Source organism: Phyllostomus hastatus, unplaced genomic scaffold, assembly GCF_019186645.2.
Source record: "Phyllostomus hastatus isolate PE091 unplaced genomic scaffold, TTU_PhHast_1.1 phas_scaffold_78, whole genome shotgun sequence".
Taxonomy (NCBI): domain Eukaryota; kingdom Metazoa; phylum Chordata; class Mammalia; order Chiroptera; family Phyllostomidae; genus Phyllostomus; species Phyllostomus hastatus.
The window spans coordinates 86425716-87579148 of record NW_025334041.1 but is presented as its reverse complement, the minus strand read 5'-3'; the positions used below and the strand labels follow the sequence as shown (position 1 = coordinate 87579148).

Below are 1153433 nucleotides of genomic sequence, written 5' to 3'. Positions count from 1 at the left end.
GTTTATCCACTACATTTTACTTACCCAATTTCCCAGAGATCAACACTTACATTGCCCCCGAATCCCTGCAAAGAGTATTGAAATCTCCAGATATGCCCCCTGTATGGCTCTGTGAGAGAATTTCTTTGCAATATAGATGCAGGGTGGGATTAATAAACCACAAATTATACTATTACACTCTTAAATGTCCATATTAATCTATATTAGAGTCCATGTTTCAAATTTGTTCAGCCACAATTTCTTGTAAATAAAGTTACTGGACTGTTTCTATTCACTTATGTATTGTCTATGACTGCTTTTGTGCTACAACTGTAGATGGAATAGTTAAGACAGACACCATCTGGCTTGCAAAGCCAAAAATATTTAGTATCTGGTTCTTTACAGGAAATAGTCTATATGATATTGATACTACAGAATTTTTTAAGGCTTACTTTGTTATCTAGTATATTATAAGCTTTTATAAATATTACATTATATTAAAAAAGGAGAATATACTCTCCATTTACTGTGGAGTTCAATATATATTTAGCAGCTGGATATTATTTAATGTATTCAGATTTTCTATAACTAGGCTTATTTTTTGTTTGCTAATCTATCAATGGTAGTTAAAGTCTCCAATGATGATTGACAATCTTTTTCAGTGTTCTGTCAATTGTCATTTTATATATTTTGAGGCTATGTTGCTACATATATATGCATGATGGCTATACGTCCTTGTTCTGTGGTTCCTTTCCCAGCATATATCTATCCTCTTTGTCTATTATTTTTGTTTAGGAAGCTATTTCATCAGATAGAAAGATTGCTACCCAATTTTGTTTTTGTTCATATCTTTCTCAAGTATTTCATTTTCAACCTATTATTTTACTTTGCTTTCAGATTGTCACATATGCACAGTATACCGTTGGATCTTGTTTTATCTCTTATCTTATTTGAGAGTTTCTGGATTTTAATTGATATATTATACTTGGTTATGTTTATTGAACCATCTGGAATGTATTTTATATTTTCTATGTACTGTGCTTCATTTTGTTTTACTTTTCTCCTCTCCTGTTTTCCACTGGACAGATAAAATTTAATGCTTTTATTTTTGTTATGTTATTTTGTTTGACACTTATGTTGTTTACTTCTATTTAATGCATTTAATTCATCAACATATTACCCTCAAAAAGCAATACATTTAATATACTTTTATGATCCTTAAAACCATGTCAGATTTGATATTGTCTAAAAAAACTGTTCCAGGTTATTATAGATATACTTTCTCTCTTTTTCCCTTTGGTTATTAAGGTTTGAGACAATGATAACATTTGCTAAGTTATTTAATCACCCTCACAGGTTCCATATATCTGGCAGCAACCTCTTGGTTTATTTCTCTTCTTATTTGAATACTTCATCTAAGAGCATTTCCAATGTGTTCTTTTTTAAAAATATATTTTATTGATTATGCTATTACAGTTGTCCCATTCCCCCCCTTCACTCCCCTCCACCCTGCATACCCTCTCCCACCCACATTCCCCCTCTTTAGTTCATGTCCATGTGTCATAAGTTCTTTAGCTTCTACATTTCCCATACTATTCTCGCCCTCCCCCTGTCTATTTTCTACCTACCATCTATGCTACTTATTCTCTGTAGCTTTTCCCCCTCTCTCCTCCTCCCACTCCCCTGTTGCTATCCCTCCATGTGATCTCCATTTCTGTGGTTCTGTTCCTGTTCTAGTTGTTTGCTTAGTTTGTTTTTGTTTTTGTTTTTGTTTTAGGTGTGGTTGTTAATAATTGTGAGTTTGCTGTCATTTTACTATACATGTTTTTTATCTTCTTTTCCTTAGGTAAGTCCATTGAACATTTCACAAAATAAGGGCTTGGTGATGATGAACTCCTTTAACTTGACCTTATCTGAGAAGCACTTTAGCTGCCCTTCCATTCTAAATGAAAGCTTTGCTGGATAGAGCAATCTCGGATGTAGGTCCTTGCCTTTCATGACTTCAAATACTTCTTTCCAGCCCATTCTTGCCTGCAAGATCTCTGTTGAGAAATCAGCTGACAGTCTCACGGGAACTCCTTTGTAGGTTACTGTCCCCTTATCTCTTGCTGCTTCTAGGATTCTCTCCTTCATTTTAATCTTGGGTAATGTAATTATGATGTGCCTTGGTGTGTTCCTCCTTGGGTCCAACTTCTTTGGGACTCTCTGAACTTCCTGGACTTCCTGGAAGTCTATTTCCTTTGCCAGATTGGGGAAGTTCTCCTTTATTATTTGTTCAAATAAGTTTTCCACTTGCTGCTCTTCCTCTTCCCCTTCTGGTACCCCTATAATTTGGATGTTGGAACGTTTAAAGATGTCCTGGAGGTTCCTAAGCTTCTCTTCATTTTTTTGAATTCTTATTTCTTCATTCTTTTCTGTTTGGCTGTTTCTTTCTTCCTTCTGGTCCACTCCATTGATTTGAGTCCCAGTTTTTCTTCCCATCACTATTGGTTCCCTGTGCATTTTCCTTCATTTCTATTATTGTAGCCTTCATTTTTTCATCTAATTTGTGACCAAATTCAACCAATTCTGTGAGCATCCTGATCACCAGTGCATCTAATGGGTTGGCTCTCTCTTGGTTGCTTAAAGGTATTGGCTCTGGTGAAATTAGAATATTTACATTTCCTTCCCCTTCCTTCTACTCCATTTCTTCCCCCACCCAATTTTAATTTATAATCTTATTTTGTTAAACTGTGTAGTATAAAATATACTTCTCTCACTTGTTTTTGTAGCTTTGTAGCCCAAGCTATTAGAGATGAAAAAAACATTTATACCACAATGTTTTTATAGCCTATCCTACTCTTATGCCCCCTTTCCATCTGAATTTTTGTCAGTTATGTAATTTCTGGATCAGTTATAATCTATTCTTTAATCATAGTCGCTGCATGTGTTTCATCTTGGTCTATGGTAATATACATCCTATGATTTCTGCCAGTCCTTTGGTTGCAGCTTTTCCAGTCATCTCTTGGTAGGCCCAAGTCTGTTCTCTGATAGAATCCTCCATTTTGAACTCATAAGAATTTTTGGATTTTAAAAAAAATGTTAGAAGCTGTTTATCTGTTGCCTATGTACTTCAGTGACAGTTTAGCTTGGGATAAAAGATTGCACTTATTTTCCTTGAGGCTTTTGTAATTCTTTCTTCACTGTTTAACAGCATTTAAAAAGTTGCAGTGAAGTCATTACTTTTAATGACAATAAAATTATTATTTTCAAGGAAAGGGGGAGAAAAGATGAGGGAAGAAAGACTGAGAAAAACAAGAGAGGTTGCTGAATGATATGAATAAAATGTTATTAAAAAGAATAAGATGAAAATATTAGGTATGAAAAACATAACAGGTGACATAGTAGATGGGATAAATAGCAGGATGGATTCATAAAAAAATTAGTGAGCAGAAGATCACATTAAGAAATTCTTTCAGAACATATCAGAAAATGTAACATGTACAATACAAGCTAAAGAGTATAAAGAATAGAAGTGGAAATGGTAATATCCAGACAGCAGGAATCTCAAGAACTAGAGGACAATAAAATTAATGGAAAGTTATGTTTCAAATAATAATGATTATAATATTCTCAGAACTGAAAAGTCTAATTACATGTCAAACTGGGTAGCTAAGGAAAAAACTCACATTTATATGCTTTATAGGGACATTTAAGAACATCAAAGAGGAAGATAAAATTCTAAAATCTCCCAGAAACATGAAAGACAAAGTCTCTGGAGTCACTAACCTGCAAAAGTACAAGAACAATATTGCATTCTTTTTTATAGAAAAAATTGATCCAAAAAGTCAGTGAAGTAATAATTTTAGAGTATTAAAGAAAAATAACTTCATTTCCAGAATTTTTAAAAAATATTTTATTTATTTATTTTTAGAGAGGGAAGGGAAGAAGATAGAGAGAGAGAGAAACATCAATGTGCAGTTGCTGGGGGTCATGGCCTGCAACCCAGGCATGTACCCAGACTGGGAATCGAACCTGCGACACTTTGGTTCGCAGCCCGAGCTCAATCCACTGAGCTATGCCAGCCAGGGCCATTTTCAGAATTTTTAAATGCTTCTGTTATACTCTAAATATGAGACTATAATAAAGATATTCACAGGCACAAAAGGCCTTAGAAGGTTACCACATAAAGAACATGTTGGAGACTTTTGGCCAAGATGGAGGCATAGGTAGACACACTGTGCCTCCTCACACAACCAAAATAAGGACAACGACAATTTAGAAACAAAAAAACAACCAGAACTGACAAAAATTGAACTGTATGGAAGTCCAACAACCAAGGAGTTAAAGTAGACTTGTTCATCCAGACTGGTAGGAGGGGCGGAGTCGGGCAGCTGGGTGAGAGGGGTGGAGGCCAAAAAAATGGTGTCACTGGGTGCACAAGGCAGCAGCTGACAAACCCCAGGCGCGCAAGACGGCAGGGGGTGGACCCTGGGCATGCAGGTGGTAGCTGGCAGACCCTGGAAACAGGGTGGCAATGGGCAGACCAGTGAGGTGGCGATTGTGAAACCGGGCACAGCACACAAAATGGCTGGCTGACCTGGCGGTCCCACATTCACGTGCAGATAAACCAGGTGAAACTGGGGAATGAGACAGAATGTGCAACCCAGGGCCCCAGCATGGGGAAATAAAGCCTCAAAACATTGATTGAAAACACCTGTGGGGGTTGAGGTGCCAGGAGAAACTCCCAGCCTCTCAGGAGAGTTTGTTGGAGAGACCCACAGGGTTCTAGAATGTACACAAGCCCACCCACCCAGGAATCAGCAACAGAAGGGCCCAGTTTGCTTGGGGGAAGAGGCAGAAGGGACTGAAATCTGACAGAGAGCAGAGCAAGCACCATTGTTCCCTCTCTGACCCCACCCCCCGGAACTTACAGCATCACAACCCAGCCACTGGGTTGCCCCTCCCTGGTGAGTACCTAAGGCTCCACCCCTCATACGTAACAGGTGTGACAAGACAAAAAAAATGGCCCAAACAGAAGAACAGATCAAGGGTCCAGAGCAAATACAACTAAGCAACAAAAAGATAGCCAACCTATCAGATGCACAGTTCAAAGCACTGGTGATCAGGATGCTCACAGAATTGGTTGAATTTGGTCACAAATTAGATGAAAAAATGAAGGCTACAATAATAGAAATGAAGGAAAATGCACAGGGAACCAATAGTGATGGGAAGAAAAACTGGGACTCAAATCAATGGAGTGGACCAGAAGGAAGAAAGAAACAGCCAAACAGAAAAGAATGAAGAAATAAGAATTCAAAAAAATGAAGAGAAGCTTAGGAACCTCCAGGACATCTTTAAACGTTCCAACATCCAAATTATAGGGGTACCAGAAGGGGAAGAGGAAGAGCAGCAAGTGGAAAACTTATTTGAACAAATAATAAAGGAGAACTTCCCCAATCTGGCAAAGGAAATAGACTTCCAGGAAGTCCAGGAAGTTCAGAGAGTCCCAAAGAAGTTGGACCCAAGGAGGAACACACCAAGGCACATCATAATTACATCACCCAAGATTAAAATGAAGGAGAGAATCCTAGAAGCAGCAAGAGATAAGGGGGACAGTAACCTACAAAGGAGTTCCCGTGAGACTGTCAGCTGATTTCTCAACAGAGATCTTGCAGGCAAGAATGGGCTGGAAAGAAGTATTTGAAGTCATGAAAGGCAAGGACCTACATCCGAGATTGCTCTATCCAGCAAAGCTTTCATTTAGAATGGAAGGGCAGCTAAAGTGCTTCTCAGATAAGGTCAAGTTAAAGGAGTTCATCATCACCAAGCCCTTATTTTGTGAAATGTTCAATGGACTTACCTAAGGAAAAGAAGATAAAAAACATGTATAGTAAAATGACAGCAAACTCACAATTATTAACAACCACACCTAAAACAAAAACAAAAACAAAAACAAACTAAGCAAACAACTAGAACAGGAACAGAACCACAGAAATGGAGATCACATGGAGGGATAGCAACAGGGGAGTGGGAGGAGGAGAGAGGGGGAAAAGCTACAGAGAATAAGTAGCATAGATGGTAGGTAGAAAATAGACAGGGGGAGGGCGAGAATAGTATGGGAAATGTAGAAGCTAAAGAACTTATGACACATGGACATGAACTAAAGAGGGGGAATGTGGGTGGGAGAGGGTATGCAGGGTGGAGGGGAGTGAAGGGGGGGAATGGGACAACTGTAATAGCATAATCAATAAAATATATTTTAAAAAGAAAAATTATAACTGTGGCAATGGATGTTAATTAAACTTATTCTGGTAATTATTGAAAATTTTGCACTCTCTCTCTCTCTCTCTCTTTATATATATATATATAGATATAGATATAGATATAGATATATATAGATATAGATATCTCTCTCTCTCTCTCTCTCTCTCTCTCTCTATATATATATATATATATATATATAATCATTATGTTATACACCTAAAACTAATACAATGTTATGTCAATATATCTCAATTGTAAATAAGATAGTTACATAAAATTACAAAGCTAAAAATTAGAATAAAATATAAAATTTCTGAATTATTAAAATAACACAACTCAAAACAAATCAAACAACTGGGAAAATTTGAATAATATTCATGGTTGTGCCAATGACAATATACTGGTTGTGATAACATACTAGAGTTTACAAAATGTTACCATCAGGGGAAACTGAGCAAAAGGTACACAAGATGTCTTCTGCTTTTTTTTTTGACAAGTGCATGTGAATCTGTAATTATCTCAATGAAATTGAAATGAAAAACAAAAACAAAGCAAACCCATTTTTAAGGTTAAATAGAGGCAAATAGAAAAAAGGCAAAATATTTTTAAGGTTAAAAAAGAGAAAGTATAAAACAAAATATTACAGAAACAAAGCCAAACACCTAATATTAATTAATGAGCAAAATTTAGATACTAAGTCAAAAAGACTTTCAGATTGGTTCACAAAGCCAACTGTATGCTATATTCTAGAGACAAACCTAAAACAAATTAGCATACAATCTTCTTCCCATTCCCTGACTTTTACTCCATGTTATTTTATTTTTCATTTTCCAAGCTCATAACACGTACCTTTTGTTCTATAACCTTAGTTTCTTCAGTGTTCATTCCTAGCTCTATGTTTAAATTGCTATTACAAGTAGCACTTCCAAACATCATTTGTAGTCCTTTATTTTGATTCTCTTCTTAATTCTATTTCTATCATTAGCACATTCTTTCAAGAAAGGCTTATGTAACAGGAATAACAAAATGATAGCAGCATAAAACGTTTTAACATCGGTTCAGCACTCACTGCGTGCTGAGAGCTGTGCCCCAATGCTTCAAATTATCTCGTTCAGCCCTCAATACAATCTTACTTCTTAAAGCTTTATTATCTCTATTTTATAGTTCCTAATTCCTTAAACAGTAATTTTGCTTTCTTCTAGCTTATGTATCCAAAATTACATACCTACAGCATCCTCCCTTCAGCATTTAAATTCTATCCTCAAGAATGTAGAAGGTTATTATCCCAGAGACAATGACATCATTTGAATTCAGCAAACAAAAGACCCCACCATCCTTAGAGGGCAGTGTGAGATTAAAAATAATAGCAAAATTTGTTCTGCTACATTTGGGAGTTCCCCAAAGTAAACTCTGAAATGGGGACCCTCCCTTTACTGAGCAGTGAAAGGAGAGGTTAGGGAGGTGGCTCAGGACTTGGAAAGAGGTGTTTCCTTACATGAGTAGGATGTAAGTGTAGCCAAGGGAAGAACTGGGCCAGAACTCAAGGTTGTGTGAGAAATGAATGAGAAAGGTTGCTTTATCTGAAGTTATAATTCTGAAAGTTCTGGAAAAAAATATTGTTTTAAAAATTGTTCATTATTGAAATAATCCCCAGGTACCAGAAGTTATATACATCCCAATTTGTGATAGTAAAGAAAAGGGACAAAATTAATATGTGTGAATTACCATATTCTTAATTAATTGTATATTTCTCTACTGCTTTCAGAGTATTTGAAGATTGAATAATTACCTTCTCTTTTTCTTTAAAATAATAAGTGTGGTGAATTTCTGCCTCTTACTCATCCCCACCTGTCACTATTGTAAGTGGGTGGGTAGGCAGTATTTAAGTTTATCATTCATTCCATAGGTTGAAGAATACTGGAATTATGATAGACGAGATGAGGAATGGGCATCACTGGAAACTGCAGTCTCCAGGATTAACTGACAGCTCTGAAAATGAAAGCAGTAAAGCATGGTGATGGAGAGCAATGGGCTTGGGAGCCACATGTCATGTTTAAGTTCAAATGCTAGTTCTATATAAAACCTGTGTGCTGTTATGAGGATCAACCGAGTTAATATATATCAAGGATTTAAAAAAATGGCTGACATGCAATACGCGCCAGCCCCCAGATTTCATGATCTCATCCTTTCTTCTCAAGAAGCTGAACATGGCTTTGTACTGGTTCCCAAGGAACATTTAATGTTATCCAATTGTAGTGTGGAACAGACACTTAAATAGGTAACCATGCTGCCTCCAACATTCAAGGGTGTCCTTGAAACACTGGTCTTCTTCTCAGTGCTGAGGCATAAGGTGAAGCAACTTGCCTTTCATTTTGGATGAAATATCCCAACATATGCCAGATCTCTGCATACTCCATCCATGCAAAAATTTCTCTAGAGTGGAAGATTTACGTATTTTCACAGGATTATCCCTTTGCTTTATTCCAGTTACACAAGTCTTAAAATACCCAGTGTACTTGTGGCTTTTAGTTTTCCAGAGCCTTTGGTACGACACCACCACTCTTGTAAGGCAACATGCTGTCCTTTGGGATGAAGATGGAGTCAGGGACACCACAGAGTTCCAGTGCATCATTTGGTTTGGGGGGCTTCCAGGCCCCATTCCTGACCTTTCCTCCTCTATTTTACTTCCTCTATTTGTGAAATTGAGCATGGTTGGTAAGTGGAAGGAAGACAAGAAAAAGGATGGCAGAAGACCTGAAATGGATGAAAAACCATAACCATATGGATATCCAGTGGTTGCAAAGAATGACAACAGTCTTGGATGACAGCTGCGGCACTTAAGGGTCCATGCTGTACTTAAAAACCTGTTCCCAGCAGCCCGAATCTGTTTTCATTCCATTTTTGAAAGTGGCAGTGGGGGAGGCAGTGATAAGGAACAACCAAACAGACTAAAAAAGAAATCATCTTATTCCCTTTTGTATGCAGCTTCTAGAACTCACTCAAGTGGTAAGTCATCCTGTTTCAAGGAAGAGAAGTGCTTTTCATTACTTGGCAATAAGCTGGATTGGCAATTTATTAGCATCTATTTTTAACATCCCAGGCACCTCATGTAATGACAGGAGAGGCTGATCAACATTTATGGAGAAACATTTAAGAACTTCCATAAATGTGTGTTTCCTGTACAGAGTGCTGACAATCCAGAGACGTAGTGACGATTTTGAAATCCGGGTTTAGGAATTCCTTTGAAATAGGTCCAGGCTTGTCAGTGCCTCTGAAAAGCATATGGCTAAAGGCAGCAAAGATGATAAAAACCCAAGGAGGCACAGCTCAATCACTCCGTTGCGTTTTCTCCCCCTTGCTGCCTCTGCTATCAGTCCATTATGTGCTCTCCGGGTCATCGGCAAGAAATCTGTAAATGTCAATGTAAGGAGTTTCTGATGCATTATTATAGCAGGCAATGTTATTGTTTTTTCCTCCTTAAAAAAATATTTTGGCAAGATACCTGAGACTCTCGAACGGGCTGCCAAATTTCAGCAGGATCCCAGATGGTTGAGATTCCGGCTCCTGATGCCCTGATGTCTCTCCCTCTCTCCTCTCTTAGATATTTTCATTCGTGTCCTCCTCAGAAATAAATATTTTTATGTCAACCAGCCTCAGTCGTGGTCAGTCTTAAACACTTCCAAATTAACATTGGGGTGAGTGAGCTCAACCACACATACTTAGGAAATTCAGCCTTCACATCGCCCCTTTCCATACTCCCCTTGCCCCTTTCAGCATCCTCTTCCTCCCTCCCACTGAGGCATCCTGTGCAGACCTGACCTACTAATGCTCCATCTTTTGTCCTCCATTTAACTGGTGGGTGCCTAATAGGATGATGTGTGAGCTTCTCTGTGAAACTCTCCTGACCTCCACAATTGGGGTGACTGCTCTTCTCGGGGCTCTTGCAGCACCCTGTGTCCTCTACTGTAGGCATATAATCCCATGGTTACACATGATGACTTTTATCAGAACTCGGTGCAACTCCTGTCTTGCCTCTTGCTCTGTGTGACTTTGGGCAAGCTACTTAACCTCTCTAAGCCTCAACTCGCTCATCTGAAGACTGAGAATGCTATATGTTTGTGGGATTGTTGTGAGGACTAAACAAGATAAAGTATGTAACATGGTCGACATAATACCTGCACATGGTAATTGTTTCATGGGCATTTAGCTATTGTCAGTGTTATTATTATGTGGGTGTCTGTCTCCCATTCTGGTTTGTAAGCTCCTCTAAAGCAGGGTCTACATCTTTATCATCTCTGGTTCTCAATTCCTAAACAGTAGGTATCAACTTATTCTGCTCAAAGGGTATTTGTTTAAGTGGGGCTGTTGGAAGGATTGTGCATTAAATAAAATGTGTTGCTTTAATAGGGGAAACTTCAGTTATGCATAAGGCAAGGATAGTTCTACTGCTTCACTAACTTTACTAATAGGTCCGTTTTTGCTCCTAAGGAAAGGAATACCAAATTATTAGTCCTTTCTGAGGGAAGAGGAGTTGCTCAAAGCTGAGGACATTCCTGAGCCATATTTTACTGGTGGGTACAGTGACTGTATTTTATAACAGGTGAGACTTTGAGCTTCATTCTTTCTTTCACTCCCAGCCTCCATGCAGCACAAGTTTGGCTATCCTTCTGGTCAACTCCTCTGTTTTATCTTCTCTGCTGGACCTGTGGGAGGGAGGCAAGTATGTGGGATCTGCAGGCTCAATTATCCTCAGTTCAGAAGAAAGGACATAGGAAGCCCCTCTTAGACTTTCAGAACTAAGCCTTGTGCTCCAGCCCAGAGAAGCCCTGCTTCTGGCAGGTGACATCTACTGTGCGCTATTAATAATTCAATGATGTGTTTCCCACTTCTGTGGATAGCTGAAGGAAGCCTAAAATGGATAAAGGACACGTGCTATGATCTAGGCACCAAAATCCCACATCAAATCAAAATAGGGAATATGTGGGATAGACCCGGTCATCCTCACAAGCATTTAAAGAGGACGACATAACTCATGCCAGGACCACAGAAAGGATGACAACACTAATCCAGACACTTGTAAGACATTCCCAGAGGGGTCTTGAGATGGGCCAAAGCAGAGGAGTTTTTTATGTTACTTTCTACTGTTTTGTTCTTATCAAATCATTTATGCTGAGCCCATCTGGCTTCTACAGAAAGCCAACATGGCTTTCTTTCAATCAAAAAGGCAGTGATTGAAAGAAAACAGAGGAATTAGCCTGGCTTGGCAACAGTGAAGAGGAGCCTGCCCGGGAAACCTCCTTGTTCTTCCTTCTCCTTTAAGTCTTACTGCAAGTCTTATTCCTTCCACACTCTGCTTCCCCCCATGGGGCCACAATAACCTCTCCCCATCAACCTCCCCATTTGTGAGTAAATAACCCTTGGCTTCTTGCCTAGCTCTGCCCTCAACTCACTAGCCTTGGAATCTTTTATCCTTAACTTCTCCAAGAGTCTATTTCCATGAGAAAAGTAGATATAAATACTTAGCTCTTAAAAGACTGTCAGGTTCTGGCCAGTAATATACATAAAAGCTCCTTCCAAAGTACAAAGTGCCTACAGCTAACATCATACTCAGCAGGGAAAAACTGTAAGTGTTTTTCTTCAGATCAAGAACAAGACAGGGATATCCACTTTCACCACTCTTATTCAATACAGTACTGGAATTTTTAGCCACATGATTCAGATAAGAAAAAGAAATAAAAGGCATACAAACTTGGAAGGAAGAAGTAAAACTGTCATTATTTGCATATGACATGATTCCATATAGAAAGAACCCTAAAGACTCCACAAAAAACCTACTAGAACTAATAATAATTCAATAAAGTACTAGGATACAAAATAAAAATTCAGAAATCAGTTGCATTTTTACACAACAATAAACTATCAGAAAGAAAAACAAAAAAATCACATTTACAATTGCATCAAAAAATAAATAAAATACCTATTGAACATAAGCAAGTTTAACCAAGAAGGTACAAGATCTATACTCAGAAAATTATAAGATCCTAACAAAAGAAATTAAAGAAGATACAAGTGAATGAAAGCATGTAGCATGCTTATGGATAGGAAGAATTAGCATCATTAAAATGTCCATACTATCCAAAGCAATCTATAGATCAATGCAATTCCTTTCAAAATACCAATGGTGTTTTTCAAAGAACTACAATAGTCCAAAATAATCCAAAAATTTATGTGGAACCACAAAAGACCCTGAATACCCACAGCAATCTTGAGAAAGAAGGACAAAATTAGAGATGTCAAAGTACACTACAGAGACTTGTGGTCAAGTTGGCAGCATAGGTAAACAAGGCTCCCCTCCTCACACAACCACATCAAAATTACATCTAAACTATAGAGCAACCATCACTCATAACTTCAGAAACTGAGCTGAATGGAGGTCCTACAGCTATAGAATTAAAAAGAAACCACACTGAGACTAGTAGGAGGGACAGAGACATGGAATGGGCTGGTCCCACACTCACATGTGTCTGATAAAAACTAGGAAGGATATCTAGTAGTGAGAGGTCTCAGACCCCCACCAGACCCCCAGCTCAGAGTTACAGTGCCAGGAAGAGAAGTCTCCATTACCTTTGTCTGTAAAACACAGCAGGAATTGAGGCTGTGGAAGATGGAAACTTCTGGAATCCCAAGCAGTTCCTCTTAAAGGGCTCATGCACAGACTTAGTTGGACTCACTCCCTCTGAGTTCCAGTGCAAGGGCAGCAGATTAAAAGGCATCAGAGACATATGGGGAGGAGCTGAATTGTCCAGCATCATGGTGAGAGCTAAGGGACAGCTTTCTCCCAGACAGAAGTGCTGGCAGAGGCCATTGTTCCTTTTCTGAGCCCTCCTACCACAAAGCCGTAGAACCAGCAGGTGGGTGCCATATCTGAGACTCCATCAATATGGTTCACACTGTTTGCCTCACTCTGGTGATTCCCTGAGGCCCTGCCTCACAACTTTCAGGCCCACCCAAGCTTTCTACAGTGGCTTTTCCATATGAATGATTTGTCTTGGCCAATCCTTCATATTTTCCTAAATTCTCTCAAACAAGAAGCATCTGGCTTCAGCGAGCCTTGTACCCCTTGATAGGCTGCCCCAGGCCTGGCACTAGCAGCAGCCAGCTTTGGTTCACAGCTTGGCCTCTCCTGGGTACCTCCAAGCCCAGCATAAGTAGCATCAACCTGCAGATCACTTTGTTGCTTATGCTGTGTGACCCTGGACAAAACACTGGTGGTGGCTGACCTTGGACATGCCAACAACAATCAAGTCTCAATTATAAGAGGAAGATGTAAACAGTCCACATGGTGGGTGCATCTTCAGTACCCAGCTCAGGTAATAGGGGAGGCTGTGCCACTGGACCCTCTAGGACACCTACTAGATTAGGTTATTCTATAAAGCCTGGATGATGCAGCAGCTCTACCTAATACATAGAAAAAAGCACAGAGAGGCTGCCAAAATCAGGAGGCAAAGAAACATGGCCCAAATGAAAGAAAGTAAAACCCCAGAAAAAGAACTAAACAAAATGGAGACAAGCAATCTACTAGATGCAGAGTTCAAAACATTGTTTATGAGGATGCTCAAGGAAATTAGTGAGGACCTCAGCAGATAAAAAAAGATCCAGTCAGAAACAAAGGATACACTAATTGAAATAAGAACAACTTACAGGGAATCAACAGTAGAGAGAATTAAGCTGAGAATAAAATCAGTGATGTGGAACATAACAAAGCAAAAATGATCAGAACAGCAAGAAGAAAAAAGAGACCAAAAAAAGGAGGATAGTGTTAGGAGCTTCTGGGACAGCTTCAAGTGTACCAACATTTGCATCATGGGAATGCCAGAAGGAGAAGAGAATAAGAAATTAAACACCTACTTGAAAAACTAATCAAAGAAAAATTCCCTAACTTGGTGAAGGAAATAGACCTATAAGACCAGGAAGCGCAAAGAGTCCCAAACAAGATGAACCCAAAGAGGCCCACACCAAGACACATCACAATTACAAGGCAACAGGTTAAATACAAAAAGGGAATATTAAAAGCAGGAAGATAAAAGCAGTTAGTTACCTGCAAGGGAGCTCCCATTAGACTGTCAGCTAATTTTTCAAAAGAAACTTTGCAGGTTAGAAAGGACTGGCAAGAAATATTCAAAGTGATGAAAAGCAAGGACCTACAACTAAGATTACTCTACCCACCAAAACTATCATTTAGAATCAAAGGACAGATGAAGAGCCCTCCAGACAAGAAAAAGCTAAAGGAGTTCATGACCACCAAGCCAGTATTATATGAAACGTTAAAGGGTCTACTTTAGGAAGAAGATAAAAAATATGAACAATAAAATGGCAATTAATACACATCTATCATCAATTGAATCTAAAAAACAAAACAGACACAGAGAATGTTTTGATGGTTGTCAGATGGGGGTAGCCAGAAGATGGGTAAAAAAGGTGAAGGGATTCAGAAGTACAAATTGGTAGTTACAGAATAGTCATGGGGATATAAAGTACAGCATAGGGAATAGAGTACCTCAAGAACATATATGCATGACCCATGGACATGGACAACAGTGTGGGTATTGCCTGAGGGAGTGTGGTGGGGGTACTGGATGGAGGAAAACAAAGGGGGGAAATTGGGACAACTGTAATAGCATAAACAATAAAATACAATAAGAAAAAACAAAGTATGCTATAAGTCCATGGTAGTCAAAACAGCATGGTAGTGGCATAAAAACAGACATAGAATATAAAGGAACAGAATATAAAGCCCAGAAATAAACCCACACTTTTATTGTCAATTAATATTTGACAAAGGAGGGCAGAATAGACAAGGGGGTAAAGAAAATCTATTCAATAAATGGTGTTAAGAAATTGGACAGATATATGCAAAAAAATGAAACTAGACAATCTTCTTATACCATATACAAGAAATGTAAGACTCAAAACCATAAGATTCTTAGAAGTAAACAGAGGCAGTAAAATCTCTGACATTTCTCTTAGCAATACTTTTTCTGGTATATCTCCTCAAGCAAAGGAAACAAAAGACAAAATAAACAAATCAAACTACATCAAACTAAAAATTTTGCACAGCAAAAGAAACCATCAACAAAACAAAAAGACAATGTACTGACTGAAAGAAGATATTTGCCAATGATACATCCAATGAGGGGTTAATATCCAGAATTAATAAAGAACTCATAAAACTCAACACAAAAATACAAACAACCCAATTTAAAAAATGGACAGAGGACCTAAATAGACACTTCTCCAAAAAGGACATACAGATGGCCATTAAACAGATGAAAAGATGCTCAATGTCCCTAATTGTCAGAGAAATGCAAATTAAAACCACAACGAGATATCACCTCACACCTGTCAGAATGGCTATCATCAATAAATCAACAAATATCAAGTACTGATGAGGATGTAGAGAAAAGGCAACCCTTGTGCACTGTAGGTGAAAATGCAGATTGGTGCAGCCACTGTGGAAAACAGTATAAGGGTCCTCAAAAATCTTTAAATGGAACTGTCTTATGACCTGGCAATTCCACTTCTGAGTATATATCCAGTAATTTAAAAAGGTATGCACCCCTATGTTCACTGCAGCATTATTTACAATTGCCAAGATATGAAAGCAACCCAAGTGCCCATCAATAGACAAGAGGATAAAAAAAGTGATGGTACATGTATATAATGGAATGTTACTCAGTTATAAACAAAAATTAGATCTTACTTTTGTAACAGCATGGATAGACCTAGATGGTATTACGCTAGGTGAAGTAAGTCAGCCAAAGACAAATGCCATATGATTTCATTTATATGTGGAATCTAAAGAACAAAATTGAAACAGACTGATAGACACAGAGAACAGACTAATGGTTGCCAGAGGGGAGGGGGTTGGTGCACTGGGTGGAAAAAGTGAGGGGATTAAAAAGTACAACTTGGTAGTTACAAAATAGTCACAGGGGATGTAAAGTACAGCATAGGGAATATAGTCAATAACATTATAATAACTGTATGGTGCCAGGTGGGTACTGGAAAGATCAGTACCCACCTGGCACCATAAAATATATGTATTTACACCCTATGTAAAGTATGTGATTGCCTAACCAATATCTAACACAAAATAATATTGAGTGTAAACAGTAAATGAAAAATAAAATTTAAAAAACAAACAAACAAAACAAAGTACACAGTCTATAAACAATGTCCCCACAGGCATGGAAACGTTTTGAAATGTTTAGCCAACCCCAAACCCCATGTAATCAGAAACCTATAGAGCCCAACCTTGAAGCATCAAGAGCAGAACAGAGCTTGAGTCAAAGACAACAAGCACGTTCAAGTCTCAAGCAGTAAGACCAGAATCTCGGACTGAGGACAGGCAAAAGGCAGGGTTAGTCCCCAACCACTTTATATTGTGACCCCAAGTAAGTCTCAAAATCTAACAATCCATGATTTAGAGTGAGAAGTCCTGAAGTTTATTTATTCTTACCCCCTCGTTCTATAAAGGCAGAAATTAAGGCTCAGAGGGTCTAGTGACCTCTCCTGGTTCTAAGTACAGTGCTCTTCAAGCTACACATGCCTCGCTGTAAAATGACCTTTAGTTGTCTATCAACTTCTGTGATTTGATAGAATTATGACTTACAAAAACTAAGTGAATTTCTTAAGGTTAGAGATTCAGGTGGCTGTAGACCCAGAGGAGGAGCATGATCTCCTGCACCTGGTCCGCAGGCATGTTCCTGGCTCACAGTGGGACACGGATGGGAAATCCAAATTGCAGTCCCCACATCCCTAGCTGAGCCCATGCCAACAAGGTGTTCAGATAGGGGCTCTTTTGCTAAAAGCCCTAACTTTTGAGTAAGTTATTTCTGTGGGGAGAACCTACCTATATATTACCCCTTAATTTTCATTTCCCTATTTGCCCTTTCTTAGCCCAGGGTCTCTGGCAAAAAGAACCAAAGGCAAAGCTTATGTGCTAGTGCTTTATTGAGAAGCACAAGCCCCGGGCAGCAAGAGCAAGGGAAGACGGGAAGTGAGGTAGGGACAGAGACGAATCCAATCTAAATCAGTGCACTACCAAGCTGGCCACTGCTTCACAAAACATTGCTGGTTGCTCAGCCACACAGAATATCTTCCAGGAAGGCCATGTGGTAGAACAATCCTGCTCACAGTAGTCCCTTGCGGGGAAGATAAGAAAAAGATAGGGACCCAGAAATTTGTGTTTTAACAAGTCCTTCAGGTGATTCCATCCACAATTGAGGTTGAGAACCACTGCTCTATAGAAACCATCACTCACAAGCTACAGTCACATAAAGAGCTAAATTCCATAGAATTAAAAATCAATGCAGAGAAAGAGCTTCCTCCTTAACAAAGCACCATAATGAGAGTATAAGACAACAAGCCACACACACAACCTGGCCCACTGGAAGCTTTTCCACGTGAATATTTTGTTCCTTCACATCCTATCAGGTTGTTTCTTAATGTTTTTGGCCAATGTCCCAGATGCTTAAGTTTCTGAAATTGCACATTCCCAAACTGAAGGCCCATCTAGGGGCTAAGGTCCCTTCCCATACAAAACTTACATTATGAGGAGAGAAGAGCACATGATCTCTCTGCTGGCAGCTGAGTCCTGAGAGGAAAATACCTAAGACGCACACATTCAGGTTATTCTACATGGCTTTACTGATCAGAGAAGTCACTTCATTTTCCTTGGAGAAAGGATGTGAATTACACCAATGGATACCTCTGCTCAGAGAAGGAAAAACAGAAATGGAGAAACAGCATCCCCCAAAAGCTAAGGTTGGTGAAGAAAGGTCAAAGGAATCTATGTCTTTGATGGCATCATATAGGTCACTGGATCTATATAGGTCACATCAACCCTGAGGCCTCCTCCCTCCAGAGTCCTTAATATGAAAGCATTTGTTTAGATTAAATTATGGACTCCAGAAAAAGACCTATGGGAATGCTAATCCCCACTACCTTACATTGTAACCTTCTTTGGGTTTCTGCAGGGGTAATCAAGTTAAAATGAGGTCATCAAGGGGAGCCCTAATCCAATATGACTGTTGTCCTTATAAAAAAGGGGAACTTTGGGCACAGAAACGGACACATGAGCAGAAGGAAGACAAGACAATGTGAACAGACACAAGGAGAAGACAGCCACCTACAAGCCAAGGAATGCCTGAGGCTACCGGGAGCTAGGAAAGAAGGCAGAATGATCTTTACCTGCTACCTTCAGAGGGAGAATGTCCCTGCCGACACCACAAGTTCAGACTTCTGACCACCAGAACGGTGCGACAATCCATTTCTGTTGTTCTGAGCCAACCAACTTGGTGCTTGACTATAGCAGCCCTTGGAAACTAATATGGTATTAGATGACCCCAATATTTAAGATTGTAGCCAAGTATTCTCTTACTTGCTGCCAAAAACATTCCTCATTGATACACCATAGATGTATATACATTTTTTGTTATTTATTGCAATGTAAGATATTGCCCCCAAACTCGGCAGCTTAAAACAACAAAAAGCATTTATTATTTCATACAATTTCTATGGGTCATGAATCCAGGAGCAGCTTAGATAGGTGATTCTGACTCTGGGAAATTCTCATAAAATTAAAGTCACAATGCTGGCCTGAAAGGCTAACTAAGGCTGGAAGATCCACTTTCCTCCAGAACACCATTGACATGTCTCCACTGTAGGAGCTCCCAGTCCAAGTGTCTTTCCATTCCATAGTCTGATCCTCACTGAAGATAAGACACAATTGGAGCAACCTGGATCAGCTCTCCTCCTTTGGACCAATTACTTGCCTTGGGGAAAATATAAAGAACACAGGTCTGGTAACTGGGCCACACTGCTATGATGTGGGGGCAGCTCCTAGGCAAAGAGTGATTGTGGGCTAAGTACCGCCTAGGAGCTCCCTACCACAGGGCCCATCATGAGCTGTAGTGCACCATCTCATTACAGCTCTGGCCTGCAGAAAGCCAAGCCAAGCATTCCTTCATGCTGACAATCTTCCTAATGTTACCCTATTCCTATGTCCTGCAACACCTTGACCAGAGAGAAAACAATCTTTCCAGTGACCAGCCATGAGGATACCCAGAGCGCAGAGGGTAATGCTAAACCTGTCCTTACTTTTCACTTAATGTAGCCCTGCAGTGCAGATGGAGTCAGCCTTAAGTCGGAAGTCCCAAATCCCTTCTTCTCCCTCCCTTTTAACTTTCTGCTCCACTGCTCCCAGCTACCCCACCCCAGCCCCACTCTTAACCGGCCCCCAGGCTTTAGACTGTGGGTTCCATTCTAACGAGCCCCTTGTGGTCAATGTCTTAGAGACTACATTCTTTTGGTGACAGATGGAGCCTCCTTATAATACTTTCAGTCTGCATAACTTTAGGTCTTACATATTCTTCAGAGTAAAACACCTGTAAGACAAACAGGCCTTTATCCTGTTAATTCAAATCATCACCCAGAATTCATTTTTATTCTAAGAGACCCTCTCCCAACAGGGAGATGGGTAAAAGTGAACTAAGGGGGCTCCACAAAACCTATCATTATTTTCTTCCCCTCTTCAAGTCTGAGTGTGTGTCTTATGACTCCTACTTGTGTCTGTAACTGCGAAACACACACACACTCAGTGCGGCAGCATGTGTCACTCCATAGAGCAGCCTCGAAATCATGAGCCTGGAAGGAGAATGTCACTCAGTGGCCATCCCACCCCATGACAGAGACTGAGGGAAAAACACTAAACAGTATCGGAGAGGAGGTGGGCAGGGAATGTGGGGTGGGGATCTCTTAGTCAGCTGCCCTGGTCCTATCCTAAAGAAAGAATTTCTAGAATGTGACAAAGGAAGTTACATCCAAATTGACGGGTGATGGCTTCAAGATGAATAAGATCTCAGCTATATTTGAGCTTCTCTTAAACATAGAAAATTATGCTACAAGAAGCAGAATTTAATCTGAGCTTTGCGCTCTGCCAAGTGAAGCCATTTAAGGATATTTCAAATGCTAAGCCTGCAAAACAGATTTGCCCTATTAGTGGCAACAGGGACAGATGAGAAGGTGATAAAACAGGCCAGGCCCCAGACTCCAAATCTGATTGGATTACAGCATTGAAAGTCTGATTGGAAGTCACCTGGGGTGAGGGAAGGTGAAGGCTGGAATGAGGGAACCACATAGTTAGATGTGGGTTGCAGCCAAGGGCCTAGTTTTGTTCGGAAATTTTGTAGGTTCTTATTGCATTATTAAAATGAATTAATTGAAGTTATAAATGGGGATGAGGGTGAACAGAAGAAGAGTCAGTAAGCCCTCAGCAAATCCGTGTTCTTATCTATTAAATGGAATTTTTTTTAAATGTCTAGAAAATACAAAAGTCACAAAAGAGTAAAATCTCTACAATCCTATCATGTTTTGCATGTGGAAATTATAAACGTCTCTTCCACCACACTCCAAATCCTAGAGGTCTCAATAGGTCTGAGGCAGGAACTTCCTAACTTACAAATCGGAGATTCAATAGGGAGATCTTCAGCTTTCTCAGCTCCCTCCATCCACTTGGCAAAAACTTCCCTTTAAAATCTTCAAAAGTGTTTACACACATATATCATATTTTGCTGTGTATAATGTGCAGTTTTTGCCCAAATTTTTAGGGAGGATGCACATTATACATGGGTGGTACTAATTCCATATCCACATAAATGTTTTTAATTCTTTCATTTATGCTCATACATTAAAAGTGTAACTCTAGAAAGCAATAACGATATCCATATGCAAAATCATACCCTGGAATACGATAATCAGTTTTGTTTCTAAATATAAATAAATGAATAATTGAATTTAAAAAATTTAAATGAAAGACTTTTTTCCTGAAATTTTGGGCCAAAAACGTGGGTGCACATTATACATGGGAGCACATTATACGTGGCAGAATACGATGGTTGCCATGCTATGAGTCTGAGTGGCATGAATAGACCCAGAATCTGGGACTCCCATGAGATTGCAATGACAGAATGATTAGAAATGACTGGGTCAGCTGTTATTAAATGAATGTGTGGTGAGTGAACTGTGGGGCCAGGAATAACCTGTACCCCTCTGGCAATTCATCTGGCCAAATGTGCATGGGGTCTAATGTGAGCTAAGTCCTCGGCTGGCTGCTGAAAGGGCTGCAAAGATGAACAAGAGTGGTGCCTGCCCTCCAGAAGTGTGGAGTCTCATAGGGGAGATAGGTGTCCACACAAATAACTAACTTATATAAAAATGCAGAATTTTGCCAAAACTTAAAAAGGAGTGGGGACAACAAACATACAGTGAGAAGGGGAAGGACTAGTCTGTTAGGGAATTTGGGTGACCTTGTGCTGGGTCCTGGAGGGAAAGCCGGGGAGAGCCTCATTGGAGAAGTCTATGAGTGAGGGGCTTGGGGAAGAGAGAAGGACACCACATGCCTGAAGGGTTAGAAAGGGTGGGTGAGAAGCAACAAGGACAAAGCGCATGGGGAAGGGTAGCCTATGAATTTCACCCACACTCCTGGGCTTTCCAGAAGGCCCGAGAGTCCCTTAGGATAAAGCCACTGTGGCCAAAGTGATAGGAGGGCTGGGCACAGATGCCGGGGAAGATGAGGGGCTGCATCAGCCCTGGGACCTGCCACCCCGGGAGGCTGACTCGGGAGGGGCAGGTCCGGGGTTACATACCGGGCTCCCAGGGTTGGAGAGCCAAAGCAGGGGCTGGGTCAGGACACTGGTGGGAAGGTGCTGTGCAGGGCCTGGGGAAGCATGGAGCGTAGAGTGCAGTGGTTAGGAACATGAGTCCAGAGCCCAACTTCTGCATTTGAGTCCCAGATCTCCCACTTTCCAGCTCCTCAATCTTGAATTAAAACACAAACTCTCTGTTCCTCAGATTCCTCGTCTATAAAATGTGGACAGTGAAGCTACCTATACCTCTTAGAAATGTGATAAGCAGGAAGTGAGCTGGCACAGATGAAGTGCTAGCACACAGTTAGCAGTCTGTATTAGCTAGGATTATTCTCTAGTCATTTGACCTGAGTGCCCACTCTATCCCCAATGAGTTTTCCAAAAATCCATTCATTTTAATCCAGAGCCATTCACTTGGTCAAAACATGGACTACTGAAGCTAGTGGACTTTGGGCTCAGTCTCTCTATGAATCCATTAACACTTCTTCTACATCAAAGACGGGGCAGATTCTAGCATCGACCCCACCCTGGTGGTGGGGCAGCCTTTGGAAAGCAGGTGACCCACAGGAAGGCAGGGATCTCATTCATCCCCCCGTTGAACAATCAGTTTGGACCCCACTGTGCCATTGTTCTTTAATTTTCTAAAACAGATAGAGAGACTGAATATTTTCAATCATGAGTTTCAGTCCGTCTTCTTTCCACACACCGTTCCTTCTCTTCCAGCCACTCCCACAAAGCTAACACTCCAAAGAAGGGAGTGTGGACACTCCTGCTGCTCTGGAAAAAGGCTCAGCCTCTAATAACACAAGAGATGGGAAGCTCTTGAAGGCAGCTGAACCACAGGCAGCAGGGAGCTCGGAGGCATAGGTGCTGGCAGCCCGCAGCCTGTATGAGGAGCTTCCAGGAAAGTGACTGTTTCCAAGGTGAGCCAACACAGCCATCCAGGAAAGGAGCAAATCAGAACTTAGCAACGATGTAGCTGAAGACTGCCAGGCTCACCTCTCCCACCTCCACCCCCTGCCCGGCCCCTGCTCCACTGGAATGCCGCTTGAGGGGATTCACTGCTGGTGCCCAACAGCTGATTAATTCTGCTTACACGTGTTTCCCAAACGGTCCTGGGAGACTCTGGATCTTCCACGGTGGTGGGGGTGTGGAGCTCAACAACAGGGCTCCAGTAGTGGAAATAATAACAACCCAGTGAAGAGAGAGACTGCCCAAAAGCACTGTCCAGGGAAGTAAATCAGCCGACTCTCTCATTTGCAAATAGACAGTTTGTGCTTGGGATGATGACTGATTCTTCTCTTAATCACCGTCATTGAAACAAAACAACTATAAGGGCAATGGCGTGTTAAACAAGGGAAATTAAGGAACCCACGTACTGATAGGATGCATTTGTGAAAATAGAGTGAGTTGTGGGGTCCTCACAACTTGCCCACCAAGTTTGCAGACCACTTCCTACCTTAACCTGGATGGTGACAAAGTAGCTTCCACGAGAAGCGGCTCAGGGGCCTCTGTTCTTTCCTCACCAGGATGATGACCCAGTTGTGATGGCCAAAGGACCAGGAAAGACATGGATACAGCAGGCAGAGTCCAAGGAGATTTGCTTTGGCAGAAGGCTGAACTTAGCCTGGGGAGGAAAAATGAGAGAGAGAAAGGGAGAGAGAGATTAGCCAAAGAGATGGGCCCTCCAAAGGCAGGATGTGCAGGGATACCAGCTGCAGCCCCGGAAGGCCATGAGAGCTCATCCTGGCCACAGCCAGCCTTGGAAGAGGGATCCCTTGCCCCTGGGACCACAGCCCACCTCGAACTGACCTCCCGTCACTCTGTTCCCCTTATTTTGAGAAAGATCTATTTGATGCAATAGACATCTGTCTCAGTGCTATTTGAACATATTTTGTGGTCTTTTGTTGTTGTTGTCTTGATGTGGACTATTTTCATTGTTCTTCTATCCTCATCTTTATATTTTACTGCTTTTCTTTCTAATTTTCAGCCTTCTAGTTCTATCTTCTCACTATTTTTCCCTTTTAACCTTCACATCTTATGTATTAAGCTTTATTCTTAAATGCATTCTTATTGTTTAAAAATTTGAAACAGAGTTTTATGTAAAGTGAAACGCAAAGAGCCCTCCACACACATTTCCCCAGAGTTAACTGTCTTAACGGTTTAATGGGAAGGCCTTCACAGCCTTTCTCTAAGCGCGTACAGACACAGACACACCAGAAACACACACACGTGAATTCAGTTGTTTGTTTTTCAAAAATAAGATCTTTCCATGTGTATTGTCCTGTGTTGCTTTTAAACTTAAAAAAATATATAATAAAATAAAATGTAATCATAAGAATTATCATAATTATATTGAGGTACACTTCATTCTTTTTTAACACCAATGTGGAATGTTATAAACCTTCTAAACGTTTGCCCGTCTGAAGGGTAAAAATCTTTGTCTCTTTTATCTCGTTGTTTGATTTGCATTTATTGTATTAGCAATGAGGTTGAACATTTTTTGTCATTTATCATTTGTATTATTCCTTTTTTTAAGCTGCCTGTCAGATCCTCTGGTTATTTTTCTATTAAGTTGTCTCTTTAAATTTCTTTGTAATCACTTTTTCAATATTAAACCATGTCTATTACATAAATAGAAACATTTTTTTCTCCAGGACTGTCCTTTGTTTTAAATTTTGTTTATGATGCCTTTTGTCAAACAACATTTAAATGTTTCACATCGAAAAATGTGCCAGTCTTTTCTAATATGGCCTCTGAGTTTTATTTCATGCTAATACCAAGATTAGGAAAATACTCTTCTGTACATTTTTTGTTATCTTACAGTTTTAGGTTTGTTATTATATTTTTGTGCTACAACTGGGATTTACTTTTGAATATCTTATAAAATATGTATGCTACTTTTTACCACAGGTCTACCCAGTTCTCTCAATGCCATTTATTCAATGATCAAATTTTTGTCATTACTATGCAATTCTATTTTTACCATATTCTAAATTCCTTATAGATTTAGTTTGTTTTTTTTTTCTGTTTCATTATCCCACTGATCCACGTGGGTATCCTTGCTCTAGCATTATGTTATTTTAATAGGTTTTGATGTCTAATAGAGCATTAGTCATAATTTTAAGAATTCCCTTGATTATTTCATATTATTCCAAACATGTTTTAGAATTTGCCAAATTGCACCCTGATTCCTAAAAAAACTACATATTACTGGCATTTTTTAAATTCCTGGGTATGTTTCTAGACCCTCTAGTCCATCACATTTCTCTACTCCGCAGGATAAACCTCACTCTCTGCCACAGATCCACAGCTGGTCCTAATGTTAAGCAGCATGATTCCCCCCACCTGTCCTTATTGCTTTCAAAAAGCATCTTAACTGCTCTTCATCCTTTGCATTTTCATAAATATTTTATAATCAACTGGTCAAGAACCATCACAAAAATATTATATTGTGTTTGTTTACATTATCAGTGAATTTGGGGAGGTCCACTATCTTAAAATTTCTTAATTTTCAATATGTGAAAATGATGTGTCTCTCCACTTAATTAAATCTTTGTGTAATATCTTTCAATAAAATATCCATTTCTTTTTAAAGATTTTACTGTTTGTTCTATTTATACTTCAATACTTCATATTTTTGTTGTTTTTGGAAAATAATAGAATTTTTAAGATTCTGTTTTCTTTTCCTTTTACATTCCATTTTAAGGCCATGCGCTTTCCAGGAAGGCCCCCACCAAGAACTGAGTGCAGAGAGGGTACTAGGGAACTGGCCATTTCTTCCCAGTGCAAGAGTCTTCTCATGGCCATTTTTGCCTAGAACTCGTCCCTGGGTTTACTGAAACCGTCAGATGTGCCTCGCAGGCCGGGGCTCTTCTGCCCAGTCTTGCTCTTATACCCAACACGTGTTACCCCCAAATAGACCCCTGGCACTCCTCACTCCATCTTAATGTCTGCTTCACAGGGAGCCTACTGCCACTGACACAGCGACATATTTATAATACAGATTGAGTCTTTTCATCCCCAAAACGATTCCCCCACTTATTCTATTTTTAATGCTCTTCAGGAAAATCTTATAGTTTTCTTCATATTCATCTGGCACATTCTTGAGTTTATTACTAGATTTTTTGAAGGCTTTTTTTTTGGCCTAAGTAAATTTGATCTTTTGTTCATACTTTTAAAAATATTTTTTAGAGCTTATGCCACAAGAATTTATAACTGTTATATCTTTTCACTATCATTTATTTATAAATGATTAATTTATTTCTAAATTATTTTCCTTTTGACATCCTCAAAACAAGCAAACATAAAAGCAAACAACAATAACAAAAACCTACTTTCCTCAGTAACAGAGTGGATACACAAACTGTGGTATATTCAAACAATGGAAATTAGTCTGTGATTTAAAAAAAAGAATACTGACACATGCAAAACATGAGTGGATGAATCTACTGACACTGTGTCAAGCAAAAAAAAACAGACACAAAACAGTGCACATTGAATTACTCCATGTCTATTATGTTCAAGACAGGCAAAACTAATCCTAAGGGATAGAATTAAGAAAGGTGGTTATCTCAGAAGAGACCGTATCAAACCACCCTGTCCTTCCCCCACTGTCACATGTGTCACACCTTTCTGTGATAATTTGTTGAAGTGGCTGATATGCAAAGTCCTCAATAAATATTTAGATAAATGGATAAATGAACCAATGAGAGCAAGGATTGGAAGGAAAAAAAACATTCATAACATTCAGGTCATGGTGACCAATCCCACCCCCATGTGAGGAGGTGGACAGAAAACACAGGGAGCACTATGGGCAGTGTGATCCACTATTTCTTAACTCGAGAGATTGCTTCTCACGTCCTCTCCTTGCTGCAGTTAATACTTGTGCTTCAACTACCTAATGTGTTCCTTCTAGCTCTTAATCCTCAGACTGTGAGCAGAGCAAATAACATGCCCCCATTTCCCAGGTGAGAAAATGCAAGCACAGAAGGGACTGATAATTTGTACAAGGTCACAAAACAAGCTAATAACAGAGGTCAGGTAGAATCAGTTTCCCTGACTCCTGGGCTGGAGATCAGTCCTCCACAATGGGTTCTCTAGGAGCCTGACAGCCACATGTCCCTGGTTTGGCCTCTGTGGGAACTGGTGTTTAGAAGTCCCACTGAAGTTCCTTTCATTCCCTATCTACCCTGTAACAGACACCCGCTGCACAGCATTGATAAAGCCAGGCCTGTTCTGGGCCCCTGCTTGCGGCTGCCTAAGCAGGGGACGCCCGGAGCCCTCCCCCTCATACCCTGACTTAGTAAAGATCCCTGCTGGAGTCTTCACATGGCACACTGCATGAATGTGTGGGACACACTGGTTGCCAAGCTGAATATGGCTCCAGATTATTCTAGGAAACAAATACATTGTTTTGCTTTGGATTGCAGGAATTGCTAATTAGGGATTTTTATTTTGGGCTGTGTTCCTTGGAGCTAGCAGACAGATGGAGTAGGTGACTTGCTCCAGGGGCATTGTTTAGCGGAGGGAACTCTCTGTTTCTGCCCCTGGTATGCAACGGGCCAGAGCCCATTGCTACCTGACTCCTGCCCTCAGTGTTCCAGGTTGAGGCCTCTTAGAAGGCTTCCTGGCTCCCAGCGGTTTCCTCTTCTCCAGCAGTGGCTCTCAAAACACAATCAAAAGCCCCTAGCAGCCCTGGCCAGTGTGGCTCAATGGGCTTGAATGTCCTCTGTACCTGGAAAGCCCCTAGTGGTTTTATCAGCTATATATTAGCCTGCCCCCTAGCCAGATTATTGTCCTAGGAAGGACAGCAGAGGTCTTTCCTACCTGGAATTTGAGGACAATGATCTGTTTTTCACAGCAGGTTGACACAAAGTACAGGGAATCCTCTAGTGGCCAGATTTCCAGGCATCACTGAGAGAAAAGATGAATTAAGAGCATTTGGAAAACTCTTAGCCCCTGGTCCCACTGGCTCCTGAGAGGGTCCCAAACCCCTTGCAGGCTGATTGTTTGATGCCCCTTTGGATTCTGGGAGCTGATAAATTCCATTTCTTTTCTTTTCTTTTCTTTTTTTTTGGTCTAAACTAATTCAGGTTGCAACCATTTCAAGTAATTTCTGTCACTTGCAACCATAAGTCTAGCCTAATGCTTCAGGGACATGCAGGCTATGGCTCAATGGCCCCACTGCAGATAAACTGCCAGGTATGGTCGAGTTATGTAGTCAGATTCCAGTACACCAACCAATCCACTTTGAAGGACTTTACGGAACACTATTGCAAGATGGGGAAGGGAAAAGATAGAAGACAGGGAAATGAGCCCTGGCTGGTGTGGCTCAGTAGATTGAGCACCAGTCTACAAACTGGAAGGTCACTAGTTCAAGTCCCAGCCAGTCACATGCCTAGGTTGTGGGGCAGGTCCCCAGTTGGGGGTGTGCAAGAAGCAACTGATAGGTGTTTTTCTCACACATAGATGTTTCTCTTCCTCTCCTTCTCCTTCCCTTCCCTTCCCTTTCCCTTCCCTTTATTATTAAAAATAAATAATTTTTTAAAGACAGTAAGATAAGCTCAGGTGAGAGAAAGCAGGAGGAAGCCGGGGAGAAGAGAAACATGCCAGGTAGGTTTAGCAGGCTTGTTCCTTTCCCCAGTTCTGTTCTACAGCTATAGGCTTCTCAGTCTACTTCCTCAGCCCCTTTTTCACCTTCTCAACTCATGAATTGAAAATCAGCACTCTGAACACCATGACCTAAACAAATAGAATGATCAAGATTCAAGTCCATTATTGCTCAAAAAGGGAAAACCAGGCTTAGATAACAAAGGGGTGATGGGAGGCTCCTGACAAATGCCAGGGTGGGTAGTGCTGTGGAGAAGTCACATGTCCATGGCCCTGCCTCTTACCCTCCTAAAATCCATCCTAGTCACAACTCTGCTGTGATCATCTACCTCTCAGCTCCGTCCAATGTGCACTTTGTCCAAGGTGGAATGTAGACTGAAAGATAAGAGAGAGAATGACCTCCCTCTCTCCTGTGGGAAAAGAGCTCAGGAGTTGTCTTTGAGGAATCTAAGAAGCTTTTCCTAAATAGTTTGTAGCCATCTTATTCTCCTTTCCACCTCCCCAATGACCCAAACTAGAAGGAATGAAAGTAATGAGGGTACAGAAGCTTTCACCTCCACACCCCCACCCCAGTCCATGCTGGAGCAGCCTCATCTCCAGTGCCCACTGCGGGGTCGAGGAGCATGAGGAAGCCTCTCACTCAGAGGTCTTTGGGTGAAGCACTAGGCCCCTATGTCACAGAAAAGGAAAAACAAAGGCACTTTGGGAAGATTCTTGTCCTTACTGAGAATTTTTACAATGTTAATTAAAATACCACTGGAATATCTCTTTCAGTTGGTTCTCATATGCACTCTCTGGCCCCAAAATTGGAATGATCTTGTTAGAAGTTTTGACAATATAGATTATAATTTTAAATGTTTTACCTTTGACTAGAAATTTCACTTTTTGGAATCTATCCTACAGTTATACTGTAAATTCAAATCCTGGCACCATCATTTACTAACCTTGTATGGTTGGACAAGTTTCCTAACTTCCTGTCTATGGAATAGAGATAATAATAGCACTCATCAAGTTGTTGTGAGGAACAAATGGTGAGTGTATGCAAAGCTCTCAAGACCAGAACAGAGTCTGGCAGACTCAGAAATAAGTGGAAACGTGGGTCTTGGAATATCTTGTGTCTTAATCACCTAAGAACTGAACCATTAAAATTGTACGATCACAGAAGAAGATTCTCCTTACTTTCTTAAGCAGATTTTTATTAACCATCATGGGAAAAATGGTGTGTGCCAGACCAAGTCATAAGCACTGAGGCTGTGAACATGGCCTGCCCTCAAAGGGTTCATGGACAAATACTGGAGAAACGCATCCAGTCACATGTCAAATAGATTGCATTCCAACACCATGACAAGAGCCGGCAGCAAGAAATGGAGCCGCAGCTGCAGGAACACCGCAGGCCTTCTCTGCGTCAGCCAGAACACGCACTGCATTGCACATGCACACTTTATCCCAAAGGGAGCAAACACTTCACAGCTGTGTCTTCAAACTTACCAGTGTAATAAGCATATTAGAGAAACTTGCTCCTCTTGTTTGAAGAATTCAAACAGTGTATATACTCAAAATAAAATAGAGAATTTAAAATCTCTTGTATTGGGAGGAAAACAGCTCTCAATACCTGAAAAACAGTGCTCATAGTAAGTGGTATATAAATGTTAGCTAGCATACTGTATTATTACTACCCCCATCGGTGCACCAAGTATACGTAAAAGGCTATGCACAACCAGATTCTTTATAACAGTGAAAAACAAGACACTATCAAGTTAAAAAATTATGTAAGTCTACATAATGAAATACCCTGGGGCAGGTGTTAACAGTCCTATAGACTAGTCTGTACCGTGACTAGGGGAAAAGAAAAACCATTCAAGGTATAACATTAACTACAAGAGTGCGTATAGTATGCTACCATTGGTATAAATAGTGATGATGACAACGGTGCTGCGACTGAATAGATGAATGCTGAATGAATGTGCAAGGACTATAAGAATCAACCTGAAAGTATTTAAATGTATATATATTTGGGTACAGAATTAGGAAAGATATTTTCATTTTTTGCATTAAAAATTTTAACATGTTTGCCTTTTCCCAATGAGCCTATATTATTTTTGTGAGCATTAAAAAAATAGCAACCATAAGGACTCAAACCATAAACCAATGTCTGGCTGTGGTCAGGGAAGAGGGAGGGGACAGGGAAGGACCCTGATATGGGTCCCCTCCCTCAGGGACAGATGATCAGGCTCGTTCCGCCCTCATGGCCAGTGAAGCCTAGGGGTACTGCAGGGGCCTTGAACTGGGTAGTCATGTACTGCAGAGGTTGCAGTTGGAGGCAAATTTCGTCTCTGCTGCAGCCTTGTCCTTGTTCCTTGTTCCTTATTCCTTGTTCCTTTGGCAGCTAGAGCCTGCTTCTGCCCCTGCTCTTAAATAAATCCTTTAGGAAGAGAAAAAAAGGGGCGTGGAGGGGGAGAGTGGGAGAGAAGAACTGACAGGAAAGAGGGGAGAGGAGAGGCAGAGAGAAGAGAAGATGGAGAGGTGCATTCCTGCATCTCCATGGCCCCGGGAAGAGGGATGTGGAACTGCTCCCCTGCTCTGTCAGGAGTCGCCATGGAGACTGAGTGCTGGCCTCTTCATGATTAATACGCCAAGGCAGCTGTCTTCTTGGAGTCTTTTAAAATACATACACTATTATTTGAACACAATGATATTTAGAGCAGAAAGATCAAGGTGGGTGGGGGAGGGGCAATAGCCTTACCAGAACCATGACGAGGGCTGGGCTTACTCCCCCTGATCTCCCTCTTCTCCCTCCCTGGATCCAGACCGTCCAGCGCAGCATCAGCATCTGAAGGGCCCTCTGAGTGCCTGGCACAGAGCTGTGCTCAGTGAATATTTGATGAATGAATTTGTTCATTCATTAATTCATTCACTCATTGTTTGTCCAGTGTTTGTCTGGAAAGTAAATTTTCCTGCCCCTACCTTTTGCTGTGGAATTGGAACTTTCCTCTCACTCTGCCCAAAGGCCAAGCACACACACACACACACCACCACCACCACCACCAACAACAACAACAACAACAACAACAACAACTTCCACACTGGCTTCCAAGGACCTTGTAGGCACTCCTCCTCAGTACATGCCTAATATGACCCATGGTGTTGTTATCCACGGCATCACTCCAGGGAATTCTTGCAGGGATGGACACCAGCCAGATCGAGTTTACACATTATACCCTACCTGAAAACCTAGCTGGAGATCCTGCATATAAAGTCATCCTAGAGCGAATCCTTTTGTAAAATGAATGGCTTTTTCCTAAATTATCTTGTGGAGTAGGCTAGCATGGGCTTGACTCTCACTCCCACCAATGAATAGAAGTGTGGCCACGGACAAGTTATTTAACCTTTTCAAGTCTATTTCCTTATCTGTGAAATGGGTCTACAATTCCTTTCTCCATAGAGCTTGTGTGATGATTAAATGATATGTTTGTTAAGTGCTCAATGCATGTGATTTCTCTTTTTACCATTGTGTCAAGTTATGTCTTTATATCTGAAATGTGAATTGAAGTGGAGCTCACAGGTCTAAGTTCTTCTCTCTTCCATCCTCTCCTAATGCGCTTTATTCTATCTGGGTCCAGAACCTCTTTTTAAGCTGTTAAAATTGCGGGGGAGGTATAATAAAAGGGGCTGTTTTGTGAAGGACTACAAAATGTCCATTCCACCTTTACATTTCCTCTTCCTCCTCAAGGCACCAAATGCAGATGCAACTGCCCTCCACAGGTAACCATCTGTGTGTGAGAATGTGTGCGTTTGTGTGTTCACTGAAAGTGAGTGGTGCCCATATGGGCGTGTGTGCCAGCCCACACCTAGAGCACAGGCTGTGTTCCCCATCTCCTCTCCTACTCACTCCTCCCTTCCCAGATCTGCCCTCAGGCCTGGCCTTAACAAGAGAAAGTTGCAGGGGGAGTTGGACCCTTGTCTTAATGCAGACCTAACCCAAGGGCTCTTGGCAGAGAGCAGCAATGGCCTGGGAATCTACCAAAGATTAGGGGACTTAACCATGACTAAGATGGAGAAGGAATGCTGTGGCAGAGGGCAGAACAACAGAAGGGACAGGGAACCTGGGGATGGCCAATCTGGCCCGACGGGGAAACCTGGGGAGCCCTGGACACCTGCCTAGCCAAACCCCTCCGCTCCCCCTCCCTCCCAGGCAGCAAAATGCCAGAATGGATTTGAGACATGTGTGCCCTGCATGTCTCGTGTGGACTCACCTGGTCTTGGCAATACATTTGGATTAGAATCAAACTTGGGTCTGAAATAGAGTTTAAAATAATAGTGTTCTGTGTGTCTAATCCTTACAGACATGTGCTGGGTTTCTGTGTTTCCTACATACACACAAACATGTGCTGCTAACATAAAACTCTATCTGTGGCATTTGTTAAAACATGCTGTCCGTGCATGACTCTGAGAAGACCTTTGTATGATTTCCAGACACCAGATGAACGTGTGTCTGCATGTGTTTTGCAAGTGATCATGTGATGACATATTCCAAGAGCACACGTGGAGGGTCCTTGTGGGTTAGAGAATGGGCAGCAAGGAATGGCGATGGGTCTCAGGGTCCTGATAGAATAAGAAACAAAATCTATTTTTTAGTCCACAGTAGCCACTTAAGGAATGAAAATTGAGAAGCTGAATGAATGAATGTTTGGATAATGGACATTGGGTGAAAGGCCTGAGAATTTGGTGGGGCTTGGGCATTCTTGACACTCTTTTGAAAAAGAAAGTATCGGTCAGCAAGGGAGGCTGGGAGATAACACCGCAGATCATGCTGTAGCCCATCCCCCTGAATGGCTTTGGTCTCATTCTCAGGAAGGAGGAAACCCAGGCCTGCCTTCCCCACCATCCAGCACCCAGAATCCAAAGAATTGATGCTGTTTGTAAAGAAAAATATGCTATCCCATATGCTTATTTAATCCCCTAAATTGGTTCCAGAAAGAAGTTAAGTGAGCTATACCACAAAATAAAATTAAATTTAAAAAAAGATGAGGAAATAAGACAGAGGGAAAAGCACAGCAGGATAAGCTCAGGAGGGTAGGCACACTTCTCTGTGAAAGTTGGCTGACATGCCGCCAAGATTAACAGCCCCCTTAAGGTTTGCGTTTTTTGTGTTTTTTGTTTTTTGGTTTTTGTATTTTGAAGCTTTTCAGGAGCCCAGTGATTCCCTGATTCCAGGGGAACTTATCCTGTGTTTTGCTGGAGTCAACATCGTTGCATTTATATGAAGGCAGAAAAAAGTTCTAAAGAATTCTCTCATACCTTGTAGGTGAAGGAAGAGAGAATAGGAATTGGCTGTACTTCAACAGTGGAAAATTTGCCAGTGGTCCTTCAAAATTTTACATAGCATTTGACCCCAATTACACTTTTTGCAATTTATCCCACAGATATGATCAGATATGTTCAGATATAGTCGAGAATGTTAAGTACAACAATGTGAATAAAAGCCAAAGATTGGGGACTTGCTATAGGATCATGGACAGTGGATACATTGCACTCCTTTTACAAAGGAGCATTATACAGCCTTAAAAAAGAGTGGCTGAGCTCTGTATCTTTGGACATGGAGCAATCTCTCAGCTATTATAAACGGGGAAAATTATATTGTAGGGCAGTGTGTATTCTCATACAGCACAATGTTTTCCTGAAAGAATAAACAGGAAGCTTAGCTGTGGCTTCCTCAGGAGGTAGGTGGGTACAATGAAGAGAGACTTTCACTTCTCAATTGAGGATATAACCTTTGGTACTAAATGACTTTTTCCTCTCACCATTATTAGCAAGTAGTATAATCCTTTATAATTTAAATGTTAGTTTTCCTAGAATAAACTTTAAAAAACTATTTATAAACTTAAAAACACATGTGTAAGCAAATGACGAAGAACGGCAACAATCTCTCTGGTTTACTGAGTGCCTCCGCGCCTAGAGCTTAATATGCTCTAACGCAGTTGCTCTTTATAACAAATTTATGTACACACATACACATATCTCCATTTAACAGGTGAGAAAAGTGACATTTAGGGAGATTAAATGACACAACTAGTAAGTGGCAAAGAGTGGATTCCCTCCCCAAACCGTGAAATCCCCAAACCCACGCTGTCTTTTTTCGCCATCCTTCGTCCTCCGCCTCCAGGCGAAAAGCGCACTTATTGGACGGCCGTTCGCACGCGGCGCAGCGACCCAGCCGGGGGCACCCGCGGCCCCTGCGCGCACGGGTCTCCGCGCTTGGGGAGCGCGCGCGCACGCTGCGGCGCGGCCCGGCGGCGGCGGCGACGACGTCACAGCCAGAGTTTTCCTTTTCGGGAGTCCCCGGCACACATCCTGTGTCCATGTTTGGGCATTTACGTCACGGCGGCAGGGCCGGGGCCTCCCGAAATGGCAGTGGCCCCGGGAGTCGGAAGCCCTGAGCCAGCGCTGCCGCTGCTATATAAGTGGGGGGGGCCGAGGTTTTGGGGGAGCCCGGCTGCGCTTTGGAGAAGCGACTAGCAGCCGCTTGAGGCCGGCCCCAACGAGTAAGAACACCACGGCCCCCTGACCCCTTTTGAGGAGGTGAGCACTGGGAGCCAGGAGCCCAAGCGCCTGGGTCTGCGAGGCGCAGGGCGCCCCGACAGCCGGCCTTCCCCGCCGTCCGTGCGCGCCCAAGCCCAGCGGGCGAGGCCCCCGGCCCCCCGCAGCCGCTGCCGCGCCATGCTCCACCTTAACGAGTTTTCCGGCCCCGACTCTCTTCTGGTCAAGTCCTCCGAGGGCTGTTGCTCGGAACCCAGCACCGAACTGCCCCAGCTGCCCGCCAGGGACGCGGCCGCTGGCTACACCGGAGGTAAGGAGCTTGGCCGGGGTTGCTCAGACGGCCGCGCAATGCGGGGGCACACAGTGCCTGAGAACAGACAGGGTCTGGGACGCAGGAGGTGTGGGGGTAGGGATCGTAGGGAGCTCGGGGGAGTCTTGGGGTGCGCACCGCCATTGGCACCCCCACCGGGCCGCCAGCGCCTCCACAGGAAATTGTGCGTGTATCAAGGTGTCCTTTTTGCCTGTGCACGTGTGTTTTGCGTATGCATGTTTTTGTGTGCGTCCTGTGGTGTGTGCCGGCTCCAACTGGATTAAAATGTGCAAAACGGCATTTTATGTGTCAATGCGCACCAAGGGATCCTTGTGTAAGGGCTGCAGACTCTGAGGCGCGCCCTTTCATGTGCCTGGGGTTGATTCCTGCTCCTTCCTCAGCAGGCGACTTCTTGAGCTGGGCTTTGAGCAGCTGTGGCACCGGAGGAGACTTAGCCGACTCCTGCTTCCTGGAGGGGCCTGCGCCCACACCCCCTCCCAGCCTCAGCTACAGCGGTAGCTTCTTTATCCAGGCAGTGCCCGAACACCCGCACGACCCGGAGTCACTCTTCAACCTCATGTCGGGCATCTTGGGCCTGGCACCTTTCCCTGGCCCTGACGTGCCAGCATCCCGGTCTCCACTGGACGCCTCTTTTCCCTCAGGCCCCGACGCCTTGCTGCCGGGTCCCCCGGACCTTTACTCCCCAGATCTGGGAGCTGCAGCCTTCCCAGAAGCGTTCTGGGAGGCCTTGCCCTCGGCTGGCGCCCCGTCGCAGTGCCTGTATGAACCTCAGCTCTCCCCACCCGACGTCAAGCCAGGCCGCCGGGCTCCTCCGGCCTCCCCAGCGCTGGACACTGCCTCGGCCTTCAAAGGTCTCTACGCTCCCTGGGAGCTGCTCTCTGCCGGGGGCCCAGGGAGCGGTAGCTCACAGGGAGGCTACCAGGCCTCCTCCGAGGCCCGTTTCCCCGCCATGGGAGCCAAGATTGAAGATCTGCTGTCTATCAGCTGCCCCGCGGAGCTGCCGGCCGACTCGGCCAACAGATTCTACCCTACGGGGGCTTACGAAGCTTTCCCGCTGGCTTCGGGTAACTTAGGTGAGGGGGTCGAGGGCCTCTCCGGGCTTTTGACCCCTCCTAGTGGGGAAGGAGGGAGTAGCGGCGACAGTGAAGAGTTTCTGGCGGGTGCGCAGCCTCAGCTCTCCCCCCTGAGCCTCTGCAGCGCCGCGGCGGACTTCCCGAAACCTGTGGCGGCGGACATCCCTGGGAACAGTGGCGTGCCTGAGCCTCCTGGGCCGGCGGCCCCATTCCCCTCGGTAAAGGCGCGGCGCAAGGGGCGCCGCGGGGGCAAGTGCAGCGCACGCTGCTTCTGTCCGCGGCCGCACGCCAAGGCTTTCGCTTGCCCGGTGGAGAGCTGTGTGCGCAGCTTTGCGCGTTCCGACGAGCTCAACCGCCACCTGCGCATCCACACGGGCCACAAGCCCTTCCAGTGCCGCATCTGCCTCCGCAACTTCAGCCGCAGCGACCACCTTACCACACACGTGCGCACCCACACGGGCGAGAAGCCCTTTGCCTGCGACGTGTGCGGCCGCCGCTTCGCGCGCAGTGATGAGAAGAAGCGGCACAGCAAGGTGCACCTCAAGCAGAAGGCGCGCGCAGAGGAGCGGCTCAAGGGCCTTGGCTTTTACTCGTTGGGCTTCTCCTTCGCCGCCCTGTGAGGAAGAAATAGGTTTGTAGATTGGGGCACCGCTGCCCGGCGCGCAGGAGAACACAAGACCCGTCCCCCTTCTTCGCTCCTCTTCCCGGCCCAGCCCGAGGCCAGCCTCCGGTCGGCTTCAAAGTTCCCTTGAAGCTCCTGCCGCACACTTTCCGTTCAGCACCAGCTCCGTGGACAGCTCCCGCCGTCCAGGCTCGGTTTCCGCGTGAGCTGCGCTTGAGGGAAGTCCTGTCAGGCCACCCACTGAGCAGGTATTTCTTCGGGATTCAAGACCACGTTTTGTACCTGGCGCACCCCCAACACCGTCCGCTAGTTCCCTGCCCCGCCCCCAGACAGGCCGGGGCAGCGCCGAGCCGGTCTCGAGCGGTATTTTGTACAGCAGTGTCGTTTCCAGCAGCCATTGGATGTAACGTTTTGCTTTGGGGTTATTTCCTTTTGTTGTTAATTTTTGTAAAGCAGACGCTACTCTCAAGCAGTTGGCAAAACTGTTTATTTTTGCAATTAAAATTATTGTGCTAAAAGCTTACTGAATCTGCCATCCAAGCTCTTGACCCTTCCCCCCAAACTCCTCTCCCCTCCCAGAAAATATGTGCCAGAAAAGCAAGGAGTTCCTCACATTCATAGAGTCATTACCCATCTCCTGTCAGGCATTGTGGCACGTAGTAGGTATTCAATAAATATGTAATGAATTAACAAATGAATTTAATCACAGCTAGCCTAAGGGCTCACGGTGTTTCTGGAAGTTTTGCATATATTATCCTCCTTAATTCTCACAGTCCTGAGTGCAGCGTTCATATACTCCATTTCAAAGATCCAGGAAACAAAGTAGTTAACTTTCTGGGTAACCCAGCTAGGGACAGACCCAGTCAAACTCACATCTGTCTGGCTTCAAAGCCAGTGCTTTTCTTTCCAACCCCAGAATGGCGGAACCTCTGCCTAATAGCACTGTTTGGGAAGGCTTCCCATCAAGAGATTAAACAGGTTCCACAACTAGAGGGAGCCCCAGGCAGTGAGGACGGCAGCAGAAGCCAGTGTGTTGGGTGTCACAGAGCCTCCAGCAAGTGCCTGTGCATCTGTGTGGGACTCAAGTGCTGTCAGTGCCAAAAGGGATACAGCGTTCATCTACCAGGGGTGTTCAACCTTTCCGCCTCTCTGGGCCACACTGGGAGAAGAAGAGCTGTCCTGGGCCACACATTAAATACATTGGGACACATAATCACACACACACACACACACACACACACACACACACACACAAATCATAATGTTTTAATTAAATTTGCAGTTTTGTGTTGGGCCACATTCATAGCCATCCTGGGACAGGTGCAGCCCACAGGCCGCAGGTTGGACACCCCTGTTTCTAGACTACTGATGGCAGAGCCAAACCTAGAGAAGAGAGGGTGCATGCCAGAGGCTCACAGCCACCTTAGCTGCTCTTTCCACAAAGCATCTTCCCCAGGAGGCAGCAGCCCCCTTACTGTCCATTTCTGCACCTGGCATAGCCCTCTTTCTCTGACTCTTCTCCTGGTAAATTCTATCTTGGCTTTTTAAGGGGACAGAGCAGCTAAGAGGGTGGTGAGGAAAACATGGCCCTATAATGGGGAAGGTGGCATTTCACTTGGTCACCCTTCCCTCCATGAACTTCTTACCCAAAAGCTTTTACACTCTTTCTGGTCACCTTGGGCAGACTTTGGGACATAAAATGTCTGTCATGCATCCCATCTCTCTTCCCCAACAGCTTCTGTCTGCTAAGGAAAGAATAGGGCCTGTCTGGGAGGCTTCATACTATTCTTGAACTTACAGCCCTGAACAGTGTAGCTCAGTTGATGGGCATCATCCCACAAAGCAAAAGGTCATCAGTTTGATTCCCAGTCAGGGCACATGCTCAGGTTGTGGGTTCATCTCCAGATGGGGTGCATATGAGAGGCAACCAAATGTTCCTCTTTCACATCAATGTTTGTCTGCTTCTCTTCCTTTCTCCCTCCCCCCTCTCTAAAAAATAAATAAAATCTTTTTTAAAAAATAATAATAAAAGAGGGAGCCTTACAATGCTGTGGTGCCAGATCAACTCAGCTTCTGGTCCTTTGGCTTCTTCATCCCTTTGCCCTCGGATGTGTGCACCCTCCACCCCCACAGTCCAGTGGGCCAGAGACAAGATTATCAAGTCAGAGAATTCTACCCACTTTTCTCCCCAGGTGTTAAGTGCTTTCACAGTGGTTGACTATTTTGTATCCAGTAAACAACTTTGTGATAAAAGATTCGGTATTACCTCTTCCAGGAGAGTTAACATTTTTTAAAAAGTAGCCTGCAGAGGGCAATGTTTAACCCTAGAGAGAGGCTCAAATGATGCCAGGTATCGTGATGGGTAACTGCAGTAGATGCATGGAGACAAGCTAATGATGATTCCCACTGTCTTACTGCTTAAGTGACTACACCTTTCATTTATAAGCACAGACCACCTGACTTCATCTTCCATGCTAAGAAAAGAGCACAAAGATTCAGATTTCAAGCAACTGGTCCCAAAACACACAACCTGAACAAAGGAAGAAGGGCAGACAGGCTGCGGGTGGGTGGTGTCTCCCCACCTCGCCCTTACCTCCTTCAGCAGCATGCCGTTGAGTACTGTCCGCTCTATTGTGCATGCTCCATCTTGTATTCCCACCTGTCTAGGCCTAATATCGCTGGTGAGAAAACTGACCTGGTAGTGGTGCTAGTACCACAGCCCAGCTTAGTTCTAGAACCCCAGCCGAGAAGTCCCTCTTGTTACTTCTAAGAGAAACTGCTGCATTTTCTGGAGTGTCCCCTCAGGATTCTGAGAGGAAAGAATGTTAAGCAGGAGGTGGAAAGAATTAAAATCAAGCAATCAGAATATCAATCCAAACCCAGGGCCCAAGCAGAATTAGGGACTAACAGAGCTTATTTTCTTCACTTGATTCTCTTTTTCATTTGGTCCTCACAATGTGGGTGTTTCCCAGACTTGGTTCTGAGCTCGCACCTTTCCTATTTCAACATCCTCCTTGGAGAGCACACTCACCCCCAGGCCTTCATCTGTCACTGCTACACTGATGACTTCTAAGTCAGCCAGCGCTGGCCCCCACCCCAGCTGCAGCCCCTTGGTTCTGACTAATGAACATCTCCATATGGGTATCCCACCACCATTTCAAATACAATCTGTCCAAAATCAAGCCATCCTTCCATATATTCAATTTTTGCTAATGGTAACCATCATGTGTTTGATTTCCTAGACTCACTGAAATAACTACAGTTCTGTAGGATTCACCTTTGACCCCCTCCCCCCCACATCCAGGCTCTAGCTCAGACCTGTTGGATCTCATCGAAATTCTTCAGGGTCTTATCTACTTTCATTCACAGCACATTGTTTCCTTTTATGTGTTGTAGGTTTTATCTCACTGAAGACTAGTTTTGTAAACTAGTTTTGTAAACTAGTCTTCGGTGAGAATTTATCTGGGCAGTAATACTCTGTGGCCTGGGTTGAGGGTATGTTTCTCCTGAGCAATTTTGTTATTTGTTTGTGCCAGGCACTCCCAGAGTGTCAACTAATGGAGACCAATCTTTATGTTAATTTCTTGGCTGGAGGTTCCTGTTCCATGCAGGTGTGGCGTTCACACTCTAATTCACACAGTTATGAATTATCAGAGGCACCTCCTCCTCCTCCAAGCAGAGATCGGGTCAGGACACCTGAGCACTACGTGTATGCCTCCCTCCCCACACTTCCTGGGGCTGATCACAGCACACTTCATGCTTACTTTTCCTGACCTCAGGTCCTTTGCTTTGGTCCATGTAGATTTCCTCTCCTATCTTGCAAGCTCAACTAAGCATTTCAGGTGCCTGCTATATTTTGTGAATCAGTCTGCATATTGTGTAGCAGGAGGGTCTTGAGGTTATCTATTCAACAGTATTGCTGAAAACTGAAGCCAGAAGATGTTGGTTTCTCTGTTAAAATATTTCCCACATTTATCCTCTCTGCGCCTATTACCAGCACCTCAGTCCATGCCAGCCTCCACATTCACAAACACCTTGGTCATGACAATCACAAAGAATCTCATAATAACCTGTAGTTCAAAGGAGCTTATAAGAACATCCAATCTGACTTCTCGTTGTATAGAGGAGGAAACTGAGGCCCAATGAGTTTGGGGGTTTTCTTAAGGGCACCACACAAATGATAACAGATTGAAGTGGGCCTTGAATCTAGGCCTTCCAGCTCCAAGACCAGTGCATACCCACCTATCCAGCCATTCCACAAGTATTATTGAGCACCTACCCTATCCTGGACCAGTTGTTCCCAACTTTTTCTCCTTTCCACTGCATCTGAGAAATTTGATACACACACATCAGTAACAAAGGCTGAATTCAAAGTCCTGATTCTCACTCTGGAGAGACAGGGAAGAGTAATAAGAATCATGATGAAGTGGGGTATGGGGAAAAGTTTGTAAAACAACCCAGAATGTCCTCTTTCCTCCCTTCGCCCCAACCCCTGTGCCCTGTTTGAAATGAGCCTGCACTCTATCACACTTCTTCCTGTGGTCCCACAGCCTCTGTTCTCCCCCTCCATTCCACATTGCACATCATTACTGTTGTAGTTTCCTGAAAACTTTATTCATGGCGTTTTATCCCAAACTGACCACAGCTTCCATCTTCCTATAAAAAAAATACACTTCATTTAAAGCCTTCCATATCTGACCCAAATTCATCTTCCATTCTCCTTTGTCATCTCTCCCTTTGCTCTGTCCTCTCCCCTCCCCTTGTGTATTATTCAAATCTTCCCACCCTTAAGCTCCTTGAAGGGCAGAGACCTTGGTTGTTCACATTGTGGCTGCCATGTCACAAAGCCTACTGCCCAGCAGACTTAAATGCTTCATTATTGTGTGAACCACTGGCAAAAAAAAAAAAAAAAGGTGGGAGCTAAACACCGAAAAGGTGAATGGGAAAGAGGAAGGAAGAAAGGTGGTTAGAGAGCATGAAACAGGGAAAGAATCAGGGGGGAGTGACGGGAAGAAGCAGGACTGAGGCCCTGCACCAAGCCACTGGGTCCCATGAGTGGGACCTCACTTCTGACTAGTCTGTGCCTGTTCAATTCCTGCTGAGTCTATGATTCTCTCCCTTAGCTTTGGGCCCCCAGATGCGTTTGTCATTCAGTTCTCTCTCTCTTTCGGTTTCTCTGGCCCACATGGAGTGGGATTCAGTTTAACGTTTTTAGAACTGTGGTTCCCATAACAACCAAGCAGGAACTGTTGTCTGAAATGTAGCATAGTTACACACTCACATGCACACATGTGCGCACACGCACACACCCACCTGCGTACACACATACATACATACACCCCATACACGTGTGCACTCACTATACATACACACGTCCACATGTACCCACATGTATGCATTCAGATATGCACATACTCACAAAGGTATATCCCTGCATGCACATGCATGTATATACCTATACACAAAAGCATGTATATACATACACAAGCATGCCCCGAATTCTTTTTGCATACAGGAAGCACAGAGTGAGAACAGACAGACATCACTAAGACAAAGGTAAAACCAAGACAATGTGTGGATAATTTTGGCTTTCTGCAAAGGCAGGTGGATTTAGGGAATCTGCATTTTGGCAGAGGAAAGCTCAGTGGGCTTAACACAGCAAAGAGGTGGCAGGAAGCCACTGTATTGAAGCATAGATTTTTGAATTCAGTAATTTGAGTTCAAGTCCTGACTATGCCATTTTTTGAGCTCCGAACTTTAAGTTCCCCATCTGTAAAGTGGACATAATAATAATACCTACTTGGGCTGCTATGGCTCAGTGGATTGAGTGTCCACCTGTGCACCCAAGGGCCGCCAGTTCAATTCCCAATTCAGGCACATGGTTTGCGGGCCAGGTGCCCAGTTAGGGGCATGCAAGAGGCAACCAATGAATGTATCTCTCACACATCAATGTTTCTCTCTCTCTCTTTTTCTCTCCCCCTCTTTCTAAAAACAAATAAATAAAGTACATTTTTAAATAATACCTACTTGATAGATCTATTAGGACAATTAAATAATATGCAAAAAATGATTAATATGATGCTTAACACTTGGTTAATAGGAGCTGTAATCATTTAGGTCTTAGGAGAAGTGATTTCTCATTTGTTCAATCTAAGAATACTTTCTGGAGGAGAAAAGAAATTCAGGAGGCAGGGGAAGGAAGAGATGTGGGGCAGGGGGAGTTTGACCTATCTGGCCATTATTTAATCTCAGTCCTTATTAAATTTGCCTCTTCCCAAGAGCCACCTGGCAAGTCTAAAAGTTATCCTTTCTGATAGTAAATCCCCAATGCCTCTGCCTTAGTGGAGTAAGATGGGGTCAAGGACAGTCTCAATCAGCCTTATCTATTACAGAATCCTGGGGCTATGCTGGATTTCTGCTCTGCCACAGCTGGATTGCCCCTCACAGCCTCTGTGTTCAACCCTGCTCAAGCTGATTTCTGTGCCTTTGCCCATTTAGCTTGAAATGCCATCTCTCCTTTTCCTCTTCCAAAGTTCAGCTCATGCCTGGGCTTGGTAGTCTCAACACCCTGTCTGATTTCTCAGGCCCCACCCAGCTCTGTGGTCTTCTTCCTAACCTAGAACAGCCAGATTGTTCATGCTTCAACAGCTATGCAGGCAAGCCAAGGGCCAGGACTTCTCCTCTGCTAAGTTCGAGGTGGAGTTGGTGGGAAGGAACCTGGGCTGGAGGCCTCTGCCCCTTTCCTCCTCCTTTAAGTCCGGGATAGAATTTATGATGAGGACATGTGCTCCTAGATGGCACCCTCCTAGACAAGATTCCAAGCCACTCCCAGATCCCCTGGTTCCCTAGGGATGGCCAGAGAGAACTGACCCAAACAGTCTCCGCGAGACCAGGACCGCGCGTTTGACTCGAAGTCACCAAGTGCACAACCTAGGCGTGCAGCTGATGAGGCCGCTTAGGGACCGTGGCACACACCCCAGTAGCAGTGCAGCGCGCCTTTCCTCTTCCGAATCTACAGAACCACCGACCACAGGATTTGTCCCGAGTGGGGAGGCCCAAGCGAGACTGGTAGGGTTAGGGTGGAGAGCTTCGGATCAAAGGTGGGGAGCAGGGACTACAACCCGAGGTGCCCAGGGCAGGGAGAGTGCACTGGGCGGTTTGGGGAGCTGGGAAGGCAGGGACGCAGTACTAGCGCCGCCGAAGCGGCCCCTGAACCCCCAGGGCGGCGCCTCGGACTCTTCCCCCATCTAAGCCACCTTCACAGGAAAACGTGGGGTCCCGGCGCAGCCGCTTCTGGCTGCATCTGCCGCTCCCCAGCTCGCAGGAGAGCCCGCCCCGGAGGAGGGGCCGGCTCCGCCCCACCTCCTTGCTGCCTCCCTCCCCCTTCCCTTCTTTTCCTCCGGCCGCGCGCCCCCTCCTTCCTCCTCCATCCTTCCCCCACCCGGTTTGTGGGCCCCTCCCGCTGCGACTGGCTGGGAGGCTCGGCCGCCCCCGCCCCGAGAGGGAGGCGGGGGCGCAAGCCACGGCTGCCACCCGAGGCTGCGGAGGGGAACGAGATCCGAGGCCCCGAGGCGGCCCTGCATCTGGACCAGGCACGCGGGGCTGCCTGTGCACCCCCATCCGAGGGCCGCGGGGCCTGGCCTCGCGGCGGGGTGGAGGAGGTAAGGGCGAGTCGCGGGCGCGCTGCGGGACCACTCCTGGAAAGAAGGAGGCAGGGAGGACCCCTGCCGTTGCCTCCTCCTCCTCTTCCTTCTCCCCTACAGCCCTCTGGAGGCCCGGAGACAGCCAGACCATACCGGGAGGGATTCTGGGCAGGCCTAGCCAGAGCCAAAGAAGGGGTTAATTTAAGGAATTAAAATCAGAACAATTTGAGACCAGGCTTCCCATCCCCCGCTTCTCGCCAGTCCCTCCCAGAGCCAGGTTGGGGGGCGGGGCGGGCTTCAGACCCCACTGGGACTCTGGACCTTGGAGACTGGGGGGCCAGAGGGAAGGAGGAGGGGTAGCACCCTCAAACCTCAGTCCTCCCCACCTGCTTCTGAAAGGGGGTGGGGGAGGGGCTTGGTGTTAAGGCCTGGCTGGGCACCTGTGCGTGTGTCTGAGGTTGGGAGGGTTTAGGTGTCTGTGTGCGTGCTGGTGTGCACGTGTGGTGGTCTGGAGGTGTGCATGTGTGTGTCTCCGTGTTTCTGTGTCCTCGTAGCCCAGTGCCTTTGCTGGTGACTGTGCCCACCGCGATCCGGATGCCTGTGCCCCACTGCATTGCTTTGCATGCGTGTGTGACACGGACCTGCATGCACTTCCCACTTTCTACCTGTGATAGGAGTGGACCCTGCCCTCTCTGTAGGCTGAGTATGCAGCGAGGGACCCACATGGTTTTCTGGGTGTGGGATCCAGGTGCTGGAGCCATGTGCGTGTGACCTTGGGAGGTGTGTGCATGTTTGCAGGCGCTGGAGAGTGAGGGGGAGCTTAGCACAGAAAAGGCAGTGTAAGGACTGCGGGGAGCAGAGGCTGGATGCACCGACCTGTGGGTCCTCACCAGGCTGCAGTGGCTTCACTGGGAGGTACACAGGGTGGGGCCACAGCCTCAGGTGAGGAAGGCCAAAGCCCTGCCTTCTTGGGGGACTCAGAGGGATTTAGAGTCAGGGGTAGGTGTCCCCATCCACAGGGTCACCTCCAGCTGCTTCACCCTCCTTAGAATACCTCTTTCGTGTGCTAGCAGATAAAAATAAAACTGACCTTAGAGCTTCATTTCTTTGGCCTTTGAAGCCATGTGTTAACATCCAAATCTTCCTCCCCCATTTCTGTCATTTCTACCTTCTCTGCTCCTTTCCTGCATGTGGGTTTATATGAAAAAGAAGGAGGAAGAGCTGTTGGGCCCAGAAGGCCAACCTGGAAGGAGAGGAGATGCCAGTGTCATGGCGGGGAGTTGGGGGCAGGAGAAATGACCATCCAACACCAAGCTCTGCCAACTTCTCAATTTTGCCTGATCTTCATTTAACAGAGAAAGGGGCAGAGAGAGGGAGTTTGGTGATACCCACATACTTGTTTCTAGATTTAGGGATGCCTAGCTTGTTTTTGTTTTTGGAATGTTTGTAGCAAAAAGGGGGGTCATGGTTGTTGAAAGGTTATTGCCATTCTGCCTTTGAATTCCCTGGACTTGCGTGCCTCTCTGGCAGCATACCACACCCTTTACTTATTCATTCAACAAATATTTATTGAGTGCTACTACGGGCCAGCCTGTGACTACAATAGTGTTGGTGTGACATTCCACTCCCAACCAGAAGGCATGTAGTACTGGGGCACTGAGAGCATGGATTTCGAAGTCAGTCAGGTAGTACTGGGTTCAAATCCTGGCTTGTCACTGTTTCAGTTTTTCACTGGTATATAACAAACCTTCCCAGAATATAAGGCTTAAAACAACAGTAATTTATTATTTCTCATGGTCTGTGGGTTTGCTGTGATTGTGGGCTTAAGTGGTACCCCTCAGCTACATTCAGTTAAGAGATGGACTGCAAAGAAATATCAAGATGGCCGTTCACCCATTGGGGTCTCTCTACACATGGCATCTAATCACACAGTAGTCTGGCCCAAGTTCTCTACAGGGCAGCTGTACCCCAAGAGGAAATATTCTAAGAGGATAAGCCCTAAGGTACAACTACTTATCAAATCTCTGCCTGCTTCAGGCTTGTTAATGTCCTGTTGGCCAAAGTAGGTCATGTGGCCAAGCTCTGAGTCAGTGTGGGAGGGGATCACATCAGGGCAAGAGTACTAGGAGGCAGGACTCATTGGGAGCCACCAAAGCAACAGTTCTTACAGTCACTTACTGGCCTTGGGCAAGTGACTTGGCCACTCTGAGTCTGGATATCATCAACCTAAAGTGGAGATGTTACCACCTCTTTGGCAGCCCTGTCTTGAGGACTAAATGAGAAGTGTGATGTCTGACCAGAATAATTAGTAAGTAAATGTTCACTGTTTGTTGTTTTTAAATCCTTACCTGAGGATATGTTTATTGACTTTAAAGAGAAAGAAAGGCGGGGTAAAAGAGAGACGGAGAGGAAAGAGAGAGAGAAACATCGATCAGTTGCCTCCAGTACCTGCCCTGACTAGGGATCAAACCCACAACCTAGATACAACACGAGTATGTGCCCTGATCGAGGGATGGAACATGCAACCTTTCGGTGCATGGGATGGTGCTTCAATCACCTGAGCCACTTGGCCAGGGCAGCGTCCACTGCTTTGATGATTGGACTGCAAGCAGTGCGAAGGCATGACTGACTTATTCGTCTTTGTGTCCCCAGTGCCTGGTACGGGCCTTGTGTTTGACATCTTTTTGCTGGGTGGATAAAATAGAATGAAGCAGACAAGTCCTAAGCCTTGGAGCTCTGCTAGAGCAACAATGTCGTGAAGACAGCAAGTTCTTACCTCCCAGTGGGCGAGGAGCAGAGCCAGGAAAGCACTTGTTACTTGAGGTAATTCTTGGATTGATTTAATTGTAACCAAATTCATCCAGCTCCTTGAGAATAAACAGTAGAAATCACTTTGGTTACATAGATCAATCAATTCATCCATTATTTAGTGTGATTCCTCTGAGAATATACTAATTTCTACTGTGTGTGAGGCAGTAGCATTGTCCCTGCCCTCCAATGTATGTGTAGGGTGGGATCCCATGTGCAGACAGGTTCATGAGCATCCAGCATGTGATACCTGCTACAATATGTGAAGAGCTGTGGGAAGGCGTGATCCATGCTGCGTGGTGGTTTGAGCTGGAGGAGGTGGTCAAGGAAGGGTTCGTGAAGAGAGTAGCACTGGAGTTGGGCCTGCAGAATTCACCAGTTGAAAAAGGGAGTCCTAGGGAAAGGGACCAGCACGAGCCAGGACTTGAGGATGTGACAGCACGTGGCACTTCTCCGTGAAACTAAGACGTGTGAGGCTCACTAAGGATGCACGTGGGAAGCAGAGGCATAGGCTAGGGCTGGCGAGGCTGAGTGGTGGGCAGATTCCAGCCAGCCTTGAGGACAGGCAAAGCAGGGTGGGCTTTACCTTTCAGAAGATGACCTGCCTTCAGAGATTTTTTTTTTCCCTTAAGAAAAGTGACATGACTGGATCTCTATTTGCAGAAACAGTGAGATTTCAAAGCTGGAGTCAGGGACTTCAATTAGAAATAGTATCAGTGGTCCAGATAGAAGGATAGTAGATCTGGAGCAGTGGCCATAGAAAAAGCAAGATGTAGAGTCAAATGTTTATAAGATAGTACTTATTTATTTATTTATTTATTTTAGATTTTATTTATTTATTTTTAGAGAAAGGGGAAGGGAGGGAGAAAGAGTAGGAGAGAAACATCGATCTGTTGCCTTTTGTAGGCACCCCCGTTGGAGGGCCCTAACCCTCAACTCAGGCGTGTGCCCTGACTGGGAATCCAATCAGTGACCTTTCGATTTGCAGGATGCCGCCCAACCAACCGAACCACACCGGTCTGGGCTTTCTAAGATAGTATTGACAAAAATCAGCATTTGATGAGATCTGAGGGGGACTTTAAGAATTCAGAGATGCCTTGGGAGTTTCCTCCAGAGTGCTGAGTAGATAATGAAGATGTTGGTCAAGATGGGAAACATGAGAAAGAAGTAGGTTCGATGGTGAGTATTGCGGTATTGTGAATTCCCTGTTAGTGTATTAGTCTGAGCCACCTAACACTGAAATATCCTTTTTATCCTCTCCCTCTCTGCTTGCTGTTTCTAAGAAGCACTTAAAAAAAAGAATTGCTATAAATTTCAGGTCTAAGGCTGTGAATTATTGGTGCCTCAGGCTAGTGGAAGTTATGATATAGGTAGAATTAGGTTATCTCTAAGAAGCCTTTAAATATGTTCAGGTGTCTCTCATCTTAACTACTGCTTCTGGGTTCTCCCGTGCTGCCTACTCCCCTCACACCTGAGCTTCCTGTGTCCACTCGCTGTCGCTGCTCACCTCCTAACCTCACCGTCTCCTCGGCCCCCAGCAGCTGGGCTCGTGGAAGCGGCCCTCCATAAGGTCCTAGCGGACCTTTCCCACCTCCACTCCAACTTGACTTGTCAACTCCTGTTGTTTACACTGTTTGCACACGATTGCCTACTCCTTCCTTCCTCGACCTCCTCTCCTCTCTAAGATTTCCCACCAGAATTCCCATTTCTGCTGCAGCTTCTTAGGAACTTCTGTCTTCTTCTCCCTTTGTTGCTTCTCTTAGGGTCTACATTTCCCACCTTGCTCTCCTCTCTCTGCACCTTCTCCCTGGTCCTGCTCACCCACCTTGGTTTGTATGCTCGAGTTGCCAAAACTGTATTTTTGGCTCCATATTGCAGATTACTGAATATCACTACTTTCAAGACTTACTGGAACTCCAAACTCATGGAATCTGCAATCAAACTCAGTATAATTCCCCAAAACCCTCTGAGCCACAACCCCATCTATCTAGATGCTCAAAACCCAAGCCCGAGCCTGATCCTTTGACTCTTCTCTTCCCTACGGGCCACAGTCATTCTGTCACTAAGCCTTCTTGACTGTCCTTCCTCAATTGCTTCTATATCCATCCTTCTCCCCACTCGCACTTTTGCTATGTTGGCTAACAATGTCCACTCCCAGTGTTTCAACAGCCTTCTTCCTGACCTTGGCCCTCTGTAGTCCATCCTCTGAAATGTACCTCTGATTAAGACCTTGTTATCCCATCGTTCCACAAACACTTACTGAGTGCCTTCCCTATGCCAGGCACTGTAGTGAGACCTGGGGAAGTAGCAGTAATTGAGACAATGGTTCTACCCTCTGGAGCTTACATTTTCCTACCCTGAAGGAGGGAGACATACTCTTTCTCACCTCCTTGTCTTTGTTGATGCTGTTTCTTTGCTTAGGATGCCTTTCTCCCCCTCCCCAAACTCATAACTGCCATTCTTTGCCCAGCTACCTTCCTCTGCAAGAGTCTGTCTAGGTCCTCAGGCTCAGTTAAGTGTAGATTCCTGTGCCAGCCATTTATCTCATGGCTGTCAGCCTGTCCCTGGAGATCACAAGCTGCTTGAAGGCAAGGATCGGATCTCATCAGTCTGTGTCCGCGACATACCTAGCATACCACCAGGCATAGTGCATGGCACAGACACAGGGCAGGCACTCAGTAAGTGTATGTTAAATGAATCCATGTTTGAATAGGGCTTAAAAGAGCATTCTAAGTTAGAAATACAGATTTGTGAGAGTTATCGATTAAGACTTTTAATAGCAAATGACAGAAATTCAACTCAGACTCTAAAGCAAAGGTAGGTGCCAATTCATAGAACTGGAAAGAAGGGGTGTGAGTGGGTCTTGGGCATCACGGTACCCAGCCTCTCAAAAATGAAGTGAAGACTCTCTCTCCAGCTCTTGGCTCAGCTTCACTCTGAGTGTTGCCACATTTCTCCCTGCCACGCATGAGTTTTCTCCTTGTGGTGGGCGGAGGTTTCATAAGGCCATAGACAGCTTTATCATCCTAGCATGTGATCCTGAGGGACAAGGGAACTCTTTAATCTTTCATGTAAATTCCCAGTGAAGGACTCTATTGGCTCAGCCCGAGGAATGTGCCCATTCCTGGGTCAGTCATCATGGCCAAAGGATGGGGTAGTGTACTATGACTGGCCAAGCCTGGGTCATGTGTCCACCCTGTTAGGATTGCCAGCCCTGTCAGAACCACGTGGTGTGGGGAACTGGAGCTCTCCAAAAAAAGGACAAGGTGTTGCTGAGCAAATAAAAATAATAATGTTCCCTGCAGGAATTCTCAGTGACCATGTGGTGGTGGAAGCCATGAAAATGCAAGATTATCTGTGTATCCGGCAGAATCACCATGTGAGAACGAGACAGTAGACAGGAAGAGAAAACACACTCCTTGAGATGGTCTTATTTGAGGAGATGAGGCTCACATACCTGAAAGCCTTAAAAAAAAGGAGTCTACAGCCATACCACCATGAACATGCCTGATCTGGTCTGTTCTCTGGAATAAAAAAGATAATGCCTCTGATTGGTTCCTCTGCCCAAAGAAAACCTTGAACTGGACTTAGAGGAAAGTAGACTTAAGATAGGCTTCTCAGATGGGGAAGGGCATAACAGGTCCTGGGGATGCTGAGGGGGCAGAGCTCGGCTGAAAAGGGAGGCAGGCTCTCAGGGCTGCAGGGGTTGCTGATCTGGGGAGACTAGAAGACAAAGGAAAATCTGTCTCCAGCTGTTCTGTCATGGTGCTCATAGTACAGGATTGTGATGGAGTTCAAATAAACAACACTTCTATTTTTCTTCTACTTCCTCCCCCTCCTCCCCCTGCCTCCATCACCTTCTTGCCTGAATTCAGGCAAAGCTTCACACTCATGCAAGGAGGTAGTACCTCTAGGCAAAAATATTCCTAGGAATCATTCATAGTCATTCCTCAGCTCTGGCAGAAGGAGGGAAACTCTGGGGCAAGGCCAGCCTCAGGTGAAGAGCCACATGGATCCTAGAAGCCCCTTCCTTCCCCTTCATCGCACAGCCACACACATGCCTGCACCCCCAGACTTTCCCTTCCCCTACTCTAGCAGGGTGCTGTGCAGGCAGCACATGGGGAAGGGAGGAAGGCTGGCTTCTTCAGAGGCCCCGGAAGATGCCTCCACCAGAGGGACCAGCACTCAGCTGGGATCGGCAGGCACACACAGGTGACCAACACCTGCTGACCATGTATTACAGTGTAACCCTGTCCCTGAACGTGAGTTATATGTATGTGAACTGAATTCTGTTTATAACATCCCTGGTCACTTTGTCAACTTCTTCTGTTTTATCCGTAGTTATTCAGGTTTTCTATTTCTTCTTGAGTCAATTTTGATCATTTATATTTCCCTAGAAAACCTTTCAGTTCATCACATTTTCAAAACTCTAGGCCAAGAGTTGTACCTGGTAGCAGTTCAGTAATTTGAACAAATCTTTGTCAGTTACATCCCTTTTCTCATTATAGTGTTACATATTTTCTTTCTTTCTTTTTTCTCTTTGAATAGATTTACCAGGGCTATTTTTTTGTTGGTCTTTTCAGGGAAATATCTTTTATATTTACCTCTCAAGGCTACTTTTGGGGTTTTAATATAGCTAAAGGAAAGTATGAGAACAATTGCTAAATACTAGGGTCTTTTTAAAATTAAGTCCTGTGTTATACAGGGTGAGATATTTGGGTGTGAAGTAATGTGATATCTAGGATTCTCCCAAAATTATCCTGTGGTGGGTGGGGCAGGTGTCACGCAGGACAGCACTTACACAGGAGACAAACTTGACCATGAGATGATAATAGTTGAAACTGGAAGACGGGTACATAGGAATCCATCATCATATCTGCTTTATTTTTGAATATGTGTGAAAATGCCCATAACAAAAAGTTCGGTATTTTAGATCCTTGTCTCACTACACATACCAAAAAATGTTAGATGGACTAAAACTCCAGTGTCTGAAAGGAAACCACACAGCCTGAAGTATTTGCATGCTAGCAAGTCACTGTAAGTTTATTGTTTTAAGATTATTTGTTTAAAGCCCTTAATTAAGAATTTTTTCTATACTTTTACAAAAAGGAATCACAAAAACTAAAAGAAGACATATGTAAATTTTTTTAGATTTTATTTATTTACTTTCTAGAGAGAGTGTAAGGGGGGAAAAGAGGGAGAGGAACATCGATGTGGGAGATACACATCGATTGGTTGCCTCTCACACACCCCTAACCAGGGACCTCCCCGCAACCCAGGCATGTGCCCTGGCCGGGAATTGAACTGGCAACCTTTCAGTTTGCAGGCCATCACTCAATCCAGTGAGCCACACAAGCCAGGGCCATATATAACTTCATATATAAACTTTGGGTAGGGACAGACCTTCTAAGCATGGTAACAAAATCAGAAATCATAAAGATTTTACTGAAGCGAACTTGAAACATTAGTATATCCATAAAGACCATAAATAAAAATAAAAGCCAATCAACACACTTGAGAAAAATGTTGGTAGTATATAAATGACAAAGGATCAATATTATAAAAAGCCTTGGTAAATCAATATGAAAATATGAATGTTCAGTATAAAAATGAGCAAAGTAATGCACAGGCAAGTCACCAAATGATGCAGATGACTAATAAATGTGTGAAAAAAATGCCCAGCCATAGTAATCAAAGAAATGCAAGTGGAACAACCAGGCCATTTTTCATGTTCAAATTGGCAGGAGCACAGTGAGGCCAACGAGTGAGGCTGAGGAGTTTGGCTGCAGTTAATAGATGATGGGCAGCCACTGAAAGAGCATGAGCAGGAATCATTTGTAGACAGAGGGGGCTGCTGCCTAGTACAGGATGGAACAGAGCTGTGAGACCGAAGGCTGGGCCCACAGTCCAGGTGTGAGGAGGCGGTGGCCCAGAGAAGCACAAAGTGCGAAAAAACAATTGGATTGAAAAATCAGCAGGTCTCGATGAGAGAGCAAAATCATGACGGCCAATGGGTGTGGTGTGACTGGGAAGACAGTGGCACCATTGGAGGAAACAGGGATGCTGGGGAGTGGGTGAAAGGAAGTCCAAGGTTGTGTGGGGTTTGGGGTTTCTTCTTTTTGACACTGTGAGTCTTTGTGTTAGTCTATAGTCTCTATACTAGTGACTGGCAACCAATTCAAACGCTTTAAGCTAAAAAAGAATTCGCTGTCTCTCACAATTGACAAGTTTTGGGTTAGTTTCAGGCACATCTGGATCTACATGCTCAAGGGATGTCATCAGAAGTCTTTTTTGTTCTTCTCCAAAGAGAGGACAGAAATGGCTACAAGCAGATGCGGGCTTACGTTCTACCAGCTGAGCACAGGTCCTTGAGTGGCTGAATTGGCCCGTTACCCAACGTTCGCTGTGACTGAGGAACAGGCTGAGGTCACAGGTGCTCCCTGGAACTAGGAGGTGGGATCAGTCATACCTAAACAGCTATTCAGAGTTGGGGGAGTGGCTCTCAAAGGGAAAACTGAGGTCTGTCTACAAAGAGGAACTGGAGCTGAGCAGCACGAACAGTGCATGCCCCTACATTCCACCTTTTGGCTGTCTGAGATCTACACAGACCCTGCCCCCATAAAATCTTTAAAAACTTATTTATCATAATGCAACTATCCCTCCCAAAACTTAAAACACACTGTCCTATCTCTGAAAGGAGATGTTCCAAGTTCTCACCCAGTGACCACATCCAGCCCCACTTCAAGATCTTGGTGGGCTGTCTGGCAAGGTACTGAGCTGGCCTAACATGGTCTTTCAATGCACTACCAGACTACAGTGATGGAGGAAACATCAGACAGCTGAAAGAACAAACACCCTCCCAGGTGAAGAGGGAAAATGAGGGAAAGTGCTCAGTGGGCACAAGTCTGCAGCCAGCTGCACACACTCCACCAGTTGGCAAGGACACGGTCCCCTGGCCCTCTGTTGGTTGTTCTGGTTCTGCTCTTTCAGACAGCCACCCTTGTCCTTTGTGCTCTGTGGCCACTGAGGCACCCTGAGGAGTCCCCTCCCATTGGTGCAGGTTTGGTGGCTGGGCAACTATAGGAGCTAATATCCCCTGGCTTTTGTTTTCCAAGTTTGTGGGTTTGTTTGTTTTTTTCTGGCAATACAATTCCCTTAATCATTAGGAAGCTTTCAGTCAATTTGCATTCAGTCATCCCCAGAGCTATTAACCAAACTAGAGACCTCACTGGAAGTTATAATTCCTGAATCGAGTCCCTGGTGATGGTGTTGGGAAAGGAGGAGGGGTTGTCTCTTAGCAACAGGCCTTGGTGCTCCGCACATCCCAGGAGCCCATGGTTCTGTGGCCTCTAGCTAGGCCTCTGCTACAGGGCAATTCAAATCCCTACTCCAGGGTGGGAGGCACAGTTCAGTCACCCCTTCCCACTCAAGCTGCATCCCAGTGGGAGGCTGCTTATAATGAAAGCAATGGTTGCCTCTGTTGAGCTGGGAGGGCCCAGCAGGAGGGGTTCAGGAGGGTCTGAGGAGTTAAGAGCCCATCAGGCCCCAGGTTTGTCTCCCTCTGTGTTCCCAGCCTCCCCGTCTTTGCTTCAGCTGACTTTAGCTAGAAGCAGAGAACCGGCTCTTAATTATCTGACTCTCAGCCATATTGGATTACCGGCCTCAGGCAAAAAGAGCCTCTCTGGGCACAGCAGCATTTTCTCCCTATCTGCTTTCAGATGGTCTCCTTGCAGCCAGAGTGTGCCTCTTTCTTATTGGACCTTACTGAGGTCACACCCCAACACCGTGATATTTTGTACAAGTCTCTTCAAGTTCCGGCCTTGGTGGGAACATCGGCTGAGCTCCAGAGGCAGTGGGAGAGCTTGGTCAGATGCTCTGCTGCTGTGCAGCAGGGTTCGCCAGCTTCTGAGTGGGTGGAGTGGTGCTATCTTACTCCTCTCCTGAGTTCAGCTAGTTCCTTCACAGGGTCTATTACTTTTAAAAATTCTGTTCCTGGTTCTAATTTCTGGGTTAGGACTTTTTCCTGGTTCAAGTAACACAGACCCATGTCCGACTGGCTTAAGCAAAAAAGGGAATTGATTTGTTCACAGAATTGAACAGACCAGGGTCTCCAACAGTGTCTGTGAGAAATCCCTCTTTCTCCATCTCCGTTCTGCTTCTTTGTGTTGGCTTCATTCTCAGGTGGTTCCTCCCAAAGATGGCCCTCGAAGCTCTGGTCCTTCCCATCAGCTTAGAGGCCTGAGCCCAAAGAGGATGCTTTCCCCCAGTAGTTCCAGAGATGTTCTGGAGAAGTAACTCAGTAACTCAATGAGAAAAGGCTCACTATTTCAACTTGGGCAATAAGTGCCCATCCCAAGCCTCTGATCGACCAGGTCTATATCACATTCCTACCCCTGAAGCCAGGGATGGACCGTCAACCCCCACCCAGACCATATGGGCTGAGAAAATGGGAAAGGGAGAATGGTTTCCAAGGGTCAAAACAGGGTGCTGTTCTCAGGAGGAGGACTGGGTGCTGGGCTGCAAGGGGAACAGACATCACACACCCATACTTCCATGTGGAAATGCCAAAGCAAATGGAACTCAGGAGCAGGTCAGGTTGGAGAGCTGAGCCTTACTAGATTCGAGGTTTGAGTTAACCTGTGGGGGTGAGTCAGAATGCCTGGGGAGGAGATAGAAGCAAAGGGCACATGAAGCCCTCCCATCAGGAGACAGGACAATTCAGAAGGCAGCAAGAAGAGGAGGTCAGAGAACTCCAACTGGGCACCTTAATGGCAGCCTATGAAGATGGAGGGGTCAGGAGTATCAGCCAAGGGACGGAGTGGGTGAAGACTCCCAATGACAGCTGAATTGCCTGACTGGCAGGTGGTCTGCCATCTGGCAGAGCACATTGACAGCAGAGGGTGGCTGAAACCCGATGGCAGGTAGTTAGGAGAGGATGGCAGGGAGGAATGGGGTAGAGACCCCACGAGGCAGGGGAGGGGTGGCCAGAAGCCAGAAATGATGGAGGATGGACAGTGGGAGTTGAGGGTGACCAGGGGTGGGATTCCAGGAAGGGCAGTGGCTTGTACCAGAAGGGACCTGGGGAGGACAAATATTGTGGTCCTTGGAGCAAAGGGCAGGGCAGGGCCACATACTGGAGACCAGCCTAGCAAAGAAATCTGAGAAAAGCACCTAGGTGCTGGGAGGGTCAGGGATGGGAGAGTGGCACAGAAGCAGGGGCAGGAACAAACAGTGACACACGCAGAGGTATTACCAAGTGAGGTGAACATCGTGGTCACTGCAATGTGGTACCAATAGTCCAGCCTGTTTTATGGGTGTGGTTTGTATGACATGGAAATAAGCACCTTCTTTTAAAGATTTTTTGAGATGTAGTGTGTACAGTCAAGTACATATAAGTGCACTAATCTTAAGTGTACAGCTTCAGTAGTTATATATGCATATACCTGTGTCACATGAGTTTCCCTCTGCCCCTTTCAGTTCATAGATCCAGCCAGGGGAACCTCTATTCTGACTTTGTATCTTCAATTCATCTGTTCTGCATAGAATCCTACAGTTTGCACTCTGGTCTGGCTTCTTTTCCATAACAACTTTGAATGGATTCATCCATGTTGTCATATGTACCAACGGTTCATTTTTTATTTGCTGGGTAATATTCCATTATGAATATACCATAGTTTATTGCTGTGATGGGCACTGCTGGTGATGGGCACTTGGGTTATGTCCAGGTTAGAACTATTTTATAAATAAAGCAGATGCCTTTTTTCTTTTCCTTAGAGAATTCTCACTTTCTCACTCTCATACATGTGTGGGCCTTCACACAGGTTCCAGAGCAGGCAGGCTAACGCCCTCTGGGAGGTTAGGCCCTGGTCTCCCACCCTCAGCCCTCTCTTCTGGGCACCTCTTTTCCAGGGAAGTCATTTTCTCAGGGGTGGGGGAGGGTACAAGATATGCAGAGGGGAACAGGGGCACCGCCTCCTAAGATTTACTCCCTTTCTTCTAGCTTCCTGGCCCCTGGCTGCGGGTCCCTGAGCCTTCCTGACCCCACAGGGGGGCTCGTCCGCGGCCCCCCATGAGTTCACCCGGTTGACCGGCGGGGCGGCCGCGGTGGAGCCCGGACGCCCCGGGGACGGCGGGGCCATGGCCTCGCTGGACCTGCCGTACCGCTGCCCCCGCTGCGGGGAGCACAAGCGCTTTCGGAGCCTGTCGTCGCTGCGCGCGCACCTGGAGTACAGCCACACGTACGAGACACTCTACATCCTCTCCAAGACCAACAGTATCTGCGACGGGGCGGCCGCTGCAGCCGCGGCAGCCGCAGCTTCTGGCTTCCCGCTGGCGCCCGAGCCTGCCGCCCTGCTGGCGGTGCCCGGCGCCCGGCGCGAGGTCTTCGAGAGCACGTCCTTCCAAGGCAAGGAGCAGGCGGCCGGGCCGTCGGCCGCCACGCCCCACCTGCTGCACCATCACCACCACCACGCGCCCCTCGCCCATTTCCCCGGGGACCTGGTGCCCGCCAGCCTGCCCTGCGAGGAGCTGACGGAGCCTGGCCTCGTGCCCGCCGCCGCCGCGCGCTATGCCCTGCGTGAGATTGAGATCCCTCTGGGGGAGCTGTTCGCCCGCAAGTCGGTGGCCTCCTCTGCGTGCTCCACACCGCCACCCGGCCCGGGACCCAGCCCTTGCACCGGGCCCACCTCTGCCTCGCCCGCTTCCCCCTCGCCTGCCGATGTGGCTTATGAGGAAGGCCTGGCTCGCCTCAAGATCCGTGCGCTGGAGAAGCTGGAGGTGGACCGGCGACTGGAGAGACTGAGCGAGGAAGTGGAGCAGAAGATCGCAGGCCAGGTGGGCCGGCTGCAGGCCGAGCTGGAGCGCAAGGCTGCGGAGCTGGAGACTGCAAGGCAGGAGAGCGCCCGGCTGGGACGCGAGAAGGAGGAACTGGAGGAGCGTGCTTCTGAGCTCTCGCGCCAGGTGGACGTGAGTGTGGAACTGCTGGCCTCTCTCAAGCAGGACCTGGTGCACAAGGAACAGGAGCTGAGCCGCAAGCAGCAGTGAGTGGTCCGCAGGGTCATGTGCCTGCAAATGTTCCTGAGTGGGTGACCCTGTGTGTCACTGTGCCATTGCCACCATCTTGAGTGTGGCAATGAGTGTGTATGTGGCCGTGGCTTATGGGATCTGTGGCCATGAGCATGCAATGGTGGTACGTGTGGGGCCGTATGTAGGACAGCGTCACAACGATGTGTGTTTAGGACTGTGAGTCCATGGCAGCGTGACCAAATGCCTGTCTGCGAGGACTGTTTCTCCTCCTCTGTTCTAGCCAAAGCTAACTCCTACATTATGGCACCAGGTCCTCTACCCTTTTGCCCACTCAATTCTCCACCCCCCCCCCCCCCGCCCTCATCAGATTTTCCCTATCTACCCTCTCCCATCTGAAAGCACAGAAACACAACCTCCCATCTGCCACAGCCCTGTCTCCCCCTGGAGCTGCCTCTTTTCTCTCCTTGTAAAACAACTCTTTAAAATATTGTTTATCCTCTTCTCCAATTTCTTCCCCCACGTTCTCTCTTGAACCCATTCTGATCAGGTACCCACCTCCACCACCGTCCTGCATGTCAGCAGCGACCTTCTCGTTGCCAAGGCCAAGCCATCGTCATACATGGCCCAGCAGCAGCATTTGACACAGCTGATCTGGAAACACCTTCTTCCCTCGGCTTCCAGGACACTCACCTGGGATCTCCTTCTGTCTCTTTGCTCCTTTCCACCTTTGGGGCTCCTCCTTATTTCTCTGGCCTTTAAATGTAGAATTATGAAATATGTAGGTGTTATTTATCTGCCCCCATAATGAGATAAGCTCCATGGGGGCAGAGATTTTCCTCTGCTTTGTTCACTGCTGTGTCTCCAATGCCTAGAACAGTGCCTGGCACCGGGAAGGTGCTCAGTCAGTGTTAAGTGGATGCACGAACAACTCTGAATGCATTTGGGAGTAAACACTCTTATGACTCTCAAGTGTGCTGTGGGTCCGTGCAACCTCTGAAGGGTGTCAGTGCAGCTGGAAGTGTGCTTCTGCATCTGGAACTGTTCCTGAAAATGTGTGTGGTGTGCATGTGGGGGAGTGTTTAAAGGTGTTGGTGGGGCTGCCTGTCTTAGACTGTGTGTGCCCTTGAGTGAACATGCCATGAGTACACATTTCAGTGTGGGGCTATGTACTGGACTTGGCATACTTCACTGTGTGCTTGTGTGTGCCTGTGAGAGTGTCTGGAAGCAGAAGGTGGCTGGGTGTGACTGAGTATGCCTGTGAGTGTGTCCACAGGGAGCAGGTGTGTCCAGTTGTGTGTGTGCGGCTGGATGGGTGGGGTGTGAGTCTGTGACTCAGAGTATATGCTGGCATTTCTGTGTGTGCCTTTGTGTGGGACATTGTGCCTGGGCCTGTTCTGTGTGTACCCATGTGACCGTGAGCAGACACCGTGGGCAGCTGTGCCCATGTCACTCCCCCCTAGCCAGGGCGTCCTCCAGGGGGTGGGTGAGCAGCCAGGCCGAGGCCCTGGGGTAAGAGACTGCTCCGGGCCCAGGGAGGTGGTGCAGATTGACCAGTTTCTGAAGGAGACGGCGGCACGGGAGGCCAGCGCCAAGCTGCGGCTGCAGCAGTTCATCGAGGAGCTCCTGGAGCGGGCGGACCGCGCCGAGCGGCAGCTGCAGGTCATCAGCAGCAGCTGCGGCAGCACACCAAGTGCCAGCCTGGGCCGTGGAGCTGGGGGAAGCAACGCTGGGCCTGCGCCCCGGGGCCCAGGCCGAATGGTGAGTGCCCACCTGCCTTCTTTCCTCCACCCACACCCCAGCTTCCACAAACTCCCCTTACGTGCAGCCTGACATCCCCTGCAATGCTCCCTTCTTTGGCTCTTCCCTGTGCGCATATTCTAGGCTTGAAGTAGGAGGTCCAGGAACAGGGGAGCTCCTCTGGAAAGGCAGAAGGGCAGGCCCCTGAGGCTGTAGGAAGGTGTGATTCAGAGGCCCATCTCTGCAAATGAGAGCCCAGGAGCCACAGGCCAGGGCTGGGGTGCTGGGTGGGTATGTGCAGGGGGCTGGGGAGCCCACCTCTCTGGGCTGTCTATTTGTCCATCTTTCCCAACTTTTTTTCCTTCTTCTCTCTCCTCTTCTGTCAATCTTGCACCTTGTTTCACCTGCTCCTTCTCATTCTCTTGCTTCCTCCTGCCCCCTTGCCTTCCCTCCCGCTCTGGGGGCCCACAGCGAGAGCACCACGTGGGCCTGGCCATGCCTAGCACATACGCAGTGTCCCGGCATGGCTCCTCTCCCAGCACAGGGTAAGCCTCGGGCCTGGCCCGCCCCACACAGCCCACCCTCACCCGGGAAAGATCCATCAGCCCGCTGGATGGCTGACCTGTCTGGAGGCTTGGCTCCTCCTCTCCCCATCCTCCTTGGGTCACCTCTGTCTGTCTGCCTTTCCACATTCAGAGGGGACTCTTGGAAAGTAGGGCGGGTGGGTTGCCCTTGGTTGGTGGTGGGGGTGGGATGGGGAGTTTGGGCAGGGTTGATTGCCCTCTCTTCTCACTCCTTACCATCTGGTCCACCCCAGGGCCTCCAGCCGTGTTCCAGCTGCATCCCAGAGCTCAGGATGCTATGACAGTGACAGTCTGGAGTTGCCCCGACCAGAAGAGGGGGCACCTGAAGACAGTGGGCCTGGGGGCTTGGGCACAAGGACGCAGAATGCCAACGGTGGCTCAGAGCGGGCTCAGGCCCCTCGAAGCTCAGGCCTGCGGCGCCAGGCCATTCAAAACTGGCAGCGCAGACCCCGCCGACACAGCACAGAGGGGGAGGAGGGGGACGTTTCGGATGTGGGCTCCCGAACCACCGAGTCAGAGGCTGAGGGCCCCTCAGACGCCCCCCACCCTGGGCCTGCTATGGCTGGGCCATTGAGCAGCTGCCGGCTCTCAGGTGAGTCCTAGGAGGGTGGGCAGAGAGGCCGGGCTTTCCCAGGCGCAGGCCCTCCCAGAGGACAGACTGCCGAGGTAGTACACCTCTCGGGCTCCTGCACCGCCTTCCCCTTGCCCCAGACTTCCCACAATAAGAATGACAAGTTCCCACATAGTTCCCTGCATGCCCAGGGCAGGAAGTTGTGTGACAGGTCAGTGCTGGCATCCCCAAGGATGCCACATCCAAGGGGGCCTGTTTATGTGGTTGGCTCGCTGACATTTACAGGAGAGTAGCTGAGTGTTGACTCCAGACTCTGAGGTCCTGGAGCATCTGGGGAGGGTGCCTTCCAGCATACAGACAGGACCACACATGTATGTGGAGGTGAGAGGGCTCTGGTCAGGGCGTGTGGCTGCACCTCTGTGACCGCTTCGGGCAGCCTCTCACCTGCCTCTGTTCACAGAGGCTTCGTTTCTATCCTTCTGTGCTGTGGCCCTCCAAACTCTTTCTTTCTCTAAACTTGACTCAGGTTGCCTCATCTAGGGGGTGAGTTTAGACTATGTGATGATATTGTATCTTAAAAAGGATTTACCTGAGGAAAGACTACCCCTTCCTTTTTTAATTTGCAAAATTAGGGATGGGGATGATGCAGAGGAGGGGCAGCAGAGGCCTCTTGTCCTCCCCCCCAAGGCGCTGGTCCCCCAGCATGGGTCTCTCATGCCTATTCCTCCTATAGCTCCTAACCTACCCTAGCTCCCCACTCACATCCCTGTGCTGGCCTTTGACCCTCCACACTCACCTTTGACCCTTTGGTATTGTGCAGCCCGCTCTGAGGGAGGCAGTGGGCGGGGTCGGCGAGCAGAGAGGGGCAGCCCCTCACGCTCCAACGAGGTCATCAGTCCGGAGATCCTCAAGATGCGAGCCGCTCTGTTCTGCATCTTCACCTACTTGGACACACGCACGCTCCTGCATGCTGCCGAGGTCTGCCGGGACTGGCGCTTTGTGGCCCGCCACCCCGCCGTCTGGACGCGGGTGCTGCTCGAGAATGCCCGAGTCTGTTCCAAGGTGCCTGTCTCTGCCCCCTGCCCCTGCCCACTCACTCATCCCTGCTGTGAACTCACCTCCACCCCCCACCCTCTCCAGCAGATGGCCCCTCCAGGTCTGGTCTTTGCAGCCCTTACAAGACCCCAGCTCTTGCCTGGCTTTCCCAAATGTTCTCATGGGGCTGCCTACCCTGGAGCTGGTCCACCTCCAACCAGCCAGGCTCAGACCCCTCAACCCCAGGTGACCCCTCTCTCTTTGCAGTTCCTGGCAATGCTGGCTCAGTGGTGCACGCAGGCCCACTCCCTGACACTGCAGAACCTGAAGCCTCGGCAGCGCGGGAAGAAGGAGAGCAAGGAGGAATATGCCCGGAACACCCGGTGAGGCCGTGGTGGGTGGGTGGGTGCTCCTGGGCTGCAGACCCAGAAGTACGTGAGGATGCTTTCCAGAGCAGGAGGTGGGTACGAGCCACCCCCTGAACTTTTGTCCACAGCGGCTGCCTGGAGGCAGGGCTGGAGTCCCTGCTGAAGGCTGCAGGGGGCAACCTGCTGATCCTGCGCATCTCCCACTGTCCCAACATCCTCACCGACCGTTCACTCTGGCTGGCCAGCTGCTACTGCCGTGCCCTGCAGGCTGTCACCTACAGGTAGGTCTACCACACCAGATGCAACCCCAGAGGGCTGGGCTTTGGGCCCAAGGGACCCTGGGGCTCTGCATACCCTTTCCCTGGGCTCTCAGGCAGGGGAACCCAAGGGCTCTGTGGTCCCAGAGAAGGGAGCAGAGGCCACCAGGGTGGGTGGCCCCAGCTTTGTCTTTTCAACAGGAGCGCCACAGATCCCGTTGGCCATGAGGTCATTTGGGCCCTGGGCGCGGGCTGCAGAGAGATTGTCTCCCTCCAGGTGGCGCCACTTCACCCCTGGTGAGCCCGGCAGGGGTGAGGAGGGGATCTAGTTGGGTGGGGCCTGGGGCGGAGGATTGAGCAAATCTGGGCCCACTCCATCAGTTGGTTTAGGAGACAGATTCACATTAATTAACCTGTGCACTTAAGCATTAGGTACAAGGCTTAAAATCAGACCCAGGGGCATGTCCTGGCTTACCAGCTGTGCGACTTCAGGCAACCCAATAGTACTTCAGTTTCTCAGCCTGCAAAGTGAAGGTGATATTAGGGATCTGTTACCTTATTAGGACTGTTGGTGGCTCAAAGGAGGTGTGTCCCCAAAGCGGGCAGGGCCCACAGTGAGTGGTGAGTAAACACTAGCTAGAAAAGCAGACAGTTCGATTTGGCATGTGAAAGGCAGTTCAGGGCCATCAGTGTGTAGCGTACAAAAAAGCTGGCCGGTGGAGAGTCCAGGGCGTGAGGTCACTCATGGCTGTCCTTGGAGCTCCTCAAACGTGTCAGGCTTGTCTGCTCCCTGCGCCTTGCCCTGCAAGCCCTGTCTTCACGTGGCATCTCCTCCCAGGTCCTCCAGCGTTCCTTCAGTAATACCAGTATCTTAGTTGAGTTTGTTATTCCTCTCCCTCCTCCATTCCTACCACACCGTGTCCCAGCCCCTGCTGTAATCTGTTTTGCAACAGTTTCTCAATATTTCGGTCTCCACAAGACTCACAGTTCTCAGGGCAGAGGCTGTAAATGTCTGTTTCCGCGTCCTGGGGGCCAAGCGATGCCTGCAGCCTGGACAAGTGCTGAGGGAGTTAGTGTTCAGGGAAACAGCAAGTTTGGTGTGAGTGGCGAGCAGTGGCAGGCAGAGCTGAGCAGTGCATGGGGAAAGGCAGGTTGGGGCCAGGTCAGGAAGGCCTCGCCTATGGGGTTTAGATTTTGTATTTTATCTTGAAAGTGCTGGGAAACAATTGGGTTTTAGACTTTAATTACATCAGGCAGGCAACATTCTTTGTCCCCCCTCCCCTTTCACCTCACTATCCACTCCCTCAGTATAGGGACCATATTTGTGTTGTCACCACCATATCCCCGGGGCTTAGCTCAGTTGGTCTTGGCTGTAGTAGACACTTGGAACCATTAGTTGAATGACTGACTGAGAGAAGGTAGGAATGACTGGCTCACTGTCAGCAGAGTGGAGGATGAATTGGCAAGGAGTCTAGTTATAATCCAGATGAGTATTGACAGTGGTCTGAACTGTAGGTTGAAGACTTATTTGGGAATCAGAATCCACGGGTTGGGAGGAGATGAGGGAGGAGGAGTCAGGGATGACCCCAGGTTTCTGATTTAAGCAGCTGGGGTGGTTGGTGCGGCCCTTGCCCAAGGGGGAGCCTGAAGGAGGAGCAGGCTTGGGGTGTCATGCAACCAGATGCTTTCCTGATGACCTTCCCTGCCCCCATTGTCCAGCCAGCAGCCCACGCGCTTCAGTAACCGCTGCCTGCAGATGATCGGTCGCTGTTGGCCCCACCTCAGGGCCCTGGGGGTTGGGGGCGCCGGCTGTGGGGTGCAGGGCCTGGCATCACTTGGTGAGTTTTCCCTTGGGACCGTGGCGGGGGTTAGAGGGAAGCAGGCATGGGTACGACACAGAAATCTCAGAGGAGCTCTGGGCTGCAGCTTCGTGGTGGCAGGAGCATTATTAGGGCACTGGGCAGGAGGTGCCCTGGGGAGTTCATCAGCAGGACCTCCTCCTTCCTCCCTCTTCCTAGCAAGAAACTGCATGCGGCTGCAGGTCCTGGAGCTGGACCACGTGTCGGAGATCACCCAAGAGGTGGCGGCTGAGGTCTGCCGGGAAGGCCTGAAAGGACTGGAGATGCTGGTGCTCACGGCCACCCCCGTCACCCCCAAGGCCCTGCTGCATTTCAACAGTGAGTGGAGGGGGTGGAACATGGGGTGGGGTACAAGGCTCACCTCTTACCATGCCTGGTCAGTGAGAAGCATAACTAGCTGCTTGTCACTCCTAGTCAGCAAACACCAGTGCCATAGTTAGACTGACCAGGGTTCTAGTCTTGGCTTTGCCACCAGTGCCTTCTGAGGCCAGCATGGCATTCAAGGCCTTCCAGCATCTGGTCCAAATAGTTCAGTTCAACAGACGTCTGTTGCCCTGTGCCCTACTCATGTTGGAGACAGGAGCGAGGCAGTACCATCCATCGTCCCCTATGTGAGCCAAGGGCAGAGGCGAAAGAACAGGCAGGTTAAGAGCACAGGTTTTTGGAGCTTTACTGACCTGGGTCTCAATTCTGACCCTACTTCTTATTAGCTGTGTGACTTTGGGCAAGTTACTATACTTCTCTGAGTTTTGTACCCCGTCTTCTAAGCTGATTTTCTAAGATGAATGGAAGGGTTGAATGAGATGGTGTGTGAGTCCCCAAGGACAGCTCTCAGAGGGAAGACTCCTCCCCCTGGTACAGACTCCAGACCAGGCCTCCTGTGGCCCGCCTCCCTCCGGCACGCGCTCCACCCTTAGTCAGGCCTCCACCTTTGGAGAGGACACGGGTGCCCAGCTTGGGCTTCTCACACCCATAAAGTGAGTCCATCATCCAAGACCACTGGACCCTGGGCAGGGCTCCATTATCAACCTTATTATTTCCAGGATCCTCTTCTTCCCTCCCCTTTAGCCTCATGGCCTTGCCTTGGACTGACCACCAGAATTAACTGCTCAGTGGAGTGACCTTCCAAATCATGACCTTCAGGGCCCTCTCTGCCTCCTGACCTTCTCCCTCCTCCTCTCCTGACTTCACGGCAACATCCAGTCTCTTAAGTGTTCTGCTCCCATTCGTTTGCTCTCTGTCTCCCTTCTTCCATTCTGCCGCTGAGACCCACCAGCCTCGCCTCAGCTGCTCAGCCTTTGCTATTCATGTCCAAATGCCCAGGCCCTAGTGCAACTGTCCCTTCTGCTGGGGGAGTTAGCCCAGCTGTTGCCCACTCATCCTCCCGTAGCTCACTGCAGCCTCCGCTCTTCAATGTTACCTTCTGCCTTCTCCTGTTGTCCGGTTGAGCCCCTAAGCAGCGTGGGTCTGCCCTCCTCCCTGTGTTCCCAGGGCTGGGCATTTGACTGTCCCTCAGTAGGGTTCTGATTTCATTAGTGAGAGGAAATGTGGCAGCCCCATTGCCCAGGCCAAACACAGGCATGCACCTTCTCCACCTTTTCCCAGGCATTTGCCGGAACCTCAAATCCATTGTAGTCCAGATTGGGATTGCTGATTATTTCAAAGAGCCCAGCAGTCCTGAGGCCCAGAAACTGTTTGAAGACATGGTGACCAAACTTCAGGTGAGTGAGTGGCTTTGAGGCCACCCAAGACCCTGTGACCCTAGGCTGGGGCCGGTGATGGGTGCGTGATGGGAAGGCCTCCCCTGTGTGCCCCTGAGGACTCAGCCCTGAGGAAAACTAACCCCAGTCTGGTCTGCAGGCCCTGCGACGGAGACCCGGCTTCTCTAAGATCCTGCACATCAAGGTGGAAGGCAGCTGCTAACCCGGGTGAGGGGCGGCAGGGCCCCTGCCAGCCCCACACCAGGGCACTCTCTTTGGACCTCCAGAGGGACCCTGCTTTGAACTAGACCTTCGGAGGCCTGGTGTTATCTCTGGCCTCCAGGGAAGGGTTGACAGTTTCCTATCCTCCTCCTGGGACAGCAAAGCGACAGGCCTGACCCTGGGCACTGCCTCCCCAGGATAGGGGCTTGGGCAGAAGCTGCCCCCAGACCCTCACCCAGTCCCCGGCTGGAGCAGCCTTCAGGGCACAGCCAGCAAGAAGCTGAGTGCCACCAGCACCTGGTGTCTTTGCCCCAAGGATCTGCAATAACCACGCAGTGGCTCCTCGGCTGCTCAGGCTGCTCCAGCAGACCTGTTGTTGAGGCCCAGCCTCTGGTCCAAGTTCTCTGCTGGGCCCCAGGCCAGAGGGGTCTCCTCCAGGCAGCTCAGACTTGGCAAGGAGGGCTCTTCTCCCCACCCTGGTCCGTCTCAGCCCTCTGTGGGGCGCCCCCTCAGACAGCCCACCTAGGCTTTGAGTCTATGTTCTCTAGGGACAACACACAGGCCTAGGGGTCTGGGCAAGTGGTCAGCCGAAGGTAGGGGGTGGGAGTACACTGAGGGAGTGTGCTTGGAAAGGCAAAACATTCACCCAGACCTTCTCCCCAGGACCTGAGACTGTCCCTCCCAAAGGGGGAAATTGCCAGGAAGAAAAAATAACGTTTTTACTGATACAGACAAGACCCCTCCCCCCAACAACCACGTACCCCACAACACACCCAAGCAGAAGTCTGAGCTAAAAGGTGCATGTTTCCATACCTGCCAGCAATCCCAAGCCTCTAGAGGGGCCCTGGGAAACCCTGTCACCCGTGAGAAGCAGTTCCTGTCCTCAAGGAATGTCCTTCTAATCCAGGTGCTTGGACAGGACTCTGATGGCCTGTGGGTCCCCAAGGCTGTGCGGGAGGGAGTCACTGGGCTGACCCTCTGTGCTGGGGCCTGGGGAAGGCCAGGGGGTGGTCCAGTTAAATTCCATGTCTGGCATGCTGAAAGGTGTGGCCCTGGCAGGCAGCTAGACCTGTGGGGCCAGGGATGAGTGAGAACGCCCTCGTTGAACCTGGCCACCTCCTCGGTCTCAGCTGGTCCTATGGGTTGAGGGCTCTGTTGGGAGTTTTCTGCCTGGGGACAGTCCTGGGGCCCAAGCCAGAGCCACTTGGCTTCAAAGCCACAATGCACTGGGGGTTTTCACCGACCCGACCCAACATTGTCCCTACAGTAGGACCGGGTCCCAGCACTAAGGCTCTAGACTCAGGTCTCCCAGTTCCTCCTCAGAACTCCCACAGTGGCTCCAAGGCTGTGGGTCTTGCCAGCCTTCATTTTGAAAGTTCTTTCAGACACTCAGCTAGATTGATCTAAGGGTTTCCCTCTCTCCTGCGCAGGACTGGCTTTCAGCCCTAACTGTTAGGCAGCTGGTCCTGGCTGGGACTGGGTTCTTCCAGTTTCTCAGCTTCCAAGGGACCCCACTTTCTGCCACAACCTGGCTTGGACATAAAGACCCAGCCCTGGGTTACCCGGCAGTGAGGCCACCAGAGGGGGCCCCAGACTCAGCCATGCACCCAGCTTCCAGGGCTCCCCACCCAGCTCTTCCGCGCTGCTTCCTGTCGATGACTTTCTCCCATGGGTTGTTCTGGCCCTGCCCTTTGAAGACCCCAAACATGTTGGCAACTCCTCGTCCTGTCCTGCACGAAGCCTTGGCTTTGCAGCATCCCCACCCCAGAGGTGCTGGCTCTACTGACTCCTAGCTCCCCAGCCCTGTCCACAGGAATCATGGGAAGAAGCACAACTTCGCTGGCCTACAAGGGAGGTGGAGGTCCACTTAGGGCCTGGCTGCCCTGGCTATATCAGCCCTGCCTTCCAGCTGCAACCTCTATAGCCCCTGCTCCCCATAACCCCAGGACCAGAGGTACTGCCCTTGTCTCTCGGACAAAGCACAAAGGGATGCCCTGCTTGGCCGGAGTCTGCCCTAGGAAGCCTCCACCCCAGAATACAGACTCTTGGCAATTTCTCCATGGGTGGGTACCCACCAGGATGGCCAGCATCAGCCCTGGGAAAGGAAGTCAGGGTGCGTGGGCAGTGAGCTGAAGTGGGAGAAAGGGGGTGCCGGGAGGGCTGGTGCCAGCAGTAGGCTCGTTCGTGGTGTTTGTGACAGCGCTGCACGCCGCCAGCACTGCGGGCAGCAGAGGGAACAAGGCCCCATCTCCTCTCTTGCAGGGGGGAGTTTGCTTCTCATGGGTTTGGGTGTTTCCAGAAAACCCACCGAGTCCCCTGCCCTGTATTGCCTGGCCAAGTGGAGGATGCGTGGGAGTCTAAGTTGCACACGCCTGGGCCCCTGCCAACAGAAACATGGGGTACAGCATGTCCCACCGCACACCTGCCCCTGGGGCTGGCAGACTCATGCGGCCCAGACTTCTCACCTGCCCAAGACCTGGCAGGTTTGCAGACCCCTACCCCTGCCAAGTCCATTCGTCCACCTGGGCAACCATATAGCCAGTGCTGATGATGGGGAATGGGGATGGAGGGTCCAGCCCTCCTTTACTCACCTATATTCTCCACAACTAACAGAGATGCAAAGAACAGGTGTAGAGGCCAAGGCAGGACCTGTTTCAGGGGGCTCAGGCATGTACAGAAGGCGCACAAGTGTTGGCCACTTGGTGTCCCTACCACTTCCCTGCCACATTGCTTGACCCCAGCCCCTGGGGGGGGGGTTAGCATACTTGGCTTGAGAGTTTCATCATGCTTTGTCCAGCTGGCTCAGCAGTGGCAGAGAACAAAGGAGATGCTGTCAGTGTCTGAATGCCAGAGGGAGTGGGCTGCCCAGGACCAGTGCTTTTCACTGGTCAGAAGAGACCACCGAAGGACCAAGGCAGCTCTTGTTTTCCTAGTTCCACAAGTGGAGTTTGAGCCAGCCCCTTGGGAACTGCTCCAAAGAAAAAAAAAATCCATCTCCTTGCTAAGGCCTGCTGCTCCAAGGTTTGGCTCTGTCCTTTGCTTTTGGGTCCTGCCTGCCCACCTGGTCCCATCTCTAGTCCTTTGGGCCATAAGAAGGGAGCTACCCAGGTTCCAGTCCTTCTAAGGCGCTAAACTGAAGACCTTAACAGATGACTATTGGTGCCAAAGACCCAGTTCCTGCTCCAGTTGGGCTAACAGGAGAGAGGGTGGGTGCAGGGCCCAAGCGCCCAGAGTTGTCAAAGTGATGGGATGTGCCCAGCCTGTCAGGCCCTTCGGGTGGAACACCCCTCCCCCAGGGGCCTGGCACATCTCTTCCGCCCTGGTGGCCATGCTTCCTCACCCAGCCTTGTCCCAGGCCTGCATTTCTGTATATATTGCTGTGTATCGTGTGTATGTATTTATTCCTGGACAAGTGTGTTCTGCAGCTCTTGCCTGAGAATAAGGTACAGAATTGGGTGAAGATGAGAATACCAGGGCCAACTAAGGCAGCCACCTCCTATTCCCTCCCCAAACCCTTGGGAACCTGGCCAGTCCCAAGACTGCCCCGACAATCAGGCAGGCTTCCCCACCGTGAGTCCTAGGCTTGCCTCGTGGCTGGCACGAGGAGGCTTGGCTCTAGTGGGCGCTGCTGGTGGGACTTCCACAGCTGACCCCCAGGCCCTGCCTTCCCTGCACAGCCAGGCTGCAAGGGGCCTGAGCCGTTGGAGGGTAGCTTCCCCCACCCCAAGCACATCAGGCAGAGGGGTGGAGAGAATTTTTTGGTTTTGTTTCTGAAGTGGTGCCTGTACCTCCAGCCTCCAGGGGGCCTCCGCCGGCCCCACTTCTCTGCCCCACCCAGGCATCACCATCCCAGCACTTTGCTCCACGTGACCCATAGATGCCCTTTGCTGAATGTACCTGAGTGTATGTATTTAAATGGATCACACAGGCAACGGAGAATTTACGGCTTTGTATCCAATAAAAGATGGTGAAATGGGATTATCCGCCTCAGGGAACTAAATGGTAGGTGGCCCTATGTGTGGGTCTGTGTCACCAAGCCTTTCCACAGCTGAAGTGTGCTGAAGCAGGAAGGAGGATGACCTGACTGGCATCAGCGGGGTGGACGAAGACCCGTCCCCAGACCACAGAAGTGGCTGGGGGAGGCCATGCAGAGTACTGCCCCAGCCAGTCCACCGCCTTTCTGTGCCTGTGCGTGGACAGAAAGCCTCGGGGCCATTCCTGGCACTCAGCCATCTGAGGGCAGCCCCAGCGCAGGCGCAGCAGGCACTGCCCAGTCCCTCACGGCCCCAACCAGCTCCTCGGGAGGCTCAGGCCAGCCGACCAGGCTTTGGCCTGGGAGAGACCAAGTTGCCCAACACAGTCTGGCTTCAACGTCCCTATTTTGCCAAATGGGGTTCTCCCATCTATTTGATTACTCGGGTCTTGAAATACTAAAAATCAGAAAAACAGGTGTTTAGGCTTAAACTGCGTATGGCTCCAGCATCAGACAAGCAGATGAGCATTTATCCCCACAGCTCTGAACCACCTGTTCTTGTGTCCATTACACATTCAGGACAACTGAGACTCAGGAAAAACTAGTTTACCCAAAGACCATCAAGTGAGGAGGGATTCCAAGGTAACCTGTCTGCTACCCCATTCCACTTGCATCCATCTAACCAGGAATGGTTGGACTCAGAAATTAAAAAAAAAAAATTCCTCCCCAGTATCAAGCAGCACAATCTCCAGCAGCTCAGTATGACCTGAGTGCTTTCCCCTAGCTCTCAGTTATCCAGTACAGCCTGACCCTGACCCTGAGTTGGTCTGTGCCGGCCCATCCAAACCTGCACGGGTCAGAAGAGAGCAAAATGGGACCAGGTGGGCGCTCCTTCAGCCACACCCACAATGGGCTTCTGAGTCACTTCAGCTTAAAGAGGATATGGCCTCTCTAAGACATTCCTCTGAGAGTCCTCACGTCAGGATCCCGACAAACAGACCAAAAGAACACAGAGGTAGAAGGGGCACACAGGTCATGAAACACATTTACTCAAACCCAGGGGAACCCTGGGAGCAGTGCCTGGTGGGGCCAGGGCTAAGACACATTCAGAGGAAAAGGAAGGAACTCCACATCTCCCAGCTGCTTCTGGGACTCGGATATCACAGTGACACTTCAGGACAGGGGCTGCTCAGCTGGAGCTTCCTGCAGGCAGTGTGACCTGCACTCTGCTGGAACCACCATCGAGGCTACTGAAGACAGTCTGAAGGATGGAGGTAATCTTTCCACCTTTTGGGTGAGTACTTATAAAACTAAAATCCTGAGCTGCAGTCAAACACATTTGTAAGTAACATTCCTGTCCCCAAGTAATCGCAAAGTGAATTCGAAGCCTTAAGGTTTATTTAAATAACCCGCAATTACAGTTAGAACAGAATGGGCCAATCACTACGCCTTCCTTGTAATACCAATTAACTAAGACAAGACAGAGAGCGTAAGGGCACCCTGCAGCCAGCCCGCCAACCACTTGTGTGGGAGGTGGGGTGCCTCTCAGTGGAGGCGGCCACGACCTCGGCCCCGGCCAGCAGCTGGGGGTGCATCCACCGTTGAGCGAGGGTTCTTGATGGTCTCATCCACGGACACGATGAGGCACGCAGCTTCAGAGGCTGCAGTCAGGGCATTGATCCGAACCATAGCTGGCTCCCACACGAAGGCCTCGAAGTTGTCAGCAATGTCCTCGTTGTTGATGTCTACTCCGTACCACATGCCCCCCTGAAAGATCAGAAGGTGGGAGGCATCACGGAACTGCTTTCAAATTTTTCCCTGCACATTCTCCCTCCAAAAGACGGGGAACACTAGGAACCCTGACTCCCTGAATTTGCCGGTACTCCCCTGAGGAAGATGGCATCAGCCTCCAGCATCAAAACAGGAACCTGGAAGTCTACCTCTCCCACCCCTGCCCCTGCCCACCACCCTCTTGGAACCTCGGACACGCCGATCATACAGAGCTATGGCCTGCTCCCAGGCCAGCTGCTGTTTCAGGGAGGCCTCATCTCAGTCCCACCTGAGGACTGCATATATCAAACCATGCTTCTTAAGAGCAGCAACCCTTTTCTTACTGTATCATCTACCGTTTCCACCGGTCTCCACTAGATGAGGAACGGAGACACAGAGGTAATGAGATTTGCGCAAAGTTCTAATACAAGTCAGACGCACAGTCACTCGCTGGGCACTACTGCTGTCAGAGTGCCCAGCACTTAAATATTTGCTAAATAACAAATGAGGAAATGAAGTCCTCAGAGGTAACACTCGGAGGTGGTGCAGCCACAGCAGGACTGGGGACAGCAGGACTCTGGAGTGCTTCACCAGCATGCGCGTCGGGGCCGGGCCTCGGGGCTGCTCCGCTTCCTCCCACCGCACTGGGAGGAGACCACACCCCTGGGAGGGGGGCTGAAGAAGCCCAGGGGCCTCCAGTCCTGGCACCATGGCTCTGCCTCCACCCTCACAGGCAGCAGTTAGTTGGTACTGAGTTTAGTTCCAGCACTGTTACCTGGGCTGAGCACACACCCAGAATCTAGCTCCATCCACCCACATCCCTGGAGCCCCCCCCAAAGCAAGCACCCACCTGGGCATGCCGAGCCCGCAGCTTGTTGAGGATGTTTGTAGCATCAAAGCCCGCGTTGTCACACAGCTGGCGGGGGATAATTTCCAAGGCCTTGGCGTATGCTCCAATCAACAACTGCTGTTTCCCAGGAATGGTCCTTGAGTAATCCCGCAAGTACTTGGAGAGCTCCATCTCAATGGCCCCACCGCCAGCCACCACGGAATCGTTCTGTAGAGACCAGACCTGTTTCTCAACCCAAGTGGTCCCCATGGGCCAAGCTCCAGCCATGGAGAAACTGGGCCACTCAGCCAACAGGACCCCCAGCCCAGGGAGTGGTTCCTCATGACCTCCCCTACCCCAAGCCCCAGGAAGTCTACACGTGACCCTTGTTTAGCATGTCCCAACTTCAGTGAACTTGATGGCTTCTGACCATCTTCAAGGTGGCCTGCAGCCTGCGGACACTGGCACAGTTCCTGGGGTGGCTGGCTACCTCAGCTCCAGTTTGCTCATAAGAACGAGTCTTGGCCTTAAGGCAGCATGACTTATTTTGAGAGACTGAGGCTTTTCCTCTATGATGTGTGAGGCAAATCAGGGTCTGGATGCCGCCCAGGGAAGGACTCATCATGCTAACCCAGGGTCTCACTAGCTTGGGAGGGAGAATGGGCTGTCAGGCAGGAAGCCACCAGCCCAGTACCTTGATGGCCCTCCTGACAATCATGATGGCGTCATGCAGGGACCGCTCTGTCTCCTCCATAAACTGCTCGGCACCGCCACGGAGGATGATGGTGCATGTCTTGGCCTTGGGGCAGCCGGTGAAGAAATTGTACCTATGTGCAGGGTCAAATCATACAGTTCAAGTCCTGTCCACTGCCAGCCTGCTGGGCACTGACCTCATCAAACCTCCCAACACACAGCAGCTGCTCCTTTCTGTCCCACTGAGGTTCCCCAAGCCCACCCTTCAAGACAACTTGGCAATGTCTGGAGCTGTACCACTGGGACACAAAAGACTGTGGAGTCACACTTTGGACCCAATGTGATCATCCCCCCAAAATACACTACACCTGAGCTCTTTATGCCCCAAGAGGTAAGACATCAAAAAAAGAGTAGCACATGCTGTATTCCACACCCACGGGATGGCAGGAGGCCACACGCAGGCAAGCCTCGTGAGCTCAGCTACAATGCAGCCCAGGTCTGCGGCTCACCTCTCGCCTCCAATCTGGGCTTCTTCAAAGACCTGGCAGTGGCCCAGCACGTCTGCTGACAGAGCATTCACACTGGTCTGGATGGAGCCGCCGCAAGCCTGCGGAGCATAAGAGGGCAAGATCCCCAACAGTGAAGGCTCACACAGCCCAGTAAGCTTCCTGTCACCTAGGGTCAGAGCCAACTCCCATGCTGGACTCTGCCACGGTGCCCCAGAGCCCTGAGCACTGCATGACCCACTCCCGCCCCTGATCTCCAGATGACCCTTACCCTTTCTGAAACAAAACAGAACTAAGGCATGTGAAGGACAAGCAGACCTAGTTAAAAGGAAATGGGGACCCAGTGGTTTCCCCAACACTCTTCCACCAAACTAGGGTGCTTTGGGCCCAACAAATGAAGTCAGGATCAGTGCTTTAGACTTAGGTGTCTTTGGTGAGACACTGCAGAAGAAAGAAAACCTGGCTGGAAGCATCAACACGTGAGTGCATTCAGCTGATCACAGCGTTACTGCTAGGTTCCCTCACACATCAGATTCCCTGACCTGTTTTGGTTAGACTAACACTTGTATCCGAGCGCATGCACACTGGGACTGCAATGCTTTACGGCAACAAGATGACAGGCCTGGACTCACATGCCACCCTGACAGCATACTCCTGCCTACCAGAGGTAAATAACCGACCCCCTAGGGCCACGAAGGTGCACTCCTGCCCACCACAGGTAAATAACCGTCCCCACCCAGGGCCATGAAAGCCAAGCAGCAGCCTGCGAAAGTTGGGTTACCATCATCGTCCTCTTCAGATCCTCCTCCGGCACTCGGCCAGCACAGAACATGTCCCTGTCAGCAAAGTACTGGGTGGCCACATCCCCAATGGGGAGCTTGGACAAGACAACTTTGGCTCCAGAATGATGGATCTTCTCTAACTTGTCATACAGAATGTTCCACTCAGCATCAACAATGGCCTGATAATCCTGAAGAGACAAGGATGAGGATGCTCTGGAGTGGAGGTTAGCATATATGGTGGGTGAAAATACATCTCCCGTGCTAATTTACTTGGGAATTAATAGGGATAAAGAGAATAGCCTCTCCTCAGTCCAAATAAAAAAGGACCCTGTCAGGAACCACCTAAAACTTTCAACCACAAAAGCAGAAAGTAGCCCCAGGACTAGAGGCTACTCCAGAGCTGGCATTGCCGACATGTAAGAAATGGTTCAGTCTGGACTGGTTCTGGCCTCCTCTGAGGCCTTCATCCATGCAGTTCCCAATGGCAAGACCCCTTTCCCCAAAGGTCACGCTGTGCTGGGGATACACTTCCCAGGAGTACCTGCTTTTAGCTGGGTGACACTGCTGCCTGGAGTGAGCACTGCTTCTATCATCGATGGGTGCACACTTCTCCCCGCAGCAGGGGACCCAGGCTAAACAGGAAGGAGCCCCGTCTGCTCAAACCAGAGGGATCAAATACTGGGCTCTCCATGTAGCTAGAGAGCCCCGTCTCTGCGGCTAGAGGGTAATATTTCAGCAGGTCTGCCCTTCCCAAATCTCCTCAAGTCCAGGTCACTCTCAAAGAGCACAGAAAAGAAGTGGCCTCAGTATTTAGATATTGGTATTTACTGTGACAGAAGGATAAAGGGGCCCACAGAAGCTTGAAGCCAAGACAATCACGAGACCCAAGGCCCTGGCCCAGAAAGCTGTCCATTTCCACGCCACTGCCAGCTGCTGGGGCCTACCTCAACCGTGTGGACTCTGATTTCCGCATTATCTTTTTCCGCTTTCAGCTCGAGCTCAACATTTAAAAGAGCAATCTTTGGGTTACGGTACTTTTTGGGTTGCATTTCAAACCCTGCGTAAGAGAAAGTCTTCTTGAATGCAACACCAGCTACCAGCTGGGAGTCCTGTTCAAAAAAAGAGAAAAAATTAAGCGGTTCGGCCCCGGAATGAAAGGAAAGCAAATTGGTGGTGTGCTGGACCAGTGCACACCCACTCCTGTGACCCTGCAAAGGTTAACTGTCTTTATTTCACTGTTGTGATGAAATCTTCCCGTAATTGTAAAAGCTGGGGAAAATGCAAAATATAGCACAGGCTGTCTCGTGCCTTCCCCTTCAATCCCAAACCCCCCATCTTGTGTTGCTCACACCTACACATACCCCCTCCTCCCTGCACTACCACTGTACACACAGGTGCACACACAGGTGCGTGTGCTGCAGCGTTGATGTTTCCTCTTCCCAGGAGACAAGGTGAAAGATCCCAAGTGTCAGAAATTTCCTGAACAGTTCCCAACATGTTACTGTGGCTTCCTACAATTCGATCCCTCAGAACATTAATTTCTACCTCTTGTCCCACAACAGAGCTTCCCGTGGGTTGGATTTAATAGTAGGCTATAACAGAAAGCATGCTGCACCAGGGACTGACTTCAGCGCTGTAAAGAAACCTAGATAACATCTCAGATCTCTTTCTTACGACATGACCAAGTCACTTCCCACTCCTGAATGTCCTCTGCCAGGGCTAATCTACAATCCTGACCTATAATACTGCAGCCTATCAGCAAACAGATTCTTGCATCATTTAAATCCATAGCTTCCTTTAATAGGATGAGGCCTGAGCTGAATTCAGATGACTGACCAGAAATTAGACAGAAAAATGGAAGACAGACATGTGGCCAAGAGGTGGAGACAGTGCAGTGGGATCAGGGAATAAAAAAGCATTTGCAGTTGCTGGAATGTAAAGCAGAAATTAGAGACCGGTTTAGGAGAATGTTATAGGCTCTAGTAAGGCCTGGCTCTTATCCTATAGGCGGTGCTGAGCCCCAAAAGGCTTTACACGCAGGGCAGTAAATAGGGGAACTTCACCCTGCAACAAGACTAGAGGAAGGGTGGCCTCTGCCAGGGCAACAGCGTTGGGAGTGAGAGAGACAGCTTAAATAGTAAAATGGTGGCCAAAAACAAGACTGAAAGGCTGTGAGGAGATGGAAAGGTTTTCAAGGAGGACCCTAGACTTCTGCTCACACGGCTGAATAAATGGTACAACACCGACTCCATCAAGGAATACAGAAAACACTGTGGCTTTGGGGGATAAGCTAAGGGGTTCAGCAGCAGTTAGATACAAAAGCATGAGGCCTGGGGGACAGGTGAAAGCTGAAGATATAGATCATGCAGTTCAGTTAAATCCTGAGAATAAGTAAATAATTACTACCATCATTCACTGAATCCTATTTTTTTAATGATTTTATTTGTTTTTAGAGAGGGGGAGAGAGAGGGAGAGAAACATCGATGTGAGACAGAAACTCTGGTTGCCTCTCACACGCGCCCTGACCAGAGACCTGTAACCCAGGCGTGTGCCCTGACCGGGACGCAGACCAGCAACCCTTTGCTTTGCAGGATGATGTCCAACCAACGGAGCCTCCCCGGTCAAGGCTCTCATTCACTGAATTATGTTAGGTTTTGTTAGTGTTTACATGCATTTAAGAAATGTGGGAATGTCTGAGGAAAACACAAGTATGGCTTAAAGCTCCTGGCTTTCTCATAAGGTGAGATTATTAGTTCTGATGTCTAGTTTAGTGAATGCCAATCTAATCTCAAGCATTTACGGAAGCAGGAAGGCCAAGGGGGAAGACAAAACACTGCTAGCAATACAGTGGGTAAAGAAAAGGTCAGCAAGCCACAATGTAGAGAATGGGCTGCAAAATGAGTGTGGTACTGGGGGCCACAGACGGGAATGGCTCAGCCAGCTTGCAGACTCCTCATGGCTTTATTCCACAGAAAGGCCCTCAGCTCACTGGCAGTGCCGTGACAGTTAGGAGGAAGAGGAGAGAGAAGGACAGAGAGCAAGCATGACTTGCAAGGGGAAATGTCAAAGAACAAAAAGAGAAGGGCTAGGCTATAACATGTCCAGCAGGCCTTGCCCTGTCCAAATCACTTCAAGTGGGCGGGCCAGAGACTGGAAAGGGTCCAAAGCAGCATGGAGACACCAACACCAAAGAAGGTTTCCAGACAGACACTACTGTGTTGAAAAAGCATGAGCTACAGTTATGCCATGCACTACAGCAGACACTGGCCACATGTTGCTTATTTTGCTTATTTCAAGTTAAGTAAGTGCAAATTAAATTAAAAATTTCAGATCCTCAGTTGCACTAACTGCATTTCAAGTGTTTAGTAGTCACACCTGGCCAGTGGCTACCATACTGGACAGTGCAGGTGTTTGACAGCCTCACCGTCACACAAAGCTCTACAGGGCAGCACTGAGTTAGGAGCTACACGTGCTGATATGGATCAGATTCTGAAAATGTTGTTAAATGGACAAAAGCAAGTTAACAGAAAACTATGTATGATAAGCAAACATTGTATTTAAGAAAGCTGTATTTACATGTGTTTACAGAAGCAGAGATTATTCTGGAAGGACACACAACAGTGGTTGAATCTGGGGCAGAAGTAGTATAGGGGACGTATATTTTTTCCTTTAGGTCCTTCAATACAGTTTGAACTATGTACCTTCTATTCAAACTAACCGAATAAAAGGGACAGTGTGGCTATCTCTACTGGAGAAGAACGGATTAAAAAGTACTGCTCAGAATCATTCACTGAGAGGGTCACAGATAATTTATCAGATCTAGCCGTACTCCCGCCCACATTAACACTGGGATTCTGGAACTCGGCCACTTCAGTCTTCATTCTAAGAAGGAAATATAGGTTCACAGAGGTTACATACTGTATCTGCAGTCACAGCCAATCATGGAACCATGCAGAACCCAGCCCAGCCTGCCTTCCAGCCCTGCAAGTGTTCCTGCACCCTGGTAAAGTTACCCTCCTCCAGTACCATGCTGTCTGAAGGGTGAAAGTGAAAGCAGGAGCCTCCTAGGGAGGCCGTAGCAGGATTACCTCTAGGGCTCCACCTTGCACCTTCTTGATGCCAATCATTTTAAGCTGCAGCAAATCATCGAGCATCACCACCGCATCCACCACCATCTTAGCGAAGAAGGCTTTCTGCTGGGAGATCAGCTTCGAGCTCAGAGCAGTCATGGCACATTTTTCCAGCAGCTTCCTCTGCTCCCTGGGACACAAGAGTGAGACCTGCATCAGGCCTTGAAACCCCTGCTTCTACTGCACTGTGGAGGTAGCTTCCATTCTAGCCCCTACACTTGGCCCTCACCAACTTCTTCTGCCTCTTCAGGGCATGTTACCAGTGACAGACAGTGAGTGCAGTCAGGCCACTTTTAACCTAGAGTCCTCCGGCCTCTTCTGTGCAGTGTGGGCTGGGGCACAGCCAAGGGTCTAGCAAGAGCCAAAAGTCCAGGCCCATATAGAAATTACAACATGCTCCTGCATCCAATTTGCCCAAAGAAAGCCCAGCTTCTGACAAAGCCCACCACAGACTTACACTTTATCTTCCCTCTTCACAGTCACAGCGATCTCTTTGATCTTGTTAACTGCCTGCCAAGAACAGAAGTTGAGTAAGTCCATCATGCCACCAACTGGAGAAGTGGATCCCAACCTCCTCCTAGTCCCTAATTTGTTTACTCCCACATCTTAAGCATTTCTATTCTACAGCTGAAACAACATCTTTAAGTCTTGGAGCTGCCCAGAAAAATGTAGATCTCTATAGTTCAGAAAACTACCATAATCTGAAATGTAGACTAGGTATATAGTTCTGAAGAATCATAAGCATACTTCCAGGATTTAGCCCTGGATATGCAGGTAACACACTAAAACAAATCAGTGAAAACGAGCTGACACTAGGTTAAGATAAACCTTCTGGCTTATGAAAAACATCCATAATAACTTCTAGCACTTTAGGTATTAATTAGATGTTATATAACATGATACACACATATCTTACTTCTTACATATCTCATTGAATGTCACCACGCTGAAACAGATAGTAAAGGAAGAAAGGAAGGCCTAGAGGAACTAACTTGCTCCAGGTGACAGAATGAAGGTCAAGGTCAATAAAATCCACGTCTCAAATTGTATTGTGAAGTACTTGAAAAAAACAAAAATAGCTCTTACTTACGAACAGCCCATGATTTATCTACATGATAGACCATCAAATAGCTACTGAACTATAGAACTGAGGCTCCCAGGGAATGGAATTCAGAAAATGTCCAAGGCACTCTCTTCCCAGTCTCTCTACACCCCAAAGAATTACCCTAAGAGAAATATAAAGGTGCCTAGGCACAAGGCCAAGTTAGGTGGTTCTCACATACCAACTGGGTGGCAGTGCGGAAAGCTCGGATGATGATTTGGGGGTGCAAACCCTCCTCCACATAGGGTTTCACTTGCTTCAAAAACTCTGCAGCCAACAGGGTCACTGAGGTGGTGCCATCACCGACCTGGAAGAGGAAGACAGGACGTTCATGTTTTTTCACGTTTAGGGATAAATCCTCCAAACCCCATTTTCAGGCAATCTACCCGTTTAAGCTGGGCACTACTGAAATGGGTGTGAAGCTTTAATATGGAAGCACAGGTGCCGTAACAAGCAGAAGGAGGGTGATGGTAGTTAGGTGTCCATCCCATCGAATGGTCCTGAGCTGCAAAATTAATTCCCCAGCCAGGCCCATTCCCCAAAGGGGATTGACTTGGATGGTTAAATTTCCTTGGGATATGAAATCACATGTGCAAATTATCTGAGAACGTACTTAGTACATACAAGGCACTGTAATGAATAAGACAGCTGCAGTCATGCTTATAATATAATAGTTACATGTCGCAAATAACCACGGCAGCAAAGGCATAATATATTCTTTTTCTTTTTTTTAAGGGATTTTATTTATTTATTTTTAGAGAGAAGGGAAGGGAGAAAATAAGAGAGGGAGAAAAAAAGAGAGGGAGAAAAACATTGATGTGCAAGAGATACATCAATTGATTGCCTCTCACATGTCCCAAGCCGAGTACCTGGCTGGCAACCCAGGCATGTGCCCTGACTAGGAATTGAAATAGCAACTTTTTGGTTCACAGGCCGGCACTCAAACCACTGAGCCACACCAGCCAGGGCAATAAAAATATTCTTTAAGGAGTACAAAGTGCTATGGGAATTTTTAAAAATCTTCTTTTTTTAAAGACTTTATTTTTAGAGAGAGGAGAAGGGGGGGAGAAAGGGAGAGAAACATCAATGTGATGCCCCCAACTAGGGACCTGGCCTGCAACCCAGGCATGTGCCCTGACAGGGAATCAAACTGGTGACCTTTCGGTTCACAGGCTAGTAGTGCTCAATCAACTGAGCCACACCAGCCGAGGTCAAAAAAAAATATTTTCTAGCCAAGTTCCTCTAAAACTAATCTTCTAGGACCAACCAAAGTTCTTTATATATTAAACACTGTTCAGAATAAGCGGATTACTAGTCTGCTAATCTTCCTTACATGTTAATTTTCTACAATGACATCTAAACTCTATTTTTAATGAGGGAGAAAAAGAATAAGAGCTCATAAGAAAACTGACTAACATCAGATTTGGAAAAATTTAGTTGCAATTTACTTACAAGGTCTGTCCAAAAGTCTCCAGCCATGTAATATGAAAGAGAGAGACATTTATTGAAGTAGATATAAGAAAAACTGTACATAGGACAATGACCCCTCAATCCCCTTCAAAGTAGGCACTTTGGGAACTCAGTTTTCTCAGCATCTCTTCTACTGTTCAAAACAGTGCAAAATTCTTTGTTGGAATCACCATCAGCTGCCCTGTCATATTTTCCTGAATCTCACTGATGGTCTGAAATCTCTCCCTTTCAAAGGTGATACTCATAGTTTTGGAAAAAGCCAGAAGTTGCAGGATGCTAAATCTGGGCTGTAGGCAAACTGAGTCACCTGGGTGATTTGATGTTTCACCAAAAACTCTGCATGAGACGTGATGCACGAGTGGGCACATTGTCGTGATAAAGCTGCCGATCACAAGCTGCCCATAGCTGCAGACGTTTTCATTTTATCGCATCTCTCAACCAACGAAGAACACTGCAGCATCACTCTTTATTGTTTGGCCTGGAGGGGCATACTCGTGATGGACAACACCTTCCCAATCAAAAACCACAGTTAACGTGGTCTAGAGGCCACTGCAACTTTGTGGTGCCTTCTTCGGGCATGGAGCACAGGGTGACTGACTTCTGTTGGGACACCTGGGCATTTGTTTTCGGATCACAGCTGTAGACGCACAGTTCATCTCTGGTTATGACCTTCTCAAGTAAATCTGGTTTATTGGTAGTGGTTTGAATCAAGTCATTAGCAACTGCAGCACGATGTTCCTTCTGCTCTTGTAGCAGAGCTGTGGAATGAATTTTTCTACAAAATGTTTCATGCCAAGATCCTCTGTCAAAATCTCAGACACAGTAGTTTTGGGAATCCCCAGGCCAGCTTCTAGTTCTCTCATTGTCTGGCATTAATCTTTGTTGACTGCAGCCCGTACACATTCAACACTCTCAAGTGTTCTGCTTGTTGCAGGCCTTCCAGACCATGGGTAACTTTCAACAGATTCTCCATCATTTTTTAAGCATTGGTGACACACTCTTATTTGTGCTGCACTCACTGCATCATCCCTGAAAGCCTTCTGAAACGTCCAAATAGTTTCTGCAGAGGAATGTTCAAGCTTAACGCAAAATCTGATGCAGATTTGTTGCTCTACTTGCTCATTTTGAATGTGACAGCCACACAGTACACACGCTCACTCAAGGCATATACGGCCCCCACTGACTAGTACAGTGAAGTCATCACTGTTCACACACGTGCATTCCAGTACACTCTCCTTGGGGGCCAGATTACATCGATGTTATGCAAACCATTCTTGTTATATTAACAATGACTGGACATTTTCTGGACAGATCTCATATATCCATTGTGTAAAGTAGAGAATTCTCAATGGAGAAAAAGGGTTACTGTGACCAAGGGTTTCAGCAGCCAAACTCCTGTCCAGAAGCTATTATTCACTTGTTGAAAACATTACCAGGTCAAATCCAGACTCTTTTCACTTTAATTTTAGAAAAGTCACACTGTTTTATAGGCTACTGGGTCGTAATAAGCCTTTTCACATAACTTTAGGACATATCTGCAATACTCTAAAACATAAACATGTTTCTCTCAACACTTATTATCAAGACTCCAATATTAGAAATGGTTTCTGTTAAAATGGTGAATTTTATTACGTTTATTTTACTACCATTAAAAAAAGGGAAACCAGAAAACTTAGGGTTTCCAGACCTTTTATTGTTTTTGATGTTTAACAGTTTATTTTGAAGATCATTTTAAAAACAAAGTTAAAGAAAGCCTTGAGTGGTGTGGCTCAGTGGGTTGGGCATCATCCTGTAAACCAAAAGGTCATTGGTTCAATTCTGGCCAGGGCACATGCCTAGGTTGGGGACCCCAGTGGGGGTGTGTTTTTCTTGCACATGAATGTTTCTCTCCCTCTCTCTGTCCCTCACTCCCCCTAAAAATAAGTAAGGCTGGTGTGGCTCAGTAGATTGAGTGCCAGCCTGCAAACCAAAGGGTCACTGGTTCAGTTCCCAGTCAGGGCACATGCCTGGGTCATGCAACCACACAGTGATGTTTCTCTCCTTCCTTTCCCCTCTCTAAAAAATAAATATTTTAAAAAACAAAAATAAATAAAACCTTTAAGAAAATTTCAAAACAAAGTTAAAGATAATCTGAGAAAAAAAACTGCCTCTAATACACTCATTAAATAAGTATGGTACCTAAACCAAAAGAAGGAAAATGTTTTCTTCTGCACCTGCAGGAACAAACTGTTGCCCTGAAGGCTATTACACTGGCAAAAAGGGGAGAAAATCATGCCAATGAAAGCTGCCTCTTAATTACGTAAATCTAGAGTAGAAACCAAAATTTTCTGTTCTTCCCATTAAGTCTGTTTTGATCTTCAAACAGTGCCCTGTTTTGTAAAAAATATGCTAGAAATTCACTGGGATTTGATGGTCTTCCCTTTGCAAGCACAGCAAGTCCCTCTAATAAGACAAGCACAACTGTCTGATCCAGGTAGGCATGAAGTGGCAAAGACTGGAGACCCACTTTCTGTTTTGATTACTTTTATGCATTATTCTCCTTTCTACTATCCTCTCAACATTATCTGTGAGACCATACTCAGAGTGAGGATTTGCAGCAACCTGCATCCTTCCCTCCAGCATCTCTGGCTGCATGGCAGACCCTGCAAGTCACAGTGCCTGGACACCAGTCCGCACCTGAGCCATGCATTCCTAAGTGCCCTGCAGCGTGCGGCCAACTCCCAGCAAAAACCAGTTCCACCATCAGTGATCCCAGATCTTGTAAGGTTAAATTTATTTCCTTAGAAACGCGTATGAATGACACCAACTGGTCCTAAGATCTCAGCTATAAGCAGTGGAATGGTACAAATTTTTAAAAATTAATTGCTTCTACATATTTTTACAAGCACATATTACTTTTGAAATTATAATTTTAGATATTAAAATCAACAACTTTTGGAAAGCAGCATGAAGAAGCAAGCAGGCATGTGTTTCCACCTCCATTGAAACACGTCTGCTTGATTTCCTCACCTCGGCATCTTGGGATTTGGCGATGTCCACTAAAGTCTTTGCGGCAGGGTGGACAACATCAAGGAGTTTCAGAATTGTGGCCCCATCATTAGAAATTGTGGCTTTTCCTTAAAAGGAATGAACACAAAGTGAAAATTTAAAGACCCTTTCTTAAATTCTGTCTTCTAGTTGGACTGGGAGTCCATGCACCCTTTACTGGGATGGGGCAGAGGTCATCACAGCGGGAATAAACTGATCTTTTCATAGAGTTCTGTTTATAAAGGGTCCAAAGATTATGAGCCCCTACTTTTCCTTGAGCAGCATTTGGCATGCCTCAAGTGGATATAGATAGTATTTTTTAAAATGAGAATGAGTAATCATTTAAGTATTAACATAATTAATACTCTAGTCTCTCCCATGTTAATTAATATGCTAAAAAATAAAAGGGAACTTATTCTTTGTCTTGACAACATTATACAATGGCAGTGACCACAGGCAAAGCCAGATGGTTCTACGTACGTCCTGTTTCTAGGCTGTATCTCTACGAATCAACTGCCTCCTGAGCCCAGCTTCCCCTATGTATTCCCACAGGGCTCAGCATTCAAGACCAAGCATGCAATGGAGCCATTTCATAGTGAGAAATCTCTCAAAGCTCAGAAAAACAGTGAGTTTTCTGATGCAAACTTCTGCTGGCCCAGTATTCCCCAGAAGCCTCCTGTCCTGCAACACTGGCCTGGGGAATCCTGCAGACTTACCTCGGCCATCCACAATGAGCTTGTCCATGCCACGGGGGCCCAGGGTGGTTCTCACAGCCTCTGCAATCACCTGGCAGGCACTGATGTTACTTACAAGCTGGGGAATGCCTTGGGAACTATCAGTCCCTTCTTTCAACAAGATAACTGGTGTGGGCTAGAAAAGAAAAACCACCTATTACAATGAGCCTCAAGTAGGAAGGGTGAGGAAAAATGCTCCATCTCCCCTCTAACAGGAATATCTGGAAGTCTTTTTAAATTGCATTCCCCCACTGTCCACCAGATCCATTCCTTAAACAACTTCTATCTCCAGAGACAGTGCCAAGACCACAGCAAACTTAGTATATGTGCTAGAAAATGGTTTGAAAAACAATGATTTTGTTTAAAAGAACAAATCAAATAGTAATGTGTTCTCTAGTGCCCAAGTGAATGAACATAGCCTTTTCAACTTCTGACCCCATTCTGTGTTGAAGAATTAGGTCAAGGAAAAGGAGTAAGCAGCAGGCCATGCTCAGTGTTCACCCTCTAGCAAAACATCCACTTATCTGCATTACAGCTTAATCCTAGAGAAGAAGATGGGGCACTGATGCAAAACCCCAGGTGCCAATAGCTTCAGGGGCTGTCCTGGAGATTCCTAGGCAGACAGCTTTGTCAATGTTCAGCTGGAGTGTAGGGAAGTAGTCAGGCAGAGAAGCAAACAGCACCTTTGTTCTGCCTCACAAAATGACAACACATTTAATTCACACAGCACATTTCCATTTCTCACGCTGGCTCCATAAAGATTCCTGTGACTCATCTCCAATCAGATACCTGGAGAAGTTTTTCTCTTCCTACTTTGCAATGGCCTCCAAAACAAGTCATTATCCCTACAGAAGTTTAATTTGCAGACTCGCTTTAGAAACTTTGGAAAACAAGGATAGTTGCTTAAAAGAGCCTGCTTTAATACCTTTGCCCCAGTGACCATTAGCATAGACAGCAATTCCCCAGCAGAGCAAGCCAGAGTTTTTCATACTGCATGGAAGCTTCTGCCTTCAGGAATGAGCTCGTGAACCAGACCCAGTCTCCAGTCCCAGCCCCCAGTCCCAGCGACTGTGACTAACTGTGTGTTTGTATGAAACAATATATTTAAGGTAAATATTGTTTCAAAACTTTTGTTATATGTGTGCTATTAGGCTATGATTTAAATTTTATAGCTACTGCCCATGTCCACCCCTAGGGGTACTTTGGGTGTCTGAGCAGGAATGGCACAGGAAAGCACAGGGCTGTCCCACTCTAAAAGGAGTCAAGAATTCACACACCACGAAGTCTAGAGACCTATGAGGATGACACCATCATACTAACTGGACAATTCCTTTGGCCAATGAAGCTGGAGGATAGTGACTAAGCAGAAGGTTGGAATAAGGCTGAGGCATGCAGAACACAAACCACATGCTCACTTGTAGACTGTGTTAACGAGTTTGTATTTTACTCTATAAAGGGAAGCCCTGGAAAGACTTGCAGTGGAGGAATGGCACAGTCTGACTTACGTTTAAAAAAAAAAAATCAACTAGAGCCCTGGCTGGTGTGGCTCAGTTGGTTGGACCATCGTCCCATAATGGAAAGGCTGAGGGTCTGTCTGATTCCTGGTCAGGGCACATGCCTAGGTTTCAGGTTTGATATGGGTCCAGAAACATGCAATCCCTGGACCAGGTACATACGGGAGACAGCCAGTAAATGCTTCTCTTTCGCATCAGTGTTTCTCTCTCTCCCTTTCTGTATGTCCTCAAGTGAGGAAAAAATAAACAAAAATTTAAAAAAAATCACTAGAAACTAGTTAAAAAGAGGTAAGATATAATGTGTAAATGCATAAAAAAAGAGGCTAAAAAGACACCCAACAAACTCTAGTGAGGGTGTCAGTAAGGATGGCCTAACATTGAGTTGTATCTTTGCTGTTTTGTTTCAACTTTTTCCTAATGAGCCTATCATACATTACTTTTTCTTTCTTTTTTTTAAAGAATGCCTATTAGATAACCCCCTAAATCTAGTACCAGGCATGGACTGGAGAGGGGGAAATTCCTTCTCTTTTCATGATAGTGTTCCAAGTCCTTTTTTTTTTAAGATTTTATTTATTTATCTTTAAAGGGGAAAGGGAGGAGAGAGGGAGAGAAATATCAATGTATGGTTGCCTCTCATGCATCCCCTGCTGGGAACTGGCCTGCAACCCAGGCATGTGCCCTGACTGGGAATCAAACTACAATCCTCTGGTTCGCAGGCTCACACTCAATCTACTGAGCTACACCAGCCAGGCCGTGTTCCAAGTCTTGAGGTAAAAAATGGCTTCTTTATAGTCTCAGCACTCTGTTGGGACCCTTGCAACTTCCAAGAGAGACATATTACCTGAAAGGACCCACCTTCTCCCAGTCCCAACTAAATCGTTCCTCATGGCTGCCTCAAGTCTTCTCCGGTTTAACTCTGCCCCAGGTGAAAACTTGGTTTAAATCAAAAACCAACTTGAGTCTCGAATCCCTTCCTCTTGCCTTGAACAGGTTCTTCTCTCTCTCCAACAGGCTTAGCCAACACTTTTGTGGACCTTTCCTCACCTCCAAACTGTGCCCCGATCTACAGGAGCCACCTGCCACTTCTACCCATACTACTTTCTTACCACCAGGCCAGCAGTTCTTCACAGCCCCAGTTCTTCCAGGTTTCCTCGACTGCAGCCACCAGGGGCATAACGAACAGGGGAGCCTGTAACTCTACACTTCCTCTTGTGCACAGCTTTTATACTACCATCCATCCATCCGTCCTTCTCTCTCCTTCCCTTCTTCCTTCCGAGTTGGCCAAGTAAGCAACTTTATCCTTATCACCACTGATAAAATTCAAATTCAATTACACAATCAAGCAATTCTATAAAATAATGTATTTTATTAAAATTTCCTGTTGAGGGAAGATCCCTTCCTGACTTTTCTTCACAAACTTTCCCCACCCATAACATACTTCTTGTCCAATGCAGTGGTGTTTCACTTGGCCCTATACGTTAGGAGAAACTTATCAGGAAGAAGTTACAATTCACCTCATTGTGGTTTTGTGCAGTTTTCATTCTTCCACAGCTGGTAATCTTCAGTGGAGACCACACTCTCGGGAAAGCCTCTATTTCTTCCCGTGTGTACTCATCTAGGTATTCGGATATTTTCTGTGGTTGTGGAAGCTCTTACACTAAATTCTTGAGAAAATCTTTTGGTATATCCTCATTGTGGAAAAATGCAACCTCTGATCACAGTTTTTCTGTGAAGGTTTCTGTTAGCATGCCATAAACAACTACTTTTACAATTCCCCCTGGACCCTGCTGGTGAAGTGAGCAGCAGTTACTTCTTTCAATCCACCTGGGTAACCAGGATGTGTCAGCTGTACTTTCTGTTCTTATTTGTTTCCAGAAAATGCAATGCGCCTTGTGTTCCTCACAACAACATGATCACTGCAGTTGCTCCATTGATGACACACAAGTTTACGTGATCTTTGAAGTTTAATTAATGCCACAGCAGCAATTTTACCACAATGCTGCATCTTCCCATCTATAAGATATCAAACTCAAGCAAAAGTGGCCCACTGCTGGGGCTCTCTGGAGAAACTTTCTCCTAGAGAAACTGGGACTCCCTAGAGAAACTTGCCAGTTTCCTCACTAAGAGCTCGATCCTCCTTTCTCCAGTGACCAAGGCCAGTCTGCAGCATCACTGGTCCCCTACCATCCTTTCTTAAAGTATGAGCTTCCCAAAAGTAAGGAAATAGTAATAATCTCAGCCCTGGCTGGCGTAGCTCAGTGGATTGAGCGCCGGCTGTGAACCAAAGTGTCGTAGGTTTGATTCCCAGTCAGGGTACATGCCTGGGTTGCAGGCCACGGCCCCCTGCAACCGCACATTGATGTTTCTCTCTCTCTCTATCTCCCTCCCTTCCCTCTCTAAAGATAAATAAATAATTTAAAAAAAAAAGAAAAAAGAAATAGTAATAATCTCAATTCGTGGAGTGCCTAGATTTGGCCACACACAAAGCAATATTCAGCAGCTTTTGGTGCCGAAAATTCAACTGTTCAAAATATACATACCAGAAAGTGCTTGATATTAGCAATGAAGTAAGATAGCACTGGCTTCTTGACTTATTTCTGGAAAAGCACTGGCAGTATCATGACAGCAGATTCACTGAGAATTCTTAAGGATAAAGCAGGAAGGGGTGGGAAGCAGCTGACCATACCGTCCCCCAGTTCCCTACGCTTTGTAGGCCCTAGAGAAATGGCAGGCTGGGCCAGGCCATTTCCTGCGAGGAGGGAAAGGTAGCAGGCACAGCTAGAGTGAGCCAAGCCGGGTCAAGCAGGATGAGTTCTCTTCTATCAGCTCCCCAGGGGCAGGCACTGCTTTGGAAAGCCCAGCTTCTGCCTCCGAGTTACTTTGTAATCTCATTCATTTTATTCAAGTAGAAAAACAACTGCAGAACCCAAAGAAAGCTTGGGAATTTCAGCTTAATGATCTTCCTGTTCATCCTCCTTAAAAACAAGATGTTCTACAAAACCACAACAGGTAGTTGTATTCCAAGGCTTACAGTGCTCAATACCAAAGGCAAGGACAAACATTCCGTACAAGCTGTACCAAAGTCACAGGGCTGAGGTTTCGGGGCACCCTTTTACCTCTCTTCAAATCACAGAAGGCTTCTAGAATATCCAAGACTAATTCGATAACAGCAATGAGGATCCTTGGTGATAGAAGTTTCACACTCACATAAACAGCCAATACAGCAAAGAAACAGAGCAAAGTCAGTTCAGGAAAAAAAACAAGTGTGCTGGTCTATAGCCCTGGTGAAGGGTTTTATCACCAAACTGAACCTCGGTGTGATTCCTAGTTCTGTGAATGCCAACCAAAAATTTCATGGTTGCCTTGGCAGGAGGATGGATTACAGGGAGGAAAGGAAGCAAGCAACAACCTAGCAGAACTGCTAACGTTTGCTGAGAGCTTACTACACACTGGATACTTCATACGTATTAGTTGATCTAATCCCCTCTAACAGATCGAGGGCCAGAAATTTAGTAACATGCTCAAAGTTGCCATGGCCAGTGTGGCTCAGTTGGTTGGAGCACTGTACCATACACCAAAACGTTGTGGGTTCAGTTCCCAGTCACGGCACATGCCTGGGTTGTGGGTTTGATCCCCAGCTGGAGAGCCTACAAAAGGCAAGCAGATGACGATTCTCTCTTGTTCCCTGTTCCTCCCTCTCTAAAGGCAATGGGGGAAAAAAAAGTCCTTGGGTGAGGACTAAAAACAAGATTAATAATTAAAAAAAAAAAAAACACGCTCAAAGTCACACACCTTGTAGGTGGCAGAGCTGAGTTACAAACTAGGCAGCATTCAGCATTCTCTCAACTGTCCTACTACGCTGCCTCTGCACTGAAGATAAAGATGACTTCAGAACAGGCAATGCTAAAGACAGACTGAAACGGCAGTATTGGAGGTACAAGGGGGGAGGGTGTACAGATTAACGCCAGGTTCCTTCTATCTTGGGTCAACTGGATTCATAGGGCATTTGGTAGCAGAATAAACATCTCATAGATGTCAGTTTGACATCTACCAGAACAGGGAGTAGCTGCAGGAAGCAGGGAAACAAATAAACAAACAAACAAAAACAGCAGAGAACTGATTCAGACTGATAGGCCAAAATGAATGAGTGAACTGCGAATGCACAGAAAGCAGTATCTCAGTAGGAGTTTGGCCTCAAACACCTCCTTTGTGCCAGGTGGGTAACGGAAATACCAGGAGGAACACTTTGCGGAGTGTATGGTTGTCTAACCTCTATGCTGTACACTAATGCAAAATACTGAATGTAAACTGTAATTGAAAAATACAATGGAAGAAAACCCACAAACAAACAAACAAACAAACAAACAATGCCTTGAAAGCTGGCCCCGTTCGACAGCAATTCACTGGCGAGGCTTAAGACCCATGTATGGCCCTGGCTGGCGTAGCTCAGTGGATAGAGCACGGGCTGCAAACCAAAGCATCACAGGTTTGATTCCCAGCCAGGGAACATTCCTGGGTTGCAGGCCATGGCCCCCAGTAACCGCACACTTATGTTTCTCTCTCTCTCTCTTTCTCCTCCCTTCCCTCTCTAAAAATAAATAAATAAAATCTTAAAAAAAAAAAAAAGACCCATGTAAGGCACCTGCAGCTATGAGATGAAGGAAAAATATGCCTTGTGTGGAAGGCAGGAGGGCTACAGGAAGCCTCCAGGATTCACCAACGCCCCTAATGAGACCCAGAGGTAGGTGGCTAACTAGAAAAGTCTGATCTAATGTCAAATCCGGAGGGGCAGACAGGGTCGGGGTTAGAGCCCGGGTCTTCACAGCTCTGATGCATCCGCCCTGCACATTCTCCTGGCTAGGGAGTGTACCCCACCAACCAGCCAGACGTGGTACATTCAGTTGGCACTAAGCATGCGTTTACTTAATGAATGAACAAGTGAATGAATGAATGAAAGTATGAGCACAGAGGTCTGTTTTCCTTCATGCAGCAACAGGAGAGTGCGGTACACCAAGGGACCGTAGGTGAGACCTTGCGCTCTAGTCATTCTAAAACACACTTCTTTACATCCGCATCTCCCAAGGCAGCCAGGGTTTCCAAGTCTGGCCACTAATTGCTTACACATGCTAAATCGGCACTAGTTTTAATACAGGTCACGATTGTGGGGGACTAAAAAACTGGGTCCCTGTCCCGGGTCCGCTGCCAGAAGCACCCTGGGACTTGTAGTCCTCAGCCGGTCCGACTAGAGCCTCCCCAAAACTCCAACATAGCCCTCGCCAAGGGCCCCTGCTCCATGCCTGGGCCGAGTGAGGCCATGGCGGGCCGTGGCCACCGATGGATAAGGAATAGGAGCAAGGGCAGAATTAGTAAACAGAGAAGGGTCCTATGAGACATGTTGCGGCCAGTCGGAGCCAGCCACAAGCCAAAGAGCACCGGATGACGGCGGATGGTGAAGGATGCAAGAGACGCCACTCACCATCATCTTGGAAGCTTATTCTGTGGCCCGCCACTCCTCTTCTTAGCTCGGCGTCCGGGCCGCCCAGCAACCCCACAACACCCTGCGCCAGAGAAGTCCCCAGAAGGTTCGAACAGCGTTGGGCGGGGAGAGGAAGAGGGAGAGCCACTTCCGCCACTCTATGGTTCGCTACCAGAGAGTTGGAGTTGCTAGAAGGGCCAGAGGCGGAGCCTCGGAAGATTCGGTAGCGAGAAGTGTTGGTTATCGAACGTTTGCCAAGTTTTGGTCGGGCCTTTTTCTCACCGAGTATGAAGGGTCCTTGCTCGGCCTGCGACACATCCCCTCCAGCCCCCGGACGCCAGACCAAGATATGAGATAAATATTTATCGAACAGTGATTGTGGGCCAAGCTTATCCTAAATGTGCTCTTAACATGAGTGATTTCATTTAATGCTTACAACCCTATCCCGTTGGTACTGTCATGTCCATTTTACAGATGAGGAAACAGGCTGAGAGCTTCGGAAAGGAGGCCAATGTCTTAGCTGCACTGTAAGTGGTAGAGAAGCTGGCGTGGGTACCTGGGCCCAATGCCCGCTTTCTGGCTCTGTACTGGCCAGAGCTTCTCGAGGGTGGGGTGCATCTAACCACGTCTGCAGCTCCTACCACTGGGACCACGAAAGCACTGGTGGGACTGGGCAGAGGAAGAAGAGCAGCGCGGGATCGCCGGAGATCACCTGTGCGTTAGACGAATGCTTTTCCAAGAAGGGGTCGGGGAGGAGAAAAGCATAGCTAGGAGAAAGCAAATTCATTGTCGTGCGAGGCAGCCCCAGGGAGAATCCTGCCGAGACCACAAGAGTTGAAAACCGAGACTTGCATCGACTGAAGTGAGTGCTCCCAAGAGCCCACCTCCAGTTTTCTGTTGTCCCTGCCAGCCCACTCATTAGCCGCAAGGTCCTAGGAGTCCAATCCAAACTGAGAAATGCAGGGGCGGGGCTGGAGTGGGGGCCGGCTTTTGCTGTTAAGAGTTTAGACCAATCAGCCCTTGGCCCCACTTCTATTGATCAATAGGGAGTGGACTACGGCGCAGAGGCAAAAAGTGTGGCTACAAGAACAGGCGTCATAGCCAATCAGCCGTGGGCCTAGTTCCCATCCACTAACCAGCGGAGGGAGCGGGTCTGGGGGCGGGAGGCAGGAGCAGCTGTCAGGCTGAAGTCCCGCGAGCAACGAGCGGCGACGGGGTGGCTGTAGGAAGCGCAGCGCCCGACCGGGCCCCGGAGATGGTCCTCGGCGCTGTGGGCTGGTGTTGTCTCGTGCTCTGGCTCCCCGCGTGCGTCGCGGCCCACGGTGAGCGGCAACGGGCGGGGCTGTGCTGCGGGGCGGGCTGTCCAGTTTGTGCGTGGCTTGGGCTGGGGGCCACAGGTCACCTTGGGGACCCTGCGAGTTCGGGTGGTTAGAATGGGTGGGTGCTGGTCCTCAGGAACTTGAGCTGGCTGCGACCTGAGGCTGGGCTCTGAGCCTCATCTCCCCACGTGAAAGCAAGACTCTCCCCTACCCCGACTAATGCTGACCCCTGTGGCTGAGGGAGCGACCAAGAGGAGGAACATGGGACAGGTAGAGATCCCATATGCTGGTTCCCACATATGTTCCCGTATATGTATGTGTGTTCCCGTAAATATATGTGAATGCTAACATACATATTCAGGAACACACTTCTACATGTGTACTCACATGCAAGCACAGATGTACACAAACAACCTGTTTGCATCTACAAGAGCACAAAAATATATATGGCCATACACATATGTATACTACACCTAATTTCCACAGATCAGCAGACGCTGAGGCCAGGCAAACATGTGGGGGAGTGGGGAGGTGGGGGGTGAGTTTAGTGCTAATCCAGGAAGGCTCCTGGGAATGTATTTGTATCTGATGGCAAGTCCTCATTCCCAGGGTAAAAGGATGCATAGCCCCGTGCCAAGGCAGAGGCGCTCTACCTGGTGACTATGATTTGGGCAGTAGGAAAGGACAACTAAAACCATAATCAGTCCCAACCCTGGCACACAGTAGTGGCTTGGTGGTTTATTGATTGACTAATTGACCCGTGGCAGTGGCTCTCACCCTTCCACATTCCACGGTCTCTTTGGGCTAAGGAAACCAGACACTAGAGTCTAGGTGAAACATTACACTTGGGTGCTGAAAAGAAGTTCCCATACCCCAGAAAAAATCTGGTTCTGGCCATTCTTTTCCTCTGTGCAGTGGAGCTGGAAATATTCATTCATTCAACAGCCCTTATTGTGCACCCACTATATCCTACTCACTGTTAGGTAATGTGGATACAGCATTGGATGAAGCTACAAATTTATGGCCCTTGTCCCAGTGGAGGAGACAGACATTAAACAACAAAACAACTATGAGTATTCTATAATTACAAGTTATGTTGAAAGTGTCAATAGAGGAAAAGTACATTTGAATGGACATAAAGGGAGGGCAGTCATAAAACAGGTTTATCTGAGAAAGTGACATTTAAGCTATGACCCTACAGATGAGTAGGAGTGAGCCAGGTAAATAGGTTGAGGTGTGATGAAGTGAGGGTAGGGAGCCTCCCAGAGAGAGAGAACAGCTTGTAAGAAGATTCAGAGAAGTAAAGAAACTGAAGAGTCCATTGTAGGCTGAACAGAGTAAGGAGATAAGGTTGGAGTAGCCAAAGGCCCAATGGAGCAGGGCCCTGCAGGCCATAGTTAAGAGTTTAGATTTTAAGTGCAAAGGGAAGCTGTAGATGGGCACTGAAGCCATGGATGTAGTGACATGGTCATATTTGCTAAATTGCTTTCAGAAGGTCATGGCTCATGTGACTCAGTGGATTGAGTGCTGGCCTGCAAACCAAAGGATCATGGGTTCAATTCCCAGTCAGAGCACATGCCTGGGTTGTGGGCTAGGTCCCCAGTGGGAAGTGTGTGAGAGGCAACCACACATTGATGTTTCTCTCCATCTTTCTCCCTCCCTTCCCCTCTCTCTAAAAATATATTTTTTAAGAAAGTCCTTGGCTGTTGTTTGGTGAATGGACCTTAGGGAGCAAGAATGGAGGAAGGGAGACCAGTCAGGACAAGAAATGGTAGTGGTGGACTAGAAGGATGGCAGTGGGACCAGAAACTCAATTGTTTTTATTAAAGATTTATTTTATTCTCATTTGAGAGGGGGGAAGGGAGAGAAACATGGATGTGAGAAACACTGATTGGTTGTCTCCTGCAGGCACCCCAACCAGAGATTGAGCCCATAACCTGGGCATGTGCCCTGACTGGGAATCGAACCGGTGAACATTTGGTTACAGGACGACACTTCAACCAACCATACCGGCCAGGGCTAGAGTCAGCTTTTAAGTTTTAGTGAGAATTGTTTTGTACCTAGACTACCACATCCTCCACCTTGAAACTTTTGGGTGCACTTGAGAGCAAAGATAGATTAATCCTCAGAGAGGTAACACCAGGGCTAAAATGGATTAACACTCAGATAAGACTAGAGATTTCAGTTTTCCTGGCTCACCTTTGTAAGCAGGGGCAGCTATAAATCTCCAGAATTACTAACAGTCCTTCGGCTCCATCCTTCCCAGGGCAGGGGCCATCTATCCTACCCACCTAGAGGACCCACTTGGCTGAAGCTGGTCCCTGGTCCCAGACTACAGGTTGCTTAGCTGAAGACTATAGGGTCTATGGAGGCTTCTCACCTCTATTCTTTATTTTTCAGGCTTACGAATCCATGATTATTTGTACTTCCAAGTGCTGAGTCCTGGAGACATTCGATACATTTTCACAGCTACACCTGCCAAGGACTTTGGTGGTATCTTTGTAAGTTCAGGGCGGGCCCCTCCTCTCCGGTCCTGTTGCCATCGTCTCCCCACTAAGCTGAGACAACCCTTCTCATCCCTTCAACCAATACCTGAGTGCTGGGACAGGGAAGGGAGCAGAATCCAGCTCTGCCCTCCGGGGCTGCAGGACAGGAAGGAAGGGCTTCCAGCTATTTCCCTGGGCATAATACAGACCTGGGCACCGTGTTGGGACCAGCTATCTTTGGGAACATGAAATGGTGGAAAACCAAGGACCCTGATAGTCCTGCCTCTGAATGAGATGACTTAAGACAAGGTACTGCCTCTCTCTGGGTCCACAGCAACTCTCCTGCCTATCTCGTGGGAAAGGGTAGGACGACTAGATATGCCTTTGTGAGAATGAAGTGCCCAGCACACAGAAACCACTCCACACCTTCCCTTCACATCTTGTGAGGAGGGGATAGAATGGGATGTCAGCCTGGTCTCAAAGCAGGTGCATCTCGTCACACTCAGACCTGTCTCCATGTCTTCCAGCACACAAGGTATGAGCAGATCCACCTTGTCCCCGCAGAACCTGCAGAGGCCTGTGGAGAACTCAGCAACGGTTTCTTCATCCAGGACCAGATTGCTCTGGTGGAAAGGGGGTGAGAAGCGGACAGGCACAGCAGGGGAGGGCATGAATATGGTAGATTCTAAGATCAATGGCACTGGTGGTCCTTTGAGAGTTTTTAAATAATCATTTTATGATTATCTATGCCTTTTGGCCATTTATTTATGAGCCTTTATTAAAAATTACCCATGGTCCTCCATTCATCCTTGTAGGGCAACAGCTTGGGGGAGGGGTGGCTAAACCCTTGCCTTTCCTTTGATCTCATCATCACCTCTTCCAGGGGCTGCTCCTTCCTCTCCAAGACCCGGGTGGTGCAGGAGCACGGTGGGCGGGCGGTGATCATCTCTGACAACGCAGTTGACAATGACAGCTTCTACGTGGAGATGATCCAGGACAGTACCCAGCGCACGGCTGACATACCCGCCCTCTTCCTGCTCGGCCGAGATGGGTGAGGGCTCCTTGTCTCTGGCTGTCAGCACTAGGCTGGGTGCCATGACTTGGGGAGGTCAAGGGCAATCACTAGTCCCTTCCCACAAGCCTCATCTTGGGGGGGTGGGGTGCCCAGTTGGAGGGCCAAAAGTCCTTGGGCTCTGGAACTCCCAGAGTGACAGTGGGGCATGACGGGATGCTGAGAAAGTGACTGTCACCACCTCTCTTCATGCCCTACCAGCTACATGATCCGCCGCTCCCTGGAACAGCACGGGCTGCCGTGGGCAATCATTTCCATCCCAGTTAATGTCACCAGCATCCCCACCTTTGAGCTGCTGCAACCGCCCTGGACCTTCTGGTAGAAGAGTCGGTCCCACCTTCCCCCCATAAAGCAACTCTAGGCTGGGAAGGGGAAACCCAGGAATTCTGCTGTGTGGGACTTGGAGACAGCATTTGAGGACAGGTGGAGCCAGGCAGAGGAAGAAGTGGGCCTGGTCTAGGCTAAGGGAAGCCACACCACTGTTTCCCTTCCCCGGGGCCCCCAAGGTTGTCTCAGGCTATGGGAAGATGCAAGACCCATGTCCCAGGGCTTCTTGGCTAGAATCTGGAACAGGGGCAAAAGGCAGGTGGCCCGAGAGCTCCACGACCTGTCACATCCCACCTGACTCCAGCCTACCCACCCAGCATCTCCTCAGTCTCCTTCACTGCAGTTGCTGGAGTGGTTTAAGAGCTGGTTTTCGACGACTCAATAAACCCTCACTGACTTTTTAGCAATAAAGCCTCTCATCAGGGTTGCAACTGTGTCCTAGAGTAACAGCACACGAGTGGGGGGAGCCTTTGATCTCTACTGGCCAGAAGCCCTTGCATTGAGGGGAGGAAACTGAGGCCCAGGGAGGACAAAAGACTTGTCCAAGTTCCTTCAGACTGCCGTCCTGGGTCCCAACACACCCTTCTGCTTAAGATCTTAGGAGCCATAGTCCTCTGGGGCTTTAGAACATCAGCACAGCAGAGTGGAGGCAAGACCAGGGATGAGCCCCAACTGGGGAGCTAGAGCTCCCACCTCCTACCATTACCTGGTCTACCCCATGTACCCTTCTGCCGCATGCTCTGGCATTCTGGCAAGTCCTGCTCCACCAAGCATTCCTTCAGAGGCCTGTCACCACTCACACTTTATTGAGAACAGTGGGCAGGCAGGAGTGGGAGGGGATGCCAGCTGCTGTGAAGGAGGAAGAACCCCAAAGGCCAGAGAGGCAGGCTCCACCTGGCTCATAATCCAGGGAAGGGCCTGTGGGCAGCCATCTGCCTTCCTGGGATCCCTTAGCAGGGGGATGTGAAGACCCCTTAGGGAAGGTAGGCAGAACTCTGATAACTGCAAGTGAAGGGTTATAATTCTCATAGCACCCAACCCAAGAATGAGGGGTACTACTAATCTGGGGATGGGGGACACAGTCCGGGCTAATCTCTGAGTATCTAACCCAGTTCCTCTAGGTTTCTGGAAGACTTCAGTGTTCCTCTGTGGAGACCCTAAAGATGGAGGACAGGAGAGCCCCTCACTGATTCATGTTCAATGGGTCCCAGGGATAACTAGAGCATCGTAACTTAAGGAGCAGAGGCCTGCCATCCCCAGGTCTCAGCCTGCTGCTGGAGTCCTCAGTAGGAAGAGGGTGTGAGGACTGGCTAATGATCCTCCACATACCCCTCCTGAGGGACGCAGAGGCCTTTTCCATTCCATGGGGCCCGCCACTGTGCCAGGGCTGAGAGGCAAGGCACAAGATACAGAGATTCTGGAGCTTGGGGAAGGGGTTCATCTCCACTCCCTGAGCTGTCCAAGTGGCGGGAGTGGGGACGTGGGGAGAGGGAATTCTCCCTGCCCAGCATTCCCAGCAGAGAGCCTTAGGGAAAGTGCTCTGGAGGCCCAGCCCCTCCTTCCTGCCTCCCCCAGCTGTGCTAGTAGTAGCCAGGCAGTTGCCTTATCAACTGCAATGGTGGGAGGCAGGGAAGAAGGTGAAGGCAACTCACTGCCCGCCCTACCGTTCTTCAATAAAGTAAGGCTGTTCTGACTGCCACTTTGCTGCCCCCTCCACAGCAAGTAGAGAGAGGTGAAGCCTCAGAGGGACGGGCAGGCATAGCCATGGGACCAAGGGTGAAGAAACACTGTTAGGCTCTGACCTTGGTTCCAGCTGCTCACACTCTGGAGTGGAGAACTGCAGGGGGAGGACAATTCTGAAAGGCTCAGTGACAGTGCAGAACCTGAGCCATTCAGCAGCAGTGTCCAGCACATGAGGTCTGGTGGGAAATGGAGGGCTGAGGGTTCAGCCTCTGTCCTACACCCTGTGGCAGAAACAGAGCTGGACTGGGGGAAGCAGGCAACAGGAGTGGGGAGTTCCTTCCGAGCCTCTTCTCTGGGGTAAGACCCCCTGTTCTCGCGGAGTCTGGGGTGGGGCCCCTGCCAGGCAGGGTGACATCACACATCAGTCATCTCATCCCCCAGCTCTGCATCTTCTGGCTCTCCCTCGTCTTCTTCGTCCTCCTCCTCTGAGGTCACGTTGGGTTCATCAGCTTCTGCCAGGCATTTGGGGCAGGAACAGACAAACAGATAGTTCTCCCTGCAGGGGGTAGGGGGATGGTGGAGGGTGAAGTCAGGCAGCTGCTGGGATGGAGGACCCGAGCCCAGCTGCCCACCTCGTCCCCAGCTGGCACCTGAGGATCTTGTGGCGGCTGTGGCGGCTGCGCTCCCGCTGACAGCAATCTAAGTAGCTGATACAGATTTCCTGGAGGGCAGAGGAGAAGTGGGTCCTCCCAGTCTGTGCTCTCTATTAGATGGGATTAGGGCCTCCCCAACCACTACCCTGTCCCCACCTTCTGCCTTATCCCAAGGGCCCAAGCTGCCCTGCATGAATGGGTGCACTGCCCTGATCCATTCCCTGTGCCCTCAGCAAACAGATCTCTATGAGGCTCTAACTTGTGAGGCAGCAAGAGGACTGCAGTTAGCCTCAGGCCATGGCTAAAGGCATTAAGGGGCAAGGTCAGTGGCTGGGTTCAGAAGTTATCTTGGTGCAATGCTACTTGCCCTGGTAGAAGATTCAGCCAGGCTATGTATTGTATTCACAGCCAGTACCCCAGACCCACACTAGTTCCTCACAGCCCAAGCCACAAAGAGCCACCTCTGACTTTCTTAGAAGCTACAGGTTTGTTCATCTAAAGGTAGCTGGGTCCCTGGCCAGGTAGCTCAGTTGGTTGGAGCATTGTCCTGTACACCAAAAGGTTTCAGGTTCAATTCCGGGTCAGGGCACATACCTAGGTTACAGGTTCGATCCCCAGTCCGGGTACATACAAGAGGCAACCAATCAGTGTTTCTCTCTCTCTCTCTCCCCCTTCCTCTCTCTATAAAATCAGCAAAAACATATCCTCAGGTGAGGATTTAAAAAAAGAGAAAAGAAGTAGCTAGAGACAAGAACCTGGCATACAGCTGTCTTTCAAACACTGCTCTGAGGTGTTCTGGAGTTATTTTTTCAAGAAATGGGGTGGGGTCAGAACATATCCATGGACAGAAAGTCTCTTTCCCTGGGGCATGGGGGATTCAACTCAACAGCCTGAACTTGGGCCCGAGCCACTGCTGCTTCCAGTCTGTGGAGAGAGCCTGCAAAGCCCACTGCTGCTACCCATGCTCCCCACAGCTCCCAGCCCCTCACCTCTCCTGGCTTAATGTCCTCCAGGGCAGTGACATGCAAGAGGAAGTTGTTTTCTGGGAAGGAGGTCTCTGCATTGGGGACACAGCTGTGGTTGCCTGGGTCATGAGAGGCAGGTCATTAGGACTGCTGACTAATAAACATAACAGCCTCAACTCTGGAGAGTACTAGGTCCCATCCTTTCTTGTTTTCTGATCCCAGCTAGGGCTGTGCAGGTCCTAGAACTCGAGTTTCCTAACTCCTCGTCCAGTGCTCTTTCCTCAAGAGCACAGACACAAATGCATGCCCACATCACTCCCTCTGCCACAGTCCATGTCTACCACTGCTTTCCTCCTCACTGGTCACCGTGATTCTCAGTTGTATCCCCAGTGTCTCGCAAAGGGTGGCACAGGGCCACAAAAGGGCTGCCCAGGTCAAACCACTAACTCAGTCCTGTCTGCTGCTGAACATCTAGTAGCAGCTGAGCCAGGCCCTCTGAGAGCTTAGTTCGGGAGGGTCTAGTGGCCCTGCAACATGCATAGAGGGGTTTGCAGTGAGGAAACCAGAGGGCGGGAGGCTGGATCTAGCACAGACAATAGTCTGAGCTGACTCTACCCCTCCTCGGCAGGTGGGGACTGCCTGCTAGCCTGAGCTCCCTCCTCCCAGGATCCCGAGGGCCTCTCAGGCTGTAGCAACACTGCCAAATTTCACAGGGCACTGGTGGTACACAGCCACGGTTCCTCTGAGGGTCACAGCTCAGTGCCCTGCCAGAGCACAGGGTCTGACCCACTGGAAGGTCTTCTGTATAAACATACAAGGTCCAGCACAAATAATGCCCCTTCTTTATTATAAAATCTTATCACAAAATCATAAGCATGTAATTCTATAACATAACAGTATCACAAGCACCCCATATGATATCTTAGGTGAAATGTTCAAATTAAAACTATAAATTATTATGCACACATTACCCTAGCAACCATACTCAAGCAGGCGCTATTTCCGCCGGACCCTGTATATTAAGGGGCCAGCAATCCAATGAATGAATGGATGAACAACTGATGGACCAAAAAGGACCAGAGGACTCTCCAAGAAGCTCAGATCTAACCCCACTCCCAGACTCAACCCTTCCGCCTAGAAGAGGCGAACAGAAAGAGATGCACCATGACTATGAGGCCACCCCTCCTCAATGCCAAGACTCACAGCAGCTCTGAAGCACAAAGAGGCCTGATCCTTCACAGTTAAGAAACTCGCCAGTTGCTGTAAGAAGTAATATGTAGATGTTATTCTACCCACGTTATAGGGAAAAGAAAACTAGCTTTTCAAGGAAAGGGACTGCCTCACTGTCTTGCCCCGTACCACAATGATGCACCTGATCCCTACCATTTCACCTGAACTTACTACACCTCTGAGGCACAAGCCTTGCCTTTCTATAAATGATAGCACTCTTATTTGTCCAGCACTCCCCCACCCACAGAGATTGCGCCTCTGCATGGATCTCAGGACCATTTCTCATCTGTCCCTTGGACAGATCTGAAGCTTCCACAGGCATGCAGGCTCATGTCCCCCACCACTAACTCAGAGGTCCTTGGGGAAAGACTGTGTCCACATCTGACTGGGGTGGGGGGTGTCGCCATCTCACCAACCTGCCTCGATGTCCTTGTACAGCTGGTCAATGAAGGCATCCAGCTGCTCGCGGTCCTGAGACTTCAGCTCCAGAGCATCACAGGCATGGACCCACTGGCTTAGGGAGCTGGGGATGCCAGGCAGTCATGGTTGGAGAACAGGAGGCCAGGTTCACAGGGCTCTCCTCCTCCACACAAGTTAAACCCATTTCTTTCTCCAGGGCAGGGCCCCATCTTCCCCAACAGACCAAAGCTCCCAAGAGGCACAAACTCCATCAGCTCAGTGATCGCTATCACTGTGTATAGTCCAGTACTCTGGCCACAAAGTCGCACCCTGCCCCAGCCTGCTCTTAAAAGGAGCTGTCAATTTCCCACCAGAGCCCAAGGGACAAGTCCAATATATCCAGAACACTGACTCCTAACCTGGTCCCAATTCCTTGACCATTTGTCCCAACAAGAGCAAAGAGAGACCGGAATCCATCTGGGGTGAACCACTGCGGGGGTGGAAGAGAGATGAGCACTCAGGTTACAGCGACTGGCTTTTGTTCCCGAAACAACTCTATTCAGGAATTCTTCGGTGAGTCAGTCCCATCCCTACTCCGGGAGACCAAGTCAGCCCTGGCTGAGCTGTCCCAGTAGAAAATGCTGACCCAGTCACTCCTAAAGGGCTGGAGTAACTGGGGAGGACACTGGTCCCACCCTCCTCACTCACCTGGCTGAGTACTTCCTCATAAAGGGCCTCCGTGAAGAGTCTCCGCAGAAGTTCCAGCTGCCCCTGGTTTAGGAAAAACAGGGAGACCTGCATCTCTGAGGATTTCCAGTTAGCACCCAAGCAGGGCCCCGAAGACCTTGTGAGGGAAGGAAAAGGGCCATCTCTGTAGACTGAGTATTCCCTGGGGGCAAAGGAAGGCCAGAGCCCGTATCTCCAAAGAGCCACAGCAGCCCACTGGCCTGCTTCAGCTCCAGAGTGGCAAACCCCAAACCCCCACTTCCCAGCACCTGTACCAGCAGGACTGAGGACACCTAGCTTCGAACATCTGTCCTCACCACCAACCTCCAGGCTCCCTAACCAACCTGCAGACCAGCCCGACTTTGCCCAGCCCCCCCCAGAGTTCGAGGTAGGAAGGCCCACCCCAGATGCCCTTTTACACATCTGCCTTCACTTGTAGGCAGCTCCTGAGTGGAAACCTGCTGTCCTCAATGAGAATCTGTAATTCTTTGATTGGGAATGGGTACTCAGTACATTAGCAGCGAAAATTCTGTTTCATTCTGCTCCCTGATCCTGCAGACCCCCAGCCTTCCATTTTCTGTAATACCTGATTTGCCCACTGCTGTCCTATCACTAGGTCCTGCTTTTCCATATCAGGGCACCTCTCCTTCCTCTGTCATCACCCCACTTCCCAGTTTTAGGTCCCCATTAGGTCACAAAGTTAAACAGCGGCAGGAATGTAAGTCCTCCGAATAGACTTCTGGCTGGAAGGGACCAAATGTGGAGCTCCCCTCAGGAAACCACAGACTATCCCAGGCTATTGGCGTGGAGGGGTCATGGGAGAAGACCAACCTTGAATTTGTCCCCCAAGAGTTTGTGGACAATCTCCTCCTCCTCATTGGCCGTTTTATTACAGAACTGAGAGAAGAGCCTGACCCAACGATCTTTATCCTTAGCCTGCAGTGAACAAATGTTTCAGTTGCATTCATACATGCACATGCACACCTGGACCCACGGACATCTGCGTCCTTACTGCCACTGTCGCCCATGTGGGAGGGGTAGCCTATGTTTCTAAAGCCCCTGCCACCAGAGAAACACCACCACACCTGGGCTTTCAGTTAGAGCCTTCCCCTCACTAGGGACTTCCTCCAGAGCCTGCAGAGCCCCAACCATCTCCCCAACTGAGGCCCGCCTAGCCAATTCAACCACACTTGGAAAAACAGGAGAATCAGGCTGAGCAGCAACAATATTAATAGAAAGGGTTACTATGGCTTCTCTTGCTTTATTTAAGAGACACAATCCTAAAAAAGTGTTTACAAATTGAATGCGTGAACTGCTGCTACACAGGAAGTCCTCTCAGCAGTCAAAGACTACAGGCAAGATGAGCCCCAATCCCCCTGACAGACTCATATGGTGAGCAACTCCTAAGATCCGTGGTAAGCAGCTGTTCTTCGGAGAGCCCAGGTGGAATCCTGCCTCCAAGCCAAGGTCCTGAGGCGAGGAGGAGAGACTAAGGCCCAGGGCTGCTGAACGAGGCCAGAGTCAGCCTCCCTGCAAGCATCAGGCGGGCTTACCTGCTTCACTGTGGCCACCATCCGGGCCATAAGCATGATGCTGGCGGTTTCAGGGGGGTAGTGAACACTCCTGAGAAAGGAAAAGGTCTGGCCTAGAAATTCCCTTCCTCAGTAGCTGATTTCAAGGAAATCCCATCTGACAGCTACAAAGAATCCTTCCTGCCCACCTCCTTTGTAACCAAAGAAAGAAAGTCATTGGCAAGGACTTGGACAGGACCTCACATTCTTATGGGCTTAATGAGGCTTTTGGGGGGAGTGTGTGAAATGGCAAGGATGGTAGGACTGGCAGCTTAGACCAAAGGCAGTGGGCTGGGTGATGTGACATCTGTTTAATCCTATCAGTGAGGGGTGGGAGAAATCTGGGGGACGGTAACTTAAGAAAAATGGTTTAGCTGTTGAGCCCAGGCAGACAGGCAGGCAATGAGGGAGAGGTGAAGAAAAGAAGAAATGAAAAGCCACCTACCTCCATGCCTCCTGAAGCTTATTGAGAGGATGCAGGGGGTCATCCTGGGAGGGGCCTGTGCACAGGACCCGATGGTACTGCTCAGCAGCTGCCAGGCGACATTCTGCACTGCAGTACATCACCTGTTGGAGGGGGTGGAGGTCAGCACCCCAGGATCTGGCCATGGGGTGAGGCACAGATGTCCCACGTGGTACTCACCTTCTCTAACTACATCCCTTCCACAAACAGCCCCTGAGCAGTAGCTCAGCAGTACTGTGCCCTGAGAAAGCATACAGTGTTCTGGGGATACCTGCTAACCCAGGCTTGTAAAACCATGGAAAAGAAAGAGAAGAGCAGGTAAAAGGGAGAGCCCCAGCCAGGCTCTTAGGAAGAGGGCAAACTCCCGCCCAGCCCATCTCATAGACAATGGGCCTGGAACAGGAAGGGTGAAGCTGAACAGTAGCCGAGCCTTGCCAATGTCTTATCCTACTGTGGCTCTCAAGGGCCATGACCAGGTCCATCCTTGCTTTTGTCTCCCCAGAGAGGACTTCAGCTAAGGTCTCTCCCATCAGTCCTTTTCAGGTACTCTTCCCCAGGACACTCACCTGGCAGTGGGGACAGTTCTGGTGGAGGTCCTTGCGCACAGCACATAGCTCAGGGTGCGGCAGCACCTGGCCAGGTTTCCCAGTCAGCCTCCGGGCGTTCTCCTCCGCCTTCTCCAGTGCCCGCAGGCAGTGGTCACAGGCTAAGGGAGAGAACCAGACATGGCGGTGTGTCTCAAAGTGTAGGGGCCACACTTGTCCTTTTCACAGCAGTATCCCCAGGGCTAGAATAGTGTGGGGCACGTGGGAGGTGCTCGCAATGTTTGGGAAGTGAGCAAATGAACACATTAAAGAATGAAATGAATGAATAAATTTCACATGCATTCAAAGGTAGACGATTCCCTCCTCCTTCACCCTGCTTCTCAATGGAACGTAGTCTGTGGGGCTCCCTCCCTTCACTCAGACTGGCCTTTTCCCACATTCTGGAAAAGTGACCTCCCTTCTACAGTTTGTCTCTGGCCTAAGAGAAGTGTAGGGGAAAAAGCATGTGGCCAGTTTCTAACCCCCAATGCAGCCTTTTTTAGCCAATAGGAATGTGGCCTCTTCTGGGCACAGGGCTCCACTTTGGCACAGAACCCTTCAGCATGATGTCCAGTCCCTTATATGATGGGACTAGACTCTGAGTTGCACCTGAGTGACATTCCTCCCCAGGGAGCACCTTGAAAGAGCCTCTCTCCTACAGGCTCACAGCCCTGAACAGCTGAGATCAGATGGCGGGTAGCTCTCCAAAGGAGGACAGCCATTCCTCCTGACATCCCAGAGACTCCCACCAGCAGGGGTATGCGCAGCTCTTTCCCCTGCACAGAGGCCGCTGGGCCCAGCAGCCATGCAGAATGAGAAACGTGCTCACCTCGGTAGTGATAAAGTGCATTCCAGAGAAACTGTGCGGCCACCAGGGGCTGTTCTACAAAGATGGTCTCCCCCTTCCGGATCAGCTGTGTGGCAAAGAGCCCCTTTCCCTAAGAGGGCAGAGAAGGAACAGGATGGCCATTAGAGGAGACAAAGTACATGGTTCCAAGGCTCCCAGAGGGCCACCCAGCCTCACCCTCACATGCTGCGTCTCAGCAGAGGCCTCTGCCCCTGGAGGGTTCATGAAGCATGGTCAGCACCCACATCACTGCCTCCTCTGAAAACGCAGCGCTGACCTACCTGCAGTCACACTTCTTTCAGCCTGTTCAGGGAGAGGGCCTGGGATGCCAGCCATCTCGGACTACCCAGAGGAGAATTTTTAGAATGGCCAGAGCAGGGCCAAGGCTCAGAGCAGGCTGGAGCTTCCTGTGCCGGGAGCTGATAACAGCAGGGCAGCCTTCTCTGAGTCACCCACATGCCCCACCAGGATCCTGGCAGTGATGCTGCTGCTAACGGTTGCAAAGAAATCCTACACCATGGGAAGGGGAGGCCTAGTTTGGGGAAGAATGTACCTTACATTCCTGGTCGAGCAGGTACTCGCAGCACCTATCATAGTACCTGGCACCCAACCACTGCTCAGGGGTTTCTCTGAAAGGAATAACTATTCCTGGCACTAATCCCAATGCTTACTTTGCTGTGAACCGTTGAGCCAACTGCTTCACTTCTTTGCATCCATTGCCCACATGAAAAGTGAGTAATTTAATAATATCAGCCAGGTAGTTTTCAGCATGCAATGATACAGCACAGGGGACTGTGCCTCATGAGCTGTAGCTCCTTACTGGTCAAAGTGAGGGGATAGACTGGCAGCCTGGGTATCCACTGGGAGACTGTTAGAAATGCAGAATCCCAGGCCCTACTCCAGACCTGCTGAATCCAAACCTGCATTTTAATAAGATGCCCGATGGATCATATGCATGTTAAAGTTTGAAAAGTACTGGTCTAGAGCACCACACACATCACAAAAGGGATGAAGGATGAGAAAACAATCGCTGAATTGCCATCACACAGAAGTGCAAAGGGACTCAGGAGGCAGCTTTAGAACTAAGGCAAGTTATGGCCCCACCAGGCACTAACTCCCACTGCTCACTTAGAGAAGGACGTGGTGCCCCTGCAAACACTAACTGTCACAAAAAGGGAGAGAGAAAAATGATTAGCACAGCAGTGAAATGTCCTATCGAATGGCCTCATGAGTAGCTCCCTGTTTTCTTCTAGCACTGAAGCTCTGGCTAGACAGGGGCACCACCCAAAGTCAGAGCAACAGGGAAGTACAGACCAGGACAGGCCCTCAGCAACCTTTGAGCCACAAATCTCCGCCCTCAGAACAGCTCTGGGAGTGGGGCTGCTGGAACCCAACCATTGGGCAAAGCCGTGGGCACAAGCTGGTTGTCCCCTGGAAACCCTACCTCCTGCCCTCGTAGCCCCGACATCCAATCTAGCAAAATGAAAACTTGGCCTTCCACTCTGGGACAAAAAGATACGAGCACAGATCTACAACACTCTTAAATCTCAATATTAAATAAATATCTATCTCTTTCTTGAGTACCAAATGCAGAAAATATTTAGTAATCAAAACAAAGTGAAAAGAAGCAGAGCTATTCCTCTATAAAACCACTCATCCCTAAAACATATGAAAATGTTTAAAAAAAAATCAGCTCTAATTCATTCAAGAATCTTGGAGAGAACTAAACCTGAATAGAAAGGACACAAACCATAAAAAATATATTTCCAATTTGAAAAATAATTTTTATAAAAAGATTGTACAAAACCTTAAGACTATGTAGTAAATTTAAAAACCTTAAATGTATGATTTCACTAAAAATATAAATTACCAAAAATGAATTCAAAAATAAGAAAGCCCAGACAGACTAGTAACAGTGCTGTTTTATGGCTGACGCACCAGTATGGCCTTCTGGTTGGCACCACTGTATTTGGTTAGGTTTCTGTTGTGATAGGTCATGTCCCTGCGATAGTAGTTGGTAAATGTTTAAAAAGCATTCTTGACAACATCCACAGAAGCAACAAAGTGGTCGAAACTACCCCATGTGAAGCCCCTAGTCACTGTGGTTTTATGAGCCAGCTCTGTTAAACCAAAGAATAATTCTCATGCTATTTAAAATATTCAATAACAGAGAGAAGTATAAAGCTTCTCCGTGTTACTAAAACACAAGCATAACTGATATGGTAATCTGGGGAAATTACACAAAATAAAAATCACAAACCAATCTTATCTGATGAAGACAGATGCAAAGAGCCCATGGTAATCTATCTTGTCACTAAGTCTAGGTGGGTATGCGGTTTTCTCCAGCAGATCAGTGTAGTCATGGAGAGTTCCAGAGCTGGGGTTTTGATAGAAGGCTAGGACAGGACAACTAGGCCAGCAGAGTGGCTGACGTAATGAAGTGAGAGGGAAAAAGTGAAGAGTGAAGGGGGCTGTGAGACACAGGATTAGGTAATGGTAAAGGGGAAAATTTGGCATGCCAGGAGTAATGCACCTGAGACAATATCAAACTGTACGCCAATCAAGAGTGCTAGAGGCCCTGGGGTGGAGATGGAGATGTGGGCAGCTAAGGAAGCCAGGAATACAGGGCACTGACTTTCCATGGAAGGAGAGGAATGCCCCACGTGTCCCTTGTGTGGAAAGAGGGCAATGGAAGTTGGGCAGGGCATTTGGATCAGTATAAAAACGCTGACAGCAGAAGACATATGACTAGAAGGCTGGTATCTTGGGCAAGGACTAAGGATACACAAAGTCCCTACACAGGATATATTATTCAACCTCCCCAGTAAACAAAGAAATGTAAACGAGAACAAAGCAATACCATTTTGCACATATCAATTGGCACAGATAACTGAGAAAGGAAATAGTGCAGGAGAGAAGAAAAGGATATGTGCACAGAAAATGAGCTTCCAGACCTTTGACCTTAGGGTTAAAAATAAGATACAACATAACGACCCATAATTAAGTGTTTGGTTGAAAGAACTGCGGCTCTCCCATGAAACAAACTGATACTATTACTTAGCTCTTAAAAAGAAATATATAGTAACAGGCTTACCGATACAGAAAGATTCACTGCTACATCAAAAAATTTCTAAAAATGCTACTTTAATATACACATATTAGCACAAAAATAGGGTTGTGATTTTACCTTCTTCCTTTACATGCACTTTCCATTTTTTTCTACAACGAACTTTAAAAAAAAAAACAATAAAACGACAAAATCATCACTCTTCTGCTCGAACCCTTCAAATGCTCCCATGGGCTTCAGGCTCCGATCCAAATTCCTTAGGACTCCCCGGCCCCTCCTTACCCCCACCCAAATCTCACTCAGAAAGTTCCCTGAGGGTCCACGCTTTTTAACACCTCAGCTCCCTCTGCTCAACACATCCCCGCCGACCGCTCCCGGAACCCAGGAGCTAGACCTCCCCCATGCAGGTCGGGTAGGCCGGGCCCCCCGCAGCCCCGCAGCCCCGCAGCCCCGCAGCCCCGCAGCCCCGCCTAACGCAGCCGCATTAGGGCTGCCGGCGGGCGGGACCGGTTCCGTGGGAAGGGGGCACGCACAGAGACTCTGAAGGCCCCGGTACACGGCGTGACCGCCCCGGAAGCCTGTGCGCAGGGACAGACAGAATCCCCTGGCCACGAGCAGGGCCCGGGCCGCAGCGTCGCAGCCTCTAGGTTCCGGGCATGGGGTCCCACAGGACTGTCTCCAAGACTGGATGGGGTGGTGAATCTTCTCCGGCCTCACCTTGCAGCTGCTCACAAAGCGGACTTCTACCGGGACCCGAGCCCGGCCTGCCACGCCCACGCAGAAAGAGAACACGTCGCACATGGAGGCCGCCATCTTGGGCGCGCCTCGCCTTCTGACCCTTGACCCTGAGCCGACCCGGAGACCCCGCCCCTCTGGTCCCGCCCCTTTGGTCCCGCCCCCTGCATGAGTGTCCTGTTGGCTGCTGGAGTTTACCCCCTCTGGAACAGGAGTTTGGGTCCCTTTGGTCTACGTTTAGGTATATTGGGCCTGCCTTTGTGTTTTTACATCTGTGCAGTTTTGCATCTGTCTCTGTTTTCATGGCCACTGTATACCTGTATCAGAGCTGGTGTGCCTGTATAATTTTGATGTGTGCATTTGTGTCTGAGTTCATGGTTGTGTGTCTGTTGTTTACTCTGTCCATTCACTGGCCTGTCTTGAGTAAAGCAGTTTTTGGACCCAGCCAAGGGTTAGGACACCCCCAGGCAGTTACTCCTATCCTCTCTGACCCTCCTGAAGGGACGGACTAGTTTATGCCCCAAAATCTGGCAAAAGACAGTCCTACGAATGATCAAGTTGAACTTGTGCCTGTCTCGGACTCTTCAGGAGCTTTGGGACTTTGCAGCCGGAGTGAGGAGTAGGGGTGGAGAGGGATCCGTAGTGGACCTCAAGTCTGGGGTTCTCTAAAGTTGTATGTGAGTGTACATATGCACACTAACCTGACAACAAAAGAGGGCCTGTTTTCTCATGCTGGACCCCCCAAAAGCCGCAAACCACTGATCTATAGCATGTGTCCCCACAGCCAGGCCTGAGCCCACAGCCATGCCTTGTCTCCTTGTCTCCAGTTGATTCTGTGGTCTTGGAAAGGGAACCGTGTCTGCTTCTGCTATGGTCTCATGGTGACCTTTGAGGATTGGGTAGAGTCCAGTAACTTCTGAATAGGTAAGTGATTGTTGACTTTTAAAAAATGGGACAACTATAATATCATAATCAATTAAATATATACTTTTTTAAAAAGTGAGGCAATTGTTCCTGAAGGAGGCAGATGAGATTTAGCTGGGTTCTTAGATTAATAGAGTTGACCTTGGGTCCAGCATTAGGGAGGATTTCCCTGAAGATAGGGGCAGAGAAGGATTCCGGCCTCCTTCAGCCCTGCAGTCTAGTGTCCAGGAGAGGATGTTCACTGCCCTGGGAGGCAGGTCGTTCTCCAAGGCTCACTCTACTCCTTACCTTTCTTCTCTCAGAAAACTCTAGCACGGGTGTCCAACCTGAGGCCCAGGATGGCTATGAATGTGGCCCAACACAAAGACATAAATTTACTTAACACCTTTTTTTCTGCTCATTAGTTTTTGTTAGTGTTTGTGTATTTAATGTGTGGCCCAAGACAACTTTTCGTTCAGTGTGGGCCAGAGAAGCCAAAAGGTTGGACAACCCTGCTAGTAAGCAGTGGGGACAGTGCCCTCTTTCACCACCAGGTGGCAGGGCAGGCCTCCTTCCACCAGTTCACCTCAGTAACCTGAAGCCCTTCTAGAGTGTAAAGAAGTATCCTCAACAGAGGACCACCCAGGAATGTGAAGCACTAGAGAAATCAGCTCTGGAAATGCTGGTGGCTGTCCTCACTAAAGTAGGCTATCAGTTAGGCTTCTTAGAAATAAAGCAGATTCCTGGGAAGGGAATGGAACCATGAGTCTGAGTCGTGAAGAGGGGTAAATAATAACTGCCCCGTGAAAATACACCAGAGTTTATAATAAAATGCCAGCCTTGGCAAAGGCAGAGTCAAATCTTCCCTATTCTATATAAAGACAGGGGTGGGGAGTCAAGGCGGGTAGCTAGAGAGAAAGACGGTGGTCAGGGTAGCATGTCTGCTTTAAGGAGGCAGCTGGGCCTGAGCTCCTTTTGAGAGTGGCAACAGTTCAGACAAAACAAGATATCTTTGTGGAACCCTGTGAGAAAATGTTCTACCTTTCCCTCCTTTTTGCTGTCAACTCTATCATCTGTTTGGGAAGAGTCTTCTATGTCCAGACATTGATTTCAAGAGGACCCTTTGCCCTTGCCAGGGGCTCAGTTAATTGGAGCATCGTCCCATACACCAAAGGGTTGCAGGTCTGATCCCCAGTCAGGGCACTTACTTAGGTTTCGGGTTTGATCCCAAGTCGGAGTGCATACAGGAGGCAGCTGATTGATGTTTCTCTTTCACATCTGTGTTTCTTTCTCTCTCTCTCTTTCCCCCCTCCTTTCTCTCTAAAATCAATAAACATATCCTCAGGTGAGGATTAAAAAATAAAAATAGAAAAAATTAAAACAAAGCTAACAGCCCTCTCTCCTCCACAGCCAAGCCAGGAAAAGATTCACCCCTGGAGAACTCAGGGCCGGCACAGGCACCACTTCCCCTGGCGAAGAGGGCCTGAGCCTTAGCAGTTGACTCGCACTTAGCACTGAGCCTGGCACACTGCAAGTGCTTTACAGACATTATCTTAATCCTGGGAGATCTAACTTATTGACACACCCATCATACAGGTGAAGGAAAAAGGCTCAGAAGTTCAGTAATGTGGCCAAGATCATAGCTGAAAGCCAAAGTGTGTGCTCCTGACTGTTACATTATCGCAGCTCCAAAGAGTCAATATTGAAAAGTTCTCAACAGTTCACACTCCTCTGGTGCCCTTTGACCTCGATGAGATTCTGTGTTAGGATGTGGGGCAGGGAGGTTCAGTGGGTATCTTCAGGAAGAGCTAGCCAGACCGCCTAGGTTGAGCCTGCATCCCAGTCCTCAGCTGCCCACTCCTGACTCGGCGTCTTCTCTCTGAGTGATGGCATCAGAGGTGCTGGAGGGCTCGTCTGGGGAGGCAGCTATGGCAGACGTGGCTGGTGGTTTTAGCCTTTGCTGCTTCTGATACTTGACCCGGCGGTTTTGGAACCAGACCCTCACCTGTAAGTGGAGGCAGTGGGCAGATATCAGAATGTAGCCAGCAGTTCCCAGTGCTTCTCCCATTCCCACAATATCCTCTCCACTCTGGTCAATATTTGCTCTTCCTTCTAAGAGAAGCATTGCCTCCAAAACATCCTTCCCCATAATTCCAGTTGCCATTCATTCACCCATTCATCCAATAAGTATTTATAGAGCTCCTCTTATGTGCTAGGCGCCACCCTAGATACTGGTGATATGGCAGCAAGCAACAGAGACGTGGCCCCTGCCCTCCGGAAGCTCACAGTCTAGTGGAGCGAGACTAATAACAAGCGTGAAAACAAACAAATATATAAACACAAGTGGGGGCACAAACGGGTTTGAGCCTCCCTGAGAAGCCAGCCCTTAAGTCAAGGTTCAGAGGATGAGAGGCCAGCCTGGAAGGGACAGAGGAAAGTGGGCCAGGGCAGGGTAGGACCTATGAGAAGGCTCTGAGGTAGAACCGAGCTTGGAGTATTTGAGGACCAGAGAGGAGGAGAGCACCGCTGGCACAACTGAGAGTGAGAAGGGAAAGTGGAGGAAGAGAAAGTGGACGTGGCCAGCAGGGGCCAGATTACCTAGGACCACGAAGGCCCGGGGCAAGGAGTGTCAACCCCAAGGCTTTTGAGTGGGATATGGCACAGTTCTATTTACATGTTAAGTTAGCAATTTTCAACCTTTTTCATCTCATGGCGCACATACACTAATTACTAAAATTCTGAGTTACACCAAATATATATATATAATTTTTTTTGCCACTCTAACCAAAACATGGATATAATTTTGATTCATTCACATCAGTTGCTATTGTTGTATTGGCTGTTGTCAACTTCTAGTTTGACAATCTAAGGAAAAAGAGACCAGTGCCCCAACCAAATAGTCAGATATTGCATGTATGAACATTGGTGTGGCACGCCAGTTGAAAGTTGCTGTGTTGAGTGAATGGCACACCTGGCTGCTGTGTGGACACTGGATGAAAGGAGAGGTGTGGCGACAGCTGGGAAGTTTATGCAGTGATCCAGCAAGAGCTGGGGCTGATACGGACTGGGGCAGTGGAGAGAAATGAAGCCATTCCAGCTGCATTTTCAAGGCAGAGTTGACAGGCTTGCTGATGGGTTGGAGGTGGGGGGAGGGGGAAATGTAGGATGACTAGGTGCTGTGAGCAGCTGGTGGGATGGTGGGACCATATGTGGGGGAAGGGACAGATTTGGGGAGGAAAAATATTCAAGAATAGAGGTTTAGACTTGTTAAGTTTGAAATGCCTACCCATAAGACATGCAAGTGGAGACCTCAAGAAGGTAGTTAGATGTATGAATCAGGAAAGGGGGGCCAAGATAAAAATTTAGGAGTCACTGGCTTATAGATGGTATTTAAAACCATGGGGGTAAATGGAGTCAGCTGGGGAGAAAAATCTGAAGTCACAAAGAGAATAGTAGCTGACAAAGGCAACAGAGACGAAGTGGGCAGAGAGCTGAGAGGAAAACCAAGAGAGTGGTGTCTGGAAACCAAGAGAAGAGTGTGTTTCAGCAAGAACGGGAGCAGTCAACTGTACTTAGTGGAGGAGTGAGGTCAGAAAGGAAAGCATCTACTGACTTTGGCAACCCAGAGGTCATGAGAGACCTTGATGAGAAGGTTTGAAGGAATGGTAGGGAAAGAATTCACATTGGAATGAGTTAAGGAATAGATGGGAAGTGAGAACGTGGAGATAATGTATATAGCTAGTTCTTAAGAAGTTTGTATTATTTTAAGTATTTGGTTCTTTGAATGCCTGCTTAATTTCACTGTCAGCTCCTTATTTGGCATGGAGGTATAAAGTTCTAGATTAGTATCTAGATTAATATCATGTGTTGTTCCCATAATGTCATTTCACATGGGACTCTTTTTCTCATTCGTGCAGGGAGTATGCCAGTAATCACTCTCCCCCAGCTTCCTGGCACAGAGGAAGAAAGGCCATGCGTTCCTCCCAACCGCCACCCAGGGCCTTGTGGAGAGTAGTGCCTGTCCTCAGGGGCAGCCCAGCCCCCACAGAACTCCCTTCTCCTACCTGGTTCTCTGTGAGGTTGAGCCGGGCTGCCAGCTGGGCTCTGTTCTTCCCTATTAGATTGTGCTGTTTGGCAAACACTCTCTCCAACTCTTCCAGCTGCTCCAAGTTAAACATAGTTCGAACCCTCTTTTGGGGTCTCTCAGTGTCCTGAAGGTCCTTGGCTGGGGCCCCACCTGGGGGACTCCAGTGGCCTGGGCAGTGACCCAGCTCCAAACCTAAAGAGCAACCAGCAGGAGGGGAGGTTAGCCAGCACCCACCTACCCGCCCATCTTGGGGGAGACAGAACAAGCTGGCAGCTCCACTGCCCTGCCTTGCCATTGGCCAGTTAACACATCAAGAGGCACAGCAGGAAGAGACTGCACAGAAATGAGAGAACATGCACTAGTGAGGCAGAAGGGACAATGTCATGAGACTTCCTTCGTCCCCGCTGTTTTCCAGCTGAGTGGCTCAAGTTCTGGCCCTATGAGGAATCGCCAAACCTCTGTCTCTGCTTGCCCACCACTCCTTTCCTTGGCTACTTCAGGAAACCCCATGGGATGGGTAGAGAAGGGATCCTCAAGGGTCCCCCTTTTCATTCATTAAACATACAACTTTTGAATGGCTAGTATGTGCAAGGCATGGTCAAAACAGAAAATCCGTATAGAGCAGTAGAAAAGGTAAATAAAATATTGAGTGTGTCAGACAGTGATTAGTGCTAATGAGAAGAATAAATCAGGAAAGGAGAAGGCTAGTGTGTATGTATATTGGCAGGGGAAGAGGGTAGTTTGCAGCATCTTTACAAAGAGGAGCCACCTCCATGAGGGGACATTTGAACAGGGCCACTATGTACAGCGTGCGTCCTGCACACGGGTGCCCAGCTGAGAGGGTAAATGGAGTCTGAAATTCTGCCCACTCTCCACAGGTCAAGTGTTGCCCCCTGACAAGGTTTTGTGTCTGCCTGGAGGAAGGGGTGCCTTTTTCTCCTGCATGCAAAGGTGCTGTTAAGCTCACGGAGATGTGGGCTTGTGCAGATGAAGATTCATCCACCAGGGGGCAGTACCTAAATTATAACTAGAAAGGAATGAGAAAGTGAGCCTTAGGACCGACAGACCGAGAGTGTTCCAGACAAAGGAGCGGAAGTGCAGCGCTGAGACCCCCTCAGTTCCCTTTAGCCTTGGGGAGGCTCCAGGGTTGGCAGACAAACTGCTCCAGTGAAGAGAGTGAGGCGTGGGCCATGGCTGCCCAGGACACCAGCCACGGGTCCCACCAGGCTTGCCATAAGCATTAGCATAATAGCAAGAGATGAGAAAACATCAGTGGGGCCTGATTAAATAAATCATGGTAAATCCTTACAACGGACCACTCTGAGATGTAAAGAAGCTCTATATGGGTTGCTTTGGAAAAATCACCAAGCTATATGGTCAAGTAAAAAAAGTAAGGTGCAGAGCAGTGTGTCTAGTATGGGGGGAATGTGTGTTCGGGTATTAAATATGCATAAAATATTTCTGGAAGAATAAAGAAACTTCTGTGCCCTGACTGGGTGGCTCAGTTGGTTGGAGCATCATCCCTCACACCAAATGGTTGTGGGTTCAATTCTCAGTCAGGACACATACCTAGGTTTCAGGTTTGATCCCAGTTTGAGGCAGCTATGGGAGGCAGACAATCAAATGTTCCTCTCTCACATCGATGGCATCTCTATCTCTCCCCTTTTCTCTCTTTCTAAAAAAAATCAATAAAAATATCCTTGGGTGATGATGAAAGAGAGAGAGAGATCGAGGAAGAGAGGAAGGAAGGAAGGAAGGGAGAAACTGGTCTTGTTGGTTGCTTGTAGGGTGCGGGGAGCTAGGTGACTGGAGTTCAGCCACTCCATCTATCTTAGTAAACATTTTGACATTTGAACTGTGTGAATGTAATACCTCAACAAAAACTAACTTGAAAAACTAGACTAATGTAAAGTAGTTAACTGCAACTCAGACCTCAGGCATGTGGGGAGGTTGAGAAAATGTGGCTTGGGGTCGGTGTGGCCGGGGCTGGGGAACCAGGCTTCCTCTCCAGCACAGGTGGGAAGGATGCCCAGCTAGCTGCAAGGGGTTGAGGAAACACAAGATGGGGGAAGTGCGAGGAGCAGAAGTCAGGTAAGATTGTGTTAAAATGACTTTGGTGTGGGTTGATACGGCTTGCACTAACTTTGCTGGTTTTCCTCAGGGAGACATGGGGAAGCATGAACCAGAGAACCAAAAACAGCAAAAACTCTTATAGGTGTTAATGTTAGAGGAGAAATTTACCTCAACAGTGAAATTCTCGTGGGGATTTAAGCATCCGAGCTCTAGAGCCGTAAGGTGCCATTCTAAGAGCACTGTAAGCAAGCAGGCTCAGAGCGGTTCAGTGTGGAGATAAGCTCACACAGACCTGAGCAGTGGAGGCGGTCTTGGGGTCCGGGATTGGCCGGCCCGTAGCAGCTCCCCCGCTCAACAGCACCACCTGTAGCATCTGCTCCTCCTGGCTAAGCCATGGCCACGGGTTCCCTTTCAGAGCAGCTTTGGGGAATAGTCTGCGTCACAGAGCTTTATCTAAAGGGGGGATGTGGGAGGGAGCAAAGGACTGTACAAGTCCCTCCTCAAGGACAAAGAGCCCCAGCCCTAGCCCCTGTAGGCGTCGGAGCCCTGCTCCGGAAAACCCGCATTTCTCCCTCTGCACCTGCCCGCTCACACACCTTCTCCCACCTCCACAGCCTGCGTGGGGGGGGGGGGCGGGGTCTGGCACCAGGGGCTGTTCTCAGCGAGTACTACTCTCCAGCCTCAGTTTCAGCTGCAAGGTCAAGGGTCATAGGGCCACTTCCCACTCCAACCGTGTGTGGTTCTCAAACTCAGGGACTTCTCTATGCTGTGCCCACTGTCGTGGTCTCCACTCTTCAGCTACCCTGCCTGCTTCCCTGGAGGCTGTGGCCGGGCCACTGCATACCTGTGACGACGCTGAGGCCCTGGAGGCTGCAGAGGTGAGCCACGCGCAGCCCCGGCGCCGGGGGCTGGGGGAGCGGCTGGTAGAGCCCCACGCTCAGGTAGGCGGGCAGCAATGTTGCGGTGCACGCCCATGGCAGAACCGGGGCCAGAGACCTGGAGGGAGCCGTCCAGATGCCCGAGACCGTGCAGGCGGAGATGGACAGAGGGGAGGCAGCGGGCGCGCGGGGCTTGGGCCTCGCCAGGATGGCCTCGATGGAAAAGGAGGACTCAAGGGATCCAGGGGTGCGGGACCTGCCAAGGTCCGCGGAGCGGCTATGAAGCGCGGGGGACCCGGGGGCGGGAGAGCAGCCTGAGCGAGGAGGCTGGATCCGATCTTTCTCGGGACCGGGCATGGCGCCGCCCTGGCGGGGACCGACGCTGGGAGGGGAGGGCGGGAGGCGAGTGAGAACACCCTGCAAAAGGGGACAGATTGCTGGCCAGGACCGGCCCAGCCGTCGGCTGGGGCTCTTAAATTTGGCGGGGCGGGACAGGGCGGGGCAGACGGCCTATTCTGTCACGGCCCAGGCGGGGCCTCCCGGCAACTGCGGAGCCCCTCTCTCCAAAGCCTGGGCGGTCAGGACGCGGGTCCTGGGAAAGGCGAGGGGAGCACAGCGCCGAGGAGCACACTCCCTCAGCTGTTCCTCATTTGAAAATGCCCACCCTGGGAGGGGGACACATTGTAGCTCCGTGGTGATCTTGGGCGAACCACCCCGCCACTGGGCGCCTTTGAAGCAGAAGCCCCAGCCAGATTGACTTGTGACTGCACAGACGTTTAAAATTTTTAATTAAATTTAAATATCTCGTTTATAAGCACAATGAAAAGTGTATTTCCCATTCTGTCCCCCCAGCCATTTTCCCTGTGTGCCGACACCGTTGTTTACCAACTTCTTTCGGATCCTTCCAGGAACCATCCGTACCCACATTCCTAGGCTCCACAGGGAAGGGCTTTTCTAGATCCAAACGGGTGGTAAGGGGAAGAACTATAATAGCTCCAGACTGTAATGCTAACTTACTGTCCATGCATGGGCATTGACGGCCTGCAAAACTCCTTGCCTTATGTTGGTTGATGGGCAGGCATTCTGCCCCTGTGTTACAGATGGATATAACCAGTACTCACTAGCTGTTGTTCCTGGTAAGTCGCAAGTTACTGTTTGTACTGTCTCACCTGTAAGATAGTGCTAAGAGTAGCTACTTCATGGAGTTGCTGGGCAGATTACAAGTAACACATGCAAAGCATTCACACTTGGCCTGTGCGGGGGCCAGTGCTATGCTGTGGCTGTGGGGCTCAGAGGGAGTTCTGGCTGCTGACATGACCATTGCACTCTGTCTCCCCGAATCAATTCCTAACACTGAAACTACTCAGTCAGGTGCAGGGCACTTCCCGGTCCTGTCGATAGGCGTCAACTGGGACACAAACATTCCCCTTCTGCTCTGCCAAGTCGGGGCCAGAGGAACCTTGCCAGGTGGGCGACTACCTGCCCCACCCCGCTTCCGTCTTCAACAAATACTGGCTGTGCCTTCTGAGGGGTCCCTCCCCCATCTCCCCACCAGCCACAGGCAGACTGGACCGTGAGACTGTGGGTGAAATGATGCGCTAGTGGCCCAGTGGGTCCTGGGTCTAGCCTTATTGTGGTCCGGGCAGGGGCTGCTGGGTCAGAGATGACTGAACAGCCACAGGAGAGCCCTGGGGAAATGGCGTGGGTGGGATGCACACTGGAAAGAGGGGCCCTTGCTTACCTAAGATCAGATGCAGTGGGAGCTGGGGGACTGGGTGAAAGTTCTAGACACCCTCCCCCAACCCCCATCCCCAGAACTCCTAAATCCTGCACACACCACTCCGTTTCTCAACATGTTTCTTTTTGAGGAACTTTTCCCCCCAGTAGGAGGGGCTGCAAAGCCCCCAGGAGCAAACTAGCCAACAGCATTCCTTGTGAAGAGGGGATGGGGCCCACCTTTTGGGGCCCACGAAGACAACAGTTCACACTGTTGGTGGACAGTGGGACCCAGTGACAAATGGTGACTTGGGAGTTGGGCAAACGTGGCTCACATCCCAGCTTTGCCCCTGAACATTTCAGTGACTTTGAGTGAGTGGTTTATTCACTCCAAGCCTCCATTTTTTGTAAAATGGAAATGATGTCTTAGGTGAGAATACAATACTTAGCTGATGGGATTGTTAATCCCATCAGACTTAAATGACATTGTGTCTTTAGCTAAGTGGCACCTAATATGGGGAGGAGAGTCTACATTCAATGGTGATGTGCTTGACTAAGCTTCTTAATAGGGTGAGGGGGGACAGGATGGGGCCAGATTTATGAAGTCTCTGGTCTCTGTCCTTTATGCAATGAGACTCGCAATGGGCGTGCACCCCGCAATCAGAGGGAGTTGACAAAGAATAAGACAACAAAACTTATACATTGAAAGGCTTATGAACATTTTGTTAAGTCTAGTTGTGCTGATTTTTAGGTAAAATATATGGTCAGTGTATATCTGCTTTGGATTTTCAGTACACAATTAACTATGTTTCAGTAGATACTTACCTGTTTTCTGTTATTTCACTTATTCTTCCTCGGACTGTAAGTTCCTGAGGATAAACATTACTATTCCCAAGTTATATAGGAGTAAATAGAGGGAGAGAAATCAGTAGGCTGCTTAGCTATGTGACTTTTAGCAAAATGTGGTTTTCATCTACATTCATGTGCCTGAAGACTGTTCAGGTTGAGCATCTTGGATGTCCAGGCAGATACCCAGCGAAGTGCCTGTTAAAGTGCTCATATTTACTAACCTCAGACAAAAAAATTTTAGAAGTCCAATGTGCCATCCACTGTGTCACAGAGGTGCCTGCAGACTAGATTTTGAATCAAAAGGTTACAAGAGACCTACAGGACATTATATATTAATATGTTTCAATACAGCAACAAGTATAATAATTATAAACCTAGTGACAGGCCATCAAAATACATGAAGTAAAAACTGACAGAATTGATGGGAGAAATTGACAGTTCCACAATAATAGTTGGAGATTCCAAAACCTCTAGAACAACCAGGAAAAAAAAATAAATAAGGAAATAGAGGACCTAAATAACACAAGAAACTGGCAGACACACATAGAAGACTCTTCCCAAGAACAACAGAATCCACAGTCTTCTAAAGTGCACATGGGACAATTTCCAGGATAGACTCTAATTAGGCCACAGATTAAGTCTCAGTAGATTTTAAGATGTAAATATACAAAGTATGTTCTCTAACCTCAACAGGATGAAATTAGAAATCAGTTTTAAAAAGGAAAACTGGGAAATTCAGAAAATTGTGGAAATCAAACATCATGTTTTTAAACAACAAATAAATTGAAGAAGAAATCACAAGAAAAAAACAGAGAATACTTAGAGATGAATGAAAATGAAAACACAACTTACCAAAACTTAAGGGACTAGTGAAAGCAGTGGTAAGGAGGAAGTTTATAGCTGTGAGTGCTTACATTTAAAAACAAGAAGGATGTCAAGTCAACAACTTAACTTTACAACTTAAGGAACTAGAAGAAGAAAGGATAAACTAAACCCAAAGCTAGCAGAAGGAAGGAAAAATAAAGATTAAAGCAGAGATAAATGAAAGGCAGAACTGAAAAACATAGAAAAAAATCAGTGAAACCAAAAGTTGGTTCTCTGAAGAGATCAACAAAATCAACAAACCTTTACCTAGATGAACTAAGAAAAAAAGAGAGAAGATACTTTACTAAAATTAGAAATGAAAGTGGGAATATTACTACTAATTCTACAGAAACAAAAAAGATTATGACCAAGTACTATGAACAGTTGTACCCCAATAAACTAGGTAACATAGATAAAATAGACAAATTAATAGACACCACAAAAACTGCCAAGACTAAATCATGAAAAAATAGAAAATGTGAGTAGACCTATAACTAGTATGGAGACTGAATCGGTTATTAAAAAAAAAAATCTGTCAACAAAGAAAAGCCCTGGAGCCCATGGCTTCACTTGTGAAGTCTACAAAACATTTAAAGATTTAAATGTTTACTTATCCTTCTCAAACTCAAAAAATTGAAGAAGAGGAAATGCTCTCTAACTCATTTTATGATGCCAACATTACCCTGATACCAAACTTAGGAAAGGACAATGCAAAAAAAAAAATTATAGGCCAATATCTCTAATGAACATAAGAGGTAAACATCTTCAGCAAAATATTAGCAAACTGCACACAACAATACATTAGGATCACACACTGCAGTCATTCCAGGGATGCAAGGATGGTTCAGTATCCTCAGTCAGTGTGATACTCCACCCCAACTAAATGAATGGTTAAAATAATGCAATCTCAACAGATACAGAAAAAGCATCTGACAAGGTACAACATACATTTACGGTTTTAAAAAACTCAATAAAATGGGTGTAGAAAGAAAGTACTTCAACATAATAAAGGCCACATATGACACACTCACAGGAAACATACTCAATGGTGATAAAGAATACCCAGTCTCACCACTGCTATTCAATGTAGTACTGGAAGTTTCAGTCAGAGCAATGAGGTAAAAAATAATAAGCAATAATAGCAATAATAAGATGGAGCATATTAAATGATTGGCATGTTAAGGTCATTGTCATGTCAGGAGAATAATTTAAAATATTGATCAATTTTATTAGTAGGTAAAAATATTGGTTAAGCTTAGGTAAATAAAACCAGTAGATCAGCCCTGGTTGGTGTGGCTCATTTCGTTGGGCATTATTTTGCAAAGCAAACGATCACCAGTTTGATTCCCAATCAGGGCATATACCTGGGTTGCAGGCCAGGTCCCCAATAGGAGACGTGCAAGAAGCAACCTCACACTGATATTTCTCTCCCTGTCTTTCTCCTTCCCTTCCCCTCTCTCTAAAAAATAAATAAATAAAACCTTAAAAAATAAAGCTGACATCCCATCTTTAATTAAAAAATATTTAATTTAATCAAACTAATAGATAGACTTAGAAACTTATGCAATTAATGTAAAAATAGTTAATGTTTACAATATGTCTTTCTTTGGTTTATAATCAATTTTAAAGCTACAGCTATATAAAATTTCTGTGTAAACGTGTATTTCTTTTTTTGAGTTTATGGCTATGAAAACACCAACTATTTTGTTACAGCTGGCTGTTTTTATAAGTGTATCACAACTTTCTTCATGCAGAAATATCCTGATTAGGAGAGGTTATTGACTGTAACTTCACAATTAAAATTGTTTTTGTGGTAAAAAGGGCAAAGACTAAGAATCTAAATACAATCCATAGTTTCCAAGCCAGCAAAGGATTTTTAGATGGGAGGTAGGGTGTATGTGGAAAATTTTAATAGTTCTCTAGAAGATAGAAAAGGAGACATTAAAAAAGACTGATAAACAGGAAATGTGGAAAAGCAGGGGGGAAAGTTCAAATAGAGAAACATTCACACTACGACATAAAAGACAGAGAACTTTAACTTATGTTTAAGTGAGATGAGTGTTTCTATTCCAGAGGAGGGTCAGCCAGGATAGTTTCCTAATTTCATGGTTCTTCAGTTTGCTTTTAAAATGTTTTTGTGAATGGCTAACAAGAAAATGGGAATATTGTTCCCACAATTTCTGCTGAAAGAATCCACTAGAGAGAAAACTTCAGGCAACCAAAGTGACAGGAAAGAAAGCAGCAAAATCTGTAATGGCAATGGTCATCAATGACTCCTAACATCACACACAGAAAGAGCCAGAAATGATGTGCCTGCTGATGTAAGTACACAACTTTACCTATGAAGTTAGTTGTCAAGAAAAAAAGAATCAAACCCAAATCTGATCAAGTCTTTAGATCTAACTGCCAATTCATAGGAATATACTGGCCAGAGCTACATCTTAAACACCACAGGGAGGTAGGTAGTCAGCAAAATCCAGAATATGGGACACTCTATAGGACATACTATCCACCTTCATCAAGAAACAAATTATAAGGGAAGAAAAGATGAAGAGAGAACCAATGGGCTAACAGAGTCATAAGAGTCATAATCACCAATTACAATAATTAGACCTTACTAGAAACCAAAGAAATTGCATAAGTATTTATGAGGTAACTGAGGAAATTGTAGTACTAGATATTGAGTGACTTGAAAGATTATTGGTGGGGTTTTTTGTTAGGTATGATAATGATATTTTTAAGGTATGATAATAGTATTTTTAAGATGTTATTTATTTTTAGACAGAGGGGTAGGGAGAGAGACAGAGGGAGAGAAACATCAATGCGTGGTCATCTTTTGCACACACCCCCCATTGGGGATCTGGCCCAAAACCCAGGCATGTTTCCTGACTGGGAATTGAACCAGTGATACTTTGGTTCACAGGCTGGAGCTCAGTCCACTGAGTCACACCAGCCAGGGCTGATAATAGTATTTTTTAGTGTAATGAGTCTTTACATTTTAGAAAAATCTACTGAATTATTTATACATGAAAATATATGATGTTAGAATTTGCTTCAGAATAGTCTCAGATTGGTGATTGGCCAACATGGAATTGGCCATGAGTTGAAAATTGTTGAAGTTAGCCCTGGCTGGTGTGGCTCAGTGGAATGAGTACTGGCCTGCGAACCAAAGGGTTGCTGGCTCAATTAGCAGTCAGGGCACATGCCTGGGTTGTGGGCCAGGTCCCCAGTAGGGGGCATGTGAGAGGCAACCACACATTGATGTTTCTCTCCCTCTCTTTCTCCCTCCCTTCCCCTCTCTAAAAATAAATAAATAAAATCTTAAAAAAAAAAGAAAATTATTGAAGTTGGCAGCTGAGTGCATGGGGTTTCATTATAGTATTCTTTCTGATTTTGTTTACATTTAAAATTTTCTTAACAAAAATAACAATAAAAATAAAGACTGGCAATGAAGGAATTGTGTTCAACCTAAGTAAGAAAGGAAAAAAGCAACAGGGATAAAGAAAATAGGAGAAAATAAAAAGTATGGATGAGAACATAAAGTAGTGAAATAGAAAAAATGATACAGTCAATATAAATAGATGACATGCTTACAACGATCAATAAAATCCAAAATGGTTCTTTTAAAACAATAATAGGATAAACAAACTACTATCAAGATTTATCAAGAGTGAAAAGAGAAAAGGCATAATAAACATTAGGAATGATAGGGCAAAGCTAGGGATAAAATAGATTATTCTACTGTAAAGAATTATTATGAATAACTTATTAATACATTTGAAAACTTATATGAAATAATTTTTAAGAAAAATATGAATTGTTAAAATAGACTTTAGAAAAAATAGAAAATAATATACCATTAATTATTCATTGGAAATCAAAATTTTATTAACCACTTAAACTTTCTCCCCAAAAATACACCCAGTTCCAATAGATTTATTGAATAAGTAATCCTGACTTCATACTGTTTCAGAGATGAAAACAGGGAAAGTTACCCTCATCATTTCTGAGGGTAGAGTAACTGTGATCTCCAAACCAGAAAAGGATAGTTTAAGAGAGAATCATAAACTAATTATCCTTATGATGCTAGGGAGTTAAAATGTTAAATAAGATATTAGTAAATCTAATGTGGCAGTTTATATAATCTTTTGACTTTAATTTTCAAATGCTTGGCTGATGTGGCTCAGTGGATTGAGCACCGACCTGTGAACTGAAAGGTCACTGGTTTGATTCCCAGTCAGGGCACATGCCTGGGCTGTGGCCCAGGCCTCTGTTTGGGGGTGTGCCAGAGGCAACCAACTGATGTTTCTCTTGCACATCAATGTTTCTCTCCCTCTCTTTCTCCCTCCCTTCCCCTCTCTCTGAAAATAAATAAATAAAATATTTTTTTACAAATAAAAACATAATTAATCACTATCAAATAGGGTTTGTCCTGAGAATGTAAGAAAGTTCAACATAAAATATATTAAGGATTATAAATATTAAAAGATTAAAGGGAAATATAATATTTTAATACATGTAGAAGAAAACATTTGATAATGTTCTACAATCATTTAAAAATAAAAACTTTTAGCAAACTTTAGGGTAAAAAGTAGTCCTCAAAGTAGTACTCCATATAAATAAATTGAAGAAAAAATATAATGATCTTAGTAGATACAGAAAAATTATAAAATTTCACACTTGTTTATTTAAAAACTATACCTTTTACCAAAGGGTGAAAAGTAGTCATCAAAGACCTACAACAAGAATTATATTTAAACATGATACTTTTCAAATCAGAAATAAGATATGTATATCCATTATTGTAATGTCCTTCCATTACTGATCTGCATAAATGAATGGGAACAATTAAAGTCAAAAGATGACAAAAAAAATTGAGGTAGATCCAGGGGAACGGAATGGTGACCTCAGAAACAGACCCAGGTTCCTACGGAAACCCATTACGTGCCTGTGGAGTGGCAGCACTGTAGAAAAGGCATTCCATAGCGCCATCGATGGCGATTTTGGCAGAAGCATTGCAGGCAGGGAGAGCAACTCCATGTCATAGTAACTGGATATTCCAGTGAGAACAAAACCACTGGCCCTTCTTGTACAACCAAATTGCCACAAGCTGGCTGATTGATTTCCAAACTGAGTGCTCAGTGGTGGTGTCAGTTGTTGGCAGGTTGGGCGCTCGGCAATGGCCGTAGCCAGACTGGCCCTGGTGAGTGGGAATCCACGTTCCTCAGCCCCATATAACCTCCATTCCTCCCACGGTGGCTGCATTTTCATGAGCCCATCGCAGTGACCATCCTTAGTTGTCTTTGGTGATTAAGTACCATTATTACTTGGTCCCTGCTAACCTGGGATCCCATCATCCCCACTGAATTTAGGGAGCCAGCTTCAGCGGCATAAATTCCTGCCATCATTTCTGGCCCATAGAGAAGAGCCACAATGGAGCTCTCCAAGTAAGAAGTATACCAGGGCTTCCCTCATGAGTGCACTTCTCGCAGGCTTGGTGAAAGAAGTGTCCTCTGGACCTCCTTGGGCACATATTTAGGGAACAGGTAAACAGGTTGTATATGTTAAATCTAGCATTCCAGTCTTCCTCAGCCCTTGGATATTTTCTTCTATAGTATACAAAGAAGTTCGCCATTTCAGCTTCCACATTTCAGTCAACCAACTGAGCAAACTGTTAGAACCACTCAAGTCAATACACTGAATCAGGAACCTCTGCTTAGTGAACCCTCATAAATAAATTCAGCCTGATATGACTTTGTGTTCCTTCCACTCTGACCCCACGCCTTTAGGATCCACGTCTGTACATTTCCCCAGGTCTCTGTTGACATAAACTGGCAAAATCAAGCAATTATCTTGATGAATATCATATACTTTCATGGATCATGCTTTCGACTTCACCCTTTGGACCTGAGTCTTTAAGGAATGAGAGGTGATACAGGTAGATCCTGAGAAAAATGAAGACCACCCCCTTCAGAGAAAGCCATCATGGGTCCTTCGGGCAAGGGGAGACCAAGTCATCCTATAGGGCTGGAAGGGCTGTTTCTACCTAGAGAGGAGGTTCAGCAGAACTTAGGAACTCAAGGGCCACAGATGCACTGGGATCTGCCCACAGGGACATATGTCTCTATCCTAACCGTCATGGTCCTTTTCAAACAACTACCTAATTTTAATGAAAGAGACCTGCGAGGTAGGGAACATAATGTGTCCCATTAGGGGGCCAAGGAAACATTCAGGTCCCTTACATAGACCTTGAGCTGGAAATGTAAAGCTGTAACTCGTATTCTCTCCCCAAGTTCTCTAGGGCCCTTAAAAACAACCCCCCAATCTCATTCTGTTTGTTTTGTTCAAGCCAATGCTTGGTCAGCTAAAGCTTTTACTTCGCTGGCTCTGACTTACAACCAAGGGGAGAAGCATGGCTAGAGACATGAGCGTTCTGAGCCCTATTCAGGATCCCTAGGTAAGGGGACCTAGCAAGTTGGGGAAGGTGTATTGGGAGGCCCCTGTGCTGCCCTATCTCCCAACACCCTTGTGAATCCTGCTCCCTTTTTTCCTTTTTCACTCTATTACAGGGTGTCTCTCCATCTCTTTTTCCTCTATCTTTGCACAGGGAGGTTTTGCCATCCAGAAGAAATATGCTAACTAGGAAAGATGCAGGTCTTTAGAACAGACATGGAGGCCCCCACACATAAGGCCTGGAGTTAAGCCCAGCCTGCGCAGGAGAGGGCCTGGGGCCCCCTTGTGGGGAGCCCCACACCTCCTCCCTCTGCCTGGCAGTCTCAGCTCCAACACACACCTGCTGCTCCGCTCCTCGGGCCCCCCCACCACAGCCCCTGCACCTGACAGGCCAAGAGCAAACAAGGTTGTTTGTTCCTCCCTCCCTGGAATGCACAGTGACACAGAGGTGGCACTGTGTATGCTAACAAATATCGCACTTTGCAGTTATCTACTGTTTCTGATCTTTTTCTTATGTGTGTTGCTTTTAAGACTTTCTCTGAAATTCTATGCTCTTCAATTAGACTGAAGTCTGCAAACATCTATTTGTTTGAGGCTTACTTTATGTGCTGGGTTTATGAGAGGTACAAAGGAATGAAGAACAGTTTCTCCCGCATTGGGAACTCACAGTCTCATGGCGGGGGAGGGAGGGGCAGAGAGACTCGCCCACAGTGAAGTAACACAACTGTCAAACTAAAGGGGCCATTTCTATGGGAATACGAAGGACAGAGATTAGTTATAACTTCAAAGTCCAGGAAGGCTTCTTGGGGGAGGCTTTTTCTCTGCAGATACCTCCAAAGAGAGGAAAATCTAGGAAGACAAGGAGTGGGCAAGATTATGGAGAAAGAAATGCTGCAAGAGGGCTCTGCTACAGACCCACTGGGCCTCCTGATTGGTTAAGGGCGGCAACGGCAGAGGAGGAAAGGAGGAAGGGAGGGAGGATCGCAGATGAAGGACGAGGGCCAGGGCAAACAACCCTTGTGCAGGGAGATGAGTCTGTTTTCTCCCCACTTAGGGTACTCAACTCTAGAGCTCCCCAACTTTAGAGTTGGCTGGGACCTTAGGAGCAAATAGTCAAAGCCCTTTGCTGTTCAGAAAAGGAAGGGCACTGAGGTCCAGCTAAGTGGGGAGCGATTTGCCGAAAACCCAGTCAAGGGCCCTGAGCCTCCAGCTCGCTCTATACCCTGCCCCTGTGATGACCCAAAACTCAGGTCTGCACCTTGTTTGCTGTTTTATTCACTAGCTATGAAGACCACAGGGCCCAGCACATAGTAGGAACATGCATTATTTCCCAAATTAAATTGTGTTTCTCCCTTATTCCTCCTGTCTGAAGAAAGGGACAAGAAAGAGGAATGGTCCTCTACCAAACCCCCACTATACTCTAGGCACTGTGCATGGTATTTCTGCATCTTGCTGATTCCCACAATCATGCTGTCATTCCCATTTTGCATCTTGGAAAACTAAGTGATTTGTTTTACAGCTAGTGAACTGCCAGAATTCAAACCCAGTCCTGACTGACTCTAAATTCCATGTGAGTATCCACTTAAATGGTTGAAATTGCATTTATTTGAATTGCTTTCTCCTCTGTGTTCATAGCTCTTAGAGGAAGAAGGGGTATTTTTTTTTTCCTTTGAGGGTGAATGGGGGGATGGAGTTATAAGAGAATAAATCTTTTCAAGAACTAACTAGTCTTAATTCCTCATAACTGGCTGAGCTTCCAACACCAGTTCGAGGCAAACAAAGGTGTTGGTTCTTTTGAAAAAGTCACTGCCTATCTCGCTTCAGCCCCTGTCTGCATCATCAATATTTGGACGTGCTCTGGGGGGTCCAAAAACTCTGGGGAGTTGTTGAAACAGAAAGCCACAAAAAGAGTTGGGTTGTGATGTATGTGACCTTTCCAAGAGTCTTGTAAGCAGATGGAGTTGAAGAGGGGAGAACCCTAGAAAGAGGATTCTGTGCTCCGAAGAGAGAGTAATAGAGATGATGCTGGAGAAGTGATGATGCTGGTGGTGGTGGTGATGGTGGGTGTGGGCGTGTGTCTTGCAGGTAGATGACAGGTAGTGTTGCTCAGGGGGAAGAGGACAGACTTGTCACTGGCCCTGCATACCAGGCCAGACCTTCTCTCAGCCTTGTAACCTTTTCAAGGCTCTTCCACAAGCAGGTTTCTGGGGTTGTCACCAAGCCTTTGCCACCACCTACTCAGTCCAAGGAGGTTGAGTTCAGGGGCTGGGGGGCAGGTTGAGAGAGAAGAACTGGTGTGGGGCAGGGTGCTAGAAGTCACAGGAACCCTCACTGTCCAGGCCAGGTGCAGAGGCTGGGCCTTGCTGCCAGCTGGGCGTCTAGGAGCAGGATGGGGGCTCAGGCTGCCTGTTTGTTCAGCACCAAAGTGAAGATTCCTGTTAGGAAGGGCCCTTGTTTGTGTCCAGGCTGATTTGTTTGCTGTTCACACTTACACAGAGAGCTGTCCCTGGGGGTCACAGCTTCAAACGTAGGGGTGGGCGTGGGAAGGGGGATTATGGGCCCAACTCAGGGCTTCCAGGCTCCAGAGAATAACCTGGGAAAACCAATGTCTACCAGCTCCTAATGAGGAGAGGGAGGGTTGGACCCCGCTGGAAGCTGAGCCCTGGCTTCCTGCTTTCCAGAGAGAGCCTAGTGGGGCTTGTCCAACAAGAAGTCCTCACTCACCAAGGGAGCTGCCTAGGGAGGGCCAAAGTATCGTAGTGTTGGGGTCCCCCCTCTGAGATGCTAATTTAGTTGGTCTGGGGCGTGGCTCTGGGAGTTGTAAAACCTTCCCAGGTGATTCCACTGTGCAACCAAGGTAAGAACCACTGTTCTAGATCTACCAGTTTCTTAAACCTTAACACGCAGACGGATCATCCTTGGATTGGGTTCAACTGTAGATCCTGACTCAGTAGTTCTGGGTTGGATACCTAGAGTCTGCATTTCTAGCACACTCCTAGGTAATGCTAGTGCTGGTCTGGGGAAACGTACTTTGAGTAGCCAAATTCTATACCTGCTGTAGAGTCCTCATTCCAACTGTCCTCACTGCTCACTGGGGAGGGGGTGTAGAGCCATGGCCCCCAGATTCCTGTGTCCATTTACCTAGCCTACCCTTTTCCCACCACTTTCCTGGTTAAAGTGATCAGCAGGCCTCACAGCCTCTCTGGCCAGGGCGAGTCCTCCAGTCGTTCTCAGGGTCTGTGTAGACAAGGCAGATCCCTGCCCCGACCTGTGACAAACTAATTCAACTAGTTTTAGCGGGGGGTATGACAGAGGCAGGGGGAGGGCAGAAGCAAAAGTAGCAGGCACATCCTTCTTTTGTCCTCTTGAAAACTTGGGCCTGTCGGGCAGATAGGACATAAATACTGTGTGGCAGGTTATGTTTCCAATGATGGCTGTAATAATACCGTTCTCCCCATATGCTCTGTTGCAAAGAGGTCTTGCCATTTTCCCATCCCCTTTTCTTGGATCTGGGCTAGCCCTGAACAGAATATGGAAAAAGATTAACCTCTGAGACTGGGTCTTATGATCTGAAGTTTCCCCTTTGTCGTATGGGATGTTTACTCTTGTGAAGAAACCCTAGCCATGCGGGGAGGATGAGAGAGGTCCCAGCCTCCCAGCCAACCCTGCCAGGACCCTGTATTTGTGAATAAAACCATCCTGATAGTTCCAGTCCCAGCCACCATCTGACTGCAACCCAGACCAGCTACATAATTTGTGGAGCCCAGTGTAAAATGAAAACATAGGTTCCATTGTTCAAAAATTATCCAAAATTTCAAGACAGCAAGAGGAGAGCCTTTGACTAACTGCAGGTCTCTCTGAACATGGGGACTGTGCAGCTGCACAGGTCTCGTGCCGGTTAAACCAGCCCCGATTGCAACCTCATGAGAGATCCTAGCTGACACGATGTGAAGCAGAGCATCCTAGCTGAGCCCTGCCCAGGTTCCTGACCCTCGGAGATGTGAGCAGCTGAAACAGTTGTTGTTTTAAACCACAAAGTTTTAGAGTACTTTGCTACAAGACGGTAGATGGCCAAAACCCATTGCTTGGTCTAAGTCTTTCATAGAATTGGGGGGGGGGGCTCTGAGAGGAGGCCCTGCAGGTCAATAACTTGGGAAATCTCATGGGCTAAGACCGATGACAAGTGATAATGCTTGTTTGTTAAATGGACGGATCTTTGAAGATGCAGTCAGCTCACAAGATGCAACAGGTTAAAATCTAGCAACAATCCAAAGTCTGAAGGTGTAATTTCCCAAGAATATGCTGGCCAGGGTAAAGGCAGAGGAGGGCAGGGATAGGACCCCTCTTGCTTTGCCTTTCTCTGGGGCCGGCAGGAGTGGAAGAGCAACGGGCTTTGGAGTCGCAGACCTGGGCTTGCATTAGACTTCTGCTCATTCACCTGGTGAGTGCTGGCGGAGCCTCACTCCTCCATTGTCCCCAACCTGCTGCCCCTATGGGCCTTCTCATTCCAGAGAATGGCAACTTCATCCTTCTAGATGCTAAGACAACAATTTGGAGTCATCCTTGGATCCATTCTTTCTCTCATCCTCACATCCAATTCATCAGCATAATTCTCAAAAGGCTCTACCTTCAAAATATATTCCCAATCTGACTTCATTCAATCACCTCTACTGATACTACTGTAGGCTGAACTTCCTGTCTTGCTAGAATCACTGCCAAGGCTGCCTATCTGTTCCCTTGCTTCCATCCTTGCCCCTACTAGTCTTTAGCAGCCCAGTGGTTCCAGTAAACAGGATCAGATCAAGTCACTGGAGATCCTTCCAGGATCTAAGGGCTTTGGGGACCACCATTTATGGAGCATCTGCCATGTACGGAACACACAAAGTCAAAGCAGTGGGTCCTCCCCACGCCTGTGAAAAATCACCAGTGCTACTTTACAAATAAGGAACACAAGGCTCAGAAGGGAGGGAGAGTCACTTATGCAGGTGACACAGCTAGTACATGGCAGAAGGGAGGGGCATCCGCTCCTCCCTCCAGGCTCCTTCTGCAGAGAACTCATAGCCTGAGCCCTGGGGGAGGGGGTGCTACTGGGGCTTTCCTGGACGGGCGTCCCAGTAGGCTGGGAACACGCCTGGGCTTGGTGCTGAGGAGGACCTGTCAGTGCTCACTGCCGGGGTAGGCTATGTTCACCGATAGAACTGGGCCTCACAAAGCTGGCCTGTGAGGGCAAGCAACGGGACACAGGATCAGGACCCCACCTGCTCTGGAGCTCTAGGTTCCGGGGAGGCAGGACCCAGTTTTCTCAGTCTCTACAGAGCTCCTCGTACAGTGCCCTGGAGAATGTTAGTCTCTCCGTTCCATCGGTGGTTTGTAGAGGTCTGGACTTGATGTCAGGTACCTGGGCTCTGGTCTGGTTCTACATCTAACTTTCTGCATGGTGTGGTACAGGAAAGTCACTTAGGCCCTCTGTGAAGTGGGATATAGCCTCAAAGGGTGCTGAGCCCAATTACGGAGGCATCATTACGTTTTTTTCTCTCTTTTTAGAGGGTGAGAAACATCAGTATGTGGCTGCCTCTCGTGCACCCCCAACTGGGGACCTGGCCTGCAACCCAGGCATGTACCCTGACTGGGAATCGAACCTGAGATGCTTTGGTTCGCAGCCCGCGCTCAATCCACTGAGCTACACCAGCCAGGGCTTCATTATGTTTTTTAAGTGCCTGCCCCGCCTGTGCGTTGTACAAGCGAGGCCACGAGAATGCACTGTCCTAGCAAGCGGAGACTTGGGAATGGGCAGGCAGGTGGCCTGGAAGCCTGGAAGCGGTTTCTGAAGGGCAGGCCAACAGTGTCGTTTCTCGCAGCAGGCAGTAGGGGGCGCGCGCAGACCGTGTGATGGTATGCGGGCCTCCTAGGCTGCGGGCAGCAGCCGGACCTCTAGGGTCTCGGCAGCCCCCGCAAGAGCGCCAGTGGAGGAAGGGTCGACTGTAAAGGGAGGGAGAGACCCTTGACACTAGAGCCTAGGGGTTAGGATCAACTTGTTATAGACTACTCTGAAGCCCCGGGAAATGAAGCCCGAGTCGGAGAGGTGTGGAGCAAAGCTGTGGGGAAGAGGAAGGAGGGAGGCTGTGTCAGGCGCGCACGATCGCTGTTCTGGAGCTGAGGGAGTCCTTGCTCCCTAACTGCGCGGGGGGAAATAAACATCCCTCTCCTCCCGGGAGAAAAAGGGGGCGGGGAAAGTGACCATCCTCCTATGCAGTCACACCTGGGATGTAGCAGTGTGTGTGTGCATGTGTGTTGTGGGGGTGCCCATCTTCCTGCTTCCAGATCACACTGCTTGCCAGCCCCAAATCTGCTAGCAGTCAAGGTCCTTCTGACCTGACATGGATTCATAGGCTTATTTTTCTTTTCTGATTCCAAAACTGGTATATACCTGTTGCATGAAAATAAAACAATACTGAAATTACTATTAAGAAAATAAATTCCTCTCCACAGTCCTCTCACAAAATAACTTCTGTAACAGTGTTGTTCAGGTTTATTTCTATTCCATATATACACTAACACATTTACTTACTGTGGCTCTGGCAAAAAAAAATCAATGCATCAAACTATAAAACTGTTCTTTTAACTTGCTTTATTTCTCAATATACAGTGTCCGGCAGGAGTAACACCTGCTTGAGTATGGTTGGTAGGGTAACAGTATGGGTGTAATAATTTACAGTTTTAATTTGAACTCTTCACCTAAAATGTCATATGGTGTGTTTGAGTGTGATATTGTTATGTTACAGAATAACGTGCTTATGATTTTGTAATCAAACAGGGGTGTTATCTGTGCCAGACCCTGTAAATTTCACACTTCACTGAGTCAGTATATACAGCACCGCCTCATTTGGAATAAATGGTTGTACAGCATGCAATGGTTGAGCCAGCCTGCTACTAATGGGCCTTAAGATATTGTTCCCCTTCCACCCATGACAAGCATCCTTAAGGGTCCTGTGTATTCTTTAAGGAGAGATTGTTAAATGTGCCATTCCTGGGAAGAGAGAGAAGCTCATTAGAAATGTTGGCTGATGTTGCTGTATTGCCCTTCACAAAAGTTGCCTGGACAGCATGCCCAGCCACAGTAAGCAGAAGGTCCTGGTGGGTTTAGCCACAACCTCTCTCAAGGTGAGGGCTGAACCCAGATAACTCTTGGAACTGGTAGTTGCCTGACCTGGTCACTCTGGAAGTCGCAGCTGTTCAATAAGGAACTTAGGGGATGGTAAAGAGGAAGGGGGGAGTTGCTGGTTCAGTTCAGAAGTGTCAACAGCAAGATAAAGGACTTCACAACTGCCCTCAGAAAGGGGAGATTACAAAGTGCCCTTATCTCCCAAAAGACTGTGGTGGGGTGAAGCTGGCTGGGGACAGTGGTGGGGGCAGTGCATAGTGAGGGCCCTGGAGGCGTCCCTGGGAGGGAAACTAGGTCACTCCCGAGGGAGAGGGGCCCCTGTGGGCACCAGTGCCCCAGGGACCAGTACACTGCCCTTTCAAGCGTCAGCATCTGTCTGGATGTGGGAGAAAGATCCTACCGATGGCCAAACCTCCCAGCTGCCACAGAACATACAGTCTGTCTTTGGTGGAGAAGAGAGAAGGCTAAACTCCGCACAGGACTCCTGGGACGGAATCAGATGCTAAATTGCACCCTCCAAGACACCCAAGCAAAGGCATGTTTGGAGGAATTCCAGTCTGGTTAGAACAGGAAGGAACATGATTGAGGGTTAGGTGGAGGACAGGAGCGGGGAGGAGCTCTAGCTGGGGGATGTGGTAGAGGCCCGAGTGCTAGTGTCCTAGAGCGCTACGGAGAAGAGTTTGTTCGTTTGTTCCGGAGTCCTAAACTGTCCTTCCGACCTCTGGTCCTTCGGGGCTGGAAGATCTGGACTTTCAGACCCTGGACACGTATCCTGGGGCTGCTGCACTGTCAGAGGCTCGCTTCCCAGAGCAGCGGAGGACTCAGACCTGGGCGGGCTTTCACCACGGAGCCGAGGTCCCTGGACACCAGGGGGCGCCGTCCCTGCGGCGCTGGTCCGGGGCTCTGGGACCGCGGGCACTGTGGCAAGGCTGCCAGCCCAGGTGCGCGCCGGGGCGAAGGGCTGCCACTCCGGCCTTCACATTTCCACCTTGGGCTCTTTTTTCTTCCCCACCCCCAATCAGGAGCTCTTTACTCTCGCCCCACCACGCGGACGCAAGACTAGAGGTGCGGGCAGACGGCCGGGTTAGAGCCCGGCGGGATAGGGGTGGGGTGCGAGTTTCGGAGAGTGGATTGAAGGAGACTGTGCCTGACTTCTCTCTGCTCGTCCTCGCTCTTCCCTCATTTTACAGGCATTGGTGGCCCTCTACGTGTCTGCTCAGTAAGGAAAGGTGCAAATTCAGAACACTGGAAGGAAGGGAAAAAATCCTTTTCTTCTTTGCTCCCCCGTCCGGTGCCTGCCTCCTCGGAGTCGCTCCATCAGGAGCCCAGCGGGACCCCCTGAACCCCCGCCTTCCCGCGGGCTCAGGCGGCCGAGCCTCCCCTGGGGCGGGCTCCGAGGACGCCCGGGAAGGGTAGGGGCCGGACCTCCCCCCATCCCCTCCACACACACACGCACGCGGCCGAGCCGAGGCGCGACCCGCGCTGCCGCAGGCGGAATCCAGGAGCCGGGATTGAGGCCCCGGCAGCCTGTTTGCCCAGCACCCGCCCCGGCCGCCGCGGCTCCTAATCTCCGATACACTTGCAAGTTGGCTTCCTGCCCCCGGGCCGCGCTCTCCGAGCAAACAGGCGGAGTGCGGCACTGCATCCGAAATGCGGCATTAGAGCCGCCGGGAGGAAAGCCGCGCCGCCGGAAAGCCGAGTGGTGGGTAGGCTGTAATTGCCCTTCTCCATCCTAATCCTCCGGCCAGCCCCTCCCGCCGTCTGCAGCTCATTGATTAGGGCGGGAGCCGCAGGCTCAGGCGGACTCAGGCCGGCTCCGGAAAGGGCGCCCCTACCCCACCCTGGGCATAGGGGGCTGTCAGAACCCTCCCCCCACCCCAGTTTCCTTGGGCCCCGCCCCCATCCAGCTAATGACCTTCTGGACTTGGGGGAGGGGAATGTCTCTGGAAAGGGCTTCAGGGGAAAGATGGGGGTGAGAAGGAGAAGGGGAACACTCCTCAACCTTTCCCAGGCACACCCCAGGCTGAGGGACAGGAGCCCCCACACCTTGTCCTTTGGGTGATGAGGGAGAGGATGCAGAGCTTCTGCAGGGACCTGCCTGGGCTTGACACCCTGAAGCTGGGGATTGGGAAGTCCCTGTGTGCCCCAAACCGCTCTCAAGGCCCCATTGCTTCTGCAGTGGCCTTCACCACGAGTGGTTAATGAGAGAGGTCAGTGCAGGGGAAAAGAAGTGGGGTGATAGGGAAGCCATTGGGGGCAAACTCACTGAGGCCTGGGTGATGGCTTCAAATGGACAAGACCTGCTTCCAGGTGGAGTAAGTTTTGTTTCTTCCCTCCCTCTGCCCAGCCTTCCGCTCAGGCACCCAGCATGCACACCGTCCTCCCAGGATGGCCGCCCCAGTCTCTGGGTTTAGGCCCACTGTTGAAGGCTTAGCTTCTCTGCACGTGGGTCCCCCTGAAGGGCCCACAGAAACAAAGCTGGAGCAGGCACAGAGGCTGGGCCAACGTAAGCGGAGGTCTGCAGAAATGGAACACAAAGGCAAATGTAAAAGAGAAACCAGACAAGGGGACTGGATAGCAAACTAGAACCTTGTGTCTCAGTGCCTCTGCTTAACGCCCCTGAACACATCTGGGACTAGGGTGAGGCAAATGAGGAGCCACCAAGGGCACACATTTAGGAAGGCATGCTTTGTCAAGGTCATACAAGTTCAGGGTCAACACCTGAGAGCAGTGCCTCCTTACCTCACCCTAGTCCCAGGCCTGCCCTTGGAGCCTTCCACTGGCCTTAGGTAGTCCCAGGCACTGCCCATTACCTGTGGATTTGCCTCCTTGCCTGACATCACCTTGACATCATCCTCACTCTTCACCTGGTTGGTATTGACTATCTCTCAGCTGGGACAAAAGCAGCATGAGGCAGGGACCTCATACCTCAAAGTCACTGCCAATGGCAGAACCTAAGTAGGCAGTGAGTACTAAATAAATATATAGCTGATGAATGAGTAAATGACCTTGCATCTCCCATCCTCCTCATCCTAAGTCCCCAGGGTTGCTGGCTTTACCTCTAAGCCCATTTAATCCTTTGCCTGAGTGTGAATTTCTGCTGTTGATGTGTTTTTACTCTCATGTCCTCTGATACCAAGTCCCACTTCTCCCTCCAGCCAGATGCCCAACTCCCTGAGGGTAAAGACCAAGCCTGGCCTGGAATTTCTTCCCTGACAGCAACAAGCCCAGGGAGGCCCTCAGTATATGCTGTATGGTGACTGTGTGGGGCCTCACAGCCACCTGGGGACTTTGGACAAGTCCTCCTAATGCTTTATTTCTGGTTAGGGAAAGAGTGATCCAGGTCACATGCCTTTGCAGTGACAGCGTTGGCCATAGCCAGGGGCTTGCGTCCCGAAAGCTGTAGGGTCTCCTTTTCATTTTTAGTAACTGCATCATGTTACTCCTACATGGGGGGGGGCTGGCGGGGGCTTCTCGGCTTTCTCATGCCATACCAGGTGCGTGGACACCAGCTCCAGTGAATGTGATAGTGCACGTGCGAACAGGTGGGAGTGCGTGTGATGTCTGTTGGAGCTGTGTCTGAATGTGTCTGTGTGCCTGGGGAGTGTGCATGTGTGTGTGGTGTCAGCTGAGGGTGTGTGTGGATTCTGTTGGATATGAGTGTAGGCTGGGGTGTTGACTGGGTGTGTGTCTGCTGCATGTGGATATATAATATGGTATCTCCTGGGTTGTGTCTGTGAGATTTTAGTGTTTGCTAACAATGAGGGTAAGTGGTATCTGTCTGGTGTGTTTGCAGAGTGTGTGCAGTGCTGGCCAGAATGCAGGTGGGTCCTGTCTGCTGTGTGTGTGGGTCCCTGCCTGCAGGCTGTATTGCGATGCTGCCTCCCAGAAGCCTCTGTGTAAAATGCCCGATGATATCCCCAGCCAAGGACCTAATGCTTGGCCAGAGGCTGTTTTCCCTAGGCCTGGGCTGGCTAGGGAGGCATGAACAGAGTCTGGGAAGTCCATTGCTCTAGGAGGTCAGGAAGCAGAGAGATAACAATAACTGCTGTGACCAGGGGCATGAAGACCCTGCCAGGGACAGATGTTGGCTTCCATAAGTATACAGAGGCCAGTGCTTGGAGGCCTCAAGTCCTGTTCAATACAAATGGTGAGGCCCCATGCACCACAGAGATTCAGCACAGGGGAGGGGCTGAGGACATCAATGCAGGCAATGCACGTGTTCCAGCTCTGGACAATTCAGACAGAGAGGAGCCCTGAGAGAAGGCTGAGCTCAGATGGTGGGGCACGTGGGCTGGAGAAGGGAGCCAGCTCTGGAGGCCAGGGCCAGCCCACACAACACCTGTCGGGGCAGCAGCAGCTTCACGCCAGGGCACGGGACTCTGTGAAGAAAGCAGGAGCAGGACCTCAGCCCCGCTGCCCACCTTGTACAGGAGCCCTTGTATAGTGTATGACCTGCCCAGCTATAAACAGTGCCCTTGGACCTTGGCCTTACAGCCTGTGACTTCCGTTTCCTCTAGGGCAAAGAAGAAGAGGACATCCTCCCCAGAATTTGGAGGAGAGAGAAGGCCTGGCTGGCTGGAGAGGGGCTGGCTTTGGAGCAGGAGAGCTGGAGGCCTGTTGGCTGGGCATTCTGTCTCCTGCATCCGGGGCTGGCCTCACAGCAAAGGCATGACGGAAAGAAGGCACCAGAACCTGTTCACCTCAACAGAGTGCTAGAATGGCCACTTGTCACCCATGGGAGAGCTATGATGGGTAAGACACAACACCAACAACAACAAAAGGGAGGAGACTTGACTAAAGAGGACATTCAGAAAGGAGCCTGACAGAGAAGAGGAGACGAGAGGAGAGGAGAGGAGAGGAGAGGAGAGGAGAGGACCCTCCCAAATGGTCACAGGATTCACAGAGATGACCCACTGACTAGATGTGTAACCCTCAACAGCTAACTTCTTTGTGGCCTGCGTTTTGCCATCTGATCAAGGGGGTTGGAATAAAACAGCTTGAGGGTTCTTTTCCCTGAGACTCTAACCACCGGCAGAGCCAGCGGGGCAGAGGGCTGGCCCAGATGATGGTCCTCATTCACAGGGAGACTGGGCAGGGCGCAGAGAGAGTGGGCGCCTTGGTGCAGCCCCTGCTGGCTGAAAACCAGCCCAGGGCCCACGTCTTGCCACCAGGAACACTGTGCTCCCATGGGAACAAAGACTTGAAAGGACTGTTAGGGACTTTCAGTTCCAAGGAGGGCAGTATCTTTCTAACTCACATCTAGAATAGAATTTGGAGCTCACATCCCTAGACTTCCAGGGCTGAGGTTCAGGGAAACCCCAGCAACCCCCTGGAGCTGATGTGAGTGGCCCCAGATCATTGTTTTGGCCCCTGGGGCCTGGAAGGTGGAGAAGGGCATGAGGCAGAGAATTTGGGCTGTTGGAGGTCACACAAAAAGTGCAGGAGGAGGAGGGAGTGGTTGCCTCTGCACCCAGGAGGGAGGGGGAAGTGATGAGCAAGATTTTTGACACCTTCAGTAAAAGAGAAAAAAATGATTTCTCCTATTTTCTTCTCTGAGATTAATGATAAACGGTCTATCCCCTAAAAGAAAAATGATAAAGACTCTAATTTTACTTGGAGGCTTAGAAATGCCATTTCTACGCAAAACAGGGAACCCATAATCAGACTGGAGCGGGGCAGAGCTTTGATAGAAAATGTTTTCCTCTCTCCCTCTATTTCTTCCCCTCCCAAACCAAGATGCCCGACAGCTAAGAACAATGCTCAATAAAGTGAAATAATATTTTAGTCAAAATAGGCCGAGACTGCTCCCAGCCAACTGTAAATTAGCATTTTGAGGGCAAATATGCAGACAATTTGAGATAATGAAGCCTGATTATTCAATCCAATGAATGTTAACTAGGGAGCAGAGGCTCCACTGCCTTATCTCACTGCCTTCGATTTATTTTTTTAATCGTTTCACATTTGAACTCTTTATTTGTTTCTGTTTTATGCACCCCTCCCTCCTACCCTCTGTCTCTCTCTTTCTCTCTCTCTCTCACACGCGTGCACACACACACACACATGTTCCCTCTCCCTTCACCCCCCTCTTCCACTCCTGTCCAGCCTGCAGAAAAGGACCAGCCTGGCCCTTGAGGTGGGCTCAGCACGCCCCTCGGAGCTCCCACTGTGTGCATGGCCCTCTGTGGAGTCAGGGGGCTGGTGGCCAAAGTTCACTAAAAGGACAACACAGGCCCTGCTCCTCCATGTTTAGAGCAGGATCTGGGAACATCAGCACAATTTTGAAGGAATTTGGCAGGCGTGTGTGAGTGCAGGACCAGGGATGCACGTGGAATCAAACATGAGGGGAGGAGTGCCTTCAAGGCCTTCAAGCTCCCCTTCTTGAAAGGTCCCTGTGGAGCACCCCCAACGTCCTCAGGAGTCACAGAAACCTTTCTTAAATTATCCTCCATCCCAGGCAGGACTAACTTCGTAATTTGCAGGGCCCCAGTGCAAAATGAAAATACAGAGCCCCTTGTTTTGTTTTTTTAAGATTTTATTTATTTACTTTTAGAGAGAGGAGAAGGGAGTGAGAAAGAGAGAGGGAGAAACATATGATAGATACATTGATTTGTTGCCTCTCACATGACCCCAACTGGCTCATGACCCAGGCATGTGCCCTGACTGGGAATTGAACCAGCAACCCTTCGATCCTCAGGCGGGTGCTCAAGCCATTGAGCCACACCAGCCAGGGCCCCTTGTTAAAAAAAAAATGTATTGAGAATTTCAGGATGGTGATGGCAGAGCTTCTGAGCACGGGACCTGAGCCATTGTACAGACAACACACTATGCAGCTGGCCCTGACTCCAGGAGGGAATCCAAGAAGGCTTTCTGGAGGAGGAATGAGGCAGGGACCCCCAGCTGCTGAAGAGCTGTCAGCCTGGCCTTGTTTCCCCTTGGCAGTACCTGTTCCCCAGCCCCAAATGACATTACTTGGTGCTGGAGACAGCTCCCTCCTGGGACCCCTCATGGACCCCTCATGCTCTGGTGGCCCCCTGAGCCTTAGCTTCCTCCATTGACACTGGCCCTGCTCTTCCCCTCACCAGTGCCTGCTTCCCGGTCCCTGCCCTTTCCCCCAGGCTCTCGCCCTGATGCCAGGCCCTGCAGCCCCCTCCCCTCCGTGCACTTTGCATGCCCTCCTGCTGTGCACACCCGGAAATCTCCCCCCACCCATGGCCTCACTCCTTCTCTGCCCTCCCCCTTAGCATGCCCACTCCCCACCAAACCTCCTGCCTCCTGAGGCTGCTGTTCACCATCCTAGTCAGACCCCGTGGGGCTCCCGCTTACACTGGGCTCCTCACCTGGGGGGTCTTCCTTCAGCCCTATCCCCCTCCTCTCAACTACCCTCATTTTCGTCCATCTCTTTACACCCCCCAGAGCCCTGGTGTCACACAGCTCTGCCCTGTAGTGGGCTGTGCTATCAGGAAGGATATCTCACCTCTGTGAGCCTCAGTCTCCCTGAGAGGAAATGGCGGTGTACTGTAGGCCTTATCTCGTGAGGTAAGCAGGAGGACAGACTGAGCCAGTACAGGGGCTGGCCCTGGTGAGTGTGCTTAGATGTGAGCTCACCACTCGGAGGCCATAGGGCCAGCTGTCCTCCCAGAACTTCTGCACCGTTTGGAGGCCCAGTGTGCTCCATGAGGCCACACTGTTTCCTCTACCTGGCTGGGTCTCCCGTGGGCCGGCTGGTGGACACTGAGGATGGGCTTCCTCGAGCTCCCCAGCCATCCTCCTTTTGGCTGGAAAGATGGGAAAACGAAAAACTTCATTTCCCTGACTCCCTTGCAGCTGGGGTTCTGGAACTGAATAGGATTGTACCAATCCATTACACCCATGACATTGGAAGGTGGACGTGAGGCCAAGGCTGTTCTCTGCCTCTGGTGGACTCTAATGACTAGCAAGATTGTAGAAACACGATGTTTTCTGCAACAGCTTCCATAGTTCACTCTCTAGCTTCTGAGAGTCAGGCATCAAGGGCAGTGGTGACAATGTCAGTAGTGACTTGATTCTGGTGTCTGTGTTGCAGCTACAGTAGGTTCAAACCTATGGTTCAAAGAATGGTCACAGAGGTCAGAGTGCCACTGGAGTCGGTTCAGAATTCTTCTGGAAACCGTTCCTAGATAGTCAGGTCAGAACCCACCGTGTTGGCCCTTCCAATAATTTTTGAAAGCACCTAATTCTCTATATTAAATTTCTTGCTGGTTAAAATGTCCAGAGGGCTTTTCTAAACAGAGCCCTGACAGGCACAGATGTAACCCACACCTGCTCTTCCTCTTTCTCCTGCACACCCACCACCCAGCACCTCACACAAAGAAAGCCTCACCCTTTACTCCAGCAGAGCCAGTGCCAGCCTGGCCTCTGAGCTGCTCTGCTCATGTGCTGGTCCTTGGCTGTTTGCACATCCACTGGTTTCCCACCCTTCCCCTGATATCCTCCGGATTCAGGGAACTGACCCCTCCAAATTGTGTTTTCCAGGCCGCTCTGTCTGTGCTGTATTCAATCAGCTCAAGGCCCTGGTGGGAAGCTGGAGAGCAGGAGAAGGGAAAAGGCCAGAGTATTTCTCATCCTTTCCTTCTCTTTCTCTTGTTGCCAATGGCATCTATTCTGTGCAGCTAGTTTCTGCCAGGCATTTCTTGCCCCCCCGCCACCGCCCGTGACTCCAGCTCCCAGCCATTGATTGGCCCCTCCAGGTCGCAGCTCTGACCTGGCAGGCCCAGCTCCAGGCTCTGGAAAACACCGTCTCCTTCCTCCGGCTGCCCGGCTGCAGGGGTTGTAGCAACTTGCTGCAATCGTTAATCTTGGAGTTGCCTTACCATCTCGTTTTCTGCTCTTCCAACACTTCAGCACCTGGGTTCTCAAATTAACCCCGCTCTGCTGCCCTGGCTCAGTGGATTGAGTGCCAGCCTTTTAACCAAAGGGTCAGCAGTTCCATTTCCAGTCAGGTCACATGCCTGGGTTTGGGCCAGGTCTCCAAGTAGGGGGTGTGCAACTGGCAACCACACGTTGATGTCACTCTCCCTCTCTTTTCCCCTCCCTTCCCCTCTAAAAATATCTTTTAAAAAATACCCCCCCAAAAAAAAAATCCCTCTCCATAGAGAGCTATCCGGTGTGAGTGGGGTTTGCAGACCACAGCATCACCCCTCATACACATGCTACTGGAGTGCCCTGAGCCACATTTTCCCTCCTCGTGGACCCACCAGCCTTGCCAGCCCATCCTGGCCCAGCCTGCAGAAACATCTGGGCAGAGTCCTTCGGGGTCCCCTTCCCCAGCTGGGGGGCGGGGTGGGGGAGGAGCCAGGGTGAATGGCAGCTTTCACCAACACCTCACTCTTCTCGACATGTTTACTCACAGGCTGTCTGGAAAGTGAGAATCCTCCCTAATGGATGTTTCACCCAATTAAATAATTAAATCAGAGTGTTGCTAAGCATCCTGGGTGAGTGCCTTCCAGTCCTGGGGGCTCCCTCATGCCAGGCGGTGGTTGCTGCCACCAGGGTCTGGCCAATGCTGAGAGGACAGAGGCTGGTGGGAGGAGCCAGGAAGCTGGGTGTGTGCAGGGGGTGCCCCCATATTTCCAGGCCAGGATGAAGGAGATGAGTGTGCTAGAGAGAGAAGGGGAGGAGGGGTCTTTAGAAAAGGGAGTCTGGGGCTCATAGGCCTGGGGGTGAGGGGCGCCTAGGCGAGAGGAGACAGTCTGGTAAGGAGCCTACAGGGGAGAGGCTAAGGATGTATGGTTCATTCATACTGTGGAATATCACTCAGCCCTTAAAAGAAATAAGATAAATTTACATGTACAGACAGAGAAAGATCTCTAAGATACTCTAAGTGAAAAAAATGCAGACATAGTATATATAGCTTAATTTACTGAGTAAAAATAACACACACATGCACGCACGTACCTGGCCACCTATGGAAAAGGACCAGAACAAACACCCAGAGTGTCCCCGGGGCGACCTCTGGGCCTGGGCGTGGAAGGAGGGGGCGAGCACATTCTCACTTTACTCTCTGCACTCCTGAAATGCTTGACTCTTACAACCAGAATGTGTTCTCATATCACTTCTATAATTAAAACCAAAAAAATGTAGTGAGGAATGCTGTTAGAAAAAAAAAGAAATAGCTGTGTTTTTAAAAATGGCACAGAGGGGGATGTAGGAGTTATGATAAATTGGAGAAAATAGATTCTTAACTCCAGGGAGTCTAGATTCTTGAATCAGTATTTTTCAATCATGTTGGCCCCGTGTCATAGTCAGAAATAGGTTTTTAGTAGATCCCAGTACACGTATGTGTATATATTCAAACAGAAATTTCGTACAATGATGTTTGCATTTAGTACATATCGAGTACTCTAGTATTTTCCATTCTTCTCTAATTTTCCCTTTAAAAATCCTGGTTGGCACCCTCTCAATGGGCTTCATGAGCAGTCATGGGGAATGCTGCCAAAACCGACGGGACTCAGGAGCCCGCTCAGGGCAGGCTTGCCCCGTCAGTCCCTCAGGGACAACCCAACCCCAGTCTGCAGAGGAACCCGGAGTCGTTTCCATTCCAAGCCCCAGGGGGACAGGGAGACACGCTCTTCACTGGCATGACCACAGAGTGGCAGCGCTGGCTGCGTTTGCTACCAGTCCAAGCACCAGATAGGGGTCTATCTTTAGATCATTACCTACCAAAATTGATTATTGACTACTGCCACCCCTCCTCCAGGTCCTACCTCAAGGAAGTGTGTGTGTGTGTGTGTGTGTGTGTGTGTGTGTGAGAGAGAGAGAGAGAGAGAGAGAGAGAGAGAGAGAGAGAACCCAAAATACTTCACAGGAGGGGCCCAGACCTCCTCCCTGGCTGGGGTAGCCCAGTCTTAAAGATGGAACGAAATCCCACCCCAGGTTTACAACCCAAGTTCTCACTATTAGCTGTGTGGCCTTGGGCAAGTTTCTTAGCCTCTCTGTGTCTTAGTTTCTTTGGTTAAATGGGCATAGAAGATAATGCCTTCTTCCCTTAAGGAGTTGTAAAGATAAAATGAGTCAATACATGCAGAGCCCTAAGAACAGCGCTGGAGGTCAGCAAGAGTAAGCTGTTGTTAGTGTACTGCCCTCGCTCCTGACTGTGTCTGCTCTGGAGGTGCTGTTCGAGGTGGGGGTGGGACATGCTTTAGAGGTCAATTAACTGCAGAAATGAGTGAAACCCAGGAGAGCCCATTTCCACCCTCTCCCCAGGCTGGGCAGTGGGCTGGAGCCATGGGGGTGAAGGGAGGCAGAGTGTGGCAGCTCAGATGAAGCTGATAAGCCACGACTCCCGCTCCCTTGTGATTGTGCCCTGGGGCCTGGCCACCACCTCCTGACTGCCCCCCCCACACACACACCGCCATACCCACCCTCAGAGCAGGCCTATTTTGGCCATCACGGTCCCTGAGCCAGGCCTATACTCCCTCTGACCCCTTCGGTCAGGTGGGAGACAGACACACCGTGTAGACCCGAGAATAGCTCGCTCTACCTACCGTGCCAACCGAAGCTCCCTCTTCTGCGCCTGGGCACATCATCCCCTCCCCTCCACCAGGCACTGGCTCCAGTCCTAGGTCACCTCCTGCCCGGGGGCTCCCGTCCTCTGCGCAGCCTCCCTCCTCTCTTCTCTGCTCCTGCTCCTGCAGAAAACACACTCGCTGCACCCTGCTCCCAAAGCCCTTTGCCTGGGCTGGTGTCCTTCTCCGTTCCCAGACCCAGGCCCATCTCCGTCATCACTGGGCCCTGAGGGCAGCGCCTTCAATCTCATCATCTCCTGCATATCAGGGTGTGACGTTATCTGTTTAGAAACCTGAAAACAGCTCCAAAAGTATTCAAAGTAACCCAAAATGGCCACTTTTTTTTTCTTTTGGAACTGTTTCCACTGGGACAAATAACACAAGAGTAGAACAAAGAAGCTCCAGAGAAGTAGCCCCAGCTTTAAATTTGAATACAGTAAAATTCATTCTTTTTGGCACATAGTGTTATGAGTTTTAACTCATGTGGAGAGGCCTGTAATCACCCAAATCAAGATACAGAACAGTTCTAGCACCGCCCGCCCCCCCAATATCTTCCTCCTGTCTTATTTCACTCATATTTGCTTCTCTCCTCCACCCGATCCCTTGCAACCCCACCTGTGGTCTCTTTCCTGTAGTTTTACATTTTCCAGAAATGTCATATAAGTGAAGTGCTTGAGTATGTAGCCTTTTAAGGCTGACTTCTTTCACTTAGCATAATGCACATGAGATTCATTTTTGTATTAAGAGTTTGTTCCTTTTTATTGCCAAATAGTATTCCATCATGTGTGTGTACTGTAGTTTGGTTATTCATTATGGGTGAGTGGGCATTTGAGTAGTTTCCAGTTCGGGGCTATAATAAAGAAAGCTGCTACATGTACACTGGTGTACAGGTTTTTGTAAGAACATAAGTGTTCATTTCTCTTGGGTGAACGCCTAAGAGTGGAATTGCCGGGTCACGTGCAACTTTATTAAATATAAAGATTGAGAACAAATCTTTTTCCTAGACTGATGGCTCCCCAGGCAATCTCTGTTACCTTTCCCTTTGTATTTTTCCAAAGATGTGTGTGTGTGTGTGTGTGTGTGTGTGTGTGAGAGAGAGAGAGAGAGAAAGAGAGAGAGAGAGGCAGAGAGAGAACCTATAATCTCTTTTAAAAGATAACAGGTGATCATATCATACATGTTTTGCTTTTGTTGCCTTTTTCACTGAAAGGTTATTGAAGATCATACCTTCTTAATTCTGTCCCATTCTTCTCGACAGTTGTCTGGTCTTCCATGTAGAGATGTACCATACTTTAACTCCTTATTGAGGATTTTAAAGTTTTTTGGAATTGCATGTTATAACAAACATCCTTGCATGTGCTCGTGTGCTGCTGTTTCAGTGCAGCTACAAGACAGCCTGTAGGTGGAACTCTGAAAAGAATGACATGCATCCCAGCCGCCACTTCCTGCCCTCTTCCTTGGCCCGTAGCAATTTGACCCAGGCCCCTCCCAACCCGGAGACTGCCCTTCATCCCCCATCCTCCTCCAGCTCTCTGAGGCAGGCAATGTCGCTGGCCCTACCCTTTTGTTTGACGTGCTCCTTTTGGGAGCTCCTGGTCTCTCCTGGTTCCCCCACCTCTCTGACCGTCTTGTCCCCATTTCTACAACCTTCCACCAACCCTACTGTGAACATCTAGCAAGATCCATTCCGCCCTCCCCTTGCCCCCCAGCTTCAGCCACACTTGTTCAGGCAGCTTCCACTTTACATCCACAGTTCTGACCTGTGCTCTCAGCTCCAGTCAACTTCCCGCCCATCTTGTGAGCCCAACATCCCAAACCCAACCCAGCATCTTGCTTCCCTTAAAAGCTGCTCCTTATCTGCCTGCCCTGGTGCTATTTACGGAGCTGCTATGCCACCAGGAGACTGGGAGACTCTGCATGCCCCTCCCTTACACACACATACACTGCCATCCTCTCACTCTCTCCTTCCATTAATTAGTCACCAAATGTTGCCCTCCCCTCTTAATCCCACACCCAGCCATCTGGGGCTGGGTTTCCCTTAACAATAAGGGCTGGCACTTATTGAGCCTTTTGCTATGTGCCAAGCACTGTGCAAGAATTAGCAATCAAGTGTAACCCTCACACAGTCTTAAAGAAAGATTCTATTAGCCGTTTAAAGCTCAGATTTAGTAACACATCTAGGAAGTGGTGGACACGGGACTTGGTCCCAAGCAACGCAGAGCCTGCTTGCTGCATGTGACTGTACCATTGTATCTCATTACTCATTGAGATTGTCTTGTAACAGACCATCTGGCCTCCAGACCTTACTAAATCCAACCAACACTCAGCTCACAGATTGATCTTCCTAAAACATTGCTCTAATTACATCACAATTCTGATCCAAAGGCTTCGCAGCCTCCAAATAAAGCCCCAGTGCCAGGCTTGCTCTTCAAGACCCTCCATGCCATCCAAAAAGAAATACATATTCCGGAGTCATTTAAAATTCTATTTATTTATTTTTGGAAAATGAATAGATTTACATTGTTAAAAATTCTAAATATAAAAAGGATGCAAAGTAAAAGCCTCTCTCCCTCCCATCTCTCAGCTGCCCATTTCTTCTCCTTGCAGGAAACAATTATTAGTATCTCATGAATTTTTTTCTGAGATATTTGGTTGTGGGAGTTGGAAAAGTCCAAAAATTCTTTGGTACGCCCCCCCTTGAGTGTGGACTGGACACGTGGACTCCCTTGTGGTGGTGGGTAGACTTCTGAGATGAGGGCAGAAGAGGCCTTATGGCCTCCTCCCAGCTGCGGCCTCCAGGTCACAAGGAAGCTGAAGCAGCCCCCGCCCCTACCACCACCCCAAAGGCCTGCATAACAAGCTCCTGAGGCCTCCTGCCCACGCCCTGTGAGGTAGCCGCCTTGGAAGCAGAACCCCAGCCTCAGCCCAGCCTTCAGACGGCTACAGCCCCAGCCTGCATCTTACCTGCCACCTACGAGACACCCTGGGCCAACTCACCTGGCTAAGCTACTCCTGATTGCCAGCCTACAGAAACTGTGTGATATTACAGCTGATTCTTGTTCATCACTGCAGTTACATTCTATATAAAGTCCCCGAGAACACTGGGTTGTCAAATACTGAACTGTCGCATCTAGGGGGAACACAGTTAGGTTCCCACAAAAGTCTGGTCACATTTTCCTCCACTGATGGATACATAACCTGTGTTATGTCTGTTTCTGTTTACGGGCACTTGGTTTTTGGTACACTGTTAATTCATAAACACTGAACTCATGGCCTACAGCCTCATTACTCACTATAAACTGAACAAAATTTATCCAGCACACGTGTTTTCTCCACAAGGCATGTCCAGCCTTCTTGTGTTTAAGGGGGCCTTTTTAAACAGCGAAATCACCAACAAAACGCACAAAAATGGGGAAAACCGTGGCACTACATAGAGAAAAGGATACGTGTTTACAATATGAGAGCTGAAATAAGAAGGCGGGGGCGGGGGCACCTGGTTCGGCCTCGGCTGGGAGTGTGGCCGTGGGGTGCTTCCAGTTTGGGGCTGCTCTGCAAGTGCCTGCAAGTGACTGTGAAAGCATTTTAGGTACTGATTTGTGGGGGGGTTAAGTTAATTTTCGCAAGTAGGTGAGGTAACAAAAAACAGACTACGTGAATAATGAAACTAACTGTAAATATCTGTTGTTTTAGTCCTCTAAAAATTGTGGTGACTCACTCCGCGGCAGGCCCAAAACATGCAGACCACGCGACCCCAGCTTTGGCAGAATAATGGTATATGCCTAGAAACGGGTCTGGGGCCAGAGATGCCAGGATAAGTAGCTTTAGGTGAGTGGAATTGTGGATATTTGGTAGTATTTTCTGATTTTTCCTGAAATAAGTATGCATTGCTTTGCGATAAAAACATAATGAAAGAAAACATTTAAAATGATGTTGTTAGATGTTGTTTGTTCCAATTAGTTACCTGATGTTAGACAAATATTTTGCAATCACTTCCATGTTGTTAAATGTTTATTCGACCTACCAAATCCTTTTTTGGACATTTAAGTAATGCCATCCCACCAGATTGCCTTTGGCCAAATTGGCGTGAGCCGCCTGTCCTCCTTCCTACTGGATCATTCCTTCTTTTCCTCTATCCCCAACCTCCCCTCCCTGACTTCTCCCCAGACCCTGCTCAGGTCTCTCCCGTGAAAACAAACGACACATTGTTCTCCTGAGAACGCCTCCATTCCCTGCTTCCCGTCTCTCACTCCCAAATGTCACTGCTGTAGTCTGCCTTCTGACTCCACCCATTCAGCAGAGAGAGTCCCCAGCCTCTGGGTGGCTAAGTCCTATCCACAGCTTTCAAGTCCTTCATTGCCCTAGGACTTGACTTGTCTGGGCTTCCTTGTCCACACACTTCCTCCCCCGGCCTGTCTGCCTGCTCCTCTGCGACCTCTTTTTGCAGCCTCTTCAGGACAGGTGATCTTGGGGCTCCTGTCTCCTGGGTCCTCTTCTCTCCTTACTCTTCGTCCTCTCTATGGGGAGCTCAGTCCCCCATGGCTTCAGTTACCTCTCTGTGTTGGGGGCTGTCACCAGGTCCTGTCAGCTCCCTGCTGTCAAGCCTGAGCTTGTACCTGTATGTCAAGTGTGTCCGTGTGCCGGGACTCTCACTTGGGTGTCTCCACCGCACCACACCCACAGATTGTCGGCACAGAACCCATCACCCCCTGCCCCTGGCCCCTCCAATTTGTTCTTCCCTTTTTCCCATTTCAGAGTCCCATGCTAGAAACTCAGGAATTACTCCTTCTTCTTCCTCAGATTCCACACAGTGCTGGGCACTCAGGAGCATTCAATTAATATTAATTTAATGATTTCAATTAACCACCAAGTCCAGTTGGTTCCTCCTCTGAATGACCTGTCCCCCTCACTCCCCCGGTCTTTTATTGCCTATTATCTGCCTGTTTCTCCATTAGATGACGGAACTGATCTCAGAGGCTGCAGAGCTGTGAGCCCAGGGCACCTTAATAAGATGCCATGCTAATGAAATCCTGCCTGCTCTCAGCATGCCAAGCTGCTGCTGATGACGAGGGGGCACTGAGCTTCCCCTTATGTGCATCCCCTACTCTCCACCATCCATCCGGGAGAAGGGGGTGCCTTTGAAGCCGCCATGTCCTCAGGGCTGCATCAGAAGGGGCACATCTTTCTAAATACTGAAAGGTGAGATGAGATCCACCCACACCCAGTGTCCGGTCTGGCAGGCTGCCGGTCCATATTCATGTTGGCTTGGCCTCGTATAGTCAAGGGAAGGGGGGCTCCTGCCTCCTGGAAGCCCTAACCAGGCTGCAAACCAGCAGGGGAGAAAGGAACAGCGAGGGGAAGGCCCCAAAGGTTGCGTGCCTTCTGGAGCAGTGGGGGCAAAGAGGATAGCCAAGAGCTGGGAGAGGAGGAGATGATCGATTTCCTCACTGCTCACAGACTACCCTGGGGCCAGCCCTGCTGTTGCAGGCAAAGCAACCTTATTTTTCGGAGAGACTCTAATTTCCGCCAGCCGCTCTGATAGCGCAGCCCCTCGAAGGAATTGTAGTTTTTAAAATGACCAGCAGAGGGCGCGCCAAGCTAACATCTGCGGTGGCAGGGAAGGCTCAGTGAGCTCCACTTGAATGGGAAGGTTCTGATACCTGAACTGAGAGGAACAAGTGTGAAAGAGAGGTGGTGAGCTGACTTGCACGTTTCTCGCATGTATGTCACCCAATACTCGGGCATACAGCAGAGGAGCAGTGTGGTGATAGCCAGGGAAAGTGAGTAGGGTTTGAACTTGTGGAATCTGAGGTCCTGTGGGACATCCTGTGGGAGATGTGTGTTGTGACATTGATGTACAATTCTGGGGCTCTGGGGGCAGATTGGGGTTAGACATTGCAAATTTGGGGTTATTGTGTGAGCAGTGATGCAGGACCGGAAGTGGCTGAGATTGCCTAGGTATTTAAGGGGCTGGAAAGAGAGAGTGAGGACTATCAGAGAGATAGCAGAATAGTTAACTACAAGAGACTGCGGTGGGCACAAGGATTGAGAGAGTTTAAAAGTGGATGAGGGTCCCTATCGACAGCCCTCTAGAGAAGAAACTGCTAGCTGGTCCCAGGATATTGTGTAATGTATGGAACAGAGAATGTGGGAAAGGAGTGACACCACTGAGAGGCTGGAGGGAAGGGGGCCCTTATCTAGCAAGGCAAAGTACAATTAATATGTTTCCAGGCAGGAAACATATATTAGAAAAGGAAAATCCAAGGCAGAGGGGGAGGTCACTGCACTGGAGCTTTAAAAAGCTCCAAGGTTCTGGAGTGTGTGAGGGTCTCCAGTGTAGCTCCAGAGTGAAAGGAGATTGGGGAGGGGGAGAATAGGAGGCTCTTGGAAAGTGAGTTGTAGTAAAGTATAAATAGAAATTTCCTCTTGATTTCTGTTTGGAGGCCAGATTTGAGTGAGACACACCTTTGAACCACGTAGGACCTCAGAGGATCTCAGTTTTATTAGAATCCATTAAACCTTAGCAAGCTATAAATAGAAAAAACTCCCTCAACATGACAAGGGGACATGACCAGAAATTTACAGCATACTTAATAATGACATGTTGAAAGCATTCCCATAGAATGTAAGACAGAGACAAAAATTTCCATTATTGTTGCTATTATTCAACATTGTACTAAAGGTCCTACTTTGACAAGGAGACAAAAAGAAAGAATACTTTTTGGAAAAGAAGGAACCAAATGATCATTGTTGCAGATGTTGTTATTATGTACTTAGAAAAGACAGTTAACTGAAAAACTATTAAAACTAACACGGGAATTAAGAGGCCAACACAAGAGCAACATAGAAAAATCAACAGTTTTCCTACATGCCAGTAATAAGTGATTTAAAAACATGAAGATCAAAAGATATCAACTCCCATAGCAACCAAAAACTACAAAATACTGTGCATATACATTTACAATGGTTAAAATGGCAAATTTTATGTTATTTGTATTTTATGTTATTTATATTTTATGTAGTAAAAAGATTAAAAATACTGTAGCTAGAATATAAATTAATAAAAAGGCAACACCTATATGAAGAAACCTCTAAAGCATTATTTAAGAGAAAAGGAGAAAAGCTAAACAAATGGAGAGATATGTCATATTTCTAAGATGCTAGTTTTAAAAATTTTTATGTTTATTCTATTACAGTTGTTCCCATTTCTTTTTTCCCCTTTTTGTCCCCCTCCACCCAGCCCACCCCTCTCAACCACAGTCAGTCCACTCTCCCTTGTCCATGTCCATGGGTCATTCTTACCTGTTCTTTGACTAGTCCTTCCACCATTCACCCCTTCCTTCTTCCCTCCTACACATGTCAGTCTGTTCCACATTTCCATGTCTCTGGTTCCATTTTTCTTGTTAGTTTATTTTGTTCATTAGATTCCAGTTATAAGTGAGGTCACATGGTATTTGTCTTTTATTGAGTGGCTTATTTCACTTAGCATAATATTCTCCAGTTCCATCCATGCTGTCATAAAAGGTAGGACTTCTTTCTTTCTGCTGCATAGTACTCCATTGTGTAAATGGACCACAGTTTTTTAATCCATTCATTTACTGATGGGCACCTAGGTTGCTTCCAGCACTTGACTATTGCAAATTGTGCTGCTATGAACATAGGGGTGCATAAGTTATTTTGAATTGGTGTTTCAGGATTCTTAGGGTATAAACCCAGCAGTAAGATTACTGGGGCATAAGGCAGATCCATTTTTCATTTTTTGAGGTAATTCCCCACTGTTTCCCACAGCAGCTGCACCGGTCTTCATCCCCACCAGCCATGCACTAGGGTTCCCTTCTCCACAGCCTCGCCAGCACTTGTTGTTTGTTTCTAAGATGCTATTGTTGTGCAGTGTTTCAATTGGTTTAAAGCTCCATGAATTAGACATTAGCATAATTATTTTATATCGGCAACATTTGTTTGTCTACACGTTCACCAATCTCTTTGCTCTTTCTTGAACCTCTGACCTTCCTTCCGGGATCATTTTCCTTCTTCCTGCGGGAACATCCTTTACTGCAGGTTTATTGGTGCTGAACCCAGTTTCTGTTTATCCAACTATGTCCCCAGTTCACCTCGTTCTTCAGAATAGTCTTGCTGACTCTCTAATTCTAGCATGGCAGCTATTTTTCTCTTCATTTTCTGAGCATATTATTCCGCTAGCTTCTGTTTTCCCCTGTTGCTGTCAAGAAATCTTTGTCAGCTTAATTTTGTTTCTTTGTAGGTGACATGATTTTCTTTTTGACTGTCTTTCAAAAAAACCTTTGTATCATGGAAAATTTCAAATGCACCTCAAAGCAGAGAGAGGGATTGAATGAACTCCCACGTTCCCGACACCTGGCTTTCACAGAGAGCATTGTGTTTCCTTTATTCTTACTCTCTTTTCCTGGGGCACTTTTTTTGCTATAATATTTAAAGCAAGTTCCAGATATAGATATACATATATATATGTGTATATGTGTGTGTGTGTGTGTGTGTGTGTGTATATGGATCAGATTGTGTCTTTGATAGGTAGAAACTTTCGCTTTGTTGCTATGTTAATCTCTTACTATTGTCTAATTGTTCATGCGTGTTCAAGTTCCGCTGACTGCGCTCCAATGGTCTTTTTGCAGTTGGTTGGTTTGACTCAGCATCCAGACCGCATCCACACTGGGCACTGGGTCGTAGGGCTTTTACGTCGCCCTTCATCTATCACAGCCAGCCCCACCACACTTCCGTTTTTATGAGATTTATTTGTTAATAAAAACAGGCTATTTGTTCTGTAGAATTTCCCACAATCAGGATTACTTCTTCATGGTGTCAGCTCGCTTGTTCCTCTAGTCCCTGTACTTCCCACAAATTAGCAGTCATAACAGAGTCTTGACTAGATTTAGTTTAAATTATTTTGGCGAACGCGGTCACAGGCGGCACCATGTGTCTGCCATCGCACCACACTGGCGGCACACTGGACTTCGTTGTTGTTCTTTGGTGCTGAATTCATCCACAACTAAATTTGGGGGTGCAACATGATGATTTCCTTCTAATTCTAGCATTCATTCTCCATTTATTTACTGTAATTCAGATATTAGAAACCTTTTTTAACCAGCTACTTGATTGAAATGCAGTTGATGTCCCATGAAGGTACCTAACTGATAAGGGATGTGTGTGTGTGTGTGTGTGTGTGTGTGTGTGTGTGTGTGAGAAAGAGAGCTTATGAAATTATGGAAGTTGCTATGTTTCACGTGCCTTAGAAAAATGTAGCCATTATTTATTATTATTTTTGATGCTGGAATTATTCATCTTTAGTTAATGTCTCAAGTTGGCTTCTATGACCTTTTAACATTATTCTAGTGCTTGTTGACAATTTCCTTACTTCATGGCTCAGTGAGATCCCCCAGGTTCACCTGATACCTTTCCTGCCTGGTTCATGTTCATGGGAGATGGGAGCAAAATTTGGTCACTAAGGGTGTTCATTACTACCTGGTTTTCATTTCTTCAGACAATAGAGCTGAAAAACACATGTTCTTTTCAAAGAAAAGTAAGCCATGAGTTCATTTTGATATTTCCAGTTCAACATTAATATAAGGTTTTTCACTGGACTTAAAAAATTTGAATCTCTGGCTGTTTTGACAACTCTCTGTCTCTAGCTTTCTTCAGTTTCCTTAGAAGCATCTGGGGTGGATTTCTTTTTATCTATCCTGCTTGCTATTACATTGTGCAACCTGTATCTGTGGGTTTATGTATTTCATCAGTTCTGGAATGCTCCTCCTTTATCTCGTCATATATTGCTTTTCCTACATTATTTTCATAATGCCCTGTAAAGTCATTTAGACATATGACAAGACTTTTATTCTATACTCCATGGATCTTAACCTTCTTTCACATTTTGCATTTCCTGTTTCTCTTTATTACATTATAAGTGATTTCTTCGGCTCTTCACTATTTCACTTTTCAGCTGTGTCTAATGCTTTTTTTTGTGTGTGGTAATGTTTGTTGATAAAAAACTGGAGGAAGAGTAAACTGCATTGTCAGGTAAATGTTTACATAAATTATTATATGTATAGAAAATGAATATTATGAAATCATTTACATGGTATTTGAAGTTTTAAAAATAACATACAAAATTATCCTAATTTTAGGTAAAAAATTAAAATATGTACACTTTTATCTCAATTATATATAAATTATACACAGAAATCAAAGTATGATCCATTGAAAGTAGAATAGATAAGAAAAATAGACAAGACTGTGGCCCATGCAACAAAACAGAGCGGCGACAGATAAATACAACACAGCAAAACAAGTCAGCATGGACAATGGGCAGGTCACGTGGCTGTGAAAGAGCACATGGGAGAAAGACACCGGCAACATCATTTATAGAGACATCAAAACAAAATGAGGCAATGTATCGCTTAAGAATGGGTACCAGCAGGACCACACGAAACTGCTTAAAACATACGTGGCGAAACAATAAAGAAGCGGAAACACAAAATTCAAAACACCAGATTGTGTCACTGGGGATGAGAGGGGCCGGGAGCTGGGGAGGGAGGGCACAGGGATTTAAAAAGTCTGGGTTTGCTAACTGGGTGGCGAGCCCACGGGTGTTCGCTTTGTGTTTATTCCTTGTATTTTTAACATAAGGAACATGTATTCTTTTATTTATTCGTGAGATCATATGTTTAAAAGAGCAAAAGAAAATATATTCCAATTCAAACACATTACCATACCTGGGCACTTTGATTGTGATTTTGTCTCTCTTCTATATTTCTATATGTCATTAAAATTTTGTACAGTGGCATATATTACATTTATGGTCAGAAAAAAATCTTCTAGCCAAGTTGGAAAGTTGGCAGCAAAAAATTCACATTTTCAGAGATGAGCCTCGTATTGGAATTCTGAAAAAAAAACCCCCACAAAAAAACAAAAAAACAAAAACAAGAAAATATGGGTGAGCTGTTTAGCTAGCCTTCACGTAGAAGAAGGAAACCCTGATGTTTGGAGACCACAGTTCCCGGTAGGTGGGACTGAGGTCAGCGTGGCCCGCAGTCTGTGCAGGAAAGTTTTCCAGGGTGGGGAGGGGCCTCTGAGAGGAGGGAAGGCTCAGCTGCAACCCGCCCTTCCTCAGCGCCTGCCTGCCTGCAGCACTCCTGGACAGACAAGAGTGTGGGGACTTCTTTATCTCTGTTCACAGGTGGCTGGGCCCCACCCCAAGTGACTTACTGTTTTAAACCATGCAGACATAAACATTCTTATGCAAAGTTCTTTGAACACTTGTACTAGGATTTCCACAGAGTGAATTCCTAGAAACAGAATGTCCAGATTAAAGGAATGACCCATTTTAAATTGTTGCATTTTTGGCCCTCACACTGGATATCATTGTTGTTTTCATTTGTGATTTTAAACTTGTATTGAGGGGAAGCCCTTTGCAGTGCCCTGTGAACTGTTTATTCAAATTCTTTGAGCAGTTGAGATAGAACCCCAAGTGTAAAAAAAAAAAAAAAGAAAAAACTCCTATATTTTATTCCATTACATTAGTGAGATTCTATATTTAGAACTTTCATCTATCGGACTTTTTTTTATGAGTTGGATTGGAACTCTAATTTGTATTTAGTATTAATTAATATTATTTTTATAAATGAGAGGTAAACTTGTCCTTTTTATTTGAATGCCATCTTTATCATAGGTAAAATACTTAGGCACGTGCAGGACTATTTCCAGACTTTTTATTTTGCTTCTGCTGACCCTTCTCATCTACTTCTGGCCCTGCCCCAGATTGTTCCGGCGATCCCAGCTGTACAACACCTGCCGGTACTGAGGAGGCTGATTGAGTATTTGTCACTCCCTAAAGCTGTCTTTTCGAACATGCTTTAGAATCAGTGCATCAAGTTAATTTGAAACCCACTGAGTCTCATTTCTGGTACTTTCAAACTCCTTGAGCAATTTGATCTTAGCAGATATTTTATTGGTAGCTTATGTTGGCTTTTAGTTTTTTTAACCATACCTAAACGTCTTCTATTGGCATGTTTTATCATCTCTTATGGTTTCAGATGGTTTTTTAAAACTGTGTTGTTTTCTATCATTTGCTTTCTGCTCTGTGTTGTCTCTGTTGTTTCTTTCCACCCCAACAATTTTTTTAAATGTATAATTTTAAAAAATGTATCTTTTTACTTTTAAAAACAGTGTTTAAGCCTCTGAAATTCCAAATTCATTCCTTTTAGAAGCCAAGAGAGCAAGCAGACAAAAAATAGAGATAGTAAAGGTACAAACAGTACAATTAATACATTTGCTCTGTGGACTAATAAATTTGATCTCTCTGCACACAGGAATAGCATTTAAATTGGCTGTAAAAGGAGGAATAATGAATTTCACAGAATCACATCGTACAGACCATGTCATCTGGCCAGAGAGCACTATAATTAGGAATTTTAATTAATAACAACAGTTAGGTGTAAAAGTACATGCCCCTTGCAGTTTTGTGGCTTTGCAGTCCCCCTGACCTCTGCGACCTGCCCCTCCCTCATGGGCTGCTCAGGGGAACTTGAAACTCTTCCCCTCCACAGCCATTCGGTTCTGGTTCCGAGCCTCTCCTCGCAAATGCAGCCCCAGACCGGCTCTCTTCCAGAGCCCCTCCAGGTGCCCAGCAGACACAACAGTGTCATCTTCTGATTTGCCAGGGCTGCCCTCCTAAGACGTTTTTAATGGCAACTCCACACACAATCAGTGCTTACTTGCTCTCTGTCTTCATCTAACATCCTATGTTAAAATAAAAAAGTGTTTAAGTTTGGAAGCTCTGAATATTGGAGACAGAACCATCACTGGTGGTTATGATGACCTTCAACAGTTTTGAAGGGTCCTGCTCAGGGATTTTGAAGGATGTCCCTCAAAGTAGATTTGTCTGGTGTTTCTCTCTTGATTCGAAAGTGGTTATGAGTTTGTAGAAAGGCACGGAAGGGAAGTGCCTTTCATGTCAGGGGTCCATGGCACTCACTATGATGCATCACGAGGGATGTTCCTCCAGATCGCCCGATGAAAGTGGTGTCTGCCAGTTTTGTCATTGTAACGTCACTATTTTTCATACTCTGCTGTTTTGAAGGTGAGTCTCTGAGTCCAGCCACACTCAAAGAGAGCGGAATTAAGCTCCACTTCTTGGAGGGGCAGTAATTACATACAAGATTTAGAATATTTCTATAAGGAAGATTTTTCTTTTCTCCTCATTTACCTTATTCACTCACTCAATCATTTATTGATATCACTGTAACCTCCTGAATGTTTATCTTATTTTATGGGTTATAACCCAATACTATTGTGATTTATTTTGTGGCTCAGATTGTTCCAGCTCTGGCCATTGGGAGCTCTTTCAGATGAGTACCTGTGTTCTTCGGATGTTACCCCTGCCCCCGTGTTCCCGCGAGGGGTTTCCTGCTCTCCAGCAGTGCAGCAGGATCCAGGGCCGCCTTCCACCTCCCCGGCTCTGGGCCCAGATTCGGCCGTTTCTCCAAGGAGCCTGGTTCTTTCCACTGGAGGATATTCTCAGAAGCCGTGACTTGGGTGGTGGGTGTACTCACTGCTATTGGAATAATATACTCATTTTTTAAATGTGCCTTTCAAGTTTCTAAATTCCTCTTGTAGTTCTTTTTCCTCGTAATTCATATTTTGGAAAGAACTGGATTGTTTGCCCAATAGTCTGTGTTTTGCTGGTTATATCCCTGCATTGCTTAACATTTTTCTCTGTCTCATGTAGTTTCTAAAAACTTGTAGTTGGATCTAGAGACTTGATCAGATTCTGGTTATATTTTTTTTTTTTTTGATGGGGCAAGACTATTTCATAGGTGGTGGTGTGTTCTTCCATTAGGAGGCACACGATTCCCAGATATCTCTTTTTTTGGTGTGATGTCAGCAGTCACTCACAATCATTGCCTAGATTTTTTCATTTATTAGAGGCTGTAGTGATATTCCAATTAAATCATTCCCTTTTCTTTCAGTTGCTGGAACACTTCTATACACACTTCCTCTCATCTACTATTTTGTTACCTAATGTTACAATTCATATAAAAAGGGCAAAATTCTTTCCCTGTTTTTAGATGTTGGTTCCTTAGTATCTTCTAATGATCACAAATTTAATTTTCAAAACTTGTGAAATTGTGGATTTAAATATACTTAATGTGTTTTAACCAATTGATTTTTTATCCTTGTTGTCGCACCTTTGGCCAGAGGAAGCCTCTCACGCTGGCTCCTGGGCCCTTTCGGGCTTCCAGTCTGGCATCTGAGAAGCAGACAAGAAGTGGATGCCCTGTGCCGCCTCTAGGTCTGGTGCAAGCACCTCTCTGCCTAGTCTTACCCTCAAAGAGCACAGTACTATAGCTTCTGGGACTCTGGTTAGGGCTTGGACAGATTTACTGTGAGAGGGAATGCAGGAAAGACAGCCTGTCATGGTGGGGAAGATGATGATTTCAACTTTCAACATCGTTACAGGCTGAATTGTGTGCCCCATCTGTATATGTTCAAGTCCAAACCCCCATCCCTCATTGTATATGTTCAAGTCCAAACCCCCAGTACCTTAGACTGTGACAGTCTTTGGAGACAGGGCCATTAAGGTCATCCAGTGTGACTGGTGTCCTTTAGAAGAGGAGAAGACTAGGACACAGACAGCACGTAGCCTGAGGGGCACTCACGTGAAGGTGCAGCCAGAAATTGGCCAATCGCAAGCTGAAGGAATCCTCAGAGGAAACCAAATTTGCCAACACCTTGACCTGAAACTTCAGCCTCCAGAACTGTGAGAAATTAAATTCCTGTTGTTAAGCAAGCAGCCCAGTCTGTGGTATTTTGTTATGGTAGTCCTAGCAAACTCATCCAAGCTTACTGAGTTTGAGGTGCCTGTGGGTGTTGCAAGGCATTTGTAAGTATGGATCTGAGGTTCACGGAAGAGGACCAGGCTGGAGGTGATGTGTGGTAGTTGGGGTCATGTACAGGGTGGATAAAACCACGTGTATAAAAGTGAATCTCGCAGAGAGTCTGAGGAATGAAAAGAGGGCTGAGAAATAAACCAATGTTAAGAAATGGGGAGGAAGAGAAGCCCCCAAAGGAGACCTAGAAGGAGAGGGTTGAGGAAAAGGCAGGACCGAAAGCATAGATAGAAGGGTGGAATCCCAGAGGCAGAAAGTTGGTTGAGGTAGCTGGGAGACAGGAGTGGTTAACTAACTGCTGGATGCCACAGAGAGGTCAAGTGAGACTGGGACTGAAGAAGGGCCTTAGGACTTTGCAATTATGAATGGGCAGGAGTGTGCAAAGCCAGACTGCAGTGGTTTGGGCGTGAATGGGGAAGTAAGGGAATAAAGACCCGGAGGACAGGCTGACAGTGACCACAGGGGAGAGTAGAGGGAATTTCAGGGGACATTGGGAAGGGTTCACGGGAACAAACTTAAAGGACACATGGTCAAATCTAGGAGGTAATGGGAGGGAAGTGGGGAGGGGTGGGAGGGGGGGCTGGACTGGGAGTAAAAAGGAGAAAACTGTATTTGAACAATGATTAAAATAAAAAAAAAAAAAAAGACCCGGAGGGCAAATCATCTTCAGGAAACCTGGTGGAAAGGAGGACATGGTGTAGACCAATGGAGAGAGGGAGTTTGTTGTTTTCTCTCTCTCTTTTTTTATGGGGAGTAAGTTGAGCATATTTATGTGGTGCAGTATGGAGCCAGCAGATGAGAACTACAGAACTGAAGGAGAAGATAGAACCCTGGACTGCTCCAAGGCGAAGAGAGGGAAATGAAGCACACAGAACAGCTGTACCTCTCAGATGGCAAAAACGCAATGGATATAGGTTTATAGGTTTAAGGTAGGAATCTGGGGATGAAGATTCATGCACAACTTTCTGTGTGGATGCACATTTTCATTTCTCTTGAGTATATACCTAGGAGTGGAATTGATGGGTCATACAGTAACTCCCAAGTTTAGTGATCTGAGAAACTGCCGAACTGTTTTCCAAAGCAGCTACATACCATTTTACATTCCCACCAGCAGTGTGGGAGGATTTTAATGTCTCCATGTCCTGACAACATTATTATCTGTCTTTTAAAAATTAGAACCATTCTTTTGGGTGTGAAGTGGTGTTTCACTGTGGTTTTGATTTACATTTCCCTAACATGACCAATGTTTTTGGTGTCTTTTCACATGCATGCATGCTGCTTGTATGTCTTCTTTAGGGGAAATAGCCATTCAAGTCATTTGCCAAAATGGGATTTTTTTCCATTGAATTGTAAAAGTTCTTTATATATACTAGATAAAAGTCCCTTATAAAATATATGATTTGCAAATATTTTCTTTCATCCTGCAGGTTGTCTTTCCGCTTACTTGGCAGTATCCTTGGAAGCACACAAGTTTTTAATTGAGTTTACCTATTTTTTATTTGTTTGCTTGTGCTTTTGTTGTTGTATCTAAGAAGGCTTTGCCTAACCTAGAGGTTTTGAAGATTTATTCCTGTATTTTCTTAATAGTTTTAGTGCTTACATGTATGTATAAATCTATTTTGAGTTAATTTTTGTTTACTAAGTGTATAATATGTGTAACGGTGTAAAGAAGGAGTCAAATTTAATTGTTTTTCATATGTATATCCAGCTTTCCCAACACCATTTGCTGAAAAAACTGTTGAATAGTCTTGGCACCTTTGTTGAAAATCAGTTGGTTCTAATGTTAGGGCATATTTCTGGATTCTCAATTCTATTCTACTGACCTTTTAATTTATTTTTTAGAAAGACGTGAAGGGAAGGAGAAGAAGAGGGAGAGAAAACATTGATGTGTGAGAGATACATCAACTGGTTGCTTCTCACACAACCCTAACTGGGGATCTGGCCTGGGGCCCAGGCATGTGCCCTGACTGGGAATTTGCACCCGTGACCCTTTAGTTTTCAGGCTGGCACTCAACCCACTGAGCTACACCAGCCAGGGCTCTATTGTATTGATCTTTAGGTCTATTCTTATGCCAGTACCACACTCTCTTGATTTGTAGTTAAGTTTTGAAATTGGGAAGTATGAGTCCCACAACTTTGCTTTTCTTTTTCAAGATTTATTTGGCTATTTTGAGTCCTTTGCATTTCAATAAGAATCAACTTGTCACTTCTTGCAAAAACACAAGCTGGGATTTTGACAAGGGATATGTTGATTCTGTAGATCAATTTTGGGCATATTGCCATCTTAACAATATTAAGTCTTTTCATCCATGAACATGGGATGTCTTACCATTTATTCAGGTCTGTTAATTTCTTTCAATGATGTTTTGTAGTTTTCAGTGTACAAGTCTTACACTTCTTTTGTTAAATTCATTTCTAAGTGTTTTATCCTTTTTGTTACTCTTATAAATGGAATCGTTTCCTTATTTTGTTTCCAATTCTTTCTCTCTAGTGTGTAGAAATAGAATTGATTTAAGTATATTGATCTTGTATCCTGTAACCTTGCTGAGCCCATTCATTAGTTCTCATAGTTTCTTTGTGGATTCTTTAGGATTTTCCATTTACAGTATCATGTAATTTACAAATAGAGATAGTTTTACTCCTCCTTTCTTTCCAATCTGGATGGCTTTCATTTCTTTTTCTTGCCTAATTGCATTATCTAGAACCTCCAGCATAAATGCTGAATAGATATGGAGAGAAAAGTCCTTGTCTTATTCCTAAGTTTAGGGATTATATCATGATTTTTAATGGCCATTATTTGTAAAGATGTCAATTTTTCTCACAACAATTTATCTCACAATTCTGAAAGAATTAGAGCTCATGTGGACAAATATATGGGTGAAAGTAGCTACAAAATCTTTGAAGAAAAGAAATGAGTAAAGATTTGCTCTTCCATTGTAATAATGCACTTAAAAGGCAAACATAATCGAAACAGATGGCACTGGCATAATGATACAAATGTCAGTGGAACAGAAAATACAAAGTTCAGGCTCTGTCTATAGTATTTATAAGAACATATATGAAAACCCAATGGCAAAGGGATAGGGTTTTGCAATATGTATTGGGAAACTTGGATAGCTGTTGGGGAAAGAGAGTTAGATTTTCACCTCATATCATTTAGCAAAATAGTTTCTAGAAGAATTTTAAGACAATGAAAGAATGAAGAAACGCCACAATGTAAAAACTATTGGACCCGTAAAAAAACCTTTTTAAAAAAAGATTTTGTTTATTTATTTTTAGAGAGAGGGGAAGGGGGAGAAACAGAGGGAGAGAAACGTTAGCATGTGGTTGCCTCTCACAAGCCCTTACTGGGGACCTGGCCCACAACCTAGGCATGTGCCCTGACTGGAAATCAACTAGTGACCTTTTGGTTCGCAGGCCAGCACTCCATCCACTGAGCCATACCAGCCAGGGCTGCATTATAATCTTTGACAACATTTTCTTATGTAATCTTCTCAGCAACTGTTTGAAGTAGGAATAATTATCCCCCTTTTCTAGATGAGGAAATGAGGTTGCAAGAGTCCAGAGAGCCTGCTTAAACTTCAGGTATCATTGCTGCTAAGTGGCAGACAGCACAGATCCATGAGCAGATCTGGCTGTCTCCAAAGCTAGGTGCTGTCCACAGGCTCGTTGGACCACAACACTCAATGCCAAGCATTCCTCCACCCCAGTCATATGTTCACAGAGTTAGGTGGGAGGGTTGTCAGGATTGGGCCCGTGGCAGATGTGCCCCCATGGGCCTCCTGCACTGGTTTCCTACTTCCATTTCCCTGGTGGAGGACGTGGCCTGGAAAGTGGGGATTTTGGCATCCTCCTCTCACAGCACAGGAAGTCAAGGAGTACTGGCGGGGAGTCTCCCCAAGGAGAAGTAAAGATTTCCAGTAAAAAGGTAGCCAGTAGAGGAACTAAAAATAGCAGCGTCACTACACAAGACTGAGGGAGGGAAGCGGGTGTGAGTGAGCCAACTCATCCTCTATCACAGCAGGAAGACAATAGATAACACCAGTCCTGATAAATCTAAATGTAACTCTACAAGCATTTTATACAGAGATATGGAGGGAACCACCAGGCCTGCAAATAGGAATGGCTGTGAGTGGTTATCTTTGATTCCAGGGGTGGAGAGGGAGTTTTTGTTTTCCTTCATAAGCACTATTGTCCTATTGGATTTTTTTTTTTTTTTAAGAGAGCGGGAAAGGCAGGGAGAAAAAGAGAAATATCCCTCTGAGGGAGAAACATCGATGGGTTGCCTCTCATATCCCGGCCCCGCCCCTACACCTAACCAGCAACCTAGGCCTGTATGGGGACTGGGAATTGAATGGTGACCTTTTGCTTTTTGGGGACTCTGCTCAACCAGCTGAGTCACACTGGTCAACGCTGTCCTATTTGTTCTTTAAAAAGCTGCATATGTGTATTGCATTACATTTGTTTTTAAAGTGCAGGCTCTGAAAGTAAATAAAATTAAATTAAAAAACGACAGGCTTTGGGGTGATTTGTGTGAATTCAAATCCTACCTCTGGTTAAGGATCTTGGGCAGGATAACCTTTCTAAATTGCAATGTTATCTTCTGGAAAATAAGGATAAAAACCATGCTGACCCACAAGGTTACTCCCAGAATAAAATGAGGTAATGCATATAAAGTGCACAAACTAGTGCCGGCAGAAATTCAGCATCTATAATTAACCATCGTTATAATAATAATAAGCCAAGCATGCAAGTAACACCCAGAGCTTTACACATAGTAGGCACTTAATGAGTGGAAGTAATAGTTTAAAACCCCCACCAGAGCCTATGATTTCTCCCAACTCGTGACGCATGAACTCCAGCGCTGAGTGAACACTTAAAATATTGATGTGGTTACTCATTTATTCATCACTCTGCCCCGCGCCACGGAGTCCGCTGAGGGCGAGCCCAGCTCTCTCCGTACTCCCGCTCCGCGGTCTTGCCGCATCCGTAGTCCCCTCTCCCTCGGAGGTTGGATGCAGCCTCAGCTCACCCGCTTCCAGGTCGCTGATGCGGGGCCGTCACGGGGCGAAGCGGGAATCGCTTCTGGTTTCACCGGGACATCTTCGCTGGCAAGGGGCGGGCTGGTGGAGGGGAAGCGCATCTCGAGATGAGGAGGGCAGCTGGTTCTTTCATCACCTCCACATACCCCAACCCAGGAGATGGCCATCCCCAGAGGGGCGGGCGGGGTCAGATTTAGGGCGAGAGCAGGGACGTCTGGAAGGAAGATTAGGGATTGGCCGAGAGGCTCGAAGCGGGCATTTAAGAACCGGTCAAGGGTGCCGCGCTGGCCCTTTGGCAGGCGGGGTTTCGCGGGTCCCCCCAGTCCCGGGCGGGGCCAACGTGGAAACCCCGCCCACCCCTCTGCAGAGGCCGCGCGCCCGGCAGTTTTCCTTCAGCTCGGGGAGGGTCTGCGGTGGCCTGAGCTAGGGCGCGGGGCCGGAGCCACCGCAGCACTGCCGCACCGCCGCGCGGGGCTGGGTCACCGGCCGCGGGGCGGGGCGAGGGGCGGAGCATTGACGTCGCCGCGCGGCAGGCGGCGGGGAAGGTGGGGCCGCGGGAGGTGGTGGTCGTCTCCGCCCAGCCCAGCCCGCAGCTGCAGCGGCTGCTGTGCAGGCTGTGGCGGCGGCGGTTCTCCTAGCCGGCTCTTAACAGCCCTCCGCCGCTGCCCATTTTATCACTTGGTCCGGGTGGCTGAGCCAGGTTGAGCCAACCCTCGCCTGCCGCCGCTTCTCCTGCCATGGCCCTGGTGCGGGGCGCCGAGCCGGCGGCGGGGCCCTCCCGCTGGTTACCCACGCACGTCCAGGTGACCGTACTGCGGGCCCGCGGGCTGCGGGGCAAGAGCTCGGGCGCGGGCAGCACCAGCGACGCGTACACCGTGATCCAGGTTGGCCGCGAGAAGTACAGCACGTCGGTGGTGGAGAAGACCCCGGGCTGCCCGGAGTGGCGCGAGGAATGCTCCTTCGAGCTTCCGCCCGGCGCCCTGGACGGCCTGCTGCGGGCGCAGGAGCCCGATGCCGGCCCGTCGCCCTGGGCCGCAGGCTCCGCAGCCGCCTGCGAGCTCGTGCTCACCACCATGCACCGCTCGCTCATCGGCGTCGACAAGTTCCTGGGCCAGGCCACGGTAGCTCTGGACGAGGTCTTCGGCGCAGGCCGCGCCCAGCATACACAGTGAGTGAGGGGCGCGGGGTCCATAAACGGTTAAAGGTCTCTCCGGGAGGGGCGAGTGGGAGAACAGGACCCCGAACCTCGGCCTGAGCGGTGTGCCCTTTGCCTGGGGGCTCAAGGACGTAAACCAATCCGTTGGTTCTGAGCATTTCGGGGTCCCCTTCCTGTTCCCAAACGTGCACTGTGCTGTGCTTGGCCGCTGGTGGGCCTTAGGAGGCCCAGGGAGGTGTGAATGGTGGCCCAGCGTTAGGAGTAAATTGACAAGTAAAGTTAGGAGTGGGATCCAGAGGCTCTTGGTCTGTGGGAACCTACAGAAGAAAAATCTTGAGGCATTCTTAGGCCCTCCAGGCCTCTCCCCCTCTCTTGAAAGGGGAGGAGAACTGCAGGCACCTGACCCAAGCTAGGCCCAAACGGGAGTGGAGAGGCGCCGCCTCACCCTGTGGGGGAAGGAAGGTGCAGTGTTGTCCTCCAGGGCGGGACTGAACCCAGGGCCCAGCCAGACCTAGAGACTGCCAGAGTATCAGCTTTTTGTCTGGAACTGGGATGCCCTCTGCCTCCTAGAGAAACCCCCTGTATCATGTCCCTCTGTGTTCCCTGTTCTGAGAATTAAAGTACCTCTAAGTAAAAAACGAAATATTTAAATGTTTTCAAGCTCCTGCCTTTCCTGCCTGAAGTGGAAACAGCAGCAGGGTTAAGGCACAGCAGGAACTAATCTTCCGGTCACTTCAACCTGAAAGGGCCAGTGGGGTTTTTTGTATTCATTTATTTTGGCAGCATTTAACCTTCCCCCCATGTGAAGATCAAGGCTTTAGGCTTGGAGCCTCATATCCTGTTTTGGGCTTGGGCAGGATTGGAAGGCCAGTCCCCAGGGCTGACAGCCTGCTGTGGATCACTCAAGTGATGCTCTGGGGTGACACCTCCCCTGGGCTTCATGAGCCCTGGATGGGGAGGATCAGGGCACGAGGGCAGGGGTGTGCCATAGGTAAGGACAGGTCTGAGTGGAATGGCATACAACCGAGTAAATCCAGGAAGGCTTGCTGGAGGAGAATGATGAACCTGGTGCAGACCCCAATGAAAGCAGGAATTGGATAGAAAAAGACCTGACCTTGAACATTTTTCAAAAGATGAACAGGAAAGAGCCTTCATAGCTCTTTGTGGCCTGGAGTGGGAAGCAGAGGCCAGGCTCCCTGCAGGGCTGTGACCTGGCCGCATGGCCCCCTCCCCTCGCCTCCTGTCCTTCTCTCATGACTGACTGACTGGTGGCTGGAGGTGGGCTCATGTGGTACAGCTTGGTTCTTGTTTTGTTCTTTTCCTCCCCTTTTTTGTCCTCTCCCTCCTTTCTGGCTCAGGGAGCCCAAGGAGGTGGGTGTGGGGTGGAAAAGTCTTCCCCTGGATCTTTTAACCCATCCTTTTTCCAAAGAGGTTCCCATTCACAAATTCATTGTATCGCTTTCTTGCTTAGCCCTCCAACCTCCACCTCTCAGCCAGTCTGAGCAGACTGGTACCTGACACATCTGGGAGACACAGAAAAGTCTCTGGGCTTATAGGGAGGGGCTTCTACGAGGTCAGTGACTTGGGGAGGAGCCTTTGATTTTTATTTTTTTAGGTCCTGCCCTTGCTTTCTTGGGCCGTGGATATTCCTCAGCTGAGCTGTTTATGCCTGCAGACCCAGGTGGGCCTATTTTCAGCCAAGGACAGTTCCCCTTGGAGAATTTGACTTGGCACCTCTTGATCTGAATGGAAGACATAACTAACTTGATAGAACTGTATTTCTACCAGGATCTTTCTACATCTAACTCGCTGCCTTTCTTTTGATGCATTGACCTGGATTATTTATAGAACCCTGAGGGGGCAGGGGGAGCGGGACACTTGCGGTGGACAGAGGAAAAGTCTGTGAAATCGGCCTGCTTTTCTAGTTAGTACACTGGCCCTCACGGCATGTCCACTACTAGGCGGTGAGGGCTGCTGCCCCCACTGTGATCCCCACCTCCCACCTTTGGCTCTCATGGCCACTCCTGGTGGCCTTTCCTGGAGCACGCAGCTGTGAGTCTGCGCATTGTCCAGTGGGGAGAGAGCAAGATGGAGAGGACCAGGGTGAACCCGCCTCAGTTTTGGATAATGGTGGAAAAGAGCAGTATCACACCTGAACTCTGGGAACCAGATGTGGTGGTCTCAAGGAGGGCAGACAGTAGTCCTGTGTCACCAAGACAGAACCTGGCTGGGGAACGGCAGCCTCATGGTTAAGCAGAGGAGCCTGTGGAATTGCAGAGCCCAGATTCCAGTCCCAAACCTGCCAACTTCTGGCAAGGCAAGTAAACCCTTGGTGCCTCTGTTTTCTTATCTGTAAAATGGTGCTAACTTACTCATTTAGAAATTGATGTAAGGGATGAAATGAGAATGCAATTAAAGTATTTGGTGGAGTTCCTGGAGGTGGGTGGTGGACAGCAGGGAGGTTTTGGTAACAATGTCAGGTAGCTCTGATCCGGGAGCCATCCCCTGCCCTAGAAGAGCCTCTCGTGTGATGGGGGAATACAACCCAGAACTTAGAGCCTGGGAAAGCCCCAGGATTGTGGCTGGCAGGGGGTATGCAGAAATATGAGAGCCCCCGGTGAAATGGGCTGGCCCTTCACAGCCCTCTGCCACTGTCTTTACTGCTAGACGTTCAAGACCTATGGGTGGCTTGGAGGGCCTGCCGTCCTGAAGCCAGGCTTGGGTCGGCCCACAGCTGCTGGAGACTGGGCTTTCACTCCCAGTTCTGTGACTTAATAGCAGGCGAGTTACTTAACCTGTTTCCTCATTTCTACAAAGAAGGTGATAATAATCATAGAATTGTACAGATAACATAAGGCGACATCTATAAAAGCCTCAGCATGGTCCCAGCACCATAGCTGGCCTTGAAAGTGTTAGTGTTGGTGTTGCTGTCAGGCCTGGCTTTGTGTGATGACAGTGATGGTGGTGGCTGGGGTGCGAGGCGCCTCCGGAAGCCCCCAAGGACCCTTTGACAGTGGGGTGCTCTTTGGGGTGAGGGATTTTGCTGGAGACTTTCCAAATAGTTAAAGAAGAAATTCTCAAAGTGAAGTTTAACATAATACACAGGAAATTGGTTCCAACCTTTTTCCTTCAGTAAAGCTGTGTGGGACCATCAAGGGTCTGAAAATCCTGAGAGCTTCTCCACTGTTTCCCTTCTGGCTTTTGCCTTCAGCTCCTTCCTAGGACACCAGTGGGTGCTCTGCGTGGAGTGAAATTGCCCTGCCTTAAAGAACCCATCAGGGCTGGTTGGATCAGTGGTTAGAGCCTGGCCCCTTGGGAAGGCCGAGGCTGTGGGCTCGGTGTGGGTTGGGACCAGTTTTCCTTTTTTCATCCCAAAAAGCAGACCTGTTGTGACCATGGACAGCCTGCTCACCGTGGCCCCTGAGAGGCTGTCAGCCCTGGTCAGACAGAGCCATTGGTTTATGGGGTGGCTTTGGGAGGCCTGCGGCCGAGGAGGACTTGGGTTTGAGACCAGTCTTCTGGCCTGAGAACTCTGGAGGAGGGTGGGTTTGGGGCCACGGGAGAGGCACCCTATGGAAATTGCAGCCTGTGGGCCTGAGGGCGGGGTGGTGTTTGAGGGCACCCACCTCTCCCTCAACCTTCAGATGCACTGTTGTGGGCAGACACGGCACAGGACTCCGAAGCCTTCTCCCCACAAGGGCCCTTGGCTTCTTCAGCTCCTGTTCCAGCCCCAGCCCCGGAGTTGGAGGCCTGCGCAAACTGCCTGGGAAGTGTGCTCTGGCTGCCGGCAAAGGGTGTGGCTGTACTTAGAAGCCAATCATTAGGACACAGGAGGCTCCGTCTCCCTTCCCTGTGGGGCAGTTTTTATTTGGGGTTGTTTGAGCTGCAGCGTCTGGGGGAGTGGGGAGGGTGAGGAAGTGAGTGCCCTGTCAGACTGGATGGCTCCTCCCGGCTGGCACAGCAGCTTCTGCTTCCCTCTGCAGCTGGCACTGGGCGGGAGCCCTACCTCTGCCCTGTTCTCCCCTCCCTAGGGCAGTCAGAGGCAGGCACAACTCAGCAGAGCCTCCATCTCCGGTAACCTCAGGGGCTGTCCCTTTCTTCTGATGCAGGCTGCCCACCTCATTTATTACGGCCACCAGGTGCTGTGATTCTTTTGCCTTGTCCAGATGTTTCCCCTGCCGTCCCCACCCTGCTCAGGGACAGATAATGAACACAATGACATGAGGTGTGTGTTCTCTGGGAAGCAGGACTCCTTTCCTTCCAGTCCTTTGCCACACGATGTGGTCGTGAAGAATCTTTGCCCTTCCCCACAGCCAATTAATAAAAAGGAGTCCTCAGTGTGGACCTGCAGCCCCACCCGGGACCAGTCTGCTTTGCTTTTCACTGAGCTGCCTGAGGACCCTTAAGTTCTTTCCTCCCCAGGGTGTAGGGCTGGCCCAGGCCTCACATCAGTGGGCAGGAAGCAAGCAGGAACCCCATAAGTTCAGCTCCCAGGAGGTGGCATTTCAGAGGAGCTACAGGAGGAGGAGCTTTGTATCTGGCCAACTCTGCCTTCAGCTGACCAGGGTGCAAAGGGGAAGCACGGCCTTTCATCCTGGAACTCTGATGTCGGAGCTAGGAGAGTGTTAGACACGTGGAAATTGAGGCTGGTGGGGGAGGGACAAGCTGTCAGCTACTCAGCAGTTAGGGAGGCGGGGCTCTGTGTGGCCTGTGTTATGCCCTGGCACCAGAAGACATGGCACTGGTGCCCCATGTGCAGCCCAAGGCGCTTTCTGTGGGTGTGCCTGTGGGGTTCTACTGAGAGACCGACATTTCAGCTGGGATGGGACAGGGGGCCTTAAGACTGATCTGCAGAGCCTGTGGACAGTCTAGTCCAAAGGCCTTTCTGGAGTGCCTGGGCAGAGGCTGAGAGGGGCCATAGGGGGATATGGACACCCTAGCCTCCATGCCGGCAGGGCGTGGCCTTGTTGGGAGGATAGACCCCCACATTTGGAGGAAGGGCCATAGCCTGGGGCTGTATTTTGTCGCCTAGCCAGGGAGTGCTGGAGCAGACAGAGCCATGAGGGTTAGCTGCAGTCAGGGAAGGCCTCCTTGAGGAGGGGACCTACACCGAAGACCTGTCAGGCCGGCCGTCAGAGAGCCCGTCCACCACTCCGCCTTCTCCGAGTCCCCACACTGAGCAAGTGGCACTCTGTTCTGGAGGTTTATTATTGCCTCCCCCGCCTGGTGTATCATCCAATAGGCCCTTTCTAGGTGCTGCCACTGTTCTGAGGGCTTGACTTAATTTAGTTCATGGCAGCCTCTAGAGACACAGGTACTGTTTCTGTGTTTAACAGACGGGGAAACACAGAGGAGCAAAGTGACTTTTCTAAGGCACGCAGTACACGACAGAGCCGGAAGTGGGACCCCGGTGCCTGGCTGCGCATTCTGTGTGCTTCGCCACCACGCCCTGCTGCCCATCTCTGTTCTTCCACAGCTCCCCTGGTTCAGCTCAGCGGGGCCAGTGTGCTGGGCCGCTCCTTTCTCCTCCCCAAAGCAGACCTCGGGGTTAGGCTGGGGGGCTCTGCAAGCATAGCCTGTTTGTCCTGTGTGAGGCCTTGGCTGACTGAGATGAGCGTGTTTGGTCTGTGGCTCCGTGTCTGTTGAGTTCGTGTGTCTGTCTGGGGTTGGGGGTGTTGCCTGGCACTTTGGAAAGAAAGGCATCGCCGCCAGCAGGGTGTGTCTTAGGAGTCAGGGAGGCCTGGGAAGCTGCCTTGGTGAGGGTACTATCCCCGTGCCCCTGACAGGGAGATTGGCCCCCGCTGGCTTGCACAGTAGAGCAGGGCCTAGGAGCATCAGCAGATACAAGGCTTCTGACCTTTCTTAAGACGTCACATTCTTGTTTTGCTGTGACTGGACACTCAGGAGCCACCCAGGTCCTCCCCCTATAGCAGTGCAGATGAGTTTGCTTTTTTTCTTTTGTTCCACTTTTAGGAAGCAGTGACTGGGCCACAACTGGGCCTGGGCCAGGGCTTTGGAGAAAACAAGAGAGAGAAATTGTATAGCCCTTTCCCTAAAAGGGTGAAAATATGTTTGAGACAAGACTTACCCAGGAAGGATATTTAACCTAGAAAGCAGCATATAAAAAAGTGTGAGAGAAGGAAATGGTCAGAAAAAGGGCAAACTCACCAGGACTGGAGTGGTCAGGGTGGGCTTCCTGGAGGTGTAAAGGAGGGCTGAGCAAATTTTTGGGAGGAAGGCTGCCCCTCTGGAAGGGGAGGTGAGTGCGGTAGGGAGTGGAAGGGAGCCAAGCTTGGCTTCCTATGTGCTTCTCCCAGCAAAACAGCCTTTACTTCTTACTTATTTTTGAGTAGTTCACCCTGTTCAAATTCCAGAGGGACAGAGGATACACAATGAAAAATCTCCCTTGTCCCGACCTTCAACCAACATTACCAGTTACTGTGTAACCTTCCAAAGCTATCCCACGCATTTAAAAGCTAATGAATTATGTATTTTCTCCTCTTCCTCCTTTTTTTTTTTTTGTTTGCACAAATGCAACATTCTCAATATAGATAGGGTCTCTACCTGTGGTCAGCCTGACCTGCCCACAAAGGGTGTTTATTGTTTGTCTCTACCTGTAGTGAGTTTGCACTCAGGCCCAGGCAGAGGGGAGGCACTACTTATGTTTGACCTCTGTGACCGCAGACTCTTAGGTGGGGTGAACATGGGGTTAGAAGCAAACTGGGGAGGGGGCGTGGCTAAGTAGAACTCCTTCCTTATCCCCCTGTCTGCCAAAGAGCCCCCGGGAAAGGTCATCTTGCTGGTTCTTTCCTTCCTCCCGGGCAGAGGTCTCTGGTTGGTCCTGGGCCACCGCTCACCCATAGGGCTGATGGCAGCCTGTAAAAGGCCCTCGATAGACATTAAATCCAAACCTTTATGTGTGATTTGCCCTACTTTTCAGAGTGCTTTTCCAGCATCACCTCATTTTGTTCTTCCCTGAAGGCAGGCAGGGTGACCCCCATTTTTACAGCTGTGGAGACTGGGGTCTCAGGGGGATAGAACAACCTGTTCAAGGTCACATGACTCATTCATGGCAGCCAGATTTCTGACCTGCAAGCCCAGGGCTTTCCCCCTACCTCGTGCTTTTGGTCACACGTGCTTTCTGTTGCTGTCTGGGGTGGTTAGACTGGTCTCTGGGCATTTTTACAGCTTATTTTCCTGTGAGGTGACTGAGATCATGGCCACGTCTGAGGCAGCTGACGGTGACAGACCTTTGGAGCCTCCAGCTGTAGGAGGGATGAGAAGTGTACTAGCCAAGATGCTTGTGCCCAGGAGGGAGGGAGGCAGACGTGGCTGGGTCTGCAGGGAGCTGAGTGAGCCATGCCCAGGGAGACGGGCCACTGATGAAGTGATGGTTCTGGGCTACGGGGACTGTCTCTGGGGACCATCCGTGCCGGGCAGGATGTCAGAGTAGGCGACAAGAATCATCTCCTGGCCTGATGAGAGGTGATACCCTGTCCTACTGTGGTGTCAGGCTTGCAGTGCTACTGTAGATACCAAATCAAAGGCTGGGTTAGGCTGTGGGTGTGGGGAGCAGAGAGGCTGGCCTGCTGCCCGCACATCTCCTGTCTGATGGCGTATGAGACGGCTGCCCCGGGGGGTTTTGGAGAACAGGGAAGGTATTTGGGTGGGGAGACTCTGGGGAAAGGTTTTCCAGGGTCTCTCCAAATCCTGCATAATAACAGTTTTGGTTGGCATTTCTCCCCGCCTCTAACCGGCTATTTTATCGCCCCCTGTGACCGAGGTAAAATGGCTGGGTTCAAGCCACTTAGTGAGTCAGATTCGGGGCTAGAACCCAGGTCTCCTGTCTTCCAACCCACTGGGGCATTCCCATTATGCCCTTAAAAAATCTTTTTCTTCAACCTATTCTTGGGCTGAGCCGAGCCCTGTGGATTCCATCGCATTTACCCAGCAGGTGTGAGAAGGTGTTCCGTGGGTCGCACCCTTGGTGGTGGGGGGTGAAGGGTGGGTAACAGCCCCTGCCATCAGTAAGTCCTGAGAGCGCAGGGTGCAGTGACTGCCAGGGTGGCGCTGCAGGGGGACTCATCCTGGCCCCGCCCACTTTCCCCATTGCTCCTGTCCTAGTTTTTTCCTTCCTTTGCTCTGGACTGTTATTACAGCCTCTGCTGCCTTTTTATAAACCAACATGCCAATCTATTAATTGAAGGTGAGAAATCACTGCTAAGGCCTAAGGATTGGCTCGGGTCAGACCAGCCATGGCACCCACCCTGGGTTGTGGGGGCCTCCAGCCGGGGCCTCCCCTGCCCTCCTCCGTCCCTGTCCCTGCCATCTCGCTCTTCCTACAGCACAGCTTCCATGAGGCCCTGTCCTCGTTCTGGACCCTGCAGGGCTCTTCATGGCCAGAATAAAGCTACAGCTCCTCAGCATGATGTTAGAGGCAGCCTCCTGTCTCCTCCAAAGCACCTCCCGGCCTGACTTTGCCTGTCCTTGCCTCTTTCCTACCCATTGTTCGAGGTCTAGTATAGATGCCATGTCATTCCCCGGTGCTCCTGAAATCACCCCACTGCTCCCCTTTAACCTTCCTGGGCACCTTGGGTGTGTGTTTTTGTGGTGCTGATCACCTTCTTCCTTTATTTCTGTGGTTACCTTGTTTCTCCAAGAAGACATGAGCTTCTGGAGGACACCCCTTTGGTTGTTCCTGTGTTCCTGGCAAATTCTTGGGAAATGATTTGAGCAGAGGCCTGGCTGAGGCCTGCTCTGGTGAGTTCCCCATGCCTCCCAGACGTGGTGGGTGCCAGGACAGGGTCAGGAGGCTGTGCGCCAGGCCCTGGGCTGGGGCTGCGGTGTGAGCAGGTGTTAGCACCAGCACAAGGCTCTGGACAAGACTGGGAGCTGGGCTCAGTCCCAGCACAAGGGGGAAAAGCCTGCATCCTGTCCCTCCCCAGGGGTCTCATGTAAACCCACTGTCAGTCGCAGGTGGAGCCGGAGAGAGTATAAATATGTCACTGTTCCCAAATGTTTCAAAATGTTTTCGGGTCCCTCCAACAGATTCAGGGGCTTTTTAAAAACAACCATAATGCAGCCCTGGCTGGTGTAGCTCAGTGGATTGAGCGTGGGTTGCGAACCAAAGTGTTGCAGGTTCGATTCCCAGTCAGGGCACATGCCTGGGTTGCAGGCCATGGCTCCCAGCAACTGCACATTGATGTTTCTCTCTCTCTCTCTCTTTCTCCCTCCCTTCCCTCTCTAAAAATAAATAAATAAAATCTTAAAAAAAAACAAAAACAAAAAAAACCAACCATAATGCCATTATCGCATACAATCAACAACTCCTTAGTAACCCTCCAATATCCAGTCCGTATCCAAATTTCCCTGATATCAGAACTCTCTCTTCATAGGTGGTTTTTTGAACCAGGATCCAAACAGAGCTCTGCTACTGTGCCTGGTGTTAGGTCTCCTGGTATAACAGTCCCCTCTTCCTGTTTCAACCCTCTCCTGGTGGGGGAACTGGGTCCCTTGTCCTTGAGACTGTCCCATGCTGTGACCCTAGCTGAGGGCTTCCTAATGCTGCACTCCGCCCTGGTTCTCCAGCCCCTGGGCACTGGGGCCCACCTCCCAGCAGGGGTCCTTTCGTGTAGGGTGGCCAACTGCTGCGTGGCCTCCACCGAATTCCCCCTTCACTGAGGCCCAGGTTAAGCAGCAGGCTCTGGGCTGTTAGCCTGACCCATCCACGATGAAGTTCTCTGTCACCCTCTCCCCCCACGGTTTCAGGTTTTGGCATGCATTGATGGGGGGTTGCCCTAGGTCTCCAGGCTTGCCTTCTCCTCTGCACCTATCAGGAATCTGCCCTAAGGAAGAGCTTTCCCTTTCAACCATTTGGTCACTCCACATCGAAGTGGCAGGCCGGAATAGCAGGAATGACCATTTTTTGCCATTATTTTTCAGTTAGTGACAACTTTCAAATTAAAGCACACCCTGCTGCAGGGTGGTGTGCAGGGTGCTCATCATTTACGTGGTAGGAGCTCCCTGCCACAGGAGAGACTGCAGGGTTCAGGAGCCCGGGGAGGCACGGACGGGGCGGCATGTCTCCGAAGGCTACAGGTCTTTTGAGGGCAAATGATTTAATCTATAAAACGTCACTTGAATTGGCCAGTGGCTGTTCTGGACTGGAAATCTGAGACAGACAGCGCTGTGGACAGTTAGGTCATTTGGTGTTTCCCCCTATAGTTTTCCCCATTATCCACTTTGTGAGTCCCTGTCGTCCCCCTCTGGAACCCTGAAGCCCCCCATTTGTACTAACTTTCTAGGGAAGCTGGATGTGCAGAGTGAGGCCAGGAAAGGAAAACTGGATCGGGATTTCTTCCTCTCCTCCTGGGCTCCTCCTCATTTTCCCTTCCAGAAGGTTCTTCAGTCAGTACATCAGGTGGTACAGTTGTTTCCTAAGGGCCTCTTGGCTTCATTGGCCTCAGGGGGTGGAGTTCAAGTCTACAGTTGTTGGTTTTGCTGGCCCCTCCTCCCAGCATGCTGGCAGCCATTCACTAGCAAGAGGCCAGGCTTCGGCCACGGCTGGGCAAGAGAAGCTGCACACCTGGTGGGTTGCCGCTGCAGCAGGTGCGGCTCAGGTGGGAGCCAAGTTGGAGGTTGTGGTACTGGGGTCATGGTCAAAACAAGCTCTGGGAACAGCCTGTGCCCCACTTAGCAGGTATGCTCGGCTGTTTTTGTTTCTTTGGAGTGACCTTCATTGGCATGCAGGGTGTGTAAGGGTCAGGCTGAGCATTGCAGCGTGACTCTGGGGAGTCTCGGAGCCACTGGCCAGCTTCTCGCCAGTCGTCAGGCCCTCCCAGGCCCCTGAGTGGAGCCTGGGGAGCAGTGGCTGTCCTCTGCCCTGAGACCTCAGCCTGGCTGCCACCCATGGAGGCTGCGTCTGTGCCCTCCCTACTCTAGAGCAGGGTTCTTAGCCCTTTTGTGCTGTGGACCTCTTCTCAGAACGAGATCTTCCACTGTGTAGGGTTACAGAGTACACCAATGATACTGAAGCACAGCCACCAACATATTAAAACATTTATTTCATGAAGTAACAGGGACTTTATTACTGTATTAAATAATATGATCCAGTGGTGGCCTAATGAGTTTAAAGTTCAAAGTGGTGATGAGTATAGACAGTGTTCTGTGACATCTGTAACATCTGTAATGTGATGTGACAATGTCTGGTTTCTCCTGGTGACATACTCGTAAGTGCTGCTTACTCTATTGCTACTGCTGCAAAATTCATAACGGGAGGAAATGCTACATTTCAGTTAGAGATTAGGGAAAATAAAGATGGAATTTTTCTCTCTTCTAACACACACCCCTTGCTCTGGAGAAATAAAGAGTGACTTCAGATTCCTTGGTTGGGCAGGGACACAGGGGTTTCTGGGCCTGCCGTGTGTGTGTGTGTGTGTGTGTGTGTGTGTGTGTGTGTGGTACTTGCAGAGGGAGGCCATCTGATGCAGTTGTCAAGGTCAGGGGCTCCGGAGACAGGGAGCCTGAGTTCAAACCCTGGCTGTCCCACTTACTGAAAGTCGCTGTGTGAGTTAACCCAGCAGACTTCTCTGTTCCCCTGTGTCTGCATCTGCAGAGACATGTGAGCTGACACCTGTGTGGCATTGCCCATGTGCCAGGCCCTGCTCTCTGAGTGCTCCACACATAATCCCCTTAATCCTTACAGAGTTTTGTGAAGGGAACGGACTTCCATTACCCCCACAGGTGTGGAAACTGAGGCGCAGAGAGACGAGGTGACCTGCCCAAGATCATGAAGCCATAAGTGGTGGGGCTGGGGCTTAACCCAGACAGCCTGGCTCCCAAGCCTGTGCCAATAGCCTCTCTCAGAGTCAGCCTCCCACCCCCACCTCCCAGCGCTGTTAAAGTCATTGGTAGGATATAATTTGGTGTGGTGAGTGCTTAGTCTAGTGCCCGGCACACAGCAGGTGCTCAGTGAGAGGTGAAGCTGCCACTGGTGGTAAGACTAGTGGCCTGGGGATGGGCTGGGTGGGGTCAACAGCCCCCTTCACTCAGGAGTCAGGGCACTTCCCACACCTGGTTGGTGCCTTCTCCCTCAGGAAAATCAAGGAGATTCTTAGCTCAGAGATGGGGGATGAGGGTCTCAGGGCTAAAGAGGGCCTCCTTGGAAAACTGTCCCCTTGAAGCCAGGCTCTTGTGGCCCCTTCCCTCTTGGGGCTCCTGTTGCGGGATGGTGGGCAGGGAGCATGCCCCCCCACCTTGCACTTTGGGAACTCCCGCTGTCGTGGGTAAGACCCTCGGATTTGTGATGACAGAAATGTTACACAGCTGTTCAGTTGTGAACAGGGACAAACCGGTTCCTAAGTCCATTCATGGGCTACTTGGTAGTTCATCAAACAGATATTGGAGTGCCCACTACTTTCAGTGCTGGGGGAGCAGAGATGCGCAGACTACAGCTGCTGCCTGGAGAGCAGGGGAGGCAGACGTTCGGCGGCTGGGAGGACCTGCATCATTCTGTGTGGGGGCCAGGCGTGCGCACGGGCACGCACACAGCGCCGCTCCTCTACTGCTCTGCTGCACGCCAGACAGTGTTAAGTGTGCCTAAGAGTAGTGTGCGACAGTAGGGTAGGGACCCCTGTAGTTGGGGTACTCGGGGAAGACGGAGGGGGTTCCAATGACCTGGCACGAGTGAGAGAGTGCCCCATGGCCTGAGGTCTAGGCCTGTGTCGCAGCAAAGGGTACAGCTGGTGCAGTGGTCTTGAGGAGGGAGCATGCCTGTTGGGCTCAGGGACACCAGGAAGGCTGGTGGGGAGGAGAGACACAGAGAGTCAAGGGAGCCGGGAGCCAAGAGGCAGGTCCTTTCAGTCCTTCTGAGGAGTAGGGGCGATGTGCTCTGGCCTCGCTTGCTCACTGCATGGGGCCTGGATGGCAGGGGGCAGGGGTCAGGGACCTGTGATGTCCAGCAGGGATGGTGGGGGCGGCGCGGTAAGGTGACCAGGTGCAGGGCTTGGATTCTAGATACAGTGTGCAGGTAGAGCTGAAAGAGTTCCAGGGTGCGATGTGGGCTACCAGGGGACAGAGACAAAGATGGTTCTGGGGTTTGGGGTCTGAAATAAATGATGCGTCAGGGCTCAGGGAGGGACGTGATCATTTGGGTCATAAGCTGAATCTGGACTCAGAAGAACGGGAAAGGAGTTGGGTGTGCCTGGGCCTGGGGCTGTCACGGCCCCCACCGCCCTGGCACTGGCCTGTGCTGGCGTCTGCCCCAGGCTGGTCCTCCAGAGTGTTGGGCTCTTCCAGTTACGCTGTGTGGCGACCCTTAGCCCAGCTGCACACCCAGAGAGGTGGGTGGAGAACCGGGTGTGGTGGGCCGAGGAGTCACTGGCAGGAGTAAGGAGGGCTATGGTCTTGCCAACAGGTGAGGCAGCAATCCCCCACTCCTCGAGTCCCACCTTTGTCCTCTGCCCCTGTGGTGTGTGGGGAGGGGTCCAGCCAGGGAGGGGACTGAGGGCTGAGTCCTAAGTTCACACGGGGCCTGCTAAACTTCATCAGGCCATGGAAGCGTGGAAGAGATAATGTGGCGGAGCAGGGGCCCTTTAAGAGCTTTCTCATGGTCGGTCCTCAGGAATTCTGGACTCTGATGGCTGATGGGAATGCTGCTGTCAGACAGAGTTTTAAAGGCCCGGGGACAGGACAAAATCCCGAGGTTTCCTCAGTGACCTCTCAGGGATGGTGCCAGCCCTTCAAATGGGTTTCTGGTCTTCGTACCCCATCTCTGTGCCTTTTTGGGTGTCTTTGATGTACATCCAGCCCTTTTCTGGCCCACGTGTTTGCATTCAGCTTGATGAGAAATGCTTCACCATAAAGGTTAAGGACATGGCCTAGAGTCAGGCGTCTTTATGCTCAAGTTTGGATTCCATCACTTACTAGCTGTGTGACCTTGGGCATTTCGCAAACCTTCTCTGTTAGTCCGTTTCCTCCTCCACAGAGTCGGGAGAATGGCCCCTGTCTCCTGGGCTGTGTGGGTGGTGACAGAGGCATAGAGCCCAGCATGCCTCGAGTGCACAATGAGGCTAGCTCTGCTGCTTCTCTAGCCCCAACGTGTGCATCCCTCCGGTCGGGAGTGGTCCTTTCAGGCCCATCTGCACCCACAGGGTCAGGGCAGTTTGGGAAGGAGGGGGACTCTGAGACCAGAGGCCAGGGCAGGAGGCCCTGCTGCCTCTTGCATGGGGCCGTCTCTTCTGTGGCCAGTCCTGAGAAACGGAGGGAGGATATTTGTTCAAAGCGCTGGCAGATTCCCTTGAAGGCCAGGAACAGTGCTCAGGGTTACAGATCCGAGAACAAAACCAAAGCCCCAGTAGCTCACGGCTGTGGGAGAGAATAGGCAGCATCAGCTGCATGCTGACCAGGCTTTGTGTGTGTCATCCTCTCAGCGGCTGCAGTAGGGTGGTATCCCCACTGGGTGGCCAGGGAAACAGAGGCTTAGGGAAGTGGAGGTCACACACCACTAAGTGGTGGGGCCAGCTGTGCACTCAGGGTGCAGAGCCAGCTCTGAGCCCCCATGCTGTGCTGCCACATGCATCCAGATGAGAGTTCGGAGCAAGGGGTGGGCAGAGCAAGGGCAAACGAGAGGGCGGATGGGCAGGGAGTGACTAAGGGGTTTGTAGCATCTCAAGGCTTTACTGCCAGCTTTGTTTCTTTACCTCGGAGCCGTGTGCCTGGGGAGATACTCCTTAAGTATCCACAGGGCACATACTTGAGGTAGGGAGACCCAGGTACCTGGGAAAGACAGTATACCAGGTGGTCAGAGCGAGTGTGGCCAGATCTGGTTGTAGAGTGAGTTTGGTTCGGGGTATGGTGCCTGGTCAGAAAGAGGAGGGTTGGACTGGGCCAGGATGGTAGCTGCTGAGAGAGCTTCCTAGAGGAGGTGAACTTGAACTGGGACACAGGACCTTGTTGTCTCATTCCCCTGGGAGCCTCAGTCTGCAGAGGTGAGATGCTCAGAGCCTTTTGCTCTGGGATCTGCTGTGAGCAGTGCTCTGTAAGGAGAAAGTCTCCATCCTTTCCCCGAGGGATCATCAGCCCACACTGGCAACGTTCAGGGCTTCCTCCCCTCGGTTGGCCTGCGTGCTGCAGTGCCTGGCAGGCCCGGCGTCTGTTGGGGGGGCCCTGTGGACAGGCAGGAGGCAGGGGTGGGAGTGAGGGATGCAGTCTTCGTCGGGGAGCTATTGGTTGTGGTACCTGCCATCTCAGCTTGTGAGGGTCACATGCTTGGGAGGACACCTGCTGTGGTCTAGGCATTGGGGCACCCGAGGTGCCGGCAGGGTCCCATTCAGGCCTGGCCTGGCGGGCAGAGGGAAGTGGGGTAAGTTGGTAGGGAGATAGCTGGGTTTCTAGAGGCAGGTCCTGGCCATCCTCAGCCTTGCTCTGCTCTGGATGGGAGAGTCTCAGAAAATGGTGAGGAAGGTCTTTCCTTTCCCTCCTGGCCTCCCTGAACAGCGGAGAGGAGAGGGTTGGGACAGGCAAGAGACAAGGATCCTTGGGCAGAGGACCTGGGTTTCACCCTGGCTTAGTGAGACCCCCTCCTGTTATCGGAGGGGGTAGAGGGACCCATTCTGTGGGAACAGGCGTTTTCTTGTATCTTTTTCCTATTATGACAGTAAAGTAATATACACTCCTTATAAAAATTTCAAACAGGACACAAATAGACAATATCAGAAGTGACAGTCCCCTGCAGCCTCACTTCCCTGAGACAGCCGTGCCGATGCTGTGTTGTGTGGAATGCGACCCATGCGGCTGAGGGCCCTGACCTTGTGCCCCAGCAAAGGATGTCTGTGCCTGCTGATCCTAGCTCCTCGGGGCTTGGAAGGTTCGGGCTGGAGGCCATACACTTCTCTTTCACCCCACCTCCCAGGATCTGCCTGCCCCAGCTGGGGCCTAGGCCAGGTCTGGGGAGTGACTAAGGCTGGTTGGCCTTTGCAGACACCACATGGTGCCCAGTGTTGCTAGTGAGGATCCAATGCGATTCCAGTTCCTGAGTGTATGGACCTGTCTCCCTGCTTCGGAAGCCTTCACGGTCTGCTTCTATGCCTGGTGCTCTGAGACCACGCGGTGGTAACCCGTTGGCTGGGCCTGTCTTTTTTCGTTGTGCTGCACACTTTCAGGAGTTTCTGTGCTGGTGTTCCTGCCCTTCACTTATGGGAAACTTTCTTGTATTTTTTTCCTTCATATTTTCATCCTATTTGTGTTCTTTGCACATACTCTGTCTTTTTGTTTGTTTGTTTGTTTTAGAGAAGTCATTTTTAAAGATTTTCATTTTTTTTTTTTTACTTTTAGAGACAGAAGAAGGGTGGGGAGAAAAAGAGGTAGAGAAACATCAATATGTGAGAGATACATTGATCAGTTGCCTCTCGCACGCCCCGACTGGGGACCTGGCCCGCAACCCAGGCATGTGCCCGAGACTGGAAATCAAACTGTTAACCTTTCAGTTTGCAGGCTGGCACTCAGTCCACTGAGCCACACCAGCCAGGGCTTTAGAGAAGATTTATGTGTACAGAAAAATGAGTGGAAAGTGCAGAGAGCTCCCCCCATGGACTCCTTAAATCCCCCGTTTCCTCTGTTATTAACATCCTGTGTGAGTGTGGTACATTTGTTACAACTGATGAGCCAGTATCGATACATTATCACTAACTGGAGCTTATAGTTCACAATAGAGTTCACTCGTCCCGTTTTATTGTCTATGGGTTACAACAAATATATAGTGATATGTAACTATTGTGATAGTATCATACAGAACAGTTTCATTGCCCTAAAATACCCTGGGAGTTGTTGGTTTTCAGGTTGCTCGGCTTTTGTCTTATTCTGTGGGTGGGAGGTGAGCCTCCCAAGCCCCTTGCACATGGGCAGACTCTGCTCTCCTGTTGGGCTGTCCAGTTATTTGGCTCTGGACTTCCTTGGGTTGACCCCTGATAATCACCTCATCTTTGTCCTTCTACATTCTGGAGATTAAAAGGAGGCCTTTTGACAAGTTCCCCAGTTTACCCTGGGACACATCCTCTGAAATCTTTATTTCGGCTCTCACGTGCCCGGGAGGCTACACGTCGTGCTGGTGGGCGAGCGGGGCCTGACTCTCCCTTGCCCCTCTTTCCAGCTGTCCCTGGCCCCTCCTTTAGGCCTGGTGCCACTACGTTCAGAACCTTTCTTGTCTAGTCTCCACAGACTCTCTCCAGTCACATCTGTGGAGGCGGGCATCGTGTGCCCTGGGTGAGGGGCTGGGAAGGGAAGGGCCGGAGGTGTTCAGGTGCCCCACACAGACGCTGTACAGTGCGGCCAGCCCCTCCTTCCTGGGCCTTCCCCTGGAGTCTGAGTGGTTGGGGAGGACGATTTGGGAAGCAGAGGAAGGAAGAGCCCCTTGCACGCTCCTCCCCTGTAGGGCAGGCTCCACCCACCCTGGCCATGTGTATTAGGGGTCTTTTGGGGAGTGTGTATCGGGAAGAACAAGGGCTTTGGGGTGATACCGACCTGGCCCCTCCCCGCCCCTCTCCGCCCCTCTCCTCGCTGGCAGCTTGTTCTCGGAGGAGTGACTGCCTCTGAGCCTCGGCCTCCTGACCTGTGAAATCGGGCTAGGGTCTCGGACCTCCTGGGCCTGATGCCAGCTGTGGGTGAGAGGGAGGTGAGGAGCCCTGAGCTCCGTTGTAATGCACAGCAGATGCTCCTAAGACTCAAGCGCTCCTTTCCTTCCCTGAGTCTCCTGCTTGAGGCCCCTTTATGCCCTCTCGTCGGCTCCTCCATCTTGCTGGGCTGTTGCTGGTCAGGGCTGGGGTGAGTCAGCGCCTGGGTGAGGTGTGTGTACGTGCACTAGTGTTCCTGTGTTCCTGGCCCCGGGCCTCTGGGTGAGCTGTTCTTTCCTGGGCTCACTGGTGGCTCGGAGCAGAGCTTTGGCTGGGACTGGCCAGGGGAGATGATGTGAACAGGGAAAAATGTGGGCAGGTCTGTCTGTGTGAGGGGACTAGAGATGTAAGAGCCCTTCCCAGACCCAGCCTCACCCCTCTGAGCCTCAGAGTTTCAGTTTAGGGATGAGGTTGTGGGGGCGGGGCGAGGGGGCGGGGATCCAGGGAAGGTGCTGGGGTGGGAGGGGGCTATGGTATGGTAACTCTTGCCCTGCCTTGTAGCACCACGGAGCTTCCCCTACTCAGGATGTGGTTTTCTCCACCAGGGAAAACTTGGATAGTTTCTCAGCTATGCTGTGGCCTGGAAGGCAGGGCCTGTGTGCTGGAGCAGGAGCCTGTGGGCAGAGGCCGTCATGGCCCCCGAAGCGAGGAGGGGCCCTCTGAGGTGGTGGGCACTGGTGGGGGCCCTGTGTCTGTGCCCAGAGCTCCGCCCCATCCCCTCTCTCGCCCCGGTCTCCTCACAGGTGGTACACGCTTCACTCCAAGCCCGGCAAGAAGGAGAAGGAACGCGGGGAGATCCAAGTCACCATCCAGTTCACTCGTAACAACTTGAGCGCCAGCATGTTTGACCTGTCCATGAAGGACAAGCCACGGTCCCCCTTTAGCAAGATCAAGGACAAGATGAAGGGCAAGAAGAAGTATGACCTGGAATCCGCTTCTGCCATCCTCCCAAGCAGTGCCCTGGAGGATCCCGAGCTGGGCAACCTGGGCAGGATGGGCAAAGCCAAAGGCTTCTTCCTCCGCAACAAGCTGCGCAAGTCATCCCTGACCCAGTCCAACACGTCGCTTGGCTCCGACAGCACGCTGTCCTCGGCCAGCGGGAGCCTGGCCTACCAGGGCCCCGGAGCCGAACTGCTCACCCGTTCCCCGAGCCGCAGCAGCTGGCTGTCCACCGAAGGGGGTGAGCGACAGGGGCTGCACCTGCTGCGGAGGGTGGGCTCTCCCCTCAAGGGAGCAGGGGAGGCCCTAGGCAAGGGAACGGGGCTGATCTTCCTCCTGCTAACCCTGCATGTGCTTCCTTTTCAGGCAGGGACTCGGCACAGTCCCCCAAGTTGTTCACCCACAAAAGGACCTACAGCGACGAGGCTGGCCAGATGCGGGCAGCTCCTCCCCGTGCCGTCCTCGACCTTCAGGGCCACCTCGACGCTTCCACCCGCTCTTCTCTCTGCGTCAATGGGAGCCACATCTACAATGAGGAGCCCCAAGGCCCCTTGCGGCACCGCAGCTCCATCTCGGGCCCATTCCTACCCTCTGGCTCCCGGCCCTCTGAGGAGGGACCTCGGCCTGCAGATGACTCTTGGGGCAGAGGCAGCCGCAGCGCCAGCAGCTCCGAGGCACTGCCTGGACAGGAGGAGCTGAGCACTCAGGCCAAGGGGCTGGCCCCTGGAGCCGGCCACTCTGCAGAGGAGGAGGGGGCCCGGCTCCCAGAAGGGAAGCCGGTGCAGGTCGCCACACCCATGGTGGCCTCCTCTGAGGCTGTGGCAGAGAAGGAGGGAGCCCGGAAGGAGGAGCGGAAGCCCCGGATGGGCCTCTTCCACCATCACCATCAGGGGCTGAGTCGGAGCGAGTTGGGGCGTCGAGGTTCTCTGGGGGAAAAAGGAGGTCCCACCCTGGGCGCCTCCCCCCATCATTCCTCCAGTGGGGAGGAAAAGGTCAAGAGTGGTTGGTTTGGCTTGAGGGAAGCCAAGGAATCAACTCAGAAACCCAGGTATGTCCTTGGCAAGACAAGCTTTCCCCCTCAGGGAGGATGCTGGGGTGTTTGCAGCCTGGATCCCAGGGCCCGGAGGACGGAGCCCATGACGTGGCCCTCGGGCAGTGTGCTGGGGCCCTGGCTCTGTATGGCTGAGTGGTGCGCTCCCTAAGCCAAGGCTCTTTGTCTGCACTTGGGGGTAGGCGAGTCTCAAGGGCACAGTGCTGTGAGAGCCCAGTGGATTGAGGAGTACAGCTCTCCAACGGTGGGCCTTGCTTCATAAGTTGGCATGCTCATACCCTGAGGGAGGGGGAGGAGCAGGAGAAAAGCAGGAAGACCATTTGTATGAATTCTTTGTTTCTTATCCTCTACCTCTTGTCCTCTGGCATCAAAGTAAGGATAAGCCCTGGCAGGTAAAGAGGTGGGGACTGGAGGCTACACCTCAGACTTCCCCGAGCTGGCCCGGCTGGTTCTTGATCTCTTCCCTCTGACAGGGAAGTCCAGTAACTGATTGCCCCCACCTCTTTCCCCATACACCCCACCTCTAGTTGTTCCCCTGTTCTGGCAAGAGGCTGGGGGCAGCTCCCCTGAAATCTGTAACCTACCCTCTGTCCTGGGAGGCCCTTGGCTTCTGGCCCTCTCTGGGTCCCTTGGTCTTGAGGCCTGGCAAGTGCTGAGTATTGCGCTCTGTTTTGAATGTGCTTAGTCCCACCCAAAGGAGGGATGCAGGAGTCCTTTAGCTCAGAGCCCTGGACAGAGCTTGGAAGAAGGTTCTGGTACCAATCAGGATCATGCAACCAGTTCCAAAATGGGGATGTCCTACAATGCAACTCAGTTCTGACACTGTGTTCTCAGAGACAGCATCAGATTCCACAGGTACAGGGCTCAGCCCTACAGGACAGCCCTCCCCCTCCTCACCACTTCAGCTGCCAGTCGGAAGTCAGTGCTTCTGGCCGGCCAGCTGTGCGTAGGAGCCTTCAACAGCTCCCTCCTTAGGTTTGATTAATTTGCTAGAGTGGCTCACAGAACTCAGAGGAATAGTTCACAATACTTACTAGATCACAGGTTCGATACAAAAGGCTATAGCTCAGGAACAGCCCGACTGAAGAGCTGTGTAGGGCGTGGTACGGGGTGGCGCACAGAGCTCCTGTGCCCTCTCCGGGCGCAGCCACTTTCCCCAGGTCTCCAAGTGCTCCCCAACCGGATGCTCTCCCAGGCCTTCCAGGCTTTTTGGAGGCTTTGTTACTTGGGTGTGCGTGATCACATCATTGGCCATTGGTGATTGATTCAACCTCCAACTTCTCCCCAGCCAGAAATTTTGGGGTGGGACTGAAAGTTCTAACCCTCTGTTCCCCATTGGTTCCCTTGGCAACCAGCCTCTATCCCATTAGATGCTTTCCCAAAGACATTTCCCAAAGTCACCAACATAAACCCAGTTGTGCTGAAAGGGGTTTGTTGCTATTATCACTCAGGAGATTTCAAGAGTTTTGGAAGCTGTGACCCAGAGGCTGTGGGTGAAGAACACGTATATGTGAGGAATATACACTCGGGCATCTGAATGACCAGATATGTACTTAATTCAAACCACAGTATCACAGCCCCTCACCACCACTCTGGCCCCTTTGCCTTTTTCTAATTCTGAGCCTTGGAAGGCTATTGAATAATTGTCCAGCAGGGCCCAGGGTGGGGCTTCGGGCCCAGGCCAAAGATGTGTGTGTTCCCCATTCTCCGAGGCTAGAGGCCAGCCCTGGATGGGAGTATCCATGGCAACCCTAGTCAGTGTGGCCAGGGCAACCATTTCTGTTCTCTTAGCAGGCCTGCCCCCCGCCTTCACGGATTTAGGGGAGCAGGTGGGGTGGGGAGCCTGAGCATGGCATGGTGCGTGAAGGGTCAAATGATAAGGGTAGAAGGAAGGTCCCTAAAACCTCTTCCCAGCAAAGGAGAAGACCCCCGAACTCCTTGTCCTTCCCTTTCCCCGTGAAATTCTGAGTCTACTGAGAGGAATGGGGAGAGAGATGCAAGGCCTTTCCCTGTGTGGGCCCTGGCCAGCTGGTGGCCTCATAGACAGGCGTGTGGGGGTAGATCAGCCTCTGGGTGATGCCACTCTTTGCTTCCCCTTGGTCCCTGCTGCCCAGCCCCTACCCACCAGCGTCCAGGGGACAGCTGGTGACCTATGGCCTAGAGGAAGATCAGGAAGGAAGGGATGGGCCCAGGTAAGCTCAGGAAGAGAGGGAGGTGGCAGAGACCTGGATAGGGCAGTTGCTGGGAGCAGCAGGGGACCTGGGTCAGAAAGGCCCAGACCATGGGGTTAGTGTTGTCATCTGTGGGACGTCTCAGGACCGTTGCTGGGGCAGGACAGATGCTGGGGGACAGCTCTCTGTGAAGTCATTCCTAGGCGCTTGCCCAAGCTTTGGGCTTAGACCCCTGCAGGCCATGGCTCTGGTGATGCTGGGGCTGTCCCTGCTCCTGTGCACAGCCTCCGTTTTCCTGCTCCTGTTTCTTCGTGTCTCCTAATGGCCTTTTAGGGTCCAGAGAAGTTGGGTTACTGAAGGACGTAAGGAAGCTGAGGTGTTTGTTCTTCTTGTATTTGAATTCTGAGTGTGCTTTCAGCTGGTTGGAGGGCACGTGGGCATCCCTGCCCTCCTGAGGGCCCATCTGTGGGGCCAGACTCTGTGGCCTTGCATCCAGGCAGGGTGGGAAGGGCTTTTGTTTGGGTAAAGTGGCTTGTCCTGGAGAGGCGTGACACCTGGCCATTGAGCTCCATCAGCATCACCCTGGGCCTGTGTGCCTGGAGGAGATAGGAAGCCAGGCCTGGAAAAAATGACTGTTGGTGCTTACCCAGAAGGCTTGCCTAGGGCATGTGAGGAGAATATGAGAGGTGTGCTGACTCACTCACTGCAGGAAGCTGCAGGTTAGACACCTGGAACCGGACTGACTGAATGTAGTTGCAGCATCCCCAGCTGGGGCTGGGGAGCCTGTCCATAGGCCCAGAGGTTTGGGGTGCCTCTGCCCTGGGGCTGCAATTGCAGGTTGCTGGGTGCTTTTTGCTGGGAAGGGCAGCGGCGCCCTCTAGTGCTCCCAGGTGACACTAGTGCCCCACAGAGAGGCCAGAAGCAGTGCATGCTGGCCCCATAGTATCCAGAAAAAAGCTGCTGCTGTGCTGTTGGAGAAGGCGTGGCTGGAAGAGAGGGCACAAAGGTATGAAGGGCCGAAAAGATTGTCCTCCTGTTCCTCCTGACCTAGCCCTTGTCTGCCAGGTCCTGGGTCCTGTGGCTGCTACACTAGGCCCTGATCAGTGTGTGTATGTGTGTTGTGTGTGGAGGGGAGCGTGTTGGTAGTGGACACCACGACCCCCCTGGGCCAGTGGACACATCCCTACTCACCAGTCCTGCTGTGAGCCGTCTATTTTGAGCTGCAGGGCTGGCTACTTAGTGTGGGTTTAGGACTGATAAGACCATGGGTGTTAGCTCTGCCAGTGCCACAGTGGATTGTTTTGTGTCTGTCCCTCCCTTTCTAATTCTTTTAGAGCAGCAGCTCCCCAAGGGCAAGCCACTCTGTCTCCTCCCCCTCCGCCATCACACTGGCCATAGAACTCTGTGCACAGCTGGGGAACAAGTGGTGAGCACGAACGCAGTTTTAACTGGGGGAGTGTAGTGTGACACAGGCAAGTGTACTGTGGCCTTTCACGGTCTCTGCCTCTGCCCCAGCCCCAGCCCCACACGAGGGGTGGTGAACAAAGTCCCCACGAGCCCAGCGTGTGCATTGGCCACCGAAAGAGCCTACATTCTCAGCAGAGTGAATGAATAAGCGCTGTGTGCCCAGGGACTTAGTGTGTGGCCGCACATCCTGTTTGTACCTGTTTTTCTGGTATAGTTAATAGTGTCCCTTTACCATATACAGAATGTTCTGGTTTGGAAGGTAAATTATATGGTTTCCCTACTTAGAGCTCACAAGGCCCCACTATGTTACCTCATTGTGGCCAGACAATGGGAGAGGATGTGTCCAGTCTCCTGGACACGTTTCCTGGCCATCCGGGCACATCTCAGAGCGACGGCAGCAGATCATGCCTTGGGAGAGGTGGTTGAAGGGCACATTGGCTGACTTTGGCCTTTCGGGGACTGCCCCGTGGAGAGCCTTTGCAAATCCACATGCTGTCTCTGGGACCCATGCGTGGAAATAGCAAGGACACGGAGCTCATCTCAGCCTAAGGAAGGGCTGTCCACCAGTGGGTTCTGGCCTCCAGTAGCCCAGCAGTGGGGCGAGTTGCCCAGTGACAAGCAGTGTTCTGGGAGATGGGGCTGTTGGAGTGAACAGGTGACTCCTGCATTAAAGGGCGGGTTCAACCCACTGTCACAGGTTCCTGCAGGCCCTGAAGTTTTATTTCTATACCTTGAAGGGGGAGAGCCATTTGGATTCCTGCTTTCTTTCCCCAGCTTTCGGTCCTAAAAGAGAAGATGAACCAGCCTATGTTGAAGCCCCCACTGCTTGGGGTCGGGGGGTGACAGGATGCTAGGCTGGTGAGGCGGGTTCTGGGACGCAGGTGTCTCTGTCTGTCTTCAGAGCGTGACCTGCAAAGCTAAGGACACATGGGAACGTGTCTCTGATCTGTGCCAGGCGGAATGGTAGAGAGGGGGTGTTTTAAAGTGAGAACCTTCAGAATGTGCATCTCATGGAGCAAGGGTGAGAGAGGCATGGGGGAGCAGTTTGTTGCTGGGTAGGAGGGATGGACAGGATGCTCTTAGAGGGAGCTCATCCAGCCTTGGGGAGCCTGCTGGCTCGGCGGCGCCTGGAGCTCCTTACCCTAGGGAGAGCCGTTCCCTGGTTCCATACCAACCGGTTTGTGTGTACCTCTGGGGAGCCAGTGAGGCTGGCCAGCCTAGCCTGGGGCCCCAGCCTACTTCCCTGCCGCTCTGCTGCCCTGTGGTGCTGACTGCCAACCAGGTTGCTGCAAAACCGCGAGGGTGAGTGGGGCCGGGCCAGGGCTGAACTTGGTGCTAGTTAATGTTGATGGTGCTCTCTTCCCCCAGGCCCCTTCAGCCACAAAGGAAGCAGGAAAGAGGTGGCTCAGAGTACCCACCCTTGTGCCTAGGAGCTGAGGCCTGCGGGCAGGGTTGGCTGTATCTGGCGTGGGAGCTGCAGTGGCTCAGGGGGCACCTCTGGGCAGGGTCCTGACCCATATAGTGGTGGTACACTGCTCTCCTTGGTGCCCAAGGTAGGCATTTGTGCCTTGGCCCTGGGGTCTGCCTGAAATGAAGGGAAGGGATGTTTGAAGGTGTTGGACTCTGGGCCCAGTATTCTCCTTTTTTTGCTGTCATCACCATGTCGTGACCCTAGAGGTGGAGTGACGCTGGAAAGCCCAGATAGGGTGGGAATTGGCAGGGGCTTTTTTACCTCCTCTCCCTCCATCTCTGTTATTATAGGGCAAAAATAGGGTCAGGAGAGTCTCTGGAAGCTGGATTCTTAAGAGAAACCCAGGGAATAGGGACCTGGGCATGTCTTGCCTATGAGGCTGGGCTCCCAGACTTGCAGACTCTTGGGAAGCCCACCTTTGGTGCTGGTTGAACCTACTCCTTCCCATCTCCTGCCCCTGCTGTTTGCAGGCACACTGGCCCTGCCTCTGCCCAGCTCTGTGTGGGGCCCGCTCTGTCCGGGGCCCCGGTTCTTGGAAGAATCCTGGTAAGCTGCAGACTTCTTGGCCTCTTTCTCCAAATGCTCTTCTGTCCCCACCTGCAGCCCTAGAGGGCTGAGTGGTGAGGCCTGACTTCTGCCACCTCGTGGGCCACCCTCCAGATTTCCCTGTGAGAAGCAGCAGCTTGAGTGGAGAGGGTGGATGCCTGGGAGTTCCCCACAGTGCTTCCACGTGGGCAGGGGTCTTAGGGCTTAGAGCGGGGCTGGGGGCTGCGGCTCAGACGGTAGGCGAGGGCACAGAAATCTGGGTCTGACGTGTGGGGTCAGTTGCAAGGCAGCCGCAGGCCATAGGCAGGTTGCTGCGGATCGGGGCACCGAGCCCTGTCTGTCCTTCTGGACTTGTGCCCATGTGCTGACAGTACCCCGTGGAAGCTCAGAGCTCCAGTGTATGAGTCTGCCCCTGCCCACACCCCTACAGTCAGCTAGCTGCACGCTGTAGACAAGGTGCAAGGGCAGGGGATGTGCTCTCCCAGAGAGGACCCCGAAGGGGGCAGCTGCAGGCCAGCAAATGTTCTCCGGTGCTTTGGGAGTGCAGGTTCACTGCCGTGGCATGGATTTCCCAGGGGAGCCAGGGATCTGTTTGGGGGACTCTGGGGGCATGCCTGCTGACTTCCAGTTGCTGCTGCTGCCTCTGGTCCTAGCCTTTTGTCCTAGCCTTTGTCTCCCCAGCAGGGCTGCTTTCAAGGCTGACCTGTGGGTGTCACTGGTGAGGGGCACTGTCTGCCTGGTGCCAGTCCCTGGGGATGCCTGACAGTAGATGTCCTCGGCAGTGTCTTGCTGTCCTCCTTGGACAGTTATGTACTGACACCTTGTCATGACTGACGGCAGCCCGTCATCACCTCCTTTTTCGGCGAGGGGTCAGGAGAAGCCAGTCACGTCTCTGTTGGTGCTGGCTCTTCCAGCTAGACAGCTAGGCTGGCCTTTCTCTGGTGTCTGTCCCCTTCAAGCCACTGGTATTTTCTTTCCTCTCTCAGTCCTTGAGACAATGTAAGGCACTTTCTGATTGGTTCATCAGGCGTAGTTCAGGTGTCGAGTGGTATTTTCAGGTTGGGATCTTACCTATAAAATGGGATTACCACTTCCCAGGGATGGTGTGAAGATCAAATGAACTCTATGCAGCAACTTCCTCCTTGGGTGGGGCCCAGTGTATGCTACGTGCTGGGTCTTCCCTCTGTCCCCTGGCCCACACGTGTGCCTGAAGCCTGAACCCAGCTGTGCGGCACGTGGCACCTCCTCCAGAGGCAGGTGGGGGGCAGGGGGCGTGGTGTTCACCAGGGGCGTTTCCAGTCTTGGCATTAACCAGGAGGCTCACGATTTTGTCTCCCTCCACAGCCTGGACGTGTCTCCTCAGGTAGAACCTGACCCAGCTGCTCTTCCTCACCACCTCCCCTGCTCCCCCCGTGCTACGGCCCCCCCCACTCCTGCTCCCACCGCTGCTCCCATGCTAAGCACTAACCTTTTTGCAGCCGCCTCCCCTGCTGCTGCCACTGCTGCCGCCACCGCCACCACTGCTGCCACCACCGCAGCCCCTGAAGCCACCCCGTCTGGATTCTCGGGTCTCACCAACCCGTTCCTCACCTCCTTGCAGAGCAACCCTTTCTTCGAGGAACTCATAGCCGACATAGCACTAAATTCTCCTTCACCTGCTCCCTCTCTCCCCAGTGCCTCGAGGGCCAGCCCCATCCCCCCGGCCTCCTCTGGGAAAGCCCTGCCTGAGTGGGACGACACCTTCAACGTCTTTGCTGCCAGCAGGCTGCGTCCAGAGGCCAGGAGCGAGATCCTGGCCCCTGCAGGAGTGGGGCTGGAGGCGACTGGGCTGCAAGACCCAGACCCCGGGGCCATGACAATGGAGGCAGCTGAGCCCCGGGAGGACCCTGGGGGAGGAGGAAGAGGTGGGAGCAGCGTGTGGCTAGAGCCCAGGGTTCCTCTGGACTTGGGACTGGACCACCAGAACTTGAGTGCCACCGACCTGGGCCCTCTTGGGTCTGTAGGGACTGGCCTGCCCTCCACCACATCAGCCTTGATGCACCCACGAGCCTCAGACTCCGGAGCAGACAGGGAACCGACGGCCCCAGGAGGGGAAGCAGGGCAGAGTCCAGCAGGCAGTGCAACACCTGTGTTTAGCTCCCCAGAAGTGATTGGTGTGTGGGAGAGGCTGCCCGGCCCAGACGATGCCCCCGAGGGCCAGGACGAGGAAGCCTCCAGAGGCAAGAGCCAGCTTTTGCAGGAGCTCGATACAGTTGACAGTTCCTGGCCTTGGGACGTGGTCACCCTTTCTCCTGCAGCTGAGATGTCCTCACCAATCGCACGGGGAGAGTCTGATGAACTGCCTCCTCTTCAGGTGAAGCCAGAGTCACCAGAACCTGTGAGCTCCATGGGGCACCGGGGGCTTCCCCAACTGGAGCTGGAGCCAGAGCCCAGATCTGAGTGGATGTTGGATGAGGCGCAGCAGCCTGGCACACCGCCTCCCAAGCCACCCCACCTCTTCATACCCTCAGATTACCAGGACGACGAGGAGGAGGGGGCCACAGTGGGGCTAGGTGGCAGGGAGGCAGAGACAGGAGAAGAAGGCGCCTTCCCAGAAGCACTGGGTGCTGGTCCCCGGGAGGCCAGTGAGGACGGCAAGAAGCCGGGCTCAGAGTCTGACAGCTGTTCTTCCGGAACCCTGCTGGATGAGCCCAGCCTGGAAGAGCCAGTGGAGGGTGGCAGCCCTCCTGTGTCTGGGCCCAGCTTACCTCTGCCCACCAGCTGCCCTGAGGGTCCTGCCCCCACACCCTCTTACTCAGAGAGCATAGCTTTTCGGAGCCAGCAGATCTGGGGGGCTCTGGAGAGAGGGGAAGGCCCTGAGGCTTCTGAGGCCCAGAGCCGGGAACCAGCAGGAGAGGAGCTTGGGCCCCTGCCGGGCAGCTCCCAACAGCCTGACCCGTGGGCCTTGGAGGAGGACGCCTTGAACTCCTTTTTGTGTCAGGGGAGCAGAGATCCCCCCAGCCTCCCTTCCACATCCCCTCCAGAGTCCAGGGAATCTTCCATTCACTCTGGACCAGAAGAGCTGCCCACGCCCCCAGAACCTGCCTTCCCACCGCCCCTCCTCCCTCCCCGGGCCGGCCACTGCCATGGGGGGCCCAGTTCTCCGAGCTCTCCTTTGCCTGGAGCCTGGCCCCTGGCCTCTTTCTCCCCGCTCCCTGGGGAGCCAGCCTCCCCCCTTGGGGGCTCCCCAACCCCACTTGGGGAGGACCACGCTGCAGCCACCCCAGCCTCCCCGCTTGTGCTTCTGCCCTTGGAGACACGACCAGCTGAGGAGCCACAGCCCAGTGCCAGGTGAGCGGCCACCCCAAGAGCACTCTCCAGGAGGTGGGTGGGGGGTGGGGTGGGTGGAAGTGGCAGGCAGTGCAGCTCCAGGGCTGAGGCGTTCACCATCCAGCCTCAGCACCCCTGGGGGTGGAGGAGGGGCTTGTTCACCCAGGCAGGACAAGGGAGGCTTTGAAGACAGGAGCTTTCTGTGGTACCAGCTCTGAAACCTCCTCCTTTTTGCGACCAGCAGGTGCCCCCATACACCAGGACTTTGGGGGTGACAACACTGATGAAATGGGAGGGGGATGAGGAATGGGGTGGGGAGAGGTAATATAGATCAGCAGGAGAAGGGGATGAGAGTGAGGCCACTCAGCTGCTAGGGCCTGGGGGCAGTGAAGCTTGTCAGATGCCCCTGATCCCTCAGATGTCCCCCTTCCCTCCCGTCCTCAGTGACAGTCCTCTGCCACAGGCCCCAGGGTGAGAGGCCCAGCAGGGCCGCAGGCCGAGGCAGCAGGCCGAGAGCCGAAGGACAGGGAGGACTGGTACTGAGGTCAGAGAGGAAAGCAGAGACACCACTGAAGGAGGAAAAATAGAGTGCTTCCCACATCTGTGGCCCCCGGAAGAAAGGGTCCCTGGCCTCGCAGGTGGTTCCCTGGTTTGTGTTTGTGCTTTCAGGGTGCTCCCCATGCACTCAGGATGGTGTCGAGTCAACAGTGGCTGCTTGTGTAGCCATGGTCACTGCGGCATTAATCTGTTTTGAAGGAATTAGGAGGCTGTGACCTCACCGGGTGGCTGATGAGGGGTGACCAAGTCACCAGGGAGTGATAGGGGGTGATTTAGCAGGGGCAGCAAAGTCCAGAGGGGTGCAGCCCTCCAAGAGGCTGAGTGAAGAACTGAGGGGAGCAGAGGTGGCTGCTGCCTCTGATGAGCGGAGCACCTGGAGTGAGGGGGCGGGGGGGGCAGGAGAGGCTCCTGCCCTGGCTCCGTGAGCCCCAGCCCCTTGCTCCTGCGTCCAGCCCTCCACACTCACCGAGCACCTGCTGTGTGTCAGACACTTGGCAGGGCGAAAGAGGCCGCCCCCCTGTATTTCCAAGGGGTTCCAGTCCAGTGGGGAAGACAGCAGTGAACCCTGAAAGGAAGGCCCGGGGGTCAGGTGGGTGGATGAGAGGGGCTGGGAGGCGGTCTGGGTTGCCCCGTCTGCTGATGCAGGCGAGGTGGTGAGGCCACCCCCAGGGGTGTGGGAGAGGAGGCGGTCACAGCTCCCCAGAGTCCTCAGCTGGCCCTGCTGTAGTCCAGCAGCACTTCTAATTACACTCACCACTGCTAAGAAGTTTTATTCTCTCAGAGTTGACTTCATGTCTGTACTTGGCATGTTCCTTACATCATGAAGTGGATGGGGCATATGAAGCTGTCCTTCCTTCTCAGATGGGGTCATGGAGTCCATGAGAGCTCCACAGTCCAGGGTCATTCAGAAGCAGGGGGCCATCAGAAGGGGACCCCAGAACTTCTGGCCCTCCTTCAGGTGTCTGTATGCCTCCCTGGTGCCCCCCTCCAGGCCCCCACCCCCAGCCCAGCACAGGCTTCAGGTGGTAGCAGAGCTGCTGTCACACCCCCTTCCTGAGCAGGGACTCCCAGGGCGGAAGGACAGACTGAGATACGTTCTTTTCCCTACTGCCTGCCCCCGCCTGGGCTCTCTGCCCCCCTTTCCCGCCTGTGAGCCTGAGTCCATGGCCCTCTCCTGAGGAACCTTTGGGTTGCCGGCGGATCCCAGAGGAGGGTCACCCCTAGTCAGCCTGGGAGCATCAGGAAGGTTTCCTGGAGGAAGTAGCCTTGCATAACTGAAACTTGAGTGGAAGTTAGCAGGCCCACAGGCAAAGGGGCAGCATTCCAGATGGAAGAACAGTTTTTGTAAGAGCCCAAAGGTGAGAGAGAGCCAGTTTCCCTGCTGAAGTGTAGGGGGACGCAGGGAAGAGCAGGCGTGGAGGGTGACATGCCTGGGATGGACCCCAAGTGGAGTAAGCCAGCCTGAACTATCTGCATGGGTCTGGAGCTCAGGTCAAGGGTCTGGGCTAGAGATCGCTGTGAGGAGGTGAAGGGGAGAGAACCCCACGCAGACTCTCAGTTAAGGCTGAGAGAGGCCATTAGAAGTTGGGAAACCAGAGGAAGGCTTGGGGGAAAACCGGCAGGGGGAGCAGCCTGAAGGAAGGAGTGGTCCAAGAGTCAGTCCCACAGAGAGGTCAGGAAGGCAAGGAATGGCCTCAGCGGGGGCCCTTGGGATGGGCTGGAGGGGGCTGACATCCTGTCCTGTGGGTGCAGCAGTCAGTGAAGGTGAGAACTCACAGGGACAGAATGGGGTCCTTGTGCTCTGGAGAGGCTGCGTGGGAAGGGGGACGCTGTGGGGATGACTGAGGGCAGTGGCCAGGCAGACACAAGGTTACAGGAGTGTTTTTCTCGGGTCAGTGTAAATGCTGAGGGGAAGCAACCAGTGGGGAGGGGTGGGCAACCAAGTGTCCCAGTTTGCCCAGCTCTTTCCTGGGTTTAGCACTGAAAGTCCCATGTCCTGGGAATCCCCACAGTTCTGGGGAAATTGGGAAACTGGGAGGGTTGGTCACCCACCTCAACCAGAGAGAGGTTGAGAAGGGGAGGGAAGGAAGATGGGTGACAGGAGTGGCTCTGGCAAAGACGGGGTATAGGTGCAGAGGAGTCTGTGGGAGGCATCTGCTGTCCCTGTGAAGGGGTGAGGTCCTCTGAGGGAGTGACGGAGGAGGGGTTGGTGGTGGGGTGCTGAGGAATGCTGGCAACAGCTGCCCTGAGGCTTGGCTACATGGGGCCAGCCACCTTCTCTGTCCAGCAGACCTGTGGCCCCACCTTTTTCTATGCTTCCCACCTCACCCCATAACGCATCTCCCATCTGTCTCCACAGTCCCCACCCTGTGAAGCCCCTCAGTGCTGCCCCTGCGGAGGGCAGCCCCGACAGGAAGCAGCCCCGCTCCAGTCTGAGCACAGCCCTGAGCAGTGGGCTGGAGAAGCTCAAGACAGTGACATCTGGCAGCATTCAGCCTGTGGCTCTGGCCTCCCAGATTAGCCAGACTGTGGACACCAAGAGGCTGAAGGTGAGGCCTAGCAGGATGCCACGGGAGATCAGACCAGATGTGTGGTGCTGTGGAGAGAGATCAGGTGTCCTGAGGTCAGAAACAGGGTGCTGGGCAGGGTGGAGCAAGGAGCAGACCTGGTCTCACACCCAGGGCCCTGAAGCCATTAGGTTGCCTCTGGCATTGGACACAGAGGCAGCTCCAGGAGACTGGGGTGTTGGAGGGCAGGCGGGCAGGCAGGCCTGCGGGTGTCCTGCTCACTTTTGTTCCATCTGACCTCAGGATTCCAGTGTGCTGGACCAGTCGGCCAAGTACTACCATCTGACCCACGACGAGCTCATCAGCCTGCTCCTGCAGCGGGAGCGGGAGCTGAGCCAGCGGGACGAGCATGTGCAGGAGCTGGAGAGCTACATTGACCGGCTGCTGGTGCGGATCATGGAGACCTCGCCCACACTGCTGCAGATCCCCCCTGACCCCCCCAAGTAGCCCTCTTCAACCGCCCCCCGCCGCTCTGGGAGAGTTGGCATGGACCCACTGCTCAAACAGGGCTCACACCCTCCCTACTCCTGCTGAGCTCACCCTCACCGGGGTGCAGGGTGCAGTCTGTCCTCTGCTGTCGCCCCTTGCTCCCCCTCCCTCCTGCCTCAGCTGGGGCTGCTGGAAGGAGGGCCTTTGGACTCCCACTGGAGGTGGATCTTACCCACCTATTTTCATATCCTTTAGCTTTAGGGAGCTCCAGAAATTGGAAAGAATTTAGAGAAGGAGCGGGGGTGAGCTGCAATTTGATGAGGTATCTGGGACATACTTTATTACCCCACAGGGATGGTCAGCCATTTCTTCCCCAGCTAAAGCCTTGTCCTCTAAATCTCTCTCCAGCTCCTGGAGGGCTCCTAGTATTATAGGGCTGTGGCAGGGACGAAGCTGCCCATGTCTGTGAGTTATGGGTAACCAGGCACCTACTCTTCAGCCTCACATCCCGGAGAGCAAGGAGACTGTCTGGTCTAGCGTCATGTCTGCGGTGTCCTGAGTCTCTCTGTCTCCAGCTATTTGTGGAGCAAATGCAGTGTGGATGGAGGGAGATGATGTGCATTCTCTAGACCACTCCATGCGCTCCTCTTCTGACCTTTCTGTGAGTGTCATGTGTGCATGTGTGGAGAGCTGGGGCAGGTGTGGGGAGACTACCTCCTCACCTACCTGTGTGGGCCCCTCCAGGCTTTGGGGCTTTGGGTTTATGTTTGAGGATCAAGCCTCCATCCTGGTTCTTGTTGCCTGTTCAGATGTCAAAACTCTGCTGCTACAGGGTTTGAACTTTGGGAAACTGATTAAAATGTGCCTTTTGCGGGTGGGGTCATGAGCCTCTGATTGTAGACCCAGCCCCCTGTTTAGTGCCCGCCTCCTTCCCTGTTGAGTGCAGGTGGCTCCCTCTGGCAGGACCCTAGAAACAGAAATGGAGGATGGGGCAGCCCTGCTGTGTGCTCTGCCCTCCCCTAGAGTTAATCTCAGCTAAGGGTCTGGCCAAGCTGCTGCTCCCTAAACCTACCTGCTGTCTTCTCTTACTCCCTCAGTACCAATTGAGGGGAAGGCTTGAGGGAGGGGAAAAAAACAACATTCTAGAAGTGGGAGGTCCCACTCTGCCTATACTTAGGGAAAAGCCTTTGTTGTCCTCCCATCCATCCACCACCTGCTGTCCCAGCCTGCCCCTTCTGCCCCATGGCCCTGATTGGCTTGGCTGCAGTGCACTTTGAAACGGAGTATCTGTCCTTTGACCCAGCCCTGGGTTGCTTGCAGAAAAACAGCAGGTTTCTCCACGGCATCTGTTGGGGACTTTTGGTGGTTTGGGGCACCCTGCCGTGGCAAAGTTGTGGGGTGAGGTGAGACCTCCTCTGGGATCGTCTCTTTTTCATGAGCTTGTGGGGTCACTCTCTGGGATCACTCAGAAAGCCTGGGAAGGAGATTGGCTCTGGGAGGGATGTCTTCTGCCAGGATGAAGCACCGGAGCCCCACATATGGGGGAAAGCCCCCGTAACATTATCTACCTTAAGAAATACTCATCAAAGCTGAGGAAATTGTCCACAGGTATCTAGGACTTTGGTCATGTGTTTTGGACATCATTGGGGGTTGGATGGGTATCTCATCTGGGGGAATGGGGTCACTCCTCTATTAGGTGTCCCTCTGTCCTCTATTCAGTCCCAGCCCTGACACTGACCTTCCACTCATCCTTGATTATGGGCCTCCAGAACACCCAGGTCAGGGATGTCTTTAGAAGAGTTTGGAGTTGAAGCCCAAGGTTCTGGCTGGGTGTTTTTGCTCCTGGCCACGAGTTGGAAGAGTGCTGCAGGTGGGATGGGCAGGGAGCGGGCACAGTTCTGCTTTGCTGTTTGTCTTCCTAGTTGTAACTCCTGTTTATAAAGAGCTTGTTCTTCATGTTTCAAGCACTTTACAAAGAATAAAAAGTTCACAGACTGCAGGTGGCTTTGCTGTGTTTCTGGTTTGATCAGTATGTGCAGCATGCTTCCTGGTGGAAAAGGCAGGTGATGGACTCTTGGATGACACTGTCCCTGTCCTAACATCAGGGCAGGGGCACACTACTGCCCAGTGGTGGCCAGGACTCAGTCTTTTCTCACTCCCAGGACACCACATAATACTGAGTACTGTGGGGAGTATAGAGGATAGAAGACTTGATTCCTACTCTCAAGCCACTTAGTCTAGTAGGAAAAGGTAAGATACAAACAGAAGGTACAAATGGTTCATGGCTAGCTAGAGTCTCTCTCTAGCTTTAGAGAAAGTCTGTTTTCTTGTGTTTCAGCCATTGGAGGATGAGGAAGAACTTACTGCTACAGACCATGCATTGTTCAGAAAATGCCAGGCAGGCAAGAGACAACTGTGCACCTCACCACAAGACTAAGGAGACCCAAAGTAGTATTCCCTAGGGTCAAAACCAAATATTTCTACTGCCCTCTTGTATGAAACAGGTAGCTCCCCCCTTCTTCCCCCAGCGTGTCCATTATCCCTGCTGGTGTGTTGCCCTACATTCTGCAGTACTCTCCCTAAAGCCTGTGTAGTGCTTGATAAACCCCACTGAACTCCACTCCCAGTTTTCTGTCTGCCTAGGAATCCTTGGCAAAAGAAAGTGGAGGCTGCTAAAGTTCCTAAACAGCGCTCCCGCCCCGCCCCCCCCCCACCCACTGCGGGCTTAGCAGTGAATCAAGAAGTTACAACTCCTGCCCTATGGACCTTACAGTAGGAAAGACATACTCAAAACCATAACTATAAACACAAGGGCTGCAAAACTTCTGGGTGCTATAGGAGCATGTAGTGGGTTTTTGTGAAAGTAGGGCGATGGATTGGGAAACAAAATGTTTAGGCTGAGGCTATAAAGGGAGCTAGCATCGGGTGAAGATAAAAAGTTTTCTGAGTACAAAATGTTTGCAGGTCAGGGGCCGGGAAAGCACAGCATATTTCAGGAACTGTCAGTATGGCTGTAGAGCACAAGGAGAGGCAGAGTGGAAAAGAAGAAACTGCATGAATATTCTGCAGTGCAACTTCCTGTAGAAAGCCTTTGGAGATTAACCCTCCTCTGCCTGGAATTGGCCATCTGATCCTGGGCTGTACCCGCTTGGGCTCTTCCGGGCTGCACCTCTGGGAGCGAAGTTCACCGCAGCAACTCAAACTCCTAGGGGCAGGTAACCATAACCAGCGAGGGGGGTACTCTATGACTCTCTTAGTCCAGATCTTAAAAGTCGTACATAACACAGTTTTTCTGGACTGCAAAACTGGCAGCCTGGGAACCAAATCCAGGTCTGCGTCGGTGCAACTCTGCAGTCTAGAGGTGTGGAGCATCGTGACAAGGAAAACTACACTCCCCACAACGCCTTGCGCCTCCTGTTCGCTGCGGTTGCTTGTGGCCAATCGGAAGAGGTAGCTGTGGCGGGGGCCGAGGAGGGACATTTTAAAAGGGCCGGAGATTGCGGGCGTCAGTGGCCATGGCGGATACCGCGACTACAGCATCGGCAGCAGCGGCAAGTGCCGCTAGCACCTCGAGCGATGCACCTCCTTTCCAGTTGGGCAAACCCCGCTTCCAGCAGGTGAGGACCGGGTTGTGGTCTGAGGGTCAGCGGGTGACACATGGAGGACGAGCGAACTCCTCTTCAAAAATCCTCTCTAGCCCTAGGGTCTCCGACCCTCGGCCACCCAGAAGCCTGCAGCCGCGGCATCGGGACCTCGGCCACAGCTGCTCCTTTTTCATTGGTCAGCAGGGTAGGCGAGGACTCCCACTTTGGCTCCCTATTGGCCTTCGGCGCCGTCGCTCCGCGGCTGCCCGCGCCCTCCAGCCTTTCCCTCCGGAGGTGCTCTGTGATTGGCCGTTACCGCCGCGGCCCGGGGTTGCGGCCACGGGTCCCAGCGGTTTCTGCAGGGGCGCTTTGGTCTGTGCAGCTGCCCACTCAGGGCGGAAAGTTCGAGTATGCCCTGGATGAGAAGTTGCTGCGGCCGAGATGCCTTCTGACTTTTTCCCCGGCTGGAGACTGATAGTCTTTCCGAGTTTCTGGAGGAGCCTCTGGGCAGCACCTGTGCCCCGCAGTCACGCTCCCAGCCTTCCACACTAACTGGGTCCGCTGTACGCGACGGGTCAGGGCCATGAGCCGAGGTGTGCTTGCGGCCTATTGACTCCGGTCCCCTTTAGTGGGTGATTCGCTGACGCAGCGAGTCAGCCGGCTGGTTCTCTGCCTGGGATGGAGCGAGGACTTGCAGGGAGAGCTGGGTGGATGCGGGGAAACGCTGTGTCATCTGCTGGGCAGGCGGCCGCTGGGAGGGTCTATGTCCCCGGGAGCGTGCACCAGCCTCCTTCCCTGTGACCTCGGCAGAGTCTCCGTACCCGAGCCCAGGCTCTGCCAAACGCTTGGCTCTGTCCGACCTTCTCAGGCTCTTTGGGGCACCGTGACGGTGGTCCTTTTCTTCCGGGACCCCCGGCAGGGCGTCACTAACTCATTCTTGGTCTCGGAGATAGGGATGGAACCTGCAGCCAGGCTAAAGGTTGTGAGGGGCTGTTCCCACCGCTCGGGCAGCCGCATTTGCTCGGGCCCTGGTTCCCTCGAACCTCGGTTGCACCGAGGAAATGGGCTTTATTAGGAAAAGGGCAGAGAGACTTTGCTGAGTGAAACTGGGGTGGGGGCTGCGGAGGTGGACAGAAAAATCTGTGGGGAGAAAGGAAATGTACAAAGGTCCGTGCGGTGGGGTTTTTGTTTTTGTTGTTTTTGGTGGTGGTACAGAAACTGGTTCCAGCAAGGTGGTACACGGAGCTTCGCTGATAATTAAGGACCTGTGTTCCTGAGCCTTCTGAGAAAATGTCACTACTGTTTTAAAATAGAATTTTAATTCCTTTAAAAAAAATAAACCATCTCAGCATGTAGGTGTCTAAGGTAACACGGGTGTCTTCCTGCCAGTGTAGGGTGCCACCAAGGGCGAGACTCCCAGGAGTGCTGCTGCCTGCACTTGAGTGACCCCTCCTTTGGCTGTCCCCCTTTCCTGGCCCTCTGCAGTGGTCAGGTCTTAGGTCCACCTCTTCCCTTCTTCCTCTGTGACATTACCCAGTAGTGGGACCAGGGTACTGACTCCCTCCTGCCCACCTCTTTGGCCACTCCCAGTGGGATGATTATCTCAGCCTGCCCTATGGTCCTCTGATATGTCTCTGTTTGGCCACTTGGTCTCCTTAACCCCTGTGTGCACCTTTTGAGTGAAAGGGCTGATTTTTGCCCTTCTGTTGTCTCCATTTAACCCTGACATGGGGCTAGACACATAGTAATGTGTTGAATAAAGATCTGTGGGATGTATTTTCTCTGGTACCTGTCCTGGGGCATTCAGTCACAAAACAGACATTTATCAGGAACTTCCAAGTGGACTGAGCCCTTTGCTGTGAACACTGCTGGAGCCATAAATAAACATTTGAGAGTACTCTGTTCCGGCAGCCATTGCTGGTATCTCTTTTTGGCACTGCTCTGGAACGCAGTAACAGTATTTGCTTTTGAAGTGCCCTTCCTCCAGCATAGTGACCTGCATGAAGTACAGCCCACGTGACTTATCCCTGTTAAGGAACTCCTCTTTACCCCCCAAACCTGTTCCGTACCAATTGCTTCTAGCTGTGCAAGCAAGAACCTACCACCCAGTTGACTCCTAAAAAACCTGGAGTCCCATGTATATTTCCCTTCCTCTCTCTCACTTTCTAAATACAACCAGAGGTCCAGTGTTCTCATCTCTTAAACAACAATCAAATACACCCGTCTCCACTGCTAGAATCCTAGATCAGGCCCCCATTGTCTATCTCCTGAATCCCCATGGAAGCCTCCTAACAGGTCTTGCCACTACCATTTTCAACCTTCTCTCTTCTTCGTGGCAGAATCCCAATGCAGGTCTGATTAAGTGCCGCCGCCCCCCCGCCTCCCCCAAACTTAAACACCCTCCAATGGCTTCCTCTACTTCTGAAATAAAGAACTCACTTTTTAAGGGGCCCCCAAAGCCTATAAGACCCACCCCTGCTGAGCTCTTCTTCCTTGACTGGAACCCCCACCCACCCTTCAAACCCTCTCTTCACCACATTGGCTGCTTTCAGCCCCCTGAACCCTGATTGATTCATAGTCCAGGGTCCATTCCCAGAGACATCCTCTCAGTCCCCAGCGAGTCTCACCACTTTTTGCAAGAGTGGGTGCCGGGGTCTTTCCTTATTCCCTGGAGTTGCCCCAGACCCTTTCTCCTTTCATCCTTCCAGGATCTCCCAGCACAGGAAGGCAGGGAAGCAGGGCACTGAGCAGTGTCTGAGGGTGGAGACAGATAGCTTGCCTCTGTGGTTTTGGTCTGTGATCATCTTTCTCCCATAAGATGATGATGATGATGATGATGGTAGCCAAGCATTGTTCCAGCGTTTTTGTGTCTTGACTTATGTAATTTTCACAACAACCCTTTGTGACAGGTAGTTATCCCTTATATGGTCAGTGAGAAAACTGCAGCACACAAACAGATTAACTTACGCCCTAGGCATTCTGGCTCTAGAGTCAATGTTTGTTTGTTTGTTTGTTTGTTTGCTTATTGTCAACTCTCTTGAACAATTTCAAGAAAGCCTTTGGGCCACAGGTTCAGTGAGTATTTTGTTCCTAAGCGCAGTGATTTAGAGGTCTGGGTACAGGCGGGCTGTAGGTTCTTTCCCAGACTATTGCCCTCATCTGCTGCTTGCAAGGCCCATGGGGTGCTGGCGGTGTGGAAGGCTGTGTGTGCTGCAGGCCCCAGTCTCTGCTGAGAATTAGCTGACTCACCTTTCTTGTGAAAGGAGCTGGAAGGAATCACTTGGCTGACTCATTCTTCAGGTAAAGGGAAAGGAAAGGAAAAACATCCACGGACTGTCTGATTGGGTAAAGAGCGGGGCTGAATTGGGTAAAGAGCAGAGGGGAGAAAAAGGCCATATATTTTAAACTATTGAGAAAGTAAAAATTAATTAGACTGAGAAAGTAGAAATCTTTCCTGCCATTCATCAGGCTGAGAGGACAGGCATTAAAGCAGCTACAAAAAAACCCAAAACAAAACACAAACAGGGCTTCTCACAAGGATCTGCCTCGTCTAGAAGTTGTCCTAGAAGCCTTCATATTCACTGAGAAATCACATTCTCCAACATCTCCGGGCTCTCTTCTGTAAGGGCACTAACACCACTCCTGAGAGCTGTGCCCTCCTGTCCGACCGCCTCCCAACGCCCCCACCCCCCTCAGGTACCATGGCCTCAGGCATTAGGATTTAATCTCTGAATGTTGGTGGGAGTGTGGGGAGGTGCCACAAAAATTTAGTCTATAGAAATAACCACAGTAGAGTTACTAGATTAAGGACATTTAATGTGGATGCAGTACTTTTATTAATGTATGACCCACATTGTTGTCAATTGTCTCAATAATATCCTTGAGATGATCATTTCCCCATCCCCTTCCCGTCCAGATTCAATCCAGAGTCGCTCAATGCATTTAGTTGTCTCTTTAGTTTCCTAAAATGTGGGCCAGTTCCTCAGTCTTCCTTTGTCTTTATGACACAGACCTATTTGATGAATACGGCCAATTATTTAATGGGACGTTCCTCGATTGGGGGTTGTCTGATGTTCATGATTAAGTTCCTTCCAGAATGCTGTATCTCAGAATGCTGAGATATTGTGAACTTCTTGAGGTGTCACAGCCGAAGGCATACAATGTCCATCTGCCCCTCATTGGTCCTTGTAATATGTCCCCATCTTTGGGCGGGGGGGGGGGTGGTACTTCATTACTTTTTGGTGCAACAAAATGCATCAGTCTCGTCCTGTACCTTCTCTGCCCCAGCCCTGGAATTGGCTATTTTCAATTTTTCTATTTTCTATTTTCAATGGCTAAGTGAACCCTGATTTACTTAGTGGACCAGAATCTAGATGTCATTCTGACTCTTTACTGTCCATTTGCTCTCCATCTTGGCTCTACTTATTTCCTTGTCTATTAATTGGAATCATCCTCCTTACATGCACTTCATGCCATCATAACCATTTTTTCCATGTCATAAATGTGCGAAACATGATTTTAAACGGCTACATAGTGTTCAGTCACCATCCACCTTTACAAGTAATGCAGCATCGAGCTCCCTCAGTGTACGGTATACCTCTGGCCAAACCTCTGAATGTCTCTGATTCTTTTCTTAGACTAAATTATTAGAGGTGAAATTATGCCAGGACAACGGTGTGAGCACCATGGTTTAGGTCATTTGAGTTATTCAAGTTTAGAGGAGCAAATTTTTGTTAGGCATGGTGCTGAGGCTTGATCTGTTCTGTGGAAGGCAGCAGCACCTCAGTAGGGCTGGAAGTAGCAGGTGGAGAGGCTACCCCCAGAAGGTGTGCCATGGTAAGCAGAGGTGGAGGCAGCACGGGGCCTGGTGTGTGCAGGGGGGCTTTGAGGTGATGCGGGGCCTCCTACAGGGTCTTTATCGGGAAGGAGAAGCAGCAGAAGTGGGCTGTGGGGTCTGGTTTTCTAGTGAGCAAGGGGAGGGAGTGTGGAGGCTTCTGTTTCCTCCACTATGTGAAAGCCAGTGCTTGGGGAGCTGTGAGGGCCCAGGGAGTATCTGGGGCAGAGTCCCTTAGGCATGAACCCCCAGCACTTGCAGCTTTTCCCTTTGTCCCCTAGCTTGGCACCCTCTCTCCTCCCCTTGAGCTTGGCTTTGCCAAGCTGGCTCTGTCCCTAGGGCAGAGGGCCCAGCAGCAGGGTTGCCCGGTTTCCTTTCATTGTGTTCTAATGCCTGTGGCCTGCTTTGCACAAAGCTCTTCTTTTCCAGTGACCCTTTTCTGGGGAGTTGGCTCCTCATCCCGGGCCTCACAGCAGCTCCAGAGCTATGGGGGAAGGAGGGCCTGAGGGCAGTGAGCAGAGTTCTGTGGTGCTTGAGCCCTGCCTATGGGGAGCTGGACCTTGGGGAGGCACCGACCTTCACTCGAGAGGCCCTCAGCAAGGCAGGGTGGCTGTGGTGGTGAGGGAAGGCTGGGGCAGGGCAGGGGACCAGGCCTCCCTGCAGCCTGTGTGCTTAGTGGTGGTGGGTGGGGAGCTATGGGAAAGCTTGGAGTGGATCTCGGCATTCAGAGGAAAGGGAAAAATGGGAGGCACCTTGAAGAGAAGTTGGGATAGTTGCTGATTGCCTTAATGGCCTTTCTGGATTGATGTTAGAAAGTCCTCAGACTGGGAAAGCTGCCCTCGGGTCACCGGGCAGTGAGGCCTCATTGGTATTCACCAGCCGTGCGGGTTGTCCTGGGGACTGGGGAACAGGGCCCAACAATTGGGGTGAGGTATGGGGTGGAGCTCCCCAGTGCCTGGAGGATGGTCTACAGTGGCTGATCTCCTGTCCTCTCCCACCCCCTCCTCCAGACCTCCTTCTATGGCCGCTTCAGGCACTTCTTGGATATAATCGACCCTCGCACCCTCTTTGTCACTGAGGTAAGTCCTGGCTGTCACTGTCGTGGAGGCCCCTTGGCCTTTATACCTTGTCACTTTAGAAGACCTGGGTGCATACTTTGTGTACATTATCTCACTTCATTCGGATGTCACCACGTCCCTTCAAGGTAGATATATCTCATCATCATTTCCAACTTTAATAAAATTATTCCCAACTTCCCAAATTACATGCTCCTTACAAAAGTTTAAATAGTATGGATGTGTTTAAGTAGATCAAAAAAGTATCCTTCATACATTCTTCCTACCCAGTTCCTTTCATAGATAATTAAGGTATAATTTTCCTTTTATATAAGAACCATTCTATGAATTTTTGACAAACACATTCAGACATGAAGTCACCTACGCAAAACAATGTGGAACATTTCTGTCACCCTAAAATGTTCTCTGATGCCCGCTGGTAGTCGAGTGGGTGCCCAGCCCCTGGCAACCGCTCGCCTGCTTTCTGTCCCTACTGTCTTGCTGTTTCCAGAATGTCACATAAATGGAGCACAACATTTCCTTCGCATAATGCTTCTGAGAGTCGTCCGTGTCGTTGCGTGTGTCAGTGCTGCAGCCCGTCTGGTGGCTGAGCAGTGTCCCTTCGAGAGGATATTCCAGATCTGTGCGCCCACCCACTTGCTGATGAACACCTGGGCTGTCTCCAGTTTTTGGCCATTGTAAATAAAACCACTATGAGCAGTCTTTGTGTGGATGTATGCTTTCATTTCTATGAGTAAATGTTTAGGAATGGGGTCGCTGGCTCACATGTAAGTGTGGTAAGTGTATGTCGAGCTCCGCAGGAAACCGACGAGCTGTTGTCCGGCGTGGCTCCACAGTTTACACTCCTATCCTTGATATTCCAGTCGCTCTCCATCCTCACCAACATTTGGTATTGTCAAATCTAAACGAATTAAGTTTACTTTAGCTACCCCCAGAGGTGTGTCCTTGTAGCTTTTGTGTGTGTGTTTACAAATGTGTGTAGGAATGCATTCAAAATAGCAAAGATTTATTAAGCACTTACTGTGAGCAAGGCAGTGTTGTAAGCATTTAAATGCATCAGCTCGTCAGATGAACTCCAAGGAACCCGTGAGGGAGATACTACTACAAGCTGCATTTTACAGATGAGGGAACAGACAAGTTGAGTCTCATGTGCACGGTGCTGGCCAGTGATGGAGCGAGGGTATGAACCCAGGTAAGCTTGTCTTCAGAACCCTTATTCTTAGCTGATTTGCTTTCTTGCTCAGGTAGCTGAGTTCAGAGAACTCTCTCAAGATTACCTGGTGGGCAGAGGGCCTGAGTTCCTGCCCTGGGCTGCAAACCCCGAGGCAAGTCACTGGGCCTGTTAGTGGGCTCTCTGAGTGAACAGCTCTTCCCTGCACGTCTCCCCTGTGCTGAGCACTGCTTTGGCCCAGAGTTGATCAGCTCTGGGAGGGAAAGGCCTTGGTGGAAAGAAGCAAAAGGCCTGCTGGGCACCTGGGCAGACCGCACTCCCCACTGTGCCTGAGGGAGCAGCCCAGTAATGTGAAATGTGGGAATTAATCTGACAAGGGGAAAAATTCCCCAGGGGGGATTCCCCAGTGGTAATTGGATAAGCAGCCGAGGGAGGGCTCAGGCATTTTACTGGCTGGCCCTACCTGGCCCTCTGGGCCGCTGCCTCCTGAGGGCAAGGCCGCCTACATCCCTGCTCTGACTGGATTCTCCTAAGGGGCTGCCAATGTGATCACATAAAAATTTGGAAGAACATTAAACTAGAGAAACTACTTGCCTAGCCTTTATTATGTGTCTTTCTAGAAAGTTTCAAAATGAGCAAAACTAGATACAGTTGTCACATAAGTCCCCACATAAATGCCACCTGCTTGATGGAAAGGTCAGCAGAGGCCAGTGCTGCACTCAGAGGGTAGAGGTGCTAATGGTGGACTTTGAGGTGCTGAGAGATGACAGAGGGAGACTAGGGAGGTGGGAGGTGTTCGGTGCTGCCCGGATTACCACCAGCTGGCAGGGGCTTTGGGGATGGATGGGCAGCTAGGGGTGACCTGCTGCCTGTGCCAGGGCCTCCCACCCCCCCTCCAGCCCACCCCTTTCTCACTCCCAGACCACTTCATTTTACTGCCCTGCCCCTGCACCATGTCCTCTTCAACTCTTGTATTTTGAAAGGCCCCAATATTCCCATACCTCACTCAGCCATTTGGATCTAAATACCATTAAAGTACAAAAGCCTCATACTTTGCTATTAATTGAAGTGTCAAAGCAACTGAACTATTTACTAACTTGAAAATAAAACCAATGCAACAGTAGTTTTAGAATATTTTTCAGGCTTCACATGTTCCCTCCCTTCATCTAAGACTATGATAAATTTCCCAGAAAAATCTTCACCTTTCCCCTGGCACTACCCTCTCTGCCAACACACACCCCAGGTGGGGCTGTTTCCAGCATTGCCTGCTGGCTTTTTGGGAAGCATCTGCCCACAGATCTGCCAGTCCCTGAAAACTCTGGAAGGGCCCTGAGAGGGGCCTTCAGGCCCTCACTGGTTCTCACTCAGGCAGGGGGCTTAGCAAGGCCATCTACATGAACAGAAGGAGAAAATCAGAGGCACCGAGAGGAAAAGGGTTCTCAGCTGAGTCCCTCCCCCATGGGCTGAGGCCCTGCCAGGAGGATCAGCCTCCTGCTTCTGCTGGGCTCACAGACCACAGTTCCTATCCACACAACACAGTTTCTCTCCCAGGGCCCTTGGCCGGTGTCCTGGTAGTGAGTGTGGGACTGGTCTGTTTGCCTGTGAGGGTGGGAGCTGAGTGGAGGGTGTGACGGGGTGGCTCTGGAAACCAGAGTTTCCCGAGGTGAACAGGTCCTGGGCAGCTTCAGCCATCTGGTGACCTGGTTCTGAGGGGCCAGGAGCTGAATTAACAGAGAGACTCATGTTGAGAGAGTTTTGCAGCTACTTGTTTGCAATTTATAACTGACCAAGCTTTAAAAAGATTCCAACTCTTGTATGTGTAATGAGGTGGAGGAAATTCAATTCGCTGTGATTTCTCTTAGGAAGAAGGCTGCCTTTGTTTTGTGAGCGTCTTGAGAAAGGCTTTGGAGGGGAGGCTGGTCCACTTGACAGAGGGAGGAATTGTGCTTTGACCCTAAGAGAAAGGGAAGGGAGAAGGAAGAAAAAGGAAGAGGAGTGGGAAGGAGAGCAGGTAGCTGGGTGAGCGGACAGGCCAGTGCCGGGGCCATTCTGAGTTGGGCCGTGCCTGTGTGCTTTGGTGGTTGCTGACATAGCATAGTGCTGCCCCCACCGCATTATTCCTGGGAAGTTGTCAGCGAGGTCTTCTTGGCTCATGAAATGCCTGCCAGAGCAGACTCTTTGAGGGGATCTTGGGGGGGGGGTCTCCATGAGGGAGCAGAATGTGTGGGGTCAGGCCTGAGGAAGGAAACCACCCGGAACTGGCAGGAGCCCAGCTTTGACCTTCCGCTTAGTCCTGGAATTCCATCTAGAGCTCTGAGGCCAGCTGACGTCTAAGCTACTCTTCTTTATGGACTGAGAATGAAAGGGATTTGCTCTTCTGAACTCAGTAATTATGTAAGGGAATGACTGGTTGATAGACTGTCATCCTGAAGGGCACAGGAAACTAACTGAAATAGTGTCAATAACACCATCTCAATGGTAGTATTGGTGTAGTAATTTGAAACCATTTGAGGTATGCTGTAGGATGGAACAAATAACACTGATGCTGGGAATCGGGATTCTAACCATGGGAATGGAGAAGACACAAATAGGAAGTAGGGAAAAGGCAAAGAACTATGTGATGTTGTATTTGAATTGGGGGTATCAATATGAACTCGATTTACACACACACACACACATTTCCCAGTTTCCTAGCTCTGTTACACCTAGTAACAATGTATCACTATCCACATGTGGGGCAAAGAGAATTGTCACATATAGTGAGAAAGTGCTCAGAGACATAGGAAATGGCTTGAAGGGCAACCAACTGGTCACATTTGGGACAATTTGAACATTATGAAGATTAAGAACAATAGATAATAAGACATTGAGTAATAATGCAACTGAAACACAGATTCAGCTGCCTGCTACATCGAAAGCCAAAAGGTGCAGGTGCAAAAGGAAAGGTTTATTTAGGTGCCACAACCCGGGAGACTGGTGGACTTCTATCTCAAAGACCTTCCCCACTTCGTGCTCAAGCAGTTCTTACAGGAATAGGGATGGGAAAAGAGGGCTTTTTTTTCCTATTGAATTATCTTACTAGCTTTTGGTGTGCTGGGGTCCTATCCATTCATCTTTCTAGCTTTTGGCTCTTAGGGCCCTGTCTGATCTTTCTAGCTTTTGGTGCGCTCCTCTTGGCCAATGGGGGACACTCCCCAGCTCTCTCTGGCTGCCCAATAATAATAATAATAATAATAATTCCATGAGTCCATAGCAATACTAAAAATGTGAGAGAAGGAAGCTCTTCTTTGCAGAAGAGTGTCAGCTAATAAACGTAGAAGGAAATAACCATTGTGTAATCCTCAGTGAAACAACTGATTCCAACCAGGATCACTGATGGATGCCAATTCCATAGTGCAAAGGATTATTGGGGAACAGGGTGTTCGTAAGTTCTCGGATCAGGTCTCACCCCGAAGATTATTTAGTGATTACAAAGGGGAAAGGTTACCATTACTATGGGTTGGAGAACACCCCTTTAACCAGGGGACCAAGCTTAGCATCAGTAACAATGAAAGAAACTGATGTTATATGCCTCCTGATGTGATGTGATTCTGGCACTGTCCCTAAATAAAGGGAAATATGTGAAAGTCTAAAGAAGAAAATAAAAACTGCTGGTTATCCTACTTGCCATTAACATTTTGATATATATTTATGTACAAATTAGGATGTTTACATAATATGCATATATGTAGTTCTATAGATGTATAATCATATGTGATGTATGGTATACATACATAAATGTATACATGATACATACTCTTTTTTCCATATAGCATATCATGAGCATTAAATGTGGTTTCAAAGTGTGTTTAATAACTGCATAGTAGTCCACCATGTAGTTATTCTAATTTGTTTAATCCTTTTCTCTATTGTTAACCATTTGGGTGGTTTCAAGTCTTTTGCCATCATAAATAATACTGCAGTAAATATCTTTGTACATAGGTCTTCCCCGTCTTCTCCTTTGTTTCCTTTGGATACACTCCCAGAAGTGGGATTTCTTCATGAAAGGCATCTTAAGGCCGCTGAGCAGGTCACCCTGCACATCGTGCCGGCCTGCACCAGGGCTGTGTCAGCATCCGTCTCTCAACAGCAGTGAGCGAGGGTGTCCGTTTAAATGCATTCTGGGCAAAAGTGACATTCTAATTTTAAAAATCTTTAATGGAATTTTTAATAAAAAATACCTAAATGTCAGCACCTTTGTACACTTAAAGTCTTTCCCATCTGCATACATTTCTGGCATACTTATTACCTTGAACATAGACTTTTTGTTTGCTTCTTTTCATTCATTTCCTAGTCTTTATAACTTTTTAAAGTCAAGTCTTATAAATACCATTACTATGAGACTTTTGCATGTAACAGATAGGTTGTTTCCTATCTCTCATGATCCTGCAAAAAACAAAACAAAATAGTCTCAGGTGTGTCACTTTTCATCTGTGCTAATTTTTTTTTTTTTAAGAATAAATTCCTAAGAGTAGGATATCCTGGCTGGAGGTCATGATTGTTTTTCTAGTTCTTGGGATGGCCGGACAGATTTGTTTCCTAAAGGGTTGTACTACCCACCACGCTGCCAGAATCACACTGGTTCCCTCACATAGGCCCCCTGATGGTGACCAGAGGTCAGACACGAGGGAAGCCGAGCCTCTGCCATGTGTCCCCGCTTTCCTCGTCTGTTGGGCCTCCCAGAGCGAGGCTGGTGGCTGATGGGAGCCGAGCCAGACAGCCCTGCAGGTCCCAGGGCTGCTGGGAGGGAGCAAGAGGGGCTTAGGAAGGCCCAGGGAAGACGAGAGCAGGGCTTGGCACTCTGCATGCACGTAAATCGTTAGCTGTGGCCCACAGGTCCCACCAGCAGGGGCCACGATGGGAATGGATTGAGCCAGGATTGCAGACAAGGTGAGGACGCATGGCCTGTACGTGGCAGGGGCAAGGCTGGCCCAGGTGAGGACGCTCAGATAGCTGCTGAGCAGTTAACGTGATGTGGCATAACCTGCTGTCCCCCCTGCCAGCCAGCCATCCTGCACCCCCCGCCCCGCTGTCAGCTCATTCTCTCCGACACGTGACACTGCCCTTTCTTTTCTGCAAGCTTGGGGATTCTGGATGCTTTGCCTTAAATGCTCATGTTTCCATTGTACTCTTTCCCTAAACACGCTCTCCCGTTTCTCTGTGTCAGGCTCGCCTCAGCTTTGAATAAGAGTGAATCTCGAAGGACCTTCTGTTTCTTACCTGGGGCACCCACCCCAATAGGCATCAGCTTTGGGTGCAGGCCTTGCTGCAGTTTCTTTGTGAGACTGCCCTCCTCTCAATTATTGTCATGAGGGCACAAGGTTCTTCCATGCTGACGTCTCATGGAAATGGCCCAGGACTGGGATGGAATGGGCTTCCAGGGGCCAACCACCCACTCTGTGACTCTGGGCATAGAAATGCCCTTTGTGTCTGGCCCCTATTGTCTCAGAAAGGGGGATGGCTTAGATGGTTCTGTGATAGATACACACACACACACACACACACACACACACACACAGCATTTGTATTCGTGTCCTGTGTATATGAACAAGGCATAGTCACTTGGAATCTGAGTCTGTAAAACCAGCATCATCATCAACGGAATTGGGAACCTGCTCCCTAACCCTGACCTTACCCTTGGCCTCTCACCCCAGAATCCTCAGTCATTCATTTTGGTTAAATGTGCATTCTGTGTGGCTCCATGTTGGTGATGGTTGGGGTGGGCACGCCCTGTGGTCCTGCAGAGATACCTAAAACCAGCCCCCTGCTCCCTGCACTTTTCAATCTCTGACATAACGAAAGCACAAAACAGGTCAGGAGGTGGGAACATGCAGGTACCACTCAGAGAATGGGTGGGCTCCTTTACCAGAAGGAGGGTGAAATATTTCTGGGTGCTACTCACATCCTGGCCAGTCCTATGTTTAATATATTAAATATTATTATGATAAGTGAAATATTTACGAGTATATCAGTTTGTCATCCTCTCTTAACCAAGCAGGCATTATACTGTCTGCATTTAGTTTGGGTGTGTGTTATGATGCCCCGCCTTCCCCCACAAAAAGATTAGTTTTGCTTCTGATGACTCTCCCCAGCTTTCCTTTTCTGTGCCCTTCCCTTCCTGTGTCCCTCTGTCCCCATTCCTGTCTAGCCTGGTCTCCTGCCCTCTCTGTCCATCCCCCGAACATGCCACACCTGCCCCCTTGCTTCCTTCTTCTTCCCCTCAGGGACTTGGGGCCCAGATTCTGCTCTCTTCTAATTCTCTGCCCCTGGAGCAGACCTCCCAGGTGCCAGCATTTCCAGAGGGACCTTCTGAAGGCCATGCCCCTGTCAAATGCAAGGAGACACCTCTCAGTGGCACTTTTTGGCAGGTGAGCTAGGGGCAGGCAGGCTGGTGATGGAGTCTGGGAAGCAGCAACCCAGCCAGCCGTCCATGCCCCTGGCTCCCGGGAGCTCCAGAGAAGAGTGCCCACCCCGCCCCCGTCTTGTCTCCAGCCAGCTGGGCCCCGCATCATCTTCGCATTCAGGGCCTGGCTGCCTAGTCCTGGTTGAACAGACTTTCTGCAAAGTTCACCCTCCCACTGACTTCCAGTTTTCCCCACCTCTCACATGTCCAGGGCTTTTCTGCCAAGCCTTACAATGCATCAGGGTGAGAGGGGGTTGACCCCCCTCTTATCCCTCTTCTCTGTGGGGAGACCAGTCCCCAGAACAGCCAGCCCTCAGGGGCCACTCCAGACAAGTGGCCTAGGCACTTCCCCGCCCCAGAGGGTAGCCTGGAGCCCCAGCCCTTCAGCCTCTGACGGAGGTGGACCAGCTGAGGGTTAGTAAGGCCCAGAGGCAGAAAAACCTGTGTTGGCTTTTTTCAGTCCTGGATACTCAGCTTTGTCTTCCGGAACTTTGGATTTAATTTTCCCTCAACCCATGCCAAGATCAGGACTCTTGGGAACTTGTTCTTGTGGCAGGAGGCCCCCCTTTGATGACCGAGTCAAACTAGATGGAAACTGGCCAGGTTGTTACAGGAACTCGGAAGAATCAATCCCTGGGGTGGGGAAACGATGAGAACACGGGCATTTGCCATGCAGCGTGGAGAGTAGAGCGTGCACCATCCCACGGCAGGTGCTGCCCTTGAGAGAGGAAGCAGGCAGCCTGGGGGTGGGGAGCTTGCCGTGCCACTGGGCAGCTTTAGGGGTGTTGGGGGTACAGAGAAAGCGTTTGACTAAATTCTTGACTCAAATGCCAAACTGCTCGCTTTCTGTGTGACTTTAAGGCATTAAAACAACAGTCAACGTGAAAAACAAATGTATTAAGTCTAGAAGAAAAATCACCCTCACTTTTGCAATGGTTATTTCAATGTTATGTTTAGAGGTGATTTAAAATTGTATTTTGTGCTTCTCTGTTTTTTTTTCTGTTTGTTTTGTTTTTCTTCTGACATTCTCTCTCACCAGCATGGATTTATTGGAGGGGGAAACCCTAAAAACACAAAACTACCTCCAGTTTGGAAACCAACTCCGGGAAGGCACTCTGGAATTTTGGAATTGATGTGCGTACATTTGAAGGCAGGACAGTACTTTCCAGCAGTCAGGTTCTCCCAAGCAAGTTTCTCTGGCCCCTAATGCCCTGGGGTAGGCCAGCTGTGGCCACAGGTAGTTCACACACAAGCCTGATGGGTGGGTGGCAGCCTGGCTGGCTTGTCCGGGCTGGCAGTGATCCCTGCTGTTACAGCACAGGACATGGCTGTTCGTTTTTCATCCTATGAGAACACCCTGCCAGCTGGCTCAGCGAATGCGCTGCCTACCCCACTGGGGACCCTTCCTGGTGCTGCCCCCTGCCTTTAGAGCCAGGCATTTAGACCAAGGTTTCTGCACTCTCGTCCTTGTCAAAAGGGGACCGGCAGCTTCAGTGGGTTTTTTTGCCCATGCTGGGCATCCCTGATGTCTGGGTCTGTCACCTGACCTTGGCATAGGCTGCCTTCTATCACTGTTGTCTGTTTATTGCTAATTTTTTGAAGTACCACAACATACATACAGTAAATTGTACATGTCCTAAATTTATTGCTTGTGGACTTTGACATAATGTTTATACTCATGTAACCACCACTAGTAATGGACATTCCCATTTGCATTACTTGGGAGGGTTCCCTCAGGCCCTTTTTAGTCAGTACCCCACGAGGTTGACACCATAATGACCTCTACCACTATAGGTGAGTTTTGAGTTTTTTAAAACTTTATATACTATACTCTTTTGCATCTGACTTCTTTTGCTTATCATTATGCATATTAGCTGTCTACTGCTATGTAAGAAATCACCCCAAAATACAGTGGCTTAGAGGAACAACAGCCAATTCTTTTGCTCACTGATCTTCAGTTTGGGCAGGGCATAGAGGGTATGGTTCGTCCGTACTCCATTCAGCATCAGCCAGGGTGGCTTGACTAAGGGCTGGAAGGTCCGTTTCAAGACAGCTCACCTGCATGGTGGGCAAGGTGGTGCTGACCGTCAGTTGGTGGCTCAGCTGGGGCTGTAGGCTAGGCCCTCAGTGGCTGTCCCTGTGGGTGCCTACCTAGGGCTCTTGGGATGCCTTATAGTGTGACGACTGCATTCTGAAAAAGGGGAATTCTCTTTGTCCCAAGAGAACCAAGCAGCGCAGCAAGGCATTTTTATGACCTAACCTCAGAGGGCACATATCCTCACCTTGGCCAAACTCTGTTCATGTAGACAGTTATGAAAGCCTCCCCTGGATCAAGAGGAAGGGACATAGACTCTACCTCTGGATGCGGATGGAGAAGGTTCTAGAAGAGCATGGAGAATGGGAGACATAGGGGTCACTATCTTTGGAAAACACACTCTGCCACATTATGTTTGCAAGTTCATCCACTTTGTAACACGTATTTGTAATTTGCTTTTCAAAATTGCTGTATAATAAATCATCGTGGCCATAAACTAATTTATTCAGTCTATTATTGACATTTGAATTGCTTGTAGTTTTGGGCTATCTGAATAGTGCTGCTGTGAATATTATACAGATGTGTTGGTGGACAGAGATGCTTTCTACCACTGTTGCCATCTCTTCAGCTTCTGAGACTTAAACAACCATACAGTTCTGTCCCCTTTTATTTTCTCTCTTTCCCCATCAGTTATTGTAGCCACGTGTACTTTAGTATGGAATTCTCTGCTAGTGTTTTTAAAATGTTGCTAAGAAATTATATCAGTGCTGTATGAATATGTTCTCGTTAGAAAAATCGTCAGTATCACAGTTGCGGTGAACATTCCTTATGAAACCCCCGAGCCCGCCCCTGCTCCCCCCCCCCCCCCACGCCTGCCACATCAGGCCCTTCCCTCCTCCCCCAAGCAACCCTCACCTGTGCACTGGGTCTCCTTCTAGAGCTCCTTCTGATGCATTCACACACATACACACTCTCATAGAAAATACTGTTTTCTCTGTGTGCGTGGGTATAACAGGGAATAAACACTTTATACTACGCTGACTTACCATGAAACGGAATTAGAATAAAATGTGCTAACACACCCATAGAAGATTCATGTATGGAAAGTTTCCTTAGAAGTATTCTGTAGACGTCTGCAGTTGCAGCTCCTGCTTAACAAAGGAATGACCCCAAGAAACAGCAGTGACTCGCATCAGAGCCAGCAGAAGCATGGCCTGCGCGTCCTGTTCCCCGACATCGGCAGTGAAGCTGCAGACAGAGCACGTGAGAGAGAACACTGAAACCCCCAAGAGCGGATCGGAGAACGTGCACGTCTCGGAAATCCCTTCGTTCCCCTCTTCCCTGAGTTCTCCCACATGAACCACCCAGGACACCCGAGATGCTGAGATGGACTTTGAGAAGAGAGTCCCCCACCTTCCAGGTTGCTGTCACCTAAATAAAACAGCTTTCCTTAACATCAACACCAGTCTCCTGAGTACCGGCTTTTGAAGCGGAGGGCAGAGGGCAGCCAGACCGGTGTTCAGTTACACGGGTTTGGGTTGGTAGGACAAGTAACGTCATACAGCTCTGCCATTTGCTTTCTCACTCAAAAAATACCTTGGAGGTAATGCCATGGAGTTCCATATAGATCTATCTCAGTTTTTAAACTGCTGAATAATGTTTCATAGTGTAATCATACCCCTGCCATTTAGCTGTTTCCCTATGAAAGGATTTTAGGTTGCATCCTTCTTTGTTGTGTGGCCTGGGTCCCAGGAACTGGAGGGCAGGCTTGCGCACTGTGATGATGTCAGCACTTGATGAGTAGAGATGCACTCCTGCAAGGGAAGGAGTTGCCGGAGCCCTGGATCTGTGTCCCTCAACGTCCCTTTTCTCTTCCCTGCAGAGACGTCTCAGAGAGGCTGTACAGCTGCTGGAGGACTATAAGCACGGGACCCTGCACCCAGGGGTCACCAATGAACAGGTAACTCACTGCAGGTGGAGAAGGAAGGGGGGTAACGCTTTCCCTGCAGCCAAGACCATGTCTTTTTCCTTCATTAACCACTTCTCTGGCTACATACCCCTGTGGACTAACAGCTTTTGTACAAGGTACTCAGGTCTCCCGGTACCCCGGGTCTGGTGGGAAGCATGAGGCTGATGAGGTCGGAGAGACCCAAAGGCAGTAGTTTGCTAGAGGCGATGTGCGTATACCTCTTCCCAATTCCGCATTTAGTGACATCACAACAATAGCTTGAACTCAGCCACGGTGGCAGTATTTACACCATGGAAATTGGCAAATGGTACAAATTAGGATTCTTTTCCCCTAAAGAATTTATTATTAATTATTTACCACCATACTACTCCCCAAAAGTTCAAGTTGAGTGTGGGAAGGAGGACGGCAGGTGGTGGGGATTAGACTAGGACACTGTTATTCCATGCTTTTAATCCTTTTCTGAGGATATGTTTATTGATTTTATAGAGGGGGGGGGGAGAGAGAAACATTGATGTGAGAGAGAAACATTGATCAGTTGCCTCCTGCCCATGCCCTAACTGGGAATCGAACCTGCAACCCTTTGGTGTATGGGACAATGCTCCAACCAACTGAGCCACCTAGCCAGGGCTGTACTTTCATTTTTTAAAATACTATGTAGAAACTTGAACTAGAGCTCACTGAAATATTGATGACTATGTGTGGCTTTGGGGAGGGATAGGGGAATGTAGTGTAGGGCAACTTTAATGATTACAGAGACCGATGGTTAATGTGCCAATGTTGTTTTCTTTGTTCATAAACTTTATTTCAAAAACTTAAAAATTAATTTCACATTTTTAAGTAGTGTATGTGCATATTTCAGAAAGTCAAACAGCACTAAAACACTTGTAAGGAAAAATAGTATGCTGCCCTTTATCCCCTTCCAATTCCCATTCCTATTCCCCAGAAGCAAATACTTTTAGCTGTTTCTTCAGATAGAAATCTACATTTGAAACTGACATGTTGATCAGTACTGCTATTTCTTAAATAATTCTTTTGTATGGTAGTTGAGAATTCAGGTCTGTTATTATCCACCCCCCAAAACATGCTTCTCTTCCCCACCCTCTTCGCCCTCCCAAGATAGTTACAATGGTTTGGGGTCTCTGGTTGTTCAATGTTCACATTAAAATCATATAAGTAACATTTAGTGTAGAGTCAAGTTGGTTGTTTCATGGCTGTTTCCTCTGTTTTTAAACTTTATGTTTTATCTGCAGTTGATAGTTGCCTCTCTTTTCCTCATTAGCATAGTGTTCTTTGTACTATCTCTAATTCTTACTACACCCTCTAGGGATATTTTCAGTGCCCCCTTTCAATCCTGAAGACTCCAGTGGAGGGGGGATCTACCCACAGCGACACCCCCACCCTGTCAACCACAGATGAGAATAAGTCTACCAAGACATGATCTGCTTGGGGAGGAAAGGTGGCTGATCTCTCCAAGAAGGGCCAGGAGCCTGTTCCTCAGTGGGCTTTTATTAGGTTCAATTTGCATAGGAATACAGGTAAAACTCATCAGTCATTGTCAGGCAGTAAGGATCAAACAATAGATAACATACAAAGAACTATAAGGGCTTATTCTGAGTCAGGGTCAGATTGCTAAAGGGTCATGAAACTTTGGGGAAACAAACTCATTTTGTGCTTGGACCCTTATCACAAAATTGAGGACATTCTTAGCAAAGCAGGTTTCACAGGATTTTATGCATTCCTTCTTCGGCTTGATTACCCTGGGGAACAAACTGCTGGTTCCTGTCTAGGACTGTACTACTCTCCACCGTTGTTTCAGGCTTAAGTCAGGCAGGGGAAGTAAGGCAGCCAAGAGATTAGGAGACTTCTTGCAGACAGAATGAGGACTCAGGCTGTGTCAAAGCTGAGGGGCAAAGGTCCATCACCCCTTTTTCTATAGCCCCCAAGTACTTCCCTGAGGGCCCCTGCATGACTGTACTTGTCTTAGGGCATCCCTCCCTTGAGGAATCTTACCTGTCATTGGCTAACCAGTCATCTGCCCTGGGCCAAGCAGGGTGAAGTAAAAGGGGCAGAGGCAGGGCCCCTGACAGGGAGATAAGCTTTGTCTCCTTAGTGGTTCACCGTCCCAAGGTCTCTTTACTCAGCCTTAGCCATCGGGGGTTAAAGCTTCTGAAACCAGGCAGGGTGGTTCCCAACACTCCAGTTCTTCAGTTCCACTTTTTTCCCTGAAAATTTCCTTCCTGGGGCCCACATCCTCCAGCTCTGGGCCTTTCCCTTGGTGTATTTAGACTTTTATTTTGGTGGAATATCCCTTCTAGTAGCTTCCTGAAGAAAAGAGTAAATGGGAAGAAAATTTTGAGTACTTTTTTGTCTGAAAAGTTACAAGCCTGCACTAAGCTTTAATTGACAGTTTGGCTGAGGAGAAAATTCTAGTATGACAATCATTCTTCTTCAGAATTTTGAAGACGTTGCTCTATTGTCTTCTGGCCTCCAGTACAGCAGTTGGAAAATCCAATGTTGTTTTATTCCCAATGCTTTGCAAGTGACCTGTTTTCATTCTTTGGAAAGTTTAGGACCTTCTCTTTACCTATAGAATTTATTTCTGAAATTCCACAATGCCATCTCCTTTAAAATTCATTATTCTAGGCTCCTTGTGATTCTTTTCAGTCTGAATACTCCTGTCTTTCAATTCTGGCAAATTTTCTCAGACTGTTTATTTGATAATTTCTTCTCATTCCAAAATTCCTTTTAGTTAAATATTTGACATCTTAGATTAACACTCATATTTTCTTTCTTTTTTTTTTTTTTCTCTCTCTTCTAATCCTTGACTTTGACCTGCTGGTTGAGTTTGCAGGAACTTTCCTAAAGTTTATTTTCAACACATCTATTGTGTTTTAAACTTCAGCTGGCATAATTTTAATTTCTGTGAGCTCTTTGATTGCTTCTTTTATTTATTTATTTTTAAAATAGAATCCTCTTCCTGTTTTGTGAATACAGGATCATCTCATCCCTCTGCATCCCGGAAGGCAAGGAGGTGAAGGAGGCTGGGGTCCCAAAATTCTCTGCCGACTTTCACTAAGTTCCCTGCTTTTGGCCTCACCTGCTCCCACTTCCCACTGTTCGTTAGCTAGCGTTCCCTGTTTTGGAGTCACTGTAACTCAGTTTCCCTGTTTTGCGTTCCCTGTTTTGGAATCACTGTAACTCAGTTTCTCCACAAGGTTGATTAACTATCTGTATCTGGTGGGGACACAGGTGAGGGCAGGAAGGGTCCCCTCAAAGTGCGGGGAAGGCCTGGGGGTTCACAGCTTTGAGGACAGACTGTCCGTCAACCCCTGTGTCTAGCCCTATGGTTAGCCCTTTTTTTCTGTGGTACCTGGTCCCTCCAAGTCCCAAGCTTTGCTGGTGTCCCTGGAGTGACGGCCTGGCTCCTTAAACACACTTTCTTCAAGCATCAAAGGGATGGCTTCCTCCTCTCTGCTGGGTCAGTTACTAAAACTACTTATTTCCCATCCAGAAACATGCTGCTGTTCTCCCTCTGGCACTGTCCTCTCTGTGCTTTTGGTAACAACGCGAGGCACCACCCCTGCCTGCCCTGTGCTGCTGACCTGACACAGCTGTGGCTGCCGGGGTGTTCCTGGGGCAAGCGGCTTAACCGTCAGCCCTCCCCAGTCCAGCTCATTTCAGTATGTGTTTAGGGAGCACCTACAGGCCAGGCTCGGTGCCAGGGCCTGGGGGAGAGGGCAGGGAAGAAGCCAGAGGAGGGTCTTGCTTCGTGGACTCCCCAGAATCTAGGCAAGAACTGTGAAAACACATGATACCGAAGGAGAGTGGAGGAGGGAGGAACCCACCCAGATGAGGGGTTTCTGGAAGAGATTTCTCTCTGGAGACTGACGGTTGAGAAGAGGCTGGTGAGGAGGAGGCAGTGATAGGAACAGCCTACAAGGAAGCACAGAGAGCTCGAGGTCCCAGAGGAAGTGACCAGGATGTGCTCCACTGCAGCCCAGCGACATGAAGGGCAAGTACATGAGCAGATGCAGCACCTTGGCCAGATGTCCTTGTGCAGGGCTCTGGCGAGTGACGTGAAATGGTGCAGTTCTTGGCTAGGCAGGGTCCGACCTCAGGCATCTGTGCTGCCTGCTGAGTTGGGGGCAGCCGTGAGTAGGGAGGGCAGGCCGTGATCTCCTCATTCCTAGCTCCGTACTTCTCTCTGGCCCTGGGTCCCGAGGAGCCTTGGTGGCCTGACCTGACAGCCTCTCTTTAGGCCACATAAGTCCTCAGACCCTTGCAGTTCCTCTTAGACACATCAGGGCTGGGTCCAGCCTCCAAGCCCTTCCTGATCCTGTGTCCCCATCCTGTGTCTGCTCCTAGCCGGGTTCCTCTCTGGCCCATCCTGGCTGAAGGTGGCCTCTGGGACTCCTTCTAGCTTCCAGAGTTTGGGGAATAAGACCACGTTTCCCCTCTTTGCTTCCTTCAGTTGCCCATCCTGTTTCCTGGGCCTGCCCTATTTTCTGTCCTGAAAACCTCCATGTTCCTCAAGGGAGCTGGGAGGAGGCAAGGTAGGGGAGCTTCCCCTTCTGGCTTATGTCGGTGAGGCCTGCAGTGTCCGTCTGGTGGCTCAGTGGCCCAGAACTGTGAGTGTGAACCTGCCCTGTAGTAAACAGATCCTCCATCTCCCTCCCTCCCCATCCTCCTGGCTCCTCAGAGCCTTGGGGATTGGGCTGTGTGGCAGCTCTCACGCTGTTTCCTCCCTCCTGGGGCCTCAGTGTACAAAGCCACACCTGCCTCTGGCCTTTGTAGACACCAGAGCTGAGGAGACAGGTGATAGCGGTCCAGCTCAGGATTTGGGGAAGCCTAGGCAATCGAGAATTAAGGACAGTCCTTGTTCCTGGTCCAGACTGGTCCTGCTCAAAGGTCATTTCCATGTTCTTGATGAGCCCCAGGGCAGTTCCTCATCTTCTCCTGGACAGCAGCCCTGTCTGCTCCCAGGCTCTGGTCCTGCCCAGATGTCCTTTTGCTGGTGTGGGGGTCAGAAGCCCATACCTGTGCCTAATGCCCATGGACCTGTCCTGTTGTCAGTGATAGCACTGGGCACCTGTGTGCCGGTTTGTCCTGTGACCCACCCTCCCATCACAACATGTCACCAGTGGCGCACGCAAGTGGGTTGACAGTTTGTTCGCCCCGATGGCCTCGGTTTGGTCTTCTACGAGCTGGGCCTGGTATCTCCTCCCGAGACTGCAAATGTGTTAAAAGGTTGCTACACCAATGAATAGCTAGATCGAAGGATAAAATAAAAATAAGTATAATTTTCCCTTCAGGCTGAATAGGTAAAAATTCGATGTGCTAGGAACCATGGTAAGGACTGAAGCCATCAATTGAACAACAAAGCCATAGATGAGGGCAAACACCTGAGTGTAGGCCGTGAAGTTTCTGGGTGCTGATTCTGCCTGTGCACTTCTCGTGCGGGAGTGGTTTGGCACGGGCAGAGACAGTCGGGGTTAAATACGGAAGGCCCCTCCCCCATGGCAATGAGCCCCGCCACTGCGTGCTTGCCCAGTGCTAGGCTCTAGCACTTTACATGTGTTACCTTAGTCTTCACAGAAACTCTATTTGGTAGGTATCTACCTATGTTAACACAGTTTTACAGGTAAGAAAACCAAGGCTCAGAGAGGTTAAATTACTTACCTAAGGTCGCAGAGCTCGTATGTGGTGGGACCGGGGCCTGACACTGGACCTGTAAGATCCAACACCTGCCTGTCTCCCACTGTCTGAAGGTGGCTTTGGAAGGGAGGGGGACACTCTGTGGAGCAGAATGACATACACAGGCACGAAGCGGGTTCTGGTCAGAGGAGCTTGCAAAGGTCTTGCAGCCCCAGTTAAACCTGTGTGGTTAACATGGTCAATCCAGGCCACGGGCACCTGCTGATGGCTCAGTATGTAAGAGGCAGGTGGGCACCGAGGGGGAGGTTGACACATGCCACGATTCCTGCCCTCGCACAGCCAGCTCTCAGCGCAGGGGAGGCCACCATGCAAGTGCATGGTTAGGGGCCAGGCTGGTGGCTGGGCTGCATGGAGCTAATGCTAAGGTAGGTAGGAGTTCATCGGTGAGAGAATCCTGAGAACACAGGCGATGAAGAAAGGCTTCGTGGAGGGCAGTACAAGTGGACCCTGAAGGGTAGATCAAATGGAGAATGGAGAGAGGGACCCAAGGCAGTGGGACGACATTCCCTGCAAGTCACAGACGAAATCCTAGAAGTAGAGGAGAGATAGAGAGAGAGACAGAGAAAGAGAGATTGGAGAGGGAGGACTAGGGAGAGGGGATGAGATTAGGGAGAGATAATTGGAGAAAGTTGGGAAGTTACAGCACAGATTGTGAAAGTGTGTTGTGTGGGGCAAGAGGAAGCCGCTGGAAACTCTTGAGCAAGGGAGAGGCATGAAAGTGCTGTGGTGGAATCGTTCTGGTGGGGTGCCTGGTGAATGGGGGAGGGGGAGGTGCTGTTAAGGAAGCCAGCTTGGAAGCTACTGGAGTGGTCAGCGGTGAGGTGAGCTGGTCTCTGGGAGCCACTGCAGGCTTCTTCCTGGTGGTTCTTATACATCATTCCACGTTCCTCAGAGTCTGGGAACTAGCCCGCCTTTATTAAAGTGCTTACTCTGCACCCAGCAAAACACATCAACTGCTCAGAGGCCCTGTGTGGGGTGGACTTCTGCCTGCAGCCTACCAAGGAAAAGGACAGCTGGGTGTAAGAGATCCTGCAAGGCTCCTCTGGCAGAGAGGAAATGGGGTCAGCTGCATTTGGGCTTTGCTGAAAATAGCAGAGAAAATAACTGAGTTAGAAATATTGCACCCCAAATTTTCTCTGGTTGTTAGTAGGTTTGTCAGAAGCTGATTAAAAGGAAGGTTTGGCTGACCCCTAGCCTCAAGCTTCTGGGATCCTGATCAGCCCTGCCCTCCTGGGCTGGCCCGGGTTGGCCCATGTAGTTAGCACAGAGCAGGCAAGTGGTCAGTATTAGTTGAAGCATTTGTATGGTGTGCTAGATGTTGTGCTGGATGCAGTAGCCGCATCTCTGGGCTGGGTCACTTCAGCAGCCTCCTGAGTGCTCTCCCCATTCTCCCTGGCCCCTCTCACCGGGCCCAGTATGGCAGTCAGAGCGGACTGTGGCAACATCCATTATGTTGTTTGTTCCTCTGCTCCAGGGTTTCTCAGCCTCGGCATGACTGGCATTTGGGGCTGGATGACTCTTGTTATGGGGCTGTCCAGTGTGCTGCAGGATGTTTAGAAGCATCTCTGGTCTCTACCCACTAGATGCCAGTAGCATGCCCTCCTGATTCATGACAACCAAACCTTGCTAGATGTTCCCTGGTTGCAAAACCGCCCCCCTGTTAAGAACCACTGCTCTAGCAGAAACTCTGTAGTGCCCCTCTTTCTACTCCCAGTGAAAGGTACGGTCTTTGACACGGCCTGCAAAGCCCCCATTTCTCTCTTATCTCCCACCTGCTACTACTTAGTCTGCAGCAGTCACACTGGCCTCCCTGCTGTCTCTCACATGCGCCAGGCAGGCCCACTTCTGTCTCAGGGCCTTTGTACTAGCTGTCCCATCTGCCAGAACAATCTCCTACCAGATACCTGCTTGGCTCACTCACTACTTCAAGTATTTCCTCCAGTGTCACCACAGTGAAAACTGCCCTAACCTCCTTACTGCTGTCAGACACTAGACATCATCCTGTGTCTGACTCTGTTGGGGGAAAAAGTCAAGGGGACCAAAAGAAGTCACCACGAGGGCCAGAGGCAGGACAAGACATGGAATCTGAGGGGGCAGGGTGAGTGGGGGATACAGGTGCTAGAGGTGTTTTGCCAGGGGCATGCAGGGAAGGCAGCCCCAGTGTCCCCCCAGCCCTCCTCCACCCCGGCACCAGCCTGGCCTTTCTTTTCATCCCTCCTCCCCGTGTCAGAAGCTGTGGCCCAGGCCATGGCATCACCTGCCTGTGTCCCCTTCGTGTCCCCATCCTTCACCTTCTCATTCTGCGTGCACCCCATTACGATATATTCTCGAAAAAACCTTTCCCCACCGCCAGCACACACACTCCCTGTCTACTTCCCCACCCGTCCCGAACACTCACCCTTCTCACCTACCAGAGAATTCACTTAGTTATTTTTATTGCTGCTGTGTGTTGGCACTTGCATGTCAGCCCTACGAAAGCAGTTTTGCTCTTTTTTGTTTCCCGGTGTAGCCTTCATGCCTAGATCACTGCCTGGCACATAATAGGTGCTCAGTAAGTACTTGTTAAACAAATGAGTTTTCTTTACTATTTATAATAACCTTAAAAATAAGTATTCGTATCCCCATATTACAAATGAGGAAGTGGAGGCCCCAAAAGATTAAGTTGACCCAAATTGCATGGCCAGCAAGCGGGAGAGCTGGAATTCAAGTCCTGGTTCGACTCCAGGTCCATGTCTCCATTAGAGAGAAGCTGCCCATGCAGAGCACGCATGACTGCCGTGTGCGCTCCGTTGCAGGGCCAGGGGACCGTGCCTTCTCCTTCCATGTGTCTGTACAGTTGGGGGGGAACTTCACCCCACGTACACTTGCCTGTGTACACATTACCTGGGAGTAACCATGACAACAACATTAATGGTAAGGAATAATGGGATTGGCCCAAATGATAAATTAGGAAGATTTTTAAAATTTTATTTTATGGAAGCATCCTTTGCTTTACAGAAGGATCCCCTTCAGGCTCTGCTTAATTACCTTCTGGAGGCTGTTTTAAATAGGCTCTGTCTTTGCTGCCTTCAGAGGTTTGGAGAAGCAGCTTGGAAGGAGGCAGAGGGGAAGGGGAGCAAGCCAAACTGGGGGTGGAGCCTGGGAAGTTAACTCCTCCGCCTGGGGTCTGGGGCCTGGGCTCTGGGGGTATGCCCTGCTCTGCCCCTAGAAGGCAGGGCTTGTGTGGCGCCCACCCTCTGCCCCTCCCTTGGTCTCTACTCTGGGGTTCTTCTAATAGGTTCAGATGGCAGCTCAGCTGAGACTCAGGCTGTTACTGGAATCAGCAAACTCCTGCATTGTTCCAGCAACCTTTCACCAACACCGCTTCCCCCACACCCTGTCTGCCCTCATTCTCCAAGTTAAAAATCACACAAAGTCCAAGGTCTCATACCCACACTGGCTTGTTGCTGCAGTCCTTCAGTTCCAAGAGGTCAGGGCTGTACATTTTTATGTTCAGCCAGGGACACACAGGGAAATGGGCTGAGCCCAAAGGAGACTGGTCATGCTGAGGAATTAAAGTGGAGCTGCTTCAGCCGGCTGCCAAGAAGACGCCGGGGGCTCACTGTCCTAGATTCTCAGTGTGGATGGACCGTCTACTGCATCTCTTTTGGACTCCCATAGAATGCTTTACATCCCATCTGTAACCTGTTTGCAGGACTGGCTCATGAAACTCTAAACTAGCAACTAGCCCTGGGCTTGTGGGCAATATCTGCTGCCATTTCTGCATCCAGTGTCCGACTTAGGAGTCCCGAGGGTCCCAGGGAAAAGCCCAGGCCTGGGAGTCAGACCCAAGTCCTTGTCGACCCTCTCCATACACTGGGCCTGGCGTCACCAGACAGGGAGGGGCCCTGGAGAGACTTGTTTCCACTCCCCCCCACCCTTTCCCTGCCTGATTAATTTAAAAATCAGTGTAAGTCTGAGGTGTGTGGTGGCTTGCACAGGAAGACCATGTAAGTTAGTGGCTGAATCAAGGCCAAAATTTGGGACCCTGGCTATTGTTGCTACAGTCTGGAGATGGGGTGAGCCTGCACAAGATCAGGTCATGGCCAGGAATTTTAGTTTAAAGTGGAGATGCCCCTCCTACCTCACCGCAAAACGTCCTGGGGGGAGCATTGCCAAATGTCATGAGAAGAGCCTCAAACACTACCTGAGCTTTCATTCTTTCTTCTGCCTCTGGAAAGGCTTCCCTGATACCATGGGAAGCAGTTTCCTATGTGTTATCTTAGTTAGGGTTGTACCAACTGCTGTAACAAAAAGATCCCAGGGTGCACCAGCTCAGATAACATAGAAGTTTATTTCTCACCCATGTCACAGTTCAAGTTTCAGGTGGGCAGGTGGTTCTGCTCCACAGGACCATTCAGGGACTCAGGATCCTTCCATCATGTTTCTCTACCATCTCCTTGTGTTGTCCTCTGCAGGATGAAGGCTGAGCTGCAGTACCTGCCCACTACTGTTCTATTACCTGGCTCTGGCTCTGGCTCATGGGAAGGGAACAGAAAGCACGAAATGGGAGGCCCTCGCCAGAGAAAGGCACATCTCACTTCCCATCCCCCTGCCACTGGGGTCTCAGTCACATGGTTAAGCCTAACTGCAAAGGAAGCTGGGAGTTGTAGTACAGCAGGTCAGCCACCTGCTCTGCAGAGGAGGCTGGGAAATGTAGTGCAGCAGGTTGGCTACCTGCCCACTACTGTTCTATTCCTATGGAAGAAGGGGACATAGGTTTTGTTGGACATTTGACAGTTTGTGCCATAGAGGTGAAAAAAGAATGTAGAAGCTGTGCAGCCTATATCTATTTTTTTCATGGTTACTCTTGATTTTTTAGGCAATTCTTTTTGAATAGGGAACATATGAACGATCTACAGAATTTAAAAGATATAAAAAAAAGGTAGAGAATAAAAAACAAGTTTCTCTTTCCCTGTTCCCCAATTGTCCACTGCTTCCCTCTGGAGTAAGCATTAATTTTTCCTTTGTCCTGCCAGATTTATCTGAACATGTTTATCCTTTTCCTTTAAGTACTTGTGCTAAAATAATGATAACTCCACATTAATTCCCTGGAGCATGGTTGTAACAGGAAAAGATGGGACAGTCACAAAGGACAAATATTGTGTGATTCCACTTACATGAAATATCCTGAGTGGTCAAGTTCACAGAGACGGAAAGAGCGGTGGTTGGCAGGAGCCGCGAGGGAGGGGGAGGGAGTTCTCACTGAGTACGGACTTCAGTTGGGCAAGATGGAAAGGTTCTGGGCTGGAGCTGGTGATGGCTGTACAACGATGTGAATGTACTTGATGCCATAGAACTGCCGCTTAAAAATGGTTAAAATGGTACACTTTATGTCATGTATAAAAAAGATGGGAAATAGCCTAGAAGTCCACTAATAGGGCATAGTTTACAATATACAATATATCCATTTGAGGTTTCTATTAGGAAGAACAAGGTGCTCTCTGTGTGATGATGCGGAAAGGCCGCCAAAATATTTTAGATGCCCAAAGGGACAGAATGGTGTGCTAGCCTTAGAGACGGGGCATGTGGTGGTTAAGAGGTGGGGGTTCTGTACCAGACTGCTTGAGTTCAAATCCCAGTGCTTTTGTGGGAAAGTACTCAGCAAAATAGAAAAGCATGGAGTTATCTATCATGTGAGGCTGTACTATTGCTTCTTATCTGTGACACTAGCCTGCCGGGGCCGTTCGCGGTATCACTGACAAGGTGTCACCCCGTGGTATCTGTTCCTCAGACATGTGACGGGAATGTGTCTGTGAGCCCTGGGTTCCTGACCTTGCCTGCTGAGAGCCCTGCTAAACTCCTGCCTTTGCTGATAAGCCAGCATCTGTCTGACTCTCTGTTGCTGCCCCCTGGCTGGGGGCAGAGGAGGCAGTCTTTGAACCCGAGGGACACAGATGCACATGGGTCACGAGGGCTGCTCAGCCAGACTTCGGCGGGAGAGCAGGAACAGGTGCCAGCGGGGAGCGTCTGCGTCCTCAGGGTGCTGCCAGCCAGTTCTCTCCTTCCTCTCCTGCCCGGGGCCTGGCAGGCACCCAGCCGGAACAGACATCCATCTCCTCCCCCTGGGTGCCCCGGGAGAGCAGGGAGGACATGAGCCCAGAGGGCAGGAAACCTGCGTGCCATGTCCATCCTGCCACCAGGCCCCTGACACCCTGGCTGAGTCACTTGGTCTCTCTGACATGAGTTACCTTGTGGGGAAATATCTACCCACCTCACATGCATGTTGTAGGAATAAGATAATGACATGAAGTGACTTTAAAAAATAATTAAGTCCATTAAAAATATTGGTTATTTGAATGATTGTCCCTCTGTTTTAGGCATTTATGGAGCACATCCTATGGGCCAAGTAGTTTAGATATGCATGTGTCATTTAAACCTCTGGACCAGTCGGGGTAAACTAAGTGCTGTCACAAACAATCCCCAGAGTCCAGGGGCTTATGCAGTGAGGTCTGTCTCTCACTCACGTCGGAGCCCAGTGAGACATCTCAGAGTCCCGGAGTCGCAGCTCAGGGGCTTGGCACATGCCATTGTCCGGGGACCCAGCTCCCTCCAGTTGGTGGCTTTACCGACGTCTAGGGCCTCCTCCTCCTCCTCCCCTGGATTCTCCATGGGAGGCCAACATCACTGTCTCCCACAGTGCATTAGCCAGCACTTGGTCATGTGGGTGGCCCCCCGGCTGTGGGGGAAGCTGGGAGGTGTAGGCTTGGCTGTGTGCCCAAAGGGAAATGCAAACTGCCATGGAGCACCGAGCACCTGCCCTACCCTTGCACAGCCCATTTCACTGATGGAGAAACTGAGGCACTGTGGCCATGTAATTCACCCAGGGCCATACCTCCTATGAGTGATTTGAACACAGGCCTGCCTGGTTCTAACACCCCCTCTTTACACTGCCCTTTGGGGTCTTAGGCCACTGTTTTCCACCCAGGCTATTCATCAGAATCATGGGAAATTTTTTTAAAGAACTGTAAGAAGGAATCCTGATTGTTTTTAAAATTTTAATTTTAGAGTAGCTTTAGGTTTTCTGTGTGGCCAGCGCAGTGGGAAACGCTGGGGCACAGTACCGAAAGGCTCGCCCTTGAGATGGCACTCAGCCAGGGAGTGTGCTTCAGGGAGGCACTCTCTCAGCAAAGAAGGGTCAGCCTTTTATCTTTGTTTTTTAAACTTTATTTATTTATGTTTACAGAGAGGGGGAGGGAGGGAGAAAGAGAGGGAGAAAAACATCAATGTGTGGTTGCCTCTCATGTGCCCCCTAGTGGGGACCTGGCCCGCAACCCCGGCATGTGCCCTGACTGGGAATCGAACCAGCAACCCTTTGATTCGCAGGCTGGCTTTCAATCCACTGAGCCACACCAGCCAGGGCTTTTATCTTTTTTTTTTTTTTTTGACATCTTTGCTGTATGCTCTCACTTACCTCCTTTGGCTAACAGTGATCCTTCATTTGGTTTTTCTCATTTCAGTCCCTTCTGTTCCCCAATTATTATTTTTTTTAAATCTACTGCTTCCAATCTTCCTGGAATAGCAGACAATCAAATATGTTTGAAATGTATCTAAAATAAGAGTAATTAGGCTGTGAATTAAGGCTTGAGGGACTGTGCTGTGAGTAAAATGCATAAACTTTAATATATCAATTTTATAACTTCTATTTTTGCTACCCCGTAGCCTTCTGTAACTTAATTTATATTCCAGACAACAACAGTGCCATATAAATGAAGCATAACTGAACTCTTCTGTTATAAAACTAAGTGTCACCTGCTGGCCACATCTTCTCTCGCCTCACACCCTTCTCACTTCGTTAAAATGCACTGGCCCTTGGTTTGCCCACACTGGAAATTTTTCACTTAGCATATTTTCTTGATTCTAAAAGGTCTGTCACATTTTTAACATCTCTTAAATGGGATGAGTCTTTTTATTGATGTTGGTCTTGGCATTATATCATTGTTTTCTTACTTAGTGGCACATAAAAGTGTCTTAGGATTCATGATGTCTTAAGTTCCATGAAATACAGTATTTATATCATTTGAAGGAACTGACAGATTGTTCTGTCTCTCCAGCCTGTGCCACACACGCTTGTGCTGACGAGCGACGACTTTGCCACTCATTTGAAAGCAACTTTCTTCTCCCTGCAGCCTTCCTGGAAGAACAATAGGAATAATAACGCTCTCTACAGCAGTAGGCAGTTATAAAGCCCCTTCTGTGTACCCAGTGCTGCTCCAGGCACTTTTCATATATATTTTTTTTCCACAGTGTTAGCGGCACAGCTATTATCCCCATTTTATAGACGAGGAAATTGGGCCTCGGAGGCAGGAGTGGCGAAGCTGGGAATCCAGGCAGCCTGCCTTGCTCTGAAACGATCATGTTACACTGCCTCTAGTGATTCTGGCAGAAAGTTGAAGGATCTTCATTTAAATCAGGCTTCTTCTGCATAGTGGGGGGCGGGTTGGGTGGAGGGGGGCAAAGGGGAAAAAATTGGAGCAACCGTAACAGCAGAAACAATAAAAAAAAATCAGGCTTCTTACCTAATCCTGCATTAGATCAGCTAGGAAGCTTTAGAAAAATGCTGGAAGAATTCTATAAGTGATGTTATGGCAACCAGAGTTGAGAATCCTTTGTTTAAATAATCTGCATGTGATCCCCTAGCCCTGCAGTTCTGGGGTCCCTGATGCCACACCCTCAGGGTAGCTGCCAGACCTGGGGCAGCCAGACAGCCCGAGCCTCTGATGCCCTTGGGAGCTAGATCTCTTGGGTAGAAAAATGTGGCTTTGAGACCTTACATTGACACTACACTCGATCTTAGCCAAAGGCCGAGAAGCAATGAGAACTTACATTGATATGTACTTTAACTTATTTACTTTTTCTTTTCTTTTTTCTCTCTCCCTTCCTTCCAGCTGTGGAGCGCACAGAAAATCAAGCAGGTAATCTAGCTTTGGCTTATTTTCCTTCCCTTTCCCATGCTCTCCTGGACCTCGCTCCGGGAGCAGGGGGGATCCTCGGCTGCTGTGTGTCCAGTCTCTCCCTGCCCTCCGGTCCTGGCTGCCCCTCCCTTTCCTGCTCCCCCAGCACCCAGGGCCTGAGTTTCTGAAGACTGGAGCTCAGACCAGCTCACCTTTCCCTGGGTCCCTGACTCCTTCCCTGTGGCTCCTTCCACACAACCCTTGTTACATGCCTACTGTGTGCCAGGCACAGGGGTTCAGAGGGCCTGCAAGGTAAGCCCAGTCCCGTCCTCCCTGCACTCAGCTTTGAGCGTTAAAGGGTAAGTACTGTTGGGGTCCCAGTTTTGGTTTTCTCCTGCCTTGAATGGTAGGGAAGGACGGACCAGCCAGAAGGCAAGACACAGCCGCGTTCATCTCAGTCATCCTAGGGGAGCTCTCCTTTCCCGCCTCCATCCTTCCCCCCTCCGTGTCCCCGTCCCTGTCCCACCGTCACCTTGTGCTCTGTTCCTTGCTCTTGCCAGGCTATTCTACACCCGGATACCAATGAGAAGATCTTCATGCCCTTTAGAATGTCAGGTAAGCCCCTGGGACCTTCTGGTTCTGCCCAGCCAAGCCAGTCACTATGGTCACAGTTCCAGGAACATCTGGATGTGCCGGCCTGAGCGGGAGATGGAGACTGTTCACCCATGGCCACACTTGCATCTGCATTTTAACCTTGGCTCAATTGTACAACACTGGCCAGGCCTTGGAATCACCTATGGAGCTTTTTAAAAATGTGCCTTCTCTGCCTGAGCAGCTGGGGTGGAATGTTGTATACCACTCACCTCAAGAGTAACACCTGCTATGGGCAAACCCTACCTTCTGGGAGTCACTCCGCCCTACCTGTGCAGGCTGCACTCTCTCCTTCCACATCCGGCTCCCTGCTCAGCCCTTTTACGTGGTTAACCCCCAGACTAACTCCTTCATGTCTGATCCTGCTGTTAACCACTCCCTCCTCGTTGTCTACACTGTATTTCTCTTGCTGCACACACAGGGTTGGTGAATTCCCATTCTCCGAAGACCAGTGGGTGGGAGGTGGGGAATGGGAGAGTACGTATAAAAGCCCTGTCCCCGGGGAAGTCCCTGCCCTGTGGACACTAGGACAGTTTTGTGTGTATGAACCTAATAGCCTAGAAAGCACTTCTGCACACACACTGCCTGGGGCTGCTGTGGTTATCCTGCCTGCAGTTTTGAGGGGCCACAGGTCTTGCCTGGAGTCAGACTCACACCTGTGCTGATGCCTCCTCCCTGGGGTACCACCCCCGAGTTCCAGGGTGGGTGGGACGGCTGCTGGATACTGCCTTGGGAAGTCCTCAGGGAGCTGGAGAAAGGGTCTCTACCAGTGGGTGTTCTCAGTTGGGGAGGTCAGCCAGCATCCTCACCCCAGACAGCCCAACCTCATGGAGGTGAAAGAATGAGCAACCATGTGACTTCCTTGTGCAAACAGGGGCCATTGGTACCCAGTGATAACCTCACCTTGCTGTAAGTTTATGAGCATCTTACAGTGATGGCTGTGGGTGCTCCCCAGTCCCTGGACAAGGCCATAGCAGGCTCTCTTCTGAGCCTGGTTTCTCTTGTAGTTCTCCAGTCAAACTTTGGACCTGTCTCCAGAGGGCCATGGGTGGGAGAGTGGTGGCTCACGTGCATGCACAATTGTGCACCCTCAGTATGCAAACCTTTGCTTTACACATAACTCAGATAGCTAAGCGTGATTTGCTGCTATCCAGCTACCAGCTGCTATAAGTTAGAGGTTGGGGACAGGGGACTGCCCATGGACAGCAGTGAGGGTGGTGGAGGGAGCCTTGCCTTGGACTAGGGTCCATGAGCAGTGATGAAACAGTGCCCAGGGCCAGGCTGTGCTTTTCGCCAGCCAGCTTTGCTGAGGATGTCTAGTCAGGGCACTAGACATGGAAAGAGCTCCGGCACTTCGAGGTACACATCTCAGGTAGGTAGGGAATTCCCTTTCTAGAAATGGTCCTGATGCCAGGGAAGTAAGGGTGCACGCTCAGAAGACAAGCTGAGGGAAGAAGGAGGACATTCCGGGGCCTTCAGAGATGTTGCAGCGTGTGCAGTGAGTGTGGGCAGGGGCATCGTGCCTCGTGAAGGAAACGTGGAGTGGTGGTGCCCAGGCCGTGGGCAGCCCTGCCTTAAGGAATGCGCCTCGGGGTTTCGGAGCGAGTGAAAACTAGCTAAAGGGGAACAGAGAGGGAGGCTGGGGGACACAGGGGAGCCCTCTCTGCTGGGAAGGGGAGGGCTGAGCTGGGAAAATGTCTGGGGACAGAGGTGGGCCTCTCCCCTAACTGACCCGCCCCCCTCACTGGGGCCACTGCCAGACCACGCCCAGCAGCCCCCTGCGGGCTCTCAGTTGAGACATCCTCGGGGGCCAGTGCTTGGTGTCACAAGGCCTGACCCTTTCCTCTCTCCTCTCGCAGGTTACATTCCTTTTGGGACGCCAATTGTAAGTATTACCTTCAAAGGGTTTTTTATCCAAGAAACGTTTTAATGTATAACTTTACATCACTGCTCATAAGTATGTGACTGAGTTATTGATTTAGGATACAATCCTGGAAAGCAGTTACTGGATAAAATAGCATTCCTTTCTTTGTAATTTTCTTGATTTGTCCCGTCCAACTTCTTCTGTAGAAGGTGTGTCAGGCACACCCAGCACAACCTCCATGAGCCTTCATCCCTGCACATCCCAAGTATTGTCTCTGAGACGTGTTGGTTTGGTTCCAGGGGAGCCTTTGCCTCAGTCTGGGGAAGTCGGGAAGTAAGGGTGGTTTCTGAAAACTGAGGTTGGAAATTAACTCAAAGGATTCAGTCTTCTTTTTGTTTGGTTTTAAAATCAGGGTTCAGTGTGCTCTTGAATTTTTTAATATTGGAGTAAAACATGTACAGAGAGGTGCTTTCATCATAAATATAGGTGCAGCTTGTTGGGTTTTCACAGAGTGAGCTAGACCGAGAGCTTTCTCGGCAGCATCTCAGAAACCTCTCCGTCACTGCGCCCACTCCACAGGAAACCGCTTTCTGGACTTCCTCCATGGTATTATCATTGCACCTGCTTTGAACTTTATATAAATGGGATTGTCAGTATGTGCTTCTTCTGGCCTTTGGCTTCTTATACTCAAATCATTTGTGAGACTTGTCCATATTGTTATATGTGGTATTACCTTGTTTTTCATTGCTGCACATTATCCCATTGTTCTAACAATATTGACCTTTCTTTATCTATCCTACTCTTCGTGAAAATTTGGGTTGTTTAAAGTTTGGAGTTCACAGCAAACAGTGTTGCTTTGACATGATTGTGCAAGTCTTTTAGAGGATCCATATGTTCTCAGTTCTCTTGAATTGTATCTGTAAGGCTAACGAGATCAGAACTAAGTGCAGCATGCGATCCTAGAAGCAGGATCAGAGCAAGGTGTGTGTAGAATGGTACTGCGGTCTCTTATAAAGCTTAACATACACATACAGTGTGAGCCAGCACACCTACTTTTAGGTATTTGGTTCAAGAGAAATGAGTACACATGCCCACACAAAGATTGATACGTGGATGTTTATAGCAGCTCTCTTCACACTAGCCGACAGCCTGAGACAGACGAGGATGACCAACAAGTGTTAAGGCCACTGGTGAGAAACTGACTGGGAACGGAGTACATACCTAGTCTCAAAGTTTCCTGTGTATTTTATGTTTATCATTCTATCTCTGTTTAATCGTTGACATCCTCCTGTAACTAAGAGATTTCCCTTCTGCCTTTTCCTTTAATGTTTTTTAAAACTACCAGTATGGTCTTGTATATTGTTTGTATTCAGTGAGTAATAATTTACTTGTTGTTATTTGGTTTTATATACAAATTGTGCCAAGTTTGACCAATAGGAACCCTTCAAAGTGGTTTCTGTGTCTGTCACATGTCCTCCTTAACTTGGAGTACTTCAACACTTTTTAGCATAAGATACAGCTAATCCAGACTCATCTTGTAGTCTCTCAGCCCTAGTCCTGGGATTATCCCTTTCTTCAGAAAGCCCTGGTTCCTTCAGTGGGACTTAGAAACCAAAGTCTGGATTCTGGGTGTGCTCCTTGTTACCAGAGTGTCATTGCTGCAAGGCTATCTTAGCAGACAGAGCTAAAAGGTACAACTTTTTTAAAAATCATGAGTTTATACTAATACCTCTAAGTCCAATCCAACATCTCTGAGTTCCTTTCCTCCTTCATTCCATATTTATGTGTCCCTTCTCCCTGAGTGAGAATCCAACAGCAAGATATTTGTGCAGTCACTAAATCCAATATGTATAAATAAAAGACTTTCAGGATTGCTATGTTGCTACCACTCCCCCTGAAATGTATTAAGTAATGCCTAAGATTTCTTTGAAATTCTTTTTGTCTATTGAACATATCCTACCAAGAGTATACAATCAGAGAACCATGTTTAAAAATTGTTTGAATTTTTTTTTCTGTTGTGTTTATGTTATTTATTTGATAAATGGTTAAGTTTACTCGTTTCTGCTGTCATTCAATTTCAGTTGTTTCCCATTCTTATTGATTTACTTTTGGAAAAATGTAAAATATCAACATAGTTCAAAAGTCATAATAAAAGTTTCATTCCTCTCTCTGTCCCTTCTATCTCCTTTCCACCCATCCTCTGTAAGTAAATAATTTTATTCTTCCCATTTCTTTTGTAAAAATAAGCAAACTATATAATTCTTGAATCAAGGTACCTGCTGAGCTAAAGCTAGCCCCAACTATATAATTCTTTTGCAGTGTTTTGTTTTTTACTTAGGGATATATTCTAGAAATCATGGTATATCAGTTTATAGAGATCTTCTTCATTCTTTTATTTTTAATAGCTGCATAGTAGTCTACTATGTAAAAGCACTGTAATTTAATCAACTATTTCTTATGTATGGGCATTTAGGTAATTTCCAATATTTTGGCAGTATGAATAATACAAGAATGGATAATCCTGTGCATAGATAGATAGATAGATAGATATTGACACTAAATTCTTAGTTTCTATGGAGGACTAATTAAATCGATATTTCTGGCAACAGTGAGCAAGAAAAGAGAGAAGGTGCAAAGAAACAATATTAGCAAGAAAAAGTACAATAACTATGGACACAATAGAAATTTAAAAGATCAGAATGCATTGAAAAATCTGGGGCAATAAACTTGAAGACATAGAAGAAATGGACACATTTCTGGGAAAGTTTAGCTTAGCAAAAACTACCCAGCAGATGTAGTAAACGTCACAATCATTTAGGCACGTCGTGTGTGCATGTGTGTGTTTTTCCTTTGGCTAGAGTCCCTCTTTGAATAATATTCAGAGTGTGTGGGTAATGCACTTAGTGAGTCTTCGCATACCTGGAAGTGTCTTTTCCCCTCTCACACGTGAACAGTGGTTGGCCCGATTCCTTTTTCCTTTGTAGGTAACCTATCCCCCTCCCCTTAGGATCCTTTGGTGTTTTTTCTCTTTATCTTTGGAGTTCAGAAATACCCTCAGGATTAAAATTTTTTCTCTGTATATTTTATAAAATTATACAAGTAATACATGAATATGTTCTTGGAACTCAAAATTACCACCAAGAATTTTTTAAAGACTATTTTAAAAGATATGCAAGTAATATATGAATATGTTCTCTCAGCTCAAAATTGAAACAATACAAAAAAAAACCCCAACCAAAAGTTCCCCTGACAACAACCCTCACCCCCAAATCTTCTCGCCTCCATCTTCTTTATTGAAATAACTAGATTTGTGGGACTTGTGTCTAGGAATTACTTCTTGAATTTTATCAGTTCTTCTGTTTTTGTTTGATTCTGTTCTTTTGTTCTCTGTTTTCTAATTTATTCATTTTTGTTTTTATAATAGCATTTTGGCCTCTTTTATTTGTTTGTAGTAGGGTTTTTTTTTTCATCTACTGCTTAATTTATTTATTGTCATTCTTTCCTTCTAATAAAAAGTGCTTAAGGCTGTGAGTTTTCTCCTGAGTATATCTAATATCTGGCCATATCTAATATGTTATCACATACAGTGATCTATGTTTTTGTTTCTAAATAAGTTTAAAATTATGGTTTTAAATCCTCATTAATCAGAGGATTCAATCTTCTAGCTTTAATTAGATAGAACATATTTCAAATCTCAAGTGGATTTAAAAAAATATTCTTTTACTATTATTTTCTAGTTTGCCCTGTTTTCAGAGAGAGTGGCCTCTACAATTCTGGCTTTCTTTGATTATATCAGGGCCAGGACCATCTACATATGAAAAAGTTCAAAGTAACAGTGGCTTAAACAAATTGATTTATTTCTCTCTCATGCCAAAGAAGTTTGGAGATAGGCAGATCCCCACAGTTCTCTCAGGAACCCAGACTTCCGGTTTCTATACCATTCTAGTTCCGTTTTCTATCATCAAAATTACCTCATAGTCCAACATGGCTGTTGGCGTTCCAGCCGTCACGTCCACATTACAGGGAGGAGAAAGGTGGAATAAAAGGATATACCTTCTAGGTCAGCTCCCTTTAAGGAATCTTCTTCAAGGACTCACACCACAGTTCTGTTTATATTTCATATAGAATTTGGCTGGATGTATAGTCAATTCCCAATTGTAGGGATTCTATTAGTGAGAAAGAAGGGGAAATGGTTAATAGGTAGACAAACAGTAACCTGCCTTAATAATTTTTATAAATATTTCATTCACACTTGAAAAAAATACATCATTTAACAATAGCATCTCTTTGCCGAACCATAGGAGTTGAATTTGAGGTTCATTTCCTCATGAGAGGCCAGCTGGACCCTTACCGAGTCAGTGGCTGCCACCCTCTGGGATGAACTCGTGAGCCCAAGGGATGCCAGCACTGTCTCTGGTTCACAAGGTGTTACTGAGGCCACCCCATACTTTTTCACTCTCTCCTCTTTCTACCCGAGGCAGGTCCATCGTTTGGGGGTCTTTACAGCCTTGCAGGCATCCTGGGAACTTGGGTGCTGATCCACTCCCATGCTGCCAGGGGTTCACCGCTGAAGCAGATGCTGTGACCGTCCGGTCAGTGCCAGGGCCCTCCCAGTGCGGGACAGATGTCCCTCAGTGAGTGCACGGGCAGGCTCTGGTGCCTGGCCTCAGGCATCCTGCGTGGACACTCGGTTGAGGCGAACTGAGGGCATGGTCTGGGATGTCTCTCAGTGGGCTCTAGTGGCAGCCAAAAACAAAACGACAGTGCTCACCTGGCCCGCTCCCTAGCCCTATGTATTCATATTCAGGACTGGAACAGCTGGCCCAGAGGCCAGGTCCCGAGAGGAGCCATTGGACCAGGAGAACCTGTAGGCTTCCATCTTGGTACTGTGACTTAGACAGGACACGTGAGGTCTTATTGGTCCCACTCCCTCCCAGGTCACTGCCTTGCCTCATGCGGAAGGAGCACTGTGGCTTTCCTGGTGCTTCTCCCTGAGGCTTGGCTTGCACCAGCCACGTCAGCTCCTCGGAGGCCCCACTGCTGCCTGGTGGCACTGAGCCCCTCAGCAAATGCCTGGTCTGGTCAGGAGTCAAGGTCTTAGTCCCACCTTAGGGAAGCCCCTGGTGAGGTGGAATGGGTAAAAAATACAGACATGCAGAAGCCACTAAATGCTTACTGAAATAGAAATAGGGTGCCGATGAATATACTAGGAACTGGGTCCCTAAGTGATGAAGGAAAGGGGTAAATAAGGTTGGCAGGTATCTTGATTGAGATGCTTCTGCAGGCAACATCCACGCTGCCTCCTGCCTAGGTGAGCATGCCTGGCTGGACCCTGCACTGTTCCCACCTTGCCCAAGAGGAACCCCGCCCCTACCCTGCTCACTCCCCAGAGCTCAGGAGAAAAGAGCTGGTTTTCTCCCAGAGGCTGGTGCCAGTTTAGTCAGCAGATTTCACAGATCCACTGGCACCCATGTAGTGTCTTATTTTAAGCTTAACATTTGAAGATGGAACTTTTCCCCCTTCGGTGTGTGGCAAAGAGATCCCAATTTATACATAAGCACGGCGACTAAGCCAGTGCAGCAAGGCTGGTCCCGAGGCGAGAGCAGAGCATGGCTGCCCTCCTCCAGCTTCTTTGCAGAAGAACCTCACCAACCATCGCCACTTCTTACTATTGGCAGCTCCATTCCCAGGTTTCCACTAAGAGGAGTGCAGCACTGTCGTTTCTAGGCACATGTGGCTGGGGAAAGGCAGGGCCAGTATTCTGCCCCGTCCCATCCCGTTGTCTCTGCGTTTCCCCATCTGCCAGACTGTGCCCTGCAGCTTCGGCTACCACAGCGTCTCAGACACCAGGGGTGGGGTTTCTCCCAGGACCTGAGTGTCTTCCAGGTCTTCTATGTCTCCCTCCTAGCCCTGAGCTCGCCATGACACTGCTGCCCCCCTCCATGCACCCCCATCCCCTCCCACCTTATTCTGAGACTCTCAAAACTCAAGGTCCCAATCCCCCATATCCAGCTAGGGGACTGGGGAGGACAGACTGTATGCTTCTGGACTGTGAGTCCAGTGGCCTTGGGTTACATCCAAACCAGATTTCTGCCTGGAGACATTCAGCTTGGACGCTGAACTCTGAGTACTCTCGTTTTACACCACAAATGACCAGGCGGACTTTGAAGCCCCAGTTTCTCGGAGGTGCTGGTTCAGGCCACTTCCTCTCTGGGGAGGACAGGTGGGCCCCAAAGGGTTCACTTTACATGAGGATTTGACCACATCCCAGAGCCTTTCTGACATCCTCCAAACCTTCCTCATCCCAGACTCTGCATTTTCATACCCTTAAATCCCCATTCCAATTTTTTCCCATTGTAAATGGCACCAGTCATTTTAGCCCAGTTTGTATCATACGGAAAGTGTCTCTGAGTTAAGCTGGATTTGACCAGTCAGGGACAAACATTCATTTGACAAAAGATATTTCCTTTAACTAGTCAGGATCCTTTAAATAGCAGCACCCCTAATGCACTAAAGTGTTACTTTTCAGATCATTAGCCAAAGAAATCAGAAGATGGAGACAAAGTAGAAGGAAAAAGCAGGCAAATTGTTGAGTCCCGGGGCTCCTGGCAGGTCTTTGAAAAATGAAGAGTGTTTGAAACTGAGAGTGTCCGTGTAGAGGAAAGGGGTGGGATGCTGCAGGAAGGGGGCATGCAGCTTTACCAGGGAGGGTCCCAGGTGTGTGGGCGGTGAGCAGCCCCTGGTCTCACCCCTCGGAAGCTTCTGCAAGCTCCCGAGAGTGACACGCTTCAAACAGATACCACTGAGGTCAGAGCTGCAAAGAAGGCAGGCAGGGGGCTGGGGGAGCAAATGACCGGACCTAACCTCGTCTTCAGAGTCAGGGAAGGCTCCCTGGGGTGAGTGACAACTCAGCTGACCATGGCTGGAGGCTCAGGAGGCACTGGAGGCTGAAGTGCAATCAGCCACACAGAGGCCAGGTGGGGGTGCGAAGGACAGCCGATGCTGCTGTTACTGTGCTTGGCCGGAGGATTCTGTGCCGTGCAGCCTTCCCACAGCTTCATTTTCACCACCCGGTTGTTCTGACACGCCCCCCGTTTTCTCTCTGGGTTTTCTACACTTTAATCCTGTTTTAAAAATCTTCTCTTTTCCTGTCATTAGAATTAGTTTTGTATGGACAGTGGCCGAGGGGGTGCAGGGTGGCTCACGTCCCTCTTTCCCCGTCCGGATATCATAGGACACAGAAATGTGTCCGGCGGCGTAGGTCCTGTCCTTGGGTTCAGCTGTTCATGCCCCGCCCCCTTGTGGCTGAGCAGACTGGGATATTTGGTGGTGCCTTTCTCCAGAGGGAGACCTCATGTCTCTGCAGAGGTCGGAACACTTGGAAGGGGTAGGCCTGCAGGGAAGAGGTGATTTTTGTTGCGAGCCAGTTTCCAGGTGGGTCCCATTGATTGGCCCCATCCCAATTCTGTCCTGAGACAAGGCTCAAGCACAAACTGCTTTCCATCCCTTCCAGGGTAGACTCAGGCTGATTGGGGGGGCGGGGGGGGGGCGGTGTGAATGGACAAGATAGGCTGTTCAGAAACAAACATCACTATTAAAGACATGATTCAAAATGCAGTAATGGTATAGAACATTTAACCAGAAGGACAACACATTCATTCCTCCTGTGTGATAATCTCGGTATTAATGAGATTTTGCTACTATTGTGCCATATAACAAACATCCACAGAATTTTAGTGGTAGCCATACACATGCATTTTAGGGAGCTGGGGTTTGGCTGGTCTTGGCTGAAGCAGCTCTGCTTCTGACCACAGGTCTGGGATCAACTGAGGATCAGCTCACCCGGGCTGGACTCTGGCCCTCATGCCTCTGATCCTCCTTGGACTGTGCCACCAGTCAGGGCCTGTCCCCTCACAGTGATGTTAGAAGCACCAGAGGGCGACTGAAGCACATGAGGCTTCTGAGGTCTGGGCTCAGAACTGGCACACTGCCACTTCCTCCCACATGCCATTGGCCAAAGCAAGTCATATGACTAAGCAACACCAAGAGCAGGGAAATACATCCCTCCCTTGGCAAGGGTACTGATGCAGAGAAGAGTGAAGAATCAGGACCAAACTCAATCTGCATCCCCTCTCCAAAGGCCAACAACCCCGTGCAATTCAGACTTTAATACAAGGAGCAAGGAAGAGATGGCTGATGATTGTCATTGTCACAATCCATCATAGATCTTTTTCTGGCCAATAATTGCTTAATGTTCCTAATGAGTTGGCAATGTTTCCAGCATGTCATTTGGGCCCATCTTTGTGCTGAGTGCTTTTGGGGGACATCAGAGGAAAACCCCTTATTCTACCTTTAGGAGCTCATGATCCTTTGAGGAGAAAGGCTCATGTACAAAGACAAGATGGGGGCAAGATGTGCTCAGTTACGTCATACAGACTGTGGAGTGCAGAGGAAGGAGAGACCAGCAGAGACTAGAAAAGAACGAGACAGGAGAAGAGGAATCATACTAATAACTAGTAAGCATTTGCTGAATGCCAGACACTGTGCTGAATCCTTCCCATGCCTACTCTCGTGACCGCCCAGAGAGGCACCATGATCACCACCATTTAACCGATGAAAAAACAGAGGCACAGAGAACTCAAGTCACTGGCACTTGGTCACCACTCTGATAAATCTTGGGACCAGGATTTGAGTCCAGCTCTTCCGGCAGCCAAAGCCTGAGAGTTCATCACCAGGACCCATGGCCAGCCATCCAGGGGGTAGGGAAACGGCAAGAATGGGCAGATGTGCATAAAGGACAGCTTCTGGGGGTGGGAGCCTGGAGGGGACCCCAGCCATGTTATGGACTATAAATGGGAGCAAAGATAGGATGTGCGATTTGGCCAAGGTCCTGCAGAAAGACAGGGTGGAAGCTGGGCTGGAAATTCTGACTGTTGGCTCTCCTTCCACTTTCCCTGGTTCCAGCCGCTTTCTGGGCTCTCTCCACCCATCTGCGCGGCCACGCCTGAAGCGTTTCCCTCTTGGAAGAGGTGCAATCCACTGGCATTGGAGCCGGGTGGACTGGCTCCCTCTCTCTATCCATCTTTTTCCTCCTTTCCCCTGCCGTGTTCTGGAAAGGGCAGTGTGAGGGAATGTGGGCAGGTTGCACCAGAGATATACATCTGAGAACTGAAGGAACATTTATTTTTAATTTAGACTTAAAAAGAAAAAAGGAAGTTATAAAATATCTGCTCTTGCTCCTGAGATTGTGCAGATGGCGCTGCGTGTTGCCTAATAGGGAATGGGGCTGGCACCGCGGGCTCCTGGCCCCACCAGCCTCATGTAGGACCTGGAAGGCGGGATCCCTGTTCCCTTCGCCTCAGCTCCAGCACGGTGTTGTGCTGCCTTCTCACCCACCCTTCCTGGCCTCTAGTCTACTGGTTTCCCAAACCTCCTCCTTCAGGGAGGTCAGTCTCTCAGCTGTTCTTGCTCCCGTGAGCTGACACACACCTGTGCACACCTCAGCAGATACCCAGAGCACACCTCCCTCTCCCAGCCCGAACTCCACTTTGGATGTTAGAATTTATCAACCTCGCAGATACCCAAGTATCTGATTAAACCATCTTGTCGCGTTCATGCCCAGGTGTTAGAAGGGACTTTCTCATACGTTTCCTGTTTGTGTGTTTGTTGTGGTTAGGTACGCTGTGTTCCTTTCCTCTGGTATTCCCCATGGGGAGCAGCATGAGACTAGGTGCACAGAAGATGCTCAGGAATGGGTATGGAGTCTGGTTCTTCTCTGTGCTCACACGGGGGGATGAGCTGGAGAAGGAGCCCTACAGTCAGAGAGACAGGGCTCCCAAGCCAGGAATCAGGAGACGTGACTCTATTTCTAGCTCGTCATGAAGCCTTGGGCAGACCACTGAATGTCTCTAAACCTCAGTCATGCCATTTGCAAAATATAGAAGGTAATCTCTATTTTTTCTGAGCCCTAGAGTTATAATAAGGGTGACAGTAAGTGACATAAGTGGACATGCTTAGCGAAATCAATCAACCAATCACTCACTCAGTCTCTTTAAGGAGTCAGAGCTGAGTGAGTGTGAGGCTTGTGTTAGGGCAGGATGTTGGGTCAAGAGGCTGCTCAGAGCTGGCCAGCCAGGCGAAAGCTCACTGGTTACGAGCCATGAGTGTGTGTGTATAGTCCATAGCCCAGGTGCCGTTTTCGTTTAGTTAAGGGCTGTGGTTTGTTCTGAAAAGACTTGATATCACATCTTTTCAATGCATGGCACACGATAAATCAATGAAGATGAAAACGAGACAAAAGCAAATGTAGGGAAGGGAAGACAAGATGAAGTCAGGAGGGAAGTTTGGACACAGAATATATGCCGGGAGGATGCATGTGCTGGGCAGACGTGGGCCGCAGAGAGCTGGCCTGACGGCAGCAGTCAGTGCGGAGAGGACCACGGGTACGTGCCTGTGCCTGCAGGACGGATGCCCACCCGACGCTCAGAAGGGGCCTGCGAGGGAATGAGCCGGGAGGGTCCTGGACAGCAGCTGTCTAGTAAACACAGTGAGTTCTATGGGGCTGCCTCTTATCGTGCTGCTGGTGGCTCAAACACAGTTCAGGGGGTGCAGTGGGGATTGGAGGGGAGAAAACAGCGTTGCTCATAACACACCCATGTTCTATAAGCCAACAGATTCAGGGGGTGATATGTTCTCAACAGTGAAGAACTGCTTTCATTTCCCCAAGCTTTGGGAAGCAGTCAGGCATGCACATGTGTACTGATACATGCACAGGCCCTCTTACGCGTGCGCACGCACACACACACACACACACACAGACTTGTTGGTTCACACCGTTCCCAGCTTCAGGCCTCTCTAGACTCAGCTTCTTCTCTATGGTCTGGCTCCTGACTGGCAGGAGGGGCCCTGTGTTCCCCACCATACTTCTCAGCTGGACTGGGCTGGGAGGATTCCTTTTACAATGGGGTGGTCTCTCTTGACTTCACACGTATTACTTGGAACCTGAGAATAGAATTTAAACTGAGTTAGGACCTCTAAGGTCAACTCCTTCACTTCATAGGTAAGAAAGCTAGAACTCTAAGGGTCTGTCTTCTGCTGGAGATCACTCAAGGACGGAGCTGAGGCTAAGAATCAAGTTTGCCTGATTGCCACTCCAGTACCCTGAGCTGTCATTGCAAGAAAAAAATGAAGCTGGGATCTCATTTCTGGAGAAAAATCTCATAATTTCTCACTGGAGCTATGGAATGGCTTTACATGATATAATTTTATTCAAACTGATATGGGCCAATAAATATAAATGTGTGTACATATTCACTGTTTTAGAAACATTTTAATCTTTAAAACATGATTTACTAATATTGCTGAGGATGTCTAGAATTTGATTTACTGCATAGAATTGAATGCTTATACTTGTTCCTTACAGAAATTCTTGCCAAAGAGCCATTTTATCTACAGGAATGATAAATAAGTCAGTATGCGGATGGTTGTGCACATTTCTTTCCATATGCAGCAGTACTTGGTAGATGTTATTTTGCATACAAGCATTCAAAAGGTAAACTTGAGAGACATGTGGATCCCTGAAATCCAAGGTTTGGCCAATGTTAAAATCAGGCAGTTAATCTTGGCTTAAAAAAAAAACAAAAAACAAAGTCGGTGAGCCTAGGTCTTGGGAGCAGTGGACCCACATGCACACATAGTCTTGCTTAGCTACGCGGTGCAGTGGCTCCTGTGTTCATTCACCCTTTCCACAAATGTTTACCGGACAGTCATTTGATGGCTCAAACATGGCGGACGTTTTGCCTCATGAGGGCTCAGTGATAACAGATAAATTCCCCCAAACCGTATTTGTAAAGCACTTAAGGCCCCTGAAATGATTTGTATTTATTTCTCACAAAATCCTGTTGGATGGTTGGAGTGTGAAGGAGCCGGGTAAGCTGAGTAGAAGTGGAGGTGTTCCCTTTGCTTGCTTGTCTGTTTTACTGTCCCCCTGCCCGCCAGTTGTGGAAATAATGCGTGTCAGCTGTTACAAAGAGTACAGAAGTATCCTAGAGGAAATTCTGTGTAACCCATTCTATATGCTGTGCTCGGGACTTTTTTCATGCTTGGCGATATGTACGTGCATGTGTTTGTGTATATGGTTTTATATATATAAGATGCTTTTCTTTGAGAAATGAGATGCTGTAATACAATTCTGAAACTTGTTTTCTTTTTAAACCTTATACAGTCTTTTCTTTTTAAAGATTTTATTTACTTTTAGACACAGGGGAAGGGAGGGAGAAAGAGAGAAACATCAGTGTGTGGTTGTCTCTTGTGTGCCCCCAACTGGGGGCCTGTCCTGCAACCCAGGCAGGGGCCCTGACTGGGAATCCAACCAGCAACCCTTTGGTTTGCAGGCCGTCACTCAATCCACTGAGCCACACCAGCCAGGGATAAATCATATACAGTATTACTATGGGCAGCAGTTTGTACATATACGTCATCCATATCCGTTTGTACAGATTCAGCTTGCTTTTCTTCATGGCTATTTGATTTTTCTTTGCAAAAGTGTAGTGTGTTTCTTTTTGCCTTTTTCAGCTCTCTTCTCCCTCTCTCTCTCTTTCTCCCTCCCTCATTCTCAGGTGGTCGGTCTTCTTTTGCCCAACCAGACACTGGCATCCACTGTCTTCTGGCAGGTAACAGTCTCCCAGCAAACAGGCTCCTGAGGGAGGGCCCAACAGGTACTGGTTAGAACTCCTTGCCTCAGTATTTCCTCCCCCATTCATGCCCCTCAGGGACAATCACGCCACTTCTTACCTCCCCCCAACCCAGAAGCTACTGGGAGAAGCCCCAGGCCTTCAGGCCCTGCCGAGCAGGTCCTCAGCAGCCTGCATTTCTGGCCATTCTGTGCCACTTCAACTTTTGCATGGGGGTGATGAGGGCCGGGCTGGTGCCCTCAGCTGGGTAGCTTATTGGTGGCCACCCAACATGTCCCTTGGCTGCTCGTCCATGGCCAATGACCTCAAGGCCCACAGCCTCTTTGACATCAGTCTCACCCAAATCTGGGGAGAAGGTAAATCCACCCCAAGGGTAAGGCAGCTGAGGCTGTGACTCTCCGACAGTAGCTGAGGCTCTGTGTGTGTGTGTGTGTGTGTGTGTGTGTGTGTGTGTGTGTCATACACACCCAGAAGGAGGAAAAGGAAGGAGAACCTGTCTGTCTTCAGGAGAAAGTGTCAGTCTTCCCTGAGCAAAACTCCAGCAGTGCCCGTGTCCGGGCTGGGGACATTCCAGGGCCCAGCTGTCCACCTCTGTCCAGGAAGTAGTGTAATAAGGACGATGTGGCAAAGGCAGGGGGGCCTGTTTGGGGCATTGAGAGCCATGATTTTGGAGGAGGTACCACCTCTGGATCAGGATGGGCCACTGGCGAGGGCAGAACCAGTGCCTGGTCTGCCAGGAGCTGAGGGCTTTCCCAGGACTGGGGACATTCAGTGCTGAAACTGGCCCAGTTCCAGGCAAACTGGGCCGTTGGCCATGCTAATAGCAGGATGGATGCACCCACCGTGAGCCAGCGACTCACGTCTGTCTGAAGACATGAGGCCTCCTGGGGCCCGGGCCTGGCTTCCAGGGAGGTGAGCACGCCTTCCCTGACTTCTCCTCTCCCCGCTTGCCTTTCAGTGGCTGAACCAGAGCCACAACGCTTGTGTCAACTATGCAAACCGCAACGCTACCAAGGTGAGCACCACGGACCACCACCCAGTGGCGGCTTTTGGGCTGGGGTGCCCTTCATCCTCCCTGCAGTGTGTCATGCCACTCACCTGGGTCGAGCATCGCCCTCCTGGAGGCACCTTATTTAAACTGCCAGCCCCTCAGGAGGGGCCTTGATGGCAGGGAGTGTTCACATGAGGTGAAGAAGGCCCGTGACATGGGAGTGTGGCGGGGCGGGGAGAGGGGTGAGCTCCACCGGCTTCAGGATGCCCTGTGGGCCGCTCTCATACCTGAGGTTGGATCAGGACAGCAGCAGCCCCCCTGGGCCTGACTTTCCCTAAAGCCTCCTCCAAGCTTTCCTGGAAGGGGCCTCGGTGCCCCCGGACTGCAGGCTGCAAGCTGAAAGGCTGCTCTTGAGGGGCCATGGGCCTGAGAGGATGGGATAGACACGTCCCCTCCTGCCCTCCTGGGATGAACTTGCTGTGGAGGCCCAGTCACCCTTTGTCATCCAGGAAGGGCTCCTGTGTCTCTGGCCAGGCTGCCTCATGCCCTGGTCAGTTCTCACTCTTCTGTCCAAAGGCAGGGAGAATGGGGAAGAAGTCTAGGTTCCCGTGGCAGGGTGGGGGGCAGTTGGTTTGGGTGGGAGAGCGTCTGGGCATTTTCCAACCTTGAGGGGTAGTACTTCAGGGCCTCACAGTTTGAGGACAGCCCCTCCTCATTCTAAACCTTCACTCCACGTCTCCCCTTCGCATGCTCACACAGGTGCACCGCTGCTGGTTCGGCTCTCGTTTACCTTAAACCCAGCATCTCCAAATTGCCATTGTGGTATATCAAGGCAAATTCTGCAGCTCCTGTCTTAATTTTCTACATTGCAAGTCGGGATACATTTTTCCCTAGAAATACCGAGCAACTGTCATCTATTGGCATGGAAGTGCAGTTGCTACCAGGGTTGACGAGGCCTGTGGGAGCCAGCCAGGCTGGAGCCAGCCTTGACACTGCCGTGTCTAGCAAGGAAGTGCTCCAGGTGCCAGACAGCCCACTTGCAGCACGTAGCCTCCCTAAACCGAGTCTGCTTGCCCAGCCATGAGTGACCTGTTCAGCCCTTGCTGTTCTCTACCTGCAGGCAGCAGTGTCTGCCAGAGGCCTTTACCGAGCCGGCGGAGTGCAGTGGGCCTTTCGACATCTCCCTGGATGTCGCTGCCTCAGATTTCTGTGTTTAGAACTGCACTAACAGTGGCCAGGATCCCTTTGGCTTCCAGAGGGACCTCTTTCTTCCCACCCGACCCTCCCCTTGCTGGATGGGGCTGTTGGCAAGGGCGAGTATGGGAGCTGTGGGCACCCAGTGGGCCTGAAATTCTGTCTCTGTCTTCCAGCCTTCACCTGTATCCAAGTTCATCCAGGGCTACCTAGGAGCTGTCATCAGTGCTGTCTCCATCGCTGTGAGTAAGCCCCCATCCCTCAAGCCCCCCACCCCAGTCCTGCTGCTGTGGCTGCCCTCCCCAGCATCTTGGGCCAGACCTTGTCTGACGGTCAGGCCCGGGCAAGGAGTGCAGGAGACAGGCTTCTGTGTGTGGGTCGTCAGGGCAGGCTTTCTGAGCAGAGAAGAGAATAGGTCCTGCTGACACTTTGAGAGAGAGCATAAAGTGGTGATTCTGGTTTCTGAGCAGCGGGGAGGGGAGGTGGTGCCTGTGGGTGGTGTGGAGGGCTGCCCACTGCAGCTGAGGGCAGCACGTCAGTCCCCAGAGGGCCCCGAGCTTGCCTGGTGCTCTCCTCAGGGCAGCGGGTCATCACACACAGTCATGTGGCTAATGCAGGAGACTAGGGGCTGTGGAGTGGTTCTCAAGGTTGGCCCCAGTGCCAGCTCCCCCTGCTCTTTGCCTGGGCTCCTGGGGCACTCCTGTCCCCTCTCTGTAGTCTTGGCCCTGTGGTCACATGCATAGTCCCTTCTGGGGGCCTGCAAGCTCCTCAAGACCAGGGGCAATAGGCTCGTTTTGAATCCCACAGGACCGAGAATAGAGCAGCTGTTATGTAGGGGAGGTTTGTAGACTGTATTAGCCTCAGGATGGATCCCAGGGCAGGTGACACAGCAAGGGGCCTAGGCCAGAGCCTGAACTTCCGCTCAGGCTCCCAGGACCTTGGTCACATGCATCCTACCCTTGCGCCCACCCTCGTCCCTCTGGCCGGCACTCTCTCAACCCCGGCTGGGTGGTCTCCTTTCGCTGACTGCAGGGGCAAGTCACCACACAGCTTCGTATTTTATTCATCATGCAATTAGTAAGAAAAAATTAGGAAATTCGAATCGAAAAACATTTCCATATAATAATCTTTTTGTGAAACCCACTTCCCTTATTTTCTTGTGTCACTGAGTAAATATAATGATGCGTCGTGAAAAGGCGCTAACCCAGCACACCAAATGCCATCGTTTACTCCACCGTTCCTCTGAAGTTGGGATGAGGCTGTCCTGAAATGGCCTCATTTACTCCGCTGCTATGTAGACCAGATCGCCTCCAAATAGCTGTTGGGGGGGTGTCCCCATTTCATGACCAAGATTGTTCTCCTTCCCTGAATGCTCACGTCTCATCACGAGCAAGAAGCAGGCATTGCCAAATCTGTTTAGATGGCCGGCCGAGAGACTGCTAACCCCACCCAGGTGTCCCTGCAGCCTAGCACAAGACTTCACCGGATTGGGATTGGACTAACTGAGGGTCCTGGTTCTGTGGAAATTGCTGGCCAAGGTCAGGGGCTCTTGTGAGAGACAGGAAAGGGCTCTGTCACCTTTTCTTGCTCATGTTACCGCCTCTCCCCTTATGATAGGAGGAGCGGATGCCTCAGCCTAGTTTAGCAGCTTGAACGTCCCACTTTTCCTTCTTTGGGATTTAAGGGTGAGGTGGGGTGGGGGAGTTGGAAGAGGGAGCCGCGTGGGGAGAATGTTGAGCGGCTCAGACTAGGAAGGCCTTGAGTGAAGGGGGTGACCGTCCTAGTGGGACTTCCTCCTCAGGCCAGGGCCCCAGGCTCGGCTGTCTCACCCGAGGGGTCCTCAGTCAGGCCGTCCCATCCACTCCCTAGGGACAAAGCCAGCCCCGTTGTGGGGAGGAGATTCTGAGGCACAAAGCTGAGCAGCGTTACTGGGGATTTGGGGTCCTTCGGGGCTCTCAGAGCCAGGATCTCACCCGCAGGGACTGGGGGCCTCATGCAGGGCTGTCATGGGCCCCAGGGGCTGTGCCGGTGCGGGGTGCCCTCCTTCCTCCGCCCTGCTGTCTGCAGAGCCCTCGGAGGGGCTTTCCCTGACCACACCAGCCCACACTGTTCTGCCCGTCTCACAAGTTCTAGAAACTTCTGTCCTTCACACTCTCGGTTATACCCCATGTCCTGTCCTCTCCTTGTTGCACTGGATTACGAGTTAACCAGGGACAGGCTCTGTGTCTTCTCCCCCACCGAGGGGGGCATGGAGCACTGCTCCATAAGTACTTGTTAATTAGGCTGCTGATTGATTGCTGGCCCGGGGGCCCCGCTCCGCTCTGATCTGTGAGTCTCCTCAGTGGCGGCGTCCCTCCGCCTGCCGTCTTCACACAGTGAGGGTCTAACTCCGGCAGATGGAGTGGAGTTTCTGACTTGGAAAATCTGCAGCTCGCTTGCTTTTCTTTTGTGTGTGTAAATCACAAAACCTCCAAAGAAAAGAGGCTTTATTTTATTTTCCTTTCCCTTGTTCTCTGGAACCCCAGGCCCCGCGGCCTCATTAACTGATCTCTGCTTCAATTAGTGACAGATCCACTCCCAGGGCGAGCCCGTTAGGAGGAGATGACCTGCAAACAAGTGTCAGGGCCCCAGTGGTTGGCCCAGCACTGGCATTAATTAAAACGAGTCCCTACAAGCAGGCGGCGTGGACGGGGCTGCTGACAGGCTGTGGGCAGATCCCGGGGCCTGGGGATGAGCTGGAGTGGAGGTTGGACCCTGAGGGTCCAGCCTCCCCTCTGGACAGTGCAGTGCCCTGCTCTCCTCTCACTAGAGCACTTGATGTTGGTCAGCACCCCCCAGAAGCAGGGATCCCCAGTTTGCACACCCTGGAAGTAAAGTCTCGTGCTGGTTGTGGTGCGGGTGAGCAGCCTTTTGGTGAACCCTCTAAATAGATTTGGCAGTGTCTGGCTTTTTGCTTGAAAATAAAAAAGATTTCGTCTTCAGTTATTTTTGAGATCTAACAGTTTGCTGTCTTTTAACAAAGGAAGCCTCTGTCAGTCCTTGCCGTGTGCTCGTTCGGGAGCCGGTGTCGAGGACTCCTGTGGTCAGCCCCACGGGGCCCTGGCGACCCGTTTACTCCCTGAAGGGTGCCTACGTGCTGAGCACTTTGCAGTCCGACTGGTGTGTGCTTCAAGGTGCTGGGTGGGGAAGCTGGGATACTCTGTGCTATACCCGGAATTATGACAAAGGCGACCCTTGGGTGTGGTCGGACCCAGGGATGGGGCCCCTGATTTACACAGGGATGACTATTACGGGACAGACCAGAGAGAGGTGAAGGCAGGGCTGTGTCCACATAGGGGGCACGGCACACGACGATGTGCACAGGAGGAGAGCGTGACGGATGCCACCAGGTGTCAGAAAATGAGTGTGGCTGCTACGTTTGGAGTGATGGCGATGAGGGGATGATGGAGCGGGGGAGCAGCAGGGCCGGCTGTGCGGTACTACTGCAGAGCCACGCCAGGAACTCGTGCCTGGGCTCAGGGAGCCATGGCGTCGCAAGGGGTACAGGCGGAAGGGGGCTGGAGAAGGCATGGGGGTCGGCGGCCCAGCAGTGGACCACCTTCATGGATGCAGGGACTCGGGGGAGTAGGCCTGGGGCTGGAGAGGAAGGCTAGGGGCTAAAGTCCAGTCAGAGTTTAGTTGATGGAGCCAGAGTGTGAGAGTTGCTTCATGCCTGATCCCCAAACCCTTCACTTTCTGCCAGGTCTTAGCTGGCGAGGACTTTCCCTTATGGGGCAACAATGATCTCCATTCCTAAAGGGCCTGGGACCTGGGGGGGTCCTCCTTGTATAGGTTGTAGTGATGTCTATTAACCTTTACTACCAGACACTGGAGGTTAAGGAAGCACCCCTGGGGATCCCTGGGCTGAGCCCTTCCCCTTCCCAGTTCCCACTGCTCACTCCATGTCCCCATGATAGTTCGACAGGCAAACAATCATAGGAAGGCCAGGTACTATTTAGGTGTTCGTCTCCATTTTACAGATGAGGAAACTGAGACACAGAGGTGAAGTCAGTGGCAGAGCTGGGATTCAAACCCAGGCTTAATCACACACTATTCTCCTACCACAGGACCTCTTTTTCTTCTGGCTCCCCCGCCCCGTAGCCTAAGGGGCCAGAAAAGTCAAGCAGTATTTTCGGCTTCCAGGTTGAAGGCCCCCAGGTAGACAAGTCCCTCCCCAGGTACCCTAAGAGCAGTGAGGACTGAAAGAAAATGTTTGAGAGGTTATTTAGCTGTAACAGGGTTAGAACCTCTGCTCACCCTTGTGCTTGGTTCCTGGGCCTGTCTTTTCTGGCCAAAGTCAGGTCAACTACATGTATTTGTCCCTGGTTCACAGCATGCTCTGCCCCCTGCCTGATGCACCCAGCTGGCCTTGTGGTTCTGGGCGTACCTCAGGGTGTTCTCTGTGGTCAGGGGTATACCTCGGGGTGTTCTCTGTGGTTGAGGGTGTACCTCAGGGCTTTCTCTGGGGTCCAGGGTGTAATTCAGGGCTTTTTCTCTGTGACTAAGGGTATACCCCAGTTATTCTCTGTGGTCTGGAGTATACCTCAGGGTGTTCTCTGTGGTCAGGGATGTACCTCAGGGTGTTTTCTGTGGTTGAGGGGTATACTGCAAGGTGTTCCCTGTGGTCCAGGGTATACCTTAGGCCCTGCTGTTCTTCTCTGGGTGTGATGGAGGCAGTGGGCCGACAGCCTGAGCATCCTGGACCAGGCTATTGTCTTACTGCTGTCGCTAGGATTGGCTTCTGAGCCGGAGGGCCCATCACATGGACCTGGTAGCATCATGTGAAATGTTCCAGAAGCCTGCAGATGGTGATGCTGGCAGTGGGGAGGCTGACATGAATGTCAGCTCTGTATACATTCTAGGGAGGACAAGTTGTCCCCTCCTACATTGAAGGGGTCTCATGTAATTGGTGTACCAGCAGGTGACCAGCTGGTCTCTGTGGGTGACGGTTCAGGGGTCAGGTCTGGCCGTCGTAGCTGGCAAACCAACCGTGCAGTCACAGCCAGAGCTGACTGGTGTTTTAACCTGTGCATGACTCTCTCCCAGCCACTTGGGCCCTTTGCTCCTGAGCTTTTTGCCAAGCAACAGGCTGGCTGGGGTTGCCAAAAAATTAGACGGTAATGGGCCATTTTGTTACCAAGTTTCTTCTACAAGATGTGCCCTCTGGTGGTCAGTCTTGGTACCTCAAAGATTCCTTGACCTACCTGGGCCCCTGCCCTCCAGGACCTACACAAACTCCTGACCATTTGGTTACATTATCGTCCACCACCTGAGAGTGGACCTAGATTCTTCCCTCGTGCCTTCTTGGACCCCCTTATGGCAGGCACCAGTGGAGTCCACAGAGCCGGTTCTGAAGCCTGCTGAACCCTTCCTTCTAGCCTGGCTGCCTCCAACTGGCCCTTCAGGGCTCCGTCAGGCATCTCCTTTCTCAGAAGCCTTCAGGGCCCCAGGGGCACCACTTCCGGGACCCTCCCCCTGGCAGAGGGGGCGCGCTGCCCCCCTCAGGGGCATGTAGACTGAGTATGCAGCATGTAGCACTGGTAGAGCTCTCGGCCAAGGTGGGCCGCAGTGACTGCACAAGGGCAGCCTCCTTGTGGCTCTTTGTTTTTTCCCTCCTGTTTCAGAAATCGGTGATTTACTCTAGGAACACGTATGCGGCACCTGCTCAGTTCTCCGGGCACCAGGAATTCAGTGAGGAATGGCAGAAGAGGCTCTGAGGCCAGGGCTGGGGCCTGTTGGGAGACATGGACATTTAGTAATGAGTCCACAATTTTAAATTATATACATGTATTACTTTTATTTACAACATTTTAAGAAGGTAAATAAATATGTACTTAGAAGCCGGGATAGGTACAGAGAAGGAAGAGGTCCAGGTTCTGTGAGAGGCTATAAGAGGGGAGCCTGAGTGAAGAGGGGCTTCTCAGAGGGCCTGCCTGGCTTTCAAGCCGAAAAGTGAGGGGGCCAAGGGAGGGGCAGTGCTTGGAAGCCCTGAGGAGAGAGAGAGACGGGGAGGGACAAGGAGGGGGAGAAAGCCAGAGAATTGGCTCATCAGAGGGGCAAGGGTGATGGTGAGGTGCCTAGGGCCTTGCAAGGAAGGCCAGGCGGCCACACAAGGCTGTGCAGGTCTCTAAGTACAGTGAGAAGCCACCGAAAGGCTAAAGCGAATTCACATCCATTTTCAGGAGATCACTCTGGCTGCTGTGTAGAGAGTGGATTTGGCAGGGGGGAGCAAGGGTGGAAGCAGGGAGCTGAGCTAGAAGGTGAGCAGTCATCTGGGGAGAAGAGACTGGGGCTTAAGCTAAGTGGTGGCAGCAAAGAGAGAAGCCACGTGCAAGGTGTTCAGGAAATGGCTCGGGTAGTTGTGCAGGAGGGCTGGATGTGGGGTGGGAGAGGCCTCCTTGGGGAAGACTCCTGGGTCTCCAGCATGAGGAGTGAGCCGGGAATGGGCAAGGAACCAGGTGTGGGTGAGGAAGAGCAAGATAGCCTTCATCTGGGTTGTAGGAAGGTTGAGTGCCTGAAGCCCCTTGAAACAGAGGCATCTGCACGGCATTGGATGTATGGGCTGGGGAGAGGATACAGCCCAGGTCCGAGAGGTCTGCCTGCATTGCCCAAGCCCCGCCTGGTGTCTCTTTGCTGGCCTTGCGAAAATTAGGCTGCTGTTGGCCTGGGCAAGACCTTGATACTTAAGGAGACAGCTATCAGTCACATGGCTCATGGCAGTGGTCTTGTGTCATGGAGTCCCCGCCCCACCCCCACCGATTCTTGGTGCCAGTCAACACTTATCCCCACAGTGGGGATCGTCAGGAAGCCATTCTTCCCTCCTCTTCCTCTGCTCCTGTCAGCTGCCCGTGGCAAATTCACCAGCCTGGGAGCCGGAGCTTGGAGAGAAGTGGCCAAAGAAGGTCCTTAGGCCTTTGCTGATGTCCTAGGCTCTGGCTTCTCCCAGGACCCCCATCTGCTGACCACATGGGAATTCTTTTGCAAAATCCACACCCTGTTTGTTTTCCCCTCCACCCAAATGGAGCCCCTGTTTGGTTAATTTTTATTTTGTGGCTTATTTGGAGGCTGTTAAAACAGACCCTAGGGGACCCTCAGCAGTGATTGTTCCATATCTCATTATCTTTCCCAAACCTGATTATTAGCTCAGATTTTTCTGATCGCTAGCTGCTGTTCATGATGAGTTGTGTGCCATTAATGCCAGCTGGTTCCCTTAAACAGGACCCACCATGCCAGGGAAAATGAGCTGGCATTCAGAGCCACCAGCCACTTGGCTTTTTAATTTTAATGGGCTCCACCAAATGTTCCAGGCCAAAGGGCCCCTGAGGAACCAGAACAGACGGGCTCCCAACCCCTGGTCTGCAGCCCACCCTGGTTCTTTCCCGGGACGCCGCCAGCCATCCTAGCTGCTGGGACAGTCGGGCCTGGGATGGGGGCTTTGGGAGGAGAGGCGGGGAGCAGCCACGTGCCTTCCCTGCATTCATGCCTTTCTGCCACCGCCCATTATTGGTGGGTGGGCCACCCTGGAGCCCAGGCCTTCTCCCCACTTTGCTGGTCCCTGTCCCTTCCCTGGGCTTGGGCATGTTGGCCAGGTTCTCAGAAACGTGTGTGTGCCATAGTAAATAAATCTCACCCTGGCTGTGTTGGGGATACTCCTGTGGGCTTTAGAGAAGGGGAGGCTGGGAGAGACCTGGGACCCCAGCACTGTTTTCTCTCCTTTCTTCCTCCCTACCCTGGGCTCCCATGTGGGGTGTGGGAGATGGGCTGGATTAGTCACTCTGTGCCATGCTAGCCAGGGAGGGGAAGGCTTGAGGGTAGGGGGAAGTCTGAGTGTTTACTGCAACCAAAGGCCTCTATCTTCCTTGTACTGTGGCCACACTCCAGCCCTGCCTGCCTTCAAGAGACTGCCGAGGGAAGGGTCTGAGCTCCCTGCTGGCTCCTCAGAGGGCTCCTGCCCCCCACTCTTCCACACTCTGCATCTTTCCAGCTGAATGTGGGGGCTGGGGTTTGAACCCAGACCTTCCGATTTCTAGGTCCAAGGGCTCTATCTTCCTAACTGGAGCTGCCTTCCCCTTTCCTCTCCCTGGGCCCCAGCCCCAAGCTGGTCTTTTCAGGGAGGCTTTTGCTATGCAAACAGCCAGTTTCAAATGGCATGTCAGACATTAAAGCACTCCTCTTTGAGATGAAAGACAATTGGAAAGTAAATAGCACAGTGGTTCAGAACAAAGCTTGCAGTGCCTGGTTTCAATCCTAGCTTCACCTGCCTCATAATAGCTGTCTGTCCTTGGACAAAGTTACTTAACCTCTCTGAACCTGTCTGAATTTATCTGCATCTGTAAGAAGGGGTAAGGCCCTATCTGTTGTAAAAGCCTCGTGTTGGGGGGTCAATTAAGGCATTTCATGAGCTGTGCGTGGCCTGGCATCTCCCTATGCCCCTCCACACTTTCCCTCTCTGCACTCTGCAGGGACATGTCCACTGGTGTTTTGGGGGAGTGGGAGGAGCACTTCTGAGTCACAGAATAGACAGTCACCGCTGCTGAGAGCTGGGAGACCTGCACTTGAGTTCTGTTTGTGTGGCAGGGGCAGCCCTGGAGCAGGGTTTGAGCAGGGCCCAGTGCAGGCTGGCAGCTCCATAGCCTGTGCTGCATCACCACTGAGATGTGTCCGAGCTGTGGTGCATAGCCCTGCCCCACAGCTTTTCCTGGAACTCGCAGAAAGGACAGGGATTGGACTCTGAACATTAGCTTTAAGGCTCCAGAGGGAGGCCAGGCACCCAAGAGCCCAGGCTGGGTTTTTGCCTGGCAGCTCCATGGTCCTGTGGGGCCCTGGGCTATGCAAGGGCTGGCTGGCTGGCACTTCCTGTCTTCCTGGGTCACAGGGCCACTTCTGCTGCTCCCCGCTTAGACCGCTGCAGGCACCCGGCAGCCCTGGAGGCCTTCCCAATGCTCTGCCTCTTCCCCAACAATGCAGGAGATTTGCAGCCAGAGCCAGGGCTGTGGGTACAGGTGGTCTGCTGAGCCAACAGATGTGCCAGACCAGAGCAGGCTGCACCGGACCCCCTCTACCCAGGAAAGATCCACAGGGCAGGGGCTGGCTCTGGTCTCACCTGGGGGAGCAGAGGCCTCTGCGCACCTGTCTTCTGGTCTGGCCTCAGGCGTCTTGCTTCTCCCTCTCCGTGTTGTACTTGTGCTGTTTTCCCTACCCAAAGGTCCTTTTCTTCTGCCTAAACTCATCCCACTTCTCCTCCAATGAGCCCACCCCCCTTCCAGCCTTTGCTGATCTCTCCATCCATTCGTCTGTTTGTTGGTTCGTGTATTTATTCCTCAGTCACAGTGTATTCAGCCTACGTTCTATCCACTGCCCTAAATGCTGGGCATACACAGATGAGGAAGACATGGGTTCCTCCCTCCCTCCCAGTCTTGGGGGCACGTCACACACATAAGTGGTGTACTGAGAGCTGGGAACGAGGGACTCATGATGCACAGGGGAGGGACTTTCCGCCAGGGAGAGGCGACATCGTTCTTATATAGCCTAATTTATTGAGGCCTCTTGTCTAAACGCTTATATACACTCTTACAGCAGCCCTGGGGTGCTGTAGATGCTGCACATTTTTACAGACAAGGAAACTGAGGCAAAGGTGAAAAGACTTCATGACTGGAAGGTTAAACGAGTCCCACTGTTGGTAAGCGACACTGGAGGTGGAGCTCAGAGGTGGGCGCCACATGAACCGGTGAGGACTGAGTAGAGGAAGGAAGGCCTCCCTGCCTTAGGGACCAGCATGGGTAATGGCTCCAAGGCCGGAAAGCTAGTGTAGCACCTGATGAGCGGTGAACTGGGCTCACAGTAGGAGAACGTGGGCTTGTGGAGTGGGGCACTGTGGTGATAGAGGCCCAGACCGCTGCACGCAGGAGATTGTACCTCTCCCACGGATCACGGGGAGGAGCTGGCGGTGGCGGACGTGACTGGACCCGTGTTGTAGAGACAGAGGACAGCACGGAGATGAACTGCAGTGGGGAGAGCCCAAGGCAATGGCGGGGGGAGGGGAGCTGGGGCCTGAGTGCCCAGCACCAGTGAGCCTAGGATGGCCCCACCCCTGCTTCCTCACCCCTGTCCTGCTCTGGGCTGCTCTCCTTAGCTCTGCAGGCACCTGTGGGCAGGTGCGTGGATCTCACTCTCCTGAGTCCTCATGGTTTGTCCAGGCCCAGGCCTGGGCTCACAGTAGAGCCTCCGAAAGGCGGTGCTTAGAGACTAGGATGGGAATGAGGGTCCTACACTACATTTATTTGCGACAGCAACCACCCCGGCCATCGCCTTCCTCTCCCAGAGGCTACGTGTGTGTTTGTGCACACATAGTCGACACCTTGCTTCTCTCTGTCTTTCATAGGAGCTGGTTAACTGGAAGGAGTGGGTAGTGGTGCGTTAAATGGCCATGCTGGAGCTCTGCAGGCTAGGGCTGGGGGTGCAACTGCAGGGGAAGACAGCACCGCTGCCTTGCTGCTCTTCCTTTCCCCGCCCCACCTGTCCCTTCCTCCCACAGGTGGCTGTAGCGCCATGTAGTTTCCTGTTTTCTCTTTCCAAGGTGGGCCTTAATGTCCTGGTTCAGAAAGCCAACAAGTTCACCCCGGCCACCCGCCTTCTCGTCCAGAGATTTGTGCCGTTCCCTGCCGTAGGTAAGACCCGCAGAGTGTTGAGTATCTGTGTGTATGTGTGCACGTGCATGGGTGTGTTGGGCTTTGGGGCTCTCAGGGAGCTGGACAGCTCCTCTGCACTCTCCTGACATGGGGGTGGAGGTCGTATGTTGTCAGGGAAAATGGGAACAAAACACATGGAGAAAGAAAAAAAGGCAACAGGGGCCCCAATAACTAGCTCTGTGCCCAAAATTCTACACAGGGATTCTTAACCAGGAGCCCCGAAGTGTCAGCAGATAGAATGCTGGATCTTGTGGATTTGGTTGGGGAAAAATTTACATTGACCTGTGACCAGTGTGTGACACCTCCTTCCATTACACACGTGGACAGCAAACCACGGGAACAAGCAGGCCCTGGGGCTGCCGCCAGTGGGAATGACAGACCTTTCTGTGTTCCACTCAGTTGTTACAGAGATCCTAAAATGTTATTCAAAGCTCTGTCTGGTGTGGCTCCATTGGTTGGGCATCATCCTGCAAACTGAAAGGTTGCTGGTTCAATCCTTGGTCAAGGCGCACATGCCAGAGTTGCTGGTTCGGTCCCCAGTTGGGGCACATGCAAGAGGCAACCAATCAATGTTTCTCTCCCTTTCTCCCTCCCTTCTCCTCTTTCTAGAATCAATAAAAGAAAAACAAACTTAATATTGTTTAAAATGAGTACTAAATCAAATTTACTTTTAACAGATCCACTGGTAGAGCTTGTTTTTTAATTCGTTAGTTAAAAAGCAAATCTATTACTTTATCACAATTTAAAAAGTATTTTGATAACCCATTTCAATATAATTCCTTGCAATCCTATGTATTTTGTTTCGTGCATTTAGGGACATTATTTGGAGAGGGGTGCATAGTTCTTGCCAGACTGCCCTGCCCTGGGGTTGCCGACACAAAAGAATGTCCACAGCTCCCACCAGTCTAGTGCTCCAAGCCCTTCGGTATTGTGGGCCCTTTAGGCTTTGGATGCTCCACGCACATTCGGGTAATTGTGGGTGCACGAGTGTGTGTAGAGGGGATCTCGCCTGCCTTCAGGCAAGTCCTTGCTGGTCCCAGAGTCTCTGAGCTCAAACTGATGCCCCAGCTCTGGACCCGGGGATCCCACAAGATCCAGCCTTGTCCTGGCTGGGTGGCTCAGTTGGTTGGAGTGTTGTCCGATACACCAAAACATTGCGGGTTTGATCCCTAATTAGGGCATGTACCTAGGTTACGGGTTTGATCCTTGTTTGGGGCATGTACTGGAGGCAACCAGTCAATGTTTCTTTCTTACATTGATGTCTCTCTCTCCCCCTTTCTCTCTTTCTAAAATAAATAAACATATCCTCAGGTAAGGATAAATAAATAGAAAGAAACCCATGCCTTGCTTGGGAAGAGGGCACCAGAGTGGAAAGTTTTTTCAACATTAAAAAGAAATAAACAAGCCCTGGCTGGCGTAGCTCAGTGGATTGAGCTCGAGCTGCGAACCAAAGCATTGCAGGTTCAATTCCCAGTCAGGGCACATGCCTGGGTTGCAAGCCATGGCCCCCAGCAACCGCACATTGATGTTTCTCTCTCTCGCTCTCTCTCTCTCTCTCTTTCTCTCTCTCTTTCTCCTTCCCTTCCCTCTCTAAAAATAAATAAATAAAATCTTAAAGAAAAAAGAAATAAACAACATTGAAAGAAATATGAGGTAGTCCATGATTAGTAACCCAAAGAATATAAGTCAGTGTTTGAACCACGACATTGAGCTGCTCAGCCGAGGCCAGAGGACAAAGATGGGGGCCAGCCCAGGCGGGGAATGGGGTCCCGTGGCCTCCTTGGTGCAAAGGCTCAGTCTGAAGAGCTGGGAGTCAGACCCAAGTTCATGGTTCGGACCCTGTTCTTCCCCTCCAGGGCTCAGCTTTCCCATCTGTAAAATGGGGCACCAATATCTACCTTCCTACAGCCTGGAGCTGTGGGAGGACCAAATGAGACCACAGACCAGATTTCATTCATAGGAAAATGCTTCGAAGCACCTGAAAAGCTCCCCACAGATCAATCCTGGGCAGCCCCGCCCCCTCGATTGTCCAGAGGCTAATGAACTCCCGGGACTAACTTGCCCTGTGAGCCTCAGCCGACCCAGATAATTGCTATAGCAACTCCACACTTTTAATGAACTCTCAGCTATTTCTGCTGTGGGCCATTAATGGAATAACTCTTTAGATCTGACTTTGTTAAGGGGCCTAATTAAGTGAACACGGCTGCCATTCTTGTGGTCCTTGCCATCCTGGGCTGGAGGCTCAGGTGCAGCCTGAGAAGGGGGCAGCTTTCGGCTGCACTGGACCGGATCTGGGCTCAGCTGAGATGTAATCTGTCCTTGAGCCAAGCTTCAGACAAGGACTTCGCCAGGGCTCATGCCAGCCCTGCTCTACTGGCCATCTTGCTGTGTGACCTTGGGGGTGGTCATAACCTTTGTGAGCCTCCTTCAGCAGGAGTGTCCCTGCTTTCGGGTTTACCCTTTCTGCATCACCCCTGAGACTTTCTGACCTGTCTTTGGGCTCCAGCTTGATTCCTCTCCTGCCTTCTTACCAAAGAGGAGCCTGCAGCCCCCTCCCACAAGTCCAGCCACCACGGAGGGGCCTTGAGTTCCCATGTTGCCCTAGCCAGTTGTACAGGTTGCACTCAGTGTGGTTTGCAGCCCTGACAGAAAATCAGGCCCTTTCTGGCTGCTTCCTCAGGCTCGCTGCCCAACCTACCTTTGCCCTCTTCCCCAGTTTTTTTTCCCCCACATTCAAGCTTCCATACCTCTGGCCCCCAGTGTTCCTCCCAGACCCACCCAGGCAGATGGGCACTTGCTGGCTCCCCCAGTCATTGCTCACACAGTGGTGTACAAGATAAACAGGCATGCCCCCACTCTCCAGGGGCTCAGAAGTCCCTTGGTCCTCTCAGGCCAACCATCTCACACTTGGCTTTTCTCCACCTTATCTCCAGGGGCCTCTGACCAGAACAGAGCATCTTGAAGCCCCGCTGCATGCTGGTCTCACCAGACTTTCCATGTCAGGCTGGGCCAGACTGGGCCAGGCCACCGTTAAGAACACTGAGAAGCTTGCTCAGGATGTGCTTTACCTTGCAGAGCATGCTTTGCCCCTCTGGAACCCTGTCCCAACAGGCAGACGGGACACCCTGAGCTGTGGGTACACATGGGAAGCAATCACATTAAGCCCTAGTTATTGGGATGTGCGTGCAGGAGGATGGAGCAAAAGGGGGTCTGTGTAGGGTCAGGGAGGGTCCTGAAGGGCTGTGCGCAGGTGCTCAGAAGCCACACCCCCACTCTGTCCCTCCTGGGCAGGCTGGACAACTCAGGCTCTGGGAAACCAGGAAGCTCCCTGGAGTCATTTGCTTCTTTCCACTGCTCCACCCAGCTTCTCCCCGGGCTCCTGCTCCCGCCTGAGGTCTGGGAGGCCAGAGGACACTTCCCTGCACTGGGCCCCATGTGCACATCTGGTTCTTGCACCTGATTCTGCCACTCCTACCCCTTTCAGGCCTTGGACCAGGCTTCATTTCATCCCTTTTCTGCTGGGACCTCTGGGGTAGTCACCACAGGCCTCCCTTGGGTTTGCAGGGCCCAGTGTTTCAGGGCTGCACAGCTCTCCTCAGTCCCCCAGCAGGCCTCTGTCCCCTCAGCTCTCCTTTATTGTCTCTCTGGGAAGACCCTAAGGCAGAGGGAGCCATCCCCTCTTACAGAAGGAAAAACAAACTCAGACTCACTGAAAGCTATCCTGAGCTGGTCAAAGCCTGGGCCTCGAACGTGGAGCCCAGGGCTACTTCAAGGCCCTGGAATAACCCTTCACTTCCGGAGCTGGAACCTGAGGGATGTGGTCCAGAGGCAGCTGGGGCTGCCCGGTGCCAGGCCGGGAGCCCCTCCAGGTTTGCCCCCGGTTTGTCAGCCGAGGTCGTGTGCGGGCAGAGTGTGTGGGGAGCCCCAAGGACACTCACTGCAGCCCCGCTCCCTGGGGCAGTTTCAGAGCCTCGCTGTGCCCTGGTCTGGAACAGCAATCATGTGGGAAATCTCGGTTTCTATTTATACGTGGACATGTTAGGAAAGACGGTGTGCGCTGGCATCAGAATCGATTGGGGACTGGTAATTAATTTGTTTAGACCTTAATTAATTCTCCAGTTCTTTCTTATTTGTGGACTGTCACGCTTAATTGCGTTCAGGAGCTCGAGCTTGGAGCAGGCCCTCCATTAATTGACGTGCGGTTGCTGTGAGGTGGAAGTTAATGGTTTGGGGAGCTGGGCAAACAGTGTAATTAAAGGTCAATTGAGGAGGCATTGGAAAAATACAAACCTCCTGGTCTGGCCACCAGCCTCCCTGAACAGAGTCCATTCCTGCGGACAAACAGCCTTCACATGAGGCCTTGGCATGGGGGCTGGGAGGAGTGGCCGGCGGGTGGCAGTTCCAGGTCCCAGGTGCCATGATGGGGTGGGCCTGGCAAGAGGAGTAGACACCTTTTCAGGAATGGGCGGGGCCAGGAGCTAAGAGCTGGGGACCCCAGGTGTCACCTGGCAAGAGTGGCTGTGTCCCCAGGCTCTGAATGTGTGCTTAGGGGGCAGGGCAGGAAGCTCTGAAGGTCACCCGCAGGCCACCTGGTTGAATCCACCCCAAGCAAGGGACAAGCAGCATCGTGTGCTCCTAAACACCCCATTGTGGGCTCTAAGCTTCCAGTTGAGGAGGCCTGAGCCTCAGCACCAAACAGCCGACTCCTTGCACAGGGAATAACCTTCCTGTGGGGACCGGAAATGCCAGCCTCATCATCCCTTTGCTGGGAAATGACTTTTTCCTGTGCTGTCTATGGCAGTCCCTTATGTTAAATGTCACAGCTTATTTCATCGCCATGAAAAAAGCTTTGGATTTACCAGTGAGTCGATAACTCAGGATGTCTGGGCAGCCTTTGGGAGAAGGTCTTCTGTTCATTCACGCCAGGGTGCCTCACATCTGTCACCATTTCCATGCTGCCCTTGCTTGACCTCCGGGCCACAGAGGTCTTGGTGTCATTGATTCCCCCATCCTCTTTGCTGTTCCTGCCTTGGTGCTCAGTCCACCCCGCTCACCTCATGGGGAAGGTGGCCATGGCAGTGTGCCTGAGCCCCAAGGGTCAGTCCCAGTCCTGCTCCCCTCCCAACCCTCCTCCCCTGTGATTAGAAGACAGCAGGGTGCACCCCCAGGTCAGCTGTGTCCTGGGCCTCATGACCAACACTCCCCCAACCCATGGCAAGGTTCCTCTGGAGGCCTATGAGTCCTTTCCTTGACCTGACCACTGGGCTTGTCCCTGCTCATACTGCATCCTAGCCAGTGTGAACCTTGTAAATTCCCCTCCTGCCTCTCTCCCTAGGCCCCAGGTCTTTGCACATGGCCCTCCTTCCCTGGAGTCCCCATACTTACCCACTACCTCAGCCCCACCTTCTGCCTTCCCTTGGCTGCAGGCCTTTCTCAGCTCATTACCTCCTCCAGGAAGCCCCACCCCTGCCCCGGTAGCCCCAGTCAAGGTTAGACCAGAACACCCTGTGCGTGCATGCCAGTGTCTGTCTTGGAACTGCCTGTCTTTGTTTCGAAGTTTGCCTCCTCATGGGTCTGTGAGCTCCCTGAGGATCTCATTCATCACCAACTCCCAGGCCTGCTGAATGCCTGGCACACAGTTGGTGCTCGATGTTTGTTCAGCGAGTAAATGGGTGCTTTGGTAGAAAAGGTTTGAAATTGGGCACCCATAATGGAACTCTACCCTGGTGACATTAGTGATGAGATCCTGGGATGACTGCTTGGACATTTATTCTGTTTTGTTTCTGTTTTTTGTTTTCATTTTTTAAATTGTTTTTGAATGTTCTGTTCTCTCATGTAAGTTTTCATCATCACTGTAATCCACCTTTCTGTAGGCAGGCTAGGGTGGATGACCCGTGACCTCCCCACTTTCCAGGTCAGCCTGGGCATGTTGGATTTGGAGGGATGGCTGGGCTGGGCTGGGCTGGGTGCCGGGATTGGGTAGCCCCAGACCGGCACTGACCCTTGGTATGTGTCAGGTCCCAAGAGGACCTGGGCAGTGGGCCAGGTTGGCTACAGGGAAGTCTCCAGCGGTGTGCCCCAGGGCTCTGCCTGCCATCGCCCCCTTCAGTTATGTGTACAGCTGCCTTGGTCAGAGGAAGCCTGTGGGCCACACACAAGAAACGGGGGCAGCAGCTTGGCCGTGGTTATGAATTCACGCGCAAGAGTCCCGGGATCCAAGAAGACCTCACGAGGTTCGACGTAAGGCTTGCTGTCAAACAAGTGCTGTTGCACAAGGACAGACTGCCGAGACCTGAGGTGGTCGGAGTGCTTAGGATAGAGACCCGGGGATTCCATGGGCCGTGCGCCCAGAATAGGTCCACCGTGTGGCCGTGGTGAGGTCCAGTCAGACTTTAGCTGTGTTCCTAGAGATAGAGTGCCCAGAACACAGGAGTCTGCTTAGTTCTGGACTTGACACATCCAGAGTAGTACTGAAAAGTGGGAGCCCAACAAGAGTAGCAGGATCTTCTGAAAACCCGACAGTCTGTTATTGGAAGGAGCTGCCTGACTCCTCTGTCAGGCAAGTGTCCAAGCATCAGCCTGGCCCAGAAAGCTGTGAGGGGCACTCACGTGTGACCAAGTCACCTGTTTCTGGTTGCCCAGGACCAGGCATACAGTAGTGCTCAGTGAATGCTTATAAACGGCCTTCCAATTCTGAGATTTCATAATTCCTGAAATCAGAGGGATGAGGAGTCCAGAGACAGAGAAGGTGGGGAGGCACAAGGCAGGGGAGGCATAAGGCAGGGGAGGGAGTTGGGATTTCAGGGGAGAGGAGAGGAGAGGGCTCAATGGGGCCTTGGGTATGAGCTTAGAGTTCGAGCTTGATCTTATGGTAAGTGGAGAACCACTGAAGAATCTCAAGCTTGGGAGCAGCTGTGATAAAAAGGGAGCTTTCCAGAAGATGAACGTGTTAGCAGGAAATCTTTTATTAAGGTATTGAACTTCAGAGTCAGCCTACACCTGAAATTATAGGCTGATTTTTCAATCCAGAAACTCCCAACCCTGAGTTTGTGACACTTCAGTATGGGATGTGAAACTCTTCAAATTCTCCAGCTATTAAAAAAAAAAAATCTGTGCCATATAGCACTGCATCTGGGGCAGAATAATGGAGAATACCATGTCATTAAGCAAACATTAGGATGTGTATCCTCATTGATAATTATCATCCTCTGCAGGCACAGGGATGCATTCATGTGTGATTCAGGAATGTGAGCGCATGCGTGTGTTTCAGGTGGTCATGTACATATGTGTCTCCTTGTAAATCTGCAGACCTTGTCTGGCAGGGACCTGGGAAATGATTGTCTGTGGGGAGGGGAGCAGAGCTGAGGGGCAGGGGTTGGACAGAGACTCACTTTGTGTTATTTGCACTTGCCCACGGTTGGCATTGTTTACTGTGCTCCTGTGTTACCTAGAAAACAGGAGAGCGAATGAGGTGTAGAGAGAAAGAGAGAGAAGGGAGTGGAATCAGGAGAACTTGGTCCCATGTCGGTCTGGAGCCAAGAGAGGAGCTCAACTCTCCTGGTTGCCTTTAGTGTTTTCTTTTTTTAAATAAAAATGGTTCTACTTTTTTCTGATAATACACAGTGTTGCTATATAAAGTTAAATAATCCTATTTCTCTCCCCAGAAGTAAGTTTGTTATATATCCCTCAAAATTCTAGTAGACATCTAACAGTGTAGGATCTCTGCCTATATTATATCCATATAATATACATGTTTAATACAAATGAGGCCCTACTGTGTGTACTGTCCTGCAGACCTCTCTTTAACCTCACAGTAAGTTTTGGATGTCTTTCCATGGCAGCCATAAAAATCCATTTTAACAGCCACAGTAATTTGTTCTGTGGCTTTTTAAAAAGTTATGAAATATTATTTCAGACACATGGAATATTATAAGTAAGAGAGAAGTAAAATGTTAGATGCACCCAAAGCCTTCTTTGCCCTTTATCTTTTTAATTCTGGTTTCTTCTTTCTGTCCCCAGGGCAGGCTGCTGGCTTGCATTCTCCCCATTTTTTATATTATATCGTATGTGTATGTATGATAAACCAGAAATTGTATCATTTATGTGTTTATAAGTTTACATCAACTCTCGTACTATACATATCCTTTTAAAACCTGCTTTCCCTTGTGGTTTAGAGATTTATCCATGTTAATACCTATCCATTCATGTCAGCTGCCCTGCGCATTCTACTGTGTGACCATTGCACAGTTGATCAATCGGGCATATCTAGGTTGTTTCCAGTTTCTCATGACTGTACATGGTACTGCACTAAATAACCTCACACACGTGTCCGTGGGCACACCTGGAGGAGCATCTTCTCCAGGGTGGAGAGTTTTGAATGACCACCTCAGTGTTTTCAAAATGCTGAGATCTGGGTGGTAGAATTGGTTTCAGTTGTGCAGCCAGTGTTGAGAATCACGCTTCTAACGTCTGTGCCCAGAAATGGAGTGACCGCATCGGGGGCTTGCGCATCTTGTGCTTTGTTGGTATTGCCAAATGAGCCCGGCTTTTACTGTACCTGCAAGGTTCAGATTGTTGTTTCTCTACATCTTATCTAACATTTGGTAGTATCAATCTTTTAGAAATTTTGTGCATATGAAATGGTTCTTTTCTCATTTTAATGTGCATTTTTCCAATTTCCAATATGGTTGAGAACCTTAAATGTTTTGGGCATTTGGGTTTCCAAATAGGAGGGAGGGAGGGAGACAGAGAGAGAAAAGAGAGAAAAAAGAGGAAGAGAGAAAAAGAGAGATGAAGAGATTCCTCTTTCATTCCACATGCAAAAATAAATTCCAGATAAAGACGAAATGTGAAAAGTAAAGTGTTACAGCTTCTAGAAGAAAATCCAGGTGAATACTGGAGTAGGGGTGGAGTTTCTTGAAGACACCTTAGAAAGTACACACATCAGAGAAGAACGGAGTGCCTGTCTGACTGCATGGTAAACTGTGCGAGAGACCGCAGTGTCAGCAAAGCAAGGAAACACACCGAGCTCTGTTCATACACCATCTAGCCAATGAGGAACACCTCCAAAACACAGGGAGAACTCCTGTAGGTTGACTTTTTCCCTTAAATTAAAAAATCTACTCTGACTACTAGTAAGATTGAATTTACGTTCATTGATTTTTTAAACATTTTTACGAATTCCTACTCAAATATTTTTCAGTAATTTTTATCACTATTTCTTCTTAATAATTGTTAAAGCTCTTTATACATTTTTATGGATTTTTGGCTGAAAGTAACAGAAACCCTCACTCAAACCGGCTTAACTAATATGTAAAGGAATTGATTGATTGATTGATTGATTGATTGATTTTTGCTTGATCCCCTCACCTGTTTCACCCAGTCCCTAACCCCATCCCCTCTGACAGCTGTCAGTCTGTCTCTGTATCTATGAGTCTGTTTCTTTTGTGTGTTAGTTTACTTGGTTCACGTATAAGTAAAATCATATGGTACTTGTCTTTCTCTGATTGGCTTATTTCACCTATCATAATGCTCTCTAGGTCCATGCATGCTGTCACAAAGGGTAAGATTTCCTTCTTTTTTTAGGGCTGAGTAGAATGTCATTGTGTAAATGTACCACAGCTTTTTTTTGTCCACTCATCTACTGATGGACAAGTGGGCTGTAAATCTTGGCTAATGTAAATAACACTGCAGTGAACATATGGGTGCTCAGGTTCTTTCAAATTAGTATTTTGTGTTTCTTCAGGTATATTTCCAAAAGTGGAATTGCTGGTCAAAAGGTGGTTCCATTTTTAATTTTTGGAGGAAATTCCATACTGCTTTCCTCAGAGGTTGCACCAGTCTGCATTCCCACCAACAGTACACAAAGGTTCCCTTTTCTCCACATCCACACTCGTTGTTTGTTGATTTATTGGTGATAGCCATTCTGACTGTCTCATTGTGATTTTAATTTGCACTTCTCTGGTGATTAGTGACACTGAGCATCTGTAGAAAGGAAATTATTACTTTACAAAGGGCGAAGCATCCAGGGCCCTTCCTTCCACATCTCTGCCAGGGGCTTCATCTGCAGGGTCGCTGCTCCCTCCGCAGTCATATGTTGGCATCAGTAATTCAAAGGTCACATCCAGACCCACTGCTGCCCAGAAGCCAGGAGGCACTATCTGCTACCTCTGCTTAAATAAGAGGAGACCTTTCCCCAAGTCCCCTGCAGACATCCCTCACTGGCTAGGATCAATCACATGTTCCTTTCTTAACCAATCACTGGCAAGGAAAGGATTATTGCAATTAGTTTAGACTAATCTTTTGAGTGTAGAATACCGTATTTTGCCATGTATAACACTTACTGTTTTGCCCAATTCTTGAGGGAAAAATAAGGATGCACGTCGTACATGGGTAGTACTAATTCCATGTCTATATATGTCTTTAATTCTTTAATTTATGCTTATGCACTGAAAGTGTAACTCTAGAAAGCAATTACAATATCCGTATGCTAGAAATAAATGCTAAAATGTATAATACAAAAAACAAGTACCTAATATAAATAAAGAAAAAATTGAATTAAAATATTAAAACAAACAGTTTCTTTCCTGAAAGTTTGGACCGAAAACATGGGTGTGCATTATACATGGCAGAATGCAGTAGCTGTTGAGTCAGCCACCACGGCGCTCCATAAATCTTAGTGGTTGTTGCATGTAATAAGTATATTTTCCCACTCCTTATGATATAGTTAATGAATAGAGATATCAAATGACACATTTCTCTATTCTGAGATGCCTCTGTTATAAGAGGCATTACTATAATCACCATTCAGAAGAAAAGAGAACGGTATTTCATGGCCATTTGAAGGAGTAGATAAGCATTCACTACACACTCAATCCAAGTCGCTTTCTTCAGCACCACAGAGTGTTGAAGACTCACCTCAGCCTTCTTCATATTTTCCTTCATATTGTCTCTGGGATGTTTGTTGGTGAACAGCATCACGACCACCACTGCTCTTTGTAATCCCCACCTCTAATCTTGACCCTTTTAGCCCCTTTAAAATCGACAGTATAATTTCAAAGCATACAAAAGAGTATTGGGAATATTTTTTGTCTGCAGTTCCTATTTGGTTATATTGGCGGTTTTTCTTTACTTGCAGGAAAAAATACTCCTGAAGTTAATCAGCTGCTTTAGGTAGTTTTTGACACATAGATGCTTAAGTGTAGGACCCTCCAGCCCCTGCTGGCTTTCAATGTTTTATGATCTACTTCAAGAAGTTTGGCTATTTCTTTTCAAATTTTAAACAAGTAAAGCATGATTATATTCTCATTGTGAAAATGCAGATAGTATAGAAAAATTTAGGGTAAAAATGGAACTCCTTCAACCCCCACTCCTAATTCATAAATTTAGTTTTCTTCCCCAAGGAGATCGCTCTGTGCGGTGGGTAGCTTCCGAAACTTTACTCGTGGATTTATGTGCACACAGATGTGTGTATACCAATTATGAGGTTTTTACATTCAGTAAACCATTCTGTACATGCTCAGTAGCCCTCTTCATATAAGTTTGTTTTGGAGAGCTTCCCGTGTAAATTCTGTAAATGGTGGACATTTAGGTTGTTTCTAATTATTTGCTCTTACAAACAGTGCTATAATTAACATCCTTGTAAATGTCTCTTTGTACATATGGGCAAGCATTTCTTTAGGGTAGCTATCTATGGTTTGGCAATTTCTGCCGCCTTTAATTGCAGTGCCTGGTATCTGGCAGACGATCTTCCGCATGTACAATAACTTTTCATGCCTGTGCTCCATTATAGTGTAAGTTTTAAAAAGAAGTTCTAGGCGACAATTAGGAATCTAAGTTTAAGTTCAAATTCTGCGTGGATTGCTGTGAGCAACTGAAGTGGCACTTGAATAAACATCCAGACACGTGGCTGAGTTCACCCGTGCACGAGCAGCTATGGGGAGCAGGTGAGGCCCCCTCCCCCCACACCCACTGTAAGGCACATCATGATTTGAAAACATTAAAATATGAGAAAATGCATCTTAGAATAGAGGAGCCATGGCGTTTTATTTTCCCTAAATGAATAGCCTATTGCTTTACCCTGGTACTTGAAGCGCCCTTTCCCGGCAAGTTGATGCGGTCTCTTTATTCATTTCCCCCCTGGGTGGGTGTGCCTCTGAGCTGTAATCTCTGTGCGTTCCTGGTCAGTACTACTTCAGGGAGCAGGCTGTCCTGTGGTCTGTCTTTTGAGAACTTTCTTACACATTTGTTTTCTGTCTTCTGCAGAGCACTTTTCTACACAGGACACTTCACTGGCTGTTCACAACTGGCATGATTTTACGTCACGTTGGGTCTGATGTGAGAATATCAGCAGCAGTCAAGACCGTATTTTCCTCAGGACTTGACTGAGCTCGCCGTCAGCACAAAGCGATCTCTCCCACCCTGTGATACGTCCCGGCATCCCTACTCCAGCGTCAGTGATGCCTGAGTCTTGAGTGGTGTCAGTATGAGTTGAAAACATGCCAGCTTTCTTAACATTATCCCTAACAGACTGCTTAATTAACCTGCTGATACTGTCAATAGGAGATCTTGCTGGTGTGCTGGAAAGGAGGCTTGTGTGGCCCGTGGTTGGACACCCACCCTCCTAGTGTCCGAGACTCGGGAACTGGACTTGTGAGGAATGGGCTGGGAGGGACCAGGGAGGGCTTGAAAGGAATACGGCAGAAGTGAGTGTTCTGGATGAGCTCATGGAAAGGAAATGGCTGAAACAGGCCAGCAGTCTCACTGCTCAAAGGCAGGGATGGTAAGGAACCTGTGCATACAGCAGGTGCCCCATAAATGGGCAACCAGTACACGCAGTCACCAGAAGAGGTCACAGGGCACCTGCCATTTAAGTAGGCAGTAAGAATGGGGGGTGTTCCAAGGGGTGAGCCTGGGGGCTGCCATCATTTTGGGGTGGCTTTTAGGGTTTTCTCTGTCTTTTTTCCATCCCGGCACCTTAGGTGAGAGGGCAGCTTGGTCAGTGTCATTCTTGGAGGGGCTGTCTGAAGGGAGGGAGGCTGGATTTTCACTTCCTTTCACACTTGATCTTTTGTATCAAGTCCTAGGACTGGTGGACTATCACCTCCAAATCCACACTGTCTCTTCTCTTCGTCTCTTATGTACACACACACACACACACACACAACTGGGGCTACAGATGTCTCAGCCCTTCCTGGCTTCCCTCAACCTGGCGTGAGCACAGGTTCAGAGGCTGGGAGCCCAGAGATCCCATGGAGACGCGTCATGCAGCCCCTCCTTTTACACCCAGGGAAGTGGGGAAGGGAGTTGAGTTTGCAGAGTGAGCTGGCAGCTCCTGGCTTGAAGCAGATGCTCATCCCCTGGCCCGCGTTCCTGTAGCCTTTCTTTCCTAGAATAGTGGTGTTGGGATCGTGGTGGTGGAAACTGTTCTCAGAGGGCAAAAACTGATGCCTTTGAGAGCAGAAACCCCCGATGCCCTCTCCAGTGGTTTTGTTGGGTCTCCTGGGAGCTGCTGGCCTGGCAGCCCAGGGGGTGCAGGGTGTAGAGCATTCCAGTGGCCACGAAAGGGCAGGTCACTGACACATAGGCCAGGTGCCCTCCTTCCCAAGGCCACCATGGGGGACCTTTCTGGTCCTGAGCCCTGGGTGACGGGAGAGGGTGCTGAGGCAGGAGCTCACCTCTGAGGGTGAGGAGCGGGAGCTTCTGTGCCAGGATCAGAACACAAGCCCAGCCAGCCCGAAACTGGGGCTCCCAATAACCTCTCTTCCTTGACCTCAGATTCATTTTCCTAATTCTGTGGCTCTAGATGTGTATGATACAGCGTTTTTCAACATCAGCACTGCTGACATTTTGAGCTGGACCATTCTTTGCTATGGGGGCTGTCTTGTGCATTGTAGGATGTTTAGCAGCATCTCTGGTCTCTCTGCACTAGATGTCTATGCAGCCCCCACACCGGATCATGATAATCAAAAACATCTCCATACGTTGCCAGATGTCTCACAAAATCACCCCTGGTTGAAAGTCACTGTGTAAGACAGGTGTGCGTGCCTGCTGTGTGGACGGGAGTGGCCTGATGCAGGGGAGGCCTGCCCACAGTTACCGCTGCGGCTGTGTCTTGTGGAAACACGAGAACTGCTCAAAGATGGCATATGTGCCGTAAATACATTTAAAAACTGTATGTGGTCTGCTGCTTTTCTCTCTAGAGACTGCAGAGCCTCTCAGTCTCCCCCTCTGTTTATTCCACCTCCCCACTTTATTGAAAAAGGAGGCTGAGACTCAGAGACCCCCAGGGTCTCAAGCCACCCCTTATCTGCAGAACCCTGTCTCCCAGCTGCGAGCACCCCGGACCCCTGTGCTCCCAAGCGTTGACTCAGGCACCAGGAGCATCTGTGGTCCTCCTCCCGCTCCACCTGCCCACTAGGCCCCACCGCCCTCCGGCTCCCCAAACCCTGGCGCCCCCCCCCCCACTGGAGGGAGTGGGGAAGCAGCAGGTGTTGATGCTAATCAGCGTTCACAGCCCAGAACTGCAGTCGCTCCCAGGCTCACACACTCCCCAAAATTAAACACTCATTATACAAAATTAATTGACATTAATTAGCAAAAATTAAAACTTTAAACACAGCAAGGCGCTTGGTGGGGAGGAGTGAAGCAGGCGGGCTCCACATTTGTCACCCCCTACTCCCCACCCACCCACCACCCCCAAGTTCCCCCACTTCCATCCTGGGTGGGGTTGCAGGAGTTCAGGCGAGGTCAGTGCCCCCACCCAGCCTAGAGCCCAGGCCCAGCCAGGTGAGTCCCAGGTGAGAGGAGCTGGAAGAGGCTCCTGTGCTAGTCACCAGCTGATGGGTAGCCCCCAAACTGGCATCCAGTGCTTCACTAAGGAGATAGGAACTGTGACCCCTCAGGCCAGGTCCCCATGATCTCTGCTGAGATGGGTGGGCATGGCCAAAGGAAGAAACCAACCACGTGGAGCAAGAATGTAGAAGCTACTCCTGTGGCTTTGCCTGCCCCCCACCTGCTCTTCCCTGTCTCCTGGGTATCCAAAGGACCAGGCTCCGTGGCCTTTCAGCTGTGCCCAACTTTGCTTCATGACCTCAGATAAGTGCCCCCCACACACACACTCTGAGCCTCAATTTTCCATCCATATGATGAGGGGGCGGTGCTGGGTGAGCACTGAGGTTCCTGCCTGCTCTGGCACCTGCTGTCAGGGAAGCAGATCTCTGGGAATTCGATTCGCTCTGAGGAGCAAGGGGGTGAATGTGGCGGGCCGGGGGAGGCGCGGGGGTGGGGGGAGAGGCTGGCGTTTCAAGAGGATGCCCAGAAAGGTGGCCCAAGGGACTGAATTGCTGATGGTGGAGCATCAGGCACCAGTGGGGGCTGTGTCCTCAGGCGGGAGAGCCTCCTAAGATGGGCATCCATTTGGTCTGCCCACAGGGTCCAGCCTCCTTGATAAGTGATCACTCTCCAAGCCCTGAACCGTTTCCTGTTCCTCCCTAACACTGGTTATTTTCCACCCTTGCTCACCAGGTTCCCACAGGCTCCCAAATCCCTCACCAGGCCGACAGGCACCATGTCCACACTTCTGCTCACTGCGTTTGAACGCAAACTTGGCATCTATTCAGTACGTTGTTGCTTGGGCTACAGAGGCTCTGACGAGGGTGGAGCCCGGTGGTCTCCACCAGGTAGAATGTCATCCCCGCCCCCTGACTCCTGCTCCCTGTTCCCCTCTCTCTCTCCAGCCAGCGCCAATATCTGTAACGTGGTCCTGATGCGGTACGGGGAGCTGGAAGAAGGGATCGATGTCCTGGATGGTGATGGCAACCTCGTGGGCTCCTCCAAGATCGCAGCCAGACACGTGGGTCCTCCCAGGGCTCTTGGACTGGAGGGGGGCAGCAACAGGGAGGCTGGTGGTTTCTCCTAAACGTTTTCATTTCTCAAGGGCTGTTGTGCACAGCACCCTTGCTTTGTCCTCTTAAACCGTCCTCATCCCGCCCCTACCTGCCATGTCCGTGAGCCCCAGCCACGCCTGTCCCCCGAATACCCCTGTCTCTCTGGAAATGCCCTTTCCCTACCACTGTGAAATGTCCCCATCGCTTGTCCTAGCCCTCAGGACCCAGCTTCTCTGATCTGTTGATTGGCGAGGGCAGAATAAACCCCCAGAACTTTCTCTTCCCTCGTAGGACCTAGGACCCAGGACCCTGGCCCTGGGCCATCACAGCCTCTTGGGTAGGAAGAGGAAGTGTCTGAATGGGCGGTCTGTGGCTCTGTGCTAAGAAGCACTTCTGCAGTTGACACCTGACTAGGGTGTGAGTGTAGCTAAGGTGTGGGGATTTCAGGCCCTGAGAGTGCTTGGGAAGAATATTCTCTTACAAGAAGGCCCCTTTTCACCTCTGGTTTCAGCCGCTGCACCCACTTTAGCAATTGCAATTTTGTTTTTTTAATTCTAGTGTTTTTGTACGTCTCCCTATGCTTTTCAGCCCTCTTCCTAATGGTGATCAGTGGCTCTTCCTGCTCTGGCTTCCAAGTGCTGGGACGGGAGTTCAGCCGTGAGGCAGCGGAGCGTTTCCCTCCGCTCCAGGCACTGTCCCCCTCAGCCCCCACCTGCCCGAGCCTCTGTCAGTGAGGCCTTCTCCATAAGCCTCCCATGTGGGAAGGCCCCTCCCTCATCCCAGCCCTCCCCTCCCCACTGTCTCAGGGAAAGTGAGTGCCCAGCCAAGGCTCTCAAGGGGTGGGGGCTCGGGTTGCCAATGCCGACACTGAGTCCTCTGCTTCCTGCACAGTGGCTCGGGGTCCTGTCATTCCTACACCTGTTGGGGAGACTGGAGGGACCCTCTCCCAGGCTGTCCTGAGACTGATTATGAAAGACCCAAGTTCCTGGGAGAAATTTTCGGTCCTGAGCTCATCCTCAGAAGGGATTTGGCCTCAGTTTCCTACCTGATACCAACCTCCTGTCCAACTCTATGCTCTTTCTCGACTTGCTGTGAGGAAGGTGGATGGTGTTAGCTCCTCCTTGTGGTCCAAATGGCAGGGCGGCTGAAGCTCTTCAGCAGCCTTGGATATTCCTCAGTCTGGCTCCGGCTGCCCCTGGCTGTCTAAGGGAAGACCCAGGGATCTGGGGCTACGCCGGGAGCCAGTGGGGTTAAAGAAACTCCCCGCAACAACCATCAGAGTGCAGACCTGTCACTGAGCTGTGCCGTGACCGTGCTTCCCTGCGCAGGAATCCCAAGAGTCCCCAGAGCAAGGCCCCAGGCACACCCCCTTCGGAGCCTGAGCCAGACCCTCTGCAGAAACATCTCCCCCTTACAAAGCCAACCTCTGGTCTCTAAGAAAGACTCATCCAGAGCCAGGAGATGCAAGGTCTTTAGAATCTTTGTCTTTAAGGAATGTCAAAAAAAAAAGTGAACCCTGGCATCTCTGTCCTCCCTCAGCACCAGAGGCTCCCTGAGCTCAACAGGCCCAGCTGTTTGTCTGGTCCTTCCAGTGCCTGCTTTGTTTACGGAGATCCTCAGGTCCTCCACACCCACCCACTGGGGGCGCCTCCCTGGATGCAGGCCCCTTCCTGGGGCCGATTCTGTTGCCACCCCTTCCCTACCCGTGGCAGGCGACGGGGCTCTGCTCTTCCAATGTGTGTGGTGAGAAGAAGGGGGTGACTTTTCTCTGTTGTTGGGAATGTGACTCTGTGAGCAGTTCCATGAATGATTCCCCTCGGTCAGATGTGCGTAGCAGTGGTAGGCTCACCTAGGGGCTCTGGGGTGGGATTTGCTGCCAGGCGGCTGTCCCCCAACCTGGGAGCCCCCGCTCACCACAGCCCTGCTTGCCCCTCAGGCCCTGCTGGAGACGGCGCTGACGCGAGTGGTCCTCCCCATGCCCATCCTGGTGCTCCCTCCGATCGTCATGTCCATGCTGGAGAAGTGAGTCGGGGCATGCAGGACTGTGGGGCCACCGCTGGGGAGGAGGGCAGAGGGAAGGGGACTGGCTGGCCCAGGGCAAGGGATGGGGGGCAGCTGTCAGTCTGCCAGGTGGTTCAGCCTCTCCCAGGCAGTGCTGCTGGAATCTGTGAGAACTGATGACTTTTGCTGGGCAGAACCCTGTGCTGGGTGCTGGGAAGGCTGGCCCTGCTCTGAGGAACTGGAGATTCAGGGTGGGTGGGGGTGGCACTGTGTGCTTGTATGTGTACACAAGTGTGTGTGTGTGCATACGTGCTCTGTTGGTGCGCAGTGCGGGACCAGTTGTGAAGAGAGACTAGGGCTGCAGTGGGAAGACTGAGTTTGCAGCCAGCACCACCCCTTTCAGGCACCCGCCATGAGGCAACTCACTGCCTCACAGAGCCTCAGTTTCTCCATTTGCAAGCCACAAGGAGCACCAACCTCCCTACCTCCCTCAGAGAACATTCTGAGAACACATACTTGTCATGACGGTGAAGAAATAAGGGAACACAATAATGAAAACAAAGAGTGATTCTATTAATTAATGAGTGTGAAGCTGAGTCGTGAAGACTGAAGCTGCTAGAAGGAGAAGCTCAGCAGGGAGGGAGGGAGGATCAGGGCCCCAGAATTAGGGCGATCCTGGTAGAGGGGAGTGGGAGGGCCTGGGTGGGGCAACAAGAGGAAGAGAAGCCTGAAGGTGCGGGTAAAAATGCAGAAGTGATTGCCATCTCCCTCCTGGGGGCCCGGCCTGGGAGGGGGTCCCTCCCTTGAGCCATGTTTGGGCTTGGGAGCACCTGGGATAAGGACAGAGTTGGGGGCACTCCATCTGGGGTTCTGGAGCAGGGTGTCCTCCTCAGTTTGGAGACCTTATTCCCACAATACGAATTATGGTAACAGCTAACATTAATTAAGCACCTGACTACATCCCAGTCCTCTCTCAGCCAGGCCTCTGCCCAAATTCCACCTGGGAGAGGCCCTCCCTGACCACCCCATGGAGATAACAGACACCCCTCTCCCCTCACACCGTCTTAGTTTTGTTCACAGTACTTAGCGGTATCCGAGATTCCTTATCTAGTTGTTTATTGTCTGTCTGCTCCACCATAATGTAAGTAATCTCCATGGAGGCCAGTAAATTCCTTTCACTTACTGCCCTGCAAAGCATTTAGCACAGTTCCTAGCACATAGTAATGCTTAGTGTTTATTGAATGAATGAACAACATGAATCAATTACCCTTCACAACAGTGCAATGAGGTAAACATGATATGTGATTTTACAGATGAGGAAAGAAAGGCAAAGGCTTTATCATCTGCTTACAGTCATTTGCTAGGTAAGGCCAGAGCTGGGAGTGGCCCAGGAATATGGCTGCAAAGCTGTGCTCTTCCTCTCACACTAGCTGCCTCTTGGGTCTTCAGATCACATCGCCTAGTCAGCATGCCTTTGGGTCCTGCCCTGCTTGAGACTGGGGAAGGGCAGTGTTTGGAGCCTGACCTCAGAAAGCCTGTATTATGATGAGGGAGATGGGTGTGATGCAAACAGGTCAGCTGCAGGTGGGGTGAGGTGGAGTGTGCACTGCACCAAGGTGACCTTGAGGGGAGGGAGCATTATGGGCCCGCAGCAAGGAGGGCTGGTCCAGGACAGAGGGGATGTCGGTGACTACGAGAGCAAGATGGGATTTTGGCAGAAGGGGGGGGGATTTCTGTGCCGTTATACAGATATCAAGGAGTCCAGTCTGACAGAAGCTGAGTGTGCTCATTGGGGCCGGCTAACGAGGGCCTTCTGTCCAGCAGAGGAGATGATCCCTCCCTCAGCCTAAAAGAGGCAAGAGGTTTGGGGGGGGTGGGGGTACCTGAGCGGGGGCATGGAGTGGTGAACACTGGGATATAAGAAAGTTAGTCTCATATGGAAGTTGCAAAACTAAACAGATCCTGGGAGAGCAATTGCTTTTGTTCCCCGGACGCTTGAATGCGTAGCTGCCTTGTGATTTGTGGCTGTCCCCAAATAAAAGCCACTGCAAGTACACACAAAGGACACCACGGGACAGGTGAGAAAGGTGGGGCTTCAGTCTCCCAGGCTACTGAATCCAGAGCCTGGAGTTTGCTGGGGGCAAACGTGGTCTGTGGTTGCTTTCCTGGTTGGCGTCTGAGTGCGGTTTGCAGAAAGTGGAGCTCCTGTTCTTTAAACTCGGCTTTGAGAGGCATGGAGGTGGGGTGGGATGGTTCTGCTTCTGAACCCCCTGGCCTGGGATCTTCCCAGAGTCTGGGTGCTATGAGTCTGGCTCAGCTCAAGTCCAAAGAAGGCCCTTGGGCATGTAGAGACAGGTTGGCTTTGTATTTGCTTGGTCCTTCCCTGCAGCCTCTTGAGGATCCCTGGGAAGGAGAAAGAGTCCAGCTCAGGACATCAAAATGAAAAAGACCCAGTATGTGCCCTCAAAGACTTAATCATTCACAGACATATGAGGGGGAGCAGCAGGACTGGGTGGTAGGTGGTCCAGTGTAGCAGCACTAGCTAAGACTCCTGGTAGGAAAACGAAATCCGGTTCTTGCTCCACCACTTTTGGGCCAGGCCGGTCAGGGGACTCCCTCAGCCTCAGTTTCCCGTGTGGAGAGGGATGATTCTGCCTGCTTCTCCACGTTGTTCCCTGGGCTTTGCATCCAGCAGGCCCTTGGGTCCTCACAGGGGCCCCACACTATAGAGAGACCCGAGCACTCCATAGCCTTTCCACGCAGGGCTGCCAGTGGCATGGCCTCTGCTGAGAAGCCTGGTGGAGGAGGCAGCCCCACCCTCAAGAGCTCGGGTTGGGTGAGAGCGACAGGACAGCCAGGGAAAAAGACAAAAGAACACTTACAAAGCAGCCTACTTGCAAATTAATGGAGTGCAAACTCAGACTGCTCCAAGTGCTGAGAGAATGCACAGCGGTGGGGAGACAAGCTGTTGTGTGTGGGGCTGGGACCAGCTTGCTGCACCCCTGGCCTCAGTTTACCTCTAGGTAAACTTAGGACCAGGTAAACTTTACCTCTAGGTAAGCTAGGACCCTTGGAGGTGATGACCCTGGGTTTCCTGTGGGATAAGAGCAGTGGGCCCTGGCATGTTCAGGTGTCTCTGGGACAGAAAGGAAAAGTGTCTGAAGTCAGAAGCAGAGGAGCCTGGGCTCCCAGCCTCCCTCTGAGCCCCAACACACATCCTCTCACCCTGCACCGCTTCACTGTGCTGAGGAGGAAGCTAGTTTCAGACTCCAGGCTGGGAGATCAGCCCCTTCCCCATAATCTGCCCAACTCAGAGGCAAGTGCAACAGCTCTCTCCCCCAGGCCCTGGAGCTCACTGCCCCGCCCCTCAGCCTGAGTTTCAGCTGGGTCTGAGGTCCAGACCACACCCTCCATGGTGGCTCTGGAGGCCACTCCTGCCTCCCTCATTCCTTGGGATCCGGGTCTTTCCTTTCTCCCAGTCATTTGCACATCTCTCCATCTGCATATTTTAACTCTCCCAGCTGCCTTTCCAATCCCTCTGCCATCTCCCTCTCCTCCCCTCCCCCTGTCCTGCTGTGTTGGCTCTCCTACCGCTCTGGGCTGGGGCTGGGAGGCCCCTGTTTGCCTGCAGTCTCAAGCCTGCCTCCTCCCTGAATCAGAACCACAGGTCTGGGACCTTCTGGACCCCCTTCCCAGTGGGGACTTCCACTAGCCACCCTGAGAGAGGAGCCAAGGTTACAGCCCCACATGGCAGGGGTCTGCCTGGTGTCAGTGCCAGGAGTTCCCCAAAACTGAGTTCATAGCCTGCCCCTCACCTACCAGCCACTTTCTCCCTGTCACCTTCCTTGCCCTTGGGGCTATGCTTCCAGAGACTTCACCTTCCTGTTTTGTTCCCCCTGCTCTAATCCCCCTCAGGGACTGAGGTCCTGCTCACTGCCACTGGGACAGGAGGGCTGCCGCCTTCCAAAGCCTTTTGAGGGCTCGGGCTCCAGCCCTGCGTGCAAGTCTGGAGAGTGAGCCCTGCTTCCTGTCTCTTTGTCCTGCTAGAGAAGTTGATCCTTGTTATATAGGTCTCAGGGTCCATCTCAGCCTTTTTCCTGGCCCCTCCACGACTCCCATGGAGGCCCAGGAGGCCTTGGGCTGAGTCCATGGCTGGTGTGAGGCTTGCCTGGAGGAGAGGGAGAGGATGGGGCCACTGGACCAAGGCCAAGGGATGTCAGAGGGGCTTGAGCTTGTTAGGCACCCTTGCCCTGCAGCTCTTGGTGGGGGGGACAACTCCCTCTTCAACAACTCAGTTCAGTCTTAATTCAACAGCTGGACAGACGTTAGGGTCTGGGCCAGTGGGAAGGGCTGGAGGACAGCCCAGCCACCAGGATCCTCCCTCTTTCTGCATGTAATAAGAGCAATAACAGCGCACAATTACTGGGCACTTACTATGTCCAGGCCTTTTACTTGCATAGAATTTACAAGTAATTGGATCATATTGGTGCCTTAGCAGGAACACCTGGGCCAGGGTTTCTCAGAAGTGTGGTTTTAGACTCATGAAGGGCTGTTTGAAGTTCAGGTTCCCAGGTGCTGTCCCCACTGAATCAGGATCTCTTGAGGAAGGGGCCTTTGGGAGTCTGCATTTTTAACTAGCTACCTAAACAATGAGCTTGAGAACTGCTGCTCCCTATTGGCTACCTGCTCAAGGCCAGGTGCCCCGGGAATCCTTGTCCTAGGACGTGAGGATAGTGTGGGGTTTGCCTGCCCCCGCACCCCGCACTGAGGCCCTGCCCTGGGAAGGCCTCTCACCTGCCTGCGGCCACAGGCAGCCCTGTTCCAGTGGGGCCCGGGCAAGAGCCCTGGCTCTCCCTGAGCCATACCAGAAGCCAGCCACAGACAGTCCCGTGGAAGCTGACACAGTGACGGAGGTCGGATTTAATGCCCGCCCAGCATCCCCTGGTGAGTCGTCCAGTCATCCATCCCGCAGGTGCAGCCCACCCTAGACCTTCCCAAGTGCAGTGCTTGGTGGTCTTCGCTAAAGGGCCTGCTGGATTGTACAAAAGTATACGGCTTTGATGGGCAGCACAGTGAAGGCGCGTCTGCCAGCCGGCATGGCCCCACTCTGGCTGGCGAGCCCTCTTTGTCTCGGATGGAGCTGGGGTACCCAGGGCCTGGAGGGAGGTTCTCAGTTCCCCTTTCCTGCCCAGGAACCCTGTCTCTGAAGCTTGTCATGGAGAGTGGGTGCCTGCTGTGACATGCTGGTGATGGAGGTGGCAAAGGGTCCTGCAGGCTGTTGGAGCCAGGAGCAGCACAGGTGACAGCACTCACAGGGAATCAGGAGTCCAGGCAGCAGCCCTGCTGGCCACCCACAGACTCAGCCTTGGCCTTGGGCAAGTCACTGCCACTCTGTGAGGCTCTAGGATTGAAGTTGATGAATTAGTCACTGGGAGATGTTCTGTTTCCGCACTCAGAAGAGGGTTATCCCCTCCTGGCTGTGTGTGTGTGTGTGTGTGTGTGTGTTTTTATGTTTGTGTATGTGTGTATACATGTGGGTATGCATATGTGTATGTGTGTGCACATGTATTCACCCGTGTGTATGTGTGTGTTTTCTCCTTGGACTTGGCACCTACTGTGGTTCGTTTGCTATTTCATCATGCGCTACCTTCAAAGGTGAACCTACTGTCCTGTGCATCCCCAGGAGCAGGGGCTGACAGCCTCCTCTAACGTCCTTCCAACATGTGGCCTTTTATGCATAGGGCTGGACACACGGTGGGGTATGGGAGGGGCCCCCACAAGTGCTCGTTATGATTTATGGCTGAGAGTTCAACCAGCAGTGTCCTTCAGGGCAGGGCCTGGGGGACAGGGTGCCACCTGCAGAAGACCCAAAGGCAGAATTCCACCACAACTGTTTAGCTGTGGGCTGGCACTGGCCCGGAACCATGCTGTCCTGGGACCCAGTGTGGTGACTGGTAGCCTGCTCATGCTGTCTCCGGGGCTCATGGGGCTGCTTCCTTCTCTCTCGCCCACAGGACGGCTCTCCTGCAGGCGCGCCCCCGGCTGCTCCTCCCTGTGCAAAGTCTCGTGTGCCTGGCAGCCTTCGGCCTGGCCCTGCCTCTGGCCATCAGCCTCTTCCCACAGATGTCAGAGGTCAGTGAGGGGAGGTGCTAAAATGGCAGGACAGGGAGGATGTCCTTAGGCTGTTAATTAGCACATACTTATTCAGTGCTGACTCCTGAGCACTAGGCACTGGGGTTAGAACCATGAATGAGTCTGACCTCTCAGAGCTGAGGGAGAGGCGGTGAACCCAACAATGAAACAGGCAATAGAAAATGGAGGATGGGGAGTATTAGGATGGGACCAACTCAGCTGAATGTGGGAGGTGAGCCTAGAGGGAAGTGGCATTTCCTGAGGCCTGGAGGACAGGCTGGAGTTGGTCAGGTGCATGGTGGGTGAAGGGACACATAGGCTGAGGTCACCTGGGGCGAAGGTACAGAGGTAAGGCAGCACACAGCATCTCCCAGAGCTGAGGATGGTCTGCCTCTCAGTCGAGAATGGGGCAAGATGAAGTGGGCCAGGTAAAGGGGGCCTGAGCTCAGCTGACACTGGGAACTTAGGAGCCAAAGCAGAGAGGTCATTGTCATCAGAAGGGCTGTACAAAGCAGAACCCCAGATTCCTGGTTTTGAATGGCCCCCATGGCTGCATTGTGAGGCTGGGTTGGAGCTCCGGAGGAGAAGCAGCCATCAGGAGGCTGTGGCGGGCGTCCAGCGAGAGACGATGGCGGCTTGGACCAGGCTGTTGGCAGTGAGCATCAAGAGAAGTGGGTCCTTTCGAGCACAGTTAGGAGGAAGCTTCACGAGAACGGATGTACTACATGTGGCAGGAGGGAAAGGGGGCTGTAGGATATCTGCCTGGCTCTCTGGATTTTAACAATGAGGCAGATGTAGGTTCTACATGATGGGATGGAGGCATGAGGAGGGGCCAGACTGAGGGAGGACGGTGTGGTGAGTTGGACAGACGCGTGGGATTTGAAGAGCCTGGGGGGAGTTGGCTCTGGGTCTGGGAGACAGAAGTAGGGTCACCGCCATAAAAATCAGTAATGGGATCAGGGCAGTGGGTGGGGTCAGCCAGCAAGCCTGGGGAGAACAGAGGTCCCGGAGAGCAGGCAGGGTCTAAGGACAGTGACCAGGGAGATAAGGACAAAGCCAGGTGGGTTCAGGGGTGGTGAGCCGATCACATAGTCAGACACTCCTGAGAGGTGAAGCTCCCTGAGGTGGGAGAGTGTCTGCTGGTGCCTCGGACGAGTGCAGGCAAACCCTGTCCCAAGGGCCAGGCCAGCGGGTGGGCGAGGGAGCGGGTGGGAGGGCACAGCACAACACCTGTGCTGAGGGGAGGAGGAGAAGCAAACCTGCAGCTGGAGCAAGGTGAGGGTCGAGAGAGGCTTTTATTTTTTCATTATTTATTTTTTAACTTTTTAATTGAATTTATTGGGGTAATATTGAATAGTATGAGTTTATATGAGTTTCAGGTGTACAATCCTATTATACATCTGTATATTGTATTGTGTGTTCACCACCTCAAGTGAAGTCTCCTTCCGTCACCATTTATAGCCCCCACACCCCCTCCTGCCCCCTTTCCCTTGGGTAATCGCCACACGGCTCTCTGTGTGCATGAGCACCCTTATGCTCATTGCAGCGTTATTTGCAACAGCCAAGATTTGGCAGCATCCCAAGTGCCCATCAGTAGATGACAGGATGAAAAAGCTGTGGTACATTTACACAATGGAATACTACTCAGCTGTAAAAAAAAAAAACAAAAAACAAAAAACAAACTTTCCTTTTGCATTATAGCATGGGTGGACCTGAAGAGTATTATGCTCAGTAAAATAAGCCAGTCAGAGAAAGACAACTACCATACGATTTCACTTATATGTGAACTCCAATGAACAAAATAAACTAACAAGCAAAATAGGAACAGACTCATAGATATATCCCCCCTTTTTAAACGGGAAGAAGTGGCACTTGTATAATGGAAGAGGAAGGCACCAAGAGAGGAGTGGAGGACAGGGGACTAGGAGGTGGGACAGCAGAGTCCGTAAAGTAGGGGCGGAGCTCCAGGGACCCTTCTTGGCAGAGAGAGAGCCCTCCCTGCTCCAGAAGGCGGAGCCAGATGCAGTTGAGGATGGGCTCAGGTGGAGAGGTTAAGGAAGTTGTTCTGGTAGCTTCTGGTCTCTGTTCTCTCAACTGAGCTAGACGGTGGGGAAAGGGAAGGTGAGAGATCTGAGGGCTGTGGAGACGGTTCTGGACATTCAGAGGAGCGAGTGGGAGAGAGACAGCTGACCAAGAAAGTCAGAGCCTGACGGTCTGTGCGGGGGGCCAGCAGACGGGAAGGCTGAGGGAGGGCACAGGCCTACCGCTGTGTGCAGGGCCTGTCCGCCCAGAGGTACTGGGGGCCAGCTCCAGGCAGGGCCACTGGGCTCACTCAGAGGGTTTCGTCTTGCTGGGTGGGGCCTTTGAGAGGTTGGTAAGAGATCAGGAGAAGCAGTGGGCCCTGGAATCTCAGCTGGTGGAGATACAGATGGGCAAGCAAGCTGATGGGAAAACAAGTTGTGATGGAGAGACAGACCCAGGGGTCAGAGTGTGAACTTGGTATTTGGAGTCACCAACTTTGTGGGCAGATGGAGGCTGGAGGTGGGCACTTTGAATTTGTGATGGCAGGCCTGACCCTGCTCTACCCTCAGGAAATGGTGGGACGTGTACTGGTTCCCAGAGGGAAGTTGACGAAGGTAAAAAATAGGGTCTGGGGTCTTGGACCTGGACTGTGAGGACTGGAGACTCAGGGTCTTACAGCAGGAATTGGTGACCCAGCCTCTAGGCCCTGCAGTCCTAGGAGGGTGAGGACTACAGTTGCTTCCCTTCACTGAGCCCCTGAGTTTTAAGAGGGAGCTATGATGCGATGGGGCTCCTGTCTTGGGGGTCAAGCCACACCAAGATGGGAAGCTTGGTGTGTGACCTGTGCCAGCAGTGCCCTCATGCCCACAGGGCCCAGCCTTGTCATGAAGCCAGGAACACCACTCCTGCCCTCTTTCCCACACCCAATGAGAGCTACAGAGCTATACGCCCTGAGGTCAGGGCCTCCAAGTGGAGCCCGAGTTCCAGGTTTCTTGGGAGCTCTGAAGATGGCGGGGGCACTTCTCTGTGGTCCTGGCATTTGCCTCCTGGAAGCGCTAGACCTGGCGCCCCCCAAAGCCGCTGCATCTCTGCCTATGCGTGCGTAGGCTGCGGTTCTAGATGAAGGCCGAGTGCCCTGAGTGCTTGGAGGCACCACTGTATTCAGAAGCTTCAAGCAGCTCTGTGGCTCTACCTGTCTGCATAGGTGAGGGACCCACAGCTGAGGAGCCCCAGGTACAGAATCCTAGACCATCCCTGTTGAAAGGAAGAACTTTAAAGGTCATCCAGTTTACTATCCCCTGGCTCTTCTGGGGAAATGGAGGCCCAGAGCAGCCAAGGGACCAGCTCAAAGTCACAGAAGCCTGGCACCAATATGGGAGGAAACCCCAGAGGCCACTCCCAGCCCAGCACTCCCAGAAAATGCTGCGCCTGCTTGTTCTGTGGGATTTTCTCTCCTAGCTCAACCACCTGACCTACCAAGGTGCGGGGAATGGAGAAACATGAAGCTGGGGGTGCCCTGCGGTGGGGAAGCGTCGAGGAGTGCTGTGGGTCTTTGGCAGCTGTTCCTCTGGGTCAAATGATGGAGAGATGGCAGGAAGTGGTCTAAGTGAGCAGCCCTGGCCTCACGAAGGTTCCGTGTCCAACCAGGTGCAGGCTCCACTCTTCCCCAAGCCTGCCTCAGACAGGCACAGTTCTCCTGGGTGTCTGACCAAAGTCCTTCTCACTACAACCCAGGCTTCTTTCTTTAGATTGGGGAGAAGATAGTCATTGCATTATAAGGCTGTTCCCTGGGAAAGGCGGGTAGGAAGTGATTTCAGAGCCGCCTCCTCACCTGTATCAACCCCAAGAGGATGCAGGTAGGCCTGGGCATTATGGGATGTTTTGATAGCACCAAGACCATCAGCCATTTGGCTGAGAGGACCTTGTTTCCCCCCATTCATCCTCCCAATTAATTCTCTAACGAGATGCTGCTTCTGCCGTATGGGGATCATGTCTCACATCCCAGAAGCAAGTGGGATTTGCCACAATACGTCTGGACTTGCTGGAGCTGACCCAGCCTTGCCAAGAGCCACCAAGGTTGTGAACAGGAGTAATTGCTGAAACACTAATTAATTAATTAGAGAACTTAGAAATTGCTCTTAGGAACTGGTTCCTAGCCTGACTGGCCTTGTGTTTGGCATAAGGTTTTCAACCCACTCACCTCAGAGGCTGAGGAAAGAACTTCAATCCCTGGGTGAGAGTTTCATCTGGTCTTTTCAAATCAGTATTTCTGCCTATTGATGTGGTGCTCATTTTAAAGTTAAAATGGCAAATAATAATAATAGCTACCATTTACTAAGCATCTACTAGGCCAGGCAGCATGCTGGAAAACATCGCATGCCTTGTATCAAATCTTCCTGATGTCCTTCAAGTCCCAGGCGTTGCTGACCATCAGGGATGTTACCTAGACAGGCGTGTGCCTCTCAGGCTTTGGGGAGAGATTTGGGCTGGAGACAGAGAACTTTAGGTGCCTGGAGGGAACTGAAGTCGAGGAAGGGGTGAGGTCGCTGTGGAGGGGGGAGAAAAAGTGTCAAGAGCAGCCGGGGCAGAGGGAGGATCCCCATGGAGTGACTTCATGGATGCTGAGGACAAGGGCACCTCAAGAAAGCGGTACTTGCAAGGAGCTGCTGCAGAAGGAGCCAGAAGTTGAGAGACTTGGAAACTGGGTGATGTAGCTAGACAAGGCAGTGTGGGTGGCAAGATGGTAGTCAGGTTTCTCTCTGTTTAGAGAAGTTGACTCAGAAATGGGAAACCATTGGAGAACAGGAAAAATTATTTTACTCACTGGGTGTTTACTCACTGAGTTGGGGGTTGGGAGCCTGGAGAGAGGGCAGTGATGGGTGCCTGGGTCCAGTAAGTAGAGGGGTCCAGTTGGCTGTGATGGGGAGATACGGGCCTAGAACATGACAGTCCTATGAGATGGGTACCAATATTATTCCCTGTTTACAAATGAAGAAACTGAGGCATATCAAGGTTAAGTGCCTTGCCCAAAGTCCAGAGTTGGAAATGATGGAGTGGGCTCTGTACCCATAGAAGGATCCCGTAAACCTCCCCTGTCCACCCCCCACCTCACTATGAAATGAGAAGGTCCAAGTCTGAGCCCCAGATGACTCCCCTCCTGCCCTTCACAGGGGCCTTTCGGAGTAGGTGTTAGTACCTTTCTTTCTAACCCAGAGCTGCAGGGTTGTCTGGCCAGCCAGCAGTGGTGCGGAGAACCTCCACGGGAATTAGAGTGCAAGGACGGGGGGCACAGGGTTCCTTCTGGGCCCCAGTCTTGCCACCGTGCAGGGAGCATGGAGTCTGCCCTGGTAGGCCCTGTGCCCTGCAGGATGAGGCCATGGGCGTTGGCCACGGCCGGCTCAGCCAGGCAGTGCCCAGGCACGGAGGGCCCATCGCACCCAGAATCTGCTCCCCACATCACAGACCCTGAGTGCTCTCCCCTTCTTCCTGTAGCTGGGGGGGCCATGCCAGAGGCCCCAGTCCAGGGAGCCTCTGTTCTGGTGGGGTGGACAGCATCCCAATAAAGAAGAATGTCAGGTCAGGCAGGTTGTGGAGGCCTCCGTGACATGCCAGGCCCTGATTTGTGATGGCCTTTCTGGCCTTGCCCTCAGTGGGGATTGAGCTTTGGGTCTAGGCAAATGTGGTCATTTGATAAAGAGTGCCAGTTCTCAGGCCTAGGGGCACCCTTATGTATTCGGGGAGGGAGATGGGACACAGGAAGCATACAGCACCAAAGTCTACATGTGTGAGGTGAAACAGACCCCAGTGGGCTCATCAGGGAGGACTTCCTGGAGGAGGGATCATTTCTAGAATAGCCTAATACACATACACACACACTGGTGACTTGGGTCCCTCCAGGGACATAACCAGGTTCCAGTCTCTGGGTCCATGGGCTTGGCTGTCAGAAATGTTGGACCAGGGGATATGAATGTCCCTCCAACTCTGATAGGTAGTGTTCCCCACCTGGGAACGCATCTAATTCCGTTTAATGAACCTCATGTCTCTCCAGAGCAAGAAGCAGTACCTTGGCCAAGACCCCTCCCCATATCCCTGCTTATTTCTGTTTCTGTCTGTCTTTGTGTCTCTTTCTCCCTTGCTCTGTTCCTCTTGGGCTCCTCCCCAACCCCATTACCCTCTCTTTTACCCCACTCTTCCCCTGGGAGCTCAGGGGCTCGGGAACAGGGCTGCACATACAAGCCGCAGCCATTGTTCTACAATCTGTTTTTGTCTTCATCTTGTTGGCAGGCGGCAGGAGAGGAGCAAAAGGTTAATGAGGCACTGTGCAGCGGGCTTACCGCGTGAACGGCAAGCGGCGGGCGGCCGAGCCAGCCTGGTGACAGGGAACTAATTAGGAGCAGTTTAACAGGAGGAAAAAGTGAAATCTCCTCTTCACCAACTGTCAATAATTAGCTGATTTGGTGAGGTTGAAATGTGTCCACAGGAAAAGGTGGGGCTCTTCTGTGGATGAGTGAGGTGCAGGGGAGTGGGGGCCGCTGGTGGCACTGCCCTGTCCCTAGGTGAGGTTGGGGTTGCCCCATGTCCCCCAGTCCTGCCCTCCTAGGGCTGGCATCCCTTAGCCTTAACTATCCATATGACTTTGGTCTTGACCTCAAAGACTTCAGTTTCCCCAGCCATAAGATAAGGTGCTGGGACTCAGTTTCTTCCTGGCTTTGCCCATTAGGATTCTGAAAGTGAAACCAGAAATCCAGGCCCTAGTTCCAGAGTTTTGCTGACAGCGGACTGTGTGACCCTAAGTCCAATGCTGGTCCTCGGTGTCTCCTCTGCAGCATGAGTGTGCTCTCTGAGAGCCACCCCCTGGGGCCAGGCATGGCTCGAGAGTGGTGCCAGTTTGTGAATGGTCGGTTTGTGAACGGTCTGTGCCTAGCTTCCTCCGGAACGTGGAACATCGCTCATCGCTCGCTCGACTTCTTCAGGCCTCCCAGCAGCAACAGGGGCTGGGGTGGGGGCTCAAGCAAGTGGGATCGTATCCTGTTGGGCCTGTTTGCCCTGTGTTTGTGAGTTTGCTGGCTTTGTTGGCTCTTACCCTTTGGCCTTCCCTGACATCTCAGCAGGCACCCCTCCCCCCTCTTTTTTTGCCCCTCCAGCTTCTGCCAAACACCTTGACTAGAAGAAAAGACATCATCAGAGCCCCCAGGGCTTCCTGCTCTGAGTCTGCACGGCAGCCCTGTTAACTTCCAGCCCTCCCTCTCAGCGTAACCCCTCCTCACCTCAGCCCTTGAGGGTCCAGGGAACTAGAAACAGGTTCTGAAGAGGCTAAGGCCCTCTTCCTGTCCTTCCAACCATTCGCATCCTGCCCTGCCCCCCAAAAGTGGCTCGTAGAGGCCAGGCCCATGCTGTACCTGAGGTACCCCTCAGCCACCCCTTTTCAGTCCCTACCCCTATCCCTCCCTTCTCCACCTCCAGCTTTCAGAGTTAAGGAACAAAGAGGCACAGCCTCCCTTCGAGGAAAAGAATATGGGTACCCTTAGTGGGTACCAGAACCTCCACCATCTCTCCACCAGTCCTGAGGAAAAGGGTGGTTTTGATGAATCAGCTTAGCTGGGAGCTGTGACCCACCAGAAGCAAATGTCTCCCCTGACTTGCCTCTCTTTCTCTAAGAAAGCATTTGAAGTCCCAATCAAGAATTGGAAGAGTTGGGAAAGATCTCTGGTCTTCATTCAAGCTGTTCTAGAAATGACCCCTCCTCTAGGAAGTCCTCCCTGATGAGCTCCACCAGGATGTGTCTCACCTCACACTGTAGACTCTAGTGCTATTTCCCATGTGTCATCTCCCTCCTCTGGACAACAGTTCCTTTCTCCCTCCCTTGGTACATAGGGTGAGAACTGACACTCTTTTTCAACACCTAATACGGAGCGTGGATCAACTGGGCTCACCTTGACTTCACTGCATCCTGCTTCTCCTGCTCTTCAGGGCGGACGTGAGGCCAGAGGCGGGGCCTAGGCAGCACGTGTTTCCCCTATGTCCACAGGTGTTCACCGTCTCCCAGAGCAGGGGTCTCCTCCCTGCCAATCTCAAATCCATCTCCTACTTTGCTTAGAGATGTTTGTTTGGGGTTTTTCTCATTTACTGGTTTAATCAGTCCCTACTGAACTCCAAAGTGGGCTATTTTTGCCATCAGAAATCTGCTGCCTCCCCGCCCGCTGCTTTCTTGGAGTTTGCCCACAGGACCCCCCAGGGGGATGGATGGGAATGGCGAGGATGCTTGGAGCCCAGGAACGCCAACGCCACCTGTCATGTTGCCTGTTCCCCGCATCCCCACCCCACACCTGCACGTGCATGCAGGCCCACACACAAGCACATGCTCGAACATGCACACACATGCCCCAGTGACAGGCATCAGTGGGGCCACCTCTCTGGTTCTTCCTAGGACCTTCTAGAACACTTAGATGATTTCAGCACAGGGAAGGAGGAGGCTTAGTTGTGCAAAGCTTCTGTTGAGAGGATTAAAAGTATCACTATGTGTGAAGTATTTAAAACATGCCTAGCCCTCAGCAAGGGCTCACACTTGTGAGCCGTGAGAAGATGCCAGTGAGCAAGACTGGGCCTGGGCACGGGAATAAATACCCACAGGGTCCTGCCTTCCTTACTTAGCATCACATAAGTCTCTAAAGGGCTCCTCCATCCGTTTCTTGACTTATCCTCATCCCAACCCCAGGAGGTAAGAAATCTTCCCACTGAACATATGGGCAAACTGAGGCCCCTGAGTTGAGAAGATGGAGGACAGAGAATGATTCTGAAATTGGTCCACCAGAGGGCACTCAGGAACAGTGCAAAGCTCCAAAATGGGGAGGGGGTCTGAGCTTCCACGGTGGAGGAGGGAAGGTATGAGACAGGATTCCGACACTTGAGGAGCTTGGTTCAATGTAATTTGACTTTTATTGAGGGCCTGCAGTGCACAGGGCACACGGATACTGAGTTGTCTCGAGCAGTTCACACTGGGATGAGGTGGGGGACCGCTGTAGTCACAGATGGGGATGTGATTGGATGGAAATAAGTGCTAGGGGCACCAGAGGTGGCAGCATGGATTTAGTCTGAGGAGATCAGGGGAGGCTTCCTGGAGGAGGCAGCCTTAGAAGATTAGGATATAGCTGTCCTCAGGCCTTAAATCCTAAACATACAATGCACTAGATATAGAAAGCAGCCAGTGGGTGAGGAACACAGAGAAGGTTGCAGAAGGCCTCGAGTGTCCAGCCAAGAAGTCTGACATTACTGAGGCAATGAGAGCCCGGAGCCAGCCCCAGAGGCCTGACCTAGGGGTCCAGGCTTAGGCCTCAGCTGCTTCTGAGCCCTAGCCTAACATCCCTGCCCACCACTCAGGATAGCATTCCCAAAGGCAGGGCCTTGGATGTGTGTGTCTGAGCAGGACCTGAAGCCTGCCCAGCTCTGGTGAGAAAGGGTGAGATGTGGCTACTCAGGAGCAAGCTGGTTCCAGGTCTGGCAGAGGCCTCAGGCACACAGGGTCAGCCAGGTGCCAGCCTGGACGTTGAACCCCATGTCAATGTCGTCACCACCTGTGGACCTTCAGAGGCCCAAACCCTTGGCCAGGAGCAGGAGGTGGCTTTAAGCAGTGTCACAGGGTCACACTGAACACCCCAACCCCCAGCCCCATGCCTTTGAAAAGGAGGCAGAAAAGCCACCAGAAAAAAGGCAAGGAGGAAGTTCTTTGTAGTAGGTAAAAGCCCCTGAGAATGGGGCACAGGCTGGGGATCCAGTTTCCTGTTTATGTCTACGGCACCTTAGCTCCAGGTTCAAATATGTAAACTATCTGCTGGCCGCTGGCTGCTGGCTGCAGGTGTGTGTGCTTGGGGGCTGCAGAGACAGAGAGATGGCCCCAAATGCATTCCTGACTTTGGCCCCCCACCCAAGACGAGCCAGGGGACAGAGGCAAATAGCTCAGAGTTAACCCTTCCTCTGCCACAAAGGAAGGCTGTCAGGCTGCTCTAGGGGATGCTGGGGCCAGCTAGACCTTGGGGTGCTCAAGGGAGGTGGGGGGATCCTGGACATAGGGCTTCATGTTTGTAGCCCCTGACCTTAGATGCAACCAGAAGTCTGGAAGTAGCTGCTGCAGGGAGCAGCAGGGCCTGGCTGGGTCTGGAGGATGGGGTTAGGGCTTGACGTGGGGGCAGGGGCCATCCAGAGTGAGGGTGCAGGTTCTCTCTCAGAGCCACGGAACGTTAGCAGGGCAACAAGGGTTAGGTCATGGCAGGGGGCCATGTTCCCAGCAGGCCCATGTCTCATGGCCCCCCTCATACCATTGGCCATTGCTGCCCAATAATCAGCTTTCTCACTGGGGCCTGTATCCTCCACCTTCCAGGGCTCCGGCTCCCCGTCCCAGACAGCCCTTTCCCTCAGGGGCCCTGCTGACTGGCCATCCAGTGCCTGGGGAAGGGCCTACCAGACGAACAGAGGGGCCCCCAGGTTGCTGCCTGCCCTCAAGTGGGGCTAGGTCAGCCCTTCTCCCTGTGGCCACTTCTTGCCCAGCTGCATTTCCCCTTGTCACCTCCTTCCCGGAGGTGATCCTTCCTCCTACCATAGCCTGCCCGTGAGTCACTGTAGCTACTGTAGCTACCACGCCCCTCATTTTGCTTCCAATGTGGCACATACAGCCAGCTTCTGCTTCTTACCAATCAGTCCCCAAACAGCAGGGGGACCCCAAGAGAACAATACAACCCTTTGTCCTATCTTGGGGATCCCGGAGTGGGTTAGGCCTGGAGCAGGGCCCTGGATGTGATTTCCATAGAGGACATAGACCCTTACCTTACGCAGGTGGCCTTCAAGGTGGGGTGCAGCCCAGGTGCCCCTGCCCCAGCCTCCCTTGCTAGCCCAGTGGTGAGGAACCCTAGGGTCCTGACACCCATGAGACCTCAAGATGGTGAGCCACGGATCCAACCTCCAGCTCAGCCAGAGCGCAGGAGGGGTCTTTGCCAGCAGCTGGTTGAATTGGCTCAGGACAGAAGTGAGAGGCTGGGACTGGGGTCAGCACTGAGCGAAGATTAGGAAATCTGGACTCCAGAGGTCACCACATCCCTGTCCCAAGACCAAAGCCTCTCAGCCCTCACTGGGACCAACTAGAATACTCTGCCCGGTGTCCATGCTGCCTGGGGTCTGTGGCACCCTCTGCCATTGCTTCCACTCCTTGGGCTGATCCGCCAAGGCCACCATCATGGGCTCGTTCCTTACCCCCGCCCCTCAAATGTGCCTGTTCCCCAGGCCTGGCACCCTCCCCTTCCATCTGCTCTCCCAGGCAAGCGCCTGCACTCCAGGGCTCTGGCTGTGCGCGCACACCCCGGGCTCGTTCTCCTGCCCAGACCCCTGCCCAGAGCCCCAGAGCCCGGGGCCTGAATGCTTCTCAGTCCTTTCCACCTGGTGGACTCAACGTGGCCAAACCCGAGCCTATCGCCCGCCCCCCCCTCCGCCCTGCCGACTCGTCCACCTCCCATATTCCCTGCCTCTGAGAATGGCGTCATCAGCCACCCCTGCTCCTGAGCTAGAATTAGGAATCATCCAACGCACAGTCATCCTCGACACCTCCTTCTTACCCCACGGGGATTGGTCATCAACTCCTATGGATTTCATCTTCAGAGAGGATCCCCAGTGGCAGCACCATCGGGCTGGCCCTGGCACCTCTCTCTGATTTCCACAGCTGCCCCCCGCCCCCAACTCCTCCAGTCCATCCTCCATACACACCACCAGCAGAGAGCCCCTTCCAGAGTGGAGCCCACCCCTGCTCACAGTTCTTCCACGGTTCTGCCCTGACACCTCTGCACGGGCTGCGAGGGCCTGCCTGTGCTGGCCAACCTCCACTTCTTGTCACACACCCCACATGGCCGACATTGCCCACACCAGCCAGGCCGTGCGGGCCAGCCAGTGATTCTGCCTTTGCCCAACAAGCTTTTCTTGCCCTCATACCAAAGTCCTCCCTGTTCTTCCGGGCCCGCCTCCTCGGAGAAGCCTTCCTTCCTTGCTCTTTCATCAATACACGGCAACTCCACCTCCTCCCCAGTTTCCATGGCACTTTGTCTCCCTGGGGTACCTCTGCTTTCATATCTGACTCCTCCCCTAGACTGGGAGCTCCTCAAGGGCATGGGCTGATCTTCTCCATCTTGTGTGCTGAGCCTCAGCGTATGGAGTTGGCAGCCGTAAACATCTGTGGGTTTGAAGACTGATTGAATTGAAATGAGAGAAAAAGCCTTCAATGCCAGCTCTTGTCCCCAAGCCCCTGCTCCTGAGTGCCTCAGTCACTTCCCCCTCAGAACCTTCCCACTGCCTGCGTCTCCCCAGGCCTCCCTCCTACCTGCTGCCCTCAGCACAGCGTGCAGCCTGGGGGTCCTGGGTCTGTGACAGCCTCCACGGCAGGGGGTGGTGGGGTCACCTGGGCCAGCCCTCTCCAGGGAGTGAGCCGAGCGGGCCGTGGCCCTGGCCCGTGGTCCTCCACCATGGTGGTGAGCAGCAGCCTCCCCGATTTTCATGCGGGCCTCAGTGCTTCAGTGAAAGCCGGCATGGGAAGTTGCTAATAATGGCACTAAAATAAAATATGCTACATCTGTTATGGGTAGCAGAACAAAATTAGCTGCTCACACCTCTGACATCCAAGATGTCTTAACTTAAAATACTCCTTGGCTTACTTTACATCATTTACTGATTATATTTAAAAGAAATACAATTTTGCAATTACTGTTCTTTCCAGCGTGGTATCTATGCATCATTTTCCTTTTATGTTTATATATTTCTCCTTCATTAGTGCAGTCTGAAGGGTGATTAGGATTCTTCAAACATTTTACAGAGGTTAAACGTTGATTAAGATTTAATTATTACTGTAAATAGCTTGGAATGACATATGGTGCAAAAGCCTGACATATGTGCATTTGAATAAATGAAGTGCTATTTCCCAGGATGCCTCAGTAGCTGTTTAACAGCTTTCCCGAAGGGTTATGTTACACCTCATGGCAAGATTGCTGGGATGTTATATTTTGTTGGTTTTTGCAGCTGAAAGCTAAGAACAGTTTTCCAGTTTTTTAAAAACATTGAATATTTTAAATACCTAAATTGTTTTGCACAAATTTTTGCTAATTTGTCTAACTAGGTTAAACATTTTCAAAAGCATTTAGATTTTTAAGCGTGGGCGCTGTGCATTGTGTCAGTGGCAGCGTGGGGACGAGGGGAGCGGGTGGAGTGGAGGGGACTCAGAGGCCGGTTGGGGTGGGGATGGAGGAGGTGGTTTGAGGAGAGGGGGTGGGGAAGAGGCCCCGGCCTTGAGCCCGGCTCTTGTCTGTTTGGCCCTCTCAAATGGCCAGAGTCTGGGTCCTAGGGTCCCAGGGACTACAGGGCAAGGGTCCCCCTTCTTTAGAATCTCTGTTTTGCCCACCAGCTCTAGTCCACATCGAATTCCCTCCTGTCTGGCCTCTGACATGCCCAACCTAGGTATGACCTAGTGCTTTGCAGGCAGGGCTGGGCTGGGGCACCTTTCTCTTTGCCTCCGGGTCTCTGGCCAGGGTGGCATTGGGCGGCGGCATGGGCAGTGGGTTGGGGCAGGGGTGACTCAGTTACGTTTTAGATGGGTCGGATTAAAGTGCCTAAGAGACAGCCACGGAAAGGGTTAGTCAGCAGTCGGTTGTGTGTGTGCCGAGACTCAGGGGAAACCCCTCAAATCCAGGAGTCACCCAGGGGTGTGTGTGTACAGGGAAGAGGTCATACCAGAGATGTGACCCTGAGAAGCATCTAGTGGATGTCACAAAAAGGGGGTTGGCAGTGACCTGGAAGAAAGAGTTTTTGTGGCATGTGGGGGGAATAGAAGCCAGATTTCCTGTGGGTTGAAAAGTCAGTGGGAGGTGAGGGGGCGGAGAGGCTGCTACTGGAGATAATGCCTTCAAGAAACTTGGTTGTTGGGGAGGAGAGACACCAGGTGGTTGTTACAGTGTGGCATGGTGCGAAGGGGAGGTTTTCTTAGAAGGTTCTTACCTGTGTTGAAGTGCTGGCGGGCAGGAGTCAACAAACTGAAAAGATGGGAAAGAGGGAGGATGATTCAGGATTGGACTCTCTGGGCGGGGGAGGGGGGGGAGCTCAGAGGGCATCTGCCCTTCTGCCAGGGGGCTCACAGCACTTCTGAGGGGAGGGGTAGTTGCTGTGGGGTAGCAGGAGGGCAGGTGTGGGGCAGAGTGTGGACACTAGCAGGCCGTGGGTTGGATGGTGGAACACTGGCCGGTCCCTTCTGTTACCTTCTGTTTTTTCCATGAGGAAGTAGGAAGGCTCATCTGCTCAGGACGAGTGGGGAGCTGAGGGTAGGTGACCAGCAGTGTGGCCAGGGGCGGGGTGGTTGCTGGCCACTGTGAGGATCCAGACAAAGTCACAGACAGTGAGTGTTGAATGGTCTCCGTTAGGTGGAGGTTCAGGCAGAGACCAGGTGGCTGCATGATTGGTGTCCTCCAAAGCAGGGCTTCTGCCAGTCAGGGCCCGAACAACCTTGGGGCTAGGGAATGGCCGAAGTGATGGCCCCTCATGGCCAAGTTGGAGGGTGAGAATGTGAAACCGAGCTGTAGGGAGTCAGGGCCTGAGGTCCCAGTAGTCTAAAAACAGGGAGAGTGAGTGGGATGCTGAAATGATAGGTGCCTGTGGGGTCTGAGAGAGTGGGGTTTGGATTTAAGGAGCCTGGGCAGAGACACCCTGGTTGGTGACCAGGTCCAGGGTGTGGCCCTGGGAGGGGACAGTGCAGCACAGGGCACAAGGTCATTGGAGACAAGAGAAATGCAGAGCTCAGAGGCCAGGGTAAAGTATGTTCACCTGCATGGACACCCTGTCAGGAAGAGGCAAGGCCTAGGTGGAAGGGGCACTGCGAGCACCTTGGCAGAAGGGCAGAAAAAAATAATGAGGACGTGTTGGGTGGCACACATGGGCCCTGGCTGGGGTGCCGGGGCCACATGGGAGAATCATGGGCCCCAGAGTGGTCCCATCTGCTCCTCCCAGCCTCCCTCTCACCCCCTCACCTTTCCTCCCTCTGTTCTCACTCTCTCCTCAGATCGAAACATCCCAGTTAGAGCCTGAGATTGCCCGGGCCACCAGCAGCCGGACAGTGGTGTACAACAAGGGGCTGTGAGTGGCGGCCAGCTGGCCTGGGGATGCGGCGCTGTCCGGCCAGGGGAGCTGGGGCGGGGAAGGAGTCTCGTGAGCGGCACCTGCGGGGGGTGGGCAACTGACCCCCCCGTCCTGGGCCACCTGGGAGGGTCTCCGTCCACAGTGGTAGGGAGACTAATCTATTCACATGTTAACATAAGGGAGAGGAATTCTGACACATTTCCTATAAAAATAATCAAGTGCATTTCTGGGCCTTACGTGGGGTTGTCGAAACTCTACTCAGCACAATTGTGTATGAAGCTGAAAAATTGTAGAGTGCCCACAGGGTAGAATTAGGATCCTTTTATACTTTTTTTTTTAATTTTTTATCGGAATCAAGTCTTGGTCGCAGCTGCCCAGGTGCTGCTAGCACATGGTCTGGCAGTGGGAGTAACAGAGCCTTTCGCGCTGCTGGTTTGGTGGCCGGGCTAGTAGATTTCAGATATTACTGTGGCCAAAACCAATGCCTCCCTGGGTTGGGCAGGGGTGGGGGGAAAAGGGGAGGTCGTCTACACCTAGAAGGATGAACCAGCCATGGCCAAGGTCCTCAGGAGGTGGCCCAGGAAATGAAGGGGCACTGGAGGCCTCTGGAAGATTCCATGGGCAGCTGGTCTGAGTGTGGCCGGCCTTCAAGCTCCCTCTGTGCCACACCTGCAGAGCCAATCCCTCTGCACGAAGCCCAGTGACCCACTGGGCCTGGTGTCACTCTTTGTGGAGCCCTGATGTGCTTGAGGCCCCTGTGACGGCCCCAGCTCCAGGCAGAAAGCCCCAAGAAGGAATGACGTTTGGCAGGAACCATGGGCATGCAGTCTGGCCTTTGCAGGAAGCCCCTCCTTCCCCGTACCAGGCTGGAAGCTGGGCGTTAGGGCTGAGCGTGGGGCTGGAGCCAAGCTGACTGCTGTTAGGGAAACCTCTCCAGCCACTGAGGCTGCCTGCCCCATCCACTACTTCCTGAGCAGGAGGGTCTCATGCCTGAGAGAACAAAGGCCAGATCGCTAAGCACCTATCTGAGAAGAAGCACCAACCCAGCAACAGCAGGCCCTGGCTCTGGCTGGTCATGTGACCTTGGACAAGCCCACTCCCTTCTCTGAGCCTCCACTCCCAGTCTGGAACCAGAGGACTGGATCGAGGGGTTCCTACCTGCTCTTGCAGCTAGATCTCGTCTTTGCCTGTCCTGCTCAGATGCCAGTCATCCCAGGCACATCCCAACAAGGACACTGGACTGGGAAAGGGACAGGCCCCTTGGGGCACGGCCAGCAGTTGGCTTAAGAACCTGGACTTTGCTCTTCTGTATGGGACCCCATATCCTGGGAGCACTTGACCTTTGCCAAACACATTGCAGTTCTGAAGGCGGAGGTAGTGTGGATGCCTGGGCTTGAGTGGGGCGCCTCTCACCCTGCGCTGCCTCTGAGGCCCCTTGCTGCTGGCTGCCGGCCCCTTTCCATTGAGCCAGGAAAGAGGACTGCTCTGCAGAGGACCTCAGGGCCTGAGGTGGGGGTGAACAGGGTAAAAGCAAGGGTCTCAATGTACCCCTTACCTGACCCCTACTAGAATGAGCCCTGAACACGCAGCCACAGGGCCACCCTTCCCCTGGTGACTCCACCTGGGGTGAAAAGTGGCTGGAGGGGAACGTGTATGTGCAGGAAAAGGCTGGTGCAGGGCAGCAAGGGCATGGCCTCAGGTAGCTCTGCCTTAGGGCAGCCTTAGGGTGGTGGAAGTTGTGTTGAGGTAGTGAGGCGTTGGCACCCTACACCCCGCCCTGGCCGCCCTCACCTCCCAACCAGGCCTTGGTGCCTCCGAGCTAGCTCTGCAGGGTGCTGCCATGAAGCCCCCCCCATCCCAAGGAGCAGCCCACCCAGTGCCCGTCGGGAAGGGGAGAGGACAGAGACAAGCATGGAAGACAAAGCAGCAGAGGGAAGGGGTGCCGCAGTGCTGGGGGGGGCAGGTGTGTTGGAGGCGAGTGTGCCGGGGACGGGGGCTCTCTTGCAAAGCTCACCTCAGGCCCACCCTGCCCCACTTCTCATCAGGTCTTATTCTCGGGCACTTTACCTTGGGACCAAAACTGCCCACCCCGGCTGCACTCCCACCCCCTGCAGAGGCCCGGCAGAGACGGGTTCTCTCCAGCTCCTGCTCTGCGCTGGCTGCCCTGGCGCAGCCCCACCCCAGGGCCGCCGCAGCCCCAGCCCTGTGGCCTCTGCCTCTCATAACCTACTTATTTTGTTCCCGGATAGTTTCCAGTCATGCTCCCAAATTCAATTTCAGGTGATTTAGTGGGGCTTCTCCCGGCAGGGGTGGTGATGGCAAAGGCTGCGTATAGTTCACGAGTGACAGAGATCACGAGTGACAGAGATCACGATGGTGACAGAGATCCAGCCAGCAAACCATGCAGCCGGGCCCTGGCCTGGCTGTGGAAAACACCACGAGGGGAAGCTACTGGCTGGCCTCCATCCTCTGCTCTGCTGAGGCCAGAAGAAAGGGAGTCCCATGGGAAAACTGGTCCATGACTGGGGAGGAGGCCAAGGTGGGGCAGGGCTGGCCCAGCGGTGTCAGAACTTGGGGCACACCTGCCTCTGCTTCTCCAGCTCCGGTGTGTCTGTCCGGCCCTCTTCTGGTCACATCAAACATTCCTGAAGGCTCGGGGCTGCCCTTCTCCCATCTCCAGAGAACAGCCCGAGGGTGCAGGGACCAAGAGCCCGAGATGTCAAGATGGCTGCTGAGGGAAAATGGCCCACAGACCCCTTTCCATGTCCTGGGGTACGGTGGGGGGGAGGTGGTTGTGCCCTGCGCTGAGCCTTGAGCCTGCCAGAAGGGTGGGGTCCTGAGAGGAGAGGGGCCAGAGGACAGAGGCATGGTGGCCCTCCAGCCCTGGGCTGTGGGGAGGGAGGCACCGGTGCACACGCCTCAGTCATACCCAGGTTGCTTTGCAGTGTCTTCTTAACCTTCTCAGAAAGTTTCTCCATCTCTGTGATTTATGTAATACTAATGAACTGTGGGCAATAAATGATGGATTTAAAGCATCAGGGCTTGGCTCTGTGACTTATAGGTGGGGGAGGTGGGGACAGGGAAACAGTGGGAACAAGCCCAGGGCCAGCTGAGGATTGTATGGGAAGGCTCCTGAGGAGGTGCAGACCCAGGCTGGGTGATGGGGCGGGGGGAGGTCAGGAGCCACCTGGGAGGGGGCCCAGAGGGAAGGGGAGAGGAAAGGACCAAGACATGTGAAGGCAGGAAACTGGAAAACAAGGATGAGTTGAAACTGCAGAAGGAACTCCTTTTACAGAGTGGTTGCTGAGCGCTTACTAAGGGCCGCAGTGCAAGGAGCTGGAGGTAAGGGATTTTGGTTGATTCTCATACTGTTTATATCAAGGGGACTAGAAGAAAGGTGCTGGGGGGTGGTCATTCTGGCCTGCCTGGGGGCCAAGAGTGGCTACATAAGAAGGAAAGGTTTGTGCCCAGTGGAAAGGTGCCTGGCATCCACACTGTGCCCAGCACCAGCCCTGGGACTCTGCTCCTTCCTAAAGCCCCCACAGTCCCTCAGGCCAGGCTTGGCTGCCTCGTGATAGCTCTGGCTCCTCCTTTTAAGGCAGCTGCAGAGTTCCTGAAAAAGTGAAGCCTGGCCTCTTCTCTGGGGCCTCTAAGCATCTTCCACCCATGCAGGGAGAAGCTGATGGCCTCCCAGGGCAGGGTGACCATGCAGTTGGGTGGGGTCTGTGGTTGTGGGCAGCCCAGCCCAAGTTCCAGCCCCAACTTGGCCCCAGCATAATCCTGTGACTTCTAGACAGTCACTTCCTTTATCCACCCCGTCGCTGGGTCAGTTGGACGTTTGTGGAGCGTATTCTCCGGCAGAGCCTTGGTGTCCTTAGCTGTAAAATGTCAAGAACAGCATTGCTCGCCGGACTGGGGTAAGGAGACTGGAGAGACCAGGTGAGAAGCTCACCCAGACTCTTCTCTCACCCTCCCCAGTGTCAGAGGTGCTGGGCCTCCCCAGGAGGGTGGAGGAGGGAAAGGGGTGGGGGAAGGGTCTGTTCCCTGCGCAATACTTCTGGGTCGGGGGGGCTTCTGGTCTCCGGGGAATTTCTTTGCTGAGAGCCCCACTAGCCACAGCCCCCATCCGGGTGGGCGGAAATCCTTGATTCTCAGGACATACACAAATCCCTCCTGGGAGCTGTTTGTTGTTTTTAGCTGGTCTGGGGTCTCAGCTCCTGCCCAGCCCAGAGATCATTAACACTCCAGGAATGTGGCTTCCACCGCTGGCCCCCAGGGCCTCCCTCCTCCCACTCAAGCCACTGTTAGAAGGAGAGTCAGGATGCGAGGGGATGAGGGCGGTGATGAGTGACCCCTTCCCAAGGCTCTGGGGAGCCCAGCCTCAGTTTCAGGATGCAGCTTCCCTTGGTCTCCCAGAGCTGCTGCGGCTCCTGCCATCTCACCCATCCCCGCTTCACTCGTGAGCCCACAAAACAGGTACCCATCAGCCATGCCCCACAGGGCCTAACCCCCTGCATGCCCATGCTTCCCTGCCGTACCAGGTGTCTCTCAGGGCAGTGGCCAGGGAACGTTCCTTCTCCATGCCCCACGCCCAGGTGAGGCAGCTGCTGGCAGCCTTGTCTAAGATCAGAGTCTAGCTCTTCCCCCACAAGGACACCCCCGCAGCCTGAGCAAGAATCTGGGCCTCCGCACCCCCCACCAACCCCGGTTCCCTAGGCCATGTGGAGGGACAGAGAAAAGGAGAGAACAAAAAGAGGAAAGAGAAGGTGGACAAAAGGGCAAACAGGCCGACGACCCCCTTGAAGACCCCATGCAAATCCAGTGAGGAAGTGGGGGAAGGGGGCTGTCCACCCGCACCCACTTGAGCTGGTTCTCCTCTTCACAGGTAAGCCTGGCAGCAGGGCCCTCGCTGGAGTTGAGCTGCCAGAAGCTCAGTTGTTAGAGAATGGGGCAAGATGCTGAAGGCGAAAGTGGGCCAGCTGCTGCAGGGCCATGGACAGCTGGGAGCCATCAGAGGCTTTTCCTGGGAAGAGGTTCATCTGCTTACAGAGTAGAGTGTAGCGTGGACTCTAGTAAGACTCTGGGAGACCAGGGAGGAGGCCACTGTGGCAGTCAAGGTGAGGAACTTGGGGTCTGGACCAGGCGGTGGGGTGGGCATGGAGAGGAGTGAAGATGTCAGGGCTGCTCGGTTCTTGGTGACTGATTGTGGGGAAGGTGACAGAAAGGAGTCAAAGATGGCCCCAAGTCCCTGGCTTGGGCAGCTGAGCACATAGAGAGTGGTGCCATTTCTTGGTGCTAAGGAACAGAGGAGGAAGAATAAATTTGCAGAGAAGGCAATGCGTTCTATTTTACAATAGAGGTTCCTGTAAGAAAACCAAGTTGAGCCCTGGAGGTGTGGCTCAGTGGGTTGAGTGCCAACCTGCAAACTAAAGGGCCACTGGTTCAATTCCCAGTCAGGGCACATGCCTGGGTTGCAGGCCAGGTCCCCAGCTGGGGGTGTACAAAAGGCAACCAACATACATGTTTTTCTTCCTCTCTTTCTCCCTCTTTCCCTCTCTCTAAAAATAAATAAATAAATAAATAAAATCTTTTAAAAAGAGAAAGAAAAAATAAGTTGAGAGGTCAGGAGACAATGAGTGTGCTTATCTGGAACTCAGGAGGCAGGTCCAGGTTGGATATGCAGAGTGGCGTGTTATCCATGTATTGCGAGCACCTGGAGCTAAAGGACCAGCGACAACCACCAGGGTAGCATGTGGGGTGAAAAGAGGAACTGATGCCATCTCGAGGAGTCCCCATCTCCAGGGCCTGGGCAGAGAGACGGGAGGCTACTAAGAAGCATTATGGGCTGAACCGTGTCCCCTCAAATTCAGATGTTGAAGTCTCAATCCCCTGCACCTCAGAAGATGACTGTATTCGGAGGTCGGGTCTTGAAAGAGGTGATTAGGGTAGAATGAAGTCATCAGGGCGGGTCCTGACCCAGTGTGGCTGGTGTCCTCATGAGAAGAAGAAATTTGGACCCAAACGTGCATGGAGGAAGAATACCACGTAAACATCAAGACAGATATCTGCAGGCTAAGGGGAGAGGCCTCAGAGAAAACCAGCCATCTGGCACTTTGATCTTGGACTTCTAGCCTCCAGAACCATGAGAAAATGTCTATTGTTTAAGACAGTCCTCAGTGCTTGTCAGGGCAAACTGATACAAGAGGCAAGAGGAGGATGAAGAGTGTGGTATCTCAGAGGATAAGAGGTGAGCATCCTTTAAGTAAGAGAGGTTGTCCACATATTTAGTAGGTGCTGAGAGGTGAAGACAGGGTGTGCCCCTCGGAAGGACCTGCAGAGAATGGTCTCAGTGGAGTGGAGTGAGGGCAAAAGCCAGATCTGTGTGGATCAAGAAGTTAGCAGGACTCCCATTGACTGCCAGGGTAGCTAATCTTTAAAGAAATTAAAGGGTTGGGCAGAAAGACATGACAATGGCTGCAGTGTGACAGAGGACTCAGGGAGGGCTTTAGGCGGGAGATTCTTGGGCCTACTAAAACTCCAATGGGTCAGAGTGGAAGAGACTGCAAAGACAGAAAAGAAAAAGGGACAACCACCCAAGAGTGAGGTTCCCAGGGGTGCAAGGAGAATCCTCTTTGGGTAGTAGCAGGAGGCAGGTGGACAGGAGGAGTTGGATGCCAGCAGTGTGGGTTGGAGGGTGGGAAGCTGAGTGGTGCAAGGCTAGCTTTCCTGGGCCCTCCAGATCAGCTCTGCACCTTTTTCCACCAGCTGTCCATCCCAGGAGGCTGACTCGAATGGACTTGATGTCCACCCCCCACCCTTGGGAGTCACCGGGAGGAAACCAGAGGTTTGGAGGAGAGTGAGACTGGGGCCTTTATTCCCACTGGTCCCCCCTGTGGTCTGTGGGTCTGCTGTTCCTGAAGGCCACCACTCTCTCTGGGACCCTCTCTGTCCAGCTGTCCTCTCAGGTTCTGGTAACCGCTGCTGCCCCTTGCCTCTTCAGTTCTAAGGGCTGTATGGGCTCCCCATTGTTGCTAACCTCAGGGTGCTGCAACATCTCTCGTTGGCTTCTCGAAATTGTCCATTGTTCCTTCATTCAACCCCCTTCAAAGTGCCCCATCCGAAGGGACCATCTCTTCCTGCCAACCCCCTGACTGCTGTACTGGTGTTCTCTTCCAGTGCCCTTATTTTCTCTCTAAAGAAGGAAGGTGCTGAGGGGAAGGGAGAGAAGAGGCATGGGGAGAAGGATGGCCGTTTGAGACATCCCCCAAGGAGAACAGGAGTGGACCCTTGAACAGCGCTGAGGCCTCGGCTGAGGCTGGGACCTCGGCCCTCCAGGGCTGCCATCCAGAAAGCTCTCCCAATGTCCTCACAGACTCAGTTGCCAGGGCAGGCAGGGAAACAGGTTCAGACAAGTCCCGGATTTTGCCAGGTTGGTACAACTAAGGGACAGTGGGACAAGAGGATGTTGGCAAGGTAACAGAGGAGCCTGTGGCCAGGAGGGGTCAGGGAGGCCAAAGCACAGATGCAGAGGAAAACTGAGCAACTGAGCAAGAACACGGGGGCTGATAAGAAAGGACGTCTGATGTATGATTTGGGAGCAGCCGCAATTCTGGGGTCTAGTGAGGCCTGTGGGCATTGACGAGGAGAGTAGGGAATGAGAGGCTGAGGTGCTGATTGGATTGTCCATGGAGACCCCCAGGTTAGGGGACAGGAAGGCCATAAGTGGGTAGCCACAGTCTGTGATAAATGAGGGGGTATGACTGCAACACGCAGCTAGCCGCTGCCCACATATACAGCCGCATGCCCACACACACCCACAGCCACACTCATGCACACACGCCCACAGCCCTCCCAGACCAGACACTCCCAGACACCCTCACATGCACTCACCCTCACACACACCCCAGACAGCAGATGGGGCGCTCGGATAATTGGTTAAACCTGTTCTGACGTCTGGCTCCACATTGGCAGTGCCTGTCTGACAGGAAAGCTGGCTGGGTCCGCTCCACTCAGCCTGCTGGCCTCCCTCCCCTCCCCCTGCACGGCTGCCCTGGAGCAGGGGCTCTGGGAGAGGCCTGTGGGTCCAGCCTGCCTCCCTTTTGGCCAGAACCCAGTTCACGAGGCCGTGGTTGCACAGAGCCCCACGGGAAGGAATCATAGCACTCATGAGGAGGACTTGGTGTAAACTGAGTGCAGAGATGCTCCGAGCATGAGCCGTGCTGCTGTGGAGGCCGGAGGGACTAGTCTCGGGAAGTTCTGAGGACAAGAGGATGTGTAAAGATCATTCCCTGAACATGAGACACAGGGTTAGTCCATGCGAGTTAAGAACAGTTCCCCGTATTCCTTCCTCTTCAGCCACATGCAACTTGGGTTCCCACAGGTACTTATCACACCACAGTCCATTGGACTCGCAGGGCCCCGGGCGCCAGTGTTGGGGCTGTGACCCAGCAGACTGCTTCAGGAAAGGCCTGACCCAGCCCCTCCTGTCCACCTGTGCTCAGCCCTGCAGACCCTAATCTCCTGGGGGAGGAGTGGTCGGGGGAAGGAGAGGAGCATCATTCCTAGGCTTCTTCTCCCCTTCCCGGCTGCATCTGTGTCTCTTTTAGAGAGACTTTGGTTTGTTCCCTGGAGAGGGCCCAAAAACTCCCAAATTAGCAAACCTGGCAAGCCCGCAGCTCAGAAAATAGTTCATCCTGATTCCATGTTTTTCAGGCTCACAGAAGCCTTTATTAATGAAGTCACAACACCAATATTTACCGTCTGTGGGGAGAGGCACAACATGGGGGATGGATGGGAGTGCTTGGGGACTCCCGCCCCACCCCCAGCAGGCCTGGCCTAGGAAGATTGGCAGGTTTCCTTGGATCCTTTCCAGCTCTTTATCTGGATGACAGGGGGTGCTCTGCTGTGATCTCCCTGCACCCTCCCCCCACCCAGTGAGAGAAAATCCTGAGAGGAATGGCTCACCCATTCCTCTGGCCCTACTTGAGCCAAAAGGATACCCCCCCTTTCTCAGCCTCTCCAACCTGTGCACATATGCTCCCCCGAGGTCACCCCCCTGCCTGACAGTGAAGGAGTCCACCTGAGGTTTAACCTGGGCTTAGGATGTGAGGGACGCATTTTCCTGGTCGATGGGGAGAGTGGCTTTGGGATAGGACAAAGCCCTTTGCTTCCTCTGGGGAGGACTCAGAGAGGCACAGGAATAAGCTATCAGAGGTACCCAGATGAAGGCAGAGAGGGCTGGGGCAGTCAGAGGGCAATGACCAGAAGATCGAGGTGCAGACAAAGCCAGATGAGAGGCATTTGAGTTTGGCCACAAGGGGGTAGCAGTAACTGACTGTCATCAGCATCAGGAGAGAGTGGGGGGCCATGTGGGAAGTGAACAAGCAGAAACAGGTCTGGATTTCATAAGGGAAAGGTTGTTAGGAATACAGGTTTTACTTTATTAGGATGAAGGAAACCTTGGTGTGTGACACGCAGGTAAGACACGTGGGGGAAGTGAAGGGCAGGTGAACTAAAGAGCGTGCTGCGGCCTGCTTTGGAGCCCTTTCCGGGCTGGAGGCCCTGAGTCCTCGGGCACTGGTCGCAGGCTCACACTCACGCCCTGTCTCTGCAGCTTTAGTTTGCACAGGGGGCTCTCTGGGGACTGGTGAGCATCCTGGCGGGGGCCTGGGACTGTCAGCCTCTGTGAAGGGTGTCCCCTCCACCAGCACCCAGTACTCCCCTTTTCCTCTGGCTCCTCCTCAACTGGAGAAGCCACCAGAGTCTCTCAGCACAGGGAAGTGCACACACTCTCTCTCCCCTGGCCCACCCAGGCCTGATTCTCATGGCTCAACATGTTTGCAAAGACCTGGTCATAGCCTTCCTCATATACAGGGTGGCTCTTCCCTGTCTAGCCTCGGCCTCTCTTGTGGAGGTGGGTCAGAGGCCAGGTCGATGAACAACAAAGGAAAGGAGTGAGTAAACTGAATCTCCAAGGCTACACCCCAGGTCCCAGGTCCTGAACAAGTTTGCTCTGCCAGTCCCCACTGGCCCCCAGAACACGAACCCACCACCCCAGGCTCACGGGCTCTGGGGTGGAGCTGGATGCCCATGTCATTAAGAGACTTTTATTGTTCCCACTGGGAAGGGAAACACAAGGAATCACTAAAAACTACAGTGGGTGCCTGGAAAATAAATTAAAACAGAAATGCATCAAAACAAAAAGAAAAGAGAAATGGAGAATGGCTGGGAGGCAGCAATGGCTGTCGGCCTGCCCAGGCAGGCAGGCAGTTCTCCAAGGAGAAGGTCGAGCAGTCCTAGGCCTCAGCCAGGCCATTTCTTGTCCCTCTGTCGGTGGTAGCCCCAGGCTCCATGCCCTATGGGGCTGTGGCGGGAGGCCTCCCGCAGCCCGGCCGGAGAGTGGCCAGAGTCCAGCTGGGCCCATCCGGGGGCCTGGCCAGCAGCGAGCAGCACTCTGCCCTCACGGGTTGGTGGCTGCCCACCCTAGTCATTGGAGGTGACATCGATGTCCTCCCCATTGGCCTGTTTGGTGGCGATGCGCCACCGGTTGATGTGGTGGGAGCCCTTCTTCTTCTGCTCGGATTCGGGCCCCTCTTCCTCCAGCTTCTGCCGCTTGTACTTTGTCCTCCGGTTCTGGAACCACACCTTCACCTGGGCCAGGGAGGGAGGGGCACAGGTGAGAAATACCCACAGCAGCCATGGGGGTAGGGGCGGGGCCTCAGCACTCAGGCTGGGCTGGGAGCCAGTTGGAGAAACTAAGGCCGGGGTCCTTTCCTCTGGCCCGCTGCCACTTTGAGTTTGGAGGTCTTTGGGTCTGGAGAGGACACAGCGGGCTAGAAAGGGGCAGTTTTCCTGTCCCTCAACAGAGGAAAAGGAGGGGGCATGGAGCTGCTGAGCATCGTGTAGCCCCCGCACAGCAGAGGGGCAGACCCAGGCTCTGCAGCCTGGCTGACCTGGGCCTCCACCGGTTTCTAGAGAAAAGATAATCACTCCTCCACAGGGTTGATGGGAACATAAATGAGAGAACATATGAAGCCGTCACATGCTCCCTCTGTCTGTTCCTCCTGACCATGCAGTTTACTTGGCCTTGCAGAGTCAGGCCAGACCGGACCACCCTGTGTCAGAGCAGGGGCCTGGGTGCTGATCCTCTGCTACATTCCTTCCACTCTCTGTGCTTAAATCCCTCACGATGGGAGAAACGCTTCCTGGGGGTCTGGCGGCTCCAGGACACCTCCTGAGCTTTCGCCCCCGAGGGTCTCTGGGGAAGGGGATGCAGAATGGGCAGGGTTACAAAACAGGGACGGTGTCCTGGAGATGACAGTGCATTTAAAAGCAAGCAGTGTCAAAGGCAGCAGGGCGGTCCACGGTGCCCATGCAGATGGTGAACGGTAAGTTGCATGTGTGGACTGATGGCAAGCACCTTGGTTTTGGCAGCAGCAGTGACCGCTGGAAGGAGATTTTTGATTCCTGGTCAGGGCCAGGGGCAGTCCTCAGAGAGCCTACCCAGTCCAGCCCCTACTCCCTGAGAAAGAGAAGGCAAAGGCCTTTGCCGTGATGCTAGGCAACGGCAGCCAAAAGCAGGCCTGGCAGCCAGGCCCAGGGAGACGTTTCCTGCCCAGGAGGCCCCACCTTCACGATTCCCAGACACTCCCCTCTATCCCTTCCGTGGAAGCCACCCGACCCAGCGCTCCCCTTAACCACTGTCCCCCACCAGGGTTTCCACAGCACTGTCTGTCCTGCCCCTCGATTTTATAGCACCGGGACGAGGGTGGGGACAACTGGCGATCTGTGCTGCGCTATAAGCAGCCAGCCAGGGACAGGAAGAGATGAGGGGCCTGGCCTCAGGCAAAATGATGAGGGGAGGGTCTTCTTCCCTCATTTCCAGGGCAGGGTTCAAACCCCTTGCTGTGTGTGTCTCACCTCGGGCAGATGAGGAGGATGGCAGAAGCTCTAGGCAAAGGGCTTCTGGAGTCCATGCTCACCTTTCCTTGGACACAGGACTAGTCAGACCCTTGGGTGGTTCTCAGTAGAACCACTGGCAGCCAGCCTGGCCCCTGCCCCACCCCCACCCTGGAGCCTGCTGTGACTGTGCCATCCAGTAGGTGAGTGAGCTTGCCCTGCCTCTTGTGCAAGGCGTATACACGAGTCACGCCTGGATACTGGTCTGGGGTGGCATTCCTAAGAGCCCCAGGGGCTGGCTGAGGGTTACATATGGCCAACCTGATAACGGGGTGATCTGGGGCAGCCCTGGGCAGTACCAAGGACAGAGGGCCCCTTTCTGCACCTTCTCCCTCCCACACACTCCCATGTCTTTTTCCAGGAAGGAGACGTCTATAGAGGGATGGACCAAGTCTGCTACCCTTGCCTAGAGTCACTGACCCAGAGAAGGAAAGTTTCATTGGTGGAACTTCAGGCACAGGGGCACCTTCCTGGCACACCCAAATCAAAGGTGATTCTGAATATTTCCTCTATGAAAACGACTTGTGTCAAGGAGGCAGCTGTCTAGAAACAGGGCCTTAAGCCCCCTCCCCAGGCAGCCTGGCTATCTTCTGGAGAACAGCCTTGGGCTGAGTGTCCAGATGCTGTTTACAAAGACTGTACCAACAGGGAGATGCTTATGACTTAGTAACAGTAGTGAAAATGGCAGGATGCACAGTTTGGGCACAGTGCGATCACAGTCATGGAAAAACAAAAGTTCGGCATGGGAAAAAAGACTAGAAGGAAATGTACCCAAAGCACGGGTGACTTTTCTTTCTTTTTTCCACTTTTCTGAATTTTCTGTAATGCATTTCTAATAAGAATTGACAGTTATTTTTTCCTTGGAAGTGAAAAAAAACTGGGATCTGAGGGTAGTCAGAAATAAGAGTGACACCCATGGCCTCACCAACCCAGCTGGGCAACTCTGGGGTACCCAGAGCTCCTTCCCTAGGGACAGAGAACCTAGAAAGGAACCAGGCCACATAGTGTGGCTTCCAGCTCTGTGGGAGCCAGCCGTAGGAGGCTGTGCCTCTTCCATGCCTTTCCCGCCCCAACACCCACACACCTCTCTCTAAGCCTCGAAGGCACAGCTTGGTTGTTGGCTGGGCAGCCCTCACCCATCTCTGACCCTTGGGGTTTGGGGAAAGGTTCCTTATGGTCTCCCATGTTTGTACCTCATTGAACGTCCCTCAGTTTTTCAGACAAGCCAGACCCCTTCCAAGAGTCTCTGCTTTTGCCGGAGTTACCCCACCTAAAATACTCCTACTCAGTCTTCAGAACCCTGCTCCCATTGCCCGTCTGTACTTCCTTAGTACTTTTCTTTCTCAGTAACAGTGACCCCAGCAGCACACTCATTTATTTGCTGAACTTGTCTCCTCACTGGTCTGTGGGAACCTGGAGAACCAAAGCAGTGAGCTAGTATGCTTTGGAGTCCTAGTGGACATGTTCCAGGTCTGTTCAGCCAGCTGGACAGAGAGATGAGGTGACCCAGCCCTATGCTCTGTGCCAGACCTGGAAAAAAGGAGGAAAGCAATGGCAGAGGGATTGAGATCTAATTAAAAAAAGGGGTCTGGAAAGTGCTAATGGCTGAAGAGAGGGTCTTTTGGAGTGTTCAGTGGACACTTCTACAAGATGGTCAATTAAAAAAAAATTTTATTGTGTTTTTTTCCATTACCATTTAATCTCCAAGGTGGTCAATTCTTAATTCTCCATGTTGTGGACTGTATTAACCACTTGTAGGGGGAAGCTAAGGGAAGGAGACTCATTGTTGAGGGGCACAAAGGTCAGCTTGAGTCAGGCGGGATGAAGAAGGTGAAACTGCTGTGGATGGATGGATGGATGGATGGATGGATGGATGAATTGATCACTTAGTGCATTAGTGTATTGATCAATTTATGCATTAATGAATAAAGGCATGCATGTATTACTGCATGAGTGAATGGGCAAAGAAACTTACAAACAAGCGAACTACAGCTCTAGCCAATATTTCAGATTTAACTTTTCAATAATCTGCTGTTTGAATGAACCAGGTCTGAATCCCTTCTTTTCCACCACTACCCAACCTTAGCTCACTCCAGATGGAAGGGTCTGTGGCTCCTGGCCCCTGCATGCTTTCAGGTGAGTACATGTCCTCTGTTCAAGGAGTTCAAATACCCCTGTTAAAGGGTATTTGAGTTTTGTAATTCTGATACAAAAAGTTCCTCCAATGCCCCATGTCTCTCTTCTGTTTCAGTTTAACCCTGTGTTCTAGTCTGTCATCATTAGACACGGAGAAAGTCCTCTATCTGACAGAGGCTTGGAGACAACAATCCCGTCACCCCTCAGCCTGCTCTCCTCCCTGCCCTCTCACCCTGTGGGACATCCACAGCATGAGGGATCCACTTCCTATCATTTGACTCAGTGAACTGCTCCCACTCTCCAGGCCAAGCCCAATGCCGTTCTAAGCTCAACAGCTCAACTCTCACCCCACCAAACTGAGGTCACCTCTGACCCGAGGTCAACCATGGCCCTATCTCTTCCTAAGCCTTCTCGTCTCCTCTCTTAGCCCATCAGGGAGGCTTGCCCTCGCTCTCAAGTGAATTGCCCATGCCCATCACCCTGACCTCCCTTAGCCTACACCTCTGACTTCAAAGGGACTCCAGTAGCTCATCCTGTGCATGTCCCACAAGTGTGCACACTTTGTTCTTAGGTTCCTCCACTAAGTAAGGAATCTCCAAGGCCAAAGACCCCATTTCTGCACCTTTTCCCCTCTCAGCTCAGCACAGCTTAGAGCCAGGGGAGGTCAAGAAACACCTTCAGAACTGTTCAGAGCAGGAAGGGCAGCTGGAAACATGGATTGATCGATCCGCCTGGAGCAACTGAATGCTTTTTCTCACTCCCCCTGAAACGAAAGTGCTCCCCCTGAAACACACATGCACAGAACCATACAAGCTGCACTCCATGCTATCTGATGGCTTGCCGGCATCTGATGTGTACATGTGATATCACTTGACCTTTGGGCATCAATAACACTAAGCCTATATGTGCCCCACATTGTGGGCACACATACCCATTACACACACACCCACGCACACACACTCACTTGCCCACGTGGCTCTGATCTGACCTAGCCACCAGGACTGAATTTAGCTGGGCATCATCCAGACCAGACTCCAGGGCTGTACCACGGAAGTCAAGAGCAAGTGATCAGAGCCAGTAGGGAGCAGAGCCTGGGGGCCCCTCCCTGCACCCCCTGGATAAAGCCACTGTCCTACCAGTACAAACACCATACTCCCAACCACACGTACAGCCCTGCCCCAACAAAGAAGCTCAGGGTGCCCACCTCCCGACACTCCATGTTAAAGCTTTGGGTGTACAGAGACCCCTGAACTCAGGATTAAGATCCACACTGATCTGCCTAATCTTCCCAGAAGCTTTATCCATGGATAAAACTAGATCATCTAGATCAACAATCTAGAAAACAGAGGGATAGGGAGAAGTGACAGCAGATAGTAAGGGAAATAACTGATAAAATGAACATACAGGTATGTGTACAAATCAAGAGAAGTTTGGCCATTCACTCATTACATATTTATGGAGCATCGACTCCTTGCTGGTCACTGCACTGTGCCCGGGGTACAGCAAGACACAGGAAATCTGGGTTCCTGCCTCCCATAGAGGAGCTGCTCAGGCCGGCTGTTCATCAGAATCACCCAGAGAGTGGTTTTAAAAACTTTTCCTGGATCGCATCCTGAAACCTCTAAGAATCTCCTGAGTGAAGTCTCGGAATCCGTATTTTAAGATTTCTTTGTGAGACGGATACAGCCTGTCTACAGAGTGACATTTGGACATGGCAGTAAAGTCCTGTGCATATTTGGATACGTGAGCTCTGAGAACTTAGGGGACAGATTACACAGAAACACGGAGAAGTAGAATATAGATGAGCCAGCAACTCAGGGCTGAAAAGAACCCTGGAGTTAACTTCATTCTAACCTATAGGTAAAGCAAATGAGGCTCAGAAAGAAGACAAAGCAGGAACTGATGAGATGACAGATAACCATTAGCAGAGGCAGAAATATATTGTACTATCTGTCGGTTGCTAGACAGATCTATAGAGATGGAAGTTTAACATGGATAGTGGATACACAGAAGACAAAACAAAATAGATGATAAACAGATAACCAACAGTTGGGTAAATAGGAATTATTGTTAGGAAGATTGTAATTAAGAGGAAGTATAAGTTAACCAGCTTTGGGAGGTAGTTTAATGAGAACAGACATAAGTACATGGCTAGATATACAACAGGCTATCTGTGAGGGACAGATTCGAGAGCTCCAAGAGACAAATATAGATATTGACAGTAGAAATAAATGGGAGGGGGCTGATGGGAATGACTGACGCTTGACAAGTAGCTGGTAGCTGGAAATGACAGGTAGGCTCGCCTGGTAAATCCTGAAGGATGGATAGGGAATTAATGATATCACCTGGGTCCAAATGCTAAGTCAGGAGAGGGACAGAAAGACAGCTCTGGTGATAAAGGAGTGGGCATAGCAGAAGAACACTGGATAAGTAAGACTTGGATTTGAAGCCCAGATTTGGATTTTGTGAAAATACTAAACTGATATATTACCTCAAATAAAGGGAAGAGAAGGACTGGGGATTAGAATTAATATTACTTGGGTTAATATTAAAAGTGCTTTTAATCTTTAAACAACTTATTTTCTGGAAGAGGAAACCAGAGTGCAGAGAGGTTGAGAATCTCACCCAAGGGTCGTGCAGCCAGCAGGGAGGCAGGTGGCCAAACCACGTCTGCCTGCCTGGGGCGCTCTGCCCAGCCTCTGCAGCTCAGGGTCCTCACCGGGAAAGACAGCCTCTAGAAGGAGGTTTCTCAGGCTCAAAACCTCCTGTCATTCTATTACTATTAGTTTGTTACCTGTGCTAAAACCAGCTCACCTATGTAGATGAAACAAGATGAGACATGAGTTTTGATAGTGAAACTGTTCTAATATGTTTGTTTTAAAACTATAAGTTTGAAACATTTTACAATAAAAATGAAAGAAATAATTATGTTTACTAACTGGCATTGTTAGGAACAAATATTGACAGGCATCTAGGTTCAATTATAGAAAGCTAATTTAGTCTCACTGTGCTAAAAAAATGGAAAGTTTAAAACGATATTATTTCAACGAGTGTTAATCTGTGGGTGGTGGGATTATAAACCCTTTTGTTTTTTTACACTTATGCAATTAAAATTTAATAACTACCACTTTTAAAATGAAGTTAACTGTAAACACCATTCCTAACTCGACACCTTGTTTTAGACAAGTTTAAAATGCTGTTCACCAGGAGGGAAAGGGGGATTTTGTTTATTAACATGTTTTTTAAACATCTTTCTTAAAATATTTTTATATTTAACTCTTTTGTTTTGCAAGCCTTATCTCTATGGTTAGAAGAACCCAGCTAGCAAATCTACAAAAACACAGGTCCTTTAGTGGAGACGGGAACAACGCACTGATTAAATGGGGCATCAGACAGATAGTAGATAATAGATACCAAAATGCAACTCGAGAACCAGCCCTTGAGGGTCCGCTGCCCCAGGGAGCTGGGGACACGGTTAGGGTTTGGACTGCCCCACTAAGCCTCCTTTCTACCCTCATGGCTTCCTGGGAGATCCCGGGCTTCCCCTCTACACGTTCCCACCACCACCCGGCCCGGCCCAGCGCCTTCCCTCCGTCCGTGAATAAGGTGGAGGGTGAGGGAGGGTAGGAGAGACGAGGAGTATACAGGAAAGGGGAGCCGTGGTGAAACGCTAGGCCAGCTTGAAGACCTCTCTCATTTGCAAATCTGGGAGCGGACAAGAACCGAAGAGAGCAAGGTCTTCCGAAGCCCATCCAGACGCTGAAACCCGCCGCTAGGGCAGCAGCGGGCCCCTCCAGCAAGTCATACTGGGGTGGGCCAAAAGCTTAGGCGGTGATTCCAGGCAGCATTTACTTATGGGAAAGTCTTTTCTTACAATAAGCCCAAATCTGCTTCCTTATAACGCCTATCTACTTCTTGAATTTTTAAAAAGTTATCAATTACGACAATACGTGGTAATTGTAATTTCACCCACTTCAAACCCCTCCATCCCCGGAGTTCATTCTCTCCCAACTCGACAGCCCTCTGGTGAGTGAGGCAGCCCTGAATACCCCGAACGGACTTGCCCGCGTTCCTAGGCGCCGTAGACGCCCTCGCGTTTCCAGAGCCGTCTCCACGGCTCCCTGCCAGCCGGCCGGCGCGGAGATCAGGGCGTTCCTCCATCCTCCGACCCCAAGCAAGGCCGGCCGCTCCCTAGCTTTCCCCCTCCGTTTTCCAATGTTTCCAACGTGAGGACACGTGGGCTTTGTCCCCCTACCGCACCCGTTGGTGGAGAGTCGAGGCCTCTGCCAGCTCTGCCCACGAACGGCAACAAAGCCATGCAGGGAAGCCTGAGCACCCCACGAACCCCCGAGCGCCCCGGGAGAGTGGCGGGTGAAGGGCGTCAGTGAGCAGCGCTGAGATGGCTTCAGTGTCCACTGGCGCGGCCCCGGAGGGGCAGAGGTCCCGCCGCCTCCTGATAACCTGGCACCTCCTGTGGGCTTTGGGAGCGGACTCCGGGCAAGGTTTGATCCCACCTCCCGGTGCGTCCTCAGGGCTTGCTTAAGTCCCGCGGCCTCTGCGAGGCTAACCTCCGTTGGAGGCCCGGGGCTCTAAAGACAGGCTCTGCCGGGGCGCCGCCGGGGTGGCTTTCGGAGCTGGGCCGGAGAGGGCTCCGGGGAAGGCCGGCGCGGGAGGACTCGGGCGCTCCAGTCCCCGCCCGCCCCCACGCTGGCGGGGTGATTGTTACCTGCGTCTCCGAGAGGCTGAGGCTGCCGGCCAGCTGCTTCCGCTCGGCGCCCACCACGTAGTGGTTCTTCTCAAAGGCGCGCTCCAGTCGCAGCAGCTGCGAGGGAGAGAAGGCCGTGCGGATCCTCTTGGGCTTGCGCGCGAAGGGGCCGTGCAGAAGCAGCCCGTCCTGGGGCACGTCGCTCGCTGCCGCCGCGCCGCCGACGGCAACACCGCAAGTACAGACAGAGAGAAGTGGCGCGGTGAGCCGCAGCCCCGGGCGTCTCGCGTCTGCACGCGATACTGACTTGAGAGCTCCGCTACCCTCTCCAGACCTTGACCCCCGCCCCCGTCTTTCTCCCCTCTCCCTTTTGCCTCCCCTTCCTTAAGTCCACTCTTCTCCCCAACACCTGCCCACACTCCCACAGCTACCGGGTTGGGAGCCTCCCCGAGCTGCTATTGGGCCAGGGGGCGGCCCGGGGGCGCCAGTCAGCCCAAATCCACAGTGCCTGGAGCAACCCAAGGGGCCAAGGCACGAGCAAAGTCCCTTAGCCCTTTTTTTCTGCTTGTCCAATCCTATCTCCCTCCAGGTGGGCCGAGAGTAGGGAAAGGGCTGGGTGTCAGAAAGGTGACACGGGGGAACAGTAAAACTGCTAGACATCCCCAGCCAAACACAGATTCAGGAACTAGAAGATACTCGAGGAACTCCCCGCTCACCCCTGCTTAACCCAGCTTTGCTCAGGCTGCTAGCCCTTTGAAAATGCCTACCGACAGGCCCAGGCTCTGCCTTGCAAGTCGTAAAAAGAGGCCAGCGGCTGGCTCAATGGCCAGGCAGCACCTGCAGGTCTAAGGTCAGGTTCTTCTTCTGCCCTGCCCCACCCCCTCCTCTTTCCCCTCGGGTAAAAGCCTCTCCCCACAGGAGACTCTCACTGCTCTCTGGTGGGAAAAGATCTTGCTTTATCCCTGAGTAGTCCCATGCTAAAGAAACATTTTTATAAATATCTTGATAGCTTTCTCTCTAACATATTAGTATGTAAATATAGATATATTGGTTTCTGCATGGGTGTGTGTAAATATACGCTTCAGCCTCCCTACTGCCCTTTTCTCCCATCTACCAGGTAGGATTTTCAAAGAGTGTGACTATCCCCTGGTACACACTGCCCACCATGGAGACTCAGCTCCTCATGCAGGAGAAGGGGTTGACATTGGCCTGGGTGAGACTGGGGTGGTGGGGTCAGAAACTACAAAAGCCAAACAACCTTCCACCCATAGCCCCGGTTTCCATGAATCCCGCCCTGCCCCCTGGCCCTCTCTGGCTTGAGTGCATATGCTAACAGGCTCTAAGAGGCCCTGAAATCACCCACAAATGCTCATGCGGTGGAACAGAGCAGTCTCCCAACCCAACAATAATGCAGAGCCCTAGAAGGAATGTTTGACAAAGTTAGAGACTGTCAAGACTGACTGATCCAATGAATTTCTTCAGAAATGGCCATTGGTTTGACTTGATTTGACTCGTTGTTTTGTTCTTAAGAAAAATGTTTGGGTCATTCAGTTGAGATCTCCCATCTCTGGAAATATGTCTAAATGCAGCAGGGCACATTCTTGAGATGCTGTTGCTCAGACTCTCCAGGTTCATGTCCCTCTGCTGGTGGAAACTGCCTGACAATACTTTCTCCAAGTCCCAGGGCTGCAGACGCCAACAGAGGCAAACTTTATTGCTGAGATTCTCTGTAGAGCAGGGTTGCCTAGGAATGAGGGGCTAGTGCCTGGGCGGGGAGACAAAGTCCCCTGACTGGGAGAAGTTACAGTTTCCAGTCACCTTATCCATTTCAAGTGGCTGGATCTGTGTTGCCACAAAAGGGAGGGGATCACATCACAGGAAGGTGGAGGGGAGACACTCTGCCCATTGGGCCCTCCAGGATGGGGCAGGCCATGAACCCTCAGGCTCCACTGAAGAAACAGAAGTTTAACTTGTGGTAGGGGAGGGGACAGATAATCAGAGAGGTGGTCTGACAGAAAGGGATGCAAGGGAAAGAAAAGAGGAGCCTGACCCAAGTATAAATAAAAAGTATAAAATCTGAAGTGTGGGCGAGAGAAAGGTGAGAGAGGTGAATGGGAAGCAGATACTTCTTGGTGATATTAAAATAAATTGCTTCAAAAACCAACAATGCCCTGAGCCCAGGTGAAGTCCAACAGTGGTTTCTGCTGGAAGAGGGAGAGCCTAGCGCAGCCCAGCCCTCGGACGGTTTGGCTCCAGCAACTGGACTGGCAGAAGGGAGGTGGCAGCAGCGAGAACCTGTGGGTGTGAGTGGGTTGCAGAGGTGAAGGGCAGTAAGGAGCCGAGGAAGCAGGGCTGCAGTCTGCCTCAGTGTGTGTGACTCGATGGCTGTTTTACAATTTTGTGGTTTGTGTCCATCTCTTGTGTGGTGGAGTTTGCTGTGTTTGTCTCTACAAACCCACAGTGAAGGACGGAAGCGACAGGTGATTCTGTCATTCTGACATACACATGTCCGTCTGCCTCCAGTCTGGGTATTTTAGGGGCAAGCTAGGTTGTCCTGGGCCTGCCTCACTAAAAGAATGCCCTCAGTTCACTGTCATGCCCTGTCGGGTAGGATAGCAGTCTGTGTTCGTACACACACACACAGACATAGAGGGCCTTCTGGTCCAGCCACAAAGAAGCAGGGGTCAGGAAAATTATTCAAGATACAGACAAGTGATAACAAAAGAACCAGGTCTCTTCCCTGTCAGATAGAGGATATTTAGTGCAAAACTAACCATCCTGAGAAACTGATCAATATCTATATGTTTCTGTAAGGACCCATGTACCCCTCTTCACTCTGACCTGTAGCGTGGGGGCCTCAACCACCCCAACCGTGGCTTCAGTTTCTCTTAACTGGATCACGAGGGCAGAACAAGCCCGGGGCTGGGGTGCGGCCTGGCCTGTTTGGATCCAGTAATTCTGGGCTGTGAGGAGTGAGCTGTCAGTTTCAGACAAGCACAGGTGGGAAAGTAGAAAGGGACCTGGCTGAGCCTTCCCTGGAGCTAAAAATTGAACCAACCCCACCAAACCCCATTTTTCTCCAGCCTCTCTCTGCGGGCAACTTCAAGGCACTAGCTAGCAACTAGCAATAGAGACTCCCAAGAACAAGGCTCCTGGAGGTGGGAACTAGGGACTTGAAGGGCCCAGGGCTAGAGCTGCAGTCCCTTGGGCAGAGGCCATGGCAAGCTGGCGGGGCGGATGGGCCTGGGGCTACCAAAGCGAGAGGCTGGCCAGGCAGCGGAGATAGCCTCATTTCCCCCTCCTCCTGCAGGAACAAAGGCTCCCTTTGAAGCACCGGCCCATTACCAATGCCCGTCCCAGAAGACTGGGTCTTCCGAGGCCCCTTTCCGAGTGCTCCCTGGCTTGGAAAGTTCCTGATGTCCGGGAAATGGCACCGAGTCCAGCCAACACCTGGTCTCCACCGACACCTCCCCTTCAGGCCTCAAAAGCAGACCCCTGCTTCAGGATCCCCCCACCCAGTTCTGACCATCCAGCTCTGGCTTTTCCTCTTCCACCGCCTTGCCCAGCGAAGAATCCTCTTCCCTGCTCACAGGGACTGTGCTGCCAGAGAGCTCAGGGTATGGAGCGCAGACATGTTCCTTTTCGTTCACGTAGGGTTTCATTTCTAGTATTAAAACAGGGCTGAAATGAGCATCGCAAGAGACCCGGTTCTCTAGAAAACGCGGCGCGGGAAGAAGTGGGCTGGCTCAGCTCGCAGTCCCGAGCCGCGTGGGGACCTCAGGGCGCGCGCCGCCGGGGTGTGCAGCGGTCTGCCACTGCGCTGACCCGCCAGAAACCGAAATGTCTCAGGGTTCTAATGTCCTTCAGTGCCCAATGCATTTCCAAGTTCAAAAATGCGGCCACACTTGGCTCCATCTCCGCATCCAGACACGGTTCTTGAGAGAGAAATCCAACCGTTTTGCAACTCCACAACGTGCCCGCCGGGACTGCGAGCTCAGGAAGCGGCGGCAATTTCTGAAAGCGTGTTGCTGAGGATTTGTCGGGCCTCGTCTGGCTGGGGATGCTTAGAACCGTAGCTGGACCTCTCCCGGCCCTCGGAGCCCCAGTCCGGGAGCGCGAGAAGGCCCGGGTCGAGAAAGGCGGCTGGGAGGGAATGGGGCGCGGGTCGGAAGCCGGGGCTCCGCAGGAGAGGCCTTCTCGGGCTCAGCGGAGACCTCGGGGCCGGGGACTGCCGCTGCCCTCTTGTCCACGCCGCGTCCCTCCGCAAGTCCTTCCACCGGCCTGGTGCGGAGGTTCACAAACAGCTGCGACTCCCACATCGGTCCGCGGGCACTGGGTTTCAAGACTCAGGCCGGAAACCGAGTCCATGGAGGACCCAGGCGGTTTGCACAATTCTGAACAAAATTTAATTTTATGAGTAAACATTGTTTTTAATTTACAGGTTCCTCGCCCCAATCGCCTGACATCGCAGGCTTCCTTCCACCCCGGATGATGTGGACACATCTTTGAAATCCCCGAGGGAGACGTGTGGCCACAAAAATTCTTGCTCAAGTAATTATATTCTCTCGTTTTGTGGGATCCAATGGGCCCGTGTCTGCCAGCCGGACGTGGCTGAGAAAACCGTGCGACACTTCGGGACCTGCGGCAGCGGCTGCCTCTGAAACAAACAGCTGGAGCCAATGTTTCCAGAGATCGTTTTTTTTTAAGAGATTATCTGTTATCTAGACAATTGTAGCAAACATCCAGTTTACTTTGATGCGTAGATGGGTTTACCTTCAGCTTAGTTCCAGGAGCCGAAGCTCAAGCCACGTCCTTTTCGTTTGTTCCTCTAAAGGTCGGGCTACCTAGCTCTGATTCCCGGACCCTCTCAAGGCTGAGGTCCGGTCTACACTAACAAAACAGAGCCGGAAACTAAAAAAGCGATTCCTGCACAAATTATGGCTAGTTAAGAAAGAAAGAAAGGAAGAAAGAAAGAAAGAAAGAAAGAAAGAAAGAAAGAAACTCCAACAAATTCAAGGAAGAAAGCGAACTCCAACAAATGCAACTCTCCTTCGGGAAAGTCAGATAATTTAAACAAGTCCGTGTGTGTGTGCCTGCGTGTGTGCGTGTGAGGCCAGTGAGCAAAACCATTGTCGGTAGCGGACAAGGGGGCTCGAACCACCTACGACCTTAAAAGCTTTTTGCCCCCGCCCCCTACCTAGGAGGACCGCAGTGGGTCCCGCAGCAGCCGGGTGGGCTTCCACAGTAGGCAAACGGCGGAGGAAGCTGGTTTGCTCTTGCAAACCTCCTCACCCTGGGTCCGAGAGCCGCGTGTGACTTGGAGAAGTCAGGCCAACGTTGCTGAGAAACATCTCAAGACAACGCAGAACGCCACACTGAACATTAACTGTCCAGTTTTCCCTGCCCGCTGCCCCTTCTTCCCTCTGACTCGAGGCACCAGGTGGACTTTGCCCTGCTCGGACGCTCCAGCTAGTGGGGGGATCCCTAAGAGTCGGTGATGGACATGCAAGCGAGTGAAGTCTGGCCCCAGGTCCAGACAGGGCGGCGGGCACTGCGCTCTTCGGGCTGAGACTGGCTCGACCGGGAGAGATTAAGGCAGGCCGCCGGGAAGACCGGGAGAGGCTCCAAGGATGCTCCCGGGTTGGCATCGTAACTGGGAAAGCCTGGAGGTCCCAACCTGACTCTCTGGGAGGGAGCCCAACGCAGCTGAAGCGCAGTGGATCCGGTGCTGCTCTTCCGGGCTTGGGAATCGGCCTCTGAGGACCCGCAGCCTTCTCACAACTTCCGAACAGCCCCTCGCGCCCCAGAGCCTCCCTCGGGCCACCGCAGCAAGGGCGCCGGCCGACTGCCTAGGCAGGCACAGCGTGGGCACTCACCCTGGAAGCGGTGGCCGAAGAAGCGGTTCCGCAGGACCCAGGGGTAGAAGTGCAGAGGGTCCCGGTGCTGGGCGCCGAAGAAGGAGTGCGGGGGTTGCAGCGGGGAGGCACCCAGCTGGTGCGCAGGATGCACGGTCAGCGCGGGATGGTTCATGGCCTCTGGGAACACGAGCTCGGGCCCGCCGTAGAGCGAGCGGCCGGCGCCCGCGGCGGCAGCGGGGAAACCGCTCACGAATGCCGCCTCAGCCGCGCCGGGGTGAGGGTAATTGAGTGCGGTGGGCCGGAGAGGCTCCTCCGAGGCGGCCGCAGCCAAGGGATGGGAGCCCGCACCCCCGCCGCCAGTGCCCCCGCTGCTGCCGCCGTCCTTGGCCACCAAGGACTCGATGGTAAAGCCGCGCTTGGCTGTAGGCTGGAACATGGTCGCGGGCGCCAGAGCCGAGAGAGGCAGCCGGGTTCTGGGGAGCGCTCCGCGTCTTGGCGCCGCCGCCGCCGTGCGGGGTGTACACCCAGCCAGGCACATGCACGCACACCAGTACCCCTCACCTCCCCCGCCCGCCCGCGCTCAGCCCCTGCGGGTGAGCCAGGCGAGGAACGGCGAGGGGTGTGCTAGCCAGCGAACCCGGAGTCCGGCCACAGCGCACAGCTAGGCGCGCGGGCCTCTGTGGCTGAGCGGGCAGCTCCCGGAGCGTGCACTGGAGCGGGCTCCGAGCACTGCTTCGAGCTGCCTCTACGGCCTGTGGGCTAAGCTCGGCCTCCTCCCTCCGGAGTCCAGCCGGGATGGACCCCCACCCCGGGTCCTCCAGCAGTGCCCAGCCTAGCCTGGGCAGCAGCACGGTGAGACGCAAGTTAGCCGGCACCTGCCCCAAGCTCACCCATTGGCCGCTGCTCACCTGCTCCAAGGTGGGGGGCGGGGTGGGGCGGGGCGAGGGACCCCAGTTTGGGGGGCGGGTAAAGAAGCCAGCAGTCAGAGGCAAAAACCGGACTGGAGCCTAAACGGGGCGTAGGCCTCCCCCCGCCTCCCCATCCCCTCGCTACTGGCTTCTCCAGTCTCCGCCCTTTAGCTAAGTCTAGCGGCCGCCTCAACTGTCTTAATCCACACGAGATCCGAAGAAGGTGCTCCGGGGCCAGGGGCTTGGGAGAAGCTTCAACCCCACTCCTCAGCGCATAACTCACTGGAGCCATCTCTAATTTGTCCCAGGATGTTGTTTCAGTTCTTAGGCAACTTGGAAATGAGAGGAGAGTGGGTGTTCAAGGTCCCACAGATAGGTTCTCCCAAGAACCAGCTCCCTACTCCTCCGGTGTCCGGGACCCTCCTGCTCACCCACTGTCCGTCTCCTGGGCCGTGAAGTTTAGCGTTTTCTGGATGTCATGGGGGAGCAGCTCCAGAAAGGGGACGCTTAATTCCTTTCACGAGGAGTCAGGCCCGGGAGGTGGGAGAGGAGCCGCCAGAGCGGTCGCCCTGCAGCCCTCCAGCCTCAGTGCCTGGGACTCGGAAGCACCTTTGCCTGCTAGTCACAGCCACCGCGGCAGACGGGCTGCGGGCCGCAGAGCAGGGCTCAGAGCCGGGCGATCCTCTTCCCTCGCCTCCTCTGCTGGGCCTTTTCTGGTCGTGTGGGTCAAGTGCAGGCGGCCCGAATCAGGCCGGGGCCTCAAGGACATTCTTAGATTAGAGCTGGCCTAGCAGTCGACTCCGTCTGCAAACAGACGCACCGGCAGTCCCAGGCACGCAGCGAACGTCTGGCCTCCCCTGACCATCATCTTCCCCCGCGACCGCAGAGCAGGCGACGACCCTGCTCTGGTCAGTTCCCATTTTGTGCAATAATTCCCCAGAGGAGAGAGGGCAGTTGGCAAGGAGAACCAGTACTCTGCAAACTTCTCCACCCGAGGCTTCTGGGCTACAGGACAACACTGCACTGAGGCCTAGGAGGGCGCTAGGCCATGGTGGGGAAACTGAGACCCGGACCCTGCCAGCACAGCGAGAGATGCGGATCACAGCGCGTTCCACTCGGAGCCGCTCGGCTGCAGCCCGAGTGCGCAGATTCCGGCTGGGCCTCCAGGCGCCCCGAGGCCAGGAGGTCCGCGTTCGTCTGCAGGGACTCCAGGCCGGGTCTTGGGAGTGGCCCAGAGGAGCGCGGGGAGCCTCGTCCGGGAGAGCGCTCCGGGCGCCCTGTCGCCACAAAGCGGGTTAAAGTCTATTTTCCACTCCACTGCCCCGAAAAGCCCCCGCGCGCCGACGCCGTCCGGGCCCCGTCCGGCGAGGTGGGGAGGGAGCAGCGGCAGAGGGGGAGGTGAGGCCACCGCACCCCGCAACCCTTCGCTCCCTGGGAAGCCCCGCGTGGCGCACCGCGGAGGTGCCCAGAAACGCCTGCGGAAGGAATCGTCGCGGAATCCGCGGCAAGCGCACTGTGACTCTTTTGCTGGTTTCTCGGGGTCGTTCTTGCCCTTTGTGCTGGCCTTTCCCTCCCTCACAGTTCTGTCTCCGGCTCCGGCTCTCTGTCTCTCTGTCTCTCTGTCTCTGTCTCTGTCTCTGTCTCTCTGTCTCTGTCTCTCTGTCTCTCTGTCTCTCTCTCTCTCTCTGTCTCTCTCTCTGTCTCTCTCTGTCTCTCTCTCTGTCTCTCTCTGTCTCTCTCTGTCTCTCTCTGTCTCTCTCTCTCTCTCTCTCTCTCTCTCGCCTCCCTGCTGCTCCAGGCCGACTTTCCCTCTATTTCTTCCCCCTTCTCCTTTGCCGCATCCTCAGTCCTGGAAAAGGGGCAGCTGCGCCGAGTGGGGACGGGGACCTCACATTCAGAAGGCAGGGTGCGGAGCTGAGCGGAGGCACAGACGAGGAGAGTTTCCTTACACATGGAAAGAAATAACAGGAGAGCGGGGTCCCGGAAGGGACGCGGGTTCCGCTGGATAGGCACTGCCTGGGCCTGTGCTCTGTGGAGACAGAGCAGGTGCTGCGGGCCGCGAAGGAGAAGGTCCAAGTTGAATCCGCCCCCAGGGCCTTGCGCCCCTAGCGGGAGATGAACCCCACCTGTCCAGCTGCAGACCCTCACCTCTGGGTATTGACCTCGCGCTCGCTAAATTAGTCAGGTAGAGGAGCTGGGAACCTACCAGGCCATGACTAGACTCGCAGCTACAGACTGCCACATCTACGTTCTTTCCTATGGCTCTGGATAGACATTTTTTTTTTTTCAATTCAATAGACCTTCAAAATAACGCTTTCCACATGTTGCGGCGCTTTCCAGATACTCTTACACCCAACCACCTGTCGTTATTCCCACTTCACAGGTGAAGAAACAGGCTGCACAGGACCGGGGACTTGAGTCTGGTTTCAGCAGGGATGGCTGGCTCAGGTTCCACCCCAGTTCCCTCCCCACCCCTGCCGCTGCAGCCTGCTCTCCCAAGATGTGCCGCTCAGAGGGTTAGGGACAGGGGCTGGGGTGTGCTGGACGTTGGGGACTCTATCTTCTTCCTCCCTCTGCTTTTCCTCTCCTGACACCCCCTTCTTGCGCTTTTCTCTCCTGTAGTTCCCTACGTTCCCTCCTTTCCCCTCCCTTGGCAGATGTTTATCTCTAACCTGATTTCCTCTGTTGCCACTTTTCTTAGGGCCTCTTCATCTGTTGTTACTTCCCTTGAAGTTGGTTAAGAGAACTTGTCGCCCTCGTGGGGGTGGGTGGGTCTCTAGCCTGCCACTGTGTTCTGGGTCCAGCATCAATGCCCCCACCTGGCCCCAGTCTCTTCCTGTGCCATCTCCCCTGCTCGGTTTCTGACAAAATCATACCTGTGCCTCTCCCCATCCGCTCCCCACCTCCCCCGCTGATTGTGTACACAAATGCCTGCTCTCCTCACAAGGGCACCGCTGCCACTTTTACCAAACTCACCTCTGTTCCCCAACCCTTCCTCTCCACCTTTCCTGTCCTCCTTTCCAGGCTACTGAGTTCTGACCTGACCAGAAGCTGGCCACGCCTTCCTCCTGCTGGAGTGCCTCACCCTTACCACACATCTAGGGGCAGCTTGCCTTTCACAGCTCACCTGCTCACCCCCCTGGACCTCCTATCCTGGCTCTGGCCCCATCAGCTTTTCTCTTCCCTTCCTTTATCTGTGGAAAATCCCAGGCTCAGATCCTGACTCTTCCATTTACTACTGATGACACCTGGGGCCAATAATCTCGCTTCAATGTACGCACCTGTGAAATGGCAAGCATTATATGGGAGCTCTGGAAGAATTAGATGACAGGATATGTGGTGCATAGGACCAATGCCTGACTCCAGAGAGGCACTTGGTAAATGTTACTGTCTCGGCCTCTGCCTTTTGCCCATGCGGGAAACTTGGGAGTCATCCTCAAATCCTCACTCTCTCATCCTCCATCCACATCCAGCTGGTCACCAGGTCTTGTTGTTAAGTACTTCTGAAGTCTAATCCTCTCCCTTTTTGCTTCTTTGGGCTAACTTAATTCCTCACAACTCAGTTCGACAACTCCCCAGGAAGCTCCTTCCACCACCATCATGCCACTCTGTTTAGCATTCACCTGCAGGGTGGAGCTGTCTGTGCCTGCAGTCTGTCTCCCTCACTAGCCTGCATGCCCTCCTCCCCCCACCCCCGCCGGGAAGCTGTGGTGCACATCACGACCCCCAGCAGAGTCCTGGCAGGCAATGAGAGCTTGGTCCGACAACACCTCCAGCCATCTCCCTTTTCCTTTCCGTCTCCGGCTTTCCTCTTCAGCCTACATTCACCTTCATGTCTCCCTGCCCTACAAAAACTCTTTTGTCCTCATGTTTCCCTCACTCTGTTACCTTCTCTTCTTCTCTGTCAACCTTCTTGAATGTTTTATCCTCTCTCCAACTCCCTCACTTTCCCTGAGTCAATAGGCCTTTGCAACCTGGCTTCCACACCATTAGAAAAATGGCTGTAAAAGCTTCAAAACGTTTAGTGTGGAGTTAGTGCAACAGCAGCCTTTGCTTATAGAGACAATAAGCACAACTTTATGGAGCTATTGTGAGCCTGAATGAGTTATAATCCCCACTCACTGGGCTTAGAACATTGTCTAGCACATAGTAGGTTCTTGATAAATGTTAGCTATTATTTTATAGAATCGTGCTGTCCACTATGGAAGTGGCTATTTGTGTGCTTGAAATGTGGATGGCCCAAATTTAGATATTCTATAAATGTGAAATACACACCAGATGTGGAAGGCTGGGTGTTAAAAACATGTAAAATATCATCAATATTTTCTATGTTGATTACATGTCACAATGATAATACAGGGGTGGGCAAAAGTAGGTTAATAAAAAATTAAAAATATATACATACACACATACATACATAAATAAGACAAGAATAAACTGTATTTTGCATACTCACAACCAAAATCTACTTTTGCCAACCCCTGTATTTGGGATATATTGATGTTATTAAGATTATTTTTATCTATTTCTTTTCCTTTTAAATGTGGCTACTAGAATATTTAAAATTACATATGTGTCTCCTATTGTATTTTTATTGGACAGAGTTGTTATAGAAAATACAGGTAATCCAGGACAGTGAGGGTGTGTGAATGAATGTGGAGAGGGGAAAACAGATTTTATAGTTTTCAAATCCTACCACCCTGAAACAACCATCATAAAATTCTTGTAGTATATCCTTCTATTTTTTTTCTCTCTATGCCTTCCTTAAAAGGGGGAAGGGGGATCATGGTTTTGTAACCTGTTTCTTTATCTATATAGCCAATTGCAAGCATCTTTGTATCTTGTTAAATATTCTGTCATTTATATTTATTAAATATTTATGCTGTTTACAGATTTTCACTATTTTCAACAAAATTTTGACCAACAGCCTCATAGCCATATTACTTTTCTATATAATGTGTTGCAGTGTAATTTCTAGAACTATAATTTCTGGATTTGAAATATTTTTATTATTTTGATGCATATCACCAATTTGACCTCTAGAAATGTTGTACACACTTTTCTCTCACAGGTAGAGTTTAAGACTTCTCTTCATTCTCTAAAACATTTATCAGGACTCCTTATTTCCAAGTTCCAGGGGTTTTTTAAAGTCACAATTGTCTGTGGGCTCTTCAGCATCTGACCACCTCCCACTCCCTTTCCTTACAGAAATTCTCTTCCCTTCATTTTCCTAACAGGGTGCGTGCCTGGATCTGCTGCCTCTGGGAACTTCTTCATCTTGAGCTTCCCTTTCTTTTGATTGTGGGCTTCCACTAGCTGTCCTGGCCTATTTTTCCTCTCTCTATCATCGTTTACTCCCAGGCTTCAACCAATACCTGGATGCAGACCCATAAGGGTATGAGTTTGTAATGCTAACTGTATTTTTCCCCAGATTAAGTCACTAATTTTCAAGTGCTTGTAAGATGCCTTCACGGGGGTCTCACAGGTTCCTCGGACACTCACTATACCCCCAAACTGAGCTCAGCATTTTCCCCACCAAAGCTGTGCCTCTCCTTGGCTCAGTCTCTTCTGATAAGGGACTCACCTTCTGCTCCCAGACTCCCAGTCTCAGCAGCTAAGAGGTGTCTGTGACATCTCCCTCTCGGTCACTGTCCTGCATATCCAGTCCGTCTTTGCGTCTGTTTCTTTCTGTCTGCCTTGCACTTCGGGCTGTTACTTTTCCCGGTGATTCTGATATGATCACTATTTGTGGTTTCTCCTTGTTACAATTCATCTTACACCTGGCTGCCAGCTTTCTACAATGCTACTCTACCCTGTTAAAATATTTTGACACAACTGTGGAACCCGGGGCAGTTTCTTGATCTCTCTGTGACTCAGTTTTTCACCTGACATCTGGAGATAATAATAGTACCAGACAGTTGTTGAGAGAATTAAAATGAAGTAGTTCAAGTATAGCTTTTAGCACATAGTAAGCATTCAATAAGCATTAACTATTAGTGTCACTACTTCAGTTAAAGTTCAAAGACCTTAGCTTGGCATTTGAGACACTCCATGAGCAAGTCCCTACCTTTCCAGACTCCTGTCCTCTGCTTACCTGTGGGTGGGCTGCACTGCAGCCACTGGCATTCATCCGGGGACTCCCGGCTCTCTGTGGGTGTGCCCTACACTTCCCTCTCCAACTCTGCTCAAAAACATTAGTCCAGGTGATGTGTCAGTCCAACTTCTGACAGGAAGGGAGTTGTCCAAAGGACATGAAATCAACATACAGAATGCCAACTTCATGAGAATTTCCTTATTTTGTTCATTGCTCTGTTCCTAACACTTGGAACAATTTTCCGGCATATAATAGATACTCATTAAAGATTTGTGGACTGAACATATGAATTGGAGAAACATATTTTAAGACTGTTTGTTCTGAGGCAGTGTAGGAATGTACATTTTCATCACAACAGAATGTAAAGAAGAGGCTGTCCGTGCCGTGAGATTTGCCATGAACAGCAAGCTGAATATAGGCCTCATCATGGGAGATTTCTCCTGCAGAGCCTCTACTGATGGAAAAAGAAGCCCAGACATATTGAACGTGGACCTGACCAGTAACTGGCTAAAATTTTGGGTGGGGAGGACTAAAATTTCCAGTGTGTCTCTCTATTGTAAGATGTGTGAACTTGGAGCAAATATCTCTTGCTTCTGGGAAGACCACTTCAATGGATGCTTTGTTTTAACAAAGATAAAGCAAAGACTGAATTGGTTTTTTTTTTTCAGCTCTAAATTTTTTATTTGATTTTTTAAATTTTATTTTTAAATTACAGTTTATTTTCAATATTATCTTGGATTAGCTTCAGGTGCACAGTACAGTGGTTAGACAATCATGTACTTAACAAAATGATCCCCCCTCCCCCGGACTTCCAGCACTTACCTGGCATCAAATGTAGCTATTGCAACATCATTGCCTGTATTCCCAATGCTGTACTTAACATCCCTGTTTTGTAACTACAAAGTTACAAAGTTACAAATTGTACTTCTTAATCTCTTCACCTTTTTCACCCAGACCCCCCACCTATCCGTCTGTTCTCTGTATCTATGAGTCTGTTTCTATTTTGTTTGTTCATTTATTTTGTTCTTTATATTTTATATGTTAGTGAAATCTTATGGTATTTGTCTTTCTCTGTCTGAGTGATTTCACTCAGCATAATACCCACTAGTTCCATCCATACTGTTGCAAATGATGAGATTTCATTTTTATGGCCAAGTAATATTCCATTGTGTATATGTACAATCTCACCACTTTTTAAACCACTCATATATTGATGAGTATTGGGGTTGCTTCCATACTGTGGCTGTAGTAAATAATGCTGCAGTGAACATAGGGGTGCATATATTCTTTTAAGTTTGTGTTTCGGGTTTCTTTGGCTATATACCCAGAAGCGGAATTGCTGGGTCATAGGCCATTCCATTTTTTAATTTTTGACGACCCTCCATACTGTTTTCCACCGTGGCTGCACCATTCCCACCAACAGTGCACTAGGGTTCCCTTTTCTCCACATCCTCAAAACACTTGTTATTTAATAATTTATTGAAGATAAACATTCTGACAGGTATGAGGTGATAACTCATCGTGGTTTTATTTTGCATTTTTCTGATGATTAGTGATGCTGAGCATCTTTTCATATGTCTCTGGGCCATCTGTGTGTGCTCTTTGGCAAAGTGTCTATTAATTGGAGTATTCATTTTTTTGTTGTTTTGGGGGTTTTCTTTTAAGTGGTATAAGTTCTTTATAAGTTTTGGATAGTAATCTCTTATTGAATGTGTCACTGGCAAATATCTTCAACCATTCAATAGGTTATGTTTTCATTTTGTTGATGGTTTTCTTTGCTGTACAAAATCTTTTTAGTTTGATGTAGTCCCATTTGCGTATTTATTTACTTTTCCTGACATATTTCCTGCCTGATAAGATATGTCAGAAAAAATATTGCTAAGAGAAATGTCAGAGATTTTAGTGCCTGTGTTTCTTGTAGGAGTTTGATGGTTTCGAGTCTTACATTTAAGTCTTTAATCTATTTTGAGTTTATTCTTATGTATGGTAGAAGAGGGTGGTCTAGTTTCATTTTTTGCATATATCTGTCCAATTTTCCCATCACCACATATTGAATAGACTGTCTTTGCCCCATTTATGTTCTTACCTCCTTGCCGTATGTTAATTGACCATATAGGCCTGGGCTTATTTCCGGGATTGTTATTCTGCCCCGCTGATCTGTGTGTCTGTTTTTATGCCAGTACCGTGCTGTTCTGGTTACTATGGACTGGTTCTTCAACGGGCAATTACAGATCCCGTGACTCCCTCTCCTGCATAGCCACATAAATGCCTTCTCTATAATAGATGTTATCTTTGCTTCAGAGAAATGTTTTTCCAGAGAAAAACACTTCAGAGAAATGTTTTTTGAACTTATGGATCTAAGGTGCTCTGTCCCTGATAAGCAGGGCTCTTTCTTGGGAGTCGTGGATATGTTCTCATTCAAATGGCAAACATAGAACTAGAAAAGGAAGGGCAGGCAGACCTCCCTCCTTCGCCCTCACTGGTAGAGGGGTCTTTGCCAGAATTGCCCAAGCCCATCTTGAGCTATTGAAACTTGGAGTTTCAGTCCAGAAGGAATCTCAGGCTTTGGGAAATGTGCTCCTGTCGGATGATTGTGTAGTGGACTGGCCCAGTAGGACTCCAGGCAGGGTCAGCCCCTGGGAGTTTTGGAGTGAACATGAGAACTTACAGGCATCCTGTGAGGCAAGAGAAGGGGCTAGCTAAAAGGGTGTACTTAGAGAGTAGGTGAGATTTGGGCCAGAGCCGGGAGATAACTTCTGCTCCCTCAAACTAGAGAGGCTGGTCCTGTGAAAGGGAGAAGCCAGATCCTGCTGTCACATGGATCATGGGTCAGGCTGTGAAAAACGAATCCCTTTGGGGTAGCTCAATGTCAAGATACTCAGTAGACTCTCCTCTACCTGACTGGGTGTTCTGCCAACCTGCTCACCTGCCCACCTTCCCAACCACCCACTCACACAAATTTGTTTATTTCTATCTGGATCTGAACAGCTTTGCATCACCGAATACCCACATTTCTCACTCTCCTTCAGTTGTCCAAAAGTTTGGCTGGGATCGTTTGTAGATTCTTTCTTTGTAAGTGCAACAATCGGACACAATATTGCATTTGTTTCTAATAATACTGTAGACTAGGCGTCCAGGGAGCCTTCCCAGCATAGCACCCAAGAATCCTTTTTATTACATTCCAACTTTGTAATTATAAAAATTTCCAAACATACATAAAAGTAGACAAAGTTGTATAATGAACACCCATATACCCTGTTACCTAGGTTTTACAATTAACATTTTAAAAAATTTTTGCTTCATTCCTTTTTCTCTGAAGTATTTTAAAGTAAGTTGTAGTCATCATGGTGTTTCCCCCTTAAATATCACACTAAGAATCTCTGTGGGAAATAACTTTTTTTAAAACTAAGACTTTTTATTATGTGAAATTTCAAACATACTTTGTAGGGAGAATGGTATAATTAATCTCCGCATGTGTATCACTCAACTTCAATGACCAATCCTTTGCCAGCCCTAAAAACAACTCTGTGAAGGATGGCTGAGCTGGCAGAAGAATAAGGAAAAATTCTCAATTGCTCAGAAATAATAGAAAGCTTGAATTGGGATAAGGACTTGAGCTCTGAAGCTAAAGTTTGTGTTGGAACAAATCCTAATTCCCTGGTGGCCCAGGGCCTGGATTTTAAGGGGCACAGTGAGAGGGGCGGGGAAAGCCTGGGACAGGAAGTCAGGTCAGAGATCCCTGGTCGGTGACATCTTCACTGAGCAAATGAGTAAAATACCCACCAAAGCAGGCAGCGGACATAGGTGTCTGCCTCAGTTCTAACCCTCTGTGGAAGGAGAGAATCGATGACTTTTCTTGAGTGTTCCTAACTACAGCCACACTTCACTGGGATCTGGGGCCAGAATTTTTAGGAGGCCCTAAAAGATTTCAAGCCGAAAATTTAGTATCCCCTGGAAGAAGCAAACAAGCATATTTATTCCTCTTCTTTTGGGCAATATACCTGAAAGCCAAACTTCAAATAACCCCCAGACAAAGTTTCAAGAAATATAAGCTCACAATCAAAAATCACAAAATGCACAGAGAAACAAACAAAAGAATCAGCAGAGACCACAAACTGCAGAATCAGACCTGCAGAGACAGCATATATTAGGATTATCAGATTTAGAATATGAAATAATTACATTTAATATGTTTATAGAAAGAAAAGAAAAGACAGCATTAAAGAGAAACTTAAAATACCTAGCATGGAAGCAAAAAACAGTACAATTTTGGAAACTTATTTGACAGTTTTAAATAAAATTGATATATACTACCCTTTCTACCCCTGGATATATACCCAAGAGAAATGAGTGCATATATGCACAAAAAGGCTTTATTCCTAATCACCAAAACCTGGGAACAGTTCACATGCCCATCAACAGTGGGATGAATCCATAAGTTGTTTGAGTCACACATTGGAATGCAACAAAAAATAAAGAAATGGGTACAAGCAACACCATGGGTAGATCTCAGATGCACTGCCGGTGAGAGCAGACAGACACAAAAGAGTATCTGATGTACGATTCCCCTCATACAGTACTGTAGAAACAGGCAGAATTCACCTATGCTGATAGAAGTCAGAATAATGGTTACTTTTGAGGGGTTATTGACTAAAAAGTGAAACATTTTGAATTCCTGTAACTGTTTTACATCTTAATTTGGGTGGTGTTTGCATGGAGGTACCTGTATGTAAATATTCATCATGACAGACACTTCATATTTAAACATTTTACAGTATATAAATTATACCTCTATATAAACAAAAGGGATTCAGCCAAGTTGGAAAAGTACTGAAGAGAAATATAAACTATCATTACTGATATTAGAAACTCAATTTTTAAAAAGATTTTATTTATTTATTTTTAGAAAGAAGGGGAGGGAGGGAGAAAGAGAGGGACAGAAACATCAATGAGGGAGAGAAACATCAATCTGTTGCCTCTCACCAACCACCCCCTCCGCCCCCACCGCCACAGGGGACTGACACGCAACCCAAGCTTGTGCCCTGACTAGAAATCTAACTGGTAACACGTCTGTTTGTGGGACAACACCCAGTCTACTGAGTCACAGCTGTCAGGGCTAGAAACTTAATTTATAAGAAATTAGCAGATTAGACGTAGAAAAAAAAAAGCATTCATTGACTGGAAGATCTGAATAGTTGCAGAAATGCAGCAGAGAGAGAGGCAACAATGTAAAAGTTATCAAAAGATTAAGAGATGGAGGTTTGTGTTTGAGGCAGCGTATCTAACCAGACTTCTCAATGGAGAGAATAGAGACTGTACGGGAGAGGCTACATCTGAAGAGCTAAGGGCTAAGAATTTTTCAAAATAGATGAATGACACCAATTCACCAATAGATGAATGACACCAAGAGCTAAGGGCTAAGAATTTTTCAAAATAGATGAATGACACCAATTCTTGGATTAGGAAAGTCCATCAAATTCCAACACAATAAAAAATAGAAACCCATATATATACAATATAATTGCAGAATGCCTAAGAAAAAGAGACCTTAAAAGTAGCCAGAGGGGGGGAAAGATAATAATCTGTAATAGCAAACTGATGACAATTAAGCTGACAAGAGACTCAATACTGGATGCCAGAAGAAAGTGGGATATATCTTTAAAGCAATGAGAGAAACTGGCTTATAACCCATAATTGTATTTCTAGCAAAATGATGTTTCAAGAACAAGAGTGAAATTTATACATATTCAGAAATTTTTTTAAAAGAACAATTCTACCAACCAACCCTCACTAAAGCAATTGCAAGTAGAGGGAAAATTATTGCAGAAAGAAAGTCTGAGATGAAAGGATTAATGGTGAGTAAAGTTAATATAAATAAATATTGGCTGATTCAGAAATGGGCAAAGGACTTGAATAGACACTTCGCAAAATATATATACAAATGGGCAATGAGCACATGAAAAAATGCTTAACATCACTACTTGTTAGGGAAATGCAAATCAAAACTTCAAAGAGACAATTCCATGCACCTGTTAGGATGGCTACCACCAGGAAACAGAAAATAACTAGCGCTGGCAAGGATGTGAAGAAACTGGAACCCTCGGAGAGTGCCCAAGAGACCACACAATGGTGTAACCACTGTGGAACACAACACAGCAGTTTCTCAAAATATTAAAAGTAGAAGTACCATATGATCCAGAAATTCCACTTCTGGATATATACCCAAAAGGACTGAAAGCAGAATTTTGAAGAGATATTTCTACATCTATACTCATTGCAGCATTATTCATAATAGCTAAAACATGGAAGCAATCCAGGTAGCCATGGATGGGCGAATAGATAACCGAAGTGTGGTATGTACATAAAGTGGAAGATTACTCCGCCTTAAAAGGAAACCCTGACATATGCCACAACATGGATGGACCTTGAGGACATTGTGCTAAATAAAATGAACCAATCACAAAAAGATAAATATTGTTTGATTCCAGTGCTCAGAACAGTTGAAATGACAGAGACAGAAAGTAGAATCGTGGTTGCCAAGGAAAGGGGGTGTAGTTATTGGAATGTGGAATACTAATGGGCATAGAGTTTTAGTTCTGCAAGATGGAAATAGTTCAGAAGATGGATGGTGATGATAGTGGCACAAAAATATGAATGTACTTAATGCCACTGAACTGCACACTTAGAAATAGTTAAGATGGCATCCTGGCTGGCATGGCTCAGTGGGTTGGAGTGTCATCCCACAAGTGAAAGGTTGCAAGTTTGCTTCTGGTCAGGGCACACGCCCAGTTTGCGAGTTTGGTCTGGCACATACAGGAGGCAACTGATTGATGCTTTTCTTCCACACCAAGGTTTCTCTCTCTCTCTAAAAGCAATGGAAAAAAAGTGTCCTTGAATGAAGGGTTAAATAAATAAATGAATGAATGAAGAGTTCAGATGGCAAATTTTATGTTATGTGTATTTTATCACAATAAAAATAAATTAAAAATAAATACATAAATACAAAATAAATAAAATGATGATAATAGAAAGTAATGTGTGTCTTTTAAAATAGATCTTTTTGACAAAACTAAAACTTAGAAACTCCATCCAAATAAAAATATTGATTGTATAAAACCTCACTGTTGCTGTAAATTTGTGGGACTAAAAAAGTAATATTGAACAACAATAGTACATAAGTTGGACCATATATTTTTTTGAAGGAAGGTAAAGATAGAGTTTAGTTTTTTAGAAGTTAAATATACCCAATAAAATGTCTGGGGTAACCAAAAGGAATAGAAACAGGGTATTACTTACAAATTAGTAAAAGAAAAAAAAAGTAGAATCTTAAAAAGCTAGACCCCAGGCCCCCGGCAGGTAGCTCGGCTGGTTAGAGCATGGCCTTGGTGTGCCAAGGTCGAGGGCTCTATCCGCCATCTGGGCACACACTAGAATCCAGGATGGGTAGAGGGATCTAAAAGGACAACAAGTCAATGTTTCTCTCCCTCTCTCCCTCTCCCTCTCCCTCTCCCCCCCCTCAAATCAATAAATACAATTTTTAAAAAATCTAGGCTGAATGATAACTAAATAATAATGAAACATTTTCTAAAAACTATAGTCAGTGGAAAAACCTCACAATCCGCTGTTTCTAGGCTACAACAGCAGTATGCCATTAGGCTGAAAGAGCCCTGCTTTGGGACATTAATCTGGTTAGAAAATAACTGAGAAAACATGGAAAGTGTCATAACAAGAAGTGTTAGAGAATCTGTCATTGGCATTCTCTTCTTGGAGATGGAACGCAATCGCTGAGCAATTCTAAATAAATACTTAAATCACAGGAATTTTAAAAAATGATGTCAAAACAAAAGTTTGAGGCCCTATTTTTCACAAAAATTTCCAAGAGTTTGCCATCAAATGGTGATGCCAATAGTATTGTGAGGAGTAATCAAGTATGTCACCATCAAGAGTTAATCAGAATTGACATGAGGGTTGGTGTGGAGTCACACATTTCAAGCCAAGATTCTGCACATGCTTTGAAACTGATGAAAGAAAGTAATAGGCCTTATCAGTCCAAACCTACTTTCAAAATATAAAAACTTCAAGGTGAATTACAATATTCCCTTAAAACCTTTGTAACCAGATTGCTGAGGGATGGAAGAGAACATTACTAAAGATACACTGTTCTGTTACTCATTCTAGTTGTTTTGCTAACAGAAATTCAGAAAGAAAGAGCAATTAAAATGAAAAAAAATCCCTGGGAAATTTCAGAAAACCAGAAAAAATGTGCAATGCATTTTGGAGTCAACATCTACTTTTTGGTGATATTGCTTTTTATAAGCTACACTGAGTAACTGAAACCTTGCAAGGAAAGTAGAATGTATCTAAAGTTAAAAATATTTTATTTCTGAGAAAACTGTGTCTATTAAGGATATAGGGAATCTAATTTGTGAACAAAGGCAAGTATTTTTTTCTAAATGGTGTAACTACTTTTATTAACCAATAAACCAGTTTATCTATTAGCAACACATCTATTAAAAATTTTCTATTAAATTATTCTATTATTTTATTCTATTAAATTATTCTAAATTTTCTATTAAATTATCTATTAAAAATTCGTAAGCAGAGGAAAGGCACAACGTACGGGAAGCTCCAAGGCTGCTGGAGACATGTTGGATTGCTGGTTGTGACTGAGGGACTTCTGTACGTGACTCGAACGTGGAAACTCGTCGCAAGCTACTCTGACCCATTCAGTTTACTTCATGCTGTTTATCCTTAAAAAAAATTTAAAAATTGAGATGTATAATGTATTCATGATTTTTTTCACTTTGGTAATTAGAAATTAAAGTTTTCCTCGCAATGCACCTTTTCTTCCCAAACACATTCAGTGACATTTTGTTGTTGACTTTAAATGAAAGAGCAAATGCTAAGGCAAGTATCTTGGGCTGGAAATAAAAGAGAAATATAAAGAGAACTTACAACTAATTTCAGTGCATTTCTACAAACTGTGCAAATGACTTAACCTTTGAGTGCCAGTTTCCTTTTCTGAAGAAAGGAACTAAATCCTAAATCACAGAACCTGCCTTATAGTCAGTTGGAAGGATTTAGTGAATGTGTGTGTGTGTATGTGTATATATATAGAGAGAGAGAATATATGTAAAGCACTTAAGCACTTAGAATAGTGTGGCACACAGCAAGCATTTAGAATTATTAATGGAAAAATTTAAATGAACATTGTCTTCATAAATTACTCAGGAGATAATGATAAGACAACTAATAGTGTAATGATGCCAAACTCTCAGCCTGTGCGGGGTTCCTGCAGAAAGTGCCCAAGAAGGTCTTAACTAAGCAGATGTTCACGGAGGCCACGGGTATGGATAAGATCACTGGGAGACTCTCACACCAGATCATTCTGGAAGCTGAATTTAATAAAATGCATGGCTATGTCTACATGGGAGCTGCTGACACAAGTGCAAGATTTAATGTTGTTGCTGCAACGTTTATGGAGGCTGAGCCAAGAGCTTCATACACACGTTGTCACGCACGTCTTGGAGATTTAATGGTGTTGAGGTTTGTCGGATATGAAAGAACTCTGCAGTAATTTCAGCACTGTCAATTCATTGTACGATACTATTCATGCCTCTCTGAAAAGCTGGCCAATTTTCAAAACATTCGTAAGCGGAGGAAAGGCACAACGTACGGGAAGCTCCAAGGCTGCTGGAGACATGTTGGATTGCTGGTTGTGACTGAGGGACTTCTATACGTGACTCAAACATGGAAACTCGTCGCAAGCTACTCTTGAAATGCGCAGGTGGCTGGTGCAGCAAGGTCTTGGCTGACTTTGGTCCCCATATTTGAAATTACCTTTTGTTTACAAATTTTAAACAATAGGATAAGCATTGCAAGCAATTTTTTTTTTCCTTAAGAGCTTCTAATTGCTGCCCTGACTGGTATGTTTCTGTTGGGCTTCATCCTGCAAAGCCAAAGGCTACTGGTTTGATTCCCAGTCAGGGCACAAGCCAGGGTTGCAGCTTTGGTTCCTAGTGAAGCACATGTGAGAGGCAATGGCTGATGTTTCTTTCCCTGTCCTTCTCCTGCGCCCCCCTCCCCTAGAAACCAACCAACCAACCAACCAACAAATAATGAGCTTCTCATTGAAACTTAGACATTTTTTCTCTTTGCCATCAAAGTTTAAAAGCAGAGTTTTATGGTTTGTCAGTTGAGAGCAGTGGTAAATATTTCAAAATCATTTGGGACATCATAGAGAAATTATGCCAAAGAGTTATACCCAATAGTTTCAAAGTTGAACAAATTATTTTAAGGAAAAAAAAATTCATGGTAATTCAGGTAGTGCATTTCCCTAATTACATCAGAAAAACAATTTATATTTTTTCCAATAAATGGTAGTCATATTACTAAGTTTGTCTTTTCAGAAAGCAATGACAACAAAATGAAAGAAATTTTAGAAGTACTGTTTCATGGAACAGTGTATTAAATGAAGAAACAGGTAATCACGTACAAGAATATTCGGAGTACCCGCCCACCACGGCCCGCCTACCGCACCCACTTGTCCACATACCCCTGAGGTCCTGGGTGAGCCACACAGCCCTTCTACCGGCTGCAGCTGATGGGATCCAGGGAGTCACTGTGTGGCCTTGGTGTGGAGCTGGGCTCAAACAATGAGATTCTCAGGCATTTGAGCTAAGTGACTCAGAGGAAAGTGACACCCAGTAGTGGACAGGGGAGCAGGCAGCGCAGCAAACCAGGGAGGCAGGGGCAGTTCCTGGAGACCCTGATAAGTGAGCTTCCAAGGGAGCACAGGGCAGCCACCCCTGCAGAGAGGCCATCCTGGCTTCAATCTGAAGCCTACTGAACGTAAGGTAAGGTCAGGAGCGCAGCTTTACCATGGCATTGCCCTGCCTGCGTTTGTCTCCCCTGAGCGGCTTTGGAGTCCTCGAGACTCATGGTTCTTAGGTGTTGTTATCACATGTCCCCCTGCAGATGTTCACCAGGCTCCTTAGGAAGTGGATGAATTAGCACAAGAGGACAGCTGGGAAATCCATCCAGGTAAAGGTTGTGATGAGTGTGGAATGGACTTCAGGAGAGGACTCTTACTGGGGCCCCAGAGTATTGTGACATCAGTGTCTGGAAGTCTCAGCAGCCTGGTGTTGAGGACAGGCGCCTGAGCATGTAGACACTCATCCCCAGGACACTAGCTCATGATCCCAAAGCCTCAGTCCTGGCGCCTCAGACATCTGTCTTCTGGCCTCACCCACTCCTCTCTAACAGACCATGAGCCACTTGGCTACCTGGTGTGCTGTCTCCCCACACCATGCCCATTCTCCCCTCAGTGATCTCGCTCACAAGGTTTCTGCCACCTAGCTTGATGTCCTCCTCTCCACCAATGCCATCTCTCAACCTTCAAGGCCTGGTCTAATCTCACTTGCTCTGGGCAGCCCTTGCCACCCTCCCCCGCTGAAGTTTGCCTTTTGGAGTCTTCAGGCCACTTACATTGTGTAATTCAGAAAAAGGATGTGGCAGGGACCTGGGACTCCCTGAGACCATGATGTAAAAGGAACAACACAGCAGCTCCTGTCCTTGGTTCCCACACCAGAAATTCAGGCTCTCCTCACTCTCTTTTTGCTTCTTTCTATGGCCCACCACTCCAAAAAGAAAGGAGGGTCAGAAGAGGTTTGTTCCTCCCACACCCATGTCTGGATTTCTAGTAATCCTGATCCCTGTCCAGGGTGCCTCTGGTTTCAGCTCTTCTCTCTCCTGCTTCTCCCAGGCTCTAAGCCACCACTCACAACACCCAGCCCTGGGGATTCCCCTGCCTCTGCCCCAGGCTGCAGTATCAGCTCAGGGGCCCCGCCCCGGCAGCCAACCACCCTTTACTAAGCACGTTAGTGCTCAGGTGTGACGAGCCCAGGATTCATCATAAGTTGGGGCGAACTTCCTGTTATCTTAAGGAGCTGGCTGGCTGGCTGCTCTTCTGGTGACCCTCCTTTCTCCAGGAACTACCCACTTTGTCCTCTTGGCTGTACCACTGGGTCGGCCCTGCTCTTCCCAATCTGCTGCCGAGCCGCCACGCACAGCTCAGCCCTCAGGCTTGCGGACCCCGTGCACCATCCTCAGCACTGATGCCATGGTTGGTGGACTTTTTCTGATTTCTCAGATGTGAGCCACAAAAAAGGCCAGGGCATGCTAAACCGAGAAGTGGAAGGCCCATCTTGTATCCTGCAGCTCTGTCTGCCCTTCCTCCAGGAAGCCTGGCCACTCTCACTCACTTGCATCTTCTGTTGTCTCCCAGATAATGCTACTGAAGGTAAGAATGCTTGTCATGGTGTGAGTGAGACCTGCAGAGGACACAGGCAGTGCCAGAGCACTCGCCAGAGCATGAGTAAAACAGTGGAGATTTAGTAGAAACTTAAAACAGCAGAACTACATTTTCTTTGAACATCGGCCCTCCTTCCCTTCCTCCCTCCCTCCTCCCTTCCTTCTATTACACTTTCTTCTTATTACCAAGAAAATGCACAGCTACTATTGAATTTTTTTCAAAATACAGGAAAGTGAAAAGAGCAGCATAAAAATTCTTCAAAATCCTGCCACTCAGATATCATTATTTTAAAGTCTTACTGTTATTTCCAGAGGCCTTTCCCCTTACAGCAAGACTGTAATAAAACTTTAACTAACAAAATAGTCCTAACTGAAAAAAGTCTTACAGTTATTAATATTAATAATAGCTAATGTTTAATGAGCTCTTTCTAGGTACAAGGCAATATTCTAAGACTTTTCATGCATTATTTTGCTTAATCCTCTCGACCCTAGAGATGGATGCTCTTTTTAACTCCACGTAACTGATGTGGAAATGGAGACACAGTTTCAGTAGGTGGCAAAGCTTCAACTTGAATCCAGGCTCGGAGAGAACCGAGCACTTGGTTAGTGCTCTTTTAAAAAGAGCATAGACTAACATGGACTCTTTTTGTTTCTTTGTACAAATACATTCTGAAAAAAATTTGAGTAATACAGTCATACTTTATATTGTTCAAGTAGTATATTTGTGCTAGAGAAAGTAAAAAAAAATACAGATGATTTTAAAGAGGAAAACAAAAATCGTTTGTAATCCTCCTACCCCCCAAGACCACTGTTTCCATTTGGGAGTTTGTCCTCCATTTCTGGAATGAATTTAGGGTTAGGATGTAGACAGCTACTGTTCTTAGAGAGGGCAACCTCATCCAGAGAGTCTTTTGATGAGCTGGGAACCCCGTGAACATTCGGCAGTTGGGTGCACACTGGAGGGTGTGACTTATGTTTGAAAGCTTGAAGACCGCTTCTGTCTGATGCAGGTGAGGTACGTTGCAGGGACGCACGCCAAATGCTGCAGGGTCTTTGCAGAGTCTCCCGCCCCACCCGGGGTTGCAGTGGGAAGGGAACTGGGCCAGAGGTCGACGACACTGGACTCTCCGCCTGAGATGCTTGAGCTGGGGAAGTCATTTGCTGCCCAAACCTCAGTTTCTTCATCTGTACAATGAGTTACTACATTTCTGTGGAGCTTCATTTCTGGGTTATCTGCTGCGTTTTAGACGATTCCTGACACAGTGCCCGCCCAGCTCTGGCAGGAAAACACAGAGGGCTGGCATTGTGAAAGGAGCCGGGGTCAGGGAACACCAAAGGCTTACTGACGCCCAAAAGAGGGTGCGAGCTTTATTTTCCCGAGGGCTGGGCCAGCCCAGCCGATTAGGGGGCCCGAGCAGCTGTGGGCCCAGGGAGGCCACTGGGCGTGAAGATTCAAATGGTTCTTTCCCACCCTCTCCCCCACCAGCCTGCTCTGTGTAAAAATTCCAAACTCCCAATCAAACCCCCTTCTCTTTTCTCCTTTCATTCACCTGCCCATCTTCCTCTCCTCTTCTCTCCTTTTTCTATCCAAACTCATAATTAATCGCTCAAGGCAAAAGTAATGAATGTTAATTGGCCATCTGTAGGAAGACTAATTAAAATCTACCACGCTGGGGTTTCAAACATACCTATAGCAACGGAGTGAATCGGGAATGAGGCGAGGAGGGACTGAGGTAACAGCTGAAAGACTGCAAAACACCATTGGGCTTAGGTGTGAGGGAACAATGCCAGAGTGGGCCGAGATGCTGGAGACAGGGAGGGTGGGAGAGCGTGCGGGAGGCTTCCTCGGTTTGCTCTTACCGGGACCAGGGCTGCGTTCTGTCGCTCTTCTATGTTATGTTTAACAAACACGCTTGCACACTTCCTTTTCACTGGACGTGGCGTAAGGGGTGGCTGGAGTTTGTCAACGCACTTGTTGTCCCACAGTCACACACCCAAACACACCCACTTACCCAGGAACACCTGCACCACGTCAAAATCACACCCAGACACCCAGACAGACAGACAGACACACGCTGGTTAAAGCACACACACAGCTTTGTTTGGGTTCACCTTGCAGGGCAGGACCCTGTTTCAGGTATACATGTGCACCCCCAGCTGTAAATTGAGAGCAACCAAGGGACACGGGGTGTGACTGCAGACAACTATGTGTGATCATACGTGTGCACACTGTTGCATGCATTCATGGTTTAAACACACAAACCCACTGCTATTCAAACGTTAATGCAGATGTGCACTCGCAGCAGTTTGCCCCTGCACTCACGTTCACACAGTGGTCTCACAGGTGTGCACCTACAACTGTACACCCAAACCCGAGTTTGTGTGCACATGCTGTTATCAGGCAGTTTCGCATAAAAATGCTTACATATAGGTACACACTCAATTACTCACGCCCCCATCCAGGCACAAACACAGTTAAAGCACCTGTGTGGTTAATGTTAATGCTAAGGTGGTGGGGAATCTCTGACACACACACACACACACACACACACACACACACACACACACGGCTGGGGCCTAGGACTAGCCCTAGGACTAGCCACACATATATACACCCATATGTGTGTACACAGAGACCCCAGCCCCAGGAGGGAGCACACCCCAATGATAGCCTTTCACCTTCCCCAAAGGACAGGGAGCAAGCCCTGGATCTGTGGGTACAGGCCTCCTCTTCTCTCCTAGAACACCCTGCTTTAAGCAACGTGAGAACCCACAGCCTGCCTAGAATGTCCCGCCCAGCCTCAGGGCAGAAACGATGGTGGATCTGAGGGGAGCGAGAGAGAAGTCCTGGGGGTTGGAACGGGCTTTGAGGAGGCCGGGCAGGGTGAGACAGCCAGCCCATGGGGTGGGTGGCAGGGCCTCTGCACCCTCTGCCTCTGGAGAGGGCCAGTTCTGTGGGTTGGAGGAGGCTCGGCCTAGGTGGGCATGACATTGTGGAAAGGGCCCTGGCAGAGGGGTTGGGTCCCTTTGATCAGGGCCCATTTTCTCCTACTTAGAGTGAAAAGCGAAGGGACTTTCTGGACAGTTCTGGGACCTCATCTTCATTGCTGTAAACTCTCATTATGACCAGCTTAGATGAAAGCAGGTGGGAGTACAAATGCACAAAAGAACTTCCTGAGACATGGGAGATGAAAACCTGGAAAGGGTCACCAGAGAGAAAGAGCTCAGGGTCCTACCCAAGGATCCTTACAAGAAAGGGTTAATTAAACATTCGCTGTCCCTGGGCTTTGTGCCGAACCCCTCTGTGCTTGGAGGCTCAGGGTCTGAGGTTGTCAGACCTTTACAACCCAGAGTCAGTGCCCAAGGCTCATCCTCAGGTTCGCTGGGAAAACAGCTGGGAGAAGAGCAGGCCAGAGGAGAGCATGTCCTCAGTGCCACCAGAGGGACCTGTGTGCAGGGTGCCTCACTAGGAGTCAGGAGGCAGACATGGAAGGAATTCTCAGCTATAACAGGCAGGATGCTAAGAATCCCTGATGCCCCAGGAGTGACCAACACACACCAGGCCAGGTGCTCCTCCCCTCCCCTCTGGGATCCAGGTGGCCTGGCTACTTTATACCCCCACCTGACAAATGAGAAGGCCCACTGCTCTGATTAGCCAGGGCCATGTGGCTGTAAGTGGCCAGGCCAGCCCGCAGAAGCTGAGTCCAGTGGGCTGGCTCCTAATGCTGAGCAGCCCTTGGGATTTCCTGGTGGAGGACAGGAAAGAGCAGCACCTGCTTCCCAGGGTGTGGACTTCCTGGAGAGCCTCCAAGCCCTCAGGGATCTCCCTCTGCCCCCACCAAGGCCTCAGAATTCTCTGGGAGGAACAGACACGCACGCACACACTCTCACACTCTCACACACACACAATCCTATGACAGCTTCTACATTTGGAGCTGACAGATGTGCAAGGTAACAGCTCGGCACCGCCTGTGCAGCTGAGGCCCTGCATCAAGAGCGGGATTATTTCCAGCGAGACTCAGAAAGGCTGCGTGAGCACGCACCCGGTTGTGTGTGAGTGTGTGTGTGAGGAAAAAGTGTATGAGTGTGTAAGTGTGTGTGGCTCCTCCTGCGATCTTTCTCCTTCCATTGAAATCTGTCTCCCTTACTATATTTTCTTTTTTAAGATTTATTTATTGAATGTATCGGGGTGACATCAGTTAATAAAATTATATAGGTTTCAGGCATATGGTTCTATAACACATCATCGGTATGTTGTATTGTGTGTTCACCTCCCCAGACCGTGGCATTTTGGCAGTGTTGGAGAGGGGTCAGCTGCTGCCCTCTTACTGTATTTTCCTATCTTTCTGTTGCTGTCTGTTTTCTTGCCTGTGTTGTCTGTTTCTCTATCTGCTCTCACTGTCCTGCTCCCCTGTGTGAGTCTCACTCTCATGATAGGCCTGGAAAGTGGAGTCCCCGAGGTTCAAAAGTAACTTTCTTCTCCCTCACTTCCTCCTTTCCCCCAACCCCTCCCTGAAAATAGAAGTCCGGGGGTTCTCCTTTTTCACACTAAGGGCAGATAGGGCTGAGGGTGAATACATGAAGATGGGTGAAATGGGAGACAAAGAGCAAAGTAGGGGAGTCCTGCTGGGAAGTAACAATAATTTTGGGGTTGCGGGGGGAGCTGGGCTCTACTTCAGAAGTCAGGGACAATATCTGGGCTTGGCCCCGCCTCCCAGCACTGTAGGTGGGCAGAAGGACCTTGAGATTGGGGTAGGGGAGCAAGGATGGCCACTCCATCCTCTCCCCAGCAGCCCTTTCACCCTTCTCCAGCTGGCCCGAGGCCCAGAGTGATTCCTTAGTGAACTTCCCTGCAAACTACCCAGTGGCCTGGTCCATTCCCCACCTCCCCCACACCCTGGATCCCTGAGAGATTCAGTGGGGACTGGTGAGGTGTCACTCCATGTGGTCCCCACTGTAGCAACCTCCCTGTCACCACATGGACCCCACTGGTGAGGGACCACAGCTGAGCAGTCTTGGGCATGTTACACAGAAGCATGCATGTGCTACATGACTGAGGCTTATTAGACACATGTTAGTGCAGGAGGCCATGTCCTGTGGGGAGAGGCTGTGGTTCCATGAAGGAGGCTGAGGGAAGTTCCCTAGAGCCCAGCTCCCTGAGGTGAGTCATGGGGAGATGGAGCATGACCTGGAGGTGTGGTTCCGAGTGGGGAAGAAGGAGCAGCTGGGCACCTTCAGGCTTGGCTAACAATGGGCCCAAGCACCAGCCTGCGTTGTATTCGAGGGACAAAGGACAGGAATTGGGGAGGGGCATCTGACCAGCCTAGTCCCAGCTGGTCATGCTCAAGGACAGAGGTGCTGGAGGTCCCTGGGGTGGGCCTGGAATATTCTCTGTACTTCCCTGCCCCTCACAGGCCAGCTGCTGGCCCCCAGCTCAGGGGCTTTAAACACAAAACCAAAACATCACCCAGCTCATCCATGCCAAAGACAAAGAAAAACCTTGTTTGTCTTTTGGCTAATCTGAGGCCCTGCTCGACCTGGCAGCTGGGCTCTGGGCATGTGCAGGCATGTATTGCGTGTGCTTGCATGTGCCCCTGTGTGTAGTGGCCAAGGCGAGGCCATGCATTCTGGGAACACAGACTGTTAACCCTCTGGTGGGTGCCTGCTCATGGCCTTGAGCCTGACAAGAACGTCTTCCTGGCCCAGTAGTGTAGGACCTGGAGAGGCTGAGCCCAGGCCAAGGATGGAAGCCTGGGAAATCCCTGTGGCCAGTGCTCATGGGTCACTAAAGAGGCCTGGGAGCCTGCCAGGGAAAGTGATCCTGGCCCCTTCTGTTTCCTCTGCTCCATGAGGGCCCAGAATCCTAGAGGACAAGAAGAAAGAGAGACAGGTCTAGGGTCATTTCCAAGGCTCTTAAATCCCTGGGCTCAGAGAGGACTAGTGTCAGGCATGGGAGGTTCTCGCCACCTTGTGGGGACTTGTGGTACTGCTCCCTAAGTCCTGGATAACCAGCCTGGTGGGGAGAGAAAACCTTGTGGGAGGATCACTGAGCTAGGGGTTGGGCTGGTGCTCACTTCCCACACACTTCCATGGGACAAAGGGGCCAGGTGGAGCAAGGCACCCGACACTCACCAGACAGAAGGGGCCACTGAGGCTGGCCCAGCCCCACCCACAGAGGCAAACCTGATATCCTCAGATGCAGCCTGACCATGTTTGAAACAACTTGGAGAAAGGTTTATGGGGGGGAGGGGGGATTTTAGAGCTCATCTGTTCTGAGGAAAGCTCAGAAAGGGAGAGGACCCTCTCTGAGAACCCACAGCATCTCCATCACAGAAAGAAGTTAGACAGAGGGCTGTTGATCCCACAGTTCATGCATTTTCCCATGGGTCTAGTGAATCCAGGGCAACCTGTCCAGACTGAACCCCTGACCTACCAAGGCCCAGAAAAGAATAGCACAGTGAGAGTTCTGGCCTCAGGTTAGCAAGGAGGGCATCTGGGCCATGTGGAAGTGGTGGAGCTGCAAGTGGGGCTTCAGGATGATCTGAATATTGATAGTAAAAAGCAATGAATCACTAATATTAGCATCTATGGGGCAAATACTGTGCTTAACATTACATAGACAGGGTTACTTAATACAATGATCCCCTGAGGAAGTCACCCTTATAATTCACATTTTTATTTGAAAAATGTTATGTATATTTTTAAAAGACTTTTATTTATTTTTATAGAAGGTGAGGGAGAGAGGGACAGAAACATCAATGTGTGGTTGCCTCTCACACACCCCCTACTGGGGACCTGGCCTGCAACCCAGGCATGTGCCCTGACTGGGAATTTGGTTCATAGGCTGGTGCTCAATCCACTAAGCCACACCAGCCAGCACTATTTATTTACTTTTAGAGAGGGGGAGGGAGGGAGGAAGAGAGAGAGAGAAACAGATGTGAGAGACAGAGATAGGTTGCCTCTCGTATGCACCCTAACCTGGGACCCAACCTGAAACCCAGGCAAGTGTCCTGACCTGGAATTGAACCAGTGACCTTTTACTTTGTGGGGCAATGCCCAACCAAGCCACACCAGGGCTAATCTACATTTTTCAGATGGGAAATCGAGGCACAGAAAGGCCAGTTGCCCTGGTTTGCAGTTGGTAAATGGCAGAACAGGGATCTGTGTAGTGATTTTGACTCCAGTGAGTAAAAAGGCTCTACTGAGTGAAAAAAAAGTGTGGATTGCTTGCTCCCTTCTAGGAAACCCAGCAGGGCATTGCCTACCTCAGGCCCAGGACCTCCCTCCAGCCAAAGGAACTGCTTGGATTTCTCCAGGAAGCACAACCTCAGTGCGCCCTCTGCTGTGCACAAGGAGGAGCAAAGAGAGTTCCCTCCTGTGCAATCAGACCCAGGGCTGAGTCTTGGAGCTGGCTGGCAGGGACCACACTCTCTCCTCCCAAATAATGGGCAGGAAGGGGCTGGTGGGCTGTAGACCACCACTGCAGAGCCCCCAGCTTGCCCACATCTACCCACCTGAAAGATGGGTTTTGTCCTACTCCTGGTTTCTCAGGGCTTTACCCACCCCACTGAGGACCAGGACCATGGGAAAAAGAGGTACTACCAGTAAGGCCGCTGAGGAGGTAAGATCCATTCAGAGAATTGCCATGTGGGCAAGGGGCAGAAATGGGAATCTGAGAGAGCCAGAGGAATGACCCCTCCCCCTGAAGGCTGGACACTATTTGAGTAAGTCAAGGGTGGAGAGGCTTAGCAAAGATTGGGAGCACTGTAGGCAAAAGCATGAAGGAACAGGTGTCTGGGTATGCCTGTCTTGGCCAACTTTGTTTGAACTTGGGCTGCCACTGAGTGGGACTCAGTGAGAAGAGGCACACAGCCCCCAGACAACTCCCCTGGAAATAAGGGCAGCATCCCGAGTTCGGGTTAATTGCCTCAGGAACAACTCCCAGCCCCAGCAAACCAGGGAGTCTGGCATGGGCCCTGTATCAGAGGCATTACTGTACTCCAGGCACTAATAAAGGACAATTCACATTTTATTTTTATCTGCCTTTGCCATGTACAAAAACTCTCAGCCCCAACCCCATCTGCAGAACAAAGGGCAGGTTCTGGAGGGAGAAGGCATTGGAATGAGGCCATGAAGTTCAACAGAAAGTCCTGCTACCCTGAGTAAAAGGCATCCCTGTGGGCTGAAACTTGCACTGTCCTCCCTCCCTACCAGGCTACCCATGAATCTACTGGTCCCTCCTATTTGAAGTAGTTTACCCAACCTTCCCCACGGACTGGCCATGAAGAGACCCAACCCCCTCTCTTCAGCTTCTGAAGTATTTCAGCTTCTTGTCCCACTTTTCCATTCTTAAAATTATATTCCTAGAGAACACCAACACCCATAAGTTCTCTCTCACAAACCTCTTCCTAACTCAGAGTGCTCAACACAGACTCCTGAGAACCGGGCGCCCCAGTGACCTCGCAGCTGGCTGGGTCTGGGCGTAGGGCAGTAGGCACAAGTGCTTATCTGTGTAAAGCAGGGCTGGTGGTGCCACTGTGACAGTATGTGAGGAGGCACAGGGCCTCTGGGTCTGCCTGAAAGAGGGAGAAGAGAGCCCCAGGAAGCCAAGGATCTGGGCTTATTGATCGTAGAAGTCAATATGAGCTCCAGACTTGAACGTATCCTTTTGCAGCAAACTTAGCAGTTTATGGGCTGACACCCTACAATCCACCAGCTTCCCCTCTGTCTTCAGCACCTGCAGCCTTTTCCGCAAGTCTTCGTCTATGCAGGTCTCTCGGGCCAGCTGCTGCATGTCTGTGTCCAGAGGCCCTAAGGAGTAAAGAGCAGAAGATGAAGGGAGTAGCTGAGGCAAGGGCCCTGCCATCTGTGTGAAGTGGGATGGACTCGAGTCTGGTCAGAGGCAACACCTATTGGCTAACATGCATGGTCAAAGACTCCACTGTGTCACCACTAAGCTCCAGACTCACCCGAATTCCAGTGCCCACTGAACATGGTCCCTCCAGACCACCATGTGTACAACCGAGTTTATCTCCTGTCCAACCAGCGCCTCCTCCTGAGGTGATGTCAGTGAACTCGTACAAGTACTTCTGTTTTTCATACAGGAACTACAGCACCCCAGAATTTGGAGTTAATGGGCTTCAAGGGCAGAAAATAAAGGAACTCAGGATTGGAAAAATTAGCCTCCTGAGCCTCAAATGTCTTTCAACCACCTGTGCATCCCTGCTACATGGGGACCTGCTACCTTTCCAAACAGCCTATCCCCCTTTGGACACCTGGTGGAACATTCTCTCAGAGACTGATATAAAACTGGGACTAATCTCAGCCTTCATGCAGGCCCAGGTGGCCTTGCATGGAGTTCAGGTTCCTCCTACTCCCCTGAGATCTAGAGCAGTCACATAGCATTCTGGAGTCTGAGCCACTCCTGGCTGTGGTTTCCATTTGCTCAGTGTTGATCAAACACATCCTAGGCTGAGCTCAGACTGAGTGCTGAGCTGGAAGCACAACTGTGTGTGTGTGCATTAGGGAGGATGACCTGGGCACTGGAGAGTGTGAGGAAGTAGAAATGGCACTGATTGTGAATTTGGAGATAAGGTTTGATCCTGGCTCAGCCAAACACCTGGGCTTTGGTCAGGTCGTTCTACCTCTTTGACCCCAGGGTGCCAAGAAGAATCGACTATTGGGTCTTACCTGAGTTGCCCAGACATTATACAACAGCTGTCACCACCTTCTAATTGCAGCAACCTCACACCTAGAATAGAAGCCTCACTTCTAAGAAAGAGACACAGTGGCCTCACGGTAGGGTGGTGGGAGACCAGACCAAGCCTTAGAAAGTCCACTACCCTTTGACTTCTGTGAGGGCTCCATCTCATTTACCCAGCAACCTCTCTGCCACCCCACCCCCGCACCAGCATTCCAGCACAGCTGAGCCCGAGTTGAATGTCAGCTTTCAACAATGTCTGTGTGCTCTTCATGCAACTAATATTTTCTGCAGACTGCCTCAGTGGCATGCTTCATTAGATGCTGGGGACAGTCAGGCACGGTCCCTGCCTTCAAGGCTTTCCTATCCAGGGAGACAAGTACACACTTGAAGTTAATCCAGCGTGGTGAGTCCCACTTAACAATCAGAAGTGCTAACAATTAGACAGCACTTCACAATTAGGGATTATTTTCACATATATTACCACATTCAGTCCTCCAAACTGCCCAGTAAGACAGGCAGAATCTTCCATTTTACATGAGGAAATGGGGCACAGGCCTGAAATTGAAACCCTAATTGTCTCTCAAACTCGAATAGCTCAGACTTTCCGGCCTCACCCCCAGTTCAGGCAGCTCCTTGCTCTCTCGGTACCCTCTAACTACGGCTCCCTGCCCCTGCCAGCCCTAGCCTCCTTGGATCCTGTGTTTTCCTTAAGGCCAAGGTTCAGGAACAAAATATTTGGAGAGGAGAGACTAGGTATCTTGTCCAGCCCCCAGAGGGGAACCAGATGATTCTGGGAGACCAGGATGGCAGTAATACCCCACTCACCTGGGGCATAGTTCAGCACCCTCACACTAGGCTCCTCTTCCGCCAGGACCTGGAACATCATGTCACGGGCAGCCTTCCCTGCACAGTACAGTGTCCAGCCCTTGAAGGGTTGCAGGGCACAGAGGGACGAGATGTTAACCACAGTCCTGCTGAGGCCAGGACTGTCTGGGAAGGCCTTCAGGATGCTGGAAGTCAGGCAGAGCATAGATGTTAAGTTCAGAGCCCAGTAGCTGTTCACTTCAGCTGCGTCGGCTATGTTAACGAAGCCTTTGGACACATCCCCAAGACTGCCTGGAAAACAAAACCTTAAGAATCACCCAGTGCAAGGTGGGCTTTTTCTTTCCCCAGCTCTGTCCAAATTCCTCGACACCCCCTTCCCATCCGGACATATAGGACGAATCTCCCTAGTGCTTTTGAAGGCGCCTCTCTCTTCCCAGCTCTGCAGACGCACACACCGGAGCCACCCACTCACTCCAAGTTGCAGACTGAGAAGGCCCTGCTCTGGGGTTGGGGGAGAACTCCCGGAGCCTTTTGCGGAAGCGCAGATGTTTAGTTCTGCGGGGAGACCTCATGCCCGGACTCAGGCTTCCGCCAGAGGGCGCTGAGCAAGGCGATCGGGAAAGTTCCACAGACGTTTCATAAAACCTGGCCTTCTTAAGGAAAGGGCAAAGGGCGGATAGCGAGTGGAGGTGGGTGGGGATGGACTGAGCACCAGGTCTTCCTCTACACCTCGCCGAAACTAGGGCTTTTCAGGCGTCTTCTCTGACTCCTAGTAATCACCTTTAAAGTTCCAAGCGGTGGGGGCAGTGAGAAGAAGAATGGAAAGGGACGCTAAGTGAGAGTTCCAAGCGCTCACTTGGGGAGTCCGTCTCCCGCCGACGGGCGTCTTACCTGCGTTGTTGATCAGTAGCACTCGCTGCAGCCCTTCGGGCCTGGGGAGCTGGCGCAGAGCGTCACGAAGCTGCTGCAAGCCGGCCTCGGCGCCCAGGTCGCCGGGCACTAGCACCACGAGCAGGCCGGCGCATCCAGCGCCCAGCTCGGCCTCCAGCTGCCGCAGCGCCTCGTCGTTACGGGCGTTTAGGACCAGCACGGAGCCAGGAGATAGCCGCGGGGCCAGGAGCAGGGCCAGCACCCGGCCGAAGCCGCGGGAGGCCCCGGTCAGCACGCACACGGCTCGACCTAGGCAGTCCTCTCGGCCACTGTCGTCCTCCATCCTCGGACCTCCCCCTGCTAACCGCAGGAACCACAAAGCTAGCGGCGCCTAGGGCCGCGAGGGGAGCAGGCGAAGGCCCCGCCCCACGGGGGCGGGGACCTAGGGCTTTGGGCGGTGTTCGACAGAACCATTGGGCACTTGATTGGGCACTTGATTGGGCACTGGTTTCCTCCGGCGCTAGAGGCAGAAGTGGTGGCTCCTGCTCCCTTAGGACTCCGCGCGAAAGAAGTAAACCAGAAGCGCAGGGGAGGCGCGCCCTCCACGGGAAATCCTAGAATCCTATCCCATCTCGGAGCTGCGCACTGCAGGACGTTCAGTTCCCCACTGGGACGCGTTCTCCTCCAAGTCCAGACCCAACCTTGCACAGGTGACTTTCTCCTGGTCAGGCTACCTTGCTCTGTGGCTAGCATACTTTTTTTTCAACAACAACAACAAAAAAATCCTCACCCGGGGATATGTTTATTGATGTTGAGATAGAGAAGAAGGGAGGGAGGGAGGAAGAGAGAGAGAGAAATATTGATGTGAGAAACTTCCATTAGTTGACTCCTACACGTCCCCTACCAGGATGGAACCCGCAACCTAGGTCTGTGTTCTGACCGGGATGAACCAGCCGCCTTTTCTGAAATACCAGACGAGGCTCCGACCAACTGGGCCACCCTGCCAGGGCAAGCATCCTTTTTCAGCAAAAGCCCTGAATGAAGCCCATGCCAGGTTAGGGCTTGGGGTCCCCAGTGGCCTTGGGGAATTCACCCCCTGCGGGTTACAGGAGCTCCTCCGGGAGAACCACAGTGGCTTTGTTAAATGATGTAAAAACCTCTTCTTCTTTACCAGGCTCTAAGCAACCTGGTGCTGGCGCCAGATTTCTGACCCCTCCATTCCCTAAGAGTTTGTGTACCCCGGGACTCTGCACCCTCTCATACTACACTCTTCCTAGTGGGCAGTTGCGTCTGCTCCTGGCTTCCAGTTTACAAAGATGATCACCTAAGTCAGGCCCACATCTGTGCCTCAGAAAACGCTCGTTTACGACTTTTTTTCAAGGGGAAGGAGAAATAGGTAAGTTGGCTACAAATCTTCTTAAAGGGAGCCTCTTCAGAGTTTAGAAAGGGTGGTAAGACTGTACATCTCCGTGGAACATATTCTAAGGACAAATGAGCCCTGACTGTTGTGGCTTAGTTGGTTGGGGCATCTTCCAGGAAACCGAAAGGTCACGGGTTCAAGTCTGGCCAGGGCACAGGCCTGGGTCGTGGTGTCGGTCCTGATGGAGGTGTGTAGGAGAGGCCACCCATGTCAGTTGTTCCTCTGTCACATCAACGCTTCTCTCCCTCCCTTCCCCTCTCTCTTAAAAAAAGTTAATAAGCATGTCCTCAGGGGAGGATAAAAAAAGGAACAACTGAAACTGCAAAGAAATCTTAAACTTCATCGAGTAGATTAATTGTTAATATGTATAGAGCTATTTTGAAATTATGTAAAGACAAAGAAAACAAGTATGCTGATGTTAGAGAAAAAAAGATCAAGTATGAATTCAAGGAAGTTAAGGGGAAAACTTGTAAAATTGAATTTGAATGGAAAGCCAGAGCATTGTAGAATTTATTTCAGTCAGTTTTACTGTTATGTGATAACACCCCAAACACTGTTGTCTCTTCCTGATAACCTGGCACTTGGTATCTACGACCACACCCACCCTTTAAAGAGTTCTCCCTGCATCCAGGGCAGAGATTACAGTGGTGCTCAGACAAAGTATACAGTTGTGTTCACTTGGGCCAGACAGGGCTTTTTCTTTTCTTTTCAAATTCAAGGTGACATTTCTAACATGGGAGATTTTACACAGTATCAGAATTTCTAGCTTCTTTGAATAATGGGTGGGTCTGGCAGATTGGGTGCTGGTTGAGATGAGCCGCAGCTGTGTCTTGGGAAGGAGATAATGTGCTCAGTTTGCCATGACCCTCATCACAGGTGTAGATACTTTCCTACTCTTGGTGCAAAGCTGAATTCTTACACAGCGATGGGAGTGCGAACAGTTAACAGGACTGGCATTGAGTTGGATTGTGGAGATATGGGCTCCTCTAGGGAGAGGTGAGGAGGCTTTCGATACTTTAACAAGGTAAGACTGTGTGTATGTGTATACCATTGGAAGTTACCCTGATCTTCACTTACCTGATAAGAATCAAAGATAAAGATCTTACCGCAAATCTGATTGCTCCAAAGCCAACTTCTGTACTAGCCTAACAGCCTGCTCCTTAAACAATTTTAGTAGCTTCTCCCTGCTCTCCAGGCCTGAGAAAACAGGTTGGGGAAAACACAACCCCATTCATTCATTCTTTTGACATTTATCAAACTTCTACCATATGCCAGGCATTGAAAAAAGGAGGGAACAGTGAAGTGATGGCTGAAAAATCAGACCTGGCCTCTTCTAAACTTAGCTGCTTCTCGATGGAACGGTCTGGAAACAGTCCCCAAGGAGAGTGTGGTTTGCCTGGACTGGCAGAGAGCCTGGAAAATCCTTTTCTGAGGATGGTGATGATCTGCCGCTCCCCTCTCTGCACTGGCAGCCTTTGTTCAAGTAATATTTCAGTAAATCGTGAGTAATATCTCAGGGGCAACATATTCTGTAGAATTCCTTTAATAATAACACAGCGGTTTCCAAATTTGTCTGCACAGTGGAGTCACTGGAGAACTTTAAGACCACTGATGCCAGAGTCCCACAGACCTGGACTTAGGAATATTTTTAAATTACTGAAACAAACAAACAAAAAGTTTGCCCATTTCTCCCAGCTCTCCTTTCCTGCCCCTTGAAACCACTGATCTGTTCTCTTAGTCTATGAGCTTGGGATTTTGTCTATTTATTTGTTTTCAGATTTCACATGTAAGTGAGATGACACAGCATTTGTCTTTCTTTGTCTGACTTATTTCACTTAGCATAATTCCTTTTAAGTCCATCCATGTGGGTCCGTGTTTTTGCAAACTGCAAGACATTATTTTCTTATGGCTGAATTATCTACTTACACACACATGTATATCTTGCAATTTCTTTATTCATCCATCTATCAGTGGACACTTAGGCTGTTTTGATAGCTGGGTATTTTAAATAATGCTGCAATAAGCATGCAGGTTCATATATCTTTTCAAATTAGTGTTTTTGTTTTCCTTGGATAAATACTAAGAAGTGGAATTGCTGGACCACAGGGTAGTTCTGAATTTTGGGAGGAACCTCTATATTGTTTTCCATAGTGACTGCACTAGTTTACATTCCCCCCAGCATGCACGAGGGTTCCCCTTTCTGCACATCCTTGCCAGTACTGGTTGTTTTTTGTTTTTTTTTTTATAATAGCCATTCCAACAGGTGAGTTGATATTGTGGTTTTTGACCTGCATTTTCCTGATGATTAGTGATGTTAAGCATCTTTTCATGTACCTGTTGTCCATCTGTATGTCTTCTTTAGAAAAATATGTATTCATGTCTTCTGCCCATTTTTTAATCAAAGTGTTTGTCTTTATGATGTTGAGTTGTATGAGTTCTTTATATATTTTGGATATTAACCTTTTATCAGCTGTTTGATTCACAGATATTTTTTTCCCATTCAATAGGCTGCCTTTTCATTCCATTGATGGCTTCCTTTACTGTACAGAAAATTTTAGTTTGATGTAGCCCACTTGTTTATTGTTGCTTCTGGTGTCAGATTCAAAAAAGGAGTTTTATGGTTTTGGGTCTTGAGTTTAAGTCTTTAATCAATTTTAAGTTAATTTTTGTAGATAGTGTCGCATAAAATCCAGTTTCATTCTTTAGCATGTGGCCATCCAATTTTCTCAGCACCATTGATTGAAGAGACCGTCCTTTCTCCATTGTTTATTTTTGGCTCCTTTGTCATAAATGAAGTGAACACATATGTGGGGGTTTATTTTGGGCTTTCTATTCTGTTGCATTGATCTATGTGTCTGTTTTTATGTCAATTCCATACTGTTTTAAATACTGAATTACTACAGCTTTGTAATATAGTTTGAATTAAGGACACATGATGCTTTCAAATTTTTTTTTTTTTAAGAATTTTCTCTAGCCCTGACCGGGTGGCTCAGTTGGTTGCTCATTGTCCCCCAAAGTGAAGGGCTGCCGCTTTGGTTCCCAGGCACCAAGTCCTGGCTCGTGCTTGGGCTGCAGGCCCAGCCCCCAGCTGGGGCACGTGGGAGAGGCAGCCGATCCTCGATCCTCATTGCCCTTGCATATCGATGTTTCTCTCCTTCTCTTTCTCCCTCCCTTCCCCTCTCTCTAAAAACAAATAAACTAAGTCTTTTTTTAAAAAAGTATTTTCTCTAGGAATTTTTAGAAGATTTCCAAGTGATTCTAATGTGTAAGCTAGTTTGGGAACTGCTGTCGCAGCATTCGGCAATAACAGTTTTTTAAAAGTACAAATGCCTGAAAGGTAAGAACTGTATTAAAATAGAATTAAAAGTCTAAATCTGATCAAGGATATTCAAAGAAAAATTGATGAAATTTGAATAAAATCTGTAGATTAGTTACTGGCCTTGTATCATTTCCTGATTTTGACCATTGAACTGCTGTTATATAAGAGAATATCCTTTTTTTTTTTTGGAAATACATTGAGGGTATTTAGAGCCAAAGGGCATCTTATTTGCAACTTACTGTCAAATGTTTCAGAACAAAACAAATAGAATGAATAAAACAAGTGTGATAAAATATTAACATTGAGGAAATCTAGATTAATGGTGTGCAGAAGTTCTTAATACTATTTTTGCATCTTTTAAAAGTCTGAAATGATTTCTGAATAGAAAGGAAATTTTTAAACTAACCGTACCTTCCCAGCTGGTATGGCTCGGTTGGTTGGAGTGTTATTTTCTGGACTGAAAGGTCTTGGGTTTGATTCCTGTTCAGGGCACATGCTAGGGTTGTGGGTTCAATCCCCAGTCAGCAGGGAGGAGAAGGCAGCTGATCGATGTTGCTCTCTGTCTCTCTCTCTCTCTCCCTCCTCTCTCTCTCCCTCCCACCTTTCTCTAAAAACAATGAAAAAATGTTCTTGGGTGAGGATGAAAAAAATTAGGCAAATTTACAACCCAATAATAAAAAGAGAAATTAAATGGAACAATAAATAAGAGAACACGACTTCTACAGAACAGCGATCAGCTCTTTGAGTCAGTGCGTGAGAAGAGGTGGGCGGAGCTGCTTCACATTAAACAGACATGCCAGCTCATTATGTTTGTGTTCTGACTCAGACACACCAGTGTACAAAACACTTTTTAGGTGATTGAGGATGTTTCAATATGGACTGCTTATTAGATGATGTCGATGATTTATTATTAGTATTTTAGGCTTACCAATGGGATATGGTTATGTAAGGAAATGATTAATATGTTTAGACAAAGTAAAGTGATGTGAAGTCGGAGATATGCTGTAGAATATGTAAGTAACAAAAAAGAGGAAGGAAAAGAAGAAGGGAGGAGGGGAGGAATACATGGATAGATAAAGCAATGGTGATAAACTCTTGATAAGATTGAATTATTGGATCTAGAGAATAGGTACAGCCATGTAGGAAACCTGGCAGGCTCAATGGACACAGAAGTAACCACATAGGATGCTGTGATCATAGATTCCTGACCGGGCAGGTCTCAGTGGTCGTACACCCAGGCCTATGGCTTTCTTAGTAAAAGGTGAATCTTTATCTTAAAGGAGCCCTGTACATTGTTCTTATCAATCTGATGACTTTGGGACAACACACCTTTGAACTGCGGAAGCAATCTGTCCCAGATCCCTCGGTGCTTAACCACCCTCATGAGAGCGCATGCACCAGCACTCCTCGTCATCACTGTGCTGCCCATGTCATCTCTGTGCACTGTGAATGTTAAATGTCACCTACCCTGTACCCACCGATGCAGCCGTATGCGTCTCTCCGTCGTGCTCTTTGTTCAGCCCTAGAAATTTGCCCTTTGCTTTCGCCCCCTCCTTAGTCTACCATCAGTGGATTTCATGTACGCTCCTTACACTTCCCTACAAAACAATCTACAAAACCTACAAAATAAATTGCAAAACTGCCTTTCTCCAGAGCATGTATTTCAATCTGTTGAGATCTTGCTTCTGGGAATGGACTCAGTTTGGCTCAACTAATAAACTCTAATAAACTCTTACGAAAACTTTCTATAATTTTGAACTTTCTTTTGTTGATAGGTATACTGTGGTTTATTATATTATTCCCTTTCTTTTGTGTATATGTGAATATTCCTATAATAAAAAACTTTAAGCCCTAGAAACTGGCAAAAGTACTGGAACATTCTACTATTTAATAGATATTGCCCAAAAGACCTCTGAAAAGGTTAGAATAATTCTATACTCCAACTAATAGTGTATAAGCATGTCCATTTTCACAGTGGTACCTTGATATACTCATCATTAATTGGTTCCAGAACTGGTGATGAGTGCTGAAACCAATGAGTATGCAAAGACGAAGCATTTTCTCTTGCGGGTGGTGGAGCGATGCGTTAGGTCCCAGCAAGTGTGATGAGCCCTGAGCAAGCACCAAGTGCTGAAACTTACAGGGTTTGACAAGTTCTGAAGCTGACAAGTACTGAGGTGTGATTTTCTTTCAGTTCTTTAGGTTTTAGCCAGATTATGTACGTTCATTTCTGTTGTGAGTTCTTTACTCTTGCTCTTTGCCCATTTCTTTTAGGCCTCCTATTTCTAGGCTTTGTGTGTGTGTGCTTTGTTTATTTGTCTTTTTTACATTCCTCTCTGTCTTTTTTTCAAATCTTCACCCAAGGACATTTTTGTTTTCATTGCTTTTAGAGAGAAAGGAAGGGAGAGACATCTATGTGACAGAGAAGAATCGATTGGTCGCCTCCCACATGTTCCCGCACCAGGGATTGTGCGCTTCTGGACCAGGGGTCTCACGTGCTCACACTTGGCCCAGGGATTGAACCTGCAACCTAAATATGTGCCCTGACGTGGAACGAAACCTGCAGCCTGAACGACACTCCAACCAACTGAGCTACACCAGCCAGGGTGGTTTCTTTCTTTCTTTTTTCAACCCAAGTTTTTTTGTTCCACTTATGTTCTCCGCCTATTGATTTGGCAGTTACCCATCTTAATTTTAGTCTACTAATAAAATTATAAATATGTGAACTTTATTTCTCTATTGATATTAAAAATAAAATGTTATATTTGGGGGAAACAATATGACTCTGGATCTTGAAGGCAAACAGGCCTGGTTGGAGCCCTGGCTCTGCCTTCTATTGGTGCAGCCTTGGCCATGTCACACAACATGTTTTACCTTGGTTACTTTGTGGGCTTGCTTATTTAGCATTGCACAAGTATTTGTTGAGTGCCTGACAAGAACCAGGAAATAGGCTGGGCTGTGGAGAGCAACTCAGATAATCCCTGTCTTCATGGAGGGTGGAATAAAGCAGCTAAATATAATGCAAAGGCCCTGGCTGGTGTGGCTTAGTGGATTGAGCCCTGGCCCACAAACTGAAAGGTCACTGGTTCGATTCCCGGTCAGGGCACATGCCTGGGTTGCAGGCCAGGTCCCCAGTTGGGGGTGTGGGAGAGGCAACTGATTGATGTATCTCCTGTACATTGATGTTTCTCTCCCTCTCTTTCTCCCTCCCTTTCCCTCTCTCTAAAAATAAATAAATAAAATCTTTAAAAAATAAATAAAAGGTAAAGGACTTAGTACATTGCCTTATAATTTAATAAATTGTTATGATGATGATGATGATGATGACGATGATGTCTCCATATTATGAGAAGTATAGTATATTTTAATTCCTTCCTCCACACTTCCCAAGCACTGGTTTTAAAAGTTTATGTGGCATCTAGGTTCAACTTATTCATATTTGACTTTATACATTGTGTCTTCTGCAGGAATTACTTTTGACATCCTACTGTTTCATCAGCATGGAAACAAAGTATTTAAACATTCTTTTCCAGTCTTAATGGTTATCTATATTTTTATCATATCATTCATGTACTTCACTTTATTTTGATTCATTTCTCAGTCAACTGGAGTACGTCTTTGAGTTTGTCTCTCTGTTTCAGAGAATTTGTACGAGTGGCTAGTTTTTGAGCCCTTGGATGTATAAAAGTGTGTTTCTGTAGTCCTCTTTAGTGAACGCGACTCCAATAGAGCATAGAATTGTTGACTCATAACACTTTAAATTTGATTTCCTGAAATGACACTCTGTCGCCTTTCTAATACTTAGTGTTATCCCAAAAGCAGTCTGATGTTGCTGTTTTTGACTTTGTAGATTGTAACTCGTTTTGTTCCTGATTAGGTAACTTGATATGTTTAGGGGTAGGTCTTATTTTTTATCATTCATTAATTTGTTACATAAAGATTTACTGAGAATCTACCATGTTTTATGGTAATTTAGTGGCCTTTTTGTTACAGACTCAAACATTTCTTCAGTTTAGGGATATCTTTCTGTCATTTTACTCATTTTTGTTTCAAGTAGAATTCCCACAATTAGCTCATTTGATCTCCTGGATCTACTTCCAAGTCCTTTATATTTTCACTTACTATCATATTAATCTCTTTATCTTTTTCGTATGAAGTGCATAAGATTTCTGAGTAGTCTTCTAAATCACTGCAGCACTAATCTGTAGTCATCGGCTCCACAGGTTCACTTGTTGAGTAAAGGGTTCCCAGTGGCTCTCAAGTGTAGGGACAGAACATCTGGTTGTGGTCACAAGTTATGAGAGGAAAAACCTCGACATTCTTTTCATGCGGAGACAATGTTGACCCCGATATAACAAAGACTGTGCATAAAGGGAGAACGTGTCAGAGAAAAATCAGATGTCCCAAATCCATTCTGTTCTTACTAACCAAATTTGAAAACAAACTTTATAAAAAATATTTCAAGAAGATAGCTGTTTCTATTTTTGAGACAATGCAAAAGTTTAAACAGAAAGCTTGACAAAATATTGCTCTAGATGGCCAACTAGTTTTAGCGGTAGAAGACAAGGGATTTTTGACATTTTGATGAAGAAACAAAATTTCTTCCATAGACCATGTTACTAAAAATAGTTTTAAGGTCTGCTGTGTGTAAAAAGGTTAGTGATATCATTAAATGTGCTACTTCTGTATTCTGTGTACTTGCACATGCAGAAACAACCAGAGCCTCTTTAAAAAATAAGGTGGACCCACAGTCTCTGACAATAAACAATGAGTGGACCTTTTCTGTGCTCTCCGCCAGCCAAGGCGAACTGCGTAATGTACAAGGTACTTTGGAACTGCTCTGTTATGTAATCACACAAAACATTCAAACAAGATAAAATAGCAGTTATTACACATAAGGGACATGTAACCAAAAAAAGAAAAAGAAAAAGAAAAGTCTCGACATCTTTTTAATAGCAACAGGGCAGGATTTTCTAACAACTCATGGTAGCTTGAAGATAAATTATTTTCTTTGCTGGAAACTTCTGATGAAGTAATCAGCTCGGTGGTCTTATGATGGCAATATTTCTCCCATTGTGTGAAACCTGCTATTGGAGTGGGAATTTACAAATAAACAAGAGCAGAGGGAAGGCTAGAATGAATCATGTGATAACCAATTACATTGGAGACATCAGTATGAACCCATATTTAGCTTAAAATAGACACAGAAGCATAAATAGACAAATAATTATAGATATGTCTATCTACTCAGATGCATTTCCAAGCTCTGCCCTCCAAGAGGGTCAGGAAGCACAGACACCTTAGTAGCCACAAGCACACCCAGTGCCCAAATCTTGGTTTCTGCTACCATTCTCCAATACAAAGAACCGGGGCTCTGTGGAGAAATGGCTGATTCTAGAACTGGCACAAGAAGTAGCCTGAAGCATCTTGTAGTGCCAGAAAGTTAAAAAAAAATTATTAAAAGCACCCACAATGATAGGGGTATGGCAAAGAGAGACACGGGAGGCAACTGGACGTGCTCCCAGTGGCCAAAGCAGAAGACACTGAGCAACAAAATCAGGTGGTATTGGATTATAACCCAGAGTGTAAAATAATGATCCATGGTCACACATGCTGTAAGCATATTATAAATAAATACATAAATGGAGGAGAATGGACAAATAGAATAATTCCAAATAACATATGTAGGTACCACCTTCTAAAGAAGGTGCAGCACAACTTCCCACTTGTTAAGTGTGGGCTGTACATGGTGAATTCCTTCCAAATTATACAGTATGTAACAAGGGGAAAAAGGGTAACGTCACAGTGGAGAAACCTAACAAAAACTGCCTCATTCTGGACATCAAGGTCAACATCAGTAGTGATAAGTCACGTTGACAGCATCCGAGCGTAAAGCCTTCATGTAGTATCGCAAGACTACCGCTCTATCACTGTGGTCTTCTTCCCCAAGCCTGAAGTCCTAGTATACAAACTCAAACTGAGGGACATTTTGCAAAACATGTGGCCAGTGCTCAAAAGTGTCAAGATGATCAAAAACAAAGCCTGAGTAACTGTCATTGTCCAAAGAACACTAAGGAGACGTGGTGACTAAATGTAATATGGCATCCTGAAACAGAAAAAAATTAAGTGAATAAAGAAATCTGAATAAAGTGTTGACTTCACCTAACAATATCAATATTCATTCATTAGTTGTGAACAAATGTACTATAGTAATATAATAGTAGGGAAAGATGGATGTGGGTGTATCTTCATAACTTTTCTATAAATCTAAACTATTCTAAGAAGCAATGATCTACTCATTAATCTTTTTTCTTTTTTCCTTTTTTAAAATCTTCCTTAAAAAATTTTTTTTTGAATTTAGGTAGATATGTTTTTACACATATATCTCTAATTTACTTTAAAATGCATCCAAAAAAATTAAATGGATTAATGGAAGAATAGGAGGATGACTAGGTAGAAAGATACATGGTAAAGTGACTATAGTAAATTGTTAACAGTAAAATTTAGGTGGCTGACTGGCAATTCCACTTCTAGGTATCTACCCAGGAGAAATGAAAACATGACTTGCATGCAGATGCTCACAATAGCATTATTCACAACAGCCCATAACTGGAAGCCATTTGAGTGACCATTAACTGGTGAATGGATAACCAAAATGTGGTATGTACATACAATGGAATACTACTAAGCAGTAAAAAGAAACAAAATCCTGATACAAGCTACAAGATAGGTAAACCTCATGAAAGAAGGCAGACACAAATAACTATATACTCAATGATTCCACTTTCATAAAATGTCTAGAAAAAAAGCAGAACAATGGAGACAGAAAGCAAATCAATGGTTATCCAAGACTGAGGGTGGAAGCAAGAATTAGCTGCAAGTCAGCATGAGGGAACTTTTGGGCATGATAGAACCGTTCTAAAACTGGATTGTGGTGATGTCGCACAACTGTAGGAGTTTATAGTTTTAGCTCTTAAGTGTAAGCTTTTGATCCACTTTGAGTTATTTTCTGTATAGGTGTGAGATAAAGGTCCAACTTCGTTTTTTTTGTTGTTGTTGTTGTTTTGCCTGTGGATATCCTGTTTTCCCAAAATACTTTGTTGAAGAGACTAACTTTTTCTCTATTGAAGGGTCTTGGCACCCTTGTCAAAAGTCAATTGACCATGGATGTGAGGACTTATTCCTGGGCTCTAAATTTTATTACCTTACATTATATGTCTATCCTTAGCCCATCACCACACTGTTTTGTTGACTGTAGCTTTGTAATAACTTTTGTGAGTCCTTCATTATTATCATTTTTTTCAAATTATTTTGGCAATTCAGGGTCCTTTGAATATGTTTTTTTAGGATGTACTTGTCCATTCTGAAAAAAAAAAGACCATAAAATGCAGGAGGGAATTTCAGGGGAAAAGGGGAAGGGTTTACAGGAACAAGTATAAAGGACACATGGACAAAAACAAGGGGTGGGATGGAAATGGGAGAAAGGTGGGGAGGGCTGGGAGGGTGGGCTGGGATGGGGATAAAAGGCAGAAAACTGTATTTGAACAACAATTAAAAAAAAAAAGACCATAAAATGACATTGAAATTTTAATAGGGATTACACTGAATCTGTATATCAGTTTTCCAACCCATGAATGTGGGATATTTTTCCATTTATTTAGGTCTTTAATTTCTTTTGTCAATGTTTTGTAGTTTTCACTGTATAAATCTTGTGTTTCCTTAGTTAACTTTATTCCTAAATATTTTTGTGTAATTTTTTTCCTTTTTAAAATCACTACCCAAGAATACATTTTAAAAAAATTGATTTTAAGCACAGGCTGGGAACCAAAGCATCACAGGTTTGATTCCCAGTCAGGGCACATGCCTGGGTTACAGGCCACGGCCCCCAGCAACCGCATGTTGATGTTTCTCTCTCTCTCTCTTTCTCCCTCCCTTCCCTCCCTAAAAATAAATAAATAAAATATTTAAAAATGCAGGTGAAAATGACCAATTATGTAATATTTTAAAAAATTGATTTTACAGAGAGAAGAAGCAGTGGAAAGAGAGAAACATGGATGTGTGAGGGCGATATCAATCAGTCGCCTCCTGTGTACACCGGGGATAGAACTTGCAACATTGTGGTGTACAGGATGACACCTCAACTGAGCCATCCAGCCAGGGTTTAATATTTTCCTTTTCATGCTATTTTATTTTATTTTATTTTATTTTATTTTATTTTATTTATCTTTTTTATGCTTAAGGGCACATGTATTCAGTTCCTTTCCATGCAGCAAGTAATAAGGTATCTATGTGCTTCTTATGCCTTTTCCAGATCGTTTGGAACAACCTTTGAGGATCCACTCATCCTCTATGATGAGCCATTTTCTAACATGTTCTAGTAAGTGGAGTATGTAGCAAGGGAGCCACATTCCTGCTGACCTACAGATCCGTCAAATGGGGAGTGTTCTGGAGGAGAGTTAATGTCTAATGTCTCTTCTGCTGTTGTCAGGAGGCTCACAGCAGGGCCCAATCAGTTTGTACCAACAGATGCCTATAGAAGCCATTCAGATATGCAACAGCAGGGAGGAAGGCACAGGAGAAAAGGAGGAGGAAGAGGAGACTCGATGTCCTATGATGGAGCGAAGGGGCTGCTAGATGGAAAAACCAAGAACAATGAGTCGCCATCCTTAGGATGCTGTGCCAAGCAGAAATCCTCTGAAAAATCCACCGGTCACTAGAATGTTCTTTTTCACAAATGACACCATTTCCTCAGCTTTGCTTTTCACCTCTGTAGGTCAGTAAGTGGTTGCTCTTATGGATCTTGAGCAGTTCTTGGCTTTCTCCATGTCCTTCTCTACTCATTGCCAGTCAACTCTGATGTGCCCACCATGGTTTGCAAGCTGAAGGAGAAAAAATTCTCCTCCCAAAGCTGTTGCAGCCAACTTCCCAGCCTTCTGGAAGATGAGACCCATGTGCCATCCAGTGACACCTCCAATTACCAGCTGAGTTGCCACGCTACACTTTCAGCTGAGGGCCCAGACTCCTGACCAAACAGCTCAAATCACCATGGCTGCTTTTTAGCAAGTTCTACAAGGTTCAGTGAGTCAAAATTTCCTTGCTTCCATTTCAGCATTCTGGTGCGATGACACCTGTGGAGGCTCATAGCTTGCTTGGGACACAGAGTGACATGCTGTATTTGCAGCAACCTTTTGATGCTATGTTTTTTTAGATTTTATTTATTTTTATAGAGAGGGGAAGGGAGGGAGAAAGAGAGGGAGAAAAATGATGATGTGCAAGAGAGTCATCGGATCTGTTGCCTCTCACACACCCTCAACTGGGGACCTGGCCTGCACCCCAGGCCTGCACACTGACTGGGAATCGAACTGGCGACCTTTCTGTTCAAAGACTTGCACTCAATCCACTGAGCCACCCCAGCCAGGGCTTTTGATGCTACTTTAAATGAAATTGTTTTCTTAATTTCCTTTCTGGACTATTCATTGTTGGTATGTAGATATGTAACTTCCGGTCTTTTACCATCATTCAGTAAGATGTTAGCTGTGGGGTTTTGTATGTGTCCTTTATCATGTTCAAGTATCTCACTCCTATTTTGTTGCATGTTTTTATCATGAAAGAATGTTGGATTTTGTCAAATAATTTTTCAGCATTAATTGAAATGATCATGTGGATTTCCCCCTTCATTCTATCAATGTTGTGTATACATTGATTAACTTTTGTATGTTGAACCAACCTTTCATTCCTGGGATAAATCTCATTTGGTGATGTTTATAATCCTTTCAATGTGCTGCTGAATTCAGATTGCTGGAATGTTGTTGTAGTTGAGGATTTCTGCATCTATATTCATAAGGGATGTGAACCTGTAGTTCTCTTGTAATGTCTTTGTCTGGCTATGCTATAAGGGTAATAGTAAAGGAGAGTTGAACAACACAGTTACAAGCTTGAAAAAATATATATATATACAGAGAAAATTTTTCTATTCACAAATAGAGAATATCTGTTCTTTAATTATTCAAAGAACATTTATAGAAATTCATCATGTACCTAAATTCTCTTAATACAATGTAACCAGATGAAAAATAGCAATAAAATTCACTTGACATTCTAAAGCTATTTTCCAAAGAACTTACTTTAGAGAAGAAATAGAAATCTATTCAGAAAACAGTAACAGTGAGAACACTACTTTGTACACCAACAAAATTCTTCTCAAAGGGAGAGGTATTAGTAAATATATTTTGTTAGAAAGCAAAAGAAGGAAAAAACCCCGAAAGAAATGAATCAAGTATTTGTTGGGAACCACCCTGCCTGGTTTCAGAAGCTGTAACCCCGCCCTCCCCCACCCATGGCTAAGGTTGAGGGCGCGACCTTTGGACCAGAAGCCACTAAGGAGACAAAGCTTATCTCCCTGGCAGGAGCACTACTTCTGCTCCTTTTACTTCATCCATAACTGGCCCCCAATGCTTGGCCGGTTACCCAATGATGGGTAAGATTCCCCAAGGGGGGAACAACCTAAGCCAGGCACAATCACATGGGAGGCCCCCAAGGAAGGACTTGGGGGGCTATGGAGAAAGGGGGTGATGGACCCTCATCCCTCGGCTTTGACAAAGCCTGAGTCCTCATTCTGTCTGCAAGAAGTCTCCTAATCTCTTGGTTGCCTTACTACCCCTGCTTGTCTTAAGCCTGAGACAATGCCTTAAGCCTGAAACAATGACAGAGGACGGTATAGCCCTGTGCTGGAAAGGGCGGGTTTCCCGGGCAATCAGGCCTAAGAAAGAATATGTAAAATCCTGTGAAACCTGCTTTGTTTAGAATGCTCTCAGTTAAATAAGGGTCCAAGCAAGAAGTGAGTTTGTTCCTCAAACGTTTTATTGCTCTTTAGCTATCTGACCCTAACTCAAAATAGGCCCTTCCTCTTTGAGATATTGGCTACTTTTCCTCCCCAAGCAGATCCTGTCTTGGTAGACTTATTCTCATCTGTGGTGGCCATGGGGGCCCTGCGGTTGGAGCTCCCCCCGAAAAGTATTTGCCTTGTGTGAGTCAACTCAGACAAAACAAAATGACAAAAAGTAAATTTTTGGTTCAGGTCATAGCACAGAAAGGGAGAGATGAAAAGCCAGGTCCAAAAAGGGCAGGAACCCAGGCGGCTCTGAGGCTGGCTACTTGCTGAAGCAGGTAACAGAAAGCAGTGAATCAGATACAGGATGAATCAGCTTCTAGATGAATCAGTTACAGCTCTTTTCAGTCTTATAATTTTGCTTAAAATCTAGTTGCCATGGAGCAAGCATAAAATTAGCCTAGGTCAGGTTTCATGCCTATTTTTTAATCTAGAAAAGTTCAGTGCATCTTTATTGATGGTTTCACCAAGCAGTATCTGACAAGGAAAGGTTAGTTTCCCCAAGAATTCTTGGGCTAGTGTTATCAAAAGAAAGGGCAAGGGGTATAGAGTGACCAAAACAACAAAATGTCCATCACACACCTTTAGGAGCTAGATTTTTGCTAGGATGTTAACCATAGCATTTATTACAGTACCAAAAAGTTATGTGTGTGAGTGCTTTCTCCCTCTCCCTCTCTTTCTCTTTCTCCCCTCCCTACTTCCCCCCCTCTCTGTGTGTATGTGTGTGTGTGTGTATGTGTGTGTGTGTGTTCACATTCTATCACCTTGTGAGTATGACCTTATTTGGAAAAAGGGGCTTTGTAGATGTAAATGTAATTAAGTTAATGACCTTGAGATCATCCTGGATTATCCTTCTGTGCCCTAAATCCAATAACCTTACAAGAGACAGAAGAGGAGAAGACACAGACAACACAGACACAGAGAAGGCCATGGCCAGGTGAAGTCAGAGATTAGACTGATGTAGCCACAAGCCGAGGAATGCCTGGAGCTACCAGAAGCCGCCAGAGGCGAGGAAGGATTCTCTCCTGGAGCCTGTGAAGGGAGTGTAGCCCTGCTGACACCCTGATCTCAGGCTTTTGCCCACCATTACTGTGAGAGAATAAATATCTGTTGTTTTAAGTCACCCAGTTGTGGTAATTGGTTACAGCAGCCCTAGGAAACTAATGTATATACACAAGTAACAGTAATCTCTGTACAGAAGATAGATGAATAGAGAAAAATACATAAAATGTGTTTCTAAAATTTTCATATTTTCCCTCAATATAGTATATTGTAAAATTTGGGCATAAAGAAGGCTAATTTTAATGCCAGACACAATAAAATTTAAGCAAAAAAAATAAAATGTGCCTATATTTTCTGGGCAATTCTGAATGCGAATACTAGCACCTGTGACTCAGGGCGCTCCTCCAGCCACGTTTCCTCTTCTCTGCTTTGAACCCCAGGCTCCTGTCTGGTCTTCCAACCTTCAGGATCTGTTTCTCTCTCCCTCCCACCTCCTCCATTCACTTTCCTTCCATGACCGGGCTGGCTGAGTGGACTGGCTGGGGGCTGGATCTCGCTCCTGCCAGCACTCTTCACCCTGGATCCCCACTTGCCCAGGAGAGGGAAGTCAGACATCATCTACCAAGAGCTGCTATTGCTGCCATAGCACACATGGAAAAATAACGAGCAAAAACCAATAGTAACACGCCCATACCAGCTGTTGAATTCTAATGTGGCGACCATTTCTATTATCTAAGGGCTGAGGATTAAAGTTATCATCCTTGTTGGTAAGGTACGGGTGGGGGTGGGTGTGAGGAGAAGGCCCCCCGTGATAAAAACGCAAGTCAACTGATTTTTGGAACCTGGAAGTGAGAGAGGGTGTTTTCAGTGTTCTTGCCGGCCAGTATCCCCAGGTCACCCAACAAAGCATCGCCATCTAGCCAGGTGGATCCTGGGAAGACTGGTTCTTCTGGAAGTCCCAGCTCGGTGGCGGGAACACTCGTCCAGACAGCACCGTCATCCCAAACTAGGTTTACCCTCCGGGCTGTCAAATCACCACCAGGTGACGCCAAAGAGCAGCAGCCCAGCCCCCTGGTGGATTCAAATCCCTAAGCTTCAGCCTAGAGATGTCGGGAAAGCAAGGGAATCAGGTGCTGCGTAGGTCTCTTGAGAAGGAGCCTTGCTTTCTGCCTTCCACCCCTATAATGAAACTCCCACAAAGCGGGCATGGGCCTCCGCACGTTCCCACCCCTCAGTCCTCCTGTGAAATCACTAAGTGGAGGCTGTCTGCGAAGAACAGGGAGATAGCAAGCCTTGCAGAAGGAAGCCCACAGCAGCCTGGGGAGTATCAAGATTGTCAAAGGACTAGAGGACCAGAGTATGAGAAGGTTTCACAAAGGTGGCTGGGAGGGGGCTAGCAGAGTGGAAGTGGCCTTGAAGTGTGGGCCAGTTGTGCATCAAAAATGGCAAGTGTGGGGAAAAGACCACTAAGCTAATGTCAGCATAGTCTGTGGCATGTGACAGGCCTGGGAGGGGAAGATGATGTACATCTTAAGGGAACCCAAATGGACGGGTGATGGCCATTTGCATGACCCTCCCACAAGCTACAGAAGTTCTCCCTAACTTAGATGCAACCTCCTGCGAGAAGGTGGGAATGGGGAACCATAATTGTCTGGGAAAATCCTGAAAAAAACAGAAAGCTGAGTTTACCCAGAAGTGGCTAATATTTGTGTGTGGTGGATGGGTTTTATTTTTTAATAGACATTAGGAGTGATTGATAATTAAAGTAGAGGAAAAATTGCAACAGAAAGTTACATTTTTTTATCAAACATGGATCTATTTGCCTGTGAAATGCTTCTCAGCTACAAATATTCATACAAATTGATTGCATATGAGAAACCTTACCAAAATCCAAAAAAGCATAAGTTATATAGGATACATTCTATAGCCACACTGTAACCAGTAAATGTATGAAAACAAATGAGTACACAGCTACATGGAAATCGTGAAAAGAAGGGAAATGATCCTAAAAAGCAGTAGAGTCATAGAGAAATCAAGATTACGATATCAGGTTATTTAAAGAATAAATAAGAAAACATAACATATTGAGTTTAAGATATATGGACCAAGCTGTGTTTTCACAGAAAAAAAATCATACCTTTTAAATTCTTTTGCTAGTACTGGCTGGTGTGGCTCAGTGGATGGAGCTCCAGCCTGTGAACCAAAAGACCACCGATTTGATCCCCAGTCAGGGCATTTGCCGGGGTTGCGGGTTGGATCCCTGGTCTGGGCGTGAACGGTTCCCGCCTGTGTGCATGTGGGAGGTGGCCGATTGGTGTTTCTATCTCACTTTGATTTTTCTCTTTCTCTCCCATCCTCTCTCCCTTCCTGCCTCTCTAAAAGCAATGGAAAAATGTCCTCAGGTGAGGATAAAAAATAAAAATAAAAGTTTTTGTTAGCTGAGAGGATTGATCAATTGAATAGTTTAGAATTTTAGGAAAACAAAAAGTTCTTATAAAGGAATAAAGAAATAACTGTGGAAATAAATTAACTAGAAAAAGAACAGAGTTCATCATTTTTTAAAAACTAACATGGAAATTACACTGAGAGACAATACAAAATGCATACTTATCTTGTCCTTCAGGAAGCACTCAGCCGTCTGCCTCAGCAGAGGGCTTTTTGCTCCCATCCATTTGCCCATTGTGCCCTGCTAAGGAAAGTCACACGACACCCTTCCTTGTAGACCAGAGCTTACTCCTGCAAAATCCAAAGTGGCCTTTAAAATCCTGAAGTTTCCACACATACACAGCCCAGATGAGGTAAGGAATAGTTGTCCTTAGAGATGACAGCAGGGTATCAGTTACTATGACCAGCTGGAAAGAACTTAAATGTTTGCGTGTATAAGTGCAGGAGTGTGTTTTCTTTCAATCCCAGAATTATTCTAAACTGTTGAATCTAGCTAGTCTCTAAGCATCCAATTCCAACACACAAGTACATTTTTATGTTACACAATCAGCGATGAGCATGCATTATAAACCAAGGACTTTGGTCAACTCAAATTGTGCACTCAAACATTTTTAAAAAGAAAAAATCCCCCAGAAAAGAACCACACCTTGTCCACCTTCATCAGTCATTTGTAATAACTGAGCACTATATACCAGGGACTCAGTACCAAACAATCATGACCTCTGTTAACGTCTCAGTGTGTGGACGTAATGTCATTACCCCATTTGAGAGAGAAGGCTCCCAGAGGGCCAAAAGGGACTCGCCCTGCATCACAGGACTGGCCCAATGCTGAGCCACATGAGGCTTGTATGGCTCCCAAGATACCGGCCTTTTCATTATGTTGTCAAAAGTATTATAACTATTTTATAATAAAAGTACTTTTTTCCCATTATTGTACTCATATAAAATTAATACATATGTCTGCCTCATTCTTTTTGGCCCTAGATTTGACTTGAATCAGGAGCCCCAGCTTAGCCAGAGCGTGGGACCCTGGGTTGTGGTATGAGGTGGCAGAAGGTGGCCAGAAGGTGGCAGCAGAATCTGAAGCTTTTTCCACTGTCCTGCCATCCAGACCCCTTGCTGCTTCACACCGATGTGCCCAGGTAGACGAGCCCTCCCTGTTCTCATGATCCTTCAGTCTCTTGTCTGGCTTGAGTTTACTTTCCATGTAAACTGTCACCTGCTTCTCACAGCTGAGCAGCCACGGCACCGACTTGCACTTAAACCCACTGTTGCTAGCACACAGTTACTTTTCTGTACTTGAGTCCTACATAGCTTGCGTAAAACAACTACCCTTATATTGAGTGTCACAGAAATTTAGTTATTTGGTTTCACAGAGTGTTTATTTTGATTTGCTGATACTGTAAGATATTCCTAATTTGCCACTTCATCACTTTCCCCCATGTGTGGCATCCAATCTTAAGGAAAATCCACAGACTCCCTAGAACAGGCCAAGCCTGGGAGTCAGGGGAGCCTCTCAAAGGCGGGCAGACTAAACTTCCTCAGGCTGCTGTGGCGTCACTGCCATTTGGTAGGCATGGCTCTCTGTACCCTGGCTATCCCCAGTCCTCTGAGATGCAGCCTGAGGTGGCAGCTGTTTGTGCCTCTTCTGTTTGTCCTGTGTTTCACGGGCACTTTACGGGGAAGGTAAAAGAAGCTGCATTGAGGGCTGCTAGATGGAACACTCTTCCAAGACATAGTTGGGCTGAAACTTTTATTTTTTAAATATATTATTTATTTATCTATTTTAGAGAGGGAAGGAGGTATGAAGGGAGAGACAGAAAGAAACATTGATTTGTTGTACTACTTATTTATGCATTCATTGGTTGCTTATTTTATGTGTCATCACTGGGGGTTGTACCTGCAACCTTGACTTACTGGGACAATGCTCCAACCAACCGGCCTACCCGACCAGGGCCTGGGCTGAACCTTTGACAGTCCTGTGCAATGGCCAGATACTGAATTTGAAGGTTCCTGGAGTTGGCACCAAGGGCAGTGGGATTCTCCCCAGTCCCTCTGCCTTCACCCCCATCCCCAACCATACTCACTTGCCACCATCTTCAGGAAGGCAGGTGAAGTCTGGTTGGAGACAAGTATCTGGGGGTCCGGAAAAAGGCTCTTGGAAGTGTTGTCCCAGGAGGAAAAATAGCCAGAAGGGTTAAGTAGACTGGTTCAAAAAATTCTGCTGCTTCTATGTTCAGTCACGGCAGAGGGTGGGTCTCCTTGTGCCTCCTTCTCACCCACGATGCTGCTGCTGACCAAGGGCCCTATATTCCTGACCACAGTGCTCTTCCACAACTTGGTGAAGTCTTCATCTCATAAAGGTCCTTGCTGTCCATCAACTGCCCACTCAAACACTCAAGAGGACTCAGACTGTGTGTGGGGGGTGGGCATGTATAAGGGGACTAAATGGTAATGGAAAAAATACAAGAAAGAAAAAGAGAGTCTCAGACAAACATTTGGGTACTTCTGCTCTTGCAGTGTAGGCTAGGCAGAGAGGGATGACCTGCCCCAGCACCTGGAGACCCCATTCTGAAGGTTGGGGGCCACCACTGTGGCACCCCCACCCTACTACTGTCATCTTGAAAACAGAAAAGTTGGCATTCATGCTGCCTGCCACTGCCAGACCTGAATCTGGAAAAGACCAGCATTCGTGCTGTCTGTCACCTACCGAACCCAAAAAGCAGACACAGGGATTGAATCTTTATGGGGCTTTATTCAGATGGCCTGCAATCCAAGAAGACAGTGGGTTTGTACCCTAAGGGACCATCTTAAATTCCATTTGAAAATGGCCCTTTTTACATGGAGAACAAAGTGTAGGTAAGGGGTTTGGAATTCAGGGGAAGGTTAATTGGACCAAAAACCTGCAGCATTCTCCCTGTGGGTGGTGGTCTTTAGCTGTGTCCCGGGTGGTGGTCCTCTCACCTGGAGCACAATGACTCAGATACCATATTGAATTGCTTGCAGTCCTCCTGAGGCACAAAGGTGGAACTGCTTATGGTCTCCTGGAGTCAGGGTGGGTCACACCTTCAGTTCCTGGAACAGAAGCTTTTACATGCATTGATTACTAAGCTTATTAGTTATTACTTAAACTAAAGTTTTCCAACTCTTGAGTCCCCTATCAGAACCAGTAAGTAGTGACAAGGATTGAATCTTTATGGACACTTTATTCGGATGCCAGAGATCTGAGAAGACAGAGGGTTATCTACCCTTAAAAACATCTGATTTTAAGCTGACTTGTTTATGAGAAGAAAGTGTAGGTAAGGGGTTTGGAAAAAAGGTTAATTAGGTAAGAATTGCAGTCCAAGCAGTTTTTCTAGTACTTCTTTATCTTTGGATCAATAATTCTTTATTTGCATCACAGGGGTTCCCTCCCTGGAACACAATAGCTCAGAAACCACTCCCATCACTTACAGACCCCCAGGCACAAAGGTTGAATTGAGTCATGGTTAGGTCATTCATTCCAGTTCCTGGAATAACAGCTTTCCAGTGCATTAATCACTGAAGCCTATCAACTGAGGCTAAAATGTTTCTGGAGTTCCTCTCTCAGTCTCCCCATAGCCAGTCTGCACAGTTCCTCACAAGCCTCTAGGGTGTTTATCCCCTCTGTATTTGGCAGCTGAGGGAACTGACTCCAAAGTCTTACGTTCATCTAACAGACCACTGAACGATGAGGGAGAATGGGAGTCAAGAAGTGGGGTTGCAGTGGAGGGATGAGCACCCCCGGGTAAGGGGACAGTGAGAGGGACAGCTGAGGTGGCTGGAACTTGGGCAGTGAGGAGGGAGTGGTGCGAGGTAAGGTAAAAGATCTATAGGGTTAAACTTCTTGGTCTTTATCGTCATGGCAATGGAGAGCAATTCAAGAGTTTAAAATAGATTAGTGATATAAACTGGTTTGTGTTTTAAAAGATAATCTGGCCAGGAATGGTGTGGCTAAGTGGGTTGGGTGTCATCCTACAAAGTGAAAGGTCGCTGGTTTGATTCCTGGTCAGGGCACATGCCTGAGTTATGCGTCAGGTCCCAGGTTGGAGATGCGCAAGGGGTAACCGATCAATGTTTCTCTGATGGATCAAAGTTTCTCTCCCTTACTTTCTCCCTCCTTTTCCCTCTCTCTAAAAAAGAAATAAATGGAATCTTAAAAAGAATAAATGTAATCTGTCTGTAAAATGATCTGGAGTGGGGTAAGCGAGTTAGGAGGACATCACTATGGTGTAAGTGAGAGATGATGATGGCGTGAGGGTGGTGGCAGTGGAGGTGGAGAGGAGGCCTGTTTCTAATCTGGGGAAGAAGAATGCGAGATGCATTTATAATACAAGGATAAGGTCATTTTCCTGTGAACTCACTCACCCTTCTGCACACACTCACACCAACATTTACGCTTTCACTCCACCTCCCCGTTCTCTTGGTGCTTTGCTACTTGCATAAAGGCATGGATACCAAAAGATACCCATAGCCATGCTGTTTTTCCTCTGCCAAATGTTGGAGGAAAAGTTTTTTCTGTCACAGCTCAGAGGGAGGCCCATTCAGGGACGGGGGGCTTTGGGGAAGGAGATGAATGTGCAGCATTCCCCCTGTATTTGCCATTTTACTTTCTGTGGTTTCAGTAACCCATGGCCAACTGTAGTAAAACAAAATTCAATGGAAAATTCCAGAAATAATTCATAAGTTTTAAATTGTGTATTTTTCTGAGTTGTATGATGAAATCTCTTGCTGTCCTGCTCCATCCTTCCTGGGATGTGAATCATCTGTTTGTCCAGCATATCCACACTGTCCGTACTGTACCGAAGGGGTTCAGAGCAGACCTCCCCAAGATGTGCCACTTTGGCATGTGAATTAGTTTGAGCTGAATGCAGTTGAGACCCTGCAGGCTCACGAGAAACTTTTACCTTCCCTTAAAGAATTTAAAGTAGGGGCCTTGCTGGTAATAAGAATTATCACCAGAAATAACTTTCTATGACCTATTTATTGGTCAGGGCAAACTTCTGATTACTGGACATCTGCCCTTCTTACCATCCTGTGAATGACCTTCCTCCCCTGTGAAGCCCCAGGGGCTGCACCTGATCCTTGGCTCATAGAATATCACATATACCCCATTTTACTTTTCTGCCTCTGATTCTCTCATATATGTGGGATTTCCTTATGTACATATGTAACTAACTGTTATCGTATTCTCTTGCATTAATCTGTCTCATGTGTATTTGAGCATTAGACCAGCCAAAGAACCCAGAAGGACAGAGGACGGTTTCTTCCTCCCTCCCTCACAGTACAATAAGATATTTTGAAAGAGAGACAGAGAGGCCACATTCACATAACTTTTATTACAATATATTGTTGTCATTTTTCAAGTCTATTATTAGTTACTATTGTTACTCTCTTAATGTGCCTAATTTATAAATCAAACCTTATCATATGTGATATGTATGTATGCATAGGAAAAACATAGTACATATATAGAGTTTGGTACTATCCCAAGTTTTGGGTATCCACTGGGGAGCTTGGAACACATCCCCCATGGAAAAAGGGGGACTAGTGTACAATAGGTGATATAAGAAGTGTGAGATCCCCAGGTGTGGGCCTAGCTTAATAAATCTATGACTTCATCTAGGCAGGCTTTCTCTGAGAACCCTGGAGTGAAGCTAGCCAGCTGTTCTGCTGTAGCCAGCTCCCTGGGTCCTGGTCCCTGGAGAAGCTGCACCAGGCGCCATGGCTACAGTTGTCACATGACAGATGGAGGCCCCCACCTGCAAGTCCCAAGGACCCAGTGTACCATAGGTGGAAGGAGACTTGGGAGCAAGACCCCTGGGCTTTCCTGCAGGGCCTCTTAATTATCTTGGGGACAGACACAGCTGAGGCGCAATGTTTTCTGACTTTAGCCCTCCACAAAGGACCAGTCTAGCCCAGCCCAAGGGAAGGGGTAGAGGAACCAACAGATTAAAGGGACAAAATTCCAGAGACAGCTGAAGAAAGAGAGGGAGACTAGTGGCTGGCCTTCAGGCAACAGAATAAAAAAGAAAAAACAAGATGGAAATATATCAAAAGGACACAGGGAAGAACCTGAAGGAGATCCCACTGGTCAGAGCTAGGAAAATCTGAGCAACAAAATAAATAATGTAGCATTAAATTATTACCAAAAACCATAAAATAAATGTACATGTGTCCACAGTGACAATATGTGTTTGAATAAATACGTAAATGTGGGGTGGGGGTGGATCTTCCTTTCCCAAGGATTTCATTGAACATATGTGAATATTTCCTCCTTTAGAAGTCAGAACTGTTCCATGGATTTGTATGTCTGTTGTGTGCCAGTACCATGCTGTTTTGATTACTATGGACTTACAGTATAGTTTGATATTAGGTAGTATGATTCCTCCAACTTTGTTTTTCTTTCTCAGGATTTCTGTTACTATGAGTGGCTTTTTGTGGTTCCATACAAATGTTTGAAATATTTGCTCTAGTTCTGAGAAATATGTCATTGGAATCTTGATAGAAATTGTGTTGAATCTATAGATTGCTCTGAGTGATATGGACATTTCAATGATGTTAATTTTTCCTATCTATGAAAATGATATGTGCTTCCACTTATTTATATCTTCTTCAATTTCTTTCTTTAGTATCTCATAATTTCCCAAGTACAGGTCTTTTACATCCTTGGTTAGGTTTATTCCTAGGTATTCTTTTTTGAGCAATTGTGAATGGGATTGTTTTCTTAATTTCTCTTTCTGTTAGTTCATTATTGGCATATAAAAATGCAACTGATTTCTGGATATTAATTTTGTATCCTATTTCACTGAATTCACTTATTAGTTCTAGTAGTTTCTTGGTAGAGTCTTTGGGGTTCTCTGTGTTCAGCATCATGTCATCTGCAAATGACAGTTTTAGTTCTCCCTTTTAGTTCTCCAATTCAGATCCTTTTATTTCTTCTTCTTGTCTAATTGCTGTGGCCAGGACTTCTCATACTATTTTGAATAAAAGTGGTGAAAGCAGATATCCCTCTCTTGTTCCCAGTCTTAAGGAGAATGCTTGAAGTTTTTGTCCATTGAGTGTATGATGCTGTCAGTGGGTTTCTCATATATGGCCTTTATTATGTTTAAGTATGTTCCCTCTATTCCTACTTTGCTGAGAGTTTTGATCATAAATGGGTGCTGGATTTTACCAAATGCTTTTTCTGCATCTATTGATAGAATTATGTGGTTTTTATCCCTCATTTTGTTTGTGTGATGAATCACATTTGTTGATTTGCAAATGTTGTACCGACCTTGCATTCCCAGAATAAAACCCACTGGATCATGGTGTATGATCTTTTTGATGCACTGCTCTATTCAGTTTGCTAATATTTTGTTGAGGATTTTAGCATCTATGTTCAGCAGGGATATTGGCCTATAATTTTCCTTCTTTGTAGTGTCTTTATCTGGTTTTGGAATTAGGATAATGCTGGCCTGGTAAAATGAGTTTGGGAGCCTTCCTTCCTCTTGAATTTTATGAAATAGTTTGAGGAGAGGCATTAATTCTTCTTGGAATGTTTGATAAAATTCAACTTTGAAACTATCCAGTCCAGGGCTTTTGTTTGTTGGGAGTTTTTTGATTACTGCTTCAATTTCACTGGGTGTCCCTAGAAGAATTTAAATTAAAGGCCTTGCCCATAAGACGTTATAGAGATAACTTCTTTTTACCTATCCATAGGGCAGGGAAAACTATTCATTACTGAGGCTTGCTCTTCTTACTCTTGGGCAATGAACTTTTGAAGCCCCGGAGGCACTTTACCTCATCCCTAGCTCAGGTTGTGTTACACTCCTCAATCCCCCTTTCTACCTGTGAACCTTCTGGTATGTGGTTTGCTGACTCTCATGTATGTGGGTGCCTGTCTGCATGAGATTAAATTTGATTTTCTTTGATCAATCTGCCTCCTATTGATTTGAGGAGAGAAAGGGGAATTTCCCCTTCCCCACAGTTTTGGGGCTTTGAGCAGGATAAGCTCACTGGCTGGAACCCCCCCACCATACCCCCTGAGGCTGCTGTAGATGAGGAGCCCCTGGGCTGCCTGACAGGCAGGCAGAAGGTGAGGGTTCTTACCAGATCAGCACACATCCAGATTTCTGTCTGCAAAAGCGGTGGGAATTATTTTCTCTCTTCTAGATTTAGATTGTCAAGAGGAAATATTTGTGAAACAATTTTCTTAGGCTATCAAAATAAGGTTATTTTCTCTTGCTAATCTGATTGATGTCTAATCTGATTGATTATTAGATCAGCCAAAAAGACTTTGAGGGTAGTTTGTTCCTCCCCCTCACTAGCTGAAATTTTACACACACACACACACACACACCCACATTTTCTCTCCCCCAACTACATTGTAAGCTCCATAAAAACAGGGATCCCATCTCTCTCATTTACCACTGTGTCTCCAGCACCAAAGAGTGCCTGGCAAGTACAATAATATCAACAAAAACAATAATGACAAATTCAATAGCCAGAATTGATCCAGCACTTATTATGTGCCAGGTGCTGTTTATAACAACAAAAAATTCTATACAAAAAGTATTATTATTACTATTATTACCATTATTATTATTATTATATTACCATCATCTTGATTTTACAGATAGCAAAACTGAGGCACAGGGAATTGAGCAACTTGCTCAAGGTCACACAAGTAGTGTCACTGCAGTTGCTCAAAATACAGCTTTTTTTTAAAGTGTTAGGGTTTTTTAAAAGATTTTATTTATTTATTTTTAGAGAGGGAGTGGAGGGGGAGAGAGAGAGAGAGAGAGAAACATCAATGTGCAGTTGCTGGGGGTCATAGCCTTCAACCCAGGCATGTACCCTGACTGGGAATCGAACCTGTGACACTTTGGTTCGCAGCCCACGCTCAATCCACTGAGCTATGCCAGCCAGGGCTAAATACAGCTTTTTTTTTTTTTTTAAATAGAAGAGCAAAGGATGAGTGATGGGGAAGAAGGATTTTAGGAAAATGAATTGGTAGACTACTGTAAAAGTCCTGGATCAAGATGTTAAACCTTGACTTCTGCAGTGGCATTGGTGCTAGACAGAAGGTGGGGGATCCCAGCCACTGCAGAAGTAGAATCACGGTCAAGATTTCATGGTGTAAATGTGTGTTCAGGAATGTCTCTTTAATTTACAAGGCATTAGGCTGCCCAGAATGGGCATATGGGCTGTAGAGAGAGCTCAGAGACAGACTTGAGGAGGTGAAGGAAAACTATCCCAAACACTCCTGTCCTGATCATGCCATACAGTTTGGTACTTTGTTATTTTCAACTCAGCACACATTGTATTGTCTTTGTGAAGTTTTCTGTTTGGTGTAGAGCAGTACAGTGAACTGAACTTCTGCTTTGTCTTTCATTCTCTGATGTCCTCCTGCTATTCTAAGAAGGCAGTCTGGCTTTAGTTACCACTGCCTCAGAGCCATTTGAACAGCAAGACAGAAATGCAAACAGTCAGAGGGAGGTCTGAGTTGTGTGATGGGCTGATACTAGGCTGTGAAGAGAGGGAACATGCTTGTGTTGGAAGGGATAAAGCTGAAGTGAAGAGGGCAAAATGGAGGGAAGAGTTCTACAAAATTTGGGGGCTAACTTTGGGGTTCCCAAGCATGTTCGAACCCTGGCCTGTCCCCTTGAGGCATCCTGCATTAGTGGTGAGAGAGTAAAGAGGAATGGGCCCCCCATTGCACCCCAGATACCAGGGTTACCAAACCTTCAGTGCTTCCTAAGAGGAAGGGTGGTCTGAGGGCTGCAGAGGTCCCCCACAGGACCCCCAGGACTGGGACAATGGGCATCTCAGAGGAGGGGCCCCCCGAATGTTCTGTTCCAGGATATCCCTTGGGCCTTTGCTGAAGCCTAGATTTCTTCTAACCAGAAGGTTAAGAGTTTGGAGGGAGATTTAACTTGATTAAAGGGAATTAAAGTAATGTATCATTTCTTGCATACCCACTTTGGAGAGAAAAGTTTATACCTGCTTTGTGTGTGCTAGTGTGCTTCCCCAAATAGATGAGGCACTCTCTAAACAAAGGGATCACTTTTTATCATTCATTTGGTCTACAAAGATTTATTATGTGCTGGGCACTGATCTAGGCACTAGATATACATTAAACAAATTGAACTTGGCCCCTGCCCCTTTGGATTTACAGCTTAATGAAGGAGAAGGAAAATAAACAAAAATACCCAAACTGGTATATGATTATAAATTGGGACAAGTGCTATGAAGGAAAAGAACAGGGTCTTCATCTTAGCAGCCAAGTATTGAACTCAGGAGCTGGCCCCCTAACTCAGACTCATCCCTCAGGTCTCAATATAAACATAAATTTCAAGCCAGCAGATTTGGCGTGTTTGAGTGACTGAAAGACGGCTCATGCAGCTGGAGGGGGTGAACGGAGGAACAGCTGTGCAGGATGAAGCTGGGGGCAGCCGGGGGAGGGTACACAGGGCTATGGTTTAAGTTGGGGTTTAGGTTTCGTTCCAAGTGCAACGGGAGCCACATGATGACTGTCAGCTGAGGAGCACCTGTCTAATTTTTGTTTTAAACCATATTCTGTGGTGCCAGATATTCAGGTAAATGACTGTCGATTCAACTGTTTGATAATTATTTGCCAAATTTTGACAAATTGAATTAAATGAGAGGTTGGTGGATTGAGGGAGAGAATCCCTCTGTGGAGATGGCTTTCTTATGGTGAGCAAAGCCTGGGAAGTTTAAAATCCAACACTTCAAGGTTGAAGCCACTTCAAGTTTTCAGCTATTTTAAAGTAGAACAGCCCCGTGACAGTCAGATCCTGGAAAGGTTGACAGATCACTGGGGGGCTTTGTTTTTAATCTCCTGTGTTTCCCAATTTACTGGGAGTATATTGGTGTGACAAAGATTATAGGCAGTTTATGTATAGAGCAAAATACTGAATATAACTCACAATCTTAGGGGACAGGTATGTTTTAGGTGAAAGCAGAAAGGACAAATACCCATACATTGAAAAGAGACTTCTGGGCACAGGGAAGGATCCCCAAAATCATGATTATAGAATTTGCCTCAGGCAGGGGCATGGGGAGGAGGTCTGAGTTCCTTCCTGAGCCCCATGGAAACATGGGTGATGTCAGTGTGATTGTGGTCTCAGGGGCCTGGCAGAGCTGGAGGCTGATGTCACCGCCCAGGGGACTCAGTGAGCTCAGCCTCTTGGGAGGCCTCCTCCCAGCCCCCAAAGATGCAAGAGCAACAAACATGACCAACGAAGTCCTGAGACTCAGCTGCTTTCATCTGCTGTTCAATTATCGTTCCTTGCTTTCACCCTTCCACCAGCACGGAATCCTACCTCAGCACGATGGAGAGGGACAAGAAAGGAGCACAAAAGCTCTGCACTCAGGAAACGTTAGGCCTTCTGGGGAGACTGTTCTTTCCCAAGAAAGCCACAGGCTCCTGCTTCCAAGGACCTCATGACATAAGTGAAGAGATAGACTTCCAAAGTAATAAAAGCAATACAAGAAAATGTATGAGTTTTGAGGTTAGGCCTAGCTATGAACCTCAGTCTGTCAATTAACTATTAGCCATCTGACCTCAGGCAAGTTATTTAACCACACTGGGCCCAGTTTTTCCATCAGTGAAATAGAGACAACAAGTTTTGTTTCCCAGCAGGATGATTGTGAAGATTAAATGAGAGAAATCACGTTAGGTTCCTGGAACCCAGCAGGTATATAATAAATTGTAGTTGTTATTACTGCTCCTACTCAAGGTCACATAGTGTGACAGGGGCAATGTAGAGTCATGGATTAATACAAGAAAGAGATGTTGACCAACGATCCATTGGTCAACTGCCTGTGTTTTGTTTTCACAAGGGAGGGTTACAAAAGCTGGATCTTGAAGAATGATTTCACAAAGTAAGCAAGGAAGAGGAAGGAGGAAGAGTACATACATAGAAGGAAGAGAATAGCATAACTAAAGACTAGAAAAAGGGACAAGCAGTTAAGTTCAGTTTATTTTAGCTCAAAATACATGAACTAAAAGCTTTCTATTCTAAGTCCTTTGCTGAACTGCTGAGGACCCAGTATGTTAATATTAACATGTTTTAAGTACTTTGTATCTGCCAATTTAATTGAACCCTATGATATACTACTATTATTATTTCCATATTATAGATAAAGAAATTGAGGCATAAAGAAATAAATAATTTGCCAATCACTCAGCTAGAAACTGGTGGAGACAAGATTTTAATCTATATTGTCTGAATCTAGAGTGTCCTAATTACTCTAAGAGACAGCTATCCTGAGGGGAAGACAGTGGTAAAATTGTATGGTAACTCTTGGGACAGACATATACACAGGAGGCTGAGAGCTGAGGTGGAAGAATGAGATAATACAGCAAAGACTCTCCATAGGAGAGGGTGACTCTGGAGTTAAGTCATAAAGAGTGTGTTGTTCTAGGTGGAATGAACATTAGCAATAATGGAAACAAGTAGATTGGTTATAATAGTCCTGGTATGAGGTACAAAGACCTGAATTAGGTAGGGCAGGGATAGATGGGATAAAGAGGAATGAACAGGTGAGTAAAATTAGCAGAGCTCCAAGATCTATTAGATATAGGATATGAGGGAAAATAAGGAATCTAGAATGATTCCTGAGTTTCTGGTGTAAGCACCAAGTGCCATTACTTGAGGTAGATTTGAGAAGGGAGAGAACATAAAATAAATTTTTATCGTAGTGTGTTTAAAGCACCTGGGAGATATTTAAGAGCAGATATCCAATCAACAATAACATTTGGAGACTTCATTATCTTAGTTTCAATAATGGATAGAACAACTAGGAATGAGGGAATAGAAGACTTGAACAAGAGCAGAATACACATTCTTCTCAAATATACATCGAACACTTTCTATGATAGACCATATCAATAAATGCAAAAGGATTGAAATAAAATAAAGTACATTTTCTATACCACAATGGAATTCAATTAGAAATCAATAGGGAAAGAAATCTGGGGATTTACAAATATGTGAAAATTAAACAACATTAATAATCAGTAGCTCATGATGAATAGAAACAAAAATACAACTTGCCAAAACTTATGGGTTGCAGCTAAAATAGTACTAACAGGGAAATTTCTATGTATAAATGCCTCTATTAAAAAATAAAGACAGTTCTTAAATCATAGCCTAAACTTCCATCATAAGAAACTAGAAAAAGAAGAGCAAATTAAACCTAACACAAGCAGAAGGGAAGAAATAATAAAGATTAGAGAAGTAAATACAAAATATAACAGAAAAACAACTAAGACAACCACCAAACCAAAGTTGGTTCTTTGAAAAGGTTAACAAAATTGAAAAGCTTTTAGCTAGACTGACCAAAAAGCAATGAGAAGACCTAAACAAAAAAGAATCACATACTTGAGAATAAATTTAATAACAGAAGTGCAAGACTTGTCACTGAAAACAACAAAATGTTGTTGGAAGAAATTTAGAGAAATCTAAATAAATAGAAAGATATCCCATGTTTGTGGAAAAAAATTAATATTGTTAAGGAAGCAATACTCCCCAAATTAAACTATAACCCCATCAAAAGCATAGCTGGCTTCTTTTACTGCAGAAGTTGACAAGGTTATCCTAAAATTCAATTGGATATATATAAACAACCCTGAAAAAGAACAAAATTGGAGGACTCAAGCTCCATTATATCAAAACTTACTACAAAGATACAGTAATCAAGACAGTGCTGAAGGGTCATAAGGCTGGATATACAAATGAATGGAATATACTTGAGTGTCAAAATACATTCTTACTTTTATGGTCAACTGATTTTTAGGAAGAGTCCCAATACTTTAATAAATGGTGTTGGGAAAATTGGAGAGATATGTGCAGAAAAATGAAATTAGATCACCTTCTTATATCACACACAAGAATAAATTAAAAATGCATCAAAGACTTAAATGTTAGACCTGAAACCATAAAAATCCTAGAAGAAAACATAGGCAGCCAAATCTCAGACATTGCTCATAGCAATTTTTTATTGGATATATCTCCCCAGGCAAGGGGAGAAAAAGAAAAAAAATAAACATATGGGACTACATCAAACTAAAATGTTTTTGCACAGCCTATACCATAGGAAATCATCAACAAAATAAAAAGACAACCCACAGAATGGGAGAACAGTTTTTTCTATAAATGGTCTGGGATAACTGGACACCCACTGGCAAAAATATGAAGTTGGACCTCTACTCCACACCATGTATAAAATAAACTTAAAGTGGATCCAGACCTAAATATAAGAGCTAATACTATAAAAATCTTAGATGAAAACATAGGGTAAATATTCATTACCTTGGGTTAGGAAATGGTTTGCTAGATATGATACAAAAGCATAAACAACAAGGGAAGAAATAGATAAATTGGACCTCATTTAAATTAAAAACTTTTGTTCTTCAAAGAACACTTCAATGAAAGTGAAAAGGAACCCACAGAATTAGAAAAAAATGTTTGCAAACATCTATCTGATAAGAAAATTGTATTTAGAATGTCTAAAGAACTGTTACAACTCAATAATCTCAAAAAGGATGTGAATAGGCATTTCTCCAAAGAAGATAATACCAAATAAATAAACACGAGAAAAGATGTTCAATGTGAATTACCACTAGGGAAATGCTAATCAAATCATAATGAGAAGCTACTTCATATCCACCTGGGTAGCTAAAATGAGGAAGACATACAAAAGCAAATGTTGACAAGGATGTGGAAAAGCAGGAACTCATGCATTATTGGTATAGACACTTTGGAAAATATAAGTGTATTCTGGCAGTTACTAAAATGTTAACCATCAAGTTATCACATGACCCAATAATCCCATTCCTAAGTATATATTCAAGAGAATTGAAAACATATGTCCACATAAACACTTGTACATGAATGTTCATCGCAACATTACTCATAATAGTTAAAAAATAGAAAACAACCAAATGCCTATCAATGAATGAATAAACAAAAGTGGCATACCTATACAATGGAATGTTATTTGACCATAAAGGGGAAAGAGTGCTGACCTATGCTACAGTACAGATGAACCTAGAAAACATTATGCGAAGTGAAAGAAGAGCCACACGGACCACATATTGTATGATTCCATTTATATGAAATGTCCCAAATAGACAAATCTGTAGAGACAGGAAGTAGATTAGTGGTTGCCCAGGGCTGGGGAGGTTTGGGTGAAGTGAGGTTATTGCTACGAGGTATAAGGTTGCTCTTTGAAGTGATAAAAATGTTCTAAACATTAATTGTGGTGATTGTTGCACAATTTTTTGAATATACCAAAAACCAGTAAATCATGGAATCTGCGAGAATAATTAGATGATTTCACTTTTAAAAAATGCTAGTAAGTTTGGGATGATTTGTAACATAGTAGTGACCAGAACAAGGGCGTTCTCATTGAATGATGTCTTTTATTTTTGTTTAAGGAAAGGAATTGAAGCAATTTTTGGGTGTGTGTGTGTGCACAGTTCAATGGGTTGAGCAGATTTGTTGAGGTATCAAGGAAAATGTGAATGAGAATTGATTGAAGAGAGGCACAGGCAGGTGCAGGGTGGGGGCAGGCAGAGCAGAGACCTTTGCAGGCTGGTACTTTGGGTTGGAGTCAGTTTGCCTGTTGGTGCTCTTTTTCCCCAGTGGCCCTTGGCATCTTCAGGGTAGAGTGGAGACGGGTGATGATTCACAGCTGGGGTTTGTAAGATCGTGCAGTGGGAGGATGGGTCCTGGCATTGAAGTGATTATGGAAGAACAGAACTGGCAGCCTTGCTTCAGGAAGGTTCATTAATGGCAGGAGATGGCCAGAATGTTCTGGGAAAGTGTTAAGGGAGCCTAGCTTAAAGTCGAGGTCAATGGGAGGAGGAATTTCAATGGGTGGAGGAATTACACAGCAGTAAGGGAGCATTCTGAGGGGTTTGCAATTTGTATAATAATCAGGAGCGATTAAGATTGAAAGCAAAGAAGACACTTTCCTGTTGTACCTTCTGAATGAAGCTCAGAGGGCAAATGCCCAGAGGCTGACCTCTGCCCCAATCACACTGGCAGAAGGCAGCCAATCCGTGGGTCAGTCCGGGTGCAGTCACTCACCCCAGGTGTTCTTGGCTTTGTGTGGGACTGGGACAGACCTATACACATTTATGGCTGTTGAATAAATAATAGGTGGTGGTGAAATCTGTCAGAGAAGGAATGGGAAGGAGGGAGGGCTGATTTTGTCTAGAAATTTAGAGATTTGTTTCAAATATTGAGTTTGAAGTGGTAACAGGATATTAAACAGTAATGTCCAGAAGGCAACCAGAGTATCTGAAGTTTAGAGGAGAGCATTAGGAGTCAACAGTAGAGACCACGTCTGACCCTCTGGAGTTAAATGAGATCACTCAAGGAGAGATTGTGGAGTGACTAGAAAAGGAGGTTGAGAAGAGAGCCAACTAGGTGGACAGAGTGAAAAATGGTGAAGAAAGTTACAAAGATGGAAGCACAGGGGGAGTGAGCCAGGATTGTTACATGCCCCAGGAGCTAAGGGAAGAGAAGCTTTTATGAAGGAAGATAGCTGTATTAGATGGTTATTGTTGTGATAAAGCCATGCAACCAACCAACCTAAAAGGCAACGGCTTACAACAGAAAAGATTTATTTCTCAGGTAGGAGTTTGTGGTTAGTTGGGTCTGCTTTGCTTCAGGCTGCAGCTGGGAGATCGGCTGGGTGGCTCTGCTCCACGTCATTCCTTTTACTGCACCAGTAGGCTTTGTTGGGCATCTTTTTCTCACAGTGACACCAGAAAGTCAAAGAATAAGGCCAACCATGTATGTATTTCAGACCTCTGCTTGTTGCTTGTCTCTCCCATTAGTTAAATCAAGTCATACGGCTGAGCCCAAAGTCAAGGGACAGGGAAGCACACTCTACCTGTAGTGGGAGGGAGCGCAAAGTCACGTGGAAGGGTGAAGTGTTGGGAAAAATAATGTGATGAACCACATATGGGTAGTCAACTCCCTGATATTTTGTGAAGACTTGGGATGCGGGGATGATAAAAGGCTCCATTCGGCACCTGGGAGCAAACTGTGGCAAGTCATAGAAAGAGGTCAGGTAAATGATGGCTGGAAAGTGCCTCTAGGCTTGGCAATAAGAAAGTTTAAGATCACCTGTGAAAAGCTGTTTCCCAGGAGTGGTCTGCATTAAGAAGACACTAGGAACAAGGTGTAGGTTAAGAGAAAGAGTGAGTACAAAATGGAGAGATTTTAAAAAAATTTTAATATTTTCCCCAGCTTTATTGAGATATAATTGCTATGTAACATTGCATAAGTTTAAGATATACAAACTGAAGATCTGGTTCTGCTACAGAACAAAAAAGGGGGGCCTGGGACGATATATATTATTGAAAAAAAAAAAGCCCCCAGGTCCATTATGTCCGCCGCCGGAGGAAAGACGTCTCTCAATGCCAGAGATTTGTGAAAAGGAAAGGAAATGCTTATTTAATGCTATACAGACTTAAAGTAGTGACCTAATGTCTTCACCAAAATCCCAAAGTCCCTTAAAACACCCACAAACAGACACAGTCCTTCCTTCCTTCCCCCTTTGCCCAGTCCAGAGTACCGTATCTCAGGAAAGGAAATAGAAGTCCATGGCTCAGGCAGTCCTCTGGTTATTCCCAGTTAGTACTTGATCTCGACTGGGAGACCTCCCTGGGTTCCCGGCACCTCAGCTGAGTTGCCGGGATCTCTGCTAAAACCAGGCGGTGGTTCTCCCTTCTAAAGCCGCGGGGGTCCCCACTCTGCCAGAGCCACGTGGTTCTCCCTCTCAGGGCTGCGGGAGTCTTCACTCTGCTAAAGCTGTGTGGTTCTCTCCAATGGCTGCCACATCCAGGTTTAAATCCCCGCACCAATCTTCTTCTGCAGCCCCATTTCGGACTCCTCCCACACTCAGCTTCACATGCCAGAACTCATACCCTTCCAGCTTTACTGGACTGCCATCATGAGTCTGGGCAGGTGTGGCCCCATGTCATGGAGCTAATCATCTCCAAGCTCCCACGTGGGTGCTGTAACTCAAGGGAACTGCCCCCCAGTTACACCTTGGTGGGGTAGTTACTTCCATTCCCCTGGCTCAGAGCACGGCCACAGCTATTTAACATATCTAAGCCACCAGCCAAAGGCTATAGATATGTTAAATGACCTCGCCAGAGGTTAGCTGCAAGGCTATTGCTATGCGAAACAGCTCTCAAAGGCCCTGCCTCATTTGTCCCTTCCCCCAACCCACACCTTGGGCGGGGGGTGAAGACATCCTAAAATCTCCTAGACACCTTGAGTTCTGGACCCCATTTTAAATGCTCACTTGGGGTTCCCCCTGTTGGCTGCACCCTGTAACAGTTCATTTATATATTACAAAACAATTACATTACATCATGTTTTTACCATTTCTTTGTGGAGAGAACACCTGAGATCCACTCTCTCAGCAACTTCCAAGTATATAGTACAGTATGATTAGTTAAAACTACCATGCTGTACATCCCCAGAACTTACTCACGACTGGGAGTTTGTACCCTTTGACCCACATCTCCCCATTTCTCCTGTCCCACAATCTCCTGGTAACTACTGTTTTTGTGAGTTTGGCCATTTTAGATTCCACGAGAAGTGATATCATATGTTATGTCGTTCTCTATCTGACTTATTTCACTTAGCATAGTGCCCTCAAGTTTAATCATGTTGTTGCAAATGCCAGGATTTCCTTCTTTTTCCTGGCTGAATAGGATCTATTTATCTATCTATTATCTATCTATCTAAGTACCTACCTACCTACTTGTCTCGCATCTTCTCTATCCATCTGTATTTGGGCATTTAGGTTGCTTCCATGTCTGGGCTACTGTGAGCAATGAATGCTGCAGTGAATGTGGGGGTGCAGATCGTCTCTTTGAGATCCTGTCTTCAATTTTCTTTGGATAAACACCCAGAGGTGAGATTGCTACGGTATATGGTAGTTCCATTATATGGTAGTTTTTAATTTTCTGAGGAATCTCTACACTATTTTCCATAGTGGCTGCACCAATTTATTATCCCACAAACCATGCACTAGGGTTCCCTTTTCTCCACATCCTTGTCAATTCTTTTATCTTTGACAAGACTCATGATTTGTCTTTTTACTGATAGACATTTTCACAGGTGTGAAGTCATATCTCACTGTGGTTTTGATTTGCATTTTCTTGATGAATAGTTATATTTAATATCTTTTTTGTGTGCCTGTTGGCCATTTTTACTGACCAAGATAAAGTAAAGAAGGAAAGACTAGAACTGTAAGAGGGAAGAAAGCTAACTGTGGGAAATGTTCCCAGAGGAGAGGTTGACTTTAGAAAGTGACAGGGATCCCCATCCATCTTACAGAGGAGATGAAGAAGAGTTGGATGAAAAGATGGTGAAGGGGAGGGGAGGTAGGCTTTTAATAACAGATGGTGGTCCTTCCAATGCAAAAGTATCTTCCAGGAGTGAGAAGGATGGCAGCAGGGCAGGGGTCTTCAGTAGGGAGCAAAGGACTTTAAGTGGGTGCTGTGAGCAGGAACAGCAGTCAGGGAATGAATGGGTAAGCCACCCTTGGGGCCCAAAGGATAGAGAGCAACACTAATGTGCTGTGATGCCAGTTGTCAGGTCACAGTTTTCTTTCTCCATTACAGTAGAAGGGAGAGAAATTGGCAAGGTAGGCATGGCAATGATCAAGATATAAAAGGAAGCTAAAGAGTTAGAGAAAGTTTAGCCAAATTAATGACTCATGGGAGTACACGCAGTGCACAGGAGCTAGCATTTCTTCCGCCTGTGCTGGGCCCCTTACATTAATGACTTCCAATTCTTACAACTGCCTAAGGTATATACTATGAACACTATTTTATATATAAGAACACTGCACTAGAAGGAAGCCACATAACTTCCAAATTCATCTGCTGATTAATGGAAAAGCCAGGAATAAAACTCAGATCTCTCTGATTGGAAGCTTGGGTATAAAAATAATCCAGGATAAAAGAGAAAAGGTGCCAATAGATTACATAGAAATCAGAGGTGAAGATTGGAATTAGAATAATGTGTGGGACCCAGAGAAATTAGGCAGAGGAGAGGTGTATGAAAAAAAAGCAGAGAGAGGAGTTTCAGAGTTTTTAGTCTTTGGGGGTAAAGCAGGGTTCACAGAACGGCAGGGGAGAAGTGTGGCCAGGAATGCACGCAGTGCCTGTGTGGGGTGAGGAACGTGGCTGGGTAGTGGGGACATGTGAGGTCAGAGTGTTGGGTGTGGTATCCAAGTGGATGTTGAAGTGCCTCAGGATGATGGCAGAGAATGAGGTGGAGAGGAAAACTGTGAGCCCAGTGGTGAGATTTCTGAGGAGCATGGTGAGCATTAGCAGATGACCACAGCACAACCTGATGCTCTAGATTTCAGGGAGGGGTTGAGGAATCAGGGTGCTGGAGTAACAGTGTAGAAGTGGCAACGCGGAGTAGTGAGAGCGTTGACACTATAAATCTATGGATGCAGGAGAAGAAAACAATCAGTGCATTTAGATTAAGTGGAAAGATTGTTCTGAGAAGCGGTCTTCAAAGTGATTTAGAAGGAGTCTGAGAAGTGATATAATCAATTACACTCATGTAGAAGCAGATGTTTAATGGTAGAATGATTAGCTTAACTAACACAATAAATTGGCAATGGAGGGTATGGGTGGGACAATGTAGCCCAATGAGCAGGAAATGGGCCTTTGGATCAGATGGACCTGGATTTGAATATCAGCTTCATCATTTTCTAGATGTGAGACTTGAGGTATTACCAATTGTCTCAATGGCCTCATTTGAAAAATGAGATACATATTATCTACTGTGAAGGATTGTTGTAAGGATTTAATGATACATGTAAAGTGCTTTCTTTGTGTCTGTGCCTGGCGCACAGAAAGTGCCCAACGTTTTAATCACTCATGCTGGAAATGTATCAAAGGCCCCTGACTCTTAGGCTAGTGCTTTTTTTTGACCATCCCACACTGACCTTACATCCTCTGTATTTAGAGGGCAGGCCATCTTCCCTGGAACTTCCCTACTGGAGTCATTCCAGACTCACACACATTTGGTGGTAAGCTGTGAGATCTCTGGCCTCTGGGGGCTAAAACAAAAACAAAAACAAAAAACTGCTGAAAGTAGCAGAAGCTAGTTTAACCACTTCTATACATATCTGGTCTCTACACTAGTCTGCTTCCTGAGATGGACTAAAAGTTTTTTGTTGAGTAAGATGCTAAAATGGGCACCTGAAGGGACTCTGCCATGTATTTAAAAAGGTCTTCAGAAAAAGGAAAGGCTCCATGCTCTCTGTACCCCTCCTACATCCATGTGGAATTGTTTAAACCTGAGTGATGAAGTAAAATGAGGATGGCCGGAGATGGTCCAGATGCAAACATATCGAGCAACTTGCTAACTTCCTGGCAAACCAGGACTTGCAGCCCATTCATTCTCTTCACTATTGGTTTGTTTATTTTTAAAATTAATTTTATTTAATACTGACTGTTTTTATTGAGAAAGCAATACATGCACAAGGGAAAGAATTCCAAAAGTACACACACGATTTAAAATTACCTTCCTCCTACTTCAGGCCCCTTGCTTCCAATCCCTCTCCTGGCTGCCACTACGGTGAACAGTCTCTGGAGGATCCTTTAATAAACATTCTATGTATGTAATTTTTATGTGTATGTAAATATATAAATGTTATTTTAATAAAACAAATGATGGGGGAAAAGGCAGAAGACTGTACTTGAACGACAATAAAAAATGTTAAAAAAATAAATGAAAACCTACTATACATACTGTTTCATGTCTTGCTTTTTCACTTAATACTACAATTTGAAGAGAGTTTCCTATCTGATTATAGAGTCTTTTCTCGTTCTCTTCAACAGTTGCATAGTGACCCATGGTGTGACTGTAGTACAAATTATTTAGCCTCAACTTCTAGTTTAGTTCTTACATGACTTTTAGTTTTCGTTGTTGATGGCAACACAATTCTCTTACTTACTCTGCTCCAAACCTTGGAGTAATCCCCAAAGTCCTCCTTCCCCATATGTAATAAATCATGCCAATTTGGCTTTTAAATGTATTTCCTGTTGGTCCATTCCTTTTTATTTTTATTGCCACTTCCCTGGTTTAGGTCTTAAAATTTTCTATAGCATTTCCCTGTCTGCAAATTGTCTATTTCTGCCCACCTTGCACACTGCTTTTGATCAAATTTCTTAATGCCAAGGTTCTGATTGTGTCACTCTTCTTAAAAATCTTTAGTGGATTGCCATTTATTTTGTAAAAATTCAAGCACTGATCAATAAATATGATTTTTAAATTCTAATCTGGGGAGTTTATGAAATGCCGATGTGCGGACCAGCATGTCCAGATGTAGCACCTGTAGTCTGTATTAAAAACAAGTTTCTAGGTGCTTCTGATATCGTTGGTCATTGGTTCAGGGGGGCATTAGAATAAAGTACAATTTCTCAGCCCAGCATTTCTCTCCAAGTACCACCTCTTACTGCTACTTCTCTACATAGTGCAAATAAATTTCTTGCTGGTTTTGTGAGATCTCCTCATACCTTCCAGGCACACCCTTTAAATCTCGTGACCCAGTCTATGAATTCTTTGCAACCACAAGTGATCCCTGGGCTTGATTCTCTGAACTGGCTTACAGCCACATTCTGCCGTATCTCTTCGTTTGGGTTTCTTTAGCTTTTTCTCTCCGCACTCCCAACCACAGAAACCTACTTAGTCCTTCCTTATTATTCGAACCTGAAAAGCATTTTGAGCTTTGTGGCAAGGGTCTTAAACAACAATTTGTAGGATTAGGGCCATTGTTTGACTAGATTACTGTAGCATAGGCAGTCGTTACTTGTTCCTGGCTTAAAGTGCAGTTTTCCACACTTTGTGGAAATTCCACAATTTGTGGATTTGATGAATACACGAGCGGAATCCTTCCCAACACTTCCTAGAGAACTACGAATCCCAGAGGCTGTTGCGCGGAATGCCGGCGGACGCGGTGACGCTAGGGGGCGTGCCAGGGCCGAGGGAGGGGTCGTCCTGCGGGTGGCTGGAGGCTGGGGAGGCTCTGGAACCTGGGGTGGGAGTGGGAGTGTGAGGTGAGCGGAGCCGCCGAGGGAGGCGACGGGCTGCCGGGCGCCCCAGTCTATGGAGCGGGGTAAGATGGCGGAGGCGGAGAGTCTGGAGACAGCGGCGGAGCACGAGCGGATCCTGCGGGAGATCGAGAGCACCGACACGGCCTGCATCGGGCCCACGCTCAGGTACCCCGGGGGCCGGGGTTACCCACGGGCCGGCACGAGCGGGACAGGGGGGCCAGTCCCTCGGGCCGTGCGTCTGGCCAGCTGCCCGCAGGGCCAGGGCGGGGGGCCCCTCCCTTGGAGAGCGGGGCGAGCGACCTCCACCCTCGGCGAGGCGGGTCCCCCTCCGCAGCCCCGACGTGGGGTCCTTTCCCGATCGCCGTCCTCCACAGCCCGGTCCCCCTGAAGGCAGCTCCTGCCGCCCTCCGGGCTGGGGCGGCTTTCGTTCTCCCTGCGAGCGCGCCGGGCGGACGGTGGTTTTTATCAGGTCTTTCCCAGAGGACAGCACCCTTCTTCTCTCCCTCCGACTCCAGCCGTGTCCTGCCCTGAACAGAAGCCCTGCTCTTCAGACAGCACAGAATTCCCCGCCGTGATCTGTTGCTCGGCAATTAAACTCTTGCCTCCTTAAAGTCACAACCACTTCTCAGAAATGAGTTCCTGGAAATCCTAGGCCTGGAAGGAAGTTTCCCTCAACCCGTGTCCCTCTCCCGGGAGCGAGTGCTGCCGTAACTCAATCCGTAGGGCGACCTCTCCCAAAGCTGCAGCTCTGCGGTGGTGTCAGTGCCCAGAGCAAGTTACCGCCTCTCAGCCCCGCCTCCGTTGCTTTGCCCCGACACCTCCATTTATTTGGAGATGTCAAGAGAAACCCCCCACCTACTTCAATTTACTTAACAAAACTTAGGTATCATTTACTATACAGTGAAAGACATTGTATCAAGCAGTTTACAAATGTAACTTACTCAAACCGCAAAACAATCCTGTCAGGTACTATTGTTACCATCGTTTTATAGATGAGGCACAAAGAGGTTAAGTGACTTGCCCGAGGTTACTGAGAAAGTAAAGTTGGGGAGTTGAGGTTCCTACCCCGGCAGTCTGAATCCAGGGTCTGTGTTCTGCACCACTGCTGTTCTGCCTCAATTGGAATTACCACCCACCTGTACTGGTTTTGTTAATTACTCACAGAGCCCAATTCCCAGCTACCTTCCCCCTTTTCCTCAGTTTACTAGAGCCCTAGAACTAACGCATCTTCCTCCTTCTTCTGGTATCCTCTGATCTCCATGTAGCCAACAGATAGATAATTGTCTTACCCGCCGTACACAGTCTTGGGTTACTGCTTCTCCCTTCAAAGAAGAGTACAGTACTACTGCCTTTTTTTTTTTTTTTTTAATGGGGAGAGTTGCCTCATGAAAGAGTGTTTGAAGGAGGGACAAGCTGGAGACTTTACTCCACATCTCCACCTGCACAGCTTCCTTCTCCAGAGCACATTGTTAGCACAATGAGCTATGTATCCTTGAACATGACAATACGTAGTAGTTTGCTAGTGAATTATGATCGTGACCATAATGGTCCTCTCTTTATCCCCTGACTTGAGCTCTTTAGGGTAAATGATCCTCTATCATTATCTTTTAGAAAAAAACCAAAGGCTACTTACTAGTATTATGAGTGCATTATTAATGGTTATTAATATTTTGTTCTCATAAAACAAGATGTTACTAGGGCTACTGAGCATGCTGTTTCAGTATTCTACTAAGAAATTTGGCTGCTGAGCTCCAATTGGCAGGCAAGCAAAGTTCAAACTGGAGCAGTTAGGATTACCAGAGTTTTTAGGAGGAATTCTTTCTCAGACACCATCAGTGTTGGCTTGAGTTGGTTGTGGTTTTCCACTGCTGTAGTTCTTGGCTGATAGAATAAATGGTTTTAATTCGGTGCTATCAGTTTAGTTTGTTGTGATTTATTATGTTAACCCTCCACCAAACAGTAGTGCATATTTTTATCAACTGAATTTTGGCCTATAATTTTCAAGTGTCTTAATATAAGAATATGTGCATTATGGTTCGAATACAAGTTACTTATTCTTCCTAAAATTTGCTTCATTGTTATCACTGAGTTCTACTGAGTTCTTTTCTCACTGGGAAGTGGGGGTTTATAGGGGTAGTTTAATTGAGGGATCTTTTGCCCTAAATGGACATAGTAAAAAAAAGGTGGAGGGGGAGGTTTGAGAACCTCTGCGAACATCCTATCAGTTCTAGTTGCTTTTCCTGACTCCCTGCGTCTTTGGCAGAGAACCCTAAACCTACTATCAGACCCAAGATGCAATCACTTGAACATTCTAAAATGCAAGTAGCATCCACTGTCTTTGTCTTTAGTGTAGCATGTCCCTGCCCATTCCATCGCTGATGATCTCATCTTTTTAAAAATCTCATTCAGACAGCAGCATGCACAGACTTGATGTTTCAGATCCCATGCTTTGCCCTGGATGCATTTCCATCATCATAATGTCCCGTTTTTCCATCACAACCATTGAACAGGCTTGATTAAAGCAGTAGGCTCTCTTCCCTAACTTGACCCTTCACTGTAAATCTCAAACTCCTCTACCCCCCTTCATAGTCTTCCCTCTTTATTTCATCTTTTGAGGTAGCATATTTTTAAGGCACCCAATTCTTAGCTGTTCCTGAGTTAGGTTTTGTAACCGAAGAGGAATGAAAGAACAGAGAGTAACAGTAAATCGATAGCAGATATAACATTAGTATGTCCATCCCCCAAATTTTTGCTCTTCAGAAAAATCCGCCTGGCTACTTTTGCCTCACAAGACTCTTTCCTTTGCCAACTACTACTTGTGAATCATCACTTACTTTCTTTTCCTGGTGTACCAAATTATTCTTCTAGTCTTATTCTTTTTTGCTGAGGAGCCACAGTGGCTTGACTTTTCCATTATATAACTGTCCTTATTTTAATCTCAAACAATCATGTAATGTTAGTCAGCTCCCATATATCACAAGGGAGTACCTCTCCTTTTTCATTGTAATCCTAAAAGGCCCAGGTGTATCATGCATATAGAGGCTGTTGCCTAGCAAAATCTTTCGGGAAAGCAGCCATTTCTTTCTTCTCTGTCTTAAAAATTATTTTGTTAGTTGCAAGTCTCGATTTTTGCAGATGAGGAAAGAGGCCTGTAAGATGGTAGAGGCTGTCTTTTTTTAAAGTATTAATATTGATTCCAATTTGTAGCACTAATGCTAAAATATTGATTGCAAATCACTGATGCACAATAGCTCCATATTTCAGTTTTCAAATTCCATGTCTGTATTTTTAGTTTTCTCTCATATTGCTTATCCAGTAGGTCATTTCTTCAATTTCTCTCTAGATGATAGCAGTTAACATTCATTTTTAATTGCTGTTTCAGATTTTCTTTTTAAACTTAAAAAATAAATTTATTGAAGTAACATTGGTTAATAACATTCTATAAATTTCAGATGTACATTATAATTTGTTATCTGTACCATATTGTGTGCTTATCACCCAAAGTCTCATTTCCTTTCATTATCATACAAACTGTTTAACATTGAAATACCATACTTTTAAAAATAGCTTTATTCAGATACAATTCATATACCATATAGTTCACCCATTTAAAGTGTACAATTCAGTGGTTTTTATTATACTCACTGTTGTGCAAAAATCGCCATAATTTAATTCTGGAAAAGTTCCATCACTCCAAAAAGAAACCCTATCCCCAGTAGCAGTCACTTTTCATTCTGTCTCCGCTTCCTCCCTAGGCAATCACCGTACTTGCTGTATTTTTGGGTTTGCCTATTCTGGACTTTTGTGTAAATGGAATCATACAGTTTGTGTTTCTTTGTGACCAAGCATAATGTTTTCAGGGTTCATCTTTGTGGTAGATTGTATCAATACTTCATTTCTTTTCGTTGCTGAATAAGTGTTCCATTGTATGGATTTATTCATCAAGTGATGGACATTTGGGTCGTTTCCATGTTGGGACTGTTACGAACAATGCTATGAATAATTTGTGTACTAGTTTTTTGGTGGGCAAATGTTTTCATTTCTCTGGCGTGTATACTTAGGAGTGGAATTTCTAGGTCATAGGGTAACTCTGTGTTTAACATTTCGGGAAACTGTCAAACTGTTTTTCAGAATGTCTGTACCATTTTACCTTCCAATCAGCAATATATGAAGGTTCCAGTTTCTTCATATCCTTGTCAGCAGCTACTATTGTCTTTTTTATTTTAGCCATTCTAGATGTGATGTTGCATATCACTATAGCTTTGATTTGCATTTCCCTAATGGCTAAACTTTTCATGCGATTATTGGTTATTTATCTTTGGAGAAATGTCTGTTCAGATCCTTGGCTCAGTTTTTGACTGGGTTATTTGACTTTTTATTGTTGAGTTGTAAGTGTTCTTTATATGGTCAGTCTCTTACCAGATATCTAATTTGCAAATAGTTTTTTCTATTGTGTGTGTTGTCTTTATTTTTCTCTTTTATTTTTTCTTTTATTTTTAAATAATATTTTATTGATTGTGCTATTACAGTTGTCCCAATTTTTCCCCCTTAGCCCCTCTCCACCCAGTACCCCTGACTCCCTCAGACAATCCCTTCACCTTTGTTCCTGTCCATGGGTCATGCATATAAGTTCTTTGGCTACTCTGTCCTATACTGTGTTTTACATCCCCATAGCTATTCTGTACCTACCTATTTATACTACTTAATCCCCTCACCTCTTCACCCATTCCCCCAAACCGCCCTCCTATCTGGCAACCAACAAAATGCTCTCTGTATCCATGATTCTGTCTCTGTTCTTATGCATTTAGTTTTTTTTAAAAAGTATATCATTTATTTATTTTTGGAGGGAGAGGAAGGGAAGGGAGGAAGAGAGGGAGGAACCATCGATGAGTGAGAGACACATCAATCGGCTGCCTCTTGCATGCCTCCAACCTGGGACCTGGGCTGCAACCCAGGCATGAACCCTGACAGGGAATTCAGCCAGTGATCTTTTGGTTTGCAGGCTGATGCTCAATCCACTGAGCCACACCTGCCAGGGAACTTAGTTTGTTTTTTAGATTTAATTGTTGATAGTATATATTTATGGCCATTTTATTGTTCATAGTTTTGATCTTCCTTTTCCTAAATAAGATCCTTGAACATTTCATATAATAATGGTTTGGTGATGATGAATTCCTTTATTTTTTTCTTGTCTGGGAAGCTCTTTATCTGCCCTTCAATTCTAAATGATAGCTTTGTTGGGTAGAGCAATCTTGTATGTCCTGCTTTTTATGACTTTCGATATTTCTTGTCAATCCCTTCTAGCCTGCAAAGTTTCTTTTGAATAATCAGCTGACAGTCTTATGGGAACTACTCTCTAGGTAACTGACTGCTTTTCTTTTGCTGTTTTTAAGATTCTCTCTTTATCTTTAACCTTTGACATATTAATTGTGATGTGTCTTGGAGTGGGCCTCTTTGCATCCATCTTGTTTGGGCCTCTCTGCTTCCCAGACTTGCATGTCTAGTTACTTCACCAACTTAAGGATGTTTTCTTTTATTCTTTTTTCAAATAGATTTCCAATTTCTTGCTCTTTGTCTTCTCCTTCTGGTACCCCTATAATACAACTGTTGGAACACTTGAAATTGTTCTACGGGCTCATTACACTACCCTCATTTTTTTTTTTTTAAAGATTCTTTCTTCTTCTCCTTCTTTTCTTCTTCTTCATTGTATTTTGTTTCCTTATGTTCCAAATCATTGATTTGATTCTCAGCTTTATTCACTCTACTGTTGTTTCCCTGTACATTGTTCTTTATTTCAATTAGTGTGTCCTTCATTTCTGACTGGATCTTTTTTATGCTGTTGAGGTCCTCACTAAGTTCCTTGAGCATCCTTATAACCAGTGTTTTGAACTCTGTATCTGACAGACTTCTTATCTCCATTTCATTTAGCCCTTTTTCTAGAGTTTTGACCTGTTCTTTAATTTGGGCCATGTTTATTTGTCTCCTCATTTGGGCAGCCTCCCTGTGTTTGTTTCTATGTGTTAGGTAGAGCTGCTATAACTCCTTATCTTGATAACATGGCCTAATGTAGTAGGTGTCCTATAGGGTCCAGTGGCACAGCCTCTTCTGTCACCCAAGCTGGGTACATGAGGTATGCCCACTGTGTGGGCTGAGTACACCCTCTTCTTATAGTTGAGTCTTAATTGTTGGCAGGTCAATGGAAGGGATTTACCCAGGCCAGTCAGCTGCAAGGACTGTCTGACCACTGACCACCAACCTACGCCCTCCATGGAGGATCAGCTGTGCAGGGGCAGGGTGGTGGTGTTCTGACGTGGTCTGTAGCTGTCCACTGGATGCACATGCTCTGGGGCTTCCTGAGTGGTGCAGGCCACGTGCAGTCCCTACCTGTGTTTGCCTGGGACTACTCTGCATGAACTACCAAGCAATCTGCAGATGGCTGTTACTTGTTCTGGGCTTGGAGATCCCCAGGTGAGGCCGAGCTGCGAATCTAGGCTGTTTGCTGCTAGTGCCGGGCCTGGGGCCACTTATCAAGAGGTATGGGGGCTGGGGTTTACTGAGGCCTGTGTTGCTTATTTGGGGGAATTGAGGAAGTTGTGAAACATGAACCAAGACCAGCATTTCATATGGAAAAGCCATTGTTAACAGCTTGTGTGGGCACATAAGTTGGGTGGGGCAGGGCCTCAGGGGATGTCCAGGGCAGGACAGACAGTTTTAACCAGGTCGATGCAGTCTCAGATATAGCACCTGCCTGTTGGCTCTGTGGCTCTGGGGGGTGGGACATTCAGAAAAGGAAAAATGGCCTCTGCCCACCTTTCTGTCTGGGAGAAGGCTGTTCCCCAGCTCTTGCCTTGCTGCCAGACACTTCAGTTTCTCTCTGTATGCCACTGGTGCCTTTCAAGCTGCTACCCTGGTGCTAGAGTTCAGAGGGAGCGAGTCTGGGTAAATCCATGTGTGGGTTCTTTAAGAGGAACTGCTCAGACTCCAGAAGTTTCTTCCACTGTTTCAATCCCTGCTGTTTTTTGCAGCCAGAAGTTATGGGGACTTATCTTCCTGGTACTGGAACCCTGGGCTGGGGGGCCTGGTGTGGGGCTGGGACTCCTCACTCCTGAGATATCCCTCCCAAAGTTTTATCTACCACATGTGGGTGTGGGACCAGCCCCTTGCTCCCGGGTTTTTATCCACCACACATGGGTGTGAGACCAGCCCGTTTCATGTCTACACCCCTCCCACAGTCTGGATGGATGTGGTTTCTTTAATTTCATAGTTGTTGGACTTCCATTCAACTGGTTTCTGATGGTTCTTAGTGATGATTATTTTGTAGATTCATTGTAATTTTAATGTGGTTGTGAGAGGAGGTGAGCCGTATTTACCTGTGCTGCCATCTGACTGGAGCTCCTCTTCTTTCTGCTTTCTTGATGGTATCACTTGTTGCACAAAATTTTTAAATTTTGATGTGATTCAGTTTATCTATTTTTAATTTTTTTGCTTGTGCTTTTGGTTTATCTTGGAAGCCTTTGCTTAGCCCAAGACCATGAAGATTTACTCATTTGTTTTTTCTAAGAGTTTAGAATTCTGTCTCTTACATTAAGGTCTGTGACCCATTTTGAGTTAATTTTTTGTATCTAGTAGAAGGAAGAGTGTCCAGTTTCATTCTTTTACTGTCCTGTTGCCATTCTGTTGCTATCCACTTGTTCTAGCACCATTTGCTGAGTGCCCTCTTTTATTTTTAGAAGATTTTAGTTATTTATTTTTAGAGAGAGAGGAAGGGAGGGAGAAAGAGAGGAAGAGGAACATTGATGTGTGAGAGAAACACCATTGGTTGCCTGTCACAAGGCCCCCAACTGGGGATCGGCGTGCAGTCCGGGCATGTTCTCTGACCGGGGATTGAATCGGGAGACCTTTGGTTTGCAGGACGATGCCCAACCCACTGTGCCACCACACTAGTCAGGGCGAGTGCCCTCTTTCCCACTCAGATATACTCCTGGTGGATTTATCTTGACCCTTTTACCCTGTAATTTTTATTTCTTATTTGTGGTAGAAGTCTAATAGTCAAGACCCAGTCATTATGTTGATTTTGCTATTCAGCCTGACTGTCCATCTTGAGTGTTCTCATCCAGGAAGAATTTTGCTCTAATGTTTTCAGCTAATGGTTTTCTCTAGTGCAATTGCTACCTTCCATTCTGAGGTCCTGTGTTATAACGAGAGTGATGTGATTGCTATATTTGATCTTAGGAAAGCATTTACTTTAGGGACTGATTGTTCACTTTAGGGACCTCATGGAATTGGTTTGTGTCATACTACCCAGTCTTAACATTAACATAAAGTATATTAACAATACAATCTTATCTGTTTAATTATTTGCGCTGTGAAAACATTATGTCAACCTTATACAATTTTGGAAACTGTTAAAAAATTTCTTGTCATCTTATAACACAGCTGCTCTTGTTTTGGTGCATTTCCTTCTAGACCTTTGCCTTATATATTTTGTTTTTACAAAGCTGTACTTTCTCACTATTTGGTCCATGCTTGGACTTCTTTAATCAATTAATTATTTTTATAAGTAACTTACCACCTCAGTGGGCAATTTTTTCTCATTTATAAAATGGGGATGATGCCATTTACATTGTAGGAACAGTCATTTAAAAAAAAAGGAGTCTTGCATTCTTCACACTGCCTGCTAGGTAGCAGTCACTCGGGTATTATGAGTCCTCTTTGGCCTTTTGTTTGCTGTGTGGCCTTAATGTATTTCTGTTTTTGGAGTTATGTTAGTTTAGTGGTCCTTGCCGCCCCCCCCTTTTTTTTTGCCTGCACTCACATATATGAGGGATGTAATAATTAACAGTAATGAGACCTTATTGAGACAGAGTGGAGAATGGAGGAGGATATCAGAAGCAAATTTGTAAAGCTCTTCAGGTGAGTCTGGTATTCCTCATGCAGTCATTGAGGGGAAAGAAATGATCTCTCATTGCCGATTGCTAGTTTTTTTTAGTAGTAGTACCTTTCAAAAATTAGTTTTATTCTTTAATTATAAATGCAAGATATAATGACTTTGAAAAAGGTTGAGACAGACAACAATAAACTTAATCCTACCGTCCTTTCACAAATCATAGATTTGTATATTTCTTTTTAACTTTTTTCATATGCATTTTTATTATATTAGGTAGTTGTAGGGTATTATGTTATGTCTTACTTTTTTAGTTAGCATGTTATATACAGTTTCATAGTTTGTTATATATTTTATAGCTATATCATTAAAAACTTCTTACTTAGTGACTTGAAAGATAAACAAGCATCTTTTTGTTGTCCCACTTATTATTGCATTAATTGGTTACTTCTTGTATGTGCCCTGACCATGGATTGAACCTGCAACATTGGCGTATCAGTGATGATGCTCTAACTCACTGAACTACCTAGCCAGGGCTGTAGCTATATCATTTAGTGGCTTCATTCATTCATTATTTTTTTTTTCATTTGTGAGTTAATTTAGTTATTCATTCAGGAAATACTTACTGAACAACTTCTATGTATTAGATACTCTTCCAGGTTCTGGGATACAGCAAGAAACAAAACAGACAAATGTCGCCCTTATGGACCTTGTGTTCGAGTGGCACACTCACAGAATAAACAAACAGATGTGGAGTAATGCTATTTAGTGATTAGTGTTATGTATGATGGGGTATTGTTTTGATTAGGCGGTTAGACAAAGTTCTGGCAGAGGTTTGAAGACAGTGAAAGAACAAACCATGTGGTTCTAGGAGCAGTCTCTTCCAGATGGAGGGCACAGTGTCAAGGTCCTCAGGAGAAGCATGAAGGTGGGAGGCGATGGAAGGAGAGTAGTCAGTGTCCAGGTCGCGTTGACTAAGAAGAGGCTGATTTTCCTCCAGCTGTTATGGGAATGTACAGGAGAGTTCTGAGCACAAAAGGGCTGCGCTCTAAGTTATATGAAACAAGAAACATTCTGGCTGTTGTGTGGGAACATTAAGAGAAGAAATGGGGAAATTGTCCAAGGGATATTTGCAAGTAATACGATGCAAGAAGATGGTTGTGACAATAAGGTGTGGAGGAGAAGATGATGAGAAATAGACTTAGAACATATTTTGAAAGTAGAGCCAAACGATGGATTATTTATGGGGATTAAAGAATGAAGGAAGTTAAGGATGATTCTAAGGGCCTTAGCCTAAGTAACTGAGTAAATGGTGGTACCATTTATTGGAATAGGAAATAAAGAAGAACTTTATTTGTCTTCATAGCAAGATATAAGTGATACTTATATCTTGCTATGCCTGATATAAGTGATTTTCGATTATATCCTCCACTGGAATGTGTAGTCCAGGAGAGGAGGGATTTTGTTTCTTTTGTTTGCTGCTCTATTTTGAGAGCCTAAAGAATGCCTGGCATATAGTTGGTGCTCAATTAATATTTGTTGAATGTATTATGAACTGTTAATTATCTGGGTTCTTTAAATGACTTGTGAATTAACTGTCTTAAAAAATATGACTAGGCTTAAAAAATAACACTGCTGAAAATCTTAAGAATGTCAACATATTAGAAATGTTTGTTTTTTGGAATTACATGTAATTTTATAGTTCTTTCTTTTTGTCAACCCAAAGTATAATGTGTGACCTCGAAACCCTGTTATCCTTTTGTATATTGTGTAGTATTATCAAAGGTTTGCAAATTTAAGTATGATCACTCTAGTGATTAGAATGTATAATCTAAGTGTATGTTCTATAACTAAAGCTTAGAATTGACAAAAAGTTACAATTGTACATTTGGGAAAAGGGGGTGGGTAGTGTTAAATGTTTCATTACTATAAGGAATGGGAGAATGAGATTTTTTTGTGGTTTGATAAAGAGAAGTTAGGTTTTATTTTAATAACCTTATTGAGTTGTCAAGCAAATTGAAAAAAATGAAAAACTGCAAAAAGCCCTCTGTGGCTGATAAGACAATGCTGATTAGGTTCAATCAGCAGTGGGTTCTGTGTCTAATTTTACTTGAGCTAAATAAAAAGTTTTCTTTGAAGCTCTTTCGAAGGTTATTCTGATGTGTTATGTGATTAATTAGATTCAAACTACAGAAAAATTAGTAGTTACAGAGAGAAATTAAATGGAAGTGTAGCATTTGGCAATTGTGCTGATGCTGAATTTCAAGAGTTTGTTATCTTCAGATCAAATATATAGTGTTTGTGAAACTGATCTGGAAATCTTATGTAATACAACTTTGAAAATAAAAAATGAATAGATAGGGGGAGGTTGAGGGTAGAGGGGTTGATCAAAAAAGAAAAAGAACTTATGGACACAGACAACAGTATGGTGATTGTCGGGAGGACGGATGTGGGTGGAGGTAGAAGAGGGTATAAAGGGGATAAATGGTAATGGAAAAAAAATACAATAAAAAACAAACCAACCAACCCTATTTGCCCTGGCTGTTTGTGGCTCAGTTGGTTGGAGCATTGTCCCATAACCAAAATGTTGTGGATTTGATCTCCAGTCAGGGCACATACCTAGGCTGCAGGTTCAATCTGGGTGCATATGATCCGGTTCTAGTGCGTACCGAAGGCAACCAATTGATGTTTTTCTCTTATATCGATGTTTCTCTCCCTTCCTCTCTCTCTAAAAGCAAGGGAAAAAATGTCCTTGGGTGAGGATTAAAAAAAAACTATTAAAAAATGAATAGGTAAATTATCTTTATTTGTGTGGGTTTGATATGTTTCATTTAAAAAAATGAAAAGAGCCCTGGCTGGCGTAGCTCAGTGGATTGAGCGCGGGCTGCGAACCAAAGCATCGCAGGTTCGATTCCCAATTAGGGCACATGCCTGGGTTGCAGGCCATAGCCCCCAGCAACGGCACATTGATGTTTCTCTCTCTCTCTTTCTCCCTCCCTTCCCTCTCTAAAAATAAATAAATAAAATCTTTAAAAAAATGAAAAGAAAAGGATATAAACCATAGATCTAATAAATACTGTTTTCTTCCATTCCCTCTGTTTCCTCATTTTACTAGTTTGTTGTTTATTCTTCTATTGTGGTTTTTATGCAAATATATGCATATATAATTTTATATTCTCCCCTTTTTACAAAATAAATAGTATACTGTATATATAGTTATGTAGCTTAGTTTTTAACTCAGTATATTTTGGAAATTAGTATGCAGAGATTTTCCTTATTCTTTTTTACAGCTGCAGAGTATTCTATTATGTAAATATACCATGGTTTACTCAACCAATCCCCTGTTTCTGTGAACTTGGGTTATTTTCAGTTTTTTTCCTGGACAAAATAACACAGCACTTATAACCTTGAATATTTGTCATTTCTTATTTTATATTTCATACTGTATCTGTAGGATAGATTCCCAGAAGTGAGATTGCTGGTAAATGATTCATGTATCTGTAATTTGGTAGGTATTAATCTCTGTAGAGGTTGTGACGTTTTGCTCTTTCCGAACAGTCTGTGAAATTGCTCATTTCTCTATAGCTTTCTTGATAGCATATGTATTAGTCTTTTGAGTTTTTGCCAATATTGTAAATGATAAATGGGATTTTGATATAGTTTTCATTTGTCCTTTTCATATTATGAGTGCAGCTTAATATCTCTTTATGTAGAAAGGATTTTTGTGTATCTTTGGGGGGTGTGTGTGTGTACTGTTGTTCATGTTCTTTGCTGATTTTTCTATAAAGTTTGTTTTTTGATTTGGGAGTACCAGTACAGAACCTTTGATAGTTATGCTTTGTTTAACTAAACATGGCAGGAATATACAAATTGAAATGAGCTGTTATGACTAAAACAAAGAAAACATTGTTTTTAAGGAATGAAAGCTTCAAACCTGCTTTTCCATTGTTTTAGTCATAAAAGGACATGAGTAAACACACATTTAAAAGAATTTTTAAGAATCGTGTACCAGGAGGCTGTAATAATTTGAAATCAGAAGTGTTTTGGGGGAATGCAGTAATATTAGATAATTGTGCTTCCCATACAAATAAAAGTTTTAACAAATCAGAGGATTTCAATATTTAAATAATTTTTTACTTTACAGTTGTATGGCATGGCCCTGGCCAGGTATCTCAGTTTGGTTAGAGCATTGTCTCAGTACCCCAAGGTTGCAGGATCCATCCCTTATCAGGGCACATAAAGAACCAACCAATGAGTGCATAAAATAAGTGTAACAACAAATCAACATTTCCTTTTCTCCCTCTCCCTAAAATCAATAAATAAAATATTATGGTATGTATTCTTATGTTTACATCACTTCTAGCATCAACACAATTAGCATATGCATTAGTTGCAAAAAGTTAAAAGGACATTTAGTATGGTTTGGGAAACAGTTTAGAATTTAGATGACATTTATGACATAGTTTTAGTTTCTAATATATATGAATATTAATTAGGTCACTGGGGATAATAAAGATATTTTGGTCCTTTATATCATCGAAGTTGTTGATTGTTTGTAGTATTTGCTAATGATGTAATAATTGATTTAATCACACACCAAAATCAAGCTTTCAACTGAAAGCAACTGAAGAGATAAAATTAGTAAGTGGCTTATCTATGAAATGTGTGAATCTGAGTTGAGAACTTGAGCAGTGATGACATTTTAAATTTGCTTGGGGTGGGGAAGCAAAAATAGTGAGGGGGAGGAGTTAGTAGAAACTGAGTTACACCCCCCCCCCCCCCCCAGCTTAAACACTTTGAGATGTAAGGTGACTAATAGGTCATTTGTTAGATATGTCTGCTGTGGCTGTGGTGACATAGAGTAAAGTCATTTTTGCCACATACTAGTATTTGCTGGAGTATTTAGAAAACAAGGAAGATAGTTACTCAAAGATGAATCAATGTTGTATGGACTTTGTTCCAATATTTGAATTAGAGGGAGTTCAGCTAAGAAATAAACAACAGTAATAGAATATTTTAATATTTTGGCTCTTTAAAAAAGCAATTTGTGACATTGCATATCTTTAAATTATATGTATATTTAACATTTGTAAATGTAGAATGGTAAATGTTTTCCTTTAAATTGCGTGTAACTTAACATTTATATTTTACACCATACTTTGATTTCTTTTTAAAAGATTTATTTATTTTTAGAGAGAGAGGAAGGGAGGGAGAGAGAGAGAGAGAAACATCAATGTGTGGTTGCTTCTCGAGTGCTCTCTACTGGGGACCTGGCCTGCAACCCAGGCATGTGCCCTGACTGGGAATCAAACTGGTGACCCTTTGGTTCTCAGGCTGGCACTCAATCCACAGAGCCACACCAGCAGGGCACACATTTTGACTGTTTTTGAGAGGAGATTAATTTTGTCTTAATTCTGTTTTGGGGTAACAGAATTTCTTTTCCCTTATTCTGGTTAATCGACAATTGACTAATATTTCTCTTCTCTAATTTTCCCCTTTGCCTTGTTCTAGAAAGGAGTTAGATAGTTTCCAAAAATATATATTATTTAAAAAATACATATAATAGATGTATCAGAGGTGGTGAGGAAATTGGGGCAAAGGGAAAACAAAGGCAGGAAGGAGTATATGAAATCAAGTTTGCGAGCAGTTAGAAGATTTGTAAACAGATCTTTTAGAACCTTTAATATGTCCCAGAAGAATGCCTTTTTGCTCATTTTAAAGAACCAGAATTTTTTCATTAACTTTTCTGTATTGTTTTTCTGTTTTTAATTTTATTGATTTCTGCCTTTATCTTTATCATTTCTTTCCTGCTCCTTGTTTTTATTTTGTCTTTGCTCTTCAGGTTCTTGAGGTGCAGGAGCTTAGATGATCGATTTGAGGATTTTCCTCTTTCCTTTTTTTTTAAAGCATGAAAGTACAGATTACACTTCATTTTAAAAACTGAAATGAACTTTAATACATAAAATGAAGGCAGCATTTTGTGAATTTATCACTCAGAGGGATATTGCTAAGAAAATCAGTGTGTTACACTTTGAGGGATGAAATGTTACTGTTTGCACACCAAAATTTAAAAAAAAATAAGAAATTTAATTAAAAAATGAAATGGTCACCAAGGTCATGCAGGTCTGGGGATCAAAGGTGAAGGGTCACACATTACTACAAAGAAATCCAAAAGGACTGCTACATCATGATCTCTTATTAGTGTTCCATTGGTGCCTCTCCTGGGATGAACATGAACATTTTTTGGCATACGCTCAGACAGCTTTTTCTGTGAAAAACTTTTTACATGGCTGTTATTGTGTTCCATGATCATCGTCTAGAGGCGGCACGGTGTTGAGAACACATTAGGCGCTAATTCTGGAGAATACTCTTTGGGAAATGCTCTTCTGGCTTCTTTTTAACATCCATTTCTGTTCCGTGTGCCACATCCTCTTCCTTGTGACTGGGACCCTCAAGTGCACACATCGTATCACCACTGCTGACCTCCTTCCATTTTTTAAAAGTTGAATTCATTGGTTAGTAAAATTATATAGGTTTCAGGTGTATAATTCTATGATACATCATCTGGATATTATTGTATTGTGTGTTCACCTCCCCAAGTGAAGTCTCCTTCCATCACCAATTATCCCCCCTTTTTCCAATGTATGCATTTAGTGCTATAAATTTCTCTTGTATCACTGCTTTACCTGTGTCCCATAAGCTTTGATATGTTGTATTTTAATTTTAGTTTAGTGTGGTCTTTTGTTTGCCTTTAGACTTCCTGTTTGATCCATCAATTATTTAGAAGTATGTTGTTGAGTTTCCAAGGGTTTGGACATTTCCTATTATCCTGTTACTGATTTCTAGTTTAATATCCCTAAAATGGTGGTTGGAGAACAGACTGTATATGATTTCAGTTCTTTTGAGTTTGTTGAAGTTTGTTTTATGGCTCACAGCATGTTCTTTCTTGGGATATATTTTGTGGACACTTGAAAAGAATGTGTATCCTGCTGCCATGGATAAAGTGTTTTACAAATGTTGACGAGATCCCGTTGGTTGGTGGTGGTGTGCTCTTCTGTGTGCTCTCGGATTTTCTGTCTGTCAATTTTGTTGGGAGAGGGCTGTTGAAGTCTCTGAGTGTAATCATGGAATTGTCTGTTTCTTTTTTGAGATCTCGTTTTTGCTTCAGATATTCAGCAGCTCTGTTGTCAGGTACATACATAGTTAAGATCGCTATTATCTTCTTAGTGAGTTGAGCATTTCCTTCTCTGTCTCATAATTTTCTTTGCTCTGAGGTCTACTTTATCTGATGATAATACAGTTACTCCTGCTTTCCTTCAGTTAATGTTTGAATGATTTATCACTTTCTATCTAGCCTTTTGTTTTTAGCTTGCCTTATCGATTGGATATGGTTATGTTGTGGTTTTAATCTGCTCTGTCAGTCTCTGGTATATTTATAACACATTTTAATGCAATTATTCATATGCTAAGGCTCAACTCTGCTCTTTATTTGTTGTTTTATGTTTATTATCTCCTTTTTTGTTTCTTTATTTTTTTTTGTGCCTTTTGAGTTAGTTGAAATTAAAAAATTCCATTTTGATTTATCTCTAGTATTTTTGAGTATACCTTTTTGTATATCTTTTTGGTGGTTTCTCTGGTTGTTAACATTATTTAATACAGAACATCATAGTTTACTGGTGTTATCATTTCACCAGTTTGAGTGAAGTGTAGAAACTTCACCTCCCTTTATGTTCCTTTATCCTCCCCTGGTTACAGCTGTCTTAAATAGTTTCTCTACAGATACTAGAGCCATATTAAACTGTTTTAATTTTTGCTTAAGCAGAAAACCTAATTTAGAAAACTCAAAAGAAGTAAAACCTATTGTATTCACCCATATTTTTGCTTACTGTGTACTTTTTTCATTTCTTATGTTCCAAATTCCTGTTAAAAAAATCATTTCCTTTCTGTTGAAAGAAGTTCCTGTAGCCATTGTTTTTAAACAGTAAGCAGCAAATTCTCTTTACATGAGACTGGCTTAGTTTTCCTACTTATAAGAAAGAATGAATGAATATTTCTGCTCGGTGTAGGATTCTAGTTTGGCGGTTTTCTTCCAGCATTGAAAAGCATTGTGCCACTCCTTTCTGGCCTCCATGGTTTCTGATGAGGAATTTGCTGTCACTCAAGTTATTTTTCCCCTGTCATTTTTCTCTGGCTATTTTCAAGACTTATTTTCTTTGTCTTTAGTTTTCAGGAGTGTAATTACATTGTGTCCTGACATGGATTACTTTAGGTTTATCCTGTTAGGGGTTAGTGAACTTCTTCAAGAGTCTGTAGGTTTATGACCATTGCCAAATTTGGGAAGTTTTAATTTATTATTTCTTCAACCACTTTCCCATTGCCCCCTTTTCCATGACATGAATGATAGGTGTTTTTTTTTTTGGTACTGTTTAGCTCCTGAGGTTCTGTTTATTTCTTTCAGTTTATTTTCTCATACTCAGATAATATAATATCTATTGTTATATCTTTTAGTTCATTGATTTTTTTCCCATTTATTTCATTTCTTCCGTTATGCTCTTGAGCCCATTACTGAGTTCTTAAAATTTCAGGTATTGTATTTGTCAGCTCTATACTTCCCATTTGGTAATCGTTTGCTGTATTTTTTTTTTCTGAGACTCTCAATCTTTTTGTTTCAAGTGTGTTCATAGTTGTTTATTGAACCGTTTTTGTTATGACCACTTTCAATTCTTCATCAGATAACTCTAACATCGCTGTCATTTCAGTTGGCATCTAGTGACTGTCTTTTTTTCATTACTTTGACAAGTAATGTCATTACTTCCTGGTTCTTGGAATGATGGATGATTTAAAAAAATTATTGATTGATTTTGAGAGAGTGAGAGGGAGACAGAGACAGAGAAAGAGAGAGAGATTTTGTTGTTCCACCCATTTATGCATTATTGGTTGCTTCCTGTATGTGCCCTGACCGGAGATTGAACCAGCAACCTTGGTGTATCCAGGTGATACTCTAACCATCTGAGCTACCTGGCCAAGGCAAGGATGATTTTTAACTGCAACTCGTACAGTTTCATATTATGTTATGAGATTTCAGCTCTCATTTAAACCTACCCTTTTAGCTAGCTTTCTTTGACACTGGTGTGGCATGAGAAGGTGTGGGTTACTTCTTCATTACTGCTAGGTGGAGATAGATGCCCATGTCCCCCACTTGAAATCTGTTGACACCTGAGAGGGGCTCCTCATTACTGCTACAGACCTGGCTCTGTACATGGTCTCTATTAATGCCATGGTTGGGAGAGGGGGTTGTAACCACCTGGTGGGGTGAAAAAGTCCCAGCTCCCTTCTTGGCCTTTTCTAGCTCCCTGAGGGGGGTGTTGGGCTTTGTTATTATCTCATGAGGGTGGAAATCTTGGCTCTCTCTCTGCCTGTGCTTATGTGAATATTTTTCTGTAGTGTTTGTCTGGAATACAACAGTGATTGTGTAAATGTTTTCTGTCTTGTTAGGCTATGCCTTTTGTGATCTTTGGCTAGAGAGAGCAGGCTTTTGTTGGGGCTTTTTTGTTTGTTTGCACCTGTTTGTGTCTCTTCAGTTCCCAGTTGGGATATGAAGCAAAAAGAAAATCCAGAAAATGCACCCCAGTGTTGTTCCTTTGGTGCTGAGGTCCCAAGCCTGTCCACCTTCTTCCTTCCACCTGTCAGATCACTTTATGTTTGTTTTATGTGAGGTGTCTAGAGTTTTTAGTTATACTTTGTGGGAAGGATAGGAAACACTATGTCTGCTTCACCTTCTCAGAATTGGAGTCTTATTGTATGTGTTTTAATTTTTAAATTATTTGTCTTTTTATAAGTATGATGTATGCTCATTAGTAAAAATAAAATCAAGCAGATGGAAAACTATAAAGATGACACAAATACATATCAGGCAAAAATTCTGTTTTTGAGAAATGACCATTATTTATTTTTTAACTTTAAAAAATTAATTTATTTTTACAGAGATGGGAAGAGAGGGAGAAAAACAGGGAGAGAAACATTGACGTGAGTGAGAAACATCAGTGTGAGAGAGAAATATCGATCTGCATCTTATTCTTTCCTGACTGGGAACTGAACCCACAACCTGGGCACGTGCCCTGACCAGGAATCAAACCAGTGACCTTTCACTATGCGGGGTGACACCCAACTAACTGAGCCACATCAGTCAGGGTCCATTATTTGCTTTAGGTGATCATTGTTCCAGATCAACATCACTTCACACAAATATACAAATAGGAGGGTGAGTAGAAGAAAATAATTTTCATAGAAACTGGTTATTGGGTATAAAAAATACTGTTTCTATGAAAAAGTATTACATTTTGCCCTGTCTGGCGTAGCTCAGTGGATTGAGTGCAGCCTGCGAACCAAAGCATCGCAGGTTCGATTCCCAGTCAGGGCACATGCCTGGGTTGCAGGCCACGACCCCCAGCAACTGCACATTGATGTTTCTCTCTCTATCTCCCTCCCTTCCCTCTCTAAAAAATAAATAAATAAATAAAATATTTTAAAAAAAGCTTTAAAAAAAAAGGATTACATTTAGTTTTACTTGAGGAAAACTGAAATGACACATGGAATTACTGAATTTCAATAAATGTTTTTTCATCACAAAGGATTTTTATTTTTAAAAGATCTCTTAAGAAGGTAAAAAGTCAATTTCTATATTTGTAATTAAAAAACTCACATTCAGTTTTAGGCAGTATTAATTTCTTAATATGGAAGAAGAGGAAAACGTGCTTTTTCTTTTTTCAACATAGCTTTATTGAGATATAATTCACATACTATACAATTCACCCATTTAAAGTGTACAATTTAATGGTTTTTAGTATATCCTCAGGCTACATTATTTTGCCAGAGAAAAAGCCCCTGATGTTTTGCTGGAGTCCCCATGTATGGGCTACGTATGTAGGGGTTTGGCTGTTTTGTATCCAGTCTTTCAGTTAATCCGTTTGTGTCAGTGCTTTCCTTGTTCTTGGCATTCTGAATCCTGACCTCCGTGCCTATGGCTGGTACTCAGAGTGACTCCCTTTTGGATTTCGTTTTCTTGGCACACGCTCTTTTTGGTACTCTCTGCTTCATTCTACTGCTGTTTATTGCTGTTTGTCTTCCAGAAATTTGTTGCTGTTTCTTGGCTATAGGTTCTTCTTTTGGAGTAATGAGTTTATACCTTTTTCTGTAAGGGGGTTTCAGGAGAAAGGGAGGTAAATGCATGTGGTTGTCTCATCACATTGAAATGGAGGTCTGGTAGCAAGTGATACTGCTTAAATAGTAGATATTCACTAGATTTTTAGAAATGAAGGAAAACTCTAAAGAAGATTTTCCATAGCCACTAACTACCCTGTCCCTCTCCCCATCCCCGTTTTCATTACTGTTTTCATACAATGGGATGACCCTCTCCTATTTATGTAACTCTTTCTTTTTCTAACTTTCCTTCCACATTATTGTCTCCTGTCTTTTCCTCCTCTTCTTCAGTTTTACACTGCCAGTCATCTGTCCACCAGTCCACCGTGGTCCTGTCTCCATGACTGTCCTATGGAAATTTGTGTGTCCATTTTTTGTCCTTATTTTTCCTTTTTTGTTCATATTTTTTAAAAAGTGTATTAATTTACATGATTTTCCTTTAAACTTTATTATTTTCTATTTTGTGTGAAATTATTATATGTCATATCATGAATGTGTAACATTTCTAGTTGATTCATTTAAAATTTTCTTTTGTTAATTGAGTAACCTTTTTGTACCAGGTACTTTATTTTTAAACAGTAATGGATTTTTAAATATTTTAAAAAGTTTTTAAGGTTGTTGTAAAAAAGGAAACAATTTAGAAGTACATAAGTTACATTTCTCATCTTCCCTACTATATAGTCACCCCTTCAAAGCATTATTGGTAGTTTGATGTGTAGTTTTCTAGATTTTTTTCTTAGCTTGTAGAAGCAGGTGTATATATACATTTGTACGTACATACAATTGTAATTTTTCTATTTAAGTGGGTATCACCATATGTTTGATATACATTTTTTACTGAACAATATATATATGTTAGATATCTTTGTAAGTCAAAAGTTCTAGCTCTTAATAATTCTTTTTAATGACTAAAGAATATTTTGTTGTATGGAATTATATACTCCTCTGTTGATGGAGAAACAATTACATACTCCTCTTTTGATGGACAGTCGTGTAGTCTTATAAATATCTGTTTACATATTAATACTGATATTTAAATAAGAGAGATTCTTAAATGTGGGATTGCTGAGTTTAAGCTTTGTAAGTTAAAAAACACTTTTTTTTTATCCTCGCCCAAGGACATTTTTTTCATCGCTCTTAGTGAGAGGTTGGGGGAGAGAGAGAAAGAGAGAAACATTGATGTGAGAGAGAAACATTGATCGGTTGCCTTCTCATATGTTCCTGACTGTGGATCAAACCCACAACCTAGGTATGTGCCCTGACTGGGGACTGAACCTGCAGCCTTTTGGTTTATGGATGATTCTCTAACCAACTAAGCCACCCCAGCCAGGGCAAGCTTTGTAAATTTAAATCTTTGATAGATATAACCTATTCTTTTCTTACTCTTTTTTGTTTCCAAATTAAGTTTACTGTAGAAAATCTAAAACCTACAAAACTCAAGAAAATAGTAGAGCAAATCTCTGTGTACCTTTCTTACAGTTTTAACAGTTGAATACACAAAAAATCTTGTTGCATCTGATTCTCTTACTACCTACCCCATCCCCCAATGCCTACCTTGGCTAATTTTGAAGTATATTCTATATATATCATATCATTTCATCTTTAAACACTTTAGAATCAGTGTATCACTTTTGGGAAATTTTGCATTGATTAACTAATATTTGCTTTAATATATAGGCTCCCAGGAACTTATTTATTGAGTAAATCAAGGACTGCCCAAGGTTTGTCTGAAATTATTTTTCTTTGACAATAGTTAGGCATCAAGGTTAGTTTTCTAAGGTCATACCTAAACCATATAATCAGCATATAGGATATAGCTTTTCTCTTCATTCTCTATGGGGTAGTGGTAGGAAGGGAAAGAGGAGAAGAAAGGCATGCATTCAGCTCAACTAAGAGAGTAATCAAATCCTTAGAGTATAAGTCTAAACAACAACAAAAATTCTTGTTTAGCTCTCTGAAAATTATCATCTGATTTTTCAGAAGACTTCCCCTGCAGTTCTCAACGCCTGTGACACATTTAAAGAACAGGCTCTAAATAAGAGAAAAGGATTTATTTTTTTGTTTGGGCTCATAAAAGTTTTACCTAGTCTTAAGCTGAGTAAGGGTCAAAAAAGCCTCATGCAATCAATATCCTTTATTTTCACTTTATGTGATTAGTATTAGAACAGCTGTGCATCACGTTGCCCACTCCTTGCATCACGTTGACTGGAGACGTTCAAGACGACATTCATTGAGGATGCTGGCATGTAATTGTAATGGATTATATACATTTTTTTACTGAGGATGAACAAAATCTTGTCCTTTAAAATAATGACTCACTCAGGCTCTTCTCCATTGAGAAAAGACCATTCATGTGGAGTAGGTAAAGGGGTAAAGTGGTTCTTGAATAATTCTGAAGGAAGAAAATCTTTCTAAAGGATTTATTTAGCTTGAATTTTTAAATCATTGTACAGGATAGGGGCCTGTGACCAGTAAACAGTGGGCTCTTTTCAATAAGCAGTGTCTGGCAGTTCATGGAGCTGGGAAAATAGCCTCCTGAAGCTGTACCAGGTTTAAACTCACATTGGTCTCAATGACCAAATTTGGACAGCATGACCCAGAATTTGCCCTTGTTACCCAGACTTATTAAAGAAAAGTCAGAAGATTGTAATAAATTCTAAAAAAAATTCAGGTGTCCTTTTTGCAGTTTTATTTCCCATGTTACTACAGAAACTTGGTCAGAACTTTTATTTTTTGCCACAGGGCAATCTTTAACAAACTAGGAGGACAAGTCCCATGTCGCTTAGAATCAGTTTTAAATTACAACAGATTGTTGATAGGAGAAGCAGAGAGAAATTTCTTAAGGCCAAGATGTAAAGGTTTTATTTCATTACAGGAAGTCACTAGAAAGACTTTGAAATTGCCTTGATTCTCCTGGTTTTATTGTTTGCTAGTCCTCTAAAGCCAGTCATGTATGGGGATGGCCTCTGCAATAGCTCTCTCTGTCTCTCTTTTTAAAAAAAGATTTTATTTATTTATTTATTTATTTTTAGAGAGGGGGAAGGGAGGGAGAAAAAGCGGGAGATAGAAACAGTGATGTGCAAGAGAAACATCGATTTGTTGCTTTTCATATGCTCCCCAACCGGGAACCAATCCACAATCCAGGCATGTGCTCTGACTGGGAATTGAACTTGGCAACCTTTCACTTTGTGGAATGATGCCAACCAACTGAGCCATGCCAGTCAGGGCTGTAATAGCTCTCTAACTAGTTATGAGGGAGAAATGATCATCTACCTCATTCACAAGTGAAGAGGGGCTACAAAATTCAGGTTGCTATAGAGTTAATATTTCTGGCACTGACATTTTGCACTGTTAGGTTCTGTTCATGAAATAAAAAATTTAAATACTATTTCATTCAAGTCAGTATGTTTTCACTAAGTTTGCTGGTAACCAGACCACTCATTTCTCCATGGCTGTAGGATGGGCTGCATCAGACCATTGTCTATTGTGGTGTTCTTGCTCTCAGAGATATAACAGACAAAATAGGGAAAGAGACCTATAAAAACAAATGAATAAATGTAAATTGACTTAGAAGTAAATAAAGAGAGTGAGTCTGTAGCAAAATTCTCTAACTAGTTTTGCTTTCCTATGTAAATCCATAGTTTAACCAGCAGCATCCTGTTTGATGGGAAGCCAGGAGTCTGAGATGACTTGATATGCTTTATCTACCTGAAGCTAGGGCCCCAGAGCTGTATAGCCTAATCATTAGTGGCTTGGAAAGATCCTGTTATAGGTTATGTATACAGCTGGGGAGCTCCTGCTAGCCTAACCTCTGTGAACTTTATAGTCTGATGTCTTAAGATTTCTAATTCACTTGGAGGTACAGGTATAGTCTTTAAGTTAATTCTTAAGTGTGGTTGCTTTGTACAGTTGTGCAGGTTATATACTGGATAGCTGGGCCATTTATAGTGTAGATTAATGTAGATTTTTATATTCATTGGGTCAGATTTCTAGCAGATGGCAGGCTAGTATCCTGAAGAGGGGGAAGATACCATATGGGTAAATGTAAGACCCTATTTTTAAGTATTAACAATTTCTTACAAAACTGTAAGTGAGCTCTTTTTTATGTTGTATTTGTAGATGCAATAATTTTAAGGTGCCATCCATGTATTTACTCTTTCTTTCCTGTGTTTATTGTTTCTCCCACATTTTCCTTATTTTAATACAGACAGTGTTATTTTTTTCTTTTCCTGAAGAAAAGAGCTCTTAAGTGAATTTTCTGTGAGGATGTTTTGTACTTTTGTGTTTGATGTGCTTAGTTTGTTCACAATCTAGCAACTCTGGGGCCATAGTGTGGATGTTTTTGCCATGTTGAGATGACTTAATGCTTGGATTCTGTTAATAGAGTCATTGTATGTTGAATAAACCTCACATCTTTGCCAGAGATTTGGGTATTACTCAGTTGTGATTCTCTCAGTACATAGTCAGCTGGGATTCCAAGTTCATTTGTCATTGCTCAGAGTTTCCAGAAGGTTGCCCTGTGGAGCAACAGGCTTTTGATAGTATTCCCCATCTAGAACTGTTGTTTCTAAAGTTGGGTTTGGAAGTTTCGTTATTTGTTCTTTTTGCATCAAGATTATTCTGCCCTGACTGGTGTGGCTCAGTGGATTGGGCATCCTCTGCAAACCGAAAGGTCGAGGGTTGGAATCCCAGTCAGGGCACATGCCTGGGTTGCTGGCTGGGTCCCCAGTAGGGGGCATGTGAGAGTTAACTGATCAATGTTTTTCTCCTCTTTCTCCTTCTCTTCTCCTCTCTCTAAAAATAAATAAAATCTTAAAGAAAAAAATTGGTCAGTTCTGGTGGGGCAACTGTTTTATTTCTGATATTTTGAGTATTGTTGAGGCTTTTATTCCCAAAGTTTACCAGTAGCAGGCTCTCCTGGCAGGGATATAATCTACATTTGTTTCAGTTTATGTGGCACTAACAATACCAGGTCACCAGGTTTTGAGTTCATCTGAAATAGTCATTCTTGGATTTGAGCGTGGATCAGAATTACCTGGATGGCTTGTAAATACAAACTGTGGGTTCCACTCCCAGAGTTTCTAGTTTAGTAGGTTTGGAGTGGGACCTGAGAATGTGCATTTCTAGGTAGTTTTAGGTGATGCTGATTTGCTGGCTTAGGTCACACTGAGAATCATTGCTCTAAGGTAAAAACTATCTTATTCTTCCCTAAATTTATAGTACTTAAATCCAGCATGAAAGAAAGTAGGTTTAGGTCTTTGAGAAAACGATCCGAATCTTAGAGTTCTTTTTTTTCCAAGATGAAAAATGATATTTTTTTCTTTCTGATTTTGAAAAGAATATGTATATGTAGTAAAAAAGTCAAACCATAAAGAAAAGTTTAAAGATAAAAATAACTTAAAATCCCATTATCAATATAATAAACTAATTTTGGTAACTTTATTGAGATGTCTTGCTGTGCATTTATATGAATTTATAATCCCATTTGAAATGTTTCCATTTATACCTGATATTTTGTAACCTACTTCTAAAATTCAATAATATAGAATAGACACAGATGTATATCAAATTAGTCTTTCATTATATAGATTGCATAATTTATTTAATGCCAGCAATAAACATTTAGACTGTTTCCAATTTTATAGCAATTACAGGTTCTTATACTGTATCTTTATACATGTGTTTAGTCATCTGATTATGAATTCTAAGAAATGGCATTGCAGGTCAAAGAAGACGTACATTTAAAATTTTGGTTTGTATTGCCAAACTGCTCTTCAACAAGGAAGATGGTATGAATTCACACTTCCACTAAGTGCCTCAGCTTTGTTTGAAAACTGAAATGGTTTAAAATGGAAAAAAATATAATAAAGATAAAAGAATAGTAACTCTCTTTACTCCAGTCTTATGGTAGAAAATGTTTTCTCTAGAAAGGAACAGTGACTCTCCTTGGAGCACATAAAAATTTAATAGTGCTGCAATCGATAGAGAGCCCTTAGCTCTGCCCCTCAGATCTCATCAGAGCTCTGATGAGGTTATTTAAACTGGGTGAGCCTCCGAGCACAGCCCCAGACAAATGCTTATATTCATGACACAGAAAGGAGCTTCTCAGAGGACAAATACATTATTTGTCCTTCATTCAAGTTTTGTTAAAAGTTTCTGGAAATGGTCTTGATTGCAGGTCACAGACAGTCAATAAAATGCCTTAAGAATCACCTGGTAACCAGCGCAGTTACCAAAGTACCTGAAACTTCAGGGTGTAAGAGGAAACCTTTAAAATAGAAGTCAAATAGTCTTTTCAGTGATGTTATTTTTTTTGTCTGTTTTCTATTTTTTGACCATATGTTCTTACCAGGAAACAATGAGCACACTCACACTCCTTAGGTGTATTTATTTATATATTATATGCAAGTACTGAAAATACATATAGTAAACCATATGCAGAAAAATAGAAATTTAAAAGGATGAGATTAAGAGGTTGATAATAGAGATGCTAATGTCTTTCTGTGCCTCAGCAGAGACTGTTGTTCTTTGTAGGGTTTTTGTCTGAGGCGTTATTTTCTGCAGAGAACAAGGGGCGCCCCGATTCCAGGCATATACCTGAACCGAACTTATGTACCTGTCACAGCCCTACCGAGTCCAAGTACCTATTTTGGTATTTGTTTCTGAACTATGTAATGCACTTTATGTCTCTTTAGCTACTCTGAGAAACTGGCTACTTGTAATCACCACAGGAAAGAGGGTATCATTTGTTTCTTTTTGTAGATGAAGAGATTTTACTATTTAATATATTTCTTAGAGTGTATATTACTTTGATTTTAGATCCTTTCAGAACCAGAGTTTACAAAAGGTATTATAGAGAAATCACCTGTGTCATGCTCTTTCTTACCTAAAGTTTAGTGTAGTGTAGTGGTTAAGAACCTTGTTTCCAGCACTCGACTACAGCAAATGAGTCATCGTGGGTACTCGTTTATTCTGATCATTTATGAAATAACAGTCACTGAACTCATTCAGATGCTTATGCCTAGGTTGTACTCTATCAGCACCTTCTCTAGGAATTAAACAAAGGAAATAGAAATTTATAAAGTTGTAGGAGGTGATTAAAGTGTTTTTAATTATTAGCAGACTTTACATGAGTACTTTTTTTCTTCTGTTGCCCCACATTTCACCAAAATGTCTGGGTGACACTCACCAGATTTCAGGATTACATTTAGGGTTGGTTCTTTGACATTCACTTGGGGAGCTCTGGAGGGAGGGTTGCCTCAAAGCTAGGCAGTTACTGTCCCAGAGCAGGTGATACTGGGCTAGTTAAGAGGCTCAGAGGACTGCCAGTTTGGAGAGACATGCCTCATATACTTCAGAAACCACGGAGAAACAGTGGTTTCCATCTGAGCTTCAAATCAAAAGTCAAATGGCAGGTTATCCATTTGCTCAAAATTGATCTGCTTCTACCAAGAGTAGCTCTGTATTGCGAATGATAGGATTTCTCTATTTATATGACAGTGAATGAGTTTGCTGAGCAACATGGCAGTGGTTAGTGGGAGCGCAACTCATTGTTCCTAAATTGGAATCCAACTCTCATCCCTAATACCAAGGAAGAGTCTTTCACCAGTGGGCACCGCCCTTCAGGAATGAGATTTGGAGCAGCTCCTGCTGGCGCTTCGACTCTAGCAGAGGGATCGAGGCCGACTCCTAGTTTCCTCAGGGTGCCCTTCTCTTCCATTTTATTAATATGTTTTATGTGCTACCTACCGACTTTCTGCCCACACCCCAGTTGTTACTATAGGTACAAATTATTCTGGCATCTTCCTTTCTTATATACCCTCTTCTTTCTAGTTCAAGTCTTTACCTTCCCAGTGGCAAAAGGGGCTCATCTCCCAGCTAAATTGTTGCCTTTAGTAGTTTTTCCTGGAGCTCCCTACCTAGTGATGTCCACTTATGTCCCACTGGCTGTTTGCAGGGATTGTCCTTTCAGTCATTTCTGTCTGACAACCATACCTACTCTGCAAAGCCCACTTTAAATGTCTGTTATTTCTAGCTTTTCCTAATTCTTTCAGGTAGTTAAGTAGTTAATTTTCTTTGCTTCTAAAGAACACTGTTTATAACTGTTATAGAATTTATCACATTATTATAGAATTGACTTGTTAATTTTTCCTTTCCCTCAAAGCTAAGCATTTTACCCTTCTAGGGGTTTTATATTCAGAACCAATATATTACAGTAATATTTGGGATTTGGGATGGGCAGGGACTAGGGAAATAGAAGAACTAACCAACATTATTTTCTATAGTTACTGTATTATATATAGCCTGTTCTTAGGAAGATTGGATTTAGGAAAGTGTATATAGGAGATATAGGTCTGAAATTGGAGTCTTGAGAAGCTATATGCCCACTTACCATTTGGAAAGTCTCTTTGTGTATGCTCTATGTAGATTTGTGTCTCTTTGAAGATTAGGACTATAAAGAAATTCCTATGCATTGGTATCTGGTTACCTGTAAAGGAAATGGTCACAGCACCAATGTATATAATATGTAAAATATGGCAACAATGCAGGTGTCCAGAAACAACAGGGTTGATAAATAATAACTGTATGTTTATATGGTAGAACATTATACAATAATGAAAGTGGATGAACCATAGGTAAGGTGGAACAACTTGGAGTCACCTCATTGCTTATATAATATTGGAAGAAAAGGGGCACAAAACAATACAGTCTTATATTCCCTTCATATAATAATATTAATATTCAGTAATATTCAGTCTTATATTCCCTTTGTATAATATTCCCTTTGTACAATATTCAAGAATAGGTAAAACTAGCCAGTACTGTTTAGAGATGCATACAAACATGCTCAGATATAAACAGGAGCAAGGAAATGGCTATGACAAACTCATGGTAACAGTTACCAGTGGAAGGAGTGTGACTGGGGAGGGATACCTGGCGGGGCAATAGCAGCTGTGCTTCTGGTAACCAGCTGACTTTGGGCAAATTATCCAACCTCTTAGCCTCAGTGTCTTTGACTGTAAAGTGGAATTATATAACCATTTTATGAAAGTTGAGAGGATTAAGTGAGGTAAATCATATAATACAGTTAGCTTAGTGTCTGAGTAATAGTAAATACTAAATAGATGGTAATATTTTCCCTATTACAGATATTGTGTTTTCTCACCAGATACTGTAGGCTTTTGGTAGGGAGGAAAAAGTTCAAAATAAGTGGATGAAATTAAAATAAGAAAACCTAGAAACAATGACAGGGACAAGCAAACTACATTTGGGTACTATCACTAATTTGTCTCATATGCTTTGATATTTGGGCATATTTTTTTAAATTAATCTTCAAAATCAGATCAGATTCAAATCACTATACCAGCCAGATTTAACCATGTCTTATGGCTTAGATGTCATTGTCACCGTTTTACATTGTATCAGTTAGGTAACTTTTCCAGGGTTGTACAGCTAAGAAGTGATAGAGTGGGGATTTCAATCAAGATTTTTTTCACTGTGTTGTTGCTTATGATTACATTCAACTTGAAAGTTGTCAGAATACAGCTGTTAGTCTGTCTTCAGTGTACTTGTAAATGCTCCTAGGACTTTTTAACCGAGATATTCCCTGAGAAAGTTCTAGTGAAGAGCATTGGATTATATCCACTTCCAAGGAGGACTTTGTTTTCCATGGTTGTGCAGCAGAATCTGGTTAAACTCATTTGGTTTATTCCAGGCGTCCGGGAGTAGTTCTAATTTAACAGGGCCCAGTCTGAAATGCTGAAGGTGGCATTTTAGAAAAATTGTTTTGAATCTAAATTTTAGTGAATTCAAAACTATAGGCAAAAGTTTACAGGGGTTGTTGCTGAGGTTCATCTCATGTTGATTTACTGCCTTTGGTGTTTACTGTGGCGAAGCTAGATTTGATAACTAGTTTGCAGTCAGATTTATTGTGTACTCTAAGGGCTAAAGAGATGACTTCATGAAGGATTGCTTACCTACTTGGAATTGAAGATATATATCTTTTGGGTATTGACTCTTTCCCAGCTGTATTTGTTTTTTCATTATTATTTGTTAATTACCACTTATATAACCCTGTGTTTTAAAAATTTAAAATATTTTTTTTAGACTTTATTTATTTATTTTTGGAGAGAAGGGAAGGGAGGGAGAAAGAGAGAGAGAAACATTGATGTGCAAGAGATATGTGGCTTGGTTGCCTCTCGCACGCCCCAAACTGGGGTCTTGGCCCGCAACCCAGGCATGTGCCCTGGCTGGGAGTCAAACCAGTGACCTTTCAGTTTGCAGGCTAGCACTCAGTCCACTGAGCCACACCAGCCAGGGCTAATTTTTTTTTCCAGTTTATTGCTGTTCAGTTACAGTTGTTCTGCCTTTTTCTCTATTGCTTAAATTTATTTTTAATAGGCATATTTTCAGTTCAGAAAGTATAGTTGATATTGCTTTCAATTTAAGCATATAGGTAAAGTTAAGTGGTTTTTAAAATCTACCCAGAGGGGTTATAGTGATTTTAAGACATATCCCAGCTCCAGGTTGCTTGTTAGTGCTAATAGTAATCCTCTGGTCTAACGTCCTAGACACTTAAGTTTGTTTTCCACTGAGCAGTTTTGGATTAAAAGGGACTACTTACTTTGTCTTACCTTCTACATTACTTAAGGAAGGAGATATGAATAGCTTGTTCACTATCTTTAGACTTAAATTTTAGGAGGCCAGAATAGGCTAAAAGCATGGCTTTTCGAGGGGCTGCTTTTGGTCCCACAAAGTACTTGAGAGACCTTTTAATAAGGTAATTATTGAGCTTTTTAATAAAAAGTCCTGATTTTTACATTATTTTAAGTTTGTTCACTATTAAAGAGCTTATTGTGGATGAAGTAATTTCTGCATTTGAAGTATTGATAGGATATTAAATACAGATTTATTTTCTCATTTTTATTTAGGTGAAAAACTCTCTTTTGCTACTTAGGTTGTAGAAACTTGCTACTTCCTGCTCCTACCTTACTGTTTTCTTTTTTCTTAGGAGAGTTCTTTGATTGTACTTAATATTTTCTTCTTGAATTAAAAAAAATGTAAAAAATTATCTCCGTGAAGGTGACTGATGTTCCCTTGAAGTGGAGGTGTTATTTGTGGCGGGTGCTGGGCATATACTCAGTGGACCAATCCATTTTCAACCACGATGGAGAGGAAGTGGATTTCTGGCTGCCGGATGGAAACTCCTTTTCCTAATAGGTCCTGTGCCATTCCTCTGAGTGTGTCAACCTTAAAGGGGGTGGGGGGGGGTGTCTGTGATTATTGAGGTAGATTGGTAAAAGACTTGTTAAAGTTTCTGAGGAAAGAACAACTCAGAGAGAACTTGCTGTCTATTACTTAGGTGGTGTAAACAGTAATTTGTTGCCCTTGAACTCTGGGAGAGTTAGTGTATGAGTGTGTCAAGTTCTGCCTTCCTGTTCTTTGCTGCCCCAACTTTTTATTAAGAAAAATTACTAATTTACAAAAAAATGGGAAGAACAACCATCTAGATTCAGTAAATAATGATTAACATTTGCCATGTTTACTGTAGCTATACATATTTTCCTGTTTGGGAATTTCATTGGCTTTTCCCCCCTTTCTTTTTGGTTGTCAAATGATCTTTAATTGAAATATTTTCCTGCCCTGGCCAGGTGGCTGAGTTTGGAACATTGCCCCATGAACCAAAAGTTGTGGGTTCGATTCCCAGTTAGAGCACATACCTAGATTGTGGGTTTGATCTTTGGTTGGGATGCTTATGGAAAGAACTGATCGATGTCTGTTTTTCTCTCCCTTCCCTCTCTCTCTTAAAATCATTGAACATATCCTTGGGTGAGAATTAAAAACAATATTTTCCTTTGTAGTTCTTAACTAGCTGGGCACCCCTCTGTGCCACTCTTGATGTCACCTGTGACGTCACGAAGGCGGTGGCCATCAGCACTGCAGCCCACAGACTGGGCAGTCCCCAGGATCTCGTCAATGGTTCCAGAGTGTTGTCTAGTTAAAGATTGGTGCTGCATCTGTTGGGCAATGGTGACAATGTCATCAAAGGTGATATTTCCACTGTACTTAATGTTTTTTGCTTTTTTCTGGTCCTTGGTGGTTCTTCAAGGGCTTTAATGAGCAGGGCAGAAGTTGAAGGCACTGCCTCAGTCAGGGCCTGTCTGTTCTGAATGGTCAGTTTCACTGCAATCCTCAGACCCTTCCATTCACAGTTGCTTTGGTGATATCACCACTAACCTTTTTTGGAGAGAGACCCAGGGAGCCAATCTTGGGGATCAGAAAAGATTTGGCACCAACTTCCCCACGAGTGTACCTCAGATCTATGACTTCCATCTCGTTGGGGCTGAATTTCCACAGCATGGTTGAGGTGGCTGGTTCTGGGTGAATCAGGATTTGGGATGACCCAAGAAAGTTGCACCTAGGTCTCCTCCGAGCTGAAAACTGACAACGGTCAGGTTGGCTTTTTCTTACATAGTTGGGAGAAGATTAAGTGTGGTGTCATCAGTCACTAGTTCTGATCTTTACATTCTGCTGCAAAGGTAGAACATTTTGACTTCAGAGTCATGAAGCAGTTTTCTTTCCGATAATGTTAGTCATAGTACAAACATTAAATGTGTAATCACACCCACCTTTTAGGAACTTGAGAGGCACAGCTAAGTAAGAAGTAGGAGACTGATATTCACATTCACCTCAGATGCTGTTGAGGTGTTTTTAAGAACCTTGATGTCTGCAAGCTGTGCCCCAACAAGCTGCCCACACCCACCTATCCTAGTCTCTCTCCCAGACTTTGTCGTTCTGTGTTCCTGAGAAGTGGAGAAAAGGCAGGGAGAGGAAGGGTGGAAATAAAGCAGCATCCATGGACTGGATGGAGCGTGATATATTTTGCATGTCAGCTCATTCAGTAATGGTGACAGTGCTGTTACAGACATTTAGTCCTCATTTCATAACCAAGGAGACTGAGGGGCAGGTAAGTTAAATAACTTGCCCAAATTCCCATACTGGTAGTAAGTAGAGGAGAGGGATACCTTTGAGTTAAAAAAACCTATGTTATTTTCAGTTCACTGTGATGACAGTATGTTGGGTACATTTGAATTAGGGATCTCAGGTGAAAAATGGTGCTTTTATCATTTTTATAGTTGGACAAATTATTCAAGTCTCACATGATTGGCAGTCTGGGTAGGACTTGTCAATAATGCCTCTTAGAAGATAGTTGACAGAGGTCTGTTTTTTAGTTCCTTTGGGGTTTTAGGGAGCTTGATAGTGCTAAGTACAGAATTTGTAGTCATGTTTTGTGTTTATGTTCATCCTATGGAGAAACAGTGGAAAATTACAAAGTAAGCCGGCCTAAATACAGCTGGATTCCACCACATCAGCATTCTCAGAAGAGATAGTGCCAGACATGGCACCGCACCCAGAATCAGCCAGGCACAGCCCATGAGAGAGGCTAAGTCAGGAAGCCAGTGGGGAGGTTGTGACTCATACCAGGATCCTGTGGAAAAACGCTGAGGTGAGGATCTGAAGAGTGAACTCAGGCAAAGAATGGGATCCTAACCGGCTCAGCTGGCACCAGGAATATGGGCAATTCTTGATGTTGCTGAAGGACATATGCTTTTAAGAATGTCCAGTTCCAGATGTTGCTAATTGAAAGGTTGATACTAGGTAGTTTGCTTGGCTCATGCACAGGATAAATGACTAGCCTTCACATTCAACTTAATAACCTATATTTGTACTGGGTATTTGTAATAATAACAGCAGTTAACATTTATTGAGTATTTACTTTGTGCTAGGTCCCATTCATTACAGTTTTACACATATTAACTCATTTAATACAGCAATCCTGTGAGGCAGATGAGGAAACAAGCTTAGAGAGGCTGAGTAATGCAGAGATCATTGCCAGGCAGAGGAGGAACTGGACTTTGACTCGAAGGACTCTGCATTTAGTGTCTTTGCTTTTGACTGCTGTGCTATATTAGAAAAACACTATAAGGTAGGTGTTATCTTATCCTTTCATAAATTACTTTTTAAGGTCATGCTTGAGCGGGAAAACTATGAATATCAAGTATTAAAAACTCTTTTAGTCACGTGTCTCTTATCTAGCTTAGATAGCTTGATGGGCCTTTGAGTCTCTTGAATTTATAATACTGCCTCAGAAATGTCTTTCTGATCTTAACTAGAACCTTTTTGAAGTTTGTGTTATAATTAAAACTAAATTATAATCTTAAATTTTCCTTAAAGCCACTTCTTAAGGAAAAAAAGAAAGAAAACCCTGGAGATTGAGGCATATGCAGTATATGGGCTTTTTAAAGATCTTCTGAGAATTACTTTCTAACAACATGTGATAGAGTAAAGGTTGTTGGTAGTTGTTCTGACTTAGAGTCTTTGAGATTTCTTTGTGATCAGATGGCTTCTCTAGTCTCTATAGTTCACAAGCCCTCAGACTTAGCATTTAAATGAAAACCTAACTCGGTGTTGATGTCACCCCCACTTCTCCCTGTTGATGGCTGAACTCAGGCCTTTAGGTTTTACTTGGATAACAGTTTCCTTGCTAGTGTCTCTACTTCATTCTTCTTAGTTTTTTGAAGAAAGATATGCCAATTTAAGGTCTCCTATGTGTGAGATGCTGTGCTCAGCATGGAGCGTGTCAGCAGTGAACAAGACAAGTGTGTGCTTGCCCTGGCTGAGCGTATAGTCTGCTGGTCAGTCCATTTTCCACACCATTGCCGTGAGCTTTTTCTAAAACCCAGATCATATCTTTATTGGTTCTTTTTTGCTTACCGTAGTCTCTTCATAGTCAAGTCCTAGCGTCCCTTACCTGGTCACATGACTTTGCTGGCAAAGTCATCATTATTCTCTCCGTAGAAGCAGAAACAGTTATTTCCTTACCCTAGGCCCCATTTCTATGGCATTTTATACAAATTTTTTTTATCAGTAGTCATTATGTGGTATTATGGCTATTTGTATCAGTTTCCTCTGATAGTTTGACTTCTTGAAAGCAGGATAATTTTCATTATTGTTTTATCATCAGAGTTAATATAGTGCCTGGAATGTAAGTGCTGCATGCATGTGTCAGTTACGGCATAATCTGTGTACTTCCTATCATTGCATATATGTTTGCTGTGTTTCTCCGACTACTCGCCTAAAGACTGACTTATAACTTCTTTGTGTTTCTCCGGACATCCAGGCTGGTGCAGAGGATGTGATATATCCTCAAATAAATATTTTCTGGTTATTATTCTTTCAGCATCTTCTGCATGCTAAGAGAAAACCATTTACTGGTCTCTTGTTTTACAGAATGTCTTATTTTATTTTTAAAAAGATTTTTATTTACTTATTTTTATTTTTAGAGAGAGGGGAGGGGAGGGAGAAGGAGAAGAAGGGAAACATCAATGTGCAAGAGGAACATCAATCTGTTGCTTCTTGCACACGCCCAACTGGGGATTTGGCCCGCAACCCAGGCTTGTGCCCTGATTGGAAATCAAACCAGTGACCTTTTGGTTTGTGGGAGGAAGCCCAGCCCACTGAGCCACACCAGTCAGGGCTTACTTTATTTTAAAAAAAAAATCCAAATATTTCATTTAAAGGGTTCTTATTTAATTTTATGCCTGTCCTGAGCAGCTGTTTATCTCTTTGATACTGTGACTGATACTCTCTCTCCTTTTTGGCTACTACGATACTTACTGCTAAATTTGTGTCTCACCTTCAGAAAAGATGTATTATTTCTTAATATGCACCTTGTGTATGTATCATCTTAACTTCTGGTCTTAGGTTGCTGCCTTTTGTACTAACTGCTCTCCTATTTTTAATTGAATTTAACATTATATTGTTTGTATCTTTACTGCTACTTTAAATCCTTTTTTTAAAAAAAGATTTTATTTATTTATTTTTAGAGAGGGAAGGGAGGGAGATAGAGATAGAGAGAGAAACATCAATGTGCAGTTGCTGGGGGTTATGGCCTGCAACCCAGGCATGTACCCTGGCTGGGAATCGAACCTGTGACACTTTGGTTCGCAGCCCGTGCTCAATCCACTGAGCTACGCCAGCCAGGGCCTACTTTAAATCCTTAAACAAACAAACAAACAAAAAAACCCCAGAGAAACCAACAATACTTTCATTTATCCTACAAGTATTTATTGAACTCTTAAGGCATAGTACAAAGTCCTATGGAATATACAAAGGTTAATAAGACATAACATATGTTCTAAGATGATTGACTTTATTAATGTAGAAAACACTTGGTATGAGAAAGGTTGGACAAGAGGGCTTTGGGAGATGATGCAGGCCATCGTCTTTGGAGACTCTGGGAGTTTCTGGAGGAGGTGACATTTGAACTGAACCTTGAGCAATGGCTAGGAGTTGAATCTGTAGAGAAAGGAGAGATGGGCCTCCAGTAAGTGGGAACAACCAGTGACCGAGAAAATATACTTGTGTTATTCATTAGGATTATCCACCCAATATTTTGTTTTTGCTCCCAGGCTCATTTTATGTCCTTGCCCCTTGGAAGTTAGGTGTGGCCATGTGAGTTGTTTGTGCTGAAGTGACGTGAGTCACTTTCAAATGGAAATGAGTCCTTGTATCCACTGTGCTTTCTTTCACTCTGCCACAACGACCTGCAGCGCTCTGATAGGCACTGGGCCAAGTAAGGTCTGCTGCCTGTATTTGTGTCACCGATAAGTAAAGTTTTATTGAAACATAGCCATACTTGTTTGTTTATTTATTGTCTGTGGCTCCTTTTGCACCACAGCAGCACAGTTGAATAGTCGTGACAAAGACCATATGTCCCACAAAGCCAAAAATATTTACTCTTTGGCCATTTATAGAAAAATCTTGCTGGCAGCTGTGTTATGTGGTTGGCTGTTTCTTAGAGTGAGGATATTGTAGAGCAGAGTTCTGACCCACAATGAGCATATACCATCAGCAAGAAATAAATCTTTGTTGTTTTAAGCCAACGATGTTTTAGTGTTGTTTGTTATAGTAGCATAATCTAGCTTATCCTGATAGGCTGTTTATGGGATAAAAAAGTTCAATGTACCTGGCTGGCATAGCTCAGTGGATTGAGGGCGGGCTGGGAACTAAAGTGTCCCAGGTTCGATTCCCAGCCAGGGTACATTCCTGGGTTGCGGGCCATGGCCCCCAGCAGCCGCACGTTGATGTCTCTCTCTCTCTCTCTCTCTCTCTCTCTCTCTCTCTCTCTCTCCCCCCTCCCTCCCTTCCCTCTCTTAAAAAAAAAAAAAAGTTCAATGTTCTTGAACAAGGGGAAGCCTTAATGGAGAGCAGTACTGTGAAGGAAAGGTGGATAAGAATGTTAGGGTAATAAACTTATTTAGGCAGTACTAGGCTGTTAAGCTCAGGCATTTATATTTTATTTAGAATCCTAAATGTGGTATCAGGATTTGGGATTTTTTTCAAGGGACAGAAGAATATTATGTCGGTAGCTATAGTTATTGACAATAAAAAATTTAATCTGCCAATAGTTATAGAAGGACTGGGAGAACTAATTGAGTCAGGAATTTGATCTCTGTAAAACAAAGCAAAAAATCACCCAAAACCTGACTGGCAGTGATTCAAATGGAGTATTTTTAAATATTTTCCATATAGTAATGACTTAGTTCCTTGTCCTGTTTAATGCTTATTAGCAACTTCAGATGTTCTGTAATTGGAGCTGTTACACAGGTGAGGGAACATCATTGTAAAGGAATGTTAAGGGCCAGCTTTTACTTCCTTTAAATTCTGTTTTCTTCCCTCCGCCCCCAGATACAGCAAACATCAAATACTGCCATCAACTCAACACAATTTAGTATTTCAAAGTGAAAACCAGTTACTTTAGAATTAGGTTTTATTCTGTCTCCTGTTACTTCATCTATTGTAGGTTATATCTGCTGAAGGACACTTTTGTTAGCTTGTCAAATTACATGAATGCAAATAAGTGTATAGCAACTCCCCAAGGTTACGATATTTTTAAAAAGGATTTTATTTATTTATTTTTTACAGAGAGAGGAATGGAACGGGAAGGGAGAGAAACATCGATGTGTGAGAGAAACATTGATTGGTTACTTCTCACATGCTTCCCATTGGGGACCTGGCCTGCAACCCAGGCATGTACCTTGACTAGGAATTGAACCAGTAACCTTTCTGTTTGCAAGCCAGTGCTCAATCCACTGAGCTATACCAGCCAGGGCAAGGTTAAGATTATATATATAGATATAAAATTGTCTGTGTCTATGAGGTTCCCCCCTCCCTTTTCTTTTTTTTGGCTTAATCCCTCACCTCTTTTATCCAGCCCCCAATTCGCTTCCCTCTAACAGCTGTCAGTCTGTTCTCTGTATCTATGAGTCTGTTTCTATTTTGTTTGTTAGTTTATTTTGTTCTTTAGATTCCATATATAAGGGAAATCATATATTATTTGTCTTCCTTTGGCTGGCTTATTTCACTTAGCATAATTCTCTCCAGGTCCATCCATGCTGTCGCAAAAGGTAAGATTTTTTCTTTTTTTTACAACTGAGTAGTAGTCCATTGTGTAAATGTACTACAGGTTTTTTATTTACTCATATACTGATGGATGCTTGGGCTGTTTCCAAATCTTGGCTGTTGTCACCCTAGCTGGTGTGGCCCAGTGCATTGAGTGCTGGCCTGCTATCTAAAGGGTTGCCAGTTTGATTCCCAGCCTAGGGCACGTGGCTGGGTTGCAGGCCAGGTTCCCAGTAGGGGGCGCGTGAGAGGCTATCACACATTGATATTATCTTCTTCCTCTCTCCTTTCCCCTCTCTAAAAATGAAGAAATAAAATCTTTAAAAATTATAGTTAAAAAATCTTGGTTATTGTAAACCATGCTGCATATATATCTTTTGAATATATGCCCCCCCTTATTTGTATCTTTTTCAGTTTTTTTCTTCTGTGTCTTATAATTTTCTAAGTACAGGTATTTTACATTCTTGGTTAATTTTATTCCTAGGTATTTTATTTATTTTTTGATAGAGTTGTAAATGGGATTTTTTTTTTTTAGTTTCCCTTTCTGATAGTTCATTATTGGTATACAGGAATGCAACTGATTTGTGGATATTTATTCTGTATCCTTCTACTTTACTGAATTCATTGATCAGTTCTAGTAGTTTTGGGTGGAATCCTTAGGGTTTTCTACATACAGTATCTTGCCATCTGCAAATAATGACAGCTTTACTTCTTCCTTTCCCATGTCGATGCCTTTTACTTCTTCTTCTTGTCTGATTGCTGGCTAGGACTTTCTGTACCATGTTAAATAAGAGAGGTGAAAGCAGACACCCCTGTCTTGTTCCTTATCTTAAGAGAAATGCTTTTAGTTTTTGCCCATTGAGTATGATGTGGGTTGTAGGTTTGTCATATATGGCCTTTATTACATTGAGGTATGTTCCCTCTGTTCCCACTTTGCAGAGAGTTTGATCACAAATGGGTGCTGGATATTATCAAGTGTTTTTTTCTGCATTTATTCATATGATCATGTGGTTTTTATCCTTCGTTTTATTTACATGGTGTATCACATTTATTGATTTGTGGATATTGTACCAAGCTTACATCAGTGGAATAAATCCCATTTGATCACGATATATGATCCTTTTAATGTATTGCTGGATCTGGTTTGCTGGTATTTTGTTGAGGGTTTTAGCATCAGTGTTCATCAGGGAATTGAACCAGTAACCTTCCCTTTGTGCAATGATGCTCAACCAACTTAGCTCCACAGGTGAAGGCAATTTTTTTTTAAATCCTCACTTGAGAACATTTTTTCATTGCTTTGCAGGGAAAGAGAGAGAAAGACGGAGAGAGACAGACAGACAGACAGACAGAGACAGAAAACTTGATGTGAGGTAGAAACATTGATAGGAGAGAAAACATTGATTGGTTGCCTTTTTGTATGCATCCCTCTCAACTGGGGCTTGAACCTGCACCTGGGTATGCATTCTGATTGGGAATCGAACCTGTGACCTTTTGGTCTATGGGTTGATGCTCCAACCAACTGAGCCATACCAGCCAGGGCAAGTTAGATTGTTTATTCGTGACTTTTTTTCTTGAGGTAGACCTGTAATGCTATGAATTTCCCTCTTAGGACTGCCTTCAATGAGTCCCATGGATTTTGGGTTGTTGTGTTCTCATTTTCATTTGTTTCAAGGTTGATTTTGATTTCTTCTTTGATTTCATTGTTAACCCATTCATTATTTAGTAACATGTTATTTAGTCTTTATGTCTGTGTGTTTCTCTGACTTTTTTCTTATTATTGATTTCTGTTTTTATATCATTATGGTCAGAGAAGATACTTGATGTGATTTCAGTCTTAAGTTTTTTGAGTCTTGTTTTGTGTTCTAACAGGTGGTCTATCCTAGAAGATATTCCATGTGAACTTGAAAAGAATGTATATTCTGCTGCTTTTGGGGTGAAATGCTCTGAAGATATTAATTAAATCAATCTGATCCAGTGTATCACTTAAGACTGCTGTTTCCTTGTTGATTTTCTGTCTGGAAGATCGATTTGTTGTCAATGGGGTGTTAAAATTCCCTATTATGACTGTATTACTGTTGATCTTTTTTGTCCATCAAGATTTGCTTTACATATTTAGGTGCTCCTATGTTGGGTGCATGCATATTTACAAAGGTTGTATCCTCTTGTTGGATTGTTCTCTGTATCATTATGTAGTGTCCTTCTTTGTATCTTACTATACCTTTGTTTTAAAGTCTGTTTTGTCAGATATAAGTATTGCTACCCCAGCTTTTTTTTCATTTCTATTTGCATAAAATATCTTTTTCCATCCTGTTACTTTTAGTCTGTGTGTTATCTTTCTGAGGTGAGTCTCTTATAGACAACATATATATGGGTCTTGTTTCTTATGCATTCAGCTTCTCTATGTCTTTTGATTGGAGCATATAAGCCATTCCATTTAAAGTGATAATTAATAGGTACATACTTATTGCCATTTTACCATTTTATTCTTTTAACTATGTTCCTCTGTTTTTCTTCTTATTTAAGGAGTCCAAAAGGTCGCCTGTTCAATTCCCAATTGGGGCACATTCCTGGGTTGGGGGCTGGGCCCCTGGTTGAGGACGTGTGAGAGGCAACCAGTTGATGTATCCTTTACATATCAGTGTTTCTCTCCCTCTCTTCTCCCTCCCTTCCCATCTCTCTAAAAATAAATAAATACAATCTTAAAAAAATGAGTCCCTTTACCATTTCTTGTAATACTGGTTTGGTGGTAATGAATTCCTTTAGCTTTCTCTTGTCTGGGAAACTCTTTTGTTTTTTAATTTTTAAAAAAAGTTTATTTATTTTTAGAGAGAGGAGAGGGAAGGAAGAAAGAGAGGTAGAAACATATCAATGTCTGAGACATACATTGATCCATTGCCTCTCAGACACCCCCAACTGTGGACCCAGCCAGCAACCCAGGCATGTGCCCTGACCAGGAATTGAACTGATGACCTTTCAGTTTGCAGGCCCCACTCAATCCACTGAGCCACACCAGCCAGGGCTATTTCTTCTTTAATTTTAAGTGACAGCTTTGCTGAGTAAAGTAGTTTTGGTTGGAGGGCCCTGCTTTTCATCACTTTGAATATTTCATGCCAGTCCTCTCTGGCCTGACATATTTCTGTTGAGAAATCAGCTGATAGTCATATGGAGCTTGGTTGTAGGCAACTAACTTTCTCCTGCTGCTTTTAAGATTCTTTCTTTGTCTTTAACCCTTGCCATTCAATTATATGTCTTGGTGTGGATCTCTTTGGGTTCATCTTGTCTAGGACTTGCTCAGCTTCCTGGACTTGTGTGTTGTTTTCCTTCACCAGATCAGGAAGTTTTCAATCATTATTCCTTCAAATAGGTTCTCGATCCCTTGCTCTTTTTCCTCTCCTTCTGGTACCCCTATAATGCAGATGTTGCCATGCCGCATGTTGTTCCAAATGTTCCTTAAACTATCCTCAGTTTTAAAACTGAACCAACGACCTTTTGGTTTGAGGAAGGATGTCCAGTCCACTGAGCCACACCAGCCAGGGCTATTATTGTTCATTTTAGCCATTCTGATGTATAGTGATATTGTAATATTATGTATTATGATTATGTTTTAAATCCATCTCTATTATTCTACAGAATGACCAATTTATTGCTAGCACTACTTATGTGGGAGTTACTCTTCCCACCTGATTATATTTTTGCAGGTGTGGCTTGTTGTCCTCCTAAAGGTTCCCAATATTTATAAACTCTTCTTATGAGACTGGTTGGTGATATTAATGAATGTAATTTTTTTATATTGTATAAGATTATATGTCAACATTTGGAACACTTGTCTAACCCAGTGAATTAGTATTTTTCAAGTGACCGATGACCGACGTTACAAAATCGTACAGGGGTAAAAAATTCATTTGAGGTATAAGATAGACCAATAGATTTTTGCCAAAAAACTTGTGGAGTTTTGAGGTTGTATAAAAAATTTATATCTCTATCTATCTATCTATCTATTTTTTCAGATATATATATCTGAAAAGTCTTTAAAACACTGTATTTTTTTTAGCTACATATGTGTTACATATGTATTAGGCTGGGTTTTCTTCATATACTACAAGCACAATCACACATTGCAATAGAATGAATACAGAAGCAATTACAGAATCCAGATGTCTTCTGTTAAGCCAGACATTAAAGAGATTTGCACAAATGTAAAACAAACTCTTCTATTTTTTTTATTTTGGAATATATAGTTATTTTTCATAAAGTATATTCATTTACCTATAATGGGGTTTATTGTTCATTTTAAATGTATCAATATCTTCTAATTTCTTAGTTTTAATATTTAGTACAGAACTATTGACATACATAATCCACACAAACAAAAATTATTGAGGGTTTGCCAATAATTTTTAATAATGTAAAGGGGTTCTGTATCTAAAAAGTTTGAGAACTGCTAATTTTTTTTGCTAGTGTAGACTCTATTTTCTATCTTTAATCAGAACTGGTAGTGCTGATGAAAGGAAACTGAAGAGACTGAAAACTGAATGTGATATGTGATCCTGGACTGGATCTTCTCCAGGAGGTGAAAGTGCTTTAAAGAACATTATTGGAACTGTCGACAACATTGGAATAAGGACTGTGGGTTAGATTATAATTGTATCAATGTAAATTTCTTGATAAGTGAAGTAAAGTTAGGCAAGAAAGGAAATATACTTCAGTTTTCAGATATAATGTATACAAGAAATTCTTGTATACATTAGAATGGTTTAGAAAAGTAAACATACATGTATGTATATATAGAGAGAATGATAACACAAATGTGGCAAAAATGTTACAAATCTGTGAATTCTGCATGAAGGCTATACAGGAGTTCTCTGTATTATTTGTGCAATGTAAAATTCAAAATAAAAATTAAAAAATTATGAAGTAATATAGTAAATCTCTTAGAAGCTTATTTTACATATTAATTGGTGTTTAATTGTGCTCTACTCTTTGTGCTCTGCTGCCCCCTAGTGACGTTTATACTTATCAGCTATTTATTGTTCAAATAAAATAACCTGGGAATTCAGAGCAGGGTAGTCATCATTTAAAAATAACTTATATCAGGTAAAATATTTTTTTTTGAGGGAGAGGGAGGTTGCTATTAGGATGCTATGCCTCATTGTCTCTTTTATTCTTTGAACTTAAAAAAATTGTATTTTTGTTCCTGTGGTTCCTTTGTATTTTATCCATAGTCCCCTCTTAATCTTCTCCCTTTTTTTAAAAGATAGTATTCATTGGTTCTTCATCTGACAACAACGATAAAACTTATTTACATTTTTCCTGTCTTTTTTTATTTACCCCTAAATATTAGTCAATAATATTATCTAAGTGTTTTACTTTATAGTCTTAATATGCTTAGAATCTTGCTAGCCCATTATCTCTGACTTGCAATTTGAAAATTCCAAACACCCTGAAAAACATTCATTTGCCAACAAAACCTGATGTGAGATGACATGAGATAGTAATATTTTTTATATTTATTATTTGTGTGAATATTCCTACATTTTGCTGCAGAAACGCTAATGTGATTGATTATGGAATGTTTCTTAAGACCTTATATATAATATATGATATATGCACTATATTTGTTTTTTTCAAATCTGGAAAATTCTGAATTATGAAACATTTCTGTTCCAGGGATTTTTAGATTAGGAATCGTGGACTTGTACTTGATTTGCCTAGCTTTGACTCCCAGGTATGAGGCATTCCACCAGCTTATTCCACTCGCTATCTTTTCTCTCCTATTTTTGTTAGTTGTATAAGTTTTTCAAATCTTCACCTGAGGATATGTTTATTGATTTGAGAGAGAGAGAAAGAGAGAAAGAAACACTGATATGAGAGAAACATTGATGTGAGAGAAACATTGGTTGGCTGCTGTATGACATGACTGGGGATTGAACCTACAGCCTGGATGTATGCTCTGAGCAGGGATTGAACCTGCATCTTTTTGGTGTATGGGACAATGCTCCAACCAACTGAGCCTCCTGGTCAGGGCTATTAGTTGTATAATTTTATACATGATTTTTGTATTCCATATTGTGTCACTCTTAATTGAATCTTGTTTTTATGTTAGAATTGCAGTTAAGAATGTTCACTTGTTTCTGCTGATCTATATTGTAGAAGTTTCTCTTGTTATTTACTTTGGTTGAAGTTCCTTCTCTAGCAGTTGCCTTAGGAAGGAATTATATGAACAGTAATTTTTGAGTTTTATGTGCAGAATGGCTACTCTGTAGACTTTCAACTCAGACAGTTTTTTGAACTTCAAATGCTTGGCTTATATTTCCTTGAGTATCTTGTCTTCTGGTGTTCATTGATATTGTAGATATGCGATGCCTGCTGGATTTTCTTTTAAAAAAATTGGGCTGTAAACAATTGAGGCATAATTGACTAATAACATGATATCAGTTTCAGGTGTACAACACAATGGTTTGATAATTGTATACATTGTGAAACGATCACCACAACAAGTCTAGTTAACTTCCATCATCTCACATAGTTATAATTTATTTTTCTCTGATGACGCTTTTAACATGAACTCTCAACAATTTTCAAATATACTGTGCAATATATTAGCTGTAGTTACGGTGCTATGCATTAGATTCCTTTGACATTTATTTTGTAACTGGAACTTGGTACCTTTTGATACCCTTCACTCATTTTGCTGCTGCCCTGCCACCCTCCACCTTCTGTCTCTAGCAACAATGCATTTTTTTGTTATCTATAAGCTTGTTAATTTTTAATTTTAAAGATTTTACATATGAGTGAGATCATACGATATTGGTTGTTCTCGGTCACTTAATAGAATGTCCTCCTTAAGGTCAAGCCACGCTGTTACAAGTGGCAAGGTTTTCTTCTTTGCGATGGCAGACTGGCATTTCAGAGTGTGTGTGCTCATGCTTGTGTGTGCCATGTTTTCTGTTCCCATTCTTCCGTCAGTGGGCGCTTGGGCTGTTTTTGTATCTTGGCTGTTGAAAATAATGCTGCAGTGAACACATATATCTTTTGGAGTTACTGTTTCATTTTCTTCAGATAAATGCCTTCAAGTGGAATTGCTGGATCTTCTGGTAGCTCTATTTTATTTTTTTTTGAGGAAGTTCCATACTGTTTTCCATAGTGTCTGCACCAATGTCCATTTCTGTAAATACTATACAAAGGTTCCCTTTTCTTCACATCCTTGAAAATACTTGTTATTTCTTGGCTTCTGTCTTTTGGATAATAGCTCTTCTAACAGGTGTGAGGTGATATTTCCTTGTGGTTTGGATTTATATCTCCCTGATGATTAGTGATGTTGAGCACCTTTTCTTGTACCTGTTGGACATATGTATATCTTCTTTGGAAAAATATCTATTCAAGTTACTCTGCCCATTTTTAAAATCAAATTATTATTATTTTTTTTGTTATTGAGTTGTATGAATTCTTTATGTTTTGGATTTAACTCCTTATCAAAGATATGATTTGCAAATTATTTCTCCCATTTCAGAGTTTACCATTTCCTTTTGTTGATGGTTTTCTTTGCTGCACAGAGGTTTTAGTTCCACTTATTTATTTTTGCTTTTGCTGCCTTTGTTTTTGGTGTCAAATCCAAAAAAGTTATTGCAAAAACTAATGTCAAAGAGCTCACCACCTACGTTTTCTTCAAGGAGTTGTAACATTCAACTCTTTAATTTATTTTCAGTTTATTTTTGTGCATGGATAACATAGTAGTTCAGTTTTATTCTTTCATATGTGGTTGTCCAGTTTTCTCAACACCATATATTGAAAAGACTGTTCTTTTCCCATTGTATATTCTTGGTTGTTTGGTTGTAAATCAATTGATCATATATGTATGGGTTTATTTCTGGGTTTTCTATTTTGTTCCATTGATTTTGAGGCCAGTTTTATACTAATACCATACTGTTTTTGGCTACAGTAGCTTTGTAATGTAGTTTGAAATCAAAGAGTATGATTCCTGTAGCTTTGTTTTTCTTTCTCAAGATTGCTTTGGCTATTGTGGTCTTTTGTGGTTCCACACAAATTTTAGGAGTTTGTCTTATTCCTGCTGGGTCTTCTTTTCCTGATACATATTTTTGGATGTCCATTGGTTCTTTGTTTTCTAATCTCTAGGAGTTACCCAAAGGGTTATAACATGCATCCTTGACTCACTTGTGTGTAATATAAATTAATATTTTTATCACTGGCAGGACCGTATATTGTCTTATTTTTACTTATCATTTTCCACCTTTTAAGATATTGCTGTCAGGAATTTTAATTTTACATGGCATTTAGTGCTCACGATACATTATCCTTATTATTTTGTAGTCAGTATTCACTTATGGTGACTTTTTTTGGTTGATTTTCATTTCCTCCTACATTTCTGTGCTTTATTCTGAGATTATTTTCTTTTTGCATGTGGACCTTTCTTTAGCATTACGTTCAGTGCAAGTCTACTACTGACGCATCTTTTATTTTTTATTTTTTGTTATGGAAATGCTCTATTTTACCTTAATTCTTTTGGAATTGTGTTAAAACAAATTTTATATACCAAAATTTACCTTATTAAGCATTTTAAGTGTATATTTCTGTGGTATTAAGATAAAATTCAGCATTTTTAAGTCTATAGTTCAGTGCCATTAAGTACTTTCACATTGTTGTGCAACTTCACCAGCATCCATCTCCACAATGTTCCTCATGTTCACAAGCCAGAAACTCTGCACTCATTGAACGAGGAGTCCTTGTTCTCTTCATGCTGCTTTTGGCAGTTGCCCTTCTACACGATGTCTCTATGACTCTGGCTGCTCTAGTCATTTCACGAAAGTGGAATCATACAAGATTTGTCCTTTTGCGACTGGTTTACTTCATTTCGCATGATGTTTTCAAGGTTCATCAAGGTTGTAGCATGTGTCAGAATTTCTTCCCTTTCAAAGGATGAACAGCGTTCCTTTGTATGTGTACCACATTTTGTTTGTCCACCTGTTGATGGCCACTTGAATTTCTTCTTTCTTTTGGCTCTTATAAATAATGCTGCTATTAACACAAGTGTATAAGTACCTCTTTGAGTCCCTGATTTCATTTCTTTGTGGGTGTGTACCCAGAAGTGGAATTGTTGGACCATATGGTACTTTTATTTTTAATTTTTGAAGGAACTGGCAAACTTTTTCATAGTGATGCACCATTTTACATTGCTTGTCTTAATTTTTAAAGGTCTTTTTTTAAACTAGTTTTAGGATTCTAGGCTAGCAGTTTCTTTTTCTTTTTTAGCACTTTAAGGTATCATTCAATTGTTAACTTACATTTTCTGTTAAAAAGTCAGTTGTTAATCCTAGTGTTGTTCCTTTAATATTTTATCCTTTGATTTTGCTTTCCTGCAGTTTTACTGTGATGCACTTAGGTGTAGTTTTCTTTGTATTTATCGTGCTTAGAGTTTGTAGGGCTTGGAACTGTAAACCAGTGTCTTCTTTTTGTTAGTTTCTTTCTTTTAGTTAAGTAGAGTTGGTATACAATTTTATATTGGTTATACTAGTTTCAGGTGTACAGTATAGTGATTTGATATTTTTATACCTTGTAATGTGATCACCTCCACTAATTCTAGTAATCATATGTTACTGTATAAACTTATCAAAATACTGTTGGCTAAATTCCCCTTCACCTTTCACCCATGGTGCCATTCCCTCCCTTCTGGTAACCATCCCTCTGGTCTCTGTTGCTTTGAGCCTGTTTTGTTTTGTTTTTAGATCCTAGATATTAGTGAAGCTGTATGGAGTTGTCTTTCTCTGCTTGACTTACTTACTTGGTATAATACCTTCTAGGTTCATCCATGTTGTCACAGGTGGCAAGGTTTCATTCTTCTTTATTGCTGCATAATACTTCACTGGGTATATATACCACATCTTCTTGATCCATTCATTTATCTATGAACACCTAGGTTGCTTCCATATCTTAGCTCTTGTAACTAAAGCTGCAGTGAACATAGGAGTGTGTATATCTTTTTGAAATAGTGTTCTTGTTTTCTATGGATAAATATCTAGATGTGGAATTGCTAGATTCCCATGTGTACCCATATTGTGCACCCATTTTTAGTTTTTTGAGGCATCTCCATACTGTTTTCCATAGAGGCTGCACCAGTCTGCTTTCCCACTAACAGTGCACAAGTGTCCCCTTTTCTTTACATCCTCTCCAACACATGTTGTTTGTTGACATTTTGATAGACATTCTGACTGGTGTGAGGTGGTATCTCTTTTCGGTTTTTTAGAAGTATATTTTATTGATTTATAGTTGTCCCTTTTTTTCCCTCCCCTTTATACCCCTTCTCGCTGCACTGTCCCTCCCTCTAGCATTTGCCACCACCTTAGTTCATGTCCATGGGTCATACATATAATTTCTTTGGCTTCTCTTTTTCCTATATTATTCCTAACTGCCCCCATGCATTTTGTGCCTACCAATTATGCTTATTCCTTGTATCTTTCCCCTATTCCCCCTCTCCCTCCCCAATTAATATAACCCTCCATGTGATCTCCATTTCTGTGATTCTGTTCCTGTTCTAGTTGTTTGCTTAGTTTGTTTTTGTTTTAATTTTGGGCAATGCCCAACCAACTGAGCCAACAGGTCAGGGTGGCAATGATCTTCTTAATCCAGTCAAGACATAGCTGGCTAAATTTGGGTTTAGCTTTGGCAGGTCCCTGGTTGCCTGTGGTTCAGTACTTAACTGCTTTATGGTGTATCTCCACATATTCCAGAGATCCTGGAGTGATGATTAGGGTCCCTTCTCTCAGGTAGATACTGAGTTCTAATCTTTATTTCCTTCATACCCCAAGACTACCTGAAAATATGCACTAGATCTCTAACAAATTTTAATCATACAGTCATTTCTGAAAGGAAGGCTGTTTACTTTCCTCACTGTTAGCCATGGTAATTCCTTAATTCTGTATATTGAAACAGTCATGCAGTTTTAGTAACTTTTCAGAAAGCTCTCTTAAGATGTTCAGCTAGTTTTTTCCAAATTTTAATTTTATGCTTTGAGCATTGATGTCACTTATTTTATTAACTTTTTTTTATTGTTTTAGGACCATTTTTTCAAAAAAATCCATACAGGTCAAGGTTGTGTCAGATTTTAGTTTTATCTTCCAGAGTATTAACAATGAAATCATTTTAGCATCAGTTATGTAGTTGAACAGATGTTTGATTTCTTGGTCTAGGTGTAAAGTAAAATTATTGCCTGGAGTGGACACTAAGATGACTTCATGTAGAGTCAAAGACAGCAGTGAGGGCTTAATTTAATCCAAGGCCATGACCATCACTAACATATTCCTATTTTGGAACACAAAGGACTATATCCAAGCCTGTTTGTGACGTGCCATCGTTTGGGGCATATGATCCAGATTGTCAGTTCTGGATGCTAACATTTGAACATGATTTCTCGATGGAGCCTGTGTGAGCTTAGAATTATGAATTTTCTTAGAATTTCTTTTCAAGGGAAAGACCGTATGAGAGGGAGGGTAGACATAAACTTTTGTTTATAATTTGCTGTAAAGATGAGTTATTACAGTTTAATATTAAACAGCTCAGGAGGCCTAAAATGTATCTTACTTGGCACTAACTGGTGTTTCTCTCTGACACATGGTGTGAATCAGCTGTCCTTCCAACTTGAAAGAGCGGAGAGCTTGCTGACGTAACTTCTTTGTTCTGGGGAATTGTTTCCACTGGGCCTTCAGAAAGGAGGGACATTAAAAGCTTTGGCTCATGGCAAGTGCTCTCCAAGTTGGACACAGTTGGGGGCAGAATATTGGCTGGAGGAGGAAGAGCTAGTGACTTCTTCTATATCCTGGATGTAAAAAAAAAAAAGGCTAAACATGAACTCTTTCAAGCTCTCTACTAGACTTTATGTGATTAACAGTCCCTTATTTTCCCTTAAAATGGAACCGGGAAATCTCCGTTTTATATGTTGGTGTTTTCCAGGATTCTCCTTTCTTAGATCATAGAGAGTTACTTGGGTTTCTGTCCTTCGCTGTAGTGAGTTTTCTTTTGTGAAAATATTCTTGCACCTACGAAAGGGAAACATGGAGATATGGAAGGTTGACTGACAAAATCATTGTCTCAAAAGATCTCAGGAGCCTGGAAAACTGGAATATACTTATAATAGGTAATAAACTGTAGATTCAGAATATCAACTGAATACTTATATATAGCGACATATAAAATCAAATGAAAAGATTTTATGACTTTAAGCTCAATATACAGCTTGATACGATTGCCAAAACTACCAAAGCATTATTGTTAGGCTTTTTTATTAGAAGATGAGTAACAAAGTTGAAGGAGATGAGTCTTATTTTCCTAGTTTGACCATGCTTGGTTTCAAAAGTGCTAATACTTGTAGCGTACTCTTTGTGTGCCAAGCACTGTTTTGAATACTTACTTATATTGTGCCATTTAATCCTCACACAACGATTGTATAAAGTGATTGCTATTATTATCTACATTTTACAAATGTGGAAACTGAAGTATAGAGAAGTTTAATAAATTCCCCAAGGTCATACAATTGATTAATAAGTAGCAGAACCAAGACTTGAATCTGGGAAGTCTGGCTTTGAAGCCTGTGCTCTTGACCACTGTGTCCCACTGTTTGTTTTATTGTGCTTTAAGAAGAACATTGACTACTGGAACATGTACAGAGGGTAAAAATCTGAATTGAAAGGCTGTTTATATATGGAGTAGTTGAATAATTTGAAATTGTTTAGTATGGAGAAGGGAAAGAAGGGATTAAGGTCTTGTTCTCAGTGATCCTCTGAGGGCACAAATAAGATAAATGGTGAAATTGTAGGAAGGCAAATTTCATTTTTGTGTGAGAACTTTGTAACAGGTGTTGAAATGGGATTGGTTGCCTAGTAATGAACTTCCTTTTACTACATCTGTTTTAACAGAAGCTGGATAAGAATGTGATGGAGATATCTAGAAAAAATGGGACTTGTATCTGTGAGTTTGGGCTGGGTCATCTCTGAAGTGTCTTTTTTTCTGTACATTTTTATATTAAAGAGAGATCTTTAAATTAGTTTAGTCTATAATTTGCAGTTATACTATCTGTAAAACAAGTGTTTCTATGAAAGAAAATGACACGATATTGATTCCTAATGGAAACTTGGAATCATAATGTGAGAGAGGAGGAGTGTGTCCTGATTAATTTTTGTCAAAAATATAAACTCTTGTTTTTGTATCTAGCTTTCTATTACTGGTAGGGAATTCTTTGGATATCATGTTAGTGAACTAGGAGACAACGGCAAATGGGCACCTTTTCTAGTTCACAGATCAAGTTTGGTCATGGATCTGAGGTTTCATTGTAATGACCATTGAGACTCCCGTCCTCCCCTCCTGTTTGAAGGATGCTGAAAGAACGTTACTTGGTGGGCTTCATAGTTGCAATGGAATAGCTGTAGGAAGCTGCTACATCAGTTTTCACATGAAAAATTTCAGGGTATCAAATACATGTTTGGTTTAAATTCATTTTGAGATTATCATTAATAACAAGAGAAGATTAGATTATAAAAAAGATACTGAAGTTAAAACATTTTGACCAGTGGTGACTGCTTCTTGGGTGTGTAGGTGATAGATCGTGAGAAGAACTTCTCATCTAGTTTTTTACATTTATTGGATTTTTGATAATTATTAAAAATGACACCTCAAGTCACCCTGAAGTGTTTGTTCTTGTTTGGTTTTTATTTCAATTAATATTTTATTGCATATTTACTACAAACCATGTACTATTGTAGACTCTTTGTACACTTTTTTCAATTATGAAAGCAATCCATGTTTATTTAAACAAAATACAAACTTATAGAAAGTAGAAGGAAAAAAGTCACAACTACATTATCTAAACATGGTCATTTACATTATTTTGATGTTTTCTCTTTTCTCCCCTGTCCTCATGTTCCTTTTTCTCCTTCTCACCCCTGGTCTTTCATCTTACCCTCGGTAGGACTGCCGCAGCCTGTGGGAGGTAAAGGTGCCTGTGGACTGGCAATGTTGGAAAAGTTGCTCATGTGTGAAACGATTATAATGATATTATTTTAATAGGATTATTTTTTAGCAATAAGTGAGTTAGTGTATGTAAATTGTTCAAAAGAGGACTTGGTACATATTTTAAAAATGTTTATTTTAATACTATTTTATAATGTTGAGCTGGACTTATCTAATTTGATATTAGTACAGTAAGATTTCCTAGATTAAATTGCTGGGTAGTCAAATGATTGGCCTCTAGTTTTCTATGCTTTTCTTACAGGCTGGTTCTGTAAGTACCTTTCCCTCCTCATGCTCCTGAGCCATTGCTGCAAACGCTGACATGCACCCCCAGCTTTTTTCAGAACAATGATCAGTTACATACCGACTTAGATGCCCCGCATGGTGTGTGGTGGGATTTCTCTGCATACTCCAGGATAAATGTTTAATCCAACACTTAATCCAGGTCAAAACAGTGAAAAAATTGGTAAATAACAGGACATTTAGCACCGCTCAGCTCTCTGTGACTGTATATTACAGCCACAGTGTCTAGTCCTAGTTTGAGACTGGTGTTTATCATTGAGTTCTTGACTACTTTTATGTTCTGCCAAATATGCATTTTTCACATATGATCTCGCTGTCCCCCTTAAACAAAAAAAAAGGACTTTGACAACATGTTTTTTTCTCCTTTGTGAGTTAGGTTGGCAATTTGGAGCACATCACTGTGATGTTTGGGAGCTGTCTCCCTTGTTGCAGCCTGATCTTCGGTAGTTAAGAAAGGAAGCAAAAAAAATGGCTCCAGGCTATGCAGTACCATCCAAAAATTTCCACCTGGAAGCTATTTTTTTCTAAAAGCCCTTAGGGACTGCTGTCACCCTCTGTCTTCTATTGGCAGCTAGGGCCCGAAACACCCGTTCCTTTCAGAGCCAGGTGTTGTTGCAGTTTAATAGTCTTCTTCGAGCTTCCAAAGGAGGGTGGAGGAGTGCTAGGGAAGTAAATTATTCCCAGGCACTTCTATAACAGATTTCCTTGAACCTTTTAAGTGCTACCTTTTCTTTTTTTGATTACGTTTATATTTAGCATTTCAGCTAAAGTACCAATTTTTTGCACTTCTAGAACTCGAATTTACTTTTTAAGTAGAATGTTTGTTAACTCTAGTGCTTATCTTTGGAGAAAATTTTGATGTTGAAACATTTTGGGCACTGCTTTAGGCTCTCTGTCACTTTATAATGCCTTCTATTTGGGATCTAGGCATTGTTTCAGGTATAAACGCTAAAGGAACTCATAGTCCTGTAGGGGAGATAGACATGTAAATAAATGTTTACAGTGTAGAGTGCTCTGGCTAGTATCCTTTCAAAAATATGAACAAATAAACATTTCAAAACAGAACAATATCAACTCAACTTTGCATCAGTGAAAGCCATTAGTGGTGGTGCCCATTCATTTCTAGGATGATATTAAGCATTTGTTCATGAACTTTATAGCAAAACAGGATAATACTATTTCTGGTGAAATTTATTTTTCACCACATATAGTTTCACAGGTTGAAGGCCAGTTCAAATTTGTGCAGTGTCAAAGTGAGGGCCAGTGGTAAATGAGAATACCATGGGTGTCAGCTTGTACCATTTCCTATCAAGAATAGGGCTAGGAGTTTTAACACATTTTGGTTCTTCATTTTTTAAAGCAGATTTAAAAATATGTTCCTTAAAAAACCAAACTATTGCATGTTGGAAAAGATTTTTATCATAGATGAAATTGGCCTCTTTTGGGAAAAGATGCCGAATATCAGCATATCAGTAAGAAGGATAAAAGTAATGTTCAATATGAAAATTCAAAGAATTAGACTCCAGATCCTGTTTGCTGTAAATGCCTGCAGAGAGTGTAAACTTCAACTCTCTGCTTTTGTCATTGAACAAAAATGGGGATTCAGCTGCCTGTTGCCACAAAAGCCAAATTCGTGAGGCAGGTGATGTTGTAAAAGGAAAGAGGTTTTATTCAGGTGCTGCATGATCTGGAAGAATAGTGGATTCCCCATCTCAAAGCTCATTTCTTCCACAAGACCAAGATAAAAAGCCAGTATCCAGAGGTCCTGCTCCATTTTAAAGCACAGTCTTCTGGAACTTGCAGGCAGCTGCTAAGCAGTAATCTAGGTAGTTTAGCTTGTTCCTGGGCTGCTGTCTGTTTCAGGCTCCCTCCTAGAGCCTGAGTGCATAGCCTGTGGCCACAGGCCATGTGGCTAGGGCCACAAGGTCGAGTGAACATGCCTGTGAATACATCACCAGGTAGGGCAAGATGGGGGAGACACACACACACACACACACACACACACACACACACACACACACAGAGTCCCTCATGGAGAGAACAGGCAAGTCTACTCTCCAAGTGCAGGTCATAGGTGAGCCAGCCAAAGAGCAAGAAAGAGAGAGGGCCTTCTTTGTTCCCCTGGATTTATATTATATATTAGCTTTGGTGTGGGGAGGACCAGATGCTTTCTTGAAATGACCAGGTCCCCAAACTTTTGTGTGCTTTGGATGGGTTCACTCCCAACCACTGCCTTCTTTCCCCAGGCTAGACTGACAGGGAGGTCCATCACCTCCCTCTGTGGCCATTTCAACTTCTGTGGCTTACGTGCCAGCCTTCTCTGGGCCCCATGCCCCGATCTAATACTGGAAGGGGAAGGAGAGCTTTTTCCTCTATCCAGTTATCTTGCTGGCTTTGTAGTGCTTCAGTGTAAGAACCTTCCCCTGCTACCACCATAGCAGCAGGGAGACTCGCTGGGCTCCAACCAGCCGTCTACCAGTAACAGTTTTATGAATAATTTCTTAGGTTCTGTCTTATTGGTAAGGAGAGGGAGTTTCTCTAGCAGTTTATAGTAGTTGTAGTAAGGAGGGAGCTTTTGTAGAAGGGGTGTGTTTTGAGTTGAATGTTGAGGGATGAGTAGGAGTTTGCCAGATAAAGTGACAGTAAGGAGATTCTGGGCAGAGGGACTATATAGTACCTTTAAGGAATTTGAAGTAGAGTTGTAGAGTGAACATGGGGAGTATTCAGAGGTAAATCTGTACATGGAAGTGTCTTCTATACAATGCTATGGACTTTGGACTTGATCCTGAGGCAGGATGTAATTTTAAAGTGGTATGTGCATGTGTGTGTATGTTTCATGATCATGTTTCCATTTAAAGAAGATTACTGTAAATGAAAGTATCAATGATGGATTGTTAGGGAATCAAGAAGAAAGAGGTGAAAATAAGAAGAAAGAGAAGAATAAGGAGAAAGATGGATTGTTAGGGAAATAAGAAGAGAGATTGTACGGAAGAACGATAATGAGGACACAAGCCAGGGCAGGGGAGGACAGGGAGAAAGAAAACCACAGAAGAGACATTGTGGAATTAGAATTGGTGGGTCTTAGAGATTAGTTGGAGGGTGGTGTGAGGTGGGGAATGAGGAATGAAGGTTAACTTTCATAGTTCTGGTTTGAGTAACGGTGGCTGGAGGTGCCTTTATTTGAGATGGTGAATATAGGAGGGAAGTGTAAGTTTGGGTAGACAGCCGATGATTTCAACTTTTGACACATGCAGTTTGAGATGTTTTTGAGATGAGTTGTGGTTAGATATTGAGGTTTATAGGGTTTGACAGACATACACCCTAGTGTTATTGTTTTGGGAACCAAACATGTCTAATTAATAGAGAAAGTTAAAGTATTGATGATATCTCTGAGGGAGTATGTGTGAACAGTGAAAGGATATGAATGCCAAGTTTGTATTGAGGGCAAGAAGGAAGAGTTATTTGAGACTGAAAAGGAATGTAATAGAAGTGCTGAGAGTAGATTTAAGAAAGAGGGAATGGTTAGCAGTGGCACATAGAAAAGAGGAATCAAGTAAATGATGAACAAATGAAGAATGAATATTTGATTTGACAATCAGTGAGCTTTTATTAACCTTGCAAAAATGGGTTCATTGGGGTAATGTGGGTAAGAAACAGTTGACACTGGGTTGAGGAGCAAGTCCAGTTTGAGGAAATGGAGGCAGTGAGTATAGACTGCTCTTTTAAGAGCATTACCAGTGAAAGGAGAAAAGAGAGAGAAGGAAATGACACCAGAAGGAAAATTATCAGAAGAGAGAATTTAATTTAATAGTAACTTTTTAAGAAAAGAAAAAAAGGGCTGTTTTTTTAAGGAAGTTAATAGAGATGAAACTTATGAAAGTACAGAAAGTAAAAAAGTATTGATGGAGTAACAACAATCTTAGAGGAGAAATGAGTTGTTTAGAACATAGGATTAGTCTTGAGGCAGGATATATATTTCATTGAAATAGCAAGGCACATGTGTCAGAGTAGACAGAATTACAGACAGATTTGTATATTGGAATACAGGAACTTGTATGTCTATTTCCTTCACCAGATTGGGGGAGTTTTCTTTCATTATTTTTTCAAGTAAGTTTTCTTTTTCTTTTCTTTTTTTTTAAAGATTTTATTTATTTATTTTTAGAGAGGGAAGGGAGGGAGATAGAGAGAGAGAGAGAAACACCAATGTGTGGTTGCTGGGGGTCATGGTCTGCAACCCAGGCATGTACCCTGACTGGGAATCGAACCTGTGACACTTTGGTTCACAGCCCGCGCTCAATCCACTGAGCTACGCCAGCCAGGGCTTCAAGTAAGTTTTCAATTTGTTGCTCTTCCTCTTCTCCTCCTGGTACCCCTATGATTCAGATGTTGGTACATTTAAAGTTGTCCCAGAGGTTCCTAAGCCTCTCCTTGTATTTTTTTCTTTTCTTTTTTAATATATTTTATTGCTTATGCTATTACAGTTGTCCCATTACCCCCGTTCATTCCCCTCCACCCTGCACACCCTCTCCCATCAACATTCCCCCCCTTTAGTTCATGTCCATGTGTCATAAAGTCTTTAGCTTCTACATTTCCCATACTATTCTTGCCCCCCCCCCGCGTCTATTTTCTACCTACCATCTATGCTACTTATTCTCTGTACCTTTTCCCCCTTTCTCCTCCTCCCACTCCCTTGTTGCTAACCCTCCATGTGATCTCCATTTCTGTGGGTCTGTTCCTGTTCTAGTTGTTTGCTTAGTTTGTTTTTGTTTTTGTTTTAGATATGGTTGTTAATAATTGTGAGTTTGCTGTCATTTTACTATACATGTTTTTTTATCTTCTTTTTCTTAGATAAGTCCCTTTAACATTTCATAAAATAAGGGCTTGGTGATGATGAACTCCTTGAACTTGACCTTATCTGAGAACCACTTTATCTGCCCTTCCATTCTAAATGAGAGCTTTGCTGGATAGAGCAATCTGGGATGTAGGTCCTTGTCTTTCATGACTTGGAATATTTCTTTCCAGCCCCTTCTTGCCTGTAAGGTCTCTTTGGAGAAATCAGCTGACAGTCTGATGGGAACTCCTTTGTAGGTTACTGTCTCCTTATCTCTTGCTGCTTCTAGGATTCTCTCCTTCATTTTAATCTTGGGTAATGTAATTATGATGTGCCTTGGTGTATTCCTCCTTGGGTCCAACTTCTTTGGGACTCTCTGAGTTTCCTGGACTTCTTGGAAGTCTATTTCTTTTGCCAGAATGGGGAAGTTCTCCTTTATTATTTGTTCAAATAAGTTTTCCACTTGTTGCTCTTCCTCTTCTTCTGGTACCCCTATAATTCAGATCTTGGAATGTTTAAAGATGTCCTGGAGTTTCCTAAGCCTCTCTTCATTTTTTTGAGTTCTTATTTCTTCATTCTTTTCTGTTTGGTTGTTTCTTCCTTCTGATCCACTCTATTGTATTGAGTTCCAATTTCCTTCACATCAGTATTGGTTCCCTGTGCATTTTCCTTCATTTCTCTTATTGTAGGCTGCATTTGTTCATCTAATTTGCAACCAAAATCAACCAATTCTGTAGGCATCTTGATCACCAGTGCTTTGAATAGTGCATCTGATAGGTTGGCTATCTCTTGGTCGCTTAAAAGTACTGATTCTGAGGCTTTCAATTCTGTTTGAGCTATCTTCCCCCCCCCCTTTGGTCTCGTCCCACCTGTTACGTATGAGGGGTGGAGCCTTAGGTGTTCACCAGGGCGGGACACCCCAGTCCCTGGGTTGTGATGTTGTATGTGTGGGTGGGGTCCCAGGGGGAACAATGGTGCTTGCTCCGCTCTCTGTCAGACCTCAGTCCCTTCCGCGGCTTCCCCCGAGCAAACTGGGCCCCTCTAGTGCCAATTCCTGTGTGGGTGGGTTTATGCACTCTGTGGGACTTTCCAAGGAGCTCTCCTGTGAGGCTGGGAGTCTCTCCCTATGCCTCAACCCCCACAGGTGTTTTCAATCAACGTCCCGAGGCTCTATTTCCCAGCACTGTGATCCTGGGTTGCTCGCAGTGCCTTGCTTCACAATCTCTGCCTCACTGGGTCTGCCGTTTGCCACCCCTTGGCTGGGGTCTGCCAGCTGCTGCTTGCACGCTCAGGGTCCACCTGCTGCGGTCTTGCACACCCCAGATTCCTTATGCGCCTGGTCCCAACACTGTCTGCTCTCTGCGCCGTGACCGGTGCTTGGCTGCCCGACTCTGCCCCTCCTACCGGTCTGGATGAACAGGTCTATTTTAACTTCTTGGTTGTCCCACTTCCATACAGTTCAATTTTCTATCAATTCTGTTTGTTATTCTGTTTCTAAATTGTTGTCCCTATCTTGGTTGTGTGAGGAGGCACAGTGTGTCTACCTATGCCTCCATCTTGGCCGGAAGTCTTTCCTTGTTGTTTTTTTTTTTTTTTGAATTCTTGTGTCTTCTTTCCATTCTAGTTGAATGTTTATTTTTTTCTTTTGTTTCAAATCTTTGATTTGAATCCCAGTTTCCTTCCTTTCACTGTTGGTTCACTGTATATTTTTCTTTATTTTACTTTGTAGAGACTCCACTTCTTTCTTTATTTTATTGCCATACTCAATCATTTCTCTGAGCATCTTGGTCACCAGTGTTTTGAACTCTACACCTGAAAGATTGGCTGTCTCTGTGTTGTACGCTATCTCTGTGTTCTTTTTCTGGAGTTTTAGTCTGTTCTTTCATTTGGGCCATATTTCTTTGTCTCCCCAATTTGGTAGCCTCCCTGTGTTTCTGTGTATTAGGAAGAGCTGTTTTGACTCCCTGTGTTGGCACACCTGTTATGTTGTAAGGGGCAGAGCCTTAGGTATTCACCAGGTTGGTTCAGTCTGCTTTACCACTTTGTGCTGTATACAGGGGAAGGATCGGAGAGGGAACAATGCTGCCTGCTCGGCTCTCTTGCCCTGTTTCTTCTAGTCACTTCCTCTACTTCCAATACGAGATTGGTGCTCTTCTACCTGCTGCCCTGGTGCTGATTCCCAGAGTGGGTGGGTTTGTATATGATCTAGGACACTGTTGGCCCTTTAGATGGACTCTCCTGAGAGACCAGCAGTTTCTTCTGCTACTCCAACACTCACTGATTTTACAGCCAGAAGTTATGAGTCTTTATTGCCCTGATGTGCTGACTGGGCTGTGCTGACTGGCCTGGGACTAGGACCACTTGCTCCCTGGTTGCTCCTCCTGGTTTTTATCTGCCATATGTGAATGTGGGACTGCTCCTCCTGCCATCCACCACCACCACCGCCTCACTGCCACTGCCTCACTGCCACCACCTCTCCCTCGCTGCACCACAGCATGTCCTCTTTACCTCCCCTACCGGTCTGGATGAATGTTTCTTCTTTAAATCCTTGGCTGTCTTGACTTCCATACAGTTCGATTTTCTTGCAGTTCTGGTTGTTTTTTGTTTTTAGTTTGGTTGTTAGCCTTTTTATGATTGTGCGAGGAGGTGAGAAGTATACCTATGCCTCCATTTTGGCTGGAAGTCTCTGAAATTTTCTTTATGAAATATATGGTCAAGTCTTTTGTTGTGAAAGAAAGTTGCATGATCAAGGTTGGACAATGACAGCAGCTTGGAATAGACACTGTAGTTAGTGGGAGAATGAGCTGGTAAAAGATACATTAAATGTTTTGATGGTGCTAAGTGTCCATGTTTTTATATAAGTAGCTTCATCAGAGTGAGGATCTGTATGCCACTGAAGTTGAGCCATGAAGAGAATGGATAACTAGGCAGCCACTTCTAAATATTGATAAATATGGGGTGGGTCAAAAGTAGGTTTACAGTTGTGAGTATGGGAAATGGTTTATTCTTGTATTATTATTTAATTATTGTATTGTTTTCCCTATGAACAACTGTGAACCTACTTGGCCCCACCCTGTATAGTTATATACATAATGCCCTTCCTGTGTTGGGGGCCTGCTTCTGGTAAGGCTTTGGGTCTCTTTTAAGAACAACTTCCTTGTATCTTATCAATTCTGAGAAATTCCTACTATTTCTTTGAATATTACCTGTTTATTATTTCTTATTAAAACTCCCATTAAACTCACCCTGCTCTTCATGTTCTTAACCTTTCTTTAATGTTTTCTGCTGTAGATAGAATATTTGTGCCCCTTCAGAATTCATATGTTGAAATGCTAACCTGCAAGGTTTTGGTATTAGGAGGTGGGGTTTTTTTGACATGGTTAGGTCACAAGGGCAGAGCTTTCCCGTGCAGCATTAATGCCCTTAGGAAGAAGCCCCAGAAAGCTTTCCTGCTGCTCTGCCATTTAAGGGTACGAGTCTGCTACACAGAACAGGGCCTTCACCTGGTTGCGCTGGCACCTTGATCTCAGACTTGGCTTCCAGGACTGTGAGAAATACATTTTTTTTTGTTTATAAACCATCCAGTTTTTGGTGTTTTGTTAAGAGCAACCAGAACAGACTAAGACATTCTCCATTCTTTTTGCCTCTTTGTGCTGCATTTTGTAAAAGTTTTATATATGGGGTGGGACAAAAGTAGGTTTACAGTTGTGAGTACATGGAACAGAGTTAATAAAGCTTTTATAATAATCATGACCTGCATGTCTTTTTAAAAAATATAAACAACTGTAAAATTGCTTTTGCTTCACCCTTTATACCTCCCAATTAAATATTGTGTCTTCTAATTTATTAAATTAAAAAATAGACTATTATAGTTTTATTCTAAAAGTTCTGTATATCTTCTCTAGTTTGTCTATTTTTTGTATTTCCTTGATATTTCTGTAACATATCATACATTTATTTTTAATTTACATCTATTTCTTTGTAAGCCTTTGCACATCTTGATTTTGTTATTTGTGTTTCTGTTGATTCTTGTTTAATATGTTTTATTTCCTTGTGTGTTTTGTGGTTCTTGATCCTTGAGTCCAGCTCAAAGGAAAGTTATTTGTGAGAATTTTTGGAAGTATGGGTTAAGATATATTCCTCTAGAGAAGATTTGCCTTTGCTTCCGTCAGTTTTCTGGGGGCACTAAAAACCAGACTGGGACTACTTGTAAAATAAGTTCTCAATTTGAGATACCTCAGACTACGCAGGTAGCGTTAATGCTGTGCACATGGGCCTCCCTTCTGTGAGGCCAGCTTGTGGTTTCAGATGATCATGGGAGCCCCTCCTCTCAGCCCACACCCCAGAACTATACAGGTAAGTTTTCTTTCAGTCTCGCTTAAGGGGAATAGTTTTTCCACCTCCTTTTTTGCTAAGGGGGTAGTCCTTGGATATCTTGGCTTTCTTCATTTGGAGGCCTTTGATTGAACTCCCGACTTCTTGTGGGCCCTGCGCTTTGTCTCTTGCTCTCCATGTGGCTATAAAATAGAAGCCTTAGGTTACAGGGGACTGGTAGAATGTGCACTGCCTTTGCAGTTTTGTATTAGCCTCTGGAGATTTTCCTTATTTTCTTCTTTGCTTAGCCATGCACTAACAGATTTAGAAGCGTTTTCCAGCAGTTTTAGTTTAGTAGTAGAAAGGTTTTTTATGTTATATCTTCCATATTTTTCATGGAGCTTCATCCTATTTTGCCTACTATCTTCTTCATCATTCTTTCGGGTAAAAACTATTATGATACCTTTTATCCATCATCCTTTCAGGGTCTTCATTGCTTATAGACTTGAAGACTGTGGTTACTTTTGGCTATGAAGTGTCAGTGACAATCACTTGTGGATGAAATTGGACCAGGAATTGAATGTGATGTTTGCAAGCCTGGTTTGTTCTCAGAAAATCAGAAATGTGTGTGTGCATATTTTGTGTGCATGTGTGTATGATACATGCATTGTGTGACACACACATACACATGTACATATACACATACATAGTATATACAAACATATGCACATATATGATATATACAACATACACATCTATAAATGACTTCACTTGTATTTATTATAGTTTGATTTAGTGATTCTGGGAAACTTAGTTTGTCTAATTTTGTTAAGCATGCATTAAATGTATATACATAAGGAAAGCAGGATTGTTCAGTTTAAGTGTTCCTAATACTGCTCACACTGGTTTGTTTTCCTGTATTAATAGCTTTATGATCTCTGTCATTAGAATCATAATAACAATTTTAAGTGTGGGGACTCTGAAGCATTTCTGCAATTAGTATGCAATCTTTTAAAATATTTACATAGCTCTTCAGAGTATTTATTTAATTAAATACTTAATATCTCTTGTAATGGATCTTGAAATTTTACCAACATACCCTTGTTCAGACTCATTGTGATGGTGGTAGATATTAAGTGAATCAGTAGTTTCATTTTGCCCCAATTTTGCATGTTTCCATGTTAAACTTGACACTTTGAAGTCCATGCTGTAAAACTGGAGCTTATCTACTAAGGTCAGTCATCACCCTGTGTATTCCAACTGCATTACTATTCCGCTGTCAGCAGTTTCTCACTCAGTGAGAATCTCAGGCTGTAAGATGGATTATTTTTATTTGGCAGCAACATCCATAATCCAGTGTTTAGTTGCCAGATTTAATGACCACAACTGAAAATGGAATAAATCTTATTTCACTCACTGCAAATCGATGGAGAGGCCAGAATGAAGCCACTAACATATCCTGTAGAGCCTTTGTGTCCACAGTTACCTATGGTGATTCATTGCTCTAACCACATGACATTATGGTGGCTGTAGTTTCGGCAGTCTCTATATGCTTACTTTGGAGTTTCCTTGCTTTCATTAGTTTATTTCCTAATAGTTTGTTATTGATTTGAGTGATATTTTGTCACAAGTTCCTCTTCTCTACTTTCCTGTGATATTGAACCATTTCCAGGCTTTTAGGAGGCTCTTTGGCTAGGTGCAGTTGAAATTTCTGCACTCTACTTTTGCCTCTCTGAAAATAGCCATCTCGGAAATGTGGGGTTCCCTTTCTGCCTTGAGGGAGACCTCCATCACAGCATTATTTGGTTGCAAGGGCTATCTTTGTGAAGTCAGTTGGATATTTTGGTGTCTGCAAGGGCAAAAGAAGGATTTGAATGTGTTTGATCACCTGTAGCAATACAAAAACATTTGGCTACAGTTGACAGCTTAGATTTCATTAACTAGCATATGCTTCCTTTATCATTGATGATGGTGTACATTGATCTACTTTCACTTTTATGCACTTAGAGCACTCACATCAGCATGGTAAGGTCTGAATTACATTGATAGACAAACTGTAGTAAGGAAGGGAAGGGGCTTTAAACTTTTATTGACCTCCTGAAGTTTTTCTTTCAACATCATACTCAAGCCTGTTTTTCCACTTTATTTTTAACTTTTGGAATAAACAAAAATACTGATGTTGGTTTTATGGAGCTTAATGAGAAGAAAATGTTTCAGGATGAAAACCATGACCAAAGTTAAAAACCATGTATATGAAAAAGAAAATACCTCAGTAAACTCTGGGATTTTTTCTTCAATTAATCAAAAACAAAAAGCAAGTTGCATTCTTGTATCTTGAAGTTCTTGGTTCTGAAAACATCTCTACAGATAAACTTTGATGTGATTCTCTTGCATCATCTTTTAGGATGCAATCAGAAACCCACATTAGTTAGTCTCCTGCCCTTTCTTCTCTTTCTCCATCTTTATATACATGGAGGATCTCCTTCGAGTCAGACTCTGTGCTAGATGCTGGTTATAAAATGAGCAAGGCACAGTGTCTTCCCTTATAGAGATTAAAGTTCTAGTATGGGGAAATAGACAAGTGCATGGGCAGTCAGAATATAGTTTAATAAATTCTGTGATGGTGTTAATAACAAAGGAAGAGAACATAACAGGTTAGAGGTTTCTCACACAAAATGAGGTGGAAGCTGAGAGTTAAGAGCGAATGGCAGTTAACTAAACCAGAAGAAAAGGATGAAGAGCAGGCCAGGTCTTAGAAATAGGATTCCTTAGCTTTGTGTAGATTTCAACTTACTAGTGGTTATTTCCTTGATTTGCCTGCTGCTATCTTTGAAGAATGAACAATGTGCATTTAGGATACTTTCCTTTGCAAGTAGCAGACTATTGAGGGAAAGTGGAAATAGGAAATTTCCCTTAAAATGGGAAATTTATTAACTCATAACATGAAGTCTGGAAATAGAACTGAGTCTTCATCCAGAGCCCAGGTGCTTTCCATCTTTTCCTTTTGCCTTTAGATGATTGACAATCGCTCCTCTCATCTTGGCTCTCATCTATGGCTGCCGCATCCCCAAGCATCGTACAGAACAGTGTCCAAAGTAGGAAAAGCAGTTTCTTTTCTTGTATCCTCCAGGAAAGAAAACTGTTTCTTGGATCCTCCCTGCCAGCCATTACTTCTCATCAGTGAGAGTCGTGTCACCTGTTTACTGGTCACTGTGAAAGAGAATGGAATTACCATGTTTGGTTGACAGATTAATTAGTGTTTACCTTTGTGGTAGGATGGGGAGGTGAAATACCAGAGCAAATTGGGACTCTTCCAAGGGGAAGAAGAATGGGGTAACTGTTGTGTAGACAGATATAACTAATAGGCAACTGACTCACCTCAAAGTAGAAATCTCTCTCTCAACTACTTAGCTTTGTGTCAGGCTCCATACTGCATTAGCTTTTCCTAGTTGTGTTTTCTTTGGGTGTCAGGTCCAGATGTATCAGTAAACAAGAAATGTAAGTTTGATTAAGGCACTTAACTTTTCGTGCCCTCAGTTTCCTCCATTGTACAATGAGAATCTTCAATTCCTCTTTCAATTCTAATGTAGAGGTTCATCCGACTTTTTCTGCTTTCCTCGTTCTGGAAGGAAACAGACTGATGTACTGCAGAGGACACTTTCTAGCTGTGCAGATTTGGCAGGCTACTTCATCTTCGTGGGTTTCAGGTCTCTTATTTATAATATGGAATAAGATGTTTAATATTTAAATGAGATTCTATATGCCCATAATATAACTTATTTACTCTTATGACAAACAGATTTGAACTGATGTAGGCTCTAGCAAGTGACACAATCCTGTAATGGCTTAGTATAAGGGAATGATAAGTATTTGTTGAATACAATACCTAAAGTGCATTTTATAAGTTAAAAATCTCTCTCTATGCACATGAAATCTAGATGAGATATTCAGAGGTATGTGTCAGATATAGACACAAGGACAAAACATTTTACATTTGCAAAAACCTGTAGTTTATTTGATGGATTTTAGAATTAGACTTTATAAGGCAGTATTTATATCATTGTATCAAGATGTTGCCTGTAAAAAGTTGTTGATTTCCAAGCATTTCTTCTTGTTGACCTTTTACTAGTATTAGGATATTCTTTGGATTATCACCAATAATTGAACCCAGTGTGCAGTTTATTGCGTAGTCTCGTTTACCTCTGGCACACCTGGATGTGCCAAAGTTCACGCTGGACCTTGTTCTCAAAATTCTGCTTTCTATTAGAAGTGTAAAGGGAAACATTAGAGAACTTTATTAAAACATAATTTAATAACTAGAAGTCTTTAGCCAGCAGGTGGTATAGAATATAGTTTTTCTCAAGAAAAAAAGATTATTATTTTTTTTTATTTTTAGAGAGAGGGGAAGGGAGGGGGAAAGAGAAACATCGATTGGTTACCTTTTGTACCCTGATCGGGGTCCAAAACTGCAACCTAGGCATGTGCCCTGACCAAGAATCGAACCCATGACCTTTTGCTTTGCAGGACAATGTCCAACCAACAACTGAGCCATTGTAGTCAGAGCTAGTGTTTCAGTTTTTGAGCAGTCCCTCTGATTTGGTCACATCAAGTTTAAATTTCAAGGAATGTTAGAAATAGGCCATCACTAGATGGCAGTCTTTCTCTAGTTTAAGTCATTTGTTGGGGGTGGAGTTGAGGGGTGGTGAAGAAGCTACTCTGTTCAAGTCCAGTGTTGACTACCAAATTAGGTTAAATAAACTTCAGTAGGTCTATGACCTTTCCAGCATTTAAGGCTTGTTTGTTTGTTTGCTTTTTTGTTTATTTATTTATTTCTGATAGAAGTGTTGGTTTGCATGGAGTAAAGCTGAGTATGTACTTGAAGTGCTGATTCAAGGCGAACTGTTAGGTAGTGATCAATAATTGCCTTTTCTTATGGTAGGACACTAGAAGCAAAACCCTTAAATCAGTGGTTTTTGACATCTTTGATAACCAGATAGAAACTCTGGGTCAGTTTTTTCTTAAAAATTATATATATGTACTTCTGTATATGCACACAAAATTTACATAAAATATGAAAATCATGTATTTCCTGATGCATACTCACAGAATATAAGTTTATTAAACATAGTCCCATATTCCTGTCTTAAATATGTGTGCATTATATTTTATTCTAACTTTTAAAAATTCTCAAGGTGCTCAGAGATTGTAAACTTTTCATGTTGTTCAATATTATTATAATTAAAGACACTATTAGAATCACGAAGCCCCTAAGCTAGGAGAAAGCGGCAGAGGCTAGTGATAAGGGTATAGAGAATTTATTAGCTTGTTTTAAACTACCTGCTTAGTCTATTCTGAAAATGTATGATCTTTACATTATTATTGACTGAACTTGAAAGTGGAAGTGAATTGTAGAAATTTAGTGCTAGGCTGATACTTCAGAGAATATGTAATTGATTGCTTCCTATTTTCTAAATGAGAAAGCTGAGGGTCAGAGAGATTAACTGAGTTGGCTGAAGACTCAATTATATTGCTAAAACCAGGGCACACCACCAGATAGCTAAAATCCATGTTTTCTTTCGTTGATATATATATATTTATAGGAAGTTCAGGGAGCTGGGGAGTCATTATTAACATATTATACATTTCTTTTTAAAAATATTTTATTTATTTATTTTAGAGAGGAAGGAAGGGAGAAAGAAAGGGAGAGAAACGTCAACGTATGGTTGCCTCTCATGAGCCCTGTACTGGGGACCTGGCTCACAACCCAGGCATGTGCCCTGTCTGGGAATCAAATTGGCGACCCTTTGGTTCTCAGGCCAATGCTCAATCCACTGAGCCACACCAGCCAGGGACATATTATAAATCCCTTAACTTTAGGACTTTCTTCCTGATGTTGTCTTTTGTGATATTAATATATACCTTTGGAAGGAAAAAAATGATAAGTTTTACATAGTAAAAGGAAGTAGACTTGTTACTTAGAAGTATTACTGGTTTAAGATATAACTGAATTTGAAACCAAGAGTTATCTTATATTGAATAATGTGTGCGTATGCCATTTAGATTGATAAGTTTTCAGTGGTTATTCCTCATCTTCACATGGCAAAGAATATTGGTGTCTTTTCTTGGAAAGCTTTCTGTGCCTTTTTTTTTTTTTAAGGGGAGATGTTGTGCTTATTTGAGGTTAGCTGAAGTCAGTGGTAGTGTATTGGCTTGTGTATTCCAAATAGTTCCTTCAGGCAAGTGGTTATTCTGTAGTGTGTCTTAATTGTCAAAGCAGGGATGATTCATGATTTATTTGAAGGTCTCTTCCCTTTGTTTCAAAGGAAGGAGGATGAATCTAGATTGCTTTGGCTTTTCTAAAGTGTTTGGAATTTTTACTGGAAACTAAATTAGTATGCAAGGTCTGTGTAGAAGATATCCAACCATGTAATATGAAAAATAGAGACAGTTATTGAAGAAGATACATTGTATACAGGACAATGACACCTCAGTCCCCTTCAGAGTAGGTACCTTGGGACCTCACACAATTCTCCGTCACCATCAGCTGCCCTGTCATGGATGGTCTGAAATCTTTTCCCTTTCAAACGTGATTTTAGTTCTGGGAAATGCCAGAAGTCACAGGGTGCCAAATCTGGGCTGTAGGGGCGGGGGGCTGAGTCACCGGGTGATTTGATGTTTTGCCAAGAAATTGCACAAGATGTGATGCATGAGTGGGCACGTTGTGATGAAGCTGCCAATCACCATTTGCCCATAGCTAAAGCCTTCTGTATCATCTGAATAGTTTCCTCAAGGGAATATTTAAGCTTAACTCAAAATTTGGTGCAGATTCATTGGTTGACTCAGTCATTTTGAATGCCACAGCCACACAGTACACATGCTCACACACGGAGTCTACTGCCCACCCCCCCCCCCCGGACTAGTATAGTGAAGTCATCATCATTCATGCATGCACATTCAAGTCCACTTTCCTTGGCTGCCAGGTTATGTTGATGTTATGCAAACCATTCTTGTTATATTAACAATGATTGGACTTTTTCTGGATAGACCTTGGATGTATTGTTTGTGGTTACTGCTGAGTTTTGGACAGTGGAACTGACCTGCTCAGGAGAGTGTGCTTTCTGGGCCACAGGATCAGAGCAGTGCTTCAGTACTCACAGATGATTACAGCCAGAAAATATTGGTAATGAGCAAATGTGTATTTGTTGAGCAAATGTCAGAGATTAAAGAGTCTTAGTGATAATGTTAGTGAATCATTTAGTCAACAGATGTTTACCCACTGCCTGCTACCTGTCTGGCACTCTTTTAGAGGTATAGGGGTGATTATGGCAGACAAAGTTCTTGCCCTGGGTGTTTTAGTCTAACAGGGTTGGGTTGGGGGAAGACAGACCATAAACCTTGGGTGATGAGAAGGAGAATGTTGTTTGAAGATACAAGGGACAAGCATTACTAGCATAAAACAGCAAAAACAAAATGTTTGAGGCAGGAAAAGGCTTAAAAAAATCCATTGTAGCTGGAGCATAGCAGGTGGAGGGAGGCTAGGGTTGGGAACTAAGGAGAAGAGAGACTGTGTAGATTCTTGTAGGCCACGGTAAGGATTTAAGACACACACACACTTATTCATTCATTCATTCATTCAATCATTCATTTTAAAGAGAAGTCACAGGAGAGATTTAAGCAGGGGAAGAACATCTGAATGTTTGTTGCTTTAAAAAGATAATTTTAACTGCTGTGTGTAGAGTGTGTGCACTGGGGTAGGGATGGGGGAAATGAGGAGTGGAGAAAGGAGACTTTAGGAGGCTGTTGCATGGGTCCAGTGTGGTAACGATGCAGACATGCACTAGGGTTTTAGTGGACATGGTGGGGTGTGGTCAGTTTTAAGATATGTTTTGGATTTTGAGTTGTCAGGACTTTACTGGGATTGGAATGGGGTGTAGGATGCATTATGGAAAGAGGTGGATTAGGTGTGATTCCTAGACTTTTACTTTTGACTTGGGCAACAGAATAGTGCCATTAGCTGTGATGGGTTAGTGCGGGTGTTGGAGGGGGGTTTTGGGGAGGGAACAGTTTTGGGAGTGGAGATAATTTGGTGATCGATGATTGGCTTTTTCTGTGTTAAATTTGAAGTGACTTTCAAAAATCCAATTGGAGTTTTTAAATAGACTCAAATAGGCTAAATATTTGAGTCTAATACTCAGGGAGGTACTCTGAGTTGTAGATGTATAGGAGGAAGTCATTACTTTATGGGGGTACTTTAAAGTCATGGGATTAGATGGCATTGTTTGGTGATAGAGCATAGATAGAGAGGAGAAGAGGTTTTAAGAATATTTAGAAAAATAATAGAAGATAAGGCACTTGTAAAGGATATTGAGAAGGCATGTCAGTGAAAGGGTAAAAACTGCATTAGTGTGCATCATTGAAGTCTAGAGGAAAAAGACAAGAAGGAAAGTGTGTTAAATACTAGCAAGTGCTGCTATTAGGTGAAGTAAGATGAATGCTAAGTATCAAGAGGGGAGGAAGTGGAAAGGAGTTTTGCTGGAAAGTGGCAGCAGAGAAATAAGATGGTACCTGGAGGGAAGTGCATATATAAGGACTGGTGTCTTAAAGTCATGTTTATGTATGCATAAGAATGATGGCAGAAATATATGATGCAGGGGAGGGATAAAAAGGATTAATAAGTGCAGGAATAAAGTTCTTGAGACAAGGATTGACTGTAGTTAAGAGCTTGAAATATTTTTCCATTAGAGGAAGGTGGACAGAGTAGGAGTAATAAATGCAGGTAGGTTGGTGGATTATAGTGAGAGAAGAGGAAATGCTTTTTTCTGTGATCTGCAGCTGAGAGTGAGGGGGTGAACATTTGAGGAGAGGAGAAAGTGAGGTTTTTACACATAGTTATTTTGGAGAATACAAAGTAATTTTTTTGGTAGTGGTGGTGGTGGTGGGGAGGTAGATTTAGTAGTATTACCTAGTGGTATTTACTGAGTGCCCAATTTACATTTGTAGGTACATAGCCTACCTGAGACTAGCTGCCACTAAAAATCCCACTAGCGATTTTTTCCCAGCAGTGTCAGCTTCTTGGGTATAGTCATGGAGTATTTCAAGTTGTGTTTATCCAAAATTGAGTTTTTCTAGATTAATTTAATTGAGAAAGAAAAATACAAAAGGCCTATAAATTCAGTTCATTTTATGATGAAAATTCTTTATAAATACTGTCAAACACTTCTTGAATATATTTTTGAATGAATAGGAATCAAAATTTTGGGTTTTCCTAAAACATAACTCATCTGTCATTGGGGCAATATGATGCAGTTGGATTATTCTGTGGTTTATGTACATTAATATCTAATTTCTACATAAATTTGCTTCTGAGTTTACAGCTTTTTAAAAATTTCTTTGAAGTAAATTTGGTGTAATCTCTATGCCATTTTTTTAAAGGTCTGTCTATGATGGTGAGGAACACGGACGATTCATGGAGAAACTTGAAACTCGCATCCGCAATCATGATCGAGAAATTGAGAAAATGTGCAACTTTCACTACCAGGGCTTTGTGGACTCTATAACTGAACTGCTGAAAGTGAGAGGAGAAGCTCAGAAACTCAAAGTAAGGACACTCTTAGAAGAGAGGCTTGTTTCTCTGTCCTGTGCTGGGCTTTTTTTTGACTAGCATTAAAGGACTAGGGAGTATATTGCAGGTTACATATGTACTACAAATAAGATTTTTGTATAGTAGAGAAAGGAATTTGAACTGAAATATATATAATTGGGATTATGGCTTTTAGCTAAAGAGAAAACTCTTAAATGAAATGTATTTGGGATAACTACACGTGGATGAGAACCAGTAACAGAATGGACAATAGTTTCTTTCAAACAGAAACTCGTTGAGTCTTCACGACATCCATGTACTTCCTTGCTCGATAAAGGTCATCTCTGTAGAGCGGTGTTATTGCGGGGCCTGGCTCTGAGGTCTGCAGCATGGCAACCAAAGGAGGAAAAATCACTGACAGTTGTGGCATGTCTTCTACCAAATTGTGAAGGATTCTCTTGATATGACAGATTCAAGTTCAGGAAGGAGGCGAGCCATATTAGTCTGGCCCCTGGCTTAGCAAATTCACTTATCGCGGATAACTGACTTTGCTTATTGATTTTAAATCTAATCACTTCATTACATTCTTCTATTATTTCTAAAAATTTGTATGTAGATTTTTTTTAAATTTTCTATGTAAACTTACTTCTATAATCTGCAAATAATAATAGCTTTAATTCATTCCTTCCAGTTCTTATACTTCTAATTTCTTTCTTTCCTCTCTTTGTTTTTTTATTTGAATTTGAATTAAAGTCCCCAAAGGATATTCCTTGACAGTGAGTGTAAAATTCACATAAAAGAACACATTGGTAGGAAAAGCAAAGAAACAATTTTATCAAGGGAAGAATCGGGCTATTAGATGTTAAATTATATTTTAAAGCTACAATAGTTTAAAAGCTGATTCGACTAAAAAAATCTGACCTGAATGGATATGAAGATATCAAACTTCTTAATATATTTTATTTAATATAAATTTTTGTACTTTGCTGTAGAAATAGTAATGTGATTATGGGATTCTATCGTAGTACCCACTGATTGTATGATATAAAACATGTACCATATTATCTTTATAAAATCTGTAAAATTCTGAAGTCCAGAACACAGTGGGTCCCAAGGTTTCAAGTAAGACTTTAGGGACCTGTATAACAACCCTCCAACTATCTTAAGAAATGCAATATTACCACATTGCCAATTAAATTCACTCATAGCTCTCTTGTGTACTCTTCTCAGTTGCTTCCTCCATCCCCCCCTCCACAAATAAGAACTCTTCTGATTTGTTGTTCATATTCTTTAATGCCTAACTAATTGAAATTAAATTAAATACCTTTCTCATTCAATGTATCGGAATTAATTTCAGATGAACTAAAGAGTTAAATGTAAAAAATAAAATGAAGTAACTAGTAGAAAATATAGATGGATACTTTGTGATTTTGGGAGTGCAGAAGACTTTTCTAAAACACAGTTCTTACGGCAGAAAGAAAAAATTGATAGGTATGAGAACATTAAAATGAGTGAAACTTCTACATACAACTTACAAATTAAAAGGTAACAAAAATATTTATAAATATATATGACAATTGATATTCTTACCATATAAAAAGTCTTTACAAATTAATAGAACACTCATAGAAAACTGAGAAATACACATTATATGCAGTGTACAAAGGAAATACAAGGGAGCTCTGCAAGTTAGAAATAATTAAGGAATGCTTATTGGAAATATAAGGTGTCACCTATTAAAATGACAAAGATGAAAAAATAATATTGAAGATTGGAGATGTACCAACCAACCAGGAATGCCTGAGTGGAGTGTACACTATTACAACCTTTGAGAAGAGCAATTTTATTTTCCAATACTTAACACTGCACATAATTTTAAGATTTATTCTAAGGCAATACAGGAACATGTACAAGGGTGTTCATATAATGTTTTTTAATACGTAAAACATTAAAATGTCCCTAAAAGTCATTTGGTAGAGGAATAGTAAAATAAGTCATGGTACATTCATTTAAAAGAAAAACAAACTCCTGTATTTTGTATAACAGTGTCTGATAGGGGAAAGTGTTAGACATCTTTACTTATGTATAAAGCAGACAAAAAACATGAACAGTTTGATCCTATTTCAAACAAAAAGTTATCTGAAGTTTTGGAGGCTGAGCAGCCTCAGATAGACAACAGAATTTCGAATGTTTGGAAAAAGGATGTGGAGTCCTGCCTAGAGCTGCGTGTGCTGTTTGTTCTTACTCAGCCATCCCAGCTTCCCACCTTCACGTTGGGCTGCTCTTTTCTATGCCCTTGAACACCTTTATTTGAAACTTCTCCCTCTGCTCCCTGTGCCCCTCATCCACGATGGGCACCAGGATGTTCTGTCTCCAGTTGCTGATATAGTCGTGTGTGGGCAGGTAGCACTGCATATGGCCTGTAATGCTCACCAATTACAGATATCACCTGCTGCTTGGTACTCCGTCTTATCTTATCTTCGTCAAGTTGCAAATTCCTTTAAATTACTCAGGATGCAAGGGATGCAAAGGGGGCTAGCACTTCAAGGGTTTTGGCTGCTTAGGCTCCACTCACTCTGAGAATCGAGGGGATTGAAATCTAGCAGCAGACTGTGGAGGCCCTGCTCTACGGGGATCCGTTCAACCAGGGTTAATAATCTGTGAAATTTAGGGGTTCTTGAACACTAGAGTTTAGAAAATGGAAAAGGTTAAGCATTAACTGTTCAGTACTATTTTAACATAACCATGAAAGTAAACTCTCTAGGATGCCTACTCTTTCTTTAGATTCACAGCATGTGTGTGTTTGTGTGTATGTTATGTGATTCTGAGTCAAGAGAAGTAGCATCCTAGAAGGGCAGTGTAGTTGTTTCTCCTTCTTCTCCTCCTCTTCTTTTTCTTTTTTTTTTTTGTATTGGCTGATGTCATTTTTTAAAATTTGATAATCTAAAGGAAAATACCTGACTAAGTAGTCAGGTATTGTTTGTTTAAAATTTTTTTTAGATTATATTTTTTTGATTATGCTATTACAGTTCTTCCAATTTCCCTCCCTTTGCTCCCTCCACCCAGTTTTCCCCAAGTTTCTTTTAATTGTTATATTAAAATAGTATTGAAATAGTAATTTCTTACCAGATGCATTATTAGGGTCCTGTGGTTATGTTTGAGAATCTGGTTTGCATGAAATCAATTAGTGAACCACAGTCAATATTCTTAATGAGAATTGAAATGAAATAGAATAAGTAGAGTAGAAAATAATAAAATATATCACATGTAGCAGAGGTAAACATTATTTCTTGAAATTTCTTTTTCAGTTTTTAGTGCAGTATAAAATGTTTCTCATTTCTTACAATGAGTTTGAGATAAAAAATGTTTCAGAGATGTTGTCTTTACATGCTAAACAAGATATTCTAGCAAAGACAATGATGCTAAATTTAATAATATTTATGGAAGGATGAATTTTAGGAGATGTCCAGTTTAGGATAAAAAATAATCACATTATTCTTGAAGAACTTCTCTGAAGGGGAAATACTACTACTCAAGGCAACTTACCCCGTTTTTATTCTCATTGCTTGGAAGCTTTTTCTTATACTGAATTGTTGATTCTGTTTTCTGGTAACATCATTTATTGGTTTGAGTACTTAGTACTAGTTTTAGGGCACCACCTTTCCTCTGATAGCTGTTCAAATGTTTGCAGGACAGCTGCTGTTCCCGGAGGGTGCAGGGGGTCCAACCTGCGGCCCGCAGGCTGCCGGCGGGTCAGGATGGCTGTGAATGTGCCCAACACAAAATCATAAATTTACTTAAAACATGATGAGATTTTGGGCAATATATTTAATGTGTGGCCAAAGAAAACTCTCCTTCCAGTGTGGCCCAAAGACACCAAAAGGTTGGACGCCCTTGTTAGTGTGTAGTGCTCAGGATTAGTGTATAGCGCCTTCACAAGAATATTTTCCCTCTTTGTGAGATAGGCTGAGTCTCTCCTAGATAAGATTGGAATTTCCATCAGTTGCCCCTCAAACCCTGTACCTAATAGTGCCAGGTACTGCTTTCTCCTGCAGAGGTTTTCTTGACCCTAACACATGTGCAGTTAAGCTCCAGAACAATTGATTGCTGTGAGACCTTACTCTCAGTATAATAGTTAAACAAACAAACAAACAAAACTGGGTGGAGATGTAATGTGTTAATGAGACATGTGATGCATGAAGGATCATGTATTCAATAGGTATACTGTGAAAGTGCCAAAGGGTCTCTGGCTCTGCATTCTCAGATGTCCTCTTTCTCACCTAAGCTTCTTTAAAACTATTCTGCTTTTGGAGCAGAATTTCTCTTTTTGGAGCAACATTTCTCTTTTTCCCTTTAAATATTGTCTCCCTGGGTGCTCAAGCTATATATAATGAGCCCTCTTTTTGTGGTGAACCCTCTTGATTTCTATCTTAGGAGTTTCCAAGACCCCAGGTTGGTTCAGTGGTGGAATTATTCCCTGACATGTGGTAGATTTGGGTTTGATTCCAGCCAATCCATTCCAGCCCATGACCAGGCGCTGTATTGGTCTCTGGTGATCTCTTTTCATGTCTGTTCTGGAGATTGCAAGAACCCTGGGTGCTGGTAACATTCCTGCTGAAAATTCATTTCTCTGTTTTTCATGTGGTTAGATTTGACCCCCTCTTCATACATATTCACTCTAATCATTCTTTAGTGTGCCAGTGGGTTTCCTAAGCATGGTATCTGAATGTAATTCTCATAGTAGGATGTTTTTCAGCCAAAAATTTGTTAATCCTCACTTGAGGACATGCTTATTGATTTTATTTTTTTTATTTATTTTTATTGTTCAAGTACAGTTGTCTCCACTCCCCCAACACCCCCTCATGCTTATTGATTTTAGAGAGAGGGAATGGGAGGGAGATACAGAGGAAGAGGAACAATGATGTAAGAGAGAAACATTGATTGGTTGCCTCTCCTGCTTGTCCTGACTGGGGACTAAACCTGAATCTAGTATGTGCTTTAACTGGGAATCGAACCCATGACTTTTTGGTTTATGGGACGAGACTCCAACCAACTGAGCCACACTGGTCAGGGCTCTTAAAGCCTTACCATCTCTCTTACTCTAGACCAAAGATCAGCAAACTATGTCTTGCAGTCCAAATCCGGCTTGCCTCCTATTTTTGTAATTAAAGTTATTGGAATACAGCAATGTCCATTCATGTATGTTACATTTTTGGCTGCATTCTTGCTATAATCCTGGAGTTGAGTAGTTGCAACAGACTATCTACTTGGCCCTTTACAAAAACAATTTGTTGAGCCCTGTTTTAGACAACACCGTTAATGTAGTCTTGGAACATTTGGATGGCTACATCACATGTTGAGCTCACAGTCCCATAAAACTAAGTGTTTCACATATGGTGCTATTAAATAAATAATTAAGAGGGAATTTGGGGGTTTCTTAGCTTCTGTTTTTGATACTTTTAAAGACTTTCTGAGGAGGTTGGATTTCATTTTGTCTTTGAAAGGGGGTACATGTGGTAGTCTGCTCTGAAAGTCCAGGTATAGGTAGGGCAAGGTTTTCAAAAGTGTGTCCCTGAAAAACTACTTTCCTTCTTTCTTTCTTTTTTTAAATCCTTGCCTAAGGATATGTTTTTATTGATTTTTAGAGAGAGAGAGGGAGATAGAGAATGCCCTGACTGGGGATCAAACCTGCAACCTTTTGGTGTATGAGATGGCACTCCAACTCACTGAGCCATGTGGGCAGGGCAGAAAACCCCCTAGTTTCTTGATATGACCCTCAGTAAAAGGATCTTATGTTAAATGACTTTGGAGAAGACCCTATGGGACCACCTTTTTGGACATTCACAGTGCACGTGGAATATGAAAGATGTAAAGAAGTCCTTAGTAAGCTCATCCGTTCGGTAGTGTTTCCCATGCATACCGGGTGTGCTTGTGCACGTGTCCACCTCTGTGTGCATGCAGAGACTGCCTGTTAACTGACGCTTCCTGGTGTCCTAAGGGACGTAGTAGGAGATTCCCAGGTTAAGGGAATGCCTTAAAAGTGTAAGGAGTGGCAGCTACTGGTAGAAGGGTAGAAAGTCTTTAGAAGTTAATATTGGTCATCTTTTGATAATGTCTAACTGGTCAACATTTTGATAATGGTGAGGAAATAACTTTTCTATATACTTTTTCTTGTGTATCACTTGAGTCTTCAAAAGTAAATACCCCAAAAAGTGGTACCAGTTCCTTTAAATTATGAACTCCAGATAATTTTAAGACTATTTACATAGTTTTGACTATCTGATGTAGAGATTAACTTAGAAAAACACTTAGCCCTGGCTGGTGTGGCTCAGTGGATTGAGGGCTGGCCTGTGAACCAAAGGGTTGCCAGATCAATTTGGCACATGCCTGGGTTGTGGGCCAGGTCTCTAGTTGGGGACATGTGAGATGCAATCACACATTGATGTTTCTCTCCCTTTCTTTCTCTCTCCCTTCCTCTCTAAAGATAAATAAATAAAATTCTTAAGGAAAAAAGAAAAAAATTAGAAAAATGGGAATATGGAAGCAGTAGGGGCTGTTAAGAATTAATGATCCAAAAAGAATTAAGATAAAATATTTTCCAAAATTGGAATAATAAATAGGGTAAATTTGACTTGGGTTAGAAAGTTCTATTTATGCCCAGGTTTTCCAGGAATACATTAGTGAAGTGAGGAATATCTATGATAAAATTTGTTCTTTCTGAACATAGTAGAGATGGTAAGATTCTTTGTGGGTTATTTTTTCTTTTTCTTTTTTAAAAAATGAAGTATGATCTTTAGTTGTTACAGTATCATTTGGAATATTCTAAACAGAGCATACCTCTTAGTAAATTTTTCTTTTCATTGTTGAAAGCCCATGCAGCATTTAGTGGAAAAGTTCATATAATTTAAATGCAAGAGTGACTAAACCAAAATGTGGTGGAATACTGAAACTATCTGAAAGCATATACTCATTGTTTTTGTTGTAAATTTTTATTGTATGCAAAGTTGTCTAAATGTTTGTTTTTATGAGTTTAAATTGTCTTCTCTCCACAGAATCAAGTGACGGATACTAATAGAAAACTACAGCATGAGGGAAAGGAAGTAAGGCCAGTTTACCTTTTGAAAAAACCTTTTCTGTTTTCTGTCATTCTCTTTTGATGGCTGTGTTTTTGACTTAGTGACTCGTAAGACGATAAGCAGTGTATTGGAGGAATTTGGATATTATTGTTGCTTCTCCTACCATGTATCTGAATTAAATTAATATAGCCACTAGAAAGCATAATGAGAGAGGATGTAGCCTTCCCTACCTGTATTTTTAAGACACGTGGGTAGTCATCATAAGGACTTGCTGCTCCCTGTTCCTGGAATGCCCTTTTCCTAGTGTTTACCCACTTCAGATCTTTCTGTTTTGATTGTTAGCTCCTTACTGAGGCATTTTCTAACTACTTTAATTGAAATTACAGTTTCACTCTCAACCTCCTGGGTTCTTTTTTGTTTGTTTGTTTTACTTTTCTGGCTTTATTTTTTTCCATTGCATCTATCATACTCTGATAGTATATTTTTTTACTTATATATTTGTTTATTGTCTGTCTCCTTCCATTAGCAATTAAGTTCCATGAGGTTGGGAATTTTTGTTTGTTGTGTTTATTGCTGTATCCCCTCTACCTTTCTGAACAGTGACTGGAACGAAGTGGGTGCTCTGTAAACACTTGTTAAAAAATGAATCACTGATGCTATCAATTGATATACTCATCATTTAAATTATCAAGTTTACAAATTTATTTTATATCCATTTTCTCACTCGATCCTCATGGCAGACTTATGACAAAGTCAGAACATGTATTATCACTATTTCATTGATGCGAAAACTAAAACAGAGGATTTGCTGAAGTTTACATAGTAAATGGGAAGGCTGAGACTAAAACTGAAGTTTCCTGACTTGTACTAGTCTATTTCTCCTCTGTGAATCACGTGCCTTTCTTATTGCCTAGTACTTATTGTTCAACTTGAATAATCTTTAAGATTAGCTCCTGGTTGTTTTATCAGTGACTTAATCTGGGTCATTATCTTTTGTTTTTTTTCAAATGGTATCTAAGCGGATAATATTTTTAGATATGGATGTGGGAATGCTACAAGAGGCTATGTATATACAGTATTGCTTTTTGAAAGTTTGTCACATATTTTAAATTATGCAGAGAGTGCGGTTTCTTCTAGTTTTATTGTGGTATGACATCAGACCAAAGCCTTTAAAACAGATATGGGAAGAAAAGTGATTTATTCTTCACTCAAATGGAATTTTTGGAAAATCACAATTCTAAGTGTGGTTTACTTATAGAAATAGAGATTTATTTGTAATTATTTTCAAGACTCACTTGAAACTGTATGAGAAGGATTATTTTCCTCTAGTACTCAGCACTGATAAAAGAAAAACAGGATCTTCTCAGAAGAGTGACAAAACCACAGATCATGAAGAATCTGAATAGGGTTTGGAGGAAATCTGAAAATTTTGTTTTCCCCTGGATAGCCTCTGAATTTTAGGGTTTTGTTTTACCTAGCCTTTCCTCATATAGAGCACATATGTTGAGGAGAAAGTAGGAAGCCATGCAGTGGTGTTTCACTGATTGAGAAAGGCAGTTCCTTAGCCCACTTGGCAGGTCTTACTGTGAAACTGGGATTGTCTGATGAACTGAACACAGGGTTGAAAAATGTGACTGAAAGCTTTTTATTTACAGCTATTGGCATAATTCAGTTTTTTCCCCTCTTGCCAAGCTGGTAATAGCAATGGAAGAGCTGAAGCAGTGTCGACTACAACAGAGAAATATTTCTGCCACTGTTGATAAATTAATGCTGTGTCTTCCAGGTGAGAAACTGGAAATGGATTAGGATTCTTGATGCAATTCCTTTAGCTTTAATTAGTCTTTCACTTCTCTAAATAATGCTTGTGTGCTTTTTCCCCCCATGTCTTTCAAGTCCTGGAGATGTATAGCAAACTAAGGGACCAGATGAAAACTAAAAGGTAAGTTTTTTTTTAAATGAATAATTGTTGTTATTTAAAATTTGTGTGATTTAAAATACCTTTAAGGTATATATTTATCATAACCTTTTGAAAATAGTTAAGTTCATGTGACATCTTTTCTAGCCTTTTGTATATCTATCGATTTATCCTGATACTTACATATACTAGTGGTATGCTGATGTATTTTGTCGAGGGAAAAGCATATAACTGTTTTAGTGGTAATTGGTTTGAGAAACAGGCTTTGGCTTAGTACTATAGCAGAACAAATAGTTACTGGTTCTGGTGCAGGGATTCTCCATTGAATGGAACCAATAAAGTGTGTGTGTGTGTGTGTGTGTGTGTGTAAGTAGGGGGGGGTGCCACTTTAAGGAGTTGGTTTACATGACTGTGGAGGTTGGAAGGTCTAAGTCTAGAATCTGCGGGGCGGGCTGATAGGCTAGAGTATCAGGGAAGAGTAAATATTGATTGTAGCCTGAGTCTGAAGGCAGTCTGCTGGCAAAATTCCCCCTTCCTCGGGGAAAGGCAGTCTTTTTTCTATTAAGGTCTTCAAATGAATGAAGCCCACCTATATTATGGAGAAGAATCTTCTTTACTAACAGTCTGTCGATTTAAATGTTAGTCATCTCATCTATAAACACCTTCATGGAAGTATATGGAATAATATTTGACCAAAAATATTCAATACTGTGGTCTAGTCACTTTGACACATAAAATTAACCATCACAAGGGGCAAGGTCAAGGTTAAGTTTAGAGGATATCTCTCTTGTGTGTTGTTGTATTTTCTTATTTATTCCAGAGAAAACTCTATAGTGACTTTTCAGTTTTTCTTTTCAAACTAGAGTAAGCATCCCCGCCCTCTCTGCCTTGGGCCTTGGGGTACCATGTAGTGCGATGCGGGAGGATGTGAAGCTGCAGGATAAATAGGATACATCTTCTAGAAATGTTAATTTTACCTAGGTTTTGAAGGGAAAATATGCAATTAAAATGCATTTAATATTGAAATAAGAATAGAAATGTTATGAATAAAAATTCTACATTCTCAAGAATGTTAAAGGTAGAGCATGAGGCATTAAAAGTTTTTAATTTCTTAGGATTGTTTCTCAGGCTTCCTTCTCTCCAAGAGGACGTGTTCACATAAAGTAACATAGGTAGAAAAATATGAGATGTGAGATTAGTATGATTTTCCTGACAATCTTTTTGTAAAGTTCTAAAATTATAGAAAATTAAAGAACACTTGTGTGATTTCTCTAAATTAACAAATAATAACTTTTCCTGTTTTGTTTCTCATATATGTATATGGGTATGTATATATGTATGTGTGTGTATATATATACATGTATATATGTGTGTGAGGTAGTCCAGAAGAAGTCCAACCATTGTTCATATAATGAGAATGGTTTGTATGTTGATGTAACCTGGCAGCCAAGGAAAGTGGACTGGAATGTACAGGCGTGAACAACAACCACTTCACTGTCCTAGTCCGTGGGGGCAGTAGATGCTGTTGCATGAGCATGTGTGTGTGCTGTCACATTCAAAATGACTGAATGGATGAAACAACAAATCTGTATAGATATTTGGTGATTTCAGAAGGCTGCAGTTGTGGACAACTGGTGCTTTATCACGACTACCCTCTTGCTTAGGCATCACATCTTGTGCAGTTTTTCAGGGAAACATCAAATCACCCAGGTGACTCAGCCCCCTGACAGCCCAGATTTGGTGCCCTATGACTTCTGCCTTTTTCCAAAAACTAAAGTCACCTTTGAAAGGGAAGAGATTTCAGACCATCAATGAGATTCAGAAAAATATGATGGGGCAGCTGATGGCGGCTGGGAGAACTGTGTGAGGTCCCAAGGTGCCTGCTTTGAAGGGGACTGAGGCATCATTGTCCTATGTGCCAATTCTGCTGGTCTAGAATTTACTGGTATACCTAGAAGGTCAGTTGGATCAAAGAAAGGGTATAAATGCCTTTGATTTTAACTAGATATTGCTCTCCAAAGTGATTTACTGGTTTTAGACTTCCACCAGCATTTGTGGGACATCCTATTACTCCACCTCTTAGTAACATTGTTAGTATCTGTTATCAAAGTTTTTAGTTTTTGCAGATCTGATGATTGTGACATGATAACTGTTCCAGAATTGCATTTCTTTGGTTACTAGTGAAATTGTTTTTTTGACATTTGGAGTTTCTTTCATATACAAGGTGGAACAAAAGTAGGTTACCAGTGTGAGTACATGAGACATAGAATTTATTCTTATATTATTATTAATAATTACTGTATTATTTTTCATATATAAACCTACTATAACAACTATAAACCTACTTTTATGCCACCCTGTATTTTTCCCTTTTTTCTCTTAGGTCATCTTTTTTTTTTTACCCCCATTTATAAGAAGTCATATATTTTGGATACGTTTTCCTATTATATCCTCCAAATATTTTCTTTAATGCATGGCTTATACATTAACTTTGTGCAGTTAGTGTATAGTAACTGTAAATTTTGTTGCATTCAAATTTAGTTTATGGTCTTTAAAATTTTATTTGTAAATATTCTGAAGCTCAGTATTAATAACTTTTGTCTTTTTCTTGAGCCAGTGGAAAGTAAGTTGCTAACCTGATGCTCTATCATCCCCAAATACTTTAGTATGATTTTCTACCAATAAAGATACTCTCCTATTCAGCCACATACAACAGAGGATAGAAATTGATACTGATAGATTAGTAGCATCTAATCCTTCTACCTGAATCAAATTTTGCCAGTTGTCTCAATCATGTTCTTTATGGCAAAAGAATCCAGTTTGAATTGTGAATTGCGTTTGGTGCTCTTATCTCTTGAGTCTTCTTCAATCTGGAACTACCCTCAGTCTTTCCTTGCCTTTAATGACCCAGTCACTTTTGAAAATTACAGGCCATTTATTATGTAGAATGCATCTCAATTTGGGGTTGTCAGTATTTCCTCATGATTAGATTCATGTTATATGTTTTTGGCTGGGATATAACAACAGTGGTCCTGTGTTCTTACAGCATTCTATGAGGTGGCAGATAAATTTGATTTGTCCTATCATTGATAATGTCCACTTTGATTACTTTATTAAGATGGTGTCTGCCAAGTCTGTAAAGTCTTCCATTGTAAAGTTACTCTTTTTTTCCCCTTTGTAATGGAAAATTTTGTAGGGAGGTATTGTTACGTAAATTCCTAAATTTTCATCAGACTTTCAGTTTATTTTTATGTCAGTATGGACTCATGTTTTTTTAACTTTACTTGATGGGTCATAATTTCTTAGTTTTATTTATTTTGTTGCTCAAATTATCCTGAATGACACCAGTGGAGTCCTTTAATCTAGTTTTTGTGTCCTTTTAAAGTGTCCCTTTAATTCTTTGAGTACTTTCTTACTAGCAGAAGGAGATATTTTTCAGGTTCGTCTTATACTTTGTCTGCTGCAGCCCTGGAATCAGCTATTTTTCTAAGAAACCATGCTTTTTGGAGGGTAAAGAATATTATTTAGAAGCCAAGGTCTATGTGCTTGGTGTGCTCATTACTATTGAGTAAGCTGGCTCTCACTATTTTTAGTATATTTATTTATTTGATCAGTTCCCCTTGTGAAACTAATTACCTTATTGCTGTCACTGCAACTGTTCACCCTGCTGGAACGCCAAAACCACACACCAAGTGCTGCCCCAGATGGTATCATCCATACTCCCCTGTGGCTTTAATGCCCTGTGGCATGCTTCTGTCCTGCCTGAATGCCCTCCTCATCCCTGTTGGGCTCTGATACTCCACAGCAGGTTGCTTTTATACAGGCATCCTCCTTACCTCACTAGGTCACTTGTGCTAGGTACATCATGCTGGTCCATCTTCCTCCCCACCAACCAATATGGATGCACTCATTTATTTAGGTATTCTTTAATTTTTTTCAAGTGTTTTCATTTTTCAGTGAACAAGTGTTACATATCTTTTATTATTTTATCTCTAAATATTTCATATTTTCTGATGCTTATTTTAAGTGGTATTGATTTAAAAATTTCAATTTTCAGTCACTTATTACTAGTAGACTGTTATTTGTTTTAGATTTATCTTATATTCTGAAGCCTTACTCAAGTCACCGATTAATTTTAGAAGGTTTTTTTTTTTGGTATATTCCATTGGATTTTCTATGTAAATGCTCATCTTGTTTTGTAAATAAAAACAGCTGTTATTTCTTTCATTTGAACTGCCTAGCACCTGTAGTACTATGTTGAATAGAAGCAATGAGAGTGGCTATCTTTGTCCTGTTCCTGATCTTAGAGGGGAAAGCTTGTCACTGTTAAGTAAGATGGTTGGTATAGTGGTTTTTTTTTTTTTTTGTACATGCCATTTATATGATTGAGGAAGTTCCCTTCTGTTTTTGGTTGTTGAAAGTTTCTATTAGGAATGAAAATTGTTTTTGTCAAATACTTTTTCTATGTCAGTTGACATGGTCATATATATGTTTTAGTTTGTTTGTATGATGAGTTATATTGATTAATTACTGAATGTTAAACCAAATTTGCATTTGTGAAATAAATCTGGCCTGCTCATGGTTTATGATGTGGTATTTGATTTGCTAAAATTTTATTGAGGATTTTTGCATTTATATTCATGAGGACTATTTATCAAATTTTTTTTGTATTGTCTTTGTCTGATTTTAGTATCAGATTAATGCTGGCCTTATAGAATGAGTTGGGAAGTACTCCTTTGATTTCCTGGAAGAATTCACATAGTGTTGGCATTGCCTTCCTCACATATTTGGTAGAATCCACCAGTGAGGGCACTTGGACAATGAGATTTGTTTGTTTTTGGTGAGAAGGTTTTCAATTGCAAATTTAATTTAGAAATCAGTACCAGCCTTTTTCACTTTTGTTTCTTGAGTAAATTATGTTTACTTGTATATTTCAGGAGTTTATCCATGTCATCCAAGATGTTGAATTTATCAGGAAAGATTGTCCATGATAGTCCCTTATTTTGACATGTATAAGATTTATGGTAATACTTTCTCTTTCATTGCTTATGTTGATAGTTCTCTGTCTTTTTTTTTTTAATTACATTTTTGGTTACAGTTGACATGCAATATTATATTAATTTCAGGGGTCTATCAAAGTGATTAGACATTTATATAACTTATGAAGTGATCATCCCAATGAATCTAGTACCTATCTGTTTTTAGTCTTCATTTCTGTCTCTGCTTCTCTCTTTCTGATTATTCAAACTAGAGGTTTATCACTTTTATTATTTTTTTCAAAAAGCACCTTAGGTTTTATTGAGTTTTTTCTTGGTGTCTATTTTATTTAACTGAGCTATTATCTTTACTATTTCCCTTCTCCTGTCTACTTGGGGATTAATTTGCTTTTTTTCCCAGCTTTAGAAGGTGGAGGCCTAGACTATTGATTTTGGTTCTTTCTTTTCTATTGTTGCCATTTAAAACTACGTTTTTCTCTAAGTAGTGTTTTAGCTGAATATTGCATGTTTTATGATTTTTTTCAAATGTTTTCTAATTTCTCTTATGATTTTTAAAGTTCAATTTGCTAATTATTTATAAATGAAATGGTTAATTTCTCAATATTGGGGGATTTTTAAAATTTTTCCAAATTTATTTGTAATTATAAATAGTTCATTGTGTTCACAGATGTAAAATGTAAGATTTCAGTGTCTTGTGTTTGTTGAGACTTACTTGTTTTATGCCCATAATGTGGTCTATTTTGGTGACAATTCCATGTACACTTCAAAATAATGTATATTCTGTTGTTGAGTAGAGCCTTTTTTAACTGCCACTTAGGTTCATTTGATTGATAGTGTTGTTCAGGTTTTCTGCCTCCTTTTGTATTTGTCAGTTGTTGACAGGAGTATTGAAATTGCCTATTATGATTGTGGATTTGCATGTGTGTTTCTGTTCTTTCAGTTCTTTCTATGTGCGTATTGAAGCTCTCTTGTTGGGTGTATCCACATTTAACATTGTTATGTCTTCCTGATGAAATAACCCATTTATTATTATGGAAGGTCCCCCTTTATCCCTGGCAATATTCCTTTCTCTGAAATAGATGTTGTTTGGTATTAATATAGCCATTGCTGCTTTCTTTTTGTTTAATTTTATATTGTCTCTTAAAAAATTTTTTGCCTACAATATTTTTAACAGCTTTATTGAGATGTAATTTACATACTATTTAATTCATCTATTTAAAGTGTACAGTTCAGTGGCTTTTAGTATATTCACTGAATCGTGCAGCCATTACCACTGTCGGATTGTTTTTTTTTTTTTAAAGATTTATTTATTTATTTTTAGAGAGGGAAGGCGGGGGTGGGGGGAGAGAAAGAGAAAGAAAAAGAAACATCAATGTGTGGTTGTGGGAGGCCGTGGCCTGCAACCCTGGCATGCGCCCTTGCTGGGAATCGAACCTGTGATACTTTGGTTTGCAGCCCACGCTCAATCCACTGCGCTACGCCAGCCAGGGCCACTGTCGGTTTTAAAACACTTTTACTCTTTCCAAAAGAAACTTTGAGCTTCTTAGCTGTCACTATGCAATTCTCTTCTGGACCCCACACTCCCTTAGCAGCTACTGGGAACTACTAATTTACTTTCTGTATAGATTTGCCTATTCTGGAATTTCATATACATGGAATAATACAATATGTGGTTCTTTGTGATTGGCTTCTTCATTTAACATAATGTTGTCAAGGTTCATTTATACTGTATACCAGTTCTTCATTTCTTTTTATTTCTGAACAGTATTCTATTATAGGGATATATCACTTTTATTTATCTATTTATCAGTTGATGAATATTTGGGTTCTTTTCATTTTTTTGGCTTTTATGAATAATGCTGCTACGAATTTTTGTTTATCAGTTTTTTGTGTAGAGGTGTTTTTATTTTTCTTGGATATATAGCTAGGAATAGAATTGCTACATCATGTTTTTTGTTTCTTTTAACTTTTTTATTGTATTTTTTCCATTGCCAGTTAGCTCCATTGTACCCTCCTCCCCTGGCAATGGCCACACTGTTGTCCATGTCCTTGAGTCCTTTTATCTTTTTGCTTGACCCATCTGCCCCTTAAACTCCCCCATCCCCTGTAGCTGTCATCCTTCTCTCTGTTTATGAGTCTGTCTCTATTTTGCTTGTTAGTTCAGTTTGTTCATTAGATTCCACATATGAATGAAATTATGTGGTATTTGTCTTTCTGGATCAGGTTTTAACCCTATGTTTAACCATTTGAGGAAGTTCCAGATTGTTTTCCTAAGCAGCTGTACTTTTACCTTCTCGCCAGCAGCAATGAAAATTTTAATTTCTGCATATCCTCGTCAATATTTATTATTGTCTGTCTTTTGATTATGGCCATCTTGGTGGAATGAAATAGCATTTTATTGTTCATCTTCATCTTTGAAACTAGGGTTTTAGATTAATTGGTTTTTCAAATATTGTTTCTTTGTCTTTTGGCTTATGTAGTTTCTGAGGAGAGGCATGTTAACAGTCTTACCTTGGCCCGTCTGTATTTAATGTGTCATTTCTCCAGCTCTTTTAAAACTTTTGTCTTTTTCATATGTTCTCAGCAATTTGATTTTTGATGCTCTTTGGTGTAAATACATATGTGTGCATGTGTATGTTTATTCCACTTGTGGTTTGTTTAAATTCTTGGATTTGTGAATATAATTTTCATAAAACCTGGAAAATGTTCAGAGGATACTTTTCCAAACATCAAATGTTTGGAAACATTCCAAATGTTTTCCAAACATTTTTTTCTCTCCTTTTGCCATCTTCATACTGGGACTTAAGTTACATCTATGTTGGAATAGGGGATCTATTCTCTTTTTTTCCCAGTCTTTTTTTTCTCTGTGCTTTACATGGTATGGATTTTATTGCTCTGTTAAAGTATTTTGATCTCTCTCTTTTGCATTGTCTAATCTTCTTTGAATCCCATCCAGTGAAATTTTCATTTGAGAAAATATATTATTCACATTTGTTTTTTTATGTTTAATTTCTCTTATTTTTTTTTGTTTTTAAATACATGTGTAGAGCTTTACTATCTGTTTTCATGTTCTTTGCTAGTTTTGTCACTTTTGACATTTTGTATTTCTTCACAGACTGCTTTGTGTTTTTCTAGTTATAGGTCAGTTTTTTTTTCTTATGTCTAGTAATTTTTGATTTAATAATGGACATTATGTTGATGAGTGTCTGGATTTTGGGGGCTTTTATTTTTCTTAGAGAGTTTTGGTCTTTGTTTTGGCAAATAGGTTGGTTGTTTGCAGGTTTGTTTAAACCCCATTTTAAAGCTTTGTTAGGCCCTCCTTCATTCTGGGTATTTCAGAGTAGTATTTGTCTTTGCTGAATTACCCAGGAATACCCCATGGACTCTTCACTTTGGCCCTTTGAATATGTCTCTGCCTTTTCTGGGCTCCTGGAAGTGTTTATCATACATTCCCTGGTATCCATCCATCTGTCTTTTCCTCATTTTTCTACCTTCCTTCTCCTCTTTTTCTTCTTTCTTTTTGCCTGTCCATATGGAACTTCATTTGTCCTTTGCCTGGCCTAGTATTCAGCAAAGACTCAAGGAACCCCCGTGTAGATTTCTGCAGCTCTTTTCTGCATTGGTCCTTTTTTCTTTCTTTGTATCTTTTTTTTTTTAATTCTGTTGTACAACCTCAAGGTGTATCAGCTTTCCTGAACTCCTGTCTCTGACTCTACTGCTGCTAAGCTGCTGGGTTCTGTTTGGTTTTTCCCTGAGTCTGTCCATGATCTAGAAATCACTTTCAGGTAGATAACTCAGATAATTATGAAACTCACTTTATTTGTTTTTTTTTTTTTCAGATTTTACAGTTCTGTGTTACCTGATGTCTACTATCTGAAAACAATTGTTTTATATATTTTAGCCTATATTCTACTTTTTAAAAGTGGGAGTTCATGTCTGTTCCTTGTTACTCTTTCATGGCTGGAGCCTAGTTATTTTTTAAAGCTGTAGTTACTGCCTGGCTGGCGTAGCTCAGTGGATTGAGTGTGGGCTGTGAACCAAAGTGTCGCAGGTTCGATTCCCAGTCAGGGAACATGCCTGGGTTGCAGGCCATGACCCCCAGCAATCCCACATTGATGTTTCTCTCTCTCTCTCCCTCCATTGCCTCTCTAAAAATAAATAAATAAAATCTTAAAAAAAATAAAGCTGTAGTTACCGATTATGCTACTAGGTTTTATGTTCCTTAAGGAAAGATATCTGACCATCTTTCTATCTTTAGCTCATAGAAGAGGTTAAATATTTGTTAATGATGCTCTTTGATTGGGAAAGGCACTAATATTTTCTGTGATGAAAGTTTTTATTTCATATTCTTACCATACTTTGAATTAAAAAATGTTTCTCATGGAGAGTTGTGATCTGCTTTAAAAAAAAAACCACTTATTAGAATTTTAAAAACCATTTTTGTGAAAGAGTTCCATACCATGGGAAGAAAGTACCAACATTTAATTTGCCTGGAATCAACATTTCCTCTTCTCAGGCAGCATCCAGCCATGTCTAAATTATTTTGACCTTAGTTATCCAGTTTGTAGGATTTTTTAGACCTTTTCCCGCCACCTCTTTATTTTTTAGTTCCTACTTTTCCTTTATTTTTTTTCTTTCTGCCACATCACTGTTTCGGGGGTGGGGCTGCATTATGAGAAGAGGGGACAGCTTGCATGCATTTAAATAAAACTTAGAATTTGGTGGGTGATTCAGTTTTAATAATGTTTAGGGGTTGTCAAAAATAATGTCAAAATCTTGTTTTACATTTCCATGACTGTTAGCAATATAATTTTTTTTTTTTTGGTGTCTGCTGTACAGGTGTTTAATTGCCTGTCATTCTTTAACAGGTCATGGATATTTGAAATATACCAGAAATTTGAATAATCTTTTTGATCTGATACAGTGGGAATATGAATATAGTAGAGAAAAGACAATAGGGAAATAAGGTGACATTCTTTGTTTCCCAGAATCACTGGGTTTTATACTAATTAGCCATGAAAAATGTGGACTTACTTGACAGACCAGATGTTTTCGGCAGGCAGCCATGTGTCTCATCAGCAAATGTGCCTCGTGTCTGCAGGCAGGATTGTTAGATTTTTCTCATTCTATAAACAATGTTCCAAAATATAACTAAACCCCAGAGTGTGTTTATCTTTTTGGCTTAATTTCTGGCTTTCTATCCATTCTAAAGTTTCTCTTCAGATGAATTTTTATTTATTGCACATAACTCTTCATACCTAATTGTACTATAAACACCATTCTGTTTACACTAAACCACATGAATTGCACTGTTTTTGAGTCTGTAAAATTTTAATAAAAGCAATCATTTTAGATTAAATTATATTTGTATTTTTATTTCTAAATTTAGAAGAAAAAATCTTTTCTTCTCTCTGTGTATTTGGACTAACTTTTTGATTTTTGGAACACATGAGGGAAAAACAACAACAAAAAAGTAAAGGAAAACCAATCTCAAGTCTTCAGTGTTTGTGGTAGTATGTGCATTTGAGCAAGAAGAGATTTAGTATCTACTGGGTAATTCACTCTTAAAATCTAAAAAAGGGCTATAATGCTTTATTTATAGATTTTAAACTGAGTTTTTCCTATGCTAAATATATCATGGAAATTAGGAAATTAAAAACATGAAGAAAATTATCAACCATATGTTGCTATCCAAAGGAAAAAAAATCATGGTGAACATTTTTGTACATATTTTTCTAGTCATTTTTTCTATGTACTTATATGTGAGTATTTTTAGTAATATATAGGTCATGAATGCGTGTATATTTATAATCTATACATGTATACATATTTTTTACAGAAATCAATTTTTATTATTTACAAGTAATTTTTAAAAAATTTGTTTTACTTTGTTAACAAAGAAAGCTACTGTAATGGGAGATCAACCTGAATTCCTGAACTAGCCACTAAGATTACATGTATGGAATAGTTAACATTCTTAAAGTAGACTTAGTTATTTTTTAAAAAAAAATTTTATTGTTTTTTCACATTACTATTTAGTTCCCTTACACTCCACTCCCCCTGCAATCACCACACTGTTGTCCATGTTACATATTTATAATTATGAAAAATGTTACGATTATACTTGTAAGTTCTATTTTTGAAATAATTTTCATGTAACAATATTGTAAAGATTTTGCCAGTGTTTTTAGCTTTTTACTACATGGATATATCATAATGTGTTTAATTGCTTGTTATTAGACATCTAGATTAGATTTTTTATACACATAACTGTAATTCAAGAAGTTTATGCATGTTTTCATAAATCTAGTTCCTTTTTGGAAATACAACTGTTTAGAATATTTGTTTTGGTAAAATTCTTCATTGAAAACTTGTTATCACTAATACAAATTTGTTTACTAGCAGGTTGTGAATTATCATTTATTGAAACTCTTGAAAATAATACCTATAATCTTTTAAGAAATCTTTGCCAGTTTGAGTGATAAAATTATGTTTATGTCACTTAAATTCCTTTAAGGGTTTTCTTTGTTTATTGTTTTTTTTTTTCACCCTTAAGTGTATATGTTGCAAATAATCTTTACCAGGTTGTTGTTTCCTCTTTTTTCTTATTATGTTCTTTTTATGCACAACTCATTCGTTTGTACCTAGTTATTTTTATCATTCAGTATGCTAAATATTATCATTAGGTAACACTTAGCATACAATTTTCAAATACCTCTGTTAAATTTTTTAATGTTATATTTTGAATTATTTTCTTGGAGGCTGCTCTGTGGATTATAATTTCTAAATTTATTACAGTTTACTTTAGGTCATTGTTGATATAATTTGGTATAATATAGTAGTAGTTTTTCTTCAGTTTAGCTCTATTTCTTCCTCTTTTGTACTATTTTGTCATATATAATATCTGTATATGAGCTCTGTCCAAAAGGTTCTCAGCCATGTAACATGAAAACATAGAGACATTTATTGAAGAAGATACAAGATATAAGAAACATTGTACATAGGACAGTGATGCCCTTCAAAGTAGGCACCTTGGGACTTCACACAGTTCTCCCATTTGCTGTCAGCTGCCCCATCATATTTTTCTGAATCTCATTGATGGTCTGAAATCTCTTCCCTTTCAAAGATGATTTTAGCTTTGGGAAAAGCCAGAAGTCATAGGGTACAAAATCTGGACTGCCAGGGGGCTGAGTCTCCTGGGTGATTTGGTGTTTCACCGAAAAAAACTCTGCATGGGATGTGATGTATGAGCAGGCACATTGTCATGATGCAGCTGTCAATCACCAGTTGTCCACAACTGCAGCCTTCTGAATCATCCAAACAGTTTCCACAGAGGAATATTCAAGTTTAATACAACATTTGATGCAGATTCGTTGCTCTACTTGATCAGTCATTTTGAATGTGACAGCCCCAGAGTATACATGCTCACTCAGTGTTGTCTACCACCCCCACTGAGTAGTACAGTGGAGTTGTCATTGTTCACACATGCACATTCCAGTCCACTCTCCTTGGCTGCCACGTCACATCAGTGTCTCTCAAACTGTTCTTATTATATTAACTGTGGTTGGATTTTTCCCAGGCAGTGGTTGATTTTGGAGAGAATCAATAAGTGTTGTAATCACTACTTTAAAAAATTTCACCTTTAATGAAATTAAAAGAGGAAAAAAATTTTGATTATAATTTACTTGTCTTTTAATGCATACATTAATTGTTAATAATTTGAGGTTTTCCATTGATATTTTTATTAATACTTAATACTGGATTTGTCTTAATGTGCAGTGAAAACTAATTCAGGCTAGAAATTTTTCCTGAGTAATGTATCTGTGATCCTAAAGCAGACTGAACTGAGCTAAAGGTGATACAATTCTCTTTATAGGCATTATCCTGCACTGAAAACTCTGGAACATCTAGAGCATACCTATCTGCCTCAAGTAAGCCACTATCGATTCTGCAAGGTGATGGTGGATAACATCCCCAAGCTTCGAGAAGAAATTAAGGATGTCTCTATGTCTGATCTCAAAGACTTTCTGGAAAGTATCCGCAAACATTCAGACAAAATTGGAGAGACTGCCATGAAGCAAGTAGGTCTTGGGTTTATGATAGCTTGGCCAATGACTATGAAAGTATTTTGTTAAATTCTTTTGCTAAGTGTCTTAATATTCTTGTCATTTTAGGGAAGTCCTTCGTTGTTATGGTAACATGTGATTTAAAAATATGTTTTATTAAGAGAAATGAATTACTTACTAGTGTGTGTGTGTATATATATGTATATATATTTTGCTGTGTGCATTTTCAGTAAATAATGATCATACCAACAAATTCAATTGTGGTAGTTGACATTGGGGCTTTGAAGAGTGTTTTTTTTTTTAATACTTTAATACTTTCCTTGGCTTTGGATATGATTTGAAGTCCCTGATTTTTAAGAGTTCTCTTCCTAGTTAATGAGCTCAATTGTGTTGTAGGTACCTTTGGTTGATCATTTACGATGTAGACAAGCTATCAGGTTACAGATTTGAATGTTTCTGTAATTGTTATTTCTGATATGATTGGGTGTCAGTGAGAAAGACCTGCTGGGAAATGCTGTGAATTATGATCATAGAGAGGGATTTGTTTACAGCCTACAAATTAATAAATGTGTTAGAGATATTTAGATTTTTTCTTTAATTTCTTTATCTTTAAGTTACCAAAGCCAAAAGGGATGTCTGGATTTCTTTTGTCATTATGAATTAAAGGGCAGGGATGATTTGCAGAGTTACTTGTACTTTTGAAATTGAGTCACATTGATTTTATTAAAATTTCTGAGTATACCTTATGATGTAACCTGCAACAATAAGTAGAGGGTTCATTTATTATGGAAAGCATTTTTTTTATTATACAACTGTGTTCTTGAATAAGTCATTTGTAGTTTTATTCTGTGAGGAAGGAGGAAATAGGTCATATTTGGATCATGTATTCAGTCTCAGCTGGTCTTGGTAATTCTCTTTCAGATGTCTGATTCTGCCAACGAGAATTGCCTACTGAGAATCCCTTCCCTAAGGGAAGGCAGATACTCTTTTCCTCTTTTTAATTTTGTCAGTGTTATAGTTTACAAAGTGGAAAGTTTAAAACTAGTTGATGATAAACCTGGTAGAAACTATGATACCATGTCTGTTTCTGTGTGGGAAAGAAACAAAATTGATCATTGAAAATATACCTTTGCTCTGATGGGTATTGTTTTAAGTATGATAATGAAGGTATCTTATAAGTTATTATTGTGGTTGACTAATGTTTCCTAACCTTTCAAAATACAGGAGAGTATACTACCAAGCCTCTGTGGAAGCTTCCTTTTTAAAAGTTCCTTTTCATCTGCTTGAGAAATTAACTTCATTTCCTTTTTCATAAAAGGGAGGATTCAGCAAAGACTATTATTTCATTTAATGTGAGATTATTTGGTATCTTATTTATTTGTAGAAATTAAGCTTCAGGGTAGAAAAGTGACTTGCTCAAGTTCAGACAACTTGTAAAGGTCAGATTCTGTAGTAGAATTCAGGTTAGTTTGAGGTGACTTTGTCTACTGTGGCATTCTATCTGTCTAAACTATTAGCTATTAGTTATATTTTTGTCATGTACACAAATGATGAAGAGCCCTGGCTGGTGTGGCTCAGTGGATTGAGTGCCGGTCTGTGAACCAAGGGATTGCCGGTTCCGTTCCCAGTCAGGGCACATGCCTGAATTGTGGGCCAGGTTCCCAGTGGGCGGCATGCAACAGAAAACCACACATTGATATTTCTTTCCCTCTCTTTCTCCCTCCCTTCCTCTCTCTCTAAAGATAAATAAACAAATAAAATCTTTAAAAAATAAATAAATAAAATAAAACAAAATTTTAAAAAATGGTGGAGACCTTTTGTGGATTCAGGACTTTTAATTAACTGATAGCCCTTCAAAAATTTCATTTCACTATAGCTTTTTTTGCATATATATTATTATCTTATGCTATAGTATATGTAAGATCCTTGAATAAAGATAATTTACACATTTTAAAATCTATAGTACTTAAAAGGTAAGGAAAGTAGGTGGGAGAGAAACTACCATGTACTTGTAGGTAGTGTTCAATACATTTTTTGTTTGAATTCATGGATGTTGGCAAAGAAGGAGAGGAAATTGTTTATTTCTCACCTATGTCAACTTCAAAATGGTGTTTCTGATGGTTTTCTTCACAGTGGTGATTTAGGGGGGCTCCTTCCATTGTGTTTCCTGTGCCATTTTTAATATGGCTTTGAAGATTACTACAGAAGGGGAAAGATCAAGGAGTATTGCATTTGAGAGGGATTTTAAGGGCTAGGCATAGTTGTAGCACATTAGTGCTTCTATTCATATTTCATTGACCAAAACTTAATTTCATGGCCATACTGACTTGCAAGGTAGGCTGGGAAAAGTTATCTCACTATGTCTACGAGGAGAAGGACACAGGATTGGTGGATAATAGCTAGTCTGTGGCACAGCCTACCCTTCTGGTTATCAACTGTCTCTTCTCTTTTCTCGTCCATAGAACACACTTGCCCTTTCCCTAAGAGAGGCAACCCAATATCCCCTGCAGTCACTAACATCCATCTCAAAGTCTAGTGTCTTCCAGAGAAGCTCAACATTCTATGTCAGATCCATGTATGTCTATGCAAGGGGTGGTGACCAGGAACTAGGATGTCAAGTTATCTGGACTTGTGTCCCCTCCACCCCCAATATACAAGGAAGAAGCAAGAACAGAATATAACAAAAACTCTCATGTGGAAAAGGGCATAATGGGAAACACAGTATTTCTTGCCTCATAGCAAATCATTTAGTATTTTTCAGACTATAAGACTCACTCCCCCACAACCCCAAATTTGGGAGGAATAATGGTTGTTAATGCTGCTGTTGAGTTCTATCTCTATTTACATTGGTGAAATATTATTAAATATTAAATATTTAATAATTTAACATTAAATATTTTAATGTTATTAAAATTAATACATGTTTTAATGTTATTAAATTTATAGTTATTAAATATTTTACCACATTTTTTGCTTCAAATTTGTTTTTCCTATTTTCTTCTTCTAAAACCTAGGTGTGTCTTGTCCGAAAAAAAGAAACAATAATCTTTTTGGGCTGCACTGGGAAATCCTTCTGCCTTGGTAGTGGGGAACTTCTTGCTTAGACAGTGACTCCTTGTCCATTGTTCTCTTGGGTACCTGACTGCACCCAGGTTTTTCTTTATCTCTGTTCCTACATACACTTCTGAAGTTGATGCTGGGGAATATACCTTTCTTAGACAATTTCTCTCTTTCTCTCTCTCTATACATTTACATTTATATTCCTTCTCTCCCTTTTTTCCCCCTCCCTCCCTCCCTTCCTTCCTTCTTTCCTCTACCTGCTTTCTGCTCTTGCAAGTTTTGGGACCTAAAAGTTTTTTTAAGGCTGTGAATAGTCAAAGATTTATTTAGTCCAAGTATATGGGGTTTTGGCATCATAGTTTCCTCAAAACTTAGTAGGCTTTTGATCTGTTTCTTTTCATCAGGTTCTATGTGGACATCATATTCAGTATTCTTTTCTAAATACAATTTTTTTCTTTTCCCTTGTTTGGGTAGGTAGTGGACCTAGGATAGCATAGCGCTTACCTCACATCCCCTTCTTTAATGGCTCTCTTTTGAGGCTATATGAAATAATGTGTGGGAACACCATACCTGAATATGATCTTTGTTTCAGGACTGAGCCACTTGTTTCCATTAAAAATCTTCTTGGGACTTTCTTCCTCAAACCTTTATCTCTCTTTTGTCTTACTGTTTAGGATCTGTATGTGTTTGGCTTTATTTTTAACCCTCTGGGGCCTGAGTTTCTGGACTTTTATTTCTTATAAGCTCAGTTTGCAAATCACCAAATTCTTTTCTATGCTTATCTCTTTTATGTAATACCTTGCTAAAAGCAGAAAGTAAATGCCCGTATACACTGTGACTGTCCATGTACTTGTAGAGCTATAGTAAGCATGTGCTGTGCCTTTTCATTTATCATGGGTGTCAGTTTCCCACTTGTTTTGTCACACTGTCACTGGGCTCTCCAGGTTTTCAGCTTGTGAAATACATGCTCTTGCTGCTGACTGCCTGATCTCTAAACTAATGCTGTTTAAGTGTGTTTATTTTTATTTTTAATTTTGTTATGGCAACACTGTTCTTCCAATACCAGTTTCTGTTTTCCTTAATAATGCTGCCTGCTGTTATAACTAAGCTCCAAAATCTCAAGTAGTTTTATTTCTAGCTCATGTAAAGTTCAAAGTGGATGTTCTGGTAGGGAGGCTCTTCTCCAAGTGATGGTCACCAAAAATCCAGGGCTCTTCCATCTTGTGGCTTTACCATTTCAACCTGTGGTTTCCAAGGTTATAGCAGTAGGGAAAAAAGAATAATAAATAATGCTGGTAGGTTTATTATAGACCAGGCTTGTAAGTGATACATATCACTTCTGCCCACATTACACTGGCCATAGCTTACACACTGCAAATGAGGCTTGGAAATAGAGTCTATCTGTCTGACCAGGAGGAGGAGAAAATAGGTTTGGGAATAGCTAGCTAGTCTCTTCTACAAGATGCTCTTATATAGCCTAGAAAAAAACATGTCTACCATGTCTCTTGCCTCTTTTCTTAAAAAATTGATCTCTGATATTTCTCCCCAATGTTTGCCTTCAAATTCACTAATTTAGTTTTTAGCATTGTCAGTGCTATTCTTGAGGATTTTATTCTTATTTAGTTCAGCAACCAAAGTTTTGGCCTTAAAGCATTTGTTCTTGTCCCTTACAAAGAAAAAGCCTTCTTTAGAATCATATGAGAAAACATATGAAAGTTTTATTTATATTGATGGTCTGGGCAGTTCTAGAAATTATATAGGTGAATATGCTTATTTCTAGGTGGACATCTCCCTTGTCTTTCTTCCATTCGCTGTATCCTGGGTTGCTACAGTGACCCATGGTATAGGCTTTGTCCTTGGTACAGTGAAATGATAGAGGCAGTTAATAAATTGGCTTTTCTTTGTAATATATCAGCTGAAATGAACTAGAACAGCTCCACAATAATTGAGCCTTAATGAGCAAATTAGTCTTCTTTTATCTGAGATTATAATTTCAAACTGTTGTCCAATTTTATGAAAAAGAACAATGCAGAAAATACTTTTTGTGGACCATCTGAAGGACATGTAGTTTATTCACTCATCTGTATTTAAAGTGTTATCTTGTCTCTGGATAAAACTTTTTCAGTAGGAAGCTCTTCGGTTGCGTGTGGTAGGCAGAGTTCTAGGATGTTGCCTGGGATCCCTGGTGTATACATCCCATAAAACCCCCTCCCCTTGAGTGTGTGGCCTGATGTAATTGTGTGAGCTTCTTTAAAAGAGTGCTTGCAGGTCAGATATGGAAGTTAGATACAAAGTGGATGCAGATGCTCCACTGTTGGTCTTGAAGAAACAGACTGCCAACTTTGGGGAGGGCCATGTGGCAGGGAAATGTAGGCAGTGTTTAGTTGCTGGGAGCTGTCCCTGGCTGATAACCAGCAAGAAAGTGGTGACCTGAGTTCTGTATCCACAAGGAAATGAATTCTGCCAACAACATGATTAATTTGGAAAGGACCCTGAGCTCCAGATGAGACCACAGCCCTGGCTGACACCATGATTTCACCTTTGGATCTAGGAAACAGTGGTATAGTCTGCTTTAAAATGGTGTCTAGAGAGAAGTCTCTGAGTCTTCCATCTGCCTTTCACTATACCTGGAAAGCTGCAGAAAAGTAAGAAAATGTGCAGTTACAATAAATAGGTTAGAAGTTCAATCAGGGTCAAGATGGTGGTGTAGGTAGACAGACTATGCGTCCTCGCATAACCAAAAGAAGGACAACAACACATTTAAAAACCAAAAACAACCAGAACTCACAGAAAATTGAACTGTATGGAGGTCCAACAACCAAGGAGTTAAAGAAGAAATATTCATCCAGACCGGTAGGAGGGGTGTAGATGGGCAAGTGGGTAGAGAGGACTTGTGGCAAGGCAGTGGCTGGAGGGCTGGGTGGCCCAAAATTCATGTGCAGATAAACCGGGAGGAATAACTGGGGAGTGAGACAGATCATGCAACTCAGGACCTGAGCGTGGGGCAATAAAGCCACAAAGCCTCTGACTGAAAACACCTGTGGGGGTTGAGGCAGCAGCAGGAGAAACACCCAGCCTCACAGGAGAGTTCATTGGAGAGACCCACAGGGTCCTAGAACGTACACAAGCCCACCCATTGGGAATCAGCACCAGAAAAGCCCAATTTGCTTGCGGGTAGTGGGGAAAGTGACTGAAAGCTGGCAAAGACCGTAGCAAGCAGCACTGTTCCCTCTCGGACCCCTCCCCCACATACAGCATCACAGAGCTGTGACGTGGGTTGCCCCGCCCTGGTGAACACCTAAGGCTCCACCCCTTACTATGTAACAAACGTGCCGAGTCCACAATGATGACAACAACAACAACAACAACAGCAACAACAACAACAACAACAAAATGGCCCAAATGAAAGAACAGATCAAAGCTCTAGAAAAAATACAAGTAAGTGACGAAGAGATAGCCAGCCTATGAGATGCACAGTTCAAAACATTGGTTATTGGGATTCTCCAGGAACTCACTGGGTACTTCAATAGCATAAAAAAGGCCCAGGCAGCAATGAAGGTTGCATTATGTGAAATAACGAAAAATCTACAGGGAACCAACAGTGATGGGAAGGAAACCAGGACTCAAATCAGGGATTTGGAACAGAAGGAAGAAAGAAACATTTAATCAGAACAGAATGAAGAAACAAGAATTCAGAAAAATGAGGAGATGCTTAGGAACCTCCAGGACATCTTTAAACATTCCAACATCCAAATCGTAGGGGTACCAGAAGGGGAAGAGGAAGAGCAAGAAATTGAAAACTTACTTGAAAAAATAATGAAGGAGAACTTCCCCAATCTGGCAAAGGAAATAGACTTTCAGGGAGTCCAGGAAGCTCAAAGACTCCCAGAGAAGTTGCACCCACACAAGGAGGAACACATCAATAGCATAATAGCATAATCAATAAAGTATATTAAAAATAATAAAAAAAGAAAAAAGTTCACTCATTTAGCAAAATCTGAGAATTTTTTTTAAAAAATATATTTTATTGATTATGCGATTATAGTTGTCCCATTTCCCACCTTCACTCCCCTGGACCCTGCACATCCCCTCCCACCCACATTTCCCCTCTTAAGTTCATGTCCATGTGTCATAAGGTCTTTAGCTTCTACATTTCCCATACTGTTCTTGCCCTCCCTCTGTCTATTTTCTACCTACCATCTATGCTACTTATTCTCTGTACCTTTTCCCCCTCTCTCCTCCTCCAACTCCCCTGTTCCTAACCCTCCATGTGTTCTCCATTTCTGTGGGTCCGTTCCTGTTCTAGTTGTTTGCTTAGTTTGTTTTTGTTTTTGTTTTAGATGTGGTTGTTAATAATTGTGAGTTTTCTGTCATTTTACTGTACATGTTTTTTTATCTTCTTTTTCTTTGATAAGTCCCTTTAGCATTTCATATAATAAGGGCTTGGTGATGATGAACTCCTTGAACTTGACCTTATCTGGGAAGCACTTTATCTGCCCTTCCATTCCAAATGAAAGCTTTGCTGGACAGAGCAATCTGGGATGTAGGTCCTTGCCTTTCATGACTTGGAATACTTCTTTCCAGCTCCTTCTTGCCTGCAAGGTTTCTTTTGAGAAATCTGCTGACAGTCTGATGGGACCTCCTTTGTAGGTAACTGTCTCCTTATCTCTTGCTGCTTCTAGGATTCTCTCCTTCATTTTAATCTTGGGTAATGTAATTATGATGTGCCTTGGTGTGTTCCTCCTTGGGTCCAACTTCTTTGGGACTCTTTGAGCTTTCTGGACTTCCTAGAAGTCTATTTTCTTTGCCAGATTGGGGAAGTTCTCCTTTATTATTTGTTCAAATAACTTTTCCATCGTTGCTCTTCCTCTTCCCCTTCTGGTACCCCTATGATTTGGATGTTGGAATGTTTAAAGATGTCCTGGAGGTTCCTAACCCTCTCCTCATTTTTTTCAATTCTTATTTCTTCATTCTTTTCTGTTTGGTTGTTTCTTTCTTCCTTCTGGTCCACACCATTGATTTGAGTCCCAGTTTCCTCTCCATCACTATTGGTTCCCTGTGCATTTTCCTTCATTTCACTTAGCATAGCCTTCATTTGTTCATCTAATTTGAGACCAAATTCATCCAATTCTGTGAGCATCCTGATCACCAGTGCTTTGAACTGTGCATCTGATAGGCTGGCTATCTCTTCGTCACTTACTTGCATTTTTTCTGCAGCTTTGATCTGTTCTTCTGTTTGGGCCATTTTTTTTTTGTCGTGACGTGCCTGTTATGTAGTGAGGGGTGGAGCCTTAAGTGTTCACCAGGGCGGAGCAACCCAGTTGTTGGGTTGTGACGCTATATGTGGGGGAGGGTGAGGAGAAATTTTAAAACTGTCCATTCCATTTGTTATTACCAATTGAATTTTAAGTTAAGCACTTACATTTTTATTTTTATTTTTTAATTTTCATGTTCTGAGATGTGTGTGTGTATGTGTGTGTGTGTGTATAAAAGTAAACATGGTATTGGATTGGAAGCATTTCATGGACCACCTGTGGGTTCTGCCATGGAAACAGAGCCATGTTTAAAGCAGGTAGAGCAACCCTTTCTTTTTATTCTATCTTGTTTTCAATGTTGATCTTCTTCCAGGGTGCTTCCAAAATAATGTGCATATTCAATTTTGGAGTTATAATTTTACCTTGAAGTGAGTTCATAAAAATTTGTCTAAAGAAGTTTTTTTTTTGTTAATTATCTACTGTTTTCCAGTTTCTTTTGAAATTGATTTTTGTAATTCACTTATGGAATTGATTTGTACAGGAGGGAAATTTTGTATTTCTTATTTTGATGAGCTTGCCTTAGGCTCTGTGGGGCTAAAAACATTTATAATGTAAACATTCTTGGCTAGGTTGATTTCTGTGTGAGGCCCTTTAATGAAGAGAAGGATTTCTTTACTTTTAAAATTCTAACCTGGGTTTGCCAAATTATATGGGTTATATAACTGATGCTTAGGAAGAAACTGGTTGCCCATAAAAGAAATTGAAGGCTTCCAGGAGTTCTTCCTTTAGTAACCGATTTTAAAGAGACATACCCTTGGGTGAAATTAGTTGTTACCACGGTTCTTTCCACCTTACACTTTATTTGGCTGAGTGTTGACCACAGCAAAATATGCTCTTTTATTTATTGTGTGGACTATCTTTTGACTTAGATCTGGCACGGCATTACCAGCTGAGTTCACACAGATGCGATGACTGTCAAGTAAAAGCAGTATTGTTGTTGCTGTGACCTTTTCTGTGCTGCGTGTTAGGCCTTTCCACAGATATGGCCTTTAGAGTGAAAGGAGCTTGTGGTCAGTTGGTCTGGTTCTTGGATTAGCTTTATATTCTGTTTTCTTCTTGATTTTGATTTTGATTTCTTGTTCCTTGCTCTTTGCTGATATGGTGGTCAGGGGGACTGTGAAGGAGCTGTTTTATAATAGGGGTTCTCAAAGTAGGTGGGAAGTAGAATACCTTATAGTATACAGTACAATTTTAGTTTACTGTTAAGTCATATGATAGTTAACAAAGTAGACTTTGAAGTTGGGGTTAGACTCTAAGATTTGCCATTTGCTAGCTGTATGACAATTAGCAAGTTATTAAACACTGCAGCGAGTCTTAAAACATTTATTTTTTTAATTATAGTTGACTAATATTTAGTCTTTACAACAACTCTGTAAAGTTGGAATTTTTAATTTTTTTAAAGACGTGGAAACATTTAGGTAAATCAAGTGCTTACCTAAGTCTCAGGCGTATTATAAAGGTTCAATTTTAAAAAAAGGACTATCCTGAGACTGTAGAGAAGGAGAAAATAATTAAAGAGGTTAAAGTCGATGTATTGAATGTATATATAAATTTTCATTCTGAGAATTCAGTCTCCTGTGGCATTATCAGCCTTGAGTTAGATCTCATTTTTAAGCAATTTTTTCCCTTGCTTTAAAAAATTATTTTTTATATATATTTCCAAAATATTTTAAACATGATTTCAGTTAAAAAGTGCACACACACACACATATGTATATATATAACATAACCATTAAATTTAAAAATCAATAGCCCTTTACTGGTATTTAGTTGGGTAAGAGAAGAAGGATAATTTATTCCCTTGATCTGTTTTGAGGATGGTATTACAGTTTGGGTTTTGAGGTTTTCTGTTCTTGGTAAAAAGGAAACTATCTGATGTGTGTATATGTGTATATAGGAAACAGTATTATATTGACTTAGTTTTTCTTTTATCAGATTTGCAGATAAAATTGTCATATGACTTTCAGTATAGTTTGCAAACATGGCTTTGTGTTGGGCTCATCTAAAATAGACCATTTCTTAGAAAATCTAGAGGAAGAGCAGTTAGTACAATATTTATACCACCTTTAACAAATACCTATAGACAAATATATGTTTCCTTTATTTTAAGGTTAAATTCTTCTGAGAATATTCCTTTTACTGGTCCTTGGCTTATACTAAAGAGTAATAATAATTTAAAACAATATAGTATCGTGAGACTAAACTGATGAGTAGAACAGAGTACAAGTACAAATATTGACATTTATATGTATGAATTTAATAAGTGATAAAGGGGGTGTTATGCAAGAGGCACAGACACACAGAAATTAACACCACACCAAATAGGTGTAAAGTAAGCTCTCCCTCAAGTAAAGCTTATTGGCAGAAAGGTCAGCACAGTGCCTGGGAACACCATCTTCCTCTCATTCTGTGGAGGGATGTGATGGGTTCAACTATGTTGTACAACTAGTGGGACATGCCTCAGGGGAGGTACCCTGCCCGCTCTTGTATTGTTCATAGGGAAATAAGGATAAGGGTGAGAACATCTAGTCAATATGTGATAACTGGATCCTTGATGGTCCTAGAAATGACTTGGATAGGGGAATTCCATATATATATATATATATATATATATATATATATATATATATATATATATACACACACACACACACACACACACACACACATACATACGTGTGTGTGTGTGTGTGTATTCCCTGTTGTATCAGCTGAAGGGACCTAGAATTCTTCCCATGAGCTAACTCAGTTTTATCGAACCAGCTCATTGCTGAGCTGAGACTGGGGAAGGCAGAGAGCCTCTAGGAGACATCTCTGGCAGTGGGAGAACACCATAAACATGATTGCTGCTTTACGTATCTGTCTTCCCAACCAGTCTGTGGTCTCCGTAAGGAGGTAGGGCCTTATCTTTTACTTTTCAACACTCTATTTGGTGATCATAGATAGCTAATAAATCAAGTACTGTTTACATTCTGTGTGTATTTAATTAAATTTAATGCATTTATACTTTAATATTTTTTAGGAAAAAACATCTTTTTTTAATGTTCTAAAGTATATGCTCTTAGTTACCAATTACATTCTTTAAAGTATATGACAATATCTAAAACTGCTTTTTGAAAGGATTTTGACCCTACCTGAGTGTGCTGTGGAGGGGCTAATAAGTTATCAAATTGCCTTCTTGTTAAAGATGTTTGATCGAATGCATACATTTATATCTTCTACCTCTCCAAACTTATAGAAACAACATCTTAGGGAATTTTTTAAAGTAGCATGTGCTCCCAAACATAAAGAATGCAGGAGAGTAGATGATAGCAACATTTTTTAGAAGCTGCAAAGTAGAAAGAAGTGTGGTAATTGTTTTAGCAGAGCCAACAAAACTCGGCCATAAACCAGTAGGAAAAGTGGATGATAACCCAGTTTCAGTGTTTGCAAAACCCCTGTCTCTTAGAAATGGGCAGCATTGGGTTCCTCTGAAGAAGGAGGGGTAAGATCAGTGCCCAGACAGAAGGACTGGTTGAATCTCTGTTTCAAAAGCAGTTAGACAACTGATGTCTTGTCCAGCTATTCCCCACCCATCCACTGTCCTATCCCAGCTCTAGCAGAAGACTAGAGGAGAATAGATGCAAGTTGAGGGTTGGGTTTCTAAACTGAAAACAGTGAAATTTTTTATACTAAATATTGAGATTTATCCTGAATCTCAAAGCTCTCTTTTCTGATTTGGTTCCCTGAACTCTAATAGCCAGGCTTAAATGCTTCAGGTGTGAGACTGGAAGATACTCTGAATAATATGATCAGCCAAAGAGAAAAGTTCTAACAATATGTCCACTGGGTAGTCCCCAACAAAATGAACAAGTTCGATATCTTTGAAGTCCACCTTTTTAGTTTTCCAGTTCAGAATATGACCAGATAGCTAAGGGTTGCCAGACATTTAAGAAAAGCCTCTAACGTGATAGTTAAAGGTCAGAACAAACACATAGAGACTTTACACGAAGAGGCAAACTGAAAAGGCAAACCGAAACAAACTGTCACTAGTAATAGCATTGGGAAGATAAAATGAATTACATGCAAAAAAGATCAGAATGCTACAGAAAAGGAGAAAATCAGAGAACAAAAACAATGTTGAGAAATTAAAAATGGTAGTAGAAACCACTTAAAGGAGGGCTTGGAAAATATAATTGAAAAAATCTTCCAGAGAGAAGAGTAAAAAGTAAACAGAAAAAGGAATATAGAAAATAGAAAATCTATAAGAATATTAAGGAGTCATCTAGGAAATCCAGCATTTGATACTAGGTATTCTAGAAAAAGAAAGCAAAGAAAGTGAACAGAAGGAATTCAGTCATGGAAATAATGTGGGAGAATGTCCCCAAATTCTAAGACATGAACTAACACATTGAAATGTAAGTCTATTTCCATCTCTTTTCTTGGTCACTGGATGGAAATAGACTTACATTAAGGAATATTCTGTAATTGTAGAAGCCAGAGGACAAAGATAAAATTCTGAATGCCTCTAGAGAGAAAAAACAGGTCACATACAAATGATTTGGTGTCAAAATTATTTTAGACAAAACTGTGAGCTATACTGTAAGCTATACTGAAATGGAGCAGTGTTTTTAAAGTTCTAAGGGAGAATGATTATTGCACACCCATATTTCCATATTAATGACAATACCAGGTAAGTATGAGGATAGAATAAATGAAGATTTTTTCAGTAAAGAAAGGCCTGAAAAATTTACTTCTCATGAGTAACAACAAAAAGGGATTTAATATACTTAGGTAATCTAATAGAGGAGACAGGCAAATAGAGTTTCTAAGATGATGGTTAAGGGAGGTGGTTGACAGTGAAGTAGCAGGGCAGAAAGTATAAGCAGCGTAGCCTGGAGCAATTTAGAAATTGTAAAGATGTTTCTAAGAAGATGACAGTGATAGAATACTGGATATATTTATGCATATTGAGAGGAAATTCAGATAGTTGGGGAGAACTTGGGAACAAAATACAATACATAGAAAACGAAGCAAACATATAAATAAGAAAATCATTAACTCAAACAAAAGTTGTATAAGAAAGGAAAAAATGATCATACTATCTTACATGGCTTGACTGACTATGAATTGCAATTAAATAGTTATAATACTTAAATGCTAAAACAATTGTCAAATTAATCCATTGATTTTTCTTTTTCTTTTTTTAAATTTTGAGAGTACATTTATTAAAGCTTGGGACAGTGAAACAAGGAAGAAGGGCTGGGGTTAGAAGAAGAAACAGGAGAGAGCCTGGTGGGGCTGCTTTGGCTCTCTGGAAACATTATAGGAAAGTGAGACACGCGGGGGGCTGTGTGGACTCACTGAGAAGAAAAAGTCACAGTCACAAAAGTGAGCCAAGGCGGAGTTGCTTTTAACTCACTGAAAAGTCAGAGAAAAGGGGGCCTTGGAGACAGGTTCAGGGGGTCATCTCAGGATGAGCTGCCACTGTGCAATGCTCCCCCGGTTGCAAGTCTCATAGGGATCCTTAGAGTTTAGGAGATGGTGCCTGAGAGTGAAGAAAGGCATGGTTAAGGGAGGTGGTTAAAGGCATGGTAAAGGAATGCCTGAAGGGAGTGGACATGGGGGTGGAGGAGCGTGGTTGTGGGGTGGGAAGAGTGCCTGCCTTCCTGTTTGAGAGATAGGTTAATGGACACTGGGCGGATGTGTGGTACTGGCGTACTATGTATGTGAAAGAGACCTAAATCCTCATCTTCCATGCTGCCAGTAGATCAAGCTTAAAACTAAAAAAACAACAAAACACAGTTGCTAAAAGACAGAAGTAACCCAAGTGTTCATTGGCAGATGAATGGATAAGCAAAATCTGGTATACAAATTCAACAGAATAATTATTCAGCCTTAAAACAGAAGGGAATTTTGACACGTGCTACAACATGGATGTGGACATTGTGCTAAGTGAAGGAAGCCATGTACAAAAGGATAAATATTGTGTGATTCTACTTATGTGACATTCCTGAAATAGTCAAATTCATAAAGACAGGAAGTGGAATCACGCTTTCCAGGGGCTGGGGATAGATGGGATGATAAGTCAGTGTTTAATGAGTACAGGGTTTCAGTTGGGGAAGATGAAGAGTTTCTTTTTTGTTGTTTTCATTTCCTTTTTTAATTATTTTTTTTATTATTGTTAAAGTACAGTTATCTATATTTTCCCCCCACCCCAGCCATCCCCACCTCCCACGCTCGATCCTACCCCCCTTTGGTTTTGTCCATGTGTCCTTTATGCATGTTCCTTGACAACCCTTCCCCCTTTCTCCCCCATTATCCCCTCCCGCCTCCCCTCTTATTACTGTCAGTTTGTTCTGAATTACAATGTCTCTGGTTAAGATTGATGGTGGTAACGGTTGTGCAACAATGTGAATATGTCTGATGCCACAGAACTGTACACTTAAAAATGATTAAAATGGAAAATTTTATGTTATGTATATTTACCACAATCAAAAACCTAAAAAAAAAACAGGCAGTAACACGCATAAATATACTATATAGAGATAAAGAGGTAAGCTTCCATAGGGTGGTTGCCTTTGGGGAGCAGGATTTGGGGGGAAAGAGGAGAGGAAGAAACTGTTGTTTCCCATAATAAGTTCTGTAGAACTATTTGACTATTACAGCTTAACTATACATAGCTTTGCATGAGTAACTTGGATAAAATCTACTATTTGACTATTATAGCTTAACTATGCATAGCTTTGCATGAATAATTTGGATAAAATCTACTGAACAAAAATAGAAAAGAAATATAAGTCATCAGATTTGGAATGTATTTATATGTATGTATGGTGGACTGGATATGAATTGGGGAAAATTCAGTGTACAAAGGAAGAGTTGCCCTTGTTTAAAGGATTATTGATATTTATCTGTGACATTATTATTTTCTTTTCTGTTTTATGAAAACTAGAAAAGGGGTAGTAATTGAGCTGTCTTCAATCTTCAGATTCATAGATGTAGCAAGATGGGATTGGAATTACGTGCTGGATATAAATTAAATTAAGGCCCATTCGATTCTCTGTTATATTGAGTGCCTTATTAAAGAAGCAAACAGATCAATTTGGTGGAATGAGCAACAAAACAAATGTTTTACACTGTAAAAATCTTGAAGGTGTTGATAAAGGTTGAAAAACTGTGATGGTTAGAATGATCTCTTTCCTTTACCTTGAATTCTTAAGATAAATTTTTCCCTGTGTTCAGAAGAGAGTGGCAGTTCTTTAACACCCTCTTTTGGTTGCAAAATAAATGTCATACTACCCCACGCCTGCCACTACTGCAGGCCCACATGCTGAGTTCATACTTGGGCATGTGCTCTGATGTGTGAGTGAGTGGTCGCGGCTCTGCTGCAGGGGAAGATGGGGAGAGAGGGAACTGGAACAGTGAAGGAAAATAGTGCTGATAGGCCAGCCTTCACAAAATTGGCTTCGTCTCAGAGTCTTGTGGGAGAGAGCCTGTGGCCTCATTATTATTTCATTGGGAAACAACTATTTGTTAAATTTAAAATAAAGGAACATGACCCACACTGTGAAGTTTTTCTTGGGTGGTTTGTACAGTAACAGACCTTCATTCCAATACAGAACTCCTTGAATTTCCTATTGCCCCCACATCCCATAAATGTACCACACTAATGTGGAAATGAGGTTCAGTATACTGAATTCACTTTTGACTTGAATTTGAGACCAGTACTTCAGATATAAGTTACGAGGTGGAAATGAATTGATTGTATTAACATGAGTAAGATACTCTCTGGTTATGTTTTTGTTATGTAATTTAACCTCTGCAATATGGGAGGATGTGTAAGAGGTTATGTAAAATGATGCCTTAAATATAACTGGTAAATATATAGCTTAAGTGCTGTTTAAAACATTAATACACAGGGGGCCAAGAACAACTACTTTATTATTTTAATTATCAGATAAGCTTTAGATTGGTCAGGCGCAGCCTCTGTCTGCCTTTCTAAAAGATGACTGGAAGCAAGATGTCTTTTTCATCTCATCCCTGGAATGCACTGTTAAAGCTTATGTTTAATAGGTAGTGATCTCTCATTACAGATCAGAATGAGCCAGTATTCTTGTGTTGTGTTTATAAAGTTACTATCTTACTTTGCTTGTATATCAAGTCAAGATATAATAACTGCATAATTGAAATACAGAAAAATATTTTAAAACAAACACTTGCTTCTCTTTTACTTTCCTTCTCTTTACATGCTAAGTTTTCTTTTCCCTTTCTTTTTTTACTTCTCTTCTTTTCCCCCCTCTTTACTTCCCTTCTCTATTTCTCTTCCTCTCTTCCCTTTCTCTTAGTTGTAGAAATTTTGCTTTCAGGCCCTGAGGATTCAGCTTCTTTCTGAGCAGAATTGCATGCTGACCACCTCAACTGGGAGTCTTTAAAAAAAAAAAAATCAACCATGCCCTGTATGGGTGGCTCAGTTGATTGGAGCATCAACCCCTACACTGAAAGGCTGTGGATTTGATTCCTGGTCAGGGAACATACCTAGGTTGTGGGTTTAGTTCCCATTCAGGGCACATACCTAGGTTGTGGGTTTGATCCCCAGTACGGAAGGCAGCTGATCAATGTTTCTCTCTCATATCGATGTCTCTGTCCTTCCCTTTCTCTCTCTCTCAAATCGATAAAAAACATATCCTTGGTTAAGGATTAAAAAAATCAACCATGATATAAGATCTAAAACCATAATAAAATTTCAATCAAGTTTTTGATTTAAATTAAAATTTAAAAGAAAGCTATGGTATTTGCTATTTATTATAAAATGTTTAGGTGTGGGGATCATGATTCTTTGGCTAAAGAACAATTTCAAGTATGATATTTTTAGAGGGTTTAAGTTCAAGGATAAAGACTAATCAGTCTGGTTCTTCCCAGATCCTAGATTTCCTTGATATTCTGATATAACCTCACTATTAATTCTAGTTGGATAAGATAGATTCTAATACCTCATTTAATATCAGCACAGTGAAAAATGTACAAAGCAAACAAGGATACCAAGGACATGTTTTTAAGTGGTTGTAAATTTTAGATCATTTTAAATTAAATGTGGCTAACCCTTGGATCCCGCCTGCAGATAATCATTTATTCTACTGTTTGAATTCCATCTTAAATTTTCATATTTCATTCTTCTTTATTCTAAGTTTAGATCTGTTTAATATGGTTCTATAAAGTAGATCTTGTAGGGCATGACTCATTTGCTTGGCCATTTCAATGGTCTTTTTTAAAAAATGCTTTTCTTGGGCTAGTAAGCATCATTAATAACCAAGAAAATAGGTCTCATGTACTTGATTATAGAAGTTACTGTAACATTTTATAAATAGAAGAATTATGAATTACCAAATATTACAAAAAGGAATTAGCATCAACCAAATTTACTTGTTTGATAATCATCAAACTCAATCTTTTTTTAAAAAACAAGTAAAGTCTTTGAGATAGCAGTCTAAGGTTGTAGACCCTTTAACATACTTAGGATTGGGAGAAAGGAGACTATTTTCATTGTTGACACTCTCAAGGACCACCGTCATTTATTACTGTGAACTTGCCTTGCTTATGCTGTTATAGTGATACTACATAATACTAAGCATCAATCAGCCCTCTTTCTAATAATTTTTAGGAAGTGTAAACTCATATCCATTCCTAGTCAAGTCTTTTTGTAGAAAAACTTTTGTATTATCTCCAAAATCAAAGAATGTAGGCTTGGAATCAAGAAAGCTAGGTTAAGGCATGGCTCTCTCACTTATAATGTGACTGGACAAAACATTTACTCTAAGTGTTGGTTTCCTCTTTTATTAATAAAAGTCAAATAAGATCATGTACGTACTTAATACTGCATCCAACACACAGCACACACAATAAATATGGCATATTTGGATGATTTTTGTTTTGAGATCTATGTGATTTTATCAGGCAATCAAAGTCCTCCCTTGGGGGGGTAGCTTAGGTATTAAAAACCTAATACCAATCATCTCTCCTTCTTGCCATCTTTGTATTAAATGATTGCAACTATATTTTTTTTATGAATATTTTAAAACAAACTGGTTTGGAAAAACCTGAGTCACATTTAGGAAGGAACATTTTTTTTAACCTTAAGAGGTTTTCCATATTATTTTCAGGCTTTGGTGTTAGGAAATGCAGAGATTTTTTTGTTTGTTTGTTTATTTTTGTTTTTTACTATATTTGTAACGATGCCTTTAACAACAATGAGAAAGTAAACCCTAGATCTGTTTAAATAAGCAATTCAGAACATAGAAATTAATGAGACTTAAATGGATTTCACAGAGTGCAGTGGAGCCAAGTTTGAGGTTTGGACCTGGAGCCTGCCCGGTCCCCATGGTACTCCCTGTGACCTGCGGCATGGCGCGTACGGTTCCTGGAGACACCAGTGGAGAATTCCTAGGATTGTTGTGCTCTCAGCAAGTGGTCTATTCTTACCCTCTGTCAGATGTTTTCTTTACTGAGCACAAAACCTCCATCAAAATAATGCTAAGGGAATTGATATGTGAGGAAATAAAAAGAAAGGGAGAAAAAGAAATATTCAAACGTGTTCAGGAGAGCCAGAGAAGCAGATTAAGGATGGTCTAGAAGAGAGGACTCTCGCTTAGTTGTATTGTCTCATATCCTTCTAGGTCTTCCTGACAAAGTATTTTAGCAGGTAACCCTAAAGCAGTTAAATTTTTTAAAAAATTTACACACAATAAAATTCATTATTTTGGCGTGCGCATGAATTGTTAAAAAATGCAGAGATTCATGTAACCAGCACTGCAGACAGGATACAGAACAATTTCATCAGCTCCCAAAACTCCCTTGTGCTGTCCCTTTGTAGTCAAAGCTTCTCTCCACCTACAACCCTTGGCCACTGACCGTGAAGTGAATCAAAACTATTGGATGCGAAGCACATTCAGCAAATACTGAGGACTGCCAGAAATGCAGTTGAATATTGCTACACTACTCATGGATTGGGAATGTGGCATTTCTCTTACTCTCTTGGTCAGGATCTCAACAGAAGTATGAATCCCAAACCCAAACCCAAACCATGAAGTTAAATGTTTGCAATTGAATACTGACAGATGAACATCTAAATTGTTTCTTTTTCTGGGTCTGTGGGATTCCAAGGTTAAGAGGGTTTATCACCTTTGATCCTGACTGTCTTGGGATGGATTCTCTCTTTCCATTAGAAGGCGAATGGCTGCATGACTGCTCTGAGGTGGCTAGGGGATTTAACACTTTGGACCAGGAAGTATGGGAGATGGTCAGATCATTGGAGTTGAACTTTTCAATCACAGACTTCTGTGTTCTTTGTGGGAGGCTAACGAACAGTGCAGTGGCGAGGGTTTATATTGTGAGCTAAAATTTTTCAACCGATTATGTTTTGTTTTAAAAGCTTGCAAAAAACATTTTGTTGACAAGTTCAGGCTACTTTACCTTCCTGACATGCTTTTCTAATTGCACATTTATAGCAAATTTAGAACAGCTTTCAGTTATTACTTGTGGCTGTGCATGTGGAGGAGAAAATTCTCTGCAGATTCGAGCTGTTGTTTGGGGGCACAGAAAGGCTTTGTCTGGTTGTGGCGTGTGCGTGCGGTGTTTGTGTTTGCTTAAACTCAGGAGTCAGCCAAGTGTGGAGGGCTCAGAGTGTGGTGAGACGTTCATACAGAGCACTGATAATAGATCTTTATGTCAATTTTTAAGTACTTGAGAATTTTTAAAAGTTGAGAGAATATTGTTTTAGAAATGAGAGTGGCCTCTTAGGGGAGATGATCACACTCTGTACCAGTGAGATGGTATGAGACTGGGAGGGAAGCAGTGAATTGGAGAGCCCTTATTTTTAAAAGCAGTCTTACAGTGCCAGTGCCTAACATGAGTTCTGTCCTATGGCAACCACCCACGAGAAAGTGGACTTTGAAAACCGAGGGGGCCCACTTGCAGAACACTAGGTAATAAAAGGGACCTGGGCAGGTGTTTGGAAGAGGGAAACCTGTAGCTAGTGTAGTGGTACTAAGGTGATAATCATTTACTGGCATTTATTTCAAGGGCATGAGTCTGAATTGGTTTCATCTTTCTGTTTCCCCAGAACCTAGCACACTGCTTTGTATTAACTAGGCATTCACGAAATTTTTGTTATAGTATATATGCATGTACTTCTTTTCTCTTTGGGAGAGCACTCAATGCATTTCGTAACAAGGAATCTCCGTGGATATTGTAAAAGTTTTAATATTTTCTTGCCCTTCTTAGGCTATTAATTTGCTGATGAAACCCATGACTGTTGTATACAACTTTGATATCTTGAGATGTGCTTTTTCTCTGAAAGCCCAGATGAGATTTTTTCACTTAGGTATAACTTTGTCTCAACTCTCCTCCACTGAACTTTTCTCACTTCTATATACTGGTGAAGTGTTTTTTTTTTTTTTTATTGTGGTAAGATGTATATACCATAGAAGGTACCTTTTTTTAAAAAATTACCTTTTTAATAATTTTTAAATGTACAGTTTTATGGCATTCAGTATATTCACATTTTTGTGCAACTCATCACTATCATCCAACTTTAGAACTTTTTCATCTCCCCAAACTGAAATCTGTAAACCAGTGAATTTTAAGTGTGTAATTTGTGCTCCGGTACTAACTGAACAAAGAGTCTTTCTTTATATATGTGTTGAGGAATTCGTGATCTCTTTGCAGGGAAGAAAAAGAGGCAAAGAGCAAAACTGAAATCTTTTCAATTTAATAAGTAGATTATAATTATTGAATTTATTAATGGGTTTTTCTATACTTCATTTTCCTTAAGAAATTTGTTCAGAAGCAACAACTGGGAGTAGCCCTTACTTTCTCAAAGTCATGAGAGAGAGGTGAGGGGTGAAAAAGAGAGAGAGGGGGAGAGAGAGAGTGGGAGAGAGAGAGAGAAATAGAGAGAGAAAGATTGATTTTTCCATCTTTGTGTATAACAAGATACATAGTTCCATTACATGATGGTCTTAATCTGCTTTTGAGGGCTACATCATGGTAATACCGTGTATCTGGTGATTTTACTGTGATGTCAGAGAATTTGAGGATAAGGAGTATCTCTTTTTTTGGTCAGTAGTATAACCCTATTTTTTTATATAGGCTGAAGTCTGTTGTTAATTTATGTCTTTCTCTTACTACTTATAAGTAGACCATATAAGAAAACAAACAAATGCCACAGAGCAGTGCAGACTGCTTTCCCACACAATGACATCAGATTTCCTCAGCGTGCTGCACAGGGGTCTCCTCGCTGTCAGATGAGCAGGCTGTGGCCTTCCTGGCCTGTGTTTCATTCGTGCTTCTTGGTAAGTCTTCAGTCAGAGTCGGTCTTGTAACATGGGAGAATAGAGATACCTACAGCGGTAGTTTGTAAACATTTTAGAGCCATAAACCTTTTGACAATCTAATGAAAGCCATGAACCCTCTCTTTAGAAAAATTATCATGTGAATAGAAATCTTTAATAAAATGCCAGGACATTTAGGCCCTCTGGGTAATACAATCAATTATATCTCCCTGGTGGGAGCCATCTGGATATTCAGGCCCACAATGAGTATCAGAGTCAGTAGCATAGTCTGGGATTCTCCTATTCTAATTTTATCATGATTTGTGAAGAGTTCATAGAAAAAGGTTGAATAAAGTTGTGACTGTCTCAGTTTCACTTTATACTGTTAGTGAAAATGGATGCTATTTTTTTATGATTAGTAGGTTCAAGATATTGATAACTCTTTCTGAGTAGCTGAGTTTCAATAGCAGATAGGTATCAGAGAATAAGTTGACCTATATTTCATTTTGCTGTGAAAGTTGGTTAAGGTTATATTTACAAACTTTGCTCTGGCTCTGACTTCTCATGTGTGATTTTTAAAAATGATTTTATTATTTTTTAGAGAGAAGGAAAGGAAGGGAGAAAGAAAGGGAGAGAAACATCCATGTGTGAGAGAAACATCGATTGGTTATTTCTTGTGCGCCCCCAACTGGCGACCTGGCCCGCAACCCAGGCATGTGCCCTGACCGCAAATCCAGTGACCTTTCGGTTTGCGGGATAGTGCCCAGCCCACTGAGCCACACCAGTCAGGGCTCATGTGTTTTGGTCAGTTATTTTCCTCTCTCCTTATTCTATTGTACAGGTATTACAGAAGAAATAGAGTAGGGAAAATAATATCAAAATTCTAATTTTGACTTGAAATAGGTAGAGAAAGCCTAGTATGAACAAGCTTAAAATTGGTATCCACTTAAATATTAAGAATGATATAAAAAGACATTTTACTTTGGGGAAGACTTGACCTCTTTCTGCACAAGAAAAATCTCAATTTTCTTTATGGGTGACCTTACCTCTTAACCAATGTCATAGAGGAACTGAGGAACGTTATGCAGAAACTCTCTTGGCTTTCAGCACCCCTATTCCTTTGCTATTTAAGTCTCTACTATCCTTTATTGCTTTAATGCCACTCTCAGAGGACAAGGCTGTTTCTCTTGTTTAAGCTATTTCTTCTACTTGTGCTCAGTCTCATTTTTTTGTTCTGTTTTTCCCTTACTCTTCTCCATTTTTCTTCATCCTTTGCTTTTCAGTAACTCTATGTCAGTTGACATGCTCAGGTCTCCCTTTTGTTGGCCATGTTGCTTTAATCCCTCTTCTTTTCACCACACCTTCTCCCATGCTTTTCTTCCATAGTCCCTGTGTCATTGAATGATATCATCGTTTATCCAAGATGGAAATCCACTAAGAAACTTGATAGTTGTGGGGTGATTTAGGTGTAGTAAGTAGTGTAGTAAGTAGAATATTGTATAATTGGGAGGAGTATACATAATGTAAAATGAAAATGCACTGTATTAGTCAAAGCAGAATATAAGAATTGTGGAGATTCTTACTTCCTGGGATAGTTTGAAACTTTAAATGTTTGGAAGTAGAGGTGGGCTAAACAGCCTGGTGAGTTTTAACTTTACAACATTTACTACAGTCGTTAGGAATTTTTTAAAAATTTGGCACTCTTATAGTCAAAAGGATTTGAACATTTGTGCCTAATATGCGTACATTTGTATTTATAAATTGTATAGTGTATTCTCATTAACTCATTGGTTCTAAACTTTTTGATTATGGACTTTTTTCAGTAAACATTTTTGTGTATATGTACCCCATATATGTATATTTCATTTATTTATAAATTATATACATATGTTACTCTCATTAGCTATTATCTTAGAGCAGGATATATATTTAGGGGAGGGATCCATTGTTAATAATGCATTTAAGTCCCTTTTTCAAGTAGCCCTGATAATTTCAAATTTGGGGGTTATTTTCTGTTAGATCTGCTTTGATCATTTTTATGTTTACCACATGATATGTTTGGCAAGGGGTTCTTCCCAGGTGTATCAGTTTTCCATTGCTGTTTAACAAACCACCCCATAACTTAATGGCTTAAAATAATACTGATTTGTTATTTCTTATGAGTCTGTGGATCAGCACTTCAGGCTGTGCATAGCTGGAGTGTTTGTCCCCTGACCTCACATGGAATCACTCATGTGGCTGGCCGGCAGCTGGTGCCAGCTGTTGTCCTCTACCTGGCCTCTCTCCCCAGGGGCCTAAACTGTGCTTCCTCATACCATGGTCGTCTGAAAGTTTAGACAGAACTAGAGCTGAAGCTCTAGGCTTCTTAGGGTTTAGACTCTAGAATTTGAAAATGTCCATCACATTCTGTTAGCCGAAGCAGGTCACAAAGCCAGTGCAGATTCCGGAGAGTGGAGAAACGATTCTCACCCTGTGATAGGAAAAGCAGCAGTGTCACATTGCCTAGGGGAGTGCCCAGGGAGGCGTGATTCACTGGGGCTCGATGTTATGATGGCTTTGAAGCACTGGGACAGAGACAATATCCACCCTGCTATTATTGTCTCATTTGCATGTGCTAGCATTATTACTATTACAGTTTTTGTTTAGGAATATGTTAAAGTCATTTGTCCACTTTCTATAAGTTTAACTGAAACTAGATAATATGATCTAATTTTATTTATGAGCACATGTAATCTATAATACATCACAATAAGCTGAAAGAAAAGAAATAAATTAGGGTAGTATATCAACTACTTTGCATTCTTTCCACAATATAGTAATCTTGAATTCCATATGTGGTACTTGACTCTCTGACAAGCAGAGAGTGAGGATGTCTGTGTCATTTCTTAAATCAAATGTTAGTAAAACTTAGCTTTTTTCTTTCTTTTTTTTTTGAACATGAATATAAGTGTAAGTACTAATGGTTTGTTTTTACTTGACCTTGGGGGTAGACACACCTACTTTGAAATCACGGGTCAAACTGGTATGGAGTGGTTTGTGTACCACAAGTCCGTGGTGGCACTGGTATGCCCGTTAGTGTCAGCCTGACAGAATCAGTGACTCAGCATGGCACCCTTTCTCCTGCACTAGACTAAGCCTTAGAGGCCTCCTCAGTGTCATGATATAGGCTGGCCTTTAAAAATAGGTTATAGATAGCATGTGAGGAGAAATGTGTTTGTTATTCTGGTTATAAGAAATTAATTTTACTTGTGGAAGAGGTAGAGTGTCATATATTTTGTAATTGGCACGTAGGAAAGAGGTCGTATGTGTGTGTGTATGTGTGTGTGTGTGTGTGTGTGTGTGTGTTTGGGGGCTTGTATGAGGGATTGGGGTATATGGCCTTCCATCTCTCCTTTATATCGTTTTTTTCATCAAAGATAACTTTCTTTTGGTTTTCATATGCTAAGAAAAACTTTAAGAATATTTTCATATATTTTAAACTTGTATTTGGATGGGAGATAAAAAGAAGTGTTTATTTACAATGCATGAGGTTTGTTTTAATCTTCTCTACAAAACTCAGTTCATAGTTGCAGTTTCTTGGTGTGTTTGAGTTTGCTGATATCAGTTCTTTAGCTTTTGATACGTGGTAGTCCTGTTGTGCTGCTGGAGCTTCACCAACTTGGGAAACCTTCAAATTCCAGTGTAGTCATAGCTACTTCTCTTACAGCTGTGCTTTCTTTGTCCTGGTGACTACAGAGAATGCTTCTTCCATGCAGCCAGCAGGATTAACAAATAGGCAAGCTGAACCCCAAAGTATTCAGCCTTCTTTCTTGCTTTGATCCCATAACCTCTCCTCTGGTCGGCAGTGTGTTGCTGTTGACAGTTCTCCTGGTTCAGCCAAAGGTGAAAGATAATTGCTTATGGAGTAGCGGCTGGGATGGTATGTGTTTTCGCAGCAAGTACCCCCTATCCCCGTCCCCAGGCAAAGCTTTGGATCTGGTGCACATTTCAAAGCATGTGTTAAACTTTATGTGATGCTGATTAAAATGGAGGGCTTCAGGGTGAATTGGCAGCGCCCTGCAAATGCATCTGCCAAATGACATACAGAGAAATGTCTTGCTGCAAGTGGAAGGGCTGAATTCTGTCTGTCTGAGCAGTGTGCAAGCGTGCAAAAGGAAAGGTGCCTCTGGGAGTGTGTACATACGCAGCCTGTGGGGCATCCAGGGTTCTTTAGCAACTCCTTTGCTCCTGTGACAGAAAACCTCATTTTCCTTCTCCTTTAAACAACAACAACAAAACACAGTATGGAAATAATAATTGCATCACCATGTCCTTCAGTTTGCCATTCCTAGTGAACACTTACGGAAAACCTGCCATGGAGGTAGAAGAATTGTCTATCTTCTGAAGCTTAATTTATGGACCACTGGGATGAGATCTACGATGTTCATTCCTGAAGGAAGTTACATTTCATTCCTGAAATTCATTACAAAGCAGGTGAATTTGTATGCAAGCTTTTTAGGATCGCAGTCTCCTCAGGATTTCTTTTTAAAAAGAAGTATGTGTTTATATCATATGTGTAGATTATCCCTTCCTCAAAGGCAACAAAGACAACATTAGTATCCCAGGTCCCATTTCCTTAGGCATCTTGCCCTACTTTTATGACAGGGTTAAGATAGAGAGAACAGCAGTACTTTACAGGGGATTTAGACAATTTTTTTTTTTAGGAAAAGGTAAGGAATTTTGAGGGGTAACAAGGGTTAGTGGCACACATGTGCAAAAAAAATGAAGAGAAACAGGTTGAAGACATTGGTGGAAAGAGCGGGGTGAGTAATCAGCCAGGCTTCTCATTCACGGGTAGACCCAAGGGAGCAGATGTAAGAACAGGGATTACAGAATATGGAGTGGGCGTGAAATATCAATAAAAAGCAGCCGCAATTCCATTGATTTATGGATTTAAATGGCCCCACCAAACATTGATGTACTTCATCCCATTTATTTCCTGCTCCAGAGACTAAAGAATTGTTTCTTTTTTTTTTTGCACTATCCTTTTGTTTTTCAAAATAGCTCAAAAGATGGCTTTGGGGACTCACTATGGTACTTTTGTTATCATATCTGTTATACTGGAGGTGGGGTAGATCCCTGATTACAATTTTATTCTTAGGAACTTGCTTTTATAAATCCTATGCTAAAAAAGCAAGCCTTATACATCTAGATATATTCCAGTTTTCCAGGTGAGACCATCAGATCTGTTTTGCTTTTAAGTGTTTTCTCTGATGTTTCTTATTTCTTTGTTAAATTAGATTTCTTCCTTTTCTCCTTCTCCTCCTACTCCTTCATCTTTACCCTTTTGAAACAGGATTGGAAAATGTGCAGGGAATGGAAAGAAAAAATGCTGGCTGTTTGCCTACGATTTTGGAGCTTTTATTGAATTTCATGCAATTTCTTCTTTTTCCTCTGGTATTAAAGCTCAGTTTTCAGTCATGAAGATACTTATTTCTAAAGAGTATTTTTGACTGAACTTTTGTTGAGAGTGTTTTGGGGGGTGGGAGGTTGATAATCTGTTTTTTCTCTCTCTCAGAGTCTTGGTTAGGTCAAATAGAATTTGCCCCAAGGATATTAGTATTGATTTCATGTAAAAGAAGTTTGAAACCTAAGATTCCACTTAATTTCCTCTTTTGGGTTTTTGTAGACTATTTTGCACAGATAGGAAAACACAACTGGAATGTAGTGAGCCACAAAATCTCGGTGAATGCCACTTCTTTGTAAGAAGCATCCTATAGTTTTGAATGGGCAGTTACTAAATGGAAGCTTCACCTTAGGTAAAATAATTTTGTTTGATAAAGAATACTATTCAAAGAAAAGAGGAAGGTTCTACATGCTTTTTTTGTGTGTAGTGAAAGTTCTAAAGCAGAAGGAGGAATGTAGAAAAGGAATTTGGGACTTGTCAGTAATCACATAGTATTTTCCTTACCATAACCCTTTCATCTCATGAATTTATGTCTGAAAGACTATCCTTGTTTAGTAATATCTCATAATTTAAATACAGTTTTTTAAAAAGTCAAGATTACTATCTTGATGTTTTACACTGTGTTCATTGTTTCAAATCAACAAATACCTATTGAGTGTGGGTTAAAAACAAGTCAGTATATAATATGTCAGATGGTCATATTTGCTGTGGAGAGAAATTAAGCAGGGAAAGGGAAAAGACTAGCTGTTTATTTGAGGTTGGATAAAGTGTCCAGTTCTTTGGTGTTCTATAGTTAGACATTTGAAAATTCATCTTGATATTTTCAAGATTTATTGTCTTTTCATGTCAGCTGAAAGTCATCATTTTGTTAGACTTGGGGCTGTCTTTGCGTGGCAGCACTTCCGCTTCCCCTGTAGCCCAGGTTCTGACTGTGGACAACTATTTATTAAGTAAATGGGCATAAAAGTTTGTATTTTTCCTTGTTTTTTTTTTTTTTTATAGTATCTTTGGCCAGTGCAAAGCCAAATACAATATCAGGTCAGCAAATAATAGTATTCAACTAAAAAAAAAGCACTTGAAACTTCAAGATTAAAGAATTTTTATTCCATTATACTTTATTATATTTATTTATTTTAAAAAGATTTTTAAATTTATATTTAGACAGAGGGGAAAGGAGGGAGAAGTGAGGGAGAGAAACATCAATGTGTGGTTGCTTCTCGCACCAGAGACCTGGCCTGCAACCCAGGCATGTGCCTTGACTAGGAACCGAACCAGTGACCCTTTGGTTTGCAGGCTGGCACTCAATCCACCGAGCCACACCAGCCAGGGCTAAATTTATTATATTTAGACAAAAGAGAATTTGGATGCTTTTCCTATTTTTGTTGCAGTTGACATCTTTGATAAGCTAACTCATTGTTAGCCAGATTGGTAGACACATTTGTATTCTACTATTTTATTTCAAAGCAGGAGAGTTTCAAACCATTTCGTTTTTTCATTGGTACTTGCAATTTTTACTTATTTTACCCTCTAATAAGGTTTTTGAGATGATTTTATTGACCACTTTGATGTGTTTTCAGATTTTGTCTTCTATGTGTATGTTCATTATCTTGGCTCATAACTTTCACGGATCCTCAGAGCAGTCTGTGTATATTGGTCCAGGTTTAGTCAGAGGAGCAGAACCACTAGGAGTGTGTGCCCAGTTTCCACAGTTGCAAAAGATCAATACTGATCATGGCTGTTATCTTTGTGCCTGACCTGGAGTTTGAAGTCTATAGGGAAGGTAGCCAGGAATGAAGGCAGATATAAAATAGGGGGAGCAAGGACAAGCTGGAACCTACAAGCATGAGCAGGAGCTCAGGAGAGTGGACTGAAACTCATATTAGTTCTTGCTGTCTCTGATCTTGATAATGTGGGTGTACTGCAGGAGAACCTGGTGTCCTTCATCCTGGAGCTGAACACACACCTGGCCCAGGAGATGCTGAAGGAGGGAGGATCCAGGGGAAATGGAGTTAATTAATTGCTGGTCTGGCTGCTGCCTTGTACCAATATGCTTAGCCTCGCAGTTAAGTGCAATGTGAACTACAAGATAGCTGCTGCTTAATTTCTACTCTCTAAATCTTGCAGTCATATTTCTTGTGCCTCACCTTAACTAGAAATATCTAGGGCTGGGAATTATGGGAAATATAGTTCAGCCTATCCAAGTTGGCTGAACTGTATGTTTATGATCCCAGGACAATTAGGAAGCATTACTCTATACCAGGGGTTGTAACTACAACCTGTGAGTGGACCATCTGATTTTGTAAATAAAGTTTAAATAGAACACAGCCATGATAATTTGTTTACATATTGTCTACTTTTATGTTGCCAAGGAAAGTTGAGTAGTTTGCAGTTACCACTGTATCTCCTGCAAAGCCTAAAATATTTACTATTTGGCTCTTTAAGGACAAGTTTACTGACCCTTATTCTGCAGGGACTAAGAGATTCTTTGGATTCCAGAGGACTCACATCTAGAAACACTTCTCAGAAGTTCTAGACCATTATATCTATCCCTAGGAAGTCTTTCTAGTTTACATTTTCTTTTTGCAAGTGTTCCTGTTAAAATTGTGTTTTTCTTTACCCATATATTTTTAGCTTTTCTGAAATATTAACTGGTATAAAATTAAACTTAAACTTATTTATAAAATATTATTGATCTTTTTTGAAAAGCTCTATAAATTCAACTGCATATTCATCATGATTTTTCCTATAAGTTCTATGGCTAAACTATATTGTGTGTTAATTTTTTTCTTTTGAATTTGATCCTTGAGTTTATAGTTATGTTTCTTAAGGTCGATGTATTAGATTCGTAGGGCTGCTGTAACAAAGTGCCACAAATTGAGTGGTCTAAAACAAAAACAACAGAAATCATTCTCTTACAGTTTTAGAGGCTAGAAGTCTGAACTGAAGCTGTAGGTAGGGGTGATTCCTTCTTGGGGGTCTCAGAGAGAATCTGCGCTGTGCTTGTGGTAGTCCTTGGTGTTTTCGGTTTGTGGCAGCATCACTCCAGTTTCTGCCTCCTTTATCACATGGTGTTTTCCCTGTGTGTCTGTGTCCTTTCTCCTTTTCTTATGAGGATGCCAGTTGTATTGGATTAAGGGCTCTCCCAATGATCTCATCTTAACTTGATTGCATCTGCAAAGAATTTCCAAATAAGGTCACCTTTTCAGGTTTTGGGAATTAAAGCTTCAGTGTATCTTTTTTGAGTGCTGTGAGAAAAAGCAACTTCTTCAGGCAGGTGGGCTACAGAAAACTGATGATAAAACTGGTTTGAACTGAAGGTGTAATTCCTGGGCTGTAATAAACTATCTCTGTCCTCCTGTTGTGAAGACTTCAAACTTGTATAACAGGTTGTCTTAGTAGAGAAAGAGCTAGAATGAGAAGTTAATATTCCACTGGGTATCCTGTGTATGTTTGGGGCAGACAGCAGTCTCTTTAAACTGTCTCAGAAATCTCAGGGACACTTAAGAATGTACCTAGCTCTATCCTCTGTCTGGTATATTATGGACTACATGGGAAAGAAGGTAAATGGTGGGCACAATCGTGCATATTTAAACCGAGATAGGTGATTTGATTACAAGGAGAGGCAGTGGCATCCCTAGTAGAGAGAAGCATGTAGGTGAGAGTGCTGGCGCCGTAAGCTGGGTTTCACCACAGAACTCAGATTTGGAAAGGAGCACTGAGCTGACCATTCTGGCCTAGTTTTCTCTTCTAACTTCACTCTCAAGCCAAGCTATTGTCTGCTTAGGATATTAAGCTTTAAGATTATATTATTAAAACTCCCAGTTCTTCTACTGTGGGGTACCCATCTTAAAACACACTAGATATTGAAAGGGAAGGCATTTCTATAAAAAAGAGGGAGACTCCGACAAAGTGGGCTGTGAGTGAGAATGAGTGGAAATGAGGCCCAGCCACTTCGATAAATGAAGTTTTTGAGCCAATGGGCTTCTAGACATAAAATTGTTGGAGTCGTGTAATAGGATATTCAGGTTGACAGGCCCAGGGGACATTCAGGTTGCATTTACCTTTTGGAGATTGAATGTTGTAGCCAGGTATAATTTTTAGTTTTGGTTACCTAATTGTGAAGTAGAGCTACATACCTTTCTGGCCAGCTGCTGTGGGATGAAATTCTTAAATCTGGGAAATGGCGTGATTAATGTGAATGTAAAAGTTAGCAGGCAGCACGTTTTAAAAGTTTTAAATGGGAGCCATGAGTTTATTGATTATTGATGATATGAAACATCTTTTTAGAGGTTTGTAGTTATTGACTTTTTTTGAAGTAGGTATTTAATTTTACCTCAACTTAATGTATGGACTTAATGCATCACTTATTGCTTTGGACTCATTTTTCTCATTGGTAAAAAAGGGATGGTTAAGAGTGTAGAGCACAGATGGCAGACACAAGGCCTGCGGGCCTTGTTTTATCTGGACTGGCACCTTGTTTCTACTCTGTGGCAGCACTGAGCTCCTTGCCTTTAGTTAAGGAGTAGTTAATTGATAGAGTCCTAAAATGATATTCGGCCCTTTGAAGGTGACCGAGAGGCTGATATGGCCCCCAGTGAAAATGAGTTTGACACCCCTGATATGGAGTGATTAGGTTAGTACCATTGACCAAAATGATATACAGCTTTGGCTAGATAATTTTGTAAATGTGCTTGATGATACTGGAACTGCTATCATTTACTACTATATTATTAGCTTTCTAAAAGACAGGAAAGAAAAGGATTTCCTGACAAGAGACATTTTGTTTTTTTACATAGGATGTGGTAGTGACACAAATTGGCTCGGTTATGACAGACGTAGCAGACACTGTTGGCGCCCTGTTTATATCCCGTTAGCTCTTACGCTTCAGGTGCATGCCGGCTGAATCTCCAGTTGCCAGCACCTGCATCTCTTTGCCTAAGGGCTTTCTTTGGATGGCAAGAGTGGGTAGTTTATGCCATTCTCCCTTACCCCTGTCCAGTAGTCCTCTGCCAGTAACTGATGGAAGCTGGTATGTAAATACTTTACCTCCCTTGTCCATCAGATGGGAGGGTGATACAGAATACCTTTAAGGCAAGTATTCTATACATTACTTCCGAGTTCCCCTGGAATTAAATTGCAGTTGGCCTAACTTGCTGGGGAATGTATCCTTTACTGACTTCTTTCTTTCTGTTGTTGCACTTCCTCATATCCCTACTAGTCCTTCCTGGGGTCCTCTCCCAAGTAAATTTTTGGACTCAAATTCTTGTCTCAGGTTCTCCTTCTGGAGGAACTTAAGAAAGTCAATAGCAATGAAAGGTCTGGACCCTGATTCTGTACACACTTAGAATAAATGCAGGTTTCTAATAAATCTAAGACAAAGTGTACTTACTTAGCCACTTTACCTTCAGCTCTCATTGGAGTTATTCACCCATCCCCTGCCTCCACCTGTATGGCAGCTGTGTAATGGGCAGTTTTCAGAAACTTCCTTTGTCAGCAGGTGACTTTTAGTTGGTGGGTGGGGTGGCTGGTCAAATTACCCCAAGTTGAAGATGATAGAATCCTTCCCTGCCAACACTTTAAGGAGTCTACATGGGAGAAAATGATTGGGGATCTCAACATTCAATAAGTAAACTCTAATGCTTAATCTTTCTGCTTTCAGGAGGATAACTTATCTCCTCAATGGTGGCAGCTGTCCCCTAGTCCAGAAACATTCTATTTTTTTCTTCTCTAGAAACTAAATCCTTAGCTGTTTGCTGTGTTGAGGGAAGGACAGGATAGGTCTTGGTCAGATGAAGTTAGAAAGGGGAATCTGAGGGTCTAATTGCTAGCTTCTTTTCTATTGTACTTTCCCTTCCCTGGGGGGCCCAGGGCTACCCGTGTGATGTAAGTCACGCTGCCACTCGCTCACTTTGTCTGGTTACCAACTGGGCCCTCAGTGTTCCCACTTCCAACATTCTGTTGCTGTTGCTTCTTAAGTACTGCTTGATTTTTGTGGGGTTATGCCTTATTTTTTAAAGGGCTGTTTAGTTTTGTTTCAGTGGAGTCTTGAGGAAGGAGTTCAGCTCAGCACACATACTCAATTTGCCATCGTTGATTTGAGGTCATCAAGTTAGTTTTCACCAAAGAAAACAATAAAAGAGACTGTACAGCCAGCAGTACTGAAGAAAGTGGTGGGTTGCATATAGTGCCCAGTAGTTAACAATTTATATATTTTTGAGAATCTGAGCAAAAACATTTCAAGCAATTATTTTTTCAGACTTTTCATAAAATACTATTTAGTAATAAAAACATAGAAGAGAAAGTTGGGGAAGAAACTAAGATCTTAGGATTTTAGTGTGCATGGGCGGTGTATTCTCTGAAGTGCATTTGTTTTGATTGTCATCATTTGGGGTGTAAGTACTAATGTACTGGGAAGAAAGGAGACTGTAGTAACACTGCTTACTTACTATTGCTTATGTGAGAAGTTCAAAGTCTTTGGATATAAGTAATTTAGAAAGGTGGTTAATTTTATTGATGTGGCAAATAAAGAATTCAGAATCTTGCTGACAGTTGCAGAGAAATCTCAAAACAAAACACTAGTCCTTTATTTCTGAAAGCTGAAGTTTTCCAGATACTATTTGGCAAAAAAATTTTTTTGCCTTATTTATCAATTGTTTTGCTGTGGTAGGATTATCAGATCAAAATTGTATATTCTGTGATACCTGTTGAAAATAGTATTTTCAAGGGTACTGTCTTTTTTAGTCTAAAAGTTTATTAACTCACTGAAATTTGTATGTGGTATACTTGTTATATTTGTTAAATTTCAGAATTCTGGGGATGGTTTCTCTATCATGCCTTTTTTTTTGTCTCTTAAACTTAAAAGACTGAGCCTTCCTAAGGAAATCCACTTTTCAAAACTCCAGGCTTCATGTGTGATGGAACTTAAAAGAAAAACTCTTGGCTGAGCTTGAATGCTGAGAACCAGCTAAGTGGTTTTCTCCGTCTGGGGAAAATTGGAAAAAGGGAATTATTAAGCCCAGCAAATGTAGCTGTTGATGGAAATGCTGACAGACTGGTCTTGCTTGGTGCCACTGTTGTGAGAAGTCAGTCAGTATTAGATGTATTGTATGAGCTGCTGCTTATGTACAAGTTGTGTCCTGTAGAGCTTGTCACGTATAAATAAACCCCTTCAAAAATGTTAAGTGATTTCCATAAAAAACATTTATTCTGTTCTCCTTCTTAAGCCAAATTCTTGTTGTTTATGGCTTCCTGTACCCAACAGTTCCTGATTGTCTCCAAAAGCAAAACATGTCCTGCATGGATTAAGCTGCTGAAATGCCTTTCAGGCATTGTTTATGAGTCTGCACTCTTTATTTTCAGAGAGAAAGTGAATACTTTAATGTCTTCCATATTCCATAAATCTGTCCCATGCTACAATTCAAAGCTGTGTGTGTTTTTGTTAGAAGGTACTTCTGGTTGTACTTAGGGAAGAAAAGCTGCCTAAGAATGTCAGTGCATATTTGGGCGGTGGTGGCAGACTCCCCTAAAGGGGATTTGTACTGGTTGAAAGTGCTGTTGGTTTTTAGCTCAAAAAAGTAGTCACCAAAGGTGCTGTTCCAGTTAGTAGCAGTGTAATTGCTCTTTGATTGCTTTGCACCAGTAAGTTTCCTGTTTGGTTCATCCTTTGGGACCAGTCTTCCCTCCAGGCAAGCTTGCTGATTTACTGCTTCTAACTCCACTGCTAAGTAGCATACTGAGTCTGTCTGCCTAGTGGTTTCTGTAGAGGAAAAGTTAGACATCGCTTTCCACCAAATGAGGCTGTCTCTATGGACTGAGCAAAAAGTAATTTGAGTTGCAGATCAAAGTTTACTTTTTCTTCTTAACATTTGATTTCAAAAACTTTTAATTATACCGAAAAGTTACAAGACTTGTACAGTGAACACTCATATTTACCCACCACCTAGATTTTATAACTTTCTACAATATTTGCTTTATCATTAATCTATCCATCTATTATCCATCAATCCATCACATCCTTTTTATGCATTTCCAAGTAAGTTTGAGACATCAGTACATTTCAATTCTAAATACTTCGGCAGAATAACATTAGCTAGAGTTCAGTATTTGTTTTATTATTTTATTGTTTTGAAGGAAAATTTAAATTCCATGATCTGGGCAAATATGAAGTGAGTTTTTGACTAATGTGTACACCTGTTGAACCTAAACCCCTGTCCAGGTAAATAGACATTACCGTCACCCCAGAAAGTTCTCTCATGCTCCTTTCTGCTCAGCGCTTTACTCACACCTCCCAGAAGCCACCATTCCACAGGTTGGTCGGAACTTCATAGAAATGGAACCATGCATTATGCACTCTTATATACAGGGTGGGGCCAAAGTAGGTGTACAGTTGTGAACTTGTACAAAGGAACACAGCTTCTTTCACTTAACATAATGATTGTGAGAGGCATCTGTATTGTTACATGTTTCAGTAGTTCATTCCTTTTCATTGCTGGATTTTGTATGAATTTAACACGTCTATTCATTCTCCTATTGGTTGACACTTGAGAAGTTTCAGTATTTGGCTTTTAAGAATAAAGTTATTATGAACTATTTTGTATGATATACTTATCATTTCTCTTGGATAAATGTACCTGGAAGTGGAATTCTGTGTTCAGAATTTTACGAGATACTTGCAAACCGTTTGGCAAAGTGATTGTATCATTGTATATTCCCTGTTAATATATGAAAGTTTCAATTACTTGGCCTCTTTGCTAACATTTTTAGCAGTCTTTTTAATTTAGTTATTCTGTTGGGTGTGTAGTATTATCTCATATGGTCAACATTGATTTTTGGTTCGGTGTGGAAAATGAGGACTAAGAGATGAAAGGGACATAAAAACGAGTTGTAATAGGCCAGATGGTGAGTTTTCTGTCCACTGTGGGATGTGGACGAAGCACAGGTGAAGCCAACACTGGGAAGTAAGACAGGTGGAATGATGAGGCAGGTGACAAAAGGAGTGAGGACCGGAGGGAGTCCAGGACTGGAGTTGCTTTCGGGCTTTGTGAAGAAGAAGAGCAGTAGTTGGCTTAGAGAGTGAAATTTAGTTGACCTTTTTTCCAACATAAAAACTTTTTTATTGTTTTGATAGCTAGAGGGGGGACAAGTTAGTATTCATTATTATAAATTTCATACACTATACAGGGTGGTGTAAAACTAGGTTTATAGCTGTTCATATGGAAAATAATATAATTATTAAATAATAATACAGGAATAAAGTGTTTCGTGTACTTACCACTGTAAACCTGCTTTTGCCTTGCCCTGTAGAAAGGTGTATTTAAACAGGAAGGTGAGAATCATTTCAAAATCCCACTGCCCACAGATCACCTTTTGATGAAAAGATTTTAGGTTTTTATTCATGGATAAATGTCATTTATGGATAAATGTCATTTACAGGCATTGTGTGTATATACATGTCAGTGTGTGTATATTTGCAGACATGGGCTTGAACTGTACATACAAAATCATAGCCCTTTATTCATATCTTAGACATATTAATATCCACAAGTGGTGGATATTAATCTACCAAATTATTTTTTAATAGTTTATTATATAAATACCATACTTTAACTATTCCTATATTTCTGGATATTGGATTGGCTCTAATATTTTTAAAGCAGACTGTTTTTTTAATGTAAAAAGTACTATGCTTAGTGGGCAAGGTTGAGGAAAATAGAGAATCAAAAATGAAAAGGCAGAGTTCTGTCTTCTAGGAACTCATAATCCAATGAAACTGAATCAGATGCTAAAAGCTTTCAAAGTAAGTATTTTTCTTTGCTGAGTGTGCTCAGAGTGTGTGGTGGTTTGTGGAAAAGCTTAAGTTAGACCTACTATGACTCTTGCTGGCCAGTTTTTTGTTGGTGTACCTGTGTAGTAAGTTGGCACATTTTGATAGAATTTGGTATTCTAAGAGGTATAATAAATTAGTTCCATTTGGGAATGTGGATTTCAAAGGTTGTTTGAGAGAACCCTAGAATTTCACGAGAACTTGATGGGAGTTCATTGAAAGAAAGAGTAATTAGGGAGGCTATGTCTGTCTCAGTGTTTACATATACTCCTGAAATAGGATTTGAAGATCCAGGTTATAAACCAGTATCCTAGAATAGCTCCCTGATCTTTTATTTTGACTATATACAGAATCAAGATATGGTTCATCTTAGTTATGTTTATAAAGTCAGAACCAAATCAATTCAAATATTAATACTTGGTAACTTTGTCACTGCAAATCTTTTAAATTTATTGAATGAGTGAATAGTTGGTTTTCTCCTGTGCTTTCTCCTTACCTCTTATGGTCACCTGTGGTTTGTATGCGAGCCCACCATCTCTCCTTTTAAAGTCACTCTAAAATATGCTTTCTTCCAGAAAGCTTCTTACTAATTTTTCTTATAGAATGGATAGCAATTACAAAGGCAAAAAGAGGAAAAGAAGGTGTAGAATATAATATAAAAAAACATGTCTAGGAGTTTGTGCACTTTTTGTCTGACTACTGTCTGAATTTTGTCTGTTTTAAATTGTGATCTTCAACTCTGGAGATCTTATTTCTTGAATGGAATAAATAATAAGTCAGTTTATCCATTTGTGAAAAAGGAATCTTAGGAAGAAAGAGCAGATGGTTGGAGCCATTATGTTTCTGACCCAGCTGGGAAGGGTACTGATTTCAAATGCTGTTTCCACTGTGTTTAATACTGCTCAAGGGCCTGTTTCTAGCACCTTTTTAATTTGGCCATGTGTTTTGCCCAGCTCATGGTGCAAAAGGGAACTCTGGTCAAGACTTTGATTATAGGAATTAACCAGGCATTGTGACTAGCAAGACTAAAAGCCCTCTCAGACAGATTTTATTAGTTTTCTTTTTTTTTAAATTCAGATACTCTGGTTAGAAATAACTTTATGAACTGAAATTAGGCTGTCCTATTTCAAGGCTAGTGGAGAGAAGGGAATTAGAAGAGTTGTTATTTTATATGGTGTATTCCCCTGACAGCAAAAGCATTTCAGATATTAGTATTGTTTTTAACAAATTAAGACCACAATATTGTTGTGATTAGTGTCTTCTAGGAAATTTATGAACTGGTGTTCAGGGGAATCCTCTTTCTTACCAAACTACATTGTCATCTATTTTTTCTGAGCACTTGAGGTACAGAGCTAGTTTTTAATGATCAAAACTTATGTGGCTGACATTTTATATACTTGGTTAAAAGTATAGATGTGACTATACTTAGCTACACTATAGCCCTTTGTGTTTGACAAATACTTTCATTTGCTACTCAATAGATTGTCTTATGTGCACACAAATATTAGAATTTCTTGTCAAGATTCATTCAACACCAATTAAAAGCTTATTATATCAGGTTTTATGTTTTCAATTCAAAGACATATAAGATAAGCTCTTGCCTTTAAGAACCTTAGAACCTGGTGAGCATAACAGACTAATTGGTGATTATGGTATGACACTGTGGTGGAGGTGAGCATGTGGGGTTTTGTGTGCTCAAAGAGGCATCTGCGTTGTACTGAGGTACGTGTTGAGGGTGGATGTTAGTTGAGTAAATGAGTAAGGGTGAAACCCTATTCTAGGCAGAGGAAATATTGTTTCAGGGATTGAAGGCTTGTATTGAAAGAAGAAGTATAAGTAGTTCATTGAAGCCTCAGTGAAGGGTATATTTGTGGAAATATGTTGAGATATGAGAACAGAGAGGTATGCTATAATTAAATCATGATGGAGTTTATAGAATAAATTAAAAGAATTGGAAGTTTATTCTTAAAGCTAACACTGAAAGTTTTAAGAAAGTCTTCAACTTATCAGAGTTGTGTGTATAGAGTCATGTGTATAACCTCTCCCTGATAGCAGTCGGACAAAGGGTTAATGGATGGGCCAGCCTGGATACAGGGAGCCCACACTGAGGATCAATAAAGCTTGAAGCTAAAAATGAAAAAACCCTGACTTTTTCCATTGTGTGCCCCCCCACCCCACCCCAATAATTGGCAAGGTCTAGGAGAGTGGTGGGCTAAAAGGGGGAGGGAATACAGATGATATTTGGAAAGGAATAATAACAGTAATTTGAGTGCTTCTTATTTGTTAGACAGTGTTCTAATAAGTGCTTGACGTGATGATCTCATTATCATTCTGTTCTTCACAATAACTTGAGGTGGTACTGTATTGTCCTTGTTTTACAAACCTGGAAATGGAGGCAAAGAGAAGTCAAAAAAATTAACTTTCCCAAAGTCACATAGCCAATGAGTTGCAGAGCCAGGATCTGGACCTAGGCAGCCATGTTTCAGAGCACATGATTTTAACTTTTTTTGAAATAATTCCAGACCTAAGGAAAACTTGCAAAAATAGTGTGAATAAGTCCATATGCACTCTATCCAGATTGCCCAAATATTAACATTTTATCATATTTGCTTTATCTCTCTCTCTGTATGTATAATTATACATATTATTATTATTTTTCCAAATGGCTTTATAGTTGCAGACACAAATAAATGCCCCCTTAAAAAATGCACTCTCTTACATAATCACATTATCAAAATTAGGTAATTAATATTTGTATTATCCAATTCATCTTATTCAGCTTTTATAAAAGAAGGTAATCTGTTTTGCTCCAGGGTCTAAACTTTTTCAGAGTTTGTGGTCTTAATTTTTATACTGCACAGCCTTCCATTGGACTGGTGACCATTGCTAGTATTACTAGGACCACTGTCTCCAGTTATATTGATTATATTCCAGTTTTCCTTTGAAATCTACTATCTTCATTTCTATCAGCTTGAAAGATTTAATAATTTCAAGGTTCATCTTTTAATTTTTTTCAGATTTTTTCTCCAATTATAAATGTACCTTTACTTTTGCTATCACTTCCTCCCAATTCATTTACAACTTTTATGTCATTAGTGAAGTCCCATGGAATTACCACTTTTTAATGTCTGAAATGTTATTCTTTCTCCCAAACTTTCTTCTGGCATTGAAAATGCATTCCCCAAAACATAATCTTGACAGATTACAAATAAGAGATCTATATATCCTTTATTTACTTATTTTGTTTTTTAGAAGTAGAGTTCTTAATCTGGGGCTCATGGACTATATAGGTCCAGGAGATTCAGTAACTGTATGAAATTATATGCAATATTATATATATTTGCATGTACTTTTGGATACAGGGTTCATACCTTTCATGAAGGTTTAAAATATTTGAAAGCCTAGAATAAATTTGAGAATTGCCCCATTACTTTGTTAACTTCTAGAGAAAAGAGGTGACATCTTGAGGTATTTTGTTGTGTGTCTTATGAAATCCTAGAAGGCAGTTAATCAAGTACAGTTATCGAATACTCACATTGCACACCAATTTGATGTGTGCACTGGCACATGTTAGTTGATCTCTATGTTCCTAATTTAAGTAAACTGCTATAGTGTGTGTTTTAGCTTTTAGTTTGCTCCAGTTTCTTAATAAGCAACACTGCCCCCTTCCCTTTGCCAACTCTTCCAGGGAGCCAGTGCCAATCTAGCCACACCGTTTCACTACTGAGCAGTGAAATCAGATTGTTCACTAATAGCAGCAACATTTATAGGCATTGAAACAGAAATTGGTAATCATGTTATAAATGTTCAGCAAGCCACATTTCATGACTAGCTTTGCAAAAAAAATGAAAGTGTGAACAGCTGTTGGTGCATTACATTTGCATTTTTGAAATTTCAAGTGAAGATAAAACATTAGCAGCTGTGGTAGATTCTTGCAGTTGACCTAGTGCCCCAGGGTATGCAATACCTTGGTGTCTTCAGGCTGTCAGATCTAAGATGGAAATAGATTTGCTATTCTTTTAAGGTTGGGGTTTTTTTTTTTCTTCTTAAATCTAGATAGTCTTACTGGAATCGAGCAATTTTTAGAGTCACCGAAGGAGCTTTTGATATAGGAATTCTAGGGTTTGATTGTCCTTAGACCATGTATGCTTTAAAAATATTAAGCTAGTTTTCTCATGGATGCCCATCTTTTTTATTTTTTTTATTTTATTTTGTTCTGAATTGTATGTCTTTATGAGATTTTAATTCTGCCTTTGAATGTTTTTGGGTTTCCTTCTCCATCTTTACTTAAGGCACTGTTGAGGAACTCTTTTATGAGATCCAAATGTTTGAGGGCAGAATTAAACTTTGTTGATGAAATTACTTTAAGCCCACTTCTCGTAACATGTATTAATAAATTATATATTTTCCTCTCCTTTGGGAGTTACGTATCAAGTTAAGTGTCAAGGAATAGACTACTGTTTGTCTTGCTGGCCCACTGGAGCTCCGATGTATATTATTTTGGAGAGGGTCCAAATAACGTATTAAACAGGATTAAAAGTGTGAAGAGTCGACTTGAAAGTGTTGAGTGCCTGAAGCTATAGAAGGAAGAGTGAGGAGGAGCTGGATAAGATCAATCCTTATTGTTTTGAGCAACTATTTTTTTTATAAGTCTGAAGGTACTTAGTTACCTTTCACTGTCCTGCACTCATTCCCACAACATGTTGAACTAAAGGAAGGAAGGCCTAGGGCTTATGTTCTGCAGCTAGTTGAAAATCAAGTTAGCAAATAGGGCCAAAACACAATATTCTAAGAGTAAACAGGTTTTTGGTCCACTAATCTTAATACAAAAGGTAAATTCATATTTTATCTGGAATGACTTTTTTTTTTTTAAGATTTTATTTATTTATTTATTTTTAGAGAGAGGGGAAGGGAGGGAGAAACAGAGGGAGAGAAACACTGATTGGCTGCCTCTTGCAGGCTCCCAGCCAGGGACCTGGCCTGCACTCCAGGCATGTGCCCTGACCTGGAGTCAAATTGGTGACCTTTCAGCTCACAGGCTGGTGCTCAATCCACTGAACCACAGCAGCCAGGGCTGGAATGGGTTTATTTTGGAAGACCTTGAAGACCTTTTCGTTCAAGATTCTATGTATTCAGACACTCTGGTACTAAGACTGAGTGGAACGTATGATAAGATGATGTCATTTGAGATTTTCTTATTTCTGGCACATTTGGTTTCCAGGGCATCACTCTGATGTGTCATGAGCTGGTTTAACCCAAAACTTCTTGTCCTCTCCTTCTCTCTCTCCTCATCAGTTCCTTCTTGTTCAGGAACAAAAACAGTTATGCTGTCACTGGCAGAGTGGTAGTATCTTCTTCAGCTGATGAGCTGCTGAGGAGTCAGGAAAATCTTATAATCTGAGTCATTTCTCAAGAATACAGTTGACATCTAATTAGGTAGGGATGGTTTTTCTTGCCTTCTTTTAGTTAGGGCTATTGCCTTTGTTTTGGAAATAGTATTTGGTGGCTCCCCCTCCACTTTCAACCACTAGACCTGTTAATCCTATTGAAGACTTCAGATTTTATGTGCAGTCTGAGCAGGTAGCCAGATGCCATATGCTGTTAATTTCTGGTTCCATGGAGGCCAGATCACACAGCTGGAAATGATTGAAAGAAAAAGCATGTTCTTTTGTTTAACAAGACAAAGCCTATTGTGTACTCTGCTTCTGATGCTTAAAAGATGTATTTTTTTTCTTATTGCATAGTATGTAGGGCTAAAAATTTTGAACTCTTCACTTCAGAAATTACTTTTCCAGACAAAAGAGCAAAACAATGTTTGTTTAAATTGTTCTTTGGAACATGACTGATAGTGTTTACAACATTTCTATGACATTTTGATCCAGTGGGGAGTACTTGGAGAGGTATTTAAAGTGCTTTTCACTAAATCAGATGCTTTGTAGTATTTGAACCTTAAAAACAATCATTTGAGAGACTGAATTGAGAGAAAGAAAATGGCTAGGGCATTCTCTAAAGACTCAGAATGACTTATAAGCAAAACTGATTTTTTCCTCTTAAAAATTAAAAACTTAGGGTTTTTTAAACTAGCATGAGTTGCATACATATTGGTTCAGAACTCTGCATGTTCATGCCAGCCTTCTTATAAGGGCTGTTTTCCAGAGTCTACCTTTTATCCAGTGAGAATTTCTTTGGAAAAGGCCACTGAAGGGAGGTATATGTGTGTTGTGCGTGTGTGTGTGTGTGTGTGTGTGTGTGTGTGTGTGTGTGTTTCTGTGTATTTAAATTCTACTACTGGGAGGAAGCAGTAGTTTGATTCAGGTACCAGGGACATACTAGTAGAACAGAGGAAAACACCACACAAGTGTTTGTATTGAGCCAAAGATAGAGTATACGTAGAAAAATCTTTGTTTTGTACTTTGCTTTTCTAGTCCCAATGTTTGACATTGCATTTCAAGGAATTTAAATGCTTGAAACTATCTCAGGGGATCTGATGAACCATGAGTAATTGACTCAGTGTACAGCCAGTTACTTAGAGTGAATCCCAGGTTTATTTGTAGACTTTTAAAAGGAGCTCCTTTTTTAATTTTAATATATTTTATTGATTATGCTATTACAGTTGTCCCATTCCCCCCTTTATTCCCCCCACCTTGCACACCCTCTCCCACCCACATTCCCCCCTTTAGTTCATGTCCATGTGTCATAAGTTCTTTAGCTTCTACATTTCCCATACTATTCTCGCCCTCCCCCTGTCTATTTTCTACCTACCATCTATGCTTCTTATTCTCTGTACCTTTCCCCCCTCTCTCCTCCTCCCACTCCCCTGTTGCTAACCCTCCATGTGATCTCCATTTCTGTGGTTCTGTTCCTGTTCTAGTTGTTTGCTTAGTTTGTTTTTGTTTTTGTTTTAGATGTGGTTGTTAATAATTGTGAGTTTTCTGTCATTTTACTATACATGTTTTTTAATCTTCTTTTTCTTAGATAAGTCCCTTTAACATTTCATATAATAAGGGCTTGGTGATGATGAACTCCTTGAACTTGACCTTATCTGGGAAGCATTTTATCTGCCCTTCCATTCCAAATGAAATCTTTGCTGGACAGAGCAATCTGGGATGTAGGTCCTTGCCTTTCATGACTTGGAATACTTCTTCCCAGCTCCTTCTTGCCTGTAAGGTTTCTTTTGAGAAATCAGCTGACAGTCTGATGGGACCTCCTTTGTAGGTGTCTGTCCCCTTATGTCTTGCTGCTTCTAGGATTCTCTCCTTCATTTTAATCTTGGGTAATGTAATTATGATGTGCCTTGGTGTGTTCCTCCTTGGGTCCAACTTCTTTGGGACTCTCTGAGTTTCCTGGACTTCCTGGATGTCTATTTTCTTTGCCAGATTGGGGAAGTTCTCCTTTATTATTTGTTCAAATAACTTTTCCCACTCGTTGCTCTTCCTCTTCCCCTTCTGGTACCCCTATAATTTGGACGTTGGAATGTTTAAAGATGTCCTGGAGATTCCTAAGCCTCTCCTCAGTTTTTTGAATTCTTGTTTCTTCATTCTTTTCTGATTATATGTTTCTTTCTTCCTTCTGCTCCACTCCATTGATTTGAAACCCAGTTTTCTTTCCATCACTATTAGTGCCCTGTACATTTTCCTTCATTTCACTTAGTGTAGCCTTCATTTTTTCATCTAATTTGAGACCAAAATCAACCAATTCTGTGAGCATCCTGATCACCAGTGCTTTGAACTGTGCATCTGATAGGTTGGCTATTTCTTGGTTGCTTAAAAGTATTGGCTCTGAGGCTTTTATTTGTTCTTCCATTTGGGGCATTTTGGGAGGGTCTGGTCATGCCTGTTACATATGAGGGGTGGAGCCTTAGATGTTCACCAGGGCAGGGCAACACAGTTTCTGGGTTGTGAGGCTGTATGTGGGAGTGGGGTCAGAGAAGGAACAATGGTGCTTGCTCTGCTCTCTGTCGTACAGTCCCCTCTGCTGCTTCCCACAAGCAAATTGGGTCCTTCTCGTGCTGGTTCCCTGGGTGGGTGGGCTTGTGTATGCTCTAGGAGCCTGTGGGTCTCTCCAACGAACTCTCCTGTGAGGCTGGGAGTCTCTTTCGGCACCTCAACCCCCACAGGTGTTTTCAATCAGTGCTTTTAGGCTTTATTTCCTGGCGCTGGGGCCCTGGGTTGCTTGGTTTGTCTCGCTGCCTGTTTTCACCAGGTTTATCTTCAGGCAAACCAGGTGAAACTGCAGCCAGCCAGCTGCCTTGAGCCCCTCGCTGGATCTGCTTGTTGCTTCCCCGCGCCTGTGCCTGGGGTCTGCCATCAGGGTCTGCCAGCCACCGTTTTTTCCTGCCTCGACCCCTCTCTGCTGGCCGCCAACTCTGCCCCTCTTACTGGTTTGGCTGAATGGTTGTTGGGACTTCATACAGTTCAATTTTCTGTCTGTTCTGGTTGTTTTTTTGTTTCTGAATTTTTGTTGTCCTTAATTTTGGTTGTGCGAGGAGGCACAGTATGTCCACCTATGCCTCCATCTTGGCTGGAAGTTCTTAAAAGGAGCTTCTGTTTAAAATATCAGAGTAGTAGATGCTTCAATGCTATTTTTGAACAGGGAGAGATCCTGTTTTGTTTTTTATATATTGTTAACCATCTCTGCCTTTCCCATTAGGCTTTCTTAATATTCAACATTAGCTGTATACCTCTCCAGATAACTTCAACAGAGCCCAGGAAATGACCCAGCTTGAGTCATGTGCTCAATCTGAAACTAGGACTGGAAGAATGGAGTACTCTGGCTAGCCTGGGTTGCATGGACGGCAGAGATGTTATGATGGGGAAGGCAGAGATGTTATTGATATTGACAATCACATTCATTTATTCAATAAATGTCAATACCCTGCTCTCCAGATCAGTTGAATCTGAATTACTGAGGGATGGGTCTGGGCATTGATGCATTTCAAAAGCTTCCCAACTGATTCCAGAATGTATTCAAGTTTGTTCAATACTGGTGCAGGCTTTGAACGTTAGTGTAAAGACTTGAGTGAGAAGGAAGCCACTGGAGAGTTTTAGATCCTTTCAGGGATCTAAGGATAGATCACTTTTTTTTTCGTTTTTAAATTCTTTGGATACATTGCTCTCACTGTTATGTGGAATATGAAAAAAGAGGGTGAAAGTGGAGTAAGAAGACCAGACAATAGGCGATTTTAACAATATAGGCACCAGAGGACTGCAGTTTAGACCAGGCTATCGTGGTGGAGATGTTGAGAAGGATTATACTCTGGATTTAGTGTACTTTGAGTATGGAACTAATGAGTGGATTAAGTAGGTTGTAAGATAAAGTGAGATCAAGAATGACTGTAAGGCTTTGGTTTGAACGTGTGAAAGAATGGAGTTGCTCTTTACCAAGATGAAGAATGTATGTAGAGTAGGTTTTGGTGGGGGAGGAGAGGTTGGGAGAGGGAATCAGGGTTTGATTTTGGATGTGTTAAGTTTGAGATGCCTATGAGACATCCAAATAGAGGCATTGAGTGGAATGATTGCATTTATGAGGCTGGGATTCAGGGAGAGGCCTAAGCTGGTCATCTAATTTTGACACTCATCATGGAGTTGGATGGAATCATCTAGGGAGTGAGTACAGATAAAGAAGAGGTCCCAGGACTAAGCACAAAAATGTTCCCAACATTTAGAGGATGAAAAAAGAAGGTGTAGCCAGCAAAACAGATGAAGAATAACATTCAATAAAGAAATAGGAAAGCCAAAAGAGAGAGGTGTTCCAGGTTCTTCCATAATGAAGAAGGTTTTCAGTAGGAGAGGGAGAACAGGTTCCTGAAAGGATTGTTAGGCAAATAGTATCATGTTACAAAGCTTCTTAAATGCCATTTTGAGGAATTTGGGTTGTTTTTTTTTTCTGTTAGCCCTATGAGATACTTAGGAACAGAAGAAGGGCATGACAGGTCTGTACTTTAGGTGGGCTAAATGATGAGCAGCAGTATGATGGTGGCCAGGTTAGACAAAAGGGGTCTAACTAAGAAACTGTTGCAGAATTTCATGGGAGAGATGATGTACTTAATGTATTGTATCATTACCTACTGTACAAAGTAGGTATTATCATATGTAATGCTGCTTTTTTGTGAGGAATATTTTGTAATGTTCCCTTTATAAAATTTGTAGGTAATGTAATCTATCTATACACATAATTCAAAAAGTAATATAATATCCTACAGTGTAGTATAAGGAGAAATGGAAAGTTACTTATAAGAAAATGTTATAAAATTTCTATTATGGTACAACTTATTGGGAAATAGTTGTTATTCCTATCCATTCTGATGTGAATGAATAAATCTGAAGCAGGCTATAGCTTTTTTCTTTTTAAAATTTATTTGTTGATTTTAGAGAGAGAGAGGACAGGAGAGAAAAACATGGATTTGCTGTTCCACTTATTTATGCATTCATTGGTTGACTCTTGTATGTGCCCTGACTGAGGATCAAACCTGTGCCATGGCATATCGGGACAACACTCCAACCAACTGAGCCACCTGCAGGGTATAGCTTGTTTTTAAGATTTTTTTTAGTAATGTCTTTTACACAACAAAAGTTTTTAATATTGTGAGGTTCATTTTATCAGATTTAAGAAGTGGATTATGATTTTATTCTCATGTTTAAGAACTCTCTGCCTACTTCCAGGCCATAAAGGTTTTCTTTTATAAAACAGTTTATAGTTTCAGGTTTTATAATTAGGACTGAGCCATTTTCAGTTAATTTTTGTATAAGGCATAAGATTGAGTTCAAAGTCTGTTGTTGTTTGCATATGGATATCTAGTTGTTCCAACACTGTCTGAGGAAAAGACTATTTTTTTCTCCTTTGAATTGTTTTTGCACTTTTAAAGAAATGAAACGGCTATACTTCTGTCATTTCTGTCCCACTGATGTATCTGTCTGTCCCTTTACTAATAATACACTGTTTTGGTTCCTGTAACTTTACAGTAAGTCTTAAAATCTGGTGTTATAATTCCTCCCACTTGATTCTTCTTTTTCCAAAATTAAAAAACAATTCTAGTTCTTTTGCCTTTCCATATAAATTTTACGATCAGCCTGTCTATATCTAAAAAAAATATTGCTGGGATTTTAATGATAATTCATTGAATCTATGGCTCAGTTTGGGGAGAATTGAATCCTTACTGTGTTGGACCGTCTAATCCATGAATATGGTGTGTCTCTCCATTTATTTGATTTCTTTCATTAGCATTTTGTAGTTTTCACCCTGTAGATTCTGTGTATGTCCTGTCAGATTCATAGCAATTATTTCATATTTCTTTTAAGCTATTATAAGTGATATCCATTTTCTGGTTTCCATTATTTTTTGATAGTTTGTAGAAGTACAGTTGATGTTTGTGTATTGACTTTATATCCTGCAAGCTTGCCAAACTCACTTATTTCTCGTAGAGGTTTTAAAAAGAAATTCCTGGTATGGTCTAGGTAGATAATCATGTCATCAATGAATAGTGGCAGTTTTAATTTTTTATTTCTGATTTGTATGCTTTTAATTTCTATTGTCTAATTGTATGGACTAGGTACTTTTTAGTTCTCTGAGCTTAAAAAAAATCCCTTGGCTGGAAAGCTGAGGCTTTTGTAACTCTTCTCTGCTGTGGAATTCTCCATCTACCTCTCAGCCTGGGCCAAACATGGGAGGGTGGAGAGAGACAAAAAGCACTGTGGCTTGGCCCCACTTCCTTAGAACCACGGCTCCGCTGTCTGGAAGGAAAGGTTCCTATCAAAGTTTTAGTTCTCACAGGCTCCTGTCAATGAACAGTGCCATTGTTGCTTGAGATTGTTTTATAGGCTGCTGTGGGATGGAGAAGAGAAAAAGAAAAAGGATGGGGGGTATTTCCATACTCTCTGAGCACTAGTTTTTCCCTTTCCTGTCCCTGGAACTTAAACTAGAGAGCTGGTCTTGGAGCTTAATTGCCACTTCCAGGTTTCTGGTATATTGAGTGCAGGTTAGGAGATACCAGAAGCCAGAAAAAAGAAAAAAAAAGTTACTGTCAGTTTGGTGGTACTTCAAATTCTGGTCTTCTTTCCCAGTCCACTTACTACTATTTACTTTTTAAAGTCCTCAAATAAAACACTGCATGCCTTCTGTCCAGGTTTCATAGCTATATTCAGTGGGAGGAATAGGATTGAATATGCTTGCTCCATTTTATTTGGAACTGGACTCCATTAATGGGATTTTACGGAGATTGAGTTAAACCATCTCTTTTCTATGTAGACTCATCAAGAAAGAATGAGCTCATGATGTCACCATAGTTGTAATTGAAAATATTCTGTCATAGAGCAATTAATAGGCCAATGCATTGATGGAGACAAAGTGGTTAGGAGGCATTGAATCAGGATAGCATTTGTACATTGTCCTGAAGGGAATTCCAAGTGTGTCATAGATAATTTTTTTATCTATGACATTAGAAAGATCTACATTTCTATCATTTTTTTTTAAACAGAGACTAGAAAAAGTCTAGTTTTCCTAAGGCTAAGAAAGGAAAATGTTTTCTGAACACCAGTATACACATGTCACTGGAAATAAATAAATATTTATTTATTGCTACCTATATTCAAGGTACCGTATTTTTCAGACCATAAGATGCACATAGGTTTTAGAGGAGGAAAATAGGGAAAAAAATTGAAGCAAAAAATGTGGTAAAATATTTAATAACATAAATAATATAAAATTTCACCAATGTAAATGTAAACAGAACTCAACAGCAGCATTAACAACCGTTGTTCCTCCCAAATTTGTGGAGTGGGGGAGTGTGTCTTATAGTCCAAAAATATGGTAATTAAATAATTACAGACTTTATTTCTCTCAGCTTTTTTATTAGGTAAATGAGAGTTTTTAAGAATTAGGATTATATGTACTGCCTATCTGCAGACTGAATTTTAATAGTGAACTTCATTCTTACTCTAAAAAAAGTTTACAGAAAGGAGAGAGTGGGATAGAGTAGTAGAGGAGACTCTTATACCAGTTTATGCTCCGGGCCCTTTTTTAGATTGTATCCAGACTGATAGATCTTTTACTGTTTTCAGGTTGCCTGACCCTTTTGTAAGCTAAGGCTTTTAAGAATTTAATGTTACAAATACCTTAGATTCATTGGCATATGCAGAACAAATGTGAATCAAACACAAAAATGATTCTTTCAAGAAATTTATTTATTGATGTGGTAGTGATATCTCCACTGTTTACAATATCGAGCTAAGTGGGATTTGGGGTATGCTGAGAAGCTGACAGCTTGTGGGTCCTGAACAAAATAATGTCTTTTGTGGGATAAAAGAAGAAAAGATGTGTTCTTGAAATGATTATTTATAAATTATTTGAAATCTTGTTCTGCTTCCAGCTCAGGAGGCGTTTGCCAGCACTGTGGTCACTGCAATAGTAAAATTATGGATGCAAGGAAAACCTCACAGAAGTCTGTTTGCATTTGAATAACAAGATAAACAACCCTGTGTAGGCTTGAGGAAAAGAAAATATAGTGTTGCACAATTCTTTCACTTTCTTATGGTAAAATAATTAGGAATTAAAGTAAAAAATTGGGGGAATTCAGTAAAGTGGGGAAAGGGTCTTGCTTGTTGTTATGTGGTGGATAAGAGGTTAGCAGCTCACTTGACTGAAGGATAGAGATCCCTATGGAGCAATACTTGCTTTTGTGTGATTTTATTTTCTTCAGATTGTAGGATACAATCCCATTTTTGGTTGTTTTGGAACTTAGAATATAGTCAAAAGGCTGCATGATTTTCATATTGTATATATTCCAGTTTGTTAATTTATTGAAGGTTTCTGCCTACTTCCAAAAATAATTTGAAATACTTCTGGGAAGAGATGTAGAACTACCAATACTGAGGTTAAAAGAACAATAATATAGTAATGAAAATGGTGATGAATAGGAGGCATAACTACATAAAAAGGAGAGTACATAATTGTACCAGGAAACTGATCTGCAGAAAATTACTATATTTCTGTTACTATATTTCTGAATTTTCTATCAGCCAAGGTTTAAAAAGACAAACATGGGTTGCATAATTTTCATCATTGTCTGATAAAAAGAAATGTGAGTTTTCCTTCTGGCAATTAAAAAAAAACCCAAGATATTCTTAATTATTGGGGAGGGGAGTTATATAATAACTATGGTTAAAAATAATCAAAACTCATAGCTGGTGAAGTTTATCAGAGGCACAATTATTGCTAATTAAAAAATAATCAAACTACTTGTGAAAAAATGAAAATTAATAACTCAATAGAAATAAATACATGTACTGTATTAGAAAGTGTTTTTACATTTCTTGATCTCTCCCTTTCTTGCCAAGTAGCACACTGTGGTAGTCATGTAGGAAACGCAGGCAGAAGCTCCTGGTTGGCTCCAGTGCGTAGCTCTGAAGGTAGAGGAATCAGGTGACAGGGGAAGTTGCAGCTGGAGCGCTTTTCCCGCCTCCATTGTAATATTTGAAAAGAGGGCTGCTCAGTCATGAAATTAACAACAGCTACAAATTATTTTAATAGAAATGTTTGAGACACTTAGCTATCAACAAATATTATTTTTGTCCTCCTTAATTATTGAACTTTTATTAGTGTGAAATTTTAAATTGAGTTTGTACTTTTTAAAAAACTAGTTTTGCTTTTACTATGATATATAATTATCTTTTATTTCTTCCCTCTCCTGTTCCTTCCCTCCAATTATCTTAGAATATATTGATTCATTGAAAGTCAAAGACTTATCTCTATTGGTTCCTTGAAGATGTGTTTTGTGTGACCTTCAGTATAGTTTTAAAGAGAAAGTTACAACCAAGGTCTGGAGTAGATAGTTAACCAGGTTTTTGGACTTTATTTTTCACTATCTGTTTCCTTATATAAATAAGATACAATTTTTCAAATTACAAAAGTAATACTTGCTTATGTAGGACTGTGAGGAAATAAATGAAACAAGAATTGCATGTAATTAATACTTAGAGATGAGTACTGATAATATTAAGCGTTCTTAAGATTTTTTATGTCTAGCTTTTAAAATGTAGTACTATATTGTGAACGTTTTTTTATGTAAGAAAATATTCTTTAATACTAATTATAGTTAGTATTTGCTGAGTGTTTTATTTTTCTCTTATGTAAAATTCTTTGCTGGGCTCTCTGGGACTAGTACAATGATGTTTATTCCACAAAATATCAGAGACCCAGGTGTTTTCTGACTTGCTGCTTTGTCATGTTTCAGCGCTACCTCAAGGTCCAACATGACAGTGTGGGTTACACCTTTTCTGGCCCTATTCCAGGCTGGAGGAGAATTGTTCAACAAGAAAAGACCTAACATTTAATAAGCATGATGATATGGTTAAGTAGTTAATAAAATGGATAATATATTGTTCATTAAAAATGAATAATAGGTTATAAAATAATATAAATATATTTGTGTGTATATATATGCAGATATGCTTGTGCACACATACTAAAAGTGTCATTTTAAAAATGACATACTAAAAAGTTACATTGTACATACATACTAAAGTTACATTTTTCAAAAGCAGTTCTATGATGAATATCTTTGAATGAAGATTTTTTAATATTCACTAATAGTGGAGTGTGTCTTTTTTCCCACACTGTTGACAGCCTTTTTTTTAAAAAATAAACTTTTTCTAGTATAAAAAGGAAAAATTGATAATCTCACTACTTGTTTTGATTTGCATTTTTTGACCATTTTATTTCTTTTTTGTGTGAATTACTTTTGCATTGATGCATTTAATGTAATCATATCCGTTGAGCCTTTTCTCTGTATTTTTTTGTTATGAAATCTCCATTCTAAGATTAAATAGTTATTGTCTTACACTATGGTTCTTTTAGTATGAGGTAGGAAACTGATGTTGTTTATTTTTATCAAAGTTTATCCATTTATCTCCTTTACTAAATAATTACTTTTTTTCTTATTGAAGCACTACCTTTTAAGTCTTAGCTGTTTTTAGACTTTTTTTTGAGTTCTTTATTTTTTTAATATATTTTATTGATTATGCTATTACAGTTGTCCCATTTCCCCCCTTCTCTCCTCTCCACCCTGTACCTCCCTCCCACCCACGTTTCCCCCTTTAGTTCATGTCCATGTGTCATACTTATGAGTTCTTTAGCTTCTACATTTCCCGTACTATTCTTGCCCTCCCCCTATCTATTTTCAATGCTACTTATTCTCTATACCTTTTTCCCCTCTCTCCTCCTCCCACCTCCCTGCTGCTAACCCTCCATGTGCCCTCCATTTCTGTGGTTCTGTTCCTGTTCTAATTGTTTACTTAGTTTCTTTTGGTTTTGCTTTAGGTATGGTTGTTAATATTTGTGAGTTTGCTGTCCTTTTACTATACATGTCTTTTCTTTATCTTCTTTTCTTAGATAAGTCCCCTTAGCATTTCATAAAATAAGGGCTTGGTGATGATGAACTCCTTGAACTTGACCTTATCTGAGAACCACTTTATCTGCCCTTCCATTCTAAATGAGAGCTTTGCTGGATAGAGCAATCTGGGATGTAGGTCCTTGTCTTTCATGATTTGGAATATTTCTTTCCAGCCCCTTCTTGCCTGTAAGGTCTCTTTGGAGAAATCAGCTGACAGTCTGATGGGAACTCCTTTGTAGGTTACTGTCCCCTTATCTCTTGCTGCTTCTAGGATTCTCTCCTTCGTTTTTACCTTGGCTAATGTAATTATGATGTGCCTTGGTGTGTTTCTTCTTGGGTCCAACTTCTTTGGGGCTCTCTGAGCTTCTTGGATTTCTTGGAAGACTGTTCCCTTTGCCAGATTGGGGAAGTTCTCCTTTATTATTTGTTCAAATACATGCTCAATCTGTTGCCTTTTTCCTTCTCATTCTGGTACCCCTATAATTCGGATGTTGGAACATTTAAAGGTGTCCTGGATGCTCTTAAGCTTTTCCTCGATTTTTTGAATTCTTATTTCATCATGCTTTCCTGCTTGGTTGATTCTATCTTCCTTCTGGTCCACTGTATTGTTTTGAGACTCAGATTCCTTCCTTTCACTATTGGCTCTCCTCCGTGTATCTTCCTGCATCTCTTTTATGGTAACCTGCATCCTTTCATCTAAATTGCGCCCAAAATCAACCAATTCTGTGAGCTTTCTGATCACCAGTGTTTTGAACTGCACATCTGATAGATTGGCTATTTCTTAGTCGCTTAAAAGGATGAGTCCTGGGGGACTGATCTGCTCTGTTGGAAACATGTCTGTCCCTGTCTCTCCTTTTTTTTTTTTTTCCGGTCTGGTCGTTCTTGTTACGGTGGGGGGCGGAGCCTTAGGTGTTCACCAGGGCTGGGCACCCCAGTCACTAGATTGTGACGTTGTATGTGGGGGCGGGGGCGGGAGCCGGGATGGGAGGGAACAATGGCGGCAGTTCCATTCTCCTGGGCCCAGACCCTTCTTTGGGATCCTGGGCCGCGAGTTCTGCCCTGGTCCACAATCACTGCCCCACGGGGTCCGCCAGCCGCAGCTTGCATACTCAGGGATCACTGCTGCGTTCTTGCACCCCGCATGGCTGTTGCGCCGATTTCGCGCCAAATTTTCCCCGACCTCTGCGTGCCGCCGACCTGCCAGCCCCGTGCCCGCCCGGCTCCGTGCTGGCCGGGCTTGTCTTCTCCTACCTTCCGGATGAACAGGTCTACTTCAACTTCTTGGCTGTCCGACTTCTATTCAGATAAGTCCCCTGTCGGTTCTGGGTGTTATTCTGTCTGTAAATTATTGTTGTAAATTATTGTTGATCTAATCTTGGTTGTGCGAGGAGGTACAGTGCGTCCACCCATTCCTCCATCTTGCTGGAAGTCCTAAATAAATAAAATCTGACACGACATCGCGAATTATGATTGGGCTTGAGAACACGTGCTTCCTTCTAGACTTTCTATCCTATTCATTTTTTCTTCTGTCTTTTGTACACAGTTTTAACTACTATTGCTTTATAGTATATTTTAATATCTGATATTTTAGTTTCTCTCATTACTCTTCAGTTGAAATGTTTTTGGAATTTTCATCTATTTATTACTTTATTTCCAACATTTCCTTAGAAAATTTTGTCATACTCCGTAAGAACTGTTAACATTTTGAAAGTAATTACATTACATTTTTAATTTAATTTCTGGAGGAATTGACATCTTTACAATAGAGGCATCACATGCAGGAACATGATATGTATTTTCATTTATTCTGGCCTTTTTATGTCCATTAAATTTTACAGACCAAGATATCAGAAAATAGGTAAGTTAAAACTGGGAGCCTTTGCAAAAATATTTCATCTCAGAAATGGTTAACTAGTTCGGTATTACTAAATTAGAAAAGCACTTTCTACATAAAAATGACATTTGCAATTTTGGCCATCATGCTTCTAACAGTTATTTGAATCTGTTATATATTTCAGTGCTTGTTTCCAGGTTTTGGATACTGGAATTTCTCCATGTTTGGGCTCTTATTTTGATTAGTTTTGTGTTTGAGTGGAATGCATCTTTGAATCTTTTTCAGTAAGTTCACATGTGTTGGAATTTACATGGATGAAAATATTATGGAACTATTGTGTATCTGGAGACTTTTTTCCTCCTTTAACAAATAACTTTGTTGAATAGAGAATTCCTGTGTCACATGCTTCCCCCCCCCCCAGAATATATTTATTTTCCTTTATTATCTTCTTGCATTTGTGGAGGAAGTCTGATTATCTGCTTGATTTTCCTTTTTAACTTGTCTTTTTAAAGATATGTATAAATTTAAAAAAAATTAAAAAAATCTTGATAGTTTTGAATAAATTAGCATGCAGTCCCTCCCCCCAGCAGTCACCACACTGTTGTCCATGTCCATGAGTTCTTTTTCCTTTTTGCTCAATCTGTCCATCCCTTGTAATTTTTTAAATTGACCTTCATATTTTTAAGCTAATGAACTAAGTGATTATAGTTAGTTATTTCTGCATAAATGTCACTGATCCTAGCAGTGCTTTGTGTAGAGTGGTTACTAAAATTTGTTCACTTAATAATTTGAATCATTGATCTAATAATTCTGAACCCTGAATATGTGTTGCATGTCAATAAGAAAGCTGGGCGTATCCTATTAAGTAAAATTATTAGCTGAAGTATGGCTAATTTGTGAAACTTGTAGAGGGTAGGATTTATATTTAGACTTAGGTCTACATTGCCTACCAATGTTCAAAAGATAAATTATTAGTAAGCAAGAAGAATGAATTAATTTATTACTCTATTTATATTGTTTGTTTTTAATCAATATCCCTGTCTTTTTTGGGAAAGTATTTATGATAGTTTATATAGAGTAAAACCCAAGAAAACAAGTTCAGTCTGTTTTGTGATTAATTAACCTATAAAATCATATAGGCTGCTAACTTGCTGAGAGAATTTTGTGGCTGGAGCATTTGTGGCAATCTTGATGTGTGGGTGGTAACAGCTGTTGGGCATTAGATTCGGGGGCTTTGAATTTAAAATAATCCTGGCATAAAGTTGTGTGGTTAAGAAAGGCAAAAAAAAGAGAAAGCGAAAAAGAAATTAGCCGCCCTCTGTGTTCAGCATGTAAACATTTACTGTACTTAGGAAGGATAAAACAATACTTAGTTGTTTAGCTTCCCTCTCTGGAAGAGCCAAACAACAAGACAAAATCAGAGTTAACTTTCTATGTCAATATTAAAATCTAGTCTCTCCCTCTTTCCAAGCTATGTAAATTTCCTTTGGGTTTTTCTTGGTTAACCCAGTGAAATCATAAATGTGAGAGAAATTAGGAAACTCCCCTCAGGATTTGATACATATACACCTTTTGTGAATAAAATAAGACTTGCTGGAAGACAGTTGTTAAAGATTTCTATCTTTAGAAAGCTGGAAGAAAATATGTCTGAAAGTGTGTTTTTTAAAAAATTAAATGCAGGTTGTTGTGCAATGGTATGTTAGCAAAGAAATAGATTTTTTTTCAAAATTATAAGCCACTTTCACTAGTCCTGTATCCCTTTTGATGTTATTAATACTTAAGTTTAACTTAGATCCATTTCTAGTAATGCTATAATCATTGCTTGTGGAAGCTTGGTATATACCACCGAACATGTATATGGGAAGGTGTGTACTTGACAAAATCGATGTTAAATGTTTGGCTCAAGTGTTAGGTATCAAATCATTAACTTTGCTCAGCCAAATAATAGTATTTCTTTTTTTAAGTATTCAGGATTAGGGAGTGAAAATAGATGATTTTTAAAGTTTCTTTCAACCCAGTGTCGATTGAAAGACATTGTTCTAATGTATTGTTTTCTAGGAAAATGAAGAATGATTATAAAAGTAATTTTTCTTTTCTGTGTAGAATTATATATATAAAATATTTTATAATTGTATATAATATACACAATATAAATATGTGTAAACACACATACACATGTATATGCATATGTATGACCTAAGCCATATGTATGTATGTATGTGTGTCTATATATGCATATGTGTACATATGGCTTATTTTTATGGAATTTTTTCTTAGCTAAGTATTGAGATAGTAATTATGGTCATTTGTAGCAACAGGAAGAAAATTTCTATCATTAGATCATTGTTGATATTTGTAAAGTTTTACTTGATTAATCAGGAAAAATGGTAAGAATATTTTTTCTTTAGAAACTGTTCTTCTATGTTATTGGCTAGAAAAAACAACATCATTTTGGTGAATGAAGCCACTATTACAGATTTTTGGATGTAGTTTGCACTGTGGTAATAAAATCTGTTAAAAAGTTAGAATTTGTGAGTCTTCTTAGTATAAAAGTTAATCAGCTTTCGCTGTCCATAAAGTGGTTAACATTTCTCTTAGTTTTCTAACTTTAATATTATGCAGAATAAAGATACCAAGGAGGTGGCAATAATTTTGTAGTTGTTGGGTAGTTTTGTTACTGACCTGAATAAATGTAAATATGATACCACATTTAAGAGGCTGAGGGCTCTATCACTGGATTGATAAGGCTTTGATATAATACAATGTTGATCAAACCAGAAAGACATGTAGATGCAAATGTGGTACTGAGTAGAGAGAGAAGAATTTATATAGGTTAGGAATAAGCCATAAAGAAGATATAAATTCAGTGGTTTATTAAAAGATGATTTCATTATAACTAAGTAGGGTTTATTATGGAATATAAATCCTTAATATGACAACACGACATACCCTTTATTATTACCACTGTTCGATATTTAGTAGAAATTCAATCAGTGCAATAAAAGAATGAGTTGACAAAAAATACAGTAGCAGAATTACTTTAACTTGCAGTGTAATGCTGTTTATTGAGAAAATCAATTGGAAAATGGTTTTAACTAATAAGATTTAGTGAATAGCTACAAACATATAAAACTCAATTATTTACTATATGCAAGAAAGATAAAGTGGTAAAAAAAGACCCTAAATACAAGAGCACTGACAACAACCTACACATAACTCTAACACATAGACATATATGTATATCTCCTAGGAATAAATAAGATACAATCAAATGATTAAGTTAAATTAACAAACTCACAAAGATGATGCAGGATCTATGTGGAGAAGAGGACAAAACATTGTTAAGGGACACCAAATAACACTAATAAATGAAGGTAACGTGTTGATGGATGGAAAATCATACATTTAACATAGTTATAATGAATGTCACAGTGAAATGAGATTCTTTTGGATAAAATTGGAAAAGTGATTCTAGAATTCACTTGATGGAGTAACGGCAACCATATAATCATGAATAATGGTACGTAGCTTTTGTGGTATACATTTGTGATTTGTTGCAAACATATGAAAATATATGAAGCCATAATGTAATGGTAATGACAGACAGAGCAATAGACTAGAATAGAAAGTACCTAAAGAAACCATATATGATAAAGGTGGAATTTTAAATAACTCTTTGAAGACTAAAGGGTTTGGTGTGGCATACAAACACTACAGTCTGGTTAAAGAGGTCAATGTAGAAAGACCCATCAAAGTACTAGACAGTATAATGAACTGTTTATTAATCTTGGACTTCTAAACGTGATACTAGAAGTTTACAAATGTCTGGGAAAAGTTTGGTATATTTCATTATAAAGTTAAAAATCTGTCTTATTAAAATCAAAAGTGAAAGGCATATCACAGACTGATATAGGACTTGTATCCAAAATATACAAAGAACTCTTAAAACTCAGCAATAAAACAGTGAGATTGAAAAGTGGGTAAAAGATCTGAACAAGCACTTAAACAAAGGAAGATATTAACATGGAAATCAGCATATGAAAAGATGTTCCATCTTGTATGTCATTAGGGAATTACAAATTAAGGCAAAAATTAGGTACTACTATACATCCATTATAATGGTTAAAACTCCAAACACTGGCAAACACCAAAACTGGTGAAGTTTGTGAAGCAGCAGGAACTTTCAGATGATCCATCAATCATGTTTTTATGTATTTTGCCCATCTGAGTCAAAAACTTGTCTTTACACGCCAAATTCTGCACGCAAATGTTTAGAGCAGCCTCATTCAATGACATTGCCAAAATTTGGAAGCAACCAAAATGTCATTTTGCAGGTGAATGCATACATACACTGTGGCACATCCAAGTAAATGGAGTACTGTTTATTACTAAGAAGAAATGCAACTGCCAAGCATAAAAAGACATGGAAAAACCTTAAATGCATATTGCTGTGTGAATGAAGCCCATCTGGAAAGGCTACATTATAGTATGATTCCAACTGTATAAAATTCTTGAAAAGGCAAAACAGGTTAGGAGATGGGGGAGAGAATGAATAGGTGGAGCACAGGAGATTTTTAGGATAATGAAATTATTCTGTGTGATAACTATAATGGTGGATACATGACACTGTACATGTTAGTATGTCTGAATCTTTTTATCTGAAGAAACCCAAAACACTAATTTGAAAGAATATAAGCACCTCTATGTTAATTGCAGTGTTATTTACAATCACTAAGCTTCAGAAGTAGCCCAAGTGTCCATCAGTAGATGAGTGGATAAAACAACTATGGGCATTTACACAATCAAATACTACTAGGCCAAAAAAAAAAAAAAGAAAATTTTATCCTTCACCACAGCATGCATGGACCTGGAGAACACTATGATAAGTGTAATAAGCCAGTCAGAGAAAGACAAATATGATTTCACTCATATGTGGAATCTAATGAATAAACTGAGCTAACAAGCAAAATACAGACAGACTTAGAGAGCAGGCTCACAGCTCTGGGGCAGGGGCGGAGTTAAGGCATGGAGGGATTGAGCAAAAAGGCAGAAGGACTCATGGGCCTGGAAACAGTGTGGTGACTGTGGAGGTGGGAAGTGGGTAGAAGGGGGATAAGTGGTGATGGAAAAAATATAATAAACATAAATTAACCGCCCCCCTGAACCGTACACTACAGAGTGAACCTTAATGTAATCTGTGGACTTTAGTTAGTAATAATTTATTGTGGCTCATCAATTGTAACAAAGGTGCCATACCAATGTAAAAGGTTAATTTAGAAAACTTATTCCTTAAAAAAGGCAGGCAAATAACAACTGGGAAAGTAAATAGTTAATATCTTCATTTTTAGAGAACTCTGATGACAGCCTTATAAAAATGGACAGAAAATATGAACGGATTGTTTACAAAATAAGAAAGGTTCAGTAGAAATAATAAAAATGTAGTTTAAGCTCTAATATGATACCATTTACCACCCATGAAATTGGCAGAGACTTTTAAAAAGTGATAATATACTGTGACCAAGAATGTAAAGAAACAGCCATTTTTACATACCGGTACTTCTGCTTGGAAGAAGTATTGGTTAATGAAAAGAAAATTTGAGAACATACATCAAAGCTTTTAAAGCGTTGACCTAGAATTTCAAGGTTGAAGGATTATCCCAGTTGAAATGATCAAGGATGTGTGCAAAGATCCAGGTATAAGGATATATACTGCATGATGTCAGTCATAATTGGAAACCAACTAAATGTATACCAGTAAGGAATGGTTAAGTAAATTACTGTATGTACATACAGTGGGAAATGTGCTGAAATGGTGTTCTAGAACAGGGGTTTTCAAACTTGAATGTACTTCATAATGACTAGGCCCTCATTTTCAGAAATTAGGATTTGGCAGTTCTGGGGGCAAGACAGATGAATTTGTACTAGTGATGTGGATATTGCTGGTATGGGGACCATGCTTTGAGATTCACGTTTTAACAGAAATAGTTAGGGAAAGAATGCAGATTATAAATCGGTGTTTATAATTTGTATAATAATATGCACTAGCGTGTTTGCAATGATTATTTTGTATAATGGAAATATGGGTGATTTAAATTTTTTTCTTGTTGTTAGTGAAGAAATACCATTTTTAAACGAAGGAAAAAATTGAAACAACTTTAAAAACAAAAAGATAAGGTAGAAGAAGTGTTGGGCCCTTTTCAGGTTCTCCATGAGAAGTAAATATCTCAGGCTGTACATGATTCCTTTCTCCTCCATGATCTCCCCCACACAAACAGTTAAAAACGTTTATCAGTTTGACTTTCTAAATGTTTCTCTAATCTTTCCTTACTTTGCCAATCCTTCTGCTATTGCTTCAGTGTAGTGTGTTATAATCTCATCATTGAGTAGTATCTGGAATAGGCTCCAAATCTGGTTCCTTTGTCTCCACTTTTATTCTCTTCCAATCCAGTTTTTACACAATAGCCAGAAGCACCGAGTACTTAACACATTCTTATCTGCCAGGATAAAATCTAGACTCTTACCTCTCTGCTTGTCTTTCATAATTCTCTTCTTTCCAGACATTCTAAACTTCTTTTATTTTAGTTTAGTATAAGATATATTTTAATTCCCCCATTCACATCTGGACCCCACCCATCCTCACTAATTTCAGGGCTTATCCTCCTACTTCACCCTGACCTGGCTAACTTCTGATGACTTCAACATAAATTTAATTTCCTTTGGGGAGCTTCTTCCAAGGTACTTCTTTCTTATACTACTTCCTAATTCTTTGTTAAGAACCCTTTCTGTGTACTTCCATGGTACTCTTTAGTTTTCTTATCATAGGACCTTCCACATTCCATTTTAGTTGCCTCTTATCTGTATTATCCATTTCACTCTAAAAAAACCATCAGGAGATAGGGGTCAGTGCCTGGTATGGAGTGGGAGCTTCAGATAATTGATGACTGAGTAACTGAATGAATGAATGAAACAGGAAGACGAAATATAGTAGTGTACTGATGTAGGGACCCTGAATATAATTCTTGTAGTCTGCTCAAGTTAGACTGGAATTCTCTGTGTTTCTTTGTTCTGCCAGAAGGCAGAAACTTGGAAAGGATTTGGAGGACAATTATTCTGATGATGATTAAAGAACTAGAGAGCAGAACCAAAGAGGCTAACAATGTTCAGGGAATTGAGATTATGAGTGTCCTGAAAGAGAATGGGATGAACTAGTAACTATCTTTAAATATATGCACGCACAGTTCATTTTCTAAAAATACTGATGAGGTATTCTCCACCATTTCATGAGGAAAAAGGATTTGGTTGGTTCTATAGCAGAATTTAAATTCAGTGCATGGGGAAAAATTTAACGACTGACAATAAATCCTGGAATTATTTACTCAGGTGATGGAAATTGCCAATTTTTGTTTTGTTTTAATTTGTAAGTAGAGAAGTATTGTAAAGAAAATAGGTAAAGGTGATTTCTGATGTTTGCTTTGTCAGTAAAGCGCAGATAATTTTAGTGCCTCAGATACTATGAGAATTTAAAAGTAAAATTTCTCACCCAGCAATCCCACTTCTGGGTATTTATCTGAAGAAATCTAAAACAATAATTTACAATAGCTAAGATATGGAAGCAACCTAAGTGTCCACTCACACATGATTGGATAAAGATGTGGTACATATTTACAATGGAATATTACTTGACCATAAAAAGAACGAAAATTTATTTGCAACAGCAAGGATAGACCTAGAGTGTTTTATGCTAAGTGAAACAAGTCAGAGAAAGACAAATACCATATGATTTCACTTATATGTGGAATCTAAAAAACAAAATAAACAACCCAAACAGAAGCAAATTTATAGATATAGAGAACAAACTGATGGTTGCCAGATGAGCAGGTATTGGGGGACTGGGGGAAAAAAAGGAAGGGATTAAGAAGTACAAATTGGTAGTTACAGAATAGTCATGGGGATGTAAAGTACAGCATAGGGAAGGTAGTCAGTAATGATGTAATAACTATGCATGTTGTCAGATGGGTACTAGACCTGGGGGGAACACTTTGTAAGCTGTATAAAGATCTAACCACTCTGCAATACACCTGGAAGCAATATAGCATTGGATATCAACTGTCATTGAAAAATAAAAAAATAAAATGAATAAAACTAAAATTTCTCCTCCAAAAGAACTATTGAGTTTGAATATTGTTGATGGTGAATAGTTTTTCTGACATTATTAGGTAGCCTCACCAATTTCCTCTCAACATTTAAGATATTTTAGCTTTCATCAGTAGAGAAAATACTAATGTCAGAATCTGAGATGTTAATGATCAATATACAAAGAGCTATTTTGGGGTAACATGAACTTAACAAGCAATGTTGACTTAAATGAGTGATGTGCATCCTGTATAATGAGTAGAATGTAAGGTTTAGCTTTCTCTGCATCTGTAGTAGACATTTAATTAATACTGAAGCAATTATCTTGACAAGTAAATCAAACTCAATTACATCTCAATTAGAACACTAACATTTTCTCAAATTTTGCATGGTGGCCAGATGGTTACACTTTTTTTTACCCCCTCCCTTTTTTCTTTTAGAGATTGCCTTTCCCAATGCTGTGTTCATTAGGTATAATCGCTCAGTTTTGTTTTCTTATATTTGGGGGAGGAAAACTGAAATTTAACATATACCAAAATTCTCATATATGGCAATGTGTGAGTTTGTTTTATAGAAGTTTGGAAAAGTGATAAATGTTCTCACTTATAAAATTAATAAATTTCAAACTAGAGATTGTGGATCACTTAGGAAGAGACTTTCAGAAGGCATTTAATTTATACCTCTGCTGCAGGCAGCTCAAACCACAACTTGATTTATATATCATTGTCATAATTTTATTTTGTCTTCCAGTAGAACGGAAACATAGATCTTTTTAGTATTAATAAGTCAGGCATTCCAGTTAAGAACTGCTCTATAATGCTCACTAAATAAGATGCTACTGTATTATCTTCCACTAACCAGTTAGTTATACTTAGAACAAGTGTGTCTTCAGAGGTTCTCCCTTCAGGTGCCTTTTCAAAGTTCAGCTAAATTTATATCAATTCAGGTGCAGGTCTTAAATTTAATTTTCTGCAGCTTATTTGGTTGATCACTCATAGATAAAGGTGGAGGATAATGCAGTGCAGGCAATATTGAATCATGGATTAGAACTGTGGGCTTTGTGGTCAAACTACCCAAATGTTAAATCCTGGCTGTATTTATTCCTAACTGTGAGGCTTTGGGCAAGGAATTTAGCTTCTGTGATACACAGTTTAAGGTAATACACCTAACTGAAAGTTAGTTGAAGGTTTAAAGTGGATAAAGCATAGATAGTGCTTAATCAATAATTTCTGGTACATAGTAACAGTAAAAGTTGACTGTAGTTTTTGTTATTCTTAATTTACTTTATCATCGCTTTTATTCAATCACTTGTTCAGTGAATACTTGGGTGATACTAGTCTTTAGATAAACTTAATTCTGAAGCTTACGTATTCAGAATTTTACTGCTTAGCATATGTATAAAATTTTCAGGAGAGATTAGATAATTTTCTAAATTATTCTTGTTTCTATTTTTTTTAAATCTTCTAACCATTCTCCAAATATTCTACACGAGACATTGGTGGATATTTTGTGTAAAGGATCAGAGAGTAAATACAGATAAATATTTTAGGTTTTGGGGTGACATACGGTATCTGTTACTTTTCCCCCTTTTTACTTTGAAATAATTACAGACTCACAGGAAGTTGCAAAGATAATACAGAGAGGTCTCATACAACCTTCATGAACTTTCCCAAATGTTTATTTCTGAAATAATTGTAGTACAGTGTTAAAATCAGGAAATTGACATTGATAAAATATATGTGCATAGTTCTATCATCACACATGTGTATTCCTATAACTACCACCTCAATCCGCATTCAAGATACAGAACTGTTCCACCAACCACAAAGAACCCTCTCATGCTTCCCCTTTATAATCACACCTGCTTCTCAACGCAACATCTCTAACCGCTGGAAAGCACTGATCTGCTCCCACTTTTGTCACCTTGAGACTGCTATATTAATAGAATCATACAGTATGTGACTTTTTGTGATTGGCTTTTCCACTTGTTCTTGAGATAGATTGTCTCATGTGATGGATGTATGAGTCAAAATAAAACTATTAGTGCTATAGTGTTTTAGCGTGTGAACTTTTTGAGGAATTGGTCCATTTCATCTAAGTTGACAAATTTATGTGTGTAGAGTTGTTTGTAGTTTTCGCTTATTCTCTTCATGTCTGTAGAGTCCGTGGTGCTGTCCTTTGGTTTATTCCTGATTTATGTCTTTTCTCTTTTTTCATTGCCAGTCTTGTGAGAAATTTGTCAATTTTATTGATATTCTTAAATAACTACTTTTTTGTTATATTGATTTTTTTTTGTATTATTTTCCTGTTTTCAGTTTAATGGATTTGTGTTTTTATCCTTACTGTTTCCTTCCTTCTGCTTGTTTTGGGTTTATTTTGCTTTTCTTTTTCTAGTTTCTTGAGGTGGCAGCTTGAGTATTGATTTGAGATATTTCTTCTTTTCTAATATATACAATTAGTATTATAAATTTCCACACTGCTTTAGCTGTGTCCTACAAATTTTGATGTGATTCATTTACATTTTCACTTGGTTCAGTCCATTTTAAAATTTCCTTTGAGACTTTCTCTTGACCCATATATTGTTTAGAAGTGTTTTCTTAGTTTCCAAGTGTGTGGAAGAGCCATTAGTTTCAGAGATCATACCCTCTAATTTCAATTCTTTTAAATTTGTTGGCTTGTTTTCTGTGGCCCAGAGGATAGTCTATCTGGGTCTGTGTTTGTGGATACTTGAAAAAATGGGTATTCAGTTGTTATTGTGAGGAGTGTTCCATAAATGTCAATTGGGTCTTGTGGGTTGATGGCATTGTTGAGTTCTTCTGTACCTTTATTGATTTGCCGTCTACTTGTCCTATCAGTTGTTGAGATTGGGGTGTTGAATGTCCAGATATAACTGAATTCGGCTATTCCTCCTTTCCATTCTATTACATGGTTCTTCACTGACACCTTTCAGGAGTTCCCTGTTACCCAATTGCCAGCATTAAAGTTCTGGCTCCCTATTCTGCCTTTTCTGACAGTGTCTCTAAAACGAAGGGAGGAGGGTTAGAACACCTCATTAGAGTCTGGAGTGAATGGAAGTCTCAGCCTCTCACTATGCCTTTGTTGAGGCAGTGGTGGGTGAGGTGGCAGTTTTTTCTTTGGTGTTTGGCTGGAGTGGAGCAGTCAACTGTATAAAAAATTTCTGTCTTGATACACAGTCCCTTTCCTGGTCCTTTGGCTAGAGATGGAATTTTGTATATCTTTTTTTTGGGGGGGGGCGTCCTGCTTTCATTGTCTTTTCCAGGTTGCTGGCTTCCTTATTAGGCAGTGTGATATGTGTGAGTCAAAATAAAACCCAGGGAAGTCACCGTGATTTCATTTGCTGGATACTGAGGTCCCTATGATCTTCTCACCTCCTCTCAGAATATTTATGTAATATTTAGAGTTTTTAGCTATACATACTTAGCAGAAAGTGTAGGAAAAAAGTACATCTATTCTCTTTCTGGAGGTGGAAATTTGTGTTTTGTTTTTCATTATTTTTTTCTAAGACTTTATTTTTATTTGTTTAGAGCAATTTTAGGTTCACAGAAAGACCAAAAGGAAGGTAAAGAAATTTCCCTGTATACCCTCCCACCATACATGTATAGCTATTCCGTTATCAGCACTCCCCTACCAAAGCAGTACATTTGTTGCAATTGATGAACATACATTAACATGCCATAATCACCCAAAGTCCGTAGCTTACATTATGGTTCACTCTTGGTATTTTGCATTCTGTGGCTTTGGACAAATGTATAATGTCATGTGTCTACCATTCTGATACCATACAGAGTATTTTCACTGCCCTGGAACTCCTCTTTGCTTGTTTACTACCTGTGCCCAGCCCTTGGCAATCACTGATCTTTTCACTCTCTTCAGAATTTTGCTTTTTCCAGAACGCCATATTGTTGTAATCATAAAGTATGTAGTCTTTTCAGATTGATTTTTACCACTTAGAATATGCATGTAAGGTTCCTCCATGTTTTTCCACAGCTTGATAGATCTTTTTTAAAATGCTGAATAATATTTCTTTGTCCAGATGTAGCACAGTTTATTTATCCATTAACCCACTGAAGGACATCTTAGTTGTTTTTAAGTTTTGGAAATGGTGAATAAGGCTACTATAAACATTTGTGTGTGGAGTGCAGGTTTTCGTGTGGATATAAGTTTTCAACTCTTGGGTAGATACCAAGGAGAACAATTGCTGAATTGTTCAGTAAGTGTATGTTCAGTTTTGTAAGAAACAACCAAACTGCCATACCATTCTTATATTCCCACTGGTAATGAATGAAAATCTCTTTTGTTCAAGATTCTCATCATTATTTGGTGTTGTCAGTGTTCAGGATTTTGGCCATTCTCTTAGGTGTGTAGTGATATCTGATTGTTTAGTAGTGTCTTTTTTGCACAAAATGTAAAAATAAAGCAGGCCGTGGAGCAGATATGGCTCGTGGCTGTGGTTTGCCGGCATGACAGCTGTCTTTGTGTTACTGCTGTCCTCTGGAGTCTTTCTCTGGTTCTGAGTGTACTGCGCTTTTTTTTTTTTAAAACCTGCCAACTCTTTTCTGCCTTTGGACCTTCACACATGTCCTTTCATCTGGGTCATACCTACCTCCATTGCCTCCCTATATATCTTTTATTTATCCTTCAGATTTCAGCTTAAATATCACTTCAAGTGGGCCTTTCTTGACCCTTAGCGATTTAAGTTAGATCCCATACACTACTTCATAACATGTTCAAGTTTTCTTTCATAGTACTTGTGCCAGTATCTTATTAGAAATTTGTAAGCACGACTGTTTGTTTTAATGTTTGTTTTTATTCTTACACAATTGTAAGTTCTCTAATAGAACAGGCTGTTTTATTAAACACACTGCACTAGAATAATATTTCAATATTTAACACACTACTTGATGCTTCACTTTTATTAAGGAGAAGTTGAAACTTTTATGGAGTCAGCCCCAAGATATTGTTCAAAGTGTTTTACCTATGTTTGCTAGTTTAATATTCATAGAAGTCTGTAAGGAAAAATGTTATTCCTTTTTATAGGGGAGGATGCTGCAGCTGTAAGAGCTAAAGACATTTGTTTAGGTTGGAGAGATGGAAAGGACCAGAGTCAGCAGGTAGCCTGAATCCAAACTCATTCTGTTTTAATGACACTAGTAGTTCTCGCTGAAGCTTCAGAATCTTGATGGTGATAGGAGATGGGGGTGGTGGTGGTGTTAAAACAACAACAACAACAACAACAACAACAATAACAACAACGACAAAAACGAACATTGTCTGATCCTTCCAGCTCCTTTCCCAGTGCAGGGGCTGGAAAGTAGGCTGCCTGGATGTGCTCCTGTGTTTGGAATTCCTGTGCCTCCACCTGCTGGCAGAAGAGTGCATTTCGTTGACAGGACTTATTTGGTCAGAGGGACAAATTTCGTGTTTTGTAATTTGCAGTTGAATGAAAGAAGTGCTATAATATGAAATTAAGAAAAGATATATCAGTGGGTATACTGAGGAGGGCACATTTTTTTTCCAGCTGGTTAGTTTAACGAATTTTGTTCACCTCTCATTCCCTTCACTGGGATGGCAAGGTGGAAATTCAGAAGCTGGCGTCTAAGACTTCCTTCCTGGGGGGCAGTTAGTGTAGCCTCTCCCCCGCTGAAGCATTAGGTGCTGAGGAGTAGATGGTAAACTAAGTAGAACATAAGAGAATACCGTTGTTAAATTTCTGCGTATTTTATCTAGAATTTTTGTCTACATGGTTGTGCTTTTTAAGATGCTGTTTTAATTTTACTGTATGTGCAGCTGTGTGTCTTATTTTGCTCATTTATTTATAAGTATTTCTCATGTTCTATATTCCTTGTGAACATCACTTTTAACAAAAGTTGTGTAGAGAGTCATATGTTAATCAATATTCTTACTAATTCATGGATATTTAGATTATTTCCAGTTTTTAAAATTATTCAAATATATGCTCATAGCCTTTTCCATTAAGATCATTTAAAATTGATTCTGAGAAATGGAATCATTGAGTTGAAGAATATAAATATCTTTAAGGCTCTTGTTACCCATTATAAAATTGTCAAATTGAATTTTCACATTTTACTGATACTTTCAGAGACATTTTGTTTCATTGTACTTTTGCCAGTTCATGTATTATTACTTTCTTCAGTCTTTTAAAATTTAATAAGCATTGCTTTACTTTGCCTTTCTTTAATCAGTAGTAAGACTAAACATTCTAACGTGTGTTTATCCACTAGATATATTTCTCTTTCATGAATTGTGTGTTCAGTTCCCTTGTTTATTCTTCTGTACTATTGGGAAACTAGTTAAATTTTTTTAAATTATCAATTTATATCTACTTCCATATTTTTTTTGTGTGTGAGATTTCTTGTTGTTTTTATATTTGGATATTTATATTTGGTTATATCATATAATATAGATTGAGTGTTTTACTCCTTCTTAATTTAACTCTTTATCTGAAATTCTGGGGGGCAGAGTATTGTGTGCTATAAAATCTAAATTGCTTTTTAAGTTGACATTGCCATTTATTGGATAATCCTTGATTCTATTATGAATTTGACTCCTGCACATGCCTATGTGTTTATGCATTAATTTTTACAGGTTTTATGATTGGATGGAATGATAGGGTAGAGCAAGCAGTAGGGGTCCTATATAATAATAATATGGGCTTATAGATAATTTATCTTTGACTCATTTAAATTGACAGTGTTTTACACACAGATATACACATAAGTACATCTATGAATATGCACACAAGCTTTGGAATTATCAAGGTGTGTTAGCTATGCCACATTACCTGTTCATGTGGCGAAATATTTTTCTTTGTAAATAAAGGTTGGTTTTTATGGAATGTTTTCATTAGTGGTGGTAATGCAAAGTCATGATGAATGTGCTGTTATGTAGTGTGCTATGTTAGGACACCACTTTGGGATTATTTAGTTTAGTTTGGTGATTTGGCATGGTGCCAGTGTTCCTCCTTTAGGGCTGCCTGCTGTAGCACGGTTACTGAGGTTGCTGCTTCCTCCTGAGATTTACATCTGAGCATTAGAAATTTTTTCCAGTGCAAAAAGACAGTTGATAGACGTTAGGACTGCCGTTTCTCTTAACTGTAATTGTTTAATTAGGTAGCTTGGGAGTGCTTTTCTCTCTTTTTTAGCTTGAGAAGCAATCCTTTATTTCCTAACTTCTGGCAGCTCTACTGCTTTTAAAATGTAAATGGTTTTATTTTGGTTTCTATTAGAAAATATATACACATTTATTGTACAATACAGAAGAATATATAGGAGTTTGATCATCTCAGAATGAAATCCAGAGGTCACAGCAGAAGGGCTGGGACAAGAGGTCATGGACATACATAGGACTAGGTTGTATTGGGACATCATTTGCATATTCATTTAACTCCAGAAACTAAGCAGCATATAAATGCACCTAGTGAGGGCTGTGCAGGTCTGAGGGGTCAGCTACTTGTCAGCTCTAGCTGACCCTTTCCATGGGACTCAACATTACCAGAACTTAACCCCCCCCAACCCCCCCCACAGATATTGGAAACCTGAATTTTTGTGTTAATTCTCCTTATTTCTAAATATTGGTCGGTCACACATTTGTGATTTGTCACTAAGGAGATCTAGAAGCATATGGGGATGATAGTCTGGAAGATGGTGGATGATTAAAGAGAGTTGTACTTCAACCACTAAGGTAAATGAACGTGAGGCAGGATAGAATTAGACCTATGAAATGATGGTGGTTAGCCAGATCTCTTGCCCTGGTCCCGAATATTTCTTTCTGCATTTGTTGTCTCTTTGAGGCTTGGCCTGATGTAATGCTACCCATAGTTAATGTTGCTTCTAGAGGCTTGCAATCTGGTGAGCATTAAAGGCAAGTAGAAAAGGAATTATAATAAAGTGCAGTAAGTGTTGTAATAGAGGAAGTATGGCGAATTTCTGAATCTCAGAAGACGGGTATCTAACCCAGATTTGGGTGATCAAGAAAGGTTTCCCATAATAAGTGGCATGTTTGCTGAGACAAAGGAGTTTGATGAAGCTAGGGTGGTGGGTGGGCATGTTGTGGGTAGAAAACAAAATTTACAAACACCTGAAGGCTAGAGAAGGTGCTGCATTTAGGAATTGTAGAGTAATTCACTTCTTGTAACTTTTTGTCATTTTTAACATTGTCTTACATATGTTTTTCCAAGGTAAAGAAATAAGAATTGAGTAAAAAGACCAATAAATAGATAACTGTTGAATGTAAAGTACAATGATAAATCAATATTTGAGAACAGAGGTTTGTTACTCCTGCTGCTATTGCAGAGGGTCCTTTGTGTTGCGTATTGGCTCTCTTATCAGAATAAAGATATTAAGAGTGTGCTTATTATGTTACTGATTAGTACCTGTTATTGATTAGTAGGGTGAATGTTAGATTCAAGATTCTAAAAGCTGTTTACAAGGTGATGGATTGAGCTTCATCTTGAGTTAAAATTTTATCTTGAATACATGGCATTGCTCTTGAATCTAAAATAACTAATGTAGGTACAGGATAGGAGAAACCTGTTGGCAATACATGTGAGTGTGGAGGCAGTGTAGTATGGTTATTCAAAAAAGTAAAGGCTAGAACCTGTCTGGGTAGCTAAGTTGGTTAGAGTGTCTTCCCCATATGCCAAGATTCCTGGTTCCATCCCCAGTTAGGGCACATGCAAGAATCAACCAAGGAATGCATAAATTAAGTGGAACAACAAATCAATGTTTCTCTCCCCTCTCCCTCTGTGTCTCTCTCTCACCCCTCCCTCCCTCCCTTCTCTCCCTCCCTCTGTCTCTCCCTCCCTTCATCTAAAATCAATAAATAAAAAAAAAAAGCACAGGCTACATGAACAGTTTAATATGGGAGGAGGGAGATGGCAGTTCATCCTGCTGTTTGGAATACACCTGGAATGTTATATGTTGCTTTTGGAGATACACTTTAGTAGGTTGTAAGTGAAGCAGAACACCTTCAGGGGAAAGGAAGTCGAATAGCTATCCAACAGAACACCATTGCATATGATGAATAGTTGAAGAACTAAAAAATATTTTTAATCTAAAAACCAGAATTTGGGGGGGGGCTAAGATATAACTTTACATTTAAAAATTGTTAAATATGGAAAATTGATTTGAACTGTAATTTTTTGGCACCAGTAGACGAACATTATAGTAGGTGGATAGAAGCACTGGGGTTAAAGATTGGGCACCAGAAGGAAAAAGCAAAGGGATGGGAAGTACCATTCCATACTATATGTGTAACTTTGTATGGATTACATCATATAATCCTTATTATACCCAGTGCATAAAGTATTAGTTTAAAAATAATGTTCTATGAAAACATTAATTTTTTAACAAATCTTTTTTTAAGTTAGCTAACTCCATGTTTGCCTGAAACTGCTTTTAAAAGCCAACCCTCCCCTTCAGATGGCTTCTCCATCCTGCTCGTTCACAACTAGCTCAGAAAAGTAATTGCATCTGCAGGAGTTCGTATATAACAAAGATGCAGCAAAAAAGAGAAACAGAGGAACCTCCACCTACATATGTGTTTCTTGTGAGTGGGTTTTCCAACCTTGGCATTTTCTGAATACAAGAAACTAAAGCACTGGGTACATACTGTATCAGGGGTGTCAGACTCATTTTCACTGGGGGCCACATCAGTCTCGTGGTTACCTTCAAAAGGCTGAATGTCATTTTAGGACTGTATAAATGTAACTACTCCTTAATTAGGGGCAAGGAGCTCGGCGCTGCCACCAGTGAGAAACAAGGTGCCTGGCTAGATAAAACAAGGCGGAGAGGGCTAGATTTGGCCTGCGGGCCTTGTGTTTGCCACCTGTGCACTACATCATCTTTTCTCTTAAAAAAAAAAAAAAAAAGATTGCAAGGACTTTGCAAGTGCCCATGCTTCCAAGGTGGCCAGATCATGCAAGGTAATTAACAACCAGCACTTTTCATTAGTAAGTCACGTGAGGGCTTTTGTTAGTAATTTTATTGATTTTTAAAAATAATATAGTATTTTCTACTACATCCAAAAAAAGCTTTTCTGTCTCAGGAGTGATTTCTATGGATGGCATGCTGCTTACACGAGAGTACATAGCATAGTTTGTGGAATTACAGAGGTTCTGCTCTGTGAGTGGCAAGTTACTACACAATTGGGCAGGAGTCTCTGATGTGGCATCAGGAAAGGGGACACTGCTGAGATGGAGAGTGTTTTTAATATGTACATTTGCAGGGTCTTAGACTCAATTAGAGAAGGAATTTGGTTTGTAGTTTGTCCTGACTTCAGTAACTTGAGAAGCAGAGATGAAGAAAGGAACAGTTTTGGACACAGAACAGCATTCAGAACAGCTAAAGAAAAAGAGTACGACACTGATTTCCCATTTTTTTTTTCCAAGTGAGAGAAACTAGTCATTTATTATTTACAAACTTTGTAAATACCATGCTGCTCCTGGCTGATTTCCCATTTTGCTTACTAAGAGCCTGTGCGTGAATTTTGCCCTGCTCCCTATCTTCGTAACAGCTGCGGGTGGGGGCAGTCTCTCTTTTCCCACCTACAACACAGGGCATTCCTGTGATGCTGCCCTCTTCCTTAAATTGTCAGCCCTCTGCACTAGGATGCTCAATCCACCTCATTAAATAGCAATTAAAATTGCTTCAGAATACTATCTATCCAGTAAGGCACAGACCAGTATCATCTTAATTAAGATCATTGCCCAGCAGGAATAAAACTTTAGACACAGCATAGGATTAGTACATCTTAGATGGCTAATAAACATGTTTAAAAACTACGTGAAAGCAAAAAGGAGTTTTTCTTCCATTTAAGTAGATTATGGGGTCCTAGGGAGGGAAGAAGCACCTCCTTCTCATATTAGCAATGTTCAACAGTATGTGGAAAGTATTGTGCCAGTTAAATGTCAAAAAATTGTTAAAATGTCATGATACTGTCTTTAATGTCATAACAGTCTACGTGAGCAGACAAAACTGCACAACAGCAAGAAAGTAAATGGTAGTATATAACTGTGGTAAAGGCTATCAAAACAGGACGCAATCACTGTTGACCTAATGGTCAAGGAAAGCTTAAAAATAAAGAGAATCCACAGAATCTCACAGTTTAAAGGGACCCCCAAGTCATCTTTTAAAAAAAAACCTATTTAAATATTGACTAGGCTGCAGATACCTCTAAAAACTGGAACCTTACATCTTTGGAAGAGGATAAATCATAAATGATTCCTTAGTTTAGATTTGGGGGCTATTATGCCAGCTATTTATTATCTGTAGGTGAACTCTAAATATTATTAGGAGTCCTTGGTATTTTCTGCTTGACAACCATTTAGTGTGTATTGTCTTCTTGATAAATCCAGTCAGATGAATTCTGAAGTAGCCATTATTGTAGAATGAGAATTCATCCACAGGAGTGATTTTAGGATAGTTTTACATTTTATCATTTCTTATCTTTTACGTGAAAAAAAAACATGTGTTTTGAAACTCTTATTATTTTTTTCTAGAAAATTTGTCACAGTGTTCTGGGAGAGAGGGCTAAGCATAGCTTTAAGTTACTTGATTTGTACAGTAGTCCTGATGTTGAAAAGGAAGGGCTACTGTGAAATTCTGAATGAGGATGAGCTCAGAAGGGAGGGATTGATCAGCAGAAACTTTGAAGGATAGCCAGAACATGTTAAGTTTTGTTTTTTTGAAATCTTGAAAAAGTTCTAATTTTATAAAAAGCACAGTAAATTCAACTGAAAACCATTGCTCAATGTAAATGATGACCAAATGTGAATTGGAGGTGAGGGTGCTCCTGAAGCTAGTTTAGTAATGGAGCAGCTGAGGTGGTCTTGTAGCGATGGAAGGAGAATAGGAATATCCTCTGATGTTTATGCAGCTCAGTAAAAGACCAGCAATCACAAAGAGAATGCATGACATTTGGGATCTTGTTAAATGCGTAGGAATTTGGAGATAATTGGTATGGCCTGGAGCCGTTCTTGGTAAATGCTAGCAAAATTTTGGGGAAAAAATTCTCTTTCCAGATGTGTCACATGGGAGAATTTCTCAGGAGCTTCTGGAATGAGGACAGTAGGGGCAGCCTGTGTTTCCTTGCCCTGCTTATGGACAGGAGAGGGGGTCAGTCCCTGGAAAGAGTCTGGCACAAACATCTTGAGTGATAGATAACTGAAAGCAGTGAACCTAGTGGAGCTGTCTTTAGGGTATTGGGTGTGTATTTGTGTAGTCACAGACAAATATGAAAGGACTGTTTCAGTCTTGTTTGTAATTTTTTAAGTGAACAAATGTTAGACAGTATTGAAAGTCTTTTGTATGTCTCTTAATGGAAAAAAAAAAACGTCTGTACGTTATTGAGCATGGAAAAAGATATGGAAAGACAGGCCGCCTGGCTGTTACTATTCATTAGGAGATGGGAGAGTGTGGTGGTTAATACTGTGTCAACTCTGCAGTCAGAGAGTCTGTTTCAGATTCCAGTTCTGTCCCTACCATGTGTGTGACCTTATGGGGAAGGTACTTAATGTCTTTGTGTTTGTTTCTTCTTTCACAGAGTTCATATAAAAATTAAATAAGGTAAGATGTGTAAAATATTTAGGATAGTTCCTGGTAGGTACTATATAAATGCCTTTTAAAATAAAATACAGTTAAATAAGACTTTTTCAAATTTTGATCTAAAGAGAAAAATACAGAACTACACTTTATATCTTCATTTTCCATTTCCACTGAAGATTAAAAAGAATATATAGATTAACCTTTCATATTAGCATTTAGTTTTGGTTATGTACTATAGGAGTATAACTTGAAAGGAGTTTCTTGTGTATTTAGAAATATAATATTAAAACATGAGCAACATTTCAATCAAAGACTATAGTCATTCAGTATTTCATTAATTCCTTTGTAATTAATTCAGGTTCACTTCATCCTGGGTTATCATATCCGTGAACTCATTTGTAATCATTGATCAATGTCACTTCCTTCATATAAGTTTCTTGGTATCGTCACTTAATTTCTTTAAAAGCTTGTTATTTTGAAATAGGATTACAAAAGCTACTAAGATAGTTTGAAGAAGTCCTGTGTACCCTTCACCTGGTTTCCTTCAGTGGCCATATCTTGCATGATTATAGTATAACATTAAAACCAAGAAGTTGACATTGTTACAATATATGTGCATATATGTATATATTCCATTTAATTATTTGTGTTGATTCCTGTAACCAGCGTCACAATCAAGATAGAGAACTATGGGCCCCAAGTGCTGTGGCTCAGGAGGTTGGGTGCCACCCTGCAAAGATAGAGAACTATTTCATCACCACAAAGATCTGATATAAATATTTTTACCAATTATTGTAAATTTCAGAAATCTTAACTTCTTATGTCTCTTTACTCTTGTTGTCTTAGAAAATTCTTGTATATATATATTAAAATCTCTACCAGGCAATATCATATTTTTGCTTTGATCATCAAATTGGACCTAGAAAACTCAAAAGCAGTAAGAAACTCTATTGTATTTACTCATATTTTTTCTCTTTCTGTTCCTTTTCCTTCCTTCTCAATGTTCCAAGATTCATTAATCATTGCCTTTCCATTTAAAGAACATCCTTTAGCCTTTCTTTAGGTAAGGTCTGTGGGTGACAAGTTCTCTTAGTTTTCCTTCATTTCAAATGTCTTAAGACATTGTGATAAAGACATCTAAGACAAGTCTTGATTTCTCTTTTACTCCTAAAGGAATATTTGACAAGACATGAAATATGGGGTTGACTCTTCTTTTAGCACGTTGAAGATGCTGTATCATTCATTGCCTTTGTCCTCCATAGTTTCTGATGAGTTACCTACTAATGTTTAAATTATGTTTTCACTATAGGTAAGGTATTGTTTTACTCTGGCTGCTTTGAAGACTTTTTTTGTCTTTAGTTTTCAGAAGTTTAATTATGATGTTTCTTGGCATGGATTTCTTTGTCTTTGTCCTGTTTGAAGTGGACTTAGCTTCTTGAATCTGTAAATTTGTGTCCTGCCAAATTTGGGAAATTAGTAGTCATTATTTCTTAGAATACTTATTTGGCCACACCTTCCAGCCTTCTGCAATTCCAATGATTAGAATATTAGATCTTTTGTTATAGTTCCACAGGCCTCTGAGGCTCTGGTTTTGTTTTGTTTTTAAGTCTGTTTTCTCCCTTTTATCTAGGTTAATTTCTGTTGTTCTCTTCTCAAGTTAACTGATTTTTTCCCCTCTGTCCCTTCCATCCTGCTATTGAGCCCATCTATGGAGCCTTTAAAATTTTTTTTGGTTATCGTATTTTTTAGTTCTAAAAATATTCTTAGCTCTCCTTAGTGGGAATGCACTTCATATTAAGAATATGAAGAAGTGCATCCTCTTCATTACAAGTGCTTTTGTGTAGTACTTTACAGTTGACAGTCTCTTTGTTTCAAGAATGGTTATAATTGTTGGTTAAAGCATTTTTATAATAGCTGCTTTAGAATCCTTGTCAGATAATTCTAATATCTGTGTCATTTTGCTTTTGGTGTCAATTGCCTTTTTTTTTTTTTTAAGTTCAAGTCAAAATTTTCCTGGCTTTCCATATTAATTGTGATTTTTGGTTTATCATGTGCATTTTATGTATTATGAGACTGGATATTAGTTAAATTTTCAATTTTAGCAGACATTTTGGATACTGTTTTGGGGGAAACAGGCTACTCTTTACTGTCGGTGGTAGTGGAAATCCAGGTCCCCTACTTGGTCTTCTCTGAGAGCCCAGAGGAGGAGTGCCTTATGATTCCTGAGTAGAGGTGGGATTTCAGGTTTCACACCAGCCTTCACTGAAACCTCCTTGGCTGGGAGGGCATGAACACCTTCTTAGTGTTCCTCAAGTAGCCTGTGCTGACATGGCAGTGGGGAGAAGGCTCTGTCACCAATGGTGAAAGTTCTGACTTCCCATGGGGCCTCCTCTGACACCCCCATGTTGGGGAGGACAGGGGTGCCTCACTACTCCTTTATGGGGGTTGAAGTCCAAAGATCCCCATTTGACCTCCACTGACCTTGCAGAGGAGCCTTGTTATGGCCTGATGAGGGTAGATGTCTAGGTTTCCCACTTGGCCTTTTCTGGTGGACTAAGGGTGGGGTTTTCATTTTCTTCCCAGTGGTGTTTGGTCAAAGAGGGATAGTCACTATCAGAAAGTTGGCTGTCTTGCTAGATTGCTCCTTTCTTAGTCCTATATTAGAAAGAAGTTTTTCTTTGATTGTGTCTGCCTTTGTTGGCTTTTCCTGGTTAGTTTCTTTTATATCTATGCTGGGCTACATGAGGCGTCCCCGTGTCCTCCTTGACACCCCCCCCCCGCAAATAACGCAATACTTCAACAGCAGAGACCTACGGAACTCACCAGCATGATCCTTAGTTTCTGAGGCAGTCTTTCTCCTTCTCTCTACTTTTCAGAATCCTCTTACTCAGAATCCTCTTATGTTTGTTTTATACACAATGGCCAGGATTTTTAGCTCTACTTAGTTGGAGGAATAGGAGATGTGGTCTACTTCATCTTTCATTGGTTAACTTTTGTGCATCACTTAGAGTTGGCAAAATACTTTTTTGTACATTAGCTCACTTGATTCTCCCAAGAAATTTATGTAGTGTATTTGTTGATATTATTATCTACATTTAATAGATTTAGATTTGAGCTCAGAGGATTAAAAAAAATTCAAGAGCTGAGCCAGGATCAGAAACTCAGCAACTCTGATCCTACATTTCTTCCTTTTCCTACTCTGCTGGTTTTGCTTTCTAGTCACTCCAGCCTATAAGAACCCACCTTTATTGAATGAGTGCAGCAGTTACTTTCTGATCATTCATTTGGTAATCCTCATGTGATTTTTTTTATTGAACCACATTTTAGAAATATATTTGTTGACTCTGCAATGAGGATTTATTTATTTGTTTATTATTTGTAGTTTAAAGTGAGAATTTATTAGTGAAGCAGTGAAATGGAGAGTGGCTACTCTGCAGACAGAGCAGCCCCTTTCTAGTGGGATTTAATTCTTTGGTTCAGGCTCCTTTAATCAAGGTGTAGGGCATTCAATAAGGGGGAGGAGTATTCAGGATCTTTCTGGGTAAGGGGTGGAGACTTCATGGAAGAAACCTGGCTGTTTTAAGTTGTTTAAATGAATGATTAGATTAGCCTTCTGTACTTTATTTTATCTTTGGTTTTTATTTTGTTTTGTTTTGTTTTTGCACAATGTCTCGATCATAATTATTTTTAAAAATTTTTCCATTTGATATCTCCTTATGTTACTGCTTCAGATTGGCTCTATCTGTCTCTGTGTTTGGAACATTTTGACTTATATGGGAAGTATCAGTAGGAAAGGTGGAAGGTCTGAAAAGATATTTTTGGTAAGGGATTGGGCAGTTGAGTGAAACAAAGAGTTATGGGCAGAAGTGAACTTTCTTCTTTCTCCTCTCTGCCTCCACCTTCTTCATCTCTGTCTTTTCCCCTGGTCTGCCCAACAAGCTTAGTTTGGCATGCTATGTTGTTCTTAATATGCTTGCGCTAAGTACTGCTTAGGGTTTTGTATTCAGTCTCTCTCTCTCTCTCTCTCTCTCTCTCTCTCTCTCTCCCTCTCCCTCTCCCTCTCCCTCTCCCTCTCCCTCTCCCTCTCCCTCTCCCTCTCCCTCTCCCTCTCTCCCCCTCTCCCTCTCCCTCTCCCTCTCCCTCTCCCTCTCCCTCTCCCTCTCCCTCTCCCTCTCTCCGTGCCTTTCCCAGCTTTCCCTTGTCTTCTCCATGATTTCCTAGTGGCTCAATATTGTTTAACAACTTAATATATATATATATATATATGACACCTTTATCCCTTCTACCCCAAAAGACCTACAGCCTGCTTTGATCTACTTCTAATAATGTCCAAGTTTTGTCCTTGGCCATTTTTTGTTTCTACTGTAAGCTTTTTGCCTAAGGAAACATGAAAATTCTGAGGACTTCAACTATTGTGCATGTATCATTGATTCCAGAATATCTTTGCTCTGAACCCTCACCTGAATTCCATTCCTGTTTTCAGACTATTTGTAGGACAGCTTCACCTGGATGAAACTCCTATTGACACCTGACACTCAAAATGTCTAAGATGAACTCATTCATTCACTGTGTAAACCTGAACAAAACTTTCCCTTTCTCAGTTGGTAGCTTGATTGACTACTCTTTCAAATTAAGGACCTACACATGCTCCTCTCCACCCCCCTTCCTCCCTCCCTCCCTCCCTCCGTCCCTCTCTACACATCTTCTCATTATTACAGCCCTTACCACCATCGCTACTGCCACTCCTGTGTGACACGCACTGTTCTGAGCTCTTTACCTGTGTTAACTCATTTAATTCTTACAGCCCACCTTTGAGGTAGGCACTGTTATTATCCCTACTTTATAAATGAAGAATTCGAGACACTCAGAAGTCAAATTACCCAACATCATATAGCTAGGAAATAGGAGCTTGGCAGGTTTTGGCAGTCTGGTTCTAGAACATCTGCTCTTACCAAGTCTTTGTAATTGTATTTGAAGATAGTTTTTGAATCTTTCACCTCATATCCATCTCTGCTAATGATTCAGTTTAGACTCTCATCATATGGGTGAAGGTTAACCACCCTGCCAGCCTTCCATAGTCCCCCCCGGGTCCATTTGCTGCATAGTCACAAGGGTGCCAGCGCTAAAGGGCGACTCTCCTTCTTAAAATATCAGTAGCTCCCTAACACCTGGAAGTAATGTCTAGGCTTGTCCCTGCATCCAAGGTTATCCATTATCTGGTTCCTGTGTACTTTCTGTTCTTCTTGTGCTACCTCTTATGTCTCTTTTCATTCCAGCAACTATAAATTTGATGGTTTGTGAAGTCATTTGGACCAGAAACCTGTTTGTGCAAGCATTCTTTTTCTGATTCCTTCATGGGTTCCTCTGCTCTGTCTTCCACTTCTGGTGTCCCACTTTAGCCCAAGAATCTTCTCTATTTTCTTGCCACTGTGCCTTTTCTCATATTTTCTCTTATGCTTGGTATATATTTCTCTTTTTGTTGAGCAAACTTACAAGATTCAATTCCTGGTCACCTTGGAAGACTTCCCCGAATTCTTCCCCATCCCCTTCCCCCCATCCTCTCTTGGTGGGCAGAGATCCATTCTTTTTGTATTCCCCTGAACTGTTTTTTTCTTCTGATGTCTGGCTCATATCACTGGATTTGTTTAAGGTTTCCTAGGAATCATTTAGCTTATATTTTCTATTTTTAAATAGGCTAATTCATGCGCTTGCTTTCCTTTACTGGGAGGGTCAGTTTCTCCCACTGCCATCAGTGATGCCAGGGCTTCTCATCCCTGCAGTTGAACAGCACCCCCCACACCCTGCCACACTGTGTCGGTGTCAACTCTTCAGATGTAGGCAAAGCACATACATTTTGTTGTTTCAACCCTGTGTTTTTGGACACTTGGCTAGAAAAACTCTGAAAAAAATCCTACACATTTGTTACAGAGCTGTAATCTACTAGTGTTCCAAGTGCTTTGCATTGACTGTTTAATCCTTGTCACATATTTGTAATTTATTTTGGATAAGGTGAAAAAATGAGAAAATTAGCATTGTAGTCACCAAATTTGTTAGTGAGAAGAAAAAAATGTGCATAGATGTCCATTCTGTACTTGCTCTGCCTTCTTTGAGAGTGACATTACCTAAGAGTAAAATTTTTATCATATTAATTTATACTGGGTTTGTTTACTATTCATAGTAGAAGCCATGTGAGCCAGTGTGTAACAGAGATTACAGGCAAATCCTGATCAGCTTGTTCTACCACATGTGAAAAAGAATGTAGTGGGTGTATTAGGTTCTAGTTTTGCCCCAGACTTGTCTTGTGACTTTAGCAAAGTCATTTCAACTTCTCGAATTTATTTTCCCAAACATTACCTGATGTTGTTACCTCTTCCAGCAGAACCAGGAATTATGGGAATATCTGCTAAATTTTTTTAGAGTATAGGGAATTAACCGACCTTTTAGATATTTTAACAATAGATTCTAGTATAACTATCTTGGCTTTGTCTTCATCCACTGTTAACTTTGTATTGTTTGCATTTTTAGCTTCTTCTTCTGTACATTTACTTGCTTTTCTTTCTTTCTTTTTAAATCCTTACCCAAAGACATGTCCGTTGATTTTAGAGAAAGGGGAAGGGAGGGAGAGCAGGGGAGAGAAACATCGATGTGAGAGAGAAACATCGATCAGTTGCTTTTCATATGCACCCCAACCAGGGACCAAACCGGCACCCTAGGCATATACCCTGACCTGGGATCAAGCCTGCAACCTTTTGAAGGGGACCGTGCTCCAACCAGCTGAGCCACCCAGTCAGTGTTTAACTCAGTTTCTTTGGAACTTTGTTTATGGATGCTATTGTCCTTCTGAGAAACGTTTGTATGAGCTTGAGTAAGGTGTTTGTAAGGTGGGGGACGCTGATTATGAGTCCAATTTAAATTACATTCTCAGTTGGGTTTTTAAAAACATTGTAGTTGAAGTACAATATTATATTAGTTTCAGGTGTACAACTTAGAGATTCAACATTTATGTACCTTCCAAAGTGATTCCCATTAAGCCTAGTGACATTTGTCACCATACAAAGTTATTGTGATATTGACTGTATTTCCTGTGCTGTGTATTACATCCTCATGACTTAATTTGTAACTGGAAGTTTGTACTTCCTAATCCCTTCTTTCCCACCCATACCTCCAATCTCCTCTCCTCTGGCTGCCACCAGTTTTCAACTGGGTATTTTGAGCCTCAGACCCATATACAGGCTGTTTAGTGGCCACAAATGCTCAGGGAAACTCTTCTTCTTATCCCTGGGTTCTCTATCCTCCTTCCAGTTCCATGAAGAGTCATTATGGAAGCAGGTATGTGTCCGTGCAGTATGATTTTGTGGGATATATATGGCGAGGTCTGTCTGGAAGAAGTCCAGCCATTGTTAATATAATGAGAGTGGTTTGCCTGACATCAGTGTAACCTGGCAGCCAAGGACAATGAACTGGAACATGCATGTGTCAACAACAATGACTTTACCCTACTAGTCAGTGGGGGTAGTAGATGTCATTGAGTGAGTATATGTACTGTGTGGCTTTTGCATTCAAAATGACTGAGCGAGTAGAACAATGAATCTGCATTGAATTTTGCATTAAGCTTGAACATCCTTCAGTGGAAACTATTTCGATGATTCAGAAGGCTGCAGCTATGGGCAATTGGTGATTGGCAGCTTCACCATGACAACACAGCTGCTCATGTATCATGTCTCATGTAGAGTTTTTTGGTGAAACATCAAATCACTCAGGTGACTCAGCCCTGCTACCGCCCAGATTTGGAACCCTGTGACTTTTGGCTTTTCCCAAAACTAAAGTCACCTTTGAAAGGGAAGAGATTTCAGACCATTTATGGGAATTAAGAGAAATACAAAGGGGCAGCTGATAACAATTGGGAGAACTGTGTGAGGTCCCAAGGTGCTTACTTTGAAGGGGACTGATGTGTCATTGTCCTATGTACAATGTTCCTTGTATCTTCTTTTTTAAAATGTTTTTTAAAATTATTTTTTATTGTTATTCTATTACAGTCGTCTCAATTTTTCCTGCTTTGCCCTCCTCTTTGCCTCCCTCCCCTTCTTAGAGTCAGTCTTCACACTCTTGTCCACATCCATGGGTCATTCACACATGTTCTTTGTCTAGTCCCTTCTTCTTTTCACCATTATCCCCCACCCGCCTCCCCTCTGGTCACTGTCAGTCTGTTCCATGTTTCCATGCCTGTGGTTTCTTTTTGTTCATTAGTTTATTTTGTTCACTAGATTCCTCTTATAGGTGAGATCATATGGTATTTGTCTTTCACTGACTGGCTTATCTTCTGCAATAAATGCCTCTATTTTTCATATTCCATGGCTGACAGACCTTGCATTTCTTTAGTTCACTTGTGATGAAGTTTCTAGCCATTCGGTGTTACTGTTGCCTTTTTACCCCATCTCCATTTTGATTCCTTACCCTGCATAGACCAGAGGCTTTACTTTCTGTCCCCCATGTGTATTTATTAAAAATGAAGCTCTGGGCCAAGGGTTGGCAAACTTTTTCAGTACAGGGCCAGATAAAAAACATTTCAGACTCTGCAGATCCTGCACTGCTGCAGTCCCCCAGTCTGCTGTCGTGATATGAAAGCAGCTATAGACAATGTGTAAATGAATGGATGCGGCTGTGTTATAAAAAACTTTATTTACGGACACTGAAGTTTGAGTTTCATATAATTTTCATTTGCTGAGATGTTTTCTTTTTTCTTTTTAACCTTTTATAAATTTAAAAGCTATTCTTAGTCTATGGCTATAGGCTGGATTTGGCATGTAGACCAGTTTTCCAATCCTTGCTCTCGGCCGTTGAGGTGTCGTTCCTCCCTGCTCTCTCATTCCTGGCCACTTTAGGATTTTCTTACTGTGGTGCAAGCTTAGGAAGGCTTCATATTCATTTAAATATGAAATTAAGTATATTGTTCTGTTTTATCCAGCATTTTAGGTGTTTTGCAGTGGGAAGATTTTAGGATGTACTTGTATTGCCAGAATTGTATTTATATCATGATTTCACTGAGTAATATATGTAGTGAGATGAAAAAATGATCAAACATTTTCTATATTACATTTCATGACTCTCTCCGATCCTTATTTTATATTCTTTGTTTTTATATAAATGTATGAATGTATGCACATTGTTTTTGTTGTGTGTTTTTATTTAACATCTGGGGGGCTTTTCTATACATACTCACAATCCATATTTATTATTTAATGAACATATATTTTTTGTCTTAGTATACTAACACTTATTCAGTTACCTTTCTTAGTTGGGCTTTGGGTTTTTCCCCACCAGGTATTTGTTTTGTTTTTGGTTGTAACTGACTAGTAAAGCAATTAAAACAAGTGGCAGTCATTTTTGTCTCATTTTGTTAAGGTAGCTTAAACTATTTAGAGGGAAGATTATGAGTTCCTTGAAGGCAGGGTGTTATTTTATTCCTTTTTCACTTGAAATGACTTCTGCATTGCAAATGCCTGAATAATAAAATGTTTTGTTATATGAACACTAATCATGAAGTCAGAAAATAATAAATCAAGAGGTTTCACTTGGATTTTATTATGTTGTTTTTGTGATGATAAAACTACTCTTGAGTTACTTGTCCTTACCCCACCCCCAAATGAGGGGGACCATTCTTTCACCTGTCTCAGGGAGTTTAAGCTGGTGTTTGTTGTGGATTGGAAAACACCACATACAACTACTGAATGACTTTCTTAAAAATATATTTTGTTCTGTTTTCAAGACATCCAAATAAAAACCTTTGGGTACAGGCATCAGCTTTTTGATATTTGGATTGTATACACATGCCAGAAGAAAAAACTCAGAACAATGTTGTTTAAACAAATATGAGGTTTAAAATGTTTTTTTTTGTACCACAACTTGTAAAGGTACGCAGTCCAGGGCTAATTCAGCAGGAGTATGAAACTAAGGGGCACAGGCTGCTTCTGTCTTTGTGCTCAGAGAACCAGAGTGGGTAGGTTTTACCCTCATGCTTTTTCTACTTGAAATTTCAAGGTGGCTGTTACACCCCCAGCGTTGTGTTGAGGAGAAAAGAAAAAACAAGAGGCAAAGGGGAATGCAAACCGAGTAGCGTCTTTCCCCTTGTAAAGAGTATTCCTAGAAGCCTTACCTAATGACTCTTGTGTACATCTCAAAACGTAGTTTTTTTTTTTTACCTAAGCATACTGCACTTCTAATAAAATTGGAGTTCTGTTAGTATGGAAGGCGAGAATTGATAGTGGATAGGCAAATATCAGCATTGGCCTCATTTAGGATTAACTTCTTTGTACAAACCTCAAGGGAAAGGTAATAGTGTTGAAATTTTTTCCTCCGAGGCACATTGGTGCTCATCATACTTGCTGCACCAATTTGAGAATTAAAAAAAATTTATATGAAACAATGTAAAGTTTACTCTTTATTTTATGTTCCTATTTCTATGTATTATTACCAGTGTTGCTGTGTATGCAGTTCACAGTTTAAATCACATTTATTTATATAGTTTTTAATCTTGGCTTTCACACTTAAAATGTTATTTAATAAGTTTTTACCATATCATTAAAGTTTCTTTTAAATATTTTTGAAGGCTTTAAATAGTATTCCAAGATATAAGTGTACCATAATTTACTTATCACTTTTACTGTTAAACATTTATTTAGTTAGTTGATTATTTATGTAATTATAATCTTGAGGAAACATCACCATTTTAGGTTTGTAGAAGAGTTGCAAAGACAACACAGACAGTTCATGTGTCCCCCTACTACTGCCCCTGTTCACACTTGACCTTTGCGTTTGTTGAGACTGAGAAGCCAGCATTGACACCCACTCCAGACTTTGCTCCTAGTTCACCTGCTTTTCTACTCATGTTCTCCTCTGTTCCAGGGTCCAGTTCCCGGTAGCACGTTGTTTAGTTACCATGTCTCCCCATTTTCCTTTGATCTTTCTCGCCTTTCATGACCTTGATAGTCTTGAAAGGTACTGACTAGATATTCTTTAGGATGTTTCTCAATTTGGGTTCATCTGATATTTTTCCTATAACTAGACAGGGCTGTGGGTTTGTGGAAAGAATTAGCACAGAGGTAAACTGCCCTTTTAAGCTCACCATGTCAGGGAGTATGTGGTATCTACGTGATGTTACTGAGGATGTGAACCTTCATCACTTGGGTAACACGGTGTTTGCCAGGTTTCTTTGCGAAAAAATGATTCTTTTTCTCTGGTTTTTGGAAGTGGCTCATTAAGTGCAGCTCACACTTAAGATGCTGGTGTGGGTGTGGTGGGGAGGAGTGTGGATTAAGCTTCACATACTGGAAGGAGTATCTACCTAAGTTGTTTGGAATTCTTCTGTTAGGAAGATTTTTTCTCTTCTTTCCTCAGTTAATTTATTGATTCAATCCTTTATGTCAGTATAGACTCTTGTATGTTTTATAGTTAGGGTTTTAATCTATTATTTGTTGTTCAAATTGTTCCAGTTTAGGCCCCTGGCAGTTCTTTCAGGCTGCTTCGATAGGCCCCCATCTTTTTATTTTTTGAGCAGTTCACTTTTTCTTACTACAAGATGCTTCGATGTCATCTTTTCATCAATTTCTCCAGGAAGCCCTGGCTCCTTTTCACTGGAGAAGGTATTTAAAAACCAAGTTCTGGTTGCTGAGAGTGTTCATTGCTACTTGGGTATCACTGCTTGCAGTCCCTCAGTAGAAAGAAGTAGGTAATATGTGCGTGTATACTAACCCATGCACACACACAGATATGTGGAGTTTTATTAAGTCTTTTTAATGGTTTGACCATTTTATTATTTATTATGGAATATGCACTTTATCTCTGATAACATGGTTTGTTCTGAGATCCATTTGCCTGATACACTCAAGTTACTTTTTATGATTACTGTTTATATTGTGTACTTTATCATTTTTACCTTAGCCACTGTGTGTTTGTTTGTTTATATTTTTACTCCTCAATTGAGGATATGTTCATTGATTATAGAGAGAGGAAGGGAGAGAGAGACACTTCAATGTGGGAGAAACACTGATGGGTTGCCTCCTGTATTCACCCCAACTGACAAGGCGCAACCTAGGTATGTGCCTTGTCTGGGAATTGTACCCGTAATCTTTCAGTGTACAGGATAACCACTGAGCCACCTGGCCTGGGCTCTGTGTCCTCTTATATAAAGGGTGTTTCTGGTAAATAGCATAGTTTTAGTTTTTTTTCTTTTGTAAGTTCATTTTTACAATATCTGTCTTCTAAATAGTGTTTTTAGTTTATTTGTATTTATCCTTTGAATTTATCATTTGCTTGTGTTTATATCTTTCACTATGTTTCTTGTTATTTGGCATATCTGTTCTTCAGTGATTCCCCCACCGCCCTTTCCTGCTCTTTTGAATTCATTGAACATTTTCTAGAAATCTATTTCATCTTCTCAGTGAACTTTTTAATCTATATCTTAATTTTTGGCTATACACCAATTTTTGTTGGTAACTCCAGAAGTTTGAATATGTATACTTCACTTATCACACAGTTCATCCTTAATAAAGATCAGTTAGCAAACTGTGTACTTTACAGCAGTATACTTTTATTTAACTTAATATCCATTCTTTGTGCTATTGTTACTCCGACGTATTTTATGTTATACTATATTTTAAATAGTAATCTTTTAAACAAGTTTTAAAGAAAATTTGTTATATTTATCTACATGTATACACTGCTTAGTACTCTTTCTATTCTTTCTGTAAATTGGGCTTCCATCTGGGATCACATCCCTTCAGCCTGAAGAAGCCCCTGTAATACGTGCTGTAGAGGGGCCTGCAGGCAGTGGTTCCCCTCAGCTTCCACTCGTCTGGGCACGCGTTTATCCATCCTTGTTTTTAAAGGGTATTTACAGTAGGTGTGACATCTAGGTTAATTTGTATTTTTTATCACCACTTTAAACTGTCATTTTGCCTTCTGTCTCCACTGTTTCTGATGGGAAATATGTTGTATTATCATTGTTCTTTCCTTGACTGTAATGTGTTTCATTTTTTTTTTTTTTGCCATTCCTAATATTTTTCCTTTATTGTTGAGTTTGGACCGTGTGATTAGGTGAGGATTGTGTATGTGTGTGTGTGAGTTTTTATCCTTGGGACTTACTGAGCTTCTTGGATTTCTGGTTTGAAACCTTTTATTAATTTTGGGGAATTTGTTTGGTGTGTTTTTAAGAATATCAAATAAATTCCTCATTTTAGATATTGTATTTTTCAGTACTAGAATTTCTATTTGAGTCTTTTTTAGAGTTTTGTTTTTTTGCTGAAATTGTCTACTTTCCCCCCAGTTCTTTCAGTCTTTAATTTTTACTTATTTGTAGTACTTATTTTAAAGATTTTGCCTGCTAATTTGAGCGCCTCAATCAGCTGCAGGTCTGTTTTCCTGGCTGTTTTCTTGATTGTGGATCGAATTTCCCTTGTCTCCTAATTTTTGATTCTTTGCTTTTCTCTCAGCACTTGGGGGTGTAAGCACGAGGAGGCTCCAGGTCTCCCGTGCTCTCCAGTACCCTTCCTGTTTCCCCACATGGTGCTTACTCAGTTATGTGTCTGTTAGGTGAGGTGGGTGGTGAGGTAGGTGGTAATTGGGAGGTGGAGATTACTAAATTTGTTTTGGGACATGTCAAGATTTTATTTCCCCATGCCAGCCAAAGTGTCAGCATTAAAAATGTGATGGGCTTCTCCTTGTTCCAATAATGCTCCTCCATCTATGGTAGACTCCCTCCTCTTTTTGCCTGTTACACAGACTTGACAATTGTCCTTAGTGAGAATAGCGAATGCCATTCTCCGCTAACCTTGAAAAGGGCTTGTCTCTTTCTGGCACTTTGTTTATTTAGATTTTTTCCCATTCACATCTCTTGTGTGGTTTTAAAGAAAATATATTTAGTTTTTGATATGTATTTCCATTGTTACTGGCATGGTGAGAACCATGCTCTTTTGTGGCCTTCTACAGCATAATTAGAATTGAAACTCCTTTTTCTTGTTTGAATTTAGCTTTTAAAAATTTCTTTCAGCATTGCCATTTACTTCAGAAACATTAATGTGGAGGGAAGGTAGCCCCAAGTCTCGTGTCTGCTGTGTGTGTGCACAATAAAAGACATTATAAGGAATCTCTGGTTCAGTAATACTAGTGTGCACATATGACCATTTCAGGGAGGAGGGAGGGGTTGGGCCTGGTAGGAAGCATTAGGCTACTGATGACGATTAAAACTAAAAAATACAGAGGTCGTTTTGTTTATAAACTACTTAATGATTTCCAAGATCAATGAGTTTTTACCCCTTACAAGAAGGACTTTCTGGAATTTAATTATCTTCAGTATATGGAAATCTTGCTAAACTTTACTGTTTGTCCCCTTTCTCTGCTTTTTACACCGGCATCCCTTTGGTTCCTTCTTTGTGATGTGCCTTATTAAATTCTGAGTGCTTTTAAAGTTTCTTAAAGCTTTGGGCCTTTATGTTGTAAGTATTGATGCTCCATTCTGAGATCACTAAAAGCTCAAGTTCAGGAAGAGGATTATTAGAATCTTCTGTATTGTGTTCTGTTTTCATTTATTTACCACTGTGGACTCAGGTCTAAATAAAATTGTTTAGTTCATTTAAATTCATTTTTGATGATGGCCTTCTTTCACATTTTCTGAATTTATATAAAATTCTCTTTCCTTCAAAATAATATCCCATTTGTTTCGGCTCATTTCTGATAATTTCTTAATGTCTTTTGTTCACTTTGATTTGGAACCTTTTTTTTTCCAAGTTAGCAACACTTTCATATTTACTCTTTTCATTCCATCATGCAAATAGTCATTGAAAATTTCAGTGCTAGGCCTCTGACCACCCACTAGAAAATCTTACTGAAGTTTAATCTGGTGTCCTTGACACTTGGTGTTGGCTGTGACCTGCCGGCTCCTAGGCCAGCTATCCAACAAACAGCATGGTGCCCGTGTTTTCTTAGGTTGGCACATTGAGGACAACCAGATATTTGGGTTGTATTGTGGTGACTCCTTTTTAAGAAACAAAAATAAAAACAAAAACATATATCCCTGTCTTCCTGACACATGGACTTTTTTCAGCTATACTGAGGTGTGATTGACAAATAAAATTGTGAGGTATTTTATATGTGCAACATGTTTTGATAGACATATATAACAGAGTCCCCCATCAAGTTAATGAACACATCCACCACCACACACACGTACCTTTTCTCAGGGAATGGGGATGGTTGGAATTTGTAGGTTTTACTCTCTTAGCAAATATCAATTACACAATGTGGTGTTATCAAATATATCACCATATTATACATTATCGTCTCAGGCTATATTCATTTTATAACTGAAAATCTGTATCCTTTTAACAGCCTCTCCATATTTCCCCCATTCCCCATGTTCCAGCGCCTGGCAACCGCTTTTCTACTTCTGTTTCTATGAGTTCAACTTTTAATTTTAGGTTTCACTTTCAAGTGATACCAACACATGGGCATTTAATTGACTCAGTATGTTTCACAGGAGCTTAGACAAGTTATTTATATTAAATGTTTCTTAACTTAGAAGAATTCATCATGTTACTAATTGTCCATTTACCGAGTAAACCTTACCAAAAAGGAGGCCTGATTTTTCTTGTCTGTGGACTACAGTATGACCAGATGTCTGGACTTGGGTATAACACATATTTTTCACACGTTCACCTAAGACTTGGATTGAGCATTGTACAGCACTTGTAAAAATGTCATTTCTTGAGAGTTTCTCAAACTTAGAGGATTTTTAAAAATTGGGAGGATATAGTTATATCTTTAATAATGTATGAGACACAAGACTGTTCTAATTATTTGGAGTAAAAACTTGAGATTTAGAGCTAGATTTGGGAGATAGGGTTTTTAATATTGTAATCTATGTTCACTGTCTTTCCTTAATGCTGTTTTGAGAATGGCAATATTTTTAAAATGCCATGAGAAAATAATTTTACTGAGATAAATTTTTTTGTTTTGTTGTGTTATATACATTAACCCTGAAGGTGATATTGTTAAGTTTAACACTTGGAATATTTGTTAGATTAAATCTTGACAACATTAGGTTAAAAGAATGTGAATGTACTATATTTATATTTCTGGGAAGTGATTATCTTTTAAACTTTATAGAATCATCACTAATATCTATTGTATTTTTTAATGGAAAGGGGATGGGTGGAAGATTTTCTTTTTTACCTAATATGCAGTAGATTTTTAAATTGAATTTATTGGGGTGACATTGGTTAATAAAATCATATAGGTTTCAGGGGTATAGTTCTATCTGATACATCATCTGTATATTGCATTGTGTGCCCAGCACCCCAAGTCCAGTCTCCCTTCATCAACATTTATCCACCCTTATGCTCTTCTCCCTCCCCCAGCCCCTTTCCCCCTGGGAATCACCATGCTGTTGTCTGTGTTTATGAGTGGTTTATTTTCATTTTTTTTAATTAATGGAATAGATTTTTAATGTTTGCTCTATAGGCTTTTACAATATTTTGTGTGTGTGTTTACTTAGGGAGTGTGTTTGTGTGTGTTGTGTATATGTTTAGTGGTAGTATATATAGATCTTTTCATCATAATAGGTACTTGAATTTAAATAACTTGATAAATGACCTAATTGGACTCTTTAAATACTTCATTTAAAAAGTTGAAATATTTCAGCATTGTAGAAGCATGTAGAATATTTTGTTTGAAATTTAAATAGGTTAAAAATGAGAACAATTACTATTGGTCCATCTAGAAAATTGTATTAATGCATAGTAACTGAATCTGAGGAATCTTTATTTAGTTTTCTCTTTCCTATTTATTCCACTGGTGGCCTGTAGAGGGCATTACCTGCACAGTAACTATAGCTTTCTATTATGTTTCATCTAAACTATTAGGTGATGTTTTCTAACTTATATTCATATATTCTATGACATATCATAAATATCAAGATAATTAATTTAATTACAATTAATTATTTGTTACTCTGATTTTTTAAACTGTGGTTTTGTCTTTTCTGTGGACAAATTAAGAAAGTAGGCTGAAAGGGATTTTGAGAACATATAAAAAAAACTTCCCAAGATTTGTTTGCCTGGAATGGATTAGTTAATGAATCAAGCTTTACCATATGTGTGTTAATCTAATCATCCCTGAAATTCCACAGGTGTGATCCTTCCCACTGAATAACAAGAGTAAAGGTTTCTTTTTATTGCAGGTGTTTTGTGAACTTAAAATGCAAAGAAAACAGTTCTTTTTATCTTTGAGATAAGTTGATGTGATGGAGTGAGCATTAGTAAAACTTATAAAATGCTTTTCCTTTGGGCTAAGAGGACAGTTATATGATCAGGACAAGAATGGGGAGAGACTACTAGATGAAACCAGAAGCTGTGAAGCCCTCTGGTTTCTCTTCCCAGGGTAAGCTGATGGGCTGACGTGCCCTCCCATCCTCGGGTGTTGGTGTTCTTCTCCATAAATTGGAGGTTCTTAATTGCAACCTTCATAGGTGGTATTTAGCTTTCAGATTTTATGAGGTTCTAAGTACATAAGGCATACTGGTATTTTTGTACACACATCATTCAATAATTCAATAAATAGTGCTACCACTATTTTTTTATGGTGTTTAGTTGTGAGTAATGGGGAAACTGAGTAAATGAATAAGTGATTCTGAAGAAATAATTTAAGTACATATAGGCCAGATTCAGGATTAAGTAATTTTAATATAAAGTAATCTGATGTGATCAGTAAGAGAAGTGCAGTTATTATGCTTATGACAATATAATTGTAATGATTAAAGCCACTGTTGTTAGTTTTACCTTCATATCTTGGTTCTGCCAGTCTCTGGGGTTTGTTAGCTGTGGTCATAGAAAGAACCTCTCCAAACTTTAGATTCCTCATCTCTACAGTGGGAGTGGAAAAAAAATATACTGTACAGAGTTGTTATATAAATGAAATAATCCATATTATATTTAGTATAGTACCTGATATGGAAAAAGCACTCACAAACATTTTTATTATAATTATAAGATTTGTTTTACATAAATCTTGAGTCTTTTAAGATTCAAAAGATTATCCTTATTTTAAGGGTAAATTGAAAATTTAAAAAGTACTTTTGACGGATCTGAAACCAGAGTTTATTCACAGATTTTTTTTTCTTGTGGGTTTAAGACAATGAGTAATAACAACTCTCAGGGGAAATCTCCAGGCATCTATGAACTTTATTTCAATAACACTGACTTCAGGGTTTGTATTATACTTCTTCCTAAGGTTGTTAGAGTCGCTAAATCATTTGGGGACTCTAGAAGATCAGTGTGACAGAAACTACCTTCAGTATCAAATGATCAGGGACTAATAAATCTAACATGATTGCTTTTTCTGGTACAGTTAATAATTGTTCAGAAACTATCTTGATGGAACATATAAATGAAAAAAAATTCTTTATGGGTCAAGATTTCAGTGTCGATATTAAGAAAAAAAAAAGGTCAGGACCATAATGGAAAAATGTGGTGGATGGGGAAAGTCCTTGTAAAGTTGTTAACTTGGGTAAGGGAACTAGCAGTATCTCTGTGGTCTTTCAGGAACAAAAAACATCTTTTGCAGAGGACCTAGTGTTTGAGCCAAGATATAAAGTGACCTTCCTGGCTGGCTGGCTCAACCTCAAGTTTTCCTAGGGAGAATCAGCATTACTTCAGTGCTTGACAGTGGGCAGCAGATCACTAACCAGTGGGAAGCAAGGAAATGATGGTTGAAGCAAGGAATGACTGTTATTTCTCACCAGCAGATAGGTACACATCACTTGCCGAAATGATTCAGCAGTTTGAAGTTGAGAGCTGTGAGACTTTGTGAGTTCCACATGGGGAGCACAGAACCCAGGAGGGTCAGCTCTGTTTAGAATACTTCTGGGATTGCTCTGTTCCCTTTTGCTTTGAATCACAGGCTGATGTGCGGTTGTAGTCTCTCTTTTTTATTTTTTTCCTCCTCAATCCTAACACTGCTCCCAAGGTTCCATGTCTGTTTGTAACAGAGTATTCTAGAGAGCAGCAGGTAAAAATTTTCAGGTGCTGAGGGGCCAGGGGAGGAGTGGGAGGGGAAAGAAGGTGTTTCATCTATCCCATTAGTTTAAGGTACTTCCATCTTCTAAAACTGACATTATTCTGTTCCACCCTATTCCCTGGAAAAAAACAGGCCTCGTGTCTGGATCTTTTCGTTTTAATGATTTCCATGAAAAGGCTTTTACCCAGGCTCTGACATGACTGTCAGAACACACATTTAAATGTGAGACTGCTTAAAAGGCTATTGATATTCCCTGGTGGGAACGAAAGTGCTTTAAAAAAATCCATCTGTCCATACACAAGTTAACCCTGACTATTTTCTTCCTTTCTTTCCTTCTCTTCTCCTCTTTCTTCTCCTTTCCCTCTTCCTCCTCCTCCTGCTGTCTCACAAAATTTGTGTGCCACCATACCTTAGAAGCTGTCATTGTTTATATGTTGATGACTCTGATTAATTTAATTGAGATCTAAAGACACTGAGTGGGGAGGAAGAATGCTTAAGTTTGATCTATGGTTGCATTTCAGTCTCGGCAGACTGCTCCTTTTGAATTTGGGGCTCATTTCTGTTTGTATGTCCTGAAAGTTAGCAGAAGTCAATCTGTATGGTAAAATGATGCTGTATATTTATAATAGGAACTGTGTGCAGTATTTATAATCCAAACCAAATTTGGCATGAATTTACTAAGTGTTAGTGGGAATTAAAGTTGCTACCAGATTGCTGTGCTACATAAACATTCTGTTATAGCAAATGGGTTCTTAAGTAACAACCAGGTATTTGATACGATTTTAATTAATTGATAAGCACGTGGATATGGAGGTCAAACAAACACAGTTGGCTTATTCTCATGTCTGTGAGAGAATGTTCTCTTACCTGTTTACCACTACGTTCATTGATTGAAGATCTCTATTCCTCTCATGAAATAAGATGGCTTGATTGAACAAGCACGACACATGGGCAGTAAAGTCTGTAACAAAAAACTTATCGCTGCCGACAACTCATCCATGGGAAAAGTAATGTAATTATCCACATTTTATCCTCTATAATCATACTCCCGATACACACCGAGGCCATGGCTACTTACAAAAACTTATAATTAAATTATGAGTCCCGATTACTTTCTCTGGGGCGACTATTCTAAATTTTCTCATGTCACTCAGTCCCACAACTTGACCTATGCCCTGCATTTCAGTAGATAATCTTTTACCTAGAAAAGGGAGATCATTGGGTAGAGGTTTAAAAGACATCTAGGTTATTAAGAATAACTTTCTGAAATTTCTTTTTTTTCTATTTCAGATTCTTTTGGGCCATCACCTTTTTTCTTATGACTGGCTTCCTTAAGAGGCTAATAGCTACCAGCTTTTTTTTGATTCTGTTTCTTCCTAATTTTTCTGAAGTGTTGGAATAGTAATTTCTTTTCCGTACATTTTCTTAGCGCTTTTAGCCTCTTAGCGCTTTTCCTTCTGCCCACAAACTTGGTCTTGTAATAGACCAAACTTTATTATAATAGTTAAAGAATAAAAAAGAAGAAAATTCTTCTACCCATACTTCCCTCTTGAATGAACCTTTGGCTTTACTGTTCTTTTTAATGTTTTGGCATGATGCTTTTGATGTTTTTCAGATGAGCTCAGTATTTACTGAGGCCTACTATGCACCCAGCACAAAGATAAACCCGTTATGGTCTTCTAAGAGTTTGTATATATTTCAGTCTGATAAAGAAAATTAGGTCTAGTTGTAATATTGAGTAGTAGATGCTTTAATAGAGACATGCATCTGGTGCTGTTGGAGGTTACCTGGGCATTCACAGTGCACCCTCATCCTGCCTTTTTACTGTCAGTGCTCATTTTTGAGTGTGTGATGCCTCTCTCTGAGGTAAAAGAAAGTAATGCACTTATACTGTATCTTTGTTCATCTCTTTTATTCTTATCTTTTCTCTGTGAGGGCATGAGTTCTGCTTATACTGTGTTTTTTGGACTATAAGATGCAACCCTCCCCCCAGCATTTGGGAGGAAAAGGTGGGTGCATCTTATAGTCTGAATGTAGCTTATGTGGCTCATTGTGGGGGAGCAGCGGTGGACTGGGGTCACAGGTTATTAAATATTTTACTACATTTTTTGCTTCAAAATTTTTTCCCCTATTTTCTTCCTCTAAAACCTAGGTGCGTCTTATGGTCTGGTGCGTCTTATAGCCCTAAAAATATGGTAATTATAATTAAATGTCCTTTGTACACAATCTCAAGTTTTTTATGTATTATAATTTTTGTGTAGTAAAGCTTCTACTAATTATAGCAGTTTCATGTTGTCTTATCAATGTGTGATGTTATCTAGAAAGAATTGGATTTGAGGAGAATTGGTGTCCACTTCCCCAGTGACAAGTACTTTATTTTGAATCATGATTAGCTGCACTGGTACCTTCAAGTAGAGTTTTAAGGAAGGGTTCATGAAATGTGCTTTTTATCCAGGGTTTTAAATATATGTATAGATAGGTAGATAATAGAGAATATATAATGTTTATATCTATATATGATTTATATATAACTTATACAGTACTATATAATACATGTAATTTATCTATAATTTACATATGTGATATTATATATAAGATATAATTCATATATACAAGCAATATAATTTATATATTTATATAATATCATATATAAAATTATATATATATTATAAATATATCTCTCCCTGATATGTTCTTTTAAAATGCCTTCTTGGTTTTTTTTAAAGGCCTTTTTTAATAGACTGTGTTTTAAAGGAAAGTTTTAGGTTTACAGAAAAATTGAGTAGATAGAGAGTTCCCATGTACCTCTTCTCTCCCTATCACAGTTTCCTCTATTATTAATATCTTGCATTAAGGGGTATATTTGTTAAAATTGATGAACCAATATATTTTTGATTGAGATATAGTTGATGCATTTTGTTAGTTTAAGGTGTACAAGTAGTTGATTTGATACATTTATGTATTATAATATTGATTACCTATGTAACTCTAACCTCTGCTCTGTGTGTGTGTGTATGTGTGTGTGTGTGTGTGTGTGTGGTGAGGATATTTAAGATCAAATCTCTCAGTAACTTTAAAGTTTATAATACAATACAGTGTTGCTTACTATGATCTCTATGCTATGCTACAGGACTTACTTATCTAATAATTGCAAGTCTATCCTTTTAACCAACATCTCCCTAAATCTCCTACCCCTGCAGGCCCTGGTAACCACCACTGTGCTCCCTATTTTTATGAAATTGGCTTCTATAGATCCCACACTTAAGTGATATCATACAGTGTTTGTCCTTCTCTGCCTGACTTATCTTGCTGAACATAAGCCCTCAAAATCTATTCATGTTGTTGCAAATGGCAGGATTTATTTGAAGAAAATAAAAATGGGATATCAAAAAGATATCTGTATTCCTATGTTTATTGCAGCATTATTCACAATAGCCAAGATGTGGGAACAACCTAAGTGTCTGTCAGTGGATGAGTGGATAAAGAAGATGTGAGATACACTCTCACACACATATACATGCATATATGCACAATATTATTCAGCCATGAGTAAGAAGGAAATCCTGCCATTTTAGACAACATGATATATCTATTATCATTAGCCCAAGTTCATAACTTATGGTAGGGTTTATTGTTTGTGTTGTAAAGTTATTTAAGTTTTGAGAAATGCATAGTGTCATATATCTGTTATTGTAGTATTATACAGAATAGTTTCACAGTGCTAACAATCTCCTGTGCTTTACTACTTTATACCCCAAACCTCAGGCAACCAATGATCTTTTTTATTACCTCTATAGTCTTGCTTTTTTCCAGAATATCTTGTAGTTGGAATTTATAGTATGTAGCCTTTCAGACTGGAATTTTTCACTTAGCAGAATGCATTTGAGCTTCCTTTGTATCTTTTTATGGCAGGATAGGTCATTTCTTTTGATTTTTGAATAATATTCCATTGTATGAATGTATCACAGTTTGTTTTTCCTTTCATCTACTGAGGGATGTCTTAGTTTGCATCCAAGTTTTGGCCATTATGAGTATAGCTGCAACCAATATTTGTGTGCACATACATTTTTTAATTGAATTTTTTGGGTAGCACTAGTTAACAAAGTTATATAGGTTTCTGGTTCATAATTCTGCAACACATCATCTGTATACTGTATTGTGTGTTCACCATCCCAAGTCAAGCCTCCCTCCATCACCATTATCCCTTCTGCAGCCTCCTCTACCTCCCAGACCCCCTCATGTGTGCACATAAATGTCATACTTACTTGGGTAAATACCTAGGATAAGACTTTATTTAGATTTGTAAGAAACTACCAGACTATCTTCCATAGGGGCTGTGCCATTTTGTGTTCCCACCAGTAAAAATGAGCATTCCTGTTGCTCCACATCCTTATCAGCATTTTGTATTATTCAGGGTTTTTAAAAAAATTAAATTTAATTTTTTAGCCATAACAGATCTGTAGTGCTCTCTTGTTGTTTTAATTAGTAGTTCTCTAATAACAGATAATGTTGAGCATTTTTTTATATGCTCATTTGCCATCTGTATGCTTTCTTTGGCAAGGTGCTTATTTAGAACTTTTGCTCATTTTTTATTTGGGTTGTTTGTTGAGTTATAAGAGTTCATTATATATTTTGTATACCAGTCCTTTTATCAGATGTGAGCTCAGCAAAGATTTTCTCCCACTATACTATAGGTTGTCTTTTTATTGTTTTAACAGTGTCTTACACTGAGAAAGTGTTTTTGACTTTATTGAATTCAAACTTACCAATTTTTCTTTTATAGAGCATATAGTTGGTGTTATTACCACCAAACTCAAGGTCACCTAGATTTTCTCTAATGTTATTTTCTAGTAGTTTTACATTTTCGCATTTTAATTTAGGTCAATTTAATTTTGAATTAAATTGTTTTTTTTTGCATAAATGATAGGTTTATTTTATTACATGTGGATATTCAGTTATTCTTCAACCATTTGTTGATATGGCTATCTCTGTTTCATTGAATTGCCTTTGTTTTTATTGTCAAAGGTCAATTGACTGAATTTGTATGCACTTATTTCTGTACTCTGTTCTATTCATTTATTTGTCTATTATTTTTGCCAATACCACAGTGTCTTGATTACTGTAGCATTATACTAAGTTTTGAAGTTGAGCTTCATCCGTCCTCTGATGTTCTTTGTCTTCAGTTTTATGTTGATGATCCTGTGTCTTTTGCCTTCCCATATAAATTTTAGAATCATTTTGTCGATAACCACAAGATAACTTGCTCAAATTTTTATTGGTACTGCTTTGAATCTGTAGATCAAATTGGGAAGAATCGATACCTTAACAACATTGTGTCAATGTTCCTACCAATGAACATGGAATATTTAGGTATTTTTTGATTTCTTTCATCAGAATTTTGTAGTTTTCCTCCTATAGGTTTTGTACATATTTTTAAAATACTTAAGTATTTCTTGTTTTTTAAAAGATTTTATTTATTTTTAGAGAGAGAGGAAGGTAGGGAGAAAGAAGAGGAGTGAAACATCAATGTGTGGTTGCCTCTATTGGCACCCCTTACTGGGGACATGGCCTGCAAACCAAGTCAGGGTACTGGTTTGGTACCCTGACTGGGAACCAAACCAGTGATGCTTTGGTTTGCAGGCCCACACTCAAACCACTGAGCTACACCAGCCAGGGCAATACCTAAGTATTTCTTTTGGGTGCTGATATAAGTAATGTTATGCTTTAAATTTCTAATTTAGGAAAGCAATTGACTTTTGTATATTCACCTCTATCCTGCAGTTGTGTTGTGTAATCAGTTACTAGTTAGAGGAGTTTCTTGTTCTTTTTGTTATTGAAACTTTGGAAATTTCTACATAGACAATCATGTCATCTTCAAACAGAGTTTTATTTCTTCATTCTCAATTTGTATACATTTTATTTCATTTTCTTAACATATTGCATTAGCTAGGATTTCCAATATAATATTGGATAGGAATGATGGGAGAGAACATTCTTGCCTTATTCCTGATCTTAGGAGGAAAGTGTCTAGTTTCTCACCATTAAATATGATATGCTATAGATTTTTTTATAGACCTTCATCAAGTTTAGGAAGTACACACTTATGTAATACCCTCCTTATTCCTGATAATTTTCCTTGTTCTGAAGTATGCTTTGTCTGAAAATCATATAATTACTCCATCTTTTTTTGAATTAGTGTTAGCATGGTATATCTTTCTCCAGCCATTTACTATTTTAATCTCTCCATGACTTCATATTTAAAATGTGCTTCTTTTATGCAACATATAGTTGGGTCCTGTTTTTAATTTACTTTATTGGTCTCTTTTAATTGATATATTTAGGCCATTTACATTTAAAGTGATTATTGGAATGAATATCTACCATATTTGTAACTTTTCTATTTATCACATTTGTAGTTTTATACCTTCTTTGGTTTTAATTATTTTATAATTTCATTTTCTCTCTTCTCTCAGGAAATAATGTACTTTATTTAAAAAACTTTATGTACTTTAATGTACTAATGTACAAAAACTAATGTACTTTATTTTTCACTGCTGCTTTAGCAGTTGGAATATATATTTATAATTAATCTATTTGTGCTTTCAAATAACACTATAACAGTTTACTGGTAGGGCAGATATCTTATAATAGAGAAATCTAGTTCTTCTCTCTGGTCCCTTAGATCACTGATGTTATACATTTCCCTTTTCCATTAGTTGTAATAACCTAGTATGTTAATTATTATTATAAAATTTTTTCGATCTTATTTTTATTGAGGTAAAATTCAGATAACTTAAAACTAACCATTTTAAAGTGAACAATTTCAGTGGCAATTACAGCATTCACTGTGTCGTGCAACCATCATGCCTGTCTTTTCCCAAAATACTTCATTATCCCAAAGGGAAACCTTATACCTATTTATTCCATCCTTTCTGTAGCAGATGTGACATAAGATAATAGGATCTTAGCTAAATAGGATTTTAATGTGAGTGTGTATGTGTATCTGGGTAGGAGTTAGGCTCTGTTTAATGTGTTCTGTAACTGTGGTTTGTCAAGAGGCTTCAGTTTGCTCAAGTGTGAGTGTTTGTTTAACCCGTTGTCTTTGTGTTGTCCTCCTAGTCTTCCCTAGTTACTGCTTTTTATTCACTTATTCATTCATTCATTTTATTTATTTATATATTTTAAAGTATATTTTATTGATTATGCTATTATAGTTTTCCCAATTTTTTTCTCCCCTTTATCCCACCTCTGCCCTGCACCCCTGTCCTCCAGCATTCCCCACCTTAGTTCATGTCCATGGGTTGTACATATAAGTTCTTTGACTTCTGTGTTTTCTATCCTATTCTTAAACTACCCCCATCTGTTCTATGCCTACCAAGTGTGCATATTCCCTGCATCATCCCGTCCCCAATTCTTCCCCTCCCCTCCCCACTGAAAACCCTCTGTGTGATCTCCATTTCTTGGGTTCTCTTCTTGTTCTAGTTGCTTAGTTTTAGTTTTTGTTTTTTAGGTTCAGTTTTTGATAGTTATGAGTTTGTCGTCACTTTACTGTTCATAGTTTTTGATCTTTTTCTATTTCTTAGATAAGTCCCTTTAACATTTCATATAATAAGGGCTTGGTGATGATGAACTCCTTGAACTTGACCTTATCTGGGAAGCACTTTATCTGCCCTTCCATTCTAAAAGATAGCTTTGCTGAATAGAATAATCTTGGATTTAAGTCCTTGCCTTTCATGACTTGGAATACTTCTTTCCAGCCCCTTCTTGCCTGTAAGGTTTCTTTTGAGAAATCAGTGGACAGTCTTATGGGAACTCCTTTGTAGTTAACTATCTCCTTTTCACTTGCTGCTTTTAAGAATCTGTCCTTATCTTTAATCTTTGGGTAACTTAATAATGATGTGCCTTGGTGTTTCCCTCCTTGGCTGCAATTTCTCTGGGACTCTCTGAGCTTCCTAGACTTTCTGGAAGTCTATTTCGTTCACCAGATTGGGGAAGTTTTCCATCACTATTTGTTCAAATAAGTTCTCAATTTCTTGGTCTTCTTCCTCTCCTTCTGGCACTCCTATGATTTGGATGTTGGAATATTTAAAGTTGTCCCATAGGCTCCTAAGCCTCTCCTCATTTTTTTGAATTCTTGTTTTCTTCATTCTGTTCTAGTTGGATGCTTATTTCTTCCTTTTGTTCCAAATTGTTGATTTGAGTCCTGGTTTCCTTCCCTTCACTGTTGATTCCCCATATATTTTGCTTTATTTCACTTTGTGTAGCCTTCATTTCTTCCTTCATTTTGAGACTGAACTCAATCAATTCTGTGAGCATCCTGATTACCGGTGTTTTGAACTCTGCATCAGATAGGTTGTCTATCTCCTTGTCGCTTAGCTCTTTTTCTGGATTTTTGATCTGTTCTTTCATTTGGGCCATATTTCTTTGTCTCCATGCACCTGTTAAGTTGTAAGGGGGCGGAGCCTTAGGTATTCACTCGAATGGGGCAACCCTCTTTACTGTGGCTCTGTCTCTGGGGGAGGGGTTAGAGAGGGAACAGTGCTGATCATTTGCTCCGCTCTAGCCCTACATTCCAATGAACTCTCCTGTGAGACTGGGAGTTTTCTTGCTGTTGCAAACCCCTCCCCCTCTGTATTTATAGTTAGTTTTGAATCTTTAGTTTCCCTTTCAGCCAGCCCTGCCTTGCCCAATGGTCCTCCACCTTGCTGTGCATCCCCTCTGATCTGCTGCTCGTCTCCTGTCTCTGCCTCTTCTACCCGTCTGAGTGAATGTTTATTTAACTCCTTGGTTATCAGAATTCCATGCAATTTGATTTTCTGGCATTTCTGGTTGTTTATTGTTTTTGAATTGGTTGATATCCTTCAGGAAGGCTAGAGGGAGCGTATTTCAAAATGGCTACATTTCCATTTCCCCTGCTGAAAACATGAGGGGATTTTTCCTGGCTTTTCTCTATGAGAACCTTGGAAGGCTCCAAGAGGTAAAACTTATGGAAATGTAGGGGCTCCCTGACACTGGACACCCAGGAGTTACAACTCTCAGGCTAGTCCAAACTTAGCCTCCAGCAATTCACTTCTCATTTAAGTTTTCCCACCAGTACTGGACAGGCTCCCGGGACCTCTTTGTCTGGTAAGTTGTGATTCTTTGTGATCATGTATCTCTCTCATTTTGGGGGTGGTAATTTGCATGATAACTTCAGTGTTCTATGGATCTAAGAAAATTTAATTGGTTTTCTAGTTTTTTTAAGGTTATTTTCTTGTGAGGACAGGAGTGACAACTTCTAAGCTCTTTACACTTCTTTACACAAGAACTGAAACCATCTTGACTTTTTATATTATCTTCATAACAGGTCCTTCCTAAACTTTCTTTCCCACCCTGTTGTCTTTTGCCATCTATTATTATTGAGAAGCCTGATATCTGCAGGCTTTTTAAAAATGTATTCTTCAAATGTTTGATTGAATTTATAAACAAACCATCTTTGCCTACAGATTTATTTGTTTTCAGATTTTTTTATCTATATGTTTCATTTCTCTAGTATATATAGGACTATTCCAGTTATCTATTTCTCCTTGAGTGAGCTTTAGTAGTTTATGTATTTCAAGGAATTCATCTATTCTATCTAAGTTGTTGCATATGTACACATAAAATTATTCATAATATTCCCTAATTTTTTAAAATGTCTTTTGGGTTTGTAGTGATGCCCTGCTTTGACTCTTTTAAATCTGTATCTAATTACAAATTTTAGAACTTGGATGTAATTTTTTCATCTCCCTCCATTGTTTTTTATTTCCATTATCTTTTATTGTATTTGATTACTTTTAATTGTGCGCTGGTCATTATACTTCCACAATTGTTTGTGGAAACAATTTAAAGTTTAGGATGATAGTATCCTTTCTCAAAAGGAGTTAAGTTTTCTTTTACCAGATACCAGTAAACAGTATTATTCTAGGGTGGTTGGGGGAACAATAGTACTTTGGGAATCACTTTAATCCAGTTTGATGCTTAGTAGGAGTTTCTGTAAGGGGCCTGTCTAACCCTGGTTTAACCTTTTCATAGGGTACAGCTAGTCAAGGTTCTAACTCATACTGAAGGGCATACCACGGCCATTCCTCCCTGACTGAGCTTAACATATTTTTCTTTTCTAATCACTTGGCATTATAAAAAGTGCCATTTAGCCAGCATGGTGTCCTAAATGCCCTCAAAGGAGGAATGGCTAAAAATATTGTTATTTCTTCCGCAGGCCACTTCCCTTTCCTGGATCCTGGCTTAACATGTTTTCACCATTTTGTTAGTTCTCTGAATCTTAAAGTTGATGGTTTTTACATTTTGTCCAGGTTTTCTTTTCTAAATTGTCTAGTTCACCATTGCCTGAAGTGGGTATCCCTTTATAGTCACTTGTATCTACATCTATTTTATAAAATTTTGATCATATATAAATATATTTTATTTTTTAATGGTTTGAATTGTTGGAGTGAGGGGAAGGGTGGGGAAAAGGGAGGGAGAAACATTGATGTATGAGAGAAACATCTATCTAAGTGGGTTGCTTCTTGCATGCCACCAACTGGGGGCCTGGCCTGCAGTCCAGGCATGTGCCCTGACCAAGAGTTGAATGGGTGACCTTTTGGTTTGCAGTTCAACCCACTGAGCCACACCAGTCAGGGCTATCTTGATTTTTTAAAGCATGATGTACTGAGTATTTCTCCATGTAATGAAATGTTCCTTAAAGATATGTTTCTTAAAAAAAATTTCAACAATATTTCTTCACATTTATGTTGTATAATTTCTTATTTTTTGATCTCATTAACTATTAGTATACATTCACATTCTCTCTTACTTGCTATATAATGATTTTTCTAGATTCAAAATTATTTACAGATTGTCTACCTTACACATTTTATGAATTTAAACTTGGTCACCCTTACTGGACTAGATACCTACTGTGATAACAAAATTGAATTTTATTAGCAGGATGCATAGGAACCTTTAATATCTTGAAAAACACCTGGCTTTTAAGTTAAAACTGGAAGCAGAAGCTTGTGTGAGTGTGTAGTTTCACACCTCACAATAAGAGAACACATGTCCATCTGATCTGGGGGAGATTTTATAAGTTTCAAATGGGCCTTTGGCCCTGAGCCATGCTTACTGTCATTTTTTATTAACTTTGTTCTCTTTTACCTCTTACAAAAGCCTGCTTTTTGTAATATTGTTTCAAAAAATATGATTCCATTCAAAAGGATATTGTAAAATGGTGTCTTAAAATTGTGTCTCAGTCCATTAAAAAGACTCATAAAACATCATAACACAAAATATGCAGTAACTAGTGAGACCACAGAGTTAACCATAACTCTCTTTTAACTCTGTTTCATAGGAAATCAGCTTGCAGTGATCATCACAAAACAGCATTAAACTAAAAAGCATCACCAGTTTCTTTGTGGATAAGACTGAGGTATTTAAAATCGCATTTGTAGGTAGACAGTCTAAATGGAAATTTTAATAATATCATTGAGATTATATCTTACAGTTTACTACTCAGTTTTTATGTAACATTTGTATCAGCCTTTTTGTTTAATTTCATAGACTAGATCATATGTATAATGTTTGGTCTTGCATAGTTTAGCTAAATTGTAATTATTGCTATCCTCTTTTCTGTGGCACTTTTTTAATAGGAGTAGGTAGTAGAGATATGTTCTCTTTTTTCATAACACTTTTCCTGTCTACTGTGGTTCATCAACACTTAATTTTGTGGGAAATTGGGTTTAGCCTTTTAATTTATTTTTATGAGCTAGATAATGGTTGTTATGTTTAGTCTTTCATATGCTGCCTAAATTGCTACTGTGCTGTTACTTTTCCTATGGTACTTCTTTTTCTAAAAATTCTATTATTTTTAAATTATATTTTATTGATTATGCCATTACAGTTATCCTGATTTTCCCTACTTTGTCCCCCTCTACTCAGCACCCTTCATCCCTCAGCCAATCCCCCCACCATTGTTCATGTCCATGGGTCATGTGTGTAAGTTCTTTGGCTGCTCCATTTCCTATCCTGTACTTTATATCCCCATGGCTATTCTGTAACTACCTATTTGTACTTCTTAATCTCCTCACCTCTTCACCCATTCCCCCACACCATACTCCCTTCTGGAAACAATCAGAACCACCTCTGTATCCATGATTCTGTCTCTGTTCTTCTTGTTTCCTTAGTTTGTTTTTTAGATTCAGTTGTTGATAGTTACGTATTTACTGTCATTTTAAATTTCATAGTTTTGATTTTCTTTTTCCTAAATAATTCCCTTTAACATTTCATATAATAATGATTTGGTGATGATGAACTCCTGTACTTTTTTCTTGTCTGGGAAGCTCTTTATCTGCCCTTTGATTCTAAATGATGTCTCTGCTGGTTAGAGTAATCTTGGCTATAGGTCCGTGCTTTTCATGACTTTGAATATTTCTTGCCAATCCCTTCTTGCCTGTGAAGTTTCTTTTGAAAAATCAGCTGACGGTCTTAAGAGAACTCTCCTGTAGGTAACTAACTTCTTTTCTCTTGCTGATTTTAAGATTTTCTCTTTATATCTTTAACCTTAATGCATTTTCATTATGATGTGTCTTGCAATGGGCCTCTTTGCCTTCATCTTATTTTTGGACTCTTTGTGCTTCCTGGATTTGCATGTGTTTTTCCTCACCAAATTAGATAATTTTTATTCATTACTTTTTCAAGTAGATTTCCAATTTCTTGCCTGTTCTCTTTGCCTCCTGGCACCCCTCTGGGTGCCAGGCCATGTGGGACCAGCTTCCCTCATTAAAACCAGACTGCATCCGCACCCTCCCCATCAGTCTAGATGGATGTGGTTTCTTTAATTGCATAGTTGTCAGACTTCTATTCAACTTGATTTCTGACAGTTTTGAGTGATGGTTGTTGTATATTTTAGTTCTGATTTTGATGTGGTTGTGCAAAGAGGTGAGCCATGTCTGCCTACACTGCCATCTTGACTGGAAGTCTCCTATGGTACTTCTTAAGAGAGATATATTCTCCTTGTTCTGATGTTCTTCTTACCCAACTAATGTGGTTCATGAAAAACATATCTTCTATGTTGGTAGGAAACCATTGATAAAATAAAGAAGTATTAGAGTATAGAAGGAAGAAAGTGTCGTTTTTCAAATGTGTACTCTGTGCCAGTTACAGTGCTTGGTGTGTTCACATAAAATGAAGAGAATGGTTTGTTTAAAACTTTTGACACTTTCATGAAAACTTCTCAAAGTAGCTGAAGCTAAGTTTTGTAATCCTCAATTTTTGCACTTTTTTCTTTGTTATTTTTGTGACTTCTAGAGGGTGTGAATCAAGCACAGTATAATAACTTAAGTAATTTTCTAATAAATATTCCTGTTCTGTATTGGTTGGCTCTTTTGGTAGCTTTTCTTTAGATACTCTTTGTGTTAGAATGACCTAAGTGTTTGTATAACTTTTTAATGTAGGTTTATAAATGACAATGTTATCTATATTATTTTTCTAGATTTGCTTTGTTTCCAGTGGTTTATACAATGTATGAATTTTAGTAGGACCATAATCAAGTTTTTCCTTGCATGGAGCTTTTCTCTATGAGGTGCTGTTTACATGCATTTGGATTCCTGTTCCTTGCTTGGTCTCATTAGCATTCTACATAGCCAGTGACTTATATCCAGTAACTTTAGTGCAGTCCTAAGATCATGCCCTGAAGTCAAGGTAATTTACAGGGTTGGAGAAGCATACCCTGGCTTTCCTAGTAAACCACACTAAAGGTATGGGTTTCCTCTGCTGAAAATTGACTTCCTTCATCATTCTCCTCTCTTTAGAGGGCAGTTTGGAGTATTGCCCCTCTTTTGATGTGGTTTTTAAATTTCTTCTCTTCATTGGACTTCTTATAGAAGCCTTTATTTGAAACAGAATGTTTAAATCCAGTATGGCTTTCTCACACATCATTTTTTTCATTCAATACATTTTCAGTCAAGCAAATTATGTTGGATCTGTTTTATCATTTTCATGGTGCAAAAACATGAGAACGAGGAAGTAGTTCTAGTGACTTAGTGCGAGCACTTACAGGAACTTGTTTTCAGACTGCTCCCATTTTGGCTAGGGGGAGACTAACTTTTAGGCAGACAGTATTTCTCAGTGGATCACTTGGACAGAAAGAAAATACAGGATATACCTTAATATCCCCCTCCCTTCCAAAATTTAAAACTTACTTGTTTAACAGAAGAATAGTTCTGATTTTTTTCCTGGGTCATTGCCTAAGTGCTGTTGAATATTTTCCATTTTGATAGCATTTAAAACCCAAGGTACTTTGTAAACTTTGTGGAAGTAGATGGAAGGGAGAAAAGAAATTTGCTGTTTACTTGGAACCATAGTTACTATTTTAATTCCGATGGGGTAGATATTAATTATCACAGTTACTGGTTTTGTGTCATGTATCTTGTCAGGAAAAGTTATAGTACTGAAAAAAGTGATCAATTTATTTCTTCTTTATTCATAAAGTCTGATAATGGTTTATTCTCTTTCTATCTCTATTTTCTTTCCGGAATTAATGTTGTTTCAGAGGTTGGAATAATATACCTGTACAATTTTAAAGTTGGAATTTCCCTTAACAAACTAGAATCATACAAGCACACGTACCTCATTAGTAGCAGTTAGAACCACAAGTCACATCTCATGGCTCTCCGTCCAGGACTTTTTCTAATAGCACTGTTTCATTGTTTTGTCATAACAGTTCCTTTTCATTTTAGCTTCCTTGTGAGGAAATCCATAAGAAAAGAAATTTTTCCTGACAGGCAGGACCAAACTGGGGCCTAATTGGATTCCTTTTCTTATGGTCAGTTACTGCACAGAGAAAACCTGATGGTGCATTGGAAAGAAAGCATTGTAGATAGGCATCATCAATAGAATGTTGTTAGAATAGGAAGCATTTGCCCTTTGGAGTCCATTATTAGTGGTACCTGATTTTTAAAAAACTTACCTACCATTATTTTTCTCCTCCTATTTCCTACCTCTCAACTCCTCTCCTTCACTCACCTGCATTCAAACAAATATAATTGTCAGAGTTTGAAGATACATAGTAACAATATTTGTCCTAGGTGAACTGATTTGTACCTGAGACATTTTGGACAGATGGATATATCCTCTGCTGCTTTTTTGAAAAAATATATTTTATTTATTTTTACAGAGGGTGGAGGGGAGGGAGAAAGGGGGAGATACACTGATGCGTAAGAGATATAACAATTGGTTGCTTCTTGCTTACACCTCATCTGGGGACCTGACCTGCAACCCAGGCATGTGCCCTGACTGGGAATCAATCCAGTGAACCTTTGGTTCGTTGGTTGACACTCAGTCCACTGAACCACACCAGCCAGGGCTGCATTTTAGAATTTAAAGTTACGGGTAAAGGCAAGATATCTAGTTTCCTAGAAGGAAGACAATGGATATTTATTGATTTATTAAAATTTTAATTTTGCCAAAAGTCAAGTCAATATAATTATTATGGAATAATTTGTGCTGTTCAGGAACAGGTCTGAAGATGCTATTGATTTTACTGTCTACCACTACTGTTCTTCATCGTGTTCTTTCTTATGTGTTTGTTTTTCTCACTGGGTTTTGATTATAAGTTTTGTAAGTGGAATATTAAAAGAAGATATTTTTCCTTAAGCTTGTTTTATCTAGCATACATGAAAGGAGCATGGAGAATAATAGCTTATTATCTAGTTTGGTGATATGCTATGACTATACTATGACTATGCTACATGTACTAGACATACATTATTAGGTATTCATTTTTTACATCTCATTTAGGTTAAGTTGAATGAGAAGAGTGATTTAAAAGTTATGTGAATTGTTAAGCCTGACCACAGAATATATGTAGTAGGTGAATATATGCCTAATCTTTTTTGCCTCATTTTTAGTGGTTGTTTTCTAAAAATAAGGGGATTACATAAAAGTCTTGTTTTTTGTATAATATTATCCTTTGTTATAATGAAAGGATTGAAGTCAGATGTTAAATTAGAGTCTTTGTTGATAATCATATTTCTCGTTGAAACTATTGGTTTGGCTGAAATATTGACATGAACCAATAGATAAAATCATAACTATTTCTGTACGATGGATGAACCTTGGAGAAAGCATTGCTTGTATAGGTTTATCTCTTCTGGGAGACTAGGTTAAAACATGAAATATTAAGCACCTATAGGAGTCCACTCTGAAGTTACTACCTATCCTTGGTTATTTTTCCTCTCAACTTTGCCTATATTTCTGGGTCATTTTCATCACCACATAGAGATTGACAATGGTAAAGAATATAAAACTCAACATGAAATGTGGTACAAATTTGTGGAGAAGAGTTAAGCTATTGTCAGAAATAGTGTTAAGGATTATCTTGAATTTTATTTTTTTCATGAGCCATCCTATCTTAGAATCATGCATAAATGATTTTTTGTGACCTATTAATGTGCTAGTCTTTCAGCAAAACCTACCACAATCCTCCTATCTTTAGGTAGCTTGTGTTTAAAAAAAAATATATTTGAAAATGACTAAGAAATTTTTGAAATATGGTTAACATGGTGGACATTGGCCTTTCAGGTATTTTAGAGTATGTAATAATGTTTATAATAGTTTAAAATCTGTGTGACAACTCAAGGTTAAAAAAGGATGGACCACATGCATTTGTCTCTCTTTTCTTAAGCATCTACCTATTAAATAAATAGGCAGTAAGGTCTGAATGCCACTTTATGAGACTTGATTACTCTGTAGTAAAAAAACAACCTTTCTTTCCTTCTTTTTTGTTTGTTCAACTATTTTTTATTTCTGATACCGTTCATTCATTCATTTATTCATACAGACTAATAAGGAGATTGAGACAGTAATTAAAAACCTCCCAACCAAAAAAAAGCCCAAGATCAGATGATTTTACTAGTGAATTCTTCCATCATTTTGAGAAAAATTAAATTAATCCTTCTTCAACTCTTAAAAAATTGAAGAGGAATGAACACTCCTAAACTCTTTTTAAGAGGCCAGCATTACTGTGGAAAATAGCTTGGAATTTTCTCAGAAAATGAAAAATGGAACTGCCTTTTGACCTGGCATTTCCACCACTGGGATTATACCCTAAGAACCCTGAAACACCAATCCAAAGAAACTATGCACCCCAATATTAATAGCAGCACAATTTACAATAGCCAAGTTCTGGAAGCAACCTACATGACCAACAGTAAATGAGTGGATCAAAAAACTGTGGTACATTTACACAATGGAATACTACACAGCAGAAAGAAAGAAGGAACTCCTACCCTTCATGACAGCATGGATGGAACTAGAGAGTATTATGCTAAGTGAAATAAGCCAGGTGGTGAAAGACAAATACCATATGATCTCACCTATAAGTGGAACCTAATCAACAAAACAAACAAGCAAGCAGAATATATCCAGAGTTATTGAAATTAAGAACAAACTGACAATAATCAGAGGAGAGGTGGGAGGGGATACTGGGGGGAAAAGGCAGAAGGGTCATCAGGAACATCTATAAAGGACATGTGGACAAAGCCAAAGTGGGGTAGGATCAAGGGTGGGAGGTGGGGATGGCTGGGGGGAAAATGGAGACAACTGTACTTGAACAACAATAAAAAATAAAATAAAAAATTATTAGAGGAAACCAAGAGGATTAAATATATTAGTAATTGTGAAAGCACATTTTGATACATCAAGATACAATAAAAAAGAGGACACAATAGTCATCAATTTTTGTAGACTTACTAACTTTGAAATATGTAAATCAAATCTAATAGAACTAAAAATTATTAATATGCAATCATAGTAGGAGACTTTCTAAAAAAGTATCTTGGGAAGATAGTTGAAGAAACACTAGCATAAGGGGTGTAGATTTTTAAGTGAGCAATGTTTTTACCATAAAGTAGGGGTATTATTTAGAAGTGTGGATGTAAAAATAGTAACTCTACAGAGCAGAATTGGGGGTGGGTAAAGGCCTAAGAAGGGGTCTACTGTCTTTCTCATTAAAATAATTTCAGTATTATTAGATTTATAAAACTATGAGCTTATATTCATTTGGCAGACATTTAAAAGAAACAATTGGGAAAGACAAATTATTCTAAAAGGTTGAGTTGGGATAAGGAACTGTTTGAGGAAGTGATTTTCAGGCTCAAACCATTCCAGGTAATTTGTAGAAGGGTTAATAAATTTAATGTGGAATAAAGGACACTATAGAAGTACTAGATGAAAATAAATAATATCAACATAGTTGTAGAGTGGGATATTTTTAGTTTTTTATATAGCTAGATCTCATTATATGTTATATTATTGTTTCTTGCCTTTCTGCCATGTTTAGAAACCTTTACATTCAATGGTAAAGAGAAATAGTGCCTAGTGATACTTAGGGGCTGAGAAATAAGCATTCATACACTTTTATGTGCCACTGTGAAGTGACACAGCTTTTCTGCAGGGCAGTTTGTCAGTGTTTTATTGATTTTGCAACTTTTACCATTTTATCTAAATTTTCTATTGTAGGAATTCCTCTAGTAAAACAAAGACATGCGCAAAATTTTACCTCTGGAGATTATCTTTGCCTTATTATTAAATAGCAAAATATTGGGAGTAATATAGATGTTCCATGTTAGACTGTATAAATAAACATTTGTTGTTGGAAATACAATGTTATAAATGTTTTATTTGTCAGGAAAGATATGTGTATAATATTTCTGTGCAAAAATATCACAAATTTTTATTCAGTGTCATTCTTCCTGGCATACCAATAATAAATGCCAATTGCAGATAAACAGAAAATACAGAGAAGCTAAAAGAGAAATCTGTATACACACAGAAAATAGACTGGGTTGTCATTCGCCAAAATAACTGATTATTACTGAGTGAAGACTTCGATAAGTTCTTTTTCTTCATGTTATTTTCTAATTCACTTTCCAACTAACTACAACTGCAATATACTTGTGTATTTGTGGTGTGTCTGTATTTTGACAAAGGAATAAGATAGTATTTTTAAAGAGACTGGGATTATCCTAATTCATGAGAATTTTATAGAATTTTACTCTTGCTTCCTACAAATTATAATAACCTACATCTAGTTCATCTTACTGTAGTGAATTTTGTTAGTGCAAAGACTTTTCACCCAATGAAATACAGGTTTAAAAATGAACTGAAGACTTCCAGAGGACTCAAGATCTCAGTTATAATTTTAATAGATATATAGGGCAACCTTCCTGAATTATTAAAAAAAAGTTCTAGCAGTATCACAATCTTAGATTTCTCATCTGACTGATGGAAATTCTTTGGAACCTGATTAGGTGTATGATAGACTGTTTGTGTCTGTTTATTCTTCTTTTAAAATATCTTACAAAGTACACCTAGGTACACATCCTGTGTATACTAATATGCAAACATTGTTTTATATGATCTTGATGTTTTCCTTTGTCTTGAATCACTCTCCTTGTTTTGTTTTCATTTTGTTTGAGTCTAATATTGGAGCAAAGAATGTTAGCTGCCAGAGATAGTGCTGGTAAAGTGTGAGGGACCCTTGTTTTGAAATTGCAGCTCCTTTGTAGTTCTTACAGTTGGTGAGATTTGGAGAGGCAACTGTGGAGTCATCATCTGTTGGTTTTGCCAGTTATTTTCAGTTATCCTTGGGGGATTCCGACGCAAAACAGTGGGCATAGTCCTGCTTCACTGTTTTGTTGCCCAGGATGTGTTTTTAGCTTTCATTTCCCTGAGGGAACCCGAGGGGTTGAGAGGTGAAGTGGTCTGTTCAAGCATATAATCTATGGAACAGGGGTTTAAGGGTCAGGAAAAGAGAGGTTTGTGGAGTCAGTACATTGCTAGGATAGTTGGTTCCTTAATTCCTGGTACCTGCCGAGAAGCCAGATGGAATTGACTAGGGGAGGGACACAGGGCATTTTATCTGTCACTTCTTTGGTCGATGGTTGCCTCACTTCTGTGTTGAGGATCATGAGTGCTAAGTGGTTCTTTGGGATTCTACATTGTGGTATTAACAGCAAAGCCCCAGGGAAGGGAGCTTGAGGCTTGGAGCGTTAGAGCTGGTTTCAGGTTACATTACGGACACTTCCAAGGCTGCGCAGAGTGGGTTACCTATGCTCTAGCTGGAATAACAGCTGAGGCTGAGAGGATCTGAAGTGGAGCACAAAAGGAGTCTAGTATAGATATCGAATGCTTGGGATGTAGTACAAATGCAAAATTGAATGGCAATGTGTAGTGGTATTAGATGCCAGTAATGTTTATGCATCTAAGTATTTCCTTTATCTCAGATGCTTCCATTGTAGAAAGTAAACAGATTTCTATCCCAATTTCAAAGGAAAGCAGGTGGAGCTTAACATTTTTAGTATTTTTTTGTTTTACTTTTCTTTTCAAGTCGCTTTACTTATATTATCTCATTTAACCCATGTTGCAGTGCTAAGGTACATTTTATTAACTTTAATGTTTTTTTTTTTTAATAGATGGGAATGTTAGAGAAGTGAAGAAACTGCCCAAGCTTAGACTTGGAGACTTGTCTTACTCCAAGAAGTTTTTGTTTGTTTGTTTGTTTTGCTAGAGCACCCTGTTATTAAAGTCTGTGTAATTATGTCAGGCCTCCAACCCTTCTCAATTAGTTTCTGATTCTAAAGGTCATTTGTATATATTCCTTTAGCCCACTAGAGGTCAGTATTGGGTTGATAAAAACAGGAGCCTTCAGTTTTTGATTCACAGAATTTAAACTCTGAATCTTATTGTTAGGCACCTTTGGAAGTTGTATTTCACAATTAAATATATATATATATATTCTGGCACAAATAATGCCCCTTTTATTACGAAATCTTTTATTACAAAATCATAAGCATGTAATTCTGTAACAACAATATCACACCCAATATCACACCATATGATATTTTAGGCAAAATGTTCAAATTAAAACTATAAATTATTACACCCATATTATTACTTTACCAACTACACTCAGCAGCATTACTTTTGCCGGACCCTGTATGTATGTGTACTGTATGTGTATGTGTGTATATATATATATATATATATATATATATATATATATATATATATATATAGTCTCAGACATTCTTCGACAGTTGTGAAGTGTTAATAGCAATATTTTTAGGTTAATAATCCAGATTAGGTAATTCTTATGGATTTTGTGGGTTTTATTCCTCTTCTAATAGGTAGGAGAACATCCAAATCCTGTCTTTTGCAGATCCCCTCTCTTTTACTGGGCTAGATCTCATTCTCATATAGATTTATTTTGTTATCTATTGCTTTTATATAGTAACCATTTATCTAAATTGAGTGTATATGTGTCAGTGTAGCAAGGCTTTGGGGATTCTAAGAATGGTGAAGTGCTTTTCTGTTCTCAGAGAGAAGAGTTACATACTGAAGTGTGGTACCGTCATTTGTCTACGTTAGTACGTGACAGATTTACTGAGCTCTTCTCCATCTCCTCTGTTCTGCTCTCAACTTATTGTTTCTATGATTCCCACTCTTTGGAATAATCCCACCATCTAGTCATCAAGGGCAGAATACTTAGAGTTCTTATTTCCTTCCTGTCTTCTATGTACTATATTCAAATTAGTAAATTCTGGTGCCTTTTCCTCTTATATATCAGCTGTATCTTAATTGAAGTCCTCATCGTTGATATTGCACTGTTATAGTGATCGATATTGTTTTTTTGTTTCTAGTCTCTGTCTTCTCCCAGCTGACCACTCCTGTGATCCTAGAAAATGTGCCCAAATGGTAAAGCTGATCCTGTCATTCCCTTGCTTATATTCCTTCATTGTTTCTCCTCTGCCTACTGGCTAACATTGAAACTGCCTTGTATGACATCTTTATCTGTTGTTCATGCTTTGTAAACTATGTTCCTATACAGAATTACCTGTTCCTTGGGTGGATAGTGTTATTTCACACATGGTCTTTCTCATGCTGTTTCTATCTTCTGGAATGGTTAGTTACCCTTTTTCTTATTTCCCTTTGGAAAAATTATATTTATCTTTTAAAAGCATGCTACCTGTTTCTCTGTGAAACCTTTCCTGGTTTAAACACCTCCCAGCAAATCTGATCACTTTCTCCTTTGTTCAACTATTGCCCTCTGTATTATTTCTATTATTATATTTATGGCATGGAATTTCAGCCACTTATTTTCTGATCTGCTTTCCCCAATAGTTTGATGTGAGGTTCATGACTCAGAGACTCCATGCTTTTCTTCGCATTCCCTGTGTGCAGCACGGTGCCCGGTACCAAGCAGACATTCAGTGTATGTTTGACTGAAATAGGGATACAGAGAGAAAACATCATGGATTAGGGCAGCGAGAGGTGGCTTTCGCAAGACAGAAGAATTTTGGTTGGCTTTTGAATGAAAGGTTTAGATTCAAGCAGGAAGAGGTCATTTAGAAGAGCTACAGATGTGGAAATGTACCTGGTCTATTAGGAGGCAGAGTCTGATTCAAGTGGGAAGTTCATGTTAGAGACCGCTGGTTAAGTATACTGGAAAACTCGGTTCAGCCTTTGTTATGGTAGAGTCCCGGTGACAGATTATGGAGTTTGGATTTGTACTTGTTTAAAAAATGTTCCCAGTTTCCTTGTGCCTAATTGGTGAGATGAATGATGTAGTTTAAGAAGACTCTGGCCGCAGTATGCAGGGGATTTATGATGAGAAGGTGGTGAGTTCTGTTTTAGGTACTTTGGAACTGAGGCGATGGTAGAGCACACAGTAGTAACAGGAAGCTGGAGATGTGCTACTTGATCCTGGGAGAGTGATAAGAGAAGAGGGAGTGAGGAGTAAAGCTTGCTTAATTTCTGTATACTAGGAAAGCAGAGAGGAATATATATGAGGGAACCTTGAGGAAGAAGTGGTTAATTGTAAAACTTAGGCACAAAGATAATGAACAACTAAGAAAAAGAAAATGCCTAAATGCTTTCTAAGATCTAACTGGTATGTGTATGCTTCATATCCCCTGCCTCCACTTCGACCCAGGTGGCAGAAATCGGGCAGCTGCTTCTGTGGCCCATGATTATAAAGGTTGTCTCTGGAGGGACAGAATAAACAGTCCTGGCGATATAGCTTAGTCTGTTGGAAGAGAGCTCTGAAGGGTGTTTACTGTTTTATTTTTTTCCTCTTTTGGGCTTTTTATTTTAATATACAAGGTCTGTCCAAAAGGTATCCAGCCATGTACTATGAAAAATAGAAACATTTATTGAAGAAGATACAAGATACAAAAACACTATACATAGGACAATGATATCTCAGTCCCCTTCCAAGTAGGCACCTTGGGACCTCACACAGATCTCCTAGTCACTATCAGCCTCCTCTTCATATTTTCCTGAATCTCATGGATGATCTGAAATCTCTTCCCTTTTAAAGGTGATTGCAGTTTTCAGAAAAGCCAGATGTTGCAGGGTGCCAAATCTGGGCTCTAGTGGGGCTGAGTCACCTAGGTGATTTGATGTTTTGCCAAAAATCTCTGCACAAGATGTGATACATGAGTGGGTATGTTGTCATGATGAAGCTGCCAATCACCAGTTGCCCATAGCTGTGGCCTTCTGAATCATCCAGATAGCTTCAGTGGATGAATGTTCAAGGTTAACGCGAAATTTGATTCTGATTGGTTGCTTCACTCACTCAGTCATTTTGAATGCAAAGGCCACACAGTACACATGCTCAGTCATGGTGTCTGCCACTCCCACTGACTAGTACAGTGAAGTCATCATTGTTCACATATGTGCATTTCAGTCTGCTCTCTTTGGCTGCAAGGTTACATCGATGTTATGGAAGCCGTTCTCATATTAACAATGGCTAGACTTTTTCCAGACAGACCCCATATATTATATATATTTATATGTTTATATCCATATTTACTCTTCTCCGCTTCTTGCCAGTCCCATAACATTCTCAATAGGTGGTAATTTTCATTTGCAGCCATAACGGATAACATCTGAGTATTTTATTGTTCTACCTGAGATTCAGTGTTTCTAACTTGGCCAGTTCTTGCTTGGCAGAGTTGCCCTGACTGCTTCTTACGCACTGGAAAAGCCTTGATAATTCTAACAGAGACCCCAGGTTTCTGATGGAGCTTTGGAATACTACTTGAAATGCTTTAACTTCTTACATAGGGTTTGCTATCTTAATTTGCATTCCTCCAAATTGATGGGAAAACCAGACAATATATCGCTTAAAAAGAGCAAGTCATAGGAGAGCTAAAATTACTTCCATAGGACACTTTTAGATTTGTATCATTTCAAATTTAAATGGAAGTGTTTTAAATGTGGCTTCTGTTGATTGCTTTTGATATGCTGGCACTATTTTATTGACTGTGAAAGAAAATTCATTACCTTGGGATTCAATAGAATATGACCAACTCATGAAAGCTTTTGGTAATGTTGTAGAGAGAGAGAGAATGGAGTTAAGGGTCAGATTTTTTAAATATGGAAGCTTTAGGAAGTTCTCTGTTTGTGCCTCCCCAGAGTTTGATCCCTTTTTGTTTTGCTTTAGAAGTAATAGGGAAGAACTTGTTACTTGTGAGAGGAAAAGAAAGAACATTGCATCTAATTTGGGGTTTCTAATGCTTGAAGGATATATGTGTCTAATGTGCAAACCTAAATTAAATGTTTTTTGAATGCCTTTTCTACCTCAGTTTGTTCCCAAAGCCACGTATTTTATGTAAGTCAAAGAAAAGTCTCAATGAGTACTATGTAGAGAAACAAGTTTGTCCATTGATTAAAATCTCTGGAATGTAGATTCTTTTCATTTTCTTGGCAGAAACTAGCTCACATAGTTTAAGTTTTTCTCTGTCTTATTATAATTGTCTCATTTAACCAGTGTCTGGACTAACATCTTATACTTAATATTTGTCTTGAATTCCTTAATCTCATTCAGAATATTTGGAAACTGATTTTCTCCTGTCACTGAGAGAAATATCATATACTTATTAAGAAATATATATTCTGAGAAGTCACATTTCTCAAGCTTTGTATTTTAGGATAATACTAAGTATTTTTTTTTAAGGGAAAGTTCCATTGTGAAATACTTTTGGAACTTTCTGAGTTAAATCAAATTAAAGAATTTTCTTAAAATGGACTTATCCCAGTGTTGAATTTGTTAATAAGCTCTATGTATCTACAAGAAGGCTATGTGATATGCAGTGTTTCCCATTTATTTGATCACAAAACCCATCACCCCTTTTTGGGAAACAGGTTGCCATGCTTTGAGGGACTCTTGGCATTGCGGAGAGATCATGGATGTGGAATTTAGAAGGTCACACTTCCAGATTTTGATTTACTACTAACTTGACCCCACCTGAATTCTTTTGTCTTCTTGCCTCAGTTTCCTGAGTAGTGACTAAGATCACCTCCAGCTCTAATACTGTCTGGTTTAGTATTTCTGTTGTTGACCCTGGAAAATGACACTTTGTATCTATTGAAATCACACCATCATTTAAATCTATTTTTTAAGCTGAGGGGATTATACTTCCTTTTCTCTAAAAGTTCAGAAGAAGAGAGCCTTTACAACTCTGTTTCCTACAGTTAAGGTCATGAAACCTTGTTGGATTAATTAGTTCAAATCACTCTCTAAGGTATGTTATTTTCTTAACCAGGAGAATTGCGTTGGTCTTGTACTTAGATTCACACAACTGTAAATGAGTCCCTAAAGCGGAAAGGCTCTGTCTGCCTCCCCCACCACATGGTTCCAGCATGCATTTATCTTGTGAGATGTAAATATCTGGTCATTTGTACCAATCTTTTGGCTACTTAGAGGAAAATAGGTAGATTTCATTTTTGTGGTGATTATATTTGAAAAGTCTTATGATAATATTGACTGATTATCTTTTTTTTCTGTGGAAACTGGAAAAATGAATCACGAGGGGTAACTTCAGGGTTAAAAATGTATACATTGATATGTTTGGGTTTATTTCTAGAACTGAAACTGTGTATTAATTTTTTTTTGTATTTTCTTTAAGATATCAATTTATTGAAAATCAGAAATTTTTTTAAAAAATTTATTGATATTAAAGAAAGAGGAAGAGAGAGAATAAAGAGAAAGTGAAAAAGAGAGACATTGATTTGTTGTTCCATTTATGCATTCATTAGTTGTTTCTTGTATGCGCCCTGACCAGAGTTTGAACCCGCAACTTTGATGTATTGGGATAATTCTCTAACCAACTGAGCTACCTGGCCAGGGCTTGAAAAGCAGAAGTGTTTTGAATGCTTAATTATTTTCTTTCCTTTTTCTTTAATCTCTGTGTGTATGTCTTTATCCTAGGCCCAACAGCAAAGAAACCTGGATAACATCGTCTTGCAACACCCTAGAATAGGTAGCAAGAGAAAATTGAAGAAAGATGCATATACAATTTTTGATACAGAGCTAGAAAGCACTAGCCCCAAGTCTGAACAGGATTCAGGAATTCTGGATGTTGAAGATGACGATGATGATGAAGAGGTAACTAAAATTCGAACGGAGGATGTGAGATTGTTGTTAGGTTTAAACACAGTATGCTTGAGATGTGGTAAAGTATTTATCCATTTAATACAGTTTTTATGATATTCTGGAATTAGTTGTCATTTTAAATACAAATAGTTCCCATTTAAGGAATCTGAAGATACACTAAGATATTTTAGATTCTAATTCTTTTTCTAAAAACAAGTTTCAGGGATTTTTTTTTTTTTTTTAAAGACTGACTGAGTAGGTACTACATTAAGGGAAGAGTAGAGTTTACCTGACCTGGAGAAAGGATCTAGGTGACCTCCATTGAGCTAGACAAAGTTTTTTGAGGAAAATAAAAGATGTTACTTTAAACAGTGGGGAATGAACAAAGGAATTTCTTAGCCTTGGTTCAGATTGAAAATATAGAACAGTTCCAGAAAGTTGAGAATACATTTCTGAAGGAAATAAATGTATGAATGATGACAGAGAATCTGGGAATTTTGTGACTTGTCCATAACCTCTTAGATTAGATCTGTGTCATATTCATAAAGAAAAAGATTAAGTGGCTTAACTATTATATATTTTTATATCCCTCTTTGTTGTTGGAAGTGTAATGTGGTTTTAAAAATAAAACTACTGTGACATGAAATTTCCTGTTACAATGTTTTTGTAAATACTTATTTGTATAATAGGATTAATTTCTCTGTGAGTCTAGTGGTTGAAAAGTGACCTACTGACCATGGTAACTGACCATTACTTTTTAAAAATTAGCATTTATGATCACGTCATTTACTTTAAAAATGTTTAGGGACATGTGCAAGGAACCCTTTACTCCTGTATTCTGTCAGCCACTTTGCCTTTAAGTGCTGTCTCCTTTTTACTGTTTCTTCAGATAAAATTGGCTTCACTGTCTCATCCACTTCCTTGTCCTTCGCTGTTTACCCTTGCTATTCTCCTTACTCCCCTCTCCCCCAAAACTTGTCACCATCTAACTTCATAATCTTAGGTAATTGTTTAATCTGTTGGAACATTAGTGTCCTTATCTGTCAAGTGAAGACAGTATTCTCTGCCCCCATAGGTTTGCACAAGTGCCTGTACTATAAAAGGTGGTTTATGCAGATATTAGTTCTTGCCCTATTTTCATTACCCTTCCTTCCTCACTTCTTAAGTATCACTACCATCAGTATCCCTGTCTTTATTATTATTCCTCTTTCATGTCAAAAATCTAATTGCCACTGTTTAAATTGTTTGGGCAGAAGAGCAAATAATGGGAACATTAGCATTTACATTTGATTGAGGTGTCTGAGAGACTATTATACTTGTAAAGTTCTATATTTTTTGTATAGTTATCATTTTTGAGAGGACACAGTTCTACAATATAAGTGAATAATTGCATTTATTATTTATCCGTGTTGTGTAACTGAGGTACATTAATAGTTAACAATGTGAGAAAGTTTTATCATAATCCCTATTGTACTTGAATAACAAAAACTTTTTTTAAATCCTCACCTGAGGACTTTTTTATTGCCTTTTTAGAGAGAGAGGAAGGGAGAAATATCGACGCAAGAGGGAAGCATCAATTGATTGCCTGTCACATGTGCCCTGACCTGGAATTGAACCCGCAACCTTTTGGTTATGGGATGATGCTCCAACCAACTGAGCCACACTGGCCAAGGTGCAAGAACTTTTAATAGCCCTAAGGAACAGAACTAAGAAAAGAATCAGATACCCATGAAAAGGGGACAGAAAGGGGCAAAGAAGACTTGACCCCTCTGATATTTTCTAGTGTTCTCTCTTCTTGCCTGGAATGACTGGGATGGCAGGATGTAGCTTCATCCTGGAGAGCAGACTCTCAGGTAGTAGACTCATCACTAATGACATGTTACAGTAGTAATACAATAAAGAATCAGGCTCAAGCCAGACCAGTTAATGCTGCTTATTTGCATTGGGTACCTGTCAAGGGAATGAAATTCCAGCAGGCACTATGGTTTAGGGAAACAGAAGTTAGACATAGTCCATGCTCCTGGGTAATACACAGCCTGAAGAGATGGTTAGATGATAAGATAAAAGAATGAAATATATACATGGTTCTCATATATCACTGAGAACCTTCTGCATAGGAGCCATTTTTTATCATTAGCTCACTGACTACTCTGAGCACATCCCTTTTAATTTTTGTGTCATATTTCTTTTTTGTTTTATCTTCTGAGGTCCAGAGGAGATGAAGAAAGTAGGATTAGTAAAGTGTGTTGGGGGCTCCTCATAAAGGAAGTATTAGAGGAATGTAGTTGGAAGTTAACTTTTTAAAATACTCTCCATCCCAGATCAAACAATTCACATTAGAGATTTGCTGATTGAGCTCTTAAAACAAGAATTCAACACTTCACTGTCATCTAATGGCATCCTATCTTAAAAAATGTCTATTTTATATTTATTTACTTCTCAGTTTGAGTCTTCTTCAAGTGCACATTCTTAATCTCAAACCTCATGTAGAGAATTATTTATTTAGATGTCTTCAAACTGGTTTCTTGGCATAGTTCTTGCATGGTGTGAATAAATTCTTCAGATAAGGTCTTTCGTGACCCAGTGTGACGTTCTGACCTTCATTCTTGTCATTCTTCAGCAGACCTCATCGAGAGCAGCGTAAATAGTTTTTGAAATATTTTGACTTTTAAACTGTGTCAAAGAATCCTGTAGGACAGTGGTTCTTAATCTATTTGGGGTAATGTATTACTTTGAGAGTTTGAAAATAAATATATATGGAATCTTCCCCAGTAAAATGTGCTTATCATTCACTCACAAAAAGTTCTGTGTGAAATTTCAGGGGATTCATGAAACTCGTGATTCTGATTCTGCAGGTTGAGGGTGAGTCTCAGATTCTGCATTTTTAACACACACCCAGGTAGAAATGGTGCTTCTGCTCTCAGAGTGCACTTTGAGTGACAGGCGAAGAGAGGACCACAAGGAAGAATTTTTAGTACATAAAGAAAACAAACCCATGGTTTGGGTCTCCTATTGATTTTTCATTAATATGTCTTAAAATTTCTCTAACAATGAATGTAGCACTTGAAAAGAAAGTTTTATTTTGCTTTCTAAAATCTGTTGCTTGTAACAGGTTACCAGCATTATTGTTCATGAAATTTTGATTCTGATTTAACCTATTTAAGGTTAGGTATTTTTATTCTCTGAAGTAAGAGCTTTTTACCATTTTTTTGGTGCTTTTAATGGAAGTACACTTAATATATTCTTTGAGTCAAATGATATTTTTAGACTATGTTCTATATCTTTAGCTTGATGATACTTAATAGAAGACCACAGAATGAGATGGTAGGAAATACCTAGAACACAACTTTGTACATGGTAGGCATATAGTTCATATATTGTTCATCTGAAATCAAATTGTGACAGATATGGGAGAAACTGAGAACTTAGGATGAAGTTATAGTGGTAAATTGTCGTGTTAGATGAAAAACTGTCTCACATGGTGACCCGATTGAGTCAGTCTCTTGATTGCTGATAAGTGTTGCAGGATAAGTATTCCCCCGTGAAGCTCTGTGTTTCATTTTTGTCTAAGCTAAGATGGTTACCTTAACTAAAGTAAACTTTTTTTTTTACAACTTATATATTAAAGTTGAACTATAAACTGATGATATTTAACAATTTCTGATTCATGACTTAATTCAATTGATCATTAATGGAAATACATATGATTTCAGGAATTTGGTTTGAATCTCTTTATCATCCTGTGCTACATAATTGCTCTTCTGTAAATGTCTAGATAGGACTTAAATACTTTTAGAAGTAGTGAAAATTTTAGATTGAGAGTGTATTTATGGGTCTGGAAACATCAACACTATCATTTTTTAGATATTTGAAGATTAAATACAAAGAACTCTGTAAGGTGATATGTTACGTGTAAGAAGGAGGATAGTAATACTTCCTGAGGGTAGAGTTATTGTGAGGATTGACTGAAATAGTGTCTAAAATACTCTTATCACAGTGCTTGGGACACAAAATGTTGTTATTATGTAATAGTTACCAATTAGGCATAATGGTTGTGTGTTTTTTGGGGGGAGTAAAAATTTAAAAAGTTGATGTAGTTTTTGATAATGTATATTTGTATGGACTGATAAACACCATCTAGTGTAAACAAAAAATATGCTGAAATAGAGCGGTATTGAGTAAGAAATAGTTCCAGAAAGCAGAACCTGTGATTTCTTCTTTGTTTTCAGGTTACTTCAGAACTTCTGCATTCTTAGAACATGTCATTGGAACACACTTATGGCACATCTCATACTCTAGTTTGTCTCTCTCGTTGTTTACACACTAGTAGAGAGCAATGGCCTCCATGTTATTCATGCAGCTCTTCATAGATATGGGTCAGAAAAATGAATGTGATCAAGTGATCCACCTCAGGATTGGCCCTCAAGATTTTGGTGGAGTTAACAGATGAAATTGCTAATTTAACTACTAATGGCACATAATATAAATCCTTTTGGGAAGTCTTAATAATTGTTGTACATACTAATTTTGAAGTAACAGTGTGTATTTGCTAGTGCTGCCATAACAAAATACCACAGACCATGTGGCTTAAACAACAGAAATTTGTTTTCTGTAAGCCCCAAGATCTAAGTGGCAGCAGGGTTGGTTTCTGCTCAGGCCTCTCTCCTTGCCTTGCGAATGGCTCCCTTCTTGCTATGTTCTCACTTGTCTAGTTCCCTGTGCTTCCCTCTGGTGTGTCTTCCTCTTCTTACAAGGACACCAGTCCTATTGTATTAGGGCCCCACTCTTATGATTTCATTGAACCTAATTACCTCCTTAAAGGCCCTGTCTCCAGATACAGTCACATTGGGTATTAGGGCTTCAATATAAGAATTTTGGGGCTGACACAATTCAGTCTATAACACAGGGTGATTGGAAACAGCTCAAGATTTGTATTTAAAAGGTACAAGTTCTCTCAGCTTTGTGCTGTTGGGAACAAATTATGTCATTTCTCTAAGCATCTCTTTTCTAACCTATAAAAATGCCAATTTATGTCAACTTGTTTGGGAAAAATTCTAGTTATCAGGATATTTAACCCAAATTTCAAATTGTTTTTTATAAAACTTTCTATTGAGAGGAAAGTAACAGAAAATGAGCATCACTTCTCAGTAAACTAATGAAATAAAGGATACTATTAGAACTTTAGAATTTAAACCAGAGGTTGCTGATTGGCATTGCCCATGGACCAGAAACAGCTTGCAAAATGGTTTTTGGCTTGTATAGTGCTTAACATTTTAAAACGTAGTTGCCAACCTTTAAAAGTCAATTGAATTCACATAAAAATCTGTATTTCCAACTTAGACCCTTTCTAAGCATGGTAGTCAGAGACTCGCCCTGATAGCAATGTTGTCACAGGGATCCGGTTTCTCCACTAAGCCACAACTCTCGCCATCTCTGTACATTGGCAATTGCCATTTATTATCACATTTATGCTGTTGTTGAGGGAAATGTATTATTATTTATACTGAGTCTTGATTAAAAGGTGAATGAAAGATAGACTGAGGACCACATGTTTGAAAGAAATGATGAGAACATAGTCTTTTGTAAAAATAAATTATAGTATGTCTTTCAGGGAATGCAGTTTAAAATGCTGGCCTACTTCGCTTATTCCCAATGCCCACTGGCCCCTTGTAGGCTTTGAGTTTTTCAATTCTATTCGTAATGAAAGCTGATCTATTAAAGCTAATATATACAATCAGATGAAAAGTATTAATAGATACCCACATGTATAGTCAAATGGCAATAAAGACAATTTAGAAAGTTGAATGAAAACATTATGACATGCTTGAGACATTCTGTTTTGGGTTTCTATTCCCATTCTTTGATTTTTAGGCCTAGTCAAAAATATATTATGGCTCATATTGATTTAAAATCTTATTAATTTTTTATTACAGTGATATTAAAAAGATCTTGTCATTTTAAAATTATTTGCCTCAGTTATAGACATCTACCTGCCTTTTCAGATCTTACAGAATTTCTCCTTTATACACTCATTGCTTATTAAGCCACCACCTTAACTCTGTGCTAGGTTGCTAATAACACCAAGTAAGGAATGTGTTCCTTTCTTCTTCTTGTCTAAAATATCTAATTCTACTTTTCACAAGAGTAGTTTATTCTCACCTCTTCTGTGTTACCTTCTTTTAAAAAATTATTGTTTGAAGTTTTAGATGTTCAAAAAAGTAGAGACATCTGGCCAAGATGGAGGTGTAGTTAAATACACTTTGTCTCCCTGTACAACTGAAAGAGGGACAATAACAAATTAAAAAAAAATGAACATAACTGCCTGAAAATCGAACTGTATGGAAGTCTGAAAACCAAAGGGTTAAAGAAGAAACATTCATTTAGACTGAGCCACAAGGCAGTGACATGGGTTACCTTGCCCTACCAAGTACCTAAGGCTCTGCCCCTTAGTATGTAACAGGTGTGCGCAGACCAAAAAAAAAAAAAATCAGGTGCAAATGAAAGAACAGATCAAAGCTCTAAAAATAGAATTAACTGTTGAAGAGAGAACCAACTTACCAGATGCAGAGTTCAAAACACTGGTAATCAGGATGCTCACAGAAATGATTGAGTATGTTTGAAAAATAAAGGAAAAAGTGAAGGCTACACAAAGTGAAATAAAGGAAAATGTACAGGGAACCAACTGTGAAGAAAAGGGAACCAGGACTCAAATCAAAGATTTGGAGCAAAAGGAAGAAATAAACATTGAACCCGAACAGAATGAAGAGACAAGAATTCAAAAAAAATGAGGAGAGGCATAGGAACCTCCAGACAACTTTAAACATTCCAACATCTGAATCATAGGGGTGCCATAAGGAGAAGAGGAAGAGCAAGGAATTGGAAACTTACTTGAAAAAATAATGGAGAACTTTCTCAATCTGGCAAAGGAAATAGACTTCCAGGAAGTCTAGGAAGCTCAGAGAGTCCCAAAGAAGTTGGACCCAAGAAACACATACTAAGGCACATCATAATAAATTACCCAAGATTAAAGATGAGGAGAGAATCTTAAAAGCAGTAAGAGAAAACCAGACAGTTACCTACAAAGGAGTGCCCATAACACTATCAGCTGAAAGAAATCTTACAGGCAAGAAGGGGCTGGCAAGAAGTATTCAAAGTCATGAAAGGCAAGGACCTACATCCAAGAATACTCTATCCAGCAAAGCTACCATTTAGAATGGAAGGGCAGATAAAGTGCTTCCCAGATAAGGTCAAGTTAAAGGAGTTCATCATCATCAAGCCTTTATTATATCAAATGTTAAAAAGACTTATCTAAGAAAAAGAAAATGACCAAAATATGAACAGTAAAATAAAAACAAACTCACAACTATCAACAATGGAATCTAAAAAAACAAAAACAAACTAAGCAAACAACTAGAATAGGAACAGAGTCCCATGGAGGGTTATCATTGGGAGGGGAAGGAAGAGAATGGGGGGAAAGGTACAGGGAATAAGAAGCATAACAGGTAGTAGGCATAACATAGACAGGGGGAAGTTAAGAATAGTATAGGAAATGGAGAAGCCAAAGAACTTACATGTACAACCCATGGGTATGAACTAAGGGTGGGGGGATGCTGGTGGGAGGAGGGGTGAAGGGCAGAGGGGAATAAAGGGGGGAGAATGGGACAACTGTAATAGCATAATCAATAAAATATATTTTAAAAAATAGTAAAATGAACCTCATATACCCTTTACTTACAGGCTTCACTTAAAATTTAACATACTTAAATATTTGATGTTGAAAGAATCAAAATATACATATATCCACTTACCCTACACAAAGCTAAGACATTTGACATTGTCATATTTCATTCATCATATTTGAACTCTCAGTACAGCAATCTGTAGTTCCCTAAGAATGACATTGTCTTTTATAACAACAAGACAATTATCACACTTATGAAATTTACCATTGATACAATAACTGCCACTTAATATATAACCCATATACTAATTTCTTCAGTTTTCTCAATTATGTCTCTGATAGCAGACTTTTTTCTTTCATTTTTCCTGCAGCCATATCCAGACAAATATCACACATTGTGTTTAATTTTTATGTCTGTTTATTCTCCTTTAATGTCTCTCATTAGATACATTTGGTACATCCTCATGATTAGGTTAAGTTTAATTAGTGTTGGCAGGATATTACAAAAATAATATTTTCTTTTAATTGCATCATATGAGGAGGTACACAATTGGTTGAAGTGGTGTCTATGGGAAAGGTACCTTTCCCTCTTTGTAATTAATAAGTGATTGGTGGAGTGATTCTTTTAGACTAAGTGACTACCGTGTTCCTTACCAGTTTTTTACCCATTGGTTTTAGAATTCACTGAAGATTCTTTGCTGAACCATGTGTTAGTGTGGTGATTATGAAATAGTGATTTTTTTATATTTTTTATCATTTCTTTGACAATGATTATTTGCATTCTGCTATAAAAAAGAACTTTTCTCCCTTTTCTTTTTTTAGGGAGGCATTAGTCTTGGCATGTGGATTCTTATTTTATATACAATGGGTTATATTACACTCTTGTCTTTCATTTTGATTCTCTAATTGTTCCCAATGTGGCCTGCATAAGTCTCAACCATTATCCATTGACATGTCTTTATCAGTTTTTTAAATTACATTTATTGAGGTGACATTAGTTAATAAAATTATATAGGTTTCAAGTGTACAGTTCTGTAATGCATCATCTGTATATTGTGTTATGTGTTCACCACCCAAAGTGAAATCTCCTTTTGCCTCCATACGTTTGGTCTCCTTTACCCTTTTCTATTGCCCCATCCCCCTTCTCTTGGGGAACCACTGCACTGTTTGTTGTCTGTGTCTGAGTTTCCATTCATTTGTTTTCTTTGTTCATTTGTATCTTTCATTCTTATGTCCCACATATGAATGAAATAATTTGATTCTTGACTTTTTTCTGACTTATTTTGCTTAGCATGATATTCTCAAGATCCATCTATTTGTTGCAAATGGCAATATTTCTTCTTTTCTTATGGCTGACCAGTATTCCATTGTGTATATGTACCACAGCTGCTTTATCCAATCATCTATGGAGGGACACAGTGATTGTTTTCATGTCTTGGCCACTGTGAATAATGCTTCAGTGAACATATGGGTGCATATATCTTTGCGAATAAATGTTTTCAAATTTTTCAGGCAGATATCCAAGAAGAGGGGTGTCTGGGTCATATAGTAACTCTATTCTTAATTGTTTGAGAAATCTCCATACTGTTTTCCATAGTGTCTGTACCAGTGTACATTCCCATAAGCAATGAATGAGGGTTCTTTTTCCTCCACAATTCATCCAATACTTGATATTACCTGTCTTGTTGATAATAGCCATTCTTACAGGTGTGAGGTGGTATCTCATTGTAGTTTTTATTTGCATTTCCCTTATTGCTTCCATCAATTTTGATTAATTCCTTTTCCTTTCCTGGTACAAGGTGCTCTTGATTTACTCTAGGTTCTGGCCCAGCCCCAGCCCCAGCCCCAGCCCCAGCTGTTTCTTCAAAGAGCTCTTTTCCCATTACTGGAGAACGATATTTAGAAACTGAGATATGGGCAGTAGGTATGTTCCTTTGTGGACAGAGCAAAGAAATACACATGCCACACCAACACATAGACTGTTTTAAAAATCGTGAGTTAAAACTAATGCTTGTAATTTCAACCTGATATTACAGGAAATATTTCCTCCTATTCTAGATTTGTATCCCTTAGAATTCAGGTTTCTAGAGTAACTATATATTTATTCATTTGTCTAATCATACATCACAAACAAAGTACTGGTAGTTCCATCCATAATTGCTTTACAAATGTTACTAAAGCAGTATATTTATTAAGTTCAAGATTTTTTGCCTGTTCTTTTTATCCTACAATATATCCCACTGAGGCTATGTAGTTCAGAATATTTTGTTCAAATGTTTCTTGGCTATTTTTTTTCCTTCTATGTGATTGTTACCAAATTGATATATAATTAGGTTCTCTTGTGTGTTTTTTTGCATTATTTTTTCACAGTTGCCTTCTTTTATTGTTATGTAAAATATGAACAGGGTTTAAAAGGCAAAATTATATAAGCTACATCCAGTAAAACCCCATTCTCCTCTTGACCCCTTCCACTTTGTTCCTACCCACCCTCTGTGTATGTGTCTGTACCCTTCCTGATTGACATCTTACACAACGTGACTGTTAATTAGCATAATACACGTATATTTTTTGTAGTTACTTTTTTTGCAGTCGTACTTATTTTTTTACTTTATTAAATCTGCTTTATTTATTTGTTTATTTATTTATTTATTTATTTTTGCTTTTAATAGTATCAGTGTATTTTTTTAAATCAAGCTGTTTTTATTTTAATTGTTGTTGCAGTACAATTTTCTATCTTTTACTCCCATCCCAGCCCACCTACCCAGCCCTCCCCTTCTCCCTCCCATTTTCACCTGCCCCTAGTTTTTATCCGTGTGTCCTTTATACTTGTTCCTGTAAACCCTTCCCCTTTCCTCCTGAAATCCCCCTGAAATTCCCTTTCTTCTCCCCTCCCCTCTGAACACTGTCAGTCTGTTCTCTAGTTCAGAGTCTTTGGTTATATTTTGCTTGTTTCTTTGTTTTGTTGTTTAGGTTCCTGTTAAGGGTGAGATCATATGGTATTTGTCTTTCACTGCTTGGCTTATTTTGCTTAGCATAATGCTTTCCAGTTGCATCCATGCTGTTGCAAAGGGTAGGAGCTCCTTCTTTCTTTCTGATGCATAGAATTCCATTGTGTAAATGTACCATAGTTTTTTGATCCATTCATTTACTGATGGACATCTAGGTTGCTTCCAGCACTTGGCTATTGTAAATTGTGCTGCTATGAACATTGGGGTGCATAGGTTCTTTTGGATTGGTGTTTCAGGGTTCTTAGGATATAATCCTAGCAGTGGAATTGCTGGGTCAAAAGGCAGATCCATTTTTAGTTTTCTGAGAAAATTCCATACTGTTTTCCATAGTGGTTGTACCAGTCTGCAATCCCACCAACAGTACACTAGGGTCCCCTTTTCTCCACAGCCTCTCCAACACTTGTTGTTTGTTGCTTTGTTTATGATGGCCATTCTGACTCGTGTAAAGTGGTATCTCATTGTGGTTTTAATTTGCATCTCTCTGATAGCTAGCGATATTGAGCATCTTTTCATGTACTCTGGATCCTCTGTATGTCCTTCTTGGAGAAGTGTCTGTTTAAGTCCTTTGCCCATTTTTTGATTGGGTTGCTTGTCTTCTTAGAGTGGAGTCGTGTAAGTTCTTTATATATTTTGGAGATTAAACCCTTGTCTGAGGTATCATTGGCAAATATGTTTTCCCATATAGTTGGTTCTCTTTTTATTTTATTACTGTTTTCTTTAGCTGTGCAGAAGCTTTTTATTTTGATGAGATCCCATTTGTTTATTCTTTCCTTTATGTCCCTTGCTCTGGGGGAACGTATCAGTAAAAATGTTGCTGCATGAAATATCTGAGATTTTCCTGCCTATGTTCTCCTTTTTGTAGTGACTTTTATCCTGAAAATATATCTGCATTAGTTTGTAGAAATCTTTGTCATTTTACTTTTACTACCAGATAGTACATCATTAACTGAATGTACTTGTAGTTCATTCAGCCAATCTTCTACATGTGGGTGTTTAATAATTTTTAATGTTTTCAAATTAAAGTATAGTGTTTCAACTATTCAATTGCTAGACTTAGTTAAAAATAATGCTGACAATACCAGGTAAAGGGCAGATTGCAAAGCAACTGGAATTCTTACACATTGCATTGAAAATGCAAAACAGTATGGACAATTTGGAAAATAGTTTTGTAGTGTTTATTCATATACACTTACCATATATGATCCAGCAATCTCACTTTTAGGTATTCACCCATTATATTTACACAAAGCCCATACCTGAATGTTCATAGCAACTTTATTCATACGTTATTAGAAAGTAGAAACAACCCAACTGTCCCTCTGTGGGAGAGAGGGTCAATTAACTGTGGTATATCCATAACTGGAGTATCACTCTGAAACGGAAAGACATGAGCTATAGCTTTCTGTACATGAAAGCGCAGGTCTATCTGTGTTGAACCTCACATGCAGTGTGTTAAATGAGAGAAGCCAGATCCAAAGGCTGCAATGCATCTGAATCTATTTCTATGGCACTTCTGAAAAGGGAAAACTTCAGGGACATAAAATGGGTCAGTGTTTGCTAAGTGATGGGTGTCAGGGATCAAATTGACTACATTGGGGTACAAGGGAATTTTGGGAGTGGTGGGTCTTTTACAATCTAGTTTGTGCTGATGATTACAAGACTATGGATTTGTCAGAACTCATTGAATTGTTCATTAGAAAGGGTATATTTTACTGTACATAAAACATCTTAAAACATAAAAAAGTTTCAAAATAAACCCTAAAACCTGAGGTATATATTCAGGGTAGGTTCCTAGAAGCAGGACTATTGATTCATGAGGTAAGGGCATGTGTAGTTTTGTTCGATGTCAGGTTTTGCTCCTTAGAGGTTATACCATTTCCTGTATCTCTCCCCGACAGCAATGTGTGAGACGCCTGTTTCCTGACAACTTCTTCAGTACTTTGTTAAGCTTTGAATTTGGGCCAGTTGCATAGATGAAAAATGGTATCACTGTATAGCTTTAATTTGCATTTCCATTACTATGAGTGAAATGTAGTATCTTACAAGTTTGAGGCCTATTTTTATTTTCTCTTTTCTTCAGTAAATTTTCTGCTCATGTATTTTGCCCCATTTTTCTTATAATTTTTTCCCTTTGATTTTAATGAGTTCTTTATATATTCTTTACATATAATATTATAACATTATTTTCTATTATTTTTATTAATTTTTCCTCCTCTCAGAACTTCTATACTTAATACCATATTTAGTTCTCATTGCCTTTTTTGCCTAACAGTTTACAATTGCTTAGCATAGAGTAGGACCATTGTTAAATAAAGACCAGCTGAACTTTTATTTCCCCAGCATTTAGCTTTAGGCACAGAATTCTTGAGGGACTCTCTTTTGTTTTTGGCCACAAAGGTTTTTGCAGCGTCTGAGTAAAGAGAAATGGTGATTTTTTCTTATTTTCTTCTGCTTAGTGCAAACACTTGGTAATAATCTCTTTGGGTATTTCTCAAGAAGAATCCTAATGATTGGTGAGACACTCCACAGCAAAATCTGGAACTTTGAGGCTAGGGCTCTGGTCAGGGTACTCTTATATGTTCAAAGACTCAGAAAATTCCTTATAGTTTTGCTAATTCTAGTCACTCAGAATCCTAGGCTTTCTGATTTGCTGATGTGTTGGTGTTCAGTCCAGCTCTGTGAAGGGTTGTTTCCGAATGAATTCTACCCTTCTTTTCTCTGAAGTTTTGGAAGCAAAGTAGGACAGAAAAGTGAAGTGGTGGAAAAGTTTGCCAGGTATTTCCTGGCTTCCACACATAATATGAGCATCGACATTAATCCTCTGAATGCAAAGGCAGTGCCCCTTCAGCTAATCATTTGTTGTTTTCTCCTTTCAGAAACATGCATGGTACATTTTAATGATCTGAGATCCAACTAATGTTCAGAAATGGTACCAAGTTCTTGAATTCATTTACTAATACCGAGAAGCTGTTTTGTGTAGAGTGGTAGTCAAACATATTTTCAAGGAGAATGACTCAAATGATTAGTGAGAAACATTTAAATTCCTTGCAAACTTCTGCCATACTCTTTCTGAATGATCCACCTACTTTGAAGGTTTCATAAGAGAAAAATAAATGGCCTGTGTTTGTGTGTATCTCCTGGGACAGCTGTGCTAACGACAGGGCCAGAGTGCGCTAATGCATTTCTGTTTTCGTACACCATCTTTATCAGCAGCATAGTTAAATTTCTCAGTACATTTGCTTCTACTCTCAAGTGGAGGGAGGCAAGTAATCTTTTCTTGTACTCTATTCTTCTTTCCTAATGGTATACTTACCCAGTAATAAAGCAGGTAGGTTTATCAGGTTGTTACCTGTAATTACCATATTTTTAGGACCATAAGATACACCTAGGTTTTAGAGGAGGAAAATAGGGAAAAAATTTTGAAGCAAAAAATGTGGCAAAATATTTAATAACATAAATAACAAAGACTTCCTCGCACTCCCCCACCCCTCCCCCACACAGTGAGCCCGGTAAGCTACATTTGGAGTATAAGATGCACCTGCCTTTTCCTCTGAAATTTGGGAGGGGTGCATCTTATAGTCTGAAAAAATTTACAGTACTTTTTTCCCTACCTCCATTCCTTAGTGAGTCATTCAAATAGTTACCAACTCCCAACTTTTTTTAGGGTGCAGGGAGTAGTACAGAAATATTAAATGAATATATCTGTTAACATCTGAATGCCATTATTTATTTTAAAATTAAAATCTTTTTCTTCTTTAATAAATTAAATCATTTTCTTTATTCTGAATGAGAGGAACTTACCCATTAACCTTTTTATTTTCAGAGACTTTGACCTGAACTAAGACATATTAGAGAAGAAGAAAAGCATCATAAAAGTCAGGTCCTGAATTTTTGCAAGAATTTTCATAATTAAAAATGTTCATGTTCCTTTTCTTTCTGACCATCTAATATTCTCATTTCTACTTGGAATTTTTATATCTTCTTCAAAATATATTGTCTGCAGAGGCTTATAAGACTGGTTTTCCACATGCCTTTCATTAATCCTATTTATAAATTTACTTTCTTACTTTGTCTTCAGATTCTTTTTAGTCATCTGCATAGTGGCGTCCTTTGGTAGCTGGTATATTAATAGTATACAGGGTCTATACTATTTGTTAAAATAGTATAGTATAGTATTTGTTAAAAACTTAACAAATGTTTTGCAGACATTAATTAAGAATTGCTTTGATGTAAGTTGTTAATATTTCTCATATAAATGTAAAAGTCATGTTGAAGCAGACAGATTAGCCATGTACATTGGTACCTAGTGATATATGATCTCTAAAGGATATGTGGTTGTATAATTGTAGAATGTAGTAGTTACCTTCCTTGTATCCATCTCTGAATGTTATAATCCAGACACTCCTAATTCTTTTACTAGATATTATTTTAACATCCTAACTTATATATTATACCACGTTTTCAGAGATAGGTTTCTTAGTTACAGAATCTAAAATCTTACTACTTGTTTTCCTGAAAATAAAGAGGTTTGAGCTGACAGAAGACACTAATGTTCTCCATGCAGAAACTGTATAGGGAATTAGGTGGCTGCTGTCCTTGGTGATGAAAGTATTTCATGTGAATTCATAAGGAAAAGAACTAGTTAAAAAAAGCAGAATAATCTCGAATATACTATTTGTGGCTATGGTTGATATCTTCATGGATCTATTAGAACTAGAAAAATGCAGACTCCAGTATCTTAATGTCTTGAGTTCCTGACTGCCAGGCAGAGGAAATGTTTAACTATTTTAATCATGTTTCTGTATCTCAGAAAGAAAGCCCTTATGAGAGGAAATGACAACGTCCTACCACAAAGTTATCTCTTATCAGTTATAGTCTCAGTCAATAATGATTTGTCAAACTTGGACATGTGTAAAATGCAAGAGCTGTGTTATTTACTTTGGAAAGGAAAAATTAGATGAAGCTGATAACAACAGAGTCATGGCATTTGTTAGGAGACAGAAACCATTAGAGATAGTCATTGTTAGCTTAGGAAAGTGTCCTTGGACCCCTCCCTCTGCCCCAGCTGAAACCTAAACCTGCTTGAATCATTCTTGCAACTTGAGGGAAGGGAGGGGCAAAGGAGGGGAAGAAGAATGAAGACAGTTTTGATAGAGATTTAGCATTTTAAACGGAGAGCAAAAGGTGGACCTTAAAACAGACCTGTATGAGTCAGAAAAACTGCCTTTTGTTCTCTTCCCCACCCCATTTATTTAGATTTTTGAAAGTTCATTTCTTATCCTTCCAAATGTGTAGCATTCCTTCACGTACAGTGTAGGTTGCTCTCTTGCTTTTGCCTTTCCCTAGATGTGATTTTTTTTCATTAGTGAAAATAGAGAAAACACATCTAGCTCAAAGCAACATGAGTCAGTGCATGCTTTACGTGCCTTTCTCCTCACAGCACTGTTCCTGGTTCCTCACAGTTTTCCTGGTGCTCCTCACAGAAGGGAGCACAGAGGAAAAATGATTTCTAAATAGCAGACTATTTTGAAGAGGGAGGTAAAGTTTGTAAGCTGAAGCCCCATTTTGTTCCATCTCGTCAAGATTTTTGTGTACTGCTTTCAAAGCAGGCAGTCATGGGCTTAGGAGGACTTAACTGGACTATGATTTCAGAGCTAAGAAACAGCAAAGCTAGTATTTCCAGGTCAGGGCACTTTAAACAGTTTGTAGCTGAGTATGATGATGTCAAGACAGCCTCACAGAGAATAGTTTGGTTGTAAAATTTGGTGGAGATGATAGGAAAGACCTTTGTCTCCCGCGCACGCGCGTGTGTGTTTTAGTTGGCCCAGATAAATTGGTCTTATTAGTCCATTAGTAAGAGGCCCTATTAGCTTATTCAGCACAGATTTATAGGGAGGCTGCCCCCTAATATGGATGTTTATTCTGTAAGGGTGGGTCCACATGTGAAAGGGCCAGTGCTCTGTCTGGAGAATGGCTTGAGGCACTTAGTTTCCTTTTGAATGAAACTACAGCTCTGAGTCAAAGCAAAACAAAATAAATTGCATGAAGAACATAAATGGAAAGTTGTGATTAAATTTTTATTCAAAATTAAGTAAGGCACTTTCTTTAACTTTTTGCAAGTATTCTTATAATAATCATTATAATTATTAATCTTTATAATTATTAATTCTAAATAAAAGAAAAAAGTTTCATTTCTTATACAGATCAGGTTTTTAAAATGTTTCTTGTCTTTTTTCATCTGCCTGTTTAATTTTTGTGTAGTTTAAATACAATTATAAATGAAATTTTACTATTTTTCTTCTTTTGAGATTGTGTTTCACTTAGCTGTAGTTTTTACTGGTAGGCTCTGGTTTTCTGGAAAGACAAAATGAATTTCCTTCTTTAAATCTCCACTTTGCAGTCAAAGAGGTGAGACTGTAAAGATGGCTTTAATGTTGCAGTTATTTCAAATAAGTGTGCCTAAATTATCACATGTTGCTTCATTTTGAACCACTTAAAAATGTTAAGATAAAGATGAGTGTCCACTTGTACTCTTTTTTATTAAAGATTTTAATTATTTATTTTTAGAGAGAGTGGAAGGGAAGGAGAAAGAGAAGGAGAGAAACATCAATTTGTGGTTGCCTCTTACATGCTCCTTACTGGGGACCTGGCCTGCAACCCAGGCACATGCCCTAACTGGGAATCTAAGTTGCGACCCTTTGGTGTGCAGGCCAGCACTCAGTCCACTGAGCCACACCAGCCAGAGCCATTTGTACTCTTAAAGTTACAATTTTTATGTGCCTTTTAATGTTATTTTTTTAACTACATGTGCCCATCTGTGTATAAACTGTTGTCTCAGTAATTTTGCTTGGGATGTTGTATAGAATTTGAGCACCTTACTATCAGTCTTTGGATTCACATAAAAGTTTGTTTGAGGGCTTACTTAGTATATAGCGCTATGAGATTCTTAAATATAGAGATTTAATCTCTGCCTTTATGGATGCAAGCAAATGAACAAAATTGTCAGTAAATTTGAACCAATAGAGATGGTTATATTCTGATTAATCATACAGTTACCAGCATTACAGTAAAAACTTCAGCTAGGTTTTTTTAAAAAATTACTTTTAATGTAATTTTGTCTTTTTTGCTTTTTGTTTTTTCAGTGTTTACTTTCAGTATCTTTTTTTATTCTTACTAAATTCCTATAGGTCAACTGATAGTTTCTTTTTTTAGTTGAAGAAATTGAGGCCAAAGTAAATTGTGATTTACTGTCAGGTCACATAACAAATTGATTTTTAGCACTGACTATACTCCAGTTCTTACCTGATATTTTTTTGTTTTACTTTCTCTTTTGATGTCTAGGTTTAATCTGTAGGCATTGCTCATATAATAATTTGTTAGTATTACTTGTAGGATTGGCTTTCCCATTTTTAAGTATATTTTATTGATTATGCTACTACAGTTGTCCCAATTTTCTTCTCCCCTTTCTCTCCCAACTCCCTGCATCCCCCACCCTCTAGCATCCCCCTCCTTAGTTCATGTCCATGAATTGTACAAATTAAGTTTTTCAGCTTCTTCATTTCCTGTAGTATTCTTAACCTCCTCCTGTCTATTTTGTGCCTACCTATTATGCTTCTTATTCCCTGTACCTTTTCCCCCATCCTTTCCTTCTTTCTCCCCACTGATAACCCTCCATGTGAGCCCCATTTCTGTGATTCAGTTCCTATTCTAGTTGTTTGCTTAGTTTTTTTTTTTAGGTTCAGTTGTTGATAGTTGTGAGTTTGTTGTCATTTTACTGTTCAAAGTTTTTGATTTTCTTTTTCTTAGATAAGTCCTTTTTAACATTTCATATAATAAGGGCTTGGTGATGATGAACTCCTTTAATTGACCTTATCTGGGAAGCACTTTATCTTTTCTTCCATTCTAAATGATATCTTTGTTGGACAGAGTAATCTTAGATGTAGGTCCTTGCCTTTCATGGCTTGGAATACTTCTTGCCAGCCCCTTCTAGTCTGTAAGGTTTCTGGTAAGAAATCAGCTGATAGCCTTATGGCAATGCCTTTGTAAGTAACTGTCTCCTATTCTGTTTCTGCTTTTAAGATTCTCTCCTTATCTTTAATGTTGGGTAATGTAATTATGGTGTGCCTTGGTGAGTGCTTCCTTGGGTCCAATTTCTTTGGGGCTCTCTGAGCTTCTTGGACTTCCTGGAAGTGTCTTTCCTTTGCCAGATTGGGGAAGTTTTCCTTCATTACATTTTCCAATAAGTCTTCAATTTCTTGCTCTTGCTCTTCTTCTTCTCCTTCTGGCACCCCTAAGATTTGGATGTTGGAACATTTAAAGTTTTCCTGGAGGTTTCTAATCCTCTCCTCATTTTTTTGAATTCTTATTTCTTCATTCTGTTTCAGTTGAATGTTTATTTCTTCCTTCTGTTCCATATCTTTGATTTGACTCCTGGTTTCCTTTCCTTCACTATTGGTTCCCTGAATATTTTGCTTTATTTCACTTTGGGTATCCTTCATTCTGTGACCCAGCTCAATCAAATCTGTGAGCCAGTGTTTTGAACTCTGCATCTGATAGATTGGCTATCTCTTCATCGCTTACATCCTAATTTTGAAGTTTTGATCTGTTCTTTCATTTGAACCATAATTCCTTGTCTCTGCGCACCTGTTACATTTTAAGAGGCAGTGTCTTAGGTATTTGCCTGGTTGGGGCATCCCTGCCTGTGGGAGAGAGCTCAGAGGGGGAACTATGTGGCTTGCTGGGCTCTTGTTCCACTGTCACTTCCATCTCTTCCCACAAGAGGATCGTGCACTTTCTGGTGCTGATTTGCAGGTGGGTGTGTTTGTGTATGTTTTAGGATCCTGTGGGCCTCTCCATCAGACTCTCCTATGAGACGGGGAGTTTCCCCCATGGCCGCAACCCCGCCCCCCACATTTTGACAGACAGGGGTTTTTAGTCTTTAGTTTTCCGCACTGAAACTCTGGATTTTGCCTTCTGTCTTGCACTCCCTTTGTTCCTCCCAGGTTATCTGTGAACAAATTTGGGATAGCCTGTGCAATCCACTGCCTTGCCGTGGTCCTCTCCACCCTGGCTGCCTTGCTGCCCATCTGTGCCCCTCCCACCGGTCTGGATGAGTATTTCTGTAACTCCTTGGTTGTTGGATTTCTATGCAGTTTGATTTTCTGGCAGTTCTGGTGGTTCTTTGTTTTTAAATTGGTTGTTATCCTTCTTTTGCTTGTGTGAGGCAGCAAAGTGTTTCTGCCTACACCTCCACTGTGGCTGGAACTCTCTGGCTTTCCCATTCTTTATCTTAGTTTTCACACCGTCTCCCTTCTTCTTTTCCTAGCATATTTCTGCATTTTGATTGTGTTCTGACTTAAATGGTCATGAATTTTTCTGCCTTTCAGAAGTTGGCTACAGGCCATTTAATTCATCCTCTGTGGCAAGTTTTGTTTTGACCACTAAAATGTAGTTTTTTTTATGCAGACTATCATGAATCTAAGAATGCAAAGTCAGATTTTCAAAGATACATCCTCACCCTCTTTTCCCTCTGCAGGAGCAGTGACACCTGTTACTCTTCTCTGTTATATGTCCTTCTGTTCTGTGTTCCCATCCTCGATGATATCTTCACAGTTTATTAACCACCTGGCCAAAATGCCAAAACTAGGCTTCTGGGAGCATGGTTTGTTTGCTTGATTTGTGTTTCTCTCTCAGAAGCTAGACCTGGTCTTTTTTTTTTTTTTTTAAACAGTTGAGCAGTAAAAATGAATGCAGTTGCTTTTAATAGCTTTGTTTGAATATTTTGTGACAATCTTGATTGTTTTACAGGTACCTGGAGCCCAAGATTTGGTGGATTTCTCTCCTGTTTATCGATGTCTACACATATATTCTGTCCTGGTGAGTTTTTTAGCTGGCTCTGCCTACTAGAGATATATATTGAATTCAAACTCTGCTTTCTCATTTTTGATAATTTTTCTGTTTATTATTAAGAGTAAGGAAAGAGCAACTTATTTAAGGAGTATTATTAAAACATCTTTTTTTTAAAAAAATTTTATTTATTTATTTTTAGAGAGGGGGAAGGGAGGAAGAAAGAGAGAGAGAAACATCAATGTGTGGTTGCCCATCATGTGGCCCCCACTGGGGACCTGGTCTGCAACCCAGGCATGTGCCCTGACTAGGAATTAAACTGGCAACCCTTTGGTTTGCAGCCCATGCTCAATCCACTGAGCTACACCAGCCAGGGCTATTAAAACATCTTTTATTCTTGAATCTTTTATGTTTCCTATGTAATATGTTATAACTAGTAACATTAATTTCTGTCAGTCAACATGTTATTAGATTATACCTAAAAATACTTGCATGTTCAGATTTCAGTTCTGAATTTAATAATGCATTTATGTAAATAACAGTAGCCAAACTTTATATATTAAAATGATATTTGTAAAAGTGGTGTTTTATTCCTGATTACAGTTATTCTTTTTGTCATACAAAGCATATGAAAAGAGGAACCGCTTTGGGGGAAATATTATGGGTGTTATTGGTATTCTAATAAACAAACTAGAACTCATCTGCATCTTGGTAGTACACCTACATGCAGACACACAGATACATACAAAGTCAGTCAAAAAAAAATAAACATTGAAATTAAAGACAAATTGATGAGAGAAGCTCACTATGGTTATTTTTAATAGCAAAGTTCAGTGAAACTTCTATCAAGTTGTTATTAATATAATGCTAAGCAAAGTAAGTCTGTCTTATTATCCAGTCTGTTATCCATTTGCCTCCTTCATATATGTAATGTGGTGTCACTTGGTGATGACTCCAGACAGTTTGGGATGGGTCTGTGGACGCCATGACCTGCAGTGTTATGTGGTGCTCTCCATTAATTTGAGAAAAGACCTGGCAGTCCTGTGCTCCCTTCTCTTTCCTCCTCTGGTTCCCTCCTCGCCTGTCCTGTTCTCCCTCCCACTCTTTTTTCCATCTCTCATTCCTTGTTACATGTATAACGATGAAGTAGAATATAACTGAGTTGTATCAAGACATTTAAAGTAAGTAGACAATTTTTTTCAACTTAATGTACAGAGAATTAAAGAAATTATATATATCTTATTTTTGTGGCACACTACTATTATTTCACACAAAGCTGTCATTTATATTTTATCATTTTTTCCTATTCATCTCCTACCTACAAGCCCACTCGTCTCCTATCCCCAACTAACTCTAATATGTTTAATTTATGGTCATGGTTGTGCTTGTGTCCTTGAAAAAGTGATTTTTGTATATGAAGGTATTTTCAGTTTACTCAGATAGTGTTGTCTTATGGATCTAGTTGTATTTATTGTATTTTTTAAATTCAGCACTATTTCTAATGTCCTTGTTATCATCTCTATATCTAACTGATTGCCTTGCACTTCTGCATGATAATTAGCTGATGGTTTGTATTTGCTGTGCTTTAATTATCGGTTACACTGATGATTAACACTTAAATTGCCTCTAATATTTCTTCTGTAACAAATATGATCCCCTTATGGACTTCTGTGTAAGTTTCCATGCCTAGGAGTAGAATTTCTGGGTGTAAGGTATATGTATATGTATAATATAATTACACTAATTCTTAATTTTTGTTAATTTGATGAATATTGAATGATAGCTTTTTGTTATAACTTACATTTCTTTGATTACTAGTAACATAGTGCTTCTTTTTATAGACTTATTAATCATTTAAGATTAGTCTTCTCTAAACTACCCAATCTTTATTTAACCTTTTTCAATTTTGTATTGGATTCCTTTTTTTTTTTCTTCAGTAAAACACCTAGATAATTACAGATTTTTCCCTTTGAAATGGCTAGTCTGTTATATGTAGAAAAGGTGAAAAGATACTTTTTTGTTTAGTTTGTTTTACAGTTATACCTTTTTAACAAATTAATTAGGGTGGCATTGGTTAATAAGATTATATAGGGTTCAAGTGTACAATTGTATGGTATATCACCTGTATATTACATTGTGTGCCCACTACTCAAAGTCAGATCTTCTTCAGTCACCAAATATTTGGCCCCCTTTAACCTTTACTGTCTTCCTCCCCCCTTCCCTTTGGTAGTTACCATATGGTTATGTGACTATGAGCTTTCATTTTTCTTGTTTGTTCATTTGTTGCTTTCAGTTTTATATCCCACATATGAGTGAGATCATATGGTTCTTAACTTTTTCTGTTTGACCTAATTTGCTTAGCATGATGCTCTCAAGATTTCTTGTTTTAGTTTTAATTTTTTCTTTTTTTGTTGAAAACAGAAATTTCAGAAATTTCCTGTATATGGTAGATATTGACAGTTTAGGATGTTGTAAATGTTTTTTTATTACAGCTTGTCACCATACACTAAACTATGTCTGTTATTTGAAACAGAAAGTATTGATTTTGATATAAATGAGTCCATTAATTTTAACCTTATATGTAGTTTGTATTTTTGCCTTTATAAAAAAAATCCTTCTTTATTCTGATGTCATAGGTATTCCCTTACATTATCTTTTACATTTTACTATTTACATTTTGATCTATCTTGGGTTCTCCATTGTTTATAGTATGAATATAGTTCCAATAATTTTTTTCTATATGATGAATTCAGTTTTACCAACCCCCTCTACTATATAATTTGTACATCACCAGTGATTCCTGGTAGTACCTTTGGCATACACTAAATGTCCATATTGACATGAATTTGTTTCCCAGATCTATATTTGGTTTTGTAATACATCTACATAAGTGATAAAAGAAGTGCCTTCTCACTTCTCCTCTTTTATTTTTATTTTTTACTTTTTAAAGATTTTATTTATTTTTAGAGAGGAAAGAAGGGAGGGAGAAAGAGAGAGAGAGAAACATCAATGTGTGGTTGTGTCTCGTATGCACATGCCAGGGACCCGTCCCGCAACCCAGGCATGTGCCCTGACTAGGAATCAAACCGATGACCCCTTGGTTCCCAGGCCAGTGCTCAATCTACTGAGCCACACCAGCCAGGGCTCACTTCTCTTTTAAATTGTTTTCACTATTGTAGACCTTTATTTTTCAATATATATTTTAGAATCAGTCCAAGTTCATAAAAAATTCCTTCTAGAATTTTGATTTGAATTGATTGAGATTATAGATAAATTTTGGGAAGAATTGATACTTTTATAATGCTGAGTTATCTCATTCATGAAAGAATTAAGATCTACTTTTAAATTATTTAATGTATCTTTTTTCTACATTAATAGTTTTGGGCATTCTTCATTAGGTTAGTAGCCAAAAGACAGTTTTTGTTGCTATTTTGTACTTTATTTTCTAATTGGTTATTGCTGATATTGAGGAACACTATTGATTTTTGTACATTCACATTATACCTGGCAACTTGGCTCAACTCTTATGACAGTTTGTTTTCTGGTTTATGATAGATTTCTGTGCAGTTGATCATATCTATACATCAATTTTGTTTCTTTTTTTTCTATCCATGTACCTCATTGTTCTTTTTATTGCCTTATTATGTTCACCAGGATCATTATTACTTGGTTGTTTAGTAAGGTGATAGTGGGCATTTTTGTGTGGTTTCTAATCTCAAAGAGAATATCTCTAGTTTCTCCTGTAACTGATGTTTACAGTAGGCTTTTGGTAAATATTCATCCAGTTATTCTTAAACTCCTGAATTTTAAAAAATAAAAACATAAATAAGTGTTGAATTTTATGGAATGTTTTCCAAAGATATGATATAATTCTGTGTTTTTTTATCCCTTAATTTGTGAATATGAATTTCATTGATAGGAGTTTCTGATGTTAAACACCTTGCATTCTTTTGATAAATCAAACTTGATGGGGACATATTACAGCTTTTTAAAAAATATCCTATAGAATTTAAGTCTTATTTGTTAATTCATTCACTTATCTATTTTTATACTTTTTTGTATTTGTATCTATGGTCATAAGTAACACAGGCCTATAATTTTCTTTTTTATTTTTTGGTATTGTCCTTATATGGTTTATAGGTCAGTGTTATGTTAGCCTCCTTAAAATGGTTAAACATTCTTCCCTTTTCTTTATTTTATGAAATTATTTATATAAGATAGAAGTTATTTGTTCCTTGACAGTTGAATAGAAATGCCATGTACAGTAATATGCATTTTTTCTTTGCCACACAGCTTTCTCCCTCCTCCCTGTCATCCTGCTTCCATGATACATGATTTTGTTTAGTCTCTTCATTAGTATGTGTGGTCATAGGAGTCCACAGTTGTTGTATTTAAGTCAAGTGTCTATAGAAAAAAACATATTTACTCATATCAAATTTCACATTCATTTTCAGCCTCCTAATTGCAAAATCAAGTGAATTTTTCCTATCAAATAGTGTCAAGTCTATGAAAAAGAATAGTTTATTTAGTTTAATGTTATATCCTTGGTACAGATAACAGTCTTTGACATATAGTAGGTACTCAGTAAATATTAGTTGAATGAATAAATAAGTGGTAACTAAAGAATGAAGTCCATTTGTTTGAATATATATTAGCTCTAACCTAATTATTTATTTGCATATTCAATAAACACTGATTTTTCCTTCTGCATGAAATGGATTTGGAGAAGCAAGGATGTGTAAATAAGTCAAAAACTTAATGCTTTAAAAAAGTTATAATCTACCAGGTCAGAGGTGTAATTTTTGAATGACGATAATATGACAGTGCTATATCTCATCACTGTGTGCATGCTAGTTTTTGTAAGATTTAATGAGGTAGCAATTATAACAAGTTTTCCTCAAGTGAGAACTCTAGTAATTTGTAAGTGTACTGAAGTAATTAATTTGCACACTTCTTAGCTGTGTGGTGTTGGGCAAGTCACTTAAAACTTAGCCTTTTCATATTGAGATGTGATAATAATTACCTGCTTAGTACAGTTATAGATAGTGTATGAATGGTGCCTAGCGCAGACTGTGGCACATGATTAGCATGTAATGGATGGTAGTTAACCTAGTAAAAGTATGTATCTCTGATGCTGACTATTAGACACATTATTAGTACTTTAAAAATTATTTGACAAAGTGTAGACATGTAGATAGAGGTTCTAATCTTTGCCACCCACATAAAATATTCATCAATTATTTAAAATTTATACATTCTTGCTCTGGCCAGGTGGCTTAGTTGGTTGAACATCATCCTACAAACCGAAAGGTCACAGGTTTGATTCTTGGTCAGGGCACATGCCTAGTTTGCAGTTTCATCCTCAGGGGGACAGGTATGCAAGGCAACCAGTTGATGTTTTCTCTCATATTGATGTTTTTTCCTTTCTCTCTCCCTCCCTTCCCCCTCTCGACACCCATTCTCTTTTCCTTTCTCCCTTCCTCTCTTTCTGAAAGCAATGGAAAAATGCCTTTGGGTGAGGATTAAATCAATCAATCAATCAATCAATCAATATTTATACATTCTTAAGTATTCAAAGACTATATACTTCCTAAACTATTAAGACTAAACAGGAGGACTTTAAATTACTCCTTTAAAGAAATTGTACACAGTGGTATTTTGTAATGTTGAAATGTTTGGTATCTAAGTTTTTTGTGACAATTTGATAAGCATTGTTTGTATGGCAGAAGCAGGCCTCCTCCCCCATTCGTGCTTTCTAGAGAATTTAGCTCTAATTTTTTTTTTCTGGAATACATAGTTATCTTTTAGACATTGCTGTTCCAGACCTACAGGGACTTGAATAACTCAAGTGTCTTCTTTAGTAAAGTAAGGGCCAGAGCATGTGTAACTTCTAGGGCTGACTCTTCTCAAAGCTTTCTGCGGGCTGTAATTTGTCACTTTCCTGTATTTGTTTCCTCATTCTCAATCATTAATTTGTATTATGTATGGTGAAGGATAGGTCTTCATAATATTAGTGGCAAAGATATTTAAAGTAGATTACTTAATATAAAGCTTTGTAACACAAATATTTTATTTCCTGATCTGATTAGTGTTAACATTAATATATGAGAAAATATTTGGGAGTAGAGAAATGAGGACTGAGAGGTAAATACACCTTATTTCCCTCATTGTTTCCTATTCCAATACTTGCCTCTACTTCACTCTTCATTCTCTCGTCAACCCAGTGTCATGATAGTTACCTCAGTCTGTGTCTTACCAGACCTTTCAGCTGCTTTTCTTTCCCAATATGTTCCCTTCTCTTCCAGCTTTTCTAAGAGTTGTTACCTGTTCTGGTCCCTGTGGGCTTTACTTCTTTGCACCCCTCAGGGTTTCCACTTCTTTCTCTCCTGCCTTTCTTAGATGATATTACCTACTTCATGCTTTAATGTGCTAAAGACTTCACACCTCTGTCTCTACTTCTCAGATACTTTTCCTTGAGCCTTACACTTAAAAATAGTCTACTGAATCTTACCTTTTGTATATTCCATAGGTAGCAAAAATGCTTTGTGTTTCAAAATGAACTCATTATCTCCCACCACCCCCTGAATTTACAGTGATCTCAGATAATAACAGTGTCATCTGTCTAGTTACCATGCAAAATCTATACTCTTCCTTTTTTCTCAATACCATATTCAGATTACCCAAGCTTGCAAATGGTACCTCGATCTCAAAATGTTTTACTTTATTTCTCTCATTTCCCTACCTTAAAATGATTGCTCTAGTTCAGACTCTTATCAGGATTATTGAAACAGTTTCCCAACCATTGTCTCTATTTTGTATTATAAATTGTGAACTCACTTCTGCCTATTGTGATAGTAACCTGTCATACAAATCTGACATATGAGGTCTGTCCAGAAAAAGTCCAGCCAGTGTTAATATAATGAGAATGATTTGTGCGATATCAATGTAACCTGGCAGCCAAAGAGAGTGGACTGGAATGCACATGCGTGAACAATGACAACTTCACTGTCCTAGTCAGTGGGGGCAGTAGACGCCCTTGAATGAGCATGTGAACTTTGTGGCCATTGCATTCAAAATGACTGAGCAAGTAAAGCAATGAATCTGCACAAAATTTTGTATTAAGCTTGAACATTCCTCCATGGAAACTATTCAGATGATTCAGAAAGCTGCAGCTATGGGCAACTAGTTATTGGCAGGTTTATCACAACAATGCAAATGCTTACATATCATGTGTCATGCAGAGTTTTTTTGTGAAACGTCAAATCACCCAGGTGACTCAGCCTAGCTACAGCCCAGATTTGGCACCCTGCAACTTCTGGCTTTTCCCAAAACTAAAATCACTTTTGAAAGGGAAGAGATTTCAGACCATCCATGAAATTCAGGAAAATATGACGGGGCAGCTGATATGATGGTGTTTGGGGAAGCTGTGTGAGGTCCCAAGGTACCTACTTTGAAGGGGACTGAGGCATCATTGTCCTATGTACAATGTTTCTTATATTTTGTATCTTTTTCTTTTCTTTTTTTTTAAAGATTTTGTTTATTTATTTTTAGAGAGGGAAGGGGGGGAGAGAGAGAGAGAGAGAGAGAGAGAGAGAGAGAGAAACATCAATGTGCGGTTGCTGGGGGTTCTGGCCTGCAACCCAGGAATGTACCCTGGCTGGGAATCGAACCTGGGACACTTTGGTTCCCAGCCCACGCTCAATCCATGGAGCTACGCCAGCCAGGGCTATATTTTGTATCTTTTTCAGTAAGTGTCTCTATTTTTCATATTACATGGCTGGATACCTTCTGGACAGACCTCATGTTATTCTGTAAGTGGCCATCTATGGAGTAAAATACAGAAGTATAGAAGATAATATAACATTTAGTAGTTTAGAAAGTCTTCCATGTCCTGTCTGCCATATTTCCTGCTGCTTTACTACTTTGCTTTAAAAATACTGAAATGCTTCTAGTTTTTTTAATATACTGTGTACTATGCTATTTCATGCTTCTCATCCATTCTTCATGCTAGTCCTACTGCCTGAATTACTATTCTCATTTCTTGTTGTTTTACTGATTCATGTTTATTTCATACTTGTGTCCTCCAGCAAAATTTCTGATATTTCAGGTTGACCTCAGTGGACCCCCAGCCCCTTTGCATTATTATAGGACTCAGTACATGTTTTTACTAGTGTTTACTATATCACAGTATTTTAAATAGGTATTCTGTTCCCTCAACAGACTATAAGCTTTTTTAGGGCAGGTACCATGTTTTATTTCTCTTTTTTAGCTCTTGCATTTAGCACTCAGTATTGGTAGTATATAATACTCAATAAATGTTTGTTTTTGATTTTGAAAGATAAGTACCTTCCTTTGACCTGTAAATGAATCCAGTGTTCTAGTCTCAGGCAGTGTTATACAATATCAGGGCTGGACCGAGACGAGGGAAAACAGTTCTATTAGTGTCCAACGGAAGGATCATAACAGAAGTAACAAAAAGTTCTAATATTTTGTCATTTACAATAGTGTTTATCTGAACTTTTGGCCTGGAGGATAACAAGGCACACTTTGAATAAACATGGCAATATTTATTATTTTTAGTGAAACCGACCTTCCATTCACCCCCCTTTTATGGCTGTGCTGCTTATAAATTCCCAAAGGATTATTTGAAAAATCCTACTTATATCTGCCAGCCTTATCAGTAGGGCAGGAGTTCACGTATTGTAACAGGAGGTCAGATTTCGGTCATGGTCTTATAGATGGGGCCAAGCACCTGTAAATTCTTCCTTTGGTGACTAAAGTGAAGTACAATATCAAACAGGCAGGGAGACTTTTCTAGGAAGTGCTGAACTTTGACAGGAAGGGCAAACTTTGTCAGGAGGAGGGGAGGGAAGAAAGTGAACAAGGGTCAGATAGTGGTTAATTGAGACTTGGTCCTTGATGTAGTAATGTAATGGGAGTGTTCAGGGCAAAGGTAGATATATTTTATAGAATTATTTAAACAACTTATGCTGTTTAAATCTTCATATACAGTTTAGAGATGGGCAGGTAAGGTATAGGATATAAAGCATTTTACAGTCACTAAAGATAGTATTTTTTAAAAAGAGAAAATGACAAAGCTAAAATGTTTTCTGGAAAGGCAGTGATGAATAATCTGGGATTCTTGTATATAATGTAGTAGTAATTTAAAAGATGGGTGGACTCTCTGTCTGATGAAGGCAAGAAACCAGTCTTTCTGGCAGATTTTCTGACAATTCTGTATATTCAGTGATTTCTGTCATGTTTATGGGCCCCAAGCCTTGAACCCAGCTCATTTTGGACAAAATTTGTATGTACTTTTAAGCTCCTCTATATACTGAGTCTTCTTCAGATTTGCTGCTCACTCACCCTACGGTCACCAAAAGGGTACCCATACTCCATAGAAGGAGCTTGGGTTTCATTAGCAGACTGCAGGAGCAAACCTGTAAATACAACCACACCCCTAGTGTGTGGGTGTCCTTCATGATCTTATCTTCCCTGGCATCTACATCATTTGTGTATTAAAAATTTTGAAAAATTCTGGATTAAAAGTGTTGATAAATGAACACCTTTGATTTCTATATTTTTCCACATGTGTGTTATACTATAATAAAAAGTCTAAAGATTTCTGGTGTCCTGGGTTTAGGTGTAGAAATTATAGCAATGTATGATTTTTTTTTAGTAAGCAGCAATCCTGCAGTATTACATGAATTGTAATATAAGAACCTCAGTTGTATCTAATTGTCCTTTGATAAGTAAAGAATGCTGTAAACCAGCCAAAGATATAAGGGAATGCAGAATGTAATAGTGCAGTGAATTCATTATTACAAAGACTCTGGCAAGTACAGTATTATTTTAAGTTCCTTGGGCAAAGAGCCTCCGAGAATTTGATGAGAGCTGTGAGCCATTTCCTTAGATAAAATGCACAGAGATACATGCATGTATAATTTTGCTTAGAATTTCAGAGGCTTTTCTAACTTCTGAATCTTACCCATCATAGATCTAGAAAGAATCCTTCATCTAACAGGTACTATAAGGTGAGTTAGGTTTCAGGTATCTACTGACTGGAGACCTGTGCCTCGGAGTAGCTTACCCCAGTTCCATTTGACTGCCTCCTTTCATGTCTTCTAAGGACTGCCTACAATCTTGTCTTTTTCTTAAGTTTAGAAGCTTTGCCAAAATCTAAATTTAAAAGCATATTTCAAAGTGACCTTATTTCTGTGTCATAAATCCTTATTCCCTGAGCAGCCATTATGCATGGCAAGCTGGTAACCTGTTTTTGCCAGGAATAAGTTAGCCTTGGCACCTAAACTAATAGTTTTGTCTCCTGAAATATTCTTTAGAAGGATTAGAGCAGAGAGAGGTTTAGGAATGATTATGAGAACTGTAGTTAGTAATTTATTCCCCTAAATTAAGTAATAGTATTAAATTTCAGAATATGTTACCTCTTACTTTTAATAATATCTCTTTTTACTGGCTGTAATGAGGAGAGGTGAATCAGCAGCTGAGCTAGAACCCCCCCACAGCCTCATTACAGTCCTTCGTGACTGTTGCTGGAGCAGGGATGGGGGCGAGGTGGCAAGGGCAGAAAAGCTCCTGGAACACATCTCTCCCTTCTGATCTGAGAGTTTCTGCTCACATGGTCTGCACTGACAGCAGGGAACTACAAACGTCTTGGTCATGTAACTACAGCCAATCTCAAGGAAAGGGTTTGGAGAGTAGAAAAAGGAACAGATGTAAGCAGTTCTAAGTGAATGTTTTCTGAGGTGTTCAGGGAATTATTTAATGAGGTTACTTAAAGGACTTTGGTAGCAATTGGCTATTATAGCAAAGCACTTGGAAAATAAATACTTGAAGAGTGTAAGACACTACTGGAGTTTTGATTTAAAGAAAACTGGATAGCATCGACATTCTTAAGGTTACGCTTAAAGATCTTATTGTATAGTGGTGGTTGATGGGTTTGTTGTGTACACATTGATTTTTATATAACACGTGGTTTGGCAGTCTCATAGTGCTTCACTTATTTGACTACATTAAGTAAGTGACTTAATGTTGCATATGAAGAAAACATCTCATTTGGTAGAGTCTGGCCTCACTCTGAATCATGCTATGAGATTGTAGTTTTGTTGACACCAGAGGTAAGACTTTTAAGATTCTTATTCCTGAACTTTTATCAGAAGGCACTGTTGCTATTTATTTATTTATTTGTATTGTCATGCTATTTACAGTTGTCCCCCCTTTGTCTCCCTCTTATCAGCACACCACCCATTCCCATAGTCAATCCTCACACCCTTGTTCATGTCCATGGTCATACACATATGTACTTTTTCTAATCCTTTCACCTTCTCTCAAATAGTCCCCACCTCAGAAGGCACTGTTGCTATTTGATAACCGAGTAAATTTAGCAGCAAGAATTAGAGCATAGTCTTAAAGCAAATCTGAAGGACTTGGTGTACTTTTGATGGTCACATTTAAAAATTATTTTTAATTTTAAAAAATGAGACCCTTTAAAAAATAGTAAGACATTTCTGCTACATCTTGATTGGCAAGTGAAAAAAATTCATACATCAACTTCACATAGGTTTTGCCAGTGCTTCTCACCGACCATTTCTCTGGCAGTGAATGTTAATGAGCAGCTAGAGCTCTGACTAGTTTTTTAGTTTTCATTAAAATTGATTGTATTTTACCACAGCTAGTTTTTTTAAAAAAGATTTTATTTATTTACTTTTAGACAGAGGGGAAAGGAGGGAGAAAAGGAGAGAAACATCAATGTGTGGTTGCCTTTCATGCACCCCCTACTGGGGACCTGGCCCACAACCCAGGCATGTGCTCTGACTGGGAATAGAACCAGAGACCCTTGGGTTCACAGACTGGCGCTCAATCCAATGGCCACACCAGCCAGAGGTAGTTTTGGTATTTTTTAGCTACTCTGATTCTATTATAAATGTTGAGCCTGTTGACTTGTATTTATTTCATATAATTATAATAAAAATCTATTATTTAAACTCTTTCAATATTTTACAAATACACTTGAGTGAACACTTAAATATTTGATTTGGGCGTAAATACAAGCAGAGTCATTTACAACTCCTACGGTAGAAATTAAGACAAGTGAGAGTGAGGCCTACGTGCAAAATTCTAGGTGCCTAGAGTTTGTGAATAAGGGATTTTTTTTTTTCTGCTTCAACATCTTAGAAGATGGTGTTACAGAGAGAGGGGAGACATCACTTCATTTTGCCCGTCACATGAGATTGCAAACTGTGGTATAGAACTCCAGCATCACCAGAGGCACATAGCCTAAAGATCTAGATTTCCTTCAAGTTGTTTCTGGGGAACACCAGTCTCACCAGTTGATCTGTTTACAAAAAGGCGGGAAGGGGCTCCTGTTTCATATGTCATTGACACTCTGTACTCTATTGCTGTGTTGGGATTTTTTAAAGTTCACATTGGTATATTCAAGCATATTCTGAGAAGATATGCCAAAAATAACCATGTTAAATTACAACCACACTCAATTTCATTTAAGCCAGCATTTCCTAATATGTACATACAATGAAAGATGCAGAGATGATCAGGACACTCTCTGCTTTCAAATAGTTTATAATTTAATGGATCTAGAGAAAAGCCGCTTTGTAAGGGACTCTGAAGAAGCCTGGCTTTTGAAAAAAATCCATCATGCTCATTTGAAATATGTACATTTTCTTTGGGAAATATGCCTTTCTGAGAACAGCAATTTGAAATGAGTAGGTGGCATTTTTAAATCCTTTGGAATAGCATGTTATGAAGGAATTCTTATATTTATATACTTGGAATTTATTTTTCAAGATCTTTATGTGACTGATAGTTCAGTCACTGATATTTAGACACTATTTCACTTAATCCTTTTTAGAACTGTTTAAAAATTTTCATTTTAAATGAACTTCATTTTCCTTTTCAGACTGGTCATCTGTTTCCCCCACTATCTAAGACAAGTACAAGTCGCACTGTGGAGAACCCAGCTCATACTGTAAGGGCAGAGCTGGAATCTTTCTGGCTTATTTCCACAGTGATCTTGAATACTGCTGAGCAGTAGAACGTATGCTAAGTATTTTCTTTAGAGAGAGAGATATATATTTTTAATGTGGAAAGTTTTGCCCTGAGATATTTGGTGACTCCTAGTCCATCTCTGACAATTAACAGATTGTTCCATTGCCTTACTGCCATATCTCACTGCCTCCAGATTCACTCGCCCACCAGAGCCTGGTGAGGTGAGATAGGGGTAAACACTGCATAGATCACAGAGAAAAGCTGAGGGTGAGATACTTTGTGCACTACATTGATAAGGACACAGGAAAAGCCATATGTAGTGATAACTTTCCTGTAGTATGGACTAATGGGCCCTGGTTTATAGTAGCTGTAATCTTACTTTTTATGATTGTCATATTGCTCTTTTAACCCAGTGACCTTATTACCCATGGGCATGCATATCAACTACCTTTGAACCAAACAAGAGACAGAAAAAAGAGTGATTAAATTTTTTTCCCTAGACATGTTTGCATTTGTTTTTCAAAATGCTTATTACTCAGGGAATATTGAACTTGTCAAGTGTGTTTGCTTGTTGTTTTTTTTTAAACAATAATATCTCACTTAAACAGCTTTAGACACCCCAATAATATAACTACTTATTATTAAGCTCTGATAAAATGAACAAGAAATAATTCATTTTCCATATAACACCCAGTAATCCTCCTAAACACAATTTAAATTATATCAAAACTGTGCTTTAAACATTTTTGTTTCTTATGGTTTTCAGGACAAAGTAAACTTTTTTTTCCAAAGTAAACTTTTTAACCTGGTTTATACAGTCTTCCATGTTCTCTCCTTGGTTTACTCTCCCTCCTCCTGCCCGCTCACAGTCTATACTCCAGATGTGCAGACCCCACGTTCTCTCATGACGATGCCTGGCAGGCAGTTTTCTTTCCTGAAACGGGCTCCATGTTTTGTTTCCCCCTTTTAATCTTTCTCTCTGTTAATTATGCTACATTTCTTCCATTACTGAGATCTCTGGATTTGGCATTTATAATCTCTTTTTCTCATCCTCTCATCTCAAATAGCAAACCATATTGTTTACATCTTTTTCTTCCTTTCCTTTCTATTTTGATTATGACTGCCAGGTTTTTGTTTGTTTTCAGTTTTTAAATTTAAAGATTTTAGGTTTTTTTTTTAATTCCTTAAAATGCCTTCTATATTGAGTACTTAGTTCAATACATTGTCTCAGTAGTTTTGGACATTATGGGGGGGTGGCAGGGGAGTCATAAATAACTACAAGCAAGGCCTCATGGTCTAAACTAGAGGACAGGTAGGGAAGGAGTTTCCTTTGTTTTACAGAGGAAATGTGGTCATTCATGCGGTTACGTAAGTCACATCTACCAAAATGATCTTCTAACCGGAAGCAAATGCCATAACTGGAGCTCGTGTTTATCTGTGGTTGTAGCAGGTGTAATGAATAGTTTGTTTTTAACCCATGACTAGAACTGATTTATTTTCAATTGTAGGGGACTGGAAAAGCTGAGCTTGGGACTGTAGTGGATTCCCTCCTTTTCCAGAGTCCTATAACTGAAACCACAGTGTAGAAGTAGGCAGTTTAGCACCTTACCACCGGAGTAGAAGCTCTGACTTTTTGCCTGTCCACACCCCAGATTTTCTCAAGGAGCATATGTAGAATCCATCTTATTTTCTTACCTCAATGTTTTTAACTAGAACTTCTGGAAATGTCAGAACACTATGTTATTCCCACCACAAAGAAGGAGCTCAAAAACAATTGTGGAATGCATGAATGAATTAATGAAAACACAAAATACCTCAAGAAAATACTATAAAAAAGTAATGGAGACCTAGAAAAGGACTATCAAGTAGTCCACTATGGCGATTTATTTGTTTTGGTTGAGTTTAACATAGTTCACCAGTCTATTATGTAGAATGTTAATTAATTAAGGTTTGGAATTTCTTTTTGCCCAAAGTATATGTTAATTTTTTTTTAGATATGAGAAATACAGTCATTTATGGTGTTTAATGGTGTTGCTTGTGGCAGTTCAGACTGTGCTTGACTACAGGTACTGAAGCCCAACTATTATGGTTAAGACCAGCAGAGTTGCGTTTTTCTGTAATGTGACAAGAAGTCCAGCTGAGGGTGGTTTGTTTTTGGTGTGGTGCTGCTGCACTGTGAGGACCACTTGGTTCTTCCAGTTGTTCCAGGCCTCCACGCAGGTCTTCACTGTATTCTTGCAAGATGTGTGCTGTATCTTTAGGCTGCATTGCAGAAAGAAAGAGGGTGGGGATCCCAAGTGTAAAAGCTGCATTCCATGTAAGCCTGTCTTGGTCAGGAAACAATAGCTTCTGTCAATGAATGAAAGATTTTGAAAAAATTCTTTTGTATTTTTAGAAACAATTAAAACTAGGAGCTAATCGATTTCTAGTCAATATGGTGTTTTTTAAAAATTAGGGACACAGCAGATGAGCTTGAATCTAAATTTTGAACTAAATATGTTATGTAACTTCTCAAAGCCTTAATTTTTCCATTTTTAAAAATGTAAATAATAGTGTTTATCGCACAGTGTTTCTGTGAGAATGAAATTAAAGAATATATGCAAAAACACCTGGCATATTAAATCTTAAAGGAATATTTCTCCTTTCAACTTGTGTGTATTTTGTTTTCCTGTTCTAGCCATCAAAGTTTCATATTATAAAAAGGACTTTTTAAGAATGCAATAGGGGAAGAATAAGGAGCTAGGAACTAGACTAATGCATAATACATAACTCCACAGATATAAGAAATAGTATAAGAAAACCTGTGCACATCCTCCTACAACCCATGCCCATTTACTGTTACCTTTATAGCAACTCTAATCTAGAGATTAAGAATCAAAATATTAGGGAGAACAGGGCTTTTTATGCCCTTTCTTTTAGCCACATCTTTTCACAGAAAACCGTCCTTGGTCTAGGACAGTTAAATTACTCATCTAAAGTCACATAAATGGCAAGTAGCAGAATTAGAATAAAAACTAGTTATAAATTCTCTATCTTGTGTTTTTCCTCCATCAGTTGTCATCATCATTAAAGTGGCTAAATTTATTGTGTTATGTATGGTGTAAGGTCCTATTCTAAGCAATTACCAGTATTGTAACTCAGTATATTGTATTGCATCCTACTATAATATATAATAGATAACATGAACTTTATAAAAAAATTTATAATTTGTTTTTTTCTGCTACCAGTAAGTGGCTAGACCTAGGGTTTTCTGTTGATAATGATTGGAACTAGGAATGGAGGTGGGAAGGCCTTCTATGTTTTTTTAGTTTACCTTTTCAAAAACTCTTTGCTCCTTCAGAGCTGACTTTTGCTATATACTTTAACAACTCTTTTCTCTGTTTTTATGCAACTATGCTTGTCAAAAAGTTTGCTCTAGCTGTCCAGAACTGTCTTATGGGGAGGTCCGATGACCATAGCTGTAGAAGAACAGTGCTGTCAGCTGCTTTCATTCTATGAAGATGGTCTGTCTGCCTATTAGTGTGTTTTTTTTTCTTGTAACATAAAAAGAGGCCATTGACACTAGTATGTATAAGAGAGTGAAAAATCCATACCACACCACACTTGGCTGCAACTGGTTTTGGGCTAAAGCCGTCAACAGGGCTACATGTGAGTTTTTTAAAGGTATTGCTCAGGTTTTTAGGAGGGGCTTGAGGACACTTTCCTTAAGTTATTAGTTATGTTTGCCCTATTGTCTTTCTCGGTTTTCCTATGTTATTCAGAAGTTCAGAAGCATAATTTCTTCCATCAAATAATAAAAATCTTAATGAAAAATATGAAAGTGGAGTTTTTGGATATGGGTGTTTTCATTGGGAAAAATAGAAAACTGTGAGTCTATACTCACAATAAATAGATATATAAATGAGGGAATGAATACATATATACATGCATACATAAATAGAGGAGAAGACTGTGGTGTTACCTGTAGTAGTATACTGAATGTCGACTGTTGGGAGACAGTTATGGGTCTCTTGCATCTCTGTATAATGTGTGTGTAAAGTCCCTGACTGTGTTTGTTCTAGACCATCTTTTCAAGGTGTTTGTGTAGCCAACAGCTTTGTAAGGTAGGGTTAATGTCTCCTACCTGAGAAAAAAGCAAGCATGCTTCTAGCTTTGGAAGATCAAGATCGTGTTTTTCTGGGGAATAAAGGTATTTGGATTCGTTGTGCTTAGGGTTTCTCTCCGATAAAGGAAACCTCTGCATTTAGGTGTCACCCAGACTTCTTCACTGCCCTGTGGGAACTGGAACTCTGGGAATTGATACAAGTATACATGCTGGTGCTCTGGCTACTGCTATTGATCAATGCTAGTCATGGAGTCCTTTGTCTCTGAACCAGGACTTCTGTGTCTCCTGCTCACGTCCATCAGACTGTGCGTGGTAATTTGTTGTCTTGCATGTGGTTAAAATCTCAGGCTCTTTTTGGTTCTTCATTTTAGGGTCATTACAATAAAGATTTATTTAGGCAGGAACCATCATCATATACTAAATCAGGTATGAAATTTTGGTAAAGAGTAGTATATTTGTGTGGTATTAAAGTTTCTCCCCAAGGTAGCTTATTAATAACAAAGCAGAAATTGTAATTGGATGCTGTCTTTACCAGGTGATCAAAAGTAACATCACAGTTGAGGATCTGGTAGACATTGTGTGCCTTTGAATGGGATGCCCTGAGGGAGACAGCATTACTTCTGTAGTATTCTGGCCCTGAGTACATAACCTGAATCTAATTTATGAAGAGCATGGTGTTGGAAGGAAGGAAGGGAGGGAGGGAGGGAGGGAGGAAAAGGAAAGGGAAAGAAAAGGAAAGGAAGAAAGGAAGGGAGCGGGAGGGAGGGCAATTTTTTAAAAATGTCAGTCATAAAAGATAAAGAAAAGCTCCAAAATATTTCAGATTAAAGGAAGGTAAAGAGTATGACAACTCAATGTAATGCATTGTCCAAGACCAGGCAGGGTTTGGCAAACATTTTCTGTAAAGGGCCTGACAGTAAATATTTTGGGCTTTGTGGCCATAGGGTTTCTGTCCACCACTCAAGTTTACTGTTATAGCTTAAAAACAGCCAGACACGAAATATAAATGAGTGGGTATAGTTGTATTACAGTAAAACTTGATTTACATAGTAAGTAATGGGATGGTTTGCTGACCCCTGTGTTAGACTAAATCTTTTAATTGAGGGGAAATACGCCATAAAGGACATTCTTAATTCTATTGACACAATTGAAATATGGACAGTGGATTAGGAAAATGTTTTATTTTCTAAAATTGATAACTGTTCTACTGTTCTAAAAATTGATTTTATTCTCAGGAAGTACGCAATGAATTATTTAGGAGTAAAAGGATCTGATATGTATAATATACTTTCAAATGGCTAAGGAAAAACATATGTAGAAAGAGAGCAATTGATAAAGGATATGGGACAAAATATTAAGGGTACATAAATCTGGGTAAAGAGTACATGGGTGTTTTTTTCATACTATTTGTACAGTTTTTCTATAAATTGAAATTATTTCCAAGTGAAAAGTTAAAAGAATATGTGTGTTTATGTATGTAAATTTATATGTATGCATATAGCCCATAGGGAGAGAGAAAAATGTTTAAAAATTGGTAGCTCTTTTACACAAGACAGTAAAAAAAGAGAAATTAACCAAAACATGAATTGAAAATGATTATCTGTGATTGAAGTAACCAGGGAAGCCAGACATCATCCTTGGCCTAATCTGAATGCACTTAGTTACCAAACGGCTGTAGTCTGTGGGGCCAGAGGTTTTAGTGCGGTCTACAGGCGATGGTGGGAGCCACATTTTCCAGACTGTGAAACACAGGGTGCCTTGTTTAGTCAGCACAGTTTAGGTCAAATGTGGTTATGAAAAACAGATGAATTCTGGTGATCAAGTTGTACTTTGACAAATATTCCATTGTTTGAACATGCAGTAATTTCTGAAAAATGTGAAACAGCCTGGACTGCAGAGATTGAGTTTTCTCTTCTCAACTCCCTTGCCTGCTCACAAAGGTCTTGTCATCGTGGGGAGTAGAAATAACAGGGCAGAAGAAGTATGTTAGGTGCTCTCCTCCTCTTCCCCACCCCCCCTTGCTTTACTGGCAAAGCAAGCAGTTCTGGGCAGGCTGTTTAGTCAGCTGGAGGTCTTGCTCTACTCTGGGCTTTGGGGACAGCTTTTGTATTTCAGTTTTGTGAATAGTGGTATGTTGTGAATAGGATACTTTGAGTTTATCCCATTAATAGAAAAATGCCACTTGAGGTTTAGTGAGGCATTGATATATTTCACTGGCTCTTCTTTGTATAATCTGAGAGTTTTTATTTCATCCAGTGTCTGCTCTTAACTCAATAGGCTCATCCACAGAGCTGTATCTATAATTTAAGAACCATAAAAAGCACATAGAGGCAGTAGATACTTGATGCAGAGAACATTGCCTAGAGGCAAGTCTTCTTCGATGGCTTATCTTTCCTTTTACAAGACTGGGTTGTACTTTTTATGTTGCTTCAGGATTTTGCCTCACTTACTTTGTTCATTCATCCATTCAATAAATATTTATTGCATACTTATTGTACACAGGGCACATGGCCCATCCTTTTGTGCTTGGGTAAAGTTTCTGTTCTGGATGATTTAGACTTGTGTTTTCCAACATGGTAGCCACTAGTCACATGTGGCTGAGCACTTGAAACATGGATAGTTTAAATCAAGATGTACTGTAACTATAAGGTACATACCATGTTTCAAAGTCTTGATACAAATGAGGAAAGTAAATATTTCACTAATAATTTTTATATTGATTGGATATCGAAATTATAATACTTTGGATTCATTGAGTTGTATAAAATACATTATTAAATTTTATACCATCTGCATTTTACTTTTTTACTATGGCTTTTAGAAAAATTTAAAATCATACATGCAGCCACAATTTAGAGCTTGCATTATATTTCTGTCAAACACTGCTGCTCAACAAATATGAATTAATGTGTATGAATATAAGTATTTTCCCCCTCTTATCATGAAGAGATCCTGGTCATTTCTAGTATCAGCACACTTAACATCTTCTATAAAAGAATATTAGTCACAATTATTACACTCTCTTTTTTTCCTTCACTTTTAATGATGGTCAGTCAGTATCTCTCAAAAATACCAGCAATTCTTGACAAATTGGTATACCATTTCTGAATAAATTTAGAACCATGGCGAATGTCTCTGGGCAATCATTCATTAATAACAAGATATACTTATGAAAATGATGAGTATTACTCAGGAATCTTGATGTTAGTTCTCATGAATTCACTAAAACTTTTATATAAGGTACTAAAACCTTAAGGAAAGTCATTGTTTTTTTGTTGTTTAATATGTGTGTTTTTAAACCAGTTTAGCTATGGAGAAGTGAGGTCATGGTAGTTGTATAATATAGTGTATTGTAAAATATGAAAGGAAGAACTCATTTATAATCTTGAATATTTAGTCATTTATAAAATTATAAATAATTACAGAAGGATGCAGTTCATGTTTCATGTGTATTTGTAAAGATTGCCTTTTGTTGCTGAAATCTACAGTGCATTCTGCTCTGAGGAGTATAGACCAGGAAAAAAGTTTTGATGGCTGCCTGGTTGTGTCTTTTGGAAATGTTGGTCTTTTGTGCCATGAGAAGGCTGCCAAGATATAAGTATTTCAGTGCCCTACAGATGGTTTATGTTTTAGAAGCTCGAAACTAAATCTTCATTGTATACATTGTGATGTATATATACTAGTGTTGGACCTCTGCAATGATTGTTGCAATTTTAACATCTTTTGTTATCATAGTCCCATGATTTATATTTAGTCTGTCTTTAATTAGGTAAGTCATATTTGGTATTAGTGGCATGTGTGAGTTTGGAGGTGCTTTTAATCTCACTAAGTCTCAACCATGATATAGATCATTTTTAGGGCTTTCTGTGACTTGAGACCCTAGTAGAGAGCTGTCCCGATGAGGAGTAAGGTTGTGGGCAACTTTAAGGGAGAGGAGAATCAGACTCCTGCTATAGAGTTGTTTAAGCAGGAGGGAGAAGCATGGTGTGTAGCCAAGAGCAATCATATACCTGTGAATAAGTCTGGCTCTGTAATAGAAAGCCAGAATGGGAAATATTGTCCTTCTCTCTCTCTCTATCTCTCCCCCCCCCGTCCCCCGCCCTCCTCAGTGTTGACACTTTTTATTGCAATGGGTTTGTTGGGAAAAAGCCAGTCTGAGAGTACTGCTTTTACTGTGCCTTATACAGTGAGCAAGACAAAGAAATATGAGACATGTTCTTACATTAAAAGTTTGTATAGATAAGATGAGATGACTACCAGCATATATGGAAATTTCCTAATTTGGGAAAGGGCATCTTTGAAATATCCACATCAAAGATCATACTTAGTGACTAAACTTTTGAAGGATTTTGAATAAAGTGAGGACAAAGACAAATACTAGGACAGATGCCCACCTCCACCCATCGTGTTCATTATTCCCAGGGTTCTTGGCCCAGAAAAAAATAAAAAAGAAAAAGAAGATAGAGTAAAAAACGTGTGCAACATACACAATAGCATTTCTCTAAAGCAGCCATTTTCATCAAGAAAGTACAATGAAAAATAAATAAACCTTCAACAGGTTATATAGAAGTTAACCTAAAAAATGTACAAGGCTTTTATGGTGAAAATTTCAAAATTGTATTAAAAGACATATAGGAAGTGCTGAATAAATGGAGAGAGATACTCTTTTAATAGCCAGGATACCTGGATATTGTAAAACATTCTGTTTTTCCCCAATTTAATTTATAAAATCAATGAAATTCAAATTATAATTTCAGTAGGAAGTTTGTGGTAACTTGGCAGCTGTTTTTATAATCCATTCAAAGTTGCTGTGCTGTGTAGACGAGGGGCTTGCTGTCAAGACTTGAGGCTACATTGTGATGGCCTGTGTGCCGCAAGAAGCTCTCCTTTATTTCCACAAGGCTGCATTAAGGAGGCCCTTTATTTTGGCGTTGTTTCTGGTAGCAAATAGTGGAGGCAATCTAGGATTTTGCCATGGAGGGCCTGGATGAGTAAAATTGGTGTTTACCTATGATTGAAAGTAGTGCTATGCTATGTATGCCAAGCAATTACAAATTATAAACAACATTCATATATAACAATATATAAAGATGCCAGAAAGATGGTGCTGAAGGATCAGAGTAAGAAACAATACAACTAATAGCCTGATATCATATATATAAATTAAAACAACCCCATAAAAACACTATACATACTTTTTTCAAGGATACACTTTATATAAATAAATATAAAAGGTTCGTTTGAATAATGTTTTATTTATACTAGCGTGAGTACCTGTGTTGATTATGGAAATGGGGTATAAAAAATGTATGCCTCTATATACTTAACAGTATGTCTTGAACTGGGATAGTGTTATAAAGTCAATTCTTTGCAAGTGATAATAAAATGCTCTAAACTGTTCCCACTTGAATGTCATGTTATTGGACAAATGCCATTAGCATTTGAGAAACGGCTCCTGGGAATTTCCTGTGTCACTACCTCTTCCCTGAAAATCCTAACATAATTGCCACAAAGCATAAGCGGAAGATTTTATATATTTCTTCTTTTCCATGCAAATTGAAAACCAGTAGTTCTTTTTAAGGCCATTGACGTACATATCAGGCTACATAAGGTTGTTTTCCTTGTCTGTTTCGGAGATTCAAAATCAGAAAGACTTTGATGTTTATCGTCACGATTATGTACACATCCAGTATAACTACAGTAAATTTTAGTCATCATACATTCTTCAATAGTCATTCTTTCAAAGGAAAACAACTACCCCATAAAAACAAAGTAACCAATTTTTTAATACAACTTTCAGCTGAGAAACTCTCTGCTGAAATACAAACTCTTGTTGTTATGTAAATAACACATGTGACTTCAGAGATAATAAAACATGTTGTTTTAAAAGATAAAAAATATACTTTATTAATTTCATATTTATATGGGTGGATTTCAAACCAGTTAGCCCTCTAGACTTTGGAGAGGTGCATCAGAGGTTCCTTGCTTGAAAAAGTAAAAAAGTCCTTGCTGTAAGTTTCAGCACCTTTGTAAACATGAATGACATTGAGAAGGTCCTTGTTCTTCAATAGTGAAAGAGATGTAAATTATATGATTAGCAAGTTTTCCCTTTTCATTTTAAGCTTTTCATCTGTAATCAGTGTGAAACATATTCCTTCGTTAAAACAGTTCTGATGGAAGTCTCCTGAAATCACACAAGGCCTTTCTACCTCCAAAGTTTAAAGTTTAGTGTGATTTAGTCCTAAAAATTTTGATTTGAGGGGATAGAGACTTTCAGAAGAAAACTTCATACATTATTGGAGGAAAGAAAAGCTAGTGATGTCAGGTTGGTGGACACAGAGTCTATGGAACTAGACGGAAAAGCCTGCGTGGGAAAGGGTGGTGTAGTGGAAAGAAAAAACCTGAGCTGGTATCAGACAAATCCATCTTACTATCAGTGAACTTCGTAACTTCGGCTTTCAGTTTTCCTACAGGGATAGCAAAGTGTATTTTAAAGAGCTGTGGAAAAGATTAATTGATACAGATTGTTTTTACAAAACACAAAGCAGGTGTAGTGGTTGCTCAATATATATATTAATTCTCTGTAATATTTCTTAAGGCCTGTGCAAGCTTGCCTCTTCTACTTCTATCAAATCTTAAATCCATCCCCACCTCATCAAGACTCTTAGGTAAAGTTTATTTTTATAACTTGCATACAGTCACCCTTGTTGGACACCATGGTTTTGAATTGTGTAAGTCCACGAATACTGATACTTCTTAATAAATATGTACAGTATTGTAAATGTATTTTCTCTGCCTTGTAATTTTTAATAACATTTCTATAGCTTTATAAGACTATAACATATAATACATATAACATATGAAATATGTGTTAATAAACTGTTTATATTATTGACAATGCTTCTGGTCAACTGGAGGCTATTAGTAAACTGGGGGAGTCAAACATTACGTGTGGGTTTTCAACTGCATGTAGGGGTTGGCGCCCCTAACCCTCATGTTGTCCAAGGGTCCAGTGTATCTAAAATATGTCATCTTTAGGAGCAATTTTTACTATATGATTTTTAAAACATAAAGCATAGATGTTTTGTTTTACATTCTTTGTTTCCAATGTAATTAAAAATATTTGTTTCCTGTAGCTTCTATGAAATATCCTTTGTGAAACTGGCAAGCACATAGGGTCCAGTTCAATTATTAGTGCTGTAACTGTTGCTTCCTCAAACAGTTTTTGAACATATGTAAACAGAAAAGTATCGAGCTGATTTTCATTAGAAGGGAGGGTAGTTTTTGTTTTTTTTCTCCATTTGACAGCGTTAGCTATAGCCCCGAATCATTCTATAGTCAACATTCCAAACTGCTGAGTTTTTTTAAGTAAGTTTAGGAGCTTCATGTCTTTTTCCACTGCACTTCACACACACTCTATCTCATTTGAGCCTCGCAGTACTAGTCTGACATAAAGCAGGTTTTATCGTGAGCATCTTATATTGACTTGGTGGTTGAGGGAATTGAGGCGTAGTAAGATTAATTGATCTGTCCAATGTCTCACAGAACTAGTGGCTGGCAAAACTAGGAGCCAAGCCAAGCCTGGTCTTATGAGTTGTGTTCGATGCCTCTTTTTATTGTTCTGTGCCAGTGCTTCTGTTTCAGCGGCAAATGCTGTACAATAAGTAAAAGGACTTTTAAAAATAATGATAGACTCTGAAGGTATTGCTAGAAAATAAATCAATTGGCACTATTTGCATTAATATCTGGTCTATTAAGTTTGAGGAGAAGGAATTGTTTATAAATTTTTAATGAAGAAAGCAATGCTCTTGGTAGTTTCTGGAAGACTATGTTGAGAATAACAGACATGCCCTACCTTCTAGTATTGGCAAAGACCTGGAAATCACATATAAGGACCTGGAGAAAATCATATAAACCACACTGGTTTTGGCTTAGAAAAATGACTGGCATAGAGAGAGAAGACAGACAAAATATGTTTAATAGTTTGCTCCTTAGATTGGGAATGTTGCCTTATGAGGAGCTCTAATAATGTGTTAGTGTCGTCATACAAGGTCTCTTTGGGCCTGTCAGGGTTCTGCAAACCTATGTAAAATGTCAACCTAGCTGGGATAGTTCTCTATGGTTCATCCTAGGGGGTTATTTTTAATTAGAAATAACCCTGTGCTCGCTCACTGCCCTTCTCTTTAGACCTGGCTTGGGAGAATCAGGAGGGGAGGGGTAGGTGCTAATACAGCTGTTTTAAAAGGATCACTGCCAGCCCCAACTCAGGCAGAGCCAAACTCATTTTGGATTAGTCTTAGGGTAGATCATCCTTCCTTGAGTTGCCAAATAGCCTTTCATAATGCCAGGTTATTATGCAGTTTGTTCCAGGACCAGCTTCGTTTGGCCCCTCCCATTCAGAAAGGAGCAAAGATTTCCCCTCTTTCCAGGCATAGCTTTATTGCTTTGTTAAGGGAGACTTTCAGATATTTGACTATTTCAGAAAACCTTTTGTTAAAGTTATTATGGCGCAGGGTTTCTTCTGTTGTCTGAAACCATCTAATATCGTTATTTTAGAGTTGCATACTTGGTATTTAACAGAGGACTCATCAGATAGCCAGCCACCTTGTCTGTGATCCCAAGGGATAGACAACAGGGTCAACAAAGTACCAGTTTTATGGTCATGTTACTGCTACAAGAACGGTGAGTTCCTTTCCAGGGGCCAGCACTGCTAACTCTAACCCTGTCTAAGTCTGGATGTACTACAGGAACCACTTTTATTCTTACCTATCAGCGTCATAGAAAGCCCTTATTTTCTCTTCTGTGTTCTTTATCTTGGCATCTGGCATTTTCTGCACTAATCATTCTACCATTGTCTGCTCTAGGCTGTCTGCCCTGACCTCATGAGATCAGTCAGTGGACTAGTGACATCAGTTAGTTTAGTGATGCCTTTGATAAAAGGGAACTAAGGAAATACCTTTATTTTTTCTGAAGTGTCATTGTTCATTGTTTAAAAAACTGAAAAATTTGAAGAAACCAAATTACTCACATTTCCACCACAATTTTGGTCTGCTTCCTTACAGACATTATTCCCTGGACACATTTGATAATTTTTTTGTAAAAATTTATACTGTGTGCTTGCTTTATAGTTTGCTTTTCCCCTTTAACATATATCACAAGTATCTGTTCATGTCCAGAGATGTAGACCAACATTAATGTTTATGTTTTCATGGTACAGGTTTACTTAATCCAGTGTTGTTGGAATTGATGATGATGATGATGATGATGATGATGATGATGGCTACCATTTATTGAGTTCTTACTACTACATACTAGGCATCATATTATATGATTTGGATGCTAGGCATCATATATGACTTGTATGCTAGGCATTATATTATGACTTGTATACATTTTCTTTGTATCATAGCAACCATGACAAATATACATATTAATACTCTTATTTTGCATGTGGGACAATTGAGACTTAGAGAGATTAAGTAAATTGCTTTAGATCACAAACTTAGGGGTAAACCACTGTTCTAACCCCATACTATTAGAATTGAATTCAAATACTTTCAACTGTACACATTTTAAACATTTATAATCACTGATCTGATTATCACTTTAGGTAAAATTAATAAAGTGAATTAAAGATCATACACTGTATTAAGCTTCCTGATACCTAATCTTTCAGAAAAGTCTTATTAATTTGTGTTCTTTAGCAAAAGAATTTAAGAGTGCAGTTTTACCATATATTCAGCAATATTGGGTGTTGTCTTTCTTCTTTTGCTAATTTAGTAGGCAAAAAGGGGTACATTGTAAATTTCATTTGCATTTTTAAAGTCAGTATTGATTGTGGCCTTTTAATAATATTTAGTGGCCACTCATTTTTTGTGTGTGCATGAAATGTTTATATTTTATTTATTCAGATAAATACTTTTTTTGTCTGATATGTATAGTAGTTTGTTATTTGCTTTTTAATTTTGTTTTATTTTGATTTGTAATATTAAAAAATCTTTGTGAATCTGTCACTTTACTATGTTCTTTTTAAGTGTACTTTGCCACTATTAAAATGTGGAAATTTTAAAATATATTTTATTGATTATGCTATTACAGTTGTCCCATTTTCCCCCCTTCACTCCCCTCCGCCCTACACACCCCTACCCACCCACATTCCCCCCTTAAGTTCATGTCCATGGGTTGTACATACAAGTTCTTTGGCTTCTACATTTCCTATACTATTCTTACCCTCCCTCTTCCTATTTTCTACCTACCATCTATGCTACTTATTCTCTGTACCTTTTCCCCCTTCTCTCCCCCTCCCATTCCCCTGTTGATAATCCTCCATGTGATCTCCATTTGTGTGGTTCTGTTCCTGTTCTATTTGTTTGCTTAGTTTGCTTTTGTTTTTGTTTTAGGTGTGGTTGCTAATGATTGTGAGTTTGCTGTTATTTTACTGTTCATATTTTTTATCTTCTTTTTCTTAGATAAATTCCTTTAACATTTCATATAATAAGGGCTTGGTGATGATGAACTCCTTTAACTTGTCCTTATCTGAGAAGCACTTTATCTGCCCTTCCATTCTAAATGAAAACTTTGCTGGATAGAGCAATTTTGGATGTAGGTCCTTGCCTTTCATGACTTGGAATACTTCTTTCCAGCCCCTTCTTGCCTGTAAGGTCTCTTTTGAGAAATCAGCTGACAGTCTGATGGGACCTCCTTTGTAGGTTACTGTCTCCTTATCTCTTGCTGCTTCTAGGATTCTCTTCTTCATTTTAATCTTGGGTAATGTAACTATGATGTGCCTTGGTGTGTTCCTCCTTGGGTCCAACTTCTTTGGGACTCTCTGAACTTCCTGGACTTCCTGGATGTCTATTTTCTTTGCCAGATTGGGGAAGTTCTCCTTTATTATTTGTTCAAATAACTTTTCCACTTGTTGTTGTTCTTCCCCTTTTGGTACCCCTATAATTTTGATATTGGAACGTTTAATGATGTCCAGGAGGTTCCTAAACCTCTCCTCATTTTTTTGAATTCTTTTTTCTTCATTCTTTTCTCATTGGATGTTTCTTTCTTCCTTCTGGTCCACACCATTGATTTGAGTCCCAGTTTCCTTCCCATCACTATTGCTTCCCTGTATACTTTCCTTTATTTCACTTAGCGTATCCTTCATTTTTTTCATCTAATTTGTGACCAAATTCAACCAATTCTGTGAGCATCCTGATTACCAGTGTTTTGAACTGTGCATCTGATAGGTTGGCTATCTCTTCATCACTTAGTTGTATTTTTTCTGGAGCTTTGATCTGTTCTTTCATTTGCATAATTTATTTTGTCTTGATGCGCCTGTGACATAGTGAGGGGCAGATTCTTAGGTGTTCACCAGGGCGGGGCAACCCACATTGCTGGGTTGTGATGCTGTATGTGGGGAAGAGATCTAAGAGGCAACAATGGTGCTTGCTCCACTCTCTGCCAGATTTCAGTCACTTCCCCGGCTTCCCACAAGCAAATTGGGTCCTTCTGATGCTGATTCCCAGTGGGTGGGCCTGTGCACACTCTAGGACCCTATGGGTGTCTCCAACAAACTCTCCTGTGAGGCTGGGAGTTTCTCCCGCTGTCTCAAGCCCCACAGATGTTTTCAATGGGTGTTTTGAGGCTTTATTTCCCTGCGCTGGGGTCTTGGGTTGTGCAGTCTGTCCCACTCTCCTGTTGTTCCTCTCAGTTTATCTGCACAAGAATGTGGGACGGCTTGGCCTGCAATCCATTGCCTTGCTGGGTCCTCCCACTGTTGCCTTGCTGGCCAGGTGTAGCCTTGTGTGCCCTGCTCCACAATCTGCTGCCTCACTGGGTCTGCCAGCCACATGCAGCCTTGTCTGCCCCAGCCCTCCAGCTGCTGCCTTGCTTCTGAGCCCTCTCCACCCCGGCTGCCTGCCTCCTCCCCCTCTACTGGTCTGGATGAATGTGTCTTCTTTAACTCCTTGGTTGTCAGACTTCCATACAGTTTGGTTTTCTGTCAGTTCTGGTTGTTTTTTGTTTTTAAATTGTTGTTGTCCTTCTTTTGGTTGTGCGAGGAGGTACAGTGTGTCTACCTGCACCTCCATCTTGGCCGTAAGTCAAAAGGTGCAAATTTTAAATGTATAGCTTCCTGGGTTTTAACACATGTGTACACTTGTATAAGTACCACCCAGATCAGGATCTGAAACATTTTCATTTCCCAAGGAAGTTTCCTCTTGCCCCTTCCAGTCATTATTATCCTTCTTATTGATGACAATATAAACTTTTCTGATTTCTATCACCATAGATTAGTTTTGTCTGTTTTTGAGTTTTATATGCTTATAATCATATAGTACATACTCTTTTCTGTCTAGCTTCTCTCCCTCAACATACTGTTTTTGAGATCTGTGTTGTTACACCTGTTGGTAGTTGGATCCTTTTAATTGTGGGATAGTTTTTCATTTTATGAATATTGATGGGCATTTGGGTTGTTTCTAATCTGGAGGTAATGATGAATCAAGCTTCTGTGATATTCTTATACAAGTATTTTTAATGGACCTAGATGCTCTTTTCTCTTGAGAAACTATCTGGGACCAGAATATTCTAGTTATCTTTTTGTTAGTGATTTCCAGATTCCCATTGGGGTCATTTAATGTACCCTGCAGATTTTTACACTTTGAAATTTATGCAGATTTTCTTTATGATTCAACATATAGTATAATTTGATAAATGTTCAATGTGCACTTGAAAAGAACGTATATTCCTCAGTTGTTCATTAGAATATCTACGTATGACAGTTTGATTTGCCAATATATTTTTATTTGGTTTTAACAGTATGTAGTGAAAATATGTAAGATAATTATATTATAAATGGAGAAAGGTAAAGATGTAAAGGAAAGTAAGGTTTCTATGCTTCCCTGGAACTAGGAAAATGACAACACCAATGATAAGTTGTGTCCTGTATATGTAGTATGTGTGTACATGCATGAAGTCTGTCTAGAAGTTATCCAGTCATATAGTATGAAAATTAGAGACATTTATTGAAGAAAATACAAGAAACATGGTACCTAGGACAATGACGCCTTAGTCCCCTTCAAAGTAAGCACCTTGGGACCTCACATGGTTCTCTCAATTGCCATCAGCTGCCCTGTTGTATTTTCCATAATCTAATGGGTGGTCTGAAATCTCTTCCCTTCCTTCTAAAGGTGATTTTAGTTTGGGGAAAGGGCAGAAGTCACAGGGTGCCAAATCTAGGCTGTAGGGGGACTGAGTCACCTGGGTGATTTCATGTTTTGCCAAAAACCTCTGCTCAAGACGTAATGTATGAGCAAACACATTGTTGTGATAAAGCTGCCAATCGCCAGTCACCCATAGCTGTGGCCTTCTGAATCACCTGAATAGTGTCTGTGGAGGAATGTTCAAGCTTAACACAAAATTTGATGCAGATTTGTTGCTTTACTTGCTCAGTCATTTTGAATGCAATGATCACACAGTATGCATGCTCACTCAGCACCGTCTACCACCCCCACTGACTAGTATGGTAAAGTCGTCATTATTCACGCATGTGCATTCCATTCCACTCTTCTTAGCTGCCAGGTTACATCGATGTTGTGCAAACCATTCTTGTTATATTAATAATGGCTGGACTTTTGTGTATATCATGTAATACCTAGAGTAAGCACTAAAAGTATTGTACAAATACTTGGAGATGCACTCCAAAACTCTAAAGTTAAGTAAAAATAGAATTCTAAATAATATTAAAGTAACCCATAGAAGGAAGGAAAAAGAAAACAAGAAACTAAAAACAAGGAGAACAAATATAAAACAAAAAACAAAATGACAGACATAAGCCTAACATATAAAAATTGTATTTAATATAAGTTATTTAAATACACCAATAAAAGACAGATATTGGCAAAGTGGATTAAGAAACATGTCCCAACTCCATGCTGTTTATAAGACAATCAGTTCAAATAAATGATATAGGCACAATGAAAGTAAAAAGGATGAGCAAAAAGGATATTCTGCAAACATTGATCAAAGAAAAATAGAATTGGCAATATTAACATCAGTGAAGTGGACATTAGGACAGCAAAAGTTAATAGAGACACATGTACATTATATAATGATCAAAGAATCAATCCATCAAGAGGACATATAATCCCAGATGAGTATACCCCAAACAATAGAGTTGCTAAACTGAGAAGCAAAAACTGTTAGAACTGAAAGGAGAAATAGACAAATCAACAATTAAAGTTGGAGACTTTAAAACCTCTTTCTCAACAATTCATAGAACAACTAGAAGTCATCTAGGGTGTAGAAGAACTTAACAACACCATCAACCAACAAGATAATGAGTAGACAGCCACAGAACATTGCACATAGCAGTGGCAGTATACACATTCTTTTCAAATAGCCCCAAAACATATACTTAGTTACACCATTTTCTGAAACATCAAATAAGCCTCAATAAAATTTGAAATCACACACAAACCTCAATGAAGTCAGACTAGAAATATGAGGAAAATCTTCAAATACTTTGAAACTACGTAACATACTTCTATATGTTACCTAAGTCAAAGACAAGTATCAAAGAAAATAAAACTATCAAAATGAATGAAAATGAAGATACATGGGACACAGCTAAAGCAATGCTGTTAAAGCAGTGTTGAGAGAGGAAGTTATAGCATAAATTTGCATACATTAGAAAAGAGGAAAAATCTCAAACCAATAATGTAAGCACTTAGCTTAAAAACCTAGGAAATGAAACAGAAAATAAACCCAAAGAAAGCAAAATGAAGGAATTAATAATAGTGGAAATCAATGAAATTGAAAACAGGAAAACAACAGAGAAAAGAAGGAGTCCATCTATAAAAAAGATCAACAAAATGGACAACCCTCTAGCAAGACTAGTAAAGAAAAAAGAGAGAAGAAACAAGCTATCGATATCAGAAATACAGCAAGAGCTGTCTGGGATATCATTACAGACACTACAGGTGTCAAAAGGGTAAGAAGGGACCTGGCCAGTTTGGTTCAGCTCATTGGAGCACTGTCCTGTAAACTGAAAGGTCACAGGTTTGATTCCCAGTCAAGGCATAGGAGTAGGCTGCCCGTTTGGTCCCTGCTTGGGGCATGTATGAAAGGCAATCAATCGATGTTTCTCTTTCACATTGATGTTTCTTTCCCTCTCTCTCACTTCTTTCCCCTCTCTCTAAAATCAGTAAGCATGTGCTTGGGTGAGGACTTTAAAAAAAAAAAAGGATGGAAGGGAATACTATAAATAGCTCTATACCCATAAATTTAACATCAATGAGTTACTTGAAAAATGCTAACTACCACAGATTACTTCATATGAAATTGATATTTTAAATAGACCTATGACAATGAAGGTAATTGAATTTGTAATCTAAAAACTTTTCCCCTTAACCTCTATCTAGACCTGGGTGATGTTATCGGAGAATTCTACCAAAGATTTATGGAAGAACTACCACAATTCTACACAATCTCTCCCATAATATTGAAGTAGATGGAGCACTTTCCAATTCATTTTGTGGAGCTGTAATAAATACCATGATACTAAAACCAGACAAAGATGGTACAAAATGAAAACCACAGACCAATATCTCTCATGAATATAGATGTAAAATTTCTTAACAAAATATTGTTAAGCAGATTTTAATAATATACAAAGTGAATATATGGCCAAGAAAAATTTATTTCAGGGATGTAAAGCTGGTTCAGTATTTAACAATTAATCATTGTAATCTACCACATTATCAGGCTACAAAAGAAAAAATCACATGATCATATCAATTAATGCAGAACAAGCACTTAACAAAATTCAAACCCATTCTAGATTAAAATAAGAAACTCTAAGCTTCCCCAGATGGATAAGGAGTATATGCAAAAGCCCACAGCTGACTTTATACTTAAGGGCGAAAGACCAAATGTTTCTCTCCCGAAGATCAGGAACAATGCACACTGTCTGCTCTCACCACTCTTGTTCAGCAGAGTGCTCAGAGTGTGGGCCAGTGTAGTGAGGTAAGGAAAGGAGATAAAAAGCACACAGATTGGAAAGGAAGAAATGTAAGCACCCCATTTGCAAATAATATTATTGTTTATGTTGAAAATCCCAAAGAACAAATTAAAACCACCTGATAAAAGTAAATTGAATATAGCAAGGTGGCAGGATACAAGAAATATAAAAATCATTTGTAGCAATGAAAATATAGATACCAAAATTTAAAATACAGTAGTACTCTTTATGATCACTTAAAAGAGATATGCTTATATAAATCTAAAAAACATGTACAGGATTTGTGGCTAAAAAGTACAAAATGCTGATGGATGAAACCAACAAAGACGTAAATACATGGAGAAACATACTGTGTTCATGGATTAGAAGACTCAACACAGTAAAAATACCAATTTTTCCCAAGTTGATACACAAATTTAATGAAATTCCTATCAAAATCCCAGCAAATTTTTGCATATATGGACAAGATTATTCTAAAATTTGTATGGAAAGATGAAGGAATTAGAATAACAAACAATTTTGATAAATATGAATAAAGCAGAAGAATCAATGTGCCCAATTTCAAGACTTAGAAAATAGTTACAGTAAGAAGACTTGTGTTGAGGGGTAGTTGGGGCAGAATAAGCAGCCCAGAAATAGACTCCCAGGAATGTTTGAGGAAATCACAAAAGCAGTCCAACAACTGGCCCTGTAATGACTGGACATCCACAGACTAAAATCAACTAAAAATGGAGCATGAGTGAAATGTAAGATGCAACAGTATAAAACTTTTCAGAAAAAATAGGCAAAATCCTCACAACCTAGGGATAGGCAAAGAGTTCTTAGACTTTTATTCCAAAATCACTCACCATAAAAGAAAAAAATCAGTAAATTGGAACTTATCAAAATTAAATGCTTTTGTTCTGTAAAAGACCCTGTTAAGAGGACAAAAAGACAAGCTGCATAGTGGTAGAAAATATTTGCCGACTGCCTGTGTAATGGAGGAGTAGTGTCTAGAGTATATAAAGGCTTTTCAGAAGTAAAACGGTCAAACAGTCCAGGTAAGACATAGGCAAAAGACAAGAAGAAACAATTCACCAAGGCAGATGTGTAGATGGCAAATAAGCACAGGACAACATCTTTTTTTTGCATCATTAGTCATTAGAGAAATTCAAATTAAAGCCACAATGAGCAACCCCCACACTCCTAATAGAATAGTGATAACACCAAGGGGCAGTGAGGATGCTACTGGGTATGGAAAATGCTGAGGTCACTTTGGAAAACAGTTATGGAGTGTCTTATAAAACTAACCATGCGTCTGCCATATGACCCACCAAAGCACTCCTGGGCATTTATCCCTGGGAAATGAAAACTCAGTTCAGGTATTTTCTATACACAAATGTTGATAACAGTTTTATTTATAATAGCCCCAAACTAGAAACAACTGTGATGTCTTTTAGTAGGTGAATGATTAAACTGTGGTAAATTTATACTATACCATGGAATATTACTCAGAAATATAAAGGGAAGAGCTATTGATGTATGCAACAACCTGTATGAATCTGCAGGGATTCATGCTGAGTGAAATTAGTCAACCTCAAAAGGTTATATACTATAAAGTTCCATTTATACAACAGGCTTAAAATGACAAAATTATAGTAATGGAGAACATATTAGTGCTTGCCAAAGATTAAGTGGAGGGTTGGAACTGAGGGAAGCTAGGTATGGCTATAAAAAGGGAACTTGAGGGACCCTTACATTCTTGGCCATGTGCACCGTGACTGTGTCCATGTTGACAGCCTGGTTGTGATGCTGTCCTGTACTTTTCAAAGATATTCACCACTGAGAAACTGGGTTAAGGCACATGGCAGCTGTCTCTATTATTTCTTACAACTACATGTGAATCTATAGTTCTCTCATAATAAAAAGTGTAATTTTAAAAATAGGTGTTTTATTCAACTTTTAGTTTCCTTTTATTGTCTTAACCTGTATTCTTACACTTTTGTTTAAACCAAGCATTGATCTAATGTTTGTTGTCCACTTTATCTGTTATTAGATATTCTACCTATTTTTCTGAACATCTGAAAGTCAGTATGACAGACTTTTTTTCTTAGATTTTAAATTTGTCTGTTTCTGTAATGCATCTGCTAACTGAGGGTAGGGGTAGGGGGCAGGGCGAGCATTGATTTATTTATACAAAATTTCCCCAATCCTCATTTAACTATATAAAGGGCTGTTTTTGGGGGGCGTGTGTGGCAAATTTGATTTTGAAATGCAAGGAGCAGCCATGTGTCTTTAATAAAACATCCATTACACGCATTTATATATCATAAAAATAACATGTATAGCTCTTTCAGTTTATAAAAGTACTTCAACTGAGCCTCAGATTTTGTGCTTTTCCTGGCACTGGCTTCCTTTATATACATGGGAAGTCACTTAAAAGCTATATGCCCACTTCTTTTTGTATAAAATCTTATACTGTACCTTCTGTTAAGCCAGTACTTTTCATTGTGAGGACTGTTAATAACGTCACTGCCTTCATCTCCATGAAGTGATTGTGGGTAACAACTGTGACCTGATGGTTTTATTTTTATTTACATTTTTAGATGCCACATTTTCCTATTAGCGCTTTTGTAATTGTTCAGAGACCCTATTCATTTTGGTAACATGAAACAAATCAAGAGATCCGTCTGGGAAATTTTAAACTTTCAAATTGTGAAGTGCTGTAGCAGTTTAAAAGATTGACAGGTGTGTGTTAGAAGAGATTTTTCTTAAAAATTGGCAAGTATGAAATTGGGCACTTGAATAGTAACTTTGAAAAACTATCAACTTTGGGAATCGTTCTTTGGAGAAAATGCAAAAAACCTCATTATTTTACTCTAATTAAAAGAATGATTCTCCTTGCTTGCCCACACATGGACAGTTTCCTAAGAACTTTTGGTGTCCCAGTGTTGGACACTTCAGTGCACTTCTTTGCTCACATATTCTTGAGATTCCCTGGTATCATAAGGGACCATTCAATGAAATGGTGAATTGAGGAGGGGGAGTCTCATTTAAATCATAGTGCCTTTTTCCTTAATAGTAAAATAACATGCATTTCAATTATTTTATATTAAAAGCTAGGTCACATATTAAAATTCTCTTGTGAAGAAGGATGTTTGCTGAACCTGTTGTAGTTGTCCTGTCAACATTGGCAAATGAAAACATTGTGTTGTACTCCTTAAATACATATATCTTTTATACAGAGATATATGCCAATTAATTTTCAATAAATTTGTTAAAAACATGAAAGAAAAATTCTCTCACTATTAACCACAAATTGATTAAATTATATGTTTTATATATAATATATAATTGGCACATTAATGCACATAGTTATTTGCAGATTATTCAAGTTAGGGTTTCCTTAACAAAAGGGACATTTATCTTAAAAGTGAAATCCAAATTTTTCTCTGATCAATTACCTTAATCACAGAGGAAGTCTGAGTGTTTGTTCTAGTCAGGTATGTAGGTTGTAATTTTAAGCAGTTTGGTTTGCTAAGCATGATTAAGACACTGTTCCCTTTGAGGTTTACCCTTTCGCTTCTAACTGTTTATCATCTTGGGTCAAAGGTTATAAAAAGTAGTCATCAATTAAAGCTTTATTGGTTGTAATTGGTAATGCTATGAAAGGAGCCAGCCAAACTGAATCTGATAATAAAAGAGTCTTTGTTAAAATATTTAATAAATTAACACCCTCTTTTGGAAGGGGGAAGCTAATTACAAAGCCCAAGATTGTTAATCATAATGTTTACTTTCTTCAAAAGCACAGACTCAACTACTCCATAGTCATTAGACATCAGATTTCTTTTTCTTTTTTTAATTCCTTCAGACTCTGCCATTCCCGGAGGGGGTGTTCTTTTCTATGGCTCAGGCTTGGGCTATGGCAGAAGGAGGAAATGCCAAGACAAACGCAAGTTATAAGGACCATCTAAAAACAAACAGGACTCTGTTAGAACATCAGATTACTTTTGCTGTCTTCAAAAAGGGCAAGATATTTATCTAGATTTGTTTTGTAGGCTAATTGAATGATATCGAGAATTGGGCATACATAGTTTTTTTAGTGTTTTGACAGTGTTGTAGCTCTTAATTTTAGATATTTTTCACAGCCCTAATGTAGGTGAATGGAGCTGCGACACAGACCACCATCACAACTGCTGAGTGACCTTGCATGGGAGCTCCGTGAATGGGCTTTCACATCTGGGAATCGAATGCTTCTAGGTTTAAGCAGTAGGGGGCATCTTGGGTTTGTTCTATACACATGTTTCTGTAGTCTGATCTTTAGGGCAGTTCTAATGAAAGAAAATGCTGCTTTGGACCTGCTGTGCAAATTAGCCATGTGGTGAAGTGTAATATCCCGCTGAATGTCATTATGGGGCCCTATGAAAAGTGGTCCCCTTTTCACATGGAAGCAAATTAAAATGGCCTTTTCAGGCTCTCCGCCTGCTCCGCCCTGCCCCCCCCGCCCCAAAACAAAAAAAAACAAAAAAAAAACAAACCAACTCTGAATAAACCTGTCTTCACTTGGAAGCCGGGACAGTTAAAAGGGAGTTCTCCAGCTGCAGTCAGGGTAGTGAAATTACAGGCTTTGCCCAAGACCAAATGGAAATATTGCTTCCTGTAGGCATAGCTGGAAGAACAATGGTGTGTGCTTCTCTTCTTCCATTTCCTGCTCTTCTTCTTTGTGTACTTGTCTTTAGCTGCTTCTCAATCCAAGGGTTAAATTTCTGTTATTGTGATTGATTAGACAGACCCGGCCCACTTTCCAGTAGATCCCATATCAATTTCTACCAGGAAAGACTTACTAGATGAAGAGCTGTTTGGTTAAATAATTGCACAGTAAATATTTAATGAAGAGGATAGAAGGTCTGTCCTTCTTTGCCTATTGTATAGACACATTGCCCATATGAAGTAGCATTGTCCCAGCATAAGTTTTTCTTACTTCTACAAAACTAGCATGTAGATCAAACTGATATTTGGTGGCATATGGGGCTCGGTAATTGTATGGAATGTTTAGGGTGTTTGTGTGCATGCTGTACGTGATTACCTTTTATGAAGACAAATCCATGGAAAGGTCTTTCATCTGTCCTCCCCCACCACCCTCAAGAGCAAGGATCACATGATCCTGACTTATTTGATTACTGGTGCACATTTGTAATTTGTAGTAGCTAAAATTTGACTTTTGAGCTTTGTTAGCAATAATTTTTTTACCACTTTTATAGATAAAAACAAAAAGCCTCATTCATTTGCCAACATTGAGTGGCAATACTGTGTTTCCCATGTTTATATCCAGACAATTGTCTAGACACATGAGGAATTAGAGATATCACTTTTTTTAAATTTTTATTTTTAAACATTTATTCAAAACCCATGTTCATTCCAGCATTCATATGAGAGTTTATTGTGTGCTTTTGAAGAAAGGGATTTGGAACAGTGTTGTGTAATAAAAGTGGATTGTGCTAAATTACGTTGCTTGAGAACAGATTCTTGCATGCAGAGGTCAGTGAAAAGAGTATTACAATATGATCCTACTTATATGTGTGCCTAAATACTGTACATATGTGTGTATGTGAGATATCTATTTATTTAGAATAGGAAACCATCCCTAAGGGAGCATGCTAAAAAGTAAACATTAATTATATCTAGGTGATGGGATTATGAATGACTAATATTTTCTCTCTTTGCTTTACTGTCTGTTTTTTCTAAGTCACATATTTTAATTTTGTATTAATAATATAAAAAAGAGCTGGGTAATACAGGAAACACAGCTAAAAGCAAAAGATTTTTTTAAACCCCCAAACAATTTCTGGTATAGCCTTAAAAGAACTGGGTCATTCCCTGGTAAAATCTAGTGCTAGGACTAATGATTAGATTTAGGGATTTGGAAATGGCTCTTGGAGCATTTGACCATTAGCACCCTTCTCCAAGTTTACCACAAAACATGATATAACATTTACCCTATTTTACTGTGTATTATGCACACTTTTTTGCCCAAATTTTTTAGGGAAAAATAAGGATATGTATTATACATGGGTAGTACTAATTTGTTACTGGTACATAAAATTTCTTGTACCCTGTGTCTGTTCTTGTGTTTTGTAATTATTTGTTACATAAATTTTCTTGTGTTATTATATATGCTAAAATTTATAATAAAAAACAAGTATCTAAATAGAAGCAAATAAAAAATTGAATTAAAAAAATTAAAACAGATTTTTTTCCCCTGAAAGTTTGGGCCAACAACATGGATGTCCATTATATACAGGAGAGAATTATGCAAGGCAAAATGCAGGTAAATTAAGTATGGATTTAGAAGATAAAGTACCCAGTAAATTGAAGAAGAGGTTAACACTTCCTGGAGGATATTTCTTTCTCCTGTTTTAGCATTAAGTGAAAATAGAATATATTTTGTGATCATTTAGCTCTTCTTATAGTTGTTCTATAAGTGAATGCCAGAATTTTATTGTAGAGATTTCTTTATAATATAAATTGCAGTATTTAAGTTAAATTTCAGATGGGATGTATACATTTAATATAAAAAATACCAAAGTCTTGCTTGATGTCTAAGTTTTTCTTGACTTTTACTAAAATACTTCAGATGCATAAAAGTCTGAAAACTTACAACAGCATTGATAAATGATGGTGGTAATTAACATTGCATTGTCTTATTTGAATAAAATTTTCTTTAACTTTAGAGCTGAATGGATGGAGAAGTCCAGTTGTCCAATTATGTGTGTTTTGCTGCCCTAAACAAAGCAAACCTTAAAAAATCAGAAGACATTTTATCCTTTTTCCATTGTATGCCTTCTGGCATGAACATCCAATCCTGAGTTGATGAGTATGTTGGTTGTCCACTCTTCCACTGCATGGATTCTCCTTCTTAAGTTTTAACGAGTGTGGTTTGAGGGGGAAAGAGGAACTTTGGTGGCAGCCCAGTTCATTCTGGGCTAGAGAATACTTAATAGTACTATATAAGAGCACAGGTAGGACTTCCCTATATTATTGTGGATTTTATTCACTTAAAGAAGTTCATAGAGTTAAAATAAGAACTGTGTGGTAGGAGAATGTTAAGCCATATTTCATGTGAACTTGGTAGGACAATTGCTTTCTAGACACTAGAATCAGTTTGTGGATTGTCTTTGAAGTGGCTTTGGACCTGTGTGCATCAACTGCTATAAATTGCTACTTGCATAAGAATTTGAGATTATAGCCAGAGGAATGGTGAATAGGCCAAAGACAAATGACAAACCAAACCTGGAAGAAAGTATTGGTTCAGAAAACGCCCCTGTTCAAGATAGAGTGATTGGGGAGATGAAATAACACAAAACAAAATACGAGATATGGACAATCGTACAGAATAAAATGGGACAAGGAACATCATCCTAAAAGTTCAGAGGAAACATTCTAAAGATCATTTTCTATAAGAACCAAAAGAAAATTTTAAAAAATTATTTGGTGTGAAGAAGTCATAATCTCTATGAAACAGAACAAAACTTTTTTAAAAGAATAATTGGAGATAGAAAAACAACAGGATAAGTTGAATAAGTACAAAGTATTGATCATTGTAATAGCTGAAAAGTGTAAATATGAAAATGAAGTCTTAAAATACTGATTAATATTTTATTCATACTTTTAATCATTTATTCAAAGAGATGTGTATTGAATGCCATTTATATGCCAGGCATTGTCATAGGGGCTGGGAACACAACACTAAATAAGACAGACAAGAAACTTGTTCTCATGGAGCTTGCATCCAAATGAAATGGGACAGACAAAAAAACATATAATGCCAGATGGAGATATGTGCTAAGCAAATAATTAAAAGAGGGTTATGTATTAGGCACGACTTTCCATTTTAAATTGTGTAGTTGAAAAATCTCTAAGTCAGCATTTACAATTATATTTTAATTACAAGAAAGGGCTAGACATTTCTTAATTGTTGGTGGCAGTTGGGTTTTTGTGTTCGGCCCTTTTGTGCTTTGATTCTACAGATATTCCTTAGATTATCTCATTTTCTCCTAGTCTTCACTTACCATCTCTGTGCTAATGATTCTGTACTCCACTATCATTAGCCTCACTCTTTCCCCTGAGCTATAGACCCAACTCTTCCTGCTCCCAAACACTTGATATTTGGAACTCACAAACAAAACCTGTCCAATACACAGCAGGTCATTATCATCAATATCCCCAGGCACAGTCAATTTTTACTATTCATGGTAGCTATGTTCTATAAAGTCACTATAAAAACCGAGTTAATGAATATTGAGTCATTGCTCTGAGGGGAAATACAGAGTGTTGTTTTTGTGAGCTTCTGATTACAACATTTTCACCAGCCAGCCAATTTTTAATCTTTCTCTTTAGAGATACATTATTTACTATATTTTGTCGATTCATTAATATTGAATTCATGGCCAACAACATTATAACTCATGCCTGAATGAAGCTTACCTAAAGCATGTGTTTTTTCCTTAAAGCACACCTTGCCTTATTGGGCTTAGAAACACTACACAACAATTCGGAAGCACAAAATTTTAAGAAGCATAAAAATACAAGATCTGCAGATGGCCAACAGGTACATGAAAAGGTACTCAGCATCACCAATCAGGGAAATGCAAACCAAAGCCACAATGAGGTTTCTCCTGACACCTGTTAGATGGCTATCATCCAAAAGACAGGAATTATCAAGTATTGGCAAGGATGTGCAGAAAAGGTAACACTGTGCACTGTTGGTGGGAATGAAAATTGGTTCAGCCACTGTGGGAAGCAGTGTGTCACTTCCTCAAACAATTAAAAACAATATGATCCAGCAATTCCACTTTTGGATATTTATCTGGAGAAATTGAAAAGACTTACTTGCATCTCTATGTTTATTGCAGCATTATTCATAATAGCTAAGATATGGAACAACCTTAGTGTCCATCTGTAGAAGACTGGGTAAAGAAAATGTGGTAAATATACACAATGGAGTATTATGCAATCCTAAAAAGAAGGGAATCTTATCATATGTAACAACATGGATGGACTTTGAGGGTGTTATGCTAAATTAAATCAGTAAACAGAGAAGGACAAAGACTGTATGATCTCACTTATATGTGGAATCTAAAAAAGCAAACAGAAAGACCAGCTGAACTCACAGATACAAAGAACAGATACATGGTTACCAGAAGCACAGATTATGGGGTGGGAAAATTGGAAGAAGGTGGTCAAAAGTACAAACTTTCAGTTATGAAATGAACACTCCCTGGGGCTATAATGTATAGCATGGTGACTGTGTCAGTACTGTATGTATATTTGAAAGTTGCTAAGAAAATGATCTGAAAACTTCTTACCACAGAAGAAAATACTTGTAACTGTGGTGATGGATGTTAACGAGGCTCTTTGTGGTGATCATTTCAGAACATATGCAAATATCAAATCATTATATTACATACAAATATTGTATCATTATGTTGTTCACCTGAAACAATATAATGTTATGTGGCAGTTATATCTCAATTAAAAAAAAGAAGAAATGCAAAAAAATGTGGCACTAGGTAAGGCTGTGAAAAGGGTAATTCTTTATATTGGGTTGGCCAAAAGTTTGTTTTTTTTTCCTGTATGGTGGCTCTAGTAGCACTTAGTTGTCTTTAATGTCATTCGAAACAATTTTGTTAGATTGTATTGTGACAGCTGTCATATCAATGTGCATTTTAAAAAAATGTATCAAAATTGGTGAATTTTTGTGTAGCCATTTTAATTTTGAAGATGGAAGAAAATACACAACACTTTTGGCATATTATGCTTTGTTACTTCAAGAAAGATGAAAATGCAACTACTAAAAGGCAAAAAAATGGTTTGTGCAGTGTATGGAGAAGGTGCTGTGACTAATCGGACGTGTCAAAAGTGGTTTGTGAAGTTTTGTGCTGGAAATCTCTTGCTAGATGATGCTCCACAGTCAGGTAGACCAGTTGAAGTTGATAGCGATCAAATCCAGACATTAATTGAGAACAGTCAATGATATACCACACAGCAGAGAGCTGACATACTCAAAATATCTAAATTAATAAAGTTATTGGTGAAAATGAAAAACATTTCTTTTATTTTATGGAAAAGAATACATACTTTTTGGCCAAACCAATAGTACACTGCAGAAACTGAAATAAGAAGGCAGAGCATTACCTCATTTGACTTCAGTCAGGAACATGTGCATCAGGCAGCTTGAATATTTGGCCACTCTGCACACATCTGTAAGTGCCTATCAAAGAGCCATGAGAATTGGTTTTCAGATTACAAATAAATTTTTAGCAAGTAGGCAGATTTACAAATGTGGAAATCATGAATAGCATTTAACTGTATATTCCTTCTCTTATGTTTCCTTTCTCATTAAATGACACCACCATCAAACTAGTTACCCAGGTTGGAAGCCTCACATCAGCCTTCTTCCTGTGGTTTACCAGCTATATCCAATCTATCATCAGCTTGTACCTCCTAATATGTCAGATTATGGCTTTTTTTTTTAAAGATTTTATTTATTTATTTTTAGAGACGGGGGACGGGAAGCAGAAAGAGAGGGAGAGAAATATTGATGTAAGAGAGAAACATTGATTGGTTGCCTCCTGTATGTGCCCTGACTGGGGACCAAACCTGCAACCCAGGCAAGTGACCTGACTGGTAATCGGACTAGTGACTGTCAGTTTGCTGGATGATGGGATGATACCCCACCAACTGAGCCACACTGGTCAAGGCTCTGACCGATCTTTTTGTATCTAAATTTCCTTTTCTTCATTCTATTCATTACATTACAATTTTGGGTTTCTACAACTGTAACCGTCTTTAGAGTTGAAGTCTAAGTGTTTTAACACAGTTCACAAAGCCCTCCAGCCTTATCTCTTGTGGTCTTGCTCCCTCAACCCTGAAGTTCCAGCCATGAATAGCTTCTTCCCACTCATGGGATGCGTGATGCCTTCCTTCTTTGAACCCCTGTGTGTCTACAAGGAACATTTTTTCTCCCTTTTTCTTTACCTTGCTTATTCTTCTGACTTGTTCTTTAATTTTGTGTATAAATGTCATTTTTCTTTTTTGAGAAGTCTTCTCTGACATTCCTTCCACTCAGCGTGCGCTCACACACACCACCCTAATCTGTAGGTTTCTGTAGTTCATTTTAATATAGCTGCCTGTTTGTTAGTCTCCCACCATAGACTATAAATTCAGTGAGGGCAGGGACCATTCTCAGTGTCCATCACATGGTAACAAAGCACTTTATCTATGTTAAATGGTGTGTTTTTCTGTGATATTGTGTGTATTAATCATTATGAGGTCTTTGGAGTACTGTGATACTAGTGACATAATGACATGAAATGAAAAAATGATACCAACACATCTTTTCACTTCCTTGCTTATTATTTTATTTCTATTAGCTTATTCCATCAGCATGTGAGTTTTAAAATATATTGGTGATTAAAGGAATTTGAAGCTGAAGTGGCAAACCTCTATAGTTCTTCTATTGACGTTTTAGCCAATGGGCAAGCACTTCATCTGCTACTCAGCTGGGCAGGTCAGACCCCTACTTTTCAAATCTCATCTGTAAGCACCGAGTTGACAAAATTGGCAGAGGATGTAGAATAATCAGAGGTGGATTTAGTTAACAGCCTCTAGGGAAAATCTAACTCATTTTTGTAAATTAAGTAAGTTGTTTTTTTCTTATGTTTTTTTTCTATTGAATTATTATTTGAAAGGCAAGACTGTATCTAGTTTAAAATTAAGTAGAGGTTCATGCTTTTGTTTTTGTATAGAATTTCATCTTGTGGATTTTCCATCATTTATAACAAATAATGAAATTTGTATACTATGGTCTAATTAGAGAAAAGGCTTTCTCTAAATTCTCAGCCAGTGTATCTTGGCTCCAAAGCATGTTGAATATGTAACGTCACACCAGAATAATAAAGGGCCTTTAGGGCTGTTAACCTTAAAATGGAAAGCCCTTCAATGTGTACGGAATGTGATTGACATTTAATTATACCACCATGCCGTGCAATGGTGACAAGTGGCGAATGACTTTAACAAACCCACAGGCAGTTTCCACTTCTTATTTTTAACACAGAATCATTTGCTACCTCATTAACTTATGGACTAAGGAAGCCTTGAAATAGCTGTCTTAATGTTTGATTTTATTTTATAGGCAGAAAAACTCAGGTGTGTACAGTTATAATCACTTCAGCATTTTAAAACCTGTGTTTTCAAGTTACACCAGGGGTCAACAAATCACGACCCATGGGCCACATCCTGCCTGTTGCCTGTTTCTGTATGACCTGTGAACTAAAATGGTTTGTATTTTTAAATGGTTGGTAAAAATTCAAAAGAAGAATAATATTATATGACAGGTGGAAATTATATGAGATTCTAATTTCAGTGGCCACAAGTAAGGTCTGATTGGAACCCAGCCACACTGACGTCTACATTGTCTATGGCTGTATGTGCCTGCAACAGAGGGGGCAAGTAGTTGCAACAAAGGCTCTATGGCCAACGAAGCCTGAAAGTATTTGCTGCCCTACCCTTCACAGGAAACGTTTGGTCATTCCAAAGCCATGCTGTTAAGTTTACATGGTTTAGCACCTTAAGTCAACTTTCCCTATTCAAAGAAGTTATGCTAAATAAGATTCTTCAGACCTTTGGGAAGGTGAAGGACACTGAACTGAGTATTGCAGGAAGTTTATACTTTCTCACAGGGGCAGGGCTTTTACTTTCTTCATTCATTTTTTACTTAATTTTTGAACAAGCCCTTGCATTATGGGTATTATGTATCAGGTACTGTTCTAAAAGCTTTGTAACTCTTCTAAATCTTCCTAATCCCTATGTGTGGTTGGCATCTCTACAAATGAGAAAACCACAGCACATCTATTGGTGAAAGTTAAATAGTTAAGTAGTGGAAGTTAAAGTAATGAAAGGGAAGTTATATAACTAGTCATATGAGCTGTAGAGCTAGGAAGGGGTGGAGCCACGATTTGAATGAAATTGGCTGTTTCAAAATCAGTGCTCTTATCTACGTGTAATACTGTCTTTTCCACTCCTGTGTATTTAGAGAAGTCTTAAATTAAAACTAGACTTCAGTAATAGGGGAGCATCCTGTTTTAAAAGCATTGAAATTATATTTGTATTCTTGGGCTGCTGTAACAAACTGCCACAAACTGGGTGGCTTAAAATAAAACAATAGAAATCTGTTCTGTTATAGTTTTAGAGGCTAGAAGTCAAGAACCAGGTGTCAGAAGGCCATCTTTCCTTTCAGACTCTGGATAGAATTCTGCCTTGCATCTTCTCAGCTTCTGGTGGTGGCCATCCCTCCTCAGCATTCCCTGGTTTGCAGTGGCACCACTCCAGTCTCTGTCTGTGTCACCACATGATATTCGGTCTCTATCTCTGTGTCTTTTCTCCTGTCTTTTGAGAACACCAGTTTTATTGGATTAAAGGGTACCCTACTTTAGTATGATTGTATTTTTTTAAAGTATGGTTGTACATTAATTTAGCTAATTACATCTTCAATGACCTATTTCTAAATAAGGTTACATGGAGAGATCCTGGGAAGGATGTGAATTTTGAGAGGACACTGTTCCATTCAAACCAGTTACAGAGATCTTGAGGCAGCTCTTGTTCTCTAGCACCTCAAGTTTAAGCTCAGAAACCCCAGAAAAGTGGAAACTATGCACTAAGAATTTCCATGGCCTTCCAACCAACCCCCCTTTCCTCCCTCCCTCCCTCCCTCCCTCCCTCCCTTCCTTTCTGTGATAGAATATATTCTGTCTGGGAAGACTAATTACTGTTCTCAGTTCCTACCTTTCTCCTGCCTTCTTTGGCTCTTTGCTCATGATTCATTTTTTTCTGGACATTTTTCTTCTGGAATGTTCTGTAAGTTTTTTTAAAGAACATTTTCTCAACTCCTGCCTTTGAGAATGTTGGTTTGTCTCTATTCTTGTGAATTTGTGATAGTCAATTCAGAAACCAGCTTTGGTGTTTTGGAGGCTGAGTTCTAGTAGTTTCCTCTTAAGAGTCTTTTGTATCCATCACTATGGGATTTGTAAGTAAGGTTCAACAAATAGTAATACTTATTTTTTATTTTTTTTCTGTGATTATTATCATTGTTAAAATAGAAGATCTTGAGAAATGTGGGGAGGCCTCACTTCCTGACCTGAGAGCTTCTGTTTTCCTATGAAATACTAGAGTAATTGGTCCAATTGTGTCAACTCATTTCCTTTCATTTGTTCACAGGGTGCCCGGGAAACATTTGAGAACTATTACCGAAAACAGAGGCGAAAACAGGCCCGCTTGGTGCTCCAGCCTCCGTCTAACATGGTAGTATCACCACCTTTACTTTTCTCATGTTCTCACTTTTCTTTTCTTGTATCTTTTAATTATTTTGCACATATGCTTAAAATGTTTTTTAGTTGTTAGTCTGAGACCACTTTTTTTATTCTTGTTTATTCTATTATAGTTGTTCCAATTTTCCCCTTTGTCATCCTCTGGCCAGCCCACCCCCACCCCGCTCCCACAGTCAGTTCCCACACTGTTGTCCATGTCCATGGGTCATTCATACATGCTCTTTCATTAATCCCTTCCCCCTCTTTCCACTCTTCCCCCTCCCCTCTTTTCTCTGGCAGCTGTTAGTCTGTTTTATGTTTCCATGTCTCTGGTTCTCTTTTGCTCCTGAGTTTATTTTGTTCATTAGATTCCTCTTATAAGTGAGATCACATGGTATTTGTCTTTCACTGACTGACTTATTTCACTTAGCATGAGTCTCCAGTTGCATCCATGCTGTCTCAGAGTATGAATTCCTTCTTTCTTTCTGCTATGTAGTATTCCATTGTGTAAATATACCACAGTTTTTTAAATCCATTCATCTACTGATGAACACTTAGGCTGTTTCCAACACTTGGCTATTGTAAATAGCACTGCTATGAATATAGGGGAGCATACGTTCTTTAGAATTGGTGTTTCAGGATTCTTAGGGTATATTCCCAGCAGTGGAGTCACTGAGTCAAAAGGCAGTTCCATTTTTAGTTTTCTGAGGAAATTCCATACTGTTTCCCATAGTGACTGCACCAGTCTACATTCCCACCAACCGTGTACTAGGGTTCCCCTTTCTCCGTAGTCTTGTCAGCACTTGTTGTTTGTTGATTTGTTAATGATGGCCATTCTGACCTGTGTGAAGTGGTATCTCATTGTGGTTTTAATTTGCATCTCTCTCTGATGGCTAGTGATGCTGAGCATCTTTCATATGTCTCTGGGCCCTCTGTATGTCCTCCTTGGAGAAGTGTGTATTCAGGTCCTTTGCCCACTTTTTAATTGGATTGTTTGTCTTCCTGGTGAGACCACGTTGATGAATGTAAAAAAATACCAATTCCAACATCTATGTGTCAGGCATTGTTCTAAGTATCAGGCGTTGTTCTAAGTCTCATTTTGCCCTTACTTATGTGTCAGTCATTGATTTCTATGTGTCAGGCATTGTTGCAAGTCTTATTTTGCCCTCACTTATAACCCTAGGAGGTAGGTACTATTATTATGTTTACCTAATAGTCTTTGGAACTGAATCTTAAGAAATTCAAAAGCTGATATTAACTTTGTCTTAATGTAGCAAAACAGAAATAGTAACTTTTTTCTTCTTTGCTTCATTGCAGCATGAAACTTTAGATGGCTACAGGAAATACTTTAATCAAATTGTAGGGTAGGTATATGTGTGTGTGTATGTAAATTTCTATACTTTCAATACATAGATTTGTGAGACTTGGAAAAAATAAATCAAATTTTCATTGGGAAATTCTTTTTTTTAAATTCTTAAGGTAAGATTTAGTTTTTAATTTCTGATGATTTCAAAGAAATGGTTTCAATGTTATATTGCTGCAAAGGACTTTTTGTGGATAAAGGGCGAGAAACACTGAATTGTAGCCCCATTATATTTGATGTTTTGTTTCTCCATTCTTGGCAAGAGGGAACCAAATAATCAGTAAAAGTTGCCAGACTTTTTCTAAAAAGGCCAAATAATAAAGTATTTGGGGCTGACCATGCCATAAGTATTTTTTTTTTTTTGTCACAACTATTTAGTTCTATTGCAACGCAAGATCAACTATTAACAATATGTATACGAGTGGGCAAGTGGGCATGGCTGTGCTCCAATGAAACAATGTTCACAAGCACACACAGTGGGCTAGGTTCATCCTGGGGGTGCAGGGTTTGCCCCTCATCTGCAGTATCTGTGCTAGTGTGGGGTTGCAGTTCCCAGCTGAACATCCCAAATATAGGCATTTTATTCTAATTGCAAAATAATGCCTTTGCAGCTTAAAGAAAGGGAAATTGGATTGATCCATGAAATTTCTTTCATTTAAAGAAATTTCAATAAATTTGATTAGATTAAGATGGTTTCCATTTAATTGATAGTTTTGATTAAATATATCATGAATATTCCATATTTAAAGAATTGTTTTAATTAGTATGAATATTTAGGCAAGGTAGCTTAAAATATACTATAAATGCATAAAAATATAAAAGCCTCTGCAGAATGTTGTTTGCAGTTTTTTACCTTTGTAAGATACCTTTTTAATAGTTTGTTAGGAAAGTTCATATAAGGACAAGGATAATTACTTTCATATTTTCTGTGTTGGGTTCTTAAAATATATGTATTTCATATTTTATTGTCTCTTAAAGCCTATTGGTTTTTAAAAAATGTACTAATGGCCTGATGTTTTTAATATGATAAAATTAGCCTTCTTTTCCTATGAATATTTTCTTCCCTTTTAAATTGCTGGATAACACCGTTAACATTTAACAGAAATGTATCTCCAGTTTCTGTAAAAGTGGTTAAGAGGGTATCAGGATCAGGGGCATATTGCTAAGTCGAAGAAATCTTGATTTTATTTAGGATACCAAACAGCTTTCTATAAGAAAAAATGACTATTAACTTAGACTTTAATGGCAGCTCTTAATGTTTGTCAAACCTTGGAGATAGTATGTAAACTGTAATTTCTGACAGCTGTACTTTCTTTTTTCCTCAATCCTAGCTTTTTTGTGGTTGAAGATCATATTTTACATACAACCCAGGGCTTAGTAAACAGAGCCTACATTGATGAACTATGGGAAATGGCACTGTCAAAAACCATCGCAGCACTCCGTACCCACTCGGTATGTAAGGAGCCCAGAGAAGTTCTTACTTCGAGTTTACTGTCTGTGGTATTCAGTGTTTTACTGTTGTAAAGAATCACATGTGTGTCATTTGAAATCTGAGATCAGGGTGCCAGCATGGTGGGTTTTCCGTGAAGACTTTCTTTTTGGTTTGCAAATGGTCGCATCTTTATTATGTCCTCACGTGGTCTTCCCTCAGGTGTATTCTAGTGTCTCCTCATCCTTTTGTAAGGACCCAATCCCATCAAATTAGGGTCCTACCCTATTACCTCATATGATCTTAATTATCTAAAGCCCTGTCTCCAAATGTAGCCGCACTAGGGGTTGAGGCTTCAGCATATGAATTTCAGGGAACACAACATTCAGCTTGTAACATCTGATCTTTTCCAAGGTATTTTGAAGACTGCCATTGTCATATAATGATATGTATGCTAAGGTCTGTTTCTAAGCTCTGTAACACCCCCTTTCCCTTTCCTTCTCCTTGTGTGACTTGAATCAACATAACATTGTTTTGATCATTACACCTGAAATAGTATGGTTTAATTTTCTGTAGGACATGTATTCTCCAAAATTCTCTTTTTAAAAGATGCTGTCTTATTATTTTTCAAGAATAATTTGAGAATTACTTTGCCATATTTCTTCCACCTCTTCCCTCTCCCCCCATCTGTAAATTTAATTGGAAATAATAGATATATTTCAAAAATCTGGGGTTTTTCACCAGGAATATGTGTACTTTTCTCTTACTTACTTTCATGTCTTTTGGTAAAATATTTTATGTTCTCCATCTAAGTCCTATTTTTGGTGCTTTATAGTTTTTTTCAGGTGGTATTTTAAGGAAGGTTTTTTTCCCAATTATATTTATTAACTAGTATTACTGTTATTCTATGGAAATCTTTGATTTTGTTTGTTTTATATTTGTTCATTTCAGTGACTTTTACCAATTTTTTTTCCTGGGGAAAGCTGTTTGTTTGTTTGTTTGTTTTTAGAAAACTTAGATTTCTTCCAAACAATTTCTTTTACTTGAAACAGTGGTCTTAACTTTTTGTGTGTGACTGATAACGTTGGATGAATCCATGTGATGAATCTGTAGGGCTCTGTCAGCAGAACCGCATACTCTCTTCATCATGCAGTTGCTTTCCATGTCATTAGAAACAGGGCACTCTCCAAATGTGCTAATTAAAGTATACATGTATATGGAAAATTAATCTTAATGGAGTTTCTCCTTTTAGATCTACCATATGTTCTTTTGAATTAAAGAGTAAATAATAAAATGCCCTCCCCTGCCCCCACTGAGCATCAATCTACAGAGGGGGAGAAAGTGGGTTGGTTAGGTCTAGAAGTGGGTAGCAGGAGTAAGGATATAATGGCTCCAAGGGCACAGGTTTCTTTCTGAGGTGAAGAAAATGTTCTAACATTGACTGTATTTGTGTTTGCACATTTCTGCAACTATACAAAAAAACTACAAACCAATGAATTATATATTTTACATGGGTGACGTGTGGTATGAGAATTGTATCTCAAGGGAGCTACTCAAACATGAGTTAACATCACCTGCATTTACTCACTGAGCCATTCTATCTGTTATGAGACAAAATAGTTGATACCACAGATGTGAATTCTATTTCAAGACACTGTTTATTGCATTACATTACCCAGCAAGCAGAGCAAAATAAGAATGACCCAACCATCAAAACAAACTATATCGGAGTGCTTGTTATTTGTTTATGAAAAGTCTGTATTTTAAACTCTATTTAAAATTACTTTTTTTACTTTTTCCACTGAATTATTACTCATTACACAAGTTGGAAACATTTCAGAAGACATAATATTTCAGGTATTAATGTGTGTAATAGTCTCATGCTGATTTCAAAACAGTAAAGATCTTATACAGTATCTCACCTAGAATTCAAATTTAATAATATATTATAAGGATAATATGCTAATACAAAGAAGAGTTCATATCAGAAATGATTCAATATTAGATCTACTGATATAATTGCTAATATGATAATACTGAAAAGGTATTGTTAAGATTAAAAATTAGGGAATAGTATGACTCAAAAAACTTACATTTTACAGATATAAAATATTGCAGTTTTTATTAGGTGAAAAGTGTGTACTGTGATAGTGGTTTTGTACACACCCACATGCACATTCAAATCTGTTCCCTGTCACACACATAGTTTAAGTGTTTTTGAGTCAAAGGGTGTACTAAGCATATGTACTTCCAGGTCTCCTAGCCAAACTGTCATTGAAATAACATGGGGGGAAAGCAACTAAAGGGGGAAACTTGTCCAAGTACCATCTATAGGCTAGAAGTTTCAAAAAATTTCCTTCAACTTAGAAAGCAGATGGAATTAGAATAATGACTGAGCCTGAGAATAAAAATTACATCATGTATGGTAGGGTGTGGTTATTGTCAGAGTTGGAGACATTCTTCCGGAGGGAATATAGGAATACTCAAAGTTCAAAGTCAACAGATACAAGGAGCAGGAGTGGGCCTAGGATGAATCATAAGGGAAATTATTTAGAGGGTTGCTTTCTAGAACCCTTGGTCAGCCAGCTGCTTACCCAAATCATTTGACCAACCTTACTACATAAATAAGGAGGCAACAGAATGATTAGTGAAGTTCTCTGGTACTGCTTTGTGAACAAAGTGATTCATTTGCCCCACCGACTTACAAAGAACCTATATTCAGTTTCTTGGGAAATAGACTTAAAACTGTAGAGGATGAAACCCATGCCAGTCATTCATAGTAATCAACCTACTCCTTCATTCCGCAACATGAACAGCCAAGAGTCATAAAATATTCAGGAAAATCAATTACAGCAAATAGAATACAACAATAAACAAATAGAATAGCTATTCTTTAGCCAATATAAATAACTTATGTGTTTGGAGAAGAATTTACAAAGTAATAATCATTTTTCATTTTAGGAATATAGAAGGCTAGGTTATTCATACCAACGGTTCAGCTGAAAATATCTAACAGAGCTGCGTTATGGATGTATATCATATGAGATGTTCTTTAAGTCTTGGTAAGGATAGTAAGGACTTACCAGGTCAAACCCATGGGAAACAGGCCATCTGAGGAGACAGGCTCAACACTTCAGTTGCCTTTGCCTTGAGGTCACTTGTTAGTCCAGACAATTTGAACTTAAATTTTGACTGCCTTTTCAGCCCACCCAGGATAGAGATGGAAAATATGAAAGGGAAGTTAAGAAACATAGATAATTGATGTAGAGTTTTGGCTTTATCTAATAGAGAGAAAGGACAGTCACAAAGGAGGGGACTTTATTAATCGAAGAAATAAAAGAAAATTTCCCTGCAGTGAAGAAGGACTATGTAGTTAAATTTGAAAGGATGCATCCATCTTGGGTCGAGCAGGGTAAATGACAGCAGACAGTTTTTTCACATCTGAAAATATGTATTTTTTAGTTTGAAGGCAAAAGGAAGGCATTTTCTAACATATTAGGATTCAAAGTTTACATTTTACCTATCTTATTGGTGTTCTACAATGAGGAGTGAAAAATGAAAAAGAAATCCAATATGTAAGATGAGATAGGATGAAATACAATATGTTAAAAAGAGGTAAAAACTCATGGGTAAAGCTAAATAATTGATTGTTTATTTACAAAGTTTAATGCTGCTAAGAATACCTACCAAAGGAGGGGCTTAGTATTTAAAAAATTTACATGAAAACTCCAGATTATTTCAAGTAAACTAGTGAGCAGATAGTATATGATCACTTATTAATAACCACTATATAACATAATTTAAAAGACTCGACTGAATACAAAATATGAGAGGAAAACAAAAAAGGAAATAATTATAAATAGAAAACTTAAAATGGCTGGAATAGGTCCAAATATGTCAGTAATCATGGGAAATGTCAGAGTTAGAAAGTTTTTAGTTTGGTTACTAAGGGATATTCTTACATAATTAAGATTACCTTTAAAGATCAAACATAAAGAAAGTGGAGCAGGAATGGCAGTGTTCTGCAAGGCACATAGAACTGAAGTTGAAGATCATTAAATGGGAGAGGAGAGGTACATTGTGTATTAATATTAGTTTTAACCCACCAAAATGATAATAGCTTATTTATAGGAGACAAGCAAGCATAAATATGTATGAAAACAAAATTGTTAATAATAAGTATAGAAATTGATGAACCACAACATTGTGGGAAAATTTAACACACCTTTTTCAGGAACTAAGATATCAAGTAGAGAGTAAGTAATCAAACTATAATTAAGAGAATTTGAATAACAAAATCACCGAACTTTTAAAATAGTGACATATACATCTTTGTATCCTGCCCACAGAAACTATCTTCTATGTCATTTCAATTTTCAAATTTGTTGCTAAGAGATTATATATGGATCTTATTTGTAATCTGTATTTTCCTCTGTATTTATGTTTATTTTCTCTTTTGTAGTCCTTGTAGTTTTGCTTACTCTTTGTTGTTTAATCAGACTTGCCTAAGATTTGTCTATTTTATTGATTATATATATTTTTTTAGAAAATGAAGAAACATTTTTATTGAATTTGTCGGAGTCACATTGGTTAATAAAATGTTAGAGTTTACAAGTGTATGGTTTTTTAGTACATCATCTGTATATTGTGTGTTCACAACCCAAAGTCAAGCCTCCTTCTGTGACTGTCCCCGTTTACCCTCTTCCATCTGCCCTCACCCTCCTCGGGGATCACCATGGTGTTGTCTGTGTCTGCGCTTTTTATTGATTATATTTTTAAACTGAGCTTTTGGTTTCTTTGATCAAATCTTGTATGTGTTCTCTAAGTCATTAATTTCTGCTTTTAATTTTATCTTTTTTTTCTCTCATTTATATATGGTTTATTTTGGCCTTTTTTTGGCCTAGCTTCATGAGTTGAGAGCTTAGTTTCTTTACTTTTCATCTTTTGTGATTTTTAATATTTGAATATGAAGAAATATACTTATTTTGAAAAGGGCTTTAACCACCTTTCATAGGTTTTGATATAAGTATTCATTGTTCATTTTAAAATAATCTGCAGTATTAATTTAATTCTTCTATAACTGAAGAATTATTTAGAAGTATGTTTTTAAATTTCCAAGTGTTAAAAATGTAGGTCATGGCTTACTGGGGTTTTACCTTAAATCTGGTGTTGGACTCTTTCTTGAGAGCCTTCACCTGGTGAAGCAATAAATAAATCAAAATTTAGTTTTATTTTTAATAATTAAGATGTTTTCCTAATTTTATCTTATTTGCTTTAGTCTTACTGCTCTGATCCAAACCTCGTGCTAGATTTGAAGAACCTCATTGTGCTTTTTGCTGATACACTTCAGGTTTGTGACTTCTCTTTACATGTATTATCTAGATTAGAATTTCATCAACTCTAAATCTTTTCACTGTCTGCCTAAGCTTGGATAGTACCTTTCAGTTTTTAGTTGTTTTTCTTCTTTATCTAGAGCTAGATCTTTTTAGTGTTTCCTGATCATCACTGTGGCCATTTATATTCTCATGAATAGTTCCTATCCCCTCTTTTTCCTTAGAACAAATCAAGTAATTGAAGCAGCCACTACCTTAGTTTTCCAAATGTTCCTAATTCACATATAGTGCCTGTGGAACTGTAGAGTTTCTTAACTGCCATCTTAAATAATGATTATTGATTTGAACTACATACTATATTAATAAAATAGCATTAGAAATGTGAGTGGTAGCATTTTCAGTTTCTCTCCCTTCTCCTGATGGGTCTATGCATTACAGGCAGAGTTGTAGGGAGAGGTTAGCTGATGTTTTACCCTGCATATGTTGATTTTAATTTTCATCTTTTGTTTTTTTCTGACTGGATTAAATATTTTGGTATGTATTTTTTTTATTTCTTGAGAGATAAATACTAGATATTAGGTGGTAATGAAGGGCTCTTTATCATGGTTTCATGTAAATTGTTGGTGAAAGAACAAAGATATCTTTCAATGCTTAATCTTTCTCTTGTTACTAAAAAATAATCACCTTATAAAATGAAGCTAATTCCTTATTTTGTTTCAGGTTTATGGTTTTCCCGTAAATCAGCTTTTTGACATGCTCTTAGAAATCAGAGATCAATACAGTGAAACTTTGCTGAAGAAGTGGGCAGGTATTTTCAGGTGAGAAATTATTTATGTTATTGTGTGTGTGTACAATGCATAAGGTATGTTTATGCATAAGGTATGCATAATGCACAATGCATAAGGTATGTTTATGCATAAGGTATTTCAGATGCAATGGGCAGCAAGCAGGCTTTTGGATTCTAGCTATGATCCAGGTTATGAATGACAATAAAAGTAAATTGCAATGATGTCCTAATAAAGTTCCCAAGATATCCAGTGTCAGTGTGTTAGTGTCTGCCTTATGGGAGTCCCCAGATCCCATTGTGGCTTTTTTTTTATTCCCTTGAATAAAGAAGCATCTTGGTTCATGCCATGTATTTCATCTCTTGTCTTCTTATTCAATTTTTTGTTTTCTTTTTGGGGATCATGTCTAGTCTGTGGCTCATTTATAAGGGGGTGGTTTTTGAGCTCTTTTGAATAGTTTCGCTTCTTTGGAGTCATTTTTTTTAATCTCTTTTGAAACCTCACTCATGTGATTCCTCATCTTTTTCCTTCATGCATAGAGAAGAGGCTTATTACAGCACAATATTTGAAGCATATTATTTAAATAGTTGTTGTAACATGAATACAGCAGTAAGAAAGTTATTTTGTTACACTTCCCACTTAACAAATGTCTCCTTGGACTGGCATATGCCCCATGTTGTTAACTTGAGTTTCTTCTCCTTTTGCGTCTTTACTCCATTAGCCAGTGAAGTGATCTTCCTGCTTACTGCATGATCCCTTCCCCAGATCAGCTCACCTTGTTTTCAGCTTCCTACAGCTTTAATGGCTTACATTGCCCCTTCAGTCTTAACTCTGTATAGTGTATGAACATAGCTCTAATAATCACATAGCAAAACTCATTTGTATATCAATATAAACATTTGTATTTCTAAAGAACAAGGTTATCTAATGGTACAATTGTATTTAATGAAAAATATCTCTACAGGAACCTTGAAAATTAATTACATGTTATAGTCATGTCTTAAGAGCATCTAATCTGATGTCTTCATAAATTTCTGTTTTGATTTTGATGGCATGATTTTGCTTTTATAGAACCCCCAGTCTAGTTAAGGAGTCAGTACCTAAGGAGTAAAAATAATCGTGCTTACTATGGAGCAGTAGATGAAGTAAATGAACATAATTTGGACTTATTATGGAAGTTACTTTTTCTTATCTGCCAATTTTGAAAGAAGAGCTAGTATAGGCTTAAAGAACATAATCAAATTTATCTTTAAAAAAATTTCATTTATTTATTTTTTTGGAAAGAGGAGAATGGGGGGAGAAAGAGAGGGAGAGAAGCATCAGTGTGTGAGAGAAGCATCTATTGGTTGCCTCTTGCATGCCCGCAACTGGGGACCTGGCCTGAAATCCAGGCATGTGCCCTGACCAGGAATCAAACTGGTGACCTTTAACCTACTGAACCACACCAGTAAAGGCTCAAATATATCTTATTTAAAAATAAAAACAAATGAAACTCCATTACCTTTTCCAGAGCACATTATTCTTTTATTGTTAATTTACTTGCCTTAAGGCTTCATTATATTGCCTTAATTTTCTGTCTCATTTGTAAATCTCAAATACTGTGAGATCGTATTTATAGTTGTGTTCTTTTTGTTTCAGAATGTAGTTTTTTTTTTTCTTTTTAAGTATGTCCTACCTGAAGCCAAATAGCTATGTGGTAGAAGGAATACACTAGGAACTGGGAAATGTTTATTTTGGGTTGTGGAATATACATACATAACCATTGGAATTCATCTGAAAATTACTTGTGTTTACTATAGTCATTAACCCATTCTCCCCCTCCCTCTCTTTCCCTCCCTCCTTTCCATTCTTTCTTTATTTTCTTTTCCTTTTTTAAAAAATTGTTGTTCAAGTACGGTTATCTCCATTTTCCCCTCACCACTCCCCCCCCGCCCCCCCATCCATCCCCACATCCCACTCTCAATCCTATCCCCTTTCGGCTTTGTCCATGTGTCCTTTATACATTTTCCTTGATGACCCTTTCCCTTTCCCTCTCCCCGTTATCCCCTCCCCCCTCTCCTTCTGGTTATTGTATGTTCTTTATTTCAGTGTCTCTGGTTATGTTTTGTTTGCTTGTTTGTTTTGTTGATTATGTTCCACTTACAGGTGAGATCATATGATATTTTTCTTTTATTTTCTTTATAGAAACATACTTGATTCCGACAACTATAGTCCCATACCAGTAACAAGTGAAGACATGTATAAAAAGGTGGTAGGACAATTCCCATTCCAAGATATTGAGCTGGAAAAGGTAAGGAATACTTTAAAATAGACTTCTCTGTTTGGTTTGGCATCCTTTACAAGCTTTCATTGTATCAGTCTCATTAAAAGCATTACCTCTAACGCAGTGGGTTAGAACTAGAACACCTTCAAAGGAGGCTTTGGGCTTAGAATGGATTTCTCTTTGGGGAGTCAGTAGATAGCTTTGGGGTCGTTTAAACACCTGTGAGGTATTTGTGGGATTGAAGTATTTGGTTTACACTTCAAAATACTTGCTTTTATTATACCCTTTGGATATTTTCTCCCTACAACACAGTAAAATTTACCTTTTGTGCTGTATGATTCTGTTGGTTTTGACAATGCACTGAGTCACATTATGTACCACCGCAGTAACGACACAGACCGGCTCCATCGATCCCCCAAACTCCCTCCTGCTGCCCTGTTTCAGTCAGTCCCTCCTCCCACTCCCAGCAACCACCAGTCTGGTGGATGTCCATGTACTTTTGCTTTTTCTTGAATGCCAACATTATTGGAATCATACAGTATGCAATCTTTTGAGACTGTTTTTTTTTTCACTCAGCATAATGCTTTCATAATTCATCCAAATTGTTGTATGTTACTAATAGTTCATTCTGTTTTGCTGCTGAGTATATATCACAGTTTATTTGTAACTTTGTGTTTTGGAGGACATTTGAATTATTGTTTATTTAAATTTATATCTTTTTAGTATTAGGAAACTTGCAAAAATACTTTCTTTTTTTAATCTTTTTTTTAAGATTTTTTAAAAAAATTATCTTTAGAGAGGGAAGGGAGGAAGATAGACAGATAGATAGATAGATAGATAGATAGAGAGAGAGAGAGAGAGAGAGAGAGAGAGAGAAACATCAATGTGCGGTTGCTGGGGGTCATGGCCTGCAACCCAGGCATGTACACTGACTGGGAATTGAACCTGTGACACTTTGGTCCACAGCCCATGCATGCTCAATCCACTGAGCTATGCCAGCCAGGGCCCAGAAATACTTTCTTAAATTGTGGTTGTTAAGCAGGTAGCTCACAATGTAGAAGAAAATTCTTTTTGCATTTTAATTAATTTGCAATTATCTTTAATGTGTGTTCATTTATGATTTGTTTTCATTCTTGCATTTACAGCAACCATTTCCAAAAAAGTTTCCTTTCTCTGAATTTGTGCCAAAAGTTTACAACCAAATTAAAGAATTTATCTACGCCTGTCTAAAATTTTCAGAAGATCTTCATCTAAGGTATAGTATGATACAGTGGAAATGCAAGAGATACTGAGATTGTGACTATATACATAAATATCTCAAAAAAGTCTTGATATCCTATCAGCTCTGATTTGGAAAATCTTAAATATTAGCCCTTCACAGCATGGCACTACTATATTTATATAGTCACGGTGAAAGTGAATGTTGGAAACTACTGAATATCTTGTTTTTGTTTATATTACTTAGCTTATTCTCTACTATTCATTTTGTATCTTAACACTTTCTATTAGTGATAATTCATTAGAATAGAATAATATAACATACTACTTTTGACCTTCCATTTGATGAAATTTTAAGGTCAGTAGGAGTGTAGCAGATAAAACCCTTTGGACATACCCCTCTTTCCAAATGTTCTCTGGACTTGTTAAAGTCTCCCTATCTCCTTTACTTTATAATTAATTATTTAACTAACATATATGGAGCCTATTACTATTCCAGATACATCCTGCTTTTTGGGAATGCAGAAGTAAAAGGTGCAGTTTTTTGCCCTTAGATATTGTCAGCATCTACTGAGGATAATAGACATGAAGATAGACATGTAAAATATACCAGGGTGAGTGTTGTAATTCATACAGTGTACTTGAAACACCTAGAAGAGCACTTCACTCATCTTAAAGAATTTGAGGGAGAATAGTCATGATGACCAGCTCACTAAAGGGACCTACTTCTCTCGGGAAATGATACTTCCTTTCACCCAAATCAGGAACCTGAGAGTCATTTTCAACTCCAATTGTCTATTAACAACTCTTTAAAAATAGTTTTTTATTTTTAAATTACAGTTTACATACGATATTATATTAGCTTCAGATGTATAATCCAGTAGTTAGACATTTATATAGTTATTAAGTGATCACCCCAATACATCTAGTCCCCATCTGATACCATGCGTATTTATTATCATATGGACTGTACATCCCTGTGGCTGTTTTGTAACTATCAATTAGTACTTCTCAATCCCTTCACCTTTTTCAATGCCCCACCCCCAAAATGGAAACCATCAAAATTTTCTCTGTATCTATGAGTCTGTTCCTAATAACTTTCATTCTTAAAAACAAAGTTTCAGGCATTGATCTAAATTCCTGTAAACACTTCACAAATATGTTACTAAATCTGTAAAATGCAAAACAGCACTTACCTATGGGACCCTAGGAAGCATACTTCAGTTTTGCAGAAGAGGAGAGTGGGGCAGAGAGTAGATAGTTTCATCATGGTCATGCAGGGAGTAAGTGCTGGGGCCTGATGAAGATCTCATTAGCATCAGTATTAACAGAGCAATCACTGCCATGTTTAGGATTCTTACTCTTTGGTAGTCATTCTGTTAGTATTTTACATGCTTCATCTCGGCTAGTTGTCATAATATTTCTCTGAGTTAAACCCTAATTATTCCTATTTAACAAATGAGGGCAGTGCTCATTTGTAAATGAGCTTCCTTAAATCTAATTGGTGACTGATAGTATGAATTTTTTCTTTCTAGCTCTTCCTTTTTAAGTTCTCTCTTCACAATGTGGCTGTTTTAATTTACACTGTAGTCATATTTGACCTGGACTATTTAAACAGTCTCCTAATCGTTTTCCTATCTCTAAGTTTATTTTTCCAGCCATCTATCTTTTCTTTGCTGATTGTATTCTGTATGCCCCCTAGAGTCGCTTTGGTCATTTTTCAAAAATCAAATCTCATTTAACTTTTGTTCTTTTCACCTTCTCAGGGATTCCTTGTGGCCTGTAGGATAAAGTGTGCTCTAGCCTGTCACATTTCTCCATCTGCCTCCCCCCATACCCCCGACCTACTCCCCCCACACCCTTTGCAGGTTCATACCCCAGGGTGATTTCCATCACACCATGCTTCAGTCATACCGGCCTTCCCGCTGTTTTCTGATCAAAACATGCTATTTCATACCCCTCTGACTTTGCTCATGGCTCTTCCTCTACTTCAAACCATGTTTCCTTGTCAGTGCTCTTGACTGGCTTCTAACTGTCCTTCAAAATGCAGTTAAACATGTGCTGAATGAAGCCTTTTTGACCACTTCTATTCCTAATGGAGTTAATTTAATGACTCCTTTGTGCTACTTCTGTACCCTATGAATACTCATCTTAGGTTCTATTGCTCTACTTATATTTACGTGTTTCTGTATGAGTCAGACTGTAGGTTTCTTTCTTTATCAGTTAATTCACCATACATTATGAGTAATTATTATTTATCAGATGGTGGTTGGTAGGAAGGTCATTAAGACGATGAAAAAAATGGTCCCTGTGGTTAAGGAGTAACTGCTCTGATTGAGGAACTGAACAATTGGTGCTAAGTGCTGTGAGGGAGATACATAGGGCCAATTTAGTAACCAACTCTGAGACAAATTGAGGATGTCAGAAAATGCTGTTTGAAGGTAGAAACATTGTATATTTTGTTTAACATGTTTTCCTGTACCCAGTTCAGTAAATTAAAAAAATAAATGAGTGACTAGAATGTATAGTATGCTAGGCAACTCTGAAAATAAGCCTAACTGGAAAATAGGTTGAGTAACATGTTTGATAGCCATTCTTACTAAGTCAAAAATGAAACATGGGGTTTGTACAGTTAATTTGTTCTTTTCTCTGAGAATGAGATTAATTTCATAGACGTGTTCTCTTGGAATGAGATTATCTTTGGGATTTGTAAACTAAAACTTCTTTTTTACTCCCTTTGTCCTGGACTGTTCCCTTCCACAGTCGTCTCCAGGGTAGAGTTAGGTATGTTACATACAGTATGTACATTATTACAAGTATATTGCATAGTGATTTTTTCTATCCTCTTTTGGAGGAAAGGTGCTATGGTAAAGGGATAATGTGAGTAAATTGTTCAGAAGTCTTTTTCTTACTTGAATATATTGTGTTTGTCTGAAAATTTCCTTTGATATGTTTAACATTGACAATTGACAATTTAAAATATACATTCAATTTGAGATTTTTCTGCCTTTTACTCTTTGGTTGCCATGTACCTTATTTGCTGGACTACATTTACCTGTAACCTATAGTGACAGAGATCATTTCGACAAATGTAGCCGTCATGGGGGGAGATTATAATATGGGTGTGAGCCATAGTATATAAGAAAACAATTAGTTCTCTTAAACACAAGGCTTTCAAAACAAAAGAACTGTTGTATTGATATTTTTATGAAGCTTCAAGGACACTTATGTTCAAATCAAGCTCTCATTCTTTTTCTGCAAGCATTTTCACTTTCACATTAGATAAAAATCTGAAAGAATTATAAATATTGAAAAATATGTAATTATGAATTCTGAAGACACAGAATTCTCTTGGAAGGAAAGTTCTTTTTTAAAACAGTAAATAAGTGCCATTTCTATAGTAAAATAATGCTCTAGCATTTGCACTTAACTTAAAAAAGGAAGAATACACACATATGTATATACAGATATTTTTAAGTTATTAGAATTCAATCTCTGTAAAGAATTTGGGAGATATAGAATAGCACAAAAAAGAAAAACTTACAAGACCCCAAACTACTACCTAGTGATAACCACTATACATGGGAATTTTTTCTCTTAGTCTTTTTTCTGTGTGAATACATACACACAGCACTTGTCTTTTTTTAAAACAAGTTACTAGGAGATACTTCCACTTCTGTTTGTAATGCTGAAAACTAAAAAGTATTGCTTTCCCCCTGACAGTGAAAAAACAAAAACAAAGCAAACTACAAAACGAAAACATTTCTGGAACCCATCAGGGAGCTGAAGTTACAGGATGACCAAACACCCTGCAATCCCAAACTAGACTGCCCCACCACCCCTAGCCCCAGGAGAGAGTGGCAGGGTACACTACAGACTCCTGTGCGGAGCAGGGAAGAAGGGCATAGCAATGATATGGTTGAGAAAGTAGAAAGTAATTACATCTTAATGGATCACTCATACCTTAGTCGGAGCTGGCATGTTAGTACACAGCCCCTACTTGTGTGTCCCAGATCCAGAAGGAATTTATACTTACTCGTAGTTCTTTGCAATGGACCTCCAGCACATGCTCATGAGAAAGATTGGGAGCTGGCTAAGAGATCAGAGAGAATGACCCATGATTTTGCAGGCATAGAGAAGGGGATCAGCCACTGCTGTGAAAAGGGCACAGAGCCCCACCCCTCTGGCTTGGACCCCTCACTCATACTGAGTAAAACCTTTACAGCACTGGGGGAAGGGAAGCAAACTCTGTCTCTCTGCAGGGCACAGGAAAAGACCCACTATTGCTACAGCAAGGACAGAAGAAAAAAAAGTCTTTTTACCCAAGGGATAATGGTGGAAAACAGTCCTGGGCCCAGGATCTTATACCAAATACCATTAGTGGTCTTCTAACAATTGGAGAAGGCACAAAACTGCACTTAATTCCGCACAGAGACAAAGCAGAGTTTGGTTGTCACTGGAAGGAAGGGCAGGGAAGTTGAATAAGCTCCACCCCTTAGCACCAGGCACACAGGACCTACCTAAGACTGATCCTGGGCAGGACAACAGAGGAAGTCCTTCAGTCTTTACTAATAGTATAACCAGAACTAAATAATCTGCCACTGGGCGATGGGCAAGAATGCAGATTTATATAGATATAGATATATCAATTCTGTATGGTAGGCATACAGGTATAGCCAAAAGCTGTGGATGATGCAGAAACTTTATAAAGAACCTTCTGGGACCCGAGCACCCACGCGAGGCACATGGTAGCATTAGAAAAATTTGAAATCTATGAGGCACTGAAGATAAACATAGCAACAACAAAAGCCAAAACCAGTTGAACTCCTGCATGAACTAATGGCCCAATGAGAGAAGAGACATAGTCATGTCCAAGTGTAAATGCTGTTACCTCAGCCTCTACTGTTTTAGTTACGATATCCAACATTCAATTAAAAAAATGGGATGCATACAAAAATGCAATTAACAACTCATTGTCAAGGTACCATAAAATCAACAGAACCAGACTCAGAGATGACCCAAATGACAGAAGTATTGGTTAGGGACTTTATAAAATACCACATACAGGAACAGACCAATGGAAGTTATTGGAAAGAGTTAAATTGAAATACTTGACATATGAAACAGTTTTAGAGATGAAGAATTCCTTTGAGGGTCTCGTTAGATTTGACATAGCTGAGGTAAGAGTTCAGTGAATTTGAAAATAGGTCAATAGCAGTTACCCAAACTGACACACAAAGAGAAAAAAACAATGAAAGAAATGAAGTATCCAAGATCTGTGGGGCAATTTCAAACAGTGTAATTGGGGATCTCAGAAGTAGAAGATAAAACTGGGAAGAAGAAATATTTTATAAGAAAATGGCTAAGAGTATTCTAAAAATAAATCAAACCAAACCAGAGATAGACTCCCATCAATGTAAACAAGAATGTAATAGTAACAACAGCAAGCAAAGAAAAATATTTAAACACATCATATGCAGATTGATAAAAATGAAAGGTAAAGAGAATGTTTAAAAGGCATTTGGGGGGGAGTTATTATAGGCAGATGTAATGATAAGAATTATAGCAGACTTCACTTCAGAAAGTATGCAAGCCAGTGACAATGTAGTGATACCTTTAAAGTACTCAGAGAAAAAAATGAACTAAGCCTGAATTCTATCGGTAGCAAATTAACTTTAAAAAAAATTAATCTTGTATTTTTTTACATTACCTATTAGTCCCTTATACTTCCCTTCCTTCAGCAATCACCACACTGTTGTCCATGTCCATGAGTCCATTTCCTTTTTACTCAGTCCCTCTACCCTCTCACCTCCCCTTCTACTAGCTGTCATCCTGCTCTCCATCTATGAGTCTGTCCCCATTTTCCTTGTTAGTTCAGTTTTTTCATTAGATTCCATGTATGAGTGAAATCACATGGTATTTGTCTTTCTTTGACTGGCTTATTTCACTTAGCCTAATGTTCTCCAGGTCCATCTATACTGTCACAAGGGGTACAATTTTTTTTTTATGGCTAAGTACTATTTCATTGTGCAAATGTTCCATAGTTTTATCCACTCATCTAGTGATGGACACTTGGGCTGCTTCCATATCTTGGTGATTATAAATCACGTTGCAGTGAACATAGGGGTGCTCATGTTCTTTTGAATTAGTGTTTTAGGTTCCTTTGTATATATCCCCAGAAGTGGGATCACTGGGTCAAAAGGCAGATCCATTTTTAATTTGTTAAGGTATCTCCATACTGTTTCCATAGTGGGCGTACCAGTCTGCATTCCCACCAACAGTGCACTAGAATTCCCTTTTTTCCACATCCTCACTAGTACTTGTTGTTTGTTGATTTATTAAAGGTAGCCATTCTGACAGGTGTGAGGTGATATCTCATTGTGGTTTTAATTTGCATCTCTCTGATGGCTAATGATGCTGAACATCCTTTTATATATCTATTGGCCGTCTATATATCCTCCTTGGAGAAGTGTCTATTCAGGTCCTTTGCCCATTTTTTAATTGGGTTGTTTGGTTTTTTGGTGTTGATTTTTGTAAGTACTGTATAAATTTTGGATATTAATGCCTTTTCAGATGTATTGGTGAATATGTTCACCCATTCTGTGGGTTGTCTTTTTATTTTGTTGATGATTTGTAGTGATATCTTTAAAGTACTCAGAGGAAAGTGAATCAAGCCCAAATTCTGTCAGCAGCAAATTATCTTTCAAAAATGAAAGCAAAGTAATTTTTTTTTTAGCCAAACAAAAGCTGACATAATCCATTGCCCTCACACCTATGTATGGAAAATAAAAGGAAATTTTTTCTACAGAAGGAATATCATAGGAGATAGACTCTTACATGCATGAAGAAACTATGAGCTTGGGAACAGAAAAATTAAAATAATTATAAAACTACTTTTTCCCTTTATTTTTAAATCCTCATTTTTTTTAGATTGTACTTGACTTTTTAAAGGCATACAGTGTGATAATGTAACATACATATATATGCTGAAACTATCATATCTATCACTTCACATAGTTACCATTTTGCACACGCATGTGTGTGTGGTAAGAACACTCAGGCTTGCTCTTTTAGCAAATTTCAAGTATACATACAATACAGTATTATTAACTGAAGTTGCCATATTGTATGTTAGCTTCCTGAACTTGTTCATCTTATAACTGCAAGTTTGTTCCTTTTGACCAACATGTCCCATTTCCCCTGTGTTCTAGCCCCTTGAAACTATATTAATGTATTTAGTGATATGCTTTGATTTAAACTTCTCTGTTGCTGTTGTTTTCTACTTGTCTCATTAATTTTTGACCCTCTTTCCTGATTTTCTTCCTTCTTCTTGGTTAGGTATTTTTGGTATTATGATTTATTTTCCCTCTTCATTTACTTGAATCTAACATTTTTATTTATTTATTTTTTTATTTAGTCATTGTGTGTGTTATTTCTGGGGTTTACAATATACATCCTTAACTTATCATGATTTACTTTGAATAATACATCATCTTACATATAATTTAAAAATCTTATGACAGTATAATACAGTTTATCTCCTCTTTTTTGATATTGTTGGCATATGCTCCACTTAATACACCTGTTTTTAAATCCTAAAATATGCTATTGTTTGTGCTTTGACCATTTAATGGTATTTTAAAATTCAAGGAAAAATGCAGGTCTTTATACTCACTCATATATTAGCCCCTTTTAGGCCTTCTCATTCCTTCCTAGGTTACCACTGGTCCCTTTTTCCTTCATTGTGGAGAATTTGTTTTAGCATTTCTTCTAGTGTATATCTGCCGGTATCATATTTTCTTAGGTTTTCTTTGTCTAAATATTTTTTATCTTTGTTTTCAAAAATATATTTTTCAAGGTGTAGAATTCTATGTTGACAGTCCTCCCTCTCCCTCCACTTTAAAGATGTCAGCCCACCGTCCGCTTGCACTGTGTCCGGAGAGAAATGTGTCGTTGCCCTCATTGTTATTTCTCTGAATGTGTTGTCTTTTCTCTGGTTACCTTGAGACTTTCTCTTTATCTCTATAATTTAGGGTTCAACTGTGATGGTCCTGTGTGTTGTTTTATTTGCATGAATACTGTTTGGGGTGTGCTGAACTTCTTGCATCTGTCGTTTGAATTGTACCAGGTTTGGAGATGATTTTGCTGATGTGTTTCCTGTCTCACTTTTTTCTCCTTCTTCTTCTGTGACTCCTAGATGCTTGATAAGTCATTCTAATTTCATCATTACTTAAATGAACTGAATGTCTCAGTTTTAATTAGTTTTAAATTACTTGTGATTTCAAATGCCATTGCAGAAGTCTCTTTGTTCTTAAGTCCGACACTGAAATTCCAAAGCTTCTGTCCTGGGGCTTATCTGTGATCTTAACAGTATTTGAGCGAGGCTTGGTTTCAGCTTTAGTTTTTGCTGCTTTGGATTGAATTTCAGTATAGCCCTGGAACCTAAATCCCTTGCAAAATCTGCAAGATTTCTGATTTCTAGCACTGCCTCCACCGTTTCTTATGTAACAGAACTTTTTAAGGAAAGAATTGTTGGGTCAGTATGTTTATTTTTGCTTGGGGGCTCTTCCAAGTTTCCAATCTGCAATATTAGCCCACACTGCTAAAGACTTAGCTGATTTCTCTTCATCCCACCGAAGCCTCTCAGCCGATGACTCTTACTCCCTCATATATACCTACCCAGAGCAGGTATGGGCCTGAGATGTGAAAGTGGCTGGTACTCTTTGCTCACCTTTGAAGGCCTTGTTCTCGTGTGCACTTTAGTTCATTTACACAGTACACTTCATTGACATTTAAGGAAAATACAGCTTTTAGCTTAGACCTAGCTTTCTTGTTGTTACAAAGGTGGTGATAGACTTTCTTGACCTTCTACATCACATCTAAAAGGGGAACTTCTGTTCTTCTTAAAGCATAATAGATATATGTAATAAGCACAGGATGCCATGAGGGTGATTAACATCACAGTCACCAGATTTTCGGGGCAACTGTGTTAATCATTATTACAGCAACCTGTGTTCGTTCGTGGCCCATATCACAACTGATATGACATAATCAGGACTTTCCTACATGGAAGCTGAGCCATGACTGTTTTGTGCACGTTGCGATCTGAGTATTCTGCTGACACAGTGCCTAGCGTCTTTTGTGTATGGAGTATTTCAATTCAGTAATGACTTTGGAAAGGGTGGCAGTGGGCTGCAAAGTACTGGTCAGTTAAATATGGCTCTACATGGGCTCCATAAAAATATTTTTGTGTATCTTTTTTCCTAACTGATAATGGCCTTGCATTTTATAGTTTTATTTATTTCTAATATTTTTCTTTTCCACATAGCATGACAATGCAGCTTGCCTATTATGTATTTAGAATTTAAGATTTTTAATTCAACTGTACTAAGCTTGTGATTTCCATCTGCAGAAAGAGAAATTAGATAAAATTTGTGACCATTGTCCACAAGCAATAAATTATTGACAAAGAACTGTTTACACATCCTTGTTTAGTTAGTTCTTCATATGTTTAAACAAGTATCGTTATAATAGTAACCTTATTATTGAAGAACTTTTTGTCTCAAAAGGATACCTTTTGTAGAAAGCCATCCTGGGTGATGTTTTCATGGGCTCATAAAGGATGTACAGGTCTTGAATTTAGTCAGTTGGTTGCAAGACTGTTTTCTTTTTAAACTGCACATAAAAATAGCTTTGGCATAATGTTCTTTATATTTAGGTTTCTTTACTGAATAGAAAATGTCTTTATGATTACTCTTGGGATAGTAAGTGGGATTTTAAAACACATAAGTGGGATTTTAAAACATGCATGCAACATTAAACTACTGGCTTGAAACACTTATTTTGGAATGAGATAAAAATAGACATTATATGGAAATGGATAATCTATAGACAGAGGTATCCTTTTTTAGGGACTGTTACCAGCTAATTATGTAGGAAGTCTACAGAGAGATACCAGGTTGGAAAATTATCAATATTAGTCTATGAAGGAACTTAGAAGTATGGAAGAAATAATGGTTTTAGGATGAGGAATCATGCTGGGGAATTCTTGAAGGAAGAGTGCAGCACAGCATGGAAATATTGTGGGCTTTTGAGCTAGACTGCCTGTGTGAAAAGCCTTTTTTTTGGCTCTGCACTCACTGTGTGACCTTGAGCAAGTTACTTAATTTTTCTGTGCCTCCATTTTTTCATCTGTATGGACAATAATAACTATTTCATATGTTTATTGTGAAGGTTAAATAAATTTTATTTTGATTTACTTTGATTTATTAAAGTACTTAGAATAATTCCTGGTGCACAAATGTTATTTGTGGCTGCCATTATTTATTATTATTATTTTGTTGTTATTACTATTATTAGAAGTCTCACCTTATTTGTTTGCAAAATAATTCTGCTACCTGGTATAAGTAACTATTGACACTTTTTTTCAGCTCAACTGAAGTTGATGACATGATACGAAAATCTACAAACCTGTTGCTAACCAGGACTCTGAGCAACTCTCTACAGAATGTTATTAAAAGGAAGAACATTGGACTTACTGAGGTAATGCTGCTTTTAATGGAGGCAGCCATGGCAACATGTCAACAGATGTCCTAGGCTCTGTGGTTTATTTATGAATTTATTATGACTTTCTGTATAGTTCACCATGCTCTTCCAGGTGGACCCCTAATGGTGAAAGAGCAAAATAACTGTCTTGTGTTTTTCTTTGGTCACCTTGAGGAAATCCATTATTAGTTTTTGAAAGGCACTTTCTCTCTCTCTCTCTCACGTTGTTTTCACTCGCTGAACGGGTTTTCCTTTCTGAACTAGTTGGATTAAATTTGTTTTATTTGCCATTGATTATATGAACAAAATTGTTGCAGAATACAGTCAACATCAGGTTTCTATCCAAATGAATGCAGTGAGATATAGCATATAATGTGAGATCATATTTTGCCTGCAGAGATCATTGATACCACAGATATTGGCACTCGTAGGCCTTGATTGATGTTAGCCTTAGCTTTTGTTTTTGAGATTCCTCATGTACATGTGTGGTGAATTACTCTTTACCAGCTGTAAGTCTGGGGCTTTGGGACTGAGGAGACCTGAGGGAAAGGCAGTCATCACCCGTCAGTGAAAGCTTATGCAGTCTCACAAAGAGAGGAGGGACATTGTGCATATGTCGGGAACAGTATCCTGACAAAATGAAGATTTGGAGCACTGGCACGAAGTCCTAAAATTAACAAAGATGTGAAGTTTCCTTTCTCTTGGAACCTAGGATTACATGGGAGCCTCAACCGGCCACTTTATGGTAATTATAGTGCCAAAAGTGAGTGCTTGGAGGGACTTTTTTTTCCACAGGGGAAGAGAAAGGCTGTTGGCCATCTGTTTAACCTGTAGAGGTGGTGTAGTTTGAAAGGCACTTGCTCTAGGAAAACCTGACATTTTCAGATATATACTGTCAAGGATTATAGTGAAAGTCAGTGAAGAGTTAATGACACTGACCCGCAGGTAAAGACAGCTGGAAGCCAGGTGAGCCTCTACTTCTGTTTTGAAATTATTCTTTTTTCCCTATGTTAAGATACAAAAAAATTATAATGTGGGGCATTGGCAGTGATTGAATTCTACTTATAACAAACTTTTTTTTTCCCATTGATTATCACATTTGACATTAGTTAGAACAGTTTGTTGATTTTGCAGAACTTCCTTTTTATTGTTGGGTATAGAAATAATTAGTTATTTATTTTGTGTGTCTGATAATAGGCTAACCTTGTGATCAGGAAGGCTATAGAAAAAACAAAGTTGGAGCGAACATTGGTCCTGCTTTTGTCAGATTGTGCTGTTCCCCTTTTCTGAATCCCAAGTAGGGCAGGCAGTATATTATTTATTTTGTGTACTGTCTCTACATTATAACCCTTGATATAATTCTTCTTACACCATTCCATTTAGTAGTCTCTTAAAACGTCATTTTAAACAAGCATAGAAGGAACATGGTGTGAAAGACACAGCTTTGGCCTCAGAAGACTCTTGAGTTTAGTTGTGGTTGTGCTGTTGATTTATTGTGGCATCTTAAGAGATAGACCTGAATTCTTACTTCTTTGGTTCTTCTGATTCCATTGTGATAGGAAGAAGCAGTAGGAGCTTATCAAAGAAGTATATCATAGTTCTTGGCACTGTTTAAATGAAAGCTAAATGCTCTTCCTAAATCATTGGATTTCTTTATTATCAGTATCTTTGCATGTAAATGAAGGACTATCCACAGGCATTTCTTTTGGTGGTTATGGTGGTGTGTGCATGTGTAGACACACACCCAGTGATTTTTTTCATCACCAACTGATAAATATTTGAATAATTGTATTACTTACTTTTGGAAAGAGAAGATGTTATAGCCTCCTTTACAGTTAGCTGAAGTCAGTGCACACCTGAATCATCATTACAATAGGCAGCATTGGTAGGACAGTTTGTGTTCTGTATTCTTCAAAGTCCAGTCACAAACGCCATCTCATTTAGCACAGTAACATCTGAAGCAGTCTGGGCACATGTTATTATTCCCATTTTTGTAGAAGACATGTGATTAAAGTTTAATGAGATGGCCCAAGGTCATATAGCTAGCAAAATGATAGAAGTGGGACCTAAGTGTAGGTTGTCGTTTTCCCCAAACTTACTCACTTTTACTAATGTACTGCCTTTCACATTGACTTACTATTTCATCGTAACATGATAGAGACTTTTCTAGGAGGTCCACAAAAACATGGAAATTGTTCTTATTAGAGACGGTTTTGTGACAGGGAAGGACTTCCACTAAAACAACAGAAGTATTTATAAGTACACAAAGGTCAGAATTCTGTTTCAGGTTGTCAGACAATTCCTTTAGGATTTACAAATTCATATAAGCTGATGTCTGTCTGTTCGTCTTTTCTTAAGGTGACCTGGTATAGAATCTCTTCTTTTTTTCTGTCCATATGCTCTAACCTTTTATCTGCACACTGTATTTCTTGCTTTTTTTTATGGCTTCTTTGCTTCCCTATGTTGAGTCAGCTCAACATTACCGTTTAGTAACTTGAATGTCTTCCTTTCTGAGGTCTCAAGTGACTATCCTTAGTTCATTCAGCAGGTACTGCTGTTTTCCTCAGGCTGTTTTTTCCAGGTCTTTGGGAAGAAGGGAAGTTGAGCAGTGTTTGAGAGTACACATTCTAAAGCAGCCTGCCTGGGTTCCAGTTCTAGTTCTGACATTAACAGATGTGTTCTTTGGCATATTACTTGGTTGTATGTAAAAAAGAGGGACAATGATAGCATGTATTTCATAGAATTGTTGTCAGGATTAACATGTAAAGTGCTTAGAACAGTTCCTGGTACATAGTAAATACTCAATGCATATTGTCAGTTATTAAGATAGAGGTCTGACTCTGGCCAGGTACTCAGTTGATTAGAGTGTTGTCCTGATATGCCAAGGTTGCAGGTTCAATCCTGGTCAGGGCACGTAGAAGAATCAACCAATGAATACATAAATAAGTAGAACAACAAATTGATGTTTCTCTCTCTATCTCAAATCAATTAAAAAGAAAGAAATAGGTCTAGGCAAGTAATGATTGTCAGGTCTGGTACCAAGATGTAATTTTTCAATTAAGAGAAGTCAGATTAGAACAAGATGCCCTGTTAAGACAAATAATTTGTTTATTAACTTTACAATATTTATTGAGTTCTTATTATGTGAAAGGCACTGATGTAAATCCTAAGGATAAACAAGTGAACAACAAGAACAACAACAAAAGGGATCCTTGCTTTTACTCGAATGGCATAAAACAAATAATAAAAAGTAAACCATCTAGTGTGTTAAAAGATGGTGAATGTGATATAGGAAGAGAAAGAACCTAGGTTAAGGAAATCAGGTGTCTGGTGGAGGTTCAAGGGTGATTTTATTAAAAACAGCAACATCTTGATGACAAGTTGTAATTTAGGGGAAAGAACATTCTTGACAGAGGTTAGAACTGGTGGAAAGGTCTGAAGGAAGTTATTACCAATTTAAGGGGATAATATGGAAGGGTAGCTGGAATGGAGTGAGCAAGGGGAAGAAAAGCAGGAGATTAGATTAGCAAGGTACCAGGCGTTCATGGTAGGCCATTGTAAAGTGTTTGACTTTTATTTTGAGGGAATTGGAATGATGGCAGCATTTTCACTAGTGACATGATCTGACATATTTCAAAAGGATTGCTTTGACTGTAGGGAGACTTCCAGTCAAGATGGTGGCATAAGTAAACATAGCTCACCTCCTCACAAAACCACATCAAAATGACAACTAAAATATAGAACAACCATTACCCAGAACTGTCAGAAATTGAGTTGAATGGAAGTCTGGAAAGGATGGAATTAGAGAAACCACATCCATGCAGACTGCTAGGAGGGGAGGACACTCGGAACAGGCTAGTCCCACACCCATGTGTGATGGATAGAAAATCAGGAGGGATATCTCAGGAGCAAGGAGTCCCAGCCTCACCCTAGCCCCCTCAGCCCAGGGTGCCAGTACCTGGAAGATAAGTCCCCATAAATTCTGGCTGCAAAACCCCGTAGGAATTTAGTGGGTGGAAGAAACTTCTAGAGTCCCAAGCAGGTCCCCTTAAAGAACCCACACATGGACTTACTCAGACTCACTCTGTCTGAGCAACAGCATGGGATAGCAGCTTGAAAGACACCAGTGGCATGCAGGGAGGAACTGAAGTGTCTGACATTAAGGTGGGACCTGGGGGTATCTTTCTCTCTGACAGGAAGGTAGGCAGAGGCTGTTGTGCCTTTTGTGAGCCCTCCCCCTACAAAGCCACAGAGCTGGCAGGTGTGTGCCATATCTGAGACTCCACCAAACTGGCTAACACTGTTTGTCCCAACCTGGAGATCCCCTGAGACTCCCTCCCACCAGACTTACCAGCCCACTCAAGCTGTTAACAGAGACTTTTCCATGTGCATGGCTGGTCTTGGCTCATGCTTCACAACTTCCTAAATCCTGTCAATTAAGCAACAGGCAGCCTCAGTATGCCCCACCTGCAACCCCCCACCTCTTGCTAATTGGCCCCAGGCCTGGCACTAGTAGCAGCTGCCTAGATTCACACCTAGTCTTTGTTCAGGTGATCAAGGTTACTATTATCAGTGTTAAGTTGTGTTGCTAGCAAGTACCTTTGATGCCATGTGATGAGAAGGCACTTCATCTCTGTGGTCTTCCTTCTAAAACCCATGACCTCAGTCTAACCATGAGGAAAACACTAAACAAACCCAAATTTAAGTACATTCTACAAAATACCCGACTAGTATTCATCAAAACTGTCAGGGTCATCAAACACAAAGTCTGAGAAACTGTCACAGAGCACAGGAGGTAAGGGGGAGATGTTTCAACTAAATGTAATGCAAGATCTTAGATGGAATCCTGAAAAAGGTAAAGAATATTAGGGAAAAACAAATGAAATGGGAATATAGTGTCTTGTTCAGTTAATAGTAATGTACCAATGTTGGTTCCTAGTTCTGGCAAATGTATTCTAGTAACATAAGGTGTTAACAGTAGGGAGAACTGAGTGTGGGGTATTTGGGAACTGTTTGCAACTATTTCATAAATATTAAAGTATCCTAAAATGAAGCATTTATTTAATTAAAAAATTAAAGAATGAAAGAGAGGAATTAAGAGATAACAAGAATAAGACAACTTGATAGGGGAATTTTGTTACAAATGTAAGGAAGGACATAAGGTAGCAGCCCTTAAAGGAAATGGGTTAAGCAAAGGTTTATATTTTTAAGTAGAAGTAATAGTGTATTATTTTGGATGAGAATGTACAATAGAAGGTAAAAGTTGATTATGTAGGAGGATGGGGAAAGTCTCTGGAGTAATGTAAGTAGGAAAGAGATTTTAATCTGGATACAATTAAAGGGATTGGCTTCAGGAGGTATAAAGTTCATGTCTCCTAACAGATGAGACTGAGTATGTGGATGCAGAGGTGATGGTTCACTTCAATATATATTTTGGTGGTAGGCTCCAAATGCTCAGATTTTCCAGTAAAAGTAAGGTCTCTAGTTGAAATTAGAGCTTAAAAGCAAATGTTGGAGTTGGAGGAGAGAGAAAGAATCTCTGGATAAATGGAATAGAAAATTAATTTGTTCTTGATTATGTGATTATTTTGTAGCATTCAGTGATGGGATTGGCTAGCATGGCTGTGTATTTTCTTAAGCCATATTTAGTTGGAGATCTAATGAGTAAGCCCATATCAGTAATTGACTTCAGCAATTTGATGTATATTATACTCAATACTATATTTTTATATTAGTATCTATATTTAATTAAAATGTATTTATTATTTCTTAGGTATCACATTTATGTTATTACCTCAATTTTTAAAATTTAATCTTTATTGTATTTTTCTTACATTATCTTTTAGTCCACTTATAACCCCCTTCCCCTGGCAATCACCACACTGTTGTCCATGTCCATGCGTCCTTTTCCCTTTTTGTTCAATCCCTCCACCCCCAACCCCTCTCCCCCACTGGCTGTCATCCTGATCTCCATCTATGGGTCTGTATCCATTTTCCTGGTTTGTTCAGTTTGTCCATTAGATTAGATTCTGAAATCATATTTACCTCAATTTGAAGATGAAGAAAGAGAATAACTTTGCTCATGGCCAGCCAAGCAGTAATCCATTTGGAACTAAGATTTGAGATAAGTTTTGAAATACTCTTTCTTTAAAAAATTTCTTTGAAATGAGTTTGAAAATCATACTTTTTTCTGAACTTTTATTCTTTCACTACACTAATTTAAAAACATCAGTATCATAGAGAGAAAGGAAATAAATGACTAGTTTATTAATTCAGAATATCAAAGAATTAGTTAAGTTTAAAAGAATTAGTTAAGATGAGTCCAAGGACACCCTACTTATTTGCAAAGAATATATCGATAGAAAGGTTTAAGATGTAAATTGGACTTAAAATAACTTATTTATTATAGATGATAGACATATTTTACCTTCACTTTAAGTCCCCATTCAAATATCATTTCCTTAAGGCAGCCTTCCATTACCACCCATCTCAGAGGAACTCAGACCTACCATTGCCGTGCACTCCTTATTCTCACTTCTATTCCCAGAGCTTATTTCCACCTGGCAGTACACGATGTGTTTATATGTGTATATGTTTACTATAGTGTCTTTGAGGTCAGGGACTTTGTCTCTTTTGTGTTTGAATTTGTACAGCTGTATCCTGAATCCTTGGCACATCGTTGTTTTTTTTTTTTAAGATTTTTTATTTATTTATTTTTAGGGAGGGAAGGGGGGGAGAGAGAGAGAGAGAGAGAGAGAGAGAGAGAGAGAGAGAGAGGGAGGGAGGGAGAGGGAGAGGGAGAGAGAGAGAGGGAGGGAGAGAGAGAGAGAGAAACATCAATGTGCGGTTGCTGGGGGTTATGGCCTGCAACCCAGGAATGTACCCTGGCTGGGAATCAAACCTGGGACACTTTGGTTCCCAGCCCGCGCTCAATCCACTGAGCTACGCCAGCCAGGGCGGCATATCGTTTTTAACTCATGAAAGAGAGAAGAAAAAAAAAAAAAGAAAGTAGGTAGGTAGGTTCTTAGGGTAAAATTAGAGAAATTCATAGTTCCTATCAGTGATGCCATATTGAATATTTATATTTTTATGATTATAATAGTGTCCCAGGAAACCTGAATAAGTGACGGTGCTTTGCATTCACCCTGTGTTTTTAATATACTTTAGGTTGATGACCACAGGGCTTTAGCCTGCATTATTTGTCACCCACACACCATGTGTCCCCATCCCCTGTTGTTAAATAGCAAAGATATCCAGCCAGTATTACATTAAACCATTTTATACTTAAATTTTGTCAGATATAAGCGTTTACCAACCTTTGAATTTGGAGCCAGTAGTTTCAAGTATTTTAGTACTTTAGATGTTTTCCTTGGAGACGCCATAAAATCAGCAGTTAATGCGCCTTTTTGTACCTTTGCAGGGATGATATGGAAGTAAAAATTTCATGAAGTCTTAGGGATCTTGTTTTTGTGAGTGAGAACCATGGCAGTGATTTAGTTCTTTATCTTCTTGTAAATTTAACAGTTGAGAAGCACTGTGGAGAGGAGTGTGACTTCTTACTTACTGGCTTTGGGTTAGTCCATTTGGGGAGATTCAGTGTACTAAATTAAATCTCTGCTTCGGGAAATAGCATACTATCAATTCTGATATAAGTAAGATATAAATACCCCAGAAGTAGTTTATAGCTGGGGATGGAAATTTGTTCTTAGAATTTAGGGCTTAGTTTTGAACTGTTGAAGATGATGAAGACATTTTCTTTCCTGGAGTTTGTCAAGAATCTGAACATCACTCCATCATCATTGCTCCGGCCCCGCTGGGGTGTTTCACTGGGGTTGGAGAAGTGACTCCCCTGGTTGGCTCTGTGCCCTTGCTCATTAGATTCTCTGTGTTACTGGGAGAGACAGAAAAATGTTCTGTTCCTTAATGATTTGTAACCAAAGTGACTTTGGTTATTAGTTGTGAGAGGTGACTGGTGCTCTCGTTGTGAGAGGTGCTCTATAGTGTTTTCTCTTTTTTTGATAATTCTCATAGAACTTTATTTTATGTAAGACATAGTTAATATCTGATCTGTTGTTAGTTCCATGTTCTTGAAACAATGTTAAGGACAGTTTAGATTGCCGCAGTGATTTATTTTTGTAATAGAGTGGGAAGTAGGGGTTAAAAATATCAAAGGAGCTCAAACTCTGATGGAAGTTGATATCTGAAATTGCTTTGTTTCATCCTTACTTTTAAAATTACCCCCAAAGCATCTGGCTTCACATTTGTAAATGCCCTTGTAAGGATTTTGGTTAGCTGTCATTCAGGAGAAGAGATCACTTAGACCTCATTAACAGACAATATTCCCTTTGAAAATGACATGGTATCTACTGTAATCCTAGAGTGTTTTAATAGTCTTTATGCTCAGCAATGAAACATTTCAGAAGTGACTGACAGCCAACTGATGTAATTCATGGTGATCTTTTGTGTTGACAGATCTTTAAAAAGTCATGGGAAATTACTACTGTACCCAGTGAAGCCGCCTCCTTTTTTTTTTAACTGCCAATATCCTGCAAAACAGGACAATTTTCTCTTTGACTGCCACTGTTTTTTATTTCGATAACATGACACGATTTCTCCGTATTATTAGGATTTTTATGATAGATAGAATGTGTTCCCAATAAGTAATGCTAATTTTAAAATAGAAATTCTTCAGTTTTCCAAATTAACTCTCTTACTTTTCTGACTTCTGCATCAAGACAACCTTGCCAGTAGCCCCTTTCCCACTCAGGAGGAAGAGTGATTTAATTTAGACAATCAAACCTTTTTAAATGATTTTAGTCTTCCTCTGATGGAGAAACACATTGAAAGGAAAGGATGACAAATTGCTTATTTTGGTGTATGTTTTTTTCTAGAGCACTCTAAAGCTAAAAGGCTGATATTTTACTTATTTTTGTAGGAGATAGTATCTATGTCCAAAACTCAGTCTCCAAATGCAAGCTGTAGAATGAGCGGAAAGGGCCTTGTGATGAATGTGAACTTGTCTGATGAGTTGTTGGGAATAATACAGAGATCTAGTCCCAGTGTTGCCCTAACTTTTCATCTTTGTTGGACCTGCACCTCTGGGTCTTTGCTCCGTCATCATGTTGAAAAGAGCTGTTTTTCTCAGATCTTCTGGCTGGTCCTTAGGGGAGTAGAAGGTATCTTTTCCCTTGTCCATTCTATTACCAAAGCATTGTCATTATGAGTTGACATATAATTTTGAGAAAGAACTGTGTGCTAAGTGCTATTGAGGAAGAAATAATCGACTTTCTGATTACAGTCTTATTAATATTTTTGTTTTATATTCCACAGAAATACCATTTGACTGTAAAAATGTGTTATACCTCCCTTCATCATTTTAGTTCGTTTCCCCTTGCGTCATCTACCCACTCTTACCCCGACTCACTCTCTCACTAGACTAAAAGAAGGACCTGAGTTTATCCATCTTCTGGTAGACAATACTCCCCTTACCTTCCAGAGCCCTACCACCAGAAAATAGTCTTATAAAAATGAAACATTAAAGAAGTAGAAGAGAGAGGGAGAGAGAGAAACAAAGGTTCCATTCCATTTTCTCTTTGTGCTTCTTTTAGACTCTGGGGAATGTGAAGAGTTTCCATAGTTGAAATAAGTAGTAGGTACTGCTCCTTTGTATTTTGTTTTTCATGTAGAGTAGAATCAAAGCATGAAGGTTCCAGTTTATGGGAGACCCAGGATCTGCTCCAGCCTACTGTGCCTACTGTGCAGCGTGCCAGGGCTGCCTCTTACACTAGGCCAAAAGGCTCTCTTGGGAGTCATTTACATGAGTTCATAACTGAAGGTAGATACTTGGTTTGAGTCCTAGTTCCATTTAGGTGTGTGATCTAAATAAAATAATTTTATTTTTGTTTTTGTTTTAGAAAAATGGAAGTAATAATTATTCCCACTTAATATTTTTCTTCAGGTTGTTGGGAAGACAATGTAAGAAAATGAGTTGTGAAGTACTTTACAAACTTCAGTTCTATATAGATAATAATAGTTATTCTTCCTCATTCACTTCTCAAAGTAATTTATAAATGACTTTGTTCTTATAAGTACTGCCTTCTTTAAGGATCTTTTCTGTAAGAAAAGAGAAATAGTATTAACTGAAGATATTTAATTTTTACAATAACTCTGTGAGTTAGAAGTTATTATTGCCATTTTACAGATAAAGCCATAAGCTTAGAGAAGTTAAGAAATGTTTTCAAGATCAACACTTTGTGAATAGTTAATTCCCTGGTTTCTCTGACTTCAGTGCCCATGTGTTTTCTTCCATAGACTAATGTAGTTTAATTTACTGCAGTCCATTCCAACACCTCTCTGTTCTTTAGGCCTAATTTTGAAACTTTTTCTTTCCATTTCAATTATTTTTGTTCTTTTAGTGGGAGTTTATTTTATTTATTTGGCAGTTATTTAAGGCTAGGCATTATGCTAAACACTATTAGTGTCCCCCCCCCCCCCCCAGTCTAGTCCTTTTTAAACAGAAGAAAACATGTCTAAAATAGAGTGGCAAGAACTTCTATAAGGTGTGTCCAGAAAGTATCCAGCCACACACTATGAAAAATAGAGACATTTATTGAAGAAGATACAGGATACAAGAAATACTGTACATAGGACAGTGATGCCTTAGTCCCTTTCAAAGTAGGCACCTTGGGACCTCACACAGTTCTCTCAGCATCTCTTCCACTGTTCAAAACACTCTGCAAAATCCTTTGTTGGAATCGCCACCAGCTGCTCTGATGTATTTTCCTGAATCTCATTGACATTCTGAATTTTCTCACTTTCAAAGGTGATTATAGTTTTGGGAAAAGCCAATGGTAGCAGAGTGCCAAATCTGGGCTGTAGGAGGGGCTGAGTCACCTGCATGATTTGATGTTTCACCAAAAAACTCTGCATGAAATGTGAGGCATGAGCAGGCACGTTGGTTGTGATGAAACTGCCAATCACCAAGTTGCCTATAGCTGCAGCAGTTTTCATTATATTGCCTCTCTCAACTGACAAAGGACATTATAGTAGTATTCCTTATTAATTATTTGGTGTGGAGGGGTGTACTTGTGATGGACAACACCTTCCCAATCAAAAAACACAGTTAATGGTTAATGGTCTTGATCTTGCACCTTCTTCAGGTGTGGAGAACCAGACAATTTGCATTGGGATGACTGGGACTTCATTTCTGGATCATAGACCCATGAGCCATAGACCCATGATTCATCTCCAGTTATGGCCTTTTTGAGGAAATCTGTTCATTGGTAGGGGTTTGAATCAAGTTATTAACAACTGCAGTTCCTTACAGCCTGGATATGTTCAACATTCTCAGATGTTCTGCTTATTGCAGGCTTTCCAGAATGTGGATCACTTTCAACAGATTCTCAACCATCTTAGAAGTGTTTGTGCCACACTTTATTTGTGTAGCACTCATTGCATTGTCCCTGAAACCCTTCTGAATCATCCAAATAGTTTCTATAGAGGAATGTTCAAGCTTAACACAAAATTTGATGCAGATTCTTTGCTCAATTCACTCAGTCATTTTGAATGCAATGGCCACGTAGTACATGTGCTACGGTGTCTACTGCCCCCACAACAAGAACAGTGAAGTCATCATTGTTCATGCATGTGCATTCCAGCCCACTCTCCTTGGTTGCCAGGTTACACTGATGTTGTGCAAACTGTTCTTGTCATATTAACAATGGCTGGACTTTTCCCAGAGAGACCTTGTATATAGTAGGGGAAATACAGGATGCTTTGGGTAGTCAGAGAGGGCTTCATAAATGAAGTAATAATACCCATGCTTTAAAATACCCTTTGTAGAATACAGATGCCTTCTGCCATCATACCTTTTGTTTTTCTCTCACCAGAAGATTCGTATCAAGCCATTTGTCCTGGGGCGAAGAGTCAAATGATTCTTACATGTGCTTGTTATTTTCCAGCTTGTCCAGATTATTATTAATACAACACACTTGGAGAAATCCTGTAAATACTTGGAAGAATTCATCACCAATATCACTAATGTGCTTCCAGAGACAGTCCATACCACTAAGCTCTATGGCACCACGACTTTTAAGGTAAGAAGGCCCTACAGTACTATAGAACTGCTTTGGATAATGCATAGTCTGGGGTACTCAGCCTAACATGGTTTGTTTCATCCAGGTTGCATAACAGTGTGATTGATAACTTGCTCTTCTGAGTAGATGCTTATGAATCCCTTAGAAAAACAAATACTAATGATAATTTTGGGGTATTTATACTTAAAAAAGTCAATCTTTTGTGTCTACTAAATCTTTTTTTATAGAATTGTGTTCTTAGTTTTCTTTAAAAAAAAAAAAAGATTTATTTATTTATTTATTTTTAGAGAGGGGAAGGGAAGGAGAAAGAGAGAGCGAGAGAAACATTAGTGTGTGGTTGCCTCTCACATGGCCTGCAACTCAGGCATGTGCCCTGACTGGGAATTGAACCTGCGATGCTTTGGTTCACAGCCCGAGCTCAATCCACTGAGCTATGCCAGACAGGGCTTTACTAAATCTTCTTTATATTTTCTACATGAAAATGGCTATTTTCTCAGTTGCCCTCATCACAATTGAGATGTTCTTAAGTATGATCTAGAGAATAGTTGAAATCAATATTAATTAAAAATTAATATGTCCTATGTCCATTTTTTAAATTTACTTTTAAGCAAGAAATTTCTGTCCCTTGCTATTGAAGTTAGTAATTTTATAATTATTTCGCAAGGCCACAGCATTGGTTTTGACTCAGAGCTAATCAAATGGGAAAAATGACACCCTTGTGGGGTAAAAGAAAGATTGATGGTAGATGCATTTCTGAAGAATAAATACCTTAATTTCAAAGAGCCTTAAGGAACTCCTTTGTATTGCCATGTGAGCTCTAAATAGATATTAAGCAGAAAAAGTAACAAGGCAACATCTTAAATACTAAAATGGTTGATTCTGACATAAAAGCCAACATGTATGCTTTGGGTTTTTGGTACTGTGTTATTTGGTCATTTTAGTTTTGAAACAAATCTATGTCACTCTTTTGACATCCAGAAGTTGATGTTTATTAGATATAAAGTTGTTGAGTTAAAATCATGATTTTATGTCCACTGGTATCTACCTTTTCCTATCCTTTTACCCTTTTTCTTTATTTACTGTTACTTTGCTTTGAGAGAAGATTTAAGAGAAGAAATCAAATTTGATTCATATTACTTATTACATTTTATGAGAGATAAAAATTATTAGAATGTTCTACTCTTTTTCTGGGACAAAAGAAAAAATGGGAAAGATCCTGAATAGCCAAAGCAATCTTGAGATACAGGAACAAAGCTGGAGGTATCATGCTTCCTGGTTTCAAATTATATTACAAAGCTACACTAACCAAAACAGTATGGTATTGCATACAAATAGACACAAAAATCAATGGAACAGAATGGAAAGCTGAGAAATAAACCCATGCATATAAGATCAATTATTGTACAACAAAGCAGCCAAGACTGTGCAGTGGGGAAAGATAGTTTCTTCAATAAATGGTGTTGGCAAAATGAGACAGTCACATGCCAAAGACTGAAACTGTACTCCTATCTTATATCACAGACAAACATCAACTCAAAATGGATTAGAGACTTGAATGTAAGACAGAAACCATGAAACTCTGAGAAGAAACCCCAGGTTGTAAGCTCCTTGACATTGGCTTTAGCAGTTATTTTTGCATTTGACACCAGAAGCAAAAGCAAAGCCACAAAAGCAAAAATAAAGTAGTGGGACTTCATTAAGCTAAAAAGTTTCTGCACAGTAAAGGAAACCAACAACAATATGAAAAAGCAACTGATGGAATGGGAGAGAATATTTACAAATGATATATGTATCTAATAAAGGGTTAATATTGAAAGTATTTAAAGAACTCCTACAACTCAATAGCAAAAAAATCAAACAACCCAATTAAAAAATAGGCAGAGTTATTAAATAGACATTTTTGTAAAGAAGAAATAAGAAATGAATTTAGGAAAGTAGCAGGTTACTAAGTTAATATCCAGAAATTTATTGCACTGTTATATCCAATAACAAATTAACAGAAAGGGAAATTAGGAAAATAATCCCATTCACAATTGCTACAAAAAGGATAAAATCCCTAGGAATTAACCTAACCAAGGATGTAAAAGACCTGTATTCAGAAAACTATAAGACTCTGAAGAAAGAAGTTAAAGAAGATACAAATAAATGGAAGCACATACTGTGTTCATGGATAGGAAGAATTAACATCATTAAGATGTCCATACTACCCAAAGCAAGCTATAGATTCAAAACAATTCCTAACAAGTTTCCAATGATGTAGTTCACAGAACTAGAACAAATATTTCAAAAATTTATATAGAACCACAAATGACCCCACATAGCAACTTCATTTCTTTTTGGCCCTGAGAAGAAGAACTAAGTTGGAGGAATCACCCTACCTAATATCAAACTGTACTATAGGGCCATAGTAATGAAAACAGCATGGAACTGGCATAAAAACAGATGAACAGGTTCATGGAATGGAGTAGAGAGCCCAGAAATAAACCCACACCTTTATAGTCAACTAATATTCAACAGAGGAAGGAAGCACATACAATGGGCTAACGATAGTTTATTCAATAAATGGAGTTGGGAAAATTGGACAGATATGTGCTGAAAAATGAAACTAGACCACTTTCTTACGCCACAAACAAGAATAAATTCAAAATGGATAAAAGACTTAAATGGTAGATCCAAAACCATAAAAATCCTGGAAGAAAACATAGGCAGCAAAATCTTGGACATTGCTTGTAGCAATTTTTTTTAATCAGAAATATCCCCTCCCCAGGCAAGGTAAACAAAAGAAAATAAATAAACAAATGGGACTACATCAAACTAAAAAGTTTTTGTACAGCAAAAGAAATCATCAACAAAGTAAAAAGACAACTCACAGAATGGGAGAACATATTCACCAATATCTGGTAAGTGATTAATATTAAAAATTTATAAAGAACTTATAAAACTCAACTCCAAACAAACAACCCAATTAAAAAATGGACAAAGGACCTGAGTAGACACTTCTCCAAAGAGGACATAACAGAGGAGCAGTAGACATAGGAAAAGATGTTCAATGTTACTAATCACCAGAAAAATGCAAATTAAAACCACAATGAGATATCACCTTACACCTGTCAGAATGGCTATTGTTTATAAATCAACAAATAACAGTGCTGGCGAAGGTATGGAGTAAAAGGAACCCTACTGCATTGTTGGTGGGAATGCAGACTAGTGCAGCCACTGTGGAAAGGAGTATGGAGATACCTCAACAAATTAAAAATGGATCTGCCTTTTGACCCAGCGATCCTACTTCTGGGGATATATCCAAAGGAACCCAAAACACTAATTCGAAAGAATGTAAGCACCCCTATGTTCTTCGCAGCATTATTTGCAATCACCAAGATATGGGAGCAGGCCAGGTGTCTGTCAGTAGATGAGTGGATAAAAAGACTATGGAACATTTATACAATGGAATAGTACTCAGCCATAAAAAAAAGAAAATTTTACCCTTTGTGACAGCATGGATGGACCTGGAGAACATTATGCTAAGTGAAATAAGCCAGTCAGAGAAAGACAAATACCATGTGATTTCACTCATATGGAATCTAATGAGAAAACTGAACTAAAAGGCAAAACAGAGACAGACTCATAGATAGAGAACAGATGACAGTTTGGGGGGTGGTAGTTAGAGGTAGAGGGATTGAGCAAAAAGGAAAAAGGACTCATGGACATGGACAGTAGTGTGGTGATTGTTTGTCGGAGGATGTATAAGGGGACTAAATAGTAATGGAAAAAGTACAATAAAGATTAAATAAAACAATGGCCAGCAGGTAAATGAAAAACATGTTCAACATCACTAATCATCAAGGAAATGAAAATGAGAATCACAATGAGATATTACCTGACACCTGTTAGAATGTCCAGCATCAAAAAGAAAGAGATGACAAATGCTAACAAGCATGTGTAGAAAACTCTTGCACATTGTTCCTGGGAATGTTAACTGGCATAGTTGATATGGAAACTTCTCATGCAATTAAAAATACAATTATCATTTGATTCACATTCTCACTTCTGGCTGTATATTCAAAGGAATCAAAAGCATTATCCTGGAGAGGTAGCAATACTTCCATGTTCATTGCAGTATTATTTACAATAGCCAAGATATGGAAACAACCTAAGTGTCTATGAACAGGTGATCAGATAAAAAAAAGTGGTGTATGTATACAGTGGAATATTATTTAGCCATGAAAAAGGAGGAAACCATGCCATTGTGACAGCATAGATGAACCTTAAGGGCATTATGCTAAGTAAAATAAGCCAGACAGAGAATGTCAAATATTACATGGTTTCACTTACATGTGGAATCCTTTTTAAAAAGTCAAACTCATAGAAAAGTATAGAAAAGTTGTTGCCTGGTGCTGGGAGGTGAGAGAAATACAAGTTGGTGTAAGGTAGAAACTTTTAGCTAGAAGGTGAGTAAGGTCTAATAGTTGATAATACTGTATCATATAAACTGAAATTTAAGAGAGTGGGAAATAGATGTTCTCACTAAAAAGAAACTATATGAGGTGATGAATGTATTACATAACTAGATGGGGGAATTCTTTCACAATATATACATATATCGACTCACCACAATGTACATTTTAAAGAACTTAAATTTTATTTTCAGTAGTACCTCAGTACAGCTAAAAAAATTAAGCAAAAAAATGACATGGTGAACTACAAAATATTCTTTAGGTCAGCTGCTGGGTGAGTTATACATTCAAGAGTGACCATGAATCATTTCAAATTACCTATAGAACTACTTAAAACAAAGTTTGTTATTCATCATGTGTATATCATTACTTTCAAAAATTTCAGTAGTTTTATTTTATTAATATTGATATAAGTAACATTGACTTATTTAATAAAAAGGCTCCAACAATGACTATGAAAATATGACAAGAGCTTTAAGAACTTTAGGGTGACCTTAGGCATTTTAATCAGAATTATAATTACTCTTAAATATTAACATTATTATGGAGCACAGGTAATAATTATATCAAAAATATTTCCTTTTGATTTACTATGGGAGGCAGAATTTTTCTAGGAAAGAAAATGTGGGAGACCTATAGTCAAGTGTTCAGCAGAGAATAAGGAGCTGGAGCGTTAGAAGTTGAGGATAATGTATAGTTGTGTATCATATAGGGAATACATAATATGTTCTGCTGGCCTTTCACTCACCTACTTCAATTTTCTTATTTCAAGGGCTTTTCAAATTATCGTCAGATATCCTCCCAGAGGATGGCTTGTGTATTTCTGTTGTTGCTTTAGCATTAAAATTGCTATGGGAAAATTAAAGGCAGACGGGAAGCCGTAGGGGTTGAGCAGCCAGTTAAACACTTAGTAAAAGAGAAGTTCTGGAGACCGCTAATGGTCATGTCAACAGTGCTTATTGGAAACACTGGTTGCATAAAACACATTGAAAGTTTATTTTTACCAGGATTGTTTCAGAACAGCTAGCCCAGAACCCAGTGTAAACATGGCAATTATAACAGCTACATGTTGTGTATTTTCCTAAGCTACTGTTTCCAGAAAACTTCCCCTTGCAAATGGAAATCTTTATGCTGAAAGGGGCAAAAAGAATCAGAAGGTCTCCAAGGTGTGTTCTCGCAGTGGCCGCCTTGTTGCCCTGTGTGTCATAATGAAGCTGGCATTCTTTGCTTTCCTTGTTCATAAGAATTTCTTTGCTCTCTTACAAATTAGAATGAAGGTATTTATTAATTTGCTCCATTGCAGATATTGTCTTTGTATTTACTATGCAACAGTCTGGTAGATTCTTAGAGAAAAAATTAGACTTAGAGTTTATAATCTACATGAAAGACAGAGACTGTGAGTTCTATAAAGAGCTATGGAGGAGGTGGAGGAGGGGTGGGGAGAAAATACGGACAACTGTAATTGAACAACAATAAAATAATTTAAATAAAGAATATAAATAAAAAATAAAATACAAAGAACTGTGTGAAAAGTTGCAGAATAATACAATATATATTATGTCCCTCATTGATTCTACATGAATCTATAAAGCATCTCCTACATACCATGCAATTTATAGGTGTGAACTAAATATACAGGTCTCCTGACCTTACAGAGCAAATATTCTAGTTGATAAATGGGGATGATAGTTGATAAACATACAGACAAAAAGTCCACTTTATAATGCCAGAGAGTGGTAAGAACTAGGAAGAAAAATAAATGCCCTGAATGAAATGAGAGTGGAATCATTTGGATTTCTCATAGATAAGCATTTTGGTCAGAGGGAACAGTACAATAGTAGGTATTGCTGTGTTCAAGGAATAGCAAGGGGATCAAGTCTGGCAGTGATGTGTCTATCATTGGTGGTAGGGGTGGTAAGAGATAAGATAGGAGTCAGATAACTTCTGGCCTTGTAGGTCACAGTAAATACTTTGGATTTTATTCTGAAATGAAATTTGAAGTCATTAGAAGAGGGGAGTGACAGTGATAAACTGATTTATATTAATGGGTAACACTGATTACTGTGTGGAAAATGAATGCATTATAGGTCAGTAAATGTGGAAGAAGAGAGTCCATTTGGAGGTTATTGAAGCAGTCTCGGCAAGAGAAAATGGTCACTTGAATTACAGTGGTGGGGGTGGAAGTGTTAAGAAATATTGTTAAAGAAGAGATGGCAAGTTTTATTGCTGGATTGAGCATGGGGTTGTAAGACAAAGAACAGAGGCCAAGATTTTTGAACTAAACAAACTTAGTTCAATGATTCAAAAACCAGTAGCCACAAAAAATTATCTGTACAAGGTAAATATTGACATAAAAATCATAAATAATAAAATATCAAACAAAAGCCATAGAGGTACATAGAAAGTAGGGATAAAATAAAGATAAGGAAGCAAGGATGAATATTGTCCAAAATTATTCACAAATAGATCAAATGAGAAAAAATATATGAATATTTGAAAAGATACTAGAAAGGCAGTTATAAGTCAATATCTCCTCCTGCTAACATCTCTCAGTAAGCCCCTCAGTGAGTAATTGACAGATCCGGGACGCAGAACATCAGGAAGGATATAGCTGAACTGAATGGTACCATCATCAACTGGATCAAACTGATATTTATAGAATACTTTATCCAGCAACAGCTAATGCACATTCTTTTCAAGATCATAAGAACATTCACTACTACAGATCATGTTCTGGGTAATAATACACATTTTAACAAATTTTAAAAGAGTAGAAATCATACAAAACTTGCTCTCAGACCACATAGAATTACACCATAGAAATAATTAACAGAAGATAGCAGGACATTCCCAAAATATTTGGAGATAGCCAGCATACTTCAAAATAACACATGGGTAAAAGAAAAAGTCTCAAGAGAAATTTAAAAGTATTTTGAATTAAATAAAAATAAAAAACTTTTCAAAATGTGTGGCTTAGTGAAAGCAGTGCTTAGAGGGAAATGTATAGCATTAATTGCATATATTTAAAACATGCAAGTTTCTTATAATAGTAATCTAAGCTTCTACCTTAGGAAACTAGAAAGTGGAGCAAATTAAATCCACAGTAGTCATTACAAAGAAATAAAATTTAGAGCAAAATAAGTGAAAACAGAAAATCAAAAGAGAAAATTGGTGAAATCAAACACTGGTCCTTAGAAGATCAATAAAACTAAACCTTCGGCCAATTTAAGAATGAAAGAGAGAAGACACAATTACTAATATTATAAATGAAAGAGGAGCAATCTCTACTGATTCCATGGACATTAAAAGAGTAATAAAGGAATATTGTGAACAACTCTATACCTGTAGTTTGATAGTGAATATACATGGGGTGATAAGTGTTTCAATTAATTTGATGTGGGAAGTCCTGTTACAAAGTATACCTATAGCTAGTCACTCCATTGTACATTTTAAATACTGTACAATTTTATCAATAATACCTTAATCAGCTGAAAAAATTCTACCAAATATTTAAGGAAGAAATTACACTGCTTCTGGACAATGTTTTCCAGAAAGGAGAAGAGGGAAACTTTCTAACTCATTGTGTGAGACCAGGATCCCAACATTTCAAGAAAGGGTATCTGTAAACCAATATTTCTTAGGAACATAGATGCAAAAATACTCAACAAAATATTAACAAATCCAAACATGTAATCAGAAGAATATATAGTTGGCCCTTGAACAATTATAAGGGTTATGGGTGCCAACCCCCTGGATAGTTAAAAATCTGTGTTATAACTTTTAACTCACCAAAATCTTAACTAATAGCCTATTATTGATCAGAAACCTTACTGATGAAATATTCAGTCACTTAACACATATTTTATATGTTAAATGTATTATAAACTGTATTCTTACAATGAAGTAAGCTAGAGAAAAGAAAATGTTATTACAATTATAAGAAAATATATTTCTAGTATTTATTGAAAAAATCCATATATAAGTGGACTTGAACAGTTCAAGGGTCAGCTGTACACTACCACAAATCCCACAACCAAGTGGGATTTGTTTCAGGTCTTTAAGCCTCATTCAACATTCAGAAATTAATGTAATCCATTACATCAACAGGCTAAAGAAGAAAATATCATACAATCCTTTCAGTAGATGCAGAAAAAGCATTTGACAATATCCAACACCTATTCATGATAAAACCTTTTAGCAAGTCAAAATAGAGGGGGAATTTCCTAAATGTGATAAAGAACATCTTCAGAAGTTTCACAGCTAACTTCATTTCAATGGTGAGAAACTAGAAGCTTTCCTGCTAAAATGAGGAAAAAAGAAAGGATCCCCTCTGCCAGTTTTGTTCAACATCCAATGAGACAGGAAATAAAAGATTTACAGATTGAGAAGGAGAAAATAAAACTGACTTTGTTTGCAGATGACATGATTGTCTACATTAAAAATATGAATGAATTAAAAATAACAACAAAGAAAAACAAAATAACATACCAGAACTTAATAAGTGGATATAGCAAGGTTGAGGATACAAGGTTAAAATACAAAAGCCATTTGCTATCTTATTAAACTAGTAATGAACAACTGGAATTTGTTACTGAAAACATGGTATCATTTGCATTAGCAAAAAAAAAAGAGAGAAATAGGCCCAACTATAACAAAATAAACAAGGCCTATGTGATAAAACCTATAAAATTCTGATGAAGAGAAAGAAGAACAATCTAAATAAATTATGGATAGGAGCACTCAATATTTTATCAAGGTATCAGTTCTTCCCGACTTGAGCTATAGATTTAACACAGTCACAGTCTAAGTCCCAGCAAGTCAATAGGTATATATTGAAAAATTGAGTCTGAAGTTTATACGGAGAGGGAAAACATGCGGAGGAGCCAACCCAATGTTGAAGGGAAAAAAGAACACTGGAGGACTGACTCGAGCTGACTTCAAGACTGACTATGAAGTTACAGTAACCAGGAGAATGTAGAATTGGCCAAAGAGCAGGTAAATGATCACAGGAGCAGAATCGGGAACCCAGAAATGGAGCCGCACAAATAGAGTAAACTGATTGAGAATGAATCAAGTCAATTTAATGGAGAAAGGAGTCTTTTTAATAAGTGGTGTTGGAACATCTGTGCACATGCAAAAAAGAAAAAATGAATCTAGACACAGATCTTACACTTTTTACAAAAATTAATTAAAAATGAGGCCCTGGCTGGTGTAGCTCAGTGGATTGAACACTGTGAACCAAAGTGTTGCAGGTTCGATTCCCAGTCAGGGCACATGCCTGGGTTGCAGGCCATGACCCCCAGCAACCATACATTGATGTTTCTCTCTCTTTTTCCCTCTCTTCTCTCTCTAAAAACAAATAAATACAATCTTAAAAAAATTAATTAATTAAAAATGGATCACAGCCTTACATATACAGTAAACACAAAACTATAAACTGCCTAGAAAATAACCTAAGGGAAAATCTTGGTGACCTTCTATTTGGCTATGACTTTTTTAGCTAAGACCCCAAAAGCATGATCCATCAAAGATAGTATTAAGTTGGATTTAATTAAAATGAAAACTTTTGCCCTGGGAGAGGCACTGTTAAGAGAGTGAGAAGACAAGCTACAGACGGGGAAAAATATTTGTAAAATGCATGTCTAATAAAGTACTTATATCCAAAATATACAGAGAACTGCTCAAACTCAACAACAAGTAAACAAATAATCCAGTTTAAGAATGGGCAAAAGATCTGAGCACACATTTCACCAAAGAATGGAGAGGGCCCTGGCTGGTGTGGCTCAGTGGATTGAGCACTGGACTGTGAAGCAAAGGGTCACCAGTTCAATTCCCAGTCAGGGCACATGCCTGGGTTGCAAGCCAGGTCCCCAGTAGGGGTCATGCAAGAGGTAACCACACATTGATGTTTCTCTCCCTCTCTTTCTCCCTCCCTTCCCCTCTCTTTAAAAATAAATAAGTAAAATCTTAAAAGAAAAAAGAATGGAGAGGGAATTTTACATTGAAACAACAATGAGATACCACTACACAACTATTACAATGACCAACAGTATCAAATGCTAGAGCAATAGCAGCTCTCATTCATTGGTGGTGCTAATGCAAAATGTTAATGCCATTTTGGAAGATAGTTGTTCAGTTTCTTACGAGGTTAAACATAGTCTTGTCCTGCAGTGCACCAGTCAGGCTCCTTGGTATAACCCAAGTGAGACGAAAACTTAAGCCACACACAACTTACATATGAATGCCTAGAGAAGTTTTATTCATAATTGCTAAAACCTTGGAAGCTACCATGATGTGCTTTGATAGATCAATGGATAAACATACTGTGATACATTTCTGAATGTTATTCCTGGAATATTATTGTTCTGGAAAGGAATGAACTATCAAGCCATGAAAAGACATGGAAGAAGCTTAAATGCACTTTGCTAAATAAAAGAAGCCAATCTGAAAAGTTACTTGTATTCAACATTCTATTCAGTCATAAATGTACTGCATGAATCCGAGCATATGACACTGTGGAAAAGGCACAGTTATAGAGAGAATAGAAAGATCAGTCGTTGCCAGGGTCCAGGGAATGAGGGAGGGAGGGATGAATAAATAGAGCTGAGTGAGTGGGTATTTAGGGCAAGGAAACTATTCTTTATGATGCTGTATGGTGAATACATGACACTTTGCATTTTTTAGTATCCATAGAACTGCTCAATTCAGAATAAGCCCTAGTTCACACTGTGGACTTTAGTTACTAATAAATTATCAATATTGGTTCCTCAATTTGTAACAACTAATTGATTAAAACTCACTACTGCATGTTTTAATAGGGAAAACAGTGGAAGGAGGATGGGAGGGCAGTAAATGTGAGTGCTCTGTAACTTTCTGTTCAATATTTCTTTAATCCTAAGTTTCTAAAATATAAGATTTATTAATGGAAATAAAACACTTAGTGAAATGGAAATTCCAGGGCAGTCGATTATTACACAGGTAGATAATCATGTTTATAGATTATCGTATACATATGTAAAGGTCTAAGCACAGAAGTGTCCATGGAAACATTGTTCATATTAATAAACACAGTAAATGCCTGCATTATGATATGTAAGTACGTTGTAAAATCTGTGGCCATTAGAAAGGTGAAAATGGAGAGGAGTATAGGAATTAGAAATTTAGGACACAGTGACTGACTGAGGAATGAATGGAATCCAATATGTTGCTTAGATCTCTGCCTTGGGCTGAACTGAATAGGTAAAGAGTGAGAATTATGATCAGTCTTATCCTGGACTTACTGTACCCAAAGTTTCTGTGGATCACAACACCCAGGAAGCAATCAGGTATGTGGGTTTTGAATATCAGTGGGTTTGGACAAAGATAGTGGGAGCCATAAGGGTTGATAAAATCACCCAGCAAAAATGAAAGGATTAGAGGTTAGAAAGGTAAAAGTAAAATCAGGAGACCATGTCATGAAAGCCAAAGAAAAACACAGTTCCAGCAGAGAATGTTTAACAGAGATCAGGTAAAATCAGACTGAAAAATGAGTACTGGATGTGGTAGCATGGAGGTCCTGGGCTATCCTGGACCACTCCATGGTGATAGCACTGTTACTGTCCGGGTGCCATGTAGACCCTTTTGTCTTGAAAACAGTTTTATTGGGTCATTAGCCCCACAACATTTCTTAGAGTCTTTTATATACCAGTGTACATCAAGAGTCTTTCCAACAGGGTTCCTCAAACTTATTTGACCTAGGAAGCCTTTTGCTGTTGTTTTAGCATTTTTCAGGACTAGTGTTATGTAGAACACAACTTAGGAAACATTGGAGTATACCAACTTTTGAAGAAGCTTGACGGCAAAGAAATTAGAGAGGTAGAGGAGTAACTTGTGGGAATATGTAGCATTCAGTCAAAACTTCAGGATACTTATAATAAACAAAGTGACGAGAGTAAGGGATATAGAGAGAGTAGTATTATAGGCAGGAGTTTCTTGGAGTCCCAGATGAGATGAAGGGGACTGGAATCCTGAGAGTGAGTGTAATTTTGAGCAGAGAGAAGAAAGTATAAAAGGATGCAGATAGCTGAGGAGAGTGCCAGTTTCACTATTCGGTGAAGCAAAATAATAGCTTGTCTTGTAGACAGAAAATTGAAAATACTCCATTGTGCTTTTGAAAAGAGAAAAATTCGTGGAAACTGTGATATCACTTAATAGTCCCAGTTATGTTATTTAGTGGATGTGTGTGAGATGTTTCCAAGCAGAAATTTCTGCTATGCTTATGCTAGAAGTCTCAGTGATTTTTAAAATTTTGTATTTCTCAGGATGCCAGACATGCAGCTGAAGAAGAGATCTATACCAATTTAAATCAGAAGATCGACCAGTTTCTACAGCTGGCTGACTATGACTGGATGACGGGAGATTTGGGCAACAGGGCTAGTGACTACCTGGTGGACCTCATTGCCTTTCTGCGTAGCACCTTTGCTGTGTTCACACACCTTCCTGTGAGTACCGTCGCTTTTACTTTGTCCATCATATGGAAAAGGCTCTCTTAAAGATTTAGTTTGGTGAAGGATGTTTGTTTGTTTCTAGAAGTTCTCCAGCGTACAAAAGCTCACACTATTATAATCATCTCTTAACAAGATTTAGAGACCTCTTGTATTATTTTTTCATTTCCTTTTGCATTTTGTTTATTCTGAAAATGGTCCCTAATATTATATCTACTTATATTCCTTGTGACTTGAGGGTAATTAGTACAGACACATAATGAATGCCTTGGTAGAAATAAAAGAGAAACTTAGGAGTTAGAATTTCAGGTATGTATTTTCTAATTCTAGAATGTGCATTTAATTTTTTTATAACCTCAAATTTTCTAGTAAAATTCTCCATCTTTTTATTTAATTTATCTATCCTTTCTCTGTTTTCTTGAGCATATAGTCACAGTCATCTTAAAGTCTTTGTTTACTGTTACTAATGTGTTTGTCATCTACATATTGGTGGATTTGTTTCTGATTCCTTTTTTCCTTGGTTTTGAGTAATATGGTCCCATCTATGTACAGGTTCCTGGTAGTATCATCTCCCACTAGCTTTGGTTTATTTTTTCCCTTGCTAAGTAGGTAGAACCTGTGGGTGAGTTGTGGGTTGAGCCTCATCACTCTAATCCAATCATGGGCTGATTCAGGTCAGGCTTGGAATGCGGCTGTGCATATCTTTGTTTCGCCCCTGTCGGTAGAACGAGGTTCTTTGGGGCTTTTCAGAAGAGCCTGGCAGGTCGTTGACTCTTCAGCACTAAGGGGGTTATGGAAATTTCCACTTTCCTGAGAAACCTTATCACTTCAGCCGCCTCCTGTCTTACTCAGATTAACAGTTGCCAGCAGGAAAAGAAGTGGTTTGAGACTGTAGTCAGTTTACCCACTCCCTCAGAAGCTTTTGGCGCCCACCTGAGGTTCTCATGAATTCTCCCTCTACTGAGTCTTTTTCTCTGAAACACTGTGAGGCTGGGAAATCTTTGGTTTTCAGAGGTTTTGGCTTAAACACTTTTTTTTTTTTTTTTAGTTGTGTAGCTTTAGATTTCAGAAAATGTCTTGGGTATAAAACTGGCCCTCAGATCTCCAGTTTTGGCATTTCAGCTTCACAAGAGAAGCAGCAGCAATTCAGTGATATATTTGCACCTCAGCAGCTGTCCGCTACCTGGGCCTAACCAGGTCCACAGTCTGTTCCAATGCCCAGCTTTGGTGGATGCTTCCAGGGAGAGCCACAGGTCCTCGGCTTACCTATGAAAGGTTTGCCCTCTTTGCAGTTTTATTCCCTTCAGTCCTTACTGCTTCACAGTCTTCTGGTGTGTTAAAATATATGTTTTTCTAAGATTTTAAAAATCTGCCTCTATTAGTACTTAATGGGAGCATTGGCCTGCAGAAAACTAGATGATTTCATCTAGCTTCATCTTGATACCAAAGCCAGAAAAAAATAGCACAAAAGAGCAAACTACAAACTAATCTCACAATTATGGATAAAAAAAGTAAAATGGAGAAAGATTTTAGCAAGTGAATTCTAAAGTGTTTTAAGAAAGTAATTTGGTACTACCATGTTGGCGTTATTCTAAAATGCAAGAATGGTTTGCTATATTAAAATCAATTAATAAAATTTATCCCATTAATAGGTAGAGATAAAGTATATAATCGTCTTTATATTTTCTAAAGAGACATTGTATTAACATTCAGCTTGCATTCCTGATTTTTTTGAAAAACAACTTACTAAAATACGAGCAATGTAGTATCTCAGTACCACTGTGAGGAACATCTGCGTCACACTCAGCAGCCCCCGTGCACTCACCAGCGTGACACTAACAACGCATGTCTGCATCAGCGTCAGGAGTGTGGTGAGGTATTTTTAACAGCTGCTTTAGAAATTTTATCAAATAAACAAGGTAACAAAAAATAAATGATAAATAATGTAATAAGCCATAATATTGTCATTCTTCATAGATTATTACTGAATAGTTGAAAAACCCAAGAAAATGAAGTTAAAAATAATTAGGATCAATAAGACTTTAGTTAGTTAGATGGTCCACTTATAAAACAAATAAGTTTTGTTTGTTTCTCTTCTATTAGTAATATCCTCATAGAAAATATATTGCAAAAAATGCCCTATTTGCTACTGGGGCATAAGCTGTAAGATTTCCATGAGCACACTTAACAAGTTCTATGTAGAATCAATGTGAAGAACAGGTCAGAGAGTCATTTAAAAGAGACTTCATTATGTGCAAATACAGAGTTCCAGGATGGGAATATTTCTTATTGTAGAGTATTTAAAAAATTATTCTAATTGCAATGAATGTCAAGTAAATTCAGTGGTGGGTATCTTAAGATAATTCTGAAATTTATTTGGATACAAAATGGACAGTATTTGCCAAAGAAATATGAAAAAATTAATGACTGTAGTCGTTTTCTATCAAAATATGGAAGTTTATATTCTTTATTCTGTTTATTATAAAGTTTGTAATAAATGTATTAGCTAAATTATTAGATGTTCACATAGTATAATATTAATCATCCATTAAATTAATGTAGAGGGATATTTATTTTAAAACATTTTAATGATCTCTTAATTGAAAAGCAGATTGTAAAATCATATATATAATATCTCATTTTTATTAATATAGCTATAGACACATTATCATCTATATTATACATAGTAGAAGATCTAGACTTAGATACTCCTTGGTTTAACTATATTTATTTCTGTGTAGCTCTTAATTTTTCCATTTTGTTTATCTTTGTTTAAATTTTTTCCCCATCATGACACATTTGCTGCTTTTATAATCCTACCAGTGGGAGAAGGTGCTACTTAGAATCATTAATTTCTATCTTAAAGATTATTCTGTCTTTGGTAATTAACTTATATGATAAAACAATTTTACTGAAGAAAGATTGTTTTAAAATCTGTTTCATTTTTTGGAAGAAAAATGACCAATTGTATTTTGGCTATATGTCTCCTCACGTATTGTATGGTTACTTTAAGATTTTGAAGTATTATTTAAAAAAATACCTTTTTTTCAAAGTCAAAGCCATCTGGAAAAGTTTTCCATATATTCATTTTCTTTGTTTATTTTTTTTTCTGTTCTTACAAAATAAAAACAACACCCTAATAAGTGTCACTGTTTATACATGTCATATGATACAATGGTTCCTTCCTTTCACCTGTAGGCCGTTTAGAAGTGGTACTTTGAATTAAACACATGTTTATCTAACTCAAAGTGCATGCTTTTTCCACCTGTAAAGTTGTGACCTTCTTTATGGGTCTATAGTTTAAATAATTATTTGAGAATTTTTTTCTAGTTTTGTTTATTTTGAGTTACCTAAATACTATAACTTCTCTGTGTAGATTGAGTTGATTGTACCATTCAGAATCACCTTACCACCTACTACTCAGAATCAAAGCCAGAGGTAATTCACAGCCCTAAATCCTCAGTATTGCTTCCACAAATGCCCCTTTTCTCTCTTGCCTCTTACAGAGGTCTGTTTGTGAAGCCACCCTTTCAAAAAGTAGTTGTATTCATCAACTATTGTATTTTTTCTCTAGAATCAAATTAGTGTGGCTTCTAAACCCTTCTTCTGGTTTTCCACAGACAGCAAATAGATGCACAGAATTTGTGTTTATTCTCCCCAGCATGCTGAATAACTTCTTCCTGGAACCTCATTTAATAAAATATATTAGAGAAACAGAGCTGTGTCTAAGATTTGCTATTAGGCATTATTAGTGAAAAATTATAAAGGAAGGAGCTCTTTTTGAGAAAGAACCCAAATCGTTTATCTTTTAATTAAGGTAACTTTCTTTTCTTATTTGAAATTCCTTGGCAAGAGGGGCTCCCTGTCCAAGAGGAATATTGAACAATAGCAAATGTGCACATGATATGGACAGAACTGTAAAGGAAAAGGCAAAGACTACTATCTTACATTTTGAAATCCCCAATTTTTTATAGTTGCCAAGGATGTTTTGTCACCACGATTGCAACATAGTCAAAGAGATAGTCAGTGTCTAGGTACGTGTGTGTTTGGGTAGTAGAAATGTCAGGTACGTGTGTGTTTGGGTAGTAGAAATGTCCTCAATTGTGCTCCATTAGATAGCGAATGTAAGGGAGAAATTACTGAAATTTGCAACTGTTTTTCTCTTGAGGTTTGGTAACTAAGGTGACCTACCTATTTTCATGAGAAATCAGAAGTAATTTCAGTAATAAGGTTTTCCACAGTTAAGAGTTCTAAAATGTTTCTGTGTACTTTGAATTAACAGATGAGGTGTGTTCACAAACATTTTTTTTAGGTTTCTTTGTATAATTTACAATTGCACACACAGCTACCCATTTTGCATGCTCAGCATAAGTGCATACTTTTGAGAATTTATACTGTTATCCTGATAATTATCTTTTTCAGAAATGCTTGAGAGAGAGGAAATACTTTCTCAAGTAACAGACTCCAAGGAGGGAATCCTGAATTTGTTTTCTCTGTCTGCTGTTAATGTTAATTTATATAACCTGGGGCAAGATATCTCTTAACCCATGTTGGTTTGCCTTAACTTCCTTTGTCTAAAAATACAGCGATGCCTGTCCTTGGCCATCGTTCCTGGCCAGTTAGTTGATGGGTCATTTTTCAGGGAAAGTTATTTTCTACACAGAAGTTCCTGAAATTCTTCCTGTCTAAAACCCTCCTAAAATGGGCATTTCTATTAGCACTCCAGTTAATTTTATGAACTGCTGCCGTCTCAGCACTAACCAAATGATCCTGCTGTTTGGAAACTGTCAGTGCCTCTCATTAAGGAGAAAATCTTCTCTGGAACCATGAAGACTTTCCATAATGTGACTCCCAAACTACCTTTTTGACTTTATCTCTCTATCTCAATTTTCTATTTGCCCAAGACGTTCCTCCCAAAAACTGAAGTAATGCTCTTTGTCACGTACACCCAACTCTCTCTACCCTTGTTTTTTCCACGCCTCTTTGAATATTTTAACTGCTTTTGTCCTTTAACTACATATATTGAAATCTTACCAATATTTCAAGTCTCATTTCAAGTCCTACAGGTTCCGTAAAACCTTCTCCAGTTCTTTCAGCCAGGTCTGACTGAACCTGGCTGAAAGAACCTGGTAAGGAAGAACCAGCTTTCTTCTTGATGGCACTAGTCTAATTCTGCCTTGGGTTGAATGTGTCATCCATTTGTGTGCTTACTTCACAGAAGGGGAGGGTGGTAATCAGGGAAACCTCTTGTGTTCCAAATATTTTACATGTGCATCACCCCAATTAATGAAGATTAAAAATGCCTCAATCAGATGAGTGCTATAATTGCATTTTAGTAAAGAGAACATGAACTTGGGAAGTTATGTATTTTGCAAGACATACAGCAGATATGTGGCAGGGTCCATATTTAAACAAATTTATTTGACATTAAAACTTTTCTATTTTCCCATCATGCCCACCAAATTGATTGCCAGCTATAGGACAGTGAGCTCTGTGGAGAGAGATCTTGTTCTATTCATCTCTATATTTGCATGTAGTGCAGCATCTTGCATGAAAAGATGAACAAAATTTTTTTGTGAAATTTACTTGTTTTGAATAATAAAATAAGGGAATCGAAAACCACTTGTGGATCATCTTTATCATTAAAAACAACCACTTAATTATTAACAAGAATGAAGCCATAAACTGTTATTCTGAGACAAGGTCCTAAAATTTGTTTGGGTTAACATTCTATATTTGTCTTTCTCCTTTCATATTCTCTCAAGTTTACCCCCAATTTTAAAACAACCATTGTTTTGCAAGTCATGGAATTTTAATTTATAAAACTTCTGTGCATATGTGTATCACCTTGAATGTGAAACTTCTGTTGTGTACTCTCATTATCTCATTTGGTTTATAGAATAACCTCTCTGATGTATGGATAGTTACTGTCTTTTTTATTTGGCAAATGTGGACAGCGCAGCCTAGAATGGTGCTGCCCAAGGTCAGAAGATGAATCAATAGTGTGGGTAGGTCCTAGGTCCTTTTACTCTGGGTCATGCTTACTCCATTATATAAAATTGTCTTTTATTATTTAATAGTAGCTACTATCTTTTGAGTATCTAACATGTCTAAGGTACTATGTTCAAACATAGTAAACATAAGGCATATGCTGTATGTTTACTATATACACACACATGTAAAAATATGTATAGATATAAATTTGTGTGGAATAAAAACATGTGTCTATCTGTACACATACACATATACATACATGTGTATATATGTCCATACATGCATATATGAGAATATATGCAAATACATAATGTATGTGTATAGATATACACATATTCTCATTTATTCCTTGTAACAAATTTGCAAACACATTTTACAGATTAGAAGAGTAAAGCATAAAGAGGTTTACTATTGTGTTAAAAATTAATCATCTACAGCACAGGTGACAAACACAAGACCTGTGGACTGAATCCGGCCTTCCACCTTGTTTTATCCAGCTCGGCACCTTGTTTCTACCCCACGGCAGCGCTGAGCTCCTTGCCCCTAGTTAAGGAGTAGTTACATTGATACAGTCCTAAAATTGCATTCAGCCCTTGAAGGCAACCATGAGGCTGATGTGCCCCCTGGTGAAAGTGAGTTTGACATCCCTGACAGGTAGTGGATCAGGGGTGTGAACTGCCTGCCTCCAAAGCCCATGTTCCCTTGCTGCTGGGTTATGTTACCTCTAACTATGTTTCATGGAGCCGTCATTAAATGCTATTTTCTCTGTGAGATTTTTGTCTTTTCCTTTCTTTCTTTTTTTTGTTAGTGTATAAAATTTTTGTCATTATGACTGGTACAGTTCTCAGAGACATTAATTATGATAATGTGCCAAAAAGTGGAAACTCTGGTAATGGGAAAGGTACCAGTAAGTGAGCTGCCTGTTTCTAACCTAACCTAGTTCTCTTAGCTACACCTCCTGTGGAAATTCTCTGCTCCACCTGTGATAATGATTCTTTAAATCAACCCAGTCCCTATGGTTCTCTCTGGAGCAAATTAAGGAAGTTTCAGGTATCCTCAAGGGAGCAGACAAGTCATAGCCTTCAGGATATCCACCAAATTTTTCTTCATATTAATTATGTAGGTAAAGCTAGTGTCCAAGGAATTTTTTTCTTTTTTCCTCCTCTGAAGGGACAGAAATTACAGATTTGCTAATGATTTACCTGCCTAGTGAGAAATTGATTGTTTCCTGTTTACATGCTGTTACGATTTTGGTAATCTGAGCCACATAGAGTGGTTTGAAACCTTTGTGTTAGCGTGGTATGGGGGCTGTGCATTTAGTCAGTTGTTTTAGTGACTAAGTTCTTTAGTTTTGTATTTCTTCACAGATATCTTGGTTTATTGAGTTGTTACTTAGCACTCCTTCCCCGACATAAAACTACTGATCCCAATAGCAGCAGCCATTATTTCTGGTTATGTTCAGCCAGTAGTCTTTTGCCTCTTAAGTGATCCTGATCTTTGGATTGTCTGCTACTCTTATAATTATTAAATAGAAGATTAAGAATGTTTGATTCCAAATACTATGAGCCATTTACTTCTAACCTTGTTTTTGGCGATAAGAGGTAAGCAGAACTTAGCTTAAAGAACTACAAAATCTTTCAGTTCCATCTCTCCAAATCTGATGTGCTGGTTGTGAGTGAGAGATACCAGTGAGAGGATCTTAGGTGCTGCTGTGTCTGGTTACCCTAACATCTCAGATCCCTGTAAAAATGGAAGGGAGGCTGCTTTGAACCTTTCTCAGTGGTTCTGGGATAGTGGGAAGCTGAAGTGTTTTCTGAGGACAAAGTAATTATTGCTTATAAGAGCAAGTAGTTTAAAGTAATTTTAACTGCGTAATAACAGGTAAATGGTTATATAAACTATAATACTGTTCAGTGAACTATCATGCATTTATTAAAACTAACTTTGTGAATATTAAATAACATTGCAGAGGATTTCTAATATAATGTTAAAGAAGCAGAATGAACATTTTATAAACAAAATGATTATAAGTATGTAGAAACTCTAAAATCACATTCGTAGTAGAGAAAACGTTCAGCAGGAAATATGTTAACTAAGTAGTTGTTTTGGTGGTGTAACTGTATTCTTTTTCAAAATTGTCAGTATTTTGTAATTTCTTGTTAGTCATTTTAAATATGTTTAAGGACTTGCTTCATTTAAAATGTTTAGATCTTTATAGCTGAAACGGTATTTATCCAAGTTCCCATGGAAGAAAATACTGCTGCTTCACAATGTTGCAGTTGGGTCATTCTAAACTGCATTTTTGCTTCTTTGACAAGATGGTAACTTTGAGCCTGCCGTGTAGTGCCAAGACCCTCCAGCACACCCAGTGCATGTGTTGTGGGGTGAGGAGTGCACAGTTAAATAAGGGAATCTGGTCCGTGCTGCTGCTCTGAGATGCTCATGGTGGTGTGTAGCCACAGTTCACTGTAGTTTTAGTAAGTGCTAGCACCTCTCCAAACAAATAACACACATGATTAGAAATCAGACACAAAGCATACTTGCCTGGGGACTCCTACTTTGAGTTAGCAGCCAGCCGCAGGCTTTTTGCTCTCTAGCTCCCTGGCTATGGATGAGGCTCAGGTTCTTCTTAAGGAAAAACTGGCTTCTTAAAAAGTTATTAGAGTAACACGCATGCTCACAGCCAAAAAATTGATTTTCTACCCTCAAATGCATTATATTTTTGAAAGGGTTTCTGTTAAGAATATCTATTTGTTATTCTTATTTAATGCAGGTTAATTTGATTGCCTTTACAGCATTCCTGCAAATGAATGATTTGCTCTCTTTAAGTGTTCTGAGGTGGAGACTTTGGTCAACACTTAACAGTGACTGCCAAGCTAATGCAGGGGGAGTTTTATGTTGTGTGTGTTTTGTCCTGTTTGGGCAGATTGATTTTTTGGTAATAGTTTATTTTTATTGCAATTTTTTTTGCGTTTTCATTATCCCCCTTGTACCCTTCTCCACCTCCACCCACGCCCCTCCCAATCACCACACTGTTAACTGTGTCCATGAGTCCTTTTGTTTGCTCAATGTTTTTGTGTTCATTTTAAATTTCCTTTGATCTTTGTGTCTCTTGATAACTCCTTTGCAAGATAGTCTTAGGAGGAACAGGTGACAGTGACCTGAAAATGGGAATCTGTCTTTCAGTACACAGACAGGTCCTAACCCTGAAGTCTCAAGAAGTCTAACATGAACCTTAGTGAAGGTAGTTTTCTTCTGTGTCTGTTTTTCCTACATGTGAACATGGATTCCAACTAGAGCTTTATAAAATCTAAGGATGGTTCTCTAGAATGATATTTTTGGTGCTATGCTGACCGTAGCTACACTTCTGTTGTTGTGAAACAGGCACAGTGACCCCTGTAGCTCATTGTTTTAGTTAAGGAGACCTTGAAAATATGTTTTTGTAAATAGTCCATTCTTTAGAAAACAAAAAAACTTCGTGTGTTTTCTTTTTTTTTTTTTAAAGATGTTATTTATTTTTTAGAGAGGGGAAGGGAGGGAGAAAACCATCAATGTGTGATGGCCTCTCAAGTGCCCCCTACTGGGGACCTGGCCGGTAACCCAGGCATGTGCCCTAGACTGGGAATTGAACCAGCGACCCTTTGGTTTGCAGGCCGGCACTCACACTGAGCCGTACCAGTTGTGGCACTGTTTTCTTTTTAAAGTAAAGAATAATAAACAGGTGAACAAATTATAAATACTAAATAGTTTGATGAATTTTCACAGAGTAGATATACCTATGAGATCAGCGCCAAGATCAAGAAACCAGACATTACCAGTTTCCAGAACCATCAAGACTTTCTCCCATCAAGTCCATACCTGTCTCCCTGAGGGTGATCATCATCTGCGTTTCTAATACTATAGCTTGGTTTTGCCTCTTTGTGGAATGACACAATATGTACTCTTTTTTTGGTGTTGTTTCTTAGACTCAACATTACATCTATGAGATTCATCAGTGTATGTAGAAATACTTTCGTTCCTTTGTGTGTGTTTTGTCCTGTTTGGGCAGATTGTTTTTTTGGTAATAGTTTATTTTTATTGCAATTTTTTTTTGCATTTTCATTATCCCCCTTGTACCCTCCTCCACCTCCACCCACTCAATCACCACAATCACCACACTGTTGACTGTGTCCATGAGTCCTTTTGTTTGCTCAATGTTTTTGTGTTCATTTTAAATTTCCTTTGATCTTTGTGTCTCTTGATAACTCCTTTGCAAGATAGTCTTAGGAGGAACAGGTGACAGAATATTATATTCTATATAATATTCCACCATATGGATATATCACAATTTGTTATCTGTTCTAAAGTTGTTGGACATTTGAGTTGTTTCTAGCTTTTGGTTATTAGAAATAGTGTTTTTTGGAAACTTCTGTGTGTATTTTAGTGAATGAACATATTTCTTTTAAGTACGTTCTTAGTGGTGGAATTGCTGTGCCACAGGGCATGAAAGTGTTCACACTCTGCCACATAATTTTCCAAAGGATTATATCAATTTATATTTTTTACCAGTAACATATATAGGAGTTGCAGTTAATTTGCATACTTGCCAAAATTTGAGTTTATCTGTCTTTATTATTTTAATTCCTTTACTAGATGTATCTACATCTAATCTATATATCTACCTATATCTGTATATCTATAAAACATTGATGTTTTTAATTGCCATTTTTTGAAGACTAATGCAATAGAGTGGCATTTCATACTCTAATGGACCATTTGCATACTCTCTTGTTGTGAAGTATCTGTTCAAGTCTCTTGCCCATTTTTAAATTTAGGTTGTCTGTATTTTAATTAATGATTTTTAAGGAGTTCAATATATATTTAGTTCAGTGTTCGTGGTGAACAGAAAAATGATCTTCAAAAGATGTCCACATCCTCATCCCCAGAACCTGTGAGTATGTTAATAGCAAAAGGAACTCCACATGTATGATTAAGTTAAGGGTCTTGAGACAGGGAGGTCATCTTGTATTACCTGGACGCACTTCTTATAACTCAAGGGTCCTCCTAAGAGGGAGGTAAGAGTGTTGGAGTCAGAAAGGGAGATGTACTGACAGAAGCAAAGGTTGGCGTGAGATAGGCAGGAGCCAAGGAATATGGGTAGTTTCTAGAAGCTGGAAAAAAAACAAGGAAGAGACTCCCCCCTATAGCTTCTAGAAGAAAAGATGCCTTTAATTTTAGTTCCAAAGACCTATTCTGTTCTTCTGATCCCCCCAAACTGTAAGACAATAACTTCGTATTGTTTTACGCCACTACATTTCTAGTTTGCTTCAGAAGCAATAGGAGGCTAATAAAGCTGTTCTCAGACTTTTTTATCTTCAGATGCCTTTACACTTTTCTCATTTAAGGACTCCAAAGAGCTTTTGTTTAGGCTGTTTATATCTACCAATATTTATCATTTAAAGTTAATGCTGAGAGATTTATGAAGTATTTGTATATATTTTAAAATAGCAATGTTCACCTTTATTTATTAACAAGAATAACATATATCCCAAGAAAAATAACTATATTTTCCAAAAAAAAATAGTAACACATGATGTTGTTTTATATAACTTTACTGCCTGGATTAATATAAGAAAGTTTGATATCTCAAATCTGCTTCTGCATCAGTCTGTTGTAATATGTTTTTTCTGTTGAAGTACATGGGAAAACATGGCACAGATACATGTTTGTAAAGGAGGAGGAATTTAGCCTTTTCAGATAATTGTTGACATTCTTTGGGTACTCTAAACAAAATTTGACATTATGCATATTTTTTTAAGTTTTTAAAATTGATCTGAGAGAGAGAAAGAGAGATGTTGATTTGTTGTTGCAGTCACTTATGCATTCATTGGTTGACTCTTGTATGTGCTGTGACCGGGGTCAAACCTGTAGCCTTGGTGTATGGGCATGATGCTATAACCACCTGAGCTACCTACCTGGCCAGTGCTGACACATGATAGTTTCTTATAGGTTGGTCTCAATGTGGAAACCTTATCAATGAATTTTTTGTACTTTGAATAGATCTTTACCTTTGCATGGTTTTGTAGCATTACACATGGATCATTTAGAAAATATTGCTTCACTGAGTCAGATCTGCCAAATGTTGATACATTGTATGATACAATATTTTTAAAAAACATCTTTAGTTAACATTACCAGCAGTCATTTTAAAAAGTTTTTAAGTATTGTGAAGCCATATCATGATGGCAGATACTACTTTTCTAAAACTAAAAATTTTTCTTGTAAGCTTTACTTGTGTCATTGGCAACTAATACTGTCATTTGTTTTCTTTAAAGAGGCATTCAGCTGCATTTCTATAATTTTCAAGAACATACCCATCAAAAACCCAAGTTTGAATAACATAATTTGTCTGTCAGCTATTCTTTCAAGTAAAAAGCGTATTCCGTGAAAAAAGGCTAGTTCAGTTTGTAACTCAGTCGCACAAACGCTTTGCCTGAGACATTTATCACACTCCAGCATGCAACATAAATGCTTTAGTCATACTATCCTGTGTGTCATGCAGAATATAAAAAAGACGTACTCAGCGATATACTCAAGATACATTAGTTATTTGAGGTTATTAACAAAACAGTGTTTATGTGCTGCCTTGGCGGTGGTAAAGGAAATATGAGATATTAGTTCCTGAGGGGACATTTAATAAAAGGAATAATTTTTCCTGCTTTATCAAGGACATTCCTACATGCAACTACAATTTGTTTTATTGAGAGCACCTGGCAGTGATGTATGCAAGGGTTACCAGTACAGTTTAGTGCCACAATCTTAATTCAAGCTATGGCACTAGTGGTTTTGCCCATCATTGCTTTTGCAAATGCCAATGCAAGTGAAACCTCATTAGTGCAAATGTCAACACCATGAAAAAGGCAAATAACATCCAGTGTTGTTATGGAGATTGTTTGTCCTTGTTGGACCCCTGAGAGGGTCCTCAGACATCTGTAGACTACACTTTTGAGAGTTGCTGTTGTAGCAATGAGTTCTTTATAGGATATATGTAGTTCGTGGCTTGCCTTTTCACTCTCTTAATGGTGTCTTATTATCCTTTGAGGAGTATAAATTTATTTTCTAATATAATTTTAAAAATTAAACTTGTTTTCTCCCTAAGGAATTTAAATATTTGTCACTGTAAGTCACATCCTCATCTTCCTATTCTACTTCTCTATGCCACACCTTTGAGTTCCAGTTCCTCAATTTTCTTCCCTAGTGCATGATGCCCATTCTACAGTGTTAGTGTGTACAATCTCTGCTTCTTCTGGGTCTGCATTCTTCAGTTATATATATTTAATATGCTTTGGTTCAAAGATTTCAAGTAACTTGAAGCATTTGTGATATTAACTGGTAGGTAGGAGATCAGGAAAGAGTATAAAAGTAAATTTGAAATATTTACATGAAATGAGATTCCTCTATATAACAGATTTTTTTTATTAACAATTATATGCCTAGAGTAGTTTTATTTCAGGAAATGAGCATTTGAAAACATGAAATGAGTTATCCTAAAACACTGAAAACTTGATATGTAGCAAATAATCCTGCCTAATAAGTATAGCAAGCATTTAATAAATATTAGTTATAATATTTGTAATAGATATCAAATCACATATATTATAGATGTTATTGTTAAAATATTATTAAATTATTATTAAAAGCAGCTTTCTATAGTGCATGTGAGAAACATTAGTTATTTTGAGATTATTAAAGGAATAGTGTTGATACACTGCCTTATAGGTGGTAAAGGGAATATGTGAGTTCCCAAGGGGACATTTAATTGTGATATTTCTTTAGGGTTTCCCTTTCCTTTAACAGTGCTCTGTGGGGATCCTTCCAGTGTTTTTTGTTTATCTCTTTGCCTTCTTGTTGGAACCTGGCTCCCAAGTGTAGGGAGGGGACTGAGTCTAATGAGCATAAGCTTTATAGCATGTCAAGTTTCAACATTAATGCTTAAAACTCCAGTCCTGGTTCAGCTCTAATGTTAGTTCATGGCCCTGGTCGACTGCAAACAATATGGCTATGATTAGCCTTAATCATCCCTATTCTGTGCTGTTGAGGAAAGATTGCTAGACCTGGCACAAATGTACTACTAATGCTAACTATAGAAAGTCACAAGGAATGTCTAGTGACCTTCTGTCTGATGCAATGAGTATGTTTAATTAGGTTATATAGCATTTGATCTGCTTTTGATTAAAAACCACCACTACCCCAAACTATCAAACCACAATGTCTTTCTGGGATAACTTACAATATTTACTTGTATTATGACTCACCTGGATTCTGTTTTGCCCCGAGTTGACAAGTAACCTCTCTCACTAATTCCTTATTTTTTAAATTTTGTAAAAATCATGTCATTAATTTTTAATATGTTTATACCTTCACTATGTGATTGCTACCTTTCTGGTCCTCTGGTAAACTTGCCAGGCTGTTTATGATTTCATAGAGGCTGAGCAGATATTTGACTCACCTGCTACTAGTCAAAAGCCTAGGAAGCACTCTGAGAAAGTGATCCTGTCTAAATACCAGTGTTTAGTTGCTTTTTTCCTTTCCATTAAGTATCTTTGTACTCCATTTTACTCTCTCTGCATTCACAGAAGTTGTGAGTACTGAGGAGCCTGCCATAATTTTCTGGTGTGCTGACTTTGTCTATTATTTTTTCCAAAGGATAGGCTTTCAGATTCTTATGGAAAGAAAACAATTTATATCTGGCTGCTATGCATATTGTTCCTAACTCTTACCATTAATTCGCTGCCTTTTATTTGGAGTAAAATTTCAATACCAAATGGCCCTCTGTTTCCTCTTCTAGAAATGAAAAAGCCAAATGCTGGAAAATGTGATTGTATGGAATGTGGATTAGATATATTTTGAATAGACCTAACAAGTAGAAGTTAGGGGTAAATTAAATAGAGCATGAACTGGTTAATTCACGGTTGGCATTAGAACAGAGGATGGATGATTTTTATGGGACGTTATGAAGGCAATCCTTGCGTATGACACAGTGTTTCAGTAGGACTCTGAGTCTTCCAACCCTAAGATTTGCGTGCTTCCTCCTCTGTGTACTGGAAAGGAAGATGACGAATAACTTCACGTGTAATTTGACACCGTGTCTGTATACTGTTTAAAGGTCATCCAACCTGTAACTGTATAAGCATATTAGAAATTAAACTAATAGTGAAGATAATTTTAGATCAAGGCTTGAATTTGGAGTAATTTTTACATTATGTTTTTTGTATTACTCTTGCTCAGTTATTAAATACTTATGTTTGATATACTTATAGAACCTCATTGTGAGGATCTATTCTAAAACTTCATTATAACTATCTTCAATAGCTGCAATAAAAAATAAAAAGATAATTCTTAAGGCAAATTGGAAAGTGGAATGAGGAACATAAACACCAAAGGTGAGGGATTTAGCACAAAAGTTATGTGAGTAGTAATTAATAATTATCTTTATTATAAATAATGGAAAAATCTTTATAGCATAAGCTGAGGTATATTTTCCTTATGGGCTTAAGTATAAGCGAAGCAATAGACATGCAATTATGTGCTTTTCTTGTTTTACTGTCTGGCACTATAGAATCTCATAGGACTCTTTTCAACTTAGGAATATATAAAAGAATGCTGATCACACTCCATCTCTCCTTAAAGCCCTTAGCCATCTTCCCAGATGCAACTGTGCCAATTACTACCGTGAAGTGAGCCAGTCCATGGTTAGGTTTCTGTCCAGATGTCCTAAGACACCACTGCACTCAGTCTTTATAAAGAATTTATGTCAGTGCTTCAGGTTTGAACATATTACTGATTTAACCAGATCCTCCAAAGCAAGGGAATTGTTTTTACAACATATAGTAACTTTTGCTAAATTTTATATTCTACTTTTATGTTAAATATAGCCCATTATTTTAGTTGTCTAGGTGGTATATTTGGTTTAAGATTTAGTTCATTTTTTCCTTGTTCCCACAATAATTTTATTGTTGTTGATTACAAGGCAATGGTGAATGATATCTAGACTTTTCTTCCTCAGGTTATTGTTTAAGTATACCTCAACTGAGAATGCATGAAATAAACCATTATTTAAAATATATTACTTGCCTCATTGTAAGCTGTTAACCTGTATCATCATAAGTTGATTTTGCAAACAATTGCCTAATCATATAATTTGAAACCAGTTCCTTAAATTAATAGAAAATGGGGTATATTCTGTTACAGGTAAAAATAGATAAACATAAACTATGTTTTTTTTTTTCAAAAAGATGAGGAAGATTCAAGAAATTATATAACAGTTTCATTTACTTGTAACCTAGTAGAAGAGAAAGGAAAAGACAACCTTAACTATGTGCTGGGCATTGAGAATACATCAAAACAGGAATAGTCCTGCCAAGATAGCAGCTTCTGTCTTTTTATACTAATGTAGTATCTAGCCTGATGCATAACATATTTCATTCCACAGAGATTAGGAAAATGAATTTCAAAGGCCTTAAGTGACTTACTTATTCAGGCTTATTACAATTACTTAATGGCAAAACAGAAAAATAAAATAAAACCCAGATCTCCTGATTCCTAGTCCAGCACTCTTTTTATATACCACATTGCTTCTCAGGTTCATGTGTATATATCACACATATGTGTGTATATATATGTGTGCACATAATGTGCATTTAATTACTGTACATATGTGCATTGTGTATATGTGTATATATGCATGTAGACAGGCGTATAGATACGTACTAAGTGAAAGAATAATAACTGATATGGTGATTTCCCTGCCGGTAAAACTCAGTGTGATTTTGCAGGGGTGACATAAAAACCTTTTACCTCCATTTCCTGGTATAAAAAAAGATGTTAGGTTCAGCAGTCATTCAAATAAGTTCATTGAACTCCTACTGTGTGGAAGGTAGTAGACTGGTATTTGAATAACAACAGGCTGATATAAGATATAATTGGTGCTTTATATATATATAAAGTAGAGTAGAAGTCTAAGAAGAATGCTGAGAGAGAGGAAGTTTGGGAATATTTTGTAAAGAAAATACCAGCTATATTATAATGGGTTTTGAAGAATGTATTGGAAAGTTCTTTTAAGACAAAGATAACCCATAAAGAAAGCAGTGAAGGCTGAAATCTGGGGGTATGTATGAGAAATATTAAGTAGTTTGATATATCATGAGCTGAGAATATATAAAGAAAAATAGCGGGGAAAAATAAATCAGAAGAGGCAACATTTAGGGCCAATGGAAGATCCCAACTAGTCAATGAAAGGAAAAGGGAGAATCACTGATTGGCTTTGCATAAGTAAGTGTTAAAATCATAATTTTGTTTCTGGAAAATTAATTTGACAGCAGGAAATTGGACTGAAGATGGGACAAACTATGGATGGGAAAACTAATTAGGAGTTAGTTGCAGAAATTCCTACTAGTACATCTAGTTCAGATTAAAGAATGTTTGAATTGATAAAGATGAAGAGAGAATTAGTAGAAGCGACACTGTGGAAGTAGAATCAACATAAGTAGGTAATGAGTGGATGTGTAGAGTAAGGAGGCACTTCTAGATGACTTAACATTCTGAGCCAGGAGTTTGGAGGGTGATGGGATAGTATCAGTAAAGTAGGTAACATAAAAAAGAGCACTTCTAGGAAGAGATGATGAGTTTAGATGTGGACATGACTGTGAGGTCATTTGTTGTATACTTATTCTTAGGATTGCAATGTTATGCCTATGACACTATGTACATTATTTGGAACAGATGGACCTAAATAGTTCCTTTTATCAATATGATTATATATTTTTCAACTTTGGCCTTTTACAGAAAGGTTAATGAAGAGGTTATTGCCCTGTGCTTAATGAAAGCATATTTCTGATTTTGAAGTATCTTGAATTTGTTAATTCTGTGGGATGTGGACAGTGTCATTGGAACCAAGCAAGGAATAAAGTTAACTATTTTTTTTTTGGTTTACTCGTTTCTTAAAAGGATAAATTAATGAAATTATCTGTGAACACTCTAAGCTCAGAATAAAATACAAATATAATTACTAAGGTCCATTATTTGATATCTTTAAATTTGGTTTCATCAACTTTGATCTGAAATCATCTGAAATTTATGTGAAAGTTGAAATTTGAGAGTTCTAAGAAAGATGGCTGAAAGATGAGCTGGTTGCCCCATTTGAAACACTGATTGGACATTTAAAAAAATAGAGATGTAAGCTTCCGCCATAAATGAAAATGTGAGATTGACCTCAGTTCTATTCCATTTGTTGCAAAGACTATTTTCTAGATGTTAATAAAATTTGAACCAAATAAAATTTGGATGTCAAAGACATCCCTAATTTCAAGCAGGTTCTAGGTTTTTCAGAGTAAGTGAGAAAGTTCAGAAAGTTCTTGTCAGTAACTTGGAGATAGGAGCATTAGGGATATGAGTGGCAAATAAAAAAATTGAGGCTAATTTTCATACCTTAGAACACAGAATGACAGAGGAGTTAGGGCTGATATGGGATCATGTTATACTATCTTTGTTCTTCTCAACCTGACTTTCTATTGTGGAAAAATTCTTCATTTGTGCTGCTGGCCCCAAAGTGAACAAAGGCTAAAACCTTAGAGGACTCCCCTCACGGAACTTGACGTTGACTTAGGACCAAGGAGTCATTTGAAGTGTTTGATGACAATATTGTTGGGTTTAGTTCATCTCAGCTAGATTCCCTGTTCTCTAGTCAATCAGTTTCTAGATTGCAAGTTCAGATTCTAAAGAATGTTTTTAAAACTGACTGAAAGGAGAAGAATCCAACCACACTAAACATAGTAAATAGAGTTAAAACCAAATTGCTCCTCTTTGTAGCTAAATGACAAGTACAACTGAGAACCTATATAATGAGTGCTACCAAAAATAAATAAATGGAAACATAAAAGCCAAATGAAGACTATATATTGAAGGGAAAATTACTACAGGAAACTGGATATAGCAGTTAAGAAAAAGTAATTCTCAACACTCTCAGGGAGATAAAAGTGACCAGGGACTTGATGATAAGAGATCAGAGAAGAGATTCTGGAGATTAAGGTATTGATAAAAGGACACCAAAATAAGGTCTGGCAGAGGGGGATGAGTAAAACTATCAAAATAGTTAAGACCACATTAGATACAGGAAGATAGAGTGAATGATGGACAAAGCAGATGGACTTCATAACTTAGAGAAAATGCTTGAGAAAAATCATGCAAAATGTGGTGAGAAAGAGAGATTAAAAACAATTAGTGGAAATTTACTGATACGGGGGAAAAATCACCCCTGAAACAATTAAGCTCAGTCTACCTCAGTCTATAGACTGAGAGAGTTTACTAAATAGCAGGATAAAGTAGTAAAGACTTAGAGCACTCCTGGTGACTTTGAAGATTTTAGAAATTCCTTAAGTATTATTAGACTCAAGAAAAAAGGCACCTACAAAGTTTTAAAAAATTAAGTTGGCCTCATATTTTTTTCTCAGGCCCCAAATGATACTGTAATAATGGCTATAGAATGTTGAATAAAAAAAAAGATGACTTAATTGAAAAGGTAAGAAATTATAGTTTTATGAATTCTTCCTAAAAATATACTTGGAAGATGAATCAACAGAAGAAATCCATAAATGGTAAACTTATATAGAAAGATTGGTGATGAACATGTTAAACATAGAATTAAACAGAATAAAAATAAAGGGATATTGTGTTCAAATTTTTAAATACAAGATATATGAGGCCTGTCCAGAAGGTATCCATCCATCTATGTACTGTGAAAAATAGAGACATTTATTGAAGAAGATACAAGATACAACAAACATTGTACCAAATGACATTCATTCTAGTTCAATAAAATTCTCAGGTTATACTGTAAAAAAAAGGTTAAATTATTGGATACCTAAGAAACATTTAATATACCTGAATATTCATTTAAATATAAAATCCTTAGATAACCATGAGTGGATATACAATTCTTTAAGATAAGCCTGTGTATATAAAACAAGACAACGGTAATTTCCTAGCACTGTAATTTAATGCTTTTTCTCTAGAGGTGCTAGCTAAGGCAATTATATAAGGGCAACAAATTATGAATGTTGGGAAAAGGAGAGATAAAATGATTATTACTTTTTGATTTTATGGTCCAATATCTGGCATACCTTGAGACTTAACTAAAGAACAGCTGGTTTTTAAAAAATAATAATTTAATAAATGCATTAATTTGTAGTTTTCCTATACATAAACCAAACCCCACAAAATTTAATGGATGTAAAAGTCCCATTTATAATAGCAACTAAAAGATTGGGACATTTAGGAATAAACAGGAAATATGTGAATGCTCTATTAGGGAATTTTAAAAACTATTAGGTGTCAAAATAATCTTTCCATATGTGATTAAAAAAACTGTAAACATGTCAGTTACCCCTTAATCCAGTAAAGGCTCAATAAAAATTCCAGTGGGATTTGCATTGGAACTTACTATGTAAAATTTATCTATAAGAAAAAAGTATGAGAAAAGAAATGACCAATAAAATTCTAAGAAAGAAAATTTGAGAGAACACACTTTTCTTACTTAATTTGGAAAGTTAGACTCAAGCAAACATTTAGCACTTGCTAGGGTATGAATATGTAGTTCCATAGAGTAGAGTAGGTAATCCAGAAGATACAGCAAAGTCTGTTTGGGAATTTAATGTATGATAAAGATATTTCTGATCACTGAAAACAAGGGTGGATTATGGAGTAAGTGCTGTAACAACAGAGTTAAGTTGGTGAAGACTGGATTCCCTCACTGCCATTATAATGATTTAAATATGTTTTTTATAAATATGGTTTTTAAAAGTTATAGTAATACTAGAAGAAAATGGAGTGGAATTTTTTCAGCATGGTACAAAACTCATTGGCTGTAAAGGAAAAGTCTGTTAAGTTTGAATATGAAAACTCAGTGCTTCTCTGTCAAAATCACTACAAACAGAAGTCCAATGGGGATGGACAGGGCTAATTTCTTAATAAACAAAATGCTCATATATTAAATTATTACCAATAAAAATGTATAAGATCAAAACAGGCTAGGCACATGTCTAAATATTCTTCAACCCTCCAATTCCATAAAATAATAGAGCAGATATATTTTTTAAACAAAAATAAATTAGTAGCAGTGCAAGGGAACAGGAAAGAATGTCATTGGCATTCTAGATATTAAGGGATTTTTTCGAAATAAAAAAAGAAAATTTATGAGATTATTTGGAGGAAGAATACTGGAGTAAACCACCTTCTAAAGGTCAAGCAGGCAATTGCTGTGGTTTCAGTGTACCAATTACAGTGGGTGCCCAGCAAGACCTTTCGTCTGGATGAAATGGCTCAAGAGGAAAAATAAAAAAAGATTTGAGAATGTGGCTTGCCCAGAAAAACTTACTCACCTCAAGGAACTTGTAATTAAGTCTAGTGCAAGAGGCATATCTCAGAAAGATTTGTGGGTATCACTATTGGCATAACAAAATGCAGTTAACTAAAAAGTCAGTTGAAGTTTTGAGAGAGTTATAATGCAAATGTGCTGGTAGGTTCAACTAAAAGAGACTGATTTTTCATGACTTGTGTACCTCCTGCCTTTTATGAATAGGAAGCGGCCTGATAAAGCTTCTCAGCCCCAAGGTGGTGGTGGTGGGGGGGCATTTTCTTCAATATCTTATTTGTCAGTCCAAGGAGGATCAAGGAAAATGAATGACCTCCTGGAAGGCAGAGCCAACAGACTCAGAGAACAGAAAGGTACCCCAAGAGAGGAAAACCAGGACCCAATTAAAGGTGTGTTCCCCATCCATTCCCAGGGTAAGCACCCCTCACAACTTCTGCCCAGCCAAGCTTCAAAATTTACATGGGTGAGCAACTGCTCTTTGCTTCTCATTCTTCCCCTTTTCAAATTGAAGTTTATTCCTGTTATATTATCCCCATTCTAAAATATGCTGGATATTTGAGGGGCAGCTAACTTGTCTTTTTAATTTATTGGTCTCCAGAGTAAAAGGTGCTACATCTGGATATTATTTTACTTTTTATAATTTTTAAAACGCTCAATTATGGTTTACATACATTATTATATTAGTTTCAGGTGTACACCCCAGTGATTAGACATTACACAACATACTAACTGATCATCCTGATAAATCTTCCACCTATCTGACACCATACAGAGTTATTAAAATATTATTGACTATATTTCCTATGCTGTACTTTACATCCCCATGACTATTCTGTAATTGAGAATTTGTACTTTGTAATCCCCTCACCTCTTCACCCATTCCCCTATCCCCCCACCCCCTGCTCTGCCAATCTGGCAACCATCAAAATGTTCTCTGTATCTATGAGTCTATTTCTGTTTTGCATGTTCATTTTGTTCTTTAGATTCAATTGTTGATAGATATGTATTTATTGCCATTTTGTTCATATTTTTTATCTCCTTTTCCTTCTTCTTAAAGAAGACCCTTTAACATTTCATATAATACTGGTTTGGTGGTGATGAACTCCTTTAGCTTTTTCTTTTCTGGGAACATCTAATAGATTGCTTGTCTCCATCTTGTTTAGTTTTTTTCTGGAGTTTTGCTCTGTTCTTTCATTTGGGACACATTTCTTTGTCTTCTCATTTTGGCAGCCTCTCTGTGTTTGTTTCTGTGTATTAGGTAGAGCTGCTAAATCTCATGGGCTTGGTAGAGTGGCCCTATGTAGTAGGTGTTCTGTAGGGTTTAGTGACATAGCCTCTCCCATCATCTAAGCTGGGCACTCAAGGTTTGTGCGCATGTGGGCTGTGTACACCCACCTCTTGTAGTTGAGCTTTGATTACTGTTAGTGTGTCAATGGCAGGGATTTACCTCCAGGCTGATCACCTGCAGTGACTGGCTGCCACCACCGACTTCTAACCACCAGGGAGGATCAGCTATGCAGCGGCCATGCCACAGAGCAGGACTTTATTTGCACAGGAAAATCTGAAGCATGAACCAAGACAGGCCATTTGTATGGAAAAGCCACTGGAAACAGCTTGGGTGCTAAAAGTTGGGTGGAGTGGGGCTTTAGGGAATCACTAGGGTGAAGCAAACAGTGAGCCAGGTTGATGGGAGTATGAGATATAGCACCCTCTGCAGCATGCCCACTTTCTGCGGGGAGGGCTTATCAAAGGAACAGTAGCCTCTTGCAGTACTTCTGTTTGTCAGAAGGCAGTACCCCCAGCTCTTGCCCTGACACTGGACTCCCTGTTTGTCTCTAGTGCCTTTCAAGCTGCTGCCCCATTGTTGGAACTGAGAGAGAGTGAGTCCAAGTAAGTCTGTGCATGGGCCCTTTAAGAGGATCTGTCTGGGACTCCTGATGCCGCCTTTCACTGAGTCTCAATCCCCTCTGGCTTTTACAGCCAGAAGTTATGGAGACTTTTCTTCCTGGCACTGGAACCCTGGGCTGGGGCACCTGGTTTGGGACTGGGACCCCTTGCTTCTCAGGGGGAACCTCTGCAGCTGAGATAGCCTTCCCAATCTTATCTGCCATACGTGGGTTTAAGACTAGCTGGTTCCACATATTCTCCCCTCCTATCAGTCTCCATATGCCATCTTTTTAAATTTTCTAGTTGCAGGACTTCCATTCAGCCAGATTTCAGGTGCTTTTGAATGATAGCTGTTTGTAGTTTATTTATAATTCTGACGTGGTTGTGAGAGGAAGTGAGTAGCGCATTTACTCATGCCACTGTCTTGACCAGAAGCCCCTGGATTTCAAATAGCATCCATTAAAGATCCTGGACTTCGTAAGTCTGTTGTCATGATTGGATGGGAGCCAGATTGTATATTTTGGGTACAGAAGGAAAAAGCAACTGTCACCAGCTGGCAGATTGTGATATAATTATTTACCCCAATTATTTCCTCTCTGCATGGGAGAATTATCATTTTCTTCCCGCTGACATCAAGCTTGTTCATGTAACTTCCTATGTCCAGTAAAATGTGAACAGAAGGGATGGATGTCACCTCCCAGTAGAATCTTTAAGGAACATTACATTGTTCTGCCATGCCTGTCTTTTCTCCTTCATGAAAGTAACATGTCCCAGAAAAGGCTGCTTCTTCAGCATGACCCCCGCCTGACATGTAACATAAGTAAAAATAAATCCTTGTAGTTGTAAACCACAGAGATTTAGGAATTATGTGTTACAGTAGCCTAACCTAGTATAGGTTGTTTGAAAAACCAAAGTTGGTCAAAGTTTTTGTGGTCATCTCTAGAATCCTGAAGGTGATAATATGCCTCCAAAAATCTCCTAGAAATCATTGTTTCTCTGAACTTTACTGATGAATGATAGATAGTAAAAGCTACTATTGCTATTTGGCATTATTCTAGACCTACCTATATATGATTATTTCTCACAGTTCTAAGATCTTCATAACTTTTCCGTAAGGTAAGAGCCAGTAGTCAGAAATGTCACTGTGTGCTCCCTATTCCTCATTACTGGAGTGAATCATTCAATTAGGTTTTTCATTGGCATGGTGATTCTAGAGTCTGTGGCTTAAGTTTATTTGTCACACTTTGGACACTTAGAGACAAAAGCTGTAGCGTCTGTGGGTGATACAGTAAAACACACACACACACATAGAAAGGCTTTCATACATTTCCAACTACAGCGTTAGTGCATTTGTAAGAGTTTTCAGGATGCTTTTCAAATGTAGGTTTTTGTTTTTTGTTTTAATGTGAGAAGACCTTGCTTCTTTTGCCACAACCACAATGATCAGTGAATTCTTTGGAGAGCCCTACATTCAGCATCTTTACCTTTGTGTAATTTGTTTTTTGATTTGTGAAGTTCCAGAACTCCATAGCTACACTTTGGTGACTGGGGCAAAAACTTCCATTAGAAGGTTTAGTTTCTTTAATGTGGCTCATTATCTTTCCTGAGTTGCAAATTCTAGTGAATACCTGAGTCTTAAGGATCTCTCAGTGTTGCCATAGTAATTTGTTATGTTTCTTTAAAAAAAAAAGACATAAAAACTCAGCGTGTTCATATCTCTTACAAAAACATCTTTACCATTTCATGACAGCAACAGTACTTATTATCAGGTTAATTCAACCAAGGCATTGGGCATAGAGTCTTAACTAAGCATGGGAAATAAGAATTATTGTAAAAGTTATATTGTAATCCAGTAATTGTCTATTGATCCTTTGCTAACCAGAGCATCTTGAATTGAGGTATGTATGAGCACAGTTGGGCAGTTTCTTTGAGCTGGTAAATTTTTATAAGACTTCAAGATTGTACTCTTGGGATTTAAGCCTGTCAAACTGACTTGAATTGAACTTTAGTACCCAAGAAGTTGGCACAAATAGTAACTAAGCAAGGCTAGTGAAGGTCATTAATTTCTAAAGTTTAACCAATCGACACTGAACGCATCTGTTCCTTGAAAGGCTGTTCTCCTGGCATATTAATATCCCTGCACAGAGGGCCTCTGTCCATGTTACGTGGAAATGGCAGGGCTCTTTGTCTTCTTGTCACATTAGCTAACTGGAGTCAGGGGCTAAAACTTAAAAGTAACTGGTTTTTTTTTTTCAGTGTTGGGTAAGTACTTATAAAACTGTTTTTTCTGGACAACTAATAATTGGACACTTAGATAAACCATTCATATAGTTGAGAAGGAGCCAAGAGTTTTTTTTTCAAGGGTTTTTGGAAAGCATTTTGTAGTTTATTCATTGTTTTTTGACATTCTTGGCAATTGTTGTTATGGGATTTTAGAAAAATGATTTGTAGAATACTCGGTGCAGAGCCTTTGAATTAATTCTCTTAATGTCAGGGAAAGGACAGCAAAAGGTCTCTGAACGGGCTCACTTCTACATTAGAGATGGCAGAGGTCTAGGACTCCTTTCACCTGATGAACTAAAGCTAAAATGTAAGAATAATATACTCTCTTTCATACATGAATATGTCATTAAGGATCTACCATCTGTAACGTTTTTTGTTGATTTTCTCAATTGAGATAGAAAACAAGGAATGGGAATGTTACGTAAGTTATTCAGATCAATTATATCTGTAAGACAGATCTGAGATAACAGAATTTGTTATCTTCAAGTTCTAGTTAAGTACGCAGAATGATAGGTCTACTCAAAAGCAGACTTGATCTAAGTTGTGCTGTAGAAGAATATTACCTAACGGTGTTCAAAGTGTGGCTCCTGTGACAGCAGTTATCAGTGTTGCAACAGAACGTGTTAATGATGCAAAGCTCAGGCCCCGTGCCAGGTGCACCGAATCAGAAATTCAGCTTTTGGCTTAGCACACTGGGTTCCAGTAAGTTCTCTAGGGAATTTATCTCTGATAGATGCTAAATTTTAAGAACTACTGATCTAGAACAAAGTTCTTTTCTACTTGATGCTTATCAGTGTATGCCTAGATCAATTATTTGCTCTTTTTTCTTTTTTGTAATCTAAAAATTATGCTGACCAGTTGAAGTGCTTCTAACAGAAAAGTCTATGGTATAAAAAGGACTAGAAACTAAATTCTATAGGGATATTTAAAAAAAAAATTGGTTTATTCAGCCTGGGGGAAAAGATATCTTAGAGATTTGATTTCTTTAGCAAGAGGGCTATCTTAGTTTCAAAAATAGGACTAAGCAGACAAAATCTTCTGGAAAAAGTGTTGAATGCTGACTCTGTGATTTAGCCAGTTTCACCTCCTTGGAGACATTTGTGTGTGTTCTAGACATCTCAGTGGCAGTGAGGCAGTGGCCATTCATGCAGTGAGCTGAGTCAGATGCTCACTAAGGTCTGTTCCAGACTTAGAAGTACATGCCTATGACCTGCACTGTCATCACTCTCACTGAGCCTTGGTTGTCACCTAGAGCATCTTCTCAGGTTTAAGTGATGTATGAACCCCTCTTCCTTGAAAATGTTCTTATTTTACCCCCATTCAATCTTTAGCTAGGGTGAGAATTTGAATTAAACCTTATTTTCTTTCTCCCTGTTGAAGATAATATTTTACTGTCTTCTGACTTTTCGTTGCTGTCACTCTTATTTATTGTTCCTTTCTAGACACTTTGTCTTGTCTTTCTTATTCCTGCTAAGATTTTAAACATTTTACTTCTCTGATTTATATTCTGGGTAATTCCTCAGATCTGTCTTCTAATCCAATCTATTGTTTATATAATCTATTGAATTTTAAATTTCAGTGACAGTATTTTACTAGAAGTCCTATTTGGTTATTTTTCATATTTGTCTGTTTCATACTGCTCCGTTATTTTGGAATGATTTAAATTAATTTTATCTTGTTTATCATATTAAACATGTATTTTATTTTAACTTTCAGAAAGTTCTTTTTATCTCAGATCTCTGTCTATGCTTTTTGTTCTTTTTGTTCATCTTTAGACTCTACCTCATGAAAAATCAGTTTTTATGCAGCTTAAAATTTTTAATTGAGTTTACTTTTAATAAGAATTATTTTTTCCATGGAAAATCATATTTCTTAGATTATAAAAGTGATTTTATTGAGCTCTTTGGCATTTGTTTTTCCTGGTTGTCTCCGAGGTTTTGCTGATTCATGACCAGCTTTTTGTTAACGCTTTAGCTGAGGGATTCCTGTACTACATGGGTAAATTCTGATAGCATACCAGCACTGGGATTTTGATTTCTTATGGGAGACAGTTTTTTCTCCACTACTAAGTGCACAGCTAAAACAAATCTTCCATGTCACTTTAATCTGATTTCTTTTCACTGGACCTTTTAAAGTCTTAGAAGTATGCAGATGTTATGAATATTTGTGCCCCCCTAAAATTCCTCCATTGAAATCTAATCTCCAATGTGATGGTTTTTGGTGACTGGATCTATGGGAGGTATTTAGGTCATGTGGGTGGAGCTCTCATGAGTGGGATTGGTGCCCTTATAAGAAGAGGCCAAAGAGCTAGCTTCCTTTCTTCCCACCATGTAAGGATATAGCAAGAAGTTCAGAGTCTGCAGTCTGACAGAGAGCTCTCGCCAGAAGCCAGTCATGCTGGCATAAATATCTGATGTTTATAAGCCACCCATTCTATGGCACTTTGATATAAGAGCCCAAGATGACTAGGACAGCAGGAGTCTACCTTATAGCCCCATTCCTTTTGCAAAACCTGAGACCTACCTCTCTGTTGATATTAATTCAATATGTGGCTCTTTAGTTATTCTGGCCTCATGTCCTTCTGACATCTGAGCAAAATCAGTTCAGAAGCCTACTACTTTGGATGTAAGCTTTCTTTTCATTTCTAGCACCTAGCCATTTCCCTTTCCTTGAAGTTCAGTTTTGCAACTAAAAAAATACTATGATATTTAGTCCATAATTTCTGTGACCATGTCAGCTCAGTCTGCCGTATCACCAGAGCTAAGTAAAATTCCTTGGTCTCTTAAATTTCCCTTATTTTTTTTTGTAGTGTTATCTATAAATTTGTAAATATAAATGAGATGTAAGTACCTTCCTTATATGTATATTTCTTATACCACTAAAATTCTAAAACAAGTTTATAACTTAATATAAAAATGTACAATGAAAAAAATTGAAATGAATAACAATGAGATGAATGTTATTTTGCTAAATTGCTACACCCAACATGAGCAGTACTAATTACCAATGCAGAATTTTCAAAATTCACATGTAGCATATGATCTTTCAAAGTTTCTATAGTTTTTTCGAGTTAACCTGTTGTGAAACTGTGTTCTGTTCTTCTGTGTGGTAAATTATTTTGACTTTCACTTAGTATAGATGCATAAAGGTTTACATGTAGCCTTTTGCTCATGGCAGGTATGTTCTTTTACTTGACACCAGCCTAATTGTGAACACAAGTGCAATTTCAAACACTGAAATCACATAGTGTTTTTCAGTTATAAAAAATAAGCATTTGGATAAAACAGACCACACTTGATTGATATTTTTTAATTAATCTCCAAAATGAGACTCCAGTTTCAAAAAATTTCTTATAAAAAACTATGGAACCTGTCTCTGAAATGAGTTAGGGAGATCCCGATCTGTGACATATGTTTGTGAAGTGGGTGCTTGAATTAAGAAGAGTATTCTCTGAGAGTAATGCCAGTAAAATAGGGGAGCAGACAGCTCCAGACTCTGATTCCTCCCTAAAAACCTTGATCAAAGGAGTCCTGAATCAAGGAAAAGGAAATCTAAAAATAGTAGGGAACCTGTGTGCCTGTTGTTTTCACATGCCCCTGCTCTACTCTACCACTGGCACATGGCAGTCCTAAGCTAGCAGTAGCTCATGTTTCCAATGTGGGATCCTGTTCACTGCCAGAAGTTTTCATTGTTTTGGTTTGATTTGGGTTTTGCCTCAACATTCAAGGAAATCTCTGTCAAAAGTTTACCTCAACACAAGGTAAAGAAACAGTGAGTTTATGACCCTACTTGACAAGGGATACAGTCTTTGCAAAGTAGTTCCAAAAAGTCTCTCTCTCTCTCTCTCTCTCTCTCTCTCTCACACACACACACACACATACACAATTACTACAATCAAAAATTGCAAACCCTGTGAATGGGGAAGAATCTTATTTCTAGAGTTGTGGCTTTATAATATTTAAATATGTTTTTTTCAATAACAAAATATTATAAGGCATACAAAAACACAGGAAAGTATGGCCTATTCAAAGTAACAAAAATACATTGACAGAAACCATCTCTAAGAATGTCCACACAAATTTTAACACAACTGTCATAAATATGTTTATAGATCTAAAGGAAAATATGGTCAAACAACTAAATGAAATCAGGAAAAGGATATATGAACAAAATGAGAATATCAGTAATGATAAAGAAATTACAAAAAAGGACCAAACACATTCTGAAGGCTGAAAGTAACAATATTTGAAATAAAAAAAATACACTAAAGGGTTCAACTATAGATTTGAGTGGCAGATAAAAGAATTATATACTTGAAGTTAAGACAAATGAAATTACTGCCTTTTAAAAGTATTTTATTCTTATGCTGCTACAGTTGTTCCCACTTTTTCCCCATTTTGCCTACCTCCACCCAGTCCCCTCCTCAGGAAATCCCCATACCATTGTTTGTGGAAAATGATTGAGCCTTAAGAGCAGAAAAAAGTGAATAAAGTACAAAGAGCCTGAAGGACTTGTGAGTCATCATCATCAAGTAAACCAGCATATGTGTTATGGGGTTTCAGAAGCAGAAGAAGTGGAAAAAGAATATTTGAAGATATTATGGCTGAAATTTTGCCAAGTTTAATGAAAGACATGTATCTACAAGTCCAAAATTTCAATGAACTCCAAATAGGATAAACCCAGTGATCCATGTTGAGATACATTACAATGTAACTATACAAAAGAAAGAGAGGAACTTGAAAGCCACAAGTGAAGAGCAAATTGTCACATACAAGGGATCCTCAATAAAATCACCCCAGTTTTCTTATCTGAAACCTTTGAAGTTCTGAAAGAAAGAGAAACTGTCAACTAAGAATTCTTGGTTTGACAAAACTGTCTTTCAAAGTGAGGTAGAAATTAAGACATATGTAGATAAAAGTGAAGGAGTTTGTTACTACTAGACCAATTCTACAAGAAATATGAAACAGATTCCTTTCAGTCGAAATGGATGGACACTAGACAGTAACTTGAAGCTGCATGAAAAAATAAGGATTTCTGGTGAAGGTAAATAAATGAGCAATTATGAAAACCAGAATTATTGTATCTTTTGTTTGTACTCCTACTTGTATTCCTACTTGATTTAAAAGACACATGCATAAAAAATTACAGATTGGTTATTGTACACACAATGCACAAAAATATAATTTATGACAACAACATAAAGGTAACCTAGATGAACTGGGCAGAAGTCTAGAAACACATATTATCTAAGCTTACTCAAGAAAAAAATTAGAAAATTTTAATAAACATCTAAATAAAGAGATTAAATCAGTAATCAAAAACCTCCCAGTAAAAGTCCAGGACCACATGGCTTTACTAGTAAATTCTACTTAATATTTAAAAATAATTCATGCCAATTCTTCTTAACCCTTTAAAAAAACAGAAGAGCAGGGAATACTTCCTAACTCGCTCTATTAGGCCAGCATTATCCTGATACTAAAGCCAGATAAAGATATTACCCCTCTCTCCAAAAAAAGAAGAAAATTATAGGCCAATATTCCACATAAATATGAAAGCATGAATCTTCAACAAAATACTAGCAAAGTGAATCAGACAGGCTATCACTAGTGTTCTGCACCCTGAACAACTGGGACCTCACCTAGGGATGCAATAGTGCTGAAACATATGGGAATATTTTTTGTCTTTTATGTTTGGTTTATTTTTCTGTTCTTGAGTCTGAATGTTGTCCTTGGACCTATTTTCTAGTATGCTAATTCTCTCTTCTGTTATATCTAATATATCATTAAAAACATCTTTTGGTTCTTAATTTTAGATACTATGTTTTTCAGTTTTGAAAATTTTATTGATTTTCTATTTATAGATCTCAGGTACTAGTAAAATCCTCTACTTTGTTACCTATTATTTTATTGTTTTTTTAAGATTTTATTTATTTATTTTTAGAGAGGGAAGGGAGGGAGGGAGGGAGGGAGAGAGAGAGAGAGACAGACAGACAGACAGACATCAATGTGCAGTTGCTGGGGGTTATGGCCTGCAACCCAGGAATGTACCCTGGCTGGGAATCGAACCTGGGACACTTTAGTTCCCAGCCCACACTCAATCCACTGAGCTATGCCAGCCAGGTGTTACCTATTATTTTAAACACCTGAAATTATTTTGTATGATATTGCAGTATCTGTACCTGCCAAAGGTTTTTGTAGTTTTGTTTTCTCTTTTCTACTTTTTATCTCGTGTTGCCTCACCCTGCTATCCCATGATCTGTTTCCATCTTTTGTCACTTTAGATAATTTTTCTGTTGACTGTGAACATTATCTGTGAATTTTTAATAACTTCTGGATGATGAAATCTCCCTGAAAAGTAGGCTATTTTTAAGGCTTTGTAAGGATTGATTTACTTCTGGTTTACACTTAATCAAGGGTATATTTCTGCTGGTATCTCAAAGTGAATTGTGGACTGTTTACTAGGACCATTCCTCATTGGGGAATTTTTTCTCTAATTTTCTGCCCACTCTGTGAGATTGCTTAAATTCTGCTTAGCTTTCTCACTTCTTAGCAGGTACTTCCTGATTGTTCTTTCTGTTCCATGCCCCCTCTACAGCTAAGGATTCAGTAAAGGCAAACAATATAAAGAATGCCAGTCTAATTTCTCTGCAATATACTTTACCCCCAAATCATCTTATGTCCTAATTTGACTGCTTTTTTAGGGGTGGGGGGTGTAGGGGAAATGACCTGGAGATGAGAGTGCTGAACTTCATTATGCTTTGTCTTTACATTATTGAGAGGCTCCTGTTTTCTTCTCAGCCTCCATGCCCTGTGTGGGGAATGAGCAAATTGTTCAATGGGAAGAAATGTTGGAGGTATTCCAGGTCACCTCACTGTTTAACTTCTCTCATTTGTTTCTTTAAATCCTTGTGTCCTTGATTGCTCTTTAATGCCTTCAAACAGCTGTTTTTGTTTTGTTTTGTTTCTGTTATTTTATCAAGTTTTATAGTGGGTCTTGGTGGGAAGATTTGTTTTATATAAGCTATGTTGCCCTTGGCAGAAGTGGAAGGCTCTTTAAGCCCTTTTTTTTGTAAGTTCTCTACCTTTTTTTTTTTTAATGCTTTGCCAGCTCTTTGTTAAGGAAACTCAGTTATTTGTTTTATAGGATTTCCTATGGTACCTCCTTGTGATGTTACTCAATATGTTCCTCTGTGCTCTGTATTTCCTTTAAACAGGTGGTTTGTTAATGGACGTAATTTGACAAAAATACTTTATAGATATTTGAGTGTATTTCTAATTGCAGTGAATTGAGAGCCTCTTAATGTCTGGTTTTCCCTATATTTGTGATGTTAAAATTAAATCATGGATTCTATTTTATTTTAATTGCTTTTTTGTTAAACAAAAACTGTATATTTTTAACTTTTTAAAGAACTCACAAGAGGTTTTTGAAAATAGCCATATCATTTGGTATTCCTAAAACCAATGTATTAGAGTTTCAGTTGTCCAAAATTCTTGTCAACATTTGGTATTGTCCTCTTCTTTGTTAATTTTAGTCACTCTAATGAGTTAGTACTGGCATTGCCTTTTGCTTTTTGTTCATAGTGTCTTCGATATGTAATGCTGCTGAGCACTTTTCACGTGCTTTTTGGCTGTTCAAATATCTTCTTTTGTCAGGTGTTTGTTCAAGTCTTTTTCCCATGTTTTCACTTGGGTTATTTTACTTATTATTAAGTTTTATATTATTTAATGTATTCTGGGTACCAGTTTTATTTCTCTCCCTCCCTCCCTCCCTCTCCCTCTCTCTCTCTCACTCTCTCTCTCTCTCTCACACACACACACACACACACACACACACAAACACACTCCTCACCTTTTCACTGTGTCCTATCTAAACAATCATCTACTCCAAGTTCTAGAAATTTTTTCCTATATTTTTCTAGATTTATAAAACTTATTTTTTTGTTTAGCTGTATGATCCATTAAAATATTCTTTTGTATAACAGTGACAAAACAATTAAGATTTATGTTTAGCTACATGGATACCCACTTGTTCAAGCACTAATGTTGACAAGTCTTCTAAGGTTTCACTGGTTATTACCCTATTTACAGACAAGAAGACGTATTTCCTGACCATAATATACAAAGTTCAATATATATCCTTTAAATTCATATTACTGTATTATTATTTAGACCTCACTTATCATAATTTTTGCTACTTGATCTGTCAATGTCTCAGTGTTTTCTATTAAGATCTCTTACTATTATTATGTTTTCTGTGTCTTTTAGGCATTTTCCCTTTTCTGCAGTTTTTACTTTTTTAAGAAATATTATCATTTTCTAAAAAAGATTTTACTTACTTGTTTTTAGAAAGAGGGGAATGGGGGAGAAAAAGGGAGAGAAACTTCAGTGTGTGGTTGCCTCTTGCGTGCCCTCTACAGGGGAAACTGGCCCACAACCCAGACATGTGCCCTGACTGGGAATCGAACTGGTGACCCTTTGGTTCACAGGCCAGCACCTGATCCACTGAGCCATACCAGCCAGGGCTCTGCAACTTTTTCTTTATGTATTTCGATACAATATTATATGTTATATAATACAGCGTATAGCAGTCGGATCTTTATTTTAGAATGTTAGTAAGAAATGATACTTGTTTAATAACTTTTTTCTTAAATTTAAACTTATTCGTTAAGTAATATGTTATTATCTCTTTCTTTACATGTGTTTTTCCTTATATGGGTTTACCTATTATTTTAGTTGTCAGTTTCATGAATTTTTCATCTTGCCTTTTAATGGGGTAATTTAGACAATATACATTATTATTGTGATGTTGAATTAGCTATGTTGTTTTGTTTCCTTATATCTCTTTTCAAAGTTACTTTTGTTTCCTTTGTATTTTTATAATTTCTTTTTTGATTTATTGATTTTAGGGCAGGAGGGGGTGAAGGCAGGCAGGCAGACAGACGACGTCAACCTGCTGCGCCCCCGGCCCGTGCCCCCGTTGCTTGATGCCTGCACGCGCCCCAAGCAGGGATCAAACCCCTGCGCATGTCACATGTTTTAGCTTTGCACATCCTTAGAGTTTTGAACATTAGTCTTTTCATTTTTTTTAAAACTGATTTTCAACTTTCAATTTTCTAAGCTTTGGAATTAAACACAAAATATTTGTTTGTGATATATTTAAAATAAATGGTTTATCATGTTTTTATTCTCCCTCTTCCTTTGCTATATTTTAAAAAATTGATCAAGAGTATTATTTTCCCTGTTATGTATCTTTTTCCAATTGTAAATAGTGATATTTACATTTAGTTTAAGATAATAAGCTTATCTCACTTTTAATTATTTTTTTTGCTTTAGATCATGACTTCAAGTAAAGATACTTGTTTCATATTTTATGATATATTCCTTATGTATCTTATGTTTTCTTCTTACCTTTCAGCTTTACTCCTTTTTTAAATTTTGTGACATTTTTTTCCTTTAATACTCTGTACATGTTGATCCACTGTCATCTACCGTTAAGTGTTGCCATAGACCCAATTTTTCTGCTTGAATGCTTATACTTTTTTATAATTTTTTTCTGACATATTGATTATTCTTGGGTCTTAATTTTTTCTCCCCCTCTTTTGTAAATATCAGTTGACCTGATATTACTGTATCTTCTGTATTAAACTGATCATTTTTTTCTATCACAATTTTCAGCTTCATGCTATTTTTCTAAGTTCTGGGAGATGTGTCATGTTTGTTTGCCACACCACTTGGGTAATTTTCCATAGCTTAAGTCCTGCACCTACTCCCTCTCATATAGATTTTAATTTAGTTAATCTGTGTTTAATTTTCTTACAAGTCTTTCATCTTTTTCATCTTGCTTTACATTTACTATTGAGTTTTTGATTTACTATGCTCTCATTTTACCACACACTAATTTCTCCTTATTATGTCTCTCTTTTATTGAGAATTTTATTTTATATTCTAGATGGTGATACCAAAGAGTTTATTTAGGATTTCTTTTTGATCCATTAATATACAATTTTCTGAGGCTTAAAAATATTTTAACTCTTTTGGATACTGTATTAGCCAGGATTCTCTAGGGAAACAACCAATTAGATATGTTTCTGTATATGTGTGTGTGTATATTGTGTGTGTATAGTGTGTGTGTGTGTGTGTGTGTGTGTGTATGGAATTGATTCATGTAATTACAGAGTCTGAGAAGTCTCAGGATTTGTAGTCAGCAAGCTGGAGACCAAGGAAGTTGGTGTAAGTTCCTGTCTGAAAGCTCAAGATTCAGTTAAGAGCCATATTTCAGCTCAAGTCTGAAGGCTGCAAAAGCCTGGCTCAAGGCAGTTACGCAATGAAGAATTCCTTCTTACTTACAGCAGGGCCAACCTTTCTGTTCTAGTAAGGCCTTCCAGTGATCACATGGGGCCCACCTACATTAGGGAAGGGACTCTGCCTTACCCAGTTTACCAATTTAAGTATGAATTGTATCCAAAAATACTCACAGATATGCCCAGTGTAATGTTTGAGTAAGTACCTGGGCATCCAGTGCCTCAGTCGAGCTGACACATAATCATCACAGATGCTGTATTCTTTCCTTTGTCTCACAGTATTTTTATTGTGTCATGTGCTAGTAATATACTTCTCTGCCTACTTGATCTCAGACATAGAGGATCTATACATGCTGTGTGCTTGTCAGAAAACAAGGTGGGTAGACAGGCATTTATCCTTTTCTCTGCCACATTTTATGGTAGTCTTATTTTTTCTCCAGATTATTTATGTGTGTAAGGATGTACATATCATCTGATTTTCTGATTCTACTGGCTTTGATGCATTTACCTGTTATCAATAATAATAGCTAATCCACTTCAGTAGCTTGAAATACCTAAGAGTACATTTTCTCACATAAAACCATTCCAGAAATGGTATTAACTCAGACACTCAGGAATGTCAGGGCTGAGGTCTATCATTCTCTTGACCTTTTCTTCAACATTTCACAGTAGCTGCTAGAATTCCAGCCATCACATACTTACTTTGACAGCAACAAGAAGGAAGGACCAGGCAAAAGGGCCTCTCCAGACTTTTCTACTTTCAAATCATTTGGCTTCCACATATGACAAGATGTAAATATTCTAACATTTTATATGGCCAAGGATAATTTTGTTAAGGTAGAAGGGATCATGGATAATGAGTAAGCAGCTAACATTCTGCAAATATATCAATATTCTTAAGTGGAAGTGGCATCTGCTTCCTATCACCAGTGTCTGGTTTTCTGAAAATATTCTGAGCTTGTGTAGTACAATGTAAATGGTCAGTTTCTAGCATGACCAGTTACAGAGATCCTTCGGTTCTTTTTCTGACTTTGCTCAAGAGACAATACCACTGAAGTTTTGTTATATTTCACCAATTTCCTTTCAACTAATTTTATGCCATCTTTCTAAGACTTGCAGGTTCAGCTTAGATAAGAAAGAAGCTAGACAGCAGAAATCAGGTGAGGGAGTCACTGGGAAAAAGGGAGATCCAATTCTAACTCAGTAGTTAGGAGTAGCAAAGCAATAGAGAGGAACAGCTGTCTTTCTCTCTGTTATGCGGTATTCAGAGTCTGAGAGGACTTTCTTGTTTGATGTTCCAGATTATAAACTCTTTCTTAATTCAGCTTCTGTCTGCTACTTGGGATATTTTCATCTTCGGTTTCATCAATATTTGTTTTAGCATTAGTGCAGCTTTTCATCTTTTTTTGGGTCTTTGTTATTGGGAATGTTTATAAAAAGCTATATTGAGGGGCTGTTAGCCAGGCAACCTTTATTCAGTGGGTATTTATTTTAATAGCCATTTGGTTTCATTACCTTTTAATGAGTTCTTTGATAGCAAGTTCCTTAATTAACAAGGCAGTCTTTCAGGTTTCCTCTTCTCTAATTGTTAACATATTTTGGTGCTTTCACACAAATACATTGTGATGAAAAGTTTCCTCTTTACAGCTCCTCTAGGACATTCAGAAGGGAAAAAGACGGGCTGGAGAGAATATGCAACGTGTTTCCTTGAGATCTAAATGGTTTAAGAGCATTTGTCCTTACAGATTGAGACTGACTGAAATACTCCTATTTCGTGCTCAATTGTCTGTAACATGATTAACTCAGAGTAGATTTCTGGGTGTATGAAAGTTGATTCAGTTCAGCTCACATTAAAATTTGCATGTTGAATTTTTCTATAACCACTTTTTAAGAAATGTGGAATATTTAATTCTGCCTGGGATCCAAATAAATAGTAAAAATTATTTTATTAAAATAATTTTTGAGCTCTAGGCAGCACTCCTCAAAAAGACAGGAACATTTCATAATAAAGTACCTACCATTCATGGAGCCCCGATATGTGCCAGATATGTATAGGGTTCTTTATTATTTCATTAACTGCACACAATTTCTGCCATGTTGCTGATATCTTCATTTTACTGGTCAGGAAGGTGACTCTGATCAAGATTCAACAACTTTTTGAGACGTCACATAGTGATCGGGGCAGGATTTGAACCTAAATTAATCTGAACCAAATCCTTGCTCTTTCTTTGAGCATCACTTGCACTTGAGTCTTACCTTGTTTTCACTACTACTTCCCATAAAATGGACATTATGGTACATGCACTGCTCTCCCATCATGTGATTAATTAGAGAGCTAATTAAATACATATAAAGAAGATCTTAAATGATTTCTCTCAGAGAAACCTAAGGTTTTAAATGTTCTGAAATGAAGCATTTGTTATTGGCAGAAAATAACAAACCAAAGCACCTACAGGATACGTTTAGCTCAAAAAGCAAAAGAGAAACTCAGGCTAATGAGGTGTTTGGGAGGAGAAATGCTTTTATTTAGGGTATTGACCAGTTAGGAACTGAGTAATATGTTGTATGTGGAAGTTAAAAGCGACTGGCTGGCAGACAGTCAGGCGTCTGTACCATTGTGTTTTGTAAACTCTCTCCTATGGCTATGGTGTTTTTTTCCAAGCCCACTTAATTTTTTATGAGGTTTGTAAAGGTCTTGAATAAACAGTTGAGATTATAGAGGTTTTCCTGGAAGCTTTGGTTAATATTTTAATATGTTCTGCTTTGTCACATTATTAAATAACTTATTGGAAAGTTTGAGAGAGTAAGAGAGGGTTTCTTTTTCATTTTTCCTATTTTTCCTTTTGTTTTCTTTTGTTGTTGTAGTAGTTAAATATCAGAATTGGATATAGTTATTAGCTGATTCTCTCTCTTCTTTTTATTTTAACTTTATACCTCCACAGGTCACCCTTGGATTGGGATCCAGCATCTGGGAGGCCTCCACTTAAAATGTACTTCAATTGGAATTACAGTTTAGAGGGTATATCTGAAACTAAGCCAGTGACTGTAATTTATGTAGTAAGGGAGGACTGGGGAAGGGGAAAGGGAATTGGATAAGGTCAAAAACAGGAACTAATAGTACTTTGGAAATTACCTCATCATGACCTTTTGCTCATTAATATTTGAATCTGATTCTTTGGCATCTTGGTTGTAGTCTGGTGAAATGTTCAGCATGGCAAAGACTGAATACCTTCAAAGACATTTCTGTGTTAATGAGATGACTTGATGAAGTTGACCTTTAACCTGAACAGGAGCTGAGGGAAAAGAAGGGAAGAGTTTTTATTTCTCATTATGAGGGCTCACTCTATGGCAGTGTGTGTAGTAGTACTTGTTTACTTTACCTCATACTTTATGTTACCTCATTTCAAATTATAAGCCACTTGAAAATATTTTCATGACGTTGTTACATAATGAAGGCCGCCCATCAAGTCCTGCCATTTTTGTGAAGCCTTCCCTGACAATTTTGGCCTCATAACCTTTTCTTCTAAAATCACATAGTGTTTAGAGTTTATTCTGCTCAGTTTAGCACTTAATTGTATGTTCTCCTTGATTTCCTTTAGAATAGGAAGTACACTTTCTACTTTTTGCACGAAAAATTTTTTTAGTGTAAAAGAAGAAAATCATATGACCCTGTAAAAGGAATAAATGGTTAGTAAATTATTATGCACTCATAAAATACTTACATTTTAAGCAAATATATGCAATGTTTTTAAATGGTTTTCCATATCCCAGATCATAGGAATAAAAATTATACTAATAAGACTTTTACAGAGTACTTTTACAGAGACTTTTACAGAGTAATATAAGCCAGGTAGTATTGAATTATTAGATAGCATATGCTCCATAGGAATTGTTTTTATTTAATCATTTTACCAGTCTATTTTGTAGGTGAGGAAACCAAGACTAAAGTTCAAGTCAGTGGTCTAGAGAATTACATTTAATATGTTTGTTGGGTTTTATTAAACCACATACCTGTAATTTCTCTCTTTACCTTTACATTTTTTCTTTGTTTTTCTGACACTGTTTCAATCTATGGAAATAGAATATACGAGTTAAGGTATTTGCTGTGGTGTTGTTGTTTTGTAATGTACTGATTAGTTGGCTGTACTCTTTATCCTTTATTGTAAATTTTAGTTTGAAAGACTCATATATGTATGCATTTTCTTTATAATGCAAAAATGTTGGCCAAGCTGATAATGGAAACCAAGTCCAGGGCATATAAAATTATTGACCAGGGAGAAATTATTTAAGTGGTTATTATGGTTTTTTTCTAGTTTGATATAAATTTCTCAGTTAAAAAGTTTCTTTTAATTGTGATGCCATAAGCATCAGACTTATCCTCTAGTGTAAACAACTAAGAAAAGTGGACAAAATACAAAATGAGAGTATTATCAAAGGAAGGGATCAGTACTTAGGATGTTGATAAGAATAGGATGTCAAGAGGAATAGGATACCAAAAATATAGAAAGTGAGAGAAAGAACCCTCAAAAATATCTTCATAAATTTCCCCTTTAGTCCTTGGCTAATTTCCACACTGCATGTGAACAGGGCATACACTAGGGCTTTAAACCACACCAGCTGCTGGAATATGGGCAAGTATTCTATAAGTTGCTCAGCCAGAGATGTTGAGAATTGAACCCATGGAGAGACTTTTCCATTCAAATATCAGTAAAGCCCTTTGCAGGGATTATAGACAAGGTCCTCAGTGTAAGGCAAAACTAAAATGGACCAACTGTAACTTTATAAACAAGCCTGACAAAATAAAGTTGATCCACTAATAATTTGTCTGCCTGAACAAAACTCCAAACTCTGTTGAGGAAGATAATCTAAAGCCTCTATAACCTCTTACTGACAATGTATACATGTAAAACAGAGTTTCTGAACATGCTCATCAGCAGGAAAATTGACACACATAATCAAAAGTTAAAAGAGTCATAGAAGTAGACCATTAGATTATCTAGATATTTATACTAGCAAAGATTTCAACATAACTATGATTGATATGCTAAAGAACACAGGAAAGAATGTACAAAATATAAAAAATATGAATTACTTGAATAGGTATTAAGAATCAAATGTGTATTTCAGAATAACAAAATTTACAGTGTAATAAAGATCTCATTAGGTGTAATTTTAAGCAGAAGTCAAGGTTAGTGAACTCAAAGAGAGGTCTACAGAAAATACCTAAACTTAAACACACATTGAAAAAAAAAAAGAATAAAATTTTCTTTCAATTTTATAAGTGGGATGGAGCATGAAAGAGATGGCACACAGTTGAAAGCTATAACATAGATGTACTTGAAGTCCCGGAAGAAGAAGAGAGAATGAGAATGGTACAAAAGTACTTCTTAAAAAAGTAATGCTTGATAATGTTTTATGTCTGAGGAAATGCATCAGTTTACAGTTCCTGGAACTCAGCAAGCCTATGCAGGAAAAGTACAAAGAAAGCTATACCTAGGCATATGAATATCAAATATAAAGAAAAATCTTAAATATAGCTACAGAACAAAAACATATCCAAGGGAAAAACAGTAAGAATGATGGCTGACTCCTCATAGAAACAATGGAGGCCTGAGGACAATAGAATGAAACTTATAAAATTCCAAAAGTAAAAGAAAACTGTCAACATAGAACTCACTACCCAGCAAAATATATCTTTCACAAATAAAGGTGAAATGCTTTCTGTTGACCATGTTGCAATAATTGGTACCAGATTTACTCTCAACCATAAACACTTGAAATACCAAACCAATTAAATGAAACAACTGTTTGCAGATAGCAGATAGCAGGCTGCGCAGAACTGGGATCTCTGAGAGGAGGGAACCAAATGAAACATTGCCACGGCAATCTGCCCACAGGTACTTTGTAAAGTGTGGTGCAGGGAGGGCACCCAAGGCAACCCCAGCACAACACGGGAGTGTTGTTTAGTTTAGAAGACAGAGATTGGAGTTTGGAGAAGAAGTTGTTGATATTTGTAAGGAAACAGTTTTGAGATGAGGAAGGTATTTTGAGGAATAGCACCAGATATCCACATTGGGATCCCTTTGAGGCTTGGGCTAAATACTAAGCCTCATGTGTAGGAAAAATCCATGAGGTCAGGAAAAAAACAACTGCCAGGGAACAGAAGCTGAGTCCAATTGCCAGAACTCACACAAGGAAGGGAGATGATAAGATTTTTAACCTGAAAGAAGGGAAAGACCCCACTGAATTTTGAGGTGTGTATAGAGCCAACAGAAGAATGGCCAAGTAGCTGGTCTAAGCTATATTAGTAGCGAGCCTAATGTAACCATAGAGGAAAGACGATTCTGATCCCTACATAAAAGAGTAGACCAATAAACCTCAAAATTTCAAAAGAAACTGAGCTGTTTGTCATAAAAAAGTCAACACTCTTTAAATAAATTCAACAAAATAGAGACACTTGACAACCTAACATTCACAGTATCTAGTGTTAATAGAACTGTACTAGATGTGAGAAGAGACCGGACAGTGTGGTATATAACAAAGAAAATAATCAGTCCATAAAATAGTTGAAGTGACATAGGTGACAGAATTAGCAGGTAAACGCTTTTAAAACTGCTCACATACACACACATGTTCAGTAGGTTCAAGATTTAAAGATAAATATAAATATAAGGAAAGAAATCAAAGTCATAAAAAATGAATCAAATGAAACTTCTAAAACCAAAAGTGTCCAAAATGAAAAATGTGCTGAATTGGATTAGCAGCAAAAGTTAGCAACTTCAGAAGATAAGATTGGGAAATTTAAAAGATTGAGCAGTTGAAACTATACAAACTAAAGTGCAGGAAGAGAAACAAAAGGGAGAGAGTTTTACAGTGCATTAGTTATATGTGGGACAATATCACAAGGAGTGTCCTGCCCTTGGTACTCCTGGTTCTCAGGCTTTCAGACTCAGACTGAAATCCACACTTCCAGCGCTCTGGCTCTTATGCCTTTGAACTACACCACCAGACAAAGGTAAATTCAGCTCACCAAAATGTGAACAGAGGAGCGTTACTCAGGAAGCAGAAGCAGAAGAAAAAGTTGGTGTGGGAGGATAGTTCTCTTTCACAGAATAGTTCCTGGCCCCCTTTCCATGTTTCTTGAGACTTGCTGGATTATCCAGAGAAAGAAAAATTTGGCTTTGGGCCTTTGAAGTCATTTAGGTAAAATCCTTGATGATCTAAGACTCAGGATCTGATCCCAGTAGGTTGAGGAGAGCTGGGGTGGGAGGGGAGTCCATTTTAAATACCTACAGTGAACTCAGCATTCTTTTGATGCTTCTTTAGATGAGGGAAGAAGAAAAAACTTCTCAGTATCCGGGTCTTTCAGATTTGTGTGATTTTTATCTCCTTGTCCTCACCATTCCCTTACCTGAGTCTCAGAGCAGCAGAGAGATGTAGAAACTACCACGAAACCCTTTACTTGGGAGTAAATGATTAAATGATTGTGAAGTGTCTTTAGGGAAAGTCTGACAGGGCTGAATTCACATCTTAGGTCCACCACTTAGGAGGTGTTTAAGTAGCTTAACCTTTCTTTCTCTGTCCTAACTGCAAATCAAGGATTAAATACCTCATGGGATTCTTGTGAGGATTATATGAGAAAATATTTTCAAAACATTCGGCACATACTCAGTGCTTAGTAAACGGAAGCAGCCCCTCCGATGACGCTGGTAGAGAGAGTCACGGTGTTGACGGTGATGATGCTTTCTGTAAGCCCTTCACGTCTGCTCACTAGCATTTGGTATATGAATAGCAGTTGGTTCTGTAATTGAAGTACACGGTAATTGAAAGTAATAAATATTGTGCTTTTTATATTTCTTTGAAGGAGTTTGTAAAATTTCTGCACATTTGTCTGAATTGTGGTTTTGTCTTTGTTTAAGAAACAATGGATGATACCTCCCTTTTAGTAGCAGAGAATCAGAAACTCCCTGACCCAGTGAAATATATGGGAAAAAAGACATATAAAAAGACACTGTAGTGAGAATCTGGAATTTTCATGAATTTTTACTAGACCTATATTACATCATGACCTATTGAGTTTTTAACAGCAAAAATAAATAAATAAATTAGAAATAGAAATAACCTACCATGTTTGCCATGTATAATGCTCACATTTTTGCCCAAAATTTGAGGGAAAAATAAGGGTGCACATTATGCATGGGTATAATGATTACATGCCATGGGTATAATAATCCCGTGTATAATGTGCAAAAAAATGTAGGTGCACATTATACACAACAAAATATTGGGTAAATTTTCAACAGAAGAATGGACAAATACATTGTGGTATACTGTGGAATAATTAAAGGAATAAACTTCAGTCACATGCATTGCATTACTTTGTAAAATTTTCACATTATGATATTGAACCAAAAAAGCAAGTTGCAAAAGGAAATGCCTTTTGAAATTATGGAAAGTTTCAAAACATAATACAGTATATTTTTTCTTACTATATGCATACCTATCATAATAGTATTTTAAAAATACAAATAGTATACCTAACACCAATAATGATCACCTGTGGGGAGAAGGAGGAAAATGATTAAAGAGGCCACACAATAAATTATATTTGCAGTGTTTAGTGGATACATGAGTGTTCATCATATAATTTTTTCATACGGCTGAAGTATTTCATAGTTTCAGAAAAGAAGGATCCACTGACTAATGTGAGAACTCAGACTCTTTAAGACACATGTCACCCTGTTTTTCAGAATAGATAGTGATCATAAATAACAGAAATACATGGGATATACACATATATCTGAAGAAAGTGGACATATAGGGTCTGTCCTGAAAAAGTCCAGCCATTGTTAAAATAATGAGAACAGTTTGTGCAACATCAACGTCAACTGGCAGCCAAGGAGAGTGGACTGGAATGCACATGCATGAACAATGATGACTTCACTGTAGTAGTCAGTGGGGGTGGTAGATGCAGCCGACTGAGCATGTGTACCATGTGGCCATCACATTCAAAATAACTCAGTGGAGCAAAAAAATCTGCATTAAACTTGGTATTAAGTTTGAACATTCCTCCATGGAAACTGTTCAGATGATTCAGAAGGCTGCAGCTATGGGCAGCTGGTGACTGGCAGCTTCATCATGACAAGGTGCCCACTCGTATATTATGTCTTGCGCAGAGTTTTTTTGATGAAACATCAAATCAGCCAGGTGACTCTGTCCCCCTACAGCCCAGATTTGGTGCCCCATGACTTCTGGCTTTTCCTAAAACTAAAATCACCTTTGAAAAGGAAGAGATTTCAGACCGTCAGTGAGATTCAGGAAAATATGATAGGCCAGCGGAGGGTGATTGGGAGAATTGTGTGAGGTCCCAACGTGACTACTTTGAAGGGGACTGAGGACTCATTGTTCTATGTACAATATTTCTTGTATCTTCTTCAATACATGTCTCCATTTCTCATAGTATGTGGCTAGATGATTTCTGGACAGTCTATGATGTGTGACTTAGACCTGGGTCTAAGATGTAATTTAGTAATTATAAAGTGTTCAAATACTTTAAAGAAGATAGTAAGCTTTCAATATAATATTTTAAAAATTAGCATAGAATTTGTGTTCATAAACCTCAGTGTTTATTAAAAAAAACAAAATTTACCCTTTTAATAAGTTTTTTCAGGAAAGCCTTTTCGTTCTTTTCACTTTATATGTGATAAATCATTAAGCAGTGAAGACTTTGGTTTCTTAGATAAGTTAGGGAATATTGCTTACATTTTTTTTAAGAATTATGATTGTTTTGAAAGGACTGTTTGAAATTTATTCTCTGTAGAAAAATTTCTTCTTGGTTTAAGATTTTGAATATTACTTATCTGTTGATTTAGGAAAAAAGTGCTTGAATAAGTAGCTGGACTTTATGAATTTTAGCTTAGTGTTACAGCTACATGACTGATGACGATGAGGCTAGTATTTAAGGTGATTGCCATCAGGCACTATGAATTCCCACCTGATTTGAATGTAAGGGTCTTATGATGAAACCTTAAAGATATTCCTAATTAGAAAAATAATTTTGTTGGAATTTCAACTTACTAACATGGTGGTTTACATTCTTGTGTTTCAGGGAAAGGTGGCTCAGACAGCATGCATGTCAGCGTGCAAGCATTTAGCCACATCCCTGATGCATCTTCTGCTGGAGGCCGAAGTAAGGCAGCTTACCTTGGGCGCATTACAGCAGTTCAACTTGGATGTCAGAGAATGTGAACGTAAGGCAGTGAACCATCCCTCTGCTTGCTTGTTTTGCCTGCATACCCACTTCTGTGGAAAAAAATGTTCTAAATCTATGAGGTCTTTGTTCCTGATGAAGTCAAAAAATACCTAGATGACAGAAATAACTTAAAGGTTGCCTAGAAATTGTCTATCAGCAAGCTTATTTAAGCACTCAGAACTGCTTAGGCCCGTATGTCGAACACAGAAGATCCTGGGCCACGAGGCATTTTTCAATCTAGAGGGACACCGAAGAAAACCTGATTAGTTCAAAGACTTCAAAAGAGTGTAGTTGCCAACCATTTTCTTTTTATATTTTATTTTAAAGCTATTTTTATAGGTTATTTGCAAACCCTTCTTAGTCTAAAGGACAAATGTTGTTTTATTTATCAGTCAGAAATGCTTTCTAGTACAGGTAGAAACAGAAAACCTTAGACAGTGGGGTTTAAACAAATAAGTTTTATTTTTTTTTCTCAGAGACTGTGAGTTTCTGCATTGATTTAGTTGCTCATTGATGTCACCAAGGACTGGGCTCTGTGGTTCCCTCTCCTCTCCCATACTTAGTATGTGGGCTTTCCTTCCTTGTCTGTATTAGAGTGAGAAGAGGCCGGAAAAAGAGGCCAGTCTCAGCTATTCCTTTTACTAAGAAAATACACACCTTTTCAGGAGACCGCTAACAAACTTACCTGCATGTCTCATCGGTCGGAATACAGTTGCAGGGTTGCCTCTCACACGGAGGGTGACGGGAGATTGAGTGTTTGTCCGGGGGAAAGGGAGGCATCCTTGTTGGCTCTGTTGACTCATGCTGAATCATTCACTTGTTGGGTACCAAGTCCGGCCGCGGGCAGGAGGAGGCGGGAAGGACGGGTGCCGTGGTGGTCACACTGTTGTCAGCAAAAATGAAAATGAACCCAAATGATGTGACTCTAAATGGTTTTCCTGATTCTAAGAAAATTAAAATAATGGAAAATTCAATGAGTCTGCTAATACTTTTGCCCCGTCTTTTTATTTTTACTGCGTATTGGTTTTCCTTGGTTGATTTTGATGACTGGAAATTAAGAATTTATTTATTGGCTATGCTATTTTTAATTAATTAGTTAATTAATTAATGAAGACTTCCACTTCCACCCACCACAGAACAGTTATCAAAGTCACCCTTATTCCATAAACAACTGTAAAACTGAATAAAATGTATGAAGCAACTCTCTTCATGCATTGGACAGCAACTGCACAAAGTCGTGATCCTTTAGAGAGGGGACATGTACAAGGTAAGCTTGTCATTCACTCCTTTTCTGTCCGGGCGCACTATCCAAGTTGCCGCACAGGAAAGTAGGTCCCAAATAAAAAGCAGTGTTTTACACAGATAAACAGAGATTGGCAGATAGGGTTGATGAGGCAGCTGAGATTTGGGCAAGAAACTAGGGAACAGGGAGTGTTTAGAGAACTAGCTCCAGAAATCTGTATTAGAGAGCCCGTGAGTCAATGGTCAGAAACTAAGTTGCTATGTGCTGGGTGAAACTTGGTGAGGTTTGGCACAGAACGGCCACTGAGGATCTGTGAGCTGAATAGGAATGCCAGAGGTTAGAGAGTGCCCAGAGACCCTGGATTCTGACCCATCAGAGTGGAGAGACCAGCTAAAGATCTTATGCATTCAGTGAGACCTCAGAATGTTAGGTTTTAAGAGGACTACTTGAGCTCTAGAATAAGAGCTACCTGTGATTCACCATAACAAAGCCTAATTACATGACTCAACAAGATAGAAGTGATCTGCCAATAAAATAACTGCTTCCAAAACAAAACTCAATAGTCCTCGAAGATGAACAAACACACAAAAATTCAGACTCTCAACCACATAGCAGCCACAATTTCACAATAAAAAGCTACAATTTGACATGTAAAGAAGCAGGAAAATCTGATCCATAACAGGATAAAAAACAGGCAATAGAAACAGACTCACTGAGAACATAAATGTTGAAAATAGCTCCTTTTAGGAATACATTCCTTCAAGAATCTGAATAAAAATATATGTAACAATTTAAAAGAAAAGATGGGCATAATGCATGGCTGTAGCTGAATTTTTTTAGGTTTGGTAAAAAATATTAATCTACTGACTCAAAAAGCTCAACAAATCTTTAGCAGAAAAAACAAAGTCACACCCAGGTACGCTGTGGTCATATTTCTAACAAAAAAGAAAGAGAAAATCTTAAGAACAGCCAAAAAAGAAAAGACACATTACGTAATGGAGAAGCAGTGATAAGAGTTATGGCTTACTGCTTATCAGAAACAGTGCAAACTACAGGGCACTAGAGCATCTATAAAGTACTGAAAGAAAGAAAAAGCCTAGCAATCTGAAACTTGTTGGAAAAATAGCCTTCAAAAATGAAGATAAAATAAAGACATTTGCAACTAAATTTGTCACCACAAGGTCCACACCACAGATATACAGTGTGATTACATTGTTCAAAGACATGAACAACAGCATGTCCATTCCCACATGTTTTTCTCTACCCTTGCCATTGCCTCATTAAGAAATGACATCTTAGTGTTGCGGGGCGGTGTGGAGAGACAGAGTTAGGGGACAGCGGAATTGAGCAAAAAGGAAAAAGGACTTATGGATATGGACAACAGTGTGGTGATTGCTGGGAGTGGGAGGTAAAAGGTAATGGAAAAAATACAATAAAAATTTAATTAAAATAAAAAGAAATGACATCTAATTCCCCTTCCTTTGAATCTGGGAAAGCTTGTGACTTGATTGTGTCCAACAGAATGTGGCAGAAGTGGCCTTGTGACTTTTGTCGTTAGATCATAAAAGGCAACTTGTCCTGCATCCTCTTAGCTGCTGTAGGGGAAGTCTGACTGCTCCAGGTCCTTTGTGCTGGGAGGGGCTCAAATCAGCTCCTGTGGAGAGGCCACAGGGAGAAGCCCTGATGCCTGGCACTTTAAATTTTATGTTGTCGGTGCTGTATTCTGTTGTATTAGTTTAAATAGTATTAAGTTTTATTCTGAGCTGCATTTACATTACTTCAAATTGGTTGGATCCTTTCAAAACTTGCTTTTAAGTTTCTAGTAGATTCAGAGCAGCCTTTTGTCTAGGTCTTATAAAAACCCAAATCTAAAGCAATGCCCTTTGAAGAACTGTGCACCATGCCCAGGTGTTTTGAGATTTTTCAACTCTGCCTTGGTGGTAACACAAAGTATTCCCAGCTCTGTGAGAGCTCCACAGATTGTTCTGCCTGTTCATTTCTGGTGGTTCTTTCCCCAGCCGTGGGTAGTATCTTCCCATGCTCACACAGATTAGTACTCTGCCAAATATTCAGCGGTACACTTCTCTAGTTTTCCTGAGTCCTCTCTGGTAGTTGGCCTTGCAAATCCTAGTTGCCTTGGCATGCCAGACTGCAGTCTCTGACTTTCAACTCAGACTACCAGGAGTTAGGAAGTCTCAGTTGAAAGTAGGAGGTTATTTTGTTTGGGTTCCCTCCCTTTGCCACCTCTGCATCTTAGCCTGGAAACTGCTGTGCTTGCCTCGCCTCGTTTGTTTTCCCTCTTTCCAGGATCCCAGTCCTGCATTGACTGTTGTCTAATATCTACAGCCTTTCTTCCAGATGCTGCCTCCAGTTTTCTAGTTGTTTTTTCGGTGGGGAAAATGAGTCCTATGTTACTCTATTATGACCTGTAACAGAATAAATGAACATCTTTTCAAGTTTCTTTTTAAATTTAATTTTTTATAGAAATCATACCTGTTCTTTGTGGAAAATTTTGGGTGGAAAAATAAAAATCACCATAATTTCATCATTCAGAAATAAGTACAATTCCAGGCATTACATCCAGACATAATAATATCCAGCAGCCACAGAATTGTTTCAAGAATCCATTTACCAGATTCTATGCATCTAGCTGGCCAAAATTGTTTTACATCCCTCTGTCTTAACCAATTATTTACCGGGAGAATAAAAACCTAATGATTAGCTAGACCAATCAAGATTGATTTTTGATGTTGAGTTTGAAATCATTCTTCTAGTTTGGATGAAAGCATAGAACTTTATTCTGGTATGATGAAAAGGAAGAAAAGAACTTTAGGCAACCAACAAATGCCCTTGGTTAAACAACAAAGTCTAGTGAATGATTGGGAATGACTGCAGGACTGCATTTTTGATAGAGCAAAAAGAAGGAGACAGAGGGTGATAAAGCTGAATATATGGGCCTTGAGGAGGGGGAGTGATGGTCTGAGAGAAGCACTGATGAGACAGGAAAATGCCCATCGTATGGCCCAATTCTGAATTACATTTTGTATGGAAGAATGAGCAGCTTCTACTTGAGAGAATGATAGTTGAATTGGCATCCTTAGCAGAGAGACAGCTTTCAGTTAAGACTAAGAGGAGGAAAGATCATTTAATGAAAAGGTGGAAGTATAATTGAGTTTGTTAACCTTGCAAATGGGGTTGCAGAGAGCCAGTATCTTATCTGAAAAGCTGTTCAATATTTGTCATAGCCTTTCAGGCAGGATTAGCTTGAAGCTAACATGTGTAAGGCATGGCAGTGCCTCCCATAACGGTATTACCACTGCAGTTTTTTTCTAATATATTGTGGAGCCACTAAGTTTCATTGATTTAGAATTTAATGTTTCATTTCTAATTGGCAGTAATTTGTCTGTCAAGAAACTTTCCATGGACATTTATTTTACTTTAAAAGAAGAATTCTATTCTGTCTTTTGCTATACCACCCCCCTCATTTTTTTCTTTTAGATGCTCAGTGGTCTATAAAAAAATCTTAAAGAAATGATACATAAGACTCAAGTAACTATACAGAGGCGTATAAAAGCAGCCCCAAATGACAAGATAATTAACACTTACATCTTTCTACCCAGTGGTGTGTGCATGAGGTATTTTCCCTATTGTCTGTGAGTCCTTGGAAGAACTGCATAGGTCCCAAAAGAAATCAAACTCCGGACAAGATAGAATGTGAATGTTCCTTGAAGCCTGGGCTGCCACTTTCTTAAATCCCAAATATATAGAAAAATGATATGCATTACCATGAGCCTGAGAGATTCAGCTAGTATAGTGTGTCATCCAGAACATGGACTTTAGAGACAGCTAGACAAGACAGATTCAAGTTACTACTTACTTTGAGTATGACCGTGTGTCACAGCCAAGCCCCATTTATGAAGTAGGAATAATAGTAGTACCTAATATCACAGAGATGGGGTCAGAATTAAACAAGATAATGCATTAAAGGGTTTATTTCATGTTTTTGTCAAGCCATGAAATAAATGCAGTAAGGATTTGCAGTAAGGAGTAGTTTCTCTTATTATTATTTTTATTATCATCAGAAGCAGCAGCAGTTAATAAATATTTAACAGCTCTCAGAAGGTCTTTTGCAGACTACTCAAACCTTTGTCTATAGTTTGTGAATCAGTTAGATTTGGAGATGCCCTTTATTTGGTATAAAAAATTGAGTTTTTCTTCATTTTAATGGTTATTTTAAAAGGTATGATCCAGAACTGATGATTTTCTAATTCTCAGCTTTGTGCTTTTGCAAGAAATCAATCAGTTAGCTCTGCTGTTTACCAGAGATGGTAACTACTGCTGAGGACACCATTACCTAACAGCGTTGCTGTTGGGTAATTCTTCCTGGTGGGCTACCGAACCCTTAATGTGGATGTTATTAGAAATTTAGATATGACGAAAATATTTTATTCACTTCAGAGTTGACAGTGACCTCTGATAATTTCTTCTTTGTATGAATTTCATCTTACATCTTCATTTGTTTGTGTCTTATATTTGGTTTTGGATATCAGAGCACTGGATCTTGGATTTTAAAAACTAGCAAGTCTTGATAGCTTAATGCTAAGCTCCTTAATCAAACTTGGATTACTCCATCATTCATGCAGTAGACTTTTCAGTCTGTGTCTGGAACTGTAATTTCCTAAACTTTCTCCTTTGTATAATCTAAATAAGGAGGTCTAGGTTCATATTCTAGCTCAGCTGCTTGTTAATAGCATCAATTCAGTAATCTGTTTGGTTATTCAACAAATATATGTAGAGTCCCTACTCAGTACAGAGTACCATGCTGGAGGCTGGAGACAAAATAGGACACTGTAGATTTTAAGTAGGAGAATGATTTTATTACGTTTGCGTGTTTAGAAGGTACTCTGCAATTTATCAGGAGCGTCAGACACCAGTTATAAGGCTGTTGCAGTAATCATTCATAGAGATGATTTGGGACTTTTGGCACATTTCTGTGTGGTGATTTAAGCCATGGGAGTGAATGACTTAACTCACTTAACCTCCCTGAATCCATCAATAAGCTAGAAATACTACTCACTGCTATATTTTTCTCACAGTATTGTTACAAAGCCAAGTAAGTAAGACATATAAAATCATTTGTGAACAGCCATGGAAATTTTATTTATTATAATTCTCATTTATTTATCCATATGTTTTTATGTGTTTTCTTATTTTCTTCACACTTGACTTTTTCGTGGTTAATGTTAAATATTTTCAGTTTTTAGTTATGTTCTCAGATATTTTAGTTATGTTCTCAGAATTTATAAATTATTTACAAGATTGGTATATTAAAAATATAACATCATTAGGCCAAACCCAGAGCACATTTGGGTACAAGGAAGTGAAGCAGCAATTGCATCTATTTAAATTTAGTGTAATCCACCATTTCCCAGGATTCATTAGTCTTTTGCATGAAATAAACTGGATCCTTGAACAGAAAAGCAATAGGGTACATCTTGCCAAATTCTCTCAGTTCTTTGATGATCTAGTTGATCTGGCCTAAGTTTACTACTTTGGAAAGATATAAGGTGTCCAAAGCCTTGTGTTCTACCATTCTTACCATAAGAACCTCACTTTACAGGACAGGAAAGCAGTGTGAGAATCTGCCTAAACTCAGGATGCAGGGAGACAACTTGGGAGTAGAGTCATGATCTCACTGAGCCTACTGTGATATAAGATAGTGACAGAACACCATTATTGCTGAACTGCCATAAGCCCCCACTCCAACTGAAAGGTCAGAAAGCTTTTTGCATCCCTAAAGAATTAGTTTTGGTTCAAATTCAGGACCCAGGAGTTCCTGAAAAGTTTGAGGATTTCCATTTCTCTGTATACACAAAAATCAATGGCTGTAAGTCCCTTCGTGGTACAGCAGGCTTCCCTTGCCTCAGGTGTGAGACGTTTTAGCCAATGCTAATCAGGCAAATCTTAATCAGCTTGCTTATGATTTTGCTGCTGGGACTTATGAACTGATGAATCTTTATAAAGCAGTCTCTCTGAACTGTAAGTACTATGGCCCAAACAACTGCCAATTGGGATAACTGTACTCTTACTTTGATTTTCTGCATTGCTTGAGCTCAGCGATCCTAGACTCTCCAATTCCATATAGTTAATAATCCACCTTTGGTCACTCCCCATGAGAGTCTCTCTTAGGGCTTCAGGCATTCCTTTACCAATCTGTTCCTGATGTGAGAGAGAGAAGAGAGTCCTCAGGACCCTGGTGAGCAACATACGGAAAGCATATGTGACAGATCCATACTATCATTCTTCTCTTGCAGCCTTTGAAGTTTATATTATGCAAAAGGAGTTCTGGCCTTAAATAACAGCTAAGCCAGTGCTAAACTCAAATCTGCACCAGTCAACCGAGCAAACTATTAAAGTAACTACTAGCTAGTACATCAAATCAAGCTTCTATAGTGAAGTGCCCTCCAGTAATTAATTTGTCAGTCAAGATTATGTTTAGTCGTCCTTGAATGAGTAGTGCAGTATGCATATCCCCATGTCTTCTCTGTTTTTGTTGAGATTCCCTAAAAAACTCTTACATTCCCTTCTAGATATAATTCAGTTCTTTTCTTCTCTCCTCTTATTTTGCATGTCACCCTCAAGCCCATGTTGTTTAGGTCCTAGTCACAGGACATGATTCAATAAAAGGCAGAACATAGCAGAGCCGAGTGCTCTTCTTATGGCAAGGAGGATGCAGCGGAGAGCATTTGTGGAAAGGCTAGGGAATCAGGGTTCCACAACTTCCCTTGGTACCCTTGCCTTTATCAAGGAAACAAGGTGAGATGATGAAGTCAGCTGGTGTGCAGATTCATAACCTGAAAGATTGATCTACACACTAGATTTTTACTTCACTCAGTTATCCAGCTATAGACAGAGGGAGCCTCATGATGATTCTATGTTTTCTTAGATTCTGGAGCTGCACGCTCTAGCAAGGACCAGAGAGAGTTTGCCTCATTTTCATTTTAAGTCGCCCAGTGTTGTTAAAAGCTTTCACATGACTCGTATCCTTTATTTTTAAAAGTATCAATGGTAGCATGACATAGTCCCCCAAAACTTCATCTCAGTGAGAACGTGTTCCCAGGTGACTTAAGATAATGCCTAAATTATGGGCTTGGCTGCCACAGCCCACAGACTGCCAACTTCCCGTCCTGGGAGGTGCCAGTGCCCTTCTCCCTGCTGTCGCCTGCCCACCAACTCCAAGTGTTTGACTTTGACCCTAAAGACTTTAGTTTGCCAGCTTGATCCTTAATAACCCATCTTAATTAAAGTATGTTTACTTGCAAGAAACGAAAATCTGTTCAAACTTGTGCAAGAATAAAGGAGGGCTTATTTTAAATATCTAGGTTTCATAGACTCCAAGTGAAAGGTAAATAGTAGATCAGTTAAGTCTGGCATCGTGTCTCTCCTGCTCATTCCTGTCTCCTTAGCACCTAGAACAGTGCCTGACATATTAAAAATATTTATTAAATGAGTAAAAATGGCATAATTAGCAACTACCTCAATGTCTCGATCTCTTTGGTCAGTTCCTTGAAAGAGGAGCTACAAGTACAAAGTAGCTGGGATGATGTCATGTAATATGAGTAGCAAGACAACCTGGGATGTAGTTGGAATCCTAAGTATTATCCTCTTAGGAAGATGTACAAATGACCAATAAATGATTGGTAACTTTAGTACACGTATCTATACCACCAACTTCTGTGGATGAGAAAGCCATCTTTGCCACCAACAGTCAATTCTCAATGCATCAGCTGTATAATACATAATTAATATAGTTGGTGATAGAACCCAACAGATTGGCATTTGAAACCTGGATCTTCATTTTAGTAATTTGTGCATCCTTAACTCCTCTAAACCTCAGTTTCTTCATTTGTAAAATGAAGTTGCAGTTGCACCTCTCTGATAAACTTGTGGTGAGTGAGTAATTACACATAGTAAAACTCCGTAACTGTTGGCTGCATCCTCATTTCCCTCACTGTTGGCAGCAGGAGCAGCAGCAGCAGCAGCAGCAGCAGCAGGAGTACTGGGCTGGAAGTTCATGACAGTTGTCTCTTTTAGCTCCCTGACTATTTTAAATGAGGTTACTGTTTATTAATTTTCACTAAGATCAATAATTTTCTTCTCAAGTTAACTTTCTATATAATCCTTAAGGTAGTTGTCACAGAGTCTGCTTTATACCATTTGCTCTTGTATAATATTGGTTTAGGAAGAAAGTCGAGCTAATCAAGACCTGAAGTGCTGCAGTGCCCTGCAGAGATGTCAGTGCTGCTGTGGGTTAAATCACAGTTGCCACGATGAAACACTCTAGGTAGGCAGCCCCAGATTTCAAAAGAGACTAAAGAAAATGAATACATTTCTTTGGAAACTTGGTTATCAGGACATGAGTACTGGTAGGAAGAGAATTAAAGAGGAGAAATTGACTCTATAAAATTAATTTTGTAAACCTTAAATCATTGTAGCAAATGGCACCATTTCCTACCAAGGCAGCAGAAGTCCCCAACATTTTTGGCACCAGGGACCAGTTTCATGGAAGACAATTTTCCCATGGACCAAGGGGTGGGGAGATGTGGTTTCAGGATGGTTCAAGTACGTTACATTCAAGGTCACCTCCTGCTGTGTAGCCCTGTTCCTAACCATCCCAGACTGGTATCTGCCCATGGCCCAGAGCTTGGGGATCCCTGTACTGAGGGATTCTTGTGAAAAGTTTGGTAGTTACTGCCTTTCCAATTAAAGTGTATGTTTTTATGCTTTATCCAGAGGTCACGTTTCACACTGTAGCTTAAGCATTTTCTGCCTCTTCAAGTCTTAAAAAGAGAGCTATCTTAAGAATGTAAGGTTTGATGAGAGACAAATGGAGGAAATTTAAGCTTAGTCAGATTTTAAACCTGATCTCCCAAGGTTATATAAAAATAACAGAGGCCTCTTTTGTTAGACTCTGTATACTGCTCAAAGATGCAAATTTTCTGTGGGTAGACTCCTGAGGACATCTAGTGTGTTCCAGCATCTCGAATTCCAGATCCCTTAGCATCTATTCTCTGCCTCATCTTTCTGAATTATAATTTTAAAGTAAGCTTTCTCTTTATGCTCCCTTCCATCTAAGAAACATTAAGGTAAGAAGATTGATGACCGACTTCAAGCTTGTCTATGCAGAAAAACAAACTTGCATCCTATAATTTGCAGTGCTCTGTACATGTAAAAATCTACGGATAATTAGTTGTTGCTTTAATATGATGAAGACAACTTCTGTGAGATAGGCTCCATGGCTAATGAATTTTGTCTTTTGGTTGATTGACTGGTTAATGGAATTGGAAAAACTATTTTCTGTCTCTTCTTTACAATAATGTTTTCATTCTCTCCTGTAAATGTATAGAAATTTAGCTAGTGGTCTTTGTCAGACCACATCTGTCTTTATTTTATCATTTGTTTCCCCCTTTCTCTGTTTTTTCTGTATTCTTGTTTTCAGTTCTCATTTTGTTTGAATATTTGCAGTGAAACTTACAGATTTGCAAGAGATTCATTAAGTTGGTAATTTGTGGGGACCCCCCCAAAACTGGAATTTATTTACAGAAAATTGTGTATTTATTCTTACATATTTAAACTTTAGTCACCTTCAAAGTACTCTCCATTTGATGCAATACAACTATTGAGACCTTTTTTCCCACTGCTCAAAACAGTTTTTGAACTCATCAGTTTTGATGCCTTTTTGTGCTTCTGCTGCTTTTTTTTGTTTCACCTCTTCCACATCGGCAAAACAGTTCCTCTTGAGGAAGTTTTTCATCCAGGGAAACAAAAAAAAGTCACCCAGGGGAAGATTGGGTGAATAGGGCATGGGGGTCATGCCATTTTTGGTCAAAAACTGCTGAACACGCAGCACGGTGTGGGCAGGTGCGCTTGTAAATCACCCATCATGAAATGGGCAAATGCATTGAAAAGAGTCTTCAAAAACATTTACTGAAGCCAAACATAACCTCTCACAACAACATCAGGAGGTACACTGATACAGATGGGTTTCTAGAACGCTCACCTAGCAGGGGAAGCCTGTACTTCTCTTCATCTATTTTGTGTGTGTGTGTGTGTGTGTGTGTGTGTGTGTGAGAGAGAGAGAGAGAGAGAGAGAGAGAGAGAGAGAGAGAGAGAAACAAGAGGCCTGCCCTCCAGAAGATAATTCCATTTTTGGCAGGTCCCTCCCTATATCTGTCTATCTATATACATGCATGCACACACACCCACACACACACAGTAATCAACAGTCATTCTCTGCATCCTTGTTTTCTCTGTAAGACCTGGAACACTGTAGGTATTCTGTACAAGAAATAAGATTTTAAAACTCGAGCGCACTGGGGATTTGTAGGGTGAAATTTAGCCTGGTGTTATTTGGTCAGGCATATAGCTCTGAATCAACTTATATAAAAGCTTCTTCAGAAATGTATGGATTATATGGCTTCTTTCTCTCCCACTTCCCAGGCCCTTACCATTTCTTTTTAAAAGCATGACTGAGCTTGGATTCTCAGATCTAAATTTATTTGGGAAGAGCACAAACTATAAATATCTTCCATCAAAAATAGACAGTACAAAAGCCCCTACTTTGTTTGCTGTTGCCTTCCCATGTCTAGTAGGCTTCTCGTGCTAGGTGCCATGCTGTTATGATGTGTCTTTATTTGCTATGGAGAACCCAAACAGAAGGCTCCCCTGCCATTAAAATGGCCATGTCACTTCTCTGTGGATGAAGGGCCCTGTACCCTCTGGAAAGGCTTTGCTCAGACATGGGTCAGTGAGTGGTGCCCATTCAGCAATTATTACGGTTTATGGGCTGGAGTTCCTTGAATTCCAGAAGATAAGGCATCATTGTCTCTCTGAGGCCATTGTCAGACTCCTGGTCATTTGATAGTAGATGCTGCCAACTGGAGCGGTGAGAGCAGGCAACCTGTGCTTCTGCACCATGGCCCGAGATGCCATCCTTGTCAAGCAAATGGAGATGGATAGTGCTCCTCTAACCTTGTTAGACATCACTGTCAGGCTCTCCTCTTGGCTTCCAGAGGCTGGCCAATGCAAAGTCCTTTTTCTGGTGGCAAATGTGACCTTGATTGTTCGTGGGGTACATTAGTGATGGAGGAGTGAGTATGAAGGACCTGCTACACAAAAGGTCATGATTCCCAATTAAGCTTCTTTTTCTGTGACAAACTCTCTCACTAACCTAAATTCTGTCAGGCTATTTGGTAAATGTGGTCCTCTTCCATCCCTAAATAAGGACAACAACTGATTTCTCCTTGAAATTGTTCAGATTTTCCTTCCCCGTTTTATTTCAAGGGATATTTGGGGGAGTGAGGATGGCAACAGGAGACTGAACTTAAACAGTGGGTGGTTTTCGAAAGGCCATTCTTCTGTTGCATGGTTTTGAAAAGGAGAGAACCCCTTTTTTAAAAGTGATATTCCAAACTAGGTACTCCTTCCCATATTTTATTTTGGGTGTTTCAGGTTTTATTCCTTGTTTTTTCTTAACTTTATATACTTTGAAAGTTTCAGGGACCAGAAAGATTAAGAAGTGCCATTTCAAAGAAGAAAAAAATATATATATACATATACATACTCACGTATTTATATAGTCTATCCAGAATGTGTCCAGCCATGTAATGTGAAAAATACAAACATTTATTGAAGAGGATACAAGATATAAGAAACATTGTACATAGGACAATGACACCTCAGTCCACTTCAAAGTAGCATTTTGGGACCTCACACAGTTCTCTCAGTTGCCATCAGCTGCCCCATCATATTTTCCTGAATCTCACTGATGGTCTGAAATCTCTTCCCTTTCAAAGGTGATTTTAGTTTTGGGGAAAGCCAGAGGTTACAGGGCACCAAATCTGGGCTTTAAGGGGGCTGAGTTACCTGGGTGATTTGATGTTTCCCCACCAACCTCTGCATGAGACGTGATACATGAGCAGGCACGTTGTTGTGATGAAGCTGGCAATCACAACAGTTGCCCATAGCTGTGGCCTTCTGAATCATCAGAATAGTTTCCACAAAAGAATGTTCAAGCTCAATGCAAAATTTGATGCAGATTCATTGCTCTACTCAGTCATTTTGAATGCAATGGCCATACAGTACACATGCTCAGTCGGCTGCATCTACCACCCCACTGACTAGTACAGTGAAGTCGTTATTCACACATGCATACTCCAGTCCACTTTACTTGGCTGCCGGGTTACATTGATATTGCACAAACTGTTCTCATTATATTAATGATGGTGGAGCTTTTTCCAGACAGACCTCATGTGTGTGTGCATACGTGCATCTGTCTCAATACCTGTCACTAGACCCCAGTTCCAGACTTGGTACATCAGATTTGCTTGTATATCAGCAATTTCTTAATCTCTAAAGTCTTTTTATTATTTACTTATATGAAATTTTAAAAAACAATTATTTGAAATTTTTTTTTAATCTTTATGATTTACTTGAAGACACCCAGAGAAGCATTTTCATGGAGAAATGAGTTCATCTTAATTATTTTCAACGAGAGACCTCACCATTAGCCCCAAAACAATCTATGGCCATCTGTTTCTGCTGTATCAACTAGCTACAAACACCATCTCAGCTGAAAATTATCTTATTTCCTTAGCACTGCTACCTCATTGCATCGGCCATTTGTACTATACCTCCCCTCACTCACACAGGCCAGATCCCTTCTGTCTGTCCTGAGCCTGAGCCTCGCAGCAGTATCTGGTGCATTCACTGCTCCGCTCACGTGTCTCCACGTGTGTACGCCGGGGCATTCTATACATGTCATGTATTCTTTCGTCCTCATTTCATGTCTTAGGGGCTGAGGCCAGTAAACTATCTGTTTTAATTGGGACATTTTATAGAGTGTAAACTAGGAAATCATATTAAATACCATGTCTATTTAAGAATTATTTTAATTGTTGAAAGTTGGCCGACATCTACTCAGGTGGAACAGCACTTTATACATCTCAAAAAATTGATTGAAGTCCTAATTTTTATAAAATAATTTTTAAAAAGTTTTATAACTTTCCATCATTATCTGCTCTAGCATTCCGGCATTTAACAGATTTTGATCTGAGTTCTGTTTTAATTAAATCATCTTTCTAGTTTACTTTCATATTTTAAAAATGTATTCTCTTTTCATCTGTTTTATCTGTTGTGTGTGTGTGCGAGAAAGAGAGAGTGTGCGAGGGAGGGAGAGAGAAACCCCCAAATCATCGTAACAGTCACAATTTCATATTTCTAAGATTGGAATTTGAAAATGTAGCAAAAATATCATTGCTGACACTTCCATTAAGAAAAGCTGTTTCCAGACACTAGTGAATCAATGTACAAAGTCTTGCCTATGAAATTCTCTAATGGCGGGTGATCTCTATTTTAATTCTATTATCCACTGCTTTCCTGGGAGAAGATGGTATGGTAGGTTTACTGGTGAGATAATGTATTACCTGCACGGGTGAATCGATGCCTGTGTCTTTGTTTTTGTTTGATCACTAAGTAACTGTGAGTTTGGGCAACACATTTAATCTCTTTCAAATCTTTTTACTCGTTTTTAATATGTGAGTGCATCGAACTAGGATATCCAGTTGGACCACGTGGCTAGGACTTAGCCATTCAAGTGGAATGAGGTAGCTCACAAAGGGTGCTCTAAAAAAGCAGGTGTTTGTATGAATTCTAGAAGGAAATAAAGCACATGGCATGTTAGGAATCTGAAACTAGTTCATTGTGACTGGAGAACAGGGTGAAATGAAATGGGGGTAGTGAAAAGGAAATGATGCCAGACTTATTAAGGAGTATATACAGTTGACCCTTGAGAAACCCAGGTTTGAACTGTGCTGGTTCACTTACATGCAGCCTTTTTTCAGTTGGTACCTGTTTCTGTCCATGGTTGGGGGTTCATGGATGTGGAGGGCTGAATGTATGCATTGATCTACATACCCTATTTTATGTAGAGGACTGGAGCATCCTCAGATTTTGGGATCTGTAGAGATCCTGAAACCAAACCCCTATGGATACTGGGGGACAACTGAGTTTTGGGGGAGTCAAAAGTTTATATGAAGATTTTTGACTGTGTGAGGTCAGCACCCCAACCCCCACTTAGTTCAAGGATCAACTGTACTTTATTCGGAGTACCCAGGAAGCTGCCTGTACCTTTTAAGCATGAGAATGACATGATCATAGTTTCATGAGAGTGAAAAATCACTGTGGCAGAAGTGTGGAAAATGCAGAGAAGGGGGAGGCGAGATACAGGAACTAGTTAGGAGTAGGCTTGCCAGATAAAAAGCAGGACGCCTGGTTAAATTTGAATTTCAGGGAATAAATCGAATTTCAGATAAACCAAAAAATTTTTTTTTAGTATAAACACACCTCATGTACTATACAGTACATGCAAATGTCAGGTAAGATAAGGACTGAAAAAGTGTTGCTTTAATAAAAAGGAAGCCAGGCAAATTTTGAAGAATACTTTTAGTGGAAATAGAATGATGGAAATCAAACTGCAGAGAAATGAGGAATGAATGGAGGATAATGAACTTGAATCAGTGCTTGTAAACAACTCTTTCAGAAACTGACTTTGCAAGAGAAGATAGTGGGTTATTTATTTCATTGCTTCTGAGAATATCAGTGGTTATTTTTCTTTAAGTTGCCATTGTTAAGCCTCATGATTTGGGACTGTTTAATTGCAAATAACACCAAATACTTTATATAACGTAACTAAAAATAAATGAAAGATATGTCTTACTTTGTTTTTTGTAGGTATCAGTAAAGTTCACTGAGTATTCTTTCTCTTTGTGTCTCTCTCTGCCTTCTTTTTGGAATGCTGTGCCTTTCTGGAGAAATTCAGATCTCCTAGGTTTTTCACCAAATCTCAGCAGTCAGACTCCTTGAGGCCTGCCTGCCCTTTTTCTCTGGCTCCCTGGAATGCCTGGCAGCTGCCTGCCTGTCCTTGGTGGAAACTAGGTGTAGCTTAAGCTTCTGCCCCAGCAATTGACCAGGGAAAAGAGTGAGATTCTCTACTCTCCTTTAGAGAATCATTTCTGAGTGCTTTTCAACAAAGACTATTTTGTAGACAGGAGTGCTTTTTATACTTGAGATGCTCATTTATCTCCTATACCTCTTAGCACTTAAGATGTTCCTTTAGAAGTACCAGTTTATCATGGAAAGGAGTTGCTTATGTACCTTAAGAAACAATTCTTTTAATTTCCTTTTCCTCCAGCTAACCTAAATTCTCTTTAAACACTCATCTCCTCCTCTCTTAGTAGTGCCAAAGAGTTAAAATGCCTAGTGCTTCCTCTAAGCTACTGTGTGTCTACAGTCAATTCCTCGACTTTCTTACTTTGTAATTACTAATGTAACATCTCAGGTTTCGCTGACAGAAGTTCTCTTCCTCTTCTGTTGTTGTTTGTTTGTTTCAGGGAGGAAAAAGGGAAAGGGAAAACACACCCTAAACTGAGCTCTTAGTGGCAAGTTTGTGTTCTCTATTGAGATGAATCCTAAAGTTTAGATGTTGAGCTCTGCAGATAAATTCTTTAGCCTGTGTAACTAGAATGGCAGGCAGGTATTTATGGTGATATTGATCTAATGCAGCAATTTTCAATTCATCTCATGGCCCACATAAACTGATTACTAAAATTTTGCAGCATACCAAAAAATGTATTTTTTGTGGATCTGACAAAAAAAAAGCAAACCAGGTATAATTTTGATTAATTCATACTGGACTGCTGCTGTTGTGTTGGCTTGTCATTTTTTTATTTCACAACCTAAGGGAGAAGTCAGTGTCCCTGAGTAAATAGTCAGTTATTGCATGTTTTAAAAATAAATTCCTATTTTATTAGTAGCACATAAAAAAATTCTTGCGACATACTGGTTGAAAATGACCGATCTAATGCAGTCATTTGACATGGATGTTGTGTTACAGAACAGAAAGAGTTCTTCCACCCAGTGCTGGCAGAACCAAACACTAGACACTGAGAACTGCTGGACACTGGAGAAGTATTAGCTATCTTATTATAAATGGCACCACCCAGAAGAATGGGAAGCTAATGCTCAAAAGCCCAAACTCCCCAGTGGCATTTTGGTTACAGATTGGGGAAAACTCAAAAGACACCTTGGGTTAGGAGTTTGGGTGCATGCTGGGAGCTGATTGATTGGATGCCAGAAAAATTGGTCAGGTAGCTCAGTTGGTTGTCTGGTTATCAAGTATTGTCTTGATACGCCAGTGTTGCAGGTTCAATCCCCAGTCAGATACAAGAATCGACCAATGAACACATAGTAAGTGGAACAACAAATCAATGTTTCTTTTTCTCTCCTCTCCCTCTCCCCTCTCCTTCCCTCCCTCTTTCTCCCTTTCCATTCCTCTCTCTAAAATCAATAAAAATTTTAAAAATTTCTTTAGTTCCTGATTACTGTGAGTACTTTATCCTACTGTAATGTTTGCTTTTTCCCCTGGGATCCCTGCTTTTAGTTCTAAAGATCAGATACTGAGCAAAAAATAACAATATAGCCTCTAACAGTTAGAAAACAAAATATGATAAAGGTTATCAATAGTATGCATCCCTGTAATAACCCATGAAAGAGGCCTCCCATTCCAGGAGGTAGCCAGAAAAAGAGATAGTCTAACAGGTCTGTCTTTCTCACATCTTGCAGCTAAGTAGCCTTCTGTATAATTCTATTTTTATGAGCCTCAGCTCCCCCAGAGGTGTTAGTACAGCTGTAGCATGTTGTATTAGCCCCTGCAGAGATACATCCTTGTATCGCCAGGTAGTGATCTAAAGAAATTTCATTGTCTGCGGACCCACATGCCAAGGATTCTCAAGTGGTTTGTTAGAATCTTAGAGCTTGAGTAGTAAAACAGGCCAAACAGCTGAAGGTACAGGTTAAATTCCCTAGTATCAGGTATTTAATGAAAGCTATATCTATGAAAACAAAATAAAGACAAAGATTAGTAATCAAAGCAAATTATAAACCAGCTTCTGAGTTTGTAAGTCTCAGTTGAGATTTCTAGATGTGAGGCTGGGAGCCTTTGTAGTTTGAAATGTCTCTGATGAGGTCGTCAGGTGCTCAGGTAAACTGCCCGGCTTGCAGAGAGCATCAGTCACTGAGATTATTGAAACATGAGCTGTTGTGACAGTTTCCTGAATTTTAAGTCAAGTTGTCCATCTTTGGCCTGCACGGCTTTGGAAAGGAGCTGCATTTTAGTTCTCAATGATTTTGAGTCCAAGGATGGCAGAAAAATTGGAAACACGTTTGAAGAGTCATAAACAGATATTGGAGGCAACTGGAAGAATCTAGGATCCAGTCCAGTTTATAAGTAGAAAATAAAACTCAAAAGACAATGAACTGCACTACAATCTAATATCCACAAAGGTATAGTATAATTTCTATTGAAATAGTATTTTTCTCTCTCAAATCACCCCTATTTTTACCAAAGAAATCAAAATTAAGACTAACATTTTCAAAATAAGTCTAGTTTTAATAAACTTGGCCCGATTATTTGTATAAGTTCATCAAGAATATTAATTAACCATATTAGCATTTTTAAGTCTGCTTTGCTGGAACCTTTCATAAGGAATCTTCTTCAGACTGAATTAAAAGACCTCTTAAGGTCAGAAAAGCCGAGGCAAGGGCTTGCTGCCCATAGTACCTATAAGTTTGGGGAGCTCATCTCTCTTCTCCTTTTTCCCCCTCCCCTCCCCTCCCCTCCCCTCCCTTTTCTTGAGAGAACCCCTGCCTCTTCTTGAGAGAAAACAACATGGAAAGGACCTGCAGCCCATCTGCAGTGCCCATGTTGTGTGAGCACATAGATATTTGCCATAAGCCCTTGGGGATGGCTCGTTACTGCTGCACAAACTACCTGCTCCTGCCTGACCTAATGCATAACAAATCACCCTCTGGAAAGAGTGAACCTACTTACGTGCACTAGCAACATGTTAGAGTGTTTTTCCTCTCTTTTGTGATCCCCCAAATATCTCAAGGTTCCTGCATCTGCCAAGAAGTGATATTCTTTGCTCACATGGTAAGGCTGCTGGGAACCATGTAAGCAAGGCACCAGGCCAATCTTTCCAGGGGTTTTTGTTGGCTTCCTAAGTCAATCTTAACTCCTTAAAGCTGTCTGGTCATATCTGAGTCTAAGCATTTCTCTCTCAAACATCACATTGCAGTCAAACTATTGGTAGTAAACGCCATTTTCCAATTGTGTCCTGTTATAAAGAGAACAAACAGTTTTTTACTGAACTTACACAAATAATCACATTGCCATGAAAGTAAAAGTGCTCATTAAGAGTTTCTGAGTTCTGGAGGGGTCAAGTAGAGAGAAGAGAAATAAATGTTTCAGTTCTGTTTACAAAGATGTAATTTACCAAATTACTAAGTCATAGGTAGTTTCAGAGAAACAAGTTTACTTTTATCTGGAAAACAAAAGATTTTAAAAATCAGCAATATTTTAAACAAATTTCAGAGAAGTTATAATCATCCTCGGTTCACTCAGTTGCCATATAATCAATTCTTGTTTAACTTGTTCACTAGCCAGCATTTCATGAATACAATTATTCCTTAGAGTTCTATAAATCTTTATCCATTTTAGATGTATGGTCCAAAAGTTTATTCTCAGAGACCTGTATTATGGAAAAAGTTGGTGTTTTCTCTTTCTGAAGATGAAACATATTTTCAAAAGGATCAGAGTAAAATAATGACTGTCTTGTAAATGACAAAACATTAAAATGATGTGGTTATTTATAGATCTGATTATAATGCAGTCGACAAAGAAATTTGTTTTTCTTTGCAACATAACATTTTATGAAACCAACTAGAATTGTAAATGAAAATATTGTATCAGGATATTGCAGATTCTTAGAGATTAAAATCTCCTGATAATTCATTCTTAGTAAGTAGAATATATTCATACAAATACAACATAATTATTATTTCTTTACTTGACAAACATTTCCATGTAATTCAGTAGATCAAATAGGCCCAATTAGTTTAAAAAATAATTGAAGAGAGAAGAAATCATTGAGGCATTCCAGGGGCCCACTGGAATAAACCAAAGCCATTTCTAGGTTTTAAGATTTTTCTTTTATATCCTGAACCCTGGGAAGTTTGTCAAACATGTTTGAACAAAAGGGTTATATATCATTATGAAACAGTATTAAATTATCCATTTACTCAAAGTGAAAGTAGAAGATGTCAAACATAAATACAGCTTACCTATTTTTATCAAAACCTTAGTTTTAGGATTAAAAAGATTGTTTTCTTGAGTAATCTAGTACCTGATTAAGAAAATAAAATGCAGCCCTGGCTGGTGTGGCTCAGTGGATTGAGTGCCAGACTGAGAAGCAGAGGGTTACTGGTTAGATTCCCAGTCAGGGCATGTGCCTGGCTTGCGGGCCAGGACCCCAGTAGAGGACATGCAAGAGGCAACCACACATTGATGTTTCTCTCCCTCTTTTTCTCCCACCCTTCCCTTCTGTCTAAAAATAAATAAATAAAATCTTTAAAAAGAAAAAAGAACATAAAAACCAGAAAACTATTTAAATGAAACATAGAATCTTTGCTTTTTGGGTAAAAAAAACTCATAATATCTTATCTGGATCAGAACAAGATAGGAAAATTTTGTCCTTTTGACAGAGTGAAAGAGAACCAAACTCTAATTCTATATTAGCTTACTTTTGGTACTTAATTTATTCAATTAAATTTATTTAAATTTTATTTATCTTGATCATGCATAAAATTTCCTTTTTCAGGATTTATTTTCACAAACCTTATACAACTTTTATAGTCTCTCTTAGTTTTTCTCTTCTTACTCATTCAAAAATAAACAACCTTATTTAAGGACAAACTAGTTTATTTTAATTTCTTCAAAAATGTATTTTCGTACCTTATACCTTCCTTCACTGAAAACACCCACCATTGTCTTCCATATTAATTAGAATTTATATACCTTAGAACCTTATTTTTATTGATGAATCAAATGTAAGTAATCAGCATTTTTTAGATTGACAAATTTATGAATCTATTTTATAAGCTTTAGAAACAAGTTTTTTACTGGTAAAATACAAAAATTTTTATTAACAGATCTAAATTTATCTTTTAGTTTTATTGTGATAAGAGATCAAAAGTAGGTAATTTAGACTATCTAGTAGTTAATATTTCACTGTTTCATTTTATTTGGGACTAATCTAGATGCATAATAATTTTTATCCTTTAACTTTGTAAATACTAAAGTTTTAAGCTACCAAAGAGATTCAGAAAACCATTTAAGTACATGTACATTATAATTATTGTTAAGGAGTTAACCTAAAAGACACCTTTTTTATCCTATTTACATTTATTTAATTGACTTGCTCAAAACAATTAAGTTTAGATTACTTATGAAAATTTTGCCATACCAAGTTATTTTCCTTGCTGACAAATTTTGCAGCAGAGATAATATGAACTTATATAAACCCAGGTAGAATAAAAGTATTACTTAATGCTGATGATTTTAAAGATAGGACTATTTAACCAAACCAAACATAGAACCATCTTTAATATCAAGTATTTCCCCAAATCATTGGATTCTGAAAAGCATTTGCCTTAGTCTGTTATATTTTGAGAATTCTCATGTAAATGCTTGTTTGTTTAAGCCAATTTAATATTACACATGAGCATTACCACTCAGTGGTAGGAATGTGCTATATCTAGAACGTACATACACCTACTAGTAAACATTAACAGCGATCTCATAGCTTTCATTTTAAACTGCTAGTTTTTGTGTCCCAGGCACAATTCAAAATCCAGAGGAAAAACTGCATCCAAATTGTTTCTGACAGATAGACTAATTTAAGATTTTGCTCAGATGACCAAAAGTTTGCATGCTGTAAGAAAATAAAATCAGTAAACAACATATCTCACTCACTCACACTGTCGCCCTACAACATGCAATACTGTCAGATTTAACTTGCCAACTCTAGACCAATTTCAAAACCAGTTTCAAATTAAAAACAAAGTTCCATGACTGAGTCAAACTTCACTGTTCACTCCTCCAAGGTCTACTGAAATACGATCAGAATCGCCTCCACTTCCTATAAGATGAGACAGATTCAACAAATAGCAGATACAATTTCAATAATTCTAGTGGCCAACTGTAACTTCTTAGGGTCCCTTCCCTAATACAACCAATAGTGGGAGCCCCAAACCAAGCCAAATGAGTCCCTCAGGGGCCCAACCAGAAATAGTGGAGGGCCCTGGGATTGTCACCCATGTCTCTTCTAAACCACATGCTCAGTTTCCCTCACTGCAAAGTGAAAGAACTATAGGTCAACCATGCCCAATCAGCAGTGAGCACTGCATCTTCGTCCGTGGAGCCATCAGTTTGGGTAGCTGCTGAGTAGAATCTGGCGAGACCGCCACCGGTCAGGGGTTGCTGAACTGCAGGCAGAAAGCCCACTTAGGGCTGAATTCCATCTGAGTTGCTGTTTGTTACAAAACAAAAAGAATTCATCCATTTGGCACTAGCAGAGCCAAACACTAGGCATGGAGGATTGCAATAGAGAAATACTGGCATTTTATTGTGAGTGGCACCAACCAGGAGAATGGGAAGCTAATGCTCAAAAGCCTGAAGTCCCTGATGGCAAGTAGGATATGAACTATATAGGGCAAAACCACATGACACTGTGCATTAGGGGGTTGGGGTTGTGCTGGGAACTAATTGGTCGGAGATCAGGTAAGGGTGATAAATCATTTCTTCAGGTCTTGAGGACAGCTCTGAGGTTTTTTTCAACATCTCTCTGTCTAGTCTCATAGGAAAGTAACCAAGGGGGGTTCACCTTAGGGCTCAGACACTGAAACATATGAGTAATTCAGGTCAAGATGTTAGCTTTAGTTTGACAGAGGTCTGCGAGTCTGACCATTATCAGCTCTGGACTACTGTCTTCTACTGCCTGAGGGTTTGCTGATTATGAGGAGTATAGACATATTTCTAGAGCTGGGATTTAAAACTGAACATAATCAAAGTCATAAGAACCCCTGGTTTCAGTTGGATTGTTTTACCACTTTTCATTAAAATTTCATTTTTGGGGGGGAGATTTCTGACTAATACTAAAACAATTCTGTGAAGCAAAGAAACAAAGCTAGAAAATACTAGTTTTCTTCAGGCAAGCTATGCAGAACTTTGTACTTTGCCATATGGAATATTATCACTAATAAATGAAGACTTGTTAATATTTTTTCTTTTTAAATATTTTATTGTATATACTATTACAGGTTGTCCCACTTGAATATTTTTAAAATTTTAATTCATTGAAGAAGGTGGTCATATAGGGGGAAATGCATATTAATGTATCCAGTTCTTGTTTTCACATTAATCATGCTGGGATATGTGTGACTATAACCTAAATATGAAGGTGGACCCAGTATTAAGTTACATTACATTTCCATAATTCACTAGAAGAACGCATAGAACTCAGTAAAAGTGCTGTACTTGTGATGCGTTTTATTTTGAAGGCTGTAACTCAGGAACAGCCAAGTGGAAGAGATGCGTAGGGCAGGGTCCTGGGGAGGAGGTGGGCAGCAGGGTTTCCACCTCCTCTTCTCACGGAATTCGGGCCTGTCACCCTCCTGGCATCTCCACGTGTTCACCAACCCGGAAGAGCCATTGAGCTTCGGTGTGCAGTGTTTCTGTGGGATTTCATTTCATAACTATGATTGAGTACATAATTGGCTATATGATTAAAATCAATCTTCAATTCCTCTCCCTCCCTGGAGAAGGGGGATAGGCTGAAAGTTTCAACATTCTAATGAAGGGCTTGGTCTTTCTGGTTTGTGCTGCCCCTCCTTTAAGACTATCTGAGGATCTACCTGCAGTTACCTTGTTAGCACAATTTTAGGTGTGGTCCAAAGGAGCTCATTATGAATAACAAAAGATACTCCTGTTGCTCAGGAACTTCCAAGAGTATTGGAAATGCTATGCCAGGAGCTGAGGAAAAGACTCTATATCTACACTTATATCTATATCTATATCTATATCTATATCTATATCTATATCTATATCTATATATCACCTATATCTATATTCTTTATTATATCACGGACTTCAAGGGTATATCTGATTCAGTTACATAGCATTAAGCAAGTGAAATGCTACCTGAGTTTCCCAGCTGAGACATCTGGCTCTAATGTGATGGGCCCAAAATCACATAAGTAAATTCTAGAAAGGACTGCAATCCTAGTTATCTCAGCTAATGATATGTCCACTTTCTGGGGACATCAGGTTAGACTATGAGACTAAGTGTTCCTAGCAAATTATGACATCATCCATGAAATGTGTACCAAAGAAGCATTATCTACTCTCAGTTTGGAAAGAGTTGTATTGACTTAACCCAAAAAAAAAATCTAGCTCTTTTAACTTGGGAAACATCCCATGTAGAACCCACCGTACTCATTTCTCTGACTTTGGGCTTTTTTCATAGTGTAGAATGACATACCTCCATAGTGTAGAATGACATACCTCCACCTTGTTCAAGAGTCCTGACAATGAGAATTGATACTTCTTCTTTCAATGGTTCAGCGTTTATTTTATATTGCACACTTATAAAATATTTTGCACTTAAAGACCAAGATTGTTAACTGTCATTGGCTGGGGAACTGAGTCAAAGAATTTTGTCCAGAAACTTATATGCTGATCAGCTATCATCATTTAAAAAAATTGTACTCTACCATTTTCTAAAAGTGATCTATGACCACTTTCAACAGGATAAGTTGAAAAATAAATAAACTACTATGAGAAAGAAGAGAAGAAAGGTAATACTAGCATAAAGATTCATAGAGACATGGTATAAAAATTTACTGACTGGCATGCTGAAGGATATACAAAGTATACAGCTCTCTCAGAAGGCAACATATTTTTAAATATGAGCTGAATAAGTATATTGCATAGAATCAGGGACATGTGCTTTAATTTTTATTTCATAGCCAGTGTAAAAATAGAATTCAGATTGTTAGGAATTTTGGGAGTACTCTTTTTGTCATTTCAAAATCTGAATCATTTTCTGCACATTTCATTTTGGTTTACATTCATCACAGTCAACATCATCTAGAGCCGCTCTGTCCAGTGTTGTAGCTGCCAGCCACAAGTGCTGTGAACATTGAAACGCAGCTAGTCAGAAATGAGACATGTTATAAATGTGAAATACATATGGGATTTTGAAAAAAATCACAAATAATTTGAAAATATTCATGCTGAAATTAAAATATTTTAGATATATCAGGTCAAATAAGGTATTATTAACTTTTAATTCTTTTGTTTTTTTAATGTATCCACAAGAAATTCTAAATTTACACATGGCTCCCCTTTCTATTTGGACAGTGCCCTACAGAATTCTTTTGTGACGTAAAATTTCAGATAGCCATAGCTTTAGCTTTCTGTATTGCATATATGCATATACAGAAAAATCACTGCTGAACAAACACATGGATAAAATTAAGTCCTTGAAAGCATAGCAAAAATATCAAGGATATAAAATTACTTCTTCAGAACACTAATCTTTCTCATCTCGGAGAAAGCCCACCCCTTTTACAGCAGAGCCTCAGCTGCCCTGGAGATTATGCACAGAAGCACTGCTGATTGCTAATTGGGAGTGGCTTCTGTTCACCATAATTTTAAAGATCTATTGTGAAATTGGGCCTTATCTTGCAAAATCGGAAAGCATTTAGAATGTCAGAGGAAAATTATGACTTTACACAAGTCTATATATTTCTATGATTTTATTGTTCCCTAAGTGGAGGAGAATATGTAATCTGTTTATAAAGGAACATGTAAAGTAAATATTTGTTTTGAGACATTCCAGGTGGGGGTGCATATTGAAATAGACTTAGAAGGATTAGATTCTAACTGGTTCACTGACTTACCCAGTTTGGCCTTAATTTTTTCACCTGTAAAAAGTCTTAGTAATTATTAATTCTCCTTTCAGTTTTAGAATTTCAGGTTGTGGGCTCAAGTCGTAGGACGTCCTTTGCCAGTTTTCTTTTTTGGCTGTTATATTTCTGTAGAAATTAAGGGATAGTTCAGTGTATATGGCACGACATCTTTCTACCACTTGTCTTGACTTTCTTTAACCCTACTTCTGCAAACAATCACACAATGTAAAAGTCACTCTGTTTAATTTAGTGAGTTCAGTGAAAGTATTCTTATCTATCATTTAGAATATTTTTTTATTTATTTTTTAATGTATTGGGGTGACATTAGTTAATAGAATTATATAGGTTTCAGGTGTAGAATTCTACAGTACATCATCTGCATGTTGTATTGTATGTTCACCACCTGAAATCAAGTCTCCTGTCACCATGTATCCACCTTTACCTTCTTCGACCTGCCCCACCCTGCTTCTCCTCTGGCAACCACCATACTGTTGTCTGTGCCTTTGAGGTTGGTTTTTGTTTTGTTTTGTTTTTTTGCTTAATTCTTTCACCTTTTACACCCATCCCCACAACCCTCTCCCCTCTGACAGCTGTCAGTCTGCTCTCTATGAGTCTGTTTCTATTTTGTTAGTTTATTTTGTTCATTAGATTCCACATATGAGTGAAATCATATGATACTTGTCTTTCTCTGACTGTTTTTTTTTCACTTAGCATAACGTTCTCCAGGTCCATTCAAATTGTCACAAAAGGTAAGATTTCCTTCTTTTTTTATGGCCAAGTAGTATTCCATTATGTAAATGTATCACAGCTCTCTTATCTACTCATCTGTTGGACACCTGGGCTGCTTTCAAATCTTGGCTATTGTAAATAAAGCTGCAAATGAACACAAGGGTACATATCTTCTTTCAACTTAGTGTTTCAGATTTCTTTGATATTACCAGCAGTGGAATCACTGGGTCATGAGCCAGTTCCATTTTGAAGTTTCTGAGGACATTCCATCCTGCTTTCCACAGTGACTGCACCAGTCTGCATTCCCACCAGCAGTGTATGAGTGTTCTGTTTTCTTCACATCCTCGTCTGCACTTGTTGTTTGTTGATTAATTGATGATAGCCATTCTGACAGTGTGAGGTGGTATCTCAGTGTAGTTTTACCATATTTTGCCATGCATAATGCACACCCACATTTTGGTGTGCATTATACATGGCAAAATCTGGTAATTTGCATTCCTCTGGTGATTAGTGACATTGAGCATCTTTTCATATATGTATTGGCCATCTGCATGTCCTCTTTGGAGAAGTGTCTGTTCAGGTCCTTTGTCCATTTTTTAATTGGATTTTTTTTTTGGTGTTGACTTGTTCTTTATAAATTTTGGATATTAACCCCTTATGAGATGTATGATTGGTGAATATGGAATCCATTTGGTGGCTTGACCTTTCACTTTCTTTTGGCTTCCTTTGCTGCACAAAAACTTTTTAGTTTTAACCACAAGGATGTAAATGGCCTATTCTTGTAAACTTATAAGACACTGAAGAAAGAAACTAAAGAAGGTACAAATATGTGAAAGCCTATACCATGTTCATGGATAGAAATAATTACTATCATTAATATGTCCATACTACCCAAAGCAACCTATAGATTCAATGCAATTCCTATGAAGATACTGATGTGTTTCACAGAAGTAGAACAAATACTCTAAAAATTAAATGGAACCACAAAAGACTGCGAATAGCCACAGTGATCTTGAGAAAGAAGAACAAGTTGGAGGAATTATGCTACCTGATATCAAACTATACCACAAACCCATAGTAATCAAAACAGTCTGATACTGGCATCAAAATAGACACATAGATCAATGGAACAGAATAGAGAGCCCAGAAATAAACCCACACCTTTATGATTAATTAATATTTGACAAAGAAGGCAAAAACATTCAATGGGTTAGAGATAGTTTATTCAATGAATGGTGTTGGGAATGTTGGAAAGATATGTGCGAAAGAAATGAAACTAGACCCTTCTTACACCACACACAAGAATTCTTAAGGTGGATTGAAGACTTAAATGTTACACTCAACACCATAAAAATCCTAGAAGAAAACAAGGCAGTAAAATCTCGAATATGTCTCATGGCAGTATTTTTTTTCTGATATATCACCTCGGGCAAGGTAAACAAAAAAAATTAAATATTTCTTACACAAAGAGCAGCACTTTATTTCTACAAGGGCATCCAGTGCCCCCTAGACTTCGTGAAACAGTAGGGACTTATATCATCTCTTTCTTTAAATCTTGAACAGAATTGTTTTCTAGTTTTTTTCACTAGATTAACTAATTTCATTGAACTGTTTTACTGATTATTCTTATATGTTAAGCAAGGCACAGAAATTAGCTTCTCCCATTTTCTATGTTAATTCCTCATTAGATGGCTTCCCACTCCAGGTGAAGTGCGCCGTCACTGACACCAGTCACTGCAAGTGCCTGGACCCTCATTTCCTATGCGAACAAGGTGCAGGCGAGTGGTGATGGTTGGCCTGTTAGCAGCAGCATGAAAGTTTCTTCATGCTTGAGGCCATTTCCTAGTTCATAGGGGATTGATTCCTTATTAATGAAAAAGCCATGTGTACCTATCTTAGTTTTCAGTTGTCTTCCAAAGCAACAGGAGCTTGGAGAATTGAACTTAGAGAATTAAACTTTAAAAATTATTTATAAGTCTGGAGTACTGGTTTGGCATTTGCTCTCATACTTTATTACTATGGGTTTTCATCAGATTTCTTTCACAGAAACTTTGAGAGTAAGTACAGGTTAGCCTGTACTGTCCTCTGCTCTTCTTCATGTGGAAGATCTAGTGAGTTACATGTAAAAAGCAAAGAATAGTTTACATCACAGAGTCATACCCTAGACAAATAAAGGTGGCTCTTCTTTATGATCACATATCCAAACAAGCACACTTGCACAAAGTGTGTCGTCAGTTGAATCTCCAAGGAGTTTTTCCCTCCCACAACCTCTCCCCACCCCATCCCACCTCTTCTCTTGTCTCCTTGGTATCTCGCACCTTAATTCCTACTTCCTTATGTTCTGGCTAACCTTTCTCTGACCATCAGAGCCTTGAGTGCATTCCCTGTGGAATCCATCAACTCCTCTCTGTAATTATCTTAGCAGAGCCACTGTGAAGTGATGCAAGAAGGCTTTAGCTTCCCCAGAGCCACACTTTGTAGTCCAGCACACTCCTTATCTGTTGCTCCAGGGAGCCAGATACCAGGAAACCATTATGTTAATACAGCAACAGCAGCTCTTATTTTTTCAATCCCTCAAAAACCACATGTGACCTGACATGATCTTAAGATATAAACAAGTACCCAACATACTTTGGGCTCCCAGGTACTGAGTTTTCTTTCTCGCCTGACTTTTTGGCCAAGACCAAATCCCTGATCCATTCACCAAGGGATGGGGATGCGGTCATGCCCACCATCTGCCCTGGAAGTTTACTGGGAGCAGTCCCTGATGTTATTCAGGGACCTCTGGTTAAAACTTTATATACTTTTCAACTTTCATTTGAACATATGTTTTCTCCCAACAGTTTTATTTTACCTATTTGCTAAGTATTGTACTAGTTTTGTTTTTCTGAAATAAATTTTACTTTGTTGTTCATCTTCCTTTGAAAATTACTCTTGTTCTGTGGACAATTTGCAGAGATTCAGAAGAACTAGTTTTATATTTTGTTTCTCACAACTTGCTTTTGATAAACTACATAATGTCCTATCTACTTATACAGATTACAGACTAAGGCAGTCATTTTGACTTCTCAAAGCCCCTTATAACTGACTTAACCATTTTTTTCTAATTAGGGTTCTGTGTTCTTTATAAAATGTATATTTTGTTTTCTTTGGCCAAATGTGAATATGCCTGATAATTTTGAATTAAAAAATTTATTTTCTTCCCCATCTAAGTGATACAGTTAGTAATTTTAAGATCAGCCTTCAAGAAGTCTAGAAAGCATTTTGAAATTAGTGGAATCCCTCCTCTGTTTTCTCTCTCATGCTAATTTTATTTCATTGTAATATGAAGATTATTAGAAATGTAAACTACAGGATACTTTTGAGAAATTAGTATTGTTTTCAGAAATGATTGTCACACATCATAGGTTTAACAGTAGTGAGAATGTGAGGGAATGTTGGATATGTGGTTAAGTAAAATGCTTCTTGGTGTGATTTTCTTTTCCCACCTAAACCTTCATTAACAATATGCCTTCTTTCCTGTAACTTTTACACCTCCTTTTTATTTTTTAAAATGAAAACCTTCATTAACTTCAATGACTTGGCAATTTACCCTTTAAAATATTTTTCACATTTGCAAATTGATACCATCTTTGACTCTGGGAATCTATCTCTTGACTGGACGAGGGCGGGGAAGAGCTGCTGAGGAGAGGCAAGCTCTCTGTAGTATGGTTCAGTGCCGGTCAGTTACCTTGCTGGTCAGGGGCTTTGCTAACCTCAACAAGCTTTCCAGTATGAAGCTTTCTTGCCGGCCTCACTGGAACCTTGTCTCAGTGCCCAAGTAACACCAGATGGTCAAAGGGAAGGTTTGCTTCTGTGCTAACAAGCACCCTGATTTCCTTGTGATACTCAGGCCATTCTGCAGAATTCCCGGCCATGGAAGCTTCTGTGTAGGCTTAGGCCATTTAGAGACTGAAAACCTACTACAGATCTTGGGATCCAGAGACAAGTCCAGAAAGGGGCTCCTGCACTGTGCCCTACATATCCATTGGTCCCACTTGGCCACATGTGCATACATATTCCCCATTCTGTGGTGTCAAAAGAAGGAAGATTTTCATTCGTGACTCTAAAGAGAGGCTTGTGTGTACATATAATCAGTTTTTAGAAGCATCAGTGTACCACAGCGGATCTCCCAATCTTCTTGTCCCCTCCCATGTGTAGTTTTCCTCCTTTCTATCAGGCAGCATCTGGGAATTCGGGTGTGTAAGTCAATCTCTGTTGCTTCTAATGATAAATCTTGAACAAGTTATATCTCTAGGCACTGGAAAAAGTACTACTAAATCAGCACCAATAAATTATTTGGGGTATGTGTGTATATGCATGCCTGTGTTCTTCTGTTTCCTTTTCTATTATTATAAAACTGGTCTGGAATCATTTTTAAAATTTATAAAATGTAAAAAAGAATAAAGCCCTCTTACAATCTTCCTCTCAGTGACAGTCTCAGTTAATATTGTGAAATGAGTGCTTACTGTCCTGTTTTCTATGCATTTTATATTTTATGTGGTTGAAATTAGACTATATACAAATTTTTGTGTTTTTTAAAAATATTCACACTTTCTTATGCTATTAATAGTTTTGATATATCTAAAAAATGACTCTAGGACAACGACATGCTTTTAAAAGTACACTGAGTCACAAATTGCATATCAACTTTATGCTTCTATTGAATTTTTAAAATAATACCAATGAAAATTACTGTGCTGTGCCGAGTACACTGGTAATTAGGCATATTAACCTCCTTTCAAGTGAAGCACTTAAGCATTTGCCGATAATAAATTTGCAGTGCCAGCTCAGAACCGAATGGTAGCTGAACTTCTAATGTTTTGTCTTGGATATACAACCGTTTTTTAACCTCTGGTTACCAACCCTCTGAGAAGTCAATGAAAGCTATGAATCTTCTTCCCAGAGAAATGCATATTCACACTAAGAACTGATTGTAATGATAATGAGTTATGATATGCCAGGCACACTGCCAACTGCATTACCTGTGTCATTTCATACAGTCCTCAGAGCAGCACCATAAGGGATGCACTGTTAGCCTTATTTTTGAGATGAAGACATTGATGCTTTAAGGAAATTAATTTTCCCATGGCCAAGGAGCTAGTCACCGGGGCTCAAACTCTGATTTTTATGACTCCAGAGCCCAGCCCCTAAATCATTGTGCACCTAATTTTAGGGAAATTATAAATTCCTAAAGCCTACTTATTAATATTCATGTTAAGGACACCCTACCTATTTCAATGTAAGGATTTTTATTGGCAGTGAGGTGTTTGTGTGATTAATGAATGTTGCTATTTTTCTAGCTTATTTAATATATAAGTATTTGTTGAACATTTACTATTTTGAATACTCATTAGGTTCCATGATATGGCCCTTATCCTTGAGGAGGTCACTGTCTTCATGGGACAACAGTGGTTATGTGTATCAGACAATGAGAAAAATAACAATATGAAGTTGAATACACTATAGTTAGATATTTCCATAGGCAGTACATTAAAATCAATCTCTTTATGTTGTCATACCTTGATGCAGTTGTCACTCTTTGACTCTCTGATTTATAAAAGGGAAGTCAAATCTAAAAGGCCACTGTGTCCTCTGGGAAGCTGGAAGATTCAGTGTGTCATAAAAATGAGGTCTATAAAGTGAGACTCTGAGAACTAAGGGTGTACTACATCCAGAATCCTGAGTGGTTTCATCAGCATCATCTGTGAGCCCCAGGTAGCATGCCCAATACGGAGATTCAAGAATGTTTAAGCCAGCTCTCAAAGCATGTATCACAGGTAATTCTTTGGAGTGGCAAATGGTAGGCAGTAGAACACCTTACTAGTTGTTGCATTTGACTCAAGTAGGGTTCCTGCTGACAGAGAGGACTGCAATGCTTCAAATCATGCTGTAGAGCCTTGAGTCATGCAGGAGGAGTAGTGGTGATTTCCTGACCGTGGATGAAACCATGTTGCGTGGGAAGCTTGTTTAAGTGGACCACCTGACAATCAAGGCTGTCAGAGTAGCTGTGGCTATAATTCAAAGAGCTGCTCTCTATAGGAGCATGTAATGGGAAATTTGTATATGTGACCTGCGCAGCTGCTGTATGCAAGGTTATCATAGATAATGGCTATTATAAAATATGAAGGGTGGATTATGTCAAACTTTTTACTAATAGGGTCCTTATCAACTCTTTGTACAGTTTTATAATTTTACTTCTTTAAAACTTTAATCATTTGGCCTATCTATATAGTAGAATTAATTTAAAAATAGCATTGGAATTTTCTTTTCAAAGCAAATATAAACCTAGTTATGCTAATCACAGTATATAGTTTGTCTCCATTTATGAGTCATTTTTATTTGAAATGTCTAAAATAAGATTCTTTTATGACATTTGTACTATATTTTAATCAGCTTAATAAATTGTTTTAGATTTTATTGTACACACTGTTTTTGTAATCCCTGCAACTAAACTTGTTAGCATTACTTTTAAAGTGAGGCAAGGATTTTGTGAAAACCTGTATGTCTATGAAATCCCTAGATGGAAAATATTTTTAAAGAACATAAATTTTTATCATTGTTCACAGATCATTTGAATCTATCCAGCTAGTTGAACTAATTTTCCAGACAAATATTCAAAAATCTTGATGGATTTTATTTAATTTCAAAAGAAAAATATGAGACCAACTCCATAATTTCTTAAATTCATTCCTGGGGAAAAATATAATTGAAAGGGAAACATTCCTTTTCATGTTTCCTTTGAGCAGATCCTTGAGTTTTTGAGGTAAATAGTAGATTGATGTTAAATGTCCATCACACTTTGGATTCACAGAAAGAATTCAAGACGTAGCAACTGTCCACCTTTGAATTGTCTGTGTGTGTGTTTGCATGTGTGCGCCTGTGTATGGGGCTTACACTGGACTGATTTCATAATAAGTAGGCTTAGGGACAATAAAATTTGACATTCTTAACTGTTACTAGCATTTGTCCCTATAGCCCTGTGCAGTTATCTTCCTGTAACGATGCAGAAGCCGAAGTCGTAAACTGAGCATGTCCCCAAGGCACTGCCATACATTGTGAATAGCATTCACGGGGTCTGGTGTCTTTGACCTAGGACTAAATTGGAGAAGAGGGAAGAGAAAAAGAAGTTTTGAAAGTGGAATAGAAGTCAAGAAGAAAAAATATGCTAGAAAGACGGACATGTGCAAATGTTCCCTAAGTTTTTGAAAAAGGATTTATTTAGATGGGCCTTTTCATATGTGCAAATGTTCCTTTGCTCAAGAGCCAAACCTTGTATCAGGAGCCTCTGTTGCTGGTGTGTGCAAGTGTGTGTGTGTGTGTGTGTGTGTGTGTGTGTGTGTGTGTGAGCAATAACACACTCATGAGATAATACAAATAATCAGTGAGGGAATAATTAATGATGTGGCAGGGAATATTTTTTGATAAATGCTTGGGGAATGAGGTGACAGGCGTGAAATTGGAAAATTCCTTCAGCGATCTAAAATATAAATAGCTTTCGGAACTGAAAAGAGTTTCACAGCTGAAGATTTTATTGTGTTGAGAGGAAAAACTTTTTTCTCTCCCCCACTCCCTCCTCCTTTGCAAGTTGTTTGTCCATTCACAAAACAAATACTCTGAAGCCCAGCGCGGCTCATGGGAATAAATTTCAGGTCGAATTAGTACAGTTTCCTTGCTGTCAGGATGCTGGAATTAATGGTGTTTTGATGACACAAATTTTGAAGGGCAAACAAAGAAGCTGAAGGGAGAGAGACATGACTCCTTAGAAGCTTGGTCCTCCTCTCCCCCAGCCTCTCTTGTCTTCCCTGTCATCCGTCTGCCAATCTCCCTGTCCATGGTTAGTTAAAGGCGCTTTTTATCCTCTTTTCTTTCCCACAGAGTTTGCCAGATCCGGCCCGGTGCCTGGGTTCCAGGAGGACACGCTGCAGTTGGCCTTCATCGACTTGAGACAAGTAAGTCTTTGTGTTTTTGTTTTTTGTTTTTCTTTTAAGATGTGTGACTGAAGACCATCAGGTCTTAAGGAAAAGGGGAGGGAAGGGGGATTGGCGTTGGCGATTCACACTGGAGACCTAAGGGTTTTTCTCTGTGTTTGAGGCCACCTCTTTTATTTAGCTATCTGGGATCCTTAGCTATGGTGGAGTTAAAGGTTTTGTGGGTAGAAGGGAAGGCAGGAGGTGGGAGGAGGGACCCAAAGAGTAGAGGGACTCAAGTGACCCTCAAGTGATGTGACCCATTGTGCTATAGTTGGCTTCTGCAGACACAGCAAAAAGATAACTCGGCAAACCAATGCTAAGCAGGTGCACTGATGCAGAGACTGCCTGCCTAGAGAACTTTTGTTTGCAAATAATGAGGGCAGCAGCATTTAAGGAAAATGAAATGTTTTACATTCTGGATTGTTGGTTTGCCGTGTTGACTTGTTTCTGTTGCCTGAAGTCTTCCCGTCTCCTTCTTCGTGGAATGTGGTCAGCCATGAGTGACTAAGTGGTCATTTTAGAAGATGATTAGCAAAGGCCCTGACCACCCATGCTAACCTGACAGACAACCCTGTTTAAGTAATGTGATGAAAGCCCATCCCGAGCCATACCTGAGCTTTGCAAGCCCATCAGATAGAATGAGTTGTTCCGTAGGGCTGTTGCCCGCGGGTTGGAGTGGTGGGTGGGCCTTGGTGGTTTGGGTACAGAGGAACAGGATGGGTGGGGGCCTGAGGAGGGAGAGAGTTAACTGGGCTCTGTCATCTCTTCACTCTGAAGATGGATGGGGTTGGATAGAAAGTGTGAATGAAGCAAGAATCAATGACTGATGCTTCTCTCCTATTAAAACAATCTTTTTTTTGGTCTGTTTTAAAAAAGGGGGCTGGCTTTGTTTCTCCTGCCATAATGATTCAGTGCCTCTTGTTTTCAGAGCTGACATAGTTTGCATTCTGAAAACTTTTAGATGCCCAGGGTATTTCTTAAAGTTGTATCAGTAGTCTCCTTACCACTGTGACTCGATTCATGCTGGAACAGCTTTTAACCCATAATGGATGGCTTGAGCTACCCCTGAATCCGTGTGATGGGTGGTGTAATCTGTCATCTGATGACAATTCTGGAAAGCCCTGTTAAGCAGAAAACAGAATATTGTGTCTCTATAGATCCGCCAAAGTTTGAGGATTCACGCCGCGTCCCAGAAACGTGTGTCAACTTAATATTTGGGGGCCAAGGTGGGGGTTTTCTTACACATAAAGGCTTTCTCAGCATGGTCGTGAATGGAGCTCAGTAGCTCTCTACACTTAAGGGTTTCCACCTGTGGATTCAGCCGCTCAACTGAGACATTCAGGTTTTAACCCCTTGGCTGATGTAAGACTGAAAGTTTGGGACTTTGCTTTAGGGTTTTGTGGAGTGGATCTGTTGGACTTTTCCCCCTTTATGTTCTCAGAAACTTCTGAGCCAATTGGCTTTCTTGGAAAGCAGAAACTGAATTTCATTGGAGAAACACATTTGAGGAAAAAAAATTTCCCCTTCTCACTATTCATGAGAAGGCAGTGTGGTCATTCTCTCCAGTTTGTGGTTTGGGTCCCTATGGAAAGCAACCAGTGTTCGCAGAAAATGTTAACTAAGGGAATAAGTTAGAAAGCACAGCCAAAATAAGGTGAATCTGAGCCGGGGATGCATGCTCCAGCGCTCGTGTGCTCTCAGTGAGCCCCGTTGTTTATGCTTAAGTTCCTGTGCTCTGTCACATCGTGTTCTCCAGGTCCTTGTATGATGTTTTAACAGTAGAACCCAAAACTGCAAAATTTTGCTAATAATGAAAGAGTATGTCTCTTCTTATTGAATCTGTCACCTAATTTCTATTAACATCAGTCTCTATTAAAGCAGCTTAAATTTTTTAACAGATCATTTGAAAAACTTTACCAGCTCTCAAGCTGTAGCTCATTATTAGGAGGTCTCGGGGAGGTTGAATTACTGTGAGAAAAATTATCCTTCCACTTCCTATCCCAAAAATGTTGATCTCCTTGCAGTTATCTTAGCCATTCTCATAATTTATTGCAAGTGAGCATCTTTTTAAAAGGAGACTTCTTTTTTTTTTTTTGAACTATAGAGATGTTCAAACTATAAATAGAAAGCCTGGGAGTATGTTTCCAAAGGAAGTACCTAGACTTCAAATGAGGCATGATTAAGCATTCTTGAATATGTGTCCTTTGCATGTGCTCTTCGGAATCCTAAAATAGAGTTAAAGAATTCAGAGGCTTGAGGCTAGTCTTAAAAATCCCACAGTATAACCTTTGGCCTGATCCTTGAATTCCTGTATAGCACCCCAGACTGTGCTTGAATTTGTTCCTTGAAGACAACTCACTGGTTCAAAGCGGCAAGGTCCACCTTAGGACCATCTGACTGTGAGAAAGATATTTCTTAAGTTGGCTAAAAACTGTCTCAGTTAACTTGGACTCTATATTTTTATTAATACACCCCAATTTGGGGGATGGGTTTTTAATCCTGATTTGTAGAACTTCCTATCTTATAATAATTGAGTCTTTCAAATGTAGCATTGTCACCTATTCCTCATCTAGTCCTATGTGGCTGATTTTATGGACCAGAATTGGGGACTTTACTCTCTTTGGACTATGTTTTTCTTTTAAACACACTAACAACACAGATTTTTATCAATTTTATTTATTTAGGCTATCTAAATCTTTTATGTTCTGATTTAGTTATCCACTTCATTAACTAAATTTTATGTCCTTTATAAGTTAAAGCTAACAATAAACAGGAATGACTGATGTCAAAAGGAAGAAGCTAAAGTTAAGTTGTGGGTTGCACACTCATGCAAGAAGGGGATTTGTCCCCAGTTCAGTGAAGCAAGGATGTTCTTTTACTGTCATCGAGTGTATTTACCTCCTTGGTTTATGAGTACATTCATCCTGAGCATGCTTTCATGTTCTTTTGCTTTAGAGTGTTGCAGATACTATCAACTGGATGATAATTTTTAAAATATTCAAAACATGGCATGTGTGATGAAATCATCTCTTTATAGGCTGTAATAGCAGGGTGTCATTTAAAAGCTATAGAATTTCATTAGGGAGCAAATTAGATGTGGATAGCAAAACTACTCATCCTTTCTCTTTTGTCCTGTCTATTCTGATTTTCCTGCTTCTTAAGGAAAAAAGTGATGTGATATTTTGAATGTACAAGCTTTCATGATATTGTACATGCATAGCACTTGAAAGTTATAGTAAATTTACATACATATCTCATTTGTCAGATTTCTGGGGTTAGAATACCTGGTGTTAATAATAATAATGTGAATTAGACAATAAACATCAAAATCTCCTTTTTTTTTCACTTTGTACTTTCTATATTTCCAAATTTATAAAAGTCGTATTGTAGTACAACTTCACATTCATGTACTAAACATATGTGCATATTTCTATCACAATCCAAATTTGGGTTAATACTAAATATTGAGAAGGACAACCTAAGGGTTCACTTATGAACTACCTTGGAGTGACATGTACACTCCAAGTACTTGTACTTGCTGGACTAAAATAATGGGGAATTGCAATACAAGGCCAGTTGTAAATTCTCAGGAGTTACTTGATTTTTTAATAGTGCTTTGGTTTGTATTTTTCTAGTTGTTAAACATTCAATAGATAATGCTGATGAACACCAGAGCTTGAAGTTTAGTTAATTTTTACTTCAATTCATCAAATTCTGAGTGTCTACGATGAACAAGCACAAGCTAGGTTCGTGGAAATACACAAAGAGGATGCAGCCTCTGCTCTCCAGGAGCAAAGAGGTGGTTAGCAAATACTTGACTCTAACATAAGACACACTGTGAAAGTATGACATTCGCAGAATGAAGCCATTAGGTATGTTTCAATGATTTCTGCAGCTTTTGCTAAAAAACCACATCACTCCAAAATGTATTAGCTTAAAATAAGATCCATTTATTTAGCTTAACTTTTTACAGATTGGCAATTTGCACTAGGTTCAGCTGAGCTCACTCAGGTTTTGAGGTCAGTTTGCTAGATGAGCTAGGGGCTGCCCGGTCTAGTATGCTGTGGCTAGGCCACCTCTTCTCTGCTCCGTGTGATCTCTCATCCGGGGCAGCCTAGACCAGGCATATTTACCTGGCGTCTTGTCAGCATTCCAAGAGAGCAAGAGGACATGTGCCTTGAGGCCTCCACTTGGAACAAGCAAACCCTCTACGCTGTTGGCTACAGCTAGTTACAAGACTGGCCCAAATTCAAGGAATGGGGAAACAGTTTCCAACTTAACACTCTAGTTGGGATATAAGACTTTTAAGTAAATAATGCAAAATAAACAGCGCAAGTCAGGAGCAAGATTGTATGCATAGGTACCAAAAGAGGCCATGAAATAGAGAGGTTTTTTGTAGAACTGAGCAATTATAAAATATTTCATGGAAAAGGTGAAGAGTTAAACAGAAAGTTAGATGTTGATGGGCAGAAGTTATTTCAAGTATAGAGAATAGCTAGTTTTAAGTTTTGTTTAAAACCGTGTGTGTTTTTTTCAACAACCAGTTTGAATTGAACATACAAATAAGATATACATATGTTGTTGAAAATAAGCTGTGTAGTGCTTACCTGACTGTAAAGGAAAATTATGCTTTCAGTAGAATGTTTGGGAAATACAGAAAGGTTCAAACATTAGAAGAAGTATTTTCTTCAATTTCTTTACTTGTATATAAGTTTATAAAAAGTCAGGTTCATACTGTGTATATAATGTTTTAAACCTGATTTTTATTTATATAGCATTATTAAACTGGGAGAGTTCCAATGATCTTAATTTTAAAAATATTTATAATGTAAATATTTTTATAATATTAGTCCCAAACATTCACATGTTTCATGATAAAAAAAATATAAAAGGATGAAAGTCTCATTCCTGGCCAACATTTTTCTTCCTAGAGCAGCTGTTCTTGTTAACTTTTTGTGTATATTTAGAAATATTTATACATATTAAAGTAATTACAAATATATGTTCTTTGTTTTTTCCTTTAGCAGTGTGGCTCAGAAAGATTTCAGTGTCAAAAAGCCAGGCCTCCGCATTCTTTTTCAGCACCGCATAATATTCCAACCTGAAATTTTCATGATTTTCTTAAGTGATCCCTACTGCCTGACAGCTGGCTGTTCCCAGAGCTTTTTTTCCTACTCTGCTGTTACAAATGACATTTCTAAGAGACACCTTGCATACACACACTTATTTTTATCTGTAAGCATGCCAATCATAAATCCCTGGAATAGAACTGCTGGGCCAGAGCACGTTCATTTGTCATTTTATAACTATTGTTAAAATATCCAGCCCAAGTCTTTGCTCCAAAAAGTGTACAAAAATGGGTGGCAGACATTTAAAATAGTTGTTCATTATGTTATTACCTAATTCATGACTTGTGTTTTCTATCCTTTTGCACCAGAACTGCTGGCCTGAGCTGAGTGCAGTGTCATCCGCAGCCCCATCAGCCCACACTGCCTCCCCACCTCTCCATCTCATACATGGTTTTCTTAGCCCAGTTTTTTGTTAAGTCTGCTCTGTTTCTCTGGCTTCAGTTTCTCTCTTTCCACACCAATTCCTTTCCTCTTTGAGATCATCTTCTGATTTTGTATCAGTCACATGGTCTGTGATCATCTTCCTGTATACTTCACTGTTTCAGGTATAATACCAGCAATGTCACTGTTTCCTCTGACATCAAACCTGAGTTTACAGATCTTACCTCACTCTCAGGGAGGAAGACATGTATGTGGTCACTGGATCCTCAGGGGGTGTCTGCCTGAAGGCCCACAGAGGGGCTCGTGGTGCGTGGGGCGCCCAGCAGCCCTTCCTCCATGACTTTGTGTGTGTGATTTAACCAGGATCTAGGCTATCTTTCTTCCTTTAAGAATTAGGCTAATTAGTTTAAACCACCATTTCTTAATTTCTCTTTTTTATTCTTATTTTTACTGTTCAGCTTCCTCATGGGCCTCTTTTTTTATCTTATACTTTTCCTCATCAAATGCTGCTTATTGCAGGCTGCCCTGAGAAAGTTCACATTTTTGTTATTCATGTTCATTGTAAGGGACTCTCAACTTCCCCAGAAAAATTACTTGTGTTATTTGGATACTTATTTAATTTATAGCTGTTCATCTTCCATGTTTGACCAATAGGAAAAGGTTTGAGTATGTTCTTTTCTTCAGTGAAGTAACCTTTTCTGTTCTTGGTCCCAACTGTTAAATTACTTCCGGCATACGTAAGTTTTATAAAGCTGAATGAACTTGACTGTGGCATTGCCTCAGACCTCCTGAATGGAAATTGTTGGCAACAACTCTTATAGCAAAGCTATCCCAAGATATCTACGGCTTTTTTTAGATTGAGCTGGTTACATTCCCTCTAGGCCAGCTATTCCCCAATTTCTAAACCATCAGTCTAAAGTAAACACAGTGCATTTCCACTGCAGGCACTTAACCTCCCTTAAAAACAAGCATAGGACCTCAGAGAAATAATTGTATACTTTTTTGGAAATGTTGAACAAATTCTGATATAAAATTATTACCTTCAGTTTGTGAACAACAGGTAGGGAAACCTGAAAATAACTTAAGAACCCAATTATATAAAACTGTCTCTCCTATTTTCCATCTTATCTTTATCCTACTCAATAAAATTTTGGTTTTTGAATCAAATTGGCTTCCCTTCTCTCTGCCCTCCCCAAGTCTAATGAAGAATATTTCCACTAAGAGGAGTGTTCCCTCTTTGCTTGTCTGCTCTTGGCTCTTGTGGCAAGATCTTAACTTTGCCTAGTAATTGCTTATATTTTAAACTCAGTAGAGCACCCTACTATATATTATATAAATCAAAAATAAGTTTTCGATACAAATCAAAAACTTATTTTGTCTGATATACCAACATGTCAACATAATATATAGCCAGTAGAATTTCTTTTTAATGTTTCACTCTGGCCATCTAATCAACCCCCAACAAGGAGGCCAGTGTCGGGGTGAGACAGTGCCACACCTTGAGAGGCCTCAGGTGTCAGTCTTCATCACAAACATTTAGCTGTATTTAACAGGAAGAAAGCTATCTCCCACTTGTACTTCCTAATACTTGTTTGTAACCTGCCGGTGTAATTTGGAGGGTTTTTTTTTGGGGGGGGGTGGAGGGCCTATATTTTTCCCCCATATTAACAGAGCTGCTACCAACAGAGTCATGGTGGAAAAGACCGGAGGGGCGGGGAAGGGGTAGTGTGGGCAGGTGGTCGTGCGGGATAGCCTCGGTGGAGGAAGACAGAGTGGCATACAGACCCTGTAGCAGTAAAGTGTATGGATCAGTGGGGCTGTCAGGAGACGTACTCTCCACTTGCTCAACTGAAGTATTTTGTCGACCTTCAGATTGTGTTTGATCTTGAATATCCTGTAATCCTAGAGTCATCTGCACCAGAATCAGAAATCAGTTTGACAACTCACGGAGTTGGAAGATGCCATTCCTGTGACTAATGTGGGTGGAGGAGTTAGAAAACACGTCATCTTGGGAAAGGTTATCTGTATCACCCATACAGTAGCATGTCTGTGTGGACAGCATGTATATGTGGGTAGATGTCCTTCTGTCACATCCCAAAGGCATTTGGTGATTAGAAGAGGATGTAGTAAGTAATATAGAACACCCACACAAATCTTTTTTGCTGTACAGAGCCACTAAAGGTTTCTGCAGACCACAGTCGGTGTCTTCACATAGGCACAGAAAGCATTTGGCTAAAACATAGACCTCCCTGACTGGAAAACCTTCCTTTGCTGTTCAGCACTCTGCCTCGCACTGTTGCAGGGGGTGTCGTGGTGTAGTGGGCTCAGTGCAGTGACCAGAACCTGGTCCCTGCCCAAGAGAAGCTTACAGTCTTGTGTAGTTTGCCCTTGCTTATAACAGGCCTTTTAAACATTCTATTCTTCCTAAAAATCTCTCTTGAGGTGGCCTTGGATCTTCGAGGGGATGCCACTTTATTTAGATTTTGAGTTTTTGTATTGATGCTGCATTGTTCAGTTTTAGGGACAGCTGCCTAGTTTTCTGGAAAGATCCCCAGGAAGACAAATCTGCTGTACACTGATACACGGGCTTTCAGAAAAGAGCTTTTAGCTATGGTTTGGCATCCTGACATAAATAACATGGTCAACTTGAAATACTTTAAGAAGTGGTCTTTTGGTTTTTGAAAGCAAGGTTTTCTGGTTGAACTGACAAAATTGTTTTGCCCAAGTTGTTTTGACAGAAACCCATAACCTTCAGAGTGATACTTCTAACCCCCAAACAAGCTCTGACATCAAATGATTCCTAATCCGAAGGAGGGGAGAGTTAACACCTTTGTGTCTGATTCAATTAAAAATATATAACATACTTGAAAGTAGACTCCACTGAGCTAGACCTTTAACCCCATGTAAGCCAAGGCTGGCCAGCAAACACAAGGATGGGGCACAGTTCATATACAGTCTTCAGCTACTGGGGTGCTGCCGCAGCCGCTCAGACCAGATGTACCTCCTTACCTTGCTCGGGACATTAGTGTCTAGAGCCATCATGGAAAATTTATAGACAGAATCAGTAATAAGTAACACATTCTGGGATTTACAGAATGGAGAAGAGTCTGTTCTTGAACCGCTGAGACTCTGTCTCACCTCATGAACTAGGAAGGAGGGAAGTTAAAAAATTCTGCCTCAGAGCTCTTTTTTTTAATTTAACACAGAAGCTTTTTTTTTTCTCCAGACCAACATCTCATGAAATAATATCCAAGCAGAGCTCAACTCTTCTAGAGAGTCTGTAAGGTGTCATTTTAAGTGCTAGGTATTGACCCCGGTATTTAATGGGCCAAATGACATCATAGCGAATGGGGAAAGTTGGTTTCTATTCATTATCTTCTCACTGTGGAAATCATTTTACCAACTTAATAGATCTAATTTCTTAAGTACTCATGGAATTGTTTCAGGAGGTTGGGAATCAGAGGGGAGGGAACAAGTATTAGTAGTGGTTGCTAACCACATGGAGACCATGGTAATCTTATAAGAGGTAGATTTCTCATTTATTTTTTTTAAACAGTGAATAGTTGGGGTCCTTGAAGGGAAGGTGGGAGGTCTGATCAGCTCTACTGTATATTTTCCAGGGGCTTTGCTCTTCCTCAGAGAGGAAGTCACCCACTTAGTAGGAATGTGGGCAACACACACTCAGTTCTTTGCACAGTTGAGCTTGGTAGGGAGGTAGGTTCTGAGCCACTTTACGGGCTTCACCCTTTAGACAGTTGGTCTAGAAATGCCAATGCATGATGACAGGCACTGTGAGCCCCATCGGTCCTTAAACTGTATTAATGGCAGATGTGCAGAGACAGACAATGATGAGGAACCTTCATTGAGAAGCAGTTGTAGACAATTTTTTGGTTAGCAGGAGGCAAAACACCAGGCTTTTGACATATTTTACCATGAATAATACATCGGTTTTGGCCTTTGACGCATGGGCCTTCTAGACTAACATTATCTGTCATTACTGGTAACCCATATTGGCACAGTGTTGAGTTCATGGGGGTCTAACCCAGAGGCAGCGCTCTGCTGCATAGAGGTTCCATCAGGGGATAGAACAGCCTTTTCCAGAAGTATGTCTTGTCTATGACAACCCTCCTTCCCATTTGCTCCAGTAGAACAACTGTAACTTTTAATGTGGGCATGGTGCCAGCATCATTTTAGATAGCCTCATAGTGACATCTATCAGTTCAAAAGCTAGAGTTTCATTCAATTTCAGCTCTTATGTGAAGAGCTAATAAGCATAGCATACTGAACTACATGGCAGTTTCTGTTAGCTCATGAGCATTGGTGATCCTCTCAGCTGCATTCTAAGAGACCTAGGTAATCTATGAGGCTAGCTGCTAGGCTTGCCTGAGGCCCTGGACCACTCTCTGCTTCTCCCAACAAGCCATACCTCAGAAGCTCTGGAGGTTTGTCCCTTATTTCCTACACACAGCATGAACATGCACACTCATATCTGACCATCTGGAATCACATACCTGGAATCACAATACCTAGAATCTGACAGTCACATCTTTAGGAGAAAGTCATCACCAGTGAATTTCCCTGGGAGTAGCAGTGGTATCAGAGGTTGTTGTGGTAATGTTGGCATAATTAAAGCCTAACAGGTTATGAACACAAACCTCATCTCTGTTTAACTACACTGTCTAGTGTCCTACAAGGACACTCATAGGCCAAGGAAAGGGCAGCAGAGCCAGGCCTTGGAACTAATTTCTAACTAACTAGTGCATACTACTGCAAGCCGCTGGAGGGCAGCAGAGAGTGACAGCAAAGGCCTAGATGTAGGGAATAGGGGCATATTTCAGTTTGCCAAGAAAGAAGGCCCCTTAGCTGTGAGAGAATTAGCAACCTGGGAGCCACAGTTACAAGCATAGACCCTGGGGAACAAGAACCAAAAAGAGCATCCTGAATCCTAATCTGAAGGTTAAAACACTCTGTCTTGGCAAATCAGGAACCGGCAATGGGTAAAGAATTGCGGTAAGACTGGCTCTGAGAGGGGAACCAAACAGCATTGGTAAAGGCAGAGAACCAAAAGGACATTCTGAAGTACCAAGTTCCAAGAGTAGCAACAAAGATGGAACAGGAACCAAATGAAAGAGAGAACTACAGTCAGAGGTCAGACAGAATGTGTAAGTTGAGGAGGCAAAGGAAAGATGAATTCTCTGAGGCAGCCATACCTAGGATGGTGACTCGTTAGCTGCGTATCAGCAAACAGGGAGTTCAGCCACACAGCCATATTTATGGGATTCTTGTCTCGTAGCTTCTCCTTGGTTAGCTAGGATCATTTCTTTCTTGATTTCAAGAGCAAATTAACTTGTAGAGAATGTAGGGAGAGACAGAAAAAGAGAGAGAGAGAGAGAGAGAATTGAACTTGGGCATGAAGCCCTTCTGAATAGTATTGGTGTCTAAGGACAGCTCACTGTTCTTAGAATAGCTTCTGAGGTTCCCTCTTTGTGTTTTATACTATACTATTTGCTAAGACTACCCAGTAGAAAAGAAAAAGTGGCTCTGCTGACTCCTTTAATAGGCAAGATCCTCAATCAATCCAAGGACTTAGGATCTGTTCCCAGTAGGAGAGCAGAGAGGTGTTGGGAGTCTTTTCTAAATGCTGAACACTTAGCAGTTTTCCAAATCCCTTAGGGATGGAGAAAGGAATCTATCATGTCCTATTAAACTTCTAGTATCTCCTTTGTTTGTCTCAACCCCTTAAGCACCAGGAAAATGGGACTGCTGTACCTGCAGTTTCCAGGAGCCCTACACCAGGTGTCAGAACAGCGTCGTGGTGAGGAAGTTTGAAATTGGGCAGACCTGGGTTACTAGTTGTGACATTTGGCAAATTATTTGATCTAAGATTAGTTTCCTACTATCTTTGATTTTATACTTACCAAATATTAAGTAACATAATTACTTTTATTTGATGCTAACTTTATCTTATTTAATGCTTATAACCCCTATAAATTATTATAATCAATTCATTTTTATACCCTAGGATCTAAAACCTGTTTTATCTTGTTTCTAGTTGGTTACTTCATAAATATATTGGTGAATGACTAAATAAATTATGATATACCCATATAAAAATATCAGTCATCAATAAAAAGGAATAAACTATTCAACACATCTAATTCTGAAATGTATATAAAATTCTAGAACATCTCTGGAGAGGACCTCGGTGGTGGATAGGGGGCACGGGGGCACAACTAACTGCAAAGAAGCACAAGGAAATCTCTCGAGTTGGTGGAATGTTCTTGGTGGTGGTGGTGGTGGTCACACGGAGTGTGTGTTTGTCAAAACTCATGAAACTCTACATGTAAAAGAGGTTCATTTTATAGTACATAAAATTATATATGATTAAAAGTGACTTTTAAAATAGCAGGCTAAAAGTTATAAAATTTTATATAAAAATTCTATAGAATATTACATGAAATTCTACAATTTCTATTTTTTTATACCCTTTATGCCTGGCCTCTTTCATTCAGTATAACATTTTGATATACATCCACGTTATTGGATGTGCCAGTAATTTTTGTTAATGAGTGATACTTCTTTATATGGATATATCATAATTCATTTAGTCATTCACCTACTGTATTTATGGACATTTTGTTGATTCCAGCTTTGTATTATTATGAAAAGGCTCTGTTAGGAGCATGCATGTCCCAGTGCTTGTGTGGATACTGGCTTCTATTTTTCTTGGGTAATTCTAGGAGTGGGACTATTTGGTCTTTAGTAAGTGTCTACTTAACTATTTTTTTTTAATGTCAGACTGTTTTCCAAAGTGCCTGAACCATTTTTCATACCCACCAATAGTGAATGAGAGTTTCAGTTTGTTTTACATGCTCTTCAACACTTGATGTGATAGTCTGATGTGATAGTCTTTAGTTTGTTGGTTTGTTAAAGTATAATTTACAGAGTAAAATTCATCCTTCTTAGATATACAACTCTGTAAATTTTTACAGACTTATACAGTTGTGTAACCACCTACAAAATCAAGATACAGAATATTTCTATCACTCAAAAGTTTCTTTATTCCTCTTTGCAGTGAGTCTCCTTTTCCCACGCCCAGCCCGTGGCAGTGACTGCTCTGATTTCTGATGCTACAACTTTGTCATGTATATGGGCTTATATATACAACTGGAATCATACTTTTAATTTTGATCTCTTTTGCTTAGCATGATGTGTTTGAGATTCATCCATATTGTTGCATATGTTAGTAGTCTATTCATTTTTATTGCAGGATAGTATTTTATTATAGGGATTATTTGTTTACTCATTGTAAACAGTTAATGAATAAAGCCATGGTAGATGTTTGTGTAAAGGCTTTTATGTGGACATATGTTTTCATTTCTCTACAGTATGTAGTTAGGAGTGGGATTACTAAGTCACATATTAAGTGTACGTAACTTTATAAGAAACTGTGAAACTGTTTTTCTAAAGTGGCCTTTCTACTTTTCATGTCCACCACCATATAGAGTTGTATCTGCTCTCATATATTTGATGTGGTCAATTTTGTAAAATTTGCACCATTCTAATAGGTATTTAGTAGTGTCTTGTGGTAGTTTTAATTTGTATTCCTGTAGTGACTCTGGGTGCTAAACATTATTTTGTGTTCTTATTGGGAGTCTGTATGTCTTCTTTTGTGAAGGGTTTATTCAAATTTTTTGTCCAGTTTCTATAGTAATTCTTATTATTGAGTTGTAATAGGTTTTTTATTCTGGTTAACAGTCCATTATGAGTTATGAGTTTGGTAACTTTTTTCTCTTAAGTCTCTGGCTTTTAATTTTCTTAACAGTATCTTTCAAAAAGCCTGAGGTTTTTATTATAATAACATTTCATAATGATGTCACTTTTTATGGGTCATGCTCTTTCTGTCCTATCCTAAGAAATTTTTGCTTAACCCTGAGTCACAAAAATTATCTCCTATGCTTTATTCTGGGAGTTTTTTAGTGTTAGTTTTACATTTAGGTTTCTACTGATACATTTTTAGTTAATTTTCCCTTATGATATAAGATAGGATTAAGGTTTGTATTTGTATATAGAATGTATAATTGTTCTAGCATCATTTGTTAAAAAGACTATGCTTTCTCCATTGACTTGCTTTAACACCTTTATCAAAAATCAGTTGACCTATATGTATGCTTTTATTTCTCCATTCTCTATAGTCTTTTCCACCTATCTGTGTATTGATCCTTTTGCTGTGTCTTGCATGATCTTTATATAAAGAATTGAAATCAGATAGTAGGTATGAATTTTCTGTTTTTTCTTTTCTTTTTCTAAATTGTTTTGTTCATTCTAGGTCTTTAACATATATATTTTAGAGTCAGCTTGTCAATGCATACAAAGTAGCTTATTGGAATTTTGACTAGGATTTTGTCAAATTCATAGTTCAATTTGAGGAGAATTGACATTTCAACAATATTGAGCATTCTAATCCATGTACACAGTCTCTCTCTCTCTCTCCATTAATTATATCTTTGGATTCTCTCATCAGTGCTTTATAGTTTCCAACGAATCTTGCACATATTTTGTTCAATTTATTCCAAAGTAATTCATGTTTATTGTAAATGGTATTGTTCTTTTAATGTCAATTTTTAATTATTCATTGGCAGTGTGTAAAATATACTTGGGTTTTGTATGTTGACCTTGAATCTCAAGCTTTCTGAATTCAGTTATTAGATATAGTAGTATTTTGTACACTCGTAGGCATTTTGGGAGTACCCAAGCATGGCATCTACAAATAAAGGCAGTTTTACTTCTTCCTTTGCAATCTAGGTGTCTTTTGCTTCTTGCCCCATGATCTCCAGTACAATGTTAAATGGAAGTGCTGAGAGAGAGATCCATGCCTTGCTCCTGATCTTAATGTGAAGTATTCAGTTTTTCATGATTAATATGATAGGCATATGTTTTTCATTACTTTCATCAGTTGAGGAATTTTCCATTCTTAATTTTCTTTGAATTTCTATTATAAATGGTACATTTTTATATCCCATTATTTAATTAGCCATTATTATTTTTGAATCAGTAAGTTATTTCTAATGTTTTGTTTTTATATTCAAATTTTAATATATGTATTCATATTGAAAGCCCTTTTTTAAATCTAAATTGCTTCTTAAGGTAATTTCCTTGTACAATAATTATAAAAACATTTTATGGCCTTTAAATGTATTGCTGGTTCCTATGACAATAAGGAAGGGTTGTGCCAACTTAAAGGACACTGAGCAGGGTGTTCCTGTATTAGTCTTACAGCAGCCTCCCAAGCACCAGGTCTACAAATTATACATTTTAAGAGTTTTGGTTAATTTGATGGGTACGAGGGTACCCTTACTTTTTTATTCCTTTTTTTTTTTTTTGCTACACGTAAAAAAAAGTTCAGTGGCCCATGAACATCAGTAAAGATATGCATCTCTAACTTAACTTTAGTTAATTAAAATCTATTAAGAAAGGCAAGACTGACAGTTATAAAAAGTTAACTACTAGTAAAAAACAGTGTATAATTAAATGCAAAAGCAAGTAATATGCAAAGCATTGCATGAGTTTGAAGGATGGAGATTTGGCTGTGCCATTAGAAGTGATGATTTTTGCCTTTTTGGTTAATAGGTCAGTAGGAGCTAATTTCGTTTCTTAGTTTTATTTTAGTTATTTAGTTTTATAAAAGCATTTCATGACAAAAACATTTGAGACTCGCTATTCACAATGTCTCTGAAAATTGCAATCAACTGGGGAAATTTACTTCTATGCTAATAATAAAAAACATTCAGACCATTGTCTGGCTCCAGTGTTGCTGCAGAAAAGAGCAAATTAGCATGCTGTTGGCTAGCAAAGTTGATGTATAACTTCTCTATTGTCTAGATTATGCTAAAAATATGTTCTAAAGACTGATGTGAAGATTGAAATATTCCTCTCAGCAAAATATCAGTCAGAGGGAGGCCTCCCAAATTCTTCCCAGAGCTCTGATGTTTTGGGCCAGATAAAGCAAGCAACAGATTCTCTTTAGTGATGGTATGACCTCCTTATAAGCTATTACTGGTATAGTCTATAGTGTTCAGTGACTTTGGACTGCAAAAGACTTGGAGAGATAATGGGGAGAAAGTGCTTCTCAGAAGCTACTGGTACACCAAGGCTGTATTAAAAACTCCCATAGGCAGTGGTAAACTGGCAACATCATTGAAAGTGAATATATGTTATCAGGTAAGAGGAGATATAATTATTCTTTTTAGAGTGTATACTGCCTGTCATTTGTGAATACAGTACTGGGGGGTGCACATGTGCACATACATGTTCATACATGCTTCCCTATTCTAAATTCAAGTGCAGTTAGAGTTCCCCATGATGCCCTTATTTTTTTCCTTCCTTTTATCACCTCTGATGGAAAGCATTAAAAGGGAAAAGGTGGTTTTCCATCTTTCTTTCACAGCCTGCTTGATGAATTGATGGTGAAAGGAGACAGTTAATTTCATTGGTGGGTGGGAAGCAATGGTAGGTTTGGGGGATGGGGAAGGGGACTGGAAGTGGGTATGTTCGTGGTTCTTGCTGTTAAGTATGGAACTCTGTTATTCTCTGGATCTGCTTTGTACTTGTTACCACTGAGGATCTTTTATTTCTTTTTTTCTCTTCTGCCACCTACTATTTTTTTTTAAACACAATTATTCTCATGTCATTTGTCTGCTTAAAAAGCCCAAGAGCTCTCCATTGCTCATTGAACAAGGACAAACTCCTAGCCAAGCAAGTCTAGTTCCAACTTATCTTTCTAGTCTCCTTTCCCTGTCACTCTTCCCCACGTTAACTGTACCCAGGCCCACCCTTCACGTCCCTAATCACAGAACTGGGTATGCTTTAGGCATCCTCTGCCTTGCACAAAGTGCTCTCTCTGGGTAGAGTGACAAACTCCTTTCCTTCCTTCGCAGCTTGGCTCAAATGTCATCTCCTTTATAAATCCTTCCCAACCTCCTCAGGCAGATTTAATTGTTCCCCCTTTGGGTTCCTGACATTTTGTATGTCCCTTCATTACTAATTCTCTTGTAATTACTTGTTTAATCATCTGCATTCTCCATTAGATTCTGAGTTCACCAAGGGCAGGAACCCTGTTTTATTTATCCTCAAATTCCTCTCCCCCCCCAGTCCCCCTGGCAGGTAACATAGTTCCTATTAGACATTATGCTTTTGTAACTGTTTGCTGAGTGCATCGACTTAACATTGTTTTGTGGCTTTTCAGAAGTAAATGGAATTAGTTTGAATTTCTGGATAATATTTTTACTCAAAGTCCCTTAAATATTATCCATCATTTTCCTCCTACTCCAAGCTCTTAATTTTAATTTTACTTTAATCTCATTAAATGAGGTGCAGAGATCGGAGCCCTGGGGAAGGCAGGGCCATGTATGGGGAAAGGGAACTTAGCTAGTAGTCCCTAAGACCTAGCACCCTAGGCGTTTCTCTTCTGGAGAGATGGCTACCTGGAAAGAGCACTGTGCATCTAGATGGTTCGTGCTGGAGAAGAAGATAGCTCCTCACCTGATGAATTATTCTTACTGCTTCAGCAGGAGATGACTTCTTAGATGAAACACTTGGTCATATTCTTCTAACCCTGCTGAACATCTGGGTTCATGTGTCAGGTATTTCCTTTCTGTTTCTGCTCCCAAACAAGGGTCATTTTTCTCAATGCAAATACACCCTTGGAGTTCATGCAGAATTCCATCCTTGTCACATTCCTCTGACGTGTATGGAGCCCACTCACTGAGCTCAAAAATTAGGCCAGCATGTCAATCCAAACTCTGGTACCAATTCAAGATGTGAATGTCTTTCTATGGTTGACATCTAAAGCAGTTTACAAATAATTCCTGCTGAAGCAGTGAGAATTTTTAATGAAAGTGATTAATGTGTTGAAAACATAATACAGCCTTAATCTCCATGCCAGATATATACATATCTTCATCACATATGATAGTAAAATGTTATGTTATACCTTAAAGTGTTCTAAACTATATTCCTGATTTCTCTGTCTGCCCCACACAAACTTCTGCAGTCCCACTGGTCTCAGTCAGTGCGGTCTGTCTTCTAGAAGTGGGAGCCATGCGGTCCGCCTTGACTACTTCTTTCCTCTCACATCCCACACAGCTAGTCTGCCAGTTTGGTGGTTTTTTCTCCCTTCAAAATATATTCAGAAGCTAACCATTTATAACTGTCATTTCTCTTCTCCTGATTTAAGCAATAATTATTTGTCATTGTATTCTTGCAATAGCTTCTTCACTGGTCTCCATGACAGTGACTTTGCCCCTTTACAGACCCTCCTCCACTGTGACAACCAATGGGAAACAGTTCAGACAGAAGTCAGGCCGTGTCTCTCTTCTGTCCAAAACCTCACAGTGGCTTCCCATTTCACTCTAAGTAAAAGCCATTCTTTTTAATGAGCTACCTGACCCTATAGAATCTTCACATACACACATGTTCCTTAACTCTCCTACTGCTTTCCTCCTCACTGTACTCTTGCTTGGATAGCCTTATTATTATTTTTCAAACATGTGGCATACTTTCATCTCTTCATTTCATCTTTTATTTCTTCATGGCCTTTGCACTTGATATCAACTCTTTCTATAAGATTCTTTTCCAGATATACTTGTATTGCTTGCTCTTTCATCTTCCTTGGGTTTTTATTCAGGTCATTTAAAGTTCACCTTCTTATTGAGGCCTTTCCTATGTAAGATCGAAATTCCCTCTCCCACTGCTTCTACCACCTTACCACCAAACCAAAACTAAAGCAGAACTCTCTGTCCTATCCCCTGCTTTTTTTCCTGTAGAATTTATCATCTGCTAGTATATTATATATTTTGCATATGTTTTAATTTGTTTTCCCACACTAGAAAATGACTTACAAGAGGGTAGGTGGTGATTATGTTGTGAACAACTTTATTCTGAGTGCCTAGAGTAATTCCTAGCACGTGGTAGGCCTTCAGTACATATTTGTTGGAGGAAAAAGTATGATCTCTGCATGTTTGCCTTAGTTTTGACACCCAATAGATTAATAGCCTTTTAGACATTATTCTACAGAACAACCTGATGCACCATTAAAAGTAGGGATTTCCAAAGTTTTTGATTGATGGTTTAAAAATGTGTTATACATATTGGATATAAACTCTTTACCTTTCGGTGAAGTAGAGAAAGGATATTTCCTAAAAAATGTTCTTGTTTGTGCATTTCTTTGCTTCACAATACAGATTGATAGGTCCCTGATGATAAATGTCCTAATAACATGTCAGCCCGGATGATGATGATGATGATGATGATGATGATGATGATGATGATGATGGTATTAAGTGTGGAGTGGAAAACTGGGCATATGTCAAAGTCTCTGATCATAAGGTGGTTGAGACTTAAGGCAACCCAGCTTATCAGGAAATGCAGAAGTCCCTTGAAAACAGAGCAACTTGACAGAACATGCTGGGGAGCGGTGGTGAGGTAAATAGAAAATTGACTCCTGACTGGAAAAGTGTGCTCTGACTTTTACAGAAGACTATCAGTGTTGTGCAGAGACAGGGTGACCTCCTTCAGAGTACAGTGCAGTGTGCTGAGAGAGAGATGGAGAGCCTGGGAAGTCAGCAGGTACCCGGTGAATGTGACAACCTGGGGTAATGAGTGCCCATATGCCAGGGACAGAGAAGCAGGAAAAGCCCTCCCTGTGGTTGTGATAGCCCGAGTACAGTGTTTTAGATAATTTAAAAAAAAGTTTTTTTAACCATGTATACTAAATTTAGAATCTATAAATTTAGTAGACCATCCTGAAGAGTGGCACAGAAATCTGAAATAGGATATCCAGGGCTAATTAGGAAACTTCTGTTGGCTTTCTTTATGTCCTCCTTCATCCCCTTTCTTAGCATGGTTGTCAGTGTCCTGGAGGGCCTCAGGCCTACAGAAACCAGGGAAGGGAGGCTCATCTGTGGAGGCTTTAGCTTGCTGAAATCTCCCACTGCTTTTGCAGAGGGCAACTGGCAACAGCTCACTATCCTTAAGTAGCAAATTGCCTGGACAAGGATCATAGGGTTTAATTGCTAGTCTGTGACTGGCTAAGCCTAATTGCATAAATGCTAGGGTTGGGTGGCCTAGATAGGCTAACTGACTCCTTGAAATGTGGATTTTTTTTTTTTAATTTCCCAGTCTGGAACAGAATAAAATAGCTGTGGTTTCGTGTTAGTTGTATCCTGTAATGTGCTCAGGATCATAAGTTTCAGAGATTTCTTTATTGTGGCTCCTGCTTTTTATGAGGCAATAGAACTAAAAGAAATCTTGGCAAAAAGTCAGATGTGGCAGAGGTAAAACCATTAACCTTTTTTCCTACTTTCTCTTTCCCATTTTCTTTCCCCAGAACCCAATGCTAATTTTATAAATATATATACACACAGACTCCTAAAATATCTTATGTAGAGCTATTGAGTCTTGAGTTATATACTGGCATATGGTCTTCTAGGCATGCTACCCTCTGGGAGAGAACTATATAGCTCATGGCTTTTCATAAGTTATTTCCTATTACTTTTGAAAAGATGTTCTTTAGGCTCAGAGATCATAGAACTGAGTTTCTAGTAAAGTTGAGGCTAGAATTGCTTACAGTGGAAAAGATTGGCATTATTTCACTCACATGTTTGTCCTCCTAATTGAGACACCAGAAGAAAGTGGCTGAGAGATTAGAATCCATTTAGCAACTCAGAGTAGAGCCACCTCCTATGGACTACCCCAGGGTATAGAGCATTGAAGGGGAGTCAGGATGCCTGTGGTGTTGCCAGAAGCTAGGCCACCTTGGCAAGTCCCATGCATTTTAATTTCCCAAAGTAAAATGAAAAGATAGGATCAGATAATCTTCAAGTTACCTTTGATCTCTCATGTTCCGTGGTGTTGGATGATCCTTGGTAGCTTTAGGCTTGTCCTTTTTCAGGGTGGCTTCTTCCCCAACTTCTTATATGTCCTTGCTTAGAATTCTTATATTTCAATTTTACATGATAGCATTTATTTAATAGGAAGCTTTTCAGCTTTCTTGTCACTGACGATCCTCAGCTTTTGACATAGGACCCACCCAAATCTTTTATTAATCTCTATGTCTGCATCTCATAGAACTTACTTGACTCAGTTGGGAAATTAGTACTGATACCAGGAGATTCACTGCTTGGTTTCTGCTTTTGAAAACCTGGGGTAAGGATCTTTCTTGCCAGTCATGGAACCTGCCATCTAGGTATTGCAGCTTTCCAAAGCTACCTTGCTTTAGGGAGTTTTAGCAATGATCTATTGTTTTATTGCCTGGAGCAAAATGTTCCTGGAAAAGAGGTCTCTGAATGTTCAGCCAATTTAGCAGTTCATTGGCTGAGTGTTCTGAGATATTTCAGGATATTATGTGCAAAATTGAAATTCGTGTAATCATTGCCCAAGAATTAGCACCATTAAAGATGACTGGATAGGGAGGTAAAAGACTGGGCAAAAGATCCTTGAGAAAATTATTTCCAGGTTGAAAAAGGAAATCAGTAAGTCATGGACAGGCAAAACTTTACACAAGAATCTTTAAGATCAGGGTCCCTTTGGATCTATCTTTCCGAGTGCTCCTTCTTAGGCTCTTTGAGGGGCTTCCTTCCCTCTACTCATCTTTTAATATCATACTTAAAGGGTTCTATCACTCCCCTGTTATTCTTACTCTCTGAATTCTACCTAGCTGAGAAAAAAGTTACATACATACATGTATGTGTGTGGGAATGTGTGAAAATGCCCCAGTCCCCCAAAGATGTCCGGGGAACTGTGACTGTGCTACCTTTAGGACAAAAGAGACTTTAAAAATTCTATGTCAAGGACTTTGAGATAGGGAGACTATCCTGGATTCTTTAGATGGGCCTAGTTTAATTCCATGAGTCCTTAAAAACAAAAGTGGGAAAGCAGAAGAATGGGTTGGAGAGATGAGGTGGAAGGAAAAAGAGAGATTCAAAGTCTGAAAGGGAGTTGACCCACCTTGTTGGTTTTGAAGGTGGAAAGAGAGGCCATGAGCCAAAGAGAACAGGTGGCCTCTAGAGACTAGGAACTGCCCTCAGCAGACAGCCAGCTTACAAAGGGGGGGTCTTAGTCCTGTGACCACAAGGAACTGAATTCTGTCTACAGCCGGAATGATCAAGGAAACCAGTCCTGTCAACTTTTTGATTTGAGCTAGGGGAGACCCATGTTGTACTTCTGACCTATACAACTGTAAGATAATAGATTTGTGTTGCTTAAGCCACTAAATTTGTGGTAATCCATTATGGAAGCAATAGAAAACTAATGCGACATCCAGTCCTTCTTTGGTTGCCAAAGTCAAAGCTTTATATTATGCCATTCAGTAATGAAGTGCAGTGCTGTAGAGAAAAGTGTGCGTGGTTTGTACAAGGAGACAAAGCTGGATTTAAATCTTGTTTCTATCATATCCTATTGAAGGACTGAAAAAAATCACCTTTTCTTCCTCTAGAAAATGGCTGTAATACCAACTGAGAAAGAGAGAAAGGCAGGGAGAGAGAGATGAAATAACACATGTAAAATGCCTGGCATATGGCAGTGTGATTCAATAAATGATAGTGATTAATAAAATAAAAATTAAAGCCAACATTGACATATTTTAGCTATCAAAAGAAACAAGCAACAAAAGAAAAAATAGATAAATTGCACTTCATGAAAATTAAAACTTTTTATTTCAAAAGAAACTATCAAGAAAGTAAAAAATAAGCCATACAATGGGAGATAATATTTGCAAACCATGTATCTGATAAGGGACTGGTATCCAGAACATATCGAAGAATTTATGACTCAGCGATAAAAAGACAACCCAGTCTAAAAATGAGCAAAGGATTTAAATAGACATTTTACAAAGAAGGTATACACATGGCCAATAAGCACATTAAAAAAATACTCAACATCATTAGTCATTAGGGAAATGCAAATTAAAACCACAATGAGATACCACTTCATACTCACTAGGATAGCTCTAATCAATAAAATGGAAAGTTACAAATATTGGTGAGGATGTAGAAAAATTAGAACCCCAGTACATTGTCCATAGAAGGTAAAATGGTGCTGCCTCTGTGGAGAGCAGTTTTATGGCTCTTCAGAAAGATAAACAGAATTACCATATGACCCAGCAATTCCATTCCTGGATACATACCCAAAATAATGGAAAACAGGTGTTCAAACAAAAACTGGTACCTGAATATTCATAGCAGCAATATTCACCGTAGCCAATAGGGGAAACAACCCAACTGCCCTCTAACTGTTGAATTAATAAACAAAATGTGGTATGTACATATAATGGAATATTATCCAATCAAAAAAAAAGAATGAAATATTGATACCTAGTACAACATGGGTGAACTTGGAAAACTTTATGCTAACTAAAAGAAGTCAGACACAATAGGCCACATAGCTTATTTCATTTATATGACATAACCCAAAAGCAGGCAAATTCACAGAGACATATAGATTAGTGGTTGTCAGAGACAGGGGAGTGAGGAGTGACTGCTTGAGTGAATATGAGTTTTTCTTCAAGGCGATGACAAAGTTCTAGAGCTAGATAGTAGTAGTGGGTGGACAACATTGTAAATGCACTTTATACCACTGAATTGTACACTTTAAAAATGGTTTAAGTGCTAAATTAAGTTTCTCTTTTGATAATCCAGGAATGTTAAGCAGCAGTCAACTCATTTGTGTATGTGTATGTGTGTGAGACCAAACACGTGTGTACACAACTTGGATAATCAAGGGGAAAATTTTTGAAAAATCTTTGAGATTGGAATAAAGGTGGGTACAGATTTTGTAGCATGCAGGGAAATACCCCAGGGGTGGGATTGAACTTAGATACTAGCATATTATAGTGTCCAATTGTTTTATTTAGAAGGTCCAGAGGTCTGATTTAGGGAGTAAACTAGGCAGAAACCAAACATTAAAGTTAAAGTAAGGATGTGTGTTCAGACTGATTTTCAATAACTTCACCTTTCAGCGAAGGTTATATAACCAGAGATTCACTTGAAGGTCAAGTTTCAGAAGAGTTGAGAAGTATTTATCTTTAACTTGGTACCAAATGGTGGGAGCCAAATAAATCCCCCATAGTAGTCATATCATTTTCTCCTTCTTCCATGTTGTCTTTCCCACCTACCTGTTATTTCTGTCTCTCCTTCCTCCTGTAAAAATCATTAGGTGGCCATTTAGGGCCAATCACAGACATAGAAAAAGTTGAAAGCAGGAAAACCTCAGGACAAGCTTGTGTTGCTGTAGAGAACAACGCCCTTTGGTCAGAGGGAGTCTTAATCCATTAGGGCTGGATAGCTTGAACAACAAAAAGTTATTTCTTACAGTTCCAGGGACTGAAAAGTTCAAGATTAAGGCACTGGCAGATCTGGTGTCTGGCGAGGCCCACTTGCTGGTTCATAGATGGTCATTTTGTCAGTGTCCTCCCATTGCAGAAGGGGGTGAGTGAGCTCCCTGGGGTCTCCCATAGAAGGACACTGATCCCAAACATGAGGGCTCCACCCTCATGGCCTAATAACTCCCCAAAGGCACCACTTCAAATACCATCACCCTGAGCATTCAGATTTCAATGTATGAATTTGAGGGAAGAATGATTTGACACAAACATTTTAGTTCATAATGTAAGGTTATTCTTTGATTTCTTAAATTATAGAAAACACCTTTTTTCTACTAATAAAAAATAAAAGGAGTAGATTAAAAAAATTAACTAAAATAATTTTATATATTATAAAGGATTGCATGCCTTTTACAATGGGAAAAGTAGTAACATTGGCATATCATAAACTTTCTTAGAAATGTACATACCGGTATTCGGAGACTATGGTCAGTCATGAATAAAGTAGAAGGTATTTTCTTGGCCCAGAATTCTGGTCCATTGTTTTTATTTACTGAAAGCCTTAAATTTCAGCTGCCTAGTGGGGAACAAGAAAAAGAAAATAATAATAGTGCACATTAACTCATTTAACCATTACAACATCTCTGAGGTAGATACTATTGTTATTCTCATTTTACAGTTGTCTTCTCAGTTAACAGAAAGGTTGTTTTGTTTTAGTTCAATGTGTTCTCTTTTACCCATTCTATAGCCATTTCACTGCTTATTTATTCCATAGATGCTCCTCTGGCACTTTTCTTAGGTCTCTTAGTTTAGGCTTTAATTTATCGACATTAAACGAGAGTTGATTTTGAAAGTTAATAATGCCCTAAAATGTGAGGATCTGGGGCTGAGATGTTTAAAGAGATGACTCACTGTTGCAGAAAGGAGAGAGAGGTTTGGGGTTGATAGTTCTGGTTGGGCATGTGCAGTAGACACAAGGCCGTTTCCTAGAGCCTTTAGGATTATTTTGACTTAATAAAGTAAGTGGAAAAAGCAGAAAATATTTAGGTCTTTGTTGAGTTTTCCTTATTTGAGATCTCTGAAGAGATTTTAAGACATTACCCATTCAATTATGTATGGCTTTCAGATGAGTCAGCTGTTTTAATTCAACAATTCTGATGAACAGAAATCGGTATGTCTTTGTGTTGGATGATTGTCTCTTTTAGTTTATATTCTGTCTATAAACATTTACGTATAATGTTGTGTATTAAAACATTGAGAAATATTTGTCAGACACAGACTTATGTTTATTCCTTGTATTACTTCTCTAGAGTACATGGTGATAGAAATCCATTGAACTTTTAGCTGAGTACAAGGCACTGTGCCTAACTTTGGGTGGACTAGAACTGCTCCTTATCCTTGGTTTATACTCTAGTAGGGAGGCAAAACATAGAGTATCAGGTTCCTAAACTCCTGAGATAAAGAATGCCTACTTACTGCAGCTCTTACAGAGCTTTGTACAGTTTACCAGAGAGATCAGACACTGAATAAGTAATTTTGATTAAGAAGAACTGAATAGGAAGGGAACATTAACTTAGTGGTAGATGTGAGTGACATTTAAGTATAGCTCAGTAAAATTTCGCTGGGAGAGGGACTGGAAGTCCTATGGTGAGTGCATTTGAAGGCCGCAAAGCCAGAGCGGGTGAGGCCGGCATGGTCACGTGTTCCAGCACCAATCCAAATAGCGACCAACCTAGGATTTTGAATTGTATCATAAAAGTAATGGGAAGCCCTGAGAAATTTTAAGAAAGGGATATGATAAGACATGAGTTTTTTAAAGTTTATTCTGATTGTAAGATGAAGGTATTGAAGGAGGGCTACGACAGACTTTGGAAAAGAAACTAGAAGGTTCTTTAGCTCATTATAGGAGATAAATTAAATACGGTCCTGATCCTGAAATATAGTGAGCACCTAAAAAAGTGACAGGACAGTAACCTCATTTATAAACACAGATAAATGCCTTAAATAGAATAGAACCCAACTGCAGTAGAGTTACTTACAAGTCTACGACTAGTGTTCCGGACTGTGATCATGTGTGCCCAGAGTTGCAGAGACGGGGGAGCGTAGGGCAGCTCACTGCCGATGACAAGAGACGAGGAATTTTGGAGGTGTAGCCTTAGATATAATCGAGTAAGCTGCCAGAGTTTTTTGGAGAAGAGTTTCGCAGTATACAATGAAGATGATAAAACTGACCACTATTTTTGTCCTAAACATGCTCTTTTTAAAATTATCCAGAGGAGTGAAAGAGAAGTACTACATACTTATAGCTGTGCAGCCACTATTTTTAATAAAGAAAACCAACAGTACAAGTATCTAAACGGTGAGAAGAGTTTAAACTGTTGTGTATTAATCCTAATGAATATTATCATTAAAATCAAATTAGTGGACCAAGTTAATGCATGTAAGGTGCACAATACATGTAAAGTGTGCCACAAAGTAGTATTTAAAAAGAAAGATCAGAAAACAGCATCTCCATAATGGTACAATTCTTTTCAAATGTATTTTTGTAATGGTGAAGATAAGAAACAGAGTTTGGGGGTTATTTCAGGTGAAGTCACTTATGTCTCTGGGACTCAGTTTCATTAGCTGTGAAATGAGGATATTAGATTATAAAGATATACTTTTTCTGTTCAATTCTGAGGTATGAATTATTTACCCCTGTTTTGTAAATATGTTTATTTTTTAATGTTAAGTGTATTCTTTTATTTTTATTTTAATTTAATTTTTATTTTTTTAAATCAAGCTGTTTTTATTTTAATTGTTGTTGCAGTACAATTTTCTATCTTTTACTCCCATCCCAGCCCACCTATCTAGCCCTCCCCTCCTCCCTCCCATTTCTACCTGCCCCTAGTTTTTATCCATGGGTCCTTTATACTTGTTCCTGTAAACCCTTCCCCTTTTCCCCTGAAATTCCCCTGTAAATATGTTTAAATGGACAATATATGTGAATATATCTTGAGAGATGCCTTAATCTTCTAACCTATTCAGGGTAAGAAGCATTCCTTCTCTCCTTCAGCCAGGCCTGCTCTCCCCAAGAGGCACGGACAATGTGTTCAGGACTTCTGGGACACTGGGACTGTGATTCTTGCTCCCACATTTGGAATAGGAGAACAAGACAGGAGGTCCCAGTCATGTGCTATAGAAACCAGAACAGAATTTCTGAGCCCTATAATTATAATCCTTTTATTTTCACTGGCCTTCTTGGGATACCTTGAATTTAATCAGCTAGTGTTTGAAGTTTTGATGTAATTTAATCTTATGAACCAGTAGAGATTAAGTTCCTAAAATTTTGGAGCATTATAATATATTGAAATTTGCTACTTATTATAGCGGGGAATTTAGTGAAATACATTAGAGGAGAACTTTGTGTAACTATATGCTGTGTCCTTTATGTTGAACACAGTCTGTATTTTATCATTGGAATCCACTTTGCAGTCTGAGATGGATAATTTGACTACAAAATCTTAGTATTCTCATGTACCAATTAAATTTCCATGAAGACAAAACCCCTTACCTTTCTTCACAGGTTCAGAAGGGACAGCTGAATAAGCATTTAATTAATCAAATGTTGCAGAGGAACAAAAAACGTCATATACACAACTGCACACTCACACACTCACTCATACATTTCTCAACCTAATTGTCTTAGGCATTCCCATGAAATGGTTTCCTTACTAGCCTCAGAGCCAAGGCTAACCTGGCATTCACCAACATAAACTTAGCAGTAAAAGCCTGGACAAGTTTACAACCTTTCTGTGCCTCAATTTCTTCACTTGTAAAATATAGATAATTATAGTAGCTACCGCATAGGCTTGTTGTCATGATTAAGCTAATCCATGAAGAGTGATTAGCATACTACTTGTCATATGATAAATATCCAATACATGTTTATAGCTTGTAGTTGTTCTGATTTACTGCAGCTCTCAGAAACTCCTTCATCGTTTAATATATGCTCATTTCAAATGTATTGAACAGAAATGTGTAAGATACATCTGTTTTTAGTCCTCTTCCAGCTGCCTCTGGGATCTCATGTTTTCAAGAAACTATGTTCTATATCTCTGATATTGACCCAGATAAGGAGCCCCAGTCTTACTGAAGGTGTTCTTTATTGTCTAGGTGCCTTGACAAGCTGTCAGGTTTCCAAACAGCAGTTTCCCATTCAGGGTAAAAGAGGTTAATAATAATAGAACCGATATGACAAAAACTGAGAGTTCTACTGAACGCACAGCTGACTAACCTTGTCATCTCACAAGGAGTATTAGAGGATTGGTCTTCACGTTGCCTCTCTGCTATGTAAAGCTTACTCCGTTTATGTAGTTTATCATGCATGACTTTTTAAAGCCTTACTGACAGACCAGAAAGAGATGGATAGTAGGAAACAGCAGGTGTATATGTGTGTTTAATTTTACTGCATGAGCATGAGAAGTTACCTAGTTTGTTGTAGTCTGGGTAATTTACATTTCTCTCTTGTCCATCTCTCGGAAGTGGCAGTCTAGAGCTCAAGGAGTGCCACAGCGGATAGGAAATGAGGCATACTCCTGGCCTATCATCAAATGAGGTATCACTGTTCTAGAAACCATGGCAGGTGTTTAGGGTATTTACTTTAATCTAGGTATTTTTAACTTGGAGATAAAGGATCAGTTTCTTGATTTCTAAACCTGATGTTTGCACTACACATTTTATCATAAGCATTTCCCCAAAATTATTGCATTGAATCCCTCCACCCTAGAGACACACCCTTGTTCAATACTCACTCACGAACCTGAACCACAAAGGAAACTCCCTGGGGGCAGGGGCAGTGATTATGGCTTGTTGTTCTCTCCCTAGTGTAAAGGAAGTACACAGGTAGCTGACTTTTGACATCTTGTTTTATGTTTTCTTGCTATTTTGCTTCTCTGTGCTATTTTGCTTATTGTATTTTCTTTATTTTCTTTAGTAAACAGAAAGTGTGTGTTGTATTTTTATTTGTACTAGTATTTAAATTTGCCATACTTAAATTTTATTTTCTCTTTCATTATGAGACATTATCTATTGAATCTCATTCTTCTCCCATCTATATATGAGAAAATAAGCTATATGCAAATTCATATATAAATATATAATGTATAACATATCTAAATATATGTTTATACAATATGTATAATATAGCTATCACATACATAGCATACATAAATAAATATATATGTATATAACAGAAACAGAATATTTTACAGGGGCGGGCAAAAGTAGGATTATAGTTTTAAGTATGCAGAACGGTTTATTCTTGTATTATTTATTTAGTAATTATTGTATTTTCCAAATGAACAACTGTAAACCTTCTTTCCCCCACCCCTGTATATAAAATATATGTAATATATTTTAAGAGAATGTATATGTATAAACAGTACACACACACACAACACAAAAACCTGGAGGAGAGGAGGAGTAAGTGGCAACAGCTTAGCTGGAGAATTAGAAAATTAAAGTGGGCCATGACAGTACAGTTTGATAAATGCTGGGAAAGCACATCACAGGGTACAGAGGACACACTGTTGCGCATGGGTCACCGGCCAGCAGTGACCACGGAACGCTGTGGATGGCTCGACGATAAACACGTGAGAAAAAACAACACATGCACAGAGACAGACTAGTTTCTGTGGGGAAGTAGGGACAGAATGGCCACCCCCCCAGTGGGGAGCGCGCTGATTTACCGTCCATACCTGCTTTTATTAGGCTCATTTTGCATAATAATTCAGGTAAAGTACAGTACTCATTAGGGGGAAGTAAGGAACTATAGAAAACAAAGAACTCTGCCGGTCTATTGAGTTGGGGTCAAAGAGCTGTAAGACTGAGGAACAAAATAACTTCCTCCTAAGACCCTTCTCATTCAACTGAGAGCATTCTAAACAAAGGAGGTTTCACAGTAATTTACATGTTCTTTCTTAGGCCTGATCACCCCGGGAATCCGCACTTCTCAGTACCGAGCGGCACCACCCTGTCATTGTTTTAGGCTTAGGTGGAGCAAGGGAACTAGGTAACCAAGAGATAAGGAGATTTTCTCCCAGACGCTGAGAACTCAGGCTATGTCAAAGCCGAGGAGCGAGGGTCCATCACCCCCCTTTTGCTGCAGCCCCCCCCAAGTCCTTCTTTTGGGGGGCCTCCCAAAGTGATCGTGCCTGGCTTAGGTCGTTCCCCCGTGGGGAATCTTACCCGTCTTTGGCTAACCGACCAAGCTTTTGGGGGTTCAGCAGCAGAAGCAGCATTCCTGCCAGGGAGATAAGCTTTTGTCTCCTTGCTGGCTTACGGTTCCAAGGGTGTTCCCTTAGCCTTAGCTAGGCGGGGGTTTCAGCCTCTGATACCAGTCAGGGCGGTTCCCAACAACACACCCAACCTGAATTTGGGGTGGCATCCTTTCAAGAAATAGCTTTGGCTTTTGTGTCCTGTTTTGTAATCATATTTATAACAATTTTTAGACTGGGTGTTTGACTGTGCTCATTACCAGTCTTTGACAATGCATTTCTACACATGGTATCCTGATAAACTGGTAGACTGCCTTGCTGGATAAATATTTGAGAAATACTTTCAGGAGAAGTTTGAAGTAAATTTTGTAAGTGTTCCTATACCTGAAAATATCTTTCTTTGAGGGTCACATGGAAATGACAACCTGAAGAGTATAAAATTATTGGGTCATATCTGTTTTTCCTCTTAGACTTTGCTCTGTGGCTAGCCAACATATTTGTAAGCCTATTTTTTTAAATCACTGAAACTCAATAAATTCCCCAGGGTATTTATCCAGATAGTGTTCTCTTTGCATTATTTCCTAATTATACAGTGCATCTTTCTATTCTGTATACTTAGTTCTTTCCACTGCTCAAAATTTTTTTTTGTTTTACTAATTTCTTTTTTGTGCTCTTCACAGACTTGAATAATTGATATATCACAGCAACTTTATATTCACTGTTATGTTTCTTTTCTCTGCTTTCAGGGGAAGCATCTCAAACCAAATGGCTAGATCTGTTGGGTTTTTTAATTTACAATATTAATTCTGTACTTCACTTTATAAGGCAGATTAAAGTTTTAATTTTACATTTTTACTTCTTTTTTCTTTATTTATTTTATAATTTTTTATTGTCATTCAATTCCAGTTTCCCCATTTTCCTCTGTGACTCTCCCCCACCCTACCCACCCCCCACTTCCCACATTTAATCTTCCCCACTGTTGCCCTTGTCCATGGGCCCTTTCTACATGTTTCTGGACTTGACCCTTCCCCTTCTTTCCTCTGTTGCATCCTCCCCGCTCCCCTCTGGTCACTGTCAGTTTGTTCTTTATTTCCATGTCTCTGGTTCTATTTTCCTCTCTTGTTTGTTTTGTTGATTAGGTTCCTGTTAAAGGTGAGATCATATGGTATTTGTCTTTCACCACCTGGCTTATTTTGCTTAGCATAATGCTCTCCAGTTCCATCCATGCTGTCAAAGAGGGTAGGAGCTCCTTCTTTCTTTCTGCTGTGTAGTATTCCATTGTGTAAATGTACCACAGTTTTTTGACCCACTCATTTACTGATGGGCACTTGGGCTCTTCCCAGCACCTGGCTATCGTAAATTGTGCTGCTATGAACATTGGGGTGCATAGGTTCTTTTGAATTGGTGTTTCAGGATTCATAAGGTATAATCCCAGCAATGGATTTGCTAGGTCAAAAGGCAGCTCTGTTTTTAGTTTTCTGAAGAAATTCCATAGTCTTTTCCACAGTGGCTGCACCAGTCTGCATTCCCACCAACAGTGCACTAGGCTTCCCTTCTCTCCACAGCCTCGCCAGCACTTGTTTGTTGATTTGTTAATGATGGCCATTCTGACCTGTGTGAAGTGGTATCTCATTGTGGTTTTAATTTGCATCTCTCTGAGGGCTAGTGATGCTGAGCATCCTTTCATATGTCTCTGGGCCCTCCATATGTCTTCCTTAGAGAAGTGTCTGTTCAGGTTCTTTGCCCATTTATTAATTGGATTGTATGTCCTCCTGGTGTGGAGTCATATGAGTTCTTTATATGTTTTGGAGATCAAACCCTTGTCCAAGGTATCATTTATATTTTCGCATATGATTAGTTCCCTTTTCATTTTGCTGATGTTTTCTTTAGCCATGCAGAAGCTTTTTAATTTAATAAACAAAAGCCCCATTTGTTTATTGTTTCCTTTTTATCCCTTGCTGTAGGGGACATATCAGTGAAAATATTACTGTGTGGAATATCTGAGATTTTCTTGCTTATGTCCTCTTGGACTTTTATGGTGTCATGACTTATATTTAAGTCTTTATTCATCTTGTGTTTATTTTTGTGCATTTTTATTTATTTACTATCTCTTGTTTGACCTACTTCATTTTAAAATTTCATACAACTAACATTCTTTTTTTTTCTTATTTTTATTTTTAACTTTTTTCTTAGATTATGATTTTTTGAAGTCTCTTGAAAACAGTCCATTTTTTCTGTTTTTTTCTATATTTTAAATTATAAACTGCATGTATATTCTTTTAAATGACAAAATATTTTTCATGCCTTTCCCATTTCTTTTCTTCTTTTTCTTCAAAACTGTGTACTTACCCTTGACAATAAAGATCTATTTGGACCTATTATTTATCAGTGAATAGGTTGTCACATTACCAATCAAAGTATGGTCTGCATCCAAGTATGCATCCATGTATGAATTCTCATCCAAGAACTTGTTAGAAATGCAAAAATCTCATGACCCATTCTGGCCATAATGAATCAGAATCTGCATTTTAACAAGATACTCAGGTAACTGAAAAACACATTACAGTTTAAAAAGCTCTAATCTACATTAATGCAGTTAGGAAACTTACTGCAGTGTGAAGTTTGAGGGATGATTGATGGACATTGTTATCTAATTTGTAGTATTAATCTTAATGTTTAAGGAAGCATCTCCTAGGCCCATGTGATTAACTGCTTGATTATCTTTAAGGAAGCAATCTGTAATTCTCCTTTTGCAATACAAAATGGGAGGATGGGGGAATTAAATGCCCACAGAGTACACAATTCCCATGGATATTCCAGGCTCATCTTTCTCCTGTTGACACCTTCTTACTCTGAGAGGTCAGTCCTCACTCCTTTACTAATTCAGCCTCAAGCCACGTTTTATTCCTAGTGTGAGGAGTAAAAAATTTTTTCTCTATCCTCTTAGGTTCTGTTTTCAAAGCCTCCAAACTAAACTAACAGAAGACAAGAGAAAAGGCATCAACATTTTAATATTTTTACATACAAGGGGTCTTGACAAACAAGTGAGAATTCAAAGCAGCGGTGAGACTCTGGGGCTTATATACCATTTTAACAAAGGGTGATCTATTGCGGAGAAGTGACTACACAAGAGAAAGGCATTTAGGCTCCTAGTGGTGGTAAATTATGAGAAGGTGATTGGGAAATACATGGTAGATAAGGGTTGTTTAGAATGGTCTGTTTTGTGGGCCCATCTGGTGCCATCTCAGGTCCTCCAAGTACGGGAGAGTGCAACTTCTTTAAAAATGCACCAAGACACACCTCATTTTATTATGCTTTGCTTTATTGTGCTTCACAGATATTGCATTTTTAAAAATAAAGTGAAGATCTTGTATCAGGCAAGTCTATCAGCTCCATTTTGCCAACAGCATCTGCTTACTTCATGTCTCTGTGTCACATTTTGGTAATTCTTGCAGTATTTCAACTTTTAAAATTATTATTATGTACGTTATGGTGATCTACTATCAGTGATCTTTGATGTTACTATTGTAATTGTTTTGGCAAGCCGTAAACCACACTCATATAAGACAGCAAACTTCTAGAAAGGGGTCACCATTGTAGATGCCATTAATAACATTTGTGATTCATGGGAAGAGGTCAAAATATCAACATTAACGGGATTTTGGAAAAAGTTGATTCCAACCCTCATGGATGACTTTGACTTCAATGGAGGAAGTAACTGCAGGTGTGAAAATAGCAAGAGAACTAGAACTGGAAGCAGACCTGAAGATGTGACTGAATTGCTGCAATCTCGTGATGAAAATTTAACACAGGAGAAATTGCTTCTTAAGGATGAACAAAGAAAGTGGTTTCTTGAGATGGAATCTATTCCTGGTGAAGATTGTTGAAATGACAACAGAAGATTTAGAATATTACATATACATAGTTGATAAAGTCATCAGAGTTTGAGAAGATTGACTCCAATTTTGAAAGTCCTCCTGTGGGTAAAATGCTGTCAAACAGCATCACATGCTACAGAGAAGTTGTTCATGAAAGGAAGAGTCAATCAATGTGGTAAAGCTTTACTGTTGCCTTATTTTAAGACATTGCCACCTCCACCCCAGCTTTCCACAGCCACCACTCTGACCAGTCAGCAGCCACCAACACCCAGGCAAGACCCTCCCCAGCAAAAAGATTACAACTCATTGAAGGCTCAGATGGTGGTTAGCATTTTTTAACATAACATATGTTTTAATTACGATTAGACATAATGCTATTGCACACTTAATAGACTACAGTATAAGTCTAACTTTTATATGCACTAGGAAATGAAAAAATTCCTGTGACTCACTTTATTGCAGCATTTGCTTTATTGTGGTAGTCGGGAACTGAACCCAAACATCTCCGAAGTACTCCTGTATTTGTGTCACCTTTACAAAGGGAAATTTATGCCTTGCTTTCAGGCAGGAAGAAGGAGAGCAGAGAGCTCTTTCCATGTTTGCTGTTTATCATTTATCTTTAGCTCAAAATAATCTTTATGATAACCATAGTGGCATATTTTGGGATGGCATATTCTGATCCCCTTTATTGGATATCATTGTCCTGAAATATTCTTATCATGCTTTGAATACTGTGAATTCTTCCTGAATTCTGACAGATAAGTTTCTTAGTTTCCAATAATGTTGAAACTTGTCATCATTTACTGTATTTTCATGAGAATTTTTTATGGGCAAGTGAGGAAGGGCAAATCGGGCTTCTGTTCACTTTCCTCGTGCAGTGGAAGATTGCGTGGATGACTTGAGGTGCCCTCTCACCCAAACATGTTACAATGAGCAGTCCTGTCATGTGTACTCTAGTTTGTATACTTCTCCCTAACATGGGAGCAAGTGAAGATTTATGAAAGCATACATCTTGCAGAGTGTTTAGCTATGAATACTATTTTACTCTAAGATTGTGACTTTCTTAGAAAGATTGGTCTCAGTCTTTTATAGAATCATTTAAAATGTTCAGTCATTCTTGGTACTTAGTTTATAATTTACACATATCACTTACATTTATATCCCCATGAGATTAGTCTTTTGATTCACATTTTAAAATTGAGCTAAAACGTGACCAAAGAGAGTAAGCAACTTGTTTGACATAATTTAGCTGATAATTGCAGAACCTCAATTACGTACTGGCTGTGAAGCCTTCTCAAGTGACTGGTCTCTTTGTGTTTCAGTTTCCTCATTTATAAAAAGGACATTATTATACCTTACTGCAAAAAGTTCTTGTGAGGATTGAACATGTCAGTGTATGTCAAAGCATCTAGTATAGTGTCTGGTAAATTGTAAATGCTCATTAACTGTTTATTTTCTCCCTTTTTCCCAGTTGTGGTTTTCCAGGCAGACTTTGTGCTTTCCTGACTTTGCCACTAATCTCAATCTACCAAAAGGCACCTGTTTAATTTAGATGAAGGAAATAATCATACAACTGCATACATCTGTATATACAAAGACATTCATCACAGTATTGTTTATAATGATAAATTTTGGAGCAGTTTGTTTAAATTTTTAATTAATTTAAAGTTCAATTAATTTAATCAAAATTTGGATTAAATTATCTAATTAGAAATTGATTTGTTTAATCTGATTAGGTAAATTATGGTACATACATACCATTTAGTATGGTATGATATATACCTCAGATATAATGAGGATTATGTGAGTTGATATTTATAAAGCACTTAGAACGATGCCTAGTACATAACAATTACTGTGCTTTTTCTTTAATGGCATAATCAAACCATAGAATGATGCACTTGATAACACAAATCTGTATTCATTTACAAATAGGTCACAATATATTGTTAAGGCAAAATAGTTCACAATATATTATCTGTCATATCACTAAAAAGGGTCTGGAAGGATACGTTAAAATCTTTTTTTTTTAAGATTTTATTTATATTTAGAGAGGGGAAGAGGGGGAGAAAGAGGGGGAGAGGAACATCAATCTGTGGTTGCCTCTTGCACACCCCCTACTAGGACTTGGCCCACAACCTAGGCATGTGCCCTGACTGGGAATTGAACTGGTGACCCTTTGGTTCACAGGCCGACACTCAATCCACTGAGGCACACCAGCCAGGGCTAAAAATTTTTTTTAAATTAAAATTTTTTCAAGAGTACAGAGACAGAAATATAAACTGATTTTTCTAACAGCTGACTTCCCTGGCAATAAGTCAGAATTGGGTTATATGACCTTGAGAGATTTATTCAACAGTGAGGATTTTTAAGGATTTGCTCCCATCTCCTCTTGGTCCATGTAGCTGTGAAAGTCAGAGTAGATTTTTATGGGCCTTGATTTCATTCCTACTGAGTAATAGTGAGAGTCTAGAGCTCAAACTCATTAGGCCTGATTACTTGGAAATGAAGACATTTTAGAGTTAAAGGAACAGTGGCAAACTGTTTAATTTACCTTGGGTGGGGGAGCTTAGATTTAACTAACAAAGTTACAGTACACAAAGGAAAAACTGTCAGAATCTCTTTCCTATGAAAATACTGTTTGGGAGATAATTCACTTATTTCTCATGTGAATGTTGAGAGAATTAAGTTAATATATTTAAAACATTTAGAAGAACATATAGTATATAGTAAGATATATATATGTTTCTTATGGTTATTTTTTGTTTTTGTTTGAGCAATGCAGTGTTTAAATGGAGCAAAAGTTCTCCTGAAGTACTTATCATCTTCTGACTACTGTCAATCAGACAAAACATTGAGAAATGATATTTCCTTCTCAGTGTTTCTGACTAAATGTGAGAAATTGTTGGGAAGGAGGGAAAAGGTGCCCTTATTAACAGATCCTATCACTGTCATGTCTAAAAATTTCAAGTGAATTTATTGAAAAAGAATATACTATTAAAAGATGATCAGCAAAATAGTCAGACATAAAATTAATATACTAAAACAAATAGCTTCTCCCCCATCTCATTTTTAATCAGAACAGAATCAGTAAAACAGAGTCAAAAAGAAACCTAATTAGAAGTGTACAGCATCTATAGGGGGAAGAATTATACAACTTTACTGAAGGGCATAAAAGAATAAATAGAGAGACATACCATGTTCCCAGATTGAAAGACCTCGAAATTTTATCAATAATTTTGTCAATATTTTCTTCTTGAAATGAATTAATGGAGTCAGCGGAATATCTATCAGAGATCCTATGGAATTGTTTTTAATGAAACTTGATAGTCTGATTCTCAAATTTATCTAGAAAATCTAATATGCTAGAATAACCAGAAGATTTTGAATAGTTATATTTGAATTTTTACTAGATGCTGAGCACAAGTACTTTACTCATTTAACCCTCCTAGTAAAATGTGGGAAATGTATTGTATCACCATGTTTCAGATTATGTCTGATAGGGAAGTACAAATAGGTTAACTTGCCCAAGATCCCCCAGCTAGTGGATGACACACCTGAGATTCTAACATGATCTTATTCCAGCCTCTGCTCTGAACAACTACACTACTGCCCCTATATTTAGGGAATAGTATGACTTGATTAAAGCATCATATAAAGCTATAAATTAAAAAATTATGATTTTTGCCCTGCCTGGTGTAGCTCAGTGGATTGAGTGTGAGCTGTGAACCAAAGGGTTGCAGGTTTGATTCCCAGTCAAGGCACATGCCTGGGATGTGGGACAGGGTACCAGTGGGGGCCACATGAGAGACAACCACACATCGATGTTTCTCTCCCTCTCTTTCTCCCTCCCTTCCCCTTTCTGTAAAAAGAAATAAATAAAAAATAAAATAAAATATTTTTAAAAATTATGATTTTGGTGCAAGAATGAAGTAGCACAATAGAAAAAAAATAACCTTTTGGGAATTGAGCTTATTCATCATAAAGGGGAAATTCCAAGTCAGTCAGAAAAAAGTACATGGTGCTGAGAAAATTCATTATCTCTTTGAGGAGAAACTTAAATTATATCTTTGTTTCATACCATGACTATAAATAAATTTCAATTGTATCAAAGACCTAAACATAAAAAGTATTAACAGAAAAATAGGAAAGTATTTTTATGCTCTCAGGGTAGGAAAAAACTTCCTAGCTAAAATATAAAATCTGAAGTCATAAAATAAAAGTTTGACAAGAGATTTAAGGTTTAATGTGATAGAAGACAGCATAAACAAAGTTTAATCACAGTGTGACAGAATATTGTCAGTCTCTATAATGGAACAATGATTAGTACCCAGAATATATAACAAAAACTATAAGGGCTCAATAAGAAAAGGTTAATGACCCTGTAGAAAAACTCACAAAGGATATTGACAGACACTTAAAGTGCCCCTCCCCAATGAAAAGATACTTGCCCTCATTATTATTAGAAATTAAAATAATAATGAGGTATCATTTTTCAACTGTTAGATTATTAAGAAAGTTTAATTTATGATAACTAGTGTTGGGAAAAGGAGTGAAGAAACTGATACTATTTGAAGCTACTATTTGAATATTTGAAGATACTATTTGAAGTTTTAAATTGGTACATCATGTTTGAGGACAGTTTTGGGTTAACTATCAATAATTTTAAGTTACATCTTCCATTTAATCTCTGGCAGTGTTAGCTCACATGTGCACAAGAATATAAGCATAAAATATTCATTATGTATAATATATAAGAGTGAGAAGTTAGAATGAATCTAAATATCTGTTAGTAGGTGAATGGCTAAAAGTATAGACCATTTGTATTTGGGATAGTATACAACTCTTAGAAAGGTTGAGGCAGTCATATATACCGGCATGAAAAGATCTCCAAAGACACACTAAGTTTAGGAAGGTAAGTCACCAATCAATGCTTAAAGTAAAATTCCATCCTCACCTAAATATCTTTCTACATTGTGCATATTTATATTTGTTAACAGTTAAATTATTCTTTCATCTTGAGGAAGAAAAAGAGGTTTAGGATGGCAGAGAAGGCAAGCAACTTCTACTTAATTGCCTTTTTAAACTTTTGAAAATGTGTTCACGCATTCAACACTTTTTCAAAACACAGTTAATTTATAGAAAATGAATTTAGAAGTAGTAAATCCATGTAAGAATTTTGTTCCTCTCTTGTCTTTCTTCTTTCTGTCGGTTTATTCTCTGTAGAACAGTACAAAAAGAACAGTCTTTACATGACAGCAAACTGGCTTCCTCAGGCAATTTAGTTCACAAGTAGAAACTTAGGGGGGAAACCAGAGAAACATTATGATTATCCTGCATTTTCTTTTGCCTAATTTCATCCCATTACACCTATTTATTAAGTCTTTTGAGATGTTTCACCCTTCTCTCTTCTCTCTCCCTTGTGTTTCACATTCTCTAAATACCTGCAGAATTGCTGTGATTGTGTCTTTCCTATTCCCATTTTAAAAACATTGTTGTATGCGTATCTTTTATCATGACATACCTAGGACACTTTTTGGGAGCAGGCAAAATAGGAAAATAATCATAATAAATCATATTATCTTCATCTATGTGCTCTCCTGTCATCTATCATTTAAATGTGTGCTATACATAGAAGAGGCCACCAATAAATAGTGAATGAATTATCTTTATCTGGATATTTAGGAGATTCTTTTGAACTCCCCCTTTTTCCCTGTCCATGAGGGCTCTGAACAGAACAGTAGCATTGTCTTCAGAGAGGCTGAGGAAATTGGACCCTCTGGTGTTTGGCAGCCTGGAAAGCTTCACCCAAGCCCCACGTTTCTTCTCCCCTGGCCTGTCAAGGTTTATTTCAGCTAGTTCAAACTATATCACCTGAGGAGATGTTTGTTTTATGATAAAAACTACCAGGATAAGTATAATCTTATATTTAGCACTTCAGGATTATGTACTAATTTATTCAGAAGCAAATCTATTGTTTTAATCAATAATTAATTAATATCATTTAAAATTGCCACATATATATTTAGGATTCTGTTTTCTTATTCTGTGTACCCTTGGATAAACACATAACCACTCTGATTCCTCAGTTCTTCATCTTTCAGAAGATGCCTTTGTACTTATTTTACAGAGAAATTATGAAATATGATTCTTGTTGGAAAGGCTTCTTATACATATTTAACTTCTACTTCTTTTACACAGTCTTTTTCATTATATTTTGGAAAAAAGTACATGCTATATGTCTGCTTTTCTCTTCTTAATTTATTCTATGCACAATTATCTGACCTGCTTAAAATCAGTACATTGGCAGAGGCTTCAGAATGTCATCTGGTCTGATAATCAGCCTTAGACAGGCAGGTGCATGAGGAGCACAGGACACAGCTATCTTCCCTCCACTGGAAAAGCCTGGGAAGATGCAACTTCACATCTTCCTTTGTCAGTCGTTCAGCATAAGACCCTGCCGTTCAGGAAGTAGCTTCTTTATCCGTATTCCAGTCTTACTGTTCTACTGAATACTAGCTGTAGTGCTTCTTGACCATAGAAGCCAGCTCAGTATGTATTCATATGAACAGTCCTTGGACCTAAGGGACAATTAAAATTTATCTGTTAATCATTTGTGTTAGTTATCTGCTGCTGCATAAGAAATTACTCCAAAACCTGGTGGCATAAAGTCACATTTATTATCTGAACAAGAATGAGTGTGGCTTAGCCGGCTATCTGGCCAGAACCAGCAAGTGAGTGGGTGAGAGAGAGTAAGATGGAAGTCACAGTCTTTTGGAAGTTACGGCTCACCACAGATGTTCCATCATCTTCACTGCAGACTAAACCAATACGTATTTAAAGCTAGGTTTATTTCACTTCTGCACAATTTACCACCTGTAATGATTGACCAGGCAGTGACCAGGCACTTAGCATTGGATCACCACCACCATTGTAAGATGTACATATGAAACAAAGCAGGAAGGAAGACAAAGATCTCCAGGCTTCAGTAAGGAAAGGGAGTTGTTGAGATAGTACAGCAAGGGAATTGCTTTCTCTCTGGGTGATCGGAAAGTTTACCCATCTTAGGAAATTAAGGTGGCAGTTTGTGAGGGGGGAAGTGGTCTTCACTGTCTTTGACAGAAGAGGCTCTGCAGTCTCCTGATGACTTCATTCCAGTGTTTCCAACCTTGAAACCTGTTTGTATTATTCTGGCCTTGGTTGAGCTCACAAACCATTCAGAACATTAGTGCATTAATTTGGGGTCATGATCGGAAATGGACACACATGCCACTGTGTACATAAACAGGTGCATACACTCAGGGGAGTTTTTCTCATTCTTTCTTCTCAGGGTTCATCTCCCCAGTTTTATTAGCCTCTTCCAGAACCTGTGTTCCATCTCTTAAATGTGGATGAAGCCATTCTTTGCATTTTTGGTGAATTTTTTCCTCTCTCCAGGGTTCTGATAGACTTAATGTCATCTATTGTTATAGATATTTAATGTAAAAGTGAGTTTGGATAGTTGTTTGCAAGCCTTGTCATCCAGTCCCTCACTCTAATTTTACTTTGATTTTTATTGGTTTTGCTTTAGTTTCTTTTTGTTTTTGTTTTTCAATTGACAATTGAATCAAGACTGTATACATTCTGAATCATTGGTGAAAACTAAAGCAAAGCAAATTTCTGTTATAGCAAAGGAAACAAAGAAGAAAACAAAGCAGAAAGCATAAAAGCAAATAACACAAGATCAGGCATATGATAACTCATTAGATCAAGATAATTAGAGTAACAAGATCACTCATTATGATAAGTGTAAATAGGTTACCAGTCCCTAGTAAAAGGCTCAAATTGTTTTCTTAAAAATTCAGATGATAAAAAAGTGACTCTTGGATGTTAAAACACAAAAGGCAAAAAAGTCAAGCAAGCACAATTCATAGGGAAGTAGAGGCTGTAGTATTAAAATTGGTGACCATGTTTAGGAGTTTAATATATTGATTTTTAGTTGGAGAAATTGAAGTACAACTGCACTTAATTTCATTGAACATCATGTAATTGATGAAGCAAGATCATTGAGGCCTGTCATTACAGAAAACACATAAACACTCTGTCGAGGTTGCCATCTTAGCCTTTGAATTGTGCATGCATGTATGAAAGAAGGAAGTGTAGTCAAGAGCAGCAGATATATCCAAGTTTTTGAGGAAAGAAAGGAGGTGATTGTTGCCTATCCTCAACATGTGCCTTCCTGATTCTGAATGCCTTGAAATTAGAGCCAATTGGTCAAAATTCTGGAGCTAAGCAATTGTACCAGGTTCATGCCGGTCCGTCTCTATTGTGAAGAGTCAAACTGAGAACAGGAGAACAGAAAGACAGATTCAAATAAATGTTAACTTTGGAGAGCAAACAAATAATTGACAATTGAATTCTGAGGTCTTGTCTCCCCATACAAATCTTCTCTTTTTATTGTATTTATCTCTTTTTTAAAATCTCAGCACTCTTATAAAAGTTATTTAGGCTTGTCTTTATATCTGTTGTTTAAGTTGCTAAAGTCATGATTGTTATTACCTTTAATACTTATGGAAATTCTGCTATTGCATTGTGTTTGCATTATTTCTATGTCCCTTGTCATAACCACTTTCATTTTCTGCCTCATTGCATCATATTGGGGATGCAAATCAGTTTTTATTTTTAATTTTTTCTGGTGTCTGTATTAAATCTTTTCTGGAAATATATTTTTTTTCTCTTGAACTTTAAGGATGGTAGTCCTTTGCAATGATCCTAGAGTAGTTTTCCATAGTCTTTTTCCCTAATTACTCATCAGAGAAGGAATATTTAGATGTGTTGTATATTTCTACAGTTAGGATATGTGGTTCACTGTAGTCCTCTTCACTTGGGTTTGCTTGCCATGTAGTGTCCCCAGAAATATCAGAAAAGGAAGTTCATGCTCTTGTATCCAAGTTAGGAGGCTGTGTAGGAGCATGTGTTAGGAGCCTGGAGTAAGAATATTGGTTCACAAGCCACATCACAATAGGTATTTATTCCTAGGGTAAAAACTCAAATACCAGATTTTCAGTTTTAAAAACTACATCTCCATTAACACTATTCTTGAGTGTGGCTAGCCCCATCTCAGACCTGCAGCTAGGGAACATGTTAATTTACACAGTTTCTAACCAGGTACCCCTCCTCTGTTGTAATTATTCATCTAATGCAACATTTACTGTTTATCATAAGCTTACCCCCATTGTCTCCTTCTCTGACATTAACCAGTAGGATGAATGGAAATGCTATTGCCCCAACATGTCTTCTCCCTGGGATCTGCTAATCTGTTCCCACATTGTGACTCCATGATGCTTTGCATAACCTCAAATCCTCTTGCCTTTTGCCATGTTACAAAAGCATAAGTACTAGGTAGGAGCTGGGAAAAAAAGGATAACGAGTGTTGTACACCTCAGAAAGCAGCAACTGATAAAGCAACTGCTGGTGAGAACACAGAACAGTTGGATCTCTCATGTGTCCATTACTGGTGGGAATAGACGATGGCACTGTCTCTCTGGAAAATAGCCTCTCAGTCCCTTTTCAACTAAATACATACTTCCCACATAGACCAGTGATCAAACTTCTGGGCATTTATTGTAGAAAAATGAAAACATGTTTACACAAAACCTGTACACAAATGAATGTTCATAGCAGCTTTATTTGTAATAACCCGAAACTGGAAATGTATTTCCAATATGCAATCCAAATGTCCTTCGGAGGATGAATGGATAAACAATCTGTGATACATCTATACAATAGAATACTACTTGACAATAAAAAGGTTTGAACTATTGATATATACAAAAAGTTGGATAGCTCTCAAGTACACTATGATAAAAGAAAAATAAAAGCCAATCTCAAAAGGTTATGTACTTACTATATGATTCCATTCATATAACATTCTCTAAGTGACAAAATTGTAGGGATGGAGAAGAAATCAGTGGTTACCAAGGGTTAAGGGTTGGAGGGGAGGCGAAGGTGTGACTAGTAAGAAGTGAGACAAAGGAGTTCCTTTTTGGTGATGGAACTGTTCTGCATTCTGATGGCAGTGATCGCCACACACATCTACATGAGATAAAATTCTATACAGCTATGTAGAACATACACAAACACACACAGAAGTGCATATAAAATGTACATGCAAATGAATGTGTGTAAAAACTGGTGAATTCCAAATAAGCTGTACACCTGAGTGCATAGTATTGTATCAATGTCAGTTTCCTGGTTTTAACAATGTACTCTGGTTATGTTTAAAGAAAAGCATCAGCTGTGCAACAGAGAAATGGCTGGCCAATTCTTTTTTTTTTTTTTTAACTATAGACAAGTAGTTTTCAAACCTGGGAGATCATCAGATTCACTTAAAGAGCTTCATTTAAAAATACTCCCTTCTAGACACTCCTGTCCCCAACACACACACACACACACACACACACACACACACACACACTGCAGACCTATTGAATCACAATCTCTGGAAATGGAGCCAAGGAATCTGTATTTGCAGAAAATTGCCCGAGTTTGGAAAACATTGTTATGGAGCTTGGTTTCTGAGCCAGGGCTGGGAGTGCGCGAGATTGGTGTGTCTGTTCCCTGTGAGCTGTGGATGGTGATTCTCGTTCCTGCTCCAATCTTGTTATAGTGAAGAGCCTTCTAAATTCTGGCAATAAGTTAACCATTTGTTTTAGATTTTTGCATTATTAAGAGTTTTGTCTTTTTACTTTTTCCGAGTTTTTATAGCAATTTCAGTGGGAAGTTTCTTGAGGCTGCGTCATTAGCTACTAATCAGTTGCCAGTTTAGTTCGGAAGCGGCGCAGTAGTATTTTTATGGATGGACCTTGTCTTTGCCTTTTCCACATGTGAATAGTGACTTGCTTCCAGCTTTCCCCAGCCAACCTGCAGAGTTCTGCTTCACTCGATCAGATTTTCACATTGATGTGGCGGCAACATAAATCATGCTTCCCCCAAGATTGGCGAGCGAGTGGAAGACAGCCAAGGGACACTACAGTGAAGACATCAGTTAGGAAAATTACATCCAAAACCTGAAAGCTGCTGTCACTGAAGTTTTTGTTTATGAAAATTGGAAAAGCTCTCCCTTCTAAGCCACTGACATCTCTGATTTATTGTTTCTCTGCTGAAAATTATCCAAAGATGTTTTCAGACATTAGCTGGTGAAAGCCAAATTTATTGAAGGTGGAGGGAGGAATGGAAAGAGCCATTATATTTGTGAATTTCTCAGTCAGACATAGCAACCTTTTAAAAGCTAGAGTTGACCATATTCTTTTTGTGCGCATAAAAAATAAGTTGCAGAGCTAGTATGACCCACATGCTAGAAGGGACAGATATGCTGTGGTACAAAGAACTCTGGACCAGTGATCCAGTTGCAGGTCAAATGTTTACCCTGACTCTGCCACTAACTGAACATGTGTCCTTGGTCAAATCACTTCACTGTTCTGTGTCTCAGTTTCCTGATCTGTACAAGTTGGGGGTAGACATTACACTAACAATTTCAAATGTTTACAAGTTGTGGAATTTACAGTAAACATAATTTCATGATTACCTTCTCAGAATTTAAAAATAATTTTTTCCTTCCATGGCATATGCTAAAAAAGCAAATTAAAAATTCAGATTTTGTACCTTGCTAAAGATTCTAAAGTCAATGTAATATTTATAAATACTAAATACATGTCACCTTTTCCCATGTAAAAATTATGCATCACATTTAATTAGTTCAAAATAATTATGGAAGAGAAAGCATATTTTATTGAGTAATCCAACTATAACATTTGATGTGTTTGGAGATCAAATGTAAGGAGTCCCAGTTATTAAAATATGGATCCAGAGAGCGAAATCTACTTATATGACCTAGTAAATTTTTAAATTTTAAATATTAAAAATAATGTTTTTATAATTTTCAAATTGTGTTTCTAAATAAGGTATTTCATGCTAGTTAGTTCACATAGTTTTTAAAAATAACTGTCAGTGTGACTAATCTTAAATTCTAATGAATACTAAGTTCAATTAGTATTGAACATATGTTCATGTTCAATGGACATGTTCAATACTAATTGAACATAAACATATTTCTTATTTTTAAATATCTGATTTTAAAAGACTAAGGGTATTTTTGTACATTTTAAGGAGTCAGAATTTAATGGCAAATTTGTTAAAGATCATCTTTGAAACTTATTTGCAAAATTATAACCATTTTTATGGTCATTTATTTTTATTTTTTCAGTGTCCCTTATATTTTCTGCCTTTAACAATCTGTAATGGGCAAAAAATTAAGCAATACATGAATGTATTACTCAGAGCTCTCCAGAGAAGCAGAGCTAATAAGGGGTATGTGTGTACACACATATATTTATTTTTCCTTTTTAAAAATTTATTAGGGTGACACTGGTGCACAATTTCACAACACCTCATCTGTACATTCTATTGTGTGTTCACCATCCCAAGTCAAGTCTCTTTCCATCATCATTTTACACAAACATATATGTTTACTTATTATGGGAGATTTATTATAAGGAATTGGCTCACGTGATTATGCAGGCCGACACCTTTCCCAAGATCTGCAGTCAGCAAGCGGGAGACCCAGGAGATTCAGTGGTGTAGTTTCATTCTAAATGCAAGCAGGCTTGAGGTGGGAGAAGGGCTGATGTTTCCATTCTAGTCCAAAGGCCAGGAGAGACCGACGTCAGGGCTCAAGGCACTTAGGAGGACTTCCCTGTCACGGGCAGGAGAGTCAGCCTTTTTGTTTTATTTCATCCTTCAACTGATTGGATGGAGTCCACTCACAGTAGGAAGAGCAACTTGCTTTACTTGTTCTATCAATTCAGCTGTTAATATCATCCAGAAAACTCCCAAGCATACCCAGAATAATGTCTGATCAAATATCTGAGCACGCGATAGCCCAGTCAAGGAGTAAAAATGGAAACATTCTCACATTTTATAATGGTAAATACACACACATGCACAGCAGCACCTACCTCTGTTCAGCGGAGTGGAAAACAATCGAGTAACAGAATCATGAACATGTCTTCTGAACTCCTCTGGCTGCTACTCATGGCTTACTATACACCCACTTAGAGGGCCCCAAACAGTACAGATTTAGAAGGAGAAATTACTCCACTTATTGACATTTTTAACATAAACATATTATTGTAGGGTGGAAAAATCCATAAGTCATAATTATACAGCTTGATAAGTTTTCTCAAAGAGAATGTACCCATAAAACCCAGATTAAAAAAATAAAACATTGCCAACACCCTGTGAAGTTCCCCTTATACCTGCTCCCAGCCCCTAATGCTCCCTATCCAAGAGCAATTACTATGCTTATTTCTGTCAACATAGATTAGCTGGGCCTATTTTAAACTTTATGTGGATGGGGTCATGTAGTTTGTACTCTTTTATGTCTAGCTTCTTTCATTAAACACGATATTTATGGGATTCATTGAAACTGTTGCATGAAGCAGTTTATTCTTTTTCATTGCTATTGTCAGTGTAAGAAATGTCCAAACCCAGAAGAATTTTTTATGAGTTTATTTGAGCCAAAATGATGATAATTGCCAAGAAGCAAAATCTCAATGGGTTGAGAAAATGCTCTGGAAAATGGCAGTTTTACCACTTATTTTATACCTCCAAATCAAAGAAGACATGAGGGGGGTACATGAAATCCATTGGTGATCAATTAGGACAGTGGAGAAATCAAAGTGGGGGAAATCTCTGGAATTGGATGAAAGGTAAAATGATTAGACACATACTTCTTGTACATTGGCGGGTATAGGATAGTTAACAATTAACAGGATAATAATCACAGTGAGGGGCTTTGTGGTCCCTGCTCTCTGGCTTGGTTGTGCTTTGAGGGGTCCAGAAAAAAGGGAATTACTTTGCATTCCAAAGGTATGTTCTCAGGTATGTTTATGTAGATGCAAAAACAACAACAACAACAACAACAAACCAGACAGGCTCAGTTAAGGCAAAGATTGACCTTTGTTAGGAAAAAATTTACCTTGATATTCCAAAGTTATGTTATCAGGTATGTTTACATAGATGCAAAAAAAATAGATAAATAAAAGACAAGAGACAGGCTCCGCTAAGGCAAAGACTGACCTTTGTTAGGTTAAAAAATACCAGCCTAGCATGTGATTACTGCCCTGAACTGCTTTCAGTAAGAAAGTTTTAATTTCAGATCCTTGCAAGTGGTTACTTTAGGTCTTGGAGTTTGTAAGTCCGTCAGGTAGGACCCCCTGAGCTTGTCAGTTTTAGTGTGGGTCCCCTTTTTTTGTCCACACTGTAAAGTATTCTATTAGTTGAATATGCCACAATTTGTTAATTCTGATTGTCGATGAGCATTGGGGATGTTTTGGTTGGGATTTTACAAATATCACTCCCTTGAACAGTCTTGTATATGCCTTTTGATGTACCCATTTCTGTTGGATATGTATTTAGAGCTAGAATTGCTGGTCATAGGACAGAACATATGTATGTCAGCTTTAGTATTAGTAGATACTACCAGTTTTTCAAAGTGATTGAAATGAGTTTATATCAAGTAATGATAATTTAACTTGTTCCACATCCTCAACAACACATGGTATTATATTCTTTTTAATTTTAACCATTCTGCTGGGTTTGTACTGATGTCATTATGAGCTTATTTTGTACAATTTAATACTATATTGTACAATACAATAATATAATACAGGCATCCCTTAGGGATATTGCGGGCTGAGTCCCAGACCACCTCAATAAAGCGGGTGTCACAGGAAAGCGAGTTGTAATCTTTGCTGGTGGAGGGTCTTGCCTTCTGTTTGTAAAGAACACAACATCCTTGAGGTGCAATAAAGCAAAGTACAATAAAACGCTGTGTGTCTGTAATTAGTATTATTTCCCTAATATGTTATATTAAGCAACCTCTTTATATGTTATTAGCCATTACCATATCTTCTTTGGTGAAGTTCTAGTTTAAATATTTTGCCCAGTTGTCCTTTTGGACTTTGTTTTTCATAATGGCTTTTTTGAGTTTTGGTATCACTTTTATTGAGTTTTGATATGCCAGTCTAATAAAAATTAGTTGAGAGGTATTCCCTCATTTTCTTTCTCAGGAAGAGTTTGTGTGTGATTAGTGTCATTTCTTCCTCAATGTTAGGAGGATTTCACCAGTGAAATTATTTCTGGGAACTTATTATAGACTCAATTCCCTTAATATAAAAATGACTAGTCAGATCTTCTATACACTTGTGTTGGCTTTGGTAAATTGTGGAGATTTGGGGGGGGGGCATTTATTTCTCATCTAAATTTCCTAATCTGCTGACATAAAGTTGTTCATAATATTCTTCCATTATATTTTTAATTATCTGTAGTTATGTACTTTTTTTATTCCTAATATTGGTAATATATGCCTTCTTTTTTCTTGATTATTGATAGAGGTTTATAATTTTTACTAGTCTTTTCAAAGAACCATTTTACCTTTGTTGAAAGTTTCTATTTGTACTGTACTCTCTGATTCTGCTGTGAGCTGTAGCAGCTCTCTGCTGTCTTCAGGCAGCTTTTTTAAAGACTTGTTTCTGGCCTTTCTAATTGTTCTTAACAGAGGTGTTGGTCTGCTACAAGTTACTCCATCATACCCCAAAACCTGTTTCTCAAATTAGTATAGAAATTCTCACTGATACCATTACCACCATTGACACTTTGAAGCCTCAGGGGTTCCCAGCCATGATCTATGAAGATATGTTTAATTTAAACTTTCACTAATTCTTTCCAGTTAGTATCATGGGCTTTTAAAAAAGACATTTTATTACTTATGCTATTACAGTTGTCCCAACTTACCCATCTTTCCCCCCTCCTCCAGCTAGTCCCCTTCCCACTCCCAGTCAATCCCCACACCGATGTCCGTGTCCACGGGTCATCCAGACATGTTCTTTGACTAATCAACTTCTTTCAGCCAGTCCCCACAACATCATACACTTTGATACTTATATTGTTGCGTGGGAAATGTTCATTCTTTTTGTTTAATTCTAACATCTGTTTTATCTCAAAGTACTTTATTAGCAAAATATTCTGAGCACAAGAAATGTGAAAAAGAGGAAATATAGTGACTTTCCCTGGTTGAAAAACATGTGAATTAATTTGTGTATCAGTCACAGATAATACAGTCAATAGAGAGTTACAAAATAGAGAGTTACAAATGTGGAAATGAAACTGGGAAGTAAAAGACAGAAAGGAATGTTAGGATATGTTATTTGAATCTATATCAAAAATGAAATGCTTTGTTATAATTGTCAAGGTGGACACAGGTAACCAGGTTCTTGGTGATCGGGACAAAGAATTGAACCGAACACCCAGAGTTTATAGCAGAGAACATGGGGGCAGGCCAACTCCAAGCAGAGATTGACCTCATGGGCTGGAGGGACTCTATTCTTATAGGGTGGGTCCTTTCAGGCTAGTTTTGGTGGGCTTTTATTGGGCATGTGCAAGTAGTTGTATTACTTTAAAGCTACTGCACATGTGGTAACCCATGTTTTTCCTTGATTGGCCACCAGAGATGGGGTCAAACAATGTTACCCAATGGTCCCCTCCTTCTCCTGTGGTCCCCCTGTACTAGGTTCACCTTAAGACTAATGACTTAATGTCTTCCTTAAAATCTCAAAGTCCCTTAAAACACCCAGAAACACGCACAGTCCTTTCTTCCCCCATTTGCCCAGTCTCAGGTACCGTATCTCAGGAAAAGAAATAGAAGTCCATGGCTCAGGTAGCCCCTGGTTTTTCCCAGTAATCCGTGATCGGCTGGCAGGCCTCCCTCAGTTCCCAGCACCACCAGCTGTGTCACCAGGTTCTCCAGTTCTTAATCCAAAACCACAGGGCACCTTCTTCTGGCCCACCAGCCAGAGTCCTTTCACCCCTTTCCTTCCCTCCGGGTCTCTCCTGCATTCTTCTGAGCTGCTAAGAAAGAGCTCTGCATCGCTGCTACATCTTGCTTTCCAGCTTCCTAAGCTGTGTGGCAAAGGGAGACCCAAAGCCATGTGGTTCTCCCCTGCTAAATCTGTGTGGTTCTTCTCTGCCAGAACCTTGTGGTTCTTTTTGTCATTGCTGCCTCGCCTGGGTTTAAATCCCAGCTCCAGTCTTCTTCTGCAGTCCCATTTCCAACTCCTCCCACAATCAGCTATGCTTGCTAGCATTCCCATATTTTTCCAGCTTTTCTGGGCTGCCATAGTAAGTCTGGGCTTGCATGGCTCTGTGGCTTGGAGCCAATCATCTCCAGGCTCTTATGAAGGCTGTGTAACCACCAGGGGGAATTGCCTCCCAGTAACATCCTGGGTGGAAGTCACTCCCTTCTCCCTGGCTCAAAGCTATTTGACATATCTATGAAACCAGTTAAAGGTTATAGATATGTTAAATGACCATTCTAGAGGTTATCAGCAAAACTGTTGCTATGCAAAACAACTCTCAATGGCCCTGCGCCATGTGTCTGATCCCCCAGCTCAGACTTGTGGGGGTGAGGACATCCTATATTTTTAATATTTCCTGGACACCCTGAGTCCTGGACCCCATTACAAACCCCTCTTCTGGGGGCCCCCTGGCTGCACCTTCTTATATAATGACATTTAAAAATTGAAAGTATAGACAGGAGAAAACAGCAAACTAGAACTAGAACAATAGAAAGAGATTCAGGAAGACCAGAGGTTATAATGACTAAGAAGACCCCACGCAGATTAAGTACTTCATACTTGCTTGCTGTGAGACAAATAAAAAGTGCATTTTTCGGAAGCATTATTGGTTCAGTAAAGCACGTTTTTGGTGTTGTCATCATTGTTGATGATGATGATGATGATGATGTCGTTCCTCAATCACCTGTTTTCAAATGACTTAGTACCTTTAGAAAAAGTTTTTAGACTTACTGTCAGTTCACTGATGTTGATGCAAAGGGGAAGGGTAAGTTTAGCAAAAGTTCCTTTTTCAGCATAACTTTGAAAAGAGTAAAGAGTGGCCTCCATCTCAATTATATTTTATCATATGTAAAAAGCAATCTGTTAGCATTTGGGCCCTCATACAATTTTTTACGTGGACCGAGGTCCAAATTTTCTAAGCTACCTAGTCCCCATAGCCATTTTGAATCTAATTTTAAGGATGAGATCAGATTATCCCTGAGGGGAATCTAAAATGTGACTTTCTAACTCCAGAAAGTTTGGCAGAAGAATAGTTACCTAAAGGAATAGGTCTTAGCACTGGTAAACAGGCCTAGGACCGCAAAATTCTTCACTTCTGAGAGTATCTAGTCTCTGTTCTAGCCCCATGTTAGCCCTGATTCTGGTATAAAAAGGAGACAGAAAAAGAGGAATGGCAGAAAAAGAGATAGTGATGGGAAAGATGTAGTGATTGAAATGAAAGTCATATTTGTATCATGGAGCAACTCTTATCTTAACATGATTGCCCTACAGACGAGCGTGGCTCTGATTCTGCCTTTATCTCAGCAGTGTTCTCAGTCCAGCTCAATTCGATGTGTTCTGAGGCTTGCTTTGTTACGAACTCAGAGTCCTGGGTTCCTCCCTCTCCCATCCCACAACTTTAGTTCCCTGGAGCTAAGTTTGTACCTCCAATACAAAGTGCCTTTGGCAGTTGACTTACAAAGTCACAATATATTTCTCTTGTATTTCTCCTTTGATCATTTATACACCTGGGATCCAACACAGGATCCTGAGTCAAACATGCTAGCTATTTTCATAAATATTATTTTTTTTATCTTGAAAATAATGTTGTGAGGTAGTGGTTATTGTTCCGCTTTTAGAGATGAGGAAACAGATAGTCAAGGGGTTCTCGAGCAACACCACACTGCTATGAAATAGCAGTACTGAATCTGGACTCCAGTGTTCCAACTATGGGTTCAGTGCTTTGTTTCAGGACCCCGAAAGATGTCCATGAGTACTTGGCTGATCGTTGGCTGAAAGGGAACTCCCCTAGAATGAAAGGCAGACTTCAAATGGCTTTCTGCTTGGCATGACACTGTCCACTTTCTTGTGGATAAAAAGGGGGCAACATTGCTAACTCTGACAGCTCAGGGAAGGCCTGTATGGTAGGCTGCACAAACCCAGAGACCAAGATAACCACATAGGGTGGTCTACATAAAAATCCCTAACTCAAGTCATATTCTAGGCCTATAGCTTCCTTGACAAATGCCAATCTTGAATTTTGAGGTTGTCTCTTGTCCTTGTGCATCTAAGATAACACACTTTTGACAGGCAGAGTGATCTTTTCCATACCCCCTTGATGGCACAGCCACCAGCACAAGCATGTGACCATGCTGTCGTCTTGTTGCCCACATACCTTCTCTGCATGCTGTAAATGTTAACAACCCTGTGTCCACCCACGTAAAAGCAGTGTGCGTCAGTGCTACTTTGTATCCGTTCTCAGAGATCCGCCACCCTCACCCTGCTTTGCTTTCTCCCACCAGTCTACCACCAGTGAATTTCATGTAACTCTCCTTTGTCTACTCTGATTCTAATGTGTGGGATAAACTGCAAAACTGCTGTTCTCTGGAGTATTTTCTTAATTCATTGAGAATTTGGTTCCTGGCAATTGTCATCAAATAAACTCTTATAAGACTTTTTCTTAGGCTGGACTTGTGGACATCCTTTGAAGACCAGATAAGGGAAATTATCAGTTTCTTTCTATTTATAAGTGGGACAGTTGAGACCAAATAAGTTTTATTGAAGGCCTCAACTTTCAATTGTCATTCTACATTTCTCATGAAGGAAAGCTGAGATGCATGGAGGTTGTCACCCTATTTAAAGGTCAGATGGAGTGCTTCTGTGATGAATAGAGTCCCATGTGATGACGAGTCTCTTGTCATCCCTGTGATGACTAGGGGTTTTTAGGTGAATGTGGAGTGAGGAAGGAAGGAGGTACCATCATTCCTGCCCCTTTAAATAATGACATGTTCTGCGCAGAAAGCAATTTTTTCCCAAATGAGACAAGGTGGTATAATGTAACATTTATTGAACATTTAGGATGAGCTAAATATTGTGGGGAGTATAATATAAATAAACCAAAGCCCTTGCCTTCCAGAGATGATAATTTAATGGAAAAAAATGTTTTTACATGATTATTCATCTATTCTGAGTTAATTAAGTTTGGATAAAGGATTTACCGCTTACAAATACCTACCTTCTATAACTACCAATGTCCATGTCTTAGGAGTTTTTAAGCCGTGCCTCATGGCAGCTAGTGGTCTCTATTGCGCTCCCTCAGGTGTGATTCTCTGCGGTGGGAGCGGGGAGGTATAATGGGCTGAGCTGACAGGTCCCTGAGTGGTTTATTCTAAATTTGCCTAAGCAGCTTTGCTATTATATGTTTTATATATTGGGCTTTTTCATGAGATTCACTTGGGGAAAGAATACAGGCTCTGCAGCTAAAAAAAATTAAATCACTGGGTGACACAATGATAACAAAGCATTCAAGCTTTGTGGTCAGGGTACTCAAGTTAATGCTTTGTGGTCCTGCAGCAACCAGAAATTTCCTCCCTCATTTGAAAAGCAGTATTGAGATCATCTGTGGTTAAGTTTTGAGAGTGAAAAAGCTTGTTACACCACCCACTTGTTTGCCAAAAAGAGGATCCTCTGAAGAGGGAAGGCGTGAACATTATAGAAACTGCCTTTTCATGTAGTTGAAGAGGGCTCAGGAGGCAGGTTGGCCGTAAGGAAGCAGGCGCAGCCCAGACGGCTCATGTTCTGCGTGTCCGGCAGGACTTCTCTTAAACAACTTGAGGCAGAGTCCCGCACAACTAATCATTGTTTCAAGGGGAATAAATGGCCAAGAGTGAAATATGCTAGCGGGGTCTGAACCAATTTGGGGCGTCTTCGATTCAGCTCACAACATAAGATACTATGAACAGCTGAGTTCACTCGGGTAGATTGGTGGCAAAATAAAAGAATTAAAACATGTAACAACTAAACTGTGAACTGGAAAATGCGTTTCTATACTCGGGAGTGATGAGTTATGCATAAAGCATTCCTGATCAAAAGCTGTGGATCCACTTGTTTTGGTTTGGTTTTTAAGTGGAAAATGGGTTGGTTGGTCCTACAGAATATTTGCACAAAACTGGCATCCGGACACGTGATACAATGTAGGCAGCCAAGGATGAGAAAAATCACATCTGAAATGACTCCTCTCATTGATGTTACCTGGGCTCTTTCAGCCTGATTGATAAGAGAAAGGGCCCTTGTCTGCAGAAAACATTCACCCCTCTGAGAGGTTCCCTCGCTGTTCCCTTTCACCGAGAAAGCAGAAGGAAGTCAGCATTTGTCCCTGTTGCCTTCAATGCAGAATCAAGCTTCCACTATTGTGATCACTTCAGAATGTAACACAAGGCTGCTTTTGAGCCAGTTTTGTTTCTGGCAGTGATGCAGTCATCAAGTAAGTATCTAGCAACTCCTGTAAGGCTCCACCCCAAAACTGCCAGGCCTTCCCTCCTGAGCCAGAATCAGCTCCCTGAGATGGCCATTGACACTGAATTTCTCAAATCTCCAGAAGTCTGGGGCCTTAGTTCTCCTTCCCTCCCCCCCACCCTATCCCCCATTCTCTTCTTCCTTCATCTTCCTTCATAGCTACTAAGTGCTCTCTCCGGAATGTCTGAAGGTGAGGATTTAGGTCTGGGCAACCTGTTAAAAATATGAATTGTTACCATGAACTCTGAGTGGCCTTTCAGCTTTGCTGACAGAAATTTACTCCATGTAGAACCCACCCCCCCCCCCCAAAAAAAATTAAGCAGGTAAGGTCATTTGGAGTTGAAACAAGCATGCAGTCGGTGTGTTTGAAAATGAAATTATAATTAACCTGCTGATGGCTGTGAGGTGTTACCTTGAACTCTGTGTGGCCTCTTGGCACACCGGCTGAACTTGCTTTATTGAATACCCAGAGACCTGAACAGGTGAAATCAGGATATGTCCGGGCCAAATGTACTTTTAGAAAGAAGATTATGTCTCCTTTAGTGCCAATTGTAAGAGAGTTGAGGATTAATTGAGCAGCACTAATCAGAAAATAAAAAGGAGTTTTGACCATCCATGTCTATGGGAAGCATAAAATTTGTTAAAACTGCTGAGGAAAATGACTTTATTTGCCCACTTTGTGAATTGATTCCTGAAGTGATGAGAGGTTGCCGGGCCTGACAGTGGCCTAGGAAGATTATTGCAATTTGGCAATCATATATCATCTACATGTTTAGGAAAACATTGTAATTACCCATCTGAGAGCTATGAAGTGTTGCTTGAACTCCAAGTGGTCTGTTGACACATGGGTTGGACAACTTTATTGAACTATTCAAAATGAGGTAGGTAAAATCATACAGCAATAACTTAGCGTTGTTAGTGACAAGGAGGGGTGGTGAGGTCATTTATGGTGTGGGGTGAATGGGTCTGAGATAAACTTTAACTCTCTCTTGTCCATGAAATGTTAAAGTCTGTGACTCCCTCGCTTAAATAATCACAAAACAGAATAGTGGTGCTGCACGTATCAGAGGTGTATTAGGCTAAGGGAATACCAGAAATAATTGATCTATTGCCCAGAGTCAGTCATGAGCTGCCCCTTTGGCACACCTGGTGCTTCAAACTGGCAAGAGATCCATTTCATCCTTGTCGCCCCAAATAAAAAGGAACTGCATTATTCTGTTGCCTCCGTCTTCACATCCCTTCCCTCTAATTACATATCATTGCCTGGTAAAATCACATTTTATACACACAAAAATTTGGGGATTCTCTTTGTTTTGGCTGAGAGCATTTATCATTAGAATAAACAAGCCATTTAGTTCACTTTGTGCTTTTGACAAGCTGGCTAGAATAAGTGCTCTTGTTGGTTTAATAAACAAAGACCAATAATCCAAAATGGGCTTTGTTACTGGGTAGAATTACTCCATTCATAGGATTGGAATGATCTAATTGTTCACATCCCTGTCTCACATAAGCATTAAGTGTACAAGTAACACTGAGGTTTTCCTGTTTCAAAAGAAGTTTCAGTTAGGACACTGGTACAAACACTCTTGGCCTTCCCAACTCCTCTCTTAGTAGCAGCCTGTGCCACATACTCCCGCATAAGACTCTTGTAGAAAACTTCAGATGAAGAGGATAACTTTACCAGGTATTAGTTTGAAAGCCAGGCTCATCTCATGTCATTTCACTTGGTTGGTGATTAAGGAATGGTTGGTGGTTAAGGAAAGAAAATGCTTTGTACTTGCCCAGCATACTTTATCACAATCAAATGCACAAACTTAGAAATGACTAAGCCCTCTACAACGCTTACAGGCATGAGCGTGTCAGCTCAGTGTCCATGGGGACTAACTGCCTAGTCCCACTTTGGGGGGCCACTTAGGTTTTGGTGGACTTCTGTGTGACTTGGAATGCCTGCCTAAATGTGTAGAGCCTCAGATAATTTTATTTCTCTTGTTTCCCCATCAGTCTGTTAGGTATTCTCTAATACATGAACATATCATATTTCTGTCTATTTCTGTCCTGCAGTTAGAAGCAGCATACTTCATTCATGCCATTTCTACAGTCCAGTTGTTTCTCAGTCCCGGCCTGGCTTCTCCAGGGAGCCTCCCCTCATCATCCCATTCCACTTCTGAACTCAAATGAAGTTGATTGTCTGTAGCCCTCATGATGGTGGGAGATGACAAAAGTAGCACAAGTATCCACATTACTGTCACCATTTATCATAAACTTGATCATAGTTATTTTGCATATTGTCTCAAAATTTCTCCTCTGCTTTTGTATGGTAGAGTCCCCCTCCCCACCCCAAACGTGATCTTTCTAGAATACAGATTTGCTTGAGCGTTCTTCTGCTTAAAACTCTTGAGGATCTGCCCATCACCCCCAGGGAAAGAAACAAAAAAAGCCCTGTATATAAGAATCTCCTTGGGCCAGCCCCTCTCTGCCTTCCCAGCTGCATATTCTGCCAGTTCATTGGTATATCCACACCTAATCTGATGCTGTTCACTGAATGTGACAAAGCAGTTTCTTCCTTTTAGCTAGGCATTTGTTCCCCTGACGAACATTTACTCGGCTTTCGGCTTTCGAGGCTCAGGTCAGATGTTTCCTCCCCTGGGAAACTCGCCCTAACTCTCTCAGGCAGGGACTGGCCCTCCTTCTGGACCTCTTAATACCTCACACAAAGCTCTTTTACAGCACACCATACTACACTGTATTTATGTCTCCTCTACTAACTGTGAAATATTTAAGATGAAGACTGTAGTCTTACTCATTTTTTAATTTATTGATGTTCTTAGAGAGGGAGAGGGAAAAAACATCTATTTTTTGTTGTTCCACTTATTTATGCATTCATTGGTTGCTTCTTGTATGTGCCTTGTCTGGGGATTGAACTTGGAACCTTGGTGTATTGGGATAATGCTCTAAGTGAGCTAGTGGGACAGGGCCTGTTGTCCTACTCATGTTTATGTCCCTATCTGTGTTCCTGGCACACAGCAGTTATTCAATAAATGTTTGACAAATGAATGAATAAATAAATGTGTAAACAAATGAAATGAACATATGAACTTCTTTTATTAATGGAATTAAAAGAAAGCCAAATAATTTCCAATGAGAAGGATGCTCAGAAATTAAAGTACTTTATATCTATAAATGTCCTGCTTGCATGTCAATATATGAGCTACTTGCCTAGGGACCTGGGTGCACACCCTCTGTGTATTTAAGCACAAACTACAGTCCCTTGAAATGTGCCTTGACTATGGACATGTTGATTTGTGAAGCTCTCCGGTTTGAGTGGGAGTGATTATTGCCATTGTTGTTGATCACAGCTAGGTTCCAAAGTAGGTCAGGTAGTTGTAAGGACAGTTTGTAACCAGAAAGTTCGTCTTCATTCTCATCTTCTACCTTCTCTTTGATGCCATGTGTATTTCAGAAAATGAACACTTTTCTTTAGTGTTTTGCAGTATTTTTGACCAAAACTTAATAGGAGGGAATTTGTCAATATTTCCAACTGATTTTTAATTATTGTCTGGTAAGACCCAAGCAATGGCCAGTTCTATCCAAAATTAATATAAAAGAACAATGCCACTAACGTCCTGTTCAGGGCCAGCTAAAGGGCTTCCCTGGCAGCCAGCCCTCAGCCACACATTTCAAAAGCACAGACTCTTGAGATTTGATCTTGTATTTCTTTTTCTGTTGTGGAGGTGCAGTTGTTCTACTCTCCTGAGCTCTCTGAGCAGGTAATAGAAGCAGTTTAGGAATAAATAGTGAGGACTGCCATTTCATAGGACAGGAAACCAAGGCACGCCACGCCAGGGTTATGTAGTTTGTGAGATGGTGTTGGGTAGGTTCAGGTACAGGTCAGTGCGGTGATGAGAAAAGCACCCAGGTATCCCTGGATGGTAGTCCCCTGGCTAACCATCCAACTCCTCCACTCTGGGCAGTTTAACCTGTGCCAGTGATCCCAAGGATTTTCTGAATGAATTACCATAATTGGATCTAATTCAGGAAGGGGATGTTTCCTGTACACACCAAATATTCTTTTGCCTCGATGACTGGGAGGAAGAAATCCAACAGGAAATACATCTTTGCAAATTAGAAAAGTTGCTAAGTCCTGCAAACATTGGGCTGTTATCCAAAGTGAACTCCTAGTAACCCCTGGCACCTTGGCTCACCTCACCGCACTTCACAGCCACAAGTATACCAGGTGGATTCACTTTCTTACCTCCCTGATAAGGCAACAGGACTTTGCCACACCCAGACTTCCATCCAATCTCCTTTCCTGCTTTCCCTGACCCGAGGTCTGATAAAAAGTCAGGGTGATAATGCTATTGAGGTACAGGCTATAAACCATATCAGTATGTACGTAAACGGAGGGAGGGGAAAGGGAGGAGGGAAAAGCAAAAAAGGCCAAATGGAGAGTTCAGCTTCACCTCCAGGTGACCTTGGCAGCCTGTGGACTAGAGGGGAAATTGCCAGGAACTTACAGCGTTTTTTTTTTTCTTTTTTGAGCATTGTTTTGACTTGGCTTTGCTACAGAGCAAAGTTAGGGGACTGGGGCAAAAATAGGTCATTGTGAACTGCAGGTGCAGTTTTGATCCCAAACTATAATCTGTTGTATATATGTGCAAACCCAGAAGTATTTATCAAGATGAAAACGAAGCTTTCCCTTATAGGTACATAGACCATTTTACATCATATTAGCACCAACATTATAAGCTTCTCCCCGCCAGAAGAAAATGGTAGGGGAGACCAGAGTTCTCTCCTCCCTCCCTCTTCCTCCCTCAGTCTCTCTCCTTCTCTTGCTCCCTTCTTCCTTCACCCTCTGCCTCTACAGACCATGCTTCTCTGTTGTGAAAGATCTCATTGGACAGACTGCCCCTGACTTCAAGATGTCCTCCCCAGGAGAAACCAATTAGTGTAGGAAGACTCACTCAAGGACACAGCAACAGGCAAGGTATTCAAGAGGCCGGGGTTTTAAGTGTTAGTCCCATGTAGTCGAGCATCCGCCACGATCTTTGCCCACTTAATTTAAACTCTTGAGAGAATGCAGACCAGTATGCAGAAAGAACATTTGCCAACAAATGAAACAGGGAGAGTTTTAAAGCCCTTGCTCTCGGCCTCAACCTCAATGGTGTCACTTGATCCCTCCCTCCCACCATCTGTTTCCTCATTTTCTAAACGTGATAGGGAACTTGTCAAAGCACCTGGCTGCTAAAATGATAGGCACTGTCTCAGGACTGTGAGGAAAATCTGGAGAGTATTGCTCAAGCAGTTTTGTACTTGAGAGCTGCTAAAAAACTTTGCTTGGATTGCTGAATTTCTTCCTTCCAGAGTATCCTGTACACACAAAAATGAAGAGAGCAGAAGTTTAAATTTCATCAAGGAACACTGAGATTAGCATAGAAATGCCCTGCCATCTATTTGTCTAGGGAGGCAACCATTTAGGTGAGGCTTAGTACAAAGGAAGATTAATTTTATTCATTTTCTAATAATTGTGAGTTTTGAAGATTAATAACTAGAGGGAAAAAAACTGGAGGAAAATAATTATCTGCTACTGATACTTTTGGGGTAGAATGGATTAGTTGACAGGAAATGTTGAGAAACATAGACAGCTGAGAATGCATTTTATTGTGATTTTTAGCAGTGACTTCTGGTATGTCCTAGACAGTGTGAGTAGTGAGCTGAGAAAGGGAGAGTAGGTGGGCAGACAACCTCACCTTCAGGTTTCCCCAAAGTTCGTGATTTAATATGTCAGTTGTTTTTAGTCTTTTATTCTGAACCCTTACGGGTATTTTGGAGGAAAGATATGTATGCATAGCTCATTGTGTCTTTTCAGGAGGGAAATGAGACATGAAGTGGACAGATACCTTAGAACAACCCAGAGGCCTTCACTTGGGATCCCTGCCCTCTGACTCAGGGTGAGGTCCCCTGAGACCACTCATTCTGCTCCCAGGCAGCTTAGAATGAGGACCAGCCACCATCACTTTGGGTGCCTCAGAATTTTGTCCGCCTCGGGGGTTTTAGCTGCTGTCAACAGGAAGTCTCACATTTCTGTGATCTCTGGAACCCAGGTTATCAGAGAAAGCAGTGATCCAAAGTTGCCCCCAGCTACATCTCTGTAGTTTTAAGAGGCTTAAATACTCAAAACTTGATTCTGCTAGACAGAACAGTAATTTCCAGTAGTAGTGGGGAGGCATGTGGGGTTGAGGCACATCCAGAAGCCTTCCTGGCCTGGTTAGCAGCTTATATCCTGTATGTGTTTGCCCCTTCACTCCCCACACTGTTATGATGGGGATGCCCCGTAGTCCTCATGTACGTGGAATTAATAAAAGAATGGTTAACTGTATAAAGCCCATATGTAACAGTAAGTGCTTCCTCATCCCTTTCATTTCCCCCAACCATTCTTTGCATATTTCCTGTGTGCTAGGCAAAAACTAAGCAGTGTATTCACACATTATCTTATGTAAAAATTATTTTTGTCCTTTTATAGAAGAGAAAACTGAAGCTCAAAGAGGTTCAGCTATTTAGCCAAAGTCACTAAGTAGCTGAACCAAGAACTGAACCCAGGTCTGTCTGCTGCTGAGGCTGCCTGGTTGCTATGCCCTACTGCCTCTTCTCTCCAATGACCCTGCTGAGACCCAGCATCGCTGAATGGCTGGCCCATGTTTGAAGTAGCAGCTGTTTATTCAGACAGCCACGAACTCTCTGCCTTTAAGTTTAGAGGAAACATTAAACGGTACTAAGTCTTTACTTGGGTTTAGAGTTCCTATCATCCAATAGATGCATTTTTCTATACCTCAGAGCAAATACGGTCAAGTGATTGGTCCCGTTGAGATCTTTTTTTTTTTTTTTTGAGAAGTTTAAATACAACAAATAGTATATTCCCACTAACCAGACTTGAAAATTAACATTTTGTTTTCTTCATCTTTATTTTATTTAAAAATGTATATAATCAATAAGAAGAAACATAAAAAGAAAGGAAATAGTCAAATGAAAGTATTTTTAAAAAGCAAAACATTGTGGCACAGATAATATTCTGTTTGCTCCCCAGGCCTAGATAGGCCTGTTCCTGCCATAAATTTGGTATTTATCCTTTCAGGGTTTTTTATACTTCTAAACCATATATAAGTTTCTATGAACGGTGTGTTACTTTGTGTGTTTTCTACATTTATGTACATAGATCAGACTATATATCACTCTGCAACATTTTTTCATTCAATAGTATTTTCAAGATTTCTACATGCTAATAATGAGATCTCACTGGTTCCTTTTATCTGTAGTGTCATATCCTATTTCATTAATATGCCACATTTTATTATTCTTTCTCCTCCTGATGAATATTGAACTTGTTTCCATTTTTGCTGGTGTTGCTCTAAATAGCGTTTCACAGAGCATTCTTGTGCTCTCGTGCATTCATATGTGCGTTTGAGAATTTTTACCTAGAAAATAAGCCTAGAAGTAGAATGACTGGCTTATTAGTTGTCTTGTCTTGATGCACATGAAATTTTTATTTGATGAGATGACCCCAACTGAAACCATAGGTGTGTATTTACAGTAAGAGAAGGGTGGGGATAATGCCAATGTAGAATATAGAAATGAGAGACCCTGGGTCCCATAAAGGTCCCTAACTTGTTCCCATTTAGCAGACAAAATGTCTGTCTTCAACTCTAAAGGCAGGAGAGATCGACATGATTTAGTTAATTATGGTATCTGCTCTTTATTGGTACATTGTCCTTTTTTTTTTCTTAATACACTCAGGAATAGGCCCATACCTTAATTCAGAAGAAGAAAATAAAATGCCTTATGCCCAGGATTCAAACATCAGCCAGTTCTGTGGGGTCCTAAGCAAACTTCTGCAGGGATGGGTCTGGCACAGTGCCTACAGCAGAGCCTGAAAGGGAATTTCCCTTTGCAGGAATGACTGAGCAGCGAGACTGCATTCCCTGAGCATTCTGTTGTATATATAAAGTATTTATTTACTTTATTTAGTGGCTGTGGCTGTGACTTTATCTTCTTGTAGCTCATTTTCCAGCATAGCTGGATGAGACCACTCCTGCCATTATGATTTACTGTGCAGTAAACAGTGAGGGCTTTGGGGGGGGGGTTGCATTTTATAGAATTGCTTTATTTAGCCTTTCTCCTTCCAACCCCTTAGGGAAAGAATTGACAATTGATATTTCTCCTTTGGATTTCTCAGTGAATTCAGCATTCCTAGATTTGGTTTCTATTTGTTATTTGGCTTATAAAATCCATTGCTTTGGGGATAAGAATGGCCTGTGTCCAACATAATAGTTTTTTGCTTACCCGCCTACCCGGCAACAAAAGTGGAAAGGCAGCAGGGCTTGCCCCAGCCTTGTCTCAGTTGTTCTCATGTTCTAACCAAACAAAGCAGGACCCCGCTCCCAGAGAAACAAGGATTGAGTTATCACTTTTGACCATGGAGTATAGTCTCTTCCCAGCAGCCTGTCTTCAGTTGTGACGAGTTCAGGCATATCAAAGAATTACGCAGCTGGCCATATTGGGATGTGTTGGCTGGGTCAGGCGCTGGCTGCTGTCCTGTTAACCTGCTCTGGCAGCCTGTTCCACAGATCTGCTCATCCTGGGGGCCAGTTAATTTTGTAGGGCAAGTGTATCCCATTGACAGAAGAGGAAGAGTTCCTGGGCCCTTTGTGTTGTGAGACTTTCATGGAATTTTCAATCTGATGTCAAATGGAAATTAGCCCCAACTCTTAAGTATCCCCCAACTTTGGATCTTGCTTTCAGATGGAAAGTCTCAGTCTTGGTATGTTTATATTTTGTGCATCTATTTTTTCTCATATTAGCATAGTTGCTTTATTGTATGCATGTTTGTCTTTTTACCATTAGTTGCTGAGTTCTTTAAGGCAGACCTTATTTCCTTCAATCCTCAGTGCCTTTGTCTTGTTGATTTGCAGTAAGTATATAGTGAATTAATTCCATATGTATTTTGAGGGATGAATTCATAACTTGTGGGAGATGGGAAAGATCCAAAGAAAGCACATAAGCCAAGTACCAACCTGTGTGCAGGAATGCTGTGTTGCCTTTGCAGTTACCCTTGTAGTTAGTGCCCTTGCACTTTTACCTACTGCTCCCGAGGTCACGTGTATTACTGCATTCTGCACCTTTGCAAAATATTTTTTGTATTCAAAATTCAGATTAAAAAGTGAATACAGTTTATATGCCAGGGCTTCCCCTACCCCACTACTGCTACTACCACCCAGGCCAATATTTGTTTTGAAATTCTTTATGATTAGTAAGCTGCTTTTAATGTCAGGGGATACTACTGCCTGACCAAGCAAGTGTTGGGATTTCAGTGGGGAGGTACAGGGAACCTGCCCGGACTGCACTAGACCTCTTAAACAAAGACCAGCGGTTACTCATATGTTTTGACTCTCTGCTACTGGATTCTTTAAGACTTTTTTTTTACCCAGGAAGGCTACCTAAGAGTACACCTTGTTTTCTCTTGGGTACAGGAGGGGAGACCCACGTAAGGGCATTATGTTGGCCTAGGAGAAGGAAGTTCTTGGACCTAAAACTCATTGTTTTTCCCTCTCCCTTTTATCATCACAAAATCTGCTATCCATATTAAAGAAACAGGTTATTTTCTGTGTGATGTAGGGAAAGAACACTAACCCGAGAATCAGGAAGTCTAGCCCCTGCTTCTATGTCTGCTACCACCTGTCTGAGTACCTGTAAGCCAGTTACCTGGCCTTTCCTGCCAGATGCTTTAGAGAGAGTTAGTTGTGATAACAAGCCCACAGCTACAGCATCGCGTGTGATTTGAAGCGTCACATTTTAAACAGGACACTGACAGAGCATTTAGAAGAAAAAGTTAACCAGGCTTTCAAGGAGTCTTGAAAATCCTCATTAGAGAACTATGGATTTTTCAGCCTGGAAGGAGAAAACTGAGGGAGATTCATGATATTTGGTTTTAAAATTTTGAAGACTTAACTTGTAGAGAACAATGACTTAATTTTAATTAACTAGGACCAGGGATTGGACATTACAGGGAAGCAGATTGCTTCAATGTTAGAGAGAACCTTGTCAATAGCTGGAGAGCTCAAAAATTGAAGCAGACTACATTTCCTATAATTTGAGGCATGCAAGCAGCAGAAAACAGATTCACATTTTATAAGGGATGTTTTATATTGGGTAGTAAATTATACTAAATGATTCTCAAGGTCCCTTCCAAAGCTAAAAGTCTACAATTTTGTAAGTAGACAAACTCAGACTCCTTCCAGCCTTCAGTTCTATGACCTTAAGTGGTCTATAAGTTTTAACAAACTTCCCTTAAAATCTAATTATCAGAAGAATAGATAAAGCATGTCGTTTTACTGCTTTCCAATCTGGCAGAACTTCTTGGTTTCTGATATGATCACAAGTTTCCCCTGGAGGGGGTGCTCCAAGCATGTTCTTCCTCTCATGTTCTCTCTCCCTCTGAGCACATCTGCCACTTTTTTTTCTTCCTCTTGTAGTGATTTTTGTATTTCTTTGAATCTTTACAGGTGGTAGCAATTTTGGTTCATCTGACTTGATGGTATGAAATTCTAAATAGTTGGGGGTCATTTGGAGTGATTACTTTTTTCTTTGTATTCTGGGAGCCTGGGGGAGTGTGTTTGGAGCTGCTTAGTTTATAGGCCTTGTCAACATAAACTCTTTATTCATCTTCCCATCTCTCTGAAGAACAGGCAGAGGAGGTTCATGGTATCACAGATGTCATGCAGCAGACACATACAGAGTCAATCAGAATTGTAGCAGTCTCTAAACTGGATAAATTTAGTAACTTATATTTTTAAGTCAGTGGTTTAGGGGGGGAAATCTGTAGATTATCACCAGATAAAAAATAAGACCTCAGTTTTGGTGGACAGTGTCTCCAGTAGGAAATCTATTGGAATATGCTCTTGCATGTGGGAATATCTTCACCTCACCATCCCCCAAGGATTAAGTTACCGAGAATTGCAGCTATTACAAGGAAATTGCCAAGATCTTCTCTGTTCTCTTATCAAATTATCTGGATGGCTGAATTTTTTTTTAACTTTCCCAGCTCCCCTTTCTAAAATCTGCCCAAGCCCACACATTTTTTATGACATTCTTTTCTACTATCCTCTGAGGGTGTTTGAAATCCTGTCTAGATTATTGGCCATGGGGTAAGGACAGGAGATCTTTTAACTTGATCTGTGTGGCAACAAATTTTAGAAACAATCTCTTCCAGCTTCGCAGAGGTTGTTCCAGTGGCTCTCAGTTCTTATTGTTGTTTCCCACAATCAAAACAGGCTATGACTTCTCTTATCCTGAGGCTTACTTTGCAGCATGAGTTTCCCAAAGCAGCCTGCCATTCTCTCCCAGTGCCCCAGTCAGTATCACCTCACCCTGTGGCACCGAGGAAAGCCCAACGGTCTCCATGGGCCACGACATTCCCCTTAAATATGAATACACTTCAACTTTCCTTCACATCTCTATGTCTCTATAATGTGTAATTAAAGGTACTGCTTTCTTATTATATACAAACTTTATTATCTATCAACTTAACGAGGGAACTCAACCACTGCTGAGTATACCCCTTCGGCATACTCTTCGGCATACCCCAAGGCATGCCGAATGGCGTCCTGGGGTGACCTGGCTGGAACCAAATAATGCAATCAAAAGTGGGCTGATTATGGCAACGAGTCCTCTCCATGCTGCTGACAGGGGTGTAAAATGGTTTGGCCAGTTCTTATGAAGATAAATATGTACCTGCCTTACAACCCAGCAATTCAATCCTAAGTATTTATCAGGATGAAAACATGTGTCCACAAAAGATTTAAAAAAGAATGCTTATAGCAACTGCATTCATAGTTGTAAAAACTGAAGTTCTCATCAATAGGAAAATAAAAAGGAACAACCATGATACATACAACAACATGGATGCATCTCCAAAACATACACTGACTAAAAGAAACCTTATACAAAAGCAAACATATTGTATGCTGTTATTTATGTGATGTTTTAGAATAGGTGACTATTTACAATATTCGTGGACCAAGAAAAACTAATCTAAAGCAGAAAAAAACAAAAACCGTGGCTGTCTATGAGGGGTAGAAACTTAATGATGGAAATAGTCCATCCTAATAAGGATTTGGGTCACACAAGTTTGTGCATTTTTCAGAGCTCATCTAAGTGGCACTCTTAAGATTTGTGCATTTCACTATGTGTAAATTTTTCTCACAAGAAAAAGTAGAACCACAAACAAATATTAAACTTTGATTAATGATTGCATGATAGAGTTGTCTACAACTTACTTTGATATACATCGGAAAAAGATAAAACAAATATAATGAAATATATATGGCAGAATTTAAGGGGTGGGTAGGTATATGGGTGTTTACTTGTTTTAACTTTTCTATATGTTTGAAAATTTTCATAAAATATGGTTATGGGTGTTTGGGAAGCAGTTACAGCTACCAAGACAGATCAAGCCAAGCTTAAAATGTTCAGTGGAGTAAGTACTGTCTCAGTCTGTATATGTTAGGGTTTTATATAATAATAATAATAATTATTATTATTATTATTATTATTACTGTTATTACCACTACTACTACTCATTCATTATTCGCCAAGCAATACTAAGCATATACTCTGGTATCAACCCTGGTCTAAGTACTGGGAACACCCGGATAAAAGAAACATAAACCCTACCCTTAACGAGTTCACAATCTAATGGGAGAGATAAGAGATGTTTCCATAGTGTTCATACTTGACTTTCCATAAAGAAAGACATGATGTTTCCTTGCTGTCATTTGCCCTAACAGTCTGAGAATTCAAAAAGAAATGAGTGAAAGAATGTTGGGCTATTTAGGTTTGAAGAATGCATAAGAATCTATTCACAGTCAGGCATTTAACTAAATGTGAGATATAGTGAGTGAGCCAGCCTCCTCCTGAGAATAGTCCCAAAGGGCGTCCATTTTGCAAGACTTAACTCAGGACCGTGGGAAGAGTCCCAGCTGCCTGACTGGGGTATTTCTGTGCCCATTTAACCTCAGCTCTTCAAAGAGTCTTCACAGAGTCTGGAGCTGTAAGAATCAGAACACCATCTGGGACCATACCATCCCTTCCCGTCAGCCCTGTGGTTGTAGAGGTGTTGGTGACTAGCCCAGCCTGGGCAAAGGGGTGGTTGGGAGTGAGCAGAAGAAATAAGTCCTGCTTTGATCTTCCTCAAGATGAGGATGCATCAACATTTCATTGACCTCTGTAGGTCTTTCTAATTCTGCAGAATTCACAAATCCTGTCTCTGAAAGGATCTTCTTGGCAGCTGACAGACATGTAATTCAGGCTCCGTGTGTTAACAGGCCTTGTTAACACACCGCATTCAGCTAATGCTATATAGAATATGCTTCCTTCAGGGTAGATCTAATGACCAGAGATTGTTAGTGATGTTTTATTCTGCTAAGATTAGGGTTACTCAGGATCAACTAATTTTAATGATTAAATGTAGGTTCTAATACAAATGTGATTTTTCCAACCCTAATATTGCAGCTAGAGATTAAAGTCAGGAGAAAAAGTTAAACTGAAGACCCAAGAATATAAACCCAAGCTTAGGTTTAAAAACAAATAAACAGAAAAAAACCTTACTTAGTCAAACTGGGCCTTTTCTAAGAAGGAAGATGTGTTTTTATTTTATTTTTTAAAACTTTGTGACTTCTGAAAGATGGAAAAGATTTTTGTGAATATTACTCTCAGATGTGACACATGCATGTTGGCAGGCCTCACTTTCATGCACTCTTTGAACAGTACCTGCTTCACATGGCCGCCGTTGTGTCACATACGTGCTTTCTCTTTCTGGGGAGAAAACGCTGCGCACAGTCATTTTGTTCCCAGAACACAATGAAATGGGACAAGAGGGAGTCAGCCTAGGGACAGTGACTGGTTATGCAGAACAAAGGATATTGAGGGTTACCTCAGGGCCAGATTTCATACCCCTGGAGCCCAGAATAAATAGGTTCCAGATAACTTGCTTTTACATTCAGCTTCTTCATGTTCACAGATACACATGGTCCAGGCCATGCAAATACTTAAGTGCTGAAAACTAGAATTTAGCACTAGAAGGGATTTGATAATCCTCCAGTGCTGTGATTCCCAAACTTGGTTGATCTTGAATTACCAGAAAAGAGTTGTTGTTTTTTTAAATAGATTTCAGGGCTACAATGATTCTGAGTTAGCAAGTTGGATGGGGTAGGTAGTGAGGGCTGGGACTCTGTAGTTTTACGTAGGTTTCTATGTGATTCAGGCCATTTTGAATTATAGTCACCAGTACTCATCATCCTCACTCTTAGTTTTACAAAGGAGGCAACTAATGCCCAGAGAGGTTGTGACTGACCCTGCCATACAGCTAAAGCCAGGGCTAGCGCTCCAGTCTCCTGTTTTTCACCCCGGTGCCTTTCATTCTGCCTTGAAGCAATAGCTGCAAAGTCCATGTGTTTCATACTTTTCCTCTGAACTGAAATCACTTAACTTCTTTAAACTTTAGTTACCTTATCGGCAAAATGATTCGATAATATCTTAGTTGCTATATTAGTTTCCTGTGACTGCCATAGCAAATGACCACAAATTTTGTGGCTTAAAACAATAGAAATTTATTTTTATATCATTTCTGAAGGCCAGAATTTCAACATCAAAATGTCAGTAGGGCCATACTTTCTCCCAGATGGAAAAATCCTTCCTTGCTTTTTCCAGCTTCTGATAGCTCCAGGTGTCGCTTGGCTTGTAGTTTACATAGCTCTAGTTTTTGCCTCCATATTACCATGGACTTCTCTTCTCCCTGTGCTTTCTCCTCTTCTATCTGTAATAAGGGTAATCACCATTGGACTTAAGGCTCACTCATTTTCAAAACCAGATAAAAACACTACAAAGATGGAAAATTATAGGCTAATATCCTTGAACAACACAGATACTAAAATCCTCAACAAAATATTAGTAAACTGGATCCAGCAATAAAATATTATTCATCATGATCAAGTGGGATTTATTCTGGGGATGCAGTGTTGATACAGTATGTACAAATCAATAAATGGAATATATCACATAAACAAAATGAAGGATAAAAACCACATGATCATATCAATAGATGCAAAAAACATTTGACAAAATCCAGTACCCATTTATAATAAAAAAACTCTCAGCAAAATGGGAGTAGAGGGAACATACCTAAGCATAATAAAGGCCATATATGACAAACCCACAGCCAAAATCATATTCAGTAGGCAAAAACAACAAGTATTTCCCTTAGGATCAGGAACAACACAGGGATGTCCACTTTCACCACTTTTATTTAACACAATACTGGAAGGTACAGCCACAGAAATCAGATAAAAAGAGGAAAAAGAAGGCATCCAATCCAGAAAGGAAGAAATAAAATTGTCACTATTTGCATATGACATGATACTGTATATAGAGAATCCCAAAGATTCCACCAAAAAATTACTAGAACTGATAAGTGAATTAAGTAAAGTAATAGGATACAAAATAAATGTCCAGTAATGATTTGCCTTTTTATATACCAATAATGAACTGCCAAAAAGGGAAACTAGAAAACAATTCCACTCTCACCGCTTCAGTAAAGAATAAAATACCTAGGAATAAATTTAACCAAGGATGCAAAAGACCAGTACTCAGGAAATTGTAAGACACTGAAGAAAGAAATTGAAAAAGATACAAATAAGTAGAAGCACATACCGTGTTCATGGATAGGAAAAAATAACATCATTAAAATGTCCATACTATCCAAAGTAATCTATAGATTCAGTGTAGTTCCTATCAAGATACTGATGGCATATTTCACAGAACTAGAACAAATATTCCAAAAATTTATATGGAACTACAAAAAACCCTGAATAGCAACAGTGATCCTGAGAAAAAGGGACAAAGTTGGAGGAATCATGCTACCTGATACCAAACTATACTATAAAGCCATAGTAACCAAAACAGCATGGTACTGGCATAAAAACAGACACATAGATCAATGGAACCAAATGGACAGCCCAGAAATACCCACACTTTCATAGTCACTGAATATTTGGCAGAGGAAGCAAAAACATTTAATGAGGTAAAGATAGTCCATTCAATAAATGGTGTTGGGAAAATTGGACAGATATGTGCAGAAAAGTGAAACTAGACTATCTTCTTACACCACACACAAGAATAAACTTAAAATGGATTAAAGACTTAAATGTTACACTTGAAACCATAAAAATCCTAGAAGAAAACATAAGCAGTAAACTCTCACACATTTCTCATAGCAATATATTTTCTGATATATCTCCTTGGACAAAGGAAACAAAAGAAAAATAAACAAATGAAACTATATCAAACAAAAAAGTTTTTGCAGAGAAAAGTAAACCACCAAGAAAATGAAAATGCAACCCACTGAATGGTAGAATATAATCACCAATACATCTAATAAGGGGTTAATAGTAAAAATTTATAAAGAACTTACAAAACTCAACATTAAAAAACAATCTGCCCTGGCTGAGTGGCTCAGTTGTTTAGAGAGTTGTCCTGTATACCAAAACTTCATGGGTTTGATCCCTGGTCTGGGTACATACCTAGGTTGAGTTCGATCTTGCATATGGGAGGCAACCAGTCTCTCTTTCTCTCTCTCTCTCTCTCTCTCTCTCTCTCTCTCTCTCTCTCTCCCCCTCCCTCCCTCCCTCCTCCCCTTCTTTCGCTCTCTTCCTCCCTCCATTCCCACTCCCCCTTTTTCTCTCTATAAAATCAATAAACATGTCCTCAAGTGAGGATATTTTTAAAAATCCAATTTAAAAATAGGCAAAGGACCTGAATAGACACTTCTCCAAAGAAGACATACAGATGTCCAATAAACATGTGAAAAGATGCTCAACATCATTAGCCATCATAGAAATGCAAATTAAAACCACAATGAGATATCACATCACACCTATCAGAATGGCTATCAACAATAAATCAACAAACAGGTGCTGGCAAAAATGTGGGGAAAAGGGAGCCCTTATGCACTGTTGGGAGGAATGTAGTTTGGTGCAGCCACTGTGGAAAGCAGTATGGAGATACCTCAAAAAATTAAAAATGGGGCTTCCCAGCAATTCCACTCCTGAGAATTTATCTGAAGAAATCCAAAACACTAATTCAAAAGAACATAAGCACCCCTATGTTCATTGCAGCATTATTTACAATAGCCAAGATTTGGAAGCAGCCCCAGTGCCCATCAGTACCTGAGTGGATAAAAAACTTTGGTACATTTACTCAATGGAATACTGTTCAGCCATTGAAAAGAAAGAAATCTTACACTTTGTGACAGCATTGATGGACCTGGATAACATTATGCTAAGTGAAATACGCCAGTCAGAGAAAGTCAAGTACTGTATGATTTTACTCATATGTGGAATCTAATAAACAAACTGAACTAACAAGCAAAACAGAGACAGAAAGATAGAGAGCAGGCTGACAGCTGTACAGGGGCCTGAGGAGATGGAGAATTCTGTGGCAAAATTCCTCTCTGTGGATTTCTGGACCTAGAAAATAACTTATCTGTTTCCAAAGTACAAGTATGGCATAGACATTTCCATTCCAAAAAGGATAAGTTGAAGAGAGAAAGGGGTCACCAATCCCAAACAACTCTGAAGTCCAACAAGGCAAATTCCATTAGGTTTCAAGGCCTGGAACTAATCCTCTATGACTCTCAGCTCTGCCCTTTGGGCCTATTGTTCTGACCTCTAGGCCTGTGGCATCTCTATCAGTCTCTGTTTCTGCACCTGAGTCTTTGTCATAGAAGTCATTCTTTCCTTTTCTTGAATGGTAGGTAGCATATATGTTTGCAACTGAATAGCTCGATCAGCACATTCCCTGCTTGTAGAATTGTAGAAGTCCAACAGCATTTCTATACTTGATCCTGTCTTTTTTCTTTGGTTTAAGCTGGCAGTGTTGCTTCTGATACAGTACCCCTAAAGACTTGTGGGTCTCCTATGAATGTCACAGGGAGTCACACCATTAGTTAAGGGGGCCCTTCATGGCTCTCTCCTGGATAACCCATGGCTATTTCCAGCTTCTGCTGAGAGGGTCGAGTGGATCAACAAGTCATGCACAGCCTCACTTCAGCAAAAGGTTGTCCAGGCATACACTTGGCTTTCTCCCCAAAGCACACTTTCCTACCAGTAAATTTTCTAATTTTGGCATCCTTTACAACCTGAATAGACCAAGATTCCCAAATTATTGAGTACTAGTTCCTTTCTATTTATCAGGTTTTTTCCTTTTATTTTAATTTTTAGTTTTTCTTTATTTCTTCTCTTTTTTCTCTTGCATTTTACCAGAAGGAACAAAGAGAAATCAGGCTTCACCTCCAACACTTTGTAAATATCCTCAAATAAATATCCAGATTCATCATGTACATGTTCTGCTTCCCACCCAGTTTTCTGCCACGATTATATAACAGGGAGCACCTTTCCTGCAGCTTCCAGTGTCGTGTTCCTTGTTTCCTTCTGAGACCGACCCAGAATCTCCTTTGATGTTTGTGTGTCTGCCACCCGTGTTGCTCATCACGACACAAGCGTCCTCTCTGCTGTGCTCTCCACTCCTTTCTCAGCTGTCACTGGAATCACTTTAAGGTTAACATATCTACCAACAGTCTCTTCAAGATCTATGCTGCTTCTATCATTTGCCTCTAAATTTTCACTCCCTGTTCATTTCTCAATTTCACAGCCCTTCCTACATTTTTAGGTATTTGTTACAGCAGCACTCCTCCTCCAGGTACCAAAATCTACACTAGTTTCCTAGGCTGTTGTAACAATGACCATAGACCTGGTGACTTAAAACAGCAGAAATTTATTCTTTCATGGTTCCAGAAGCCAGATATTTGAAATCAAGATATTAGCATTGCCATAGTCCCTCAGACGGCTCTTGGAGAGGATTCTTCCTCAAATTTTCAAACTTCTAGTACCTCTGGGCATTCTTGGCCTGTGGCTTGCCTAACTCCACTCTGTGCCTCTGACCTTTGTCATTGTCTTCTGCTTCTTACAAGCACACTCGCTATCAGAGGTAGAGTTCGCTCATTAATCCTAGATGATCTCATCTTGAGATCCTTAACTTAATGACATACCAAGACCCTTATTCCAAATCAGGTCACATCCATAGGTATTGGGGAAGAGGATTTTCTTTTTGATGGTCACCATTCAACCCACTATAGTTGCCAGATATAAGGGAAACACATTATTTCTTCCTTCTAGAATTGTGAAACTAAAAATAGTATTATTAATTCTGTGCCAATATGCTTTATACGTATTATTCATTTGGTCCTTACAACAGCTTCTAAAGCAATTATAATTCTTGCCATTGCGTAGTTGGGGAACGAGGCTCAGAAGTATAAAGTGAGTTTGTCGGGACCACAAAGTCTATGACAGAACCTAAATTTGAACCCAGATTGGTCAGATGACAAGCTGAAGGTTTTATGCTTTACATTATATTGCCTCCCCATTTTTTTTATAATATAGCTTATAAGGAGCAGTATATAGCTCCTATGATAATCATAGACAAGAGGGATATATATTCCACCAGCCCCCAACACACTCACCATTTAGCAGGGAGAAAGAATGTCTACATAAGGCAATACTAGTAGTTAACCAAATAAACGTGTATGATTTAAATAAAATTGTATAATTTCCAAAAATAACTATAACTCTTCATGTGGCTCCAATTCCCTTTCCTCTTCCTATTACTCAGTTATTGGACCAGGAGATAACACAACGTGTTCACGTAATGATGGGGTCAGTAAAGAGGGAAAAAGTGGATTCTGGAGAGAAAGAGGGGGTAATTGCAGGAACAACTTCCTTGAGCAGGCAAAAGGAGTGGGGTTAGTGCACAAGTGAAGTAGAAAAAGAGTTCATCCATTGTAACAGAAGAAGCAGAATATAGGGCCATAGATTCAAGGGCGCTAATCGATTTGGTGGTGATAGAATGGTATAAACAGAAATGTTATCCCATGTTGATAGTGATCAGGTGTGAAGTTATTTAAGCTTTACCCTAGCCACATGTTAAATGAAAAGTCTCTTAAATTTTATTTCAATTATAGCTATGCTGTTCATGGTTATGCTTAATGGATAAAGTTACAAAGAGTGGAACGGAGAAAACATCACATTGATGCATTTCTCTGTAGCAAGTATCGCAGTGTGGGTAAATGTATATTTACCCAAGACCCAGTTGCCTCTAATGCTATTAAAGTTATGGTTTCAGACTTTATCCATATCATTTGTTCTACTTAGAAAAAGAAAAAAATTGTAAATGCTATCCTCACACTCCCACATGTATCTCATTAACTAACCCCTTAGCACTTCTAACCACTTTGCAAAGGCATGCCTTTAGTTTCCAATGAATAATGGTAACAATGGACTTGGTTCATAACTTTTCCTACCACTGGAGAAATAACCCAGTTGACTTTTGATGGCAGGCATGCCATATTATACCCATTTCTTTCATAAGGCATTTAAATTAACTTTTTCTTTAGATTATTAGACTCTGGTGAAAAATGAGTTGTGTTACATAAACATAAATCCCCATGTAGACTTTGAACCATTCTATGTACCTGAAAAGGCTATTCTAAGAGGTTGCTTTATGATGAGAGGCTTGGAATCCAAGTAGGAAAAGTTCATCAAAGAATGAAAGCAGGAACAAGCATGCTAAGGAATAAAGTTGGTGGGGGCAGTGTGGGGTAGGGTGGCAACTATGGAGACTGCCAATATCAAAGAACATAAGAGAAATAATGACGATTTGTGTTTCTTTCATCTTCAGGAAACAATTGAAATAGTGATAAGAAGGAAAGAACCATAAATTTTTCAAAAAATGATAAGATTGTAAACCAAATAAATTTATTCATTTAGAAAAATATGACTTCTGCAGATTATGTTCATGTGTAGACAGTGTTTGTTGTCAGGACCAGAAAGACACCGATCAGCTTGCTCCCGCCTGACAGCGACTGCACACACTGTGACTTTGATGACCATATTTATACAAGAATCTGGAAACTGCACCCCCAAAATTATGAAAATGATTGAATATGATCATGGATCCCTCTACGGTGTCATTCAGGCTTTATATTACTTTCTGGATGGAAGATTTCCTTGAATTAATTCAAGGAGTAGAAAGTTCATTTAAGTTAACACAGCATTATTGACCACTTACTACACGCCGGACACTAAGGATTTAGCAGTGAACAAGCTAGGCCAAATCACTATTTTCAGGAAGTTCCCATTTTAATGCACAGTTCTAAGTTATCAGTCAAGATCTATCTTACTCACTCTTGGTGTTTAACCTGAGTCACTTGATAAAGCCATTCCATTAGTTGAACCATATAAAATCACCAATATTTAACAAAAACAGCAATTTCATGCAGTTCAGCCAGCTATTAGTTAAATGCCTAGCTATCATACCAAAGAAGATAATATGTATTTTTCTGTGTTGTTGACATAGTTTTATTTATTTAAATCTTATTTATTTAAACTCATTTAAACTTTATTTATCTAAATAGCTTTATTTCTATAAACCAGCAGTAACTATAAGAAGCACTTAAAGCCTCAGTAGCTAGTAGTTCCCCACTTAAAATTTATTCATTTATTTGGCAAGCATTTATTGTACACCTTCTCTGTGCCAGGCGATGTTCTGTGAGTTGGGATACAGTGTTGAATAAGGCAGACAAGCCCCCAGTCTGTTCACAAGCTCACGGAGACAGACAATAAACAAATGATCACATAAATAAATAATAAGCTATCATTTAGTAATAAGTTTTATGGTGAATATAAATTATGTGCACTTGACTTTTGTAGATGCTGTTAAAAATTTTCCATTTGGAAGAAATTTTACAAATGTTTTATAAAATTAAAGATGAAAATCCTGCATACTTTTTTATCTACCATCCATCATATAAGGATTCTTGCAAAAAACTTTTCTCTCCTATAACTCAAGGCCAGGAAAATGTTTGCCTCTTTAGATAGACTATATTGAAACTAGAAATTTAGTGCATTTCTCTTTTTGTTTGGCAGCCTGGAAGCCAGTGAAACTGTTTAGTATTCCATTATGATGATAAATTTGCCTGGATTTCCAGTTCATCTTTCATTCTTTCCCTCTTGTTTTTCTGTGTTTTGTCTTTTACTCTGACTTCTTTCTGTTTATCTTATGTTTGCTTTTAAATGTTATAATTTCTATTACTCTATTTATTATATATTTGTATATGTATTTGTATTATTTCTATTCTTAAATATTTCTTATTTCTATTTTTCTTATTTTCTATTGTTTTTTTATTTAACTTTTTTTTTGCTTATCTTATTTTGTATATGTTTTAATATTGCAGGCAACCTGATTTTTTTTTGGTAGTAGATAGGGTGTGAATAATAATTGAATTATTTGTTAATATATAATACTTTTAAATTTATTTTACAAATATTTGTTGAACATTTACTGTGCTGGGCATAAGAGAACTAGGCAATGAAGACAGACAAGGTCTATACAAGCAAATTACGGGGAAATGGACTTTTGGTGTGCCCAAAGGAGTGGACAGAACTAAGTATTGGGGAGGCAGACTCTGGACCTTCCGGAAGCTGAGTCACCGTCAGGCGACCCTCTCTGAATGAACCTGCACTGTATATGGCGATGGTGAGATGATAAAACTTGGGCCAAATTTCAGTTAAAATGTCTGTGCCTACAAAGAGTTTAAAGTTCAACAAATCCAAATCTAATTACTGTTTCTTAAGTGTCTCTAAGTGCTGTGTGCAATAAAATGATGATTTTTTCAAACCCAGGTTTTACCTTCAAAGACTATCAGTTTGCTTAGTAAATAACAGAAATCTAAGATTAAAGGAACTGAAATATAATACCTGTACCTGCCTTGAGACATGGAATTTTAATAATGAAAGCATTCTAACACACTTTTAGTTGTTATTGTTGTTGTTATCATTGTTTTTATGTTATCTAAGTAGTTCAAGTTCTGGCAGGGGAACCGGGTAATATGGAGACCTGCTTCCAAGGGGAGTGGAGAACAGGCCCATATCCCAGGGCTGTTGGCAAGTGTATCCGTTGACAGAATCACTGAGATTTGGTTGTGCATTACTATAGAATTTTTGGTGAAAGGCTCTTCAGGGACAGCTCGTCTACCTCCCACTTTCCAAGCTTCCTTTACCTCCACCATAAAAAGACACGTGACAGCCTTTTAAGTCCCCAAGATTCTTAAGAAAGATCCAAGATCACATTCAGAGTGTCTTTTTTATTTTTACTTTTTACATTCAGTACTATAGAGCATCTTAGCCTTCCGAACTTTCTCAATAAGATGAATCAAAACAAAATATTAAAAGATTAAAAGTATCATTTTTAAAAAACTACCAACCATCCTTCCCCTCTCCCCTCACAAAGAATCTCATCTATGAGAAAATCATCATGTTCTGATAAATTTGCAGATTTCCCATGTTTGCCTTCCAAGGCAGCTGTAGAAAGGAGTTGGGAGTTTATATGAGTAGTTACAGTTACAAACTTTAGCCTGCCAAAAAGTGTCTTAATTTCATAGCAGATCTAAGAGGGAGAACTTTTGACATCTGGATAGAGTTGGAAAGGCCCGAGGCACATCATCAGGTCACACAGCATATTATCCTTGGGAAACCCTGGGAGAAGAGCTAGAGGAAGATTAGAGACTTTTAAAAGGCACTAAGCTAAACTAACAACAGCGTCTGTAGGATACTGACTGCTTCCCCAGCATTCTTTCCCTCTCGAGCAGTAGTGCATGCCGCATTTCTCCTGCCACTTCAGACATCCTACTGCTCTACCTTCAGAGACTTCAGGCTCCACACAGGAGGGATTTGTAGTTCCTCATCGAGTTCACATGGCAATATCTAAAGAACAACTCCTGGTGTTGCTTATGTCTTGCCTTTCTACTTCATCTCTGAAGCGGGGATCAAGTTGACAAAATAAGTATCCTACAGAACAGAATCTGTGGTTTAATAAATAAAAGGACATATCAGAAAAATTCTCACCTTCTTGATGACATCTTGATGTTTGCCTTGCAGCTCAGTGTCCTGCCTTCCATGTTTCTAAGGTAGCAGGTTGTGTTATCCCCTCCTTCATTTCAGTCTGATCTCTCATGGTCCAGCCCCACTGACTCCCCAGGTGGTCCCCATGGGGCAAGAACCATGTGGCCTGTTGGGATTTGCCCATCAATGCTGGGAAGCTGGATGTCCACCTTGGTCTGTCCTTTTCCCACTAGAGAAACTGAAGTTCCAGATAGACCCTCTCGGTGTGGTACTGTGCCAGTCTGGGATATGGGTGATGCCGTCAAAGTAAAACCACAACTCTTACTCTTCTCATGCAGTCCTTTTTGGTCTCTGTATCCACGGGGATGCTTTTAGCCTTACCTTCAGGTCTGGCATTTTCATCAATGCGTTTTGTCTGTGGGTGGTTGCCAGTTGATCTTTCTGTGAAGAAAACTGGTCGGGAACCGCCTGTTCTGCTATTTTGCCTACCTTTTATTATTCTTTTAATGACAATGGTATCAATAGTGATAACCCCCCATTTATTTTGATATTAGTAATATGTGTCTTCAACCTTTTTTTATTAGTCTGGCTAGAGGTTTACAGACTTTATTGATTTTTCTCAAAGAACCAAGTTTGCACTGATTTTTCTGTATTGATTTTCTACTTTCAGTGTTAATGGTTTATTTTCTAATTTTTGTTATTTGTTTTTTTCTGCTTACTATATAAGTAGCTTGCCCTTGTTTTTTTCTTGTTTTTTTTTTTCTTTTCAGTTTCCTTTGGTGGAAGTTTTAGTTATTGATTTTAGATCTTTCTTTTGTAATATAGTCATTTAGTGCTCTAAATTTCCCTCTGAGATCTGCTTTTGTTTCATCCTATAAATTTTTGTCATTTGTAATTTTCTTTACCTCAAAACATTATTAACTTTCTCTTGAGGGTTTATCTTTGACTCATGTTATTTATAAGTGTATTGTTCAGTCTCCTGGTATTCTGGGACTTTTTCAGCCATTTTTCTGTTTGGGGTATTTAGTTTTTGGTATCTAGCAGGGTCTTAGAGCACACTTTGTATGATTTCTATTATTTTAAATTTGATAAGATGTTTTATGGTCCATACGTGGTTGATATTAGTAAATGTTCTATGTGGCATTGGGAAGATAGGTATTCTGCTGGTTTTGAATGAGTATTCTATCAATATCAACAAGAGTTACTTGATTGATGAGATTAGCAAACATTTGGTTCCATCCAAAAGGTCCTTGATATATGGTCCTGTAGCAAAATGCCATGGAAGCATTTGGTTCACACCAACCTATCTGTGTAACCCCATGCGCCATGACCAACTAGGCAATAAGGGTTATACAGCCACAACATGATTATTGGACCAATGAAATATGATAGTATTTTTTATGTATTTTATCTATAAATCAAAAGTGTAAATAAATGTTATGAGTTCTTTCAATCCAGGGACATTTTCATAAGCACTGACATTTTGGGCAGGACCAATGCTTAAGGGCTTTTTGTCATGACCAAATGTCTCCGTGGATATTTAAAAAAATATTTCCTTACTGATTTTCTGGCTTCTGGATCTGTCAATTAGTAATAGAGGCATGTTGAAGTCTCCAACTGTAATATGAATTCATCTGTTTCTCCTTGTAATTCTGTTAGCTTTTCCAAACATATCTTTATTCTCTGAGTTAGATGCATGCACATTAAGGATCATTATATCTTTTTGGAGAAATTACCTCTTTACCATTCTGTAATACTGCTTTTTATCCCTGATTATTTTTCTTGCTCTGAAGTCTGCTTTATCTAAAATTAATATATCTAGATCCAAGGTGGCAGAGGAGTAAATGGACACTACACTAACCTCCTCCCACGATCAATCTGTAATTACAACTAAATTGTAGAGGAATCATCCAGAATAACCTACTGAACACTAGCTGGAGAGAAGCCTTATAACCACAGACAGAGAGAAGAAGTAACTTCACCACAACGTGACTGATAGGGAGGGCAGAGGATTTATGAGAGCTGGCTGGGCTCCCATGGGTAGCAGTTGAAATGCTAGAGCGATATTTGAGGAGTAAAGAGGTGCCCCTGAGAAATGTACAGCAACAGAGCCAGAAAGGAACCCAGATAACATCCAGCTGTGAAAAGCAGCAGGGTTTCTGTCTTCCAGGGAGAGACAGCTGGAGATGCAGAGAGCCTCTTAAAGGGCCAACACACAAAATTTTATTTGCAGCCACTTACCCTGGGCTCCAGCAGAGGGAGGGCAGAGTGGACTACAGATGCTTGAGGACAGTCTGGGGTTGGTGATTCTGAGGAGAGAACTAAAGGAATAGCCACCAGGAGCCCTGTGTTGAGTCATTCCCCATATTGCAGGAGCCCTCTCTCTCAGGCAGAACACTCTTTTGTGAATGGCATCAGCCCGAGGGGAAGAAATACCCCCACCCATAGGAATTACTTTGGCATACTCTGTGGTGCTTAAACCTAGCTGCTGGTTACAGCTTGATTAGATTAACAACTGATCAGTTTAACAACTAATGTGGAAAATACAAAGAAACAGCCAAAATGAGAAGACAAAGAAACACGCCCCCAAATGAAAGAACAAGTGAATTTTCCAGAAGAACCTCATGAAATGGAGGTAAGCAATTTATCAGATAGAGAGTAATGATTATATAGATATTCAACAGCATGGAAAAAGACATAGAAACTGATGTGGACCCTGGCCTGCGGGGTCTGTGTGTTGTGGCTGCAATGAGCAAATTCACATGGACTACAGAAGTCCTGTGGAGAAAAAGGGATGGCATGGATGCTCTCTAAAAAAGAGAGGGTCCCGAACCCTGCCTGGACAGGCTTTTATTGCTTTTCTGGGTACATTACATCAGGATGGTCCTCATTTATTATACACAGGCTCACTTTAGGTAATTACCTTTTACAGATAACAAAGGAGAGGATGTTGGTAATTACTTCAAAGAAAAGGATCTTTTAAAAATGCAAGGGGAAAAGTGGTTGATCTGGTTACACTCCATATTTGGGAGGTTTAGCAAAGATTTTAGGAATTTACTTTAAAGATATGCAGTAAGCATTTGCTGCCTCAATTCAGGGTGAGAGAGTTTTAGCAAAAAGCAAGCCTCAAAGCAGCCTAGGTACAATGCAGGCCTGATTCCCCACAGGAAAACCGATCTGTGGGCTCGGTTCCTATGTGCCAACTCACTCTCTGCCAGTTTTCCGAATCAGGGGCTTGGTTAAATTCACCACTGCCACCCAGATAGGTTCCCTATAAGAAACCATAAAAAAGGACCAGTCAGAAATAGATTGCAATATCTGAAATAAATAATACACTGGAAGGAATAAACAGTAGGTTAAGTGAAGCAGAGGCCTGAATCATTATTTTCAAAAACAAGGTAGAAAAAAACACCCAGGCAAAGCAGCAAAAGGAAAAAATAATTTTAAAAAGTGAGGAGAGCTTAAGAAACATTTGGACAACGTGAAGCATAATAACATACATATCATGGGAATACCAGAAAGAGAAGAGAATGAGCAAGGGATCAAGAAACTATTGAAGAAATGATGACTGAAAATTTACCTAATCTAGAGGAGGAAAAAGTCACACAAGCCCAGGAAGATCAGAGAATCCCAAACAAGTTGGACCCAAAGAGGCCTATACCGAGACACATCACAATTAAAATGACATGGCTTAAAGACAAGGAGAGAATCCTAAAAGCCACAAGAGAAAAGCAGGTAATTACTTACAAGAGAGCACCAATTAGGCTGGCATCTGATTACTCAGCAGAAATATTTCCAGCCAGAAGGGAGTGATATGAAATATTTAAGATGATGAAAAGCAAGGACCTACAACCAAGGCCACTTTACCCAACAAGTCTATCATTTAAAATCAAAGAGGGGAGGTGGGCAAGTCAGGGGAGAGCAATGGGGGTGAAATGGGGACAACTGTAATTGAACAACAATAAAAATTTTTTTTAATAAAATGAAATAAAATAAAATCAAAGGAGAAATAAGGAGCTTCCAAGACAAGAAAAAGCTACAGGAATTTGTTAACACCAAACCAATAATGCAATAAATGTTAAAGGGCTTTCTAGAAGAAGGAGGAGGAGAGGGGGGAGGAGGAAGAGGAGAAGAAGGAAAACAGTCTAACAATAAAATGGCACTACATATCTATTTATCAATAATCACCTCAAATGTAAATGGCTTAAATGCTTTGAGCAAAAGACAGAGGGAAGCTAAATGGATAAAAGAACAATACCCATATATATAAATGGATAAGAAAACAAGAGACCCATCTCAGATCAAAGTGCTGGAAGCAGTCTAGGTGCCTATCAGTAAATGAGTGAATCAATATACTGTGGTACATTTACACTGTGGAATACTATGCAGCAGAAAGAAAGGAGCTTCTACCCTTCATGGCAACCTGGATGGAACTGGAGAACATTATGCTAAGTCAAGTAAGCCGGGTGGTGAAAGACAAATACTACATGATCTCACCTATAAGTGGAACCTAATTAAAAAAACAAACAAGCAAGCAAAATATAACCAGAGACATTGGAATTAACAACAAACTGACAGTACCCAGAGGGGAAAGGAGAGGGAAGTAGCGTGGTAAAGAAGGGAAAGGGTCGTAAATGAACGTGTATAAAGGACCCATGGACAAAGCCAAAAGGGGGTGGGATTGAGGGTGGGTAGGGTGGGGGAAAATGGTAGTGGGAAAATGGAGACAACTGTATTTGAACATCAATTAAAAAAATTTTTTTAAAGATATACTCAGACTAAAAGTAAAGGATTGGAAAAAGATTTTTTATGCAAATAGAAAAGAAAAAAATTGATTAGCAGGATTTGTATCCAACAAAATAGACTTTAAAAACAAGGTTATAGTAAGAGACAAACAAGGACACTACATAATGATAAAGGGAACAATCCAACAAGAGGATCTAACCCTAGTAAACATCTGTGCATTCAACATAGGAGCACCTAAATATGTAAAGCAAATCTTGATGGGCATAAAGGGAAAATCTGACAGAAATAATCATAGTTGAGGACTTTAACACCCCACTGACTTCAATGGATAATTCTTCCAGGCAAAATCAGTAAGGAGACAGCTGCAGTAAGTGACACACTGCATCAGATGGATTTAATTGATATCTTCAGAGCATTTCACCCCAAAAGAGCAGAATATACCTACTTTTTGAGTGCACATGGAACATTTTCTAGGATAGACCACATGTTAGGACACAAAACAAGTCTTAATAAATTAAGAAGATTGAAATTATATCAAGCATCTTCTCTGAGCACAATGCTATGGAACTAGAAATCAATCAAAAGAAGAAAACAGAAAAACATGCAAAGACATGGAAGCTAAATAATGTTATTAAACAATGAATGGGTCAACAATGAGGTCAAGGAAGAAATCAAAAAATACCTTGCAACAAATGAAAATGAGGACACAACAATCCAAAATCTGTGGGATATAGGAAAAGCAATCCTAAGATAGGAATTCATAGAATTACAGGCCTATCTCAAAACAAGCAAACAAACAAAAACCCAAGAAAAAGCTTGTATAAACTAACTTTACACTTAAAGGAACTTGAAAAAAACAACAAACAAAGCCTAAAGTGAGAAGAAGGAAGGAAATAATAAAGATTAGAGCAGATATAAACAAAATAGAGTCTAAAAAATGATACAAAAATCAATGAATCCAAGAGCTGGTTCTTTGAAAAGAGAAACAAGATTGACAAACCTTTAACCAGACTCATCAACAAAAAAAGAGAAAGGATCCAAATAAATAAAATCAGAAATGAAAGATGAGAAAGAACAACTCACACCAAAGAAATACAAATGATTGTTAGAAAGTATTATGAGCAATTGTATGTCAACAAATTGGATGAAACAGATAAATTCCTAGAAACATACAATCTTCCACAACTAAATCAAGAAGAATCAGAGAATCTGAATAGGTAGATTATACCTAATGCAATTGAAGCAGGAATCAAAAAACTTCGAACAAACAAAAGCTGTGGACCAGATAGCTTCACAGGTGAATTTTACCAAACATTCCGAGAAGAACTAACACCTCTCCTTCTCAAACTATTTCATAAAATTCAAGGAGGGAAGGCTCCCAAACTCACTTTATGAAGCAGCATTATCATAATTCCAAAACCAGATAAAGACACTGCAAATAAAGAAATTATAGGCCAATATCTCTGATGAAGACAGACACTAAAATCCTCAACAAATTATCAGCAAACCAAATACAGCAACGCATCAAAAAGATCATACATCATGATCCAGTGGGTTTTATTCTGGGAATAAAGGTCCACAAGGTCGGTACCACATTCACAAATGAGTAAATGTGATTCACCATATAAGCAAAAAAAAGGGATAAAAACCACATGATCATATCAATAGATGCAGAAAAGGCTTTTGATAAAATCTAACACCCATTTCTGATCAAAACTCTCAGCAAAGTAAGAATAGGGTGAACATACCTAAAAATAACAAAGGTCATATATGACACACCCACTGCCAGCATCACACTCAATGGGCAAAAACTACGGGCATTCCCCTTAAGACTGGGAACAAGACAGGGATGCTGCTTTCACCCCTCTTATTCAACATATTACTTGAATTCCTGACCACAGCAATCAGACAAAAAGAATAAAAGACTTCCAAATTGGAAAGGAAGAAGTAAAACAGTCTTTATTTGCAGAACACATGATACTGTACATAGAGAACCCTAAAGATTACACCAAGAAACTACTAGAACTGATAAATGAATTCAATAAAGTAGCAGGTTACAAAATTAATATTCAGAAATCAGCTGCATTTTTATATATGAATAACAAACTAACAGAAAGGGAAATTAAGAAAATAATCCAAAAAGAATGAAATACCTAGGAATAAACCTAATCAAGGATGTAAAAGACCTGTACTCAGAAAATTATAAGACACTGAAGAAAGAAATTGAAGAAGATATAAATAAGTGCAAGCAAATACTGTGTTTGTGGATAGGAAGAATTAACATCATTAAAATGTCCATACTACCGAAAGCAATCTATAGATTCAGCGCAACTCTTAGCAAGTTTCCAATGATGTTATTTCACAGAACTAAAGCAAATATTTTAAAAATTTATGTGGAACCACAAATGGCTTCACATAGCAACAATGATCCTGAAAAAGAAGAACACAGTTGGAGGAATCACAATACCTAATATCAAACTATACTATTTTGATATTACTGTAGTCCATAGTAATCTAAACAGCCTGATACCGGCATAAAAACAGACACATAGATGAATGGAACAGAGTAGAGAGCCCAGAAATAAACCCATACCTTCATAGTCACTTAATATTTGACAGAGGAGGCAAAAATATTCAGTGGGGTAAAGACAGTCTATTCAATAAATGGTGTTGGGAAAATTGAACAGATACGTGCAGAAAAATGAAACTTAGACCACCTTCTTATACCACACACAAGGATAAATTCAAAATGGATCAAAGACTTAAGTGTTAGGCTCAAAAACCACAGAAATTCTAGAAAAAAACATAGGCAGCAAAATCTTGGACTTGGCTTGTAGAAATTTTTTTTATCAGAAATATCTCTCCAGGCAAGAGAAACAAAAGAAAAAAATAAACAAATGGGACTGCATCAAACTAAAAAGTTTTTGCACAGCAAAGGAAATCATCAACAAAATAAAAAGACAACCCACAGAGTGGGAGAATATATTTGCCATTACATCTGATAAGGGGTTACTATCCAGAATTTATAAAGTACTCATAAAACTCAACCTCAAAAACCAAACAACCCAATTAAAAAATGGGCAAAGGACCTGAATAGACAGTTCTCCAAAGAGGACATACAGATGATCAATAGTCATATGAAAAGGTGCTCAGTGTTACTAATCATCAGAGAAATGCAAATTAAAACTACAGTAAGATATCTCACACCTGTCAGAATAGCTGTCATCAATGAATAAACAAACAAGTGCTGGCAAAGATGTGGAGAAAGGGGAACCCTTTTGTACTATTGGTGGGAATGCAGACTGGGGCAGCCACTGTGGAAAAAGCAGAATGGAGATACCTCAAAAAATTAAAAATGGATCTGCCTTTTGACCTAGCAATCCCACTTCTGTGAATTTATCCAAAGGAACCCAAAACACTAATTGAAAGAACAGGAGCACCCATATGTTCATCGCATCATTATTTACAATCGCCAGGATATGGAAGCAGCCCAGGTGTCCATCAGTAGATGAGTATATAAAACAACTATGGGACATTTACACCCTGGAATTCTACTTGACCGTAAAAAGACAGGAAAATTTTATTTACCCTTTGCAACAATATGAATGGACCTGGAGAACATTATGCTAAGTGAAATAAGCCAGTCAGAGAAAGACAAATACTGTATCATTTCACTCACATGTGGAATCTAATGAACAAAGTTATCTAACAAGCAAAACAGACAGACTCATAGGTGCAGAGCAGATAACAGCTGTGGGGCGGGGGGGGGGACGTTAGGAGGTGGAGGGATTGAGCAAAAAGGAAAAAGACTCATGGACATGGACAACATTGTGGTGATTGCTGGGGGGAGCTGGGTATAAGGGCACTAAATGGTAACAGAAAAAAACACAGTAAAGATTAAAATAAAAAATAGATCTACTTCAGCTTTCTTTGGGTTAGTTTTAGTATATTATCTTTCTCCTTTTACTTTTAATCTATCTGTCTTTATATTTAACATGGTGTTCTTGCAGACAACATATAAGGGGCCTCTTTAATTTATCCACTCTGATAGTCTCTATCTTTTAATTGGTAGTTAGATTATTTACACCTAGAGTGAGTATTGATATTTATTAGTGTTTTCTACTCATTTACCTAGTTCTCTCTTTTTTTTTTTAATTTGGTCTTCCACTTCTGTCTTTCATGGTTTTAACTGAACACTTTGAAGTTTCCATTTTTCTCCTCTTTTAGTATATCAATTATACTACTTTTTTTTAGTGGTCCCACTAACATTTTTTAAAAGATTTTATTTATTTATTTTTAGAGAGGGGAAGGGAGGGAGAAAGAGAGGGAGAGAAACATCTATGTGAGAGAGAAACATCAATTAGTTGCCTTCTGCGTGCACCCCAACTGGCAAGTGAACCTACAACCCAGGCATGTGCCCTTGACTGGGAATTGAACTGGCAACATTTTGCTTTGTGGGTCGATGCCCAACCAACTGAACCATACAGGTCAGGGCTGCTCTGGTGTTTTTACTATAAATTTACAATGAATTCTAGTTCATTTTCGAGGAACACTGTATTACTTCATGGGTAGTGCGAGTTTATCATAAGAGTATTGTCGATTTGTCCCTCCTGTTTCTTATAACATTACTTCTATTCATTTCACTTATCCATAAACTATATATAATTGCCAGTATATTGTTGCTATTATTGTTCTGAGTAAACTGCTATTAGATCCATTAAAAACAAGACAATAGATTTTATACTACCTTCATTTTTCTTTACTAATGTTCTTTATTTATTTAGATCTGATTTTCTGATTTTAGATTATTTCTTTCTTCCTGAAAAACATTTTTTAAAATGTCTTGCAAGGCAGGTCTACTAACAACAAATTCCCTCAATTTTTATCTTTCCAACGAGGTCTTTATTTCTCTGAATCTGCTCATTGCAACATCTCTGTCATTTATGAACTTGGTTCTGATGTTTGTTCTGCCTCTCCAAACTGTGTGTTTTGACTTGCACTGTGCCTTGTGATTATTTGGTTGGAAGCCAGACATGGTGTACTAGGTAAAAGAAACTGAGGTAAATATGCCTTTAGTGTGAGGTTTTATGATTCTCTTTATAGGAGTTAGGTTGTATTTGCTGTTTGCTGGATGTGTGTCAGAGGTTAAAGTTTTTTCTGATGTCCTTGTTTTTGATTACCTTGGATTTCTCTGGATGCATGTTCTTTCAAATAACATCTGAGGTGCTCTTTTTTTCTACCTGTGTCCCTTCTTTACCATGCAGAAGTGCTGTTGATATGGTTGTAAGCTGTGGTGAGAGGAAAAATGTTCTGTAGTCTTATTATTTGGTCTTAGTCTTTTAGTGAGCCTTTGCCTCTGGTACGTGACCTTCTCAAGTGCATCTCTGCATTCCCTACTCACTTCGATCAGATGGGAAGGCTAGTGAAGGCTGAAGTATGGCATTTTCCGTCCCCAGCATGGAAGGCTGGAGCGGGCTGGAGCTGAGCATTACCACTCCCCAGGTTTGTTAAGCTCTGGTAAAACCCCATCTGGGTTTTTGTTAAGAACAAGGCTTGCTGAAAACATAATGCTCTGGGTGTATTTCAAAGGGACTACTGAAAATAGGCATGGGGTTTTGTTTTATAGGATGAAAATGTTCTAAACTTGACTGTGGTACTCGTTGCACCACTCTGTGAACACCCTAAAGACCATCGAGCTGTGCGCTTTAAATGTGTGAATTACATGACATGGGAATTGCGTCTTAGCTAAACTGTTTTTTTAAAAAAGCAAATGCTTCCCCAAGTCCAAAAGTGAGAGAAATTTTTGTTTCTTTCTTTCTTTGGCCTTGGCTCTCTCCTGCCTCTTCTCCACCCACACTTCAAGTCAGTAGCCTCCAAGGAGCACTCAGTTTACAGCCCCTGCTGCCACAATGTCAGACTCTGTCGAAATATGTTATACAGAGCAGAAATCAAAAGTCATAGTATGTGAAGTCCGACAGAAACTGGCAATTACACAGAGATTCAGAGGTCAGGCAGGGGGCGAGGGTAAGGAGAAGGACAAAGTTGACTCTGGAACATGTTTAAATTCCCTTTGCCATGTAGCTTGTTTTATACTGTCAGCCAGAGGCTTTCCTTCATTTGTAGTCAGTTTTCCAGTTTTCTGTGTGCCTTATTCATAATCTATGTACTCAGTTCTTTCCCTATATTTTATTATGCATGTCTATTGACTCTTCTACTGTAGTTATTTTCCCTCTTTACCTATTAAACATATCTTATTTGAAATTTGCATGTAACGTTTTCAACTTCCTGATTATATCTCAGGCAGAGTATACTTAGCCCATTGATAAAAACCATTGATCAGAAGATAAAGGAGATGGTGTTCTCATTACCAGATATGTGTAACCCAGCACACGAACTTTTCTAACTTGGACCCATCTCAGTGTTATATGAACTTTCTGAGTTTAACATTTTGCATTTCCACTGCCTGGCATAATGCCTGACCCTTCATATGTTCTTCATAAATATTTATGAATGAATGAACTATCTGGATAGCGTCTACCTATCATTGGAGCTTCTACACTGTTCTGTTCTCCATGGACCACTATGCCTTATTCATTTCCAAGCTTTTCTTTAACACCTTCAAGTCTCAGGAAATACTGACTCTAGAGTTAATAACCATCTCATCCTTCTACTTAGCAAATAGAAAACCTTTCTAGAAGAAAATAAGAGCATGGCTGCTACCATGCTGTGTTTAACTCTGGGACTAGTCACCTGCTATTGGTAGTGATGAGAGGCTGTGTTGACTTTGTCACAGTGCACTGGAATCACCTGAAATTGTGTAGCAGAAACCAAGACTGCCTATGGTCCCTGGATTTTGATGTCCTTTGCTTGTAATCCCACTGTTTATCTATTTGCATGAGATCTGGCAAAATGGCAGGTCAAAAGTTGTCAAGAAAATAACCATATCTTTCAAGACTCTTCTGCCGAGTTACAGAAATCTCATCTACTTTGCTGGTGGAATAGCATTGCTGATTGATTGAGTCATCATGGACCACACACATCGAAACAATTCAGAGACAGGGACACATTGGCATGACGTTTCCGGGGAGTCTGCAGAACCTAGGTATGCTGGACTTTCTTGGTGGCTATCTTATAGGAAAGTGTGTTGAAATTTACATTGTATCTGAAAACCAAATATTTAGTGATCTTGAGAGTCTGAATTCAAGACAGTATTGACAAGCCAGTGCCAGGATGTGATTTATTTCCCCTTGCCCTCAGAATAGTGTATTCAGGTTATTTTGCAAGTTCAGTGAAAACTAGGATTCTGAATATTTCAGACCATTTAATCTCCTATTGTGTGTAGTGGCCTAATATTACAGCCCTATTCTCCAACTGCCATGAGCCTGCAAGCATAAATTAATACCAGCTCTGCTGGTAAGCAACCAGTATTACCTTGATTTGCCAAGAAGCTGCCTGATCTGGTGAGGACAGAAGCATTTTCAGCCCATTTTGGTTCAGCTTAAGAATCTAAAAGAAATAAATTAAATTAACACTTCTGGACATCAGTTTTCATTTCCATAAAATGTGAGTATGAATCCTTTCTTCTTGGAAATGGTCAGAATGATTAATACGGATTTGATAGATGCTTTCAGCCCCCTCATTGACTGCCATGTGTTAAGTACTTTTATAAGGCCGTGTTAGTCTTGAAGGTTTTACAGCCATCTTGAAAGGAAGGCAAACGAAACCTATAAAAAGATAAGCCACCGTATGAAATGGTGTATGAAATGCCAAGTGGTACACACAACAGGACAAAATGATGGTTGAGGCTGCAGTGATACATGGAAAGGCTGCCTGCAGAGAAGGACGCTAACCACGCAGCGCAGGGAAGGACGAGGGCTGTGCCATGGATGGGGCACAGCCTCTCCAAAGAGCTTGGCTGGGAAAGAGGCCTGGAGTGAAGGAGGTTGTAAACCGAAAGCCCCATGCACCTGCAAAGTGGGGTCATTCTTGTGCTTCATCCAGTTTCTAGATGGCACCATTGAGAAGTTAAACTTGTCAGTTCTGCCTGAATTTCCTAGTCCTTCTGAAAATAGGGTGCCGTGGTCATGTGACCTGTTGAGATCCTTAGTCCCGTGGTAGCTTGGTGAAGGGTGTCTCATGAAGTAGGATTTCTTTCCGTGGCAATAAGAGTGGTGCATGTTTTTTATAGAAATTTTGAAAAATATGGAAAATTATACATTTAAAATAATACTCAGATATTTATATAAGTTTGTGTCTTGCATTTTTCACTTAATATTATCTTCAAATATGTTCTCATATTATTAAAAACTACATGAAAATCATATTTTATATCCTATCCTAGAAGGTATAAATTTTAACTATTTTCCTGTGGTTAGACATGTAGATTGTTTCTAGTTTGTGCCTCGTATAAATAACACTATGATGAACATCTTATACATCTACCTTTGTCTACTTTTCTGATCAATTCCTTAGGATCAATTTCCAGAAGTAGAATTACTAGGTTAAATGTTGTAAACATTTATGGCTCTTGATGTATATTAACAAATTGCTTTATAGAATAGTTTTACCAATTTACTCCCTCGTATATATTACATGAGAAGGTTTATTTTAATCTCATTATGACCAGTATTAAATATTCTCAGCTTTAAATTTTTTTTGCCAATTTTATAAGCCAGAGGTATCTTATTGTTTTACTTAGCATTTCTTTGCTCTTGAGGCTAAACATTCTTTAATGTTTATTAGTCATTTAGGTTTCTTTGTCTGTGAAGTGTCCAATATCTATTGCCTTTTGCCCATATTGCATAGAAGCATCGCATTCTCGTCAGTTGCAGCTCTTCATATTGTACTCACTCCTTTGTCGTGTGTACTGAAGACACTTCCCCTGGTTTGTTCGCCCTTTGTTGTTTGTTTTCATATACTGAAGCTTGAAACTTCTGTGTAGTCAAATCTCTGACTTTCCTTTGTAATTTCTTTTATTACTATTATTCTTCAAATGTTCTTCCACAATCAGAAATAAAAGTCATGTCTCCATTTTTCTTTATTGTCTAGAATTTATTGTGGAAAAAAGTCAGAAATGAGGAATTAATTTATTTTTAATGCCCTCTCTCTGGCTATCTGCCAGCACTACTTCAATACCCTAGATCAAATCCCACTTCTCCTGGCTGCCTTTTTTTGGTCCTCTGAATTCCAGTAGCACTGATAATCCTAACAATTGAATTCATTTTACCCATGTGTAAATCTTATTTTACCAGATTTCACAAGCTTCTTGCAGAGGCTATTTTATCTCTTTCTTAGTATCTAGCATTAAGAATTTTTTAAGTCTCATTTAAATATATGGATCAGGTCATTAAAATTTTAGAATGCAGAGAATCAATGAAGTGTTTACTGCTCTCTCTGCTCTCTCTTCCAGCACCTCATGCTGCTAGCTAGTATCAGGGACTCTGCAAACATAGGTGAAATATATTATTATCTCCATTTGACCCAAGAAGGAATTGTATTACAAAAAGATGAAATGACATGCCTTCAATTACTTAAAGACATTATTCAGATGTCAGACTTCCCAAATTCAGTCTTTTTGTCTTTCTACAATTCTCTTTCCAAAGCAACTTCATTCACAAATAATTTTTTTTAAATTTAGCTCATATTTCTCATAATGTGCCCAGTAGAACCATAGTTTCATGGCACATTAATATGCCATGCAGTGAAAGAGTTCCATAGTAAGTAAATTTGGAGCATGCTTAGTTAAACAAATTTGAGTGGGACTTCATATGATACCATGGTAAGGCGAACTTAGGGCCTGCAGAACTCGGCTCCCCACCCCCCACTGGAGAATCTTTGAAAATACTTCGGGAAATAGTGCTGTTCTGTTCTTTTCCTTCTGCACTCACCCCTTTTCTTTCCTGCTGCTTGTGTTCCTTTGTTGGTTTTCTATCTATGATACATTATACAGTAAGGTGATCCCACCTTTACAAGATGCTTTGAGATGGGGATGCCTATCGGAACTCCCTGTCTTGATACAATTATGTCCAGTACTGCAAAAATAGCCAAAGCTTCAACAACAGTAGAGATTTGAAGGAATGTTATTAAATGGCATGGAGTGTCTATTTGTCTGAACACAGGCAGTTTTTCTAAAAGAAATATTTTGAGTTAATGTGCCGTAATTTACTAATTCAAATTTAGAAGGTTTCTCAGTTTTTCTATTGCAAATGACTACAGTACACATTGGCATGCAGTGTTAACTATAAAAGAATGAAAATGGAACAGATATTTGAATTTTTGAATTGTCTCTTTCCTCCTGTTTTCTTCCTTTTGTGGGATGCTCTGTAACCACTGTTGGGGAACTTCCTACCTTGTCTTCCTCTGCTAAATACCTGGTTTCGTCCAGATCTGAAGAAAGATGTCTTGCTTATTGCTATAGACCATAAATTATTGGTCTAAAGATGCCCTGTTGTTCAAGATTGTGATTTTATAGCTAATGTCTGGTGATTCTGGTTGCTCAGTTTCTGCCAACTTGAGTGTTTCTGGCCTCTAATCTCCTTGCTTTGTCTTTGCTTCCTAATGCTTCCTGTAAACTCCCTGTCCCTGTTAGTCGGATCTTCTCAAGGATGTCCCACCAGTACTTCACATGCAGTGTGTCCTGCGTGCAGTGCTTTAGTTTTTTCTCCTCTCCTACCTGCTTCTCCTTCTCCATTTCTTTCCCCATTAACGTCATCACCACCTAATCTATCACTCACACTAAGAAATCTTAGATTTATCCTATTCCTCTTTTTCTCTCACTTACTCACTCCTCTGGACATGGGGTAAATTAAGAAGTGATGTCAACTCCATGACCATACCACGTTTTAACCACTTTGTTACTCTGTATCTTCACTGTTTCTATCCCAGTTGAAGCTCTTTCAACGTAATCACGCCCTCCATCGTTTCTTCCATGTAGTCATCCTCCATGGTGGAGTAAAATGATCAAAATTACCACCCCCTCTTAGACACCTTTGATCAGGTCCCTTTGGCTAAATGATACAATTCAAACTTCCTTCTCCTGGATAAAATCCAAACTTGCTGAGTCCAGTCTACCTTAACATCCTCTTTTCTCATCTTTTCGTCATCCTATGCTTTAATCATATTCCCCCCCCCCCCCCGGAATTCTTTGCTCTTTAATATGTTTTTATCTTAGCAAATGCTATTCCTCCACCAACAGTACTCTTCTTCTTGGCCTGATGAATAACATTAGTAAGGAACATTGGTTATACAGGGTCCAGCAGAAGTAACACCTGCTTGAGTGTGGTTGGTAGGGTACAGGAATGTCTCGCATGGGATGGACAGCAATTTTGAATATTTCACCTAAAATGTCACATAGTGTGCTTGTGTGTGATATTGTTGTGTTGCAGAATTACATGCTTATGATTTTTTAATAAAAGGCTATAAAATGCTGAAATGAAATTATCGCTTTCTTGGGAGATCTTGGCCCCACCAACTTGTTTTTCTAGTCATGTAGAATTATAAGCTTCCTGGTGAAAAGACTTTCTTGTTAAAAAAAAAAAACCATGCAGATTTAAGTTATTTATTTATAATGTCATTGCATCAATTTCAAGAATGTGGTACTTTTTTGATGTTTGCTTTATAGCATCTTTGGGGCCAATTCTTGTAAATGCTTTACAGGTGCTTAGAAAGAATGTATTGTCTGCCCTGCCTAGGTGGCTCAGTTAGTTGGGGTGTCATTTTAACCCTTGGTAAGGGCACATATCTGGGTTGTGGGTTCAGTCCCTCGTCGGGGTGCATATGGGCGAAAACCAACTGCTGTATCTCTCTCACTCTCCTCCTCTTCCTCCCTTCTTCCCTTCCCCTTCCTTTCTCTAAAATCAGTAAAAGTATAGCCTTGGGTGAGGATTTTTTTAAAAATGTGTATTTTCTAGTAAATAAACACAAGGTACCATATCCAGTAAGTCAAACTTAATAATTGTGCTATTCAAATATTCTATGTCTTTACTAATTTTTTAAAATCTCCCTGTAATATTGTGATGTATCAATTTATCCTTATTATAGTGTCAGTTTTTTCTTTGTATAGCTGCATATTTTGGTACTATTCTTTTGGGGTATTAAAAATTCAGAAATTTTATGTCTTGGTGAAGTATTCTTTTATCAGTACATTGTGACTCTATTCCAAATACTGCTTTTTTGGTGTTATAGTTTATCCTTCACTACTCTCTTCCTCTCTCTTTAGTATTTTCTTAGTATGTCTTTTGACTGCTTAACTTTGAACTTTCTGTGTCCTCATAGTTATATTTTAGAACTATCTTTTATAAATAGCATATAGTTGGATTTGCTTATTAATATGAGAACTTCTGTCTTTTAAACTGATTAATTTAAACCACTGCTATAATATTTTTATTTCTAACATTTTATTTGTGCTATTTACCATGCTTTTCTTTTGCTTTTTTTTGTTCTTATCTTTTCCTGCCTTCTATTTTTTATATTTTGGTTTTTAAATGTTAACATTATGAATATGAATGTATAGACACAGATACTTTCTAAAACTTATACCTGATATTAATTTCAGTCTTTGACAAACTTATCAAGAATTATATCTTTTTAAAAATTTTATATAATAAGCCCTGTCTGGCATAGCTCAGTGGATTGAGTGTGGGCTGCGAACCAAAGTGTCGCAGGTTCGATTCCCAGTCAGGGTACATGCCTGGGTTGCAGGTCATGACCCCCAGCAACTGCACATCGAGTTTTCTCTCTCTCTCTCTCTCTCTCTCTCTCTCCCTCTCCCTCCCTTCTCTCTCTAAAAATAAATAAATAAAATCTTTTAAAAAATTTATATAATAGTTGTCATTTCCACTGCTTCCTAATTACCTGACAAATATATAGACAATTTGCTTCTGGTTAAGAGGGCAGAAAACATACCATCCCTAATTTCAAAGCACTGGTTTTTGCTCTTGCCATTATTTAAATGCCTGGCTGAGATGTCATATTTAATATTAGTCACCACCACTTGGCTGTTGACATAATACCAGTTCGCTGACGTGCCAAGTCTTCTGACCTAAAGAATGAAGTTAATCCTATCATAGTTCCTGCCACAATGACAGCGCTTCAATGACGGTACTATGATCTAATCAAAGTGAACGTGAACCCTAAATTTGTACTTTTTCTTTAAAACATGGCAACCCAAGTAAACCCAGGTCAAGATATTCCAAAGGGTTGTTAAAGAAAAGCAATAATTAAGCAACTCATACGTTCAGAGACGCAACACCAACCTTGCTGTAGTTCCTTGCATGGGTGGTCCTCTTCCCCCACCACCCTATATCTTTGCTTATACTGCCCTCTTCGCCTGCTGGGATGGCCTTCCCATTCCCCCTTTTATTAAATAAACTGGTGGGGGATGATTTTAGGTGTACAGAAAGGTTACAAAGATAATACAAAGAGTTCCTGTGTGCCCGTCACCCAGTTTCTAATGTTGACATCATTTATATTATCATGGTATACTTGTCACAACTAAGAAATGAACATCAGTACATTAACATTAATTGTAGACTTTTTTCAAATTTCGCTAATTTTTCCAGTGATGTTCTTTCTCTATTTCCGGACCCAGTCTCAGGTACTACATTGCCTTTAGGCATCACGTCTCCTTTGTCTCTCTGCCTTCTATTTCACTGATTTTTTTTTTAATCTTCTTTCCTCCTTTTCTCCCTGTGGTTTGGTGGTTTTACATTCTACTTTTATTCTTTTAAAAGTTATCAACACACTATGTTTCCAAGGATATGGCGAGATTGTCACATAAATGCTGTGGTAGTATAAATCGGTACAACTCTAAGGAAGGAATATAGTACCTTCTGATCCAGCAGCTCCCCTCCAAAGACTCAGTGCTTGTACACATGTACTAGGTTATTCACCACATCATTAGCTATAATTATTTAATGGGATATTAATGAAGGAGTTTTACACACTGATATGAAATGATGTCTAGTATAGTGTTAAATGGGGGTGGGGGGAACAAAGTTTTTAATATTGTACTTAAAAATGCTCCAATAAATGTGTTTCCTTATTCCTGCTATGCCGCAGGGGAGGTCTGTTCTCGGTTCCTGCCGCCCCCCCGTCACCAAGGCCCAGCCCTTGAACTGCCGTGTCCTTGCACAGCAACTGCAGCTCCCGCCGAGCTCTGCAGACCAGTCCAGTCATTGTCCCTGGTCCCCATGTGGGGCTAGAAACCCAGGCTCACACGCCTTCCTACCTTCTAGGACAACTGAGTCAATTTTAACTACCTATTTCTAATAATGCTTCTTTCATAAATCTAAAATGTTGCAAATACTCCATCACCTAGGGATAGGAAAATTAAACAAAGAATAATATATGCAAAGAACTTAGCTCAATACCTGGCAAACAAAGTGCTCAATAAACATTAATTCTTGGTTCTTGAGTTATTTTGTTCTAATTTTATTTGTTGCTAGACTTGCTATTGATACATTGATCATAATTTATTCAACTCTCTTTACTCACACCTCTTTTTAATGAACATAAAAATACCATATCCTTCTTAGTATTATTTAAAATTATAAAGTAAAGCAACTTTATGTCTAAAAGAAAATAAAGGCAATGATCATTGTCAATACACTTTTCACACTAAACATGTATCTGTTTCTCTCCTCTTTCCCCCGCCAGGGTTCTGATGTGCTTCCCTTCTCCACCAAAGGGTGCTTGCGCCCTAGTGGAGATCAATCTGTTTAGCTTGTTTTCAATTTTATGTAGTTTTTTTCTCATAATTCTGTAACATACATATTCATACGCATAACATTTTTAGTCTAGTAAATTATTCCCCTTCAGGTAAATTTCTAGGCGGAGACTCATGGTGCTGGAGGGTAGAAACGTTTTTGTGACTCTCAACGTAGCACTCCTTCAAACCGGCTCACCGTATCACAGTGCGATTCGCAGTACATGGGCGCACTGTTTCACCAAAGCCTTATACACACTGAGTTAATATTTTTAATACATTTGCTAATTTTAGGTGTAAGATGGCAACTTTCCATTCCTGTATTGTCCATTTCCTTGATCACTAGTGAATGTAAAGTAGATGTGTACGCAATGTAACATTTTTGGTATAAGCCAGGCATTAATTAAAAAATCCTTACTTGACTTTTGCACTCAGAAAATATTTAGAGCTTAAACAAACTGAAAAAGGAGAGAAATTAAACTGGAAACTGGTTGTGTTTATAAACAAGCAGTCTTGAAACAAAGACCATTGTGGCCGTTGGAATAGTCTGTCCCCCAGAGTGTCCTGTGAATGGGTGCCGAGCTCGCCGAGGAGCGGGCAGGAGGCAGAACAGTGTGTCTCCCCCAAGGTGGTCAGAACAGGCAAATCTGCATTCCTAAGCTCCACAGTAACTCTCTGCCCAAAATTTATCATGGCCCATGCCATCTGAGTGTTTATGTTAAGGGTTCTATTTCCCTAAAGTGTTACAGGGTTCTTGCTTTAAAAGAAAAAAAAAACAACAGGCATCTACTAGGTCTGAGAACATTTTCTCTCTTTATACATGTATTTAATAATAAAACAGAAACACATGTTCTCTTTCCAAATACCATGTTAATCCAAAAAAGGCCTTTTCATTAGATGATATATACACAAGGGCTAAAGATTACAAAGGCGAAAAGATTAAATTGTAAACTGTACGGGGATGCCTGGGAGAAAGCCTTAACCAGGGTCGTAATCAGAGACACCAGCCTTTGGCCTTGCCCAGTTCGCAGTCCGACGTTCTCGGGAAGCGCTGCCTGGGGGGCGCCCGACATGTTTCGTAACCCATAACCACACAGGGATGACTCAGATCTTTATCTTCTGTAAACTGCACTCATAACTGGTGCTTTACTCACCCTCCTAAAGTTTAAATGAGTTTCAACTCAGTTACTTAAAATAAGTTGAAGAAGTCTGTGGGTTTTTTTCCCCCAATGCATTTTCTAAATAGTAGTCTTGCAATGGCCAGTAACTGTTGAAATCAATTAGCTATCATAACTTTATCTTCCTGTAGGGCCCTTTTGACCTTCTGACCAAATTCGAGCAGAGCCTGGTGACCAAGGAAAGGACAGCAGTGTTCTTTAGGTGGGAGTGGGGAGCGGGGACACAGAAGTGGGGGTGGACCTCAGACATACTGAACTCAGGTGATGCCGCTGCCTCACATTTGTGGTTCCCTTATGGAGGGGGAGGGAGAGGGACGAGGAATACGGGAGGAGACTCCTAGTGTGGAAGTTCCCTCTGCCCGGTTAGGGTGCAGAGCGACCTGAGATGAGTGATCTGATGTGTTGGGGATGTGTTAAGTGATACACACAGCCCATTGTGCAGTATTAGCATTTGCCAGGAGAACTACTCACGTGGTCCAGCTGGCCACACGACCTGTCTCCAACATAGGAGACAGCATCAGGTATTTCCTGAGAAAGGTGCCTGTGCCCCCATAAAGACCCGGTTATGAAACACTGTCCCAAGAAAAAAGGCTATGTGCTCCCCTCGCTGCTAACCAGCTTAACTTCTAGCCCAGGGCTGCTTGCTTGTTTGTTTTCAGATTCCAGAACTAGGTACTATGACACTTAAATATACAATAAAATTTTTATATTAAAAATTATTAAGAAGCTTCTTGAATTAATTGTCCTATGCCTTCATCTCTGCCTATAAAAATACAATTATTACATTCTTGTTCTTATGTCTACACAAAAATATTTCCTACCATACCTCATGGCTTTTCCGGTGGAAAGGTTTCTCTGACACGAGGATGGCCGCTGAACTGTCCTCACACACGGTATTTCCTTACCACCGCGAGCAGGTGCAGAGGAGCTTGGTGTAGCACTTGCCTTTCCCTTTTGAGGTCTGATTCTGTCTCTCAGGGGCAGTCATAGTGTTTCTTGTATCTTACAGGACTCGTTAAATAAGTGCTTAGAATGCACCAGGATCCAGCCAACAAAAGGACAGAAATTGTGAACGTTTTAAAAGAGTTTTCATTTCTATCTTCCTGGGCTATTCCATTAGTGAACCTCTCAGGTTCTGTGAAGCTCTCTGAATGACTGGTCTCACTGTGAGCACACTGGCTGTTCCACAGTTGTTCTGGGTCTCTGCTCACTCATCCCTTCCCTTTTCCTTCACACCCCTTGCCTTTACCTCCCACCGCCACCCCAACTTGACCCTCTTACCTGGCCGGCCAGTTCGTAAGGGTTTCTTTCCAAAACCAAGGAGAAGACAAATAAAAGAAGGCAGTGACAGAGTGCTTACGGTTTCAGGCGCCCATGTCAATCCGACAGAATGTGATTTTAAATATCTCTTGGGCTCAAACCCTTAGTTGAGTATAGCGGCAACCCAAAAGAAGTTAACCTCTGCCCTTAAGTAATTTAAAAGTAAATTATTCTTTACAGGTTCATTTATTTATTCAGTAAATATTTGCTGTGCCTCTGCTGTGCCTGGCACTTGTGAACGAAGCAGGCTAAAGTTCCTGACCTCATGGAGCTTATAATTTAGAAGCAGGAATGAGGAAATTCAGTTAGGTTCAAGTGCAGGAGGGCAGCAGAGATAGAACTTGGAAGGAGCAGAGCCAGCCCCTAGGAGCACTTTAGAAAATGCTGGGCTTATCCCCCAAACTAGCTCAGTTCAGTTTATACTTTGCAGACCCTGAAAAACAAGCACTCACAGGTAAATTCACCTCATTTCCACCTATGGATACCTCATGGAGCCTTAACTTAAAGCTTGTGAAAAAATTCTGGTAACATTTGGAATCGCCAAATCCCTTTACAGCTGTTTATGGACTAACTAATCTCCATAGCCTCCCTAGGAAGCAAGCTGGTATTTTCATCCTCATTTTAGTGATTAGACATAAATGTACTAAGTGGCATACCTGGGGCTGGACCATGAGTCAGGTGCCCCACAACTCCGCACTATGGGGACCAGTGTTCTGTGGCTCTGCCAGTACCAAAATCATTTAATCACTTGAGCTTTAGTGGGTTTTTAAAAAATACATGTATGAGATGCTAGTGATCTATGCCCAACATATTCCAAAGAATGACTGTAGACAAAACAATGAGAGAAACCTGAAGTGCTATGATGCTAGCTATAATTAGGTAAGGGATTAAGGCAGAAGGAATCATTACCCTCATTATTTACTGTTTGGGGAGGGCTCCTTGTTTGGGGCCAGAGCAGGAAAAAAATTAAGAGAGACAACCTGTAACAAAACTAAGTCCTCTCCCTCATTTGACTGAGCTTAGATTAGAGAAAGAAACAAAGAGAAGTAAACTGAAATTAAAAGAATGCAGAATGCTAAGAGGAGAAAAATGAAGGAGGTAAAACTAAGTCTTCAGTATAATCTAACAGGGCGATGCTGCTATGAGTCTTGTCAGGAGACTCATTGTCTGAACTTGAGCACCATTGGCAGCATGGAGAGAGAAGCTTAAAATTTTGAGAGCAGAGGGTGCTTTAGTAGCTGGGCTCTGCAGTCCAAACCATTGGTCTGTGTCCCAGATCTGGTAATGATCTTTCAAGATCATGTAGGCTTGCACTCTTTTTCTTCCCACTCCCCACCTCGTTGCCTTCTGCCAAAGCCAAGCCTTAGCATGTGAGGCCAGTAACTGAGTTGTCAGTATCCACATGCTGGCTGACCACTTGATGATTGCAGCTGGCGTCCCTTTCAGCCTTCCCTTCCCTGGCCTCGGGATTCCAGACCCACCCTTTCTTCCAGCCTTGCTGGGGAGCTCTGGTGCCTTTCATTGCCCGTAGAGAGCAAGGCCCCCAGATACCAGCAACTGCAGGTATAATCAAATTGCTAAAACCCTGGTCCTTCTGTTCATTCACTTCAGTTTCTTTTTCTTTATTCCTTTTTGTTTTAAGTTTAGCATATATGTGTAGAAATAAAGGTTTAAGGAAATACAAAAACTGGAGTAAACAGTGTGAGATAAATGCAGAAGAAGGTGTCCTGGGGACGAGTGAAAACTCAGCAAGGTGAGGAACAGCTTGGAGGAGAGTGGACAAATAAAGTCATTACTAATCAGGTTAACTCAGTTACCTAAAGTGATTAGTAATGTTATAAGTATAAGCACATACACACCTACACATATACATATGTGCACACACATACCATATTCTGAGACCCTTGTGGGTAGGCCTCCTTTTTCTAGGTTGAATCCCTAGAAGTTAAGGCAGGATCAAAGGACTTATGTACATGCATAAACACTAAACTGTAAAATGTTTGTCTTTTATCTCTCCCCCAACCTCCACTCTGGCCCCTTGAAGGCAAGTTCTTTCTCTCCAACCTTGAACAAGGGAAGCCCCTGTGGTAGAGGACCGTGTCTTAGTCACAGGACTATGATATTCCCACTTGGGGGATTTTCCTCCTTCTACTTCAGGCACTTAGTACATATGAGTCTTGTGTGCAGCAGGTGCTCTGAATGCACCCACCCCTTTTACACTAGCTCCTTTTTGTAGCTGAAAGGCCACATGAAGCAGAATTGGTCAGTTCCTTCATTCTGTGCCACTGAGTTTGGAAGTTCAAGTTAGGTAGCCATGCTATACCAACTCAGGAAATCCTGCTCCTTGATCCTCTTCTGTGTTTGTTGTGTTTGATCCTTATCCTAATTTAACTAATAGGAGAGAAAGTAGGTAAGAGGGAAAGCTTGTAAGGCTTAGTTAGGTACCAGGACTGCATAATGGTCATTAATTCTCAGCTTCTCGTGACCTGCAAATATTCATATTATCTGGGGCAGGTCTGGAGTGGGAAAATAAGGCATAAGAGTGGGATTCTATGAGAAGCACACCCTGTCAACCTTTAATCCACAAAGTGAGGCCTAGAGGAGAAGAGGGACACCTTAGTGCAGGCCACCTTCTCCTCTCACCTCTATTCCCACAACTTCTCCCGATTGTCTCCCTGCTGCCAGTCTTGTGTGCTGAATTGCCCTTCATGTCACTGTCAGATGGAAGTCATCGCTTTCATCTCAAAGATCCCATGACCGTAGTTCTGTCTTATGACAGTGTTTGCTTCTATCTTGTATATAGAATTACATGCATATTCTGTGTGTCAGATTAGAAAGATTCAAGGCTACTGTGCTGCAGTATCTTCCCCCCTTCAATTATCAGGGCTCATTCTTTCATAAACTGCACAGTCCCTGCTAGTCTGTGGAACCAGTTGTCTATATTGCCTATATGCAAATCGTGGCTCTGCCACATACTGGCTGTCTGATCATGAACAAGCTAAACTTTCAGTGCCTTAGTTTCCTTATTTGTAAGAAGAAGAAAAAAATAGAATCTCGTAGAACTCCTGAGGATTAAATAAGGAGATACTTGAACAATACTTGCCATATAGTTAGTACTCAATAGATGTTAGCTGCTGCTGCTATGGCTACTAGTCAGGTTACAATGTCCTTCCCCTTGAATCCTGAGGTTTTATGCTTGCTTCTGAGGTGACAATCTTCCCATGAAGAAAAGGCCATTGTTTGGGTCATGAATATGAGTAGCTGCTGCAATATTAGCCCATTAAAAGCAGGATCCATCCTTACTTAACTTTCTATTCTTTAAGCGCTGTAGAAATAGATGCCAATTAATACTTAAGGTTCATATTTCACATTTTAAAACTAATACATGCTTATTAAATAAATTTAGAAAACATAAAAGGTATAATTCATAAGGAAAAAAAATTACCCATCATTCCAGAATCGAGGAGACTAGAAATGACATCCAAATGTAACTCATGGTTCTCAACTAGACCTTTTTGTACTAAAGACAGTGACGCGGTGGGTGCAGCTTGTGTGGGGCTGGAGGACTAGATGACAGTAGCATGTCAATGTTAACTTCCTCACTTTGGCAGCTGTATTGTGCTTGTATAGAATAATGTCCATGTTTATGGGAAACATATACTAAAGTATTTGCTAGAGATAGAGCATTGGATTGGCAATTTCCTATCAAATGGTTCAGGAAAATTTTTTAAATTATTTTTATGTATTTCCAACTTTTCTGTAAGTTTGTGATTATTCCAAAATTTAACAATTTGTATTAAATAGAGAAAATAAAGCAGACTCAAAAATTGCATGTAAACAGAAATAAATTACCCTAATTGCATATTGAATTGATAACATAACCATACAGAACAAATTATTTCAAGTTAGTTTTGAAACAGTTTTGTTCTTTCCACAAAAGAGCTGAAAAAGTTGTGTTTTGTTTTTAAATTTTACTCATAGGTTGGTAGTGTTGGTGTTATACTTTGAACCAATTTTATTATAGGTAAAGAACTAAACATGTGAATGTCATGAGGAACAAAGACTTTTACTAAAAGAGAGAAAGTAATTTAAAATAAGTGAAAGAGACTTGAAGGCTGAGCAGAACTCTGCTGAAGTTTTTCCCCTACATGGTTCGTCATTAATGCTGCGTAATTTGTTTCTATGCAGTGCTATTTAAATTGTATCGGAACTTAACAAAAAATAGAAAAAGTTCCAGTTGACTTAATGAAATTAGTGTAATTCTAAGAGTTTCATTTCCAAAAACACAAAAAGAGCAAACTATAGATTATTTTGAATTAAAACATGGATTTTAAAATCTCAGATAAAATACTAGTGAATTCAACAGCACATTAAAGGAATAATCTGTTTTGACCCCATATCATTTACCTGAGAAATGCAAGAATATTTTACATTATTAGTAAATGAAATAGAAAAATCACTAAGGTAAGAAAATTAAACAAGAATGCCCACTGTCATCAGTATTATGGCACTGTATATTCTGATTAGTGAATAAAACAAGCAGAAATAAGAGGCAGAAAAGAAAAAATGTCATAGATTATAAACAATGTAATTGCAAAATACATGTATGAGAACACATTGAAAATGTTGAAGTTTGATGAAAATTTATTAAGCAGAGTTAAAGTACAAGTACCAAACCCAAAGAAAATATGTTCAATATCTATAATTAACAGAAGAGTAATATCCAAAATATATGAAAAGCTGTCACTAATCACTAGGATAAAACCCACAGAAAAGTGGACAACAGATGTGAATGGGAAATTCACAAAATAAGAAACACAAAAAGCCAGTAAATACAGAGTTCTCTGATAATTAAAGAAATAACAAAAACAATAATAAGGTAGCATTTCTCTCTGTCCAATCAGCAGATTTTTTAACACAAAAAAAAATATTCATGATCAGAAAAGGTACCGAGACTGACTTTTACATTCACCACTTCTTGGGATGAAAATTGACACAATATTTTTTGTTCTTTTTAAATTACTGTTGATTATAATTTATACACAGCAAGATTGAATCTTTATACTGTACAGTTCTAACAAGTACATACAGTCCTGTGACCACCATCATAACCAAGAGGTAGACCAGCTGCCTCACCCTAAAGAATTCCTTCACTGCCTTTGCAGTCACCTTTTCTCCTTACCCCCTACTCCAGCTCCTCAAAATCATTGATCTGTTTCTTTTTTTAATATTTTGGGGGAGGGTTTTGTTTGTTTGTTTGTTTTTCTTTTTGCATTTCTTAATTGTTCAAGTACAGTTGTCTCCCCTTCCCCACCACCACCCTCATCCCCCACCCTCAATCCTTCCCCCCTTTGGCTTTGTCCATGGGTCCTTTATACATGTTCCTTGATGACCCTTCCCCTTCTTTCCCTTGTTATCCTCTCCCCTATCCCCTCTGGTTACTGTCAGTTTGTTCTTTATTGCAGTGTCTCTGGTTATATTATGTTTTCTGTTCGTATATTCGTGCCTTTTCCAGAATGTTATATAAGTGGAATCATACAATATGGAGCTCATTTAGTCTGGCTCCTTCCATTTTCCATATGCATTTGCAATTTATCCATATTGTAGCTTGTATCTGTAATTCATGCCTCTTTATGGCTGAGTAATATTCCATTGTATGGACGTATCACTGTTTGTTCCTTCATTCACACGTTAAAGGACATCTACATCCTTTCCAGTATTTTTTGCTATTATGAAAAAGCCATTTTTAGTGTTCACATACAGGTTTTTCTCTGAACATAAGTCATCATTTAACTTTTATAAATGCTTTGTAGGGGGATTACTGAGTTAAGCCTTACTGAGAAACTACCCATCTGTTTTCCAAAATGGATTTTCAATTTTGCTTTTATTTTGAGTGATTCTAATAGGTATGTAATGATCTTACTGTGGCTTTAATTTTCCCAAATGACTAATGATGCTGAGCATCTCTTTAGGTGCTTGTCATATATGTATCTTCTTAAGTGAAGTGTCTCTTTTAAGTTTTTCCCATTTTTGAAATTAGGCTGTTTCTCTTAATATTGAGTTTTGAAAGTTCATTTTATATTCTAGATAAAGTCCTTTATCATTATATGTGACTTGAAAACATTTTCTCCCCATCAGTGGCTAGTTTCCAGTCTCTTTTAAAGAGCAGAGGTTCTTCATTTTGATGAAATATAATTGTATCAATTTAAAAAAATTTATTAATTGTACCCTTTATATTATATCTAATAAATCTTTGCCTGAGGCAAGGTTACCAAGATGTTCTTGCATGTTTCCTTCTAGAGGTTTACAGTTATAGGTTTTACATTTAGGTACATGTTTCATTTTTAGTTAATTTTTATATATGGCATAATGTATAGACTGGAGGGTTATTTCCTCTGTGTGAGATCAGAACCTGCGCTACTCCATGAGGCAAAAGATGTGATTAAGTTACGAGTCTTGAGAGAACGCATTTATTCTGTATTACCTAGATGCCCCCCGCCCCCGTGCCATCACATGTGTCCTTAGAAGTTAGAGGTGAGGGAATTTTGAAACACACGCAAAAAGAGGAGGCAGTGTGACCACAGCAGCTTAGATTGGAGTGATGTGCCCACAAGCCAATGAATGGAAGAGGCAAGGAACAGACTCTCCCTGAGAGCCTTCAGAGGGAATGCAGCCCTGTCAACACCTTGATTTTGAACTTCTGGTCTACAGAATTGAGAGGGAATAGATTTCTGTTGTTTTAAGCTACCCAGTTTGTGATGATTTATTATCGTAGTCACAGGAAGCTAGTATAATGGCTGTCGGATGCTTCTGGCATCATTTGTTGAGAACGCTTTTCTTTTTCCATTGAATTACCTTTGTACCTTTGACCTTTGTCAAAAATCAGTGACCACATATATGTGTTAGGTCTATTTCTAGACTTTCTGTTCTGGTCCGTTGATCTATATGTATGTCTGTAATTTCACTGATGTCTTTGTCATGATTACTAGAGCTTTATTCACATAGTAAGTTTTGAAAATAAGCCATGTGACTCTTCCAACTTAGTTATTTGTTGTTTTTTCCCCCAAAATTGTTTGGGCTTTTCTAGTTTCTTCACTTTTCTATATAAATTTTAGAATCATCTTGTCAGTTCTTCCGAAAACATCCAGCTGTAATGTTTAATCTATAGATCAGTTTGGGAAAATTGACATCGCACCAACTTTGAGTCCTGCAGTCCATGAATATGATATATCTCTCCATTGCTTAAGTCTTCTTTGATTTCTCTCATCATTTCATAGTTTTCAGCATATAGATCTGGCACTTAAGTATTTCATGATTTTTGGTGCATTGTAGATGGTGCTTTAGAAAAATTTACTCCAAATTCCTTTTTTTTTTTTTTTTTTGCCAGTATACAGCATTAGGATGAATTGTTTAGTATAGTGACCCTGTATCCTATGATCTTACTAAACTTACTTATTAGGACTAATAGCTTTTTTGTAGATTTCAGGGGGTTTTCTTTCTTTAAAAGGATTTATTTATTTACTTATTTTTAGAGAGAAGGGAAGGGAGGAAGAAAGAGATGGAGGAAAACATCAACGTGTGGTTACCTCTTGTACTCCCCCAAGTAGGGACCTGGCCTGCAACCCAGTCATATACCCTGACTGGGAATTGAACCAGTGACCCTTTGGTTCACAGGCTGGCACTCAATCCACAGAGCTATACCAGCCAGGCTGATTTCAGGGGATTTTCTATGTAGACAGTCTCACCATATGTGCAAAGTGTTGTTTCTCCCTTTCCAATCTGTGAGCTATTTATTTGTTTGTTTGTTTGTTTTTCTTGCCTTATAGCATTGCCCAAAACCTAGTGTTGAAGAAATGTTAAGAGGGACATGTTTTATGTCTTCCCTTTGTGCTTCCCTTTGTGCAGAGTGTCTCTCCTCTAGCAGATCACTGGCAATGTTGGTTATTAGTTGCTTGCTAGCTTAGTGATTAGGAGTCGGGGTGTTCACATTTTCTTTTCTCAGTGACCCTGTCTCTCTCACAGCAGTAAGGGATCTCTAATGATCTGGACCCACTCCTTTTTCTGTCTCTCACCCATGGACACAAGGTTGCTGTTTTTTTCCCTAACCCCTTGCCCCAGCTGCACTAGATCTTCCCCTGTATCATGAATGCTGCCCTTCTTTCCTAAGGAGGTTAAGGCTTACACTTTGTAGTGGAGACAGTGTGGATACACCTAGGGCAGGACTTTGCTTATTTTCTGAAGTGTCTACTGTACATCTCTCCTAGCTCTCCACTGTGAAGGAAGCCTTCTCTGGTCTCCTGCTCTGCTCCCAATGTCTCCTGAGCCCTGACGTCTATGAGAGGAGCCTGCTAATGGGTTCAGATTCCTGTTGTGTGTATTATTCCCAGAGGTTAGATGTTCTCATGCTAGTGTACACCCAGCCTTTAGGAATCTGTTAACAATTTTAGCCGACTTCCTCTTACCAGTTTGCCCGATACCCAGCATCTGCCCCTGGTAATCAAGTGGTCATGTCTCATGTCTGGGTGAAGGTTCTTATCTTTCTCTGAGTTTCAGACTGGTAAGTTCTGCAATCTTCGATGTCTGATAGGATCCAGAACTGTTCTTTCCTGTGATGCTTTTACTTTGCTCTCATTTCCTGCGTCACTTTTGTGTAACATAGTGGTGTCTTTCTTGGAAGTTAAATTTAGGTAATAAGCATAGGTAGGAGAGTGAGACATGTTGAGGGGGTGGGTAATATAGGCAGAGGAAGCATCTGCTTTGGCCATCTTGGTGCTGGGTGGTGGTAAGTGATAAAAGGACATGACAGACATTGCGCCTAGCCCAGGGCAATCCAAGAATAAAAAAAAGATTTCTCCTCCCTAGCATCTGACCTCAGAGGAGAGACATGAAACAATAAAACATACTTATTTGAATGTCTGTCTCTTCTTTCTGTACTGTTGTTTAGGGGCAAGTAGGGAGTAGGGAGAAGATGAGATTATTTGGCCCTCTCTCACTGTTCAACAAGAGGAGAGATGTGACTGCCTCATGAGTAGCTCTTGCTGCCCATTTACAATGTAAGCTAGACTCTTATGATTAATGAGATGGGGCATTCACCAGTGCTTTTGAAAGATGGATCATTGTGAAAAGGCCCAACCCTGTTTGCTGCATTTCCTCCCTAAAAGCAGTCAGTCTTGACAGAAGCTATGCAAGTCATCCTGTCTCCCATTAATAATGAACTCACAGTTTGTTTTAGAGAGTTCACAACCCCAAAACAAAATTTTCACATATAAAAACATAACATCAACAAAACCTAGGAAGGCCTCTCTTGAGCCCTCATCCTGTGCTTCAGTTTACTAAATCAAATCAGTCCTTTTATGGCAGGTGGGAACCTCCCATCGATGGCACCAATACGTTCTTAAAGGGAGGAGCCTGCCAGTGGCCACCTCATCACATGCCAGGTCATTCTGACTGCATAATGAGTGGGAAGTTGAGCCACCATGAGGGAAATAGACGACTTGGTTCCATTGCAAGCTGGGCTGATTGGCTGGGGAGTTCTAGCCAGAAGTAGACACTAAGAGGGGGCTTGGGCTGCCACAGTGGTGTGGGAGCAAATAGTCATTGGGGGGGAAATTTCAGAGCACATCATGTGCCCCAGACACCAGTAACAATTCTTAATATCAAATGACAATAGGAATAGAAATGACTAGTTCTTTTTTCTTTTTAATTAAATTTTTAATACTCACCTGAATATATGTTTATTGATCCTAGAATAAGAGGAAGGGAGAGAGAGAGAAAGAGAGAAATACTGATGTGAGAGAAAAACTTCTATCAGCTGCCTCCTGTACATGCCTAGACTGTGGATCGAACCCGAAACCTAGGTATTGCCCTGACTGGGGATTGAACTTGCAACCCTTTGATGTAAGGGACCAGCTGATCCACCTGGCCAAGGTGGATATGACTTATTGTTGACCTTAGTTTGTGGATATGACTTATTGTTGACCTTATTTGTGACCTTAGTTTATTGTTGACCTTAGTTTCCCTGCTGTGGAGCAGGCAGGGAAAGGGAGTAGTGTGCAAAAGAGCATCATTTAGACCCTTCTTGAATGAGAATATAGAGTTTTTGTTTCAAAAGATACCAGCCTACAGAGAAAAACTAATTTCCCCTTGCAAGTGTCCAAAGAAACCTCCTATCAGGAGGTCTCGTACAGAAATCCTAACAGGACTCACTGTGGAGACTCTAAGAGAATCCATTCCTCCTCTTTACCCATGTTCAGTGAATTGTTAAAACCAAAAAGGTGAGAACTATCAGCTTAACCACCAAACAGCCAAACAACAAAAACTCAACATGAGGAAGTAATCTGCATGCCAGAGCAGCCATGACTGCTATCCACTGAACCATCTCCTAAGCCAAAGTCCCACGGATGCCTTGCAGGGGCTCTGGAGTGTGAGCCTGAATGTGAGGACAGCACGTCTTCATTAGACATTGCAGGACCCATGATGGGAGAACTGACCACGGAGGAAGTGAGCCCCTAAGTAGTGAGAACAAAAAGGAAAAGGCTTCTTGCTCCATCTGAGTACAAGTCAAGTGAGGAAGAGAGCAGGACCTGTGCCTACACTCAATCAGTTAGAAGCTAAAGTGGGTAATTTCTCTTCAATAATGGAGGGATTTGGGATGAAAATGGACAACCAATCTAACCAATTCAAACTCCTAGATATGAAGATTGCTTTGTTTGAGACAAAAGTTGAAAAGCTTCAAAGAGATGTCTCCTTCATGCATTCATGGTGAATGCAAGGGGCACCTCCAAGGGCCGCTTCTATGCCAGTGTTGTAACCGACAAGACAGACCAATCACCAGCTGCTGCAGCAGCATCTGCTCCTGCACCGTCTGCCGCAGGAGACTTCTGTGCAGCATGGGAGGTGCTGTACCAGAGGCTGTGATGAATGGACTAGGTCACAAAATGCAATGAGGTTGCTTCCAACTTTATGATCCAAAAATATTTGGGAAAAAAAAAACCCCAAACTCTCTATGCTTGACTTCCCCAAACAAATGACTATCTAACCTATTCCTAGAATTTATCTAGGAGGGAGATTTGTACCTGTTTTGATTATATTTTGCTACATTAGAAAGCTGCACCAAAACGTACTGACTTTCATCAACACCCATTTTATTTGTTCACAATTCTGTGGGTCAGGAATTTGGCCAGGGCTCAGCAGGATATTTCTGCTGTCGGTGGCGTCTTTCCTGAAGCTGCATCAGATGGCAGCAGGGGTTGGAGAGCCAGAGTGGTGTCACTCACAAGTGTGGCACCTGGCGGGGTTGGTTGTCTGCCTCTCTTCGTGGCTGACTTGGCCTTCTCTGCCTGACAACTGCATTTCAAGAATGAGTATTTCAAGTAGTGAAGCAGAAGTTATGGCCAAGCAAGGTGTACAGCATCACTCATCATATTCTTCTGATGAAAACAAGTCCTGGGCCTACCTCAGATTCAGAGGGAGGGTAGTCTCCACCTCTTGATGGGTGAGTGGAAAGGTTACTTTGCAAAAGAGCACAAGGGATAAGAGATACTGTTGCAACCATCTTTTGAAACATAATCTGATGTGTGACCTAAGGAATGTCCTTCCAGTGCCTCAGATTCTACTCTGACAAGAAGTGTTTTGTATTGAACCTGAGCATTATGTACTACAACCCGCATCCGTGCCTCTCTGTTCATTTTCAGTGCGAATGGAGACTGTGGGAGGCATCACTCTCTGTTCATCCCTAAAAGGCTGCTTATCCAATATGCTTAACTCTGCTTCTTTAAATAAGAGTAGAAGTCGTGAGGGAGAACCTGGAGGGAAACAAGATGCAAGCAAATTCTTGGTTCATTTCCCCCCATTATTATCTAAGTCAAATGTATTTTTATTATTTTTAAGTTGAAGGTATTTTATTATCCACACAGGGATTTTCTGTTCAGTTAATATGCTTGATACTGACATTTAGTTTTCTTTATTACTCTGTTCTTTTATCCCTTCTCAGTACCAGCAACTCCGGGTCCTCTTTTATGGGGCTGTTATTTTCTAGGGCTCTTCTATTCCTGTGTGTGTTGGAAACTTGGGTTTGTCTCCATAATAGTAATTAAAGCAAATCTCTACAAAAAGACATAAAACAGCCTGCCTGCTCGGAGAAGCTGGGACTGTGGAGAGGACTGAGAGCCGAATCAGACAAAGATGGCACGCTGTGTCGGCAGCTGATAGCCACTGTTGCCCCTTTGACACGCTGCTCCTGGTCTCTGCACCTAAATATGCTCAGATCGCCCGAGGACAGAGATGGCCTCTTTCTACAAGAGGCACCATCCAAGGCCAGACAACCACCTTCAAAACAGCACTCACTTTGCCGCAAGCATTCTTGGACCAAAGGGAGAAATGCCCTCAGCGCATCAATGGAGCCTTGGAGCCTTTTTTTCCATCTCAACATTCCTAAGGGATTTTGCACACTCCTTTCAGTGGTAACACTCATTAGGGCAGCGGAGGGCCCTGTGGTTTGGGAAAAGTCCACCGCTGAGGATCCCTGGGATAAAACTTTAAGCAGCATCAGGCAACATCGGCTGGCAGAGAAAGGCAAACCCAAGGATCAGGTAAACCAGACTGATACACAGTTTCCTAAATCCCTTACACAGCCTGAGGTTAACAAAACAAAATATGCTTCTATCCAAAATCACATTGTTTTCACAATAATGCTGGATTATGCTGCGGCCTGGCCATGTAGTAAATTTGCAGTGAGATGTGGGGAGTTGGGTGATTAAAAATCTTTCATAAGGCTGCACTTGCCTTCTAGGACCCTCCCCGTACATGGTGCCTCATTAAAACCTCCAGAAAGCCTGGCCTGGGGTGGGTGTGGGCGAACGTTCCATCTCAGGCAGGGACGAAGTTTTTGTTTCTGTTAGGGCTTTGCACCCTGTGGCATGTGGTAGGCATTCATTATAGGTCTTTGTGAGCTAGCGGGTGAAGAAGAGAATGCGCTCGTGGGAATAACCGCACCAACCCTAGTCCTAGCCTTGCACCAGACACAGCACAGCTCCAGCAGAAGAGGAGGGTTCGTTTTCCCACCTCAGCCTCTCATTGAAGAACACGGCACATTTAAAGATTAAGTTTCAGAGCTAGAAAAGGGCCCTTAGAAATCAATTAGCCCCCAAATTTCATTTTATAGATTGGGAAATTGAGTCCAGAACTGTTATGGCTTTTTCCAGCATCGCCTGTCAGTACACCTGTAACCAAATCTCCTCAAGGCTGCGTGTAAATGGGCCCACCGAGGACTGCGGCTCAGAGTCTGCAGGTGCCTGGGCTGTCGGTGCGGACAGGGCCGTTTCAGGGGGAGGAGGAAAGTAAAACTGCCAACCTCTCCTGCTCCGGCCCCTGCGGAAGGTAGCTATGGCTGCCTGGAGAGGGCGGAGAGGTGGTGTTTTCACTCCTACCGATACCTCTTGACCCAGCCTGTGACTCTCTCCTAACCAGCACCCTCAGGTGTGTGCGAAGTGAGAACACTGTGAGGAAATGCCTTAGTAAACAAGCGTTGCTCTCTGGTAAACAAGTGTTGCTCTCTGGTATCGGGGAGTTCAGGGCAGAACGCCCTCTCCCGAGCAGCAGGCTGCTGGAGGGGAGAGCCTAGGGTTTCTGTCTGGGATGTGCCCGCGCTTCGTGGAGGAGGCACCTTCACTGCTGCAGGCCTGTGTCACCACCTTGCCGCTTCCCACCACCCACCAAAAACCCAGTCTCATTAGGAGCGCAAAGCAGGCTCCCACGGGCACTGTCCCCAGAGAAGCAGCATACACTGACTTGTTAGATGAGGCATAGCCCCCTCTGGGATGCCTGCCAGAAAACTGCACAACCTTATGGAAATTGTAATGACTCAGGGGCCCTTTGGGGAAGGTAGATGGCCTGCAAAACACCTGGCCCCTTAGCTTTGACATCGATGGCAGGGCAGGAGAAGGGGGAATTCATTCTATAAATATTTATTGGGTGTCTGTCACATGTCAGGCACTGTTCGAGGAAATGGGTGTCCATCTGAACAAAATATCGCCATTGTCCACTGCCCATTTTTCAAACCCTGTGGGGAGACCCACACTTTACTGCACAGCGATGTGCTCGCTTTACTTAGCACTAATGGGCAGTCAACAAAATGCCATCCATAAAAATAGTGCTTTTATTGACTTAAATATGTTGGTCTGAGTCCCCAACGAAATTCTAGATTCTTTGGGGTCAGAAGCAGTATCTTCTCCTTTCTTTGTAGTCCTCCTAGAATTTCACATAAAAGGTGATTGATTAGATGCTTAAGAAAATATTATCTGGAAACAAACCAGAGAGAACTAGGGAGGAGGCTGATGGTGAGCAAAGGTTTAGACCCCGCAACAACAACAGCCCTGGGGGTGGCAGCGGCAGATGCCCACCAAAAGAAAGCCTAACTATTACTTACAGTAGTTTTTAAAAAATTTATGCCTGCATAGTCTGTGCATAGCAGCATCATTAGGTGCATTATATCGAATATTTGAATGTAAAGAGCAACCATATAAAAGTGTTAGCAGTTAAAGCCAAAATTAAATCCCATACATTTTAAGAAAAAGGAGCTGCCTTGATGACGCCCATCGGTCAGGGAGAAGGTACCCAGACGCCTACAGTTGCATTACCAGGGCGCTGGTCCTGATGTTAGCATTCAGCACAGATGGCAGCACTCACTCTCTGGTGTGCACATAATAAGCCTTTACTTCAGTAAATACTGTGATGATGAGAAATATAACTGCTGTGCAGTTTTTAAATGAGCCACTTGTTCTTTCTGCGGTGGGCATGTATCTGCATTGGGTCTCTGGCTGAAACACACACAACTTCCAGTGGAGTGAAACACTCGCACTTGCCCTCAGCGGGGGAGGGTGCTAAGATGGAGAAGTTAGAGACGTCCTGAGACACCAGGCTGAGCTTTGCTTCTTCAGAAACCTGAAAACCTAAGGACTTTTTGGGGGGGCTTTGGAACAGGGAGCAGCAAGATAGAAACAGCTAAGGAACTTTCACTTACCAAATTCTAGTAAATGTTCACCATTGATGAAGTGAGAGACAACTAACTAAATATTTCAAACTACTTCAGGTAACAAGATTGTATCTTTAATTCCTCGCCTGTGTGTTTATTTGATACAAGAGTTACAAGACAGTAGAGACAAATAGCGATGGTTGCAAGTTAAAATCCGCAGAAAAGAAACTTCTGAATGCTTGGGTAGTAAACTGATACACCATAGGAGATAAGAGAAGCTTAGAGCGCGTTTGGTCTGGGGGTGGGGAGACAGCTGGGGCAGGCGCCTGGGTCTGTTTTCTTACAAGGCGCAAGCCTGGGTGTTAGGGTCTGGAACAGGGTTGAGATGAGGTCTGGCATCCCTTTGGCCATGTTGTGACCTAATCATCTCTTAATCGTCCCGCTTGGAAAGTATGAGCTTCTGTAACCAATAAGTTAGATGGTGTTTGTGCCACAAAATGAGAATATATTTGAAAACACCTTGCAAATTATAAAGTGCTATCTAAATGCAAGTGAGATGGTGCCTTAGAATATTTTATTTTAAAACATTCCAGGATTTTCAACATGTTCTCCTGATTTTCATTATATTTATGTGATTTAGGAATGGATGGGGCAAGGAAGCATGGGATTTTCTGGTAGAAAGGGATCGCAAAGATCCCTGATGCTTCTGGCTTAGTGAGATACCGCCTCTGGTATTTCTGAAGGATGTTCTCGTAGGCTCTGCTTAGGTGTTTCCATTCAAAAGCATTCTGATACCTGCTAATGGGAGAGTAAATTGATACACCTTTCTGGAGGGCAGTTTATCAATGGATATCAAAAGCTTTGACCAAGGATTCTGCTTCCAGGACTTTATCAGTCGTCATTGTTGTCATCATTGTCATCATCATCAGCAGCAGCAGTATCACTGTGGCTAACATTTGTCATGCACTTATTGTGTGAAAGCAACTGTACTAAGGGCTTCACATGAATTAACTCATTCAGTCCACACAGCAGCCCTATGACATATGTAAATAGTACATAAATATGTACATAAATATGTACTATTTACTATACCTGTCAAATAGGTGATAAAACTGGATTGCAGAGAAGCTAGCTAACCTGCCCGAGATCACAAAAAGGGTACGTGGAAGAGCTGGGAACCGAACAGGCTGTGCAGATACAGAGTCAGCACTTTTACCCTCTGTACTACATTGTAAATTGTGTTGTCTCTAAGGAAGCAGTTGAAGAAACATGCAAAGATGTACAAGTGGGACCCCCCAAAATGGAATTTATTTATAAAAAATTGTGTATTTATTCTTACATGTTTAAACTTCAGTCACCTTCAGAGTTCTCTCCATCTGATGCAACACACGTCAAGACATTACTTCCACTGCTCAAAACAGTTTTGAACTCATTGATTTTGATGCCTTTTAGTGCTTTTGCTGATTTTTGTTTCACCTCTTCCACATCAGCAAATTGTTTCCTTTGAGGACTTTTTTTCATCTGGGGAATGAAAAAAAAATGTCACCTGGGGCGAGATCGGGTGAATAGGGAGGGTGGGGCATGGGGTCATGGCATTTTTCATCAAAAACTGCTGAACACTCAGCAGTGTGGGCAGGTGTGCTCATAAATCACCCATCCTGAAATGGGCAAACATATTGAAAGAGTCTTTAAAAACTTATCACTGAAGCCAATTGCAGCTTCTCACAATGATGCCAGCTGGTACAGATGGGTTCCTAGAACACTCACCTAGCAGAGAAAGCCTGTACTGCAAAGGTCCTGCCCTCCAGAAGATAAGCCTGGGATTTGGGGGTGCTCCCTCGTATTCAAAGTATTTCATCAAGCCATTGAGTACTACAGCAAAGGAGGCAGGGGGATTATATCCACCAAGTCAGAGATTTGTTCAACTTCATATGGTATATAACCATTAAAAATAGATACTATGGCTATGACTGGTGTGGTTTTTTTGGTTGAGTATCATCCCGCAAAGCCAAAGGTCACCAGTTCGATCTCCCATCAGGGCGCATGCCTGGGTAGCGGGTTTGGTCCCCAGGTGGGGTGCGTGCAAGAGGCAACCAGTTGATGTTTCTCTCTCACATTGCTGTTTCTCTCCCTCTCTTTCTCCCTCCCTTCCCCTTTCTCTAAAAATAAATAAGTGAAATCTTTTGAAAAATGGATGCTGTGGAGTCTTAACAAATGTAAAATTTTTTGTGTTGTATTAGTGAAAAAAAGCACCTTTTGAAAACATGTATAATTTGCTCTATTTTTGGTGAGGAAAAAAGTCTTAAAGGCTAGATACCAAATCACCAACAATTACTATCCATAGAAGATAAGATTATGGATGATCGTTTTCCCATTATCCTTTTTCTGAGTTAAAGAAGTTTTTAATTCTTTTTTTTTGTAAAGAGCATATGTTGTTTTTCTAAAGAAATGCACAGTAAAGCTACCTCATTTGGAGAGAAAATTACATACAGAAGAAGCAGAGCTCTGTCTACTCTCATGTACATATTCCTTACACCCCCTCTGTAGAGCATTGCACTAATGAACAGCTCTCTTTGTTCCAAAATGTTTCCTTATTGTGTACATTGAGAGCTTTTTATTGGTTTTGGGAATTTGGCCACAAATATCCTGAGGTCCCGCTGTATGTCCCTTGCTGGATTAGGCATTGTGGGTCTCAGACCTCCAGGAAGTGACTTTCTATTCTGGGAGATAACAAACATAAAACACTTAGGTTTCTTTCTATATCAACATCTAGTTTACTGACATCAGTTGTTCAATTGTGAGGGACAAGCAGTCGGAAGAATAGAAAAGTATGTGATACAGCACTTCCTGTGCCCTGTAAACAATCAGTGCAAACAGAGTTCAGAGAAAGGATAAATCTCAGAAGCTTATAGTAGCATTCAAGGTTTCCTAGAGAAGAGGAGGACTTAGGTAGGGTCTGAAGGATGGTAGGAAAAGGAAGAGGGCACCTCGTTCAGCCTGACCAGCATGAACTTCTGTAGATTTCCTTAATTCTACAGTTTCAAAATTTCACTCTCATTTTAAAATGCATTGAATCAAATAGGCCTGGGTTCAGATTCTGCCTTTCTTATTAGCAGTGTGCTTTTGAGCAATTGCTTAATTGTTCTGTGCCTCAGTTTCCTTATCTTTAAAATGGGCATGGCTGTGGTATCTTTCTCTTAGATTAACATTAAATGAGACAGTGCCTATAAAGCATTTGATTTAACATAGTGCCTGGTCCACTTTCAGCTCTCAACATTTTACTTTTATTATGCTTTCTCCTCCCTGCAAGTTCCCACCCAACAACCTAATCTTGTATTTTCTAGCTCTTGGTACATATTTGCCTTTCTTCCTCTTGTGAATGCCTTCCTGGTTCCTAGCTGCCCTGATGAGTCTGCCTCATTGCCCTTAGCTGGTACTTGTACGCCAAGTGGTTGTGTGCCTGCTTTCAGACTGCCCGCGTCAGCACGGCCCCCTGCTCACTCTCGCAGCTTTCCCATGACTCTCATATCCCAGTATTCATGTGTGCAGACAGCTGGACTTACCACCAAACACAGAGCTCGTCCTGACAGACAAGAACTCATACTTTTTCTTCTGCAAGTCCATACTAGAACACAGATTGCCCCCTGGGACCAGAGGGTGACTTCAGAACTCCCATGCCAAACTTAAATACCCCAGTAGTGTCCTGGCCCCATGGCCGTTTCACTTCCCGACTCAACTCTGTGTATCAGAGGCAATGCCCAAGCATTTTCAAAGGCCTCTTTTGGACTCCTGGCAGGTTCCCACACACAGCCAGAGAGAGCCCTTGCCGAGTGGAGGAGCTGAGCAAAGTCATCGGCTGCTGCCTCCTTATGTGATGGACCCTGGGCTTCGCTACTTTTATGGATGAGGCCTTGCCAACTGTAGAAACAATGAGCCTCTTTAGCACCCCCGTCACTGCCATAGGGTAACCAGAGACAGAACGACTCCTTTCCAAAGGTGACTTTGCTGGCCAGAGCCTATCGCCTCAGTCTGGGCTTCCTGACCACTTTTTACAATTCTTTTGGATCAAACAGAGCACTCTGCAGCCTTTTCTGTTATAGAGGTCTCATTGTTTAATAATCAGCGCAGGCCTTTTGCAGGCGTATCTTGGCTTTGGAATCCTAGAGGATTTAGCAAACTTCACTTAAGTGTAATATCCATTTTTTTTCCCCTACTTTCAGTATAAAACAGTGAATCATGGAAATAAATGTTCTTGGGTCATCTGGTCAGTCTCCTGGGTTTAGCTTCAGGGTGTTTCCTTTAGAATACAGTCTAGTCTTGTCCAGTCTCATTTTAAATGTCCCAGATGTTAGGACGTCCTCATCTCTCCTGGCAGCTCAGAGAACAAAACACAGTGTGTTTTCTTGCAGCCTCCTCTGCCCTGCTTGCTTCCCTGTCCATTTGCCCGTACTGTACAGCAGACCCCAGGGAGAGCGTATCTCCCTCTCTCTTCTCTCGCTCGCTCTCAGGCGGAAGCATGAATTCAGGGATACCCTTCAGACAGGCCAGGAGCGCGGCAGGGCAGGTTTGGGTTTCACCTGCGAACTTTTAGATTGCCTGAGAACGGGAGCAGGAGCATCTCAGCGATTTTGTTGAGTTTGGGGCTTTTGAAGTCTTCAAGAGCTTTAATTTCTCGCACATGGCCAAGTTTCTTTCCCTTCTTTTTGGGACACCTATATGCAATGTTTTCTCTTTTGTTCAAAACTGAGAAAAGGAACTGTTTGTTTGACCATGCTTCCCTTTTTAACTCCCCCACCCTAAACCCATTGCTCTCTTCCTCTCCCAAAGAAGAAAGAGGAAAGCAAGCCACAATAATACTTCTGTAAATTTATGGCCACTCTGTAATGTTTAATCACAGCTACGTGACTGGGGGCTTCAGAGCAGGCGTACAAGTTCAGCGCAAGGTGAATCTTGTCTGAGATAATCTGAAAGTTCATTCAGAGGTGAGGGCAGCAGCCTCTTGCAGACGGGTGAGGTTAACAGGAGGTCACCTGCTTTTTTTTTTCTTCTGGTCTTCTCCCCTTTAATGTGTAAACAAAGGGAAAATGTAACTTCCAATGAACTTGGCATATGTTGTGCTCACGCTAATCTTGGCCTGGCCAACTGTAAACAGTCCAATATCCTGTGGCTGAGCCTTTCCACCCATTCTCCGCCTTTTGGAAAGCATGAAGAAACACCAACAGAAAGCAGAGATTAGCACCTTGTGGAGGCAGGTCCTGGTGCCCCAGAGATTAGCAAGGAGCCCAGGGAGAGGCCCCAGAGAAGACCTCAGGCAGAGGTGTTTGCCATGATGTACTCAGGGCCTTCCAGGACACGGGCCTGCTGAGATGCTTCCTCACCACCTTCGGTCAGCAGGCGTTTACTGAGCTCCTTTGATGCCCACGGCACAGTGCTGAATACTGCTAAGACAAACATGGACACGCCCTTAAGGTGCTGATAGGCTGAAAGGCCAGGTACCTATGATCCGGCCTTAAGGGTAGGAGAATAAAGGAGAAGGATTTTGCTGGTATCCAGAGAAAGCTGAAGGAATCTTGTTAGAAGTTCCTCCCCTTTGTTGGGCTGTACTGTGGTTTCCATCCCATTTGCAAAGATGCCTGCAGGCCAGAGAATTCCAGTTTATAGAGGATGTGTGAGCAGAATGGGGGCCCATAGCCAGAGCATCACTATCTTATAGAACAGCAGTGGCCACCTGATAATATTTGACCCACTCTCATTTGACCTAAACCCAGCTCCATGGCAGTCAGAGCCTCCGGGCCATGCAAATGTGCTGGGGGGACGCAACTCTGTGGACCTCTTGGGAATGTGGGGATACCATTAGCACTCTGATAACTACAGCAGCAATTCTTGCTTACTGAATGATCCATGGCAAGTGCTAAATCTTAACCCAGCTTCTAGAACCCCTTCCATTCCCACCCCTTCAACCAGCATAAGGCCATTTTAGTAATGTGGGGTTATAAGTCCAGAGAATTTGATCAGCCAAGAAGATACAGCCTTCAGCTGTGAAATTCTCTTTTTACTGTGCTTGGTACCACTCTGTGGCCAGGAAACAGAAACTTTGACTATGCTTCATACTAAGTATTTTATTGGTAACATGAACCCACACCCATGCTAGGTCAAAGCAGAGAAAAAGATCTTTAAGTAGCTTATGATATTTTTGGAGAGGCAAGACATAAGAAATAATTAGGATAAGATAGGCTATGATATTACCAAATGAGATATTGTACCTGGAGCTGACTGAAGAATGTTTCCTAAAGGTCTGTTTAGAATGGGGAGGACCTGGACAGGTCAGAGAGAAAGGGGAAGCATTCCAGATCAGAAACCAGCATGAGAGACATCATTTCTTTGAACCTTTAACTGTCTTTGGTCGAATTGAAACCTGCCACAGGACCCTGGCCAGCCTTACCCTCTGCCTGTAAAATTCACAGTGAGCAAAGACAGAGAGCAAAGCAAGACATATCTATTCACCCCCTGCACAGCTGAAACACAGGGCAGGTGTGAGAACTCAGAGACGCATTGATTCACCAGCTTTTCTTTGGAATGAGAACACTTACGGGGAAGACCTACCTGATTTATCATTTGTGTTACTTGCCTGATACCTGGAGGAAACTGATTTTGAAAAGTCTGCCTTGAGATCATTTTTTAGTCTTTCCTGTCCCCTTCCAGCACTGAGCCACCCTTCAGTCCCTCAGCCACACCTGAGGCGGTGGCCCTCCTTTCTTCTCTCATCCAGTTGCTACCACCCTAGTTCAGATCCTCATGACCTAAGACTGTCCTCTCAAGTCCACTTTGTATGCTACTCCCGAAGTTTTTTTACTTACAGTTGCCACTGAAATGTTACTATTGTTCCATGGCATGTAGTTTTTTTAAACCCTTGGACTGGCCATCAAAACTCTTCATAGCCAAACCAGCTACTACTTCCTCAGTCTTCCCACTGCCTTTCCTTCATGTGCCACCTCCGCTCATCCAAACTGTATATCAAATCAGCCCTCAAGTGAGGTTCCGAAGGGAATAGAGGGGAAAGCCGGGTCCTGGGAGTCAGGCTGTCCTGGGCCCAAGCCCTGGCTGTATCACTTACTGAATATGTTCCCTTCGGCGCTTTCTTTGAACCTTTTGGAGCCTTCATTTCTTCGTCTGTAAAGTACAGATGCCTATGACTTAGGCTGTCGATTTTCCGGGGGATTAAATGAAATAGATGAGTAAAATGCCTAGCTTAGCATCTGTCACCTGGTAGGTATTCAAGAAATGGCCAGTTTCTTCTTCCCTTGAACACATCTCAGCTACTCCCATCTCTGCACCTTGACTTTCCCCAGTGCCCTTGTTTGAAATTCCCTGTGTGCCGTTCTCCGTTTGATATGAATCATGCCCATGTTTCTGAGTGACTGGACTTTCCGTCTTTCGGCCTCTCTCATCTTTCCTTGCTCCGGACACAGGCAATACTCACTGTCTGGGCCCTTCACTTGGCTCCCGAGGGCAGGCACCCTGCGCATAAGTGCTTTTCATTGAATTTAACCCCACCCACTTGCAGATTGCCTGGAGGTGGCTCATCAGCATGGCATAAAACATAGTAATTAGAAGAAAAGAATTGGAAGGAAGGGAAGAAATTTAATGGAAAGGGAAACAGCAAATGCACCAACCCCACGGGGCTGAGGCTGTAGCCTTCCTAGGAAGCCGGGGTTACAGAACACGGCCCTCGGGGGCGGGACCCTTCTGGAATCTGGAGTGTGTGGAGCGAGGAGGCCAGGGAAAGGGTCTTTCAATGGTTAGGAACCACTTCCCATCAAATAGCTCCTTACCTGATGTACTGATTAGTTCTAAAATTTGGCACTGGAATCTGAGTTGCAGTTTTATTCATTCTCCAGCCCCTCAAACCCAGAACAAAATGGATTTTAAGTGCATATTTGACTGGTCTCAGGGTCTTACAAACTTAGCTACCTAATACTGATTTTCTTGTTCAGACCCGTATTTTCCAGGCCGCTGAGATTCCGACTCGCTGCAAACTTAAACTCACCCAGGGTGTATGGACATTCCCCACTTCGCTGTACTTTAATGTTAAATATTTTTCTTATGTCAGTCATAAAGTTCCTGGGCTGGGGTTCGTAGTGACTCTCATACATCAAGAAGTAGTTTTGTACAAATAATGTTTCTTAACATTATTCATCCACAGACAAGATAGAAGCCAAGTCATTTCCATTATGAATCTGTGATAAGATTTTCCAGCAGGTTATCTAACCTGTGTTTCCAAGCCTTTTTTGGTTGACCACTGCTGTTGGCAACAAACATCTTGAGAACTCACTCTGAATGTATTTGTATGTTTAACATTTTATTAACAAATTGTAATCAGATATGAATAATGACCAAAGGATAGTCCCTCACACGCCATCTTCCTCACTGCATTTTAAGAGACAGAACATTATCATTACCTTTGGAAGTTTGCTTGTGTGTGCGCCCAGGAGTGTGCACGCCCATGTGAGTGTGTACACACACATATTACTATCATTAACATTTCATGGCACAGTACGTACTTGGGCGAAGTAAAGTTCATTATTCACAGTAGTGGACATGAATCATTTTAAACAGACTTTGATCATTTCAAATTTGGAGGATGGCTGTGTCATATCTGATTAACCCGTCGTTATTTTTACTTTATCATGTGGGTGATAAAGAGTTTGCACGTGGTGCTGAGACATGCAAATGCTGACATTTTCTTGATGTTTTGCCTATGCTTCCATTGTCAACATTTTCAATCCATAGCATCTTTGCAGGGTGCTTTTAGACCACATATTCATTTTGGCCAGAGAGGGAAAGTAGTTTATTTAAAAATTCCGCCTTATACTCTCTAATGCACTTATCTAGGAACCTTTGACAAACTGCAATGTGCTGAAAGAAAATGACCACTGGCCCACAGCCGTGGCCTGTTTGGCCTCATCTGTGGCCGCAGCTTCCCCACACCAACAGGAGCCATTCAGCCAGCCCGCAGAGGAAGCCCCCACCTCCCCCTTAAGCTGCATGTACAGTGTGGCGGTTACCACCCAGTGTGATAGATAAGAGGTATTCCTTCTGTCCCCGCAGCGGGATAGGTGCTGTCCCCGTGTGCAATGGCCTTACAGAAGTCTCCGACACACAGGAGTGCTTGGTGTTGGCATTTTTATTTGGGAGTCTCCTCCCAGGCCCCAGCTGATGACAGTGAGAGAGCCTTAAGCTTCCCTGTCTTTCTCTTCACCAAGGTAGCCTCAGAGGTGAAGAGTTTAGATAGCAAACCCATAAACTCACATTTATGAGGCAAATAAATATTTCTCTGAGGGACATTCCCTTTCAGGGGAAGCTGCTCATGTGCACTTGGTCTCTGATAAAGAGCTTAACGAAGCCTCCATCCACCTGGCAGCTGAGCTGGCTGGAGCGAGATCAGGGAGCTGCAGGGCCACTGCTGGCCTGCCCCAGCCCTTGCTCAACCAGGGGCAAAAAGAAGAGGGAGTCAGACCTTCTGGGAGGCCCAAGAGCCAGCCTGCTGAGGGGCCATAATTGCAAAACTCATGAAAAAGCCACATTCCTTTAACTTCCAGGGACCCAGAGAAACTGGGAACCTCCCTGCACCCCAGTTCCATAGCCTGTGAAAAAACTCCAAAGGCCTCATTCAGGTTTCTGTGAATCCCTGATACTTCCAGTATTCTTTTATTTTTCCTGGGCTTCCATTTCCAGAGTGTAGTTTTGCAGCTGGCTCGTATGAAACTCAGCCTCTTCGAATTCCAAAAAAAAAAAAAAATCTCTCAAGCAATTGAAAGCACAGATTTGTCTAACAAGTGGGATTCAGCGGGTGATTTTTAAGGAAGATTTATATCACATACTACACAGCAAGCTGCTTTGGAAAAGTCACTTAATAGGCATCCCAGGTCTCCAAAGTTGCTTGGAGCTGGAAGAACACGAGGACTGTCCTTCTTCACTCTCTCACACATGTTGGTTAAGTCGCTTCTTTTTAGATTCAGTCTCAAGAACCAGAGTAACAAACTCCTTTCCCCTTCTCTACTACCCTGGGCAGCTTACAGTCAAGATATTTCCCAAATGCATTTCTCTGCCCTAAAAGAATAATGAAGTTAGGAAGTTTTGCCATCTCCTTACAATTGGGAGGGTCTCCCCTAAGCCATTTTCTTTCCTTGTTTTAATTTAGTAGATATTAGCCGTCTCTTACATCTAAGAGAATTTCAGAGCACACTGCCCTCCCTGCGTGATCAAGAGGCAAACATTTTCAGTAAAGAACTGGATAGTAGGTATTTTATATTTTTCAGGTCATATGGTCTCTGTCACTACTTAACTCAACTGTTATAGAACATAAACAATGATAACTCTTACATTAACCAATGAGCGTGGCTGTGTTCTAATAAAATTTTATTTACAAAAACAAGTGGTAGCTGTAGTTTTTCATCCCATAATCTGAAGGAAAGCAGGTAGCAACCCGGACGCAAACATGCAGAGAAGCCTCCAGGCTAAAACTCAGCCTCCTTAGCCCAGTGTGTGAGGCCATGTATCACCTGTGCCATTTGTCTTGCTTGTTCCTAGAGTAGTCCCCACCTCCCTGGCCCAGGCTGAGATGTCCTTCTTTTGAACTCTCTTTGCACCCCGTTAGAGTACCTTTTAGAGTATTCACGTCATTCTGTACCTACTGTTGACCAGACTGAGTTCCGCAAGACTTGAGATGGCTCATTCATCCTTTCATGTGCCTAGAAGAGTGCCTGATGCATTGTTGGTACTCATTGTAAGTTTGTTAAAATAACTCCCAGTTTCTATTTCCTCCTGTGTTCACCCAGATTCCTGTGTCAGGAAATGCTCCGGAGGATGTGTGGGAGGCAGGCAGACCCTCTCCTTTGAATGAATGGCCCAGATTAGGAGTTGAGGGAGGTCTTGGGCAGCAAACACAAATGAGTCATCAGTCAACTCTGTGTTTTTAGTGGTCTTTTCATAATCATTCTCTTGGTCTGCCCTCAGCTGTTGATAGTAGCTGTTATAATTCAATATCTGAACAAGAAAAAGATTTGCTTCTCTGGGGTCACACCATCAGTCAGGGGACCATCAAGCTGAGGCTCATCTTGCGGTGCTGAACAGCCTCCTGAGAGGCACCTGTGCATCGGTTTTTATGAAAAATACCTTATAATGATGTGATACGGGTCAGGAGGACCTTAGGTTGGGTCCATTTGTTGCGAGAAACAAATTATAAGTCTGCTTCATCATCTAGCCAATATCATTCCTATAAAAGTCAATTTGCCTATTTTAACTCCATTTAGCGTGTCTTTGGTGACTACCTGCTGGAAATGTAGCCTATGCAAATCCATGCTGTGGAGTCATCATAAAGAGAGAGCACAATCCCCATCCTTGGGGAGCTCCCCATCCCGGGACCAAACCCACAACCCAGGCATGTTCCCTGACCAGGAATCAAACTAGTAACCTATTGCTTTGTGGGATGAAGCCCAGCCAACTGAGCCACACCAGTCAGGACTGCTCGAGTTTTCTTTTGAGTAAAGTGGCCCTAACGTTTACCCATGTGTCCTACTTTCTAAATATCTAACACTCTCCTGTTCTTCCAGTTTAATGATAAAATGCATCACAACATGTTTTGTCTGTCCCTTGAAAATGCCTTGTCTGGCTTATAAAAAGAGCATTTGTATTAATAAATGAAAAATATGACCATTAATGAGCAATTAGCATCTAGGTAATGAGTTCTAAGAGATACCATTAAGTGAAACAGGCAAAGCACAAAAGAGTGTCTGGAGTGTGCTTCCCTTGAGGTGAGAAAGAAGAGGATATAGGAAAATACACATGTATCTTCTCATTTATACGAAAGAAATAAAAAAGTATAAACCAGAAACTAGATTGGGCACCTGCAAGGGATGGACAGAAAAGATGTAGAGAGGGCTGGGGAGAAAAGAACATGTTAATTGGGATGAGGAGGGACTGATACTTCTGAGTACACTCTCTATATAGCTCTGACTTATTCCCCCAAATAAATAAAGAATTAAAATCAGCTAGATTGTGGGGGTAATCCAAAATGTAACACAAACAATGCGAAATAAATCTAACTGAACCTCGAAAGAAAAACATGCCACACTGAAGGAGGTGAGGAAGAAAAGAACTAACCTGCATAATTTCCAAACCAGTGGTTTTGACTAGAAAGCCAAAAGACATAAACAACATACAGATCCTATACACTAGTTCGTAAATTTGTTTCTCACAGGGGTATGGATTAGCAATCTGAAATTATACTAGGATTGAACAAATACAATTGACCCTTGAACAATGCACGGATGAGGGGCGTCGAAGGTCTGTGGATAACTTCTGATTTCCCCAAACTTAGCTGTTCCTTGGTATTCACAGGAGATCCGTTCCAAGACCCCAGGCAGACAGCAGACTCCACAGATGCTCAGGTCCCCTACATAAAATGCTGTAGGCCAGTGCATGCAGTCAACCCTCCACATCTGCAGGCTGCTGTGGATGCGAACAGTACAGGATCCTACTGAAAAAAAAAAATCTGTGTGTGAGTGGACCCATGCAGTTCAAACCCATGTTGTCCAAGGGTCAGCTGTAAGTAAAATACAGATAACAATAGTTGGGTTTCTCACTGTCAGAGAAAGAAGTGATGGATTAGGGAATGACCGAACTCATGATGATAGACTGAAATCAGAAACATCAAATATGAACTCGTGATTTTACTTTACATATACAGGTAGATACAGAGATATAGATGTGTTTGTATGTGCAAGTCAGTAAACACGTGTGGATTGCTTAGCTCTGTCCACTGCGAAGGCCTAAAAGCAATGATACACAGCACAAATGAGCATGCTGTGTTCCCAAATCTTGGTTTCTAAAAACCATTCTTCAATTAAAAGAACCTTAGCTCCTTGGAAAAGTGACAAACACAAAACAGGGGCAGAGAAGGTACAAGATGAGCTTAGAACATCTTACAATGCCGGGAAGTAGGACGCGTTCAGAAAGCACAGGGGCAGGTGGAAAACACACAGGCAAGCCGGTCTGAAGGAGTCCCAGTGACCAGAGCCGAACAATTTGAACAGCAAAGTAGCTATTGTGTGAAATTATAATCCATGAAATAAAATAAATGTCCATGAGATCATACAGATAGAATACTTGGACAAATAAATAAATGGAAGAGAAGGGTTAGCACTTCTTACCAAAGACTTCCAGTTAATAATTACAGAGAAATGAGAGAAGTAGTCAAACAGCACAGTAATTATTGTAGCAGGTAGGATCCACCAAAGTTTGAGCAGAAGCGGGATATTTGCATAGTCTCAAAGTCCATCTTTCACAAGAAATGTATTAATTACAAAGGTAAAAATAGTAACTTTGCAGTAGAGAGATTCATTAGCCACCACCCTAACCAAGTGGTCAAGGTTAATGTCACCAATAATGAGATATAGGGACATGGCATACATCTGAAGTGATGGTGACTAAGAAGGGCACCATGTCACTTCTATAGTATTTTTATTACAAAAAAATGCATAATGTCAATGCAGAGTTGCTCAACCTCGGCACTGTCACTGTGTCGAGCGGGGTTATGCTGTCCTGAGCACTGTGGGGTGTCTAAGAGCGACCCTGACTTCTACCCACTGGATGCCAGTAGCATCACCATCTCCTGCCCCCAGCTTTCTTACAGCCACAGATGCCCCAGACATTGCCAGGTGTCCCCTGGGAGGCAGGGTCTCCCCTGGCTCAGAACTACTGCCTCAGTCTAACCATGAGAAAATATTGGGCAGACCCAAGTTGAGGGACATTCTGCGAAATAAATGACCAGAAGTAAACTATTCATAAGTATCAGTCTTGAAAGATAAATACGAGGAATTGTAACAGATTAGAAGAGACTAAGGAGACGTGCTGTCTGTATGCAATGTGGGACTGGGTTGGACGGGAAAAAAGACATTAGTGGAAAACGTGGTAAAACTGGAATAAAGTTGTAATTTAGTTACCAGGATGGTCCACTGTGAATTTCTTGGTTCTGATCATTGCACCATGGAGCAAAGGGTATAGAGGAACTGTCTAAACTGTTTTTGCAATTTTTATGTAAGTCTAAAGTTATTTCAAGATAAAATTTTTGTTTAAATCTGCCATTAATGTTAATAAAATGCCAAGCAAATTTCCCAATTGAACTCGATGACAAAGATATAACTGGTATGTGGTATTGCCGAGATTATTCCCATGACCTTTAAGGCATGACCTGATAGCCAGATTAATTTAAAATATAATCTGTATGTGTGAGTATGGTCTCTGCCAGTTTGTATTTGCTGTTTAAATTCCACTGTAAGTGGAAAGTGGCAAAATATTCAGTAGATAGTTCAAAAGGGGAGGGACTGATCAGTTTGTCATTCAGTAGCATTTAACTCACTTTGCTTGTGCCACAGTTGTCCATGATTTTCTCTTATTCTCCTGTAAGAGGGGAAACCACGTCTTTTAATATCATTTGAAAGGCCTAGTTCTGTTCCTTGCATATGTGAGATGCTTTAAAAACATTTGCTTAATTCAGTGGGTTTACGTCTTCATTAACAAAATCTCAGACAAGCAAATATGTTTTATTATTCATATTTCAAATCTATGAGTAACAGAAGGTGTTACTTCACTTGAACTTTTCAAACTTAAAAAGGGTATAATTTTTATGCAACTCTTAAGAAATATAAATATAGTGAACACAGTGCAAGCCCAGAGTATGGTTCTGTAAATTCTATCACCAGTCATGACGTACAGAATCAAGAATTTTAACAGCGTTCTGACACAGAAATAAGAACTCATCAAAAGCCAGCTGAGGGAAACCCACAACTGATGAGGATACCTGGTCACAGGAAAGAATGAACTGTCCTCGAGGCCGTGTTGGCAAGGTGCCTGGCCCTTCTAGGCTCACCAGGCCTCTCCAGCCAAACCCAGCCCTTGACCGTGGGCCTCCTGACAGCTCAGGACACAGGCCCGTGTGTGCACTGACCTGCTCTCATAATGAGACTGATGCATGGCTGAAACTTCTAAGTGCTTCTTTGTGCACGCTGACCACTTAGCTCTGTTCCAGGCACACAGTCGTGACTCACCTCTTGGCTGAAGTCACACACTAATTCCAAAACACAGGGAACACATCTAGGTGGATGAACCACTAGAGGTGCAGAAGACCATGCAAAGTGGTAATTCAGGTACAGGTCTACGTAGTACCCAGATGCACCATCAAACACTACATCATGTCTTGAACAAGCTATTTATTTTTAGTCTTAGTGATAACAAAGAGAACATCTCATCCGGGTGTTAGTATTTAACTTGCCTCTTACTTATGGCAAGCCAGAGTGGTTTCTCATTTATAGTAGTGATACAAAATGTCCTTTTACATTTTTCTTATGATTAAAACATGAATCAATACGGAGAAAACAAAGTTAAGTAAATACTAACCCACACAGCATGAGGATGTGATAAAAGCTGCAAAAGTGATGCTCGGAGTTTGGGGAATAGTGATCTTAAGTTCCGTCTCCCACCTCTGACTCTTCTTTCTCCTTCTCTGTCCACCACTTACTTGTAAACATCAAGAAATAAGATGCTTTAAAGTGCGTGCGTAGTTCGCTACTTACATGACAGAAAGAAGGGGAGGTAAGAAAGTGTCTGTGTATCAGCTGATCTGTACACACAGAAACATGGGAAAGACAAACCCAGAAACGATCGAGTTGGCTCCGACAAGGCTCTGAAAGAATTGGGGTAAAAGGGATACAACCAGGGAAGGAATGACTTCTCTAAGTTAATTTTCGTGTGTATAGTTTTTACTTTTGGAAGTACAGTAATGTCCTACATATTTTAAAAATTAAATTAACGAGGATGGGAGAGAAGAGCCTAAAACTAAAAGCAATTGGAAACAAATGAACCTCGTTGTATTTAGATGACTACCATAACTAAACCAAAGGGAACCAAAAAAAGAACCAATTTTCGAACTCAGAATTGATCATATACATTCAGTCTTGGGTTGGGAGAGATAACTGCAAACAAATTCGAACTCCTGTTTTCTAGTTGGCACTTCCCGGAGTGGTAGGCACAGACAACTCTGAAACTAGTGTAGATACATGACGGGAGTGGGCAAGAGTACTTGAGGGGTGGCTCTGCGAGCCAGGCTCTTCTCACTGGGGAGGAAAGCACATGCACGTGTGGGTTGGAGGAAGGCGAGGAAGAACTCTAGGAGGACGGTTAGAATGGAAGGTATTGTTACAAACCCATGATTTCTAAAAACACGTGCACACACTTGTGTAAGCACATGTATGTGCCTGTGTATATGCACACATATGTGTATTTGTATGCATATTTCTCCTAACTCTGCCTGCCAACTGCCCCCCAGTTGCAATGATAAAAGACTCGCGTAGCAGTGAGCACGCCTGGCACCCACGCCTCGATCTCCAATAATGTTCCGCTAAGAGAAACCGGGGCCCCTCAGAGAAATGGCTGGCTGCAGGGCCAGGGCATGGCAGGTGCCAGGTGAGCCCACAACACCTTCGTATGCCAGAAAGCAAGGAAGTGCACAACAAAGTGACGGGGTGGGTCAGGGCCTAGGCTCCAGGTGGAAGGGGCTCCCACTTGCCAAATCTGACACAATTAGAGGTCAAAATAATTAGGGATGGTCATAAATATAAGGCATTTAGAAAATGGGGAACCGTCAATGCATGCCAATAATAACGTGGTGAATGAATGGGGAAGTGGGGAGAGCACTGGCTCGTGGTGGAATGCTGAGTGACGACTGGTAAATGTGGAAGAAAGACGAAGTTGGAATGTCCTTAGTATGCAGCCATGGTAAGAAAGACTGGCTCAGACGAGAATCTTCAATGGAGGCTAAATCTAAGGGGAAATTTTAGTTAGGAGCACTCTGTTTGCCTGGTCTTAAATTGTCTCCTGAGTTGCTTACTAGTTGCCAAGGAAACTGGTTGCATAGGAAAAACTAGTTGTGGTTGTGTTAGAAAGGTGCCCAGCCCATCCAGGCTCACCAGGCCTCACCAGCCAAACCCAGCCCTTGACTGTGGGCCCTCCTGACAGCTCAGGACACACCTAGGCAGTGGAGAAATCAGACAACACCTTGACAAAGCGATCAATATCCATATGACCAATGAGAGGCAAATGAACACTGTGGTCCAACAGACGTGACACCCTGAGGAAGGTGCAGCATCACTTCTGTGGTGTTCTGGCCAGGAGTGCATTAGAAAAACCAAAACTAAGGGAGAGGGGAGGCAGAAAAGAAGACCGTGTAGGACATTATTGGGTAAATTTACAAAGTTAGAATGTAGACAGTGAACAGTATTAAATTGACCAAAGTTGAAAACTATACCATGTGTAAGAGGATCTCTAATTCTTAGGAGCACTGAAGTATTTGAGGAAAAAGGGCCAGGACAATGTATTTACTCTCAAGAGATTCAGAAAAGAAATTTCATGTGTGCACGTGTGTGGAGAGAGAAAGAGAGAGAATACAAGTGATGGAGCGTGTGGATAAAATGCTGACAATGGGGGCAGGGTTAACAGTATTCTTTATACTATGCTTACTCTTGCAACTTTCTGATAAGTTTGAAATCATTTTGTTAGTGATGACTGAATGTTCTGTGTCCTTGGGAGACACTTTATTGAGACCTGAGGAGGCCATTGTAAGTAGGGAACCAGGCTGGGAGGGCCCGATTTACTTTTGAAATGTCGTAGTGTGGAAGTTAAAGCGCTGTGCTGCTGCAGAGGCCTGCTGGTCCTCTTGGCTCCCTGTTCTAACTGTCCTTCCGGACGCAGCAGACCTGCGCCCCCAGCAGCTACCACTCCAGCGGGTGTGCATCTCTCTCAGAGGAGGCCGGAGACCTAGGTCTGGGCCGCCCTTGCGCACTGTGCAGTGGACACAGACCCAGTGTGCTCGCTCCGTGGGCTCCTGCTGGCTGCACCTAACAGAGTGCAGAGCCTCCACCCTAAAGCGGGGCCAGCCAGGTCGCTTGTCACCCCATAGCATTTAGGGGCTTTGGGAGAAGATGAAAGATAGAAAACCCTGGAGTTAAGTCTTGAACTGCCCTCCACACTCCTCTGGTCATTTACCCAGGTTTCCTCAGCCAGGAAAGCATGGTGCTCTTTGCAATAAATCAGAAAATACTGACACCATTAATTCCACCGCAGAAACTAGGGATTCATTAATGGAGCAGGAGGTTTCAGGAAGTGAATGTGTATGTCCACACCTGGAAACCGATGCCAGAAATAGTTTTAAGAAACCAGGTTTTCAGATTGTTCTAATTAAACTTATTTGTTATTCATTTACTTGTCTTTTTTTTAGCTCCGTAAGATGTGAACAGTACAAAGTCTCTCCAAGGTTTTCCAAAATTTTCTGAGAAAAAAATTTAATTAACAAAAGACTGCTATTTTTCATGGTTTTTCCCTGGGATTGGGGGGAAAGCGCAGTCATAATTGGAAGGCACAGTACTGGAAAAGCTGGAGAACAAGGGCCACTCTGCGTGTCGGTTGCTCTCCCTAGGAGCAAGTGGAGAGGAGCTACCTGAGCGTCTTTGGACACTAGGACAGAAACCCCAAGGGTAGGGCTGGCAGTCGGGGCAGCTGCTGTTCTGAAGGAGAGGTCCATGAGGCCTGAGGGCAGCAAAGGAAGTGGCCAGAGCCCGTTCACCTGCCGACTGAAGTCGGCCTGGCTGAAAGAGGCCCTGAGGGGGCCCTTTGGGACCTTGCCGGCCCAGACCAGGCAACGTGTCTGTCTGTCTGTCTGTCTGTCTGTCTCCCCGCCCCTCTCATCTTTAGCACCTCTTTCTTGGCTGAGGGTGTAGGGGCTTTTCTCAGTTTTAGGCGAGGGACTTCAGCCAGTTCCCATCCTGCCTGAGGAAGTTCGTAACGGCTGTTCGAACAGAGCCGATGGAAGAGGAGGCTGGGCCCAGCTGGGCCCAGCAGGGCCAGGCCCACACTGCCGGTTTGCCCGGTTGCACAGTGGTAACAGGCCGGGAGGGTGTGCCTGGAGCCTGGGCTCCGGCACGGCACTGGTTCCAGGCCTCTCTGCCTTTGTCCTGCATATAGAGACAGCCATTTACTTACCTCCTTGTCTCTCAGAAAGAGAGAAACAGGGGAATGCCTTGAGTCCAAAAACATAAGGATCTCATTGCTGGAGACTGCTTAGGAGGCCCTTCCCCTCTGCAGGGATGTGAGTCTGGGACTGTGCCCCTTCCAGAAGCTCCCAGAGGGAGCTGCCAGCTTCCCTCTCATCACCCCTGCCTTTGAAATGCACTGATTTGTTTTTAGATTTACTCAGATAAAATTTTTTAATATTTGCTGGAGTGATACCTGAGGTTGAGACTAACCAGCTGGGCCCTGGTGGGATGGCTCAGTTGCTTGGAGCATTGTCCGGTACAGCCAAAGGTTGCAGGTTCCCCCCCGGTCTGGGCACATGCGGGAGGCAACCAATTCATGTTCTCTCTCACATCAGTGTTTCTCTCTCTCTCTCCCCGCCCACCCCATGCTGCCCCTCTCTAGAATCAATACATTTTCAGGTGAGGATTTTAAAAAAAACCTAACTGGCTGGGAAGCAAAGCCTTTGACAAAATGTACTCAGTTTTTTAAGTCAAAATCTCCCGTCTCAGAACCTAGCTTACCCTCCGAAAGCTCTCATTACCTTGTAAATACGCGCTAAGCTCTTGGCACTCCCCTCCGATGCTCAGAAGCCTGGTTCCAGGATCGGCACCCGCAGTCACGGCTGCTGCTCAGCCTGACCCTCAGGCCACGGTTTCCATCTGCTCAGCCAGCGCCCACACAGGTGACACGGCTGCCTCACACAGATGCTCCGTGGCCCTTTCACGCAGCATTTCCGTGTTGTCTGTGTGTCCTGTTTGTTGACAGGCATGAGTGTGTGTGTATATCAGCTGAGTAACTTGGACAAAATTGACGCAGCAAGACATGAAACTGGCACTTGAACCCAGACCTTTTAACCTGAAAGCTCCTACCACCGCCCTCATGGCCCTGGACCACACCCAGCTCTGTTCATTCACTGTTGGAGTCTGGGCTCCTGGAACGGGGCTTGACCTGCTGAAGGCCCTCGAGGAGGACCTGTGGCGTGGGTGAGCGAGCGCTGTGGCAGTCCTGTGTCTGACTCAGTCTAGCGCCAGGCCGTGCGCAGGCCTGTTTCTGGGAGCTGCCAGCAGGTCGCTGTGGCTCCGTTACGGTGCTTGTGGCAGAGGTGACTCTGACTGCTAATGGTTACTCATTTATTTCCCCAGTTGCCTTATAGTTTGTAACCATTCTTTCTCTTATTACATTTTTATTTGTTTTCCAAATCTGCTATTAGCTGGTAGTGAAGGATGCTAAAGGCTTCTAAGGGGTTTGTCTTGTCTGTCTGATTAATCCCTGGGGTGGGGATTTGGATGTTTTGCAGCTTTTGGATCTCTTCATCCAGTGGGATTGGTCGACCTACCTTGCGGACTATGGTCAGCCCAACTGCAAGTACCTCCGGGTAAACCCCGTGACAGCGCTGACCCTGCTGGAGAAGTGAGTACCGGCTCCGGTGGTCTGGGGCGGGAAGCGGGGAGATGGGGCTGGGGGCGGGGGTGGTAGAGAGGATACGTCCACCTTCGCCAGTACCTGAAAAAGGCCGCAGAGAGGCCCTGTCTGGAAGTTGCAGTGGGTGCTCCCGGTGGCCTCCATCGTTAGGGTTGGCCCGCCAGCCTTCTTGTGACCTCTTAATTCATGACACCAACAAGCTAGGCCAAGTAGGAGTCCGAGGGACTCCATCGACACCGGAGCTTAATGGGGCAACATATCCTGAACTGGAGATGGCAAGAGTAGAAAGAAAGATGCCCTAGTTCAGTGGACAGTGTGAGGCTGGCCCCGCCTCTGGAGGGTGAGGATGGAAGGAATAGCCACACGGAGCAGATGGCCTCTTCGGTTCCTAGCAGAGAAGTTCCTGGACTTACTGAAACCTGCACCAGAACCCACCCCCTGACAAACTGAGCTTTACTGTGCTGACTGTCCCGAGGAAGCTGCATTGGAAAAGGTATCTGATTCTTGCCTGAGGTAGTCACTAGGCAGCAAAGGTTGCCGCCACTGAGATTGGGTTAGCCAGCTCCGGAGCGATCTAGAGGCTGGGATCGGCTGTGCATTGCAGTCCAGCTCTGCCACTTGCTGACCTGGGTGAGAGTCCAAGACCCATGTAAAAGGGAAGCTTTTTCTTTTCTTCAAACTAGTTAACCACCCCCTACCCCCGGCTTCTTAGAAGAGCATCCTACGTCCAGGCCATGCCACATGTCTACATGTATGGCCAGTCAGGCAAGTCTCAAGTCCCAGAAAAGTGGGGACTAGAGTCTAGGAGGTCAGAATGGAGCCTTACGCGGGGGGCGAGGGTGTATCCTTCACACTGTGCAGCGTGGCGGGCATGCAGAAGGGGAGGAGACGGAGCACGGGCAAGAGCAGAATGCAGAGGTAGGTGTTCGGAGCCAGGAAACTAAGAACCCAGAGGGCGACTTTGTCCAGACCAAGACAGAGACTGATGTTTCCATTTTAACTTTGTTTCCCATGGATCTCTTTCAATGACCTTCCTCCCCAGGATATCTAGAGAGTAAGTATATTATTCACTTGGGCCTTTTCCATCAGTTTGAGGCAAGTCCTTCTGGTTTCCTCATTGACACTAACGATCACACTAAAATCCACACCCTGTGAGTGGTCCCCACCCTGACATACTAATATCCACTAAACCAGCCTGGTGCCTGCCGGCTGGCTGCCTCCTCTCCTTGGTCCTTAGCGTGACCCTTGGCTTAGCAATTCCTTTGGGGCTGGGAGTAGTGACAGGGATTTTCCGTCATGGGTGCCAGATAAAGGGCTGTGCCCACTCAGCTTCCTGATACATGCAATCCTCTTGCTAGTGTGGGGCCTGAAATTCAGCCTGACAGAAGGGAACTCCTCAGCAGGCTCCCTCCTCCTGGTGGGGAGGCTCATGACTGTAAGATCTGGAACTGTGTCTCCCATGGAAAACTCTTTCAGCCAGTTACCAAGAAGGACTGGCTTCTCCACTTGCTGTGGATCAACAACAAGGTAGAATAATCAGCCTCTCTGAAGCAATCTGGGGCCTAGTAACAAACCCATGTGCTCAGCCCTGGCAATCAGCAGGGCTTCAAAGCTCCCTTTCAGACACAGCTGAGCCAATAGCCACCCAGGCTCTGTGTTTCCCAGCCTCATAGGAATCAGTCCCTCGCCTACTGCTGCTTCCCCGCAGCCATCGCTCCCACCAGAGCTTGACACTCCCCTTTCAGTCCTGGCGCTGCTCCACAGGTGAGACCTGCGGGACCCAAAGGCCTGATGAGGACAAGCAGGAAAGAGAAGGCGCTCCTGTGTCATCAGGAGGTGACCATAGCAGAAGCAGAAGCAGATCAGGGCCTGGGCTTACAGAAGAGACAGGCAGAGGGGAGGGTTCTGCTTGGGTTTTGGAGCATTCCAGGTACAAGCCAGCAGCATGCTTCCCTTAGCCCACGAGGCACCCAATTTTATTTGTCAGGTGATCCCAACTCCAGGCGCTGGTGGCCGGGAAGCCCTGACCTCCGAGGCGCAGACGACCGGCTTTCTGCTGCCTGACTGCGGGGGGGCTTCCCCGCAGGGCAGGGAGTGGCTCCGGCGGCTTGTCTCTGGGCTGGCTTGGAGAGTCATAAAGTAATGATCCCATAGGATGTAAAATTAAATATTCTCTAAATGTAGGAAGTGTTTTTCTTCCTTCCTTCTTTCTTTTTGTTTTGTGTTCATTTTGTTTAGATTTATAGCATAATTGAGAAATGAAAAGGAACCCTTCTCTGGGATAAATAATCTCAAAGCAGGTCAGTCCCACAAATGGAATTGTGACGTTAACACAGAGAGGGCCGAGTTCATTAATTGCCACAGCCTTGAGGTCGCTCGTTCTTTCTTTTCAACCGGACCCTCTAAACCTGTTACCTCTCTTTCCCTCCAGGCACAGGCCTCTTTGGGCCGGGGGTTGTGCCTTCTGTGCAGGGTTCTCAGTGTGCTTAGGGAGTGATGCCAGCCTGGGGGCCCTTAAGCTCAAATCAGAGAGAGAAGTCAGCCAGAGCCACACAGCAATGGTGCTCATCAGAACCTCTCACCACAGGAATACAAACACCCTGTGGGATCTCTGGCCTTCCGACCCACTAGCCTCTGCACAGAGCCACCGCACAGAACACAGTGGGCCAGGAGCAGCCGAAGGCGGTAGGGAGTGTGCCTGGGCAGAGTTTGCTCCCAGTGCCAGGTTTCCGCCTTCCCCTCTTCTCGCCCGTCTCCTTGCAGCCCAGGGAGCTGTGAGCTCAGAGAGCAGTGGAGGTGAAAACCAGCAGACCCCGACCCCGGGGAGAAGTTGGTCAGGACCGAGTTCTCAGTTCTGTAACACTAGGACTAGCTGAGGAGCACACAGAGGCTGGGGCTGCGTCAACAGTCACCAGCGGCTGTCAGGGGTCGTGCGTGGGCCCACTGCCGTGCCTCTCAGATTCCTGGGTCCCACTGTAACAGCGGAGTCAGGCTCCGGGCATCCGGCGACAGCCTCAGCCTGGCCTCGGCCCTCCTTCTCTGTGCTTCCCAATATGGCTCTCCATTGGACGGAACAACTGGCCAGAGCTGCCCATGGTTTGTGCTCTAGGAATATACTAGGAATGTGCTCTGGGGCTTTAGTGTGGCCTAGTAATAAAAAGGTCTTCAAAGGTCAAAGGCCTGAGGCGCTATAGACAGCCATTGAGAACTCAGGGCTTCTCTTGCCACAAGCCCTGGTTTATGGAGTGGGAGAATAGTCCAGCCATTCTTTTTGTCATCTGCTTTTCTCGCACCATGTCGTCTTTGCCCCCTCCCCGACTCTAGGTCCCTACTCTGAGACAAAAGACAAGAGATCAGTCAAGCCCTCGGTTTTGTCAGGGATGGAACAGGGTGTCACCAGCTATAGTGAGGGTTAGAATTACACAGTGGCTTTGCTATTTATGTCCTCTTGGAATTGCTCGTTAAGAGTGTTTTCCTGCTTTACCTTTCAAATATCAGCTTTAAGGTCCCCGCAGGATTAAGTAGGATTATGAGTTGATAAGTAGATCCTGGATAATCTGTAAGAGGCTTTGATCATCACTGCTATTGCACGTCCCAGGTACTACCTGTAACAGGTGCATACCTGCAGGTGGAAGGGAATGAAGTGGGTAGGGTGGGTGTGGATCATCAGGAGGCTAGCCCCTCCATAGCTGGCTCTTGACTATTTGCAAAGGTGACTGAATTTGGGAGGACTGGGGGTGCAGCAGTTCCTGAACAATGGATAAGTGTAAGCCTGACAATGGGCATGTTCTGGACTGTCCGCTGTGGGTGGCAGCTAGGGCCCACCATGCCAGCCCACCTCCTACCGATTCCCCTTCCACTGCTGTCTCCTCAAACACTCGCCCTCTCTCTCTCCTTCCCTGTTTAGGATGAAGGACACTAGCCGCAAGAACAACATGTTTGCACAGTTTCGTAAAAATGAGCGAGACAAGCAGAAGTTGATTGACACGGTGGCCAAGCAGCTCCGCGGACTCATCAGCAGCCACCACTCCTGAAGGCTGGCCTCGAGCCCCAGAGGCTGCTCGCTGCAGCCCCGCAGCCCGGGACCCGGCCCCGGCTGGCCCTGCATTTGTGCATTCTTCTTCAGAGAGAGAAAATGTATTTTTTTAATAACCTATGTACAGTATTCGCATAACCTTTCCCTATAGTAGTAGAGGCACAAGAGGAAGCAAGCATATGAGATATTGCTAGGCCGGGGCTCAGGGGAGTTACTACTACACTGTGTTATCTGAGGGACGGTGGTCGCCCATCCCCGTGTGATGGGCCAGCTTTCACCCACGGAGCTCAGGCCTGGGGCCCAGGACCACACAGACAAAATGGGCAGTTGGCCCTGGGGTAGGATGAGCCCACCAGAGGACAGTGCAGTGCATTCCATTCACTCCTGGGTGCCCACTCACCACCGAGGGGAGGTGGGTTCTTTGGGATGCACGGGGAAGGCCTGGACAGCGTACTGCTTAGTCTGCTACAGAGCAGCCCACACTTCTGGGGGTGCATCTCAGCCTGGGGACTGCCACCAGCTGGTGGACAAGCGCGGCACACGACACGACGGCAGCATCACTCCTGTCCCCGTGCACAGCTGTTTCTGTAGCCCGGATCTGCCCCGGCACCCCGACCGCTGACTTGCTGTGGCAGGGCAGCATGGAGTGTGTGGGGGACGACGGGCCCGTGCCTGGCTGCTAGTCACCCCACACAGAAGGCCAGGGTGAATGGAATCAGAGCCTCAGTCCCTTCCCCATTCATCTCTTCTCCTTCTTTCAGGGTCGGGACGCTTGGTTCAGGGCCTAGGTCACCAGTTATTACCGTAGGTCCTCACAGAGAGCCTCAGACCCCGGCTTCTGCAGCAGCCTCGCTGGGGTAGGTCCAACTCCAGAAGCCCGTACTCTACCCTTAGGGAGAACCTGAAGACTATTTGACATTGTTCCTCTGTGTGGTAAAAATCAGCTTTCTGGCCGCCATCTTTAAAGGAGTCACTAGCTCTGCCCTGTGGGGGCAGCCACAGCTGGACTGGCTGCCTCTAGTGATGGGGCCACTGTCACCATGAAGTCGACTCAGCCAGCACAGCTTGGGATTTATTGCCTGTGGCCCAAGTGTCCGTCACTGAGTCATATCCCGAAGAGTATATGACGCTCTTGCTCAGGCCCAAGGCTTCCGTCCTCCTCTGAGATCCCCGTGGCCACCTTTTGGCCTTGTCTGAGAAAGAGTATCTGTAACCCTATTCCCCAGACTCTGGAGTTTGCACAGGGAACCGGAACCAGCTGGCCCGGAGACTGTCCCAGTGTCCCAGATGCGCCCCTAGACTTAATGCAAGGGCTTTGCTGTGAGGTCAGTCAGAGGAACCCGCACTTTGAAACACTGTGGGAAGATGCTATTATGGCTACTGGCAAGAACGCAATCGAGCATCACCAAACAATTACAGATAAGCCACACAGGTGTTTCCAGTGTGGGTTAGTGGGAGGAGACTCTCATCAAACAGAATTCCTCACTGCCTTTGTCAGCCACCGAGTTGCTTCTGGGGAGGGCAGTGCTTCCTTCTTCATCCCCTCCCCCGACTCCTCCTGAATGCATCACAACTGGAAAACCGCAGGGAGGCAGGCAGCCCCCTCCAAGCTGGGGGCAAGGGGCTGCCCGAGAGTTTGCAGATGCCTCCTGAGGCCCTTCTTGGGGACTGGGTGGTGGGGCCGGGCTCTTAGGATGGGGGTCAGGAGTGAGTGCTGCTGCCCAGAACTTCATGAGCCAGGGAGAGGCAGGGGCCATACGAGGGAAACCCCAGATGCCATCTCCCAAGCCTTGGATTTTATTGAAAAAGTGAGAAATGGTTACACTAATCTGAAGTCCTGTTGCTTAGAAAAGGCCCCCAACACCCTCCTCCACGAGTCCTCCGTTAGCAGCAGGTCCCTTCAGCTCTGAGCGCTGAGACATTGAAGGGAGAATGGGGCGACTCGTAGGTATATCACGATTTTTGTCTTTTCCTCGGCATCGCTGATCTGGTCTCAAAACTGTGCTAGAGAGGACTCAGTGCCCAGGGCCGATGGGTGAGGGTGGCCCTCACCTCGCTCCCAGAAGTCCCTCTGAGGACAAGGCCTGCTCCAGCCCGTGGCAGCGCTCTCCTTCCCTCAGTCTGCCCTCGGTCTGCCCTGACGGACCAGCGTGCTGCTGCCGGGCTGTCTGTGGAGACACACTCTTGGGGGGCAGGGGAAGGGAACAAAACAGGGACCGGTTGTTTGGGTGGGTGAAGTAGGATTTTCTAGTTTTGTCTGCAGGCCTCTGGCTGGGCCAGCCCATGAGAGGACCCAGGCAGAGGTGTGTGCCCGAGCCCCTCAGACTCCTTAGGCCCAGCCTCGGACGCCCAGAGATGCCGAAGAGCCTGGAGGCCACAGGAAGGGGGTGAGAACGTGGGGGCTGGAAGCCTGCCTGCCTTCTAGTTGGCACGGACCCCTGACCAAGTTCTCAGGGACACTGGGTTCATGTTCCCAGCTTGGGACGCAAGTGGTTTCAGTGGTAACAGAGGGAGCTTGCAGAGCTTTAACGTGCATAGGGAAATCCCTTCGAGTAGATTGTAAATGAAGCTGTTGGTGGGTGGGGAAAACCAGGACCCAGGGATTGGAACCAGCAGAACCCCTGTTGGCAAAGGGGATTAAAGCTTCCAGGGAGGGGTGTCAAGCTCCCCAGTGTTCCCCTTGCCTACTGGGCCTGACAGTCCCCAGGCCTCCACACCAGCCTACTTCCCTGCACACTTGACATGGGCTTGCTCAGCCAGTCTCAGACCCAGGGCCCTCTACCCCCAGGACTGGCATTGGCCATAACCTTCCTCGTAAGGCCCCTGAGCACATGCCCCGGGGCCAGCTGCAGAAACACCCCCCCCCCCCTTAGTCTCCCTCCTCCCAGGGTTCTCTTCCTGGCTGCTTCATTTGCCTCTTTTTTCCCCCTCTTTTTATTTTTTTGCCTGAATTACAATTACTTTTCCCTAATGTGTTGGAAATGGCCTTTTTATTTTGCACAAACAGTTGCACATTTACTGAGGAAGTTTGGGCGAGTCCATGTTTAGCTCTAAAGGGAACTTTTATAACAGTCACTAGTAAAGCTACTGATGCAGACGGGCCTCGTGGTTGTTGGGAAACCTCCTGTGTGGAAAGAGCATGTTTCTCCTCCTGTACATGTCCCTCTTTTAACTGCTATTAAACAAGAAAGCCTATACACCTGTTTCAAAGGCCACAGTGTCATCTCTTGGTTTTTTGTTCTCCCGCCCTTTCCTCGCAGCGCAGCCGTGGTTGGGTGGCAGGCGTTGCCCCAGGAACTAGAGCAGGCAGAGCCTGGTGGGGAGGAGAAAGCCTGCCATGCAGGTGAGGCAGGCAGCCCTTGGACACGACCAAACCACCGGCTTCGATTTTCCTGTTTATACAGCTAACACTGGCATCGTCATCAAGAAGAGTGACCTTGGAAATGCCTCATTTCCGTGGAGTAGCGGGCTAGGCAACTTGGGGCCCAGTGTGTTTTGAATACCACCACTGCCGTGGAAAGGTACCCAGTCAGGACAGAGTGATGTAGAATTCTCCCGAACAAAGCTGGCCTGGGACTGCGGGGGAGAGCCTGTTCTAGAACTCAGTGGGGAAAGAGACAGCCATCATGGCCTGGTATCACAACCAGTCTGGTCAAGAAAGGTGGCCCAGAGAAAGCAGGTGTTAGTTAGCTGGGCCTTAAAGGACTGACATTCAAACTCCATTAAGCTCTGGGAGAGTTTTAGATCACATTAAAAGGAAAGTTGGCCTGAGTCAGGTATGTGCTGGAAGGACAGTCAAGGCCCTGGTGGGCACAGCTGAGCCCTGGTGAGTATGGCGGGAAGTGGTGTGACAGCACCCAGCCTGCTGGTCCCCTAGGCTGGCATGGAGCCGTGGGGATGGGGTGGAAAGAAGTCTGCGTGTTGCAACTGGGCTTTGGTGCCTGAAAGCCCTGAGCTTCAGTCCTTGCCGTGCCACTTAGTGGCTGGATGACCTTCAACAGCTCCCTAAATCGCATAATCCTTGTCTGTGAAACAGAATAGTAGTCCCTAACTTACTGGGTGGTGGTTGTGGAGCGGAAATGAGCCAGTACCTAGACATAGCACATGTATTTAAGGCCTTTCCCTCACCTCCAATTCCATAACGTACCTCATGGCTGCGCATCGGACAGAAGTGCCTGGGGCATCTCTGTCTCGCAGCTTTCCCTCCCCAAGCCCAACACAGGCTTAATGGTAGAGCCAAGGCCTCCCGAGTTCCTGCGCCTGAGCCAGGTTCCAGCCGTCTGTTCGCGCCAGCCAGCTGCCTGGCCCAGAGCACAGCCAGCCCTTCAGTTGGGATCTGCTCCCCAACACCACCTGGAACCTTGTCTGATCTCATCCTGGTGCCAAAGCTCACACCTTCTAGAGCTCAAGCATTCCTAACGGGGGGTCCACGAGCCCTTAGAATGTGAGTGTGCAGGCACATGTGAGTGTGTGCGCACGCACAGGCTTACTTCCACCCATTTTTCTGGATAGAAGCGGCATGGCTTTCATCAACGTCCACAAAAGATTCATGATTAAAATATTGAGTAACAACCAAATCTCTTTGGAAACTGGGATTGCCAGAAGTTTTGAGCGGTCTCCCCCTCTCCCCGCCACCTATAGTTAGGACAGGAGATTTTTCAGGACCTGGAGCTCTGCTACCCACCTTTTCCAGGAGCCCCATGTGAACCCCAGCTCATACCCAAAGACCAGTGCAGCTGTCATTCCTAGCTGTCTCTTCCCTGACCTGGCTAGGGTGCCAAGGGGGCCTGAGGGCCCTGCACTCCTGACAACATGGACAATCCCAGCTGGTTGGGCAGATTGCAAACGAGAGGGTCCAGCACAGAGGCGTGGGTTGTCCAAGGCAAACTGAAACCGGGCACGCCCCAGAACATTTCCCAGATCTTCTGAGCTCGGCCTGGTGCAACGTCTCGCCCAAGGCCTGGTGCAGAGAGGGGCCAGCAGCCTCGTGGGGTGCTCTGAGGTGGGGAAACAAAGACAACCAGGGACAGATGTGAAGCAGTCACCAGCTAGACTCTTTTCTCATAGCTGGGCTTCTTATCTGCCTGCTGGGCTGATGAGGGTGGGGAATAGCTAGTGGCAGATAAGAGGAGGGAGGGAAAGAAAGTGCCAGACCCTTTTTCCAAAGGCCTCAGTTTTGAATTTAATGGGCAGTGTTTGCCAGGAATGAGAGAGGCTCTGGGCCCGAGGGACCAGGGCACAAAGACTCTTGAGGAAGTGGGAGGATGAGGAGCAGAGACGTGGGGGCCTGGGCATTGTGTGGGAGAGCTCCCCCTCTATCTGTTTCAATCGCTGGTGGGGTTAGGGTTACCCTGCCTTTGGGGCCCCAGCTGCTCGGTGGGGTCTGTGACATCAGCCGTTGTGATGGTAATGGACGGGCCTCTCTCACAGGGGTGCCCTTCACTGGCCAGCCCACTCAGCTCCCAGAGAGGATTGCAGATCTGTTCCCTCAGGGTGGGGACAGGATGTGGGCCCAGCACCAGGCCCAAGACAACAGCCCCTCTCAGTCTGAGCCCACTGCTAAGTACCTTCCAAACCCAAGCTATGACCTTCCTCTCCAAAGCTCCAGAAAAGAATGGAATCTGAACATTGAGACGCTTTTCTGGCCCTAAACAATCCTTCCATTCTCTAGGCTCAATGATGGGTCTATTTCCTCCTGTAAATAGGTCTCGTAATCTTCAACTTTTACCTTTGCTTCTAAGGGTAATTAATGGGACCTCCCTCTTGTTCTCCTCACACACTCCCCTCTCTGTTACAAGGCTCAGGTTCAGCTGGGTGGATGGCTTTTCTTTCTCCTCCATGAAGTGCTTATTTTTAAAGCTGATGCAGGAAGGCCCCGCCCTCCCCAGTGAACCCCTTCTCCAGAGAAGCCCGCTGGGGAAGCACCACTTCTGTGGGCCCTAAAGAGGGGCCTGTCACTGACTGCCCAGCTGAAGGCTTGCAGACGGCCATTTCAGTGTGTCCCCAGGCACATTTCCAAGGTTTTAAGGGAGATTCTAGGACAGGATTTTTCAAGTAACGCTCTCAGGAGCCGAGTGGAGAGTTAAGTGGTGATTTGGACACTGGAGACAGAGGCAAAGGTGGGCATCGGAGAAAGATCAAAGGATCAAAGAGTCTCCCCTGCCCCCACCCCAGGGTGAGGAAAACCAGTAGGGCCTCTGGTGCAGGGCAGCATTGAGGTAGGTAGGAGGGTGAGGATAGGGGTGAGGACAGGGGTGAGGGCGGAGCCTGCGCAGGGCAGCTGGCGAACAGGCAGCTCTGGGGAGGCAGGTCATGCAGGCAGGCCGCTGAGCCCCAGAGAGACTGGCGGCTTCCAGTATCTGTGGACTTGCCGAGTGCTTCTGCTCCAGAATGAGCTCTGCGGAGGCAGCAAGGACAGCACCCGCTGCCCGAATCCCCTGCAGCTCCTTGCTCAGCAAGTGGCGCATGGGCACTTAGGCCCCAATGGATGGTGACTGCAGCAGGGACAGCAGCTACTAAGGGAAGGGGCTGTGAGAGGACCCTCCCTGCCGGGGACAGTATTTTGTCACTGACATGTTTAGAAAGGGTATGGTGATAATATAAAGCAAACCAACTTTGTTGTATTATGGTTTTAAAATTCTCTACAAACACATACCACCCCACACTTGGTATGCCACAGAGTAGGGAACAGGTTGAAGTCGGGAGAAACCACAGCAGCAGTTTAATTCCTGGCGGGCAGGGTGTGGCCAGGTGGGGGTGGTGCACGTGGTTACCCGTGTCCGTGTGTGGGTGCCTGACAGAACTGGGGGCTCCCCCCGAGCACTAACCCCATTCCCCACATGCAATCATGGGTAATAGTACAATAAGGTTCTTTCAGATCATTTTAATATGTACAGACTGACTTTTTTCCACACACAAAAATTATATTACAGGGTCTTTCTCACTAAATGTATCTTTAAACATATTTCAATGGCAACATATGGGATTTCTTCATCTGTTATGAAGCCCATAAGTATTTATTTTCATTGTATACATGTACCTTGGGTTTATTTAACTAATTCTGAACTGGTGAATATTTGAGACATTTTCAGTAATTCAAAATTATAAACAATATTGAAAAATATATATATACCCACACACACATCTTTGCCTTCTTGCCTAGGTATTTCTACAGCATAAAATTTTAGGATTGAAATTGATTGGTTAAAGGTTATAAACATTACAAATGTTAGTAGAAATATCATGCATTACTCTTTTGAAAATCAGTGATTTATACTCTCTTCCACAGTACATGACAGAACTTGTTTCTCTGTATATCCTCAGCCCTAAGTAATATCAATAGTTTTTATTCTTGAAGAACTGAAGAATGGGGTCCCTTTGTTTTAGTCACATTTCTGTTCAAGTGACCCTAAGCGTCTATCTGTGGTGTTTGTCAGCCATTTGTATTTTCTCTTATAGGAAGGGACCACCCATTCTGCCTTTTGTCACTAAGATGTTTAGAAAGGGTATGGTGATAATATAAAGCAAAAAAAATTTTTTTAATTAGGTTGTTTCTTTTTTCATATTTATTTGTAATTCTTTATTTATGGGGGGGATTAATTATCTGTCTTTGTCATTGCAAATATTTCCCCAGTTTGTCTTTTAAGTTTGTTCATGGTCCATATCACTTAAAACGATCTCTCTGTCTCTCTCTCTCTCTGTCTCTGTCTCTCTCTCTCTCTCTACAGGTGACTCAAAAACCGAGAAGAGGTGGGTTTTTTTGTGTGTGTTTTTTTTTCTGTTTTGTTTTTGCTGCAAGCCCGAAGGTAGCATGGGGCTGGTTTGACTCCTGACTGAAAATGTCAAGGCCCTGTTTCTTTCCTTCTCTCCCACTTCCCTCCTGGTGACTAAATGGTTCTAGTTTTTCCAGGTGTCACCTCTACACACGACAATGTGCAGGAACGACTTCCTGTGGCCCTCTTAGAAGAGTGAGGACCCTTCTGACCCTTAAGCCTCCGGTACTGGGAGCCCTAAGCAGGCTCACTTGTCTTTCTGTCCGTTCAGGACCCTGCCGGGGCCGTGCCGCTCAGACACGTGACCAAACACCGAGGCAGGGGCGTTGGCATCCGCGGCAGGTTAAAACACTCATTCCCATCCCGGGAGTTGGAGTAAAAGGCTGCTGTTGAGACTCACCCCGCGACGAACCACACGGCGGCTACATGATGGGGCCGTGCTGGGAATAGCATCCAGGAGACAGGCCACGGTGTTGACTATGTGGCATTTTTTTGCCATTTAGAAGGTTTTTCGATTTTGAAATGTCAACTTTTCAGGCTTTTCCTTTATGATGTTTAGAGTATATGTCATACTTAGATTTTCCCCTCTTCAAAATTATAAAAATATTGACCCATTTTTCCTCATATTTCACATTTAATATTATCAATTTGAACTTGGAGGTGAAGAATATGGAAGGTTCTGATTCCAGGTGGCTAACCAGCTCTCTCACAACATCACTGACTCGTTTTTAAACACCGTCTTTATCACATATTAAATTCCCATTTATCCTTGGGTCTGTTTCTGGACTTTACTCTCCGTGATCACTCTGTTTCTGAGTCATTACCATATTATTTAATTACTATATTTTTGTAATCTGTTGTAATAATATCTAGTAGTCCCTTCCTATAGTATGCTGTTTTCCAGAATGTTCCTGAATATTGGTGAGGATATGGTGAAATGGTGGTAGGAAGATAAATGAATACAACTACTTTAGAAAGCAGTTTGGGGGTGGAAATTCAAATCCCTCATCTGCAGTTCACTAATTCAAAAGCTCTGAAAATGGGGAGTTCTTTCATAACTCACTTGGTAGCAAAACCGAACCCAATGTAAGACTATTTATTGTTTTTATCTCTCTTAACCTGGATATTTTTACTTTTGCCGCAAATAAAGTAATATATTTGGTTATGGAATACTTCCCCAAACCCTGAGAGTGTCATACTTGTCACATACATTATATTCCCTTTCTAAAATCCAAATATTCTTATTCTGAAACACATCTGGCCCCAAGAGTTTTGAACAATATACTGTGAACCTGCATTTGGTAATGTTAAAGATATGTGTATACTAAGACTCAGTGATTCCACTTCTAAGAATATTTTCTAGAGAAATCTATCCACAAGTGCATAGGAGGCAGGCATAAGACTGTTCATTCTAGCCTTGGCTGGTGTGGCTCAGTGGATTGAGCACCAGCCTGAGAGGTAAAGGGTCACCAGTTCAATTCCCAGTCGGGGCACATGCCTGGGTTGCGGGCCAGGTCCCCAGTGGGGGATACATGAGAGGCAACCACACACTGATGTTTCTCTCCCTCTCTTTCTCCTTCCCTTCCCCTCTCTCTAAAAATAAATAAATAAAATCTTTTTTAAAAAGATAGTTTATTCTGGTATTACTTATAATTATGAGAAATTAAGAATAACCTGAATACCCATCAATGGGAGATAAATTGTGGTATATTTATCTAATAGAATACTATATATCAGTTAAAATGAACTATATCTAACTGTGTCAATATGAATAAATCCTTAAGAAGTGATTGAATAAAAAAAGCAGCCCTGGCTGGCATAGCTCAGTGGATTGAGCATGGGCTGTGAACCAAAGTGTCACAGGTTCAATTCCCAGCCAGGGCATATGCCTGGGTTGCAGGCCACAGCCCCCAGCAACCTCACATTGATGTTTTTCTTCCTCTCTCCCTCCCTTCCCTTTCTAAAAATAAATAAAAATAAAATCTTTTTTAAAAAAAGCAGTGGAAGAATGGTAACAGTACAGCATAATTTACAGCTTAAAAAATAAGAATGAAAATAAACACCAAATTCACCATAGCATGTACCTTTGCAGGGGGAGGATGACAAGGATGCCCCCTGGGCACACAGTAGGTTTGTGCCTTATAAAGTCTAATTTCTTTTTTAAAAAATCTGAAATGAAAGTGGGAGAATGTTGAAATATATTCACAAATAGATTTGTATTCTACATAATGTCCTCCATTTTTCACAATTTTTACACTTTTCTAGGTAATGCAGAAAGACTATGCTAGTCTATATTCTTAACAACACCATAAGGGTGAGCCCATTTCCCCATACTCTCAGCGAGGTTGTCGGCCTGGAGTGGGGAGAAATAGTGTGTTAATTTGCAATTGCCAGTTCCTATTGAGCTGAATCATCTTTTCATCTCATTAGCCATTTATAGTTATTCTCAAAAAATTGCCTGTTGATATAGTCATCAGTTAGAAGTATGTGCAGAGGCAAGTAATTGAAAGTGGACCATAACTTCAGTAAAAAATAAGGTAGGGCCTTTTTTTTGGTTTTGGGTTTTTCTCCCCCCCACATAAGAATTATGGAGTTTTAAGCATAAGCAATACAGAATTAGCGCAGCTGAGCAGCAGAGATCCAGGCACTTTCTATCTTTCTGTTCCATCATCCTTGGCCTGCTTAACATTTCATAGGCACAAGATGGCTGCTGCTCCTCCAGACATCACATCCACTTTCCAGGCAGGAGGAGGAAGGAAAGGCCAAGTGACAAAGGCCTGTGCAGACCAAATCTGTCCCTTTCTTAGAAGCTCATCATTCCCATCTTTCTTTATATTTACAGATTTATTTCCCTAAAGTTATATAAAATATTCTCAAAATTAGTCAAATTAATATTTAAAATTGTCATTTTATATTACCTCCTTTTACATCTTATTGGCTAAAATCGAATCACATGACCACTTTCAAAGCAATCATGTCCTAAGAAGGAAGGTTATCCTGTCTGGTTTAGACCAATTACAGTTCATTCCCTCCAGGCTCCATGAAAGTAGGGTGTTTTGTTCACATCTTTATCTTCAGTGCCTACAAGAGTGTCTGACACATAAAATACGCTCCATAAATTTTGTTAAATGAACTGAGTGTGTGCATGGTCAGACAAGGGGTCTGCACCGCCATCTGAGCCAGTCGGTTAACAGGGAGGTTTAGGGGAAGTGTACATGTCAAGAGATGGCGCTGGTCACAACATCCTTGACCCATCGATCCAACTGATGCTGGGAATATTTTCTCCCAATCTTCCCCTTAGTTTTTAAAATAAACTTTTTATTTTGGAAGAATTTTAGGTTTGCAGAAAAGTTTCAAAGGGGACCAGAGTTCTTGCATGCCCCTCGCCCAGTTTCCTCTGTTGTTAACATCTCACATTGCCACGGACACTGTGAAACTTCAGAACACCAGTATCTGCACATCAGTATTGACTAAACCCAGACGTCGCTAGGATTTCACCAGTTTTTCACTAATGCTCCCTTCCTGTGCCAGGATCCAATCTGGGACACCTCGTCGCATTTACCTGCCGCAGCTCCTCAGTCTCTTCCGGCCTTTGACAGTCCCTAGCTGTTTTGAGGAGCCCTGGTCAGGTGTCGTATAGAACGGCCTTTGTTCGCATTTGTCTGATGTTTTTCTCTTGACTAGACTGGGGCTACGGGTTTTTGAAAGAGTACCACAGAGGTGGAGTGTCCTCATGGTGAATCAGAGGTTACAAGCTGCCCCGTGACACCACCAGTGGTGGGAACCTTGGTCACTCAGGTGCGGCAGTGTCTGCAGACTTCTCCCCTGCAGGCTGCTGGCGATCCCTCCCACGTGCCTGTGATGGGACACGGGTCACGGGTTTCATGCAGCCCACACTTAAGATGGTGACAGGGAGAGGCAGGGTGTAAATTCTGTTTATTTTTTAGAAATGTTACCTAAATAAACTATTTGGAATTCTTCTTTAAGGGAGTTTTATCTCTTCATCATTTATTTATATAATTCACTTCTTTATATCAGTAGGAACTCATGTATGGGTTTGTACCTATTTTAGGCTATTTTCTTCTTTTTTGAAATTTTGTGTGGCAATATAACTCACACGACATAAAATTCATCTTTGCAAAGTGTACTATTCAGTGGATTTTTTACATTCACAATTTTGTGCAACCACAAAATTCAAAATATTTTCATCACTCCCAAAAGGAACTCTACTTATTAGCCATCACTCCCAATTTTCCTTTTCTGCTAAAGCCCCAAATCTATTTTCTGTCTCCATTAATGTGCCTACTCTGGACATTTCATATAAATAGGATCATGTAATGTGTGTTATTTTGCATCTGACTTCTTTTATTTAGCATGTGTTTAATTAAGAATTATCCATGTTTTACCACGTATCAATACTCCTTTCCTTTTATGGCTGAATAATATTCCAATGTATGGGTGGATCACATTTTTTTTATCAATCAGCTTATTGATGAAACTTTGCATTTTCTCTCCTTTTGCTCCTATGAATAATGCTGCTGTCTACGTTGGTGTACAAGTGTTTGATTAAACATGTGTTTTCAATTCTACTGGGTTCATTCCTAGAAATGGAATTGCTCGTTCATATGGTAACTCTTTGTTTGACTTTTTGAGGATCTACCAAACTGTTTTCCAAAGTGTCTGCATCGCTTTACATTCCCACGAGCAGTGTACGAGGGTCTGTCACATCCTTGCCACTGCTTGTTATTTTCTGGTTTGGGTTTTGGTTTCGTTTTTTAATAATTAACATCCTAGTGGGGGTGAGGTGATATGATATCTCATTGTAGTTTTGACATGCATTTTCCTAATGACTAATGATACTGAGAATCTTTCCATATGTTCATTGGCCATTTGTATACAGTATTTAAAGAAACATTGATTCAAATCCTTTGCTCTTTTAAAAATTGGGTTGTCTTTTCACTGTTGAGTTGTAAGCATTCTTTATATGTTCTGGACACTAAACTGTTAGCAGATACATAATTTGCAAATGTTTTCTCGCATCCTCTGACTCTTTTCACTTTTTGACAATCCCTTTAGAGGCACAAAAGTGTACAATTTTGATGAAATGCAAATTTATCTTGTTGTTGCTTGTGCTTTTGGTGTGATGGCTAAGAATCTAGAAACTGTTACTTAATCCAAAGTCACAAGGATCTGTACCTTTATTTCCTTCTAGAAGTTTTATAGTTTTAGCTCTTACGTGTAATCCATTGATACATTTTGAGTTGATTTTTTAGGTGATATAAGTTAAGCATTCAAATTCATTCTTTTGCGTGTGGAGGCACAGTCGTCCCAGCGGATTCTGTTGGAAAGACTACTTACTGTTTGCCCCCCGTTAGATGGTCTCCACACCCTGGTTGAAGTCGACTAACTGTAGATGTGTGGGGTTTTCTGCACTCTTGGTTCTATTCCCTTGATCTATATGTCTCCTCTTTGCACTTACATATTTATTTTATACTTTGGGTAATAATCCAATGTCATGTTATTTATTTTATTGCTCAGATTATCCTGGCTTGGCATTCTTTCTGGCTGGCTCTAGTGTTCCTTTGAAAAACTCCCATCTTTGCTTTCTTTTTCAGACATTTCCTTGATTTATGAAATTATGAGATGTTCTAGGCATATCTTGTACTTTCCCTGTCTCAGACCTAGAAAGCACCGGTGCTTCCTGGACCCCTGTATGCTTTTATGGGAGAATGAGAGTTTGAAACCAAGCTGTGGATGGTTGGTTTGCTCACTGTTGGTGGGATATCATTTTGGGGGTCACTTAGCAGAGTTAGATACTTTATGATGTGAGAAGACCCCTGCATATACACATGTATGCAGTTGTTTCTGTATTCACACATCTGTGTGTGTGTGTGTGTGTGTGTGTGTGTGTAGTATGAGTCTTACAAACATGAGTCTGTCCAGTTGTCTCCAACTCGAAACCAGCACCGTGGGAGTGACAACTCTACCTGTCCCTTATCGCCTGTCTCCTCCCAACCCTGAGAACTCAGATCCCACTGCTACTGGCCACGTGCTTATTCATGCAAGCCTAGTATTGAATACACAGTTTCAGGGTGTTAAACCGTAACTTCATGCTCACCTCTCTTTTCCTACTTTAATACATTTATTTTCAATTTTACATGAGTTCAAATAATTAAATTTTACATTCACAGTATTTTACTGTTCCTCTAGCAAGACATGCGTGTCAAGCACAGGAGGCACACAGTGAATGGGTAATTTTTTCTAAATTGAGAATTGATGAGTTTCACCTATTTCTAATTATTGTTTACACTAGTTTTAATCATACAGAATTTTGAAATTTAATGTCATTTAATTGTCAACTGTTTTCTTTAAGCACCTGAGTTTTGTACCTTAGTTAGAAAAGCTTTGCAACTCATCACCCGCCCATAGATCATGAAAATATAATAGCTTTGTTTGAGGTTTAGATGTTCAACCTATCTGGATTTTATTTGGGGGTCCTATAAGATTCAGCTCTAACCTGTTTTTTGGCTACCCGAAGGTCCTCAGCAGCCATCCTTATTAGTCGATCCTTTCCTTGCTGACTCACGGTGCATGGGTCTCTTTCCAGATTTGCTGTCCTCCTGGCCTGTTTGCCTATTTCTGTGCTGATAGGAGACTATTTTAATTCTATTTACCTTAAAATATGTTACGACTTGCAGTCACGAAATTCTCCTATCATCGATCTGTTCTAAAAATCTCTTGGCTCTTCTTGTATGTTATTCTCTCAGATGAGCTTTAGAATTAGTTTGTGAAGTTTCATTTTTAAAAGCCCATGGGGATTTTGGTTGGGATTACATGGAATTTATTCAGTTTTAGAGATGGTCACATCCCAACACGGTGAGTCTCTCTTTAGGTCTTCTTTTATGTCTTCCATAAAGTTTTATGTTTTCTTCCCATAAGTCTTGCATTATTCATGAATCTACATTATTCACATTACTCATATATATTCACATGAATATTCACATTCCTATGTATTTTAAACTACATTTTAGATTTATTAATGCTAATATATAAGAAACTATTAATTGTATGCTTGTCACATGTCTGAACAAGTTACTGCATGGTTTTATCAGAGCTAACAGTTTTCATCCGATTCTCAGGATATTCTATTGTAGGCAGTCCTGATATCTGTAAATGATGACAACTTCTTACTCCTTTCTAAATCAAGGAGCTATTCCTTCTGTGTGTGTGGGGGGGGGGGAGAGGCGGGTGATGATGAGTAGACAAATCACTAAGCCAATCTAATCAAGAGAAAACAATCCTAAAAAATACGACTATTTCCCTGATTCCTAAAACAAAATTATGAATCAGAAAATAGAAATAACCACATACTCGAGGAAATTTAAGTAATAACTTAAAATAATAATTTAAATATAAGTATTTTTTAAATATTTGATTTCTTTATTTCAGAGAGAGGGGAAGGGAGGGAAAGAAACATGGATCAGTTGCCTCTTATATGCCTCCAACTGGGGACCTTGCCCGCAACCCAGGCATGTGCCCTGACTGGGAATCAACTGGCAACCCTTCAGTTTGAGGGATGATGCCCAACCCACTAAGCTACAGCAGTCAGGGCAAAATAAAGTAATGTTGACAATACTTTATATAACTTTGTCGAAATAAGTCTGTAAACTTGAAGAAAGATGGCTGATGTTTCTAGAGAAATACATATTTTTTATTTTATTCAAATTGATCCAGGAAGGAAGAGAAACCCCCAAAAGATCAATAATCATAAGAGAAATTAAGAAATTTGTCCAAGAGCTATCTCTAATATTTGTACTTTTATACTTTTGATTTTTCTTGCCTGTCTGATTTTTTCTTATTTAATTATCTAAGACAACCAGACATCATTGACAATGGTGATAATCGTAGTAATGTGTCTCTTTCCTTGCTTTAATAGAAATGTGTCTAATGTTTAGTTAATTATAAAGTTAAGAAGTTGTTCTTCTGGTGTGGCTCAGTGGATTGAGCATGGGCCTGCAAACCAAAAGGTCACTGGTTTGATTCCCAATCAGGGCACATGCCTGGGTTGTGACCAGGTCTCCAGTAGGGGGCGTGCGAGAGGCAACCACACATTGATGTTTCTCTCCCTCTACTTCTCCCTCCCTTTCCCTCTCTCTAAAAATAAATAAATAAAATCTTTTAAAAAAAGAAAAAGAGAAGATGTTCTTCTATTTCTAGCTTATTGTAAGCTTTTCTAAGTAATTAGTGTTGAATTTTATAAATGCTTTACTTCAGCATAGATAGGAATGGTCAGTCCTTTTCCTTTACCTATTAACATAGTAAAGTCCTAATGTTGAAACATGTCTTAGCTCATTTATGGTTTCAAAACTACTTGGTTATAATGTCTTACTATTTTGGTGAACTCCTGGATTTTATTTAATAACATATGATTTCAGATGTTTGTATAAATATTCATAAGTTAGATTTGTCTGTATTAACTGTCTTCAAAAGGTTCTGTTTTGGAAGAATTTTTTTTTTTTTGAGAAATCTTGGCTTTCTTCTCTTTGATGTACCGAAGGTTGTGTGCTCCTTGACATAACATGTGAAAGTGGGGAGAAGACTAGAGTGCTGCCCGTGGGCGGCCTGTGGTACCTATAGGCCATCAGATGAAAGTAGATGGTGGGGCGAAACCAAGAGGGAGGGAAATAACCTGAGAAAATAGGTTATAACAGCAGGTTTAATCACATATGTTGTCTCTAAACAAACTCTTACCTAAGCCGGAAAGTTCCCTACCCGAGGGCAGTGGGAAAGGGAGTTGTAAATGAGGGGTAGATTCGAGAATCAACACGGAAGATGAATTCATTGACGTGCGGATAACTGGACCTCCGGGGAGGTGGGAGGTCAAGCCAAAGCCCCTCGGTTTACCGGGAAAATGACAGGGTTGCTCGCGCAGGGTTGCTGGGTTCCAGAGGAGGGCTGATGTGAGAAGATGAGGAATTCGGTTTGGCATATGTGTAAAAGATATCTTTTAGAAGCCTGATCAAGGAAAAAGATTGGCCCAGAATGTTCTCAAAGGACGAATGTAACCCTCACAATGAACCCATCTGCGATGTACAGATCAGTACCCCAGAGGCCCAGAAAGACCACGTGCTCCAAGGCCTGTTTGTTAATTCTGGTAATGGCACATCCTTTGCATCCTTTGTGAGGTGTTAGCCTGCAGCTCACTGGCATTAAGGGGAAAGACTTCATTCAGGGTAAGAGAGACATTGGCTTGGCTATGGGCAGAAGGCAAGAAACATTTAGAAATGGCTAGGATTGAGTTGCTTGAGACAGAAGTGAGTGAGCAAGGTCTTGGAGTACTGAGAGAGGATTTGCTGAGACAAACACAGAGCAGAGACGCTGAGACTGTGAAGAGGAAGAATGAAGTCTCTGTACTTGATGGCCTTGACTCTGTAAAGAGAAAGGAGCACAGAATGAAGTGCCTGATTTCCCAGTTCCCACCAATGCAGCCCACCTGGCTCCTTCGTTCTCCTTCCTCGCCCTCCTCAGTGGCTCCAAAAGGCAGTCACATTCCTATCTTAATTGCCAGGGCAGGAGCTGGTGCGCAAAGAGGAGAAAGGATTGCAGCGACGTCCTCAATGCTAGGGTGGGATGCACCGCGAGTCCTGGAGCACCAAGAGACGGGTGGAAACTAGAAAACTCCACGGAGAATTTGATACTTGATTTGGATTTTGAAAGATAAGTAGGAGTTTACCAGCCAATAAAAGCAGGATATTTAAAGCTGAAGACTATTAAAGGGACTATAAAAAGGGAAGACGCTCACAGTAGCGGTGACTGTGAAAGACTTGGACCATTTTGCCCCACTCAAACTGACAAAATTAGACCGTGGAATTTTAAAGCAGGCATTTTTGGCGACAAGGGGGACCGGGTGCCTGCGTGCACCGTGGGCGAGTGTGGACTAGCGCAGCCCGGGGGGTCCCACTGGACTCACTCAGTGCGCCCACCCCCGGGCCCGTGGGCTCATTCCAGTCAAACACCCAGAGCAAAGGACCGCACAGTGTCTGTAGTAATAGGGAGCTGTAGGTGTCTGTTACTGGTATAAAATGTGGTAAATACAGTACACATTTTGGGATATTTTGCAGCAGTCAGAAGTAACAAAGTACAAAAGCAGCATGAACTGATCTCCAACACAGTGTTGAATTTTTTTAAATCTGAAACAAGATTTGTCCTCCAAGATCATTTGTATAAATTAAACAGTACATAAGATAGTACTCTATTCTAAGATACGTGTACCTCACTGGGAACATACAATGGAGCGCGACTCTGGCGTGAAGGCGGGGATGGAGAAGCCGCCGCGATCCAAGGGGAAAAGGTAAATGAGGGAAGCGGCCGTGACGGCCCATGCAGGCCCCAGTGCACACCACCACCAGGCTCCTGCCCCTGCGGTCACACGGAGGAGCGAGCAGTACCTCCTCCGTGTGTGGGAGGCGTTTTGGTAGGGGCCGGGTGAGTTGGAGGGGCTCCAGAGCTGAGGCTGGGACAGAGGCTGGAGTCAGAGTGCCAGCGTGGACCCCCATCCTCAGAGCACCAGGGAGCTGCTAATGGCTTTTAAGCAGTGAAGAACATTTCGCTCTGACCCATGTGGCTCAGTTGGTTGGGCGTTGTGCCACAGAGAGAAGGGGCGCGGGTTCTATTCCTGGTCAGGGCGAGTGCCTGGGTTGCAGGTTTGATTGCCAGTTGGGCCTCCTCCGGAAGCAGCTGATGGGTGCTTCCCTCTCACATTGATGTTTCTCTTCCTCTCTTTCTCCCTTCCTTTCCCTCCCTCTAAAAATGAATACATAGAAATTTTTCAAAAAGAACATTTTGTTTGACAAGTTCTGTTCTGGTGACCCGGAGGATAAGGAAAGACCAGAGACAGTATAGTGTTCAGGAGACTACTTTGGAGTTCCGAGAGAAAGGCACAGAGACAGGAACTGCGGCCGGTAGCCGGTGCCCTCCAGGGCCAGTGGAAGTCGCCCAGCGGACCAGCTCCTTCCGTAGTGGGGGTGGCCCCTGGCTTCACTCGTTTTGGCAGATCTCACATGAAGGCTTCCAGGGGCATAGGGACCACAGTGACGTGGTGTCTCCTCTCCTAAACTCATTTCTTCCTCCATTCCCAGTGACCCTGGCACAGAGATCGGGAGACTCAAGTGCCGATTCCAGTTCTTCCCTCTAGTTCCAGAAGTGACCTTGGACAGGTCAGACCTTGTCTCTGGGCCTCACTTCCTTTCCCTTCCTTTTCCAGCTTGCATTTTCTTTGGCTCCATATTATTTCCCTAGTAATAGCCCCCAACAGGGAAATTTTGCTCCCTCCTGAAATCCCCCCAGGTGTCTCCAAAGTCCTGACATCCTCCTTAATCTTCCAGCTCCGCTGCCCCACCCTGGTGAGGAAGAGCAACCAATTGGTCCCATAATGGCCCCGCTGATTGTGTTATGGGTGTCTAATGCAATATGCCCTCATGAGGACCATCCATCAGAGCAGAGCCCCTCCCCAAGTCCCTGCCACCCCAGTCTCATTAGTCCGGCGGCCCATTCATCACTACCACCCACCTCCACGGAGACTGGCCTAGACAGATGAGGGGCCAAATCGGATTTATGGGGAGGAATCGTGGAAAAAATCAGCCCCATCCATCTCTTAGACACTGAGGAAGGAGCCCCGTGTCCCCACTCCCTGCAAGACTCCTTAGGGAAGCGGGTGCTAATGGAGAAGCCAGCCAGGTTGCTTTTGTTCTCCTGAAGGCCCATTCCTGAGCCCTTGTGTTGCCTAGCACAGCCCTGCAGCTGGCTCTGAGAGGAGTTCATAATTTCTGGAGCAAAGCCCCTGCCAGGACTTGGACACCATGCCCAGAGTCAGCCACAACCTCTGAGAATCCAGAGAATTCATTTAATGGGTCCCCGGGTTGGACCAAGTGCTGTGAGTGGAGGGTGGGGCAGTGTAGGCACCAAGCCCAGTTCAGGGATGAGAGCAGTGCTGGGGCAGCCTTCTCAGGGCAGGGGATCACCCAGGCCTTGTGTCTGGGAGGAGGCCTGGCCCAGGGCTCGCCATAGCTCTGCCGGACCAGGCGGGGCAATTCTCCTTCTGCGCATGGAAATGACTTTGAGAGGCTTGAGACTGGGGTGAGATGGGAAAGGGAAAACAGCCTTTCAGGTCCCAGGATTTGTGAAGCATGTATGATCTGGGGGACCCCCTTTAAGAAAATAATGCATAAAGAGAATTGCTAAGGTCCCTCCCAGGATCCTGTACACATGAGTGACCCCAAAGCATCAGCTTCCTCAGCGCTACCTCGAATCTGTCCCTGCTGTGAGCCTGCCACTGTGCCAAGTGTTGTATATGCATTATCTTGTTTTTAAATCTTTACAACTGCCAACTGCTCAGTAAGGTAAAACTTATTCTCCCCCACCTTTTTAAAAAATTAAGCCTCAGGGAGGTGAAGTGACTTGGCCAAGACATGCAGCTGGTGAACAGCAGAGCAGTGCTGGGCTGGGGGGGCCTCTGGCCCAGACATCTCCTTTCCACACGACCCTCAAACTGTGGACAGCGAGGCCCCTCTCTCTGCGGTTGCACTATACCCCAGTGCCCTAGCAGGGCCCGAGAGGGACCCGGCAGAGCCATGGGGACAGGAGGGTGTGAGGAATTCTCAGAACCTAGGGCCCCGAGGAATCAGTGGACGGCGTTCTGAGCTTAGGCCCCTGCACAGTAGTTCATCTTGTGTCCCCCAAAGTGACCAAGTTCCCACCTGAGTGGGGTCCTGGCGGAGGGAGCGCAGGGGTTGAGCAGAGCTGGAAGGGCATAGGTGGGGTCCAGGCCATGCAAGGCCCTTTTTAGGTCCACGCAGCCTTCTTCACCCACACCCCCAGCCTCAGCCCCAGCAGTCCTTCCTGACTCCACCCACAGTGCTGGCGGACCCACCAGCCAGTCACTGCTCACCTGGACACTCAGGGGGCTGAGGGTGGGGGTGGCCCCCAAACCAGCTCACAGAGAATGGGGAGGGGACCAAACATGTATAGTGTGAACAAGGAATGTGTGAATCTCTGTGAGCACATGTGAGAGCGGTGGAAGCATCCACCTGTGTGCGTCCACCCAGTAGAGGAAGCATCGTACACTTTTCCTTGCTCATTTGGTCTCCATGTGACAGTTGGGTCAAGCATCTTCCCCAGAGTTGCCACTTGTCCCTGAGGGCAACGCCTCGCCTCACCTCAGAGGGCACACCCAGCCCCAGGCTGTGTGAGCTACTGCTGTAATAACTGGCATGATCATGCACAGACCTTGCCTAAGCCCCTCCATCCTGCTTCTCTGCCTTACCCGGTCCCCTGCCCTTCACTCCTGCCCCCCTGCAGGCCCAGACCCTGTAGCCAACCCCAGCTTGGTCCCCTCCATGGGCCCTCTGGCAGTGGGTCAGGAGAGCGTGTGGGAAGGGATTCCATCCCTCTCCATTCTTTGCCTGGTTTTCTCTCCATGCTTCCTCCAGCCCCCATTTCCACAAGGGGTTTATCTGCAGACTTCACTGGATCCTCATGCTGCCCGCTCCCACAGAGCTCCCCATCCTGCCTGGTCCCCAAGCTCAGAGCAGAGGGCTGCAGAGTCAGGCTGTGTTCTGCAGGAACCCACAGTCTGATGGGGGGCATGTTGTAGTAGGGGGGCTCTACCGATGAAAGACATCGGCCTGAACAGGGTCTCTGTCTGGGGGCAAAGCGTCCCACACTCTCAAGAGGTGTCCCTAAAAGTGTTTATGTCACCGTGTTGACGGGTGAAGTGCCTCGGTGAGTAGATGGTGTCATGCACAGTGATATGGAGCTGCAGTTCACTCCTAAAGAGGCTGCTGGATGAAGAACCCCACTGTCACTCATGGGTTGGGAAGCTCTGTGTGTATGCACGTGCGTGTCCCTAGGTGGGGCTAGGTGAGACTGCTGCCGCCCCCAGTCCCTTGATGACACCAAGGTTCCAGATGCTGAGGAGAACAAATGAACTGCATAATCAGTCTCAGGTAAGGGTAACGAGGACATGCATTGAGAAAGGAATGAAAGAAAGAAAGGAAGAAAGGAAGAAAGAAAGAAGGAAGGAAGGAAGGAAGAAGGAAGGAGGGAAGGAAGGAAGGAAGGAAGGAAGGAAGGAAGGAAGGAAGGAAGGAAGAAAAAGAGAGAGAGAGAGAAAGGAAGAAAGAGAAAGAGAGAGAGAGAAAGAGAGAGAAAGGAAGGAATGAAGGAAGGAAGCAAGGAAGGAAGGAGGGACGGAAGGAAAAAGAAAAGAGAAAAGAAAAGAAAAAAGAAAGAGATTCCTTTGTCCCAGTGTCCTTTTCCTCCACGTGTAAGTTAAGTATCGATGCGCCTCAGCTCTGTCCGAGACCCACCGCCCTTTCCGCGCAGGCTGCTCTCCCTCTGGGGCTACCGTCGGCATCTGAATGCAGAAGATGCTCAACCTTCTCTCCAGCCCAGATTTCTCCTGAGAACGTCAGTGTTCTCCATGCACAGGTCACCAGACGGCTCCACGTGAATGTCTCTTAGTTGCCTGGACCCTCCCAGGAGCAAACCCATCTCATCATCTTGTCCCCCAAGCTTCACTCCTCTGAATCCCTGAGCTCGGTGGGCAATGCCACCATGCACCCAGAAACCCAACCTGACATCCTGACCCCTCCTTCATTCCGCCATAGCTCACCACTGCCAAATCTGTCCACATTTTGGTTGGAACTCTAAAGTCTTCTGAAATCTGTCCACTTTTCTTCACCCTTATGCTGGCAGCGGGGTGCGGTCCTGAGTGCGCTGGAGACAGCACGGACTCTGCTCCAGATTCGCTAGTGTCAGTTCCAGAGGAGATTCCCCCTCACCCCCTAAGTGCAGCAGGGGTCACTCGGTACCCCGGTTCCCCAGGTTCTTCCTTTATAAAGCGAGCTAACAGTGTCTGCCCCCTGGGGTCGCTCTGAGGATTAAATGAAACAATGTGCATGGAAGTGCTTTAAAATGAAAACGAAGTACAGGGCACATAGGAAGTGCTTTGTAAGCGATGGCTATTACTATTGTGTTGTTACCACTGTTCTTACCACTATTATCATCATCATCACCTGAGTTAACACCACTCTCCTGATAGCTCTGCCCGCCTCAGCTCTCATTGCCTTCTACCCCACTGGCCACACTGCAGAAGCGGCAGCAGCGCGGATAGCGAAGCATGGCGCTCGGCGTCGTCAGCACGATCGTAGCCTAGCGGTTTCCAGAGCTCTTGTTCTTAGCTATTGAGCCACTCTGCCTACTTGCAAGTATGAAGAATAAGTGGATGTGGAGTGGCAGGACAGTGAGGAAGGAATGAAACCAATGAGGGGGGGAACTAAAAGAGAGTCAGAGGTGCTCCAGATTTTCCACACAGAAGGGATTTCAGGGTGGCAATCTACTTGCAGGGGGTGGGAGAATGGGGACTTGACCTTGATTTGAAAAAGAAGTGTAGTTTCAGAGCGGGAGCTGCCGATGGACTGATGTGTTGTGGGGGAGGCCTTTCAAGAGCCTCTTGGTGCCTCCAGAGCAGTCAGGCCCACTAGGCACCAGACGAAGTCAGGCTCGCTCTAGAATAGACTGAACCATCAGAACTGTCTGGGCCAGGAGGCATTTTGCTCCTGGGAATTGTTCCTCTCCTCTTTGGCCACCACACCAGTGTCTGGGAGGACACTAATTAAAGCTGCAACATCGGGGACTCTGGTGAGCTTGGAGCTGGGCGGGGTGGCAGAGGTGCAGGTGTGAGAAGGAGGGGGCGTGTCCAGGTGGGCAGCCACATAGCCCCCCTGCTCTGCTTCACCCCGTTCTTCTGCAAGAGTCGGCAGGAGCTATGACCTCATTTGAGAGGAAATGGTTCGGACTTAGGGGTGGGGACTTCTGCCAGCTAGGTTCTCAGGTTAGCTCTGCTCTCTGAGCTCTCAGCTCTCCAGGAAAGGCTGCTATCAGCTGGCCTGCTGCTGGGTGGCTTTTGAACAAAGCCAGCTGGAAATGGGAAGGCAGGGCAGGGGGCGGACTTGTTTCAGGCACTGTCTCCATCTCTGTGGGCAAGGGGCTATTTTTCTTCCCAGGTTGTTCTTCTGCATTTGAAGCTGATAACTTGGGTCGTTGCCAGCCCCCCTTGGTCCCCAAAGAATGAAAACCTTTGGGACAAATCGTCCAATGCCTTGTATCCTCTGTCTTGGCCCCCGAACTGCCCTGACAGTGCACCCTTCTCCACCTAACAGTACTGGGAGCTCAAGGACAGGACGGAACTTTGATTGGCAGGAAAAAGCCCAACCCATCCCTGCCCTAACCAGACCCCTAAGAAGTTGGCTGCACAGGCCAAGACAGGGCGCTGCACCTCTGTGAGCACCTCTCTGAGAAGGCTTGCCCGGCATGGGGGCCTGGGGAGGAGAGCCCTGGACGGAGGAAGCTGTGCCCCAGCTTGTCTGACTCAGCCCATGGGAGAATGAACAGTGTTCCTTTTAAAAAATCGACAATCTTGCAATTTCTGGGATCCGTGGGATTTTTGCAGCTAAGGTTGAGGGTGGGGGAGGCAGTTTCTAATACCAGGCAACACGAAGGCAAATTCACTTAGAGCCACCCAACCGCATCCCCCGCCTTTCATATCAGTGTTTTACCTTCGACAAAAGCTCTGGGTTCTCTGTCATGCCTTTCTTTTTTCTGCCTGGATCCCAATTGTCAAGCCTTCAAGAAAATGCACTTCAGTCCTTTGTCACTGAGTGTAATTTGATAAACTGAGCAGAAACACACTGCTCTCCCCATCCTTTCAAAAACTGTTACTGCCAGAGAAAGAGGATGAGGGAGAGCCCTGAGGTCTTTGAACGGACGTTTAAGCACACAGGCACGCACACAGACACGCACACTCGCACACAGAGTCGCACACACATGCCAGGACACTGAGTTGCCTGGGATGGGAGGAGATCAAATCCCAGATTTTTGTGTGCGGGGCCGGCCCTGGGGTCCCAAGGCGGATGCCCTCCCAGCTCCTAGCGACTCCCCTAGTTGCAGGCCTGGTTACAACCGCCCAGTGGGCGGTGCCAGGGCAGGTTCCAGGCTATAAAGGGCTCTTGGCTCCCAGGGCCTGAGGGAACGCCATCGCTGCAACAGTGTCCCTGCCAGCCACAGCTAGCTTGGGGCACAGCTGGTGTCCCAGTGCCACCGGGCAGGCCACTCTTTTCCAGGCAGTGCTGATTTGGACACAGCTGTCAGTTGCGTTCCTCGTACCTACCCTGTTGGCTCTATCGGCAAGTCCCTTTCTGGGTTGCTTTCGTCTGGGTTGGGTGTGGGGTGGGAGGAAAAGGACTGGGTATGGGGGATTTGACTAGGAGGATGGGGGTGTTTCTTTCTTTCTTTCTTTTTTTTTTCCAAAAAATTCCTGCTGGGTCAAGACTCTGAAGCTGAGATTTCTGAGATGAGGTAGGGGGTGAGGCTTGTTCCATATGCAGGCAAAGGAGAAAGAAGCAAAGTTCCCTCCGGAGGGCCACCCCTTCCCAGGGCTACAGAGGGGTGGGTGAGGGGCTCTCCCCTAGCTGCTGGTCTCCGAGCTGGGCCTGCGTCTGGCACTACCAGGTAGAGACACTTGGACAATGTCATTATCTGCAAAACAAAAGTAAAAAAAAATAAAAATAAAAATCTAAAGAGCCAGTGATGAGAGAATACCTCGGGGTGGGGTGGGAGCAAGTCACACTCAGGGACAAAGAAGAAGGAAACCTGGAAGAAATAAATAACTAGTGCCGGAATCCAGCTTTTCTTCACAGCATCCCAAACAGCAGGATGGCGTCTCCAAAGAGGTGGGTGGGCCAGGCGGGACTCTGGCTGGCAGTGATTGTGAAGGGGCCAGTGATTGTTCTAACCAAGGGTCTCGGAGCCCCTGAAGCTGCGAGGAGGGAAAGCAGGGGAGAGTTTAGCCCCTGGGGGCTCTAGAAAGGTGGCATCCATGGCACTATGGTGATTTCCCAGCCAAATGGGTTAAGTCCCCACCCCCACCCAGCCTGGATGGCAGGGGTTTCCTCCCCTCTCAGAACTGCCAGCACACAGTCAGGGAGCGTCCTCTAAACTGTCCTTGAGGATCAGGCACTGGAGGGGCGCTGCCGGCCAGAACGGTGCCCGCTGTGGAGGGAGGGCATAGTGAGAGAAGGTAGACACTCAGGCCTCGGGATGCATACCTGGGGCCACAAACGGGGGTCCAGGCCTGAAGGGACACTGTTCCTCTGCTGGAATAAGAGTTTTGCCCCAGTCCTGCTGAGGGAGTGGAGGGGCATGTCTGGGCAGGGGCTGGAGGCCCAGGGTGGGCCCTCCATTCCACAGCAGCTCGCAGGGAACCACATTGCCACTTCCTATTGGGCTTGGGGATTTTTAGGCAAGGGATCCCGCCACTGTACTGAGAGGCGTTAGAATGAAATGAGGACCGGCCTGTGGGGCTGAGGAGGAGCTGAGAGCTGATTGCCAAGGGCTACTTGGTACCAGCCAGATGGGACGGGGCTGAGCAGAGAAGACACCCTAAAGTGAAATTCTGAGCCTTGTCTCTCAGGCTAGATACCACAGTCCCAACCGGAGGTCAGGAAGACCCTGTGAACTCTCTGGAGGCCCCTGAGTCACAGCCCTGCTTCCTGCCCACTGCCTCCTGGTCTCTGCTTTCCTGGCACTGGCCGGTAGGATCAAGGAGCCCCCCCCCCCCCCACACACACCATAATCCTAGGCTTTTACCTCCCTTTCCATTTGGCTCTGGTTGGAGGAAGCAGAGGCAGTTTTAGGGAAAAGAAAGTATACATTTTTTTTAATTAAAAAAATCCAGCCCAAACTATGCAAAACTGAGCAACTCCCTCTGCTGTCCGCGTGAGTGGTCAGAAGCATGGACATTAAACAAAGGGGCAGCTGCCACATGGGACAGGACTCGTGTCTCCTGCGGCTGTGTGCTCGCTTGATGGGAGCGGGGCCAGGACAACACAGTGGGGGTAGGGAGGGCGGCCTCTGTTTTCTCATCAGCACAAAAAGTAGCATGCAGTGTAGTATCAAAGAGCAGCATTATGGGGGCTGGAATAAGGTAGAAGAGATGTGTTGGCTCCATGGGACTGCACACGTGTAAGACACCTGGAAGGTGCAGCGTCTTCATTCCTTTGGGCGTAGAAAGTCCAGGGTGCTCCCGGAGAGCTTTGTGTTTCTGTGAGAAGCAGGATTTTAGGCAGATTTGTCCCTGGGGGTGAGTGTTTTCTGAGCCCAGGGGGGAGGGCCAGGGGCGGTGCTTTGCCCATGGAATGCGTGTTCCTAGAGGGCTGGAGGTCTTGTCCCCCATATTCTCCCAGCCCCCTCTGCTCAGCTCTGCAAAGTTATTCATGTAGAACTGCCTTTCAACCAGTGACCCCACAGCTGATCTCCCAGTCTGTTCTGACTGATTTCAAGGCGCCTGGAGGGCTTACAGGGACACAGGAGGCAAGCTGTGGGCCAAGGCTCCAGAGCACCACAGGCAAGGGCCAAAGCCCTGGGGTGTGCCCTGGGGAAGGGTCGCAGGCAGAGGGTGTCCAGGAGTCCCTGGGACATTAGCAAGAGTTGGCTGGGGTGGCGGGTGGAGCGGGCATGCTCACAGAAGAACAGGCAGAGTGTTCTTAGGCCAGAGTGAGAAAAATATTCTGTCTTAGAGCCCACTTCTGCTCCCAGAGCCACCTTTGGGCCAGCTGCAGTCATCTGACCGAAGGTGAAGTTGGGCGATGCTTAATGGGACTGGAGCTCAGTCTGGGATCAGGGATAGGGACAACCTGTGACCAGGACTAAGGGTCTAGGCGTAGGCGCAGGGGTCTAGTTTAGGTCAGGGTTATAGGTGAGACTAAGGACTAGATCAGGGCTCTCAGTCTGGTGCCAGAGTCAGAAGTCCATCAGAGGCAGATGAAAGAATGTCCTCGGATGGACTCCGACTGGCGAAGATGGGTGCTGAGCCTTCCGTGTCCTAGCTCCCTCCGAGGGACGACCTGCCCCTCAGCCCAGCATGCATCCTCTCCACAGCACAGCTTTCCCCTCTCCTTCTTCCTGAGTACTTTTCGGGACTTGAGCAGGGAGATGGTTCCAATTAGGAAATCCAGCAACTATTGCTGCGGGGCTATGCTGTCCTTGTGAACATTCCCCAGGACCGTACTTGGTGACTGGGCAATAATGACTCAGAATGACTTCCCCATGCTCCATGTCAACTCCCACTGTGCACCTGAACAGCAGGGGATGGAAGTGCGCCAAGCCGGTCCCTGAAGGGAGGGGAGGGGGAGAGGAAGACAGTGCATTCAGGGCGACTTCTGGGGCTGTGCTCCCGCAGAGCAGACACCTCTTGTGGACTGTGGAAGTCGGTGGCGAGAAGGCAGGTATTATTTGAATTTGTTGGCAACGATTCTTTTTTTGTTGTCGGTTTTGGCAATGATTCTCTAAGCATATGTGCCTTCCTACGTATGTGTGTGCTCAGTGTTTGTCTGTGCACCTATTTGCATCTCTACAAGGCTTTGTGTCCATCCTTTCAGAGACAAATGTCCCCACAGGTGGGTCCCCCAGGGTCATCTTGCCCATGTCATCACCTCAGGGCCAGTGTCATGTCTGAGGGGGCAGGGGGCGGGGGGGGGGGGTCAGGCTGCATTCTCAGGCCTTTCCAAAACAAAAGGACCTCCGCAGTCTCTCCCAGCCCCACTCTCAGCCAGCTGCATCTCTAGATGGGGGACGGGTGGCTTTGGCCTCGGCACTCTCGGGTGCCCAGTCCAGAGTTGCTGGCCCTGTGAAACTTTCTTGTTGCGAGAGTGTGCCCCAGCTCTTTATTTCTGGGTTCACCGTGGTCCTTACAGGGACTTTGTGAATGTCTGGGCCCCAAGTTGCCTGGGGTGGAAGTCTGAGCCCTTTGGGAGCCTACAAACAGGCCCTCTAGGGGGGAATCTCCCGCTATGAAGAGAGATTGAGCGAAGCGGGAGCAGGAATAGCTTCCCGCTGACTCTGTAGTACTATAACTGTCCACCAGGTGGGGTTCCAGGGCAGAGAGTGAGAGGCGAAAAGACCTCGCGCGGAAAGCCAGACACCAACTTTAAAATCTGCGCCCGCCACACCAGCCTCGGAAGCGCTCGCACAGGGAGGGGCAGTTCAGACGCTCGCACCTCAGACGCTCACACTCGTCCCCTTCCAGGGAACTCTAAAACAGAACTCCTACTGGGGACAGAAGAGGTGTTCAAAGGGGAGGCTAGTTTCGTTTACACACACTTCGTCTTCAGTTTACACACTGAAGATGGATAGCAGCAAGTCATCGCTCTGGGAGCGCAAAAGTGACAGACAGAGTCCAGGGGGCCGGGGGAAACAGGACGCACGGGAGAAGGCGAGCCAGGCGCTCGCTAGATGCTGGTGGAATTAGCACGCACAGCTCCCTGTGTCCCAGACACGCTGGAAGAGAGGCCGGTGACAGACGGATGCAAGGATGCACAGACACACACACAGCAGAGAGCACACAAACCCTCAGGCACAGCACACAGCTCCCCAGACACACGGGGCCGACTCCCGGACACGCACGCCTGCACACAGGTGCGTCTCCGGGCTGCACGCACACCTCGCACAGGCACGCGCGCGGGGCCCTCTGAGGCCAGCGAGGAGAAGGTGGCCTGTGCTCACCGAGCATGTTTATTTACTCGTTTCTATCAATGAACGTTTGTACCCGACTCCTCCCGCCTCCGGAGGCCGAGGCCACCGCATTTGTCCCAGGCGCGGGACACTCACCGGGACAACCAACAGGGTTCCTCCGATGCTGCGGGGGGGGGGCGGAGGGGGCTACAAAGTTAGGGGGTCTTGAGGTGTCCTAGAGGAGGGACTGCAGCGTCCGCAGCCCAGGACGCGGAGGGGGAGAGGGGAACCTCGGGGTCTTGTAGGGTAAGAGCCAGACGCGGGAGGGCGGAGTAGAGGGAGACCTTGCTCTCCGAGGTTTGGGGCCGTACGTTCGGAGCCGAGGTGGAGGGTCTGGGAGTGGCAAATGGGAGGGCGAAGGGGTCCTTGGAGGAAGGAGCCGGCGTGGTTCCGCAGGACAGGAGCTCGGAACCCTGAGACCGGTCCAGGGGGCTCTGGCACCCTTCACTCGAGGGGCGGTCGGGCCGAGTCCTCGGCTGCTGGGGAGACGGCCCACGCGGGACTACCCGGGGCGGGAGGAGGGGGCCGCGGACCCGGGAGAGAGGAAAAGGGGGAGGGAAGCAGCCCGGCAGCCTGGCGGGCACAGTGTGAGTGCGCACCGTGTGCGCGTGTGTGTGTCATCTCGCCCGTCTGTAGGTGCCGGGATCAGCGAGACGCCGGCGAGAAGGAAGAGGAGGCGAGAGGTGAACTGAGTTTGATCCTGCGGCGGCTACAAGTGGGTCCCGGGCGGGCGGCGGGCGCGGGCGGCGGGCGGCCGGGGCGGGGCGGGCGGCGGCGGGCGCTCACACGCTCGGGCCGCCGGCCTCTCACCACGCCTCCGGCTTTGTGAGCGCGCCGTGGAGGGGGGGTGGCTGGCGGAGCGCCCGCGGCGCAGCCTCCCGCCTCTATATAAACACACGCATCGCCTGGCTTTGGACTCAAATTCACATTGAGAGAAGCTTTTAAAACCACCAGCCCTGAAATCCTGCCTCTTGCTTTTCCCCCCTCTTTCATTCCTTTTGCCTCCCTTTTCTTCCCCCCCGCCTTTCTTCCCCCAGCAGCAACTTCAGAGCCGAGAGCCTGCGTCCCGGGACCGACTGCCTTTTCTTAATTGATACAATAGCCCAGCTCGGGTTTTCACCTCCTCCCCCAACCCCACCCCGCCTCACCCCTCCCGCCCGCCGCCGCTGCCGCTGCCGCCGCCGCCCCAGCGCTCGCCCGGGGCTCTGTCGCCGGCTGCGTCCTGTCCCGGCCGCGGTCCGCCGGCTCCGCGTTCGCGCTCCGGCAGCCGCGCCGCCTCGTCCGCTCGGCCCGCTGCGGGGGTGCAGCGGCCGCTCAGGGGCTCAGGCGCGCCGCCCCGGGCAGCTCGGGGACGCTGGGCTCGGGCCTCTCCGCTCGCCTCGGCTGGGGAGTCTTCCCCCGCGGCCCCCCAAGTTTCTGGGTTCGTTGGAATTTTTGGATTCAGGGTACTTCCCCATTTTTTTTTCCACCTAGGAATTTGAGGGGGAAACTTTTGACTAGTCGATCGCACTTTCTTTCCGCTACACTCTTTCCCCCTTCTTCTTCTTCTTCTTCTTCTTTTTTTTTTTTTTTTTTCTGAGCCGGGGAAGGGGCTTACAAGAGAGGCTCCCGTTGGACAAAGTTTTCCAAAGTTTTCCGAGTGTGATGGTTGCGGGGAGAGCTGGTCCACCAGCTTGACTCGCGGCTTCATCTCACCGCCCCTCGAGCAGCCCCTAAGTCCGCTATAAGGGAACAAACAAACAAACAAACAAACAAAGTTACACTCCGAGTCGCCTCGTGTCTCCTCTCTTTCTTCTAGGCATTTTTTTTCCTCCCGCTCTCCGCTCCCCTCGAAGCCTCCACTCCCCTTCCCCCGGCCCCCTTCCTTCTTTTCTGTTTCGGCTGGAGGTGCCAGGACCCCTGGCCAGAGTCTCCCCTCCCCCGCCGCTCGCGTCCCTCGTCGTCCGGCCCTCCCCTCCCCCGACGCGGCCCGCACAGCCAATCCCCCGAGCGGCCGCCAACATGCTCTTTGAGGGCTTGGAGCTGGTGTCGGCGCTGGCCACCCTCGCCGCGTGCCTGGTGTCGGTGACGCTGCTGCTGGCCGTGTCGCAGCAGCTGTGGCAGCTGCGCTGGGCTGCCACTCGCGACAAGAGCTGCAAGCTGCCCATCCCCAAGGGCTCCATGGGCTTCCCGCTCATCGGAGAGACCGGCCACTGGCTGCTGCAGGTAAGGGCGCACTAGCTCCGCTGCTCTCCGGGGTCCGCTAGCGGCGAGCGCGGGGCAGAGGATGCGGCGGGCCGGCCAGGGGGCGCCGGGAGCCTGAAGGCACTGGTCCCCGCCCCGCCCCTTCCCTCCTATCTCCCCGCGCCTCCCCGGCTTCCCCCGTCTGCCTGCGGCTTGGTTCGGAACCCACTGGCGCATGGCACTGGAGCCCAGGGACTGATCAGAGAGGTCCAAGGACCTCAGAGGGCTTCCGAGACGGACTCTGCTTCTCAGGCTACTCGGCAAGGGTGTGTGGGGCGCCCGTCCCTTTGCCCTGCAAGCCCCAGCCGCCTTCGGCTTCTTGGGCTTTGGCGGTGTCATTGGGACCCGAAAATTGAGTCGGGAAGAGGAGGGGGCGCCCATGGCAGCCAAAACTGCCTAGTTAAGACCCGGGCTGTGTTCCCGCCGCGTCGTCGGTGCGCCAGGTACAACTACCCTGGGCCGCGGTCCGAGAAAGTGTGTGTGTTTTGTGGTGGGAGAGGAAGGAGGTGACCCAAGGAAAATGGCAAGCCCGAGCCCCAAGGGTTCTCTGCTTTCGGGGAAAAGGGTCTATTTACTTTTTGGGTGAGGACAGTGTAGCAGGGGAGAGAAGCTAGGGAAAGGCGTGTGTGGGTTCCATAGAGCGCCTGTGTGTTTGTTGTTGGACGCCGAACGACCCAGCGCTGCTGGTGAGAATGGGGGTGGGCCAGTCGGAGACCCGACCCAGGTAGGTAATAGAGAAATTAACCTGGAATTAAACACGTCAAGTGCTAGAAAATCGCTTTTGCAATTTAACACACATCAGGTTTTTTTCTTGGGCGGGGGGCGGCGGAGGAGGGCACCTTCGAGTTGACCGCGAGAGGTGTGTTGTGTGCGCGTGTGCGCGAGTGTTTGTCGGCGGACGCTGAGGAGGTTTAGGAGAACGGTGGAGGTCCCGAAACGGACGACCCCGGCAGGGAGAGGTGAGGCGGGAGGTGAACGCAGAGACCTGTGGATTTAGAAGTGCCAAAGCTTGGCTTGAAATTAACAGACGCGTGCAATCCACTCGCACACACTTACACCCCGCTGGGCGCCAAGTGTCATCGGATCCGAGGCGGGGAAGGGGACGCGAGGTTCCTCTGCCCTGCGGTCATCTCAAGTCCCGGAATCAGCCCATTTCTTTGTGGGAGGAGGTTCTTCGTGCGACGGTGTAGGGTTCACTTTAACCAATGGGACTATTCCCCCCCCCCACCCCCCGTAAAGAAATCCCCAGATCCTATCCGCTACCACCACACTTAAAGGGTTAACTGCAGCGGTGGTCTAGGCTTTTGGCCGAGAATTTAGGAAATAAAATAACTCACATGGGCACCGATTCCTGCCTCGTTAGAGCCAATCTGCGGAATCCGCGGTCTGTCACCGCTCCCCTCCCCCGTTTCCTGACCTTTCTCTGCCCCCCCTCAGTGTCTCCCTGACCTTTTCTCCGAATCCCACAAGGGCCCTTGGGGCTCAGCGTCCAACCAGCGCAGACGATGAGGAGGAGGAAGCAGGCCTACGCCTCTCCATCCATGTGTCCTTGGGGCCCCGGACTCTGAGGTGGGAGGGAAATGGGGGTGAGGGGGATGCGTGTGGAGGGGCGCTGAAGGGGTTAATGGGAGCCTTCTGAATCCAGCTTTATTTTTTCGGAGTCATTTATCAGATTTTACGGGGGACCTCCAAGGGCTCTCCGTTTCCACCGTGCGCCATCTAAACAGAGCCCAGGGCTAAAAATACAACATTTTTGTATAAATTGGACTCGCGGCCCGAGCGGCCGCCCCTATGAAAGTCCTCTTTGTGAAGACCGTGGAAACGGCGGACAAATAACTCTTTATTAATGCCACAAAAAACGCACTTTAATTATAGTTAGGCAGATCACAGGCGGGGAGGGGGGCAGGAGAGAGGCGGCGGCGACCTCGGAAAATTCACAGCCCAACTTTTGTGTCGAAAGAAAAGAAAAACAGAGGAAAAGAAGGAGAGGAGAGACGGAGAGTCAGACTGAGCGAGCGAGACGGGTATTGCAGACAGAGGGAGGGAACCCCGCTCCCTAGTCCCCCCCCCCCCCCCCCGCCCCGTTTGTCGCACCTTCACCGTCTCTTAGACTTCTCTTAAAGGGGTAGACGCCGTCTAGATCGGCGGTAGGGTGGGGGGTTGTTCTCCCCGACCCGCCAACCTGGGAGCGGGGCGGTGTCCCCGCGGCCCAGCCCCCCTCCTGGAGGCGCTGGCGCTACAGGCTCGCTCCCAGTCGCGCGCCGGGCCGGAGGCGCATGTGGAAAAGTGATTAGTACTCCGGGTTCTGCAGAGTCACTTTTCGGCAGTGCCTGGGTGTGTGCACATCTAGCTGGAGAATACTTTTCCGCGGAAGAAAAGAAAGTGAGGAGCGGGACTAACCCGGGAACAAGGGAGGACGAGTTGTCCCTTCGGGGTGCAGGATCCGGGAGGTCTGAAGCCCGCATTCTCACTATTGTTGGGGTGCAGGCCAGACTGCCGCACAGGTGGCGCCTCTCCCCCTTCACACCCAGTGCTGCCTCGGCAGGATAAGGGTTAATATGGGGTGGGGTAGCAAGCGCCTACGTCAAAGGTGAGCGGGACGCCCCTGCCCCCGCCTCTCGGAGGTCCCCTCGGTTTCCGGTACCTTGGAGGGGCCGGCCCAGCTAGCTCCTCCGAGCGCCGGGCCCGGGCCGGGGCCTACCTCTCTCCGGCTAGAGCCGCCGCTGCGGCTGCCGGGGATCCAATTACCTGCGACGGCCGCTCGACCCAGCCCGGCCCCGCCCCGCCCCGCGGGAAGCTCCATCCTTTGCGCTCCCGTTCCAAACTTAAGGGCGGCGACGAAAGTACTTCTCAGTTATTTCCAGGGCAAATTGCATTAGGAAAATCTCGGCTCGCAGATCGTGACTGACTCGACCCCGAAGAGCCCGCAGAGGGCCACCGGGTTCCTTCGAGGTCCACATTCGAGAACCGAGGAAACCCTCGGCCACATTTGTAGTGACTGCCTATGGGCACCGATCACGCACCGCTATGAATACTCTTTGGCCTGCGGCCACCCCGAGGGGTCTTGCCAGCCCGTGGCCAGGAGCCTGGAAATACTTATTCCGAAAGGCTCTGGAGCTCGAGGCGGAGGAGTTGGGGGTGGTAGGAAGGGTGGCGCAAGCTCTAGCTTCGGCTCCTACCGACCTGGATACCTTTTCCCTCCCGCAAGTTGTTACTTAAAAACAGCCTCTCGCGAGGTGCCCCCGGGCCTCCCGCCTCCTTGCATTAATTACCCTCTGGGCCCTACTTTTCGGTTCTTGTGCATGCTATGAAAAATAAAACCTCCGTGCGTGTTTGTGTGTGGACTGGGGGCTGGGGACTGGTGCCCCGGGTGGTGTCTTCCGCCCCTCCCCCGCGGGCCCTCGAGGCCCGGCCTCCGGAAAGCCTCATCCGGAGATGTGTGCCCTGAGAGAGGTCTCTTGTGCGGCTCCCGCAGGGTTCTGGCTTCCAGTCGTCACGGAGAGAGAAGTACGGCAACGTGTTCAAGACGCACTTGCTGGGACGGCCGCTGATCCGCGTGACAGGCGCGGAGAACGTCCGCAAGATCCTCATGGGTGAACACCACCTCGTGAGCACCGAATGGCCGCGCAGCACGCGCATGCTGCTGGGCCCGAACACAGTGGCCAACTCCATCGGCGACATCCACCGCAACAAGCGCAAGGTAAGAGCTCTGGACCAAGAGCCTAGTAACCGTGCTCTGACCCTCTACTTCCGTCCACCCCCTTGGGGTAAGGAGTTCTTGGAGCCCTGAGGCCGTCTCCACCCGAATCTCTTCTCCCACTTGCACATCGTCCTGAAGGTTCCCTGACTAGACCGCTGCGATCCCGGATCAAGGGCCCGCACAGGCCTCCTCCGGGTCGGCCCTCATGCTGGCCCAGTGCTGGTCCAACGGGTGACTGTTTGAGGAGTGGCTTGGACAGAGCATGGACAACAGGGTACTTGAGGCCACTAACGCCTGTCCTCACCGTGCACCCCAAAACTGGAAAAAGAAGGGGGCGGACGATGGCCAGCGCTTCCCTTTTTGCCAGGTTCCCCGCCCCGCCCCCCCCCCCCGGGAATTCCGACGGATCAGTCTAAAATCAAACCTGGCCTTCCTGCCACAGGTTGCTTTAATGGAGACGCGGGCAGGCGTGGGGGCCTGGGGGCACCTTGTGGGCAGCGGTTGCAAGGCCCTGTCTGAGAGGGGCAAAGTGAAATTTGGACCACTACGCGTAGGGGTCTGGCGGTGGGGGAAGGGCGAGGGGTGGGACAGCAGCCGTGGCGCGGCAGGGGATCAAAGTGCACCTACCCACTCCCATAAAGAGGAAGAGAAAGTGGGTGTTTATCCTGTGGATTTCCCGAGCGCCTGGAAGAGGCGAGAATGAGGAGAGCCAGCGCGCACGAATCGAGCTTCCCCGCCCCCTCCCAGGGCTTAGCCTCCGCGGCTGCAGCCGCCGGGGCTCAGAGCGCAGGCGGCACGTGCTGTTTGAACTGCAGTAACCCGAAAGCTGAGCCGTGGGCGGGCGGGGAGCGGGCCTGTGGGCTTAAAGCGTCCAGAAAGCGGTGGAGGAGAGACTGCACGACCTTTCTTCGTTCCATTTTTTTCATTGGGTCAGAGGACTCGCCCAGGTTTGAAACCTGAAGAAAACTGAGAGGCAGCCTCGGATATCTAGGAAGAGTGGCAAAGCCCAGGAGAGGGGAGAGGGCTACTGTGGGCAGCCCCCTTCGGCCAGAAGCCTGCACTTGAGGTGGTCTCTGGGAACGAAGGAATCCATTTTATAGCATTTGATGCCTGCGAAGAGTAGTTCTCCGTAGCAGACAAAAGGAGGAAAAACCACATGGAGTGCACTGGTCTGCACAATCCCACGACGCCCCTCCTCCCAATAAAACCTGTATTCAGGGACTGGAAAGGGGGTCCTAAAATCATCTCCCTGATCTGCCTCACTGGAGCAGGAAGCAGCTAACAGGGCCTGGGGGCAGATGTGGGGGGTATTTGGGGAAGTGTCTAGAAGGGGGCTTGTAGGCTCAGGAATGGGGGCTTTTTAAATATCCTCGACACTTTCTTTCTTAGTCTTTGTGACTCCACCGAAAGCTCATACCAAAGAATGAGGAGAGAGCCTGAGACTTAGAAACCCAGCTCCAAAGAATGTGATTGCTTCTCATTTTATCTTTATAGAGGCTTTGACAAGAAAGTAATCATTTTCCCCTTCTCACAGAAGGGAACATTGAGACTCAGAGAGGTTGAGAGACTCCAGATCAGGAGACAAAGCAAAGGCAGGTGGAGCCTGCAACATTCCTCCATGGGAGTGAATCTTTCTGGGCCACCAAGCAGAGCATTGCTCAGTCCCGCCAACCCTGGGGCTGCCAGAAGTCAGAGGGTAGGGGTAAGAGCAGTTGCTGGAAGGAAGAAGGCTTGCTCAAGACCTGAGTGTGAGACCCTCGGGGTGCAGACCCTGGGTGACGCTGTTGCCTTGTGGTCCCCCCTCCCCTTCCTGACTGGGCCTTGGGCCTCCAGGTGGGGAGGGCCTGGTTGAAAGCCTCCAGGGTTTTGGCCTACCTTGTTCATTTGAGAGGAGTGGAGGAGGAAGGAGATGGCATAGATGACCTGTGTCAGAGAGATACACAGGGAACGGGGAGGGAGCGCTGGGGTGGGGCTAGAAACCGAGGACCCCAGTGGGGCACAGCTGGGGCACTCTTGCCCTCTAGCTCCCTGGGCACGGGGAGCAGCCAGCACACCTGCAGTCCATCCTGACACAGGCTTGAACTGGTGCAGGGCCCTTCCTTTGTGGGTGCTGGTGTGTGCTTGCTCAGTGACCTGTGTAAAAGCGTCCTGCCTTCAAATCTCTCTAATCGGTTTTCCATGAACTTAAGTTTACTGAACTGAATTGAAGTCCTTGGGTTAGGGACAAACATAAGAGCAGGACATTTGGTCCTTGCCCTCAGGAGGGTGCACAGGGGCATATGCTGGTCCTAGAGAGAATGGCCAATCTGCCAGACCTGACGTGGCCAGGGTGGGGCTGCCCAGTACCACTCACACTGCCTTACCCAGCCCATGCTGCAGTCGGGCTTGGTTAGGGTGCATTCACAGGACACGAGGCCCAGGTGTGCTGGGGCCCAGCTGGCAGGGGAACTAGGAGCGTCACTGTTTCCATCGGGGCTGGTGACCCACCCCTTCTCTGGGAGGCCTGACCAGATGTCCTGGGAAGGGGCTTCTCGCAGCCATCTCTACATCCAGTTGTTTGTCCCTTCTGCCCTGGTTGTCTAGGGACAAGAGGAGGGGGGGTGCTAGGGAGAAAGTTTAGAAAGTCTTGCCCAGTCTAAAAGAGTCCTCTCCAGAAGCCAGGCTTATGTCTCAATAGCTACCACCAAACCCTGTGCCACTTCCTTTGTTACCCCTCCCCCACTGGGTGAGTCTGGTTGTTGGAGAAGGACCCCCAACCCTTTTCTTTTAATGTGCAGAGAGGCTGGAGTATTGTCCTGGAAGGGTGTTTGGGGTCTCGTGAGGGTGTTCGAGGGGAGGATTGTCAGACACGGAGAAGAAGTTGGGGATACTTCTTGAGGCCTCCGTGCCTGCCCCACATACCAGGATCAGACATTTCCTCTTTCTCTTGAGAGATTGGGCTGGGCCTCTTTGCACCAAGAGGCCAGATGCTTCGAGGCACCTCAGACAGTGGCCTGGGACTCATGGACTGGGGAGACCCAGGAGTGGTCCTCCTGCCCTAGATCCCTGGCTACAAGGACTTCTGTGCCCAAGACTGAGGTGGAGCAAGAGCTCCCCAGGCTTTGGAAGCAGGGATTGAGACCCACCAACCACCGCTCCCTGACCTGGCCTTTGGGCCCCATCTGGGGTGGGGGTGGAGTATAGGCTCAGGATCACTGCTCTCCCCTCAGAAACCCTGTGCATCCCGGGGTTTATGTTGGGATGGAGAGGCTTCAGCAGGCAGGCAGAGCCAGGAGGCCCGTGGTTGCAGGATCCTGCCGAGGCCAGCCAGGGTTATCTCTAGGTGGCCTTTGGACTGGTGCACAGCCTCTGATTTCAGTCATGTCCACCAGGCTCAGCTCTGGCAGAAGTTCCCACCTGCACTGCATGGGAAGGCTGGTGGCATGGCCAGGCAGCCCTGTTCCTGGGAGGGCCCCTGGCGTAGACCTTTGTTCCCCCAGCTGAAGTCCTTCACCCAAAAGTTACTGTAGCACCGGCTGGTGGGCCTGGGGCCACTGAGGGGGCAGGTGGCAGGAGCGGATGTCTCTGAAGGTCAGTGGGGGAGGGAGCCCACAGCCAGCCACCAGGGCGCCTGGGATGGCTGCCTCCCTCTGTGTGCCCTTATGCCAAACAGTGGGAGGGTGGGTTGGGTGTGAGGGGGACCACCCCTCCCTTTTCCCTTCTTTCTGTGTCCTTCTCCCAGGGTGGGGAGGGGTCTGAGCCCATGATGCTGATGTGTTTGCTCACTCTCCCAGCCTTGGGAGACAGTTGTGGCCTTGGTGGTGGTGGTGGGGCAGTGATTGGCTGGCATCTGCCTTGGCCCGGAGCCCCTTTTGCCACTGATGTATCCATTCCAGGTTCCCCAGGCAGAAAAGCAGGGGTTGGGGATGTGTCTCCTGGGGCTGAGAAATGCTGAAAGGAAAACAGTGAGTGAGGATAGCTGGCCTTGCCCTTAGAATAAACTTGGGCCAGACAACAGGGTCCCCCTGAGGGCTCAGAGCCCCCAGGATGGGTAGAGGGCCACTTAACTGGGCCAGGAGCAATGGAGGCAGGGCATTCAGGGATCCAGTGGGTGTGGCCAGTCATGCCTGGGACTGTGGTCTTAGGAAGACCTCCGCCTTTGGTCCTCAGCTTTCTGAGGGGGTTTTACTATGGCTGGGAGAGGAATGAATGGGCAAAGTTATCAGATTCCGTGGCTCTGCCAAGTAGTGTCCTTGCCTGCACGGGTGCTTTTGTTGTGTGTGGAAGAGTTAGGGGAGATGATTAGAGCTGCAGGCAAATGGGTGACAGGTACTGTGTTTCTACAGACGGTGGGATCGGAACTCAGAGAGGCTCGCACAGGCTGGGAGGTCTGGGCCAGCCCCTCCCAACCAGGGACGCAAAGTAGAGACTGGCTCAGGAGGCAGCCAGGGTGAAGCTGAGGCCCGCTGGAAATGCCAGACAGCTGGGAAGATGACGTCTCTCTTGTCCTCCCTCTTACTTGAGTAAAAAGTACACACCTTGGCGTCACCCCTGTGCTGTGCGGATAGCTGCCTCGGTGGCTGCCTGCCCTCTGTTATTCTTTCCACTCCGCAGGCCACGGCTCCGGTGGCTTGGCGGGGTGGCCTGCCCAGGCCCCCACCCTCCTGGGCAGCTGCTTCCATTCCTCCCAGTCTGAGTCACTGGCCCAGGGAGTGGGTTCCCTCTCTGGCTCTTTCAGCTCCTGAGGCTGCCCAATCATTTCATCTGTCTGTCCATCCATAGTGGCCAGCAGAAAAGGGGGAGGCTGTCTGGCTGCGCAGATCAGCATGCAGGGGCGTGGGTGCTCAGCAAAGGACTCCCCAGCCAGGGCTGCAGGGTGACCAGCAGGAGGTGTGGGAGGGGGAGGGAGAAGGATTTGTAAAAGCAATTATAGGGAACTTGAACCTTGACAAGCCCCTTGGTGGTCCCCTCTCCTTCCCCTTCTCTCCTCATTGTGGAATCATCTTCCATTCAGGGGAGAGAGATTTAGGCTCTTAAGCCAGTAGTGTCTGTTGGTGAAACCAACACAGGTAGGGGGAGGGTTTCCTAGCTCATCCTAAAGGCAGGAGGAGCCCAAGCTGCCCAGCCTGTGCCTGTGAGTCCCCAGGTCTCCCCGATCCCCTGCTCTCATTTCCCCCAGCACTAACCCTGGTGGAAAGTCCATACCTGCTGCTCCCTCTGCGGGGCTTTTCCTGGGCCAGGGCTGGTTCCCGGTGACCTTTGTCCAGCATTCTTGTCTCACTTTTGGGAATTCCAAGGGACGCCCCAGTGGGGAACAAAAACAGCCCTGGCTGCTGTTACTATTGTGGTCAGGGAAGGCGGCTCCCGGGACAGGAATCTTTCCCGCTTCACACTGAGTGGCTCCACAGGGTGCCTTCCCACGTGCCCGGATCCTGACCCCGCCCGCCCCATCGCAGCCTCCCTCTGCCCTGGCCAGCACCTCCGCCTCCTCCTGGCCTGTGTGGTGGGCGGTGGTTTCTAGGCTGCCCCTACTTCGGGAAGTGCCCAAGCTGTTAACCCTGGGCACACGCCCAAGGATGAGGGCCTGGAGCTTTCCCGGCGCCTGGGAGGCCCCAGTGCTTAGGCTCTCTCCTGGGCAGAGGCAGGGCATGGGCTTGGTGACTTCTGAGCAAAGCACCTTGGTCCTGGAGTGCCCCAAATCTGCCTTTGCTTCTCATTTGGGTAATTTTCTTCTTCAGGGGGGCTCTGAGGAGAATCATGGGACATCTAGGTAAAAAGAGACTCCCGAGAACATCCAGTTAGATTTCCTGAGGGGTCAAGATAAGAGCCTTGTTCCTGGCTGCAATTCTCTTGAGAAGCCCAAGCCCTGGGGGACCTGCAGGTACAAGGTGTTGGTGGGCTTCCTGGGAACATTTCAGTTCCTGACTTTGCTCAGAATCCCTTCCCATCTAGAGGTGAGGTGTGGACCACCTGCCCTTGGGGTCCCTCTGCTCAGTCCCGCCCAGTCCCAGGGCTCGAGCATCCTCCCTGCCCTCCTGGCCCTTGGCCTGAGGGCTTTAGAAGGAGCTATTCAGGTGGCTATCGCTAGAGGGCGCAGGGAATGTAACCTTTGGGTCAGGAGGGCAGGGAAGGGATTGTCAGTGGGTCCAGTCTGGCCACCCCTGGGTTTGCACTGGGGACCCTGAGAGCTCCCCTTTTGGTCGCCCTGAGATGGCTCCTCCTGGGCCACTGTAGCCCATGTAGGGTGTGTGAGTGGGGGCCTGTTAGGCACTTACCAGGCAGCTTGTGCAGGGCCGGATTCTGGGCTTCTTTGAGGGAATAACATCTACTTAGGGACATAGGGACACCAGTGTTTGTGTGCTGTGTATGCTGAAAGGAGAAAGAGGTGGCCTGGCTCAGCCTCACCCTTTTATAGATGAGGAAACTGAGGCTGGGGGTGACTTGGCTCCTGGGGCTGAAACTCCTGTCTCTGAGCTCCCAGTCGTCTTTGCCTACCACCCCACTACTGCATCTTAGAGCCCAGCAGGCTTGGACTTGGCCAGTTCTGGTCAGTGTGGCCTTGACCTGTTGCCCCCTCTACATGCTCACTTGTGGGCCCAGGTCTCCCTTGCGCTGGGGGCCTTGGCCAGCCCCTCCCTCCATGGCAGTACCCTTCAGTCTGCCCTGGGTGGGCTAACTCTGGGCCAGGTGTGGCCTCCCTGTCCCTGCTTGTCCCCACCTCCAGCTTCCGTGCCCCCCCCACCCCAGGCTTGGTAGCCACTGTTATCTTTCTGCTTCCCTGACGATAAGCATGCTGGGCTCCCACACATTGTTCTCTGCTAGCTCTGTGGGCCCTTTACTGCTCTGTCAGGCCCCTCAGTTGGCCGGCATTGGCCTCTGGGGATAGGGCTCCCACTCCTACCCCGTAAGAGTTTTTGACCAAGAGCTAAAACTGGAATCCTAAGGACACCAGGGTGGAGGGCTGAGACAGAACGCTGCCTTCATCCATCACCCTCTGGAGGGCGGTGGCAGCTGAAATCCCCCTGGAAATTCCCTGGACCCTGAACTGAGCAAGGTGTGAGTGACCGGTCCAGGCCTAAGCTGCCCTTGGCCACCTCCCATCATCCTTCTTCCTTTCAGCGGTCCCTGAGTAGCGGGAGCAGCCCCAAACAGTGCGGCTTCTTTGCCCCTCACTGGCGGCCTCCCTCCTTCCCTCCCTCCCTCTGCCCACCGGGAATTTCGGAATGAAAGTGCTATTGTGAATGCCTGGCTGGGCCACTGAAGGGCCAGCACTGTTATTTCTGCAAACCAGCCCTCCCATTAGCCATGCAGGGCCGAGGCCAGGAAAATGTTACCTTTTCCTCTTCGAGCTGACTGCAGGGGAAATTCTCACATTTACAGTTTGTGCGGTGGTTGTGTTTGGGGGGCAGGAGGGGAGGGCGGGCGCGTGTGTGTGGTTTGCATGGAGCAGGGTGGAGGGGCTGGAGGAATATTCGTCTCCTTCCCCTTTGCTATCCCTCGCCCTCCCTTCCCCATGACCTTCCCCACGGTGCTGTGGGGAGGGCACCCACCTTCTGCTCTGGACTCTGGAGGTGGGAGCGACTGGAGGTTGCTGGTTACAAGTGAGACCCACAGGCCATCAGTAAATAAGCTAACATCTTCCCCTGTCCTATATACCAGGGCAGCTGCGTGGTGTGCAGTGGTGTGCTGGGGCGCCTGGGCGAGAGGGGCAGGCGGGTTGCTGCGGGATCAGGAGGACTGAGAGAGGGAAGTGGGCGACAGGGGCTCCCTGGCTACTTGAAGTGGACCAGGAAGATGCAAGGACTTAAAAGGGCTTCTGTTTACCTTCGTGATATTTTCGGGTGGAAAGCCGCGTCCTCTTCCTCCTGCCTCCAGACCCGGCCACACTGAAGACATTTTGATGGCACAGCTGTTAACAAACTCCTTAAGATCCTCACCTAGTCGATGGTTCCCAGGGAGTGAGAGCACATTTGGGTCTCAGAAAGTCCTACTTGCAGTCTAGCCTCAGACTCTCTCGGTCTCTCCCATCAGTGGAGTAGAAGAGCCACCCACTGCTTTCCTCCTTTTCCATGTCTAGTCTGCTCACCCTTGTTCCGTTCCTCCTGGGCACATCTCCCTCGGCCTGGGAATTCGGGGATGGGCCACTGCAGTGGAGGGCTGCCTCCCCCCACCCCCCGCCCTGCCCAGGCCTTTCTGTGTTGTCCCCGTAGCTGGTAAGGACAGCCACATCACCCACAGACCTGTTGGCAGCTGGACTGCCCAGTCCGTAGGGCTTTGCTAGTGTTTGGAGCACATGCTTTTCCGAGGGTCAAGACAGAACAGAATGGCTCAGGTCACCCCGGGAGTGTCTGGGAGACGGGAGGGAGAGCTCCGTCAGGGTGAGGACCTGGGGTCCTCCCTAATCGCAGTCGTGGGACCTATGCTTCAGCCAGGCCCCTGGGAGCCTTGAGGGCAGCCCGAGCCCATCTGACCAGCTTGCCCACCTCTCTGCCCTCCAGATATTCTCCAAGATCTTCAGCCATGAGGCTCTGGAGACCTACCTGCCCAAGATCCAGCTGGTGATCCAGGACACACTGCGTGCCTGGAGCAGCCGCCCCGAGGCCATCAACGTGTATCAGGAGGCACAGAAACTCACCTTCCGCATGGCCATCCGCGTACTTCTGGGCTTCAGCATCCCTGAAGAGGACCTCGGGCGCCTCTTCGAGGTCTACCAGCAGTTTGTGGAGAATGTGTTCTCCCTGCCTGTCGACTTGCCCTTTAGTGGCTACCGGCGGGTGAGTGCCCAGGGCCTGAGAGGAGAGGAGGTGGGCATTCATGAACCACCCCGGGGGAGGAGTGACCAGTCACACATTGGGGAGCAACAACGGGAGGATGGGGTGGAGGCTTCACCCGGTGGTCTCTGGCTGAGAGGGGAAACTCTCATAGGAATCCCCTACCCCGCTCCATCTTGGGAGGAGGCCCTTGGTGGCCCTGCCCTTCCTCTCGGGTGACAGGATGACCCCCTTCTCCCCCCAGGGCATTCAGGCACGACAGACCCTGCAGAAGGGCCTGGAAAAGGCCATCCGGGAGAAACTGCAGTGCACGCAGGGCAAGGACTACTCGGACGCGCTGGACATCCTCATTGAGAGCAGCAAGGAGCACGGGAAGGAGATGACCATGCAGGAGCTGAAGGTGGGGGCCGTCCTGGTGGGCTGCCCAAGTGCCCCGTGCTCCACACTGGGGCTGCCGGGTGGGGGGATGGCGCCAGCCCCTTCTCCCTGGTTCCTGAAAAGGGATCCATTTAGTTTGTCCTGGTTTAGACTCTGCCCTCCACATACTTGCCAGGTGCCAGCTGAAACTGGTGGCCAACTTCCCACCCTCCATCTTTGCTTCCCCTCTTCTAGCTGCCATTTTTTATTTTTTCCTGGTGAGCCAAGAAGGAGCCCAGATGATCGCCATTTCATGAGAAGTTTTGACTCACAGGTGGTGCCATGGCAAGTAAGGGACCCAGGTCCCTTCATTCCTTTCTGAGCTTGGCATCCACATTTGTGAAATGTGGGGCTTGGAATGAGATGGCCTGCTGAGGCCTTTCCACGGGGCACTCGTGGCCCAGATGTCTTGCTCCCCAGGGTATCCTGGGGGAGTCCCCTCAGCTTTCTCACTGCAGTCCCATTCCAGGTCCTTGTGGGTGTGGCCCCAGGCCCCACTGCCCCCCAAGCCCCGATGTCCTCCTGGGAATGAGAAGGTTGGGATTTCGACCAGAACCCCCACCCTACTCACCTGCATAGTGCCTGGCTCCTTGGGATTTTTTCTTTTTTTCTGTGAGCTCCCTGCACTGATGAGGCTGCTGGGGCTCACTGCTCTGGAATCCAGCAGAGAGTGAGAAATGGCCCAGCCCCAGGGGACTTGCAGGTTAGTGCCTTTGCCTTTGGCTGTGGCAGCTGTATCTGCTGCCCAATCAGGGCACTGACCCTCCGACTTGTGTCCACTGTGGCCCAAATGCCACAGTGACAAGAGGCTCAGGGGAAGCAGGCAGGACCCAGCTAGATGACCCTGGGGCCACGGGGGACCCTGGCAGAGTGAGGTGGCCCCCAGGCTGGGCCTGCCATGGAGTCGATCCGTAATGGTGCTCTCCTCTGCACTGCAGGATGGGACTCTGGAGCTGATTTTTGCAGCCTATGCCACCACAGCCAGTGCCAGCACATCACTCATCATGCAGCTACTGAAGCACCCGGCTGTGCTGGAGAAGCTTCGGGAGGAGCTGCGGGCCCACGGCATTCTGCACAGTGGCGGCTGCCCCTGCGAGGGCACACTGCGTCTCAACACCCTCAGTGGCCTGCACTACCTGGACTGTGTCATCAAGGAGGTCATGCGCCTCTTCACGCCCATTTCTGGCGGCTACCGCACCGTGCTGCAGACCTTCGAGCTTGATGTGAGTCTGGGTCCTCGGGGTGCCACCTCAAGGGGCCCATGGGAGCACTAGCTTGAGTGTGGGGGGCTGTGGATGGGAAACACCGGAATCCCCTTCAGGGTACCTCATCTGATGGGGAGACACCCCTTTTTTTCAGGGAACTTTCAGTCCAATGGGAAAGACCCAGTCCCAAATGCTGAGTAAGATGAACTAGCTCCTGTGTCATGTATTAAGTTACACGTGGACACTGTAAAATAAGAGACTGGGCTAACATGTTGAGGGCTGCTGGCCAGGCCTGGGTGTCCACAGCAGGGTGTCTCTAGGAACATCTGGGTGGGGGGCTAGCAGGCAGGCAGTCCTGGGCCCTCTGGTGTCCTCTGGTCCTCATGACCCCCTTTCCCCCAATCCTGTCTCCAGGGTTTCCAGATCCCCAAAGGATGGAGTGTCATGTACAGCATCCGGGATACTCATGACACAGCGCCTGTGTTCAAAGACGTGAACGTATTTGACCCTGACCGCTTCGGTCAGGCTCGGAGTGAAGACAAGGACGGCCGATTCCATTACCTCCCTTTCGGCGGCGGTGTCCGGACCTGCCTGGGCAAGCACCTGGCTAAGCTGTTCCTGAAGGTGCTGGCAGTGGAGCTGGCCAGCACGAGCCGCTTTGAGCTGGCCACCCGGACCTTTCCCCGCATCACCTTGGTCCCTGTCCTGCACCCCGTGGATGGCCTCAGTGTCAAGTTCTTTGGCCTGGACTCCAACCAGAACAAGATCTTGCCAGAGACGGAGGCCATGCTGAGTGCCACAGTCTAACAGGGCCTGGCCCACACCCCTGCCTCAGCCTGACCAGGCCCTGGGGTGGGAGGCAATGAAGGGTAGAAACCTGTGTGTGGGAGGGGCTGGAACCTGGGGAAGAAGAAGCAGCCCCATACCTCACCCTTCCATTTTTCCTTCCCTGGCAAACCCTACCCAAAGCCAAAAGGGTCTCCGTTCTTCCGGGGCACTGATGGGGCCCTCCTGGCTCCTGCTTCTCCCAGTCTCTCTCCAGTCTCCACCAGCTTAGCTCCTGGGACAGGGCATGGCCGGGGGCTCCGCATGCCCATTACAGTGTTAAACGTCAGTCAGCTCACGCTGCAGCATTTGCTTATGATGTTCCTGATTGGTCCCTGCCCTCCCATTTCATTTGGACCCTTTTAGTTTGAGGTCAAGTGGTTGACATGGGGGGCAGAAGGAAGAGTTGGCCCCTTCAGCACCCCTCCCCTTCCTGCCTCTGCTCAGACTGAGGCAAGTGCCCCTTCCGGTGTTGGCGGGACGGAGGAACAGCATCCTGGAGCGGGGACTGCGGCCAGCCTAGAGGGGTCCCATCCCCGTTGCCAGTTTGGACATTTGAAATTACCTATTGCTGCTACGTTTTCTTTCCTCTGGTGTTGGAACATAGGAGCTCCAGGCCCTGTCCTCCCAGCATCCTCTCTGGTGGCCTGGGTGTGCACACGAGCACTGACGTCCCCACCTTCACTTCAGGTGGCCTGGGGCCCACCCTGCTCCGCTGTTACACACACACCCAAGGCCCTTGGCTCCTATTTATTCACTGATGCAACCACATCTTGGCGTTGCTGGGGACTGGAATTATACCTCCCCCATCCCCTAGTCTCCCTCCCAGCATTCTGGGACCAGCTTCGGCCAGTGACCCAGCCCGTCTCTGGTGGAAGGTTGAGCAGCTCCCCCAGGCTCCAGACCTGCTGTGGGTTCAACCTCACCTGCACTCCTGGGGTGAAATCCAGCACCCCTCCTTTGTCCCCTGGTGGAGATGGGGAAACGGCCCATTGCTTTCCTCCCTGCTCTGTCAACATGGGGATTTGGAGGCTGCCACCATCTCCTGCATGGTCACTGGTCTCCCCAGTGTCCCCCACTCATCTAGTGAGTATGGGGAAGGATACGGGTTCTTTCTTCTGACAGGGAGTGAGGGCCTCCATTGTCCCTTCCTTAACCTTATCCCTTTTCCCTTGGAAAGGTGTCCTCGAAGTCCCTTCCTCTGTGCCACTGTCTGCTCAGCCCAGCTCAGGGGGGTGGGGATGAGATGAAAGCCAGGGGAGGTGCGTGTAGATGGCAGCCCTTCCTCAGATCTGACTCGGGCCTCTGCCCAGGCTCGAGGCAGCTGCCAGGAGGCTGCAGGAGGAGCTGAGGAGGGTATGTGCGATTTGTCAGAAGTGATTTGCTGGAAAGTTGGCCAATCGGGGATGACTGGGGGAAAGAGTAGCTTCTGTCATCGGCGTTTGGAGTGCAGGCAATTTGGGGTCCCCCACCGGGGCTGGTTCAGGCCTTTGATGAGTCTTCATTGATTTTGTCTGTTTTCAGATTTTTCTTTGCTTTCTGTGTTTCCCTATCAGCTTTTGATGTTGTAAAAGCAGCGAATCCCCTTTACAAGAAAATCAAAAACACACAGAAAAAGATGCAATACCTTGATCCCCCTAATTGCCTCTCTGAGAGGTGACCACTGTGACCACTGGTGCCCCCTCTGAAGGTGTTGAGTGGACAGACAGCGCCTGCACTCTCGCCTCCACTGGTGCCCACCAGAGGTAGGCTTTACAGGAATGGTTTCACACCCCGGACTGTGCTAAAATGCCCCGTTCTCAAGTGTTTCATTTGTTTCCTGCCTTTTCACCATTAAAAAACATGGAACAGATATTATTGGCAAAAAATAAACATTTAAAACAATTAGTAAAATCCCTTAATCTCTCCACATTCTCAAAAGCAAGCAAAAGTGTGTTAAGACTCATCAGAACTTGCAAAATACCTGCAGGTGCACCCAAACTGGTCGCCCACAAGAAAGCCCAGTGTCAGAAAGGTTCATGCACCCTAACCCAGCTTGCCCTGAACCAATCGTTCTTGACAGTATCTAGGAACACATAAGTGCAGCTTCAGACAGGAAGTGCACTGGGCCTGCCCCTGCTGAGGGGCGGGGGGCTGAAGGGTCCTGGGAGGCCCCAGTTGCCCTTCCGTTTGGGATACTCAGCTTGGCAGGGGCAGGGAAAAGGCTGCGAAGGATTCCCGAGAGGGAGGAGAGAAGGATCATTTGCCCTGCTGGGTCTCAAGGTAACAATAAGAGAAATGAAGAAAGCTCTTGACTGGCTGGCTGAAGGGTTCCAATGTTGAATTCACCCGTCTGTCCTCTGCGTGTCCAGCTGTGAGTTTGTGTGTAGGGTTTATAGACGTAGCACTAGATGGGTGGTGTCTTCTCACTTACCATTCCTAACTATTATAACTTGACATTCAAAAGACAGAACCCTGCAGCATTTTCCCTGCCCCGGGCTTGCAGACTGAAGCACTTTCGATGCTGGGCGCTGGTGTTTGTGTTCTGGGCACCGTCCCGACCCTGCCCAGATTGCTATGATATTATTTTATACACAAGACTTTTTTTCATAAATGTTATAATTTTGTGTCTGTCTTTATAAACTATTATAAGTACTATTTTTGTTATAATTCAAAATAGATATTTAGTATAAAGTTTTTGCTGTTAAATATTTGTTATTTAGTAAAATATGAATTTTTCTCTATTGTAAACATGGTTCAAAATATTAATATGTTTTTATCACAGTTGTTTTAATATTGAAAAAGCACTCGTGTGTTTTGTTTTGATATGAAACTGGTGCCGTGTGAGTGTTTCTGCTGTCATGTGGTCTTAATCTGTATATAATATTCCATGTTGCATATTAAAAATGAATGTTGTGCATTTGTGATTTTGAAAGTACTCGACGTGGCTCTTTTATAGGCTTCCATAATAAACCGTGGGGACTCACCCTCGTTGGCTCTCTGGTGTGTGCCTTCTCCGACCCCCTGAAAAGGTGCCCACGCCACCCACATTCCCCTCAGCAGCACCAGATCTTACCTGGCAGGCAGGAAGTTCCTCCTGGACACACTTGTCCCATGAGGCCAACCTGTCAATCCTTGGGCGTGGGCACGGAGAAGTCGGGGCGGTGCACTTTGGCAAGTAGGTTCCCCGGGGGCAGAAAGGTGTGACTGGACGGCCACTGGCCGCAGGGGCCTGTAGGGGGCGGGGCAGCTGGAACCAGCCCCCCAGCAGGGTGTGGCCATGGCCGCCCTGCTAGGTGCCTCCATGCCGCACCAGGCAGCCCCAGAAGCTCAGGGCCGGTCCCCAGCGTCCATCGTGGTTACACTGATGTTCACAGACATGGGGCGAGTTGAGGGGCAGAATTCAGTCCCCCTGACTCCCAGCCTCGTGTCACGTGGGCGCTTCTCAGAGGCTGTTTCATGGAGCAAATGGATTCCCTAATCAAATACGTTTGGGGGAGGGTTAAACAGAGGTGGGCAGATGCTTCTGCCGCAGGGTCCTCAGGACCAGCGCCTGAGGATGGGCGCACTAAAGGGCAACAGGTGTGGAGCGGAAACAGTTTGCAGGGCTGCCCAAGCCCATTTGATGACAAACCGTGAGATCTTTGCTGATTAGCAACTGTGAAAGCTGCTCAGCAACCTGTCACAAAGGGTGACAGCAAGATCTGCAAAGGTCGTGACGTCCAGCCCTGGGACACTGAGGGGTTGCCGGTGTGGACAGAGGGCAGTCAGAGGCAGAGCCCTGGCCCCAGCGTGGCACCAGGAGCCGGGGAGCGAAAGGCCCCATGGCGCCCAGGCTGGTCCCGGCCTCTGCCATGCCCGGCCCCCTCCCTGCAGCCTGGGCAGGGAAAGCCTCCCCTGAGCCGGCCTGAGAAAGGCCTTTTTGTGGCTGCAGCATTTCTCTCTGAATGCAGACACACCCCGGGTCGCATGGCCTGGCCACCCAGAAGAGAAACACCAACGTCTTCCACAGAACGCCACCAGGGAGGGACACTCAGCAGGCCCTGACCATCTGTCCTTTGCCCCATACTATCTTTCTGCCTCATCTGTCCCCTCCCCACGCATCCAGGCCTCCCCGCCCTACCCCCCTCGCCTTGCCCTCCCCAGGGTGGAGGGAGGGGAGCACAGGTGAGTCCTCCATTTTCCATGAAGTCTCCGAGTGCAGGGACTCTCCCGGGGCCTCGCAGAACCGAAGGGCAGTCCCTGCACCAGAGGCAGACCACCGGCCCCGCCAGCACATGCCCGCTCCGAGGGGCTTCCTCAGACAGAGGTCTCCTGGGTTGGTAAGAGGCAGCAGTGAAACAGCCCGGGCTTCCACTGGGAAGTGTGCCAGCGGAAGGTAGTAGTTTTTCAGAGTGTGAATTCCATCTCTCCTGGTGGAATGTCCTGTGTGGCAGCCGAGGTGCAGGAACCGTGGTCCTCGGCTGCCCTCAGTCTGACCGCCCTACCGCAGGACGGGAGGGCTCGGCGGGGCGGGTGGCAGGCCTGTCATCACCCAGTCCCTCCATGCCTCTCTCCCGTGGGCCCGCAGGTCAGTGACGTCCGCCTGCCTGCCTGCCCGCCCCCCACAGGGCTGAGTGCCCCCGGGATCTCCTGGTCTGGAAGGAGAACACAGGCCGTTGTGGGCAGGCAAACACGGCCACTGTTTGTCCAGGGATTGGGGCGCCAGTTTGGAGGGAACTGGAAGACCGCACATTCTGCCACCTCCCAGCATTTTTCCAAAACAGCCTGGCCTTGGCTGGGCCCGGCTGCAGGGGGTGGCTGGGGGCTGGGTGCCAGGAACCGGGCAGGGGGAAGCAGGGCCTTGGGGCCAGCAGGATGAGGTGGTCAGGTAAGGGCCAAGACAGCACTCTGCCAGAGCCAGCCTGCTCAGCTGTGACATGCCTTGGAGGGGAAAGAGAGAGGGAGAATGACTGTGGACATTTCTGCGTCGGGGGCCAAAGGAAAAACAAATCTGACGTGCCTGAGTCTTCAGGCTGAGCCAGCTAGCTTCCGCTCCTCACAGAAGCTCTGTGCGCTGAGCACAGCATGGAGGCCCTGATGGGGAGACAGTGGGCTGGGACTTGGGGTCAGGTCCTCATTCCCCACCTGACCTCCCTTTTTTTTTAAAGCATACTTTTTTTTAGATTTTATTTATTTATTTTTCGAGAGGGAAGGGAGGGAGAGAGAGAGAGAGAGAGAGAGAGAGAGAGAGAGAGAGAGAGAGAGACATCAATGTGCGGTTGCTGGGGGTTATGGCCCGCAACCCAGGCATGTACCCTGGCTGGGAATCGAACCTGGGACACTTTGGTTCCCAGCCCGCACTCAATCCACTGAGCTACGCCAGCCAGGGCTTGACTTCCCTTTCAACAGAAGAGATTGGTCTGGCTCAAGTTTCAGCCCTCACTGACCCTGCTCACTCCCAGGGACAGTGGCCTCCCAGAAGACATTTATTCCAGCCTGGGCCTCCTCTCAGTAATGAGAATTCTCCTCTTTACCCTCCCCCTCCCCAAGCCCTGTACTCTATGACCGTGGTCTCCTCCAACCGATCCCCATCTGCACAACAGGTGAGTGACAGGTGAGCCCACAAAGACGTTCACGGAAGCATAGCACTGTGATGCCACCCTGGAGGGAGCTGGGCCTGCCCTGGAGGCTGTGGGAGGCATGTGGGGGCTTCCTCGGCTGGCAGTAGCCCACCTGAGGGTAATGGGCTCCCTGGGAGTAAGTGTGGGTAGTATGGGAGGCTGGCATGCCTGCTTGACTTTGGCCCCCTCCTTCCTGGTTTGTCTATACCTGGAGGAGCCCTTTTCACCTTGCCTGGCGAGGAGGGTACTTCCCCATTTGAGGAAGTCCTTCCTTCTCAGTTTCTCCCTCTGGGGCTCTAGCTTAGTATCCCTCGGAGCCAAACGTGTGAAGAACACACTGTGAGTGGTGCACCCTGGAGATGCGCATCAAAAAAGCCTCACCTGTGTCCATAATTGCAGTGGTCACAGAACAGCCCCCTGCAAGTAGTCTGGACCAGTTTGAGTCACATCTCATTCTTTGGGAAGAAGGAAGGCTACCTCTGATTAGTTGCCCTGAGGTGCGGCGGAAAGGTGGTGTTTGATTGGCAGACCAAGGAGAGGTCGGAAGGAAGTGTGGGAAGGGACAGAACACAGACAAGGGGAGAGGGGAAGGAGCTGGCCAGATGGGGGCTGCTGAAGTGACGTGCCAGGAGTGTAAAAGCAGGGTGGGGGCTGAATGAGCGCAGAGTGGAGAAGCTGTTAAGTGGAATCCCTGGCTGCTTCACATGAAATTTTTACATTACTATGGTGTCAGCTCTTCCTCCATCAAAACGGTCTACTATGCTCCCAAGGGCTTTATGTGACTGTGTGTGTGTGTGTGTGTGTGTGTGTGTGCGCGCGCGGGTATTTTGGAAATAAGTATAGATTCACAGGAAGTTGCAGTGATAGTACAGTTGACCCTTGAATAACACAGGTTTGAACTAGGTTCACTCAAACATGGATTTTTTCCAATAAATATATAGTCAGCTGTCTCTGTCCCCAGGTTTCACAACTGAGGGTTTAACCAACTACAGGTAGAAAACCGTATTTTCCATCCACAGTTGGAAATCTGCAGATGGGGGGGCCAACTGTATGCATTGTTCTCTGCTCTTTTATGTGAGGGACTTGAGCTTCTGAGGGCTTGGGCATTTGACGGGATCCTGGAGCCAATCCCATGGACACTGAGGGACCACTGTAGTTAAGTTTTGGGGGAGTCAAGAGTTATACACAGACTTTCAACTGCAGGGGGGGTGGTGCTCCAACCCCCAGGTTGTTCAAGGGTCATCTGTACGAGAGAGGTCCTGTGTACCCTTTGTTCAATGGCTGCTCTCAAAACTATAGTACAATATCAACACCAGGAAATTGACATTGGTACATTGTATGTGTATAATTTGATGCCATTCTCTCACATCTGAAGATCTGTGTCCTCACCATCATACAATTTTGTAATCAACATACAGAATTATTCCATCATCTCAAAGATCTCACTCTTTATAATCACTCACCAACTACCCCCGCACCCACCCCTGGCAGCCACTCATCTGTTCTCCATGTCTACCGTTTTGTCAGCTCAAGGTTATGTGAATTGGATCATTCGGCATGTGATCTCTTGAGGTTGGCTTTTTCATGCAGCAAAATGCCCCGAGGAGCCACCCAAATTATTGCACATGCCGCTGGTTTGATGTGGTTGTGGAGCAGTGCTGTGTGGCATGTGTGTTTAACCATTCACTCACGGAAGGACGTCTGGGCTGTTTTCAGTCTTTGGGTATTGGCTAGCCCCTCTTTGTCCCTTATTTCTTTGCTGAATTGTCTTTTTTTTTTTAATTTGTTGCAAGAGAATTTATAATTGTTCATTGAAGGATTTTTATGTTGAATACTTTAAAATTCTTGCCAGATCATTTCATCTTGTGGGCATCAGTGGACTGTCTCTTCTCATTCAAGCTGCGATTTTCCCAATTTTTGATATGATGAGTGATTTCCTCATTGTATCTTGTATGTTTTGGCTACCATGTGAGGGTACTCTACATCCTGAATATATTTTTCATTCTTGTAGTTAGTCTCTCTGTTTAGGTTTTAACACAAAGGTCCTGGCTTAATTTTATGAGCTGTAATTCCAATGAAAGTTGTATTTTCAGAGTGTTTTTCTGCTATTTTGGTCTCCTAGTTGAGTTAGGGCCATGAGGCTCCTGCTGGCCCTTCTGGTGCTGCGTGAGAGGGCACAGGGAGCCTCCGCAGACTGGGCTGCCTGCTGCTCCTACACGGGTTAAGGGAGCCTGGCCTGCGGGGATGAAGAGCTCTGCAAGGGCCGGGCACTTGTTGTGGTGGGACAGTCCCGGCCTTGAGAGAAGGAGAGAGTTTCCCAGGCTGGGTGCCAGCGGTGCCGCGGGGACTCCTGGAGTCTCTGGCTGGGGATGGGGAGTGTCGGGCTTTGCGGGAGGAGGGTGCTTCCAAGCTTGGGTGCTTGTCTTGATTATTGCAGCAACCTGAGTCTTAAAATTGAGCAGTATTCCTTCCACATTATTTTTCTTTTCAACATTGTTTCAGCTATTGCAGTTCCTTTGTCTTATATAAATTTTAGAATAATCTTGTGTATATGTACAAAAGCTCCTGCTGAGATTTTGATAGAAATTGCTTTATATTGGTATATGAGTTGGGGATAATGGACATCTTGGCAATTCAAGGTTGAGGGGGGAGGGGTAGGGAGGGGACAGATGGAAACTAATGCTGCCCCAGAGGAGGGGGAAAGAGCCATCAAGACAGTGAGTGGGCTGGGGGTGGCGGGACATGACATTTAAAGAGTAGAGAAGCCCTCAGATGAAGTTACTGCTGCTCCCCGTGACGCTGTTTAAATTATTATGGTGGGAGAATTCATATTCTCCCATCAAATTTAAGTCTATCATGTGCCAAGAGCTTTGTGTCACTCTGTTATTATGTGTGCGTGTCCATTTTAAAAATCAAATCAGGACTGAGTTTCACATCTGGGTCCCTGAATACACAGGTGTTAAGGTTCACAGAAACAGGGGTCCAGGGACTGTAGACCAGGGTCCAGGGTCAGAGGAAGGGCAGAATGTGCATCTCTGGGGACCCCAGGGTTTGTCACTTGTACAGGCAGTAGGAATGGGAGATGCCGAGTCCTTTTTAACCTTCTCTTGAGGGCAGGGAAACCTGGCTGACATCATGGTTTGCTCCCGTTCTGCTGTGAAAACAACCAGCCTTGGAAATTCCCCCAGCAGTCCCCCACCAGTTTGAAAAGTGGATGGGCAAAAGAGGGTGAAATTAAATCAGACATGGCAGAGTGGCTTCTATTAGGGACAGAAAAGGCCCGTGAATGGGTGTGGGCTGTGCAGAAGCCCTGCCCCCTCACCTCTTCCTGGAGAGGCAGTGTGCACCTTTCCTGCCTCACCGGCTGCCCCCATGGGTGCTTTCTCATCGTCACACTCAGTTCTTCATTCTCCACTCCAGGATTTAGAACCCATTCTCACTGCCTTTGAATGGATGAGGAGACCAGAGAACAAAGAGGAGTTGCCGGAAACCTCAGAAAATCTTTTGGAGCTGGTAGCAAGAATGAAAAGTCATCCTCACAGTCTAACTGACCAATGCCATCCCCACCCTGCCAGGGTGAGGGCAGAGATGCTCCAGCCTCTTCTGAGCGCGTCGACACCTGGCCGTACCTCCAAGGGGTTCAGGCCAACGGATGCCAGGCTGGCCTTGTGGACTCAAGACACAACCCACACGCCAACTCCTGTTGTGGTGCAGAGGCCCTTTCTTTGTTATTTCATAACTCAAGTTTTGATTCCATTTCATAACCTGTGCATAACTTCGTACTCCAGTTAGGGCAGGCATTGGTTACAAAAAGCATTACAAACTTCCTTCCTTCCTTCCTTCCTTCCTTCCTTCCTTCCTTCCTTCCTTCCTTCCTTCCTTCCTTCTTTCCCTCCCTCCCTCCTTTCTTTCTTTCTATGCTCCTTGACCAAGAAAGTCTTATTTATTTATTTATTTTCATATATCAGAAAAAGTGAAAACCCTTAACTTCTGCCCTAACACCCATGCATAATTGATTTTTAATATCCGGATATTTTATTTTCTTTGTAAAAATCCCCCATTGTACCATGTGAGAGGCCACAGCAAGAAGATGGCCACCTGTGAACCAAGAAGTGACTCCTCATCAGCCACCAGATCTGCCAGCACCTTGAACTTGGACTTTCCTCAGAATGATGAAGAAACTGAAGCTCAGAAAGGCGAAGACATTTGCCGCTGTGGCAGAGCCCAGCCCAGTTCCCTGGCCCCGCCCCTACAGCCGCAGAAGCAGCTCTGTGAGGTCACAGGGCGCCAAGGGCATGACCACTGGGGCTGCAATGCCACATTTAGTGTGTGTGGAGTATGGGGAGACTCTTCATTCAGTTCTGAGTTGGCTTAATCTCCAACAAAAAATTTCCATCCCCTAGCCCCTCCCCTTTGGTAACAATCAGCTCGTTTCTATGTCTACATCTTTGTTTTGTTTATTCATTTATTCTGTTTTTTTTTTTTTAGATTCCACATACAGACAAGATCATACGGTATTTGTCTCGACTGACTTATTTCACTTAGCACAATAGTTTCATTCATGTTGTTACAAAATGGCAAGATTTCATTCTTTTTTAATACTGAAAAAGCTTTACAAATTTCTAACTGCAAATATGTACTCTTCCGCTAGCCAAGATGACTTCAGAGCCCACAGGTGAGGACGGGGCCGGCTCAAAGAGCAGGGCCCAAAGATACTCCTCAGAGGCTCCCCCTTTCCTCCTCCCCCTGCCCTGCCAACCCACAGGGCAGGTCCTGTGGGAACTGGGGGGGGGGTGTGGTGCAGGAGCCTGGCCTCACCCAGGGGTGCCCTGGCCATTCTGATTGTAGGCTGGCAGTCCTGGGAAGATGAGGGGAGGCTGCAGAGAGGCCCAGACCGGTCTTTGCCCAGCACAGGAAGACTCAGAAGGGGGAATAAACAAGCAAGGAAACACTGAAGACAGGGAGCTCAGTGCAGGTCACCAGCCTGCCTCATCCGTCCTGGCTTTCTGGGGTCTTTGACGCCAGGACGCTTTCTCCCCTGCATTCCAAATGACTAGGCAAATCGGTTCCACTAGGGTCATTGCTCCTGCCACCCTTGGACTAAGGAGGCATGGCGAGGCTCCCCGAGCACACTCCCAGTCCTCCTGGCTGCTCTGTGGGGTGACCAACCACCCCAGTTTGCCCAGAACATTCCTGGCTTTTCCACTGAAAGTCTCTTGTCCCAGCAAACCCCTCTGTCCTGGGCAAATGAGGACAGTTGGTCACAGAATTTTTGTGAGTGGCCATGAAAGTCAATTATAATGCACTTGAGTGACAGTCCTGAGCACCCCACCTGGTGTGCACAGGTTGCTGAGGACAGATTAGAGGATCTCCCGAGAATGGAGAGGTGTCAAGAGTGGTGGAGCCCTGGCCAGGCAGCTCAGGTGGTTAGAGCATCGTCCCGATACCCCAAGGCTGTGGGTTCAATCTCCAGTCAGGGCACATGCAAGAAGCAACAAATGAATGAATACATAAGGGCAAACAACAAAATCCATTTTCCTTTCCTCTCTCTCTGTCAAATAAATAAATTAAAAAAAAAAAGAGTGCTGGAAAATGCCCTTCCAATCAACCACCTTGTAAAACAGGGTTCACCTGGGATACCTGTCTGAGAAAGCCACACCCCATGTGCATCCCTTCTCACCCAACCTTCCACCCCCACTCTCTCCCGCCTGTCACTGGGACCCCTGAGGCCAGGCGCCTCTTCCCCAGCCTCACAGCTTCTCCACGGGAAGCAGCTGCTGCTGGATCCCCCTCTCGGGCTCTCAGCCCCCAGACACAGCTCCTTCTGAACCTTCCGTGCTGGGTCGTGCTGAGGTCACCGAGGCAGGAGAGCTGGCCAAAACCCAGCAGCTGCGGAGTGGCCCTCTGATGTCCTCTCCTAGAAAATGTCAGAGGCTCCAAGAGACACAGATTAGTGGCATGTGCTTCCCCTTTGCCAGTGGGGGATTTGAGGCCAAAGTCACCTGATAGCCAACCTCAAGGCTTATCATCCAGGATGTTCCTCCCCAGCTCCCCGTGCAGCCCACATGGTCTCTGGTCTGGGTGGATGCACAGGTGCCTCCTCAGCATCCAAGAACCAGGGCTGAAGGCCAAGTCTAATGTACTCATTAGGGGCCCCAGCCTAAAGCCTGAACTGCAGGGACCGCATGGTAAGAGGACGTGGGTGTGCCCTCTGGGGTGCCTCCCCTAGCCTCTTTGCCTTATGCTTGAGAATGTGGCTGATAGTCAGGCCAGTGTTTGATTTATACATGTTTTCTGTACCATATATGTGTATATATGTCTATGTACTGTTTCCATAGGTCTGTTTTATTTCACACACACACACAACTTAAATGGCCCCCGGCAAGAGATGCAAGGGAGGTGAGGCATGTGGTGCGGGAGCACGTCCCTCCGAGGACGCCCACACTGCCTGGAGGCCCCCTGGGCCCAGTGCAGCAGCCTGTGGGAGCCCTCAGCCTGCCCGGATATGGGGTGGGGGTGGTGCACACCTCACTGGCCTCCTGCCAGGGAAGGTGCTGCCATCTCCAGGCCCTGGCTGGAATGGAGAACAAAGCTGCTGGGAACTCCCTTCTACCCTGAACAAATCTGAGAACACCGCTCCGGGACTAGCAAACCGTGAGGCAGTAAAAGTGCTTTGCTTCAGGCCCAGGGCGACCACTAAGCTGGCCTGGCACGGAGCCCCTAGCGGGAGCTCAGACTGCATTTGTGGAGCAGATTTCTAACCTGGCAGGGTCCGTGCATGTCTGCAGGAGCTTTCACACCCTCACGTGGTGTTTACAGTGTTTGTGTGATGTGCTTTCCAAGGGCGAGAGTTCATAGCTTTCAGAGCTTTTCACAGGAATCTAGGGATCTACAGAGAGGTCAAGATCAGTGCTTGCCATTTAAGTCAGTAACAGCGAACCAAGAAGAGATGATCTTTATTCATCTTCTTCTGTGTCCCAGGCCCCACTGTGGCCAGAGGGCTAAGTAGCTTGTCCAGGTACCCTCAAAAGTTGGAGTCTTCAAACAGAGGCTATTTCTAGGGGGTTCCTCCTGGTGAGGGGAGGAGTGGGAGGGGCCCCGGTGTACAGCTTTTGGGAAGACCTGGGCCTGCTTTGGCTCAGCCCACAGACAGGCAAAGGTGGGTGTGGGGTGGCTGCCTACTGGGCCTGGGGCGCTGGCGTAGAAGCTCAGGCACGATTTCCCCCCTCCCTCCTGTGGGGTGGCAGAGAAGGGGCTGAACAGAGGGACGAGTAGGCCCCTCAGAAGGCACTGAGATATCAAGCAGAAGAACAACTCCACGCTGCCCTTTCTTTGGCATCTAAGTGGTCCTGGGGCTGGGGCGACCCTGTGGGGCCCCTTGGCAGTGGCAGGCTGGGATCTGAGTCTGAGGCAGGCAGAATGATGTGAGCACAGAGAAGAGTCAGGGCATGTGTGGGCTCAAACTGTTGAAATGAGCATAAGGTGTGTCCTGAGGGGCCAAACCGGCAGCATTAAATTAGGGTGGGGGAAGCCGATGAGGCATGCGTGCTTAAGAAAATGACCTGAGGGTCAGGGCTGACCCCAAGCCGGTAGTAAGCAGTACTTAGAGAGAGCTGGTTGTAGGGTGGGGCCCATGACAGGGTGAAGAAAGTCTGAGAGCCAGGAAGTGATCTTTCCTGTGCCCTCAGCATCAACTCCACCTTCCCTGGAGTGTCCTGTCCTCAGGACAGGCTGACGTCTGCCCTGGCGTTCACGGGCCACTGGGGCCACTCGCTTGCCTGTGCCTGGGGAGGGGTGTCCTCCTCTGTCTCTCTGGGGCTCTCAGACTGAAGAGAGGTGCGAGGGGGAGCAATGAGAAGAGGGGCCATGGAGGGCTTCACAGGGCTGGGTCTTGGAGGATGGGGAAGCGGGAGAAGTCTGCCGCCCTTTCCTGGCGCTTTCACTGCCTCCTGTCTGTGATCCCCTGTCTGTCAGTCAGCAGGCTGAGTCAGAGATGCCCCGGGGCTGGGGGCCTCCTGCCAAAGGCCTGACTCACCGAGAACGGCTGACTGGTTTCCCCAGCCTCTGTCCCTCCCTGTCACAACACGCTGAGGTCTGAGGACTGGGGACGCACCCGGGCATCTCTCTCTTGGGCGGCTCCTCCCACAGCAAGGGGCACCCAGGCTGCTGCTCTGAAAGGAGATGACCCCCTGCCCCTGGCAACCCAGCCTTCTAGGAGGGTTCTCCCATGTGGGCTTCTCCTCACTTCCCAGCCTGACAAGAATCAGGTGCATGCTCAGCACGCAGGTGGTGGATGAGTAAATGACTCCTTCCTCATTGCTGTCTGAAAATGACACTGAAAATGACACAGCCCTCCCCAGCCTACGCGGGACCCTGTAGACCTCTGGCTTGGTGCTGGATATATAATTACATGGAAGGGTTTGGCCAGGGAGTGAGCCTTTGCATCTCTGTGCTATGGAACAACTCTTTGGAGAAGTCTGTGTCTCTGAGATAGGGACCTGGGGCTACGGGCTGAGGCCAGGCAGCTGAACTCAAATGGGGTGGCAGGTGCCGCAGCATGGCCAGCCTAGGACTGAGGTCTGCATCATGTGGAAGCTGGACCTGCAGGGCCACTGTGCTCGTGGTGGACTGAGGTGGGTGAGGTTGAGCGGTCAGCGGGCTACTGTGAACGGCTGTGAGGAGCGCAGGTCCAGGTGGCACCCTGTGTTTAGGACTTGTGTTAGCAGAGACTCTTATTTACAAGCAATAAGAAATAGGACTCACAGGCTCTCAGAGCTGCCAAGTCTGGAAGGGGCTTTGGTTTAGGCACTACTGGTTCTTTGGGTCAAGTGGGATGCCCTGGGTACTCTCTTTCTCTGTCCTTGATTAACCATGTCCAGATCCATTCTAAGTGAGTAGGAGGCAGGTTGGCCATGGGCTGTCCCAGTCCACGCAGCCCCAGTGGAGAGAGAACCCTCTCCCATTGTTCACACAACAATCCCAGGAAAGGCTCTGATTGGTCATGGGCAGGGACTCAAGTATCTGGTTGGCCAGTGAGGTCATATGCCTGCTGCTGTGGGGTGATGGTGGGGACATGTGCCATCAGCTCCACCTTGAGTATCTGCAATGAGAGAGGAGATTCCCAAAGGAGGAGGAGGAGGGTGGCAAAAAGCATGCCTCCCAGCTCCCTTCCGGATGCTTAACCTGCTGCACATGCAGGCATTTGTAGCTCCGACCTATTGTAGCTGTGTGACTGAGTGAGACCTGACCCACTTTGAGGTTAACCGTTCAGGGAGATAATAGACTGAGGGGACTCAGATGGGAGACTAGCAGAATGGGTGTATCAATAGCAGAGACGGTTTCAATCCAGTCCAGGGCAGACAATTTCCCGCAGGGCGACTTCTTTTCCCTTTGTGCTCCGCAAACAGAGATGCTTGCTGGGACTCCTGAGACAGTCGATTGTGGGGAACTTCCAGCCAGGGGGCCAGCTGGGGTGTTTGGGCCTTGTCACCCATTTCATCTGCAGGCAGCACTCAGGAATCCAGCACAGCCAGGCATGGCAGTGGGTGAAGGGCAGCTCCTGGGCATCACCGTCAGGAAGGCACCCAGCCCTCCCCACTGGGAGATGCAGTTCTCCACCTTCCCACCCCCTGTGGCGCTGGTTGCCCTGAGCACTGGGCTCAGGCTGGTTTGGGGAACCCTACAGGCCGCCAGCTCCCCCTCTGGGAGCCAGGCTGCAGGGACTTCTTTTCAAACAAGTTAACTCTTTATCTCCTGCCTCCCTACCTTGGCCCAGGCACAAACCACCAGATCCTGCAGAGCCACCTTCCAACACCCTGCCAGTTGCCAGATGGCGTGCGGCAGCTGGGGCAGAGCCACCTGTGTTCCCTGCCCTGTGCTCTGTTAGCCACCTACCTGCTGGGGTCTACCCCCAAACGCTCAGCAGTGTCACCGTGGCCTCGACTCCTGAATCCAGCGAGCGGGTCCCAGGCTTGGAACAAACACGGTACCTCCTCCAGAAAGCTGGCTCGCTTCATAAACTCCTCCATTGCTCAGCTCTGAGAGTTTCCCCTCCCCTTTGGACTGATTCCACGCCAGCCTGCCACGGTCTTCCTGTTCTGAACTCCTGTGGCCCACCTCTCCTCCAGCCCACCCTTGGTTCTAGCTGAGCCTTTCAGGACTGTGCCAGAAACAGGCAGGGGGGGGGGCCTTTCCCTGAACTCATGGGGCATTGGGCGCCAGGGGCATTCCCTGTTCCCACCCATTCCCTGGGCAACTTCTTTCAGTGCCTGTGTGAGTCTGTGCCCTCCTGGAAATTTGGCCCTTGAGTCGCCCCTCTGCCTTCCCGTACTGCGCTCTGACTGTGTGCTGTGCGTGGCCCCATTTTCTCAAGGAGAACAAAGCCTCTTTGGGACCCTCGTTGCTACAGTCACCTCCTCACTCATCATGACTTTCTCATTTTATAAATCCTTAACAAGGAGGGACCGTGACGTGAAAGTGGATGTGAGCTGCATTTGGTCCCAACTCTCCACTAAACAGCTGGAGCAACTGAGCCCCGGGGAGGAACCGTGGCTTGCCTCTACCGAGCCAGCTTGCTAAGGCCAGGGCTAGTGAGACCCGATTTGCCTGGGCTCTCCGGCTGGCCTCTGCCCACCTGCTCAGGCTTCCCTGAGTGCTGAGTCAGTGAATGAGTCCACTGCTCTGAAGTCAGCTACTTGAAGGATCTAGAAAAAGTTCTCAGACCTTTTCACACATGTCAGAATGGGCCCTGTATCGTCTGAGAAATGCTCATCACACAGATCCTTGAGTGGTGCTGTTCAGGGTTGTCTCAGTTGTGACAGAATCCCCAATCAAGCTAGCTTGCTTGCAGGAAGGAATGTTTAAAAATTTATTTTTTATTTTAATTAAGAATTTGTTTTCAGTTACATTTTGTATTTAATATTATTTTGTATTAATTTCAGGTGCACAGTGTAGAAGAAAGAATTTATTGCCTGATGTCCACGGTGGTCTAGGGACGAGCTGCCCACAGGCCAAAGAGCTGTCATTCTGATCCAGTCCAGATAGACAGGGGGGCTTCTGGAGACTGAGGACCCCAGGGAGCAGGTGGGGCTCCTAGCCTAGAGAGGGGGTGCTGCCTATGAGACTCAAAGTGGGGGGAAGGGAGGGAATACCTGGGCTGGAAGGGCACCCTTACGATAAAGACCTGAGTCTTTAGCTGTTAGAAGTTTTTCTCTCTGGCTCGTTACATTGTGAAGTGTTTCTCACACAGTGAAGAGCACGTGAGTGTGTGTAAAGGTTGATGAACAACAGTAAAGCAAACACCACGGAACTTCCACTTACGATGGGCAAACGAACTCCGTCAGGCCTCGCCCCAGCCCAGGGAAATCTGCCTCAACTGCACCTTCCTTTCTCCCATCATTTTCAAGTTTGGTTTTTATTGTTTCCTACTTTAGAACATAGCCTTAACCAAATAATACTTCATGTTGCCTGCCATTTTGTAAATTGAGTCATTCTTCGTTCACTTGCTTCTTTTGCTCATTGTGAACTTTGAGATGCCACAAAATTCTGTTGGCCTGTGGAGTTGTGGTTCACTTTCCATGACTGTGTACTAGCCCATCAAACATTCGTTCGTCCATTTTAGAGTGCATGAACATTTGTTCTAGGGTTTTTCCACCACGAGCAGCACTGCTACAAATATTCTCATGCCCCCACGGACAAACTCCAGAATTTCTTTGGAAGCAGGTTGTGAGATATGTTGAGTGTGAGTGCCCAGCTTTACAAGAGGATCCCAGACTGTTTCCTAGAGTTCGTTCCCCCTGTGTAGCCATTCACAATCGAGAACATAGTCTAAACTCTGTGGTCTGGAGAATTGATTTGCTGGAGATTGCTGGGTTTCCTAGCAGGAAAGGGGACACTGGCTCTCAAATGCAGTGAGAATTTACGGGGACCTGCAGCAGTCCCTGGGAGACCGGACGTAGGAGCCAGGAGATCTACGTAAGCAAGAAAGGGGCCCAACACTGTGGCCCCTTAGCTGGCAGAGTTGGAGGAAAGGAGGCTAGGACTTTGCTGGCTCTGATGGTAAGGGGCAGAAGATCCTCCCACACAGCAGAGAAACACCTGGGACGAGGCATGCTAAGCCATAGAAACCTCTATGCTCACGATGAGCAAACAGACTCTGGACGGGAATAGTGAAGCTATAGCCCAGCCCAGCCTTTCTCTTCTCCCTCCCCAAGAATGAAAGAGTTGAACAGAGACCCATGTGCTTTCTGGCAGAAGCTATGTTAAATCCCAATGCTGGGTAAACGGAAGGAAAGTAACATTTATTAAAATGACCGGGTAGTTAGAAAGAAAGAAACTGTGTCTGTTGTCCATTGCTGTCTAACAAATTACCCCAAGACCTAGCTGCCTAGAAGAATAATAAACAGTTTTGATCAGTCACAATTTCTGTGGGTCAGGAATTTGGGAGGGGCGCAGCAAGGTGGTTCTGGTCCAGGGACTCTAAGGAGGGTGGTCCTCCACAGAGCACGAGGAGGAAGCTGCAACGCCTTCTATGACCTAGCCTCAGGAGTCACACACCATCGTGCCTGCTCAGTGGCAAGACTCCACGGGTCACAGGTCAGCCCTGGTCATGGAAAAAGGGGGACACGGGGCAGGGGCGGGAGTAGTCGGAGGTGTTTGGGGACATTTGGAGGCCGGCTGTAGCAGGGACCACTCAAGGAAACGGGATGACAGTTTCCCCCTGGGACAGAGTTACTGCCAGAAACAAGGAAAAACAAAACAAAATGAGAATAAATATTACATCTCTTTATAGTTTCTATAATTTTCATTGTATCTATGAGAAAAGAATAATCTGTTACAAAAATTCTTTTCACATGAAAAATCACTATTAAAAATTTTCAAAGTCTAAGCCATGCATGGCATGAAACCAAGTGATATTAGAAAACTAGCTGGAAATTTTCTGTGAGATATCAGAGGACAAGGCTAAAGAGAAGAGGGAAAACATAAGACATAGAGAATCCAGGTGATACAACATTTGTATAAAAGGAAAATGAAGAGAACGAAGTAAGAGCAAAAAAAAAACCATTCATTTGTTGCTCATTCTAGATGTATTTACTGATCCCATTATGGGCCAATCACTAATGAAGATTTTATATCTCACTTAAAGTTTCTAGTTAAAACAGAGAAAAACAAATGCTTTATGACCTCAATTAGATGTTGAATCTAAAGCAAAATAAAACTTACAGAAAAAGAGATCAGTCCTGGCTGGTGCAGCTCAGTGGATTGAGCACCAACCTTCGAACCAAAGAGTCGCAGGTTCGATTCCCAGTTAGGGCACATGCCTGGGTTGCAGGCCAGGTCCCTGGTGGGGGGTTGTGTGAGAGGCAACCACACACTGATTTTTTTCTTCCTCTCTTTCTCCCTCCTTTCCCCTCTCTCTAAAAATAAATAAACAAAAGCTTTAAAAGCCTTACCTTTTAAAAAAAATCAGATTTTTGGTTACAAGAGGTGGGGGTGGAGAGTGGGGGAATTGAATAAAGGTGGTTAAGAAGGGATAAACTTCTTGTTATGAGATAAATAAATACATAATGTCCGAGGTCTATCCAGAAAGTATCCATCCATGTAATATGCAAATTAGAGGCATTTATTGAAGAAGATACAAGAAACATTGTACATAGGACAATGATGCCTCTGTCCCCTTCAAAGTAAGCACCTTGGGACCTCACACAGTTCTCCTTAGCATCTCTTCTACTGTTCAAAACACTGCAAAATCCTTTGCTGGAATCACCATCAGCTGCCCATTGTATTTTCCTGAATCTCATTGACAGTCTGAAATCTCTTCCTTTTCAAAGGTGATTGTAGTTTTGGGAAACACCAGAAGTCAGAGGGTGTCAAATCTGGTTCACTGGTAGCCGTTTGAACCAAGTCATTAGCAACTGCAGTACAATGTTGCTTCTGTTCTGGTATCGCAGAAACTGTGGAACGGATTTTGCCTTGACATGTTTCATGCCACCATTCTGTGTCAAAATCTCAGACACAGTAGTTTTTGTAACCCCCAGATCAGCTTCTAGTTCTCGCACTGTCAGTCACTGATTTTTGTTGGTTGCAGCCTGTACACATTCAGCATTCACAGGCGTTCTGCTTGTTGCAGGCCTTCCGGAACAAGGAAGGCCTAGGATCATCTCAACAGATTCTCAATTTTCTTTGAAGCATTTGTGCTATACTTCAATTTGTGCTTCATCCATTGTACCATCCCCAAAAACCTTCTGAATCATACCAATAGTTTCTGCAGAGGAATGTTCAAGCTTAATGCAAAATTTGATGCAGATTCATCACTCTACTTGCTCAGTCATTTTGAATACAAGGGCCACACACTACACATGCTCACTCAATGGTGTCTACCGCCCCCACTGACTAGTACAGTGATCACTGTTCATCCGTGTACATTGTAGTCCACTTTCCTTGGCTGCCAGGTTACATTGGTGTCAGGCAAACCATTCTCATTATGTTAACAATGGCTGGACTTTTTTCCGGACAGACCTCATATACTTGAAAGCTGGGAAGGGAGTAGACCTTAAAAGTTCTCATTGCAAAGAAAATAACAGCTTTTCTTCCCTTTCTCTCTTTTCCTTATAACCCTATCTATCAGGTGATGAGTATTAACTAAAGTTGTGGTAATCATTTTGCAATGTATGTAAATCAAGTCATTCTGCTATACACTTTACATTTACATAGTGCTGTATGTCAATTCTATTTTAATAAAACTGAAGAAGAGCCCTGGATGGTGTAGCTCAGTGGGTTGAGTGTGGGCCTGTGAATCAAAGGGTCACCAGTTTGATTCCCAGTCACATTTCTGGGTTGCAGGCCAGGTCCCCTGTGGGGGGCATTTGAGAGGCAACCACACATTGATGCTTCTCTCCCTCTCTTTCTCCTTCTTTTCCCCTCTTTCTAAAAATAAATAAATAAAATCTTAAAGAAAAATGGAACAGGAAAATTTTAAAAAGATTCTAGTTAAAGATTTTATTTAATTATTTTCTGTAATCTACTACTTCCAAAGTGAAATAATGGAAGAACCTGCCTCTGATGGGAAGGGAGGTGGGAGCCATCAGACGTGCTGGTGCGATGAGTATAAAGGGAGTGTGTGCACTCGTCTTTAGGAAATCTCAGGTTTCAAGGAGCGAGAAAATACATTTCTGTATCTAAATTGGGCAGAAAGAAGTTACTTACAAAGAAAAAAAGGACTTTTCCCAGGCTTTATTTATGTAGCTCTAAATTCTAGAATGAAGCAATGTCTGCTGAATTTTGAGGAACAACAATTACAAAGAATTCTGTGCATAGTTACGATGTCATTCATATATAGGTCAAGAGAAAGACACTCTCAGACATGTAAGAACTCACGTCATCTGCCTACAAACAATGCCCCCAAAGGTCTGTCAATCAACCGAGAAATGAGTCAATATGAAGAAACCAGAAAGTGGAAGAAGTGGTATGAAAGAAGCAACCATGAGTAATGAAGCCAGTAAAGAACACTCAGTGTCTAAATCACTGTTTGGAACGTGACTATGAACCCAAATGCAAGTGTCAGAAGTAATTCTTGAAGGGAAAAATGGAAACTCCAAATATATAATTATTCTGACACAAATCGAAGATGAGGAAAAGGCAAAGACGGAAATAAAAGTGCCCTAAATTTCTCGTCTAACTTCAGTGTTCTTATAGATATTTTTTAAATTCTTGAAATTGGTTGATTTTTAAAAAATATTTTGTTTTATTATATAAGCACACAACTTTCAAATTGTTACAGGAAAAGGAGCCAAGAAAAAATAGATCAACAGAGATTTTGATCAAATGCAAAATTCAGAAGAAACAGCGAGGAAACATGGAACAAATCACAGCATAATATATACTGGGCAGGGGCGAAGAGGAAGAACTGGGAAAGCTGTCACAGCACAATCAATATAACCCAACTGAAAACCAAAATAAGATTACAAAGCAATGCCAAACATAAAGTTTCATTCAAATATACATGTATGAAATTCTACTGTTAATAGATAAAAACTTTTAAATTGTCTTTTAAAAAATCAAAGCACATTCTATTTTTCAGAAACACACAATGTTAATCAAAAAGGGAAAAAAATAAAAAATGAGAAACTATACACAAAATATGCAAACAAAAAGAAGCAATATTAGGAGCATATGAGGTGGCATTCAGAGGAAAATGCAAACAAGAGAGTATGATTTTATATTGATCATGTCAATCCACAATAAAGATAGATTATAAGTTTACTTGAACCAGATACATTCTCGTTAAAAAACACAAAGTAAAACTACTATAAACATAAGAAATTTACAAATCCATATATTAGTGGGGATTTAAAACTTTAATCCCTGTAATTGACAGATCAAGGAAACTAAAGAGATCTAGAGAGACATTGAATAATATGGATTAACAGGAAAGGAGAGAAGTGGAGGTCCTTGAGGTCTCATCTGAACAGCACAGAATCGCCCGCCCAGGCTGCCCTGCTGCCTTCAGAGATGGCGAAGGGAGAAAGGAGCACCACCGCTTCACCCTCAGCCCAGCCTACGGGTTTCGTTCTGGGATTAAATCACACTCTCACTTTACGGCCTTTGCACCAGCTTCCCCTTAGCTTGGAACAGCCTAGCCTCTGCTCTCACCCAGATTTATCTGACTCATCCTCACTTCATTTTCCTGAAAGCTCGGAGGTTACCTCCTGAAAGAGGCCTTCCTTAAGCCCTGGTCGGGTAGCCCAGTTGGTAAGAGTGCCATCCGGATATGTTACAGTTGTGAGTTCGAGTCCCAGCTCAGGGCTTATATAGGAATCAACCAATGAATGCACAAATGAGTAGAATAACAAATGGATGCTTCTTTTTCTCTCTCTCCTCTCCCTTCCTCTCTCTCTCTAAAAATCAATACATTAAAAAAAGTTTAAAAAAAAGAAAGAGGCCTTCCTTGCCTCTTCATGATGAGATTTCCCCCGCTGGGTCAGCCCCACTCCAGGCCACCACTGTTTCCTTACCCTGCTTTATTTACTTGTTTATTTATTTATTTGCACATCATTATCATGCTTCATGTCTTATTATATAAGCATTTTGTTTGTTCACCTTTGTACATCCCCAGTATTAGAACTCTGGCACACAACAGTATTGGCTCAATAGTATAATTCATGAGTGAAATTTTAAATATAATGAATTTTAAACTTCTGCAAGTTCTTTGTGTTGCTGTAAATCAGTGGTTCGTGACTGGAGGTGCCTTTCACCTCCCTGGAACACTTGGTAACGTCTGGAGAGATTTGTGGTTGTCAGAACTTGATGACAACCAAATGCACAGGAATATCTCCCCAACAAAGGATCGGCTGGCCCCAAGTAACAGTGCTGAGGTTGGCCACTATTGCCTTCTTTGTTTAGGAAGACTTTCTTAGGATTTTAAAAATTATAAATACATAATGCAAAGTTAAAAATCAAAGTTTTAAGTGGTTGAGAGAGGCGGGGGGAGGTGCATAGGCTTGCATGCGGAGGATCTGGGGGCAGTGAAACCACTCTGTACAGTGCTCTAAGGATGGATACAGGCCATCACACGTTTGTCCAAACCCAGGGAACGTACAACCCCAAGAGTGAACCCTGACATGAACTATGGACTGTGGGCGGTGACGTGTCAGTGTAGGGCCCCTGACTGTGTGGGATATTGATGATGGGGCAGGCCGTGCATGTGTTGGGCAGGGGGTATATGGGAAATCTCTGTACCTTCCCCTCAACTTTTCTGTGAAACTAAAACCACTCTAAAATATAAAACCTATTAAAAAAAGAAGTGTTTCCCAAGGCACATAGATATTCTAGCTCTTTGGTACTTCAAGTGCGGTCCTTGGATCAGATGTGTCAACATTACCTTGGTGCTTCTCAGACATGCAAACTCTTGACCCCATGCTAGACCTGCTGAACTAGAACCTGCCACTTAATAACCTCCGAGGTGTTTCATAAACTCATTTAAGTTTGAGAAGCACTGGGCTGGGACAAAGGTTCTTATTCTTGGCTGCTCATTGGAATCACCTGAAGGGTTTTTAAAAATACTGATGTTCAGGCCACACCCCAGGCTAATTAAATGAGAATCTGGGGGCTGGGCCCAGGTATTAGTATTCCCCAAGTGGGGAGCCACTGTTTGAGATACATGTGAGAGTCACAAAAGAGTTAGTAAAAAACCTTGTTTTGTGACTCTTGGGTCCCTTCCTGATATCCAGGGCATAAGCCACTATGAGAGGCCCAGGTTGCTGGGGTTGGAGTGGAATAGTGAGGGTGGGTCTCTCTGGAGAGTGTGTGAATGGGCCTCAGTTTCCCCCTTACCTCATGGCCACTGAGCAAGCCCCAGGGGAGCCTGATCCATGTGGCCTGGACTTGGGGGATGCAAGAGACAAGGCTGTGACATCTACCTGACAAGGCTGCAGTTTTCAGGCTGATGTCAGGGCAGGGGGAGACTGGCTGCATGGGACTGAGGTCACCTCCACTGAGGGCCGGCCTGGGGGCCCCTGTTTCTCATGAACAAGAGTGAGCCTCATGAAATGGGAACTCACGCGCTGGCCCAGAGCTGTGAAAAAGCTTGCCAGAGAGGACCTCCTGAACAAGCTCTGAACTCCTTCCAGCGACTGTGAAAATGGGAAGGGGCCTCAGGAGAAAATGCATCTCTGCCTTCAAAGCAAGTGCAGCCAGATGTTCCCTGCGTGGCTGGCCTCTGAGGATTTCATGAAAACACACCCTAAACAAACTCATCTTTAAATCACAGAGCACAGAGCCACTGTACAACAGAACCTGCCGAGTGGGACCTCACCTATCCTTTCTTCTTCCTCTTTCCTTCACAAGACCCCCAGCCCTGGAAGGCGCAGATGCTGCAGTTATTGAGCGGGGAGAGATGGAAAAATGCCAGGCAGTGACACAGAGAACAACACTTATGCTCAGTACCCCCAGGCTGCCCTGTTGGCCCCTATGGACTACCGGCCACGCCCCTGCACCGGGGAGGTGGGCGCCCTCGCTGCGGTAAGGGAGAAGATCAATGTCAGGTGTGAGGGTTTTACTGTCACGCAGGCCCGGACACTTTCTGTCACTACACTGATTCAGTCTTTGGGACTTTAAGCAATTTTTATTATCTGAGAGTGAGAGAGAGGAAAATAAAAACAATGCTTCAGTTTTCAACCCAAGGCTAGGGGACGAAATAACATCTGTAATTGAATGAAGTTTAAACAAATAATAATGAGACACAGAAGTAAAGGAGCCTTCTCTGCCATCTCAGGGGCCAGGCTCAATGTGTGGGTCCCAGAAGAAAGGCCCTTGGCTCAGTCTGGAAACAGCAGGGTGTGGGCTGCTTTGTGAAAAAGAGCTAGATCCTTCTTCTTTATAGTGCTTGAGTAATGGAGAAGAGAGTGGAGGGACAGAGAAAGGGAGGAAATGGGATGCAGACTCAGAGGACAGGGCACGGGCAGGAGGCTGGTCCTGGAACAGCTGGACTAATGGGCCTGTGGCGGGGCAGGGCCACGGTTCGGGACGGGCTGGGAGCTGCTGCTGGGAGGTTAACGAGCAAGAATTCTGTGCGGGCCACCCACAGGCACATGTTGGTTTCTAAAACTGCGTTACTGCGCTTTGTTTTTTTTCTAATGGAGACAAAGCAGTTGAGCCAATGACCATTAGGTTTCCTTTTTTTCCAAGTTTATGACAGGATTAAAATGACCCCCTGCCCCTCCAATTCTAATGTCACACAGGAGAGAAGGTGAGGAGCAGCCTGTTCTCAACAAGGCTGGCTGGTTCGGATAATACTCTGAGGCCCCACTTGGCCTCTGTGCCTTTTCCTGTTTAATAAACAGATACAATCGAGACCCTAAGCAGCCAAACAATGCTCCTGGAGGGTCCCAGCACCCAAACCACTGCCTGCTGCAAGTGTCCTGGGTGGGGTGATCTTGCTATTGCCTCCAGTGCCTCTGTGGTCCACCGCCTGGCCCTTAGCCTCTTTTCCTTTCTCTGTGTTCGATGGGGCCACAGGGGTAGTTTAAGTCACGTTGTCCTCCATCCTTCTGGCCTGCTCAGAGACCACCTCAGAAAACTCGGCAAACAGGCTACACATTCTCTCCAATCACTGTTGAGAACATTTTCAAAAACTATTCTTCTACCAGGTCACAAAGACATTATCAATAACCTCTAACATGTACGGATTGTACAGATCACATCTCTGACCAGAATCCAAGAAACCAGAAATTAAAAACTAAAGGATGAACAAAGAACAAAAACACTGAACCACTTGGGAAATTAAAAATTGCTTTTCTAAGTAATTCTTGAGTCTAAAGGGAACGCAAATGTCAATACCGGGCTGTATTGAACATAATGATAATAATGACAACACAGAAAAAGAAATGAGCCACACGATTATTTCCAGATGCCAGAAAAAGAGAAGAGCAAACAATTACTACCACCAACACAACCCAAGGAAACAAGGAGAAGCTAATAATGAAAGCCCCCAGAAATTAATGGATTAGAAAATGGAAAACATAAATTGATGAATAAATCCAGAGTCTGGCTCTTTAAAAAGACCATTGACTTAGAGAAACCATTGGCAAGCGTAATCAAGAGAGAGGAAATATGAGTACAGAAATGAGAAATGACACAGAATAAATGAAAAATGGAGAGCAATAGGTTTCATAACTTTATGCTAATAAACTTGAAAATATCAGTGAAGTGGATGGTTTTCTGGGAAAATGTAAATGAACAAATTCGACAGAGGAAGTGGTAGAAAACCTGAAAAGATCATAATTGTAGACAAAGCTGAAAAAGTTGTCAAAAGGAAGTATTGAACCCAGACCATTTTAGTGGCAAATTTCTTTGAATCTTCTAACAGATCACCTCTGTGCTGATTAAACAGGGTTAGCATGTGGAAAAAGATGGGCAGCTTCTCCAGTCATTTTACTAAGCTTGCATTGCCCTCACACAAAAGCCAACCAGCCAGATGGGCAAAAGAGAAACTGCAGCCCAATTTCACAAATACAGATGCAAAATATTAGAAAATTGAACAAAGCCGTACATGTAAAATAACAATGCACTACATACCAGCAGGCAAAGATGCCAGCAGAACAAATGTTCAGTATCAGGAAATCTCTTAATGTGATCAATGTTGTTAATAGATCAAGGTGAAAACCCATATTATCACTGTCTTAAGAGCTTAGGTTTTGAAGTCAGAAAGCCTGAGTACAAATCCAGTCTTTTTTCACTTTCTAACTATGGACCCATGGACAGATTCCTTATTTTCAAATTTGAAAAATTTGTCTAAAGTTGGGTCATGTATACATTAAATGAAATAATGAATGTAAAACTCAGCATAGAGCTGAGCACATAATTAGAGCTCATTAAATAATAGTTTTTTAAAAGTCATAAGACATTGTGATTCATTTCTGGTGTTTTGTAAATAAAGCAAGAATTGAAGAACATTCCTTCACTATTACAAAGATAATCTCTCTCAAAGCAAAGTAACATCATAATTAACTGCGAAAACATCACTGACATCCCATATTAAATTCAGAAACAACATAAGGATGCCTCTGTATCTCCACTATTTCTCATTTATATTCTGGAAGTTCTAGGAATGGAACTAAACAAGAAGATAAAAAAATGAACCATAAATACTCCCAAGGAGGAAATATTATCACTATCATTTTCAGGGGATATATTTTCTTTTCTTTACTTTTTGTAATTTAAAAACATCTCAAAAAATCAATTGAAGAAGTCAGAGAACTAACAAATGAGTTTAATAGGGTAGCAGTCACAAAATATAGAAATATAGATATAAAAACCAATACCTTTCCTATGATAATGAGCAAGTCATTAGAACACATCGTGGAAATACATTGCATTTACAGAAGAAACAAAATTCACAGGAATTAAAAAGAAATAGTCAGGATTTATGTCAATAGCACAAAAAGGCTTTCAAGAGCAACTCAAAATGAGACTTGAACACAAGGAGAGACAAATACACTTTTCTAAGAAGAATCAATAATATAAGTTTTCAGTGTCCCAATTAATGTATAAGTGAGCAAATTTCCATCAAAATCTCAGTAAGGACTTTTCCTTAAGGAAAGATGAACAAAGTTATTGTGAATTTCCTGGGAAGACTAGAAGTGCGGAGAGGAGAATGTTGAAGGAGAGCAGGGTGGACTGACTTGCCCGACCAGACAGTAAACATAATTAAAGGTTCCAACAATTAAAACAGATTTGCGGGTGCATGAAAACAGACAGATGTATGCATGGGACAGCCTCAGGCAGGAGAAGGTCCAAGTGCGTGTGGGAATTCATTATTGATTATGAAGGTTTTTCATAGAGTGGGGGAATGGTCACTCAGTAAACAATGGCTAAGGTAGACCCCTTCCTCAAAATGTCCGTAACAACCAATCTCAGCTTTGAATTATGTATATTTTTATTTTTGACCATCTGTGTTGAAAAGATTTAAAAATTTCAGAAGTGTCAGAATAGTATAACAAAGTACATCATATCCTTCACAAAGACTCACAAATCATTAACATTTTACAATTGGTTTGTCATATGTATGTACATATATGAATAAAGTATTTATCCTTAATTACTTCGGTAAGAATCTTCAAAGAACAAGGGCAATCTCTTAAGCAAACATATTATAATGATCAAGTTCAAATAGTGTTGATGCAACACTATTTATCTAATGCTTAGTCTGTCTCCAGATTTTGCCAAATTTCCCAGTAATTATTCTTTACAGCAAACAGCTCCCCTTCCTCTATTTAGGATCCAATCTAGATGTTTTATCACATTTAGTTGTCATTCTTTCTTAAAAAATTTAATCTTTATTGTATTTTTTTCCATTATCATTTAGTGTTGTCATGTTTTAGTTCCCTTTAATCTGGAATAATTCCTCAGCCTTTCTTTGTCTTTCATGTAGCTGATATTTTTTGAACAGTACAGGCCAGTAGTTTAGAACGATCTCTCTCCCTTTATGTATGTCTGATATTCCTTCATAATTAGAATCAAGTCATGAGCCTTTGTAGGAGTGGTGCATGCGACATGCTGTGTCCTTCTCAGTGCATCACTGAGGAGGCACCGGATGCAGGTTTGTTCTATCGTTGGTGATGTATGTCAAGTTCGATCCATCACCTGACTAAGTAGTGTTTAATGGGGTGAAGTTTCTCTATTTTCTTTTGTGATTAATGCCAAAATCTGTGGACGGATACATTGAAGCTGTGTGCATATTTGTTGCCCATTTCTGCCTAAATGAATTGTTACTGGAATTGTTGTAAGGTGGTGATTTATAACTCTATCATTCCTTCTATATTTATTAGGTGGCATTTTATTGTAAGGAAGAGCTTTTTCTCCCTACTTTCTCCCCCTTTTCTCTCCCCTTTCTGTTTCTTTTCAGTCAGTATGGATTCATGGATTCTTATATTATTCAATGAGCCATCACCCATTACAGTCATCAATCATTTTGATGCTGAAATTGTTTCAGATTTGGCCAGTGCCTTTTGACCTGTTCCCATAATGTTTGAGCACCTCCTTGCTTCCTAGCACAAGATGTTCCAGGCTCATTTTGTACTTTCTCTGACCCAGCTTGGAATCGGCCATTTCTCTAAGGAACTCTGGTTCCTTTAATTGGGAAATAGTGTTAAGAAACAAAGATTTGGGTATATCAAATAAAAAAGTTAAATCATAAGAGAACCATAGATAAAAACTGGGTTAGCCAAAAAGTTAGTTTGTTTTTTTCTGTCGAATGGCTCTTGTAGCACTTGGTTGTCTTTACCTTCATTCAAAACAGTTTTGGCAGATTGTGTAGTGACAGCTGTCATATCAGCATGCATTAAAAAAACACATCAAAATTGGTGAATTTTTGTGTAGCCATTTTAATATTGAAGATGGAAAAATATGCAACATTTTCAGCATATTATGATTTATTATTTTAAGAAAGGTAAAAATGCAACAGAAATGCAAAAATGATTTATGTGGTGCATGGAGGCTGATCAAATGTGTCAAAAGTTGTTTACAAAGTTTTGTGCTAGAGATTTCTCACTGGACAACTCTCCGTGGTTGGGTAGACCAACTGAAGTTGATAGCAATCAAATCGAGACATTGAGAACAATCAATGTTATACTACATGGGAGATAGCTGACATAAATTATCCAAATGAATAAAGTCATTGGTGAAAATGAAAAATGTATCTTGTTTCATGGAAATAAACATTTGGACTGTTTGGCCAACCGAATAGTTATATGCTCTTTGGGCAAGAAAGAACTTTTTACTGTAACAACAAAGACAAAACTATACAAGAAAAAGACAAAATCCATAGGTTTAACTACATGCAAATTTAGGAACTTCTCTAGAAATAAAAAAATGCTGAGAGTTCCTAAGGCTCATTCCTCAAATTTCTTCTCTTCTTTGTTCACAGCCCCTTGTTGGTGATCTCATTCAATATTATGGCTTGTAGGGCTATTTATGTTCTGAATAGCAAACTTACGTCTGCATCCCAGGCGTAAGTTTGCTATTAATTGGGAAATAGTGTTAAGAAACAAAGATTTGGGTATATCAAATAAAAAAGTTAAATCATAAGAGAACCATAGATAAAAACTGGGTTAGCCAAAAAGTTAGTTTGTTTTTTTCTGTCGAATGGCTCTTGTAGCACTTGGTTACCTTTTTGATGTGCAGACTTACGTCTGCAGTCCAGGCCTCTCCTCTGATCCCAGACTTGTGTGTTCACCACCCACTGAACATCTCCTCCACTTAGATGTGCACCTCTCATCCCACACGTCACTCTCCGTTCCCAACTCACTCTTCCTGCTGTCATCTCCATGTCAGCTAGTGGCAACTCCATGCTTCCAGTTGTTCAGGCCATAATTTTAGGGTCATTCCTGAATATGTCCTTTTTCTCACATCAGTAATCCATAGCAAATTCTGTCAGTTTTACATTCAAAATGGATTCAGGAATCAATCACTTTTCTTCACCTCCATTGTTGCAACTCCTGGCTGTCTCGGTTGGATCACCACCCAGCCTCCTAGCAGAACTTCCTGCTTCTGTCCTTGACTCATTATAACCTGTTCTCAACGGAGCAGCCAGTTGGTCAGATCACATTATGATCTTAACTCTGGCTTGGAAGATAGTGGTGCAGCAAGTGGCTGTTCCTCTTACTAGCTGCTCTAGTTGAGATGGTGAGGCTCTCCTGGAAGAACCGAGTGTGGGAGGTTTTGGTTGTCACTGGGACAGAGGTGATACTGACCATTGCAGCTGAACCTCTTGCCTGCCACTACCTACTCCTCCAGGTGGACACTTCTTCTTTCCAAAATGTCTGCAGTGGGCAGCCATGAGCATAAACCATGCCTACAAGTCCGGCAACTGACTTGTGGGTCAGAGGGAAGTGGGAGTTTTCTCTCTTGTTACATAAGGAACCCACCCTGAATTCACCTATTGGTCTAAAGTGTTTATCATCTGGTCCATTTTCAGAAAAATTAATTGACTCCTGCTTAAGAGTATAAGTTTTGTGAGACCATTTTAAAAACCATTAAGGTCTAATTGACATGTAACATTATAATAGTTTCAGGTGTACAACATAATGATTCAATATTTGTATATGTTCTGAAATGATCCCTACAACAAGTTTAATTAACATCTCATCATCATACAAAGTTATAATTTTGGGGGGCATGGTTTTTAGATTTTATTTTGTTCACTGATGATTTTTCTGTATCTGATAGGGTGTCTGGCACATAGTACGCTGCTCAAGAATTATTTAATAGACAAATCCAAAGTGAATTAGACAAATATTTGTATCATGTATAATGGAAATCCTTAATATATAAAGAGCCAGTGTACATCATTACAAAAATATGCACACACTAGAAGAAAATCAGGCAGACATGAAAATAAAGTTTCACAAAGTAGAAATACAATGACTAGTAAAGAAATGAAAAAGTTAATACCAATCAAATCCAAATTGAAAAAAGATAAGGTAAAGGACACAACAAACATAAACCAATAAAAGAAGAAAATTGTAAAATGAACTCATTAAAATTAAAAAGTTTTCTTTTCAAAAGACATTATTAAGAAAATTAAAAGATAAGCTACAGAATGGAAGGATGTATTTACTAAATATACATCTGGTCAAGGAGTTGCATTCAGAACATTTAAAGGATTCTTGTAATTAAAAAATAAGATAAATAACCCAATTTAAAAATGAGTGAAATACTTAAAGAGGCACTTCACCAAAGAAAACACACCAATGGCCAATAAGCAAGTAAAAAGATGCTTGACATCACTAGTCTTTGGGGAAATACAAACTAAACCCACAATGAGATACCGCTTTGTGCCCACCAGAATTACATTCAGAAGACAATAGAAAGCACTGTCGAGGACAATCAGCTAGAATGCTGACACATTACTTGGGAATGTAAGATAGTACACCCACTTTGCAAAGAAGTATGATTCACACATTATACATCCAGCAATCCCGCTCCTGTGTAGTCACCCAAGAGAAAAAAACTTAGGTGCTCTCAAACACAGGCATGCTAATGTTCACTGCAGCTATATTCATAAAAGGCCCAAGCTGAAAACAGCCCTCATGTTCATCAACTGGTAAATGAGTAAACAAATCGTAAAATTTCCATGTTATACTACTTGGCAATGACAAAAGATCAAAATACTGATACCCAAACGACATGAATGAATCTCAAAAGCATTATGCTAAGTGAAAGAAGAAAAGCACCAAAGACTACATACTATATGTTGTATGATTCCATTTACATTAAGTTCTAGAAAAGGCAAAATTACAGAGAGAGAAGGTAGCTCAGTGGTTACCTTGGGCTGCGGGGCCGGAGGAAGGGACTGATACAAAGAGACACAGGGAAACCTCAGGAAGACGGAAATGCTCTACATCTTGATTGCGAGTGGTTGTATGGCTGTATACAACTGCTTGCTCTCATTGAACTGCACACTTAAAATGAACGTTAATGTGTCTAAATTATACTCTAATAAAGCCGATTTTTAAAATGATGGGAAAAGGGTAGAAAAGTAATAGGAAGGACATTTAAAGAAGAGGAAACTTCAAAAAAGATTTCTGGCTCATCTTCAGAGTGTGGGAAGGGATCACCAGAACCTGAGGGAGGTGGTGTCTGTAGGCAGAGAACATAGTGTTTTTGGTGAGAAAGTTGTCAGATTAGTGCCTAAATTGAAGCTGTCACCTGCTCTAGCCCCCTCCCCTGTACCTCTCTAACATAATTCTTGAGAAAAATGCTGGTCTACACAGAGCTTTCCTGCTCTAAAAGTGGGTAAAAAGCAGAACAGCACACTCAAGAGAGCTGAGACAGGAGAAAAGATATATAGCAAGTAAAAAGATATATGGCGAATGCCTGTCAGAAAAAGAATTACTTCAGGAGACAGAGGAACATTTCAGAAAAACACTCTGTCCAGGAGCTCAAAGAAATTAATGAGAGCACGCACTTTTCATGGGGACATGGAAGGGCTCAGGGAGGGGATCAAGGAGATTGAACAAGCAACATTTAAGGCAATGGAGAGAGATGAAAAAGTGAGCTGGCAAAGATTAAAAAAATTAAAATGTAAGAGGATAAGGTGTTAGAAAGATAAAAACCTTACTGGCAGTCACAAGAATATAGCATAATTTTTGAAAGCAGATTAAGATGCACAGTAGATAAGTTTGAGGAAAAGCCTCATTAAATAAAAATGGAGAATAGATAGAAACAAAGAGGTAGATATTCACAATAGACCGAAGAACTCCAGCATATATGCAATTGTTGTTCCAGTAGACAAAGACTGAATAAATGGAGTAGCAAACAATAAAAAATAAAAGGAAACTGTCTTCCTAAGGAAGACCTGAGTGTACAGTTTGAAAGAGCACATTCTGTTCCAGAAAAACACATCTTAGTGAGGTAAATAAGTATTAAAGCTAAAGAAAAAAATCATATAGGCATCCAGGCAGGAAAAGCAAGTCACTCACAAAGCAAAAAACAGCATCAGCTGGCCTGAGGCCTATCCCCAGTACAACTCAGGAGCAAAAGGTAGTGGATTGATGTCTACGGAGTTCTGAGAGCATCTGAGCCCACAAGTTTCCACTCAGCCAACTAATCACTCAAGTCCAAAAACAACAGTCATTCACAAACATGAGAAAATGCAGGGACTGTTGTTGTCCTAAGTACTTCTTGAAAAACTACCTAGTGATGGAATCCAACTAGTCAAGAGATGAATCTGTTAAATAAAGAATGGAGAAACCATTATATTAAAGGGCTGGTAATGAATCTTGAGTACATTTACATATAGAGCCATTATGTTTATATAATTAATATGATATTAAAACTGTGAACACTCTTATTGCATACCACTGAGATTTTGGGATTGCTTGGTCCTGCAGGTTAAACTAGCACAAACTAATTGATACACCAATGTTAGTCTAATTAATAAGAGTCTACCTGAAAGAGGCTGAGAGGCCTTCTGGGAAAGAATATTCTAGGATTAGAAAGATCCTGCTTGGCTTTGGAGAGGCTAAGGAAGTTTAATATAGGGTGGTGTCCTATTACTTAAATGTCCTTGGTCGTGTCGCATGAACTCATATGTTGTCCTTCGAAGAGAGAGAGCTGCAATGCCAGCAAAAGAAAAGTGTCTGTTTCACAAAACCTCTGAATGACATTGTGGCCAGAGCAATGAACCACGAGGCCCTCTCACAGAGTGGAACGTGAAGGGGAGAGATAGATAGTCTACCTCACTTTGTCCAGGATGCTCTGATGAATTTGCATCTTGAGGGCTCCAAGACATTGGTGGCAGTCCCACTGGGAAGCAATACATCATAGGGGCTGTGCTCGGGGTGGACACCAGAGCCCAGTGGGAAATGGTAGTAGTAACTAGTGCTTGTGCAGGGCCCTGTGTTAGACTGTGGATCTGGACTGAGCAGGTGATGGGGCAGTGATGGTTTCAGTTGCAAGTAACAGGATTACACATGATGTAAAAAGTAAAGGGCATTCATATGCTTAGTATATGGAAATGTCCAGCATGCAGTGGGCTTCAGGCAGTTGGATCAAGGGGTGGTCCACAGAAGTCACTCAGGACTTGATTTTTTTTCATCAGTTTGTTTCCATGAAATCAGCTTCATCTTACAGCTGCCCCCCCTTGTGTTTGCCAGAGGGCTGCCCTCAGTTCCTAGGTCGGCATCAAACAGGTGAGAAAACAAAATTCCTGAACACAGTTCTTGAACTTCATTCTAATTGGACCAATTTAGGTCATATACCCAAACCAATAACTATGGATGGAAATGACATTATGTTATTAGCTTAGATCAGCAGTTCTTAAGCAGAGGCAATTTTGCTCCCCAGGGGACATATGGTAATGCCTGAAGACATTTTATCACAGGGGTGTGTGCGACTGTCATTTAGTGGATAAAGGCCAGAGATGCTGCTAAACATTTTGCAATACCCAGGACAGCCCGACTCTCCACTACCAACATAGAATTATCCTGTCCAAAATGCCAATGGTGCTGACCTTGAGAAACCCTGGCTTGAACCAATCAGGATCCCCCTGAGTTGAGATGAGGCCAGGACCGTTCAAATGGCGTGGCTGCTACACATACAGGAAGGGTGACATGGGTGCTGAGAAGGCAACATGAGACCCTCTACAAATGCCCAGCAGACCACTAGGTGGCAACTGGACTTTTGTGTGGACATAGGTGAGACTTTCCCAGAAATAGCATAAAGATTGTAAGATGGCACATTTTTACATGATGTGGACCAGAGAAATTGGAGTTATTATCAATAGGGTGACTTCATTTGTTTCCAGAGACTAGTAAGGCCTTAGCCAACCTGAATAACACAATTGTAGATTTTGGAATAGGACCTGGAGGCTTGGGTACCATTACCTGCTTGAGCTGAGAAGGCTGGACTAGGGATGAAATCTGGTGCAGGACAGGAGCTGTAGAGGTAGGCAGCTCCTGGACAGGAGGGCTGTGGAGCAGCCAGAGGTGACCTTCTCCTCCCTAAGGTGATAAGGATCCCTTGAGAATGTCAAAAAGGGGAATGACACCATCAGATTTGCATTTTATAAAAAACACTCCTGGTGTGGAGGAGGAATTGGAGCAGAAGGGTGGTGAGTGGGGTAGGCAGGGGGTGGGACAGTCAGCAAGAAAACCAATTAGGAAAGGATAGCAGTGTCCTGGATGAGGTGAAAGACCTGAGACTAAGAAGGGGGTGGAGAGAATTAAGTGGGTTGAGTGCTACTAATGAGCAGGCAGTTACAAAATTTGAGATGGGCTGAAAGAGGTGGCTAAGGGAAGGGGAGGAGTTGAGAATACCTTTTACATTTCTTACCCAAACTGCTTACTAGGTGGTGGAACCACCACAGAGACAGACCACAAGGGAGGGTGGTGGTGGTGAGGGAGGAGATAATAGGGTGGGTTTCGAATTTGGGTTTGAAGGACTTGTGGGATTTGTACCTGGAGTTCAAGAGGGTTATCATCTAATCAGAATGAAATTGCTGGGAGGGGATTTTCATGTAAAGGGAAAAGAAAGGCCACTTAGGAGAGAAATTTAGGGAATGACAACATCTAAGGACTGGCTAGAAAGAGAGAGAGAAGGAGGGTTAAGAGAAAATGCAGAAGGAAACTTGGAGAAGCAGGGAGTTGCCAAGTATCAGACACTACCAAGAAATCGTGCATGATAAAGCCTGAACATGTCTATTGAAATTAGCTCCGGAGGCTGCTTGGTGACCTTGAGGAACAGTTTCCTGCAGTGATAGAGACGGAAGTTAGGTTGCAAAGCATGGGGGAGAGAAAGGGAGGGGAGGACCTGGAGCAAGGGAGTCCATACCCTTCCTTGGAGAAGCTTGACTGGGAAAGAAGCAAAAGGAGGTGGTGGCAGGAGGAAGGGAAAAGTGGACAGACAGCAGATTCAGAAAACCAAACAACAGTGAGCTAGATAATTACATTAATAAAGGACTTACACTGAGTGGAAAAAAAAATGAATGTTAATACAGACTAAAAACTCCTCAATGCTTTTGAACCAACATGTTTAGCTTTTATTTAGTAATCTGATATTTTCTTATTATAAAAGCAGCATACAATACTGTGGGGGTTTAGAATGAGTCACCCCAAGATGTGCCTCATTGGTGTGCAGATTACTTTGAGCTACTAGTAATTTTAGCTTTAGACTCAAGAGAAACTACTGCTCCTCCCTTTATCTAGAAGAACTTGCATTAAGGTCCTTGCCCATAATAAGAGATTGTCAAAGATAACTTTCTTTTGACCTGTCTATAGGGAAGGGTAAACTTCTATTTACTAAATGTCTATTCTTATCATCCTGCAATAACCCTTCGAAGCCCCCAAGGTGCATTACCTCAGCTGAAACTCAGTGTGTCTTATATACCTCAATCCTCTTCCCTATTTCTGAACCTCTTGTGCATGTTGGGTCTTCCATTCACTCACGTGTGTGGGGTTCTCATACATATGTTTACATTAAATTTGTTTTTTTCTCTTGCTAATCTGTCTCATGTCTGATTATTAGACCAGCCAGAAGAACCTTGAAGGTAGAGGAAAGTTTCTTCTTCCCTCACATTACTTAAAACACTAATTTTAACAGAAGAATAAAATATTTTACATTAAATATAACTTATGGATATAGTGAATATTTATAAATTTAATATATTAAACCATTTAATAATTTATTTATCTATTTCTCTATTAGTGAAATTATTTTTGTTTTGTTTATAAGACAATTGGAACATTCATGCTGTGACAGTCAGTGAAGGGGAGAAGCTCAAGGACCAGGAGAGAATGAGATGCCTTGTTCATGGGCCCCTTAGGACCTGGAAGTCTCCTGTTTCTAGGCCAAGGACCCATCTAATTTTTATGTATTTTTAGGAAGAGATGGGTAAGGACAAAGGATGAGCAAGTCCTTGCCAGATGAAGTCGCCAGCCTTCACTAATGCCTAAGACCTAGCCCTCACCTTTAAAGTGAGATCATTTCTGGAATCTTACCACTACCATTTCACGTTGATGTTTCAGAATGTGCAGTAGCAGTACATTGAAAAACCACAGATTACAGTACAGTCATTTCCTAGTATGAAGCTAAGGAGTTTGGACTTGATCTTACAAAATGAGAAATTGGCTTCTGTGCTAACCACCCTCCTAGTGTAAGCAGGCCTCCTCCTGTTTCCCCTGGCCCGCATTTCCTCTCCCCTTAGGAAAATAATCCAGAATAATTCAGATGTTCAATTTCATCACTGCTCTTTTGAACCTAATTACTCAGACAATACCCAGCATTGCCCCAGGGTAACCAATTGATGTGTTGATATCCTGTTGGTAAATTGTGGGTCATGACCGGCAGGCCTGTAGAACTGTGCACTTGCACAATTCCAAGTCATCATGGAAGCTGGCAGAGGATCAGAAAACCTGAGCAAGTGTCATTCTGAACTCAAAAACTGGAGAAGATGGATCATAGAAGAAGGTACCATGCCCAAGGAGGCTCCTGGCTAGATGGGCAAAAACATGGTTTGTGAATCTAGAAAATAAAGTGGTTACCACCAAGAACCACACTGGCTCTGCTGTGAAATCACTTTAGTTTTTGATGAGTTATGGATGAGGAGGGATAAGGATCAGGTGTAACTGTTTCACTGTAAGTCTCTTATGTTCAGTGGTGGGGCTGAAGACTTGAGGGTTGGGATGACCTGGCCCTTCTCTGACTCTGACTCTGACCCTTTTCTCCCCTTACAGCTGAGACTAGGTAGAAGTCCAGCTACATGGAAGGCTGATTCAGCAATAAATCCCAATCAGGATTTTGGGAAGTGTAGAAACTCAGTCTGGAATTGGATATAGGCACACAGTTATCTATTGTTTTCAGCCTTGATCTGACCTAATGCTCCAGATCCAGAGACTAGGGTTTGCCTTGGACCTGAAACTGGGAAAGTTGGTGTTCCTGCTGCCTGTCACTACCAGAACCAATAAGTAGAGACAGGAATTGAATCTTTATGGGTTCTTTATTCAGATGGCTGGCATTCTGAGAAGACAGAGGGTTATGTACCCTAAAAACCATCTTAACATCTCATTTCAAAACAACCTTTTTATAAGGAGAAGAAAGGGTAGGTAAGGGTTTTGGTAAAAAGGTTAATTGGATAACAGTTGCAGGGGTGGTTTTCCTAGTACTTCTTTGTCTGTTAATCAACAATTCTTTATTTGCATAACAGGGTTCCCTCCCTGGAACACAATGGCTCAGATACCATCTCAATTGCTTACAGACTCCTTAGGGCACAAAGGTTGAATTTCTTGTTAACCTCCTGGCGTCATTTATTCCAGTTCCTGCATTCCAGTTCTTGAAATAACAGCTTTCCATATGCATTGATCACTTAAGCCTATCAACTATAACTATGGCTAAAAATCTTTAACTCTTGAGTTCCCCTATGAAACCCAGTCTTATATAGCCTCTGTCTTGTCCCTGAGCCCTTTCGGGAACTCCAGTCCACCCAACTGTTGGGTTTGTGTCTTGACCTTGCCAATCTGCTGCACTCCCCCCTCCCAGTGGACCCCATGCTGTGCAGCCTGACCTGCCAGGACCCTCACAGATGTCTCTGCTTATTCCTCCCTCTGGCCCCCTCTTGTTGGGCCTCTCCAAGCTGACCCTGCCTGGGAAGTGTGGATGAAAATGGGTGCTGCTGTAAATCGAACTGAAAGTGATCTCACAGGGAGATCAGATTATTAATTCCTAACTGGGCAGGTCGTGGTGGGTAGTCAGACCCCAGCAGATAACTTCTTTAATAAAAGGTTTATCTTTGCCTAAAGCAAGCCCTGCCATTGTTTCTGTGAATCTAGATTAACATACCTTTGAAATATCTCTTTTTCAGACTCCTCAGAATCTTAACCACCCTCAAGAGAGCACATAATCTTGTTAACTATCTAGTAATCTGGTCCCTGTCTTGCTTTCTCCCACTTTCAAGTAACCTTCCTTACTTTACCTCCTTAATTCCAAATGCATAAAAGAAACTGAGATACTGTCCTTTTCAGGAGCATTTGAGACATTGCTTCCTGGCACTGTCATCAGTTTTGGATCAAGTAAGCTCATAAAAATTCTCTAGTTTGGATGTTTTTTACACTGACAGCAATATTCTCAGCCAGTCTTCTCTCTCTTTATTGGCCCAATTGCATTTGCTCAGGTCATGTCTAGTCCCAGATCCCAGCTCCTCCACAGCCTATAAGCCTTGAGCTCCTGTTCTCACAAGTTGGGGCCAGAAGTGCCAGTCTGTGGAATTTGAAGTACCTGTCATTTTCACTGTCCCATTTTGAGGAAAATGGCCTTGGGTGGCTTCTCACAAGTGAATGCTGGGTAGGTGGTCTGAGACCCTGCTCCTCTGTGGCCACGATAGTTTGGCTTGGGAATCAGGACTAGTCCAGGAAAACCATCTATTGGGTGGACACGGGGGGATGAGCTTCCCAGAAGTCTCTCTGGTGGTAAGATTTTGCTCACAAGCATATTCCATATTGACTAGTTGGCCCAATTATGGAATTTCAAAAGTGAGATGACTCACAGAAGTCAGGCTATAAAAAGGAGAAACAAAGGCAAAGGAAGGGGCAGGAGAGATGACTGCCTCTGAGATGATGGGGAAGATACAATTCTGCAGTAATGTTGAGCCTTCCAGACAGGCCGACCCCCCTCCCCTCCACAAGGGCTGGCTGAGCCCCTGTTGGGGCAGGTGGACACAGTCTATCTAGGGGTGAATGGACACACCCAAATGCTGTTGATTAAGGAATAGATTGAGGTCAGATGGAGAAAAGTTTCAGCAGAATGTCTTGACCTGTTTAATGATTCTAGTAGTTAAGGAGATGAAGATGTAGATGCTGTGCTTAACAAGTGAGGGCATGACCTAGGACTGAGAGGGATAGTGAATAGGTGTCAGGCTGGAGAAACAGGCCAAATCCAATGTAATGACACTCTGAGGACAAGGGAAACACTCCCTCCCCCCAGACTGAAGCTCCACAGCTCTTCTGAAAAATACTTGGCACATCTCATTGGCTATAGGAAAACAACCCATGGGGTGAGGGGGTTGTCCCAAAGAGAAAAACACCAAAATGCTTGAATCCTAAAATAATGAAAGTATAATCTCTAGTTCAATCTCCACTAATGGCCTAGGACAAAATGCCATTCATGCCCCAGGAGGCCCCACTGAGCTACTCTAGTAGTAGACGAAGCTTTTCATGGAAGGGTAAAGGGGCCGATTATACTGGGCATCATCTCAATCATTCCTTTTTCCCCTCCTCCCTCCCTTCCTTCCTTCCTTTCCTTTCCTTTTCCTTTCCCTCCCTCCCTCCATACCTCCCTCCCTCCCTTCTTCCCTTCTTTTATTTCTTGCTTTCTTCCTACCTCAAACTCTGACTGAGCACCTCTGGTCTGGCACCATGGTAGGTATCTGGCCTAACCTAACAAGAAGACCAAAGAAGTTTCCAGAGAAGCTTGTGTCTTCAGAAATGAGCAGGAGTTTAGTTTTGCCTGACAGATTTAGAGGTGGAGGGGTGAGGGGAAGTGTGTCCCAGTGTGAGGAGATGCTGAGGCATTTGAACTGCCTAGAGGTTGGGGAATGGCTGAAAGAGAATCTGTGATCATATAGTGCAAGACTTTATGTATCACACGAAGGACTGTGGCCTTTAGCCTGAGGTCAATAATTAAAAGTTTTAAAGCAGGGATCAACCAAATCTTAGACAGATCACTCTGGTAGCAGGGTGGAGGATGGACTGGAGGAGAAAAAGGTCAAGGGAAGGTAATCCAGTTAACCAGAACTGTAGCCTCCTGTCTCCTTGCTGGCAGCATCCACCCTCTGGGTAAAGGTCTAGCAAGTATCAGATGCTGGCTTTCCCAGCTTTGTTTGCAGCTACATATGGCCATGGACCCAAACTGGCCAATGGAACCCAAGGGAATTCCCCTGGGAAAGTGCTTTCCAGGGGGAAAAAATTTCCTCCCTGATAAAAAGAGAAAAGTGAGGAGGAAAAATGTCTTACCTGCCTTTAGGCTTGCCTTGTGAGATGTGATGGTGGATCCATGGCGGTTGCCTTATACACCGGCTTAGAGGAAAGCCATGAGAATCAGGCGAGGCTGACCCTGAGCCCTAACATCAGTCCTGGGGTTGCCTGCCTCCTGGCTGCCTTCTGTGGATGGAGGTGGCTAACATTTCTGAGTGCTGTCCCAACAAATGAGCATGTATTGATTCTGAAATTTCTCATAATAACTTTATAACACATGTAAGAATCAATATAGTATCTATACATGTAGTTATTATCTATACCTTACAGATGAGGAAATGGATGCACAGGGCATTGAAATGACTTGGGCACAGAGAATACCCAAGTGGACACAACTGGTAAATGAAAGAACCAGTATTCAACAAACCACTTACTTAGGTCTCTATTGGGCATCCTGTAACAGACAGCCAGGGGAATCCTGACTGGTAGAGGAGGCTGTTGCCATGGCCTAGGAAAGAGATGATTCCCCCTGAGCTGGGACATTGGCATTGAAATGGAAAGAGGAGATAAATTAGAGGGACATGTGGGAGGCAGACTCACTGTGTCTTGGTGCCCTGTTAGGTGCCCTGTTAGGTGTGAGAGGTGAGGGAGAGAGGTAGGAGTAAAAGACAATTGCTGAGTGTATGGTTGAGCTGTGTAGGTGATTGGGAAAGGGCAGGTCTCAGGAGACAGGTGAGTTTGCTTGGGACGGTTGAGTGCCCCTTTGGAGTTGTCAGGTGGCACTCAGGTCTGGCAGGCCCTTGGAAACTCGTATGTGTAAGAACGGGGACAGGAGAGCTCTAGGTCTGGGAACGGTTGACATGGGCAGGGAGCTAATGTGCAATTAGATGAAGTGCCCTAGGACTTGGTGAGGAGGAGGAGGAGGAAAAAGGACAGACTAGGGGACTCCCAGGAGCAGACAACACTCAAGAGGACCAGTGGACTGAGGAGTGGCCAAGAATCAGGGCAGGGCACCAGAGGGAAAGCTCTGGTGGAGAGAAAGGAGTTAGAAAAGGCAGGCACAGGTGACTGTGAGGCCAAGGTTGCTTTCCCAGTGGGGTCATGGCACAGGTGAGAAAACTGAAGGCTGAGAGTTGAGGGGTGGCTGGGAGGTGAGGACCAGCAGGCACTTTGTGTGGATCATTTTTTCAAGATGCTTGAAAGGAAGCAGAGAGATTTAGTGTACAAGGAAGGGGCTCTGGAGGAGGGAAAGTCTTTTTGAAGATGGAGCTTTAAAGTATGTTTGCAGGCTGTGGGGTAGGACTCAAAGCCGAGATGAGGTGGAAGGTAGAGGAGAGAGGATAGCGGAGGCAGCCAAGCTGTGAGAGTCAGCCTGAAGCACAAGGAGAGGCTGTCCTCCTCCAACCCCAACCCATGCCGCCCTCCCCATGGAGGCAGTCTGGTGTCTGGCCCTACGCTTCATTTCTCTTTGCATGAGACAAGACCAGCTGCTGGGTAAAGAGCAGGGTGGGAGTGAGGCTGTGGTCAGGGAGGGGATTGCAGAGTTGGAAGTTTAGAGGAGGCACAGTTCCTGGGGATAACCTGTCTTCTCACTGCCTCCCAGTTGATCACTTTCTCCTCTTTCTTCCTCTTCCTGTCACTGTCAATGTGGGCTGCAGTGACTCGAGGGAGCTCCTGGTGAGACGAGGTATTGTTGGGAGCTAGAAACCTCTGGGAAACAGAGCCCAGAGCTGCTGGGAACTTCCTCCCAGCAGGAAGTAGCTTTCTCCAAACAGCCTTCCTGGGTTGGTGGGTAGCTGGTGGGTTCCAGCACAGCTTATAGCTTTCCCAGTACCCTTGCTTCCCAGTACTTGGTCTGGCTGCTTCATGTTGTCACTTTATTGTTCCTCGCTGTGACCTTGGCATTTCTGGGGAAGACAGTTGTGTTATCCATGAACATGGCTTCCTTCCCCCAGACTGGGCCCTCTTTCCTCCCTAAGGCAGAGTCCTCTTGAGGAGGTTCTGAGAAAGGACTATGTAGGCAGGTGAGACGTCCTTCCAGCGCTGCCTTGGTTGAGTCCCACTCTCTGCCTCCGTAGCCTGGGGCTTGGCTGAGCCCCACGCCTCTGCAGCTGTCCTGATGTGGGGAACGCCAGAAGAAGATGTCTCCCCGGAGCCCTGGCTGCCTGGCCTCTCAGGTCTGTCTGGGAGAGGCCTTCATTGGGGGGCAGCCCCAGGCAAGCCACCTCCAGGGCAGCGCACAACAGGGCACCAGCTCTGAAGTTGCCAGACCCTCCTGCCTCTTAGTCCACGTCCGCTTTTAAAGGGGGACAAGGCCTTTGGGGCCACAGCCGTCTGTGGGCAGCAGAGCCTTGTGTAGAATGAACATTACCTGATGGTCTGGGACAGGCTCTGGAGCCAGAATGCTTAGATTCCTGGGTTTAAATCCTTGCTGTGCCTGTGTCAGCAGGCACGTTTTTAACCTCTCTGAACTTCCATTTTCATTGGTAAAATGGTGCTGATAATTGTGCTTACTGCATGGCATCGCGGTAGGATTTAAATAGTGATCCATGAGCGGCGCACACTGGCAGTCGCCAAAGTGGTCGACTGTGGTATTTTACTGCTGGCTGTTCCTGTGGGGGTAGCCCTGTTCGGGGCACCCTCCATCCTGGGGCTGCCAGGAGAGCAGACAGACAGGAGACAGCACCGTCTGAGGGTGGAATGTGCGTGTGTTCGAGTGGAACTGATCCGTGAAGCGAACCCTGGAATTCACTCCACTCATCTGCTGAATTCCAAATGGAAACAAATACAAATGCTCTTTATAAACAAAGACAATGTTTTAAAAGAGAATAAACCAATAAGCCAGTCTGAACTGGAACCAAAGCTCTGGGTTTTCTGACAATTTTCCATCTAAACAGAAACTCCCCCCTCACTACCCCCTCCCGAGACCTTACTTTCCTCCAGGCCTGGATTCGGTGGCTGCCTGTGCCTCCCTCTCCGGCAGCCCAGCCACGTGCCGGGGGCCCTCCAGCTGTGGGAAATTCCTTCAGCTGCCAGCGGCTTCCCTTACAGTGGCAACCCGATGCAAGGGGAGCCGATGTGGCCCTTGCCCCTTGGGGGTGACTGAGGTTAGCGAACACGTTCCGCCCAGACCCAGGACACGTGTGCAGCTTCAGTGAGGTTGAGGATTCCCAAGGGCCACCTCCTCCGTGACGACCCCATCTGGGAGGCAGCGGTCATCGTGGGGGAACAATGTTATCGTTTTCTTTGGGCTCAGTGTAAGCTCCTGAATTCTCCATCTGGTTTTGGCGTCACTTTTCTGCTGGGCATCCCTCGGAAGACAGGTCATATCTGTCCTCTCCCCAGCTCTACCTTTCCTCCAGGCTCACAAGGCCTGTCTCCCACCTACACTGCCTGGGCCACCAGTGAGTGCCCTGCTTTCCTTGTTCACAGGCCTGTCTTAGCTTAGCCTTCTCCTGCGTGGGACGAAGGAGGCACAGGATTGGGGCCTTCTCAGGCAGCGATTCACTGGGCCTGCACACATTTATGTGCTGCTGCTAAGGGCTGGGTGCACTACCTGGGGAAGTCATGGTCTCTTCCCCTTGCCTCCCTCCCAGGCTATCTTCACACACAACCGGTGTCTTCCCCAGACAGCTCTGACTGAATGCCTGTTCCCCACACTGCACACCATTTCTAAAAAGTGAAAATCAGCGTCTTTGGCAGGCGTTCAAGGCTCTTCACAGTCTTTCTGATTTAAACTTATATATTTAAACATATTCCTGCCTCCCCATATGCTACCCACCTTCCCAGCCCTAACCTTCAGCTTCCCCTAGCACCATCGAGGGGTAGGGGTGATGGGCTCCAGTCTCTGGCCTGTTAAGCCCAGGCCCCAGCTTGTGTCTCTCCAAGGGTGGCTTTCTCCCACCACTGGCTGTGGGCTCTCCCAGGAGATGGGGGAATGCAGACAGCAGGGTTCTCCCAGCCTCATGGCCTCAGACCCTCTGGGAATGGGAGGTAACTCTTAAGCCAGCTGCCTTGGTGGTGGTTCTGGATCTTGCTAACTTTCCAGGAGCTCTGTGGGACACTGGGGGCCACTGACAAGTGGGAGGAGACTATCTCCACATCTCAACCAAGGCCTACTGCAAATGAAGTTGGAGGAAAACTGTGTTCCATATAAGGTCCATGGGGTGGATTTGCCTGCAGATAGGGACACTCATTTCAGTAGGGACTGTGGAGGGGCCAGACACAGGGAGGAACCTCAAAACACTCTATTAAAGGGAGGTGAAAAGATGGACAAGAGATTTCTGGGTCAGGCTCTGTGCTGGAGACCCCCATCCCCGTGCTGTCTCCAACTGAGTGGGCAGAGGACACAGCCTCCATCCTGAGCATGCAAACTGGAGAACATGCCCATGAATCACTTTTTCCTGAGAAGGTGAGAACTGTGTGGCCTCAAGGAGGGAGAGACCAGCGGCACGGTGATTCCTGCTGCGGTCATGACCATGGCTGATTCACCCTCTGAGCCAGCTGTCATTGCATGTGAGCAGGTACAGCTGCACGTCCACATGGCGCACGGCACAAAGATGCCTCAAGGAGGCTGGACCAACAGGCCTGAGCCCAGGCAGGTAGAAGATGGCCTGCCTGGTGTATGCCTCCCATCTCTGTGGCCATCAGGGTTGACACAAGAGCAAAGCTGGCCTTCTGTCCTCCGACCAGTTGCCGACATCCAGTGGCCCAGGCCCCTGGGCCACCGCTCCCAGCACCCTGCTGCCCTGAGGCCTGGCTCTCTCTAATCCTGTTTGTCAGTGAGCACTGCTCTCTGGGCCAGTGCCGTTGTGGTCATGGGCAGCGCTCAGAGTGGCAGGAAAAGAACAATGCATGACTCAGGGTTCCATGCTTTTGTTGTGGGTTCTAATTTTAGGCCATTGTTCCATTCCTCTCTGTGTCTTTCCCAGAACTCTAAGGGGTGGGGGCAGGCTAGCTTGCCAAGATGGAGACCAAGAAGGGGTGGGGGTGCAGGGCAAGAGGTAGGACTGAGGTGCTTGCTCCAGGGGCCGGGCTGGGAATGGTGGCTTGGTCATATCTTAGGGCTCCGAAGAAAGATGACCCTTAGGACAAGGGCCTCTGCTGCCCTCCAGAGAGCGGCCCAAGTGTTGGGAAACTGGCAGCTCTTTGCTGTGCAACCCCTCTTATTACTCAGCTACGCCAAATGAGCTACAGGGAGGGAGATCTGGAAACCCCAAAGCTCTGAGTCACTTGGGTTCTCAGGCGGGTGACAAGTCCCACAAATCCCAGAGAGACAGCGGGCTCGTGAGCTGGTGTGTGAGGGCTGGTGTGCCTGTGGTTCACACGTGCAGTGGCTGGAGTCAGGGGTGAAGAACCGCTCTAGGTGCCAGCCCACCCTCACCCCATCCATAGAGGAACCCATAACTGCCACACTCCACACATGGTCCAGGCAGGAGGGTGCATACTGGGGGAGAGTCATTAGTTCCAGAAATCCATCCAGGCCCTTCTTCCCTCCTGGGCTCTCAGGCATCAACGTTCATCATGAAGGGCGGGCAGAGGACCATGTGTGGAGTCTGACTGCCTGTGTCTCAGTGCTTGCATGTTTCTGGAAGGTTCTTCAGACCAAAGTTTCTCCAGAAACTTCTGTGTGATCCATAGCTCCTTGTAGTCTGACACCTGTGTGTGTGTGTGTGTGTGTGTGTGTGTGCATGCTAGCACATTAAAGTCCTCCCCTAGACTGTGAATGACCATGGTCTGCCTGGGAAATAAGCTTTGAGTAGGGATATGGACCAGGTCACCTCATCTCACCTTCCTCCCCTCACTTCTTCTGAGGTGGTAAGTCAGGTGCAGTCTGGTGGAAGGTTAGGGGTGGGAATCCAGGAGCCCTGGCATCCAGCTTCATCCTTGGACTGGTTGTGTGGCCCTGGGCAGCTGCTGGTTCATTTTGGGCCTCAGTTTTCCCAGAAGCAGGAGCCTTTCCTGCCGTCCCTTTCTTCCTCAGAGACTGCAGGAGAGCAGAAAGGCTCTGAAGGGTGCTGCAGGCCCCACTAGGCATGGATCCAGGCCCTGGGAGGGTTTTCTGGTGCAGGCAGACAGCACTTCTTCTCCTTTATTGACTTAGGCAGGGGCCATAGCAGGCTGGGTGCCCAGAACCCACTAGGGCTCAAGGGGCTCGTGTCCCCTTCCACCTCCTCCTCACTCTCCTTCTCACAGCGTTCTCCTTTCCCGAGCCCCTTCCCACCCCACTGAAGGATGTCCTATTGGCCAACACACCCTCCAGCCAGCTGTGCCCTCCTCACCCCTTTTCCATCAACTTTAGGGCTCATTTTCTCCCAATTCAGCACTTCCTCCTCACCAGTCTTCCTCCCCTCGAGATCAGAAACATTTCCTCTGTCTCCCACTGTGCAAATTCCCTGTGCCCTACTTATGTTACGGCCAACAGTATCTCCACACTCTTTCATCTATGAAGTCTTTTTTCCTCTTATCTTGGCCTGAAGTGGTCTTCCCCAGTTGCTAATTGCTGTGTAACAAACTATACCCAAACTTTAGAGGTTTAAAACAACCACCATTTTACTATGTTCCATAATTTTGTGGGTCAAGAATTTAGACATGGCTTAGCTGGTCAGTCCTACTGCTCTTCAGGATGTTGAGTAAAGTCACTCAGTGGTCTCAGCTGGTGAAAGGGCAGTCTAGAGGGTCTAAGAGGCTTCACTCATATGTCTGGGATTCCCAGCTGACTTCCCCCAGGGCGAGTGCTCCCCAAGGCCTGCAGGGAAGCTGCCAGGCTGAGCCCAGGGGGGCTGTCCACCGCAGATCTCAAAGGTGGCCTCTCCAGCATGACGGTCTCTCAGGTAGGCATCCTGGTAGACGGCCCCAGTTGAGCCAGCCCACATTTAGAAGGAATTAGAATCTGTACTCAATGGAGGGAATAGCAAAGACTTTCAATGCATCTTTCATCTACCACACCATCTTTCAATGTGCTGAGCTGAGGCCCCTCACTTTGTCCTTGCAAGATGAGCTGTTACTTGGTAACTCTCTTCTAGGTCCTTAATAAACTTGGCTTTCCTGCCAAGTCTGTGTGTACTCTCCCGGGGAGGTAGGAGAGAGACATCTTGGCCAGGTGCTGCAAGTGGGGCTGTACTCAGCAGATGTTTAACAAAGATAGCAGGAGAAGCTCTCAGGAGCTGGAATAGGGGTTCCTTCCAGCAGATGATGATTAGCTGTCCTTTAAGCACCAGGTGCAGCCCTGGGACTATGAAATCCTGGCACAGAGATCTTGTCAGGGAGCAGTGATGTGGGCCCCAGACAGATGAAATAATACTCACCTGATCAAATGGGCCAGGTGCAAGCTGTCTCAGTGATGGTGGTTCTCACTCATGGCTCTTGGTGGCTGCAGGTTTGAACCTGGTAGACTGAAGCCACGCTAAAACTTGCAATTTCCAGCTGCCTCAGCGGTAGGGAGTTGAATGCCATAGTGTCAGTGCATAGTTTCTGGGGTCACAATGCTGTGTTCAAGCCCTTGAGCCATCACTTGCCCTTATGCAACCCGATGAAGTTGCACATGTCCCTAAACCTCAGTTCCTTTTCTTTAAGGTAGAACAGGAAATAGCACCTATCTCACTGGGCTGTTGCAAGGATTTAATAAGATAATGAAGATTAGCACCTGTCATTACTGTCAGCATTGTCCTCAATCATTAGGCCCCAACTAGGAGGAGAGGGAAAAAAGAGGAAAAAGAAAAACTTCAGGAAAATTAATGATTACAGAAAAAAACACCATTAATTAAAACATACAAATAAAAATAATTTATGACAGTTTTCCTTGTACTGGCTGCAGTACACGTTAATTTACAGAATGCCTTCACACACTTCAGCCCCTTACTTAAACATGTGTTTTGTTTTGACAAAGTTACCTGCATACATGGTTTAAAAAGTTTAGTAGTTTCACCTCTCTCCTCCTCTGGCCCCACTTCCTAGGGGCAACCACTTTTACTCTTTCAGTGACACTAGTGTCCATGTTTATAAATATCATGCTTATAAAGCCTTTTATTTTTTGTAGAGTTAGATTTTGTCTATTGGTTTCCTACTATAAAAAATAAATTTTAGCTACCAATCCCTCCCCAATGTACAGATACACTTGTCCTCTTTCCAGCCTTCTAATAGAATTATATCTTTTTGTTTGGACTGGTCTTGACATTATAGTCTTTTGTTTGAATTAGTCTTGGCATTATGACTATATAATCTATTCTTCACAGCTGAGCCAGATAGTATACTATGGCCATTTCTTGTCTTGTACAACTCTGTGTTCTCCCTGGAGTTAATAATTGTTCATCTTGGGCTGCTTAGTTGTTTCTAGGGGTTTGAGAACCACTGGGGTTGAAGGAAGTATAGTAAGTTCACATCTTATATGGAAAGTAAGTGGACAGGTTACCTAGCAGACCTCTGGAGGGCCAATGTGAGAGCAGACAGGCACAGAGTTGAGGGCTAGTTATGAGACCATTGGGGTAACTGGGAACAGGGTGGCGGGAGAGAGAGAGAGAGGAGGCAGGAATTACAACCCCATGAATGATTTTGGAAGATGTGGCGTGTACCATACGCAGAGAGAGTTTCGCCAAGGCCTGAGGCTGCAGGCTGCGCTAGGTAGGAACATCTTTGATGTCACTGTTTCAGGTAGACAAGGAATGTAATGACCCAACCTTAGAGTGCCGCAAAAACCACAGGCACAGAAATCTTTCTGCAAGGATCCATTGGCCCTTCCCCACCCCTTCCTCCTGGGAAAATGGAAGCCATCTGCAAACCAAATCTAGCAGAGGAAAATCACAGAAAAGATGTATTTTATCCAGGACTAAACAATTTAAATAGGTGTCAACCCATAATTGTTGACAGCATCTATTATAAATTCCAGCCCTGGACTAATATATGTACCCTCTGTGTGAGCAAACAAAAGTCACCATATATACAAACAAGTTTAGAAGCTCTAAACAAGGGATCCACTCAAAGAAAAGAGAAAATATATCCCCCCCCACCCCGTGAAACAAATTTATTCTATTAAACATGATTTTAAGAAGGAAACATTCTACATTTATATTCCCAGTGAGATGAAGAAAGAATCTGAAATCAAGATCCATCAGTAACAACCTATTTTTTTTATTTTTCATTGCCAATCACTACATTTTACTTCCTGGCAGCATCCAGGCACTCAAGAATGTGTTTCCTGTCACCCTTCATCTGTGCAGTTGCTTTAGATTGGCTTCTTTCTTATTGACATGGCAGCCCAATTGGCCACTGGCAGTCCTGGACCTTTGCTTTTATAATAGTTTCTGCAAAATGCACTCTCATTGACTCTCTTTGCCCATTCTTGTATCAACCCTATGGCCAAGAGATTGCTATGCTTTCATTGTCATGTATCTGTTTGCCCCTAGGGCCTGAGGGTGGAATCACTGCCGCACAGACCACATGAAAGGAAGGTGAGGGAGAGGCAGCTCCTCAGAGAGAGGCGGGTGCCTGGCTAGCAACAACAGCTGTTCACTTGCCCATCCTAATTTTTATTCATAGGGAAGGCAACCCAGAGATACTCTTAGATAGGCCAGGATTCAGAAAACATATCCCTTCTTAAAAATCACTGGAACAAATATAACTGAGAAATGGATCAAAATAATTCCAATATGGAAGATGTGCTATAAAAGACATGGTAGCAAGCAATAAAACTATAAAACTTAGTGTACAAATTGCTAGTAATATAATTTGAGATTCAATAAAATGAGAAGAGTCTTGAGATAGCTAACCAAAGTGAAAAGAAATTTATAGAATTAACCTAGACCCCAAACCTCTAGTTATTCCCATGATAATCCTCAGATTAGGTTAAATCAGAAAGGGAGATGGGTGTGAAGTAGGAAAGAGTAAGCACAGCCTGGAACCCACCAGGACAAAGAGAAAATGTGTCTTCCTTCCACCACTTTAATAGGCTGGTGCCAACTGAAACAGCAACAGGACCAGAATTCTGAGAAGCAGGAGGTCAGTGGAGCTGAGGGCCTGGCTGCTGCCCACATCAAGGTCAGTTAGCAATTAAAGCGAGTTTGTAAACTGCAATAGTCCCTGTTTCTACACTGACTTTCGCTTTAAAAAAATTATCGCTCCTTCACTCCTGCCATCCAAATTGCACATACATTTCTCTTGAGGCCCATTTTAACCCACAACCACCTAAGGAAGGGAATTCTGTGAAATGCACTTCCTCCATCTTAGCTAAATGGTCAGTCACAGTACAAAGCCATAGCAATAATAAAATAAGAGAGATTAAAAGCAAATGCATACACTAGTTAAGTAAAAAATTTACAGATGAGTAATGAAACAAATCTAATGAAAGTAAAAGAAAAAATAGATAAAGACAAAAGCAAAACAATGAATTAGGAAATGGAGACTCAACAGACTTAAACAAACCAAGGTGTTTATTTGTGTAACAGATAAAATAAGAAAATCTTAAGCAGTGATAATAAAGAATTCATGAAACATTAAGAATGAGAGACAATACAAAACCCTACAAAGATTGATTTCTAAAAAACAAAAAAAGACAGCAATAAACAATCGGAAATTCAAATTAAAAACACCAGTTGTGCCCTGACTGGTGTGACTCAGTAGACTGAGTGCTGGCCTGTGAACCAAAGAGTCGCCAGTTCAATTCCCAGTCATAGTAGATGACATGCCTGGGTGCTGGGCCAGGTGCCCAGTAGGAGGTGCATGAGAGGCAACCACACATTAATGTTTGTCTACCTCTCTTCCTCCCTCCCTTCCCCTCTCTAAAAAGAAACCAATAATATCTTAAAAACAAACCAGTTGGAGCATTAAAACCTTAAAATAATGAAGGATAAGTATAACAGATTATATGCAAGTCATCTACACTGAAAATTACAAAACTTGCTGAGAAGTTAAATGCAACTGAAATAACAAGAGAGATATACACATTCGTGAATTGGAGGACGTACTGTTGTTAATATTTTAATTGTCCTCTAAATTATTTATAGACTCAAAATAAACCAAATCAAAATCTGAGCAGGCTTTTTTTTGGTGGGAGAAAGGAAGGGTAGAAATTGACAAGCTGACTCTAAAATTTATATGGAAATGCAAAAGATTTAGAATATCCACAACAATTTTGTAAAATAGGACAAAGTTACAGGACTGAAATGATCTGATTTCATCACTTTACAGCTACAGTAATGAAGACGCTGTGGTATTGGTGGGAAGATAGACACACAGAGCAATGGAACATGTATGGTCCATCGATTTTCTACAAAGGCGCCAAGGTAATTCAATAGAGATGCTTTTTTGAATACATGGGACTAGAAAAATTGATATTTACATGTAAATATGTGAACCCTGGTCATTACCTCACACCATAAAAAATTAATCATAAAATATATCATAGACCTAAATGAAAGAGCAAAAAATATAAAGCTTCTAAAAGGAAACAGAAAAGGAAATCCTAGTGATGCTAGGTTAGGCAGATTTCTTAAGACACAAAAGTAAAAAGTATAAAAGGAAAAAATAAATCAAACTTCATTAAAAAATTCTTCCTATTTGAAAGGCACTGAAGAAATTGAAATACATGTTACAGGTTGGGAGAGAAGATTTGCACATGTATCTGTTACATAAAAAGTCTTATACCTTAATAAGAAGGCAAACAGTAAGTAAAAAGTAGATAAAAGACTTGAATAAACACTTCACCAAAGAAGATATATGACTGACAAAAAAGCACATGAAAAAATGACTGTCATCATGAGTCATCAGAGATATATAAATTAAAACCACAATGAGCTATCACTATGCTCATACTAGAATGGCTAAAGGTGAAAAGAATGATAATACCAAGTTTTAGCAGGGATGTGGGAGCAAGAACTCTCACACATTGCTGAAGGAAATGCAAAATGGTACTGCAACTGTAAAAACAGTCAGTTTTCTGTAAATGTAAACATATGGGTATATCCCAATAATCTCACTTCTGTTTACCCGAGAAAAATGAACAATGTATCCACACATAAACTTGTACACAGAGGTTTATATAGCAGCTTTATTTCTAATAGCCCTTGAATTATTTTCCTGGGGCTGCTGTAACAATTTCCCACAAACTTGGTGGCTTAAAAAAAACATAAATTATACTTACCTGGCAGGGGAGATACCATGATCACGAAAGTGGTTTTCCCAGGGCGAGGCTTATCCATTGCACTCCGGATGTGCTGACCCCTGCGATTTCCCCAAATGTGAGACACTCAACTACATAATTTGTGGTAGTGGGGGACTAGGTTCTTGTGCTCCCCTGAAAAAAAGAAAAACAAAAACCCCACATACATTTATTCTCTCACGGTTCTGGAGGCCATATGTCTAGTTTCCCTGGGATGAAATCAAAGTGTAGGCATGGTCATGGTCTGTCTGGAGGTTCTAGGGGAAAACTTATTTATTTTTTCTTTTTGAAAGATTTTATTTATTTATTTTTAGAGAGAGGGGAAGGGAGGAAGAAAGAGGGAGAGAAACATTAATGTGAGAGAGAAACATTCATCCGTTGTTTCTCCTACGTGCCTGACAGGGTACCCAACCCACAACACAGACATGTGTCCTGACTGGGAATCAAACTGGCGACCTTTCGCTTTGTGGAACAGCACTCTGTGAACTGAGCTGTACTGGTCAAGGCCCATTTCTAGACTTTTCCAGGTACTTAGGGAATACCTTGGCTTGTGGCTGCATTACTCCAGCATCTTCAAATTTCTCCCTGCTCAGTCTCCATAGCTTGTCTGCTATGTATCAGATCTGTCTCTACCTCTATCTTATAAAGATATTTGTGAGTACATTTAAGGGCCACCCTGAAATAACCTCCTCAAGATCCTTAATGAAATCACATCCCAGGACTTCTGCTCAAGATTGAGGTATAGGTAAACATAGCCTGTCTTATTGTACAACCACATCAAAGTTACAACTAAACTATAGAACAGCCATCACTCAGAGTCATCAGAAATCAAGTTGAAAGGAAGTCTGACAACTACAGAATTAAAGAAACCACATCCATGCAGACCGGTAGGAGGGGTGGAGATGTGGAGATTTGGAATGGGCTGGTTCCACACCCATGTGTGGTGGATAAGAATTCAGGAGAGATATCTTGAGAGGGAGAGGTCCCAGTCCCACTCCAGACCCCACAATCCAGGGTTCCAGTGCCAGGAAGATAAGTGCCCATAACTTCTGGTTACAGAAACCAGTGGGGATTGAATTGGTGGAAGAAGCTTCTGGAGTCCCAAGCAGATCCCCTTAAAGAATCCACAGGTGGACTTACTCAGACTCACTCACTCCCTCTGAACCCCAGCACCAGAGCAGCAGCTTGAAAGGCACCAGTGGTATAGGGGTAGGAACTGAAGTGTCTGGCATCAAGGCAAGAGCTGGGGGACAGTTTTTTCCCAGACACAAAGGCAGTCAGAGGCCATTGTTCTTTTTCTGAACCCTCACCCTACAGAACTACAGAGCTGGCAGGCAGGTGCCATATCTGAGACTCCATCAACCTGGCTAACATTGTCTGCCTCACCTAGAGATCCCTTGAGGCTCTGTCCCACAACACTTACAGGCCTGCCCACACTGTTACGAGAGGCTTTTCTATATGAATGGCTGGTCTTGGCTCATGCTTCACAACTTCCTAAATTCTCTCAAGCGAGCAACAGCCAGCCTCAGCAAGCCCCAAGCCTCTGTACCTCTTTCTAAGTGACCCCAGGTCTAGCACTAGCAGCAGTCAGCCGAGGTTCACAGTTTGGTTTTGTCTGGGAACTTCCAAGCCCAGCACAAGTAGCAGCCATTTACAGATTGCTTTGCAGCTCATGTGTGAAGGTCTTGGGCAAAACACAGGTGGGGGCTGACCTTGGCCTGCATGGCCAGAGAAACCTCAGAGCCTGTGCATCCAGTGGACAGCTACAGGCCACTTTGGAGTACCTCCACTCTGCCCCTGCACAGCTGATCCTCCACAGAGGGCAGAGGTTGGTGGTTAGTGATCACTGCCAGACTTAGCAGCTGACTGGCCTGGGTTAATATCTCCCATTTACTTGCCTACAGCAACCAAGACTCAGCTAAAAAAGGTGGGTGTACTCAGCCCACACAAAGCACTCACCTTGAACACCCGCCTCGGGTGACTGGGGAAGCTGTGCCACTGGACCCTACAGGACACCTGCTACATTAGACCATGCTACCAAGACACGGAATCATAACAGCTTTATCTAATATGTAGAAACAAACACAGGGAAGCTGCCAAAATGAGGAGACAAAGAAACGTAGCGCAAATGAAAGAATAGATCAAAACTCCAGAAAACAAAATGGAGATAAACAATCTATCAGATGCAGAGTTCAAAATACTGGTTATAAGGATGGCTGGTTATATATACTGGCTTGAGGAACTTAATGAGGACCTTGACAGCATAAAAAGGATCCAGTCAGAAACAAAGGATAAAGTAATTGAAATAAAAATACAATTTACATGGAAACAACAGTAGAGTGGATGAAGCTGAGAATCAGATCAATGATTTTGAACATAAGGAAGTAATGAACAACCAATCAGAACAACAAGAAGGAAAATTAATCCACAAAAACAAAGATGGTAGAAGCAGCCTCTGAGACAACTTCAAGCACTCCAGTATTTGTATTACAGGTGTGCCAGAAGGAGAAGAGAAAAATCAAGAAATTGAGAATCTATTTGAAAAAAACAATGAGAGAAAACTTCCCTAATTTGATGAAGGAAATAGACATGAAAGTCCAGGAAGTACAGAGTATCCCAAACAAGATGGATGCAAAGAGGCCCAATTGAAGACACATCATAATTAAAGTGCCAAAGGTTAAAGATAAAGAGAAAACCTTAAAAACAGCAAAAGTGGTTTGTTACCTTCGGGGTGTTCCTATAAGATTGTCAGCTGATTTCTCAAAAGAAACTTTACAGCCAGAAGGGATTGGCAAGAAATATTCAGTCATGAAGAACGGGGACCTTAGCTAAGATTGCTCTACCCCTCAAAGCTATTGTTTAGAATCAAAGGACAGATAAGGAGCTTCTCAGACCAGAAAAAACTAAAGGAGTTCATCGTTACCAAATCATTATTTTATGAAATGTTAAAGGGACTTACTTAAAATAAAAAAAAATATCAAAACCATGAATAATAAATATATATTTATCAACAATTGAATCTAAAAAGCAAACAAGAAGAGCAGAGACAGAATTATGGATACAGAGAACATTTTGATGGTTGCCAGATGGGAGATGAGTTTAGGGGAATGGGTGAAGAGGTGAGAGGATTAAGAAGTACAATTTCGTAGTTACAGAATAGCCATGGGGATAGAAAGTATATACAGGAGACAGAGTAGCCAAAGAACTTATATGTATGACCAATGGACATGAACAAAGGATTGCCTGAGGGTGGGGGGGCCGGGGAAGGGGGATAAAGTGGGAAAAATTAGGACAATTGTAAAAGCATAATCAATAAAATACAATTTAAAAAACCACATCTGCAAAGATGCTTTTACCTTATAATGTAACACTTACAGGTCCCAAGGATTAGTATTAGCATATCTTTTGGGGAGCCATTTCTTGAGGGTACCATAGTCCCAACAGGAAATAATCCAAATTTTCTTCAACTGATGAATATTTGTATAATAGAATCCTACTCAGTAATAAAAAGGGCAACCTATTGATACATGCATGGATAAATCTCAAAAATATTATGCTGAACAAAAGAAGTTATATTCAAAACACAAATTTGGTCTGCTTCCATTCCTATGAAACTCTAGGGAAAGCACTGTTATAGTGATAGACAACAGACCAGTGGTTGCCTGGGCAGGCATGGGAAGAGGGCATAAGGGAACTTTTCAGCACAAAATAAAAACTTTATAAGTTTTTGGTGGAAGTTATAGAGTACATTAATTTGTTAAAATCTATTGATTGTGCACTTGAAATGGGTGAATTTTGAATGCAAAATATACTTCAGTAAAACTTATATTAAAAAAGAAAAGACTATAAAATTAAGAAATTTGAAAATCTAGATGAATTGGTTGAGTTTGAAGGAAAATGTAAAAAACAGAGTGAAGAAGAAAAAAAAATAAGTCTGAATACAGCAATAACCATGGAATAAATCAAGAAGTTTGTGAAGAACTTTGTCCTTTTTCTTTTCCTTCAAACCGCACCATGGAAACAGAAGGTAGATCTTCTTGCAGGTGATTTGTTTCAAAACAGAGAATTTCAATGCAATTTAAATCACTCTGATGAATAGGTAAGGAAGGAAAAGTTTTAAATTTATTTAATGAAATTTATTTAACTATAATGCAAAACTACATAGAACAGCACAAAACAGAAAGCTACTGAAAAATATGCTCATGAATAAAACATCAGTAAAACAGCAAATCAAGTGCATTCCTATGTGAAAAGAATAAAATACACTCTGCTAAAATAGGACTCATTCCAGAGATGCAAGGTAAATTTGAAGAACTAAAAAAACAAAAACAAAAACAAAAGAAAAAAGAGGTAGAGATTAACTTTGGACTTTTGCTTCTCCACACTCCCTCTCCAAGTACCCAGAGCAGGTCGTGGTGGTGAGGGTTTCTTTTCATGGTGCTGCTGCTTTCTGGGGTGCAAAGGGTGAATGAAACCCAGTCCCAAAGAGTTGTTTGTGTTTTTTTGTGATGTGAGTAGTGATTGAGTTGGATTTCTGGTACCTTGCCTCTTCACCCTGTGACTTTTCCACCCTTAGCCCCTCAGTCCCTTGGACTCACACAGACATGGGTTTGGCCTTCCCTCAGTAGCCCTAACAGAGAAGACAATATCCCCAGCAGAGATGAGTTCAGGCCAAAATAAGACAGGTTAGCATCATAGCTACGCCAAATAAAAAATAATACACAGAGTACAGATTTCTTCAGAAGGAGAAATATTAGAATAGACAGATCTACAATTTAAATTTGGAGTAATAAACTAAAAGTGGTAAGGGAAGCTATTAATAATATCTAACAGCTTAGAATAAGAAAACATAAAGAAAGATCAAGAAGAAATATTAGGTATGGAAACTATAGTAGTTAAAGAATAGAATGGGAATAACTAGCAGGCTGGATCTACTTGGGAGGAAGAATGAGTGACATGGAAGACCACGCTGAGATCATCTCTTTTAAGGCAGGAGAAAAAGACAAAGACAAACTCATAGAAAATATGAAAAGAATAACCAAGACATATGGAAGATATAAGTAGAATGCTAATGTCCAATCCAGTTAATGGGAGTCTCAGAAAAATAGAAAAGTAAAAAATGGGGAGGAGGATATATTGAAGATATAATGATTATGAATTTCCTAGAGTTAAGTAGAAGGAAAAGAGGAGGAGGAAAAGAAGAGAAGGAGGAAGAGGAGGAGGAGGAAGAAAAGGAGGAGGAGGAGGAAGGGGAGGAATGGGAGGGAACAGAAGGAGAAAGAGAAGGCAAAGGAGAAAAAGTGTTTAGATCAAGAGACTACAGAGAACAGGTAGGAAACATGAAATGAAAATATGAGATTTAAGAATAATGAAGTCTATGAGAAACTTCTAAAAGTTTCCAGACAGAAAGAGTAATTCACATACAAAGGAACAAGAGTCAGATAGACCCTAAGAGATTTTTCAAGTACTCACTGAATACAGGTCATGAGAGTATCATTTAGAAATTATTAAAAGGAAAGAACTTAGACTTTAAGATTTTATATCTAGCCAAGATATCATTAAGTATGAAGGCATGATAAAGAATATTCTCCCCTGGCTGGTGTAGCTCAGTGGATTGAGCGTGGGCTGAGAACCAGGCATCACAGGTTCGATTCCCAGTCAGGGCACATGCCTGGGTTGCAGGCCACGGCCCCCAGCAACCGCACATTGATGTTTCCCTCTCTCTCTCTCTCTCTGTCTCCCTTCCATCTCTAAAAAATAAATAAATAAAATCTTAAAAAAAAAAAGAACATTCTCAGTCCCAGAAAACTTCAGAAGGTTTGTCATGAAAGAGTCCACCTTGGAAGCTGTTTTGGATAAAGAGGAAACACAAACCCAGGATTCAGCCACTGTATTGGAAAGTGCAAATCTAGATGTTTGCTATTTCAAGTGTGGTGTTTGAACCAGCATCAGCATCACTTGGAAACTTGTTAGAAATGGAAGATCACAACCTACACTCAAAACATGAAGAATCAGAATCTGCCTTTTAATAAGAGTCCTACATGCTTTGAAAATTTGAGAAGCGCTGGTCTAGATATATCAACATGATTGGGATTGGAATGTAGGGAATACTAAGAGAATGTGAATTGTGTCAAGTTAGAGGGTAAAGGATCAAAAAGAAACATTAAAAAGTAGAGAAAATAAAAAGATAAACTGGTAGGAACTCATCCAAATATATAGAAAGAATTATAATAAATGTGAATGAATTTAATTCACAAGTTAAAAGGCAAAGACAGCAGATTAGATTTAAAAATCCAAAAGTATGTTATTTACAAGACACATTCAAAGGTAAATACAAGAAAAAGTTAATAGTAAAAGTAAGGAAAATATATCAGCAAATATTAACCTAAACACAACTGATGTAGCTATATTAATATCAAAGAAAATTTTGATAGTATTAACATCAAATTATAATTTTATTAACATCAAATAAAATTGAATATAAGACAAAAGGTATGATTAAGGATAGATAACCCTGACTGGTGTTGTTCAGTTGGTTGAGCATCATCCCACAAAGCCACTGTTGCTAGTTCAATTCCTGGTCAGGGTACATGCCTGAAGGTAACCAATCGATGTTCCTCTCCCTCTCTTTCTCCTTTCTCTCTAAAAATAAATAAACAAAGAAAATCTTTTAACAAAGGATAGGTAAAGCACAACATAATGTGATAATATAAGGTGATATTTCAGCCAAGAAAATATGACAATTTTAAGCATGTATGCATCCAACAAAAGAACCTCAAATATATAAAGTAAACATAAATAACACAGAGGAGATAAATCTATCATCACAGTGAGAGACCTCAACTTTCTCAATTGTATCAGCAAGGAGATATGAATGATACAAATTATAAGCTTGTATAATGGGCATTTCTGAAATTCTGAATACAAAAATAAGAAAGTACATATTTTTTTCTCAAACACACCAGAAATATTTATAGTTTCAAATATTTATAGACTTGATATCTGACCACAATACATTTAAATTAGAAGTAACAAGAAGGGAAATAAGAAACCTTACATATTAGATACTTCAAAAATACAATGCTAATTAACTTATGGATCAAGAAGAAATTATACTAGAAATTATAAAATACTTAGATTATAATGATCATGAAAATACAAAAAATTAGAGCTTGTAGAACTTTTAAAAAAGTGTAGCTTTATTATTTTTTCTTTTTATTGAATTTATTGGAGTGACACTGGTTAACAAATTTGTACAGGTTTCAGGGGCACAATCTACAACACATCATCTGTATACTGTATTGTATGTCCACCATCTCAAGTCATGCCCTTATCCATCACTATTTCCCCTCTAAACTCTCCTCTCACAATCACCATGGCAATCACCACACTGTTGTCCACATTCACAATTTTTTCTCTTTTTTCTTTTTTGTTCTATCCCTCCAGCCCCCAATCCAGTCCCTCAATCCAGCTACCTGCCCCTGACAGGTGTCAGCCTGCAAAGAAGTGTAGTTTTAAATATATATGTAGAAAATAAGACAGCCTTAAAGTCAATGAGCTATGTGTCTAGCTTAAGAAGATAGGACAAGAAGAATAGAATAAATCAAAATGAAGAAGAAACAGATGAATATAAGAATGGAAAATCATGAAATAGGTAAAAAAGGTAAAATAAAGAATATCAATGAAACTAAAGTTGAATCTTTGAATAAACTCATAAGATAGACCAATATCTGGCAAGACTAACAACAAAAAAACCCCAAATGACATATAAACACATATTATGAAAGTCAAGGGGGGGAGTAACTTCACTTAGACATTTAAAGATAAGATGAAACCATTGCCAACTTGCAACTATATGCCAATAATTTTGCATGTGTAGACAAAACAGGAAAATTCCTAGAAAACTACAACTGAAAGAATTAACATCTTCCCACAAAGAAGCATCAATTCCAGATGGTTTTACAGATGCATTCTGCAGCACAACCCTTTCAAAGAACTAATCATTACATACTGTACAATTCTTTCAGACAGTAGAAAAAGAGGGAATGTAACTTATTCTGTGAGGACTGTATTCTCCTGATATCAAAGCTGAACGAAGACATACTGAGGAAGAAAGAAAAGAAAAAAAAAAGGAACGAAGGAAAGGAGGCAGGGAAGGAGGAATGATTATAAACCCATTTCAGTCAAGGGTATAGATGCAAATATCTTAAACAAAATATTTTCAAATAGAGTCTGACAGAACCAATATTATTTAAAAAAGATGAACACATCACAACTAAGTTGAGTTTATTCTAGGTTGGCAAGGATGGCTTAATATTGGAAAAATCCATAAACATTAACAAATTAAAAGAAAGAAAACCACATAATCATTCTTAAAATTGCAAAAGAAGTCATTTGCTGAAACTCATATGTGATTAAAATAATGTTAGGATTAGAATAAAAAGTTATATACCTCATACAGATTATCTATGAAAAATCTAGAGCAAATGTGACCCAAAATGGGAAAATGATTTCATTTATAATCAGGAATTAGACAAGGGTGCCAAAAATATCATCTTTACTCATTTTATTGGATGTCCTAGTCAGTTCAATAAGACAGCAAATAGAAATTAGAGGCATAAGGATTAGAGAAAAGAGGTTAAAACCACCATTATTTGTAGATGATCATATAGTTATATGAAAATATAAAAAAATTACTTGAAAACATATAATAGAATAGAGTCTAGTAAGATGAGTAAATATAACAAGAATAAGCATAAGAATTTACACAATTGTAAAAACACAGTTGCATTGTTACACAGCAGCAGCAACCTAGAAGATGCAATTAAAGACATAATTTAAAATATAATCAAAGAATGTCAAATACCTAGGCATAAGTCTAACAAATGGTGTATAAGACTTCTATGGGAAACATCATAACACTTTACTAAAAAAATTTTAAGATATAAACATATGGAAAGACATAGTCAAGGATAAGAAAATAAAATAGAGAAGCTATCAATTCCCCTCAAATTAATTTATAGATTTAAGGCAATTTCATTAAAATTCCAAGTGGTTTTTATTTATTTATTTATTTTTGCTGGAAGGTATGGGCTTTATTTTTTATTTTTACTGATTATGCTATTACAGTTGTCCCATTTTCCCCCCTTCATTCCCCTCCACCCTGCACACACCCTCTCACCCAAACCCCCTCCTTAGTTCATGTCCATGTATCGTAAGTTCTTTAGCTTCTGCATTTCCCAGACTATTCTTGCCTCCCCACTATTTTCTACCTACTATCCATGCCACCTGTTCTCTGCCCTCCCTCCCCATCTCTCCCCCTCCCACTCCCCTGTTGCTAACCCTCCAGGTGATCTCCATTTCTGCAGCTCCATTCCTATTCTAGTTTATTCTTGTTTTTGTTTTAGGTGTGCTTGTTATTAATTGTGAGTTTGCTGTCATTTTACTATACATGTTTTTTATCTTCTTTTTCTTAGATAAGTCCCTTTAACATTTCATAAAATAAGGGCTTAGTGATGATGAACTCCTTTAACTTGACCTTATCTGAGGAGCACTTTATCTGCCCTCCCATTCTAAATGAAAGCTTTGCTGGATAGAGCAATCTTGGATGTAGGTCCTTGCCTTTCATGACCTGGAATACTTCTTTCCAGCCCCTTCTTGCCTGCAAGGTATCTTTTGAGAAATCAGCTGACAGTCTGATGGGAACTCCTTTGTAGGCTACTGTCTCCTTATCTCTTGCTGCTTCTAGGATTCTCTCCTTCATTTTTACCTTGGCTAATGTAATTATGATGTGTCTTGGTGTGTTCCTCCTTGGGTCCAACTTCTTAGAGACTCTCTGAGCTTTCTGGACTTCCTGGAAGTCTATTTCCTTTGCCAGATTGGGGAAGTTCTCCTTTATTATTTGTTCAAGTGACTTTTCCACTTGTTGCTCTCCCTCTTCCCCTTCTGGGAATTACCCCTATAATTTGGATGTTGGAGCATTTAAAGATGTCCTGGAGGTTCCTAAGTCTCTCCTCATTTTTTTGAATTCTTATTTCTTCATTCTTTTCTGTTTGGTTGTTTCTTTCTTCCTTCTGGTCCACTCCACTGATTTGAGTCCCAGTTTTCTTCCCATCACTATTGGTTCCCTGTGCAATTTCCTTCATTTCACTTAGTGTTGCCTTCATTTTTTTCATCTAATTTGTGACCAAATTTAACCAATTCTGTGAGCATCCCGATCACCAGTGCTTTGAACTGTACATCTGATAGGTTGGCTATCTCTTTGTCGCTTAGTTGTATTTGCTGTGGCACTTTGATCTGTTCTTCTGTTTGGGCCATTTTTTTTTTATCTTGTTGTGCCTGTTACATATGATGTGTGGAGCTTTAGGTGTTCACCAGGGTGGGTCAACCCAGTCACTGGGTTGTGACACTGTATGTGGGGAAAGGGTCCAAGAGGGAATGATGGTGCTTGGTCTGCTCTCTGTGGGATTTCAGTCCCTTCCACCACTTCCCCCAAACAAACTAGGCCTCTCTGGTGCTGATTCCCGCATGGGTGGCTTGTGCACATTCTAGGACCCTGTAGATCTCTCCAATGAACTCTCCTGAGAGACTGGGAGTCTCTCCCTGCACCTCAACCCCCACAGGTGTTTTCAATCAGTGTTTTGAGGCTTTATTTCCCCATGCTGGGACCCTGGGTCACATGGTCTGTCTTACTCCCCAGTTTTGCCTGGTTTATCTGCACTCCAATGTGGGACTGCCCAGTCAGCCAGTCGCCTTGTGCACCGTATCCTGCTTCACAATTGCTGCCTCACTGGATCCTCCCATTGCTTCCCCAAGCCTGGGGTCTGCCTGGGGTTTGTTGGTTGCTGCCTTGCGCTCCTGGTGCCACCGATTTTTTTGCTGCGACCCCCCTCTGCCCAGCTGCCTGACTCCACCCCTCCTACTGGTCTGGGTGAATATGTCTATTTTAACTCCTTGGTTGTTGGACTTTCATACAGATAAACTTTCTGTCAGTTCTGATTGTTATTTTGTTTCTAAATTGTTGTTGTCCTTATTTTGGTTGTGGGAGGAGGTACAGTGTGTCTACCTATGCTTCCATCTTGGCTGGAAGTCCCCAAGTGTTTTTTTAATGGAACTTAATAAAATGATTCTAAAGTTTGCATCAAAATCAAAGGCCAAGAATAGCCAGGACATTTCTGAAATAAAAGAGCAGGGAGGAGGATAATTGCTCAATCAAATTATGCAGCTTTAGCAATTAGAACAGTGAGATACTGGCACAGGAAGAACTTAGTTAACTGATGGAATAGAACAGGAAGCCTAATCCCAGCTCCAGATATATACAGAACTTGACTACAAGAACGAGATGACATAATACACCAGCAAAGAAGTGAACATAGCTAGAAAACAATGGTTATCCATGTGGAAGAAAATTAAATTGGAATTCTACCTTTCAGCATGTACACAAATCATCTCTAAATGGATTGAAGACTTATGCATTAAGATCCAAAATTTAAAAAATTGTTTCTTAAGCAAGAAACAAAAATGTCATCTATAAGGAAACTACCAATTGATTTGTCTATATTAAAATAAGAACTTGGTGCAAAAAAAAATCTAGACAGACCTTATACTCCTCACAAAAATTAAACCAGGATGGATCACAATCTAAATGTAAAATATAAGGACTTGCAGCCAAGATAGAGGCATAGGTAGATACACTGTGCCTCCTTGCACAACCAAAAGAAGGATAACAACAAATTTAAATACAAAAAAACAACAACAACCAGAACTGCCATAAAATTGAACTGTATGGAAGTCCGACAACCAAGGAGTTAAAGAAGAAACATTCATCCAGACCAGTAGGAGGGGTGGAGATGGGCAGCTGGGGCAGAGAGGACTAAAGGGAAGGCAGTGGCTGGCAGAGTGGGTGGTTCCATACTTGCATGCAGATAAACTGGGAGGAACAACTAGGGAGCCGGACAGACTGAGCAACCCAGGGTTCCAGCATGGGGAAATAAAGCCTCAAAACCCCTGAGTGAAAAAACCTGTGGGAGTTTTGGTGATAGAAGAAATTCCCAGTCTCATAGGAGAGTTGATTGGAGAGACCTCCAGGGTCCTAGAATGTATACAAAACCACCCACCTGGGAATCAGCACCAGCAAGGCTCACTTTGCTTTTGGGTAGTGGAGGAAGTGACTGAAAGTCTGTGGAGAGCTGAGCAAGAGGTACAGTTCCCTCTTGGACCCCTCCCCCACAAACAGTGCCACAACACAAAGTGGGTTGCTCCACCCTGGCAAGTACCAGATAAGGTCAAGTTAAAGGAGTTCATCATCACCAAGCCCTTATTATATAAAATGTTAAAGGGACTTAAATAAGAAAAAGAAGATGATAAAAAATATGAACAGTAAAATGACAACAAACTCACAGCTATTAAAAACTGAACCTAAAAAAAAACCCAAAACAAAAACAAACTAAGCAAACAACTAGAACAGGAACAGAATTAAAGAAATGGAGACTACATAGAGGGTTATCAGTGGGGAGGGGGGGAGTAGGGGAAAAGGTACAGGGAAAAGTAGCATAAATGGTAGGTATAAAATAGACAGGGGGAGGTTAAGAATAGTATAGGAAATGGAAAAACTGAAGAACTTATATGTACAACCCATGGACATGAACTAAGGGGGGGATGTGGGTGGGAGGGAGTGTGCAGGGTGGAGGGGGATAATGGGGGGAAAATGGGACAACTGCAATAGCATAATCAATAAAATATATTAAAATATAAATAAATAAAAACTAAATGTAAAACTATAGAACTTTACACTGGGAAAAATAACAAGAGGAAACAGATAACACTGAGGAAACAGATAACACTGGGTATGGTGATGACTATTTAGATACAACACTAAAGGCACAACCCATAAAAGAAATAATTGACAATTTGGATTTCATTAAAATTAAAAACTTTTGAAAAGCAAAAGAAAATGTCAAGAGCATAAGAGAAGCCATATGCTGGAAGGAAATATTTGCGAAAGACACATCTGATGGTCTTGGCTAGGTTGCTCAGTTGGTTGGAACATCATCCCACACTCCAAAAGGTTGTGGGTTGGATTCCCAGTCAGGGCACATACATAGGTTGTGGGGTTGATCCTTGGTCGGGGTATGTACGGAAGGCAACCAGTCAATGTTTCTCTCTCACATTGATCTTTCTCTTTCGCTTCCTTTCTCTCTAAAATCAATACATATATCATCAGGTGAGGATTTAGAAAGAAAGATACATTTTATGAAGAATTGCTACCCAAGGGAGCATTTGAAATCTTGCTTCCTGGCAATGTCATCGGTTTGGCTCAAATAAATGCATATAAAAATTCTCAAAAAAATTTAAAAAAACCAACAAACCAAACTGTTACCCAACATATACAAAGAACTCCGAACACTTAACAATAATAAAGCAATCAATCTGGCCCTGGCTGGTGCAGCTCAGTGGATTGAGCACTGGCTTGAGAACCAAAAGGTTACCAGTTTGATTCCCAGTCAGGGCACATGTCTGGGTTGTAGGCCAGGTCCCCAGCAAGGGTGCATGAGAGGCCACCACACATTGATGTTTCTTTCCCTCTCTCTCCCCCTCCCTTCATCTCTAAAATAAATAAATAAAATTTTTTTTTAAAAGAAACAATCTGATTTATAAATGGGCTAAAGACCTTAATAGACACCTCACCAAAAAAGATATATAGTTGGCAAATAAACATGTGAAAAGATGCTCCACATAATGTTATCAGGGAAATGCAAATGAAAACAACAATGATAAACCATTACTCACCTATTGTAATGGCTAAAATCCAGATCATGGACAACATCAAACGCTGATGAGAATGTGGAGCAACAGGAATGCTCATTCATTGCTGATGGGAACGCAAAATGTAACAGCTACTTTCAAAGACAGAATGGCAGTTTCTTACAAAACTGAATATATTCTGACCAAATATTCCAGCAATCATGCTCCTTGGTGTTTACCCAAATAAACTGAAACCTCATGTCCACATAAAACCTTGCACATGAATGCTTATGGAAGGTTTATTCATAATTACCAAACCTTGGAAGCACCAAGGTCCTTCTATAGGTGAATGGATGAACTGTGACATGTCTAGACAATGGAAAATTATTCAGTGCTAAAAAATAAACTATGAAACCATGAAAACACATAGAGGAACTTTTATAGCATATTACTAAGTGAAAGAAGCCAATCTGAAAAGGTTATATACTATACAATTTCAACTATCCGATATTCTAGTAAAGGCAAACCTATGGAGACAGTAAAAAGATCAATGGTTTCTAAGAGTTAAGTAGGGAGGAGGGATTAATAGGTGGAGCACCAAGGATTTTAAGGCAGTAAAAATTCTGTAAGATATTATACTGTTGGATACATGTCATTATAAATATGTCAAAACCCATAGAATATGCAATACCAAGAGTGAATCCCAAAGTATATTATGAACTTTGGATTATTATGATGTCTCAATGTAGGTTCATCAGTTGTACCACTCTGGTCAGGGGTGTTAGTAATGGAGGAGGCTATGCATGTGTTGGGGGACAGGCGTATGGGGAATCTCTTTACCTTTTCCTTAATTTTTCTATGAACAAAAAACTGTTGTTGAAGTGTTAAAAAAACAGAAATGAAGACAATATGGCAAAATAAAAAATTAAAAACTTTAGTTCTCTAAAAGACTTTTAGAAGAAAGTAGAAAGTCAAAGTAGAACCTGAGAGAAAATATTTGCAATATCTATGGATGATGATGGACTTATATCAATCATATATAAAGAACTTCTACAGGTAAATAAAAAAAGCACATAATAATCCAGTAGAAAATTGTCCAAAGGTATGAAGAGACATTTCACAGAAAACACATATCACCTACTTATAGATGAAGAGATGCTCAACACCATTAGTAATAAGAAAATCCTAATTAGAACTACAATGAAATGCCATTTAATAACCCTTCAATTGGCAAAAATTTAAAAATCTGACAATACCAGAAGTTAGAGAGGATAAGATTCCCAAGGATCTCTTTCTCACACATTGCTGGTGGGAATTTAAATTGATAGAACCACAGTGGAAAACAATTTTGGGTGATCTCCTAAAGTTTACCACACTTTATATATATATATAACTGGCCCAGACTCCTAGTTCTAATTCTTTATTTTTTTTAAGATTTTATTTATTGATTTTTAGAGAGGGAAGGGAGGGAGATAGAGAGAGAGAGAGAAACATCAATGTGCGGTTGCTGGGGGTCATGGCCTGCAACCCAGGCATGTACCCTGACTGGGAATCAAACCTGCGACATTTTGGTTTGCAGCCCTCGCTCAATCCACTGAGCTACGCCAGCCAGGGCTTAGTTTACCACACTTTTTGAACCAGCAATTCTACCTCTAGAGTTCTATTTCCACATATACCCGAGACCTTTGCACATGTAAAACAGGAAACATCTACAAGAATATTGACAGCAGTATTATTCACATTAGCAAAAATCTGGCAACCTATGTGTCCATCAATGGAAGAGCAGGTCAGTAGACTGTGATGTATTTGTTTACATGATAAATATTACACAACAGTCAAAACAAATGAGCTGACATGATACACACCATTTGGATAAATCTTAGTGATATAATATATACTTTTTTAAAGATCACTTTATAATGGTGATTTTTTAAAAGATGTTATTTATTTTTAGAGAGGGGAAGGGAAGGTAAAAGAGAGGGAGAGAAACATCAATGTGTGGTTGCCTCTCACATGCCCCTTACTCGGGACCTGGTCTGCAACCCAGGCATATGTCCCAAGTGGGAATTGAACTGGTGACCCTTTAGTTTGCAGGCAGTTCTCAGGCTTGCACTCAATCCACTGAGCCACAGCAGCCAGGGTCTTTTTTTAAAAAGATTTTATTTATTTATTTTTCTGAAAGAGGGGAAAGGAGGGAGAGAAACATGTGTGAAATAAACATGGATTGGTTGCCTCTCACGTGCCCCCAACTGGGGACATGTCCTGAAACTCAGGTGTGTGCACTGACTGGGAATTGAACCAGTGACCTTTCAGTCTGTAGGCCAGAACTCAATCCACTGAGCCACACCAGCCAGGGCAGTGATATAATATTAAGTGAAAAAATGTAAGTACCAAAAGACTACATTCTGCCTAATATTGTTTTTAAGTGATATAAAATAAAAAAATATATAATATTAAGAAATATATAGTCAATAAAACTATGCAAAAACAAAAGTAAAAAAATGAATATAGATTTAAGAATGATTATTAACTTGAGTTTGGGCAGAAAGGAGAATGGGATAGATGGAGACCATGTGGTTAGATGCAGGTTATTGTCAAAGTCCAAACTTTTGTTTTGGGTGGTAGATTCATGGATGCTTATGTAATTCTATCTATCCATCTATCTATCTATCTATCCACTTAACTAGCTAACTAACTATTAATTTCAATTATTTATTGCTGCATAACAAGTCACTTAGAGTTAATGACTTAATATTTGTTATAATTATACTTCACAATTCACTGGGTCAGGAATTTAGACAGGGTACAAAGGGACTGTCTTTCTTCCAAATGGCTGGGTCAGTGTTCCAGTCCATAGTGGGGGCTGGACAGTGAAGGTTGCCCAGACATTTCTCTCTCAAAGGAGTTAGGCTTCCTCACAGCATGGCAGCCTAACTCAAAATGAATACATAAAAGCAGCAATGAGAGTAAGTCATAAACTAATGGTTAGGATTAATCCAATTCTCTACACCTGAGTTCCATTGAAAAAATGGGAAAGCAAATCTAGAAAACAATATCCTGTGTACCATGTTGTTAAACCATATAAAATTACAGGTTTTGTAGGTCAAAATGGTCAAATATTAGCAGTTATATGGTTCAATCAACCAGCAATAATTATATAAATATATATCATATTTAATTTCTATATGGGAAGAATGTATCATAGATAGACCAATTCTCAAACAATCTATTAATTTGATATGATTCTCATAAAAACTCAGTGATTTAAAATTCAAAAAAAGATTCACTGTGAAACATGTTCTGAAGTTTATGCAAAGATTCAATATAAAAGAACAGTCAATAAAATTATGAAAGAGAAAAGTAATGGGAAGATACCTTTCCTACCAGATAAAAAAATATTTTGAAATTATAATAAGAAAGTATAATAGCAGTATTAGAATAGAAAGTTTAAAAGTGGAAGTAAATGAAAAATCCAAACCCAGGCAAATATTAATAAGGATTTAGTATAAGATAAAACTACATAGTAGTAGAAAAAGGATAGGCTATCTGATAAACGGTATTTGCACAATTGGCTTATTTAAGTGAAAATATGGTTGGATTCCTTTATTCTCTACATAAAAATAAATTTCATACTGATTACATATTTAAATGGAAAATTAAGAGAATATAGGCTATTATTTTTACTTTCTCAGGATAGGGAAATCTTTCTACTCTTCAGAGCAAAGAAAAGACAATAAAGTAAGATACTGATAGATTTGACTACATAAAAATACAAATTTATGCTGTAAAATTATTATGAAAAGTGAAAAGATAAAGCTGTCAAAGTGGAATTTTTTTGCAATAAAAATGCAATGAAAATAAAAATAACCCTCTTCTTCTTCCATGTCAATCTCCCTCTGCTTCTTTTCCTTTATATAAGGATACTTATATATTTTATTTTGCAAATAAGATACAGTAATATTCTCTATATAAAAAAACTCTTAAAATCACTAAGAAAATAAATAGCCTAAATGTAAAAAACAGCTAATTACACAAGCAGACAATTCACAGAAGTAAAAGCCAATAAGTACTTGAAAAACACTGATATTCAATAGTGAAAAGAAATGCAAAATGAGATTTTTTTCCCTTAATAGATTGGCAAAAACTAAAGAAGTAATACTGCACAATGCTTGTCAGAATATAGGCAAACTAGCACTTTCATACACCATTGATTTTAGTACAAATTAGTACAACTTTCCTGGAGGGAAAATTTCCTATTCTATCAAAAGCCTTAAAATGCAAGCAAACCCTTGACACAGTAATTCTACTTATTGGAAAGAATTTATTCTAAGCAAATAATTGGAGAGCTTCAAGTAGAACATGGTGGATTGAATAGATTTGTCTCTGCCCCCACCAACTCCTAACTCCAGTAGACTGACACAAAGTTAAAAGAGGAGTGTAGAATAACAAGGAGATGACAGGGAATAGAGTTGTCAACATAACTTTGGAAGTTGAAAATGAATGGATGAGCAGAGAGTGGCAAACTGAACACATGCATTTAATTTTGCTCTCCTCCAAAATCCCACTAAAGCTACAGCAAAGGGATCTTTTAAAAAGGCTTGAACCCACAAGAGTAGGGAGAGTGGGAGAGAGGAAGAGAGGAACACAATTTTGTGAGCTAGAAAATCAATGGATGAGTCATAATTTACTTGATGAACTTGAGAAAGCTGAGAACTCACCTGGCTTATACCAAAGAATCTTGATAAGACCCAAGAACTGAAGGTCCCAGTTGGGAAGGAGTGTGTGTGGCTTAATAGGATTGTTTGAAAGCTTAAGAGGCAATTAATAATTGACTCCCAGACCTGCTCTTCAACTGTGTCACTGAGTGCTTGCCTCTCCCCTATCCCAGCAAGTGACTGGAGGTTTATTCTCTGGAGGGGGTTCTTGGCAATCCTTTGACTTGTGGCCATATCATGCCAATCTCTGTCTCTGTGGTCACATTGCCTCCTCCTTTTCTGTGTCAGCCTCCCTCTGGTTCTCCCTTATAAGGACACTAAGGTGGCATTTAGGGCCCACTGAAATAATCCAATTGAGGTGAGGATTATCACCCATTATCAAAATCCTTGATTTACTCTCATCTGAAAAGACCTTTTTACCAAACAAGGTAACATGTATAAGGTTCCAGGAATTAGGATGTGAATAACTTTGGTGAATCTTTTTCAGCTTGTCAAATATGCCAAATTAAATGTATTCATCTTAGGATGTTAAACCAACCTTACTTTTCTGGAATAATCCTCATTTGATTGTGCTATATTGCCCTTTCTGGAAATAAGTTGCTGGATTCAATTTACTAAAAAGTTTAAAGATGTTTTTAAATTAGAAATTATGAACACCATGAAGAGCATTGGTCTGAAACTTTTCATACTCTTTATAAATTTACATATCATGGTTGTGATATCAGTTTTTACTTCATACATTCTGAAGAATCAGTTTTTGGTTTCATTGTTTTTCTGTTTTCTTACTAAAATTGATTTCTGTTCTTTATTATTTCCTTTTCTTACTTGGGGTAATTTTCTTTTTCTTTTCTCTGTCTCTCTCTCTTTTTTATTTTCTTGAGGTGGAAGCTTATACCATTAGTTTGCAAATCTCTGTCCCCATTATATAAACATTTGATTATACACATTTCTCTCAAAGTACTGCTTTATTTGTAATTCACTTATTTTAATTGTTTTTACTTTCATTTAATTCAAAATATATTTTTATTTCAGTTGTAAATTCTTTCAAGCATGGGTTATTTAAAAGAGTTGTTTAATTTCCAAGTATTTGGAGATTTTTCAATATTTTTCTGTCATCAATTTTCAGTTTAATTCTGAGCGGTAGGAGAAATTTTACTTGAAATTTTATTTCAGCGCTCTTAAGTTGATTGAGACTTTGTTGTATGGCCCAGAATATAGTCTATCTTAGTGAATGTGCCACATGCATTTGGAAAGAATTTGTGTTTTGCTGCAGTTGGATTGTAATTTGGATTGTTTTGCTGTAGTTCAATTTATAAATATCAATTAAGTCATGTTGGTTGATAGTATTTTTTAAAAGTCTTCTGTATTCTTACTGATTTTCTATCAACTTATTCTATCAATTTCTGGGAGAGGAGTGTGGAAAAAACTGTATCAATAAATTTATCCATTTCTTTTTTCAGTTCTGTTTTTACTTTATCTATTTTGAATTTCTACTGTTAGGTGAATATACATTTAGAATTGTGTCCTGTAGATGAATTTACACTTTTATTTTGTCTTTTTCCCTGGTAATATTCTTGTTTCTGAAGTCTACAGTATGTGATATTAATATATATAGACTCTCCAGTTTTCTTATAAATAGTGCTTTCAAGATATATAATTTTCATTATTTTACTTTGAACTTATCTGTGTCTTTATATTTAAAGTGAGTTTCTTGTACAGTACAGAATATATAGTTGGATCTTCCTAAAAAAAACTAACCTTGCAGTCTCTGCCTTTTTACTTGTGTGCTTGGATCGTTTATATTTAATGTACATTTCAATATTTTCCATAGTAATATTTTCATCTTGTTATTTGTTTTTTTCTTTCATTTTTGTCTGTGTTCCCTTTTCCTTATTTCTTTTCTTCTTTTGGATTAATTAAATTAATAAAAATTTATCTCCATTATTGTCTTATTAGCTATACTTTTTTGTTTTATTATTTGTTGCTTTATGGTTTACTATAAACATGTTTAGCTTATAGTGTAATTTAAAATAATGTATATCATCATATGTAATTGTAAAAACCTTAAAATAGTATATATCCAATTTCTCCTCCATCCTTTCTGCTATTTTTATACATATACCTTCTACATATGTATGAACTGCATTATATGTTGACATTATTTTTACTTTAAATTGCCTATTATTTTCTAAAGAGATTCAAAAGTCAATTTTACCATTTCTTGTTCTCTTTGTTCTTTTCATGAATCCACTTTTAGGTCTGGTGTCCTAACAGTGGATTCATGAAAAGAGTCCACTTTTCATGAATCCTGGTTTTCCTTCTGCCTTATGACCATCCTTTAATTTTTATTATAGTTAGGGTCTGGTGGCAATAAATTCTCTCAGCCTTTGTCTGAAAATATCATTTATTTTCCTCTCAATTTTGAAAAATATTTTGCTGAGTAAAAATTCTAGGTTGATAGATTTTTGGGGGAGAGGGGAGTTCAGTATTTTAATGATATCTCTCCTTTGTTTTCTGTCTTGTATAGCTTCTGACAAGAATCCAATAAGCTGGTAAAATCATAAGGTTAATTTCTTGTTTCTCTTCCCTCAGTTGTTAAAGTTCTGTGTTACTTGTCCAATGTCTGAAAATAATTTTTTAATATATTTGTCTGTTTTCTGATTGTATAAGGAACAGAGTATATCTTACTGTTTTGCCATGATGGTTAGAAACTGAACTCTTCTGTTCTATTTTAAGTTTCTATTATGATTTTTTGGAACTGTTTTTTAGAAATGTGTTTGTAAATTAATCATATTTTTATTATTGTGTTTTATTTTGTTGGATTGTGATCAGAGATTGTAGTTTTGAAATAATACCAATTCTTTGGAATATGTTAAGGCTTGCTTTATGTCCTGATATGTAGTCAATTTTTGTAAATTATTCATGTGTTTTTAAGAAGTAGGTGTGTTTTATGCCCTGTCTGGTGTGGCTCAGTGGATTGAGCACCAGCCCCAAAACCAAAGGGTTGCTGATTCAATTCTCAGTCAGGGCACATGCCTGGGTTGCAGGCCAGATCCCTGGTGGGGGGGTCACACGAGAGGCAGCCACACATTGATGTTCCTTTTCCTCTCTTTCTCTCTCCCTTACCCTCTCTCTAAAAATAAGTAAATAAAAAATCTTTTTTTTAAAAAAAGAAGTAGGTATATTTTTAAATTGGGGGGGTGCTGAAATATCCATTAAGTTTCTTTAGTGTGTTATTTAAATGTGATATATGTTTATTGATTTTTATTCTTCAGCCATAGTAAATGAGTGAGTTGTATTGAAATTACATTACTTTATAATAATGGTTTGAGCTATTCTTCCAGGGTCTATTACTTATTCTAATATGTATTAAAAAGTTTATAATTATTGTATCTTCCCAGTACATTAAATTTTTTCTCATTATATAGTGACTTTTTATCATTGATAATACTTCTCATCTTAACTTTGTCTTATAGCTGCCTAGCTATCTTTTCTTTGTATTTGCCTACAGTATCTTTTTTTATCCTTTTTCTTTAAACCTGTCTACATGTTTTATGCATGTCATTTTAAAACAGCATGCAAATAAAAATTTTAAAACTCCAATCTGATCATATCCACCTTTTAACTGTTGATTTTAATCTACTTAACTCTATGGTGATTACTGAATTTTTTTTTACTTTGTACTTTCCGATCTCTCTACACTTTTTTCTTTTTAAACCAAGCTTTGCAGTTGATTTACTTGTTTTTCTATTACAGTGCCAATGTTGGAATTCACCTTCAGGGTCACTCCTTCTTTCACATTTGTACCTCTCCTAGCTTACTTTTCTTTTTCTTGTCCTTTTTGGGGGATTGTTTATTTTGTTTGCTCCTGGATTTTTTAACCTAGTGGTATATTTAGTTTTATTTTTAAATTCCAGAAATTATAATGCAGTATGTTTTAGAGATGGAATGAGTAGCATTTTATGTTAACACAAAAGAAAACAAAATATCTTAGGTGATTTTGATGTACAATATAATCCCATAAAGAAGTCATGATCTGGAGGAATTTTGATTTTTTTTTGAAGATTTTATTTATTTATTTTTAGAGAGGGAAGGGAGGGAGAAAGAGAAACATCAATGTGCGGTTGCTGGGGGCCACGGCCTGCAACCCAGCCATGTGCCCTGACTGGGAATCAAACCTGCGACACTTTGGTTCGCAGCCCGCGCTCAATCCACTGAGCTACACCAGGCAGGGGCTGAATTCTTTATTGATAAATAATATAAGGAAAAGTAATTATAATTTCTATTCATTAGTTGTGAAACAACTAATAAAAATGTTTTAAGGTTTTCAGTTAATGGCTTGGCAGACATACATTTGAAGACAAATGAAAGAACATGGTCTCTTTGCTTCCTCCATAGCCTTTTAAACATGAGTTACAGAAAAAAAAATCTTTGCCTAAATTGGAAGCTTTAATATTTTTAAGAAGTCAGTACTATGCAAAGAGATCTACAGATGCAATGCAACCCTTATCAAAGTCCCAATGATTTTTTTGCAGGAATAGACCAATCCATTCTAAAATTTATATGAACTCAAGAGACTTCAAATAGTCAATGTTAAACAAAAGAAAAAAGTTGGAGATCTCACATTTTCTGAGTTTAAAACTTACTATAAAACTCTAGTAATCAAAACAGAGTGGTACTGCCATAAAAACAGATGCATAAATCAATGGGATAAAATAAAGAACCCAGAAATAAACCCTTGCATAGATAGTCAAATGGTTTTGACATGGAAACCAAAATCACTTAATGGGGAAAAACAGTGTTTTCAACTAGTGGTGATGGAAAAACTGGATATCCACATGCAAAAGAATGAAGTTAGACCCTTACTTTGTACAATATACAAAAATTAATTCAAGCCCTGGCTGGCATAGCTCAGTGGATTGAGTGTGGGCAGTGAACCAAAGTGTCACAGGTTCGATTCCCAGTCAGGGTACATGCCTGGGTTGCAGGCCATGACCCCCAGCAACCGCACACTGATGTTTCTCTCTATCTCTATCTCCCTCCCTTCCCTCTCAAAAAATAAATAAATAAAATCTGTTTTAAAAATTTAATTTGAAATGGACTAAGACCTTAACAGATGAAACTGTAAAACTCTTAGAAGAAAGTGTAGGGTAAAACCTACATAACATTAGATTTGACAATGATTTCCTGAGTATGACACAAAAAGCACAGGCACCAAAAGAAAAAAATGAATTGTACTTTATAAAAATTAAAATCTTTTATGCATCAAAGGACACAACCAGCAAGTGAAAAGACAACCCACAGAATGGGAGGAAAAATTTGAAAATCATACATCTGGTAAGGGATTAATATTCAGAGCATATAAAAAACTCCTACATGTAACAAAAAAGTAAAGGTTTTTAATAGATATTTCTCCATAGAAAATGTAAGAATGTTCAATAAGTGCATGAAAAGATGGTGTTCAACATAAGTAATCATTAGGGGGATACAAATCAAAACCTCAGTGAGCTATCACTTCACATTCATTAGGATGACTACCAGAAAAAAGTTTTGGCAGTGGTAACTCTTGTGCATTGCTTGTGGGAACATAAAATGGTACAGCTGCTATGGAAAACAGTATGGTGGTTCCTCAAAAATTATAGATAAAATTAGCCTACAATGTAGCAATTCTACTTCTGGGTATATATCCAGAATTAAAAGCAGAGTTTTGAAGAGATATTTGCATATACATAATTAATAATTATAACATCATTAAATACAGTAAGCAAAAGTGTCCCACAATAGGTATCAACAGATGAATGGCTAAATAAAATGTGGTATATACACATAATGGAATATTATTCTGATTTTAAAAGGAAGAAAATTCTGATACATACAGCAACATAGATGGACCTTGAAGACATTTTGCTAAGTGAAACCAGACAATCACAAAAGGACAATATAGTATAAAATTCTACCTATATGAGGTACTGAGTGGAGTAAAATTTGTAGAGAAAGTACAGTAGTGGTGGCCAGAGGCTAGAATAAGAGAGGAATGGGATATTGTTTGCTGGGTACAGAATTTCACTGTTGGTAAATGAAAAGTTCTGAAGTTTGATGGTGGTGATGGTTGTACATCAATGTGAATGTGTTTAAAGCCACTGAACTGTACAGTAAGAATGATTAAATTATAAATTTTGTTATGCATATTTTGCCATAATAAGAAATATAGCATTTTGTACCTGACCGGGAGAAATTTCTCACTAAAATAAATCTATGCCCACTCCCACTGCAGGGCAATTAAATCAGATTTTGGGGTATCAGTATTTTGTTTTAAAGCTCTACAGGTGATTCTGATGTAAAGCCAGTGCTAGACTATCTGACCTAAACTGTAGATCTCAATGATGGAAGAATAGTTTCTTGTCTTTGTTATTTTTCTTTCCAATGTGTTTTGTGAGCACAAATCCAAAATGGCAATTGTGTTTAAGATGATTTTTTGAGGATCTGGCTATATTTTAGTGGAAGGAGTCTTTGAAGTATAAATTTATAATTTTATACACAGCTAAACTATCAATCAATCTTCAGGGTAATAGAAAAGCATTTTCAGACATCCAATTTCTCAAAAATTGTATCTTCCATTCTTTCTCAAGAAACTACAAGACATTATGTTCCAACCAAATAAGAGAATAAACTAAGAAAATAAAAATGGGAGGTGGGAAACAGCATACCCAACTCAAGAGAAAAGCAAGGTGAATTCAGAAGATGATGATGAAAGGAGTACTAGAAGCACAGTGGTATGGAGTGCTGCACAGCCAGAACCAATGGAAACAGCAGGGTAGATAGCTACATGAAGAAACTTTCAAGAAAAAAATGGCAGATGCCTTGAGGTTGACCTTATTTAGAGAGGTCTTATGGGTCTGTCAGAAAGTTTTAAAAGAATGAGCATTGAATTTCAAGTAATTAATGTAAATAAAAATGAAGCAGTTATTAACTCCAGGAAGAACTAAAAATTTTACAAGAAAGGAAATAAAATCATAGTATACTACATGGTTCAGATTTGAAATGTTGTAATTAAACTTTATTAGAAGACAAGATAAAGGGGAAATGTTTGTGTGTAGCTGTGTAAGAGCCAACGTTTGTTGTTTGTTGATTTATTGATGATAACCATTCTGACAGGTGTGAGGTGATATTTCATTGTGGTTTTAATTTCTCTGTTGATTAGTGATGCTGCATATATTTTCATATGTCTATTGGTCATCTCTATGTCCTCTTTGGAAAAGTGTCTATTTAGGTACTTTGCCCATTTTTTAATTGGATTTTTTGTTTTTTTGTTTTGGTGTGAATTTTATAAGTTCTTTATATACTTTGGATGTTAACTCCTTATCAGATGTGTCATTAGTGAATATGTTCTCTCATTCACTAGGTTGTCTTTTCATTTTGTTGATGGTTTCCTTTGCCATGCACGTGAATTTTTTTGACTTTTAAAATTATGTTCAGGGTATCCCTATGGGTAAAGATATGTTTTTAAAGTATACAAGTGCATAAAATGTATTTAAGAATGTTCATCTCAGCATTGCTTTAGATAGGGGTAAAATTACCATCTACTTGGGGAAATAATTTGAGCGTGTGTCCTGCATGCAATCATTCTGCCATAGAAAAGAACAGTTTAAGACAGAAGAAGGACTATTTGTGCTTAGTGGCCAAGTGGATTATTAAGTCACTTTGATGCAGGAATTCAGGGGAGGGAGAAGTTCTTCTGGCTGGGATTAGTTTCGGAAGAAGATGAAGACTGTGCTTGACTTGTAAAATGGGACTCAGAGGGCTCTGAAGCTGGATCAGGGGGTTCAGAAGAGCCTCAGGTGGGGCAGGAGCCCAGGGTTGGGGGGAGCAGGCACACTGCCTGGCAGGCAGGGAGAGGGCATGGAGGGGAGGATGGATTCTAATTCTGGAGGGCATTAGGGCTCTGCTGGACAGCAAAGACTTTGAATGGCTGGTGCAGTCATTTCCAATATGCAGCCTAATGTCATTCCCACCAAGCTCTACAGCTGTGTGATTTGTGTTGTTTCTCCAGAAATATCTATGTGCTCTCTTCTTGTACCTTTGAACTCAAAACACACAGTTTTGAGGTGGCCAGTAGCCAAGATTAGGCTCAGTGAAGCTGGAGGAGTTGGGATTACAGTAAGTCTGAGGACAGGTTTAGTGGAAAGACCATGACAGGGTTGAAGTTCAGTCTGAGGCCAGGTTAGGGTTCAGTCTGTGATCAGGATTAGAGTTTGTCTGCAGATGCTTGTTTCTGATTGGATCTTATTTTTTTTGTGTGTCAGTAAGTGTGGCTTAAGTGCACGGATGAATTGTAAATATTGGCCAGCTATTCATCTCAAAACTCTTCAGCCTCTGCCTCTCCTTTTTTCTTCTCTTTTGGTTTTCTCTCTCTCTCTCTCCTTACCACACCACACATACAGACAACTTTCCTAGACCTCCCAGACCAAACCTTCCTTGAGTCTCAACCACTACCTCCCCCCCATTCTCATTAGCTGGGGTCCAAGCCCTTAGGCAGTGGTTGCTTAACCTGCACTATAAGAAGGGGCCCTATGGTAAGAGTAGGTGGAGGCAGAGCTCTGTTTCCCAACAAGGAGCAGCTGGGTGCTCTGTTCACCTGCCCACCTCACCTCAACCAGCAGCCAGTGCCTTTTTTGTCCCCATCCCTGCTGGGATGGCTATCTTACTCAGTGCCCTGGAATCCTGGCCCACACAATGCCTGGGTGCTTTCAAGGTAGGTTACTGAAACTTTAATCCCAGCTTTCCTTTTCATTCTTGACACCCGCCCCTACTCCCCCAAACCGCTATGGTCTCAGTTGAGGCACTCCCTTTCCCTGTCCCCAGCAAACACCCTAGTAAATGCTTGGAGAAGGACTCCCCATCCAGACTGGCTTAGCCCCAGGCTGGGTGTGGCAGCTGTCCCTTCATTAGTTTGATGGTGGGGTGCATGATGGTGGGGGCCTTGAGACAGGGTAGTGTCTCCTTGTCCCATTGCCACCCTCCTGGGTGCGTACCTCCCCAGCGTCTGGTCCTCGGCTGCCTTCCAGCTTGGCTGCCTTCCTCTTGGCCTTCATGCTCCAACATGCAGCAGTTTCAGGAGAGGCTTTGGGGATGCCAGAGCCCAGCCTGACACTGAGGCAGCTGAGGAGGGAGGGGCCCACTCTTCTGTGGCCCTTCTACTGCTCTGGGATTTTGTTGTCCTCCTCCTCCCTCTCTGTCTCTAAGGTTTGTTCCAACCCCACCCAGCCCCTGCCCTCTTTTTGCCTTCTGCTCCCTGTTCCCCTTACCTTGACCCTGTTTCTGTCTGTCCCTGTCACTGTCTTTCTCCTATACCATATCTCTGCCTCCATCCCTGCCTGGTCTCCATCCCACATCTTTTTGCTTCTCCCTTTTTCTGTCTGCATCTCTTGCTTGCAGATTTCTCACTCTATCATCATAGATTGGAGGGGCAAATCTTGCCCTCAATTACTCAGCAACAGAGACATATGACAAATACCTGTTGATGATGATAATAATTTGAGGGAGGGACCCTTCCATCAACTTTCCCCTTCCCATTTCTCCTGCATATGGACCTTCATCACTGTGTCACTTCTTGAAGCTGAGACAATACAAAGCCACAGACTGTTCTCTGAGCTCTTACCAGGCAGATGCCAGTCTGTGCTGGGGGCTGGAATGTGTGAGTAAGACTGGTCTCCATTCTCCAAGAGTCTACAACAGAGTCAAGGTGGTGCTGGGGGCGAGAACACAAATGCTGAAAGGAGGAATAACAATATAAGATGTAAGTAACTGTTCAAGGCAATAATTGCAGGCTCTAATGGAATGTGCAGCTAAATCTCCCTGACTGTTTTGAGGACTAAGGAGTCATTGTGGGCTGAGGAAGTTGTGCAAACCCTATAGGGTTTGTAAGAGGAGAACCAGTTGCTGAGAGTTGGGTGGAATTTGTGATTGCACATGGGAACAGGGCAGGCGTTCCAGGCTGGGTCGATGTAAGCGATTGTGCAGAGATGGGAACGTTCTCGGAGCCAGGGTTCTTGGAGGTTAGCCTGCTAGGATCTCAGTGTTGGCGTTTGTGAGCAAATGGATAAAGATTGAGAGACTGTTTGAGCCCAGATAGTAGACTTGAACTTGACCTGCTGGGAAGCAGGGACACAGGCTGCTTCTTGAGTATGGGGATGATGTGCCTCAAACAATGCTTTGGGAAGCAACTCCAGGCTACAGTGAGCATCCTGCTTCTTCCCAAGACACCCAGACACAAGAAGGCTTAACCCAGGGATGCTGCCTACATCCATGAAGGCAGTTGTGCAGATTCTGGCCCCCACTGCGGACCAAACTCAAGGCTATGACTTCTGTCTGCAATGGGAGGCCTGCAGGCATAAGGGCCATTGGGCATATGCCTGGGTGGGTCAGGGAAAGGAACTATGATGGCTGTGTTACCCTGTGCTTAAATCCCTCAGCGGCTTCTCATGCACCTGGAATAAAGCTTAGACTCTGTGCTGAGGTCTGCAGGCCCTGCATGGCCTGGAGCTGCGTCCTGTTGTGTCTCCCTACATCAAGGTCTTCTCAGTGTGCTTTGTCACCATACAGAGTCTCTCTCAGCCTATTCCTTTCTGTTTTTGGAGGTTGTGCTTGGGGGCTTCCCCAGAGACACCTGGCACTGCCCACTGTCGAAGAGGCTTGGTCATGTCCATTGCCACACTTAGGGAGTCCTGAATCCTCAGCAGGTACCCTCGGGTGGGGCGCTTGGCTGTTAATTGGTGCCTGTAAAGTGCTTAAAAGCATAAAGAATGACACCAGTGAGGAATGCAGATTTTAATCCCAGTGTTTCTTGAGTCAGAGGAGGAGCTGGAGAGGGGATAGCCCTGAGAAGCTGTTGGGCCTGTCTCCTTCACAACCTTAGGGGATCTGCCCCTGCAGGAGACCTGATTTCCAGGAAGCACCCTCTGGGCAGTGTCCCAGTCCTGGGTGCTTCTGTCCCTCCAGACAAAGGGGAGAGAGGATGTCCATGGAAGGTCAAGAGACCTGGGCTCTGATTTCCAAAATGTTTGTAAGGTCTGGAAAGTTCACTTCTTATATCTGAACACCCACAGTGACAAGTAATAAAAGGCCTACCTCAAAGCAACTTAAAGAAGAGGGTTTTTCTTCTCATATATCAGGGAGTTCCAGTGTAGGGTAATCCAGGGCTGATTGATGTTAGAGACCAGCAATGCCCGGAACCCTCAAGGACCAGGGACTTGTCATCCTTCCTCTACCCTCAGGATGGTAGATGGTAAAATTGCATCTGGTGAATAAGCAGGGAACTTCCCTCCCCTCTGAACAGTGAGAAAACTTTCCCCTGTGTCCCCCAGATTCCACTGACTGACACTAGGTGACACACACAGGCCAGGGGACTGAGACCCTGTCATTGACTTTCATCACTGGCTCTCAAAAAGAAACCATGGATATGCTGTGATTATCCTGGTGATGGGAGTGCTGTGGCATTTGGAGGTGGGGGCTGAGTGTCTGCAATGCTGGAGATGGTTATGACCTCTGAATGTCATACCAGCCCTTCCTTCATGGAGGTGAAAAACCTGCTTTTTATTATCCAAGCCTAGGACCTAACTCCATTTTATAGAAGTGTTCTTGCCCAAGACTTACCTGGTAAATTGAGGGAACATTCTCTGTGGTTTAGAGCCACCCACCACTTCTAAAGGTCCTAAAGCCTGGGCAGTGCTTTGTTGGGGGGTGGGGATGGCAGAGAGTGGAGGACTGCAGTGCCTTAGGTCAGTTCCGCTGACTCGAGAGATCCTCTGGGTGGTCAGTCTTCTTTAATATGCATGTATCAGAACACACTATCTTGTTATCAATTCCTTTCTTCTGTTCCCTTTTTTCATTAATTATGGAATTCCGTTAATTTTTTTCTTTAAAACTCTATCACCTATGGACTTTACTTCAGGATAGTAAAGAGGGTGGCTTGAAATGATTGCTGTCAAAAGTGGGTATTGGGTTAGCATCATTCCACAGACCAAAAGGTCATGGGTTCAGTTCCCGTGCATAGTACATGCCTAGGTTGCAGGTTCGGTTGGGGTACACATGATCGATATTTCTCTCCCTCTCTTTCTCCCTCCCTTTGCCTCTCTGTAAAATCAATAAGCATGTCCTTGAGTGAGGATTAAAAAAAAAGTGGGTATTGGGTTTTAGAGGGTTGTGAGTCACTGGCTTAGGCTAATAGAGTTCATCGTTGGGACTGAAAGGCAGCTTTCTCCTTGATGATCTGGAGCGATGAACTTCAGGACAAAACTGGGAATTCCCAGCAACAGGGGCTGGGCTGAAAGGTGGGCTGGGAAGTCACCAGCACACCCAATATACTTATCCTATGTGGGCCTCAAGAAATAGGTTAATAATCTCAGCTCTGGCCACCTTTCTTCTTGTGACACTCTGAAGCAGAGATCTATGAAAGTGCCTGGACAGGGGCAAATGCTGAACAGGTGCAATGCAGAGGGCACTTCTGTGCCCCTGGGGTCCTGCAGTCTTTTAGCTGCCTTTATTAATCCCTGTTCGTACCTTCAAGAGCCCATGTTCTACAATTCTGCAATTAACATCAAATACAAATGCAGTTACTGCAACTACACCAAAGTGGGGTGTTTCTTAGCTTATTTCCCCAGGAGGCCCCCACATCCTATTGGGTGACCTCTCTAGGATAACCTGCCTGCTGATGGGCCCTGTGTCCAATAGAATAGAAACAAATGGAGATGGTGAAATTCCAGGTGTCAACAAAAGTGGAAATGATACAAATTCTGCCCGGAATCTGCCCCGCTTCAAAGACCTGCCTTGCTCTCTCTGAAATTCCACGCCTAGAGATTTAGATGCTGGCTTTAAGCTCCACTGAGGAGGAAGTGGGGTGGGGGAGAATAGATTTGGCAAGGCCACAGCTTGCTTGAGTGATCTTGTTCTTAAATCATAAAGTAATTAAGAGCAAGGCTGACTCCCTGGGTTTGAAACCAATGTCTAGATTTAAGTGCCAGACCCACATATTTAACCACTCTTTGCCTCAGTTTCCACATCTGTAAATAAGGTAATAACACATCATTGGGTCAAAAGAAACAATGTGTGTAAAGCTTTAGAATGGTGCCTGGCACAAAATAATTTAGACACTAGCTGACTCTTCATTGCTGACACATGAGGTTCTGGGGCTGAGAGCTTCATGTTGCTGGGGTACCCCCATCCTTTGCTGGGCATAATAAATGCAGTCCTAGGGATCATGATTCACAGGTACTCTGGGGGAGCCGCCTTAGAACCTCTGCTTCCCCTCCCAGGCCTGAGGTGGCTGGGCCCATGGAATGACCTCAGCCAGGAGGAATGAGGGGTGCGGAGTCTATAGTCTGGGTGTAGGCCCCTGCCTACCCCTGGGGCCCTTTCAGCCCCACCTTGTATTTGCTCCCTAGCAGCTGACCCACAGGCTATAGGATGTTAGGGGTCACCCCAGTGACTCACTGTGGCCTCTTGATTCAGAACCAGTGCACAGGACACCCCCCAACCCCTCTCTTCTGCAACCCTAGCCTTAGAGGGCCCTGACCTCTAGATGAGACCCAAGGGGGCCTGTGACTGATGGGTGACCCTGACATTTGACTGACCTCTGATCCTGCCCACAGACAGATTCCGGGCTCAGACAGGGTTCCACTTCTGGTTTCTGGCTGAGCTCTGGTCCTGTCTACAGACCTACCCATCTTCAAGACGTGGAGGACACTCGGGGTTTCTGGGACAAAGGCCCTGTCTGTGTACCACTTGCCTCTGCCTTGTGATCCCCTGGGTGCAGGCCAACATGCTGCATGTGTCTGGCAGCCTGGTCCCTGAAGGTGGGGAGTACCTGCCTGGCCCCTCTTGCTGGGAACGGTCACATGGAGAGGGGAAGAGAAGCTGCTGATTTTGTCCCTTCAGTCAACTTCTCCTTGATGCCCACTGAGGAACATCCTTCCTCCTGCCCCTTCTGACTGCAGCTCCCAGCTGGAAGGGACCAACCCTCCACCATTACCTTAGGAGAAGCAACAGAGCTCCCCAATAAGATCCGGTTTCTTTTTTTTTTTAAGATTTTATTTATTTATTTTTTAGAGATGGAAGGGAGACAGAGAGAGAGAGAGGGAAACATCAGTGTGCGGTTGCTGGGGGCCATGGCCTGCAACCCAGGCATGTGCCCTGATTGGGAATCGAACCTGCGATGCTTTGGTTCGCAGCCTGCGCTCAATCCACTGAGCTATGCCAGTCAGGGCTTAGGATCAGGTTTCTTAAGAACAAAACCATGTCTTTTCCATCAGACTCTCTGATGGAATCCCTGAGAATGGGAGTTGTATCTCAACCATCAAAGGGTCTCCAACAAGGGGATACAAACAGGTTGGGTATTTTAGTTGTACAAATTTGCATTCAAATCTTGGCTTCATTGTTTATTAGCTGTTTGTCCTCTTAACCTGAGTTCAGTTTCCTCACCTGTGAAATGGGGTCAGTGACATTACTTACCTCATGGAGTTATGAGGATTAAATGGGATGAGCTTTGAGAAGCACAGGGCGTAGTCCCTGGCACTTGTAAGTGCTCAGCAGACATCAGAGGTCATAGATATTATACCATCATCATTTTAGAGGTTCCACAATGTTAGGGCAGGGAGACTGAGTGAGGCTGGGATCTTTTCCCCAACCCCTGAACCAGGTTTTCTCTGAGAAAAGGGATCAGATCTCTGTCTAAGCTAGCCTCCCCTGCTACCCTAATTTCTTGTGGTTTCTCACGGGCTCTGGGCTTACAGGGCTTGGTTTAGCCTCTTTGCTGAGCTCCTCTATGCCTTTTACCCTAAGAAGGCCTCATCTTTCTACATCTGCCCATTCTTCCTGACCCAGCCTATTCCCTCCAGGGAGCCTCCTGGGTTGATGTCTGCCAGAGCTGATCCTCCACTGCTGATGACCTTGCCATGATCCCTGGCTACCAGGTTTTCCAAAGAGAGTGAGGATCTGGGACCCAGCCTGCCCCTCTCACCAAGGACTAGAGGTGAGTCCACGGAACCAGAGCCACTGTACCAGGAGCATCTGTGTAGCACTGATGACCAAAAGAGGTATCCAACCCAAACAGGTACCCAAACTGCCCTCAGGAGGGTCTGGTTTCTTTTTCTCTGTTTTCAATGAAGTAAATCAATTAAGTCATTTCAAATCACTCCAGTTGGCCACTTGGGGCTTTCTCCTTAGTGGGGCTTAATTATTAGGACAACAGGACAGGTACTAAGGTCAGTCATGACTTCGTGAACTGGGGGCATACATCCTGTGGGTGGGCTGGGGGATCCTGCCCATAGACAATCACTCAAGAAAGACAGAGGAGCAAGGCAGGTGCCCTTATGCATGCCTCCAGACTGACTTCGAGGGGAGAAACTGAGAGAACAAGGCTATGGTGCCCCATTGCCTTGGGGCCAAAATGTGACCTCAGGCTGCTCAAGAGATTGGGGTACCCATTTTTTCAATCAGATACAAGCATTCTTCAAGGGTCTTCTATATGTCAGGTTCTGGGAGAAGATGAAGAGGTGATTCTATGACACCTGGAGGCTCCCTTTTCACCTTGGCTGTTGGGGAGCTCAGATTTAAATTTAATCCTTAATCATAATGATTTATGTCAGCCTCTGTTTGGCATAACTGTGTCTTTCTCTTTTTTATAAATGTATTACTATTATTTTTCATTACTAGAGTATTATATGCATATATTTTATTGTAAGCTACTTCATGTCTTCTCTGGAAGTAGAGCATAAATTTAAGAAATCAAACAGTGGGGTCCAGAAAAGTTTATAGACCATTAAGGGGGACTTGCAAGAACATCCTGCACCCTACCCTTTTGATTGGAGGTAATCTCAACAAGAGGGGGTGGAAAAGTTAATTTCTGATGCCTAAGGACCCAGAAATAAAATCCCGCTGCAACCTCTGGTTGGAGTGGGAAGGAGTAGCAGGGGTTTGGTCCAAACTGTGGCTCTGTGGAGGAGAAGTGGCTGCAAGCCCTGACTTTTGGCCCAGCTCCACCTCTTTCTGGCAGTGGGACCCCGAACAGATCCTCTTGTCCCATGGGCCTCTGTTTGTCTGGGAGTTACAGGGGTATGAAAAGGGCCCTGACAGTGGTTTTAATGGGGCTCCCCCAGGTCTCCCCTGAGCTAATAGTTGGATTTTAATAATTCTTCTGACCAGGGCTGGATTGCACATTGCTCTTGCTGCTCAAAGAAGAAACTGGGTGGGTTTGCTCAGACTCTAGGCCCTGAAAGTCCTCCTCCACCCAGATCCTAGAAGAGGAATCCATGTGTTATAAGAATGGCTGTCCCTTGGCCTCAGAGAGATCCACTCCCAAGGTGAGGGCCAGTGCCTTCTGGTCACTGCCTCCCCCACTGGCCTGGCCTGGGTCCTTCCAGCCATACTCCTAGCAGCCCAGAGTGACCAAGCACATGTATCAGAACTGGCCTGATTTCCTTGGAATAGGAGCCAGCTTCTCAGTGTGGGGGTGCCCTTCCTAGGCTCTGGGTAAGAGGAGCTTGCTGAGAGAGCCAAGGGGAGCTTCTAGGAGTGTCTCCTGAGCTGGAAAAGGGTTCAGTGGGCCCTGACACACCTGCCTCCCATGATTCTGTGCAGATGGCATCATAAGCACAGACATTTGCTGAGCACTTGTCATGTGCCACCAGCTGAGTTAACACCTGTTTAATCCACACAACAGTCCCATGAGTTAGGTATCATTACTAGCTTACTTTTACAAAGAGGGAAACTGAGGCACAAAGAGGTTGTGTCATATAGTTAAGAAATGGTGGATTACCAAAATTCTCTTAACCATTGCAACCTATGGACTCTCATTCATTCATTCATTCATTCATTTCATAAGTGTGTATTGAGAGGGTACCATGTGCCAGGTATTAAGGACCCATTAGTGGGTGAAACAGAATAAAAGCTCTGCCCACCTGAAACTGATTTTCCAGAGCAAGAAGACAACAAACAAAGCACACAATAGACAGGTAAATTATATAGGATGCTAGAAGGTAGTAAGTGGTATGGGGGAAAAATAAGGGAGCATAAAGTAGACTGGGGAGAAAGGAGAGCTGCAATTCAAGTATGATGACCATGGAAGGCTTCACTGCAGCAATGGCTTGAAGGAAACAAGGGAGGAGGCCATGTGGCTACCTGGGAGAAAGTCGCATGTGTAAAGTCAGCAGGGGGCAAGTGTGGCTGGAGGGAGGCTGAAGGGATAAGGATGATGGAGAGGGAATGGGGAGCAGAGTGTGTAGGAGGCCATTATAAGGCTTCTCCTCCCCCTGCCACCCAGACTGAGTTGGTCATATTGTATGAACAGGAGGGCAGCTGCATCATTGGGGCTTTAGCTTCTGCTTTGAGACCAGTGCATAATCTTTGAAGAGTTCTCAGCACTGGAAGGACTCTGTGTTTACAAAGACCTCCTACCCTGAGCTCCTAGAAGAGAGCTGACCTACAAAGTAGGAGGCCAGGACAGGGCTTCCGCATTGGTACAGGGGAGACCGTGGGGTCTGGATGGGGAGGGCTGAGAGGCGCGGTGAGAAACAGTGGGTTTCTGGATCTATTTTGAAGGTGGAGCCAAAGGATTTGCCACTGGATTAGATGTGGGGTGGGAGAGAATGAGAAAAGTCAAAATGTGTGGCCTGAACAACTGGAAGGATGAGTTACCATTTATGGAGATATAGGGTGGAGAATGTTCTTATTTGGCATTCGGGGGATGATCAGAGTTCAGTCTTGGGCATGTTAAGTCTGAGCTGCTTCTTATGCATCCCAGGCAGAGCCGTTGAGCCAGCAGCTGCACCTGCATGTCTGGAGTGCAGGGAAAGGTGCAGTCTAAGGACTCATTTCTGGGTGTTGGGATGGGCCCTTAGGGTTGGCTGAGGAAAAGGAGGCATTGTGAGGAAGAGGCCTTGAAGTAGGTGGCTGACAGGGCTGGAACTTGTACCTCCTGCTATTCCCTGGGAGAGGAGTTCCTGTGTCCTTGCCTCCCAGTGACAGTCAGGACAGGGAGGGGCTAGGGCTGCCTGAGTTCACCATGTCCTCAAACAGAGATGGGTACTGAGGCCCGTGTGACTTGCCTGGGCCAGCGAGGACAAGTGGCAGAGCTAGAACCCAAGCCCTCTGACTTGAGTTCAGAGATTTGTGCATGACAAGATAGCACTCGTGGAAGCGCCCTGACAGGTCTGGAATGTGGGAGTGAATGTGGTAGTAGTTGTCATTGGGTCCCATTGGCTGGCTAGGGGTGTATTTTGGCAGGATTGCCCTTTCACCCAGTGACTCTGGGGACCAGCTCACACTCTTCCTGCTGGGAGAGGCCCAGGCCATTGGGTGGGGGCCCCCTCGCTCTATCCCTGGCTCCCTGATTCATTCCAGCTCTCCTGGTGTTCTGAGTCACTTTCTTTCCAGAGGAGAGCTGCCTGATGGGCAAATCCCTGGATCCTGGGGAAAGGAGTGGAAATTGGAGCTCAAGGTTGGTCATGTGCATAGGTGAGGCAGGCAGCCACCCACACCTGCCCCAGATCCTTGCCCTGGCTTAGAATTTATTTACTTGTCTATCTACCCATCCGGCCATCAGTTCCTGAGTAACCATCTTCATTCAGGTGCTGAGTATTGTGCCATTTACAAACAAACTTTCAAATAGTTGTATTTCACAGATGAGAACACCAAGGCTCAAAGAACAGAAAAGAACTGGTTCAAAAATGTGCAGAGAGTAAACAGGAGAGCCAGGGTGCAGACCCAGCTTGTCTGACTCCAGGAGCTCTTCCATATACAATTTCTATTGACCTCAAGCCTGGCTGCTTTTTGCAACTTTTGGCCCCAGTTCTCTGCTATAAGGAAGCAAGCTGTGACCTTGGGGAAATCTGTCAATTAGACTTGTACTTTGGGTGATGGGAGAAGGAGGAGATATGGGATATTGATGGACAGCCTCATGATGATTCTGAGTCAGGGGCTGGGCAGTAGGTGTGGAAGAAGTCTCCAGTGGGTGGGTGCTGAACAGCAATTCCATGGAAGGAATCAGAATATCAAAGAAGCAAGTAGGGCAGAAAGCATTCTGGGCAGGGAAATAGCCAGAGGAAAGGAATGAACTTGTATTCAGAGGCCACGATCAGAGGGTGTGGGTATAGGGTGGGGGAGGGTCAAATTGCAGAAGTTTCTAAATGCCTATGGAATGTTCTGGGTAGTACCCGTGAGGGGTTGAGGTGCCTCTTCCCCCAGGAAGCCTTCCAATGCTAACTCTGCTGGTTCCTCAGCCTGAGCCGGCTCTCCTTCCTTCCCTGATATAGCCTGAACTTCAGAAGGGAAGCACGAGACTTCCTGGGTCATGCCCTCTCTTCCAGGAGACAGGCAGGGGGCTGCTCACAGGATACCTACAGTCCTACAAGAGACTGTGGGGTGTCAGGAAACCCAGAGATTTTCCCAAGAAGAAACACAGCTCAGAAGGAGGGCCAACACCACAGAGAGGTGGACTTTATTTTATTCAAGGTGTACCCAGAAGTTTTCTCTCTAAATAGTCCCAACCAAGCGTTAGGGTGCCTTGAATTTGAGCAGTGGAGGTTCACCCTTTTGGACTAAATCACATCTCCTTATTATAGGCAGATTTCCCTGGGAGGGGTATCATTGTTCCCATCACTGCAAATGCTACAATCTAACACATTCCTCCCTGGGTAGGTAGGGGTGGGATAGGGAGCAGAGAGGAGGAGAGAGGCCTGAGAATCCCAAGGGAACGCTGGGCAACAGAGGCACCTTTGGGCCACTTTGCCCCTGTGCTGGGTGTTCAGAGATTTCACGGTGACCCACCCTTATGTTTCACCAGTTCCCCAGTGACCAGGTCAATTGCCCTCTTTCAGTAAGCCTCTCGGTGGGTCTTGGGTTTCCTCATACAGGGGTTTACCAGCTGCTTTAGGGGAACGGTGAAAAAGGGGGTCTTGGATCCCAGTGATTCTTAGCAGGAAGAATCTAATTCAGGAAAAGAAATCTGGGCACTGGTCGGGTCATCAGTCTGCACAAAATATTATGCTGGAAAATAGTGCCATCTAACTCTGTTTCCACCTATGACCCCATCCAGCACTAACCAAGTGCAAATTCGTTTCAGTCCCACTGAAATACAGAGCCCTTGAGTCAAGAAAACATTACGCCAGCCTATTGTGACCTTGTATTTCTGCAACGAGCATGTACCTGTCACATGACACAGATACACGCCACACCTCCCACCAGGGACCCAGTCAAAGCTGCAATCAACCAAAATCCCTCAACCAAATAACGCATGGTGCACACAGCATTGTTTATTGGGGAGGAGGGGTTGGTTCTATTATACGAGATATAATGTGCCATGACCCTCAAAAATAGGTCCAGTTTAGAAAAAGGAGGAATGAGAGCCTGAGGGAGGTGGCCAGTCGATGAGCAGACACCAGATAAAAATAATCTTCAAATATATTGTGGATAAGACTTAGTAATACTATTTACATAAGTTAGAGAATGTGGTTAACAGTGGCCAGTTATAACAATGTGGAGGTTGTGCAATAGACATTTCCAAGTAAATTAAAATATATTCCATTTACTGCAAGCAGTTGATTCCTTATTTTGAACACAAAGAAAAAAAGTATGTAATTTATATTAATTAAAAATCTGTTTCTCCATTTCCACTAAATAAAAGCTGAACACAAAATTTTTTTAATAGTTTATTGGCACACTAAATTATTAGCTTTCTTGGGCTGCCTGGGTGTCTTGTTCTTCCTGATGAGAATGGCTGGCGGCACAGAGGCTGCTTGTGGGAACCTGGAACGCCATCGGCCGGGAATGACGCTGCTCCAGATCTGTGGCATGATAATATATGTTAATATAATATATATGACAAGATCCAGCCGCAGATCTAATAATTACTGCAATTCCAGTGTAGTGGTGAGCAGAGTATTAAGGTGTTTCAGGGTTATCTTCCCAATTGTAATGTAATGTGAAAATATCTGATTTCTATTAGTGACAGAATCACAGCTACTTCTGTGGATAGTTGACCCTTGAACAACATGGGAGTTTGGAGCACTGACCCCCTCCTCTCCACTACACTCCGTCCCTGTTCCCCAGTCAAAAATCCACATATAACTGCAGTTGGTCCTTTGCACCTGCAGGTTCATTCCTAACTGTGGATCAAAAATACGGTTGGCCCTTGAACAACATGGGTTTGAACTGCGAGACTCCCCAGTGCTGGTGTCTTGTCTACACCTGCGTCCTGCCTGCCCACACTCTCCCCTGGTGGCTGCTACACACGGTTCCCACTCTGCCCTTGTCTACCAGCCCCTCTGAGTGGGGGCCTCTGGTCTGGCCTGTTGCCAGAGCCTCCTGGCTGGTCCTCTGCTCCTCTCTGCTGGCCTCCCATTGGTTCTCCATAGGGCAGCCAGCAAGATGCAAAGTTCCTCATGTCATCCTCTCAGTGGCTTGTGAGTATGCTTAGGATAAGAGCAAGAGTCAGGCCTTGGCCCCAGGCCCAGCAATCTCATCTCCCACAGGCCCCTCTGTCCCCACCCTCACTACCATTTACTTCCTGACTCATGACGTGTGCCCATCCACCTGGCCTTGACACCAGCTGTTGCCTCTACCTGGGGCGCTTCTTGCTCAGCTCAACCCTTGGGAAGCCCTCAGCTATTGCTCAGGCAGGACTCTCCAGGAACCTCGCCTGCTCTCAGCAGCACCCCAGTTCCACACTGGTTGCTCCGCTGAGTGCTGATTTATAGTAACATGCATTTTACCTCTCCCATTGGGGATGGGTGGAGGTGTCCATGAGACAAAAGGGGGCACCGTGAGCATCCTCTCACCTGGGAGGACCAAGCGACACTGGGAAAACTCTGGCTTGAGGCTTGTTGCTGACTTCAGGAGCAAATGCGGTGCTGGGAGCCCAGCCCTCAGGCCTGCAGTTTATGGCAGAGGCAGGCTGTCTTCCCATGCGGGGCACATAGTGCTTGTGCAGGCTGTCATGGCACCATGAATCTTTGGTCTAAAGTCCCCAAATGCCATTTTATTTTTACTTTTCATTACTCTTCCAATCTACGCTATAAGTTCCAAGGAAGCACAGATGGTGTCAGTGGCCAGCACCTCACGTGTGCCTGGCTGCAGCCAGAGTTCAGCTGCTGCCTCTAATGCAAAGGTGACAAACCCAAGGCCTGCAGGCCAAATCTGGCCCTCCACCTTGTTTTATCTGGCCTGGCACCTTGTTTCTACCCTGCGGCAGCGCCGAGCTTCTTGCCCTTAGTTAAGGAGTAGTTACATTTATACAGTCCTAAAATTATATTCGGCCCTTTGAAGGCAACCTTGAGGCTGATGTGGCTCCTGTGAAAATGAGTTTGGCATCCCTGCTAATGGAATGTGAAAGATCTCTCAGGAAGAGCCTATGTTCCTTTTCCTTATCTCCCTGGGCCTCCTGAGAATCTGCCCATCCTCGTGGGGGGCTTTAGTGGCTGTTTCCCCATTCACTGCTAAGTTTTGCAGTGGGTTGCCAGTGACTCATATCTGGTATGGCTGGGCCTGGCTCTGAGCAAGCTCCCCGGAGAATGAGTAGGTACTCAACAAACGTGAGCCACATGAGTTGAGTGTCAGGGCTGATGGCAGAGGGGTGGACAGGGTAACCTCATTGGAGGAGGGTGGGCCCTGAAGGGAGGGAACAGAAGGTTAGGGCCCTGAGGTCAGAGTTCAATTTGGGGTCAGATGGTGGGGTGCAGGCTCAGGGGAAGGTGCTGGGGAGTCTGGGGAGTTCCACACCCCATGATCTGGGCTGGGTGCTCAGATTGGATTCTGGCACACCCCCGGCAGCCTGCCCCCACCTGCTCTTGGGGCGGGGGCAGCAGGTGGGGCCCACTTATCTCAAACCAGGCCAGAGGGTGGAGCTGGCCTAGCTCTGGGGAGATGGCAATCACACAGACATTCCTCAGTGGAAAATCACTCCATCGCAGGCCCCTTCCTGGGAATGAGAACAGAAAGAGCCTGGAGACACTGAACCAGAGGGCTGCCACCAAGTGTCTGGGTCTATAGTGTCCCTCAACTGGGTCAGTGGGAAAGCTGCACGTGAGCAGTGCTCAGACTCAGTCAGGGTGAGCCGAAGGTCAGTCCTGGGCCATGTAGACTGTAGCCTGTTAGGGCCTTGGAAAGCAATTTCAGTTTCCTTCTAGGCCCTTGGGGTCTCTATAGTCATTTCTAATCAGAACTGGTGGGCCAGGACTGGCTCCAGTCATGGTCTCCTGAGGTCTGCTAAGCAACCAACTTGAGTATAACAGTGTCCTTGGCCTGGGCCAGCTTGGAGCTGAATGTTCTAGATACTTTTTTATGGGAATAGTGGCTATGGGCTCTTTATGGTCAGGATGCACAGGCTGAGGAATATGCATATCACTTGCTAATTAATTTGCTTAGACACAAGGACTCGTACACAAGACATATGTGCACATACTTAGACCCTGGCATGTGCTTCCCCACCCATGTCCACAAATGAAGACATTCTTTTGCAGGACCACAGACATAATCAGACTCCCATGAGTCAATGCCCAGAGAGCTCCATGCATGTGTTTCAGACACAGAACAGTTTCACGTGCAGACTCAGCTCCCAGGCCTGCCCAGGAAGGTGGGCAGTCATACAGACTCCCTTCCAGTCTCTTTTCTATGCACTTAGAAGACATACTTGCAGTTGGGCCGTTTGTTCAATTTTCTATCTCATGTCATGAAATACTTTTTCTAAACATCATTTTAAATCATTGCATAATCCACTGTCACATGGGTGGACCATAATTTATTAAACCAATCCCCTATTATTGAGCATGTAAGTTGTTTTCAGTTTTTCATAAGACTGTGCATAAATCTTTATCCACCTAGCAGATGATTTCCTTGGGCTGAATTCCCAGAAGTCAAAATAATGTCAAAAGGTAAGACTTCCCCCCCATTTATATTGAGATACAATTGACATATAAAAGGGTGAGACTTTTTAAAAGGCCTTTAGTACATATTGCCAAATTTACTGAGATGATTAATTTACATGCCCACCAGCAGTTCTCTTGCCAAGTTTAAATACTCTTAATTTAAAAAATATTAATTTCATGTGAAAACTTTTGCTATTCTTTAAGTTTGCATTTGTGGATCATTAATGATTACAAACATTTTTACACATTTGTAAGCCATTTATAGTTCCACTTTTGTTGTTGTTGTTGTTGTTCTTTTTAAGTCCTTTTCCCATTTATCTATTTTAGTCCTTGCTTTTTAAAAATATTGATTTGTAAGAACTCTTTATTAATGAAGGACATTAACTCTCTCTTTACTGACCATATTTGCTTTAAATATTATTTCCATGTTTCCTACTTGGAAATCACCCAGACACTACTCAGTGCAGCGCTGCTTGGTTTTATAGTTTGCTTGTATCATTTTTTGATATAGAGAAGACTTACATTCTAAGCAATCAGATTTAAGAAGTTTTCCTGCAGAAATGCTACATTCACTTTTCCCCCGATTTACTTTTAAGTTAAGAATACCCTTGTCTATTCTAAATGTTAAATATTACTTCTGCTTTCTTCACCTGGGAAATAAGGAAGAAAAGACATTATTCCTGCCCTTACGGAACTTACAGGGACCAGAGCAGGAGGATATAGCACCTGTGTTGTCACTGCCCTCACTGTGAGCCGGAGACACAATATGCCCACAGCTGTTCAGTGAAAGGAGCGCTAACCTGCATGTGGGAGAGGGGACTTTCTGCTGATTAAGGTTGCAAGGGGATAGGAAAGCCTTCATCTATTCAGCAGATATGTACATAGACTTATTATGTGCCAGGCATTGTTTTAGTGCTTTGTAGGTATTGACCGATTCGATCCTCATAATAATTTCCTGGATACTTTCCCCATGTTACAAATGAGGAAACTGAGGCCCGAAAAGGATAAATAACTTACCCAAGATGGTACAGGGAAGGGCCAGGACTTGAACTCAAGAAGTTCGGTTGGATTGGTGGGAAGTACGGGTGCTTATTATGGCTAAGGGACTTGAATGTTCAAAGGAAAGATTCAGACCAGCCGTTGACAAATTTTTCATGCAAAGGGTTAAGTAGTAAATATTTTAGACTTTGTAGGCCAAGAGGAAAAATTGAGAATTTTATAGGTACTTATATAACTAGAGAGAAAAATTTCAACAAATGTCATTGATGAGATTGAAAATATAATAATAATAATAGAATTTTTGTATATATTTAATAATATAGGTCTATTAATGTGAAGAATGGAGTTTTTTTGGAGGGATACAGCAGTTTGCTTAACAGGGGTTAGTGGTCCCTATCGTCTGACTGCAAACATTCATCTATGAAAGCTGTCCTTAGCTGTATGGCCTCAGGAGCATGGGAAGGGGCTGGATTTGGCCTGCAACCACACCTAATCTGTCCATGCCTGGTTTAGACCTATTGTTTCAGGGGAGAGATGAGGCCACCTCAGGGCCAGGGCCATGTGGCTGGGAGAGGCAGGATGGATTTGATTTGCTGGACTTCTGAGATAGGCTCCCAGACTGATGATCAGGTGTCGGGGGAGGGAGACGGCCCCAGACAATGTAGGTAGTGGGCATGAGCTGGAAACCTGAAGTGTTGTCTTGCCCTTGGAGTCAGCACCACCTAAGCACCTGCCTTCTCTCAGTTCAGGGGAGCCCGCTCAGAAGACTTGGCTAGGGCCCAAATGGCTAAAGAAGAAGAGGGCATTTCTTCTGACACAGTTTGGTGGGGACTTGTTTCTAGCTAACACCAGGAAGACCCCATGGTCAGAAATTGCCTGCACATTTGAGGGCCACAGGGTCATCAATCCCACCAGTAGATGGTCCTCTCTAGGCTTGAGCTCTGCCCCTTCAGGCTCCTTTCTCAGGGTGGTAGAGCAACCATACCTTCCCTTTCAAGGTGAACTCGAAGGGAGAGGCTGCAGGGTTGATGGGGAGAATATTGCTGAAATGCGGGACAGAACACAGATGGGAATGGAGGCAGTCTGAGAAAATGTCACCACCATGGTCACAGTTTCTGCTAAGGCTGATCGCATTATTGGGAAGGGCTCCTTGATTTCTCTCCCTGATACCTCCTAATGGAGTACAAACCTGCCCCCTCCTCTGCCTGTGTGGGGGCGGGAGGTGGCCACTTGCTGTGACTGGCTCTATAATTAAGTCTGTAGCAATGGGCAGGGGATGGGACAGATCTTGTCCCAAAGCTGTTCTTGCTGTCAAAGGGCTTAAATGCAGGCAGATGGCTTATGAAATGCTCCTGAGAATTGTCCTGGGTAAGCCCGAGGTGTGCCAGATGCAAATGAGCCTGAGGGACAAATGCAGTGCATCTCTGCTCTGGGTGTGTCACCCCTGCTGTCCATAGGTCCAGAATTAGAAGGCTGTGAGCCAGGCCAGGTAGGGGGTGACCCCTCTCCACAGAAGCCAGCACTGGGCTAAACTCGTGTCACCTCTATTCACAAGCCATTCCCTTAAACTTGACCTCAGAATGACCCTGTTCTAACCTTGGGCTAAACCTTGACCTTGGACTCAGTCACAGCTTTAATCCTCTCTTCAGGCGGATCTTCGATTCCTGCGCATCCATCATCTTATAAATTGAGCATTCTTCATAGCAACAGAGATTGGACACAGCAGTGTGAGCAGCTCTATGTGGGTACAGGGGGACCCAGCTCATGGCCTGCATCTTAATGCCTGGAAGGCGGGCCATGGAAGGGCTGTGGAAGGTCACTGGACCTCCCTTCTCCCCCATTTCCCCCTCAGTGGGATGACTCCGAGCAACTGTCTTAACCAAAGTGAAGTTTGAGTATTCAGAGAGATTTACTCATCTGTTCAATGGATATAATGATACCCAAGTATCTGACCTTGCCATTTCTAGAAGTAGGTGTAAGGGTTAAATGGGGAGGGTGGAAGCGATTTGGAAGCCATGCAGCACTAGGATATGAATGTGTGGTATTAAAATGAGAAGGCTTGCACCTCCAAATACCACAGCATAAGGTAACTGGGTTACACTTTGATTTTCTATAGAATTTTTTGCTCTCTTCATTAAAAAAAATATTCATTGAGAAAAATTTCAAATGCACTCTAAAGTAGAGAGAGTAGTTTAATGACCTGTTAATGTGGTGGCCAAGAGAGCATGCTTTGCAGCTCTCCTATTGCAGGGAACCTAATGGGCCTGGGGCCCAGCTGCCGAGTGCTGATGGTGCTGAGGCTGCACCTCCCCAGGGCTGGACCCCACGACTACGGCAGGGATATAAGACAAGCCTGGCTGGCGACTTTCACTGGACGACCACTGCATTTGAACACGCTGTCCTTAGACTCCAAGGCACACTGGAGTCTCAGATGCACTTACCACACCCTCCCCACCTTCCTTCATTTAGGGTCAGACTTGCATTTAGAATGACTCTCTCTCAGTCTTTCTGGCTCCTTCTCTATTTCCTTTCTCATAGCTATTTCCTCTAATAAAATACAACCTTTAAACCTATCTGGTGCCTGTTTCTTGGAGTTCTTGGACTAACAACCCCCAGGTACCAAACAGCCATCTTCCAGTCACAGTTATCAGTGTTCCCCCACATTTGCTTTAGTGATCCTGTCCTCACCCTCCCCATTGCATACCCCCAAATAATTGAAAGGGTATTCTAGACATCATGCCACTTCACTCTTAAAACACTGATTCTCATTATTCACAGATTCTGCATCTGTCAATTGGCCTGCTGCTAAAACTTATCTATCATGCCAAAATCAACACTTGCAGAACCTTTGTGGACATTCATTGACATGCATAGAGTGGTGAAAAATTTGAGTCACCAGAGGTACAGGTTCTCAGCTGAGGTCCAACAAGCCAATGTTGTGCCTTTTGGAGTTTTCCAGCTTTACTGACATTACCATTGTGTAAGTTTAAGCTGTGCAGGTTAATTTGAGGCACTTATGTATTTCACCATAATGTCAGCTAACAACTCTATCATGTCACATAGTCACCATTTCTTTTTTGTGGGGAGAACAGTTAAAATGTACTCTCTTAACTTTGTTCTGCCTTTTGGTTTCAGTTCTCATGTACAACAAGCACCCTTATGTGATCTACTTAGTGCCACATTTTTTGTGTGTGTTTTTGTTGGTGATTTTACTGTTTAAAATGGCCCCAGTTTTCCCTCTTCCCTGGGTCAAGACTTCATCTGCGGTTCATGAAAATGCTGCTCAAACCCATGGAGATTGACTTGGAGATGCTGAATGAAATGCTGGCCTGGCTGGGGGTCCCCAGCCAGTGGACCGACACTCTGTGGACGTGCCGGGGCTGGAGGAGGAGGCTTTGGGTGTGGTGCCTGTGCCAGCCTGCATGATGCTGCTGCTGTTTCCACTACTGCCTGGCATGAGAACTTCAAAAAAAAGCAGATCAAAGAGCTTAGGGGACAAGAAGTCAGTCCTAAAGTGTACTTCATGGAGCAGATCATTGGGAATGCCTCTAGTACCATTGGACTTATACATGCAGTGGCCAATAAGGCCAATAATCAAGACAAACTCGAATTGGAGGATGGGTCAGTTCTGAAACAGTTTCTTTCTGAAATGCAGAAGTTGTCTCCTGAAGACAGAGAAAAATGCTTCGAAAAGAATGAGGCCATTCAGGCAGCCTGTGATGGCATGGCATAGGAAGGCCAGTGTCTGGTAGATGACAAAGTGAACTTCTATTTTATTCTGTTTAACAACATGGATGGCCACATCTATGAACTTGATGGACGAATGCCTTTTCTGGTGAACCATGGCCCAGTGCAGAGAACTCACTGCTACAGGATGCTGCCAAGGTCTTCAGAGCGTTCACTGAGCGTGAGCAAAGGGGAGTCTGCTCCTGCACCGTGGCCCTCTGCAAGACTGTAGGAAGGGACTAAGCTCTTTTCCCCTCTTTTCTTCATCTTGAAAATATATCCCTACCAATGCAGTCTTAAAATGCTTTAGTACTTGTAGAAAACAGCTGTTCTCCATTGGTTATGGAGCTGTACCCCCCTCCCCCCTCCCCCCCCCCCCCCGCCCAACCACACCAAACACTAGCAGAGCTCAGCTGTCAATGGAGCAGTTTGGTGTAATGTAAGCAGTTTGGTGAGATGGTGAAGCATTTCCTGCATTGTGTGTCTCATATGTTAATACCTTATGCTTTAAACAGCTACTTTAGTTTGTGTCTATAAGGTAAGGCCTTGGATGTGGTATAATTTGTTTGTCCTTATAAGGAATAAAACTTTTCTGCTGATAAGAAAAAAATGCATGGCTAAAGAAAACATCAGCAAAATGAAAAGGGAACCAACCATATGGGAAAATATATTTGTCAATGATATCATGGAGAAGGGTTTGATCTCCAAAATATATAAAGAACTCACACGACTCCACTCCAGGAAGACAAACAGCCTAATTAAAAAATGGACAAAGATCCTGAACAGACCCTTCTCCAAGGAAGACATATAGATGGCCCAGAGACATATGAAAGGATGCTCAGCATCACTGGCCATCAGAGAGATGCAAATTAAAACCACAATGAGATACCACTTCACACTGATCAGAACGGCCATCATAAACAAAGCAACAAACAAAAAGTGTTGGAGAGCTTGTGGAGAAAAGGGGACCCTAGTGCACTGTTGGTGGGACTGCAGACTGGTGTAGCCACTGTGGAAAACAATATGGAATTTCCTCAGAAAACTAAAAATGGAACTGCTTTTTGACCCAGCAATTCCACTGCTGGGATTATGCCCTAAGAATCCTGCAACACCAATTCAAAAGAACCTATGCACCCCAATGTTTGTAGCAGCACAATTTACAATAGCCAAGTGTTAGAAGCAACCTAAGTGCCCATCAGTGAATGAATGGATCAAAAAACTATGGTATGTTTACACCATGGAATACTATGCAGCAGAAAGAAAGAAGGAGCTCCTACCCTTTGCAACAGCTTGGATGGAACTAGAGAGCATTATGCTAAATGAAATAAGCCAAGCGGTAAAAAACAAATACCATATGATCTCATCTATAAGTGGAACCTAATCAACAAAACAAATAAGCCAGCAAAATATGACCAGAGACATGGAAATAAAGAACAAACTGACAGTAACCAGAGGGGAAGAGGAGATAACTGGGGGAAAAGGGGAAAGTATCATCAAGGAACATGTATAAAGGGTCCACTGACAAAGCCAAAGGCGAATAGGATCAAGGGTGGGAGGTGGGAATGGGTGGAGCTGGGGGGAAAATGGAAACAACTGTACTTGAACATCATTAAAAAAAAATTCAGGGCAGTAAAAACAATGGCCCCCGAGCATAGTGCTGAGGTGCTGTTCCTGTGCTCAGGAAGGCTGTCATGTGCCCACAGAGAAAACCTGCGTGATCAGTGAGCTTCATTCAGGCTGACGCGGATGAATCACTTTCACAAATTATAGTGCTATGGACCAAACTCAGTGTTAATGAATTAATAATATATATTAAATAAGGTGTCTTTAAACAGAAATACACATAAAACAAGGTTATGTATTGATCAGTTGATAAAAATGAGACCAGAAGAGCATAGGAACTTAACCCTGATAATTCAGTGTTTTGGTGATTTTATGTAACATATCTTTCAAAATAACAAAAATTGATCGTACTTCAGTATAATGAACATATGCTTACAGGACCACAATACCTTTGCCATACCTAAGGAAATTAATGCTGATTCCTTGGTATCATCTAATATCCAGCCCATTATCAAACTATCTCAACTGTTTAAAAAATATCTTTTTATCGTTATTCAAACTGGGCAGGATCCAAACAAAAGCCACAGTTCACATTTTATTTTTATAATTCTTAAGTTTCTGAATCTAGAGCATTTCTCCCCTTCCTTATAATTTTTTTTCATGCCATCAATTTGCTGTAGAAACCAGGTCAGTTGCATATGAAATGTTTCACAGTCTAGATTCTGTCTGTTTGCCTCCTTTTGATATCATTTACTCTGCCTCTGTATCTCATATTTTGGGGCAATGGAATTTATCTCTAGAGTATTGTATTACTGGTGGGGCAGAGGTACAAAGACTTGGGGGTGGAGTTAGTGTTTTACTGAAGAGGGTGACATTAGGGTGGGGTTGGGCAGGAGTCTGAATTCAGGGCAGAGCTGCCCTTGGCAGGATGACCTAGTTAAGGATTCAAGATTTCTGGGTCTTCACTGTAAATAGTGGCTCTATCACTTATTAACTATTGACCTTGAACAAGTTATGTAACCTCTTTGTGTCTTAGTTTCCTCATTTCCCAATGAAGATAACAAGAATCCTTGCCTCATAGGGTTGTCTGGGATTTAAATGAGTTAATACGTGTAAAGCACTTGGACTAGTGCCTGGTACATGGTGAATGCTGCGTAAGTGTTTGCTATTCTGTTGTTACTGGGGTTAGATTTGGGGTTGAGGCTGGGTTAGTTGCAGGGTAAGGATGACTCTAGTTCATGATTCTACTCATTACTGGAGGCTCTACCTCATGGTCAGAGGGGTTTGGGGTGGGAGTGCCAGGATCATACCTCCCTTGGGATGGTTTTCCCTCACTCTCTCTCTGGGGACCAGGTCGGGATTAAATGGGGGCAGATGGGGCTCTGTCTCACTTTCTGTTAGAAGCTTTCCCATTCTTTAGCCAGTTCTGACTCTGACCCTTCTCCTTCCTCGTCCACATGCTAACAGGGCTATGGGTATTCTTTGATACAACCGCAATCCCAAGAGGTTTTGGAAGGGTGGAGGGAAATAGACCTTGGCCTCTAACTCACTTTCTGAGAAAGGAAGTTGATGGAGTGAAGACACATGTGTGGACATTGGGATCAGTTGCATTGAACTAGAATGAAGGGCTGATACAATTCCAACCCAAGAATAAGGCAAACATACAGTGACCAGTAGAGGTGCTGGTGGATATGGTTACAGTATTCATCTAACCATTCATATGTCATCCATGCATGCATGCATGTATCCATCCATCCATCCACCCATCCATGCATGTGCTTATTTGCCTATTCATTTATCCATCAGCACAACAAATACTGGCACCCCTCTGAGTCAGGTATACTGTCCCTGCATTCAAGCAGCTCATTGTCTAGTGAAGGACATACATGTTTAATGAATACACACTGTGCTGCTAGAGGAATGTACAGTATGCAAAGAGTGTTCTGGAGAGGGTGGAACCATTTATGGCTGCGGCCAGGGCCAAAGAAGAAAGCCTCCCCCTCCCTCCCTTGAGTTTGACTTTTCTGCCCTGGGTGGCCACCCCTGTCCTAGGCCTGGGTCCAGTGGCAGGCTAACCCTCCTCTTTCCTGGTTCTAAATCACTGGGTTCAACTTGAGAACTGTTCCTTCTGGGAAGGAATTCTAGAGTTGCCAAATCACTTCACCTCACCTGGCTAGGCATCCTGAGGTCACAGCCAAGTTCTCTGGAGATAGACTCTCTTCCTCATAAAGACGCCCTTGGAGAGATAGGGACATGGAGTATCCAGGTCACCTCCATCTGCTGGAGTGGCAAGACCATAGATACAGTACTGCTGACACCAGTCTGGAGCTACTGTCTCTCTCCCTTACTTGGGGCAGTGGGCAGAAGTTCCTCTTCTACCCTTCCACTCTGTTTGCCCCCTCCCCCAGCCTTTGGTTTAGATCTCTTAGTGATGGCTATCACTGTCAGGTATCCTCATGGGGAATATTTTGCTTCTAACTAATAGCAGATTCTAAGAGTGAGAGTGTGGGAAATGTGATTCCCCACATGGGGCTGAGTTTCACAAGGCTGCTGCATGGTGGGGGCTGTTTGCCAGTGGCCTAAGGGGTCAGATGGCAGGTGTTGTGTCTGCTCCATCCTCCTAAGGCAGGGCCTGGGGCCTCATCTGTGTCTCTCCCCAGCTCTAGAGAAGGAACAAGCTTGTCTCACAGACTGGCCTGGTTATGGGGAGAACCTGGCCAGGGCCTGAGGTGGTTTCGGCACACTCTCCCTCCCTCCATCTGTCTGACTAATGTTCCCATCTGCAAGCCTCAGGTGAGAGATGGCAACGTCTCTCACTGCTGCCCCAGTGAATGGCTGTGTTTGCGGTATAACTGCCTGATGGTATCTCTCAGGGTGGTTTGGGTGAGCTGTCTCTTGGGAGTGTCTGCCTGTTGTTTGCCTCAGCCCCCACCTGGCCCCCACCCCAGCCCCTGCCTGAGCTCATTGCATTATTCATAGAATTATAGGAACAGCATCCCTGCCCCCAGCACTGTGAGAGACACCTGCCCGGCTGATACTGTGTAGGGGGCAGGGGAGCTGTTTCAGGGATGGTGGTCCTCTCTGTACTTCCACTTGACTAGCTCCCAGGATTTCTCCTCTGACATGTTGCCAAGTAGAAGCTATGGGGATATCATAGCTGCCAGGATGTCTCCAGATGGGGGATCCCATTTCCATCTTCTGGCTCACAGAGACTCCTGGCAGTGATCCCTGAGATTTGGTCTCCCCTATTCTGGAATGACCTCTCAATACCCTCTTCTGTGGGTATACCGATGGGTTCCACTTTCTCATTTGAGGAGATTTCCTCTCTGTTCCTTCCAGCTGAAGAGGGTCTCTTTTTGGCCCCAGGTCCCTGCGATGGTTAAGAGAAGATGAGGGACAACACCATCAACAGAACCTGTTGCCCAGCCTGGCTTCACCTCTACCACCAGCTGAGTGAACCACTGCCACCAAGCCACCCCTGCCACCCAGCCTTCATTTCCTAACCTGTAAAATGGGACAACAGTATGAAGAGTCCTATGACACCAAATGATATCATGTGTGCAAATGTGCTGGGACACAGAGCCCACAGTCTTAGCATCCTTTCTCTTCCCAACCCTGTCCCCTGAATCCTACATTCCCCATAGACGGTCTCCTGGGCAGCTGCCAGGTACAGGGTATCAGGGGAGAAACAAAGACACAAGAGGTAAAGGAGAGAGGGGAGCCCAGTCTTTCAGGATCCTGTGAGCTGATGGGAGAGATACACTCTAGTGTGTGTGTGTGTGTGTGTGTGTGTGTGTGAGTGTGTGGCAGTGGGAGGGGGCATTGCTCAAGCAAGTGAGAGGAGTCCTGATGTGTGCAACCAGGCTAGACAGTGACTATTGCAATGTGTTTTTAGCAGAGAGAGCGATCAACAAATTCATTAAGTTCCTGTGTACACATCTATTGTCAAAGCTAATAATTTGATTTAACTAAGCTGATTACCTTCATTAAAAACTATTAGTTCCCATAAACAAATGTTCTTGTGTTTGCATTTTCATAATTATGTTGGCATTTCACAACTTGCATTTCAAGGGAGGCCTGTGCTCACACTCAGCCTTGTCCACCCAGCTCATGGGGCTCTCTGCATTGACCTCCTTACCCCAAGCATTTTGTTGGGTGTTGTGGGACAGTGGGGGACAAGATAGGCCTGGCTGTCTTTTGCCCAAAGCCCATGCTTTACTGCCTCTGACCTCCCGGAAGGGCCTGTTCTTGTGCCTGGACGGCACCACTGGCTGTCTGTGGATGGGGCCAAGGCCAGACTTACGGCTGGACTCAGGCACCATTTGGTGCCTGGTTGCCTAATTGAGCATCTTCACGTGGGACAGCTCTCAATACGGCCTCTCAAGAGCATCATTGATTGACACACCCACAATTAACTGGGAAAAGGGAGGCTCCCAGGGTCTCTCTTCAGGGAAGGGAAGGAACCAGTGTTTCTTGAATACTCACAGCTGCCAGGTGCTGGCACTGTGGCTCCCTCTTTAATCCCTCCAGGAACGTATCAGCATCTCCATTTGACAGATGATGAAACTGAGTCTCAGAGAAGTTAAGTAACTTAGGCAATCAAGTTCACATGGTCAAGAAGAGGGTCTGTACCCTGAGCCTGCACCATTTCTAACACATCATGCCTTCCTTCCTATGAGACGAATAAACAGGGCCCTGAGCCAGGCTCTTTCTACTGTTGGCCAGCTTCACCTGTCTCCATCAAGTAGGAATGGGACTGGACCACATCATGCTTTGATGAAGGTGGGTCTCAAGAACACCAGCCTTCCTCTACTTCCCTGTGATTTTCTCCTATGATTTTCTAGGTTCTAGCTTGGTCCCAGGAGGAAACCGAATCCCAAAGAATCTTGTGATTCTTTGTGAATCTTGTGAATCCTGTGCCTTTTGGGCAAAAGAGCATCCACCATCCTTTCTTCCCTGTGGCCTATATTCCCTGACATCCCTGAAGCCTGAGACCCCACAGGCAGACAGACTATGCCTAGGGCAGCGGGAGCCTACCATCTGCCATTCTACCTCTCTGGCCAGTGCCCAAGTGGGTTTTCCTGGATGCCCATCCCCCTGGAGCAGAGCTGGAGCCAGGCAAGGCTGGAGCCAGGGAAGTATGGAGATGGCACACCCTCAGGAGAGCTCCAAACAAGACAGAAGATTTCAGGCTTTGGAATAGTAACAACTATAGGTGACATTGAGTACTAGCTGTGTGCCTAGGCCCTGTTCTAAGCACTTTGCCACTGACAAGCAGGAAGATGTGCCTCTTGGACCCTTAGTCTTCTCATCTGTAGAATGGATAGAAGAATCTGTGATGGGGAAGTGTGCCTGGTGGGGCTAGGAGGAGGCGCTGCCACAGGGGCTTGGCACTTGGATTTCCTGGTCTTGTGGAAGCACTCTCCCTTCCTGCTGGACTGTGATGGAAGGAGAAGCTGTATCTGCCAGAGTCTCCCAGGCTGGCACAGGGGAAGCCTAAGCCTGGAGGGAGGAAGGGCCCTTGCATGGGTGGCATGAGGGGGGTCACCGGAGCTGCAAGAGCCAGCCCAGAGGGGGAGTCTTCCTGCAGCCTGGCATGACCTGTCCTTCTGGTCCCTTCTGTGCCCTTGCTTCCTTCTCCTCCTGTATCCTGGCTTCCTGTGTGGGCTGTCTCCCCACCCCTGTCTCTCCTCACCCACTCCTTGACTCACTCAGGGGCAGCCCTGCCATGAGTGCTGTTCCCAAGGACAACCCCGGCAGCTTCAGGTTACAGAAAACTAGTCCCACCCCTGCCTGCCTGCATAGGACTGCCCCTTCCTGGTATCCTTAGGCCCTCCACATCCACTGTTTCCTTGCCCTTCTGCCTTTTCCTTCCCTCTCTTCTTTCACCTCCCCCTTCCTGCCTTCCTATTCCCATAGGGTGTCTCCTGGTTGTGGATACCTCCCACCCCTGTTCTGTGCATGCTCTCCCCACCTCATGATCTTATTTCTTGCTGCCTCACACCCCATCCTCCTCTGGCCCTTAGCCCTGTCCTGGACCCCCACTATGCCTCCACTCTTAGACCAGAGACAGCAGTCTCTACACACGAGGGAGGCAGAAGCAGAGGGCCTGGATCGAGCAGTCAGCACCTGCTGGTCTTGGCCACTCAGAGGAGCCAGGTGAGCCCAGCTGAGGAAACACATGTTGCTCAGAAACCCAAGAGAACATGTGGTACTTTGTTAGCATGTGTCTCTAAGGTAATACTCCTGCCTTTTTTTGAGGACAAAACTGACCTTTAAAGGAAACCTGTGCGTTTGTGTGCCTTGTCTGTTCGCTTCTGCTGTGTGAGCATCATGAAGTGCAAAAGGCCTTGCAAGGAGGGAAGAGAGCCACAGCCAGCCCTGCTCATCTTCCAGAGCTGAGTTCAGTGGGCTGGGTACTTGACACTACACAGAGTGCTTCTGGATATGAGGGAGAGTGTTCAGTTTCCACCAGGGGAACAAGGAACTGAGATGTGGAAAACCTTGGAAGTGTTTGTCGCTGGGATGGGAAGAACTTGGAGGCACAGTGCCAAGGTGCAGAAAACAGGCCCGGGCCTACTTTGTTTAAGTTCCAGTTCCCCCACTTTCTATGTAACCTTGAACACATGACTCTCTGGGACTTGGTTGTCTCACCTTTGAAATGGGAATAGCGTTCATCCCAATCTCAGTGTTTGTGTGAGACCTAATGACTGACTCCCAAAGAGTGCAATATACGTTGGCTTTTATCAAGGGCATTTCTAAAAAGTGTCCCATTTCAAAGACATTTTTAAGTGAAGTACACAGCCTTCTGAGCAATTACACTGGAGTCCACCCGTCCTTTGGCGTCTCATAATGGAAATGCTGGATCCTGCTTTGTCTCTGCCTTCACCTGCTGGGTACCCATCTGCAAGATGAGGAGGCTGTAGTGGATGTTTCTAAAGTTCCTGAAGGTTTGACACTATTTCCATGGCAGTGGGGACAGTTAAGTGGGGGCTGGGCAGTGGAGAGAAGGACTCCTTTTCCCAAGGGCCTGGATGTAGGAAAAGCAGGCCCAGAGAGGAGAACTTCGGTCTTGAGTAAACTTTTAGAAAGAAATGGGGTCCCAAACCAAAATACTTGGAGGCTTCTACATTGGGCTGTGGTAGGGGTGAGTCACCCAGTGGGGGAAACAATTGGGAACACATAACCTCTCTTCTTTCCTTGTCCTGGTGCTCGTGAGCAGGGACCCTGAACAGGATCAAAGCCATACACACTTCCTGAGATGACACACTAGCATGTTTGGTCACCTGGGCAGGCTGGGGGTGGGGGGCTATTGCAGGATATGAGAGCACACGTACCCTCACTCCCCGCCAGCTTGCAGTGGCTTCAATGAGCCCCTTGGGAAACTATGACCCTTTAAACAGATCACGTCCATCCATGTCAGAAAGAAGGAAGAAAGCATTATTAATAAACTGCCCTGGGCACCCAGTAATGATTGTAAGCGGCTGTGAGCCAGCATACATGAGGGCACTGCAACTTGAAAGGGAACATTTCCCAAAGGGAGGTGACAGGTCTTGATAATTGTTATAATAACAGCTCAGTGGGCCTGGGTTGGTTCCTTTCATCCTGTGAGGTCATAAATGGCTTTCTCCACCGGAGAAAGGACAGGGCCTCCACCCACCGCAAACACCCTCTGGCCCCCACTCACCCAGCTGGGGATTTGCCCAGCTGTTGTTTCTGAGCTGGGGAAACTTTGGGATTGTTAAAACAAGGTGAGCTAATCATGCCTGTGTGCGCCATTTTCCCAAGACGGGAGTGGAAATTCCACTTGTCAAGTAGGTTCTCAATCCCTCTGCCAGGAAGCCTGTTCATTATATTGGCTCAGTTTCCGAACCTCCTTGTCTCTCACACATACTTGTAGTGCACAGTGCAGTGAATGCCTTGCTTGTTGTGCGAGTGAGCACAAATCACTTTCCTCTTTTCCTCAAGTCAGTTGTGTTCTGAGGATGGCAGAGTTAACACAGCTCTGACTTACCTCTTCGTCAGGCCCAGGTGTCTCTTTAGGACGCTAACAGAAATCTGACAGGGCCAGCAGCCAAAGGGGTGGGGGCTGGCAGTTAGAGCACCAGCAGGGGCCTTGAACTAGTCCCCCGGGTTGTGCATTTACAAGCAGGGACCCCAACAAACCCAGAACTTATTTATAAAAAATTGTGTATTTATTACTACATGTTTCAATTTCGGTCCTCATTTGATGCAACATACCTGAGACGATTTTCCACTGCTCAAAACAGTTTTTGAACTCATTGATTTTGATGCTTTTTAGAGCTTCTGCCATTTTTTGTTTCACCTCTTCCACGTTGGCAAAACATTTCCATTTGAGGACTTTTTCTATCTGGGGAAACAAAGACAAAAAATCACTGGGGTGAGATAGGGTGAATAGGGAGGATGGAGCATGCCGTTTTTGGTTAAAAACTTCTGAATACTCAGTGGGTAGGTGTGCTCATAAATCACCCATCATAAAATGGTCAAACGCACTGAATGAGTCTTCAAAAAAATTCACTGATATTGAACGCAGCCTTTCACAACAATGCTAGCTGGCACACTGATACAGATGGGTTCCTAGAACACTCACCTCGTGGGGGAAGCCTGTACTATAAGGGACTCACCCTCCAGAAGATAATTCTGGGCTTTTTTGAGTTCTCCTTGGCATTCAAGTCTTTGTCTTCTACTTACCTGCCTTCTTTTACCTTGGTCTGAGATGATGAGATCACAGGAGCTGTGTGTCAACCTGAGACCGTGGTACTGTGGTGCCCCTCTCACCTTGTCCCCTGTGAAGAGAGGTGGTTACATATTCAAGATCACCTGGTTTGTAAGATGATGGTGTTCCTCTCCACTTTGCTCTTGCCTCTGCCCCAGCCTATGGGTCTGTCTACACCCCCTCCTCCGCCCTCCATAAAGGTCGTCTGAGGTCTTCTGCTACAAGATCACTGGCCTTGCTAAGCAGCAATGGTTTTCCCTATGAGCCGAGTAGAAACCACACACCCCTGGCTTTCTTGTAAATCTTGGTTCACTATTCAAGCCTTTGTCACATTCTGGGTCCATGTTTAGAATTAGGAAAAGAGACCCCTTGATTTTATCCATCACACATATAGATGCCTGGCAGCAACTCATATGATCATAAAATCACAGTCGACTTGATTTTTTTCATGTTAAGCTCTGTTCTCTTGTCTGACTGCACAGACCTGGGCACAGAAAGGGCTCCTGAGAAATGCTGCCAAGGCCCAAGTGGAGGACATTTGAAGATAGGCAGGCTTATAGAGAGCTTGGGGACACTGGTTCAAATTTCAACCCCATTGCATGTGAACTGGGGCAAGTTATTTGTCTTTGCTGCTTAGTTTCTTCAGCTGAAGAATGGGGCCAATAATGTACAGGATTGTGCAAAGGTGAAATGAGTTAATGCATGAAGAACATTTAGAACAGTGCTTAGAACATAGAATGCCAGCTGCTATAGTAATAATAATTATTTTTTTATTATTGTGAAAGTAAAGGAGGGGACTAACGCTGACCTTTCCAAGTCCTGTTCCCCAGAACCTGGGATCCACGGATCACAGGTGTGGAGCACAGTGGGACACCAGCAGCTAGCAGACACAGATCTCATTAAAAGCCTTCAGGAAAAAGTATTCTAAGACCATCTTTAACTCTTTTGAGCTTCAAACTTTCTTTGTCAGGAAGTTCTCAGCCTGCATGTTGCAGCCAAATCATACCTCTGTACCTCCCTTCATGCTTAATGCAGAGAAAGAGGATGGTTTGACTTCCCAGGCTATGAGGAATCCCAGAGACCAGAGCCCAGAAGGTGGGAAAATGCCAGGGCAGTCCCTAGGTGTGCATGGCCTGATACTTGTGATCCCAAGTCTTGGATCCAGCCCTCAGAGCAAGAGCAGCCACTCAGAAACCCAAATGAAGTGCCCATAAAAGCTTACAAGTACTCGCTCTGTCCACCCCACCCCAGAGCAGCCTCTAGCTGCAAGGTCCACGCCAATATTCTTTTGCCATGGCTTTCATCCTATCACATGTGGCACAAGGAGTGTTTATTTTCCCAACAGCCATTCATCAACCTTGCAGGTGCCACTACAAAGGGTATTCTTTTTGCTCTGTGATAACTCCATTCCATCCTTCATGGCTCAGCTCATACCATCTCCATCAGGAAACATTTGGTCCATACCATCCCCTCCCTCTCTGAATTCCTCTGGCCCTGGCTCTTGGCATTAATATAAAATAGGCCAAAGATTTATTAGGGTCTATCCCACCCTCCCACCCTATCCCACCCTCCCACCTTATTACCCCAGGATGGATGAAGTCTGTGGCCAGTGTAAGGTCACAGAGTGTCACAAAATCTCTTCAGAAGCCAAGATACAGGCCTGCTTTCCTGATGTTAGGGAAACATTACATAAGACTGCAATGAAGCCCTGGCCACATTGCTTCTGGAGGGATGGGAATAGTTACTGGACCTCACTTTGAACTTGCTATGGGATGCTTACAGGATTCAAAGTTAAAGGCTGGCTCAGGAGAGGATAGGCAGGCCTCTCTCAGTGTTGGATTTGGAGGCTAAGAGTGAAGACAAAGCTGTCTGGGAAACCCCAGTGTTTCAGCGAAGACTGCTCTGAGACTGATGCATGTTCTTCCTGTCTCCCTGATTCTCTTCAGATCTCTCTTTGCCTGGCTTCTGTCTCTGTGTCACTGTTTGTCACAAAACTGTGTGGATTGACAATTTTTCCACATTAACCTGATGTGTTTGTAGACCTAGCTTTAGCACAATGACTGTTTTGCCACCTCCTGCCACTAGATCCCCACTTAAGACAGCATCTGTACATCTCCAGGGCAACTGATTGGCCAACTGTCTCCTGAGGATCTGTTTTCCAGGCTGACCCTGGCAAATTTTTGCCATCGTCAGCCATAACCTGACCTTGAAATGTTAACCTGCCGCCATTCCCCCACATTCTGGATTACACTGTAATGAAGTACCCCAGGCTCAGAGGGTTGTTTTTTGTTTTGTTTTGTTTTGTTTTGTTTTGGTTTTTTTTGTCTGGGATTATTTACATCATAAATTATAAAGAGAGAAAATAACTACCTTCCAGAGAAGAGAATTCAGGGGGTCTAAGATAGGACATGACTGTGACCCAGAGTTAACCTCTGAGGTGGCCAGTGTCAGCCAAAGGTGTCCTCTGACTCTTACCTCTCTTGCCAAGGCTCCGACTTAGCAGGCAGCCGCAGAGAGTGAAGAAACTATGTTGGGTAATTGGGCAGGATAGTGGGACATTGGGCAGAAAGGGGCAACCCAACTGCTTCTCCATCTCCTAGGATCTTCTGGGGCCTCAGCCCCTTGTGACCTAATGGTCAAAGGTCAGGAAAGGTGTGGCCAGGACGAGACCACCACAGCTGAGGGAGGACTTGTTCCCAGATCCAGGCACCTTTGATTCCTGGCTGGACACACCTTGCCTTCCTCTCTGGGGATTGTCCTTCTGCCCGGGGAGTTTTCGCACACAATGCTTGGCAGACTTTGGCATTTATTTTCATCACTGTTTTTAGGCTGAATGGCATTTGTCACATTCCTTTCTGGCTGGCTTTGATGTGGGGTGATTTCCCACTCCCTAATGACAGGTGAGAAGCTGGCCAGCTAACACCCAGCACCTCTGGGCGGCCTCACTATCCCCGCCAGATCTGGTTCCCACAGCTGCTGCTTGTTCTCAGTACGTATCTATTTCGGGGACCTTAATTAAGATCTTCTTTAATGATGGAGAGGAACTTCTCCAGAGATTACCTCAGTTTTACAGCTCTCTCAGGCTCTTTCTCTCTCCCTCCTCCACGGCTCCCACAGTCTCCACTCCTCACCATGATCGAGACAACTGAGGATGCAGCTTTTCCAAAGGGCTTTGGGGTGCAGGTGGAACACCCACCCAGACATTGCAGAATTGCTCAAGTATGCCATAATAAGAATGTGCAAGATCGTTTTAAAGCCTGTGCCCTAAACAAACTGTAAAACTACAGTGTAGCACAGTGCCTGGCACACAAAAGGGTCTCAACAAATGACTGCTGACCAAAATGAATAAAAGGATTAACATATGGGTGACTTTACTACTGAACACAAAATATCTGGGGCAAGACACTCCTGTTTCAACTGAAATCGGTCTTCGATACTGAGCCTCTCTTCCTGAGTGTAGAGTTTGTGTTCATCAGTTCAGAGATGTGAGGATCTGACCATGAGGTGGGGTGTGTTGAGGCCAAGGCCCACCTAGTGGGGAGAGTACTGGTCCAGGCTCTGCATTTTTCATTTCTGTAGAAGATTGTCCTTGACTTCACTTTTCTGGCCTGTTTTCTTGTCTACACATTGTGGATCCCAATACACACAGGTAGATTGTGAAGTGGCAATGACAACCTGCATGTAGCTAGCATTAGGCCATGCTAACAAAACAGGGAGTCACAGCAGCTCTACACAGGGAACAAACACAGGGAAATTGCCAAAATGAGGAGACAAAGAAACATGGCCCAAATGAAAAAAACAGATCAAAACTCGAGAAAAAGAACTAAATGGAATGTCAATGAGCCATCTTCAGAAGCACAGTTCAAATAACTGGTTATAAGGATGCTCAAGGAACTTAGTGAGGGCCTCAACAGCATAAAAGAGATCCAGTCAGAAAGGAAGGGCATACTAATTGAAATAAAGAACAATTTACAGAGAAACAACAGAAGAGTGGATGAATGTGAGAATGAAATCAATGATTTGGAATATAAGGAAGCAAAAAACAGCCAATTAGAACAAGAAGAAAAAAGAATAAAAAAAATTAGAATAGTGTAGGCAGCCTCTGGGGCAACTTCAAGCATACTAACATTCACATCATAGGAGTGCCAGGAAGAGAAGAGAAAGAGCAAGAAATTGGAAATTTACTTGAAAAAATAATGAATGAAAACTTCCCTAATTTGGTGAAGGAAATAGACATATAAGTTCAGGAAGCACAGAAAGTCCCAAACAAGATGGATGCAAAGAAGTCTACTCCAAAACACATAATAATTAAAATACTAAAGGTTAAAGTAAAGAGAGAAGCTTAACGCAGCAAGAGAAAAGCAGTTAGTTATCTACAGGGGAGTTCCCATAATACTGAGCTGATTTCTCAAAAGAAACTTTGCAGACTAGAAGGAATTGGCAAGAAATATTCAAAGTCATGAAAAGCAGAGACCTATAACCAAGGTTACCTTACCCAGCAAAGCTATCATTTAGAATCAAAGGGCAGATAAAGACCTTTTTCTGAACAAGGAAAAACTAAAGGAGTCACCAAAACAATATTATATGAATTGTTAAAGGGACTTATTTAAGAAAAAGAAGATCAAAACTATGAGCAATAAAATGGAAAATACATACCTATCAACAGTTAAATCTAAAAAAACAAACTAAGTAAACAAGAAGAACAGAGACAGAATCACAGATACAGAGGGCATTTTGATGGTTGCTAGATGCAAGAGGGTATGGGGGAATGGGTAAACAGGTGAGGGGATTAAGGACAAATAAGTAGTGACAGAATAGCCATGGGGATGTAAACTATAGTATAGGAAATGGAGTAGCCAAAGAACTTATATATGCATGGCCATGAGCATGAACAATTGTGTGGGGATTGCCTGAGGGAGTGGAGGGGTGCTGGGTGGAGGGGGCCAAAGAGGAAAAATTGGGACAACTATAATAGCATAATCAATAAATTATAATTTTAAAAAAGAAAAATTTAGAGAAGATATTGGAATATAAGGAAGATGGAACTAAGAGCCTAGTTTCCAGAAGTTGGGCCTCATAGGGGTGTGGAGGGGCTGACAGGTCTGGAGCCCATCTTGCAAGTCAGGTCTTCCCAGTGCCCTTTGCCCAGGCACTGGGTTTTTATTTGTCTAGTGCCTTCCTTCCCAGGAATGCAGAGGAGGGGCATTGTGTTATCTTGGAGGCTTTCAACACCTAGGAGAAGTAGGGAGGGGTCTTGGATCCTTATCAAGGGTGCGACACAGGGCTGGGGAGGGCTGCCACAACTCCGCTTTGCCTCCCATAAACCCATCAATCGCAGTCTAGATTGGGGGCAGCTGATTTCAGCATTTGGACCCAGGAGACAGTTGGCCATGCTACCTAATTATTGCTAGATAGAAAGGCTTCACATCAAATGATCTGTCAGCAAAGTCCTTATTTTTCGTAGCTGTCCTTCGGCTTTTAACAGCAGTGAATCATTGCATACAGGTCTGCTTGCAGCTACCTTGGGTTTCATTTCACAAACGGTTTATCTTGGAAGGTACAGCAGGAAGGAGACTACTCAAAGCTAGGCATCCCAGGAGATTTTACTGACACTTTTAAAAAAACATGGGTTGATGTTTGGCTGGCTCTGCCTTAAAATTTTCCCAGGCTCAAGTCACTCACAGCACATTTCTTTGGGTTCATTATTTTCCTGGGAAGAATCCTGGTCCTTGTAGAGCCTCAGTGATTTCCAAAAAAAAAAAAATGTTCAACTTTTCCCAGCTTGACATGTGTCAGGTCATTTGTCTCATGCAAACCTTTAGCACTAAGAAGAGCTTCTGTCAAGGAGCCAGTCACTAGATCCTATGGTTCCCCCACCATCTGCCTGAACCTGGCTCAGAGACACTCTCTTTCAAAGGCATTACTTGAGGGATCTGCAAGTAATGCCAACCAGTTGCTCTCACATCTACCCCTGGACACAGACCATCAGGCACTCATGCAGCTGAATGGAACCTCACAACCCACTCCCCAACTAACTGCATGTCACAGAAGGCAGACTACCCAAAGCCTCGCAGTGGAATGTAAGGAACAGAGCTCATGGCTGTGCCTGCTGCAAAGATGCCTCTAAGTGCTTCACTCATTTTCTGGTCCCCTTTGGGAGGGGTTAGGAGACATTTCTTTCTGTTCTCTGGGACATCAGGAATGCTGGTGTTTCTCTCAGGCAAATGGTTTGCTTTCATCTGGAGGATCCTGGGAACTGTGCAGCTGATCATGTTTCATCTTGGCCCTGGCTGTTACAAGTTTTAGAGCCAAATTTGTGGCCCACCCCTCGCAAATGGATCAAAGTTTATAGTATGTTTATTTTGTATTAGTCCCATCCTTGTCTCTGCTTTATGGCTTTACCCTTGCTTTTACATTTTTTTCTTTCTCACCTGCTTCTAATTTATGTCATCTTGTTTAATTTTATGCATCTTTGTAAACCGCTTTAAATCCTTTGGTGAAACTAAGAGATATATACACAAGTAGACAAACAAACAAATGCACATTCTGTATCATCACTAGACAATGTACCATAATTTTTGGTGTCGATAATCGAGTTGGTATAGCTCTTCTTCTCTCCAGGGCCACCATTCCTCTATAAGACCAACCAGGCAGATAAACTGTGAACACAGGCAAGCATCTACTCTCTAAGCAGTAGGGAGACAACAAAAGCAAAAACAAAAATACAAACAAAAAATTACATCAAGAGTCAGGTGGTGTTAAGGGCTGTGAGGAAGATAAAGTGGGGTAAGGGGAATAAGATACTGACAGCCTGGCCAGAGCTGACCCTACTAAGAGAGGATCTTTGAGCAGAGCCTAAGGAAGAAAGGGAGGTAGCCAGGGCACCCATGGTGGAAGAGCATTCCAGGCAGAGGGACTGGCTGGTGCCAAGTTTGGAGGCAGGTTGAGAATGGCAGGGGAACTCAAGGAGACCAACACAGCTGGAACAGAGTGAGGATGAGAGTGGTTAGGGATGGGGAGCAGGGCCTTTATCTCGTAGGGTCTCCTAGGCCATGGTAAAGACTTGGGCTCTTCTGAGAAGAGAAGCCTCTGATGGGTTTGGGCAGAGGTGTGACTTCATCTGACTTACCATATTTTTCCATGTGTAATGTGCACCCATAGTTTTGTACACATTATACACAGGATTATCATACCCATGGTATATATTCATTATACTCATGTATAATGCACATCCTTCTCCACCCCCACCCCCCCAGAATTGGGCAAAAGTGTTCATTATACATAGCAAAATACAGGGTACGTTTCAGCATAATCACCGTGAGCACCAGGGGCAAGGACAAAGCAGGAAGGTGAGTTAGGAGAATACTCTAGTTATTCAGAAAAGAGGTGATGAGAGTTTGAATTATAATATTAGCAATAGAAGAGGGAAGAAGGGGACAGATTCTGGATCTTGCTCTACATTGTATTATCAAAATAGAAGTCTGTTTTGTATGGTTTGTTGTCTACACATACTTGTCTTTTTCAGACCTCAAACAGTGCAACCTGGCTGCTGCCCCCATCCCTTCACAGGTTGTCAATAACTCCTCTGCACAACTCAGGGCTCCTGGGAGTCTCTCACCACCCACCTCTGCTGCATCTCTTCCCACCTGGCACAGGGCTCCATTATAGCCCTACTAGGCTTCTCTTGTACCACCTGTTCCTTTCATCTTAAAGCTTCAGTGAGTTTTTTCATTGTCTTTCTTACCTTCAAAAACCTCCACATAATTTGCAGAGCCCAATTCAAAATGAAAATGTGGGATGCCTCTTTTAAAAATTATTAAGAAATTCTAAATGGTGACAGTAGAGCATTAAGCCAAGCATAGGGCTTTTCTGAGCACTGGGTCCTATGTGGTCCCACATCTATGAAGCCAGTCTTGCTCTTGCTACATTCTCCTAGGACATATTCTTTCTTGTACCCCACACCAAATTATTGGCCCCAAACTATTGACATAAACATTTTGTCATTTTGTAGGCAACTTAAAAGCAGTGAGTTCAAGACTGAACATATTATCTTCCCTGCAAACCAGCTTCTCCTCCTATATTTTCTATCTTGATAAATAGCAACTTAATCCTTTGAGTTGCCCAAACCAGAAACCTCTGAGTCATTCCTGACTCTACTCTCTGCCTTACCCCACATATCCAATAGGTCTGCAAGTTCAAGTGACTATAGTTCCCTGTTTTCTTTGGGATCCATCTCCTCCTCTCAGTGTCCCAAGCCATGCACAACCCTCGTTCAGGTGCTCAGCAGCTCCTGCATTCTCTGGTGTAGTTGTCTCCATCTCTCCACCTCTTATTTCTTAGCACCCATCTACCCTCCTCCACCCTGTCATCACAATGATGTTTCTAAAACACATACCCAATTACCTCACTCCCATTTTAACAACTCCCAGAGTCTGCAGAACAAAGTTCAAACACTTTGGCATTGTATGCTGGCTCCTCGTGGTCTGATCCCTGTCTACCAGCATCTCCTGCCCTTGACCCAGGCCACACCCCTCCAACCTGAAAATGATGTCAGTGGTCCAGCTACCCTTGTTTCCCCATAACAGGCCATGCACTTTCATACTGCTTACCTCTGTACATTCTATTCTCCTAGCCCAGTGCACACTTCCTAGTTCCCTCTGACAGCCACGCTCCTTCTGGACCTTTGTGATGCAGCTCCAGTACAGAAAGTTGAGTCTTCTATCTTTCAAAGTCATAATGAAATAACCAAAGAGAACAAGAGCTAGAGAAAAATCCATAGCAAAGCTGTCAAACAGAGGAGGATGCCATGAGAAGGCATTTTTAGAAATTTATGGAAGAAATCAAGTAGAGTGGTTCAGGTTGAAAAGACAGCTGACCAGTGCGCAGGTGAGCATGCACTATAGGTAAACAGAATGCCCCTGAAAGGGAGGGGAGGGGCCTTGCATACAAAACTTCAAAGAACTCAGTGCTTGCAGGGTTGTATGGTAGGATAGTCTCAGTTGGCAAATTGAAAGTATGTGAACTGCAAACTGGATCACTTCCTCATGGTGGGAGTGGTGGGTTATTTTGTGTATGTTCCCTACCAAGTCTCAGTGTGGACTAAAGAATAAAGTGGGATGTGTCAGAGCCCCAGCTAACTCTGAGCAGTACCACAAATATGGAGAACTGAAGTAACTCTGAAGGGTGGTGCAGTCCCCTAAGGCCCTCAACACACATGGTGGTAACTCCTTTCCTTCTTCCTGTTGAAATCATCCTTTTGACATCAACCACTTTGCTGGAGACACACATGCACCAAAGGCCTCCAGGTAGGAGGCCAGGGATACACAAGCAGGGAACAATCTGATGGTCCTTCAGGGCTTGCCCAGAGCTCCTTACACCAGCTATTGTCCAAAGTGCTCTGCAGCTGCACCCCACACCCCCACCCACTGCTCTACCTCTAGGACAGGCTCTAGGACCAGGTGGGAATGAGGATGAGGCCAGGAGCCTTTATAGCTACAAACCTTTTACTGAGGGCTCTGGGCTGCTGCTTGGTTCTCAGCCCAGTCACCCTAATAGAAAGCCCCCATCAGTGTGGTCCAGTTCAATCCCCACCCCAGGCAGACCCCACCCCTGGAGGCTGGCAGCCATCACTTACCTACATTTTCTAGGGGAAATGATGGTGACCTGGAAAATCTACACCTGCTCAGTGGATGTTCATATGTGAGAGACAGAGAAGGGCATTTCCCGGACACAAGTCAAAATACCTGTATACCCTTTCTAATATGGTAGGGCAGAGGTTTTGAGGAGAAACAAAGCAGAAAATGAGTCAGAGAAAAATAAATTCAGGAAAAGGGAAGATACAGGATATAAAAGAGAGTTTAATCCAAATAAATGTGTTAGCAACAGGATTTGGAAATTTAATGCAAGTATCATGGAATGACTATAAAGAGAAGAAAAACAGAAATGTAAAAGTCTGGGAACTATACACAGGAAGAAAAACAATCAAAAACGCAAATTAAATTTTTTACTTTTTTTAAAAGATAGTATTTATTACTATGCATGCTTTATTTAGATTTATTTGTTAAAATTTAGAGATAATAAGTAGTAGCACAGAAATAGAAGATAGGAGTTTGAAACTACTGGAAAGTAAAAGGAACCAAAATTTTATCCAGTAAAACATAGGAAAGGGAAAATGAGAAATATTAATAAATACAAATAAGAACATAAAATGTCAGGGATCAAACATAGATATGACAACAATAAGTGTGTCTAAGTCAAATTCTCTATTTTAAAAAACACCTCAGATTGGGTACAAAGGCCAAATCCAATACTGTGACATCTCTGAGAGGAACACGTAAACCAAACTGATACAAAATGTAAAAAATAATAACAAAGACATATTGGGAAATGCGAGCATGCACATGTACGTGTGAGAGAATGTAGGAAAAGAAATAGAAGCAAGAATGGCAATGTCCATATCAAAGTAAGTAGAATTCAAGGCAAAAAATTAGAAGAAAAATAATCATTTATAATTATTTAAATGATAATTAATGAAAATATACAATAGTAATGAAACTTTATGTATTGAAAGGTAGATGTAGAAAGGTATAAACTACTAGAAGTGTAAGAGCTTAATGGAACCACAATTACAGTGGGAGGTTCTAACACGCCTCTGTCAGAATGAACAGGCACTCAAAAGGATTTAGGTAGCACAATTACTAAGTTTGATTTAATGTATACAATACAACTTTATACCTAATACATAAAAAAACTTTTCTGATACCTGTGACTCAATTACAAAAATTGTACAATAGATAAACAAATTTTAAATATATTTTATTGATTATGCTATTACAGTTGTCCCATTTTCCCCCTTTCACTCCCCTCCACCCTGTACACCCTCTCCCATCCATATCCCCCGCTTTAGTCATGCCCATGTGTCATACTTATAAGTTCTTTAGCTTCTACATTTCCCATACTTTTCTTACACTCCCCCTATCTATTTTCAGCCTACAATCTATGCTACTTATTCTCTGTACCTTTCCCCCCTCTCTCCTCCTCCCACTCCCCTGTTGCTAACCCTCCATGTGATCTCCTTTTCCATGGTTCTGTTCTTGTTCTAGTTGTTTGCTTAGTTTCTTTTGGTTTTGCTTTAGGTGTGGTTGTTAATAATTGTGAATTTCCTGTCCTTTTACTATACATGTGTTTTCTTTATCTTCTTTTCTTAGATAAGTCCCTTTAACATTTCATAAAATAAGGGCATGGTGATGATGAACTCCTTTAACTTGACCTTATCTGAGAAGCACTTTATCTGCCCTTCCATTCTAAATGATAGCTTTGCTGGATAGAGTAATCTGGGATATAGGTCCTTGTCTTTCATGACTTGGAATATTTCTTTCCAGCCCCTTCTTGCCTGTAAGGTCCCTTTTTGAGAAATCAGCTGACAGTCTGATGGGAACTCCTTTGTAGGTGACTGTCCCCTTATCCCTTGCTGCTTCTAGGATTCTCTCCTTCATTTCTACCTTGGCTAATGTAATTATGATGTGCCTTGGTGTGTTTCTTCTTGGGTCCAACTTCTTTGGGGCTCTCTGAGCTTCCTGGATTTCCGGGAAGTCTATTTCCTTTGCCAGATGGGGAAGTTCTCCTTTATTATTTGTTCAAATACATGTTCAATCTGTTGCTTTTCCTCTTCCCCTTCTGGTACCCCTATAATTTGGATGTTGGAACGTTTAAAGATGTCCTGGAGGTTCCTAAGCTTCTCCTTGTTTTTTTTGAATTCTTATTTCTTCATTATTTCCTGTTTGGTTTTTTTTTCTCTTCCTTCTGGTCCACTCTATTGTTTTGAGTCCCAGTTTCCTTCCTATCACTGTTGGTTCTCCGTGCATCTTCCTTCATCTCTTTTATGGTAACCTGCATTTTTTCATGTAATTTGTGCCCCAAATCAACCAATTCTGTGAGCTTCCTGATCACCAGTGTTTTGAACTGTGCATCTGATAGGTTAGCTATTTCTTGGTCGCTCAAAAGGAGGAGTTCTGGGGCACTGATTTGTTCTTCTGTTTGAGCCATTGCTCTCTTTTTTTTGTTTTTTTTTGGTCTGGTCGCTGGTGTTACAGTGAGGGGCGGAGCCTTAGGTGTTCACTGGGGCTGGGCACCCCAGTCGCTAGATTGTGACGTTGTATGTGGGGGCGGGGGCAGGGGTGGGGGTGGGGATGGGGGCAGGGGCAGGGGTGGAGGGAACAATGGCGGTATCTCTGCTCTCCTGGCACCTCAGTACCCCTCCTGGGATCCTGGGTTGCACACTTTGCCCTGGTCCACAATCGCAGCCTCACTGGGTCCGCCAGCCACCGCTTGTGTACTCTGGGTCTACCCGCTGTGATCCTGCGCGCCTGGATGGCTAACGGGCTCCCAGTTGCCTTAGGCACCCCGTTCTCTCTGCTCTCCAATCCATGCCGGGCTCCTCCTTTCTGCCCATCCTACTGGTCTGGATGAACGGGTCTACTTCTTGGTTGTCTGACTTCCATTCAGATAAATTCTCTATCAATTCTGGGTGTTATTCTGCCTCTAAATCGTTGTTGTTCTAATCTTAGTTGTGCGTGGAGGTACGGTGCGTCCACCTATGCCTCCATCTTGCCTCACATAAACAAATTTTCAATAAAGCTCCAAAACTTACCACATTGCAATAAAACTAGGGTGAATAAGCAAAAGGTTTTCTAAAATATGGAATTTCTTAGAAGCAATTAAAAATTTTTCTGTATAAAAATTAGTAACAAAAAACAATATATCAAAATTTATGAGATGAAGCCAAAGCTGCACTCAGAGTAAAATTCATTCTTTTAATTATTTCACTAAAAATAGAAGATTTAAAAGGTATGGCTGAGGTTTTATTTCAGAAACTAGAAAAGAAACAACAAAAGAAATTTGGAGGAAAATATTTGTGCATAAGAAAGAAAAAATTAATACAGAAATTCAAGGCTCTGTTGATTTACCCTGTCAGTAAATGTTGATTGCGTAGTTGATGTATGCCAGGTCCTGCACAAAGCCCCTGGGGATGCTCAGATCACTGTGGAAGTGGCTGATGTTCTAGTGGAGTTTCTTTGAAAGGATTTTTAAAAATTGACAAACCTCTTTCAACACTGGCAAGAAAAGAAATAGAGTGGAAAGGAATACAAATACACAATTTTATAAATAGGAAAGTGTGACTATTATTACATGTACTGGGGGAAATTTTTAAAATATTAGTATCATATATAGATTTATGTCTGTAAATCTGAAATTCTAGATGAAATGGGCACTTCACATAACAAGTATAAAGAGCAACATTAGCTTAAGAGAAGGTGGAAGGCCTAAACATATCAATAACCACAGACAAAAGTGTAAGTGTAACAAAATATTTAACACTCAGATGACCTCAGGCCAGATGATTTTACAAGTGAGTTCTATCAGATTGCCCAAGAGCAAATATTTCTTATCTATACTTAGAGATAAAGCCTTTCCAAAATAATTTTATGAGACTCATTTAGCCTTGAGACTAAAATCTGATAAAAATAACATCACATTATGAACCAATTTGTGGAAGTGCAAAAATCCTAAAGAAATTGTTGGAAATTTTAGTGTAATAATATAACTTTTAAAAGATAAAAATACTATGATTAAGCATTTCAGATATCCAAGGCTGGTTCAATATTAGACAATTCATTAATTTATATTAATAAATCAAAGAAAAAAATTATGATCATTTCAAAAGATGCCAGAACATCATTTGGTAGTATCTAAATTCTGGCTTTGATGAAAAACTCCTAGTAAGCCAGGAAAAATAAAGAAATGTATTAACTTCATAAAAATTACTTACCACAAAATGACTATAATATTATCCATACTAGAAAAACATTATTAAAATAAATAATAAGACAAAGATGCTCATCATCACTGTCATTCATTATTTATCATTGTTTTGAAGGTTTTAACCAAAACAATGAGATAAGAAAATCAAATAAAGACATACACATGGTAAATAGAAAGGCACAACTTGTTATTATTATGGATGATGTATGTAACTGAAGTACATAAGAGAATCAACAATCAAATACATAGACAATTAGTGAGCTCTGTGAGGCAGTCAGGTTGAACCTATATAAAAAAACAAAAAGTTATAGGCATCCTAACTAGAAACAAGAACCTGTTAGAAAATAAAATGTAAAAGCAGAAGTCAAAGAGCATAATTAACTACAAAATAACTAGTAACAAATTTGACAAGAAATATATACAATGTACATGAAAAAATCATATAATTTTTAAAAAGGATGTAGAATATTTGAATTAATAAATGGAGAGACAAAAACCAAGTTCTTGGATAGATTTAATTGTGCAAAAATGTCAACCCTTTACAAATTTCTCTGTTAATTTAACTTACTACCAGTAAAGGTCCCAATAAAATTTTAACATTTGAGTATGGCAAATCAATTATAATTTTGTAAAAGAAGACTAATAATGGGAATTTTTAAAAAGCTATCAAAAAGTACTATAAAGATACAGTAATTTAATTTATATAACAGATACAGAAAAAATTAATAAAAGAATAGAGGTATAAAAATAGATAAATGTTGATGTATATGTAAGAAGAATAAAGTATGTAAAGTATGCAGAAAGGTTACAATCATATTAACAGGGGAAGGGGTTTTTTTTTTTAACAAATGATGTCAGAATATGTGGTATCCATTTGAAAAAAATGTTTTGTCTGTAGTTCCTTGACACCATATGCAGAAATATATTTCTGACTAGTAAGTAATTAAATGCATAACATGTTACCATAAATGTGTTGGATAGTAGTTGCATAATCTTTCCATTTGAAACATCTAAGCATAACCTAAAAACTAAAAGTTATAAAATAAAAAAGTTAGATTTTATCAAATCTGGTTTTATTAATAACTTCTTTCCAGCAAAAGACTTAGACTTGAGAATACAAATGCTTTCAGAAAAAATCATTGATATCCACAATATATAAAGAACTTCTTAAAAATATAGATAACTCATAGAAAAATGGGCAAAGATTACGAAGAGCAATTCAGAGAAACCAATCAATAAAAGATGCTCAACCTTACTAATAATCAAAGAATTTCATATTAAAATACAAATTTATCAGTTTGATAAAAATAATTAAGAGTACAGTTATCCAGTAGTTGGTGTGTATGCAAGTGTAAACTGATGCAAAAATTTTTTAAAGATTTTATTTATTTTTTTATTTTTAAACAGAGGAGAAAGGAGGGAGAAAGAGAGGGAGAGAAACATCAATGTGTGGTTGCCTCTTGCATGCCCCTTACCAGGGACCTGGCCTGCAATCCAGGCATGTGCACTGACTGAGAATCAAACTGGCAACTCTTTGGTTCACAGGGGGCATGCAATCCACTGAGCCACACCACCCAGGGTCTCAATGCAAATTTTTAAGAGGAGTACATTTGCAATGTCTGTCTCTTTTACTCAGCAGTTCCATTTCTGAACTGCTTAATTTGTAAAAATACTTACAAAGGTACCCCCAAATTATGTATAAGGATGTTGATTACTAGATGTTTGGTAATAATGAAAAATCAGAAATGATCTGAAGTGTCATCATTTGGGGACTGATTAAATTAATTATGATGAATTTAAGCATGGAGTTGTGACAAATGTGTACAATAAGAGTAAGAAATTGGAAGGAAAAACCTGACAGCACCATAGCTCTGTTTGAACATCATACTCCTAAATTCTGTAGCCTGAAGGTTATACTCTACTTGGATACTAAGAGAGAACTTGGAGATCTAGGTTTAACTCTTTCATTTTTAGAGACAAGGAATCTGATCCTGACACATGTTTGCTCATCTTCTATTTGAAGCCCTTGAGTGGAAACCCTGGCAAAACCTTCCTTATAAAGCAAATCTGACTCTCTGAAAACTATTTGATATGCGGAGACTGGGAATGATGGATGGAAGTCAAAGGGCACAGAGTCGGATATAATGAAGAAAAACCTTTAGGGGTGACTAAAGGTGCCCTGGCAGGATGACTGCTCAGAAGCACTACAGAAGAAAAGTAGACAGTATATGTGGGAATTGACTAATTGACAATCAAGGTCACTTCCAGCCCTGGGATCTCATGATTTTATGGTCTCAGTGACTGGACTCCAATTTAGTCCTTTTGGGAAACACAGATTCAGCTTGATCTCTTCAAATATTTGTAGGAAACTCTAGTTAACTTCTAGTGTTTTCTTTTTCATGCTCCTAACTCTCCTTTAAAAAAATTCTCCTATATTATGACTCCTTGACTCTTCATTTTTCTGTCTAACTTCCTGAGGTCACTTTTTAATCTTAAACCATGGAACCAAGAATTTAATGAAGAATTCCAGCTGTGGTCTGACTAATATGGAATACAATGAGATTTTTTACTTTCCTTGCTTGGGACATATAGTTCTTGTTTGTAAAGTCCTAAGCTACAATACTTCTTTGACTACCAATTTACATTGCTGAATCTTATTAGACTCACAGAAGTTGTGCTCTAAACTATTGTGTGTACTGCACAACTCTAGGGGGCTCTGTTTATGATATATGGTAGACTTGTGTTTCTTATTATAATTTTCCAGCAGATGGCAGTAAAGTGTCTGAGGAAGGGGGTGCCATTTCTAATTCAGACAAAGACCTTCTATGGTTAGCAATGACCCTGGCTCAGAGTCAACCTAAGCATTAAATGTTTTTAATATGAGTATATTGTCTTTATTAATGGATTCTCTAATATTCATCTCTTCCCTTTGCTTTGTAACAAATCCCAGTTTTGTTCAAATATCTACCCTTCTCCCATGTTATTTTGGAGGAGGCAATCATTTAGCCACCCCCACTAGGGATAGCTTTGAATTACTCTCAATCAGGGTTTTTTAGCACTATTGACATTTGGCCAGATAGTTCTTTGTTGTGGAGGTCGTCCTGTACTCTGTGGGATGTTTAACAGCACCCCTGGACTCCCTTTGCCCACTAAATGCCAGTAGAATATTCCCTTCCCCCAATTTTGGCAACTAATAATGTCTTCAGACATTGCCAAACACCACTGGGGGCAAATTATCCTCCAATGATTGAGAACCACTAGCCAGAGTATCTCAGAGAGGTAAAGCTTTCACAGCTGCAGCTACTTTTCCTTTTTTTTTTTTTTTTTTGTTATAGGAGATGATACATTGCCTTATATATCTTGAATCAGGTATTTTGTTACTTGCAGCCAAAAGCATCCTCATCTAATACAATACTGTTAACTTACATCTGCTCTTTCTGTGGTAATATTATTGTTCTTCTGTACCTAAATTAGAAACTTATTACTACCTCTGTTTGCTTTGCCATTGCTAGCATTAACCCAAGTTTGAGTCAAGAGACTTTGGAATTGCAATTTTGTCATCCAAACTATTAGTTACCCTCCCAGTTTGGCATTGTTTGGATAAGCATGTCATACATACTCTTGTCTGAGCTGCTGATAAAAAATATTTTATCAACATCTTTCAGGTATAGTTGTTTAGCTAGTTGCAAATTCACTGAATTTACTAGCCACCAACTCACATTTATCTCATTTACTAAGCTTTCCAGGGAGGCTTTGTCAAATGGCTTATGAAAGCTAGGAGGAGCCATACCCATAGTAATCCCTGACCCAGAAGTCAAATAACCAAGTGAAAACAGACTAGGTTATTGGGTGTGAGCTAGTCATTCCTTGAGGACCCATGGTTATGCAGAGTGATTTAGAAACTGTCTGCTTATTTGTCCATTCTAGTGTTTTGCTGGTAAGAGGTGTCATACCCATCAGTCTGCAATTCCCATATGCCATCCATCTTGCCTGCATGAAAAATATTCAACACCTGTCAGTCTCCTGTGTTTTGTGGTCCATCTCTATTTCTCCACAGACTGTCAGAGATTATCAATAATTATTTAGTAATCATATTTGCAATGATATTTGTTGCTCTCAGGCTTAATTCATCCAAGACATGAATTCATTTAAAGTTACCTCTTATGTCAAAGAAGTTAAATAAAGAAGCCTATATATTTACTCAACCAAATACCACAGTTGCAAAGGAGTGTCTACTAAAACACAGCACTGATGGGCCTGATTAAGAAACACTGTTAAGTGTTGCCAGACTCCACCTCTGCATCCAAAACAAATAGCGAGGATGTTTGGTAAACTAAGGGGAAAAGAGTACCCATGGAGAGTCCCAGGGGCATGAGAAGGATTCTGCTGAGAAAGGGAAATAGAGAGAGATAAGTTAAGCTGGTAAACTCTACTAAATTGGATTGTGCTCCTTTCTCACTTCCCCCTGACCATTCCCTTCCCCCAACTTACTTCTGCAGCCTCTAATCAGAGAGACCTTGTTGATGGGGAACCACAGTGAAAACAGGGCCCACTTAGTTATTAGGAGTGAGTATTGCAGCAAATGCCAGCCCAGCAGAAATAACAATGTCAACAAGAGGAGCAAAGGAACCACACATAGTGCTTCTTGCCAGTGGGGACCTGGAGGTCTCATCCCAGGGCTGGATTGGGACCATGGAAGGACACTGATTTCTCAGTCTGCACCAGGAGAATTTCATGGTACCCAGAGTGTGCTACGGTGGAGGAACGAATCTGTAGGGGCTGTGGACCCTGGGTTGGGCTCTCAATTTTCATCTGTAGGTCACATATAAGAGGGCTGGAGTCAGATTAATCGGGTTCAAATAATGGGTCTCCCAATTATTAGCTATAGAATCTTGGGCAAATCATTTAACCTCTCTGAGTTTCATTCTCCTTGGGAAATGGGAGCTACTATAACTTTTATACCATCTGCTTTGGAAACTTCCTCCTTGCAGAGGCTATTCAGAAGAGAAGGCCAAGATGATCTGTGCTTGATCTGCAAACCAAGAATTGGTCCTGGGGTTAATATAGTCCTATGAAGGAGGGTTGAAGCTGAAATAAAGGGTTCAAGTGATTTTCTTTATTACTACTAGAAGTGGGTTCTTGGATTCATCCTTGGACAATGACCCTTCTGATTAAACAAAGCAAAAGCAGTGGATTCCAAAGACCTGAGTTTCTCTGCATAACAGTTTTAACAGGTTATCTTGAAAGAGAGTTATGGAGGTGGGGAGGGTGGCCAGAGTTACACCTCTATAGAAACTCCTACCTCTTTTAATGAAATGCATCTTTCACAACTACTGGATTAGGCTCTTTCTTGGTATAATATGGCTTGTTCTCAGAGGCATTTCTATGTTACCCTTCAAGCATTTGGTCACAGATCTTGGAGGAGACCCTGAAGATGACAGAAAGTCTGTGGAGTTCTGGTCAACACTGCTGCTGGAGGAAGGAGAAAAAGAATGATTTTGGCTTGGCTTGAACTCTTGATAGCTCACAGATGGTATTCTCAAGACCAAATAAGCTAGAGTTTGGGAAATGTTTTGATTTGAAACTTTGGGTTCAAATATCTTTTAAGGACCAAAGGGCATGATCTTATTCCTGTGGGTGGGGTTGTTTTCTTAATGAAATCTAATTTCTCATTGTCACTCATGCTTGCAAAAAGTTAATCATAGGACTAGAAAATAAGAACTTTTATTTTTGGAAGGTGGGTCCTAGACTTACGTGAGGAAAAACTGCCTCCTGTCTCTAGGTCTTAGGATATGACTTCATTGGATCTTTGGCTGCCATGCTCAAGACCACTTCCTTTGGGGTGAACCTAGTGACAGGTAGCATACTAGGAAGAGTATGCAAAGAATGGAGGCCAGCCTCTACCCCAGTGAAGTGGGCCAGAATCAAGAGAAAGAGGAGTGAAAGGACAAAGCCAGCCCTATTTGCTATCATGGCACTATTTGTGGAGCAGGCCTATGACCTTGTTAAACATGACTGCCATTTTACTCTTCTGAGTGTGTCCCAAGGACTGGAAATTACTGGATGCAAGAACAGAGCTAACTATTCCCTATAGCCACAGGCAGAAGATAATGTTGGAACAAACTACAGCCTCAAGTTACAATGCCCCAATAGCCCAGGGGCTACACAATAGCAATGCCGCAACCCATTTTTAATCCAATAAAAGCTCAAAGCCTCCACCCCTCAAGGCTGGTGAATCTCTCTACACCATGTCCCTCTCCTTTCTTGGAAAGTGAATAAAACTCTATTCTGTACACTTTCTTCTCTTTGTGAATTCTTTCACAGCCTGAATCACCAACCACCCCAACAAAGAGGGTAATAGTGGGTCATTGTTTAGGGGCCTGGGCCTGTTGAATTCAAGGCAGTCATCAGTGATATTCACTGTACACCTATAGAGGAACTCAAGAGTTAAAGGTTTTATCTGTAGGTATAGTTTACAGGCAAAGTGATTAATGCTTGTGGAAAGCTGTTGTTCCAGTAACTGGAATAGATGACCTATGTGACTCCAGAAGGTCAACAAGCATTGTGTTCTGGAGAGCGAATGTCACAAGCATTGTGTTCCAGGGAGGGAATGTCCTTGATGTCTATAAGGAATTGTTGACCAGCAGATAAAGAAGTACTGTGATTTCACAGTGGAAGTGCTACTCATATCTGATTAACCTTTTGCTTTATTTATTTATTTATTTATTTATTTATTTATTTATTTATTTTCATTACCATTTGTCCCCCTTAGACTCCCTCCCCCTTGTAACCACCACACTGTTGTCCATGTCCATGAGTCCTTTTTCCTTAATCCCTCTACCACATAACCCCTCCCCAGAGTTTTTTCTAAACCCCTTACCTACTCTTTTCTTCTCCTTATAAAAAGGTCAGTTTGAGATGAGATGTTAAGGTACTTTTTAGGGTACATACCCACCATCTTCTCAGATGGCTGGCATCTGAATGAAGTGCCCATAAAGATCTAATACTTGTCTCTACATATTGGTTCTGGTAGTGACAGGTAGCTCAAACTCTGATTTTTCTGGTTTGAAACCTTTGTGTGCTAATTTCACCTGTCATAACCTAGGCTTCAGCCAGTATGTGATAAGTTCTACCTCAGCAGAGGAATAGCAGGGGATACTATTGGGAAAGAGTTGGTTCAAGGAGAGCAGGAACATCCCAAGAAATGCTAATCTTGAGCCTACAGAGGCAACATTCAGAAGAGCTAGCCAGAGCCAGATGATGCCCTGAGGTGGGAAGAACACAGGAAGCATTTGATGAACATACCAAATTCCCTAGGAAATCTAGACAGAGCTGGAAAGAGATAGGTGCTCAGATTTCTGAGTCAGTGATTAAGGGAAGGTGTGTTTTCCTAAATTGGAAAAGTTTGAGATGTCAGGGTATGCGACTGTGTCCCCTTCTGCCTGCATGGCTTTGTGTAAATTACTGATCTTTCCAAGTCTCAGTTTCTCTTTCTGGGAAATGGGGATAATAATAGTGATTACTTCACAGTGTTTTTGTGAAGATTAAATGAGCCATGCTAATAACCCAAGCCCTAGACACTGTTGATATTATCATTACTAACCTTAGGAGTGGTTGGAAAGGGGAATTAGTGTGGTAAGCAAAAAACCATTAGAACTAAGGGCCCAGAGAATCCATGCAAGGTGTATGGATAGAATTGTTGCATAGAGAAGAGGCATTCTTAGCTCATCACTGACTCGAGATGAAAAAACAATCCTGACCTGGGAATCTGATATATTCAGGTCCCTGGAAGCTCTAGCTGCCTCTTCCTCTGCAAACTAACAGAACTGGGGCCAGCACCAGCAACTCAAGGCCTTGAATCTCACCTTCCCTAAGAAGGGAAGGTTGGCAGAAATCCATTTGCAGAACCCAGAGATAATTCAAAGAAGAGTGCTAACTCAGCAAGCTCTATCAGAAATGGACATTGAGGATTTAGTACCAATCTGTCTAGACCATTCTCCTGAAGCTCAACTTTAGCAGAGGCAACAGCATAAGAATTTTACTATAATTCTATTTGGATCCCTTGACAGATAGTCATGCTGGTACAGGAGTGTCTTGACACTGAACCTCCAAAGTCCTTCTCAGCCCATCCTTGCCTGACCCCTCCAACTTCTTCTAGACAGGTTTCCTGTGGTATTTCCTTGGGCATACTGGCTCCTGCTATGGGGCCCTCCTTGCTGACCTCAGAGCTGTGCCCTCCCCAGCCTTGGTGCCTTCCTTCTCAGGGTTACTGTTTTATGGAAGCTTCCCCACATCTGTACCCCCAAACAGGCTTAGTTAGGAATGAAGTGCCTGTCTTTGGCACTCTGTTAGTATATCATGCTTATCTCTTTCATATCGTTCTGTATAGTCACTGATCTTCTGGTCTTTCTCCTGCTGGAACATGTGCTGTTTTAGGGGAATGGCCATGTTGTCTTCCTTTGTTTCTATTTCTAGCTCAGTGTTTATTCCTATTTCTAGCATTTTTTTAAAAATGTGAACTAAGCAAATTCATGAGTAAGTGAAATGTACTCCAGCATGGAGTAGTCAAAATAGAAAAGGTATTCATTCATAAATTTATTCATTGATTGAGCACCTCCTGACCATCAGACACCCCTACCTGCCCCAGAGTCATAGTGGTGAACAAGAGACCAGGCTCTGCCTCAGTGCCTGTGCATTTCATTGCAGTGACAGGAGGTAAATGAGCAGATGGTGTGTTCTCAGTGGGCAATGTGTTACGAAAAATGAAACAAGTAAAGGTAGGCAAGCCATAATTATTGCATTGAGCATTTTAAAGACATTTTTAAGACAAAGAAAACTTCAGTAAAAATGTTATAGATATTAAATAAAATTACAAAAAAAAGAAAAACAGCTTAATTATATTTTAGAAGCAAATAATGGAGCTCATAACCTTGGATTAAAACTTTTAAATACTTTAAATGACTAGAAAGAGGCAAAATAACAAATTTATTTAATCTTTCATAAAATGACTATAAAGTTATTATTTGGTTTTTGTCTTTTAAAAATATTTAATCTCTTTATACACCTGCACAGGTAATTTTATGTGAAGCCAAGGATGTGTTGCTTTTGTTTCCTTTTTTTTTGCTTGACACCTCATTTCCCTTCTCGTCTCCCCTCCTTCTGTTATAGCACCCCATCTGCGTGAGTGCACTAGCATGTTACCTTCCATAGTTTTCTCTATGCTAATATAGTCATTTACATGTGCATGCATGCACACACATACACACTCATTTACATAATGAGTTTTTTGTTTCTCTGTCTTTTTAAAAAATAATTAAAATGTAAAGAGCAGATATTATTTACCCTTTTCTACATCTTGCTCAATAAAACTTCATGTAAATTCCTGCAGGGCAAAAAGTATATTTCTAGTCCCATTTTTAAAAAGCAGCTGCATAATATTCCATGGTATGGTAAAATCATATTTTCTCAGACATTTCCCTACTTAAAGGCATTAATTTTGCTTCCAATTTTTTTCCCCACAATTATAATGCTGCAGTAAATGTCCTTGAATATATATGCTTATATACTAACATTCTTAATATTATGGCTGGATTTCCAGCAATGAAATTATTAGGTTATATATATACATATGTATATATATGCACACACCCACATATGTATATGTAGTTTAGTTTTATAGGTGTTTGCAGGTTGCTTTTCATAACAACTGTAACATTTTACATTGCCATCAACACAGTATGTTAAAGTTCCTTTTCCTCTCTATGTCCTCTAGAAATAGAAGTTGTGAAGTGACATTTCATTATTTAATCTATATTTCTCTATTAGTGATTTAGATTTTGTATTTGGGCTTCAGTAATTCAATGGATATAATTTTCAAGTAAACATTTCATAGAAGTATAACATATAGGCAAAAATCCTATGCATCAGATCAGTGAACAAACCCTCATAACCAGCATCCAGATAAGAAATAGAACATTATCATCTTCTCAGAAGTCCCTTCAAGACCACTACTTGTCACTAAGCTCTCTGTGTCCAAGGGAAATCACTATTTTGATTTCTATCACTATAAAATTGTTTTGCCTATTTTTGAAATTTATATAAGTGAAGCCCTGGCTGGCGTAGCTCAGTGGATTGAGCGTGGGCTGCAAACCAAAGTGTCACAGGTTCAATTCCTAATCCAGGTACATGCCTGGGTTGCAGGCCATGACCCCCAGCAACCGCACATTGATGTCTCTCTCTCTCTCTCTCCCTCCCTTCCCTCTCTAAAAATAAATAAATAAAATCTTAAAAAAAGAAATTTATATAAGTGAATCATACCATCTTATTCTTTCCAATATTATTTTGTGAGATTCTGTTGGATTGCATGAAGCAGTAATTCCTTTACTCTCTTTGATATGAAGATTTACAGTATGTAAATAAATATACCATTTATCTACTCAAATGTTGATGAACATTTGGGTTGTTTCCAAATCTGAGTATTATGAACAATGCTTCCATGAACATTTTGGTACAAGTCACTCCTGTTGAGTATATGCCTTGCATCAGAATCGCTGGACCATAAGTATCTATTTGTTCACTATCAGTAAATACTGATAAAGATCTACTGCCAACGAGCACTGCCCAAAGTGATCCTTACCGATTTACGCTCCCTTAGTACTTTGGAAAGCTCTTGTTGCTCTATATTTTTGCAAGCATTTTTGTCTTGGTAATTTTAGCCTGCTTGTGTTTTTTAATTTGCAGTTCCCTAATGACAAATGATATAACACACCTCTTCATAAGTTTATTGGCCATTTAGATATCCTTTTTGGTGGCATGCCTATTCAAGTCTTTTACCCATTTCTCTACTGGTTTATCTTTCATGATTTATAAGAGTTCTGTAGTGTATATTCTGGACACATGTTCTTTCTCACCTTTGACACCTATATCTATTTTAAATATCTCCCACTTTGTTGCTTGTCTTTCTCTTAATTGTGTTTCTTCATGAATAGAAGTCTTTAATGTTAACGTTGTCTGATTTATCATTTTCCCCTTTGTGCTTAGTGCTTTTTGTGTTCTATTTTGCAAATTTTTATCTACCTTAAGGTCATAAAAACAGTTTCTTGTGCCATCTTCTAGAACAATGATGGACAGATGTTAAGGTGGCCCTCACCATCCCTATCTTTTATTTGTGTCCTCGTGTAATCCCCTCCCCTTGAGTACAGAAAGGACCTGTGACTTGCTTCTAGCCAATAGAATACTGCAAAGGTGATGGTCACTTTCCCCTCGATGTTACCTAAGTTACAACAGCTCTCTTGCTAGAACACACTTCTCTTTGCTGGTTTTGAAGAAGCAAGCATCCATATTGTGAGATTCCCAATGAGGAGAGCCATGTAGCAAGGATCTGAGGGCAACCTCTGGATGATAGCCAGAAAGAAACTGAAGTCCTCAGTCCCAAAGCCTGCAAGGAATTAAAAGCTGCCAATGATTGTGTGAACTTGGCAGTGGATCTTTCTCTAAGGCTAGTTTTCAGATGACCGATCCTTGGGCAATGCCTTGATTGCAGTCTTCCAGGGGACCCAGATAAGCCATGCTCAGATTACTGGTTCACAGAAACTGTGACATAATACATGTGTTACTTCAAACCACTAACTTTGTGGTAATATTGTTATGAAGCAATAGATAGTCAAAGTATCAATCCCCCCTACCCCAAGGAGATGACATTTTTCCCCTGTAACCACTACTTGTCCCGTTACTGGGCAACTTTAATACTACATATGTACTTACATCTGTTTATGTAATACAAGGTCTGCACAGAAGTTACCCAGCCATGCAATATGACAAATAGAGACTTTATTGAAGAGGATACAAGATATATAGGACAATGATGCCTCAGTCCTCTTCAAAGTAGGGACATTTGGACCTCACATAGTTCTCCTGATTACCATCAGCTGCATCATCATATTTTCCTGAATCTCATCAACAGTCTGAAATCTCTCCCCTTTCAAAGGTGATTTTGTTTTGGGAAAAGCCAGAAGTTGGAAGGGCACCAAACCTGGACCGTAGGGGGACTGAGTCACCTGGGTGATTCCATATTTCACAAAAAAAGTGATGCATAAGCAGCTGTGTTGTCACAGTGAAGTTGCCAATCACCAGTTGTCCATAGCTGTGGCCTTCTAAATCACCCAAATAGTTTCCATGGAGGAATGTTTAAGCTTAATACAAAATTTGATGCAGATTCACTGCTCCACTTGCTGTCATTGTTAATGTGATAGCCACACAGTTCACATGCTCACTCAATGGCATCTACTGCCCCCACTGACTGGTACAGTGAAATTGTCATTGTTCACACATGAGCATTCCAGTCCACTCTCCTTGGCTGCCAGGTTACATTGATGTTGTGCAAACTGTTTTCATTATATTGGTAATGGCTGGACTTTTTCCAGACAGACCTCATATATGTGTATCTATGCTTTCTACATAAAAACAACAACATTTTTCACCACCCCCCCCCAAAAAAAAACCAATCTTCACTCTCCAGAGAGCAATATCACCTCTGTTGAGAATGCATATAATGGTGTTGACCATCCATCTCTTTTCGTAAATGAAGTTTTATTGGAACACAGCCATGTTTGTGCTGCAATAGCAGAGTTGAGTAGTTGCAAGAGAGACCATATAGCCCTCAAAGCATCAAGTATTTACCATCTGACCATTTACAGAAAATATTTGTCAACCACTATTTTAGAACTTTTATAGTTTTGTCTTTCATATTTGGATCTACAGTCCACCTGGAGTTTAATTTTTGCCTATGATGTTAGGTTAAGGCCCAGATTCTTTTTATTTTTCCATGTGGATTTTCAACTTACCCAGCACTATGTACTGAAAAGTCCATCCTTACCCCAGTGCATGGTAGTGTAACCTTTGTCTGAATCCTGTGACTGTGTATGTGTGGGTCTCCGTTGTATGGGACACAGCTTGGAGACAATTGATATCCACAACATTGTTTTCTAATTCTTGGCATGATATATACTTCCATTTATTTGTCTTTCAAAATTCTGTCACTGATATTTGTATTTCAATACAATAATGTAGAGGTCTTATACCTCTACATTATTAAGGCCTAGGTATTTGATTTCTTTGATAGTTTATAAGTAGCATCGTATAAAAACTTCTATTCATTAATTGTATGCTGCTATTATAAAGAGATACAATTGATTTTTCTATACTGATTTTCCAATGACTTTGTTAAATCTATTATTAGTGCAATATTTAACCTTCAATTTGTTCTGCATTTTCTATGACGACAATCATGTGATTCATGAATAATGACATTTATTTCTTTTTTTAAAATTGATTTTTATTTTCTTGCCTTAACACATTGACTAAAATCTTTAATAAACATTGACTAGAAGTAATAGCAGGTAACCTTGTTTTATTCTTGATCTCAGAGGTAAGTTTTTAATATTTAATCATTAAGTATGATGTTTACTGTTTTTTATTTTGTAGATACTATTTATCCGATTAAGGAACTTTTTTTCTACTTGTTGCTAACAAAATTTTTTTTACATTTTGAAGATTTTATTTATTTTATTTTTAGACAGAGGGAAGAGAGGGAGAAAAACATCAATGTGTAGTTGCCTCCTGCATGCCCCCTACTGGGGACCTGGCCCAAAACCCAGTCATGTGCCCTGACTGGGAATCGAACTAGTGACCCTTTGGTTCATAGGTTGGCACTCAATCCACTGAGCTACACCAGCCAGGGCTTCAAAATTTAAAAATGTATTTTCTCATCAAAATATATCAAGTTTTATAAATGTTTTTATACATCTACTGAGATAACCATTTCATTTTCTTCTCAATTATAATTAATGTAGTAAATTATATTGAGTTTTTGAATGTTAAAATAACCTTTCACCTTGCATTCTTGGAATAAACTCAACTTAGTTTTTTATACACATCACTGGTTTCACTTTGCTCCTAATTTGTTTATTTTTGCATCTATCTTCATAAAACAAGTGGGAAAGTACTTTTTTTTCATTCTTTGGAACAGTTTGTGTAACATTGGTGTTATTTCTTCCTTAAATGTTTGGTGAAAACTCTGAACTAGAGCTTTCTTTGTGGGAAGGCTTCAAATTATGGATTCAATGTTTAAAATATATGTAGTACTATTCAGATGTTCTATTTCTTTTTATGTCTGCTTTGGTAAGTTATATTTATCTAGCAAAATGTGTGTTTAATTGGAATTAAAAATTTTTGGCATAAAGTTATTCATAATTCCTTTGTCCTTATACTTAAGTTCTTTTTAATGTCTAAAGAAGCTGCAATAAAATACTCTTTTCATTATGGAATTAATAATATGTGTTCCTCACTTTTTATAAATAAATTTCACTTTTTATAAATAAGTTCTGCTAATGATTTATCAATTTTTATTAGACTTTTCAAAAAATAAACTTGTTTCTCTTCTCTGTTGTATATTTCCTTTTTTTCATTGATTTGTTCTGTCATCTTTATATTTCTTTTCTTTTACTTTTTGTATTTAAATTTTTTTCTTTTTCTAAATGCTCAAGATACTTAGTAAACTTTCAGTATTTCTTCTTTTCTAATATATACTTTAAGACTATCAATTTCCCTTAGCACAATTTTAGATGTATCCCACAAGCTGCTGTTATATTTGCATTATATGTTTTTTTTCTAGTTTTCATTTTTAATTCTTTATTCATCTGTGAGTTATCTGGATGCACATAACTGAATTTCCTAGCATTTAGGGGCTTTTTCTAGTTCTCTTTCTGTTATTGATTTTTAACTTAATTCCAGTTTAGTCAAGAACATACTCAGTTTTATTTATTTATTTATTTTGAAATTTCTTGAGGCCTGCTTTATAACCCAGCATCTTAAGCAAATATTCCATATTAGCCTTAGCTGGTGTGGGTCAGTGGATTGAGTGCTGGCCTGTGAACCAAAAGGTTGCTGGTTCGATTGCCAGTCAGGACACATGCCTGGGTTGTGTGTCAGGTTCCCAGCAGGGGGTGTGCAAGAAGCAACCAATCAATGTATCTGTCACACATTGATGTTTCTCTCCTTCTTTTTCTCCCTTTCTTTCCCACTCTGTAAAAATAAGCAAATAAAATATAAAAAAAAGAGAAAATATTCCATACTAGCTTTAGTATATATGCTGCTGAAACAAGCACCCATATTATCTTTAGAAAATGTGAATTCTGAAATTGTTATATCAATTAAGTCATATTTTTAATCATGTTTTTCAAATTTTATAAATTTTTATTGATTTTTATCTATTTTTTTCTATCAGTTACTATAAGAAGTATGCTAAATTTTTCAGCTCACAGTCGGCATTGCTTATTTCTCATTTTGGTTTGTTAATTTCTGTCTTGTATATTTTGAGGTTAATTATTAGATGTTTACAAATTTAGAATTATTGTGTCTTGCTGCTGTATTGACCCTTTCATTATTATAAAATATCTGTCTAGTAGTTGTTTTGGCCCCACAGTCTATTTATTGTTGTTGTTGTTGTTGTTACTCATATAACTACACCAACTTTCTTCCAATAAACTTGTATAGCATATCATTTTCTAACATTTTACTTTCGATATTCCTTTGTCCTTATACTTAAGTTCTGTCTCTTGTTTAAAAAAAATGTTGCTGTTGTTATTGCTGCTGCTATTGCTTTAATTTGGTCTCACAATCTTTGACCTTTGATTAGAGTTTTTAGTCCATTTACATTTAATCTAATTACTGATATAGTGGAGTGTATGTCTACCATGTTATTATTTGTTTATACTCATACATACTCTTCTGCTTTTGTTTACTCAACTTTATTACCTTCTTTTGCATTAAAAAAGTATTTTTAAAATTCTTTATTTTATTGCCCTCTTTATTAGCTTACTGTATATGCATTCTTTTAATATTTTTTAGCATCTATGAAATCAGCATAGATAGAAAGGATTACCACATATACTACCAACAGAGATTACTATCTATATTATTGATATATTTCAGGCAATGTAAGCATCCTAAAGACCTCTTCTCCAGGCTTTTGTTTTATTGTTCCAATGTGTTTTAATTTCACATGTTTTTTATAACCCATGAGACTTTATTATTACTATGTAGAGTTAATATTTATTTAGATTAATTCCCATATTTACTCCTTTGAAGGTACTATGACTTCCCACTCAAAAGCTTTTAAGACTTTTTTCTTTGATTTTTATTCTTAGCAGTTATGCTATGATGTGGATAGGTGTGTGTTTTCTTTGCAGTTTTAGTTCCTGGATTTATAGTGATTCTTTACCTTTTTTGGTCACTTTTCTTCAAATAGTGCTTCTGCTTCATTCTCTTTCACCTCTGGGTCTCTAACTACATGTATATTATGTCTTTGCATTAAGTTCCATATTCCTTATCTTCTTTTTAGTATATTCTATACTTTTTTCTCTTCAGGATTTTATCCTCATGGATTTTTTATACTCATATACTTTTCATTGCACTAATCCTCTTTTCATTTTGGCTCAATCTAGTTGTAAGCATATCTACTTAATTTTTAATTTTAGTTATTGTGTTCTTCCATTCTGAGAAGTGTTGTAGTGTATGTCACTATAATAATAACTAAAACATAAAAGGGGAAGGGTAAAGGGACCTATGTGATGGTAATGTTTCTACATTTTATTTGAATAGTAAAATATTAATTATAAGAAGACAATGAAAAGTAACTAGGTGTATTGTAACCTTACAGGAACTACAAAAGAACAACACATAGAAGATACATTCGAAGCAAAATAGGTGCATTAAAATGGAGTAGTGAAAATTCAAAAGAAGACAGGAAAGGGACAAAGAGAAACAAAAAAATAAGGAAATAAGCAGAAAATGAATTATAAATGTTAAATCCCAACATATCAATAATCACATGAAATGTAAGTGGTCTAAATACACTGATTAAAATGTAGAAATTAGTTCCTGAGCACCTGGAGGGGGTGGCAGTTCAGGTCTCAGATGCGACTTAGAGTAAGGAAGACAGACATCCCGGTACATGAGAACCGCTCAGGAGGCAGACCTGCTGTTTCATCCCAGATGTTAGCGCAACAGACCATCAGTTTCTGACCGACCTCCCAAAGGACCACTGGTGGATGGAGTTAACACAGGACGATGGACAGCTTCTGAACTTCCGGCTATAACAGTGGTCATTCTCCAGGAACCTGTGTTGACTTCAGCAGGGAGCCTTCTGACCATTGTGAAGATGCTCTGTCTGTGACCCCCGCCACTGACCCCCAGGAGGAGCAAACGCAGACTAGGGGGAAGTTGTGAACACCAGGATACACAAAGGAGACTGCACCACTGAATCTCACAAGTATTCTACCACAGAAGTTCACACCATAATTACAGGGAACCAGAACAGATCAATTTAAGAAACAGAGGCTAAGAAGAAGAAACCCACGAACAATGAGAAAACAAAGAAACAATCCCCAATTGAAGGGGAACAAGGAAGCCTCAGGAAAAATGCTAAATGAAATAGAGGCAACTCAACTATCAAATAGTTCAAAACAATGATTACCAGGAAGTTCAATGAACTCACAATGAGCTATCAGAAACTAGAGGGAAACTACATCAATCTCATTGCAAACTATATAAACATGAAAAAGGAAATAGAAACTCTCAAAAAGGGCCAAGAGGAAATGAAGAATACAATTTCTGAACTGAAAAACACAGTAGAAGGAATGAAAAGCAGGATTGATGAAGCAGAAGATCGGATTAGCGAGCTGGAGGACAAAGTAGAAAACAACACCCAGAAAGAGCAAGAAAAGGAAAAGAGGCTCAGAAAGAATGAAGAGAGATTAAGAGAAATGCAAGACAATATGAAACGTAATAATATCTGTATAATAGGGATACCAGAAGGAGAAGAAGAAGAGCAAGGGATCGAAAACCTAGTTGAAAAAGTAATGAAGGAAAACTTCCCTAATTTGATGAAAGAAAAAGTCACACAAATCCAGGAAACACAGAGACTCCCAATCAAGAGGAACCCAAAGAGGCCCACCTCAAGACACATCATAATTAAAATGGCAAAATTTCAAGACAAAGAGACAATCTTAAAGGCAGCAAGGGAGAAACAGGAAGTAACATACAAGGGAACCCCAATAAGGCTAACACCTGACTTCTCAATGGAAACACTTTAAGCCAGAAGAAAATGGCAAGAAATACTCCAAGTAATGAGAACCAGAGGTCTGCAACCAAGGCTACTTTAGCCAGCAAGGCTCTCAATCAAGATAGAAGGCCAAATAAGAAGCTTCCCAGACAAAAGAAGTCTAAAAGAATACACCTCCACCAAACCAGCTCGGCAAGAGATTCTAAAGGGACTGCTTTAAGGAAGTAAAGGAAAAGAGATAAAGAGAGAGGAACACACGTACATAAAAGACAATGAATAAGTACCTATCAATAATAACCTTAAACGTAAATGGATTAAATGCTCCAATCAAAAGACATAGAATAGCTGAATGGATAAGAAAAAATGACCCACATATATACTGCCTACAAGAGACCCACCTTAGGATAAAAGACCTGCACAGGCTGAAAGTGAAGGGCTGCAAACAAATCTTCCAAGCAAATGGACAGGGAAAAAAAGCCGGGGTAGCAATACTCATATCAGACAAAATAGACTTCCAAAAAAGGGCCATAAAGAGAGACCCAGAAGGTCACTTCATAATACTCAAGGGAAGAATCCATCAAGAAGACATAAATATTGTAAATATATATGCACCCAACATAGGACCACCCAAATACATAAAGAAAATCTTAGAGGACTTCAAGAAAGATATGGACAGCAACACAATTATAGTGGGAGATTTTAACACACCACTATCAAAAATGGACAGATCTTCCAAACAAAATATCAACAAAGATATTGTGGCATTGAACAATACCCTTGATGAAATGGACTTTACTGATATATACATAGCCCTCCATCCAAAAGAAGCTAAATATGCATTCTTTTCAAATGTACACGGAACATTTTCAAAGATTGACCACATGATAGGACACAAAACAAGCCTCAAGAATTTCAAGAAAATTGAAATCATACCAAGCATTTTCTCAGACCACAAGGGACTGAAGCTAGAAACCAACCCAAAGGAAAAAAACCCAAAACACTCAAAATCATGGAGATTAAATAACATGCTATTAAACAATGAATGAGTCAAGAATGATATTAGGGAAGAAATCAAAAGGTTTCTGGAAACAAATGAAAACGAACTCACAACAACCCAAAACTTATGGGACACAGCCAAGGCAGTCCTGAGAGGGAAGTTCATAGTGATACAGGGCCACCTAAAAAGGTTAGAAACATTCCAAACAAACAACCTAACCCTATGTCTACAAGAACTCGAGGAACAACAACAAAGGCAGCCCAGAGCAAGCAGAAGGAAGGAAATCACCAAGATCAGAGCAGAATTAAATGGCATAGAGACTAAAAGCACAATTCTAAGGATCAATGAATCCAAGAGCTGGTTCTTTGAAAAGATAAACAAAATCGACAAGCCTTTAAGCAGACTCATCAAGAAAAAAAGAGAGAAGACCCAAATAAACACAATCAGAAATGAAAGAGGAGAGATTACAACTGACACCACAGAAATATAAAGGATTGTAAGAAATTACTACAAAGAACTGTATGCCAAGAAATTTGAAAACCCAGGTGAAATGGACAACTTTCTAGAAAAATATAATCTTCCAAAACTCAATGAAAAAGAAGCAGAAAGTCTGAACAGACCAATAACAACAAAAGAAATTGAAGCAGTAATAAAAAAACTCCCAATACACAAAAGCCCGGGACCAGATGGTTTCACAGGAGAATTCTACAGAGCATTTAAGGAAGAGCTAACCCCTATCCTTCACAGACTATTCCAAAAAAATCCAAAAAGATGGGAGACTCCCAAACTCTTTTCATGAGGCCAACATCATCCTAATTCCAAAACCAGATAAAGACACAACAAAGAAAGAAAACTTCAGGCCAATATCATTGATGAACATTGATGCTAAAATCCTCAACAAAATACTGGCAAACCGCATCCAACAATACATTAAAAAGATCATACACCGTGACCAAGTGGGATTCATTCCAGGGATGCAAGGATGGTACAATATTTGCAAACCAGTAAATGTAATACATTACATAAACAAAAGCAAAGACAAAAACCACATGATCATATCAATAGATGCAGAAAAAGCATTTGATAAGGTAAAGCACCCATTCATGATAAAAACACTTGGCAAAGTGGGAATAGGGGGAGCATTCCTCAACATAATAAAGGCCATATATGAGAGACCTACAGCCAAAATCATACTCAATGGGCAAAAATTAAAATCTTTTCCACTTTAATAAGATCAGGAACAAGACAAGGCTGTCCACTTTCACCACTTCTATTCAATATAGTACTGGAAGTTTTAGCCACAGCAATCAGACAAGAAAAAGAAATAAAGGGCATCCAAATTGGAAAGGAGAAATCAAAACTGTCACTGTTTGCAGATGGCAAGATAGTGTACATAGAAAATCCTATAGACTCTACCAAAAAACTGCTTTACCTAATAAATGAATTTGGCAAAACAGTGGGATACAAAGTCAATATCCAGAAATCAAAGGCATTTCTGTACACCAACAATAAAACAGCAGAAGCAGAGATCAAGGATAAAATCCGATTTGAAATAGCAAAAAGAAAAATAAAATATCTAGGAATAAACCTATCCAAAGAGGTAAAAGACCTGTATTCAGAAAACTACATAACACTCAGGAAAGAAATCAAGGAAGACTCAAACAAATGGAAACATATACTGTGTTCATAGATTGGAAGAATTAATATCATCAAAATGTCCATACTACCCAAAGCAATTTACACATTCAAAGCAATTCCTATTAAAGTACCAATGGCATATTTCACAGACATAGGACAAACACTTCAAAAATTTATATGGAATCATAAATGAGCCCGAATAGCTGCTGCAATTTTGAGAAAGAAGAGTAAAGTAGGAGGGATCACAATACCCAACACTAAATTATACTTCAAGGCCACTGTAATCAAAACAGCTTGGTACTGGCATAAAAACAGACACATAGATCAATGGAACAGAACAGAGAGCCCAGAAATAAGCCCCAGTCTCTATGGTCAATTAATATTTGACAAAGGAGGCAGCAACATAAAATGGAGTAAAAATAGCCTCTTCAACAAATAGTGTTGGGAGAACTGGACAGCCACGTGCAAAAAAATGAAACTTGAGCACCAACTTACACCATATACAAAAATAAATTCAAGGTGGATAAAAGACTTAAATATAAAACGTGACACCATTAAAGTCCTAGAGGAGAACGTAGGTAGGAAAATCTCAGATATTTCACGAAGAAACTTTTTTACTGACGTGTCCCCTAGAGCAAGGGACATAAAGGAAAGAATAAACAAATGGGACCTCATCAAAATTAAAAGCTTCTGCACAGCTAAAGAAAACAGTATCAAAATTAAAAGACAACCAACTGTATGGGAAAACATATTTGCCAATGACACCACAGACAAGGGTTTAATCTCCAAAATATATAGAGAACTTACACGACTGCACTCTAAGAAGACAAGGAATCCAATTAAAAAAGTGGGCAAAGGACTTGAACAGACACTTCTCCAAGGAGGACATACAGAAAATCCAAAGACACATGAAACGATGTTCAATATCGCTAGCTATCAGAGAGATGCAAATTAAAACCACAATGAGATACCACTTCACACCAGACAGAATGGCCATCATAAACAAAGCAACAAACAACAAGTGTTGGAGAGGTTGTGGAGAACAGGGGACCCTAGTGCACTGCTGGTGGGACTGCAGACTGGTACAACCACTATGGAAAACAGTATGGAACTTCCTCAGAAAACTAAAACTGGATCTGCCTTTTGACCCTGCAATTCCACTGCTGGGACTCTATCCTAAGAATACTAAAACACCAATTCAAAAGAACCTATGCATCCCAATGTTCATAGCAGCACAATTTACAATAGCTAGATGCTGGAAGCAACCAAGATGCCCATCAGTAAATGAATGGATCAAAAAACTATGGTACATTTACACAATGGAATTCTATGCAGCAGAAAGAAAGAAGGAGCTCCTACCCTTCGCAACAGCTTGGTTGGAGCTGGAAAACATTATGCTAAGTGAAACAAGCCAGGCAGTGAAAGACAAATACCATATGATCTCACCTCTAACAGGACCCTAACCAACAAAACAAAGAAACAAGCAAAATATAACCAAAGACACTGAAATAGGGGACAGGCTGACAGTGACCACAGGGGAGAGAAGAGGGAATTTCATGGGACATGGGGAAGGGTTCACAGGAACAAACTTAAAGGACACAGGGACAAAAACTAGGGGGAGGGAGGTAATGGGAGGGAAGTGGGGAGGGTTGGGGGGGGGGCGCTGGATTGGGAGTAAAAGGGAGAAAACTGTATTTGAAAATTGATTAAAATAAAATTTTAAAAAATGTAGAAATTGTAAAATGATTAAAATACAAGTGTTGTGTGCAAATTATTTACTTCACTTATAATAATATAAAAGTACAAATAATATATTATAATAAATAGTATATTATACTATAGTATATTAATACTATAATAAATAGTATATTATTTGTAGTAATAAATTATTAGTACTAAAAGCACTAATATTTTACTATTTATTATAGTAAAATAATAAATACTATATAGATATACACATGTATTTTTGTGATAAATATATGTGATAATGAATAAATAAAAAATGGATAATAATGTGTATTAAAAGTAGAAAAGTGGGAAAGATAATCCATGTAAATATTAGTCAAAGGAAACACTAAAATTGCTTTAATAATATCAGATGAAGTAGGCCTCAGAACAAAAAAAAGTTACCAGAGATTAAAAGTAACATTATATAATGAAAAAGTATATAATGATAAAATGCATATGTACTCAGCAACACAGTTTCAAAATACAGAAAGCAAAAAGGAATGGAAATAAAAGAAGAAATTTGCTAATTCAAAATTATGGTAAGGTAGAACTGAGTAACTGATAGAACTGGCAAGCGGAAAATCACATAGAACTGAACAACACCATCAACTGTATTTAATTAACATTCACAGAACACTCTGCCCAAAAAGAGCAGAGTTTATATTCTTCTCAATTGTTTATCAAGAATTCACTAAGATAGACTTATTCTAGATCATATAATAAGTCAAAAAAATGTAAAAGAACTGAGGTCATACAAAGTATGTTGTCTAGCAAACATGGAATTTACTGGAAATTAATACTAGAATGACAATAGGAAAATCTCTGAATACATAGGAATTAAACATTACTTCTATCTAAGTAACACATGGGTCAAGAAGGTGTCAAGGAAGATTAGAAAATATTTTATAGAATATTTTATATTCTAATAATTTATAGAATACCCCTAAAGAAGTAGAGGGGAACTCATTGTGTTATAAATTCACTGCTTATATTACAAAAAAAGGAAGTTCTTAAATCAACAACCGACAATTACAGATTTAAGAGACTAAAAAAATCACGGCAAAATAAGTCTAATGAAAGCTAATCATGATAATGAATAGAGAAGATATCAATGAAACTTAGAACAAAAAAATCAATCGAACCAGAAGCTGGTTGTTTATAATATCAATAAAATTGATAAAATAAATAGAACTACCAACAAAACTAACAAAGAAAAAAAGATGACACTGATATCAGTGATAAAAAGCGGTATAACACCACAGAAGTTGCAGTCATTGAAAGATAATAAGAAAATAAATCCTAACACATACATCCAATAACTTTAATGAAATAAAATCATTGAAAACCAAAAAAACAACAAAATTCAAACAAGATTAAATAATCTAAAAAATTCTGTAACTATTAAATGGATTAAATTTTAGTTAAAAATTTTCTCAAAGAAAATATCAAAGCCCAAATAATTTCACTTGTAAATTCTACTAGATATTTAAAGAAGAAATAACATCAATATTAAAAATTCAAGTACAGAAAACAGAAGAGGAGGGAACCCCTTCCAAGTTGTTCTATAGATTGGTATTACTATGTATTTAAACCAAAGTAAGTACAGAAAAAAAGAAAGAAAAATAAACTATAGATTAATATATAGATTAATATTTCTCATTAACATAGAAACAAAAATATTTAACAAAATATTAGCAAACTGAACCCAGCAATACATAAAAATAATAATACAGCACTACCAAATTGAGTTTATCCCCGAGTTTATGCAGATTGGTTCAATATTTGAAAATCAATCAAATCATTGACTGCTGGTAGAAATGTAAAATGGTGCAGCCACTTTGGAAAACAATTTGGCAGTTCCTCATTAAGTTAAACATAGAGTTACTGTATGACCCTATAATTCTACTCCTATGAATATTAACTGAGAAATGAAAACATATGTTTACATGGAAACTTGTACACAATGTTTACAGCAACACTATTTATGATTGCCAAAAAAATTGGAAATAACCCAAATGTCCATCAACAGGTGAGTGGATAGACAAAATGCGGCCTGTCTATATAATGGAAGATTACTCAGCCATCAAAAGGAATGAAGTACTGATACACACTCCAACATGGATGGACCATGAACGCTAAGTGAAAAAACGCCAGTTACAAAGGATTGTAACTTCGTTCATGTGAAAGTCCAAAACAGGGAAGTCTATAGAGACAGAAAGTAGACAACTGGTTGCTTAGGGCTGGGAGTATGGAGATGGTAGCTGAAAGTGAGGGATTTTTTTTTTGAGGCCAGAAAAATATTCTGAAACCAACTGTGTTGATGGTTGCACATATATGTGAATATACTAAAAGTCATTAAAATTGTAGACTTTCAATTGGTGAGTTGAAGCAGCAAGAAAATCATGTTTCATTAAAACTGTTACAAATGAAAAGCAAAGGAACTGGAATAGCCAAAACAATTTTGAAAAGGAAGAATAAAGTTAGAGGAATCACAGCACCTAATTTAAAAATTTACTATAAAGCTACAGTAATCAAAGGTGTGGTATGTGTGAAGGGATAGACACATAAATCAATGTCACATTAGGCCCACACAAATGTGGTCAGCTGCTGGTTTTGGCAGGGTACTCATCTTAAAGTGTACAATTCATGGGCATTTAATACATTCACCATGTTATGCAACCATCACCCCTTTCTAGTTCCAGAAAAATTCATCACCTCAGAAGGAAACACTGCCCACATTAAGTGGTCACTGTCCATTCCCCTCTGTCCTTGGCCCCTGGTAATCTCTAATTCTTTAATATGCTTTCTGTTTCTATGAGTTGTCTATTCTGGTATTTTGTATAAATGGAGTCATACAATATGTAGCTTTTTGTGGCTGGCTTCTTTTACTTAGCATAATGTTTCTAAGGCAGACTCAAGTTGGAGCATGTATTAGTACTTCATTCCATTTTATGCCTGAATAGTATAGCATTGCATGAATATGCCACATTTTGTTTATTTCTTATTCAATGGCCATTAGGGGTGCTTCCATCTGAGTAGTGCTGATGTCAACCACTTGCACAAGTTTTTGTTTGAACATACGATTCTAATTTTTTTTATATACCCCTAGAGATGGAATTGCTGGGTCACATAGCAATTCTTTCATTTAAGAATTATTATTTTTTTTGACTTCCGGCAAGATGGAGGCATAGGTGGACACACCGTATCTCCACGCACAACCAAGATGAGAACAACAACAATTTAGAGGTAGAATAACACCCAGAACTGATAGAGAATTTATCTGAATGGAAGTCGGACAGTCAAGAAATTGAAGTAGACCCATTCATCCAGACCGGTAGGAGGGATGGAGACAAGTGCAAGTCGCAGCTCCCGGAGTGTGGGGAGAGCTGGGCGCCTAAGACAACTGGGAGTGAGTAAGTCATCTGGGGTGCACAGTGGGTGGACCCTGAGTATGCAAGCGGCAACTGGCGGACCCAGTGAGGCTGCGATTGTGGACCAGGGTGGAGCGCACAGCCCAGGATCCCGTGGAAGGGACTGAGATCCCAGGATAGGGGGGCTGCCGCCATTGTTCCCCCCCGCCCCCACATACAACGTCACAATCTAGCGACTGGGGTGCCCAGCCCCAGTGAACACCTAAGGCTCCGCCCCTCACTGTAACACCAGCGACCAGACCAAGAGAGAGAGAGCAATGGCTCAAACAGAAGAACAAATCAGTGCCCCAGAACTCCTCCTTTTGAGCGACCAAGAAATAGCTAACCTATCAGATGCACAGTTCAAAACACTGGTGATCAGGAAGCTCACAGAATTGGTTGATTTGGGGCACAAATTACATGAAAAAATGCAGGTTACCATAAAAGAGATGAAGGAAGATGCACGGAGAACCAACAGTGATAGGAAGGAAACTGGGACTCAAAACAATAGAGTGGACCAGAAGGAAGAGAAAAAAAACCAAACAGGAAATAATGAAGAAATAAGAATTCAAAAAAACAAGGAGAAGCTTAGGAACCTCCAGGACATCTTTAAACGTTCCAACATCCAAATTATAGGGGTACCAGAAGGGGAAGAGGAAAAGCAACAGATTGAACATGTATTTGAACAAATAATAAAGGAGAACTTCCCCATCTGGCAAAGGAAATAGACTTCCCGGAAATCCAGGAAGCTCAGAGAGCCCCCAAAGAAGTTGGACCCAAGAAGAAACACACCAAGGCACATCATAATTACATTAGCCAAGGTAGAAATGAAGGAGAGAATCCTAGAAGCAGCAAGGGATAAGGGGACAGTCACCTACAAAGGAGTTCCCATCAGACTGTCAGCTGATTTCTCAAAAGGGACCTTACAGGCAAGAAGGGGCTGGAAAGAAGTATTCCAAGTCATGAAAGACAAGGACCTATATCCCAGATTACTCTATCCAGCAAAGCTATCATTTAGAATGGAAGGGCAGATAAAGTGCTTCTCAGATAAGGTCAAGTTAAAGGAGTTCATCATCACCATGCCCTTATTTTATGAAATGTTAAAGGGACTTATCTAAGAAAAGAAGATAAAGAAAAAACATGTATAGTTAAAGGACAGCAAACTCACAATTATTAACAACCACACCTAAAGCAAAACCAGAAGAAACTAAGCAAACAACTAGAATGGGAACAGAACCACAGAAATGGAGATCATATGGAGGGTTAGCAACAGGGGAGTAGGAGGAGGAGAGAGGGGGAAAAGGTACAGAGAATAAGTAGCATAGATTGTAGGTTGAAAATAGATAGGGGAGGGTAAGAATAGTATGGGAAATGTAGAAGCTAAAGAACTTATATGACACATGGACATGAACTAAAATGGGGAATGTGGGTGGGAGAGGGTGTACAGGGTGGAGGGGAGTGAAGGGGGGAAAATGGGACAACTGTAATAGCATAATCAATAAAATATAT

General features: G+C 42.8%; 13 protein-coding genes, 1 non-coding gene and 3 pseudogenes across 27 annotated transcripts; 9 read left to right on the top strand and 8 right to left on the bottom strand.

The window, feature by feature from the left end:
* Positions 1–35246: 35246 nt before the first annotated feature.
* EGR4 (early growth response 4) lies at positions 35247–37580 on the top strand. 2 transcript variants are annotated; one of them, XM_045828475.1, is made up of 2 exons: positions 35247–35391; positions 35796–37580. In XM_045828475.1, the coding sequence occupies exons 1-2, from the start codon at positions 35262–35264 to the stop codon at positions 37103–37105; spliced, it is 1440 nt and encodes a 479-aa protein (XP_045684431.1). In that variant the 5' UTR covers positions 35247–35261; the 3' UTR covers positions 37106–37580. The 2 variants fall into 2 exon arrangements, with proteins under 2 accessions (XP_045684431.1, XP_045684432.1); XM_045828476.1 differs by having other exon boundaries at positions 35793–37580.
* Positions 37581–44526: 6946 nt separating this feature from the next.
* On the top strand, positions 44527–70880 carry FBXO41 (F-box protein 41). Of its 5 annotated transcripts, XM_045828781.1 has the most exons (15): positions 44527–44768; positions 47403–47573; positions 48547–48737; positions 57559–58597; positions 60116–60341; positions 60792–60865; positions 61138–61496; positions 62296–62537; positions 62778–62893; positions 63007–63159; positions 63337–63432; positions 64855–64973; positions 65154–65312; positions 66600–66715; positions 66855–70880. In XM_045828781.1, exons 4-15 carry the CDS (start codon positions 57696–57698, stop codon positions 66915–66917), a joined length of 2625 nt encoding a protein of 874 aa, XP_045684737.1. In that variant the 5' UTR covers positions 44527–44768; positions 47403–47573; positions 48547–48737; positions 57559–57695; the 3' UTR covers positions 66918–70880. The 5 variants fall into 5 exon arrangements, with proteins under 5 accessions (XP_045684737.1, XP_045684738.1, XP_045684741.1 ...); XM_045828782.1 differs by lacking the exon at positions 47403–47573; XM_045828785.1 differs by lacking the exon at positions 63337–63432.
* A 1389-nt stretch (positions 70881–72269) lies between these two features.
* Positions 72270–93073, bottom strand: CCT7 (chaperonin containing TCP1 subunit 7). The gene is made up of 12 exons (XM_045827159.1): positions 92923–93073; positions 85915–86068; positions 85181–85287; positions 80883–81008; positions 80057–80109; positions 79558–79729; positions 76414–76578; positions 75469–75657; positions 74691–74788; positions 74183–74315; positions 73510–73716; positions 72270–72656 (listed from the first exon to the last, which is right to left on the bottom strand). The coding sequence occupies exons 1-12, from the start codon at positions 92926–92928 to the stop codon at positions 72435–72437; spliced, it is 1632 nt and encodes a 543-aa protein (XP_045683115.1). The 5' UTR covers positions 92929–93073; the 3' UTR covers positions 72270–72434.
* On the bottom strand, positions 84477–84805 carry LOC123812116 (protein dpy-30 homolog). Its single transcript, XM_045828788.1, is given in 2 exon segments — positions 84477–84706; positions 84709–84805. Coding segments are annotated over 2 exon segments (327 nt in total).
* Positions 88962–90508, bottom strand: LOC123812115 (annotated as a pseudogene).
* Positions 93074–94052: 979 nt separating the features above from the next.
* On the top strand, positions 94053–98554 carry PRADC1 (protease associated domain containing 1). Its single transcript, XM_045827163.1, has 5 exons — positions 94053–94244; positions 96642–96742; positions 97255–97364; positions 97611–97778; positions 98001–98554. Exons 1-5 carry the CDS (start codon positions 94178–94180, stop codon positions 98119–98121), a joined length of 567 nt encoding a protein of 188 aa, XP_045683119.1. The 5' UTR covers positions 94053–94177; the 3' UTR covers positions 98122–98554.
* A 356-nt stretch (positions 98555–98910) lies between these two features.
* Positions 98911–111143, bottom strand: SMYD5 (SMYD family member 5). Of its 2 annotated transcripts, XM_045827160.1 has the most exons (13): positions 111032–111143; positions 107230–107338; positions 106383–106522; positions 105799–105920; positions 105336–105405; positions 104614–104718; positions 103765–103827; positions 103476–103546; positions 103074–103180; positions 102631–102687; positions 101452–101546; positions 100460–100530; positions 98911–100365 (listed from the first exon to the last, which is right to left on the bottom strand). In XM_045827160.1, the coding sequence occupies exons 1-13, from the start codon at positions 111125–111127 to the stop codon at positions 100224–100226; spliced, it is 1248 nt and encodes a 415-aa protein (XP_045683116.1). In that variant the 5' UTR covers positions 111128–111143; the 3' UTR covers positions 98911–100223. The 2 variants fall into 2 exon arrangements, with proteins under 2 accessions (XP_045683116.1, XP_045683117.1); XM_045827161.1 differs by lacking the exon at positions 100460–100530.
* Positions 111144–113798: 2655 nt separating this feature from the next.
* Positions 113799–119347, bottom strand: NOTO (notochord homeobox). Its single transcript, XM_045827287.1, has 3 exons — positions 118957–119347; positions 116017–116231; positions 113799–113957 (listed from the first exon to the last, which is right to left on the bottom strand). Exons 1-3 carry the CDS (start codon positions 119345–119347, stop codon positions 113799–113801), a joined length of 765 nt encoding a protein of 254 aa, XP_045683243.1.
* Positions 119348–167008: 47661 nt separating this feature from the next.
* Positions 167009–202866, top strand: RAB11FIP5 (RAB11 family interacting protein 5). Of its 2 annotated transcripts, none has more exons than XM_045827446.1 (6): positions 167009–168705; positions 187103–187539; positions 187665–188346; positions 195349–197334; positions 200231–200420; positions 200682–202866. In XM_045827446.1, exons 1-6 carry the CDS (start codon positions 168275–168277, stop codon positions 200883–200885), a joined length of 3930 nt encoding a protein of 1309 aa, XP_045683402.1. In that variant the 5' UTR covers positions 167009–168274; the 3' UTR covers positions 200886–202866. The 2 variants fall into 2 exon arrangements, with proteins under 2 accessions (XP_045683402.1, XP_045683403.1); XM_045827447.1 differs by having other exon boundaries at positions 167012–168705; positions 195679–197334.
* A 1162-nt stretch (positions 202867–204028) lies between these two features.
* On the top strand, positions 204029–306971 carry SFXN5 (sideroflexin 5). 3 transcript variants are annotated; one of them, XM_045827623.1, is made up of 14 exons: positions 204042–204484; positions 210296–210364; positions 221892–221969; positions 236621–236647; positions 237187–237241; positions 239137–239162; positions 251759–251812; positions 252792–252848; positions 254195–254260; positions 264634–264724; positions 280483–280598; positions 282569–282654; positions 288648–288765; positions 303860–306971. In XM_045827623.1, exons 1-14 carry the CDS (start codon positions 204383–204385, stop codon positions 303935–303937), a joined length of 1023 nt encoding a protein of 340 aa, XP_045683579.1. In that variant the 5' UTR covers positions 204042–204382; the 3' UTR covers positions 303938–306971. The 3 variants fall into 3 exon arrangements, with proteins under 3 accessions (XP_045683581.1, XP_045683580.1, XP_045683579.1); XM_045827624.1 differs by lacking the exon at positions 251759–251812 and having other exon boundaries at positions 204038–204484; XM_045827625.1 differs by lacking the exons at positions 280483–280598; positions 288648–288765 and having other exon boundaries at positions 204029–204484.
* A 7055-nt stretch (positions 306972–314026) lies between these two features.
* Positions 314027–329467, bottom strand: EMX1 (empty spiracles homeobox 1). Of its 2 annotated transcripts, XM_045826958.1 has the most exons (3): positions 328612–329467; positions 322757–322941; positions 314027–314586 (listed from the first exon to the last, which is right to left on the bottom strand). In XM_045826958.1, exons 1-3 carry the CDS (start codon positions 329129–329131, stop codon positions 314419–314421), a joined length of 873 nt encoding a protein of 290 aa, XP_045682914.1. In that variant the 5' UTR covers positions 329132–329467; the 3' UTR covers positions 314027–314418. The 2 variants fall into 2 exon arrangements, with proteins under 2 accessions (XP_045682914.1, XP_045682915.1); XM_045826959.1 differs by lacking the exons at positions 314027–314586; positions 322757–322941 and adding an exon at positions 326449–327129.
* Positions 329468–355918: 26451 nt separating this feature from the next.
* Positions 355919–359727, bottom strand: SPR (sepiapterin reductase). Its single transcript, XM_045827868.1, has 3 exons — positions 359327–359727; positions 358436–358726; positions 355919–356718 (listed from the first exon to the last, which is right to left on the bottom strand). Exons 1-3 carry the CDS (start codon positions 359646–359648, stop codon positions 356528–356530), a joined length of 804 nt encoding a protein of 267 aa, XP_045683824.1. The 5' UTR covers positions 359649–359727; the 3' UTR covers positions 355919–356527.
* Positions 359728–401460: 41733 nt separating this feature from the next.
* Positions 401461–957810, top strand: EXOC6B (exocyst complex component 6B). 4 transcript variants are annotated; one of them, XM_045827527.1, is made up of 23 exons: positions 401461–401684; positions 472961–473126; positions 480161–480208; positions 481877–481967; positions 482078–482123; positions 494973–495177; positions 616401–616577; positions 637062–637130; positions 684488–684571; positions 685894–685940; positions 687271–687391; positions 692647–692718; positions 693422–693519; positions 695671–695776; positions 696895–697004; positions 707398–707509; positions 719473–719607; positions 732362–732541; positions 778523–778664; positions 813483–813556; positions 950442–950554; positions 951609–951620; positions 954474–957810. In XM_045827527.1, exons 1-23 carry the CDS (start codon positions 401572–401574, stop codon positions 954598–954600), a joined length of 2448 nt encoding a protein of 815 aa, XP_045683483.1. In that variant the 5' UTR covers positions 401461–401571; the 3' UTR covers positions 954601–957810. The 4 variants fall into 4 exon arrangements, with proteins under 4 accessions (XP_045683483.1, XP_045683484.1, XP_045683485.1 ...); XM_045827528.1 differs by lacking the exon at positions 951609–951620; XM_045827529.1 differs by lacking the exon at positions 401461–401684 and having other exon boundaries at positions 472987–473126; positions 481840–481967.
* On the bottom strand, positions 433467–434034 carry LOC123812113 (annotated as a pseudogene).
* A 27582-nt stretch (positions 957811–985392) lies between the features above and the next one.
* On the top strand, positions 985393–1004036 carry LOC123811034 (cytochrome P450 26B1). The gene is made up of 6 exons (XM_045826934.1): positions 985393–986206; positions 989700–989924; positions 998402–998677; positions 998919–999074; positions 1000030–1000314; positions 1000711–1004036. The coding sequence occupies exons 1-6, from the start codon at positions 986003–986005 to the stop codon at positions 1001101–1001103; spliced, it is 1539 nt and encodes a 512-aa protein (XP_045682890.1). The 5' UTR covers positions 985393–986002; the 3' UTR covers positions 1001104–1004036.
* Positions 1004037–1054788: 50752 nt separating this feature from the next.
* Positions 1054789–1054952, top strand: LOC123812299. The gene has a single exon (XR_006784574.1). It is a non-coding gene; the product is annotated as a U1 spliceosomal RNA (small nuclear RNA).
* A 46507-nt stretch (positions 1054953–1101459) lies between these two features.
* Positions 1101460–1102152, top strand: LOC123811314 (annotated as a pseudogene).
* The last annotated feature ends 51281 nt before the right edge of the window (positions 1102153–1153433 follow it).

Bases quoted from the DNA above. Each gene is read 5' to 3' on its own strand.
- EGR4 (XM_045828476.1), top strand. From the start codon at position 35,262: ATGCTCCACCTTAACGAGTTTTCCGGCCCCGACTCTCTTCTGGTCAAG. The intron at 35,392-35,792 runs GTAAGGAGCTTG...CTCCTTCCTCAG, and splicing joins GGCCGCTGGCTACACCGGAG to CAGGCGACTTCTTGAGCTGG.
- FBXO41 (XM_045828783.1), top strand. From the start codon at position 57,696: ATGGCCTCGCTGGACCTGCCGTACCGCTGCCCCCGCTGCGGGGAGCAC. The intron at 60,866-61,137 runs GTAAGCCTCGGG...GGTCCACCCCAG, and splicing joins GGCTCCTCTCCCAGCACAGG to GGCCTCCAGCCGTGTTCCAG. The intron at 65,313-66,599 runs GTGAGTGGAGGG...ACCTTTTCCCAG, and splicing joins GGCCCTGCTGCATTTCAACA to GCATTTGCCGGAACCTCAAA.
- CCT7 (XM_045827159.1), bottom strand. The intron at 76,579-79,557 runs GTAATCCTGCTA...TTTTTTGAACAG, and splicing joins TGCAAGGTGGAGCCCTAGAG to GACTCCCAGCTGGTAGCTGG. The intron at 74,789-75,468 runs GTAACCCAACTT...TATGCTCCGCAG, and splicing joins ATCTGAAGAGGACGATGATG to GCTTGCGGCGGCTCCATCCA.
- PRADC1 (XM_045827163.1), top strand. From the start codon at position 94,178: ATGGTCCTCGGCGCTGTGGGCTGGTGTTGTCTCGTGCTCTGGCTCCCC. The intron at 96,743-97,254 runs GTAAGTTCAGGG...CATGTCTTCCAG, and splicing joins AGGACTTTGGTGGTATCTTT to CACACAAGGTATGAGCAGAT. The intron at 97,779-98,000 runs GTGAGGGCTCCT...ATGCCCTACCAG, and splicing joins TTCCTGCTCGGCCGAGATGG to CTACATGATCCGCCGCTCCC.
- SMYD5 (XM_045827160.1), bottom strand. From the start codon at position 111,127: ATGGCGGCCTCCATGTGCGACGTGTTCTCTTTCTGCGTGGGCGTGGCA. The intron at 105,406-105,798 runs GTAGGTGGCTTT...TTCCTTTCTCAG, and splicing joins AAGCTTCAGGAGGCATGGAG to GAGTGTTCACTACCCCCCTG. The intron at 100,366-100,459 runs GTGCCAGCTGGG...TACCCCCTGCAG, and splicing joins AGCCGCCACAAGATCCTCAG to GGAGAACTATCTGTTTGTCT.
- NOTO (XM_045827287.1), bottom strand. From the start codon at position 119,347: ATGCCCGGTCCCGAGAAAGATCGGATCCAGCCTCCTCGCTCAGGCTGC. The intron at 116,232-118,956 runs GTATGCAGTGGC...GTTGCTCTTTAG, and splicing joins GGGCCTCAGCGTCGTCACAG to GTTTGGAGCTGGGTCACTGC. The intron at 113,958-116,016 runs GTAGGAGAAGGG...CTCCACTTACAG, and splicing joins TCAACCTCACAGAGAACCAG to GTGAGGGTCTGGTTCCAAAA.
- RAB11FIP5 (XM_045827446.1), top strand. From the start codon at position 168,275: ATGGCCCTGGTGCGGGGCGCCGAGCCGGCGGCGGGGCCCTCCCGCTGG. The intron at 197,335-200,230 runs GTGAGCGGCCAC...CTGTCTCCACAG, and splicing joins GAGCCACAGCCCAGTGCCAG to TCCCCACCCTGTGAAGCCCC. The intron at 200,421-200,681 runs GTGAGGCCTAGC...ATCTGACCTCAG, and splicing joins TGGACACCAAGAGGCTGAAG to GATTCCAGTGTGCTGGACCA.
- SFXN5 (XM_045827623.1), top strand. From the start codon at position 204,383: ATGGCGGATACCGCGACTACAGCATCGGCAGCAGCGGCAAGTGCCGCT. The intron at 204,485-210,295 runs GTGAGGACCGGG...CCCCTCCTCCAG, and splicing joins GCAAACCCCGCTTCCAGCAG to ACCTCCTTCTATGGCCGCTT. The intron at 264,725-280,482 runs GTAAGACCCGCA...CTCTCTCTCCAG, and splicing joins TGTGCCGTTCCCTGCCGTAG to CCAGCGCCAATATCTGTAAC.
- EMX1 (XM_045826958.1), bottom strand. From the start codon at position 329,131: ATGTGCCTGGCTGGGTGTACACCCCGCACGGCGGCGGCGGCGCCAAGA. The intron at 322,942-328,611 runs GTGAGTGCCCAC...GCGCGGCGGCAG, and splicing joins CTTCGGCCACCGCTTCCAGG to CGAGCGACGTGCCCCAGGAC. The intron at 314,587-322,756 runs GTAACAATCACC...TCCCTGGCCCAG, and splicing joins TCAGCCTCTCGGAGACGCAG to GTGAAGGTGTGGTTCCAGAA.
- SPR (XM_045827868.1), bottom strand. From the start codon at position 359,648: ATGGAGGACGACAGTGGCCGAGAGGACTGCCTAGGTCGAGCCGTGTGC. The intron at 358,727-359,326 runs GTAAGACGCCCG...TTTGTTTTCCAG, and splicing joins GCTACTGATCAACAACGCAG to GCAGTCTTGGGGATGTGTCC. The intron at 356,719-358,435 runs GTGAGTGGGGTA...TTTACTCCTTAG, and splicing joins GGTGCTGAACTATGCCCCAG to GGCCTCTGGACACAGACATG.
- EXOC6B (XM_045827527.1), top strand. From the start codon at position 401,572: ATGGAGCGGGGTAAGATGGCGGAGGCGGAGAGTCTGGAGACAGCGGCG. The intron at 473,127-480,160 runs GTAAGGACACTC...TTCTCTCCACAG, and splicing joins GAGAAGCTCAGAAACTCAAA to AATCAAGTGACGGATACTAA. The intron at 495,178-616,400 runs GTAGGTCTTGGG...TCTTTATCCTAG, and splicing joins GAGAGACTGCCATGAAGCAA to GCCCAACAGCAAAGAAACCT.
- LOC123811034 (XM_045826934.1), top strand. From the start codon at position 986,003: ATGCTCTTTGAGGGCTTGGAGCTGGTGTCGGCGCTGGCCACCCTCGCC. The intron at 989,925-998,401 runs GTAAGAGCTCTG...TCTGCCCTCCAG, and splicing joins TCCACCGCAACAAGCGCAAG to ATATTCTCCAAGATCTTCAG. The intron at 999,075-1,000,029 runs GTGGGGGCCGTC...TCTGCACTGCAG, and splicing joins TGACCATGCAGGAGCTGAAG to GATGGGACTCTGGAGCTGAT.